This window comes from Pan troglodytes, chromosome 13 (assembly GCF_028858775.2).
Source record: "Pan troglodytes isolate AG18354 chromosome 13, NHGRI_mPanTro3-v2.0_pri, whole genome shotgun sequence".
In the NCBI taxonomy this organism is placed as follows: domain Eukaryota; kingdom Metazoa; phylum Chordata; class Mammalia; order Primates; family Hominidae; genus Pan; species Pan troglodytes.
The window spans coordinates 72,144,503-73,297,935 of NC_072411.2; the positions used below are offsets into that span (position 1 = coordinate 72,144,503).

The window sequence follows — 1,153,433 nt, forward strand, 5'->3', positions numbered from 1 at the left end:
TAATATATATAATATATATATAATATATATATATAATATATATATAATATATATATATAATATATATATAATATATATATATAATATATATTATATATATAATATATATATAATATATATATATAATATATATATAATATATATATATAATATATATATAATATATATATAATATATATATAATATATATATAATATATATATAATATATATATAATATATATATAATATATATATAATATATATATATATAATATATATATATATAATATATATATATATATAATATATATATATATATATTATATATATATAGACATCAAGGTTAAGCCAGGGCAAGAGCAGGGTGGGGAGATTCACTCTGTTATCCGGTCTTTTCAATAGCAGTGAAGATAATGTGCAAGCCAGGTGTGATGGCACATGCCTGTAGTCCCAGCTACTTGGGTGGTGGTGTGAGACTGTAGTCCCCGCTACTTGGGAAACTGAAGCGGAAGGCTTGCTTGAGCCCAGGAGTTCAAGTCCAGCGTGGGCAACATAGTAAGACCCTAACTCTTAAGAAAAGAAAAAGTTGAAAAACTACCTATCAGGCTGGGCATAGTGGCACGCGTCTGTAGTCCCAACTACTCGGGAGGCTGAGGTCGGAGGATCACTTCAGCCCAGGAGTTTGAGGCTGCAGTGACCCATGATCATGCCACCGCACCACTCCAGCCTAGGCAACAGTAAGACCCTGTCTAAAACAAAACAAAACAAAACAACAACAACAAAAAACTACCTATCAGGTACTATAATATGTTCACTACTTGGGTGAGGGGATTATTAGAAGCCTACCTCAGCATCATGCAATATACTCGCGTAACAAACCTGCACATCTACCCCTGAATCTAAAAAAAAAAAAAAATTTGAAGAAGATAATATGCAGTTTGTGCAAGGGTAGATAAGCAGACCAAAGGAAAAGAGTCAAGAGCCCAGAAAGAGAGCTGTGCATATATGAACACTGATTTATAACAAGGGAAGTACTGCACAGCAGTGGAAAGAGGATGAGCTTTTCAATACATGATACAATCTATACTGGATCTCATCACACCATACAAAAATCTGTTCCAGTTAGATGGTAGCCGTAAGTACAAAAAGCAAAACAATAAAGATACTGGAGGATGTCATGGTCATTAATGTTGCCCACCAAATATTTCTAGTTCCTTTTCGGGTCCATGTTAGGATTATAATTCCCTACCCCTTGAAATTGTGTATAGCCACATAACTTGCTTTGGCTAATGTCATGTGACTGGAAGTGATAATGTGCTACCTGCGGAATTTTTCAAAGCCAGTGACTGATCATTCTGTTCTTTTTCCCACTGTAATGACAATTTGCGATGTTCCAGTTGTCAGCCTAGGTCTCAGTTTGAGAACAAGCCAATCTGGCAGGATGAGCAAAATAAACATGAGCAAAAGTAAACCCAGTGTTTTAACGTGATGAGATTCTTGGAGTTGTTGAAACGTAACTTGGATTATGCATATTGATAGAAATTGCTAGGAGGAACAGGATGCTTTTGTAGCAAAAAGTTATTAATATATGTATTAATGATTTAAAAGTTGATGATAGGTGATAATGAAGGATGAAAGGGAGATCCATGTTATCCAGGAGCAAAGTATTTGTTGAGCTGTTGTGTGCAGTAAATTATAAGATAATAACACACCAAATGAATTTGTGACTATAAGGGAAAGAACTGGAAAACAGAATGTGTTGCCTGGCAGTGTTTGCATTACACAGGGTATTACGTGGAAGAGATAAACTCATATATATGTAAATGGCCATTTTGTAGCAGAAATAAAAAATAATATAGTCTAGAAATTTGGGGGATTTAAGAGTTGGAAAACACAACTGCTCTTAACCATAACCACTAACAGATAAACCTGAGAGAGCTTTGAGCAACAAAGATTAAACTCAGCCTTGTGGCAAAGATTAAATGAGATTATGGTCTTGACGCCATGGTTAAAACCTCTGAAAAGCTTCTGTGAAAGTGTTTGTCTCAGAATCAAGGTCCAACTAAGGGTGTGTAGCAGTACATCCTTTCAATTAGACAAAATGGTTTAAGGAAAAGAGACTAAAAGTGTGACTGTCTCACTGAAGTCCTGATAAATTCAATTTATCCGAAAATAAGTTGAAAGAGAGTCATGGAAACTAGAAAGCAATGAATAGAGCAAATCTAAGAAGAACGTCTAGAAAGGAGCTGTTGATGTAGCTTTTGAAACGTGGAACTGATTGGACTCCAATATATAAAAAGTGTATGTTTTTAGGAGGTTTGTGTTGTTAAACCATAAATCTAGATATTAAAAGTCTGTGACTCTTTAGGACTTGAAATGACTTTGTACTACCAGCCATATATGGGAAAGAAGCTGAGAGAACTGCACAACTCTCAAGGAGGCATATTCTCAAATGCCCACTCCAGATGCGGACCAAGAGTATAATGGGAAGGGAATATATTCCCAGAGCCTGGAGCCACAAGCTACTAAGAACAATGGACAAAGGAGCTCTTCCCAAGGAGCAGAATCTGGACCTAATCGAGAAATATTACATACCCACCTCTAGAGGGACTTCAGAGTATCTTCCCAGCCACATTTCAAAATTGCTATGAATCAGTGACTGCTGTGTTTAATTTTCTTTCTTTCTTTCTTTCTTTTTTTTTTTTTTTTTTGAGACAGTCTTGCTCCTGCTCTGTTACATAGGCTGGAGTGCAGTGGCACAATCTCAGCTCACTGCAACATCCACCTCCCAGGTTCAAGTGATTCTCCTGCCTCAGCCTCCCGAGTAGCTGGGATTACACGTGCATACCATCACACCCAGCCAATTTTTGTATTTTTAGTAGAGATGGGATTTCACCAAGTTGGCCAGGCTGGTCTCAAACTCCTGGCCTCAAGTGATCAGCCCACCTTGGCCTCCCAAAGTGCTGGGATTACAGGTGTAAGCTACCACACCCAGACTAATTTTCTAATTTTCTAATTGGAAGTGTTTATTGTTATTATCTAATCCCTTTTCCCTTATTATATATTCGCATTTTGTTTTCTATGTAATTAAACTTTTTTACTAAAATAAATGTTTTTCTCTGCAACAAATTTTTAATAAATATGATTTTTAAAATGTATAATAAATCACTTTGTATTTCTTCTCTTAAAGTGTTCTAAGGAAAACTAATCATTAAAATAAAAACTCCAGGGATTACAGGCTTTAGTTAGATATAAAGAAGCAAAGGTCAAAGTTAAGTAAAATATTTTGTCTCAAAGGAATATAACAATTGTAAGTAAAATATATATAAGCAAGTACCAAAGGTTAATAAGAAAATTTAGATGAAATAAAATGAAAGGTTTTTGGCCTAAAATATTTGAGAATTCCTGTCTGAGGTCAAATATTTTCTTTTGATTTTATTTCATTGTTAATATTGGCCCATATACTCTAGCTAGTTTCCTTTAAAAAATAGATTATAGTTCTTTTGCCAGCCATTTGCCGTTAAATTTTCTAAGTTATCCAAACTAGTTATATTATATGGATACTTTAAGAGAATCATAATTATGTAAATTTACCTCTAGGCTTCTCTTTTCTTATATGACATTTGGGTTTTTTAAGTTTATGAGTCTTTCAGTGACCTTTACAATACTTCAGATCAGTGCCCCTCCCTTTAGTTTTTCCAAAGGAGAGATCTACGGTGGATGACTATGTAGAGATGATCCCATCATCTTGGAGACCCAGATCTACACAGATTGGTTGCTTGCCTGGAATGGGTGTTATAGTCAAGCAATTTCTCCTTAATGTTCTTAGTTATTTAAAGGAACCGTTGCTTCAAAGACATTACTTTCTCTGTAATTTTCTATGATAACATATAATATATAATTGTATGTATTATATATAATAATATATAATTACAATATATAACAGTGAGAGATCCCCGAAGTTCCTGACACACTGGAGAGTCTGGTTTAGAGACAGTTCAGGAACAACCTTCCTCCACTGACTTTCCCCACACCCACTACTCTCTGTATGTGCTCCTAGACTGGGCTTTGAACTTGCCCTCTGCTTACTGTTATCCTCCTTAAAAGCAAACTCTGTACCATAAATGGTAGCAAGAGGGAGATCTTTGTGGTGACTGAAAGAATCTTGTTTGACTGCAGTAATGAATGGTTACACAGAACCCCATGTGATAAAATGACATAGAACTGTTCACACTACCCATGTCAGTTTCCTAGTGTTTATATTTTACTATGATTATGTATGATGTAAACATTGGGTGAAGGATATTGAGACCTCTCTGTACTGTCTTTGTTTGCAAACTTCTGCAAATCTATAATTATTTCAAAATAAAAAGCTAAAAAAGAAAAAAAAAAAAAGACAGGTAGTTCTGTCCATTCCATCTCTGTTTTTGACCTGCTCGTTGACAGCATATTTGAGGCCTTTCTCAATATCCTCTAATTGTGTTTAACCATCAGCCTTGAAGGTTTATTTTTCTTGGTTTCAGTTCTGCTTGTTTCTAGATTTCACTGGCTTACTTCCAATTCTAATACTACTCTGGCCCCCACCGCTATACTTATGTCATCATTTGGAAAGAAAGATAGATATACAGTAGGAAAAAAATGTACCTACATATGGCCACACATAAAGATTTATAGGTCAGAGATTCATCATTAGTCAGGGGACTGAACAATGACCAGATGGGCTTGGCGAGGTGGCTCACACCTGTAATCCCAGAACTTTGGGAGTCCCAGGCAGTTGGATCACCTGAGGTTGGGAGTTCGAGACCAGCCTGACCAACATGGAGAAACCCCATCTCTACTAAAAATACAATATTAGCCGGGCGTGATGGTGCATGTCTGTAATGGGAGGCTGAGGCAGGAGAATCACTTGAACCCGGGAGGTGGAGGTTGCAGTTAGCAGAGATCGTGCCACTGCACCCCAGCCTGGGCAACAAGAGTGAAACTCCATCTCAAAAAAAAAAAAAAAAAAGAAAACCAGGTGAACTTTTATTTTTATTTACTCGCCCATAGACTGTATTTACTTAAGTTCTATGTTCTTATGTTATTCTGTCCAAAAAACCCCCAAGGCATACAATCTTCTACATTTCACCAATAAGAAAACTACAACAGTAACAGAAATAACTGCCTCAGATGATTCAATCAGTGAATGGTCTGACCCAACATGGCGCTATTTCTTTCAGATCTTTCAGCTGTAACTGTTTAAATTAGCCACGAATACGACAAAGATCAAATGCAAACAGGCAGTGTACCTAAAAGAACTATCAGGCATTTCTGTTTTCTGTGGAAATTGATGGCAGGAAGTGGGATAGAGGGATATAGAAGTGTTTTATGTATTTATTTGTTTTAAAGCAACGTGTATTTATTGAGGGCCTCATGTTTAAGGCCCTATGTCGGTTGTTTCCAGCAATACAAAGAAGTCAAAAGTCCGGGTACTCAATGAGGTGATATTATAGTTGGTGAAACATTAATTTACCTGTAAAATAAAAAACTAAGTAATGATACAATTACAGTATGAACCACAGATGGCTAGCAGAGTAAAAACTATAAATGTCCCAGCATTAGAGACATTGATATTATTGAGAAATACAGACTTTGATGAAGGGGAAAGGAAACAAAAGATACAATAGAAGGTGGGAAGTGGAGGATGGATGTTCTCAATCTGCTAGAAGGAAATGGAAGCAATTGTGATGAGCATAGACTTTTTTTTAATCATACAACTTTATTCTCATTTAAGAAAATTTTTGTGGGTACATAGTAGGTGTATATGGGCATAGACTTCTAGATCAGATACATCTGCGAGTAAATCTGTTGTCCATCTTCAAAGTAGGTCTTTGATCTTAGGTAAGTGATTTAGCCTCTCTGGTCTCAGTTTTCTTGTCTAGAAAATGAGGATTATAATGGCACTGATTTCTGGGGTCACTGGGAAGATTAAATAAGGTAGAACAGGACCTCCTCCCCGACTTGATGTTGGTTACTGCAAATATCTTCCTCACTGGGTTATCTGTTTTATTTGAATTTTGCCTATAGTGTTGTTCCTGGGGGAGAAATGTTTAGTTTTGGTATCAAATTTATCAATTGTTTATTAGTTTGTCCTTTTGGGGTGACTTGTTTAAATTAGTTAAAAGTACCTGGAAACCTGGTAGCAAAATGAGAAAATAATATAAATAAGTAATTCACATAACCAGAAATCTGTATTATTATTAAGTGGATGAAAGAAATGCTCATCCTCACTAACAGGGAAATACAGGCTAAAAGCATAATGAGATACTATTCCAGAAAGCATTAGGATTTCCTTGCTGGCAGTACTTGGCAAAGATAAATATGAATACTTTATGACCCAGCTATCCCAATCCTAGATATATATTCCAGAGATACTTTTTTTTACACAGGAGATGGGTGAGAGAATATTCTCCGCAGTGTTTTTTGTTATTCAGCACAAAAGGAAAAGACGTATTTTTTTTTGAGTAGTAGATACATGCTGAGGAAACTCTGCGGCTGTCAGATGTGCACATGGTAACAGAGATAATTGTTCAAGAACATGACGCTGGGTGAAAAAAGAAAAAGGAATAAGATCTATAGCCCAAGCCATTTACGTATACATTAAAATACATTTACATTAAAAAACTCTATATAAGTTTAAAGAATACAATCGACATCCAAGGATAGTTTCAGGAACATTCTCTAGGAACCTATGTTTGGGGGCAAGAGGAGGACAGGAAGAGAAGAATTGGGGACACTGGAAGAAAAAAACAAAACCAAACCACAGACAGACCTTGTGCAAATAGGGGATGATTATCCTAGCTCTCTGACCCTAAGACCAGCACTCCCTAAATAAAAGTATACTCCATGTTTTTAAGGACCACTAGTGTAGTCATAGTGTCAATAGTTACTGTCAGTGATAGGTAACAGTGGTGAGTAAAATATGGGTGAAGCTGATGCAAATTTTATAAAACAAGAAGATTTATAGAGATCTAAAGATATTTGTAAATGACTGTTAGATACAGTTAAATCAACACATTTTTCAGGTCATTCTGCTAGTGTTCAACTGGTTAATGCCAAATGCAAACTGCAATTTCAAAATGCAGTTTATAAATGTTTCAAGACATAATAGCACTCTATTTTCTTTTTATGTTTATTATTATTAAATTTTTTGGTGTGGAACAAATTTTCAGAAAAGTACATAATTCATAATTGTTTACTTTAGTGAGTTATCACAAAGTAAACATATCATCACCAAGTCAAAAATAGAACACAGCAGAGATGCCAGAGGCCCTCCATGACCTCACCCAGATGCTACACCCTTTTTCCTTTCCAGGTGCAATTACTGTCTTCCAACACCATGGCTTAGTTTTGTCTGTTTTTGAACTTTTGTTTAGAATTTTTAAATGCCTTAGTACTATAGAAATTTTAAAAAATCTAAAGTTGAATATTAGACCTATATTTGAGATTTCATTTTATAAATAGTGTTTTCTTAAAAAAATCTTCGTTTCCAACGGTTTATTGCTAGTATTTAAAAATCAAGTGATTTTTGTGTGTTGGCCTGATATGTTGCGACCTTATCAAACTCACTTATCAGTTCTAGGAGATGTTTTTTCTTTTTTTTTTTGTGGTAGCTTTTTTAGGATCTTCCATGTGGATAATTATGTCATCTGTGAATAGAAACAGTTTTTTTTCCTTTCTAATTTGTATGACTTTTATTACTTTTTCTTGCCTTATTGCACTGATTAGGATATGCAGTCAGGGATAAGAGAGATAACAGCAGATCCTTCCCTTGGTCCTAATCTTCAGAAAAAATTACCCAGTCTTTAACCACTAAGTATAATGTTAGCCGTATTTTTTTTTTAGTTGTCCTTTCACAGGTTAAGGAAGTTTACTTCTATTTTTTAGTTTGCTGCTAGTTTCAGTTATGAAGAGATGTTGAATTTGTCAAATTCTTTTTTTGTGACAATTGGTACAATCTTTACACCATGTATAGGGTAGATTACATTTATTGACTTCTCCCCCTCCCCATGGAAGTTATAAAAGGATTGCTTGTTTGTTGTTTTACATTTTAAGTTCCAGGATACACACGCAGTACGTGCAGGCTTGTTACATAGGTAAACGTTTGCCATCGTTGTTTGCTGCACCTATCAACCCATCACCTAGGTATTAAGCCTCACGTGCATTAGCTATTTATCCTGATGCTCTCCCTCCCCCCAGCCCCTGACAGGCCACAGTGTGTGTTGTTCCCCTCCCTGTGTCCATGTGTTCTCATTGTTCAGCTCCCACTTATAACTGAGAACATGTGGTGTTTGGTTTTCTGTTCCTGAGGATAATGGCTTCTGGCTCCATCTATGTCCCTACAAAGAACATGATCTCATTCCTTTTTATGGCTGCATAGTATTTCATGGTGTATATGTACCACATTTTCTTTATCCAGTCTATCATTGATGGGCATTTGGGTTGATTCCATGTCTTTGCTATTGTGAATTGTGCATTTATTATTGAAACCAGTCTTATATTCCTAGGATAAATCCTAGTTGATGTTAGTGTACTATTATTATTTATTTATAATGCATTCAATTAACTAAGATTTCATCGAGGAATTTTGCGTCTATGTTGATGAAGGATATTGGTCTATAGTTTCCTTGTATTGTCTTTGTCAAGTTTTAGTATCAGGGTAGTGCTGGCCTCATAAAATGAGATGTTTTCTGAAAGACATTGTATAGAATTAGTATTATTTCTTCTTTAAAGGTTAGGTGGAATTTGCCAGTGGAGTAATTTGGGCCTCTTAATTTCTTGTTCAGAAGATTTTGAACCACAGATTTAATTTATTTACAATTTTAGGACTATGTAGGTTGTTTGTTTCATTTACAGTGAGTTTTAGTAGTTTGAGGTTTTTGAGGAGTTGGTCCAGTTTATCTAATTTTTTAGTCTATAAGCATTAAATTGTTCATAGTATTCACCTTATCCTATTATCCTATTAATGCATGTGAAATCTCTAATAATATTCTTTTTCATTCCTGATAGAATTTATGTCTTTCTTCTATTTTCTTTTCAGTCTTCCAAGATATTTGTCAATTTTATTATTTTCACATAACTAGCTTTTGATTTCATTTATTTTCCCTATTGCTTTTCTGCTTTCAATTTCATTGATTTCTGCTTTTATTATTTCCCTCCTTCTTCCTCTGAGTTTGTCTTACTATTCTTTTTCTACTTTCTTTAGGAAGAAGCTTAGATTATTGGTTTGAATTTTTTTTTTTCTTCTGAAATTAGTATTTAGTGTTTGGATATCTTTCTGTTCTCTTTCAGTTGATGATTTCTGATTTAATTCCATTATGGTCAGAGAACATATATTGTATAATTCCAATTCTTTCAAATTTGTTAAAGTTTATTTTATGACATGGAATATGGTCCATCTTGGTAAATGTTCTATGTGTACTTGAAAAGAATTCTGCCATTGTTGGGTGGAATATTCCAAAATTTTCAGTTAGATACAGTTGGCTGATGGTGTTCAGTTCTCACAATCTTGCAGATTTTCTATGTACTAGTTCTATTCATTACTGAGCAAGGAGTATGAAATCTCGAACTCTAACTGTAATTTATGTGTTTCTCCTTTCAGTTCTATTAGCTTTTCTTCATGTTCGAAGCTCTGTTGTTAGGCACACACACATTTAAGATTGTTCTGTCTTCTTGGTGAAATGATCATTGTATCATTATAGAATGCCCTTCTTTATACCTGGTAATTTTCTTTGCTCTGAAGTCTACTTTGTTATTAATATAGCCACTCAGCTTAAAAAAAGTGTGTTCCTGGTATATATTTCTCCATCCTTTACTTTAAACTTACCTATATCATCATATTTAAAATACGTTTTTTGAAGATATTATAGTTGGAACTTTAAAAAAATCATTCTGATAATCTCTATCTTTTAACATGTATTTAGACCATGTACATTCATGTAATTATTAATATATTTAGATTTAGGTCTATATTTTTAGTATTTGTTTTCTGTTAACGAGTATTTGTTTCTGTTTTCAGACTTGTGAGATCCTAAACAAAGAACCTACTAAGTTCTGCCCAGATTTCTCACTTACAGAACAGTAAGATAACAGACTTGTATGGTTTTCAGCTGCTAACTTTGTGGTAATTTGTTATGCAGCAGTCGAAAATTAATACGGGTGCCTTTCCACATTAAATCAGTGCTGGCCTATGTGATCAGTACATTATGGAGGAAGCAACAATGTGTGACTTTGTTTCTGTGTGTGTGTGTGTGTGTGTGTGTGTGCGCACGCGTGTATATTTGTAGAGATGGGGTCTCCCTTTGTTGCCCAGGCTGGTCTTGAACTCCTGGCCTCAAGCAATCCTCCCAACTCTGTGACTTTGACGACTACATCACACAAGCGTCATGGCAGCCTTGTGAAGAGGCTGACTTGGAAAAAAAAAAAAGAAATGCTTCTGCCAACGTCCAACAACATCTTCCAGCCATATGAATGAGCCACCTTGGAAGGGGATCCTCCAGCTCCAAATAAGTCTTCAGATGTGTGTAACCCCAGCCAATATCCAACTGAAACTTCATGAGAGACCTTTGGCCAGAACTACCTAGCCAAGCAACTCCTGAAATCCTGATCACAGAAACAGTAAGAGATAATAAATGACTAGTGTTTAAGCACTACATTTTGGGGTACTTTTTAATGCAGCCTTAGATAACTAATACATGGCCCTATTACATGCCTACATACTAGAAATATAGCAATGAGTAAAGCCAAGTGCCTGTGTCATGCAGTTTTTATTCTACTTTAAGAGAAGGTATATAAACTATACAAATAGTTAAAAATACACTTTGCCAGGTAGAAATAAGTGTTGAGAGAAAAATAAATCAGTATAAGAAGTTGAAAAGTAATAGTGGGGCTTCTATAAGATGGCCAAGGAACACATCTTTAATAAGTAAAAATATGAGTACTGACCCGAAGTGAGGGATCAAGCCATGCAGGTATTTTGGGGAAGAACATTCTAGCAGAGGGAACTTCAAGTATAAAGACCATGAGGTGGGAGTACCCTTAGTGAGTATGAAGAATTGCCAAAGATGTGAAGAGTTCTGTGTTGTGTTTTAATTGAAAAACTTCAAGAATGTTTGGAATGAGGATTGCCAGATTAAATATAGACCCCCTGTTAAATTTGAATTTCAGATAAATAACTTTTTTTTAGTAAAAGTATGTTTCAAATATTGCAAAAATTATTAGTTCTTTATCTGAAATTCAAATTTAAGTATCTTGTAATTTCATTTGATAAAGTAAAATGATTGCAGGAATGGAAAGCACATCCCTTTGGAGGAATGGTGAAGGAGTGCACATGAATATTCCAGAACAGAGAAGGGAGGATGCACCCATTTCCACCCCCAAATTAAAGCCACATCGAATTTTTAAATTCTATGGACAGTACCGGAGGAAGATCAGCTTAGCTAACTGTGTCTCAGACGCTTCCCTCAGATGTTTTGCAGGCACTGGAAACTAAAACCCACTGAATTCATGCATATCTTTGGGCAAGCATCCATGTAGGTAGAATATGGGAGTAGTGCCAGATAACATCTGCAGTTTCGTTTGGCTTTTACACTCTGCGATTCAATGAAGGGTTAGAAATTACACACTAACTTCTTGTTTTTCAATATCCACAGAGAATAGAGCAAGAGTTGATGAGTCTTGCAATGAGAGAATTGATGAAATACTTAAGGAAGAACTTCTTAACGGAAGGGCAATTAAACACAAATGGCTTTGCATGGGAGGATATGGAAATCTTGCTCCTTTGTGATCTTTGAAAAGAGGCAGCAGCTGTTGTGAGCAACTTAAGACTCACAGAGTGCTATCCTGGAGGAGGAGGAGGATGAACCACATCCTGGGAATAACTCTCTATACACTTTAACATATTTTCCTGGTGGTCCTTATGCACACTACAGTTTGAGAATCACGGTTATTGAGAAATAAAAGGTTTTCTTTCTCTGCCTAGGCTTAGGCCTTTAATGACCTATTTAGTCTTACATGTGGTGATGGAGACCTCTGCCTAAGCTTATTTTCTACAGGGATGGTACACATGCTAAAAATGAAATGGGAGATGGAGATGCTAAAGGATTTAAAAAGAGGTTTTAGATCAAGGTGTTCTAGGCCAGGTACAGGAGAGGTTTATGGGCTCCTACTTTTGCCAAAAGCTCCCCTTACAACTTTATTATCTGTATGTCCTAAAACCATCTCTGTCTCTTATCTTCCTAAAGTTTTCTACCAAATCTTTTCTTTAATTGAATGATATCTTTATTAAGTGAAAATGAAGGATTCTTTCCATTCCACCATCAGTTCAGACTGGGGACCCAGAATATCCCAAACCTTTATGGGGCAGACAACCATCCCTTCTCAAAGTTTCAGGACGAACTAGTGGAGCTGGTGAAAATAAAATAGGGGAAGAGCTTAGGGTCAGCTAGGAAGCAACTTAATGTCATTCAATATTACAAAAGGAATCTAAAGGCACCTAGCATCTCCAAGTTCCATTTTGACCCCATAACTCAAGAGTTGTGGTTGTGAAAGACCTTGTTAAGAAGGAAATTTGAAGGAAAGACTATTAAGTAGAACATTTCAGACATCCCCTTTACAGCCACTGGAGATTCTACCGGAGCAGCTCCCTCCAGCTGACCTGATGGGTTACAGCTCAGCTCTGGGTTGTTTTTGGATTCCTCCAGATTTCTGCCAAGCCCTGGGTTGCCCATTCCTCTCCTCCTATCAGCATTCCCATGTGTATCAGTCTGTTTCAAGCTCTCTTTGAATGGCCTCCTGCTGGTGGATGACCCTGTCATTATTAGGATGTCCCATGCCTCAAACTCCTTTTACCCTCCACAGACTTTTATCCTTATTTCAAGTTGATGCAGGGCAGATAATGGTTTTCCTGACCTTTTGTCTCCTCTGCCTTAGATACAGAAAGAACCCTGATCCTGTGTCTATGGGTGGCAGTCAACTTGGGGTCAGGAAAATTGCCAGCTTCTTATAAACAGAGCTCTGAAACATGCCAGAATTTATTGTTCAAGCACCTGAACAAGCCAATTCAGCCCAAACAGGGTAAACCCGCACTCTAAGCCCAGGCCCACTTGGTGTGAACAGCTCACCCACCTCCCCAAACCCTGCAAGTTCCATGAATCTTGCCCCATAGCAGGCTACAGCCAGTCTTTGCTTATGTTAACTCCAAACTGGTTCTAAAAGTTTCTTCCAGGAGATTCACACAAAATACTTTTCTCCTAGCAGAGCAGCTTGGTTTGATTTGGGCTATTTGACTACAAAAGCCCAGAGGCCATGCATTTATTTCAAAATATTAGGAATCAGCAGCACAAATGAGATTGCATTTTTGTGAAAAGTTAAAGATTTCTCATTTAGGGAGAGAGTTCACAAAGGACCCCATTAGCGAAGCCTCACCAGTAATTAGTCTGATTTCTCAGGCAAAAGGCAGGCTAACTGTCTGCCATCCATTCCAAAAGACAGAGATACTTTAAAACCTACCACCCATTGAAAAATATCTCTGGAGAATTTTCTGCTATATCTGAAGTATTTTCCATTAATGAAATGTTCAAACTAAAATTAATATATGAAGTTATGAACAAAGTGGCTGACTATAAATATGTCTTTTCAAATGTCAAAACATGGGCCTATTACTTATGACACTGAACTATAGAGAAATGGAAAGGGGCTGATATTTATAAAGCAATACTGTGAAATATACATTATTATTTAATAGATGGGGCAACTGAAGCTCAAAGAAGGTAAACAACTTTCCCAAAGTCACACAACGAGTTAGTGGCAGAGCTGGGATTCAATGGGTTAAAGCGAATATCATTTCCACCACCCAATGTGGAGCTTAGGAAGAAAGCAACATCGAGTTAGGGGTGTTTGAGGCTGGGTATCAAGAGATCTGCAGGATGGTCTAGTTTAACTGTGATCTCTCAAGGGACAGAATCCATTAGCCAAGTGCATATGATGAGAACAAAGTTGAAACCAGTGTAGCAGAGCCGGTTTTTGAGCCTAACCTGTGCTCACCTGAGAGCTGGACTTGTCTCACTAGGTTTGATAGACCAGTGGCCCATCTAGGATATATGCACATAGCATGTTGGCCCATGACAGTTTCCTGGAGAACACGGCTATAGTCAAACTCATGCACATGAAGCCTGCAGCAGCAATGGTGCTGTATGCTTCAGAAACATTTCTCTCCATGCAGACAACTTGAGACACCGGCAGCTTTGGTGTGAATAGCTCACCCACCTCCCCAACCCCTGCAAGTTCCATGAATGCATCAAGAGGTCCCTGGAAGCAGCAAAGCCATGCTAGATCAGAAACACTGACCTCTTGGCTACTTCCTCTCTGCTCCTCTCTAATGCCAGAGTGTGGCTCTATTCACTCCAGCTTGTCCACATAATGTCCTCTGCTCCTGCTCCTCCATTCCAGTAGGCAATGACTGCTGCCACTGTTCCCATGCTGCACCCCAAGGTCTCCCAGCAGTCACAATGCTGGGGTGGGGTGAAGTCCCTTCGTCCTGAGTTCCCAAAGCCACAGCCCTTCTGTTTCTTCAAGAGTTTTCATGGGTTCTGCCCCATTATTGATGCCTCCTTCAGTCCTATGGGCCCCTAGGAGCCACATAGAAATAGACCCCCAATGAGCCTGTGCTACTGCACAAAAATGTACAGATGTGACTAAAGGCACAGATGTGGCTAAAGCTTCAGTGGGGTGTAGGACAGATCTGTGAGTACTAAACTTGGGAGTATTTTAGACACCATTGTTAAAATGCAGATTTCAAGGTCTTACACCCAGAGATTCTGATTTGGTAGTTCTGGTGTTTGGGGCCTGGATGCTGCGTTTTAAATTAGTTTCTCAGTTACTGTGGCACAGGAGGTGGGCTGGGAAGCACCGGTGTAGGCCTGTAAGCTGCGACTCTACCTGCCTCTCCTGTCTTTGTTCATGTGTCTCGCTGGATGCTGAGCTCCTGCTGGGGAGGGACGATGGCTCATCCCTCCCCACATTTTAGTGTCTAGACCAGTATCTGGCACACAAATGGGCATCAGTAAATGTCTGTGTCGTGAATGAGTGGAGGCACTGTGTGAGGAGACTTCTCTTTAACAAATTAAAGAACTGGATGAAGAACCACCCTTGGTGCACTGTATTGACAGTGGCCACCCTGATTCAGATGCTGCGAGTAGGTAGAGGGCGATGGGAAAACAAAGAATATTAGGAACACAGAGAACCTAATAAGCAAATGATGTGCAGGCAATAAGCATTTAGGGCCCACCCCAGAATCCTCATGTGGCTCGGGTTAAGTGTCTTTGGAAGTAGAGAGGTCACCAGGCAATTCCAAAAAGGTGAGTGATTGAGCCAGGCAGGTGATGGTCATGCTGCAAAAAGACAGGCGCTGCTCTCCAGGGAGACTCTGGTTTCTTCCTACTTTCCAGATTTCTTAGAGGAGAGTTAATTACTTAAAGGAATTTTTTACTTTTTTTTTTTTTTTTTCTGAGACAGAGTCTTGCTCTGTCGCCCAGGCTGGAGTGCAGTGGCGCGATCTCGGCTCACTGCAAGCTCTGCCTCCCGGGTTCACGCCATTCTCCTGCCTCAGTCTCCCGAGTACCTGGGACTACAGGCGCCCGCCACCACACCCAGCTAATTTTTTGTATTTTTAGTAGAGATGGGTTTCACTGTGTTAGCCAGGATGGTCTCTATCCTGACCTCGTGATTCGCCCGCCTTGGCCTCCCAAAGTGCTTGGAATACAAGTGTGAGCCACCGTACCTGGCCCATTTTTTACTTTTTAAAGTATTTGTTGGGGGCTGGACAAGTTTGACTTAAGAGAAAGAATTGGTAAATTCTTACAGCAGAGATTTGGCTTTCATGGTAAATTGCCCAATATACCCAGCTTTTTATCAAATAAAGCCTGTGCGCATATGTGTTGTGTCTTATTAAATGGTGGACAAAGGCCCGAGCAGATTGTGGCTGTCGTCTGGAGAAGCTCCCCAGAGCAAACACTGTCTGGTCTAAGTGGCTCTCTTGTTAGGCCTTCTCCCGCTGAAGAACCCTCTTTGCCTTCAGAAGTCCTGCTTCCAGGACCACACCCCCCTGACAGCCCTGCGCTTGGACTCAGGAGTCTTTATAACTGCATCTGTCTGCATCCACAGAGTCAGGGACAGGAGACACCATCTTTATAGTAACAGCTACCAATGGCTGAACGCTTACCGTGCCTGAATCTCATACACTCTAAGCACTTCATATACACTGCTTCCCTCAACCTTCATCATAATCTTTGGAAATTATCTCTCCACAGAGGAGGAAACTGAGGCTCAGGAGACAAAGTAACTTGTCCCAGGTGCCACAGCTGGTAGAGGCAGGGTCAGAATTTAGACCCACATCCACAGGTCTCCCAAGCCACATTCAATCTCTATGCTATATGGCATCTCTGATTTTTGCTCAAAAAAATAGAGTTTGAAGTCGATTTGAGTTTTTGTTGCTCTGTCAGTCCCAACAGCTGGGCACTGTTTATTTTCTGAATTGGACTTGGGAGGCGGTCATGGCTGGGGTTTGCTCTCTCTAAAGCCCTTGCACTAAGCCTGGCATTGGGCAAAATGGAGCCATGGGTTAGACTTGCCTAGCTTCATGCCCCACTCTGCCTTCAGCCCTCCTTAGCCCATTCATGTCTTCCTCCAGTGGAAGCCCAGGGCCCACAGAGTGGCCGCTGTCATGGAGCATTTGCTCCAGAATTACGGGTAAGTTCAAAATGCATACCCTCTCATGACACTTTGCAAACGTGAGGGGTTTCACCGAGATATGGCCTCATATCATCTTTGCCCTGGTTCAGAAGGTTCAGACTCTAAGAATATGTAAGGATCAGAATAAGTGCAGTTATATTTTTGAAATTTGTATTTGAAAATAATTTCAAAAAAACAAAGTTGCAAAAACAAAAATAGTACAAAGAGCATCTATTTCGTCATGTTTGTACTCCACTTGCTTTATTATTTGCATGTTTCTCCCCTGCTTGACATACATATATATAATTTTCTGAGTCACTTGAAGGTAAGTTACATATCTCATGGCCCTTTACCCCTAAATATTCCAGTGTGTATTTCCTAAGAACAGGGATGTTCTAATACATAACCATAATACTTGGCTGTAGGAGATCAGAGTGGTGGGAAAAATTGTAGAAAGATGCAAACCTTTTTGGAAGGCCGGGAGGTTTTACAAAAGCTTTGGGAAAGGATTTGGCTGAAGGCAGCCAGATTCTCTTATCCGGTGCCTGAAAGCTTAGGTTAGATAACAAGGGGCTGTAAAGAAACTGAGCTAGATAAGTTAGTTTACTTAGGCCTTGGAACCTGGCCTTTAATCATCCGTGCACAGGACTGCTCTCTCTGGGGTGGGGGTGACCCACAAGTGTGTTGACTCAGGCCTTTGTCATTGAATCTGTACTGAATAAATGCCTGCAGTGCCAGTGGGTCAGGGCCGCTGCTGCTGACTCTTTACAGCATCCTCCTTGGGGTCTGTAAATGGCCCGGTCCCCTAGCCCACTCTTTCACTGGATACCTGTGTCTGAGTGCATTCTTTCATCCATCACTTGGCCAGGGTCTGTGGGTTGGACCCGGCAGGTGGTGCCCTGTGTGAGGAACACCACAACAGATCACGACGGAACCCTTGAAAACGAAGGTGAAGAGACTGTGCAGTCAGTAAGTCATTGGTGCCTGCTTGGGATTTCCAAGTTCAAGGAAATTGTCCAGGCTAGAGTTTCATCACGGGACAACAGTTATCGGCTCAACAGCAACAGTATATAAAAGTATTGAAACAGCTGCTTAAAGCTAGTGGAGCCTCGGTTTTGCAGGCTCAATTAAGGGACCTAATGCAAACTGTTGTTTCCCATAACCCATGGTTCCTAGAAGAAGGTATTCTAGACATAGTGCTCTGGGAACAAGTGGGGAGAAATCTTAAACAACATCATGTGCAAGGGCAACGGGTCCCAGTAACATCTCTAATGTTATAGGCTTTAATTAGGGTGGCTCTGGTTCCGCTTTACACAGAAGAGCCTAAAAAGGGAAGGGAGGAGGAACAGTCACCTACTTTACTGCCTCCTTATCCCTCAGCCCTGCTACCACCGGGCCAAAATAACAAAGAGGAAACGGAGGTTTTGCCTAAGCCCCGTCCTCCAATAAATTGGAAAAAAGACAAGGGATATGCTACAGCTATGGGACCCTGCGTTAGGCAAGCGGCATTAGAAGGGAAGCTCTTAGCCTGCCCAGTAATGCAAGATCGACAAGGCAATCAGGTACATGAACCCATTTCTTTTAACGCTTACAAAGAGCTATGAAAAAGCATTAAATAAAATGGAGCTGCTAGCCCATTTATGAAAGGAATGATTGAAGCCATGGCAGACAACTTCTGTATGACCCCATGGACTGGTCAGTGCTAGCTAAAACGACTTTGGAGCCCAGCCAATACATCCTCTGGAGAGCAGAATATGATGAGTTGTGTCAACAGTAAGCCAACCAGAACCAGGTTGCCGGGCAAGACATAACAGCTGCTATGCTCCAGGGGTGGGGCCCCCATGCCAATGTACAACAACAACTAACTTTTGATCCCCAGGTCTATGCACAAGTGTTTTTGTGCACTCTCAGGGCTTGGGACTGAATTCCCAAAAGCGGAGTTCAACAGGGATCTTTTATAAATGTTTGACAAGGGCCTCTGGAGCCATTTGTTGAGTTTATCAATTGGTTAACCCAGACAATTAAGAGACAAATTAGTCATGCCCAGGCTGCTGATATCTTATTGTTGCAATTGGCTTACAAAAATGCTAATGTGGATTGCCTGCAAGAAATGCAGGCACTCAGAGGAGAGGCAGCCACAGTTGGAGAATTTATATGAGCATGTCAACTGGTGGGGACTGAAACACACAAAGCCAAAATATTGGCTACGGTATTAAGGCCTCCTAAAGTGAAAAGGGAGAGAAACCCAAATTGTTTTCTATGTGGAGAGCCAGGTCATATGAAGAGAGAATGCTTCAATAATAGAGACCAAGCTAACTCAGGAAAAGAACCCCCTTCTATATTTCCCCGATGTAAAAAGGGGAAACAATGGGCACATCAATGCAGGTCCAAATTTGATAAAAACGGCAACCCTATAAGTAACCAGGTGGGAAACTTCATGAGGGGGCTGGCCCCAGGCCCCACTTCACACTGGGGCAATGCCAGTGGCTTTCCTCGGTCAGATGGAAAGCCCACAGTCCTCTCTCTCAGAGCAGCCACCGCTGGAAGTGCAGGACTGGGCTTACTCTGCCCCAACGAATTAGTGCTAAAAGAAGGAGAAGACCCTAAAAGGGTTGCAACTGGGATCTGGGGCCCACTGCCTCTGGGAACAGTGGGATTAGTCCCAGAGCGATTGCGCCTATCCAATAGAGGAATTAATGTGCTCAATGGGGTAATTGATAGTAATTATCAAGGTCAGATATTACTTACGATGGAATGTAAAGGTCTGCATATTCTTCCCCCAGATCAAAGATAGAACAGTTACTGCTTTCACCATACTGGGTTCCCAACGCCCACAGAAAGGAAAGGGGAAAGGGAAGTTATGGAAGTACAGGAGCCATAGGAGAATATTGGAATCAATTAATCACTGATCAGAGACCCATGATTAGCTTAAAATTGGAAATAAAAATTTTACTGGCTTATTGGACACAGGGGTGGACATTTCAATCATTAGTGATGAAAACTGGCCAGAAACTTGGCCTTGGGTCACTCAAAAAATTGGGTCACAAACAAAAAATTGTCGGCATCAGGGAAGCATACACAGCTAAGCAGAGCATGTGCCCCCTAACCTGTTGCGATTCAGAGGGAAGAAAGGCAGTTATACAACCTCTAATTATGCCCATCCCTGTTAATCTTTGAGGATGAGATCTATTAGCCCAATGCGGGGGGTCACTCTGCAGTCCCTTTTCTAATAATGGCCACTGTTATTATCCCTCCAGTACCCCTGACATGGCTCTCTCAAGATCCAATTTGGGTACAACAGTGGCCTTTAAAGGGACAGAAATTACAAAGAGCCTATGAATTAGTTGAGGAGCAATTAAAAAACCGGCCATATAGAACCATCAAACAGCCCTTGGAATTCGCCCATTTTTGTTATTCCCAAAAAGTCTGGTAAATGGAGACTTTTGCATGACTTACATGCCATCAATGCTCATTTGCAACCCATGGGGCACCTTCAGCAGGGGCTCCCCTCCCCTGTGGAGATTCCTCGAGATTGGCCTATAATCATTATTGACTTAAAAGACTGCTTTTATACTATTCCCCTTGCAAAGCAGGACAGAAAATTTGTGTTTACAATACCAGCTATCAATAATGAAAGGCCAACTTGCTGATTTCATTGGAAAGTGCTTCCTCAAAGGATGCTAAACAGTCCTACTAAGTGTCAGTATCATGTAAATCAGGCTTTGCTCCCCAGTAGAAAAAAATTTCCTAATTGCAAGGTTATTCATTTTATGGATGATATTTTACTAGTAGCCCCAACAGAGCCAGTACTTGTAAATTTACATGCCTCTGTCATAAAGAATACACAGTTAAGAGGTTTAATCATAGCACATGAAAAAGTATAGATGTCTTCTCCTTGGAAATATCTTGGATACATACTAACTTCTTGGTCAGTAAGACCTCAAAAAGCAACTTATACACCTTAAATAATTATCAGAAATTACTAGGTGATATTAACTGCTTTCACCCCACCTTAGGCATAACTACTGATAAGTTACAGAACCTGTTTTCTATCTTAAAATGCAATGCTGCCCTAGACTCTCCTACGTATTTAACTCCTGCGGCACAAAGGGAAATTGAAGAGATAGAGCAAGCTATTTCTCAGAGGCAACTAGATCGCATAGATCCATGGTACTCAGTTCAATTGTTTGTTTCCACTAAACACTCCTCTACAGGGTTAATAGGACAGATGACCCCAGGGCTGTGCTTCCTAGAAAGGGTTTTTTGCTCGTATACTGGGACTAAAACACTCTTTCCCTATATCCAGTTCATCAGTAAAGTCATCTATTCAGGCTTCAGATGATGCAATCAGTTGCTAGGTTATGACCCTGATATCATCAGGATTCCTTTAAGTAAAAAGCAATTCAAAGCAGTATTGCCTTTATCTATGGACGTGCAAATAGCACTCTCTGATTACACAGGCCAAATAGAGCATGCCCTACCTGCTGACAAACTCCTTCAATTCTTATCTCACACTTCTGTGGTTTTGCCTACTAAAATAGTTCAATCCCCCATATCTAACACTTTAACACTGTTTACTGATGGCTCTGGTAAACATGGAAAAGCAGCTGTTTGGTGGATTCTGCATAATTCCCTCACTTGGTCTGGATTTACTAGCACTCAGAGAGCTGAGGTTGGAACTTTAATACTGGCCTTGGAAACTTTTTCCGCTCAGCCCGTCAATATTGTTAGTGAGTCTGTTTACTCTGTTTGTTTATTGCAGAATCTTGAGACAGCCCTCATTAAGTCCACATTGGAGCCCATCCTGTGTGCACTCTTTCTCCAACTTCAGCATTTGCTAGAACAACATACACATCCTATTTTTAATCACACATATTCAAGCCTACAGCTCACTGCCTGGTCCATTGGCATATGGCAATGATCAAGCAGACCTATCAGTTATGACATCACTGCTTGACCAAGCCACCCAATTGCATCAATTTTTCCACCAAAACTGGAGAAACTTATCTAAACAATTTCAACTTACCCAGAGACTAAATAAATTATCCTGCAATGCCCAGATTGCCAGCTCAGTCACATCCCCTCCTTCCACAGGTGTTAACCCTACAGGACTAGAACCTTATCAGTTACGGCAAACAGACGTTACACACATCCGTGAATCTGGAAAACTTAGATATGTACATGTATCCGTTGATACCAATCCTCACTTAATTAGCACTTATGCCTTTCCTGGAGAGTCCACCCATTATGTCATTAAACATCTTCTTTTAACTTTTGCATTTACGGGGCAGCCCACAAAAATTAAAACTGATAATGGTCCGGCTTATGCCAGCTCACAATTTCAACAATTTTGTCACACGCAGAACATCCAACATTCCAAAGGCATCCCGTATAACCCTAAATACAGGCCATAGAACGTACCCACTCCACCCTTAAAAATATGCTCAGAAAACAAAATAGGAGGAATATGAGTAAGGGCCCTGCAATACTATTGGCACAAGCCTTATTTACCCTTAATTTTTAAAATTTAAATGATAAATTTCAATCAGCTGTAGAAAAGCACTTTGCTAAAACCTCTCAAGACATAAAACCTGCTGTTTTATGGAAAGATGTAAACAGTAATGTACGGTGTGGTCCAAGTGAATTGTTAATGTAGGGAAGAGGATATGCTTGTGTTCACACCCCCTCAGGTCCTCTTTGGATTCCAGCACAATGCATCAAACCATACCATGGCATGGCTAGGACCCAGCCCGGTACCAGAAATGAAGAAAATGACCCTACAGGACCCACAGCCCCAGATGATGTGGCTTCCTTGGATAACTAAAGCCTCAGACATTACCTGGGGGATGCTGAAGAAGACAACTTAGGAGGCTGAATGAATCCTGCTCCGGACACAGACACCATTCACTCCAGATAATGTGTTCCTTGCTATGCTCTCTGTTGTACACTGCAACTCATGTAGGATATTGATCCTTTTTATGCTCTTGCTTTGTCTGCAACCTGTACCTGCTATACTCTGTTGGACTCATATCTTAGATCTGCCTTTCTTCGCCCTGTCACCTGGGCAGACACCCCCTTTCCACCCTCTAAAACCATAACTGCTTGGCTGGGAGGGACAGATTTACCCCCAGTGGGGTCCCTCATTAATAGCACACATTGGACTAAGGTGCCTGGTAACACTACATATCACTCCACTATCCTGCCACTGTGTGTAGTTACAAAAGTTCTAACCCTTACCCTTACTGTGTACCTGCCCCAAATACAATTATGGCTACATCATGGCAAAGGAAATGCCTTAACATTCTTAGCTGCAGGTAGCCTTAAACCGGGCAATGCAATCAATGCTACTTTCCCAAACATTCCTCCCAGTGCTAAAGAACAAAGCCTGGAAAGTAATGGATTCCACTTTAGCTGGGAGGTCTGTCATGGGGGACAAGCCCATAGCTTCTAGTTAGGCAATTATAACATCTTAGACTGGAGCCGCCACAGCCATTTGCAGGGCAATCATACTGATGTCCGCGTCTATCATGGCATCAATGACAGTTTCGAAGCCACTTCCCGTTCCCCTATAATTTGGGCTGATAGGAAGATGTGACATCCCAGACCTCAAGTAGAGTCCATACCACCTCAAGACACTTTATGGTGCCTGGGACATCTTAGCACCCCCCTTAACACCTGGCATGGGACATATCATAATTCCAGTCACAATTATACTATGATGTTTTTTCATAATCACACTGATCAGTGCTTGACTTGCACTACCCATGCATATGTTTTCCCTTATGGGAACCAATATTTCTATTACACTCCAAAACTCCACATTTGTGACCCGAGTGCAGGGACAGGCTTGGTTTGCCTCCATATCTCTAATTATAATATATCTAATTTAAATATTACCAGCATCATGGTATTGAGGAGATAATCTGAGGCTTTTCTACCAGTCAATTTAATATATGATTGGCAAAGTTCCTCTACCCTTGCCAACTTAGAACGTGCCCTGTCCCAGTTCAGACACAAAAGATTCATAGTTACACGTATAGCCTTTATAGTCTCAGCCATAGTCATCCTAGCAACGCTAGCGTGGCTGTAGCATCTATTACTGAATCAATACAAACAGCTACTTTTATAGATAATTTGGCAGAAATGTGTCTAATGAACTTCTCTTACAGCAGGGTATAGATCAAAAGATTCTTGCATGTCTGCAAGCCCTCGAGGCTGCCTTGGAAGATGTGGGGGAGTGACAAGATGCACTGGTATTCTGACAGCAATTAAACTGTGACTGGGAGCATAAGGATATCTGTGTCACTTCTCTACCTTGGAATCAATCAATACATAGTTGGGATGAGGTGAAACCACCTCTGGAGAACCTTTCATGACAATTTAACAGCAGACATAAAGCAACTTAAAACTAAAATTCTAGAATCCCTAAATGCCATAGATCTACATGCCCAACAAACAGCCATATGGAAGGGTGTGCGAGATCATCTCTCCTGGATAGACCCCCGTTCCTGGGGGCCACTCCTTCATTGGAAAAGAACGTTGCTAATTATACTCATGTTTGCTTATGTTATTTACTAATTCTAGGATGCAAAGCCAGAATATGAGCAATGACCACCACGCCTGACAAACCTGTTTCTGCACAAATCTGTACTCTTCAATCAACAAAACCTGATGCAAAAAACAGAAAAAGGGGGAGATGTAGGAGATCGGTCAGGGTGGTGGGAAAAATTGTAGAAAGATGCAAACCTTCTTGAAAGGCTGGGAGGTTTTACAAAAGCTTTGGGAAAGGATTTGGCTGAAGGCAGCCAGATTCTCTAATCCGGTGCCTGAAAGCTTAGGTTAGATAACAAGGGGATGTAAAGAAACTGCTCTAGATAAGTTAGTTTACTTAGGCCTCGGAACCTGGCCTTTAATCATCTGCACACAGGACTGCTCTCTCTGAGTTGGGGGTTGGGGGGTGGGGGGATGACCCACAAGTGTGTTGACTCAGGCCTTTGTCATTGAATCTGTACTGAATAAATGCCTGCAGCACCAGTGGGTCAGGGCCACGGCTGCTGACTCTTTACAGCACCCTCCTCAGGGTCTGTAAACGGCCAGGTCTCCTAGCCCGCTCTTTCACTGGATACTTGTGTCTGAGTGTATTCTTTCATCCATCGTTCAGCCAGGGTCTGCAGGTCGGACCTGGCACTTGGCAAAGTACTTTATCTAGTGTGTCACCATATGTCACTTTTATTAATTAACTTATCAATGTCCTTTATGGCATTTCCCCATCTCCAGTACAGGTTTCAGTCTAGGGTCAGGTATGGCATTTTGTTGTCATTTCTCTTTAGCCTCCTTTAATCTGGCTTTCACAATGTTGATTCCCCCATCTGACCCCACTCCACCATTACCCACCACCAATACCCTTTTTTGTTCCTCACAAATTTGTGTCATCTTCGTGCAGGGCAATGCTAATCTTCTCTATGTCATTTCAATTTTCACATATCTGCTGCCAAAGCAAGCACCACGCACCATTTTTGTTTGAATTGCATGTTCCTCATTGTGTGTTTGTCTCATGTTTCCTTATGGTCAGATTACATAATTTCAACCTGAATACTGTCCTATCCAGGGTGTCACATCAAGAGCCACACAATGTCATCTGTACTGCAGAAATGAGGTTAATTTTGATCACCTGGTCAAAAAGCGTTACACGGTTTCTACTTGGTCTCATTACCATTTTGGTTTTTTTCTCCCTCACAACTAATAAGAAACTAATAATATGTGGGGATCACTTTAAGATTATGCGGATACCCTAACCATGACGATTGTGAGCGTACCTTTCCCATGCCAAGCACTGTGCATTCCAGATGTGGTCTCTTCCCATCCTAGGAGGGCTCCTTCATTTCTCACGACCACAAACCCATCTTCTCTTGGCTTGAAGCACTCTCTTGGACGCACTGTATCAGGAGGAGGATCAGATCTGAGGTTGCTAATGCTGTGATTAGGAAGCTGCAGATGGAACTGGAGCAGAGAAAAAGAGAAAAAGAAGACATGTTAATGAGGGGGTCCCATCAAGAGGAGGAAACTGTCTTCAGAATCCTGGCTCAGCTCCAGGAAAGGGAGAAACAGACTCGAAGGGCTGGGAGGTCAGGGACTTAGAGTCACTGAGTCATACTAGTGAGACTTGGCCTTGTTCTGTGAAACTGAGCCCCTGGCTTCCCACACTGTGGGGCCAGCAGCCTGGGCACTTTTCTCTGCAGGGTTGTCAGTGGGCAGTGGTAACCCAGAACATCCGAGGAACAATACCCTTTAGAGCAAAGCCAGTGGCTGCCAAGGCTTTTAAAAAGACCAAAAAATCCAACACCCTCATGACAAAGAAAAACAGGCCCCGACTTTAATTGCTTCAGAGCCCCAGAAGGGCCATTTGAACTGCTGTCCAGACCCCAAACTGTGCACAGCCATTCCAGAACAAAGCAGATGCCAAGGGGCCTGACAGAATTGAGCTGTGCTGGAAGCACACAACCATGCAACCATTCACTGAGAAATTCTACCCAGGACCCAGGCAGCCAGGTTTTCATCCAGCTCTTCTGCAAAGGATAGCAAAGAATCAAATAAAGGAGTCTTCATTATTAAATTCTATTGTATGAACCCCAAATAGGCTTAAAATATGTCTCTTTGATAGGCAGGTCCCTGAGGAAGAGCTACCACGGAGCATGATGAGGGGTTTCTGCCAAGTTGGGAAGGTGTCCTAGAAGGCAACAATTCTGTCCATCTGTCCATCCATCCATCCATCCACCCATCCACCTATCCGTCTGTCCATCCATCCATCCACCCGCCCACCCATCCATCTGTCCATCCGTCCGTCCATCCATCCATCCATTCGTTCTTTCATTCATTCAACCAATGAATATTTCTTTAGTAGCTACTATGTGCCTAGAGACCCAGGACACTGAGCTGGAGATGAAGTGGGAAGACAATGCCCTAATAATAAAAGAGAAAACTTCTGTCCTCATAGGGTGAATAGGGAAAATCTTTACTTTTCCTGACATTGAGGAAATATATAGCCCTTAAGATCTTTGTAAATATAGACTCTAGACTCTTCTGAAAGAAAAAAACCTTTCTTTCCTTTCACTCTAGGAAAAGAAAAATAAAGAAACATGAGCTGACATTCATTAGAATCCACTAAAAGGTGGAATTTCACTTTGACATTGAGCTTTAGAACCAGCACACCACAGACCCCAGAGTGATTCAACACTTTTCTATGCCCTCTGTCTTGAGCTTGTAAAAATAGGTCAGGCAAGTGTGAAATGCCCAGAGGCTGTAAAAGGCTGGAAAGAAGCTCACAGGCCAGCCTACCTGGGGACAGAGGATTAGGATGTGAGTGTGTGTTCCAGGACAAGAGCACCTGTCTCCCCAGAGGGCCCCTCACAGCCTGAGGAGGGCCATTTGCCTGAGCAATGTCCCAGTGCAAGGAATGGTTGGGTGCCTCTGCAGTCTTACGCCAGGAGACTTTGGGGGAACAGAAGCAGCAGGGCTCTTCCTGAGCCAGTGTGCAGGCTTCTGGGGACAGTTGAGATTTCTGCTGTATAAGGAATTAAATGGTTGGCACCTCACTCACCCATTGAAAATGTGCCCCAGGATGATACTGAAATGTTGGGCTGGGGGTTTCTCCTGGTACAGAAAAATCCAGTGACTGGATGGTGCGCTGCAGGGAGAGGCAGCAGAGGAAGAAGCCCTGTCTGGAAGCCATTTCTGCAGGATGGAAGTGTGGTGTCTAGTAGCCCGAGGTCTCCTGGAGGGCAGGGACCCCACTCACAGCCAAACTTATGGAGCAGAGTTCCCTCAGGGATGGGGAAGACCTCATTCTTTTAGTAATTCTCTATAAGGAGTAAGGAAATTGTGAGGGTGCCTTCTTCTGCCCCTCCCTCCCCCTCCTCCCCTGGCTCTTCTGCCTCCTGCCACAGTCATTGGCAAGTCTTTCCCTGAGGTATTTCAAGAATTGCTAGTCCAAGTGACTGGTTCCATTTCCAACCCAGCTGATACCCATGACGTTTTGGAGCGAGTGAAGCACACCTGAAGCCTAGTCCCCTTGTGAGATTCCTACTGCCCACCAGTGTAGGACATGGCCAGGAATGACAAAACAAGCCAGCAAATCACCAAAGAGGCCAAAATCGATGTCACAAAATGTTTCACTTGTTTTATTTATTTATACCCAACCTATTTTCAGAAAAAGCCTCAGAGTAATTTTAATTTATTCACATGTAAAATCTCCATTTGGAACCCATTTACACTAACTTTACACATAATTCTAATAAGTTTTCTAAGCTCTTAAATATAAAAAGCAGCAAATAATTAAACGTGGGAGAAGCTACTACAGACAGATAAACTGATAACAGCAGGAAATGACAAGTGCCAACAAGAGGGGAGACAGAAAAACTGAAATAGTCCCCAGAACTCAAAACCAACAGCCTGGGCCCATTTAGTGTGGGGTTAAATAACCCTTAGACTCTTACACCTAATCTAGACTGGGCCACTTATTGATATTTTCATTGATGACCCCAAGTCTCTAAGAGGAGGTAAAATTATGTTCACTTTAAGGAAGTTGAAATGTATTTGTTTAGAAAGATTTTTGTCTTAAATCACTAAAATTTTTAAGTTTTGTGTATACATGATTGAATTTTCAAGTACTTGGAGACTTAGTCATCTAGAATGACTCACAGCATGAAGTTCAAACAAGCCTGGGTAGCAGGTTTTCAGTGTGAACACAGGTGTGTTTGGGGTTTTAATCAGTTGACTCTTGGTACAAATTATACTTCCCATCTTGAAAGGGGTAATTTGGGGCTCAACATAGACCTTCCTTGCTATTAATGCAAATAGCATTAATATGATTCACAAAGCAGTGAATCAGAACCACAGGGACCAAATGTTTCACCTGGAATCTATACGGGCTTATAAACAAGTGACCAAATGGATTTGGTGCCTCCCCAAATTAAAAAGAGAATTTGGAAATATAACTCAAGGTGTTTTGTCTAAATTCCAAGGCTGTCAAAATTTTTATTTTTGATTTGGTTACATCCTAAACCCCTGGAACTGGGTGGCTGTAGGGTACAGCAGCCACTAGTCTTTGGCTGCTAAGAATCTCCCTTGTTACTTGGAAGAAATCCTGGTGGAAAGATGGGCTGTACTTCTCCCTACAGAAGCCAGAGGGGCCCAAGTATCTCTCCTAGCACGGAAAGAATGCGGCCATGTGACCCAGGATTGGCCTTGGCCTTTGAATCCACAGGAAGTAGTAGTTGTTCATGACATCTATACTATTTTAATAAGATAGACTGGGAGTGTCAGAGTAGGGGGAAATGACTGCCCTTGGGAAAAAAAAGGATCCTGCAGGACAGACTTTGATGTGTGTGTGTCGCATGTGTGTAGTATGCGGTGTGTGTGTATGTGTGCATGCATGAACGTGCTTGTGTTTGCTTGACAGAAGGATTTCTAGTGACATACTTTGGGGTATGGGTGGTGAGACAAAGCAAATAGAGACAGTGGGACCAGAAGAGACTCTGTATCTGCCCTAATATTGATATACTATGGTAAGACAAGGGCTGGGCCCAGTGACACAAAAGGCAAACATATATAACAATAACAATTAAGATATCTTATATTTTTAACACTTTGTATGTCCCAAGTCCTGTGCTAAGAAATTAGCATGAATTATCTCAATTAATACTCATTAACATATGTGATGTAGCCTGTTTATACCCCCATTTCACAGCATCAGTCATGACTGTTTTATTGCCTAATTCAGGGGTCATTTTTAAGTCCTCATTCTGATGTTTAACCTCTCCTTTGGATGTTTGCCTACTTTGTTTTCCAGGACACCATATTATTCTTGTTCCTGCTTTCTGGTCATTGCTCTATTTTCTTTGTGGTCTACACTCTGCTCTCATCATGTATGTGGGGTTCCATCCTAAGCCTTCACACTCTCTGTAAATGATCCCATAATTTATAGTACCACCTATACATTAATGACGCTCAAGAATAGTAAATGTCAGTTACTATTCTTGAATGGTTTCTATGTTCCAGGTTTTTTTCTAAGTAGTTTAGATGTAATAGTTCACTTGACGTTCAACACCATGAGGTAATTCCTATTATCATTCTGATTTTATAGATGAAGAAACTGAGGTACTGAGGCTCCTCATGGTCACAAGCTACCAAGTGGTGGAGACAGAATTCTAACCAGGTGGTTCATCTCAAGAGCTTGAGTAAAGGACCCAAGGTTGAGGGCCCTCTTCAAGAAAAAGAACACAAAATTACAAATGAAAATTAAGTAGAAAAGTGAATATTAAGAATGGGAATAGAAATCATAACACATTATAAATTTGAAATTGCTAATAGAGGTTTCCACTTTTGGTTAAGATGGAATAACAGACCACGTTTACATCTTACCTGAAACAGCCAAAAACAACATCCAAAAAAGTGAAAAGAATATATAATCCAGTGATTTTTCAAGACAGTGGTTATCAAGTTACAAAGGACAGTGATCACAAAGAAATAAGAAACAAATAAATATTATAATTACTCTTACTTTATTGAGCATTTCCAGGCTGTAGAGCAAAGAAGAAAATTCCAAATGGAACCTGGTGTACTCCTTGAATTGAACAGGCTGAACTGAGAGTCTGTGAAGTCCAAAGCAGCTAGAGTTCATAGATGGACTGCTGGGGAGGAAAGAGCTCCACAGAGAAGGAATTCCAGAGATCTGCAGAGGGCTGCCCTTGTGTATTGGCAGAGTACTAATCAGTGCATGTGTATGAGAAAACTACACAGGGCCAAAGGAAGAATCACCCAAAAGGATATCTAGTGTTTGTACAGGGCCAAGAATAGTATTTCTTTCTACCAGCCATATTGGAAACCATCAGAATTCTCAAAGCATTAGGTAGAATACTCAGAAATGTATAGTCTCTGTGGTGGGAAGTAGTTAGCTCTAGAAAAAACCATGGTCTTCCCTCACGTTAAAAAAAAATCTTGGAAGATGGCTGAGTAGGAATAGCTCTGGTCTGCAGCTCCCAGTGAGACTGACGCAGAAGGCGAGTGATTTCTGCATTTCCAATTGAGGTACCTGATTCATCTCATTGGGACTGGTTGGACAGTGAGTGCAGCCCATGGAGGGCGAGCCGAAGCAGGGTGGGGCATCGCCTTACCCAGGAAATGCAAAGGGTCAGGGAATTCTCTCTCCAACCCAAAGGAAGCTGTGAGACTGTGCATGAGGAATGGTGCACTCTGGCCCAGATACTGCACTTTTCCCAGTCTTCACAACCCGCAGACTAGGAGATTCCCTCTGGTGCCTATGCCACCAGGGCCCTGGGTTTCAAGCACAAAACTGGGTGGCTGTTTGGGCAGACACCAAGCTAGCTGCAGGAGATTTTTTTTGTTTTCCCATACCCAGTGGTGCCTGGAATGCCAGCGAAACAGAACCATTCACTCCCCTGGAAAGGGGGCTGAAGCCAGGGAGCCAAGTGGTCTGGCTCGGCGAGTCCCACCCTCACGGAGCCCAGCAAGCTAAGATCCACCAGCTTGAAATTCTCGCTGCCAGCAAAGCAGTCTGAGGTTGACCTGGGATGCTTGAGCTTGGTGGGGAGAGGGGCATCTGCCAATGCTGAGGCCCGAGTACGCAGTTTTACCCTCATAGTGTAAACAAAGCCACCAGGAAGTTTGAACTGGGCGGAGCCCACCACAGCTCAGCAAGGCTGCTGTGGCCAGACTGCCTCTCTAGATTCCTCCTCTCTGGGCAGGCTATCTCTGAAAAAAAGGCAGCAGCACCAGTCAGGGACTTAGAGATATAACCCCCATCTCCCTGAGACAGAGCACCTGGGGAAAGGGGAGGCTGTGGGTGCAGCTTCAACAGACTTAAATGTTCCTACCTGATGGCCCTGAAGAGATCAGTGGATCTCCCAGCACAGTGTTCAAGCTCTAATAAGGGTCAGACTGTCTCCTCAAGTGGGTCCCTGACCCCCGTGTATCCTGACGGGGAGACACCTCCCAGTAGGGGCTGACAAACACCTCCTACAGGAGAGCTCTGGCTGGCATCTGGCGGCTGCCCCTCTGGGACAAAGCTTCCAGAGGAAGGAATAGGCAGCAATCTTTGCTGTTCTTCAGCCTATGCTGGTGATACCCAGGCATATAGGGTCTGGAGTGGACCTCCAACAAACTCCAGCAGACCTGCAGCAGAGGGACCTAACTGTTAGAAGGAAAACTAAAAGAGAAAGGACTAGCATCAACGTCAACAAAAAGGACATCCACTCAGAGACCCCATCCGAAGGTCACCAACATCAAAGACCAAAGGTAGGTAAATCCACGAAGATGGGGAGAAACCAGCAGAAAAAGGCTGAAAATTCCAAAAACCAGAATGCCTCTTCTCCTCCAAAGGATCACAACTCCTCGCCAGCAAGGAAACAAAACTGGATGGAGAATGAGTTTGATGAATTGACAGAAGTAGGCTTCAGAAGGTGGGTAATAACAAACTCCTCCGAGCTAAAGGAGCACCTTCTAACCCAATTCAAGGAAGGTAAGAGCCTTCGAAAAAGGTTAGATGAATTGCTAACTAGAATAACCAGTTTAGAGAAGAACATAAATGACCTGATGAAGCTTGAAAAACACAGCACAAGAACTTTGTGAAGGATATACAAGTATCAATAGCTGAATCGGTCAAGCAGAAGGAAGGATATCAGAGATTAAAGATCAACTTAACAAAATAAAGTGAGAAGACAAGATTAGAGAAAAAAGAATGAAAAGGAACAAACAAAACCTCCAAAAAATATGAGACTCTGTGAAAAGACCAAATCTACGTTCAATTGGTGTACCTGAAAGTGACGGGGAGAATGGAACCAAGTTGGAAAACACTCTGCAGGATATTATCCAGGAGAACTTCCCCAACCTAGCAAGACAGGCCAACATTCAAATTCAGGAAATACAGAGACCACCACAAAGATACTCCTTGAGAAGAGCAACCCCAAGACACATAATCATCAGATTCACCAAGGTTGAAATGAAGGAGAAAATGTTAAGGACAGCCAGAGAGAAAGGTTGGGTTACCCACAAAGGCAAGCCCATCAGACTAACAGCAGATGTCTCTGCAGAAACCCTACAAGCCAGAAGAGAGTGGGGGTCAGTATTCAACCTTCTTAAAGAAAAGAATTTTCAACCCAGAATTTCATATCCAGCCAAACTAAGCTTCATAAGTGAAGGAGAAATAGAATCCTTTACAGACAAGCAAATGCTGAGAGATTTTGTCACCACCAGGCCTGCCTTACAAAAGCTCCTGAAGGAAGCACTAAACATGGAAAGGAACAACTGGTACCAACCACTGCAAAAACATGCCAAATTGTAAAGACCATCAACACTGTGAAGAAACTGCATCAACTAATGGGCAAAATAACCAGCTAGCATCATAATGACAGGATCAACTTCACACATAACAATATTAACCTTAAATGTAAATGGGCTAAATGCCCCAATAAAACGACAAAGACTGGCAAATCAGATAAAGAGTGAAGACCCATTGGTGTGCTGTATTCAGGAGACCCGTCTCACGTGCAAAGACACACATAGGCTCAAAATAAAGGGATGGAGGAAAATTTACCAAGCACAAGGAAAGCCAAAAAAAAAAAAAAAAAAAAAAAAGCAGGGGTTGCAATCCTGGTTTCTGATAAAACAGACTTTAAACCAACAAAGATCAAAAGAGACAAAGAAGGCCATTACACAATGGTAAAGGGATCAATTCAACAAGAAGAGCTAACTATCAAATATATATGCACCCAATACAGGAGAACCCAGATTCATAAAGCAAGTTCTTAGAGACCTACAAAGAGACTTAGACTCCCACAAAATAATAATGGGAGACTTTAACACCCCACTGTCAATATTAGACAGATCAACAAGACAGAAAATTAACAAGAATATTCAGGACTTGAACTCAGCTCTGGACCAAGTGGACCTAATAGATATCTACAGAACTCTCCACCCCAAATCAACAGAATATACATTCTTCCCAGCACCTCATCACACTTATTCTAAAATTGACCACATGATTGGAAGCAAACCACTCCTCAGCAAATGCAAAAAATGGAAATCATAACGAACAGTCTCTCAGACCACAGTGCAATCAAACTAGAACTCAGGATTAAGAAACTCACTCAAAACCACACAACTACATGGAAACTGAAAAAACCTGCTCCTGAATAACTACTGGGTAAATAACGAAATGAAGGCAGAAATGAAGATGTTCTTTGAAGCCAATGAGAACAAAGACACAATGTACCAGAATCTCTGGGACACATTTAAAGCAGTGGTTAGAGGGAAATTTATAGCACTAAATGCCCACAAGAGAAAGCAGGAAAGATCTAAAATTGACACCCTAACATCAAAATTAAGAGAACTAGAGAAGCAAGAGCAAACAAATTCAAAAGCTAGCAGAGGACAAGAAATAACTAAGATCAGAGCAGAACTAAAGGAGATAGTGACACGAAAAACCTTCAAAAAAAAAAAAAAAAATCAATGAATCCAGGAGCTGGTTTTTTGAAAAGATCAACAAAATAGATAGACCACTAGCCAGACTAAGAAAGAAGAAAAGAGAGAACACTCAGATAGACATGATAAAAAATGATAAAGGGGATATCACCACTGATCCCACAGAAAAACAAACTACCATCAGAGAATACTATAAATACCTCTATGCAAATAAACTAGAAAATCTAGAAGAAATGGATAAATTCCTGGACACATACACCCACCCAAGTCTAAACCAGGAAGAAGTCAAATCCCTGAATAGATCAATAACAAGTTCTGAAATTGAGGCAGTAATTAATAGCCTACCAACCAAAAAAAAGTCCAGGACCAGACAGATTCACAGCTGAATTCTACCAGAGGTACAAAGAGGAAATGGTACCATTCCTTCTGAAACTATTCCAAACAATAGAAAAAGAGGGAATCCTCCCTACATCATTTTATGAACCCAGCATCATCCTGATACCAAAACCTGGCAAAGACACAAGAAAAAAAGAAACTTTCAGGCCAATATTCCTGAGGAACACTGATGCAAAAATCCTCAATAAAATACTGGCAAATCAAATCCAGCAGCACATCAAAAAGCTTATCTGCCACAATCAAGTCAGCTTCATCTCTGGGATGCAAGGCTGGTTCAACATTTGCAAATCAAGAAACATAATCCATCACATAAACAGAACCAATGATAAAAACCACATGATTATCTCAATAGATGCAGAAAAGGCCTTTGCAAAATTCAACAGCCCTTCATGCTAAAAACTCTCAATAAACTAGGTATTGATGGAACATATCTCAAAATAATAAGAACTATTTATGACAAACCCACAGCCAATATCATACTGAATGGGCAAAAACTGGAAGCATTCCCTTTGAAAACTGGTACAAGACAAGGATGCCCTCTCTCACCACTTCTATTCAACATAGTATTGGAAATTCTGGCTAGGGCAATCAGGCAAGAGAAAGAAATAAAGGGTACTCAATTAGGAAAGGAGGAAGTCAAATTGTCTCTGCAGATGACATGATTGTATATTTAGAAAACCCCACTGTCTCAGCCCAAATTCTCCTTAAGCTGATAAGCAACTTCAGTAAAGTCTCAGGATACAAAATCAATGTGCAAAAATCACAGGCATTCCTATACACCAATAACAGACAGAGAGCCAAATCATGAGTGAACTCCCACTCACAATTGCTACAAAGAGAATAAAATACATAGGAATACAATTTACATGGGATGTGAAGGACCTTTTCAAGGAGAACTACAAACCACTGCTCAATGAAATAAGAGAGGACACAAATAAATGGAAGAACATTCCATGCTCATGGATAGGAAGAATATCGTGAAAATGGCCATACTGCCCAAAGTAATTTATAGTTTCGATGGTATCTCCATCAAGCTACTATTGACTTTCTTCACAGAATGGAAAAAAACTACTTTAAACTTCATGTGGAACCAAAGAAAGGGCCTGTATAGCTAAGACAATCCTAAGCAAAAAGAACAAAGCTGGAGGCATCACGCTACCTGACTTCAAACTATACTACAAGGCTACAGTAACCAAAACAGCATGGTACTAGTACCAAAACAGATATATAGACCAATGGAACAGAACAGAGGCCTCAGAAATAACACCACACATCTACAATCACCTGATCTTTGACAAATCTGACAAAAACAAGAAATGGGGAAAGGATTCCCTATTTAATAAATGGTGCTGGGAAAACTGGCTAGCCATATGCAGAAAACTGAAACTGGACCCCTTCCTTACACCTTATACAAAAATTAACTCAAGATGGATTAAAGACTTAAACATAAGACCTAAAACCATAAAAATCCTAGAAGAAATCCTAGGCAATTCCATTCAGGACATAGGCATGGGCAAAGACTTCATGTCTAAAACTCCAGAAGCAATGACAACAAAAGCCAAAATTGACAAAAGGGATCTAATTAAACTAGAGCTTCTGCACAGCAAAAGAAACTATCATCAGAGTGAATAGGCAACCTACAGAATGGGAGAAAATTTTTGCAATCTATGCATCTGACAAAGGGCTAATATCCAGAATCTACAAAGAATTAAACAAATTTACAAGAAAAAAACAAATGACCCCATTAAAAAGTGGGCAAAGGATATGAACAGACACTTCTCAAAAGAAGACATTTATGCAGCCAAAAAGCACATGAAAAAAAGCTCATCATCACTCATCATTAGAGAAATGCAAATTAAACCACAATGAGATACCATCTCACACCAGTTAGAATGGCAATCACTAAAAAGTCAGGAAACAATAGATGCTGGAGAGGATGTGGAGAAATAGAAACACTTTTACACTGTTGGTGGGAGTGTAAATTAGTTCAACCATTGTGGAAGACAGTATGATGATTCCTCAAGGATCTAGACTAGAAATACGATTTGACCCAGCAATCCCATTACTGGGTATATACCCAAAGGATTATAAATCATTCCACCATAAAGACACATGCACACATATGTTTATTGCAGCACTATTCACAATAGCAAAGAGTTGGAACCAACCCAAATGTCCATCAATGATAAACTGGATAAAGAAAATGTGGCACATATACACCATGGAATACTATGCAGCCATAAAAAAGGATGAATTCATGTCCTTTACAGGGACGTGGATGAAGCTGGAAACCATCATTCTCAGTAAACTAACACAAGAACAGAAAACCAAACACTGCATATTCTCACTCATAAGTGGGAGCTGAACAATGAGAACACATGGACACAGGGAGGGGAACATCACACACTGGGGCCTGTAAGGGGGGTGTAGGGGGACAGGGGAGGGATAACATTAAGAGAAATACCTAATGTAGGTGATGGGTTGATGGGTGCAGCAAACCACCATGGCACATGTATACCTACATAACAAAACTGCATGTTCTGCACATGTACCCCAGAACTTAAAGTATAATTAAAAAAAAACACACACAACACACAAATCCAAAGGAGAAAAAAAATCTTAAGAACTCAAAATGACTGGCATCTAATAAATTACCAGGTATATAAAGCAGAGGGAAAATATGACTTATAATAATGAGAAAACCAATCGAAATTGACCCAGAACTCATATAGATGTTAGAATTGATAGGTAAAGACATAAAAACAGTTTTTTTAATGACTGCATTACATATGTTTATAATAGTAAATAGAGACATGAAAGATATTTTAAAAAATCAAATTGAATCTCTAGAGATGAAAACTCTCATTTCTTTTCTATAAAAGTCCGTTAGAAGGAATTAATGGTAAATTAGACACTGCAGAAGACAAGCCGCATGGAGACTATACTACTGCACTTACCTAGAAACAGAGTCTCCACACCCTTCCTAACCAACCCACTAAGATTCAACTGTAGGTGAAAGTCTTTCTCTATGAAAGCCACTCTAGATAGATTGGAAGAGGCAATTCCACCAGATGCACAGACTTCAATGCAGAGACATAAGAAACATGAAAAAACAAAGAATTATGACACTACAAAGGAACATAATAAATCTTTAGTAACAGACCCCAATAAAAAAAAATTGACAAATTGCTGGAAACGATTTTCAAAATGATGATCTTAAGGAAACTCAAATGGGATACAAGAAAATACAGATAGACAATTGGAAAGACAATGAAATCATGAAAACAATTTATGTTATGAACAAGAAATTCAACAAAGAAATAGATAACATACAAAAGCCAAAACAGAAATTTTATAGCTGAAAAATTCAATAAATAAAATAAAAAATACAATCAAGAGGTTCTGCAGCAGACTTGATCAAGCAGAAGAAAGTGTCCCTGAACTTGAAGATAGATTGTTTGGAATTGCCCAGCTAGAGAAAAAAACAAAAAAAAACAAAAAATGAAATAAGAATAAAAATAGAGAACAAAGCCTATAAGACTTATGGGACAGCAAATTTAAAAGAATTTAAATTATATCCAGTATATTTTCTGACCACAATGGAATAAAATTAGAAATCAATAACAAGAGGAACTTTTGAAACTGTATAAATACATGGAAATTAACATGTTTCTGAATGACCAAGGGGTAAATGAAGAAATTAAGAAGGAAATTTAAAAATTTCTTAAATGAAAATAGAAATACAACATAACCACCTATGGGATACAGCAAAAGCAGTATGAAGAGGGAAGTTTATAGTAATAAATGCCTACATCAAAAAAGTAGAATAATTTCAAATAAGCAACTTCATGATGCATCTCAAGGAACTAGAAAAGCAAGAACAAACCAAACCCCAAATAAGTAGAAGGAAAGAAAGAATAAAGATCAGAGTATAAATTTTTAAAAATTGAAATGCTTTTACACTGTTGGTGGGAGGTAAATTAGTTCAACCATTGTGGAAGACAGTGTGGCGATTCCTCAAGGATCTAGAACTAGAAATACCATTTGACCCAGCAATCCCATTACTGGGTATATACACAAAGGATTATAAATCATTCTACTATAAAGACACATGCACATGTATGTTTATTATGCCACTATTCACAATAGCAAAGACTTGGAACCAACCCAAATGTCCACCAATGATAGACTGGATTAAGAAGATGTGGTACATATACACCATGGAATAGTATGCAGCCATAAGAAAGGATGAGTTCATGTCCTTTGTAGGGACGTGGATGAAGCTGGAAACTACCATTCTCAGAAAACTATCACCAGGACAGTAAACCAAACCCCACGTGTTCTCACTTATAGGTGAGAATTCAACAATGAGAACACCTGGACACAGGGCGGGGGAAACATCACACACTGGGGCCTGTGGGGGGTGGTGGGGGGAGCAGGAGGAGGGATAGTATTAGAAGAAATACCTAATGTAAATGACGAGTTGATGGATGCAGCAAACCACCATGGCACGTGTATACCTATGTAACAAACCTGCACATTGTGCACATGTACCTTAGAACTTAAAGTATAATTTTAAAAAATTGAGACAAAAATACAAAATATTAATAAAATGAAAAGTTGCTTTTTAAAAACATAGAAATAAATCATTAGCTAGACTAACCAAGAAAAAAGAGAAAAGATTCAAATAAATAAAAACAGAAACATATTTACAACTGATACCACAGAAATACAAAGGATCATTAGAAACTATTACAAACAACTATATGCCAGAAAATTGGAAAACCTAATAGAAATAGATGAATTCCAGGAAACATACAACCTACTAAGATTGAACCAAGATGAAATAGAAGGCCTAAACAGACCAATTACAAGAAACAAGGTTGAATTAGTAATAAAAGGTCTCCAATCAAAGAAAAGCCCAGGACCTCATGGTTTCATTGATGAATTCTATCAAACTTTTAAAGCAGAAGTAATACCAATTCTTCTCAAACTCTTCCAGAAAATTGAAGAGGAGGAAATTCTTTCAAACTCATTCTATGAGGCTAACACTACACTGATACAAAAACAGACAAGTACACAACAAAAAAAGAGAAAATCATAGGCCAATATCCCTAATGAACATAGATGCAAAATACTCAACAAAACACTAGCAAACTGAATCCAGCAGTACATTAACATGGTCGTTCATCATGACCAAGTGGGATTTATCCCAGGGAGGTGAGGATGGTTCAACATTTGTGAATCAATAAACATGATACATCACATCAACAGAATGAAGGACAAAGCCATATGATAATTTCAATAGATGCAGAAAATGCATTAAGTAACATTCAAGATCTTTTGATAATAAAAATTCCCAATAAACAGGTATAGAAGGAGTGTATCTCAACACAATGAAGGCCATATATGACAAACCCACAGGTAACATTATAGTGAAAAGCTTTTAGCTTTTTCTCTAAGAACCGAAACAAGACAAAAATGCCCACTCTCGCCACTCTTATTCAACGTAGAATTGGAAGTCCTAGCCAGAGCAATTAGGCAAGGAAAAGAAATAATGGGCATCTAAATAAAAAAGGAGAGAGTAAAAATATCCCTATTTGCAGATGACATTATTTTATATCTAGAAAACCCTAAAAGCTTCACAAAATACTCTTAGAACTGATAAACAAATTTGGTAAAGTTTCAGGATAAAAAAAATCAATGTACAAAAATCAGCAGCATTTCTATATACCAACAATGAACCTGAGGAAAAATAAATCCAGAAAGTAATCTCATTTACAATATCTACAAAAAAATACCTAGGAATAAATTCAACCAGGGAGGTAAAATCTCACTACAAAGAAAACTATCAAACACTTATGAAAGAATTGAAGAGGTAACAAAAAAATAGAAAAGCATCCCACGTTCATGGATTGGAAAAACTAAAATTGTGAAAAATTATTATACTACCAAAAGCAATGTACACATTCAATGCAATCCCTATCAAAATACCAATGACATTCTTCACATAAATAGAAAAACAATCTTAAAATTCATATGGAATTACAAAAGATCTCAAATAGCCAAAGCAATCCTAGCAAAATGAACAAGGCTGAAGGAGTCACACTTCCTGATATCAAAATGTACTACAAAGTTATAGTAATCCAAAGAACATGGCACTGGCATAAAAATAGGCACATAGACCAATTGAACAGATTAGAGAACCCAGAAATAAATCCACATATTTACAGCCAACTGATTTTTGACAAAGGTGCCAAGAACATTTAGTAGGGAAATGAAAACCTCTTCAATAAATGGCGCTGGGAAAATTGAGTATCTATATGCTGAAAAATGAAAGTAGACTCTTATCTCTCACTATATACAAAAATCAAATGAAGGTGGATTAAATACTTAAATGTAAGACCTTAAATATGAAAATACTAGAAGAAAACACTGGGGAAATGATCTAGGACATTGATCTGGGCAAACATTTTTTGGGTAAGACCTCAAAAGTATAGGCAACAAAGGCCAAAGACAAATGGTATTATGTCAAGCTAAATACCATCCATGCAGCAAAGCGAATAATCTACAGAGTGAAGAGACAACCTGTAGAATGGGAGAAAATATTTGCAAACTATCCATCCAACAAGGGGTTAGTAACTACAAAATATAAGGGACTCAACCCAATATCAGAAAAACAATTCAATTTCAAAATGGACAAATGATCTGAATATACGTTTCTCAAAAGAAGACATATCGATGGCCAACAGGCATATGAAAAAACGCTCAACATCAATCATCAGGGAAATGAAAATAAAAACCACAATGAGATATCATCTCACTCCAGTTAAAATAGCTATTATCAAAAAGACAAAAAATAATAGACACCGGTGAGGATGTTGTGAAAGAGAAATGCTAGTATCCTGCTGGTGGGAATGTAAATTAGTACTGCCACTTGGAAAACAATATTCAAGTTCCTCAAAAAACGGAAAATACATCTACCACATCATCCAACAATCCCACTGCTGGCTAGATAGAAAGCAATCTCACAACTGGGTTAAAAAAAGAAAATCAGTACATTGAAGAGATATCTGCATGTCCATGTTTATTGTAGCAGTATTCACAATAGCCAAGATATGGAATCAACCTACGTATGAATGAAGAAAGTGTAGTATAATATATACAATGGAATATTATTCAGCTATAAAAAAGAATGAAATATTGTCATTTGCAGCAACATGGATAGAACTTGAGGTCATTATGTTAAGTGAAATAAGCCAGGCACAGAAAGACAAATATTACATGTTCTCACCCATATATGGGAGCTAAAAAAGTTGATCTCATGGAGCAAGAATGGTGGTTACCAGAGGCTGCGAAGGGGGAGGGGAATGAAGACAGGTTGGCTAATGGATACAAAAATACAGGTAAATAGAAGGAGTAAGTTCCAGTGTTTGATAGCATGGTAGGATGACTATAGTTAACAATAATTTATTGTATATTTTGAAATAACTACAAGAGATTTTAAATATCCCCAACACAAAGGAATAATAAATGTTTAAGGTGATGTACATCTTAATTACCTTATTTGATCATTACACATTGTGTACATGTATCAAAATATATATACCCCATAAATATGTACAATTATTATGTACCGACAAAAAAGTCATTTCTTAAAGATGAAGCCAGTGAGTTCTTTGAGAGAACATAAAAATCCTAAATGTTTATGCACTAAATAACAATGCTTTAAAAGATGCAAAGTGAAAACCAATATAACTGCAAGGAGAAATAGACAAACTCCAATTATAGCCAGAGATTTCAAAATCCCTAACTTAATAGGATAAGTAGAAAAAATAGGAAAATAAAAATACAGAAGACTTGATCAATAGTATCAACTAACTTGATCTAACTGACATTAAGAGACCACTCCACCTAATAACAGCAGAATACATATTCTCTTCACAGTCCATTTACCAAGATAAATCATATTCTGCAGCATAAAACAGTTCTCAGTAAATTTTAAAAGATTCAAGTCACATAATGAATGTACTCTGACTATAATGGATTTAAATAAGAAAACAACAAAAGAAAGACTTCTGGAAAACCTCTAAATTTTTGGAAACTAAAGAACATATCTCTACATGGGTCAAAGAAGAAATCAAAAGGAAAATTAGAAAGTATTTTAAACTAAATGAAAATAAAGCCACAGCCTATCAAGAAGCAGGTGGGGAAGGGTTACAATAGGTTATAAAGGGTCCCACAGAAAGTTTTGAGAGTGATGGCTATATTCACTATCTTGATAATGATGTATGAGTGTGAGAATTTCATGGGTTTATAGAAATGTCAAAACATCAAATTGTGCCCTCCAAATGCATGCAGTTTGTTCTATGTCAGTTATACCTCAACAAAGTAGTTAATGAAAAGTCATAAAAACCTGACAGGGGGCAGGGCACGGTAGCTCACGCCTGTAATCCCAGCTCTTTGGGAGGCTGAGGTGGGCAGATCTCCTGATCTCAGGAGTTCGAGACCAGCCTGGGCAACATGGTGAAACCCCCATCTCTACTAAAATACAAAAAACTAGCCGGGCCTGGCAGCCTGTGCCTGTAGTCCCAGCTACTTGGGAGGCTGAGGCAGGAGAATTGCTTGAACCCAGGAGGCAGAGGTTGCAGAGAGCTGAGATCCTGCTACTGCACTCCAGCCTGGGTGACAGAGTGAGACTGTTTCAAAAAAAAAAAAGGCTGACAGATGCTGCAAAAGTAAAACTATCCAGAAAAATAACATATCTTATTAGCCTTCTGATACATCTTTAAAGTACTTCTTCCCTAAAATCTTTACTGAATACTCTTTCTTTTCTTTATAAAAGTTTTGTAACATTATTTTCAACCAAGAGAATAGAAATAATTCAGCTTTTCTTTTATCACTGTTGATCAAAGTTGGGTTTTATTTATATCTGAGGAAAATTTTAAACTAACTCCATTGGTGGCAATCATGCATTCTACTTTGGTATCATCAGATGTCATCAGGATAAGGTGAGTCAAATACACTAAATTAGGATTTGCTGTGATGTAAAAGCATATGTTTTCATCTACAGCAGCACTTGCTGTTTTTAATGCTGCTGTAGTATTGTGCCTTACCAACACAGGAATGCTAGTATATTCTACTTTGTGTGATTCCAATTGTATATGCTGCATTTTAAAGTACAATTTTTGAGGGCCTATAGGTGCCAGGTACTATTCTAAGTGCTTCAGGTATAGCAGTGAATGAGACTGGCAAAAAATCCTTGTCCTTATTGAGCATAGATTTTACTGACAGGAGAAAGAAAATTAATAAAAATCATGTATAGTATGTTATATTGTTGAATGCTATGGTGAGAAAAAAAGTAGGAAATGAGGATGGAAGTTGTATACAACGTGGTCTGGGGCAGCCTCACTGAGTGGATAACTTTTGAGAAAAGATCTGAAGAACCCAAGGCAGTGGGCCACGGGAGTAACTAGTGGGACAGTGTTTCAGGTAGAGAGACAGTGTGTGCAAAGGCCGAGGCTGGCCTGTGTGTGGAGTGTTGAGGACCAGAGTAGTTTCAGGGGTGTGAGAAACATGAGAGCAGAAGGAGGGGAAATCAGAAAGGGGAAGTGACAGATTCGGGAGCAGTGTAGTTTGGACTCAGGATGAGCTGGGACTCTTTGGAAGATTTTGAGCAGAGGGGTGATGTGATGTGATTTGTGTTTTAACAGCATCACTGCAGGGGGTTGAAGACCAAGCCCTAAAAGATATGTCCAAATCTAGGTATGTCCATGTCTAAGACTAGATATATCCTAGTACCTGTGAATGTGACCTTATTTGGAAATACGGTCTTTGCAGATGTAATTAAGTTAGGGATCTCAAGATGAGATCATACTAGATTCAGGGTAAGCCCTAAACCCAGTGACTGCTGGGAGATAAGGAGTGAACACAGCTGCAGAGAAGAAGGTAATGGGAAAACACAGGCTGGCGCCTGAGCGATGCGTCTAAGAACCAAAGACTCCAAGGCTTGCCAGCACCCACCAGCAGCTAGAAGAGAGGTGTGGAACATCTAGACCTTCCCCCTACAGCCTCTAGAGGAAACCAACCCTACCAAAACCTTAATCACAGACTTCCGGCCTCCAGAACTGTAAAAGAATACATTTCCGTTGTTTTAATCCCTCAAGTTTGTGGTAATTTGTTCCAGCAGTCCTCATTAATGAACGCAATCTTGTTGGCTTCTGGATGGAGAACTGACTCTCAGGGAAGCCAAGGACACCCCTGAGGAGGCCACTGCAGTGATCCAAGTGAGGCCTGCTGTTTAGATCACAGTGGTGGCAGCAGAGTGGGGAGAATAAGTAGAATCCTGAAAATATGTTACAGATAGAACTCAGAGGATTTGTTGGCAGGTTGGAGGTGGGGCATGAGAGAAAAAGTTTTTAGAAAGGTGTGTGGAGCCTCAGTAGCCAAAGACGTGGGCAGTGCTGGTTCTTAAGTTTATGCTTCTCACCCAGTGTTTCTGCAAACCAGTCTTCATTTTTCCCAGCCCCAGCTCCATGTTCAGCAGAGCTAGAGGGAGATACAAGGCTGGGGAGAGAGAAGAGACGTGTTCCGCTGTGTTGACTTCCTGTCCCTGTCAGCAACACTACCACAGGAGCTAGTTCCAAATTCTAGCTTTTCCTCACACTCCCGGAGCGGCCTCACTGGGCCCCTCTGAGGTACCAGCACCCACTGGCCCTCGTGCCCTCCTCAGTGGTCTAACTCTGTGCGTCCCTCCTCGAGACTGCAGGCTTTTGATGAGCCCAGCTCTTCTGTTCCCCCAGCCCGCCAGGCGGAGGCTGCTTCCTACAGTTACAACCTCTGTGCTGCCTCGGGGCCCCCTTTTGCCTTTCAGACCTCTAATACCTGGTTAACAATTATTTATATTAAACTCTGTGAGAATAATGGTGTGATTTCTAGTTCTCAAACAGACTCTGACTAATGCAGAAAGCATCAATGATCCCAAGAAAATCCTGAGCCACAGGAAACACAGAGTTGCCACAGACAAGGCTGTGAACGGCAGGTTTGGGGCCTGGTTTTGGACCCGTTACATTTAGATGCCTGCTGGACATCATGAGGTGTCTGAGGGAGATCATGAGTGGGCTGTCGGGTATGTGAGTTTTGACTCCACGGGAGAGGCCTGGGTTGGAGATGGCCATGCGGAGGCCACAAACATGGGCATTCAGCACCACAGGCCTCCAAGGCAGCCTGGAGACATTCTGGGTCTCACATTTCTTCTCAGTTCTAGTATCTTAGCACAGATGGTATAGAGAGAGGCTTCGCAAATATTTGTGGAGAAAAGGATACATGGATAAGAGTCAGTGAATGGTATTAGTTGAGTTATCGTGCTTACAACAGTAAACGATTTCGAAAAGAAGAAGAGTTTCCTAGGAATAGAACCCAGAGGAAAGGGAAGAACACGGACACCTCAGAATCGACTTGCATGCATGGCAAGCCGGGTGCACGCACCAGGGTGGCTAGTCTCCAAAGCGGGCATTTTCCCCAACAGCAAGTGTCCCCTTGGGATTTTTTGGAACCCACGGCCCGGTTTTTCTCAGTCCAAAACTAACATTTGGAAAGAGAGACTCAATTCCCAGCACATGAACGTGAACCTCCCCTTTCTGAGCTTCCTTAGGGGTAAAATGTGGCCTTTCCTGTTGAGTGTTTCTTTTATTCACCCCAGGCCTCACACTTACCTTCCGTTCCGCTTCAAGTTCTGGGGCATTATTAATTATTCATCTCTCCCAGTCCTTTTTCTTGGGAGCAGGATTTCCCCTGGTTTAGTCTCATCTTCGGTCAGGTGGAACAATGGCAGGTAAGGCCCTTCCTCCTCTGCCAGGAGCACAGGGAGTGAAAAATAATGCCTGGACCCTGGTACCTCAGGCGGCCCCAGCAGGCTGGCGGCAGGGCCTCGGGTGTCAGGTGGCTGTTATGATTCTGTTTTTTTGCTTGTCGTTGCAGCAGCATTGGATGTGAGCAGCGAAGGTGCCGAAGAGGACAAAACAAGGTAAGAGGAAGAATTTCCAAAGCCACTCATTCCCCCTTGGAGAACTAGACCTGGCTGTTCTTTCTGTCCTGCATTAATTGGTATCATCCTGAAGAAGCAGCTTCCTTTTTAAGAACGTTACAGCTGCGAATCATGTGATCATGATTATGTCAGCTGCGGCATCAGAAGAGTTCAAATTAGTAAGGTTTCAGTAAATTTGACTTAAACTATGATTGAAAACTGCTGCGTACCCCTCCGCCTGCACGTTCGGGTAAACTGCCTGCTGTGCTCCCGTGATGGGCCTCACCTGCTTTCCCCGTGGGGAGTCATGCAGCTCAAGGAGTGGGGCTGGTTCCCTTCCCCTTAGCTGTGTGACACCTTCCTCTCCCAGAGTAGCCCAGACCATGAGGGAGCCGTAATGCAGATGGAGCCCCGGACAGATCGTTGCTGAGCGGGTCACTTTGGAAGCAGGTGGGCTGCAGAGTTGCTCAGACCCAGATCCCTAAGGGCTCTTGCTCAGGGCTTCGGTGAACTTACCTACCTGGTTTTTCCCCCTGTAGTCCAAAACTTTTACCAGTCCTGTGACATTTTTGGAGGGAAAGCTTCAGAGTTCCAAGCACTAGGTAGGTAGGTGGGTGGTCTGATTCCCATTTCTGCCCACCACAGGCTGGGCAGGCCTCCCTCCTTCCCGGTCTCCAAGGCCGCCCCTCTGCGGGGCAGAGGGAAGCTGTTGGAAGGCCATGCCAGTGTTATCAGATGATAAGATGACAAGGTTTAGGATAGTGGAGAGAGGACAGATGCATGTAGCTTTCCTTACCCTCATTGTAACCACTGCTCTAAAACTGATTTATGCCGTTCTGCCGGCCCTGAAGCTGGCCAGGGAGTGCCTTTGCTGGCAGTCTGTCTTCAGATGGCAGGAGATAAGGGAGATCCGGAGAATGGGTCATCAGGAAGCATTTAGAGAAAATTGCTTGCCCTCCCAGTGCCTTACACAGTCCACTGACAGACACTGACTGTGTCTGTGGCTGAGAGTTATTTCATGATTTTTAAACAACTACAGAATGTAGTGTGTTCCCAGACGCAATCACGAGCTCATTGTGTTCATCCTTGCTAATGCCTAGCAGAAAGGCTAGCTGTTGGAAGACTCTCACAAGGAGGCAAAAATGAGGTTGAGATGAGCACATTTTCTTCGGTGGCAATGGGCTTTGTGAGAGGTGGGAGTAGTGCTGGCTCCCATTGCTGCTGGGCATCCCCTGGAGTGGTCACTGCTGTTTGCCAGGCGTGGCTGTTCCCAAGCAGGAGACAATGAACCTAATGCTTTTGCTGTCCTCTTCCCCACTTCCCCAGATGATCTCCAGACAGATCTCTTGAGGGTTTCACTGGCTGCTTTGGGAGTAAATACTTGGTGTGGTCAAGTCCTCGGATGGAAACATGAAGAATGCTTTCCGGGTGGTTATCAGCGCAGGCAGGGGACTCCTTGATAAGGATTGCCTAAGACTTTGCTCTCTTATTCTAACCAGAATGAGAACATAGCTATTGTCTACTTAACATCAAAACCCCCACATATGAAGTCCAAAACAAATTCACTTACAGTTTTGCCTGGACAAGGCCATGCATTTAGGTATCTTGGCTCTGACACATGGCTTGGTTGTATTTTTTAATCAAAAATACACTTGGGCTAGTAGATTTGAATATTCTCAATCTGCTTCTCTATGGTGGTGACCTTGGGCTCAGCCAGAATCTTTTGCCAGGTTGTGAACAGGCTTTTTTTTTTTTTTTTTTTTTTTGCCAAAACAGAAGATGACTTGACAAGGTAATCAGATATTGAGGTATAAGCATAAAGTAACGCTAAATAAATAATTATTTAAAAATTTGAAAAAGAATGTTTTTAAACCACTAGTCAGGAAACAGCAGTGCATTTTTTATGAATTGGTCTCCTGTAATTTTCAGTGGCCTTGGGCTTGTGGGCAGGAGGTAACTGCAGGGTTGGATTAGCTTATTGACGCAGTGTGCTTGGAAAGGACAGTAGGATAAAAGGTTTTTTAATTGGCGGGCCCGTGACCCTGCGACTGGCTGATCATCCTGGCGAGGAAGGAGGCCTAAATTGATTTAAGGACCCTGCCAGCTTGCCATTGCCCTTCCTCCTTGTCTCTCTCCCCGCTCTGCCTCTGTCTCTTTGCTTTAGTCACTCCTCTTTTTCTGTTTCTCTCCCTCTCTTTGTTCTCTCTTACACTTGTCTCCACCTATAAACTTTACAAAATAGTAGATATAATTGGGTATATACATACCTTTAAAACATTCTGGAAAGAGTCTCCCCCACAACCCACCAACATTTTAACAAATATCTCTGAATGACAGGATTACACATGACTTTACTCATTTCCTTCATATATGTCAATACTTTTTAATTTTTTCAGTGACTATATCTTTCATACTCAGACATTTTTAATAAAAATGAGAAGTAGGATGCTGAGTTATCTACATAGGATGAAGGTAGTAGTCAAATGTGAAAACAGTTTGTGCAAGAGTCTCCTCCCTTGACTAACATCAGCTGGGGACAGTGTGGGGACAGTGTCTTCTTCAGTGATGTCCTCAGGCCTGGGAGAACCACTTCACAGAGTGGACTTTGATATGTGTTTGTGGCATTAATAATTAGGGAAGGATATATGATGAAAAGAAAAAAGCAATTTTGGAGGAGGCAGCTGTTTGGTTTTCAAATGATTGCTATTGAAGATTCGCTCTACTTGAATAAAGTGAAAAGGATAGTGGTGTAGAACTAAAAGGCTTGACTGGACACAGGCAGGATTTAATAAAACTCTCATTTTTAACCCCAGTAATCTTTTACCAGAAAGAATATTACAGGGGTTGGGAAGTGGCTGTCTCCATGAAAAACAAATCTGGCAGATGTTTTTTAACCAAGAAAGTCAGTCCTCTGTGGGAATCCTAAATACTGGTCTTCGGTCACTTGCTAAAAATATACATAAAAGCAAGTGTGGGATGTGGGGGCAGCTCCATTTTCTCTGCATTTAACAAGCCTGTTTCTTTCAAGGAGAAATATTAATGGATTTCTCTGGTGCCCAAACCTACTTGTGGAAGGAGGAGCCTGACCTTACTGTCTCCCCATTCTACATAATCTGGGTGTTCAGCCAACTGGCACAGATGAGCCAGACGCCAGGCTCAGCAACGTGCCCTGTACGCAGCTTTCTACCTCCCTGAAAGCAATCACCTATAAATGTCTGGTGTGAAGACTACAAAAGTTGAACTAGTTAGTAAAATGCTAAGCTGCTTCCAACAGGACATTCATCTCAGCTATTGCTTTGATGGGTGAATTTGAAACTCTGCTAAAGGAATCTTTCCAGGAATCCCATCTCTAAAGCAGCACACTCCGGGACCTTAGTGGTGGAGAATCCACACCCATATTTTTCCCCCAAAAATCACTTGTCTAGTTGCCATGTCTCCTCAGGACTATATTGTATCACTCTGATGTTTCTAGAATATTTTGTGCTGAGTGACTTGCTTAGAAAAAAAAAAAAGCAAAGCAATGGTAATAGCTAACAGAATTTGGATTGGTGATGACTAAGGACTCAAGGTGCAATTTCTGGTTGAGTAGTCACTTTATTTACTTGGCAGGATGACAGCAGTATTTTGAGAGAGTAATTTTTATTAATTTTGGTCCTAAAAAAAAAGCCCTGAATTTTTTTTAGAGAGAGGCCCCCAAAGTATATTTTTTAATGTCAAAATAATATGAAAAAAAGGCTGAAATTTCAATAAGGGAATTCCTCAAGTACATTTTACATTCAGTGCCAACTGAATTGTGTTTTCTCTTCTATGTGGGCAATCCATGGACTGTTGTAAGTCTATAAGCTGTCGTGTCTATATCTCATTAGCATTAGTGGAAGTATCATTGTGAATGGCCTTTCTCCTAAAGATAGATACCTTCCTGGTATGGATGGGTGACCCTGCATGTCCCTGCTACCATCCCTCTGTGCTTACTGTCTCCTTCGCTTCAGCCTCTTGAGTTCATTTGAAAAACTAGAGCCCCAGAATAGCGACAGATGACTCCAGGAATGCCCTGACTTTTGAAAACGTTTGTGGACACTCTGAGCCAGCCGTGAGCTGTGAAAAGACATCTACTCATCTTCCCTGCCTCCTGCACGCTCTCTGGCTTTCCTCATTCAAATATAAATTTGCTTAAATGATTAAAGAGAAGTTAACTAAGTAAAAACAGTACTGCTTCCTGTGCAGAAATTACATGCTTGTTTTGATGAGGGCCATTTATTTATTAGATGGTTTGCTACATGTTATATTGTCTTTGCAGTCTGCTGAGCTACCTTGATTGGATGCCAGGAGGAAATTATTTCTTAATGTAATTTTATGCTTAATTTATAGATGTAATGCCTATGTTTTTTTATCATTTCTGCTAGCTTTTAAAGCTCTGTTAATACTTTAATTATGAGTTTTCTTTGTTTTCATAGCCTAAGGCTATTTGATGGGCAGGCAGATTTTTATAAATTAAATAAGTAGATATGGTTCACTTAAAGAGGAAGCAAAATAATCAGAGAAAGTAAACTATTTGGAGGAATGACTATAATCAGTTTCCTAATTTAAATAAAGATCTGCCCACAGTGCAGAGCCTTGGCGATTTGACTAGACCATCACTTTCTGAAATAATGGAGCCTCCACTGCCACCTGCTATTGCTCTTACCTCAGACACAGAAAAACTTTCAACCATTATGTGAAAAAGGAATAAGATTGAATTATATTATATTGTAAGAAGAAAAACAAAAGAAAAAGGAAAAAGTACAGAAACTCTAAGGCCTGGGAATGCTAGCCTTGACTCTTATTAATTGGCTATGTGAACTTGGGCAAGTTACTTACTTTCTATGAGCCTCAGTTTCCACATCTCTAAAAGTTTTAATAATAACCTCTATTTTTTCTGTCTTTGTAGGGCTTTTTTTTTTTTTGTCCAGAGGCAGGGCCTCACTATATTGCCCAGGCTAGTCTCAAACTCCTAGGCTCTAGTGATCCTCATGCCTCAGCCTCCCAAGTAGCTGGGACTGCAGGTGCACACACCTGTGCCTAGCTTTGACAGGGCTTTTATAAGGGAGAAAGGACATAATAGATGTAAAACTGCTTGTCAAACTGTAAAGTGTTGTGCAAATATAAGGCAGAGGCCACATGCTGGCAGTCGTGGGCCAAATATTGCACATGTATTTCACTTGGTTTGCACTGTATTTTTAAAAACAGAGCTAACATTTAAAAATAGAACAATTTACATAAATTCTGGATTTCTTACTTCTCTTGAAAAACCAAGCAATGTGGCAACCTGGGCCCCGTCTCTGTGTGGCAGCAGTTGGCCCGAGTTGAATTGTGGCAGCCCCTCAAGAAGGGGCACGCCTTTCCAGTTCTGGTGATCTGTACCCTTCCCTGACAGCTCTCTGACAATGACAGTGGTCTCTTTCACAGTTGATACAACTTGCCTGGCTCATGTGTGCATTTAAATGTGTGATACTTGAGTAGCATATTAGATAGACTGCTTTAATTCTGTGGCAAAACCCTTTGGATTTGTGAAGACAAAGCTAAAGCCCCAGCTTGGACATTTTTCAGCTGGGGCAACTTGGTCAAGTCACTTCACCTTTTTGAACCTTTTTCTTTCTATGTACAATGGAAATATGATAACTACCTCATAAGATTTTGGAAAGGTTTTATATAAGATAAGCACCTCAGCTTATAAATAAGAATGAGTAACACATATCTATTATGTGTTAGTAGATATACGGTTATTTATTACCACAATGATGCTTCGTGTAACAACCATAAAATCTCAGTGGCCTATAGCAATAAGCACTTATTTTTCCCTATGAATTTATAGGTTGAATGGATGGCTCTGCTGATCTGGGTTGGGCTCTCTCACATGTCTGGGGGCGGTGGCTGGGCATTCTGTTCCATGTGTCTCATCCTCCAGCAGGTTGGCCTGGGCTCGTTCTCATGGCAATGTCAGAGGAACAAGAGGGAAAAAGCAAGAGTGTGCAAGTGCTTTTTCAAGTCATCGCTTATGTTATATTTGCTATTATTCCAGTGATCACAGTAAATCACATGGCAAAACCTAAAGTCGAGAGTTGGGACAGAAAGGCCCTTCTGCAATGGGAAGGCACTGCAAAGTTACATAGGAAAAAGACCCAAGGAGGGGTGAGGATTTGAGGCCATGCCTGCCATCAATCAGCCACAGTAGGGCAGGCTAACCTGCTGAAATAAATTCCAAAGTAGTTAATAATTGAAATACTCTAGAAGTTAATTTCTTGTTCATTTTAACAGTACAGGTCCTGGTTACTGGGTGGCTCCTTTCATTTCTTAGCTCCATCATCACCTAGATCCCACCACTGCCTATATCAGGGGTTGACAAACTTCTTAAAGGGCTAGGTAGTAAATATTTTAAGCTTTGAGGGCCATGTGGTTTCTCTTGCAACTACTCAATGCTTCTCTTGTACATAAGCAGCCATAGACAATGTGTGAATGAATGGGCATGGCTGTGTTCCAGTAAAACTTTATTTACAAAAACAGACAACAAGCTAAACTGGCCATGAGTCATAGTTTGCTGACTCCTGCCCCAAGAGCTACAGGCCTGGTAGATATTAAGTTAATATGCAAGTTAACAGAGAGGACAATTTTACCAAATATTTTGCCCATGGAATAAGAGGAATCTCCAGCTTCCCATCCTGCCCTATCTGAGTCTTTGCTTTCTCTGGTGCCAAAACATTAAGCCAATTCTCATATATGCACATTTTCCAAACAGTTGTTTTCTACTTCAAGATAATAATTTTTTAATTAAAGAGTTAGAATAGGCCAGGTGGGGTGGCTCATGCCTGTAATCCCAGGACTTTGGGAGGCCGAGGCAGGTGGATTGCCTGAGCTCAGGAGTTCAAGACCAGCCTGGGCAACACAGTGAAACCCCATCTCTACTAAAATACTAACAATTAGCTGGGCGTGGCAGTGCTAGTCCCAGCTACTCGGGAGGCTGAGGCAGGAGAATTGCTTGAACCCAGGAAGTGGAGGTTGCATTGAGCCGAGATCGCACCACTGCATTCCAGCCTGGGTGACACAGCAAGACTTTGTCTCCAAAAAAAAAAAAAAAAAAAAAGAAGAGTTAGAATAGCTTAACTGCTTTTTCTTTTCTTTCTAAAAAGTCTTCAAGATGTGTAATGGCTCTAACATAATAGAAATGTATGTGTATAATAGTTAAGGCAGGTGTTCCTGATCAGTGACTGGCTTTTTTCCACAAAGACATTCAGGGACCTACTTCCTTGCCCTCTTGGGGCTTCGCCATCCCCTCATAGCTACTTCTTGAAAGCTTTGGCATAAATGGCACACATTACTTCTCACTTTCCATGGAGGAGAATGTTGACATATAGCCACATGGAACTGCAACAGAGGCTGAGAAATCAGTCTAACCACATATGCTACAAGCATGTTCCTATGCAAAGAAAGAACAGCTTCAGATGGATAATTAGTGTTGTCTAATGCTTACAGAGTCACAAATATCCCAGTACCTAACATAGTGCCAGGTATGGAGTGAATTGTTAAGTATTTATGGAGGAAGGAAGGGAGAGAGGGAGGCACACCAGTCCAGGTGTATGGCCTAACCATTGACAGGCAGATGGGACTGTCTGTGAAGGATCATGCAACCCCATCTTGCCATCTGAGGTTTAATCTTTGCAGTACTAAGTAATTGTTTGTGTCCCTTGGATTCTGTAAATGTTGTACTACAACTGTACACATGTCCTCTTTGACTTTTATAGGCCTGGGGGAAGAAAATTAAACATTCTTCATTTTACTTAGGTAATTAATTCATTCCTTTTGTCACTTATATGTAAGTCAATGGGAAGGAGGAAACAATATAAGAGTAACTGGAACACAACCTTCCTAAGCATATAGGCTCAGAGTTGTCAGAATCATCTCACAGAACAGTGAGAGAACATGCTCATGTTTCTCTGCGCTCTCTTCTGCCTTTAAGGTGTATCTTAAATAGACTTTATAAAGGTCATCTTCATTACAGGACTTTGAAGCAATTCCAAATGGCACTCTCTAGGTGCTTCCTGTGTCTGGCTGAGGAGGAAGACTGTGCAGTTACCTCCCTGGCTGCACATATGGCGCCTCTCTGTTCAGTCACCTCTCACCACCCTCTGCTGTTTTGGTGACCGTGTGGGGAAATTCCATGTTGGAATCTGAAGAAATCCACTTTACCACTGAGGACAGTGCTAAGGGCCCAGTGGCTGAGGGGGAAATCCTTGGGACAATGTTGAACACAGTTAATGCAGGGAGGGAAGAGAAGCCTGGCACTCATGGCTACCACCCCGCCTTACTCAGAAGGTGAAGAAGAGAGGATGAGTAGAGAGGTCTACTGGTGGAACAGAAATGATGGGGAATGGACTGGTATCTGCTTTAGGGCCCTGTGGAGCTGCAAGGCTGGTTCACGCTTGCCCCAATGTACCTACCAGACTGAGGGTCTGAACTGCCATCTTAACCTGACTCTTTCTCTTGGAGGGACTTCCAGTGGTGGGTGTGTACAGTCTGCTAGACACAGTGCCTAACCAACCATGAAAGATGGCTTGGCTGGGATTCCCAGCAGTGGACTGGGGTGACTTCCTAAAACAGAACACAGGCTCCACCTCTAAGCAGGGTGTGGGAGTCTGGACAGGAAGGGAAAATAAAAATTAAAAAAAAAAGATTTCTCAATTATATCAAATCTGGCCCAAATGACATAAAACCAGTCTAATTACTTGAGATACATGGTCTAGGAAAGAATTTAATATTTATCAGTCTAGTACTACAAGAGAAAATTTATTTTTGAGCATTTGATACTTTGACATTTCTGGATTGAGTCGAAACAATAGGCCACAGGCTCCTTTTTCTTCCATTCCATGTCATTCCATTTCATTCCACTATATCTTTTTTCATTTCATAATATTAGCACATACTTAATGTTTCATAGTGTGCTTGTGTTTTTCTGCTTCAAGTGGAATATTGCTTAAGTTGTAATCACTACAGCAAGCACTGAAAAAAAACTATACAGAGATATAGTAAGAAAACAAATACATTAAATAGAATAATAAAAAATGCTTAATTAACCCAAAAGAAGGCAGGGAAAAGGAAACTAATTCCAGTTAATACTAATTAAAAGCAGAGATGGTCAAATAGATTTTTAAAAAGGATCCAACTTAGAAACAAACAAAACAAATAAGATGGTAGAACTAAATCCAAACTGATCAATAATTATATTAAATGTAAATGGTCTAAACACACCAACTCTATGCTGTCTACAAGAAATTCACTTCAATCATAGTTATACAGGTAGAGGACAGGAAAAGATTGTACTGTGTCAATTTTTTTTTTTTTTATGCTTTGTAACCGATTACTACAAGTAGTGGTTTAAATGCTATATAACAGGTTACTACAGGTAGTGGCTTAAATGCTGTGTAACAGATTACTACAAGTAGTGGCTTAAAACAACACATATTTATTATCTCAGGGGTCAGAAGCCTGGGTATGGCTTAGTTGGTTACTTTACTTCAGGGCCTCACCAAGTTATAACCCTCAGGGTCTTGGATGAAGCTGTGGCCTCATCAGAAGCTTGGGGGTGGATGATGGTGGGGGGAAGTGCAGAATCTGATTCCAAACTTCCTCAGGTTGTTGGCAGAATTTATTTCCTTGTGGCTGCAGGACTGAAGCATAAGTTTCTTATTCACACACATTTGTCAATGTAGATGAAACAGACTAGGTCCTCAGAAAACCAGAAGTTACCAAAACTAACCCAAGACAAAATAGATAATCTGAATAATCTTATAATTATCAAAAGTAATTGAATCCATAATAAAAAATCTTTAAAAACTAGAGTTTCAGTAAGTCTATCAAATATTTAAAAAAGAAATCAATCCTCAACAATTTCTTTCAGGAAATAGAAGAGAAAGAAATACTTCCCAACTCATTTTATGAGGCTAGCATTACACTGAAAGCAAAACTAGACGAAGGCAGTAACAAGACAAGGAAACTGCAGGTCAATATCCTCATGACCATAGACACAAAACCCCCCAACAAATTATTAGCACAACAATCCAGCAATATAAAAAAAGAATACTATGCCGCAACCAAGTGGAGTTTATCCTGAGAATGCAAAAATAGTTCAGTCTGTGAAAATCAATCAATGCAATTCACCCTATTAATAGTCAAAAGAAAAAGCACATGATTATATCAATTGATGCAGAGAAAGCATTTAAAAAATTCAACATTCACTCATGAAAAAAAAAACTCACAGCAAACTAGGGATAGAAGGGAAATTATTATTATTTAATTATTTTTGAGACAGGGTCTTACTCTGTTGCCCAGGCTAGAGTGCAGTGGCATAAACATGGCTCACTGCAGTCTTGACCTCCTGGGCTCAACCAATCCTTTCACCTCCACCTCCCAAGTAGCTGGAACCATAGGTGTATGCCACCATGCCCAGCAACTAATTTTTTAAAAAATTTTTTATAGAGATGAGGCCTTGCCATGTTGACCAGGGAGGTCTTGCACTCCTGGGCTCAAGCAAGTTTCCTGCCTCAGCCTCCCAAAGTGCTGGGATTACAGGCATGAGCCATTGTGCCTAGCTGTGGCTCATGCCTGTAATCTGTAATTCTTAAACCTGATAAAGGATACCTACAAAAAGCCTTGAATGTGGCAAAAACAACAAAGAGTTCTCAAATGCTGGGCAACACTGCACAGTACAATTGCTTTCCTTGTCCTAGTGTAGTGCAGCAATAAAATCCCAAGGCATCACCCTTTCCAAAATTGTGCTTATTGTTCCTGATAGTCTAGTGACCAGCAGTTGGCGAGAACATGAGTGCAACAAAAGTGAGCTCTGGATCTTTATTGTGTAGCACTGGGTTCGGGACTGCACACTCTGTGTCTTACTGTGACTACATCGTGCAGAAATGGGGTGGTGAAAAGAACATTAAGTTGGTGGAGAAGCACTTTGCTGAACAAGGATGTAGGCGCTGATAACAAGGCTGTGCGTCAGGAAGCTGGCAGTTAATCCGATCTTGGGCGCCTCCTGGGAACCAGAGCCAGCAATCAGCATCACGCAGAAAAACAGCAGGGATCTGGAAATGAGATTTCTGAAAGTCAGGAAGTTGGCAGTTGAGTCAGAGCTGCAGAACCAGCTGGAATAAGAACCTTTAGCTATCAGTACCAAGTAACAAAGCAGCAAGGAAGAGCTCACTAAAGGGACCATGGAGAGTTTTTTTCATTGTTTTTTTTTTTTAAATGAAGGGACTCAGAAATAAAAAACTTTGCTTAATTATTGTTACAGCCAGCCAGAGATTCGAAACAGCACAGTCATAAAGAGAAATGTCTCATGAAGGTTATTCTCTCATGCAGACGAGTGCACTTGAATTTGTAGTCAGGCACTTCTGCTTTTGAGCTTGTTTCTGTCAACCAGACTTTCCACACTTTCTTCTTAATGACTGGAACTTCTGACTTTCCCAAGCTTTTCCATGAGAAGTTGGGTCTCTCAGTCAGTTCAAGCAGAAAAAAAAAAAGAAAAGTTTAACAATGAGGCAAAGTTGGAAGTATAATTTCAGGCGTTCTAATCTTCAGCACACACTTAAATATGAGTATGTATCTTTTTCTTTCCTGTCCTCCTCTGGAATTGCTAACAGAATGCATCAGTTTAATTGCTCAAAGAATGTGTCAGTTAAAGCTTAGCTTAACTATAGTTCTGAAGTTGAGCTGCTCTGGTTCTCAAGATGCCCTAAGCAAAGAAAAGTACAGAATTTTGCAGAGGCAAAGAAGTGGTACGGAAAAGTCTCAGAAACAAGCCAGCTCTTCCTGGAAAGAAAAATCACTGGGTCTCTCAGTGGCCAACAGAAGAACTCCAGCTTTTTATTTGAGACTCACAGCCTTCAAAGCAGCACGTGTGATAGAGAGCACCCAGTATGGACATCCGACGACCTGGGTTCAGACCCACATTTGCCCCTCTGAGATAGTGGTGATGGTGGACTCTTGATTCAGGCAGTCTAGATTCAAGGGGCAAGTCTGATATTTTCTTATTGTTGACCATGAGCAACTTAGTTCACCTCTTTGTGCATCAGTTTCCTTATCTATAAAAAGATGATAAGCATATCTACATTGTAGAGTTGTTGTGAAGATTAAATGAATTCCTACTGCATGTGTAAAACGTCTGGAACCATACCTAGCTCATTGTAAGTGCTATATAAATGTTTGCTGTTATTATATACTAACTAGGTACTAGGATAATTTACCTGTCTGGTTTCAGCTTCCTTAGCTGTAAAGCTAGAGTGCTGGTTCTCAAAATGTGGTCTGGAGACCTCTAGCATCAAAATAACCTAGAGTATCAGTTTAAATAAAATCTCTTAGAGCATGGCCTGGAAAGGAGCTTATAAAAATGCTTTCAAAGTCATTCTTATGCATGTTTATCTAATCATAGGAGAACCCACATAATTAAATGAGCGTTGAGTTCATTCTAACTGTTGGCATTGAGTTGCTTTGGGAAGAAGAGAGAAATTATGCCCTGAGAGGCACAAGCACTGACCCTCTGACAAGAGAATGGAAAGCCGAGCCTGAGCTGTAGACAGGCAGTGCCCACCTCAGCAGTGAGTGGGAATCATGGCCTGGAGATGGGTGAGTCGCCTTTTTCATAAATGTCCATGGACTGCTCATGGAATGACCTGATAAAATTCTCCTTCCCAGTTGTATGGACTGAGAGTGAGCCCTTGAATCTTTGTGGCAATAAACAAAAAAAGTAACTTGTTGGAAGTCGGAACTAACTTCTCTGTCTTCTGTGCTCCCATTCACATTATTTCTATCCTATTATAATTTACATCCTACTGTATCACAGTGAAGTACTATGTGTATCTCCTCCTGAAACTATGAGCTTCTTAAATATAGAGTGAATACCTTATTCATCATTGGATTCCTCTCTTCCTCCTCCTTTGCCCTAACATTTAGCACAGTGATTTGCATGTGGTTGTTCTTTAGTAAGTGTTTGTTGAATGAATCAGCAGAAGACCCTGTTTGAACTGAGTCACTGGGATGGTGTTTACAAGTCTGTGATCCCAGGCAATGTACATTGTAATCGATGAGACCCACAGAAACAAAGGCAGTGGAAAAATCCTGCCTCCATCACAAAGGCCTTTGCAGTATTAATACAGTGGAAGATATAAATCTTAATTAGTAGCAGGAAAAAGTGATGATGTATCAAGGTTCTCAAAATGTCAGCTGGTGGCTGCACAATCCATTCATGTATAGCTGCTAACCATAGCACTGTGATACTGAAACCAATACTGCTAATTAAAGGTGTAATGACAATCAGCCAGCTCACTGTTAATTGATTCTTAATACTTCAATTACTTGTTTTTATGCCAGTTGAATTTAATCAAAGGAGGTCAGAGAGTCATACAAGGCTTATAATTTTTAAATGATTTGCATACATTAACTTTTATGGGCATCATTTTCAAAAGCCAAGTGAAAAGATACCTATATTCATATATACTTTACTTGCTCATTAAAACTTTTGGAAAATAAAGTTAATCCATGATGACAAATAGATATAAATATTTCAACAACAAGGGGGAAATTTTGTTACACCTTAGACTTTGGTTCTATATTCTATTTCTTTATCCTCTGCTGGAAAATAACCCCTGGATTTTTAATAACTTAAGGAAAACTTTCACTTGGGGCCCATTCTCCATCATCTTATTTTTTGCTTCTTGTTGTTGACAAGTTTTGAGGGGAAAGTGGTTTACAGATCCTCTGTAACCCTTACAATGTGGCTTCTGCCTCCTTTGCATATTTGAAAGCCACCATTAGCCTTTACCAGCTTAACTCAAATGGCCTTTTCACGGTCCTCGGTTGTCTTGCAGACTTTAATACTATCGACCACTCTTTCTTTGAAACTCTGCCTTCCTTGGCTAGGATCTCCACTAACCACTCCATCAGAAATATTTTCCAGAAGGAATTAAAATAGCCTGCAAGATAGGCAGGGAATATAAGCATGGAGGCTTACTGGGCTGCAGGAGGCAAGGAAACCCTGGGGCAAGAAGTGGTGGCTCCTCAGGAAAAGCTCAATGACCAGCAGGTCAGAACACCCAGACCAAGAGGGATTGGAAAATTCTACTCCAATTCTAGGCCTGTGTTCGTATTGAAGGGGGCAGGCTGGGAGCACATCTCTGGGAGGGTGGGATGCAGATTTTAGGTGCAGAACAATGCTGTGTTGAGTCAAGTCCTTTAAAGAGAGGACCACCAGGGATACAGTCCACCCTTGGAAATAGGATTGGCAGGAGAGAGAGAAAGCAGACCCCAGGTGGCTGTCTGGGGCACAGGTCTGGGCTTTTCCTGGGTGGTGGAGGTGAGACAGCTCCTCATCTGGAGATGACTGGAGATTCCCCATGTGGTGTAGGTGGTATGCACAAAGCCACTTTGCCAAACTCCTCTTTTGACATTTGGGTGTTTTTAAAAAAAAAAACCACTGTTTGCCAGCTTATACCCACAGTTTGCAGACGGTATCCATGACTACGAGAAGCTGGGGAGGGAAAGACACTCCCATAATCCCTCTCGGTCTCTTTTCCCATTCAGTCTCCATCCGTCTTCCCCAACCCTGATAGTCTCTGGCGATCTCTTGGTGATCTCACCTCTCATAACACCAGCTGGGGAGGCAATGAGCTGTGAGAATTGAGGCCTTCAGAGTTAGGCAGACCCAGGCTGGAAAAGCTGCCTCTTACTCATCCTTCCTAAGCCAGTTTTCTCATCTTTAAATGGCCTTGTTGGGTTGTTGTGATAATTATATAAAATAAAGCATGCGAAGAGCCCAGCACAGTGGCAGTCACATTGCTGTTTTCTTGATTATTTCAAGCTCTGCCTTCTCTCCATCCCCAAATCCAAATTGTCTAGCCATGAACTCATGTCCAAGCTCTGGGTTCCACACCTCCAGTGGCTTCAAGACATTGAATGGAAGGCTTTCTCCTGTCAGACACTGTGCCAGACTCTTGATTTACATCACCTCAGCTATTGGAATTGTTCCCATTAGAGATGGAGAAGAGGCACAGAGAGATTGTGAAACTTTCCCAAAGCCACACAGCCAGATTCAAACTGAGATTTGTCTGACTTCAAGGAGCTCATACTTTTTGGGTCAAAATTTGGACTCATTATCCCTGAGTAGACCTGCTCCTCACCAGGGGAAGCATAAAAATTAAAAATTCCAAGTCCCTTTGAATTTTCCTTTCTTATCACCCCTAGCCCCACTCCCTATCCCCTCTCCCTTGCTGTCCTCCCCCACTCATATCTAACCAGTCATTATATTATGTATTCCTATTCCTTATTCCTCCAGTGTCCTTCTCCCCTCCTTCCACCATCACCCTGACTCAGTTCTCAAGCCCTGGGTGGGGACTCCTGACCTGCTTCCAGGAGGCACATTCTGCCCTGGTCTTCTTTGTAGGGTATAACATGGTGCTGAGCAGGACAGACCTGGGAGCCTGACTGCTGGCTGCAAATACTGGTTCCATCCCTTATTAATGGTGTGGCCATAGGCAAGTTACTGTAACCACTCTGTGCATTAGCTTCCTAATACCTACCTCAAAGGGGTGTCATGAGGATGAATTGAGTTAATCTTTAAAAAGCACTTGGAACTGCATCTGGAACACAGTAAGCAGTATATACAAATAAACCAATTGCAACCAGACCGCTGGTCCCAAAATGACAATTTTATTTGAGATTCTCTTAAGAAACTTCTAAACCCCAAAGAACTGAAGTCCAGGGTTGTGCCAAAACATCCACCCAGGCTGATCCCACTGCCTCCTGGAGAGCCCCTATGCTGGTTCTCTTGTTTGCTTTCTAGATTCTCGATTTGAGCCTCACATTCCTGCTTCTCAGCTGCGCAGCCCTCTCCTGTGACTCTCAGTCAGCTTGCAGGACCCCTTCAGGACTTCCTCCTCCAGGCAGTCTCCCCAGCCCACAGTGATAACCCCTGCTTGAGACTGGGAGTTTCTTGCACTTATTTTGTACTTAATTGCAACCTGCCACATGATATTTGTTATATCGCTTTTTTTTTTTTTTTTTTTTGACATGGAGTTTTGCTCTTGTTGCCCAGGCTGAAGTGCAATGATGTGATCTTGGTTCACTGCAACCTCCGCCTCCTGGGTTCAAGCGATTCTCCTGCCTCAGCCTCCCAAGTAGCTGGGACTACAGGCATGCGTCAGCCTGCTCAGCTAATTTTGTATTTTTAGTAGAGATGGGGTTTCACCATGTTGGTCAGGCTGGTCTCCAACTCCTGACCTCAGGTGATCCACCCAGCTCGGCCTCCCAAAGTGCTGGGATTACAGGTGTAAGCCACAGTGCCTGGCCCATAATGTATTCTTATACATTTTTATTTAACTTGTAACAATACTTATGCTTTGTCTACACAACTTAATTATAAGCTTCATGCCAGTAGAGACTTTTCCTTTTGCCTCTTTGTTTTCTCCACCGTGTCTAGGATAATATTTTGCACATGATATATGTTCCCTAAACATTTGCCAATTGAATCATAAACCACTTTAAAACAAAAATAGCTGACATGAGGCTAAATACAACAAAATTAAGTGTTACTTGGTTTCTTAGTTTCATTTTGCAAATTTTTATTTCATTTTGAAAGTTTGGAAGTCTTTAATTAGAAATGCATTTATCCTATATGGTACTTTGAAGCCAAAGATGTTAGAGTGACACCACTTTATTGTTTTCTTGAAGTGTTAAGTGATGTGTAAATAGAATATTGTTTGACTAATTTTTTTTTACATTTGTATATTTTAAGGTATGGGGAGGGTGGTTTTTGAAATACGGCTAAAAGTCAAGTGAGAAGAATATACATTATCACCTAATTTAATTTTAAGATTAGACTGAAGCACAAGAAACCTCAGCATCATTTAGTTCTCCTTCACGTTGTATGGAACCAGTAATCTAATACCTATCCTGAGAATCTGTCGGCTTCTCTCTTTCTTTTCTCGCCCTACTCTAGTAATTATTTTAACTTTCAATATCCCTTCACGAGTAGGTTTTTGTCATTTTGAGATACCCCCACATCTTTTCAATCAAAAGGCAGAGTGGGAGGAGAGGAGGAAAAAGAGGAGGAAAGAAGTGCAGCTATTCTTTATGTCTAGCACAACTCTCTAATATTGCAGATACGAACCAAGTACCTTACTGGTGCATGTCATTTATTCAGTCTTCTTTATCTTTTCTTTGTAGTGAAAAATCCTAGATTCTTGAGCTTTTCTCAGAACGTATTTATGACTTTAATCATCCGGGTTGCTCTCTTTGGAACCTTTTCCAGTTTCACAATAAAAACAATTTAACAGAGTTTCCGAGCCCTAGTGTTTTTTCTTTAGAAGAAGGGCACTTGCTTCACTGGAATTTATCCTCCTTCCCTTTCTTCCCCACTTCTTCACTTTCTTTTTAGTGTAAAGCTGAATTATACAAGAATTAAAGAAGTCATTTGCTTCTGTTCATTCTTGATCTCTGTGTGTGTGTGTGTGTGTGTGTGCGTGTGCGTGTGTACAGTCTTAGCTCAAAAGAACAAACTTTAGCCAATAAGTTAAGCCAATAGTGAGAAATATCTCAACTCCCCTCCTGGACTGGGGCTTGAGGCTCTTGGAGCCTTGCCTGATGGAGAAATTTGAATGAGCTTCTGGTGAAAACATGGCTTACAGTATGTGGATCCTAAAGCCCTTTCACCCCATCTTCTGTAGTGGACCAATGTTGTTTTTGCCCACTCAACATCCTTTCTCCTTTCCTCTGGGAGAGGAAGGCGCAGGAGTCCCATTTCCCATGGGGAGTCCTTGTGGCTTGACTGGGGCAGACACTGCTCACATCTCACAGGAGTAGGCAGTGACCCCGGCCTGGCCAATCAGAGAGCTCCATTTCCCAATTCGCAGTGATTGGTTCAGGGCTAGACACATGACCAAAGCCAGATCAGTTGGAGTTTTCCTTGGGACACTTCTTTTTGTGCAGTTCTTCCAGTGGAGGGGACTAACTTTATGGATTAGCAACCTTGGGTTGCTGTGGCCACCTTGTTTCTCAGGTGGAGAGAGCCTGTTAGAAAGATGGAGAGAGTGAGAGAGAGAGAGAGCTCTGATGAAATCCTGTGAGTGATGCCTGAAGTCAGTATAGCCCTGGACATGTCTGAAATATGAGTCAAGAAACCACTTTTGGGAAAAAAAAAAAAAGTTGGTTTGAGACATGTTTTTGTCACTTATACACAGTTTCTGACTAATACACTTGTCATTTTATAATGAGGACATTGAGCCACAGAGTGGTGAAGCGTCTGCCATAGCCTCCTAATTAGAATTTTTGCTGCCATGTTGGCATTATCCCATTTCCTTCACTTTCAGCCCACCACTCCCCTTTTCCCTGTGATGCCAGAATGGTCTTTCTAAACCTCGTATGTGGTTGTCTGATTGAGCTCTTTTTTTTTTTTTTTTCTTTTGAGGCAAATTCGCTCAGTCACCCAGGCTAGAGTGCAATGACATGATCTCGGCTCACTGCAACTTCCGCCTCCCAGGTTCAAGTGATTCTCGTGCCTCGGCCTCCCAAGTAGCTGGGATTACAGGTGCCTACCACCACACCTGGGTAATTTTTATATTTTTAGTAGAGGTGGCGTTTCACCATGTTGGCCAGTCTGATCTCGAAGTCCTGACCTCGAGTGATCCGTCCACCTCAGCCTCCCAAAGTGCTGGGATTACAGGCATGAGCCACCATGCCTGGCCTGATTGAGCTCTTTATGATGAAACTCTTTGATGACTCTCCAGTTGCCTATGCTGAATACAGCTGAAGCTTCCCAGCATGGCACACGTGATCTCACAGTCAGGTCTCTGTCCCACATGACTGCCTCTGCTTCTCCTTGGTATTTATGCTCCAGCTATTCTAAAATACTTAAGGTTCCCCAAGCATGCCATGCCATTTTAAACTGCTTTCTTTTGCCACCTAGAATTCCCTCTGTCTGGAATGCTCTTCATGTTCTATGCTAATTTTGAGCTTTTTATTTGTCCTTCAAAATTAATCCAGTTAAAACAAAAGTCAACCCAGTCATCATCCCTCTCCCTGAAGGAGCTTAGAAACTAACAGTAATTCAAGTGACTTCCTTGAGATGACTTGGCTGGTAGTCAGAACTGGAACCCAAGTCTCCTGACTTCCAGCCCATTGCTCTCCTACTGCCCTATGATAGATTTAACCTGGAAAAGGTCCAGTGGACGCTTAATTCTCCTCTGTTTATGAAAGTACATCAGTTGCACTGGATCACCCTTATTCCTCACCCTGGCGTCTCGATGACAGCAGCAGACTTCATTGTACAGAATTTTTAACGTGCCACCAATTATGTGCTGTCTTTCAGGTTGTGCTAATAGCATAAAATGTACGATGCTGAATGTGTTTCTCTAATCTATTCATGTACAGTGGTAGCTCCCGGCTGTAAGCATCTGGCCTGCTAACTGCATAGTAAATAATAGTAAACATGCTGCAAGTCTTAATGAACTACTTGTCTAAAATTATTTCTGTAAAATCAGAATACTATTGTTGCTATCAATAAAAACAGCCATTGTGGACGGGTGCCTGGGCCCCGCTCTGGCCCAATTAAATAAGAATTGCTGAGGGTGAAGCCAGGCCTTGTGATTGTGAAAGCTTCTGTGGTGATTCCAATGTACAGTCAGGGTTGAGAATCACTGGGCTCATCAGTTCCTCCTTGAGGGGAGGCCTAAGCAGGATTGACAAAAGTTTTAAGCTATGGAACAAAAATAAGGTCATAAGGGGAAGATGTGACATTTTAAAAGAGTTATAAAATATATTTACTTTTTGGCTGATTTGGGGCACACTGCCTAGGAGTTAGGCCTCCTCTGGAAAGATATTTTTTAGAAAAGAAAAAATAATTATATATGTATATATGTATATATATATGTGTGTATATATATGTATATATGTGTATATATATGTATATATGTGTGTGTGTATATATATGTACTTTTTAATTGCTAAAGCTAGATGTTGTCTGTATACTAAACATCATTTTCTTTGTTTCTGTATTTTTTCCTCATTAAAATATCATTATAAAGTGCTGCCTTATTGCCAGGAAAACAGAGAGGAGTTCACCTAGTTAGCTTAACCTTTCCTGGAGACTTTGTTCTACTTGATCACACTTTGTGTTCCTAACTCTCCTCATTCCTGCAGTGGTGAGAATACAAAAAAATTCTACAAAATGCTCTGTTGGCTTCTTTCCCCTCTTCCCTCTGCCTCTCCAGGGTAGCACTGGTCTGTACATTGTATCTAAATGCACTAACTGAACCCGTTTTGTTTTTACATTTAACTCCTCGTAAGTGATAGATATCTTCTCTAGTTAAAGCAATCTGTACAATATTTAAAAGGTTACAGTTTTAACAAAATCATCCTTGCTTAGTTTTGCTTTGTGCCTGGTATACACAACATCAGGCTCAGGATATTCAGAGTTCATATATGCCTTGGCAAGTGGCAGCAGGGCTTTCCTGGCTTTGGGGATCAGGTATGGAAATCCAAACTCCTCAAAATGTGTTCTGTGCTTCTGAATGCTGTTTTATTGTTTTACTCTCTCTGCAAACATCCTACGAGTCTTTTACTTTTTTTTTTTTTTTTGAGACAGAGTCTTGCTCTGTTGCCCAGGCTGGAGTGCGGTGGTGCAATCTTTGGCTTACTGCAACCTCTGCCTCCTGGGCTCAAGCGATCCTCCTGCCTCAGGCCCCCAAGTAGCTGGGATTACAGGTGCATGCCACCACACCTGGCTAACTTTTTGTATTTTTAGTAGAGATGGGGTTTCACCATGTTGGCCAGGCTGGTCTCGAACTCCTGACCTCAAGTGATCCACCTGCCTTGGCCTCCCAAAGTGCTGGGATGACAGGTGTGAGCCACCGTACCTGGTCATGATACAAGTCTTAATGAACTACTTGTATAAAATCATCTCCTTTCCTTTTGACTAGGAGTAGAAGTCCTATTTTATATGAGGAGCCCATTCCATATGGCTTGAGCAGGGCAGCCCCTGCCCTTATCTCATAGGAGGAGGATTTGACTTAGACCTGGACAATCAGAGAGCTCCATTTCTCCATTCATAATGATCTTTGTGATTCATAAGGAACTCTGGTCATAGTGATTCATAGTGAACTCTGGTTCAGAGTTTCCTGTGTCCACCTCTTCACTTTTCTCTTACGGTGGAGAAATTGATTCCTGCACTTCCCACCCATGGAACTCAGTGCCCAAGCCATGGCAATATGTCAAACGAGAAACACATCCATGAATCCCTCCACAATGAGTTATGAATGAAATAAAACAGACATAGCCCATGTTCTAGTGTCTGTAGAGAATGAAACAGAAGTTCATTTTAAAGTGCTACTAAATTCACAGTAGCTTGTGCTATATGTTTTTCAATAGTGAAAGTAAGCCTCTGTTATGGTAAGAGGTGGGGTAAAAAAAAAAAAAAAAGCATACATTTTTTGGCTTTGAAAAATGAGTCTTTCTCTGGAAATGGTGGGAACCATTGTTGTGCATAAAGACACTGGTGCAGTGGTGTTCCTTATACTCTCCCTTTACAGGCCACACAATGATGAGTTTAGAGCAGGGCTTCTGAATTTGAGGGACACAACATACTCCCCTCAAACACAAGGGCTCATTGCCGCAGTGATCCTCAACTAGTGCTCTGCATGCTCCTAAGGAGAATAATTGGAATCTAAGGGTGGCCTGGGACATCATGGTAGGCATAGATGACTGGAAAAGAGTCACCATGGTGATGTTTATATCTCTATCCCTGTTCAGAATGTCGGAGAATGTGATTTGAGATCTGAACCGTAATTGCTACTTAATGGCAAAACCAAGAGAGTAAAACAGCTCAGGTACTGTTTAGTTCCTGCTCCTTGTTTTGCCTAACCCACTGTTCCTTCCTTCATTTGTTCATCAAAATTTTGCTGAGTGCCTCTTATGTGCCAGATACTGTACTACTAGGCAATGGGGTTATAAAGGGAGCAAGACAGACAAGGTTAATATCAAAAAGAGATCTTGTATAATGGAGACGTTACTGCGAATGAAGAAGCCTGAGAAAGCGCTTTTGAACAGGAGAGTTCGTTAGCTGCTGGATATGGTAGTCAGGTGAACAATGTGTTTTCCAGGAACCACTACGACTTTCTCCAAATGGCTTTGTTTTACAGATTTTTCTCCCAACTCTGCCACCTATTTTTATCCTTGAAAAGGGAATTTTACTTGCAATGTAAAAGAAAAAAATGGTCTTGGGGCTATTTCCATCTCAAATAGAATTTGCTTTCACAATACAAAATAGTTTTTAAAAATAACTTAAACATTCTGAAATTACGTTAAATTATAAAATTTCAAACTTATGGAAAAGAGCATAAAGTTTAAATTTAAAATGAAAGGAGATCTTATGACCCATCAATTCTATTCCTAGGTATTACATCAATTCTATTCCTAGGTATTATATGCAAGAGAAAGAAAACATTTGCCCACACACACACAAAAATACTTTGTGCAAGACTGTTCATAATAGCTCCGTTCATAATAGACCCGAAGTGGAAACAACTCAGATGTCCATGACCAGGAGAATAGATAAGCTGTGACAGATCCATAAAAGGAATACTACTTAGCAAAACAAACAACAACCACAAAATAACTACTCTAAATATAACAACATGGATCCATATCAAAATATGCTGAATGAAGTTCAGGCTTCAGTGAGCCGTGATTGCGCCACTGTACTCCAGCCTGGGCGACACAGATGAGACCTTGTCTCAATTAAAACAAAAACAAAAAACCCCTGCATGCCACATAATTCCACTTATGGAATTTTGAAACTGGTAAAATTAACCTGTGGTGATAGAACTCTGATCAGTGGTTTCTTCTGAGGGAAGTGGGAATTGCCTGGGAATGGGAACAGGGGACTTTTCTGGAGTGGTGAAAATATTTTGCCTCTTCATATGCATTCGGCAAAATTAAATTGAATGGTATATGTAAGATCTGAACATTTCACTCTCAGTAGAGTATGCTTTAACTGAAAAATAACACAGAGATATTTTATAAATACAGTATGTTTCTGTCCCTTTCCCTATTAGCTTGAGAGTTCCTTGAGGCTAAGAAACATTGTCTTATTTGTTCTTTATTCTCTTTTAATTTCAACATCTACCACAGAGTAAAGATAAAATACATGTTTGTTGAATGAGGAAGAAATAATATTATCGTATACTGATGTAGTGCTTTCACATTTATAATCTTATTTAATCCCTGTAGTAACTCTGTAAGTTTACAGCTGAAGCCCAGAAAGGTGACCACCTGGGGTCACACAGCAGGGACTGGTATGGGTCTCCTGCTATCATAATCGTCTAACTCCAAATCTCATGCTATTTCCATGACATCCCAATTGATGACATTTGAATAATTATCTGTATTTTTTTCTTCAATTTTGTCAACATATATTACATATCTATAACTTCAAATTTTTAAAGAATTTAACAGTTATTTGGAGTTAGAAACTTGGCATTGTCCTTTAGTATGCATTCCACCATAACGTGTCATTTTCTTTAGACTTCAGACATGATTTGGCAGCTCCTGGCTATAAGTATCTCACCTGAGAGGTAACTGAGAATCAGAGATAAAGAGAAATCCTTTCTGTTGTCTTGAATCAGGTTGCCGTTTAAGCTACTGAAGCAACCCTGCTAATGTTCAATGGTGTTGGCTGACAAAGAAAGGCCACCAGTCTACTGTCTGTCTTGAACATTCTGGGTCAGAGAAATTCTCTTTTCACTGAATTCAATAGTGTTTAACCTCATGTCAATATTGTGAAAATCAGTATGTAGTTGGCATTAATGCTACAGTACCCATTTAATGGGCAAGTGAAGGAAACTGACTCACATTTATTCCACACCTACTGTGGATTTATGTTTGTTCTCCCCTTTAACCCTTACAACAACAAAATGAAGTAGGCATTCTGGCCCCGCTTTAGAGGTGACAAAACTGAGGCTCAGGGGGTTTGAGTCTATTGGCTAAGGTCACATAGCTAGAAAGTGGCCAAAGCCAGGATTCAAACACTGTCTCCCTCACTCCCCAAATGTGTTCCATCCACCCCTCATATGCTACCTCTTCAGGATACTACACGATGCTAAACACCAGTTTCAGAAGGTTGGTTGGGAGAATAACGGCCTTGAAAGATGTCTATGTCCTAATCCCTGGAATCTGTGTTACCTTATGTGGCAAAAAAGACTTTATAGATGTGATTAAATTAAGGATCTTGAGTTGGGGAAGTTACTCTGGATTATCTGGGTAGGCTCTAGGTAATCACAAGGGGCCTTATAAGTGAAAGAGGGAAGCAGGAGGGTCAGGGGTCAAGGTCAGGGAGAAGTTTGAAGATGCTATACTGCTGGCTTTGAAGGTGGAGAAGGGGCAGCCTCTACAAAGTGGAAAAGTCAAAGAAACAGGTTCTCCACTAAATCCTCCAGAAGGAATGCAGCCCTGCTGACACCTTGAATTTAGTACAGTAAGACCTGTTTCAGATGTCCAATTCAGAACTGTAAGGTAATAAATTTGTGTTGTTTTAAGCTATGAAATTTGTGTTAACTTACAGCAGCAATAGGAAACAAGTACAGAGGAATAGCAGTTAACTAATACAGAAAGCATATTCTTTTGGAATTTCAAAGAAGCAAATTTAATTCTCTCTTTTCATAGCTTGTGTCTTGATTAGGAATCCTTATGGTCAATACCAAATTAAAATGTGCTTGTATTATGAGTCTTAGTACTGTAAGAGAAATCCAACATTGTCAAGGCTTTTGTAGAGAAATGGTAATAATTAAACATAACAATAACAATGCATTAAAATTCATAGAGACCCAAATAATGAGGAAATTTGCTACTTTCTCCACTATTGTGGACATTATCTGACATGCCATCTTAATTTATAATATTTATTACATTTATTCATTCATTTAATAATAATCAGGTATAATTATGCAGCAATAAGGTAAATGTGTAGGGGTATACATTAGTATATAGGTAAATAGACATATCATAAATTCTACAGGGCCTTACATTCTGACAGACAGATTTTCCCTTTTCAGTATTAGTTCACTTGCCATCTTTGAATTAGGTGAATACATAAATGTTTAAAAGTTTACCAGGTATCTGATTACAAGAGATTATAAATAATTCAATACAGAAAATTACCCCTTTAGAGTTGATAGAAGTGGCAAGTAATATAAATTTTATAATATAAATGATAAATTTTAATCTTATACTATAAGTTGCTTTGATGATTAATCTTTTTTTCAAAAAAGGAATTAGAACTCCTACCAGAGAAAAACACTGACAGCTATTAGATCTTACAAAAGGTTGATTTATTTCTTTTTTATCAGTTTAATTTTGAAACTTGGGAAAAAAATCTTGATGCTAAAAGATATGGAAAATCATTCCATGCAGTATAACACGACCCAGTCAGAATTCAGTCTCAATCAAATTGCAAAGCTGCTCATTTATCATTAGAATTGCTTAGCCAGGGACCTAAAAGTAGGTCCTGCAGGGTGTGTGAGGGGCAGTTTAGGGCCTAGATTAAATGCAAAATTAAATTTATATCTGATTTGGCCTAAGAGTGCTATTTTAAGAGTCTGGTAATCTAGATGAGCTCTTTGAGCCTCTTTTTCTTAAGGACATGTTCTCTGAATTCTCTTCCATTGCTAAAATGTTATCTGTTCCCAAATCATCCTGGGACTTTTCCCCCTCATAGTAGTCTTAATATAATTATCAACTAACAATGTACTCAATCTATTTAATGTTTGCTGATGGAGCGTATTGGCATATTTTAAAACTTTGCTACCTTTGGTTGAGGAATATGAGTAAACAAAATACAGAGGACTTGTCTAAGTGCCATTGCGTGAATTGCAAAAAGCTGTACAACTTGGTGAGCAAATATGCCTTTGTGATCATTAGAAAAAATTGCCCTTTTCTCTGGGCGGATGAAGCCCCACACTAGAGCACATGTGTTGGTGAACAGAGCGTGGGCTAGATTACAGCTTCTGCATCTGTCCTTGGCTAGGTAAATTTGGGCAGGCATAACCTCTCTGACTGTACTCAGCAACTCAGTCACCACTTTGTCATCTACTTGTGGAAATAGCACATCTACTCTACATTCAGTTCTTAAAATTGCTTCTAATGGTGCATTGTTGATTCCTCTAATGAAATCAGAGGAACTAGGATATTTTCATTCTTAACAACCGTTGTGAGGAAATCACCATATGGCTGTTTGCAAACTGTTTTGTTTTGTCAAGTTTGTTTTTAAATATCCAAAGTGCTTATGAATTTCACAAGTCTTGCATATAAAAGGGAGGTTGCTAAATCTTATCTATTCATCTAGCAAACATGTTTTGAAAACTATTGTCAAGAACTAGGAGATCAGCAGTGGATGGTAAATAGACAGCCACCATCCCTACCTGCATGGAGAAATAGTCCAGGGTCGGGGGGGATTAGTAAAACAGGGATCCTGATAAAGAAGTCTTATTCCTGCTAATATCAGGGCTTACTGAGCAGGAGCTGTTGGGGCAGTGGTGCAGATGGTTGCCAAGGAAACCTTTCCCAGTTGAAAAGTAACAGGTGTGGGCCTGGGTGTGCAGACGTGCATATCGTCATGTTTAGCCTTTCTATCCTGTCTCAGAAAGAAAAGGAAGCTGGAGGCTTCCCCTTGAAGGGACTGGATAGGCAGTTAGAGAGTGCCAGAGGTACTTAGGAAAATTAAGAAGGCTAATTAATTGGTTTCCTGAGCCGGCATAGCATAGCGTCTCTGAAGCTGCAATGCAGATTGATGGGAGAGTTTCCTTGGGGACCGCATGTGCCTGGAACCTGGATGTTTGACATCTAAGTAAGAAAGAGAAAGGTCATGGTTGTCTTTTACCTAGGAGAATCAGTGATTGAAAACCGTTCGTTCATTATAAGAAATATTCTTAATATAGTCAATAGTTTTTATATATTTTGATCATTCTCTAGTCTGTTACATCTTTCCCCGAAAGTTATTCATAAGCCTTAAAAATATTTAAATCCTTTTGTCTAGCAAGTCTATACCCAGGACTTTAACTTAAAACCATTACGTATGTATATATGAATGCTAAGATGTTGATTGCAGTAGCTCATAAATAAGGAAAAATTGGAAACAACAAAATGCTTATGGGACATCAGTTAACCAATTTGGCGTGTCCGTGTAAGGGAAAGAGGAATGGTCAGTAATACCTCTTGCAGACTAGCAGTTCTCATATGTCTGTACAAGCCCTAGCCCACCAAGAAATCTTAATGTGAGGGTGGGTGGAGGAGGATTGTAGCTTTGGAAGGAAGGTATAATTTTTAAAATGCCTCCTTGGTGATTCTGATATCCTGAGAGTGGAGATATCCCCTTTTAAGAATCACAATTATAGTTAAATGATGTTAAAACCTACTAAAAAATGATGTAATATTTTTAAAAATGCCAAATATCAAATGATAGGTAGTCAACACTGGTTAAAAAAAAATGCACACCCACCCATAGACACTCTTGCACCTACCCACATGCATTTTTTTTTTTTAAGTCTGAAGGAAAGACAACAAAATGTTGAAAGTGATTAGTTTTTGGGTAGGATTAGGGGTGATTTTATTTGATTTGTATCCTGTATTTTCTAACATCTCACCTACAAACATGTACTACTTTATAATCACAGAAAAAGACACAACACATTCTTGAATTTAAAAAGAAGGTAAAAATTAAAATAGTAGCCAATATTTTCTGAAGAGTGTTAATTTTGACAGAAAAAAAATTCCTGAATTGTTTATTATACTTGTATGGTCTCTAAGTTATCCATAGTTTGCCTAGCCTGTTGGCTTACGGTAGAACCAAACCCAGACATTACTTCCCCCTCACGGCAGCTACCCAAATTTCAGGACTAGTGTCTAAGAATGTGAAAACAAACACCTGAGTTCTCTTCCAAATCAACTTTACACTGACTGAATTTTTTTTTTTTTTTCTTGAGACAGGGTCTCCCTGTCATCCAGGCTGGAGTGCAGTGGTGAGATCATAGCCCACTACAGCCTTCTGGGTTCAAGGGATTCTCCCGCTTTAGCCTCCTGAGTATCTCGGACTACAAGCATATGCCACCACAATAGCTAATTTTTAAATTTGTAGAGATTGGCAGGGTAGTTCTCCCTGTGTTGCTAAGGCTGGTCTTGAACTCCTGACATTAAGCAATCCTCCTCTCTTGGCCTCCCAAGGTATTGGGATTACAGGCATGAGCCACCATGCCTGGCTTTTGGATTGAATTTCTGGAGAGTCAAATAGTTGTCTAAACATAGCCAGGGCCTTCTGGAACAGTCTCTGGTGACACATGCGTAAATGCTATGGGCAGGTGTGTATGTTACCACCTATGTGGAGAGCTGGTTTCTCCTGTATTTTTCTCAGCACTTGGACAAGAATTTTCTAGAGGACTGGACTTTTCCATTTGTGGGTAGAAGTAAACGCTGGAGGGTAATGAGCTACAGTAGAAGATGACCAGACCAGAAGGCTGATAATGGGGTTCTAGACCTGGCAAAATGAAGGCAGGAGCACCAGACCTTCTTGCATTCCAGGATTTCTTTAAGAATTGGATGAGATAACACTTGCAAAAGTGTCATGAAAGCTATAAAATGTTAACCCTGCAAAGAGTGTTATTACTTTTTAATAATAAGCCAGCCTGGATTTTTCATAATCTGAGAGTTAAGAACCCTACTGATTGGACAATACTGCTGTGGCCAATTCTTGTGAAGAGGAGCAGCCTCTTTTGCTTCGTGGAGTCATTTTTTTCTCAGTCAGAATCACAGATGGCAGGACCAGGATTTGTGTCCACCTATCACTGGCCTTACCCTGCATGACCCTCCTTGCTCCCTAACCTCTGGCCATGCCTCAGATCTTTTGGTTCCAGGAATATTTGCTTGCCGCGGTGCTATCTCCACTTTGGGCCTTCACACAGTGCTTCCCTCTGCCGAAAACATTCCCCCGTCCGCTGTCCCTTCAGCTCACTTCCTCAGCTGGCTTTCTGGAGCAGTGTTTCTCAAAGGGTGGTCCAGCATCACCTGGGAACTTGTTAGAGATGCATATTCTGTGGCTCTTCTCCACCACCAGGGTCAGAAATTCTGGATGTGGAGTCCAGCAGTCTGTTTTACCAAGCCCTCCAGAAGATTCTGATGAATACAAAAGTTCGAGAACCACCCCCCTAGAGCAATGATTCACAAACTTTTTTGCTTCTTTGGGAAGCTTAAAAACTGCTGGTGCTCAGAGCCATACTCCAGAATTTCCAGGGAGAGGTGGGACCAGGAATCCATATTTGTAAATCTCTTCAGGTGATTCCAATGTGCAACCAAGTTGGAGAATCACCTCAGAGGCCTGATTTCCTTTGTCATGGGCTCCTATAGCACCTTGCACTTCCCTTCTGTAACACTCATGCTCTGAGCCCCATAGGGATAAGGAGGCTACTTTATGTCACCAGGACCTGCCACACCATAGGCACCATGGAATGTTTTTGTTTGTTTTTTGTAGAAACAGTATCTCACTCTGTTGTCCAGGCTGGAGTGCAGTGGCAAGATCATAGCTCACTGCATGCTCAAACTCCTGGACTCAAGCCATCCTTCCACTTCAGCCTCCCAAGTCGCTGGGACTACAGTTGCACACCATCATGCCTGGATAATTTTTTTAATCTTTTACTTTTGTAGAGATGGGGTCTCACTATATTGCCCAGGCTGGTCTTGAACTCCTGGGCTCAAGCAATCCTCCCACCTTGGCCTCCCAAAGCCACTGGATGTTGACAGAATGAATCACACTGTGCTTTGATTACAGGGTATGTTGGAAGGATTGATTTGAAAATACTAATACCAAAAAGATTTCCATATGACATTTTCCAAAATATGATTAGGGAAGTATTATGGGAGATCATAGTAGTTTCACCGTATTCGGGATGAAGGAAGATTGAGCTTTATGGAGAGAGAAGTATGGAAGTGCAGGAACAATCCCCAGGGATCTGTGTGTGTACCGTGTGTGTGTGTGTGTGTGTGTGTGTGTGTGAGATAAAGCAGATCACACACAGGTGATCTCTGTATGTGCCCAGTGTGTGTGTGTGATAAAGCAGGTGAACTCCAGATCCACAAATTTTTAAAATCTGAAACTGGACACATTGTTTGCCCTGTTTTTCAGGGCAGACTTAATACCCAGAGATTCTCCTTTTACCATTAGGATTTATTTATTTTTTTAAGTATTAGCTGATGACTTTGGTTAAGTTCTTATTTGACTTAGAATGTCATTTGGAATTGAGGGATAAAACCCATGAAATGAAAATGTGGATATTAAAATGGAGCAGAAAATGGATTATTTGGTTCTGCCAAAAATTCATCTGTTTAGAGTAAAACTTTTTTTTTTTTTTTTTTTTTTTGAGACGGAGTCCTGCTCTGTCACCCAGGTTGGAGTGCAGTGGCACCATCTTAGCTCACTGCAACCTCCACCTTCTGGGTTCAAGTGATTCTCCTGCCTCTGCCTCCTGAGTAGCTGGGCTTACAGGCACCCGCCACCACGCCCAGCTAATTTTTGTATTTTTAGTAGAGATGGGGTTTCACCATGTTGGTCAGGCTGGTCTCCAACTCCTGACCTTAGGTGATTCACTCACCTGGGCCTCCCAAAGTGCTGGGATTACAGGCATGAGCCATTGTGTCTGGCCTGTTTAGAGTATAACTTAGTAGGATGTTCTTTGGAAAAATTATCCAGAAGACACTCAAAAGTTAGATATTTTCTTTTTTTCCTTCTTTGCAATTTGTCAGCCATCAAGTGTAGTGTCTGGCACTCCATAAATGGATGAAGAAAACTAAGAGGTTTACTTGTGGTAATTCATTTTACAGTGTTATTAAATGCTTTGCTAGTTTGAAATGTTTCTGCTATAATAAATAATTTAAGACTTAAAGTCCTTTCTTTTCAATGTACTTCCTTCTTAAGGTGTTTTTACTTGAAGGGTGTGCGTGTTTGCCCGTGCACACATGTGGGCACGTATGCTTATGAATGAACATGATCATGAAATTATTACTCTTTTAGTTCTTTGGAAAAATAAATCTTATGCATATATTTCTTAGGTATTTTAATTGCCTTTGTTATGTAAAGAAATCCCATTCATTCATCCATCCAGTAGGTCATTTCTTTCAACATTATATAGCCACATGCCAGGCCCTATGTTAGGCATGGGAGATATAATGGTGGACCTGATAGGCATGGTTCCTGTCCTCCTGTTGCTGTGTAGTGGTTTTAGCACTTGCGAAAGTCATCTATGAGATTCTTTTGCTTCCGGGTTCTTAAATTTTTATTTTTGAGGTGGGGTCTCACTTTGTCCCCCAGGCGAGAGTGCAGTTGTGTGATCATAGCTCACTGCAGACTTGAACTCCAGGGCCCAAATGATCCTCCCACCTCAGCCTCCCAAGTAGCTGGGACTACAGGCATGTGCCAACATGCCCTGCTAATTTATTTATTTTTTGTAGAGACAGAGTTTTGCTATGGTGCCCAGGCTGGTCACTTCTGCGTTCTTGAGTCATTCCTGACTTGATGTGTGTGCGTATATTTTATTCTTGACATTAATTAGCATTTTTCTGCTACTCTTGGATGAACTTTCTAGACACGCTACCTTCCAACCTTATCAGTACATTCAAACCAAGTGGACATCCCAGAATAAGATGGTGATTCTATAGTAACACAAATTAAATGTCCATTCCCCAAAATGTCTCGTTGGAGAGAACAAATAATATACCACATAATTAATAGATTAAAAATCTTCATGGTACTTTAGCTTCATTAAAGATAGCAGCTCAAGCAAATTTAAAATTAATAGATTCTATCTAGTTTGCCTATTGTTATTTTTGAAGTCTGTTACAGAAGAGAAATTATGCAAATGGCTGTCAGGCTATTGCTGCTGCACTCACACTAGGAATGCATTATAATTTCTTTCTTAGAGGAAACACTTATCTGGAGCAGACCAGGCCCTCGGTTCGTTCGCAAGAGGTTGTCCCTTCCTTCAGATGGTCCATTTTGAGCTAATAAGTACTGTCAGGGTTGAGGTGGAGAGGCGGGGCTGTGGGGAAGGAAATTAGGATAAATTACTGGGGCCCAGTGGCTGAAAGGGCCTGGGGCAAATCCCTGGTAAAGACAGTCTAGCCAGTCCTCCTCTGCTGGGGCATCTGGTATTTTTTTTCCCTTGGGCCTGGGCAGGCTGTCAGTCGCCTTCCAGACTGTATAGCCTTTAACTCCTTGTTGCAATGGAATCCTGCTGGCCTTCTGATTTGCCTTTTCCTGCAAAAATCTGCCAAGACACTCTTTCTCAAAGAAAATTTCCTATGTTACTCTACTGTTTAAAAGCCTGGTGTGGCACCCTGTCACCTTTGAGGAAAAATTCCAGCCCCCAGGCTGCCTGAAAGCTCTGCCTTCAACTGACTCTTGTATACAAATTCAACTTCATCTCTTGATTATTTTTATAATTCTTCTACTGGAACCAGGCCGATCTTTTTAACAACCTGTTAATTTTAATAACCTGTTCATTTATTTATTAATTTATTTATTCTGCAAGCAGATGGGATGATAAGTTCAGTCCAACTGTAGGAATCCATGATTCTACTAGCTATAATATGAGCAATTATTATGTGCAAATACTGTAGGAAATATAGGAAGATAGAACACATTATCCCCATTCTTAAGATTCTTATGACAGTAAATGGAAACACAAAGGCCATTATTGACTAGTGGGAGTAAGATCGCTGTCCTTTAAATCACCTTCTTCATATTTGCATTCTCTGTGTGCTGTTTCTTGGCTCTGGGTTTCTCTCCTGCCTCATCTACACTAATCCTTTTCACTTCTTCATTCAAAACTGTACCTAGATTTATCTGCTTCAGGAAGCATTCCCACTCAAGTCTTGGTCCTGGGTTGAACTGACTTCTCCTCAGAATTGATGGATATAGCTTATCCAGTGTTATTGCACAGTCTTCAACTATTTCACATGGGCCTATGTGTCATGTTAGCTGGCCAGAAAAGAAGCTTTCTGGGGACCCTACCCTCCTGTTTCTCACTTCCCCTCTCTCCTCTTTTTTTTTTTTTTTGAGATGGAGTCTTACTTTGTTGCCCAGCCTGGAGTGCAGTGGCAGAATCTCTACTCACTGCAACCTCCGTTTCCCAGGTTCAAACAATTCTCGTGCCTCAGCATCCCCGGTAGCTGGGATTACAGGCGCACACCACCATACCCTGCTAATTTTTGTATTTTTAGTAGAGATGGGGTTTCCCCATGTTGGCCAGGCTGGTCTCGAACTCCTGACCTCAGGTGATCCACGAGCCTTGGCCTCCCAAAGTACTGGGATTACAGGCGTGATCCACCATGCCCATCACCACCCCCCCACACCCTGCCTCCTCTTAACCTACTGTTCTGTATATAGCCCAGGGCATGCTACTGAATGAATAGTCACTGTTGAATAGTCACTGTTTCATTTCTTGGTAATTCAGATCAGAAACTCATGGTGTTTCCCCTGGGTTTATCTGCAGTTCAGAAAAGTGACCCTGACTACATGCTTTGACTATGCCCTTTGCTCACAAAAAGATGATTAGTTTTGATTGTGCAGCATTTGGAATGAAGGAATTTTAAAAGGTTGGGGGAATATCACATTGGAACTGTTAAATGACATGCAAACGGGATCTGTGAGAATGGTTTTGATTCTGCTCTGTGTCCTGGTAGGAGACACTAAATAGATCAGGCTCACTACCAATTAGCATCATCTTAATCTTGCCTAATAGTGAAGCAAAGTCACCAAGGATTTGGTGGATTTATCAGCTCCTCCCACAATAGTCATCTGAGGCTAACACCTCTTGGAACCTAGATCGAAAGAAAGTCCTTTGGTAATGATGTGTCATACATTCTAGTCAACAAAGACACCATTTTCTGGGCCTGAAGTGTTCTGCTGGTTTTTGGAGGAATGAGAATCCAATCTCTCATAAGCCGGACTCAGAAAATAGGTCATCGATGTGAGTTGCAGTTATTTTCCTTCCAGCTTTCTTCTGTGCTTGCTTTAGATTGCTTTTCTGCAAAGGGCAGATGCAGCTGCCCTGGCTGGTGGGCAGTGGAGGGGGATGACAGCCACTCTGGCTTTGGGCCTCTGTCTGACATCACCCAGATTCCTGGGTCCTCTCAGTTAGCATCTGCCTTTTGTCTGGGTGGTTAAATTTCTCTTGAAGGAGTAGGATAAACAGCCTCTTGAGTATTGCTTTTTACACAGACACACACCACACACACACGGCATAGTTCATAGTCACTTGATTTGCCACCTGCAGTTTATAATAGAATGGACCTGTGGGATTATAAACCACTTTATTTCTGCACAGAATTTCTCAGCTTGAGGCCAAATTGAAGGGCATTAGTCATCAGTAATTTGCAGATGTTTTTAATGTTTTTCACTCAAGAGAGGTTTCAGGCAGCTAAAGCTAAGATAAATTTCCTCATGCTTTGGTGGGGAAATGAAAAATCTGATCATTTAGTTAATCATTTGTAAGAACTGTGGGTATGTATTGTTCCTTAGTGACTGCAATATCATGACAGATTTGTTAATTTGGTAACATGACAATGTAAACAATAGTAGATAAATTCCATTATGCCATGATTCTTTTCTTCCTCTCAATAATTTTGTATATTCAAGGTTTAAAATCCATAGAACATTAGAGAAGGAACTTAGAGATCAACCTAGAGATCATTGGATTCCTCTACCAAGCTCTGTCAAATGCCAGTCCTGAATCTCTCCCCTGGAGCATCAGGATAAATGGCTAATGCATGGGGGGCTTAATAGGTGCAGCCAACCCACCATAGCACATGTTTATCTGTGTAACAAACCTGCACGTCCTGCACATGTAACCTGGAACTTAAAATAAAATAAAATTTAAAGAAAGGAAAAGAGTACATAATCAGTGGAACCATAAAGGTCAGTTCTAGTGGGAAAATTAGGAAAGGCCTCCTAGAAGAGAAGACATTTGAGCTATACTTGAACAGGCCCTATCTAGCAGTATCCAGATAGGTGGTTTGTGAAGAAGCCAGTTCCTACTCTTACGTCTTTACCATGGTTATGGTTTGAATGTCCCCTCCAAAGATCATGTTGAAATTTAATTGCCATTGTGAGAAGAAATGGGACCTTTAAGAGGTGACTAGGTCATGAGGGCTCTGCCCTTATGAATGGATTAATGCTGTTATTGTGGGAGACGGCTCCTAGTAAAAGGATAGGTTCAGTCTCCTTTTCTCTCTCTTGAGCTCTCACTCTCTTGCCCTGTCTCACTATGTGAGACCTTCCACCATGTTATGATGCAGCAAGAAGGCCCTCACCAGATGTGGCCCCTTGATCTTGGACTTCCCAGCCTCCAGAACCATGAGCCAAATAAACTTCTATTGTTTATAAATGATGCAGTCTGTGGTATTCTGTTATAGCAGCAGAAAATGGACTAACACAACTACTATGCACTTGCTTATGTATTGGTTTGGAATTATTCTCTAATTTGCTCACGCTTGTGTGGTATGTGTTTCCTTATTCTGTGTATCTCTGGGTGTTATATTTAATATTTGTACAGATTTCCTCTGACATTTCACAGTTCAGGTTTCCGATTTCTTCTTTCTAAAATCTATTCTCTAGATTTGAAAGCATTCTATGATTTGTGATTCATGTATACCATACTATAACATCTAGAAAAAATATTCTGAATAGCATACTGAGCAATGGAAATCTTCATCATGAATTTTCTAATGAGTATAAAATGTTGCTGGGCAAGTTTCTATTTAAATCATGCTCGCTAGGCTTGACTAACTGCAGACATTCACAGGGTGCATGCTGCAGAGTGCTTTACTTTCAACAAGGTAAGGCTGTACCTCCGTTAGGGACTAATTCAGGGTATTCAACAAGGGATCAGACTAGACCAATTTGGGGTTGTTAAGGAACAAAAACTAGCTCACGAGAAACTCAAATCAGCTCATGAAAAGAGGGGCTGCTTGGAAGAATGCAGTAGGAAATTTCGTGGGTTACAAGGACAGACAGCAAAACTTAGCAGGCCTCAGAGGGCCAAGATGTAGAATTCACAGTGAACCCACTCACTAATCCTCTTTGTCTAACTCTCTCAAGCATGGTCCTTTCAGTTTCTTATTTCTCTGTTTTCTTTTTCTTCTCAGGATGAGCCTCCGTTTCATATGGTTTCTGCTCTCCTCTGACTTCAGCACACATTTGGGTCATAATAGTCTCCTCTGTAGAGATCTCTTATATTTTTTTTAAAAAATATTTATTTTAAAAAGTAGAATAACATAGGCACTAGCAAAAAACATGACTAAAAATGTGTAATAATTTTAAAAAGCATATAAATTTCTCTTTTCCAAACTCTCTGATTTTTACTACCTCTCCCTAAAGTTTAAGAGTTTCCTGTGTAGCCTTCTGGAAAAATGTATATAAGGATATACACATACATAGATACATACACACAAATATACACATAAAATGACTAGAAATGCAAATATTCTTTGTATTTACACAAAAATTGTCCTCTCTATACACTATTCAACACTTTTAAAACAAATCTTAATTGTATATTTGGCACTTTCCATATTAATTGGCACAAAATTTACCTTTTTTCTTTTTGGTGGTTACCTGTGGCTACATTGTATTTAATTTTATGTAACTATTATGATTTATTAGATAATCTCTCCATGATGATGGGCCTCTAGGTTGTATCTGGTTTTCTACTGAAAATAATACTATAGTGAACAATCTTGTATGTCTATCTACTTCAAGTTTAATAGAGTTTTAGCTCTTACATCTGTTTAATGATTAAAGTTAATTTTTATATGTGGTGTAAGGATAAAGATTCTTTTTTTCTTTTTGCATATTGCTCTACAATTGTTTTAGCACTGTTGAAAAGTTTTCCTTTCCAGTATGTAGAAATATAATTGAATTTAAAATATTGACCTTGTTTGTATCCTGTAATTCTGATAAACTCACTAATTAGTTCTAGTAATGTTTTTATAAATTCCATCAGTTTTTTAAATAGATAATCATGTAATCTTCAAATTAAGCCCATTTTACTTCTTCCTCTCTAATCTGGATTTTTAAATTTTCTTTTTCTTGACTTATTATTCTGGCTTCACCACAGTATTCAATATAAATGATGAGAGCAGACATCCTTGGCTTCTGATCGTAAGGTGAAAGCATTCGGTTTTTCACCATTAAGTGTGGTGTTAACTTCAGGTTTTTCCTAGATTCCTGTATCAGATGAAGAAGTTCCTTTCACTTTCTAGTCTGTTGAGAGATTTTTGTTGTTGTTTTTAAATTTTGAATAAATGTTGAATTTTTTGCGAATGCTTTTTCTGCATCGATCGAGATGATGGTTTTTCTTTTATGTTCTGTTAATATAAATCTAAGTGTGCTTTTTTTGATTATATATGTAAAGTAAATGCCTACCAGTAGAATTACAGAGACAAAGGGTATGGGCATTTGGTAGATTTTGACTAATAATTCCTCACAAAGATTGTTTACGCTTTCGCTCATGTTGTCTCAGAGTGCTTATTTCTCTTAACACTATTATCAAACTTCTAAAAATCTTGACAGTGTGATAGGAGACAAATGGTATCTCATTATTTTGATTTGCCGTTTAAAATTTACTAGTGAGATTTAGCATCTTTTATACATTTGAATTTTTTGAGTCTTTTTCTTTTTTATTGTATATACTCTTGATAGAAAATTAGCTCCTGATGCAAACCTTCTTTTCTATTTATTTTTTGGAAAAAAGTACTTACAACAATTCTTTTGGTTGTAGAGACTTTTTTACTTGTATGCAATTATGTTTATCAATTTTTTTCTTAGGGCTTGTGAGTTTTCTATTCTACTTGAAAATATTTCTTGCCTACACCAAGACTATAATGTATTTAGCTATATTTTTTTAAAAAATTTTGAGCCACCATACTCTATTTTGGAGAAAGGAATGAGGTAGCAATCTGGCTTAACTTTTTTTCTGAACAGCCAGCAAGTTAAGCCAGCATAATTTATTGAACAGTATTATTTAGTCCATCTTTTGCCTATTGATTTGAAATGTGATTTTTATCATAAACCCTATTTCTTTGTGTATTTGAGTCTACTTTTGGTTTCTAGTCTAATGATCTGACTACTTATTTCTACCCCTGTGGCATAATGTTTTAATTACTCTAGCAGTATAACATGTTTTAGTGTCTGGTCAAATTATGTTCACTAATTATTCTTTTTAAAAATTTTCATGTTATGTGTTTTTCTTTTTCTGTTTCTTTCTTTTTTTTTTTTTTGAGACTGAGTTTCACTCCATTGCCCAAGGTGGAGTGCAGTGGCGTGATCTCAGCTGTCTGCAACCTACGCCTCCCAGGTTTAAGTTATTCTCCTGCCTCAGCCTCCTGAGTAGCTGGGATTACAGGCACCTGCACCACGCCCGGCTAAGTTTTCTGTTTTTAGTAGAGACGAGGTTTCACCATGTTGGCCTGGCTGGTCAAACTCCTGACCTCAAGTGATCTGTCTGCTTTGGCCTCCCAAAGTGCTGGGATTACAGGTGTGAGCCACTGTGACCAGCCCTCATGTGTTTAATTTTCTAATGAAGTTTAATATCATTTTGTCAAATTCTTAAAAAAAAACAAAGCGGCTGGGCGCTATGGCTCATGCCTGTAATCTAGGACTTTGGGAGGCCAAGGCGGGTGGATTGCCTGAGCTCAGGAGTTCAAGACCAGCCTGGGCAACACGGTGCAACCCCGTCTCTACTAAAATACAAAAAAATTAGCTGGGCGTGGTGGCATGCACCTGTAATCCCAGTTACTTGGGAGGCTCAGGCAAGAAAATTGCTTGAACCTGGGAGGCAGAGGTTGCAGTGAGCTGAGATCACGCCATTGCACTCCAGCCTGGGCCACAGAGTGGGACTCTGTCTCAAAAAAAAAAAAAAAAAAAAAATTATTTACTTTCAGACTAAATTTAGGAAGAATTGACATCTTCACAGTAAGGTTTTCTATCCAAGCATAAGGTATATGGTTTTGCATTTTTTTGGTCTCTTTTCATTTAATCCATTGATTTTAAGATTTTACTTTTATACATTCTGCTCTGTTCTCATTAGGTTTAGCTTTGGGCATTTTACTCTCTTTAATTCCTACTAAAATGCTATTTTCTTTCTGGCTGATTACTTTTAACATATAGAAAAATATATTTTGAAATTGCTTGATTTCTATATACTAATTTTATACTCAGCTCCTCAATGAATCAACTTAATTTTTTTCATTGTTAAACTTTGATTTTCCAGGAATAAATCATTCCACTATTTATTTTATATTCACCATCTTCCTAGGGTTTATTTCTATTTTTTTTTGTCTAATCGCAGTGGCTAATACTTCAAAAACAATGCAAAATTATATAGTGTTTGTGAGAGATACTTGTCTTTTTTCTTGATTTTTATTAGCAATGGTTATAGAAATCCATTATTAACTAAGATGTTGACTTTTGGTTTGAGAGATATGTTTCTGTGCTGTTTAAATGCTAGAAAGGAATTAACCCATTTGAATTTTTCTAATGTTCTAAAAATTAAAACAGATATTAAAACTTACCAGATTCATTTTGGATTTCCATTTTTAATGGTGTTTTATACTTTGATATATTAATGGGAAAATCATAGTAACATATTCCCTAATGTTGCATTATCTTTGCTAAATTCTAATAGCTGATTTTTTTTTCTGTGGTTTTATGTTTGTTTATTTTTAATTTTTAGTTTTTGTGGGTACATAATAGATGTATATATTTCTGGGGTACATGAGATTTTGATACAGGCATATAATGCATAATAATCACATCAGGGTAAATGGGGTATCCATCACCTCAAGTATTTATCATTTCTTTGTATTACAAACAATCTAATTATACTTTTAGTTATTTTTAAATGTACAATAAATTAGTGTTGATTGTAGTCATCCCTTTGTGCTATCAAATACTAGATCATATTCATTCTATTTTTTTGTACCCATTAACCATCCCTACTCCCCACCACCACTACCCTTCCCAGCCTCTGGTAACTATCCTTCTGCTCTGTCTCCATGAGTTCAATTGTTTTAATATTTAGCTTTCACAAGTAAGTGAGAACATGCAAAGTTTGTCTTTTTGTGCCTGGCTTATTTCACCTAACATAATTACCTCCAGTTCCATCCATGTTGTTGCAAATGACAGGATCTCATTCTTTTTATGGCTGAATAATATTCCATTGTATACATAAACCTGATTTTATTTTTCCATTTATCTGTTGATGAACACTTAGGTTGCTTGCAAATCTTGGCTATTGTGAATAGTGCCACAATAAACATGGGAGTGCAGATAGTTCTTCAATATACTGATAACCTTTCCTTTGGGGTGTACCTAGCAGTGGGATTGCTGAATCATATGGTATTTTTATTTTTAGTTTTTTGAAGAACCTCCATACTGTTCTCCATAGTGATTGTGTTAATTTATATTCCCACCAACAGTGTACAAGAGTCTACTTTTCTCCACATTCTCACCAGTCATTTGTTATTGCTTAGTTTTTTTGGTTAAAAGCCATTTTAACTGGGGTGAGGTGATATCTGATTGTAATTTTGATTTACATTTCTCTGATTATTGATTTTGAGCACCTTTTCATAAACCTATTTGCCATTTTTGAGAAATATCTATTTAGATCATTTGTTCATTTTAAAATCAGATTATTAGATTTTTCTTATAGAGTTGTTTGATCTCCTTATATATTCTCATTATTAATAACTTGTCAGATGGATAGTTTGCAAATATTTTCTCTCATTCTGTGGGTTGTCTCCTCACTTTGTTTATTGTTTCCTTTGCTGTTCAGAAGCTTTTAAACTTGATGTAATCCCATTTGTCCATGTTTGCTGTGGCTGCCTGTGCCTGTAGGGTATCACTCAAGAAATCATTGCCCAGACCAACGTCCTGGAGAGTTTCTCCATTGTTTTCTTTGAGTAGTTTCATAGTTTGAGGTCTTAGACTTAAGTCTTTAATCCATTTAGATTTTATTTCATTCATTTGCATATGGATAACCAATTTTCCCAGCACCATTTATTGAGGAGCCTGTCCTTTCCTCAATGTATGTTTGTGGCAGCTTTGTCAAATAAGAGTTCACTGTGAATGCATTGATTTGTTTCTGTGTTCTCTATTCTGTCCTGTTGGTCTATATATCTGTTTTTATGCCAGTGCCATGCTGTTTTGGTTACTATAGCTCTGTAGTATAATTTGAAGTTAGGTAAAGTGATTCTTCTAGTTTTGTTTGTTTTGCTCAGGATAGCTTTGGCTATTCTGGGTCTTCTGTGGCTCCATATACATTTTATGATGTTTTTTCTATTTATGTGAAGAATGACATTGGTATTTTGATAGGGAATGCATTGAATCTGTAGATTGCTTTGGGTAGTATGGACATTTTAACAATATTGATTCTTTCAAACTATGAACATAGAATATCTTTCCCTTTTCATGTGTGTCCCATTCAATTTCTTTCATCAGTGTTTTATAGTTTTTGTTGTAGAGATCTTTCATCTTTTTGGGTTAATTCCTAGGTATTTTATTTGCAGCTATTGCAAATGGGATTACTTTCTTGATTTCTTTTTCCAGTTGTTTGCTATTGGAATATAGAAATGCTACCAATTTTTGTATGTTGATTTTGTATCCTGAAACTTTACTGAATTTATCAGTTCTAGTAGTTTTTTAATAGTGTTTTGGTTTTTCCAAATATAAGATCATACCATCTACAAACAAGGCTAATTTGACTTCTTCCTTTCCAATTTGGATGCCTTTTATTTCTCTCTCTTGTCTGATTGCTTTAGCAAGGACTTCCAGGACTATGTTGAGTAACAGTGGTGAAAGTGGGCATCCTTGTCATATTCCAGATATTAGTGGAAAGGCTTTCAATGTTTCCCCATTCAGTATGTGGGTCTGTCATATGCAACTTTTATTGTATTGAGGTATGTTCCTTCTATACCCAGTTTTTTTTAGGGTTTTTATCATGAAGCGATGTTGAGTTTTATCAAATGCTTTTTCAGCATGAACTGAAATGATCATATGATTTTTGTCCTTCATTCTGTTGATATGATGTATCACATTGATTGATTTGCATATGTTGAACCATCCTTGCATTCCTGGGATAAATCCCACTCGGTCAGGATGAATAATCTTTTTAATGTATTGTTGAACTTGGTTTGCTAGTATTTTGTTGAAGACTTTTACTTCTATGTTCATCAGGAATATTAGCCTGTAGTTTCCTTTTTTTGATGTGCCTTTGTCAGGTTTTGGTATCAGGCTAATACCAGCCTCATAAAATGAGTTTGAAAGTATTCCCTCCTCCTCTATTTTTCAGAATAGATTGAGTAGGATTGGCATTAGTTCTTCTTTAAATGTTTAGTAAAATTCAGCAGTGAAGCCATCAGGTTCCAGGATTTTCTTTGTTGGGAGACATTTTTATGGCTTTGATCTCATTACTTGTTACTGGTCTAGTTAGGTTTTGGATTTCTTCATGGTTCAATCTTGGTAGGTTGTATATGTCTAGGAACTTACCCATTTATTCTAGATTTTTCCAATTTATTGATATATAGTTACTCATGGTAGCCACTAATGATCATTTGGATTTCTGTGGTATCAGTTGTAATGTCTCCTTTTCATCTCTGATTATATTTATTTGAGTTGTCTTTTTTTTTTTTTAAGTCTGGCTAAAGGTTTGTCAATTTTATTTATCTTTTCAAAAAACAAACTCTTTGTTTCCTTGACTTTGGTGTTGTTTTCTTCATTTCAATTTTATTTCTTTCTGCTCTGATCTTTATTATTTCTTTTCTTCTAGTAATTTTGGTTTTGGTTTGCTCTTGCTTTTCTAGTTCTTTTTTTTGTTTTGTTTTTTTCAGATGGAGTCTTGCTCTGTTTCCCAGCCTGTAGTGCAGTGACACAGTCTTGACTCACTGTAACCTCTGCCTCCTGGGTTCAAGCGATTCTCCTGCCTCAGCCTCCTGAGTAGCTGGGATTACAGGTGTGTGCCAGCATACCTGGCTAATTTCTGTATTCTCGTAGAGACGAGGTTTCACCATGTTGGCCAGGCTGGTCTCAAACTCTTGACCTCAAGTGACCTGCCTGCTTCATCCCAAAGTGCTGGGATTACAGGTGTGAGCCACTGTGCCCAGCCACTTTTCTAGTTCTTTAACATGCATCATTAAGTTGTTTATTTGAAGTTTTTCTACTTTTTTGGATGTAGGCACTTATAGCTATAACCATTCCTCTTAGCACTGCTTTCACTGTATCGCGTAGGTTTTGGTATGTAGTGTTTCTATTATCATTTGATACAATACACTTTTAAGTTTCCTTCTTAATTTCTTCATTGACCCACTGGTCATTCAGGAACATACTGTTTAATTTCCATGTGTTTGTACAGTTTCCAAAATTCCTATTGTTACTGATTTCTAGTTTTAATCCATCATGGTTGGAGAAGATACTTGATATAATTTCAATTCTTCTGAATTTTTTAAGACTAATTTGGTGGCATAACATATGATCTATCCTTGGGAGTGATATATGTGCTGGTGAAAATGTGTATTCTGCAGCCATTGTATGAAATGTTCTGTAACTATCTAATAGGTCCATTTGGTCTGTAATGCAGATAAAGTCCAATGTTTCTTTGTTGATTTTCTGTCTGGATGATCTGTTCGATGCTTAAAGTGAGGTGTTGAAGTCTCTAGCTATTAATTTATTGGAGCCTCTCTTTAGCTCTAAAATTTACATATCAGAGTGCTTCAGTGTTAGGTGCATATATTTGCATTTGTTATATTGTCTTCCTGAATTAACCCCTTTGTCATTATATAATGACCTTCTTTGTCTCTTTGTATAGTTTTTATCTTGAAATCTATTTTGTCTAATGTAAGTATAGCTACCTCTGCTCTTTTTTGGCTTCCATTTGCATAGAATTTTTTTTTCCATCCAAATAGAAGCCCAAAGTAGTTTATATTCAGTCCGTGTGTGCCTTGATAAGTGAAGTAGGTTTCTTGTAGGCAGCAGATCATTAGGTCATTAAAAAAATCTATTTAGCCATTCTGTCTTTTGATTGGAGAGTTTAGTTCATTTATATTCAATATTATTGATAAGGACTTAATTCTGCCATTTTGTCATTTGTTATATTTTCTGATTGTGTTTGTGGTTATCTCTTCTTTCTTTCCTTTGTTTCTTTTTAGTGAAGGTGATTTTCTCTAGGTATGTTTTGATTACTTGCTTTTTATTTGTTGTGTATCTGTTATGTTTTTTGATTTGCAGTTACCATGAGGCTTGCAAATAATAGCTTATAATCCATTATTTTATTAATAAACTAATGATAACAGTGATTTCATAAGCAAACAAGCAAAGAGAAATTAATGAGAACTCTACACTTTAACTTCATCTCCCTGCTTTTTTGGCTGTTCATATCTTATTGTACTGTCTATGTCTTGAAAAGTTGCTGTAGTTATTACTTTTGATCAGTTCATCTTTTAGTCTTTCTAGATATGTATAGTTTACACACCACAATTAGTGTTATAATATTCTGTGTTTTTCTGTGTGCTTACTATTGCCAGTGAGTTTTGTACCTTCAAATAATTTATTCTTGCTTTTTGACATCCTTTTTTTCAGATTGAAGAACTCCCTTTAGCATTTATTGGAGGTCAGGTCTGGTGCTGATCAAATCCCTCAGCTTTTGTTTGTCTGGGAAAGTCTTTATTTTTCCCTCCTGTTTGAAGGATATTTTGGATGGATATACTACTCTAGGATAAAAGTTTTTTTCCTTCAGCAATTTAAATATGCCATGTCACTGAGGAGTCTGCTGCCAGATGACTGGAGCTCTTTGTATGTAATTTGTTTCATTTCTCCTGCTGCTTGTAGGATCTTTTCTTTATTTTTCACCTTTTGCAGTTTGATTACTAAATGTCTTAAGGTGGTTTTCTTTGGGTTAAATCAGCTTGGTGTTCTATAATCTTCTTGTACTTGAATATTGATATCTTTCTCTAGGTTTAGGAGGTTCTCTGTTATCATCCCTTTGAATAAACATTCTACCCCTTTCTCTCTTTCTACCTTCTCTTTAAGGCCATTAACTCTTAGATTTGCCCTTTTGAGGCTACTTTCTAGATCTTATAAGTGTGAGTTCTTTTTTTTATTTTTCATTTTTCTTTTGTCTACTCTGACTTTATATTTTCAAATAGCCTGTCTTCAAGCTCACTAATTCTTTCTTCTGCTTGATCAATTCTGCTGTTGAGACTCTGATGCATTCTTTAGCATGTCAGTTGAATTTTTCCATGCCAGAATGTCTGCTTGATTGTTTTAAATTATTTCAATCTCTATTAAATTTATCTGATAGGATTCTGAATTCCTTCTCTGTGTTATCTTCAATTTTGTTGAGTTTCCTCAAAGCAGCTATTTTGAATTCTCTGCCTGAAAGGTCAGATATTTCTGTCTCCCCAGGATTGGTCCCTGGTACCTTATTTAGTTTGTTTGGTTAGGTCATGTTTTCCTGGATGGTCTTGACATTTGTGGATGTTTCTTTGTGGCTAGGCATTAAAGAGTTAGGTATTTATTGTGTTCTTCACAGTCTGGGCTTGTTTGTACTTGTCTTTTTAGGAAGGCTTTCCAGGTATTCAAAGGGACATGAGTGTTGTGATCTAAATTTTTGGTCACAGCAGCAATATCTGCATCAGGGGACACCCCAAGCCCAGTAACACTGTGGTTCTTGCAGACTCATATAGGTACCACCATGGTGGTCTTAGATAAGATCTGGAGGAATTCTCTGGATTGCCAGGTAGAGATTCCTGTTCTCTTTCCTTACTTTCTCCCAAACAAACAGAGTCTCTCTCTCTCTCTTTCCTGAGCTGCCTAGAACTGGGAGAGGGGTGACAGAAGTACCCCTATGGCCACCACCATTGGGACTATGTGGAGTCAGACCTGAAGCCAGCACAGTACTGGCTCTTGTCCAAGGCCTGCAGTAACCACTGCCTGGCTACTGCCTACATTTACTCAAGGCCCTAGGGCTCTGCAGTCAGCAGGTGATGAAGCCAGCTAGGCTTGTGTCCCTCCCCTGTAGGGCAGCAAGATCCCCCTGGTCCTACATGGGCTCAGTGATGATGTCTGGAAGCCAGGGCCTGAGTCAGAAAACTTAGGGATGTACCTGGTGCTCTATTATACTGAGGCTGAGCTGGCACCCAAGCCACAAGACAAAGTCCTTCCCACTCTTCCCTCCCCTTTGCATAGCAGAGGAGTCTCCCTGTGGCCACCACCCAGGCCGTAGCAAGAACTGCCTGACTACAGCCAATGTTCATTCAAGGCCCAAATGCTCTTCAGTCCGCTTATGATGAATGCTGCCAGGCCTGGGACTCTCCCTTCAGGGTAGTAGGCTTCCCCAACCCCTGGCCCAGGACAGGTCCAGAAATGCCATCCAAGAGCCAAGGCCTAGAACTGAGGACCCTAAGAGCCCACTTGGAGCTCTACCCTACTGTGGCTGAGCTGCTGCCTAAGCTGCAAGACAAAGTGTCCTTTACTCTTTTCTCTCCTTTTCTCAAGCAGGAGTCCCTCCCCATTGCTACCACAGTTAGGTAGGTCACACCTGAGGCCAGCATGTCTTTGAATCTTACCCAAGGCCCGCTGCAAATACTGCCTGGGTACCACCGCTGAATATTCAGGGCCCAAGTGCTCTTATTAGCAAGTGATGAATCCTGTCAGGACTGGGTCCTTCCCTTTAAGGCAGCAGGTTTCCTTCTGGCCCAGGGTGTGTCTAGAAATGTCATAGAGGAGATAGGGCCTCAGGACTCTTCCTGGTACCCTGTCCTACCGTGGCTGAGCTGGTATCCAAGCTGCAAGACAAAGTCCTCTTTACTCTTCCCTCTCCTCTCCTCAAGCAGAAGGAAAGAGTCTCTTTCAACCCCAGGCGCTGCACTGCCTGGGGTTGGAAGAGGGGTGGCACAAATACTCCCTTGGCTCTGGCTGATGTGTTACTAGGTTGCATACCCATCAAGTCCACTGGCTTTGAGCCCAGCACAGCGTCAGGACTTGCCCAGGAATTGCAGTCTTTGTGGCCTAGACTACCTTTCAGATTTCTTTAGAACCCCAGAGCAATTTAGTTCACAGTGGTGAGGCTTGCCAGAACTCAAGTTCCTATCACTAGGAGGTGCAATTTCCCCCCGGCTAGGTTGTTCTAAATGCTTCCTCCATGGGTGCTGGCTGAGTTCTGCCTGGTGTTACTTTCCACTGTGACAGGGCAGTACTGAGTTCCAATGCAAAGTTCCCCAGTCACTGTGCTCTCCCTCCCGCAAGTGCACAGATTATCTCTGTGCCACATGGCTGTGGCTGGGAGATTGGGGGAAGGGTGGCATCAGCAATTCAAGATTGTCTGTCCTACCCTCTTCAGTGTCTCTTTCAGTAATATGAAGTTAAAACCAGATATTGTGATCACTCATCTGATTTTAGGTTCTTATGAAGGTGCTTTTTTGTGTGGATAGTTTTTCAGTTTGGTGTTCCTATAGGGAGGACTATCAGTGGAAGCTTCTGTTTGGTCATATTGCTCTGCCTCTAACTCGAGATTCTCCTATTGGCTGATTTTTAATTTAGTATTTTTATACAGGTATTCTGAAGTGAGGTTGATTGCAGTTTTATTTTTCTGTGCTACTTTTATCATGTTTTTGTAGGAATATTTTGTAATTTTACTCTAAGTGATTTGAAGTTTTTTCTTCATGACCTGGAAAACATAAATAGCATTGGAATTATCTTTTTCTTTCTTCATGACCTGGAAAACATAAATAGCATTGGAATTATCTGTTCTTTGAAGGTCTGGAAGAATTTATTGTTAAAACCATCTGAGCCTGTGGCTTTTTGAGGGCTAGCTCTTTTTTTTTATTATTCTGAATTTCTTCCATTATATGTCTACTTAAGTTTTCTATTTCTTTTGGGTTCAATTTTTGTTATTTGTATTTATCTAAGAAAGCATTCATTTTATAATTATTTATAATTACAAAAAATATTTACTTATTTAGCGATTTTCAAAGTAGTCATATAATTTTTGAATTTTTTATGCATCTTTTTCTTTTCTATTTTTATTTGTGTTTTCCTCTTTTTCTTGATTAATCTATTTTATCTATTTTATTGTTTTGTCCCCAGAGAACAACATCTTTAATTTAATTATATATTCTACTGTTTTTCTGTTTTCTAACTCATCAATTTCTGCTTTTATTTTTTCTTCTACTTTCCTTATGCTTATTTTATTTATCTATTTCTACCTTTTTGAATAGAATATTTAAAAAATTTCTTTTTAATTATAATTTGCTTGGTAAAATGTTTAATTCTATAACATTTTGTTTTTCAGCCCAGCTTCTTAAGTTTTTTGCTTGATAGTATCTTCAACATTTTTATTTTTATATACTCTGTAATTTCATTTTTAACTTTTTGTTTTATATCAAGACCCAAAAGAGTTTTAATATTCTCAGGTGGCTAGGTTTCTTCTTTCTATTATTAATATTTAGTTTTATTGTAGTGTGGTCAGGGAAGATTTTTCAAATTTCATTTTCTTGGAATGTATTGAGGCTTTACTTTGTGGCTTAATGTATTCCTTATTTTTAAAATTAAAATATCCCATTAGTGCTTGAAAATAAGTTTTATGTTAAATATGCACTTACTGATGTGCATCTAATAGGTTAATCTTTTTATTGTATCATATATTTCTTATTGTCACCTTGTTCTGTCATAGCTGACAATGTCTTTTACTATTATTGTGTTTTGTTTATTTCTTCTATAAGTTTATGCTTTTATGAATTTTGACACATTGTTTTTGATACTGAAGGATTTATGACTTTTATAAGCTTATTATTGATTTAAAGTCTGCCCATTCTAACAGTATACAGAATAGTATCTGGTGCCTAGTAATTGCTCAATTACTATTGTTGAATGTAAAATAACCCTTTATGTTCTTTGATAGTTTTTAACTTTACTCTTTTCTGATATTAATATTATGATTCTTTTTGGTTTTGTTATCATTTACCTGGTTTATCTTTGACTTCTTTTTTTTACTTTTAAAGTTTCTGAGTTATAGACTCTTGAACAGTTTGTTTTAGATGTGGATATCTATAGATCTGTTTTTTCTATGTTTTGACCTTATTAAAGAATCTTAATTGATACAACAGATATTTACCTCTGTTTTTAATGTGCCCCTCACCACCACCTCCACTCGTCCTCTCTTACTCCACAGATTGTCTTTTTGTTGTTTGATGTTTGTATGTGTGTTCATATGAGTAAGTGTGCTTTTTTTGTTGTTATGTCAAAGACGTATAGTCTATTTTTAGGTCTTTTAGAGATTTGATAACTTTATAGTGGTTTTAGCATCCATTTAGCAATTTATCAGTTATCTATTGCCTACTTACTGAAATTAGTGAGAAAATTAACATACATATTTTCTCCTTATTAATATTGTCTTTTTGCTTGGTTACCTTAATTTTAAAGAGGATATTTAAATCTCAGTTTCTTAATTTAGCATCTAAAAAATAAAGAAAAATGAGGAAATTTCACCCTTATTTTTCTCTCTGTTTAATTTGATTATTTACTTTTATTTTTGAAATGTATAACATTTCCCTTTTGTAAACATACTTCACACTGTTGATTAGCTTTATTTCTAAGTATAAATGGGTTCAGTTCTTCTTATCAGACTTTTTACTAGGGCTTCACATTTATCTCTTGGTTAGCTGGATTTTGGAATCATGTGACTTTTTCAGGAAGGACTCAAGCTGTTGCATGTCTGAAAGTGTCTGTTGTTGTCTTTATACTTCAACAACAGTTTGGTTAAATATAAAAATATTTGCTCATACTTTTTTTCCCTTCGAAACTTTGTACATTCTGGACGTGGTGGCTCATGCCTGTCATCGCATCACTTTGAGAGGCCAGGGTGGGAGGATCACTTGAGCCCAGGAGTTCAAGACCAGCCTGGGCTGTTAGGAAGATCCTGTCTTTACAAAAAATAAAAATATTTAGCCAGGTGTGGTAGTGTGCACCTGTGGTCCCATCTACTCCAGAGGCTGAGGTGGGATGATTGCTTGAGCCTGGGAGGTTGAGGCTGCAGTGAGCCATGATTGTGTCACTGCACTCCAGCCTAGACAACAGAGGAAGACCCTGTCTCAAGAAAAAAAAAAAAGAGCTTTGTTCATATACATGGTTTACATATTTTTCTGGTTTTGAATGTTAACTGGAGAGAAACCTGAGCTTTTGTTTTATTTGCTTTTATTTGGTTTTGGTTTTGTGTGTGTGTGTGCATCCTATTGTATTAGTCAGGGTTCTCTAGAGGGACAGAACTAATAGGATATACGTATATATGAAAGGGAGCTTATTAAGGAGAATTGACTCACATGATGACAAGGTAAAGCCATCTGCAAGTTGAGGAGCAAGGAAGTCAGTGGTCGATCAGTCCAAGTCCCAAAACCTCAAAAGTAGGGAAGCTGACAGTGCAGCCTTCTGTCTGTGGCCAAAGGCCTGAGAGTCCCTGGCAAACTACTGGTCTAAGTCCAAGAGTCCAAAAGCTGAAGAACTTGGAGTCTGATGTTTGAGGGCAGGAAGCATCCAGCACAACAGAAAGATGAAGTCCAGAAGACTCAGCAAGTCTAGCCCTTCCGCGTTCTTCTGCTTGCTTTATCCTAGCCGCTCTGGCAACTGATTAGATGGTCCCACCTAGATTGAGTGTGGGTCTGCCTCTCCCAGTCCACTAACTCAAATGTTAATCTCCTTTTGCAACACCCTCACAGACACCTCCAGTGATATGGGCAGGAGACAGGGAAACACTAGGTAGAAGAGGGCAGTCACCTGGCAAAGACCCCACCCACAGGCATGGAAACCCATGGCCCCAGTGGGAAGAGGCATTCTGTTTTCATGCCCAAAAGTTGGCTTTTGGCATGCCACACCGTCCTGTCCTGTACCCATGTAAACCTCAAACCCCAGGCTCCACAGAAGATGAGAAGAACAGAAGAACGGCAGAACGGCACAGCAGAGAGAAGAGAAGGAGCATCTGAATGCCAAGAGGAATTCAGCTTGGGGTGGTTGGAGAAGAGATCTGCCACTGGACAGCCAAGCTTCAGGGGAAGATCATCTTCCCACCCCATCCCCATCCATCCCACTGAGAGCCACCTCCACCACTCAGTAAAATCCCCGCATTCACCATCCTTAAGTCTGTGTGACCTGATTCTTCCTGGACACTGGACAAGGACCTGGGTACCGAGGGCACTGAGCTTGTTAACACTTAAGCCGTCTGTGGACAGCAAATCTAAAAGAATGCACTGTAACACATGCCCACTTGGGCTTTGGGAGTTTTAGGTACCCACCTCTAGATGCTAGCACGAGTCTGGAGCCCCCAAGGCGCTCACCCCAGATCCTGCACCTGCCTATGTGCTCCCCCTCCCATAAGGAGTTTGAGCAGACACACAGCCGAACAGTCAAGCCACACCCCTGCAGCATGTCCTATGAGAGGGGTCAGGGAACTCTGCCATTTCACCAGGAACAATAATTTGGATCTTTTAATCCAAGCAAGTTGACACTCAATATTAACCATCACACATATACCTAAAAATTTGTTTCTCTACCTTGATGTTCAGTAATTTTAACAGAAATATTTGTTTTTCTGAGAGTTGTTCATTTTTCCCTCAGATTTGTGGGTTTCTGAGTGTTAGGGGCAGCCACAATTGATGGATATGAGCTTTACTCTTCTTTCTGAAATGTCATTTAATGTGCATATTAGGGTCATTCCACCTGATAGGAGGCAACTCCTACAGCATAGCTTTGGAAATGTTCCTCATTTTAGAATAGAGCCTGATTATTTCTCCTACTTCCTTTTAAGAGCCTAGTATTGGCCAGGTGTGGTGGCTCATGTCTGTAATCCCAGCACTTTGGGAAGCTGAGTCAGGAGGATCACTTTAGCCCAGGAGTTTGAGACTAGCGTGGGCAACACGGCAAGACCCTGTCTTTACTCTCCACCCCACCAAAAAAATTAGCTGGGTGTGGTAGCACATGCTTGTGGTCCCATCTATTAATACTTGGGAGGCTGAGATATGATTGCTTGAGCCCAGGAGGTTGAGGCTACAGTGGGTGGTGATCACACCACTGCACTACAGCCTGGGTGACAGAGTGAGAGCCTGTCTCAAAAAAGCCTAGTGTTGAGTAATACATGTAAAAAGTTCTTAATAAATTCTTACTGAATGTATAAGTGAATGAACCTAGACTCATTTTCTGCTGCTGTCTTTCCTTCTCTGTCCATTTTTCTCTAAATAAAGATGAAACTGCCTTTGCAAAAATTATATCAGTGAGAAAATTATGGCAGTGGGGAAGATTTGATCTAGCTAACCCCTCTAGTGCTGTTAGCCTTCAAGCTGCCTTCAGTTATTCCTGGGTTAACTTTAGGAGACATTTAGTTTATAGTTTAAATGATAATAGCCCTTCCCCAAAACTCAGCTGCCTTTGCAAAGCTAATGAGAGAGCACCAGGCTAGGAGAAGGAGAGGAGCCTGAATTCTGCTAAGGTGTAGACATACCTGATTGGTAGCCATTGTTTTGGAGGTCACAAGATATGCAACTTCCCCAATTACTCCTGCAGATAACATCACTATTTTTGAACCTAGGATTGGTCTTTTGAGATATCTTTTCAGGTTTTTTTTTTTTTTTTTAAACATGTCTGACACCTGGCTCCACCTGGATTGCCAACTCCTCCTGTGGCCCCACCCAGCAGCAACTCAGAGCAAGAGGACAGCTTCAACTCCCTGTGATTTTATTTCTGACCCAACCAATCAGCAGCAAGTGCCCAGTGCCTCGCCACTCCCACCCGTTCCTTCAAACTGCCTTTGAAAAACCCCTAACCTTCAAGCTTTCAAGGAGATTGATTTGAGTAATAACTCCATCTCCCACATGGTGTGGCCAGCCTCATTTCAAACTTTCTTTACTGCAATGCCATGAATTGATTTTGTTTGTGCAGTAGGCAGGAAGAACCCATCAGGCAGTTACAGGGAGTGTTGCTGAGATTTTTCAATATTTTGTTCCTTCACCATTTGGCAAATCCCATCACACTCTGGGAGAAGAGAGTGAACTGCTTGAGCAGTGATTCTTGGGATCTTCTCTCATTTTCACTGAATGCTACTCTACAAAAATTATGGTGTGAAGTTATATCCCTTCTTTTGTTTGATTATTGCTAGTATATTTTGATTTGTTTGCTGGATTTCAAGTTTCCATTTTAGTGTTGTTCATTCATTCAGTTTTAGGGAAAGGAGATACTTGACTTCACTTTGCCATCTCACCCCAGAAGTCATAAAAATTTTTGAAACAAATTCAGAACCTCCAGAGCAGAGCTCAGTTTCTTCTTCCTCCTCATATTTCTTGTAGAATCTAGTATAGCTTGAATGGGATTGGAATTTATTAACTATTTACTGAATGCATAAATAACATTTTATGGTAATTTTGGCTAATTTATGACCTGTTATTGAAAGAAGGGTAGATGGTGTACAATCACCTTGAAAAAAGTATCATTTCTGATTAATCTTAAGAGGTGATGGGCAACGCAGCAAGGAATGTGCAGTAAGACATGGGCGAATCAGCCACACGTCAGACTGAGCATGCTTAGTGCTCACTGCAACCCTGAAGAATTGAGCCTATCTATTGCTTTTGACCTAATGTGGGAAATAAGCTCCTAGGGCCTCTGAAAAGATATGGGTGAATGATCAGAAATTTATCAGGAGCACCTTTCTCCTTTGGGTTTTTTTTTTTTCCCCCTTCTTCACTAAACACATCAGTTTTAAGGGCACCATGTGAAATTTCATTTTTGATTCCTTTCATTGCTAACGTCAAGGCCCACTTTACACTATTCTTCATTTTCCCTCCAGGCCTTTCACTGGCTGCTTAAGGGCAGTCCGCCCAGCTAGTTAATGTGTATTTCTCTCTTCTTTTATGTGACTCTGTTTACACTTGGGCAGACATAGCTTCATGCCAATGGGCAGTTTCTTTTCAGGGACAAGATGAGAAAGATCACAGAGCTTTGTAGTGATGAGTGGTTTTGTTCATCTCAGTTTCTGCATGTTGATATTCTTTCTGTTTTCCTCCTTCAGGAGGAAGGAACAAGAGTTGGACTAGAAGAAGAAAGTCATTTGTATTCTTCTGACTATTGATTTTCCTTCTACCATTCAGCAGTTCAGTAGTTTTGCGTAACTACAGCTGTTTGGGCTGGGACATCAGCCATATTGTGGGACTGACTATATTTCAGTAAGCAAGAAGTAGATTGGGAAGGTGAATTTCTGACAATATGAGTGTGGGTGCTTTAAATTTACTTCTTTTCACTCAAGTTATCTAACATAGAGTGAGGATAAAAAAGAAGAAATATGAGTCAAATGCCTGGTTGTACACTGATGTTGGGGATTAGCTCCCAGTGTCTATCAGGGAGCCCTCATGAAGGTTACCATAACCTAGGGACAAAGGTGTTAGACTTACAGTTTTCAGCCACTTTCCCTGGCAGCAGCCACCATTCAGCAGCCTATCAAGACAACTGTCCAATCATGACCAGAACATCCTCTTTGGCTGTTTTACTCTCTCCTGTGGTGTGTACATAATTTCCATTTTTAGAATCATGTTTTTAGGATGTTTCAGAGCCATGTTACTCCTCCACTCTATCTTTTATTACCATTTCTTAAGGAGGGTTCAAGTTCTTTTTCAAAAAATTTATTTATAATAGAGGAAGAAAATAAAAAGTAACATGAGGTTGCTGGTTAAGAAATAAAAATCTTTTTGTTTCAAAAGTCCACTGCCCCCAGTTCTGTGATCTGTTGCACATAACAAATTTTTCCCCCAACCAGGAAACATCTGTATGGATTATTTCACTATAATCCTATGATGCTTGGACTTGAATCGCTTCCAGATCCCACAGACACCTGGGAAATTATAGAGACCATTGGTAAAGGCACCTATGGCAAAGTCTACAAGGTAACTAACAAGAGAGATGGGAGCCTGGCTGCAGTGAAAATTCTGGATCCAGTCAGTGTAAGTAACAGTTGTAAATTATAACCAGAATTTGGTGTTTTATGCACACTGAGTTTTCAACTTCTTTTCTTGATTTTAGGTTTAATTTTCATGAAACCTGGTATGAAATCTCAAAATGGGTCATGATTTGTCAGCTTCTCTGAATGAAGGGACTCCACTTGGAGTTAAAGCTTCCCTTGACTTTTGTTTCTTGTCCATTTTACTGTTGTGTTGGTTTGGGACCACTGGGATCCTCAAAAGTTATTCTCTTGGAAAGAGTAATATATTTTACTACCTGGTCTTTCTGTAAGTTACAAAGTGACCCAGACTTGTGATATTCAATCATCATCTTACGCTGACATCTTATTTTAGAGCACCGGGGTTATAATGCTGTATGCTGTTTTGCACAGTGAGGTTTTACATGTCCTATCCTGTGATAGGTCCCTTCAAGCAAGTTCTCCATAACTGCTTTGAAAATTCAGACACTTTTCTATAAAAAAGATATTTGTGATAGTATTATTAAAGAAAAAAGAATATCATAAACATTATTGATATAATTATGTAATAATAGAAGGTGTAGGTTGTAATAAATAGAATGTAATAATGTAATACTAGAAGGTGTAGATTGATATCTGAATGTCCATTGTTAGATATTTTGAAGATATGGTAATGAGATTGAAAATACATAGTACATATGTTTTACTAAGTACTTGAGCATGATGTCATATCTGTACCCTTCCTTACACATTAGATTTAATCCAGCTTGCATTTTTCTACCCTGTTTAGGATATGGATGAAGAAATTGAGGCAGAATACAACATTCTGCAGTTCCTTCCTAATCATCCCAATGTTGTAAAGTTTTATGGGATGTTTTACAAAGCGGATCACTGTGTAGGGGGACAGCTGTGGCTGGTCCTGGAGGTAAGAGGCTCCCATTGGGTAACCAGTGATTTGAACAGAGTGCCAGAGGCCAACAGATGCTTTATTACCTAGAGGGTGTTTTAAGGTACACATTTGAGGAGTAGGTCCCTCCTGCATGTCACAGGTACCTCACCAGATGTGACATTCTCCTCCACAGTTCTTACAGGTAGGCCTTATGCTAAAAATATTTTTGTTTCTCTGCTTCAGAGGTTTAATAATCTTTTATTCTAGTACAGGGTGAATATAGGAATATAATTGAAAACATTAATTTTCTTCCCTAACATTTAATTGTAAACATGTTTGAATTGATTGCAACTCATTTTCAAAAATTGTTAACCCAAGGTTTACTTGGCTTGCCAAGTTTGGATTTGCCCACTCATGTTCATTAGTCCTCATTTTAGATTAGGTTTCCTGAAAACTGACTCTGAAAATTGTGTATGGAAAGTTTGTTGGAGAGTTCTTAGCAGAGATAGACCTAGAAAAAAGTGAGGAAGGCAGGATCAGGCAAGGGAGACACTGAACAGCAATATGGTCATAACAGAGACCTAAGCTGGTCCTCTGGGAAATGGAGAGCTGGAAAGTTTTTGGAATGTTGTCCTGAATTGTATCTCCACATCAGCCAATCATTGCCTGCATGCCATCCCTGCGAAGGAGCGTGACTTTGGGGGAGTCAGTTCTCTGAAGTGGATGCCAACTTGGGTGAGGGGTGCAGCTGAGGGCTGGGAGCTGTTCCTGTTTCTAGCAGCATCCACTGTGAAGAGGGAATCTGAAGGGAACAACACTGTATCCACTATAGTCCTGCATTTTTTTCTCCAACAAACCTTCCATACACAATTCTCAGAGTCAGTTTTCAGTTATTAATGGGAATGAATGTGTGCATCTGGGTGCAAAAGAGTCAATTCCGAACAAATACGATTCCCTATGAGGCTAAAATGACAAGGAAAATAATGACAGTATATGAATTAATATATTAGGACAGGTCTATCGCCACATTCTCACTAGGCCTACACTGTTTTATTCTGGGCTCTGACCCTCTGAACCAGCTTATGTCTCCATGTCTGAGGTCACGTAGGTGACCCAGCACAGTGTGGACACAAGTGGAAGCCTTAAGAGAGAAGCACCAGGGGAGAAACCAGCCCTCACTTCACTGTCTGGTACCTCTTGTCCACATGTTTCTGGCTCTGGGAGGGCCTGAGCCTGGGACAATACGTACTGGCTGCCATGGCAACCGTGTTTGGGGAATTCATTTGTTATATTCAAATGGGATAATCTGCAGGGAAACTGGTTTGAATTTATTTCTGTCACATCAGTTGCCTTCCTCAGAATATAAAGATGTAAGGGATTTTGGTTTTCTAATTATCTTTGTTCCTTTAGTTGACTGGTTAAGTCATATAACACACTTCTTTGGGGTTTTATTAACTCCCCCACCCCCACCCCAAGAATATTAGGATTTTATCTTGCCAATGAAGCTGTTTAACAATGCTATTTGGAAATGATAAAGTACTGTTCCTGGGGTCTCTGATTATATTTGTCTTCAGCTCTGTAAGATCTCTGTGTTTTAAACCTCGTTGTAACTTAGTAATGGAAGTACAGTGACCAAGGAACCTCAGTTTCTGCTCATTTTTAACTCCTAAAAAAGGCTCATATCAGACATAGAGAACTGAAACTTTCAGGAATTTTTGAGGGCCTAAAAAGGAGCCTTCCCTCCATGCAACCAGGCAGGCAGGTGGGCTGCTCATACCTGAGGCCACCTGGTGAATGAACATCCTTCCTGATGAGGAGTGACCCTCAGACATGGCAACTCAGGTATGGCCAAAGCAGCCAGGAAGTAGCACATGGCCTTGAAAGATGAGAAAGAGCCCAGAACTATGAGCTGAGCCTTGCGCAGGTGCTCCCTTGCCACCTGTTTCTAGCTTTTTCAGGGTGACCACAATAATGAAGCCACCCTGAGACACTGAATTATTCATACCTCTGCAATACAATATGCTGTCATTTATGACTTTTGCTGGTTGCTTTGGTCCATGCCAAAGTGGGTGATATGAGATGCTGGATGTCCTCAGTCTTTTCTGTCCCAGGATGGGCAGTCTAAACCAGGCTGCTAGATGGTCATGTGCATTCAGTGCCTCCAATAGTCTTAGGGAAACACAGGAATTCCTAGACTCCTAATACTGGCAGAAGCCTCTCTATTCAGTCCCCTAGCCTTCAGATGAGGGACAGAGGCCCACAGAGGTGAGTAACATGCCTATGGTCACATAATTGGTTGCATGGCAGAACTGGAAGGAAAAGCACATTTCAGCACATTTTCTTTCACCATGTGCAGCTGCTCCTCTGATGTTATCCATTGGGTCATGGAAACACAGATGTGAAGTCTCTCACTGGGATCGTAGCACTTCCTGACCACACACACAGAGCTGGATGACAACGACGGTCCACATAGTACCCTATTTTGTTCTCTCTGCAGCTTTTTAAGGCATGCTTTAGGGGACTCACACAAAAAAACTATGATCTGTTTAATACTGTTCTCCTCATCTTGTATATTAAGAGTAAATTTATGTTGCCTTTGCTCTTTATTTGCCTGACTTGATGAAAGGACGAGTGAGAAGCTGTTCCACAGAGCAATTCTAGAGAATAGAAAAATGTTATTAATAATCCCCTTAAATCATGACAACTTTGAAAACAAAAGCAAATAAAAATGTCATTTTCTGAAATTCATTACTAATTGTTAGTAGAAAGCAAACAAAAGCTCTCTTTCATGATAGACACCTACTATATTAGAAAGATATGGAGAGAAATACACATACATAATAGTGTTTTGAAAAATCTGTGAATGCATTTTAAGTGAATATTAAATTTTTAAAAATCTATAAGTCCGTCTTTCACCTAAATGATATACATATTAATAAATTAGACCTTTAAGAAAAACATGATACTCAGAAAAAATACCTAACATGTGGTAGCTAAGGCATGAACTATATTTTCTTTTTCCTTTTAGTGTAAAATCTTTGGCAGGTAAAAACTTAATTTCTGCATGAATCAAGTGTTCTACTTAAAAGAAATGGTTTGGAGTACGGTAAATGAGGCTGGAAAGTAAAACAAACAACTTTGTCCTTTAAACCATGTATGAGAATTAGTTTTACATGTTTTTTTTCCCTTCAGAGATCTCGGTATAAGTTCAGTATCTAATATGTAGAACCAAAGCAAAAGGGGGCGGCGGGGGAGGGAGGGAGGGAGAAAGAGAGACAGCAGACAGAGAGACAGACCGATGGACCTTTGTCCAGGTTTTGCTTTTATCCAAGGCCCTAGAAAGTATAATCTAGACCTGAATATCACTGGAAGTGTTATACATCAAACCATTTTGTTGATACTGTGGCATGAATTAAGTTTATCAGGTTAACAAATCAGGGTCTTAGTCATACTCTGATGGACTCAAATGTGGGACTGGTGGATTTTGATTGACCAGAAGTGGTTAGAAAGTACTGCAGCATTGAACACTGACTCAGTGGGTTCTAGAGTGAGAGATATTGGAATGCTGGGAGCCAGGATGAAGGCACAGAAAACTGAGACTGGAGAAGGGAAGGACTTTGAAATGGAACAGCATTACATCCCACAAACATATACTATATGTGTTCAACAAAAGAGAGAGAGTTAAGAGGCTGAGGCCTGGGAATGATTCTGCCCACTCTTGGCTCTATTCAATAAGGATGTGCCCCAGGAAGAGAATGAGATGGGAGGTCACTCTCAGGGCCCACTTCCCTCTCATTGTATGAGCATCTCTCCAGTCTGATAGAAACTCTAGGGTTTCAAGTGACATAGTTTTCACTGGTCTTGTGGCAAGCCAGTGACTTTAGCTGGCTTTCATTAAAATAAACATGATTCGTCCAACACCAGAGGAAAAAATGTGCTGTTCTGGAATTACTGAGAGGTGGACAGTGTCCAACATGATACTTCCTAAGGGATTTTCTGAAGTAATTTTGACTATCTTTGACTTTTCCTTTATGTTATCTGTAGAACCCAACACCCTTAAAAGACAAAGTCTACTGAACAAAGGGGCACCAAAAAGAAATTCCTCTTAATTCTGCAAACTGACTATGTCAAAGCAGCAAGCTAGTATAGAATCTACTTGAATGTTGGAGCCTAGGTCTGGTGATTGTGTTGCATGGGCCATTCTTTAATAATGTGGAAGAAAGTTGATGGCTTATTGAGCAAGGAACATTTTATTGCTTGAAATGATGGCTGTCTTAGCAAATGCACATATTGTGATTGAATCAATATTCAATGACGTTTTGGAAAATAGATGTGGAATGTAAATGATTTTTCTATTTTTCTTGGTTTGGAGCAAAATGCTCATTAAATTCTAGATGCATTCAGCTACCACATTTCCTGAATGCTGAAGGCGTAGGGAGGAACTGCAGGAATGAAAACACACTTCTGTATTTGAATCTGGTGGCTGGCAGAGTGGGCGGGAATAAAGGGCTGATGTGTCAACCCTCAGGGCTGGGGTGGGAGGCTTGGTTGCCTTCTTACAATTCTAAAGGGATTATTTTACTTGGTGCATTTAAATATAATTCTTTGTTATGCTTTTAAAATGTTCAACCCATTTCACTGAACATTTATTCTGATTAGACAATTGTCAGTGTACACCTGATTTCTTTTTTTATATCCAAGTGCCCAGTCTTTTTTCTATAACCCATAGGCTGCCCTTGAAAACCTTGCTGGTGGGCTTATCAACTTCATAGGACAGCTTCCTTTAAAAGTGTCCTGAGCAGTTTAATTATATGTTTCTGTGAGTTCTGGGAAGTCAGACAGCTCTTATACTCTGACATTTAGTGAACAAAAAGCACTGGCTGGGTAAGATTCCTTTGTTGTTTTTAAATCCATAGCTGAGTTTTGATCCTGCTGACAAATAGCTACTCTTAATCCCTTCATAAGTTCTAGAGTTACAAATAAAGTTTATAAGTTGGCTACCTATATAAAATATTGCTGAAGAGGCCTTTGTTGCAAAAATGGCCACACTTAAAGTAGGGCAGGGAGCGAGACCAAAATGAGGTGTCAGGGGAAAATTCCAGGGTTGCATTTTCTGGGATCATCACCCAGCATTTAATTTAAAATTTCTCTCAGTAGAATTTTAATAGCATGCTTGCAATGCAAGAAAGCCTGTGCCTCCCTGAGATGTGAGCCAGGGTGGGGAGTGGTCCTGATGAAGGTTCTGTCGTGCTTTGCATCCCTATTACTGCCTTTCCTTTAGAGGAGCAAAGACTATTGATATTTTCCTAATTCTCACAGTTTCCCTAGACTCTGTCTCTTCTTCGCCTTTCACATGTGGCTGGTCAGAAATTCCTGTCATTTCTATCTCAAAAAAAGTCTCCCAAATCTCTCCCTCCCTTTTATCCTCATGACTTTTTGACCCTGCCTCTCTTGTTTACCTCAATATCTTCCAATGGATACTCCAGCTCCTAGTGTTGTCTTCTGTCCATCCTCCATCTGCTGACCAAGTCATTTTTCTAGAATGCCAATCTGAACATTGAGACCTCCTGCCTAAAATCTGTTAATAGTTTCCCTTTTTTATCTAGTGATATATCATGGTATTATAATATACATAGAATATTATATGCGTAGTATACAGGTATATATTATATGGGTAGTATATGGGTATATATTATATGGGTAGTATACATAGTATATTATAATAAAGCCCATACTCCTTAGCAGGGCATACCTGTCATTCCCTGTCATTGGCCTTCCTCCTCCATCTCCCTGCCCCAGGATTCTGGCACCCTTTGTCCCAACAGTAGTAGAGTATTTAGAACTCATCACACACATGTACACTCACATGCACATTCCCCCTCATTCTTTCATGCCCCCTACCTTTGCACAAGATGTCCCCATGTTCCTTTTCACAGAATCTTCTTTCCCTTCATGTCCACCTGCCCAAAACCCATTTGTCCTTCAAACTCATTGTAAATGTTACATCCTCTGGGAAGTTTTCCTAGACTGTCCCCTCTTTGCCCTCCCTCGGCAGAGTTCACCCTTCCTTCTTTGGTGCCACCACACTTCCTTAGGCACAGCTCTGCTTCCACATTCCACACTATAATTACTCGTATGTCCATTACTGGGCAGTGACCTCTTTGAGGCTAGAGATTGTGTCATATTCATGATTGAGTAATAGGTAATAAACCAGACAATCATAAACTATTGATAACAAAGAGGTGCCTTTCTTCTCAATAACTGAACTAAACTGGGTTCTTGAGCCCCCAGCCTGACTAAAGGGGGCAACTGATTCTAACCCATTTTGTTAAACTTAAGTCCAGTTGAGTAACTTTGTGGAGTGGCATATTCCAGTATTTATATCCAATTTTCACTGTCCAGTTCAAGGCTTAGTCATTTGGGTAAGTACTCAATTTTTTAGGGACTCTTCTCTCCGTCTTCCCTCTCCCTTTTCCCTGGGTGGCATCTGGATCTGGGTACAAGTAGATGCTTCCATAATGCCATGGTAGTGAGGGCAGAGGCTTCTGAACTGTATTGTAACCACAAAGTCCTTGTGATAATAAAACTGTATTTTCTCCCTTTGGTATCTTTGATGTTCCTGGTCTCTGACACTCCCTCCTATCATGAGGTCCTCATGTCCTTTGTCCTTATTTAAACTCTAACCTTATCCCTGTCCCCAAATAGAGCATGAAGTTCTGAGTGTCTTACAAGTTGTGAGCAGATTGTAGAAAACTGTTATTGTAATCTCAAGTGTGGTCTACCTCACCATGCCATACTTTCATTTCACTTGACACAGACACCCCTGGTTATCAAGAGGTCTCCTCTTAGATTTCCAAATGGGAAGAGGATCATAAGAAACTGAAATTTCTATTATCATTACCCGCTTACACAGACAGCCCCCTCCCAGAGGGAGCATCTTCATTCTAATCTTGTCCTCTTAAGCTCCCCTAACTCCAGTTAGGGGAAAACAGTCAGATCTCCCTCAGAGGCCTATCTAAGGGTTGCTGGCCAAAGGGGCCATCATCTGAGGCTCCAGTTGCATGACCATTTGGAGTTTGATGTCATGAAGGTGAGAAAGAGACAAACTGGGTTATTAGAAAACATGTATTAAAACAAAATGGGGGCAGGGGGTAAGGATAGCTCAAAAGTCTTGAGGCCTTTTATGTTTGCACAGGAAGAGGGAGGCCAAAAGCCCAACTGGTAAAAAACTTTTACCTTTCTGCCATCGTGTCAGGCTTTTGGGTTCCCTTCCCCTGAGCGCAATCGTAAGGCAACCAGTCTAAGGTTTGGGAAATTAACTCTTCCTAGTTTGGAGGATGCATCTGAGGGGAGTGTCCCATAGTACAGAGAGACAATTACCTATCAGTGAAGAGAGGAAGAGAAAGAAAAAAAAAAAAAGGCTTTTTTTTTTTCTCTCAAAGGATTAGTCTAAAGTGCATCCCAGGGGTTCAGGATGCACTCAAAAGGGGTACAGACTGAAGATGAATGGCTACTCATCTAGAAAGACGAGAGCAAGGCATCCCTGGTTCCCTTCTCTTCCTAGCAAATACCTGGGGTACGTGAGGGAGAGAAAGTGAGCCATTCCTCTTTCTTTTCCTCCATCCTTGTATCCCCAAGTTCCAGTGACTGCGACAGGGTACTGCCCATGGAGTCAAAGTGGCTTTCACCCTTGTTAAAAGGGAATCTGGGGGTGGGAGTATCCACTCTTACCCACGTATGCCCTATCTCCTCTGCTGTCAGTAGCCTTTGAATTCCCTAGACCTCATTTATGCCATGGGTAGTATCATGACCTTTATCCATGAAATGGCAAGCTTGGCTTAATTGGCAGGAAACCAGTCGTGCTCACCTGTGCTATGCCTTTTAACTTCCATTATCATCTACCTCTGGATCCCTCAAATCCAGTTTTCTTTCCTAGGGCTTTGACCTGAAGCTTGGAATTGAGTTTGGGACAAAAATGTGCCTCGGAGAAGGGGTGCTGCATGGACTCCTTATCATAAGCCAAATGCTAAGGTGAAGCTGTGGAATTGAGTCCTCCTCCAACAAGGGAGAGAAAAGGATGTCTTGTGACATGCCCAGATAACTGGTGGCTATAGTTATGCTTGCTAAGATGTAGGTGCATGGGGCTTGGCTTTGGTTAGCTCCCTTGGTCTTACTTTCCCAAGAAGAAAACTCTGGGTGATGGGCACCCTATTTATATCCTATTTATTCCCATCACCTGGCAGGATTTGCAGGATAATTGCTCAGAACTAGAATTTTGATCCAGGTTTTTACATCACCTATCCCTTTTATTCTTTCTAAGCTGCAGCTGGAGATTCCTGGTTGGTTCACAAGAACAAGCAGGGTTAGTCTAAAGTGTAGGCAAAAACTTAAAAACAACTAATGAGTCTAGAATTTAATGACAAATGTATGGTAAGTTTTGAAACATAATTTCTCTATCTCCAGTCCTCATTTTTTTGTTAAAAAAAAATCAGGACTGAGTTGCTGGCAAAATAGACTTTAGTCTTACACTTGACCTGATTATTTGCATAAAGTGCAGCAAGAATAATTGTTTCTACATAGGCCTTTTAGATTGGCTTTGATGGAACTCTGTTCCTCAAGGAACTTCGGATAAGACCTTTTAAAGCTGAGCACAGCCATGGGTTTGTATCCTCAAATACCTGTGAGTTGGGTGATCCTCTCCTTTTAAGGTCCCAAGATAAACTTAGAGCTCCTGGTCCTGTCATAAAGTAACATTTTTTACTTACCACTGGTCAGGAACCCTATACAGGTACTGCATAGATAAGGGTATGAGGCCAGTTTTCCCAAGGTGCTTTTATCAGCTCTGCAAGTCAAGCTTGACTCCTTAAAGGGAAGCATACCCTTCCAGTCAAAGCCTTGGTAAAACAGTTTCTCCAATTGCATCATACTGCAAAAGAAAATGGATTCTTATGGCACTGATGCAAACAACTACATTGCTGTAAGTTAAGAATACTCACAACTAGTTTCCAAATTCTGGGGAAGCCAGGCAGAGAGGGACATATATGCTCCAAATTTTGTTCACAGGAGTATACCTTAATCATTAAAGGCCATAAATAGTTCAAAATAAGTTTCCTTGACTCTGAAAAACAAGGATCAGCAATATTCCAAGCAAAAGTCAACAAGCTAGCTTCAGTTTTCTATGAGTTCAGTCCATTTAGTTAACTCTTGTTTGATATTCATGAACATTTCAGCTCTTTATGAGTCCTGTACATTTTTCCTTTTTTCCAATGTCACAATCTCCAAAGTTATCAGAAACCTGTATTTGAGAGCACCTGTCAAGAGTCCTGTGGCACCTGTCAGAGTCTGGTTTATTATAAACTATCTTTTGAAAAGGACCAAAACAAGACAACAATTGTTGGGAATAAAAAAATTGCCCAGGGTATTTACAGTTAGAAACACAATTGACAAAGAAGTTTGGTTATCTCTCTTCTTCTCAAAGAAGTTTGGTTTACAATAACATAACAACCTTAATTATGATGATAGCATATACATTAGACATTAGAATTTTAAAAATCCCATACAATTTTGGAACATATATTAATATTATTCATCAAAATATAACCTAAATAATATTGAACACCATTTTGGCAATTCCATGTAACTAAACATGTCAAATGATCCCTTTTACCTCTCTTTTGGATACTCCAGGGCCCTCTGTAGCATCCAAAAGCTAGGTGTCAGGAAAGGCAATTTTGAAACTGAAGTTTGATTTTGGGAAGCCTATTAAATATGTTAGTGGTTTAAAACACTGAAATAGAATTCCAGATTACCATAAGTTATTTATTTTGCCAAACGATGACTCAGAAATTTAAAAAAGCAAAAACCTTTTATAACCCTTTACAAATTTTGCTAAAGAGAAGATTAGTGCCTTAAGAGTACCTTGTTGTGCTTTTATTTCAATGCTCAATTTACAAAAAAAACTATATAATACCCTCTTGAATTTAGTCAATCTGTTCACACACTGAATTTTTGCAATATTAATTTTTACAGTCCTTCCATCATTTGTTTAAACTGTCAGCTTTATTTTATCTAATTCAAAACAGTCCTTTAAACCTAGGCAAGAATTTACATTTCCATGCCTTCTTGTAATCTTTTACTAAAAACACATCTTACTGTTCCTACATACCTTGCGTGTAAATCTATTTCCAGTAGTTTCAATTACATGTTATAATGGTAACCCCTAGCAATTTTAAGTTTAATGTAAAACCTGGTAAGTTGTTTTAATTATGTGCTAGGTTCAGGCAAGGTTTGACTCCTTCCAACATAATTAAGGGTGTGGTTAATTCTATATGTCCCCAGGCCTTACTAACTGTCAAGCTGGCAAGTTGAAAAGTTCTTAAAAACCAAAAAGGCAGTTTATAACCTTAAAACATTTAGCAAACCTAGTATCTGACCTGCATAATTTAGTTCACCTGTGTATATTTGACAACATCTGCATTTTACCAATAATCTTTAAGGCTGTTTTTATTTCTCAAAGATTAAAGTCACATGAACTAAAACGTACCACAGCTTTAATCTTCCCTTTAAAAAAAATTTGATCCAAGCACTTGTCTTCCATTAGACCAATTAATTAGAGCTTTTTTATAGACATCACACACACAACACATATGTAACTACACAGACAGGCAGAAGAAAACCAGCAGCCAGAAGATTTTCATTTGCCCATCTCCTATTTGGATTATTGGCCTCTGGGTGGAGCCCTTTAAGAGACAGGGCTAGGAAAACATGCAGCTTTTAAGGCCTAATAAACAGGCATGACTGGGAGGCAAAATCAGAGTTTGAGAGGGATCTATCCACTTTTAATTCCTGGGGTTCCATGAGAAAAACAGGTTTCTTCCCAAAACGGAGTGGTGCCTTGTCTGTTTTTCCCAAGGAGTCCCATGGCCCCAGGAGTTATCTTAGGGCCTGCCATGCATGCACTGAGAGTGGCAAGCCAAATGGAGAAAAATAATTTAGTCAACTGAGGAAAAGCCTTTTTCCAGCGAAGCAAGATACCCAAAGAGGAAAAAGCATAAAGGCCTTTTAAATAAACCATAACTTGGACATCCACTTTTGATTAAACTGAGCACTCTCTAAGAAAATCCTTTTAACTCCCTTATTACCCGATTTTAGCCATGCCAAGCAGCTAGTATTTCTGGCTTTCAAACTTTACTAAAGTTAACCTCGCAGGTGAAACCAACAAGCCTCACTTAAGGTTATGATTTCACTGTGAGCGTATGCGGTATTTTCGAAGGGGATAAGGGTAAGCAATTCTTACAAAATTTAGAACCTTTAAAGGTAACCCAGAGAAAGGAAGATGTAAGAAAAAGGCTAAACGTTGTTCATGGTGGGGAAGAGAATCAGCAAATGGCAGAAGTCACACAGATATTAACTGGAAAGTACTCATTTCCTAAGCCAGGATTGAACCTAGGCATCATTGTGAAATGAAAAAAAAAAAGCATTGCCACATGGTTACAGGTCACAATCCCAAGCACATAAAACAAGATGGAGGCCTGCAGCAAAGTTTGCTGTTGGCCATACAGGAAGTCATGCAAAGCACACCAGATTGGCTACAGCTTAAGACCAACCTCACAAATCCTTTTTCATAATTAAAACTTTACAGAAAATATAAACCCTGATAGTTGGGGTCCTGGCCTGGTAAAATGTTTTCTTAAAAAAAAAAAAAAAAGCCAGCTGGGTTCTGTGGCTCAGGCCTGTAATCCCAGCACCTTGGGAGGCCGAGGCGGGCAGATCACCTGAGGTCGGGAGTTCAAGACCAGCCTGACCAACATGGAGAAACCCTGTCTCTACTAAAAATACAAAATTAGCTGGGTGTGGTGGCGCATACCTGTAATCCCAGCTACTCGGGAGGCTGAGGCAGGAGAATCGCTTGGACCCGGGGGGCGGAGTTTGTGGTGAGCCGAGATGGCGCCACTGCACTCCAGCCTGGGCAAAAAGAGTGAAACTCCCTCTCAAAAAAAAAAAAAAAAAAAGTCTGGGTGAAGAATCTCTTATTTTTATGCCAGTGAGTTTCTCCAACAGGGAGAGAAACTTGGGAGCTGGGGAGCCACCAGTTTGCCCGTCCAGCCGACATTCCTGACCCCCCAGGAATGACATTTTAATGTGGGGGGGCATAATTTCTCTACCCTCAGAAGAAGTCCGAGGACAAAAAGGCTTAGAAGCCAAAGGAAAAACACTTTTTGGTTTGCATGTCACTCACCTTTCCTTAAGCCCTACGTCTGGATGCCAAAAATGTTGCAGAACTTTCTCCTTAGTTCCACCAAAACGGGGTTTTTGTCACTTGACCAGGAAAGATTAGATTGGTAGACACATAAAAGGGTGAGGAGCGGAATTCATTGGGAGAAAAGGAAAAAAAGAAAGAACTCAGCAAAGTGAGATGGAGTCCTGCTAACAGGCCCTCTACCTCACCGATTGATTCCCAGGTCACCACACGAGCTAAAGAGAGCAGGCTACTTCCCTGCATAAGGCGTGAATTCCCCGTGGCTCCACCCATTTCCCCCCAGTGCTCGTGTCTGGCTCCAGTCTGCTGTGGGGATGCCCATACAAGCCTAGGGCACAATTGTTGCCTAATATGCACAAAGCATCTGATGTAAACACTTGTGGGGCAGGTCAGAGATTCTTTGGGGACCCCTTTTTATCTGCCTAGGCGTTTGGCTATCTCAGTAGCTTTTAGAATCTGGTGAAAGCTCTGCATTTTCTCCCCAGTAAACTGCAAGATGCATATACAGCATGCTGCCTACAATTTCAGGGTATTTCCGTGCTCTGCTCAAAACAGTTAAGAACCCTTGATTTAGGATGGCTTGTAGCAAACCCAAACCTGCACATTGACTTCTGCAATTAGTAAGAGTCATCTTTGGAAATCCTTAAGTTGATGAAAAAGTATTGTAGCAGGACAAGCCGCAGACAAAACTCCTCAGACACCGAGTTAAAGAAGGAAGTGGTTTATTCCGCCGGGAGCATCGGGCAAGACTCCTGTCTCAAGAGCCGAGCTCTCTGAGTGAGCAATTCCTGTCCCTTTTAAGGGCTCACAACTCTAAGGGGGTCCGCGTGAGAGAGTCGTGATCGATTGACCAAGCAGGGGGTACGTGACAGGGGCTGCATGCACCGGTGGTCAGAGTGAAACAGAACAGACCGGGAAGTTTCACAGTATCTTTTCTATACAATATCTGGAATCTATAGATAACATATCCGGTTAGGTCAGGGGTCAATCTTTAACTACCAGGCTTAGGTCAGGCAGGCCCAGGCCTGGTTTCGGGTCTGGTTCCTAGGCACCAGGCTACCTGCCTTTTGTTTTGCTTTTCTTTTCTGAGTATAAAACAATATAAAACAATATGAGAGGGTCTGTCTCTCTTCTCTCAGTATAACTGCTTTATGTACTCAAACTTCAGTAAGATACAATATATGACAAAGAACAAATATGCAAAATAAGTGTTTTTAATTACAGACAAAAAAGAGAGAAGAGCATAAAGTTGCTGAGAGCCTAAAATTGAACATTAAAAAGTTAATAAATGCACTTATGATGCAACTTCACTCCATAAACTTTATCTGCAATGGCAGTTCTAGGAAGAACTGCTGGTTGGGCTTCTGATACGTACTAGCACTGGAGAAATCACTGAAATTTATTCTCTCTCAGGTATCAAGGGCATCCATCTTGCCTCTCCCGGTTTTTCCTTATCCTCAAAATGCACATTTAAAACATAGACAATATTCATATAAAGTGAAAAATATCCAGTAAGTTGCCATTATTATTTATATGCTTTTTCTTTCCAAAAATTTTCTTTGTAAAAAATTTCTAATTGTGCTTTATATTTTATTTTTATTTTATATTTGGCAATTAAAAAGTTAGCATTTTGAACATGCACTTTCACTCATAAATCATCACCTCGAATAAAAAATACATACGCAAAGAATTAGATTAGACTGGGTAATGGAAATGTGAAGTCTGAGTATTCCAAGCTGGGGTTTTGTAATCTGCAAATTTACTACATTGAATCAGTATCAGTCGGCTTTTCTTAATTTCTTTTTCTTTTCTTTTTTACATGTGGTCTCCTGCTCTCCCTGTGTCTGGCACCTCTTCTTGCAGCTGTGTAATGGGGGCTCAGTCACTGAGCTTGTCAAAGGTCTACTCAGATGTGGCCAGCGGTTGGATGAAGCAATGATCTCATACATCTTGTACGGGGCCCTCTTGGTAAGAACATCTATCAAATGGGGTATGACAGCAAATGGGATGGTTTGTTCATTGCTTGGGTCCTTATTGCATATTAACAATGGGGAAACTGCCCTATGATATGCAAGGATTGTTAACAGCAGGAAGGTGTAGCCAAATGTAGACTTTCATGAGACTTTTCAATAGTAGGGTAATTGCTTTAAAATAAGCATGTAAATTTCCCCTTTCTCTTTCCTGTTGTTTGGTGGTGGTGGGATGCCATGCAGGGCCTTCAGCATTTGCACAACAACCGAATCATCCACCGTGATGTGAAGGGGAATAACATTCTTCTGACAACAGAAGGAGGAGTTAAGCTCGTTGACTTTGGTAATGACTGCTTGTCGTTTGTTTTCTTGATGTGTGCAGTTTAGCCAAAGGGGACAATTTATTGCAATCTCAGAAGACTGGGGCTTCTCTGCTACACCATAGGCTGAGGGACTTTTCCAGTCAAACACAAGCGGGAGGGGGTGGGGGCTCCAGATGGATCACCCTAGGAGATGCTGTTTGCTAATCTAGTTTCAGCTTTAGAAGCAATTTTATAAAGATTGAAAATAAAAGTGTTTCAAAAGAAGAACTTGATGGAAAAACTTTTTGGTTTTCTGCTAAGAATTTCACATCTCAGGGCAATTGTCTATAATTTACATTTTGTCATTTCTTCTTTTGCATATGAAAAGAGAAAGCAGTTTGGTCTTTCAAATGACTTTCACTAGCCTTAGGCATACTTATTCCCAGTGAGCAGAAGGTAAAATAGTCCTCTGGTCCTGGGAGCTAACATCCTTTTAAATTGTGTTTATTGCTGCTACATGTGAGGCTGGTTGAACTGGAAACATTAACGGGAAATGGAAGTGTGAGAGGAAATGCAGGGCAATATCACCTAAGGCCAGAGAACTATTAAATATCTCCTTGTAATATCATATGTTGATATTAACAAAACAACAAACCATTTGGTTTTTTTTTAAGTTTATTGAAGGTTTAGTCTTCTAAACGAGTTCAACAATAGTACTTCAGAGTCATTGTTACAAATAATGAGAAAACATTTAGCGGAATACTTTAAACGTGTTGTCAATGTCATTATAATAAACAAGATTGATGATTTTTAAAAGAATATTTATTGTCTTATTGCTAAGAAAGAGTTCAGTGTAAACATGTATCAGTTTATCACTTGCTCAGAAGAAATTACTTAAAAATAAATGAGGTTGCTTTAGACGTACTAGTCTATTTTTACTGAAACACAAGCAAAGAAAAATAGCAGAGGGAGCATTTTGTTTAAGTCTTATGCTCCTCTTTATAAGGAATGATATAACTCCAATAATATGCTGTGTGTATGACATTTGAATTGCTTTTGCACGTGATTCTGGGGACTTTAAATATGTTGTGAGGGGAAACAGACTGAAAGGATGAGGATGGGGTGGGAATTGATACTGATGTATTCACTCAGCAGCTTTGCGATTTGACATAGAGTAAATGTTCCTAATCTTTCCATTAGAAGGTTCCTGAACTTTCAGTGGCTGCAAAAGAAATGTCTAGAAATTAAAACCAGAAAGGTATAGTTGTTTTTACCAAAATTGAGGTGGAGGACTTGGTAAAATGGGAAATTATCTAGGTCAAATAGACTTTAAAGAGCTTCTTGGCTCTCTAATAAAGAGAATGTCCGCAGTGAACACAACAGTCATCCCCCAATAAACCCACAGATCCTTGGCAAATCTATGCTCATGTTTCAAAGGTGTGTCCTTTGCTAAGAACACATAGTGTTCAGTTTCTAAGTTTTTGTCATCAATGACATTAGTGGCAACCCTTGTCATTCTCTTAAGGGCTACGTGAGACTTCTGTGTGGTATAAAAGAATACCTTACGTGTGTAAAATGCTTTGCAATTTATAAAGCATTTTCACATTTGTTCTCCTATTTGGTCTTAAGAAGAACCCTCCATGTTAGGTGTGACTGTTGTGATTATCCCTAGTTTAAAGATGAAAAAACTGAGGCTCAAAAGTGAAGCAATCACATAATTAGTAAAAAGCATAATTGGGATGGAAAACATTGATTTTTAATCCTGTGGACCTTTACGCTCTCGTGATACGAAGAAGACAGCTGGTTAAAGGACATTGGAGTTACATTAGAATTCAGGTCCTCAACATTGAGCCCCAGATAATGTTATTAGTCATTTTCTTTTTCCATTTGACAAACACAGCTTTCTTGCCAGGTTTCCAGGCTTCTAGGCAAGATAAGGCACTGAAATCTTTTTATGTCTACACTGATGCTCTGTTACAGATAGTGCAGCTGATCTTCTTTCTCCATAAAATGAAGCCCCTTATTAAGAAAGAAGTCATGTGAAATAATTTGGAAATATAATAGGATGATATTTTGGATTGATCCTAGTTGTTGATATTTTTCTTTTGATTTTTGCAGTGATATAGACAGGGATGTCCATTAGGGAAAAAAAAAAAATCCTAATGATTTAAATAGAGTGATAAATGCTCCAGAGTTGTAGTTTGGCAACTACAGCTAGTGGGCCAAATATGACCTACCTCCTATTTTCATATGGCCTATGAGCTAGGAATGGTTTTTACATTTTTAAATGATTGGGAAAAAAAAACCCAAAATATTTTGTGATGTGAAAATTACATGAAATTCAAATTTCAGCATCTATAAATAAAGTTTTATTGGAATGCAGCCACATTCATTCATTTATGAATGTTTACTATGGCTGCTTTTGTACTATTGCAGCAGAGCTGAGTAGTTGTGACAAAGACCATAGGCCCACAAAGCCTTAAGTACTTATTTGGCCTTTGTGGAAAAAGTCTGCCGATCGCTGGTCTAGCATCATACTTTGCTCACTTTTGAATTCTGATACTCTTTCCTTATAGGTGTTTCAGCTCAACTCACCAGTACACGTCTGCGGAGAAACACATCTGTTGGTACCCCATTCTGGATGGCCCCTGAGGTAAGCTGGAAATACCTAGTTCTTTCTTTGCACTTGTTGAATGTCTTGGTACTATGCCTTTTTATGGGTAAGTCATATGCTTTCCAGAATTTTTAGGGAGAAGAAAGTCCATTATCCTCATTGAACTTTAAGAGTACTAGTTTGGTCAGCAATGCTGGTGAGATGTAACCTCAGAAAAGCAAGATTAAGTTATAGCTATCCCATAGGGCACCTTCATGCAATTAGAAGAAAGTGTCCCTCCAGAAAATGCAGCCCCCTCCAAGGGCCATGGCTTGGCAAATTCATCAGCCCTTGTATAAATTAGAAAAAGTCAACTTCCCTGGATAGATGCAGCCCCAGAGGTATATGGCTTTGTGAAGAGCCAGATTTCAGCACCAACTGGCCTACAGAACTATATGCGGTGGCCCTGGTTGTTTTTTTGTTACCAGATACATAGCAACTTATCTTGTGTACTTTGTCGGCTCTCTGTAGTGAAACATGGGATTTATTCCTAATTTAGGTTTGGCATCAACACAGAACTCTCCGGAAAATGACGCATGTAGAAGTTTGGGGAACCTTCCAGCTAGATGAGGCATGCTCTGAAACACCAGTGCAGTTTAGTTTTTCAGGTCGTTTAATTCCACAGTATGCTGACCTTTGCCTGAGAGCAGCTTTCTGGATTAAACAAATGGGTTCTTTTAATAAAAGGACTCAGATGGTCACCTCCTTAGATGTCTTTCCATCTCTGCATGATGGTATTTCCTCTGTGTGACTGCCAAAGTGGTCTCCTAACAAAGTAAGTGGTTCACACTAATCTCTGCTTAAGTTTCTTCAGTGACCCCCCTCCCCCGCCACCTCCCATCATCTATGGCTCTTTCTTTCATACTGGGTAATGGATAGGCCCATTTTAAAGAAAAAGAAAAATGCTGCAATTTCCAGTGTTTACCTAAATCTTAAATATTTCTTAAATAGGTTTTACAAAACATAAAACTAGATATAAACTCTTTGTCGTTTTTATTTGCAGAAGTATAAAACCAAAAGAAAAAAATGTATTATGAAAAAAGCTATTATACAATGCTAGTAACATTCAAGTAAGCAGCTTTACTTTTATGAGACAAATGATACTGTTTTGTGACTCTCCATTGTCCTTTGCAGTGTGCTTATGTTTCAGGACACAATAGTATGGGTTATTTTCAGTCTGGCACACCTACAACCATGTACCATGTGGCTACTCAGTTCTCCTACTACTTTATTCCATTTCAGCTAGCATAATCTGTTTGTTCAAACAGCACCTCTTTTGATCTCCAACTGTTACATCTGTGTTGGCTTGGTGCCAACTTAATAGTAAACATAATATGAACACTGTGTGACAAATGGTCATCCAGATGATCTAGACTATGTTTTTACTCCTCCTTCTCCCATTATTATTATTATTAATACAATTATCACTGAAACAAAACCAAAAACATAAAAAGTTATCTAGCGACTTTGTGAATCCCACTTTGAGAAGCACTGCAGGATAAAGTCAAAACTTCTTTGAATTTTGAATAAAGCTCTTAATATTCCAGCCCCTATCTATCCAGCCTTGTTTCAGATTACTTCCCCCAATTTACTTGTTCTTAATGCCCCAACAGTAGTGAACAACAGGTGACTCTCCAAATCCCTACTGATGTGTCTTTCCTTTAAACCCTTGGTGTACTATTATATCATCTGGAATGGCCCCCAGGCCTCTGGAAAATTCCTCCTTAATTGACAAGTCTCAAATGCTAGCTCTGCTGGGAAACATTCCCTAATCCCTTGCCCACATTGAGGCTCCTTTCCCTAAGTTTCCACCATGTCCTTACACCCTCCCTTAATACAGTATCACCACTGCATTGTAGTTGTTGGCAGGCAGGTCTCCCAGCTGGACTCAGGTCTGGCAGGGACTTGGGATGCCTAAGCTCTTAATATAGTGCTTGATACAGAGTACATGCTCAAAAAAAATATCTGTTGGGTCAGGAGCCGTGGCTCATGCCTGTAATCCCAGCACTTTGGGAGGCCGACGCAGGCAGATCATTTGAGATCAGGAGTTTGAGACCAGCCTGTCCAACATGGCAAAACCCCGTCTCTACTAAAAATACAAAAATTAGCTGTGTGTGGTGGTACACACCTGTAATTCCAGCTACTCTGGAGGCTGAGGCAGGAGAATTGTTTGAACCCGGGAGGCAGAGGTTGCAGTGAGCAGAGATGCCACCACTGCACTTCAGCCTGGGTGACAGAGTTAGACTCTGTCTCTCAAAAAAAAAAAAAAAAAAAAAAAAAAAAAAAAATCTGTTGAATGAATGAATGCATCTGTAAGAAAGCCAAAGGGATAAGATGCACTTGGAGGACAGTTTGAGGACAGCTTCACAACTATTGATATTAGCAAATTTGTCTGTAGATTTAGATCTGTTCTGAAAGGAAAGCATAACTAAGGTCACTCAACTAATATTTGGGGTGGCATAACACAGAAGATGGTATTCCTGTTCTAATCTAGAGCAAATTGGTATTTTCAAAATCACAAAATATAATTAAGAGAAGCATTTTCTTGGCTTTGTACATTTATGTATAAATGGCTTTGTACATTTATTAAGAGGTGTTTGTGTCCGGGTGTGGTGGCTCACACCTGTAATCCCAGCACTTTGGGAGGCCAAGGTGGGCAGATCACGAGGTCAGGAGATCGAGACCATCCTGGCTAACACAGTGAAACCCCGTCTCTACTAAAAATACAAAAAATTAGCTGGGCATGGTGGCGGGTGCCTGTAGTCCCAGCTACTCAGGAGGCTGAGCAAGAAGAATGGCGTGAACCCGGAAGGCGGAGCTTGCAGTGAGCCGAGATTGTGCCACTGCACTCCAGCCTGGGTGACAGAGTGAGACTCCGTCTCAAAAACAAAACAAAACAATAAAAAAAGAGGTGTTTCTGACTTTCCAACTTTAACTGGGTTGAATAAAATATGTGGAGTGTTGACCGGGAGCGGTGGCTCACGCCTGTAATCCCAGCACTTTGGAAGGCGGAGGCAGGCGAATCACAAGGTCAGGAGATCGAGACCATCCTGGCTAACACGGTGATGAAACCCCATCTCTACTAAAAATACAAAAATTAGCCTGGCAGGATGGCAGGGGCCTGTAGTCCCAGCTACTCGGGAGGCTGAGGCAGGAGAGTGGCGTGAACCTGGGAGGCAGAGCTTGCAGTGAGCCAAGATTGCAACACTGCACTCCAGCCTGGGCGACAGAGCCAGATTCCGTCTCAAAAAATAAAAAAAATAAAAAAAAATGGAGTGTTTCTGTAGGGGACAGTTTATGGTGAGCTTTTTGCTCAGATTCCCTGGAAGTGGTTCCCCTGTTAGCTGGGAAAAGCCAGCACTGCATCCTGCCTGTTGCAGTGGATCAATTGAAAAGTAAGCAGTTTAAGGTATGGACACCTTGACAGCACGTTGCAGGAGTGAATGTCTGACTGTTTTAAGTGCAGGATTCTCTCAGGATGTGTGATTGTGTCCAGTATGCTCTGGGACCCAGGCTGTAGCTCTTGGGAATCAGGCCTGCACTATTCTCACATTTTTATTTTCTAAATGGAGAAGCATTTTTTCCAACAAAGTCTTTTTGCGCCATAATCCTCCATAGGAATGTCCACAAGAACAACCTTCCATTTTTCAATTCAATTCAACAAGCATTTATATTGTCCATCTGAGCAATGCTTTGGGTCAAGAACAGTCCTTGAAAGTATAATCAGTAATGGTTCAAATTAACACTGTCTTCATATGATGGCCTGTGTGGTATATTGATCCTGATATGCTTTCACTTCTGCTTGTATGAATAAGTGGTCTTTAGATTAAATACAACAATGCATGCAATACCAATGCCAGTGGAATAAGAGCATTGCAGATGACTTGTGCTTTATTTTTAAAATGCAGCTGAGAGATCCTTGATCCTATTTTATTTTTGAGGAATTGAACCAAATTGTTTTTTCCCTTTTTTATTTCCATTTTTATTCCACAAGCTTGAGTAAGTGTAATATTGAATTCAGGTAGCTATTCTACAAACCAGGTAGCTAATGGAATGTGACCACAGTACAATCAAATGTTGATGAGCAGTCAAGACACACAGTTCACTGGGGCACCTCAAAGCTGCAGCATGAAATGACTATCATATTGTCAACACTCTCTACTCATTTTCTCTTACTACCTCATTTGGACACTACTAAAGTTGAAAGATACTGGCAGAGTAGTATCAACTCAGCAGTGTAGGAGAAGAGTTCTGTGGGATGCCCTTAGTGTATTAGAACTTTGAAACAATACTACTGGGGAAATAAATTGCTTGGCATAATAAAAGGGTTAATCTAAAAGTCAAGATCAGTAGAATTTTTTTTAAAAGATGGGGTCTTACCATGTTGCCCAGGCTGGTCTCCAACTCCTAAGCTCAAGCATTCCTTCTGCTTCAGCTTCCCGAGTAGCTGGGACTACAGGCATGACCCAACATGCCTGGCTTAAGATCAGAACAATTTTTTATAAACTAAACACACTGTATGTGACTACAGGAAAGATTATCTTAAGAGAGAGAGAAAAATTTCACATGGAGACTATTTAGGAGATTATCATGAGCAAAATAACTTGAACAATAGATAATTAAGTTTCTCGTGTAATAAGATCAGAGGTAGCTTGTTCCGGAGTTTGTTGATTTAGCAGCTCATAATAATAGAGTCATGAAAACTTCCGATTTTTAAATCTCCCTGGCTATGACTGCTGCAAGCTGCATGGCTTCATTGTTCTGGGACTGACTTTAGGGCAGTTATGACAACAGTGCCTGTGAATATCTGAGGGGCAGTAGTGGCTCCAACATGCCAATAGCCACAGGTGAAGGCACTCATGGTGCAACCAAACAGCCAGAAGTTAAAGTGGGTTTTCCTCCTGTCTTGGGGTTGAAGACTTGTCCACCCTATATTTATTTCCTCGGTCTGCTGTAATCAAGTAGTACAAACTGGGTAGCTATAAACAACAGAAATATATTATCTCACACTTCTGGAGGCTAGAAATCTGAAACCAAGACGCCAGCAGGCTTCCTCTGAAGCCTCTAGGGGAGGGATCTTGCTTTGTCTCTTCCCAGCTACTGGAGGTTTGCTGGTGATCTTTGGTGTTCCCTGGCTTGCAGCTGCGTAACTCCAGTCTCTGCCTTTGTAGTGCCGTGGTATTTTCTCTGTGTGTCTCCACATGTCCATGTCTTCTTATAAGAACACCAGTCCTGTCGGATTAGAGGCCCACCCTACTCCGGTATGACCTCATCTGAGTTCAACTAATTGTGTATACAGTGACCCTATTTCCAAATAAGTTCACGTTCTGAGATTCTGGGGGCTAGGACTTAAATGTATCTTTTTTTTGGAGGACACAGTTCAACCAACAACAAGCTCCCAAATTCTAATATTTAGCACCCTTCCTTTGTATTAAATCATTCAAGTTTCCAAGGTAATTAGTCAACTATTTAGAACCTGCAGGGCTGCAGGTTATAGATGCTAGCAGAGTGAGAAGGCTCAGCTTTGCCTGTTTACACACACATACACAACCACCTCCCCTACTCCACACACACCACACACATAGACTGTCTGCACTCTCTCAGCCTTTGGTGTTTGAGGCAAACGTGGTTCTTTCTGAATGTACAAAGCATACCAAATTGCCTTCCTGTGTGGGCGCCCAACACCCCCAGACTTTTGTTCTCTCCTACCTACTCTCAGGCAAAGCATTTTTAAAATTATTATTATCTCCCGAGATGTTTGGCCAGCTCATAGTCACTTCCTTGAACCTTCTCTTTACCTGATTAAGCCTCTCTGGTCTCCTGACCTATAACTTTAGCCTGCATTTTATGCACTTAAAAAAACTCACAAAAACAACACAGTCTTCCTATTAGCCATGTTTATTATCTCTTTTCTCCTCCACTGTCTCCTGACAGCCAATTTCTTATAGTAAGTAATATGAATAATAGTATCCCACATTTGCATAGAATTTTTACAAATAGTATTTTAAAAACACTGTCATCTACCTGTGAGAGTGCAACTCGGGCATGATTACATTGATGTTGTAGATAAAGAATCTAAGGCTCTGTCAGGCCAAATGTCCATAGACACAGAGTGGGTAGGTGGGTAATGGTGACTGGAATCCATATTTTGTGACTCATTCAACTAAGGGATTTCCAATATAACCCGTGTCCGCTGTTAATATTGCTCAACCAATTTTTATATCAAACACATGCCAGGTAATATCCTGGCCTATAGCAAAAGGGATACAAGCCTAGTTTATGTTGATTAATGGTAATGGCAGGGGGTTAGGGGTAGTTGATACCTAAAAAACTTTTTCTACCATCACATATAGCAAAGAATTAAACTCAGTGTTGGTAAGTGACTGAAACCCAAGAGAAAGAACCAATGTTGTCATTATCGTTTTTATTGAGGACACCAGTAGACTTTGAAAATAATGGCTTATATTTAGCTGATGTACACTGTGTGGCCAGGCTGGTTGTTAAGATATTAAACTGTATTCATTCTGGATGGTAAATGGCCGCCATCCAGAGCCCCTTGAGTGCTCCTCAGCCACCAGAGGTGCCCTGTCTTTTACCCTGGGACATTTCTGACCTGATGATCCAGTAACTATGGGGGGAAAGGTCTGTTTGACAAGCAGGGATGGCCAGTGCCACATGCCACCTGATTGTCAGATATTTTGAACATTGCACTTGCTAAGCAGAGGCATAGTGGGAAGGAAACTTTCACTTACTGAGGACGGACTCTATACCAGGGACTATGATAGGGGCTTTTAAAATATTTTATTTCATTTTCACAACAGCTCTCAATAGTGGATGTTATTTTCTCCATTTGATCACTGAGGAAAGTGAGGCTTAAAGAGCTATAGGAGGAATCGAGCCCAAATTCACATACTTAGTAAATATTGAAGCTGTTTGGCTTTTCAGAGAGCATGGGAATGCAAGTCCCATTTTGCAGATGAAGAAACCAAGGCAGGGAAAGGATACTTGTACTCTCACTTTACAGTGTGTTCATATGGGATATTCTTGTGGAAAATGTGTACCAGCTAACTGAGACAACAGCTCATATAACAAAGACACGCAGAGATATAGTGGAAGTATACTCTGAAATTGGAGTGTGAGACATCATTTTGAAAGATGCACATGAAGGACCTATCACCTATAATTTATAGGTTGACTACACTTTGCAATTCCGCCATGCATTAAGGATCTAGTATATGCAGCATCTTCCTAAAACAGCTAACGGTCTGTTTCTGTACTGGAAAACAGACTTGTGGATAAAATAAACATTTGCTTCTTTTTAGAAAATTTCCCCCCTCTTTACTTCCATCTGCTCATTGTTGCAAACAAGAGCTAATCAGCTGAGCAGAGAAACAGATGTGCTGTGACGGCTCCAAAAATGGGTCTCTCTCTGCCTGGCAAAGGGTCGTTGACAAGGGACGGTTGCCATAACAACTAGCTTACACTAATGCGGAAATATCGCAAGCTTTTTGCAGCCACTCTTGCCTTTGTTAATTATGCCATTCCTAGTAAATGATACGATAATGCTATTTCCTTTGGCATTGCCAGGGCTAGAGATGACAAATGAGATATTTTGTGTCAAAGGGCTGAGAAAGACATACAACACTATAGAGTTGAATTATTATTATTGTTATTATTACCATTTTGTTCCCTAAGCTCTAGCTAATGTGTTTGGTTCCCAAATAAGAGCTAGCGTTTAGCGAGTGCTTACTATGTGTTAGGTGCTAAGTGAGTTGTGTGTATTAACTCATTTATAAATCTTACAACACTACCAAAAAGGGGGTGCTATTGCTAGTCCAATGTTTTAGATGAAGTAGATGAGTCACAGAAAGTAACTATTCTTGTCCTTGGACAAGTTATTAGGTGATGCCACCAGAATTTGAACCCAGATATTTGTCTCCAAAGTCCTTACTTTTAACCACTATACCACAGCAAATTATTTAATTGTGACAACCAGTGTACCAGATAAGTCATGAATTGTTTTTTCCCCCAATTCTCAACTTAGATGAGAATTATCCTTCCTAATATATGAAGGAAAATGTAATATTTCAATCTGATGCTAAAAGCCAGTGTAATTAATGCCCAAGAGAAGGATATGGAAAAAATTAAGTTCTTTAGAATTGAATTTAGGAGATTTACATTTTACTCTTGGCTCTGCCACTCATTTTCTAAAAAATGATTGTGGTTCAGTTATTTTAATATGGCTTCAGTTTGAGTAAAAAAGCACAAATTTTAGAGTCAGATAGATTTGGGAGCAAATCATAGATACCTGCTACCCATATAACCAGTAACCTCAGGCAAGTTACTTAATATTTCTGACTAGTAAAATGGGGAGAAGTTAAAAGAGGTAAAATGGGGAGAAAAAAACCTGCCTCAAAAGATAAAATAAGATAATGTACTGCAACTGTTCAGGGCAGTGCCAGACACAATAGGGGCTTCTAACAGTGGTGGCATATGTTGCCCCTATGCCTACCTCTGCTTAGCCTGTTCTCATCTGTAAAAAAGAAGAAATTGGCTTAGGTAGTCTTTGCCTTTTAAGGTCCTGTCTATTTTACAGGGAACATTTACTGTTTTTAGAGGGAAGACCCGCTTTCAGTTCTCATATTCCATGGCTCTGATGTTCCACAAGCAATGAGGGTGGGATCTCACCAAGTTCCCAGTAAGAGTGAACTAATGATGATGCCATGGCTGCTAGGTTCCATTTTACCTGGCTCTGTTAAAAGACTGGAGATTCATGGGGCCCTGTCTGCCGGTCATATCACTGTGAGGAATGCAGGCTTTGGGAGCTCAGGAGAGTTAAATGAGAGGTTTAGAACTTCAGATCATTGGCTGAAAGACCTGCCTACCTTCTCCAGAAACATTCATCTCTGAGATTCCGTAACGTTTTGCTGTTGCCTGGTTCACCCCAGGCATTGTGTGTCAGGCTCAAAGAAACAGATTCCTTCTCTGGTTCTGAGGCTGGCCCTGGCCTGCCTACATTTGCAGAGTGGTTCTGTCTTCTAAGGCCCTGAGGCACAACCCAGACGCTCAGTGTTCCAGCAGGCAAACGGCCCAAGGTGCAAGGGGTGGAAATGACTGGATGCAGCCCCAGGTTTTCACCTCAGCTCCAGCGATAGTTCCCTCTCAGCTGGAGCTCTGTGGGGAGGTTGAGTCATATGTCATATGTCAGTGTGGAGGCGGGGGGCTGATTCTGGAGGAGGTGGTGATATGTTATTACCCTCTTCCTGGTGGGTCTAAATATAAGACCCTATCTGAGGGCTTTAGATCCTAGATGTGCAGAAGCATGTGAGGCCCAGAGCAGAGGCCTCACATCCGCTCCGAGTGCTGAGTGAGAAGTGCTAAGCCAGAAATGTCAAAGGAACAACTACCAGGAGCATTTGGAATTTTTAAGGCTGTCCTCACTCCTCTCCGGGGAGGTGAGAAGGGTCAAAGCATCTGCTGTTGCCCCTTCTCTTCATCCACCAAAGAGGAAAAGAGGAAAAACTGATTCTGTTACTGCAGGAACAGAAGTGTTTGCTGAAGGAATGTCCCAGTTGGCCTCAGCTCTTCCTGAGCTCTGGGTCCCAAATTACCCATGACTGACCTCCAGTCAGTGCCTCCACTGCCCTGTTCTGGGTACAGTCTCAGCCCATGAAAGAGAATTCCCACCCAAGCCAAACTCTACATTTGCTTCCTTACCTGATGGCCACTGAGCCACCATGAGAGCAAATGGAGGAGAGCAGTCAGCATGAGGGATGGGACCTCAGAGGAGCCTTGAGTAGGATGAAATAGGAACAAGTAGAGGCAGATGGACTAGTGTTTCTTGTGCTCTATTATGTCCCGGGTATTTCTCATACTTTTTTGTGAGGGGAAGTGGGGGGGTACAGGGTCTTGCTCTGTCATCCAGGCTGGAGTGTGGTGGTGTGATTTTGGCTCACTGCGACCTCCACCTCCAGGTCTCAAGCGATTCTTGTGCCTTAGCCTCTCTAGTAGCTGGGATTATAGGCATGTGCCACCACGCCCAGCTAATTTTTGTATTTTTAGTAGAGACAGGGTTCATCATGTTGCCCAGGCTGGTCTTGAACTCCTGGGCTCAAGTGATCCACCTGTTTTGGCCTCTCAAAGTGCTGAGATGACAGGCATGAGCCACAGTGCCCGGCCTCCTGTACCTTTTTTAATTTTAGAGAGCTAAACAGAATCACTCTCTAACAGGAACATATGACATTCTCAAGGACATCCTTATTTGCATGGTGCTGTCAGCCTGGGTGAGGACAGAAACCACAGATACTTGCCGATGAAGGGGTATGTCCAAGTGGGAACTTTCAGATACTCTGATTGATTTGCTTCCCTTCCTGTTTTTCAGATGTGTCATGAAGGAGAAAAACATTTTTTTCCTCAATAGTTTCTGATTGGGTGCTCATCCTTCAGTTCTATCCCCTACTAGCTGTGGCCTTGAGCGCATATATCTCTTAACTTTCTGAATCTGTTTCCTGACTTGGTGTAATAATACGTGACCTGACAAGCTGTAAAATGGACTGAATTGTAGAGGTTCTCCTTGTCCTTAACATACTATGATGGAAATGGAGCACTAACTGGCAAAAGAAAGGGGCAGCAAGGGAGAGTGAAGGGACAGGGAAGTGAGAGGCAGCAGGAAATCCATCTGCTTAATGCTTGCATGCTGTGCCTATGGGTTCATAGCGTAGACGTTACTGTGACTGCGGCTCTCTGAATATGGACTCTATTTGGAAGTGGCTCAGCATTCTCCATAATTATAAGGATTCCCAAGAGATGCCTCACTCAGGAAGGTGGTAGGTAACCATGGAGTTTGCTCCTGCTTTGGTCATGAACCAACTGTGTGATTTCAGACAAATCAACTGACTCTCCCCTCAGGCCCTCAGTTTTCTCTTCTGTAAAAGAAGGGGGTTGAATGAGTGAATCTTAAAGGTCCTTTCATTGTCCATCTCTGTATGAGGAAGCTCTGGAACAGGCAAGGACAGTGGGATTGCACTGGGTCTCCAAGCAAATGTGCTCCTTCACTTTTTGAGTACCAAGGACACATACGAAATTTGGACATGCTAGGAGTTCTGTAGATATTGGTCCTGAGTCTGAGAACGGGACTTAACACACAAGTAAGAATAAATGATCTGTTCCCAGGGCTTCAGGGAATTTAGGTGCAAAAATCAGTGTGTGGGCTGACCTCAAACCCAGAGTGAGTTCCCCTTCTACCCTCCACTAGCTATGGTGGGAAGCTGGTGTAGTGTAAGCGTGCTTTGAGTGTTTTTAATTTGAACCTGGCTTTATTTCTCTGTAGACTTAAGCTGAAACTTATAATCCTGGGAAAAAAGAGACCCATAGAACATCGCATTATAATTAGAGACCTTCCTGAAGTTCATAAGAACAGTCTAATTTAAATTATTTCTGACAATTTCATAGTGTACAAAACATGGATTCAATCTTAGCCCTAGTTTTAGTTTTATGAAAGACCATCCCCCTGCCAAATACTTCAATTTCAGTTCATCTAGTCCATATTCCCTTTACAAAAAAAAAAAAAAAAAATGAACGAATCTCAAATGTATCCTCTCTTGAAATTATGTATCATCTTAGGTAAGAAACTTCATTTGTTTATTCAGTATCTCAGCTTATAACACTTTAAGATGTTCATTTGTAAAAGTGATAAAAATATTTGCCACTGGAATATTTATACTGTAACCACAATTTCTGATTCCAGAGAAGTTCTGACTTAGAAATCTTTATGATCAATAACATTTATCAATTATGCTGCATGAATTGGGTAAGCAAAATTAAGAATCCTATTTGCCTTCCTACCTCTCAGCCCATCTTATTTGCCAGTCTATTGCCTGCATTTTTGGGCTCAAGGTCAGCCAAGGATTAATAGCTTTAGGTCTGTTTGCCTTGCCTCTTATTTAGCTGAATTTAGCTCTTGAGATAACAGCATTTTGCCTGTGTACTTGAGTGAAATTTTAATCCTGACCTTTGGTTATAATTTTGGATTGCATGAATGATTCTAGTAAGGTGAGTAATCAGAACATAGAAGGCAAACCTAATTACATTTTTAATGACATTTAAAAATATTAGTGGAAAAATTAAGTAGTCTGAATAATACCTGTTGTTTAAGTTTGATAAATTATTTCTTATGACAGCAAAAATACTATAATACTATTTGCTTGAAAACATTGCTTAAAATTACATTACTGGAAGAAATTTCAGCCCAGCAGCTCTCTGACATAAAATTTGATAAATGGTTTAACTATCTTGTTAGAGAAACTAGGTTTTCTGAATCTAGAAGCTCATATATTGACTGTTTTTATCCCTTTCACATATAGTATAATACAGATGATCTTTCTGGATAATGAAGATCTTGAGATGAGAAGCTGTAAGCTCAGGTTCTTATACACCAAGTCTTTGTGCGAGAGAGGGTGGAACTCACTCCTATCTTGGTAACTTTATCAATAAGTCCTAGTCATGGATCATGATGGCCCGAGAAAGTGAAAGTACTCTACTCATGCCCTGTGCTTACGGTAGAAAGGGATATAGTTGGGAAGGGAATTTCATTTGTAAAACTGATTTAAAAAAATCTGCCACTGGAATAGTTATACTGTAACTACAACTTCTGATTCCAGAGACGTTCTATTTTAGAAAGCCTTATGTTCAATAACATTTATCGATTATACTACATGAATAATTATGCTTCATTCTTCTGGTATTAATCTCATGGGGACCTAGTTTTTTTTTTTTTGTTTTTTTTTTTCGAGACAGAGTCTTGCTCTGTTACCCAGGCTGGAGTGCAGTGGAGTGATCTTGGCTCACTGCCACCTCCACCTCCCAGGTTCAAGCAATTCTCTTGCCTCAGCCTCCAGAGTAGCGGGGATCACAGGCATGTGCCACCACGCCTGGCTAATTTTTTTTTTTTTTTTTTTTTTAGTAGAGACGGGGTTTCACCATGTTGGTCAGGCTGGTCTCTAACTCCTGACCTCGTGATCTGCCTACCTTGGCCTCCCAAAGTGCTGGGATTACAGGTGTGAGCCACCACATCCAGCCAGGGACCTAGTTATATAATCAAGACACAACCTTTAACCTGCCAACTTCTTGATAAAGAATCCCAGCAGTCAACAAATACTCCAGAAGAAAGAAACATGCCCTTGAAAATTAAGGCAAACTTTTCAATATTTATTTATACTTTCAAGACAAAAAAACATAAAATTTGCTTCTTTTTAATATAGAAATAATCCATGCTCTCTATAGACATTTTAGAAAACACAAAAGATCTTAAAGAAGTAAGTAGATAAAATAATTATTACCCATATGTCAGTGATCCGGTGATATCTACTATTAACATTTTAGTGCCATAGTAAAAGCTGAATAACCAGCATTTTCATAAGCAGTGCTTCGGATGAGGCCCATGAAAAATGGATTGCTTGGTTTGCTTGCAAAGAAGAGGTACAGGGAGATAAAATATTTTGTCAAAGTCACCCAGTGAGAGGGTGGCAAAACCAAAACAAAAATGCCAGGCTCTGGGATTTTCTAGCGTTAGTCAGAGGTGAAAGTCTCTTCGTGACCCAAGAGCTGCTGACAGTTGTTTTTCTCTGCCATTTTCTGGCTGGTGGCTAAGGAAAGGAACAGCCATCTTCAACAGAACACAGCTGACCCTGCTCAAGGACAGACAAGGGGATGATATGTGCCAAGCAGTTGTGGATGTGGTTTCATCCCATAGATTCCCGCAGGAGAGGGGAGGTGTTCCCTCTGTGGGGTAGGAGGGAGTGACTGGGGGTAGATTTAAGGAGTCTGGATCTGTGAACTCCTTAGCCTGAAGAAGGCTAAAGAGAATTGCCTCAACAATTGAAGACAGATAATGACTAGCCTTTGCTCCAAAGACCTGTCAAGCTAAGCCATTAGTGAAAACTTGTTTCTTGTTCTCAATCTTCTCCAGAAAGAAAAGTTTTTGGCAGCTAAGGTGGTAATGACCAACATTTGGGAGTCTCAAGCCCACTGCTAGGTAAAATAGCTATTGGCCTTGGGCACTAAAGCTGCCAGTGCATAGATATTGCTAGTAATCCAGCATTAGTGTTTTTCTTCTTCCTAAAATAAGCAGCAGTGTAGTCTAACTGTACCAGAAGAGCCGTAAGTTTGCATTTCAAGGTAGGAACCTGGACATGCTCCATTAACCAGCTTCCAAACAATTGCTCTGTCGCTGAAGCTCATCTTCCTTAACAGAGGCATTATTACAGCAACCAGCATATTTTCATAGACCTTAAGACCTTCTACAAAACATTGGCAACAAAATCCCCTCAAAGTTCCAGCCATCCTGTTCACACCTCAGAATAATGTACTGTTCACTCTAGCTAATTTGTATGGCAGTGTTAGCCTCTCAGTTTGAGATACTACCCAAAGATCACTTACTTGGAAGTCGCAAAGTCGTAGAATATTAGAGCTAGAAGGGATGGTATAGGTTATTTATTTCCACCTTACCACTTTATAGATAGAGAGAGGTCCTGAGAATATAAGTGATTTGTTTTCAGATGTGAAAGGGTGTGCATTTGGGATCCTGGACCTTTGTCAACACCGTCTCATTTCTCTCCACTCCTTTAATGTGACTTACAGAACCTGGAAAACCTGGTCCCAAAGATGTGCACTTACTTGCCATCGTCACTCTCCTTTCTTAATGGAGCATCCTAACAACTGATTCAGAGAGTTCTTTTTGAGGTCACCTTCTCCTGGGGACAAGGGAAGAAAGACCATTCGACTATCCAAGCATCCTTAACTCAGCTCTATTTAACCTAGAGACAAGGAGAATGTTGAGCTAAAGAGAATGATAGTAGTGTTTTCTCTTAAAGAAATAGCTTCAGACTTTGGTATTGGATTGATAGGGAATCCCATTCCAGGATGTTGACCTTCAGTTGCCCTGCATCCTCTTAAGAGTGCTTCTTTAACTCTCATCGTATGTGTCACCTGCAGAAAGGGCTGTTTCCTCCTGGTAAGGAGCAATCCTGAATGAGAGACCCCCGAAGAAGGTGGAGTTGAAATGACAAAACCTCAGAACACCTGAGTGTAGTCAAAATATGAGTGCAGAAGCTGATAATTTTAACAATTTTAACCAACTGTAACTTTTATTATAGGTAGCACTTATATGGCAATGATTCATTTAGTTATCCTTCTCCCTGCCTGGGTTCAAATTCTGGCCCTGACAATTACTAGCTATGTGATGCCAGGTAAGCTGTTTAACCATGCTATCCTCAGTTTCCACACCTGCATAAGTGATAATAGCACCTACTTTGCCAAATTATTATGAAGATTAAGTTCAGTGTGTATTTGACTTTCTCTTCCCAGGGCCTACTATCATGCCAGACTAATGAGTACTCAATAATTATTTGTGAATTATTTTATTAGCATAATTTTCAATAAACTTCCTTGGAAGGCTGAACTTAAATAATTTCTTTGTTACGTGATGCACTGAAGAGAAGAATTAGGCCAAGATATGATTTTCTATTAATCAGAATGAGCCGAAGATAATGTTTATCTGTAAAGAGAAGTTGAAACAAGATACAAGTTTTGAATATTTTAGGACAACACTTGAGAAATGTTAGAATATCTCCATTTTCACATTTAGATATATTCTTAGAATTGCCTTTTGTGTCCCATCCAAGTTGGCTAGAAGCTGATTTGAATTTCTCCGCAAAAGTTGTAGACTATGGGTACTAGATACTTTTTATTGTCTTGCTTAGCCAGCAGTGGTCTCCTTCTAAAATCTTAAGCATTTAGAGCCCATATCCTTTATTGGACGTGTTAGTACACATTGTCTTAGGGCATTTATAGTTGTCATGGTTTGTCATTTAATTATGATAGGTTCACCTTATATTTTGATTGGCCATAGCTCCTATTGGGGAAGGACAGAGTCTTATTTCTCTCTCCCTCACAGGCCCTATCACAGTGTCATGAATAACAGTGAACTATTTGTTGATTGATAGGTCTAAAATTATGTTTGTCTTACACTTTCGAAAGTGTCATTTCTGAAAGGAAAGGTGTTGAATAGCCTTCTCTAGGGATCTTTAAAAATAATGTAGGTTCTCACCTGATTGGGGTGAGGAAAGGGAGGTCTTTGGGGGCAATGAAATGGCCTTTGGTTCTGAAATTGGAATTGTTTGAACTTCAGTTTGAATGTACATTTGAAAATAATGTGTTAAAAGTATGACAGGATATTCTATTCAGAAGATGGGGCTGGGGCCAGGCCAAGGATGTGGATATATAGAAAATGTTCTCCAGCTCAGAAGAGAAGAGTACAGGGCAATTATGAGAACAAGAACACAGAGTTTAGAGCACATTTTGCACAGTTGGCACATTTTGCCAGGTCTTACAAGTCCAATGCACTGTGTCTGGAAGAGAGCAGGAATACTAGTTTTCTATGACTGCCATAACAATACCACAAACTTAGTGGCTTAAAACACCTGTTTCTTAGTCTTAATCTGTTTCATGCTGCTATAACAGATTATCTGAGACTGGGTAATTTAAAAAGAACAGAAATTTATTTTCTCACAGTTCTAGAGGCTGGGAAGCCTAAGGTCAAAGTGCTGGCATCTGGTGTGGGCCTTCATACTGCGTCCTCACATGGCAGAAGGCAGAAGGGAGCAAACCCAGTCCTGCAAGCCCTTTTCATGGTAGCATTAATCCATTCACAAGGGCAGAATTCTCATGACCTAACCACCTCCCAAAAGGATCCACCTTCCATTGGTTGCATTGGGGATTAAATTTCTAACACATGAATTTTGGGAGACATGTTCAGACCATAGCAGTTATCTTACGATTCTCTAGATCAGAAGTCCAGTATGAGTCTCACCAGGCTAAAATACTCTTCTCCATTTAGAAGTGTCCCAGGCATCTGAGGCTTAATATATCCTAAATGGACCTCCACTCTTCACCCCAAACCTGCCCCTCCTACTGTCTTCCTCATCTTAGTAAATACCAATTCTATTCTGGTGGTTGCTCATGTCAAAAACTTTGGAGTGTTCCTTAGCTCTCCTTTCTTCTAAGCCCTGTTCAACAAATCCAGTTGGCTGTACATTCAAAATTATACCTAGAATCTGATTATTTCTCGCCATCTCACAATCTCTCATCTGGATCCCTGCAGTAACATATTTAACTGGTTTTGTTTCTTCTCCTCATAATCTATCCTCTGCACAGTAGCCAGAGTGATCTTGCTAAAACATAAGCTAGATCTGTCACTCCTCTGCTCACCGCAGTCAGTAGTCTCATTTCATTTGGAATGAAAAAAACTAAAGACATTATAATGGCCTAAGAGGGTGTCTCTATTACTCTGGTCTTCCTGTGCTCACCATTATAGGTGTTGCCCCCTCCCTGATGTTTTGGATCATCAGACATTGAAGTCTCCCACCTGGCCATGGCCATGGGTCACCCTGGTGGCAGATTTTAGGTCAAATAGGAGTTCCTGGTCCTCCACATCCTCTGGCTCACTCCTGACTTCTCCTATCGCCATTGTGATAGTCATCAGAGTCTGAGTGTAGGAGATGTTCTTGCCTGACCCAAAAAGTTGATAAAAACATTCCTCCACAGGGTTACAGACTCCTCAACCCAATGACAAGCCCAGGGTCATTTTCTAGTTCTGCTGCTCTTGTACCTAGTCGGGCCAAGTAACTGGAATGGCAGTTGTTTCTGTGATGCACACCATTGTTGGAGTTTGAGGAGGGGAAAGATGCTCTTAGAAAAAGGGAAGGGTGGAGTGGGGTCATTTCTACTTTATGTTAACCATGTGAGTCTTCCAACATCTCTCTGCTTAGTTGGTTATACTCTCGGGGATTTCATGCATCTCAAAGTACACAAGCATCTTTGAGAACAATTGTTGCTTGTTATTGAATTCAGTAGCCGGTAATGAGGTGAAGGATGTAGACAAAGCCTTTCCTTAAAGAATAGCAGGGTTGGGATGGTGTGGTATACATCCGCTTCCTCCCCTTGCACTGTTCTTGTTACTTAGACGGTTCAATGCATGCTTTTTAAAAACAAAACTGACACATTTTTAAAAGCTAATGAACGTATAAGATAATAAATTGGTTACACACAAATAAGGCCTAGAATACACACATCTTATTACTGGAATTCAATATCATCGTGGCCAAGAAAACTGAGAAGGGGGCTAAGATCAGCCCAGGGCCTTTTTAGGACATCTGATGTGGCAGTAGGGTTGATGTGTCATGTCCTGCTTTTGTCTAATAGGTCATTGCCTGTGAGCAGCAGTATGACTCTTCCTATGACGCTCGCTGTGACGTCTGGTCCTTGGGGATCACAGCTATTGAACTGGGGGATGGAGACCCTCCCCTCTTTGACATGCATCCTGTGAAAACACTCTTTAAGATTCCAAGGTAAGACACAAGATGGCGCTCTTGACTCATTAGTTCTTTGTGAAAGCGTCTAGTTAGAGGGATAATAAATAGTTTGCAAGCAATTTCTCTCCAAACCTGCCACAGCCTGATTGTGAAATATATTTTCTTTGAAAAAGCAAGGGGGGTTGGGGGGGGGGGGATAGAGAAGAGGATGTTCCTGAAAGATAACATACCCCAAGGAATAATAAGACCATGTTGGAACAATTGCATATTTTTAGCACTCAGCTTTTTCTGAGACACTCATTTCTTGTACTTTGCACGATAAGACTACGAATGGAATTGTGGATTAAGTAATCTGTCTAAATGCTAGTGTTTTCTTTTTAATTACATACTTTCTCTAGTATTCAGTGAAAACATATGTATATCATATTGCTGTATTCACTCAGACTAGCATTGAAATGTATCAGAAAATGTTACATCAGCGCTATATCTTACTCTCCATCCCTTAATTTCTGTCTCAGTGGAAAATTGTGCGGAAAGAGGTCTGTTTGGAGAGCATTTAAATGCAAGTATACTTTCTATTCTGTGTATTCATTAGTGGTTTGTACAAGAGGTTGGGTTGCCTTTCATTGGAATCGGGCTGATGTATGGCCAGCTCACGGCTCTAGTTATGGAATATGAAGCTATCCAGGGACTCCTTCCCAACCAGGGTGCAGATTGAGAGATAATTTGTACCTTCCATATGTCTCTTTCAAAGGAAGGCTCTGGGCAGGCTGGGAGCCATTTAACTGCCTTAACAATACAAGTGTTGACCTTTCCTTATCTGCACAATCACACAGCTATCAGAGCCTTTAAAAATTTCTCCTGATTGCAATTTGCATTTCTGATTAGGTCTATTTATATGCAGATGAGGCTCTCTGGTGTTCATCATCATAATGTTATCATTTTATACCTAATCCAGATGTGAACAACCACCAACCACTATTCCAAAAATGATTCCCACCCAAGCCAGAGTTAGTCTTTTTGCCTTTTTCGAATCACAAAAACAGGTCACAGCGATTAGAGGAGCAGACGAAGCACCTGGCTTTTTAAATTAATAGTCTGGTGAACATTCAAAAGGATATAAGAATGCAGGAGCTAAAAGCTGCATTGTGTATAGTAATAAGTCAGAAAATGGGAAATGGTGTCTGGAATGATTTGTGTGTGTGCTTTGATTTTTTTTACAAATGGTTTACCCCTCACCATTTATTTAATGTGGCAACATAATTTCCTGAATATCAGGATTAAGGTGTAGCTTCTCTTTAGCAAAATAATATGTACTTTTGATAAGAGATCATCTATATTTTTTTCCTTTCTTGTTATGTATTTGTATATAGACCAGGTGTTCAAAAATTTCTTAAGGTGATAAATGTGAGGCAGCAAAGAGTGTGTGTTTTTGGCGGGGGGGGGGGAGGGGGGTATGTGTTTAAATAGACCCTTCCACTCTATTGACTCCACTTATCTTGCTTCTGTGCCCAGCCAAGCTTCTTCTAATAATCTCATATTCTCTCACCACTCATCTCTTCCATCTTGGGAGAAGCCTCCAGATCTCCAGATGTGGAATACGAGTAACTAAGTCTCTACTGCCTGCCTCGGGACAGAGTGGATCCCAAGAATTGGGCAATTGTTAGAAAAGGATCCTTATCCCAACTTAGTTTAAGGCTTTGTTTCTCTCCCCCTAGTGTAACCTCCTGCCCTTTTAATGTCTCTTGGTTCCTGTGCAAATGATGAATCAGATTGAACTAGGCAATGTCAGCAATAATCAGTCAGCAGATTCTCAGTGTGATTATGTGTGCTCATGTGTGTTCAACACTTGCCATTGTCACAACCTTAATGGCTGACGTGACATTCTTGGACAAGAATGACAAGAGGTTTTATTTTATTTTATTTTAAATCTTAGCATATTTACATACATTGTACAGCTTTTTTCTTCCCCAAACCAGGAAAAATATGTTGGGTTTATATTCACCAAGTTATTTACTTTAAAATTGCTCTGTCAATTAGAATTGCACAGTTCTCTTTGAAGGGTTATGGATTCACCAAATGTGTGCATCCCGTGTGAGTACTACTTAATTTCTAGTGCTAAAAATGTATCCTTTCCCCAGAAAAGCTCTTTGATGAAAAGTACAGAAATTAAGCATTTATGTATTTTAAAAAGGCATTCAAATTATTTACCTGTGTGTTTCATTGGAATCGATCTCAGTTCAGTGCCTGTCTGTCTGTCTGTCTCTCTTTCTCTCTCTCTCTCTCTCCGCCCCCTCAGTGGAGAAAAGCAAATGAAAAATAATGACAAAAATCCTTTGAATCCATTTGGCTTCAGAATTAATTTTTTTTCTATTTGAATGTGACTATTTTCAGTGTTTTGGAATTCTTGTCAGTGAAACAATGAAATCCTTTTCAGGGTATGCTGGGATCCAGAATACTGCGTATGGCTTCTTCCTCTGGCTTTCCTCACTGACCTTTTCCCGGCAACCCTTTCTTTACTGGAAATAAATTGAGTAAATTACCCAGTAATGGAAGAAAATAAAACCTTGACGGAGTCAGGGAAGAAGTGACTTTCACAAGTTAAAAAAAAGATTTATGAGTTAATGAAGTACTGGTTACCTGTGAGCTTCAGATGTCAATAAAACAGGTAATTAGGAAGGTTCCCTGGGTATTGTCAGGAAATAGGAAGCAACTTGCCTTGATGTGGTTGATTGGCCTGTACAGGGGTCTCCTTGCTTTTCCCTTTTCTTCCTTTATCCACCTTCTCCTTTCTCTTGACCTTCACATTGGAAGATCACACACAGGGTCATCGTGACCTGCTTTGAAATACTGCGTGACTCACAATCTTTCCCACTTTGCAAACACACAGAAATTACCTGCTGATTGGCAGAGCATCCACTATTCGCTGAACTTGTCAGCATGTGTCATCTCGTCTAACGACTTTGCTCCAAAAAAGTCACCCCTCTCTGACTGTCACTGCTCTGTCTGCTGCTATTTTTCCCCAGGAGTTATAAGGGAGCAAATGAGTGAAAATCATTTCTCTCAACATCAGTGGATTCAACTGTCTCTTGTGACTCTTTACTGAGGACTTCTTTAAAATTCCAAAGGCTTAAAAGGATCTTGAAGATGACCTGGATATATTTTTCCCTTAAAAAGAGATCCGTTTCATAGATATAATTGCAAGAATCAATAAAGTTAGTGGAAATATACAATTATGTTGGTCTCTTGACAAGCAGGTATCTTTCCTTAGCTTTGAGTCTTTGGCTAATGACCCCCTTGACTTCCATAGAGGGGAGTGAGGAAGGCTGTGGGCATCCGTGTGGGTGTGTTCACTGGTCAGTCACTGACAGCTGCATCATCTGCCCATTTATTTGGGGCCAGGTAGGAGCTGACTGTGTCCATTGTCTCATCACACATTGAATAGTTCCAGTTTATTCCTTGTGGAAAAATGCAGAATGTTTTCAGGATTCTCAGCAGAAATGTCTTTGGCTGGAAGTGGACAGCACAGGCTGGCCTGAACATTCCAGTCCCTGAAGCTGGTAATTATCCCTTCCTAAAGAGAATTTCCCTGCAGTACACAATTCAAAAAAAGGACAGCTCATGATCATCACCAATTTGCATTTCGGCTTGTTTCCCTCACTAAATCTAGGTTGTTCCAAAGTCACCTGGACCCAGCTGTATTTGTTTCTTAGGGCTGCTACAGCAAATGACCACAAACTTGGTGGATTAAAGCAACAGACATTTATTCTCTCACAGTTCTGGAGGTCAGAAGCCCCACATCAGTGGGTCAGCAGGGCCACACTCCATTTGAAGACTCTAGGGAAGAATCTGTCTTTGCCTCTGCCAGCTTCTGGTGGCTCCAGCTTTTCCTTGGCTTGTGGCAGTATGATTCCAATCTCTGGCTTCGTTTTCACTTGGCCGCCTTTCCCATGTCTTTGGGTCTTCTTTTCTGGTCTCATATAAGGACATAGACTTAGTGCTTATCCTAATTCAGGATAATTTCATCTGGGGATCCTTGCCTTAATTACATCTGCAGAAATTCTTATTCCAAATGAGGTCACATTCTCAGGTTCTGAGTAGACATATCTTTTGGGGTTCACAATTTAACCCTTTATACCAACCAACTTTTATGTTTACCACATTCCCTGAGAAACTAATTTGGGGGCAAGATACAAGACAATTAGCTCAATGATCATGGAGAAATAATAGCTGCTAAGATCTGTCAAGTGCTAACTATGGGGCAGGTGCAGTGTTCTGTGTTTTAGAAACAGAAATGCATTTAATCCCCACAGCAACTCTGTGAAGTAAGTTACTGTTACCACTATTTTTTCCAGATGAGAAAACTCAAGGATGTTAGGCAGGCTTGCTTCCCTCCTTTTCAGGGAGGAAAAATGATTTGAATCTGAGAAGTTTGACTCTAAAGCCCACATGTTTTGCTACTACATTGAAAAGTTAAAGCCCTTCCTTAAATTATATTATGTGTTGATGAATTATATATGTTGAGCACTGAGGGGACTGGGGTATATGGAAATGAATAGAAAGTGGTCCTGCCCTTTAAGAAGCTTACAGTCCAATATCTTTCCTCCTACCAATTTTAAGCTGACATTATCAACCTGAAAGTTAGAATATTATTAGCATCATGACTGAATCAGCCAAGAAATGAAGAACAGAAATCAAGAGTGTTGTCTTAGGTGAACATAGGCTGTCTCTGGCTCATTGATTTATGACCCGCAAACCAGAAATCTCTCCCTTCTCCAAACTCCCCTTAAAGCAACTGCTTTTTAGTTCCTAATTTAGAACACTTAAGGCAAGTTTTTAAACTAAAGAATTGTGGAATACATGTTATATAAAAGTAGAAAAATACTTCAGGATATCTTATTCTCACCCAGAAGTTTCTGTCTTATCTCACCTTCCTTGCAAAGCTGTATCTCCCGTGTCAGGGCTATTTCTAGTATAGCCAACACCTTCTCTCCCTTTGCCTTTCTCTTATTTTTTCTCTTCCCTTTTATTTATTTGTTTTTTTTTTTTAGTAGGAAAAGCACATTCTTGGTCTTGAGGAAAATGGAAATCTGTTTCTGGCATGCTAAGTTGGAACACATTTTCTCATGAAAGCAGTATTTTCAATGGTTATTTAGGAGGAAGCAATCGAATAGCTGAAGTTCTCTACTTTGGATGCATTATTAGATTTTTGTGGCTAAATAGAGCTGTGTGACCTAGTCTAAGGACTTAGGCTTCCTCTAGAGCTTTATACTTATGGAAAAAGAAAATGCTTTCCAAGTTCGAAACTACCAGTTTACAAAAGAGCTTTGGAGCACAATCCACTGGGAACTTGGGAATGCCCTTGTCCTCTACCCTAGGACACCTTAAACTTTGTTCGTCCAGACTCAGGCTTGGGTTGGGTGCTTGAGTTGCAGAGATGACAGAGTTTTTGCTGTCAAGGAGCACATCAGTTTACTGCCTCCTCCTCATTTATCGGTAAAGGTGAAACGGAGAGAGTTTGGATAACAAAAAGGAGAAATCAGATTTTCGGGAACCCAGGGTCTGGATCCTTGTGGACTGCCTGGATGCTGTGGGTAGTGGGGCTCAGATGGGCAAGTCACTGCTTGAAATATTTGTGTGTCTATTTGAAGAGCTTCCTCAGGGACTCAGTGCCTACAATCGACTCTCATCCTGAAATAGGATCCTTGGGCTAAATTTTTATCTTACATAGGCATTTTTTTTTTTTAAGATTCCTTTTGATCCTGACTTTCCTAATTCACAAACCAAATTGTTCCTATATGGGAAGCAGTAGTCCCTGCCTGCTCCTCCGCTGTGAGATGCAGAGGCAGCAGGGAGCCCTGAGTCACCAGTAATTGTCTCACTATTACAGAATTGTCACAGGACATTTTCCTTTAGGGCTGTGAAATATAAAGGAAAGAAATTAAAACTAAACTATTGTTGAAGTGTAATGAGTGAGGGGTGGTGAGTGTTTAATGGCACAGTGAGGCTGGATTTGCCCTGGGGAGTGTTGGTTTCTCTTCACCAACCCAGGTCACTTAGCTATTGGCCTTTTGAGCAATGAATCCTCACAATCCAAGCTTCACTCATAAAGCAAGAAGTGCTAGAAGAATTAGCATCATTTAGCATTTATTGAGTGCCTAATAGCAAAAAAAAAAAGTTTTAAAATATTCCAATAGAAAAACAGTTATGTTTTATGTATCTTTTTCTTTCTTTGAGAGATTTCTAATCCCATTTTTAATGGATTGCCTTCAGTATGTACCCTGTTCCAGATCCCCAGAATATCTTCTGGGCCCAGGACTTGACACTCCCTTTCCGTGGGAACCCAGTAGCTGGAGGCATCTGGCAGAAATGCCCCAGAAGGCTTTCACTCTGTGGAACACATTTCCAAATTATTTTTAAATTCGAGTTGAGCAGCTGGGGCCATTCAGTCCTATGTAGGTACTGCTTACTGCCCCCTGCCTGAGTCCTGGCAGGCAGGGAGAATTTAGCTTTGCAAGGTTTCATTTGGGGATCAGGTGACAAAGCAGGAGCATGCCTTCAGGGACTTTGGGTCCCCACCACTACTGAGTAAGAAGCTCACCCTGAGAGACAGGCCAAAGGTGCGAGGGGTTGATTCCCAGCGCTATCTGTGCCTTCTTCTCATTACCCTGGTTTATTATTTTGGCACAACTGACTGTGGCTAATTCCAACCCAGCTCCTAAATGATGGAGAGATGGGCAAAGAAGTAGGCAAGGAAACAGAGCTCAAAATTGTGCTAGAGTTGAGGCACCCTGGTTTCCTCTCTACTCCAGAAAAAACTAAGGAATAAAGGTGAGGAATAATTATAACTGCCTTTATGGGTTGGCGTAATGGTAGGGGCAGGGGTAAGACAGGGATGAAGAGCAATGAGGTGATAGTCTAAAGGAAGGTTCTTCACAGCTGGAGCTGTCCATTCCTGGAGGATCCTAGAGTCAAGTGAAGCCAGTATCATTAGAAGGAAAATATAGTATAGTGGTCCAGCATGGTTGTTTGTATCAGTTAACTACTAGTATGTAACAAACCATCCCCAAACTTAGTTGCTTAAACAACAAACATTTATGATTTTTCATGAGTCTATGGGTTCTCTGGGTGGTTCTGCAGATCTTGGCTGGGCTTGCTCATGCATCCGTGATCAGCTGAGAATGTGGCTGTGTTGGTTGGTCTAGGATAGCCTTGGCTAGGATGACTTGGCTCCGGTCCATGTTGTTTCTTACCTTCCAGCAGGCTAGCCTGAGATACTTCTCATATTGGTGACAGGGTTCTAAGCACAGATAGAGGAAGGAATAGAAAATTGGACCAGTTTTGCTCTCAAGTTATTACAGTGTTCTACAGTCAATCTACATGGGTTCAACTAGCAGCTCCATCACCTTCAAGTTCACCAGTGTGAACTTGACCAAGTTACTTCATGTCTGTGTGTGTCAGTGTCCTCCCTTATAAAATGAGGATATGAATAATGTCGACCTCATAGAGCTATTGTGGGAGTTAAAGAATGTAAAGTGGTCAGAATATTTCATAGTAAGCATTCAATTCATGCTGGATGCTACCAAGGAAAATATCTCAAGGGCATATTTATACTGTAAGGAATTTTCTTTCCCTTGTAGCTGAAGAATTGAAAGCTTCTATTCAAAAAGAGCCACCCATGAGATCAGTCATTTGAAAGTTCAGCTAATTGATTGATTGATGATTGTATGAGGAATTAAGAAAGAATGAAGGCTGATTTCTCAAGTCCCTACTACTTACATTGCATCTATGTGAAGGACTCTGCCATTAGTATCCATTGTCACAACTCCTTTGTAAATAGACACACTCTTAAGAGATATGGTCACATACACCTCACCCTCACACACATACATGAATGCTGTGACAGGAACTGCACATGAGGAAGCAGGGCTGGCCTTAGTCTCCACTGCCATGATATCTACAATGAGTGGTGATGCTGTCATCCTCTGAAGAAAACTAGGGCCATGGTACTTTTCCTTTGCTATCAGTTCTATCAGTTTTTGTGGTGGTTTTGTGCTCGGTTGATGAGTTGTATGACTGGTCTTGGCTGCCTCCTTCTATAGGGTCCTTTTAGCCCCCTTAGTAGGTTCAATCTTCTCCAGGGTTCTAGAAATTTTTTTGTCTGCAGATAAAGGGACAATAGCAAGAGTTCTAAACTTAGGGTCATTGATTCAAAATTGAGTCCCATTTTGCTATTTCCTCTACCACAGATAATATTTTTTTTTCCAGCCCAACCTGGAAAGGCTCAAAACATTGGCAAAAGGAGACAGAAAACTGAAGCCAGGTCAGGGGATTGTAAGGAGAGCACCTGGTTGTTGCAGATAAGTTCAGGTTTCTTTGGGGAGGAGTGATATTCCAGGTGCTGAGGGAATATACTAGTGAGACTGCTGCCCCACTATCAGTGCTCTTAGAATTCTGGAGAACAGAAACAGTATTAGAGGAGTGGAAAAGGGAGAATGTGCTTCAATTCTTCAAATAAGGGAAGAGGGCAGAGCCTGCAGACTACTATCTGGTGAGCTTGACTTTCGCCTTGGGATAATTACTAAAATTTTTTTCATTTTCTCCTTGAATAGTGTGTGAATTCTTAGAAAGCTGTGATCACTAGGAATTAGCATGGGTTCATTGTAAACAAGCCATGTCAGACAATTTCCTTATTTGGTGTTATTGTGAGACTGGTATGAATGGGGACTATTTTAGACATAATATATTTGTATCTTTGGCCTTAAGTAAAATCTGTTGTGATATCTTAGTGGCTAAGATGGAAAAACATAGACTGGAGAATGGTGGTAGCGATGGAATCACAACCCGGGAAAGATTGTGTTGAGGGACACTGGATAATTGTGTCAATATGAACACACTGGCTGGGGTAAAATTGTGTCAGTATGAATACACTGGCTGGGGGATAATCGTGTTGGTATGAACACACTGACTGCGAGAAGTTCTGGGGGCCTGAGGCAGGACTCTGCTGACCGTCCTGCCAACTGAACATTTAAAAATATTTAATGAATTGGAGGACATTGGCAGCCTTTCTGTCACATTCAAGGAAGGGGTGGTTGGTGTGCTGGATGACAGGCTTGGAATCCCACAATGTCTTAGTCGTTAAAGGCAATGGGGGTCTCTAACTAGCAAATAGAACCCTTGGAAACCCTGGTGAACTGTATAGGCTGAAAGAGCCGTGACTTTAATAGCCCACGGTGAAAAATGAATTATTTGTAGCTGTAAGCCCAATGGGGGGATCAAACAGTAAGACCATCTTGCATGAAACATGAGGTTTGATAGAGCACCCACTACCAGCATCCCCCACGGTGGCTCTGTCCTAGCCAGATGGAATGATGTCTTCCTTCTGAGTACCAGACCAAAACTGCCATAAGGGAGTCTTACCCTGGCAGAACTCTAAACCTGAAGCTGACATTTCAAACCGGGATTCAGATGCCTGGGTTCCGGTTCTGCTCCTGCTCTGTTACTATTCCATCATTTCACCTTTCAGAGGGGAATAAATGGCTACCATTCTTGAGCAACAATGTTCTGCACTCAGATAACAGGGCTTATGTAAAGTTTTCTTAAGTATCCTGTCTATATTCTGTGGCTTCTCAATAGACAGGAATGAGAATAGCTACTAACTGCAGGGCTGGGGCCACTCACTGCAGCAGCAAGTCTCACCCAGGACAGGGTCCTCAGTCCTTGCTATAGATAAGAATATCCTGGGAGCTTTAAAAAGATACCGGTGCCTCATGTATAGGTATGTAACAAACCTAACAAACCTGCACGTTGTGCACATGTACCCTAGAACTTAAAATATAATAAAATAAATAAATAAATAAATAAATAAATAAATAATAAAAAGATACCAGTGCCTGGGTACCATTCCCCAGGAATTTCAATTTAATTGGTTTGGGTCAAGTTCAGCATTTATATACAAATACAATTAATTTTACAAATATAATTTTGGGATAACATGCATATTATTTTATATTTACAAGTTCCCTAGATGATTCTGAAGGGGTTGAGTAAAACCCTTCCCTGAAACAACTATCAGACCCTTGTTTGTTTTTTTTGTTGATATTTTAAAACTACAGAGTCTCCCTCTGGAAATTCTTGCTCCTACCTTCCCAATTCCCACCCCATGGTTGATAATTGAGAAATGAGAGATGATATCAATGGAAGTGTGTTGCACATTATGAAGAATGTAAAAGTAGAAAAAAGGATTCTAGCAGAATAGCCAGTGGTGATGTTATGGGTTGAACTGTGGTGTGCCCCCTACAAACAGATATGTTGAAGTTTTAACCTCCAGTACTTTATTTGCAAATAGCGTCATGTGGACATAATTAGCTCACTTAAGATGAGGTTATACTGGAGCAGAGTTGATCCTTAACCCAATGTGACTGGTATCCTTATAAGAAGAGGAAAATTTGGACATGGACCCACACACATACACACACACACACACACACACACGAACATCATATAAAGACAGACACACAGGAAGAAGGCCACACTAGAAGAGGCAAGGAAGGATCCTCCCCCAGAGGCTTCAGAGGGAGCATGGCCCTACCAACACCTTGATTTTGGATTTCTAGCTTCCAGAACTGTGAAAGCATAAATTTCTATTGTTTAAAGCCACCTGGTTTGTGGTGCTTTCTTATGGCAGCCCTAGGAAACTAGTACAGTGACTATCTAGTTTGGAGTCCATTGCTCCTAGTAACATCCTGGAGGTCTGCCTAGGGCATGGTTAGGGATGGGACAATGCGGGGAGGGAGGGAGGTATTCTTCCTAGGAGAGTCCTAGGGGTGGGTATAGGAGTTAGATTGGCCAGCCTTCCATTCTTCAACCCCTAAGTGGCATTTCTGTAGAAGTCAAGACAATCTTACATAACATGCTTGGCAGGTCTCAGTCTGCTTCTAGATAGGAAGTGGGTACATGAGAGATTCTTCCTCTCCCTTGCTCCAGAGAGCTGAGCCAAGAACTTCCTTTTCTATCCAGACTCTTCTGCAGTGCTCAGGGTGGAGAAGGGAGCTCTACGTTTCTTCTCTGAGTTCTTTCCAGACTCAGTACTTCCAGAATGAAGTACAGAATAAAGACATGCCTTTTAACGGTCAATCTTTCCATCTCAGAACACAGTAGTACTTGGGGACATTGAGAGGTAGCTGTTGTGGCCTATCTGGCACAGGTCCTCTGAAGTTAGGATTTCCAAGAAGATTCAGGTGTCCATCTGGGCAAGGGTCAAGCACCTGTGGAATATGATCCAAAGAGCAGCACCATCTGCTTCTTATGTCTCAAAGGGGCTTAAAACCTGCACAGAGGGCAGGCAGCATCCTGACATCATGCTTCATCCTGGTCATGGGGAATGGGCATTGACTTCTACCAGGCCTCATCAAGGTTTCGTTCTTTATCTCCATGCCAAGCAACTGGCCTATTTAGGGTGTCTTAGTTCATTCAAGCTGCTATAACAAAATAGCTGACTTAGACTGGGTAGCTTACAGACAATAGAAACTTGTTTCTCACAGTCCTGGAAGCTGGGAAGTCCAAGATCAAGATGTCATCAGATTTGGTGTCTGATGAGGGCTCACTTTCTGGTTCATAGATGGTAGCTTCTTGCTGTGTCTTCACATGGGGGAAAGCATGAGGAGGTCTCTCTTAGGCCTCTTTTATGAAGGTATTAATCCCATTCATGAGAAGTCCGTCCTCGTGACCCAATTTCCTCCAGAGACCCCATTTCCTACAACAATCACACTGGTGATTAGATTTCAACCTGTGAATTTTGAGGGGACATAAACATTCAGACCATAGCACAAAGAATGGTGAGGAGCACTGTGTGGGGAGTCCCCTCCTGAACCCTCCTTTCTTCTTGCTTCCTCTACGTCTGAACCTTCAGCTTTTGCTTCCTTTGGCCTCACATTCTTGGTGGCAAATTTGGCTTGCTCTCTGGATTCATGGTTCCCAGCTCCCCCTCTTTCTGTGCCACCTGTTGTTTGGACTGGAAGCTCTTGTGTTCATGCTGCATTACTCATCAGTCTTGATTGGCAAGACCCCTCCTGGCTGCCCTTACTCCTACAGTCCACACTTATCTCTGATGAAAATATCTCTTTCTTTCCTCCTTCCTTCCGGAAGAGTGAAGGGATAGGAAGTCTCCCACTTGAAGGGCTGAGGAGGGGTTTAAAATTAGTCAAACCTAGGCCTCCAAGTCACAGGGATCCTATCTGCCTGATAATACTGCTTTATATTTATGTGGTTCTGATGTCTTCAGGCTCAGTCCCATACTAGCAAGATCTGAGCTGCATACCTCTTGTGTTAGTTTTAAGAAACTGCAGTAAAAAATCACCATACATTTAGTAGTATAAAACAGCACAGATTTATTATCCTTTAGTTCTGAAAGTCAGAAGTCTGAAATGGGTCTCCCTGGGCCAAAATCAAGGTGTCACAGGGCTGTGTCCCTTTCTGGAGGCTCTAGGGGAGAATCTGTTTTCTTGCCTTTTCCAGCTTCTAGAAGTTGCCTGGATTTCTTGACTTGTGGCTCCCTTCTATCTTAAAAGCCACCAATGGCTGCTTTAGTCTTTCTCACATTGCACCACTCTGACACTGTATCTTCTACCTCCCTCTCCCCCAATTTAAAGACCCTTTTGATTATACTGGACCCACCAAGGTAATCCAGGATAATCTTTCTATTTTGTCAGCTGATTGGTAACCATACCTGCATATAAACTTAATCCTCCCTTGCCATATAACCTAACATATTCACAGGTTCTGGGTATTAGGACATGGACATCTTTATTCTGCTTACAATGCCTCCCAAAGTATTGCCCAAGAATTTTTAGAAACCTTCAAGAGCGTGCTCCTTATGTACTCATAGCCATTTTGAGCTATCATTATTGTGTGGCCTCTGCCTTGTTATTTCTCTTCCATCTAGTTCTTCTTTGGCCACGTTTACTGCCTGCTTATCTACCATCAGAACATCCAGGCCTTTGCAGGCTACTCATTCTGGTAACTCCCAAAGCCTCCAGTCCTGGGTGCCAAAGCACTGGTTTCCACTCAGAGGAAGGGAAGTAGCCCCTATCCTGAGCTCTGAGCCATTCTCTGCCACTTAGGTCCCTGAGCAACTCTGCTTGTGGCCAGAGCCTCACCATTTTGGCTCTCCTCTCTCAACAGAGTAACATCAACTCCCTCTATATAAACGGGCCTTTCTATTTTTATCCTTATTCTTTTAATTAGTCCAAGGAGCTAGAGAGAAAACAAACCCACACCACCCTGCCCACCTTCCTCCACATTTCCTCTGCCCCAAACCTAACCCTTTTGGCCTCAGCAGTTTAGTAACAGATGTTCTTATTCATATCAACATTTGCTTGAGGGAGAAGAGAAATAAGGGAGAGTTACTGACTATTCCTGTGGTCTCCAATGCAGGAGCATCTGAACCAATCCCTTGGAGTGCAGACAGAAAATATTAGAACTTCTGTTCCTAAGTATTTCAAATCAAAAAACAAGAAAAACAAGAAACAAATTATGCTTTCCTATTACTAAGTATAAAGATGATCACTGCTGCCTTTGTTCAGTCCAAATGTTGGACAGTCCTGTCTGATTGGGTTTACAGATGAATCATGAGGCAGCTCCACAGCAAAAAGGCTGAGGCAGCTCCACAGCAAAAAGGCTGAGGAAGCTCCACTTGTGGGTTCAGTTCTAGAATTCTGGAAAGCATTTTCATTTAAAGGTGCCTCATTAGTGGTTATATGGCAAACGTCCTTGAGTTTCAACTAAAGAGACCTTCACCAAATGGACAAGTGGCTTTAAAAGATTTCTGTAAAGAAACCTCAGACTGAATCTAATTCTACTAATACAAGCAAAAGTGAGCAACAGAAAAAAATGGCTGAAATGCTGGCAATTCTCCTCCTATGACAAGCTCTTCATCAGCCACTTGAGGTTTAGAACAATGACAGGCTAATCAGATCTGCCAAGAAATCATTAAAAAATTCAAAATTACCATGAAGACTATTGGAAGTATGGATTTATATCCACTATTACTGACGATGAGCCCTCTTCATAAGTGTGTTTTATGCATGAAGTTATTAGCATGACACCATCAAGATTATTCAGCATTTAGATCAGAAAGATAAACCACTACAATTCAACTACAAAATATTTTGGGGGTACTGTTAAAACATGTTATTTATTTCATCTTATTCATTTTAAAATTTAGTAGCACTTGTACACAATTGATAGGAAAGGAAATAGTTACTGGACCATAGGCTCAACATTTGTTACTGATGAAGTGTGCAGTCAAAAAAGTTTGGAGGCCACTGTCTTAAACCAGTAGCTTTGGGCCCCAGTTCAGCCACTGTGAAATGGGAGCATTCCCTGACCCCCATCGCAGGATGTGACAGGGGTGTGGCTTTTCTGTCCGGTTGCTGCTGCTACTCAAACCCATTACAGGAAGGGGGGCATGCAGATGGACAGGTGCTGGAGCCCAAGTGGGCATGTGTTACAGTGCGTTCCTTTAGGTTTGCCATCCATGGATGGCTTAAGTGTTAACCAGCTCAGTAGATCCTCTGCCTTTTTGCAAGGGTAGAGGGCCAGTGTGACAGCCTTCTGTATCCAGAGTTCTTGTCCAGTGTCCCGGAAGAACTGGGTCACACACAGACTTGAAAAATGTTGAATGCGGGGTTTTATTGGGTGGTGGAGGTGGCTCTCAGCAGGATGGATGAGGAGCTGGACAGGGGATGGAGTGGGAAGATGATATTCCCCTGGAGTTTGGCTGTCTAGCGGCCGACTCTCCCACTGTCCCGAGCCAAATTTCTGATGTTCAGACTCTCCTTATCTTCTCATGCCGTTCTGCCATTCGTCTGCTTGTCTGTGCTTCTTCTTCTGGAGCCTGGGGTTTGAGGTTTATATGGGTACAGTTGAGGGGGTGTGGTGGGCCAAAAAGCAACTTTTTCGGGTACAAAAACAGGAATGCCTGTTTTCACTTAGGGCCACGGGTATTCGGGCTTGAGGGTGGGGCCTTTGCCAGGGAACCGCCCTCTTCTACCCAGTATTTCCCTGCCTCCTGTCCGTGTCAACTGTACATAGCTTTTTTACAATTGTTTGTCCCTTCACGATTTACATTTACTGTCTTATACAGTTTCTTTGATTCTTTACTGTAACTCTGATAGGTAGGGTTGTTTTTTTTCTTTATGTTAGAGTTCAGAGGATTCAGGACTCAGTGTTGTGATTGGCTCAAGGACACACAGTTAATAAAAACAAATAAGTGGCAGAGGACAAGCTTGAAGGGATCTGCATTCAATCAAGATTGATTGCAAAATGCACCATTTTTAGGAAAATGGTTTTTATAGGTTGAATCGTGTTTCTCAGAAAAGATACATTGAAGTCCTAATCCCCAGTGTCTCAGAATTTGACCTTATTTGGAAATAGGGTCTTTACAGAAGTAATCAAGCTGAATGAAGTCATCAGGGTGGACCCTAATTCAATATGACTGGTGTCTTTATGGAAAGGAGTTAATTTAGACACAGAGACAGACACATAGAGGTCCAGGAACGCCTGGGCTACCAGAAGCTGAAAGAGGCAAGGAAGGATCCTTCCCTTATAGGTTTTAGAAGGTGAGTGGTCTTGCTGAAGCCTTGACTTTGGACTGCTAGTTTCTGGAATTGTAAGACAATAAATTTCTGTTTTTCTAAGCCAGCTGGTTTGTGGTACTTTGTTACAGCAGTTCTAGGAAACTATGGTCCATTGCTCTGGAAAGGGTCTAGGATCCAAAAGCAGCTAAAACCAATGATATAATCCAGTACAACCATAAGCAGAGGAGAAAGCCCAGAGACTGGGAGTGAGTTTTCCTAGGTGATATGGCTAGTTAGAGAGATGGTTAGTTAGATCCATGGCTGGATCTCATACATTCTTACTCCTAAGTTCAACTTTGAGGCCAGGAGAAGTAAATATGGGGAAGTTGGCTTACCTCTCTCATCATTAGGCTTGGTGATCTGCCTTGATCTGGCATAGTTCACCGTTCTTCCAATGACTTCAAAGGAACAAATGGAAAATATGTTGCATCTTTGCCTTGATGATAATGCACTTACCTGAAGATCACAGTCCTCCTGCTGGCTCCAGCCTTCACTCCCTTCCTTTCCACAGTTCACATGTTATCACTTCAGTGTCTATTGAAAAGGAAAAACCCAACTGTTACTAAATATGTATATCTACAAGGAAATAGTTCATTGGATTGGTAATAATATGCTCTCCAACTGGAAAGGGATTTTAAAAAGTCAATGCACCTGGCACAAAATTGTAAGTAAGGAAAGAATGACCTTAGGGGAAAAATGTTTGCCAAATGAGTTTGGCAAAATACAAGACATTTAATTAAAATTATTTTAATTCTCTAAGAGCATGTGTATGAGTAGTGGCCTACTTACACATGGACTATAAGTTGATGCTTGGAACTAGTTTATTCAATCATTTATTAAATATGTTTTGAGTATTTACTATGGTAAGGAACTGTATCAGGCATGGCAATAAACAAAACAGTCCCTGTCCTCATGGAGCTTACATTCTAGAGGGGGAAAGAAATAATAAACAAGTAAAAATAAATAATATGCTAGGTGACAATATGTGCCTGTATGAAGAAAAATAAAGTGAGATAAAGAGAATACAGAGTGACAGTTGTGGTGGGGTTTGTTATATAATGTGCTGAGAGAAGGCTTCTCTGATAAGATGAAGAAAAATGTCTCAAAGGAATAAGGGAGCAAGCCACATTTAGAGGAAACATAAGTGCAAAGGTCCTGAGGTGGGAATGAGGTGGGAACGTGGTGGGGACATTTTAGGAATAGCAAGGAGACCAAGGCAGCTGGAGCACATGAGAACAGTGGAGAGTGGTAGATGATGATGCCCTGGGACAGATCGTGTAGTGCCTTATGAGTTATTGTAGTGATTTTGAATATTTCTGTGAATGAGATAGGAAGCCATTAGGGTTTGGAGTGGAAAAGTAACATGAATTAGCTTCTGTTTTAAAGGGATCTTCTGCATACTATGTGGAAAATGGAATATTAGGGAAGGAGGTGGTAAGAGTAGAAGCAGAGACTCAAGGTAAGAGGCTCTTGTCATAATTTAAGTAAGGGAGAATGGCAGCTTGGACCAAGGTGGAGGTAGTGAGACATAGTTGGATTATGGATATAATTTGGAGGTGGTGCTGACAGGATTGCTTATGGATTTGATGTAGGGTATGAGAGGGAGAGAGAACTTAGTGAAAATCTCAAGATTTTTGACTCGAGCAACTGCAAAACAGGAGTTTCCATTTTCCAAGTTGGAGACGGTTGTGCAAGGAGCTAACTTGGTGGGAGTATGCAGCCGGATCAAGAGTTCCTTTTCAGACACTAAGTTTGAGATGCAAATTTATCATCTGAGTGGTGACATTGAGTATGCAGTTGATACAAGTCTGGAGTTCAGTGGAGACACCTAGACTGGAGAAGTAAATGCAGGAGTCATCAGAGTCTAGAAATTTAATGTCATGGGATGAGTAGAATTTACCTGGGCAGTGGGTGTATGTAAAGAAGACAAGAGCTCCTGAGGGCTACTCCCACATTTATAGATAAGAAAGATGAAGAAAAACCAGGAAAGGAGTTTGAGAAGGAGTAGCCATTGAGATAAGAGAAGAATAAGAGGGTAGTATTCCAGAAGCCAAGGAAGAAAGAGCTAAGAGAGTAAATGATCAACTGTATCAAATGCTCCTGAGTCTTCACAAGCAAGGTGAAGATTGAGATTTCACCATTGGATATGACAACTCGGAGAAAACTGGTGATGCTGTGAAGAGCTGTTCTGGGGAGAGGGGGGCGGGCAGTGATAAGACGGCTGATTAGGTGTAGCCAGGAAGTGCCTCTCCCACTGAGAGAAAACAAAATATGCAGTAAATCATCACACTTTGAACAGATCTTTTGAGAAAAAACACTGAAAGTTGATAAGAGAGGTGATGCAGACACCAAGATTGAAGAGGGAGGAAGCTGGGAAGCCCACATGGAGTCACTGAGCACCAGGACCAGCTCCTGGTACTGAAAAGGTTCTCAGGAAGGGGTGAATGAAGGAACTCTGTGGCACTACACTCCTGCCACAAACCTCTGGGATCCTAGCTAGAAAAGATCCCATGATCCCTATAGACATTTAGATGGGCAGGAGGAGCTGCCTGTAGAGTAGGCAGAGGTAGAGCTAGAACCTGCGTGGCGCCCAGAAGGTTACATTCATGGGGCAGCTGCAGCAAAACACCATAGACGCCCGCCCGCAAAGGCTCTCCATCTTACTCTGAATGACCACAGCCCTCACTGACTGCCAACCTGAGAGAGAGCAGAGCTGCCTTTCCTGCGGGACTGGGGCGCATCTGATCTGCATGCTCCCAGTGTCTGCTGGCCCCTCCCAAGGCCTCCTGCCTGGCTGCTCCCACAAGAGGGTGCGCAAAACAGAGCCACCACTGTCCTACCTGCATGTTTTGCTAGTGGACTGGGAGCAGTTCAGCACCACCCCCAGCACAGCTGGTGCTTGACCCACAGGGGTCAGAGGACAAAGCCACAGGCCTTTTCCCAACTTCCCAGGGTGTAAGAACACCACCCAGGGATATTGAGCTGAGATCTGTGGCCAGAGCTTGAGTGAGAGAGGAGGCCTCACTCTCAGAACACAGAGAGGAGTGAGGCACAGGTTCATGTGCCAGCATGGGAACTGGGTATCCCACCCTGTGCAAGACCAGTCTGGGAAGGGTGTAGCCTGTTGGCTAGCCACAGCTTCTACCTGAGGGAGCCCCATATCCCTGAACACCTGGAATCATGCAGCAATCTGGGTGCAGAAGGTTTAGGACAAAACTAGTTGAGTGGGCCTGCTCCTGGGGCAGACACTGGAGGGAGATCTGGTTTGGGAAGAGAGAGCTGGGCAGACGCCATAGTCCTCTGCTGGGATAAAAGCCCCAGGCCACAGGTGCCACACCAGCTGCACACCCATGGCACTACTGCTCTGCCTGGGGATCCTACGCCCTTGACTCACTGCATCACCAGAACGCCTGCACACATACTCCATCACCTGCTCTGACTCTGTCAACCTCAGAGAATGAGTGGGTCTCCTTGTGACCTAACCTTTGGCTTGAGCCGCTGCTAAGACAGGTGGGAGTAGAGCCCGCCAGGGTCCCCACTGGGGTGAGGAAACACAGGTGCAATGTCAGTCATTGTAGGAGGCTCCCTCAAAACCCAGGAGTGGACTTAGTAAGGGAGTCATCTCTTGTGCTCCTCCCCCCTTCCCTCACCATCCCTCCCTGCCCAGAGCACTGCTGTGCACACACTGAAGTACAAAAAAGGTACATAACTAAGAGCCTATCTACTGGCCCTTACTCTTAAACACTGTCTACTGGATTGCAGCCTGAATTATACAAAAATAAGTTCCTTCAGCACCCAACACCTGTGAAACTCAATACAGGAAATTAGCTACAACCAAGAAACCCATACAGAGCACTGGCCCTCTGAAAGCACCAGAAACTAAGCCAATTGACTGTATACAGCATACACCACAGTCAAACCCTGAAGGGAAAAAAAACCCAGAACCCCATTCAAGCAACAGCAAAGTCAAAAAGAAAAACACCAGGCCCCTGAGATGAGAAGCAATCAGCCAAAGAGCTCCGGCAATTCAAGAAATCAGAGTGTTTCCTTACCTATAAAGTATTGTACTAGCTCCGCAGCAATAGATCCTCACCAAATTGAAATGTCTGAAATGACAGATGTAGAATTAGGAATCTGGATGGCAAGGAGGCTCAAGATTCGAGAGAAAGTTGAAATTCAATCCAAGAAAGCCAGTTGTTGATACAAGAGTTGGAAGATGACATAGCCAGTTTAAGAAATAATCAAACTGAACTTCTGGAATTGAAAAATTCACTACAGGAATTTCAAAATACAGTGGAAGCCTGAACAACAGATTAGACCAAGCTGAGAATTTCAGAGCTTGAAGACTAGCCGTTTGAATCAACCCAGTTAGACAAAAATAAAGAAAAATGACTTAAAAAAATGAACAAAGCCTTTGAGAAATAGATTCTCTAAAGAGACCAAACCTATGACTCATTGGCATTCCTGTGAGAGAAGGAGAGAGAGTTAGCAATTTGGCTAACATATTTGAGGATATAGTCCACAAAAATTTCCCCAATTTCACAAGAAAGGTTAATATGCAAATTCAAAAAATTCAGAGAACCCCTGTGAGGTACTATATAAGATAGCTATCCCTAAGATGCATAGTAATCAGACTTTTCAAGGTCAGTGTGAAAGAAAAATCTTAAAGGCAGCTTAAGAAAAGAATCAGATCACTTACAAAGGGAACCCCATTATGCTAACAGTGGACTTCTCAACAGATATCTTACAAGCCAGAAGAGAATGGGGGCATATTTTCACCATTTTTCAAAGAAAAGAAATTCTAACCAAGAATTTCATATCCCACCAAATCAAGATTCATAAGCAAAGGAGAAATAAATTTTTTTCCAGGTAGGTAATCATGAAGGAAATTGATTTCCACTAGCCTGCTACCACAAAAATACCGTTAAGGACATAGCCCACAGACTCTATAAAGCAACTACACAATTGAGACTACAAAGCAACCATATTGGCTGGTTGTTATTAGCAACCAGCTAATAACATCATGACAGGATGAAAACCTCACATAACAATATTAACCTTGAATGTTAATGGTCTAAATGCCCCACTTAAAAGGCACAGAGTGGCAAGTTGAATAATAAAACAAGACCCAACTGTCTGCTGACTTCAAGAGACCTATCTCCCCTGTAATGGCACCCATAGACCCAAAGTAAAGAAATGAAGAGCTATCATGCAAATGAAAAATAAAAAAGAACAGGGGTCATCGTTCTTATATTAGATAAAACAGACTTTAAACCAAGAATAGTAAAAAAGGACAAAGAAGGACATTACATAATGATAAAAGATTCAATTCCTCAGAAATAATTAACTATCCTAAATATATATGCACTCAATGTTGGAGCACCCAGATTTATAAAACAAGTACTTCTAAATGTATGAAAAGACTTAGACACAATAATAGCGGGGGACTTCAACACCCCACTGACAGTGTTAGATCATCAAGGCAAAAAACTAAGAAATTCTGGACTTAAATTTGACACTTGACCAATTGGACCTAATAGATGTCTACAGAATATTCCACCCCACAATCACAGAATATACATTCTTCTCATCTCCATACAGAACATACTCTGATCAACTGCATTCTCAGCTGTAAGACAAGTCTCAATAAATTCAAAAAAATTGAAATAATACCAACCATACTCTTGGACCACAGTGGAATAAAAATTGAAATCAATACCAAGAAGATCTCTCAAAACCACACAATTGCATGGAAACTAAACAACTTGCTCCTGAATGACTTTTCGGTAAATAACAAAATTAAGGCAGAAATCAAAAAATTATTTAAAATGAATGGTAACAGAGATGCAACATACCAAAATTTCTGGGATGCAGCAAAACCAGCATTAAGAGGGAAGTTTATAGTGCTAAACACCTATGTCAAGAAGTTAGAAAGATCTCGAATTAACAATCTAACATCACACCTAGAGGAACTAGAAAAACAAGAACGAACCCCAGAGCTAGCAGAAGATAAGAAATAACTAAGAGCAGAACAGAACAAAATAGAGGCTCCAAAATACAAAGGATCAATGAAACCAAATGTTGGTTATTTGAAAAGATAAACAAGATCAATAGACCACTGACTAAGTTAAAGAAAAGAGAGAAGACCCAAATAAACACAATCAGAAGTGACAGAGGTAACATTACAACCAATCCCACAGAAATACCAAAGGTCTTCAGAAACTTATGAACACCTTCATGCACACAAACTAGAAAATCTAGAGGAAATGGATAAATTCCTGGAAATGTACAACCTCCCAAAATTGAATCAGAAATTAATTGAAACCCTAAACAGATCAATAACAAGTTCTGAAATTGAATCAGTAATTAAAAATTTTAAAAACCTGGCAACCTAAAAAGCCATGGACTAGATGGATTCCCAGCTGAATTCTACCAGATAGACAAAGAGCTGGTACCAATCCTACTGAAATTATCCACAAAAGTCAAGGAGGACAGACTCCTCCCTAACTTATTCTGTGAAGCCAGCATCATTCTGATACCAAAATCTGGCAATGACACAGTGAAAAAAGAAAACATCAGGCCAGTATCCCTGATGAATATAGATACAAAAATCCTCAACAAAATACTGGCAAACTGAATCTGGCAGAACATCAGAAAGTTAATTCATTACAATCAGGTAGGCTTTCTTCCTGAGATGCAAGGTGGGTTCAACATATGCAAATCAATAAATGTGATTCACCACATAAACAGAATTAAAAGAAAAAATCATATGATCATCTCAATAGATATAGAAAAAGCTTCTGATAAAATCCGATATTCAGTTAAGACAAAAATCCTCAAAAAACTAGGCATCAAAGGAACATCCTGAAAATAATGAGTCATCTATGACAAACCCACAGCCAACATGATACTGAATGGGAAAAAGCTGGAAGCATTTCCCTCAAGAACTGGAACAAGACAATGATGCCCACGTTCACTACTCCTATATGTCATAGTATTGGAAGTTCTAGCCAGAGCAGTCAGAGGAGAAAACGAAATAAAAGGCATCCATATAGGAAAAGCAAAAGACAAATTATCTCTCTTCACTGATGATATGATTTGATACCTAGAAAACCTTAAACCTTAAAGACTCCACCTAAAAGGCTCCTAGAACTGATAAATGACTTCAGTAAAGCTTCAGGATACAAAATTATTGTACAAAAATCAGTAGTATTTCTATACACCAGTCTTGTTCAAACTGAGAGCCAAATCAAGAACACTGTCCAATTTACAATACACACACACAACCTAGGAATTCATCTAACCAAGGAGGTGAAAGATCTCTACGAGGATAACTAAAAATGAAACACTGCTGAAAGAAATCATAGATGACACAAACAAATGGAAAAACATTCCATGCTCATGGACTGGAAAAATCAATATTGTTAAAAAGGCCATTCTGTCCCTCAGCAATCTATAGATTCAACACTATTCCTATGAAACTACCGATGTCATTTTTCATAGAATTATAAAAAACTATTCTAACATTTATATGGAACAAAAAAAGAGCCCAAATAGCTGAAGCAATCCTAAGCAAAAAGAACACAGCCAGAGGCATCACGTCACTCAACTTCAAACTATACTGCAAGGTTACAGTAGCCAAAAAGCATGGTACTGGTATAAAAACAGTCACATACACCAATGGAACAGAATAGATTACCCAGAAATAAAGCCACTATAACCATCTAATCTTCAACAAAGTCAACACAAATAAGCAATGGGGAAAGGACTCCCTTTTCAATAAATCGTGCTTGGATAACTGGCTATCCTTTTGCAGAAGAATGAAGCTAGACTCCTAACTATTACCATATACAAAAATTAACTCAGGTTGGATTAAAAACTTAGGACCTAAAACTATAAAAATCCAACTGGAAGCCTAGGAAATGCTATTATGGACATTGGCCTTGGCAAAGAATTTATGACAAAGTCTCAAAAGTAGTTGCAATGAAAACACAAATTGACAAGTGGGACATAAACACAAATTGATAAGTGGGACACATTAAGCTTTTGCATAGCAAAATAAAATATCAATAAATGGATAACTTACAGAATGGGAGAATATATTCACCAACTATGCATCCACAAAGGTCAAATATCCAGAATGTGTAAGGAACTTAAATAATCTAACAAGCAAAAAACATATAATCTCATTAAAAAGTGGGCAAAGGACATGAAGAGATAGATACATCTCAGAAGAAGACACACAAGCAGCCAACAAACATGAAAAAAAAAAAAAAGCTCAACACCACTAATCATCAGGCAAATGCAAATCAAAACAACAATGAAATATCTCACATTAGTCAGAATGGCTATTATTAAAAAGTCAAAAAATAACATGTTGGTGAGGCTGCAGAGAAAAGGGAATGCTCATACACTATTGATGGGAATGTAAATTAGTTAAGCAGTGGAAAGCAGTTTTGAGATTTCTCAAAGAACTAAAAGAAGAACGACCATTCAACCCGCAATCCCATTACTGGGCATATGCCCAAAGGAAAAGAAATCATTCTACCAAAAAGACACAGGTGCATGTATGTTAATTGCAGCACCATTCACAATAGCAAAGACATAGGTGCCCATCAGTGGTGGATTGGATAAAGAAAATGTGGTACATATAGATCATGGAATACTATGCAGCCATAAAAAGGGATAAAATCATGTTCTTTGAAGCAGCATGGATGCAGCTGGATGCTATTATCCTAAGTGAATTAGTGCAGAAACAGAAAACTAAATGCCATATGTTCTCACTTAAAAGTGGCAGCTAAACATTGGGTACACACAGACATAAAGATTGGAACAGTAGACACTGGGGACTACTGGAGTTGGGAGAGGAGAAGAAGGGTTGAAAAACCACCTATTGGGTACTGTGCTCACTACTTGGGTGGTGGGACCAATTGTATCCCAAACTGAAGCATCACACACTATACTTATGTAACAAACCTGCACATTCACTCTGTCAATCTAACATGAAAGTTGACATTTTCTAAAAAAGAATTCAGTTGAGAAAAAGAGCTGTTTTGATGGAGCTATGGGGATAAAAACCAAATTGGAATGGGACCTGGGGTGCTGGCAATAGCCTATTTCTTGACTCTAGTGGGTAATTATACTAGTGTTGGGTTATGTGTGATATATTTCATAGTAAGAAGAGAGGGGAAACAAAAACAGTCATTTGAGATAGTGAGCATAGACACTCTTATGAGAAGTATGCTTTAAAGTGACGCAGAAAAATGGGATGGTACCTGGAGAGGAAAATAAAGGATACATTTTTTCTTTTCTTTCGTTTTTTTTTGTTTTTGTTTTTGTTTTGAGATGGAGTTTCACCCTTGTTGCCCAGGCTGGAGTGCAATGACACGATCTTGGCTCACCGCAAACTCCGCCTTCCGGGTTCAAGCAATTCTCCTGCCTCAGCCTCCCAAGTAGCTGGGAATACAGGCATGCACCACCACGCCCAGCTAATTTTGTATTTTTTAGTAGAGACGGGGTTTCTCCATGTTGTTCAGGCTGGTCTCAAACTCCTGGCCTCAAGTGATCCCACCCGCCTCAGCCTCCCAAAGTGCTGGGATTACAGATGTGAGCTACCACGCCCAGCCAAGAATACATTTTTTCAAGACTAGCCTAGGCAACATAGCTAGACCCTGTCTCTACCAAAAACAAAACAAAACAAAACAAAATCTGGACATGGTGGCGAGCACCTGTTGTCTTAGCTACTTGGGAGGTTGAGGAGGGAGAATTGATCCCGTCACCAGATTGAGGCTGCAGTGAGCTATGATTTTGCCACCGCATTCTAGCCTGGGCAACAGAGTGAGTTTCAATGGTCATCAGTACATGTGTGTTTTAAGTAGGGAGACTGCCAGTACACATGCATAATCCCATGATATGTGTGCTAAATGGCCACATATAATGTGATCTTTCATCATGAAGTGTACACAGTATGAAAAGTTTTAGGGGAAAATGCCTGGTTGTGGCATGATGCTATGTTTAGCATTGTTTCATGCTATATAGGATGATTTGATCCTGTCAGCATTTAATCTGCATCTTTTTGGCTGATGGTACAAATGTCTAAGAATGACATAGATTAGGCAGGCTTAATCAAAGTTCAAATATATAAATGTTTAGGAAGATTGGAAAAAGAATATAGGATAGCATCAATAGAAGATATATATGTGTGTGTGTATATGTGTGTGTGTGTGTGTATATATATGCATTTACAATGTATGAAGGACTACTCAAAGCTGGGGAGATGTAGTGATCAGTCAGGCAGAGCTTCTGCCCTTGAGAGTTCGCAGTCTGTTTGAAACTCCATATTGTGACTAAGTGTACACATCAGACAGAATGGAATGAAGGTATAAAGAAAGGGCTTTGGAAACGTAAAGGGGAAAATGATTAATTTTGACCAAGGAGATCCAGGGAGGCCTTGTATCTCATTTAAGCTGAACCTACAAGGGGCAGAATTTTCTTTTTTTTTTTTTTTTTTTTTTGAGACGGAGTCTGGCTCTGTCGCCCAAGCTGGAGTGCAATGGCGCGATCTCGGCTCACTGCAAGCTCCGCCTCCTGGGTTGACGCCATTCTCCCGCCTCAGCCTCCGGAGTAGCTGGGACTACAGGAGCCCGCCACCACGCCCGGCTAATTTTTTAATGTTTTTAGTAGAGATGGGGTTTCACCGTGTTAGCCAGGATGGTCTCGATCTCCTGACCTGGTGATCCACTCACCTCGGCCTCCCAAAGTGCCGGGATTACAGGCGTGAGCCACCGCGCCTGGCCAAGGGGCAGAATTTTCAAAAGGATGGGGAATGGGGCCAAAGTGATCCTTCAGGACGTTAGTGAGAGCATTAGCAAAGGAATAGCTGTGCAAAAGTGGGCCCAGGTCTGGAGTTGCTGGGGTGAGAGACGGGGCTAGATGGTTACCTTGAGAACAGAATGCTGAGCATCTTGGTAGCCAGGCAGAGCCATTGAGTGGGACTCTGGGGAACTGGAAGCCATCAGCTGCTTTGAGAACAGTGACAAGAAATTTACTTGTGTTTTAGAAAGATCCTTCTAGAGACAGTAAGGATGAGTTGGGGAAAATAGGAGGGAGGAGGCAAGGTGAAATGTGAGGAGGCTGTAACAAGCTTGTAACAAGCAAATCAGCACAGGCAGAGGATGGGACAATGAAGTAAGAGCTGGCCATGTGGAGTTGGTGACTGGTTGTGTGACAGGTTCTGAGGGCCAGGAAGAAATCAAAGCTGATCCTTGTCCACATTTGGGTAGATGTGCATCCATGGACAATGTGTGGAAGCCACCCTCTAAATCTGGGGGTCCCAGTCAGAACCCTGGGCCTGTGCTCTTCCCTGTTCAGGTTGCTACTCTAGCATCATCTTTGCTCACTCCTTTGTGTGTATTTAGGGCCATTTGTGTATTTGGTTATCTCTCTCCCAGGATGTAAGAGCCTTTGAGGTCTAGGACTATAAATTTCTGAATTTTTGTATCTGTTGTAGCACCTAGCACCACATTTAATGCATACTTAATCTACTCAAAATGCTTTTAAATTTAAAATTAAAACATGATTTTGATGTTACCAATGATCATTTGATCATTGCATCATTAAATGACTTGAAGAATAAATTGGTTTGGTAGAAATTAGGAGATGGTAAAAAATTGGAGGGGCTAAGCAGCAGGAGATCTTAGAACCAGACTTTGGTTATTTATTGCTGTGTAACAAACAACCCTAACACCTAGCAGCTTAAATAACAATTTGTGGTTTATCATGAGTTGGTAGGTTAGAAATGCAGGCAGGGCTTGGCTAGATGGTTTTTCTGCTCCACATAGTGAGTGTCAGTTGGAGTCATCAACTTGGCTGCTACATTCAGCAGGCAATTGGGCTGGGTTGGAAGGTCCTAGAAGTCTTCATTTGAAGGGGTGGTCTGCCCCTCCACACCTGTGGGTGTTTCTCATCAGGTGGGACTAGAGACTGAAAAAAGAAAGAGATACAGAGGCAAAGTATAGAGAAAGAAAAGTGGGCCCAGGGGACCAGCACTCAGCATACGGAGGACCCGCACCAGCACCAGTCTCTGAGTTCCCTCAGTATTTATTGATCATTATCTCTACCATCTCGGAGAGGGGGATGTGGCAGGACAATAGGGTAATAGTGGGGAGAGGGTCAGCAGGAAAACATGTGAACAAATGTCTCTGTGTCATAAACAAGGTTAAGAAAAGGTGCTGTGCTTTGATGTGCACATACATAAACATCTCAGTGCATTAAAGAGCAGTATTGCTGCCAGCATGTCTCACCTCCAGCCTTAAGGTGATTTTCTCCTATCTCAGTAAATAGAACATACAATCGGGTTTTACACCGAGACATTACATTGCTCAGGGACGAGTAGGAGACAGATGCCTTCCTCTTATCTCAACTGCAAAGAGGCCTTCCTCTTACCTCAACTGCAAAGAGGCCTTCCTCTTACCTCAACTGCAAAGAGGCCTTCCTCTTACCTCAACTGCAAAGAGGCCTTCCTCTTTTACTAATCCTCCTCAGCACAGACCCTTTACCGGTGTCGGGCTAGGGGACGGTCAGGTCTTTCCCTTCCCACGAGGCCATATCTCAGGCTATCACATGTGGGGGAAACCTTGGACAATACCTGGCTTTCCTAGGCAGAGATCCCTGTGGCCTTCCTATTGTGTCCCTGGGTACTTGAGATTAGAGAGTGGTGATGACTTTTAACAAGCATACTGCCTTCAAGCACTTGTTTAACAAAGCACATCCTGCATAGCCCTAAATCCATTAAACCTTGAGTCAACACAGCACATGTCTCTGCGAGCACAGGGCTGGGGCTAGGGTTAGAGAATTTTTCTTAGTACAGAACAAAATGGAGTCTCTTATGTCTACTTCTTTCTACATAGACACAGTAACAGTCTGATCTCTCTTTCTTTTCCCCACATTCATTTAAATGCCCCAGTGCTCTGTTACATGGCCTCCTTTCTTTACCTGGCTTTTTCACAGTATGGTGGTCTCAGGGTAGTTGGATTTCCTACGTGGCAGTCATCATCCAAGAGGGTCCTCTCCCAGTACAGGAAAGCAGAGCTGCAGATCTTGTAAGGCTCAGTCTTGGAAGTTACACCCATCACTTTTGCCACATTCTGCTGGTCAGGACAAATCACAGGGCCAGCCCAGTTTTAAGGAGAGGACTACACTTCTTCAAAGGAGGAGGGACAAAGAATTTACCGTCATCCTTAATCCACCATGCAGACATTCAATCTGCCACGTGCTGGTTGTGTGATTTCGGATGAGTTATGTGAACTCTTCTAGCTGACATAATATCAGTGTTATTGGGTGCTATGAGGGAAAGAGATGGTATGGCAAAATACCCTGATATACAGTAGTTGCTCAATAAATAATAGCTACTATTATTACTACTGTCTTATGCTCTTAAAGGATAAATACAATGAAAATTGGAAAGAGGATATTTGTTGGATTTGACATTTGAGAGACTTTGGGTGATGGCTTAGTTTTGGAGGATGGCAGTAGCAAAGTAAGGAGCAAAAGCTAGTGGCAAAAGTTAAGTTGTAGGTGGATTTGAGGGTAGTGAGTGCAGCTTGTCAGTGAAAAGGGAAATCCTGCTGTCATGTGGGAAAATCAGGTTAAGCCAAAGGGGCAAGTGGAGAGGTAGAAAATGAAGATATGTGAGAGGAGATAATTGTTGAGGGCAGAGTTTTAAAAAGCCTTTTAAAGATTTTACAGAATTCATATTTAGAATGCTGTGATTATAAGCCAGAAAGCTGTTGGGGCTGGCTTTCATAATGGCACCCCATCTCTTTACTGAAACTGTTCTTACCTCCTGACAGAGGGCTGTCTTGCCCTCACCTCCCAAAGTCTTCCTCTAGTTGGAGACAGACTTTTAAAGAATATGTAGCTCCTCTAGATTTTTAAGTCTTGGCCTTAATTTCAGAGCACCATGAATTCTTAGCTTATAAATTACATAGCTGGAGGTTCCAAACTCTGAAAAGGTTTATGCATTTCAGAAAGGTTCTAAAAGAAAGCACTCTTTTATATAACTTGGAAAGTAATTGTGATAAAAACCTACATTATATGTGAATTTGAGAGTAATTATAGCATGGCTGGGGCCAGAATCAACTAATCAGAGTTATTAGGAACACTGCCAGGTACCCAATTCCCATGCCAAGATTTGAGTGATACAGAGACAGGGCACAGGCAAGGTCAGGCTAGGTCAGGGCATGTGGCAGGCATGGGCCAAGACACAAAATTGTTGTCAGGTCAGAGGGATATCAAAACCAGGAGCATCAAGATAGGCAGAGATAATGGAAGTAAAGGAATGTTAGTCCCTGGTTGCATTACAGTCCAGGTAATACCAGATTTTATTGCTTGAAGAAAATTTGTGGTCCTACTGAGAGTCTCCTTTTACCTTCCAGTCCTGTACTTTTGATTTTTCTCCTTTTCTCTAGTTATGTGTACATCCCTCTATTACTTGGCTCATTCTAAAAAGTATTTAAAACCATTTACAAAAGCACAGAGTATGCAACAAGATGAAAACACATGACAGAGGAATTTTGTATGAATACAACATAAAATAAAATAGAAAAAAATAGGAAAAAGAAGATTAAGCCAAGGGAAGGCTGGTAAACAAAATGCATACCATACTTTTCTGTTCACTTGTGGATGGCACACTTACTTCTGAGCTCCCTAGCTGTCAAGGCAAAAAGGAAAATATAGTCAGTTACACTATTTACAGTATTCAGAGAATTAAACACAAGCAGAATACTTCGGATGGGTAATCATAATTATGATTTTTATGGTAAATCCAATACTAATTTTTCAGTGTAGATTGACATAATGATTATAAAGAAAAATTCAGTCAAAATTAATAAAACAATGCAGCCTCATGTATATAGCTCCCTGGTGGCTTGGCCTAATACAAGATTAATTTTTGGATTTTTTAGAGTAATGGATTGAGTGCCTACCTTGGCCATAAAACTAAACAGTTCTAAACTCAACAAAACATTAATTTTTAAACTAGCTGTATGTCATTTCTTGGTATGCTAAGTTAAACAAATGCATTTCTAGGTAACTGATCAAGGTAGTTTGTTGCTGGTTATGGGCTAATTACATTTTTGTAGGATATCTACTAGAAATTATAACTGGTTTTAGAATATTCTTAAGGTCATTCTTTCAATGGCTGATCTATTTCTTAACAGTTTGTGTCAAAGAGTCCTGTGCTCTGCATATAGAAATGTGCTTATTATGCTTTTTTCTGTCAAGCAGAGAAGTACAAGGACTCTGACACAAATGAGAGAAGGAAGTTCCAGGTTCTTATGTAAGTGTCACAATACCTAGGGGTCTATAGTGAGTTCATACCTCTTAGTTCATGACAGATTCTCATCTGTGGGGTCAAAAGTTTATTGAAAGTCAATAAAAGCTGTAAACAGCCCCATGTCATTTCTAATAGGTTTCTTCTGATGGCAATAGAGTGAAACAGTGGATAATGGAGGAATGACAACACTTGGCATCCTCTGCCCCTCTTAGGGAATATCAGCTGAAAATGACCAAACTTGCAGTTTTCCAGAAGGGAAACTGGTATATAGATTTTATTGTTTTGAAAACCTTAAAAAAGTTTACAGGTAATTAGAATACATAAATAAGCCAAATGAAGGAAACACACCCCACTATCTGATTAACATCTTGATACACATTTTCTCAGACATTTTTCTAGGGATATATTTCTGTATTAGAGCCAGGAAAGCTAGCTAGACATCTTCCTGTTCTCAGTGGCTCAACAGATGAAAGTTTATTTTTTGTTCACAGAAAACTCAAACAGCAGCTGGGGGTAGGGTGGGAATTGGGTTCTGCCCCTCACAGTCTTTGGGGAACCCAGCCTGACAGAGGCTTTGCCATATTTAGCAAGCAGACCCGTCATCTTGTAGGGCCCCTTAGTCCTCTGCTGGATGCTCAGCATTGGGTTGGCAGACACAGGTGGAAAGAATATGGAGGACTGCACAAGAGTGGCTTCCATTCCTTATGCCCACATTCCATTGGCCAATACTTAGTCACATGGTCATACCTAATTATAAGGCTGGGAATATAATCTAGTTTTGTGTGCAGAAGGAAAGAGAATTGGTTTGGCAGACTAGTTGGTTTCTGCTACTCACACATAACGTATTATTCTTCCATAAAAATAGAATTATGCTGTATATACAGTTTTGTATCTGTTTTTACCATAGAGACAAGATAAATATCATTATTCACCCAAGATGTGGGGGTAAGTTCCCTTAGCTGGTCTTGAGCTCTGTAGGGTTATTCATTCCAAAGGCTCATGTCAACTGGTCAAGACAATTTCCACTTTTCCTGTCATGAACAGTTAGTTTATCTTGTAGAAACTTTCTTCCTCTTGATATCTGATAGGAACAAAATTGCGAATATAGTAATCTGTGGTAATATTTATTTTCGAGGACATAGATGATGGAATTTGAAGAATTGGCCTGGAGACCCAGAGTAAGATATTAGTGTTCAGAAAATCTGGCATTTGGGCACATAGTTGTGAAAGAGCTTAGGGTTGGACAGAATCCATGTTGGAGGGAAAAAATGGATAAAGAAACTATAGAAAGTCCAGGTGTGGTGGCTCATGCCTGTAATCCCAGCACTTTGGGAGGCCAAGGCGGGTGGATTACCTGAGGTCAGGAGTTTGAGACCAGCCTGGCGAACATGGTGAAACCCCATCTCTACTAAAAATACAAAAAAATTAGCTGAGTGTGGTGGCAGGCACCTGTAATCCCAGCTACTTGGGAGGCTGAGGCAGGAGAATCACTTGAACCTGGGAGGCAGAGTTTGCAGTAAAAGAAAGAAACTAAAGGAATGGAGGTGGCCTTTATGCATCACACCTGGATGACAAAGGATATATAAAAGAGAATTTGGAAGTGATTTCTGGAGAAAAGGGCAAACTCCACTAAAGTAGGATCCTGTTGACTATGATGAAAACAAGCCATAATGGGTGAGAAAATGGCAGAATGATTAGACCTAGCAAAGGGGCCAAGGTAGTGTGGGCAGATTAAAAGATGAACTAAAAAGAAGGAATGGTTTGACCTGGAGAATCCAATTGTAAAATCTATAGGCCAGAGTGATTTAAAGAAAGAATACTAGTGAAAACTGGTCAAAATATTAAATATTGAATAATATAGCTTTATGTGCATAAGATTATGTGCTTTTCTAGATAGTCATTTATTCACTTCATTGAACATTTTTGCCTACATATACCTTTACTACAAACTTGGGGGCTAGAAGGGATGAGGAAATAAACTTTAAAATGCAAGTCATATTTACTGCCCTTTAGTCCTATAGTTATCTAGTTGGAAAAACACATAAAACTGATAAATAATGTGATAAATAAAGGGGTACCAAACTAGCAACACACAGATGGAAAGAAAATATTTACAACACATATAACAGATAAAAATTAATATACATAATATGTAAATAACTTCTTCAAATAAGAAAAAGATCGGCCACACGAAAAGAAGACAAAGGATAGAAATTAGCATTCCACAGAAGAAAAATACAAATGGCCATTCAAAACATGAAAAAGAACTTAACCTGGTCAAACCACTATACATATAAATCAAGAAAATGTGAGATAAAACAATGGGACATTGCATGATTCAGGTAACGGAAGTGCGTGATAGGTGCACTTCTGTTTCCTGAATCCAGCTCATTGTAGGGATTGAGGTGGGGCAGTTCTGCCCGAGTGAAGGTAAGATGCCAGCTGTGAATCTGCCTTCGCTCAGGTGGTTGTACACCTTACAGGCTGCCTCTTAATCTAAGGGGTTCCTGCCATACAGAGTGTGAGCCCGGCATTTAAAGATATGTACTTTTCATATGACAATGCCCCCAAACATTTTAAACATTTTTTCCTAGGCTCCAGAGGTAGCCTAGGAAAACAATCTGACTGGGTTCTCCATATTCGGAGTGAGTGTATTGGTCACCAAAGTGGCATATTTCTAAAAGATCTTCAAAGGAAATTTTGACTATACAATATGTGGTTCTCACCTTACCACTTCAGAACCTAAATCCCTCCTTTCCCAATGGCATGTGATTTTATGCTTCCATTTTTTTCCCCACCTATCAGAGTAGCAAAACTGGGAAAGACTGACAAGTGTTGGTAAGAGTGTGGGGAAACAAGCACTAGCACTTTCAATGGAAGTATTGATAGAGGCTTTTAGAGGACAATTTGGCACTATCAAAATTTGAATAAAAATACACTTGGCACACTTGGCTTTTAAGAATCCATCTATAGGCATGCCACATAAGTTCATTGAGGTAATATACCAGAATGTTCATTGCAGCATTTTCTCTTAATATTAGGAAAAACTAACCAAAAGTAGGGAAATGGCCAATTAGTACATATATAAATTCTATGGAATAAAATGCATCTGTTAAAAAGAATGTGGTAGAGCTGTATGTCCTGACATGCAAAGATTTCAAAACCAGAGGTCCTCAAACTTTAGTGTGCATCAGAGTCATCTGCAAGCCTTATTAAAACACAGATTGCTGGGCTTCCCAGAGTTTCTGATTCAGTAGGTTCGGTGAGGAGCAGGGCAGGAATAATTTGTATTTCTAAACAAGTATTAGGAGATAATGATGCTGCTGGTCTGGGGTCCACATGTTGAGAACAACTGTTCCAAAACAGTGTTAAAGGAAAAATATCAAGTTGCAGATTATTATGCACAATATAGTCCTAGTTATAATAAATCTTTGCATATTTGAATGGTCATAAACTCATGGAAGAAGGCTCCAAGGATATACATCAAATGGTTAACAGTGCTTTCCTCTGAGAAGGGGAGTTATTTTACTTTTTCTATGCTACTGTATTATTTAAATATTTTACACTGAGGATATATTTATATATTACTTGTGTTAAAAAGGGAAATTACAAAAACTAACAGGAAGAGTGCAAACCCATTCTGCTCCACCCTCAGAACTAGTAAGTGTGCTCAGTAGTTGTAAGAAAAATAGTACTAGAGTTTGGATGAGAAAGACTGATCGTGATAGGATGAATCCTGAATCAAGAACCAGAGATTTTAAAAAATGATAGGGTTTAGAACAATAGAATTCAAAGCTTTACTTTGAATTTGCTCATCTCTCAGACTCTGGACGCAGCTGGCTTAGATCTGATGTATTTGTTTACTTTTCTCTGAGCCTGTTCTGTCAGATTTTGGATTAGATTTTTCTAGTCCTTGGCTTTAACTTCATGTTGTTTAAAACAGTAGTATCCACCAACATGCAGTTTAGTCTCCTGTCCTTGCTGCCCTGCCCTGTGTAGAAGCCCTCCATTGCCTGATAGTCACTGCTAGAGCCATTTTCTATGTTTCCTCCAACTGTGGCAAGGCTGTTGGAATGGTAGTTTAGGAGAGGACGTAGCAGGGTTTGAGAGGGTTAGGGTGTGACCCCAGGGAAGAAGAGTACTCAACAAGGGAGCTACAACCGATGGCTAGCCATTGCATGAACTTAAACATTTGGCCCTTTTCACTGTGTGTTTCATAAGCCTTTTGTAGTTGAATTTGGATGGTGAATATGAGATAAAGGAAGAAAAGCATTTTATTCCAACAACCACTACAGCCAGTTCCACAACCGTGGAGTTGGGTAACACTTCACCATTTATAAGCATATCCACATTTATTATCTAAGTTAATTCTCAGACCTTGAAAGGCAGTTATATTTATTTGCCAGATATAGAAATTGGAGCCGGTAAAGATTGCTACTAAGTAGCAACTTTGGAAGTCGCATGCAGGTTTTGTAACCTGGTTTCCAGGAGTTCAGAAATGAGAAAGACTTCTTCCTTTTCCCTTCAGGTATTATTTTAGTATTTGTTAATGGAGTGAAGAAATGGGTGGGGCACAGGGAATGTTAAAAGTGGTGAACATTTAGCCTTTAACTGGAAAGCAGCATAATCTTAAAATAAATGTTATTTTGTTTTTAAATAATACACACATTTCCTTCAACAAAATGGAATCTTATAGGTAGCTCATACATCTCTTGAATAGGGGCCTCTGGTGCCTACAGATATAAATAAATCACACTGAGAGAATGGTGAACCATGAAATGACTCTGTTAACATGTCATCTGTCTAGAATATATTTTCAACTCTCCAACAGAAGTGTCTCAATTATGAAGGGAGGTGGCCTACCAAAGTTGATACTTTGATATTTGATGCTTTTAACCTCCTCCATCAGCTGCCTTTGCCTAAGTGTGGAATCTGGCCCAGTGCATAGAGTACAACGTGGCCTAATGGCTGAGAGTCATTGTAACTGGTGATTTTAACATGCAATGAACTCTGAAGCTCCTCAAACTGTGCTATCTTGTGAAGTCATATATCAGTGCTACTTGTCTGGTCTTATTAAGGAATTCTGAAAATTGCTAATTGTTATAATAAGAATTTTAACCACAAACAAGCCAAATTTACTGAATTCTTCCTTTATGCCTAGCACTGACTGATACTATAGTGGGCTTCAGAAATGTTCCCAAAATGACTTTTGTTTTTAAGTTACTCTGAATGTAGTCTCAGAATTTGAGGTGGGGACTAGTAGGTTTTAGTGGCCTATTTGTATTCAGGTTTCAGTATATAATAACGTGAAAATAGCTCTTTGTATCTAGTAAACTTGCAGATGCCAGCTGACTGGTGAGGGACTGTTATATTTCTACATTTCATCTTACTGCTTCTAACCCAGTGATGTCCCTCTTTCTAAATAGTGACAGAAGGGAAACTTTTTTTTTTTTTTTTAACTTGGCCCATGGAAATGGGCTATTCCAATGATTCTCAAAGCTTGGTCTCTGAACCAATAGCATCAGCATCACTTGGGAACATGTTAGAAATGCAAATTCACAGGCCCTAGCCTAGACTGACTGAATCAGAAACTCGGAGTGGGGACCAGTGATCTGTGTTTTAACAAGCCCTGTGGGTGCTTCTGAGGCTCACTCAAACTTGAGAATCCTGGGATGGCTCCTTTCCAACCCTTCTGTTACTGCCTTGGTGTAACCTTCATCAGTTTGGACCATTGGAGCAGTCCCCAGCTGGTCTCCCTACTTCCAGAGTTAACCTGTCCAATCCATTCTCCACATCAGTTGGCCTTTGATTTTTGTCTCATCACCAGTGGAATACTCAACACTCTAAAGGGAGCCCAAGTTTTCCTCCTTCAGTTTAGTCACCCACAAGGAGTAGACCAAGGCAATGAATGCAGTAGACCACAGTAGTGACAGGGCAGGTAGAGGTGGGAGTGGTAACTACTATGGTTTGAGAGTGTCTCCCAAAAACCATGTGTTGAGAACTTAATCCCCCGTGTCAACAGTGTTGGGAGGTGGGGCATAATGAGAGGTGATTGGACCATGAGGGTGGAGTGACTGTATTAATGCTATTACTGTAAGAGTGAGTTCTTCATAAAAGGACAAGTTTGGCCCTCTTCTGTTTTTCTTTTGCCCTTTCTTTGCCCCTTTGCCATGGGATGATGTAGCAAGATCCTTAAGCCTTCAGTTTTGTACATCTCAATCTTGTACATCTCATAATACTATTCTGGTATAATGAACAGAAAATGTATTAGCTTGTGGATACCGATGTCTGGATTCTGTTACAGCAGCACAAAACAGACTAAGACAGTAACCATTATGGGAAGGAGTATTGGGTCAATTGCTCTTTCTCCTTTTCTTTTAGATGGGTTGGGGTGGGGTAGTGTATATGTGTTTCCCTTAGGATCAACTGTATTTGCCATTTGAGACTTAAGATCAAGAGGGCCAAGATTCAAAAGTGGATCTCCAGGAAGAATCCAAAGAGACTACTCAGCCCGGAGCCAAGGCCAAAAGGATGCTCTGAGCAATCTATAGTCTGGCCCATCTCACCCAGTGACCATGTGGGGGTTTGAGGTCCAAGCCTCAACTGATAATTAAAAGTGATTTAGCCTGGAGCAACCCACCTGCATTTGTGTCTTGGGAACTGGAGGCGAAACTAGGGATCTCAGAATGCTGAGACCCTGGGTCCTTGCTGTATATTATCCCAATAAGTCTAGAATCCTCCTCTTGCCTCACACCCCTGGATGGCCCACAGCTGCCCAAAGGATGAAGTTTAAATCTCTTGTTACAGCCTAGAAGGTCTTTCAAACTCTAGTTCCTGCTTATTTTCTCTTGACTCTGCCTAAAGAATCCTGCTCTCCAGCCGTATCAAATTAAGTCTCTGAAGAAGACATAGTCTTTCATTGTTCTTTATGTTTAACACATACTGTATCATCTGCCTGGGATGCTCATTTCTTCCTTCCTCTCACGTACTTCATCTTCCATATTCCCCTTGGACCTGCCACTATCTACATGGTGACCATCCTTCAAAACTCAGCTCATATGTCACTTCCTCGGTGAAACCTTCCTCAAACCCGTCAAGCAGGATTGGACTCATGTGTAATTATCACATAAAGTTGGTCTAATACATATTTTTTTGTGACAATTGCTTTATTCCTGGAATAAGACATTTTCAGGCTCAAAAGGACCGCAATTCCCTAGCCCCTGGCTATTAATGAGAGGCCTGGAGACCCCACTTTAAATGGCGGTAGAGGGGGGGCACCTGGGGAAGCCATAGATGTGGAGCTGGGCCAATCAGATTTCCTTTCTTGGAAATTTTAACTGAGACATAGAGAGTCATTTAATCGGTGATGTGTGTATGAGCTGAAAAGTTGGAAAGAGTTTGGGCTGGTCTGGCCATATTAGACATACATCAGATGCATAGGCAAAGCAAACTACGAGAGAGAGAGAGAGAGAGAGATCAAGACTGAGAGAAAGACCAAGATGGCTTTAGACAGAGGGAGGGAGAGAGAATGAGAGAGAGAGAGACACTGAGAGAGAGAAAGACAGAGACCAAGCTGACGTTAGACGTAGGTGAGACAATAATATCCAGGGATTAATCCAAATTTCCAGCCTTTTTTCTTCTCTGTTCCTAGCTTTTTTACTTGAGGCCTGTCTGAATGTAATTTTGGGTTCTCAGATTCATTGGAATGCTTTATCCCTTTGCATCCTTAAATAAAACTCCTTTAACTCAAGCTTTTTGAAGCAGGTTTCTTTTCAGTGCAACCGGGAAAGCTTTGATTAGCACAAGGATTCTACTCACTGTGTTCTCAGTTCCACATAGCAAAGTGGCTACTTTTAGTAGGCTCGGTAAATATTGGATGAGTGAACTAACAGTAGGCACTAAAGATGCTGCAGGGCACCCAGAAAATTATTCTGTAGAGTCAAAACCTGAAAGGCATAGGGTTGTGTGAGGAAGAGAGGGAACTGACTACAGAGGCATGAAGCTACTATTTGGAGTGATGGAAATGTTCTTTATCTTGATTCTAGTGATAATTACATGACTCTATATGCTTATCAAAATGCACAGAACTCTACATCGAAAAAGGTGACTTTTACTGTATGTAAATTTTAACTTAATAAACGTAACCTAAAAAAGAATCAATAAAAAAGAAAAAAACGCAAAGTAAAATAATATTTTCTCTACAACACATTAATTTCCTAATTAAAAATCTTTAATTTTTTTTGCATCATTTTACCCAATTCTTTTTCTTTTTTCCTGTGACCATAGGATCCAGATAATAGAAATGTTGATTATGGAACATGATATTGCTTTTTGACTTGCTTGACATTATTCAAAATGTTGCCAAAATAGAAAGTACTATTTCTCTACTTTCCAGTTCTGAGTACTGATAAAAGCAAAATATTATGTTCAGAAAGAAATAAGCCCATATTTCTGAGCTCCAGCTTCTGCTAGGCCCCCATTTAATGTTGTTGCCTAACTACTAACTATTTGATTTGAAAGCTTTAAACAATATTGATTATACTCTCCTGAGCAGGCATCTCTCAGACTTAAACATTGCTTCATAGGATATTTAAACACGCCAATTGAAAACAATAATAACAATGACAATTTATGAAGGTTGCATTCCCAAATGTATTTGAGAAATTCTAGTTTAAGAAAAGTGAACATGTTTCTTTATTTCAAGACTTCCCGATGTCTTAGAATAGTCAGACATCAAATTTCATCCACAGTTTCCAGAGTTGCTATTTCTTTCCCATACCTTTGCTTTGGAACTTGATCTAATGGAATTGTTACTGTTACTATGACATTTTTCATGTGTACTATGTCCTAAAAACACTGTGGTTGCATTCATTTTATTTTATTTTTGAGAGATGAATCTAGGGCCTCTTGAACTTTTTATTCATAGTTATGCTGAGTACTAGCTTACTTTAAAAATAAGTCTCCAGTACTTGTGAGGAAGACTCATTGTCAGAGCATGAAAGATTTTTCTGCCTTTTGTTTTGACTTCTAAGATACGTTTCTTTATTAAGGAATAGTTTTATGCTTTGCAGAAGATGCATTGTACCATAAAAACCAGTAAAATCTGTGCATTAAAAAAAATACCTGGATTTAAACCAGTTACTTGGCATTCTGTGAAGGTAAAGGAATACATTTTTACCTTAAACGATAGTGTTTATATTTTGTTCACACAGAAAAAAAACAAAATAAAAACAAGCAACTCTTAGTGATTCTGCATATAGTTATAGTGGTTGTGGACCTTTAAATATTCTCCATCAGTTTTGTTTTTTAAAAGCAGAATTTTGTAAACTTTACTAAATTCAAGCTGCTCTCCTGTCTGCGATGGCTGAGGACATTGGAAGAATACTTCTGTACTTTTCCATGACAGCTAGTGTCACCTCCTGGAAGCAATCATTCGTAGATTACTTATAAATTTTACTCCTAGAATAGCAATGGTCACTTTAGACAAATGAAATCATGCAAAGAGCTCGTATCAGTTTCCCACCTATACCCACTTTCACCCAAGTCAGGAGGGGGCAATGTGGAACCTGGTGTGGGTCCAAGTCCTAAGTGAATTATTCCTAGTATAGCCCGTTGAAATGGCAAATAAATGGCCGCTTAGAGAATGTTTGAGTGAAACAAATTGGTCGTCTGTTATTTTTAGGCTACTTATTCATAAAATCCAAGCTATATTATCTCTGGCCTCATGATGCACTAAATAATTTTCTGTTGTAGAACCCATATGCTTATGGTTATCCAAGAGCTTCTAAAATCTACTTTGGTAAGATGAGGAAATATTTTATATAGCATACAAACCCTGTATTTTATATAGTATACAAACCCTGTAGCCTAACCGTCCTGCCATCTTAATTGTACAGTTTGCTGCTATAATTATTAATAGATTGTAAATTAGGAACATCTGGCCAATTATTAGAAACACAGAAATAAATCATGAAATTGATATGAGAGCCTAAAGTGATGACCATCAAAAAGGCAGGCAGGAATATTTTGTATTTGGTCCTTCACAGGTAAATAATTTAATGCCTGCCTAATATAATCAGTTACCTTTCTTGTAAATTTAATTCTTTGATCTCCATTTCCTTTTGTAGCAGCAATTTCCAACATAAATTTCAGCAGCAGAAAAAGAATCAGGACCCTATAATATAAAGCAACTGTTTTTTTGCTTTATAATGTATTTATGTGGATCATCATTCTCATTTCTGGTTTCTATATAGTCTAAAAGGCAAGGATTGTTCCCCTCCCCAAGATATGGGCCATTTTATGGATTATATAATAAATGGGCTCTAAAGGTAAATTGTTATTATTCAAAACCAGCTGGTCAGGCAGGCAAGGCAGCTTAGATACAGTGAATTCTGTTTTGCTCTAGTGGAAAATGTCATGCTGACAAGGTCAGTGCTGGGAACTGGTGTCATCCAGAAGCAGGCATGCAGCACCTGGGGAAGGCTGAGAAGGAGGCCCCTGCTCTGTTTGCTGTTGGTCAAATGAGTGCCAGAAATGCAGGGCTTCAGCAGCACCTAGAAGTCCAGGTTTAGCAGTAGGTTTGGGGGCTCACATAATCTGTACTAGTGATTGTTATTGTTAATCACATAATTGCTAGTGTGTTCTTAGAGCATATTGTGCTTTAAATAGGATTTCCCAAGGAACTAAAACGTCATGGTGTTTTTCACTGACCACAGCTGTCTTGTGGCAATCTCTTGAGCAGTCAACATCTATGGCTGGCACAATAAGTCATTAAATCAAAATACATCTATTACTGGTTTTCAAAGAGAGTCTTGATTTCTGCATAATGTGACTTATATAAGGGTAACTGTATTGTTGCTGAGTGTGATTGCACAAAGAACTCACTGGGCACTGCTTTAACAAATGAAAGCAGGTCAGAGGGAAATGCATCCTTTATAAATGGCTTCATCTATTCATTCAATTTAGGAAACCATTTCTTTTAGTCTGGTAATTTAAGGATAGCACTGCTGAGGACTAGGAATTTGTTTTTACCTGTACTATTTCATCTGATTATAAAAGTAATATATGCCGACCAAAAAAAAAAAAATTACACAAATAAATGTCTTACAGAGAATGAAATCTGCTGAAATCCTACCCCTCAGTACCACTGTCACCAGTTTGCTGCACATCTTTCAGATATTTTCCATGTAAAATACATACATATGCATTTCTGCAATTCGCTTTTCCCCTGTAGCATTTAAGGGGATATGTATTTTAGAAGGACATTTTCTGATATATCTGAATATTTCTGATAGAAATTAACTTTTCTATATATCAGCTTTTAAAAATTATGTGTGTGCCTGGAATAGGTTAAGATAGAGACATTTTCAATGCCTGTTTATTGCTGTAATATTCAAAATCCCTGAGAGACTGTGGATAGTTTATTAGACAGAATTAGAAAGAATAACTGCAGTACTAAGCTTTTTGCTACAGAGTGGGCTTCCAGTGCACAAAGCATTATGATTATTTGGAGACAATCTGTAGCCTTGGAAACAATATGGCAATAGTGACATCAGTAGCAATTATGTGTAATTTTTATCCCCAGTTTATCACCAAGGTAACCAGAGCAGGTCTCCCTGCTTGAAATTTTAAGAATGTCGTAGTCTTATATACAGCAAGGATGTAGGAAAGGATTATATTCAGAATTCTTTCTACAGTTCATTCTATTTCCCTTATAAAAGAGCTCTTTAGAATTCTAATAGCACACATCTATTTTTGGCAACAGCTGCAAGTTTTTGAAGCTATTAAATATAATTCCAAATATTGTAGATACTAAAAAGAGTTCATTCTAGTGCATAAATTTTTTCTTTTTACTGATACAGAATATTTGTGCATATATTGATGTTCATGTGATGTTTTATGCATAGAATGTCTAGTGATCAAGTCAAGGTATTTAGGATATCTGTCCTCATGTGCCTTATAATTTTATGTTTTGAGAACATTCGAGTCCTCATTTCTAGCTATTTTGAAATGTACAATAAATTGTCACTAAATTTAGTAACCCTACTCCACTACCAAACATCAGAACTTATCCCTTTTACCTAACTGTATGTTTCTACCCATTAACCAACCTCTCTTCCTTATCCCCCTAACCCCCGCCACATATACCCACATTGTTCCCAGCCTCTGATAACTATTCTTCTACTCTCTACCTTCATGAATTCAATTTTTTTAGTTCCCACATTGGAATGAGTACATGCGATATTTGTCTTTCAGTTTCTAGGTTATTTTACTTAATGTAATGACCTTCAGTTACATCCTTGCTACTGCAAGTGACAGGATTTTATTCTTTTTTTAAGGCAGAATAATATTCCATTGTGTAATTCCATTGGGTAAATATATCACATATTCTTTATTCATTCATCTGTTGACAGACATTTAGGTTGATTTTTTATCTTTGCTATTGTGAATAGAAACATGGGGGTGCATGTATCCCTTTTATATATTGATTCCCTTTCCTTTGGGTAAATACTCAGCAGTGGGATTGCTGGATTGTACAGTAGTTCTATTTTTAGGTTTTCTGAGAAATCTCTTTACTATTTTCCCTAATGGCTGTTCTAATTTACATTCCCATCAATAGTGTATGAAAGTTCCCTTTTATCTGCGTCCTTGCCAGCACATTTGTTATTTTTTGTCTTTTTGATAATAGCTATTCTAATTGGGGTAAGAAGCGATCTCATTGTGGTTTTGATTTGCATTTCCCTGATAATTAGTGATGTTGAGCATTTTTTCATATTACCTCTTGGTATGTCTTTTTTTGAGAAATGTCTGTCTTTATCCTTTGTCCACTTAAAAAAAAAACTTTTAGGTTCAGGGGTACATGTGAAGGTTTGTTACATAGGTAAACTTGTGTCATGGGGGTTTGTTGTACAGATTTATCTCATCACCCAGGTATTAAGCCCAGTACCCAATAGTTATCTTTTCTGCTTCTCTCCCTCCTCCCACCCTCCACCCTCAAGTAGGCCTCAGTGTCTGTTGTTTTATTCTTTGTGTTCATAAGTTCTTATCATTTAGTTCCCACTTTATAAGCGAGAACATGCAGTATTTGGTTTCCTGTTCCTGTGTTAGTTTGCTAGAATAATGGCCTCCAGCTCCATCCATGTTCCTGCAAAAGACATGATCTCATTACTTTTTATGGCTGCATAGTATTCTGTGGTGTATATATACCATGTTTTCTTTATCCAGTCTACCACTGATGGACAGTTAGGTTGATTCCATGTCTTTGCTATTGTGAATAGAGCTGCAGTAAACATTTGTGTGCATATGTCTTTATGGTAGAATGATTTATATTTCTTTGGGTATATATCCAGTAATGGATTGTTGGGTTGAATGGTAGTTCTGCTTTTAGCTATTTAAGGAATAACCATACTGCTTTCCACAATCATTGAAATAATTTACACTCCCACCAACAGTGTATAAGTGTTTTGTTTTCTCCACAACCTTGCCAGCATCTGTTATTTGACTTTTTAATAATAGACATTCTGACTGGTGAGAGATGGTATCACATTGTGGTTTTGATTTGCATTTCTTTAATGATCAGTGATGTTGAGCTTTTTTTCATATGATTATTGGCTGCACATATGTCTTATTTTGAAAAGTGTCTGTTTATGTCCTTTGTCCACTTTTTAGTGGGGTTGTTTTTCTCTTATAAATTTGTTTAAATTTCTTATAGATGCTACATATTGACCTTGGTTAAATGTGTAGTTTGCAAATTTTTCTCCCATTCTCTAGGTTGTATGCTTACTCTGCTGATAGTTTCTTTTGCCACGTGGAAGCTCTTAAGTTTAATTAGATCCCACTTGTCAATTTTTGCTTTTGTGGCAATTTTGCCATGAAATTTTGTCATGAAATTTTTGCTTGTTTCTGTGTCCAGGATGGTATTGCCTAGGTTGTCTTCTGGGGTTTTTATAGTTGGGTTTTACATTTAAGTCTGTAATCTATCTTGAATTGAATTTTGTATATGGTGTAAGGAAGGGGTCCAGCTTCAGTCTTCTGCATTTGGCTAATCAGTTATCCCAGCACCATTTATTGGATAGGGAATCTTTTCCCCATTGCTTGGTTTTGTCGGCTTTGTCAAAGATCAGATGGTCATAGGTGTGCGGCCTTATTTCTGGGCTCTCCATTCTGTTCCATTGGTCTGTGTACCTGTTTTTGTATCAGTACTATGCTGTTTTGGTTACTGTAGCCCTGTAGTATAGTTTAAAGTTTAGTAATATGATGCCTCCAGTTTTGTTCTTTTTGCTTAGGAGTGCCTTGATTATTTGGGCTCTTTTTTAGTACCATATGAATTTTTAAATACTTTTTCCTAGTTCCGTGAAGAATGTCATTTGTAATTTGATAGGAATAGCATTGATTATATAAATTGCTTTGAGCAGTATGGCCATTTTAATCATATTGATTCTTTCTATCCATGAGCATGGGATGTTTTTCCATTTATTTGTGTCTTCTCTGATTTCTTTGAGCAGTGTTTTGTAATTCTCACTGTAGAGATCTTTTACTTCCCTGGTTAACTGTATTCCCAGGTATTTTATTCTTTTTGTGGCAATTGTGAATGGGATTGTTTTTCTCATTTGGCTCTCAGGTTGGCTGTTGTCAGAATTCTCCTCCCAAAAACAACAATGTATATTCTTCTCATTGTCTAATGGCATGTACTCTAATATTGACCACATAATTGGACATAAAACAATCCTCAGCAAATGCAAAAGAACCAAAATCACACCAAACACACTCTTGGGCCACAATGCAATAAAAATAGGATTCAAGACTAAGCAAATTGCTCAAAATCATGTTTATATTCCTGAATGACTTTTGGGTAAATAATGAAATTAAGGGAGAAATCAAGTTTTTTGAAACTACCGAGAACAAAGATGCAACATACCAGAGTCTCTGGGACACAGCTAAGGCCGTTAAGGGAGAAATTAATAGCACTAAATGCCCACGTCAAAAAGTTAAAAAGACCTCATATTAACAACCTAATGTCACAACTGAAATAATTAGAGAAGCAAGAACAAGTCAACCCCAAAGCTAGCAGAAGCTGAACTGAAGGAAATTGAGACACACAAAAAAGCATTCAAAAGATCAATGAATCCAGGAGTTGGTTTTTTAAAAAAATTAATAAGATAGGCCACTAGCTAGACTAATAAGAAAAGAGAGAAGATCCAAATAAACACAATTAGAAATGATGACGGGAATGTTACCACTGACCCCACAGAAATAAAAATAACCATCAGAAACTACTACAAATACCTCTATGCCCACTTTTTAATGGAATTTTTTGTTGTTGTTTGAGTTCCTTGTGTATTCTGGATATTAGCCCCTTGTCAGATGAATATTTTGCAAATATTTTCTCCCATTCAACATGTTGTATCTTCACTGTGCTGATTATTTCCTTTGCCATGCAGCTTTTTAGTTAATATCTTCCCATTTGTCTACTTTTGTTGTCAATTTTGCCTGTGCTTTGAGGGTTTTAGCCATAAAATCTTTGCCTAGACCAGTGTCCTGGAGTGTTTCACCTATGTTTTCTTCTAGTAGTTTTATAGTTTGGGGTCTTAAATTTAAGTCTTTAATCCATTTTGATTTGATTTTTGTGTATGTTGAGAGATAGGGTTCTAGTTTCGTTCTTCTGCATATAGATATCCAATTTTCCCAGCACTACTTATTGAAAAAGGTGACCTTTCTCACTGAATGTTCTTAGCACCTTTGTCAAACATCAGTTGGCTGTAAATATGTGGGTTTACTTTGGGTTTATCTTTATTCTGTTCCATTGATCTACATGTTTGTTTTTATACCAATACCATGCTCTCATTGTTGCTATAGCCTTGTAGTATATTTTAAAGTCAGGCAGTGTGAAGCCCCTAGCTTTGTTCATTTTCCCTAGGATTTCTTTGGCTTTTCAGCCTCTTTTTTGGTTTCACATAAATTCTAGGGTTTTTTTTTTTTCTAATTCTGTGAAAAATGTCATCATATTTTAATAGGGATGCATTGACTCTGTAGATTACTTTGATTAGCATGATCATTTAAACAATATTAATGCTTCCAATCCCCAGGCCTTGGGTAGTGTGCTAGAGTGGGTGCAGTAGCAGTGCAGTGGATGGGAAAAGCCTATTCTTAAAGTGCATGCAAACACAGAGCTGTTGAGGGGTCAGGGTTGCTATCGGTGATAGCCACCTCAGGCAGGCAGGTTTGAGGCTCTGAGGAGTACATACTTTGGCTCCCCTTTCCCCAGCATGCAGATCACTGTGTGGGCTAGAGTTCTGGGGACTCTGTTTTTCCAGTGAATCCAAGTAGCATTTCACCATTGCAGTCCTCTGGGTGGACTCGGGGGATGCCAGTGGTGTGCTCCCAAGAGGCAGAGATGCAGAGGCTGTTGTGCCCTGGGCTAGGATGCAGTTTGGTGGGGCTGGGCTCTCAAAATCGTGCTGTGCTGCCACTGCCTGGAACTTTAGGAATCTGTGGGACCCAGTGTGAGCTCCTTCTCTAGGGCAATGATATTGTATAGACTCTGGGAGCTCTCTACTTCAGTCTCAAGGAGAGTCAAGGGACTCTCCTGTGGCTAGGGTTACAGGAGCCTGAGGTGAGAATGTGGACTGCTGGAGATCCCTCTTATCCATTTCCCACACTGGGGAACCTATCAAGGCTCTCAGTGGATCCCAGCTGGGCTGTCACTTGCCTGCTTCTCCTTCATTGCCTCAGGTGTTTCCTGTCACTTCTTTACTTATATGTCCTATTTAAAGTGTGACTATCTACTTGCTATTTTTGTTCTTTTTGCAGAAGTTTGTGTCCTGTGCCTCTGGTCAGCCATCTTGAACCTCTCCCCTATAGTGTTTAAATTTTATGATGCTCTTTCCTGTTAGAATATCTCCTTTTGCTCTTAACTGTGGTTATGGGACATACCTTTTTGGTCTTTTGGTCCTTTGTAAACCCCATACAGACTGGCTAATTCCTGAAACCAGCTGCGTAAAGCTACAAGCCACTAATAACAATCATAATCGTCTCTTCCTAGATTGGAAGATTCTGGTCAGTTAATTGTGTGGGTTAAATATCAGAAGGCTAGAGGTGAGCGGTAGTACCTCTGGTTGAAATTGGCAGTTTATATTGGCACTTTCTGGTTGAAAGTAGCACATTATATTTGGATTCCTGGGTTATTCTTGATACATTTGGATAAGTTGCATACTGATTCTGAATGAGTGAATAGGTGGATGAGTGAATGCAAAGATGCATACATGTACATCACTGTGCATTATTGTAACAATACATTGGCTTCTCAGTTTTCCAAGAATCCCTTGGTCCCATAGCTGAGCAGCTCTTATGAATTCTTCACGCATATATGCTACTTCTAGTCCTTTCCATAAGTAGAACTCCATGGAACAAATACCAAAACAATGACTACTCTACAGTTCCTTTCTGATCTAGGCTGGAAAACGTTTGTGTCAGATGTCTATCCTTTTAAAGCTGGGGGGAAGAAACTGAAAGACAGGTGCAGAGGAAATGCCTCTCATTATGGGACCAATTTAATTTAAATGTCCAAATGAGCACCCTATATGCACCAATCCTTGGATAGGGCAGTGAATCAAACATGGACTTTCAAGGGTTCCAGAGTCTGATAGCAAAGACAGATATGTAAATATCATTATCAGTTAAACTGTATGACATTCCCTATATTCAAATGTTTTGACCTACCAAAAGCAGCAATCTCTCATGGTTCAGCTCAATACATGTCAGTATGATAGCTAAGATAATAGAGGCGTGTGTACATCCAGCAGGGGTGCAGAGAGGGGAGAGGCAGGCAGAGTGAGGACTCTGGAAATTTTTTCAGGAGTTAAGGCCTACAAAGCATTTTGGTGAATGATGGGGAAAATAGGGAGAAAAGGAAAGGGAGCGAATGAAAAATTTGGAAAATATAAAAGAATGTATTTCCTGAGGAGAGTGGCCTACATTGTTAAATTTGATTTTGTTTTTATGTTTAAATATTTAAAACATACCAAAAAGCTTAAAAAATAATATGACCTCCCACATATTCAAAATAATGTTTTGAGAAAAAGGAATTTGCACATTTGCTTAAATTCCTTTTTCTTCATAAATCAAATGTAATAAGGGTAACACCACTATCTATCCTACTTGTCTCTCTCCTTTCCTATTGTGACACATCACAATAAAATTGGTGTGTATTTTTCTTATGCATTTTAAAAAACTTTCATTGCATATGCATATATTTATAATATAGAGTATAGTTTGTTTTAAAATGTTATATAAACTGTCTCATACTGTACATATCCAATTGCATCTTGCTTTTGAGTTGCTAAACATCATGTTTTGAAAACTTATCCATGTTGATGCATGCAGATCTAGTTTATTCAGTTTACCTGCTACATAGCATTCTGTTATTGGACTATATCATACTTTATCTATTAATAGCTATGTTCTTACTGATGGGTGGGCATCTACATTGTTATTACAATACAAATAATACTCTACTTGTCTTCTTGTGGACAAGGGTGAAGATTTCTCTGGAGGACATTTCTAGAAGTAGAATTTTGATGTCAGCTTAATCAGATATTAACAACTCGCATTCCAAAGGGTTTTTTTGTCTTTATTAATTTATAGGTACATCTTATATATTCAGGATACTAACATTTTATATTTTATGTGTTGCAAATATCTTCTGTCATTCTGTGACCTTTTTTTTTTTTGGGAGACAGAGTCTTGCTCTGTTGCCCAGGCTGGAGTGCAGTGGCACAATCTCGGCACCTCCGCCTCCCAGGTTCAAGTGATTCTCCTGCCTCAGCTTCCCAAGTAGCTGGGACTACAGGCGTGTGCCACTATGCCCAGCTAATTTTTGTATTTTTTTAGTAGAGATGGTGTTTCACCATATGTTGGCCAGGCTGGTCTCAAACTCCTGACCTTAGGTAATCCGCCTCCCTTGTCCTCTCAAAGTGCTGGGATTATAGGCGTGAGCCACCGTGCTCAGCTGTGACCTATCTTTTGACTTTATGGTATTTATTATTGTGCAAAAACTTTTAAGTTTAAGTCAAATTTCTCGATCTTTTTATTTTTGGGTATGCTTTTCATGTTATAGAAATCATTATTTATGTGAAAGTCATAATGTTGTATTTTTTTTTTTTACAAGTTTTAAAGGTTTGCTTTTCTCACTTAAGGTCTTTAATTATCTGGAATTTTAGGTTTTTATACATAATATGAGGGAGAAACCTAAGTCTTTCTTACATGAAAAGCCAATTGTTCCAATATCATTTACTGATTAGTGTTTTACCAACTGATTTATCATGTCATGTCTACCATATATCTAGATCCCACCTATGTGTGGATCTATTTCTGGTCTCTTTGTTTTGTTCCATTGATCTGTTTGACAATCCTTGTGTGAATACCACACAATTTGAATTATTGTGCTTTGATAATAATTTTTGATATTATAAAGCAGACCCCTTTTAATAAGCCGCATCATGAAGTGTGGTCCAGGTTTGAGGATGGGTAAGCAGAACTTCCAAGCAGCCAAAGCAGTGTAAAGGAAATGGATAGGTTTCTCTGTTGCTCTGTTTTATCTCATTGAACTATATCTGATGTTCATAGTTCTTGGTAGTCCTAACAGAGTAAGATGCCTTCTACATCTGATTAACCTAAAGCTGGGGGCATGAATATATGTCAGTAATTCTACACTGATCTTGGGGTCTTGCTTGCTGGGAGTACTGGGGCAGTTGGTTTCCATCTGTACCTGTACCACATGATGTAGGAAGTTTCCCATTTATATCTATTTAGAGGCTTTCCTGGATTATATCTAGTCATGGTTGCTATATTCTTTCTCCTTTTCCCCTTCCTTCTCAAAAATTATTATGACTAATTTTGGCTTTTAATTTTTTTATATAAAATTTAGGAACAGTATGTCAAGTTCCGTCTTACTGGGAGTTATCTGGAATTGCATAAAGAGTAATTCAGGAAGAATCAACTTTTTTGAGGTATTAGTCTTCCCATGTGTCAAAATGGCATAGACCTTCTTTAACTTAGGTCTTCTTTTCTGTCCTCCAGTTAAGTTGTTTTTGTTTGTATTTTTTCATTTTATTTTTTTATTGGGTAAAAAATAAACATAAAATGTATCATCTTTACCATTTTTAAGTATAGAGTTCAGTGGTAATAACTACATTTATATTTCTTTTTTCCTCTTCATCCCTCCCTCCCTGCTACCCTTCCTGGCCTCTGGTAACCATTAATTTACTCTCTGTCTTTATGAGATCCACTTTTTTGAGCTCCCACATATGAATGAAAACACGAGGTATTTGTCTTTCTGTGCATGGCTTTTTTCATTTAACACAATGGCCTCCAGTTCTATCCATGTTGCTGCCAGTGACAGGATTTCATTCTGTTTATGGCTGAATAATATTCCATTGTGTATGTCTACCACATTTTCTTTACCAATTCATCCATTGATGAGCACTTAGCTTGATTCCATAGTTTGGCTATTGTGAATAGTGATGCAATAAAGATGGGGGTGCATGTATCTCTTTTATATACTGATTTCCTTTCCTTTGGATATATACCCAGTAGTGGAATAGCTGGATCATATGGTAGTTCTACTTTTAGTTTTATGAGGAACCTCCATACTGGTCTCCATAGTGGCTGTACTAATTTGCATTCCCACCAACAGGGTATCAGGGTTCTCTTTTCTTCACATCCTCACCTACATCTGTTATTGCCTTTTTTTTTTTTTCATGTAAGCTATTTTAACTGAGATGAGGTGATATATCATTGTGGTTTTGATTTGCATTTCCCTGTTGATTACTGATGTTGAGCATGTTTTCATATGCTTGTTGGCCGTTTGTATGTCTTATTTTGAGAAGTGTCTCTTCATATGTTTTCTCCATTTTTAAATTGTAGTATTTGGTTTTTTGCTATTGATTTGTTTGAGCTCCTTATATATTCTGGTTATTAATTCTTTTTCAGATGAATAGTTTACAAATATTTTCTCCTATTATGTGGGTTGTTTCTTCAATTTCCTTTGATTTGCGGAAGATTTTTAGCTTGATATAATCCCATTTGTTTATTTTTGCTTTGGTTGCCTGTGCTTATGATGTCTTACATAAAAAAAACTTTGCCCAGATTAATGTCCTAGAGCAATTTTCCCAATGTTTTCTTCTAGTAGTTTCATTGTTTCAAGTCTCAGATTTAATTATTTAATCCATTTTGATTTGACTTTTGTGTATGGAGAGAGACTGGGGTCTAGTTTCATTCTTCTACATATAGTTATCCTGTTTTCCCTGCACCATTTGAAAAGACCGTCCTTTCCCCATTGTATGTTCTTGGTACCTTTGTCAAAGATGAGCTGATTGTAAATACATTGATTTATATTTGGGTTCTCTATTCTGTTCCATTTGTCTATGTGTCCATTTTTATGCCAGTACCATACTGTTTTGGTTGCTATAGATTTGTAGTAAATTTTGAAGTCAGAGAGTGTGGTGCCTCCAGCTTCGCTCTTTTTGCTCAGGACTGATTTGTCTTTTTGGGGTCTTTTGTGGTTTCACATAAATTTTAGGGTTTTTTTTCTATTTCTGTGAAGAATGTCATTGGTATTCTAATAGGGACTTCATTGAATCTGTAAATTGCTTTGAGTAGTGTTGTCATTTTGACAATATTAATTATTCCAATCCATGAGCAGGGAGTATCTTTCCATTTTTTTGGTATCCTCTTCGATTTCTTTCATCCAAGTTTTATAGTTTTCATTGTATAGATCTTTCACTTCTTTAGTTAGATTGATTCCTAGGTATTTCATATTTTTTGTAGCTATTATAAATGGGATTGCTTTCTTGATTTTTTTGTTTGCTCTTGGCATATATAAATGCTGCTGATTTTTGTATGTTGATTTTGTATCCTGCAACTTTACTGAATTTGTTTATTAGATATAACAGTTTTTTTGGTGGAATCTTTAGGTTTTTCTAGATATGAAATCATGTGGTCTACAAACAAAGCTAATTTGACTTCTTCCTTTCTGCTTTAGATGCCCTTTTTTTCATTCTTTCCTAATTGCTCTGGCAGGGACTTCCAGTGTTGTATTGAATAAGAGAAGTGAAAGTGGGCATCCTTGTCTTGTTCCATTCCTTAGAGGAAAAGCTGAAAGCTTTTTAGTACAATGTTAATTGTGGGTTTGTCATACATAGCCTTTATCATGTTGAGGTATGTTCCTTCCATACTCATTTTGATGAGGGTTTTTATATAAAGCAATGTTGAATTTTATCAAATGTTTTTCAGCATCTATTGAAACAATCAGTTGGTTTTTGTTCTCAATTCTGTTCGTGTGTTGTATTACATTTATTAATTTGACTATGTTGAACCATCTTTGCATTTCTGGGGTGAATCCCACTTGATCATAGTGAGTGACCTTTTTAATGTGTTGTTGAATTTGGTTTGCTAGTATTCTGTTGAGCATTTTTGTACATATGTTCATCAGTGATATCAGCCTGTCATTTTTGTTGTTTGTTGTGTCCTTGTCTGTTTTTGGTATCAAGGTGATGCTGTCCTTGTAGAATAGTTGGGAAGTACTCCCTTGTCTTCAATTTTTTTGAAGACAAAGAATTTGAGTAAGATTTTTACTGGTTATTCTTTAAATGTTTGGTAGAATTTATCAGTGAAACCATCAGGTGCTGGACTTTTCTTTGATGGGAATCTTTATTACAGCCTTCTTCTCATTAACAATTATTGGTTTTGTGAGGTTTTCTATTTCTTCATGGTTCAATTTTGATAGGTTCTATGATTCCGGGAGTTTATCCATTCTTCCAGGTTTTCCAATTCGTTGGCATGTAGTTGTTCATAACCATCTCTGATGACTCTGTATTTGTGAGGTCTCAGTTTTAATGTCTTTTTTTCATTTCTGACTTTATTTATTTGGGTATTCTCTCTTTTTTCTTAGTCTAGCTAAAGGTTTGTCAATTTTTTTATCTTTTCAAAAACAAACTTTTCATTTCCTTGATGTTTTGTGGTTTTTTAGTCTCAATTTCATTTATTTTTGCTCTGATCTTTATTATTTCTTTCCTTTTACTAATTTGGGGTTTGGTTCATTCTTTCTAGTTCCTTGAGGGGTGTCATTAGGTTGTTTATTTGAAGTCTTTCTACTCCTTTCGATTATAGGCATTTACTGCTATACATTTCCCTCTTAGTGTTGCTGTTACCATATCCCATAGATTTGGGTATGATGTATTTCCATTTTTGTGTGTTTCAAGAAATTTTAAAATTTCCTTCTTAATTTCATTGACCCATTGGTCATTCAGGAACACATTGTTTAATTTGTATGTGTTTGTGTGTTTTCCAAAGTTCCTCCTGTTACTGATTTCTAGTTGTATTCCATTGTGATCCATTGTGATCAGAAAATATACCTGATGTAATTTATATTTTTTGAATTTGTTCAGAGTTGTTTTGTGGCCTAAACTGTGATTCATTCTGGAAAATGTCCTGTGTGCTGATAAAAAGAATATGTATTTTGCAGCAGTTGGGCCTATTAGATTTAGTGTGGAGTTTAACTCTACTTTTTCTTTGTTGATTTTCTCTCTGGATGATCTTTACATTACTGAGAATGGGGTGCTAAAGTTCCCTACCATTATTGTACTGCAATCTGTCTCTCCCTTTAGATCTGTTAATTTTTCCTTTATATACTTGAGAGCTCCATTGTTGGGTGCATATATACTTACAATTGTTATATTCTCTTGCTGAATTGACCCTTTTATCATTATGTAGTTACCTTCTTTGTTTCTTTTTACAATCTTAGATTTGTAGTCTATTTTATCTGAAATAAGTATAGCTATTTCTGCTTTCTTTTTAGCTTCCAGCTGCATGGGATACATTTTTCTACCCCTTCATTTTCAGTCTATGTGTATCTTTATATGTGAAGTAGGTTTCTTCAAGGCAGCATATAATTGGATCTTGTTTCTGTCCCTTCAGCCATTCTCTAACTTTTAGTTGGAAAATTCAGACTTTTTACATTCAGTGTTATTATTGATAAGTAAAGACTTATTATTGCCATTTTGTTGCCTGTTTTATGGTTGTTTTGAGACTCCTCTCTTCCTTTCTTCCTGTCTTCCTTTGTGGTTATTTTCACTGATAGTATGTTTTACTCTTTTGCTTTTTATTCTTAGTGAATCTATTATAGGCGTTCATGCTGTGGTCACCATGAGGCTTACAAAAAAAAAAAAAGAACTTGTAGATATAACAGGTTACTTTAAGGAGAAGAAAAGTTATTTTGGATCACAAATAAAATAATAGAAACAAACAAAGGTGGCCAGGTATGGTGGCTCATGCCTGTAATCCCAGCACTTTGGGAGGCTGAGGCGGGTGGATCACCTGAGTCAGGAGTTCGAGACCAGCCTGGCCAACATGGTGAAACCCCGTCTCTACTAAAAATACAAAAATTAGCCAGGCATGGTGATGGGCACCTGTAATCTCAGCTACTCGGGAGGCTGAGGCAGGAGAATTGCTGGAACCTGGGAGGCAGAAGCTGCAGTGAGCCGAGATCACACCATTGCACTCCAGCCTGGGCCAACAACAGTGAGACTCCATTTGAAAAAAAGAAAGAAACAAACAAAAAACCAAAGTTAAAGGACCACAAGACAATCTACGCTTTAACTGCATCCCCCCAAATTTTGACTTTTAGTTGTCTCAATTTACATAGTTTTATATTACTTGTCTCTCAACAGGTTGCTGTAACTATTATTGTTTTTGATAGATTTGTCTTTTTGGCTTCATACTAGAGTTATGAGTGGATTGCACACCAAAATTTACGGTAATAGAATATTCTGGGTTTGTCCATGCAATTACTTTTACCAGTGGTTTTTATACCCTGAAGATTTTTCTTTTTGCATGGTAGTGTTTTTCTTCTTTTAGATAGAATAACTCCCTTTATAATTTCTTGTAAAATATGTGTGGTGGTGAATTCTCTCAGCTTTTATTTGCCTGGGAAAGATTTTATCTCTATTTCATATTCAAAGGATAATTTTGCTGGGCATAGTAATCTTGGATGACAGGTTTTTTTTTTTTTTATTTTCTTAAAGCACTTTGAAAATGCCATTTTATCCCTTCCTGGCCTGTATTGTTTCCGTTGAAAAGCCTGTTGCCAGACAAATTGGAGATCCTTTATATCTTATTTCCTTCTTATCTCTTGCTGCATTTAGGATCTTCACTTTGTCCTTGACCTTTAAGATTTTGATTATTATATGCTTTGGATTAGTCTTTTTTGGGTTGAATCTGTTTGGTGTTCTTTGACCTTCCTGTACCTGGATATTTGTACCTTTCTCTCATTTTGGAAAATTTTCTGTTACTTCTTTGAATAAGCTTTCTACCCCTTGCTCCTACTCAGTTCCCTCTTGTACATCAATAATTCTTAGATTTGGTCTTTTGAGATAATTTTCTGCATCTTGTAGTTGGTTTTCTTTCCTTTTCACTCTTCTTTTTTCTCTGACTGTGTATTTTCAAATAATCTTCAAGCTCACTGATTTTTTTTCTCTGCTTGGTCCATTCTGCTATTGAGAGTCTCTAATGAGTTCATTTCAGCAAATGTATTTCTCATTTCCAAGGTTTCTATTTGATTTCTAAAATTATTTTAATATCTTTGTTAAATTTCTCTGATAAATTTCTGAATTACTTTTCTGTGTTACCTTGGAGATCACTGCATTTCCTTAAAACTGCAATTTTGAATTCCTGGTCAGAGAGCTTACAAATGGCTGTCTCATTAGGTCAGTCACTGGATTTTTGCTTTGTCTTTTTGGGGAGGTAATGGGTCTGTTTGCTGTTGTTTCTTATGGGTAAATGTCTATGTCTTTGAAGGACTAGCTATTTATTCCAGTTTTCTCTGTCCAGCTTGTTTTGGTTTTTATTAGATATATTTGCTTAGTATATCTTTATCACAAGGTTGCGGTTTCCTTTTTGCCTCTAGGTGGTACCTTAAGCCCAGGTCCGAGTCAGCTCTAGTAAATGATCTGAGCCCTGCCTGTTTCAAATGTGGAGATACCAAAGGGATTATCCAACCAGTGTGGGAAGGCTGGGTAGGGGTTCATGTTCAAAAGACCTCTGAATTGTACCTTCTACAATGTGATGCTGCTGAACAGCCACTCTGATTTGGCATCTTCTTTAGCCAAGTTACAGTACAGTTTCTAGGAATAAGTATGGTAGTCCTGCCTCCCACCTTTGTCTTTGCAGGCAGTATGATGCTTCCAGTGGGTAGAGGCAAGTACAGAACTCCTGCCAGGGAATCCAAGCTGGTGGGAAAGCTGATTTACCACCTCAATCTCACATTTTTCCAGTGTAGAAATTGTGAGTTGGGGAAAGATTTTCCACACACTCGTTGCAGGGCACCATGAGGGGGAGAGGCCTCAAGGATTTGGAAGTCCAATTCTTTCACTGTTGACTTGGAGTTTTTTCACCTCTCTGTGGCCCCAGGATGCATCTCATCCTCATATTTGACTTCTGGGTTGTTGCTGGTGAAAATCTTGGCACTGTATATTTGGTTTTGGTTTTCTATGGGGGGAAATGAAGCTAGATTGTTTCTGCACTGCCGTTTGAAAACTGGAACTCTTCCAGTTAAGTTTTATACTTTTTCCATAAAAGTTTGGCACATTAGAAAAGATTTATTTTTTGGATACTTATTTTTTGTTACTATATAAGTGATATTTTTGCTTGTTCTAATGTTTATTCTTATTAGTTCTACTGCTTATTTCTTATATTATGTCGAATAAAGTGGTGACAATGGGCATCTGTCTCACTTCCCACTTTAAGAGAATGCTTCCAATGTTTTCACAGATTTTTTTGGTGGTAATACTCTGTCAGATTATAAATTTTTATGGAATTGCTTTCTCAACCTCTTCTCTGTCTGCAATCTCCGTGGTACTGTCTGGCTTCCTGCAATTCCCCTTTTCAGTCTTCCAGCCAAAAATCTAAGATTTATTTGGTCTGCTTTGCTACACACTTTTTATGACTGCAATTGTGTCTGAGACCAAGTGGCTGGAGGATAGAGAAAGAGAAGCAGTAGGGATTCACCTCACCTTTTGAGACCACGGCTCCCCTGATTGAAGGGAAATTTCCCTTTCTTTAGAGTTTTAGCTGACAGTTGCTACTGTACCAAAGAAGCCTTTTTTTTTTATACTTCTAGAGCCCAAACTAGAGGTATTCTGCATGAGCTTTTCTCTGCCCATGTCAATATCCACTTCTTGGTTTCAGGATGCCTTGAGACCAGGCTAAGGGATATGGAGGGAAAAAAATGATAAATTCACCACTGGTTGGGTGATTCTTAGAATTTCATTCTTTTTTTTCCCTGTTCACCTGCTCCTATTTACTTCTCAGAATCCTCAAATAACTGCTCCATGCATTCTGTTCAAATTTTGTAGCTTCATTCAATAGGAGAGACAAGGCACAGTTTATCTGTTTCGTCTTACCTAGAACAGAACCTACTGATCTTTTTAAACAAACAGTTTTTGGCTCAATCAACTTTATTCTTTCTTTGTTTCTATTCTATTTAATTTCTGTTCTTAAAAACAAAATTCTCCATATACTGTTTTCTTTGGGCTTATCTTGCTGTTTCTCTACCACCAATCTTGAGTTGCAGACAGCCCAATTTTTGGTTTTTCCCCTCATAATATATAGATAAAATAATATATTATAAAATTTATTCTAAAAACTAATTTGGATATGTTTATTTTCATTTTAAGTTAGTTCTAATTAGTTCCTAGTTTCTATTTTTGTAGTTTTCTTTGACTCAAAAATATAAGTTTCAAACAAATAGCTTGCTATATTTTTTGAAGATTGATTTCTAATTTTATTTTACTGTGGTTATATACTGTGATTTGTGTGAATTCAATTTTATATTATTTATTAAAAATTTGTGATCCAGTTCATGTTCAATTTTTGAATTAATGTATGCTTGGAAGGAATGTGTACCCTTTAATTGTGAGTGGCAAGGTTCAACATATCACCATCAAATTAAACTTATTAAAAATTCTCATACTCAGTGAAACTACCCTGTATGATACTATAGTGGTAAATATATGTCATTATAAATTTGTCTAAACCCATAGAATGTACAACACCAAGATTGAACTTTAAGATAAACTATGGACTTTGAGTGATAGTGATGTGTCAATGTAGGTTCAGTTGTACCACTCTGGTGGAAGATATTGAGAATGGGGGAAGGCTATGCACATATAAGGTAGGGGATATATGAGAAATTGCTGTACCTTCTGCTCAATTTTTCTGAAAAACTAAAATTACTCTAAAAAATAAAGTGTATTAAACATAATTCTCACCATGCTGATTGTTAATTAATTCATTTCTCCTTGTAATTCTTTCAAATTTTAAAAGTACAGAACTATTATTACTGATGAATGGTTACCTTTGTCATTATACAGTCTTATTTTAGTTTTACTATAACTAAATTTTTGTTAGTATTTGTCTTATATCTTATTAAATCTCCCTCCTTTCAAAGTTGATGAGCCATTATGCTTCAAGTGTATCTTGTAAATGACATATATTTGGATTTTAAAAAAAATTATCCTGAGACTTTCTAATGGGCTAGTTTATTCTGTTTATACTCATTATTTCTGATATTTTTGGATTCATTTATACCATTTAATTTTATTTTCTATTTATGATCCTTTTCTTTTTGTGTATATTCTATTGTATTGATTTTCTTTATTGTTTCTCTTTTTCCCCCATCTATCATTTTGAAACTATATATTTGATTTATATTATTTTAGTAGATTCCCTTAAATTTTTAATATACTATATTGATTTAACAAGGTAAAAAGAATCTCTATCTTTACCTATTTGCTAAAGAATATATGGGACTTAAAAAGCTTTAACTCTAGAAATCTCTCAATTCATCCATGTATTCTATTTATATCTTATTTTTAACATCCCCTGCTCCCAAATTAGTCATTACTATTATCATTTAAAATAGATGTATCCATGTTGAGCCAACTGTCTTTGTTCCATATCGTTTTTTGTATAATATTGTTTCATTTAGGATCAAAGTACAACCTTACATAGTTCTTTCAGAGTCTTTGAGTAATCAACTCTCTAAGTCTTTGCCTTTGTAAAAATATCTTTATTTCTTCTTTATTATAAGACATATTTACTGTTGGAAAATAACTTAGCTGGGTATAGAATTCCATGTTGAGAATTATTTTCTCTTGGTATGTTGAATATGTTATTCCATAAAGTGCTGGCTATCTTCTCCAAGTCTTCTCTACCTGAAGCCCACTCTGGACCTGCTAAGCCAGTAGAGTGCACCTTTTTCAGGGGTCCTAAACTTGTAGCAGCCTACTGAAAATCATATAACTTTCTCCCTAGAAAAATGGATAAAATATTGCCTACTAATTTGAGAGTTACAGATGCTCTTACGCTCATCTTAGCCTTCAGTTTAAGAACACTTGTAATAGGGCTTTCAAAGGTGGAAGATCTTTCCCAGTGAGAGACAGGCCCTACATCTTTCCATGTACAACTTTGGCCCTAAAGTTCCCACCCTGATGAGCAGAGTGATGGATCATGGGCTGAGAGAGCTGCTTTTGTCTTTCCAACCTAAGGCTTAGCTGAAAGAGACAGTAATGGAGACAAGAAGCTTATCCAATGTGAAATAAATTGTGAAACAGCTATCTGTGTAGAAGCTGGAGGTGAAATACAAGTTGCTATTCTGTCTGTATAACCATTGGTGGTTAGTGGTACAGCTACACTCACATGGTACACCACAAGAGGGGTATTCAAACAGACTTATCAACAGGAATTATTTAGACGTCTCCATGTCAATTCAGTCAATAGAAGGTTCTTGTTAACCAGGCATTGGAGACTACAAAATAACATTGTGTGAGATTAGGAAGAGGCTACAGAACTGAGCAGAATCTTGCAATGGGAGGTATGGGGGTCTTTCTGGGTCATAAGCCCACTCTTTATTGCCCAAAGGAGAGCAAAACCTTTTTACCAGCTGACCTCTGTATTAGTCTGTTCTCACATTGCTATAAAAAAATACCTGAAACTAGGCAATTTATAAAGAAGAGAGGTTTAATTAGCTTGCAGTTCCACAGGCTGTAAAGGAAGCATAGCAGCTTCTGCTTCTGAGGAGGCTTCAAAAAACTTACAATCATGGTGGAAGGTGAACAGAAAGGAGACATGTCTTATATAGCCAGAGTGGGGACAAAAGAGAGAGTGGGGAGGTCTACACACTTTTAAACAACCACATGTCATGAGAACTTACTCTTGCAATGACAGCATCAAAGGAGGTTGGTGTTAAGCCATGACAAACCACACCCATGATCCAATCGCCTCCCATCAGGCCCCACCTCCAACATTGGGGATTACATTTCAGCATGAGATTTGGGTGGGTACACAGATCCGAACCATATCAATCTCCTTCACATATTGAATAAGGTTATGAATAGGTAAGAACCATGTGAGAAATTCACAAGAAGATGTACAATTTTTTGATCTTCAATAAACTTTTATTTAACATCTGTTGTGACTGAGGTATGCCACTAGGTGCTGGGATGTAAGATCTCACCTTAGAAAAAGATTTTTTCCCCCAATTCCCCTTCCATATTTTACAGGCCTGAAAAACAAAACATACCCGCTCCCAATGACCACCCCCTCCCCCAATGACATGCACCCACAGACAGTTAAGGATGTGTGGGTATTTGTATACCTTGTAAAAAGAGTTGAGCTAAATTATAGCTCCCCATTTAAAAAACAGTGGTAGTCTAAAGCTGCAGAGTGCAAAATTCAGAGATTGCCATAGTAACTCTGCTTTTCCCAGGAAGTAATTGAAAAAAGGCACATTTTATAAAAATAGAATATTGATGTTCATATCTATAAAGGAATTAATTTACTGACTGATAGAGGGGAAAGAAGAAAGATGAGCCATTGAGCTGCATTTTAATGTGATTGCGATTATCCCCAGGGTGGCAAGCAGCTTAAACTGGTTCTTTTATTTTTGCAGCAAAGAGCACTTTTCTTTTCAGCTTGGTTTGTGTATAGAAATAGTTTCCAGAAATATATAGAGTAATAAGGAATTAGAGAGCACATTTAGTAAAACACTGAAAGGCTCCAATTTGTTTCTTGCCATTATCAGTCTGATGAATGTTAAAATTGCTTGGAGTATATTTAATCGCTGTTCATGATTAGTACAGCAGCGATACTATAGGAATAGCTGCAAATGTACCATTAGCAATTAGGGAATTCTGGTCTATCACAGGTGCCATCATGAGACCAAAGACAAATACATGAATGAAAAATGATTAGGCTAGGAAATAATAATGATGATAATCATATTCTGGAAATACTATTTAGAGGGTTGACAGGATTTTAATGAAGACTTATATATGTGTATATTTTTATATATGTGGTATAAATATATGACATAAATATTCCAGGGCCTGTTCTCTGGAAATTTTCTTCTAGAGAATTAGAATTATTCTCAAGGTAATTTTTAAAAATTTCCCAATCAGATCCCAGCTGGCTAAAAAATGATCCAGTTGAAAGCATCTCAGATGGTGAACTCAGGCCTTATGGCAGGAATGGGGAGGAGAGTTTGAGGAGAGAGCCCTCCCTAGAGACCAGTGAGATCACACCCCCGGTAGGATTGGTTCTAGCTGGCAGGAAGTGAGAATAATGTGGTTTTTCTCTCAGAACAATTCTTAAACTAAAGGACTAGAACTTTAAAAGTTGAATTTCAGGCTGGGTGCAGTGGCTCATGCCTGTAATCTCAACACTTTGGGAGGCCGAGGTGGGTGGATCATGAGGTCAGGAGTCCACAACCAGCCTGGCCAAGATGGTGAAACCTTGTCTCTACTAAAAATACAAAAATTAGCCTGGTGTGCTGGCGGGCACCTGTAATCCCAGCTACTCAGGAGGCTGAGGCAGAGAATTGCTTGAACCTGGGAGGCAGAGGTTGCAGTGAGCCAAGATCACGCCACTGCTCTGCACTCCAGCCTCGGTGACAGAGCAAGACTCTGTCTCAGAAAAAAAAAAAAAAAAAGAGTTTCAAGCATAGATACCCTGGCATGGGAGTTTTGGATGGATGGAGTTTTGGAGAGGCTGCACTGGGCTCTATTTAGGATTTATATCTATAATCATACACCATATAATGATGTTTTGGTTAATGATAGACCACATATATGACAGTGGTCCCTTAAGCTTATAATACCATATTTCTACTGTACCTTTTCTATGTTTAGATACATAAATACTATTGTGTTAAAATTGCCTATAATATTCAGTAGAGTAACATGCTTTACAGGGCCATAGGCTAGGAGGAATAGGCTATATGATATAGCCTAGGTGTGTGGTAGGCTAGGTTTGTGTAAGTATATTCTATGATGTTCACACAAGGACAGAATTGCCTAATGATGCATTTCTCAGAATGTATGCCTATCTTTAAGTGGTGCATGACTGTATTATGATATTTCTTATGCTTTGGAACAACACTACTATTTTTCATTTATCTATTGCTTCCCCTACTAGGATATGAGCTCACAGAAGGAGGGAAGGATAGTGTCTTAATAATCTCTGCGGTCATAGGCCTGGCACAGTTCCTGAAATAGAGAGACAGAGTGGTAAATAAATGCCTGATTGATTGATTAAATGAATGAATCCAGTGAGGCAGACTTACATCCTCTTTTTTAGGGCCATCCTTGCTCCCTGGACATTGCCACTGGCTTGTCTGATATCATAGTCACCTTCACTGCTGTCATGATCCTTGACAGAATTTTACAATAAATTTCTTTTCTAAAAATGAAATTTCTTTTTTTTTTTAGAAGAAATGAAAAGAGCCAATATTTATTGAATACTTGCTATAAGCCAGGCACTGGCCTGAGTACTTCCTATGTCACTATGTACCTTTAATCTTTTCCAAAACCCTGGTAGAGTATTATTAGTATCCCCACTTTTCAGAAAGGGAATCTGAGGTCCAGAAAGAATAAGTAACTTGGCTGAGATTTTGTAACTGGCAAATGGCAGGGCCAGAATTAGAAATCGAGCAGTCTAGCTTTCATTATTTTCCCCTTTGTTCTCAGGACACTGAGTATAAATGGAAATAAACCCAATTCTTAGATGTCAGAAATTAGGGTAAAGATATTTTCATTGTGGGCAAGGGCAGTAAGAAAAAAAGATGCATTGCTATATCACAGGAATAATTATGTGGGGTCTTTGATAAAATCTGAAAACCTAGAAAGCATTTTCCAAGTATTAGAAAGCATTCAGTTTACATTGTTGGAATGAGATTGTAGCATCGCAGTGTAAGAAAGGCCTTGGATAATTCTCGATAACACAAGTTCATATGCTTGTGTGTTTAGAGGACTGATATGGAGGAGGGCCTATATGCAAATTATGACTCCATTATTTTAATATCAATACCTCTTATATTTCTGATTTTTTAAATCCTTATTATAGTGCATATATTATCTGAATCTCTGACCCCAAACACGTGTCCCTCTGGGGAGTAATGTGGATAGCACTGGTCTCCCTAGGAGGCTGGTAATGAGGCACGAGGGCATTTGGTGCCTGGATAAAGGTGGCAGAATAAGGAGCTTAGTATTATAGATACAAGAATACCTATTTCTCCTTTTCTCTTCATTTTTGGGCTTTGAAAAGTAGACGATCAAGCATTATAGGAAACAACAACAGTATCCAACTCAGAATTCCTGCTGGCTATTTTCACCTTGGCACATCCAGTCTGCAACCAGCTTCAAGTGCTCACGAAACAGACATCAGAGTATTTTTCTACTTTTTGAAACCTACCACATTACATCTTAAGTGACTTACTTGATAAGACTTATATTTAGGGTTTTTTTGTCTGTTTGTTTTTATTTTCCCCCATCTCAAAATTAGCTAAGCATGAAGATGAAACAGATTTCTGTATGAAGACTAAAATCTCAGGAAGAGGTGCTGAATTACAAAGGGAGTTTAGTTAGTTAGTTGATGAACCATGGTGGGTGCCAGCATGTAGGCATATCAGATTTTACAGGCTACATCTTTGTGTCTTGCCTGTTGAGAAGGCATCCCAGCCCAGGATATATCCTCCAAAAGGAAAGGGAATTGGACTCTAACTGGGCAGCAATGAGAATAATTTCTTTGAATGTTACACCATTTACTTGTCAGTGTGCGGTGAGCACTCAGCTTGACTGTAATGACCACAGGATCCTGAGTTATCTGCACCAGCTGCTCAACCATGTTTTATTTTGGTGATTGAAATCCTAGTTAAAAGTATCCTAGTTGACTAATGAAGGTATTCTAAACTTACATAAGTAACTGAGTCCTAACAATATATTCAAATGTCAAATTTAGGGACGTTGACATTTTAGATTACTTTATATATCAAATGATTTATCTGAAATCAGGAAACAACCACTTATAATACCTCAGATTGTATCGATAATAGTTTTAGATCACTCTATTTTTATACATTTCTGGGCACAAAACATGATCAAAATAATGTGGGATGTAACTAAAACATTTCTCTCCATTCACACTCTTCTACTACATTAAATTTACGTTTAAAATGGCTGGAAGGTGAAAGAGGCAGAATCCTTTAAGGAGAATGCCCTTAGCCAGAATCCCAGCTTCCATCAAGCAAAACAAAACAATGGCTGGGAGTAGATGGGTGTTTAATGACTAAAATCTTCAATAATATATGGGCAATAACAAATAATAGTGATCATGAGAAATTGTTTCCTGATTGTGTGATACACAGTCATGTGCAGGGTGGCAGTGAGGACACGTGGTCCAGTATTTCATGGCCTTTTTGTGTGTAAGAGTATGTGCAAGGTGAGAAAGCCTACAGGAAACGAGCGACAGAGCAGCCACATAGGCAAAGTGGAGGCTTTTTTTTTTTTTTTTTTTTTTTTTTAGGAGGCTGGATTTTCCCTCTCAGGCACTGGCTTGATAATTAGAGCCAGCAGCAGGAGGCAAATTAAAGCCTTATTGGAAAATTCTAAATAGATAGGTGTTTGTGGGGTTTGGATATTTCTCCAAAGCCCTGAAGCAAGACTGAAATGTGGGAGCAGGCATAAGCAAGTCTTCCCACCAAGCCAGATACATCCTTTAGCAGCTCTCAAAGTTCTTAAAAACCATGATGCTGCCATAGAGAATGAGGTCTGCATGACTTCTGATTTTAAAAAAGAGCAGACATAATGAGTAATAACAATTGAAGTCGAAATTCTGTGACTAAGGTTCTTGTATGTGGTCTTGTATTTCTTTAACTCTTACTCCACAAGGCATTTTCTTTTAGAATTAAAACATAAATGTACACAATTAATATCTACTTAATGTGATTATTAAGAGTTTCTAAATAGAAAAAACCCCAGCAATATTGCATGGAAGTACTTGCCTTAAATGGATGAGTTCTCTGTTTTCTGTAATTGAAATGACCAGCTGGGGCTGGGACTGTAAAATCTAAACAAGCATTACTGTCCACCTAGTGACAATGGCCCCAATCTCAGCATGAGATTTTGAAGGAACTTACTTGCTAACTTTAGAGCAGTGGTTCCCAAACTTCTTCCTGACTCCAAACTCTTAAAGCTGTAACATCTGTTAGGAGGGACTTTCTATATTCATTAAAGTTTATTCCAGTTCGTTCCAGTAAAATCTTGCTATACCATGGCAGGGGTGGGGGAAAAGATATCCAGAGGGGATGAGGAAAGTGTGGTTTAAAATATTTCTTCTTCTTGCATTGAGATCACTGGTTTAAAGAATGAGTCCTGCAAAAAACAATTTTATATGTGTTAATTCCTCAGGTGTTAAGCATATATTAGGAGAAAGAGCTAAAACATAGAGGTATTGCCTATGAGGCAAGGATGCAGGCAGTTTTGGTGATATGATGCAGCTACAAAGAGAAGATGGTGCTTGATCTATTATTATCCTTTTTATGTCACTGATTTTTGTTTTTGTTTTCTACTTGAACATTTATTGAGCAGTTATCTTTTCATTCTTGAGTCTACTGAAACAAACATGCCATATTTTGTTTTACATAAAAGGCACATACCATATATAATGTTTAGGATTTTTTTTCTAGTCACTTAACAATATATCTTAGAGCTACAACAAAACTACTTCATTCTTCCTTTATGGCTTTATAGTTTACTACTGTAGTAAATGTTCCAACTATGTTGTCTATGAATGGAAAACTGTTTTTTTAAGTTTTCTCCTACTAAAAAAAGTATTATAATAAATGTCTATGTATGTACATCTTTGCTGTCCAAAGAGATGGGCATTTAGAAGTTTGGCAGATTTTACCCAATTCTTGCTCAAAGAAGTTTTACTAAATTGTGTTCACACCCACAGTGTATGAAAGTGAATCTCTGCCCCCTTGGCTATGGTATATTGTCATTAAAAAAATCTCCATCCATCTTATGGGTGGAAAAAATGGTATTTCACGTTCTCATTTACGTTTTTAAAATTATGCATGAGGCTGATTATATTTATAATTTTTCTTAACTTTTGTTTGAAGTTCAGGGGTACATGTGCAGGTTTGTTATGTAGGTAAATGTGTGTCATGAGGATTTACTGTACAGATGATTTCATCACTTAGGTATTAAGCCTAGTACTCATTAGTTATGTCACTTTATTCTTTGATTGCTTTCCTATTATTAAAATAAAACTGATAGATCTTTGTTATAAAAAGGTTGTTCAATATAAAATACTGTGAATCTCTCCATTAGATGGAGCTACTGATTACAATTCGTTTTATATTTGCCCAGACATCTCTTTTCTGGAATATGTATCTATTTGTGTGATTATGCATACATGTTTTTCTTACACATGTACTAATATATATTAATATGCAATTACTCATTTGTAACTTTGATTTTTTTACCAAAATATGATCATACATTTGTGTTTTGCTTTTAGTCACTTAGCAATTTTATTAAAGATGTCTTTCCTTATTAGTACTTACATAGACCCACCTTATTCTTTTAAAATGGCTGTGTTGTTTTCAATAATATAGAAGTTTCATAATATATTTAACTATGCCCTTATAGATGTGCATTTTGGTTCTTTCCCTTTTTTGTTGCTGTTATAAACAAAGATTTGGTGAATATCATTCTGTGTATATTTGTATATCTATGTATTTGGTATGAGAAATTCTGTAGGATAGTAAAAAACAGAACCTATGATTCAAAAGAGTACTTATTTTTAATATTGACACATATTGCCAAGTTATTCTAAAAAAATGGCCATAGTGATTTATATTTTCCTTCAACAGTGTATGAAAACACCATTTTCTTACATTTTTATCAACACTTGGTATTACTAATCTTCAAAAATTTTTCCAATATGATGGATAAAATTATATCTTGTTTTCTTTATTTTGATTATTGGTGGAGTTGAATATAATTCTATATATTTCAGGCCATGTACACTTCATCTAAGTGAATTGTTGCTCATTTTTTCACTTTATTTTTTTTTCTTTTTTCTTTTTTTTTTTTTTTTTGAGACAGAGTCTCGCTCTGTTACCCAGGCTGGAGTGCAGTGGCATGACCTCAGCTCACTGCAACCTTCATCTCCCAGGTTCAAGTGATTCTCCTGCCTCAGCCTCCCGAGTAGCTGGGATTATATAGGCATACACCACCACACCCAGCTAACTTTTGTATTTTTAGTAGAGATGGGGTTTCACCATGTTGGCCAGACTGGTCTCAAACTCCTGACCTCAAGTGATTCACCCGCCTCAGCCACCCAAAGTACTGGGATTACGGACATGAGCCATCGCATCCGGCCCTTTTCATCCATTTTTCTACTGGGGCTTTTATATTTTCTTAGTCATGTATTATGGCTCTTAACCCTTTGACTGTTATGTCACAGGTATTTTTTCCTCCAGTTTTCTTTTGGCCTTCTAATTTTGTTTAAGGTTTTTTTTTTTTTTTCTGTAAGAATCTGACATTTTAATACATTTAAATCTGTCAATTTTTCCCTTTATGGCTTTTGAATTCTATTTCATGCTTATGAATCTCTTTTCTGTCTCAAGATTTTAAAAATGTGCCTTATTTTATCACTGAAGTTTTAGATTTAGATAATAGAAATATTTTGATTTTTAGAAATCTAGATTTCTAGTTACGCTGGAACTTTTTCTCATTGATTCAAGTAGGAATGTAATTAGACTTCTTAAATATGAATAACCTGTTGTTTCAATACCAGGGGACACATCCTCTATTCTCTGTCACGGTGTAGGATAGTTCATCCTTTCCTAGTGATTTGGAGTATCTATCCTACACTAAAACGTTACATACATATAGATATGCTTCTCTACTTTTTATTCTGTTCTGTGATTAAAATAGTACTATACTGTTTTAGTTATTTTAAGGTATATTTTCTTAACTGAGAGGGTAAGTCCTCATTTTCCCCCCAAAATGTTTCTGCCTATTTTTCCACACTTATTCCTCCAGAGGCTTTTCATTTTAAAATATGGTAGTGATAATCTCAGAGGCAGTTTTCTTGGTCCAACCCTTGTAGTTCTAGTTTTCTAGCCTTTCTTTCAAGCATTATCATGTCTTGAATAATAATGGGGAGAAAGAGATACAGCCTTCCTTCTGTCTGCTAATTAATGCCTTCCCAGGACACTTTTCCCTGTGCGCATCATTCAAGTAGTCTTAGCCCTGAGATCCTGTAAATTTTTGTCCCAAGTACTTATTGCTGCATGATAGACTTCCCCAAACCTTTTTGTTAGTGGGCCAATTGGGACCATTAACAAATAAATAATAAATAAATTTTTATTTATTACTTTTCGAAACAGGGTCTTACTGTATTACCCAGGGTGATCTCAAACTCCTGGGCTCAAGTGACTTCCTCCCTCAGCCTCCTGTGTAGCTGGGATTACAGGTATGCATGACCACTCTTGGCTCTATCCCAAACCTTAGTGGGTTAAAGCGATAAACATTTATCGCTTTATAACTCTGGGGTCAGGAATCAGGGCAGAGCTTAGCTGGGTAATTCTTTTATTTTACATGATATGAACTGGGGTCAGCCAATGCTAATCTGCTGGTAACCAGTCCAGTCTACTGGGTCCATGGTGGTTTCACTCATATGCCTGGGTGCCTTTGGTGGGAATGGCTCGTAGCCTGGGTTAAGCTGGATCCCGCTTCCTATGCTTGTGGTCTCTTCAGCGGGATAGTTGGACTCACATATCTGTTCAAGGCTCCAAGAGTAGGCATTCAAAGACATAGGAAGTGGAGGCTGCCATTCTTTGAAGATCTAAATTCCCCAACTGGCACCACATATCTGCAAGATACTGTTAGTCACAGCAGTTACAGAGCCTGCCCAGATTCAAGGAGTGAGGGCATAGACCCCCACCTCTTAATGGGAAAAGTGTCAAAGAATTTGCATGTGGCAGTTTCTAATGATTACTTTGTGCATGCTTCCATAGCATTTAGAACCTAAAGTCAGACCATGCGATGACTTTATTGTTTTATGAACTCCAGAAATGTACATATACAATTTATATGAGTGTGTGTGGGTGATGATATGGGGAAATTAGAATTCAAACAACCTGATCCTTGAAAACAATTGGTTATCACACAGTGACTGTTGACTGACCGTTAGTCTGACTTGTGGTTTTCAAAATGTCCTTGTCAAGTAGAGTTCAGCTGTCTGGAGCACTGAGCCTGTGAGCCCAAAGCCAGCGTGTCCATCCCCATGTCAGACTAGAAAACTTCTGTCGTTCTGGCCCTGAGTTTACCTATCTGCCATTGCATGTGTGGGTGTGAAGCGGCAACATGACAGATGATTATTGTAGGGAAAAACAAGCCCAAGTTCTTCTGCACTTGGGTCTGAGATGTCATCTTAGTGCATAAAAATCATAGGTTCACATTGCATGTATTTTGCATATTTGGAGACTCTAGTAGAAAACTACGTTTTAATTAATTTCTTTTTACAAGTAGCTTTGTATGTTCTCAGGCATATGGAAGTGGAGAAAACATTTTTTTAACACTTTTTATTCTCATTCACCCGAAAGTGATATAATTTTCCTTTTATTTCAAAATCTCTGTGTTTTCCAGCCTGGGCAACATAGCAAAACCTTGTCTCTACAGAGGTAAAAAATGAAAAAATTAGCTGAGTGTCATCGTGCACACCAGCAGTCCTAACTACTTTGTAGGCTAAGGCAGGAAGGTCACTTGAGCCCAGGAGTTTGAGGTTACAGTAAACTATGATCATGTCACTGTAATCCAGCCTAGGTGACAGAGTGAGGCCTTATCTCAAAAAAAAAAAAAAAAAAAGTCTGTGATTCATCATTTACTTTAGGTTGCTCATAATATTATTTGCTTTTCTCTTGACTATTGGCTTAAAAAATCATATGTACTTTCACCAAAGAACAGGTTCTCAAACAGATAATGAACTGTGTCTTTAACCTGAGAAAATTAAAATGCTCTGTTCAGTGAGTCAAAAGTTTTATTCTCAATGCTACCTTTCTTGCTGTTATCAATATAATAGAGAATGTATTGCATATCAGTGGTACATGTGATCCTCTTAAACTGTGAAATTCTATTTCAGTGTAGATTCCCTATCCTTCCATATGGCCTTGAAGTGTTGCAGGACAGGGGGGGCCCCAAAATTGAGGCTCTGCCCAGGAAGTTTCTTTATTTTGCCCAGGCAGAAATTCAAAGGCAAGCTGGTGGTGAAAGAAAACAGCTTTATTGAGGCAGCAGTATTACAGCTTCATGATTGCTCTTGCAGAGCAGGGCCACCCCATAGGTAGTGCAGCAAGAATAGCAGCTCAAGGGCAGTCAGGCAGTCACATTTATATCTGCTTTTAATTACATGCAAATTCAGAGGCAAGTTATTCAGAAATTTCTAGAAAAGGGTGGTAGCTTCTGGGTTGTTGTCAGGGAATGGGTGAACTGTCATGGCTTTGGTGGGCATGTCAGCCAGTCTTCAGTCTGGTCCAGAGTCGATCCCTGCTTCCTACTTCAGAAATAGGAAGGCAAGACCCTTTGTGCAACAGATGTAAAGAATGATTTATCTCAACTGAGAATGGGAAGTCCCATTCTTGTGTCCCCACATCTAGCCTGCTCTGGCTCATAGTAAATACTCAATAAATATTTATTGAGTCAATGGCCAGGGCAATGATTTGAATGTACTGATCTATTTCCAGCCTTTTGTTTGCCCTATTGAACCCCATTGTCTCAGAACATGCTGTGATAATAGACTACTCTCAGGTTCTGAGAAAAACGTGAATGTTCTGTTCTAGCAACATTGCAAAAGGATGTTGTAATTGCTGTAGGCAGTGCCCTTTGGAGGCCTCTCTGGCATGCAGAAGCCCGAAAGCAAAAATCAAAGAAATGATTGCTTCCTGTAATTATTTTTGTAGCCATGTTGCTGAGTGCGACACATGCATCTCTCTCTTTCTCTATAGAAAGGCACCTCCCTGGGCCTGGTGGGTATTGATCACAATATCCCTGCCCAGGATTTATGTCAATGGATGTGTGAAAATCACTGATCCCATAACAATTTTGACATTTACATAGGGATAATTGCTGCCTCCTTTTTGATCTTAGATAGTCTTTACTATCTGAGGCATACTCTGGGTGCATCCAGGTCTCTGTGCCTTTAAGTCCAATGGGGCTGGCTTCATATACTCATGTTGATTTAATTTCTCATCTTTCTCCCCAGGATCCTTTTCTTTCTTGATATATTGGAAATACCACTTTTATTCTGTATTATAGTTACTCATTCCTTCTCACATTCCTACACACCTTTCCCTGTTGGACTCTCATGCCCCTTTCCTCCCCAGCCTTCAAGAAAGACAACATCAAAGCCAGTCACTCATGGAAAAATGCCTGTTCCTTTAGAAGGGGGGACACAAAGTCAAATGTAGTCAGAGCCCAAGCAGAAAATGAAAATGAGGGAAACATGTATGTGTAAAATTAAACAATAGGAAGTAGAGGGGCCTGGGGTTAGACTGAAGAGGTTATGCCCTCTGTAAAGGCATTCAGAATCTTATTTTTAAGGCCGGGGGGCCAATCAAAATATGTCTTTTGGGGGAATCTGGCCAGCTCTCCCTGTTGAATCTATAGAGCACTGGATGATCTCAAGGGGATCCTCTTGAGACCTTTAAATAACATATGTCACTATGGCATATAATTTCCCCCATAAAATGCCATAAAGTATGTGAAAATTTTAAGTAGACCCTTCAGTACTAACGAAAATATGATAGAACAACTAAGTTGGTTAGGGCCACTCAGCCTCACAATTTGAATTGGTATCTCTACCAAATCGTAAATTACTGTGGGTAATAAACCAGTGGGTTGCTTGCAAATAGTCAAAACTATTACTGATAAATCATTCAAATGCCAAGGAGGTACTAGCTTCCTTTTTATCCTGCCACTAGATCTTTATACATGTTGTTTCCCTTGAAGGAATGTTCTCCCCACCGCTACCCTGAACCTTCCCTAACCTCTTATTAACTCTAACTTATCTTTTCTACCTTAGCTCATATTTTTTGCATCTTCAGGGAGATCTTCCCTGATTCTCTCAGCCTAGAACCTTCTCACTTTGATTTGTGGTATTTACACTTCATGAGGGTGATTATTTGATGAAGTCTGTCTTGGCTGCTAGACTGGCATGCGTGTGCTCACTATTTTATCCCCAGTCCAGTGCCTGCTCCATAGTGCTAGTTCTGCACTGAACCTTTCCCTATTGTTGAATAAATGAATAAATGAATTTTCTGTAGACATCTTTTTTTTTTAATTTGAAGTTTTTGGATTTTATTTTTTGAGGTGAAATTGACATAGTATAAAATTAACCATTTTAAAGTAAAGAATTTAGTGACGTTTAGTACATTTACAATGTTGTGCAACCAACACCTCTGTTTAGTTCCAAAACATTTTCATCACCCCAAAAGGAAACAGTGTACTCAGTAAGCAGTTGCTCCCCATTCCCTATTTCTCCCAGACCCTGGTAACTATCAATCTGCATTCTGTCTCTATGCCTCTACCTATTCTGGATATCTTATATAAGCGGAATTATACAATGTATGGCCGTTTGTATTTGGATTTTTTCACTTAGCATAATGTTTTCAAGGCTTATGCACATTGTAGCATGCATCAGTACTTATATCCTGACTGAGCTATGACTGAATAATATTCCATTGATTTATAAACACAATTTGTGTATCCATTCATCCATTGATGAACATTTGAGCTCTCGACGAAAAGAGTCAAACTCTGTAAAATATTTGAAGAGATTTATTCTGAGCCAAACATGAGTGATGATTGCCCGTGACAGTGCCCTCAGGAGGTCCTGAGAATCTGTGCCCAAGGTGACTGGGGTGCAGCTTAGTTTTATACATTTTAGGGAGGCATAAGACATCAATCAAATACATTTAAGAAATACACTGGGCTGTGCGCAGTGGCTCATGCCTGTGATCCCAGCACTTTGCGAGACTGAGGCGGGCGGATCACCCGAGGTCAGGAGTTTGAGACCAGCCTGGCCATCATGGCAAAACCTCATCTCTACTAAAAATACAAAAAATTAGCTGGGCATGTTGGTGGGCACCTGTAATCCCAGCTACTTGGGAGGCTGAGGCAGGAGAATCTCGCTTGAACCTGGAGATGGAGGTTGGAGTGAGCCAAGATTGTGCTACTGCACTCCAGCCTGGGCGACAAGAGCAAGACTCCATCTCAAAAAAAAAAAAAAAAAAAAGAAATACATTAGTTTGGTCCAGAAAGGCAGTACAACTTGAAGGTGGGGGATGGTTCCAGGCTATAGGTAAATTTAAACATTTTCTGGTTGAATCTGTCTAAAGACCTGGGATTAACAGAAAGGAATGTCTGGGTTAAGATAAAGGATTGTGGAGACCCAAGTTCTTATTTATCAGAATTAAAGTCGTGTTAATGTTAACGCCAGAGATGTATAATGATGCATGTTAGACCCCCCACTTCCCATCATGGCCTGAAACAGTCTCTCAGGTTAAATTTTAAAAGAGCCCTGACTGAGGAGGAAGTCCATTCAGATGGTTGCGGGGCCTTAGAATTTTATTTTTGGTTTACAGGGCTGTTTCCACCTTTTGTCTGTTGTGAATAGTGTTACTGTGAACATGCATGTGTGTATACTTGTTTGAATACCTGTTTTCAGTTCTTTTCACTATATATCTGGGAGTGGAAATGCTGGGCGATTCTGTGTTTTAGCCTTTTGAAGAACCACCACCAAACCATTTTCTACAGTAACTGCACCATTTTACATCCCTACCAGCAATGTATGGGAGTTCAAATTTCTCCACATTTGCTCCAACCCTTTTTGTTTTCCATTTTATAGCCATCCTAGTGGGTGTAAAGTGATACTTCTGGTGGTTTTGATTTGCATTTCTCTGATGACTAATGGTGTTTTAACATGTTTTCATGTGCTTCTTGGCTATTTGTATACCTACTTTGAAGAATGTCTATTCATGTTTTTTGACCACTTAAAAATTTAACTGTTTGTGTTGCTGAGTTTTAAGATTTTTTCTAATATATTCTGGATACTAGGTCCTTATCAGATATATGATTTACAAATATTTTTTCCTGTTTTGTGGGTTGTCTTTTTACTTTCTTGGTGATGTCCTTTGAAACATAAAAGCTTTAAATTGTGATGACATCCAATTTTTTTTTCTTTTGTTGCTTGTGCTTTTGGTGTGTCATACCTAAGAATCCATTGCCAAGTCCAAGGTCATGAAGATTTACCTCTATGCGTTCTTCTGAGAGTTTTATGGTTTTATTTCTTATATTTAGGTTGTTGATCCATTTTGAGTTAATTTTGCATTTGTTGTAATGTGTGGGTCCAACTTCGTCTTTTGTGTCTGTATATGCAGTTTTCCCAGCACTGTTTGTTAAAGAGACTATTCTTTCTCCATTGAATGGTCTTGGCAACATTGTTGAAAATCAATCAAATATATGGGTTTATTTCTGGACCCTCCATTCTATCCCATTGATCTGTACGTCGCTTCTTATGCCGGTAATCACACTACTTTGATTGCTGTTGCTTTGTAGTAAGTGTTGAAATAAGAAAGTGTGAGTACTCTTTTCTTATTTTTCAATATTGCTTTTTGCATGGGGTAACTTTTTATTTGCTCCTGACTATGTCTTATTTCTTTGCACACCCTCTTCTACCACTCACAGAACCAAGTGTCCTGAGATGCACATTTCTTCAAGGTTTCATCTTTTCTCACAGTCACAAATGTGTCTAGACTACAGTTCAGGTTTGTTGTGATTTCATGATATGACTACTTTAAGACTGGTCTGGGACAGGGTGACATGAGCATCCTTCTCTGACTCATCCAGACAGCGTTTACTTAATGGTCCTTTTACTTATCTATGAGCACTGAGTGTGAGAATGGCTCCCCTAATATTTAGTGCAGCTCCTGGCTTTTAGTAGGGGATTACTGTGCCTATTTAGTGTATTGCTGAACAAAGAAATCCCTGACTAAATGTGAGTAGATATCATGTCATTGCCTAGGCAAGGGTTCTGACCCCATTGACAAAGGACTTGCTGGTGGTGTTAATAAACCAGTTCTTAAACTGTGATCTAAGTTTGATCTGAACCAAGAGGCAAATGCCATCAAAGTGAATCCTGCATGGAAGGCTGGTGGGAAGGAATAGAAATGCTTATTTTGCAATTAGCTAAGGATAAGGGAGACTTTTCTGATTATTTTGCTTGGTAGCTCTGCAGACCACTGTTCTAACCACATTCACTGAGGGTTAGAGGCCAGTTGAAATCACTTCCGTTTGGTATCCAGGGAAATCACACCTACGTACAATTTTGGAGGCGTGTTTCCCTACAATTATTGTTTGAATTCTGGTTACACTTAAAGCTGATGAGTTTCTTGGTGCCTTCTATGGAGTGCTGATTTTCACCTACATACCTGCAAATGTTTCTAAGTTACACATAGAGGAACTATTTATATTTCATTTGTGATATAATCATGGTGTTTTATTTTCTTAACCATTATGGAATTGAAGGACCTAGACAACTGGGTATCTGTTTTAGACAAATGTAATAAATACATTAGATTGCCCCTTCTTCTACTCCCAGTAATTGGCATTCCTGCTTTCTAAATTTGTGATTTTTTTGACTGTAATAAGAAATAAAATATTGCACTGATTGGCACTTTGAAGTTGGCCTGCCTGGGTTGTTCACCTTAATACTTAACATCCTTGAGATAGTTATTTCACCTCTCTCAACTTCGTTTTCCCCCTCTGTAAAATAAGGGTTATGACCTTTCCCTTGAAGGGGAGTAATATGGATTATGTGAGGCATGTAGATAACATGTATGGCCAAGTGCCAAACATAGTGCTCAGTGAGTACATGAAATCTCCCCATATACATACTAAAAAAAATAAATAAATAAAGGTTAGGGGTTGGGGTTAACCTTAGAAAAATGATTCCAGATGAAGAGAGGGAAAAACCTACAGCTGAGCCCATCTTCAGGGCCAGCCTTGGTCTATGTCTAATCTTGCTGCTCTCTGATCCAGTGATAGCATCTCTGCACTTGAACCCTCAAAATGTTCCTGAAAGGGACCTACATTATTCAGATATGCAGCCAGCCACCTGGACCCTAGAATCAGTTTTAATGTCAGCAAGCATGATCTCTTCAAAATGCTCCTTTGAGAATATCCTGAATTCATTTAGTATTGTTTCCCCCTCTTCTGACAGGGCCTCTCTTCCTCTTTCCACGCCCACCTCTTGGCCACCCTCTCATCCCAGCAGCTGCAGGCAAGATTTCTCTCCAGCTGTCCATCAAGTCTTCAAAAGCCAGCCGGAATGTAATTGTAATCTATTTTCCACCCCTCAATAGTAGCGGGTGAAACACACACACAGACACACACACACAGCTCAAAATTGCAAGGAGAAGGGAGCCAGAGCTACCTCATGACTCACACACAGCCCTGCATGGATAATTACTGCCATTCATTACTGGCCCAGGAAAGAAAACAAGGGTCCAATTGGGTTTTCGTGAACCACAAGGCTGACAAGTAAGAGGGGGAAAGAAGGGGACTGTGCTCCCTCCCTACAGCCCCCCTGCCAATGCCATTTTCAGAAAAGTAACATCCTGCTGGCCTTCTATTCCTGGCGCACATCTTTTATTATGTTTATTTAGTGTGCAGTTTAGAATTGATACTGTGGCCAAATTCTGCCAAGCACCTCTCCCCAGAAGGCCTCAATCACCTTGAGCCAGGTCCTTCTTTGCCTATTTTCCTGTATGAGGGCAAAATAGGCTCTGTTTCATTAATTCATGTATATGTTCAACCAACAGTTTGCATGAATTCACAGAAAAGAGCTAGATTCTGTAGGAAATGTCCAAGCTGCATTCATCTCGATGAAGTGTGTGTGATTTGCTACCCACTGTAACCCCTGCCTAGTAACATCTCTTGCAGCCATACTAGGGTGCCATGTGCTGGCTCATCCCACTGAAAGCATTCTGTCCCTCCTCTGAATTCCCTTGGTTGTGCTCTCATCTTATCACCTTTCATTAGATCTTTAACTTGTTGTGGACAGAAAACATCACTAAGAAAGGGGTAGTATATACAAAAATACATCTAATCAGCTTTCAGCAGTTTTTTATATTATTGGTGGGAAATTCAATTAAACTGTATTGAATGAATGAATGATCAAATAAAGAACTATGTATTTTAAACTAAATGTTTTGTGATGGCTATGGGGAGAGGCAAGTCCTAATGAAACAATAAGATTTGGGTTAGTTGGCAGAGATGGAAAGTCATTCTAGAATGGGAAGTGTTGGAAGAAAAGCATCTTGTGCTGGTGCTGGGAGTGAATCTCTAGAATTAGAATACATAGAAGACTACGCTACGGCTGTATTACTCAACGTTGTATTTCTTACTCAGCATTACTCAGTTTTGTGCCCACTATGCTACTCAAGACTGGTCCATCAGTATCCATGTATTTCATTTGGCAACAGTCATTCTTGGCAGGAGCTCATTAAGTATATGGACTTAGTACTGGGTGATTACGGACCCAATTGACATTTTTAGGACTATCAAGTTTTGCTTCAAATTACAGGCATCCTGTTGTTCTTAATGTTTTATTCTGTTGGTTTATGATTCTCACAAATCAGCACACAATTCCCTATTTCTTTCGCTTCTGAAAAGACTGAAGCTTTAGGAATTAGAAGCAGCATTTAACTTATGATTCCTGAGAGTCTGCATTATTTTGCAGACTGATTGACTGATTTCTCAGAAATGTGTCATACCATGTCAGAGATAATCTGGAGAATTAGTGACAGTGAAGAGACATACAATTTACTTATAATTCTTTTTTTTTTTTTTGAGGCAGTCTCGCTCTGTCGCCCAGGATGGAGTGCAGTGGCACAATCTTACTTGAACCTCCGCCTCCAGGTTCAAGTGATTCTCCTGCCTCAGCCTCCTGAGTAGCTGGGATCACAGGCCTGCACCACCACACCTAGCTAATTTTTGTGTTTTTAGTAGAGGTGGGTTTTCACCAAGTTGGCCAGGCTGGTCTTGAACTTCTGACCTCAGGTGACCCGCCTGTCTCAGCCTCCCAAAGTGCTGGGATTACAGGTGTGAGCCATCGTGCCCGGCCTTATAATTCTTAATAATAGGGGTAATTTTAACTATTGCCTATTGAATGTTTACTTCATGTTTGACAGTGTTAAATGTTTTACATGAATCATTTTATTTAACACTCATTTGATTTCTGTAATATATGTACCATTGCTATCGCATTTTACATATGATACAACTGAGGCTTAGAGGAGTTAGGAAATTGCCCAGGCTGATGAAGATAGTAAGCACTAGAACTGGAATATGAACCCAGGCAATCTGACTTCAGAGCCCACACTCTGCAGGCTCTCCTAGCCTTAGCTTATCTCTGTGACTGGAACCCTGATCCTGACAGATATCTGGAAAAAATCACATTCTTTGTCTCCTAGGATCTAGGCAGATCAATGCAAATGTGATCTCAAAATGACACATGTCTGGGCTATTTCAGAGATGATTCCAAAGCTGATTTAGTGGATTATTTTTTACTGGCATGATTACTATTGATTGTTATTGTGTTCTTAGATGAAATAATTGGCCTAGTATTCCATATTCCCATATCTCACAGTGTTATGATCTTCAAAACTTCAGCCATACATGCATATGCATATAGACACATATATATGTGTGTGTATTAATGAAGTATATGTACATATGTGTGTGTATTAATGAAGTATCTGACTTTAAAAGCTAATTAATTATTTTAGATATAACAATTTACTGAATTATTTCCAAATTACTCTGAAACCAAGGTATTTCTAGGAAAATCAGCTGAAGTTCTTAAAATGGTCTTTAAATGAATCATTTCCTCTTCCAAAGAATTTGTTTTTGTTCCTAAGAGCAATTTTCCCTCACTGCATCTTCTGAATACTCATAAAATCTTCATTCTAAAATCTGAAAAGGTCATCTTATCTACCCACTTATGCCTGGGCAGGAAATCTTAGAAGATCATATTACTGTTTTTAATGACCTATGGAGGATGCCATGCCACCTATTTTGGCAGTTTATTGCCTTTCCTAATAATCTAGCTAGTCAGCAGGTACTTCCTGATGTGTGAACAAAATGTCTTCTGCTGCCTTGGCTTATTCCATTTGATGGTCATGAGACTAATGTTATCTTATTCATGGTCCTTTTCCTAAGGCCAGAAAATCACAGTATCTATAACTCAGTCGATAGTTATGGTCACATTCTAATTCCTTAAGTGCCTCCATCTTGAACAGTCCTCTGAGTCCCAATTGTTGTAATGTGGCTGAGGTGCTGTGAGCATGCCATCTGTTTGCGAGAATGGTGCCACTGATGGCTACACATTTGACACTGAAGATGGCACTGCTCATCGAAATCAAAATTTGGAACCTATAGAAGCTGGCTGCAGACACCTGTGTTGACTCTCACTTTGTAAAGAGATGTGGCCATTGGATGGAAACATGAGCCTGGAGTGTCATTTGTATTGCATTTTTGTTTATTGAGGATAACTGCTATACTCATCTTTGTATAAAGCATGGAAGTAATAGGATCAAATTAAGAAAAACTACTTAGATGGAATAGCAGGGAAGTTTCCCTAATGAAAAGATCTGATAGACCATGGAATAGCCTTCCCCAGGAAGGCTGGTCTCATTGAGATGTGGTTATTACCGAGAAACCAAATAGTCCCCCACTGGATGCATCTTGGGCGATTTGCATTTTGGTTTGTGACTTTGATTTAATTGGAAAAGTATCTCACATCTGTTGTTGACTACATAAGACTCTGTTTCCCAAATTCTAGTTATGTCACAGTTGCCTAGCGAACTTGTTAAAATGCAGATTCCTGGGCCCTGTTCCCAGAGGTTCTGTTTCTTTAGGTCTGTGATAGTCTGGGACTCTTTGTGTTCACCAAATTTCCTGGATGATTCTATGTAAAGGGCTGTAAACTCTGTTTTGAAAAACATGGAGTTAGGGCCATTTTGGGAAGATTTCAGATCTGATAGTAAGTGTATCTGTGTATTTTGATTTGTCCCTTATCCTCATCCTAATACTCTAGTTTGCCCCATCACCAGAGTCCTCTTCTATTTGCAGATAGGAGGAAATGTCTGGTGAAAGGCTGGAGGTTGCTAAGAGGAGAGTATTTCTCCAAGGAGCCCTAACCTTACTCAAGCTGGCATTCCCTGTGCTTCCCATGAGGCAGCTTAGTATAGGGTAGTGTTTTTCAAAATTCTGTGGGAATTTATTCTTAAAAAGGAGGTTCCATGATCAGAGAAGTGTGAGAAACATTGTGGAAAACGAAGGTAACCAGATGCTTTACTGCAGGATTTCCTAGAGTTTTTATCGTGATAAAATCTTCACCATTTTCTAAATTTTTGGTCACAGGATTTCTCATGGGACTACTGATTCATGGGACGCATTGAAAAACTCAGTGAGTTGGAAGCAAGAAAAATTAGTTTATAACTGCTACTTTTCACCCAAAGAATAGAGTGACCTTGGATATGTCCTTTATTTTCCTCAAGTTTGTTTTCTCGTCTGTGAAATAAGAGTAATCATGCCACCTTACCTAGGTCATAGGGTCATTTTGAGGATTGAATGAAATACATTTGTGACAGTGCTTTGTAAAATATAAAGCATCATTAGTTGTCATTGGGAAACTAACTAGTTGCATACAAGTTTGGAGAGTAGAGAGAGAGCACTGGACAGTTTGTATTCATCTTTGCTTAGACTTTCCTTAGACTGACCAAATGGGACTGAAAAATCTGGTCTGTTTACTTCACCAGGGTTTGTCTTAATACCATGTTAATGGTTAACTAGAGATTCTTTTTTACTACTTTCTAAATTATTCCACTGACACACTGATTTAACTAAATATTATAGTCCTTAATACCTTGTAGTCAATGCAGATCCAGGACTAGGAATTGGTGGCACATGGTGAAGGAGATGTTCAGGGCTATGAGCCAATAGGATGGGGAGGGCTAGGACTGGGAAGAACTGGAAGCTGGGATGCTGATGTGGTTATTGGGCTGTACCCCATGATATGAGTGGTCTCAAGCGAAATTTCCTTGTCTTGAAGATTTTGGCCAAACTTGGGGTCAAATAAGTAAGAGTCATATATAAGAGATCCAGTATAGTGGGTGGCAAGAGCAGAGCAGGAGGTACCTCTATGCAGAGAAGACGTATATAAATTCAGTAGCTGTGGTGCTGTAATTCTGAGTTGTTAGTGTGGGTTGGAGCTTGATGACAACTAACACCCAAAGGTATGAGAATCAAGGTCCAGACCTTCTGGAGATGAGGCCAAAAAAATCTGTGTCATGTGTCGAAATCTCACCAAGTGAGCTTAGTATTAGCCCTAGTGGTGTGACCATAGTGTAATTTAGCGAAACAATAGGGAAACCCAAATATACCTATGGAACAAGCATAGTGGAACTTGAGAAGAAAGAATAGGAAAGGCTGAAGAGGTCACATATGTGGGGCTAATCTTTCTTACCCCAGATCTCAGGTTTAGGGTACAAAACTAATTTCAGATCATGTCTGCTAGGATGACCAAACTCCTACATCAGCAGTAATAATAGCAAAAGGTTATTGGGATGCTTATTTTATGACAGGCTTTACTCTAAACACTTTATGTAGTAGCTCAATTCTCAAACTGCACTATGAGTTAGGCACTTGTAGTATTTGCATTTTCTAGGTTATAAATTTGATGTAGAGAGAAGCCAAGTAAATTGTTTTAGTTCACACAGCTAATAAATGGTGGTGTGCAGACTTGAATTCATAAAGCTTGGCTCCAGAGCTATGTTCTTTTTCACCATTTTAGGCTGCCTCCATCCCACCCCAATGATGGTGAAAAGTATAATTGTTGAAATGAAAAAAATTAATTATGGATCTCATCAGATTTGAGATGGTAAAAGAAAGAATTAGTGAATCTGAAGAGAGATCTATAGAAATTAACCAACCTGAAGAACACAGAGGGAAAAAAGACATTGAAGAAAAATTAACAGAGCTACAAAGACCCATGAGACACCATAATGCATTACAACATACATGTAAAGGAACTTCCAGAAGGAGGTGAGATAAATGTTCAAAATTTTTTTTAAAAAAATAAGAGGTCCAAACATTCCAAATTTGATGAAAACATTAGTCTACACAACTGAAAATCTCAACAAACCCAAAGTAGGATAAATACAAAGAGATTGAGACCTGTACACATCCTAGTTAAACTGGTGAAAGATGAAGAGAAAATCTTGAAATCAGCAAGGGAAAAATCAATTGATCATGTGCAAGGGAAGGTCAGTATGATTAATGGCTAACTTTTCATCTGAAAAATAGAAGTCAGAAGGCAGTGGGATGACATATTCAAAGTGCTGAAAAAGTTGTCAACCAGGAATTTTTTATGTAGCAAAATTATCCTTCAAAAAAAATGAAGTTAAAATAAAGGAAACCCCAGATAAACAGAGGTTGAGAGAACTTGTTGCTAGCCAACCCGCCTTACAAGAAATACTAAAGGTTGTCCTTCAGGTTGAATAGAAATGGTAACTGAAGTCCACAGTAAGAAATAAAGAGCACAGGAAATGGCATAGATGTGGGTTAATATGAAAGATTCTTTAAATATATTTTTCTCATTTTCTCAGCCCTCCCCTGCCCCAAGTAGCTGGGACTACAAGCATGCGCCACAATGCCCGGATAATTTATTTTTAGTTTATTTTTTGTGGAGACAAGGTCTCACTGTGTTGCCCAAGCTGATCTTGAACTCTTGGGCTCAAGTGATCTTCCCACCCCAGTTCTTCCAAAATGTTGGGATTACAGGTATGAAACACTGTGTCTGGCCAGATGCTATTTTATAATGAAAATATAAGAAGTATATTTATTTATGGCATCACGTTCATAAAGCAGAAGCTATGAAAAATACAAGGAGATGCACATTGGTTGCAAAAGTTATTTAATGAACCTATCTCATTTTATGAGAAATAGATTTAAAAATTAAGATAGATATAAAAATAAGCAACAGTATATGTTTTTGTGAATGTTTCATGGGCACTTGAAAAGAGATGCATCCTCTAATTTCAAGGACAGGGTTTGAGATATCGATCTGTATACACTTAGTTTTAAATATAATTATATATTTATGATATATGTTATGTATGTCGTATGTAAATATTATTTTTATATATATATATGTGCTTATACCTGCTATGAAGTCTACAGAGACATTCTCAAATTTCAAAAATGTAAGTAGTACAGACAACATTCTCTGACCACAATGCATTACAACTAGAAATAAACAAACAAACATAGAAAACAAAAAGTCCTTACCACCTAGGTATGAAAAAACAAAACCATCTTTAACAGGTCAGGTGAAAAAAATCAAAATGGAAATTGAAGAATACATAGAAAATAATAATTTTCAAAGTACTGTATAACCAAGCTGGGTGCAGTGTCATGCACCTGTAGTCCCAACTACTTGGGATGCTGAGGCAGTAAGATCACTTGGGTCCAGCATTTCAAGGCTGTAGTGCCCTATGATCATGCCTTTGAATAGCCACTGTAGTCCAGCCCAGGCAACATAATGATACCCCATCTGCTAAAAAAATCGAGAAACAAACAAGAAAACTCCATGTCAGAATTAATGGAAAATAGTTAAAGCAGGGATTAGAGGCAAATTCATAGCCCTGAATACCTATATTAATGATCCAGAAAGAATGAAAGCAAATGAATTAAGCTTTCCACCCAAGAAATTACAATTTTTAAAAATCTAAATAAAACATAAGAAAGGATTTAATAAAATAGAAGTAGAAATTACTGAAGCAGAATGTAGAAACATAGTAGAACCAATATATAAATCATGAGCTCTTTCAGGACAAAAATAATAAAATAGATCATTTATTAACTAACCTAATCAAGAAAAAAGAGAGAAAGTTTAAATATACAAAAAATAAAAAGAGGGAAGTAACTACAGATACAGAGGAAGTTAAAAGAACTACTTATCTTAGTTCCTTGTGAATGAACTTGAACACCTTAATGAAAGGGTCCTTTTTCTAGGAAAATATAATTTAGTGAAAAGAAGGAGACCAGACAGACAAGAATGCAGCATTATTCACTAGTCATTCACAACTAGGGTGAAGTGAGAGAGATCAGTTTCTTCTCAGGTATGTCTGGGACATGCCTGAATACTCAATGTGTTTCTGATGACTTAATGTTGATGTATTTATTTTTCATCTTAATTAAGATGCAGTATCAGTGATATACTTCCCCAGTTTCTGAAAATTCTTGTGTAAATACACTTGCTGGCACTGTGTGTTCCTGCTAGAAGAGTAGGCCGGGTGCAGTGGCTCATACCTGTAATCCCAGCACTCTGGGAGGCCGAGGCGGGTGGATTTTGAGGTCAGGAGATTGAGACCATCCTGGCCAACACGGTGAAACCCCGTATCTACTAAAAATACCAAAATTAGCTGGGCGTGGTGGCACGTGCCTGTAATCCCAGGTACTCAGGAGGCTGAGGCAGGAGAATTGCTTGAACCCGGGAGGTGGAGGTTGCAGTGAGCCAAGATCACGCCACTGTGCTCCAGCCTGGTGAAAGAGCGAGACTCCGTCTCAAAAAAAAAAAAAAAAAAAAAAAGAGTAGCAGCACTATAATATAGCACAGCTCCTCCACCTTCACCCCACTCCCACCCCAGGAAGTGACAACAGATTGATTTTTGAAAAAGAAATCTACGAAATAAACATTTATCTATTAGTCTCGAGTATCCTCCTTCCTATTTCTGTCCCCTCAAAAGGTTGCTAGGCAACCAGGTAGGAAAAAATGTCCAAAGCCCTTTTAAAGAGAAGACATGCTTACAATGTCAGAAAAATAAATGTGTGCTTGCTCAGTTAGGCCCCCTTACAAACTGCCAGGACCCGCAGCATAATCCATTCAGTAGCAATTATTGCAATTGATCTTGAGGTTGGTGAAAACAATTGGCCATATTCTGGCTCAGTGGAGACATGACCCAAGCCATCCAGGTGTGAGAGGGGGTGCTGCTGTGGTGTCTTTTGCCCTTGAAAGAGGACGAATGTTCGGTAGTTACTGCTGGGGCCTCTCTGCCCATGTGTGTGATTCTATTCTTGCAGTTAGTACGATCTCTATAAAGCCTTTGTAGCGCTCACTGTTGTTGATAACCAGTCTTCCTCAGGAACTGCTACTACATCTCCTCTGGCATTTCATATATCCACCTGACTTTAAATGGAGCCTGTCAGCCTATGCTTCTGTGGGCACTGGCATGCACACGGTCTCTGGTGACCCAGGCTCAGATTGCTCTAAGGAACTGTACAGCCTTCCTACCTGGTGTGTGTGCCAGGGTCTGCTCATGGTGACAGGTGTTGATGTTCAGCTGCTAATTTCCCCCATTAGAGACAATGTGGTAGGATCTGATGGTACAATCTGTTCATCTGAGGTCTGCCCTGATTTTTTCTGTCTAGAATATAATGCTAACTTTATGGAAACAATAAAAGAAGAAATAGATGCACAATCTGCCCTTTAAGTGGTTTTGCTTTGTTGAGGAAAAAAAAATCCATAGTAGTCAATTTCTTTTTGTCTATTACAAATTTATTAACAGTGTGTCGTAATTAGGTGCATGGCTTTGCCTTAGAGGACAAATGGTGCTTGTTGAACTGTGACGTTGGTCTTATTGTGGTAAAATGACCCATTTGGTTTTACCAGCTGTGACTTTGGAGGGAGCTAAATGACAGAAAACACGTAAAACTCAACAGATGAAAACATTCTCAGCTCATACTCTATTGCTGATCATTCAGCATCTCAAACAAAATGTTCTTTGGATTTGCTTGCTAGTGTCTTATAATCTGAAGAATGCTAATGCTTAAGTTGATAGGATGAACTGAAGAATAATATGCTTGAGTTGATGCTTCAGTTGATAGGATGTCAGAAGGGCAACTGGCTTATCGTATCAGGCCTGGATTCCCCATTAATATGATATAAAATGCTCTAGCAGAATCTAAAGAAGTGGTGTCTCATTAATCAAGAATAAATCCCAAATGCAGAAGCAAGATGGTTGTAATTGTGGACTTTGGAATTGGGCTGCCTGCATTTGAAGCTCGGCCGCACCATTACCAGCTTCTGAACTTCTCTAAGCCTCTGTTTTCTTATCTCTAAAACAGACTTGTTTATCTTCCTCATAGGGTTTATGTGAGGATTAAATCAGCACATTATTAGCACAGTGCTTTCACATAGTAAGTACTCAAGAAGTGAGTTATTATTATCTAATAACTTATTATTGTTAGCTGTTGTTATTATTATCATGAATGACTCAGGCTTCAGAAATATTAGACTGCAGAAAAATGGTCCAGCTTATAGGAAAGTCTTGGGTTCCTGACTGGACCTAAAAGAGCCAGGGGGAGACCCATGAATCAGCTGCCTTCGGCTGACTCCCTATCTTTGACTTAGCACTCATGACTGAGTTGGTGAGAAATTGGGGCCCAGAAGAAAAAGGAGTTCCCCTTTTATGGCCATGATCCTGGCAAAAGAGCTTCGAATCACATGGACTTTCACTGGTTCCTTTACCTTTCTATGTTGGGCAAAATCCTAGAGGCAGAGCGACAGGAAAGAGTCGGAAAGGTGCCATGCCACCTGACTCTTCACTTTTTCAGCTCATACAACATTGGAATCATAGGAACGGAAACCCATAAAGAGATTAAATCTGTATTTGTGGTCCTTTCCCCTCACTGGCCCCTTTGCTGGATCCCTTTTTCTACATTTTTATTCTTGACTGTCATTTATCCCAAGGAAGTTTTGGTCAATAAAGGTTTACAAAAGGATGCCTCACAGAACATTCCCATTTCAAATAAGGAACTTATGGATTGAAAAACTATGAGTCTTAATGAGGAAATTTCATGCCCATCACAAGACATGTCTTTTTAAGTAGGGGAAGAGGGTTTCTATAATCTCTTCATTATCTCTCAAATATATGCAAGTGCTCCTAATGTCGGAGGAGACTGGACTCAGTCAGTTGACGATAGCTTGAAGTTGCCTATTGCAAGCCCCAAATTGAAATTCCTTAGAAGCTGGTTTTTTGTCTCTTTTTAAAGAGCGTTGTAACATTCCTGGCCTCTCTCTGTTTTCTAATTCACTTCGTTCCTGCACTTTTCAGCGCTGAATCTACCCTTTGCTCTGCTTTGTGATGCTGGAGTGGACTTGGTGAACATTTCTTCTTTGCCATGTGGCAGATATTAAGCTTTGTCAGCAGAGGGCACTAGAAGGCCACTGCAGGAGGAAAGAACGCTCTTGCAGGTTTCCGTGTGCTTTTTCCTAATTGCTTCTGTGGCCTTTGGCTCTCAGTGGCATTTGGGACACCCTGTGGTGCTCACCCTCCAGCGAATTCTTCTGGCACCTAATCTGGTGGCTTCTCAATGAATTTCAATTTTGGTCTTATGCTTGCCAGCCCTGGCTTGTCTCACCTCAGAGAACTTCACCACGGAGGCCCATAGTGATAGCCTTTCCACTGAGGCCTGAATCTCAGGCTTGGGTTTGGGGGCAGGGGCTCTTCCAAATTTGTTTCTTCTTGGGTACTCCATCTCAGTAGAGGTAGCAGCTGCTTCCAATACCTGCTATATCTGTATTCTTTAGAATTCTCTTTACTCCTTAGTATCTAATCCGCTGTTACAAGTTAAACATTCTTTTTTGTTTTGTTTTGTTTGGTTTTTTTTTTGAGATGGAGTCTTGCTTTGTTGCCCAGGCTGGAGTGCACTGGTACAATCTTGGCTTACTGCAACCTCCGCCTCCCAGGTTCAAGCAATTCTCCTGCTTCAGCCTCCCAAGTAGCTGGGATTACAGGCACCCACCACCATGTCCGGCTAATTTTTGTATTTTTAGTAGAGACGGGGTTTCACCATGTTGACCAGGCTGGTCTTGAACTCCTGACCTCAGGTGATCCACCCGCCTCAGCCTCCCAAAGTGCTGGGATTACAGGCGTGAGCCACTACGCCTGGCCTAAGTTAAACATTCTTTATATTAAATTTTCTTTGTTCAAATTTCTGGTGTGGTTTCTGTCTTTTGATTGGACCCAAACTGATAGATGCTAGAGGATGAGAAGTGTTGTATGCAGATGGTGAGTATGGGGAGGAACTGGTCGTGCATGGTCCTGCTCTTTCCCTTCTGCTTTCTTCTGGAAGTTAGCCTGCCTGCTTGATTGCTCTCAGCATAGTTAAGCTCAGGGGCAAAGGCTGTGTTCCTGAGTGAGGTACCTGTGGTGGTCCAGCCCAGTCCCAAGACTGGCCAGATAAGTCTATCTCTACCTCTGCCTTTCAGTTTGAGAAAGTCCACTCCCTGCAGATGAAAGCTACATTCTCCAAGATCAGTTCTATCTATAATAAAGGTATTATTTTGGACCTTATCTGCTGACTGTGTTCATCGTGTTCAGAATCCAGGTAGGGAGAAGTCCTGTTTTTATTGCCACTCCCCTTTCCCCAACAATTTTCATATAAAACAACTCTTTTAAAATAACTTGCCACCAGAAAAAGTGATTGATAAGCACGGCATGTTTAACCTTTGGCTTTAACTATACCCCGGCCCTCCCCCATACCACTGTGGTTTTTATCCCACCACACATATAAAGCTTTTTTTTTTTCTTAAAATACTAATCTAACTGAGGAGTGATTCTACATCTCTCATTAGACACACTGTAATGATCACCTTCAAAGAGCACACTTCCAAAGAACCCATGTAAACAGTCCAGAATTTGATGATGGAAAAGCATTTAGAGAACAACATGATCTATTTGAAACACATCTCTTTAAAATCATAATTTTTTAAAAAAAATTATGCGTTTACAAATGTGTGTGAAAAAGAACAGGGTTGTGGTTTCCACTCTATATGTGAAGGACCACCTAGGGAAAGGGTCATTAGCCAGCCCTGGGGCAAGGTCTACTTCCCTGACACACTGGACATTAACAGTTGGAATTGATGATATTGCCGAGTTCTTATTGAAGGAGGAAATTAAAGAATGGATGTCAGTAAATGACCACATTGGCTCAGACAATGAGCCACACACCCACTTGTCCCCTCCATCATCTCTATTGACATGGCACCTTCTATTGTCCTTGACTTTCTCCTGCACTCTTCATGCATGGCTGAATTGCTTATGCGTCCTGTGTTTGTGTAAGGAGAGTACAGTAGAGGGAAAGGTACCCCAATGTGCTTTAGAGATAATGAGAAAATGTGATTCATGCCTTTTGTGAACACTTACATTTTGAGGTAGTGGTCAAGGATTAATAGAGCTTGGTGACACCCCCAAACCTCTGCAAGTCATTCCCACAGGCCTGGGGTAATAATACCTGATATGGGAAACATGTAATCTTCATATTCTGGGATGACCTTTGAAGCAGATTGGTGCTGGGCTGGAAAGCCAGAGGATGTGAACACCTGTCACTTACTGACTATAGTGGTTAGGAATGGTTTATTATGAACTGTGTGATTCAATGTAGTAACTTTACATTTTAGTGATTATAGCCTAACATTGCAAATGGCATTATTTAAGGTATAGGACCAAACAGGTCATTAAGAATCAGAATCAAAAGAATCAACAAGGCTGGGTGTGGTGGCTCACGCCTGTAATCCTAGCACTTTGGGAGGCCAAGGCGGGCAGATCACAAGGTCAGGAGATCGAGACCATCCTGGCCCACATGGTAAAACCCTGTCTCTACTAAAAATACAAAAATTAGCTGGGTGTGATGGCACATGCCTGTATTCCCAACTACTTGGGAGGCTGAGGCAGGAGAATCGCTTGAACCCAGGAGATGGAGATTGAAGTGAGCTGAGATCACGCCACTGCACTCCAGCCTGGGTGACAGAGCAAGACTCCTCAACAACAACAAAGAAGAATCAACAAGCTTGAAATTTTACTACAAGCTTTTGCTTTTCTCCTTAATACCTTTGGTAATTCCTTCAGTTACTGTAAAGTATCATAGTTATTAATCATTGAAGCTTCCCTTTCTTAGACAGTGGTAATCTAAGGCTGAGATGTGATCTAGGAGCATTTTGTCTTTGCTTTCTTCCAGACATTTCCCCATCTAATGTTCTCCTTACACATCTCTTCTTCTCTTCCTTTTCCCTACTTTAAGGGATTGACCCTGATTGGGAGGTGCCTTTGTGGTGGATTTAGCACTTAGCATGGATATCTTTTCTAACCTGGATGAATCTTTCACATTTAATGATGGTATAGTATGTAGCATTGTGATACTGATTTCTGTTTCATTTTCATATCATCTATTTTCTAATTATAAATGCCTCCAACTATTTCTGTAATTTTTTCAAATGTTTTCTCTAGTGGAATTATTAGCATATATATATACTATATATAGTATATATATAATGTATAAATATATATATTTGAAAGACAGTCTCACTTTGTCACCCAGGCTGGAGTACAGTGGCTCCATCTCGGCTCACTGCAGCCCCGACCTCCCAGGTTCAGACGATCCTCCTGCCTCAGCCTCCCAAGTAGGTGATACTACAGGCACCTGCCATCATGCCTGGCTAAGTGTTGTATTTTTAGTAGAGACAGGGTTTTGTTGTGTTGCCCAGGCTGATCTTGAACTCTTGAGCTGAAGTGATCTGGCCGCCTCAGCCTCTCAAAGTGCTAGGATTACAGGCATGAACCACCACACTGGCCACATATACATATTTTGAATACATCTTTGTCTGTGTCACGTATGCTGAGGTTATTACGCAGGGATACCCACCACTGGAACGAGGTAGCAGATTCTTGCAAGTGGAACCCAGCAATAAGGTTCAGTGTTTGTAGCTGCTGGAATCGAACCACTCAAGGTCACTATTTACAGTGTGTTCTGTGGAGTTTTGGCCCACAGAGCACTATTCCTAATCCTGTGGGACCATTTGCTGATTGCTTCCTCCTTGGCTGTAGCTCTGTTGCCCCCACTGCTCTGAAATTGCTCACTGAGCCACCCCCAAAAGATGCAGCAGTATATTCTCTCTTTACATTCATGTTTCTTGGAAGGATACTAAGTGTTCATTTGTCAGTGCTTTTGCCACCTGAGAAATATTTTAAAAGTTTGAAATCCCATATGACATGTGGCATATGTAAGCCATTTCAGCCTTCTTTCTAATAGTAACAAAAACAGAAACAACCTAAATGTTCACCAATACATGAATGGCTAAATAAACTATAGTTACCCACTTTGTGGAATGCCATTTAGGTATGAAAGTGATATGGATGAACTTTAAGCTGTATTACTGAATGGAAAAAATAAGTACCAGGACATTTTTGTGGTGTATAATCCCATTTCTATTGGGATTATACACTCAACTATATTATAAAAATTATAAAAATTAAGGCCGGGTGCGGTGGCTCATGCCTGTAATCCCAGCACTTTGGGAGGCCAAGGCAGATCACCTGAGGTTAGGATTTCAAGACCAGCCTGGCCCACATGGTGAAACACTGTCTCTACAAAATTTAGCCGGGCATGATGGCTGGTGTCTGTAATCCCAGCTACTTGGGAAGCTGAGACAGGAGAATCACTTGAACCTGAGAGGCAGAGGTTGCAGTGAGCCAAGATCGCTCCATTGCACTCCAGCCTGGGCGACTGAGCGAGACTCTGTCTCAAAAAAAAAAAAAAAAAAAATTAATATATTGTCCAATTTATATTGTGACGTTTACTTACAACACAGAAAAACAGTGTGTGTGTGTATATATATATATATAAAATATTTATAGCAGATACTACAAATTCATGTAATAAAAGGTCTAAAAGAATACAACTCATACTGATAATGGGGAGGAGACTGTATAATGAGGAGGAATTTTGCTTTTTATTCTCTACATTCCACTATTGGGGATTTTTTTTTTCTCTGTCGCCAGGCTGGAGTGGAGTGGTGCCATCTTGGCTCACTGCAACCTCCACCTCACAGGTTCCAGCGGTTCTTCTGCCTCAGCTTCCCGAGTAGCTGGGATTACAGGTGCAGGCCACCACACCTGGCTAATTTTTGTTTTTTTTTTTTTTTTTTTTTTAGTATGGATGGGGTTTCACCATGTTGGCCAGGCTGGTCTCGAACTCCTGACCTCAAGTGATCTGCCTGCCTTGGCCTCCCAAAGTGCTGGGATTACAGGGGTGAGCCACCATGCCCAGCCAGGGAATGTTTCTTACCCTGAGATGAATCATGTATTACAATTAAATGTAAACTTTTAAAAATAATTAATTTTGAACAGGTAAGATGTGACTTAGGGAGAAAAGCAAATTTAGGAACAGCTGGGGCAAGACAGAGAGACACAGACACAGACACACGACTAACTATTCAACTTTATTAATGGGATCTACCAGTTGTAATCAGAATGGCAGCTCTGTTGTTGTAGTTAATACTATCAGAACAGTTAATTACACTCAAATGTCTTGCTTTCTTGCTTTTATGAGTAAGTAAATAGATTGTTTTTTTAACACATTCCTAAGTGTTTAACTGGATGTTAACAATTGTTTCTTAGTTATTATACTTCATTCTTTCCATCTTCCTCTGTTATTCCCCTTCACCCCTAACACCCTCCTCCCCTAGTTAGCTGATTTATGTCCCCTCTGTGAACAGAGGTCCTGCTTTAAAATTCACAACTTTCAGGAAGCCCTTCTTAATTAACTGTGCCTCACTGAGAAATTTTTTACTCAGCATCTCCTTGGTGAGTGTGCTTTAATGTTTGAGGGCTTCATTTTGCACCTTCTTGAGGCATTGCTTGCTAATTGGTTTTGTGTCATTTTTTTTTGCATATATGTTCTCTTAATTCATCTTCCAAAGTAATGGACTCTTCACGAGATAAAATACAGAAGAGTGAGGTATATGGGCATTGGAGACAGAAATACCTGAATTTAAAACCTGGTTCTTCCAATTTTTGCTGAATGTTTTTTTGAAAATTTCTTCTTTTAAGTTGCATTTTCTTCACTTGTGAAACTGGAATAATTCCTATTTAGTAGGATTATTGCAATGTTTAGTTGACCTACATGTGAAGCACTTGGCATGAAGCTTTGTGGTAGTAAGCACTCAACATATGATGGTTATTGGTATTCATCTCCTTCTGTCTCTGACCCACCATGTATGTGTGTATAATGGTTGTGACATCAGCTAATGTCTACAATGAGGTTTAAATCATGATTTATTTGCTCATTTTGGTTATATATATTCAGGGACCTGGCGACATTTGGGCTTCAAAAGTAGAGGAATGAGGCTTATATTTTCAAATCCAAATCAAGTCAGTACTCCTTTATTCTTCAAACCTGCTTGCTGTGAATAATTTAGTTGGAATTTGCTGATTTCCAAAAGAGCTGTTCCATATTTGTCTAATTTTATGCTACTTTGAAGACCAAGTCATATTTTGTCATATCACCATTTCTTGGCCTACCTGCAACATGTATATGTTTGTGTGCATTCATTCAAAAAATTTACCAAGTATTTCTGTGCTGGGCACTATAGATACACATGAAACATGAGTAGGAGCCTGCCAGGTGGACAAATTAGGGAGAGTATTCTAAACTGGAGGTACATCATGTGCAAAGGCCCTGAGGCATGAAAGAATAGGACCTGTTTTGGAGCTACAAGTACTGTGCAGCACAGTGCTACAGCATCTGGTGAGCAAGTGATTTAAGATGAAATCAAGTAGACAGGTAGGTGGCAGGCAAGACCATTTGTATATATCATGCAAAGGAGTTAACATTTTATCATTCTGGCAGTGTGCATCTGCTGAAGAATTTTGAAGAAGGAAACAACGAGGTCATATTTGTATGTTATAAAGAAATTCCAGCTACCAAGTACAACAGGGATTAGAGGGGTATGAGGTAGAGGGAAGGAGAAAAACAAGGAGGACATTGGAGTAGTATGGGTATGAGATGATGAGTAACTGGACTAGGATGTGAAAGAGGGGACAGGTTATGAGTAAGGGATTTAGGAAGTAGAACTGAGAAGACTTGATATTTGATTGGTATATTAGTTTTCTATTACTGTCATAACAAATCACCACAAACTTAGAGGCTGAAAACAACACAAATTTATTATCTTATGGTTCTTTAAGTTAGAAGTCTGCCACGGGTCTCAGTGGGCTAAAATCAAGGTGTCAGTAGGGCTGTACTCCTTTCTTAAGGCTGAGGGGAAATTTATTTTCTGGGTCATTCAGGTTATTAGCAGAATTCATTTCCTTGCATCTGTAGAATTGAGGATCTCATTTCTTTGCTAAATATCAGCTGAGGCCCATTTCCATCTTCCAGATGCTGCCTGCATTCCTTGGCTCATGGCCACTTCCTCCATTTTCAAAGGCAGCAATGACGGGTTAAGTCCCTTTCATATGTTGAATCTCTCCTGCCTCTTCTTTTTTCTTTCTGCCTCCCTCTTCCGCTTTAAAAGACTCATGTGATTAAGTTGGGCCCATCCAGGTAATCCAAGACAACCTCCCCGTCTCTAGGACCTTTACCTTAATTACATAAATAAAGTCCCTTTGCCATATGAAGTAGCATATTAATAGGTTCTGAGGATTAGAATGTAGACATCTTTGAGGGAGCCATTATTCTGCCTGCTTTAATTGGATATGGGGTTAAGGGAGAATGTAGAATCCAGGTTTCTGACTTCAACAACCTGGTGGGATGCAGCCTTAAGAAAGGAAGATGTTTGGTTTTGAACATGTTGACCTTAAGATGTCTCTGGGAAATCAAAATGCAACCATCTAGTAAGTAGTCAGATGCACCAACTAAAAGGCAGACAAGAAATCAAGGCATGTTAGGAAGCTGTCAACATACAGTAAGCCCTCAGTGAATGCATGGAATGGGAAGAGAATAGGGAGAAAAACAGGATTCTGGGATCAATAATGTTTTAGCTGCAACAGAGAGAGGAGCACTCACAAATGAAACAAAAGAATAACCTACATGGTTTCCCTTCACTGGTCTTCTTTCTGGGTTGTGAGAGAATTAGAATTTATATTGCCAGTCCAAACAAAGTATTGCAAAGTCTTCAAATTCATTTGGTTTTCATTATATCAGATAATAATCTTTCACAAGATCTTGCTTTACTGAACCAAAGTAGGATGAACTCCAGGAAAGGCAGGACATTTACAGGATCAAATGAGGTTCTCTTAACCAACTTGCTATGATGCTGGGCTTCAAAGAAGATGTTTCCTTGTGTGGTGTTTTTGTGAAGCCATAGAGGGTTGGTGGTGACCTGGGTGAGTGGTGGTTTGCTGCCACTCTCCTCAGGCCAACAACAAAACAATACCCCTTGTGCATATTTCCTGCTGAGAAAGAGACTGAAAACAGGAGGGTACATTGTTCTCTATACTAAAGTGGATATTCACCATCCATTTCTTATTGGACCCTTGCCAGGTCACTCTCTACTTATAGAAGACAGATGCCCCTTCCCTGCTGGGCTGGCCAGTGTTGAGCCTGCTAGTGTCATTTCAGTCAAGTCTACTCAGTCTCTCTACAAATGACTTAGTCATGGTGAACTGCTTTGGGGGTGAATTAAGTCTATTAGACAGTAGATTGCTTAAGCAGCTCTTCTCTGTGGGACTGACCTTAGAACAGAATGATCAGGAAACCTGAGAAGATCAAGGAAAGTGCAAATCCTGGATACGGCTGTAGAGATGATCTAGGATAACGGACTCACTGAAAGATATAGCACCAAAGCTGCCCACAGAGGTGAGCTGGCAGGGCATGTAAAACCTCAGATAGCCACAGGCAGTAAGAACTGCTCAGTCAAACTAGGACTGAAGCTGAAGTTATGTGATGGTGGTACTAGGGAAAGATGAAGGCATATGTTGTTGAATGGAGTGAATGAGATAAAGAGGCAGCCTCCTCATTTGTCTCTGATCCAGCAGAAGGGGGGAAAAATTTAACTGCTATTCTTTCTGGGTAATACACAGATAATTTATAGGTTTTTGAATTATAAGATATGAAGGGTAACTAAATTCATATGCAGAACAGATAAATCATCTCCTTCCTCTAATCATTCTTCCTTCTCATCTTATCCTTCCCCCCTGCTCTCTCTTCAGATCCAAAAGATCATATATAGTCTAGCCTCAACAAATTAGGTTTTTTGGACTGACTATGCTTTTTTACATCCTTGTGTCTTGGTACATATTGTTTTCTGAGCCTAAAATGGCTTCACTCTCCTTCTCTATCTTGAAAAATCCAATCTAATTTTCAGGAGCCAGCTCAAGTTTATCTTCTTTATAAAGTCTTTTGAGACTCCCTAGATTGAGTAAGCAGCATCTTAATTATTCTACCCACATATGGTGCTTGTGCTTCTAGTATATCACTTATCATATTATGTTCTAATCATATGGTAGGAAAATACTCGGAAGGGTTATCTGACTGAGGATTAGACTCAGCTGCATGTACCAGTGGCTTGAAGAAGATGGAAGTTTATTTCTCTCTCTTAGTAAGGAAGATTAGGGGGAAGCAGACTAGAGCTGGTCTGGCAGCTTTGCAATGTCATAATGAATCCAGTTTTCTATCTGTTTGCTTTGTCGTATTCAGCTCATAGTTTTCACTTTCAAGTTCATCTGATGTCCACAATGGCTGCTCAAGCTCTAGCCATCATACCCATGCTCTAAAAAGAAAGAAGGGGGAAGGAGAAGAATGGCATGTCTCCCCTCTTTTAAGGAGACTTTCTGGAAATACCATATAATACTTCTATTTATATATCATTGACTAGAACTTGGTCACAGAACCACATCTAGCCGTAAGGAACTCAAGAAATTGTAATCTTTATTACGGCAGCAGTATGCTGAAATAAAAATTGTACTATAAGAAATGAGAAGATAATGGATATCGAGGGGCAAATTGCGATCACATTATCTGATGTATATTTATTTCTGGTAATTCTTGCTGCTTCCCATTCCTCTGCCTATTGAATCTGAGCAATCCATGGCTTTAGGAAGCAGTTAGAATCAAGGTAAAATCAAGGATCACATATGATGGCTTTAAAATTTACAGCCATAATTCATGTGTGCAGAACTGTCACTTTCTTCATTTTCTGAACTTGAGTTGCCGACAAGCCCTTATTTCCATGTATTGCTAGAAAAAAGTCTCATCATAAAGGTAATATAGTCACTTCTGTTTTGAAATCAGATCTCTTTGTGGTATTCAATCAAATCAGGGCTGTTACCCCATCCCCACCCCTCTTTTTTTTTGCCCTCTCACCAGGAGGTGGTCTGCTTACCTAAAGTTCTTTCTGCCATTCTCTCATTCTCTCGGACATCCAATTATTAGGTATGGTATATGTCTGTCTCCTTCTCTACCCAGGAACTTCACGGAGTCTGGGACATTGTTTTGACTGTCTGACTTTCTCCAGTGCTTATTGCAGAAGTTGATACATAGGAGATAGTTAAAAATGTGACTATGAATTTATGAGTACACTTTAAATGCATCACATATTTAATTCAAATGGTACCATAATGATCTGAAAATCCTGTACAATTAAAAGTCTCTTTCACTAAAGCCCCTAGCACTATGTTTAGAGCGTTCTTATAGCACTAATAATCCTCAGCTCTGTTATAGTAGTTTGTGTGCTTGCCTCACCCCTCATTAGGGTGTCTGCTTCTTGAAGAATGTTCCTGATCTTTGTAACTTTCACAGGTCCTGAGAAGGCCAGGGACATAGTAGGTCTTCAGTCAATGAAAATGAATGACTACAGGAATAAGGGTTGGCACTTTATAATCTATCACTAAAAAATGACTCTCATATGAGAACAAACAGATTTTATTAGAGCCATTTAGAATGATATCAATAAAAACAAGTTGATATTTTGCCTTTAATGAAACTCTTCTTTTTTAAGAAAAAATTGCTGTTATTTTTTCAGAAATCCTCCACCTACTTTACTTCATCCAGAAAATTGGTGTGAAGAATTCAACCACTTTATTTCACAGTGAGTATTTCTTCCACTAAAAATTGCCCATCTAGCAAGGCCTTGAGCAGTGATTGGAGAAATCCAGGCTGTGGAATTTACTTGACACTAGAGGTTGTTATGCCTGTTAGCACGTTATGACTCAGGGTTTGTTCTAGTAAATGATAGAAGATGCCTTTGCAAGATGTGAAAAGTAAGGCGTTCCATTTGACTCTCAGTTATAATAAGTCCTTCTTATCATATGGGTCACATTTATCTGAGAACCTACTTTGTCTTAGGGCAAATATTGACAACTTGTCATGTTTAATGGGGAGAGATGAAACATCTAAAAATCTGATGCCCACATTAGGACCAAAGAGAAGACAGAAGGTAGCAGCCTCCAACAGAGTTTTTGCAGTGTGAAAGTTGGGCTTGCTCTAGGATCTGTGGCATGGGAACAAGGGTCCAGTTTCCAAGATGATTGAGGGACAAAGTAGAATCTCAGGCTTGGGGTACCAAGGTAAGGTATCCCAGCCAAGGCTCAAGGTATGAGGAACAAAATGAAGGCCAAGATGATGGTGTGACATACCTGGTAGGAGCTATGTCACTAGGCAAGTATTGCTGGGACTCAGACAGGAGCAGAATCAACAGTGAAACCAATAGTGGCTCAGTGCTGGGGTCATGGGCTTTTGGACCACACTGGTCCTAAGTCTGAGAAAGATACTCAGACTACTGGAGGAGGTTACAGGGCCCCAAGCTAGGGGCCTGGTGAATTGAGGGGACAGGAATCTAGACCAGGCATTACCAACCATACCAAGGCAGAGGAGCTTGGAAGAAGTACTGTGGGATCTAGTATATGAAACAAGGTGTTCAGAGGTCGTGGGAGGAGAAAAGAAGTGACCAAAATAGCTGACAAATAAGAAGTGGGGAAGGGTCAACACAAATTTTTCTAATTTATGCCTCTGTGCAAACTTAGCTTTCCCAAAGAAGCCAGGCAATAAAGCAAAGTGGGTCTTTTGATCATCTTCCTTAATAAATCACAATACAGATCAACAATCTCTTATCCGTATTTCCAAAATCCAAAGAGCTCCGAAAGATAAAAGTTCTTTTGTATTTGAGTCATTTAGCAGCAAAACCTAACCTTATGTGAACTGATTTGATGGTAACATATGACCTTAACTGTGAGGCTATTTATAGTTGTTATTCATCTTACTTGATGTGAATATTCATGTGTTTGGCAGCAGATATATTTGTTTGATTATAGTGTGCTGCCCCAGATCCTGCTGGGGCTGTTACATAATATACAGTAAATGTACCAGTTTACCTTTGTAAAATTTGATAAAATTCTGAATTCCAAAATACATTTGGCTCCAGGGGGTTTGTGTAAACAGCTATGAACCTATATTTCAGTTTCATTTTCATTTCAAATGTAGTATAGTTCAGGGTCCCTGAATTTGTTTGCTTGTCCTATCCCTCCTGGACTTTTGCCATGTTCCTCAGGAAAGGGGAGTGGAAAAGAACTCAAAGACCCCTACTAAGAAAGACTGTGTTGGAACATGACCATGAAGTTGAAGGTCAGGGGTGGAGGGTATCTCGTTGCCCCTTTAGCCCCACGTTGACATTTTTGTCCTGGCTGCAGAATGCACTAGGAGCAGCCACCAGTCAAAGGTGATGGTGTCAGGCCATGTTGAGAGGAAAAACAGATACTTGTAGGAGGGATGATGCTCACATAAGAGCAGTGGAAGAGCCACTTCCAGAGGTTTGGGACCCAAAAGAGTAGGTGGAGGGAACTAAAGGGCTGAAGGCATGCTGGTAGCTTGGGACCACATTTCAGACCACCCCCAAGGAAACAAATCTGGGAACTAAGGTTCCAGTGATTTTGCTGGTAAAGGCCGGATCCAAAGATTTTTCCTTTTCATTTCATTGCCGCACACAGATACCCTTGATTGACCTTGTCTAAGCTGTTGTCCTAGAAAAATCCATTACATATTCACTAATATGCCTTCCCATACCAAATTCTCCTGATGCCTCTAAAAATGTGACTTGACTCACAAAACTTTGGCTTCTGTATACTTTTTCAAGAGTATGTTCGTAATCATAAACTAAGCACAGTATTCCTTGGATGGATTTGAGAATAGAGGTACATAATTGATGACAGAGATTGGACTGTACACAATGCAGTTGACTCTTAAACAATGCAGAGGTTGGGGTGCTGACTACCCCCCACCTTGTGAAGTCAAAAATTGCCTATAACTTTTGACTCTCCAAAACCTTAACTACTGATAGCTTACTGTTGACTGGAAGCCTTGCTGATAACATAAACGGTTGATTAATACATATTTTATGTGTTATATGTATTATATACTGTATTCTTACAATAAAGTAAGCTAGAGAAAAGAAAATGTTATTAGGAAAGTCATAAGGAAGAGAAACGTGCTTACTGTTCATTACTTGGAAGTGGATCATAATAAAGGTCTTCATCCTCATCTTTTTCACGTTGAATAGGCTGAGGGGGAGGAAGAAGAGGAGGGGTTGGTTCCGCTGTCTCAGGGTTAGCAGAGGTGGAAGAAAAGCCACGTATAAGTGCATCCGTGCAGTTAAAATCCATGTTGTTCAAGGGTCAACTATGCAGAAATTCCTCCCTAACACTGATAGTTCCTTATGGCAAATCCTATTATATGCCAATTCAAATCTGCTATGTTTTTCCCAATTCTGAGAATTTCAGATGCACTCATTCTGAGTTGCAAAAGGTCTTGAATACTAGAATGGAGGGCTAAACACAGAAAACAATGCCTTTGAGTATGCATACTGTCAGGAGCAAAGCAAAAAGCATCCTGTTGAAATTGCAAGGGAGGGAGAGTCTGGAAAGTTTATAATGAATCAGGAAGGCAGTTAGAAATTAAGTGATTATGTGGTTTATTACTAGTTTAAGATGGAAATATGTCATCAGTCTTCTTTTTGTTTAATGAGTTGTCTTTACAGTTTTTTATTAGTGAAAAATTTTATATAATAGGTGTTTATAGATTCCTTCTTGACCTCAGCCCTCCAATCCTGTTTTCCCATAACATCTTAGGTTCTTCAACCATAAATTCTTCTGCAATATTTTTGGGAATATTTCTCAAAATTGGGAACGGATTATTATATTATATATCTTTAAATAGAAGCCTGCCCACCATTCCCAAATAATATACTTTCTTTTTTTTGTTTGTTTGTTTTGAGACAGAGTCTCACTGTGTTGCCCAGGCTGGAGTACAGTGGCATGATCTTGGCTCACTGCAACCTTGGCCTCCCGGGATCAAATGATTCTTGTGCCTCAGCCTCCCAAGTAGCTGGAATTACAGGTGTGTGCCACCAGGACCAGCTAGTTTTTATATTTTTAGCAGAGATGGGGTTTCGCCATGTTGGCCGGGTTGGTCTCGAACTCCTGACCTCAAGTGATCTGCCCACCTCATCCTCCCAAAGTGCTGGGATTACAGGTGTGAGCCACTGAGCCCAGCCCCAACTAATATCCTTTCATTCTGTAGAGGAGACTGCTGACACTAGGCTGCCATTACTCAGCCTATCAAATGCAGTTTGACCAAATGCTGTGCATTATATTTATTCAAATCTCTAATTCAGTATAAACAATGATATTCACTGGGTTTGAAATGTCTATTTAAAAAGAGAGCCTTAGTTTGTTTTTATACTTTTCTTGCTCATATTAGGAGTCAAGGGAAAGAAAGATGGAGGATTAAGACCTTCAGATTATAAGCTTTTCATTATTGGAGGGACTGGGCTGGAGAAGATGATTATCTGGTAATTTTAGGAAAAGTTTCTTTTAACCTGAATTATACAGATAATTGCTTCAGTTCCCTTTGTAGACCAAGACATAGTAAATCTAACTGTTTCTCTTTAAAGAATAAATAGGACTAAAAGTTCCTTAACGGCTTTAAGACCTTTAATACTTTGTCCTCATGTGACTACTGAGCCGTAACAGAGTCGATTCAATACTCTAGGTCTTTTTTAGTCCATGCTGGTCACTACCCACCAAAAGATTTCGTATCGACTGCTGCAGGGATCTGAACAAGCTGGTCTGGCTGCAGCCTAGTGATTATAGCTATGTAGACAGGGCACAGGGGTGTGTGTGTGTGCACGTGCATACACGTGTAGGAGGGCCAGGAAGGCAGGAAAGCAGGAGCACTGGGGATGTGGCTTAGTGTGTTTCAGATTTATTTCCAGCCTCCTTAATTTGGAGATAGTAAGAGAGATTTTTTAAAACATCTAAAAGTCTAAAATACTATTAGTAAACCTGTTTGGGGGTTTTAAAAGAAGCATCAGCCTGTTTGGTTCTGAAGCTTTGGTTGTTAGTGATAATCGATTCATTTATATTCATTAGTTATGCGTTTGTCAAAGCATGATTCCTGACAGCTTAGTTATGATAAATTAAATGCAATGCTCACATAAATTCTGCACTGCTTTTTATCCATATGCTAGGACCCTGCTTGATGTGTTTTGTCACCTCTGTAATGTGTGGTTGGCTTTGTAGAGATTTCATTATCAGCCCTTTCCCCTATGACTAAAGCTATTTGCATAACAAGTTTATCTGGTTAAAGTACCAGCCAGACTTCTGCTTTGTCAGGAGGCTCCGTTCAGAAGTAGCCTTTTGATAAGATAAAAATAATTTTCATTTTGTCAACTTCACCTTGGTCCTAATGGATGTCACTTTTCTTTTTAAGTTCAAGCTAATTTCAGGTCTTTGGAATCAACTACAAAAATACTTACCAAGTCATTGGTCACAAGGCATTTGTGAGCTATGCTTTCTCATTTTGCCTCTAAAACTTTAGGGGTTTTATTAGGAATTAAATTTAGGACCTCATCATCAATGGCCCTTGAGCCGATTATTGAGACAATCAAGATGGATTTCTCTTGGTCAAGGGCAATTCCACCAATAGCATCATGGCTGCTCAGCTTTGGATTTAATGATGACTTGAACTACATGGTCACCTGCACATGAACTGTTCTTTCTTGAGGTGGCTGGCTTGGGTAGTATAGGGGAGAAAAAGTAATATCTTTTCATCACCTACTGTGAGGTTAATGGCTGACATTCCTATAACAAAAGACAGATTAACAAGAGAAAAGTGGAACAAATTTATTTAATGTAAGTTTTATGTGACACAGGAGCCTTCACTCAAAAGCCGAGTGAAAACTACTTTTGTGGTTAGGTTTAATGAATGATGGACAGTTGTATAGAAGTATGATTGAACAAAAAAGGCATATGATCTAATGGTAATAAACTGGGGAAAACTTAGCAAGTCCTCAGATTCTTCTCAGCCTCTCTGTGTAACATTTCTTCCTTCTGATTATACGGCAGGTCACCTGTCACATGAGGATCTTCAAGAGAGAGAGGGTTGGAGAAGGTCAGAGGGACCTTTCTGTTTTCGTGGTTTTCTTAATTGTCTTCTGCTTAAAATACTCAGTATGCTGAGGGGCCATATTTTGGGGTAGTATTTCCTGAACTGCATCAGCATCTAGCATACTGGTGTGTCTATTTCTCATTTCTCAGAGTGAGCATTGTGGCTGAGCCCTGCCATTTAGTCATCAAATGTTGAAGCAGCCTTTCCTAGCCCTCTAAATGACATTCAAATGGGTATAAGCAGTTGCCCTGAATGTTAACAAGATAAGATCATTCTGAGCCCTAAAACTACTGAGACTAATGGTCATTTGCATATGTTTATTCTTTAAAAATTGAAACTCAGATCTGGAACATTTGCTTTCACTGTAGGCCTGAATGCTGATAAAGCTAACCATTTTGGGGTGGTTGTTTGCTTGACATTGATTGTATTTTCCTGAAGGCAACAATTCTCAGCTCTCAGCCTTTCTCCATTTTGTGTTTCAAGGCTGCTTAATTCCACATGGCTTTATAGTGTCAATGAACAACACACTTGCAGTGATAAATACTGTAACTCAGTGATTAAGTTCCACAGATATTCTTGGCTATTTACGTCTTGTCGGATTCTCAGGAGGCCATGCAAAGGGTTAATACTTCCTAGAGTAGAAGGATACAATAACCTTTATTTACATTACTTCACAAATTCATAATTTTAATTAAAATGAGCAGTGGTATCTCTAGTGACAGACTCTCTCCATTTTAGATTTATTTAGCCAATGATTAGCTATTATGATTTCTTGAATTAATTAGCATCTCTTGAGCTACAGGGAGTTAGTGAATTAATAAAAACTCATGGAGAAGCTCAAAATTAACACAAAAAATAAGTTAACCCCCCCTAAATTATCCACTCCTCACTTAACATATATTGATCAATATACTTATAAATGCAACTCAAATCCTTTCTTATTTTGAAATATTGGGATTTTGTTTTTCATGAGAAGAACAAATAAAGCTATGTGTGAATTTCAAGGTTATATCTCCCTGAAGAGCGTCTAATTTAGACTACCTAATAGATCTTCTAAACACACCAAGGGCCTGATTTGATCTCACTTATACCCTACTTATAAAGTCACCTGATAAAATCTGATTTTCTCATAGTGTAAACCAGGAAGCAGCTGAGTGTGACTTGAAGTTTAAAACATGGTACCCACATATACCTGGAATATACTAGGAATATATCCTGTCTTCTCAGGAACCATGGTAATGTGAGAGAAATGAAGGTTTAGCCTCATACGAAATAAGAAAAAGGCATAGTAACGTGGGTAATCTAGACTGTTGTCAGCACATCCTGTTTATTTCCTGACAGATGCTGGGTTTAGATCTTGTGAGAAACCAGATCTGTGGCATATGTCATAGATTTTATGTTAGTGCTTGTGGCGCATTATATTAGCTGACTTTTGTAGCTGCTGTGGATTCATTAAGTTATATCTGTACCATTTTCTCCATACTGGCTTTTCTTTCTTCTTTTAAAAAAATTACACTTGATTTTCATACTGTGAATCAAAAAGACTCAGTAATTGAAAAAATAGAAAGTGAGGGTGAGTGCTGCATTGTCTGTGTGTGCTTGTGCCTGGAGGTGGTGGCTCACACATTCGCCTCTCCCCGGAGTGCCGCCTGGATCATCACCAGGAAGAGGCAGCTGTGGAAGAGCTGTGCTATAGTGTGCGTATCCAGCTGTGTCACTTACTGGCTGTGTAATCTTGGAAAAGATATTTAACCTGTCTGACTGCCAGTCCTCAGTTGTCAAATTGGGGCTAGAGTAGTATTGCTGTGAGGATTAAATTACATAATGTATATGTAGCACTTGACAAATAATAATAATAATTAACATATATAACTCTTATGCTAGGCACTGTTCTCTACATGTTGTATAATTTACTTAATCCTCATAATTCCATGAAGTAGTTCTAATATTATTTTATAGAAATTGAGGTAAAAAGAGGCCAAGAGTCCCAAGACCACAGCTAGTAAGTGGTGGAGCTGGGATTTGAACCCCAGAAAACTTGTTCCAGAGTTCACGCTCAACCAGCAGTAGAGGTTATTTTTATTACCCTTTGCATTTGGTCTGTGCTGCTATTCTGAAACTGTGTTTTGAAAGTGGCAATGACTTTCTCTTCTTTGACACCAATGTGCTCTTTCAATCTGTTGTCCACTGTCTCTTTATTTAGACTTCAGCTCACTGACTTCCACAGTTCGGGCCTCTAACACACACACACACACACACGCGCACACACACACACACACACTCCTCTCCACCCCTTCTCAATGGCAACAGCTCCCTCCACCTGAAAGAATTGGCTGCAACAGGAGTCAAGACAGAGTCAAGCCAGATGTGGTAGGCTTACGACTGTAATCCTAGCACTTTGAGGGGCTGAGGTGGGAGGATCACTTGAGACCGGGAGTTTGAGCCTGGGCAACAAAGTGAGCCTGTCTCTACAAAAAATTTAAAAATTAGCCAGGCATGGTGGTGTGTGCCTATATAGTCCCAGCTACCAAGGAGGCTGAAGCAGGAGGATCCCCTGAGCGCAGGAGTTTGAGGTTGTAGTGAGCTAATTGTGCCATTGCCCTCTAGCCTGAATGATGAAGAGAGACCTTGTTAAAAAAAAAAAAATCGACTCAGGCTCACCTTCACTTCTTTGCTCTGCAAACAAACCTTCCCCACCTGGCCCAGGTAACACCTTCTCCAAGTTGAGCATCTCTCTCTGCTGTCAGCCAGCCACAGGCTTCTCCATGGGGAAGGAACAGTGGGAAGGAAAATGGGTGTCTGGACACTGAGGGGCAGAATCCACAGTGCTTGGCACCTAACTATGGGAGGAGACAGGTACTACAGAGAGAGAAGAGTTAAACATGACTCCAGTGTTTTCAGCATGGAAACAGGGCTTTTTTGAAAATATATATTGGAGAGATTAAGAGCGTAGGATCTAAAGTCAAATTGTATTCTAGCACTGCTAATTAGATTTTTGGCCTTGAACAAGTCACTTAACTTTTCTGAGCCTCAATTTCCTCATCTGCAAAATGAGAATAATAATGCTTCTATAATAATAACTAGTTGGGATTAAGATCAAGTCTGTATGTAATAGAAAACCCCCAAAACAGTGGGTTTTTCTAACCTTAAAGAGTTAGGCTTTTATTTTTCTCTCACGTGAAATCAGCTGGGAGTTAGGCCACATATGTACTGCTGGTGTGGCAGGGCCACATGGCAGCCACCTGGGCTCCTGCCCTCAGGCTGCCCCACTAAATACGATTTCCATTCCGTGGAACCTCATGGGCCAAGATGACTGCTGGAGTTCTGACATTCACATGCTTATTTTAGTTAGAGAGAAAGAGAAAAAAATGCAAGTCTCCTTACTTTAAGACTCTCTGGGCCGGGCACGGTGGCTCATGCCTGTAATCCTAGCACTTTTGGAGGCTGAGGAGGGTGGATCACAAGGTCCAGGGTTCAAGACCAGCCTGGCCAACATGGTGAAACCCCGTCTCTACTAAGAATACAAAAATTAGCCTGGTGTGGTGGTGGGTACCTGTAATCCCAGCTACTTGGGAGGGTGAGGCAGGAAAATTGCTTGAATCCAGGAAGCAGGGGTTGCAGTGAGCCGAGATCACATCACTGCACTCCAGCCTGGGTGGCAGAGAAAGACTCCGTCTCGGTTGGGGGGCGGGGGGGCGGGGCGGGGCGGGAAGGCTCTCTGGCAGTTTCACACAACGTATCATTAGCTACAACTTTATCACATGGCCACACCTAGCTGCAAAGGAAGCTAAGAAATACAGTCCTCTGACTGGGCAGCAGTGGACTACTGGGGCTCTATCCCTAAGTAAAGGGGAGGGTGTATGGACAGGAAGCAGTCTGCATCATGCTACTTTATAGGGTGACTGAGAGAATTAAGTGAGATACAGAATGAAAGCTCAGCAAATACTAGTGATAAGAATAGTATTATCAAATAAGTAGTATCAAATGACAGTGATGAATACTATAACTCACAATAATGATGCCATCCAAAGAAATGTAAGAGTCAGGAAGGAGAAACTGTAGGGCCCGGGGGGGATGAATCACAACAGAGAGGATCTTGAGGAGTAGCCGTCAGGATCCCTCTGAACCCCAGGGCTGATCTGTGGCCTGTGGGGTGAGATGAGGAAAGTAAGGACAAGGTGGGAGCAGTAGTGTGGCCATGTTGACACCTTTCCGGGTCTTTGCCTAAGAGCTGTGGTGTCTTCCTGGTTCAGTGCAAAGCTCCCAGCTTCTTGCCTGCTCTTCCAGTCTCTGCTGCTTCCACTGTGGCGCTTCCACAGGCTCTGGTGCAGAAGGAAATCTGGCTCTGGGTCAGTTAGAATTTTAATTAAAAATGGAAATGCAGTCTCATGTCACCAGTACTACATTCTTTCAGCCCAGTGATGATTTCTGGCAGGGATAAAAATAACAGACATAGCCCTTTGGCACTAATGAAGAAAGGGGTATATGTGTGGGTGTGTTTTAATGAATTAAAAATTTAAAACAGAAAATTTAGATATAATAAGTCATCATAGATTCTGTTGGTCTTATGTGCTTTTGGGCATATGTGTGGCTTCCACTGCCTTCTTAGTATTTTAATTCAGAACTTTCTAGGGTCATCAAATGCATAATATTTAGCTGTCATACCAGGTTAGTGAATGGAGGGGGAAATCTCCTAATTTATTTTTAGTATGAAGGGTATGAAGGGCTATTTAATGATTTTTTGGAATAATAGTTTTATTTAAAAGCCCACATTTTAGTGAATAATGAGAATTTTTGCCGTTAAAAGAGGCCCAAAGCTTGAACCTTCAGGCTCAAGCAGTGCTTCACGCACACATACAGAAACCCTGGCTTCAATCCCCCATGTCATGGGTCGAATTGTGTCCCCTCAAAATTCATATGTTGATGTTCTCATCCTCAATATCTCAAATGGGGCCATTACAGATGTAATTAGTTAAGATGAGGCCATACTGGAGTAGGATGGGCCCCAATCTAGTATGACTGGTGTATTTTAAAATGGGGCAATGTGTACACAGACAAACAGATAAGATCATGTGAAGACTGGAGTTATGCTGTCTTAGGCCAAGAACTACCAGCAGCTAGGAGAGAGACCTGGAACAGATCCTTCCCTAGTACTTCCAGAGGGAGAATAGCCCTGCCGACATCTTGATCTTGGAAGTCTGTCCCTCAGACTGGAGACAACAAATGTCTGTTGTTTAAGCCACTTGGTCTGTGATACTTTATTACAGCAGCCCTAGGAAATTAATACACTCCATGACTGGGTAGTTACAGGACCTTAAGGCATTTGATCTTCCAAGACTTTGTTTCCTAAGCTGTGGGATAGTAATATTCACCCATCTACCAGTGAGGATCAAGTGTACCTTTGAATATTGTAGAGCAAGCTTGTCCAATCCTCAGCCCATGGTTCTCATGCCACCCAGGACAGCTTTGAATGTGGTCCAACACAAATTTGTAAACTTTCTTAAAACACTATGAGATTTTGTTTTGTGATTTTTTTTTAAAGCTCATCAGCTATTGTTAGTGTTAGTGTATTTTATGTGTGGTCGAAGACAATTCTTCCAGTTGGTCCAGGGAAGGCAAAAGATTGGACACCCCTATTGTAGAGCATCACTACAATGTCAAGTATTAATATGACACCATAAAACAATCACTACAATGTCAAGTATTAATATGAAACCATAAAACCATACTGTATTTTCTTCCCTCCCTACCTTCCTTTTTCTCTCTTTCATTTTATTTTTTGTTTAAATATGTATCATACGGGTTTATGTTAAATTCCTCCTCCTGAACCAACTGCACAGTAGTAAAAGTGGGGAATTTCTGTAATCATCAATGATTTGCTGGCCTTTATAGAGGACTTCAGGAACTAAATATATACTGTACATTAAGATTTCTTGGTAACAAGTATCTCTCCATGAGGAACAAATTATAGAATGAGATGGCCAATTAGTGTCATCTTGCATCCCAGCACTGATCAACTGATCAGCTCCCTGCAATGCTGTGTTAAGGAGGATTCTGACACTGCATCTAGGATAGAGCATCATGATCGCCTAGTGACATTTACTATGGGTCTGAACTGGAGTAATTGTAGCTCATACTTTTGTGGACCTGCAGTTTACATTTCTTTTTAATTATGACCAAGTTCTTTGTTATGTGAAAATCTTTATTCATGGCAAAATTCATTTAGCCAAAGAAAGCAAATTGGCATATGTTCAACTAAATCAGCTGTAGCCTAAAAATACCTGAGAGCTAAAATAAAAGTAGTTGAATAAATTTGGAGTTGTCTGTATGAGGAGTACAGATAATAATATTAACAGTAAGATTTATTTAAAGCTTACTGTCAGATGCTGTGCATCTGACATGGTGAAGTGTACTTTACTTGCATGATTTCAATGAATCCTCACTGCTGCCATATGAAGTAGGTCACTACTCAGATGGGAAGCTGAGTTTCTTATAAATCAAGTGATGGGGGGGGGGGCCAGGTGTGGTGGCTCACACCTGTAATCCCAGCACTTTGGGAGGCTGAGGCAGACAGATCAGTTGAGGTCAGGAGTTCAAGACCAGCCTGGCCAACACAGTGAAACCCCATCTCTACTGAAAATACAAAAGTTAGCCAGGTGTGGTGGCATGTGCCTGCAATTCTAGCTACTTGGGAGGCTGAGGCATGAGAATCGCTTGAACCCGGGAGGTTGAGGTTCCAGTGAGCCAAGATCCACCACTGCATTCCTGCCTGGGTGATGGAGTGAGACTGTCTCGAAAAAAAATAAAAAGAAAATAAATCAAGTGATGGACTTTAGGCCTCACAGCTGGCAGAGCTATCATTTAACACCAGGTCTGTGACATATTTCAATGTCTGCTCTGACGCTCATGATGCTAGAGTGTGCATGCGTGAATATGTGTGTTTGAGGTAAAATTCACATAAAATATTAACCATCTTAAAGTGAACAATTCAGTGGTATTTAGTACATTCAGTGTGTGCAACCACCACTTTGATCTACTTCCAGAATGTTTTCATCACGCCACAAACAAACCACACATCCATTAAACAGCTACTCCTCATTTCCTTCTCCCCTCCAGCCCCTGACAAACAGCAATCTGCTAGATTTACCTATTTTGGATATTTCATATAAATGGAATCATACAATAGGTGACTCCTTTTTCTTAGTAAAATATTTTTGGCCAGGTGCAGTGGTTCACACGTAGCACTTTGGGAGGCCAAGATGGGTGGATCATTTGAGCCCCAGAGTTTGAGACCAGCCTGGGCAACATAGCAAGACATTATTTCTGTGAAAAAATTAAAGCAAAATATAATGTTTTTAAAGTTCATCCATGTATCAGTACCATGTATCAGTATTTCATTCCTCTTTATGGCTACATAATATTGTGTTGTTGTTGTTGTTGTTGTCGTTGTTGTTTTGAGATGGAGTCTCACTCTGCCACCCAGGCTGGAGTACAGTGGCACAATCTCGGCTCACTGCAACCTCTGCCTCGCGGGTTCAAGCAATTCTCCTGCCTCAGCCTCTGGAGTAGCTGGGATTACAGGTGCCTGCTACTACGCCTGGCTATTTTTTGTATTTTTAGTAGAGATGAAATTTCATCATGTTGGCCAGGCTGGTCTCGAACTGCTGACCTCAGGTGATCCTCCTACCTCGGCCTCCCAAAGCGCTGGGATTACAGGTGAGAGCCACCATGCCCAGCCCATATTGTGTATATTTTGAGGCAGAATATCAATATCCTATGTACCTCTTTCACCTGGAAATATGAAGAAAACCCAAGTCTGGCTACTCAGACACCTCCTCCATTTCCCCATGTCATTCTCCACATGGTGACATGGATGACCACACTGCTAAAATATCAGGTGCTCTCCCTCTCCCTGGATATGGAGTGTTTGGACATGGTCTTCTGCCCTCCTGATGCATGAGGCCAAAGCGCCCACAGGCTCTAGATGTAGGAGAGCTGGCTATAGCTTAGTATATGTGCTTTCCCTAATCCACTTCTAATTTGGGGTAGTAGTTTTGTTATCTGGCTTTTTCTGGCTACCCAGAACATTCCATCTTATAGGGGCCAAGTGTTTCTGGGTGATGATTCAGACCTCTGCTCCAACTAGAGCAGCAGCTTTCATAATACTCTCCCTGGATCTCATCACAAATTATCCTGCACAAAACAGTCAGTGTGATCTTTCTGAATCCCTAAACTGATCAAGTCATGCCCTACTCATAATTATTCTGTGTCTTCCCAGTGCTTACAGGGTGCACTAAAACTCTGTAACACACAAGGTCATGAAGGATCTGCCCCTTTCTATGTAATACCATTCTCTCCTCCAAACTCCTTGCACATTCTAGAAAAATTGAACAAGTGATGCTTCCCCTGACTTCCCCAGGAGGACTCAGAGGCCCCTTCCTTCATGCTTTTATGTCAGCGTTGTGCCTTTTACAGAACTTTATAATAATGAAGAGAGAGGGAGCATGTCAAGCCATCCTGGAATTATTTGTTTCTACGTCTGTCTCCCCACTCAAACTGTAAATTCCTTGAGAGCAGAGAATGTATCTTTACTGCTTCATATCCCCAATACCTAGCACAGTTCCTAGAACATGGCAGGAACTCAGTAAATATCCATTCCTTTTGAAGAACCACGAATTCTTTAGAGGAAGTGATACTCTTAAAATTATGCACCTCATGGCCGGGCGCGGTGGCTCACGCCTGTAATCTCAGCACTTTGGGAGGCCGAGGTGGGTGGATCACTTGAGGTCAGGAGTTTGAGACCAGCCTGGCCAACATGGTGAAACCCTGTCTTTACTAAAAATACAAAAATTAGCCGGGCATGGTAGTGGGCACCTGTAATCCCAGCTACTTGGGAGGCTGAGGCAGGAGATCACTGGAATCTGGGAGGTGGATATTGCAGTGAGCTGAGATTGCACCACTGCACTCCAGCCTGAGCGATGGAATGAGACCCTGTCTCAAAAAAAAAAAAAAAAAGAAAAAAAGAAAGAAAAAAATTATGTACCTCATATGATGGACCTAGTTAGAAGTTGGATGTTAGAACTCATGATCTTTGGACAATCTCTCCAAACGACAAACATAATGCTAAGGAAGAGAATAAGGGGTGGCAAAAGTGGTCAGATACACCTTCCTCTCCCAATATACACACAGTATCCCAGAACACAACTGAACATTTTTTTTTTCCTTTGAGATAGTGTCTTGCTCTGTTGTCCAGGCTGGAGTGCAGTGGCGCGATCTCGGCTCCTTGCAATCTCAACCTCCCAGGGTGAAGCAATCCTCTTCCCTCAGCCACCCAAGTAGCTGGGATTACAGGCAAGTGCACACCCAGCTAATTTTCTGTATTTTTAGTAGAGACTGGGTTTTGCCATGTTGCCCAGGCTGGTCTCCAACTTGTGGGCTCAAGTGATCCGCCCGTCTCGACCTCCCAAAAACCGAAATTTTAACTGTAAGAAGAAACATGATAGGATTGTTAAATTGATAGCTACGTGGTTAGCTGTGGATTCTTTTTTGATTGCATTAAATACATGAAAAGAATGTCAGAATGAATCTTTCATGGCAATCTCAGTGGTTATTCCTCTCCAAAAGCTTCTGCCCATTCCTTTTCATCTCTGCCTTCCCTTATTTCTCACCACCAGCTCCTTTATCACATGGTTTAGAATTCCACAGAAAGATTGAAGAGAAGCCACTTCTGAACTCTGGATTACAAGAAACATCACCATTTGAAGGCTGCCTTAGGGAACTATTCAGAGATGATGGGTAAAAATCGAGATGTGGAAAAGTTCAAGGCCTGTGAATGCAACTTTACCTCCTCACTGTAAAATAAAATTAGGTTAAAATCAAGGTGTTGGCAGGGGGAAAAAAGATTAGGGGCACGTCTCACAGATGTTAATTTTGGCCACGTACCTTAATATCTGAATACAATTAATATGATACATTAATAGCTTAATAGCTTCCCACTAATAGATCTTACTAAAGAAAAATGATTTAGGATGGTAGTAAGCAGAAGAAATGATTGGATAAATTTGAATTTGAAGGATTTTTGCCTTTAGATGTTTCCGTGGAAGATATTTTCTGTAAAGGTGATGCCTTAGGTTTATACTTTTCCAAACACAGGATATTGCTAGGCCACATATATAAAGAAAAGGCCAAAAACATATTAAGAAGGAAGGAAGGGAGAAAAGAAAAAAGGGAGGAAGGAAGAAGGAAGGCAGGAAGGAAGGGAAGGCAGGGAGGGAGGGAGGGAGGAAGGAAGGAAGGAAGGAAGGAAGGAAGGAAGGAAGGAAGGAAGTTAGTTAGTTATATTCCGAATGTTCATTGTGATGGATGAGAATGAAATGCTCATGAAGTGCTCAGCTGGGCTGAAGTCACAGGTCTGCAGGTATCAAGAGCAGTGGTGACTCCTGTGAGTAAAAAGACTAACAGGGCTCCAAACAAGATAGGATTCAGAGTTGAGACTCCTACTTGAAGCCAGTAAATGAGGTGGTTCATTTAGGCTGATAAAAAGCGTCTGGGAAAAAGAATGGGGTAGGGGAGAGGTTATGTGATCCTGCGCTCTAACTGTAGCAATTTCTTCCACATATTCTCCCTCATCTGGGGTGATGCTGACCATCACCCAGGACTGTGACTTTTAGCCACCTTCTGGCTGAGGATGGTAGAAGGATATATAAGCAGCCAGGCCTGTGGCTGCCACAGTCATAGGCTCTTCCATATGCCCAATAAGACCATGGGACAGCAGCACAAAATGCCATTCTAAAACCTGGCTCTGGGCTAGAGACCCAGAAAGCCAAGCAGACATAACCATAACATTACTAGAATAGGAGGGTGGGCACAGGGGAAGTGAGAGGGACAGAGAAAACAAAATTCTCTTCCTCCTCACCCTTTCAGTGAGCCTGCCAACTGAAATTTCAAAACACCTGAATAAACCTAAAGCTGAGGAAGACAACCCACCAAAACAACGAATGAAGCATAAATTCGTTTGAAATGAAACTAAATTCATGGAATAGTCTGAAGGATTAATGTAGATAACTACTAACTGTAAGAAGGAAAACAATTTGGGATAAAATACGTAAAAACTAACTCTAATCATACAGTTGGGGCAGGGACAGCATCCAGTGTGTGATTTAGGCATGCATAAGTTGTTTTTCTTTGTTTGGTTTTTTGTTGTTGTTTTTGAGATGGAGTCTCGCTCCGTCACCCAGGCTAGAGTGCGGTGGCATGATCTTGGCTCACTGCAACCTCCGCCTCCCAGGTTCAAGCGATCCTCTTGCCTCAGCCTCCTGAGTAGCCGGGGTTGCAGGTGTGTGCCACAACACCTGGCTGATTTTTGTATTTTTAGTAGAGACGGGGTTTCACCATGTTGGCCAGACTGGTCTCGAACTCCTGACCTCAGATGACCCGCCCTCCTTGGTCTCCCAAAATGCTGAGATTACAGGTGTGAGCCACTGTGCCCGGCCTAGGCACGCATAGGTTTTTGTGCTCAGAAAGGGGATAGAACTACAGGAAAATTTACAGTTAAGCAAACATGTTAAACTAATTTGTAGTTAAGCAAATATGTTAAAACTATAGAAAAACAATGTCTAGTTTCTAAACCAAAAGACGAAAGGGTCTACAGAAAATTTAATCAATATAACAGAAGACAGGAAATGAGGAAAAAAAGCATTGGAGGAAAAGGTTGGTAAAAAGAGATTTCTATCTATATGACCATGCTTTTGAATTATCAGGCAGTCAGTTTTTCCCAAGATTTCCAGTACATAAGCAGTGGCGTGCTGGTAAATGTTTAAACTGGCTGGTTGCGGATAGGGGTGGGAGTGGGGCTGATTTTCAGTGTTTACTCATTTTCGTGGTGTAAATATTCCCACCATAGTCAATTTCAAGCTATCAATCTGATATCAACCAGCTCACAGAATTCCTGAAAATGTAACAGTAATGTCTAGTAAGCTTATGCATGCTGGTTCTAGGATACTATTGTTTACTCGTTTGGGATAGACAGGATTTCCTCATAGTCTTCATACTGCATATAACTTTTGACAATAAAATAAAAAGATTCAACAATGAGATACCACTACATACCTATTGGAATGACCAAAATCTGGAACACTGACAATACCAAATGCTGCCAAGGATGTGGAGCAAAAGGAACTCTCCTTCATTTTTGGTGGGAATGCAAATGGTATAGCCACTTTGGAAGACAGTTTGCTAATTTCTTACAAAAGTAAACATATGCTTACCGTAGGGTCTAGCAATCACCCTTTTTAATATTTACCTAAAGGAACTGAAAACTTATATACACATAAAAATCTGCACATGAATGTTTATAACAGTTTTATTTACAAGTGCCACAACTTGGAAATCACCAAGATGTCCTTCAGTAGGTGAACGGATGAGTAAACTGTGGTATATCCAGACAATGGAACATTATTCACTGCTAAAAAGAAATCAGCTATCAAGCCGTGAAAAGACATGGAGGAATCTTAAATTCATGTTACCATGTGAAAGAAACCAATCTGAAGAGTCTATATACTGTAGGATTCCAATTACGTGACATTCTGGAAAAGGCAAAACCATGGAGACAGTATGGAGATCAGTAGTTGTCAGGAGTTGTGGGCAGGGAGGGAGGAGAAGGATAGGTGGAACCCACAGGATTTTTCGGGCAGTGAAAATACTCTGTATAATACTCTAAGAATGGATTACATGTCATTATAAATTTGCCCAAACCCATAGAATGTACAACACTGAGAGTGAACTTTAATGTAAACCATGGACTCTGGGTAATTACGATGTGTCAGTATGAGTTCCTCAATTGTAACAAATGTACAGGTGGGGGATGTTGACAGTGGGGAGGCTGTGCGTGTAGGGGGGCCAGGGTATATGGGAAATCTCTGTACCTTTCTCTCAATTTTGCTGTGAACCTAAAACTGTTGTAAAAATAAAGTCTTTAATAAAATAAAACAAATTCTCTGCATGCTACTTTTCTAACTGAAATCATAAGGGAATTTATTATGAAAACAGGACTTGGTGGCATTCTGTTATTAGAGTATTCATCATATGGTTATGGAAGGCTAGTAATTTATGATCCTTGCTAGCAAAGCCAGATCAATAAAGAGATAAATGTCCTCAGCACAATAGAATTTATATCATCCACATGATAATTGACCACTGTGTCACACATTCAATCATTCATCGCATTATCTGATATAACTAGCAGGAAGGGTAATATGTCTATGATTTATTATTAATGCATACTAGTATGAAATTCATGATCCATCTAACCTGTTACCTGTCCTTGGCAACATAGTATGTACAGTTGTCTACTTCCAGTAATAGGATCCCACAGAAAGAATCAGACAACCCTGTTTAATGCTAGGCATTGCCTGTTGAATTAGAAGAGATCCAAGAAGTGCCTGAGCTAGTGTTACTCCCTCTCTTCTTTTCTCTTCTCTTCTCTTCTCTTTCTCCTTGTCATCAGTTCTGGTTCCTTTTTTTTGTTCTGGCTTGTTTTTCTTTCCCCAGAGCACAGTGGCCTGTCTAGAGCAGAGATGGGTGGGTAAGTGGTCCTAAAAGAGCCTTTGATGTCACTGATTTGCTGCTATGAGTATATTTTGTGACAGTCATTCTGTATCACCTATCTATGCATGTCAGTGAATTAACAGTGGCTTCAAGCTCAGGACACACCATAATACCAGGGCGGGGAAACAGCAGGTCCCCTGGGGAGACAGAATGGAGAAAATTAGAAAGGAAAACAGAAAGATAACCATTCAGAAACCCATGCGTAGAGTTAGTTCCCTAACAATAGGAGTCAAAACTATTTCAAACTGTCTCCCCCTCCCCCTTCTTTCCCAACCTCTTGGGAACATGTGTTGGTTGCCTGCAACGTCTGTGCTTTACTTTGCAAGGGTTAATTAGATGGCCTATTATTCAGCAAATTAAAGGCTTGGTTGCCTGAGTTCCTTTCAGAAAGGATTAGGGTCTCTGATGAGGCTTTGATGTAATAGATGGAGCTGTTCTGCTCCATCTTGTTAATGGAGGAGTTTTAAGGACTCCCCAGACTCTATTTGGCAGTCAGTGTCTTTATTCATTCCCTTTCCTAAAGAAGAAAAATATTTTATCTTGCAAAAATTTAGTGCTTGAACAAGGCACTGGATTGACATCCTGGGGGTGGGGTGGGGGGTGGAGGGTGAAGTGTTCATTTCTTGTCTAAAATCACACAGAAGCAGCACTTCCTGGCTTCCTTGGGTGGCCACTTCCTCTGCAAAAACCATCTCTCCAAAAAAGCAGCAGGAGCAGTAATTCGGGCCTTGTGGTTCATTGTCCTTTGAAGCTTTTTTGCTAAGAAATTGGGCAGGAGAGATGGCAGGTGACAGGCATGGTAGTGGTTTGTGTCCTCAGGAACATGAACCAAGACAGCCAATAACTGCAAAATCCTACCTTGCATAAAATGTGTGCACCTACATATTATCTGACAAGATTTTTTTCCAGACTTTTTAGTGTGGTTAAGTTGTTACGAAAATCTGGCTTAGTTCATTTTCTCCAATTTGATGTTCACATAATTGGCAGTCAGCCAGAGAAGTGTTTAGTCAATTTTAGTCTTTACCAAAAGAACACACATTAAGGGAAGGGTACAAAATGTGGGTAGACACAATGCCAGTACGACTATTGCAGCTCTAGGTCATTATCCTGCCTCTTTATCTAATCTCCTAGCCCCACTGTGTATTATGGCCTGACATTTTAGCTGGAGTAATTATTGTCATCATTTAGGGAGCAAGTCAGCTGTCCTTTTGTTGCCAACTCCCACTTGTGTGATGCTCCAGTCTTATTCCTGCCCTTCCCCAACTCGCATTGTTGGGATTGAATCGCTCCCTCCTTTGAGTTACTTTTGATTCATGGGCTCAACATTTTCAGCAATCTTCTTTTCATTCTTTGCAATGAATAGCACATGGTAGCTTGGCATCCACCTTTTCTTTCCTTAATCAATGCCAGCATCCAGACATTCAACGTGTCAGGAATCAAGGGGCCTGACCCTATAAAAATTCACCAAGTTGCTGATAGATTTAGCAATGGATTAAGACAGATGGCTCTTGTCTCTTTGTGTTGGCCACCCAGGGAGAATTTTTTTTACTAGATGATGTAAGGCATCAGTTTATTTATTTATTTATTATTTACTTATTTTTATTTTATTTTATTTTTTGAGATGGAGTCTCGCTGTGTCGCCCAGGTGGAGTGCAGTGGCGTGATCTCGGCTCACTGCAAGCTCTGCCTCCTGGGTTCACGCCATTCTCCTGCCTCAGCCTCCCAAGTAGCTGGGACTACAGGTGCCCGCCACCACGCCCGGCTGACTTTTTTGTATTTTTACTGGAGACGGGGTTTCACCGTGTTGGCCAGGATGGTCTCAATCTCCTGACCTCATGATCTGCCCACCTCGGCCTCCCAAAGTGCTGGGATTACAGGCATGAGCCACCGCGCCTGGCCAACAGGCTTCATTGAAGAGTGTCATAAGAAACAGCCCTATTAAACCCATAGCTGCATTTACTAGAGAGTGATAATATTCATTACATAGCATGGAGCCATTTCTTTTCTTTTTGAGATAGATTTTCCCTCTTTTTGCCCAGCCTGGAGTACAATGGCATGATCTCGGCTCCCTGTAACCTCTGCCTCCTGGGTTCAAGCGATTCTCCTGCCTCAGCCTCCTGAGTAGCTGGGATTACAGGCATCCATCACCACAACTGGCTAATTTTGTATTTTTAGTAGAGATGGGGTTTCACCATGTTGGCCAGGCTGGTCTCGAACTCCTGACCTCAGGTGATCCACCCACCTCAGCCTCCCAAAGTGCTGGGATTACAAGTGTGAGCCACCGCACCTGGCTGCATGGAGCCATTTCTATGAAAACCCTGGAAAGCTATATCTTTAGTCTTGTTACCTGTCATTACATCACAGTTCTCCAAATTGCTGGTCTGTTTTATTTATTTATTTTTATTTTTATTTTTTAAAAAATGTTTTAAGACAAGGTCTCACCCTGTGGCCCAGGCTGGAGTGCAGGGGTACAATCATGGCTCACTGCAGCGGTACAATCATGGCTCACTGCAGCCTCAACCTCCTGGGCTCAAGCAGTCCTCCCACCTCAGCCTCCCACGTGGCTGGGACCATAGGTATACACCACCACGCCCCCTTGATTTAAAAACAATATTTTTGGTAGAGACAGGGTCTCCCTGTGTTGTTCAGGCTTGTCTCTAACTCCTGGGCTCAAGCAATATTCCTGGCTCAGCCTCCCAAAGTGCTGGGATCACAGACAGGTGTGAGACACTGTGCCTGGCCTAGTCTGTTTTTATATCATGGATTTTAAGAAATATAGAACAGAATTCCTGTCTCTACTAAAAGTACAAAAATTAGCTAGGCATTGTGGTGGGCACCTGTAATCCCAGCTACTCAGGAAGCTGAGGCAGGAGAATCCCTTGAACCTGGGAGGCAGAGGTTGCAGTGAGCCAAGATCGCGCCTTGCACTCCAGCCTGGGCAACAGAGAGAGACTCCGTTTCAAATAAATAAATAAATAAATAAATAAATAATATATATTATACATACATTTTATACATTATATATTTATATGTGTATTACATATTATATATATTATATTATATATATATATGTATTTAACTGACTACATTTTATCTTTCACATTGTCTGACAGAAAGCCCAGAGCCCCATTTGTGGACACCTCTAACAAAGTCTTTTATTTGGTATTCTAATTCCTATTAGATTCCAGGGTATCTTTTTTCCCTAATTTCCCCTTGGCTTCATTTTTCTGTTTGGTTTATAATTGTTTTTTGTCTTTCCTTATCACATATACCTTTATTTATTTAAGCACCCATTGTTTTAAGATGTCTTAAGTTATTTCTGGAACAAGATGGAATATTTTAAAATTTGCATACGTTGGTAGGAATATAAAATGATGCTATGATTTTGGAAAACAGTCTGGTAGTTCCTCAAGAAGACAAACATAAAGTTACCATAACCAGCAATCCAGGGGAAATGAAAACATGTGTCCACATAAAAGCTTGTACAGAAATGTTCGTAGTAGCAATAATTCATAATAGCTTAAAAGTAGAAACAACTGGCTGGGCACAGTGGCTCACGCCTGTAATCCCAGCACTTTGGGAGGCCAAGGTGGGTGGATCACCTGAGGTCGGGAGTTCGAGACCAGCCTGACCAACATGGAGAAACTCCATCTCTACTAAAAATACAAAAGTAGCCGGGTGTGGTGGGGAGCGCCTGTAATCCCAGCTACTCCAGAGGCTGAGGCAGGAGAATCACTTGAACCTGGGAGGCAGAGGTTGCAGTGAGCTGAGATCGCACCATTGCACTCCAGCCTGGGCAACGAGAGTGAAACTCCTTCTCAAAAAAAAAAAAAAAAAAAAAAAAAAAGGTAGAAACAACCTAAGTGTCTATCAACTGATAGATGGATCAACAAAATGTGGTATGTCCATATAATGAAACATTATTTAACAATAAAAATGAATGAAATATTAATATATGCTGTGATATGAATGAACCTTGAAAACATGCAAAATGAAAGAAGCTAGTCACAAAAGACCATACATATTATATGAAATGTCCAGATTAGACAAATCTACAGAGACAGAAAGTAGATTAGTGGTTGCCTGGGACTGAGGAGGTTGAGGGAGTATAGGGTGTGAATGCTAATGGATACAGGGTTTCTTTTTGGGGTGATGAAAATGTTCTGAAATTGATTGTGGTAATGGTTGCACAACTGTGTGAATATATTAAAAATCATTGAATTGTACATTTTTAATGGATGAACTGTATAGTATGTGAACTATATCATTAAAACTATTATAAGAATTATTAGCAATAATCAGTTGTAAATTTTATTGAGTAGTTTTTGCTGATTTTCTTACATTTAAAATTTTTACTTAATGCCAGCTATGCACATTATAGTTGCACCCACTCATTTTGAGCAGAATCTACAGACTTGTTTGGGATTGTGGGTCTCCAAGAATAGGGACGGCCTTCTCTGTAGTATGCAAATTCCCTCTATATTACTTAATTTATAAATTTGAGCTACTAGGCAAAGGCAGTAGTTGTTCAGGAGCAAGTTCTAAGCCTGTGCACATAAAAGCTATCAGTTCTATTTTCACTTCTCCTTGTCTTTGCATACCCTATCTCCTCTGCCCTTGTCATCTTATTCCACCTGGTAATGAAAATAAATGAGCGAGAGTAGTCAGAAAAGTAAAAGAATAACTAAGAGATGTAGCATCACTACAGGCAACGAAACAGAATGTTTCAAGAAACCAGGGTAATAGTGGTCATTAGTGACCTCTTGAACAGAGAGGTTGAATACAATGAGAACTAAAAAGGGAACACAGAATCGGCAACTTAAAGGCCTTTAGGGTCCTTTGAGAGAGATTTTAGTTGGGTAGTGAAGATAAAAGATTTTTATGTTCACAAACATTTAGCTACAGGCCCATCTATTAAATTTAAGTTTGCCTAAGATTCCACTGGTGACCTCTTCTCTTTTCTTTCAACACTCTTGACTTGTCTTCAAGTTCCAGGGCTACAATCATCATCTTTCCCTTTCTATTTCATTAATTCAGACTGTATTCTTCCTAAATGAATTCACTCCTTCCCTCTAATCTACTCTCTAATGTGGTGCCACTTTATTTTCTAAAGCAAATATCTAATTGTGTTATATCCTTGTTCATGAACCTCAGTTTAATGTGGCTAAGAAAGCCCAAACTTACCAGCAAGACCTTCTGGGTTCTGAAAAGATGTTCCCGCCAGACTCTCACCCCATCTCTATTATAACTGCATTGTTCTGTTCTACTCATATCCCTAGATGAGCCTTGCATTTTATGCCAATGAACTTCCTCAAAAGGCTACTGTACCCTCCGCTTGGAATGCCTCTTGCCTGCATTTTCTGTCAATACCCCTTTTGTTCTTTAAGACCCAAGGATCATCTCTCATGTGAAACTCTTGCTCCTAGTTAGAATTATTTACTTCGTCTGCGCTATTCTAGTGCTTATACTTTTCAGCCTTAAATTATTATTATTTATGTCCATGTCTATTCTACTACTTCTTTCTAAATCCCATGAAAGCAAATGTCTCATTCCAGGCATTGTTTTCCCTAGGCATTTGCTGTAGCACCATTCACAGTAAATACCTAGTAAGTTTTTGAATGAATCAGTGAAATCAATCTCATCTGATTCTCTAAATCTTTCATATGTGTAAGTTTGGTATTACCCCAGAAGCTGATAAGTTTCTTGTGGATGAATATAATGTCTTTTGTTTGATTTGCACTCTCTTAGCCCCAACCCCAGTTCTGGTATAGTCCTGAGCATGTAATGATCATGCACTGTGGAACAGATTGTTCATTTCTGTTAGAGGATGGCTGGGTACTATCTATTCCTTCTCCTTGTAGGGAGAAGAATGCATACAAATGAGAATTGTGGATTTAATTCAGGGAAGGATGGCAAGTAGGATCACAGGAAGAAATACAATTCATGTGTCCCTGGGCATTTAAGCCTGGACTAAGAAGCAGACCATGACTGTTTGTCAAAATGGAAATTGATTTTCGAGTCACAGAAATGAGCCAGACATTAAAAAAATTACCCAAAGGCATGAACTTGAAAATGCCAAAGTTCTTTGCTTTTGCTGAATTGCCAGACCCCAGAAATTCCCTTCCCCTCAGAACTTTGAAAGTTCTCATCAGGGCATCTACTATCAAACAGAAATTTGTCCTCAGTGGTAGGAATGACACTGAGAGAAAGTAGCTAACTAATGAGCCCAGTATTATTAAAATCTAACTCAAGGAGCCCTTGCACGTTAACATTTCCTTGTTGCTGTGGTTTGAATGTGTCTCCTCCAAAATTCAGGTGCTGGCTTTGTGATAGTATTAAGAGGTGGGTTCTTTAAGAGGTCATTAGGTCATGAGAGCCTCTCCGTGGTGAATGGGATTAAGGATTAAGTACTGGATAAACAGGCTTGAAGGGGAGGCAGTTAGTCTCTTCTTGCCTTTTGGCCTTCCACTGTGTGAAGACACAGCATTCCTCTCCTCTGAAGGAGCCATCTTGGAAGTAGAGAGCAGCCCTCACCAGACAACTGAACCTGCTGGAGGCTTGATCTTGGAATTCTCAGCCGTCAGAACTGTGAGAAAGTACATTTCTGTTCTTTATAAATTACCCAGTCTTAGGTCATCTGATAGAGCAGTGCAAAATGGAGTAAGACACTTATGTAGCACTCATACTGCTAATTATCAATAGGTGTACCACAGCTATCTTTCTCCAATGGACTGACTGACTGTATACCCAGCAACTAGTACAGTGTCTGGCCCAGGGAGCTGGCATTTATCAAGTGTTCGCTATATACCAAATACTAGACATGAATTAACTCATTTATTCCCCACAATGACTTTTCTAACCATTTTAGGTGTGATCTCCCAGGGACCACACCTTCTCCAGCCCTTTGAACTAAAGGGTGGCATTTGAACATAGACTAACAATCTGATAAGCTAGTTGCTGGGGCTGTGTTTATCTGTGCCCTGACTGTGTCACATGGGTGGAGTTGCCTGGAGAAATATCTGGTTAATTGCAAGGTGCTTTTTATAAAAACTCAACCAAAGAAAAAAGAAAGCCAGGAGGAGGGAGAAGGTGATGACTTGGGGCCACCAGTTAACAATCCTTAAGACTGCCTTAATTCTCGGACACCAAAATTGACATCTTCTTGGCTGCCACTGTGTCCAGCAGAGGGCAACCTTATCCCCATTCTTTGTCAAACGCCGTAGGACAGTTTGAAAGCATAGTTTAAACATAAGAAGGAGGTGCCAAGAACAAGAATAAAACAGCCAACTCGGTCAGTATGCCTTCAGTGACTTTTTCTTGGAGATACCTCTCTTTACCTTGAATCTGTGCCCCATCTTGACCGGCTACTTGGCTCTGGCCTGGTTCACTTGGCCCTTCTAACTTCATCTCATTTGTTTAGCACTTTTACATCTCTCTCTTTTTCCTCCTGCCAGACTGATTCTGCCTTTTGTCTATAGTATAGTCTCCTTTCCTCTGTTCCTCCTCACTGTGGCTCTCCACTTGTCCCCAGACAAGCAGGGCTTGAGGATCTAGAATTTTTGTTACCACATCTCCTTCCCTAAGAACATAGTCAGTTAGTCTGGGCTTTTCAAACTATTTCATATTGACCAAGGGATTAGAGATAGAGGGTAAAGAGGTTCCTGGTTGACAGGTTTCACTGAGGCTGCAACCCTGAGGCATTACAGGGTTACATATTGCAGCTCTCTGCCTTATTGGGGGTCTCTGATCCTGGGCCTTGTTTTTGCATAGGGACTTTCTCCAGCCACACTGGTGCACACGTCTTAACTCTAGAGGTAGATTCTGTCCCATTTGCTCAAAGATGTGATATTTTGGCTTCAAACCACCACCCTATATGTTTTCTTTCATCACCTTCTTTACTTTCTTTGAGTCTTCTCTGGGTGAGAAAAGTAGATGTTCTTTATCCCCAAGTTTCCTGCCCAGTGTCAGGCTTCAGGAAATGCAATGTTCTTCCCTTTCCATTTCCGTCCTACATTCACTTGAGCTCACTGTGGACCTTTGGTGCTGACAGCTTTGTCTAAAGATCAGGCTCACTTGCTTATCTTTCAAACCTTGCCCCAGGATCTCTGGCAAGATGGCAGCTGCCCTGTCGTCCAGTAGCCGTGTGGTCTCTTGCTTTTTACACAGACTCTATTCCCGTTACTCATTTCAAAGGGAGACTCAGCTTCCTGTTCAAAAGCTCTCCATCCTACCTTCTTGGGGATTTTTGTCTTTTAGCAAATACTGACTATTCTCCTCTGATTGATAACCATAGACCTGCCTAACTGAGTAATGCACTCCCAGTTCTCATTTACCTGTTTCAGGGGAGGACCCCACTTCCCTACCCCAAATGTGAAGTTAGCATGCAATTTCAGTTCTCACCAGTGAGACTTTACAACAGCATCAAATGTGATATTCAGACTTCAGGAAAACTGAAACGCAGTTAAATATTCCACCAAACAGGGGGGTGATGTTTCACAGAAATACCATACACAACATCAAGTTTCTCATTCTGCCTTCTTTTGAGGCATTAGTCATTTTGAGAAAATGCCTGTTTGTCATAGTCTTGTCTTGCAGAATGGAAATTTTCTTCCAAGGCAGAATACTGTGTGCTCTGATATTTAACCTATAATTAGTGTATCCTCTGGAGGATTTTCTCCCCTTGATTTAGAGGCCTCTTTGTCAGTCAGCCTTCTGTTTGACGATGATAGCAACCACAGGGCAGCACAGTGAATCACACGGCAGGGAAATGCTTGCTCAGATCCAAAATGTTTAGATCTTCTGTAGCAATGGGAACACATAACAATTCAAGTAGCAGGCCTGCAAGAAAATAGCAGGAAGTATAAAAGACAGAATATTTATAAAGAAATGAGAAGAGTCATAAATCCTGAGTTTTGATCTAGTTTTGCCCCAATGTATGGAATACATTGCTCACCCTCATGCTTTTCTTACCCAGTTTACTAGTATTTTTAGTTTTTGCCTTTTCAGCTGCTCTATATCAAGTGTTTTATTCATTGGTAAACAACAGTCAGAGGCTCTTGAAAAATAGCTCCCCCTTGCAGGCATCCGGTTTTTTGGTTATGAAATGGCAGTTTACAGGCACAGAGTAGCTGTGTCACGACAGCATTATTGGAGCAGAGAGTGCACAGACATCACCAGCTTGAGAGCCCGACCTTGCTTCTTGCTAAGAAATGTCTCCTTTTTGCCTGTTTTTGGCAGAAGCCAGACTGGGAGATTGCTGCAAATGGCTGCAACAACCTGTGTTTAATGTGGTGACACTAATAGATTCTGAGAATTAATCTTCAGCCAAGAAAGCATGATGGAAGGTACTAGAATTTCAAATTAGATAGTGGATTGATTTCCTTCAAGGCTGAAATTTGCTTCCTTTATCTTCTGGTGGACTTTTCTATCATATTCAAAACCACCCATCATGGCCTTATTTCCAGAGTCTCTTGCATATATCTCATGGTATAAATAAATTGTTATTCTGTTGTTTTGTCTGTTAGCACAGAGAAAGCATATCTAAATCCTAATTTTTAAAAAAAGATTTAAAAATCCAGGAATGAATGAAAGAAAGAATTACTTATGATTTGGGGAAAAGTAGTTTATCTAAATCTAGTCCTTGCTACGTGTTTTCTAGAATAAAGGACTCTGGAAAGAACTGAGCCCAGGAAAATATCTCCCCAGGTTGAAACACTGTCTTTTGCAGAAACAATAGCCCTCCAGAGTGTCTGAGATGTGGCAATTATTAAGAGTTCTTACAGTGGCCCCTCAGTCCACTGAGTTGAGGACTCTGGTGTCCATTCTAAAATCATGCGACTAATTGCTTACAACAGAACTTCCAAGGATATCATTTGTGGGGCCCAAACAAACAAACAAAAAGGTCTCTGTGGCTAAGTAAGTTTGGAAACGTGGACTCAAATAGAATTAAACTTTTTTTTACCCTAGCTCTTGTAAGAACCTTTAATAGGCTTGTGTGCATTACAAAACTCCAAACTTACTTGGTTTAGAGAATCACCAATGTTTTCCAAACTCTTTTGACTAGGAAACTAGCTTCTTTTTTTGATGGAATGCTTTATGTGTCTAGTGCTTCCCCTAATTCACCTCATGTTGGCTGGCCCCCAATCCCATACAGAGTTTAACATTTTATGCATCCTTTTGTAAAAACTGCTCAGTCCCTGGCTGGGGGAAGATAGTCTTCATTTGGAATTTGCAATTCCTGGTTTAATAAGCAATACCTGAAATGAATAAGTTTATTAGAACTCCTTTAGTTCTACTTGTTTGTTCTCCAAATCAGGTTAAAGGATTCTATCTTGCTTTATAAAAGGACATGGAGGCTATCAGGAGTTTCAGGAATCCCAGCTGTCAGTTTCGTCTTCATCCACTAAATCTCTGCTGACCAGGGATAGAAATGACAAGCCGACACACTTAAACAGTATGTAGCTACAAAGTCTTAAGCAACAACAATTATACCTTAGTTAAAGTTGGTAAAGGGACTAAAGGCAATAACTGTTGTTAGGCATTCAAAAGAAGCAGGTTAGGAGGTGAAGGTCAGTGTTCTGGTGGCCTCCTGACTTACTGGCTTTGCAGCTTGTCTAGTCTGCTTCTTGCATGGCCGGTCTGGCTCCCCAGTATGACTTCTGCCTTTACTCCCCCAGTTTAGTTCAATTTAGTTCCAAAACTTCCCCGAAGACTTACCTAGCTCAATTCTTACCAGCTCCAGGAAGTCTTCCCTGACTGCAGTTCTTCCCCCTGGCCCCGAAGTATTGTTTCTTACGTTGTACCTTTGCCATTTTTAACAACACGGAACAAAGCAGGAAGGGTCCTCCTGTGGGAGTTGAGGAATTGACCTCATCATTGCCAGGACTTGATCCCATTTCCTCACCTCTTAAAAGAGGGGCTAGAATCGAAAATCTCAGTCCCTGTGGCTCTGAAACCCTATGCTTTTGTGCTATTATTTCTTATCCTAAAGATAGAAGCAAACATATGGCTTTTGCTGTTTCTTGTGCTTCTCTTGTCCTTCTGTCTTTCCAATTAGATTGTAGATCCTTGAGGAAAAGGGTCATAGTTTTTAATTAATTTATATATTGTGGCTAGTTCTAGTGCTGTGTAATAAATGTTTGCTGAGTAAACGATATGATGCTATGCCCTCATATCTAGTAACGCAGGACTTTCTATCTGCTCTTAAGGCATAACTTTCCTCTATTTATCTGTAAAATAATAGTTCCATTTCAGACTGGCTCTTTGCTCCTCATGAGGAAAAAATATATAGAGGAGTATTTTAGAATAAAGCTATACCTTCAAGTTCTTCATGCCCTTTCCCTAAAAATCCTCCAATGCAGTTGGAGAGTCACAACTCTGCTTAGCCTTCTTCCTCTTTACCCTCAGGTTCAGTTGTGCTGATCCTGTGGTATGATGGTATATGGTAGACACACCCGACAGCAATAATTTAACTTGAGCATACCCTGAGGATGACCCTGTATGGCAGTTGCACCTGAATATGTGTTTGGAGTTCAGAGCATGCCCAACCCAGAGATAAATTCCTTGTCTGTGAGGAACATCTGAGCTCTGGGCCCTTCCTGTGGAACATCAGCATACAGGGGAGTGAGGCTCTTTGTTTTGGGTTAAATGAAGGTTGCCAGGTGAAGGTTGTTAGGAGGAGGGAGTGAAGTGAAAATGCTATATAAACTGCATGCTTTTTGCATGCAGTGGTGGTTCTTCTGTCCAGCACATGGCTACTGCATCATCCCTGTATGTAAGTTTCTCCTAATAAAACCCTGTATCTCTGTTGGCTCTGGGTCTCTCCTTCAGGCTCTTGAACTTGGTGCCATCCCTACTGAAGTTAATAGGGGTTTATCACGCAGACATTCAACCCACTTCAGTCTTTCTTTCTTACTTGGAGAACTAACAAAGCACTTTTTTTTGTTTGTTTTTTGTTTTTGTTTTTTTGAGACAGGGTCTCACTCTGTTGCCAGACTGGAGTGTAGTGGTGAGATCATAGCTCACTGCAATCTCAAACTCCTGGGCTCAAGTGATCCTCTTGCCTCAGCCTCCCGAGTAGCTGGGACTACAGGTGTGCTCCGCTAATTTTTAAATTATTTTTAGTAGAGATGAGGTCTCACTATGTTGCTCAGGCTTATCTTGAACTCCTGGGCTCAAGCAATCCTCCTATCTGGGCTCCCAAAGTCTTGGGATTATGGGCATGAGCCACCACGCCTGGCCAACAGATCCTCTTGATCATTGCTTCCAGAAAGTAGAATGCCTACTATCTTCATTTTTTGGATCTTCAAGAAATAACAGATTTACTCGTTAGTTTCTTCTTTGTCTAATTCTCTGACTTCATTATTCATTCATTTCTTTTATTCCTCCATAATCTAGAGAGGGACCCTCTCTAACATATCAAATGATCTTGCGACCTTGTTGGAAGCCTTGCTTCTCCAGTGGATGCTAACATTGTGAAACAAGCTATACCACCTTTAATTGCGGTCCCTAGACTCCAGTGGAGGCATCTTTTCATAAGGCTGGATGGAGTATGGGTTTCCTAGTCTTTCTCAATCCCTGTTCAAGGAGCTTTACTTACTGAAGTACCCAAAGGACCTTGTTTTCAGGCCTCACCTGGAACACTGCCCTGAGGTACGTATCTTAAGGAGGAAGGTAGAGGCAGCTCCAGCTCACTTTCCCCTTCACATGCTATGAATTTTTTGTGAATTGCCTCCTTCCACCTTCAGTCTCTGCCCCTGTGTTTACCAATTTGAAGTGTTGCCACTAGTCAACAGGCTATTGAGGGACCCCTGGTCCTTTTGTTCATTCTTTCTTTTCAATGAGCATTTCCTGGTAGTCAGATGACGCTTCAACAATTAACACAGGAAGAAAGCCAAAACAAAAATGTGGGGAGGGTGACGGATGGGTGGGATGAATATTATGTGAGGAAACAAGAAATTTCTCTCCCCATGTTTGGGAAATACTTCAATACTGATATGCCTATTTGGTGATGAGAAACAGACATAATGTGACTTATTAAAAAATCAGTAAGCAGGCTTAGCTTCAGATCCAGCAGTTCCTGGACTCCCATCCTACCCGTTCCCTCTGAGGTTCCTGGGGGTGTGCAAAACTACCGGGTGCGTCTTCAGTAGGAACTCTCAGAGGACATAGGGGCTATGTTTATCTTAGGAGTTTTTATACACTATTCCTAATGCTAGGAGGACTGGGCCATACACCTATGTTACTGACAGTATAACTACCTCTTGGGTTCCCTCTTTTTTCAGGAAACATGGTTATTAGCATTTTTGCATAATATCTAAGCATATTAACTTTGATAGTTACATATAGAGATGAATATACAAGGAATCAAGGGAAGATTGCTGATGTAAAGACATCAACACAGTCTTCTTAAAGCATATGCACTGATTTTTTATTTTTCACAGAAAAATAATAGATTATACAAAAAGCCCTGAACCTATAAAAGTCAAATGATGTATTTCTTCCCATGGCAAGGCAGAGGTGGTATTTATAGTCCTGCAAGCAGCTGAATGGAGATAATTTAGGTTCTGTTGGCTTTTCTGGCTGAAAGCTCCAGTTCCAATAGATAGGGAATCCCCTGAATCAATTATAAAATGGACTAACTGGGAAATTTACCGAATATCTTTTCAGGACTAGAAGGTAAGGGATATGAAAGTGTTTTGAACTGAAAACTGCAGAAACTAAAGCTTTTTTGTAAATTTAACTTTTGAGGATTGTTTCAAGAGCTCTGCTTAAATGTTTTGAAAAGGTGTTCAAGGTGAGGCTGAAGTTTTTTACCATTTGTCAGTGAATTTCATTAAAAATATGTTGTATGTTAGATGTTGCTGGCATTCCACTGTTGAGAAAACTAAAGACGTTTATTTCATGGATTGGGCAGAATGGCATCCATTTATCCTAAGCCTCCAATGTGGGCTAAAGACAAATGGCTTAAAAGGGTAGATGTTAAAATTTCTTCCTCTCGCCAAGGGCAGGTACGCAGAATAGAAATGTGATGGCAGTTGGAGGGATATTCGTCAGATTCAATTTCACTAGAAATTTCCCTGTATCAAAATCATCTTGAATAACACAGAAGGTGCAGCAAAATGTACTAAATCATTGCTTTGAAAAGGATTTTGAATCTAAAACAGAAAGTAGTTATGCCGGTATGATTTTAACCAATTAACCACAGAAGAGTTTAAATGCAACCCAATTTTTACCATTTCGAATGGACTTTTTGTTCCCTGTTTGTATAATTCTATTCCAATTCATCTGAATTATATTGTAGTCACTTCCTGTTCTGTGGTTTTTCTGGTTCTTCAGAAGACATTAGAAATCAAGCGCCAGCGTTTCTGTGAAGGTTTCTTTATGATTAGTTTTTTTCCTTTTAACACCTAGATGCCTTTTCCCTACCGGTAAACAAGGGGCATTTCATATATTAGGATTTAATTGAGGTGATAGTATTTAATTCTACATATTTCTAAAAGAAAGTATATATACAAATCAACTTGACTCCACTGAAAATATTTTTCTCTAATGAAAATGCGGATAGAAAATTGAGCAGTCTATATTTTTAGTGTTTTGAGTACTTCAAGTTGATGGTACAAATTGTGTTTTCAACTTTGCTTAAAACAAACGAAGACAGATTTCTGATGTTTTAATTAATTCAACTAATAGAGAATTACTATTTTTCTATTTTCTGGTACATATTAATAAAGAGAGAGCTGTGTATCATGAACCAATGATCAGGTTTTATAAATGAGCTTTTACCTTCTCTCCCTCTCCCATATTCATAGGGGAACAGGGTGTCTAAGATTGTACTTTGGATTGTTTGTTGGTTTTTGCAAACAGGTGTCTTATTAAGGATTTTGAAAGGCGACCTTCCGTCACACATCTCCTTGACCACCCATTTATTAAAGGAGTACATGGAAAAGTTCTGTTTCTGCAAAAACAGCTGGCCAAGGTTCTCCAAGACCAGAAGCATCAAAATCCTGTTGCTAAAACCAGGTACTGTACTCTCTTTCTTCTTTCTCCCTGTGGTTGTTTATAAAAATGTCATGTCATGTGTTTTGATTTGCCCAGCGTTATTACTGGTAGTTATTACATTCCTGCATTTTTAAGAGTTTTATTTACATGACATTAAGTACTCCATGCCCAGTGGATGAGAGCAGGAGAACTTCAGAAACAAACTGCCCATTTGTGCTCTTACAGCCAATTTCTCTCAAGTGGCTGAAATCTTACTCTGCCCTGGTGTTCAGTTAGCTTTAGTTAAAAAATCAACAAATATATATATTTACATTTAACAGAAATTTGGATTTTTTTTTTTTTTTTTTTTTTTTACCAATAAAGGTAACCGTATGAAAGCAACCATGGCTGACATTGTGTGAAACACCTTTACTTGGCCATTGTAGACTGAAGAGCAGTAATGCAGGCTGTAAAGTGATTTTGGAAAGATTATGAGCTAAACACTGAAGGCTGTTTCTCTAATGTGCTCTGAGACCATTTTCTCTTTAGTTTCAAACTATTTAGAGTGGATTTAGTATTTTTAAGTAACATTTTTCAGGTATTGCTTATGCTATCTAAAGCAACTGTGATTCCTACCCTACCTCATCCTTTTTTTTTAGAAGGTAGATTTTTATACAAATGTTTATTTTCAGGGGCAAGTGCTTTAAACAGTATTCCCTGGTAAATCTCTAAGAAATAGATCTTCGATTTCTGTCCAGAGGGTGGCAGAATTTCTCTTTAAAAAAAATTAAATGCAAATAAACCTGCTTCCTATGCTCAGCAGTTATTTGGTTTTATGAAACCATCCAGGACGTAGATAAGCTCCAGTCCATTATTATTAAAAGAACATTGGAAGTACTGGAGGTGAAGAAAATAAAATATCATAAGTTACAAGTTCTGGAAATTTTCATGTATTCTGCAGAAAACTGTTTACTAATCAAAAAGCCAAACATTGGCATCAAAACTCTTGGAGCTGGAGGCGTAGTATCAAGGTGACTATATTTTGCTGATTTTTCTCCACCAGGTTCCCTTTTGGATAGCTCAGAGTGGATTTTTTTTCCTACTTGTTTCCTTTTTCCACTGCCTTTTCTGTTTCTATGGCCTCCCTACAGAGTAGAGAAATGCAGAGAAATTCTTGTGACTTGGGGTCTTTTTGAAGCAGTAGGAACTTGTGTTTAAGCCCCAGGAAGCTGAAATCTCTTTTCTTCCTTGTTTTGGTTCCTATACACCAGCCACCACCCCTACCACCCACCTACACACACATACACACACACACACACACACACACAGCACCACCACCACCAAAAATGAAGACGAAGTAAAAGAAAATACAAACCAAGCAAAAAACAAACCCAACGTTTAAAGGGTATGAGTCAAATCCAGCATCTCCTCCTTGTCTCCCTGTTCTAGGATTTGCCATGGAATGATTTCTAAGACTTCATTTGCCAAGCTATCTGGATTTTCATATTTGCCTGACTTTGCCTGTCCAGATCTATGCTCTCTCTCTCTCTCTCTTTTTTTCTTTTTTTTTCGAAAAGAAAAAGAACAGGCCAGGTGCAGTGGCTCACGCCTGTAATCCCAGCACTTTGGGAGGCCGAGGTGGACGAATCACAAGGTCAGGAGTTTGAGAACAGCCTGGCCAACATGGTGACACCCTGTCTCTACTAAAAATACAGAAAATTAGCTGGGCGTAGTGGCAGGCACCTGTAATCCCAGCTGCTCGGGAGGCTGAGGCAGGAGAATTGCTTAAACCTGGGAGGCGGAGGTTGCAGTGAGCTGAGATCGTGCCACTGCACTCCAGCCTGGGCGACAGAGCAAGACACTGTCTAAAAAAAAAAAAAAAAAAAAAACCCAAAACCTTTCTTCTTTTACCATAGAAAATTGTAACACCAGCCTCTCTCATCCCCTTTCTCTAATTTCTCTTTATCTTTGTTAACTCCTTTGATGTCAGAAGCCTCATGTGGTGGCAAAGGCTTCTCACAGGGTCTTTGTAATCTTGAGTTTCACTCAGTGGTTTGTGTTTCTTTGAATTATCATTAAAAAAAAAATACAACCTCACAAATAGGTATCAACACTTTAAACAGACACTTCCTTAGGATGTGGGAAAATTAATTCCAAAGGAAACACAGTGCACGTAATTGACACTTAACCTGCCACCTCTCTTGTACTATTACTTCCTCTTAGCAACTGGCAAGGAGCTGGCTACATAGATGTTTTTCAGCCCACCAGGAAAAACTCTCAAATATCATTCCAGGCTGATAAATCAATATATTTAAAGCTGTGGTTTTTCAAGTTAAAGCAGAAAAAAAAAAAAAACCAGAAAAATTGAGGCGAGTATATAGATGATTGAGGCCTAATTACCCACTCATCATTTTTCTGCACAGTTATGGCCACCCGGCAGGCAGTGCAATGTGGTGGTTAAAACCACTGGCTTGGCAGGGTGTGGTGGCTCACACGTGTAATCCCAGCACGTTGGGAGGCTGAGATAGGAGGATCACTTGAGCCCAGGAGTTTGAGACCAGGCTGGTCACTATAGCAAGACCTCATCTCTACTAAAAAAATTAAATAAATAATAAAAAATAAAAGAAAAATTAGCCGTGCATGGTGGCACATGCCTGTAGTCCCCGGAGCCTGACATGGCAGGATCACTTGAGCCCAGGAGTTTGAGGCTGCAGCAAACTGTGATTGCACCACTGCACTCCAGCCTGGGCAACAGAGTGAGACCCTGTCTCAAAAAAAAAAAACAAAAAACAAAAAACAACAAAGAAAAAAATCTATTGCTCTGCCAGGTTTGGATCTCAGGCCAGCCACTAACTGGATAAGTTTTTAATCTTTCTCTTCCAAAGTTTCTTCTATAAAATGGGGGTTATTTTGAGGGTTAAGTGAGTCAATACATGTAAAATGCTTAGAATAATGCAACCTCCATAAATGTTAGTAGTAGAAGTAGTGTACAAGGTCTATTTAATTCTGAGTCTTTCATTTCTTTTTAACACTAACTACCTCTTGCCCATAATCTGTGCAAATTCATCTTTTTACTTACTGTACAAGATCATGAAAATAAACACTACTGAGGTACTGAATGTTTACAATATCCCATTTTATCTCTTATTCAATATCTAATTTATTCATTCAAGAGGCATTTATACATGTGTATGTGTCAGGCCCTATGCTGAACAGAGGGACTACAAAGGCAAATCAGATGCAGTTCCTGATAAAGAGCTAATAGTCTGGTGTGTGATAGAGACAAGAATCAGGTGAGAACAGTTCAAAATGAAAAGTACCTAGATAAAGGAATGCCTGGGATACCTCCCAGAGCACCTGGTAAAGACACCTAAGTCAGTCTGGGGTTGGGATGGTAGGGGAAGATGCCCTGGAGCTACTGGGTAGATGATCCTTGAACTGCCCTGAAGAACAAATCAAAGATAGTCAAGGAAAGGGGGTTATTCGGGGTAGAGGGGAAAGAAAGAGCAATGAGCAAAGGGCAAGGCACAAGGGCTAGAGAGAGCTTGGGGAATCTGGTGAACAATTAGTTGACATGGCTGGAGCTTGGCATGGGGTAGGTGGGAGGGAGAGACAAGGTAGACAGGAGCCACGTCATTATGGGCCTAAGGAGCTTGAATTTGTTTCTTAGGTGCTAGGGAGCCATTGAAGAGTTCCAGAAAGTTGTTCTGATTGCAGTATGGAGAATGAAGCAGGGCAAGGCTGCAGCCAGGGAACTAGTGAGCAGATCATAGTAATTACAGATGGCAGAAGATATTAAAATAATGATATTGTCAGGACTTAGTGATGGATTGATTGAGGGAGATTAGGGAAACAGAGAAGTGTGTTGGAGCCTACCCAAACTGGGCTGCCTCCCTGGCCTGGTTCACAATGCAATCATGTAGAAATTGCAAGACACGTCTTCATAGTCTATCAAATGCAATGCCAAGTACTTCCAGATATTACACAAAGCTTCCAGCTTTCTGCCCAAAAGAGAGTTCTTCAATGGTCTAGGCAGTCCTGGGCCCTCCAGCTGTAGCAACTCTTTTTGGATTTGAGAGCTGATACAGAGTAATGAAACCTATAATCTACAGGGAAAACTTTCTTACCATTCCTGCAAAGGTAAGGAATGTTCAGTCCACTTTAGTACTTTTCCCAGGGGAGAGAGAAGTTGGTAGTTTGAGCAGGATGCAGGGAAGAATGCAAGTTCTTAAAGGATGGGGGAACACTTGGACAGGTAAAGGGGAAGGATATATATAAAGAGGGAGACAACGAAGACAGAAGAGAGAGGAAGGAATGGAGGAAGCAAGAGGGAGTGAGTCAGGGGCCTAAAAGGAAGGTTGACTTTAGAAAGACAGAAACTCTAAGTTGGGAAAGACACAGAAAGGTTAGATAAAAGTACTCAGAAAACTTAGGAGAGGAGGCATTGTGAGGAAATTCATGTTGAATGGCCTTTAAAGAAAAAAAAACAACTTAGCAAGGTTTCAGAGTTGGGAGTGGATTGTGGACTCCAGGGAAGCGTTAAATCTTTGAGATATTCACTATGAGGAATATGATAAAGGGTCAATTAAAGATCGACATCATGATTGCTTAATAGCATAGAAAACCCAGGTAGAATGCAACTGAATAGCATCCTATTGTAGTGAAGTTAATCAGTGTCTAAGAATGCATGTAGAGCATTCAGGACAACACTTGGCACTAGAAACTCTCAGAAAATGCACCATCACCACTGCCGCCTTTCTCATCTGTCATCTCAATTAACTCTTAGCAGCAAGGAGTTAGGAGTAGAGAAGCAGACATTATGGTCTTCTTCAGGCTAGAGACTGACTTCAGTGGACATGATGAGTGGGCAAGGAAGCAAGGGAATCGAGGTTAGTAGAAGAGTGGCCTTGGGATCTTTATGGGTAGGGAAGAAAGTGACACCAGACTGGCTTATTGACTTTGAGGCTGATCTAGTCCTGGGACTGGCTATTACAACAAAGATGAAGAGCAGATTCAGTGAGGGGATGATGAGAAAAGGGATTGTAGAACTGAGATCCTAGGAACTTTTGATAGATAATTAGGAACTAAGGATAGCTGAGCTTGTGGGCAACTTCAGTGGAATAGAAAGAAATGTTTTTTAAGTGTTGACAGGTTGAGGAACTCTTAGATCAGATCCATCTCAGTTATGGCACATATTCAAGAGTATTCAAAAACAAGGCTAAGAATCATGGAGGGCTTGTTCACATAGAGCAGAAGCTGTACTGTGCATGGAGGGCTTGAGTTTGTTAGTCCCTTGTCTCACCTCTCCTGGGTCTAACCATTCAGGCTTTTCTGAGTGCTTTTTGGAAAGCCAGGATGTGATTCATCCCTATTTCACTATATATATATATATATATATATATATGCATACATACACACACACATATACACACACACACTACAGATATAGATACAGGACAGCAGAGGCACCTGTGGAGAAGTGATATTGTACTATTTGAGATTTGATAGATACCATTACCTGATGCTGATTATAGTGTATGCATGACACCATTGGAATTTAAGTTTTTCCAGTAAATTATAATTGTGCCAGTGCATGTATTTGATTCAGGTACAATAGAGCAGTTATTAATCCAAGTCTTACTCTTTTAAAAGAGTGAGCCCTAAAGGGCTAAAGAAGCCCTAAAACTATGTGAACAATGGGCTGAAGGTACATTGTTACTTCATCTGTTGGAGGTGTTTTTAAACTATTTGGTCATTTCCTTTATATCAGCACCTATTTCCTTGATCTGCAAAAAGACGACTTCTTCCCCAAACCAGTTTTGCAAATCCCTGAATTCATTAGTATCATCTGGTATGTCATCTCACTGTTAAAGTTCAGAGAAGTAGATTGAAAACATGCTTTGTATCATTTTACAAGGGTTATTGGGAGAAGAGTGAAACCACTCTCTGGAATGTGAGTGGAGGCAGGGAAAGGACTCGATTGTCTCTGCCACCACCATGAACTCAACCGTGAACCTCAGTAAAATTACAAGATCCAGCATGCCCTGCCCCTGCAGGTGGCTTGGTACTAGCTGGAACCACAGATGTTAAACCCTAAATGCCAAGGGTCTGTTCTAAGTATTACTTGGTAGAAGAATTAAGTTGCTGGGTTTTTTTTTTCTGCTCTGTTGAATGGGTTGTAATGTTGCCCTTGCAATTTGCCTGAGGCTGATTAAAACAATGACTTCAGCTTTTGATTTCTTTTCAACCTGCAGCAATGACCTTTAAAAACAGATTTCTCACTATTTAACTGCTAGTTTTCCCCAGTAATCCTTGCTCACTCTCTCCCTCTTCTACCTTCAAATATGTGCACGCATGCACACACACACACACACACACAGAGCACCCCATATTATATACACTAATGGGTTATTGGGTTCTTATGTAAATGAGTAACTCCAGAAAGATTACTTCATAAAGTGCTGAAGAAGCTTAACACACAGGAGGTTAAATATCCTTTTATCTTCCTAACAGAAGAAATAAATCTACACCTTGCTATAATTAGTATCTGCTATCTATCTATACCTATATCTGTCTATCTACAAATGAGTACGTTAGTTAATATTAATTTTATGCTGGTGTTACTGATTTTTGCCGCTTAGAGAAGTCGGGTATATCAAATACTGTTTAATATGATTAATGATAAGATGCTGATTTATTGGGATTCTGGCCAAAACTGTGCTTAGATGAAAAATGGGCAGATACTATAATAATTTCCACCCAAACAATTCTCCTATTTTAAAATTTATGCATTGTATTGTTTGAAAGACATAGCCTTAAGTTCAGGGTCAAGATACAGCTCATGTAGTTAAAGGTATCCAGCTGCTATCTCTGTCCATATTTGACTCTCAGTAGAATAATGTCATTCCTCAATGGTCTGCTATTGTTTTTCTCGTTTGAGGTCCATTATTATATAGTTACAGTAAAATAAAAGTCCCTCTTTCATTGGCTCTGTTATCAAAGGGTATATTGAATGGAAATAAACATTTAGAAGAAATATTCAACATCACTGACCTTGGTGTAGTAACAGTACTCTATTCTCAGTTTTGAGTAATGTTTTCTTTCTTATATGGAATCCATTGAATGTAGTGATAAGGGAGTGATCCCTGAGTTCTCTCTATGGCCATGGAGGCTTTTGTCCTAGATTCTTGAGGACTGACATCTTTGAGCCTGCACCTTTTTCCTTATTCCCTCTCTCTCTTTTTTTTTTTTTTTTTTTTGCCTCTATCCGCAACAAATTTTACTTCCTTTTCCATCTGGAATCTGGTAACAGTGATAGTCATTCTCCACTTTTTGCAGTTCCACTCTTGGACGGAGGAGAGGGTTCTTATCCTGGGTGTGGAGGAGCAGAGGCAGAGGTGACCTTCACAATGGTACTGACACAGAGTGACTCTCTAAGAAGCCAGCAGGCATTTCTCAGTGCAGAGATTAACTTCTTAGGAGTATATTGCTTGTTGTTATTATTATTAGGCTGAATTGATAAGTTAGAAGAATTTGTTTCCTTCTCATGTTTGAGTTATGATTTAGAGCACCTTTTTCTATTACTTGTTCTTCATCATAGTTGGGGAGTGAAGGGAAGAGCGTATCCTGTCTCACCTACGTGAAGTTCTTGCAGCTCTGTTTGTACCTACCTACATGGAAGCCTCCACTTCCATAGGCATAACTGGCAGACAGAAAGAGGCTAATTGATTAATGAGTCACTTTTGGGCAAAATATGTTTGTCAATATAGTTCATAGGACTAGCAGCTCAAACAAAGAAGCTAGCAGGCCCAGTGATGAGATATTAGAGAACAATGACACAGAAATGGTTTTAACCATAATGCAGATATAGAGATTAAACTAGAGTGAAAGCTGCAACACTTTAGGAGTTTATTTCATGGGAATAATTCTTCTAGTGTTTGAACCAGTTTGGTGCCCTCTAAAGCTCCTTTCCCACTCACTGGCTGGGCCAGAGATTTTAACAAAGACCCCCATCCTCTACCTCATCTATGCCCACTGTTGTCTTAGGGGAACTCCCAGCCTCTACCTCTGGCTCTGTCTTTCCCGTTCTTCAGATTCTATTCTTACGCTGCACCCATTTCCTTGGACTTGATGGTACAGACTTGCCCTCATTCCCACCCTACTTGATCCATGGATTCAGGCACCAGTTTCCCCTTTACCTGATCCCTGAAACCTAAGGCCCGTCCTGCTCTCCACACTCTCCCGCTCCACTGCCACACCAAAAGCAAACTCCAGGAACCAGTCCAAGCCAAGACTTTCCCTCTAAGCTCCAACTCGCAAACTCTGTTTGTCTGAGAAGCCAGCCTTGGCAGCCAACATACTTACAAACTCATAAAAACAAGTAGGAAATCTAAGAAAAGCAATATAAACTTTACTGGAATTTGAAAACGTCTTCTGAGCCATTAAAACTACGGTGCCTTACCACATACCTTTTGATTTAGTAGAATGTTTTTTGCTGTTTATCCATTCATTTATCTATGTCTCCATTCCTCTGAGCTTTGGAATACTCAATCCAAGTAGCTTTTAGTTGGAGATCTGTAATTTTCACATTAAATGAGGAATTCTTCAGCAAAAATTGATAGTAGGTCCTATTCTCAAGTAGGGCACTAGATGGAGCATGTGAATTTAAAGGAAATTAAGATCTATAGTTACTAATGACACAAATCACTTAACTCAATAAAATTGAAAAAAATTAAACCAAGTTTATTTTTATTAATTTCAACTAAAAATAGAGAAATATAAAACAACGTAACACTTTTTATAAGCTTATGCAAAGTCTAGGATAATATTTTTAAAGGAGATAAAAATTGAAATAAATAATGCTTTTTCTCTACGATAGACCCTCCAAACCCCACAGCCAGAGGAGGAAAGTTAAGCGGGCAGCAGTTTCCAAAGAACACTAGTTGTGGAAGGCAGAAATAGTGCTACACATATATATTTTTTTTCTGGTTGAGAAAACGAAGTGGTCTTTATCAGAGTAGAGAAGTCTTGCATCTACATCCACTTCTAGATTGCCTACTTCACTTTTAGGAGCAAATATTTCTAAAGAATTTGATCACCTGTAAGCATGGAAAGAGGCCACACATTGCTACTAATAGCAGTTAAAATTTTTAAAAAGTTATTTTTTGTTAATACAATATTATTGGGGAAGATTTTTTACAAGAATCAAGCTCAGATTTGCAGACAACATCTGCATGATTCTTGGAAGTTATATCTGTGAGACAGATTGGCATAGCATACAATCTGCTTCAGGCTCAGAAGATACCAATGTTGATCCTAGTGATATTGCATTGTGTATATTCACACTGAAAATTAAAACTTTCTACTAGACTGCATCTATTTGTGAGATTGCAAGTAAGGTTTGGTCCGTGCTTCCATTTTTAGTTGGCTATAAAAATGTCATCCAATGTGAAGCTTGGCATTTCTGTATGCAGCTCAGGCTGCCATTAAATCCAGGTCAGGAGTTACTGAAGGAAAAAAAGCCTGGAAAACTCACCATTGGTTCAGTGGTATTTTGAGTTCTGACTTCCTTCCCCAGTCTGCCTGTTACAATTTACTTCTCAGAGTCTTAAGATAGCTGCTCCATGCATTCTGACAAGGGTATTTAGTTGTCTTCAGTGAGGAGTGGAGAGGGCTTACTCCATCTTGACCAGAACCAGATCTGAGGTAATTTTTTAATTATTGATTTTCTTTGTCAAATGATGTGCAGAATATGCAATTATAAGATATAAATGTAGGAAGGATACAAACTAGCTGAATTTAATATGGTAATTTAATTATTTCATGAAAATGTGGTACAATTTTTTTTTTTTTTTTGAGACGGAATCTTGCTCTGTTGCCAGGTTGGCATGCAGTGGCTTGATCCCGGCTCACTGCAACCTCCGCCTCCCGGGTTCAAGCAATTCTCCTGCCTCAGCCTCCTGAGTAGCTGGGGCTACAGGCGTGCACCACCACGCCTAGCTAATTTTTGTATTTTTGGTAGAGACGGGGTTTCACCATGTTGGCCAGGATGGTCTTAATCTCTTGACCTTGTGATCCACCCGCCTTGGCCTCCCAAAGTGCTGGGATTACAGACGTGAACCACTGCACCCAGCCAGTATTTTGTTTTTTGATTAACTTCAAGCAAAATTATTCTTAGGTTTTATGTGAAGGGGATTTTGATCGGAAATATGTATCCTCCTGCTGTTTTATTTAACAAAATGGCTAGCTAGAGGCAGGCAGCAGCTCTGAGTTTTAGTAAAAATCTGTATTACAAACCAATTTGATTTTTCTTTGCCATCACCAATATGTAAAGTCACAGATAAATAATTCTGTTTAATAATTTTGAACTGCTTAGGTTATAAATTTGATTTGATTAAATAAAAATTAAGCTTCATTCTACTTTGGACCTTTATATGAATTAGCAGCAAAACTGGTTCTAGGACTGGAGATGACTAGTAGCATGCTTCAAATATCTGTTTTCAAATTTATCAGTGATGGAGATTGAAAGGTAAGATTTAACTTAATAGGCTAGAAAGAGAGAAATCCGTTTTATTTGGCCATTAATATTGCATTATAAACTCAAGACTCAATATGCAGAGCTGATAAGTTTGCTTCTTCCTTTTTACCTACTTTTGTGAAATGCATACCAAAGGGTGGGGTGTACATCAAGATTCCATGACTTCTAGCTGGTACTTACCATAAAACTTTCAGTCAACACCAGCTTCTAGCATCTAGCTAGATAGAATTGTATTGGTGGGTGATATCCTCATAAGCTGTGATGTTGATGGGCATAAAAGCGACAGAGAAGAATCAAGAAGTTATGCTTCTGGGCTAGTGAATTTACAGTATGTAGGACAGTTTATGTATGATTTTGTTTAGTCAATGATATTCAGAGTAATGTGTGTAGTTATGCAAATTGTTGATTCCAAATGTTAACAAGGATGTAAGAATAATAATTAGTACATGTTTTCAACTTTATTGCATTTTTATATCCATGACTATATGTGCTTTCACAGCTACCTGGGAGATAGACAGATCAGTTATGAGTAATTCTATTTATAGATGAAGAAAACTGATATACTGGCTGTTAAGGGATTTGCTGAGTGTCTCATACCACATTGCTCGCAACTCTGAAACTAGGGTCCAGAGCTCTTCTAGCCAATGCTTTCCTCCTAAACCGCATTGAGGAGTGATGAGTTTATGAAAGGAATTACGGGAAGGCCTACTTTGACCTTGAATTAATTTTAAACCTTAAAGAGCTATATTTTAGTATACCAGAGGGGATTATTACTGATTATCAAACAAGATTTTTAAATCCCTAGTGAACAGTGCCCTCCAGGAGAAAAACTCACATATATACACAAAAAGATGTGTATAAAGCTTTAAGTGTTGCATTATTACTAGTAGCAAAAAAATTGGAATCAGCCTAAATGTTGATCAACATAGGACTGAGTAGGCCGGGTGCAGTGGCATATGCCTGTAATCCCAGCACTTTGAGAGGCCAAGGTGGCAGGATCACTTGAAGCCAGAAGTTCGAGATTAGCCTGGACAACAAAGCAAAACTCCATCTCTACAATAAATAATTTTAAAAAATTAGCCAGGCACAATAGTGCATACTTCTAGTACCAGCTAGTTGAGAGGCTGAGTGGGGAGGGTTGCTTGAGCCCAGGAGTTTGAGGCTGCAGTGAGCTATGACTATGCCACTGCATTTCAGCCTGGTGACAGAGCAAGACCCCATCTCTAAAAATTACTAAATAAATAAATAAAATTTTAAAAACAACCCCCCCCATCGGACTGAGTAAATAAATAGGTACATATTCATAAAGTATAATACTACCCAGTGATTAAAGTGACTGAACTAGGTAGGTAGGTAAGTGGGTAAGGTAGATAGGTAGATAGATAGATAAATAGAGTTTAAAAATCATAATGTTTAATGAAAAAAGTAAGCTTACAGTATAAAACCTAAGTATGATATCATTTTTATAACTAAACATACAGAACCTGTATATTGCTCATGGGTATCTATATGCATATGACCAATATTTAAAAATAGACTGGAAGGAAACCCATCAAATAGTGGTCACCTCAGGAGAGAGGAGTGGGATGGGACAAGGGTCACAAAGGGATTTCACATAAATAGAAAAAACATAAACAGTGATCAATTATTTGGTATTTACTATATTAATCTCTGAAAGTGTTACGTAGGTTAAAAACTATCACAAAAGTTGGGGGTGGTGCTGGTAGATAGAGCAAGGGGACCTCAAGGGAAGTAAGGCACTTATGGCTATACCCCAGTGAGAACTATGTGTCTGACACTGAGCAGAAGTCAGAGGTGTTTATTCTGGAAGTGCTGTCTTTGGCGTTTAAGAAAAGCAAGTATGTGTATTAGGTGGGCCCATTTGGTAACACTCCTCACTCTGGCAGGAAGTAGACTTGAACTATGGAGATCACTTTATCCCAATAGTTCTACAGTGGCAGGAAAAGCTTGGGGACCTGGACTGGACTTCCTGTCCCTGTCTCTGAAGTCTCTGAACATATCATGTGATAAGATTGTGAATGAGCCATGCTTGCTGCCCACTTTCTGCTACATTATTTGCTGTCTTAATGCTTAAACTCTCTTGATAAATTTCTAGGCATGAGAGGATGCATACCAGAAGAACTTATCATGTGGAAGATGCTGAAAAATACTGCCTTGAGGATGATTTGGTCAACCTAGAGGTTCTGGATGAGGTACTAAATATTTAGTAGACAATTCTCATTGAAGACATTTGTTTCATGTGAATGGTCTGAACTTTCTGTTGTAGACCATGTCCTCCTAAGGTCATCTGAAAATTTTATTGTTTGTGTAGCTATGGGATGAAGTTCAGGGAGCATTCAGTTGCTGTGACTATGATCCTGTGCTGTGTTTATTTAGATAGCCCCTAGAATGATGAAGAGAAAAGGATTTGGATTTTTGCAATAAAGCTCTTTATATTGTAGCCTTAATGATGGATTATATCAGCTGAAAATATTTTGTTTGATAAAATTTGATAAAATATTTCAATTAACCCTTAAGAAGTTGTTTGTTCTTCATAAGAAAGAGCTTCATTTAGGGAAATAGTGAAGTTAATATAGCTTGAATTCTAAATTTGAAGTCTGTGATAATCCCCATTTAAAATATGCATGTTTAATAGAGCTGTTAATTGCACTGGACCTGTTTATGCTGAGTCTAACTCTGGGGATTGTTACTTTCAATGTCTAAATCACTAAAGTGTAATAAAAAGTGGTTAATTCTGTATTTATGCCACCTAGGTTTTAAGTGCAGTGCTTTGAGAAATTAACTTACCATTCTGTCGGTGCTCTATCAGTAGGAACAGCCTATTAAATAAAATTTTAAATACAACATTTTGACTGGTTGAGATGAGTTTTTTTCACAATAACAAGTAAAATCTTTGTTGGATATCTCAGTGTCTTTTAGCAAGTCCTAAGTGGGCCTCATTCTTTCAGTGTATTCCTATTTTTTCTTTCAAGGCAAATATTGGCATTGTTTTAATGAATTGGGATCATTAGGGTCATTGTATGATTTAAATGGACTACTTTCATCGCTTAGAGAAAGATGTTCTTGGAAGAATAAATTTGTTGTCATTTTTAGAATCTATCCCTTGACTGGAAATAATATTTACTCTCAATACCATTTATCCTCTTCTTAGGATACAATTATCCATCAGTTGCAGAAACGTTATGCAGACTTGCTAATTTACACATATGTTGGAGACATCTTAATTGCCTTAAACCCCTTCCAGAATCTAAGCATATACTCTCCACAGGTAAGGGATGTTTTAAGAGCATACTGCTCCTTAATAGGAAATTAAAACTCACAAGGGCAAATGAAGAGAAAGAAAAAGTAAGAATAAAATTATGCTACCCTAGATGTATGTACTCCAAACTGCAGATAGTAATGTAATACAAATGGAATTTTTACATCTTGAGGATACCTTTTTAAAGCAAACTATAGCAATAATAGTTAACATTTATTGCGTGCTTACTGCATGTTAGACACTGGGTTATCTCACTTTTTCACACCCTGTGGGACAGGTACTGTTGTTAAACCTAGTTGGCAGACAGGGAGACTTAGCATAGAGTGAACTCCCTCTTACTAGCTCATGAAGCCAGTAAGTACAGAAGTGAAATTTGAACTCAGTCCTGCAGGCTCCAGAACCTGTACCCTACAGTCTTCCTAATGCAACAAGTACCCTAATAAGTGACAGATTCTTGGTTTCATGGGCAATAGGTAGTGGAGTATTAGATGGTCCAGGGGAGAGTTTCCTTTAATTATTTTTCCTTCAGTTTTCCAGACTTTATCATGGGGTGAAACGCGCCTCCAATCCCCCCCACATATTTGCATCAGCAGATGCTGCTTACCAGTGCATGGTTACTCTCAGCAAAGACCAGGTAAGAACTCACCTTCCTTTCCTACGGAGTCACCCAGTTAAGACATGTTCTGTCTTCCTCATCAACTCCTAAGTCTTCCTGAAACCTTTCCATTCTGGTTGCTGGTGCTGACCCAAAGAGACAGGAGATGAAGTGGCAGCTCTGTGGAACTTGAGCATAGGTAAAGCCATAGCATCGGGAGAATGTGAAAATGCTTTTCAAGAAACATAAAACATTCACATGAGGAGCACTCATTTTCTCTGATAAGATATAATAAAAATGTCTCTAATATGACTATGATGAGAACAGTGCAAACGCAACCTGATTACATGGCAGTGATTGTAATAAAAATAGCATATAGAATGGCATAAGTGAAATTCTTTCCTATTAAGGTCTTAGAATATTCATGATTCAGTCTTTTTTGTATGAAATATTGCACAGAGGTTGACAGTGACCATGCACCACACCATTTAGCTGCTGAAAAATTGTGATAGATTGGGTAGAGAATGAACAAACCTTAAACTCAATACTAAACACAGGCTCATCCATTTTACCTTTCTAGCCTTCTAATTCACATTGCTCATATATCTAATCTTTCATCCCTCCTTTACTTTCAATAGGTATATTTTTCTTTGTTTCTTTATTCTGTTTGAAATAGGAGTAGTCTAATTTGGCAAGCAAATTTTCTGAGGGTATCACTGTGTGGATTTCCTAAGATCTGGGAAGGTCCCAGCTTTGGGGTTTGTTGAGTAATAGATGACATTATAACAACGTAGATTATAAAATGGAATACATGGATTCACTGTAGCTTAGAAACTTAGCTCTTCCAAATTCTTACCTTTCCCAGATACTTGTAAAATGTCCATAGATTTCATAGGGAGGAAGTAAATGGAGAGAAATATATATTGTTTTTAAGTCAAGAAGTTGCCTCACTGTGTTGTCTTTTTTGACACCACTTCTGACACCAAATGTTGTATTTTTTCCAGCACGAACCAATTCTCCAACACCAACTGGGTGCCCAACAATTCAGTTCAATTCTGACACTACCTGGAGTTAGCACAGACTCCACAGATTAAGCGATTAGTGCCACAAGACTGTTCCCACTTTAGATGCCAGCTGCAAATGGAGTACCTAGGCTTCTCACACATCTGCCCAGCCGAATACCAGTCCAGGGGTTCTTGTGACTCTCTTTAGGTTTGATAATTCGCTAGGAATGACTCAAGGAACTGAGAAAGACACTTTACTTACATTTACCAGTTTATTATGAAGGGTATAACTCAGAAACAGCCAAATAGAAGAGACACATGGGGCAGGGTGTATGGGGGGAGGAAGGGGGCATGGCACACAGAGCTTCCATGCCTTTTCTGGACATATCCCCCTCCCAGCACCTCAATGTGTTCACCAACTCAGAAGCTCTCTGAATCTCATTGTTCAAGAATGTGTATAACTTAATCTTTAAATCCCCTCTTCTTTCTAGAAGTTGGGAGGTAGGGCTGAAAGTTCCCACACTCTAATCACATGTTTGGTCTTTCTAATGACCAGTCTGAAGCTGTCTAGGGGGCTCACCTTGAACCACCTTCTTAGGAATAAACTGAGGTATGGTTGAAAGGGGCTCCTTGTGAATAACAAAAGATACTCCTACCACTCTTGGAAATTCCAAAGGTTTTAGGAGCTCAGTGCCAGGAACCAGGGACAAAGATCCAATATATAATTTTTATTATACCACATCCACTAATTTCCTTTATACATAAAGAGCTCCTAGAAATGAATGATAAAAATATCAACAATACAATAAAAAATGGGCAAACAATATGGACAGGTCACATAAAAGAAAAGCCTCTTAAGCATATGGAAGGAGGCCTCATTCATAATTTTTAAAATGCAGAATAAGGCTGCACTGAGATACCATTTTTTTAACCTATTAGATTGTCAACAATCTAACATTCTGTTGTTGAGGCTACAGGAGAGCAGGCACTTTCATATATTGGTATAGTCCCTAGGAAAGCAATTTGGTAATGTGTGTCAAATTTACAAATGTATTTACCTTTTGATCCAACATCCCCATTTCTAGGAATTTCTCCTGCAGATGAACCTGCATAAAAATATAATGACTTAAGTATAAGGTTATTCATCGCAATGTTGTTTATAATTACAAGGAAAAAACTCAAATATCCCAATATTGGACTGATTAAACAGATTATGGTACATCTGTACAATGGAACAACAAGTAGCTATACAAAAGGTTGAAGAAGGTCTCTATGTACTGAGATAGGAAGATGCCTAAGATTTATTTCTCAGTGAAAAATTAAGATGTACAGTAGTGGATGTTATATGAAGCATGCAAGTTGCTTCTGTGCTATAAATTCTTCACCTGACGCTCCATTTTCTGTGCCAGTGCATTGTCATCAGCGGAGAGAGTGGCTCTGGGAAGACAGAAAGCGCCCACCTGATTGTTCAGCATTTGACTTTCTTGGGAAAGGTATTGACTAATCTGCTTTACGTATTGTGGTGAGAAGTTCCTACAGAGTAACTGCATATTTGATAAATGATGGAAGTGCTGGGTTTTTTTTATTAGGGCTTACATAAAGACATTCCATCTTTGCTACATTTGCCTCCTGATAGCGAGGCCTCTTAAGATGTCAGCATGCTATCCTTCTTTCACGTAGGGAGGAGAATAATTCCAGCACAAATTTACTAGATTATCGGCAATTAATTTTCATGTTTTCAATGTAATAGAAACATTCAGCCATTAAGTAGTAAAAATGGTTAAGCACTAGGAACAGGATCAGGGAAAGCCACTATAGTGATTAAAAGGATGTAAAATAGAAGCCTTTGAGCAAAAGTTGAGGGAAATGAAAATTTTCAGCTTGGTGAAATCAATATTGAAAGAATGAATTCAAAAATAGTCTAGTAGTTACTTACACTCTGAATTAGTGTACTAGGTGACTAAGAAAGAATGTATGGAATTTTTATAGATAAGGTTTATAGACTATTATGATAAATGCCAGAAAAGTTACAGGATCTATTTAAAAATCTTTCTAAACTGGTTAGGTGTTTTATCTGTCAAGGATTTTAAATGAAATATGGCTGGATTTTTAAAACTGCCGTCCTAATCTAGCCAAATCCGATTCATATGCAGATCTGGGGAGTTGCTCATATGAGAAAATGATGCTGGTGGTTGATGCTAACGTCCCCCAAATGGGGCTCTTTGTAAAAAGACAATGTGGATTTTGGTGGGCAAGGGATGGGTGCCTGGCAACTTTGCTGGTGTAATGTTTCTAGCGTCTCTTCTTGACCGTTCTCTGTTTGACACAGGCCAATAATCAGACCTTGAGAGAGAAAATTCTACAAGTCAACTCCCTGGTGGAAGCCTTTGGGAACTCATGCACTGCCATCAATGACAACTCGAGCCGTTTTGGGAAATATCTGGAAATGATGTTTACACCAACTGGAGTTGTGATGGGGGCAAGAATCTCTGAATATCTCCTTGAAAAATCCAGAGTTATAAAACAGGCAGCGTAGGTGCACTACTTTATCACTGTGTTTTTGCCCTGCCGTAAAAACTGGGAGACTTTGGAAATTTTAATGGTTCAGTTTTCATTCTTGTTCTTAACATTCCCCTCCCCTCCCCTAGGGCAAAGAGTTATTTAAGCAAAGGATCAGTGGTAGTTTTTGACCTAAAAGAAATTAATGGAAAGAGTACAAAGGGCTGGGGTGGGTGTGCTTTAGGGATGGGTATGCTTGTTTCTCCTGAGTTGGTTGTGTCAGGTAGAATTTAGCAGCATTGCAGACATTTCTTAAAACCCTGAGGCCCCTTAAAATTGAACTTGTTTGTTAAAAAAGAAAAAGACACCAAGAATATTTCACATGTTAATTTTTTCCTTAGATTGAGACAGATAGAGAAAACAATTATTCTGTTTTTAGGGAAAGCATTTGGTAATAGAAATCAATAGCACAGACTTTGATCTGGGTTCAAATGCAGGTTCTGATACTCACTGTGTGACATTGGGCATTTCACTAACCTTCTCTGTGCCTCATCTGTGGAATGGAAATGCTACTAGTGCTGACCTCATGGGTTTGTTGTGAGGATTAACATGTTCATTTATATAAAATTACTTAAAAGAATGCCTAGTGTGGTACACCCTATCAGTGTTAGCTACTCTTCCTATGATAATAATATAACCACTAGTGTGGTACATACTATCAGAGTGTTAGCTACTCTTCCTATTATAATAATAACTCTTCATATAATAATAATAGCTATTATTATAATTATTAATAATTGTAGCTATTATTATTATTGTAGGACACCAGAGTTTCTCAGGAGCATGGCTCCGCACTTCCATATTAATGCATTATTGAATCCCTGCTGTTTGCCAGTGCTGTGCTTTGTGTTGGCTTGTAACAGTAAACTAAATAAAAAAGATTCTTGTATTCACGGGGCTTAGAGTATGCGGTATATGAGGAAGCAGTAGGGGAGGATCACAGGCATTAAACAAGTAAACTTAAATGTAGAACAATTGTAATAAGCACCAGAAAGCAAAGTAGGTGCTATTAAAGTGAAACGAGAGAAGGGAACGACACATAACCTAGTCTAGGGAGAAAGAGGGGCTCCCTGTATATGAGATCACAGGATCACCAGGAGTTAGGCAACGAGGTGGGGACCAGAGTAAGGAGGAAAAGTGGCAAAGATAAGACTGAGACCAAATCATGTAGGGCTTTGGAACCAGGATAAGGATCTCAGACTTTTTTCTAAGGGCAATAGGAAGCCACTGAACGTTTTCAAGCAGGGCAGTCACCATACCCAACTTGCATTTTGAGATGATCACGCTAGCTTCAATGGGGAATGGATTGGGGGAGAGGCAAGGATTGCGTTGACATGATTAGGAGGCTGTTGCCAAATTCATGTGAGAGAGAACGCTGGCCTAGACTAAGGCAGTGGCAGTGGAGATGGAGAGATGAGGAGTCTGAGAGATACTGTGCAAGTAGAATTTACAGGAATTGTTCTGGGTTGAAAACCCAAGCATCTTCCTCTATCATGTACTTGCAGTTTCCTCACGCAGTAGGGACTGGCATGAACATTAAACAAATGAAAGACAGAGTCAGAGTCATTTACGCTTCCCTGTGGCTTTTTGATTAATTTTTGTGAGGTCTCCTGCTTCTGTCTCCCCAGCTTAGGGTGGTTTTAAAATTTAGGGAGCTACCTCTGACAGAATGGAAAGCATAGTGTTCTGTGTTCAAATGTAAAGTGGTCTTTTACAAAGATAATGTGAGGAGAGTTCTAGGTCACTTAATGTGATATGTTGCTTATTAACGTAAATATTCATATACCTTACTTTCCTCATATGCAACATGGGCATAATAATGTCAACCTCACAAGGCTGTTATGAGAATTAAATGAGATGAAGAGAAGATGGGGCCTGTCCCAGTCCTGTTGATCTAACTGTTGGGGTTCACCCCCTTCTGGGCACACTGTAGGGTTCCTGTGTGGCTGGGTGTGGTCATATAACTGGTTCTGGCAAGTGGTCATGTAATGGCAACCCTCCAGAGTCTGGCACAGTGTAAGATGGGGGCTGCTCTGCCAGCCACAGCCCATCAGTGACTGCAGTGAGCACAGCCCCACCGCTGACCTGCCATGGACATGTACTCTGAGCAAGAACTAAACCTTTATTGAGTTAAGCTACTAAGATCTGGGGGTGTTTATTATCATAACAAAGCCTAGCCAATCTTGACAGATAAAGGGATGAAAATGAAACTGAAGTGATGCTAGGGATGGATATCGGCAGGAAAAGCTTGGAAGAATTGAGAACTAGATGGATCTGTAGAAAAACTAAAGGAATGTAAGACTAAGATGGGCCAGCCAAAGCCTGCACATGTAACAGAGGTTAAAGAACAAGTGACATTCATCTCAGGCCTTTCAGTTCCTGTCTCAGTGAAGGGTGCCACCATCACTAGATGCTCAAGCTAGAAATCTAGGAGGCAGACTCTAGGTTTCTTTCCGTCACCATCCTCATTCAGTCTATTAGGATGTTCTTTTGGTTGTTTCTCCAGAATATATATAATATTTAAGCTTACTGTTATTCTCCATCACCACTACCATTACCCTATCCAAGCTATTATGCTTTCTCACCTGGACCCCCTCACTGGTTTCCCTGTAGCCATCTTGGCTTCTTATAATGACACTCAGAGAACATGAATCCCTTTAGTCCTGTATCCCTGGCACCTGGTATAGTGCCTACCATGACTGGCAATTAATATGTTTATTCATTGAATAGTCACATTTTTCTATTTATATATATCCTATAACATGTTGTATATCTTAAATATACACAATAAAATTTATTTTTAAAAAATAAAAATAAGGGCTGGGCACAGTGGCTCACGCCTGTAATCCCAGCACTTTGGGAGGCCAAGGCAGGAAGATAGCTTGTTTGAGACCAGCCTGTGCAACATAGTGAGACTCTGTCTCTACAAACACAAAAACCTTAGTGGGGGATGGTGATGTGTGCCTATAGTCATGGCTACTTTGGAGGCTGAGGTGCAAGAATTGCTTGAACCCAGAAATTTGAGGCTGCAGTGAGCTATGACCTCACCACTGCACTCCAGCCTGGACAACAGAGTGAGACCCTGTCTCTTAACTTGTTCACTTAAGTGAACAAGTGAGTGGGAAATGGCAAGTAGAGGCATCTAGAATACAGGGCAGGGATAAAGAATGTCACAGAAGGGCTTTGACAGGATAAACAACCAAAGGAAGATGAGGAGGCCCAGGAGAGGCTGAACAGAATGGGGGCCATGCCACAAAGGCGGATAAGGGGAGAAGAAAGACATGATTTCTTTCCATGGAGCTAGGTTGACCAAAGAAAAGATTTGCCAAAATCCAAGGGTATCTACAGAAGAGACTGTCCTCCTCCAGAGGAAAGAAGGGGATGTGGAGCAGTGCTTTTCAAACTCTGTGCTAAAGGACCACTTTTTAAAAAAAATCTCCAACCCATTTTGAACTAATACCTTTGTAAAATGCAATGAAAATTAATTATCAGAAAAATTATCATGCTCTTGGATGTCATGGCAATGTCACTTGCTATAAAATGTCTAGGCATGTACTTACCAGTTCCTTCTCTTGTTATAAACTGACAGCAGTCCACAGGCTATGCTCAGAGTAGCACCTATCTGAAAGGACCCTGGCCAGGGTAGCCTAAAAGAGGTGGATGGCAGGAGACCAGACTAATGAATGACATTTTGAGTAGTACTTTTAAGAATACCAGCTTGGGAGAGTGAAAACCTCAGTTCTGGACCAATTCTGCTCCCTAACCTGCTGTGAGACTTGCAGGCCACTTCCTGTCTAGGGCTCCAGTAAAGTAGAGGATTTGGCTGATGTCTCTAAGCTGGACCTCACTGTCTCTGAAGCAACATGTGGTACAAGCAGAAGGCAGTAGGCATTTGGGCTGCAATAGAAAGAGCTCAACATATGTAACTCGAGCTGTTTCCTGTAAATGTCCCATTCTCTGAAACCTTCTGCTTGTAGTAAAGTGTGTTTAATAATGCAACATTATGACAATTACTATACTAATCCTATCACTATTCGGTAAGTGGGATTTATAATATTTAATTGCCTGAAAATACAAATTTGCCATGGAATCATCTTTTGTACAGAAAGGAAATGGTGTAAAATACTTGGGATGGGGAAGCCAGAATATATTATTACTAAAGTCTCTTTTTTTTTTAGGGGAGAGAAAAATTTTCACATATTTTACTATATTTATGCTGGTCTTCATCACCAAAAGAAGCTTTCTGACTTCAGACTTCCTGAGGAAAAACCTCCTAGGTAAGTGTCAGGGGGGTTGGTTGTTAATTTTTGATGAATGTACAATTAGCAGTTGACAAACTTGGAAGTAAATGGAGCTGTTTTCCTAACTGGAAACTCACAGTCTATTTAACTAAAGTGCCCAGGATGAGGTGGCAGGAAGTATCCACCACTTTCATTGTCTAGAAAGTTCAAAAACTCAACTGCACATGGTTTATTTTTTTTCAGCCATTTGCATCATTATTCTACCACAGTATTAGACTATAAAGGAAATGGGCTGGGTGTGGCGGCCCATGCCTGTAATCCCAGTGCTTTGGCAAGCTGAAGTGGGAGGATTACTTGAAGCCTGGAGTTTGAGACCAGCCAGGGCAGCATAGTGAGTCTCTGTCTCTACAATTTTTTTTTTTAATTAGCTACTCGGGAGGCTGAGGTGGGAGGACTGCTTGAGCCTGGGAGGTCGAGGCTGCAGTGAGCCAAGTTCATGCCACTGCGCTCCAGCCTGGGTGACAGAGCAAGACCCTGTCTCAAAAAAAATAAATAAATAAAAATTAGCTGGGTGTGATGGCATACATCTGTAGTCCAAGCTACTCAGGAGGCTGAGGCAGGAGGATCACTAGAGCCCAGGAGTTCAAGGCTGCAGTGAGCTATGATCACACCACTGCACTTCAGGCTGGGCAACAGAGTGAGGTCCCATCTTTAAACAAACAACAAACAAAAAATGGAAATGCCTGTACCACTTTCCAAGTCAGTGCTCATTCTGTTTGATCATGCTCCACTTCATTTAGGTACATAGCTGATGAAGCTGGAAGGGTGATGCACGACATAACTTCCAAGGAGTCTTACAGAAGACAATTCGAAGCAATTCAGCATTGCTTCAGGATTATAGGGTTCACGGACAAAGTAAGTGATGATCAAAAGAGAAACTCAAGTGACAATATTCTTATATGAATGTGAGTAAAGATGTGGTATTTCTCACTTGGGATAAGATACTTGCTTTCAAATGCCATGTTGGTCATGTTATAAGGCCTTGCTACTCAAAGTGTGGTCCCAGGACTAGAAACATTGTTATCACCTGAGAACTTATTAGAAATGCAGGCCCTGAGGTTTATCCAAGAATGACTGCATCAGAATATAATCATTTTAACAAGAAGTCCAGATGAACATCAAACTAGGGGAGCACTGTTTTAAGGACCATGTGCTGATAAATTGTTATCATTGTCATCAATTCATTACACGTGTAATAACAAATACCAAAACAATACTGTGGGTTTTTTTTTTTTTTTTTTTCTGATTGAGGGTTCTTCCAACCATTAAAGTGAACGGGGGGTAGGAGTACAGGAATAGGTAGATGACACCCAAGTCACAGAAATATATTTATGCAAGTAGCTCCTTAGGTAACAAGACAAATTAATTAAAACACTTTCAACTTTCTTGCAGTTATTTCCTTCTCCAGGGTACACAGTTGCACATTATTAACTATAGCTCTAAGTACTGTACTACTTTTTTTTTTTTTTTTTTTTTGAGACAGAATCTTACTCTGTCACCCAGGCTGGAGTGCAGTGGCAGGATCTCAGCTCACTGCAACCTCTGTCTCCTGGCTTCAAGTGATTCTCCTGCTTCAGCCTCCCGAGTAGCTGGGATTACAGGTGTGTGCCACCACACCTGACTAATTTTTGTATTTTTAGTAGAGACAGGGTTTCACCATGTTGGCCAAGCTGGTCTTGAACTCCTGACCTCAAGTGATCCACCTGCCTCAGCCTCCCAAAGTGCTGGGATTACAGGCATAAGCCACCATGCCTGGCCAATACTGTACTACCCTTATCATCCTAGATACAGGCTGTCTGTATTAAATATATGCTAGGGGTGACAGACAATATTTATAACCCTAGACTCAAATATTACTCTGTGATACATTATGTCATAGTTTCTGGGCTTCATGCCATCAATTTTGCAAAATATATAGATTATTTTGCTTTTCCAACAAAGGGGGTGAATTATTAGGAGGTAGGTGAGAGTGTTAAATCTTAAGGGATTAGATTACAAGACACTCCAGTTACCCTGGGATGGCCACTCCAGATAAAGGATTACTTCTGTGTAATGCAGTATGATTGGCTAGACCTTCCCTCCCCTGCATGGTTGATTTTAATCATAATAGTACCTTTCTTTTTTTTCTGTCTAGCCAGCTGTTAATTTTCTCTGTCAGCCTCCCGCAGACTTTAAACTGACAGACAATGGAAAATCCCAAAGGTCAGATAAAAATATAAATATATTTTCCTTGGCTTCTTAGAGGGGGGCAATTAAACAGGTTCTAGCATTGTTAAAGGACCTTTGTGGTTATTAACTTATAGAACAGGTTTTTTAAATCAAAGATGCATCCCCAGAAGAGTTAAAGCATGGTAGGAATGGCAGTGGAGCAATTTAAAGTCACTTGTGTCATGCCAAAGTACGCAGGGGCACATGTCCTTAAAAGGGTACAGGAACCATAGAGAAGTCAAGGTTAATAATCATTAATAGAGTTAATATTTTGTTTTCTTTGAGTACAAATATAGTTATAGAATACTGTGAAGAGACTGATCCTAGCTGAACCCATTTATGCCTAGTGTTCCATTATTGGAATGCTAAACACGTGGGAGTTATTTATACCCTACTGCTCAAGGTCATCACCAAGGTCTGATTGCAAAAATTCAAAAAATTGCAACCTCAGGCTTAGGTGGGTTAAAAGAAAGTATATAATGGTGCCATTCTAATAATAGCATTGTACTGCTAATAATAATGAAACAGATGCTATCTGTTTCAGGATAAACAACATTGAAAACTGTTAAAATCTGTTTTAGTACAACAACACTAAAGCATTAAAAACAGAAGAATTAAGTATGTTAAGTATATGTCCTTGAAGTAAGCCATCCCTAGCCCCTCTGGGAAAAAAGGTACAATAGAAATAAATGAATGACTGTATGAATAAACATGAAAAGAAAAAAATGTAAAAGACGGTGAACATTTTTAATTTGTGCCTGGTCTGTACTGTTAAATGAATAACCAGAATGTAATGGTGTTATGTGTGTATATTTTCACCATGTCCCACATTAATTCGTACAGGAAATAAACCAATTTATATAAGCTGCAACCTTAGAAATGAAAGGAAGAAGCAGGATCTTATCTCTCCAACTCTGAATTCTGTGGTTTGATCTCTGCAGACAACCTGTTTTGCTGAGTTAATTCGGTTCACTTTATGTTTATAAACTCAAAAAGTAGTGTGACTAAATTCAGAAAGATCCAGTTGAAGGTAGTCAGGAAAAAGATGCCAAATGCTGATGTAACAGAACTTTCTCTTAAGTTTTTCTGGCAGACATTTCTAGATAAAGCTTAAATGAACTGGTCAAGTCAATCAAAATTATGGTTCTTCTCCTTTTTTATAATGTCACTAGTTCCCTGCAGGAATCCCTTTAGTTTTTCTCAAACCCTTACAGCAAAATTATGAGTAGCAAACTTTAGTGTGGAGTCAGGAGCATGAATTTTAATTCTGGGACAACAGCCAAAGTATCTGAAAGAACACTTGACCCTGAGTTTATTGTAAAGAAATTTCCCTGGTGGAGGAGTCTTCCACTAATAATGATGATGACTCTTTGTGGAGGGCTGGGGGATTATACCTAAGACCTTATTGTGAAGATTGTGCTTTTCAACTCTTATTTCTGGAGCCAAACCATAATATTTTTGTTTAAAATTATATTTGTCTTCCTGGTAGGAATTAACATATTACATAAATTGGGTTTTAGATATGTTTCTATTTAATGCTACATGAAAACTTTTTGGGCAGATGATCTATGTGATGGTCAAGATTGGACGTACACTATAGATCCCTGTTGGAGAGGTTAGGGAGAAGCCTTTGAGATCGGCGCAAAATTTCTTCCCTTTCTTCAAAATAGATTATGAATTGAGAGAGTACTGCTCTGAAGAGAGATTGAAGGATTATATGTGAAAATATGACTTGGGAGTCTTGAGGATTTCTAATGTCTTGATGACAGACAATAGGATACCATTGACTTTTAAGATGACAAAAGTTGTGAGCCTCTGCAAAGGAGACCGAGAAGTGCTGGAATAGAGACTGTAGGGAGGTCCTTCAGCTGGTCCTAATGCAGTGCTTAGGGAAGAACTGATGAAAAACTGAAGAGATTTACAAAAAAGAAAGAAAGGAAAGAGAGACTGGGAACGGAAGTAAATTCCTAGGGATATACCAGAGAAACGACTACTGGAGATGCCTGTGAGCCAGGCCAAGGGGGATTTTCTTAGAGTAGCACCAGGCTAACAGAGAAAACTAAGTTTTCTCTCAACTTTTCAATTAGCCTCAACTCTATCAAGAGAATACTACATCAAAAGAAGTGTCTTATGAGAAAAGAGAAGAAAATATCAGACATCCTGCAGTGGGGCTTTGATGGAGAAATGCTCTTTCTTTCCCACTGTTGCTGATTGGTAGTGAAACAGTTTATACTCATCAACAATAAATTGAGAAACCCAGTTGGAGGACTTGGTCTTCTTGAGTAAAGCTATTCCACTTTATAATATAGAAAGTTGAAAACTGGTAGAAATAAAAAGAGATAGCAGCATAGCAAGATTCTGCAGAAAAGGCAGAGATGCCAGGAAAGGCTCTGTAGCTGGAGATGAAGCAAGAGAAAATGGACAAGGTAAAGAAGGTGAAAAAACCTTCCCTGGCTGTCTGTGGGGAGACAATAAGAAAAATTTGATTGAAAAGTTTTAAGGCAGGAAGAGTAATCCCTCAGGTGGACATATAACTAATTGAATTTTGCCATGAGTGTAACTGATGTTTTGACCTGAAAGCAGAGGCTCCTAGATCAGAAAGGGAGAACTAATTAACCCAAGGTTAGGACTGATGGAGTCAAGTGGATGGAATAGCCCAGAAATATAAACTCCTTAATAAGGTGAGCATTGGTTACCCCGCTGTTAGTTCTCACTAAATCAAGGAAGGAGACCCAATCGGTCATTAATTTCAGTGATTCACACAGTGTTTGAACCTAAAAGTTTTTCTCAGGGTCATAGATAGTTTTTCACTTTAAATGGTTGTCTAGGCACTATGCTGAAGAGGGTAGTGCCAGAGAAGCAACAGGGCAAGATGCTGGTTTCAAGGGTATAGTTTTTGACAGTCATTTTCTATGGTGATTATCCCAGTGGTGAAATGCTGGAAGCCTTATTTTGGGAGGTTTCAGAGCTTGTACTGTAATACATGAAGAAAGAGAGAGAGAGAGAGTCTTTGTGTGATGTGTGTTTTAATTACAGGAAATACATTTATTTTTTCTAAGAGTACTGAGAGTTTCAGATAACCTCTTGAGATAACTGGATATAGAAGCAGCTGATGTAGAACTCACTGCAAGAGTCTCTGTTTTACCCCCTGGGATCTGCCTCTGTGGGAGTTGCTCAGTGTAGTGAGCAAGCCTCACACTGTATTGATCAAAGTAACGAGGTGCTGTCATGTTAAATCCGAGCAAGTCCCAGAAAACCTACTTAGTAGGTGTTCTCCTTAGCCACTCTTAAGTTGGGTGGTTAAACAATGATTCTTAAGTAAAAAAAACATGACATATTGCCTTTGATTTAGAAGTTGGAAGAATAACATTTATCCATTGTAGAAGCCTGGTTTAAAATCTTCATTTGTCTTTGTAGCATTATCAGGTATCCAGCAGATGTCACTATTATAGTCTGTGTTCCTTTTTTTGGCTTTACTGAGTAATGTTTATAGGAAGTTGTAATCTGTGAGGCAATGCTTTATCAATGGTCCGGTGACCGTTCCTATTCCTTTGTTGCTGTGTAGAGTACCAAATCAAGTTACCTGCCTGAGTATTTTTGTGAAAGTACTTTTCTCTGTCTATAAGCATAAAATGCAAAATTTTCCTGGCTATATATTTCGTTGTTTCACATATAGAAAATGTAAGTTTTTAAATAAGTAAATACACCTTAATTTCTTTTTACCATTAATGATACATATGTATTCAACTTTCAATATAAAAATAGAGCTTAGATAATCGGAACCGTTTTTACTCACATTTCTGACAACAAATATGTGGGTTTTTCTCCCCCATACCTGCAAATTATCTGGCACCAGCTGGTTGTCCTACAATTCACTCAATTCTGACACTCTCCACCTGGAGTTAGCATCAGATCCCACAAGCTAAGGGCTCAGTCCCACAAGACTACCCTGACTCCAGATACCTATACTTCTGTCTCCTATACTTCTGACTGACTGGCTATAAATTGAGAGTCCCCACAACTCCCTCCTCAGGTTGGATAATTTGCTAGAATAGTTTCTAGAACTCAGGAAAACACTTTACTTACCATTACTGTTTTATTATATAGGATACAACTCTGCCGGGCGTGGTGGCTCATGGCTGGAATCCCAGCACTTTGGGAGTCTGAGGCGGGTGGATCACCTGAGGTCAGGAGTTCAAGACCAGCCTGACCAACATGGTGAAATGCCATCTCTACTAAAAATACAAAAATTTAGCTGGGCATGGTGGCAGGCGCCTGTAATCCTAGCTACTCAGGAGGCTGAGGCAGGAGAATCACTTGAACCTGGGTGGCGGAGGTTTTAGTAAGCCATGATCACGCCATTGCACTCCAGCCTGGGCAACAAGAGCAAAACTCTGTCTCAAAAGAAAAAAAAAAAAAAAAAAAAAGGATACAACTCAAGAATAGTCAAATGGAAAAAATGCATATGGCAAAGTATGTGGGAAGTAACACAGAGCTTCCATTCCCTCTGAGCACACCACTCTCCCAGCACCCATGTGTTCACCAACCTGAAAGCTCTCCGAATCTCATCATTTAGGGGTTTTTACGGAGGTTCCATTATATTCACATGATTGGTTAATCATTGGCCATTGGTGATTAACTCAATGTCTAATACCTCTCTGCTCCCCAGAGATTGGGTTGAGGAGGACCCAAAAGTTTGAACTCTCTAATCACATGATTGGTTCCTCTGGCAACCAGCTCTCCATCCTAAAGCTATCTAGAGGTCCACCAAGAGTCACTTGCTTAGTATAAACTCAGGTATGGTTGAAAGGGGCTTGTTGTAAATAACGAAAGACTCCTAGCATTCCTATCACTCACTTTCAAGGGTTTTAGATGCTTTTGTGCCAGGAACTGGGAGCAAAGAACAAATACAATAGTCCCTCCGTATATGTGAGGGATTAGTTCCGGGAACCCCCAATTCATATGCCAAAATCCAAGCATACTCGAGTCCTGCAGTCAGGACATGAAAAGTCAGCCCTCTGTATATGTGGGTTTCACATCTTGTGAATACTGTATTTTTGATCCGTGTTTGGTTGAAAAATATCCATGTATAGGAGGACATGTGAAGTTCCAACCTGTGTTGTTTAAAAGTTAATTGTTGGTCAGGAGTGGTGGCTCACGCCTGGAATCCCAGCACTTTGGGAGGCTGAGGCGGGCAGATCACCTGAGGTCAGGAGTTCGAGACCAGCCTCAACATGGAGAAACCCCATCTCTACTAAAAATACAAAATTGGCCAGGCATGGTAGTGCATGTCTGTAATCTCAGCTAATCGGGAGGCTGAGGCAGGAGAATTGCTTAGACCCGGGAGGCGGAGGTTGCGGTGAGCCGAGATCGCGCCATTGCACTCCAGCCTGGGCAACAAGAGCGAAACTCCGTCTCAAAAAAAAAAAAAAAAAAAAAAAGAGACCAGTCTGGCCAACAGGGCAAAACTCCATCTCTACTAAAAAATACCAAAAAGAGCTGGGTGTGGTGGTGCATGTCTGTAATCCCAGCTACTTGGAAGGCTGAGGCAGGAGAATTGCTTGAACCCGGGAGGCAGAGGTTGCAGTGAGCCAAGATTGTGCCACTGTACTCCAGCCAGGGTGACAGAGCAAGACTCTATCTCAAAAAAAAAAAAAGGTTAATTATATATATTTCTTGTTATATAAAAGTATAATTTAATAAACAATTATCACAGATAATTTCTAGTGAGTCTTTCAAAATATTTCCTGACTTCATAACTATATATTCCATCATTTAACTTTAAAATGTTCTAGGAGCCATGAATGAATGTCTTCCCAACTACTTCATAAAAGCGATATTCAAAAGAGGTTAAGGAAACAGCTCCTCTCTTGCTTTGAACAAAAGATCATACCTGAATTTGGGAGCTGGTATTAGTTAGGGTAAAAGGCTGAAAGTGGCTTAAAGAACAAAGAAGATTAGTTATCTCTTAATAACCATTTCCAGATAAGAGGTTCAGGTTGCAGAGCAACTCCGTTTATGCAATTGTTGGTCTAAGGCATCCTCATCAGTGGCATGGTAAGGCTGCGCTGGGAGTTCCAGCCGGCAATAATGAGAAGGAAAGCATGGAGGAGGCATGCTCATGCCGGTAAGGCCTGGGCCCAGAAGTGACCCACGTCATTCTGCTCGCTTCATTGTTAAAATGTAGTTATATGACGACCTCTAACTGCAAAGAAGTTTGGGAAATTTTGCTGTGTCCAGGAAAAGAGGGAGAATGGACTTTGGTAGACAACTAGTAGTTTCCACTACAGGTCTAATGGTTCATTAGTTTGACCGGCAACGACCTTCATATATGGTTCTTGATGTCCTTTTCAGGAGGTGCACTCAGTGTACAGAATTTTGGCTGGGATTTTGAATATTGGGAACATTGAGTTTGCAGCTATTTCCTCTCAACATCAGACTGATAAAAGTGAGGTGCCCAATGCTGAAGCTTTGCAAAATGGTAATTATTTGATATTTGTGGGCTCTGTTGTTGCCAAAGCACATGCTTCTTTAGGCTCTGTAAAATATAATGCAGCATTTACTGGTCCTTTTTTTTTTTTTTTTTTTTTATGGAGATGGAGTCTCGCTCTGTCATCCAGGCTGGAGTCCAGTGGTGCGATCTCCGCTCACTGCAACCTCTGCCTCCCAGGTTCAAGCAGTTCTTTGCCTCAGCCTCCAGAGTAGCTTGGATTACAGGTGCCTGCCACCACGCCTGGCTAATTTTTGTATTTTTAGTAGAGACTGGGTTTCACCATCTTGGCCAGGCTGGTCTTGAACTCCTGACCTCATGATCCACCCCCCTCGGCCTCCCAAAGTGTTGGGATTCGCCCAGCCTGCTGGTCTTTCTAATGGCTCTGGATGTTTTCAGGAACTAGTATTTCCCCAAGGATGTCCTGTGGAACACCAGTGTTCCTTCCATAAGCTGCAAGTATTCTGCAGAAAAGAATTCTATGGCAGGTAATTTTGAGCAGTGGTTTTTTTTTTTTTTTTTTTTTCGAGGCGGAGTCTCGCTCTGTCTCCCAGGCTGGAGTGCAATGGCGCTATCTCGGCTCACTGCGGGCAGTGGTTTTTAACCTTGGCTGTTTTTAAAAAAGCATCTACAAACTGAAAAAAATACAGGAGGTTGGGCCCATTCTGAATCCACTAAATCAGCATATACAGGAGAGAAAGCAGGCACCTATTTATTTTTAAAGTTCCACGGGTAATTATGGTGGCACAAAGAGTGAGAATCCTCAATTATGAACAACAAAGAAACAAATTGATTTAAATGAAGTAAAAACCTTTTTGTGTTAAAACTGTAGGACATTTTAGGGCCTTTAATATATGAATGTATTTTGTGACTGAGGGTAGAATACAGTCTGCAGCTATTTCCCCAATTTATTTGGCAAAAGACCACCTCCTCTTCCTTTTTTTTCATCAAGCATCTATGAAGTAAGAGCTTTCAGAACAGTTTGGGAGATACTGTGTCAGTCTGGAAGCTTCTTGGGGTTAGAGATCTAGCCTGTTTATCTTTGAGTCAAAAGTACCCAAATGGAGTCTGGCACATAGTAGGTGTTGAATAAATGCTGACAGACTGACTGAATGAAGGTCTGGCTACATTCCGTGTTATCCTTTCTCTTTGTTTCAGCTGCCTCTGTTCTGTGCATTAGCCCTGAAGAGCTCCAGGAGGCCCTCACCTCCCACTGTGTGGTCACCCGGGGCGAGACCATCATCCGTGCCAACACTGTAGACAGGGCTGCGGACGTTCGAGACGCCATGTCCAAAGCCCTGTATGGGAGGCTCTTCAGCTGGATTGTGAATCGCATTAATACACTCCTGCAGCCAGACAAAAACATATGGCAAGTTCCTTGGAGAGCAGAGGGTCTCAGGAGAGCTGTCATTGACCCTGCCGTCTCTTAGAGTTTGCAAAAGGAAGCATTTGGTCCTCTCTGGGATTTTCTTTCTTTTTTTTTTTTTTTTTTTTTTTTTTTTTTTTGTGGAGTCAGAGTCTCACGCTGTTGCCCAGGCCAGAGTGCAGTGGCACGATCTCCGCTCACTGCAACCTCCACCTCCAGGGTTCAAGTGATTCAACTGCCTCCGCCTCTTGAGTAGCTGGGATTACAGGTGCGTGCCACCACGCCCGGCTAATTTAGGCATTCTCTTTTAGAAGACACAGTGAGATCCAGGACAGCTGAAGCATTTGTACCCGAGAGGCGAATGACTGAAGGAGCCACTAAGTGTAGTATTTGAGAGAATAGTCTTGGCTGGGAGCTGGACAAACTGGGTTCGCACCCAAACTCTACAGCTTAACCCATTTATGCCTGAGGTTGCAATTTTTTGAATTTTTTCAATCAGACCTTGGCGATGACCTTGAGCAGTAGGATGTGAATAACTAACTCCCATATGCTTTGTGTTCCAATAATGGAACACCAGGCATAAATGGGTTTTAATCAGCTGCATGTTCTAAGTCAGTTTTCTCACCTGTAAAATGAGGATAATAATATCCTCTTCATAGTTTTGTTTTTAGAATCAAAGAGACATTTTTTGAAAAAATTTAAAGCACACTATCTTACATTACTATTCCTACTTCTTCGACTACTTTTCCTTGCTCTTTCCTAGGCGTAGTGGTTTCCTATATTGTGGAGGAATTCACCACATCAAATTCTGAAGAGTACTCTTCCAGTTATCCTTGTGGGTAGATAGGTGGGAGAATAAATAAGCAACAGCTGCAACCCCTTCAAACAAAAGGACTTTTAAAATTTTATTTTATACATGGAGTTTCTGAGTAAGATTTTAAAGGATTCTACTGCTTGAAAAAAAAAAAAAAAAGAAGTTGAAAATACTATTGAAAGGCCAAAAGAACAAATAGTTTGAGACATAAACTGCTTCTTTTCTTAGGGGTGGCAGGATGCTGCTTTCCATGAGTGGGTGAATTGGGTACTTGAGTTGATAAGCACTTGGGCACATATATTCTCATCCTCTTGAGGTGGGTGTTTCCTCCCCTAAAGAGTTTTATTCTTCTCTCTCATGCAGTAGTGCAGGAGGTGGAATGAATGTGGGGATCTTGGATATCTTTGGATTCGAGAATTTTCAGAGAAATTCATTTGAGCAGCTCTGCATAAACATCGCCAATGAGCAAATCCAGTACTATTTCAATCAGCATGTTTTTGCTCTTGAGCAGGTAATAGTGAACTCTGAGGTAACTAAACTTGATGGGGGAAAAGGTGTCTCCAAGCTGCCCACAATTTGTAGCAGAAACCCTGTAGACTAACAACTAAAAGACCCTAGAGAGAAAATAGGGTAAGGCAGTCCTGGCTAAATAGTCTAAATTTGTCTGGAAAAGGTCTTGATTTCTGTGGAAAGGTACATTTCCTCTCTTGAGTGGAGCTGGTGACAAGTCACTCATTTAAATTTTGTGTCAAAACTCTTTCGTGCATATTGCTCAAAATGCTGTATCTCTTCTACTTTATTTAACTAAAAATATTTATGATTGCATTCAAAATGACACAGATGACCTTGAATTCGGGACATAGGTTCTTAACTGCTACACTAGCCCTCCCTATCCCCTATCTGCTATATACCAGATCCCACAGTCACTGGAGAGGTATCTCCAGGGAAGAGTAAGATGTGTTCTTGGTTTTCTAGAAATGGAAATCATCCCTCTATGAGTTTAATAATAAATAAGACAGAGTAAGAAACTAGTGGACCCAAGGGATGGGGCTCTTTTCCTGTGGCAGCAGCCTATATAGCAGTCTGATCAACCCCAACCTTTACTTAAACCTTAAGACTCTCTTCTGTATGAAGTAGTTGCAATAATGAAACATTCTGGCTAAGCCTCTTCGATGCAGGGATAATTGTTTTAATGCAGGCATGAGGACGCACAAACTCAACTTCGATTAGATAGACACAAAGACATTTAGTGAAAATACCAGCATTGCTTTTATCTCTGGAGCTGGATAAATCTGTATAGCACTCCTCTCCCATCCACTCTTGTTTCAGTCCAGGTTCCTTCCATTTATTTCCCGGTAATCTGGAGTTTTTCTAGTTTTCCAACCCTAGATGATTCCTTTGTCGAACTCCTTGCAGAAGAGAAGTCTGTTTTCTTGGTTTAAACAATATTTCTCACCAAAATAAATTTTTTTTCCAGCTTCACTTCCTTGTACATTAGTTTCTAAATGATAAGTTACCAAGTCCACGTTTGAGAGAGAGCTTTTACTGGTTTAGCTGCTGCCATAGGCCACTTGTAAGTCAGATTGAAATGCACAGCTTTGATGGTGTTATATGCAGAAGATTCCTTTATTATACACATAAAACATATCCTGCTTTCCACATGCATTCAATGTTGCTAGACCCAGAAAGTCCATGTCAAAGTATCCTGGTGGTCCCAAGGCTAGTTTTGGGCTGGAGAGAATCACAATCCATTTCCCTCCAGATGGAATATCAGAATGAAGGCATTGATGCTATACCCGTGGAATATGAGGACAACCGCCCGCTCTTGGACATGTTCCTCCAGAAACCCCTGGGACTGCTTGCACTTCTGGATGAGGAAAGTCGGTTTCCCCAAGCAACTGACCAGACCCTGGTTGGTAGGTAACTTCTGAGAAACAGGCATACACATTTAGAACAAAACTTGGCTCGTGTCATCAATTGAGCGTACTTTAATGAATTTACCTTACATATTTTGTTTATATGGTGGGTTGTAAGAATATAGGCCTTCTTTTTCATTGAATTGAAGTGTTGTGGTAGAATTTGAATGTTAAAGCAAACCCATCACTATTCCTAACCCCTTCCCACTTTCCTATTCTTGCCAACATGATTAGCATTACCCCCATGTTGATTTCATTTTTACACCTTCCTCTCTCTTCTTTCCTATAGGCAATGTTTGCTTCTCCTCCTTTGTGTGCCCCCATCTCATGTCTTCCCCTGTACCCCCATCCACCTCTAATCTGATTTCATGCAGAAGCCCTTTCCAGTCTCCTGACTTCCAGGCTCCTACCTGCCCCATCTACCCGGGATATCCCAGCTAGTTTAGTCTTTCTAAAGTCACCTTCTCATTAGGTTACTATTATCTACAGGATGAATATAGGGCACCTCGTCCTGACATCAAAGGCCCTCTATTCTGTACCCTATTCTTGAATCTTCAGTGTTTTTCACAACCTTTGTTCCTCACTTAGATTGCGAGGTGCTTGGGGCAATGAAGCCTCAGTCTTTATGTGCCTTTAGTGCTTAGCAGTTTCTCATACTTAGTAAGCTTTCAACCACAATAGCAAAGATCGTGTGTTAAAGGAGGAACAAAAAGTTTCAAGCCTTTTCCCCAGCTGGAAAATTGATTTGTGGCAGAGATTCACTTTTATGAGTTGAAATTATAACCCTCAGTGGTTTTCTTTTATATATAACATTGTCACAAGTTGTCTAGATGAGTTTAAACCAGGTTCTAAAACTAACTGGCAGGGCCTCTGGTGTCATCAGTGTCCATGCTAGGAGTTCTTAGAAACAGCAGGAGAATGTACGATCTTAGAGCACAGCCTGACATTAAGACAATGCTACACAACTAAGCAAGGATATAATGATAAATGCCCATCATATCGGTGATCTTTCTCCACCCTTGTTAATATCAAGGCCTTATTCTGAAAGCCCTTATTCTGAGTCATTCATGGCTTGAGGAACAAGTTTTTGTTTGAAAGAGGAAATAATTCACATTGTAACTCTCCAACATAAAAATCCACACAGATAAATTTGAAGATAATCTACGATGCAAATACTTCTGGAGGCCCAAAGGAGTGGAACTGTGCTTTGGCATTCAGCATTATGCTGGAAAGGTGAGGCCAGTGTGACAGTTATTAGACCTGAATTTGACAAAGGGTAAGTGTCTGTATTACCCTGTCGGTGCTGCTCACGAAATTGCTTACAGATTTCTTTCCCATTTTAATTCTTCCTGAATACCTAATCATAATTCTTAAAGTTTCTCAGTGGTGCCACTCACAGAAAGTTGCCCCTGGCATAGAAGCAATTTCTCACTGGGGTGGCCCACAGTGTTGCCATCTGCTTCTCACCTGAGGTTTGGCCTAGAACTGACAGCTCTCCAGAGAGAAAACATATTACAGCTTTTTGCGGTGTTTAGCAGTAAATGTTCACATTCTAAAGTCATTTGGAGACATGTAGGTAATGCAGGAAGGTTAATATCACAGTGGGACTCAATTTTTAGTACTTTAATCATATGTCTAAGGGCCCCAAAATGTCCAGATGAAAAGAAAAAAAAATTCACATTATTATCCAGATGTTAAGCTTTTACAACTTAACTGAAATGTCCACTTTTCATACATTATGCCTCAGTCTCAATTTCAAGTTCCTGAAGCAGATTAGTGACTGATTCAGGAAATTCCCTATCCCATAACCACAAGTTCCTTGCTTATGTTACTCCCAAAGGAGCCATTTGAATTATGGCTAATTGGTTCCTCTGGGCTCTGCTGAGGCTGTAGGTCCAGAAAATTGGTAGGAGTTCAATAAAAGGCATTTTTGATTATTTTATTGATTTAAGATGTATTGAAATTGTCATTCATATTCACATCATGGCATTGGAACTGATTTTCCTAACTGGATGTTGGGAAATTCTAGTACAAGGGAAGGGGATTATTTTTCTCTCCGCATAGTACTTTATGGTATCTATTTTGGATCTTTGTTAGACATTGCAATTCAGTTTTTGCCCTTAAATATTTTATTTACCTTAGCATATTAAGGTCCTCCTCAGAGTCTGAAATACCAGCATCTACCCTGATTCCCCTCCCCATTCCTCTTTTCTGCCTCCCATTCCTGTCCTCCTCTTCTCACCTCTCTGTCCTTTTATAACTAGGTCCTACCCACCCGTCTTCTTGACTCTTTCTTACTATTTTCCTTTCTTGATTTTAGGGGAAAAACTTCTTTTATTTTTATTTTTTCTGGGCTCTGTGTCCTTTGCTGCATCCATTTGCCATTCAAAGCTTATTTGTAGAGAAGGAATTCTCTGAGGGTGTTCCTTAAAATTTATCTGAACTGGATCCCTTCTGTTCTGAGAACCAAGAACTACTCAGCATCCTTGAGTGATCACTCAGATCTCATGAGGACCTAGGGAGGCAGTGAGAGTACTTAAAGTAGTTGTGAGCATAGAGTCAAACTGCCTGAGTTTTGATACCTACCTACCACTTGTGAAATGTGTGACCGTGGGCACATTACTCAGCCTCTTCCTAAGTCTCTGCCTGCCTACCAGTAAAATGGAGATAATAATAGTGTTTACCTCATAGGATGGATGCTTTGCACGTGGTATCTAATATATTTTAATAATTATTCTGATGTGATTTATCTTTGATAGTAGTCTTCAAAAAGCAACTAGACAGGCCAGGTGCGGTGGCTAACACCTGTAATCCCAGCACTTTGGGAGGCCGAGGCAGGTGGATCAAGAGGTCAGGAGATCAAGACCATCCTGGCTAACACAGTGAAACCCCATCTCTGCTAAAAATACAAAAAATTATCTGGGCATGGTGACATGTACCTGTGGTCCCAGCTACTCGGGAGGCTGAGGCAGGAGAATCACTTGAACCCGGGAGGCGGAGGTTGCAGTGAGCCAAGATCATGCCACTGCACTCCGGCCTGGGTGACAGAGTAAGACTCCATCTCAAGAAAGAAAAAAACAAAACAACAACCAAAAAAACCCTTAAAAAACAAAAACTAAAGCAACTAGACAATAAGTTAAGATAAACTGGTCTGTCAAAATCATAATTATTCCCTTTATCTGGTGCTCTGGATATGAAAGCATGGCTATGTAAAGATGAGTTCTATATAGAGGTTGATTAACAACTGGTTAGGCAAGTTGCCAGTGTCACCAATGATGGACAGTTGACTTGGCTAATTTGCCGTTTGCTATTCATGTTACAGGTATTATATGATGCTTCTGGGGTTCTTGAGAAAAATAGAGACACTCTCCCTGCCGATGTGGTTGTGGTCCTGAGAACGTCAGAAAACAAGCTTCTTCAGCAGCTCTTCTCAATCCCTCTGACCAAAACAGGTACTTGGGAACCCTCTGATAGCCCTGCTCTTAAAGCTTTTGCAAGACCAGGTGAAATTTTCCAGTTAGTGTCTGAATATTGCCAGGGCTGCACCACTAACATTGAACTTCTTTAAGCAGGAGTAAGGGTCTAAATTCAAGAAAAGGAAAATGTTTGTTTCTTTTGTAATTTAATTGTGCAGCATCAGTGTGTACACAGACACGTGTACCTGCACACATAAACATACATACACTATCCATAACATCAACTCTTAGACTTTCTTGTCCTTCTTTTCATTCTTCCCTTTATAAAGCCATACGATATCATTAATTCATGCTAAGCACTCTAGGATAGTCTCAGTTTACCAAAACTTATCAGGAAGATTATTTCTATTTGTGTGTCATTCCAAGTTAAAGGAGTGTGTTGAATCAGAGTTCAGGGGATCCTCAAAGATCACCTTGGTCCAATTTCTACCCAGTTATGACCCCACCCCACCTCTCTCCTAACCAATTTGGAACAGGTCCATCACCTATGTATGTGGCCTTTGCCTACTTACCTTCTGTTTAATTGCTGTCAGTCCTCATGCCAAAAAAGCAGAAAACTAGGGCCAAAGAACAGAACTTCCAGGTCTTAACTGTTTTTCCAAATGGATTCTAATTGAGTCAACCTTTTAGAATGTACCTGGGATTCTGCTGCTTTTAGCTGGGCGGCCAACTCAGCCTTCTCACAGCTCTACTCTCAAGGGCTTTGTGTTTTTTAGGCTAGGTCTGGAAATAGCAGTGGGCATGCTTTTAAGAAAAAAAGGAAGAGAAACCTCTTTATCACTGTTCATTGTTCACTATTTCCTCTTCTTTTCTTCCCACATCCCTCTTAACTGGCTGCCAGGTCTGATTTTTAGCAGCTTGCAGAGGAATGAAAAGCCTGGCTAAGAAAAAAAAAAAAAAAAAGCCGCAGTCTACAGCCTTTGCTTCATCTTAACTTGGAAGGAAAGTTGAAATCCGGCTCTTTTTTTCAGACATGCTCCTGTAAACAGAACTAGTAGCAGTGCCCATCAGAAGGCTGCCCTCCAGCTTCCATTCCAGACCTTCCTTGGAGCAGCCGGGATTTAATTCAATGTGGAATCCCGGGAGCTCGGGGCAGGTGTGGAAAGGGCTATCTGGTGTTTCCTTACCAGAGACCCAGGGATGTAGACTCCTCATCAGGCGACTTCAGCACAGAGGTGAAGAGACAGCCATTATTGATAGTGGACATGCTCTCTGGGGAAAAAAATCTATCCAAATAACTCTTCAGCTGGCATTTACATCCTCCCACAAATATTAATAACGACTTGTCAAATCTGTTCACAACTTCGGAATTTCCGATTTTTCAACCTTTGGCAAAATAAAAACCATTTAACAGCCTGGACCACTAGGTGGCGCTATGCAGAAAGTAAGGCCCCGCAGCCAGTCTCTGTTCTCCCTTGATTCACCCAACTGCGGGAGGAACAGGAACAAAGAGATAACCTCCGCCGCTGCGTCTTTTTTTACCCCCTCCCAAAGAGCTTTCCTCTTGTTTCTGAATCTTGTTTTGAAACTACACTCCACACCACTTGATAGAAACAAAAGTGAAAAATAAGACTAGACACAAACGTGATGTACCAATAGGCTTCCCAGTATTCCTGAGCTATATATTACGCATAGTAATTTCCTGTGAGATCCTAAGCTTGAGTATAGCTTAGGATTCTCCACATTTTGAGTATAGTTAAGAAGCCACAAACATCAAAACTTATAAGCATGATTGTGTTTTCTTTTTCTGGAATTATTTATGTAGGAATGAATTCAATCAACAAACATTTAAAGAACAGCTTCTAGTAATAAGGTACTTTTTAGGCAACGAGGGAAATATAGGAGTAAAGGTAATACGGCTTTGCCGTACACCAACTGGAACTTTCTTTTAACTTTATTTTCTGTATAGAATTTTCTATACAGAATTGGGCACTAATTTATCTCCTTATGACAATAGTTGCCCTCAAACCTCAATTCTAACATGATTGTGCATCCTGTGTTGAATGTCAGAATATTACTTTTCTAAATTTTAAAACGTTCATAGTCTATATTTTTGGGGGTTATTATGTTACCCTTTGAAGATGGGAAACCTCACTGGACAGAAATAAGTTATGCTGTTCATTGCCAATGCTTGTTTCAGGCATGTCCCTCTCATGAAGGGGAAGGTGCCTATGCATCTTGACATTCCCACTGGAAGCAAGATCCCACACTATCCTGGCACTTTGGAAAAGAATATGCTAATATTTTCAATGCATAAGAAACCATTTTCTTGTCACTTTTATTTTTCCTTGCTTTAATTGTTTTATCGAAATTAAATGGAGCACTAGTTCAGTAAGCATATATATTATGATCAATTACTTTACAAACCTCTTTTGAGGAATGAACTACAGAGAGGAAGGAAAAAGATCAAAGTTGAGGCCAGGCGTGGTGGCTCACGCCTGTAATCCCAGCACTTTGGGAGGCCGAGGCAGGCGGATCACAAGGTGGGTGGATCACGAGGTCAGGCGTTCGAGACCAGCCTGGCCAACATAGTGAAACCCCGTCTCTACTAAAAATACAAAAAATTAGCCGGGTGTGGTGGTGGGCACCTGTAATCCCAGCTACTAGGGAGGCTGGAGCAGGAGAATTGCTTGAACCCAGGAGGTGGAGGTTGTGGTGAGCCAAGACCATGCCATTGCACTCCAGCCTGGGAACAGTGCAAGACTCCGTCTCAACAACAACAAAAAAACAAACAAAAAAAAACTTGGGAAACCTTAGAGGCAATTAGCTCAAAGCATAAAAGGAGGTCCGGTGCTGGACTCCTCAATTTTGAAAGAGGAGAAGACGTTTGTTAGGAAGACCCCTAAGAGATATTGGCAGTGGTCTGGCTCCTGATCTTGGTGGTGGTTACATGTATGCTTGCATTATATTTATTATGCTATACATTTATGTTTTGCATACTTTTTTGTGTGTGCATTCTGTGTCATAGTAATGTTGGGTTTTTTTCTCCAAAAGATAGAGAAGACCCCTTAAAATACAAAGAGAAAAAAAAAGCTTGATATGGTAGCGCATGGCTAGAGTCCCAGCTACTCAGGAGGCTGAGGCAGGAGAATCACTTGAGCCCAGGAGTTCAAGGCCGGTCTGGGCAACACAGTGACACCCCCATCTCTGAAAACAAATTAGAATTAAAATTGTTTAAATGCAAAGAAAAACTTTAATTTCTTTATCGAAGGATTCCTGACAGTTAACTTGAGGTTTTCTGGTAGCTAGATTGCCACTGTCCTTTGCTTTCAAAACAGCCCCAGGATCACTTTCCTGTTCTTTCAAGTTACCTCCTCTCTGGGTTGCTGGGCAGGTAACATTCCCTTCATTAGTATATATCAAAAAAAGTATAGTCATGCATAGCTTAATGATGGGGATGCATTCTGAGAAATGCATCGTTAGTTGATTTCATCGTTGTACAAACATCATAGAGTTCTTACACAAACCTAAATGATATAATCTACTATACATCTAGGCTATATGTTGTAGTCTACTGTTCTTGGGCTGTAAACCTGTACAGTATGTTACTATACTGAATGTTGTAGTTAATTGTAAGACAATGCCAAGTATTTGTGTATCTAAACATATCTAAACATAGAAAAGGTACAGTACAACTATGGTATGATAATGTTACGGGACCACCAGTTTATACGCAGTCCATTGTTGACCAAAATGTACATGGCACATGACACTACTGGGGCTTGATTTAATTTCTTATCAAGGTTGAGAGGATCAACCTCGGTGTGTATATGTGCAATCATAATATAAAATCATAGAGAGTAATCCAGTTGGCATTTTCTTGTTTCCAGCTCCCACTTTCCAGACTATTGAAGAGATTAAAAAGCATGAGGAGTAGAATAAGGAGGCCCAAGGTCACCAGGAGACAGGGCTCCTCCCAGGTTTCTGCAGCCCCCTTCTGCTTACACCTGGCTGCATCTGGCTGTGGAGCTGCCTGTGCCTGAGAGGCACACTCTCACTGCAAGGTTCTCAGTGACCTTGTGGTAAAAGGAGGCAGCCACAGTCAATATGAATTCTCTCTGTTCTCTTCTCATGCTTATGCAGCCAGCCTTTTGCCTGCAGATGGGCCACTTCAGACATGATGAAATGTTCTTTGTAATACTTCCTATTGATAGGAAATCCTCTGAAGATTTTAGGTGTGAAAATTTGAAGTAGCAGCAACACTGCTTTCTAACCCTTCGGCTGAGACTTTTCAAACTGAATGATCTAGATAGAAAAACATTAAAAGGAAGGATGTTATAACATGGTTTCAAGGCATATTTTCCTGTTTGGGTAACGTTCCACTTGCAACTAGTAAACTGAGAGAAAAGCTTAAAAGGCTCAGGGGAAGAAAGAAACAGAGTTTCAAAAAGAACTTGAAAATTCATTTTTGTCTTTGAATCATGAATTCTGACTTCCAAATAGTAGTTTGGGGTGTTAAAGAAGTTATGAACTTGGGAGAAACTAGGAAAAATAAGAATAGCACCAGAGGGAACATTCTCTGAACCTCAAAGTTTGATTTTTGCTTCAGAACCTAGAACTGAGTTTTACCCTCATTGCCTTCTTCTGTCTGAAGACTCAGGTCTCTTCCATGGGATTTGATTTGCAGTGAAAATCAACAATAAAGTATCTGTTTATTGACTTCCATTTGCTCCTCTTTTTTTGGATGGGGGAGACAAGATGAGCCCCTACATTGTCATATCTGTAAAGCACTATAACACCTTCACTGCTGAAATCCTTGCAGTCAATTTTCTGAGTCCTGATTCTGTAATGCCCAAAATGAATTAAGCTCTTAAGAGAGCGCCTTTTGGTATCCATCTCTCAGTTTCCATTTTCCACTTATGGCTGTTGGTCTATCCTGATAGTTTAGCAAAAGGGTCTAGCAGATGAGCTGAATCTAATTGACAAAATTTCAGGGCCACAGACATGGATAGTGCTGGCTCTTCTTGAAATGGAGGCTCTGATGAGCCAGCCCCATCAGGGAGGCCTGGGGAGTGAGTTCCTCCTTACAAAGAGACCCACTTCTTTCTATTTAATTTGGGAAGTGTATCTCAGTCAATAGATAATTATGTATTGAGAATCTGTCTAGATATGGTGCTATGTATAAGTTATTTCTAGAAGTAACACAACAAAGTCCCAGCTAGAATGGCCAGAGATCAATAGTGCCAAATCCCAAAATGTATAAAAGATGAACAAAAAATCTACATTCTGAACAGGCATGCAAATCCATAAGTGAAGCAATATAACAACTATATCCATACAAATAAAAATAGAAGGAAAAGTCAGGGAAATGTCATGGGTAAACATGAGGAAAGACTTCTTTTAACTAAGAAAGGCTTATTGGAGTGGTGTTTGTTTGTTTGTTTTTAATAGAGACTAGAGAAAATTGGACAGTCTGGGAGTAATGAGGCATTCTAAGCCAGGGCCTACAGCACTGGAAAGGAGAAGGGAGTGGAAGTTAGATGATTAAATGAATAGGACAAGGAGGAAAGACGTCTTTGGGCAGAGGGAGGTTGTGAGGAGGAAGAAATGATGGCAGGCTGCTGAGCAGAGGATGGCTCATGATGCTGATCTGAACTGCCGTGAGTGGTGGGGCTGTGCTCTTGAAGAGCACAGCTTTAGGGTGAGAAAGGAAAACTTGAACAAGGGTGTTAAAGACTGACTAGTGAGAGCCAGGGTGCACCCACGGTGTTGTGTGTATATCTGTGTATGAATAGGTGCTCAGTTAATACTTTCACATTCTAGATTTAGATTTAGGATCCAGTTTGAGTAAATTTTTGTATAAAATGTAAGGTTAAGATGTTTTGGTTTTTTTCTTCATAACTATGCCTAGTTGTTCCAAAACCATTTGTTGAAATAATTATCCTTAGGCCGGGCGCGGTGGCTCATGCCTGTAATCCCAGCACTTTGGGAGGCCGAGGCGGGTGGATCACGAGGTCAGGAGATCAAGACCATCCTAGCTAACATAGTGAAACCCTGACTCTACTAAAAATACAAAAAATTTAGCCAGGTGTGGTGGTGGGCGCCTGTAGTCCCAGCTACTTGGGAGGCTGAGGCAGGAGAATCGCATGAACCTGGGAGGTGGAGGTTGCAGTGAGCCGAGATCACACCACTACACTCGAGCCTGGGTGACAGAGCGAGACTCCATCTCAAAAAAATAAATAAATAAAATAACTATCCTTTCTCCATTGAATTGCTTTTGCACCATTGTCAAAAATCAATTGGTTATTATTTATGTGGTCTGTTTCATTGATCAAACTATCTCCCTGTTCACCAATATCACACTATTGCAGATTCATAGTAAGTCTTTTTTTTTTTTTTTTTTTGAGATGGAGTTTCACTCTTGTCACCCAGGCTGGAGTGCAATGGCGCGATCTCAGCTCACTGAAACATCCATCTCCCAGGTTCAAGCAATTCTCCTGCCTCAGCCTCTTGAGTAGCTGGAATTACAGGCCCCCACTACCACGCCTGGCTAATTTTTTGCATTTTTAGTAGAGATGTGATTTCACTGTGTTGGCCAGGCTGGTCTCGAACTCCTGACCTCGTGATCCACCCACCTTGGCCTCCCAAAGTGTGGGGATTATAGGCATGAGCCACAACGCCCGGCTATAGTAAATCTTAAAATCAGGTAGTATGATTCCTTCAACTTTATTCTTCTTTTTCAAAATGGTTTTGGCTGTTCTAGCTCCTTTGTCTTTCCATATAAATTTTAAATGCAGCTTGTCTCTATCTATAAAAAGTCCTGCTGGGATTTTGACTAGAATTGCATTAAATCTACAGATGAATTTAGGAAGAATTAGCAACCTTGCTATGTTGAATATTCCATTCCATGAACATGATATGTCTATTTATTTGGATCTTCTTTGATTTATTTAATCAATATTTTGTTGTTTTCAGCATGCAGATCCTATACATGTTTTATTAGATGCATAATGAAGTATTTCAGTTTATAGAACTAGTATAAATGGGTTTTTTATTTTGATTTTAGTTATTCATTGCTAATATGTAGAAATACAGATGACTTTTGTGTACTGACTTTGTCACTCACAACCTTGCTAAACTTATTAGTCCTAGAAATCTTCTTGTTTTTGTTTTTGTAGATTCCTTGGGATTTTCTGTATAGATAATCATGTTGTCTGTGAATGAGAACTCTTTTGTTTCTTTCTTTCCAATCTTAATGCTTTTTATTTCTTTTTCTTGCCTTATTATACTGGCTAGGACTTCCAGTATGATATTGGATAAAAGTGGTGAGAGGAGACATATTGCTTTGTTCTCGATCCTGAGGTGAAAACCTTCTGTCTTTAAACATTAAGTATGATGTTAGCTGTGGGTTTTATGTAGGTGCCTTTGCACTTACTGTTCCCTATATCTGGAACTTTTTTTTCTTTCCTAAGACATACCCATGGCTAACTTCTCTTCATTCAGTTCTTTTCTCTAAACCTACCTTTTCTGGCTATCCTATCTAAAATTTCAACCTATTCAACATTTTATATCCACATCCCTATTTTATTTTTCTTCTTAGCACTTACTATTACCTTACATACTACATACATTTTACTTATGTATCATGTTTATTGTCTGTCTTTCTTCACTATAATGTAAGCTCCAAGAAGGTAGGGAATTTTTATCTCATTTGTCCGTTACTGTGTCCTCAAAGCCTTAAAATATATCTGGCATATAGTAGGCATTCAATATATTGTTGCTCAATAAATGAATAGATAGATGAGCCAAATCGACGCATCCACCCGCATTGTTCCTGTTTGCTCTATCTTCCTTCTATATATTTTTTCCACAAAGATACCACATGACCAATGTATCTGTCTTCCTTCTGGTCTAAGGGCTTCTGAACCATCCCTGCTCTTCTTACAGGTAAGATGCTCTCTACTTGTACGCAGCATCCCTTCCTCTCTTACCTCCACAAAGATTTTGATCCTGTAGGTATTTCTCATGTCTTCTGCATATCTGTTTATTCCTCTTGATGTGGTTGTTCTTATCAACATAGTCTCTTTCATCTTTTCAATTATTTCTTATGGGTTGAATTGTGTTCCCTCCAAAAAAAGATACATTGAAATCCTAAGCCCCAGTACCTCAGAATGTGACCTTATTTGGAATTAGGGTATTTGCAGAGATAGTCCACTTAAAATCATGTCCTTAGGGTGAGCCCCTAATCCAATATAAATGATGTTCTTATAAAAAGGGGAAATCTGAACACAGAGACACGCGCCAGGAGAACACCCTGTGAAGATGAAAGCAGAGTTCATGGTGATGCATCTGCAGCATCGCTCACCTGAACCTGCTAACTCAACTCTGCTTCTCCACCTGCCTCGTACAGTCCAACAGCCATCTTAAAAGATACAAACTAGGCCGGATGCAGTGGCTTACACCTGTAATCCCAGCACTTTGGGAGGCCGAGGCAGGTGGATCACTTGAGGTCAGGAGTTCAAGACCAGCCTGGCCAACATGGTGAAACCCCGTCTCTACTAAAAATACAAAAAATTAGCCAGGCGTGGTGGTGCACGCCTGCAATCCCAGCTACTTGGGAGGCTGAGGTAGGAGAATCACTTGAACCTCGGAGGTGGAGGTTGCAGTGAGCTAAGATTATGCCGTTGCACTCCAGCCTGGGCAACAGAGCGAGACTCCGTCTCAAAAAAAAAAAAAAAAAAAAAAAAGATACCAACTAGATCATGTCATTCCTCTGTTTAAAGTTTCCACTGGATCCTCATCACACCTAGAATAAAATCCAAACTCCTTTTTTTTTTTTTTTCTTTTTTGTACGCACAAAATCCTATGTGATCTGTCCCTGCCTGTATCTCTGTCCTCACTTCCTTGAAGTCTTTCATTTACTCTGTTTTCGTTTTGTTCCTTAGGTATTCCAAGCCTTTTCCTGACTCTGCTCCAGCTGCTCACTCTGCCTGGAACATTCTTTCCCCAGATCTTTTTTTCTGGTTTTTTTTTTTTTTTGAGACGGAGTCTCGCTCTGTTGCCCGGGCTGGAGAGTGCAGTGCCGCGATCTCGGCTCACTGCAACCTCTGCCTCCCGGGTTCAAGCAATTCTCCTGCCTCAGCCTCCCGAGTAGCTGGGTCTGCAGACATGTGCCACCACACCCGGCTAATTTTTTTTGTATTTTTAGTAGAGACGGGGTTTCACCGCGTTAGCCAGGATCTCAATCTCCTGACCTCGTGATCTGCCTGCCTCGGCCTCCCAAAGTGTTGGGATTATAGGCTTTTCCAGATCTTTATGGGTCCATCTCTTTCTTCTGACCCAGAATTTAGGCTCAAATGTCACCTCCAAAGAGAGGTCTTCTCCGTCTACCCAATGGAAAGTAGCCCCTCTCTTCCCCACTCATTCTATCACATCATCTGTTTAACTGTCTCCTTCAAGAGCCAACATACGTCTATCTCTATCCCTGCCCCCACTCCATGCTAGCCTGTAAACAACTTGAAGATAGAGCCCTTATTGGTCCTGTTTGCTACTGTATATCCTTGACCCAGAGCAGTGCCCAGTGCATAGAAAGTATTCAATAAATATTTGTTAAATAACTCAGTTAACTACTGCAAGATAGAAACTAAAGTTGAAGTCCAAGTCTGGACTCCCAGTCTAAGGCTCTGTATTAGTATAATAGGGCTACCATGTCAGAACACCACAAACAACAGAAATGTATTGTCCTTGTTCTGGAGGCTACAAGTTCAAGATTCAGGTGAAGTCAGGGTTGGTTCCTTCTGGAGGCTCTGAGAGAGCGTTTGTTCCAGGCCTCTCTCCTGGCTCCCAGTGGTTTTCTGGCAATCGTTGGTGTTCCTTGTTTCTGCACCAACCCTCTGTCTGCCTTCACCTTCACAAGGTGTTCTCCCTCCACGTCTGTGTTTAAGTTTCCCCTTTTTATAAGGACATCATCAAAATGGATTAAGGATCCACCCTACTCCAGTATGACTTCATCTAAACTTATTCAATCTACGAAGGCCCTATATCCAAATAAGGTCACATTCTGAGGTACTTAAGGGCTAGGACTCCAACATATGAATTTTTTAGGGACACAATTCAATGTATAATAGGCTCTTTCTGAGTGGGAGGGAATGGGGGATTGGGAGAGCTTAAGGTACTGAGGCATCACCAAGGAGGAGGGAGTGGGGCTGCCAAGCCCTAGGCCTGGGTGAGGATGGGACCAGATTCCTGAGTTTAAATCACCCAGTCCAGTGGGTGTGCAGGAGGCTTCAGTGAGGTCAGGTCCTAGTTTGACCTTCATGTCATTGCCAGCATATTGTCCCTAGTGAGTTGAGATTGCTCTCATTTGGGCCAAAAGAGCTAGGGAGCCCTGGTTTCCATGGCTGAGGGGCCTGTGTGTCTGGCTTGCAGGGCAGAGGAGGGCCCATGCTCTCCATACTCCCCTTGCCCTCCTGTGTTATTTCTGAGTCTGACAATAAAGCATTGGTGGTTTGTCTTTTACATAACTAAGCTGAGTTAAAATGCATCTTTTTATTAGCAGAGGCATTATTGTATTAATATCATCACTACTAAATTTTCTCTTTGCAAAACTAGAATTTTAAGCTGGAGTCTGGAGAAGTGTGATTTCCCTGGAAAAGAGTTTGTAGACCTCTTTGTTTGTGAAAAGTGCATCCCTAGGTCTTCATAAAAGCTCTAGCACCTAACTGAAAAATACAGGAGCTCTTAATAACAGCCAATGTTTACAACAGGGTGGAGTGTGGTGCTCGGTCCAGACCTGTTTTCCTGGAAATAAGGCCCATGATGAGAACAGAAGTCCCTGCACCTCACATTCTAAGTTCAGGAAAGGTCTAAGAGTTGTTACCTCCATCTCCTGGCCCTGGGCCACCTGGGGGCAAAGGTAGAGTATGCTTTTCCTCCCCCAAACTGGGGGAAGGAGGCAGTTCTCAAAAGAATCACTCATGAAATTTGGAGGCAATTACTTTAAAAAAAAAAAAAAGATGCTTACAATCTCATCCCCTAATTGGATACTTGCTTAGCTAGCAAAATATATAACCTTTCCCTTTGTAGGGGAAAAGGTAACTAGAGAGCAAGAGATGTCATAGTGGGGAACTGTCCCATTTTGAGTTTTCAGTTCTTCACAAAAATGGAGGGATCCTTTGTGAGCCTACAGCCCCACCATTGTCTGAGGACATAGAAGAAATCAAGTGCTACTGTCTCATTGGGAATCAGCACAAGGCAAAAAGATGCACACATTAGATGAATGTACTGTGAGAGTTGAGCTCAAGGTCAGTTAAAAGATGTAGCCAGTCTGGCAAGGGATCATATATTAGTTTGATATGGTGCTGGAGCAAATCCCCAGCTAGTGCTAGAACCTGTCAGCCTCCGAGGATCAGGACGTACTTTTCACAAATAAAGAGGTCTAGGAAACTCTTTATTTTATCTAGGGCTGCCAGAACAAATTAACACAGACTGAGCAGTTTAAACAATAGGCATTTGCTTCTCACAGTTCTGGAGGATAGAAGTTGGAGATCAAGTTGTCAGCAGGTTTGGTTTCTTGTGAGGCCTCTCTCCATGGCTTACTAATAAGGACACCAGTCATAATGGATTAGGACCCACTCTTACAGCCACATCTTAATTTACTGTCACCTCTTTAAAAACCCTATTCTCAAATACAGTCACATTCTGAAGTAGTGGGGGTTATTAGGGCTCCAACATGGGAATTATGGAGAAGAAACAACTCAGCTGGTAACAGATCACTAAGAGCTTGGGTAGCTGTTAAGTGTGAGCTCCTTAATTGTGGGGCATGTGGGGACTACCACCTTTCCTTATAAAGCCCAAGGACTACTGTGGCCACCTAGAGCGGCTCTGCAGCATCCCCAGTCAGAGAAGGAGAGCTGTGCCCCTCTCATCCCCACTCCCTCCGCCACACCTAGGGAGCTAGCCTAGAGAAGGTGAGCGGAGAGAAGAACCCTCCAAGCCCGTGAAAGCCATACATCCAGCCTGGGGGCAGAAGGAAAGTCGGGGAAAAGCTGCGAATTGATGTAACATTAAAGGTTAAAAACAAACAAGAATGAGGCCGGGTGTGGTGGCTCACGCCTGTCATCCCAGCACTTTGGGAGGCCAAGACAGGTGGATCACGAGGTCAGGAGTTCAAGACCATCCTGGCCAACATGGTGAAACCCCGTCTCTACTAAAAATACAAAAATTAACTGGGCGTGGTGATGCATGCCTGTAGTCCCAGCTACTCGCGAGGCTGAGGTAGGAGAATTGCTTGAACTGGACCCGGGATGCGGAGGTGGCAGTGAGCCAAGATCGCACCACTGCATTCCAGCCTGGGCTACAAGAGGGAGACTGTCTCAAAAAAAAAAAAAAAGCAGAAACAAACAAACAAAACAAGAATGAATTATCAAAACCATAATAATATTTAATAACTGAAAAATCTATGAAATGGGACTATGCTACAGTTAAGGAGCTGCCATCTTCATGGAAAGCTGAGTCCACATGGGTGAGGGAAGTTAGAGGGAAAAGTGAAATTGTTTCTGGATTACCCACAGAGAACTGAGATGTCTCAGTATGCTGATTTCATGCCTAAGGCACAAGCAGAGAACCACAGAGCTTTTGCAGACCTGATCCTGGTAGGCTGGCAGGTTCTGTCACTAGCTGGGGATTTCTTCCAGCACCAGCCTGGAGTGGGTGACAGATTCTTGTCTCAGGGAAAGGGCAATGATACAGAGAGTCCCTTATGAATAATGGAACTAGCAAATGTTAATTACATGGGCTCCTCATCTTCATCAGTCTGCAGCTGGAGCTGTGCAATTCAGCACATTGGTCTAGCCAGCTGCACAGTCCTGTCTCATGTGACCATCTTGTCTGACTGACAAGATCATAAGTGCCATGAGACCAGAAACTGGGTCTCCTGTTTCATTTATATACGAAACGTGTAGTCAGTACTGGTCACATTACTTCACAGCCCCATGCTAATTCTGCTTTTTAGAATTACTTCTGCTCCCCACCGACACCCCTCATCACCACACCTCCCAACCCTGCCCTTCCTCTGCCTCCCCAACATTTTTGTGTTCAAAACTCAGTCCTAGCATCACCTCTTCCAGGGAATTTCTAGTCTGGGTTGGGTAAGATTCCTGGTACCACTAGAATGTAAATTCCATTAGGACAGGGATTTTTGTCCATTTGGTTGGCACCTCTTTCCGTCGTCTAGAGAGGAGTATGACAGGAGGTGCTCAGAGAGTCTTTCTGTCCAGATAGAGAGTGTGATTTGTGGACGGTTTCCTGGTAGTGCTGGGAACACTTTGAAAGCACGTCATAAATGTGGGTCATCCTGTGATTTATGGTGCTGGCAGGAAGCCCACCAGAATCAGATCTATTTTAACAAGTTGTGAAATTCAGAAGGCGCTCCATTCAGAACTTCATATTCTGAATGTAGAGAGATGAGTATGAAGCCCTTATTAGGAATCTTGCACCAGAGGAGTGCAGATGTAATTGCAGTTACTTCTGGCATCTGAAATCAATTGCTGGCCCCCTTCTTGGATTGGGCGGAGTGGGGCTTTCCCAGAAGCAAACAGTACACTTGTGGCTAAAGTACAGATCTTTAAGCACGAGAACCACGTACTCCCTTCACATTACAACTTCCCTCTTGGAACGTGGCTGCCCCGGGGTTCCATCCAGCCCTCTCCAGCCACCCTGACTGGACGGCATGTGAGGGTGAGTCCCACCTTACTGCCACAGCCTGCTGGGAGGACCAGAAGCTTTATCTGTGAGATGTTGTGAGGGCTGTGCCCTCTTCTGCCCTTGTCCTGGCCTCATCTGGACAGCCCCAGGAGGAACTTCACACTTTCCTGGCTCTTCCCCTGTTAATGGTTTTCAGCCCTTGTTTAGAAGAATCTGATTTTCTTTGTAAAGCTTATTGAGGGTAAATATGTGTATGATGTGGCTGTGGGGTGAAAAGAGCATCCCTTGAAACTCTTGTTGCCTTTTTCCCCCATCCCTGAATGTTTTTAGGTTTTAATTTGTACTCTGCAAGTGCTGTTTTGTTTTTTGTTTAAGTATAGGTGGCTTAAGTGTTTCTTTCATTTTTAAAATTCTCCATGCAGTTTCTCCTACCCTCTCAGCTATGGTGGAATGAAGAACTCTGAACTGTAAGTCAGGAGATAAGCTAAGAGCTACCTGAACTGGTACTTTGCATCTGGCAGATTTGATTTAAAATTCTGAGCAGCTTCCACATCTGCAAAGTGAGGGGTGTGCATTAAGAAGAGCCTCCAGATTAGATGGGACCTTAAAATTAAACAGACCAACCCCTAATATCTCTAGACCAGATGTTCAGTCTTGAGTTGCTTTGTTGTTGTTGTTGTTGTTGTTGTTGTTGTTGTTGTTTAAGGAAATGGGGTCTCACTCTGTTGCCAAGGCTGGGGTACAGTGGTATCATCATAGCTCACTGCAGCCTGGAACTCCTGGGCTCAAGCAATCCCCCTGCCTCAGCCCCCCAAGTAGTTAAGATCACAGGCATGAGCCACTGCACCTGCCTGATTTACTCTGGTTTGGAAGTGTTTACTTGGCTCTCTTTAGAAAACCTTATGGGACAATGCTCTACAATGAAATGTAAAATGTTCTATTAGCCACTTTTTTTTTTTTTTGAGATGGAGTCTCTCTCTGTTGCCCAGGCTGGAGTGCAGTGGCTCGATCTCGGCTCACTGCAGCCTCTGCCTCACAGGTTCAAGCGATTCTCCTGCCTCAGCCTCCCAAGTGGCCAGGATTACAGGCGTGCACCACCATGCCCGGCTGATTTTTGTATTATTAGTAGAGGTGGGGTTTCACCATGTTGGCCAGGCTGGTCTCAAACTGACCTCAGGTGATCCACCCGCCTTGGCCTCCCAAAGTGCTGGGATTACAGGTATGAGCCACCACACCCAGCAGCCACATTTTTTTAATTAGCCACATTTTAAAAGTAATAAATAACAAGTCACTGAAATTAATTTCAATAATAGATCTTCATATATCAAAAGTATTATTCAACATGTAACCAATATAAAAGTTATTGAAATAGTTTACATTTTTTGTACTAAGTCTTCAAAATCTGATGTGCGTTTTATATCTATGGCACATTTCTATTTAAACCAACCATATTTCTTTCTTGCTTTCTTTTTTTTTTTTTTTTTTTTTGAGACAGAGTTTCACTCCTGTTGCCAAGGCTGGAGTGCAATGGCATGATCTCAGCTCACTGCAACCTCCGCTCCCCAGGTTCAAGTGATTCTCGTGCCTCAGCCTCCCAAGTAGCTGAGATTACAGGTGCCCACCACCACACCCAGCTAATTTTTTGTATTTTTAGTAGAGATGGGGTTTCACCATGTTGGCCAGTCTGGTCTTGAACTCCAGACCTCAGGTGATCCACCCACCTTGGCCTCCCAAAGTGCTGGGATTACAGGTGTGAGCCACCACGCCCAGCCTAATCCAGCCACATTTCCTATGTGCAGTAGCCACCATATCGAGTAGCATGACTGCAGAGAATCGCTGCATCGGCCACAGAAGTGCCTCATTCCTGCTCTCAAAGAGAAATGCAGAAATGCCAAGGAGCCCTTCTTGTTGATCCTCCCAAAGAAAACAAAGTGAGGTGGGGTAGCACAGAATAATTCTGCAGATTGGCTTCTTCATAAAATATTTATTTTCTTGTGTACACACTTGACTTCAGATTATCTCCCAGTGTGTAAGAGACATTATTGTTCCCGGATTTGCAGAGTTTCAGCAAAAGCTTTTTTTTTTTTTTTGAGACAGAATTCACTCTGTCACCAGGCCAGAGTGCAGTGGTGCGATCTCAGCTCACTGCAACCTCCGCCTCCTGGGTTCAAGTGATTCTCCTGCCTCAGCCTTCTGAGTAGCTGGGACTACAGGCGTGCACCACCACACCCAGCTAATTTTTGTGTTTTTAGTAAAGACGGGGTTTCACCATGTTGGCGAGGATGGTCTTGGTCTCTTTACTTCGTGATCCGCCTGCCTCGGCCTCCCAAAGTACTGGGATCATAGGCATGAGCCACCGTGCCCAGCCCATAGCAAAAGCTTTTTAGCAGTTTCCTTTGTTCTTTTTGGAGAGATAGAAGTGTTCCATATTATCAGTACTGAGCAATGTTTTCCAAAGTGTTTTTCTTGAAACACCAAATTTGTGTGGTGTTAAGAGGTGTGAGCTGAATAAGATTTCCATGACCAAAAAGCATGGGGAAGGAACATTGTTTATGAATATCCCATAGGTATCTTTACTGCAGAAATACCAAGAGATGGCTCCCGTGTACCAGACATCCAAAATCAGTGAGATCCTTTTTGTGAGAAGCACCTTGAGGGTCAAGAATCATGTGGGACCTGCTAAGGCAATGCTGATCAGATGATCTTCCTGAGTTTCTTTTCCAGGACATCCTTCCAGTGTGGATCTTAAATCCATTTCCAAAAGTTCCTCTTGCCTTCCTGGCTCTAAGGCCGTGTTGCTACTGTGTCTTTGAAAAAGAAAAACTAGGCCAGGCACGGTGGCTCACGCCTATAATCCCAGCACTTTGGGAGGCCGAGGTGCGTGGATCACAAGGTCAAGAGTTCGAGACCAGCCTGGCCAACATGGTGAAACCCTGTCTCTACCAAGAATATAAAAATTAGCTGGGCATGTTGGTGCGTGCCTGTGGTCCCGGCCACTCGGGAGGCTGAGGCAGGAGAATCGCTTGAACCCGGGAGGTGGAGGTTGCAGTGAACCAAGATTGCACTCCAGCCTGGGCAAAAGAGGAAGACTCCATCTCAAAAAAAAAAAAAGAAAAAGAAAAACTAAAACAAACTTTAATAATGAGTTATGATAATGACTCTAACCTTGGGAAAATTAGTGTCTATTGTGAATCAGATTCACCATCTTCCCCTAACACATTTCAATAGTTCTCTTATAGGTCCTGAATAAGACAGTGAATGTATATTTTAAGTGGAAGTTCAATTTAGAGCCATTTTGTTTTATTTCTTTAATGATCCTGCTAAGTATAGAAAACATAGCAGCTTTGATTTTTCAAATGGTCAGAATACAAGAAAAAGAAATTCTGCTTCTCTCTGCCAGCATCCTTCTCATTCATAGAAAAGAAAAATGTTCCCATTTGAGATGAAAGATTCTTTACTTTTTCCATATTTATTTCATATTTCAATAGCTCATATTGGAGAAAAGGTCTCAAAGCCATTTATACTTTATTAAGTCATCCCACTCTAAAATCTTTTTATAATGAGGCTTTCAGGTCATTTCCCTCCCTTAGTAACAGATACCTCCTGGCACTTTAAATCAAATAAATTAGAAACAAAGCCATTCTAATTATCATCTCTCTACTTAAAGATGGAATAAAACTTAACATTTTTCCCCAGGAATTTAGGTCATGTTAATAGAAACTGTATTTTTCTTTTTAGAACACAAGACTGCCTTCTAACAGTCTGGTCCATATGTTAGAAGCATATAAAGTTAATCATTTTGCTTTGGTGCCAACGTGTTGTGTGCAAAGAGAAGCTGTAAACCACAGCTGTGTGGAGTAACAATTGTGAACTTTACTGGCTTGCACATGTGAGTCATCAGTAAACTAAATTAAATGTTGCTTAACTGAACTTGAGAGCTGGAGGTTGTAAGGGAAGACTGCTAAGATTTTATTAAAGTTTGAATTTAGTAGAGTGGTTCCATCTTTGCATTTCACAAGGGACTTCAAGTTATACAAAAATCAAATCAACTGTTGTCCAGATGATTAGGTTTTTTGGCTTCTCCATAACAATAGTGATTGCCAGGTAATCAATGGGAATCACTGTTCAGTTGACCTAGTTTGGTGTGTAAACAGCCAAAAAAAATCCAGACATCCTCTAAAATCAATTGGGCCCAATTAGTTTGGCCAGGCAGCAATCCCATCAGCTACTCAGTAGTCTTCCTTGCATAAGATCAAAATCCCTGAAATGATTACAGTGTAATTGGAGCATCTTCATAGGTTCTCTGAGCATTACTACTTAGTGCTGTGACCTTGAGCAAGAGACTTGAATACTCGGCCTCAGTTTTATTTCTTTGTGGACTGGTGACATGGCTCACAGGGTTGTTGTATTAAGTAATTCATTTTAAAACATTTAGCATGGTATGTACGACATTGTAAACCCTCAAAAAATGTTAGTATTTAAGTATTGTTAAATATTTTTTGATCTGGATCAGAGTGATAAATATGAGACAAAAGTAAGTAGATTTCCACATTTATTTTCTTAATCTCTGATTTTTTTTTTTTTTACAATAAAGCAGTAGATAACATTTGTTTATTCTCTTTTTCCTTTTTCTCTGTCTTTTGTTGAGAGTTTGAGATTTCTGTGTTTACCTTAAGAAGATAAACAGGGGGTGCTGGGGCTCATGCCTGTAATCACAGCTACTCAGGAGGCTGAGGCGAGAGGATTGCTTGAGCCCAGGAGTTCGAGACTGCAGTGAGCCATGATTGTGCCACTGCACTCGAGCCTGGGTGACAGAGCAAGACCTCATCGCTTTTTTTTTTTTTTTTTTTTTTGAGATGGAGTCTCGCTCTGTCACCCAGGCTCGAGTGCAGTGGCGCGATCTCAGCTCACTGCAAGCTCTGCCTCCTGGGTTCACGCCATTCTACTGCCTCAGCCTCCTGAGTAGCTGGGATTACAGGTGTGCGCCACCATGCTCAGCTAATTTTTGTATTTTTAGTAGGGACAGGGTTTCACCATGTTGGCCAGGCTGGTCTCAAAATCCTAACCTTGTGATCCACCCACCTCGGCCTCCCAAAGTTCTGGCATTACAGGCATGAGCCATCGTGCCCGGCCGACACAGGCATTCTTAACCACTGACCGCACCTCTGCAATCCAGGCATCAAATAGCTTGAGCAAAGATTCTGAAATACGAAAGGATCTTGGCATGGCCAGAGACCAGCAAAGAGTTCATGGTATGTGGAGGGAAGTGGGGTAAGTTGGTGTCTGTTTTTAGAGGGCTTTGGATGTTATGTTAAATTTAAAAATTTAAGAAAATATTCAGTGCCACACAATTCATTCATCCGCTCATTCATTCGCAAATAATTATTGAATGCCTACTATACGCTAGCTATATTGTACTAAGCACTAAGTGTGAGGTGCTAAGTAGAATAGACTTAGTATTTGCCCTCATGCAGCTTAGAATGGGGAATCACAGATAATGTTAGATTCATGGATAGCTTTCAGTGTTGCAACATTAATTAACATCTTTGCCTTTGATGAGACATTCTCTAGAAATATTTAAACCATAAATCTATTTCATTAAGGTGTTTTTGTTTTTTTTTGGGATGGAGTTTCACTCTTGTTGCCCAGGCTGGAGTGCAATGGTGTGATCTCGGCTCACTGCAACCTCTGCCTCCCAGGTTCAAGCGATTCTCCTACCTCAGCCTCCCAAGTAGCTGGGATTACAGGCATGTGCCACCACACCCGGCTAATTTTTTTATATTTTTAGTAGAGATGGGGTTTCTCCATGTTGGTCAGGCTGGTCTCAAACTCCTGACCTCAGGTGATCAGCCTGCCTTGGCTTCCCAAAGTGCTGGGATTACAGGCATGAGCCACTGCACCCGGCCTTCATTCAGTTTTATCATTCATCCATGGTGATACACTAGCCCTGCAAAATGGTTCACAGTCAATTGCTTACCTCCTCAGGATAATGAGCCCTAAGTGTTCTTGGATGATTGAAAGAAGAACCTGCGATGCTGATGTTTGCCAAGAGATAGTAAATATAATCTGTCTCTAGGCGGCAAGGGTAGAAACATTCTAAAATGTTCTTCTAGTTCATTGTAACTTTTTCTTTTCTTTATTGTCTATGTGAAGGATAAGCAAAGGGCACTTGGCAAGTCTTACAGCAGTAGCTGAAGAAATGTTTTTTGAATTAATGAATGGGAGTAGAAATAGATACTTAGGGCCAGGCGTGGCAGCTCACACCTGTAATCCCAGCACTTTGGGAAGCCAAGGCAGGCGGATCATGAGGTCAGGAGTTCGAGACCAGCCTGGCCAACATAGTGAAACCCCGTCTCTACTACAAACACAAAAAATTAGCCAGGCGTGGTGGCATGCGCCTGTAATCCCAGCTACTTGGGAGACTGAAGCAGGAGAATTGCTTGAACCGGGAGGCGGAGGATGCAGTCAGCTGAGATTGCGCCATTGCACTCTAGCCCGGGTGATAGTGCAAGACTCAGTCTCAAAAAAAAAAAAAAAGAAAAGAAATAGATACTTAGTACCTGGCTTCAAAGAGGTTGTAACATCTATAAGGAGCCAAATCATTTCTAAAGATTAATACTAATATAAGATAGCATATTTGCATTGAGTTTAAAGGACTCAGACACAATTGTACTGACTACCTGCAACCTCTAGAATTAGTGTAGAGTTGTGATGCTTGTAGAGTTCCTTCATCAGATAAATAATCTTTGTTGGCCTTTATTCTCCATAGGTTTCACTCTTTCAAAAAAAAAAAATCAGTAATTGCATCGCAAGTCTGTCAGATGATACTTTAATTTAGAAAGTCTTTTTGAAATCAGTTAGTTTGGATAATACAGCATTACAGTTCCATAAAGCCAAGGTCTCCAAAAATCAATGCCTGTGCTTAAGAATGTAAGTTACATTAACTTCATTCTTCAACACCATGAAACATATAAATTTCAATGGAAGAAGTGTTTCTGGGCACTGGCGTTTTATGAACGGGTTATACGTATATCTATAAGAAATGTGTGTGCATGGGTGTTCAGAAACATTATAACAATGTAGTTTAGATATGAGTAATGCTGGCCAATTGGGCACATGCAAGTTTGGTTTCCTGTGGAATACTACCTATTTCAGTATGCCTCTCCTTATTTTCTGGATTCTCAAGTTGCTATAGTTTTTCCCAAGGATATATACATATACATGGATGTTAATACTAGGTCCTTTTATAAAAGAGCTAGTGACATGGAATAGTCATTCTTTAAAATATAACAAAAATAACTGGTAAATGTGAAAATTAGACTTGGATACCTATATATCAAAAGCTACCCTTGAGTACTTTCAGAGACCCAATAGGAAAAAAAAGCTCATATAAGTGATTATTGCCTTCACATTAGCACCCAGTTTTTCAAAATGGCTGGTATTTGCCAATATGCAAACAGAAGCATAATGTTTTACTAGGAGAATAGATGTTATAAAGATGTTGAAAAATGAACACCTTGAATTCATTAATCTTAAAAACATTGCAGAAAGGGAGCAAAAAACTATACCTCTGTCTCCTCTCACGTGCTAAGAAACAAGAATGATATTAAAAAATTAGAGAACTGAATAAGCTCGCCTTAGCCACAATAGCAAAGTAAAGAAGGAGGAATAACTGAAGAGATCATAGCAACAGAGCCATTGCTGGTTGCCTGTGTTAGCTGTGAAGAGAACATTGGCAAATTAAATATCCAGGCCTCTGTAAAACCACTATCTAAGCTTCCTCCATTTATCTAAGCGAGGCTATCATCACCACCCACTTCTTCTGTTGCCTACTGAACTGCTAAGAAATAATACATTTTGCAGATTTTAGTTTTATTGTCTTTATTGTGTTCTTTCTTATTTCCCCCACTTCAGGGGGTCTTTTAGGAGATATTTCACAACTATAGATACAATTTCAGAGCTGGATGGAAGCCTAACACTACTTAACTTTTTTTACTCCAACTTGCATCTAGTTATTGCACTTACGTGTTTCCTTGTTGTTCAGCGTGTTGTTGATTTTTGAACAACACTGTTTACTTCCTTGATTAGCTCTCTGATTTATAGTTTAGGTAAAGCTCACCCATGTCCTGGCCACAGATATCACACTATATTTTATTTTGGCACCAGGTTGACATTACACACTGTTCGTTTTAGTTGCCTTTCAGAGAACAGTCCACCCCCATCTACACCACATGCCTGGCATTGATCTAGGTGAAGCTACGTAGCCACAAAGGGTGTTCATTATGGACACCATGACGGAATGCCATGACACGCAAGTGCAGAACCACTGATCTTCTCAAACTCCTCATTTGACATATAATACAAATGAGTCATAAAGAGTAGACATGATCTCCTTAAGTCAGTGGCAAGTGTGGGATAGGAATCCAAGTTTCTCACTTTCCAGTGTCCTTTTCATTGCTTCCATGCTAAAGAGGGAAACTCAAAAAAGCAGTTATAGTTCCAAGCACTGAATCATAATCCTGCACAATGGGAAGCTAACAGCGTCTTGTTTGCTGAAGCCCTGTGTAACTTTCTCAGGCTTAAAAACACAAGGAAGCATAGGTGTTGCGGGAAATTATATGACTGACCTACCACCAATAGATAAGGTATGTTATGCAAATCTTCTAGGGAGGGATTTTTTAATTTGCAGTGATCAGTTGATTTGCTCCTGCCTGAGCATTTTATTTAGGATTCTATTCTTAGACTGTGGAATGTAACTTCTCTGTATGAAACTACCTGACCCATATGAGATTTTACTTAAGACTTTGGCCATATCAGCACTATTTTAACTGGAATGAGTCCCCTAGTAGCTCGTATCCAAACCATCCACCTTTGGCCACACAGATGAATGGGCATTCTACCTGAAGGCCACCTGAAGAGCAGAACAAGCTTTTGTTCCCAGTCCCAGCAGTGACTTATGATACCTTAGCAAAGCCTTCTTCCCCGTATTTTCTTCCCCCTAAAACTGTCCCCATAGGTAGTATTTTCATTGGAAGGGAGTGGTGAGTAACTTGTTTTTATGTTTGCAAGGGTAAAATAATAAATGTTTTAATGCTATTATTAAATGTCTAATTTTAAAATAAGAAGCCTCCTAGAAATTTGCCTTACAAGCTCTCCGGAACTCTCTGGAACCCTCAGGTTTACATTCTGTATCTGTCTTGCACATGTCTTTCAGATAGAATACCTTCCATTTCCTGTCAAACTCATGTTAAGCTTTCACAATCTAGCTCATTCATTGACTACTCTTCAGTTTTTGTTTTCCTCATTCTCTCATGAAAACTTAGTAGTCTGTCCCCTTGTGTCACTTTATTCCGAGATTTATTCTAACACTCACCAGTTTCAATCGCAATGAATTGTTTATATGTCAGGCTTTCCCCTTCCCCCCAAGAGCTTCTCTGGGCTGTCTTCTCCTTAAAACAAAGAACTCTATAGTTGGCTCTTGAACAGTGTTGGTTTGAACTGTGCAGTTCCACTTATACACAGGTTTTTTTTTTTTTCAAACGCAGATAAAAAATACAATATTGGTTGGATGCAAAACTGCATATATGGAGGGCCAACTTTTCATATATGTGGGTTCTTCAGGGCTGAGTGCGTAGGTTTTGGTATACTAGGGGGTACTAGAATGAATCCCTCATATATACTAATTGCATTCTATTCATCTTTATAAGACCCATAGAAGGCCTTTACTGTATTATTTCAAAGTATGAATAACATGAGCATCATTAAACAAAAGGTCCCCTGTTGCAAAACTGTCCCCCTTACCTGGACACTAGATCATCTACAGGTTTTCAACATTCCCATCAATAGAATCATTCCATAAACATGTTTTTTTTCTGGGTAGCTTTTTTTTTTTTTTTTTTTGAGACGGAGTCTAGTTCTGTCACCCAGGCTGGAGTGCAGTGGCATGATCTCGGCTTACTGCAATCTCCGCCTCTTGGGTTCAAGGGATTCTCCTACCTCAGCCTCCTGAGTGACTGGTATTACAGGCGCGTGCCACCATGCCCAGCTTATTTTTGTATTTTTAGTACAGATGGGGTTTTACTGTGTTATCCAGGCTGGTCTTGAACTCTTAACCTCATGATCTGCCTGCCTCGGCCTCCCAAAGTGCTGGGATTACAAGCATGAGCCACCGCGCCTGGCCTAGATAGCTTCTTATACCATATAAACATCTCACCTGAGTGAATTAATAAATTTCTTTGTCCATTAACAAATTACACCTGGATTAAGTATCAGAAGAATAGTAACCTGAAGGTTTGGAACAAAAACAAAAGGAGATTTGATGAGAATATGGAGGAGGTGTGTACTGCATGGAAAAGTTCAAGGGTGGGACAATGAAGTAGGGGGAATTGGATATTGGGATAGGGAGGAGACAGCATTAAAGCCATGTTGCACCTTCAGAAGTGGAAATAGAGAGGTGAAAAGGGATGTGGGGAATTTGAATACATCCTTTGCCTAAATTATGATTTTGCCCAGGACTATCCCTGATTGCTCTGAGATTGGAATAAGCCATTCTCACACCTCATGACATGGGTGCTGACAGACATGTGTATGTGGCTTTTATTTTATTGTATTTTTAAATGGGTCAGGTCTTCTTGGGTAGATATTGGGTAGATGTCAGTAGTATAGGCCTTGTACTTTTGTGAACACACATCAGGCCATGTGACAGCCATGTTATTTTCAAGCAAACTCCACCAAGAAAATAATGGGAAGAGCTTTCTTCATCTGGCTCTAAAAGGAAATTCTCCTCGTTAAAAGAGACTGACCTTCTGCCAACGTGGCAATAAAATGCAGAAAACAGAGCAACTGCACTATTGACTGTGTCAGGAAAGAGAAGCCTTGTTAGCTCCTTGAAACAGTCTGGGATTCAGTATATTTGTTTGCTGGACTGACATCCTGTTTATGAGTTTTAAAGCTTAAGGAGAGAGGAATGAGTTATTGTTTTTTCCCTAGCTCTACAATTTGAGATCTCTGGGTCACAAATCTTTAAAGCTGTAGTTTACATTCTAAAGAAAAAAGTCAGTGAAAACATTGGTTTGGCTTTCTTTAAGCAAATAGTGCAAAGGTGTTAATTATGCAGAAATTCCTTAAAATGCCAGACAATTACCAATTAAAAGTCAATACAGTAATAGGGAAGGGATTCCTTTGGGGCTTTGAATTTGCCACATGCAAGATAAAGTTGTAGATTCAGAAAAGAGAGTGAATATGTTATCTGTGCATACCTTTCTTCAATAAAACTGATGGGAGGATAGTCTGGTCTCTTACTTACTCTTGATTCCTTCCCTCCACAAAACTACAATCCCTTCTATTATACAGTTATGCATCACATAATGACATTTCAGTCAATGACAGACCACATATACAACTGTGGTCGCATAAGATTACAATGGAGCTGAAAAATTCCTATTGCCTAGTGATGTCCTAGCCTTTGCAATGCATTACTCAGGTGTTTGTGGTGATGCTGATATAACAAGCCTACTGCTTTGCCTGTTGTATAAAATATAACAGATACAGTTATGTGCAGTACATAGCACTGAATAATGATAATAAACAACTATATTACTGGTTTACGTATATGCTATAGTAGGCTTTTAAGTTATTATTTTAGCATGTACTCCTACTTATTTTTTTTAAGTTAACTATAAAACTGCCTCAGGCAGGTTCTTTAGGAGGTATTCTAGAAGAAACCATTGTGATTATAGGAGATGGCAACTCCCTGTGTGTTATTGCCCCATAGACCTTACAGTGGGATAAGATGCGTGGAGGTAGAAGACAGTGATATTGATTATCCTGAAACTGTGTAGGCTTCAGCTAGTATGGGTGTTAGTGTCTTTGTTTTTAATTAAAAAATTAAAAAGTGAACAAAAAAAATCTTAAAAATTTAAAAAGGCTTATAGAATTAAGATATAAAGAAAATATTTTTGTATACTTTACAATGTGTGTTTTAAGCTAAGAGTTATTTCAAGAGTCAAAAAATTTTAATATTTTTAAAGCTTGTGAGGTAAAAAAGTTATGGGAAGTGGTTAATTTATTATTAAAAAAAAAGAAATTTTTTTTTTTTTTGAGACGGAGTCTTGCTCTGTTGCCCAGGCTGGAGTGCAGTGGCGTGATCTCGGCTCACTGCAAGCTCTGCCTCCCGGGTTCACACCATTCTCCTGCGTCAGCCTCCCAAGTAGCTGGGACTACAGGCGCCCGCCACCATGCCCGGCTAATTTTTGTATTTTTAGTAGAGACGGGGTTTCACCGTGTTAGCCAGGATGGTCTCGATCTCCTGACCTTGTGATCCACCTGCCTCGGCCTCCTAAAGTGCTGGGATTACAGGCGTGAGCCACCGTGCCCGGCCAAAAAAGAAATCTTTTGTATAAATTTAGTGTAGCCTAAGTGTGCAGTATTTATAAAGTCTACATTAGTGTACAGTAATGTACACTAATGTACTAATGTACAGTGAATGTAATGTCCTAGGCCTTCACATTCACACATCACTCACTCACTCACTGACTCACCCAGAGCAACTTCTAGTCCCTGCAAGTCTCATTCATGTTATGTGCCCTATATAGATGTACTGTTTTTTTACATTTTATACCATATTTTTACTGTACCTTTTCTATGTTTAGATACACAAATACTTTCCATTGTGTTATAATTGCCTATAGTATTCCATACAGCAACATGCTATACGGGTTTTTAGCCTAGAAGAAATAGGCTATACCATAGCCCAGGTGTGTCAACCAAAACAAAACAAAAAAAAGAGAAAATTATCCATACATATGCTGGGTTTACTTAGGAATAAAAATAAGGATTATAATCTGGAATGGTATAAAATGGCAAGCCACCAGTGCATTCAGTGAGGGAAGGGTAAGGGGAGGTTTTATTAGCAAAAAGAGATTTATATAAGCTGCTTAGAAATAGAGTTCATTGGTTCCAGAAGTTCAAAGCCAGAGTTGTCAGTTCACTGGTGGAGATACTGTTACTGGGCAAGTGTTCTTCTGAGAATATCTTAACTGAATTACTTCAGTCCTATAGAATGCCTAGTAATAAACCTTATCAAAGTGGGAGATGCATGAAGGATGCAAAAGGGTTTTTTGTGGGGTTTTTAGAAAGTCCTTGGAAACAGTTCTTGTCTCAGACATGTAAGCATGAGCCTCCTCTTTTTTGGGCCTTACCAGCTCTATCTTGTCTGGGTCTGACAAAAGTGATTTCATCCTTTTGTGTTTTCACAGTGTGCAGAGGCTATACCATCTAGGTTTTTGTAAGTACGCTCTATGCTGTTCACATAATGACAAAATTCCTTATGACTCTTTTCTTACAATATATCCCTGTCGTTAAGCAGCACAGCACGTGACTGTATATAAATTATCCATGTTCTTTTCATAAGACATTAGGTCATGTCCAAGTGGGCTGGGAACTCTTCCATCCTGCTCTGCCCATTTATTGATATTAACGTGAAAGCTGTAGATAAATGCTAAGGGAGAAAGTAAAAACTGCAGAACAAAATTTAACATCACACATGATCTCCTTTTCTTGGCTTCCTACAGCTGTGTCATATTTTGTGGCTATCTTAAGTTACTTCAATTTATCAAATCTAAAATAAATCCTTCTTATAAATTTAGGAGAGATGGTTATGTGAAGATGAACTAAGTTTTTTTAGTATACAAAATACTATAGGTTTGTGTTTTTTTGAGAATGGGTCTTGCTCTGTTGCCCAGGCTAGAGTACAGTGGTGTGATCATGGCTCACTGCAGCCTCAACCTCCCGGGCTCAACTTGTTATATATAAAGTTTTGGTGCTGCAAAAGGAATAGCACTCGAATATAAAATTTTCTTTTTGATTCTCAGCAAGGCAAGGTACTTCTGTATAGAAGGGTTCACCCTTACAGACGGAACAATGGTGAGCGCACACTTGGACAAGGGAGGGGAAGGGGTTCTTATTCCTGACGCACGTGGCCCCTGCTGCTGTGTCATTCCCCTATTGGCTAGGGTTAGACCACACAGGCTAAACTAATTCCGATTGGCTAATGTAAAGAGAATGACGGGTGAGTGCTTTAGTGGGAGTCAGGGCAGAGAAGGTAGCAGGTAATTGGAATGAGTTAGGGTGGAGCAGGTGATCAGAATGAGTCAGGGTGGAGTAGGTAATCGAAAAAGGTTGCTTTACGAGGAAGTTAAGTTTAGAAGGCAAAGAATTGAACATACTGAAATATTCTTTGAAAAGAAATTTAGAACTCATATCTAACAAACTGATCCTACCACTTCAGCCTCCTGAGTAGCTGGGACCACAGGCGTGGCACCACGCCCAGTTAATTTTTAAAACTTTTTGTAGAAATGGGGTCTCACTTTGTTGCCCAAGCTGGTCTCAAATTCCTGGGCTTAGGTGATCCTTCCACTTGGACTCCCCAGATTCTGGGATTACAGGTGAGAGCCACTGTACTTAGCTACTATAGTATTTTTTATAGTATGTTTGTATACAACTATGTACTGAATTTAACTCCTTGCATTTTTGTTAGCTACAGTGTTATAAACTGAAATTAGAACATGTTAATTACTGCAAGTATTGCATTAGCGTAGGTCTGTCTCAAGCTTGCTCCCAAACATTACCAGCACAACTCACTGATAAGATAAAGTGGAGGTTATTGCTTCCCACCACCTCTCAAAGCTTTGGCAATGTCTTGGAGAAGGGAAGTCAAGGTCAGAGCTTGTTGAGAAATCGTTTATTTTTAGGAGGGTCTTTCAAAGTGAGGGCCTTTGATTAGGATTGGGTAAGGATCACAGTGCAGCAGTCCAGGGCTGGTGGAAACAGCAAGGGGAGGACTTTGAAAGGAGAGATGATAGGAATCATAGGGAATGAACTGTCAGGTTGATCCTTTCCATGGAAGAGCTGATGAGTCTTTCAGGAAGTTTCTGTAATGAGCAATCTAACCATTTGCCTGGGCTTGGAGACTCCTGAAAAAAGAAAGTCCTACTAATGGAGACAGGAATTACACAAAGTCATCGTATTGTAGACAGTAGGATGTGGTTTCCGTTCTCAGTGTCTAAGCTGAATGTGGACTACGTGGTTTCAGTTCTCAGGTCTACTGCGATATAACTTAATCTTGTAACAGATGAACTGAAGCATCTGATTTTTATCTACTGCTCCTTATCTTTGTAGCTATTTGACACAAACAGCTTTTTACATTTCAGCATTGCTTTGCAATCATTTCTTAGTTTATTAGCCTATTTCTTGTGTTTGGAGAGAAAATTAAAATTGGAAAATTTCTCAAACAAATGCCCACCAACAATCACCACTGGAACCCAGCTATAAGTCCTATAAACCCAGAGGGTGCAGCAGAGGGAGACTGAATTCTATGTTTGATTATTTAATACAACAACCTGTCCTTTGGGGCAGTTAGTAAAAGATGACTACAGGTGACACCCTGGGTTCTGGGTACTTTCCAAGCAAGGAAAATCCTCTGAAGCAGGCGGAAAATTGCCGTCTTTTAAAAGTTCCAGCTCTGTCTTCAGACCACTTGTGTCTTTTCTTTTAAGTTGGAAGCAGGGAAATTGTGTGAGATCTTTGTAATCTCCAATTCAGATTCTCTCTTAACACAGTTCCCACATAGGCTATAAATTCCATTAGATGCCTCTGACTTCCGTTTTCTCCTTCCAACACAGGACACATGTTGGTAGTTGCAGTTTTGAGAAGCACAGAAGGGTGTTCTGGGGCAATGAGCGGTGCTTAGCTGGGAAGAGGCTGTCTAGGGGGTGAAGCACTGAGGATGCTTAACATTTGAAAGAAGTGTGAACACTATTTACATTTAAATTAAAATGGAAACTTTGTATAGTTATGTTTCTGAAAGGTGTGTGTGCGCATCTGCTGAGGTCTATTGTTTATTCATGCTGTAAATCCTTTGAAATGTGTTAAAATGCTTCCCACTCATTATAAAGCTCCTGCCACCCCTGGATTACGACTTTGATGTCACCAATCCTGCTTCAAAGGGTTCTTTCTGGGCTATTAATCACAGTTTAGCCTCTGAAGATATCGCCAGAGAAAACATTTGGACATCTTTGTGCTAGACTTGCTGAAACTTTGAAATCTTGAGCATCTTGCATATGCACAAATTGCGGCACTTCCTTTCATTAACAACTTTTTATTTTGCTACAGAATCAAATGACACTGTAGGTAAAAATGCAAACAAATCTCTTCACACACTTGGTTTGGGGGAAGAACAATCAGAGAAGTGGTGAAGGGTGTGTGGGGTAGTGAGCAGGCCATTCAGACTCTTCAAAGGTAAAAAGTGGGAGGAATCTGAGTAGCCAAGAGTTGCCCTATCATTTTTTCTCACCTTTCATAGTTTTTTTGACTAGCCAGTGATCACACAGAGATTTGGTGCGATTTCCTGGTCTTTTCTTGCTCTCTCCTTTGAGACCTTTGTGAACAGTTCACAGCAAATAATAATAAAATACTACCTAATGTGAAATGAATAGTTGCCCTGCTCTAGTCCTGTGTTGACAGTGCTTTTTGTAAGTTGTCTTGTTGAATCCCCATAATAACTCTTATGGGAGGAAAACAGGTGGTACTGTTTTCTTATTATGGACTAGGAAACTGAGGCTTTGAGAAGTCAACTTGTTCAAAGTCACACTCCTGACAAATGCAAAGCTCTGCAAAACTTCACTGGCCCCCAGGACTCAGAAGCTGCTGTCTCCCACTCCCTACCCCACTGATTCACTGGGGGTGGCCAGGTTTCTCCTTATGTGCAGAGAGATTGATGGGGTTTAGGGCTCACTGTCCCAAAATATGGCCCCTTGACCTATTGAATATTTTAAGCTGAAGGAATTTGAGAAAATGTCAGACGCGGGAATGTCACTCTTAGCCCCCACCCCCTTCTCCCTTGAAGCAGGTCATAAAATCTAGGAAGGTTTTTTCTGACCTTCTCCTAAAGCAGGCTGTAAGACTCTCATGTAGGAGCTGCTCTTCCTATACCCACAGAAAAGAAGTGTCTTTATCTCTGCGGACACAAGGACACAGAGAAGAATCTGAACAAATAGGCCTTGCTAAGTTTCATCAGTTTCTTACCATTAGATGATACTTTTTCCTATCATATTTCTTTACTACTCTCCTTTTTGTTTCCTTATAAAGGCTCTAGTGTCAACTAAAACTTACATTAAGTAAATTTTTATGCTTTTCACTTAGTAATCTGTCCTTTGTTGTAAGTGCCTCAACCATGAACCTAGGATGGGTAGAGAAAAAGATATTTTTCCTCCCCTGAAGGATCCTTACTGCCCAGTCTACTAATCAGTGTCGTGTCCTCAACCCTCACAATGGCGTGCTCTATCGTCTAACTTCTTTCTCGGGAAAACTTCCTTCAGCACCTTTTTTCTTCCATATTCATCTTTTTCAATGATTAGCAGTGTTCCAGTTGGAGACTTTTTCTTGTTGTTGCAGTAAAAAATATAAATAACATGAAATCTCTCTTTTTAAGTATACAATACAGTATCAAATATGCGCACAGTTTTGCACAGCAGATCTCTAGAATTTTTTCATATTATGTGACTAAAACTCAATACCCACTGAATAGCCACTCCCACTTCCTCGTGCCCCTAGCCACTGACAGCTGCCATTCTACTCTCTGCTTTTGTGAGTTTGACTACTTTTGATATCTCATGTAAGTGGAATTGTGCAGTGCTGTGTTGCCGTGACTGGCTTATTTCACTTAGCCTAACGTCCTCCAGGTTCATCCATGTTGTAGTGTATGGCAGGATTTCCTTGTTTTTTTTTAAGGCTGGGTATTCAATTGTATGTATATATCAAATGTTCTTTGTCCATTTACCTGTTGATAGTCATTTAGTTTGTTTACACTTCTTGGCCCTTGTGAATAATGGTGCAATGAACACAGGAGTGCAAATATCTCTTGGAGAACTTGTTTTCAATTCTTTTAGGTAAATACTCAGAAGAGGGATTGCTGTATCATATGGTAGATCTATTTTTAATTTTTTGAGGAAACTTTATGCTACATTTTCCATAGCAGTTGCACCATTTTATATTCCCCCCAATAGCGCAGAGAGTTCTAATTTCTCTACATCCTCTTTAGCACTTGCTTCTGTTTCTTTAATGATGACCATCTTAATTGGGATGAGGTAATATTTCTTTTTTTTTTTTTTTTTTTGAGACGGAGTCTTGCTCTGTAGCCCAAGCTGGAGTGCAGTGGCACGATTTCGGCTCACTGCAGCCTCCCCCTCCCAAGTTCAAGTGCTTCTTCTGCCTCAGCCTCCTGAGTAGCTGGGACCACAGGCGCCCGCCACCATGTCTGGCTAACTTTTGTATTTTTAGTAGAGACAGGGTTTCACCATATTGGCCAGGCTGGTCTCAAACTCCTGATTTGTGATCCACCAGCTTCGGCCTCCCAAAGTGCTGGGATTACAGGTGTGAGCCACCGCGCCCGGCCAAGGATGAGGTAATATTTCATCTCATTATAGTTTTGATTTTCATTTCCCTAATGTTTAGTGATACTGAGTATCTCTTCATATACCGGTTAGCCATTTGTATGCCTTCTTTGGCGATATGTGTAGTCAAGTCCATATTTAAATTGTTTTTTTTTTTTGGGGCCAGGCATGATGGCTCACACCTGTAATCCCAGCACTTTGGGAGGCTGAGGCAGGCGGATCATGAGGTCAGGAGATTGAGTCCAGCCTGGCTAACACGGTGAAACCCCGTCTCTACTAAAAATACAAAAAATTAGACGGGCATGCTGGTGGGCGCCTGTAGTCCCAGCTACTCAAGAGGCTGAGGCAGGAGAATGGCGTGAACCCAGGAAGTAGAGCTTGCAGTGAGCCAAGATTGTGCCACTGCACTCCAGCCTGGGTGACAAAGAGAGACTCCGTCTCAAAAATAATAATAATAATAATAATAATATTTTTTTTTTGTTATTTGGCTTTTTTACTATTGAGTTGTAGGAGTTCCTTATATATTTTGCACGTTAATCCTTTATTAGCTATATAGTTTGAAAATAGTTTCTCCTATTCCATAGCTTATCTCTACAATTCGTTGATTGTTTCCTTGGTTGAGTAGAAGTTCTAGTTTTATGTAGTCCCATTGTCTATATTTGCTTTTATAGCCCATGTTTTGGTTTCATATCCAAAAAAATTGTTGCCAAGACTAATGTTATGAAGCTTTTCTCCTATGTTTTCTTCTAGCAGTTTTATAGTTTCAGTTCTTTTTTTGAGACAGAGTCTCGCTCTGTCGTCCAGGCTGGAATGCAGTGGTGCTATCCCTGTTCACTGCAAGCTCCACCTCCCAGATTCACACCATTCTCCTGCCTCAGCCTCCCGAGTAGCTGAGACCACAGGTGCCCACCACCACGCCCGGCTAATTTTTTGTGTTTTTAGTAGAGATGGGGTTTCACCATGTTAGCCAGGATGGTCTCGATCTCCTGACCTTGTGATCCGCCTGCCTCAGCTTCCCAAAGTGCTGGGATTACAGGCGTGAGCCACCATGCCTGGCTATAGTTTCAGTTCTTGCATTTTAATCTTCAAGCCATTTTGATATGATTTTTGTGTATGGTATAAGGTAACAGTTAAATTTTATTCTTTTGTATGTGGATATTCACTTTTCCTAACACTGTTTGTTGAAGAGATTATTTTACCCCATTGTATACTCTTGGTGATTTTATCAAAGATCATTTGATCATGCATCTGTTGTGTGTTTATTTCTGGGCACTCTGTTTTGAATTCAGGAAATGTGAGTCCTCCAGCTTTATTCTTTTTCTCACTGTTGTTTTGGCTATTCTGGGTCCTTTGTGGTTCTATATGAATTTTAGGATATTTTTTCTATCTGCAAAAGATGCCATTGGGACTTAATTAATAGGGATTACACTGAATCTGTAGAATGCTTGGGATAGTATGAACATTTTAACAATGTTCAGTCTTCCAACCCATGAACAGTGATGTCCATCAGTTTATTTGTGTCTTCTTTAATTTCTCCCAGTAATGTTTTGTAGTTTTTGGTGTAAAAGTCTTTTGCCTCCTTGATTAAATTTATTCCTATTGTATTTTGATGCTATTTTAAATGGAATTATTTCCTTAATTTCTTTTTTGAATAGTTCATTTTTAGTGTATAAAAATGCAACTGAATTAGCTGGGATTGGTGGCGCGTGCCTCTAATCCCAGCTGCTCAGGAGGCTGAGGCATGAGAATCACTTGAATCTGGGAGGTGGGAGGTGGAAGTTGCAGTGAGCTGAGATCACACCACTGCACTTCAGCCAGGGCAACAGAGTGAGACTCTGTCTGAAAAAACAACAGCAACAACAACAACAAACTGATTTTTGGGTGTTGGTTTTTTTTTTTTTTTTTTTTTTTGAGACGGAGTCTCGCTCTGTCCCAGGCTGGAGTGCAGTGGCATGATCTCGGTTCACTGCAACCTCCGCCTCCTGGGTTCAAGTGATTCTCCTGCCTCAGCCTCCAGAGTAGCTGGGATTACAGGCGTGTGCCACCACGCCCGGCTAATTTTTGTATTTTTAGTAGAGATGGGGTTTCACCATATTGGCCTGGCTGGTCTCCAACTCCTGACCTCGTGATCTACCCGCCTCGGCCTCCCAAAGTGCTGGGATTACAGACGTGAGCCACCTCGTCCAGCCTGGGTGTTGGTTTTGTATCAGCAATTTTGCTAAAGTTAGTTCTAACATTTACTAGGTCTAACACTTCTTTTAATGTGGAATCTTTAAGGTTTTCTACATATAAAATTGTGAACGGAGATTAATTTTGCTTCTTCCTTTCTGATGTGGATGCCTTTCATTTCTTTTTCTTATCTAATTGCCCCAGCTAAGACTTCCAGTACTATAATATTTTGAATGGAAGTGGTGAGTGTGTGAATCCTTGTCTTGTTTTTGATCGTGTGGAAAAAGCTTTCAAATTTTCACTATTTGGTATGATGTTAGTGTTACTGGAAAGGGATCCCAATCCAGATCCCAAGAGAGGGTTCCTGGATCTTGCACAAGAAATAATTTGGGATGAGTTCATAGAGTAAAGTGAAAGCAAGTTCATTAGGAAAGTAAAGGAATAAAAGAATGGCTGCTCCATAGGCAGAGCAGCCCCGAGGGCTGCTGGTTGCCCATTTTTATGGTTATTTCTTGATTATATGCTTAATAAGGGGTAGATTTGTCATGAGTTTTCTGGGAAAAGGGTGGTCAATTCCCGGAACTGAGGGGTCCTCCCCCTTTTAGACCATATAGGGTAACTTCCTGATGTTGCCATGCATTTGTTGTCATGGAGATGGTGGGAGTGTCTTTTAGCATGCTAATGCATTATAATTAGCATATAATGAACAATGAGGATGACCAGAGGTCACTTTCATTGCCATCTTGGTTTTGGTGAGATTTGACCAGGCTTTCCTTTTTTAAACTGCAACCTGTTTTATCAGCAAGGTGTTTATGATCTGTATTTTGTGCCAACCTCTTATCTCATCCTGTGACTAAGAATGCCTAACCTCCTGGGAATGCAGCCTTATTTTTACCCAGCCCCTATTCAAGATGAAGTTGCTGTAGTTCAAATGCCTCTGACATTTCACTGTGGGATTTTCATAAATGGCCATTAATATATTGTGGTAATTTCCTTTCATTTCTTTTTTTTGTGGACATATATTTTTATTTCTCTTTGGTAAATATCTGGAAGTGTTATTGCTGAGCTATATGAATTTATGCTTACTTTATAATAAATTTTCCACCTGATTTCAACAGTAGCTCTAATATTTTGTATTCCTATCAGCAATGAAGGTTCTAGTTGTTCCTAATACTTGCGAACATGTGTTATTGTCTGCCTTTTTTATTTTAGCCATAATAGCAGGTATGTAGAGCTGTATCATTATGGTTTTTATTTCTACTTCCCTAATGACTAATTAAGTTAAAGTTATATCATGTGCTTATTGGCCCTTTGAGTATCTTCTTCAGTGAAGTTTCTGTTCAAATATATTGCCCATTTATTAATTGATTGTCCCTCTTCTTGTTATTTAGTAGGAGGTGTTCTTTTTTTTTTTTTTTAATTATACTTGAAGTTCTAGGATACATGTGCACAATGTGCAGGTTTGTTACATAGTATACATGTGCTATGTTGGTGTGCTGCACCCATTAACTCATCATTTACATTAGGTATATCTCCTAATGCTATCCCTCCCCACTCCCCTGACTCCCCGACAGGCCCTGGTGTGTGAAGTTCCCCACCCTGCGTCCAAGTGTTCTCATTGTTGAATTCCCACCTATGAGTGAGAACATGCGGTATTTGGTTTTCTGTCCTTGCGATAGTTTGCTCAGAATGATGGTTTCCAGCTTCATCCATGTCACTACAAAGGACATGAACTCATCATTTTTTATGGCTGCATAGTATTCCATGGTGTATATGTGCCACATTTTCTTAATCCAGTCTTTCATTGATGAGTGTTTGGGTTGGTTCCAAGTCTTTGCTATTGTGAATAGTGCCGCAATAAACATACGTGTGCATGTGTCTTTATAGCAGCATGATTTATAATCCTTTGGGTATATGCCCAGTAATGGGATAGCTGGGTCAAATGGTATTTCTAGTTCTAGATCCCTGAGGAATCGCCACACTGTCTTCCACAATGGTTGAACTAGTTTACAGTCCCACCAATAGTGTAAAAGTGTTCCTATTTCTCCACATCCTCTCCAGCACCTGTTGTTTCCTGACTTTTTAATGATCGCCATTCTAACTGGCGTGAGATGGTATCTCATTGTGGTTTTGATTTGCATTTCTCTGATGGCCAGTGATGGATGAGCATTTTTTCATGTGTCTGTTGGCTGCATAAATGTCTTCTTTTGAGAAGTGCCTGTTCATATCCTTTGCCCACTTTTTGATGGGGTTGTTTGATTTTTTCTTATAAATTTCAGTTCTTTATAGATTCTGGATATTAGCCGTTTGTTAGATGGGTAGATTGTAAAAATTTCCTCCCATTCTGTAGGTTGCCTGTTCACTCTGATGGTAGTTTCTTTTGCTGTGCAGAAGCTCTTTAGTTTAATTAGATCCCATTTGTCAATTTTGGCTTTTGTTGCCATTGCTTTTGGTGTTTTAGTCATGAAGTCCTTGCCCATGCCTATGGCCTGAATGGTATTGTTTAGGTTTTCTTCTAGGGTTTTTATGGTTATAGGTCTAACATTTAAATCTTTAATCCATCTTGAATTAATTTTTGTATAAGGTGAATTTCCTTTTATTTCTAATTTGTTCAGTGAATTTAATAATTTTATGTTCTTTCTTTTTGCTTATAAAATGAATATAAATTCAGTTTATAAGTTACTTACAAATTATTTTAAACTTATAAATAATTATTATAATTTATATCATCAAAGTGTCAAAATTTTCCAAATTTTAAAAATTCAGAGCAGATTATTTTGAAAATTCAGAAAAATACAAGGACCCAAAGGGAAAAATTACTCATGATCCTATTCCTTAACTTTTCCTTTAATTTATGTTCTTTGTGGTCTCTCTCTCAGGTAATTTGGCCCAGACAAGAGCTAGGATAACAGTGGCCTCAAGATCTTTGCCTCCACATTTCAGTGCTGGGAAAGCCAAGGTGAGTAACAAATTTGCACCAAATATGGTATGGACTGGCAGGTACTCTTGACCCAGGGATAATCTTAGAGTGGGCAGCATTAGTTCCCTTCAAGCAGCCCTCTGCCTGGGCAGTCTAGTAGAGAGATTAAAGGCATTTAGGAAATCAGGGGTTAGGAAATTGGAAATATCATGGAATCCTTACAATCCTGATTCTCAGAAAGAGCACTTAAGAACAATGCTACCTGAAAAAATAAAGTCTAAGAAAAGATAAAACATTTCTCTGACAGTACAAGCAAGCTAGTGGACCGAATGGAATCAGGGAGGAAAGAAACTACAGTGTTTCCTATTGCTCTCCTTTGCCCTCTGAAAAATGAGTTGTACACTCATCTGTGCAAAGGAGTTATTAGAAGGGTTAAAAAATATCCAGCTGTAAAATATGTCTTTAACTGTTCTATCCTTCCAGCTAAAGTTTGACAAGAGTCTTAAGGACTGCTTGGTTAATATTCATTGTAAGTGCTAACAGAGAAACACAGTTATCTTGAAGGTGTCGGAGTAAAGGCTGGTCACGTTTCTGAATTTTCTTATCTTTTGGTTTACACTGAAAATTTATTTAATAAAGAATAAACAATTTGGCCACATGTTAATACTGTTGAATAGTATTCCAAAATTGATACAGATATACATATTTATATTTACTTTGCTAGAGAATAAAAGACTTATTTGCAGAGTAGGAACTCAAATCATTTTTTGTTAAAAATAATTTTTATACCAATATTGCTATTATAATTCATTGTAATACCCTACATTTCAACCTTGCTACTTCACGGCAAAACATTAGTACTATCTGGGCTTCTAGAAGAGATTTACACAGGAGTTTCAGTGGTTCTGATGGTCTCTTGATAGCGCATGTAAAATTTTATCTGTATTTAATACAGTTGGTTCTCATTATTTGTAAAAGTTGTGCTCTCTAAAGTTGCTGCAAACTCTGAATCAGCAAATACTGAACCATTGCTTCCAGGAGGAAATACGAGGTCAATACTTAGGCCACAATATTTTTGTGAAGTGATCAATGCATAACCTCCTTTTACACGTTTCTGTTAAAAGACACTCTATTTAATATATGTTTATTCTAAATAATTATAGTCAGTATTTTAAAATATAAAACAGTATGTCAATTGCAGCATTTGTGTCATTGAACTCACAATCAATAGCACTGTAACACATGCCTGAACAATAAGTATTTTCTCCATGAGGCATATCACAACCTTCTTGTGCTTAGAAACACTAGACAGCACCACACTTGCGGGGATACAATTTTTAAAAATATTTTTGAGACAGAGTTTCACTCTTGTTGCCCAGGCTGGAGTGCAATGGCGTGATCTTGGCTCACCACAACCTCTGCCTCCTGCATTCAAACGATTCTCCTGCCTCAGCCTCCTGAGTAGCTGGGATTACAGGCATGCACCACCTCGCGCAGCTAATTTTGTATTTTTAGTAGAGACGGGGTTTCTCCATGTTGGTCAGGCTGGTCTCCAACTCCCGACCTCAGGTGATCCGCCCACCTGGGCCTCCCCAAGTGCTGGATTACAGGCGCTCGCCACCACACCTGGCCCATTTTTTTTTTTAGACAAGTTCTCACTCTTATGGTCCAGGCTGGAGTGTAGTGGCATGATCATATCTCACTGTAACCTTGAATTTCTGGCTTCAAGGATCCTTCCACCTCAGCCTCCAGAATAGCTAGGACTATAGGTGGGCACCACCATACCTGGCTAACTAAAAAAAAAAATTTTTTTGTAGAGATGAGGTCTTGCTATGTTGTTCATGCTGGTCTCGAACTCCTGGCCTAAAGTGATCCTTCTGCCTTGGCCTCCCAAAGTGCTGGGTTTGCAGGTGTGAGCCACCACATCCACCCTGGGTTGGGCAGGGGTCGGGGGCAGCATTTTAAACAGCAAAATTACCAATGGAAAATCACAAAAATGCAAAAAAAAAAAAATGTGGTACTTAAACAGACCTCAAAAAGGACACTTGTTTATGAGAGCTGAAATAAGAAGGCAGAGCATCATCTTCTTTGACATCAGCTGGAAATGTGTGCGTCAGGGGACTGAGCATTTCTGTGAATGACCATGAAAGCATTGCAGATATTGACTTTGGGTTACAAATAAATTTTAGCAAGTAGACAAATCCTCAGATAATGAAGATGGATTGTCTATGTGGTTTTTTGGAGTCACTGGCTTCCACCAGTTCTAAAAGGGATTATGACACAGAAACATTAAAGAACCCCATGTCATATTTCCTGTCAACCCACATTCCTCTCCTTTCCTCTGTTTGATTTTTGACTACTGGCCTAAGGCATATCCCCTGCCTTCCACACCCATAGTACCAGCAAAGTGTTGCCTCCCTCCCTGTACTATCTACCATGGCTCAGACCCTGCCCACATGAAAAGTGTGCCTTCTAGTGTGTGGCATATATTTACATTATTAATAATAATGTGTATGGGTCTGATGAAAATGACTAAAGATTTGTTTTCACTTAGAAAATGAGTTGAAAATCCTAATAATTAAGGCATCAAAAATATGAAGTGCAGTAATAGCAATAAAAAATGAAAGAAAACCAACTCCAGTTACTATCTGACTTATCCAAGGTAAAATTACAGAAGTGGCCCTGGATAAAGCTGGGCTCTATAAGTGTGGGGGAAAAGTAATATTGTTTCCTCACCCATCAAAAGGTTTATGGCTGAGACCTCTATAACAAAAAACAGATTAACAAGAGAAAAGCCTACAAATTTATTTAATATAAGTTTTAGATGACATGACAGCCATCAGATATGAAGACCCAAAGAAACAGGGAAATCTGTGTATTTTTGTGGTCAGATGTACAGAATTATGACTGAAAAACAAAAGGGTATGATTTAGTGGTATTAAACTGGGGCTTACTTAGCAAGGACTGTTTGCTCAGATTCTTCTTGGTGTCCCTATATGACATTCCTTACCTCTGGGTATTCCTTACCTCAGGTCAGGACATCTGTCACATGAGGGTCTTCAGGGGAGAAGGGAGGGAGAATGGCAGAGAGTGACCTTCCTAGGTATTCTGGCCTGCTTCAGAGAAGAGCTGTGGGAAGGTGAGAGTGGCCTTCCTGCTTCTGCTGTTTAAATGCCTAAGTCCCATGTTTGGGGATAGCATGTCCTTTACTCTGTCAGCTCCAACACATGGAGCAGCACTGCACAGTCAGTTTTCAATGTGTCTTGCTTTCTATTCAGTACTCTAACGATGTTTGAGACCAGTGGTGCTGTAGGGTTTTTTTCCTTCTTCTTAAGGGATAGATGTATCACTTGATAGCAATAAAAATTCTTCTAAAGAGGCTTTGTCAAGAAGATAATAAATATGAACACTTCTGAGGCTTCAGGATGCAAATAGTGAGCGCTAACTAAGAACAGGAGGAAATTCTTCAGTTTTCATTTATTGCCAAAATCTAGATGGTTTATGGGATTCTTTGGAGTCTATATCTTGTCAACTAAGTTGACAAATGAGGCAAATCTTTTTACTGATACCGTGCTTTCAGACTTTTATTTTATAAGTTATATAAACCACATCGGGTGGTGTAACCACCCAGTGGGTTCATCTTGGCCACTGCCTAGACAGAGCCAATTGATCAAGATGGGAATTGCAATACAGAAAGAGTAATTCACACAATGCTGGCTGCGCAGGAGACCAGAGTTTTATTATTACTCAAATCAGTCTCCTCGAGTAGTCAAGGATTGGAGTTTTGAAGGATACTTTGGTAGGTAGGGGGCAAGTCAATCAGGAGTTCTGATTGGTGAGGCCAGAGATGAAATAATAGGGAGTTGAAGCTGTCCTCTGGGGCTGAGTCAGTTTCTGGGTTGGGGCTATAAGACCAGATGAGTCAGTTTATTGATCTGAGTGGTGCCAGCTGATCCATCGAGTCCAGGGTCTGTAAAATATCTCAAGCATTGATCTTAGGTCTTACAATACTGATGTTATCCCCAGGAGCAATTTGGGGAGGTTTCGAGTCTTGCAGCCTCCAGCTGCTTGACTCCTATACCATAATTTCTAATCTTGTGGCTAATTTGTTAGTCTTGCAAAGGCAGTCTAGTCCCCAGGCAGGAAGGGGATTTGTTTTGGGAAAGGGCTGTTATTGTCTTTGTTTCAAAGCTAAGCTATAAACTAAGTTCCTCCTGAAGTTAGTTTGGCCTACACCCAGGAATGAACAAGGACAGCTTGGAGTTTAGAAGGAAAATGGAGTCAGTTATGTTAGATCTCTTTTCACTGTAATAATTGTCTCAGTTACAATTTTTGCAAAGGTAGTTTCAGTCCCTTTCTTTGGGTTTTGTAACACCTTATTCTTCAGATGTGGGCTGTGAAGGTGGAAAAAGGATGAAGACCACTCTAACATCTTCCTGCTGAACAGGGGGCATAGTGGGGTTAGGTATTGACCCCTAGGTAAGAGGAGTAGAACTGCTTTGCAGCTGTCTGCATGTACTCATAGGTGCCTGGTTGGGGTTTCAAGGCTTACATGACAAGGGTGTTAGTATTCTCATCTATAGTTTTAATGCATTTATAGAACAACATACTATATGGTAAATAATGCGTTCTGGGATAAGCAGTGCAATTCCAAGTTTTAAAAGTAAAGATTTGAAAGCATTAGTTTGGGGACTTGTAGCTCACAGACAATTTAGAATTTAATCCAAATTGCAGAAAATAATAAAAACTCAAGAACAACTAACAACAGGTGTGTGATAGTTTTTTTTTTTTTTTTTGAAGTATAATTTTTCTCCCACGAGTCCCCAGTTTTACTAAAGATAAATCATAGTAGGTCAAATTTACTTGTAAAATAAATTTTAGCCCTATTATGCTTGGCTTGATTATTTGCATAAAGTCCAGTAGGAATAATTATTTGCCATATAGGATCTTTTAAAATTGGCTTTGCTGAAACTTTGTTCTACAAGGAATCTCAGACTGTACTTTTAAAGCCTTGAAGCCCAGTCACAGATTTATGTATGCCTGCAAACACCTTTTTGAGTTGAGTGAATTTTCCTCCTCTGAAGGTCCTAAGGTAACTTGGTGCTCCTGGGCCTGTCAGAAAGTGACATTCTTTATTTACTACAGATCAGGAACCCAGTACACGGACTGTGTAGACAAGGTATGAGGCCAGCTTTCCTTTTATTAGCTCTATAAGTCAACTTTGATTATTTAAAGAAAGCATGCCATTCCAGTCAAAGCCTTGGTAAAATAACCAGCTTCTCCAGTTGTGTCCTGTTACAAAAGAAATGAGATTTTTATTGCAGTTATGCAAAAAACTAGACTGCCATAAGTTGAGAATACTCACAAATAGTTTCTAAATTCTGGAGGAATCAGGTAGAGAGAAAGCAATATGCTCCAAATTTCATTCATGGGAGTATACTTTACTCAATTGCTAAATGTTCTAAATAACTCAAAAAAAAAGTTTTCTTGGCTGAACACAGTGGCTCATGCCTGTAATCCCAGCACGTTGGGAGGCTGAGGTGGGCGGATCACCTGAGGTCAGGAGCTTGAGACCAGCCTGACCAACATGAAGAAACCCCATCTCTACTAAAAATACAAAATTAGCTGGGCGTGGTGGTACATGCCTGTAATCCTAGCTACTCAGGAGGCTGAGGCAGGAGAATTGCTTGAACCCGGGAGGCAGAGGCTGCAGTGAGCTGAGATCGTGCCGTTGCACTCCAGCCTGGGTGACAAGAGCAGAACTCTGTCTCAAAAAAAAAAAAAAAAAAGAAAAGAAAAAGAAGAAGTTTTCTTGACTCTGAAAAACAAAAGGATTAGCAATGTTTATCACATCAGCTCTCCATGAGTCCTAGAAGTTTGTTTTGTTTCCTCTATTCCAATAACACAATTTCTACATTATCAGAGACCTGCATTCAAGAGAACCCATCAGAGCCCTATATCTGATTATAAACTGCCTTCTGAAAAGGATCAAAACAAGACAACTGTCTGTGGATGACAAAAGTCTTAGGACAGCCACTATTAAAGCTACAATTGACTAGGAATTTTGGTTACTTCTGTGGCATACAACAATTTTACATAATAATTAAAAGGCTTAATATACATTAAATTATATCAGAATTATAGAAGCTTCCTATAATTTTGGAACACATACAAATAACATATTTATAAAAATACAGTCCAAAGAAAGCCAAACATCATTTCATATTTGACAATGTTTCCTGTGTGATTTTTATATAAAATAAGCAAATACATCATTTTTGTACTTTAGGGGACTTAATATCTAAAAGATTAATTAGGTCAGAAAAAGACATACTTTATAATTAAATTTTGGAAACTTTGTCACATATCAAAGGTTTACAACACTGGATATCACTAAATAGAATCCCAGGTCACCGTAAGTCATTCATTTAGCCAAAATGATAACCCGGAAATTTTAAAAAGGAAAAGACCTGTACTCTGATAGAGAGGAGACTCAGCTTTCTAGACAACAAGATCCTATGAAGACAGCATGAGGCCAGCTGAATCTGTCCCTTCTCTCTCCCCTCCCTTTTTTTTTTTTTTGTAGTTTACTCAAAAGGCAAACAAGATTTGTTTTAATTGTCTCTTAATATTACATAAAAATCTTTTTCAAAAGAGAAAACTAAGCTTCATGTTTGCTTTAGGGCATCTTTAATGCTAAAGCTAGTTTTTAATAAAATTTTATAAATTTATGCAGTTTTAATTAGTTTGACCATAAGGTAAGATTTTCATAAACTTCTTATAACTCTTTACAATTTTCTGTTAAACAGATCAATTTTTTTAAAAGAAAACCCTGTTATTCAGACACATGGGCCCAGATTCTGGCTCCACATCAGTGTGTTTTTATTTTAATGTTTGAGCTATAGAAAAATACTAAACAATTCCCTTCAACTCTTAGCCAACTTGCTGCTTCTCACAGAACTTCCTTTATCAGATCAACCCTTCACAAACCTTTCCAACTTGCTTAAACCTTCAGTTTTGTCCTTTTACTCTTTTAGTTTAAGACATTCTTTAAAACCCTCTGAACTAGACAAAATTACATTCCCTTTAACAAAAACCATATTCCCATGCCTTCTTATAATTTCCCACCAAAACCACATTCTACTTTCCTTCTATACCTTGCAACCTTGCATGTAAAACTCTTTTTCCAGTGGACTCAAGTACATGTTACACTATTAACTTTTTGCATCTTTCATTTTTGGTGAAAAGCCCGATAAGTAAATGATTTTAATATATACTAGCTGTGGAGCCTAGGACACCAGACAGAAGTACAAATAAGGTTTGATTCTTCCTAGTACAGGTAGGCGGCATGGCTTACGCCACATGTCCCCAGGCCTTATCTAGAACCTAATGGCTCCAAAGTAGGTAAGTCAAACAGTTTTCAAAAGTCAAAGAAGCAGTTTATTACCTTAAAGCATTTAACAAACCTAATATCTGACCTAATTTAGACTAATGTTTTGACCAAATGTCTAAATTTTGAAGACATTTTTATTTTACCAGTAATCTTTAAAATTGTCTTTATTTCCGAAAGATTACTAAAGTCACATGAACAAAAACTTAAAGTTTCTATTTTTCTGAGAAAATATTTGATTTAAGCCCTTATTTTTACCCCCAATTGTTCAGAGCACTTTCATATATAAACATCACACAAACAGACATAAATATACACAGAAAAGAAGATCCAGTAGTTGTCAAGATTTTCATTTGTCAATAATTGGATTACTGGCTTCAGGGTGGAGCCCTTGGAGGAATAGGGTGAGGAAAGCTTGCAGTTTTCAGGGCCTAATAAGCAGGCACAGCTGGAAGGCAAAAACAGATCCCCAAAATTAAGGATCCCATTTTTATATCACATCCTGGATCCCCAAAAAGAGGAAAACACTGTGGAAGAAGACAGTGCAATGCTTTTACTGTGCATTTTATTGCAAGGCAACCCAAAGCCAATTGGCCCATTTTGTAATCAGCCCATCTACATGGGAGTCTCATCTCTCAGTGGAAGGTGGGGATGTTTGCACACCTTCCAGATGGCCAAGCATGCTTCTCTAATCCAAGCATGCAAAGAGCCAAGTATCCCTCCATAACAGCCAATATCCCTTAAAGTTGCTATACACCAAGGCTAAAGGCTTTCCTATAATGCAAAGTAATTTCTGATACCCCCAAAAGTAAAAAAAAAAAAAAGGTTCAGGTAACATAACGTAAAACCAAACAAAGCCTTAGATTTTGAGAGAGATTTATCCACTTTCAATTCCTGGGGTTCCATGAGGAAAACAGGTTTTTTCCAGAATGGGGTCTGTGGTGCCACCTCTGTTTTTCCCCAGGAGTCCAGGCTTTTGAAATACTTAGGTTCTCTCATGTGGGCATCAAGAGCAGCAAAAAGACAAAATGGAGAAAAATAATTCCGTCAACTGAGAAGAAAAGCCTTTTTCAGAAACATATGATTCAAGAAGAGGAAAAAGATAAAGGCCTTTTAAGTATGTATAGCTTGGATATCCATTTTAATTAAGCTGATTTTAACAGTAGAGCTCTTTTGTTTTTTTAAAAAACTTTTAAAATCTCTTATTCCAGACTCCAGCCAGGAAAGCCAATATTTTTGGCTTTTGAATTCTACCACAGGTAACCTCCCAGTGAAATTAATAAGTTTTAACTAAGGTTATAACTTAACCATGGATGCCTAAAGTGTCTCAAAGAGACAGTAAACAGTTTCTTTATTTACAAGATTTAGAATCTACCCAAAGATAATTGAGAGAAATAAAAAATTAAGACAGGAAATCAGAAGCCGTCCATAGGGGAAAATAATCAATAAATGGCAAAAAGTTACACAAATAACAAACCAGAAAGGACTGATTTCCTAAGCGAAGAATTGAACCTAGGCTGCCATTGTCAAAAAAACAAAGCCTTAGCTATGGAACTACAACATTAAGCATTTCCTATTGTTCTTCCCAAAAGAGGCCTAGAGTACCCAATTTTGAGCTTGCAAAGGCTTTAAAGTGCTTAAGATAATTTTTAGGACTAGCTATGACATGAACCACAAAATCCTTGTCCTCTGGATGGCAGAGACTAAAATAAAGTATCCCCACATGGTCACATGGTTAAGATTTTAAGGACATAAAACAACATGAGAAACTTCATCCGGTATTGGTTTCAGGGGCCTGCAGCAAAGTTTGTAACTGACAAGCCTGCCAGGCTGGCTTGAAAAGTAGGGGTTTAGGGGTCCACAGCCCACGTTCTATCCTGTGGCACTGCCTCTCCATTACAGAAAGACAAATTCTTTGCACAAAGTACACCAGATTTGCTGCAGCCTAATAAGACGAGTTTCACAAATCCTTTTTTTCTATTAATCATACCTTTGCAGAAGAGACTAACAGTGATGTTTACCATTTACACACACACACACACACACACACACACACACGAGAGAGAGAGAAAGAGAGAGCGACCAACTGACCAGAAACCTGGCTGGTAAGAAATTCTTACCCTTTTTGCCAGCATACCAGGTACCAGGTTTCTGGGCTCCCTTTCTCTGCAACTTTCAGAAGAACAGAGCAGCTTTTGATGACCCTGCTCACCACACCATAGCTGGGGGGCCAAGCCCCATTACAAAAGAAAATGATCACTTTCTGTTTTATGGAACCATAGGCAAAAGCTTTCTAGTTTTGCAAGATGCCGCCCGATAGTCTGCATGAGGAACCGAATTAACATTTTCCATCCCAGTCTAAGCAAAATACGCATAACAAAACAGACACTAGTCACCTCATTCCACACCCAATATTGATCTAACAAGGCTCAAACTTTCTCCCATTGGTCTCTGTCATCTTTGATCCACTTAAGGTGAGGAGGGATGACCTCCAACCAGGAATTCAATGAGTGGTCTCTGGGCAAGACGAAGAGTGGAGAATCACAGAGTCAGGCCTGTTGAGCTTTCATCAGGGCTAACCGAATGCGATTACACTTACAGAGGGTTCTTCAAGTTAGGCCTGCTGGACTTTGGTTAGCAGTTTCTTCAGAGATCCATTCCACGCATACAAACACACACACAACAAAGACAAGATGGACAGAAGGCCTTCCAAACCAAGATCCCTTGCCAAGAATTCCAAGAGTATTCCTTCCAAACTAACCTCCTATTCTCCATCTGAGAAATCTCCCCAAAATCTTCCTGATTGAGGAGAAATCTCCGGAACCAAGACTCTTCTTACTCATTAGGGAGGGCCAGCTGAGACCTTGAAGGAGCCAAACCTATCAGGAGAAGGGAGGAGGTGTTGGCAGCTCCTAGAATACTCACCAAATCAGATATCGATAATGGGGCTACAGCTACAGACACTCCAAGATTGGGCTACAGACAGAGACACACCCTGTGATACGGCTCCAGTTACAGACACCCTGTGGGGGAGCTACAGACAGACATCCTACCATGGGGCTACAGTTATGAAATGTCTCCGCAGGACTATTTCTTTATTGCAATTAAATTCATGCACATTGGGCTGGCAGTGACCTGCCAGTAGAGACAGTGCCCGAGTCAGCCCCTAATCCAAGAGAACTAGGTGGCTGCTTGGGCTGGCCTCTGGATCCATCAAAGGAGAGGGGCTACCGAACCACGGGCAGGTAGCCACAAAGGCAATCCCAGACCAGCCCCCAAATTTGTAACCACCTAACGGGCTCACCTTGCCCACTGCCTAGACAGAGCCAATTGATCAAGATAGGGGAATTGCACTAGAGAAAGAGTAATTCACATAGAGCCAGCTGTGTGGGAGACCAGAGTTTTTTTTATTACTAAAATCAGAGAATTTGGGGATCTGAATTTTTAAGCATAATTCTGTGGGTAGGGGGTACAGTGCATTAGGAGTTCTGATTGGTCAGGTCAGAGATGAAATCATAGGGAGTTGAAACTGTCCTCTTGCACTGAGTCAATTCCTGGGTTGAGGCCACAAGACCAGATGAGCCACTTTATTGAGCTGGGTGGTGCTAGCTGATCCATCGAGTGCAGGGTCTGTAAAATACCTCAAGCATTGATCTTAGGTCTTACAATACTGATGTTATCCCCAGGAGCAATTTGGAAAAATTTAGAATCTTGCAGTCTCCAGCTGCATGACTCCTAAACCTTGATTTCTAATCTTGTGGCTAATTTGTTAGTCCTGCAAAGGCAGTCTAGTCCCCAGGAAGGAAGGGGGTTTGTTTTGGGAAAGGGCTGTTATTGTCTTTGTTTCAAAGCAAAACTATAAATTCCTCCTAAAGTTAGTTCGGCCTACACCCAGGAATGAAAAAGGACAGGCTGGAGGTTAGAAGCAAGATGGAGTCATCAGATCTCTTTTCACTGTAATAATTGTCTCAGTTATAATTTTTGCAAAGGTGGTTTCAGTGGCAGTATATAATGTTTAAGAAATATGGTTTAGGAATCAAAGTGGGTTCAGATATAGGCATGGCCGTCTACTGGCTGTAGGACTCTGGGAATTCTACCTAAAATATGTTAGTCTTAACTTCCTCATATGTGGAATGGGAAGAATAATATTATTTACCTCATAGGTTATTTTGAGAATTTAGTGACATAACATAGGAAGTGTTTAGTACAGTGATTTCAGATAGGAAACACTCAATAGATACTGTATTACTCAAGTTTTGATAACTATTTAAAATTCCATGTGTGGAGCCCATATGTATATAGAAGCTTGCTCAACTGCTGTGGTGTAGGGACTGTAACACAATTTCTAAAACTTACTCATGACTACTCTGAAGGCTAATCATTCACAAGGAACCAAACAGGATGTTTATCATGTGGGCAGAAAGCACGCTTGCTCAGCTCCAACTGACTTACATTGTTTTGTAAGTCCGTGTTGTAGGAGGAAAGTATACTGGGTTAGACAGACAATGGTTTTGTCCAGAATATGGCTTCTATTGATCATTTTGATATTGGTCTTATAGGGGCCAAGGGAAGACTTCCTCACTCTCTGAAAGTTTGCTGAAAATAAACTGACAAGAGGCAGATTAATATGAGAAAATGCATACAGATGTATTAACGGGAATAGGGGAGAATCACAGAGTGATTACCCACCAGACAAATGGTACACAGATGGTTATATACCCTTCTTAAGGGAGAGGAAGATGGAGAAGTGTGGATATTTTGGTGGGGGGTGGGGCGGTAAATGATTTTAGGGGAATTTAATGGCCTTGAAGAACATACAATGGCCTGGGACAAAGTCTGTTAGGTCTGCAAAACAAACAATGGTTTGGGACAATTCTGTCCAGTTGTGTTGACAGACTGCAGCCCTTCTTCCTGTGATAGGAGTTTAGTTAATGAAAAGCTCAGGGAAGGGATCACAGGTAATTGTTTTCTTTGGTGGGTCTAGGCTTTAGGCAGATAAATGAATTTCAGAGAACAGCTTCATCCTGGGCTATGGGAGAGACAGAGGATTAAGAGATGGGGGTTGGGGGTATCAGAGAGACCTTGATTCTTCTTCAGTTCAACATGTCAACATGGGGTATATGAACCCAGTTCAACATGGGGTATATGTTTCTGTACCCCAACAGTTTCATTAGAACTATTTTTCTTACCAATAAATATAAAGATCTCCTTGCTGAATTGCATGGTAGCAGAACTCTCCTTCTGCCACTGAACACACTTTGCATCCTTGATATTTAAAACTACGCTAAAACTAAATCAATCACAGTAATGATGGAAGGAGAACTAATGTTATTTGTTATATGTGCGCAAGGCAGCAGTTTTGACTAACCAATTTTATTAATGAGGAAAACAGAGGCTTTTAAAAGTTAAATACAGTCATCAGTCACTTAATAAAGTGATATATTCTGAGGACTCCGTCATTGGGTGATTTTTGTCATCGTTCATTCATAGAGTGTGCTTACACAAACCTAGATGGTATAGCTTACTATACACCTAGGCTATAAGCTATCGCCTTTCGCTGTGAGACTACAAACCTGTATAGCATGTTACTGTACTGAATACTGTAGGCAGTGTAACACAGTGGTATTTTTGTATCTAAACATAGAAAAGATACAGTAAAAATGTGGTACAAAAGATTAAAAATGGCACACCTGCATAGTGCACTTACCATGAATGGAGCTTACAGGACTGGAAGTCACTCTGGGTGAGTCAGTGAGTGTGTGGCGAGTGAATATGAAGGCCTGAGACATTAGTGTACACTCCTGTAGACTTTATAAATAATGTACACTTAGGCTATACTGAATTTATTTTAAAATGCATTTTATTCAGTAATAAATTAACCTTAGTTTACTTTAACTTTTTTTTATGAACTTAAAAAGGCCTGTAAAACAAAGAATGGTTTGGGACAAGTCTGTCTAAAAGACTTTTTCACTTTTTTTTTTGTAATAACACTTAGCTTAAAACACAAACACATTGTACAACTGTACAAAAATCTTCCTTCTTTATATCTTTATTCTATAAACTTCTATTTAAAAATTTTTTACTTTTACTTTTAAAATTTTTTGTGAAAAACAAAGACACCAACACATACATTAGCCTAGGCCTACACAGGCTCAGGATCATCAATATCACTGTCTTCTACTAATGCCATATCTTGTCCAACTAGAAGGTCTAACACGCATAGTGTCATCATCTCCTATGATAACAATGCCTTCTTTTGGAATACCTCCTAAAGGACCTGCCTGAGGCTGTTCCGCGGTTAATGTTTTTTGTTTTGTTTTTAATGTAAGCAGAAGGAGTACACCCTAAAATAATTATTTTTTTGTTTCTTTGAGACAGAGTTTCGCTGTGTTGTCCAGGCTGGAGTGCAGTGCCATGATCGTGGCTCACTACAACCTCTGCCTCCCGGGTTCAAGCAATTATCCTCCCTCAGCCTCCTGAGCAGTTGGGACTACAGGTGCCCACCACTACACCTGGCTAAGTTTTATATTTAAGTAGAGACAGGGTTTCACTTCGTTGGCCAGGCTGGTCTCGAACTCCTGACCTCAAGTGGTCCACGCACCTTGGCCTCCCAAAGTGCTGGGATTACAGGCATGAGCTATCGCACCTGGCTAAAATAATGATTACAAGTATTGTAAATACGTAAACCAGTAACATAGTTATTTACTATCATTATCCAGTATTATATACTGTACATTATTGTACATGCTCTGCTTCGATATAATTGGCAGCGCAGGTTTGTTTACACCAAATCACCACAAACACATGAGTAATGAAGTGCACTATGACATTATGTCTACAACATTACTAGGCAATGGGATTTTTTCAGCTCCATTATAATCTATGGGACTACTGTAGTATATACAGTTTACCATTGACTGAAATGTCCTACTTCTATGGCACATGAGTGTAACAGGTGCATGGCCACACAGCTAGCAAGAATTTCAACCAGGTTTGTCAATAGCAATCACTCAGCCTAGGAAAGCTTTTCTGGTCTGTTTTTTTATCCTAAGGTAAAGAACATATACTTTGGAGAGGATTTTCTCTTTGTCAAATCCCCACTTTTGGGAAGAATTATTTGCTAGATGATGCCCTAATAGAACCCACTTTCCAGGTTGTTTCTAAAAGCATTTTTGGTTAAAAAATTAAATGATGCTACTACTATTATATTAATGAAATTAGCTCAGGAAGACAAACTCTTAGGCTACACAACAGCCTTCTCAGCCCTTTTGGTTTGGAGTTTTGGGGCTGGCTTTGGAGCTCCGTGGAAGGCCTGATACAGAGAGAGGTCTAGTTTAAAAGGCTGAGAGAAGCAACTTCTGGTTTGTTCCTTGTCGGAAATTCTTTTAGATCCATTCCAAGTTCAGGAGAACCTTATGAATATGCAAATATACAAGAGATCCCTCGCCAACCGAAGACCTTTTTAAATTCTTAAATTAGAAAATACTCCAATAACATATTGTGAATTGGTGGGTTATTGGTCTTGCTGACTTCAAGAATGAAGCCACGGACCCTCGTGGTGAGTGTTACAGTTCTTAAAGATGGTGTGTCCAGAGTTTGTTTGTTCCTCCCGTCCGGAGTTGTTCGTCCCTCCCGGTGGGTTTGTGGTCTTGCTGGCTTCAGGAGTGAAGCTGCAGACCTTTGCAGTGAGTGTTACAGCTCATAAAGGCAGCGTGGACCCAAAGAGTGAGCAGCAGCAAGATTTATTGCGAAGAGTGAAAGGACAAAGCTTCCACAGCGTGGAAAGGGACCCCAGCGGGTTGCCACTGCTGGCTCTGGCAGCCTGCTTTTATTTCCTAATCTGACCCTACCCACATCCTGCGGATTGGTCCATTTTACAGAGAGCTGATTGACCCATTTTACAGAGAGCTGATTGGTCTGTTTTGACAGGGTGCTGATTGGTGGGTTTACAAACCTTGAGCTAGACACAGAGTGCTGATTGGTGCACTTACAATCCTTTAGCCAAACACAAAAGTTCTCCAAGTCCCCACTAGATTAGCTAGACACAGAGCACTGATAGGTGCATTTACAAACCTTTAGCTAGACACAAGGTGCTGATTGGTGCATTTACAAACCTTTAACTAGACATAAAAGTTCTCCAAGTCCCCACCCCCACCCAGGAACCCAGCTGGCTTCGCCTACTGGATCCTGCTGCAGGTGGAGCTGCCTGCCAGTCCCGGCGCCACACTCCTGCACTCCTCAGCCCTTGGGCAGTCATGGGACCGGGCGCCATGGAGCAGGGGGTGGTGCCCGTCGAGGAGGCTCAAGGCTCGGGCCGCATGGGAACCCACTGGGGGTGGGGGGGCTCGGGCATGGCGGGCTGCGGGTCCTGAGCCCTGCCCCACGGGGAAGTGGCTGAGGCCTGGCGAGAATTTGAGCGTGGTGTGGGCAGGTGGGGGACCTGGCGCACCTTCCGCAGCTGCTGGCCCAGATACTAAGCCCCTCACTGCCCGTGGCCAGCGGCACTGGCCAGCCGCTTCCAGTGCAGGGCCCACTGAGCCTGCACCCACCCAGAACTCATGCTGGCTCTCAAGGGACGCGCAGCCCTGGTTCCCGGCCCGTACCTCTCCCTCTTTACCTCCCCGCAAGCAGAAGGAGCCAGCTCTGGCCTCGGCCAGCCCAGAGAGGGGCTCCCACAGTGCAGCGGCGGGCTGAAGGGCTCCTCAAGCGTGGCCAGAGTGGATGCTGAGACAGAGGAGTCGCCGAGAGTAAGCGAGGGCTGCTAGCACGGGCTGCTAGCATGTTGTCACCTCTCAATATCACCTATTCTAGGCCGGGCGTGGTGGCTCACGCCTGTAAACCCAGCACTTTGGGAGGCCGAGGCGGGCGGATCTCAAGGCCAGGGGTTCAAGACCAGCCTGACCAACATGGTGAAACCCTGTCTCTACTAAAAATACCAAAATTAGCTAGGCGTGGTGGTGTGCACCTGTAATCCCAGCTACTCAGGAGGCTGAGGCAGGAGAATCGCTTGAACCCAGGAGGCAGAGGTTGCAGTGAACTGAGATTGCGCCATTGCACTCCAGCCTAGGTGACAGGGTGAGACTCCGTCTCAAAAAAAAAAAAAAAAAAAAAAAAAAGACATATGACCTATTCTGTCAAACACAGTACTAAGTATGTAGGTGGTGAATTACAGATAAGCATTAGCATTTCCAGGTTGTATATGTCAAAGGATAGGTTTTTACTTTATTTCCAAACATCACTCTGTATGTGATTGCAAGGACAGAATTTAAAGTCCTGTTGAAACACAGATGCTGTGCAGTTAGACAGGGCCCGTCACTAGCTGGGAGCTACCTCCTGACCACATAGCCTTATAACTTTTAGAGTGCAAATTGGTGCTTAACTCTGCATTTTTCCAATTTGCTGTAGGGAACTGGTGCTGATCTTGAAAACAATACAGATTATTCCTTTTATTTATTTATATTTTATTTGTGCAGATTTATGGGGTACATGTGAAATTTTCTTATAAGAGTATTCCTTTTAAATTGTGTTTCAGCTGAATTAATACACATCAAGGATTTTTTGGTCACTAAACTTAAATTCTCAAATGCTAAGTGTCTGTTATAAGTTCTGAGGGAGGGTAATAGGTCAATTCATAAACATCTACCAATAGAAAATTATAAATGAGCTTTTCAGCTGCCTGGGGGGCTGGTACTCACTAGTTAATTTGAATAAAAAGGGAGGGAAATGAAGGAGGAAAAGCCAGGTTCAAAGCAAGAGGTGCTTCTTCAGGGAGGATCTCTTAACAAAAACAAGTGCTGAGGCCGGGCGAGGTGACTCACTCCTGTAATCCCAGCACTTTGGGAGGCCGAGGCGGGTGGATCATCTGAGGTCAGGAGTTTGAGACCAGCCTGACCAACATGGAGAAGCCCTGTCTCTACTAAAAACACAAAATTAGCTGGGCGTGGTGGCGGGCACCTGTAATCCCAGCTACTCAGGAGGCTGAGGCAGGAAAACACTTCAACCCCGGAGGTGGAGGTTGCAGTGAGCCGAGATCGCACCATTGCACTCCAGCCTGGGAGCAAAACTCAGTCTCAAAAAAAAAAAAAAAAAAAGGCTGGGCCGAGCACGGTGGCTCAAGTCTGTAATCCTAGCACTTTGGGAGGCCGAGGCAGGCAGATCACTTGAGGTCAGGAATTCGAGACCAGCCTGGCCAACATGGTAAAACCTCGTCTCTACCAAAAATACAAAAATTAGCTGGGTGTGGTGGCAGGCGCCTGTAATCCCAGCTACTCAGGAGGCTGAGGCAGGAGAATTGCTTGAATCCGGCAGGTGGTGGTTGTAGTGAGCTGAGATCGTGCCATTGCACTCCAGCCTGGGCAACAAGAGTGAAACTCCGTTTAAAAAAAAAAAAAAAAAAGAAGTGGTGGAGAAATTCCCAAAGTTGTGTGTATGTATATGTATGGAGGTCGGGGGGGCCAGGGTAGAAGAAGAAAATAAGGAGAAAAAAGTTGAAGAAAATCCAGAATTTACAATTTAGCCAAAGGCTGGCCCTAGCCAAGACCTTTTCTTCAGACCTGATTAATTTGCCCCAAACCTCACCAGCTCTGAGTTCTGTACTCAAATGGGGGCGAGAAAGGGAAAGAAACCTCCAGAGTGGACCCATCTGGTGACAGCGGAGAGAGTATAACACGCTCTGCAGGTGGTGCTGGTGTGTTGTGTTTTCTCTTTATTCCCTCTTCTTTCTAAACCCAGGATCTTTCCTTTCCTCCTTTCCCATTAGAAAAAATTAAAATGTCAAACCTACAGGCAGTTATATCATTGTTTCAGCTGCATGTGAATGGACTGATGGCATCTGCCGTGCAGCTCATTAAAATAAAGCTGCACTGTCTCTGATGTCTTCACTCGGGTCATAGAGCTGCTCACTGATAGGTTGTTTTTCTAGGTTTTGAAAACTTAGCTCCATGTTTTCTCCCCTTCTTAAATAAACCTGTTTTCTTTACCCATCCCAATTGAAGCATTTCCTTCCATTTTGCACACAGTCTCCCACATACTCCTTTAGGCAAGCCTCTTTATTCACCCCTCCTAACTCCCACCCCTTTTAGCACCAGTTTTTCACTTTCATTGAACAAGGCTGCAGACATCCTCACCCCATGGGAAGGTGGCTGCCTGGACGGCAGTCCACCCAGCCTAACCCACATGCTGACAGCAGTGTCTTCCATTTCAAACATTTCTGCTTTATACCCTTGCCACCTGTTCAGAGCAGATGGGAAGCTGCCACGGCAAGGCCAGTGCTAAATGCCACTCATGCAGTCTGCAAACCAAAGCAGGGTTTTTGTTGTTGCATTATAATAATGGAACACAGGCTGCTTGCAGTCAGCCCCTACAATTGTTTTCATCAATAAATTCCTTTCAGTCAGCCCAGGTAGTTGGGATAGATATTGAGAACAGGTGCATTCCATTGGGTTTCCGAGTGATTTGGTGCCTGAGCTCCTATCTGCAATGAGCACATGGGAACTGTGGGTGGTAGGAGGAGTGTTGCAGCATCAGAGTCTGAAGACATGGAAGGCAACTGGTGCTGGCCTAATTCCCTGTGGTACAACCTGGGCTTTGGGGCCATCACGTCTTTATAATCATTTCGCCTCATGGCCCTTTGCCAAGTTTCCTTTTAAGCAATAGTTTGGTCTCATATGACCTTACTAGAGAATTTAACAGGGGTTCATTAGAAGATGTAGAAGTATAGAAATAAGAGGGGTTTACACTGAAACCATATGGTATTTTATAGAGTGAGGTATTGTCAAATGAGTAGAACAATGCATATTCTTTCGTTTCTATGTTTTGAAAAATTCTCCCCACAGTATACACTATTGTGTCCTAAATACCATGGCCCCTCAGATATTTGGCCAAACAGGCTTTCGGATTTTGGAAGACATGGAGCATGAGGTAAGTGCCTAGATCCTCAAACCACTTGCCTCCACCTATTCTTCCAGGTGGACACTCTGAAGGTGATACGGCATCCGGAAGAAACCACCAACATGAAGAGGCAAACTGTGGCTTCTTACTTCCGGGTATGGAGTCTTCTTGATCTCTATTCTGCCTGCTTCCAAAAAGGACTGTCTAAGCCTTCTTATGAGATGCCCAGATGGAGTCAGTGAAACAAGGGCAAAGCACAGAGTCAAGAAAGATTGGGTTGGGGAAGTGGTGGAAGCAAGGAAGGAAGAGAACACTGGGCACAAAACCCTGCCCATTAAGTGACTGATTCTGTTAGCATATGAGCTGCTTCTTGGTCTTAAAGCTACTAGAGGCAGCCACTTTTCTAGCATACTGAATAGTAAAGTAGTTAATAAAGTTCCAGAAGGTGGCTTATAAGTTCAGATACTGAGAGAATCTGTCTTAGCATTGACTTTATTTTCCTAGATTGAATTGACCCCTTGTAAAACCCACTTGTCTGAGCCCTATTATTTCCCATTTCTGCCATCCCTATTTCTGATACTTCATCTAGTTAAATGCCTCCTTTGGGTAAAAACATGGTCTCTAGAAGGGCTCTGTTAAATGCACATTATATAGCAAAGATAAGACATATACACTCTTGCACAGATTTGTTTGTCTTCAAATTATAAAGCGTTAGAGTTGGAAGGCCCTTAGAGACTGGGAGCTAAGGTCCAGATAGTTTCACAATAGAAATACTGTTAGGCCGAGCACATTGGCTCACACCTATAGTCCCAGCATTTTGGGAGGCTGAGGCAGGCGCATCACCTGAGGTCAAGAGTTAAGAGACCAGCCTGGCCAACATGGTGAAACCCCTTCTCTAGTAAAAATGCAAAAATTAGGTGTGGTGGCAGGTGCCTGTAATCCCAGCTACTTGGGAGGCTGAGGCAGGAGAATCACCTGAACCTGGGAGGTGGAGGTTGCAGTGAGCTGAGATTGCGCCATTGCAGGCCTGGGTGACAAAGTGAGACTCCCTCTCAAAAAAAAAAAAAAAAAATGCTGTTAGATCAAATTTAGAACTGATCTCAGGGATAGCAGAATGAAGTAGTAAGATAGGGTTGGCACAAGAAAGGGCTTGGCAGGGATGAGAGGTCAGGTGGGTGGGAAGGTGGAAGAGCCAGGAAGGCTGAAGGGCAGGACTTGGGAGCCAGCACTCTGGATAGAAGGCTCCATGGAAAGCTAGCAGGTGCAGGGATCTAAAACGTGGAAGTCCAGCCTAGCCAATTGTGCTTCAGAGGCAGGCTAGAATTGGGCTCGGTATGAATTGCAGGGGCCCCAGACCTTGGAATCCAGTATTCCATCCATGCATTGAGTCGTGCTATAGCATCTGTGGAAGGTGGGCCCCTGCCTCATCATTCTGATGTTTGGTTATTTATAATTGCTACTTATTTCTTATATGGAGACACACCTGGTCCTATCCCCTTCAGTGGCTCTATCCTCATCTGTTAGTCTGTTAGTCCGTTTTATGTTGCTATGAAGGAATACTTGAGACTGGATAATTTTTTTTTTTTCTTTTAAGACAGAGTCTGGCTCTGTCACCCAGGCTGGAGTTCAGTGGTACCATCTAGGTTCACTGCAACCTCCGCCTCCTGGGTTCAAGCGATTCTCCTGCGTCAGCCTCCCGCGTAGCTGGGACTACAGGTACGTGCCACCATGCCTGGCAATTTTTTTTTTTGTATTTTCACTAGAGATGAGGCTTCACCATGTTGGCCAGTCCGGTCTCGAACTCCTGACCTTAGGTAATCCACCCACCTCGGCTTCCCAAAGTGCTAGGGTTACAGGCATGAGCCACTGTGCCCAGCCAAGACTGGATAATTTATAAAGAAAAGAGGTTTATTGGCTCACGGTTCTGCAGGCTCTACAAGCCTGGCACCAGCATCTACTTGGCTTCTGGTGAGGCCTCGGGGAGCTTTTACTCATAGAGCAGACATGTTACATGGCAAGGGAGGGAGGAATGGAGAGAGAACAAGACAGAGGGGAGATCCCAGACTCTTTTAAACAACCCGATTTTGCATGAACTAATAGAGTAAGAACTCACTCATTGCCGTGAGGACAGCACCAAGCCATTCATGGGGAATCTGCCCCATGACCCAAACACCTCCCACTGGGCCCATTTCCAACATTAGAGGTCACATTTCAACATGAGATTTGGAGGAAACACATATCCAAACCAAATCATCCTCCTGGTAACCCTTGGTGTCTGTATGTGTTTTCCCACTGGATTTAGTAGCTCTATTTACTCCGTGAAGTGATCCTCAAGATCTTAGGGCCCCCCTATCAGCAGAAAAGCCTCTGGCTTACGGTTTTTCAGAAATATACCCATAACAACCAGTTGGTGTTCTCAAAATACCCGTTCACGAATGCTAAACCTGAAAAATAAGTTACCTTGGAAACTAGGTAACACCAATTTTGATCTGTAGGAGCAGTGACTATGAAATAATGGAACTGAGTTCCTTTGGCTTATAATAGCTCCTGAAGGTGAGCCCAGAAGAGCTCCAGCAGTGGATGCCCCTGAGGAACAACTGAGGCCCTCCTTCACAAGCACCCCCCTGGTTTTCCGTGTCCTTGCTCCCCTCTTGCTGTGAGAGCCCAGTACCAGCTGCTTGGTGTATGTTAGTTGATAGTCACCACAGTCTTCTTTTTGCGTACCTCTCTCATTTTCTTTGCCTTGTTTTTGTATTTTTCTTTTCTGTCCCACTACCTTATTACCAATCGTATCTGTAGGATTTGCTTAGACTATCTGGTGGTTCTTAGGCTGAAGAAGCAATTATCCCCTTCCTCAAAAGCTGGACATTTTAAATTACAGATACAGATTGTGGAACATCACCTTGGAATACCAGCGACAAGCATTCTAGTTCTGGCAGTGGAGTTACAGGATAACCTAGAGCATGTTCTTAGCTAAGTTTCTGCCATATGGGATATTGCTTGGCACTAGGTGATGTTTAAAGAATGTTTGTAAACCTGCAGATGGCTATAAGTGCAACTTACATTATTATCTCCTATTGCTGATTTCATGTTCTTCCTCAAGAAGGTCTGTGAGCCTCGAACTGCTCCAGAGGCTTCTGCAGGCCTGTGTTGTAATTATCCATTGTGTTGGTGGTAACCTTGTTCCTTGTGCATTTTTCTCCCTGGTAGTATTCTCTGATGGACCTGCTCTCCAAAATGGTGGTTGGACAGCCCCACTTTGTGCGCTGCATTAAACCCAATGATGACCGAGAGGCCCTGCAGTTCTCTCGAGAGAGGGTGCTGGCCCAGCTCCGCTCCACAGGGATTCTGGAGACAGTCAGCATCCGCCGCCAGGGCTATTCCCACCGCATCCTTTTTGAAGAATTTGTGAAAAGGTCAGACCGTCATCTACGGGAATGCATTCTTATAAATGTAGCTCTACTCTGGCCATCCCTGTGTCCTAAGATTGTTCCTCCTGCGTGCTCTCCTCCAAACATGTAATTGGCTAGTTGCCAGCTACCATTTACTTGCTTGAATGTTGCATTTTTATTGTGCTTCAACTAAACTGCAGTGATCCAGCAGCCAGGTTAAGCTTCCTTCTGATCACATTATTTTAAATGTCCATATATGTTTATATGTTATAAATCCTTAGGTCTCAAGTTCTCCAGGTATTTTGTTGTTATGATGAAAGTATCCCTCCGTAAGTGGGCCGGATTTGAATGCACCCAAGCACCAGTTCTTCCAGGTTCTGGCATGATATAATACGATAATTAACACTTACATAACACCTGAAGTATCCTAAGAGTACAGGACATTTTAGGGCACTATTCTAAAATGTATTATCTCTTTTGATCCATAGAACAACCCTATAAGCTAGACTCTATTATCATCCCCATTTTACAAAACGTAAAGGTGAGAAAACTTGGGTATGAAAAGAAAGTAAGTGATTTTCCCATGGTCTCATGCTGGTCAATGTAGAACCAGGATTTGAACCCAGGCAGTCTGGTTTCAGCATGCATGCTTTTAATCTCTTCAGTTCAGTGCATTCAATCAATATTTATTGAAATAAATTGCATGGCACTTTCTTAACCCAGAAAGTGCCTTTGCCTAAGAATGAAATGCCGCTCTTTTCTGAACAACTGCCATAGAGATTATGTATGAATGTGATTACAAGTAGAATTTTCTGTGAAGAAATAAGGAAAACAATAACAAAAAAAACACCTCTGAGAAGCACTGCTGTCTGAGGATGCCTGGAGAGGAATATTGAAATCCATTGTATGCCTGACAAAAACAAGGCAATCAAGAAAAAAAAATACATTGTAGAATCTGCCTCACTCCTTAAGCCATCGTTAGTGTCTTTTTACTTCCACTCTGAAACATGTGCCCAAAGTCATTTTTTCCAAAATTTTCTCGGGAGAGGATGGGTCATAAATATGGTAGCTTGCTTTATCAAGTCTCCCAAACTCTGCTAAATTCCATGGAAAAGATAAGGCAAAAAAAAAAAAAAAAAAAAAAAAAAAAAAAATTCCTAGCAATGAGAGCTTTTAAATTAAAAATAGGGGTGAAATGGCTTTTTTTTAAGTGTCTTTGAGCTTCTTTTTTCCTCTTAAATTTGTAAGTGGAAGAAGAAAAAAAATTTAGCACATGAATTTGACTAGTCAAGTATTTTTTGTAACAATGTTTGAATACATAAAAATATTTAAGAAAACAGGTCAAATGCTGAACAGATTGGCACTTCTTTGTTTGTAATCAGAAAGCCATTAGGCAAGTATGAACAGGAGTTTCAAAATGCCAGTAAATCTGAGGATATCAAAGATTTCTGAGCCAGCAAGTTAATTGGTATTTTGATCCTTTTGAACCACTTAACAAAATGGATGAGTTAGCAGTTTTCTCCCTTGATGTTATTCAACAAATAGGTACACTTCTTATCTTCCTGTTCAAGAATGCTGTTTTGTAAACTCTTAGCAGGAAATAGCAGACAGGACAATCAAAGACAGGAAACAGAGCCATTCAAGGTTTATTAAATGGAGGTAAATAAAAGATAAAAACTCATTTAATGTTACTCTACATTTTTGTATTTTCTGGCATTCAGGACTGAAACCCTGAGTATACACCTGGTGGTGTTCTTGGGATCATGTTGTTGGGTTCCAGAAAGGGGAAAGACTTCCCCAGTTCCCAAATTACCCAAGTCTGCAGGCTTGGCCAAACCTAAAATACTTTCTTGCCCCTATTATCTTTGAGCTTTCTGGCAAAATGACTTGGAAGTGCCCTTCCTTATCCTCTACTCATGGAGCCTTTGAGGAAGAGGGTGTCCCCAACATCCCCTCATCAATAGGGCCAGGTGAATTGGAAGTCTTTATGTTCTCGACTAGGCATGAAAGTGGCCACCTGGAAATGCTGGAGCCACACTGTTGAGAGACGTCATAGAAAAGCAATCTAAGCATTTATTGTTTTTATGGTCAATGGATTCTGATGCATAGTCTCTCAGAATGTCTACAGAGGGCAAACACATAACTGCATCTATTGGGATGTGTTCTGGCAAATGTCTAAAAAATAGGGCTGAGTCAGGCTGGGCGTGATGGCTCACACCTGTAATCCTAGCACTTTGGGAGGCAGGCAGATCACCTGAGGTTAGGAGTTCGAGACCAGCCTAGCCAACATGGTGAAATCCTGTCTTTACTAAAAATACAAAAATTAGCTGGGTGTGGTGGCTACTTGGGAGGCTGAGACAGGAGAATCGCTTGAACCCAGGAGGCGGAGGTTGCAGTGAGCCAAGATCGTGCCACTGCGCTCCAGCCAGGGCGACGGAGTGAGACTTCCTCTCAAAAAAATAAAGAATAGGGCTGAGTCTAATTGTTTGTTTATGAAGCTATTGTAGTAAATAATGCAGTTTAGTAAGGAGACCTGAATTCTAGTCTCCTTCGGTATATAACATCTGGAAAGTAACCCAATATTCTGTAAAAGATGTTTCCTCACCTGCATGACAAGAAGGCAGGAATATACAAAGCCCACATTCTAAAGATTTTCAAGGATTACTTGCAGATGCCTGGGGCTTACTTAGTTTCTAAGTCTTCTAGGGATTTTTGCCTTCCCAGTCGAGCTCGCTGGATGAGAGACCTGCATCTACCAGGCTGTGATGCATAACAGTTGTTAACCATTGAACAAAATGAAACTCTTCCCTCTTCTCTTTCATTGGCATCTTCCATTTCTTCTCATGATGGCGTGGAGAACCATGGTGTCTTGGTATCTCTTTCATCTCATTCTCCTTTCTGTTCCTTCACTGTCTCTCTTCCAGAAACTAGGAGTCACCTTTGACTTCTCCTCACTTCCTTTAAATAATCGATCACCAGGTCCAGCTCACTACCTGCTAAAGTTTCTAAAAAATGTTCCCTTGGGAATCTCTCATCCCTTCTCCCATAGCTTTAGTCCAGGCCTTTTGTTATTATTAACAGCTCAATTTAGATATAATTCACGTATGATAAAAGTCATCTTTTGAAAGTATACTATTCAGCCGGGCACAGTGGCTCACACCTGTAATCCCAGCACTTTGGGAGGCTGAGGAGGGTGGATCACCTGAGGTCGGGAGTTCGAGACCAGCCTGACCAACATGGAGAAAACTCGTCTCTACTAAAAATACAAAATTAGCTGAGTGTGTTGGTGCATGCCTGTAATCCCAGCTACTGAGCAGGCTGAGGCAGGAGAATCACTTGAACCTGGGAGGTGAAGGTTGTGGTGAGCCGAGATCGTGCCATTGCCCTCCAGCCTGGGCAACAAGAGCGAAACTCCGTCTCAAAAAAAAAAAAAAAAAAAAAAGAAGGAATACAATTCAAAGGTTTTTAATTAGTCACAGAGTTGTATAAACATCACTACCATCTAATCATAGAACATTTCATTACCTAAAAAGAAACTCCAAACTCATTAGCCATTCTCCCCTTTCTCCTCAATCCCACCAAACTTAGGCAACCAATAATCTAACTTCCATCTGTATGGATTTGCCTATTTTTGACATTTCGTGTAAATGGAATCATACAACATGGCCTTTTGTGTCTGGCTTCTTTTACTTAGCATGTTTTCAGTGTTGGATGAAATGAATACTGGTACTATGTACCAGTATTTTATTTTTTTGTAGATGAATAATATCCCATTGCATGAATATATCATGTTTTGCTTGCTCATTTATCAGGGGATGAACTTTTGCATTGTTTCCACTTTTTGGCTGTTATGAATAATGCTGCTATGAATATTCATGTACAACTTTTAATGTGGACATATGTTTTCACTTCTTTTGGGTATATACCTATGAGTAGAATTTCTTGGTCATATGGTAACCATTTGTTCCAAGTGGCTGAACAATTTAAATTACCATCACCAGTGTTATGAGAGTCCCAATTTTTCCACATCGTCTCCAACATTTATTATTGTTTGTCTTTTTTATTTTAGTCATTCTAGTTGATGTGAAATGGCATCTCATTGTAGTTTTGATTTGCGTTTCTCTAATGACTAATGATGTTGAGCAGCTTTTCTGTGTTTCTTGGTTATGTGTATACCTTCTTTGGAGAAATGTTTATTCAAATCCTTTGCCCACTTTATATTGTTGATGTTTATGTATTCCAAATATTAGTCTCTTATCAGATAGATAATTTGCAAATATTTTCTCTCTCTCTCTTTTTTTTAATGAGCTACTGGTCACTTTGATATTTTCTCACTCTATGGGTTGTTTTCTCTTTTTTTTTTTTTTTCTTCGAGATGGAGTCTCATTCTGTCACCCAGGCTGGAGTGCCCTGGCACAGTCTTGGCTCACCGCAACCTCCGCCTCCCAGCTTCAAGCAATCTCATGCCTCAGCCTCCGGAGTAGCTGGGATTACAGGCATCTGCCACCATGCCCTGCTAATTTTTGTATTTTTAATAGAGATGGGGTTTCACCATGTTGGTCAGGGTGGTCTCGAACTCCTGACCTCATGTCATCCGCCCACCTCAGCCTCCCAAAGTGCTAGGATTACAGGAGTGACCCACTGTGCCTGGCTTGGGTTGTCTTCTTGATGGTGTCCTTTGAAGCACAAAATTTTTTAATTTTGATGAAGTTCAATTTATATATGTTTTCTTTTGTTATTTTTGGTATTCTACCTAAGAAGCTATCATTTAATCCAATGTGACAAAGATTTACTCCTATCATTATTCTGGGAGTTTTGTAGTTTTAGCTCTTATATTTTAGATCTATGGTCCATTTGGATTTAATTTTTTGTATGGTGTGAGGTAGAAGTCTAACTTCATTCTTTTGTATGTGTATATCCAGCAGTTTCAACACCATTTTGTTGAAAATGCTGTTATTTCCTCCCACTGAATTGTCCTTGGATTCTTGTTGAAAATCACTTGACCAGGCCGGGGCGCAGTGGCTCACACCTGTAATCCCAGCACTTTGGGAAGCCAAGGCGGGTGGGTCACCTGAGGTTAGGAGTTCGAGACCAGCCTGATTAACGTGGAGAAACCCCGTCTCTACTAAAAATACAAAATTAGCTGGGCATGGTGGCACATGCCTGTAATCCCAACTACTTGGGAGGCAGAGGCAGAAGAATTGCTTGAACCCGGAAGGCAGAGGTTGTGGTGAGCCGAGATCGTGCCATTGCACTCCAGCCTGGGCAACAAGAGTGAAACTCTGTCTCAAAAAAAAAAAAAAAAAAAAAAAACTCACTTGACCAACTTGACCATAAATTTAAGGGTTTATTTCTGGACTCTCTATTCTATTCTTTTCTCTATATCTTTTCTGGGCCTTTTAAAACTTTTTTTGCTCACCCTCTTGCCAGTTTTCTAAGTGGACTTCCTGCCTATTTCATTCTCCAAAGAGACAGCAGAATAGAATTTGTTAAAATTCCTATCTGAGCATATTGTTTCCTTGATTAAAATGACCATCCAGGCCCCCATGGGGTGAGCTGCAGTGCTCTGGCCTGGTGTAAGGGAGTCCACCTGATTTGGCCCCTGCTTACTTTCCTAGTCTCTTCTCTCATTTTCCACATCTCAGATCACACTCCAGCCAAAATTGAATTACTTGGTGTTCCCTAACCATCCCAGGCTGTTCTAGTCTTTTGTGCTTTGCTCAGGCTATGTCGACTAAATCTGCCTTCTCCAAGCCCTCAGTCTGCTGTCTTAGCCAAGCTAAATCCTGCTCATTCCTTAGGTCTTTGACCAGGCATTAACTTTTCTGTGATACCCTCCTTGACTTCCCCAGGCTGAGTTAGGATCTCTTTTGATGAGCTTCTTTGGTAGCACTTACTACATTGTAGAGCAATTATCTACCTCTCATCTGAACCTTAACTGCCTGGGAGGCAGGGATATTTTTCAGCTCACTTTTTATTTATTTATTTATTTATTTATTTATTTTGAGACAGGGTCTCACTCTGTCACCCAGGCTGGAATGCAGTGGCACAATGTTGGCTCACTGCAACCTCTACCCCCTGGGTTCAAGTGATCCTCCCACCTTAGCCTCTCAAGTAGCTGGGCCACAGGCGTGCACCACCATGCCTGGCTTATTTTTGTATTTTTAGTAGCAATGAGGTCTCACCATGTTGCCCAGGCTGGTTTTGAACTCCTGAGCTCAAGCAATCTGTCTGCCTCGGCCTCGCAAACTGCTGGGATTATAGGTGTGAGCCACCATGCCTGAACTTTAGCTCACTTTATGTCTGTATTGTCCAATGCAGTGCCTGGCACAAATTCAGTGTTTAATAAATATTTGTTGAGTTGAATCAAACTCTTACCTCTTCTTTTTCATCACTATTTTCTTTTTCTTTTTTTCTTTTTTTTTTTTTTTTGAGATGGAGTCTCAGTCTGTCACCTAGGCTGGAGCGTAGTGGGGGTGATCTCAGCTTACTGCAAGCTTCGCCTCCTGGATTCAAGCCAGTCTCCTGCCTCAGCCTCCCGAGTAGCTGGGACTACAGGCACCTGCCACCATGCCCAGCTAATTTTTTTGTATTTTTTTTTAGTAGAGACGGGGTTTCACCATGTTAGCCAGGATGGTCTCGATCTCCTGACCTCGTGATCTGCCTGCCTTGGCCTCCCAAAGTACTGGGATGACAGGCGTGAGCCACTGCGCCCAGCCGTTTTATCACTATTTTCTTTTACCATCCCTTGACTCACACTTTCATCCTTGCTCTTTGAAATATATGACAGATATCTAGAACTGGCTTTGTTGAGGTTAAGTTTTCCTTGTTCTGTAGTGTACAACCTAGATTGATAGAATGTAAGATTTCAGGTAAGTCATAGTAGCTCTTTATCAATAAAAGATAAGAAACCTAAATAAGTTGATTTAAAATAAGGCTCTAACCCAGTTTGACAATGCTATTATTAGAAGTTAATACATTGAAAGGCTAACTTTAAACAAATTTGCCTCCCTTCTCTCTATAACAAAAATGATTTTTTTTCGAAATCCAAAGAGATAAGCTTAATAGGACAAGGAAGTCTCTCTCGTTTTCCAGCTTCTTCTCTCTCATCTCCCCATCTCTCAGCTCATACTCCAGAAAAAAAGAAACCACTTGGAGCTTCCTAACACAGCCTACGTACATTTTATGAAAGCACCATTCTGTGAAAGCAGGCTGCTTACTTGGTATGTTAGTTAGGAACCTCTCAATAACAAGTAACTGAAACTCAAACTAGTTGAAGCAACAATTAAAAGGGGATGACGTATTGGCTTAGGAAATTAGGAAATCCAAAGACATGTCTGGATCCAGGCAATCAAACAGTTTTACCAAGCCAGTGTCTTTTTCCTTGTAGCAGGTTTCTTTTTCCCTTTTTTGAGTTTCTGATAAGGAGCCAGGTTAGCTCTCCTTACATGTTGGCAAAGATGGTCCCTGGATGCTCCTATAGAAAGCATTCTATAGGCTTAGCAACATTAGCAGCAAGACAGTTTCTGAGAGTTCTTATGCAAGGAACTCTCTGACTGTCTGAGCCTGGATCACATGCCCACCCTTGAGCCAATTACTGTGCCCAGGGGTATGATTGGCAGGGTCTTGGGTCAACTGCCAGGGATGGAGTCAACCCCACTTGAACCATGGCCTAATGGACTCTTTAAAGGAAGGATAGGGCTGGATAGGCTAAAACGATAGGCATCCATGGCTGGACATGGTGGCTGACGCCTGTAATCCCAGCACTTTGGGAGGCCAAGGTGGGTGGATCACCTGAGGTCGGGAGTTGAAGACCAGCCTGACCAACATGGAGAAACCCTGTCTCTACTTAAAAAAAAATAATAATAATAAGCCAGGCGTGGTGGCGCATGCCTGTAATCCCAGCTACTTGGGAGGTTGAGGCAGGAGAATCACTTGAACCTGGGAGGTGGAGATTGCGGTGAGCCGAGATCACCCCATTGCACTCCAGCCTGGGTGACAAGAGCGAAACTCCGTCTCAAAAAAAAAAAAAAAAAAAAAAAAAAAAGATAGGCATCCATTACCCTTAGTTTTGACTATTCTGTGTCCTAGAATAAATGACAACAGTTCAGAAAGGTTCACCTTAGCCCAGATATCTACCTATAGGAGCCCTTTAATTTAGAATTTCGTAGGAACAAAAATTTTGTTGACAATAACTGAATGTTAACTTTGGAATAAGAACTAAATATATATAGTTACTATCGTTTTCACTTAAGAATGGTCATCTTGTTTTGTTTAAACACGACTTCACGTAGCATAGAGTGGGTTATTGAAAATAGTTTCCAGCTCCACTTCACTAAGGGATTAGAGAAAACTCAGTCTATTCTGGCCCAGTTTGAATTTATCTTCTTGCATTTGACACAGTTCTCTGACTCTCTCACCCATGATGTTCTTGTCCCACCTAGGACCCAGCATAGAAGTGCTGCATGTCACTATGTCACTTCCCTTTCGCAGGGTCTCTTCTCTTAGCCTCTATTTGTGTTTTGTTTGTTGAGATAGGGCCCTGCTCCGCTGCCTAGGCTGGAGTGCAGTGGCATGATCATGGTTCACTGCAGCTTTGAACGCCTGAGCTCAAGCAATTCTCCTGCCTCAGCCTACAAGCAACCGAAGACTACATGTGCGAACCACCATGCCTGGCTAATTTTTTAATTTTTTGTAGAGACAAGATCTCATTATGTTGCCTAAGCTGGTCTCAGACTCCTGGGCTCAAGCTATCTATCCTCCCACCTTGGCCTCCCAAAGTGCTGGGATTACAGGTGTGAGCCACCATGTCCAGCTTATTCTCTCCTTTTAAGTATTTCCTGCCATACTTTCAGAATACTAATCAATCTTTCAGCTGAATTTTTGCTTACACTTTGTGCCTTGCTAACTCTAGTCTCTGTTTACCTTACATGATCCTTTATACTGCCACCAGAGTTACGTTTATAAAAATATCAAGATGATCATGTCACTCTCAGAAATAAACTTCTGTGCCTCTTCTTCGTTGTCTATAGGACGAGGTCTAAAGCCTTTAGCTCAGCAAAGTGAGGAGGCCAAAGCAATTCCATCTTGGACATTAACTTGCCATGTTAACTTCTGCTTAACCCCAGTTCCAGCAATTCCTCTAAGATTTTTATTTTATTTACTGTTTCTTCTGCAAGAGCATCTACTTACCATAAATCCTGCCCTTAGGTAAGAACAACCTTGACCATAAATCCTGCCCTTAGGCAGATTTACACAGCATTCTTGCTTTTCCCTGGGAGGTTGACTTTGATTATCCTACACATTCCTTTCCTTTTGAAATGGGAGTGTTCCCTGTCCCCCCTCACAGGACATGCGACAAGGGTGTGGCTCATCTGTTTGGTCACCACCACTGCTGAAACCACCTGCGGGAAGGGGAGCACGTGGATGGACACGTGCAGGAGCTGGGACAAGCGCTGTGGATTCTAGCCCCACTCTCCAAGTAGTGTCTAGGAGTGGGGTGTCTGCAACTCCCAAAGCCCAAGTGGGCATGTTACAGTGCACTCTTTCAGCTTTGCTGTCCGCAGATGGCTTAAGTGTTAACCAGCTCAGTGGACCCTCTGCCTTTTCCCAAGGGTAGTGGGCCAGTGTGATAGCTTTCTGTATCCCAAGCTCTTGTCTTGCGCCCCAGAAGAATCAGGTCATACATGGGCTTGAAGGATGAATGCAGGGGTTTTATTGAGTGGTGGAAGTGGCTCTCAGTGGGATGGATGGAGAGCTGGAATGGGGATGGAATGGGAAGATGATCTTCCTCTGGAGTTTAGCTGTCCAGTAGCCAGACTCCTCTCCAACTGCCCCTAGCAGAACTCCTCTCAGCCTTCAGATACTCCTTCTATTCTCTCTTTCTCTGCCATGCTGTTGTGCCATGCTCTGCTTGTCTCCTCATCTACTCTGGAGCCTGGGGTTCGTGGTTTGTGTGGGTGCAAAATAGGGGATATGGTGGGCCCAAAGCAATTTTTTGGGTGCAAAAGCAGGAATACCTGTCCTTATTTAGGGCCATGGATATTCAGACTTGAGGGTGGGACCATTGCCGGGGAACCATCCTCTTCTACCGAGTATTTCCCTGTCTCCTGTTCATATCACTTTCCTATGGTATATAAGCACTGGGTTAGGGGGTTAATGGCCCAGGGATCCTCCATCTTGTCCCACTGCCATCCTAGACACAGACATGGCTTTTGTTCATAAATCTCTATTAAATGTTTCTTTCCTTCTAAGGAACTGGATATGTCAGCCTCTTTCTTTGGCCTCTCAGCTTCCTTAGACTTTTGGGGGTAGGTTTGCCTAGGCCTGCCTACTGCAGAACACAAAGCTTTCCATAACTGGTCTCAACTGACCATTCTCATTTTTCCCCACCATTCTCCCTCACATAGCCTGGACTGCTGTCAGCCAGACCTTGGGCCCTCCAGCCCCATGTGTGATGGTCAGCCTTTGTGCATTCTCTTCACTGATGGAAAGCCTCTTCATCTGGTAGTTTTCTCTTCATCTTTCAATCCCCAGTCCAGGCACCTTCTCTATGAAGCCTGCCTGGACTCTGCCAAACTAGTTGTTGCTCCATCCTCTGTGCTCCCACAACTGGATGTTGATATCTCTGTATTAGAACCTATAGTCTTATTTTTATCCTAACATGTCTGTCTGCCCAACAAGACTGTGAACTTTTACAGGGATGGAGTGGACCTTATTCATTTTTTTATCCCTAGCACTTCACATGTTATGGTATCTGGCTCATGGTGTGTGTCCAGTGTTTCCTGAATGGAGGACTCTATTAATCAGGAATACATTTGACTGTGAATAGCAAATAAACATTCTTAGTGGCTTAAGCCAGAGTTTCTCAACCTCTGTGTTGTTGACATTTTGGACCAGATAATTCTTTGTTGCGAGCTGTCCTGTGCCTTATAAGATGTTTAGTAGCTTCTTTCTAGATTCTACATACTAGATTCCAACACCTCCACCCTCAGCAGTTGTGACAGTCAAAAGTATCTCTAGATGTTGTCAATCAAATGTCTCCTGAGGGGGAGGGGGGGAATTACCCAAGATGAGAACCACTGGTGAATAGGTTTGTTTATTTCTTCTCACATAAAAAAGAAGTTGAGAGGTAAGCTGTTTCTAGCATTAGTTCAGCTGTTCAGCAATGTCATCAGAGACCTGGACACCTTCTGACCTTCTTTCATCCCTTTTGGCCATCTTTAGTGTGTGGGTTGGCTTATAGTGTCACAGTCACAAGAAGGCTACTGCCCCTTCAACTATCATGTCTGCATTTAAGGCAGGAAAAAAGGAGCAGGATGAATGGCTAAGGCAGCCCCGTCTCTACCATTTTTTATCAGGAAAGAAAAAATTTTTTAAGAAGCCATTTTACATATACCTCATTGACCTGACCTGGGTCCCATGACCATTCCTAGCTTCAGGGAGAGGCTTAGAAAGTGGAGAACAGGACTGGGGCACATTGTCACCCAGTAAAAAACTGGTGTTCATTTAGCCAGGGAGAAGTGAGTGTGGAAATGGGGGAGGCGGTTAGTCATGTTTCTCTCAGAGAAGAAATCTAATATTTATTAATTGAATGAGGGAGTGATTTAAAGAATCGGGATGAATGAATATTAAATAAATATTTCGAGTTCCTTACAATCCATTCATTTCTTACTCCTTGCTACCTCATTTAAGAGTCAGAAAGTGCAGACGTGCCTGACTAGAAGCAGGTGAGATCCTGGGAATTTTCTAATTCCATGGCCATGGAGAAGGTGTGTGGGGTGTAATTGTACACACACACACACACACACACAGGTTTTTTTGTTTTTTTGTTTTGAGATGGAGTCTCACTCTGTCACCCAGGCTGGAGTACAGTAATGCGATCTCAGCTCACTACAACCTCCGCCTCCCAGGTTCAAGTGATTCTCCTGCCTCAGCCCCCGTAAGTAGCTGGGACTACAGCCAAGCGCCACTACACCCAGCTAATTTTTTGTATTTTTAGTAGAGACGGGGTTTCACCATGTTGGCCAGGCTGATCTCGAACTCCTGACCTCAGGTGATCTCGGAGGTCTTGGCCTCCCAAAATGTTGAGATTACAGATGTGAGCCACCATGCCCGGCCCATATATAGGTTTTACATATATATATATATATACACACACACACACACACATTAAACCTATATATATATAAAATAGGTGTTATTATATATGTATATATATTTTAAAAACCTATATACAAATATATATTATGGCTGAGCATGGTGGCTCATTCCTGTAATCCCAACACTTTGGGAGGCCGAGGCGGGTGGATCACCTGAGGTCAGGAGTTCAAGACTAGCCTGGCCAACATGGTAAAACCCTGTCTCTACTAAAACTACGAAAATTAGCTGGGCATGGTGGCACATGCCTGTAATCTCAGCTACTCGGGAGGCTGAGGCAGGAGAATTGCTTGAACCCGGGAGGCGGAGGTTGCAGTGAGCCAAGATCATGCCATTGCACTCCAGCCTGGGCAACAGAGTGACACTGTCTCAAAAAAATAAAAAATAAATAAAAAATTAAAATATAAATATTATATGTATGTGTGTATGTATATAAAACCTATATATTTATATATAAAAATAATATATAGAATATAATTATATATCTATTATATAGATGTGTGTATATGTATTTAAAATATATAAAATATAGATTTTATATATATACACACACATATATTTTAAAAACCTATATATAAATATATGTTTTATATATATACATCTATATAATAGAGGTGTATTTTATATATATTTTATATAAATGTATGTTTTATATATACATACATCTATATAATAGAGGTGTATTTTATATCTATTATATATAAATATATAGGTTTTATATATACATATATATAACAGATGTTACATATACACTACATATATAAACATATAGGTATTATATATACACATATATAACACCTATTATATATAGGTTTAATATATATACCCACATATGTGTATATGTATATTAATATATATACACACATACATGTAACTGAATGTTAACTTTGTAATAAGAACTAAATATATTAGTATACATATACACATATATAGGTTTAATATATACGTATATACGCATATATAGGTGTATGTGTGTGTATATATATGCACACATATTTATAGGTTTAACATATTTTATAGGTTTAATATGTGTGTATATATATTAAACCTATAAAACCATATATGTATATATATGTATATGTGTATATATGTGTGTATGTATATATATTAAACCTATATATATGTGTGCATATATATATATATAAAAAATAACACCACACACATATATTTGTTTATTTATAGACAGACAGGTTTTCAGCATGGTTCCTGGCTCATAACTCCCATAACCCTTATTACAGTCTTTTGTTTATAATGTTTGGTGTGTCAGGCCTTAGGAAACAGAATCCTTCTGCCCTCCTTTCACGGGCCCCAAGGCAAGACTTTAATCTTCCCCTTTCTGATTGTGGGTCATAAGACCCTCCCCAGAGAGGGTCCCATCATATATCATAGGGGGAGGAATGCTGAAGTCATGAAGCTTCAGTGATAACCCAAGAGGTTTGGATTCTGGATAGTTGAACACATGGAGGTTCCTGGAGGGTGGCACACCCAAGCAAGGCATGGAAGCTCTGCACCCTTTCCCCCGTAACTTGCCCTACTCATCTCTTCATCTGTATCTTTTGCAATATCCTTTATAATAAACTGGTAAAAGTAAGTGTTTCCCTAAGTTCTAAGAGCTGCTCCAGCAAATTAATTGAACTCAAAGAGGGTGTCATGGGAACCCCAACTTGAAGCTGGTCAGTGAGAAGTTTCAAAGGCCCAGACTTGTGACTGGCATTGCGGGGTGGGGAGTGGTTAGTCTTGGGGACTGAGCCCTCAACCAGTGGGATCTGACACTATCTCCAGGTGGACAATGTCCAAATTGATTTGAAGGATGCCCAGTTGGTATCTGCTGCAGAATTAACTGCTTGTTTGTGGTGGGGAAAAACTCACACACATTTGGTCATAGAAGTCTTAGTGTTGATGATTGTTGTAGTGGTGTGAGAGCAGAGGAAAAACATCATTTGAGAGTTTTTCCCACAACAGTGGGTTTGCAGTTTTAAGCCTTTAACACATCCTTTAACTCTCGCAAAGTGAACTGAATATCATCAGTTAACGTTGTGAAAAGTTCACCTATGAGGACATGGTCCACCATATTCCCTTATTAAGCCCTAAGCTTAGTGCCTACTCACAGGATAGCGTTTAGAGAAATCAGCAGCACAGAAGAACCCAGACATCTCGAGAAAGGCTGAATGTCAAACTTCAATTTTCAGTGAGTAAAAGCTTCTGCTTTTTTCTCTGGGTAGACAACAGTGAATAAGGAATAAGAAAACACAAATCCTCCAGGACATCATTAGACTTCTTTTCTTTTCACCTGTAACTACATAGATGAGAGTCTGATATAAACAGATCTTAATGTGTCATCCAGGTAAGCTAGTACATCTGCAGCAAAGTGAACAGCATCCTCAATACCCTGGAAATTGCTGGGTGCAGTGGCTCGTGCCTGTAACCCCAGGAGGCCAAGGTGAGTGGATCACTTGAGCCCAGTAGTTCGAGACCTGCCTTGGCAACTTGGCAAAACCCTAAAATACAAAAATGAGCAGAGTGTGGTCTGGCACATGCCTGTGGTCCTAGCTACTTGGTGGCTGAGGTGAGAGGATCGCTTGAGCCTCAGAGGTCAAGGCTGCAGTGAGCTGTGATTGTGCCACTGCACTCCAGCCTGGGTGACAGAGTGAGATGTTTCAAAAAAAAATTTAAAATTTTTTAAAAAGTAAAGAAGAATATTCCATGAAAATTAACTTACATGGTGTAAGGAACCTGTTAAGACATAATTAGGGAGGATGACAGCTTCAACATTGTGAGTAAAATATATTTCATGCTTGTATGAAGTCTCCACATCTACCTTCTAGGGGCAGGAGTGGCATGGTGGCTTCTCTGGGAGGATCTTTAACATTGCTCTCCTTGCATACTATCGTTTCCATCAGCTTTTCTTTGTTTAGTTGAGAGGGTGAGTTGCTACCTGCTTCCCAACTGTGTGTGTTGGTGCCTTTTAGGTAGTTTATGTATTAGAGTATTAGGGAGGTGAAACCTTGAATGACTTCTTTTCTCTCTTAATCCTTACATTACGAATGTTATAACCTTGGTGATATGGTTTGGCTGTGTCCTCACCCAAGTCTCATCTTGAATTCCCATGTGTTGTGGGAGGAATGCAGTGGGAGGTAATTGAATCATGGGGGCACATCTTTCCCTTGTTGTTGTCATGATAGTGAATAAGTCTCAGGAGATCCGATGGTTTTAAAAAGGGGAGTTTTCCTGCACAAGTTCTCTCTCTTTTTTTTTTTTTTTTTTTTTTTGATACAGGGTCTCACTCTGACACCCAGCCTGGAGTGCAGTGGAGCAATCTCTGCTCACTGCAACCTCTCCCTCCAGATTCAAGTGATTCTCCTGCCTCAGCCTCTCGAGTAGCTGGGATTACAGGTGTGCACCACCATGCCCAACTAATTTTTGTGTTTTTAGTAGAGACGGGGTTTCACCATGTTGGCCAGGCTGGTCTTGAACTCCTGACTTCAGGTGATCTGCCTGCCTTGGCCTCCCAGAGTGCTGGGATTACAGGCATGAGCCACAGTGCCCGGCCCAAGCTCTCTCTTTGCCTGCCGCCATCCACGTAAAATGTGACTTGCTCCTCCTTGCCTTCTGCCATGATTGTGAGGCCTCCCCAGCCATGTGGAACTGTAAGTTCAATTAAACCTCTTTCTTTCGTAAATTGCCCAGTCTCAGGTATGTCTTTATCAGCAATGTGAAAACAAACTAATACACTTGGTTAGTGCAGTAAACAAAAAACTTTCTTAAAATGCCTTTTACAATATCACTGAAAGACTCTAAGAGATGGCTTGATCCAACTTTCTCATTTACAGATCTGTATTTACAGATCTTATTTACAGAGTCTGAGGCAATAGAGGTAAAATCACTTCCCCAAGGTATCTCTAGGAATAGGCAATATCAATCTTTCCAGAATATTATAGGCTAAAGAGAACTTCTGTGACCACCTCTACTTATTCTTATGGGGCAGGATGGGTTCAAATTGGCATTGTGGGCTGAGGACCCTTTCTTAGTTGCCTAAGGCAATTGGGACAAAATCCCAAAACTAATTATTTTAAGCCCTGCCTTTTTCGTGGAGCCCATGCTGCTGGCAGCAGCTTTTCACATAGTCAATTAGAAAAATCATTTCTGTAGTTGATAGCTCTGTAGATTTAGCCAGGAATTTGTAGTGGTGGTTTGAAAAAGTGGATGCAAGAATTAATATTCATTTCACTGTTCTCCAAAACACTGAATGGTGGCAGAATAATAAGCCCAGGCTATCTTTTCTGATTTTCCAAATGTTCTGTGTTATAAGCAACCTCATGAATTAGTTCAGCTGTAGGAAAGAAGAAATAATAAAGGAAAACAAGAGAAAAGACATTATGAAGGCATTAAATAATATCTGGACATTTGGATTTGCTTGCCCAGCTTACTCTGGAAATCAGTGGCTGAATTAAAACTCCTTGCTTGGGGATTCTTTAAAACAAATATCAGTGGGGCTAACTTATGTTAGATAATAACAATGAAGCAGCAAAAAGAAAAAGCAATGAAGAAAATAACAAAATGGAGAAAAAGAGGAAAGAGAATGTGAGGAAACCTCCTGGCATGGGGATGGCAAATACATGGGTATGAGCACAGCTTCACTCTTCAACCCTAGCTGCAGACCCGGCTCTTCAGTCAAGGCATGTTTTCTTCACAGCCTCGATGTGGCCTTGGAATCCCTCCCAACATGGTGCTCCAGGAGAACACTACCCAGTCCCTCAGCTGAGCAGTTGTCCTCTTAGCCGTTACTGGTACAGCATGCTCTAGTTGCTTGCAGTAAATATCTGCCTACCCCTGAGCACGATGGTTTAGGGATGACTTACAGAAAAGATTGCTAACTATGTTTCTTCACATGTTTGGGTAGGAGAAGAGAAAAATAGATTTTTCTTAAAGGGAAGAAGAGAGAGATGGACATTTATTGAGAACCTACTGATGGTGGGCTTCATGCTAGGATTTTACATATATCATCTCACTTAACACTGGTAGTAGTCCCCCAGATAGATGGTATTTATTCTGGTTTTACAAATGAGGAAACTAGCTCAAAGTTACACAGAGAGTATGTGGATGATGGAGTCAGGATGTGAAATGCCCATCCTCAAAATAAATAAATTGAGGTGGTTGAACACATCTGAATATTCATTGTGAAATCAATCTGTAGAGTTCAATCAGAAAAAAATGCATTAATAAATTTTCTAATTGTAAATAATCAGTTTAAACTTAAGCTTTCATTACAAATTAATTTGAGTAAATCCAGCCTCAATTTCCAATTCCCAGTGTCATTGTGATTTTTCCTCTTTAGGGGCCTCTCATTTAAAGTTTATGAGGAGGCAGCAGCAGCAGTATCAGAAACATTTATTAAGCACCTGTTGTATGCCCAGTGCTATCTATAGTGAGTAATACTGCATTAGAAGGAATCTATAATTTCAGGACTTTTTCTTTCTAATAGCACAGATTAGTGCAATTTCTTAACCCAAGGCCCAAATTTAGGAGTCTAAGGATATAATGAATATATGGCTTTTTTTTAGGCAGCAGATGGTGGCCAGCTGTTCTCTCTCTTTACTCAAGGCCAAACATGAAGGGAAAAAATTAAAGTAACAGGGATTATGGTAAATATAAGATAGAACTTAATCTAAGTCTGAATTTTTATACACACAAAGGGAAATGGGCAATTGGGGGTAATTATCAGATTATCCAAGCCAAAATAGTTCTGCTACCTCCATTATCTACATAAGAGAAAATTATTTATATGGATTGAATTGTTCAGATAATTGTCTAGTATTTTGGGTTTCTGAGTAGACAGTCTGGGTTGTCATTGATATACATTGAGGGTCCTTCAAGGAATATTTTAAAATGGGAAAAGCGTTTATTTCTTTGCCATATGACTGGGGGCGTTTCTACTTAGATGCAAGTAATATTGATCAAATTTGTATAGTCATGATTCTTTGATCAGGATTTGGGCCCATTACAATAAAACCATAACAATTTTTACCCAATGTTTGAAGTCAATTTTTAATTGTAAAAATAATGTATGAGCACCCTTTCCTCTAAAATTTTTAAGTATCACATATAAAGCTAAAATTTCTTTTCCATATCCCTAATTCCATTTCCCAGCATCTGCCCAATGATGCCCCCTCTCTAAAGTAGCTTTAGTAGTTTTATCCTTTCAGAACACACACACACACACACACACACACACACACTGAGAGAGAGAGAGAGAGAGAGAGCGAGTGAGTTAGAGGAAGAGGAATTTGGACTTTAGCTTGTGAACCACACTTTTTATACCATTTGCCAACTGCTTTTCTACTTAATATATGTTAGAGATAAAACCATGTTGTTCCATAGCTCTAACAAAATTCCTTTCAACCCCCTCATTGACATTCATGATATTTATTTAGCCATTCCTCTACTGGTGGATACTAAGATTGTTTCCAGTTGTTTGCTAGCAGTGCTCAATAAACAATCCTAAATATTAAACATGTGTGAGGATTTCTTTAGGGGAGATTCTGAGCAGTTGACCTTTTCCAAGAGAAAATGATGTGCTCCAGAGACTCCGTAAGTCATTTGGGCCTAACAAAGAGAAAAGATGATGGAGAGACTTGGGAGCCAGTTTCTTTGCTTATATAAACTCTGTCACTGGAAACAAGTCACTTAATTTCCCTGGGATTCTATTTCTGTAAGTCACTGATTCTCCAACCCTCTCACACAACAGAAACTCCTGGAAGGCTAGCTAAAATGCAGATTTGTGGGCCTCACCCCCAGAGTTTCTGATTCAGTGAGAAAGAAAGAGGGAGAGAGAGAGAGAGAAGAGAGAATTTGCATTTCTAATAAGTTTCCAGGTCATGCTGCAGCTGCTGATGAGGACACTACACTGACAGCCACTGTTCTAGGTGTATGTTGGGGAGACTATCCTGTGGAAGAGATCATAGTTGAGGTTTTAAAGCCCCTAATAGATTATCTAGGGATATTTTAGGAGGCTTCCAACTTATTATCCAAACATAAGACAATAACTCAAGATTTATCACAGTAACAGTATCAGATCAATGATAAACATCTATTTTAAAAATCACAGAATCCATTCTTTTTTTTTTTTTTTTTTTTTTTTTGAGATGTAGTTTCGCTCTTGTTGCCCAGGCTGGAGTGCAATGGCGCGATCTTGGCTCACCACAACCTCCACCTCCCAGGTTCAAGCAATTCTCTTGCCTCAGCCTCCCAAGTAGCTGGGATTACAGGCATACACCACCACGCCTGGCTAATTTTGTATTTTTAGTAGAGACGGGGTTTTTCCATGTTGAGGCTGGTCTCGAACTCCTGACCTCAGGTGATCCGCCCGCCTCGGCCTCCCAGAGTGCTGGGATTACAGGCGTGAGCCACCGCGCCTGGCTTAGAATCCATTCTTTTTAACCAAGAGAGAAGTCAACCTAGAATCTTTGTTAGAAGGAATCTTGAAGGGTCGTCCAGTCCAACTACCTGGCTAGGCTTTCATCAGTAGCATTCTTGACCTCATCAACTAGCGTCCCATTGAATAGATTCAGTGTTTATGAATTCACTCCCCAGCTCCTGAAGTAGCCCATTCTCTGTGTCGAGATGTCTGATCACCATCATGTCCTTCATAACCCTGACCATAGGAAACCATCCTTCAGAAGCTTCTAAGCATCTACCCCAGTTCTACCCTCAAGGCTTTACTGAACAAATCATCTCCCTTCTCCACTTGATGGCAGTCAATTATCATGTTCCCCTAAGTCAGTGGTTCTCAAACTTTAGTACTCAATATCACTGTAGGAGTTTATTAAAATATAGACTCCCAAGGTCCAGCCCCAGAGATTCTGATTCTATGTCTGGAGTGTGGCCCAGGAATCCACATCTTTCGTTGTATCTCCAGGTGATTCTGATGCAGGTGGTCTGCACATGACTGTTTCAGAGACCCTGCTAAGTCTTTTTGTTTTTAAGCTCCACGTTCCCAGCCTCTTCATCAGTTTCTCATATGACATGGCTTGAGTTTCATCACTATCTTGGTTGCTTAAGGCTGCCTGCCAAAATATACCCCTAAAGTATACTCATTGACCTTCCCACACTGATTTTTTATTCTTATCCTTATCCAAAATGATGTCCTTCATATTTCTGTTTATGTTTGTCTTCCCTACTAGAATATAAAGCTTCATGAGGGCAGGGAAATTGTGTGCTTTGCTTACTCGTGTCATTCAGCACTTCTGCCCATGCCTGATACATCAGTAGATCCTACGTCAAGTTTTATTTAATGGAGATGAAAAACCAATTTGATTTACAAAGTGGTGAATGGTGACAACATGGTTATACCAAAGCCCTAAAACTCTACAGAGTGAATGATCCATTCTAAAAGAAGGAATTGTTTAAAGTCTTTATAAATAAAAAAATGTTTCAGTCTGTGTAATTAGCCTTGAGATAAATTTTCACATTGACTTAGGGCTGTGCAAATCTCCAAGCCGGGTGCAGATGTTTTATATGCCTTGGAGTGCAAAACTCAATTGGAGGGATGAATCAAAGCAGAGCTCATTCATTCTAGGTTAGGATTTCAAAGCCATCTTTAAAACATACAAATCCTTCCCCAGTGTAAAAATGCAGGAGCAGAATGACCAAAATGAGAGGTGCAAATAAAAAACGTAAGCCATCTCCCACGCTAGTACAATTTTTATCTAAAATGGTGATTCTTCTTTCTCCTCTCCCTTCCAGGAGTAAGAGTAACCAAGGGGAAAAAAATAGAGAAATAAAATTCATTGTTCATTGTGAGAGAACATCATTGAAAACAAAAGGAAAAGTCCAGCCTCTTTAATCAAGGAAATACAAATTAAAACCACAATTCAACACCATGTTATACCTATTTTGGCAGTAACCAATAAGTCTGTTAATTCCATAGAGTGTCATAGTTAGAGAGCAATGGGACTCTCATATTCTAGTGGTAAGGATGTAAATTGGTGTAATCTCTTTGGGAAATAGTTTGACTTTCTTGATAAAGTCCAACATAAACATATTCCACAAATATTTTCCACTTCAGAGATTATAAGTAGAAAAGTAGCAGTGGTTTATTTATTTATTTATTTATTTATTTATTTTATTCATTTATTTTTTTTAGCCTACTAGGTAGGCCTTTTAGGATTGCTTGGTAGCATTGGGTCTACCCAGGTATGAAGACTACCTACCTCAAAAGTTGCCCATTTGTGTGTGTGCCTTTGTATCAAACCTGGATCTATAGCATAGATTTTTGTACTTCTTTCTTTCCCTTGTTAAAAAAAAAATGTTCAGAAGAAGATAAAATCATGACTGGCATACAGAAATAAAGATGAATGTGTTAAAAAGAATTTATTTTATTCATATGTTATGAGGGAACTAGGCAGATGTTATAATCAGTTCAAAGGAAGAGTCAAAGTAGCATAGCTTATATGAAATAAAAGAATGTTGGGATGAATTGCAAATGGAAATAAAACTGGTTTTCTGCAGTGGGGAGGAAGTCAATTAGAATCATTATCAGGCTGGACAGAATTTACATATCTATTTATCAGTTGGAATTTAGAAAGAGTTGCAAAATGGCTCAAAGGGGATAACAGGACTCTAATAATCTGATAACCCAGAAAGGTATTTTAAAGACAATGTATATAGCTTTCTACTGAAACAGAGGCACCTTCCTGATACACTAATCCAAATAGAATATTCTTTGGATCCCTCACACATATGTCAAGGAGAGCCAGACTGCTGGTACTCAGATAGAAGAAATCAACACTTTAAGTCAAAAGCCTGATATTCCAGATACCTGTAAACACTCATGAGTTCCAATGAGGTGAAAGGTGCTGGAGCATCAGAAGTGCCTGCCAGAGTGTCAAAGATACCAGGTGCACACAGGAAGAGCTAGGAAGGTTTGATAAGTGTAAAGAAGCCTGAATTAGAAGACCTGGTAAGCCTCAGATCTTCTACTTACTAAATTTCTCACCTTGGGCCAGTTGCCTTCTCTCTGGCTTTCTCCTCTGTACAAAGAAAGAGTTTTTTATCAATGATTTTAAGTTCCCCCTCAGAATCTAATGTTTACTAAAGGAGCCAGCCAGTCCCTTGCAGAGACAGCCCTGTAGGAATGCCCAGGCATAGAGTTTTGACGCAGGGCAGGGAAGATCTGTTTGTGAATGTGAGGAGGAACAATGGGATTGGGGTATCCTAGATCCTCAGTGTGTGGTGCAGAAGCCCCCAAATCTGTGGGGAACTTGGGTAGTCAGTGAACAAAGAGAAGAGAAATGATAGGGAAGGAAGTCACTAAAAACAACCTTCTACCATTTATGGTTTTGCACAGAACTTATCTCTACCTTTAGCAATATTGTAAGTTTATCACCAAGGTTGGCTCTGTCTCCACAGTTTACCTACGTGAGAGCAATCAGGGTTCTCCAGAGAAACAAAACCAGTAGGGGTGTGTGTGTGTGTGTGTGTGTGTGTGTGTCTGGGTAAGTGTGGGTAAGTGTGTGTGGTGTGTAGACTCAGTACAGTCTAGAGACAGAATCACTTTCTTCCTCGTCACGGGACTTCAATCTTTTAAGGCCTTCAACTAATTTTATGAGGTCCACCCACATTATAGAGGGTAATCTGCTTTACTTAAATAATAACAATATTATTTCTTCTGACCTATAAACATGATATCTCTCTCCATTTATTTAGGTCTTCTTTAACTTTTTTTAGCCAATGTTTTGTAGTTTTCAATGTACAGGTTTTATACATTGTCAGATTTATCCCTATTTATTTTACATTAAAATGCTATTACATATTATATTTTTTCATTTTTAGTTTCTTTTCTTTTTTTTTTTTTTTTGAGACGTAGTCTTGCACTGTTGCCCAGGCTGGAGTGCAGTGGCGTGATCTCGGCTCACTGCAAGCTCCGCCTCCCGGGTTCACGCCATTCTCCTGCCTCAGCCTCCCGAGTAGCTGGGACTACAAGCATCTGCTACCACGCCCGGCTAATTTTTTGTACTTTTAGTAGAGATGGGGTTTCACCATGTTAGCCAGGATGGTCTCGATTTCCTGACCTCGTGATCCGCCCTCCTCGGCCTCCCAAAGTGCTGGGATTACAGGCGTGAGCCACCGCACCCGGCCTCATTTTCAGTTTCTAATTGTTTGTTGCTAATATATAGAAGTACAGTGATTTTTGTATATTGATCTTTATCCTAAAGCCTTGCTAAATTCACTTACTAGTTATGGTAGCTTTTTCGTAGATTACATTGGATTTTCTATTCAAATAATTGTGTCATCTTCAAATTAAGACAATTCTACTTATGCCCTTCAAACATTTTTTTTTTTTTTTTGTCTTATTGTGCTGGATAGGACGTCTGGTACAATGTTGAATAGGAGTGATGAGAGTGGACATCTTGATTTGTTCCTAATCTTAGGAGGATAGCATTCAGCTTTTCACCATTAAATATGGTGTTAGCTTTAAGTTTTTCATAGATATTTTTTAAAAGTCAAGATTCAGAAAGTTGTCTCCTAGTTTGAGGTTGTTGAATTAATTTTTTTAATTTTTAATAAGAATTAGATGTTGGATTTTGTCAAATGCTTTTTTTTCATTTATTAGGATCATATGCTTTTCTCTTTAGCTTATTGGTATGGCATAAAGTCATTCACAATATTTCCCTGATTATTCTTTAAATATTTGTAGAAACTATAGGATATCACCAATCTCATACCTGATATTGGTAATTTGTTTCTTCTTTTCCTTTCTTTTTTTCTGATCTGTATGGATAGAGGCTTACCAATTTTATTAACTTTCTCAGAAAACCAGCTTTTGGTTTCATCAGTTGCTTTCCTATTTTCTATTTCATTGACTTCTACTTTGATCTTTATTATTTCCTTTATTCTGCTTACTCTGGGTTTAATTTGCTCTTCTTTTTCTATTTCTTATGGTGGAGGTGAGGTCATGTATTTGAGACCATTCTTTCCTGATAAGTTTTTAACACTACATTTCTAAATACTGCTTTAGCAATCAAATCTTGATACATTGTATTTTCATTTTTATTTAATTTAAAGTACTTTCCAATTTTCTTTTTGATTTTTTCTCTGGCCTCTGGTAAATTTAGAAGTCTCTTCATAAATATTTGGAAAATTTCCAGATATCTTTCTGTTGATGATTTCTAATTTAATTCCACTGTGGCCAGAGAACATACTTGTGTGACTTGAGTATTTTTTAATTAATTAATTAATTTTTTTTTTATTTTAAGACGGAGTCTCACTCTGTCGACAGGCTGGAGTGCAGTGGCGCGATCTCTGCTCACTGCAAGCTCCGCCTCCCAGGTTCACGCCATTCTCCTGCCTCAGCCTCCCGAGTAGCTGGGACTATAGGTGCCCGCCACCATGCCCGGCTAATTTTTTGTATTTTTAGTAGAGACGGGGTTTCACCCCATTACCAGGACGGTCTCAATCTCCTGACCTCGTGATCTGCCCGCCTTGGCCTCCCAAAGTGCTGGGATTACAGGCATGAGCCACTGTGCCTGGCCATGTATTTTTTATGAAGTCATGTTTTGTGAAACAGAGTATGGTATATCATGGTAAATGTGTCATGTACACATGTCAGCACTTTGGAAGGCTGGGGTGGCAGATCACTTGAAGTCAGGAGTTTAAGACCAGCCTGGTCAACGTGGCAAAACCCTGTCTCTACTAAAAATACAAAAATTAACCAGGTGTGGTGGCGCATGCCTGCAATCCCAGCTACTCAGGAAGCTGAGGCAGGAGAATCACTTGAACCTGGGAGGCAGAGGCTGCAGTGAGCTGGATCTCACCATTGTACTTCAGCCTGGGTGACAGAGATGAGACTCCGTCTCCAAAAAAAAAAAAAAAAAAAGATTTGCGATTTGTTAGGTAGAACCAGAGCTGTGTTAATGACTAATATTTCCTCACTATGAAGTGAGATCCTTCTGGGTACTCTATTGTCCTGTGAATTATGAGGTCAACTGGTCGGGCTGGCATAAGCAGCTGGTATTGCCAGCCCTTTGTAAGCACTGGGCACTGTTCCCTCTAATCCTCTCAGATGGTTCTTTCCAGCCTTGGATAGTTTCCTCGTATGAATATGCCAGTTAGTACTCTGCTGAATGCTTGAGGATATCCTCCACAGATCTCCAGGGTTCTCTTTATCTTTAGCGCTCTTCTAGTTTTCTGTCCTATAAATTCTAGCTGCCTAGGTGGTAGCTCTCGACATGTGGTAGTAGAGTCTGAAGCCTGATCAGTTCAGTTCAGTTCAGTTTTGCCCATGTTGTGTTGAAAGAGGTCAGATACTAGTTCTTTACATGAATGAAAGTAACCTAAGAAATAATCTGACAGCTGATCAGGAACACACAAAGATTCCAAAATTTCTAAACACTTCTTTTCCTCCATAATTAAGTTGTCTTTCAGAAATACAGAGCTCATGTTGAGTAAAGTCCAGGGCCACATTCCCTCTTTACTCCTTCTCCATGGTGCCCTCAGTCTCTCCTACCTGTCTTCTCTTTAAGGTCCTGCTTCCTCTGGGGGAAAGCCTGGAAGTTCTTGGAGACCTGATAGACTTCGTTTCTGGCTGTATCCTGGAAAAGCAATGTTTGGTCGTTACAGTTTCTCAGACTTATGTCCTTCACAGTCTTCTGAGTGGAGCCAGAGCGAAGACCACAAACCTTGTTTTTGCTGACATGGGCCAGGCCTCATAGGACAACTGTGGTGCTTTAACAAAGTCTCTATTTCTCTACTCTGTCTTACCAAAGATTTTTCTTCATTTGCACTAAAGAACATAAGAAAGGACAATGAAGGGAAGTGAAAGCTCCCTTCTGCCCTCAAAGGTAATACTCCTCAAGTTAAATCAGTTAAATCGGCCAAGAAATTAACCACCGTTGATTTGATGAGGGATGTGCCTACATTCCAAACAATAGCATTTTGTTGGGACCTCTCTATAAAGAGCATAATAAAGTGTAACATGGAAAACCTATTATATCTAAACAAACAAAAGCTAAAGAACGAAAAGAGATCAATTCTTCCCAAATCTCCAATTTTTTTTCAGGTAGGGAAATTTTATTTTTGTGTAGGCAAGTTTATCAGTCTTTTCCTTTCTGGCAAGAAGTAGCATTTAACTTTACTCTTTCTTGTTTTTTTTTTCCGCTTGCATCAAAAATTAAACTTCATTAGCTGGAGTCTTGTCAGTTGTTTAAAAATATTAATGACCTGGACATCGGTGACCTTGGATAATAATTTTAGCCTCTGTCATTTAATCTGTCATCTTGGATAAGTCATCTTTTATCATTAAGAGTGGTTTTTGTTATCATTACTAGATAGAAGACTTGATGAGCTTGAGAGATCTTTTGTGGTGGCTTTAACATACGTCTACAAATTATTTGATATTCCTCCCTTCATTCCTCTCCCATTGAATGTGATCTGGACTTAGTGACTCACTTCTAAGGAATCGAAGAATATAGAAGAAATGAGCGTATGTCACTTCTAAGCCTAGGTCATAAAACACATTGCAAATTCTTCTCTTTCTCTCCCTCTCTGCCCCCAACCCCAACCCCAACCCCAAGACGCTTTGTTCTGAGGGAAGCCATCTTCTATATAATGAAGGGACTCAGGCAGTCCCCTGGACAGGCCCATGTGGCAAGGAGCTGAGGCCTCCTGCCAACAGCCAGTGAGGAACGGAATCTTGCCACCAACAGCCATGTGAGTGAGTCATCTTGGAAATGGATCCTCCAGTGCCAGTCAGGCTTTAAGATGCCTGCAGCCATGGCTGACATCTTGACTGTAATCTCATGAGAGACCCTGGGCCAGAAATAAGCTGCTCCTGAATTCCTGACCCTCAGAAACTGTGTGATGATAAATATCTGTTTTTAAGGCATTAAATTTTGAAGTAATTTGTTATACAGCAATATAAAACAAACATATCCTGGAATCTTACAGATCCTTCCAGTTTATGATTCCATAATTTAAATGCAGGAGGATGTATCTCTAGTTGCCTGTTGCTTTTGCTAACAAACTGCTTTGCCTGTTACATTTAAAAACTCTTCCTTGAACAGCCTGCATTCCATGCAACAAAACATTTTAGACAGAAAATGAAATGACATTTTTTGAATAGAGATATTTTTCAACTGGATATATACTATTGTGATAGCTTATATGTTTTAATAAAATGAAGCCTTGGGAAATTTATGTCTTCATAAAGTTCTGCAGCAGGAAGTGTTCTTTGGTCCTTGAGGGCCATCAGAAGTTATGTGGAGCCAGATGCGTTGGCTCATGCCTGTAATCTCAGCACTTTGGGAGGCTGAGGCGGGCAGATCACTTGAGGTCAGGAATTCAAGATCTGCCTGGCCAATATGGTGAAACCCCGTCTCCACTAAAAATACAAAGGTTAGCCAGGTGTGGTGGTACATGCCTGTAATCCCAGCTACTCAGGAGGCTGAGGCACGAGAATTACTTGAACCTGGGAGCAGAGGTTGCAGAGACCCCAGATCACACCGCTGTACTCCAGCCTGGGCAACAGAGTTAAACTGTGTCTCAAAAAAAAAAAAAAAAAAAGAAGAAGAAGAAGAAAAAGAAAAAAGAAAAAGAAGTTACGTGGATTTCTTGACATTGTATGCAATGTGTTGTGTTAAGAGCATTTTCCAAGATAGAATTTGTATAGCTTTTACCAGACTTTCACAGAGCCTTGAGCCCCATGTCCTTCTCCCTACCCAAGATAATAGTTAAGAACCACTTATCTGGTTCCTATTCCCACCTGTGGAAAGTTAGGTACAGAGAGGTGAGTGACTCACCCACAGTTAGAGACAGAGATCTTCTGACTCTGAACTCAGTGCTCAGACTCCAATATATAAAATCAATTCTACTTAGGCAGCTCACAGAAGTCTGGTTTTTGCAATGCCCTAAAGTGTGCAGATTCTCAAGACAGACTTTTACATTTATTATTTTGCTGTTGCATATCTTTTGCTTAACTCATCATGCTGCTTCAGGAAAGGGGTAAAATGGATCTTTCCAGAAAACTCTCCCTTCCTGATGGACCTCTTGGCTTGGTTCCTTTCAGCTTAGCCTTTACATTGAAGTATACACAGGAGCTCAAAGTGATTTATCACCATGGTGCCTGCTAGAATCCAAAATTATTCCGTGAAGGAAACATATTATGCTTTTCTTACTTGATTACTGTAGATATGTCACTTACATGTTTCTTCACTATATTTTGAAAACTACCTGTTTACATATAGTACTGTTACTCATGTCTTTCTGAACTAAGCTAGATATGAATATTATTATCATAATGAATTAAGATGTTTTGGTTGATGGACTGAAAATCAAAGTTAAGTTCTAAAATTAATGTTCAGAATACATTCTGCCTATTTAGAAACTAACAGTTGCTAAAAAAAACACCCACAGATGTCCGAAAAATAAGTATAAATCTTTGATTGGTGAACTGGAACATATCTTACACTCCTCTTATATCTTTCAAGTTGCTGGTCATTCATCAGATTCTTTAAATACTTCATCACCAGTAACACTGAGCATTCACCATAAGCAAGCCTGGACTACTTAAAGCCAATGGAACCCATGTTGTAAATGGCTGGTCCTAAAAGTATAGGAAATCCTGATTTTACCATTGACTTTTCTCACAGCAATAGATTTGCCAGCCATTCCCACCATCCCTATGTGCTCCATGACACAATCTTTTTGCTGTGGCCAAAGCCAAGTCAGAGAAATCATAACCAAAACTACAGTCCTGGAGAACCTGGGGCTGAAGAATCTGTGCTGATGCCATGAACTGTCCAGAGAAAGGTCTAAGCTTGACTCCTGGCTTTCCCTCCTCCCACTTAGCTCCGGAAGATATCTGCTATGAGCAGGTTCCTGGGTTCTGCCAAATGATCTAGCATCATCTGGTCTTGGCTACTGTTCAGGTTCAGAGAGCACTGCCCCTCCTCCCCAAAGGTGGAAACAGAGATTCAGAGCCTTGGAAACAGCCCCAGGGTTTCTGAATGCAAATGTTTCCAGCAAATTCAGCATTATATCCTAACTTGCAAAATAATTCTGTAGCAGGAAGATAAAGTTGAATGAGTCAAGTACTAATTAGGTACACTTATTCTTCCATAAACAGGAAGATATGGATATATTTGGCAGGGGGGAGGGATATCTTTCACATTTTAAAAAGTAAAAACAGCTCTATATTTAAAAGTAATTTCAAAATATCAGATTAGTCTCGTTTGAGGAATGGCAGGAAAATCCTTTGACAAAGAAATTACATTTATTTCAAAGTTTTCAAGGGGTTGAACTTAATTATAGATGGCAGCAAAGAGCAGAGAAAAAAATGCCTTGCAAGTTTTCTAAAGAAAAACTAAGGTGAGATTTTCTATAAGGATAATATATTCAAAAAGTTATATATAATATATATGTATAATATAATATATAATACATATTTTTATATATATGTATATTTTTTAATTTTGAGACAAGATCTCCTTGTGTCACCCAGGCTAGAGTGCAGTGGTGTGATCATGGCTCACTGAAGCCCCAAACTCTGGGCTCGAGCCTCCCAAGTAGCTGGGACTACAGGCACATGTCACCATGCCTGGCTAATTTTTTAAATTTTTTGCAGAGACGGGATTTGGCCATGTTGCCCAGGCTGGTCTCGAACTCCTGGGCTTAAGTGATCCTCCCACTTTGGCCTCTCAAAGTACTGGGATTATAGGAATGAGCCACTATGCCTGGTGCCTCAACAAGTTATATTTTTTAAAAACAGGGAGAATAAAGGAGAAGAAAGGAAAGGGGAGGAAAAAACCCTTTTGGTAACGATGGAGTTCAGGACACACTACCCCAAAATATGGCACTGTAGCATTTGAGAAAATAGCAGAGGTAGGAAGGTCACTCTCACCTTCTCCTGCCCTTCTGCCCTGAAGCAGGTCATAAGACCCACACGTGAAAGGTACTCTTCCTATACCCAGAGAAAAGGAACATTTGTATCTCTGAAGACACAGGGACACAGAGAAGAATCTGAACAAACAGGTCTTGCTAAATTTCCTCAGTTAATTACCATTAGGGTAATAAACTCTTTTTTCGATTCTGTTTCTCCACAATTATCCACTTCATCAAAGTTGGCATAGAAATACACAAGTCTAGGCCAGGGGCGGTGGCTCACGCCTATAATCCCAGCACTTTGGGAGGTCAAGGCGGGTGGATCACGAGGTCAGGAGATCGAGACCATCCTGGCTGACATGGTGAAATCCTGTCTGTACTAAAAATACAAAAAATTAGCTGGGCACAGTGGCGGGCGCCTGTAGTCCCAGCTACTCGGGATGCTGAGAGGCAGGAGAATGGTGCAAACCCGGTAGGCAGAGCTTGCAGTGAGCTGAGATCGCGCCACTGCACTCCAGCCTGGGCAACAGAGCGAGACTCCGTCTCAAAAAAAAAAAGAAATACACAAGTCTAATTGTTTCTTCAGGTTTTCATTTCCTCATGAAGGCTCCTGTGTCACTTAAAACTTACGTTAAATGAATTGGTACGCATTTCTCTTGTTTATCTGTCTCTTGTTCTAGGGGCCTCAGCTGTGAACTTGGATGGGTGAGGAAAAGATATTTTTCCTGGCTGGGCAAGGTGGCTCACGCCTGTAATCCCAGCTACTCGGGAGGCTGAGGCAGGAGAATCACTTGAACCCAGGAGGCAGAGGTTGCAGTGAGCTGAGATGGCGCCACTGGACTCTAGCCTGGGCAACAAGAGTGAAATTCTGCCTCAGAAAAAAAAAAAAAAAAAAGATGCTTTTCCTTCACTACAATGTTCTTCTTTGAAGCTCTTTAATCTGAAAGTTTAGAAGTTCACTAAAATGAAGTAATTTCAGAAAACAAATGTGGTTTTCGTGATTATATCAAGAAAATACACCTCCTCCATACGCTGAGTAAGATGAATAGCTCAGCAGAATCAGTAGTGTTAGGCTGTGATCACTTCTGCTATCTACAAATTGCTTTAGACGGGACTTTGCAAAGCAGAGTCAAAATATATACAATGGAATTTATTTTTTATAATAGTAATACTAATATTTAGGAGTATTACTTTCACTAGGAGAGTTGTCTAAATTTCAGCTTTCTAAAAAGATTATTTTGATTTTGAATGCACTAGACACCAAGTATGCACTGAATATGAATTACAAAGCAACATTAAAAGGGAAGTAAATACACATTGCAGAACATATGAAAGTAGGGAAGAGCCAAGTTCATAAGTATAAATTTTGTATCTTTTACTACCTACTATGCTATTATTGGTGCTCGACAAATATTTACTATTAAAAAACAAGGTGTGTCAATGGTCCTGAGTAATTCTACTATGCTGAGTCAAATCGTGACTGAAAATGCTTCACTTAACTCTTTTATTTTGCAGGTATTATTACTTGGCATTCACAGCACATCAAACACCTCTTGCTAGCAAAGAGAGCTGTGTGGCTATCTTGGAAAAGTCCAGATTAGATCACTGGGTGCTGGGAAAAACAAAGGTAGTTCGTTCTTTATTGTTCAAATTGTCCCATATGATTTCTTTGTCTCTTGTCAGTGATGTCACTGGCATGAATGGCTCTATAAGTTGTGTAGCTTAGCAAACAAGACTCTAACCTAACAATGGTCTTTGCTGGTCTTAAGTCAAGAGGTTGGGGATGTTAGGGAGTAGAGGAGGAGGGTTTGCCTCCTGTTCTGTATGTAATTTGAGAGCCATTTAGCATTTTTAGAATGAGATCTTTGAGCTCATTTAAAAATGTTTCTTTTCTCAATGCTGCTTATTCCAGTGCCACATGTAAATACGCAAATCATATTAATGGCAGTGATGAGTTTCTAGTAGAGTTTTGTCCATTTTTTCACTGGACTCCTGTTATTTGCTGCATAGCCTGATTATTAGTCTCAGCATCTGTAGCTTTTCATTTGGGAGAACGTCACGTCCCCATAGGATCCCAGGTTTTTATGGTCCATCCTGATTGCCTTATAAAACCAGCCTCTGCCTGAGTGTCGATGGCAACACTGCTCCTCCTCAGCAGAAATTAGATCACTGTGGATCATCTAGGTACCTCGCCCTCTGAACTTCCACTGTTGGCTGGGTCAGTCCTCTTGGTTAGCACCTTTATCAGAGGCTATGGGGAAAGAGAGTAGATAGAGCTCAAACTGAGAAAATGAACTCCTGACTGACATGAGACAGGCCTGGAGAGCATTTGGAATCGCTCAAACCCTGTTGACCTCATCATCTATTTACATCAATTATCGAGGATTGGCTCAATCTTAGAAGGAGAATTGTATTTACCTCTATGAAGTCAGTAATGTGAGCATAAGTCACATCGCTATAAACTTTATTTATATCATTGTTTTAATATTTTCATTTAGAATATGCTGTAGTAGAGTGAATTTCTGTTGAGGAACCCATATGTAATGCTAAAACTACTGTCTCGTTTCAGGTTTTTCTCAAATATTACCATGTTGAGCAATTAAATTTGCTGCTTCGAGAAGTCATAGGCAGAGTGGTTGTGCTGCAGGCATATACCAAGGGGTGGCTTGGAGCCAGGAGATACAAAAGGGTCAGAGAGAAGAGAGAGAAGGGAGCCATTGCCATCCAGTCAGGTAAATGGTCCTGTTCTCATAAATACTGCCCTGGGTATTGGCATGTCATTAAGTACTGGGGAATACTCAACTGTTTCTCTTCTAAGTGGTTTCCCTCCCTCCCTTCCTTCCTCCCTCCCTCCCTCCCTCCCTTCCTTCCTTCCTCCCTCCCTCCCTCCCTCCCTTCCTTCCTCCCTCCCTCCCTTCCTTCCTTCTTTCCTTCCTTCCTTCCTTCTTTCCTTCCTTGCTTTAGCAAATGTGGATCAAATGTGTATCAAGTGCCTACTACACAGGTTCTGTGCCAGGTGCTGAAATCACAGCCATGAGCAAGACTGTGTAGGGGTGAAAGAAACTTTCTCTCCGTGTCCTGAAGATTTGATAATTTGAGTCTATAAAACAAACTGAGAAAGACAGATTAACAGGAGAAAAGACATACAAATTTATTAACATGCAAGTCATAAAAAGTGTGAAACTCAAAGGCCAGATGGTTGAAGCTTAAATACCCTCTTCACAGGGGAGAGGGAAGTGGAGGATGTAGATAGTTTTAAGGGAAGATTCAAAGGTTTACGAGGGAAATGAATGGGCCTGAAGAACAGGCAATAGCCTGGGACAAAGTTCATCTGACCTCTGGGTGATATTTACTCCAGTCTTCCTTCCTGGGGTATGCATCAGTTTCTCCTGGTTGAGGAGATATCTGGGGAAGGGATTCACACAGTTGAATGTCTTCTGGAGGAGTTTGCCTTTAATAGATAGGGAGAGTTCAGAGAAAGCCCTTCCCTGCATTTGCTGCTACCCAGGTGCTCTAAGTTTGAAGTCAAAGCAGCATATTTTGGAGAATTATTATCTGAGCCCCAACAACTGCCATGGTCCCTGACTTGCAGGTAAGCAAACAAGTCTTTACAACATGAGTGACAGGATAGATAGTGGCGGTATAAATGGACCAGTGATGTAAAGCCCCAGTCACACAGATATGTGCCGCATCTCCCAAATGACTGAGATAATATACACTTCAGGTCTGTGGTCAGGTGTTCAGTACCAGAGTTACTAACGCCATTTCCAGAAGGCTTTTCTAGTCCAGATGGAACTTATAAACCAAGGGAAGAGGTTGCTAATCTCTTTCATGTGCCCTGCCTAGTCAGTGCCTCTTTGTTTACGTATATGTGTTATTAGTGTTACACACAACATTTAAGTTCCTGTGCAATAGACAAATGATTATGAAAGCACCAGATCTTGAACAAAGTGGATGATTTCCCTTATGCTCTCATAACCCAGAATCCTCATGTGGCTCAGTCTATTTTGGACTTCATGAGCTCACCCAGCAACTTCAAGAGTTGTGATGCTGAGACGGGAGGAACAAAGAGAGACATTATGCTCCTCCTGGGTGGCTTAATGCCCCAGTTTTGTGTCTAAAGGGCTTACCACCTTTGCCCCGGAGAGTCCCTTCCTCTTTTCTCTCTTTTTCTTCACCTTTCTTCCCTGCCTTTTCCCTTGCCACTGCACATCTTTCCTCTCCCTCAGCATACCTCTCGGCACAGAATTCACTCACAGCAAATGACAGTGTTGTGCTACTTATTATTTCCCTTAACTCCGCTCTTTCTCTTCTTCAACTTTCCTGTTTATATTTTTCTCCCAAATAACAGATTTTGAAAGGGTCAGGCTATTCCAGTTCCTTTCTACCGTCCCTGCCAAACCCTTCCACCTGTATCATATCCCCGAGTCTTGAAGACAGGGCTTTCTCCAGGGATTAGAATGACAGGAAACCATCTCACCTGGAGTAGGGGTCCCACGTGATTCATCAGTGGAACCCAGAGTGTTCTGGAAATCACTGCCTGAACAAAAGCAACCCCTCAGAAGCATCTTCAAAGCCAAGCTGTGAGAACAGAGAGGCCTCTCTTCTCGCCATAGATCACGTACCTCTGCTTATTTTGTTCAGTGAGAAAGCAGGAGGGAGGATGAGACGGGCAATAGACTGGAGGGGAAAACAGCTTATATCAATTCTCTGGCACGTTCTTAAATTAATGTCATTCCTAGCACATGGTTTTATATTTTTAGCCTGGAGAGGATATGATGCTCGGAGGAAATTTAAGAAAATAAGCAACAGAAGGAATGAGTCTGCTGCTCATAATCAAGCAGGTAATTAAAACATCATTTTCACAGTGTCCACTTGAAAATATTCTGTGACTAACTTCCTGTGAATGTAGAAAAGGTGAAAGGTTAATAATTCAGGAGCACTGGAATGAGTCAAGAGTTCTGGGAGACAGGAGTCCTAGTGTTCCGACCCTCCTTGTGTGATAACTATGATGCTAACGGTGAGCATGAGCATTTGCTTTTGCCACACTTGGCTAAGGATGCTCTGACTGGGTTCTCTTGTATACCTGATATTATAGAGGAGGAAACTGAGGCACTGAGAAGTGAAGGGACTTGTCCACCATCACACAGTTCATCAGTTGCAGAGCCAGCATTTGAACACAGGCCGTTTGGATAGAGTCAGCATCGCATACTGCCACCTGAACAAAACCCTTTCCCTCTCGGAGTCACATGTCCCTCATCTGTTAAATGAGAGCGCTGGTTAAAAAGGTCCAGAAGGTGCCTTCCCATTTTGGAATTCTCTAATTATATGCAAGACCTGTTTCTTAGCATCACAGAGGAGGAATCACTCAGGGAGTTTCCCAGCAAACTGTTTCCCAAATCGAGGCTTATATGTGGCTATCATGGTCCTCTGGGCCCCATGGCATGAGCACATGGTGGCTTTTATGGCTCGGCTTGCTATTGGCAGCCTGAGAGGTGTAAGCTCTGGTTTCTGACTCATCCGTCCCCTCTCTGGCTCCTCAGTCACTCTGCTCTTCTGCAAATGGCAGTGTCCACTGTGGGTGCCAGGCTGGGCTCCTTCCCTCATTTGAAACTGCATATTCCTACTCGAGGCTCTGGAAGAAACAGGCCCCTGAGCTCCAGGAGCCACAAGAAATTAGAGACAGAATGAGAGAAATAGCCAGGCTGGTAGACTCAGCAGCAGAGAGAGAGATAGGATTTCACATACAGCTGAGCTTGAAGTAAACTCTTAAATAAAACAGCTGCAACCTCTTCAAAGAAGTCCCTCCTCAGAACCTGGCTCCAAATAAACTTCTCAGAACTCTTAGACCACTGTAGAAGCCTGATGTCTTCATTCAGAACTAAAATAGTTGGGAGGAAAGGGTGCTATTAAAATGCAAATGTTAACTTTTAACACCATCCCCTAGGAATTCTAAGCTCTACAACTTCAAAGCCCCAGGAAGAGGGATGCAATTCTTGTTACAGCTTAAGAGAGAACTCAAAGTGCATCATTTGTTCCCTACTTGCCTGCCTCCCAACACACACACACACACACACACACACACAATCTCTCATTAAAAGAGGGTACCAAACTGATTTCTGATCTTGCAGTTTGGTACAAAGCCCAACATGTGTTTTAAAATTTAAACTTGCTTGAGCTTATTTATTGTTGATCCACTGAGTTCAGTATACAGGAATCATAAATCCAATTTGCCCTAAGTGAAAGTCATCTTTTGAGTGCTCCCTGTTTTGCACTCTGTTAATGCCAAGTGAATACTGCTGTAAAACAGAAATGGGTCTGCTTCATCATCATGCTATCAGGATAGTAATTATTGTATCTTTTCAATGGAGCACCTATGGGGTAGCTACCATGGAAGGATAATGTTGCTCAGCGAAACTTTAAAAAGCATGTTTCTTTAAGGGTGTCTCCCTTTTTTTTTTTTTTTTTTTTTTTTTTTTTAGCCTTGCAAGCACCCAGCAGGACTTTAGAAAACACATTAAGGTGCCTTCCTTTTTTTTAGCCTTGCAAGCACCCAGCAGGACTTTAGAAAACACATTTCTTTAAGGGTGCCTTCCTTTTTTTTAGCCTTGCAAGCACCTCCCCTTTCTTAGCCTTGCAGCCAGTGTTCTTGCCTATCAAGTGATGTTGGGAACTTCCGTTAACTGAGTCTGCAGGGGCTTAGATGGGCATGAAGGTGGCACCAACACCACCTCTGCCCTCTTAGAAGTAGTGTGGCAGCCAGAGCAAAGGCAGACAGCATCTGCCCTTTAGCCAACACCGTGGACCCGAATTGGTGCGCTGGTTTTGTGTTGGTGGTAAAGATGCGTGAATAGGGTAGCAATCTTTGCAATTTTATGGGCAGTTTACTTTTACTTGGGAATATTTTCCTTATCTTTAGATTTGAAGGCATAATTGCATTTATCTAAGAAGCAAAGCAACTCATTCCGATGTTTCTGTTTGGGGCTGTGATCTTCCCCAAACATAATCTCATTACAAGCCTCTCTTCGTCCCACTAGGACATTTCCGAGTAGAACCAGACCCAGATACAGCAGCTCCCTGCTTTAGGAGCCTGCAGGAAGTGGCTTAGGGATGTTGTCACAGCACAACCATTTCCGGTTGTTTTCTAAGGTTATTCTCTAATTTATTATTTTTTCAACAAATCATTTCATTTGAAATTTAGATTCTGTGGAATGCATTTGTATTTCTAGTTCTGGCCCATAGTATTTTCTTAAGTGGTGTTGCTAAGATATGTTATATATTTTTAAAAGAGCGGCCCTTGAAATTTAGGAAGCATTTGGCCTACATGTTGCTACAGAGCAGCGCATATTGAAATTTGCTTTCCTTTCATCTCCTTCCCAATAAAAGCAGCCGTGCGGCTTATCCCTTTAGCTTCCTCAGAACTTCCTTTCAGAATTCCCGATCTATTACGGCACATTCACATACCAGAAACAAGATGCCTTTTCATGCCGTCAACCTTTTTCATCTGAAATGTAAATTAATTCTTGCTGGTATGCCTTGACAGAGATCAAAGTCAGGGTATTAACCTTCCCAGGCTTTCTCCTCATAAGGACTGGGCGGCCACCATTAGGAACTCTGTGTCCTTGTTATCGGGCCCTCCTCCAGGCAGCCCTCGGTCTAGGAGCCACCATTTCAAAGGCTCAGAGTCCTTGGTAAATGTCCTCATCATTACTTTCAACTGGGTGAGAAATAATCTGCCTGGCTAATTATTGCTCGTTTTTAATTGTGGGCCCTTCATTCAGATTCCAGGAGCAGGTTTCAGTGGTTCTGACAGCCAGTGGTCTTGGTGTGATCGAGGGAGGGACAGGGCTCCAGATTGGAAACCTCTCCCCCAACTCAGTGGGTCATTTCTTGCCTGTCAGTCTTTGAGGTAGGCCACATTTGCATTTTCAAAATAAACAGATGCCTTTCAAATACATGAGCTGGTGGTCTAGAGATCTCTGCGGGCCCAAACAGTTCACCAGCCAGTAATCAAATGCTGGAAGAGAAAACAAACGGAAAAAAAATACCCTGGGTACACAAGGATACATTTCCTATGTGTATAACACTGCACAGTCAATAAAGGGCCTTTATGAGATGTAGGGGGCAGAGGGGAGAGGGGAGAGGGGAGAGGAAGAGAAAGTAAAGGAGCCTGAGCAAAGGTATTGTCCATCAGTTTCTTTTCTGGGGGGCTGAGGGAGGTGGGAAGCAACTCTGCATATCACCTTGGCAAGAAGTGGCATGTTTCGTTGTTTTTTGTATTGGTTAATTCTGACAATGGGTTCTTGCCACAGGAAAACACATTCCTTTAAATGCCAAATAATTAAAATACATACTTTGTTAAAATCCGAAAAAAATTGTACATATTAGTGTTCAAATAGATGGTGTATTCTGAGTAAAAACTAACAGTGACCTTGATTCCATTACTAATCTGTTATATTTTTAAATTACCTTATGTTTCAGAAATTGGACCTAACTACATTTATTCAACCAAAAAAAGCTTACATTCCTCAGTGAAAATTATCAAAACAAACTAACTGCAGGGAACTTTATTAAAGACCTACATGTAATATCTCATTCATTAATTTTTCTAAAGCACTGGCTTTAAAACTGCCCCTCTAATTCAGGATATGTGTTTTAGATGAGAGCAAAGTTGTGGGCCTCCCTCTCTCAAAGGAGAAATGCCCTTTGAATAGGTGACAGTGGAGCCCTAGGGGCTGGAACTTTCTCCCAGGAGGAGTGGTCTTCCAGCACCTCACTGCTTCTCCCCCCGCCCCCCACACACAGGAGTCGGAAGAGACGCTAGTTTACAGGACATTTTCATCTAATTGCTTCAGTGCTGTGGAAATTGTTATTTTCTCTTTCTCTCTGTTGTTGGATCAGCTTCCTACATACTCCCCTCCTTGGCCCTGCCAAAAACACAGATGTTATCAGAAGATAACAATAGCTCTAACAGTGACGGCCATTTCTCCTCTGATGCTCTTTGGGGAGAGTGCTTTTCCCAGCATCAGCAGGGACTCTGACGAGGCTGGCAGGGTGCCTTCCTTGAGCCTGTGAACAGGCATTTTAAGCCACTGCAGCTGGGAACCACTGGGCACATCATGTGATGCGTGCAGAGCAGAGTTGCTTTAAATGCTGCTACCAGAAGAGAAAGCAAACATCGTATTCAGACAGCCTGACCCTGCTTTGTAACAGAACCAAGTTTTTGGTGTATAAAACTGCCTGAACTTTTAAACTCTTTCAGTGCAAGTTTTTCTCCTAGTCTTTTCAAAAGGCTGTTTAAAAGGCTGTTTCCTTTAGCATCGTCAGTGGGTTGGCAATGATTAGGTGGTTGTAATTTCCTAGAACTAAATTTCCCGCTATTTGCCTACGTGTGCAGGACAACTATATTTAAACTGGGATATTTCTTTCATTCACTTACTTAACTACTATTTGTTAAGCACCTACATTATGCTGGGGCTCCCACGGTAAACAATGAGATTTAATTTGGGGCTTCAAATTCTCCAACTCCAATAGAGAGCACTCTAAAATATGCTTTCCCTCAAAGGGATGCTGTTTGAATAAATCAAGTACTCTGTATTTTGCCAACGCTCTTTGGAAAGGAGCTCTGTAAAATCTAAAACAATACAAAGAGTACAAATTATTATAAAACACAGCCAAGTGTATGCATTGAAATGACCCATGCTTCTTGAAGGTAAAAATGACTGTAGTAGATATTTTTCATCCTGCTAAAGCTGTACATAAGTAGATTGTTGATCCCAAGCCAAACAAGAGGGGGACTGTAAGTAAATGCACCATTGAGAGAAAAGGTCCATTTTGAACAAACAGAAGGAAAACAAGCATGCCCTCTGTCACTCTTTTCTGTGTCTCTATTTGTAGTTCTACCTCTATTTCACTTTTTCTTCACTCATTTCATTTCTATTTCTTAGATCCCTGGTCATTTCACACAAAAGCTAAATTCTTCAAACTCACTGTCTTTATCAGAGGAAGCACAGGTGTGAGAGAAGACAGGATCCAAACTCTTCTTGGCCATAGGGCAGGAGGCAGCTGCTTCTCTTTTCCTGGTGTTTTCCGTATCCACATATCCACAGAATAGCAATGAAACATCTGGGGGAAATAATTTACCTGGTGCACCTGAGCTTGAGATGCACTGTGAACTGCAAACTAGCCCTCCCCATCCGCCTACCCCCCCATCTTCTAAACCTTTGTTTAACACAAGACAGGATGCCCTTCAGTCCTAGGCGAGGGGTCCTGCTCACTTCACTCTCATGCTATCTTGGTTTCCCTAGCTCTCCCATACTTGAGAAAGTGGGGCTTGCTTTCTTTTTCTTTTTCTTTTTTTTTGAGATGGAGTCTCACTCTGTCACCCAGGCTGGGGTGCAATGGCACGTTCTTGGCTCACTGCAATCTCCCCTTCCTGAGTTCAAGGGATTCTCCTGCCTCAGCCTCCCGAGTAGCTAGGATTACAGACATGCACCACCACACCCAGCTCTTTTATTAGTAGAGATGGGGTTTCACCACATTGGTCAGGCTGGTCTCAAACTCCTGACCTCAAGTGATCCGCACGCCTCAGCCTCCCAAAGTGCTGGGATTACAGGCGTGAGCTACTGTGCCTGGCCTGGGGCTGATTTCTGACAGCTGCAGGCTTAACATATCTTGTAGGGGGAAATGTCTAGGGGGAAAGCATTGTGGTTTACTTGAGGAAAACATACCTTGTCTGTGACAAGGCTTAGAGCAGGTGGTGTAGTACAGAGACAGGATGGCCTGTGGTTTCGAGGTTTCTGACAAGAAATGAGCTCTGCCAAATCTCTCTTTGGCACAAACGATAGAATTTTTGTCATGGCATAGCTTGGAATGCACAGGAATCTCCTTTGCTATGGAATAAAATTATTGCCCACGCTAGGATTAAATAAGCCAGAGGGCAGAATACTGTTTACCTAATGCACAGAGAGGAAGCTGCAAAGTCATTGCGGGCTGGAAGTCCACTTGTGCCCAATATCATACCGGCATGGCACAAGTATGCTTAAGATGAAACTTTTGTGCAACAGTAGGTACCCCTAGGACTCGATATTATAACTTCAGAGGACGCCAGTGGTTAGAGCCTACAATCTGGAATCAGTTTTCTCCATTATGAACCTCGTTTAGCGTTCCAGAGTCTAGCTGCAAAGAAGTGGTGCCTGAAAAGGTATCTTTGCCACCTCAACACAGAATGAAACAACATTATTATGATCGATTACACACTTGAGTTGCCTTTACTCTATGTCTTTAAAACAATTTCATGTAGAATCATAAAATATGTTATCACATTTTATAACTTTTATTAGTTGTTTAGACTGTAACTACACAATAGTAAAGAAACGTTTAGGGGAAAGCTAACTGGGCTGTGGCAAGAATGATCATGCTATTTTTCTTCAAAAGACTCTTGGAAATAGAAAGGCAGGCTTTGTTTTACCTCTTAACAGAGGAACCAGGAGCACAGAGAGTTAAATAAGTTGTGTCTCCCTTATGTGTTCTGCAAGTTTAAACACTGGTTTCAGAGCCCTCTTCAGAGCCTTCACTCAGTGCTCTTTTCAGTAGACCATGCCCTGCCATTGGTTTCCATCTTGAATATGACACATTGGAAATAAGGTACCAGTCAAAGCTTTGGAAAGAGTTGAAATACTGTCCTAGGCATGTGGAGTTTAGAGTCAAACAATGAATGTTAAATGAGGGCTATGCTGCCATTTGCCATGTAGTTTGGGGAAAATTACTTAACTTCTGAGCCTTAGTTTCCTCAGCTGTGAAATGGGACTCATTAAGGCCTAATCCTCAGGACTGCTATGAAAATGATAGCAGGTAATATATGCAAAGCATCCTGCACAGTACCTGGCTCATGGTACGTATTCACTAAATGAAATGTTACTTCCCTCTCTGTACTCCCTTCCTAAATGTGAACTTCACTGGAGGGGACAAAAAGTCTGTGAAATACTCTTCTATGGAGGACATAATAATGCTGTAACTTCAGGCCGGGCACAGTGGCTCAAGCATATAATCCCAGCACTTTGGGAGGCTGAGGCAGGTGGATCACTTGAGGTCAGGAGTTTGAGACCAGCCTGGCCAACATGGCAAAATCCTGTCTCTACTAAAAACACAAAAATTAGCTGGACATGGTGGCGCATGCCTGTAATCCCAGGTACTTGGGAGGCTGAGCAGGGAGGATTGCATGAACCCAGGAGGCAGAGGTTGCAGTGAGCCAAGATCGCACCACTGCACTCCAATCTGGGTGACACGGTGAGACCCTGTCTCAAAAAAACAAAAACAAAATGCTGTAACTTCAAAAAGATGAAACAATTTCTTTCATTTCTGGAGAAAAATAGTACCTGTCAAATCTCAAATTCAATTACAGTAAAATCTTCGTAAAAAGAATTTTCCAAGTCTTAACTTACGTCTTGTTTATTTGACAGGGAAAAAACAATACAACAATAACATGTAAGAGATTTCAAGTGGTTTTGTTTTTGTTTTTTGTGAAGAGCTGTGCTCCATTCATGCTGAAACCTTGATTCATTTGTGTATATAAAATTTTCAGGAACCTCAAAATTGTTAAAACTTAGGTGTGCTCCTGACATCATTTGGCCCCCTCACTAGTTTGAGGCCCTTTTGCAACTTGTTCTGAAAGATAGCAAGTTCCATTGTCACCCTGCTTCTGTAAAGCCAGAAATTCTAAAATCTAGGAGCTAAATATCACCCAGATTTGTTGCCTTCTGGTGTGGAAAGCAAGTTGCCTTTCAGATGTCTGAAGAGTTGGAAGATCTTGGTGTACCTATCATGTTTAACCCACAGTGACGGGTGATGGGCAGCCTAACAGCTGAACAACAGCCGTTTGGCCAGGAGTTCAAACCTCAACACGATGAGCCATAGCAGGATCACGGTTTGATTTGCTGTGGCCATGAAGTCTGAATCACCAAATACAGAAGCAGAGGCAAGGGTGACAGCTGGTAGCCATTCTCGTCAATAAAGTTGTGACGGTTCAGATGTACAAGTAACTAGAGCCTGCTAATTTCATAGACTTTGAGCCAAGTGCTTAGTGTCAAAACCAGCTATGGTCAGTGATGCAAATGGTTGTGAAAAGTCCCTCATCAGCAGCAAGACTCTCCCCATCAGACTCTTTCCTCTGATGGATTAGAAGCAAATTGGATCCTGCTTTCTAGGAATAGATCCAGTTTGAAGAAAAGGAGGCCTTATTTTTTAAAATTCTAGTAAATTCTTAAAAGTCTATTAAGTATAATTTACATACAGTAAAATTCAGTTTGAGAACACTAGATTCCCTCCATAATCAAGAAAAAGAACAAGGAGACACAGGTCCTTCCTCCAAGGAGCTTGCATTCTAATACAGAAAGTAAGAATAAAAAGAGATTAAAGATATGAAAGCACCTGAAACTTTTAAGGGGGTGTGTCAGTTTGACTAGTGATATCCCAAAATTCATGTCCATTCAGAACCTCAGAATGTGACTTTAGTTGGAAACAGGATTTTTGCAGATGTAGTTAATTAAAAATGAGGTCATACTGGATGAAGGTGGGTCCTGAAGCCAATGACTGGTGTCCTCATAAACATGCCATGTGAAGGCACCAAGAAGAACTCCAAAAAGTTCCCTTATGCCCTTCTTGACATCCACCCCCCCTCACCCTCAGCCCCTGATAACCACTAATGGGTTTTCTGTCCTATAGTCTTACCTCTTCCAGCGTCTTGTCCTTATAGTCTTGACACTGTAAATGGAGTCATACAGTGTGAAACTTTTGAGTCTGGCTTTTTTCACTTAGCATAATGCTTCTGAGATTCATCTGCGTGTTGCGTTTTTTAGTAGTTCATTTATTTTCATTGCTGAGCAGAATTTCAGTGTATAGATGTACCACAATTTTATTCATTTACCAGCTGAAGGACAATTGGATTGTTTCCAGTTCTTGGTGATTATGAATAAAGCTGCTATAAACATTTAGAGCATTTTCCTTTTTTTTTTTTTTTTTTGGAGACAGGGTCTCACTCTGTCGCCTAGGCTGGAGTGCAGTGGTGCGATCTCAGCTCACTGCAAACTCCGCCTCCCAGGTTCATGCCATTCTCCTGCCTCAGACTCCCAAGTAGCTGGGACTACAGGCGCCCGCCACCACGCCCAGCTAATTTTTTTTTTTGTATTTTTAGTAGAGACGGGGTTTCACCGTGTTAGCTAGGATGGTCTCGATCTCCTGACCTCGTGATCCGCCTGCCTCGGCCTCCCAAAGTGCTAGGATTACAGGCGTGAGCCACCGCGCCCAGCCTTAGAGCATTTTCCTTTTGAGTAAAATGTATAGTAAAGTAAATAACTTTGCTTCACAGGAAACCAGAACTGTAGGAGCAGGAATGATCATAGAGGTGGAAGTTGTTTTCTTTTTGATTAGCTGACAGGTATAGTTATTTTATACTTTTGCATAGCAATTTATAGTCTATTCAAAGCACTTTCACACACCTTACTTCCCGTAATTATCATTATAGTAACCCTGAGAAGTAGGCTAGGAATCTTGCTTCATTTCACAGATAGAAGCTAGGAAATCTCCTATAATCCAGACTTCCTAATCCTTATTTGCTGTCGTTCCTTCTAAACATTTTCTCAACATCCTGTCTGTGCAGAACAGTCTGCTAGATTCTTTTGGGGTACCCACAAAATATTTTTTCCCATCAAGACGGAGCAGTCCTACATGGAATCAAACTGACCACTCTGGCCCAGGCTTGAAAGGAATACAAAACTGGGCCACTTAACACAGCCACAAGAAGCAGTCTATGAAGCTACCGGAAGCAGGCAGGACATAAATTTTAAGAAAGAAATCCTGAAGCTGGTGGGAGTCAGAAAATAATGGATTGACGGTCCCTAGATGATCAGAAGGAAGGGGAATTCCCCAGACAATGCTGTTTCAGGACAAGCAAGAAACTGATTTCTAGGATAATGGAAAACTTCCCTCCTTGGCTTCCAGGTTGGGGAAAACACTTACCAGGGAAGATTTTCTTTGAACTCGATCAAAGTTTAACTGGGATAATGACTGGAATTAAGTACTGGATAATCAAAGTGGAAAATGCTTTCAGAGGCCTGAGATTACTAGACTTGTTTTGTGTGGTAGAGATGGAGGCCAGGATTTCTTATAGGGCTGTAGAAAAAAAAAAAAATATGTCAATGAGATTCTATTCTTTAAGAATCCAACTTTCTTGGTGCGGCTTTTGGTGGCATTTGCCTGTCAGACCTCCCACAAGTTGGCCTCTTTATCCTTTATATTCTGATAAGATGGCTGATGACCAGCTGTCAGTCCAAGCCAGAAACCACACTGGCTCCTTGTAAAATCTGCCAGCAGCAGTTAGGAGGGGAAGCCTGGGCTTTTGTGCCTCATCCGTATGCGCCTTCTCTGCCAGATACAGTGGGTGCCCTTTGCCAGGCCCATTATGAGGGCAGGAACGTTTACCCAGCCTAGATCACCAACCAGGAAACCTACCAGGACAGTGTCTCTGCTGAAACAATGCCTGATCTGTCCTTTGGGTGGGTCACTAAATGCCAGGCCAGGCCAGAGCCTCTTTCTGCAGCAGCTAGTCTATGGGACCATTAGAGGCCCAAGCACATGAAAGAATGTAACAAAGGTCTGATTTTTTTACTTTCATTTATAAAGGGGAAAAAAAAGGAGAATAGGGATTATTATTTTTAAATGTTTAAATAAATGACCTGCATCATGTAATATTTAGGAGTTCAGACTTTAGGAAAAAATTTTGTGCTTGGGTTCAAATCCTGGCTCTGCCAGTCTACAGCTGTGTGACTTTGGGCAAGTCGTTTAACCTCCCCTTGTCTCAATTTCCTCAGCTGTAAAATGGGAATAAAGTAGTCGCTCTCTTTTAGGGTTACTATGAACATTAAATGAGTTAATGTTTGCAAAGGGCTGAGAACAATGCATGGAACGTAATAATCCATATGTATGATAATGTTTGTTAAATAAAAATAATGGAGCTTTTCTTCCCACCCAATTTTTCCCCGCACCCCCCAGCCAAATCAAGCTGAAAGTACCTACCGTTCAGCTTGATCTTTTCCTTGTCTTTCTTCTAATTTCAATACTTAACATCTGTCATGCCACTCCCCAACCCCAAAATTAGATTCCTAGGGCTGCCATAACAAATTACCACAAACTGTGTAGCTGAAAACAACAGAAACTTATTCTGTCACAGTTCTAGAGGCTAGAAGTCCATCAAGGTGTCAGCAACATTGGTTTCTACTGGAGGTTCTGAGGGAGAGTCTGTTCCAAGTCTCTCTCCAGTCTCCTGTTGGTTCCTGGCAATCCTTGGCCTTCCTTGGTTTGTAGGCCCATCACTCCACTCTCAGTTTCCATTGCCATATGCATTCTCACTGAGTCTCTCTGTGTCTTCACATGGCCTGTTTATGAGGACACCAGTCATTGGCTTTAGGACCCACCTTCATCCAGTATGACCTCATTTTTAACTAACTACATCTGCAAAAACCCTGTTTCCAACTAAAGTCACATTCTGAGGTTCTGAATGGACATGAATTTTGGGACATCACTAGTCAGACTGACACACCCCCTTAAAAGTTTCAGGTGCTTTCATATCTTTAATCTCTTTTTATTCTTACTTTCTGTATTCGAATGTGAGCTCCTTGGAGGAAGGGCCTGTGTCTCTTTAATTTACTTTGAGGCAGCTAGAAATGTTTATTTGGCCACTTGAAAGGATTGGAGAGACAAGGGTGACACCAAGTTGGGTGTGGAAAGGTGATGCCTGAGATGGAGGAGTCAACCAGAAGGAGGGAGAAAGACAGGATTTTAAAAAATCACATCTGAACAAATAATAAAGGAGAAAGGTCAGGGATACCAAATATTCTAATGTGGTATATTTGGAAGCACTGCTGCCAGAAATAGAAATAGCCAAAGCCAGAAGGAAGGTGCAGGAAGTGAGAACAAGGTCTAGGTAAGAGGCCAGGAAAAAAGGAGATGGGGACAGGGTTATTGCCTCGGGGCAGGACCAGAAAAAATCTCCTCCATGAGGAGGGGCAGTCCTGCTGCCAGTGTAGTTTCTGTCTAAAGTAAGGAGATCCAATGGAAAGAACCTGCCTTCTCCAGATATCTGAGGCAAAAGATGTTGGAACATCTTCAGCCGCTCGTGACCTTGAGGTCATGGAGAATGGAAGAAGAGATGTGACAGCTGGGAAAATCCCTGGTAGAGCCATTATGTTGTGGAATCCAAAAGGAAGTAAGCTGACTGGACAATGAGAAGCTGCAATGTGATATTCCTCAAGTGAATATAGTATGTAGTCCATCTTCTCCCTGACAGCATAATAAAAACCTATGATCAGGGCTGCGAGATCACAGGAAGGGAGGGGCACTTCCAAGAGGCAGAGATGTGGAGGAGAAAAAGGAGCAGCTTCCTGGGAGAGAGCTCACCCTTCTGTTTACTTCCCTGGTAGTGGCAACTGAAAGACAGCAGGAAAGCTATCCAGTGACCAAACCAAGAATCCTAGCCTGGTGCACTCATGACCTGTGTTTGTCACTGAGTTTCCCTACTTGACTAATGTGATCAGTGACACAGTTTCCCCTAATTACCCAATGTCATCCAGCTAGTAGAGAATCCGGCCAGAACAATTATTAATTCTGCTGTTTCCTACTATTGTGCCCTTTCTCAACTACACTGTATTAAATCTTAAAAATAAGCACCAAGTCCATAAGTGAGATTAGTCACCTTGGTGCCTTGAACCGTAAGAAAAGTGTGGATTTTCCTGGCCAACTTGTATCACCCAGTTTGGTAATTCATCTAGGTGTGGGAGCATAACCTTGAGAAAGTCTTTTTGTTTCATTCCACAGGGGACACTTCAAACCAAAGCGGTGGGCCACATTCCCCCGTCGCAGCAGGTACGAGGGGAAGTGCCGAGGTTCAAGACTGCAGCGAGCCTGGTGACCATAAAGGTAGAGTCTTTCGAGGTTTAGAATGAGTGTTCTAAATTCAGGGGCATTCCAGAGAAGGTTCCAAAGCTGGAACTGATCACCTCTTATATAAGAACCTTCTGTCCACCACTCCTTCTTTTTTCTATAGGTGACAGCCAATTAAATTTAAGGCCAACCTTGCAGAGGACTCTGAAAGGTGATTTCATAGAAGGGAATAGAATAGACAGGGATAAGCTCCGTTCCTCACAGCTGCCTCTCCACCTCCTTCCATGTTCCCTGGAACACTGGTCTAGTTGCAGCTCTCCTTACCAATGGCTTCGCCTTAACCTGTCCTCTTGAGGCAGACTCTGACATGTTTGTATCAGATTTACCTTAAGACTGAGGAAAGTTTAGTGTCTTGGGAAGATCTTTCTATGATCCAGAACCTGGTATATAGATCTCAGACTGATTGAGAACATTCATGGAAGGAAGGGGTACTGTGGACAAGAAGTGGAAACGTGGGTTTCTGGTTCTCAGTCCTCCACCAGTTAATATCCCTAAGCTCCAGTCATGGTAACATGAGACAATTGGACTAAATCATGGTTTTCAAACATTTTTAAAATATTGCAGTCTCACCCTTTTGAATTTTGAAGGTCCCTGGACTTCTGCTTGACAGGCTATGATTTTTGAAGTATGGTCTTTAATGCCAGCACCTGCATTTGATGGCAGGTGAAGATTTTGTGGTAGAATTTACAGTTACAGTTTATCTGCCAGCCCCAGCGCCACTGCCCAGTGTGTAGGCAGAGAGGCTCTGGGTACCTCAGACTCCTTTAGTATCTCTCACTCAGTCTGTTTCAAGGAAATACTGAACTGGAACTTTACCTTGGGGCAAGGAGGTTAGGAAGCAGGAGAAAAAGAGAAGTAGCAGGATCCAGGAGAACATCAGTGTTTCTTGAACTTGAGGAGACTTGGGAGTGGAGACAATGAGAAAGTTTTCATTTTCAAAAGAAGGGTGTCTAGCTATTACTGACTGAGGGTGCAGATCACTGTTTCCCCCTAGAAGTCACAAATAAATAGGAGATCCTCCAAAGATGTGTTATGCTTGGCTACACACAGTGCCCTTTTAAAAACTTTGAACCTGAATGTCTTTAAGTGGGGTGTGAATTCTCTGGTTCGTCACAAATCCCACGATTCCCCATCCTCTTTGCCTGATACTTCACACATTTATATTTCTTCCTACGTGGCCCCAAAGGCATTTGCAACACCTCCTAATGGTGTTCTTGGTGTTTTTTGTTGTTGTTGTTTTTTCTGACAGGCAGATGCTTTTCCATCTTACTTCAAAATAGTCTGATAGAGATGGGCGCGGTGGCTCACGCCTGTAATCCCAACACTTTGGGAGGCTGAGGTGGGTGGATCACCTGAGGCGAGGAGTTCGAGACCAGCCTGACCAACATGGAGAAACCCCGTCTCTACTAAAAATAGAAAAAATTAGCTGGGCATGGTGATGCATGCCTGTAATCCCAGCTACTTGGGAGGCGGAGGCAGGAGAATTGCTTGAACCTGGGAGGCGGAGGTTGCAGTGAGCCGAGATCGCGCCATTGCACTCCAGTCTGGGCGACAAGAGCGAAACTCCATCTCAAAAAAAAAAAAAAAAAGTCTGATAAAGACTTGACTAGTTTTTCTCCTTGAAAAATATGAATGGCTCAGCGGGGTGTGGTGCCTCAAGCCTGTAATCCCAGCACTTTGGGAGACCGAGATGGGCAGATCACGAGGTCAGGAGATACAGACCATCCTGGCTAACACACAATGAAACCCCATCTCTACTAAAAATATAAAAAATTAGCCGGGCGTGGCGGCAGGCACCTGTAGTCCCAGCTGCTTGGGAGGCTGAGGCAGGAGAATGGTGTGAACCTGTGAGGCGGAGCTTGCAGTGAGCCGAGATCGCGCCACTGAACTACAGCCTGGGCAACAGAGCGAGACTCCGTCTCAAAAAAAAAAAAAATGTGAATGGCTTATAGAGCTCAACCAGATTTTGGAAGGATTTAGTTCCTCTAGAACTCCACTCCAAGTATTGCTTTACTTCATTAAACCAGAAACACATAGGAACCCTCCCTGATGAAAGGTGACCCATCTCTAGCGAAGCTTCTATTGTCACACCTGTACATTCCCCAAGTTCGGCATTTTATGAGTATTTCTACTATTTAAGTTCATAATTTTATTTTTCAGCCATGTCACTGGTCTAATTTTTTTTTAACTCAACCTATTCATACACTTAAAATGAGTCACCTTCTGTCTCTTTTCTTTCCTTCATATCTCCATTTCTCCAATGTCCTTGTTCAGCAATTCATTTGCCAGAGAGAAGCCAGGTGATTCCAACTGTCACCAGCTCATACTGAAAACTGTTTGACAATTTCGGATGCTGCCTTGAATTCAATGGTTTGATAATCTTATTTATCTCTTTAGTTTGACCCAAATCCTTCTCCCTGTTCTTCAGCAAAGCTGGGGGATGGAGGAGCAGATTCCTTCTAAGCTTTATTCAGAATATTCTGTAAGTTTCTGGTTTTATACTTCAAATAACTCTTAAAAATCAATATTTTGATGACTGAAGTGTAAATTAATAAGAAACGTGGAATAAGTTTTCCCTTCAATTATATGAACAGAAATTCTATGGAAACCCCAGCAAAGTAGCTGGGGGCATTTGCTGAACCAGGTAAAGATATTGCTTCCTCTCGTTCTGGTCTTGGACATGGCACCTTCATAAGGAGAGTCCCAAACCAAAAGAGATTTTACAGTTTCTTTTTCTAGATCTCTTTGTGCTATTTTCTTCTTTGGATGGCTATTGCTCCTTATTATTATTAGTTTTTTAACTGAGGATCTCAAAATAGGTACAGACAAAAGCTTGCAATCTTAGCTTTCCACAAGGGCAATATCATTTGGCCTTTGATCAGTGGTAGCTCTTAGTGCTGCTGATTTGGGCCAGAGAACAAGATTAAAAATTATTTGTGGTGATTTTTCCTTCTTAACAGGGAAACAGAAAGATACTTGTATCCCTGAAGTGGGTTCCCTTTTTTTGCTTTTATGTCAGTTCTTGCTTTTATGTTGCTTATCACAGCATTGCAAGTGAGTGTGGGCCAAACAGTGGTTTAGAATCTCCAAGAGGGGGAAAACCTGCCTGGTGCTCTAACTAGAGGATTTTATCAACGGAGAAAAGGCAATGGGGGAAGGGAAGGGAATTAGTTAATGAAATTCTAACAGGTGGTGGCTATTTTTCTTTATTTCTATTTTTTCCTTCTTTCAATATTGTTGTTTCACTGTTTGGCCATAATGGGGTGTGTGTGTGTGTGTGTGTGTGTGTGTGTGTGTGTGTGTAATAATAAAAATGTATTAATGTCTCACTTAAATTTTTCTCCTTTGGTGTTTGTAGCAATAATAATAACAACAACAACAAATCTTTCTATCCATTACCTTAGCTCAAATAATTGCATTTATTCCACACAAGAAGTATTTATGCTAAGGAACCAAACTAACAATTTAAAATCAGCACATGTTCTTTCCAGAACAGACAACACAAAAAAACTGATTTCTATACTTTTTATTTATTTTTCTACACTCCATTTCTATCATGTATTCTGTAATCATAATGTCAACCATTTATGCATCTTCCACAGTAAGTCACAATTCCCAAATTTATAGATTATCTTTGTTGGTTACTTTTCAGTTTGGATGGTTCTAGGTTATCTAAAATAAGGATGGCAAATAGGTGTGCAGTCTCCTTCCAACCCTAACTGATGGGTAGTGACTACTTGGAACGGTGGTTCTCAGCCCTGGCCACATATTAAAATTGTCTAGGGAGCTTTTAATAATTGATGGAAGTTCCCATCCCAGATCAATGTCAGAATGTCTAGGGGCTGGTCCTAGACATGTTTAAAATCTTCCTAGGTGTTTCTAATGTACAGCCAGGTGTAAGACTCACTGATCTGGAAGCAGTGTCTCTCAAAATTTAACATGGATCAAGGTCACCTGGAGAGCTTGATAAAAACAGATTGCCAGACCCTACCTGTAGAGTCTCTGATTCACTAAGTCTGAAGTTGGGCCCAAGAATGTTCATTTCTAATAAGTTTCCAGGTGATGTTGATGCTACTTGTTGGGCCACACTTTGACAACCACTGATGTGAAGTGTTAAGAAGGAACTTGAGGTTGAATTAAAGTTCAGTGGAAAAGAAGGCCGTGATTGATTAGCCATGGTCACTGGAAGAAAGAATTGTATTTGTTACCCTCATTCTTGAGAAACTCATCAATAAACTGTCCTCAATCAAAATGTGGAAATAGGTTACTCCTGGGATTATTCCCTGTTTACAGTTAATCCTAGCCACATCATCACATTTTGCTCCTTGCCCTATCCACATCAGCAAGCAGCCTAGCCAGAACTAGAAGCTGATCTGCTGTCTCTGTCTAGCACAGTGTTGTTCCAGCTGTTGTATACTGCTTCTACCAGGACCCAAATCACTTGGGGCCTCTAATCTGTGTACTCTTTATATCTATTGCCAGAGAGAGGTAGCTTGTTTTCCTATAAGCATGAAAACAGTTTGCTGACTGAGACCAAGCATGGAACAAGACCTGGAATCGAGAACAGCTCAATTTTAATGACATATCCTAGAAAAAAAACCTATAGAAAGTCACGGAGTGGTATGAGGGCAGGGAGAGAAGGGCTGCAGAGAGTGTAGATGGGCACCAAAAGCTAACCCTACCTACTTCTGAACATATGCTTAGCCCTCCTTTCTTTTCTCTCAGTTCTCAGGGGCTCTGTACATCGTAGAAGCCATTCACAAGCAGAATCCAACAATGGCCATACACAGAGTTCAAGCAACTCTCCTGCTGTCACAGAGAAAAATGGGTGAGCATTATCTGTAAGAGTTCCCTGTTGTAAACTCAGGTGCTCCATTCTAATGGATAATGAAACGGTAATGGATAATGCAACAAGTATTTCTACCACTATGGTATTTTGGTGAACTGGAGAGAGTGGAACCAAAAAGCGTTTCCAGGGCTGGGTGTGGTGGCTCATGCCTGTAATCCCAGCACTTTGTGGGGGCTGAGGTGGGTGGATCACCTGAGGTCAGGAGTTTGAGACTAGCCTGGCCCACATGGCAAAACCCCGCCTCTACTAAAAATACAAAAATGAGCCAGCCATGGTGGCATGTGCCTGTAATCCCAGCTACTCAGGAGGCTGAGGCAGGAGAATCACTTGAACCATGGAGGCGGAGGTTGCAGTGAGCCAAGATTGTGCCACTGCACTTCGGCCTGGGCAACACAGCAAGACTCTGTCTCAAAAAAAAAAAAAAAAAGTGTTTCCATCAGATTCTCCCAAAAGTCTTTATTCTACAGAGCAATGTGAACACAACCCTATTTTTTGGGTTCTCTTCATGGTTAAATCTATACTTAGCCTCATCAGGTTAAACAACCTCCCCCTGGATATTTAGCAATGTCTGGAGACATTTTTGGTTGTCCCAACTTTGGAGGGAAGAGTTGTGCAGTTGGCATCTAATGGGCAGAAGCCTGTGACGCTGCTAAACCTCCTGCAATGTACGACAAAGCCTCCCCGCAGCAAAGAATTGTCCAGCCTCAGATGTCAGTAGTCCCACAGTTGAGAAACCTACAGCCAGGCATGGTGGTGTGTGCCTGGAGACCCAGGTAATTGGGAGGCTGAGGTGGGAGTATCACTTCAGCCCAGGAATTTGAGTCCAGCCTAGGAAATATAGTTAGACCCTGTCTCTATATGAAAAAAAAAAATATATATATATACACACACATATATATATACACACACACATATATATACACATATATATATACACACATATATATATACACGCATATATATATACACACATATATATATAATCTCATTTGGGGGAGATATATATATTATCTCATTTGAGTAGAAAAATGATGAGCTTCTAGGAAAACCCTAGATTTAAGCTAAAGCAAAAAGGGAGTATCATTTCCTGTTTAGCCACAGGTTTGAGTTAAATATAATTCAAAAGGAGTATAGCAGAGCTTGCCTTTCAGTGACCTCTGAGCTGCTCAAGCTGCAGGGCCCGATACCCTGGCTAAATGTAGGCTCAAGACACTTTAAGTCCAGCCAGGCCAGGCATGACACCAAGAGCTAAAGACACAAACAACTCCTAGGCCTGTTCTTCACGGAAGCCTTTATAATGTGCCTTCTCTCAGATAAGGTTTCCAGAACCCATCACGTATGTCACCAGGAGGAGGACACAGCTACAGGAAGGAGTGGACCATGGCAAAGGGAAGGCCTAATAGAATGAAACTCACCTTTCTTATTTTCTTCCACATTGATTATGGGGAACTTCCTTAAAAGTTTTAGTCAAAGATTTCAAGAAAGAAGCAGGTCATTAGAGAGTTCTTTGCATCTTTTCACCTGGAAAAGAGAAAGTCTTAATTTACAATTTTAAACAATAATTTTAATTATTTTTTATTATTTTATTTTGTGAGATCTCTTAAGATTTTTGAGACTTGATAAATTAAAGTCTCAATACTCCCCCAGTGGTCTCAAATTGTCATTGGGCTGCTTTTAGAGTAAAGTACTTTAGACTACTTGCCTAAAAAGTCAGAATAGCTCATTTAAGGGCACTTTAGGAAAATACCTAATATCTCATATTAGAATAACAAAGTTTACAATTTCTAATGTGGTAGAAAGATCACTGAGCTTGGTTGGAAGACTTGGTTTCTGATCCCAGCTAACATTTTCCAACTGTTTGACCTTGGGCAAGTCAGTGAACCAGTTTGGAAAACAACTTCAGCCCCAGTCTGACTTCCTCAACCTCAACTGAGGTCTGACTTTGCTGAGAACATCAGGACAGTGCTCTGAGCTCTTCCACTGCCCTTCTCTTCACCTTAGAATCTCTCCTTATCTTCGGCTGTCCTTCCTTCCTTTGCTCCCATCTCACAGACCCCAGATCCTCTGCCTTGTGCAGTGTTCCTGCCATCCAGGCCCTACCACTATCAGGTAGCACCTCCCCTGCTTTCCCATCTTTTACACTCTGCTATCACTTTCCATTTTGCTTATACCTCCCCCCATACTAAAAAAAAGCCTGCCCTTGGCCTGTCCTTCCTTCTTTTTACTTTTACCACCAGGCTTCCTCCAACTGCTGTCCAGGTCCACTGCCTCATTTCCTCACTAAACCAACCCCTTTCTCCCTAATCCTGAAATCTGATTTGTGTCCCTACAATGTCCCTAAAACTATTCTTGGGAAGCACAGCTCCCAGTTGCTAGAGCTTTATGTTCATCAGACTCTGCAGCATTTAGTTCCATGGGCCATGCGTGCTTTCCGTGAAGAGCCCTCTTCCAAGGGTATCTGTAGTATTGCCTTCTTCAGGTGCTTGCTCAGAGGTATTCTCAGTCTTTGTTTTCTCTGGTTCCATTCTTCTTCTCTTCCGCTTACCATTAAAATAAAGGCAATTCTCCAAGTCTTAGATTCTCTCCTTTCTCTCCTTCTCACCCTGGATGATACCATCTCTCACCAGTGTGTTCTGGTATCAAGTCTCTGCTGGGTGAGCATGAGTCGCAAGTCTCTGTTCTGAGCTCCACACTCCTACACCCAACTCACAGTGGACATATATTCCTGATTCACACACCAAGACTTCAACAGAAAAGCCCCTCCTAAAGCACCTCCTCCACTCACCCTTCCCACTTCTATGATTGACATAAACACTGTCTCGTGACCTGGCCTTCAAACCTGGCACAGTCACTCTTGACCCCTACCTCTCACTTAATCTCACTTCCAATCATTTTCCAAGTACTCTTTCCTGGTCCAGGACTGCCATTATCTCTTTTTCTTTCTCCTTCTGTCTTTACAGACCAGCTTTCATTTCTCACACCTGATCAATTGTCTTACAACATATTCTGACTTGTTCAAAGAACTTTAATGGCTTCCTATTTTAGACCAAAAAAGGTTCCGACTTCTCAGGCTGCTGTTCCACGCCTCTCTCTAGCTCACTTCAGTTTGTCCTCCAGGCTCACCTCCACCTTGTCCCTAATACACCTTATGGCTAACCAGAATCAGACTTCTTATTGTTCTACCGGTGCACCTTCCTCTCTTCTCTCTGCCCATTCCTTTCTGTTCAGCTCTTACCTTTTGGTCAAGACACATTGTCATATCCCTTTCCTCCATGAAGACCTAATTCTTTTTAATACTCCTTGAGCTGTAGCCCTTTTGTAACAGTACTACTCAAAGTGCTTTTTCACAACAGGATAATGAATTTGTGCCCAAATGTAAATCAACTCACTGCTTTCTTCATTAAGAAACTCTTGTTACTAAAAAAAAATTCAGCTGAACTATACAATGTACTTGGTGATGAATTGATTTACATTCTGGCACTAGCCCCTTATGTCATTGTGAGTAGTAACAGTTCACAGACTGGGTCCTCACACCACACTTTGGTGTTTCAATCTCTCTGGTGCTCTTCATATTTTGCCTGGTGTTATGGTTGACCTTGTGCTAGCAAGTTAGCTTCTCAACAGTGAGGACTGAGTCTTACTCTTTCTTGTATCCGATATACACAATAGCTACTCAATAAGTTTATTGAGCTAACTTTCAAAGCCACTTCTCAGCACTCAGATTTTTATGAGGGAAGTGTTTTTCTTGTCAGTCTTTGGGTAGTGGCAACAATAAGAGGATCCCGAATAACTTACCAAACAGTGGGTCAGGGTATCCCTGATCTAGGGACTGGGATTCTGTTGTCCCCCTTATGTTTGTCAGCTCAGTGTTCTGTGAATCAACAAGGGCTGATAGGAAGGAGTTTTTGGGCAGAGGGTGGGGTGGGAGTAGGGAGGGGTTTGGGGTGGGCAGAGTAGGAAGAGAGCTGGATTGTGTCACTGGTGATGTTCTCATTGGAAGTAACAAACATTCAACCCATAGATTCAAGGATCCCTCGAGACAAAAGGTCCAAAGACAGAAGTTCCAGGGCTGGGTCAGCCATTCAGGAATGTCAGCAAAGACACAGGCCCCTTGCATCTCTTTGCTTTGCTGTTCTCAGCATGTCAGTCATGCCCCCACTTATGGCCACGAGGTGGCCAAAGCAACACTAAACATCACTTCTTTACGTGCCAATGTCTGGAGCAGGAAGACAGAAGCGGATGGAAAGGGGCTTCTTCTCAGGAGTCTCTCTCCATTTGCTAGGAGGGAAGTCTTTCCCAGAAGTCACCCAGGAGACTTTTCTTGCATATAATTGGCCAGAATTTGCAGTGGTGGTTCTGCAGGAGAGCTGCAAAGGAGGTTGAGAGATTAGGCAAAGAAGAAAGGAAGAGGGAAGCAACCAACAAGGTCTGCCTCAAGAGTCCTGGAGAGACAGTGATGGGAGCAGATAGGTACCAGGAAAAGATGAAGGGAAGGCAAAATCAGAGGGAAGAGTTCATAAGGACGATCCATATATGTCAAGAAATATTGCTGCAAATAAGAACTGAAGGGAAGTGTTGAGATCATTCAGATTGATTGTTAGCATTTATTGTTATGCCAGTTTTTTTTTTCCCCCACATTTTATCTCATGTAATTCTCACACCAGCCTTCTGGGTTGGTGTTACTCACTCTATGTTACAGATAAACTGAACCTGGGGAAAGCTAAGGCAAATAGCTCATAAACATTATCTCAGAGACCAGTGCTGGATTGGTTTCAGATCTACCTACACCTACCCCCCATCAGCTAGTCGAGGAATCACTGGGTTATGCAGGGCCACACAGAATAAATGGTGGGTCTGGGCTTTGAATTCAGATCTTCTGTCTCCTACAATAATAACAACTGCTAGCATTTGGTTCATTAGCAACTTCCTGGGCACTGTGCTAGGTGGTTTTGTTTTTGTTTTTTGAGATGGAGTTTCACTCTGTTGCCCAGGCTGGAGTGCAATAGCATGATCTCAGCTCACTGCAACCTCCACCCTCTGGGTTCAAGTGATTCTCCTGCCTCAGCCTCCCAAGTAGCTGGGATTACAGGTGCGTGCCACAACACCTGGCTAATTTTTGTGTTTTTAGTGGAGATGGGGTTTTACCATGTTGGTCAGGCTGATCTCGAACTCCTGACGTTCTAGCGATTTGTCCCCCTCAGCCTCCCAAAGTGCTGAGATTATAGGCATGAGCCACCATGCCTGGCCTGTGCTGAGGGTTTTACACGCATTATCCTGTTCAACCTTATGGGAAAGGTACAGATTTTACAATCTCTGACATTGAGAGATTACAAGTAACTTGCCAATGTTACTTAATCAGTAAAGTGACACAATCAGGATTTGAACATGGGCCTTCTGACCACAGCACTCATTTTTTAACTGGTACATTCTACTGCCTCTCAAGGCTCCAGGCTCCAGATAATTAGTCCAAGGCTTTTTCTCTCTACCCATGTTGTCTCTATACCTGTCATTGTTTAAATCTTAAATCACCACCCACTGAGAAATACACCCTAATTGTTATAACTGTCACCCTGTGATTGATGAAGAAAATTCCAGCACCCAGTTCTTGGGAGAAAGCCTAAAGCCTCATGGGAAAGGTGCTCCCATCTGTGCATGATGGGACAGAGTTAACTTGGCTGGAGAGAAGGAAACCTCAAGTTGAAAGTAAAAGTGAGTGGTTGGGGTGATGCTTCTCTGCTTCACTTCCTATGTGAGCCTGTAACTGTGTACAGTGAATGCCAAAATGGAAATGGTCTTTTATGTTGTGGGGCTTTGTTCCCATGATGGTAATCCCCCATTTTAATGCTGATAAATACAATGGTGAGGATTATGCCCCTTAATTTAATTTGGCCTGCATATGGCAAAGCTCTCACAAGGCTTTTATGTGACATTCTTTAGCACAGCTAGCCTGTTGTGTAAAAGGAACTCATATGAAGAGGCAGGAGATTGATAATGCTGGTGCAGATGTTTTCACAAGACGGCTTGTAACACACCCCCAGTGAAGCTGCTTCGTTATGGGCCCTTCAATGAGGATTCAGATTCAGAGTGATGGGAACCTCCGTGACTCAGGCAGCTCAAGGAGAACTGGCACCTCACAAGGGGAAAACGAGTGCATATTTCTCCTGTGTGTCATCCTTGCAGCTCTGGGGCTTGGAGCCAATTGGGCTGACCTCAGAATTGATGAGCCAGAGAAACAGCCTCCCAGTCAGCAGGGCCGACTGTGGGCCAGATTTTCATGTGGGCTGTGAAGTACAGATTGTCACATATCTTGACGAACATTGTGTGTGAGGGTTCACGGCAGAAATACATGGCAGTTCTAAGACTGTTGAACAGAACAAATCCTCCAGCAAATTTCCTACCAGTGTGGTCAAGTTAGTGCACTAACACGTTAGAGGACCCCATATGAAACCAGATGGAAAATGGCAGCATGATGTGGGAGTGGTGGTAGGACTAGTAGCCTTCTCTGATCAAGTGCTTAAGATGTGGTAAACACTGTATGTATTGTCTCATTTGGGTAGAAAAATGATAAGCTTTGGTGACAGACCTGGGTTTGAATCCTAGTTCAATTACTTACGAGCTATGAGACATTGGACAAGTTCCTTCCTCTCTCTGAACCTTAGTATCCTAGACTGCAAAAAGGGAATAATTGGGAGGACTGGAGATAATCAAAGCAAAGGAACTAGCACAGTTCTAGACATGTAATGAATACTCAATAAGGGATTATGGCAAGCTGTTGTGGGTCATGGTGATAGAAGTAGTAGCAATAATAGTAGTAATATTAGTATGGAAAACTTTTCTGTAAAGTTAAACTCATATGAAGGATCAAGACTTTGACTTAGCTCTAGAATTGTAGACTACAATAAGCATTGAGGTTTCCATCACCTTAGAAACTTTGAACAATGCTCACTCTCTGCTTTAACTTTAGAGACAAATTTTATTTTCTTGTATTCCTGGCTCCTATCTCAGGAATGAATCTGAGATTGACTTTGGGTTCAGGAGTCAGCCTTACCAACATTGCCAGCATGACATTATGATACCCTCAAATAATAACATTCGGAGCTTAGTTGATTGCTAGAGCTCTCTTAGACTTTCTAGATTTTTAAAATATTAATTGGTCACATGTATTTTCAAAACCTTTTTGAAGGCAGAAACCTTATCACCAGCTGAAAGAAGCTTCAAGGAAAAATCTGTTTTGAGTTATATTTTTCCTTGGGGACTTGCTTATGGCCGTACATAAATATTTATCTGAACTATTTCAACAAACCCTAAATCATCAGTGATCCTTATGCAAAGAGTCCTTTTAGAAGATTTCTGTATGTCAAGAATGCCAGCAGTCTCTTTCTAAGAACAGATTCCAAGGACCAGAGGCCTCTTTTAAAATAGTTGGAACTCTTTGGTGGTTTTCAACATGTCTTTTGTTTTCATATTCTGTATATCTGTTCACGCTATTCCATCTGAATAGAATTCCCTTGCCAGTCCTGTCTTTACCTGCTGATGTTTTACTCATCCTTCAAGGTCTCATTCGTGTGACATACAGACAAGGGCAAGAGAAGAGCATCCCAGGCAGGAGAAACAAGAGTGGGCCATAGCCAGAGGCAGGATATGCAGAGCCATTCTTGGAAGGTGAGAGGTCCAGTGAGAAGAAGGCAGAGGGTAGGATGGGGGTGGTATGAGGCAGGAAGAACTATTACAGGGAATAAGGCACCAAGATATGGGAGGTCTTCAGAAGTACACAAAATGTTTTGTTGTTCTATAGGTCAAAAGATGGAAACCCATAGTGTTTGGGTAGAATATAGTCTACAGACATGTTTTGTTTGGCCTGAATGTTTTTAAATTTTTAAAATTAGAGTCTGACACATAAAAATAGATTTCATGTCATTCGGACTTCTGATAGCTCTTAAAAAACCTGAGTATGTGGCAGCAAACTGCTGGAAGTGAGCAGGAGCTATCTTTCACAGATCCCTACTTAACCGCCTGCCTAATTCATGGCTTGGCCTGCCAGCATCTGAGTTTGATTCTCGCCCGCTGTGTGCAGAGCACCATCTAGGTAGAGGAAACGATTCAGCTACAGACCCTGGAGCCAAACTGCCTCTGTTCTGGCCCAGGTTTGTGTCCAACTACCTCAATGACCTTGGGCAAGTGTGTTTCTAATAATGGTACTTACCTCATGTGGCCATTGTGAGAATAAACCATAGGAAACGTTTAGATGACTACCTAGTATGTAGTTAAGTGGACAAAAATGTTAGCTCTTATTACTGTATCCCACATGAGATAATAAACTTTAGGGCTGAAACTGTCACTCATTTCTGTAGCACTCACAGAATCCAGAATTTAGAATCTTTGGCCATAACTGGCATAAAATGAAATAATTGATGAATGGACAAATGAATATGTGCTCCTTGAGTTTTTATTTCTGTGAGGTCCAAAGCTAGATTTAATTACTTTGTTCTCTAGAACTGCTTCCTATTTACCTTGAGTTTGATTTGAGCATCCTAGTTAGTTGATAAAGGAGCTAGCTTTATCAAAAAGTCAAAAATCCTAATTAAACAAGTGAAGGGAGATTCTATTAACACCGTGTCATTTTTCTATGATGCATCTACCTTCCTAACTCAAAAATAAGCTCTAAGTTTGGGGAGATGTTTCTGTGTTTTCTTTAGGAAGCTCACTTATTGGCTGGTAGCTGTCTATGGTTAATACCTCAAATTGAGGGTCAGTTGCTAGGAACTAGGATGTGGTGGACTTCAGCAGATATGATGTTAGAATGCATGTTTGACTTGGGTTTTCTTATATCCCATGCCTGCCATGTGATCCACACTTCAAGGCAAAATTTTATTTTTTTTTTTTTGAAATGGAGTTTCGCTCTATCACCAGACCGGAGTGCAGTGGCGCAATCTCAGCTCACTGCAACCTCTGCCTCCCGGGTTTAACCGATTCTCCTGCCTCAGACTCCTGACTAGCTGGGACTATAGCTGTGCACCACCATGACCAGCTAATTTTTGTATTTTTAGTAGAGACGGAGTTTCACCATGTTGGCCAGGATGGTCTCAATCTCTTGACCTCAAGTGATCCACCTGCCTCAGCTTCCCAAAGTGCTGGGATTGTGTGCATGAGCCACTGTGCCCAGCCTCAAGGCAAATATTTCTGTGCCCGATGCATCAGACGACGATGGATGGTTTGGCATGGGAACCAATTTTCAGTTTTTTAACATTTCTTCTATATAGCTGAAGTCACATCATCATCCCCATCAAGGCCTTCAATGTGATCACCTGTGGACATGAACTTTTATGTTTACATTAATCTATCCCTAAACATACTTGCTGTCAACAATGTTGCTCTACAAAGTTGACTAGCAAGGTTAGGCTCACGTGCTCTCTGGAAAACTTGAACATTTTCAAACCCATTTTAATTTCATTTGAATAAACTTCATCTAAAACTGAATCATGTACTCAAGATTCCAAAAAATTGCTGTTTAATTTCGCCTGAGAGCTCTCTTCTTTCTTATAAAAAGTCAATTTTTTAGTATGATATTTTTAGCATGATAATGCCTCTACTTTTTCTAAAGAACTCTCAGTCTCTCACACATGGACACAAAGAGGGGAACAACAGACACTGGAACCTACTTGAGGGTAGAGGTCGGGAGGAGGGGGAGGAGCAGAGAAGATGATTATTGGGTATTAAGCTTAGTACCTGGGTGATGGAATCATCTGTACAACAAACCCCCATGACACAAGTTTACCTATATAACAAACCGGAGCATGTACTCCTGGACCTAAAATAAAAGTTAAAAAAAAAAAAATTTCAATCTCCCTTAGACCTCTCCTTTCCTTCCTTCCCTTCTGTCCTCCTCCTCTCCCTCCCTCCCTTCCTTCTTCCTTTTTTTTCTTTCTTCTTTGTCTCTCTCCTTATACTATTTATATCTACATCTCTAAAGTTCTGGTTTCTGATCCAAAAGACAATTTCAAATAATAAGAAAATCTGATCTCTAACCATTTCTCCGTCCCTCGTCCCCTTCCTGCATTACCCATAGAAATTCAGCACATTGCTGGTACCTACATTGTATCCTCATCAAGCTCTTTATTATATTCCAGCTCAGAATGAGTTTCTGCCCAAAAGACCTTTACATATTGAGCCTATTTTGAAAAGTTTGAGAAAGGAAAATGGACTCAAGTGGAAAATATTACAGGAAACAAAATTTTGTAAAAATGAACTTTATATAAGAGTGCTTCATTATCAACACATAATGAAACCTAGATTATAATCCTACATGTTGAAAGAAGATTAACTTTGTACATTTTCACAATTTTATTAACTTCACTTTCTTCACTGGGTTATAAGGAAAACATAATGGTGTTTCAGTTCCAAGTATATTTTGTGAATTAAATAGCAGCTTGTTCCTCACTATAAAAAACAAATATGCCAATATATTTTCCACTAGCATCGCCCTGGTCACCTTAAATTAAGAAGAAACTGGAGTATTTGCCATTAAAAGCTGTTAACAGTAGTAATGCCACAACATCTCCGTGTGCATCTTAGTAACTTCTCAGACTTGTCTCCTTGATGAATAGACAAAACAGGAGGAGGGGTGAATTTGTTCTTTTTATCTGAATGGTGTAGGTGGGGAAGACAGAGAGCAATAGAGAGCTCTCGTGAAACAGAGCTCTAGCGACTGCTGTGCTTGGGAAATTAGATAATAAACAGTCCCTGATACCAAAATTCTAATGGCCTAAGATCAACACAGTCTGGAGACGCAGGTGGGAGTGACCTTCCTCGCTCTGATCCAGACCCTCCCGGGAGAGCTCTTTGTGTCAACAAGAACAGCCAGTGCTCCTGGCCAGCTCCCAGGACTCAGAGTGGGGCTATCATTTTTGTTTGCTTTGCAAATATCTTAATGGGAAGTGGTTCAACACCACCTATGGGTTAATCTGAGGGGTTCTGCTTGGCAGCTGTTAGCTCTGGGAACCACATGGCCGCTCTCGGGTGCAGGGAGTCAGGCTAGCTGTTAACTACCCAGCGCCAGGTTGAGGCATCGTCTTTGCTTATTGGATTTACTGACTGGCAGGAAGCACCTTGTTGACTTTTATTTTTAGTTTGTTCCTCCTGGGAGAGCAAGGATGTTATTCTCAGATCCAACTGTGCTTTTTTCTCCAAGGGAGGGCAGTTGTTTAAATTATTTTTACTAGCATGAAGCATCCTTTCACCTAAGCTCATTCTCAGAATATGAAACTTCATATTAAAAGTGGTGGTGTGGTGAAGGTGGAAGGGGCATTGTTGCCAGAAGAAAGATTTAGTATATTAGCCTTCAGGGAGGGCAAACAGTGGAAGCCACAGCCTTGTCTTCACCTGGGATCTAAAGAATTGGATAGATAGTGAATTTCTCTGCTCTACTGTTCCCTTAGTCCTCTCCCCCTCCCTCTCCTCCACCCCAACATGGCTTTCACTTGTCTTATCTTGACCCATAGGAATGTTTCCCTGGGTGACACAACCAAGTCATGCCTTTCTGGATCTGTGTCTGCTGACATTGACACAGATGATCTCTTTCTCTTTCTTTATGCTTTCCTTACAGGATTTCAGGCAGGTAGGATGGTTTCCACAAAGCAGGTTAGGGAAGTACCTGGAGTGATGACGGACATGTAGACAGTTTCCAAATGCCCCATTTGTAAAAATGCAAAAAGTTCAGATTTCTCTGTAGGTCCTGGAAAAAGTGTCTAGCTACCCTCAGGAATAGTGTAACCCAGCTTTTAAAGCCTTATTCTTTCCTGGGGGTTTTCTACACCTACTTGTGGGATTGTCTTGTGGTTGACAAGGGCCCTAGAGTCCACTAGACCTGCTACTACAGGGTAAGAACTTCATAAATGCACTTATTTTCTCAAGGCTTCAGTTACCTCATCTTTAAGTGGAAGATCAAATAGCACAATATCTACCTCACCGAGACATGAAAGTTAAATGAGGTAACATATACAAAGTATGTAGCATCTCATTTGATGCATAAAAAGCACTCACAAATCGTAGTGATTAGAGGAGTTGTTGTTAGCTCTGAGGCATCCACTTTAAGTCATCCTTAGTATTATGCATTTTGTACTCATTTTGAAGTCTGTTACTCCCAACCCTTTAAAATCATCCAGTGCCAAACTATGAGTGTCAAAGTAAATGATGACAAAAGAGTATAATCCATTGAATAAAATAAGATATCATGAGTCCATGTGGATGGATGGAAGGAAGGAAGGAAGGAAGAGAAGAGGCTGAGCTCTTACTTAAAATATGAAATAATAAAGGTAGATGAAATTAAAAAAACAGAAAATCATCATTTGGCAACTGCAAAAATAATTGTTTCAGGCAATAATTATGAATGGATGCTAACACTACTATGTGAAAGTTTGAGGAGTAATAAACTATTTGCATAGTCTCAGAGTAAGTCCCCATAAGAAACTTATTAATTACAAAAGGACAGTGAAGAAACCTGGCAGAAACCACCTTAACCCAAGTGATGAAAGTTAGCATCACCAGTAATTGAATAAACTGACAGCATGTGCCTCCTGTTATGATGCATTGAGAAGACAGCATCACTTTTGTGGATTTCTTGCCAAATACGCATAACCTGAATTTAATCATGAGGAAACAGCAGACAAGTCCAAATAGAGGGAGCCTTTACAAAATGACCGGCCTGTAGGCTCCAAAATGAAACATGACAGAAGACTGAGAAACTATTCCAGATGAAAGGGAACTAAAAGAACGTTACCTCTGAATGCAATAAATGATCTAGGAATTTATTTTGCTATAGAAGACACCATTGAGACATTTGGAAAAATCTGAATACAATCTGTAGATTGGAAAATAGTGTCATATTAAATTCTGATTTTGATCATTGTATTCTGGTCATATAAGAAAATGCCCTCCCTTTTTGAAAATACACACACTGAAGTATTTAGGGATAAAAGAGTATCAGGTAGGCTGGGCGCAGTGGCCCATGCCTGTAATCCTAGCACTTTGGGAGGCCAAGGCGGGCGGATCACCTGGGGTCAGGAGTTCGAGACCAGCCTGACCAACATGGTGAAACCCCATCTCTACTAAAACTACAAAAAAAATTAGTCGGGCATGGTGGCAGATGCCTGTAATCCCAGCTACTCGGGAGGCTGAGGCAGGAGAATCACTTGAACCTGGGAGGTGGAGGTTGCGGCGAGCCAAGATTGAGCCATTGCACTCCAGTCTGGGCAACAAGAGTGAAACTCTGTCTCAAAAAAAAAAAAAGAGTATCAGGTTTGTAACTGACTCTCAAGTGGTTCAGAAAAAAATTATGCATGTTTGTGTGTGTATATATCAATACAGAGAGAGAGAGAGGACAAAGCAAATATGTAAGTCTGCTGAGGAATATATAGGATTCCTTATACTACTCTTGCATCTTTTCTATTAATATGATTAAATCAGAATAAAAAGTTGCAGTAAACAAGTCAGTGCCACTTCTTGCCCTTTAGACAGGGCAGTTCATCAACCACTTTCTCTTTAGACTCCTGATCCTTCTCCATTCACACCTAAAAGTCTATTCCACGTCATCATTGCCGTGCTCAGTGATGGTCCTCAAGCTTCTCGGCTGTGACATTGCTGACTAGTCACCACCCACTGCACACAATCTTGTTTAGGCTTTTTGTTTGTAAAAGTTCCTGAAAATGTTCTCTCCTCTCACGCCCCCTCTCTCACCTGTCCTTGGGCCCCATCATTCAGTGCCATGTGTGTCATGCACTTCATTTCAGCACTTCTTACTTCTCCTTCCCTGGACTAAGTACTACTTTCAGAATTAAAAGAGGAAAACTGGGTTAAATGTTATCTTTTGTGGGGGTGGGGGGGTGTGCAGTGGTGAAAAGAACATCCTCCAGTTACAGCATGAAAAGGGTGTAATAAATGGTCTCTGAAGTTTCCTTTATCTCCACAAGTCTATGCCTGGGCCTAATTCAGTCTTAAAGTGCTAGAACTGTAACTCAAAAGTAGCTCAACCCACAAGTTACCTTAAGACTCCACCCGAAGGAAAAGCACAGATTCTAGAAAGGCAGCCACACAGATACCTCATCATCATTATTCTCCCTTGAAGTTTCTATGTTTACGGATTTGTCTTTCAGATGTGCAAAGTCATAAACAATAAGTAACCACATTGTTAAGTATGTGTTTTATTTCTAACTTCTGACTATATATGCATCTTTAATTTAATTATTTTAAAATCTTGTCTTGTGTGTTTATTTTGTTCTGCCCAGGAGAACAAATGTAATCATTTTTTCCTCAGCTCAGGCAAGAGTTTATATTTTGCTGATGAAGAAGGGGAGAGGTGATTTACCCAAGTTAGAGTTGCCATATTTGGCAAATAAAAATGCAAGATACCCACTTAGATTTGAATTTTCTATAAACAACAAATAATCTTTTTTGCTTAAGTATGTCCCGTTAAGTATTTGAAAATACTTATACTAAATAATTACAAACATACCTTGTTTGATTCCCTTTTGCTTCATTACACTTCACAGATATTGTGTTTTTTACAAACTGAAGGTTTGTGCCACCCTGTGTTGAGCAAGTCTATTTTTGCCATTTCTCTAACAGCATGTGCTTACTTCATGTCTCTATGTCAGAATTTTTTAGCCATATTTTGAAATTAAGGTATGTGCATTTTTTAGACATAAGGCTATTGCACACTCAATAGATAATAGTGTAAAAATTATATGCACTGGGAAGCCAAAAAATGTGTGTGACTCACTTTATTGCGATATTTGCTTTATTGAGGAAGTCTAGAACAAAACCCACAGTATCTCTGAGATATGTTTGTTGTTAGTCTGGAGTTCAAATTCAACTGGGTGTCCTGTTTTTTTGTTTGTTTGTTTGTTGAGACAGGGCCTCACTCTGTCACCCAGGCTGGAGTGCAGTGGAATGATCTTGGCTTACTGTAACCTCAGCCTTCTGGGCTTAAGTGATCCTCCCATTTTAGCCACCTAAGTAGCTGGGACTACAGATGTGCGCCACCATGCCTGACTAAATTTTTTTGTAGAAACAAGGTCTCACTGTGTTGCCCAGGCTGGTCTTGAACTTTTGAGCTTAAGCAGTCTTCTCATCTTGGCCTCCCAAAGTGCTAGGAGTACAGGCATGAGCCACCACACCCAGCCTCAGTGTCCTGTATTTTATCTAACAACTCTAGTTCAAGTGTTTTAGAACTAATATATCATAAATATGTACGCATATAGCCTGACTGTATTTCATGAAATATATTGCTAAATCTACCAAGTGTTTATAGCATTCCTCTAACCTCTACGTGCCATAATACACAGTGTTTTTTGCCCTTTAAGGACTTTTGAAACCATATTCAGGGATATCAATTCCTACTTATTTATTAAGGTCTTTATTCAAATGTCACTTTCTGTAGCCACTCAATCTAAAATTGCAGACCCTGCCTCCAATACTTTCTATCCCCCTTCCCTGCTTTAACTTTCCTCTTTGGCACTTACTTGTATTTAATATGCTACATAGTTACTTTTCTGTTTCAATTTGTGTCTGCCACTTGAATGTAAGTTCATGGGCAGAGGACTATTGGATCTCCTCTGCTGTATCCCCAGTACTTACAATAGTAGGAGACAAATTTAAAGGTGCTCGGTAAAGACTTGGGAGCCGAATGACTGATGTCTGGGAGCCTGTAGAAGACCTTATATTGCACGTGTCATACACATTGTTCTTATACAGAATCTCAAGGAGACTTGCACCAGATTAGAGCCTTCAGTGTGGTACGAGTGTGTATAATCTTAGTTAGTAATAGTCCATAGACACAAGATAAATAGAAGGTCAGGCCAGGGGTTATACCTCCAGATATCATTGGGCTTCATTTAATCTGCCTCCTAGCACATTTTCTAGAACTGAATGTTAGTAGCCCCAGGTATCATTCATTAAGATCCTTAATAGAATTGTGTGATTATCTGGAAGAGTCCAGGAACAAAATTACGCTGAGGCTCAGAGCATGGGCTCTGGGTCAACCAGATCAGGATTTGTATCTGGTTATGACCTATGTTACTCAAATAGCCCAAGCTTGGGTTTCCTGGTCTGTGAATTGGGAACACTGGGGGACCTCTGCTGCTAGCACTGGCATGGGATGAAATGGATAGTCTAGCCAAGTCCTCAGCACAGTGCCTGATGGAAAGGAAGCTGCTTCCATCACCATCACCCAGGCCACACCACAAATTCCACCTGAGCTCGCATAAAGCTCAGCTGTTCTAGCCATGCTGTGGCCCTCAGCCCACGGCTCTGTATCCCTTCAGATCACAGTACCCTTCTCCACTACTGCGTCTTTTGTTTTATCCCTGAACTTTCTCTCAGCTCCCTTGGTTGCTGACAAATAACTGAAATAAGCTTTATGGGCAGCTGTCAGTTGAGTGTCCTTTTTTCCAATAAAGCAAGCATTCTCAGCAGAATGAAGAAAAGCCTTCTGCTCCTACCTTAGACTTTTACGCAGTGACAGCTGCCTGCAGTAAAGTAGTGAAGGAGGGAAAAGAAAATAAATGAGAATGCAAGGACTGGCAAATTAAGACTCTATGGGCTCACGGTTGGGGAAAAGCAATGAGGCAAACAAATATGATCACATTTAAAGGGCTCAGTGGGATTTGAGAAATTAGCATAAGTGCATAAATCTAACTACTGCTAACTTAGGGCAATGGCATTATGAGACAGTCATCAGCCTTTTTGAGCCCTTCTGATGAATTTATCCTTGAGCCATGTTCTAAAACTTAAAATAATTGTGTGCTTTAGAGCAAACAAATATCCATATATTTAGATGTAACTTGCATATTCAACTCATTCAGTAATGATTAGGGTGGGATGCAGTGCATGCATTCAGAATTGTTCCAAAAGTTACTGGGTATCCAAACCTGATGAGAAAAAGTAATACAAAAGGTGTGAAGTTTATTCCTTCTTGTTTCCCTTATTTTCCTGCAATAATGGTGATCTTATTGTGTGCTGTTATTGTTTCTCCTTTCCTATGCTCTTTGTATTTCCTTCATATCACACATTAAAGCCCAGGAATAATGTTTTTCCTCTTTAGAAATCAAGAAGTACAAATTAAAATAATAGTGAGGCATACTTTGCAAAGAGATAAGCAAAGTATCTCTTCTCTGATGTCATTCCTTAAATGTCTTAATTTACCTTTGTAATTTGAATTTACTGAAACCGTTTCTGAAGATGTGTATGTTTTCTATAATCTCTTATGGTAATAACTTCCATAATGAAAGTTATATGACTTGTTTCTCTGAAACTTGCCTCCCTCAAGATTCTTGGGGCCCCCACTATTTAAAAGTATGCTGGTCTCGGCTGGGCGTGGTGGCTCACGCCTGTAATCCCAGCACTTTGGGAGTCTGAGGCGGGTGAATCACGAGGTCAGGCATTCAAGACCAGCCTGGCCAACATAGTGAAACCCCATCTCTACTAAAAGTACAAAAAATTAGCCGGGTGTGGTGGTGGGTGCTTGTAATCCCAGTTACTTGGGAGGCTGAGGCAGGAGAATTGCTTGAACCTGGAGGGTGGATGTTGCAGTGAGCCGAGATCGTGCCACTGCGCTCCAGCCCGGGTGACAGTGCGAGACTCCGTCTCAAAAAAAAACAAAAAAAACCCAAAAAGTATCCTGGTCTCAGGAGGCTGAGATAAGAGGATCACCTGAGCCTGAGAGGTTGAGGCTGCAGTGAGCCATGATCTCACCACTGTACTCCATCCTGGGTGACAGAGTTAGACCCTGTCTCAAAAATAATAATTCTGGTCTGATCATATTGTCTGCAGAGTGGTTTTACTGCTGCTTCTTGGGAACAAGAAATTGACCTTCTCTTATTAAGAGCTCTTTGATTTTTTTTTCTTTTTTTTTGGTGGGGAAGCTGGAGTGCAGTGGCACAATCATAGCTCACTGCAGCCTCGACCTCCCTGGGCCCAGATGATCCTCCCACCCCAGCTTCCTGAGTAGCTGGGACTACAAGGGCATGCCACCCTGTCTGGCTAGTTTTTGTATTTTTTGTAGAGACAGGGTTTCCCCATGTTCCCCAGGCTAATCTCTAACTCCTAGATTCAAGGAATCTTCCCACCTCAACCTCCCAAAGTGTTGGGATTACAGGCTTGAGCCACCACGCCCAGCCAAGAGCTCTTTGGTTTTTGTTCAAAGTTATCAAAGAAGTGGAAACAAATTACTTGGCTATGCTGATTGCCTTTCTTTTGGGGCTACCAAATGAGACACAAATTTACTAGGAGAAATACTCCCAAATTTAGAGACAATGGAAAGCTAACAAAAATCAACCAACATTGAATTAGCTATTTTGAAATTAGAGTATGCTTTCAAGCGTGAACGAATAAATGGATATCTCAGTTTGTCTCCAAGCCATTCTAACTTATAATTGATAAAAGATAATCTTGAAAACTTTATCAAAATTAATAAAAAGTACACAAAGAAACAAGTAAAGTTTAGAAAATGGAGAATCTGAGGGGAGCCAGTGTGTCTCAACGCCTATCCAAGCAAAAAGGTACTGATTCTAACCCTAAAATAGAAAAAGCCAGTTACTAGACAAGCTTGACTGATCAGATACATCCTCAAAGAGCACCCTGCTTCTTTTGCTTTAATTCTAATGTGTAATTTAGTCTCCAGAGTGTATCAACCAACTAGAGAGGGGAAAAGTATAGTCCAGATCATACCATTCATTGTAAAATCACACTCGCATTGTACATTTCAAATATGACTCTTTTGAGGTTGGTTATTGCAACTCAGCTCTCCCCAAAATCATCATCCCTCAATGAACTGACAAATTGAATTTTGGAGCCTGTGAAGCTGAGGCCCAGTCCCTGGACCATGGTGACTTCACCTAGTGCCACCGGCGCAGCGTGACAGAGCCAGCTGGCCTCATGGATCTCTGCTGCAGAAGAAGGGAGATGCTGGGTATTCTCAGCAGCCAGCTACTCAGGAGCCAGCCTTCACCTTGCCCCTCATCCACTCACACTGGGATCCGGGTTTAAGAAGAAGGAATTAGATGTGAGTTTTGTCTGGGGGCTTTTTCAGGACAGATGCCCAGCAGAAGGGTTCTCAACGGTGACTGAGAGTTTCCGTCTCCCCTAGAACCCACAGTTCAATGAACTGACTTCAGCGAAGCGGTCGAGCCCTGGAGGCAATCTGTTTGAGACTTTAGTTATGCTTCCAAGACGCCAATGGAGCCCTAGAAATATGTGATGAATTATACAAAGAGGGACAACTACTTTCTATTCACCTTATTTTGATAGCCATATACACTGCTTCTGCCCATTTAGCTTATGATTTCCAGCAGAGGCCGAGGACAGTGTTATTTGTTAAAAAAAATTTCCTGTGGATTCAGAAAACAATATCACACTTCATAAATGAATTAATTCCTTAATATCGTCCCATACCAATTCATAGTCAAAATTTCCCAATTGTTCTAAGAATGTCCTTTGCACGTGTTTATCCAGACCAGGATCCGATCTAGAATGTTACAGTGCATCAAGTTGTTATTTCATCTACATCTCTTTTGATACAGAATAGTCACTTTTTTCAGAATACTGACTTTTTCAGAGGATCGAGCCATAAAATAGGATTATCTCATAAAATAGCTCACCTTCTGTATTTAGCTGCTTGCTTCCTGTGGTCTTATCCAGCTTGTCCGTCTATGCCCTATGCTTTGCGTAGACTGTAAGTTAGATCTAAAGACTTAATCCGATTTAAGTTAAATGTTTTTGACCAAAAGGAAAAAATACATCCTGAGTGATATTACATACTTCATGTTGCCTCACATTACAAGACAATGTTGTCGTGGTGTTAGTGGTGTTAAAATTGAGCACTGGATTAAAATACTGACCTTCTGATTTCTCCAGTGTACATTGCCTCTCTTGTGAAATGAAAGAAGGAGGTTAGCCACCTGTATGGTAGTACTTTGGCTCCATATGAATGTCCTGTTCCCTATTAACAGTTTGTCTATGATTTTATCAGCAATTAATAATTCTTTTTATTTATTTATTTTTTTTGAGATAGGGTCCCACTCCGGCTGTCCAGGCTGGAGTGCAGTGGTGCGATCTTGGCTCAGTGTAGCCTCGACCTCCAGGGCTCAGGTAATGCTCCCACCTCAGCCTCCTGAGTAGCTGGGACTACGGGTGCACATCACTATGGCCCGGCTAGTTTTTTGTATTTTTAATAGAGACAGGGTTTCACCATGTTGCCCAGGCTAGTCTCCAACTCCTGAACTCAAACATTCCACCTGCCTCAACCTCCCGAAGTGCTAGGATACCAGGTGTGAGCCATCACACCCAGCAACAATTGATAATTTTGGCCTGATAATTTCCCTCTGGCATCACCTTTTCCATAGTCAATATACCATAGTCTTATGGTATACTGCTTACCAGCTGTGGTTTGAAGCAAATCACTGGCTTCTTGATGCTTAATTCCTTTATCTGTAAAAATAGGTTATTTTAGGAAGCAGAGGCAGGAGGATCGCTTGAGGCCAGGAGTTCGAGACCAGCCTGTGCAATATAGTGAGACTTCATCTCTCCAAATAATAAAAAATTAGCCAGGTGTGGTGGTAGCACATGCCTGTAGTCCCACCTACTTCGGAGTCTGCAGCGGGAGGATCACTTGAGCCCAGGAGTTCGAGGCTGCAGTGAGCCATGATCACGTCACTGCACTCTAGCCTGGGCAACAGAGTGCGATTCTATCTCAAAAAAAAAAGAACCAATCCACATGGCTGTCAGCAGTATGTAACATGCTTTGCCTGGTGCCTGGTGGTATGTATCCATGCAATAAGCATTGGCTTTTTTCTCTTTCTTTTTAAAAAATATTTTAAAAATTCAATTAAATAGAGACAGGGTCTTGCTATATTGCCCAAGCTAATCTTGAACTCCTGGGCTCAAGCAGTTCTCCCACCTCCACCTCCCCAGTAGCTGGGATTGTAAGCTTGAGCCATGGCTTTTTGTTATTATTGTGCTTTTCCTTATTTTGGTAGTGACGGATTGCAGAGCATTATCCAGTCTCATGTCCCTAAGGAAAAAAAAAAAAACCAAAAAAACAGCAACAACAACAACAACAACAACTCTATAAAGGAGTTGAGGAAGTTAGATTTTTTAAGAAAACTGACTTGTACCATCTTCTTAAAAGCAAGGTGTGTTCTAAGAATCAGTAGTGCCTCAACATGCTACAGAGGAGAAGGGTCCGTTGTTAAAATAATGTCTAGAAAATGTTTCCAATTCTTTTCCTTTCTTGGAGTCTCATTGAACATATTATTAAATTAAAGTTGCCGGAAAGCCTCTCAGGAAAGAAACCTGGCTTGTAGGCTAATCTAGTATTTTCTAATTTATTTGCCTGTAGACACTACTCCCTGACCTCTGCCGCTGACTTTTCTTAAACACACACAAACATTACATTGAGCTGCCTTCGATTCTTCCAAAGGCTTGAATGAAGAGGGAATCAAACAGATAAGCTGACTCCCTGTGGAGAGTTGGGAGGTGTCTGCCATTGGCTTTGGATTCTGAAAAGCCACACAAGCTAGAGGAGTTGTCAAGAGGTTCATTTTTTGAGGGGTCAGGAAAGGCATAAATTGGGGGTCTGGCAGTAATTCAACAGCTAAACTCTCTTTCTTAGACTTTCTCCTAGAGGATCTTAGAATCCACCCATCCTATAGGTGTGTCACAGCTACTGGGACTTGCCTAGGCCAGACAGGAGTGAGTCCTTTGGGCCAATGCTTAGATACTGAAGGGTATAGAATATATTATGGTTCAGAGGAAGAGCAGAGGATTTGGAGTCAGACAAACATGGGTGAATGCCTTAGCTCTACCAGGTATTTACCATGATACCTGGGAAAATCTCTTAACCTCTCTGAACCTCTTTGTTCATCTATATAATAGATACAATTAAAGTACTTAGACCAAATGGTTGTGAAGCTTTCTTAAATATTTAAAAGCATTTTTTTAAATGAAGTAGTATATAAATGATAGTTAATTTAATTTTAATAGTAAGAGTATTCTTACTGATCTACATGGCCCCACCCCACATTTTGTGGATTGACTAATCATTGTTTTATTTATTCAAATGGTCAATATTTATTGAGCATTTTCTATGTACCAGGCACTGGGTAGGTGCTTACACAGAGCGTGAAATAGAGCAGATCCAGTCCCTGACTTAATGTAGCTTACATTCCATTGTGGGAGACATATGATAAGCAAATATACACACAAATAAATATAGAATTATAGTCCCCTCCTTCCAGGTACTGATGTGGTAATTTTTAAATGGGCATATTGCTTATAATATATATTTTGAAGGTAATATCCACAAATAAATATATGGAAATGAATTTGTCAGCTTAAGTAAAGAATACGATTATTAATATAGAACTGGAAGAGACCTTAGGAATAATTTATCTCAATCTCCTCATTTTATAGATGAGGAAAACTAGGACCCCGAATACTATAGAAACTTACCCAAAGTCACATGTTTGTTGTGTCATGTGTGTCACATGTGTGCGTGTGTGTGAGGCAGGGGTCAGAACACAGATTTCCCTTCTTTATTCAGTGCTTTCCACTCTGCTGGTTCCATCTGAAAGGCATTATGAGTGGTTCCTATTTTATCTGTGTGTTATAAGCACACTCTTATACAATGTGTTCTGATTATCAAAAATTGGGGACCCAGACCAATTGATTTTTCCAAACTTTGTTCCATGAAGCATTAGGATTTTATTAGATGTTAATAGGTTATCACTTTAAGCTTCTTGGTCAAATTACTGTTGGACCTGGATCTTTACTATAGAGATCCATACATGTATATTGTAATTTTAAAAGATTATTCCTGCAGTAAGGAAACCTTTCAAACTACGCCCAACCTAACATTCCCCAAACTTACTTGATTACGGAATCCATTTTAAATTCCGTAACTGTGAATGTGATTCATGTGCCGTGCAGGAAGTGTAGCCTTAGCATCCGTTTAGTTGGCTTCTTGGTAAAGGTTGTGGAAGCCCAATAGAGCTCACTAAACCAAAGCCAATCACACAACTTTAAAAGGAGCAGTTTCTTGGGTCTTAGGAATTCAGGCAGACTGTGGTTGTGCTGTAACATGTAGGAGCAACACCTAGTAGGACTCATTTTCTTAAGGTGACCATGTCCTTTTAACCAAGGACTGAAATGGGAAACCATGGAAGCATAAAAAGTATGTTTTGATATATCTTTGAAGAAAAACAGTCCTAAGTTTTTCTATTATTATTTTCAAGTCTTTTAAAATTATTATTATTGTTATCTTTTCAGGCATTCACAAGCCCAGAGTTCTCCAAAAGGGTGCGATATCTCCGCAGGACATGCAAACAAGGTAGCTGGATATCTTGATTCCAAAGTAAATGTGTATCACTCCTTCAGACTCATCCAAGTTCATAGGCATGAAGCTTGTCTGCGGCTGCATGGTTGGACCATCCAAACTTGAAACTGTTAGTGATATTTTGAAGTCTTTGAGACAAAAGCCCAGCTTGCTGAAGAACTTTGGTTCAGTAGAGAGACAGGGAGGTACAGTGGAGAGAGAATCAAAAGCCTGGAAATTTGCTGCTGAGAATAAATGTTAGCTGCTCCCTGAGGTGATTTGTCTGTGCACTCCACTCTCTACAGATGTTAGAGCCTCTTTTTGAGTAAGGACCCGAGGTTCTTTGGTAGCACTTTGATATCCTGCTCGAATTCAATATGTGAAATGGAGGCGTCTCTCTGTGACTTGGAGCCCACAGCAGGCTTTGAAGTCTGATCCAATTTTTGCTGCCTACTATTTGATGTTGAAAGGATGAAATGAAGAAAATGTACAGTTTTTGCCAGTAACTCTGCTGAGCATATGTAAGATTAAAAAAACAAAATCCTTTGGATGATGTACTTAGAAATGTTAAGCAGATTAATACCTTCCTATAGGTTTTCTTTTTTCTTTCTTAGAGATAAAAAATAAGTATAGGTGAAAATCAGCACATAGCTGTTTTATATTCTGGACTATAATTAATTTAACAGGTAGCTAGGTTGACTCGTTCTGAGGAAGAAATGAATAAAGCAAAAGATGTTAAGACTTGGCTTCTAATTGCCCCAAGGAGAGGACCTCCATTCAATTCTATGTAAGATGGGAGCAACTTACAAATGACTCCAGTATGCTTAGCCTCTTGCTTTTAGTCAGGGTTAAGTGCCCCTTCATTAAATAGAAGCCATGTCCTTAAGGCTGTTTCATCAGAGGATAAGAATAATATTTCTCTTACTGGGTTTTTCTGAAGCACTCGGTTTCTGGGACTGATTTGCTGTCTTCTCGGATATGCCATCCTGCTCCAGATCAGCAAGGATTGAGTCTCTGGGGAGCCCCTCAAAAGCCTGGTAAGAAGAACGTTTTGAATTGCATGCGGCTTCTACCATTTGCGTGTTTGTGTACTTTTTAGTGTGTTGTTTGGGCAGGACTCAATTAGATAGTAATATGACCAAATGTTGGCAAAAAGTTTTGGGAAGCCATACATGCTGGATGTAAAACTTGTATTAAAGGTAGCAGTTTACCATGTACCCATGTCATTTAAGACAATGAATATCAAAGTCCATGCTTTTCCATTTACTTAACCTTAAACTAGGAAACTGTTCTAAAATTTCATTTTATTAAAGGGAAGATAAACAGCTGACCGGCTTTTAGTGGAGCGGATCACGCAGGGTCGAAATCTAGGAGTTGATAAAGAATATGGATTTAGAAAGTAGTTCTGCCCTTTGGGCAACATGGCCATTCTTTGAGCAAGTAGACAGAAATGCCTTTGGGACACAACTCTTTCTGGCTCGTTTTCTAAATGTCTTGCTACAGAATATAGTAAAAGTCAGTTTCAGGTTTGCATGCAGCTAAAACCAGTGCTTCTGGAAAATAAAATAGAAACATAATTGTAAGAAATATTTACAAGCTAGAAGATACTAAGGACTACGTGAACCATTCCAAGAAAAGAAATGCTCCTGATGTTACACTTAATGTCAACCTCATCTATTTTTCTGAAATATAAAGTAATTTCTCAGATCTCTTCAATTTTCTTCTTAGCCTGTTTTTCGGTGACAAAGTAGCACAGTATGAAGTGGGAAATGCATAATAAATGTGTCATGACTTCAGTCTATATGGATCTTAAACTCTTGGAGAGAGACAAGAGGATGGGTCCATTATAGCAGAACCTTTTAAATGGACATGTAGTAAATGATAAACCCGACAAAGGAAATATTTTCCTCATAGGCAGACAGTATTCAGGAATAAGGCCACAATGAAGTGGGGGTAAAAGTAGTACAAAAAAAGAGGAGAGAATTTAGGGGAAAAACAGTATAATGGAGCAAAATTCATTATGCGAGAGTTTGGTTGGTACTTTTCTCTATCCAAACAGACAGTCTCTGTATTTCAATTGGAGTGTTTAGATCATTTATATTTAATGTGATTATTGATATGTTTTGGTTTAAATCTGTCGTCTTGCTCTTTATTTTCTATTTGTCCTATCTAGTTTTTGTTCTCTCTTGGTATTCTATTTTTAAATAGATGTAATTCCTAAAAACAAAACTTTGAAGTACGGTTGAATAGCTAAGCCATACTGACAGGTTCTGGCATCAGACCTGCCTGGATTCAAATCTCTGCTCTCCTGTGTTAATCAAGTTACATAGCAACTCCTTACCTTAGTACCTACACATGTAAAGTGAGGGAAATAGTAATGCATATGAGTGGTTTTACTTAGGATTAAATGAGCTAGTGTAAGTAAAAGGCATAGCATAGTGTCTGGCTCATAGTAAGTGTTTAGTAAATGTCAATTGCTGTTATGGTAATTATTGTTATTGACATTATATAAATGCAAAGGTAATCTATGAACATGAATACTAGGTAGAGAAATAAAGTTCTTTTTGTAAGGCATTAAGTTTTTGGTGTGATAGTTCAGGGGAAGTAAAAATACATTGCATTTTGAATTAATATTTATTAAAAAGAAAAGAGACTTGTTGGATTACAATAATCTTTCCCATTCTTTAGGAAAGTATCTTAAAAAGTCAAATTTATTAATAAGTTACACATCTGATTTGCTATAAATGGCTCATATGCACTTTCTTTCTAGAGTTGTCTCTTCCTTCCAGTCTAAATGATTTTCTATTGGGTCTGCCACCATCACCATTACTTCCCCTTACACTCTTATAAACAGCATCCTAAGTATTTTTCCTGCCTCCATTCTTCTGCTTTAGCTTCTCTTATGCCAACAGAAACCTAAGATTTCTAAAGCAAAATCCTAATCATGACCTTCTCTCCCTCCATACTCTTCAGTGTCTCCCTAGTATCCCAGCATGACCTTCAAGGCTTTCTCTGTTCTGGTCCTAATCTTCTTTTCTAGCTCTAACTTCCACTGCTCTCTCTTTTTCATTCTGTGCTTCAGAATCTCCAAACTATTCTCTATTCTCCGAACATGCCTGGTGTGTTCTTTCCCTCCTCTGTGACTGTTCATGCTGCCTCTTCTGCTCCACATGTCCTTCTTCCTCGTTTACTTTTCAAAATCCTCTCCATTCTTCAAGGTCCACAATGGCTCCCTACTCTTTTACTCTTTCTTATAATACTTATCACATCCTGCTTTGTGTTATAGTTACTTTAATGCATCTACTAGATTTAAAACTCTCTAGAATCATGTCTTCCCATTTATGAGTTCTCTCCTCACAACCTAGCCTAGGTCTCGAATTGAATTCTTGAACATCCAAAGTGGTGATGAAATATAATGGAAGCAAGAATGAAATGAAACTCTACCTAAGTAAGCAATCAGAGAAAAGTTTTAAAATGTATTTCTAACAATCCTAGAACAAAGTAAATGTTTCTGAGGCAAGCTCCAAATAGATATAGTGTACTAGTGGAAGAAATTAAAATAATCCAAGCTATTTCATTTTGTTGCTATTGCTGTTTTGGGCCGGAGAAGCAAAGGAAGTTTAGACATGAAGACGTGAGAAGACATTATAGGTAAATCGAATTCCCCTTGATCTTAGAAAACGACAAAGATGAAGAACAAATTAGTTTTTCCATTTCGCTTATATTATCAGTTGTAGAAACAAGAATATATTATTTAAGCAACATTTTTAGCAAATTATACCTTTGTGTTTCATTCTGTGCTTTAAATGACCCATTATTTTAACCCATGTTTTTGTGGAAGGCTGAATGAGAACATTGTGACCTTTTCAGTTTAAAAAAACACTAACATCCAGAAGGTTTGCCTTCTAACTTGCAGTGAGGCCTAACTTCGTTATTCTATGAAGGGGTCTGGTGAGGTGAGAGTGAGAGGCAGGGAATAAATCTAAAGTTACTCCATCTCAAGCTCAGCTTAGAGCAGCCACTCAAATAAGTCTCTAAATATGGGCCTTCAACAAGGCTGTCTTCAGAGTATAAGAAGTGTCCCTGGCCCGGCGTGGTGGCTTACACCTGTAATCCCAGCACTTTGGGAGGCCGAGGCGGGCAGATCACGAGGTCAGGAGATGGAGACCATCCTGGCTAACACAGTGAAACCCCGTCCCTACTAAAAATACAAAAAAAAAAAAAAAAAAAAAAAAATAGCCGGGCATGGTGGCAGGCACCTGTAATCCCAGCTACTGGGGAGGCTGAGGCGGGAGAATGGCGTGAACCTGGGAGGCGGAGCTTGCAGTGAGCCGAGATCGCGCCACTGCACTCCAGCCTGGGCGACAGAGCAAGACTCTGTCTCAAAAAAAAAAAAAAGAAGTGTCCCTAACTGGCCCATGTGGGCCGGCTTATTGCTCACATTAAGAGAAAAGCACAATATACCCGGGAAGTGCATAATTCTAGTCACTTGGTCACTAATCCAAGCAGTGAAATTATTTAATAGGACTGACAGCAATGTATACAGACCTCATCTGGTTTTACTAATGTAAATGGTTATACTTTAGGCATTTGTTCTTCTATTTATATTTATTTATTCAAAAAATAATTATTAACGCTATGTGCCAGGAACTGAGCAGTATTTCTCAAAACTTTTATAAAAGGCCAGTTTTTGGTTGGTTGTTTTCCATTTCACCACAGTCTGATACTTTTGTGGAATACAATAAAAATGAATTACTAACAAAATAATCATGCACTTGGATGTTGTGTCAATATCAAAACCCTGTCCACATGATGCTACACTCTAGCAGAGGGAGATAGACAATAAACAATAAGCAGACAAGTAAGTCAATTATGTGGGATGTTAGAAGGGTGAAGAGTTACGGGGAGAAAATACAGCAGCAAGGGTAATAAGGGGTGGCCCAGGCGTAGAGGGTGAGTTTGGGTGGTTGTATTTTTAAACAGGGTGGCTTCATTAAGAATGTGAGGTTTGTAGCCGGGCGTGGTGGCAGGCGCCTGTAGTCCCAGCTACTCGGAAGACTGAGGCAGGAGAATGGTGTGAACCCGGGAGGCTGTGCTTGCAGTGAGCCAAGATCGCGCCACTGCACTCCAGCCTGGGAAACAGAGCAAGACTCCGTCTCAAAAAAAAAAAAAAAAAAAGAAAAAAGAAAAAAAAAAAAAGAATGTGAGGTTTGAGTAAAGGCTTGAGGGTGGTGAGCCAGTTCACCATGTAAATATCTAAGAGAAGAGCATTCCTGGCAGAAGACCATGATAAAGGCCTGGAGGAGAGAATGTGAATGGACTATATGAAGAGTAGAAGTCCCTGTATTGGAGCTAAGAGAGCAAAAAGTAGAGTCATAGGAAATGAGGAGCCAGATAGTGCAGGTTCTTACTGCTTAATGTCCTAACAAACATCCTAGGAATCTACATACAATGAAGATTCTCATTCAGCAGGTCTGACTGGCTCTGAGATTCTGCAGCACTAATGAGCTTGCAGGTGGCTCTGATATTGTCGGTCTGAGGTTCACTTTATGAGTAGTGAGGGTTTAGTCTCAGTGAAATGGGAAGCCAGTGAGTGGGAGAGTGGCATGATCTGGGTTATGATTTTAACAATAACTCCAGTTTTGGAGTTGAGAACCAACTAGACATCATCAAGAAATGAGATAGTCTGTGTAAGTACATTTTCTCTACAGCTGAAACTCTCTCAAACCTAAAATTACCTTTCATATTGAGTGCACAAACACAATTCTCCTTATTCTTTGTATCTAGGGGCATGATTATTAACAGCAGTTATCACATTGGGCTGTAACGCAGAGCAATCCTCAGAGACCAATATGAAATGGGGCCACCTACCCTTGCAGTAAATGACCCTTGACCATTATGATTTTTAGTTAATGTGCCAGATTCTCTGTTTAATTTTTCCTCTCTCAACACAAAGCTGATGTTTCTTGCTGTTGTTAATGAGCTGACTTTTCGTGACATGCTTTTCTTCTCCTTCTTCCTTTTTCATCTTTGCTATGGTCTAAAAAACAGGTTTTAAGCATTTTTTTAGGCAGTAAAAGAAGTGGGTTTGAGAGGGAGATCTGAGAAAATCCCCTATGAATAAAAGAACAGGAACTCTCATGTATGTAGTACCTATATTAGGTACCATGCCAGGCCCTTTACTTACATTTTCTTAATGTAAAGTACACAAGCTTTAGTTTAACCTTGTGACCTGTGCCTGTTAAAGAACCCTCACTACCTGCCCTTGGGTTTTCTTTTATACCTCACCTAAGAGGTACCTCTGTTCTGGGTTTTCTTCCTGTCTACAGGGTGTATACCTTAATCACGTTTCTTTTTGAAGGTCAAAAGTAGCAAGCAGTATTCTACTGGCCTCCTGAGGGGGTCACAGTTGGCAAAGCACACTGTTGGGATGTGGTAGAGCCACCAGAGAGCATGTGGAACCTGGCATCGGGCATTAGTGATTGATTTCGGGTCTTTCATGGCCTGTCTAGCCACAGCTCCTGAGCAAATCACACCACTTTCTTTCACTTAGCAGCTTCTTTAATGCCATCTACTTCATTATTTTCCTTTACCTTTCCAGTTGCTCTCATTACTAAATTTTATAAATTTTATAGTTTTTGGCAGCAATTCAGCTATCAGAAAGCAAACTCAGGCTGTATTTTATTCTTGGAAACTTTGATCCTTAAGGTGACCAAATATCTCAACTTTCCTGTGACAGAAATGTTTTCCAAAATGTGGGATTTTCAGTGCTTACACCAGGACAGTCCCAGGCAAGCAGATGAGTCGGTCACCCCGTAATAATACAGGAAATTGAGTTTGATTTAGGCAAGATCACTATATCGGGCAAGACTATGCCTCAGATCCATGCAACAGAATCACTTCACACTGGCCGCCTGTGTTTGGAAGGGAGTGCAAGCAGCTTGCCAGACAGCAATGCTGTGATCATAAAGGGCTAAGATGTCTCCCATTTGATAGGGAAAGCATGTTCCTACAACAGAGTCTCAAAGGCCGCATAATCTCCCTCAGGAAGGCACATGGAAATCAGACGCTAAACAAAGGCAAGGCTACTGGGCCTCTCTGTCCCATACCCAAATTCATGACTGAATGTCACACACAAGACTGTATTCATTTATGGGTAGTCTCTGAGGTTCTGAATCTCCCTGCTCTTTTTGGCTCCCTCAGGCTGAAAACATCTTTTCTTCTTGTCTGGATGCCATTGAATTCACCTTAAACCCTCACCAGTAAAACTTGGTAAAGTCTTATGTGAGGACTTTTCTCAGTAAAATGACAAAGGAATTACAGGTATAGAATTGTTATCGCTAGCATGTGAGGTTAGAAAAACACCTCATATGAAGGGATCTTTTTAGACAAATGGCTCTCAAACTTCACTGTGCTCTCCAGAATCACCTAGAATGCTAGTTAAGACAGACTGCTGAACCCACTGCATAGTTTTCAATTCTGTATGGGATGGAGGTGGGGATTCGTACTGTTATCAAGTTTCCAGAGGATAAGATGCTGCTGGTCTGGGGACTTCCCTTTGAAAATCACTGCTCTGGACATTCCCTATCTCTGTGACACAACATTGAATCAGAGAAAGTGGGCTTTATATATGTGGCTTTCTCCTCATTCATTCAACAAACATTTATTGAGCACCTACTATATGTCAACCACAGGGCCAGGAAATGAAATAAGACACTTAAGAGACTAATACAATTATAATATCTGGGTCTTTGCAGCTGTTGTTTTCCAAAGCTAGTCTGGTGACATGTTGAGTGTCCTCCTGTATCTCAAGTGATCTCATTAAATTCTCGGGAAGTTGTCAAGAACAAAGTTACATTTACTTTTAGCTTTGCTGTGCAGGAAGAGGGTGGGAGTGTTCCAGACTTCTAAATAGTCTATAAAGTATATCATTTTCTAAAATTATTAGGAATGACTGCCTTTATTGTTTGTTTGTTTTTGTGAGACAGAGTCTTGCTCTGTCACCCAGGCTGCAGTGCGGTGGCATGATCTCACCTCACTGCAACCTCTGCCTCCTGGATGCAAGCTTTTCTCATGCCTCAGCCTCCTAAGTAACTGGGATTACAGGCCTGAGCCACCACACCTGGCTTTTTTTTGTATTTTTTTTGTAGAGACAGGATTTCACTATGCTGCCCAGCCTGGTCTTGAATTCCTGGACTCAAGTCATCCACCTGCCTCAGCCTCCCAGAATGCTGGGATTACAGGCATGAGCCACCACCCCCAGCCAGAGATTATTGCTTTTAAAGGTTATTTCCAGATTATAAATTATGCTACTTCTGCTAACCTGGCTGTAGTATATTCTCCCACATGGCAAAATTACTCTAAGCCCCACCAGATCTGAATGTTTTCATATATATTTAATTTTATTTTATTTATTTATTTATTTATTTATTTTTAGATGGAGTCTTACTCTGCCACACAGGCTGGAGTGCAGTGGTGTGGTCTCAGCTCACTGCAGCCTCCACCTCCTGGGTTCATGTGATTCATTCTTACATATTTCTAATACATATGTCATTGTCACAATGTTTGTTCCCTGACTTTTTGCAAAAAAAAAAAAAAAAAAAAAAAAAAATCTAGGCAAGGCCAACATAAGGAAGTGTACAGTTTGAGGCTTGTGGGCATGAGGACAAAGGGATGGAAGAAGAAACAAGACAGATTATAGTTGTCTTAATCCCCAATCCAATTTCTAATTTAGCTTAATTTATATTAATCATACACTTTTTCTATTTTGCTTAAGAGACTGATATGGTTTAGCTCTGTGTCCCCACCCAAATCTAATGTTGAATTGTAATCCTCAGTGTTGGGGGAGGGACCTGGTGGGAGGTGATTGGATCATTGAGGTGGGGATTTCCCCCTTGCTGTTCTCATGATTGTGAATGAGTTCTTGTGAGATCTGGTTGTTTAAAAGTGTGTAGCACTTCCCCCTTCTCTCTCTCCTGCTGCCATGTGAAGATGTGCTTTCTTCCCCTTCCCCCTTCTGCCATGATTTTAAAGCTTCCTGAAGCCTCTCCAGTCATGCCTCCTGTACACCCTGTGGAACTGTGAGCCAATTAAACCTCTTTTCTTTATAAGTTACCCAGTCTTACAGTCTCAGGTAGTTTTTTATAGCAGCATGAGAATGGACTAATACAGAAAATTGGTACCAGGAGTGGGGTATTGCTTTAAAGGTATTACCATAAAGATAACTGAAAATGTAGAAGGAACTTTGGAACTGGGTAATGGGCAGAGGTAGGAACAGTTTGGAGGGATCAGAAGACAGGAAGGTGAGGGAAAGTTTGGAACTTCCTAGAGACTTGTTGAAGGGTTGTGACCAAAATGCTGATAGTGATATGGACAGTGAAGTCCAGGCTGAGGTGGCTTCATATGGAGATAAGAAACTTATTGGGAGCTGCAGTAAAGGTCACTCTTGCTATGCTTATCAAAGAGACTGGTGGCATTGTGTCTCTAGAGATCTGTGGAACTTTGAACTTGAGAGAGATGATTTATGATATCTGGTAGAAGAAATTTCTAAGCAGCAAAGCATTCAAGAGGGGTCCTGGCTGCTTCCAAAAGTCTACACTCATTTACATAAACAAAGAAATGACCTGAAACTAGAACGTTTATTTAAAAGGGAAGCAGAGCGTAAAAGTTTGGAAAATGTGCAGCCCAATCATGTGGTTGTAAAGAAAAACACATTTTCTGTGGAAGAATTCAAGGCTGCAGAAATTTGTATGAGTAAAGAGGACCTGAATGTTAATAGCCAAAACAATGGAAAAAAACGCCTCCAGGGCATTTCAGAGACCTTCCTGGCAGCCCCTCCCACCAAAGGCCTGCGGGCTTAGGAGGGAAAAATGGTTTCCTGGGCTGGGCCCAGGGTCCCACTGCTCTGTGCAGCCTCAGGACATGGTGTCCTGCATCCCAGCCGATCTAGCTTCAGCTGTGGCTAAAAGGGGCCAAGGTACTGCTCAAGCCATTGCTTCAAGCCCCAAGCCTTGGTGGCTTCCATGTGGTGTTGGGCCTGTGGGTGCACAAAAACAAGAGTTGAGACTTAGAAGCCTCTGCCTAGATTTCAGAGGATGTATGGAAACACCTGGATGTCCAAGCAGAAGTCTGCTGCAATTGCAGAGCCTCATGGAGAACCTCTAATAGGGCAGTGCAGAGGAGAAATGTGGGGTTGGAGCTCCCACACAGAGTCCCCACTGGAGTACTGCCTAGTGGAGCTTTGAGAAGACGGTTACTGTCCTCCAGACCCCAAATGGTAGATCTACCAATACCTTACACTATGTGCCTAGAAAAGCTGCAGGCACTCAATGCCAGCCTGTGAAAGCAGCCAAACTTGCAGAACCAAAATGCTGAGCTGCCCAAAGCCTTGGGAGCCCACCTCTTGCATCAGTGTGGCCTGGATATGAGACATGGAGTCAAAGGATATTATTTTGAACCTTTAAGATTTAATGACTACCCCGCTGGGTTTCAGATTTGCATGGGGCCTATAGCCACTTTCTTTTGTCCAATTTCTACCTTTTGGAATGGGAGCATTTACCCAATGCCTGTACCCCCATTGTATCTTAGAAGTAACTAACCCGTTTTTGGTTTTACAGGCTTATAGGTGGAAGGGACTTGCCTTGCCTCAGATAAGACTTTGGACTTGGACTTTAGGGTTAATGCTGGAATGAGTTAAGACTTTGGGGGACTCTTGGGAAGGCATGATTGGTTTTGAAATGTGAGAAGGACATGAGATTTGGGAGAGGTTGGGGTGGAATAACATAGTTTAGCTCTGCATCACCACCCAAATCTCATGTTGAATTGTAATCCCCAGTGTTGGGAGAGAGACCTGGTGGGAGGTGATTGGATCATGGGGGCGTATTTCCCCCTTGCTGTTCTCATGATAGTGAGTGAGTTCTCACAAGATCTGATTGTTTAAAAGTAAGCAGCACTTCCCCCTTCCCTCTGTCCTGCTGACGTGTGAAAACGTGCTTGCTTTCCCTTTCCCTTCTGCCAGAACTGTAAGTTTTCTGAGGCCTCCCCAATCATGCCTCCTGTACAAATTATGGAACTGTGAGTCAATTTCACCTCTTTTCTTTATAAACTACCGAGTCTTGGGTGGTTCTTTATAGCAATGTGAGAATGGACAGATACAGAGACTTTTCTCATTTTTACTAGATCTGGGTTTTTGGTTTCTTTGTTTTTGTTTTGCTTTGTTTTGTAATTTTGAAGAATAGGAACAGGGTGCTTTGGACATCAGTTATAGTCCTAGTAGTTTACCTCAGCTGAGGGCTCTGTTCAAAACTGGTGCTCTCTGAAGGAACTCTGTGGATACCTACCAAGATTGATCATAGTGCCCCATTTCCCTTGAAAGAATCAGGATGAAAAGGAAGAACAAGGGATGTACTCCACAAAGGTCAGGGCTTTTCTCCACCCTCAGCCAGCTGAATCAATAGCAAGATTCTGACTCTATTGGAGGAGCTGAGGCTAGAGGAGTCTAGAGGAGGCTGGAGGGGAAAGTGGCCACAGATGTGAGAGTGGCAGATACAAGCCACAGAGGTCACATGCCAGGCCACCATTCCTGAGGCCACATACCTCAGGAAAAACCTTTCACAGCCTGTTCTCATTCCTGCGACTCATTAAAGCACATTACAGAATTGAACAGTTTTTGACATCATTTCTTCTTAGATCATTGCTGCAAACATAGCTGTGAAAAGTTCTTGCTAAACTTTTCCGGTGCTTTCCTGAGTTCGTTAGGTCATGATGCACTTTTTGCCAATGCCAAGTTAGGTTTTGGCGTTGGCCCAGGACATCAGGAGTGCAGATGCCAAACAACACAAGGCGGGTGGTGTGTGAGTCAAGTTAGGGTATTTGGCTTCCAAGATTGGATGTTGATGGCATGGCTGTAAAATGTGCCTAGAGAAAATTTATTTTTAAATTCTTTTCTTATTTGATATAATTGAAACAACACATACTCTCAAGACTGCCCTGTTAACCACAGCTGCCTAGTTTATTTCATTTTAAAGGATTCTTTCAACTTTAAAATCAAACATACAATTGTTTAATGGTAGGGGTGTAGTGATTTTTCTTCTTTTTATGTTTGTTTGTTTTCTAAGATTGAGAATAATAAATTTTTTTGAGTTTTAAAAAATTAATAGAGTTTACTTATTTGAGTAATTTTTGGCTTACAGAAATATTGAGCTTAAAGTACAAAATTCTTACATACCCTTTCTCCTCTCCTTTTCTCCCTGTTTCCTCTATAATTAACATCTTGTATTAGCATGGTTCATTTATTACAATTGATGAGCCCATATTGATACACTATTATTATTATTACATTAGAGTTCACTCTTTGTGCTGTACATTCTGTGAGCTTTGACAAATGCATAATGACCTGTATTCATCATGACAGTGTCATACAGAATAATTTCACTGACCTAAAAATCCCATCTCTACCTCCTTATTCCTCCCTCCCCACAAGCCCCTGGCAACCACTATTTGTTTTTTTATTTATTTACTTATTTATTTTAGTGCCTCCGTAGCTTTGCCTTTTTCAGAATTTCATATAGTTGGAATCATACAGTATATAGCCATTTCTGATTGACTTCTTTCACTTTAGCAATACATACTTAAGAGGCCAGGTGTGGTGGTTTACACCTGTAATCCCAGCACTTTGGGAGGCTGAGGTGAGAGGATTGCCTGAGGCCAAGAGTTTAAGACCAGCCTGGACAACACAGCAACACCCTGTCTCTACAAAAAATTTAAATATTAGCCAAGTGTTTTGGTGCATGTCTATATTCCTAGCTACATGGAAGGCTGAGGTAGAAAGATCACTTGAGCCCAGGAGGTCGAGGGTGCAGTGAGCTGTGATGGTACCACTGCACTCCAGCCTAGGCAGTAGAGCTAGATCCTATCTCTGAAATAATAATAATAATATGCATTTAAGATTCCTCCATGTCGACTGGGTGTGGTGGCTCACGCTTGTAATCCCAGCACTTTGGGAGGCCAAGACAGGTGGATCACTTGAGGTCAGGAGTTCTAGACCAGCCTGACAAACATGACGAAACACTGTCTCTACTAAAAGTACAAAAATTAGCTGGGCGTGGTAGCACACGCCTGTAATCCCAGCTACTCAGGAGGCTGAGGCAGGAGAATCACTTGAACCTGGAAGGCAGAGGTTGCAGTGAGCCGAGATCACGCCATTGCACTCCAGCCTGGGTGACAGACCGAGACTCTGTCTAGAAAAAAAAAAAAAAAAAGATTCCTTCATGTCTTGTCATGGCTTGATAGCTTAATGTCTTGGTTGCTTCCAAGTTTGGACAATTATGACTGAACCTACCATAAACATTTGTGTTCAGGTTTTGGTGTGGATGTAACTTTTTAATTCATTTGAGTTAATACCTAGGAGCATGATTACTGGATTGTGTGGTAAGAGTATGTTTAGCTTTGCAAGAAACTGCCAAACTGTCTTCCAAACTGGCTGTACCATTTTGCATTTCCTTCAGCAATGAGTGAGAGTTCCTGTTGCTCTGCATCCTTGTCAGCCTTTGGGGTCGTCAGTATCTTGGATTTTTACTTTTTTTTTTTTTTTTTGAGACAGTTTAGCTCTTGTTGCCCAAGCTGGAGTGCAATGGCACGATCTTGGCTCACTGCAACCTCCGCCGCCCGGACTCAAGTGATTCTCCTGCCTCAGCTTCCCAAGTAGCTGGGATTACAGGCATGTGCTACCACATCTGGCTAATTTTTTGTATTTCAGTAGAAACGGGGTTTCACCATGTTAGCCAGGCTGGTCTCGAACTCCTGACCTCAGGTGCTCCACCTGCCTTGGCCTCCCAAAGTGCTGGGATTACAGGCGTGAGCCACCGCACCTGGCCAGATTTTGACATTTTAATAGTTGTGTAGTCACATCTCATTATTTTAATTTGCAATTCACTGATAACATGATATTAAGCATCTTTTCACAGCTTATTTCTTTCACATGCTTATTTGACATCTGTGTATCTTAGTTGGTGAGGTATCTATTCAGATTTTTTGACCATTTTAAAATTGCATTGTTTGTTTTCCTATTCTTGAGTTTTAAGAGTTCTTTGTATATTTTGGATACAGTCCTATGTTAGATATGTGTTTTTTTTGTTTTTCTTTCCAACTTTTATTTTAGGTTCAAAGGGTATGTCTGCAGGGTTTTTTATTTTATTTATTTATTTATTTTTATTTTTTTTTTGAGACGGAGTCTTGCTCTGTCGCCCAGGCTGGAGTGCAGTGGCACGATCTCGGCTCACTGCAAGCTCCGCCTCCCGGGTTCACGCCATTCTCCTGCCTCAGCTTCCGGAGTTGCTGGGACTACAGGCGCCCGCCACCATGCCCAGCTAATTTTTTGTATTTTTAGTAGAGATGGGGTTTCACTGTGTTACCCAGGATGGTCTCGATCTCCTGACCTTGTGATCCGCCTGCCTCTGCCTCCCAAAGTGCTATTTATGTTTGCTAAGTTAATAAAACTCCTGGAAAAACTAGAAAAACTCAGGTTGTCTGCTAAAACAGTATTTAGCAAGAGATCAGTTTGTTGGTTTAAATTCCAGAGAGGACTGGGAGATAATAAAATATACCTTTATTCCTCATTCATTAGGATATTTGTCCAGCAGATGTTACTTGAGCACCCACTAAATGGCAGACACTATGTTTGATATAATACAGGGAGCAAGAGCCAGGCTTGCTCTTTTGAAATTTATATTCTGAGAGAGATGGACAAATAAATTTGAAAACAAGTCTCCTTTGACTAGGGTGTTGATAGGGGTGAGCACAGGAGCTGTGGGAGCTACAACGGTGATATGTGGTCTCCAGGAAAGGTTCAGATAAGCTTACTCCAAAACTCAGACCTGCAGCGAAGAGTCAGAAAAGATGTTTCCAGCCGTCTGCCCATTCTTTTTCCACACTGGGAGAAGCTCACATGTGAGAGATACAAGATCAAGGTGGTTGTTTATTTTTGTTTTGCACCCCCAGCCCGCATCCTTGGTTATTTTTGGTTTTGCCTTTTTAAAAATTCTGAAATGTAACATGTTTACAGAAAAAAAAAATTCTTAAAACAGAGGCCAGGCGCCGTGGCTCATGCCTGTAATCCCAGCACTTTGGGAGACCAAGGCGGGCGGATCACAAGGTCAGGAGATCAAGACCATCCTGGCTAACACGGTGAAATCCCATCTCTACTACAAATACAAAAAATTAGCCGGGCATGGTGGCGGGCGCCTGTAGTCCCAGCTACTCAGGAGGCTGAGGCAGGAGAATGGTGTGAACCCGGGAGGCGGAGCTTGCGGTGAGCTGAGATCGTACCACTGTACTCCAGCCTGGGTGACAGAGTGAGACTCTGTCTCAAAAAAAAGAAAAATGCTTAAAACGAAAATGGACAGTATAATAAATTATTATAATGCAAGCACCATGTGAGCACAACCGAGATCACAAAACAGTCCTTGCCAGTGCCACAGAAGCCATCAGCATGCCCTTTCAGGATTATGACTCTCTTCCTGCATCCTACAGGTAACCACCTAAATATGCATCTCTAAATATTATAGCTTAATTTTGCCTGTTTTTAAACTTTGCACAGCTGGAACCACATAGCATATATTCTTTGACTTCTAGCTTTTTCTCTTTTTTCCCTTAACATTATATTTTAAAGATTCACTTGTATATTTTCGTTACTGTATAGTATCCCATTTTAGGATGAGAGCACACTTTATGAATTCATGTTTCTGTTGATGGGCATCTGTGTTGTTTCTAGTTTGGAACCCTTACAAAGAAGAGATGTTCATGGATGATGGTCCCATACCCTTGGCAGGGTGGCAAAGCTGGCTTTGGAGTCAGTCAAACTTAAATTTACATCCCAGCTATGCCACTCTAATAGCTTTGTGACTTTGGTCAAGTTAACTTAATCTCCCTATATCCCTCTTTCCTCATCTCCAAAATAGGAATAGTAACAGTACCTATGTCATAGAGTATAGATGTAAAGTGCTTAACACACTACTTCACATGTAGTAAGCACTCAACAAAAATTTGGTGCTGCATGGAGTTATTCTTGTTACTCATAGGAATATTTCATTTTTATTTGAGGAAGTTTTCTACAGAGTTAATATAGCCTAACCTATCCAGATTTAAGATTGTAGAAGCTTTCAAGGTCTTTTGTTCAACTCTCATTTTATAGATGAAAAGACTGCATATTAGTTGGCCAACCCAGAGCTAGAACCCAACCCAGAGCTGGGCTTTAGGGAGACATAGAGTCAGTAGTACCTCTGGATCAGCATTCTGGCACAGGCTATTCTTAAGGGCTCATTGGATGGCCATTTTAGCTTCTTAAATGTATTCTCCTCTTTGTTCTTTAAATAAATGGGAAAATAGAAGCCTTAAGGGGTTGACCAGTTAGCTCTATATTTGGCTGTAGACTGTAAAGTCTATTACATTATATCCAAGTTGTTTGATTATTTATTCATTGGTCAGAATTTAGGGTTTCAAGGGCTCTATCCTAATTAGGCCCAAAGATCAGAGAGCAAAATAAGGCACATAAAGCCATGCCTGGGGGATTATTGGCATTAGGTAGAGGTGTTTTGTTTAGTTTGGACTGCAGTTGAATTTGGATTAAAAATACTTGCAATTTTTTAAAAAGAACAGATATATCTCTTATTAAACAAACTATAAATATAGTTTGGATAATGACGGGAGGGAGAAATTCAACATAAACTGGATGTTAAATGAGTCTGTAATTTTTCTCCCTACCAAGAACAATTCACAATGACTTCCTGACCTCCCACTTTCAAATCATGCACTCTATCCTAGACTAGAGCTTTGCCTGAGCACTGCCCACCACCATCACCCCCACACTCACTCCTCCGGTCCCACATTGTCCCCTCTTTCCAGTGTTTTGCTGATATTTAAGGTTTTTATTATACTAAAATTCCCTGTTCTGTGATCTGTGTTCCTGGGTTCCTAAGAATGTGTGTGTGTTTATCTGTGTGTGTGTGATGCTCTGGAAGCTTTGAGGGGATTCTGGGTCAGGACTTATCCAAAAATAAGACTCCAGATTATTAGCTTACTACATGTAGAATAATGCCTGGTACATAGTAAGCATCTAATAAAGTTTAGCTGCTGCTACTGCTATTTCTTACTCTTCCAATGCAAATCACTTTTGAAAGTACCTAATTTCCAAGTTTAGCAACTCCTTTCTTCTTTCCATTCAAATTATCAAGTCTTCTGGAGTGTGCTACAATTTCTAAAAAACTACACTTGTTTTCCCTCGATACTACCACAAGTCTCAAGAGTATATCACCTTGAATCTTTACTGCATTTGAGTGGGACCAATTTGTTGGTATTTTCTGTGTCTGGCAGTTTGTGTAATGGGAGGGAGTTGTTTCATTAATCCACCTAAATGGTTTCAGGAATATTTATAGCTCCCACAGACTCAGATCCCCAAGTCACCATCCAGAAAGGTCTGTTTGGCTGCTTAGCAGTGAGCAATTAGAACAGCCAGTCTACCCAGACACCAGGCTGGTTTGTCTGACCTAATATACGTGAAGACTCAGTGTTCCCAAAGGGATTCTTCCTTTTTAGAGGAAGAAATTAATGATATCCCTTTTTGTTAAATTGGTGCCAGTATTTTCCCTAAGCAGCCCATTTAAAAGAGCAAATTCAAACAGGGTCCAAGAAACAATTGCAAGAGATCTACAAAGCTCTTAGGGGATGAGTTTACACACTATCCTAATTTCAAAGGAGCCGTTTTTATGCCAGGACACAATGGCTGGGTTCTCCCAATGGATACACACCCACTTTAAATGGCAAACTCTGCATTTGTGCAGAAATCAGATAAATGGAAAGAGCTCTAGATTTGTTTCTGCTCTTAACTGATTTGTCCTCCAAAGCACAGTTTCCATGCTAACTCATTAGCCTGGGTGAATGCTGGGGGTACCGACGGGGGACAGAACATACAAGGATCCATTCTAAATCTCCGAGGGTCAGATTACAAAGTGTTCATTCCTTTTTTGTCCTTCACTGCTGTATTTACCCATGTCCAGAGCAGTCAGCTCACAACACACTTGTACTCTGCCTTCTGATTTTCAACTTGGGTTGCCATTAAGAAAGCAAGGTACCTCCCTTCTCTTGTGTGCTGCTTATTCTTTGCCCTAGACCCACATTCTCATATTCAGTCCATTAATGGAACCCCCATTCGTGTCATGTAGCAGTTTCTATTTAACACTGGGAGGGCACTGGGAAACAGTCCATTATGTTGTCTCTCCCCTTAAAAGAAGAGTTAGAATGGATGCCTCCCTCTCATCTACCACCCTGAGCAAATTAACCCATATGACCAGAAAGGACAACCTGTGAATAACCACTGAATGATTAGAGGATTGAACATATACTGCATAAAGGTTTTACTTACTAGTTATCTGTACCCAGAGGTTTCTAAACATTGCCCTTAGAGTGACGATCTTTTCTTCAGCAGTCTGACAAATGGTCATCCATGCTAATTTCCCACATTCTTTTGCAGATCTTCTTACCTCACAAGCCCCTGTGGGAGGCTAATGGAATCCATGCACCCTAACTCTAGAAAAATGCACAAAGGTACACCTGCAACATTTTGCACATAAAATCCTTAATACCTTCATGTTCCCATCAGGATCTGTATCCCAGGTTAAGAATTCTTGTACTAATGAGAGGAATTGACTAATTGTAAAGACTATCAATTTTGTGTTTGGGAAGCTTGATCGAAGGATTTTTCTTCCCATGTGGTAGTTCTTCAAGTATTTGTAGATTGCTCTTTTTTGGTTAGATGTCTCTTTGGGGGATATGTCTCTATAAATCATCAGATGACCCTCAAAAGTTATTTAAGAAAATTTTGTGCTATGATTAAAGTCTTTGGGCTAGAAGATGTACATGCAATACATAAAAAGAATAGACCTGTGGTTTCTCAAAAATGCCAAGGCAGGTTGCTATAGTCTTTTTCTTCTTCATTAAACGACAACAACAAAAAAGTTGATTCCTTAAAAAAAAACCCTCAGAGTTCTTGAAAAAAATAAAAACATTGAATCCTGTGTTTATTGCTCCATCATCTTAATTTGTTTTTGATTTAAAAAATTACTTGGCCATTGCTCAATTTTTCATATTTAATAGAAACAGAAGGAGAATTATTAGTGGAATTCTAGACTAAAGTTAGAACATAAAGATTGGGATAATATTTCACATTTTACTTTTAGCTCTCTGCAAAGTGGTGGTAATGTTTTCTGAGCCACTGTTACATGCTCAGATAATTTATGCACACCATAAATTAGTGTTATTGCTCTCCTTGAAAGCAGTTTTTTCCTGGTTCTCATTCATATCAGTATAAACTTAGATGTTAACCCTATTTTGACGTTTTAGACCACTGATTTTAAAAGAGTAATGATAGTTCCAGAGATCTCAGATATTTTGTTTTGGAGTTTTTACATTGTCTTTAGTTTTTCTTTCATCAAAGGCTGAAATTTGGTAGAATTTAGAGAAGAATTATGATATAGAAAAATAACCCCAAAAGCCGACAAAACCCAAAAATAACAATAACAGCCAAAGCTTAACTGAAAATCTAGAGATAATGTATTTATACTTGGTTCCAGGCAGTCAATTAGCCCTCACTAAAGATGAGTAAGTTGAGTCAAGTCATGCATGAATTTCCTAAAGTCACATGATTCTGTAATGTGAAGATATTAAAGATCAGTAATGAGGCTCTGTGCATTGACAGATATTTGAGTCATCCTTTCTGCCTCCTGTAAAATGATTGCAGTTTCTCCATTTAAGAAAGTATTTTTCAAACATTGATTGTGATGCCTGTTTTAACAATTTACATCCTTCCTTTATATAGTTACTTCAGCAATTTCTATAGCCATGAAGTGGTGCTTTGAGTCTACCCGCTAAAAGTGTTTTCCTGTCTGTCATGTCACAGTTAACTCTTCACTTTTAAAGGGAAACTATGTGAGATGCTTGCTGGTGTGGGCCTATGGCCTTTCCTCAAATCCTTCTAATAATTTTAGCTTCCCTACTGTCCCATGCAGATAAACAGAAATTGACTGAACACTACAAAGTTGTAAAACATGCACACACACACACACACACACACATACTCTAGACACACACACTACACACACATACACTCTTTCTCTCTCTCACACACACATACACACACACACACACACACACACATATACACACACACACCCCAAGAATCAAACAGAATCTCAGCAGGAAACAGATTGCACACTCAAATTAGGATAATTGGAGTATTGTTTAATAAAGGGATTATTTTTGAAGGTTGGGGCAAGATATAGGGAAACCATAAAGGATAGTGTAGTTCTCCAAGGACCAATGAGAGTAAAGCCATTACCACATACACGTAAAGGAGCAAGAAGAGAGCATGGCATCTGGAATGCAAAAGGAGAGAGTCATATGGATATAGGAGTCATGAGAAGAGAGATGACCTTCAGTTAAGGACACAGTCAACACAAGACAACCCCATAGGAAGGGAGCTGGGGAATAAAAGAGAATCTTCTTTGTCCCTTTCTTCCATCTGATTTCCTGATAGGGATCTCTATTGGCCAAACCACTGAGAAGCCAGACTAGTCTATACAGGTCAGTAAAATTGTGCTTCAGTTAGGAATTAGTCTGTGCTTTCAGAAACACATACTGAAATAGGGTGACTTCAACAGACAACTATTTTCCTCATATCACCAGAAGTCCAGGGGTAGGCAATTTCTGGTGTTGGTTCAGAAGATCAAGAATGACAAACCAGGCCAAGTCTCTGCAATTCTCTTCACTTTTTCTTCATAGTCCCAAGAACATGAAAGATGGCTACTGCTGGAGCTCCAGCCATCATGGCTATAAAAAGGATTTTCCTAGAAGTTCTATACAATGATCTATTTATATCTAATGGACCTCCTTTATCTACAGAAGAAGCTGGGAAGCATAGTTCAGTTGATTACATTGCTGTGGCATATGATTTAAGGGTTCTGTTATGAAGGAAGCAGTGAAGAATGGATGTTGAGTAGACAAGGAGTAGCATCTACCCAAGGTAGAATTTAATCATCTGAGGCACATGTGCCCAGGGCATTGTTTCATGCTCATTTCTGAACTTGAGAATTTTCAAATCATGTGAATGATCAGATTTCACCTTGGGTCCTTCTTCATGAGATATCAAGACCTGCAGGCAAAAGAAGGACCACTTAGATGAAATGGCTATAAAATTCTAAGACAGCCAGGTGTGGTGGCTCACGTCTGTAATCCCAGCACTTTGGGAGGCCAAGGTTGGTGGATCACTTAAGGTCTGGAGTTCAAGACCAGCCTGGCCAACATGGTGAAACCCCATCTCTACTAAAAATACAAAAATTAGCCAGGTGTGATGGTGCATGCCTGTAATCCCAGCTACTTAAGAGGCTGAGGCAGGAGAAGCACTTGAACCCAGGAGATGGAGGTGGCAGTGGGCTGAGATCGCACCACTGCACTCCAGCCTGGGCAATGGAACGAGCCTCCATCTCAAAAAATAAATAAATAAATTCATTCTAAGGCAAATATTTAAGTGTGTCTTGTGGAAACAGTTTGTGCAAATAAAATGAAGTTATTTCTGGTATTCCAGAAATAAGAGAAATGGAAAAGACACACTTTGTTAGCATGCTGATAGAAGTATAAAGGATACAATTTTTATACAAAAATATTTGCCATATGTATTGAGAGCATTGAAAAAATGTTTGGACGCTTTATTCCAACAATTCGCTCAGAATCTTTTTTTTTTAAGTTCAGAAAAAGTTAAGAAAACAAGTAAATAAATTCTACAGCCACACTGTAGAATAATATGTAACTGTTAAAAATTACATTTACAAAGTATTTAATGTGTGGAAGACTTTTTTATTATCATAATAACCTAAGGTTCTGCTGCAGTTTTGCCTGGAGTATTCTCTAATTCTGTAAGGTCTCTCTTTTAATATCCAATTAAAATTGCTTGATTTTCCATCCCACTAAATAGTAAAATTTATATTCTCTATTCATTTGCTGCCTGTCACAACTCAAACTGCAGGGGGAAAAACTCCTTTAGAAAGAAATTGACAAAGAATTTTAAAGGGCAGTTCATAAAAGGAGAAAGTGCAAGTGACCCATGACTCCATGCAAAAATGTTGAACCTCGAAATTTAATGAGAAATAAAATTTTTTTGCATATCAAACAGGCTAGGATTGAACAAAAAAGATAGTACATGGGCTGTCAAGAATACAAGGAAACGAGCATTCGTAGTATTGTTTGTGGCAGGAAACAGCCTTTTTGTAGAGCAATCTGCCAATATATTATATGACCCAACAATACCTGTTTTATAAACTTATCCTTTGTACGTAATTGGATTAAGCTATGCATAATATTTTTGTGAAGTTTGTACTGAAACAAAAACTGAATGATGTTCATTTTGGGTCATCCTGAGAATGGTGGTAGATGAACAGAGGAACAGGAAACTGCTCAACGTGGTACCTAGCACACAGTAAGTGCCTAATAAGTGTTTGCCGAATGATGAATTCATTCAGATGGGTAGTCTCTAAGGGAGAAATTGGTTTTGTTTCAAATGGCATCTTGCATCTTGCATTTTAGTCACACTTTGTAGATATTTCTTGTCAACAGTTGTAGCCATAGGACTGGAGCTCAGGAGATGGGCACAGCTGTCTGTCTAGAACAGTGGGGGACTATAAGGAATGACATTTCTGTTTGTCTTTTTTTATATAGTCAAATTCATTGTGAAAATGAAGTCTCCAAGTAAGAGTAGAGAAAGAGATTAGTAGTGGGCCTTAAAAAGTCTGCAGGGGGCAAGGTAGACCAAGTGAGGTTACTCTTGTGATTTATGTAACTGTATACAATACTTTCGATGAGAGAAAAATTAACTGGGTTATCTGATTGATAAGCATAATCATTTTAGATAAATTTGCATAGTCTATGGAGATGGTCTCAGGCCCTACTGAGAGAGGAGGGTGTAGCTTGCTTTAAAGTCTTTTCTCCTCCTATGCTCAAATGCTTTTCCCATAACACACCTCAAAAATCCCCAAACCTTTGTTGCAAGAGTCTGAATATAATAATCAGTGAAGGCAACTTGAAATATTAGTCTTCATATCAGTAGGTTATAGTACATTAAAATATACTTGGATTTTAAAGATGAAAACATGCTGAATTAGAAACTTCTGCAAGTTTCATTATTTTCTCAGTAATTCCCAACAGATTGTACTCAAATCATTTAATGTAAGAAAGCATCTAAAATAGGAGATTAAGGAATTTATTCTTAACTGGTTATGTTACAAAAGGATGAAGTAATGCTGCTAGTTAGAATGATTATTTCGGGTTGAAAGTGCAGTGTAAGTACATGGTGACAAATAAAAATTATGAGTTCTAAAATATGGCATTGCATAATCATTTTGTTGATTGTAATGCTTGAGTGTTTTTACCATGTGAACCATGTAGGCAATAATGTTAAAATAGTTTAAAGTTTAGTCTCTTTTTGAATATGCATTACAGCTAGAATTCTGTCACCTGGATTTTTCTGGGTTCTGCTTACCCAGGTAACTAAATATTACTGATCTTATAGAGGGAGTTATGAGTAGCCAGTGAGAAAATTCTAATTTCTTCAATAACATTTTTCACTGATCAGTTTATTACTGATATCCCCACTAAGTTTATTAAAATATTGAAATCTCTGGAGTTACTAGATCACGCAGGTAGAAGAAAGCTCAAATTTTAAAAAGTTGTGTACCAAGTGTGAATGGATTTAGGATTTTGAAGAGGGTCTCATTCTCAGTAAATAAATCTTCTCTGTATAAATCTGGAGTTCAAATGGTTCTGATTAGAGCCCTGCTGTCTTACTGGTACCTCCTGGAAAGCAATTAGATTAGTAGAGTGCATGAATCCTTTATATCTTGTCATGATTGAGTCCAGGTTTGAAAGCAGGGCAGTAACCCTGATGAAGAACCACATCATTCTATGCCTGAGTCACAGACTCAGACTTTAACATGGCTGTTTTTCAACCATCCAATCTTTAATATTGTCGTATTTTAAAATGAGACACTTAGCCAAGTGGCATATGAAAAAGAGGTGGTAGAATCTTTGCAGGCAACCTTCTGTGGAAACAACAATTTGAGCTGTATTTATTGCATACATTGTTATGAAGAGGATGTCTTCCTGTCTTTCCAGAGCCTATTTCCTAAGAGCAAAAATTAAATAAGGCAGTAGAGGAAGAAGAGGAGCTGATTTAGTTCTAAACTTAAAATACCAATTTTAATAACGTATTCTACTGAAATTGCCATTCTGATACCAAAATCACGGCTAGATGAGTATTAATGAAATGAATAAGGATTTCAATAAGATTTTTGTGAATTTCTTTAAGATTCTCAGCGAACCATGTAAATTTTTTCCCGTAACCACTGATTTTAGTTGATGCTAGTGAAGGGTAGGGGACATCCAAAGCAAAGGACTAATAGAAATGTTTGAAGCCCTCTTTGGACCTGAAAGTATGACATTCCTTTGTTTTTATTGTTTTTAATCACATAATGAAATGTTTATGAAAGTTAACAGGACGCAAAACTCCAATCAGAGCAGCAAAGAACAAATCATTGCGCTTTGCTTCTGTCAGCAGAAAATGCTTTGTTTCAGTCTTTGGCTGAAGTTGGAAGGGGAATGACCTTCTGAACAGCTCTTATGGTAATGCTGAGAGGCCTCCAGACAGAAAGTCCAGTGCAAAAAGTACAACACAGCAAGAGTGACAAACTGAGTATCACTGTGAGAAAAGCCGACATGACTCCAGGTGTTTGGAGAGTAGCATCTTAAGTAGTCTTGACACAGACCCAAATTCTGAAAAGTTTGATGAAATTTAGACATGGGATGGTGAAAAGCCATGAACATTTTTATATGCTTTTAAGTAAACCTTTATATTCCATCTAACAACTTTTTAAAGAAGTAGTAGTATAACATCACATAGAAAATGAATACATTTTATAATGGAACTTCAAGCAAGGTGCCAAGGTGCATTGATGGGTCATGGATGTGTTATGGTTGTGCCAAGATGTTGATACCCTCAGCTTTCAAAGCAGCCAGGCCGTACTGGGCAACTGGAGGCACCTCTGTCTACTTGATCTCTGTTTACCAGACCAGACCATACAAATATTATCATTTTCTATGTGTGCCATGACATGGCAAAGCCTGAAAAACTCTGCTTTGCAGACATACTTCGCAAAACCCCTGAATTCCAATAAGAAGGGGTATGTAAAGTTATCTTATATCTAAATAAACAGAGGCAGAAAGAGTATAGTATATATCCCCAGATACTATGCACAATGCATTTGGTAATAACAGGGGCAGAGCGTGGAAGAAGGCCAGTGAAGGAAGGCCAGGGACTTCCCGTCTGGGCTTTTCTGCTTCTTCTGCCTGACTGCACTGACTCTCTAACAATAAATATTCAGAAATTTTCTAGCAAATGTTCAGGAGTGAGGGCATATGGAGCGTTTGATTTTGTTTGTGTTTAAAATATTGTTTCCACACAGATGGCATTGGTTTAGCTATTGTGTGACTTTGTTTGGATCTTCTTTTGCCCAAATAAGAGATGAGAACCATAGCTCTTTGAAACTCAAGCTACCAGGTTTGTATTCTGCAGTTTACCCCACCACATTCTGCAGAGGCTCTTGTCCCATTTTGTCCACAAAGATACCTTTGCATATCAATGAGAATACAGTGACTTTCAGCAATGATTTCAATTGGCTCTTGAAATATAAGGATTAAGACATAAAAGGAGACCATGAAAATTGCATGAACCATGGGTTTAGATGTTTAGATATTTAGATTCCAGAGTGCAGTGACTGTAGCAGCAATCTGGCCATGATACTAGGGCTGACAAAGTCAACTCACTGTTTCTTTAAAAAGTAAAGAAGACTGTTGGACAGTCTTCTTAAAAGATGTTTAGGGAAAAGGTCTACAAAAAATGAACTTGGTGACATGTGTGTCCTATTAGATAAGTTTCTGTTTTGTATCTAAAGATATTTTTAGACATCCAGTCTGCCATGTTTTTGCTTCTAACCTTGTTAGTGCCGGTGGGTAGGAGGAGAGAAAAACAAGCAAACACATAGAAATAATACCTCAAAATACAAGAAATTTATAAAATTGTGAACGTTTTTCTTTTGTTTATTAACCTTCATGACTACGCTTTCCTATTACCAAGGACCTCAGTACTACTCCAGGGAACAAGAGAGTGCCTACTTTGTTTCCTCCCCTCTGTATTTAGCTTTCTTTCACCCATTCTTCCAAAAGTTGGCTAAAGTCAGGGTCTCACTTTTGCATCTCCCCAGAGCTAGGCAAAAAAAAGTCTACTTCCAGCAATACTCAAATATATGTTCTTTCCTTCACAATAATGACTGTATAATAAGATACCCACTTAGTCAGTAACAGCCTCTAAAAGCTGTTCTTCTGGAATCTGTGGACCTGAACTTGAACTGTATGCTAATTCATAAGCAGAAGAGCCATTTCCTTCCTGGAATCTTGTGAGAGGGAGAGACAGAATCTATAAAACTGGGCTGAGTTTTTTTTTTTTTTTAAGCTTTACTTTTTGAATTGTGATCCATAGGAAACCGAGAGTTGGCTGGGTGAGGTGGCTCACACCTGTAATCCCAACACTCTGGGTGGCCGAGATGGGCAGATCACTTGAGGTCAGAAGTTTAAGACCAGCCTGGCCAACATGGTGAAACCCCATTTCTACTAAAAATAAAAAAATTAGCCAGCCATGGTGGCACGTGCCTGTAATCCCAGCTGCTCAGGAGGCTGAGGCAGGAGAATCACTTGAACCCTGGGGCGGAGGTTTCAGTGAGCTGAGATTGCACCACAGCACTCCAGCCTGGGTGACAGAGCAAGGCTCTATCTCGGAAAAAAAAAAAAAAAAAAGTAAGAAAACTGAGAGTCATGGAAGCGTTTTGCTCTTCTATTCCCTAAATCCTAGAATTCAGACTGTTTTGCCAGGTCTTTCTGAAGGACCTGGCTCTTTTAAAAAGCTCCTCAAGATAAGACAACATGGATTATTTGAACATGAGCATATTTCACCTACCTAAACCCAATTTAACTAGAAGAGGGTTAAGGAGACTCGGACACTGGTGTGATTCTGGAGGAAGATCCAAGATTAATATACTGAGATGCCAGAACTATTGTTTCAAATGTTGCAAAATCAGATTTAGATCTTGTATGAAAGTTCTTGGCTGAAGAAAAAGAGTTTTCCAACTTAGAGAGAAAACCAACTTTGCCCAGCTGCTGTAACAAGATTAAGTAAGGAAATGATGTTTAGAGGGAAAGGAGACTTGAATGGAAAACATTAGTTTGAAGATTGGAGTTGAGTTGGTTTGTCTATCTTCCTTTTTATTTAGCTTCTTCTTTTATGCTAGGAAACCTTATATTATGAGATACATAATTAATCTTTTTTATATTAGATCTCTGTGAACCAAATAAAAGAATATTTCCATCTCACCGGTGAGGAAACTGCTGCTTATAAAGGTTGGGTGCATTGGCCACATTCATTGAGCCAGAAAGTTTGGAGCCAAGATGCAACCCAGGCTCTTTTCACTCCAGTGCCTGGGCTCTAGCAGACCTTGCTATGTCTTCCACAGCAAATTACTCTACTCAGTGTTGTAAGACACGTAACTGTGCTTTTTGGCGGTTTTCCTTGATCATTATTGTAAGGCCAGCAGGGCTGATTTTATTTAGCAAATGACCATTTTGATTATTTGTCCTTGAAGAAACAGTCATTTGCACATTATTCTGGCCTTGTTTTTGGATTCCTTATTTGATTTTTTTTTTAGTGGTTTTTCAAATTTCCAGGCAGTTCTCAATTGTTGCACAAATATCAAAATGCTCTACAAACTAGCATTATCCCAGCAACCCTCTTTGAGCCTCTTGCTCTCATTGCTCTCTGTGTGGTGCTAGGAATGTAGATGGGACTCAATCTCTGTGAAATGAATGAGGCTATCCCATCATCCTAAAAGGATCACCAATAACATCTCTTTTGCTGAAGTAGGATTACCTCCAAAAAACATATTTTTAATATAACCTTATGTTTCTTAAGACAGGTAACATGTATATAGATTTAATTTGTCAGACTAGCTGGCTTTCACCAAGGAATGAGTAATTTCCAAAGGAATAGGAGATGTTAGTGGAGGTTTTTGAGCAAGAGCAACTAAAGGATTTATTCATTCCTGAATATACATTCCTTTGTTATTTGGTATGATCCATGCCACAGAAATAGAAATATGAATGATTCTGTACCTGCCCTCAGGTGGGTAATATTATTATGTTGTTATGTACACGATGAAATGGGAGCCCTGTGGAAGCGCATTTAACATGGACCTAGAAGTCAGGGAAGGCTTCCAGGAGAAGATGAGACTGAGGTGTTTCTTATGGGGCTAGCAAAGCTAGTAGTTTGTTTTGTTAGAGTGTAGGCTGAGTTCTGAGGAATGGCAGGAGATGAGCTGGAGAGAGGTAAGTAGGTGTCAGATTAGGAAGGGCTTTGTGTGCTGAAGAGTGCCATTTTTGTTCTGAATGTTGTGGAGAACCACTAAAGATAGTAAGCAGAGGCATGACATGTTCATTTAGAAGATTATACTGTCTACCATGTGGAGAATAGATAGGATAGTACAAAACTAGAGATGAGATTAGCAGAGAGGCTGTCACTGTGGTCCAAGCAAGAACTGATGAGAGCCCGAGTCAAAGCAGTGAGATAGATGGGATGATTCATGTAGGGAGGATAAAAGTGGAGTATATAGGGCTTGATGACTGATATATGGTGGGTAGGGTAAAAGTGGAGTATATAGGGCTTGATGACTGATATATGGTGGGGAGTAATAGAGGGAGGAATCTGGAATGATGAGGAATCTGGAATGTTTCTGACTTGTGTTCTCTCTGAACACATTGCAGAAAAGTGATGCCTTTTCAACAACTTTTTAAGGCAGTACATCTCAATGACAGCTGCTAACATGATGATGAAATGATGTTAGAGAAATAAGCCTGTAAACAAGGGTCAGTCTTTCAGTATACCATTGAAACATCAGTGGTCAGATAATAGAGAGGTGGAGGAAGCATTCAAAGGTTAACACCTCAACCAGGAGCAGTGGCTCACCTCCTGTAATCCCAGCACTTTGGGAGGCTGAGGCAGGTAGATTGCTTGAGCTCAGGAGTTCAAGACCAGCTTGGGCAACATGACAAAACCCTTTCTCTGGCCGGGCATGGTGGCTCACGCCTGTAATCCCAGCACTTTAGGAGGCCGAGGCAGGTGGATCACGAGGTCAGGGGTTCGAGACCAGCCTGACCAACATGGTGAAACCCCGTCTCTACTAAAAATACAAAAATTAGCTGGGTGTGGTGGCGGGTGCCTATAATCCCAGCTACTCAGGAGGCTGAGGCAGGAGAATTGCTTGAACCTGGGAGGCGGAGGTTGCAGTGAGCTGAGATTGCGCCACTGCATGCCAGCCTGGATGACAGAGCAAGACTCCGTCTCAAAAAAAAAAAAAAAAAGCCCATCTCTACAAAAAATACAAAAATTAGCTGAGTGTGGTGGTGTGCTCCTGAAGTCCCAGCTACTTGTGGAACTGAGATGGGAGGATTACTTGAGAACAGGAGCTTGAGGCTGCAGTGAGCCATGATTGCACCACTGCACTCCAGCCTGGGCAATGACCCTATATCAAAAAAAAAAAAAAAAAAAAAGGTAAGGACCTCCTCCTCCTCCCACCAACAGCATATGCCCTATGCTCAAGGCCAAAGTTAGCACCTTTTGATGTGATGCACCCCTTGTACAACATGGCAGATATTCCACTGGATAATCCTCTTTTTGAAATAATTTTAACAAACATAAATATCTACAAATATGTTTGGCTTAGTTTGAGAATCAAATGCACAATGTAATATTATGTCGTGAATCTCTACCAGGTTTCTCACTTGTTCCAGACCAAAATATTATGAGAAATAATTAATGACTGTTTTTTTCCCTAGTTATTCCTTAGTCTCTTATCCCTTCAGTAATTCATTGTATAAACTCTAATCTCCCATGCTTAGTATTTTGGCTTTGCCTTTTAGTTGGTCTTTGTGTTTTACTGATCAGAGCTAGGACTCTGATAAAAGGTATATATTCTTTAGAGGTACAGTATAAATCTCTAAGGCAGAACCACTCTCTCTTCTAGAGAGAGTCTCTAGAAGAATTCTGTTATTCTAGAAATTGGACTGCTTCTAGGGGATACTATATATATATATATATACACCTAGTATACATATATATATGTAGTAAACATATGTAATAAACATATATGTATACTGTGTGTATATATATATATGTATGCTATGTTCTACTAGCAAAGTTTAACTGAATTTAGCATCAAACTGAATTATCTAATAACTAGTAGGATGTAGCATGCTTGTGAATCAAAGTACAAGAAGACTATAGAGTGGATACCTGTGTGATTAATTAAAAATTAATTCTTCCAAAAACAGCTGCATATAGGCCTAAGAACATAACTCTCCTATGGTTCAAAGGGGCGGTCAATTCCATTATAAGTCTAGGTTACTGTTTATTTTCCAAAGTAAAATGAACAGCTGGTAAAAGGCAATTAACCTTATAAATAATCAGGAATAATTTGTGCTATTTAGTGGCATACAAATGCCACTTTAGTTGGCCTTTCATTGATATAAAATTCTCCTAAAAATATTTTGTACCATTATTAAATAAGCTCTAAGGGGAGGGAATGACTTTCCCAGCACAAACTGGAAGAATATTTCAAGGTAAGAAGTGAAAAGATAATGCTAATATATATTTTATTTTTTTAAGAAAAAAGAGACTTGTTAAAAGACTAGATGTGATCATAAATAGGACATATAAGTGATCCTGCTTAAGACGAATTTCTATCAATCAACCATAGTTGCCCTTTTCCCTCCCTAGTCATTCTCAAGTTAATTATTAACTAGAAGCTCAGTTAAGTTTGAAGTTCCTTTAAATTGTGTTCAGTGACTGCCTTGTTATTATTTCTTACTAGTGCTTAGAGTTGGAATATGCCTTAGAATTCACCATTAGAAAACACCCTCTTTTATAATACAGGAAACTGAGGGCCAAGAAAGCAAAATGACTTGCAGCAGCTCAAAGGAAACAAAGAAGGCTCCCACCCCACACTGCTTCAGAACCCTGAAGCACTTAATAGAATGTGCATATATTCATTAATCAGAAACACTTTATTGTGTTCTATTTACTAAAGATAAGTAAATCACAAAGCCTTTACTAGTTTAGCCCTGAAATGTGACCATCTTGATGATATGCATGCACGGTAGGTTCTCATTAACCTTTGTCAGATTTAAGTATACTTAATTCTAATTGGCTTTATTTTCAGTTGGCCGTTATTTGATTTATTGAGATCGACTAATGTAATATATGGTTTTTAGGATTTCAACACAATTTGGGGATTTTTTTGCAATGCAGATATTTTCCTTTTGCCCAAGGTAATAATAGACAGGGATGAAAACACTACTTTAAAGAGGGTGTCTGCTGATTTACATATTTTAAAAGTATTAAGATCAAAGGTAATGAGAATTTAATCCATATGGCATGCAGAAGATAAATAAGAATATTAATACTGTATCAAATACTAATTAAAAGAAACACATGGATCTAATTTTAAGAATGTAACGCAAGGATGAAATACTCTTTGTAAAGTTAAAACACGATTCTCTTGTAAAAAGGACAGTTATGGTGAGTTGTTTTTCCCCCCTCAGGGTGAAAACTGGCTGGTTCATATATACAGCTTTCTTAGAATCAGGGTAATAATTATGAGCACAGTGATTGTGCCTTAACAGTTAACAAAGTGCTTTCACATCTTTTTTGATCCTCAAAGAAAATCTTTTAGTTCCTAGAACTCTTACCCCTGTTTCACTGAAGAGGAAAGATGCTCATAGAGGCAAATGAACTTGGACCTAATAAATCAGTCTCAGTCTTGATCTCCTTCTCCCTCTCCCTCTTCTCTTTCCCCTTTCACTTACCCTCCCCACTCCCTTTAATAATAATTAGAAGAGTGCAGGGAGATGAGCACTCTCATTCACTGGGAATAAGGGTGTGTAAACTGGTTTTGAGAGTACCTATAACTTATAATCAGAGATGTAATGAAATATTTATGCCTAGGGATGTTTGTGGCACTTCTAAGTGAAAAATTTTAATAAACCAAGTGTCCAACAAAAGAATATTTGGGTTATATTGTATCTTAAATGATATAATCTTAGGGCACTATTAAAATCATGTTTACAAAGAATCCTTACAGTTTACCAGCAAGTGTTTGTATTTAAATGTTAGGAAAGAAGTCGAAAATAAAGTATATAATATAAATTTCATATATGTATTTATATATTCCCATATGTTTATATTTTTTTTCTCTCTATCAGGGGTCAGCAAATATTTCATGAAAGAAACCAGAGAGTCAATAGTTCAGGCTTTTTGGGTCTTAAGGTCTCTGTTGCAGTTATTCAGCTCTGCCATTGTAGGGTAAAAAAAAGCATAGACAGTACATAAATAAACATGAATGTGGTTCCAGTAAAACTTTATTTCTGTGCACTGAAATTTGAACTTCATATAATTTCTATGTCCCACAAAATATTATTAGTGTTTTGGGCTTTCTTTCTAACCATTTAAAAATGTACAAACCATCCTTAGCTCATGGGCTATCCCCAAACAGATAAGGGCCGATGGTCATATCAACCCAATTGATATTATGGACAAACATACCCTAAAATAGTCAGTTACCTCTGGGTAACAAGATTATAGGCAGTCCTTACTTTCTTCCTTAATACTTACCTATACTTCTAATATTTCCTCTAATACATATTCTATACTTAAAAAATACAAGGAAAAAGCATTTTTTAAAAGAAAAAGTGTGTCCAAGCTTAACAAATCGTAACTGGCAGGGACAGGTTTTGAATAGAAAACCCCTTTCTCCCATTCGTATTGCCTCCTAGACTCTCATAGCTGAAAGGATTCTTTAGAGATTTATGAACAGTCTATTCCCTTATTTTACAAAAGAAATAAAGACTCCAAAAACTTAAACAGCTTACCCAAGATCATGAGGCAATTAGTGGCAGAGTCCCAGCTAGCCAAAGTCCCCAGACTCCCTATGCAGTGCTCTTTCTTTAAAGAATTTAACAATTCAACATTTTTTCTAGTTGTTAACCTATATTAGAGAACTGAAAAAGACAGAAAGGGGATGCAGCAGTATCCCAGAGATAATAATTTTAGGAAGCAGCTACCACTCCTAAAGCCTGAGGAACAGAGAGAAGATGTGATTGTTGGAACTTAGACTTGGATGAGGGGCCTCATATAGTTGAAACTCAGACCTCTGTGTAGGGTTACTGTCCGGCTGATGCTGGTCTCTGAAGGGATTGCTGAGGCTAGTTCTGGGAGTATGGGGACCCTGCAAACTGGAACTACTGCTACAGCTGAAATCAAGCATTGCTGCCAGAGTGAAGATCTGTTGCTGTGGTGACCGTGGTAGGAACAAGAAGCAAACTGGAAGAAGCAAGTCCCTCTTCTCCCTCGTGCCTTGTAGTTTTCCTCTAGCATCCCCTGTTGGGAGTCTAATGGAGAGTCATATGGCAAAGAAGTATGATTTGTGGAGTGCCATTCCACCGTCACACAGGGCATGAGGCTATGAGTGATATTATTAGGACGAGAAAGAAAGAGAAAAGAAATTAATGTTCTTGTGTGTACATACTTGTGCATTAAAACAAGCAAGAAGAAAATGTATATAACTGCTATAGTCCTTGTTACTATAAGTGAAATGGTCACAAAGCAATAGTTGATGCTTATAATTTCCTTATTCCTTACTCTATGATCTCTTAGCAGGGACCTCAGCTTGTTGAGATTCTTTGCCTGGCAAGGTGAGCCTAGCCTCATTTCTGAAGGGTCTGAATCACCAGCGGTTCTGCAGATTTCTGCTTGCTGTAGTTTTCTGTAAACCTTTACTATTAGACATGCAAGTACTAAGAAGTACTCAGAGAATATCCTGGGCTCCAGACATAGTCCTCTTTGCCCCCATTGTATAGCCCCAATCCTAGCTAATCAGGATCAATACATCCAACAGAGTAATTTCTTTGCCTATTGGTTCAGTTGCATAAGGAAGCCAAATGCCAAGTGGCAGTGTCAGCTTCTAATTCAGTGGAACCATTGTTGCATCCCTTGGAAGAAGCATTCCCTTCTTAAGTACCAAGATCTTTGAACCAGTAGAACTCAAGTTGTGAGGAGAAAGAGCAAAAAATTCTATGTAAAACTATTTTAATTATCTTAAAAGTAATTTTAAAAATCCAGAATGGACCGATTAGCTCTGATTTATCATTTCCCTGAAAATACATTTTTACCTTTGACATTAATCTCCTTGAGGACAAAATCTGTAGCTGGTTCGTGTTCACATATCCAGTGGGCCTTATTATACATCTGTTACCTGGCAGGCACTCAATAAACCCTGGTTGAATGTGTAGGTTGATAGGTAGCTATAAACCAGCTTATATTGACTAATTGGTTAAAATTAGAAGACTAACAATTTTAAATTTTCCTTTGCTAGCTTGCACATGAAAGCTGTTTCTTCCATCTCTGGCCTTACGAATAAACTCTAGTAATTTGTGACTCAGCAATTCCGTTGATCAGTATTAGGTTGTTGATTACAAGAATATGAATTCCTCAGGGGAGACAGTGGGTCTCCACTCCCCATCAGAGAATCGTAGCTTTGGGTAGTGTTAATATTACTGGGCACTTTAAAATGAAATATCTTAACTTTTAGAAGATTCATTTTCCTGTGAGTGACTTGAAGCAGAGAAGCATTTCATTACTCCTCTTCCCAAGTCCTGAGGAACTTCTGAAATGTGAACCAAAGCAGTCTTCCACTGCCCGGAGCTCCTTCACAACATCAAACACTTAATAAAAATGTTTTCCTTAAACCTCAAGCATTTCCAAATATTAAATGTGAAGAGGAAAGATTTTGCTCAAACTGCAAAGTGTTCTAGAACTGGAGGGTATGTGAGAATATGTGTGTACTGTATGTGTGTGTGCACGTTTACATGCACACACGGGTATGTTTTTCCTGTTTAATATTTTGGAAATGGATTTAATATTAGGCCCAAACCCTCTCTAAACAAGGTTGCATAAACAAACATACCTGCTTATGTTTGGCTGGTCCCCAATGTTAACGTCAAGGGTTCATTAGGAAGAGGTAGAAGGGGCGTATGCTCTCCCCACAACCCAGACAAGCTGTTAGCCTGAGAACAAGTGGGTTCTCACAGACAAGGTCGCAGCCTGCGGCTCTTGGGGTCGTGATGTCTGGAGACCTGAGGGACATTGTTTGTGGGGAGGAGGAAGGCGGGGCCAAAAGGGTGACCACTCAGATTAATTTGGATTGTATCTATCTTACTGAAGCACAATTTAAGGGATGGCCTGGACTTTCAAAACAGGACAGCTGTTTTGCATTTGAAGTTTCACTCTCTACTGAGTTTCTATGGAGTACTTTGTTTTAAACAAACCATATCAAAAGTAGTTCCCAGTGAGTGGGTGTTGGAAACTTAGTGTACATTTTCTGTTGAAGTATTTCGAAAGCATCGAAGGTAAACAGGTGAAGGCTGTTAATTACTACTAATTTTAATTACTACTAAAATTTACATTTTACATAATCTGTGTGTTGTTAAAAATTTATTCAACATCCTAGTGTGTTCATGTATTCACTGCATTATCCACAGTTTGTACTCATTTCTCTAAACTAACTGCTAAAAAAATATTTCCGATGTTCACTGTGAAACCTGCTTTAACAGGTAGATATTGTGGTCTAAGTGAACGGACCTCCGCTGCCCCGCGACGAGGAATTGTGCTGTCCTCAGCCTGTTGTGGCATTACGCAGAGGGCCTTGAAACCTACCCAAGGCTTGGCTCTTTAGCAGTAGCTCCAAAGCGCTTAGCATTTTCTTAGAAGAATGACTTGGTACTGAAATTTTGTATAGTCTGGGGAGCAGCAAGTTATTGTACTCAGGAAGTCCACATTCTAATTAGTCTGTAAATCCTGGGCAAACTCAAAGTGATGGATTGAATATAATTACTCAGTATGTTTGCAGTGCACATCGCCATAGAAACAACTATTCATATAAAGCAATAGAAGTATAATTCTTGGTTGTGTAACTAGTTATGTGGAAAAACTATGACTAGCGAAGAACTGCAGAATCAGGATCATCAAATGTAAAGATTTGCATTCTGTAAACAATATGCTTTGTTTCCATGAGACCATTTCAAGCAATTTGAGCACAGTGGGGCACTACTAGTTACAACCCAATACTCAGTCCTTTGATTTTTAAAAATATAATTATGAAGTATATTATAAACGAAATATAACTAGTATATTATAAATAAAATATAATTATATTTCAAACACCCAGAAGAGAGGGAAAATACCAAAAACCACCCACATAATAGGTTTTAACATTTTACTGTATTTGCCTCAAGTCTTGTTAAATTGAAATTCTGTTGCAACCCCCACCATTCCTCTGTCCCAGTTCTATCCTTCTTCTCTTATCTCCATAGTAATCGCTATCCTGAATTTTCATTTTATTCCCTACCATATTTTTATATTTTTACTAAATGTGTAGGCAGAAGCCAATTTATCCTGAAGCAAAGGAATACTGGGCCTCTGGGCCAGTCACTCCTACCACTTCCTCCAAGGCCCAGAAGTTGTCAGGGCCATCGTCAGGGAAGCAGCCACGGCCGCAGGCTAGAAACCTGGAGCACCACCACAGCCTGGGAGGCAGTGCCAGGTCTTCAGTGGGTGGTCTTGGAGCCATTGGCACTACCTCCAGAGCCTCCCAGCTCCCAAGGAAAACCTGCTCTTGATGGATCCCCCAGTGCCTCTGATGACCATACATTACCCTGTGTGAACTGATGACCGTACATTATCCTGTGTGAAGCTTCTGCTCCTTGTTCAGGGGCCATAGCCCAGGCTGCTCTGGGAACCCTGCCCAGAGAGGTCAAACAGCTACTCTGCTATCTAAGAACAGAAGTTACAGAGTTGTGATGCTTAAAGACTCTTTTCTAAAGTGCTATTTTTCTTCCTTAAATTTGTTGATCAACCGTGCTAGAGAAAAAAATGGCATTATCTTTTCACTCTTTACAGAAAAATTTATTACCATATTAGAGTTAAAAAGAATGCAGCTAATAAATATAAGAAAAACAATATTATCAAGGTATGTCTAATAGCAATCATAAAGGCATGTCTAATAGTTAATAATATCACATTGTTTTTCTGGACTTTATTATTTAGGGTATTTGCCAGCTTTTGCAAATTTATAACAGTATGATTTTTTCTTATTCAAACTTGATATTCAATTTTGTACCTAATTTTATATTTATAATTTTATATTCCTTTTCTTAAAAGCAAGTGCTCAGGCCAGGTACAGTGGCTCACGCCTGTAATCCCAACGCTTTAGGAGGCCGAAGTGGGCAGATTGCCCAAGGTCAGGAGTTCAAGACCAGCCTGGCCAACATGGCAAAACCCCGTCTCTACTAAAAATACAAAAATCAGCTGGGTGTGGTGGCACATGCCTGTAATCCTAGCTACTCGGGAGGCTGAGGCAGGAGAATTGCTTGAACCTGGGAGGCGGAGGTTGCAGTGAGCTGAGATCGCACCACTGCACTCCAGCCAGGGTGACAGAGCGAGATCCGTCTCAAAAACAAAAACAAAAGAAAACAAAATATAAAAAACCACTCCTCAAATTGTATAAGCTTCAGGTCCCACAAAACCTTATATATATATGTGTGCGTGTGTGTGTGTGTGTGTATGAAAGCATAAATAGTATATGTTTTTAATCTTTTATAAATGCAGAATATATTTATCACTCTGCAGGGTTTTATTTTTCCTTGAAATGTTTCCAATATTTATCACGTTGATACATATAGAACTCTCATTAATTTCATGACTACAACACAATATTCTCTTTTTTATTGTCATTTTGGTTGTTCATGATTTCTCGCTATTATAAATGACGCTGTGATGGATGTTCTTGTATATATCTCTTCATGTAGAAGCACAAGAAAACTTCTGGGGTATATATCTCCCTAGGAAGGAATTGCTAAGCCACACAGGATGCACATCTACCATTCAGAATATTGCCAACTTGCTCTCCAAACATGTAGTACAAATTTGCACTCATACCAGCAGACTGATGAACCTTCCTTTTCTCCATATTCTCACCAACTCTTTGAATTTCCAGATTAAAAAAATAAATTTCGGAGTCAGAAACACAAATGACATATCGCTTTCTTTGCTTGTCTCTGATTAATAACAAAGATAGTCACTTTCTCATGTGTCACTTTTTGGTGAACTACGTATTCATGTCCTTTGTCCATTTTTCATTTTTTTGTAAGAATTATTTCTATATTGTGGCTATTAATTATTTGCAGATTATATGCATTGCGAATATATTCTCCTAGCCTGTGCCTTGCCTTCTGTATGTATATGTAGCATTCTTTATTGAACAGATGATTTTAATTTTAACAGTTTTATTAGTTTCTTTTTTTAATGGCTTATGTGCCTTAAGAAGTCTTTCCTCCACAAACTTATAAAGATATTAAGCCTTATATCTTTTTAAAGTTTTAATCTTTTTTTTTCACACATAGGTAATCACTCCACCTCAAATTTATTTTTCTATATGATATATGGGATGAACTTAATTTTCTTTTTTTCTATATGGATAACTAATAGGTCCAGCTCCATTTATTGAATAGTGCATCCTTTCCCTATTAGATCTTGCTCAACCCTCACAATTTTAGCTAAACAACCTAACCTCTGATTTATTATAAAAGCTAATATTTACTGTATATACAATAATAACATCACGCTTTTGATGATGATGGCATATGTTAATAAGCTATCTTCTCAGGCAAGATTTTTTTATGGCAAGTTTACCAAAGCTGTAAAAAATGTGCAATGGAAAGGAGACAAAAGATGTGTGTCATTATTAACAGGTAAAAACACCCCCAAAAGTTGAGGATCACCTTAATGTAATGTGGGATATACACCAAGATTGGACAGGCCAACAGTTGTAAGGCAGTTGTAAGGCAGCCTATTGATTTATAAATTACCTTCTATCCACTTTTGGGGAAGAAAAAAATAAATATCTGCAAGGGCAAAGATTCTTTCATGCAACATAACTTCGTGAAGAAGTAGTTTTAGGACCGTAATCAGATTAAAGTTCATGATGGCTACAGACTCACTACCAGTAGGTCTGTAGAATTCCCAGGAAGCAAAGGGATAGGAGCTTCTGGGGTTTGATGTCATTCAGAGAAGCAAATGAAGTTAGTGTAACAAGTGTTGCTTCCCTACTTCTAATCTGGAAAGAAAACAGGACAATAAAGGCTTCGTGGCAAATGTGCGTGGGGTGGAGTCAAGCTTTAGGGGAGCAGCACTGTTTGCAGGGAAGATGACCTCACTGTCCTCCTCTTCAGTTCTGGTATCATTTTTGGGTGAGCTGAATCCAACCATACATCCCTGGTGAGGGGTGCTCTAAATGGCTGCCAAGATGGCCCCTCCAATGGGCAGCACTGATTTACAGGTGCTCAGCAAGGCCTTGTTCTCCAAAGCAGGAAGAAATCCCGTTTCCTTCAGTGGCTTGCTTTTTCTTCCACCTTCCTTTCTCCCACTTTGCCACCCTAGCCTTCCTCTACTTCTTTCTTCCTCTCTCAACTTTGTATTAAAAAAAGAAAGAAAAATCCCAGCAGGAGTTGTTGCTCCTAGTTCCCCTGGAAAAGCGAAATAAGTACTCAGCAACAGGCATTAAATATTCAGGCCTTTTGTTAAGAAAAAAATTGTCATTGTGGTTTTTCTTTCTTGAGGCCCAGGGGAGAGAAACAATGGGATTTTCTCTTTCCCTCTTCCACAGAATTCCCTCCTGAGCTTATTCTCTGGAGGTCAACAGATCCTTTTCAGCCACAGCTCACTTCAAAGGATATAAAAGCAGTAGCTTGGCTAGGAGACACAACCCCTTTGCCGCAAAAACTAGCCTTGGACTCTCTGGCTGCTCCTGACAGCTCCCCCTGCCCTGGAGTGCTGCCACACTGCAGAGTCTACCCGCCACACCGCCTGACACCCCGCACACCCCCCACTGCATCCCCTCCACCCCCTCCCCCTTAACTGAGCTCTGATGATTATTTGAGTGTATTTATGTGTGTAACTACCCCTTGTCTCCCTTACCAGACTGATAGATTTTTTAGAGCAGGGATAAAGTCTAGCTCAATATAATCCACATCTGATCCCTACCTAGGGTTGATCACAGAGAAAGTGCTCAGGGAGAGATCTCAGCCTGCCTCACCTGCTGACATGAGGCAGAGGCTCTCAGTGGTTCAGTCCTTTCTCGCTGAGCCTTGCCTGCAGGCCTCGAAGAACATGGCATCATTTCTCAATTTGCCTCCACCATTCCCTTGGCCACATCAAAATCTCTAGAAGAAATGGGAATGACAGGTCAAGGCTAGGAGCTTGGTTTTTTTTGAATTTTTATTTTACTTAGGGCCACTGGTCTGTATTCATATATAAACCCAAGTCTTTGCTCTTAGGGCTCCACTTCTATAATAATTGCATTTCTCTGTGGAAAAATTAAGATGGATACTAGGATTGTCTATGCATAGTAAATAACAACAGCAAATATTTCTTGAGCACTTTATTCTGTGCATGGAACTGGGTTAAGTGTTTTTCACACAATATTGTATTTAATCCTGACAATATCTTTTTAAGTAGGCTAGTATCTAAAATATCTAGTATCTAAAAGGTACTCTTCCTTGATGAGCAAACAGTTTGAGAGAAGTTTAGCTCCTTGCCCAAGGTCACACAGCTGGCAAATAGTACATTGTGACTTCAGACTCAGTCTCACGGTAAGGAAAAAATCTTTTCCATCTTGAAGATGTGATTTTCCATATGTAACAGTAAACTTAAAAAAAATTAAACCTCAGAAAGCAAGCTAACTTACAAAAGACCTTTTTTGTTTTCAAGATAACCTGGCAAAGAGCTGTATATTTCTCCTCTCCTGTCCCTGTCTTGTTTTCTTTCCTTCTGTCTATAGTTACATTTACACAATGCCAAACTAGTGGATCAAAACAAAAATATAGTGACACCCAGATGTAGAGAATGTCTTATGTGCATGCCACCAGGCTTTTGGCCAATTAAATGAATCTGAATTTTTTATTTGATTTTAAACTTTTCATCCAGGATTGTGGTCCCCCTATGGGGCTCTAATTCTGTGGTGTATCTCCCTCCAACAAACTTGGAAAAAGTTATGAAATTGAAGAGGGTTAGGTGTGGGTATTTATATCAAAGCTATGGATAAAGTTTTTTAATTTTTTTTCTTTTTAAGAGTAAAACAGGGTCTGTACACCCATCACCATTTTTATAAAGTATTTATTTACCAATTAGTCCACACTATCAACTGGTTGATTTAATGATCTCTCACATGAGTTATGCATAACTTTTATTAATTGAGCCTGTGGAGATGAAGGGCAGATATAAATTAATGTGGAAAATGTATTGCTTGTCATTCCTTTAAGAAAATACAGTTCTCTTCAACTATCTTTGCTGTTCATGTTTTTTCCCCCATTAAGTGTTTCTTGGATTTTAGGTAAAGAATTGCATAAGTGCCAGAGAATACTCATAGGGATTAGGTGTTGGATTGGACCTTTCGCACTTGTTAATATGATTAATAAGACCTTTTATTGATCTGTAACTTGATTCTTAATAGTTACATTATTTCAAAGGGAGAAGGCAATAAGCTTAAGTTAAAAGACAACTTAGAATTTCCAACATTGCCATCAGCCACACAAGCTGCTAATGAGTTATTTTTAGGCTGTCTGCCTTTGATTCTAACCCATAGGAGAAAAATTGAAATAAGTTTTCAGTAGACAGTAGGTAGTTACTCTAGAAATCTGGGATGCTTCTAAGAGGTCAGCTGAACTGAGAACCTTTCCACCTTTGTGTTATCAGCTCGTGAAATGCAGGTTCATGCTACTGACTGTTACTCCTCTCATGCAGCAGTTCTCAACCTTGGCTACACATTGAAATCATCAGAGGAGCTTTAAAGAATATTGATCTGCTGGAGTCCCACCTCCAGAGATTCTGATGTAATTGTTCTGGGGTGTGGCCTGGCCATTGGGATTATTTTAAAGTTCCCCAGATGACTCTAATGTGCAGCCAAGGTTGAAAATTACTGCTCTAGGGGCATGCACAAAAAGGAAACCTGATAAATAAGTCTTACACATAAATTCCAGCATGTCCTCAGGTTTCTACTAGCCTAAATAATGCATCCCAGGTGAGTAATGTAGTACTCATAGTAATTCTTTGTGTCCTGAGCCAAGAAGAGTTTCAGGAGTCACTTGAGCATGTCTTCATTTTATGCAGTTGGGGAGGACCCAAAAAAGTATCGGTTCTTATACCCAACTCCCCTCTGAAAGCTTCAGACAGAAAAAAAAAGCAACATGGATGTGCTACCTGCTCACCTCCACCTCCTGCCTGCATTGTAGAGCCTTGAGCTCTTGCAGAACCATCCTCAATTTTTCACACCTTTTTGTGGTTTTTTAGGAGTGGACACACTAGGCACAGGTACTCTCTTGGCCTGGCCCCCTTGTGAGATTTGTGAGATGATCAACTAGCATTAGGGGTACCGTTTGTGGGCAGTACAACAGTCCAAGTGATCAGGACACCTATAGCTCTGGCCTTACCAGCAACAGGCTCTGAACAAGCAATAAGTAAGGAAATCGAGTCACAGTTCTTGGAGTTGGAAACCACTTCAAGAAATCACACAGTGGCCAGGCGTGGTGGCTCACGCCTGTAATCCCAGCACTTTAGGAGGCTGAGGCAGGTGGATCACTTGAGGCCAGGAGTTCGAGACTGACCTGGCTAACATGGCAAAACCCTGTCTCTACTAAAAATATTAAGATAAAAGTTTGCCGGGCATGGTGGCGCGTGCCTGTAGTCCCAGCTACTTGGGAGGCTGAGGCAGGAGAGGGGGAGGTTGCAAACAAAACAAAAAACAAACAAACAAACAAAAATCACACAAGTGTTTGTTCAGGGAAAGAAGGTTTTATTGTCCTCAGTTAGGAAGCAGCACCTTTGGCGGAGTGAATTTACTAAGCAGTGGAGTGAAAACTGGAAACTAGAATGCAGATCTTTTTCTAGTAAACACTATATTATAATCCAAAAGTATATCTCTAGATTGCTTTGTGTTTGGTCTTTGACTTTGTGGGATGTAGCCATTTGTTTTGGTTGCCTTAACCCTGTGACCTAAAGTTCACAGGTCCAATCATTTTGCAGTTCCTCTGCACTAGACTTAACAGAAACATAAGGCTGAGAGCAGTAATTTTCACAGCAGCCTGGACCTCACCAACATGATTTATGTGTTTTTACTTGGAGAATATACTTTAATGCTGAGATTTTTCTGATTATCTTTTTGTGTGCACCCGCTCACCACATGGGCTCTTAATTTAGAAAATATTTAGCAATTACATGTGGAGTTGATACTTTACATAAAAGCAAAAATGGTGCCTGTTATGTATGTTACTAAAAATTTTGATGTCTTTTATTTTTCTGGCAACAGAGATACATGACCCAAAGAAATGGCTCATTATTTTTCATTTTCTGTGAGATGAAAAGTTCTTAATTTAAAAGTGGGTCTGCCCCTGGAATAAAGGTCACATGGTAGAAGTTTTCGTTTTAGTGGTCCTGAAGCCTTTGCCAGGCACCAGAGATACTGCTGTGTACTCATAAATTTTAATTACTGATGGCTGGGAGCCAAATCTAAGTTTGATTTGGACTAAGTCTAAAATTTTGTGAAATTAATTTTGATGTCAAAATCAGATATCTTGGCAGCCTTTTAGAACATAATTCTTCCAGAACTTCTACTCTGACAATTGATTATCCAAATATTTAAGAGTTTGTATAAACAACACTCAACTAAAAGCTTTGGAACTCAATTCGTATGGATTTTCTCCTTTTAATGAATGAATATGTTGGTTTTCTCTCTTGCCAAGTCTACCCAATGCCAACAAAGCAAGAATTTCAGCATTTTTGCTGAAGGGTCACTTTGTGATAAGAGAAAAATTACATAAACATCTGTGCTACCAGTTGTGTAAAAGTGTAGCACATACACATGTATATTACATAATTTTAGATAATGATAATACTGACTTATGTATTTGCTATACAGTACTTTTTATTATTATGCCTTCTACTTATAAAACAATGTGTGCTGTAAGACAGTATGCCATGTTATGCCAGCAGCAGCCTCATACATCTTGTGTTTACCGCATCTCTTGATTGCATCATTTTCTCTTGTGCTTGATTTAATCTCATGTTGTTTTGTTCATTATGGCCCCTAAGTGTACAAAACTTATGGCTAATGTTGCCAGTAAGAGGCCACATTGAGTGACTGACCTCGAAATAAAAGTGATTAAGAACCACTTAATTACAAAGGTAGAAAGTCAGTGATGGTTATTGCTCACCAGTCAGGTACGTCGTATTCCACCATAGCTATGAACTTGAAGAACAAGAGCAAAGTGATGGAAGTTGTTAAGGGATCGGCTTTATTGAAAATAATGAGACTCACAAAAATGCAAGAAGGGTCTGTATCACATATAGAGAAACTTTTAATGACCTGGACTGATGGCCAATCACAGAAGCACATTCTTCTCAGTACCATAATGATCACAGCCCAGGCAGAAGGTTTGTTTGCAGTGTAAAAGAAAGGCCAGACCTGACTACAGTGTTGAATTTACTGTTAGCTCTGGATGATTTAAACAATTCAAGACTTGTTATTCACTACATAATGCAAAAGTGAGCACTGAATCTGTGAGTGCTGATATGAAAGCAGCTGAAGAATTTTTGGAAACTCTAGATAAGCTGATTATGGAGGAAAATTACTTGTCAGAGCAAATTTTCAGTATGGATGAAACCTCCCTATTCTAGAAATAGATCTCTACATGGACTTATACATATGGAGGCCAAGTCAATGTCAGGTTTCAAGGCTTTTAAGAATAGGATAACAGTCTTGGTTGGGGGGAGTGTTGAAGGCTACAAATTAAAACCCTTTGTGATCTGGCACTATGAGAACCCCAGGGCCTTCAAGTATATCAATAAACACACACAAGACAGGCTTGGTGACTCACTTCTGTAATTCTAGCCCTTTGGGAGGCTGAGGAGGGTGGATCCCTTCAGGCTAAGAACTTCAAGACAGCCTGGGCAACATAGTGAGACTTCATCTCTATACAAAAAAAAGAAAAAAAAATTAGCCGGGTGTAGTGGCACATACCTGTAGTCCTAGCTACTCAGGAGGCTGAGGCAGGAGGATTTCTTAAGCCCAGGATTTTGAGGTTGTAGTAAGCAATGATCTTGCCATTGCACTCCAGCCTGGGTGATAGAGCAAGACCCTGGCTCAAAAAAAGGGAGAGGGCACACAGTGCCAGTGTACTACAGGAGCAATAAGAAGTCAGGGTTGACTCAACTCCTCTTCCAGGATGCCCTCCTGAATTGCTATGCCAGTGAAATGAAGTACCGTTTGGAGAATACCTTCCAAGATTTTGCATATTGTTGATGATGCTCCCACACAGTCTTCTTTTATTGACGATCTTTATCCCAACATCAAAGTGGCATTTCTCCTTCCAAATATCACCCCTGACCCAACCAATGGATCAAGGAGTTATAGCAGCTTTTAAGGTCTACTGCCTGAAGAGGACCTTTGTTCAAGCTATTGCTGCAGCTGAGGAAGACACTGAGAAAACACTGATGCAATTCTGGAAGGATTATAACATCTATGACTGCATCAGGAACCTTGCTTGGGCATGGGGTAATGTCATCAAAGAATCTATGAATGTCATCTGGAAGATGACACTCAAGAGATTCATCCATGATTTTAAAGAATTTGCCAACGTTGCAAAAATCAACAAGGCTGTGGTTGAGACGGCCAACAACTTTAACCTGGGTGTGAATAAGAATGAGATTGGGAGCTTCCAGGAGTGATTCCTGAGGAATTAACTAATAATTAGTTACTGGAACTGGAACAAGAACATGTAGCTGAAGAAGAGGCAAGAGAAAAGGAAACTACAGGAGAAGATGAAAAAAAGAAGAATCCCCAAGAAAATTCAGGGTTTAGCAGAAGTTTTGCAGACCTCAAGAAGCTCCTTAAAAAGTTTGATATCATGGACCCCAACACTGAAAGGTTTTCGATAATACAGAGGATGTTTGTGGTGTATTATCTGCTTACAAGAAAACCTATAATGAAAAAAAGAAACGAACCAAGTAAACTACTATGGACATTATTTCTGAAAAGAGTGACACCACCTCCTCAAGAAGAGCCTCAGGCAGGTCCTTTAGGAGGTGTTTCAGAAGGCATTGTTGTCATAGGAGATGACAGATCCGTGCATATTCTTGCCTCTGAAGACCTTCCAGTGGGACAAGATATGGAGGTAGAAGACAGTGATATTGATGATCCTGATCTTGTATAGGCCTAGGTTAATGTATATGTTTTTGTCTTAGTTTTTAACAAAAAAAAGTTTTAAAAGTAAAAAAAAGTTTAAATAGAAAAAAGCTTATAGAATAAAGATATAAAGAAAATGTTTTTGTACAGCTGCACAAAGTGTTTATGTTTTGAGCTAAGTGTTATTATGAGTCAAAACATTTAGAAAATTTAAGTTTATAAGGTTAAAAAGTTACAGTAAGCTAAGGTTAATTTATTATTGAAGAAAGAAAAATTTTTAAATAAATTTAGTGTAGTCTAAGTGTACAGTGTTTATAAACTCTGGCAGTGTACAGTAATGTCCTTCGCATTCACTCACCACTCACTCACTGACTCACCCAGTGCAACTTCCAATCCTGTAAGCATAATTTATGTCAAGTGCCCTATACAGAGGTACCATTTTTTATCTTTCATATCTATTTTTACTGCACCTTTTCTATGTTTAGATACACAAATACCATCGTATTGTAATTGCCTATTGTAATATGATGTACAGGTTTGTAGCCTAGGAGCAAAGGCTGTACTGTATTAACCTAGGTATGTAGTAGGCTGTACTGTCTAGGTTTGTGTAAGTACTCTATGAAGTTTACACAATAACAAAATCACCTAACAACACATTTCTCAGAACATTATCCCCATCACGAAGTGATATATGCCTGTATATACGTGATATGGGAAGTTACTTTCCAGGACAAAATTCTTGTTACAGTTACTTTCTCTAAACAGAACCAAAAGGGATAGGAGAGTAAATGTTTTCTATGGGTAAAAGGACAAAGATTTTTTTAAATGAGGGGTTTCTTTCTCAAAAGTTCTATCTTAACTTTTCTCCTTATAGTACAAGAGTAGACACCTAAGGTGGTTGGAAGAAATGGAAATACTCCTTCATATTTTGGTTTTACATCCAGCAAAATTTCTTATTATATCCCCACCCCACCCTCACACCCCTACATTAACATATTTTTTTAAGTTACCTGTAATGAGGGAGCCAGAACCCACCAAATGTACCTCTTCTCACACCAGCTGAGGCTACTTTCTTCAAACATTTCCTTGCCCATTACCAGAAGTAGTATACTATATATGATTGATTGATTTTTTTTTTTTTTTTTTTTTTGCCTCAAAACTCTCTGAATCTACAAAATTCAGTTACCTGAAAGATCTTCCTTTTTGTATTTTCCTGCATGGAACTGAGCTAAGAAAAATATGGCTGAATTTGGAGAAGAAAAAGTGGTCTGCTGCAGAGAAACCCAAAAGGGGAGAGTCGGTGGTGGGGTGCTACACTTGGACACCAGATTTAGAATTGCCTGGACCGTGGGTTGTAGTATTCACAGTGGCTTCTCTCCCTCAGGCCCTCTAGGGTGCTGCAGGGAGAAACGTTTGGCCGCAATACTCTACACTCACAGTCTCTCAGATTTTGGCTTTGCAGTGGGATCTTAGAGTCAATTACCTTGAGAGACTATGTCTCAATATTCAGAGGCCACAGACTTCTGCTAAAATGGGCTGGAGAAGAAAAAGGACATAATAACAGATTTGCTCTCAACGTTTAAAAGTGAACATTATCAAAGTGGGCCTTTGGATGCTTGGTTACTTCTCTCTCCCAACTTGGAGCTTTATTTTTCCCAATTGCCTCAGGTGTAGGTAATTTTTTCTTTAGGAAAATCTATTGACATAATTATTAATTTAGGTTTTTGATTGCTCTCCTTTGAGCATCAGCGGATTCCTGTGGACTTAAGAGATTGTACAGTATCAATATGTGTCTGCAACTTCAGACCTTCACAAAGGCTCATCTCATTTCCAGGAGGCCTAAAACTCTTGGGTGTCTGTATTAAAGGTTCATAGACCCTCTAGTATTTCTCATGATCATGCTAAATGAGTTCAAACTACTTTCTCTGAGATCAAAAATTAAAAATCAAAGAGATGTCAGGGTTGTAAACCACACCTTTTCACATTCAATGGACAAAAGAGATTTTCTGTGAAAATGTGAGGTTAATGACAAAGAGGTTAGTGACAGCAAAGGGTGGCTAACACAGTCATCAGTTGGCAGGTCTAGTGTGGAAAGGGAGGGTGCAGCAGAGCAGGACAGAGACTTTTTTTTTTTCTTTTGTGGAAAATTCTCCCACAGATTTTCAGCCCTGCAATCATAGAACTTTAGAATTAAAAAGGATTTTAGTGATTATCTATTCCAACCCTCTTGTTTCAGGGGTTAGGAACTAAAGCCCAGAGCATGTGATTGGCCCAAGGCCACAACATTTCCTGGTTAACTTTCTTAATGTCTCTTCCCCCATACTTCTGCCAAAAGAATAATGTATATACAGAATGCACCAGTATTACGTATTGAACTTAAAAACACATTAAGCCTGGTCGTAGAAATCTAGAACCAGCTGCAAATGTTTACTTCCAGAAGTTCAACCATTTTGCAATAAACATGCAGTTGCTTCTCAACTCAAGGCAGTATATTCCATTATTAAACACATACTCCATACCAAGCATTATCTTATACACATTATCTTATTCAATTCCCACAATAATTCTGTTGAAGTTGATTTTTTAATTCCCACCTACAATGTGGAAAGTGAGGTATGAAGAGGTTAAATCATTTGCCCGAAATCCCATACCCAGTGCTGGGATTCCAACCAGATCTACCTGAGCCAAAGCCCTCACCATAACCATATCACTAAAATTGTTCTCGTATGTGCCATTCTGTTGATAGAGGTGCTTTTTGAGGATGTTTCAGGCGTGGCAGGGTAGAAATATCCCTAAAAAGCTTTATATTATTGTGAAGTTGGTGGTAAAGGGCCAACCTGGCAATACTAATGAGGCTGTTCTTCAAAGACATAGGATTCAAGTGAAAGTTTCTCTTTAATAAGACCATTCCCTACACCCTGGGTGAAGAGGAAAGAGAACCACAGATTTGCAGAATTTTGGGGCAAGAGGAAAGATTAGAAAGCCTCCCCAAACACCTCAATAAACCCATGAGAAAACCACAGCTTAGAGAAGTTAAGAGCCTTGCCACCATTTCTAGGTTAAAACAAAATGAGTGAATGAATTGGCCGGCAAAGAGAAGATAAGGCAATTCACATTTATTGAACACTTACTGTGTACCAGGCCCTGTCCCCGGGTGCTGTTTGAATTTCCTTTCCTTTCATCTGTCTCCTTCACTGACCATAAGGTTCATGAGGGCAGGGCAGGGATCATGTACATTCTCTTTAGTGAAGTATCCTTGGTGCCCATCACATGGCCATGGAAGATGCTCAATAAATATTTCTGACTGTTGGAATACATTAATGAATGAATCACTCACCAACTCTAGGGGGTCTTACCATCTCTTACATCTCTTTCTCTCTGTCTATCCATATAGATAGATATAGATACATATAGATATATAGACAGATATATCTATATCTGTTTTATGAGATAGATATATATAGATATCTAGATATCTAGATCTATATATAGATATATATCTATAGAGATTATATACCTAAATAGGTAGATAGATAGATGGATACAAAGATACATAGATCTCTAGATAAATCTATTTACATCTCTTTCTATACATAGATCTGTCTGTCTATAGCGAGAGGAGGAGATAGATTTCTAGAAAGAGAGAGAGAGAGAGTGAGCCAGCCTTGCTCTGTTGCCCAGGGTGGAGTGTAGTGGCACGATCGTAGATCACTGCAACCTCAAATTCCTGAACTCAAGTGATCCCCCCACCTCAGCATCCCAAGTGACTGGGACTACCTGAGCTTGCCACCACACTTGGCTAATTTTTTTAAATTATTTTTTGTAGGGACAAGGTCTCGCTATGTTGCCCAGGCTGGTCTTGAACTCCTGGGCTCACGCGATCCTCCCACCTTGGCTTTCCAAAGTGCTGGGGTTGCAGGCATGAGCCACCATGCCTGGCCCCATCTCCATTTTATAAATAGGAAAACCAAGGTGCAGTGACCCAAAACAACTTACCCAGGTTCATAGAGTTTACCTAAGTCAGTTGATTGCAAGGTGCATAGCCCCTTGTATACATCAGCACAGAAAAGCTACATCACCAAGCTGATAAACAAATCTGAATATCAGCTAACACTGGCTCTCTCCTGCCTCTCAGCAAGAGCTGGAGAACAAAGACCCAAGTGAGGTCTGTTAGTCCTAAGATGTTGTTATTATCACAATACATACTGGGATCTACTTATAGTATGCTGTGAGACATCATAAGTAATTAAAAGAGAACTGCACATCTTAAATGAGCTCTATACACTTGAACATGAATGCAGCCTTGGCCTTCCACTGTTTTGTTTCCAGCTCTCTCTGATGTGCACCTTAGTAGTCATTAGTCAGGAGCAACTGCAAGATTTTTCTATATCATGAAACATCCAAACATTTTTCCTAGAGAATCTATGTTATTTCTTGGGGCTCGCTGATATTGTACATTCTGATATTCATAAAGACACTGTCACCAACTGTTAGTGATGTCAGCCCAGCATTCCTTTTCATCCACTTTGATCATGTTACCTTCCTTCCTTTGGAAAATTATACCCTAACATACACACTGTTTATGGTTCTGATGGGGCCGTCAGGCATATTACACTAAACCCTGGCCAGAACTTCGGGTATGTGACCCAAGCTCATCTATCCGAATCAGCTATCTCCCTGATCACTGTAATTGGTCCAGAGTAGGACAAATGCCTCAAGTTAGGCCTCTCTGAGACTTTATATATGGCTACCTATTGACCTCCAAATCCCATCCTCCTGCCCTGTCATTTCTACCACCACCGCCATGGCCAAGTAGAGGAAGGCTGTATGAAGTTAAAAAAAAGTATCGTCAGTGCATGGCGAAGCTAGGGAGAAGAGAGCGGAGATGAGAGATGAGGAGAGGAGAGACTCTAGACTTGCAGGGGACAGCAGGAGACAGAAGATACAGGTTACATGATTTTAGTCCCTGGAATACCTGAAGCCAGCTCTTCTAGTAAGCCAGTGTTTCCTATGTTGGGTAAACACATTTGCAGTGGTTTCTGTCATTTGCAACTAACAGACATCTAACAAATTTTCTAATAGCAAATAGGAATTTTACCACAGGTTTCAAGGGAGAGAGGAACATGATGGCTAACTTTGTACTGTGAATTCATTGCCTGAGGCTGGCAGGGCCTGAACATCCCACCCAGTAGCAGCTGTGTTGAGGTAAACTGTGCTTCAAGCTAAGACTTACCCTTTGTGTGCAAATCCCAATCCTATCTGTATTCCAGTCGCCACCTCCTCCTTGCAGCCTTTCCTACCTTGCTTTTCTCTGGTTGTTCCAATCTGCCCAATGAGTATGCACTCTTTCCCAGCACACACACACACACCCTTGTTGCTATCACTTTCCTCTCTACTTTCCTGAAGGCGGCAAGTACCAGGTACAGAAGGTAATCATTAAATCCTCATTGACTGCTCTTGACCCAGCTGAATTTGTGATGTGAAGAGGATCTAAGGACAGTGTGGTGCCCCAGGCTTCTGAGAAAGAACCTGTGCAAGAGAGGGACATAGACATGGGCTCTGGAGCCCAATGATCACATCTGGCTCTGACATTGAGCCATGGGATCTCAGACAAGTAAGTTACTTACCCCCCCCAAACCTAAGTTTTGATTTCTGTAAAATAGGGACGGTAACCATCATTTTGCAGGGTTGTGGTGAGGAGTAAAGGTAGTACATGCCAATCACACCAGGTAGGGGGTGTTCCAAAAATGATAGTTCTTGCACTACTGCCTTAACTAAAGACGGCCCGATGATTGATGGGAATCTTGTGGGCACTGGAGACATGAGTTGTCTGGTGCAGCCTTAGATGAGGAAGACTGAATTACGAGGTAGAAGCCATTATTAGCCTTATGTCTCTGCTGCATCTTCATTTTGCCCCTCTTCTCCTTGTTTACTGTTATTCTCTAAGTGCTTGTTTTTGTTTTTGTTTTTGTTTTATGAGACAGAGTCTCACTCTGTTACTCAGGCTGGAGTGCAGCAGCATGAACATGGCTCACTGCAGCCTTGAACCCCCAGATTCAAGCAATCCTCCCACTTCAGCCTCCTGAGTAGCTGGGACCAGGCACACACACCACCACGACTGGCTAATTTTTGTATTTTTTTGTAGAGATGGGGTCTTGTCATGTTGCCCAGGCTAGTCTTGAACTCCTGGGCTCAAGCAGTCCTCCTGCCTTGGCCTCCCAAGGTGCTGGGATTATAGGTGTGAGCCACCAAGCCTGGCTTCTGAGTGCTTTAATGGTATTCCCAGCTATCCAAGGTCCTCCAGCTCCAAAGAGCATGCCATCTGTGCCTTCGTAGGCTTCCCTTCTCACTGTTATTCCAACCAACCTTTCTCCTTGCTCAGCCAGCCTAATTAATGAATGAGGCTTCTGTGATTGTGGTTGCTAAGGAATCCACCCTCCCAAATGTAGTTGCATCTTAGTGAGGACCTTTTACAGTCAAAATACCTGAATCCAGGTGTTTCCAACATTTTCACCATCTATTACACCTTTTATTATTCTCTCTCGTTGATGCTATATTTTGAAATGGATGTCTTCTCCCAAGGGTAGGATTTGTTTAATAAAATTAACTTTCCCACTTCATTAATTATAGGAATGGTTGCCATTAGGGCTTAACCCAAGAGCATGATACAGTCAATGTTACCACACAGAGTAAGTTAATTTCTGGCCAAAAGGAAAAAAAATTTGAAGTACTAATTAGCCTGTTTGTGATTCTGGCTGGGTTTGTTGTAATACTGCAAATAATTCAAGTCCCATCACAACCTTTCTGAGGGGCACCCCTACCTGAACTCCCCCAAAAGCTGTCGCTTCAGGTAGAGGCCCTGGAGAGGACTGGTCCGTGAGTCCCTTACCTGGTAGGTGGTCCCTGTTTGACTGTTACCATTTCCAGCCCCTCTGCTTTCTCCTCACCAGAGCTGGCTTTTACCTGAGTTTATCTGGGCCTCAGAGTACAACGTAAACCGTGCAGAACGATGTTTCTAACTGTTCCACATACCTACACATTACCACACATTCATAATTGGACTTGATTTGGCCATGAAATTCCTTAATTCTGACTACATGTTTTCTCCCACCCATAAGGTTTATAGGGGAAGAACAACTCATTTAAATAGGCATCTCTTCCTCTGTTCTTTTTCCACCCTCTGCCCCCAAACCACCACTACCCTAGAAACCTCCCGCTGCCCCCCCAGGGCCTAGAGAAGGCCCTTTAAGGGGATAAGAAATGGTGCATTTTGTAGAAAGCAACCTCCAAGCTGAATTAGGTGAAAGAAGCCATTGTTCTTAACACACATGGTCACCAGCCACAGGCCTGTAAAATAGGCTTAGATTCCTTCAGAAAAGGAGTCTCTTTGAGCAGCCTAGCCCCTTCTAACTAGGTGTACTATCTTCACCTCTTCTTGACCCTCATGAAGTTGGTTTTCTGTCTACACATTTTTCTGCTTAGGCAGGAAAATATGGCTGGGGTGGGGAATCTCCGTTTCAGGGATGTAGTGCCAGAATTCTGAGCTGTCCAACATTTACCTTGCCCTACTCTCAGCATCCCTGTCTTCTTTGGGAAATCTCACTGTCTAGGTGGGAAGTAGGCTCCATGTTGTCTCTCTCCCACTACAGAGCCACCATGGAACAAACCCTTGAAAGAGGCCCTGCCTCGAGAGCAGCCTGGCCAACATGGTGAAACCTCGGCTCTACTAAAATACAAACAAAATTAGCCGGGCATGGTGGCACACCTGTAATCCCAGCTACTCAGGAGGCTGAAGCAGGAGAATCGCTTGAGCCCAGGAGGCAGTTGCAGTGAGCCGAGATTGCGCCACTGCACTCCAGCTTGGGCAACAAAGGGAGACTCCATCTCAAAAGAAAAAAAAAAAAAAAAAAAGAAGCCCTGCCGAGCTGGTGCTCCTCCCAGACTCTTCAGCCAACCAAGCAAGGAGCTGTGGAGGTTGGAGAACAACAGCAGCAAGGCCTGTTTGTATTGCCTGGCCCTCCAGAGTACCCCTGGATCCTGCCTGTTGTCCATGCTGGGTTCTCAACCCTCCCATCAATTCTATGAGTCCCTGACTTCCTTCCAGTGAATTTCCTTTTTGCATAAGATGGTCTCAATTTTTCCCACCCTGTCTAGTGGTTAGGGGAAAAAAAAGAAAAGATGGTCTCAGTTTCTGATGACTACAGTCATGAACCCTAAATGATTGTGGTATTATCTTCAAGGTGAATGAATCTTCTGGACAAGTAGATATAATAATATCTATTATTAGTGCCTCTGTTGCCAACATTTCTGGCTCTGTATTCTGCTGTTTATTGCTCACTTAACTAAAAAGCTTCACATTCTAATACAATGAATTAGAATAAGATGGCTAGAGAAAGATCAGGACAATATCAGAGTAGGGAACAAACAATTCTAAAAGGGTCAAAGGGTCTAGTTGTGCAACCTATTTCTCAACATAGCACCTAAACATCATAATTATAGCATTTGGGGACAGCTAAAATGATTGATTTTCCAGAAAATATCTGTTGTTTAATTACAGGATCATATGGGTCTTTTGGCAACGAACAGATCCCAAAACAGACTTTAAGCACCATCTTGAGAAACTTGTGATTTGCTTAGTGTGCTTTTAATTTAAAGCATATGGTTTCACATTCAACTGCAGTGTCCAAAATGAAGACATTGGCAATGAATCACTCTATTGGAGAAAACGCAGTGCTCCTGGACCAGGTCTTTTGGTCTGTGTATTCAAATGGTTCTGTTTAGAGGCGTAAACACAAAGCAGCTCTGCCTGCTTCAGCCGGCTGTTCCTGGGATTCATGAGACATCAAAGGGCCTCACAAACGAATTCCCCTGCAATGCACAGTGCTTGGCACCATGGCCTGCCTCCATCTGAATAAACAGAGTGCAGTGTGGTCACTGGAAACTACGATTAGAATGATTAGAAGGCCGAAAAGATCATTTATTTTGTGTGCAACTTTTCCTTTTTGAATCTCTCAGCCTTCCAGCTTAGTCTGACACTTCATGGCCCTTGGGGAATCCAGCTATCCTGTGTGGAAATTCAGAACTGCAGCCTTTATACTAAGAACCACGCTATGGCTACAGGCCACAGACCCGAGTCCATTGAGACCACATGTGGTCTACCTGCTGGTGAGGGATGGCAGTAAGGACACAGAGTGTAGTTGTAAGGATGTGGGCTCTGGACTTACATGGCCCAAATTTGTATGAACAAGCCATTTCCTAGTTATGTGAACTTGGGTTAAGGGGTCCTGGGCTTCAGTTTCAGAATCTATAAAACGGTAATAACAGTACAAATCTTTCAGAGTTGTTAGGGGAATTAAATGAAATTACCCATGTCCAGAGCTAAGCTAAGAATCTAGTACCTCGTAAGCTATAAAACTATAGTTAACCATTATTGTAATTATAATTACAATTATTATTAGAAATAGGTCCTGCCTCTTTGCCTCAAGTCCTTTCATGCCTCTGTTTAAATTCAATGCACATTTAATGAAGTGCCTACTGCAGGTCAGGCCCAGTGTGTTAGATACATACTTCTCAGAGTGCTGTATGGCTTGAAAAATAGCTTTTGTGTTTCTCTGTTCATTTTCTTCAGTGTTTCCACCCATCCTGTCTTCATTTCACCCTGCAAGACATTCTCCCTCACTCCTCATTGTGTTCCTAGTCATTCTCTATCTCTGTACCACCCAGTAGTAAGGACTACATCAAGCTAAAGCATAGAATACTGTTCGTACTGGTAGCACCCATTTGACAATACTCCAGGCAGTTACATCAAAGGAGAGGCATTTCAGAAGGTGTATACAATCTGTTTTATTTTCCAAAGAGAGCTCTGGGTAGAAAATCTATTACTCCCCAAGATTTGTAGTAGCTCTTTATGTATTAGGCACAGTAATCTGTTGTCAAATATAGCTGTTACAAGTATTTTCTTTCTATTTATCATCTGTTTGTTTTTACCGTTAAAAGGGTTTTTTTGCCATAATCCCAGCAATTTGGGAGGCCAAGGCAGGCGGATCATTTGAGGTCAGGAGTTAGTGACTAGCCTGGCCAACATGGTGAAACCCCATCTCTACTAAAAATACAAAAACTTAGCCAGGCATGGTGGCGGGCGCCTGTAATCCCAGCTACTTGGGAGGCTGAGGCAGGAGAATTGCTTGAACCTGGGAGGTGGAGGTTGTAGCGAGCCGAGATTGTGCCACTGCCCTCTAGCCTGGGTGACAGAGTGAAACTCCGTCTCAGAAAAACAACAAAAAAAGTTATTTTTGATGTGTTCAGCTCAATATTTTAGAGTGCTTGCCCTTAGTCTCAGGCTTAGAAAAATCTTTCCCACCTTGTGATTAAATATTCACCCATATTTGCTTTTATCATTTTTTAAATTTTTTAATATTTAGATTTAATACAAATATCCTTAAAATGTTTATCTTTATCTAGGATTTATCTAGCAAAAATTATTAAATTCATAAGTCAGCCATAATTGTTGATTATTTTCCCTTCCTGGAGATCTTGCCTTGCTTCTTATGGCAGTGATGGCTCTGGGAAGGCACTAATGAAGGAATGCCAAAATGGTCCACTGGATGTAAACAATAGAGAACTCTGAAGATAAGCCCTTCCTTGTTGTTGTTGTTTTTTAACTCTGCAATTATTAGTTTATTAGTATCTTCTAGGACTCAGATGTTCAGTATTCCTCCTGAAATTACATAAACAAATCCAAATGGAAATAATCCAAGTCAAAATTATATAACAAAACAACACTCCATCGCAAAAGCACGTAAAATTATAAGAACGCTATTTTAGAATACTGGCACTTCAAGAAAACGATAATCTCGAAAACCACAAAATTGCCAAATTGTTCCCTAAACTGCTAAGCAGATAAACATGACTAATGAATGAGTTTGGGTTTTGTAAAGAAAAATCATTCAAATAAATTGAATAATTCATACTGAAATGCAAAGTTTAAGTGTCTTCCTTCCTCTGATCTACTTGGATTTATAAGGGGGCAAACCATAATATGGGAAAATATACCCTATTTTAAAAGCTGGCCCAATTAATTAAAAATACTTTTCATGGAAAGTCTCATTTCCTGAGCAGTCCATATTTAGATAAATGGGAAAAGACATCTATAGCCAGCATTTTCATAGTCTTCACTGAGACTAATGTCAACCAAAAATTTAATTTGGCAGTCTTATATTCTAAGCTCATGCTTTTGGGGATACATTCTCAGGTCTTCTTTAATGTGGGAACTGCAAAATATCACTGCCATTACATGGTAATGGGAGTTAAAGAATAGAGTCCTCATGTAAAGGATAAAGCATACTTTTCTATTAGTCCTTTAAGGACAGACTTTCAAAATGTTTGCTTCTAATAATCCCATGCTGTGAGTAGATTGATTACTCATCAGTTTGTAAATATAAGTGGGCTATGTGAAATTTCTTAACTGATCAAGATTTTGGATTTTCAGTTACAGATGAAAACTGTCTCAACTTAACTTTACCCCCATTATGATATGCAGGGTGCATAGACAAAAGCTTTTTATTAGCTAACTATATGAAAGGATAAACACTGTAATAATTCATGTGATTCAAAATGGGCAAAAGCTTCCCCTCAAGAAGAAAAATTTCAGACCTATGAAAACGACAACAATACTAATAAAAAAAATTTGTATTTACTTAGAAGCATTCAGAATGTCAACAAAGCAGCTGCCACTTTTTATTTTGTAATTACAGAGTGGTATTCAGTTAACAGAACAACAATTATTTCATATAAGCTGCATCAGAGACAACTAAAGATGAAAAACTACCATCCCCATATATAACTAATTTGTGCTGTGCACCAACAAGAACCTGCTTTAAATTTCCACGCCAGTTTACAACCCCCATACTGTACCAGGCAAGGTTAGTGGCTATTGAAAATACCACCAGGACAGGGCTATCTAAAGACACATTTGGTAGTGTGTTAACTGTACAAAAAAAGACACTGTACAGTGTAAAAACAAATCTCACACAGCCTTATATTTTAATTTTTTTATTTAAAAGGAGTGAGTTGTGTACAGGGGGGTTAAATGCTTTATAGACAAGGAAAAAAACTAGGCTAGAACCAACTTATTCATCATCATCTTCTTCATCTTTCTCCTCATCATCCTCTTCATCTTCCTTATCTTCCTCCTCTTCCTTCTTTTTCTTGCTTTTTTCAGCCTTGACAACTCCCTTTTTTGCTGCATCAGGCTTTCCTTTAGCTCGATATGTAGCTGTATCCTTTTTGTATTTTTCCTTCAGCTTTGCAGCCTTCTTTTCACAAAGCTGCTTGTCATCTGCAAAAGTGTTATTCCACATCTCTACCAGTTTCTTTGCAACATCACTAATAGGCAGGCCAGGATGCTCTCCTTTGATTTTTGGGCAATACTCAGAGCAGAACAGCAAAAAGGCCGAAGGAGGCCTCTTGGGTGCATTGGAATCCTCGAACTTCTTTTTTGTCTCCCCTTTAGGAGGGATATAGGTTTTCATTTCTCTTTCATAACGGGCCTTGTCCACCTTTGCCATATCTTCAAATTTTCCTTTATCTTTAGCAGACATGGCCTTCCACCTCTCTGAGCACTTCTTAGAAAACTCTGAGAAGCTGACTGAGGCATCTGGGTGCTTCTTCTTACACTCCTCCCGACAAGTTTGCACAAAAAATGCATATGATGACATTTTGCCTCTCGGCTTCTTAGGGTCTCCTTTGCCCATGTTGAGTTATTTTTCCTCAGCGAGGCACAGAGTCACCCAGTGCCCGTCCGGCTCTCACTTGCCCCGGCACTGTCTCTGTGGAGCTCAATGTACTGCAGTGGCTGTGAGAATGGGAGCCAGGCACAGCCTCCTCACCCTCTCCACTCTGTAACATTAACCTTCCTTGTTTTTATATAGTTTAATGATTTGTAGCAATGTACTGTAATAGCTTAGCCTTTTAATTTGGGTTTTCTGCTGCACTTATAACAAAGTTTTGAATACCGAGTGAATCACTTAATAGGATTTGTCTTCTCAAGTGTGCTAGGGCAGCAAAAAAAGTTAAATTCACTCTTAGGTCCTTTTTACTTTTTGCTTCTGCTGTTCCCATTCCAGCCAAGGCTTTCCTCACCTCAGTTGGACTATTATAATGTCCTTTTTGATTCTCTTCTTTCCCTCTCTCCTCTAAATTATTCTGCATGCCACTGCCAACTACTATATGTCATCCTCCTGATCAGAAGCTCCAGCGTCTCCCCAGAGCCCATGGGATAAAAGACAAAATCTTTAAGAATGACTTCTGCCAGGCGCAGTGACTCACACCTGTAGTCCCAGCACTTTGGGAGGCCAAGGCAGGTAGATCACCTGAGGTCGGGAGTTTGAGACCGGCCTGATCAACATGGAGAAACCCTGTCTCTACTAAAAATATAAGATTAGCCAGGCATGGTGGTGCATGTGCGTGTAGTCCCAGCTACTCAGGAGGCTGAGGCAGGAGAATCACTTGAACCTGGGAGGCAGAGGTTGCAGTAAGCCAAGATCACACCATTGCACTCCAGCCTGGGCAACAAGAGCGAAACTGTCTCACAAAAAAGAAAAACAAAAAACAAAAAAAAAACTTCCAAACCTTCATAAACTTTATTTTCCTAAAATCTCCACTTCCCTGCTCCTGAAATCAGTGGTGATACTAGGGGAAGGCCTGTGGGCACTTTAAGCACCCTCAGAATACATTACTTAGGCCCATGAAATCCACGCCCCCCCCCCCATAGAAGTCTTAGTATTGTTTGAAATGGAAAATATTAATTGTCCATATAAGTGTGAAAGAAAGCATCTTTAGGAAACATTGCTATTTTGAAAAAAATCTAGTGGCATATTATCTAAGAAAATACAAAATACTATGCATTTGCTATATAAGTCATTTGATAGCCCATAAAATATTTATTTTATTCTAAAAGATTGTTTTTCTAAACGTCTTAAAACTTTCATATTTTTTTCTCTTCTCATTATTCCTATGGCATAGATTAGTGTCATTGATATCCCCAGATTTCATAGATGAAAGAGTCACACAAACATCAGCCACCTTTTTTTTACTACAAAACAGGAAAACAGTAGTTATTCCCAATCCAACAGTCTTTGGGATTTAGGATGACAGTTGTCTGCTTCATATTGGGTAAAGGTTTTGTGTGTTTTTAGGCAAAGGTTTTGTGTAATCATTCAAGAAAATTTTTGGTTTGGTTTTAAAATGCTTAGAAAAACATAAATATTCATCAGTAGAAACTTGTTAACATAATGGCACATCCATAAAATGGAATACTATGGAACCATGAATAAGAATGACATAGCTATATCATCATGGACCACATAACAATGTTGTGATCAACAATGAACCACATATAGGATGGTGGTCCCGTAAGATTATAATACCATATTTTTGCTGTACCTTTTCTAAGTTTACATATGTTTAGATACACAATTTTTTACCACTGTGTTATAATTGCCTACAGTATTTTGTACAGGAACATGCTATACAGGTTTGTAGCCTAAAAACAACAGATTATACCATATAGCTTAGGTGTCTGATAGACTATACCATCTATGTTTGTGTAAGTACACTATAGGTTATTCCAATGAAGACAAAATTGTCCAATGGCACATTTCTCAGAACATATCCTCGTTGTTAAGCGATGCTTGACTTTATGCAAAAGCCTCCATGTTATATTGAAATATTAAAAAAGCAAAGCACAGAGTGTGTAAATATGCTCACATTTGAGGGTTTTGTTTTTATTTTTATTTTTGTTTTACAGGCAGGAGATGTAGCCTTAGAATTGTATGTATATAGAATAGTTCACACAAGGTAGTAAGGGCAACAGTTTCCTCTGGAGCAAGGGCTGGGGTTCTGGGGAGGACTTATTTATTCTATAATCTTTTGTGCTATTTAACTTTTTTTCTTTACCTAAAGTGTGTGAATTTTTTCAATTAAAACTGTTAATTAAACATTTTAAAAATAAAATTTATGATGAAATTTTACCCTCATTCAATGACCCTTAAGCTAAGAGGGAAGTGAACTGTATCAACAGATACAGAAGCCAAATAGGTCAGCACTTTTGAGTTAGAGAGGAACAATAATTCTTTCTGAAACAAAAGAACATTCTTCAGTGACTGCATATCATTCAGAACTTAAGCAACAAAAAAAGACAAAGTAGGGATAGAAAAGCTATAATAATTAAAGCAACCCAAACAATTTCCTTCCAGAAATGTGGGAAAAGAAAGAAGAGAAGGTGACCCTTAAGGAACATGGTATTTCAGAAAGAGGCCACACAAATGCAGTTGTGCACATGTATAGCGAGTTAGCTAGTTCTCAAGTCTCCATTTTTGCTGATGGTAGAAAACAATCTGGTAGCTTCCAGGTAAACTCAGTCACTTCCAGGATTTTTCACAGTCTCTCTTTAACATAAACACTCAGTTAATTTAGGCTTCTCCTCCCTCACCCTTCTTCTCTTATCCCCTTCTTAGCCAAATTTTAAAACATTTTTTACTGTACCTGTTATCTGTATTTCCCGCTGGAGAACCCCTTTGGGTCCTACCGCTCTCCTGAAACACATTATCAGGGTTGCCAAAGACCTCCAGGTTGCCAGATCCAGGGTGTCTTCTCTGTCCTTTTCTCATTCCGCCTCTCAGCAGCATTTGACAAGGCTGACCCATGGTTTTCTTAAACCACTCTCTTCTCAGCTTCTGTGAAGACTCACCCTTCTGGCTTTCCCCCAGCCTCATGGCTGCTCTTTGTTTCCTCCCAAACCTCTAAATGCCAGGGGTTCCTCAGGCATCAGAGAACCTTTTTTCTTCTCCCTTTACATTTATTCTCCAAGCCTGAAATTCCACTGATGTGTTGATGATGCCCCAGTTCATATGTCCAGCCCAGATTGTTTCTCTGGATTTCAGACACACACAGAGCTTCCTACTTGATATCTCCACTCAGATGTTTCCAGGGTATCCTATGCTTAGCATGTCCAGAACTGAACTCTTGATCCCCTCATGTCTTGAAAACCTTAGTCCTCCCTTGGTATTTCCTGTTTTAATAAGTGGCATCATGTCTGGCCGGGCACGGTGGCTCACGCCTGCAATCCCAGCACTTTGGGAGGCGACGGGGGTGGATCACCTGAGGTCAGGAGTTCAAAACCAGCCTGGACAACATGGTAAAACCCTATCTACTAAAAATACAAAAAAAATTAGCCAGGCTTGGTGGCGGGTGCCTGTAATCCCAGCTACTCGGGCGGTTGAGGCAGGAGAATTGCTTGAACCCAGGAGGCAGAGGTTGTAGTGAGCTGAGATCATGCTACTGCACTCTAGCCTGGGGGAGAGAGTGAGACTCCATCTAAAAAAAAAGAAGTGGCACCAACGTCCACCCAAGGATCCAAGCCAGAAGTCTGGAAGCCATTCTTGCTGGTCTCCTTTCCCTCATTTTCCACATCCAGAGCATCAACAAGTTCTGTTTTGACCTTCTGAATACATCTTGATTTTGTCCATTTCTCTTCCTCTTCACTGCCACAACCCTGGTCCAGATAACCATCGCCTCTGACCTGTAGTAGCCTCCTCACTGGTCCCCTCACTTCCCCTTAGTGTCAGTACGTATATGGGACTCCCAGCAGAGACAGTGATCAGCGTTGAAGAAATAAACTGCTTCGTGTCTTTTTCTTCACATTTTCCTTCCATAGCTTCCCATTGACTTAAAAAAAAAATTCAAACTGCCTCCCTGGCCATCAAAGCTCTGTATGACGTGTCCATACTCCATTTCTTCAGCTTTACCTCACATCATGATCCCCTTCCTCACTACATTCTAGCTACACTGGGCAGATCTGATCTGCCTCCGGGACATGGAGATGGCATTTGCATTACGCTGTCCCGTCAGCCTAGAACACTTTTCTCATTCTTCAGGCCTCAACCATCAACTCTTCAGAGAGGCCATCATCCACCACCATATCCATGAGTTCCTTTTCCTCTGTAATTTTGACTTAAAACAATCTATTCATTTCCTAGCCTGCAATTATTGTTTATAGTTGAACTCCATCACTAGAATGAATGAAATCTCCATGAAGGTATGAGTCATGTCTGTCTTGCCCACCTAATACATTCCTAGAAAGTGACACATGGAGGACATTCGATCAATGATGAGCATTGCTGTGGATTTAGGAATGCGTAAATATTTGCAACATTTTCTCTAACTCTGCTATGATGTTCCTTATAAAAATAAAATACAGGCCGGGCGCGGTGGCTCACACCTGTAATCCCAGCACTTTAGGAGGCCGAGGAGGGCAGATCACCTGAGGTTGGGAGTTCAAGACTAGCCTGATCAACATGGAGAAACTGTGTCTCGACAGAAAATACAAAATTAGCCAGGCGTGGTGGCACATGCCTGTAATCCCAGCTACTGGGGAGGCTGAGGGAGGAGAATCGCTTGAACCCAGGAGGCGGAGGTTGCTGTGAGCCCAGATAGCGCCATTGCACTCCAGCCTGGGCAAAAAAAGCGAAACTCCATCTCAAAAAATAAAATAAAAATAAAATAAAATACAAGTAATAAATATACTCTTCTCTTAATAAGTAATTATCATCTGGGAGGAAAAGCATTCATGAGTAGAAATTTATATTCCTATTTTCTCAGTTATAATAAGTCAAATTGTATGAGATTGTTGCTATTAGATAGTTTGTTACTACCAAACAACAATTTCAAAAGGTACAAACTAATAAAGTGTACATATATAGTTTAAGCTGTAGTATCAGTTGGGATAGATTAGATTATGATGCAGAAATAAACAATCCCCACAACTTCGTGGCTTACAGCCACAAAGGTTTCTTTCGCATTTGTGCTATACTGCATGGGTCAGCTGCGGCTCTGCTCTGTGTCCTCTTCACTCCAGACCCCAGGCTGATATAGCAGTTTTCATCTAGATCATCCTGGGCATTATGGCAGAGACTTGGCAAACCACACTTTAGTTTCTATCTACAAAGACACATACCCTTTTGGCCCACATTTCACTGGCCAAAGGAAGTTTCATGACCATTCCTGAATTCAGCAGGGTAGAGAAGTGAATCTTTCTGCTGGGAGAGGCACTTCAGGGATAGGAACACAAATATTTAGTGTAAAAGTAATACAGTCTATCACAGTTAGCCTGAGCAGCTACTGTTTTCACCTGGTAATAGCTAGCTACATTTTAGTTATTAATATATATCCTAGCAGTAAATAGGACTAGGCTTATGCCATTTAGCCTATTCATAAATGCGATATTATGTGGTAAAAATACCTACATTAGCGTTCTGACCTGTATTTAGCATTTTATAATAATGTAGGTTTCTTTTATTTAGTAGACGCTCTAGGTAAAGGAACAAAGCTTGTAGAAATCAGGAATTCTAAAGTATAATAGAAATCCCTCTGCTTTGCTTGTTGATTTGAAAGATATGTTTTGTGAAGGAGAAGTAATATAATTAGGGGTCACTGACTTTCGATGTTCTGTTTTAAGTTTGTACACTTTTAAGGATACCTATAGACAAAATCCAGAAATGCTTATGAAGTTGCCTGAAATTTGGGGACAGGTACACTTCTGGAGGTTTCCTATACTAAGTTAATCCCGTGATGTAAAGAATAGTTACAGGCGAGGCGGAGGCTGCAGTGAGCCGAGATTGGGCCACTGCACTACAGCCTAGGTGACAGCGTGAGACTCTGTCTCAAAAAAAAAAAAAAAAAAAAAAAAAAGAATAGTTACAGACATCAGAATGGTTTGGGAGCATATGGGTTCTGGGGTAATTTTATTACTTACTTGCTATGTACCTTCTCTTTCTACAAGATACAGATATTTATATGTAAGTGCCACAGACTTCTGAGTACAGTTCATGGGCAACAAAAGAACTGATAATCAATTAATAGACATTAAAAGGATGGTACTTTGTAAGCATTACTTTGACTTCCCAGTGGGATTATACAAGATTGAAGGATCCAAAAGGCAACCAAGAGAAGTTCCCATTAATGATAAACAGCATTTCTCTTATCCCCTCCTTTGCTTCTCCAGAGGTGGCACTTCAGATTCTTGTTACCGTTTACATGTCCTTTGCATAGATGTGCTCAGAACGACATCACCCAATAGGAAAAAAAAAACATATAACTTTGCTCATGGTCCCAGTATGCTTCAGCTGGCTTATTCAAGCCCAAAGAGAGAGAGACAGACAGACAGACAGACACAGAGAGAGTATGTGTGTGTGTGTTTCAGCACTTGCAGCCTCTCATGAAATTAACCATTGATCTAAAACTGAGAGATGCAAATCCAGAGAAAACTGGAAGCAGTCCAGGGCCCACAATATAAAGTTAATTACCTAAGGAAAACTACAAGAAAGACTTTTGTTTTCCATCAAAATCTCCTCCCCAGGCTGTTAGCTATGTCGTACATAGGCCCAATCGATATATTAGCGCTTGAGAACCAAAGTCCCTTGGAATAAATTAATCTGTCAGGGAAAGAAATAAACAAAGAACAAATTAACATGTCTTAAGACATTGCTTAAATTTTCATAAATACAGACCTTGAGATGGGATGATGAGTTCCCACGAGCCTAAGCTAATATTTGGTTGTAATTAAGAGTTGCTCTTTCATGTTTCTTCTGATGTAGGTGGGAAATCACCCACGTGCTTGCTGAGTTCCTTGCCCATGTTCCTTCACAAATGCCACTGTTTACTTCATTAATGAGAAATAGATGCCTCACACATTATACTGGCATACTTAGCTTGTTTCACCTCTAGCTAACATTAACATAATGGAAAACTATACACAAATATACACACTCACACATATACATACCACACACACACACACATGTCATACAAGCAGGTATTCCTTCAGGAATCTCCATACATTTTTAGTGGCTCAAAAGGACCTAATGGCCTAATACATGATGTGCTAGACCCATCCAAGATGTTCATACCTCAGACCTCTGGTGCTAACAATCCCTATGTGCCCTTCACTGTGTGCAGGTGTGGAGTGAAATTGCTGATGATTAGCAGGAAGAGAGACAACTATGTAAGTTACTTATTTGTAAGGACTCATTTAAATACAAGAACCAGAAAAAAATCTATCTCAAACTAGCGTAGACCAAAAGACAATTTATTGGGGTCCAATGATGTCATTAGGCTGCTGTTTCTTTCTCCCTGTGGTTCAATGCTGCTTATTCTCAGCAGGTGACATTATCAGTGCTGGTAAGGTGTCCACTGCCAGCCCTGAGCCTATATCCATGAAGTAGAACTCAAGATCCCGAAAGACAAAGGGCTGTTCCTCTTCCAGTGTCCATATCTCAGATCTCCTAGAGGAACTTCAGCCCTGCCTGAGTCCTGTGCCCGCTCTTGAACTAATATTAATCACTCTGGGTGGGGAAAGGGGGGCCAGGCCCTGGCCATGTGTTCAAATTGATTTGGAAAGAGGCAGACTGGGGAGATCAGCCACATCCAAATGCCTGCAAAGGAAAGAGGAGACTCTCACCACAGCAGAGGGGTAGAGACGTTAGACAGGTCAAACAACCAATGCCCACCTCAAGAATTTTATTTCCAAGGCCAGGCACAGTGGCTCACGCCTGTAATCCCAGCACTTTAGGAGGCCAAGGCGGGTGGTTCACGAGGTCAGGAGATCAAGACCATCCTGGCTAACACAGTGAAACCCCATCTCTACTAAAAATACAAAAACAAAATTAGACGGGCATGGTGGTGGGCACCTGTTGTCCCAGCTACTTGGGAGGCTGAGGCAGGAGAATGGCATGAACCCGGGAGGTGGAGCTTGCAGAGAGCCGAGATCATGCCGCTGTACTCCAGCCTGGGTGACAGAGCAAGACTTTGTCTCAAAAAAAAAAAAATTTATTTCTAGTGTATTCATCATGTTCAATTGCTGAATGAGCTGATTTACAGAAGAGGCCAAGATAGAGATCCTTATGTTTACATAGCAAGTCCAAGCTCTGTTAACAAAATTGATTACCCTCTATCAGGCAGTCAAGTAATTTTCTATCAAGTTCTAAACAAAAACTCACTATAGGCCTTTAAAAGCTGACATGAGATACCTACATATGTTTCTTTTCCCAGTTACGGTAGCTTTCTCAAATGAATTTAAATAACTTCCTACTTCAAACTACATCCTGCTTGATGGAATGTATCTGTGCTAATTATCTTATTACTTACTATTACTAAAGCATACCCAGGAAAAACCAACAGAGTACAGTACTTTTTATCAGTTGAGAACTTTTAAAATGCTAATTTCTGTGATTGCATAATTTCATAACTCAGCACTCTTGAGGATTTCGCATTTGGGTAGTAGATGAAATTTGAATTGTTTATTTTGATGTGAGATGCTTGTTCTAATTATTGAGCAATTTATATATTGTGAAGCTAGTTTATATAATTCTCAATACATGGACACAGAGCTGGAAATATATTAATATTCTCCAAAGCTATACTGTCATGGAAAAGAGAATAGTCTCTGAACCAAGTAGTTGCAGATCCATGAGACCAGAGGAGCCGTTGAGTCTGTTCTTTTCGGGAAGCCAGATAAGCATGGCTGGTGCTTTATTAACCTCCACGTAGGATTCAGATTTACCCCAGTGAAAGGCATGGCAAATTCATCAGGACTACAAACAAACCATGTTCTGAGATGGATGGGATTAGCAGGTCAGCCCCCTCGGCAACTGGAGGGGCACCACCTAGATCCTTATGAAGCGGAGATTTGGCAGATTAAAAACACTGCCTCAAAATTACTTACATAACATCCATCATGTAGAAGCAGTGTGTTTAACCCATGATTGGGGTAATGTTTTTAAGTAAATATTCTATCAACAATGATTGGGCTTTTTTGTTTGTTTGTTTTTTTAAAGGGCAAGGGCCAGAGTCATTTTGGCAAAATAGAATCCCCAAAGACCAGCCCCTGGAATAACACTTATTGCAGCAAAGCTTCACGTAAAATTTGTAAAATGGGTGTGAAAAAAAATTTGCACAAAATGCGGGTGTTGAGGACAGTGGGGACAGTGGGAATTCTACAGATTGGAAATGAAATCAGGAGTAGTTCAGTGTTTTCTCCTTGAAAGTTATATTCCTGGGGATGGGAGAGGACCAGGCAGGAGAATTCAAAAGCCTCCTACTACTGCATTCAATAAAATAAAAAGAAGACAGCATGTTAAAGAGACTAGCAATAACATTTCATAAATCTTTGAAAATAGCAACCATGGGTATAGCACAATTAATTTCTATACACCATCTCTTTTTCATAGGGAACTTGTCAGTTTCTCCCTCCCTAGAGCTTCAGTGAGGAGTTTATGGCTTTATTTTGCTTTGTTACAAGTGAGTAGACTGAAGCAGGGTTTTTCCTCCTGTGTGGACCTACATCCAAATGTAGGAACTTCATAGATCAATTTTTGAATCCCATTTCCTCCTTGGCCCAAAAATGCTTCTCAAAAAATAGAAAAATTATGTTGTCTGTAGCATCCTAATGGATCTCCAGGCCAGTTCTCAGGGACACTGAGTCCTATTCATAGAACAACAGTGGACTGCCTGGCCACACCTTCCCTTGATACCTGGGCATGATAGGAGAGCCTGGACTCAGCCACCCCCTCCCTAAAAATCTGCACTCCCACCAGTTAGCATAAACTAATGCATTGTCTTGTCTGTCCCCTGTTCCACTCTTTGGTCCAGCTCCCATGAACCCAAACATTTTACAGGAAAGAGCATGACAGGGCAGGCCAACCCTGGTGGTGCAAGGGCCATTCCTAGTGTGTGTCTGCATTAAGGGGTTTATGTGAGGTGTCATCAGATCTTGGGAAAGGAAGCTTGGCAGCGCCAGTGCTCAGGGCCTTATGGACAGCAGGGCTAGTCATTGTGCCCTGACCTACGATTCCTTTTTTTGTGTAAATAACCTCTATCACTTTCTAACATTCTATATGCCACACTTATTTATTACCCCTATTGTTTATTGTGTCTGCCCCTCATTAACTGCTAAACTCCATAAGGGCAGAGATCTTTGTTCACTACCACATCCCCAGTGTGTAGAACAAAGCCAGGCACAGAATAAGCACTGAATAAAATCAAATGAGCAACAAGGAACAGATTTCACCATCAGGGAGAAAAGGAGTCTGACACGCTGACCCACACATAACAGTGGAGGCAGGAGTTAGAGGGAGTAAGGATTCTGGGTGCAACATGGCAATTGATATTTGCGCTCATTTTACCTCACCTAGCCTAGTGCAGGTATTGCATGGAGGAAGAGACCATGCTTGTGAACTAGAGAGAGGCTTTGTTAAATTCCCTAATACTTCAGGACAAGCAACCTTACTGTGCAGCTTTCTTAGCAGAGCATGACCCACGGAAGATGTCTCGTTTTTCACTTTAGAAAGACTCAAGCACTGTCTTTTTGAGGACTATAAGCTCTCACAGGTTGGGTGCATCAGAAGCGATCTGTCCCTGGTAAGTGGGGAGGCCCATGCAGAGCACTGGGACCAGGGGCAACACTCAGCTTAGGGTGTGGACTGGCCATCCTGAGCAGGCTACTCTGGTAATGCGGGAAGCAGGGCCATACTCCAGTCTCTCTCACCACCCACCTGGAGCTCTGCAGGAACTTCCCAGCTACCCTCCAGCTTTCACAAACTATTCTGTGTACCAACACTAGATCATCTCTATTAATCTCACTCACTCTCAGCAATGACTTTTCAGAAGCATGAAAACAACCTCCCATCAACTTCTGGTTTGGAGTGCTGAACACAATTCAGCCTGCCAGCTCTTAGTTCCCACCCCTACCTGCAATCCAAGTTCACACTGGCACTGATGGGACTTCACAGAAGAGGTTGTTCCATTTGCTATCTTAAGTCTATGTTGAACTCTGACGCACACCTCAGTCCTTCCATCCTCTACCCAGAGCATCCAAGCTCCACATTAATCCTTCCTTCTCTACTACCACACCTGAGATTCTAAGCACTACTGCTAAAAAGCATATTAATGCAGATTGATGCCACTCACAAAATCATCATCTCTAGTCCTAGCTGGGCCTATAACACTCTCCCAAGTCCGAGTCCTGTGATGGTTAATACTGAGTGTCAACTTGACTGGATTGAAGGATACAAAGTATTGATCCTGGGTATGTCTGTGAGGGTGTTGCCAAAGGAGATTAACATTTGAGTCAGTGGGCTGGGAAAGGCAGACCCACCCTTAATGTGGATGGGCACCATCTAATCAGCTGCCAGTGTGGCTAGAATATAAAGCAGGCAGAAAAATGTGAAAGGAAGAGACGAGACAAGACGAGCCTCCCAGCCCACATCTTTCACCCATGCTGGATGCTTCCTGTCCTCGAACATGGGACTCCAGGTTCCTCAGTGTTGGGACTCAACTGACTCTCCTTGCTCCTCAGCCTGTAGATGGCCTATTGTGGGACCTTGTGATCATGTAAGTTAATACTTAATAAACTCCTCTTAATATGTATATCCTATTAGTTCTGTCCCTCTAGAGAACCCTGATTAATACAAGTCCCGAACAAGCTCCCACTCCCATCCCCTTCTGCATTCTATTTCAAGATTTCATCCCTCTCTTCAATCCTCGTGCTCTCTCTCCCACCTCCCCTACCACTAGGGTGTAGTAGAAGCAATGGGGCATAACAAAGGGGGCATGGACTTTGGTGCCAAATGAATCCTGGCTCAACTCTCTGCTGCTTAGTTGGATAAACCTAAGTGATTTATTTTTTTCTGCAAAATGAGGATAATAATTCTCACCTTGTAAGGTTGCTAGAGTATTAAGTGAGATAATTTATGTAAGGCATCCAGAATGCCACCTGACACAAAGCACACTACTCAACACATAGTAGCTGTTATGGGGATCATCATTGTCAGCAGACTATCTGGATTCCTGGGCTCTCTTTGGAGTAGAGAGAGGCTGCAAGGTAGGAACTCCCTTTACTTCTTACTGGGATTTCCAAATGTTAAATCCAGCTGCACCTATCATGAGCTGACCCTGCCATTTCCACAAATAAGTTGCTCTTCCTTCTCTCACCAGCACTTACTCCTCTTTGCTGTGCTCTTAACCAGAGTTTCTCAAACTTAATGCACTCACAGATCATCTGGAACCTTAATATCAGATTCTGATTCAGTAGGTCTGGAACATACTGAGATCCCATATTTCTGACAATCTCCCAGGTGATGTTGATGCTGCTGGTCCAAAGCCCAGCATCTATAGCATAAGGCTTTCTATCACATTCTGTCCTGCTGCACCAAGGCCACAACTCCCCTCAGTCCTGACTCTCAGAGAATTCACAGGCCCTATCTCTTCTGTCTTTAGAAAGTTCCCTCCCAGCATGAGCCCTCCACCCGTTGCTCTCTTCTCCACTCTTCACAGCCTCATTCCTTGGAAGGTAACTCTTACTACTGGCCCTTCTTCACCTCCCCCTCCCTCCCTTGCTCACTAATCTAGCTTTTGCCTCCAACACAGTCTTGAAACTGATGTTATTTAATGTCACAGTTACTTTCTGTTTCTTACATTAAATGACCTCCCTGCCTCTCTGTAGCATTCACTACTGTGGAGTCCCTCCCCTTGTGTTTCGGTGTCATACTTTCCTCTGTTTTGCCCCCTGCTCTCTGATCCTGCCTTCACATGTGACTACACTTGAAAATCCCACAGGTACCTAAAACCCAACATATCTAGCTCTAGACGTATCTTCCTCCCTCACTTCACCACACATGTTTACTCAGTACCTACCGTGTACCAAACCCACTTCTAGGCACTGAAGGAAAAGCTGTAAACAAAACAGGCAAAAATCCCTGGCCTCATGGAGCTGACAATAGGAAAGTCAGACAAGAAAGAAAATCACTTGTATAGAAGGTGGCACCTACAAGTCAGGACGGAGGGATAGGGTGTGCTAGAGGCACAAAGCTGTCTGAGAAAAGAGCTTTCTAAAGAGGGAATGGCCAGTGCCAAGGTCCTGAAGTGGGAGCAAAGCTGGTATGTTCCAGAAACAGCAAGGAAGTCAGTGTAGACAGAGGGAAGTGAGTGAGGGGAGGAGGAGGAATGTATTCATTATCTATTGCTTCTTACAAATTACACCAAAACTTAGTGGCTTAAAACGGCAAACATTTGTTATATCACAGTTTCTGTGGGTCAGGAATCTGGACACAGATTAGTATTGCAGGATCTGGCCAGCAGCCCACAATGCAATGGGGCTCTTTGTTCCCAGGCGGATTGGCAGGTTGAGAAATAATAGACACACACAAGATAGTGAAAGCTGGGTCCAGGGGGGTCACCGCCTTCCGGTCCCATGGTGCCAACAATGCACTGGATATACCAGCGTTTATTATTAAGTTTAGTGAGGGTGGGGGTAGGTTAGTGAGGGATTTAGGGTCATTTGATTATGAGGTGAGATGGTCACATGGGGATGAAGTAATTCTTTCACATAACATTTGTATGTAGAAGTACAGTATAGAGAGATAAGAATTTACAATATAGTGTGTGTGTCAGTAATTTCTAACAGAGCCTTAAAACAGAAACACAATCTTTCCATAACCTATGATTAGCAAGATATTAATCAGCAGTAACAATTGCAACAAAAGCTGGTTACAAACAATCCATGGAAACAGGACGTGAAGCTAGACAACCGGTTAGACCAGAAATTCTCAGAAGGGAGTATGCCATAACCCTAAAGGGGCCTAGAAGAGCCGTGGCAAGATGAGGGCACTTATAGCCCTATCTTATCCATACAGACAGGCGCCACCCCCCCCCCCACCCATGCATCCGTTTATAGGCTCTCCACAAGGGTCGCATTCCACTCCTAGAGCTATGAACATCTGCTTTTCTGGGATAGGAATCTTGGTGATGTGAAACCTCCCTGACTACACGTCCATTCATAGGCTCTCTGCAGGGGGAAGCACATCACGCACTGTTGGCTCATTCTGGCAGTCCAACCTGGCATTGTCTTTACACAATCCTGCATGCAACTTTGTATTTACAATAATCAGGAGCATTTCATCTTTTATTCCATAGCAACAGTTTCAGGGGGTCTCCTTACATCTCCCCCTTCTCTCTGATTTAAATGAACCATAGCAATCATAGCTTGGCACTGATCACAATTGGACTGAAGAATATTTTTTCCAATTTTACACATGAACAATAAACCAATAGTACAAATTATACACAGAACAAAATTAACAATAGTGGATCCTCCCAAAGATTTTACCTATTGAATGGGGTTGAGATTAGATAATCCCTCAGAGATACCGTCTAAAACTTCAGCACCAGGTAAAGCAGTTAAGTGTGCTTGAGAGGCCTCAAAAATCTGTTCTTTTAGTTTGCTTATGTCTAAAGCTTTAAATTATCTTCACTTCCTTGTAAATGGCATTTTACTGATTCCCAATTGTGAACAGACTCATTATATTGAAATGGAGTTATACAAAAATCAGAAGTATTCCAATCACATTGCATTTGTAATCTATGTTCTAAACTCATAATTCTATCTCCCATCCATATAACAGTTTGTCTTAGATCATTAATTTGATTAGCCAGTTTTTGATCAATACCTGAGAATTCCACATCCGAGTAGAATTTTTTTGCCATTTATCCACAAAATGAACAGTTTGAATAGATTGACGTAATGCAACTCCAGCAGTAGCAGCAATCACAGTAACAGCAATCAAGCCCATTATTATTGCAGTTAATGTAAAAATAAATTGTTTACTCCTTTTAAGAATTTTCTATAGAATATTGTTAATAACATGGATAAAGGGGGAAGAGTCCCAAGGCCTATGTAAGGCTACGGGGAGCCAAATACCTTCTCTGGCTCTGACTATTAAAATACTATGATATTGATTAAAGGATGAGTCAATACAAGTATACAAGTAACAATTAACACAGGTAATTATGTTGGTTTTTGAACTAATATGCAACTTTCCTACTAATAACATATATGGTGGTTTAACACAACTTTTAAGTGGTATAGTTTTGTTGGACTCCATATAGATAGTATATATATTTTGAGGTGACAAGGTGGATTTACTTATAACACTTTCTCCAGCCCAAACTCTCATACCAGTCATAGCTATTGTTAATCTGCATAATTCAGAATGTTCAGGTCCTAAGTGGGGAACAATGAGCCTTGGCTTTGGAGGCGCAACCCCTGCCCCTTTCCACTTAAGAGGAAAAAAGGAGTTAAATCTACGATATAATAGGGGAGGGTTGTCACTACCTTTTTGGTAAGTAATATTATAGAGAAAATGTTGACAATCTCTGTGACCTTGAGAGCAATCATTAGTAATATGACCTTTAGGAGCCCAATCAACAATGGTGTAGTGAGAAGAATTAAATAACATGGTTCCTTCTGAGCTAACACAGTCTTTCCATATTAATTTTGTCAGCATTTGAAGACAAGTTGAGAGGACACGCAGGTCTAAAGGCTTATATTGGGATGTGTGAATATAATCAGTGATTACTGTTTTGATCTGCCCTAGAGGTTTTAATGAGAGCCCTGATACCAAGTGTCCTAAAGGAGGGACAGAGTGACCAGATGGTAGTGTGACAGCCCAAGTTTGAATATCTAATGAGAGACATACATTAGTGGGTCCCAGGCAGAAAGGTGGATACCTAAAACCTAAAGTGATGTTGAAAAGCGTTCCTTCTTCTGAAGGTTGTGCAGGACAACGATCATCTACAGAACCAGGCATCCAAATACTATCATTAACATAGACCTCGATAGGAGCATCCATCCATGTCACGGCTCAAATAAGAGGAGGAAAAGGAATATAGGCCCAATATGTATAGTTTTTAACAGTCTGTGGGGTGACAGAGGGTAGAAGGATCAGTGTCATCAGGAGGAGGCAGAGGTTGAGCCAGACCTGGATCGCTGGAGACAAGTTGTTCAGGATGGCTATCTGGATTGTCTGTTGTAAAGGAGTTAGCGTGGTCTTTTCTTCTTTTTGATGATTGGATGTGTTAGTTGTTTCCTGCTGTGGTGCTTTTTCAGCAAATTTCTCTGTCTCATTGTTGCTTGCATCTTCAGGATCTGGCCAGCAGCCCACAATGCAATGGGGCTCTCTCTTTGTTCCCAGGCGGATCGGCAGGTTGAGAAATAATAGACACACACAAGATAGTGAAAGCTGGGTCCAGGGGGGTCACTGCCTTCCGGTCCCATGGTGCCAACAATGCACTGGATATACCAGCGTTTATTATTAAGTTTAGTGAGGGTGGGGGTAGGTTAGTGAGGGATTTAGGGTCATTTGATTATGAGGTGAGATGGTCACATGGGGATGAAGTAATTAACATAATATTTGTATGTAGAAGTACAGTACATTTGTATGTAGAAGTACAGTATAGAGAGATAAGAATTTACAATATAGTGTGTGCGTCAGTAATTTCTAACCGAGCCTTAAAACAGAAGCACAATCTTTCCATAACCTATGATTAGCAAGATATTAATCAGCAGTAACAACTGCAACAAAAGCTGGTTACAAACAATCCATGGAAACAGGATGTGAAGCTAGACAACCAGTTAGACCAGAAATTCTCAGAAGGGAGTATGCCTTAACCCTAAAGAGGCCTAGAAGAGCCGTGGCAAGATGAGGGCATTTATAGCCCTATCTTATCCATACGGACAGGCGCCCCCGCCCCATGCATCCGTTTATAGGCTCTCCACAAGGGTCGCATTCCATTCCCAAAGCTATGAACATCTGCCTTTCTAGGATAGGAATCTTGGTGATGTGAAACCTCCCTGACTGCACGTCCATTCATAGGCTCTCTGCAGGGGGAAGCACATCACGTGCAGTTGGCTCATTCTGGCAGTCCAACCTGGCATTGTCTTTACACAATCCTGCATGCAACTTTGTATTTACAATAATCAGGAGCATTTCATCTTTTATTCTGTAGCAATAGTTTCAGGGGGTCTCCCTGCAGCTTAGCTGGGTGCTTGTGGCTCAAGGTCTGTTGTGAGGTTACAGTGAAGCTGTTGGCCAGAGCTGCAGTCTCATGTGAAGTCTCAGTTTGGGGACAAGCGTTGGGGATCCACTTGCAAGCTCACTCCCAACCACGTCTCTCACCACATGGGACTCTTCACAGGACTGCGTTACCACGTGGCAGCTGTCTTCCCCTGGAGAGAGTGAGAGAAAGCACACAAGATAGAAACCACAGTCTTTTTCAAACCTCATCTCTAAAGTGATGGCCCATCACTGCTGCCATATTCTTTTTTTTTTTTTTTTTTTTTGAGACAGAGTCTCGTTCTGTTGCCCAAGCAAGAGTGCAGTGGGGTGATCTCAGCTCACTGCAACCTCTGCCTCCCAGGTTCAAGCAATTCTCCTGCCTCAGCCTCCTGAGTAGCTGGGATTACAGGCATGCACCACCATGCCTGGCTAATTTTTGTATTTTTAATAGAGATGGGGTTTCACCATGTTGGCCAGGCTGGCTTGCTGCCATATTCTGTTTATTAGAAGCAAGACACTAAGCCCAAAGAGAGGGAATTAAACAGAATGTGAATACCAAGAAGTGAGGATCATTAAAGGACCACCTTAGAGGCTGTCCACCATAATATGAGGTAAGGCTTATAAGGACTTTGGCTTTTACTCCAAGTGAGATGATAAATCTTTGGAGGGTTTCAAACAAAGAAACAACATGATTTCTTCGCTTTTTCCAAACCAAAAAAAACACTTCTTCCTTAAGAGTTTCATACAAATACCTCAGTCTAACATTCAAGGCAAAACTCCACTTTGTTTTTACAGACTGTACTTCCATGACACATAACAGGCTGAGGCCAATTAATAAGAGTTTACTGTACTGGTTAAGAGTTCAATTCTAGAGACAGAGTGCCTGAGCTGGAATGTCAGCTCCTCTTCCATTTATTAACTATATTAGGCAAGTCATCAAATCTGTCTGCCTCTTTCTCTATAGATAGTGACAATAATTGTACTTTTGTCAAGAACTGTAAAGGGTCTGAGATTTTACCCTGCTTGTAGGCTAACAAGTTAGCCTGCCCCATCTTCACAGAAACTAGCAGAAGTCATGAGATTCCCATGTCAGAGACAAAAGACTTTATTATTCACAAGACAGTAGGCAGCATGAGCTTCATGTTCCCATTGGTTACCCTTGTCCCCAAATCCCATGGGGTAGATGGAAAATGGCCCGGGTAGATCTGTGCACACAGTGGATTTGTGTCACTGTTGAAGAACCCTGAGCTTAGGAACCTTTCAGTCTCATAACAGGCTGCGGCAAGCCTGCCCACCCTTTAGCCTAGAGGGAGACATTTTCTTTATTATCCTAGTCAGGAAGCGACTCTGTCCTCTGCACTGCAGAAAGACATGATCTCTAGCCTCTCAGGGTGTTTGCCATACAAATTTTTTTTTTTTTTTTTTAGATGGAGTCTTGCTCTGTCACCCAGGTTAGAGTGCAGTGGTGGGATCTCGGCTCACTGCAGTCTCCGCCTCCCGGGTTCAAGCAATCCTCCTGCCTCAGCCTCCCGAGTAGCTGGGATTACAGGCACCTGCCACCGTGCCTGGCTAATTTTTGTATTTTTAGCAGAGACAGGGTTTCACCATCTCGGCCAGGCTGGTCTCGAACTCCTGACCTCAAGCAATCCACCCACCTCAGCCTCCCAAAGTGCTGGGATTACAGGCATGAGCCACCGCACCTGGCCAACCATAGAAATATTTTTGAAAAGAAAGTCTAGGACAACAGTTGTCACATATGTATAGAAACACTTGGAGAACTGCTCCCCAGGAGGTTACTTCATAGGTTTATTTTATGTTTTATTCAATGAGTTAGTTCATATGGAGTATCTGGTACATAGTAAGGGCTCAATAAATTATTATGACACCCCTTCTAATATAACACCTTTCTTCAGGCAACTTACAAGATGCTCTTCCTTCCCACCTTTCACACATATTTTAAGCTCCATATTAAATACTACAACTTATATGAAGCCTTTTCTTACTACCAACTGGAAATGTTTTTTTGTTTTTTTTTGAGACAGAGTCTCACTCTGTGCCCAGGCTGGAGTGCAGTGGCGTGATCTTGGCTCAGTGCAACCTCCACCTCCCAGGTTCGAGTGATTCTTCTGCCTCAGCCTCCCGGGTAGTTGGGACTACAGATGTGCACCACCAGGCCCAGCTAATTTTTTTGTATTTTTAGTAGAGATGTTATTTCGTCATGTTGGTCAGGCCGGTCTCAAACTCCTGACCTCAAATGATCCACCCGCCTCGGCCTCCCAAAGTACTGGGGCCACCATGAGCCACCAGGCATTAGCCACCATGCCCGGCTAGAAATGACCTTTACAATCTGAATTGTGTACCTGTTTTGGAGCACATGTCACATTCTGCCATGTATTACAATTTGCCTATTTTTCCCACCTGTCCTAGATTTTAAACCCTTTGAATGTAGGAGCTGATCTTACCCTTGTATTTGCTTTGCATACAACTGACCCTCAGGAAGTAATCTTGCAATTTGGCGGTTGTTCTCAACCTTCATTTCAAAAGCCAAAAGCCAACTATTTCTACCTTTAAACTGGCTCCACCCTTCTAAATACTGAGAATCTAAATCTTACATCCTTTACTCATATAGTTCTAAAAAGAAAAATGCTCAAGTTTCAACTTTCATGTAAGAAAGCCTGAACTACTTAATGTTCAGAAAATCAGTAATTTCCAATGTTGCAGTGTGGCTAATTGTTAAGGTCCCTAACCCTAGCCTACTGTACAGTTCTGAAGCTAGAAATTGTGCCTTAATCCTTTCACAATGTGAGGATATTTTAAAATATCCTCAATTAATGCTTATTTGAATTAGAAACGAATCAAAATGATTTTCTGTCCTGAGAAGAGCAACTTTTAAATATCATATAAAGTGATACATGCTTGCTTAAAAAGCAAGTAAAAACTTAAAACAATACAAAAGGAATACAGTGAAAACTACCTTCCTCCCACAAGCCTTACCCCAACTCCCTGTTAACAGTTTCTTATGCCATTAATATGCAAGGAAATAAATATGCACATTCTTACATTCTTTTATATATACATATATATTTTTTTCATTATTATACTTTAAGTTCTAGGGTACATGTGCACAACGTGCAGGTTTGTTACATATGTATACATGTGCCATGTTGGTATGCTGCACCCATTAACTCATCATTTACATTAGGTATATCTCCTAATGCTATCCCTCCCCCCTCCCCCCACCCCACAACAGGCCCCGGTGTGTGATGTTCCCCTTTCTGTGTCCTGGTGTTCTCATTGTTCAATTCCCAACTATGAGTGAGAACATGCGGTGTTTGGTTTTTTGTCCTTGTGATAGTTTGCTCAGAATGATGGTTTCCAGCTTCATCCATGTCCCTACAAAGGACATGAACTCATCATTTTTTTATGGCTGCATAGTATTCCATGGTGTATATGTGCCACATTTTCTTAATCCAGTCTATCATTGTTGGACATTTGGGTTGGTCCCAAGTCTTTGCTATTGTGAGTAGTGCCGCAGTAAACATACGTGTGCATGTGTCTTTATAGCAGTATGATTTATATCTTTGGGTATATAGCCAGTAATGGGATCCCTGGGTCAAATGGTATTTCTAGTTCTAGATCCCTGAGGAATTGCCACACTATCTTCCACAATGATTGAACTAGTGTACAGTCCCACCAACAGTGTAAAACTGTTCCTATTTCTCCACATCCTCTCCAGCACCTGTTGTTTCTTGACTTTTTAATGATTGCCATTCTAACTGGTGTGAGATGGTATCTCACTGTGGTTTTGATTTGCATTTCTCTGATGGCCAGTGATGATGAGCATTTTTTCATATGTTTGTTGGCTGCATAAATGTCTTCTTTTGAAAAGTGTCTGTTCATATCCTTTGCCCACTTTTTGATGGGGTTGTTTGATTTTTTCTTGTAAATTTGAGTTATTTGTAGATTCTGGATTTTAGCCCTTTGTCAGATGGGTAGACTTCAAAAATTTTCTCCTATTCTGTAGGTTTCCTGTTCACTCTGATGGTAGTTTCTTTTGATGTGCAGAAGCTCTTTAGTTTAGTTTAATTAGATCCCATTTGTCAATTTTGGCTTTTGTTGCCATTGCTTTTGGTGTTTTAGACATGAAGTCTTCGCCCATGCCTCTGTCCTGAATGGTATTGCCTAGGTTTTCTTCTAGAGTTTTTATGGTTTTAGGTCTAACATTTAAGTTTTTAATCCATCTTGAATTAATTTTTGTATAATGTGTAATGAAGGGATCCAGTTTCATCTTTCTACATATGGCTAGCCAGTTTTCCCAGCACCATATGTTAAATAGGGAATCCTTTTCCCATTTCTTGTTTTTGTCAGGTTTGTCAAAGATCAGGTAGTGTAGATGTGTGGTATTATTTCTGAAGGCTCTGTTCTGTTCCATTGATCTATATCTCTGTTTTGGTACCAGTACCATGCTGTTTTGGTTACTGTAGCCTCGTAGTATAGTTTGAAGTCAGGTAGTGTGATGCCTCCAGCTTTGTTCTTTTGGCTTAGGATTGACTTGGCAATGCGGGCTCTTTTTTGGTTCCATATGAACTTTAAAGTAGTTTTTTCCAATTCTGTGAAGAAAGTCATTGGTAGCTTGATGGGGATGGCATTGAATCTATAAATTACCTAGGGCAGTATGGTCATTTTCACAATATTGATTCTTCCTATCCATGAGCATGGAATGTTCTTGCATTTGTTTGTGTCCTCTTTTATTTCATAGAGCAGTGGTTTGTAGTTCTCCTTGAAGAGATCCTTCACATCCCTTGTAAGTTGTATTCCTAGGTATTTTATTCTCTTTGAAGCAATTGTGAATGGGAGTTCACTCATGATTTGGCTCTCTGTTTGTCTGTTATTGGTGTATAAGAATGCTTGTGATTTTTGCACATTGATTTTGTATCCTGAGACTTTGCTGAGGTTGCTTATCAGCTTAAGGAGATTTTGGGCTGAGACGATGGGGCTTTCTAGATATACAATCATGTCATCTGCAAACAGGGACGATTTGACTTCCTCTTTTCCTAATTGAGTACCCTTTATTTCTTTCTTCTGCCTGATTGCCCTGGCCAGAACTTCCAACACTATGTTGGATAGGAGTGGTGAGAGAGGGCATCCCTGTCTTGTGCCAGTTTTCAAAGGGAATGCTTCCAGTTTTTGCCCATTCAATATGATATTGGCTGTGGGTTTGTCATAAATAGCTCTTATTATTTTGAGATACATCTCATCAATACCTAATTTATTGAGAGTTTTTAGCATAAAAGGCTGTTGAATTTTGTCAAAGGCCTTTTCTGCATCTATTGAGATAATGATGTGGTTTTTGTCTTTGGTTCTGTTTATATGATGGATTAAGTTTATTGATTTTCATATGTTGAACCAGCCTTGCATCCCAGGAATGAAGCCCACTTGATCATGGTGGATGAGCGTTTTGATGTGCTGCTGGATTCGGTTTGCCAGTATTTTATTGAGGATTTTTGCATTGATGTTCATCAGGGATATTGGTCTAAAATTCTCTTTTTTTGTTGTGTCTCTGCTAGGCTTTGGTATCAGGATGATGCTGGCCTCATAAAATGAGTTAGGGAGGATTTCCTCTTTTTCCATTGATTGGAATAGTTTCAGAAGGAATGGTACCAGCTCCTCCTTGTACCTCTGGTAGAATTTGGCTGTGAATCCGTCTGGTCCTGGACTTTTTTTCATTGGTAAGCATTTAATTATTGCCTCAATTTCAGAGCCTGTTATTGGTCTATTCAGAGATTCAGCTTCTTCCTGGTTTAGTCTTGGGAGGGTATATGTGTCGAGGAATTTATCCATTTCTTCTGGATTTTCTAGTTTATTTGCATAGAGGTGTTTATAGTATTCTCTGATGGTAGTTTGTATTTCTGTGGGATCGGTGGTGATATGCCCTTTTTTGCATCTATTTGATTCTTCTCTCTTTTCTTCACTAGTCTTGCTAGCAGTCTATCAATCAATTTTGTTGATCTTTTCAAAAAACCAGCTCCTGGATTCATTGATTTTTCGAAGGGTTTTTTGTGTCTCTGTCTCCCTCATTTCTGCTCTGATCTTAGTTATTTCTTGCCTTCTGCTAGCTTTTGAATGTGTTTGCTCTTGCCTCTCTAGTTCTTTTAATTGTGATGTTAGGGTGTCAATTTTAGATCTTTCCTGCTTTCTCTTGTGGGCATTTAGTGCTATAAGTTTCCCTCTACACACTGCTTTAAATGTGTCCCAGAGATTCTGGTATGTTGTGTCTTTGTTCTCATTGGTTTCAAAGAACATCTTTATTTCTGCCTTCATTTCGTTATGTACCCAGTAGTCATTCAGGAGCAGGTTGTTCAGTTCCCATGTAGTTGAGCAGTTTTGAGTGAGTTTCTTAATCCTGAGTTCTAGTTTGATTGCACTGTGGTCTGAGAGACAGTTTGTTATAATTTCTGTTCTTTTACCTCTGCTGAGGAGTGCTTTACTTCCAACTATGTGGTCAATTTTGGAATAGGTGTGGTGTGGTGCTGAAAAGAATGTATATTCTGTTGATTTGGGGTGGAGAGTTCTGTAGATGTCTATTAGGTCTGCTTGGTGCAGAGCTGAGTTCAATTCCTGGGTATCCTTGTTAAATTTCTGTCTCATTGATCTGTCTAATGTTGACAGTGGGGTGTTGAAGTCTCCCATTATTATTGTGTGGGAGTCTAAGTAAGTCTCTTTGTAGGTCTCTAAGGACTTATGAATCTGGGTGCTCCTGTACTGGGTGCATATATATTTAGGATAGTTAGCTCTTCTTGTTGAATTGATCCCTTTACCATTATGTAATGGCCTTCTTTATCTCTTTTGATCTTTGTTGGTTTAAAGTCTGTTTTATCAGAGACTAGGATGGCAACCCCTGTCTTTTGTTTTCCATTTGCTTGGTAGATCTGTCTCCATCCCTTTATTTTGAGCCTATGTGTGTCTCTGCATGTGAGATGGGTTTCCTGAATACAGCACACTGATGGGTCTTGAGTTTACATCCAATTTGCCAGTCTGTGTCAATTGCAGCATTTAGCCCATTTACATTTAAGGTTAATATTGTTATGTGTGAATTTGATCCTGTCATTATGATGTTAGCTGGCTATTTTGCTCATTAGTTGATGCAGTTTCTTCCTAGGATTGATGGTCTTTACAATTTGGCAAGTTTTTGCAGTGGCTGGTACCAGTTGTTCCTTTCCATGTTTAGTGCTTCCTTCAGGAGCTCTAGTAGGGCAGGCCTGGTAGTGACAGAATCTCTCAGCATTTGCTTGTCTGTAAGGGATTTTATTTCTCCTTCACTTATGAAGCTTAGTTTGGCTGGATATGAAATTCTGGGTTGAAAATTCATTTCTTTAGGAATGTTGAATATGGGCCCCCACTCTCTTCTGGCTTGTAGAGTTTCTGCTGAGAGATCCGCTGTTAGTCTGATGGGCTTCCCTTTGTGGGTAACCTGACCTTTCTCTCTGGCTGCCCTTAACATTTTTTCCTTCATTTCAACTTTGGTGAATCTGACAATTATGTGTCTTGGAGTTGCTCTTCTCCAGGAGTATCTTTGTGGTGGTCTCTGTATTTCCTGAATTTGAACGTTGGCCTGCCTTGCTAGGTTGGGGAAGTTCTCCTGGATAATATCCTGCAGAGTGTTTTCCAACTTTGTTCCATTCTCCCCGTCACTTTCAGGTACATCAATCAGACGTAGATTTGGTCTTTTCACATAGTGCCCTATTTCTTGGAGGCTTTGTTCGTTTCTTTTTATTCTTTTTTCTCTAAACTTCTCTTCTCACTTCATTTCATTTATTTGATCTTCCATCACTGATACCCTTTCTTCCAGTTGATAGAATCGGCTACTGAAGCTTGTGCATTCATCACGTAGTTCTCTTGCCATGGTTTTCAGCTCCATCAGGTCCTTTAAGGACTTCTCTGCATTGGTTATTCTAGTTAGCCATTCATCTAATCTGTTCAAGGTTTTTAACTTCTTTGCCATGAGTTCAAACTTCCTCCTTTAGCTCGGAGAAGTTTGGTCGTCTGAAGCCTTCTTCTCTCAACTCGTCAAAGTCATTCTCCATCCAGCTTTGTTCCATTGCTGGTGAGGAGCTGCGTTCCTTTGGAAGAGGAAAGGTGCTCTGATTTTTAGAATTTTCTGTTTTTCTGTTCTGTTTTTTCCCCATCTTTGTGGTTTATCTACCTTTGGTCTTTGATGATGGTGATGTACAGATGGGGTTTTGGTGTGGATGTCCTTTCTGTTTGTTAGTTTTCCTTCTAACAGTCAGGACCTTCAGCTGCAGGTCTGTTGGAGTTTGTTGGAGGTCCACTCCAGACCCTGTTTGCCTAGGTATTACCAGCGGAGAGTGTAGAACAGCGAATATTGCTGAACAGCGAATATTGCTGAACAGCAAATATTGCTGTCTGATCGTTTTTCTGGAGGTTTCATCTCAGAGGGGTACTTCGCCATGTGACATGTCAGTCTGCCCCTACTTGGGGGGTGCCTCCCAGTTAGGCTACTCGGGGGTCAGGGACCCACTTGAGGCAGTCTGTCTGTTCTCAGATCTCAAACTCTGTGCTGGGAGAACCACTACTCTCTTCAAAGCTGTCAGGTGGGGACATTTAAGTCTTCAGAGGTTTCTGCTGCCTTTTGTTCGGCTATGACCTGCCCCCAGAGATGGAGTCTACAGGGGCAGGCAGGCCTCCTTGAGCTGCATTGGGCTCCACCCAGTTCGAGCTTCCTGGCTGCTTTGTTTACCTACTCAAGCCTCAGCAATGGCAGGCGCCCCACCCCCAGCCTCACTGCTGCCTTGCAGTTTGATCTCAGACTGCTGTGCTAGCAATGAGCAAGGCTCCGTGGGCATGGGACCCTCCAAGCCAGGCGCAGGATATAATCTCCTGGTGTGCTGTTTGCTAAGACCGTTGGAAAAGCACAGTATTAGGGTGGGAGTGACCCGATTTTCCAGGTGCCATCTGTCACAGCTTTGCTTGGCTGTGAAAGGGAATTCCCTGACCCCTTGTGCTTCCTGGATGAGGCAATGCCTTGCCCTGCTTCAGCTCATGCTCAGTGCGCTGCACCCACTGTCCGACAAGCCCCTGTGAGATGAACCCGGTACCTCAGTTGGAAATGCAGAAATCACCCGTCTTCTGCATCGTTCACGCTGGGAGCTGTAGACTGGAGCTGTTCCTATTCGGCCATCTTGGAACTGTCCTCTTATATTCTTATAAATCAAACTCTGATATTACAAAACCTACAGCCACTGAAGGCATCAAAGCCCCCCTAGAAGTAAGTTCACTTTACCAACAATGGTCCATACAGCATCTTTTGTGAAGCTTTAGTATAGGATTGGACAGTAGGCTTCGAGTTTGGATATTTTTACCAAACAATTTTTCTTAAAAGAATCTTCCCATAGTCTTTCCCAGGAACCCTATAACTCTGATCAGGTCTGGGTTTTCATGACTCAAGTGTCATGTTTATGTAGGCACACTTACATCCTACGAAAACCAAAAGTCTCCATGAGAACAGTGAGAAAAGTCAAAATCAGAGTGAGCCCAACCGAAGAACGTTAAGGACAGGATTCTTCCATACCCACAGTGTTCTGTCTCTGGGACTTGCTTGTCTGTTTTTAAACAAACTCTGTTCTGTGTAATTGGACCTCCGATTAATACACTGTCTCAGACAGGCTGGCCAGTATGGGCATAAACTGTCAAAAGTTTAGGATTGGATGATTTAAAATGATCCAGATTCAATCCCCAGAATCTTGCATTTCTGCTGGACTTCTGCTGGACTGCCAGCCACCTTGATTACCCCTCCAAATGATGCCCACTTCCTGGATTAGCAGCCAGTATCGCCTGACTCACCCTCTGGTGAGGCTGTATCTGAGGCTACAGAGTCTTAGATCTTCCCTGTTATTTTTCGCCCATCCCAGGCATCTATAAACTGGCCAAAAGCTTCATGAGGGTAATTTTAGCAGAGGGTAAAATTATCATAAAAGTACCATCACCATCTAAAAACAAATATACCCTGAATCCTTTTTCTTGTACTACCTTTTTTATATCAGAACTAAGGGTATACTGAAGACTAATGTTAAAAGCCACACAACGGGCTGGGTGCGGTGGCTCACACCTGTAATCCTAACACTTTGGGAGGCCAAGGCAGGTGGATTGCCTGAGCTTAGGAGTTCAAGACCAGCCTGGGCAACATGGTGAAACTCCATCTCTACTAAAATACAAAAAATTAGCTGGGCATGGTGGCACACGCCTACAATCCCAGCTACTCAGGAGGCTGAGACAGGAGAATCACTTGAACCTGGGAGGCAGAGATTGCGGTTAGCCAAGATTGTGCCACTGCACTCCAGCCTGCACAACAGAGCGAGACTCTATCTAAAAACAAACAAAACCCACACAATAATGAACTAGAATGTAATTCCTCTAATGAACTCAGCTATAATATTAATGATCTGATTTCCATTCCAAGACAGCCTAATAGGAACAGCTCCATTCTACACCTCCCAGCATGATCAACACAGAAGATGGGTGATTTCTGCATTTCCAACTGAGGTACCTGGTTCACCTCATTGAGACTGGTCAGAAAGTGGGTGCAGCCCATGGAGGGCAAGCTGAAGCAGGGCGGGGCATTGCCTCACCTGAGAAGCACAAGGGATCGGGGGATTTCCCCTTCCTAGCCAAGGGAAGCCGTGACAGACTGTACCAGGAAAATCGGGACACTGCCACCTAAACATGGCACTTTTCCAAAGGTCTTAGCATGCAGCACACCAGGAGATTATATCCTGCACTTGGCTCAGTGGGTCCCACCCCCATGGAGCCTTGCTCATTGCTAGTCCGAGATCAAACTGCAAGGCGGCAAGCCTGGCTGGGGGAGGGGTGTCCACCCCCATGGAGCCTTGCTCATTGCTAGTCTGAGATCAAATTGCAAGGCGGCAAGCCTGGCTGGGGGAGGGGTGTCCACCATTGCTGAGGCTTGAGTAGGTAAACAAAGCTGCCAGGAAGCTCGAACTGAGTGGAGCCCACTGCAGCTCAACGAGGCCTGCCTGCCTCTGTAGACTCCACCTCTGGAGGCAGGGCATAGCTGAACAAAAGGCACAGAAATTTCTGCAGATTTAAACGTCCCTGTGTGACAGCTCTGAAGAGAGCAGTGGTTCTCCCAGCACAGTGTTTGAGCTGTGAGAACAGACAGCCTGCCTCCTCAAGTGGGTCCCTGACCCCCGTGTAGCCTAACTGGGAGACACCTCCCAGTAGAGGCCGACTGACACCTCATACAGCTGGGTGCCCCTCTGAGACAAAGCTCCAGAGGAAGGATCAGGCAGCAATATTTGCTGTTCTGCAGCCTCCACTGCTTATACCCAGGCAAACAGGGTCTGGAGTGGACCTCCAACAAACTCCAACAGACCTGCAACTGAGGGACCTGACTGTTAGAAGGAAAACTAACAAACACAAAGGAATAGCATCAACATCAACAAAAAGGACATCCACACCAAAACCCCATCTGTAGGTCACCATCATCAAAGACCAAAGGTAGATAAAACCACAGAGATGGGAAGATACCAGAGTAGAAAAGCTGAAAATTCTAAAAACCAGAGTGCCCCTTCTCCTCCAAAGGAACGCAGCTCCTCGCCAGCAACAGAACAAAGCTGGACGGAGAATGATTTTGACAAGTTGAGAGAAGAAGTCTTCAGACGACCAAACTTCTCCGAGCTAAAGGAGGAAGTTTGAACCCATCGCAAAGAAGTTAAAAACCTTAAAAACAGATTAGATGAATGGCTAACTAGAATAACCAATGCAGAGAAGTCCTTAAAGGACCTGATGGAGCTGAAAACTATGGCAAGAGAACTACGTGATGAATGCACAAGCTTCAGTAGCCGATTCTATCAACTGGAAGAAAGGGTAGCAGTGATGGAAGATCAAATAAATGAAATGAAGTGAGAAGAGAAGTTTAGAGAAAAAAGAATAAAAAGAAACGAGCAAAGCCTCCAAGAAATAGGGGACTATGTGAAAAGACCAAATCTACATCTGATTGGTGTACCTGAAAGTGATGGGGAGAATGGAACCAAGCTGAAAAACCCTCTTCAGGATATTACCCAGGAGAACTTCCCCAACCTAGCAAGGCAGGCCAACAATCAAATTCAGGAAATACAGAGAACACCACAAAGATAGATACTCCTGGAGAAGAGCAACTCCAAGACACATAATTGTCAGATACACCAAAGTTGAAATGAAGGAAAAAATGTTAAGGGCAGCCAGAGAGAAAGGTCGGGTTACCCATAAAGGGAAGCCCATCAGACTAACAGCGGATCTCTCAGCAGAAACTCTACAAGCCAGAAGAGAGTGGGGGCCAATATTCAACATTCAACGTGCAGAGACACACATAGGCTCAAAATAAAGGGATGGAGGAAGATCTACCAAGCAAACGGAAAACAAAAAAAGGCAGGGGTTGCAATGCTACTCTCTGACAAAACAGAGTTTAAACCAACAAAGATCAGAAGAGACAAGGAAGACCATTACATAATGGTAAAGCGATGATTCCAACAAGAAGAGCTAACTATCCTAAATATATACAGGAGCACCCAGATTCATAAAGCAAGTCTGAGAGACCCACAAGGAGACTTAGACTGCCACACAATAATAGTGGGAGACTTTAACACCCCACTGTCAATATTAGACAGATCAATGAGACAGAAGATTAACACGGATATCCAGGAGTTGAACTCAGCTCTGCACCAAGCAGACCTAATAGACATCTACAGAACTCTCCACCCCAAATCAACAGAATATACATTCTTTTCAGCACCACATCGCACTTGTTCCAAAATTGACCACATAGTTGGAAGTAAAGCACTCCTCAGCAAATGTAAAAGAACAGAAATCATAACAAACTGTCTCTCAGACCACAGTCAAATTAGAACTCAGGATTAAGAAACTCACTCAAAACTGCTCAACTACATGGAAACTGAACAACCTGCTCCTGAATGACTACTGGGTAAATAACAAAATGAAGGGAGAAATAAAGATGTTCTTTGAAACCAATGAGAACGAAGACACAACATACCAGAATCTCTGGGACACATTTAAAGCAGTGTGTAGAGGGAAACTTATAGCACTAAATGCCCACAAGAGAAAGCAGGAAAGATCTAAAATTGACACCCTAACATCACAATTAAAAGAACTAGAGAGGCAAGAGCAAACACATTCAAAAGCTAGCAGAAGCCAAGAAATAACTAAGATCAGAGGAGAACTGAAGGAGATAGAGACACAAAAAACCCTTCAAAAAAACCAACGAATCCAGGAGCTGGTTTTTTGAAAAGATCAACAAGATTGATAGACTGCTAGCAAGACTAATAAAGAAGAAAAGAGAGAAGAATCAAATAGACATAATAAAAAATGATAAAGGGCATATCACCACTGATCCCACAGAAATACAAACTACCATCAGAGAATACTATAAACACCTCTACGCAAATAAACTAGAAAATCTAGAAGAAATGGATAAATTCCTCGACACATATACCCTCCAAAGACTAATCCAGGAAAAAGTTGAATTGCTGAATAGACCAATAACAGGCTCTGAAATTGTGGCAATAACTAATAGCCTACCAACCAAAAAAAGTCCAGGGTCAGACAGATTCAGAGCCGAATTCTACCAGAGGTATAAAGAGGAGCTGGTACCATTCCTTTTGAAACTATTGCAATCAATAGAAAAAGAGGGAATCCTCCCTAACTCATTTTATGAGGCCAGCATCATCCTGATACCAAAGCCTGGCAGAGACACAACAAAAAAAAGAGAATTTTAGACCAATATCCCTGATGAACATTGATGCAGAAATCCTCACTAAAATACTGGCAAACCAAATCCAGCAGCATATCAAAAAGCTTATCCACCAAAATCAATTTGGATTCATCCCTGGATGCAAGGCTGGTTCAACATACGCAAATCAATAAACTTAATCCATCATATAAACAGAACCAAAGAAAAAAACCACATGATTATCTCAACAGATGCAGAAAAGGCCTTGGATGTAATTCAACAGCACTTCATGCTAAAAACTCTCAATAAACTAGGTATTCAAGGAACATATCTCAAAATAATAAGAGCTATTTATGATAAACCCACAGCCAGTATCATACTGAATGAGCAAAAACTGGAATCATTCCCTTTGAAAACTGGCACAAGACAGGGATGCCCTCTCTCACCACTCCTATCCAACATAGTGTTGGAAGTTCTGGCCGGGGCAATCAGGGAAGAGAAAGAAAGAAACGGTATTCAATTAGGAAAAAAGGAAGTCAAATTGTCCCTGTTTGCAGATGATTGTATATTTAGAAAACCCCATCGTCTCAGCCCAAAATCTCCTTAAGCTAATAAGCAACTTCAGCAAAGTCTCAGGATACAAAATCAATGTGCAAAAATCACAAGCAGTCTTATACACCAATAACAGACAAACAGAGAGCCAAATCATGAGTGAACTCCCATTCACAATTCCTACAAAGAGAACAAAATACCTAGGAATGCAACTTACAAGGGATATGAAGGACCTCTTCAAGGAGAACTACAAACCACTGATCAACGAAATAAAAGAGGACACAAACTAATGGAAGAACATTCCATGCTCATGGGTAGGAAGAATCAATATTGTGAAAATGGCCATACTGCCCAAGGTAATTTATAGATTCAATGTCATCCCCATCAAGCTACCAATGACTTTCTTCACAGAATTGGAAAAAAACTACTTTAAAGTTCATATGGAAACAAAAAAGAGCCCACATTGCCAAGACAATCCTAAGCCAAAAGAACAAAGCTGGAAGAATCACGCTACCTGACTTCAAACAATACTACAAGGCTACAGTAACCAAAACAGCATGGTACTGGTACCAAAACAGAGATATAGATCAATGGAACAGAACAGAGGCCTCAGAAATAACACCACACATCTACAACCATCTGATCTTTGACAAACCTAACAAAACACAAGCAATGGGGAAAGGATTCCCTATTTAATAAATGGTGCTGGGAAAACTGGCTAGCCATATATAGAAAGCTGAAATTGGATCCCTTCCTTACACCTTATACAAAAATTAATTCAAGATGGATTAAAGACTTACATGTTAGACCTAAAACCATAAAAACTCTAGAAGAAAACCTAGGCAATGCCATTCAGGACATAGGCATGGGCAAGGACTTCATGACTAAAACACCAAAACCAATGGCAATAAAAGCCAAAATAGAAAATGGGATCTAATTAAACTAAAGAGCTTCTGCACATCAAAAGAAACTACCATCAGAGTGAACAGGCAACCTACAGAATGGGAGGAAATTTTTGCAATCTACCCATCTGACAAAGGGCTGAAATCCAGAATCTACAAAGAACTCAAACAAATTTACAAGAAAAAATCAAACAACCCCATCAAAAAGTGGGCAAAGGATATGAACAGACACTTCTCAAAAGAAGACATTTATGCAGCCAACAGACACATGAAAAAATGCTCATCATCACTGGTCATCAGAGAAATGCAAATCAAAACCACAATGAGATACCATCTCACACCAGTTAGAATGGCAATCATTAAAAAGTCAGGAAACAACAGGTGCTGGAGAGGATGTGGAGAAATAGGAACACTTTTACACTGTTGGTGGGAGTGCAAACTAGTTCAACCATTGTGGAAGACAGTGTGGCAATTCCTCAGGGATCTAGAACTAGAAATACCATTTGACCCAGGGATCCCATTACTGGGTATATACCAAAAGGATTATAAATCATGCTACTATAAAGACACATGCACATGTATGTTTATTGTGGCATTATTCACAATATCAAAGACTTGCAACCAACCCAAATGTCCAACAATGATAGACTGGATTAAGAAAATGTGGCACATATACACCATGGAATACTATGCAGCCATAAAAAATGATGGGTTCATGTCATTTGTAGTGACATGGATGAAGCTGGAAACCATCATTCTGAGCAAACTATCTCAAGGACAGAAAACCAAACACCGCGTGTTCTCACTCATAGGTGGGAATTGAACAATGAGTACACTCGGACACAGTAAGAGGAACATCACACACCAGGGCCTGTTGTGGGGTGGGGGGAGGGGGGGAGGGATAGCATTAGGAGATATACTTAATGTAAATGACAAGTTAATGGGTGCAGCAAACCAACACAACACATGTATACATATGTAACAAACCTGCACATTGTATACATGTACCCTAGAACTTAAAGTATAATAAAATATATGTATATATTAACAATCCTCACAGTGAGATTGGAAGCTTTGTAATATCTCTCAAAGATCACATTATAGGGCATCTCTGTTCTCTAAGTCTAATCTGTGATCAAAAGAAATAAAATACTGTATTTTAAACATGTTTTCTTTCTTACATATTTATAGATAAGGGGAAGGAGGAGGAGATATCCAAAGGTCTAAAAAAGAGAAAGAGAAAATGAATTTAATCAATAATGTAAACCAAGTTGGTAACCACATGTATGTAATATGCAACACCCCTGACTGCCATTTCCTTGTACAAATTACCTTAGAAAGTGAACCCAGGCTTGTTTTAGAATTCTTTAAGTTGTGTCAAAAATCACAACTTAGATGATCAGCTTGAACACAGGTTAAGCAAAGCTGTCTGGTTTTTTCTTTTTAGTCACAGATCGTATTGTAGTGTGTGGAATACGATTAATGCATTATTGGATATGAGCTGTGCCCCATACTTTAGATCTGACATATTCCAGTCACCTTATTATGAAGCATGTGTGTTACAATCTCTCGCCACTATCAAAGTTTAAGAGTTTGTTAGCCATACACTTGGTCTTGGGCTGGTCCCAACCCAGGTGCCAATAACTGGTTCATCATGGCCACAAACAGGCCTAGAAATGTGATTGCCTGGCCCTACTCTCAAAAACAGAGCACTTTGAAAATAACCTAACTTCCAAGGAAGGAACCACGCTGGAAATAACATAACTGTGTTATGTTATTGAAAAGAAAAGATCTCCATGAATTTCTTTCTTTTTTTTTTTAAGCCAACTTTGACAGCCTCTTTCCTTCCAGATGGTGCCTGGAGCCAAGCCTGTCAGAGACCCTTAGTCTCCTGCTGCCTTTTAATGCTGGTCCTTGATTGCTAATGACCCCTGGCTGGACTGGCTTCTCAACCCATTTAACCCCTCTCTGCTGGGTCCCCATCTCATGCAGGATGAGCGGCCACGAGAGCTGAAAGTGGGAAGGTGCCAAGTCAGCCAGAGCCTCCCACCCTTCCAGAGCTGGTGGCGCGTTTCCCGGTGCCATCATGGATGTCCAAGATCATTCCGGTGAAGAGCTCATGTTAATATGATTTTCTCTATATTGTCAGATAAATGCTGCCAGGTTCCTGATTGTTAATATTTTATTTGACTAAACCAAGACAACCAAGTCCCTGAAAGAATGTTTCCTTCAGGAGTCAAGAGCTGAGGACCACTGATATGAGCCTCCTGGAATATGTTCATTTGGAAACTTAAAATTACATTGCACTGGAACTATCTTTTAGTTTGGTCGAACTTCATGGCCAAAGCATTTGCTTTTGTGCGTGCGTGTGTGTGTGTGTGTGTGTGTTTGTTTGTGTGTGTGTGTAGGCAATAATTTCCTTGTCAAGGCTGAAATATCACTTGTATAACACAGGAGATACCCATTTCTCAGCTTTGTTGGCAACAACTGTAACCATTTACTTTGGTTAAGCTTGGTTTGTTTTTTATGACATATAGGAAGGTGCTTATAGCTATACTGATCAGGTAGGTCACTCAGAGTGTAGGGTTTTTTTTTTTTTTTTAGATGGAGTACCACTCTGCCGTCCAGGCTGGAGTGCAGTGGCCTGATCTTGGCTCACTGCAACCTCTGCCTCCCGGGTTCAAGCGATTCTCCTGCCTCACCCTCCCGAGTAGCTGGGATTACAGGCATACGCCACCAGGCCTGGCTAATTTTTTGTATTTTTAGTAGAGACAGGGTTTTGCTATGTTGGACAGGCTGGTCTTAAACTCCTGGCCTCAAGTGATCCACCCCCCTCAGCCTCCCAAAGTGCTGGGATTACAGGTGTGAGCCACCACACCCCGCCTGAGTATAGGGATATTTAAAAGGGGTGGGGGCAGGAAGCTGCTGATGCTGATTTGTTGAGAAATCTTGAGTCCAGTGGAGAAATTCAGATCTCTTGCAACCTCCTCAGGTCAGGGAGGGCATGAGAAGTCATCATTTTATGCATTATTTCGGTAACGGATTTTTACTAATCTCATATTGGATTGTAAAACAAGGCAAAGAAATTTGGTAGTTCTCTGTGACCCTGAAGAACTGAAATTTAAATTCTTGATTAGAGCAGAGAACTGAAAGCTTTGTGCTGCCCTACTTGTACAAATGTCTTAATGTTTACTGGATAGTTGGACCAAATTGATTTTATAATGTACTTAAGAAATTTGTTCCAAAATTCGGCACAGATTAGGAAAATAACCAAACCATATCTTTCTATTTAATCTTTGCTTCTCTCAGACACTTACTATTTTCTTGGCTTTTTTGAAGATTAAGACTGAAAGATCACAACTGCATTTCTCACCACTAACACTTCATTGATTTCATTTTTACATCTTATTAATTAAATGCAAGATAAAAATTATATTTGTGATTTTATTTTGGTCTACTACTGACATTCTTTTCTATTTCCACTCAATCTCTCTCTCTCCCTCTCTCTCTCTCTCTCTCTCACACACACACACACCTGCCAGACATTTGTAGATATAACCTCCCCCAAATCATGTCATTCATACTAATGACTGCCCTCTCTATGTGTAAAAATATTTTATAATTTATGGACCTGGGTGGGTATTTGTACAGCTGTGCAATATTAATCTAATCTATACACTGCAGGTTTTGCTAACAGCTGGGCAAAGGCTGAGGTGAGGTTTTAATGATGTCCTTTAGCCCATCAGTAACCAAATGACCCAGAAAGTGGTTCAGGGGAACCTACCTTGTGCAGCTGTGCTCTTTGAATGAATGAATCATGTTAGAATGAAATTCTGGTGTATTTATGGAGAACTTTTTCCTTTGAAGCCTAAACGCATTTTGATTGGTCGTATTTAAATTCCAACAAGCTGAAAAGCAAAAGCATTTATGTCAGTTTCACAGATGAGGCTCCAAGAGGTTAACTGGCGATTACTCTGGAGTTATAGCATCTTAAAGTTGGAAGGGACTTTAAAGGGCCTCTGGGCTAATGGTTCTTACCCTTTTCCTGCCTTCACACTGGCTTCAGGCAACAGATCCCCATCAGGCATGTCTCTCACTGCACACAGATGTTCACACACTGGGAAAGAATGTGACTCCAAGGAGAGCAGCTCAGAATCTTCAGGCCAGAACGTGTAATTTGCCACACCAATGTCCTCCATTAAAAATTACTACCTCAGTCCACCCATCTCTTTATCATTTTACACATAAAACATGGCAGCAGAGGGGTAAGGGATTCACTTAAGGTCACATACCAATATGTGTCAGAACTTGAACTATGTGTGCCTGGGTCTTCTGATCCCCCATGTCCAGTGCTGGTTTTGCTACAGCTGACCAGCCCCTTGCACACTCACAGTAGAACTGGAACTAGCTCCTCGAAGAGTGAGGCAGAGCTGGAGACGAGTGCCCCAGGGTCCCCTGCTGCAGGGAATCAAAGACCCCGTCACAATTAGCTTAGTAAAACCAACACTATCTGGTGTCCCATATCCGCAAGCACTTAAAATGTCGTTCCAATCTTCAAAGAAATTCTTTCATTCCATTTTTATCTGCTTTTACCCAGGACATTGTTTCCCAGCTCCCCAGTAGTTCACTAGGTGATTTGCATCTCATTAGAAGCTCCAGAAGTGACATCTCCCAGACTGCTGCCTGGCATTGTGGGTCCACTAAGCATCAGATCTAGGTCTTGGATTTTCCAAGTTGACACTTTTTTAAAAGCTGAGTTAATGCTGTTTTCCCACTGGGTGCAGTTTGGGTGGCCATTTTCGCCTTAATTCCTGCTCCCGTGCTCGATCAAGTTTAGGGAACTGCCATTGTCAAAGATGAAGTCAGTCATCTCCACGTGAAAGTACGTGGTGGATGAGAATATTCTGGGGCTTCAGAATAAAGGAGTTTAAAGACTCCTAAAAATAGAAAGATGCTACATGATGCAGATATTCTGAGCACTACACAAAGCAAAACAAAAAGACAGCAAGACAATAGCAAACCATTGCTGAAGCTGTATAACTGATTCTAAACGTTTGCCTTTTAAACATTTTCCCCTGGATCCAATCCTCCTGAGACCGCAGAGTTTTTGCCCTACATTTATATTTTGCTTTAAAGAGCGTCTCCCTAGGTCAGAATGCCTTTTTGGCTTTGTCATTTCTTCATACTACAACCTCCAGAAGAGCACTGAACAGCACTGTACCTCTGGAAACCAGAGATAGTATTTCCATGGTCAGCAAAATTGTTCTCTTGGAATAAGAGAAATGATTTTCCCAGTGTCCAGGGAAATAAGGAGCCCTTATGTCTACTTTGGGCTCAAGCCATTTGATGCAGCTTCCAGCACAAAGCAAATGCCTGATGGTGCCTAGAGCTTCCCCCATCCAGAATTCCTTTTGTCCAGTGAATACTTCCCTGAGCCTATGCCACCTTTTCAAAATGGCAGATAGCTAATCTGCAGAATTGATCTAAGCTCTTAGGAAAGGGTTAAGTCCATGGTTTTTCCAACACTGGCTACAAATTAAAATCACTGGGAAGGAGGAGGAACTTTGTTTTAAACAAGTAACAATGCCAGAACCCTACCCCTGACCAATTAAATTAGGATCTCCAGGGGTGAGGTCATGATATCTGTATTTTTAAAAAGCCCTTCAGATGATTCTATATGCATCCAGGGTGGAGAACCACTCCAGTATAACAAGAAATACAACAGCCCCTTCGCAGCACCTGCTAATGCCTCTGGCACCATGTTTTATCTTTTCATATATTATCTGTCATTCTCACTACAACCCTACAAGGAAGGGTCATCATTCCCAAGTGAAGGCCTCTAATAAGTGCTGAGGTGGTTATCATACTCCAGTTTTTCTGACTTCAGATTCCCACCCCAACACACGTTTCTCAAAGTGTGGGACATGGGCCACTAGTGGTCACCAAGTTGACTTTTGATGACGTATGGATGTGGCATTAAATAACATAATTCTTTTACATAATTTCTTATGTAAAATAAAGTTACTTTTTTCAATTCTCAATTTAAATCCTCCAGATTACTTTAAGGAGAAAGTCTTAATGGTGCTAGTATGTCTTAAATTCCTCTCACATTTACTCATCTCTCTTTTTAACAAGCCTTTTAAGAAACTCAGAACCTTCTATAGGAAATGGAATCTAGCACAAGTGTGATGATACCATTTCACTTTCACTGTATTTACTATATAGTTCACTTCTATATATGGCTAATGACACTGGTTTTCCATTTACAGTGGCGAATAAAGTTCCAGTTTTAAAGACATGTATTTAAGCAAAAAAAAAAAAAAAAAATCAGTTGAATTTTAAAAATATTAAATAGTAGTACAGGTGAATAAAGTAAAAAATGCCTAAGAGGTAGATACGTGACAAAAGTTTGAGAAATATTCCCCTACAACATGCTAATTTTTAAAATAGGCATACCCACACCTGTTAGCCAAGGGGACTGCTCATCTACCATCCTACTCCAATAGACTGGCAACAACCTGTTCCATCCGCTTCACATCCACCCACGACCTGTGAACTTTGCTGCTGTTTCCAACTGAAGAGGAATCCTGAAACACAAATGGTTAATAAACTGGGAGGGTAGGGAACATTCAGCCTTTTCAAATAATCAATGACATGCAAATAGAAACACAAACGAGGTGTTATTTTTGCACCTATTAAATTGTCAGACTTTTTCTTAAGAACCATCTCATGCTGGTGAGGGCCTGCTTAAATGAGTAATATAGGTATAGGTGGCAGAAGTGTATTTTGCTGCACAATTTCTGGATGGCGATTGAAAAAAACAAATCATAAGTTTTTAAAATATGCATACCTTTGGCCAGTAATTCTTCTTTTAGAAATTTATCCTAAGGAATAAGGAACATTTGTCAAACACCAAACTATGAGTATGTTCCTCAAAGCACTGTTATTATAGAAAAACATTGGAAACAACTTCTATGCCCAAAATAGGAAATTATATAAATTAATCATGATTCATTCATAAAATGAAATACCATGCAAGCATTAGAAGTGATACCATTTAAGCTATCTCTGGAAGACAGATATCTCTGGAAACTTGTCTCAGCAGTTACTACTATTGTGGGAATGAGATTGGGTGTGGAAAAAAGACAAACTTTTCACTGCTTAACTTATTTGAACATTAGGTTCATTTATTACCTTTTCAAAAAGTAACTCTAAAAGAAACATACTATTTTAAAAGTTGCCTAATAGAATGGAAATATTTATGACTTTATTGTTAAGTGGGGGGGGGGGGGGGCGGGGCGGGGAGCCATAACCCAAATTAAATGAATGAATGAATTTTTTAGTTAAAAAAAAAGAATACATATTCCTATAAAGATATTGAAAGGACAGTAATAAAAAATACTAAGGAACTTTGTTTTTAGAGACTGATTTCATCTACCTCTTTGAAACACCTCTGGACAGTTTCCCCAAAGGTATCCCAGGATAGGAAAGACCCTCTTCCTATTGGAAGCCTGGACAAAAACATCCCAATTAACAGTCTGAGAACAAAAGAATAGGTCACATAGATGGAAGAGATCTTAATGAGAATGGTGAATAGTCAGTATTCACTCATTCACTCATTCATTCATTCATTCATTCTTCATTCATTCGTCATTTGTTGAGAGTGTGCCAGGCTCTGAGCTATTGGTTTCAGGGGAAGTTACTGCCACCTCCTTAACTAATAAGTAGAAAATTCCACATAGACAATTTATAACTCCAGCATCTTCCACAGGCACTAATTTAACTCAGGGATGTTTTCTTTGTAGCAGTTTTGCAATTTTGAAGAAGATTGTTCATGACATAACATGGCAAGTGGGAAAATTTGTAGCTTTCCTTTCATCTTAAAAAGCAGGATCTGAATTACATGCACCCCAGGAGAAAATCTCTCTTTCTGGTTGTGTGTGTATGTGTTTTACAAAAGCCCACTGAATTCCTTAGTTCCTCCTGAAGTTAGACTTGGTGAAGTGAAAACTTATGAAAATGTCTCAGCAAAAGTACAAGCATCATAATAGAGGCCATGACCTAGGCCCTGGGATTTTGAATCAAGAATCTTGAGTTATAACTTAGGGACCTAAGCTCCTTGAGCCTCAGACCTCTCAGATATAAAAGCAAGGAGCCAGACCACAGAGAATTTTCCTCCATGACATGACTTAAATTTGGAAATCTGAGCTACCAGGGCATACTTCCCTGTCTCCAATAACCTGAGGATCTGTTAGGCTCTGAGCATTCCTGAAATAGTCCATGCCTCAAGGCATATTAGGGACAAGGGGATTACAATACATTTCTTCATTTTTAAGGTGATGTAGATTATTGGTAGACTTTCTGCTGATATGGTTCTTATTGGGAAGGAAAGATTTAATATGGTCAAGCACAATGGTTCTTAACCTTGACTACACAGTAGAACCACCTAAAGAGATTTGAAAAAAAAAAAAATCCATGTCCAGGCTTTGACCCGGGCATTAGTATTTTAAAAGTTGAACAACTGGTATGCTAAAAAATACTCTCAGTTGGACTTCAAAAACCTGAATTCTCATTTGGGCTTTGCCTCTAACTGTATAATCTCTTAGTCTCACTATGCCTCTGTTATCTCTTTAGGGTTATTTGGCCTTGCTAAAATGAGATGAAGTAAACAAAAAGTACTTTGCAAAACAAGAGTTGCTATATAAAAATGAAATGGTTAGGGGAAGAGACAGAGAGCCAGAAAAGACAGGTCATGTCTTCAGAAGCTATTTCATGGGAGTATCCACTGGAGTACTATGCGCATGGTCAACCCTCATTGAGAAGAAAGATTGTCTAGCTGACAGCTGGGTTACTGTCACCTGCAAATGCCCTGAGAACCTTGGTCAGAGGAGTGACGCACCTTTCTTTATGCACAGAGTTGGCAGAGCTCTGTAAATTAATTGCACAACTCTAATCCTATTTAAATGCCCCAGGGGTATAGCTTATAACCTCATATAGGATTTGCCATCTGTAAATCTAGAACACTGAACACTCTGTTTGCTTAAAGGGGATGTTTCATTTGGCAAATGAACCTGAGAACGCCTCATCCACAAAATGGCAATCAGATCAGCAATCACACAGCTCAGAAAGTATCCATACCTGATGAAGGACCACAGGAGGGTGCCAGGGACTATGGCTCTCCCAGGATATTCTCTCCCTTTCTTCCCAGGACCCCTGTGCGTTGCCTGCCCATTCCTCAGGAGCCAAGAACACATTCTGCCCCACCAAGCTGGGGACTACGTGGGCTGCATGCTCCATCCTGCCCTTCCTTGCAGTTGTCCTTCACTTCCTTCAAGCTTGCTAGGAAATTTACCAGAACTGGCACATCTGTAGCAGGTGATGAAAATGGAAACATTAAGTTTTAGAGGACAGTGTAGGAGGGGGCATGTGTAGCCAAAATAGCTGCAACTCAGCAAGTCAAATGGAGTAGAAGACATTTTCTTCTTCATCTCTGAAACCTTGGAAGACGACAAAAGCCTCATTTGTGACTTACAACTGTGCATGAATTAGGGTTGCCAGATTTAACAAATAGAAATGCAGTACACTCAGCTAGATTTGAATCTCAAATAACCAATCATTTTTTAATATGTCTTAAATATTTCATGGATGTAATAAAGAATTATTGGTTGTTTATCTGAAATTCAAATCTATCTAACTGTGTGTCTTTTTTTTTTTTTCTTTTTTGAGATGAAGTCTCACTCTTGTCACCCAGGCTGGAGTGCAATGATGCGATCTCAGCTCACTGCAACCTTCACCTCCCAGGTTCAAGTGATTCTCCTGCTTCAGCCTCCCCAGTAGCTGGAATTACAGGTGCACACCACCACACACAGCTAATTTTTGTATTTTAAGTAAAGACAGGGTTTCACCTTGTTGGCCAGGCTGGTTTCGAACTCCTGACCTCAGGCCATCAGCCCACTTCGGCCTCCCAAAGTGCTGGGATTACAGGCGTGAGCCACTGCTCCCAGCTGAGCCACCGCACCCAGCCATGTCCTCCATTTCATCTGGCAACTCTAGCTTGAGTATACCGGCATGTTCAATAAAGAGAAAAGAAAAATTAAATTTACAAACCAGTTGTTTGAATTTATGTGACAGATTGACTGAATTCAGCTATTTGTCTCTCACCAAGGGCTTGGGCACACGTGCAGCCACAGTGTGACAGTTTGGGATTAGGAAGTAAGGAGTATGCATTTGCCAGTGCTCCTGAAATGCTATCCAGATTTCTTCCATTTTCTGACAGATTTAGCTCCAGTTTATTATAAAGTTCTATAACAATTCGGAAGAGAAAGATGTGTTAAAGTTCTCAAATATGAAATCAGAAGGTGCAGGGCAGGGGGTTGGGGGGAGGTGCAAAGATTCTTGAAAAGGAAAGAGACCTACGTTAAATGCAAACTGGTATTCATAACATAATATACCTTTAAAAGCCCAGTAAGGAGGTAGTTGCCAATGTACGACAAAGTGGGGAGTTTGGTTTGTCTCATGGGCATCTATGCGAGGTAGAAATAAGCCACTTTGAGAATATGAGCATTATGGTCCTCAAAGTAAAAACTCACATTCTAATGTGAATATTGAGGCCGGGGTCAGTGGCTCACGCCTGTAATCCCAACACTTTAGGAAGCCAAGGCAGGTGGATTGCTTGAGGTCAGGAGTTCGAGACCAGCCTGGCCAACATGGTGAAACCCCATCTCTACTAAAAATACAAAAAATTAGCCAGGCACAGTGGTGGGTGCCTGTAATCCTAGCTACTCAAGAGACTGAGGGAGGAGAATCGCTTGAACCCCGGTGGAGGTTGCAGTGAACTGAGATCGTGCCACTGTACTCCAGCCTGGGTGACAGAGCAAGGTTCTGTCTCAAAAAAAAAAAAAAAAAAAAAAAGTGAATGTTCAAACTTGAGTTGCCCAGTTTCTCTACATAAACTAATCAAACGAACTAGGTAACTATCTGATAACCATACTGTTTTATATCTTAATGCAAACTGACTGGCCCAAAATCCAAAAGACAGGGTTTAAGTTTTCACTCTGCCGCTTACAAATTTAGCCTTTTCTGGTTATACTTTCTTCATATATGCAAAGAACTAACAATCTTGGTACTATGTGCCTTATTGATTTTTTAGTATTTAAATTTTCAAGGGAAAAATCATGATAAACTTCTTAATGCATGTACATGCATAGATTTAGTCAATGTGCTATATGTTATTTTGTATTTTACTTCTTTTTCCAAGTTTTGAATTTTCTTCTGTCAACATCATACACATTTATCACCGCTTTGTCAGTGACTCAAGATATGAAACAATTTTTATATCTGAGTTAATTTCTTCTCGATTATTAAATATGTATCATGTTTCTAGCTTTTTTACTGCTATAAAAGTGTTATGGCTGGGCACGGTGGCTCATGCCTGTAATCCCAGCACTTAGGGAGGCTGAGACAGGTGGATCACCTGAGGTCGGGAGTTCGAGACCAGCCTGACCAACATGGAGAAACCCCATCTCTACTAAAAATACAAAATTAGCCGGGCGTGGCGGCACATGCCTGTAATCCCAGCTACTAGGGAGGCTGAGGAAGGAGAATCGCTTGAACCTGGGAGGCGGAGGTTGCGGTGAGCCGAGATCACGCCATTGCACTCCAGCCTGGGCAAGAAGAGCGAAACTCTGTCTCAAAAAAAAAAAAAAGTGTTATGTCTGTCTGTCTTCATACAAATTGGGTTTTTTTTCTTTTGGTTTACTTCATTGCAACGTATTCCTTGGAACAAGTTGCTTAGTTCTGGGGGTTTTTTCTGGGTTTTTTTCTTTTTTTGGAGACCAAGTGTCACTCTATTACCCAGGCTGGAGTACAGAGGCGCGATCTCGGCTCACTGCAACCCCTGCCTCCTGAACTCAAGGGATCCTCCTTTCTCAGCCTCCGGAGTAGTTGGGACCATAGGTGCACGCCAACATGCCTGGCTAATTTTTTGTATTTTTTGTAGAGATGGCGCTTCACCATGTTGCCTGGGCTGCTCTCGAACTCCTGAGCTCAAGCAATCTGCCTACCTAGGCCTCCCAAAGTGTTGGGATTACAGGCGTGAGCCACCGTGCCCGGCCAGCTCTGTTTATTGCCAAGTTGCACTTCAGGAGGCAGGGAACCTGTGGATTGTCCTGTTTCTCTGGGGCCCCTCCCACATTGTCTTTTAACCTTATGGTGTATGAATTAATAGAGAAGCAGTAATAACTGTTAAATTGAAGCTGTTCGTCAGGATAGTTCAACATTTTTCAGTATCTTGTTTTCTAACTATATTTCTCTGTCTCTCGCCTCAGCCTTTCCACATTACGGATGTAACTTTTATGGGTATATATCTTTTAATTGTTCTTATCTTTCTGTTGTACTTCCTTTCATCTTAGTTTTGTTACTGTCCATCATATGGAACGTTTTACTTTAATATAATTAAACGCATGCATGTCACTAACGTCTTCTTATACAGCTGAGATACTCCATTTCTTTCTAAAGTTTTTTGGAGAATGTTTAAAATTCTCAACTATATAACTCATCTCGAATTTATTGTGGCCTGTGAGAATCAAGAAATGTATTGAGAAGAGTAAAGGATTTAGAATTTTAAAAACTAAACAATTTGAGTCCAACAGCACTAGCTTAAACGGCTTTAAAGAAGTCACTTAACATCTTAAGACAGTGTCCTCTACTAGATTGAAAACAGGGACTTTGTCTTATTTCTCTTCGTATTTTCCACAAAATCCAGCAAAGTACACTGTATATAGGATAAATGTTAATATGTCTGTATTTAAGTTATATTTTTGCATATTGCCATTAAATTGTTCCAATAGCATTTATTAAATAATGGTCTACTTCCCAATTATTTATTCAGTTGCTTACAATGGATCATTGTATCAGTGACACTCAGATTTCTTCCAATGGCAAAGCACCTGGAAGTTACAGCATTCTTTGCAGAACATTGCGAAATATGGAAAAATTAAACTTAAAATAATGAAAATTAAAATTTGATGCTAAATCAGATAACTAGCTTATACCAGATTCTAGTATAGTGTAGAAACCATAAGATTAGACACCAACAGTTGTTTTTAAGTAATGGGAGAAATATTAAAATTAAGAACAGTCTATCCAATAACTTAATTCCTTATAAGAATCAGGAAAAAAATAAAAGCCAATGAAACAGCAAGTTCGTCAAGAACAAAAGTTGAAAATCATATCGTATATAAAGCATTACCAGTTGAGACAATATAAATAAAAACCTCTGATAAAATGTAAACACTATATAAATATGAAGTCCAGCTGAACTAGGCTGAACTCTAGTTGAACCCAAAAACTTCTTAAGATCAGTCTTTTGAGTTACCATGGACGGAATTCCTGCCGTATTAGAAAGTCTAAGGGAGAGTGGATGTCAGACCTCCAGAGCATACTTCACACCAGCAGCCTGACCTAAGGACACTTCTCTTCATTGATCTATAAATCAGAAAGGAGATGACACAAAAGGGACTCACAGCTTCACATTCTACCATATTGCAGAGTATGGACTTCACAAAGCAAACGAGGAGGAGGTATGTTGGAACCATCAGAAAGAACCGCTGTGTTTTTTGTGTTCTGAGGACTTTGCCAGCACAACAGGCTAGATTCCTGTGATCTGCACAGTGATCATGAAGAGGTGGATGAGAATGTCTGTTAAGGCTGTTGGACCTTCTGCAAGCAACATTGTTTTGCTATGCTAATTAACATGTTTTCATTGAGGCCAGACATGGTGGCTCATGCCTGTAATCTCAGCACTTTGGGAGGCTGAGCTGGGCAGATGACTTGAGGTCAGGAGTTCGAGACCAGGCTGGGCAACATGACGAAACCCCATCTCTATTAAAAATACAAAAAATTAGCTGGGTGTAGTGGTATCTGCCTGTAATCTTAGCTACCTGGGAGGCTAAGGCAGGAGCATCGCTTGAGGCGGAGGCTACAGTGAGCTGAGATCGTGCCACTGCACTCTAGCCTGGGTGACAGAATGAGACTCTGTCTCAAAAAATATGTATATATATTATATTCTATATAATATATTAAATATATATTATATTCTATATAATATATTATATAGAATATAATATATTCTATGTATTCTATAATATTCTATATTCTATATTATATATTATATAGAATATTATAAATAATATATTCTATATTATATATAGAATATATTCTATGTTTATATTCTATATATTATATATGAAATAGTATATAAAATAATATATAATATATAAAATATTATATATTATATAAAATAATATATAATATATAATATATATTATATATAAAATAATATATAATATATAATATATATTATATATAAAATAATATATAATATATAATATATATTATATAAAATAATATATAATATATATTATATATAAAATAATATATAATATATATTATATATAAAATAATATATAATATATATTATATATAAAATAATATATAATATATATTATATATAAAATAATATATAATATATATTATATATAAAATAATATATAATATATATTATATATAAAATAATATATAATATATATTATATATAAAATAATATATAATATATATTATATATAAAATATAATATATATTATATAAAATATAAATATATATTATATATAAAATATAAAATATAATATATATTATATATAATATAAATATATATTATATAAAAATATAAAATATATACTATATAAAAATATATAAAATATAAAATATATATTACATATAAAATATATATAATATATTACATATAAAATATATAATATATATATTTTTTCATCGAACTTACTTTTACTTAAACCTTTGACTTTAAAAAACGTTTCTTCTTAAGAAAGGCAATATCTTATAAGCTGGGCACGGTGGCTCATGCCTGTAATCCCAGCACTTTAGGAGGCCGAGGAGGGCAGATCACTTGAGGCTAGGAGTTCGAGACCAGCCTGGCCAACATGATGAAACCCCATCTCTACAAAAAATACAAAAATTTGCTGGGTGTGGTGGTGCACACCTGTAATCCCAGCTACTTGGGAGGCTGAGGCAGGAGAATAGCTTGAACCTGGGAGGTAGAAATTGCAGTGAGCCAAGATCACACCACAGCACTCCAGCCTGGGCAACAGTGAGACTATCTCAAAAAAAAAAAAAAAAGGACCATATGCTATAGTGTAAAAAAAAAAAAAAAAAACACCTATTGGAACAAGAAGTAAGAAATCTAGGGTTGGGTACCCACCTGGCCACTTGATCTGAGATGAGCCATTCAATTTTATGGGCCTCAGTTTCTCTTCTGAAAAAAAAAAAAATGGGTATTTAGAATGGATGGATGTGATAGTGTTTTTTGTTTGTTTGTTTGTTTGAGACAGAGTCTCACTCTGTCACCCAGGCTGGAGTGCAGTGGCGCAATCTCGGCTTACTGCAACCTCTGCCTCCCGGGTTCAAGTGATTCTCCTGCCTCAGCCTCTCAAGCAGCTGGGACTACAGGCACCCACCACCACGCCCAGCTAATTTTTGTATTTTTAGTAGAGATGGGGTTTCACCATGTTGGCCAGGCTGGGTTCTGATAGTCTTGTCCAAATATAGATTTGTCCCAATTCAAGAAAAATCAAGATACAAAACTTTATACTTAGGGAACAAATATTTTGCTATTAATAATGGACCTTGCTAAGTCACTCTCTACTTTAAAAATTCCCCCAGAATTTTTTTAAATCGTGGAAATCTCTGGTGAAGTTAAAATATGATACCAAGTAAAATCTCCAACTCTTTTTAATGAATAGTTTATAATAAACACTCTGTCCTCCAGGATAGTGATAGCTTTTCTCTAAACAACAACATTCATGGACAATATTCTATGACAGAGGTGTGTGTGTCTATGTGTGTGTTGCCAAGAAATTAGAACTGCTGAATCCTGATTCAGATACAGAGCCAAAAGGACAGTAGATCCAAAAAATCATTTGCTTGGAAGGGAAATGAATTATGACTTTTTTTTTTTTTTTTGAGATGGAGTCTTGCCCTGTTGCCCAGGCTGGAGTGCAGTGGCACGATCTTGGCTCACTGCAACTTCCACCTCCCGGGTTCAAGCTATTCTCCTGTCTCAGCCTCCCGAGTAGCTGGGATCACAGGTGTGCACCTCCACACCCAGCTAATTTTTGTGTTTTTAGTAGAGACGGGGGTCTCACCATGTTGGCTAGGCTGGTCTCGAACTCCTGACCTCATGATCCACCCGCCTCAGCCTCCCAAAGTGCTGGGATTACAGATGTGAGCCACTGCGCCCAGCCATGAATTATGACTTCTTCTGACTCGTGGTTTCTTAATCTCCAGGGCACTCTTGGTCCAGGGTTCTGAAATCAGGACAAACAGGGAGAGACTGCTTCATGTAATCGTGCAATCATCCTTTCTCCTTCTCTTTTACACTACCTCCAAAGACTGCATGCATCCGTGGTATTGTTCAAAGCATTTCAGTAAATTTTAGCTCAAGCCATTTCCCCCCCGACAAAATGTATCCCACCAAAAGGTTTGCTTCTCATCTCCCCAGGAGTATGTGTGCTCCAGATGTTTTTGAACTCTCACTGCAGGATGTGGTGCAAACAATCCCAGATTACTTTGGTTGTCCTAACATAGTCATCCCACTAAGGGCACCCTACTCTATAAATGCTGACCACCAACTTATACTTCACCAATGTGGAAACAACAACTTGCTTTCTGTCACCCTGGACTGCTGATTCAGATCAGAAAGCTGAATGCAAAGTTACAGACAGTGGCCCTTGTTTACACTTAGCAATCTGTGTGTATTTTTTAGGATGGCATTTCTCCTAATATTAGTAAAGCTTTTAATATGCCCATTAAAATAGGACACAGTTTCTACTAAGTGCATTTATGTGAAGAGCCATTTTTCACTTAATTTTCCCAACACCTCGGACAGTTTACAGCAAAGTGTTGCTCTTTTTTCAGGTTCAGAAAATGGTCTTGCACAGAAGCATCGAACACCTCGCCGACGATGTCAGCAGCCCAAAATGCTGAGTAGCCCTGAGGACACCATGTACTATAACCAGTTAAATGTGAGTTCAAAGTGGCCATAAAGCTGTTTCACTGGCTTTGTTTCCAGTTAATAATTCTGTTATTACTACCTGTTCCAGCCCCTGCAGCCCCACCCCCACCCTCATGCTCTCGTCTTGAACATGTGCTTAGGCTCTTTATCTGTTGCTTTCATGTCAGGATGTCTGCCTTCACGGTGAATAATTGATGTGGTTTATCAAAGACGAGCAAGATGCATGCTTCATCAGGCTCACTTGAGCCCTTTGATCAAAAAAATTATGCTGTGACTTCTGATATTATCAGCATCTGCTTGCATTCAACACAAAATCACTTTGAATTAAAAATTAACGACTTGCTGCTTTGCTTTGACTGTGTGTTCTTGGCCCTCTCCACAGGGAACTCTAGAATATCAAGGGAGCAAGAGGAAGCCAAGAAAACTTGGGTAAATATCTGTCTTCTTAGTTCTAAGCAACTGTAAACAGAAGGGGTCCTTTGTGATATTACAGAAAATGCAAAACTTTCCAGAGAGGCTTCTAAAAATATGCAATCCAGATATTGCCACTCTTATTGACATTGGAAATTACTTTTCACAGTAGCAAGTACACAAAACTTGAATCTATTCTGTCCAAAAAGGTTGAAATTGTCACCTAAGGGCAAATGTTATTTCTCATAATTATTCCAGGGAATTGTACTTTCTTCATAATTAGAGACATGTAGTGGGTTATATAAAACTCTCCTTCCACAAATAAGAGCACTCTACGAAGTACAAATAGGCCACTTCCTCCACATTATCCTACCCCTGGGCCTTAAAAACATGGACAAGGAGAAACATGCCCAACTGGTTAGATAGAGGATAGTAAGGAATTTGTCGTTCATTTGATAGTTAGCATCTCAATTGAGAATAGCAATGAAGTACATAATGGTAATAATTAGAGAATTGGGGGAGGTCAGGAGGAAAACTTTCTCATCTAGAGGGAACCAGATGGAGACAGAGAGTTCAATCCCATGAAGCAAGTTGCGATATGACCACAACTTCCAGACACCACAAAACTGGACCCACTATCAGTGCATGACCCAAAGGTGAAGGGCTTTGTAGATCAGACCCTGGTACCTCTGTACTGGGAGACCCTGAACTACCTAGGAGCTCTCCTTCCCCTCCAGTGTTGGACCCCAACCCTGTTCCAGCTACTCACATGACTTTAGCTGCCCCAGTGATGATTGTAACATTTGTTTTCTTTTTTGTTGAAAATCCTGTTGTTTTCTTTGTTGCAGCCAAATCAAAGTACTTGATGGGGAAGATGAATATTACAAATCTCTGTCACCAGTGGACTGTATCCCTGAGGAGAACAACTCAGCCCACCCTTCCTTTTTTTCTTCATCCTCAAAAGGAGACTCTTTTGCTCCACATTAAATTGTGCTTCCTAACCCTAAATCTGTCCAGAGTAGGAACATTCATGGTAATCGACTGTCTGTCATTGCATAAGAAAGCACTGATATGGGGTCAGCTTCTTTGGACATATGGTCCATGCCTGAACCTTACTGAACCACTTGCAGATTCCAAAACATCTTATCCTATCTCTACCACTCTCCCACATGTGTTGTGCAGCCTGAGCTGGGCGCTCCCTTCCTTTCTCATCCCATGGGGCCCTGTGGGACACTGAGAACACCTTTACAATAGTTTAAACAGTCATTCATGCCCCCAGTGTCTAGGAAGATAACAAACAGTCTCACCCCAGTCTAATCATGGACACTGATAATATTGCTTGATTTTTCCTATCAAGTTACTTTTCAATCCATTCAGAATCTGCCCCAGTGGAGACCTAGGAGTTCCTTTCCTGCACTCTTCTCCACCCTCCCACCTTTGCTGGGCTTTTCTATCACTCCCACCTCCCCCAGAGTCAGGGCTCCATTGCTGAGTGCCCCATCCTGGAGGATTGGCCCCAAGATCTCCTAGAACAGGATAATTGCCTGTGTTTAGGCAGATAGGCCTAAATCTTTCAGATTCTTTCTACAAGGCAAATAACCCCTCTCTTGTTGATTATGATGCTGAGAAAGCCTCTGTCTCTTTATTTCACCTTGCCAAGACACCCACACTACTTTAGTGATGAAAAGAAAGGAATGAGAGGGAAAGTTTGGACCTGTCACTTCGGTGACAGGGAAAGTCCAGGTCACTTTATTCTGTAACTCTCCATTCACTGGTCAAATAACTCCATGAGGCTATCAGTGGCTACAGTGGAAGGACCTGATCTTGTCCATCTTTGTGTGCACAGAGCCTAGCACAGGGCTTGGTAGAGGGGATATCTAGTGAATGGAGAATACATGGAGAAACTTAACTAAGTTACACAAGCATATCTGACAGGAATGTTACTTTCAATTGTATGTTACATATGATTAGTCACTTTTCATACACTATAACCTCTGATTTTTCACTCAAGTTTGGGCTAATTATATAGTAATGATGTTAGATAATACTCAACATGATTCAGTATGACAAACTTTTTTGAGCACCTACTTTATATAAAACATGACAAATTGCTGTGTGATGTAATCAAAAACAAAGAAGCCCTATAAGACCATTTCTCTAGAACAGATGTTCTTAATATTTTTCTTACTCTAAAATGTGTGGTAGATAGTATGCAAGAAAAGCCGGGTGCGGTGGCTCAGGCCTGTAATCCCAGCGCTTTGGGAGGCCAAGATGGGCGGATCATGAGGTCAGGAGTTCGAGACCAGCCTGACCAACATGGTGAAACCCCGTCTCTACTAAAAAAAAAAAAAAAATACTAAAATTAGCCCAGCATGGTGGTGCATACCTGTAATCCCAGTTACTCAGGAGGCTGACGCAGGAGAATCACTTGAACCCGGGAAGCAAAGGTTGCAGTTAGCTGAGAGCACACCACTGCACTCCAGCCTGGGCGACAGGGCAAGACTCTGTCTCAAAAAAAAAAAAAAAAAAAAAGATAGTATGCAAGAAGATACCTAAATTTTGAGAGAAATAACCTTGAAGAAAATCTTGTTATCAGAGTTTTGAAAGGGAGCACATTAATAGGCCTTTTATGAAGATAATGAAATGAGGTATTTAAAGATCTCAGAAATTGTAATTTTACAAGTAAAATAAATATAGCCAATGTTTCAATAGCCGAACTTCACCCAAAAGGTAATGTTTATAAGTAGAGCAGAAAAAATGCAGATAAATTTTATTTTATTGTTTAAAAAATAATGTGTAGAATATATAAATTTTTCATGTTACTATTAATATATGAGTGCTTTTGGAAGTTTCACTTTTGTCATTGATTGTCTACTTTTGGTTTGATAATATTAGCTGCTTTTCAAATTGTTGAATGGAAATGTTCATAACTCCCTGCTTGTCCGTGCACAATGTAATTCTAAACCTGGCTTGTTTCTCATTTAAATATATCTATAAATAAACTTAGAAAGAAAACAGAAGTAATTGTGGAATCATAATCCAGAAGCTCTGCATAGTTAAGTCATTAATACAGCTGTACTCCTAAGAGTACTTTAGAAATGATGTTCACTTTCAGTCACAGTATAGAGAAGACAGACTGTAGACATTATTCTTGGGCTAGTCACAGTACCAAAACTCAAAAAGCAATTCTTTTTTTTTTTTTTTTTGAGACGGAGTTTCACTCTTGTTTCCCAGGCTGGAGTGCAATGGTGTGATCTCGGCTCACTGCAACCTCCACCTCCCAGGTTCAAGAGATTCTCCTGCCTCAGCCTCCCTAATAGCTTGGACTACAGGCATGTGCCACCATGCCCAGCTAATTTTGCATTTTTAGTAGAGACGGGGTTTTTCCATGTTGGTCAGGCTGGTCTCGAACTCCCGACCTCAGGTAATCCGCCCGACTTGGCCTCCCAAAGTGCTGAGATCACAGGCGTGAGCCACTGTGCCCGGCCTCAAAAAGCAATTCTTAAACCAAGCAGATGAGAATGATGCAACCTGGAATCTTGTAACTTTTATTAGATTTATCAAAGTAATATGCACGTGACAAAAATCAAATAGTCCAGAGGGTTTATAGTGGAGAGCAGTCTTCTTCTCCATGTGCCTCTCTCCAGGAAGCAATCATTGTTTAAAATTATTTCTAATTCTTCTAATGGTTGCTAGCATGCCTCTGAATAATTTGCTTCTATCTTCTTGATTTGTCATTTTAGACAATATTTAATCTCCCCCTTATGAAAAATGTAGATTTGGCCTGGCACAGTGGCTCATGCCTGTAATCCCAGCACTTTGGGAGGCCGAGGCAGGTGGATTCCCCGAGGTCGGGAGTTCAAGACCAGCCTGGCCAACATGGAGAAACCCCGTCTCTACTAAAAATACAAAATTAGCCAGGCATGGTGGCACATGCCTGTAATCCCAGCTACTAGGGAGGCTGAGGCAGGAGAATCGCTTGAACCTGGGAGGTGGAGGTTGCAGCGAGCCAAGATCGCGCCACTGTACTCCAGCCTGGGCAACAGAGCGAGACTCTATCTCAAAAAAAAATAAAAATAAGTAAAATAAGAAAACCAGCAGACTGAACAATGTCAAGTCAAACAGAAATGATTCTGGGAGTAGAACATTTTTTAAAAGTTCCACTGCAGATATTTAGTGTTCACATTTTGAGCTGCTGCTTCTTCCATTTTGGTCATTTGCAGATATGCCTTCATCTACTTTTTTAAAACTTTTTCTTTTTTTCTTTTTTTTTTTTTTTGAGACAGAGAGTCTTGCTCTGTCACTCCAGCTGCAGTGCAGTGGCGCAATCACAGCTCACTGCAACCTCTGCCTCCCGGGTTCAAGCAATTCTTGTGCCTCAGCCTCCTGAGTAGCTGGGATTACAGCCATATACCACCACACCCAGCTAATTTTTCTATTTTTAGTAGAGATGGGTTTTTGCCATGTTGCCCAGGCTGGTCTCAAACTCCTGGCCTCAAGCAGTCCACCTGCCTTAGCTTCCCAAAGTGTTGGGATTACAGGTGTGAGCCACTGCACCCGGCCCAAACTTTCTTTTCAAATATAATACATATCCAGAAAAGGGCACAAATCAGAAGACTGAGCTCAATAAATTATCAGAAAATCAACGCCCATGTAACCATCTTCCCGTCTAGAACAGAGCATTGTTAGTACCTAGAAGCCTCTCTCCAGGCTCTTGCCAATTACCACTCCTGTCTGTGCCTCCCCAAAGATAAACATTCTCATGACTTTATTGGTAAACACTTCCTTGATTGTCTTTATAGTTTTATACTTACATGCATTCCTAAACACTATAGTTAGGTTTTGCCTCATAATTAGGTTTGGAGAACTTAATATAAATGGAATCCTACAGTAAATAATTTTTTAGCTCTTGTTTCATTCAATGTTGCATTTGCAAGGTTCATCTATGTCATGGAATGTAAATGTAGTTTGCTCATTTTCATGTCTGTGTAGTATTCTAGTAGAAGAATATGACATAATTGATGTAGTCATTCTACTTTTTTTTTTTTTTTTTTTTTTTTTGAGACTGAGTCTCACTCTGTCACCCTGGCTAGAGCGCAGTGGTGTGATCTTGGCTGACTGCAACCTCCGCCTCCCAGATTCAAGAGATTCTCCTGCCTCCTCAGCCTCCCAAGTAACTGGGATTACAGTCACCTGCCACCATGCCCAGCTAAGTTTTGTATTTTTAGTAGAGACGGGGTTTCACCATGTTGGCCAGGCTGGTCTCGAACTCCTGACCTCAGGTGATCCGCCAGCCTCAGCCTCCCAAAGTGCTGGAATTACAGGCATGAGCCACCGCACCCGGCCAGTCATTCTACATTTAATGGATGAATATGAATTTTTTCCAATTTGGGGCTATTTTAGAACTTGCTGCTATGAACATTATTGTATCTATCTCTTGGTGTCTATTTTTGCATGGTTTTCTGTTGGCTATATACCTAAGATGAGAGTTGCAGAGTCATAAGGTATACATATCTTTACTTCAGTACAGAATGCCAAACTGTTTTGCAAAGTAGTCATACCAATTTACAATCCTGTTAGTGGTATAAAAGAGCTCCCATTCTGCATTCTCACCAACTCTTGCCAACTCTTCACCTGTCATCTGGGGACTCTGATGGGGTGCTGAATCCCAGAATCTCACTGTGATTATAGCTTATATATCCCTCATTAATAATGATACTGGGCACATTGTATGTATTTTGTGCCCAACTTAGATAACTTTTATAACATGACCATTTTGAATTAGTTTAACTATTTTTTTCTTTTAATGTGAAGAAACACATTATATGTCAGTTATATGTGTTGCAAATATTTTCTCCACTAGGCAGCTTACGCTTTCATTCTTTTAAAGTGCCTTTGATGAGAAAAAAGTATGTAGTTTTAATGTGGTATAATTTATCAATCTTTTCCTTTTTTTAACTTGTATTTTACGTTCTGGGATACACGAGCAGGTTTGTAACATAGGTAAACTCATGTCATGGGGGCTTGTTGTACAGATTATTTTGTCACCCAGCTTTTCCTTTTTGATTAGTATGTTTTTATGGTCTGTTAAGAAATCTGGTGGCTCACACCTATAATCCCAGCACTTCAAGAGGCCAAGGTGGGCAGATTGCTTGAGCCCTGGAGTTCGAGACCAGACTGAGCAAAACCCAGTCTCCACCAAAACTACAAAAATTAGCTGGGTGTGGTGGCATGCACCTGTAGTCCCAGCTACTCGGGAGGCTGAGGTGGGAGGATTGCTTGAGCCCCAGGAGGTCAAGGCTGCAGTGAACTGTGATTGCACCACTGCACTCCAGCCTGGGTGACAGAGTAAGACCCTGTCTCAAAACAAACAAACAAACAACAACAAAAAACTTTTCCTACCCCAGGGCCACAGAAATACTTGCTTTTAGAATCTCCTGGGAGCATTATTGTTTTGCCTTTCACATTTAGCTCCTCAACTCCCCAAAATTGATTTTGTGAATGGTGTGCAGTGAGGGTCAATTTTCATGTTTTCTATAGGGTTATTCAATTGTCTCAGCCCCATTTAATAAAAAGGCCATTATTTTCTTACTGCTGTAAAATACTACCATTTATGTAAGTCAAGTGTTCATGGGTCTGTTTCCAGATTCTCTATTCTGTTCATTGATTTATTTGTTTTTCCTTGTCTTAAATACTATACCTTTATAATAGGCTTCAGTATATGGCAACAAAAGGCCTCCAACATTGTTTTTCTTCTCCAAGAGAAACTTCCCATTAGTCTGGGCCCTATGTATATTATGGAATCAGTTAACATCTGAAAAACAAAAGCTGTTGGAGGGCCAGGCATGGTGGCTCATGCCTGTAATCTCAGCACTTTGGGAGGCCAAGGCAGGAGGATCTCTTCAGGCCAGGAGTTGGAGACTATCCTGGGCAACATAGTGAGACCCCATCTCTACAAAAATAATTTTTTTTAATTAGCCAGGCATACTAGTATGGATCCTTTCAGGCCAGGAGTTGGAGACCACCATGGGCAACATAGTGAGACCCCATCTCTACAATAAAAAGTTTTTTGTTTGTTTTTGAGAGAGTCTCGCTCTGTCACCCAGGCTGGAGTACAGTGGCACAATCTCGGCTTACTGCAACCTCCACCTCCCAGGTTCAAGCAATTCTCCTGCTTTAGCCTCCTGAGTAGCTGGGATTACAGGTGCCCGCCACCACACCCAGCTAATTTTTGTATTTTTAGTAGAGATGGGGTTTCACCATGTTGGCCAGGCTGGTCTTGAACTCCTGACCTTGTGATCCTCCCACCTCGGCCTCCCAAAGTGCTGGGATCACAGGTGTGAGCCACCATGCCCAGCCAAAAAAAAGTTTTTAATTAACCAGGCATGGTAGTGTGCACTTGTAGTCCCAGCTACTTGGGAGGCTGAGGTGGGGGGATCATTTGAACCCAGGAAGTCTGCAGTGAGCTCTGGACTGTACACTGCACTCCAGCCTGAGTGACAGAATGAGACTGTGTCTCTAAATAATACTAATAATGTTAAAACTATTGGGATTTCTTTGGAATTATCTTGAATTTATAAGTGAATTTGAAAGGAATCGTCATGTTTACAATATTGACTTTTTCGATCCATAAATATGGCATATCCTTCCATTTATTTAGTTATTTATTCCTTTTTGTCTCTAAATAATGATGTATACTTTTTTTTTTTTTGAGACAGAGTCTCGCTCTGTCACCTAGGCTGGAGTGCAGTGGCGTGATCTCAGCTCACTGCAACCTCTCCCTCCTGGGTTCAAGTTGTTCTCCTGCCTCAGCCTCCTGAGTAACTGGGATTACAAGCACATGCCACCAGGCCCGGCTAATTTTTTGTGTTTTTAGTAGAGACAGGGTTTTGCCATATTGCCCAGGCTGGTCTCAAACTGCTGAACTCAAGCAATTCACCCGCCTCGGCCTCCCAAAGTGCTGGGATTACAGACATGAGCCACCACATCCGGCCAATGATTTATAATTCTACATGAGAATTTTGGCACAGATTTTGTTAGTTTTATTTCTATGTGCCACATATTATTTGATGTTATTTGAAAGGTTTTTTTAGTTATTTTCTATTTGTTTCTGTTATATGGAAATGCGGTTGATTTTTAGCATTTGAGTTCCACAACTTTGCTAAATTTACTCATTAATTCCAATAGTCTATCTATGGATACCTTTGGATTTTCTGTATACATAATTTTACCTTCTGCAAATAACTACAGATTTTTTTTTCTTTTCAATCTTTATACCTTGTTTTTTCTTGACTTACTGCCTGTATCATTTAGCTATTACTACATTACCCAAAACAACTACATATTTCTCACAAGTCTAGGGGTTGGCTGAGTATTTCTACTGATTTGAGCTAGTCTTGCCAGGGTTCACTCGTGCATCTGCAATTAGCTACAAGTCAGCTAAGCAGCTTTGTTGATTTTGGCTGGGTTTCTCACATACTTGGGGCCACAGCAGAGACAGCTGGGCTAACTTAGTTCTGTTCTACATGGTCTCAAGCTCCAAGTTACTATTATTCCCAGTGGCAGTGGCAGAGTCTCCAAGAAGGGAGGGGAGAGAAAGAGGTCTCTTTATTCTCAGAAGTGCTACATTGACGATTCCACCACATTCTTTTAATCAAACCAAATCACAGGGCTAGATATTTTTAATATTGTACAACCTACTGTAAGATCCTCTTTATCATCTGTAATCCTGATTGTCACTTAGTTTTTGTTATTAAGTTCTAGCTTACTCGTATTACGAACAGAGAACAATTCAGTAATGATTTCAAGTCTGAAATTTGTTGAGACTTTATAGCTGGAGTGCAGTGGTGCAATCATACCTCACTGCAGCCTCAAACTCTTGGGCTCAGAGATCCTCCTGCCTCAGCCTTCTAAGTAGGTGGGACTATAGGCACACGCCACTGCACCCAGCTAACTGTGTGTGTGTGTGTGTGTGTGTGTGTGTGTAGAGACGGGACTCTCACTTTGTTGCCCAGGCTGGTCTTGAACTCCTGGGCTCAAATAATCCTGCTCCTCTCATTCTCTCAAAGTGCTGGGATTACATGGGTTTACAGGGATAAGCCACAGTGCCCAGCCAATTTTTGTAAAATTTTAGTACATTTTAAAACTATAATACATTATTAGGTGCATACAAACACTTTTATCATTCTCTTGTGGCTACCCAAGAAATTACAGTATATGCATCCTTAACTTATCCAATAATAGTAATCCAATAATAGTCATCTAATATTATTTGTATTTTTACTCTCTACCTAGACAATTCCAGAATTGAAGGACCTCAATACACTACCTATATTTCTATGTGTGTGTTCATATACATATGTGTGTTCATATATATATACACACACACATATATATATATTCCTTCTTATTTTGCCACTGTTGTGGTATATTTAATTTTGTAGCTATTGCAAGTCACATAAGACATCATTATTATTGTTTACATTACTCTTCATTTCTTCTCACATCTCTGACCTACTATTCTGGGATAGATTTTCTTCTACCTACAGAACATTCTTTAGTGTTTCCTTTAGTGTGACTCTGCTGCTGTTAAGTTTTTGTTTAACAGAAAATGTCTTTATTTCACTGTCATTCTTGAAAGATGTGTTTGATGGGTACAGAATTCTATATTGGTGGTTATTTTCTGTTATCACCTTAAAGATCGTACTTCATTATCTTCTAGTTCTCATTGTTTCTGCTGAAAGGTCAGCTGTGAGTCAAGTTGTTGTTCCTTTGAAGATAATCAGTCTTTTTCCCTGACTGCTTTTAAGGTTTTCTCTTCCTTTGGTTTTTAGCATTTTTACTATAATGTGGTTCTTATTCATGTTTTCTTACTTTCTTGGTTATTTGTTTATTGCATGCTGGAAACTGCATTTGCAAAATTATTTGTAAAGATAATTGGAGGCCCAGGATAATATTCCATTCCTCCATAAAATAGTAATATAGTTATATTTGCTGGGGGCATGAGTAAGTCAGGATCACTTTAATCCAACTTCAGATATGTAATGATTTGAAACTGGCCTGCAGTTCCTCTAAGAGCAGTTCACTCTCTGGTTCACTATCTCCTACAGTGCAGCTCTTTGTGATCCTAAGTCAAAGTGCAAGTGTGTGGAGGGGTAGATATTTAAGACTTCAACTTTTGTCCTGTTGGCCCCACACTGCTCAGCCTCACAGCTTCTTAGTTACCTCTTCTGGAACGGGCAAATGCCTCCCAGAAATCTCCTCTTAGAATTTGTCTTCTGGCCAGGTGCGGTGGCTCTCGCATGTAATCCCAGCACTTTGAGAGGCAGAGGCGGGCAGATCACGAGGTCAGGAGTTGGAGACCAGCCTGGCAAACATGGTGAAACCCCATCTCTACTAAAAATACAAAAATTAGCCGGGCATGGTGGCGTGCGCCTGTAATTCCAGCTACTTGAGAGGCTGAGGCAGGAGAATTGCTTGAACCCAGGAGGTGGAAGTTGCAGTGAGCCGAGATCGTACCACTGCACTCCAGCCTGGGCAACAGAGCAAGACTCCATCTCAGAAAAAAGAAAAAAAGAATTTTGTCTTCTACCAGACCTTGGGGTTCAATATTTCCCTACTCTCTTGCTACCTCTCCAGTGCCTACAATAAGGTATATTTTTAATTTTGTCCTAATTTTCAAGAGGAGGCCAATTTGAATCACCTATTTCTTTATTACTAAAAGCAAGTATCTTCTTCTATCCATTTGCCATCTTCCAGAAATACGTTGAAATCTGCCTTCTCTTGATCAGTTCCTCTTCCAGTCTTATCACTATTTTGAGCTTATTCTCTTTAGTTCTTATTTATTATTATTAAAATCACAGGCATGTACCACCACAGCAGCCAATTTTTAAATTTTGGTAGAGACAGAATCCCACTATGTTGCCCAAGCTGGTCTCAAACCTCTGGGCTCAAGCGATTCTCCTGCCTCAGCCTCCCAAAGTATTGGGATTAAAGATGAAACTGAGGAGAAAATTCCGGAGAAATTGAGGAGATAAACGCGTGCACGCTATATCTGCCATGTTGTACCAGGTCCTGCTTAAAGTTATTATTATTATTATTATTATTAAGACGGAGTCTCACTCTACCGCCCAGGCTGGAGTGCCCTGGCGAGATCTCGGCTCACTGCAAGCTCCGCCTCCCGGGTTCACGCCATTCTCCTGTCTCAGCCTCCCGAGTAGCTGGGACTACAGGCACCCGCCACCGCGCCCGCCTAATTTTTTGTATTTTTGGTAGAGACGGGATTTCACCGTGTTAGCCAGGATGGTTTCAATCTCCTGACCTCGTGATCCACCCGCCTCGGCCTCCCGAAGTGCTGGGATTACAGGCATGAGCCACCGCGCCCAGCCTAAAATTATTTTTAAGTAACTTAAAATCATTTGTTAATATTAGGATTCAGTCTGGGTATGGTGGCTTATGCCTGTAATCCCAGCACTTTGGGAGGCTGAGGCAAAAGGATCTCTTGAGCCCAGGGGTTCAAGACCATCCTAGGCAACATAGTGGGATTGTCTTTACAAAAATTTAAAAATTATCCGTTATGGTGGCACGTGCCTGTAATCCCAGCTACTCAGGAGACTGAGGTGGAAGGAATGCTTGAGCCCAGGCGGCCAAGGCAGCAGTGAGCCATGAATACACCACTGCACTTCAGCCTGGGAGACAGAATGAGACCCTGTCTCCAAAAAATAGATAAATAACTAAATATTAGGATTTGAACTATTATTTTTATAACAACTGTTTTGAAATATTATTCACATACCATGTAATTCCCCCTCTTACAGTAAAGCCATTGTACTTGGAACTGTTATTAAGAATAAATTATTTGTGCCATGCCTCATGACAATTCTTCAGATTCTACTGTGGGTTTCTGTTTGTGTTTGTTTGTTTTTGAGACAGGGTCTCACTCTGTCACCCAGGCTGGAGTGCAGTGGTGCAATCTCGGCTCACTGCAACCTCCACCTCCTGGGCCCAAATGATCCTCCACCTCAGCCTCCCTAGTAGCTGGGACTACAGGCGCCCACCACCATGCCCAGACAATTTTTTAATTTTTTTGTAGAGATGGGGTTTCACCATGTTGCCCAGGCTGGTCTTGAACTCCTGAGCTCAAATGATCCGCCCGCCTTGGCCTCCCAAAGTACTGGGATTATAGGCATGAGCCACTGTGCCCAACCAGATACTATTGTTTTAAGACACTGTTGTGGAGCTGCTCCAGGAGCTTACAGCATAGAAGGGGAGATGTGACACATGCACAGACATTTACAATAAGAAATGGCAAAGCAAGTAAGATGAGAGGAGGCTGCATAAAGGAATGTTTCATGAAGGAATTAGTATTTAAGTTGAATCTTGAATGGTCAGCACAGCAGAAATGGCCAGAAGTAGGACAAACTGGCACTCCATCAAGTAGGTCACCAAGACTGCTGGGCTAGCCCTTGGTGAGGTTTAGAGAAAGCCTTCCTGCTCCCACATTCTAAGCAGCCTGTGTAACCGGAACAACTAAGTGCCCTGGAAAAGCCCAATTAGACTGAGGAAATAGGAAACTTCAGGCCCTATTGTCGTTTGGTGTTTTTTGTTGTTGTTGTTTTTTGTTTGTTTTTGAGACGGAGTCTCACTCTGTCAACCAGGCTGGAGTGTAGTGGCGCAATATCGGCTCACTGCAAACTCCTCCTCCCGGGTTCAAGAGAGTCTCCTGCCTCAGCCTCCTGAGTAGCTGGGATTACAGGCATCTGCCACCACGCCCAGCTAATTTTTTATTTTTATTAGACACGGCATTTCACCATGTTGGCCAGGCTGGTCTCGAACTCTTGACCTCAGGTGATCCACCTGCCTTGGCCTCCCAAAGTGGTAGGATTACAGGCGTGAGCCACCACGCCCACTCCCTGTTGTTGTTTTGAATAGAGCATAGTCAAACTAAAAATAAAAGGTAAAACTGAAGAAGTAGACTGTGGGGGACTTTGAATGCTACAGTAAGTAGTTTGGACTCTATTTAGTAAACAATAAGAAGCCACGGGGGATTTTGTTCAGAGGAATGCCATAAACAGAGCTGAAATTTGAAGAGGGCTTGTTGGCAGTTGTGTAAAGGGGAGAAGCAAGAGACAAGGAGATCAATTAGAAGATCAATTACAGATCAATTAGTAAGCTAGAGTAATGATAGGAGAATAGAGAGGGACTTGAGACCAACACATCGTGCAAAGACATCACTTTACATACCGGAGGGCACGGGCTACAGAAGGAAGGGGTGGAGGAAGGACACATTAAAGATGATGTCATGCAGAAGAAATGGGTTGAGATGTGGCTCCACAGTTTTTTAACTGCGTGACTAGGACAGTCACTTTAGTTTCCTGTGGCCTCAGACAACTCCAGAAACTTGGTGGCAGAAGGAAGGAAAGAAATGGAAAGGTAATTAAAGGGGGTTGTGGGATTGGCCAGATTTTTAGGATGGAAATGATCAGAGACTGAAGAGAAGGATTAGGATTAAGATTTAGATTGAAGATGGGAGGGATTAAATATTTTCTATGTTAATGAACTAGATGAAGTTCAAGAGTGAAAAATCAGTATATTAATTGGACTTCACATTCTTATTAATCATTATAGTAGTCATTGAAAGATAGTTTGCTGAGGGCTGTGTTTGCTAATGTTGATTTATGGGATTTCATAATGTATTTATTACCAGTTCCTTGGTGACAGTTAACGTCACCTCCAACAGAAAGAGCCAGTTATATCACATACACCATTTTATAGATATTTCAAAGTTCAGAGACTATCCCTAAAGTAAATGTTTGGGTATTGCTTTTTTTTAATTGCATACGGTGCCACTTTTCTATGTAGCTTTGACAGAATTACATTAATTTTCATCCTAAATCAAATTTGTGTGAAATGGACATTTTAAAGAGATACTGAGATATTTTCACTTAAATTTTTTTTGTTTGTATCCATAACTAACTCATAATCTCGTATTTAATTATATGTGGTGCTTTGAATTATTTGATCCATGGAGGACCTCTAATAAAGTCACTATCTGGTTATTGATCAAGTTAATTGGTTAAATGACTGAACGGGTCATCAATTCAGATTGTGTCTATGTGTAAAAAGCAGTCTGACTGCTTTTACTGAAGTGTCCAGCCAAATCAGATTTTCATTATATTCCTGTTAAAAGTAGAGAAGGATTTTGTGCATTTAAACATGACACACACGAACCATCGACAACCTGTGAATATAGCGGGCGGTTGGGGTGGACACTATACTTATTTAATTGGGTAGTGCTTCCCACTTCCGTGAACCTCTGGTATTTACTGTTCTCCAAACCAGCTCCTTGGTTGATGACAGCAAAAAATGCTAGCTTTTGAGTCACGCAGAATGTTTTCTTCATTTCTATACTGTTAATATATTACTGGGCCACATATCATTCAAAACAAAGGAGGGGAACAAAAATAAAACCACAAAGACAAAACCCTTATTGCTACTCACCCTGCAATGTTAAAAGCAAAGAAACTATTCTGACCAACTAACATTTCCATGACAACACTAGACGGTTGGATGCCTCTTGCCAGATCAGTGGAGAGACATAAGTAATGCCATATCACTGCCCTATACACACAAAGGCTATGTTTTAGAACAATAACAATCCTTAGAAAATACATAGGCCAATCCACTCCTTTCAGGAAAAGACAGAGATCCAGTGAGTCACTAACAGAGTCAAGAAGCTAGGTTGATTTTTTCTGCATTCTGAGCTCGTTGGACCAAACTGCCAATGATATACTATCCAAGACCAGCCTTGTCTGCACACACAACAGACAGCTTGCTTAGAAAGAAGATGTTCTGTTGGGCACGGTGGCTCACGCCTGTAATCCCAGCACTTTGGGAGGCCGAGGTGGGTGGATCCCCTGAGGTCAGGAGTTCAAGACCAGCCTGGCCAACATGGTGAAACCCCGTCTCTACTAAAAATACAAAAATTAGCTGGGCGTGGTGGCAGGCGCCTGTAATCCCAGCTACTCGGGAGGCTGAGGCAGAAGAATCTCTTGAACCTGGGCGGCAGAGGTTGCAGTGAGCTGAGATCGCGCCTTTGCACTCCAGCCTGGGGAACAAGAGCGAGACTTCATTAAAAAAAAAAAAAAAAAGAAAGAAAGAAAGAAAGAGAAAGAAGGAAGGAAGGAAGGAAGGAAGGGAAGGAAGGGAAGGGAAGGGAAGGGAAGGGAAGGGAAGGAAGGAAGGAAGGAAGGAAGGAAGGAAGGAAGGAAGGAAGGAAGGAAGGAAAGAAAGAAAGATGTTCTTCTCTCCAAAAATATTTCCCTAACTAATTCTCCCAATTTGTAAGATATTGATACCTGCCCTAATGCCTTGCAAGAACTCCACAGATATTTAGATATAAACTGAGGACATCTAAGACCATTATTAAAATAAAAATATTTAACAAGAACTGGCCATTTCACTGGCATTCTCCCATGATGTACTGTCCATACAGCTGTACATAGGTAAAAATTATAAATGGTAAACTCAGTAAAGCAATGTTACCTGACCATGGTCAGAGAGCTAGTAGGGAGGAGCAATGTGCAAATCCGAGTGGGTCAGATTCCTAAACCATGCTCCTTTCAGGAGCCAGGGAGCCTGTATTTCAGTGTCTTTAAGGAATGCTAATGGTTAAATGGCAATCTGCCCGTAGCCAGAGCAACCAAAATATAGCTCAATATAAATTATGCTGATACTGAGCCAGGCATGGTGGCTTACGCCTGTAATCCCAGCACTTTGGGAGACTGAGGTGGGTGGATCACCTAAGGTCAGGAGTTCAAGACCAGCCTGACCAACATGGTGAAACCCTGTCTCTACTAAAAATACAAAATTAGCCAGGCATGCTGGTGCGTGCCTGTAATCCCAGCTACTTGGGAGGCTGAGGCAGGAGAATCGCTTGAACCCAGGAGGCAGAAGTTACAGTGAGCCAAGATTGCACCATTGCATTCCACCCTATGTGACAAAGTGAGACTCCATCTCAAAAAAAAAAAAAATGCTGATGCTTTTATCTCACTTATATCTGAGAATAACAACAACTGACATGTATTGAGTACTTGTGTACCAAGCCCTGGCTTTACCCTATTGCTTCATTTAATCTTCACAAGTAACCTATTAGACAAATGTTTTCATCATTGTTAGTAACATTTTTACAAGAAACTGAGGTGTAGAGCAATTTAGTGACTCACCAAAGACCTCGCAATTTGCAGCAGGGATTTGAGCCTGGGCAGTGACTCCAGAGTCCTTAATTACTACTTTATGCTGCCATGTAGACACTTTCAGCCTCCATAAGAAGCCTACAGAAGGGGCCTGGTGGTGGTTCCATGAAGAAAGTTGTGGAGACTCCAGATTGCTAAAGGTGCAATGGAGGCAGAGGTAGAAAGAAGTCTGAATCTTTTAGACAACTATTATTAATAGTTTACACAATTATCAAAGGTCTTGAGGCAGCATGGACTAGCCTTTACAGAGCCTTGCGGAGAAATTCCTGATCTCTTGGTGACAATTAACAAGGCAATGGGGGAAATGATGTGAGTCTTCTCTTTGGAGACCACTCACAGCCATCTTTTTTCCCAAAGAAGAATGCCTAAAATTATTCTTACAATCTATGCTTCAGTTGTAATTAGTTCCTCGGATGAGTTATCTTTTGAGAGCTGGTCCTGAGACAATGAACCAATGAACCAGGATAAGCAAGTTTGTTGGGGATCTGTGGGCAATAAGAAGTCTGGGGCATGTACTGCAAAGGCAGATGGGGACACAAAGCAGGAAGAACGCTAAGAAGCAAAGAAAACCTGCAGGGATAAAGGAAAGCAGGAAAAACGGAAGACAATTTCTCTGTTAGTTCTGGCTGTAGTTCTGACATTCAGAAACTAAACTGAAAAACTCAGCCAGTTACCCAACTATTGTGCAGTATAACTAAATTAACAGTGTCTTTATTTTTGGTTAGCGATCATTTCTGCTTTCATTCAAAGAACATTCAGACCAAAAATTCAAGCATATAACTCATTGGGCTTCTCCCCAGCAACCCAATAGTAAATCTATCCAAGGAATAAAATAAATATTATCAACTTTCTTTCTTTTTTTTTTTTTGAAACGGAGTTTCGCTCTTGTTGCCCAGGCTGGAGCGCAATGGTGCGATCTCGGCTCACCGCAACCTCTGCCTCCCAGGTTCAAGCGATTCTCCTGCCTCAGCCTCCCGAATAGCTGGGATTACAGGCATGTGCCACCACACCTGGCTAATTTTGTATTTTTAGTAGAGACAGGGTTTCTCTATGTTGGTCAGGCTGGTGTTGAACTCCTGACCTCAGGTGATACGCCTGCCTCAGCCTCCCAAAGTGCTGGAATTATAGGCATGAGCCACCACGCCCGGCCCCTCAACTTTCTTAATTACTTACATGCAAAACTTGTTCTTCATCTTGGCCATGCAGGGAAGTGGCATCTCTCAATGTTATGTGTTGACAAACTACCACCTGTGTGGGCCAAAGCTCCGGACCCACAGTGTTTTTGGTTTTGTATTGTTTTGTTTTGTTTTGTTTTTGGTGACGGAGTTTCACTCTTGTTGCCCAGGCAGGAGTGCAATGGCGTGATCCGGGCTTACCGCAACCTCCACCTCCTGGGTTCAAGCCATTCTCCTGCCTCAGCCTCCCAAGTAGCTTGGATTACAGGCATGCACCACCATGCCCAGCTAATTTTGTATTTTTAGTAGAGACGGGGTTTCTCCACGTTGGTCAGGCTGGTCTCAAACTCCTGACCTCAGGTGGTCCGCCCACCTCAGCCTCCCAAAGTACTGAGATTACAGGCGTGAGCCATCACTCCCGGCATGGTTTTTTTTTTGTTTGTTTGTTTGTTTGTTTTTTTAACTAGAGATGAGGGTCTCACTATGTTGCCCAGGCTGGCCTCAAACTCCTAGGTTCAAGCTATCCTCCTGCCTCTGCCCCCCCAGGTAGCTGGGACCATATTGATTGCCTCTGTACCCCAACTCCAAAGTGTCTTTTTATAGATAAAGTTTTATTGGCACACAGTCACACCCATTCATTTACATATTGTCCACAGCTGCTTTCACACTACAACAGTAGCGTTGAGTAGTTATGACAAAAACCTTATGGCCTACAAAGCCTAAAATATTTACTATTGGCCCTTTACAGAAAAAGTTTGCCAACCCCTAGTCTAGACTACTAATGAGAGAAATGGAGGAAAAACTTTTTTCTAACAACTTTCTAACAATTTTGGGGGGAACGCCATATAAATTCGGCTTAGTAAAAAAAGACTCTTGGACTGCCCCCCAGAAAATTGTGCCAAAGAGTTTAGAAAAATAAATATACAATAAAAGTAAACACACACACACAAAACAGCAAACTTGAGGTAACTATTTTGGATTGCAAACAGGATAAATTAAATGTTCAAACAATCTGATAAAATAACCATTTGGAAACCAAAAAAAAAAAAAAAAGACTCTTAGACTAGAAGCCTGATAATATGATTCTGTTGCCTTTTTTTTAAGTTACAGGATTAATATTATATAAATGGGCCTATAGAATATGAGCCAGTGAGGTTATCCTAACTACTGACCCCTGTATCAAGCAATAACTGTGGGAAGAGGGAAGACAGTGTGGAACGCTTCACAGCTCACCATGCAAGAGGAGAAAAAATGAGTGAAGGAGCCCAGAGGGAAAGCATGTTTTCAAAGCTGTGGTTTCCTCATCTACTGAAGAAGGGCACTGGGCTTCTCCCTGCGGCCTAGGATTAACTTCACTGGCTTTTTGTGAATCACCACAAAAATCCCAAGATTTTATGTCCTGAAATCCAGCATCCTACATTCACTCCTGGATGTGGATGTCTTCTTGAATTATACCATCAGTAATCATCAAACCACTGAAGCATCTATTCAGTACACTGGGATTCTCTGGTTACCTATTACTATTCCAACATCTTTAGTTTCCATATGTATAATATGTCTGAATGACTTAACAACTTCTAATTATTAGCAAATTCACATCTTTTCCCCAATATTAATACATGCAAGCCAGCTATCACAAGACACCATTCTCAGCCGAACACTACAGGATTCAAAACTTCTCTGAGCCCTCAGCATTATCTTATTCATGACTAACTGCCAACTAACCTACACATTTTGAGTCAGGCTAGGAGTGACTGATAACTGTCCGTGTGACTGGGTAGCTGTAGGTTCCTGACAATCATGGTAGGTAATCTTGTGACCAAAGAGCAGCTTAATTGAGAGTTTTAAAACTGTCACAGCTCTCTGAAGAGGTGTAAATAGAAATTATCTGTGCGTCTCATATGTCTATATTATACAGCTAGGAATAGGCCTTGGGCCTATTAAAAATATATTCAGGCCAGGAGCGGCGGCTCACGCCTGTAATCCCAGCACTTTGGGAGGCCAAGGCGGGCGGATCACAAGGTCAAGAGATCAAGACCATCCTGGCTAACACGGTGAAACCCTGTCTGTACCAAAAATACCAAAAAAAAAAAAAATTAGCCAGGCGTGGTGGCGGGCACCTATAGTCCCAGCTACTCAGGAGGCTGAGGCAGGAGAATGGTATGAACCCGGGAGGCAGAGCTTGCAGCGAGCCGAGATCGCACCACTGTACTCCAGCCTGGGCAACAGAGCAAGACTCCGTCTCAATAAATAAATAAATATATATATATTCATTTATTCCACAAATATATGCTGAATACCTACTTTATGCCAGGAATTGGGTTAAACTTATTATGTCTGCAACTATAATCCTTACATGATTTTGTGTTTCATTTTATCCCACATTCTTGCTAAAATAAGCCACACTACACAAGTTTTCCCTGATTTTTCTGATAAATATTGAGCTGTCCACTTGATGATATTTTCACACAAAAATCACAGGGAAGAAGCACTTCCTGCAAGGACATCAGAGGCAATACCCACTTTTTCTTGATGGCTTTGGCTCCAGGGGGTCAAAATGTCCCATCATATTTAACCAATACGGTTCCCTCAGTGATAGTGTCCACTTTTTCCATCCCATTTATAGCTAAAAAGTAGCCTGCCACTTTTAGCTCCAGGATATGTATGAGAAAGCCACAAGAATTCAAGAAAGGGATGGGGGAGATGGGGCGGGGGGCTGGTCACAGAAACCTGATCGTCCCTCTCAGCTTTGGAGGGCAGAGAGAAGTATTGGGGGCAGAAGCCACCTTTTCTTCTTCAGAAATAGGAGAGATGAGAGGAGGTTCTTGGGACCTGATCCAGGGCAGAAGGGGTAAAAATAGTGACTGCTAAGCCGATGATTTTCCAAGAGCCTCCCAGCTCAGTATATCAGAGCTGCCTGCAGTGCTCGGTACAGTACACCTTTCCCTGGGCCCACCCAGACCTGGAGAATCAGGGCCTCTGGAGTCGGGTGAGGGAAAGTCTATACGCCAAAGTGATTTCCATGCACAAAAAAGTATGAGAACCCCTGTTGAAATATTTATGAATTAATGTACAGGCCTTTAACTTTAAATTAACTAAAACATTGATTTAAACAAGTGTGGCTAATATTATAATGGAGTTTATTAAAACTCAAGCCCTTAAAGCACCATGATGAGTGACAGAAAATTACCTTGGAGTGGGTCTTTCTTCCCACCCTCTTCTCTCTAGCTTCCCTGTCTTTTCCCACCCCTCTCTCCCTTTCATCATATGGGAAGGGCTGTAGGACTAAAAACCAAGCAATAAAAGCAGCAGCAGCAGCAGCAGCAGCAACAACAAAGACTAAAGGCCAGATGCAGGGCAGGACTAGGCATTAGCTCATGGCTAAGAAAGGTCGCTGAAAAAAGCAGAGAAGGCAAAACGTTTACATTTCTGTTGTAGACATTTCCATATATATATATATGTATATATATATATATCTCACATGTGATATATGTATATATCACATTCGATCTGTAAAGATTAACAAGACTGGTGAATTTATCCCTGAAATAGGAATCGCCTTCCAAATTATCCCTGAAGCTAAACTTCTTAATAATGATTACAGATGATATATGCGATTATCCCTATTGCAAGAAGTAGTTTTCCTCAATCTCTCTATCCTGTTCTTGTGTTGCCTAAACAGACTGACACCCAGGGGTCCCTTTCTTCCTCATCCTGCTGCTCTCAGAAGCCTTTTGCTCCACTGACCACTCTTCTAACCTTGGGCAGGTTCTCTCTCCGTCTTCTTAACTGAACTTTGTCCCCACACTCCTACGTATTCTGTGATGTTTTAGACAGAAAGATGAAATAAATATCCTTGCCCTCCAGTCTCATGCCATCTACATGAGACAGTGATCAACTAAACCCAAATCAGATGTTCAATTCAACACAGCTCTTCCTGGCCACTCCTCAGCTTCTTCTCTTGCTCCTCTTTCTGCTCACCCTTTTAAGTTTGCAACTTTTCTCCTATGCCCTTTGATTTTCTCTAAACACTATCTTTCCCACACATCACTGAAAACATTTTGCTAATGAGAAATACTTCCTTTGCTGTGTTAAACAAAAGGCATTTGATGATGAAGTCATTTTAAAATCTTAAATCATTTTTTAAGGTAAGTACAAGTACCACCTGGGCTTTCAAGAAAGAAAATAGTTGACTTCAATAGTTGTTTTATTTTATGGGATAACCAAAACAGCTTTTAAATTGCACCAAAATAATGGGGAGCGATGAATGAAAGAGCAGTATAAAAATACATGTTTAAGCCGGGTGTGGTTGTGCATGTCCACAGTCCTAGCTACTCACGAGGTGGAGGTAGGAGCTCCAGGAGCTCAAGACTGCAGTGAGCCATGATCCTAACACTGCACTCTAGCCTGGGTGACAGAGCAAGACCCTGTCTAAACAAACAAACAAACAAACAAAAAACAACAGCTGAAGCACAGTCTTTCCTATTTCCCTCCTGATTATACTGAAAAATACATATTGGTGTCAAGACAGATACATACAGATAGATAGATAGATAGATAGATAGATAGATAGATAGATGGATGGCAAAGTGAGAAAACTAAGTGAAGACTATGCAGGAAGTAATTCATCAAGAGTTGTTGGTTAATACCTAATGGGGAAAAAACACTAGGAAGAATATGAAATCACACCATGTGGGAAGGCTGTCTGTGCATTAATATTTTAATTCATGCCAAAAATAAAACTATATGAGAAAATGTTAAAATGCAGATAATTTCTCCTTAAAAGTGAAAATAGGGCGAGGTATGGTGGCTCACACCTGTAATCCCAACACTTTGGGAGACCAAGGTAGAGGGATTGCCTGTGGCCAGGAGTTGGAGACCAGCCTGGGCAACATAGTGAGACCCCCATCTCTACAAAAAATTTAAAAATAAGCTGGGCGTGTTGGTACATGCCTGCAGTTCCAGCTACTAAAGGAGGCTGAGGCAGAAGGATCCTTTGAGCCCAGGAGTTCAAGGCTGCAGTAAGTTATGATTGCACCACTGCACTCTAGCCTGGGCAACAGAACAAGACTCTGTCTCTTAAAAAAATAAAAATAAAAAAAATAAAAATAAAAAAAGAAGGTGAAAATAGCTCTCCAAGTGGGCAGAAAGGGGATAGAGAACACTTAAACATGTTATGTTACTATACAATAAATCAATCCTAACTTACCCATCCTAATGAAGGAAAATAGCAGCACATCAGTCCAGGGTGGCCAACCAAAAATAGCATTACTATTAGACTTTTAATATATTTGAGTTACTCGTTTTAACAGGGATGGGGTTCTGTTCTGAGAATTCATCAGATCTCAAACCAATTAACAAGGAAATATTTAGCGTGCTCTTTTTATGTGCAGAACACTCAACACAATGTCTGGAGTGTGGCAAAGACTTGGCACCATATGGGATAGTTTAGAACATCCCTTCACATTTACATAACATCTTTTCCAAAATGAATTTTTTTATCATTCATTCATTCATATACTCATTCATTCAATGAATCTCTGACCTATTATGTTCCAAGCACTGCTCTGGCCCTTGGAATACATCAGTAAACTAACAGATAAAAAGCTCTGCCTTCTCACTCCTGTGGAGCTTCAATTTAGGTTGGGGGGATGACTGGTAAGCATAATGAAAAAATCAACTACATGGTGTGTCTAAAGTTGCCAGACATCCTAGTTTGCTTCAGATAGCCTCAGACTGTAGACATTGCCCTGGCTCCTCTCATCCCAGGTTGATGACCCCTTTCACTCTCAGAAGGTCATATTTGATTAATAAATTGTATAGTCACTCTAAGTATGTTTGAAGTTAATAAGGATCGTGGGAAGAAGGGAGAACAGAGGGTGGATTGCAATTTTAACAGGGTGGTCCAGGTGGGTCTGATCAGAGCAAGAGACATTTGAGCTAAGATTTGAAGGAGATGAGAGAATTGGCCAGAAGAATATGACTTTAAAAGTCTACATCCTTATTATAAAACATTGAAATAATACCAAAGTGTAAAAAGTTACCTCTCTTTCTTCTCTACTTAATTCTACTGTTAAACAGTTTCTTTTGCACTTTGGGAGGCCGAGGCAGGCGGATCACAAGGTCAGGAGATGGAGACCATCCTGGCTAAAATGGTGAAACCCCGTCTCTGCTAAAAATACAAAAAAAATTAGCTGGGCGTGGTGGCATGCACCTGCAGTCCCAGCTATTTGGGGGGCTGAAACAGGAGAATCGCTTGAACCTGCGGGGTGGAGGTTGCACTGAGCCGAGATTGCACCACTGCATTCCAGCCTGGGCAAAACAGCGAGACTCCATCTCAAAAAAAAAAAAAAAACAGTTTCTTTTTCAGGCATATACAAGACTTTAAAACATAAGTTGTATCATATTGCATACCATATGGCAGTTTTAAAAGCAACAACTTGTTATGAAAACATCACATTCTACATCTTAAATATATACAATTTTATTTTAAAATAAAATAAAATGATTTAAAAAAATTTATTACCTCTCTATCTAAATCAAATATGCTCTAATAAAAGAAGGGAGTGGGGCATTCGGGGGGAAAGGATGGGGAGGAGGGAGAGAAGGCTTAAACTTTTCTTGGTAATGGAGTTTATGCTAAGACTCAATGCATCTTGCAGGCTACAGCAAGTTTCTGTAAAACATACAGAGATAGGCCAGGCGCAGTGGCTCACGCCTGTAATGCCAGCACTTTGGGAGGCTGAGGTGGGTGGATCACAAGGTCAGGAGTTTGAGACCAGCCTGGCAACATGGTGAAACCCCATCTCTACTAAAAATACAAAAATTAGCTGGGTGTGGTGGTGGGCACCTGTAGTTCCAGCTACTCGGGAGGCTGAGGCAGGAGAATCCCTTGAACCTGGGAGACGGAGGTTGCAGGGAGCCAAAATTGTGCCACTGCACTCCAGCCTGGGCGACAGAGCGAGACTCCATCTCAAAAACAAAAACAAAAAACATGCAGAGATAGGCCAGGCGCGATGGCTCACACCTATAATCCCAACACTTTAGGAGGCCAAGGCGGGCAGATCACGAGGTCAGGAGTTCAAGAACAGCCTGACCAACATGGTGAAACCCCGTCTCTACTAAAAATACAAAAAAATTAGCCGGTAGTGGTGGCACACACTGTAATCTCAGCTATTCAGGAGGCTGAGGCAGGAGAATCACTTGAACCCGGGAGGCGGAGGTTGCAGTGAGCCAAGATCGCACCACTGCACTCCAGCCTGGGCAACAGAGCAAGACTCCATCTCAAAACAAAAAACAAAAAAAACTAAACAGGCCGGGTGCAGGGGCTCATGCCTGTAATCCCAGCACTTTGGGAGGCTGAGGTGGGTGGATAACCAGGTCAGGAGATCGAGATCATCCTGGCTAACATGGTGAAACCCTGTCTCTACTAAAAATACAAAAAAGTAGCCAGGCGTGGTGGTGGGTGCCTGTAGTCCCAGCTACATGGGAGACTGAGGCAGGAGAATGGCGTGAACCTGGGAAGCGGAGCTTGCAGTGAGCGGGGATCGTGCCACTGCACTCTAGCCTGGGCGACAGAGCGAGATTCTGTCTCCAAAAAAAAATACAGAGATATTGAGGATGACCACAAAGAATGCTTTAAGAATAACAGTATCTCTCCATGCAGAAGTTGAAGAATTTGATCATCTCACTAGCAGTGAAATCAGCAAAGAAATATTTGAGAGATTTCACTAACACCATGAATGCATTGGATTCATTTCTTTTCTTCACTGGGGTTCCCTTCTTTCTTTCCCCTGCAAACAGGGAGACGGTGGGTGTCATTGACATTATGTATGACTTTTTATTTTGTTTCTCCTCCTTCCTGACCCCTCCCCCACCCCATCTGAAGAGTGGGGCCATCATGATGTCACATTAAGCTAAGGGTATCCGTAAGGATAAAAGGCTGGGTGGGTACAAGGTCATGATTTATAATAGAAACACTTCTCCATGACCAGCATATTGTAAGCTCCACTTGATCAAGTTAATGTCGTGGCAAGTTAAGTGTGTAATTTATTTCTTTGGGCGAAACTAGTCCTATAATAACGGTACACTTTATGTAAAATCTGTCAGCAGGCACTGACTTAATAAAAAGACCATATCACCAAGACATTTATAGAACCAGATTCAGTACATCTTAGTAATTGATTCTTCCTTTGGTGATTTATTATTATTGTGAAGGCATATGGACTGATACTGGGTGTTCAGGACTTCAAAAATATCAGAATGAAAAGTAAAAAGATTCAATCTAGAATCTGGACCTTATGGCCTACCGTGCAGCAAGCATTATCTGGCCTTTTCTAAATAGTATCAGCATGTTCCCAAGTCTCTGGAGGATGAAACACCCAGGCTGAAACCATCACTTGTCAGTCCTGAGTTTAGGGTATGTAGACATAGCTTAATACCATAACTCAGAAAGAAGAGGGGAAAGCCTTTAGCAAATAGGATAAATCCTTGTTAAGTTAGAGCTAATTACACAGCGTATATAAGACTTTCAGTGGTTTAAATTGAATTCCCTCTGAATTGTGAGGATCTTATTCATGAATAAGAGTCTGATTAGCTTTAGTAGCTTTTCCAAAGTATGTGTTCAGGAAAATAAGACCTGCCCTCAGAGGCTGAGTCTAGCAACTCAGTCTCATAAACAGATGTGTTTATTAGTTTGTAATGTAAGTCTATAAACTATAGTGTTTTTTGTTTTTGTTTTTGAGATAGGGTCTCACTCTGTTGTCCAGGTTGGAGTGTAGTGGTGCCATCACAGCTCACTGCAGCCTCGACCTCCTGGGCTCAGGTGATCCTCCTACCCAGCCTCCCGAGTAGTTGGGATTACGGGCACATGCCACCACGCCCAGCTAATTTTTTTATTTTTAGTACAGATGGGGTTTCGCCATGTTGCCCAGGCTGGTCTCAAACTCCTGGGCTCAAGTGATCTGCTTTGCCTAGGCCTCGCAAAGTGCTGGCATTTCAGGTGTGAGCCACCACTCCTAAACTACAACGTTTTTATTAGTGAATTAATTTTTCTTACAATAGTCCATTTTATATCAGATGATAATATTTTATATTGAATAAAATATCCTTTTCTTTTTTAAAAATGGTATCATTTAGGCCTTCCACAAAGTCAGACTACCCATCCACAGCACACACACTCATTCTCAAGTAATGAAATTGAACTGCACTATTATCATTATGCAAAGCTATGTAAAATAACACAAGTGCGTTAGGATGTATTTCACCCAGCTTTTGTCTATAGGAAAACCTGAGAAAAAAATGAAATGGGTGTCTATCCCTAATTCCTAACAGTAAATGTCCTTGCCTTTGGACCTTTCTGTGTTCTTGGACAGAGAGATCAAGGTGAAAAATATCAAGGAGTAAGAACAGACAAGGCTAAGATGAAAGAAGTTTGCCAACCACCTGCCAGATGGGAAAATCCTTACAGTTCATGAGCATCTGAATTGCCCAAGATTTTTTAGAGAGAGACATAAGTTATACATAGAAGATGAATTGCCTGAGCCTCTGATTCACAAACTCTCTAAGACCGCCTAATGTTATTTTTAAAAATGTATGAATACATACATCTTCATTTTTACTTTATAATCTGAGCTACAGAAAATTTACTACAGCATTATCATCCAGGCCTCATTACCTCTTGGTTAATTAGCTAACATTTGTAAAGTGCTTTGAAGATGAAAAGCATCATATAAATACTAAGAATTATTAAATAATATGAGGGGGAAATCATAAAATAGCTACATTGTTAACATTAATTTGTATTTTATCTGATTATCTTCTCCCTAGCATTTGACATTTAGGGCTGGACTATATATAAAGGCTGAGGAAGTTACAATGTCTATTACAGCTGCACTCAGGATTTCAACTAGCTCCAAATTAATACTTGCCAAAAAACAAGTTTCAAGCAGACACAAATCAACTGTCCAGAGATCGCCACTTATACTGGTTAAAGTGTTAACTAGTTAAGCAAACAATTTGCCCCCCCGCCCCACCCACAGTTAAAGGGAAAGGTCTGTTAATCCAGAGGCTATTAATAAACATTTCTACGTCAAGAAAACACAAAATATGCTCATGAATAGTGAGCTCAGCCAGACCATTTTGGTGTGAAACATGTGATTCCACTTTGCACCCACGGTACAGTTGCAGATCCTGCTGCTGAGTAGCTCAGGGCGGTATATTATGCAGTGTTGACTGTTCCGGACATTTTGCTGTCATCAAAGTGAGTTAAACAAACTTTCCTGAAGCTGCAGTTCCACTCCCTGTCATCTCACCTCTCCCTTCCCCCAATCCCAAACGGACAGGACAGGCAAACCTGCCTTAGAAAGTCTTTGGCAGCCTGCCAGGGACTGATACAAGGAGGGAAAAAAGCTATAGTAAAATATTATTTAAATATATGTATCATGAAAGCTTTCAATAAAACAGGAAGTAATAGATCAAGTACATTCAAAGTATTTGCAAACTGCTTAATTGGGTAAGGGCAAGTCAAACTCTTCTGATCACAGCAACTTCCTTATTGTAAAGCCCACTTCAGTGATACTGAAGTTAATCCCAAGTCCTGTTACAGGAAACGCATCCTTATTAAAGTAACATTAAGTGCTCCTTTTTTATTGATCTTTCCCTTCAGCTTAATGATAGAAACTTACTGATGTTTTAATAATAACCTCACAAGCTTTATCTCATTTTACTTTGCCTTGCTACTAAAAGATGCAGTGGAAACTAACTTAGCATAAACATTTTGCAGATGTCTTTAAAGGCCAGAGGGAGGTGAAAAAAAAAAAGATTCAATTGAGCTGCATGTTAACAAAGATGGCTGAAAAACTAAAAGATAAAAGGGAGGCTCCAGTGTGAACATCAAAGAATTGTTAATGACAAGAAATACCATTAGGGTTAGCATCTCTTTTGTTTCAACCCTTTCACACCTGCAGTGTGTCGTGAGCTAAGCCTTTGTTCCAAAATCTGAATTACCTCCATTAGCATTTACAGAAAAATGGTTGCAAAACAACAGAAATGTACTTTTGATTCTCCCCCTTTGCTTGAAAAGTCAGAAATTAGCTAGGTATCTGTGGGTTTCCTTCTAGTTACTGGGTGTAACTATAGAGACTATAGAGGTGGAAGGTAATAGGTTGCAAATGAGTTTGGTTGAAATGTGAGAATAGCTTTGTAACTGAAAAACAGAAGTAATACCAGCAATGTGGAGAAGCTCACATAAGAAGCTCAGACATTAGCAATAGCAAAATCAGAGCGTGAAATTCAGATTAGCCCTCCCCAGGCTGTGAGAGGAAGGGGGTATTGCAAGACTTGGCATGGCTAAAGGTGTAACCTGTTTTATTTGGCCCCTGAAAAATTTTAACAGATGGTGGGACCAGCTGTCTTTTTCAGCCATTTAATAAACTCTTCGGTGGTAACAGTTTGGAAAGTGGGGGTTTTTCGTTTTAGGCCAGAGGAGAAAATAAAGAAATCTGTCCTAAATTGTCTTTGCCAAGTAGTAAAGCCTGCAAACATTTTGAAAAGTTAAAGGCAAAAAAAAAAAAAAAAAAAATCTAACAGACTATACAGTTGTCATTATATTTTTTAAGAGAGCAGCAATAAAAACAAATCTGCCAAATAAGATGACTAAATACCGGCCAAATGCATTTTGTATCAGTCTTCTAATCTGGGTTTTAAATTTTGGTCTTTTAAAAAGAGATGCCTGGTTATCCTGTTTAAAGCTTATTGGCAGATTAACAGCACTTTAAGGCAACTATCCACAGCAGCACAAAAAGAAGCAAACTAAACATTTATTACAAGTTAGTACTCATAAGATAAATACTTATTCATAAAGAAGGGGTGAATTCCCTCCAATTTACATAATTAGTCTAAAATGGCATAGAACCCTCCTAATCATGTCATGTAAATTACAGAATCCAGGCCAGACCTCAGGGAATGTGGAAAATGCTCATGTCAACTTATTTTCAGAACAGGATCTAAGAGATTTTGCAATTTTGGAAAATTGGGCATTTTTTTTCCCACCAATAAAATGGCAACTCTCAATTATGAGAGAAACAGTTTACTTACAAAGATTCTCTCCAATGGCTACAAACACAACTCCTCTTTTTGCAAATGTTCATGATTCCTGGCTGAGCAACAGCTACTTCCATGTGACAAAGCTTTGTTTGGCCCACAGGCCTATTATGGATACCAGATCTATATTGTCCCAAGTAAATTGCAACAGTAAAATGCAAACTCTTTTTAGGAGAGATTCAGACACCTTTTCAGACACCTCAGCCATTTGCAGCTTTCATTATGTGTAGTAAATCTCTTTTACTTAGATTCCAGCTTGCTTGCTTTCTGGACTGCTAGTGATGTTTGCTTCTAAAACAATTAGTAAAGTGTAGCTGGTTGAAGAAAGCATAATGAATAATCCTACCTGGAATAAGTTATACAGTCATCAAGCTAGTTACCAGAATTCACAGAATGCCATTTCTAATTCCCTGATTGCCATGACAAATTGCAGTTCTTCTTTTAGGAACACTTTTTCTTTTTTTTTTTTTTTGAGACGGAGTTTCACTCTTGTTGCCCAGGCTGGAGTGCAATGGCGTGATCTTGGCTCACCGCAACCTCCGTCTCCCGGGTTCAAGCAATTCTCCTGCCTCAGCCTCCTGAGTAGCTGGGATTACAGGCATGCGCCACCACCCCGGCTAATTTTTTGCATTTTTAGTAAAGACGGGGTTTCTCCATGTTGGTCAGGTTGGTCTTGAACTCCCGACCTCAGGTGATCCACCTGCCTCGGCCTCCCAAAGTGCTGGGATTACAGGCATGAGCCACCAGGCCCAGCCAGGAACACTTTCTCTAGTCTGTAACACCAGCTACCATTCATGCAACACATTCTTACTGAGCACTTACTATGCTTCAAGCACTGGGTCAGCAGCTGAAATATCACGGTGACCAAGACAAACAAGATCCCTGCTCTCTTGGAGCTTACACGGCCTCACGTCTTCACTGGATAAGGAATGAGAGAAAAGAGAAAGGCCATAAACATAAAGCCCTTCACAGCAGAATGTTTAGGATCGATCTATGCAACTTCAAAACTATCTAAATGACACAGATGAGTTTGACAACTAAATGTGGGGGAAGGGGACTTGCCCTCACTTCAGGAGGAGCAATGGAAGAGATTGCAAGTTCATCTTAGCAACGCTTAGCAAAGCACCTGGCTTTTTTATTGTAACATTTTTGTTTTCCAGTCACTGGTTTCAAACAGACGTCACAAGCCTCTCACTAGAAAGTATGATCATCTAGAAATTATATAAATCTAGAAATTGTATGCATTTCCTTACATATTACAAAGTGCTTTACTAAATTTTGGGAATAGTTTCAAGGGGGAAAAATAAAGAAATGGAGCCTTACTTTACAGAAATAGAAGCATTAGCCAGGCATGGTGGTGTGTTCCTGTAATACCAGCCACTGGGGAGGCTGAAACAAGGATCGCTTGAACCTGGGAGGTGGAGGTTGCAGTGAGCCGAGATCGTGCCACTGCACTCCAGCCTGGGCAACAGAGTGAGACTTCACCTAAAAAAAAAAGAAAGAAAGAAAGAAAGAAATAGAAGCATTAACACTGAGTAAAAGCCAGATTGATCTTGTGGCTAGAAGGCAGATACCTGCAACTATTTCTAGTCCCTACCTCCAAAACTTCAACACCTTTATGTCTATATGAACCACTGCGGGTACCAAAGTCATTTAAAGACTGACAGCATAGTGGCCGGGCGCGGTGGCTCACACCTGTAATCCCGGCACTTTGGGAGGCCAAGGCAGGCAGATCACGAGGTCAGGAGATCAAGACCATCCTGGCTAACACGGTGAAACTCTGTCTCTACTAAAAATACAAAAAATTAGCCAGGCGTGGTGGCGGGCACCTGTAGTCCCAGCTACTCGGGAGGCTGAAGCAGGAGAGTGGTGTGAACCTGGGAAGCGGAGCTTGCAGTGAGCCGAGATCGTGCCACTACACTCCAGCCTGGGCAACAGAGCAAGACTCTGTCTCAGAAAAAAAAAAAAAAAAAAAAGACTGACAGCACGGCCAGGTGTGGTGGCTTATGTCTATAATCCCAACACTTTGGGAGGTCAAGGTGGGCAGATCACTTGAGGTCAGGAGTTCAAGACCAGCCTGGGCAAAATGGTAAAACCCCATCTCTACTAAAAATACAAAAATTAGCCAGGCATAATGGTGCACACCTGTAATCCCAGCTACTTGGGAGGCTGAGGCAGGAGAATCGCTTGAACCTGGCAGGTGGAGGTTGCAGTGAGCTGAGATCCCGCCACTGCACTCCAGCCTGGGCGACAGAGTGAAACTCCATCTAAAAAATATATATATAAAAAATAAATTAAATAAATAAATACTGACAGCAATTCTACCAGATTTTCCAGAATGTGGAAATGGAGTTTGCCCTGAACACAAGAGAAAAATGAGGAAATTCATGTGAACTCAACTAAACCTGTGCTGGAAAATTTATCTGTTTCCCTGTAGGGTATTAACCTTTTATTTTTCTTTCAATATCATCAATCAACAGGTCATCTGGGCTTAGTGAACATGGGATTCAGGACTAGTTGCCAGCTTTAATGTTTTCAGGTCAACAAAGTTAGGATCCCTGTCTGTCTGCAAGGCAAGTACTCTAGAAGTTGCTGCCTTGGCCAAGGTCTTAGATACCTATGTATAGGACACTGTCTGCTGTGGCTGGCCATGTCACCTTCACAGTGCCAAGCAGGTCACCAGCAGTGGTCACGGCCCAAGCAGCAACTAGTAGAGTAGCCCACAGAAAGGCAGCAACCCCTGGCCGGGCACCGTGGCTCACGTCTGTAATCCCAGCACTTTGGGAGGCAGAGGCAGGCGGATCACCTGAGGTCAGGAGTTCAAGACCAGCCTGGCCAACATGGAGAAACCCCGTCTCTACTAAAAATACAAAATTAGCTGGGTGTGGTGGCAAATGCCTGTAATCCCAACTATTCGGGAGGCTGAGGCAGGAGAATAGCTTGAACCCTGGAGGAGAAGGCGAAGGTTGCGGTGAGTCGAGACCGCACCATTGCACTCCAGGCTGGGCAACAAGATCAAAACTCTGTCTCAAAAAAATAAAAATAAGAAAAAAAAGAGAAAAAGAAAAGAAAAGCAGCAATCCCTAAGAATAATCTCAGTGACACCTAAGTAGCAATCTGATAACAGACTAAGTTCACATATTTACCCTGTCCCTAATGTCTCGCATAAATAAATGCTATATTTGACATCAATTTTTTTTTTTTTTTTTTTTTACTAAAAAGTCTCTTCTGAGATGGTAAACTGTAATGTTCCTAGCAAAGACAAAAGCAATATTTTACTCTAATGGAAAGCAGGAATGACGAAATAATAAAGCCCATTAAAAGATGGTAAATAAATATTGGCCTATAAATTTCCTTAGGATTGCTGAAAAATATCATTAATTTCAGAACTCTCTAAATATCCAGGAAACTGCAATTTAGAAAACAGTGCAAGAACCCTTTATATTTATATTAGGCATTTTGTAATAGGTTAAATTCTTTGCTTAAATTATATAATCAGTAACAGTTGAATTCTTAACATTTAAAGGAACGGTTTAATAAATTAGTAGTACATGTGAAAATTAAATTGTTTCCAGTTTCGTTGCTATAATTATAAAAATTCAAAAGGGATTGAGTACTTGACAAAATAACTCTTAATTTTACTAACATTGTTCAAAACACATTTATTGAATATTTGCTATGTGCCAGGTACCATTTATCTGGTACAAAGAGCCCCAGAAAAACACTAAAAGTGACAGGGAAGGAAAAAAAGAAAAAAGGAGGGGGGAAAATCAAGAAAGAAAGAGGATATTTACTGCTCAATGTTAAAACACACTATAAAATTACAAAAATAAGAGCATTTTGCTGGCACCAGAATAGACAGAGAAATAGAACAGCAAAGATATGAAATAAACACAAGTATATCTTCATATTTCTTATGATAAAAGTGAAATTTCAAATCAGTCCAGAATAATTCAATACATGGCATTGAAAAAAATTAAACTTTCAAAAAAAATACAGTTCAGTCCTTGTCAAAAACCGTGAGGGCCTCGGGCTTTTTACCTACTTGCAAACTACCAAGTTAGCCTGCTGTAGTTTCACGGATATTGGCAGAAGGTACAAGACTTTTGGGTCAGAGACAAAATGGCAGTAGCAGCAGCCTGGAGGTCAACGTTTACACCGGCTCCCTGAGCCCCAATTTCTCACAGGGTGATGTGAAGAGGGCCAGATGCTGCCTGCAGGCAGTGGGGTGGATTACAGGAGAGGAATCCCAAGCTGAAGGAGCTATGCTCTTTTGTAATGGGCAGTATGCCTGCTTGATCTTTGCCACTGATCTTTATTACATGCATAAGCCACCAACCTGCTCTCTGCTCCTAAGAGGAAACCATCTCTATTTTCCAAGGCTGTTCACTATACACACTCTGAAAAGATAGTTGAGGTCGAAGCAGTGCCTTTGCTCAGAAAACATGCAGCAACACCAGAGACATGGAGAATTGTCCCCCGCAATGGCCATTAACTAGTGCTTTATTTTAAAAGAATTCTAGAGAGATTAAAGAAAGAGTTGAATATAAGAAGAACAGGGTGCATGGGCCTGTAATCCCAGCTATTTAGGAGGCTGAGACAGGAGGATTGCTAGAGTCCAGGAATTCAAGACTAGCCTGGGCAACATAGTGAAACCCTGAGAAAGAAAAGAAAAAGAAAGAAAAGAGAGAGGAGAGGAGAGGAGAGGAGAGGGGAGGGGAGGGGAGGGGAGGAAAGAGGGAGGGGAGGAAAGAAGGAGGGGAAGAAAGAAGGAGGGGAGGGGAGGGAAGGAGAGAGGAGGGAAGGCAAGGTGAGGCAAGGCGGGGCGGGGCAGGGCAGGGCGAGGCAATAGAAAAACTAGGAGAAAATATATATGAACATATCTATGCTTCTCAGGCAGGGAGACCTTTCTAAGCATAACATCAAAGACAACTTAAAGGAAAAAATCATAATGTATTTTACTACATAAAAATTTAAAACCTGCTCATGTCAAAGACACCATAAAATAAATTGCACTGAGGGAATGGAGTTATTGTTTAATGTGTACTGAGTTTCAGTTTGGAAAGATGAAAAAGTTTTGGAAATGGGTATCAGTGATGATTTCCCAACAATGTTAATATATTTAATGTCACTGAATTGTACACTTAAAAATGTTTAAAATGATAAATGCTATATATATTTTACAATAAAAATGCTGTAAAATATTAAATTGCACCAATAAGCTGGAAAGAAAATTTGTTCATAGGATAAAGACTAATAGCCCTACTATTTTTTTATTCAACGAATATGTATTGACTGCTATGATGCATTAGGAACATGACAGAAATCAAGACATCATGGTCTTGCCTTCAAGGACAATAATGAGCTTCTACAAGCTATTAAGAACAAGAAAAACATCCCAATAAAAAAATAAAGAAGAGCGGCATACACAGGTAGTTCACAAAATAATACAAATGGATACATACGAAAAAGTGTTCAGGCCAGGCACGGTGGCTCACACCTGTAATCCCAGCTGAGTGAGGGGGGCTGAGTGAGGCAGGAGAATCGCTCCAGCCCGGGAGATGGTGGTTGCAGTGAGCCGAGATGGCACCACTGCACTCCCGCCTGGGCAACAGGAGTAAAACCCTGTCTCAAAAAAAAAAGAAGAGCCAGGCACGGTGGCTCACGCCTGTAATCCCAGCACTTCGGGAGGCCGAGGCGAGTGAATCACGAGGTCAGGAGTTTGAGACCAGCCTGGCCAATATGGTGAAACCCTGTCTCCACTAAAAATACAAAAATTAGCCAGGTGTGGTGGCGGGCGCCTGTAGTCCCAGCTCCTTGGGAGGCTGAGGCAGAAGAATCGCTTGAACCTGGGAGGCAGAGGTTGCAGTGAGCCGAGATTGCACCACTACCTCCAGCCTGGGCAACAGAGCAGGCTCCATCTCAAAAAAAAAAAAAAAAAAGAAAAAGTGTTCAACCTCACTAGTAGTAAAATAGAAATTACAAACAAAATACCATTTTACTTTCAGAATAGCAGTTTTTTCCTTAAAGTGCTCAGTGTTGGTGAGGATACCGGGAAATGGGTACTACCCAAGTCAGCTGAAGTTCATGAATCGGCATGAAGTTCCTGGCCTGCACCCAGAGTGAATGCATCAGAAACCTGAAAACCATGCTTACTTCTTGCCCAGCTATTCCCTAATAGGAAGGCATCCTAGGAGAATGGTCTGAGATACATATAAAATGTTCTTTGCAGCACTGTATATAATACCAAAAAAAAAACAAACAAACAAACAAACACTGGAAACAATTTAAATATTCAAAGTAGGGCATTAATTAGGTAATTATGTTGCCACCATTCAATGGTATAATAGTCTTTTTCTTTTTTCTTTTTCTTTTTTTTTTTTTTGAGCTGGAGTCTCGCTCTGTCACCCAGGCTGGAGTGCCCTGGCTCGATCTCGGCTCACTGCAAGCTCTGCCTCCCGGGTTCACGCCATTCTCCTGCCTCAGCCTCCCGAGAAGCTGGGACTACAGGTGCCTGCCATCATGCCCGGCTAATTTTTTTTTTTTTTTTTTTGTATTTTTAGTACAGACGGGGTTTCATTGTGTTAGCCAGGATGGTCTCGATTTCCTGACCTCGTGATCCACCCGCCTCGGCCTCCCAAAGTGCTGGGATTACAGGCGTGAGCCACCGCGCCCAGCCGGAATAATGTCCTTAAAATGGCTCAAAAAGGTAGAAAAAGAAGCCTGGCTATTTAAAAAAAATACAAAACGACACTATTTTTATTTTTCAATTAAGCCTAAGTAGCCATGAAAATATTAGAGAGTTATACTAGAAAGTTGGCAATGTTTGTCTTTGTGCATTGACCCTTTAATAGTTGTTGTGGCCGGGTACAGTGGCTGATGCCTGTAATCCCAGCTCTTTGGGAGGCCAAGGCAGGCGGATCACAAGGTCGAGAGATCGACGAGACCATCCTGGCCAACATGGTAAAACCCCGTCTCTACCAAAAATAGAAAAATTAGCTGGGCATGGTGGCACACACCAGCAGTCGCAGCTACTCAGGAGGCTGAGGCAGGAGAATCGCTTGAACCCGGGAGGCAGAAGTTGCAGTGAGCCGAGATCATGCGACTGCACTCCAGCCTGGGTGACAGAGTGAGACTCTGTCTTTAAAAAAAAAAAAAGCACAGAACAAGCGGTTCTAGTTTCAGAGAAGGCAGGGCCGGCCCAAGCTCCTCTCCTTCAGGCTCCCTCACCCCCAATACCCCGAGGCACCTCTGCTGAACCCTAAGCCTTTAAGCAAGTTAAAACCTCCACATAATCTTCCAGAAGACAGATTTATAAAACAGAATAGCAGTTTATTGTCAGTAGGAAAATCTAAGCAAACTCTGAGAAGATCAAGCTAAGATGACTGGGGAGGTCGCCGGGCGTGGTGGCTCACGCCTGTAATCCCAGGACTTTGGGAGGCTGAGGCAGGTGGATCACCTGAGGTCGGGAGTTCGAGACCAGCCTGACCAACATGGAGAAACCCGGTCGCTACTAAAAATACAAAATTAGCCGGGCATGGTGACGCATGTCTGTAATCCCAGCTACTTGGGAGGGTGAGGCAGGAGAATCGCTTGAACCCAGGAGGCGGAAGTTGCGGTGAGCAGAGATCGCATTATTGTACTTCAGCCTGGACAACAAGAGCGAAACTCCAACTCAAAAAAAAAAAAAAAAAAAAAAAAAAAAGATGACTGGGGAGGATGAGGTCAATAGAGGAGCTGTAGGCACATTTCTCAAAGTGCTGGGTGAGAACCCCTGCGTGACAACCACACAAGCCAAGTCAAGTGCCTTGTGGCTACATGAAAGGAAGTTGGGGGTATGAGTCTCCAAGGTAGGGCCTGGGAGTCTGCATGGAGACACACTCTCCAAGGAGGGGGCTGTTGCAAGGGAGAGGGTGTGGAGTGACAAAGTCCTCATGTATCAGCTCCATCACCTAGTCTCCTACAAGGCAGGACAGGTTGTCTCAGGCCAGCTGAACACCATTTTCTCATGACTGACAAATGCTTCTTCATTCAAGATTGTTTCCAATATTTTACCTTCAGCACCATGATCATCTGACCTTACAACATTGTTTCAGAGCACAGGAAACACCAATAATTAAAATACTGCTAATCCCGAATGAGTCACCTGTTTAGCTGAGAGTTGGGAGAAACATCAGTCCCGTCAGTCACATTTGCCAATCATTTATGAGAATAGTTGGAGAGATTTCCGAAGATGCAACATTCATACATGCAAAACTTCATCCATACTTATGTTATTTCCAATTCAGAGAGACATATTTCCTTCTTATGCTCCTAATTTTGGAGATACACTCTACTTAGGGTCTGAAAATCTCTATGTATTAATAAAAATCAACACTTTAAATCTGAACTCCTCATAGAAAACAAGAAGAAGATAATTTAAAAATCCTTTCTTGGCTGGGCGTGGTGTCTCACGCCTGTACTCCTAGCACTTTGGGAGGCCAAGGCAGGCAGGTCACCTGAGGTCAGGAGTTTGAGACCAGCCTGGCCAACATGGCAAAACCTCATCTCTACTAAAAATACAAAAATTAGCCGGGCATGGTGGCGGGCACCTGTAATCCCAGCTATTTGGAAAGCTGAGGCTGGAGAATCATTTAAACCCAGGAGGCAGAGGTTGCAGTAAGCCAAGATCACGCCACTGCACTCCAACCTGAGCAAAAGGAGCAAAACTGCATCTCAAAAAAAAAAAAAAAAAAAAAAAAAAAAGATAAAAATAAATCCTTTCTTTACCAGCACTCTTTGATTAAAATAAAAACTTCTAAAGAAAAGGTAATGTCCATGGCACTGATTTATTTCATTTCTGACAGCAGAATTCAGGGCCTAAAACTTTGCATTAATTACATTATTCTTTTGATAATACAAGCGATGCATCTGATTCTTTGAAACAGTTGTGGCCAGATGGAAGTATTGTGTGAATATGACAGCAGCTATGCAAGTTGTTGGATTGACTGCTCTGGGGACCAGAACTTGAGATTTCTCTGCAAAACAGAGCATAAGCAAAAGTGAAGGTTTTAACTCTAGGCGCCCACTCTCTGTCACTGAGCCTCAGCCCTGTCCTGCTGAGGCCACCAGCTCCAGGTGGAAGAGCAATTTGGTCTCCTCTCGACTTAATCCTCTCCTGTCTGTGGAGGCCTCACCAAGGGTGCCAATTCTAAAGATGGCACTGAGTTTCAAACACCTGTCCACTAGGAACTGGACTCATACCCCCAACTTCCTTTCATGTAGCCACAAGAGAGACATCAGATGGTGACGACTTCTGGTCCCGCCTGAGCAGATCAGTTACACGGTGTCCAACAGCTCCCTGCTACAGCGTCACTATTTTCTGGATATTTATCTGGCTGTGGAATTTTAAATCTAGACTAAAATAGCAAGCAAAATCTTCAGCGAGCCTTGCCAGAATCATAGGCAACATGACTCCGCTTTCCTTCTATTTGATTCCCACAGCATTCCTTTATGCTCATTGTATTTTTTGTGCATTTTAAAAATGTAATTGACATTAATTTTGTGCATTGTTCTAAGTCCTTTACATTTAGGAACTGTTTTAATCCTCATAACCCTATAGGGTAGATATTGTGATTATGCCTATTTTGTAGATGAGAAAATAAGGCACAGAGAGAGAGGTTAAGTGTCCAAAGTCACAAAGTAGGAAGTGCAGGGGCTGGGATTCACCCCCAGGGAGTCTGCCTCCAGAACCTGTGCCTAAGGTATAACACCAACTGTCCACATTTTGCATATCGCTAAAGCTAGGTGCAGAGAGGTTATGGCACTCACACCGCGTGACCTTGCCTCTGCCAACTGAAGCCCAGACTTGCTCGGCTCCTACCACCTTAGTGAGGCCTGTGGTGGTAACCTTGTACACGTCCTCCCAGGCTGTATAGTGTTTCCCTCCGAGTGCTCACTGTCAACCTGACAGCTGGAAGCCCCTAGCAGGGAGAAGTCAGTGACCACTCAAGGCTCTGCCTTCTGCTCAGGCTTCCTTAGCCTCCACTGCCCTGAGTAAGGAGCAAACCAGGACTTTCTCAGGGAACTCACTGGGAGTGAAATCCTCTCCTGCCACACACACTAACGGGACCCTGGGGTCATTCATTTGTTCATCCATTCATCACCTGTTTAATGAGGACCTACTATCAAGCACTATGCTAAGCACCAGATAAAATGTGGGCAAGACACACATCCCTGCCCCCAAGGAGCCCACAGTGCACATATAGATGGAGACAGACACAAAAAGAGGCAACTTCAATATCCAGGAGGAAGTGTCATAAAAGGAACAGCCACACTAGGGTGTTGTGGAGCACAGCAAAGGGGCTAAAACCAACAGAAGTTTCTCAGGAGGAAGTGGCGCCCACCCTCAGACTTCAGCCCCCTCAAAGTTTCATGATATACGAGTTAATGAAAGCTTGCACGTAGAACCCCAGGTGATTATTGCAATAGCCACTGAGGAGTTTTAGGCCAGGAATCAACAAGACATAAGTTCAGTTTCCAACACAATAATAATAAGCACTAGCACTTACTGAGCTGTGTTCTAAGTATCTATGTGCGTTATATTCACTGCATGCTCACAACAATACAATGAGCTGCCAGGCGCGGTGGCTCACGCCTGTAATCCCAGCACTTTGGGAGGACGAGGTGGGCAGATCACCTGAGATCAGGAGTTCAAGAGCAGCCTGGCCAACATGGTGAAACCCCATCTCTACAAAAATACAAAAAAAAATTAGCCAGGCATGATGGTGGGTGCCTGTAATCCCAGCTACTTGGGAGGCTGAGGCAGGAGAAGTGCTTGAACCCAAGAGGTGGAGGTTGCAGTGTGCCGAGATCACACCATTGCACTCCAGCCTGGGGGACAGAGCGAGACTCCATCTCAAAAAAAAAAAAAAACCAATACAATGAGGTTGGTGTTGCTGCCCACTTTATAGATGAGTGGCAGCACGCAGGCTCTTATTTACTCTGATACATTCCCTGCCACACAGCACAAGCTCACACAAGGGATTTAAAAAATGTTTGGGACATTTGGTATTCAAATATCTACGTTTTCACTTCCCCACCTAGTCCAAGGGTTCTTAGCCCTGCTTCTCATTGGAATCACCGGAGAAGCTTTCAAAAAAATGAAACAGGTGTGGTGGCTCACACCTGTAATCCCAGCACTTTGGGAGGCCAAGGCAGGCGGATCACGAGGTCAGGAGATCGAGACCATCCTGGCTAACATGGTGAAACTCCGTCTCTACTAAAAATACAAAAAATTAGCCGGGCATGGTGGCGGGTGCCTGTAGTCCCAGCTAGTCAGGAGGCTGAAGGGGGAGAATCGCTTGAACCCGGGAGGCGGAGGTTGCAGTGAGCCAAGATGGAGCCACTGCACTCCAGCCTGGGCAACAGAGCAAGACTCTATCAAAAAAAAAAAAAGAAAGAGAGAGAGAGAAGGAAAGAAAGAGAGAGAGAGAGAGAGAAAGATAGGAGAGAGAGAGAGAAAGAAAGAGAGAGAGAGAAAGAGAAAGAAAGAAAGAAAGAAAATGTGCATGAATGTTTATAGCAGCTTTATTTGTAATAGCCCCAAGCTGGAAACATGGGGAAATTTGGTATTCGAATATCTACGTTTTCACTTCTCCACCTAGACCAAGTTGTCCCAATATGCCCATCAGTAGGTGAATGGGTAAACTGTAGCAGCTCTGCACAATGGAACACTGTGCAGCAATAACAAGGCCCAAAGGACAGATGCACACAACTTTGAACAGCTTGCAGGGAATTATATTCAGTGAAAAGAGCCTGTCTCAGAAGGTCACATGCTGGAAAATCCGTTTGTATGACATCCTCAAAATGATAAAATTAGAGAGATGAAGAACAGATTAGCATTGCCAGGGGTTAGGGATGGTGGAACATGGAGAGTGGGTATGACTATAGAGGGTAAAGGGGCAGAAGGAAGGAGTCTTGCAAGGATGGAATAGTCTGGGTCCTGACCACCGTGGTGGTTACACAACACAACAAAACAACAAAATTGCATGTGTCATAAAATGGCAGGAACTATATACAGTGCACCAACACCGATGTTGTATTTTTTGGTTTTTTTTTTTTTTTTTTTTTTTAGACAGAGTCTTGCTCTGTCTCCCAGGCTAGAGTGCTGTGGTGCGATCTTGGCTCACCACAACCTCTGCCTCCCAGGTTCAAGCGATTGTCCTGCCTCAGCCTCCTGAGTAGCTGGGATTACAGGCACCTGCCACCACACCTGGCTAATTTTTGTATTTTTAATAGAGACAGGGTTTTGCAGTGTTGGCCAAGCTGGTCTCGAACTCCTGACCTCAAGCGATCTGTCCACCTCAGCCTCCCAAAGTGCTGGGATTATAGGCATGAGCCACTGCACCCAGCGACTTCCTGGTTTTAATATCGTACTATAGATACGTCAGATGTAATCACTGGGGGAGCCTGAATGAAGGATACATGAGACATCTCTATTTTTGCAACTTCCTACAAATCTGTAATTATTTCAAAATAAAAGTATATTTTAAAAAGCCCATGCCTGAGCCTCACAGATTCTGATTTAATTAGTGTGGGTGGGGCCTGGGTGGCATTAGGTTTGAAAAGCTCCCCAAATAATTCTCACCTACAGCCAAAGTTAAGCACCCCTGTGGGAATCCCTAAAGATGGAGACACTCTTTTGAGTTGAGATGTTGTCTTCAAAAGCCTCTGATAGAATGCACGAGGCCGTTTATGAGGTTCCTAGCTGTCACCTGGCAGAGGACAGACCACTGAGAGGCCAGGACCCCAGACATATCCACATTACTTACGGGGGTTGGGGACCATGGGGGGTGTCCTACAGCAGGAGGTGTGATCAGCAATCAGCAGCGTCAATCCCCAATGTGCTGGTTTGGTCGTGCTCCTTGCTGGTGTTGCCTGCGGAAGTCAGAGCCCAGATGCCCACAGAGGGATCCCAGCTCCTGCATTAAGACCTTTTTCCCGCTGGATGTGATGGTTCATGCCTGTAATCCCAACACTTTGGGAGACCAAGGCAGGCTGATCACTTGAGATTGGGAGTTGGAGACCAGCCTGACCAACATGGAAAAACCCCGTCTCTACTAAAAATACAAAATTAGCTGGGCGTGGTGGCGCATGCCTATAATCCCAGCTACTCAGGAGGCTGAGGCAGGAGAGTCGCTTGAACCCCATGAGGTAGAGGTTGCGGTGAGCTGAGATGGCACCATTGCACTCCAGCCTGGGCAACAAGAGCAAAACTCCGTCTCAAAAAAAAAAAAAAAAAAAAAAAAAAGACCTTTCTCCCCCTCCTGGAAGCCCTAGTCACCAGGTCCAGTTTCAGGGCCTTTTCTATTTACTCTCTTACCATAGCCTCGTAGAAAGGGTCGCTGAGTCCCAGATGGCCAACACTGATTTGCTGGGTGATAAGCCGTCTCCAGAACAGTCTCATGCACAAAGGTACCACCTTGTACCCCATGTATGTGAACGTTTTCAAAGGGGTTATTCAATTGGTATTAAGAGCAGGTCAAGAAATCCACCGCTGATTCTTGGCAGCCGGCAGCTCAGGTTTCTGCTGGAAGTCTCCAAGAGCTCCAAAAGAGTCTCAAATCAAGGAGGGAAATTGACATTGGGTGTCTGAAGCCCCCAGCTTCCCTGAGACTGCTCATCAGATGGAAGCCACGTGTGCTCCCACGTTAGCAGAGTGGCCACCCACAGAGCTGCCTGGGCAGCTGCAGAGCAGCCCTGGAATGAATGTTCTGGTCGCTGCATCTGGGTGAGTGGCAGACTTCCTGGCCGCCTCTTTTTCTTTTTTTATAGCCTCTTGGCTGCCAGTGTGTAGAGATGTTCTGGCAGCTGGGGACCTGCCTTGGGGCAGGCTTGGGGTCAGGGTCCTGATGAGTGGCTTTGTTCTCTTAAACACTATTGTCATCTGACTCACCTATTACTGTGAATAACTTGCTAATTTTGGCCAAAAAAAAAAAAACAAGTTCTTAGACAATCTGCAGTAATGTGGCTTTTTATGTCGGTCAGGGGAGTATTTTCCTGCCTCCTCTTTGATATGGAAATGAGCCTGATAAGTTCATAGGCAGCCAGGAGCTGAACAGAGAGAAAGAAAATTGTGTCCATCATAAAGGTGGCTTCTGCTCTCTTCTGCAAGTCTCTGAAGAATTAGTTCTCAGAAAACGAAGTCTCTCAAAATAAATGAACATCCAATTAAGGTTTCCATGGGTGTGTGTGAGTACATTCTGGGTGTCTATAAAACATACATATTATGTGTTGCCTGATACTGCTATTCATGAATCATCTGAGACAAAGCTTCCTTGTTAAAGAAACTAACTGGGTTAAGAAAAAAAATCATCATAAATCATGCAAATCTAATCTATGGATTCACATTCATATTGTCTGGCCACAACAGGTCTGCCACCCAGGCCTACCACCACTGCAGACAAATGAGGCTGAGATCAAGCCACAGTGCAGGTGTCTTTGATTTGGCTTCCCCCGTGGTTCCCTCCTGCATGAATACAGTAGCTCCCTTTTTAGCAATCCAGCAACCCACCTGTTCCACTCACTCTCCTTCCCAGAAGTTTCTGATAAAATCACTTACACTTGTTGAAGGTTGGTTGATTATACTCTGAAGGGCCAGAGTGCCAATCAATCTGTTACCTCAGCAAGGCATGTGTAATTTAAGACTTCGCTCCACTGCCTGAAAGCCACTGTCCTACTTTCAGGTATTTCAAGCATCAGTGGACAGGTAGGAGTAGGGGACACTAGAGAATTCCATGCTTTTTCACTAAACTTAGCTTATTGAAGGAGGTGGGCCTGAAGTAAATAGGATTTAGCTGCTATAGGGCAAGAGTAATTTTTATTCACTAGCACTTAAAAAGATTTTTTTTAGTTTTTGGAGATAAGGTTGCTCTGTCCCCTAGGCTGAAATGCAGGGAGCATGATTATAGCTCACTGTGCTCTCCAACTCCTGGGCTCAAGGGATCCTCCCATGTCAGCCTCCGTAGTAGCTGGGACTACAGGCATGTGCCACCACACCCAGCTAACTTTTTAAATTTTTGTTGAGACAGAGTCTTATTATATTGCCCAAGCTGTTCTCAAGCTCCTGATTTCAAGTGATCCCCCTGCCTGGGCCTCCCAAAGTGCTAGGATTATAGGCGTGAGCCACAGCCAGGTCACTAGCACCTTTATAAAGCCTGGGTCTTCCACCGTCGCTAAGTTCCCATCCTTCCCTCCTCTCCTGATTTTCTCTCCCTTTAACTTCTCCCTTCCCCATATCAGTCTTTCCTCTACCCCCATCCCCTCCTTATATTCTAACCCCTCCCCTGGCTCGCTGCCCCACATCCCCAGGTGCACATTGTGTTGTCCTGCACAACCAAGGCTATTTTCCCTTCTCTCTAATGCTATTTTAAACCCTGTAATCTTTCTTTTTGGGTTACCTATAGTGCAGCCCCTCATCTCCTGGTGTGGCAGAAAAAGTACTTGCTCTGAATGTCCTCAGACCCTGGCTTCTGATCGAGGCATCTACACTAACCTGCGGGGTGGCTTTCTATGAGTAACTTCTCTGGCCCTCAAATTGCATTTCCATGTCTATCTCTAGCCTAAAATATTATAATCTTATCTACCTTCCAGGCCTATCTCTAACCTAAAATGTTATAATCTTATCTACCTCCAGGAGCAAGGTTTCTTTAAAAACAAAAAACAAAAAAACAAAAAAAACCACTGTCTTGATTTCAGCCTTAAAAAGGAAGGAAACCCTGGCTGGGTGCGGTGGCTCATGCCTGTAATCTTTGGGATTACTTTGGGAGGCCAAGGTGGGCAGATCACCTGAGGTCAGGAGTTTGAGACCAGCCTGGCCAACATGGTGAAACCCCGTTTCTACTAAAAATACAAAAATTAGCCAGCCATGGTGGCAGTCGTCTGTAATTCCAGCTACTCGGGAGGCTGAGGCCGGAGAATCGCTTGAACCTGGGAGGCGGAGTTTGCAGTGAGCTGAGATCGCTCCAGCCTGGGGGACAAGAGTAAGACTTCAACTCAAAAAAAAAAAACAGAAGGAAATCCTGATGCGCAATACAACCTAGAGGAACCCTGAGGACATGATGCTAAGTGAAATCAGCCAGACGCAAAGGGACGAATACCGTATGATTCCCCTTATATGAGGTGTCTGGAGTGTCAAATTCATAGGAACAAGAAGTAGAATGGTGGTTGCCAAGGGCTGGGGGTAGGAGGAGAAAGAGGGAGTTATTGTTTAACGAGTACAGAGTTCTAATTTTGCCAGATGAAAAAGTTCTAGAGATTAGTTACACAACAATGTGAATATACTTAACACTACTGAAATGGTTATGAAATGGTTAAGATGGTCAATTTTTTGTGGGTTTTTTTTTTACAACCACAATTAACAACATTTTTTAAAGGGGAAAAAAACTGGCCGGTGGCTCACGCCTATAATCACAGCACTTTGGGAGGCCGAGGTAGGTGGATCATGAGGTCAAGAGATCCAGACCATCCTGGCCAACATGGTGAAACCCCATCTCTACTAAAAATACAAAAATTAGCTGGGCGTGGTGGCACACGCCTATAGTCCCAGTTACTCCGGAGTCTGAGGCAGGAGAATCACTTGAACCAGGGAGGCAGAGGTTGTAGTGAGCTGAGATGGCGCCATCGCACTCAAGCCTGGCAACAGAGCAAGACTCCATCTCAAAAAAAAAAAGGGGGGGGGGGGGAAGCCTTCTCAAACTTCACATATAAGGAAAAATAATGTTATTACTGTATTGTTGGAATCCAGAAAGAAAAGCAGGCAGGAAGAAAATTTGTCCCTTATTTCACAGGTGACGAAAATGCATTGTCAGGAGCCTTGTTAGGGTCACACATCTCTGCCTGTAGGCTCACACAGAGCGCTGAACTTCTGACTAGTTTGTCATCAAAAACAGGAAAGTTAAAGCCTCTATGGTTTCTTGTACAGCTTTTAGAAGAAAACAATGTTAACTCTTCATGCTATGCCAAGAGAGCACAGCAACATACATGTTTGTCAACTATTAATTAGTTAGTAGAAAATAAAATACACAGGTGTTTTATATGGTTCTCCCTTTTAGATATAAATGTAAGCCATCATATTCTTAAGCTGTTGAGGTCTGAAGAGTGATATTGCTCTTGTGGCTAATTATGTGGAAAGTTATTAACACCCCCTCCTGGTCCTGGGGTGTGCGTCCAGGGCACCACTCACTTGGCAGAGACTCCCTGGTAAAGAAAGAGACGGTGGCCTCACCCTCAGCAAGCACTGGGGATGGGAGGAGGGTGGCTGACCTGCTGTGGGCCACATTGAGATGCCCCTGCTGGAGTTCTGCTTTGCCTCAGCCCCAAAGGCACTTATTTATTTATTTATGTTTATTTATTTAAGATGGAGTTTCGCTCTTGTTGCCCAGGCTGGAGTGCAGTGGTGCGATCTCGGCTCACTGCAACCTCTGCCTCCCGGATTCAAGCGATTCTCCTGCCTCAGCCTCCCAAGTAGCTGGGATTATAGGCACTTGCCACCACGCTCGGTTAATTTTTGTATTTTTCGTAGAGACGGGGTTTCACCATGTTTGCCAGGCTGGTCTCAAACTCCTGACCTCAGGTGATCCACCCGCCTCAGCCTCCCAAAGTACCAGGATTACAGGCGTGAGCCACTGTGCCTGGCTTGCTTTCTGCATCTTAAAAACACATCCTAACAAAATAAGCACAAAATATTGTCATTGTGGTGGAAATAATAATCATTCTCGGCCAGGTGGAGTGGCTCACGCCTGTAATCCCAGCACTTTGGGAGGCCGAGGAGAGTGGACTGGAGGCAGAGGTTGCAGTGAGCCGAGATCGCGCCATTGCACTCCAGCCTGGGTGAGAGAGGGAGACTCCATCTCAAAAAAGAAATTATTCTAAAGTGACAGGTAAGTTAGGAGAGAGGCCCAAAGGTATCCAAAAGTCATGAAATCCAAAACCAAAGAGCAGTGCCCTGATTTTCGGCATATATTCCAGATAAATTCCCATTTATTACTGTTAGATAAAAGTAAGGTTACTGAGTAACTGAAAAGGGGCTTCTGTTACAGAGGCCAGGTTTTTATATTTAAAACAGAACGTTTAAGCCAGGTGCAGTAGCTCACGCCTGTAATCCCAGCACTTTGGGAGAAGTCCGAGGCAGGTGGATCACTTGAGGCCAGGAGTTTGAGACCAGCCTGGCCAACATGGTGAAACCCTGTCTCTACTAAAAATACAAAATTAGCCAGGCATGGTGGCGGGCATCTGTACTCCCAGCTACTCAGGAGGCTGAGGCACGAGAATTGCTTGAGCCCAGGACGTGGAGGTTGCAGTGAGCCAAGATTGCACCACTGTACTCCAGCCTGGGTGACAGAGCAAGACTCTGTCTCAAAAACTAATGATAAAATAATAAAATAGAATGTTTAGATTAAATAAATATTAACCTCAATCTCAAAAATGTCTCAGGTTTTAAGAGGAGCTCACTCTCGGGCTGTGAGTGAAGGGAAATGAAAACAGTCAACACTGTTAACATGAAGACATCATGTGATATATGAACACCATCATGGGCTATCTCTACAGGGCTTGTGAAAGGCCATGTTAATTAACACAGTGCATCTGTCACATGCCTAATAACTGCTTTCTTGTACAGGTAAAATTTAGATGGTTAACTTGAAAATAATTACACATACACACATACAATTAAGTAGTCTTGTCACATAGCATATAATGTTAGAATTCAATTTTTGTGCTTTATTAGTATGAATTTTATAATGTAGGGATTGGTGATAATCTTTTCTGAAACTGGAAGGAATTTCATCAGTCTGGTGATTGGTTGTGCTTATGTCTTCCTTGGTCAGAGAAGCAACAGTGAGAAGGAAATTCTTCCTTGGCTTGATGGCATGTAGCATTGGCAGATAGATTAAGATGTCAGGAGGACTAGGCAAAAAATTGGCATACATTGAGACAAAACACATGCAAGCACACACTCTAAAATAATTAAATACCTAAAATAGCTGCTGGAGAGAACAGAAACAGCTACACCAGAATGGCAGAATGCTCCTCTCAAGAGACCTTCCTCCCAAATCATCTGTGATTTAAAAAATAGCTATCCTGATAGATTATATATTGTTGAAGATAACAGACTTACGTTGCTTGTTGAATATTTTACTGGAAAAGAGCATAAGAAGTCATTTCACCCACACCCATTAGTATAGTATAGAGATTAACCACTGCTTCCTCCCAACTCAATTAATATTTGAGCCACCTCCCATTTACAGAGCAGTGCACTAGAATGGTAGAAAGCCAAGGTGTATCTGTAATTTTATGGATTTGGATTACACAACCCTCAAAAATATTCAGGTCAAAATTGCTAAAAATGCAGTTTTAAGGTTATATGGGAGAAGGAGAGATTAGTTGAGAAAGGAAAAGCTAAAAAGACAGTGCTGTTCACTGGGATGTGGCTCCTGAGCACTGAAAGTGGCCAGTGAGACTGAGGAACTAAACTTTAGATTTTAATCAGTGCTATTTTAAATGTAAATAGCCACATGTGGCTACTGGCCACCATATTGGGCAACAAAGTCTTACAGGATGTGAGATTTGCACTGAGCTTGAAGGAATGATAGCTAGGAATTTGGTAAATATAGAAAACGACAATTCCAAGCAAAAGGCCAGTGCTGGTGAAAGGGCACAGGGATAGGAAAGCATCAGTCGTGGCCCAGTGAAGATCTGATATATGGTACAAGTGGATTGAAAGTGAGTAGCGGGTTAAAGTGAAAGATAAGGTAGTAAGATTGAAAACTGAGCAGGATCTTGAATGCAAGCCTAAAAAACATATAATTAATTCCATATTCAATGGGGGAACCATTTAAGGTTTTCTGAGCAAGATAAAAATATGAGCTGCTTGGTATCAGTGAAAGATAACCATCAGATAATAAGCAACATGAATGTGAGGGGTGTTTTGATTCCTTATTGCTATATAGCAAACCACCCTATACTTAGTGGAGTAAAACAACAGCCATTTCATTGTGCTCATAGATTTTCTGGGTCAAGAATTTGGACTGTGCACAGAGAGGATGGCTGATCTCTGCTCCATGATATCTGGCGTCTCAGCTATGGTGGCTCCAACAGCTGGAGGCTGGATCACCTGAAGTCTTCTTCCCTCACATGTTGGCTCCTGGGCTATACATTGGTTTGACCTAAAAAGGTGGGACATCTCAAAGGGGGCCCACAGGTCATAGGTAAATTCAAAGATTTTCTGATTTGCAATTGGTTAAGGAGGCGAAGCTTCATCTAAAAATTTGGAATCAGTAGTAAGAATGTTAGCTCTGGCTTGTGGGTGTGACCTCCTCGAGGCCCCTTAGAAAGAAATCTGAAAAAAGGAACAGTGGTCAGAGTTCAGTCCTCAGTTCCCCCTTATCTGACTGAGGTCTGCATGCCAGGGGATCCATTTTGTGGGGTTCCAGGTTTCTAAAAAACAACTCAAGGACATATATTAAGAGGTGATTTTTGCCAGGTGCGGTGGCTCATGCCTGTAATCCCAACACTTTGGGAGGCTGAGGCAGAACGATCACGAGGTCAGGAGTTCAAGACCAACCTGGCCAACATGGTGAAACCCTGTCTCTACTAAAAATGCAAAAATTGGCCGGGCATGTTGACAGGTGCCTGTTAATCCCAGCTACTCAGGAGGCTGAGGCAGGAGAATTGCTTGAACCCAAGAGGCGGAAATTGCAGTGAACCAAGATAGCACCATTGCACTTCAGCCTGTGGGACAGAGCAAGACTCCATCTAAAAAAAAAAAAAAAAGGTTATTTTTGGTTTCTACAGGGAACCAAACATTCTTATGACTCTAACTTCCTTGGCTGTTATTTTAAGCGACAATTACATTCTCCCTTATCCAATTGCTCATTTACTTCTGAGCTCTAGCCAGGTGCCTGGAATTACCCTTAAAGGAACTCAAGGTTTTCCTTTATTTCCATGCTGGGGGGGTCCCTACTCCATCTCAATACCATGATATGTGTCTTATCTCTTGACAACTATGAATATAGGGCTGGGACTTAGGACCTGTTACATCTGTCATAGAAAAACCAAAGGTACCACCACTGTGCTTACTAGTAGGAACAGCCAAAGCACAGTTCTTGCCTTACAACTGTTTACTTCTGCTTTCCAAATTTGGTACGCTGCATCTGATGGGTATGATCTAAATATTATATATGGAATCCTAGCTGCAAGGGAATCTGGAAAATATAGTTTTTTTGTTTTGTATCTTAGAAAGAGATTGGAATACCTGAAATGAACCAATCCAAATATCTGCTACATTTGCTAATTATGCAGTTGCTTCATGTTAATTCCTAGTCTCCATGCCTAGACCCTCACTTCTCCTTTATGGCCAAAAACCAATGTGCTCTTTCTGCTCACTACAAACACTAATTATGGTTTAGTCAGTCTGGTCCCAGCTGTGATGGGGTTATGTCATTCAACCAACATTTATTGAGTTCCTACAATGTGCACTCCCTTGACTACCTCTCTCTCACATGACTCCCAAATCTGTCTCCAGCTTCACTTTTCTCTAGAGTTCCAGCTCTGAATTACTAACTACCTCCCTGATATCTCCTCAGGAACGTCCCACTAGAGCTTCAAAATAAATACATGCCCAGGAAACACCTCCCCTCTTCCCACTTTCCAAACCAATTTGTCTTCCCAAGATTTCTGATTGGTGTTTTTAAATTGGTTCAAGTTCAAACTCAGTTCTTGGCAGAACTGTGAATCAATTAAACCTCTTTTCTTCATAAATTACTGTCTCAGGTAGTTCTTTATAGCAGTGTGAGAATTGATTTATAACTTTGCCTGTGCGTCAGTCTATTCTCACACTGCTATAAAGAAGTACCTGAAGGGGCTGGGCATGGTGGCTCACGCCTGTAATCCCAGCACTTTTGGAGGCCGAGGCAGATGGATCACGCAGTCAGGAGTTCGAGACCAGCCTGACCAACATGGTGAAAACTGGTCTGTACTAAAAATACAAAAATTAGCCAGGCATGGTGGCACATGCATGTAATCTCAGCTACTCAGGAGGCTGAGACAGTTAAATCGCTTGAACCAGGGAGGTGGATGTTGCAGTGAGCCAAGATTGCACCATTGCACTCCAGCCTGGGCGACAGAGCAAGACATCTGAGACTAGGTAATTTATGAAGAAAAGAAGTTTAATTGATTCACAGTTCTGTGGGCTAGACAGGAAGTATGGCTGGAAGGTCTCAAGAAACTTACAATCATGGCAGAAGGCAAAGGGGAAGCAAGCATGCCTTACCATGGTAGAGCAGGCGAGAGAAAGCAAAGTGGGAAGTGCTACACATATTTAAACAACCAGATCTTGTGAGAACTCATTACCATGAGAATAGCAAGGGGGAAGTCCACCCCCATGATCCAATCACCTCCCACCAAGTCCCTCCCCCAACAATGGGAATTACAGTTCGACATGAGATTTGGGTGGGGACACAAAGCCAAACCATAGCAGCCTATAACATCTTCCTCCTTGCCTTTAAAAACCCTTAACTGCAAACCATCTGGGAGTTCAGGTCATAAGCTTTAGCTGCCCAGTCCTTTTTGCTTGGCATCCTGTAATAAATGCCTCACTTCTCTTGCTGCAATCCCAGTGTCAATGTTTGGCTTTGCTGCGCTAGGTGGGCAGACCCAAGTTCAGTTTGATAACAGTAGAGGTGGCATGAGTCTGAAGCTGGGCAGCTGTCACTATGGCTTCCCAGGAGGCAGGCAGCTTTCTGATTCCACAATCTCCTGATCCTGGTGGGAACAGCAGCTCCCTTGTCAACCTAAGTCTGTGATGTGGCACTGGGAGTCATGCCTGAAAGCTCAGTAGCAATTCTGTTTCTTCTGCCCTCCAGTCATTCTGTAAGACATTAATTTTTTTTTTTTTTTTTTTTGAGACAGAGTCTCACTGTCACCCAGGCTGGAGTGCAGTGGCGCAATCTTGGCTCACTGCAACCTCTGCCTCCCGGGTTCAAGTGATTCTCCTGCTTCAGCTTCCCAAATAGCTGGGACTATAGGTGTGCACCACCATGCTCAGTTAATTTTTGTATTTTTAGTAGAGACGGGGTTTCACTATGTTGGCCAGGCTGGTCTCAAACTCCTGACCTCAGGTGATCCACTTACCTTGGCCTCCCAAAGTGCTGGGATTACAGGCATGAGCCACTGCGCCTGGCCTAGACATTAAATATCTTATAAGTCCCTTTCTGCTTAAACCAGGTAGAATGGGTTCTGTTCACTGTGAATGAGCCCTAATGACATAGTAAACAAGAGACAAGCAGAGATTCTGGTGCAGGTTTAGAGCCTCTTGTAGCAGTTACCTAAGAGAACCTTTAAAAAATAACAAATGAGAAGGGCATCAGGGAGCAGCCATGAATACAACCTAGAGAAGGAGAAGAGAACAAAGGCAAAGGGGGATTGGTGCTGGTGCCCTGGAAGGGAGGATCTATATCTCTGTGATTCTGCAGGGAAAGGTGCAGAGGAAAGAGGACAGATCCAACTTGAAACTACACCATGACACTGAACACAAATAAAAAGGGCATTGCCTCCTGAAGACCAAAAGGCCCATGGGTGAGACACTTGTCAGTCCTAAAGGATTTTAAAGAGATGATCTTTTAAATGGAAATGGGGACAGACACCTGATATTAGTGTTAGTCTATTCCCAGCTATACCTCTAAAGATACTGGACTGATATTTATCTATATCCTTAAAACTGGTGCCTTAAATTTTCCAAGGTAAATGGCCAATTCTGTGTGCCCCCTGGTGGCTTGGGGCAAGGGGTGGGGGGAAGAAAAGAGTACTCTAGAAGTGAAAGAAAAAGTCATCATGGATCTGAACTATAATCCTTGAGGTCAAGACCCATGTTTCTCTTGGGTAAAACCAGATAACAAACATCTCATGTGGGACCGACATTTTCACCATGAGGCAAATAATAAACAACCTGTAATGTGACCAGTAAATATCCCAGACTTCGTATTTAATAATTCCACCACAGACCGACATATGTGTTTAATTGTTTTTCCAATAATAGAAAGAGATTTGCACTCACCCAAGGAGGCACTCTAATCTGACGGTTAAAAGGTTGCCCTCTGGAGTAACATTACCTGCACTCAATTCCAAGAACAAGATGTGGGATCTTGGGCAAATTACCCATCTATAAAATAGAGTCATTGAGAGGATTCCGTGAGACTCCTTGTTGTGATTGGTAGAAGCAGCATGGTCGTCCAGCCACATGGTCAAACAAGCACACTGGGTAGGAGACAGCATGCAGGCTATGGCCCCCAAAATACCACTACCAACAAACCAGAGCAAACCCATGACCTCACCAGCATGCGTCTCTCCGGCCTAAGTTAGCCAAACCCCGCCTCCATCTAGGGGTGTTAGACTTAGAGGGGTGGAAATGGGGGGGTTCAGACTTTATTTGCATTTCTTGATATATGACAATGTTTTTCATTAAATCTTTGTTGGGTTTGTATCCAAAGTAATTCTCCTATATATTAATGCATGTTTTATTTTATTGCTATAATCCAGATCGAATTTCAAGATTTTATATATGTGAAACATTATTGCTCAGCCTAAAAGAAAGATTTATCACATTCATTTCTTTTTAGGAAATAAATGCCACCACAGATGGGTAACAGTACATGGAGAATCTTTTCTTTCAATACTCATGTTCCCTAGAAAAATGTTCACTGGAAAAATGATGAAGCTGGGTGTGGTGGCTCACATCCATAATCCCAACATTTTGGGAGGCCAAGGCGGGAGAATCACTTGAGCCCAGGAGGTTGAGACCAGCTTGAGCAACACAGGGAGACCCTGTCTCCACAAGAAAATAAAAAACAAGTTAGCCAGATATGCTGGCACATGCCTGTGGTCCTAGCTACTAGGGAGGCTGAGGTGGGAGGATTGCTTGAGCCCAAAAGGTAGAGGTTGCAGTGAGCCAAGATTGTACCACTGCACCCCAACCTGGGTGACAGAGAGAGAACCTGTCTCAAATAATGTATGTGAGACTCAGTTCTTTCACTCTGTGATCTCAAGGAGCCACGTTACTTCACTGGGCCTGTTTCTTCATGAGTCATAGATAGTTGCCAGGCCCTTGCAGCCAACAGTATTCTTCCCATGATTGTGGGACCCACCTGTGCTCCCCATGACTTCTCTTCTCCTCAGTGCTGGATTCTAAACTCTCTCAGGGCGCAGTGACTGTTTGTCTCAGGTCCTCTGCAGCACCTGGCACTGTGCCTGTGCTCACCTGGGCATTCTTCCACCACACTCAGTAAAGATTTGGTTTCTTGTGCCTAGAAAGAAAGATAGATGACAGAGCCACGGAGTACAAAGCCACAGTACTGTGAGCTTCTGCAGGCACCTGCCATGACCTTGAGTTCATGCCTTATCCATGAACCTGCCTTGATTCCTTCTTACATCAGGTGGTACTTGCTACAGGGTCATTTTGAAACATGAATATTAATGACTAAATAGGAAAATATATACTTAATAAAGGAATTTTGGCACTACCTTTTCCTAACATGTCTCTCGTAAGGAGGCCTTGTCTGTACCTAAAGATCATTCGTGTCCATGGCAGTACTGTTGAAAGCAACTGTGCGTGTCTAAGCAGGTTTACCGGAGGACCTCCCTGCCATGGGAGGCAGATGTCACCCAGGACTCCTCCCTTTGCTCCAGGTCACGGCACCCGCTCTCCTTACCATTTTTTTTCTTTTTTTGAGATGGAGTCTCGTTCTGTTGCCCAGGCTGGAGTGCAGTGGCATGATCTCGGCTCACTGCAACCACCGCCTCCTGGATTCAAACGATTCTCCTGCCTGAGCCTCCCAAGTAGCTGGGATTATAGGCACCCGCCACCACATCTGGCTAATTTTTTTGTATTTTTGGTAGAGATGGGATTTCACCATGTTGGCCAGGCTAGTCTCGAACTCCTGACCTCAAGTGATCCGTCCACCTCCACCTCCCAAAGTGCTGGGATTACAAGCATGAGCCACTGCACCCAGCCCTTTCTCCTTACCTTCTTATCTGGGGGAATACAAATGGCAGCAGAGTGGAAGAGAAGGTGGGATTTAAACGTGTAAGGCTTGAATGTGATCAAGTAAAACACAGGACAAGACTCAGCACAAGCAAGTGTATGCGGCTGAACTGCCACAGTTTCCTACTGCCTTTTGAATGTGCGACCACCCCTTTCACTCCCAGCAACACTGTGCCCTTGTCCTTTCAAATCAATAAAGAAGCAGCTTCTCCTTGAGTTTGTTTCACTCCCCCCAGGTCAGAAGTTATGTCCTGGGGCTATACTTGCTTCACCCCAGGCTGGGAAAAAGAAGTTCCTCTCCTCATTAATGGAAACACCCACACTCCACTGCAAACGGCCAGTTTCTAGGCTCCCTACCTACCACTTCCCCCTTTTTACCAGGTCCTAAAACACAAACACAACTTTTTTCTTGCCCTGCTATCTGTTCTCACTGCTTCTTAAACTCGAATCTTCTGCCTTCTTCCCCACCTCGGCTCTGCAAATGGACCCTCAAGGCTTCCTCTCCAGCAAACAGACTCTTCCTGTTGCTCACCACGCAGCCCTCTCCACCGCCTTCCCCAGCCTGGGCAAGCACATTGGTCTTGCTCATCCTCCCACCCCTACTCTCTGTGTTTTCTCCTGCCTCTCTCACCCTTTTTTTCTTGGGCTGCTTTGATGGCTTCTCTTCCTCTGTTCATCTTATATTTGTGCATTCTCTCCAAATCCTGTTGTAGCTTTTCTCTACCTGTTTGAGCTCCACTCACTCTCATGAGCTCACTTTTTCAGCCCTCCCTACTTACCAAAAGTTCATGAGTCTTCTCTTTAGCCTTGTCCATCACACTCACTGCCACTGCCGGCATTTACAGCTTTCTGCAGGCATTTCTTCACAAGCAGCCAGCCAAAATCTTAGATTCAACAGCCCACCCTGAATTCAGTCCTTCTGCTTAACTCCCAACTGTCTCTTTTCCTTGTTCTCCTGCTTTTGTCAGCAACTGAGCTATTCCTCCTGCCGCACAGGCTAAAACCTTGGGGTCCTTTTGATGTTATTTTTAAACAGCTTTATTGAGATAGAATCACATACCATATTGTATCATATAATTCATCCATTTAAACTGTACAATTTTTTAAGTATATTCACAGTTGTATAACCATCACCACAATCGATTTGAAGATATTTTTACCCCCACCAAAAAGCCTTACCCATTGGCAGTCATTCCCTCTTCCCCCACCCCCAAGTCCCTGGCAGCCACTAATGTGCTTTCCATCTCTGGATTTTTCTATTCTAGACATTTCATATACATGGAAACATACAACAGGTGACTTTTGTGACTGGCTTCCTTTAGCATGTTTTCAAGGTTCATCCATATTGTAACATGTATCGGTACTTCATCCCTTTTTATAGCGGAATAATATTCCTTTACATAGATTATCACATATGATCCATTTATCGGGAGATGGACATCTAGGTTTCCAACTTTTGGCTATTATGAATAATGCTGCTATGAACATTCATGTACAAGTCTTTATGTGGATGTGTATTTTCCATTCTCTTTGTATCTACCTAGCAGTAGAATTATAATTCCATGTTCAACATTTTGAGGAATTGCCACATTGTTTTTCAATTGTTTTCTGTACCATTTTACATTCCTATTAGCAATGTATAAGGGTTCCAGTTCTCCACATCCTTACCAACACTTACTATCTTTTCTATAATCTAGTCATCCTAGTAGGTGTGAAGGGGTTCCTCTCATTGTGGTTTTAATTTGCTTTTCAGTGATGGCTATAATGATGTTGGGTTTCTTTTCATGTGTTTATTGGCCATTTGTATATCTTCCTTGGGAAAATGTTTATCCAAATCCTTTATCCGGTTTTAAATTGGGTTGTCTTTTTACTGTTGAGTTGCAAGGGCTCCTTTATTAGATATATAATTTGCTAATGATTTCTCCAATTCTGTGAGTTGTCTTCACTTTCTTGACAGTGTTCATTAAAGCACAAAAGTTTTAAATGTGGTGAAGTTCAATTTAACATTTTTTCTTTTGTCATTTGTGCTTTTGGTGTCACATCTAAGAAGGTTTTGCCTAACTAAGGTCATGAGGATTTACTCCTTTTTTTTTTTTTTTTTTTTTTTTTGAGATGGAGTCTCACTCTGTCACCCGGACTGTAGTGCAGTGGCATGATCTTGGCTTATAGCAACCTCCGCCTCCCAGGTTCAAGCGATTCTCCTGCCTCAGCCTCCTGAGTAGCTGGGATTACAGGCATCTGCCACTATGCCCAGCTAATTTTTTGTATTTTTAGTACAGACAGAGTTTCACCATGTTGGCCAGGCTGGTCTCGAACTCCTGACCTTGTGATTCGGCCTCCCAAAGTGCTGGGATTACAGGTGTGAGCCACCACACCCAGCCTCCTTTGTTTTCTTCTAAGAGCGTTAGAGTTTAACTCTTACATTTAAATCTATGATTAGAGTTAATTTGTGTGTGTGTGTTGTAAGGAAAGGGTCCAATTTCATTGTTTTACATGTAGATATGCAGTTGTCCCAGCACCATTTGCTCAAAAGAGAAGTCCTTTTGAGTGTCCCCTTTATTTAATGTCTTATTCCAACCTGTCACCAAATTTTGCTCTTTTTCCCCTTTAAAATGCTGAGTCATCCTTTCACTACTACCACCAGTTCCCAATCAAAACTTTCACCATCCCACACCTAGGTAACTGCATTTGCATCTATCCTTCCAGACTCTGCAAGCCAATCCTTCTAGGGAAGAAGCTTTCAGAAATGGAATTGAACTCACATTATTTACCTGCTCAGGAGGAGTTCCTACTATAATGTATACAGCATGGGGGCAAACTCCGTGTTCTGACTTCTCTAATCTGGCCCCACCATGTCCACACCAACAGATCAAAGACCCCAAACTTCATCGTTGTTCAACTTTTCACTGAAGTGGAATTCTCTTTCTTCTGCTGTCCCTTTCCCCTTCACCTTCTTCCTTTCTTTGCACTAAAATTAACTAAAGTTAAAATTCTGTAGGTCCTTAAAGTCTCCTCCAAACCCCAGCTCCTTGATAAAGCCTCCCTTGACCACCCCAGTCCTCACCAATCCTCTCTGACTTCCTACTACATTTGTGTGCTCTGTGGCACCAGTCATTACGCAGATGACATTGGTACACACAATTCCACTCTACCACTCAACATCAATGAGCATTTATTGAGCATCTACTGAAGCTCACAGCATTGTGCAGGCAGGATACATATCATACAAATGCTGTTTCCTCCTCCCACCAAATGAGGGAGAATTAGATGAGATTTTTAAAAATTCCTCCTAGTTCTACAACCAGTATTGTATACTGATCCAATTGGGAAGTTTAAGTTTAAAATTAATTCAAGGATTCCAGTTGAGGAAATGGTCCCACTTCCTTGGAAAGTAAACTAGCTCGGTCACCAGGCTAGGTTACCCACGTTGTAATTGCTTGTGACTGACTACTCCACCGTATTAATGATGAAGTGCCCCCGACTTGAGATGCAGGCGTTAGGGCATCTGTGATTTGATCTGCAGCTTAAACTGGGAGACCACTCCAAATCCTCAAAGTTAACTTTGAGTATCAGATTGCAATCCCTCCCTCCACCACCAAAAAAAAAAAATCTTTCAAATTGAAGAGGCAAAGTTTGATCCTTTCCTTGTTGAGAGATGAGAACAATAGCAGCTTTCTGCTCTAGCACAGCTTCAAAAGGCTGCCGAGGGACTGCTCTGAGAATTCTTGGTTGTAGATGACTGAAGAAATGCATGGGCAGCCTCCTGCGATTCAGTGCCGCATTAGCACCGGGTAAATTCTGTCCTCACCCTCCCAGAACCTTTAGTATAGCAACGATTTAACTAGGCAGATATGGGCAATTGCAAAGTTGAGTCTCCTTGGCAAGGAGGGGGGAGATCCAGCCGATTAAGCAACATCTTACTGTGAAAGGCCAAAGCATTAATAATTTGCTGAAATGATCTAAATAATATCTAGATTTTTAAAAAATCAGCTTGAGAGGGGTGACTCTCTGGTTGGATTTATGCCAGAGGCATGCGTCCCTTCTTGCTGCAAGAAAATGCCCGAGGCGAGGTACCAAGCTTGGGCTGGAAGTAGCAACCCCTGACTTAATCCCAGAGCGCGCAGAGCTGGTCCGTCCCCTGCGCAAGTGTCACTGCGGGTTCACCTACCGGCCTCTTCCTCTCGCAGGTGGCATGCAGTCGGCGCTCGCCGCCCGCCCGCAAAGAAACGGCAATGCAAACTTCCCAGCCTGGGAACCCCGCTGCTTGGAGAGCAGCTCCGCTGTGCCAGCCGCCGCCAGGAGACTGGTATTCAACCTCCCCGCCCCCCGCCACGGTTAAAGTTTGCTCCACATTCGCAGCTCCCATCCCACCCCCATCTCCGCCCCGAGGCAGGAGGACCACATAGGAGTTCCTGGGTCCACCGTGCGGAAACACACCCACCAACAAAAGAAAGCCCATTAAATCTTCCCTCCTGTGAACTCGCGCCCCAACGGATACCTCTTTGAACTGACCCCCGCCCCCGCAGCCCCCGCGCTGTCTGGGGCGCGCCTGGCCCTCCCGGGCTTACTCTCTCCCCCACAGCTGCGCACTTTTGCAGCGCGCTCGGTCTTTGATGTCTCTTTACATTATGGCAGAGCAGCCACACGCTCTTCCCGGGCGCGGGGCTTTGTGTAATGGAACTGACATTTGGCCTTGATACCTGTATCTCTTGGTGATTACAACAAATTTCTAAAATAAATATTGTACTTTGATCTCCCAGCATTGCATTTTTAATGGACGCTCTCAACATTACTTCATTAAGAACTTTTTCCAGGAGCTCCGAGGGCCAAGGGGGTTGGGGGAGACTAAACAGCTATTCAGCAAAGCCTCTCTCCAAACTTCCGCTGGGGCCTGGGAGGACCGGAATCTGGGCGGGTTTTCACAAACGGAGATGAGGCCGAGAGCAGCCAACTGCGACCACTCAAGAGAGGGCCTTCTGTACGCTCAGCACAGTCCTAAAGACCTTGCGTATATTAACTCTTAAACCTATAGCCACTCTACAAGGGGTGCACTATTGTAACTCCCATTTTACAAACCGCAAAACTGAGGTACACAGCGGCTGAGTATCTTGCTTGCCAAGGTCACCAACTAGAAAGTGGCAAGGCGGGGAAAATGTCTTCAGAGAGTTCGGACTCCGAGCTTTCAACCACCAAGCCACTAACTTTGACCCTGTTGGCCCACTGATGGTTTAACTGGCTAATCGGGGCATCTTGGAGAAAAAGCTAATTCCCATAACTATGGAGATGTGAAATGGCTTTTCTGGCCTTTTTGGGAAAGTAGCTATCAGATTCAATAAAAAGGGCTGCCTTCCATCCTGCTTAGCCCGGTCCTGCCCGCCTCCCTGGGAAAGGGGACTTCGAAGATCTCAAAGAAGCTGGAAAGGAAACCAGCGCTAAGGAACCAGATCGCTTCGAGGGTGCGAGCATGTGCAGGCGCGAGTGTGTGCCAAGGGGCTCCCTGGCCTCCGACTTGCACCCAGGAAAGAGCTCCCTCGAGTCTCACGCTTCTCCAAGACTCAAATCCTGGACGGGAGCGTGGGAAGGAGCAGGTTGGCCAGGCCTCGGATGAAACCACTAAGCTCTCTCCCCTTCTCCGCTCCCGGAGCAGCCGACCTCATCTTCAGAAGCCAGATCGGGTCGGCCAAGTTGTGTGGTCGCCGCTCGCGTTTTACAGGGGACAACTCGTTGGGGGAGAAGGGGGCGTGCGAGTGCAGGATGTGCGAGGGACCCACTGTATTTGGGTCGCAAGCAGCCCACCCGTCTTGAGTACGATATTCTCATTCCGCAGGCGCGCCCTGGGCGTGGGAGAAGGTGGGCCCGGAGGCATCGCATCCCCGACCCCTGATGGAAGTGCGGAGAGCATCCTTATACAGTCCAGATTCCGAGTCCGTTGTAGTTAGGCTAACCTCTGACGCTGCATCGGGAGATAGGTCACCCCGTCCGTCCCGGTCGCAGTGCGGTTCCCGTGAGGAAGACGGGCAGAGAGGCCGGGCGCGAACTGATTAGGGGCTCCCCCACGGCCGGCGGCCTGGAGAATGGAGACTGTGTCCCACGGGAGGTGGGTGGGGGAGAGGAGTAGGCCGAGCTCCGGCGGCCACTCCGCAGTGCGCTCTCGCGAGCCGGGGCCGCGAGGCCTCCAACGCGGTTCCGCGCCCCTAATGCCCCAGGGCGGTGAGCACCCCGCGGTTCCCCGCCCGCCTCTTCCTCCTTCCCCGCCCGCGCGCCTGGGAGAGGCGATCCCGGGGTCCGCAGTGCCGGGGCAGGACGCGCCCTGCGCCCTGGGCCAGGAGGAGGCAGGTGGCCCTCCTCGGCAGGAGGTGAGCCGCCAGGGAGGGATGGGGGTCACCCAAGCCCCTGCAAGCGCGACCCTGCCCAGAGCAAAGCACGCCCCGCGCCTGGTGAGGAACTTTTTCTTTCCAAAGGTGGCAGGAACAAGTCTGTACTGACTTTTCTCCCGCCTTCGGGATCCTCTCTCGTATGATTTGTGGTTTGTGGGACCACAACAACCAGGCTTCCTCGACCGCGCCTTTTTTCCAGTAGTTCCTGGTCTGCCAGGCTTGCGAGAGGGCGCGCTGGCTTGGCGGGGCTCCGGGCGAGAAATCACCAGCAGCGCTGGGGCTTTCGGCCCCCCACAGCCCAGCCCGGGCCTCCTGGGCGTCCAGGGTGGCCTGGGGAGAAGGGGGCGGGACAGCACAGCTTCTTCCCCTCGGATGGGCATGACGGGTCGCCTTGGGTGTCCTGCCAAGCTCAGCTTTGAGGGTGTGCGCGGCGCGGGTGTTTTTCCCAGGTCCACTCTGCAAAAGTTGTGGCCTGAGGAAAACTTCCAGGCCGCCAGCAGGAACGTCACAGGAGAGCCCCGGTCGCTCGTCAGGCGGGCGGCCCTGGAGCGTGCGCGCCACCCAACGCCGCGCTGGGCGGCGGCCCGGCCCCGCCCCAGGTCACAGCCCTGCCCTCGGCCCCACCGCGGCGGGCGGGAGACACGCGGCCGGCCGGGCGCTGTGGGTTCCACGCCCCACCGGGGATCTCGCTTGGGTCCGCTGTGTGCGCGGGCGGGTGCGTGTGCGGCGAGGGTGCAGGGTGTGCAAATAAATACAGGAGAGAGTTACACTCTTTGCCGTCTCAAAGTCCGGCGCCTGGAAGCCGAAGGCAGATTTTTCCAGAGATAACAAAGACACTTTGTCACTTTGGGCGCTGCGTCGGTGCAAATCTTTAATTGCAAGTGTGTGTGTGTGTGTGTGTGTGTGTGTGTGTTGGGGGGGGCGGGAAGAGTGTCTCGAGCAACCCAAGCCCGGGTCTCCAGGCGGCAAGGCCCCCTTTGATCAGGAAAATCCAATTATTTGTGTATATACATTTCCCACATAGTGATTACTTCATTAATTGTCCCGCCTTTATCTCCTCCCTTCCCATCCCCCCTAATAATCAGTTCTTTTATCCAGACCAACAAACACACCATAGGAGCTTTGTGGATTCAAAGGATTTGCTTTCGCTTCTGAAAGAGCCGCTATTCTTTGATGATTGGGTAGCGGCAAACTTCAAAGCCATAAATCTTCCCTCTGACTGGCTGGCGGCCCAGCAAAGTCCTTATCAAATTCTTGGAGGTGATCCTGAAGCGCTCAGACCGCGCGCGGGGCGAGCGAGCGGGGCGCGGCGAGGGGCGAGGGCGGGGAGGGCCCCGGCGCTCAGAGCAGGCGCCAGGGAGGCAGGCTAGGCGGCCCTTCGTCCTCGCCTTCGGGTGTCCATGCCTCGGCGGCGGCGTCCCTCTCCGCAGCCAGGGGCCTGCAAGCCGTAGCCATGGCCGCGGTGGCCGTCCTCCGGAACGACTCGCTGCAGGCCTTTCTCCAGGTCAGGGCCGAGCCTGGAGGGGGCGGGAGAAAGGTGGAAAGGGCCGTGTCCGGATCTCTCCTGGTACTCCGTGCACCTTGAACCTCAAAGGGAACCCCGCCGATGGGTGCAGCTGGAGCCAGGCCTAGGGGTGCCCACGCCAACTTCACACCTAATCCGGTGTGGCCTTTGCTGGAGGGACGCGTGGATCCGGGATTGTTCGGAGGTGCCCGGCTGGCCGAGAACAGGACCGGAGCTCACCCTGCTGGGCCCTCCTGCTGATTTCAGCCTGGGGCGGGCCAGGGAGGAGCGCGAAGGCAGTGAGGACAAGAGAGCTTAAAAGATGGGAGGGAGAGCAGCTGGGCGGCGGGGTTGTGGGTGTTTCCCGACTCTTACTGACCACGGAGCCGGGAGCGGCCCGTCGGATGCCTCCCCCTCCCACTTCGCGCCTGCTTCCTCTAAGGCTGGATGGCGTCTCAGTGCACCAAGTAGTTTAGCAAGAAGCGCTCGCGGGCCCCACGTTCAGGTAGCGCAGGCACCAAAAGTTTCCCTCGGCCGGTGGGTGCGTGCGTGGGGTGCGGTGGCGGGGGAGGGACGGCCGGGACGGAGGAGGGGCGGCGGTATAATAGCGGGCGTGGGGGCGGCGGGCTGGCCCGGAGTCCGCGCTTGGAGCTAACCTTTTGTCTCTTCTCCGCCCTCCCTCGCCGCCTATGCAGGACCGCACCCCCAGCGCCTCCCCGGACCTGAGCAAGCACTCGCCCCTGGCATTGCTGGCCGCCACCTGTAGCCGCATCGGCCAGCCGGGCGCGGCGGCGCCCCCGGACTTCCTGCAGGTGCCCTACGACCCCGCGCTGGGCTCACCCTCCAGGCTCTTCCACCCGTGGACCGCCGACATGCCGGCGCACTCGCCAGGCGCACTGCCGCCCCCGCATCCCAGCTTGGGGCTGACGCCGCAGAAGACGCACCTGCAGCCGTCCTTCGGGGCTGCGCACGAGCTTCCCCTCACACCCCCCGCCGACCCCTCGTACCCCTACGAGTTCTCGCCGGTCAAGATGCTGCCCTCGAGCATGGCGGCTCTGCCCGCCAGCTGCGCGCCCGCCTACGTGCCCTACGCGGCGCAGGCCGCGCTCCCGCCCAGCTACTCCAACCTGCTGCCTCCGCCGCCGCCACCGCCCCCGCCGCCCACCTGCCGCCAGTTGTCACCCAACCCGGCCCCCGACGACCTCCCGTGGTGGAGCATCCCGCAGGCGGGCGCCGGGCCGGGGGCCTCCGGGGTTCCGGGAAGCGGCCTCTCCGGCGCCTGTGCCGGGGCCCCCCACGCGCCCCGCTTCCCCGCCTCTGCGGCCGCTGCTGCTGCGGCCGCCGCCGCCCTACAAAGAGGCCTGGTGTTGGGCCCGTCGGACTTTGCGCAGTACCAGAGCCAGATCGCCGCGCTGCTGCAGACCAAGGCCCCCCTGGCGGCCACGGCCAGGAGGTGCCGCCGCTGCCGCTGTCCCAACTGCCAGGCGGCGGGCGGCGCCCCCGAGGCGGAGCCGGGGAAGAAGAAGCAGCACGTGTGCCACGTGCCGGGCTGCGGCAAGGTGTACGGGAAGACGTCGCACCTGAAGGCGCACCTGCGCTGGCACACGGGCGAGCGACCCTTCGTGTGCAACTGGCTCTTCTGCGGGAAGAGCTTCACGCGCTCGGACGAGCTGCAGCGGCACCTGCGGACTCACACGGGCGAGAAGCGCTTCGCCTGTCCCGAGTGCGGCAAGCGCTTCATGCGCAGCGACCACCTCGCGAAGCACGTCAAGACTCACCAGAATAAGAAGCTCAAAGTCGCTGAGGCCGGGGTTAAGCGGGAGGACGCGCGGGACCTGTGAGCCCTCCCGGAGGTGGACCCCCTTCCCAGCACCTCTGCGGGAGATCCGGGGACCTGTGGGCAGCTGGCGGAGGGGAGACTCAGCAGACGGACCCTCTCCGTTGCCTGCCTCCCAAAATGGAGCCAGGCTTCCAACTTCCGCTGCCTTCGGACATAGGGACCCAGTTCCCAGGAGCGGGGAGGTAGGGTTGGGGCTGGGGCATTTGGATTATAATTGGGAGCTCTGCCTTACGCCAGGGCGGTTCCAAACTCTAAACCGTTCCCACCGTCAGGGAGACCTACAGTTTTGGGGGACCACCCTGGGCTGGCCTTGTATATAGGAAATGCTGCTGAACTGAAGCGAAAGGAACTTGGGAGATTTGAAACAGTGCTCGGGTTTTCGCTAGGACCGGTTTGGGCGTTGTACAGGTTATTTAATAGCTTTGTTAAAGATAATTATAATAATTATAACATTAATAAAAATGTTGCTTTTGTCTTCAGCTCCATGCAGAGCTACAGCATGATATGTCTCTGTAAAGTGATCAGCAGTTGCAGCGTGAAAATAAATACTTTAACTCAGGGGTCACTACAGGAAGACCCCGCTGAGCCGGTCTCATTTGATCTTTTCTTCTTCTGGGTGGCTGTACTAAGCGGTCGGGTTTCCCCGGGAATTTGATGGTTCCTATAGTCTGCCTGTGTCAAGAGGCTTCTTTGGTTTGGAAGGATCTGGGCAAATGTGTTGGGTTCAGGAATGCACAAAGGCAGGCAATTCCGTTTTGTGGTAAAGAGGTAGGGCAAGATTTTCCAATCACAATTTGAATTTCTCATGCGGCCTTAGGATTCACCCGAGACTGTTTCTCTTCCAAGTTTGTTTTTACCTGACGAATTCCCTGTGGCTTTCTGTTTGTTGGTACTCTCGGGACAGGTCACAACTATGCTGGTGTTAAGAGAGGTATTAGAGGCGCCAGGATCTGTTCACAGGTGAGACTTTGTGGAGAGGTACAGAGAAACGGGACCCTTGTTCAGGTTGGTCTTTGCCTGGGAAAGAACCAAGAAGATAGTTTCCCAGACGCCACTCCTGTATTTCAGTCCCGTCACGATACCCAGCGTTGTCTTGCTTGTTTTCTTTTTAATCTTGCGATGGAAATCTTAACAAGTCTTATTTCACAGTAACTACCCAGGAATTTCTGGCTAGGCCAGGACGTTTAGTTCCATTTTGTATCTGAATTTTATTATGTTTTTAATCATTGAAGTAGTCTAAGATTTTCTCAGGGAAGAGCCAGGAATACTCATGGTTTGGAAATGTGGAAACAGGGTATTTGTTGTCTAGGTGCCTCGCCTTTCTCTAAAAGTTGAAGTTTTGAAGTTTACAAATGTTTTATCAAGTGTCTAACTCCTTGATATTTTCTAATATTTGAGTTTTTAAACCTGTAACTGAAACTTTTATCAGCAGTTAAATCTTGATTTAAGATTAGCAAAGAACAGAAAATGTTCTAAATTTTATTAACATGTTAAGCTAGCATCATTAATGCCAAATTTTAATAGAGCCGAATAATCTTTTCATGATAGTTGAAGTGTGTACAAATTGATAGGATTTCACAGTTTACAAACTGCTTTTACCTTGCCTTTTGTTTGAAGTCAAACTGAAGGATCAGTTCTTAAAAGCTTTGAGGGTTGTTCTTGAATTCTTATACGAAGTAAAACACAAATATCAACATAATTCAGATGAAAATTACTTTTATACTCCTAAGAAATGGCATTTTTATTCTGTAACTTGGGACAAGGTAGTAAATGAATATTAGATTCATAGTGGCAATATACCTTAGAATAAGAGATATTGGAACTATTTAATGACTAATTAGAATGTGAGTCTTCATGGTTCTTCACCTGGGAAGAGGAGTTTGGGTTACATTTTCAAGGGTGTGGCAGTTTTGCAAGCAATAGTGATAAAGTTGCTAGGCAGTAATATTAATATACACTTAAATATGTAATCTTAATCAAAATCATTAGATCTAAGTCATTAGATCAAGACTACACATTTTGATGTCTAAAGCAATGTGAAAAGTTATAGAAACTCTCACCTTTCTCTAAAAAGTTACAGAAACTCCCATCTGAACCATGCCCTGGGATCAACTATAGATTCAGAAAAGGATTTTTGGAAAGTGGTGAGAAAGAGGAATCCTTGTTAGAGAGTGAAAAGACCAAGGGCTTTGGACTCAAAATTTGAAATGATTCTTTCATCTGAAAGAATGACCTTGGTAGAGAAAGAAAAATGGCAATTTAAAAATGAGTCTACTAGCTATTATTGACAGAGCCAATCATTTATTTAGTATCCAAACAGAAGAGGCGTTGAAGATAAAGTTTTCTTATAATTTTTTGGTTGTTAAATATATGGAATTTAATATCTAAAGAAATGAGATATTGGAGATAGATAACTTTGTGGTTATTAGAGAAAAACAAAATAAATGTATATAATTTTTTAAAGTAGAACAAAGTCTTATGACAAAATAACTTTCTTATGGTTTTACTTAATTGCACCTGCAAATTGAAAAAGTATGGTCTTTAACGTGGTACAGCTGAAAGGCTTGCTCATTGTACCACTGCAAATCTGATAGGATTGTACCACTGCAAATCTGACAACATTAAAGAAGTAGGCAGCATTAAAAAAGTAAGTTTAATCCACCAACTTTATTCAAGGTTTCACTTAAAGATCCCAGCAAACAATTCAATTAAGTTTAAAAAACTTATTGAAGAAAATATGTTAATGATTGCCTCAAATGTCAGTAGGCATTGTAGATTTTAAAGCAACTGTTTTATTAGCATGCAAATGTAATGTACAGTATTCTTTTAAAATACTAAAATTCGTGATATTATTTTAATTTTAACAGTTTTTGAACCATTTTGAGCAAGAACTTGGAAACATGGAGAAATTGAAATATCAGTAAATTAGTTAATTTAGAAGCATGTGTTTCTGAATTTATTAACACTGTAGTTATCTGCTTTTCTCAAGAAAAAAATGTGCAAATATACTCTTAACTGATCACTAGTTTTAAATAGTTCTGGTAATGAATGAAAGTAAATTACGTTAAAGAAAATACAACTGTAATCTCCATGTTATTTTCTAGTTTCAACTAGTGTTTAAATCTTATGACTATATTTTTGGGTTTTTTTTTTTTTTTTTTTTTTTTTGAGACGGAATCTCACTCTGTCGCCAGGCTGCAGTGCAGTGGCACCATCTCGGCTCACTGCAACCTCTGCCTCCCGGGTTCAAGCAGTTTTCCTGCCTCAGCCTCCTGAGTAGCTGGGACTACAGGTGCGTGCCACCATGCCTGGCTAATTTTTGTATTTTTATAGAGACAGAGTTTTACCATGTTGGCCAGGATGGTCTCAATCTCTTGACCTCATGATCCGCCCACCTTGGCCTCCCAAAGTGCTGGGATTACAGGTGTGAGCCACCGCGCCCGGCCGTATATTGTATATTCTTTTAAATTATTTTACTTTAATCAAACAAGACATGCCAATTAAAAAATTAATCTTGCCAAGCATGCCTCTTGCAGAAACCTATTTGAAACAATGACATTTGTAGAAAAGTCAGTTTTTTTACCCCAAGCTGTACTATTTTTTCTTCTAATATTGTGGGGTTTTAAGTATTAGTTGAAAGCAACATCTTCAGTGTTTTCTATTTATTTCATTTCTGCTATGACTGTTTCACAGAATGTTATAGCTGTAGCTATGACTTCAAATTCATGTAAACATCTAGTAAGTTGTTTAGGGCTCTAAAATTGCAAGCCACTTTTACTTGGATTAGCTCATCACATTAAACAATGACTAGTCAAGGTAAATTGACCATTCTCACTGGGAAATAGTCTGTGTTATAGAATCAGATTCAAACTTTAAGCTTTGTGTTATAGTAAGTGTAATTATAGTTTGCTAATGTCCCAAATTGAGGGCCACTCAAAACAAGCGATATTAATTTTCTATTAAATATCATGACCTTCTGGTTTGCATGATAGAGAGAACTTTAAAGGAGTATGAGACCCAGGGCAGTTTTGAAATGTCATGCACCAACATAGTTCAATAGAGTAGGAAAAAATAAGGAAAATATCTAGATAGATGTATGTTAATAATGAGATATATGTTTAGATTAATACAACAAAAGAACATGTTTCATTATTGGGCCACTATAATGGTAACCTGATTAGTGTGGCATGTGATTTATTTAATATAGACAGTAAATTTTTCTCTAATGTTCAGACTCAACACGTTTTTGTATAAAGATCTTGATGTCAGTTGCTCCTTCCTTGATTATTTTTAAAGAATCTACTATGTTGCCAGAGACAGCAATGTTTCAGATTAATTTATGGACATTATAGAATAACTTAATGTTCCTGACTATAATTAACAAGTGATATTTGTTCAACAAAGATGTAATCAAACAGCTACGGATTGATAGTTTCACAATTGTTTTACTATTACAGCTTATTACCAATTGAAGATTTGTACATGATGATTGATATAGTTTCATGCTGACATTTTGATGACTTCCCTTTCTAGACTTTATGCACTTTTCTTTCCGTGTCTTTAGCAATTATCTAAAGTATAATCCTCTATTGGATATTTGAGACTTAATTCATAAATCGGCCTATGCATATGAACTATAGTAGTATCTGCACAACACATAATAAACCACATTAACTAATACATTTTGATTGTCTACCTCATACCAAAATGTAATTCAGGGTAAATAAACCCAGCTCTTAGTTTGATACCACTTGGAAAATCTGCAGCTTTCACTTTTCAAAAAGTTGTTTCAGCATTATGAAGATTCATTATGCCTATTATGAAATGGAAGTTTGTTTTACAGTAAAACTATTCATCTAATATTTTCATTACTTGTCAAAATTCTGACATCAAAATACACTAAAATTTTCTAAAGTCTAAGGCAGTGTCTAAATGTCATCTGATTTTTTCATGTATAGTTAAACCAGTCATATATGGGTGCTTTCTAATCATTTTATGTTTAGCATAATCTAAAACACAGATGGAAAACATCTGGCCCTCAGCTTAATTTTACCCAATTCATGAAGCAAATATCAAGGCTAACTCATTTATGCTTATGGTTGGGAAAATGTGTCCTAATTTTAAAAATATTTGGTGGCAATTTCCCAAAAGCCTACATCAGATACCATGAAAGCTCATTTCTCTTATCTCTATGTGAGTTTTATTCTTATAAATTCTATGTCTTGCTTTCTTTTCCATTCTGACTTGTGGATGTCACACATCTTCTATATATCCATGTCCATTTCTAGCATGGAAACTTTCATTTTGTGTCATGTGTCTCTCTTGCTTTTCTCAACATATTTATGTCCATGATTTGATTTTGCTCCCAATAATGCGGAACTCAACAGGATTCTAAACTGTAGTATTTTAAATCGATTGTTTTTTGTTTTGTTTTGTTTTGTTTTGAAACAGAGTCTCTCTGTCGCCCAGGCTAGAGTGCAGTGACAGGATCTCGGCTCACTGCAACCTCCGCCTCCTGGGTTCAAGCGATTCTCCTGCTTCAGCCTCCCAAGTAGTGGGATTACAGGTGCCCACCATCACACCCAGCTAATTTTTGTATTTTAGTAGAGATGGGGTTTCACCACAATGGCCAGGCTGGTCTCAAACTCCTGACCTCAGATGATTCACCCACCTCGGCCTCCCAAAGTGCTGGGATTACAGGTGTGAGCCACCATGCTTGGCTGTATTTTTAATAGACATTTTTATTCTTTGGTCTAAATTTTACATGTGCATGAATTAAATTTATGGTTCTATTTGTCGATTCAATTCATATTTTATTTAGTACATGGCTGATGTTTCCTGTGAATTTGTGAACATCAGTGGGAAAAATACATGGCAATTGAAAGTAAAATTATAAAATACAGTAGAAGATTATGGTTTGAGGTAATACCAATTTGGATAGATTTTAGCAAGTAAAAAATATACAAATGAAGTATATTTATATACCCAAGTCATTAAACAGCCCTTTATTTCTTGAGCTATAATTTTAATGAGGGGAATGTGAACTAAGACCTATAAGCACATAGCTATGTACAGTTCTCATTGTGGTTATTACCTTTGATGGAGACTTGTTTTTCTTTTAAGCCTTTTTCTCCCCTGTTTGATCCTTGAAGTCCATGTCATCTCTTGATAGTACTGCAGACAACTGCCAAGAAAGTCATTGTGGTAAGAAATTCTGTAGTGAGCCTGGGTTTGAAGTAGAAAGTTGCCAAGTTGTTTTCTAGGGAGAGAGCACTCCGTTCATCAGTCATGATTCAGACTTGTCAATAGCAATCCTGCGTGCCCTGAGCAGCCAGCAGCTAGAGGCTGTGGGGCTGTGGGGCTGTGGCTGCCCCCTTGCTTCTGGAGCAGGGAGATCTAGGAGTAAGGAAGGGGGAAACAAATGGGGAATAACAGACATGGGGAATATCCTATCTAAACAGGATATCAAAAGGGGTTGAAATAGGGTCATTAGGTAGAAGTAGAAAGGCAAGGTTTGAGCACCTTCTCAAATTTGGAATGGACCCCAGGAAGGAAGGTGCCTCCCTCACCCCAGGTTTTTGGAATTTTGTGTTTTGTGTTTTGTGTTTTTTTTAACTAAAGGTGAGTATGAGTAGGCTGTAGAGGAGATGTGGTGGACTTTAAGGACCTTTGGACTTGAATTATCCTTATGGTCTCTTCCAAAGCTGAAATGCCTCAAATCTAACATCTGTAAGCCAAAAAGTCTGAATAAATCTTATTATAGCTGGGCACAGTGGTGCATGCCATGCCTATAATCCCAGCTACTTGGGAGGCTGAGGCAGGAGAATTGCTTGAACCCAGGAGGCAGAGGTTGCAGTGAGCGGAGACCACGCCACTGCACTCCAGCCTGGGTGGCAGAGTGAGATTCTGTCTCAAAAAAAAAAAAAAAAAAAAAAAAAGAATATGTGAGCTGCATACTTAACTTGATATTTGTTGTTTATAATTATTACATGTAGGAAAGCAGGCACAAAACATGTATACATCACTAAATTCAATTTACCAAACAATGATTTGAAGTCTACAAGATGTAAGGTACAATGAGGATTTAAAGATGAACACAGTCCTTCAAAGAGCTCACAGTCACAAAGGAGATAAAGCATAGGCACAAATGAATGTAATACAAGGCCTAATGCCTGATAAAAGCGACCAACAAAACTCCTCTAAAAACACAAAGGAAAGAGAAATTACTTCAGGTAATAACAATGATAAACCTTTTTATTCCACAAATGGATATTCTGCTTTGAAAAACAATCTCCAAACTGCATCTGTGGCATTCAGAATCCAATTAGATTTTTATTCAGAGCTGTTAGTTCAAGACATTGGTCCCCAGACCTGCAGCATCAGCATCACTTGGGATCACTGGTTAGAAATGCAGATTCTCGGGTCCAACCGCCAGACTTACTAAATCAGAAACCCTGAGAACGGCCTGGCAATCTGTGTTTTAACCAGCCCTCCAGGTGATTCTAATGCACACTGATGTTCGAGAACCACTGGTTTAGGAAACTGCATGTTTTAACCATGTGCAAGATGGAAAATATATAAGCAAATTCTAGCCTAAGACATTCCTCACAAGTTACTTTGGGGAAATAGAAAATGGATAGACTGGCCAGGCACAGTGGCTCACGCCTGTAATCCCACCACTTTGGGAGGCCGAGGCAGGCAGATCACCTGAGGTCAGGAGTTTGACACCAGCCTGACCAACATGGTGAAACCCCACCTCTACTAAAAATACAAAAATTAGCCAGGCATGGTGGTGCGCACCTGTAATCCCAGCTATTCGGGAGTCTGAGACAGGAGAATCGCTTGAACCCAGGAGGCAGAGGTTGCAGTGAGCCAAAATCACACCATTGCACTCCAGCCTGGGCAACAAAGCAAGATCTGTCTCAAAAAAAAAAAAAAGGAAAGAAAGAAAGAAAGAAAAGAAAAGAAAATGGATAGACCATTTGGCTGAAATTCTCACCCAATTGAGAATATTGGGCTCTAACTCCCAATGAGAATACAGCAATAGTCTTAATTAAATATTGATCCTTACATGCATGTTATGTAATTAGGTAGACAATTGTCCTTTTATAGTATGTAATACCAATACAGGATTTACATTTTTGAATTATAAATCACATATTTTAGATGTTAGTGGAATTTTCCCCATTAAGTCGAACAGTGACTTTAGCAATATCTGGTTTCCTAAAGGGAATACTGAGCTAACTAAGCAGTATTTAGTGTCATTGGCTGATTAACAACTAAACATCATGAGTCACATATAAACTCCACCACTAAGAGTAAAAAACACATATATATTCTGTGCTGCAGAAATGCAATGATGGCTCTTCTAAAAGATAAGCGTAGTCACCACCAGCCTCTGTTTTGCTACAGTAGCTTTTTAAAACCACCCACAGGGAAATGTAGGAGCCTGGAGCTTCTCTGTAGTACACATGAAAACCTTAGAAGGTTGTGGATATTTATCTAAACCAAGAATGTTCACTTTCCTCTGGTTCTAGCCCAATCCTCATTGGTCCACCTTTTTTCTCCTCTACAAAGTCTTTCTTGCTCAAAGTGCATTTCAGGGCTGTATCCCAGACCAGAACATGATTTAGTAAAATTTTTTTGGCAGTTTATTTCTGACCTTTGGAATTGTAGAAAGCTGCTGGGAATTACCAGTACCAGGGAAACCTGTAACATAAATGAAAATACCTCTATGATTCTATGATTTTTTTTTTTTCAGAGAATGGGCCCCTCACTCTGCCCCCAAGTCTAAACTATCTAATCATCATTGTTTGGGGTCCTTTAGGAGGCCTCCCTAGTGAACAATAACAAGAAGCTAGGATGATGCTGACTGTAGCATATTCCCAAGGAGGCCCCAATCCCTGAGAGATCAAGGGAGCTCTCTAAGACAAGATAAATCTTCCCAGCCACAACTTACAGAATTTAGCATGTTGGGGTTGGAGACTTAAAAATCACTGACTCTGAGGCTGGGCACGGTGGCTCAAGCCTGTAATCCTAGCACTTTGGAAGGCTGAGGCGGGTGGATCACCTGAGGTCAGGAGTTCAAGACCAGCCTGGCCAACCATGGCCAAAATGGTGAAACCCCATCTCTACTAAAAATACAAAAATTAGCTGGGCGTGGTTGCAGGCGCCTATAATCCCAGCTACTCAGGAGGCAGGAGAATCACTTGAACTGGGGAGGCGGAGGTTGCAGTGAGCCGAGATCGCGCCACTGCACTCCAGACTGGGTGACAGAGGGAGATTCTGTCTTTAAAAAAAAAAAAAAAAAAAAAAAATCAGCAACTCTGATTCTCTCATTTAACAGAGGAGAAAACAGCATGCCAGATCCAATGAAAACATCATTATCCATGTGCATTACACAAGTAAGCACATTCAATAGGAATCCAGCAGCCTAGCAAAGGGAGAGATGGTTGAGGAGCATAGAGACTGAGAGAAGACTCGGAAGAAGTATGGAGAGAAGCTTTGGTCTGAAGTTGCCAAAGTACTAAGAATGGTGGCTCTCAGCTTTTTACATGCATGAAAATTACCTGGGATGCTTATTTAAATGGAGGATCCTGAGCTACATCCCTAGAACTGCTAATTCGTTTGGTCTAGTGGTGAGGAAGCTAGTTTCATTATAAACATCACCCCAGTGACTCTAAGACAGGTGGTTGGAAGATCACCATTAGAGAAATGCTTCCTTACAAGAGAAAACCTAGTGAATGGGGTAACATCTACACATTTTGACAATGGCAAATGCTCAGGTAATAAATCCATATCTGATTTTCCTTTTTAAAAAGTCCACAGCTGATTGCTGAGGTCTGACACAATATATTCCATGATCTCGAAGAGGAGAAGTGACTTAGAAGTTTTATCTTATTTACCTGGGTCTGTGCCAAATGCTGTAGTAGATGTCATGATCCTTTCCCTGTCCAAATATAAGAATAAAGACACTAAATGATCACTTGGGTTTGCTAAATTCCCAACTAAAATTAATTAAATTCTGAACTGAAGTCACAAAAATTGAGTTAAATATATATGTTCTAGATATTTTATTCTGGGCTCATATCTTTCTGTGACAGTTCAGAATCAGAGTCATTGAGGTTTATAACCAAAATGATTTCAGAGTTCACCAAATCAAGGCTCTTTATTGTACAGATGAAGCAACCAATACTCATCAAGGTCCAGCCCTCGTAGAGTTTGCATTCTAGTAAAGTCACCGTACTGTAAAATCTTACTCCCTCACCTGATATCTTACCTCTTTATCATTCCATTCACTTTTGGATTCATGTATTCCACAAATATTTATTAAATATTTACAGATGGCACAGATGAACATCCATCATGAAAAAGTCATACAAGGTTCTTGCTGTCATGGAGCTGGCAGTCTAGTAAGAAATACAGAACGTTGACAGGAAATATTTAGGGACATCAGGAGAGCAGAGGCTATTCACTACCACATACTGGAGCCTAATATAATGCCTGGCACATACTATATACTCAATAAGTATTTTGTTGTGAATATAAGGTACTACAAGTATGGTCAGTATAGTAAATATGCCATAGTTTTAACTGGTAGTGTCTCTTCCCATTGGCATCTATAAGAGGTGGGTTCAGATTAAAGACCAGAATCCCTTTCTTCCTTGAGCTGTTTGAGTGGGGATATGGTGGTGGTTCTAGGAAGATGCTAACTGTCTCTGTCTATCTCTTCCAGAATCCTAGGTCTGATGGCTTCTCTGAGGCAATCTCAACTTCCCAATGTCTAACAGTCATTCCTTTGCATTCCCCAAGTCTCATTTCTCCAGCTTTTAAAGACATTCCTGTACCACTACCTTCCTGGCTATTATCATAATCTAAACTAACTTAGAAGAGTATGTTGAGTGACCATTCAAAGGGAAAAAAAAAAAAGCAAAAACCACAAGGCAGGAGGTGGAAGAAGCCACAGCTGAAGAGAGAAGGAGAGTGTCTCAGATGGAGAAGAGGTGGTAGTGGTGTGGGTGTGTGTTGTGTGGAGGACTGATGGATCTGGAGGTATGGAAGGGCCATGCCTCAGAAGGAACAGGTATGGTGCTCCTAAAACAGTTAGACCCAGAGCAGCAGTCTTAAAAACAGTTAGACCCAGAGCAGCAGTCTTAACAAAGACCCCTATGTATTAGTTTTTTTTTGTTGCAACAAATTACCACCAACTTAGAGGCTTCAAACAACATATATTTATTATCTCATGGGTTCTGTGCATCAGAAGTCCAGGCACAGTTTAGTTGCATCATCTGCTTCAGGATCTTACATAAAAGGCTACAGTGAAGGTGTCAACCAAGGCTGGGGTCTAATCTGAAGGCTCGATTGGTAAGGGATCCATTTCCAAACTCAAGTGGTTATTGGTAGGATTCAGTTCTTTGTGGGCTATTGGACTGAGGACCTCAGTTCTTTGTTGGCTATTGCCTGGAGACTGACTTTGGTTTCTTGCCATATGGGCCTCCCCAACATGGCTGCTTCATCAAAGCTTGCAAGCTGCAAAGGCAATAAAGTCTGCCAGGAAAATGGAGGTACATCTTTAATAATCTAATCATAGAAGTGGCAGCCTATCAACAGTCTATTAACTTGAAGGAAGTCATTCAAGAAAAAGGGATCACACAAGGGCATGAGTACCAGGAGACAGGAATCATTTGAGGCCATTTTAGAAGCCACCTACCACACCCTGTGATGCACACTGTCAGTAATATGGAGTTACATATATAGGCCATAAAGACTTGGGCAAAGAGTATTCTCAGCATCAGTCATGATGCTTTCCTACTGATGAGAGACTGCCAATCCCACCCATTCATATTTTCTTTCTTCCTTTTGGTAATAGTAATCCCCAAGTTTTTGGGAGGTACATGATTGTCCATCTAGAAATGACATATCCCAGCCTCACTTGCAACTAGGTGTGGCCATATGACTAAGTTCCCACCAATGGCATGTGAGCCTAAGTGATGTATGTCACTTCTAGGTCACATCCTTAAAAGAAAGTTGCATGCTCTCCCTTTCTTCTTTCCTCTTTCTTGAGGCTGGAATGCGGACATAATGGTGGGCATTTAACTCAATCATGTGGATAGGACAACACCCGAGAGGATGGCAAAGCAACAAAACAGAAGGCATAAGGGTCCTCAGACCATCACATGAAGCAGAGCAGCCCACCTTTCCTGGGCTGCCTACCAGCTGGACTTTTATCTGAAAGACAGACCATCTTGTTTAAGCCATTGTTACTTGGTACCTGTTACAGCAACTAAACAAATATCCTAAATGATAGATCACAAAATGCTTCTAAGGCAGTTATTAACGGTGTTCCTGGTGAGTCTTCTTGGGACAGCTGTGAATTACATCCTTTTAAAAGAGTACCTGAGAAAGCAAGCCCAGGTGATATCACCATTTAAGCCCCTCTTAGGCTGTGTTTGCTGATGTCCTCAAAATGCGTTCTCAACCGCTCAAGGGTGTCTTCTTAGGATGCTGCTATGGAAAACTCCATCACTGTTTTCCAGCTTTGTCCATACTCAGGTACCAAGAGGATTTCACTTATGTGATTCTTCATTTATTTCACTATTTTAGGGGCTCTTCTTATGTGGCAGTCACTGTGTCAGGCACTAGGGAAACAGCAGACAGCAGAACAGACATGAGCTTTACACTCTCAGGAAGCTGATATTCTAGTAAGGCAGGAAAGACCCAATAAACAAGATAATTTCAGGGAATTATACAACAAAACAGCAACCTGAAATTTGTCTTCATGTCCTCTATAAATTACACAGGCAAACTGAGTCTATCACGTTGCTGAATATCTTATGGTCTCTGTGATAGCCAGCCTCAGAGATGGCCCCCAATAGTCCTTGTCTCTTAACTGCCTCAGCCTGAAGGAGACGCATTATTTCCACACACATTCCATTGGTGAGAATTAGTCCCACGAACACACCTAGAAGCACAGAGAATGGGAAACATAGAGAAGCACATGGATATTTGTTGAACACTAACCGTGATCTGCCAACATGCTCATCATAAAAATTCAAGCAGGTCCGGGCACAGTGGGTCATGCCTGTAATCCCAGCACTTTGGGAGGCCGAGGCAGTCCGATCACCTGAGGTCTGGAGTTCAAGACCAGCCTGGCAAACATGATGAAACCCCATCTCTACTAAAAATACAATCAGCCAGGCACGGTGGTGGGCACCTGTAATCCCAGCTACTTGGGAGGCTGAGGCAGGAGAATCACTTGAACCCAGCAGGCAGAGGTTGCAGTGAGTTGAGATCACGCCGTTGCACTCCAGCCTGGGCAACAGGAGCAAAACTCTGTCTCAAAAAAAAAAAAAAAGAAAGAAAAAAAAATTCAAGTAGGCTGGGCGCAGTGGCTCACGCCTGTAATCCCAGCACTTTGGGAGGCTGAGGAGGGTGGATCACTTGAGGTTAGGAGTTTGAGACCAAACCTGGCCATCATGGCAAAACCCCGTCTCTACCAAAAATACAAAAATTAGCCGGGCATGGTGGTGTGCACCTGTAGTCCCAGCTACTCGGGAGGCTGATGCAGGACAATCACTTGAACCCAGGAGGTGGAGGTCACAGTCAGCTGAGATGGTGCCACTGCACTCCAGCCTGGGCGACAGAGCTCAACTCCATCTAAAAAAGAAAAAAAATTAAGTACAAAACACAAGTAGACAATAAAAGGGTTGCCTTATCCTCTACCTCTGTTGAAAAAAAAAAAACTGTTAACATTTGGCTCATTCATTAAATCAACATCACCTTCAGTGTGCCTTGCCGTGTCCCAGATGCTGGATATGATTCCTAACCTCATGTGGCTTCCAGTTTGAGTGTGTATGTGTGTGTGTGTGTGTGTGATTTCCTCATTTGCAAAATGGTTATAACAATAGTGTCTAACTTACAGGGTTGCTGTGGGGATTAAGTTGTATAGGTTAACATGGAATACAAGGGAATGAAATAATGGTGTTTGCAGCAACCTGGATAGAGTTGGAGACTATTATTCTAAGTGAATAGATAACTAAGTGAATTAAATAACTCAAGAATGAAAAACCAAACATTGTGTGTTCTCTCTTATAACTGGGAGCTAAGCTATGGGGATGCAAAGACATAAGAATGATATAATGGACTTTAGGGATTCAAAGGGAAGGGTAGGAGTGGAGTGAGTGATAAAAGACTACACATTGGGTACAGTGTACACTGCTTGGGAGATGGGTGCACCAAAATCTCAGAAATCACCACTAAAGAACATTTCCATGCAACCGAACACCACCTGTTTCCCCCAAATTATTGAAATTTAAAAAAGAAAAAAATTCATTCGTTAAAAAATAAAATATATAGATTAAATAACTTAGAAAAATGGTACATAACAAGTACTCAATAAAATTGTTTTGCTGTATATGCACAATATAAATATTTAATAAAAACAGTATTATACTACTTATATGGTCCTATTCTATGGTCTACTCCTTAAACCCTTTCAGTAATAGGGCTCAATTTCTACTTCAAAACATAGAAGATGGAGTTCATCATTTTAACCACTTTATCCATTGTCTGGATTTATCCTATATTTAGCCCAGAGATTCACAGATGTGGAATTCATGAATGGGCATTGTATGCTGTTATAGATGGAATGTTTCTGTCTCCTCAAAATTCATATGTTGAAATCCTAACCCACCATGTGATGGTATTAGGAGGTGGAGCTTTTGGAAGGTCATTAGGTCATGAGGGTGGAGCCCTCATAAATGGGATTACTGCCCTTATAAAAGAGACCCCAAGGAGCTCCCTAGTCCTGTTTCTGCCCTGTAAGGATGCAATGAGAAGTTGGCTGTCTGAAACCTGAAGAGGGCCCTCACCAGAACCCAACCATGTTGTTACTCTTATCTTGGGCTCCCAGCCTCCAGAACTATGAAAAATAAATTTCTGTTGTTTATAGGCTACCAGGTTTATGGAACTCTGTTATAGTAGCCAGAACTGACTAAGACATATGCAAATTTTTTAATGTCCAAATTTTTCTGGAGAGTGGATCCAAACTTTAGTTGAATCCTGAAAGAATTCATAATCCAAAAGCAGTAAAGAACTGTGATTTAAATAGACCAATCCTTGACCTTGATCAACTATGTTTACTTTTTTGTGCACCAGTCTCTCCATCTGTGTGTTTAGTTAAATCATTCATCTTTCTGGACTGGGCATGGTGGTTCACGCCTGTAATCCCAGCACTTTGGGAGGCCAAGGTGGAAAGATCGCTCGAGCTCAGGAGTTCGAGATCAGCCTGGGAAACATGGCAAAACCTGTCTCTACTATAAATACAAACAAACAAACAAGTTTAGCAGGGGATGGTGGCACATGCCTGTAGTCCCAGCTACTCGGGAGGCTGAGGTGGGAGGATTGCTTGAATCCACAGGCAGAGGTTGCAGTAAGCAGAGACGGCGCCACTGCCCTCCAGCCTCGGTGACAGAGCAAGACCTTGTGTTAAAACTAAATGTATAAAAATCATTTCTCTTTCTTCTCTGGAAATGTGAAAGCTTTCTAGAAAATAGATAAAAACAGGAACATAGAACCCAAACCAACAATTTTACTAGGTTTAAACTTAATGATTCCTTTATATTTCCAGCTCTTCAGTGGGACAGAATGAATTGTCAACCTCTTAGATATACTTGAGTTTAGTTAAACAACCCCTAAATATCTTCCCAGACCAGCCTTTAAAAATCTGATTTTCTGTTTTCTTTCTTCATAAGGCTTACTTTTTTCCTCTGAAGAATATGGCCTTGTTTTAGAATTTCCCCTCTTTATAGTCATGCTAAAGCACCACTCTTGAGAAGATACATATGTTCCATTAAACACTTGAAAAGCATCCTTTTAATGTGTTCCCAATGCTAGAACTTAATGCTGCTATCTATAAAGTCTAAATTTTTGATGTTGAAAATGTACCTTTGAATATCAGTGATTTAAATATTAAAAGGCCACAAATAAAATCTTTAAAGGAGAAAAATGCAACTACCCATTTTGATGCTTTGGGATTTCCAAAGAGGCACAAAGACTATGTATGATCTAGGAAAATCATTTCACTTCTCTGAGATCATATAAATGGAAGAGAGATTAAAGAATTTCCAAATGTAATTCCTTAGGACCCTGGTGACTGATGAGATGTGTCAGGAGTCTCCTTGTAGATGGGGTGTTCTACTTCTGTCTCTTTCAAATCTTGAGCTCCTCTGATAACTACCAACAGCTGGATGATCCCTTTCACTTCTGTTATGAGTCTTACCCCATAATTTCAAGCATACTCTGTGCCCCTCAAGGCCATTGATTGATACACAGTATTTCAATACCCAGTGTTGAAAAAGGGAAAGAGAAGAAAATAGTGGAGTGGCAGAAGCCACAAGGAAGAGAGGGAGAAAGACCAAGGAAGATTGAGAAAAGGAAGAACCAAGTTGGCCAGCCTAGTAAAGTGAGGGATGACTCTTTAGATAGACCCCACAGGGAGCTTCAGTTTAAAGGCTTACCCAAAGTCAGGGCTTTCTCCCTCCAGAGAGCTGGAACTTTAGAGAAAAACCTGTCCCTGGCAGAACAGCTGCTGTAGTTCCAGTTCATAGGAGTTTGCAGGGCATGATGAGCATGTCTGTATTGTAATGGGAAAGGACTTCAGACTCTTGGTCTGCCAGCTAATTGCATGACTTCAGACAAGTCATGTAACTCTGATTCCTTATCTGAAAACTGAGGGAGGAGGACTGGATGATCTCTTGAGGTCTTTTCCTGCTTGAAAATGACATGATTCTTATGAATGCTTGTGTATCTAACCAGGTGTTCTGGCTTACCTATTGCTAAGTAGGACCACCCCAATACTTAATGGCATAAAATAGTAACCATTGTACTACGCTCATGTACTCTGCAGGACAGGAATTCACAAAGGGCACAGTGAGAGTGGGCTGTGTCCTACAGTGTCTGGAGCCTCCTTTAGGAATGACTCCATTGGGGGTGACTTGAATGCCTGGGAGCTAGAATCATCTGGAGACTGCTTTGCTGACATGCCTGGTACCTGAGCTAGCATGAATTGAAGTCTGAGCTCAGTTGAGTTTGTCAACCAGAGCACCTATTGTGGTCTCCACACATGGCTTGTGTTTCACACAACATGGCAGCTGGGTTCCAAGAGGGAATGTCTTTTTAATGATAATTCTGTCACAATTTATTGGTTATAAGCAAATCACTAAGACTAGCCTAGATTCAAGGGAATCTAGTTCTGGAGTAGACTCCAGAACTTGAAGGGGGAGTGGCCAATTCACATTGCAAAGGATCCATCTTCCATTGTAAACCAAAAATAAAATTCTAAGCCCCCCAGCCAACTGAATGGACTCCTCCTCTTGGCCAAGGGCATTCCAAAGTAAACCTGAAAAACTAGTTCAAGCCATGACGGAAAAGGAGGGTTAGACATGCCTCACTGTGCCCTCCTCCCTTGAAATTCAGGCACAACTGACCAGCGTTAGTATTGAAACAGAGATCTGAAGACTGACAAAAGAGCTGGCGTGGTGGCTCACACTTGTAATCCCAGCACTTTGGGAGGCCAAGGCGGGTGGATCACCCGAGGTCAGGAGTTCAAGACCAGCCTGGCCAACATAGTAAAACCCTCTCTTTACTAAAAATACAAAAATTAGCCAGGTGTGGTGGTGCACACTTGTAATCCCAGCTACTAGGGAGGCTGAGGCAGGAGAATCACTTCAACTTGGGTGGCGGAGGTTGCAGTGAGCTGAGATTGCGCCACTGCACTCCAGCCTGGGTGACAGAGAGAGACCCTGTCTTAAAAAAAAAGTATATATATATATATATATATATATATGGACAAAAGAGACTGTTTGTAATAATAAGATACCAAATTCCAGGCTGACTGTAGTATAGCATCACATGACAAATAGCAGGCCCTGAAAGTAATCAAAGTATTTTACCCCTAAATATGTTTCTTTGATGTATTTTGCAATGACCCTGAAAAACTATCTCTGTTGGAGAAAAAGCTCCATTCTGTAGAAAATCCCCTTCTCTTTACAGGTCTTTTCCTGATCCAGGAGAGATTAAACTGAGTCCGGTATCCTTTAGGGTCTGATAAGAGACATTTACCATCTATTCTCTCTGAATCCTGCTTCATCTACATAATAAAAACTTTGGTGTCCACAACCCCTTATCTTAACCCAGTCATTCCTTTCTATTGATTCCAAGTCTTCTTTTTTTTTTTTTTTTTTTTTTTTTTTGAGACAGAGTCTCGCTGTGTCGCCCAGGCTGGAGTGCAACGGCATGATCTCAGCTCACTGCAACCTCTGCCTCCCGGGTTCAACTAATTCTCCTGCCTCAGTCTCCTGAGTAGCTGGGATTACAGGCATGTGCCACCATGCCCAGCTAATTTTTGTATTTTTAGTAGAGACAGGGTTTTACCATGTTTGCCATGCTAATCTCAAACTCCTGACCTCAAGTAATCTGCCCTCCTCAGCCTCCCAAAGTGCTGGGATTACAGGCGTGAGCCACTGCGCCCAGCCAACTCCAAGTCTTTAGATAATAACTTAGCTCTCTCTAGCAATTGCCAGTCAGAAAGTTGTTGAATCCATCTGTGACCTGGAAGCCCCTGCTTTGAGTTGTCTCACCTTTCTGGATCAAACCAATGTACACCTCACATGTATTGATTGGTGTCTGCCTGTAACTTCTGTCCCCCTAAAATATATAAAATCAAGCTGTAACCCAGCCACATTGGGCACATGTTCTCTGGACCTCTTGAGACAGCGTCTCGGGCCTTGGTCACTCATATTTGGCTCAGAATAAACCTCTTTTACTATTTTACAGAGTTTGACTCTTTTCATCAACACCATCATCTTTGGAAAAGCGCAATCTGTCACAGTCCACACGCCGGCAATAGCAGCTCACATCCCTCCCACGTAGAAAACATGCAGCCACCGATGTGACTCTAAATACTGTTATAAGACCTCAGAAAGATTTCAGATGGTACCTCATGACACTTTCAGACAGAAGTAGGCCTTTCAAGGATCTTAAAACACCACTTGTGTCTTTGGCCCACAGGTCTTCCAGATTTTGAGAAACCATACTAAAGGGGCTGTACCTGAGAAACCTCATCAGCGCTGGCACCTGATTTGATGGCAAAATCTTGGACTTTGAACTGATGCAGTAATAGGATAAGACTCTGTAGACCTTCAGGAAAGGGAGAGTACATTTTCTATGTGGGAGGGATGTGAGCTGCTATTGAGACTGAATTTAGTCTCAGAATGTGCCCCCAATTCAGCCATTGCACTGAGGACCTTCAGAATGCTTTGCTAACTAGAAAGACTGATTTGAGCCCTCCATACTTCCTCTAAAGTGTGCTGAAAAACTGACAGTTCCTCTTTCTCCAGCCATATTTCATCATAAGTAGAAACAAATTGACACTTTAAATTGTCTGCCAGGAAATATCCTTGGCCAAACCCACTGGTTCATTAGGTATATTTTCTATTTTCAGTGTTACTGTAGGTGACAATGTTGCTAAACCTTTTCCTACATTTAACAAGGTCACTTTTCTTCCACCCTCCAGTCATAACTTCCTCCCCATCTTTCCAGCCTTCACTGATAGTCTTCTCAAGGTCAGTCCAGCTTTCACCAACAAACTTCTCAAGGCCATTTAAGCCTGAAAGACTGAATATACATACAGACAATGGCCAAAAAATATGTAAAAATAGAACTCTGACCCACAATCTGCAGCAACCAACCTAGAAAACCAGCCCATGATTTAAAGAAACCAGCCGAAGAAGCAAGCCTACTAGAAATCAGACTGCTATCTCTAGCAACAATCCAGGAAACCAAACAATAGCCTCTGTAACAACTGGCCCCAAATGACCAAGACTTGATTAATAACTGACAGCTTCCCTAATTTTTTTTATTTTTGTCCCCACTTCCAACTTACGGCCAACCAGGGAAAGCCAAATGTGCAGTCTAACCAGTCAAAGAGGATGCCCCACTTCTAGTTAGCCTAACTAAAGCTTCCCAATGCCAGCAGCCTCCGATAGGGCATACCCAAAGCCTTCCCTTTTTTCCACTAAAAGCTTTCCCACTCCCACCTGCCTTTGAGTGTCTTCCCAAATGCAAGTAATGGCAGCTGGCTCCCTTGCTACAGCAAGCTCTAAATAAATAGCCTTTGGTTATTCTCATTTGGTTGATCTTCCTTTATTTCCACAAGCTTCTTTCTGCTGACTAGTCAAAAGCTGATCGCTTTCGCTTATGTTTTGGGTTTTTGTTATGGGAGAATCCCACTTCCAGGTACCAAATTCTGTTCTGGTTATCTATTACTCCACAACAAACCACCCCCAAAACTTAGTGGTGTAGACAATAGTTATCTTACTGTGCTCACAGATTCTGTGGGTCAGGAATTCAGATACAGTACAACAAGGATGGTCTATTTTTGCCCCACAATATCTAGGGTGTCAGTTGGGAAAACTGGAATGACTAGGGGCAGGAATCACCTGGCGGCTGCCCCACTCACATGTCTGTTGCCTGGGCTAGGGTAGCTTGAAGACTGGGCTCAGCTGGAACTGGCAACCAGAAAACCTGCCACATGGCTTTCCCATGTGGCTTGGCTCTTCACAGCATGGTGGCTGGGCCCTGTGAGGGAGTGTCCTGAGAGGCACAGCCAGGCCGTGAATGTTCTAAGAGAAAGGTGGAAGCTGACTGACCTTTCTGATTAGCTTTGGAAGTCACATTTGTTGGTTCAAGTGAGTCACTTAGACTAATATATATTCAAAAGGAGGGAATTAGATTCTGTGTCTTTTTTTCTTTTTTAATTTATTTAGTTTTGAGACAGAGTCGCACTCCATCACCCAGGCTGGAGTGCAGTGGCACAATCTCAGCTCACTGCAACCTCCGCTTCCCAGGTTCAAGCGATTCTTGTGCCTCAGCCTCTTGAGTAGCTGGGCTTACAGGTATATGCCACCATGCCCAGCTAATTTTTGTATTTTTGGTAGAGATGGGGTTTCACCATGTTGGCCAGGCTGGTCCCGAACTCCTGACCTCAAGTGATCTGCCTGCTTCAGCCTCCCAAAGTGCTGGAATTACAGGCATGAGCCACCGTGCCCGGCCAGATTCTGTCTCTTGATGTGGGAGTGACAAAGTTCCTCTGCAGAACACATGGAATGGGAGAGACTGTTGCAGTCATTTTGGTAACTATGATTTGCCACTCCAGGCCACCCTCTTCCTGAAATCCATCTATTCATTTATTCATACATTACTTATATTTACCCTGCTTTCTTTCAAAAATAATTTCAGAGCTGAGTACAGTGATGCAAATGTGTAGTCCCAGCCAGCTATGCAGGAGGCTAAGGCAGGAGGATTGCTTGAGCCCAGGAGTTTGAGACCAGCCTGGGCAATATAGTATAGAGATGGGATCTTGCCATGTTGACCAGGCTGGTCTGGAACTCCTGGGCTACAAAAATTTTTCAAGAAATTAGTGGTGCATGGTGATATGTGCCTGTAGTTCTAGCTACTTAGGAGGCTGAGGCAGAAGGATCACTGGAACCCAGGAATTGGAGATTACGGTGAGCTATGATTGAGCCACTGCACTCCAGCCTGGGTTACAGACTGAAAGACCCTGTCTCTAAAAAAAAGAAGAAGAATTTGAGGAAACTTCATTGTAGTTAGAAGATGGATTCGTGGGCATGGAAGCAAAACAAAGGAAGTTGGTTGCTCTCAGGAGATAATTTCATACAGGTATTCATTTATTCATTCCACAGGTATTTTTTAAGCATTAACAATAGGCTCACGCTGTGGTCAGCACAGATGTGAGGGAGCAAAATTAATACAAATCCTGTTCTCATGAAGCTTAAGTCCAGTTGGCAAGGCAAACACTGTAAAATAATCACACAAATATGTAACTATGAGTGCTGCGTAGCTCACAAATGTTATGCAGTCATGGTCCAGGAATGTGCTGCATAGGAGCTTGGTCTAGTCCAAGCAGTTAGAGAAGACTTCCCTAAAACAAAGCAATATTTAAGCTAATAAATAACTCAACAATGAGTAAAAAGTAATTAAACTAGGGTGTTGCAAAATATGTTACAGAAACTACTAGCGGTACACAGATATATTATTGTCATTATTCTGTATTTTACAGTTTTGCATTATTTGTGGCCAGTGAAATTGGCTTTCCATTTATGTTGGCATATAACATTCCTTGCAAAATAAATGTATTTAAGTTTTAAAAGCTGTCAACGTAAAGAAAGATCGTAAGAAAAATAATAGAGTACGCATTACACAGAAAGGGCAAACATGAAGGTGTTAGGTGTAAACCTGAAGCTTGGTAAATACTGGACTAGGCGTGTTGGAGGATGGGTTGAGGAGAGGAGTCATGGGCATAAAGGGAGCTCCTGGTGCAAAAGCCTGAAGTGGAAGAAAGACTCAGGGGTCCAACAAGCAGAAAAGGAGCCAATATGGTTTGAGCAGAAAGAAAGAGGAAGTCACTCACTGTGAGCCAGGAGAGGCCAGCAGGACCTTGATATTCAGGGACTTTAGTTCAGAACTGAAACCCCCTAAAATCAAAATGAGCAGCTGCACTTTTTTTCCCTTAAATATTGTACTTGTGGAAGCTTACTACAAAATCACTGATACTTCACTGAGTATTTCAATAGTGATTTTTTTTTTTTTTGAGACACAGTCCTGCTCTGTTGCCCAGGTTGGAATGCAATAGTGCAATCACAGCTCATTGCAATCCCGACCTCCTAAGCGCAAACAATCCTCCCACCTCAGCCTCCCAAGTAGCAAGGACTGCAGGCACTTGCCACAATGCCCAGCTAATTAAAAAAAAATTTTTGTAGAGATGGGATCTTGCCATGTTGACCAGGCCCATTCTGGAACTCCTGGGCTCAAGTGATCCATGCACCCTGGCCTCCCAAAGTGCTAGGATTACAGGCAAGAGCCACTGCACCCAGCCTGAATAGTAAATTTTTAATAGAACAAACTTAGGCTATATAAATAACAACAATATTAACTTGCAGTGTCTAAGAGCTAATATTCCCACAGAAAAATAGTGTTGTTCAATCTGTTTTAATTATCCTAAAAGCAATGGGACACCATTGAAGAATTTGGGAAAGGGGAGTGATAAAACCTAGTTTTTGAGTTTTTAAAAAGTAATTTCTATCAATGTATCCATGCATTTAAAAAATTGTGCAGGAATGCTAATAATAATAAGATGCAATATTCTGCTCTCCAACCTCTTTCCCACCTCCAGAGACAACCAACTTACCTTTTTTCTGTTTGTATTCTCCTGGTGGTTTCCTCCTTCTCTCCAGAAAAAAATATGCTTCTATCTCCCTTCCTTGCTTTTTCACATTTGGACACTGCAGTGCATACATCACAGGTGCTTGCTTAGATATCTTAGGCTCAGCTATCTCCCAGCCACTCAGCCTGCCCTGCCCAGGCCATCCCAGTGGTGACTGACTGAGTGTGAGCATGTGGTTCCACCGCAGGAGCCATCAGGCCACATGCCTAGATCTGGCTTCCCCAGTGGCTACCAAAGGGGCCAGGTGACACAACTCGGATGTGTGAGGGCGTTAACTGCCCCAGCTAGCAAATTTTGACCAGCAGAAGAAAGAAGACAAAGTGAGCTTGCAGATGCATTTTCTCTCCCTCCCGCCTTTGAGCGACTGTCCTAGGCACAGTATTTCCATAAAGCCTGTCCAAAGAAGTCCTTTGTGACTGAGCAGCCAGCCACCTGCTGAGAAACCAGCTCTGTTTTTTCGTGGCTCTTCATGAAGCAATGGCCAGTGCAGTCATTCATCACCTTGTACTTGCTGCCATTCCTTCCCTGCCTCTCTTCCTTTTCCCCTGGCTCTCGCAGAGCTGGGTCTGTACCTCCGGAAAAAAGCGTAAGCACTTAAGCTTTGCCTCGGGCTCTGTGTTCTAGGGAAATCAGACAAAAGCAGACATTGCCAATATTATTGATGAACTCAAAGTTATGATTTATATCATCACTTCCATCTCTCTCCCATGTTAACTCATTGTTTCTAGTTCTATCAGTTATGCTTACAACCAAAAGTTACAACTTTCAATTTTGTGCTTATAAGTTTGCTTCATTTTCCAACCATCAGAGCCAGTCTCTTGTTTCTGATACTTTGCAAGATGAAGACATTGGTGTCCTTTCCCTTCTTTTCACCTCTCCTTCCCTGATCACCTCCAAACCTCTGTCATCATACTGTCCCATCCTTAAGGTTGAAAGCATTTACATACTGTTCTGTAATCATAATTATCTTCTGTTATTTTCCTAAGTGCTGATTCTAAATTTGAAAATCAATATGCAGTGTCAATTACTATGATGACTATCCATTGAACAGTGAATGTTTATTAAGAGTTTGCTATGTTTTGGGCACAGTTCTCTAGGCTCTAGGGATAGAACAGGGAACAACAAAATGGACAGAAATCCTTGCCTTCACAGAGCTTTCATTTCAGTGGGGAGACAAACAAAAAACAGATATGTAAACTATAGAGCATGCTGGGTAATGGAAAGTACTAAGAGGAGAATAAGGCAAGGAAGAAGAATAAGAGTAGATCAAAGGAGCTGAAATTTTAGGTAGGCTGGGCAGGGAAGTCTGCTCTGAGAAGGTAACTTAAGGAAGTGAGAGATCAAGACAAGCAGCCATCTGCTGGAACAGCATTCCAGGCAAAGGCAACAGCAAGTACAATGGCCCTAAGACAGGAGTGTGCTTACTGTATTCAAGCAACAGCAAGGAAGCTCATGTGGCTAGAGAAGATTGACCAAGGGGGATAGTAGAGGGGAATAAAGACAGAGAAGTCATGGGGAGCAGATCATGGAGGGCCTTAGAAGTCAAAGCAAGGACTTTGGCTTTTACTATAGCAGAGACAGATAACCTTGAGAGGGTTTGAGCAGTGGATGGACAGGATCCAATGTACACGTGAACATGTCCCACTCTGGATACTGTGATAAGAAGAGACTGAAGGGGGTGGGGAGGAAGCAGGAAAAGTAGTTGGGAGACTCGAAACAATCTAAGCAAAGGATGATGGTGGCCTGAAGTAGGGTGACGGCAGTGAAGGAGATGAGAAGAGGTCAGAATCTTGGTCTATTCTGAAGGTAGAGCCAATATGATTGGTGAATGATTGGATGTGGGAGAAAATGCAGTCAAGATGACTCCAGGGTTTTTACCTGAGCACCTGGAAGAGCAGAGTTGTCACATAAGGAGACGGAGAAGACTGTAGGGAGACTAGAGTTTAAAAGAAAAGATACAGGCTCTGCCGTAGCCAGTTTGAGTTGCTGTTTTATGTTTTGTTTTGTTTTGTTTGAGACAGAGTCTCGCTCTGTTGCCCAGGCTGGAGGGCAATGGCGCGATCTCAGCTCACTGCAACCTCCGCCTCCTGGGTTCAAGCAATTCTCCTGTCTCAGCCTCCTGAGTAGCTCGGATTACAGGGACTCGCCACTGCGCCAGGCTAATTTTTGTATTTTTAGTAGAGACGGGGTTTCACCATGTTGGCCAGGCTGGTCTTGAACTCCTGACCTCATGATCCACCCACCTCGTCCTCCCAAAGTGCTGGGATTACAGGTAAGAGCCACTGCGCCTGGCCTTGTTGCTGTTTTAATTGTCTGTACTGCATAACCAATCACCCCAAAAACTTAGTTGCTCAAAACAGCAATTTACTGTCATCACTCATGGTTTCTGTAGGTCAGGAATTTGGATAGGATTCAGCTGAGCAGTTCTTGCTCGAGGTCTCTCACTGAAACTGCCCCAGTTTTAGCTCTGAAAGCCCCGTGTCCTGGCAAATCCCTCCCAAGGATATGAAACGTTCTGGTTGTCAGTAACGGGGGCAGAAGTTGGAGAGAAAATACAAAATCTACACAGTGGCCCTGAAAACTAGAGACTGAAAGCCATGCTATTTATAGTGTTAAATGGATACAGCATAGACTCTCTGCCTTTGGGAGTCACTATCACTGATTTTTCCTGACCACTGAGGTTGGCAACAGTGGTTTGTGGTTAACATAATGGATCACTCATTGTGGCATCACTTCAAGTAACAGGAATTAAGTATACAACTTCAGTTGCAATTGTGGGTATTAATAGTCTGTTTGACCTCACCTATAGATTAACCGTTGTGCTTTTTTTTTTTTTGGAGACAGGATATTGCTCTGTCACTCAGATTGGAGGGCATTGCCACAATCATGGCTCACTGCAGCCTTAATTTCCCAGGCTCAAGCGATCCTCCCACCTTAGCCTCCTGAGTAGCTGGGACCACAGGCACGTGCCACCACACCCAGCTAATTTTTTATTTTTTGCAGAGACAGGGTCTCCCTGTGTTGCCTAGGCTGATCTCAAACTCCTGGGCTCCAGTGATCCTCCTACCTGGGATTACAGGCATGAGCCATTGCGCCCCACCCAATGTCTGAAGATTACTGTGACCACTCTGGAGAACTAGGATAAGCCCCACCCGAAGTTCAGTTCAGATGTTAAGACTCATAATGCCAAGTACACCTCAAGAGATAATGGAAAGGTTGATTACTTACATACTTGAGGTCTCTGGGGAAAGCAGAGCAGGCCTCTCTGTAAATCCAGTATGGCTTGAGAGAGCAGGGAACAGAGACTGGCTCTGAGTTTTATTGCAGTTAGGGGGTGGGGGGCGGGGTGAGGGCTCCCCCCTGTTGGGAGGAGCTTATGTAGTTTGAGTCTCTCCACAGCACAGAGAGAACACCCAGCCTTTCTTATCAGCTTGCCCAGGTGTGGGGCAGACGGGAGACAGAGAGGTGGGGCTCAATGCTGTTGCTAGTCAAACACCAAAGAGTGGAACCAGACTCCTTATTCCAGAGAGAGTGCTAGTTTAATTTTTAACATTGTGAATATTGTGGCAATATTTTCTAAAAGTTCAGATCGTGAAAAATAGAACAACTGCAATATCACCAGCATGACCCAGATCTCACTGAAAAGGAATGCTAAATGACTGTGTTCTTTTAAGGACAGAAGGAAGGACACATACGACTGGATTAGGGAGGTAAGTCGCCAAAATGGCGCACATTGCACAATATGCAGAAAACAGCTTTGGCCTGGGCGTTGCAGAAAAGGTGATTGCGAAAACACATGTGGACACTGGATCTCACAATTCTGGGATTAGACAAGGAAGAATTTCTAAACCAGAAGAGGTTTTTTTTTTGGTCTCTCAAAGGCACCTAAGTTCAGTTAAGAACAGTGACCACTGAATTGGTATGGGCATACCACATGAACACACAGTATTTTATCATTCTGTTGATGGCACTATGGAAGTGAGTGAAGTTACATTTCCTGATTTGCAAGCTGAAGCTATAATGTCCTGTGGGCAAACAAAAGGGGGAAATTTGAGAACTGACATGTTGGCCCCTGTAATAGGTTGCTAGGGCTGCCATAACCAAGTACCACAAAACAGGTGGCTTGACACAACAAATTTATCCTCTCATAGTTCTGGAGGCAGAAACTCTGCAATCAAGGCGTCAGCAGGACTGTGCTCCCTCCGAGGTTCTAGGGAGGAACCTGTTGCATGCCTCCATCCTAGCTTCAGGTAATCCTGGCAGTCCTTGGCATGCCTTCACCTGAAGCTACAGTATTCCAATTTCTCCTTCCAGCCTCACCTGGAATCACACGTCTTCCGTGTGTGTGTCTATCTGTCTGTCTGTCTGTCTGTCTGAATTTCCCTCTTAAGGACAGCAGTTATATTGGATTTATGGCCCACCCTAATCCAGTATGACTTCATCTTAACTTGATTACATCTACAAAGACCCTTATTTCCAAATAAGGTCACATTCACAGGTTGCAGGTGGACATGAATTTTAATGTTGGGGGTGACACTGTTCAACACAGTACAGCCCTTTGGAACTCATCTCATCAGGCTGTACCTATGATCATGCCTCCTATAACATATTAAGAAATGAGTCGAATTATAGCAACAACAAAATGTTCTCCTGCTCTTAGTTACTTTAATTTGAAAAATGGAGTTTCAAACAATTGCCTTATTTCTATGAAGATTTTAGTGAAACTACAGAAAGCAGAAAACAAAAAATTGTTGATATTTTGTTCAAAAAAAACACTAGACTTTCCTCATCTATCTGCATATTCAGCAGAAAGTGCTGCTGGGAAAATCCTGGGAAATTCCATTCTGTTTATAAACTTCTATAATACGGACTTGATAATAGCAGAGCTGCAAGTCAAAATGAATTTACATTTGACTGTATTCAGTTTTACCACTGCATAAAAGGAAGGAAGGATGTCGTAAAAGCTGCAGGCAGTTCAGAGAAATATTATTGAAAAAGGCGGCCGGGCGCAGTGGCTCACGCCTGTAATCCCAGCACTTTGGGAGGCCAAGGCGGGCAGATCACCTGAGGTCAGGAGTCCAAGACCAGCCTGACTAACATGGTGAAATCCCGTCTCTACTAAAAATACAAAATTAGCCAGGCATGGTGGTGCACACCTGTAATCCCAGCTACTCAGGAGGCTGAAGCAGGAGAATTGCTTGAATGATCATGCCATTGCACTCCAGCCTGGGCAACAAGAGAGAAACTCCATCTCAAAAAATAAAAAATTAATAAAATAAGCAAGAAAAAGGCAACAGAAGATTAAAAAAAAAACCTACCATATCACAGGACAGAAGGAAACATGTCATTGCAATTTTTTATTAAATATAGGTAATATCTGGTTAATAAGACTATTTATGTTCTTTTAAAATATGTATTTTTCTTAAGAATATATAATAATAGAAACTGCGAAATTTAAATACCTAATATAGAGTTAAAAAAAGATAAAACAAATTGCTGTATCAAAGGACAAGAAGAAAGTTACTAAAATATTGTCATATTTTGCTCACACATGTTTAGTTAGTCCTATTGTTAATTACTTCTAATTGCATTATTTATTAGTCCCATTGTTTATTTACAAATTTTAAGTAATTTAAATAGTTAATTTAAATTTATGTTTGTGTGCATATAAGATCTCTGATAGTCTACTTTTGAGAATAATTTAGTAAAGCTTTTAAATAAAAATCAGAAGTAACTCCATTAATTGCATTATATATCATAATTACATTTTTCTGTTTATTTAATGAAATAAAACTTTATAGCTGACTAAAAAAAAATTCTTTTTTTTGAGACAGGGTCTCGCTCTGTAACCCAAGCTGGAGTTCAGTGGCATGATCTCATCTCACTGCAACCTCTGCCTCCCAGGTTCAAGCAACTCTCATGCCTCAGCCTCCTGAGTATCTGGGACTGCAGGCATGGGCCACCACACCCAGCTAATTTTTTGTATGTTTAGTAGAGATGGGGTTTCACCATGTTGGCCAGGCTGGTCTTGAACTCCTGAGTGCAAGTGATCCACCCACCTCAGCCTCCCAAAGTGCTGGGATTACAGGCGTGAGCCACTGCACCCGGCCACTAGCAACCATTTTTTAATAGGAGGTAGATAATATTTAATACTTTATGAGAGTTGACTGTAAGTGAAATATTTCATGATATAATTTTATAAAATAGGTACTAACTATATTATTTAATACAGTACACCCAATCTGAAAGAAATCACATAAAAGTTTTATCTATAGCTTTTATTTAATATATCTTTTTAAAACTGGTAGTCTCAGAAATCATTCCAGTTACAGTGGAAGAATTGTTATTAACTTACACTGATTTGCTATTCAAAAAGGTTTTTTCTTCCTAGCTAATAACATAGCCCTAAGGATGAGAATAGAGAAAAAGTTTCTCTAATGTTTAAATACATTTAAAAAGTCATTTTTTTTTTTTTTTGGCCAGGCGTAGTGGCTCATGCCTGTAATCCTAGCACTTTGGGAGACCAACGAGGGAGGATCTCTTGAGCCTAAGAGTTTGAGACCAGCCTGGGCAAAGTAGTGAGACCCGGTCTCAATTTTTTTTTAATTAACTCTAAAAAAATAATTTTTTTCTCATTAATAGTCAATAATTTACCAATCAATATCCTCACCAATATTTCTCACTAATCGTCTCTTTGTTCTCCTGGACTCTCCCCCAAGAGTGATGCATTCTTGACAAAAAAAAGTCTGGGTCTTTCGACGAAAATTGTCAGTGATCTACCACCCTACTCTACAATGTATAGGAACCGAAAACACTTCAATGTGGGTCAAATGCTGATTTCCCTTGAATGGAAATATACTCAGAACAGAGAAATGTTAAATGTTTCTGTGTCTTGATCAGAGGTGACAGGGAACTGCCCTGTGGCTTAGCCCAGGAGGTATTGAGATCCTCAGGGCCACCCTGAGATTGGAGGGAGTGAGAGATTGCCTTTGTTTTGCACAGTGAGAGAAGAAACTTTGTGATGTGAATTTTAGGAAACACCATGTAGATGTTGAGGATCTGGTAGCTAATTCCCTTCAACTCTTTTCTCCTTGGAAAGCCATCGCAGTTTGAAAACCACTGGTACAGGAGAGAAGGAGAGCAGACAGACTGAGCACATGCGGTATGAGGGAGGGCTGCACTGAGGGTCTCCTGAGATTAACCAGGAAGAATCTGAAGTGAAACTGGTCGTATGTTTCCATCAGCTGCAGTCTGCTGTGCTGATACAGGCATGAAGGAGTCAGAGATCTGGATTTAACCAGGGTTGTAGATTTAACCAAGCAAGCAGTTTTGAGAATTTAAAGATGTGATACAGGCCAACAATGAACAATAGGGAAGAAAAAAAAAAAGACCATACAAGAAAAGAAACGTAATCACAGTACACCACTAGATAGTGCAGCAACACGTTTGTATAAACTTTAGCTCCTGACTCATCATGCTCTCTAAGATCAGCCAGTCATGTTCCTGATAAGTCCATTACCCATGCAGAAGCATAAGGGATTTAAAGGTATATGCCAGGGAGTGATTAAAATGATTGTGGCCAGACGTGGTGGCTCACACCTATAATCCCAGTACTTTGGGAGGCCAAAGCGGGCAGACTGCTTGAGCCCAAGAGTTTGAGACCAGCCAGGGCAACATAATGAGACCCCATCTCAAAAAAAAAAAAAAAAGATAAAAAGAAAAAAAAGCCGGATGTGGTGGCATGCACCTGTAGTCCCCACTACTTAGGTGGCTGAGGTGGGAAGATCACCTGAGCCCTGGAGTTTGAGGCTGTATGAGCTGTGATGGCGCCACCGCACTTGAGCCTGGGTGACAGAGTGAGACCTTGTCTCAAAAAAAATGTTTTTTTAATGATTGAACATGGCATTTTAGCTAGGTAAGAAAGGCTGTGAGGACCCTAGGGGAGGGGAGAAGGTTCAGTGAAAAGGTAATAGCATCAGTGAATTAAAAGTTTGGTGGGAAGGAAAAGTTATTAGAGGTGGAGTCCCATAGGAAGTGAGCTGAGAAAATAATGTTCACCGAACAGGGTGATTAAAATGGAAATTAAGGAGGATTTTCTGTGATTGATAATAAAATCTAGGGACTGCTAATAGAAATATAAAGTGAGTAACATATGTAACTTAAAATATTCTACCAGCCACATTTAAAAAAGTAAAATGAAACAGGTGAAATTTCTTTTGATAACATTTTACTTAACAAATATATGCAAAGTACTATCATTATAATATGCAATCAATATAAAAAATTCATTAGATATTTCATATTCTTTACTTTTTGAAACCACATCTTCAAAATTCAATGTATATTTTACACTTGGGTACATCTCATTTTGACCTAGCCACATTCAAGGCTGCAGTGAGCTATGATCACATTGCTGCACTGAAGTGTGGGCAACAGAGCAAGACCCTGTCTCTTATAAAAGAAACAAAAAAACAGGGGGAGGGGTGTTTGTAAGATTAGTAATTCGAAACTAACCTAGATTTGATACAAATGATAGAATTCGTGGACAAGGGTATTAATGCAGCCATTATTATAATTATCATCAAGAAGCTAGAGAAAAGGTTGAGCATGTAATTGAAGACATGGAAGTTATAAAAAAGATCCATATCAAACTTTTAGAGATGAAAACTAAAATGTCTAACATGAAAAACACACAGAATGGGATTAATGTCAGATTGCACATTGCAGAAGAAATGATTAGTGAATTTGAAGACATTTTCATAGAAACTATCCAAAATGAAACACACAGAGAAAAAAATATTAAAAAAAGAAATGAACAGAATATCAGCAAGCTGTGGGACAAGGGGCCTAATACATGTGTAACTAAAGTTCCCACAGAAGAAAAATGAGGGAAGAGATAATTGTATGTCAAGTAATAATGGATGAAATTTTCCAAATTTGATAAAATGATAAACCAACAAATTCACAATGCTCACTGTATTAGTCCATTCTCAAGCTGCTATAAACTGCCCCAGACTGGGTAATTTAGAAGTAAAGAGGTTTAATTGACTCACAGTTTCACACTGCTGAGGAGGCCTCAGGAAACTTATGATCATGGTGGAAGGCAAAGGAGAAGCAGGCACTTTCTTCACAGGGCAGCAGGACGGAGGGAGTACAAGCAGGGGAAATGCCAGATACTTATAAAACCATCAGATCTCATGAGACTCATTCCCTATCAGGAGAACAGGATGGGGGAAACCACCCCATGATCCGATTATTCCACCTGGTCCCACCCTTGACACGTGAGGATTATGGGGATTACAATTCAAGATGAAATTTTGGGTGGGGACACAGAACCAAACCATATCACTCACCAAACCTCAAGCATAAGAAACTTGGAAGAAACTACATCAAGGCTCAGAGTAATAAAATTGCTTAAAAATAGTAATAAAGAGAGAATCATAAAAGCAGATAGAGGCAAAACAACATCACATGCAGAAAAACAAAGAACAGTATGACAGATTTCGTTTTAGAAACAATGCAAGTGTAGCATGGCAAATGAAGGTGCAAGACAATGGAGCAACATTTTTTAATGTCCTGAAGGGAGGGAAGGAGAGGGAATCACTGGCAACACAAAATCCTTTACCCAGCCAAAATCTCTGTGAAAAAATGGAAGGCAAAACAATGACCCTTTTTAGACATACAAAAGCCAAAAGAATTTATCATCACCAGACCAGCACTACAAGAAATGCTAACAGTAATCCTTCAAGCAGAAGGAAAATGGTACCAGATATAAATCTGCAACTACATAAAGGAATGAAGTATAGTGGAGATGGTAACTATGTGGGTAAATATAAAGTTTTTTCTTATTATTTAAATCTCTTTAAAAGATAACCAACTCTTTAAAGCAAAAAATAAGACAATGTATTATCTATTTGGAAACTAAATGTAAATATAACACATATATATAACACATAGAAATATAGGACAACAAAAGCACAAAGGACAAGAGGGGAGAAAAGGAAGCATGTTTTACATTTCTTATATTCTACGTGTAGTGGTATATTACTCAAAGATAGATTGTGATAAGTTAAAGATGTCTACTCTATGCCTTAGCAATCACTGAAATAATACAGCAAAGAGTTATACTAATAAACCAACAAAGGAGATACAATTTAATCATAAAAATAATTTAATCCAAGACAATGAAGAAAAATAGGAAAAAGGGAATAAAGAACAGGTAGGATGAATAGAAAACAAATAATATATAATTCCAACCATATCAACATAATATTAAATTAAAATGGTCTAAATACTTCAATTAAAAGGCGAAGATATGAGACTGGTTAAAAAGGCAAGATGCAAATCTATTCTAACTACTAGGGACCAGCTTTATATATAAGGACACAAATAGGTAAAAAGTAATAGGATAAAAGATAGATCTATCATGGTAACACAAATCAAAAAAAGTCTGGGGGCTATATTAGTATCAGACAAAGTAGATTACAGAGCAAAGAATATTACCAGGGATAAAAAGGGTCATTTAATTTTGATAAAATGATCAGTTTATGAAGAGGCTATAACAATCCTAAATGTTTATATCCCTACTAACAGAACTTGCAAACACATGTAGAGAAGCTGATAAAATTGCAAAGAGAAATAAACAAGTATACAATTATAGTTGGAGATTTTGACACCCTTCTCTCAATAATTGGTAGGATAAGTGGACCTAAAATCAGTAAGATATAGAAGATTTGAACAAAACTATCAACCAAGTTGACCTAATTGACATTTATAGAACTCCCCATGTAACAACAACTGAATACATATTATTTACATGTGCATATAAAACATTTACCAGGATAGACCATAGTCTGGGCACTAAAAAGTACAAATATGTTTAATAGAATTCAAGTCATACAAAGTATATTCTCTGATCACAATGGAATTGAATTAGAAAGCAACAACAGAAAGATCTCTGCAAAATCCCCAATTATTTGAAAACTAAGCCATACACTTCTAAATACCTCATGTGTCAAAGAATAAATGAAAAAGGAACTTAGGAAGTATTTAGAACTAAATGAACACGAAAGACACAATATTCAAAATTTGCGGAATGCAACTAAAGTTGAACTTAGGAAGAAATTCATAGCGCTGAACATTCATATTTGAAAAAAAAAAAGCCTTCAATCATTGACATGAGAGCTCTCATCTTAAGAAGAAACTTGAAAAGGAAGGCCAAATGAAACCTAAAGTAAGTAAAAGAAAGGAAATATCAAAAATCAAAGTAAGCCAGACATGGTGGTGCATGCCCATCATCCTAGCTATTCAGGAGGCTGAGACAGGAAGAGCACTTGCGCCCAGGAGCTCAAAGTTGCAATGAGCTATGATTGTGCCACTGCACTCCAGCCTGGGTGACACAGTGAGACCCTGTCTCAAAATAATAATAATAATAATAAAGTCAGAGTAGATATCAGTGACAGAAAACAGAAAACAATACAGCAGATCGATGAAACCAAAAGTTGGTTTGAGAAAACAAATACAATTATGAAACCTCTAATTATACTGATAAGGAAAAAAGAGAGAAGACCCAAATTATCAGTATCAGGAATGAGAAGAGTGGCATCAATACATATTTTATAGGTAACAAAAGGACAATAAGGACTACTATGAACATCTTTATGCCAATAATTCAACTTATACAAAATGGACAAATTCCTTGGAAGACATAAACTGCCAAAGCTCACTTAAGAAAAAATAGGTAACCAGAATAGCTATTTACCAGAAAGAAAGTTTTAAAAACTTTCCAACAAAGAAACTCCATGTCTAGGTGGCTTCACTTGGGAATTCTACCAACATTGAAGAGAGAAACTCTATACAAATTCTCCCAGAAAATTGAAGAGAAAGAATACTTTCCAACTCATTCTAGAAGGTCAGTATTACTCTGATACCAAAACTAGACAAAGACTTTACAAAGAAAGAAAAGCAATGACTAATGTTATTATGAATGTACATGTAAAAATTCTTAATAAAATTTTAGCAGATTGAATCTGGCAATATTTTTAAAAGATAATATATCATGGCTAAGTTAGTTTATCCCAAGAATTTGTTCGGTTTACTAGTAGAAAAATCAATGCAATTCAACATAATAGTAAACTTAAAAAGAAAAACCATATGATCATCTCAGTAGGTACAGAAAAAGCATTTGGCAAAATTGAATGTTTATTCCTGACAAAAATTCTCAGGAATAGAAGGAAACTTAAAATCTTATAAAGGGCATTCGTTAAAAAAAACTACCAAAAGCATTATACTTAATGTTGAAAGACTGACTGCTTTCCCCATCTCTGATAAAAAATAAAGCAAAGATGTCTACTCTCACCACTTCTATACAGCATTATGCTGGAGGCTCTAACCAGTGCAATAAGACAAAAAAAAAAAAAGAAAGAAATAATAGGCTCCTAGAATGAAAGAAAATGATAAACTGTCTTTATTCACAGATGACATGCTCTTCTATGTATAAAATACAGTGGAATTCACAGAACAGCTACCGGAAATAAGCAAATTTAGCAAAGTTTCAGGATACCAAATCAAAATATGAAAATTACTTGTATTTGGCTGGGCTCAGTGTCTCACACCTGTAATCTCAGTACTTTAGGGGGCCAAGGCAGGTAGATTGCTTGAGCCCATGAGTTCAAGACCAGCCTGGGCAACATGGTGAAATCCCGTCCAATCTGGGTGAAAGAGGGAGACCCCAATTGGCCAGGCACAGTGGCTCATGCCTGTAATCCCAACACTTTGGGAGGCCAAGGCAGGTGGATCACGAGGTCAGGAGTTCAAGACCAGCCTGGCCAAGATGGTGAAACCCTGTCTCTACTAAAAATAAAAAAGTTAGCCGGGTGTGATGGTGGGCGCCTGTAATCCCAGCTACTCAGGAGGCTGAGGCAGAGAATTGCTTGAACCCAGGAGGCGGAGGTTGCAGTGAACCGAGATCAGGCCACTGCACTCCAGCCTGGGTGACAGAGCAAGACTCCATCTCAAAAAAAAAAAAAAAAAAAATTAATTGTACTTCTGTATACTAATGGCAAATAATCAGAAATTGAAATTTAAACACTCTTTACAGTAGCATCAAAAAATATGAAATACTTTAGGAATAAGTCTGACAAAAGATGTTCAAGACCTGTACACTAGAAACTGCAAAACATGGCTGGGCGCCGTGGCTCAAGCCTGTAATCGCAGCACTTTGAGAGGCCGAGGTGGGCAGATTGCTTGAGCCCAGTTTGAGACCAGCCTGGGCAAAATGGCAAAACCATATCTCTACAAAAAAATACAAAAAATGGCCGGGCGCAGTAGCTCACGTCTGTAATCCCAGCACTTTGGGAGGCCGAGGTGGGTGGATCACCTGAGGTCAGGAGTTCAAGACCAGCCTGACTAACATGGAGAAACCCCGTCTCTACTAAAAAAAAAATACAACTTTAGCCAGGCATGGTGGCACATGCCTGTAATCCCAGCTACTCGGGAGGCTGAGGCAGGAGAATCACTTGAACCCGGGAGGCAGAGGTTGCGGTGAGCCAAGACCACATCATTGCACTCCAGCCTGGGCAACAAAAGCAAAACTCCGTCTCAAAAAAAAAAAAAAAAAAAAAAAAAATTAAAAGTTAGCCACACATGTTCACAGGCCCCTGTAGTCTCAGCTACTTGGGAGGCTGAGGCAGGGGGATCACTTGAGCCCAGGAGGTCAAGTCTGCAGTGGGCCATGCGCTCCAGCCTGGGTGGCAGAGCAAGACCCTGTCTCAAAAAAGAAGAAAAAAAGCCCGGACGTGGTGGCTCACGCCTGTAATCCCAGCACTTTGGGAGGCTGAGGGGGGCGGATCACAAGGTCAGGAGTTCAAGACCAGCCTGATCAACATGGTGAAACCCCGTCTCTACTAAAAAAATACAAAATGAGCCAGGCATGGTGGCGCGTGCCTGTAATCCCAGCTACTCGGGCGGCTGAGGCAGGAGAATCGCTTGAACCCAGGAGGCGGAGGTTGCAGTGAGCCAAGATCATGCCATTGCACTCCAGCATGGGCGACAGAGGGAGACTCCATCTCAAAAAAAAAAAAAAGAGGAAAAAAGAAAAAGAAAAGAAACTACAAAACACTGCAAGATAAATTATTAAAGGAGATCTAAATAAATGAAGAGATATATAATCTTCATGGGTGAGAAAGCTCAATATTGACAAAATGTCAAATCTCTCCCAAATTCAATGTAATTGCAATCAAAAGTTCAGCAGCCTTTTCTGTAGAATTTCACAAGCTGATTTTAACATTTATATGGACACCCCAAAACCTAGACTAGCCCAAACAACTCTTTTTTTGACACAGAGTCTCATTCTGTCACCCAGGCTCGAGCATAGTGGCACAATCATACCTCATTGCAGCTTCAAATTCCTGGACTCAAGGGATTTTCCTGCCTCAGACTCCTGAGTAGCTGGGACTACAGGTGCATGCCACCACAGCAGGCTAATTTTTTTCATTTTTTGCAGAGGTGGGGTCTCTTTGTGTTGCCAAGGGTGGTCTCAAACTCCTGGGTTCAAGAAATCCTGGCACCTTGGCCTCCCAAAGCACTGAAATTACAAGCCTGAGCCACCATGCCCAACCAACAACTGACAGAGAAGAACCAAGTTAGAAGACATACATTACTTGAATTCAAGAGTTATTATAAATCTACAATAATCAAGATATTTTGAAATTGACACTGATTGATGAATAAAATAGATTAATGTAACATGATAGAGCCCAGAAATATACTGATTTATTTGGTCAGTTGACTTTTGGCAAAGGTACAAAGGCAATTCAGAGTAGAAAAAACATTTTTTAACAAACAGTGCTGGCTGGGCACAGTGGCTCATGCCTGTAATCCCAACACTTTGTGGGGCCAAGGCAGGCAGATCATCTGAGGTCAGGATTCTTTCTTTTTTTTTGAGACAGAGTCTCGCTCTGTCGCCCAGGCTGGAGTGCACAATCTCAGCTCACTGCAAGCTCCGCCTCCCGGGTTCACGCCATTCTCCTGCCTCAGCCTCCAGAGTAGCTGGGACTATAGGCGCCCGCCACCACACCCAGCTAATTTTTTGTACTTTTAGTAGAGACGGGGTTTCACCGTGTTAGGCAGGATGGTCTCGATCTCCTGACCTCATGATCTGCCCGCCTCGGCCTCCCAAAGTGCTGGGATTTTACAGGCATGAGCCACCACACCCAGCAAGGTCAGGATTTCAAGACCAGCCTGGCCAACATGGTGAAACCCTGTCTCTACTAAAAATACAAAAAAATTAGCTGGGTGTGGTAGCGGGCACCTATAATCAATCCCAGCTACTTGGGAGGCTGAGGCAAGAGAATCACTTGAACCCAGGAGGCAGAGGTTGCAGTGAGCTGAGATCACACCATTGCACTCCAGCCTGGGCAACAAGAGGGAAATTCCATCTCAAAAAAAAAAAAAAAAAATAGTGCTGGAGTAATTGGAAAACCATACGTTTTAAAAAATAGACTTCAGGCCGGGCAAGGTGGCTCATGACTATAATCCCAGCACTTTGGGAGGCCAAGGCAGGTGGATCACAAGGTCAAGAGTTCAAGACCAGCCTGGCCAAGATGGTGAAATCCCATCTCTACTAAAAATACAAAAAATTAGCTAGGCATGGTGGTGGGTGCCTGTAATCCCAGCTACTCGGGAGGCTGAGGCAGGGGAATTGCTTAAACCCGGGAGGTGGAGGTTGCAGTGAACCGTGATCACACAACTGCAGTCCAAGCCTGGGTGACAGAGCGAGACTCCGTCTCAAATAAATAAATAAATAAACAAACAAACTAAAAATAGACTTCAATTCATACCTTGTACCATATAGAAAAATTAAGGAAGATGGATAGCAGACAAAAATGTAAAACCTAAACATATGAAACTTCTGGAAGAAAATAAAAGAGAAAATCTTTTTCGTCTAGGATTGGGCAAAAATTTCTTACATATAAAACACACAGGTCAGGTGTGGTAGCTCACACCTGTAATCCCAGCACTTTGGGAGGCTGAGGTGGGTGGATCCCTGAGGTCAGGAGTTTGAGACCAGCCTGGCCAACATGGAGAAACCCCATCTCTACTAAAAATACAAAAAAAATTAGCCAGGCATGGTGGCGGGCACCTGTAATCCCAACTATTTGGGAGGCTGAGGCAGGAGAATCACTTGAACCTGGGAGGTGGAGGTTGCAGTGAGCCGAGATCACGCCGTTGCACTCCAGCCTGAGTGACAAGAGCAAAACTCTGTCTCAAAAAAAAAAAAAAAAAAGATATAAAACACACAATAGTGATTTATAAAAGCAAAAATTTGATCTAGACTTCATCAAAATTAAAAGCTTCTGCTTTTGAAAGACACTTTAAGAGAACGAAAAGACAATATATATGGATTTATTAGTATATACATATTTATACTATATATGTGTGTGTGTATATATATATTTTATATATAGTCCTATGCTACATAACATTTAAGTCAAGGACAGATTGTAGACAGTCAGTGGTCTCATAAGATTATATCATATTTTTACTGTACCTTTTCTATGTTTAGATATGTTTATTTATTTTTGAGACAGAGTCTCGCTATGTCACCCAGGCTGGAGTGCAGTGGCATGATCTTGGTTCACTGCAACCTCTGCCTCCCAGGTTCAAGCGATTCTCATGCCACAGCCTCTCGAGTAGCTGGGATTACAGGCATGCACCACCACGCCCAGCTAGAGACAGGGTTTCATCATGTTGGCAAGGCTTGTCTTGAACTCCTGGCCTCAAGTGATTTATCTGCCTTAGCCTCCCAAAGTGCTGGGATTGCAGATCTGAGCCACCAAGCCTGGCCTAGATATGTTTAGATACACAAATACTTATAATTGTGTTATAATTGCCTGTGGTATTCAGTACAGTAACATGCTATTGAGGTTAGTAGCCTAGGAGCAACAGGCCATACCATGCAGCCTAGGTGTATAGTAGGCTATACCATCTAGGTTCGTGTAAGTTCACTCTAGGATGTTCCCACAAGGATGAAATCACATAATGACACATTTCTCAGAAAGTATCCCCACCATTAAGCAGTGTAAGACTGTATATAAACCCTCCCATCTAAATAATTAGAAAGGAAATTTTTAAACAGTCCCAATATTTGAACAAAGACTTCACCAAGAAAATATATGGACAGCAAATGAAAAAAGCACTCAAAATCATTAATCATTGGGGAAATTAACATTAAAACTACAATGAGATAATGCAATAGACCTAATAGAATGGCTAAAATTTAAAAGATTGCCTATGGAGAATCGCTTGAACCTGGGAGGCGGAGATTGCGGTGAGCCGAGATCCCGCCATTGCATTCCAGCCTGGGCAACAAGAGCGAAACTCCATCTCAAAACAAAACAAAACAAAACAAAAGACTGCCTATACCTGGACTAAGTGAGGAAGTAGACGAACTGGAATTTTCATATGCTGCTGGTAAGAACATAAAACATACAATCACATTGCCAGTGTCTTAAAAAGTGAAACATACATATACCAAATGACTCCTATGTGTTTACCCTATGTGTTACTCCTGTGTTTACCCTATGTGTACCCTAAGTGAAACATACATATACCAAAACACTCCTGTGTGTTTACCCAAGAAAACAAAAGTATATGTCCATAGAACGTCTTTTTGTTTTTTTAATTTATTTTTATTTTATTTTATTTTAATTTATTTTATTAGAGACAGGGTCTCACTCTGTTGCCCAGGCTGGTCTCAAACTTCTGGGCTCAAGTGATCCTCCCACCTCAGCCTCTTGAGTAGTTAGGACTACAGGCACATGCCACCACACCCAGTTAATTTTTTTTATTTTTATGTTTTTTGTAGAGACAGAGTCTCACTATGTTACCCAGGCTGATCTCAAACACCTGACCTCAAGTGATCCTCCTGCCTTAGCCTCCCGAAGCATTAAAATTACAGGCATAAGTCACTGCACCCAGCCTAAAGTCGTACATGTGAATGTTAATAACAGCTCCATTTGTAACAGCCAGAAACTGAAGACAACCCAAATGTCCATCAACAAGTGAACAGATAAATTGTGGTATATCCATGCAATGGACTACTGCCTGGCAATAAAAAGGAATGAACTGTTGATTTTGCAACATGATTAAATCTGAAATTATGATGCTGAGTTAAAGAAGCTAGACAAGGCCGGGCTCGGTGGCTCATGCCTGTAATCCCAGCACTTTGGGAGGCCGAGGCGGGCAGATCATGAGGTCCGGAGATCGAGACCATCCTGGCTAACACAGTGAAACCCCGTCTCTACTAAAAATATAAAAAGTTAGTCGGGCATGGTTGTGGGCACCTGTAGTCCCAGCTACTCGGGAGGCTGAGGCAGGAGAATGGGGTGAACCCAGGAGGCAGAGGTTGCAGTGAGCGGAGATCGCACCACTGCACTCCAGCCTGGGCGACAGAGCGAGACTCCATCTCAAAAAAAAAAAAAAAGAGGCTAGATAAAAAAGTATATACTGTATAATTCCATTGATATAAAATTGTAGAAAATACAAAGATCTATGGTGGTAAAAGGCAGATCAGTAATGGCTTAGGAATGAGAGGAAGGACAGAAGATCTTTTTTAAAAAAAAAGAGAGTTCATTTAATATTTTTGGAGGTACACCTTCACCTCCTCCTCCTTCTTTGGCCTAAGGTAAGGTAGGGAATACTTGGCTACTAACTGTTCTGTCCTAGAAGGAATGAGGAGGATGGTGTTCATTGCGGGCCATCACTTAACCTCTCTTTTTTCTGTTCCAAGTCACATGTCCATCTTTCATATCTGCAGCCATCTAGTCCAAAATATCTAGACTTTTCCAGAAGAATCTCTTTTTGGATCTATTTTCCATGCAACATAGAGGCTTAGACTGCCTCCATCTTGATTCATCAGTCACTATTTCTCCATTGCTTTCTTCCCTCTAAAAATGTTGAACTTAATGATGGTCAGCCCTGCCTCAATTCTCTTTGTTATGGATGTAGGCTTTTCAAAATTTTATATTATTTTAATAAAGGTGTTGGGAGGAAGAGATGACAAGCATAGCTGCTTAGTTTGTAACCTTGAACAAAAAGTTATCAAATTGCATTTTAAACGACTACTCTGGCTCTTGAATGGAGAATGGATTTGATAGAGGGGACAAGAGTGAATGAAGTGACATTAGGAGACAGTTGCAGTAATCCAAGTAAAGGGTGCTGGTAGCTTGGCCTAAAGTGGTAGAAGTGGAAACAGAGAAAAGTGCATGGTGTGGAGATTTATTCAGAATATAAAATTGACATGACTGGGTTATGAATTGGATATGGTGAAAGAAAAAAAAAAAAAGAGGTTTGCCCAGGCTTCTTACTTGCCAGTGGTTATAGTCACTAAGATAGGGACTGAAAGAGGACGAGATTTCTGGTAGAAAATTATTAATATAGTTTTAGAGCTATCGAGCTTGTATCATTGACACATCCAAAAGAAGAAGTCAAGGAGGCTCATGCTATGTGAATTCAGAGGTGAGGTCTGAGAAGACATGTATTAGGGAGTTATTGATGGACAATGAGCCAAGCTGAATGGATGAAATCTCTTAGAAAATGATTATGAATAAGAAGAGGAAAGGGTTGTAGTATACTGAAAAAAAATAGCCACATATGCCTCTTGCCAAATTTGCATGACTCTGCAATGTGATTTTTGTCTCCCACTAAAAGGTGGAGTTTATTTCTCCACCCCTGGAGTCTGAACTGGCCTTGTGTCTTGTTCTGACCAATAGAATATGGTGAAAGTGATGAGGGGGAATCTGAGACTAGAAGTCAAGAGGACTGGCAGCTTCTGCTCTTGCCCTTGAGACCACCATGTTAAGAAGCCTAGATTAACCCTTTGAGAAGGTAAACGACAATGAGACAAAGGCTCAGCCAACAGCCACCACCAACACCCATACATGAGAATAAAGTCATAGATTACAGGGGCCCCAGTCAGCCACGAGACAAGTACATGAGTGACCACACATAGGAGCAGCAGAAACCCTCAGCCAAGCCAACCTCAACTTGCTACCCCACAGAATCATGATCAAATAAAATATTTGCCATTTTTTTAGCCTCTAAGTTTCTTTTTTTTTCTCTTTTGTTTTTAGACAGAGTCTCGCTCTGTCACCCAGGCTGGAGTGCAGCGGCACGATCTTGGCTCACTGCAACTTCCACCTCCAGGGTTCAAGCAATTCTCCTGTTTCAGCCTCCCAAGTAGCTGGGACTACAGGTGCACACCACCATACCTGGCTAATTTTTGTATTTTTTAGTAGAGACAGCTTTTCACCATGTTGGCCAGGCTGGTCTCGAACTCCTGACCTCAGGTGATTCACCCGCCTTGGCCTCCCAAAGTGCTGGGATTACATTTAGCCACTAAGTTTCAAGATTGGTTGTTATGCAGTGATAGACCACTGATGCAGTAGCCGAGGAGACTTGAGAAACTCCAATATTTAAATATTTACTAGAGAAATGTAAATTGGCAAAAAAAAAAAAAAAAAAAAAAAGAGGTAGTCAGAAACAGTAAGAAAATCAGAAAGGTACAATGTCACAGATACAAGATATAGACCCACAGAAACAAAGCAAAATGTTTTCAGAATAAAGGAATACAATGTGTCAAATATAGCTGAAAGGTCAAATAAGATGAGATGAAAAGTTACTTTTGAATTTAATGACATGAAGGTTGTGGTAACACAGTGACAACAGGGGCAGAGGGAAAACTTATAAGCTCAGCTTTGGACAAATAGAGTTTGAGATGTCTATGGGATATTTAAGTATATTTGTCCAGCATGTAGTTAGATAATATGTGACCTGAAGCTCAGTTTAGGGCCAGTCAGCATAAAGGTGGTCGATAAAACCGTCAGTGTAAATGAGATCACCAGGGAGACCATGTCGACGGGTGGGAGGGGATCTTAGTGCACAGCAAGGTTTTATAGCGTGAGCACAGGTAGAAAACACACAAAGAAGCTCATGAAGAGGAGAACTGGGAGAATGAGGTTCATGAAAGACAAGAGAAAAGTGTTTCAGAAAGAAACGAGAAAGACCAGGTATCGTGGCTCATGCCTGTAATCCCAACACTTTGGGAGGCCAAGGTAGGAGGATCATTTGAGCCCAGGAGTTCAAGACCAGCCAGGGCAACACAGGAAGGCCTCATCTCTACAAAAATATAAATAAAAAAATTACCCAGGCATGGTGGCACACACTATAGTCCCAGCTATTCCAGTGGCTGAGGAGGGAGGATAGCTTAAGACTGGGAGGTGGAAACTGCAGTGAGTTGTGACGGCGCCACTGCACTCCAGCCTGGGCCACAGAGCAAGACCCTGTTGATGCAGGGTAAGTGAGTGCCAAAGTGGACCTTAGCTCACTGAGTTCTTGGTTTTGCCTAGGAAAGAATTTAAGGGCAAGCCAAGGGTGGAAGAAAACAGCTTTATTGAAGAGGCAGTGTTACAGCTCTGTGACTGCTCCTGCAAAGCAGGAGCATTAGGCAGAGAGTAGCAGCTCAGGGCATTTTGCAGTCATAGTTACACTCATTTTTACTTGCATGCAGATTAAGGGATGGTTTATGCAGAAATTTCTAGGGAAGGGGTACTAACCATTGGGCCATTTCCACGGAAAGGGGTGGTAACTACCAAGTGTTGCTATGGCAATAGTAAATTGACATGGCACACAGTGGGTATATCTGATTGAAAGCTGATTTTGTCCTGGCCCTGTTTTAGCTAGTTCTCAATCTGGTCCAGTGTCCAAGCCCTGCCTCTCGAGTCGAGTCCTGCTTCCTACCTCACCATCTAAAAAAAAAAAAAAAAAAAAAAGAGGCCGGACGCGGTGGCTTACGCCTGTAATCCCAGCACTTTGGGAGGCCGAGGCAGGCGAATCACAAGGTCAGGAGATCGAGACCATCCTGCCTAACACGGTGAAACCCCGTCTCTACTAAAAATACAAAAAATTAGCCGGGCATGGTGGCGTGCGCCTGTAGTCCCAGCTACTCGGGAGGCTGAGGCAGGAGAATGGCGTGAACCCAGGAGGCGGAGCTTGCAGTGAGCCAAGATCGAGCCACTGCACTGCAGCCTGGGCGACAGAGCGAGACTCCGTCTCAAAAAAAAAAAAAAAAAAGGAATGAGAAGTAATTATGTCAAATGCAGTAGAAAAATCTCCTAAGGCAAGAAGCAGAAGATCCGCTCTCACATACCGCTCTGAATCTGACACTATTTGCCAGAGCAGTTTCAGCAGTGCGGTGCAAAGCCAGCAAGGGCAAGCTGAGCCATGATGAAAATTAGAATATGGATGCCCACATGTAGAGACTCTTGGTGCTCAGGACAGGGGAAAAAAGGGCACTTTTGAAGGCCATGTGCTTTGTTTTCTGTTTCATTTTGTTTTGAGACTGACTTAAATTTGTTTATTAATTGAGGGGAAACACCCCAGGGGAATGTTTTTCCAACATTTGCTTTCCCCAGCTTTTATGAAAAGCCCTTCAACTTGTGTTTAGTTTTAACAACATCACCTTTCATGTCAATATATAATTGGGTACAATTCCCAGGTTTATTTGCTTTTAGATTAGTTGATTCTCAATTGAGTGGGGGTGGGGCGGGGCCTTTTTCTCACAGGTATCTTCAAGTCACAGTCAGAGGAAGTATCTTGTACTTCAAGAGTTCCTAAACAGCACTAAGAAAAAAAGCAAAATTCCCTGGTCAAGTAAATTTGAGAAAGCCTACACATTAAAAAAAACTCCCTCTGAGAAACTGACAAAGTATATTAGCATACTAAAGCCTCTGAGACATTCTACATTAAACAAAAAACTTTGTTTAACAGTTTAACAAACAAACTAATTTCCTCCAGGGGGAATGCTTTTTTCTCTGCATGTTAATAACATACCAGAAGAATTTTCCCTTATCACCAGTTTAGGAAACCCTGCTGTAGCCGATTGATTCTACCTACGGATTCCTTTTGGGTTTTACAATAGAGAGATTCTTCTCCATTTTATCTCTAGATTTAGGGATTGCTGTTACCTCAGGGACTTGGAGCCCTCCCTAGACTATTTACAGTAAAGAATGGTGATAATACCACCAGTTATTACCTTAGGAACCCCTTTGTAACACCAGGGTCAGTGGGTACTTAACAAAATATTGGGCTAAGGGCAAAGATGATTGAGGAGAGCTCAGCAAGAGACATCTTTAACTAAGGGTAACAAAATTCCCAGTCTGTGAAAGGATTGTTAAGTTATTAAACACTTTCCTAGGATGTGAGTTGGTGACAGGATCCAAGTGCCTCCTTATATGTCTGGAGGAAGCCATCAACTAAACTACAATGACTGTAAGATACAAAATTGGGAATGGTAACATATTTTGAAGTTCTGTTGAAATAAAGAATCATGATATTAATGCCCATGGAAATAAATGGGCGATCAACACTATGGTTTGAAAAGGGGGAAATTGTACAGCACAGATGTGTTCGTGTGGCAGTGTGCTGTCTCTAGCAGTACTCAGAGAAGAGAGAGAACAATGAAATTCTGATTGGCCCCAGTGTGAGCCCAGATGAGGTTCAGCTGCCAACTTTCTCTTTCACATCTTATGAAAGTCATTTAAGCACAACTAACTTTTTATTTTTTTTTTGAGACAGAGTCTTGCTCTGTTGCCCAGGACAGAGTGCAGTAGTGACTCAATCTCGGCTCACTGCAGCCTCCACCTCCCAGGCTCAAACGGTCCTCCTGCATCAGCCTCCCAAGTAGCTGGAATTACAGGAGTGGCCCACCATGCCCAGCTAATTTTTGTATTTTTAATAGATATGGGGGTTTCACCATATCACCCAGGCTGGTCTCGAACTCCTGGCCTCAAGTGATCCACCTGCCTCGGCCTCCCAAAGTGCTGGGATTATAGGCGTCAGCCACTATGCCCAACCCGACCAACCTTTTTTAAAATAAATATTTAAAAAATTGCTATTTCACATATATACTAGTATTTACATTTATCCACACATCAAGAATTGGAGGATAATAATCATTTCCATGAAGCCTACAATAACAATGTTTTGGCTCCAGGCTCCCTCTACTGTCTTTGAAATAATAAACAAACATTTTATGGCACCCTCCTGACTAGATTCTAATACTTATGAAAGTCAAAACAAACACAATCTCATGCAATAATAAAGGATATCCTTAGTATGATAATCAGGAAGTTCAGTATTTGAAGAAAGTTGAAAAAATATAAACTACTTAATAAAATATTAATATAAATAAAGCCATATGAAGTTGCCATTATTTGACCATTTTTTATCCACGAATGGTAATTTCATATGGTTTGACCTAATATATGAATGTTTAATTGTCAAAGAATAGTAGGGTATGTGTGTGTGTGTGTGTGTGTGTGTGTGTGTGTGTGTGTGTATGTGGTGTGTTGCAGGAAAGATTGTTGCTTTTAATAAATAATATCTATTATTAAATTCCCTAAATGCATTGGTTAATTTATATGATGTTTCTTGACAAATATTAACTACAGGATATGTAAAGTCCATGTCTTATAGGAATATATGTATTATAATTTGGGTTTAGAAGAAAAAAAATCGGCCTTCAGATTAATAAATGTGAAAATACAAAATGTTTCACATGAAAAGGTAAATGAAAGAAATGCAGCAAAGCCACATGCTTACAAGAGGAAAGCTGGAAATAAAATAGTTAACATTTTAACTGACAGAAGGAAGTAGGGCAATTTGCATAGACTTCAAACAATCTCACACTGTTGAGAAAACCAGCAAATCCTGGAAAGAATTAGAGGTAAAAGCCAAAGTCAATACACTTCAAATACCCTGGGTACTTCACAGTAACTAACAAGAAAGCATCTTCTGGGTAAGTTCACACTTCGCACGAAATAAATATTAATTCCGTTGTTGGTAGTTTTCCAAAAAGTTAATATTTTACAGTTCAGAAATTTGGTTTCTTAAATTTGCCTTTGAAGCTCGAAGAATGCCTTTTGAAGTTGTTTTCATAGTCCTAGGAATTGAGTCTAAAAATGAAAGATGCCACCAAAGATTTGTTTACAAAGATGTTCATCAAAGCCTTATTTTTATAGTTTACTGTTCACCAATTAAATCTTATGTCTGGCATAATGCCTGGTATATACTAAGTACTCAACAAATTTTTTTTTTTTTTTTTTTTAAGACGTAGTCTCCCTCTATCGCCTGGACTGGAGTGCAGTGGCGCGATCTCGGCTCACTGCAAGCTCCGCCTCCCGGATTCACGCCATTCTCCTACCTCAGCCTCCAGAGTAGCTGGGACTACAGGCGCCTGCCACCACGCTTGGCTAATTTTTTGTATTTTTAGTAGAGACGAGGTTTCACCGTGTTAGCCGGGATGGTCTCGATCTCCTGACCTCGTGATCCGTCCGCCTCGGCCTCCAAAAGTGCTGGGATTACAGGCGTGAGCCACTGCGTCCGGCCCTCAACAAATATTTTTGAAACAATGAATTACATAAGAAAAGTTGAAAAATTTCAAATTGGGGACTGTTTGAATAAATTATGGATAAATATTATACAGCCATTAAAAATGTTTTGAGACTTAAATACATTTGGGAAATGTTTAAGAGGGAAAGTTAAGCAAAAAGGATGCTAGCACCGTGTACACATCTAATGCAAATGTTGTAAAGTATATATATACATATGTGAGCACAAAGAGGATAGAAGAAAAAATAGAATTATTGACTGAGGTTATTACTGAGTGGTAGAATTCTGGATGGTTTTAATTTCTTCTTTTGTGTTTCTCTGCATTTCTTTTATAATTAGAAAAACACTAAAAGTGATTTAAACATTTTTAACATAAGGCACTGCTAACATTCAGATCTGTAATAAAAATGAGTCCATTAAAAATCAGGGAGTTAGCCAGGCATGGTAGCTCACGCCATGTAATCTCAGCACCTTGGAAGGCCAAAGTGGGTGAATTGCTTGCGCCCAGGAGTTTGAGACCAGCCTACGCAACATAGTGAGACCTTGTCTCTATAAAAAAAGAAAAAAAAAATTAGCGGGGGGCAGTGGCCTGTGCCTGTAGTCCTAGCTACTCAGGAGGCTGAGGGGATACAGAGGTTGCAGTGAGCTGAGAGGTCAGGCCACTGCACTCCAGCTTTGCAGCCTGGGCTACAGAGCAAGAGTCTCTTTTAAAAAAAAATCAGGGAGTTTAATGAAATGTAGTTGTGGGATGATTCAATATTTGTATAAGACTGGCTCTTCCTCTCCACTTTGTTAGAACGAACTCTTGCTAGACAGACACTTTTGGTAATTTATTCAGTGGTGTAAATGCACAGGCCAGGGCTAAACTGTGCTTTATTTTTGAGTATAACACCAATAATAACTTCTGCAGAAAAGTTAGGTGACTTATTTCTCAAGTTATACAAATAAAGATGAAATGTAGGGCTTTTTCATCAGAGAGAAGCAAAATAATCATCAGGGGTTCAAATAGGCACTGGACCAGGCACTTTACCTAATGATCTTTAATTCTTACGGCTATCCTGAAAGTACTTTTATTTATATACAGAATATTATGGTAGAAGTAATAATATCTCAGTTGTTGACGAATTGTCATGTGCGAGGCTCTGTGTCAGGGGCTTTATTTTCTCTCATTCCATGTTCTGAGCTACAGGGGCAGGTAGTGCATGTATTTCCACTTGGCACTTGAAGACCTTGAGGCCCAAGGTGGAAGCCAGATCACTCTAACCACTCCTCGATGTGGAGAAAATACTTTTATTCTCCAAGGTCATGAATCTTCTTTTTTTTTTAATACAGGGTCTCACTTTGTCGCCCAGGCTAGAATGCAGTGGCACAATCAAGGCTCACTACAGCTTCGACCCCCCCTTACCCCACCCCACCCGTGCCACTATGCCCAGTTAATTTTTTATATTTTTTGTGGAGACGGCGTTTCGCCAAGTTGCCCAAGCTGGTCTGAAACACCTGAGCTCAAGCGATCCGCACACCTCGGCCTCCCAAAGTGCTGGGATTGCCAGGTGCGGTGGCTCACGCCCGTAATCCCAGCACTTTGGGAGTCCGAGGCGGGCGGATCACGAGGTCAGGAGATCGAAACCATCCTGGCTAACACGGTGAAACCTCATCTCTACTAAAAATACAAAAAAAAATTAGCCAGGCATGGTGGCGGGCGCCTGTAGTTCCAGCTACTCGGGAGGCTGAGGCAGGACAATGGCGTGAACACGGGAGGCGGAACTTGCAGTGAGCCGTGATCGCGCCACTGCACTCCAGCCTGGGCGACAGAGGGAGACTCCGTCTCAAAAAAAAAAGTGCTGGGATTACAAATGTGAGCCACCGTGCCCAGCCCATTAATCCATTTTTGCTCCCTTCAGGAGCAGTAAGTAAACTAAACACTGCATTCTACAAATGAACTTGAGCTTTTCTGTCAGGGGGAAGAATAGGTAGAGAAAGAAAGTTTAATCAAATTTGAGGTTTTCTTACACTTCCTTGTAGTGGATCAATGGGAATAACCAGTCAGCCATTATCCATTCATCAGTACTAAGCAAATTCAACAAAACTAATGTTTTCAAATGTGTTGATCAAGACATACCCTTGGCCTTGTTTAAATGAAAAGTCCTCAATCAAACAAGACATTTTCTATGTAAGGGTGTTCCTGTAATAGAGGAGGCAGTGGCCTGCTATGTCCTTATCAAACTAGGGATGTATTTGTCAATGACTCCATTGAGTTCTTTTCAAAAACTTCCATTCTGGCATTTTTCCTTTGCCTCCTACCTATCATCAAGGGCTCACAGAAGATTTAAAGAATGAATGTGAACAGATGACTAAGAGAATTAAAAAATGGCCACGTCTCTGTATTCTCTTGGTTCCGGAAATGGTCCAGCTGGTTCTATTTTTATTATAATAATAAAATTTGCTATTTATTAAGCATCTTCTACATGTCAGAGCTTTATACATTTTTATGTCATTTTAGCTTCACAACCATCTACCAAGGTACATATCCCCAGCGGGTACCAACTCCAGAGATTAAATAGGGAGTACACCTGATATTATGTGTCTACCATGTGAAAGTCGAATCCAGATTTGAGTCCAACAAACACGCGTCCTTCAAAACACGTTGCCTAGCAACAAATTGATTCTAGTTACTTCCGGCATCCCAAGTGGAGAAAAATAACCAATTCCTTCCTAGAAGCCAAGCTTGAGGGACCTTTAGAATTCTGTAACAGAAAAGCTCCCCACCCGCTACTGTGACCCAAGCAGTTACTTAAACACTAATACCTCCCATTGGCCGGCGTGGCAGAGCAGCAGCTCTGGCGCTAGAGGGAACCTGGGCTGCTCTAGCTGGGGGAGAGCCGGGTCTCTGGTTCTAATCACTTGAATCTGACTTCTGGGAAAACTGGCGTCCAGGGACTCCCCCCGGAGACCCATAATCTTCCTGGGGCGACCTCAGGTTGGGGGACTAAGTCCTGCAGGGGACACTTGTTCATCCACTACCAGGGACACCCATCTCTCCCAACTCAAGACTTCTTTTTACTCCCCAAGTTTAAAACTCTGAGGCCACCCCGCCCCCTTCCCTCTCCCTCGTTTAGAATCAGGTATGGACACCGACATTCCAACCTTCTTTCTTTCTTCGGCGCTCCTGAAGGTAACCGGTGCGCGTGTGCACGTCAATCCGAGGGTGTGTGCGCCCAGTTTCCGGCGCCGCGGGACACCCACAACCGCGGGGCTGTCCCTCAGCTCGGCCGCCCGCCCCGCCCCGCCCCCCTGGACCCGCCTCCCAGGCCCGCCCCGGGCCGTCCTCGCCGCGCCCGCTCCGTCCCGCGCCCTCCACCGCCCTACGGCCTGGGCCCGCCTCCACCCTGCCTCTCCGTGGCTCCCCGGGCTGCCCCCGCCCCCGCCTCCGCCCCCGCCACCTCCCCCGCCGTCGCCCAATTCCCCCAGCCCCCACCCTCGGCTGCTGCCCGAGCTTCCTCCACGCGCCGTGCAGTCTCCACGGCGACGCTGCGTTCCCGACTCGGAGCCCCCAGCTCCGCGCGAGCAGCTAGCCGGGCTGGTTCTCGGTGTGTGCCCTTCGGATGGTCGGCTGAAGAGGGCCGCCAGCTGGTAAGACACTCCGAGGCAACGACCGGTCTCCCTCTCCCTAGCCCGGTGTGCAGTCTGACCCAGCCCCCACAGCAGACCACCCCCAGACCGGGCGCCCGAGCCTGCGGCCCGCTGTACCGCACCTGGTTCCGGCTCTGGGCCCCGGGCCCCGTGGCTGCCAGGGGCCGCCGGGAAGGGAGGATGCGCGCCACTGGGGTGCGCCTGGCTCGCGGCACCCTCCTCCCGCCGTGGTCGGAAGAGGTGAGGAAGCGCCGTTCGTGTCTAAACGGGTGTGGAGATAACTGGGCGATTCTGACAGGCTTGTCTACACTACCATTCTTTGACTTGCCGGTGCACACGCACCAACTCCTTCCCCGCAAATAACGAACATGGCCCGGCCCATCCCAGGGCTTCCCGACCCCCTTCCCTCAGTCCTTGCCCTTGCCCGGAATTCTTTTACTTATTTTTGGAAAATTAGTTAAGACATCACTACTAGCTAGATATAACTTGCTAGCCATACAAATTTCGATGGAATTTGGACAAATCATTTATATTCCCGGGCCTTATTCTCATCTTATGAGATGATGAAATTGACTTGAAACTTCCAAAATGTTGATATTGGTCTTTTGACTACTCAAACTACTCTACACTGAGCCCCTGTGGCATTTAAAGTAACACATGGTATAATGATCAATTTATTGTTTGGCATAGGTGTCTTGGCTGAATCTTATTTTTACCCTAGGAGAAACCCTGGAAGTCGCTTTTTAAAAATCTGAAAAGGACACTGGAAATGTCTTTTAATATGTTTCATTTTTCTAAAAACCAAATACAATGATCCCCAAATCCAACTTATTTTTTAATTTTTATTTTGTTTTTTGTGAATTGAAATAGTTTTGGTTTTTGTAATCTCTGGAGAACAATAATAACAATAGCATTTCTCTTTAAGTGTTAAAGAGTTTTCCAGAGCTGAAATTCCAGCATCTCTAGGTATTTCACTGCACCCACTCCAGAATTCCAGAGCTTTCTACCTACGCTCACCGGTGGAGCCACATCCTCAGTGTTTTCTCCCTTCTTTGCCCCATCCAGTTTCGGCGTTTAGAACTGGCTTCATTTGTGACAGTTCACCTTCAGGACTGGCCTCCCTGAGCTGTAAATATTAACAATAGTATAGGAGGAGGAGTTATAGTAATTGCAGTTCTGGCAGGAGATGAGTGCTACTATTATTATTTATTGGTAGCTAATTATTTTAACCTTTGCAATTTAACTCTATAAGGTAGGTGGTGTTTTTATCCACACTTTACAGTTGAGGAACTGAATCACAGAGAGGTTAAGGAATTTGCTCAAGGTCACACAATTTACTGGGATTTAAACATAGACAACCTGACTCCAGAGTCTGGAATCCTAGCACTATATTACACTGTAAAGAAAATATATAAAATTTATATTTAGTCAGTTTAAAAAATGAATGTAAGTGATGGATGATCCTTGACACCATTTGTATACACATTTGAAGCTATGCCATGAAATATTGTTCCTGCATCATGTAATGTTTCCCCCACCAAGCTCCCTGAGGATAGAGGATAGTGCTTAATCAGCTCTGTCTCTCCTTCTCACCAGAGTTGCAGGGCCAGAGTGTGTAGCTAGCTAGCTATTTATTCATTCTGTCTTTGCCTATTAGACTACAAGGTAGCTTATAAAAACCAGTAGCACAAAACAGTAAAATAATTGCATAAGTGGGATGAAGAAAAACATGTAATGTCTTCCAATATTACAAGAGAAATCTAAAATAAAAATTTTTCGAAATCTGAATTTTAAATGTTGGTAATTCATTTTATAAAAGGTGTTTTTGTTTTTTTGTTTTGTTTTGTTTTTCCTGAAGTCTGTGGAGTGTGGAGTCCAAATAATACCAATTGGGGAGGTTCAGAATCTTGTGGCCTCTGGTTGCATGACTCCTAAACTACAATTTCTGAATCTCGTGGCTAATTTGTTAATCCTGCAAAGGCAGTCTGGTCCCCAGGCAAGAAGAGGGTTTGCTTTGGGAAAGGGTGGTTATCATCTTTGTTTCAGTGTTAACTGTAAAGTGATTTCTTCCCAAAGTTAGTTTAGCCTATACCTAGGAAAGAACAAGGGCAGCTAGGAGGTTAGAAGCAAGATGGCATCAGTTAAGTCAGATCTGTGTCACTCATAATTTTCTCACTGTTATAATCTTTGCAAAGGCAATTTCACCTCTGTCCTTCCAGTTCTGCCTCCACTGCCTGCTGACTTCCTTAGGTATCTCCAGTCCTTGAGCCCAAAAGAAAGAATTTGATTGGTCCTGGTAATCACTATTACTCAGTTTGGGCAGTATGGGAAATTACATTGTAGCCCCTTAAAGGGAAACATTTGTTATAGTATTTTGAAGCTTGCTCTGTGACATACATATAAGAAGTTAGTACCCGTTTCACCTATAAGATTCTGAACTTCTCAAAGTAGAGTATCTTCATCTTTGTGTCCCCAGAGTTTAGCATAGTTATATGTGACATGTAGTAGGTGCTCATCAAATGTCTGGTATTGTATTACTATTGTCTCTTTTTTTAGAGACAGGCTGGAGTACAGTGGCACAATCATAGCTCATTGTAACCTCAAGCTCCTGGGCTCAAGCCATCCTCCTACCTCAGCCTCTTGAGTAGCTGAGACTACAGGCATACACCACCATGCCTGGCTAATTAATTTTTTATAGAGGCAGAGTTTTGCTGTGTTCCCCAGGCTGGTGTCGACCTCCCATCCTCAAGCTATCCTCTGGCCTCGACCTCCCAAAGTGTTGGGGTTACAGGTGTGAGCCACAACACCTGACCCAAATACCTGTTTTAAATAGACATTGAATAGTGCATGAAAATTTGGAACTATCATAAACTGTGCTGTTCCCATTGCCACAAGGACTGTTAAAAGATAACAACTTTATCTGTGTTCTAAATTAGTCTGCTTTTTCCCTGGAGTCAGTGATCTTTCTAAACAAGTATCAGTACTTTAGGTAGTTTTTAAAATTAATTAAAAGCCCTCAGAGATAATCTGCTTGTCTCAATCACAGTAAAGGCCCATTTTTGCTTCCCTAAGCAATTTTAATCATCCCCATAGGACATCTTTCCAAACTTTTCTTTTAGATAAAACATTGAATTGTTTCAACAGTGTCCTTCCTATATGCCAAGCTCTGCTGAACACTTTACCCAGATTATCCCATTTAATCCTTATAATAATCCACCAAAGGTGGCACCATGGTGATCCCCATTTTTCAGATGGAAGAATGGAATCTTAAAGAAGTTAAGTGACTTCTCCAGGCTCACCTGGGAAGTGACAGGAACTGGGATGTAAATCTAGTCTCTTTCACTCAAGAGCCCCATCTTCTTTTTTTTTTTTTTTTTTTTTGAGATGAAGTCTCACTCTGTCACCCAGGCTGGAATGTAGTGGCACGATCTCGGCTCACTGCAACCTTCACCTTCACCTCCCGGGTTCAAGCAATTCTCCTGCCTCAGCCTCCCGAGTAGCTGGGACTACAGGCTCACACCACCACGCCCGGCTAAATTTTTTTTGATATTTTTAGTAGAGACGGGGTTTCATCATGTTAGCCAGGATGGTCTCGATCTCCTGACCTCCGGATCCACCTGCCTCAGCCTCCCAAAGTGCTGGGATTACAGGCATGAGCCACCACGCCCAGCCCAACAGCCCCATCTTTTGAGTATTCTTTACTGCCTCCCAAGGAATTCAATGTAATGAAAGGAGACGAAATGGACATTTCCTAGCTAATGATAAAGCCAGACCTAGCAGAGCGTGGGTCTTCATCAAGGGCTGGGATCTGTGCATCCTACGTTTTCACCAGGTGAAAATGGGAGGAGAATTATGTGCACGAATGTTTCATCTAGGTGAAGGGTTGAATGTTGCAATCCCTGAAGATCCTAGAGCTAGAAAGGAGAGGACTGCTCTAAATATAAAGGTGGGCCAGCAAGGTGGCTCACGCCTGCAATCCCAGCACTTTGGGAGGCCCAGGCAGGAGGATCGCTTAAGAGCCAGGAGTTCAAGACCAGCTTGGGCAACAAAGTGAGACCCTGTCTCTTCAAAAATAAAAAAAAAATAGCCGGATGTGGTGGTGCACACCTGTGGTCTCAGATACTCAGGAGGCTGAGGTGGGAGGATTGCTTGAGCCCAGGTGATCGAGGCTGCAGTGAGTCATGATCATACCATCACACTCCAGCCTGGGTGACAGAGCGAGACTCTGTCTCAAAATAATAATAATATTATTAATAAATATAAATGTGATGCTGTACATCACATTTATATACAGGTACTCAGGGGATTGTGGAACTCTGTGAAGTGAAAGTGTCTCTCAGGGGAGATGATGTTAGATTTCTTTTGTTAAGGCCTTATTTAGTTCATTATTGCTTTGTTTCCCCTTTGGAGCTTTGCTGCCCTAGATAAGCAGAGGAAAATCTTTCATTTATCCTAGAGTTTGGTCTTCCACAACTGTGTTTCCCCAAAAGATGCCGTGCTGTTCTGATAGACTTTAGTTCTCTGTGAGCCTCTTGGAGAGCTAATCGAATTAACATATGTAATGTTGGCTTGGTCAGGGTTCCCCAGAAAGCAAAGCCTGAGGCAGAAGTTTATATACAGCTGCTTTATTCAGGAGCATAAGTCAATATAAAGGAGTTGGATTTAAAAAAAAATAATAAATTAATACGAAATAATGACGCTTTGCTTTTAATGTCCACAGTCTTGGCCCTGAATTTTATATTCCAGAAATCCCTCAGTACGTAATAATTATGATAATTTTTAAAGTCTGGTTTGGGTGTGGGAACAAGTGTTAGAGGGGTGAGGAAGTGGATTGTTACTTAGGAAAATTTTAAGTGTGGCCGCTCCCATACTTGAAAAAAAAGTAAGAGTTTATTTTTCTCTTAACTATGAGAATGAAATTTATCCAGATATATAAAAGGCTACATTATACGAAAATCAGTCCTATGATCAGGTAACTTAGGTAAAAATTCATAGAGAAAACATTGTACCTTTATATTAATAAACACATGAGAACTTATGAGGTAAGAATTATATTTTAGAATCAAAAGTAATTTCTATATGTATTTGTTTAAATAATACTTTATTAAAAATACCATAGCTTGAGATACTGTGGAAGAATTTCTTCTTGTTCTGGTCACATGTACTCTAAAAGGTGTTTTGTTGTTGTAGTTGTTGTTTTTTGAGACAGAGTCTCGCTCTGTTGCCCAGGCTGGAGTGCAGTGGCACGATCTCGGCTCACTGCAACTTCGCCTCCCGGTTTCGAGCTATTCTCATATCTCAGCCTCCCGAGTAGCTGGGATCACAGGCACCTGCCACCATGCCCGGCTAATTTTTGTATTTTTAGTAGAGACGGGGTTTCGCCATGTTGGTCAGGTTGGTCTCGAACTCCTGACCTCAGGTGATCCACCTGCCTTGGCTTCCCAAAGTGCTGAGATTACAGGCTTGAGCCACTGCGCCCGGCCTTAAAAGCTGTTTTTTATTTTTGTGACACCAATAAACTGGAATGTGGCAGATAATTTATGTAAAACCAAAAAGATAACAGAGAATTTCTTTTTTTTTTTAACTTTCATTTTAGGTTTGGGGGTATGTGTGAAGGTTGGTTACATAGGTAAACGTGTCATGAGGGTTTGTTTTACATATTATTTCATCACCCAGGGATTAAGCTCAGTACCCCTTAGTTATCGTTTGTGCTTCTCTCCCTCCCCACCCCCTCCCCCAGAAGGCTTAATTTCTCTAGATTTTTTTTAAACTAAATTTCATAATCCAGAAGAATGAGGTTTTACAGTTAGAATGGAAATAATGCTACTAAATACAAAAACAAAATACATACTTAATACCCAACTGACAGACTGTGTTCTGTGTTCTATTTGTATTTTAAATCTATATAAGTGTTTAGAGACTTATGAAGTAAATATTTTGGTTTTTGCAGGACTTCTGTAGACAAGACAGATACTGTAAAGGTGAGAGTATATAATTTTTTTAGGATGTTTTGAGTCTATTTTAGCATCAATTTATACAGTTTTTAAATAACCAGCTTTAGTATAAAATTGTATCTTATTCTAGCTAGTAGAAATGTTTACATAAAGGCTATTAGTAAATTATTTCAAATATCTCAAACTAAAATAATAATGCTAGTTTTTATTTCTGCTTCCATTTTAGACAGCAAAGAACAAACAGAATGGCAGATTGCTAATGTTTGATCCAAACGGTAAATGATTTATTACTTTGAAAGAATATGTTTAGCCACTATTTTATCCTAAATAGTAAGAAGACTATTGGAATCTTGAGTGTCATTGAATGACTTAGTAATTAAATCCTTTATTATGTTGCCTATCCTTTTAAAAATCCTAAATATTTGCCATTTAGAAATGTATGTTAGGGACATCAGTGTTAATAAAATACTGAGGGTATTTTTTTCTCTTTCAGAAAAAGCGATGATTGAATCAAACGAAGCAATGTCAGAGTAAGAAGATGTCTTTGATTGTGCAGCTGATCTCTCCCATGCCTTTTAAGCAATTAGAACTAGATAATGCAGCCATTTGTCACCCAATTAAATTTGAAAGGCCAGAAATGCATGGATTAGCACTTCAGCTTTTGCTGCAGTCAAAGCAATTGTTACTTAGATAGAAGGACAGTTAAAATGAAAAATGAATTTTGATAAAAATGTAGAAGTATAGATAATATTCACTTCTACTTTTTAATGCTTAAACACCCTGTATTCCGTATTTTATTTGTATCATAATTTTCATTGCTCATTCCTATTTCCCTTTGATACTTATTTCTTTCACAATATTTCTTCAAGTGAATATGTACTTTAAAATTAAACAAATTATTTACTATAACATGAATTGTTACTACTCAATAAAGAAAATAATCACCTCAACTAGTTGAAGAAACTGGTGTTAAAAAAATTGTATTCTTTCCAGCCTTTTGGCTAAGATCAAGTGTAAAAAAATCACAGTACAATATCAATATAGTAGCTAAATTTTAAATATCTGCTCTGTTCAAGGCTCTGATTCTGATAATCTATTAAAGCCCTTCCTGTAGTCATCTCCTACTTTCTGAAAAAAAAAATCTCTATTTATTCTATGAAAAATTACAGCTTGAAAGTTGATCATAAACACATTTGTGGGGATTACTGACAAATTAGTAGGTACTGTTCTGGTGGGATTCTTCTATTCAAATTCATATTGTTTTTGTTTATTCTAAATATTGACTGGGAAAAATTCTACCCTAGGCAACATATATTTAAATTTTCATATTGTCAAAACGAAAAATGTCCACCTTGGCTTTTGTTGTAAATTATATGTATATTACATATTATATAATACATGTTTTTATATTAAAGAGAAAGTAATGTATAGCAAATCAGTGACAGAGGACCTTATTTATTTTCATTTAAAGTTACAATCAACCAGAAAAAGAGTCTTGTTACATATAGTAATCTACATGTAATTTTATATGTATCCTATTACATGGTTGAAAACATTTAATAAAATATAAAAAATGTTTAGTTGTCTTTGAGGGATATTTGAAATATAACTTTCAATAATAGTAATAGAAGTTACTAGATCATAGATGAAAAGAAATTACTGTTGTATCAATGAGCCCCAATGTTCTTTGAGTGATAAGCAGTGTTGGAACTGGAGCAAGGGGTGTTCCACCTCCTGAGGTAGATAAACCCCGGGGATAAATCAGATGCAGTCTAGGCCAAAATAGAAAAGCAGAGTGGCTACTTGTTCTCTTGATCTCAGTCATAATTGCATCTGCCTCTCAAACTGCTTCTTGCAAGGTCAAAATGATCATTTCCCTTTAATTTGCTTTCAGAGAAGGACAAGGGTGGTTAGTGTAGCCAGTAAGCTTCACAGGTGTGTAGTTTTGTCACCTCAGGTACTTCACCTGAGGTGAAGGTAAAAAGAGTTTAAGGTAAACAGGGCTAGTCCTAGAGAAAAATGATCAAGTAGGAAAAAACATTGGAGTGGGGAGATCTTTGCATGGGAAGAGTGTGACTGACCTGCAAAGCTGATGAATTTTTTCAGCATAGCTTCCATTCCACTCTCCACCCTGCTGCTGGCTTCATAGTTGGACTGGCAAGTGAGATTTGCCAAAAGAGTTCATTTAGGTTGGGTTAGGGAAAACTAAAAGTTTTTTCTTTGCTTTAGTTTTTGTATTTTTCACTCCAGTCCCAGCCACAAGAAGTATGTGGACTCTATAAACCACAAGTTTCAAACTTCTGGGCACACAAATGCCACATTTAACATTTTCTTTTTCCTTAGAAATCCTATGTGGGGAAGATTTTGTCTACCCAGCAAATTGCTTTTAGTTAACAAACTATTTTCAGCAGCAGAAATAAAATATGTATTTAATGCTGGATAAAGTTTTCTAGATTTTGGACCTTACTGGATTTTTTGGTCAAGCTTTCAAGCATAAAGATTGAGGGGAAAATGGCTGAAGCAAATCCACAGCACTCAGCGCTGACTGAGCTTGAAAAAAAATTGTATCTCTAGGACTTTTCTTACATAATCACATGCTTTATCACCTTTTCTAAAATGAATAATGAGCTATTTTTTATTCCCATTTTTATACCTCAAGTAAATGCCTCTTTGGACGCAGACCAAGATTGACAAGCAAACTTAATACCTCACCAACACAGGTCTCTGTAAATGCAGCTAAAACATTCTCAGAAAAGTAAGTTTTAATTAATTTTGTTTTTAGGCCCATGTTTGACAAGTATAAATCATTTTATGACAAAGTTTAAAATAGAAATCTCCTGAAAAAATTATTTCAATAGAAGTTTTGGGACACTAAATATACCCAACACGCTGAGGAAAAAATTCTGAAACTTAGGTTATCTGCCCTCTAGCATAAATATGTTCCAATGGAATGTCTAACCTGATTAACTCTAATTTTATTAAGTACTAAATTAAAGACTTTTGCATTTCCAAAGAATATTATTGCATAAAGTAAAATTTTAAATCTTTCCTCAATTGTAATTGTAGTTAACAAAAACAGATCTGTTAGAGTATACTGGTTACCTGTTTTTCTTAGTTAGGGGCTTTATTACCATAAATAACATCACTTTCTCAAATAGAAGTCAATAGATTTTAGGTGAAGAGGAAATTGACCTTTGGGCCTCCGATTCTTTGAAACTGTGCAAGAAAGACCATAGAAAGTGAACAGAAAAGTCATTTATGTCTTACTGTTAAAATCAGGATTTGATCAGCTCTCATATAGGTATTTTTCTGGCATGTTCACTGCTTCCAAATAGTAATGTTCCATTTACTTCAGGTCATTGAGTATGTTGGCTGCCTCCATGTGTGTTTCATTAAAATTATTATAGGCATTTCCAGTTATTCAAATACCCAGAACTATACTAGCTAAATTCCTGTTTTAAGGGATGTAACTCAGTGAATATGTAAGTGCCATATTTTATTCTAAAGCACACATTTTTTTCATATTTTAACACCTTTTACAATCAATGTCATCTTACACTTATATTTGGCAATATATTTTTCTTTTTTCGTGTACATAAAACAATGGTATGTCTTATAATAAACAGATTGTATCTTAGATTCAATGAAATACTTTAATTCAGGGAAGAAAAAAGACATCAAAGCCCTTTTATGTAGATCAGCTATGAGAGCATATAAATTTTAGTAATCACTAGTGTGGTGACCTTTTACATAACAGGAGTCTCACAATCCTGGAAACTGAATATTTCAGTGATTCTACAACTTTTCATATGTAGTAGAGTTTCTTCTTGGATGCTTTCTGTCACAATTAGAAGATCAAACAGGGCAGAGGCAGAACAAATGTAAATCATCTTTGCTGTGCATTTTTCATTTCCAGAGAAGGGTTTTGCTTTAGCCATATATACTGGGGGAGTAAAGATTCCATTCCCTCCCATAGTATTAAGGATGTAACAACCTGGTCAACCTATTTGCTAAATTAGTGCATAGGACCACTCACTTAACTACTAATGTTCTGGATTCACATTTCCACGAGGGAAAAAAACAGAGCCATTGTAACTTTGGGGAACAAATAATACTTTACATCTTTTTATATATTTCCATGCAAACTAGAAGGTGAATTTTTAGAACTTAATGAAGGAGACAAATTGAAAGATTCTCAAGACCTCAAAAAAAGAGAGCTGGGGGGCTGGGCACAGTGGCTCATGCCTGTAATCCCAGCACTTTGGAAGGCCGAGGTGGGTGGATCACAAGATCAGGAGTTCAAGACCAACCTGGCCAAGATGGTGAAACCCCGTTTCTACTAAAAATACAAAAATTAGCCGGGCATGGTGGCAGGTGCCTGTAATCCCAGCTACTAGAGAGGCTGAGGCAGAGAATTGCTTGAACCTGGGAGGCAGAGGTTGCAGTGAGCCGAGATCGCGTCACAGCACTCCAGCCTGGGTGATAGAGCGAGACTTGGTCTAAAAAAAAAAAAAAGACCTGGGTTTTTTTTCCCACAAGCATAGGGTGCTGTCTTTGTGAACAGAGGGCACCTCATTAAGAATTCCTTGTTTCAATGTGTTATTTACTAACATGAAGCTTCAAGTTTAAAGATTAAAAGGGAGAGTTAACCCATTTTTAATTAAGCTACTTAATGAAAAAGGCTATTTTATATTATGACCAAGGGCTAATATTAGTGTTGGACTCTGCATAAGCATAGCATTTAGCAATGGCAAAAATCGATTTATAAACTTAAAAACTCGAGGCTAATTTTCTTAGTTTTATTCCATCATATCACTATGATGTACCAAAGACATTTGTATAAGTGATTACTTAAATGCTCTGTGTTAAAGAACTCTGAAAAGAGTCTAAGAATTGTTATATGATAACAAATGCCAGTCAGCAATAGAATTTTAATCATTGTAAAATAATTTGTAATGCTTTTCCACAAAGAAGATACTACATTTTAGCTATTTAGTTTATTGTTGACATATTATATTGTATGTTTATATTAAATGTAGTGTCTGTGTTTAAAGCATTAAACAGAATTATGACCTAAGAAAATATTTTTTCACTGTCTAACATATAGGAAGGAAGTCCCTTCTAAGAATATTGAAAATAAAGTCTCTTTAAAGACTACTGAAAATAGAGTATCTTCAAGGAGTATCAAAAGTAAAGATATCTTAACAAATCTACAGTCTGACCTATTGTCATCTTCCTGCTTAAAAGAAAGCACAGGTAATAACATTTGTTTCATTGAATTAACTAACTATGGCTTCTAATTGAACCCTCCTTTTCTGCGACCTCTGGGAACTGACAACTCTGTAGATCTGGGGCGGGTCATGAGAATCAGTAGTTCTTCAAAGTCATGTTCTAGGTGATTCTTACATTCAGCCAGGTATGAGATCCATGGATATGCATTACATAAGATGGTAATTACAGAGTCTTAAGTCCTGGAACGAATTAAAATACCTATGAAAGCATTAACACGTTCCATTCATTTAATAACCAGAGTGAAAGCCAGAGTGCCAGGCACTGGTTTAGAGGCTATGGATACAAAAGTTGGCAAAATAGGGAAAACCTTTGTCCTTATAAAGTTTACATTCTAGTAGAAGACAGACAGCTGACTATTAAAAATAAAAAACAGGCCAGGTATAGTGGCTCATGCCTGTAACTCTCAGCACTTTGGGAGACCAAGGCAAGAGGATCAGCCCAGGTCGAGCCCTAGAGTTTGAGACCAGACTGGGCAATATAGCAAGACCCCATCTTTGAAAAAAATTAAAATTAAAAAAGAAAAATTGGCAAGCACGCTAGTATATACTTGTAGTCCTAGCTACTAGGAAGGCTGAAGCAGGAGGATTGCTTGAACCCAGGAGTTAAAGGCTACAGTGAACTATGATCATGTCCCTGCACTGGGTGGGTGACAGAGCAAGACCCTGTCTCAAAAAGAAGTTTAAAAATTTTTGAAAATTAAAAATAAAAATAAATAAAAATAAAATAAAAATAAAAAAATAGGCTGATGCAAAGATAGTTATCCAAGTTGATTGTTCATAGCTACAGAATTAACTCCTTGTTTTACTCTTTCTACCCTTCTCACTACTGCACTTGACTAGTCTAAAAGAAAAAACAATTAAAAACACGAACACTGTAAACTTAGCACTTTTAGGTGGGTGGATCACTTGAGGCCAGGAGTTGAAGACCAGCCTAACCAACATGGCGAAACCCCATCTCTACTAAAAATACAAAAATTAGCTGGGTGTGGTGGCATGCGCCTGTAGTCCAGCTACTCAGGAGGCTAAGGCACAAGACTCGCTTGAACCTGGGAAGCAGAGAATGCAGTGAGCCGAGATCACATCACTGAACTCCAGCCTGGGCGACAGAGTGAGACCCTGTCTCCAAAAAAATAAATAAATAAAAATAAAAACACAAACACATAAGGTAATTGCAGGTTGTGGTAGGTGCTATAATGTAAATAAACAGCTCCTGGAGAGAGGACTGCTTTAGATCTAGGGATCAGGAAACTTCTCTCATGCTGCTAACTGTTTGTGAAGTGAATGAGACAGTTCCTGTGACATCACAAAATGTCCCTAATTCCTCATTATGACCTCCCTTGGTGACATCAGTGCATTGAGTCAGTCTACAGGCTAGGTGCACACTGGACGATCAGGGTGGTTGTGAGCTGATGGAGACTGTAAATGAACCAGAAACAGGTAGACAGATGGCCTGAATAACACAACCGTCATACTCTTGGAAGAACTTGATATTCCTTTTCAGGGTAGCATTTTGGGTTTAGAGTCAGGAGTTTGTTTTAGAGTCATTAGTTTTACCCTTTTTTTTTTTTTTTTTTGTTCTGTGTTTTCTTAACATTGTCTTCTATGAAGCTCTCCTAGATTTCCTCATTTTCTTCTTTCTAACACAATGTATATACACTATTTAGAGTAGCTCATGGCTACCTTCCCATCAAAGAAGGCATCTCAGAGACTTCCCAGGCACTCAAAATCATACAAGGTGGGGTGGATGTAACACAAGTTCAATTTCAAACTGTGAAAGACTTCCACAAAGCTGAAGGAGCCAGCAGGCTCACTCAGTAGTATTTCCCCAGGAGATGATTTAAACTTACTTTAATAGAAGTATATTTATTTTATTGTGTATTAGTAAAAATAGTACAAGATATAGTTAAGAATATGGACTCTAGGGCCAGACCGACTCACAGATCTACCACTTAATTAGCTGTGTGAAGTTGGCCAGTATATTTAACCTCTGTGTCCCTCAGTTTCCTCACCTATAAATGGGAATAAAAATAGTACATACCGCCTTGATGTTGAGAGATTTAAATGAGTTAAAATATGTAGTGTTTTGAATATAAGTTTGTTATGATAATTATGTTACTTTTATTAATATATCAGTTTAATGAATAGTAATAGGATCTGGCAAAATTTAATTTGCGAACTTTTCTATCTCTTTTGATTAAATTAGGTATATTCTCTTTTAGGTGAAGTGAGCAAAGATGCAGTCATTGTAAAGCAGGAGAAAAATAATGAATATTGCCTTCAGGATATTGATGATAAATTGTCAGAATCAGCAGAGGATGATGGTGAAGATGATACCAATGATGAAGATGATGATGAAGATAGTAACCCTAAAAAGAATACTCAGGCCCCACTAGAGTTAATGGCAGAAGTAAGTTTTACTTGTGCATATAATTGAAGAAACTTTAAAATATTGAAATAACTAAAGATTGAAGATTTAAAATCACTACTGTGAGAACTAAAAAAGTAGATCTCATGGAGGCAGAACATAGAATGGTGGTTACCAGAAGCTGGACGGGAAGAAGGGAGATAAAGAGAAGTCCATTAAGGGGCACAAAAATACAGTTAGATGGAAGGAATAAATTCTAGTATTCAGTAGTACAGTAGGGAAATTATAGTTAACAGTAGTTTATTGTATACTTTAACCAGAAGAGAAAAATTGTAATATTCCCAGCACAAAGAAAAGATAAGTGTTTAAGATGATGGATAATCCAATTGCCTTGATTTGATCATTACACATTGTATACAAGTATCAAACATGTACCCCCAAAATGTATACAATATTATATATCAATTAAAAATAAACATTTTTAAAAATTAATAAAAAGATCCTTGTCCACACACAGATGCTTACCTGGCTACTTATCTCTCTTACTACTTTCACCAGGTTAGAGGTGAAAGAAGATTCTGGAAGGGACATGCAGTATTTTGGTAAAGCTGAGGCAGGAGTAAGAGAAGTTTTGGTATAAAACTCTTCAAGGACTGCTTTAAGGAAAGCTTTCTATACACTGGGCACCATGCTAGTTGCTGGGGATATAGAAATAAATAAGAGAGACATGTCTTTGCCCTTGATAACATGCATATATATAAATAATTACAATAAGATGAAATGTATGCTAGTAACAAAAGTTATTTATTAAGTTTTCTGGGAACAGGGAGGATTAAGGGACTAACTGAAAAAAGAAGCAGGAGGATCAAAGAATAAGAGGAGGATTTTTAGAGGAAGAGACACAAATAGAATCTTGGAAACCTGAAGGAAGAGGCAAGTATAGAATTCATCTGTTAAAACAAGAGAAGGCATTACTGGCATCAGAAAAGGCATATGTGAAGGCATTGAAGCCTGAAACAACACACTCAAAAATTATACATAAGCATTTACTGATAATTCTATGGAGAACAAAACAATTTTATCTCGCTTGTTGTGATATCACAGTCTGCCTTTAATTATTATTATACAACCTCATGTATGTTGTATAATAGGACACTCATTTCCCTTTCCCATCCTTTGTATTATTTCCCATACATTTTACTTCTATCCATGCATATGTTGTAAGCCCTTCAATACATTATTTTTTTTAATGGTTAATTCTCTTTTCAAGAGATTTTAAAATCTCTTTTCAAATGTCCTTTATATTTACCCACATATGTGCAGTTTCTGGATCATAGCTTTCTGTAGATCCCAATTTCTACCTGATATCACTTTTCCTTTACCCAAAAAACTTCCTTTAGTATTTCTTATAATGCAGTTCTACTGGCAATAAATTCTCTCAGCCTTGTTTTGTCTTAAAAGGTCTTAATTTCATTTTCATTTAAAACAAATTTTTAGCTACAGAATTCTAGATTGCCAAGATTTTTTTTTTAGGGCTTTGAATGGTTGCTTCATTGTTTCATAGCTTGCATAGTTTCAGAAGAGATATCTGCTGTTCTTATCTTTATTCATCTGTATATAATATGTCTTATAAAAATTTTTTCTTCCATATTATTTTATTTCACAATTTAATTATGATGTGCCTAGGTGTGGTTTTCCTCATATTTCTTCTGCTCCTTAAGATTCTTGGATCTGTGAGTTTATAGTCTTCATCAAGTTTGGGAAATGTTCAGTTATTCTTCAAATATTTTTTCTGACCTCTGCTCTTCCTCTTTTCATCTAAGGTGCAATTGCTAAAACGCTGAACCACTCACTATTGTCCCAGAGGTCACTGATATACCACTTAAATTTTTTTCAGTTTTTTTCATATTTTTTTAGATAATATCTATTGCTATCTCTTCAGGTTTATAATCTTTTCTTTGCAGTTATAATCTGCTGTTAATCCCATCCTGCATTATATTTTTTTGCATTTCAGATACTATAGTTATCATCTCTAGAAGTTCTATTAAGATTTTTTATACCTATTATTTCTGTCATCATCATGTTCATATTTACCTCTGTTTTTGAGCATATGGCATATAATAGCTGTTTTAACATGCCTGCCTGCTATTTTATCATCTTTGTTAATTCTAGGTCAGTTTCTACTGCTTGTTTTCTCCTGCTTATGGGTCTTATTTTCCTCCTCCTTTGCATGCCTGTATTTTTTTGTTTGTTTGTTTGTTTGTTTGTTTGTTTGTTTTAACAGATGGGGTCTTGCTTTGCCAGGCTGGAGTGCAGTGACTACTCACAGGCATGATCATGTTACACGACACCCTTAAACTCCTGGGCTCAAGCAATCCTGCCTCAGCCTCCTGAATAGCTGGGGACTACAGGTGCACACCACCACACCTGGTACCTGGCAATTATTTACTGAATCCCAAACATTGTAAATCTTATGTTTTGGGGTACAAACTTTTTTTGTTTTTCTGTAAATATTGTTGGACTTCGGTAAATATTTGTTCTGGTGCACAGCTAAGGTGCTTGGAAGCAGGTATCTCTTTGACCCTTGCTTTTAAGCTTTGTTAGGGAGCATCCGGGGCAGCCTTTATGTAGCATAAGGACAGTACTAAGGCAGTGCCCTTATGGGGATTCTCCCCAGTGTGCTGCGTGTTAGGAGGACCTTCCACTCTGGCTGGTAAGAACATGAGCTGTTCTCAACCCTGTCTGATAGCCAGTGATTATTCCACCTGCTCATTCTAGTGATTCTTTCTCCAGATTCAGATAGTTTCTTCACACTCACATGCAGATCATTACCAGCCAAAGACTCAAAGAAACACCTCTGCAGATTGCTGGAGCCCTCTGTCTTTGTGAAACTCCCTCCTCTTTTGAAAATTATAGCCACCTTGGCTATAATCTCTGCAGTCCAAACTATGTTATTTCAACCCAGAGAAATCACTGGTTTCTGTTTAGATTTTTCTTCCTCATGCTGGCCCCTGGAAACAGCCTACAAGTGGTAAGCTGAGGCAATCATAGGACCCACTTTGTTTCCCTACTCTAAGAAATATCACTGTCCTGTGGTATCTGTTGTCCAGTGTCTGAAAACTGTTGTTTCATATATTTATGTCTAATTTTATGGTTGTTTAAGGAAGGACAGTAAGTCTGCTCTCTATTACTCCATCAGGGCCGAAAGCCTCAATTAGATTTTTAGCACAAAATAAAAAATGCTTATGTACTTCTCTTCTTAGATAATTTAATTGCTAGCCATGGAATCATATAAAGAAATCAGTCATATTATATTTACTATATTTCCTTCCTAGAATAAAGCATATATAGGAAATTTTGAAACCTCCTTAATATTATAAGGTGCTTTTAAGAAAGAAGAAGAAAAATTGATGCCAAATATTAGAAAGACTTCACTTAGTCTTCTTTTGACTGGACACCTAAATCATGCATGAATTGTAGAGCATTCAATGACCCTATCTACCATAACTAGACTCTCTGGAGTTGTTTTGTTTTTTTCTTTTTCAACATTTAATTATAAAAGTTATCCATTAATTCATTTTCATGTAAAAATTCAGATAATATGAGATTGCTTACTTTCATATCTTGTTTTGTACTGTGCATAAGATTTTTTGTTTTCACAATGTGTCCCTTTTTAGTTGTCCCAATTTTTAATTTTTATTTTATTTTATTTTCGAGACGGAGTCTTGCTGTGTCGCCCAGGCTGAGTTCAGTGGCGTGATCTCGGCTCACTGCAGCCTCTGCCTCTCGGGTTCAAGCGATTCTCCTGCCTCAGTCTCCCGAGTATCTGGGACTACAGGTGCATGCCACCACGCCCGGCTAATTTTGTGTGTGTGTGTTTTTAGTAGAGACGGGGTTTCACCATGTTGGCCAGGATGGTCTCAATCTCCTGACCTCGTGATTCACCTCCCTTGGCCTCCCAAAGTGCTGGGATTACAGGTGTGAGCAACCGCATCTGGCCAATTTTGTAAATTTTAAAACCTATAGAAAAATGGAAAGAGTAGAACAATGAACACCTGAATACTCTTTACCTAGATTCACTACTCATTAACATTGTGCCTCATTTGCTTTATCTTTCTTTTTTGATAGGAGAGGCATAGATATAGCCTAGCCATATACTTCTTCTTCTTTCTTTCTTTTTTTAAATTTTTTGAGACAGAGTCTTGCTCTGTCGCCCAGGCTGGAGTGCAGTGGCACAATCTCACCTCACTGCAGCCTCTGCCTCTGAGTTGAAGTGATTCTCGTGCCTCAGCCTCCTGAGTAGCTGAGATTACAGGTATGCACCACCATGCCTGGCTAATTTTTTTTTTTTTTTAAGTAGAGAGCGGGTTTCACCATGTTGGCCAGGCTGGTCTCGAACTCCTGGCCTCAGGTGATCCGCCCACCTCGGCCTCCCAAAGTGTTGGGATTACAGGCATGAGCCACTGTGCCCATCCTAGATATATACTTCTGACTGAAATACTTGAAATTAGTTGTAGACATCATGAAACTTCACCCGTAAATACTCAAGCATGGGTCTCCAAAGTTCATTCTTCAGTGTAACACTATATCCTTATCACAACTAAGAAAATTAGTAATAATTCTGTAATACATAATATTCCACCAAATTTAGATTTCTGAATTTATCTTTAAAATGGCTTTTGTAGCTTCTAGCTGGATTTTTTTCCAGTCAGATTTCATCAGTGTTTATGCTTTTTGTTTAGTTGTTAAGCATCTCTTTATTTCGAATATCACAAATAGTTTTTTAAACCTGTCTTCAGCTTAATTTTGGAGTGTTAGATAATTCTCATCAAGGGCTTCTGCAAAACATCCATTGCAAGAATTTCTTAATTTTACTGCCTTTTGAACTATTAAAGGAAATATATTTTATGCTAACAAAAACAACAAATAGGTCAATACAAGGGAGTCTGAAATTGATTCCATACTTCTTTTCTTTTTCTGAGGCTAGTATTAATATAATGCTTCATTAAATAGACTACATATTAGATAATATTAAGAAATTCCTAAATGTTTAGGTATGATAGTAATATTTTGATTGGGTTTTATAGTAATGTAAAATGAGATGATATCTGTAAAGTGCTTTAAAATAATCCAGACAGAGGTGGGGAAAGAGTGTGTGGTGATATTGGTGGAACCCAAATTTTGAAGCTGAGAATTGGGAAATTGGATTTCTTTTACTATTCTCTCTACTTTTGTGTATATTTAAATTTTTCACAATAGATTTTAAAAATATAAAAATAGCTGCATATTTTACTGATCACATTCCCTGTCCATGCTCAATTAAACTAGGCATTAACAACAAAAATAACAATAACAAATTAAAACCACTTAAAACTAAAAAATATTTTTCTAAATGGCATGCATGTAAAAGAAAAATAAAAAATAAACTTCAGCTGGGCGCGGTGGCTCATGCCTGTAATCCCAGCACTTTGGGAGGCTAGGCAGGAGAATCACTTGACATCAGGAGTTCAAGACCGGCCTGGCCAACATGATGAAATCTCATCTCTACTAAAAATACAAACAGCCAGGCGCGGTGCCTCACGCCTGTAATCCCAGCACTTTGGGAGGCCAAGGCAGGCGGATCACCTGAGGTCAGGAGTTCAAGACCAGCCTGAACAACATGGTGAAACCCTGTCTCTACTAAAACTACAAAAATTAGCCAGGCATGGTGGCAGGCGCCTATAATCCCAGCTACTCAGGAGGTTGAGGCAGGAGAATCTCTTGAACCTGGGAGGCGGAGATTGCAGTGAGCCGAGATGGCGCCACTGCACTCCAGCCTGGGGGATAGAGCAAGACTCTGCCTCCAAAAAATAAAAATAAAAATACAAACAATTAGCCAGGTGTGGTGGTGCATGCCTGTAATCCCAGCTTCTCAGGAGGCTGGGGCAGGAGAATCACTTGAACCCAGGAGGCAGAGGTTGCAGTGAGCCGATATTGCACCACTGCATTCCAGCCTGGGCAACAGACCAAGACTCCATCTCAAAAAAAAAAAAAAAACTTAAAAACTATTTGGAAAATAGTAATCACCACAACACTAATTATTAAAATTTTGAAATAAGCTTAAATTTCAAAGCTTTGATGATAATGATGATGATTCAAGGAAGAATGACAATAAATGAACTAAATATTAATGCCAGAAACTAGAAAAATAAAATAAACATAAAACAAGAAAAATAATTAAACTTTAATTCAAACTAAAAACCAAATTAATGTATCAAGAGTTGGATATTTGAAAAAAGGATGACATAGATATAAACCACTAAATATCATAATTAAAATGGAAGAAAACCACAAATAGGAAAGAAAATGAAAATGTCTTAACCTAGACAAGAATAGATTTTGAAAATATAAGAATTCTATTGCATGAGTTGAACATACCATGTTTAAGACCATACCATGTTTAACCTAGACAAGAATAGATTTTGAAAATATAAGAATTCTATTGCATGAGTTGAACCTACCATGTTTAGGTTTAACATACCATGGGCAGGGGGTTAAGATAATGTCAAAATTTTACCCTCATGATGATGGGTTAGTAACTTTATACCTTTAATTTCAGAGAAGTGTCAGATGGTACAGCAGTCAAACCTTAACTGAGCATGCATTTATCCATATTAATTAGTATGTGAGGCCGAGGCGGGCGGATCACGAGGTCAGGAGATTGGGACCATCCTGGCTAACATGGTGAAACTCCGTCTCTACTAAAAAAAAAAAAAAAAAAAAAAAATTAGCTGGGCATGGTGGCAGGCGCCTGTAGTCCCAGCTACTCCAGAGGCTGAGGCAGGAGAATGGCGTGAACCCGGGAGGCAGAGCTTGCAGTGAGCTGAGATGGCGCCACTGCTCCCCAGCCTGGGCGACAGAGCGAGACTCCGTCTCAAAAATAAATAAATAAATAAAATAAAATAAAAATAAAATAAAATAAATAATTAGTATGTGAATGAGAATTTTGATGAAATTAATGACTTATAGAAAAATCTCTGGAAGAGTTATATTTACATTAGAAATAAAATTTTTTTTAACCCATGGGAGAAATTGAGACAACTGGTAGAGAACTACTTCTGAAAACAGTGTCTGGGTATTTATCAAATATCTGGAAGTATATGAGAAAGGTCTCTTTTATATTACTATATGCCTCTGTCTCTTACAGAATAAAACTCATATACCTGCATGTGGTTCAGAATGTGTCACACACAAGCAAGAACAATCATCAAAGTATAGGGGATTTTTTTGTGCATATTTTTAATGGAAGCAGTCTAAATAGCTATAATAGAAGATTAGTTTAGTAAATTGTAGCCTAAGTAAGTAAAAAATACGTAAGAATATTTCATGCCATGAGGAGAAAATGATCACAATCCATGGTTTATTTTTTTTAAGTTACTAAATAATCTTAAATGTTGTAAATGCATGTGTTAATTTATGGAAAATAATACTTGAAAGAATATACATGAAGATGTTAAAAATAAATGTGTTTATTTTTCATAGATGGTAGAAATTAAGTGCTTCTTAATTGGGGACAGAAAGTGTGTATTTAGCTTTTAAATTTCCTACATAAAAAAAGATGTATTATTTTGTAACAAGAAAAGTATAACAAAAATAATAAAAACAAAACTGGATGATATAAGAGCAATGCTGGAAAATATCAAATGTACATTTTGTAAGTCTGCATTTTTTTCAACTGTCGTATAATTATGGACTAAGTTACAAATGAAACCTGTATCTGAACCAAAGGAATATTAAAATAAAGTGATTAATGTCTTCACTATCTGTGCCAGTTGAATCAACCTACATATTCTCAAATTGTTCAGTAGTACATACACAGTATGGCTGCAGGAAAGCAGAGGTATCATCCTTACCCCATGTGGCTTTGCCATCAGAGGTACTTCAATTTCCTTGATTAATTGATTCACTATTCATTATAGACTGACTCCTGGAAAAACATGTGGAAGTGTTAAAAGCAAAATAACTAATGATTAATGGAAGATTTTCTAGGGAGTTTAGAGTTGACAACATTTAAATTCACTTATCTGAAGAATTTAATGTTTTCCAGTTCCTGAGAGCAGAAATGGCCCAAGAGTACCAGCTGGCAAAAAAATTATGTCAGATGAGTAAGTACAAAATACTTTCATATTTTCTAATCTTCTCTTTGTTTTCAAAAATGAATTCCATAATATATAAAATGGCTTGATTATCATAGGTCTAGTGAATTCCCTGATAGTGTCTCAGTGATTCCTTGATAATAAATTAGGTTGATTGGTATAAGGACTAATTTAGATCTCTAGAGTACATTTTAGTGGAATAAATTAATGTAAACTAGCATCGGCTAATTACCATCACTGGAAAATAAGTCAAAAATTTTACCCTCATTATGATGGGTTAGTAACTTTATACCTTTAGTTTCAAAGAAGTGTCAGGTGACACAGCAGTCAAACCTTAACTGAGCATGCATTTATCCCACAAACATTGAGTGCCTACACATGCCAGCCACTGTTCCAGGCACTGGAAATACAATAGTCAGTCAGACATATGACAATCCCACATTTGTGTCTAGTGTTAGAAAGACAATAAACAGATAGTGTGTCATGAATGATAGGTGCCATGGTGAGAAATAAAGTAGGGAAGAAGGAATAGAAGGTACTGGAGGAAGGCAAAGCAGTTTTAAATAGGATGGCCCAGGAAGGCCTCACTGAAAGACTGGAGGAATAGCCACATGAATATCTGGAGGCAGAGTGTGCCAGGGAGGATGAATGGCAAATGTGCTATGACAGGAGTGTGCCTGAAAGGAATAGTGAGGAGGACAGTGTAACTGGAGCAGAATGAGCATGGAGAAGTGTGATAGGAAATGAAGTCAGAGGCGTCATAGGCAAGGGGTTGTCAGATTGCATAGGCTCTGTTCTTTCCCTGAGGTGGGAAAACCACTGGAGGCTTTTGAGTAGAGCAATGATATGATCTACCTTATTTTTCTTTTTATCTTTGGTTTTTAATGGTTTGACTTGATGTTCAAAATAGTTGTGGGTTTTTTGTTGCAGTTGTACTGTTCAGGGCATTTGCTGAGTTTCTTAACTCTGTGGGTTGATGTTTCTATCAGCTTTGAAAATTTCTTGGCCATTACCTTTTCAAATACCACTTCTAGTCTATTCTCTCTCTTCTCTTCCTGGGTCTCCAATTACACATAAATTAGACTTTTTTTTCATGATGTCCCATGTGTATCTTATACTCAGCTCTAGTGTGTTTTGTTTTCCTTCCTTTCTTTCTTTCTTTCCTTCCTTCCTTCCTTCTCCTTCCTTCCTTTCTTTTTTTTTTTTTTTTTTTTTTTGACAGGTTCTCGCTCTGTCACCGAGGCTAGAGTACAGTGGTGCAATCTCCACTCACTGCAACCTCTGCCTCCTGAGTTCAAGCGATTCTTATGCTTCAGCCTCATAAGCAGCTGGGATTACAGGCTTGTGCCACCATGCCTGGCTAATTTTTGTATTTTTAGTAGAGATGGGGGTTTTACCATGTTGGCCAGGCTGGTCTCGAACTCTTGGCCTCAAATGATTCTCCTGCCTCAGCCTCCCAAAATGCTGGGATTACAGGGTGAGCCACGGCACCTGGCTCTCTTTCTTTTATTTCTATGTGTCAGTTTTAATATTTTCTATCTACCTGTTTTTGGTTTCTTTATTCTATCTTCTGCTGTATCCAATATGCTGTTAAAACTATTTAGTGAGTCCAAGGTTGTCTTTTCCAATTTTAGAATTTCCATTTAATGATCTGGAAAGATTCTGGTTCTTTGTTGAACTCTATCATCTTTTCAACTATTTTATGCATCTTTTTCTTCTAACATATTAGTGATAATACGTTAAAAAAGAGAAAATAGCAACTCTACAATTAAACTTGTTGACAGCAAGACTCAAAATATTAAGCAGTGTTAAACTTAAATTCATTCTTACAGTAAAGTCCTTAAGTGAAAATGTAGCACAAGGATTGAGTGACGGTCTGCCCTGGCTTGCCTCACAAGAGTCCCAACTGTGGATAGAGTACTTCTAGATCATTGGCTCATTTTACAAATTGGTTTCTTGAATACTTCAACACTTCCTATCTTGTATCTGAGGTAAATAATCCTTTCAAGCACTTTTGACCTTTAGAGCCATTGAATAAAATATTTTAGTCAAAATTATTTTTGGTGACCCACAAATATAGAATTTTTTTTGAGACAGGGTCTTGCTTTGTCACCCAGGCTGGAGTGCAGTGGCACAATGTCAGCCACTGCAGTCTCAATCTCCCAGCTCAGGCAATCCTCCCACCTCAGCCTCCCTAGTAGCTGGGACTACAGGTGTGTACCACCACACCCACTAATTTTTGTATTTTTTGTAGAGACGGGTTTTGCCATATTCTCCAGGCTGGTCTCGAACTGCTAGGCTCAAGTGATCTGTCTGCCATGGCCTCCCAAAGCAATGGGATTACAGATGAGAGTCACTGCATCCAGCCAGAATTTCAAATTAGAAGGAATCCTGATAGAATCATGTTCAATTCTCTATTTTTATAAAAACACTGAAGTATTATTATTACTATTTTTGAGGCACGGTCTCACTCTGTCATCCAGGCTGGAGTGCAGTGGTGTGATCACAGCTCACTTCAGCCTTGAACTCCCATGCTCAAGGGATCCTACCACCTCGGCCTCTCAAGTAGCTGGGACTGTGGACACGTAACACCATGCCCAGGTAATTTTTGTATTTTTTGTAGAGGTGGGGTTTCACCACATTGCCCAGGTTGGTCTCAAACTCCTGGGCTCAAGCGATCCTTCCACCTCAGCCTCCCGAAGTGTTGGGATTACAGGCATCAGCCACTGCACCTGTCCAAAAGTGGTTTTTAAATGGAACTGAAAGTCAAGAGTCCAAAGTACTTTACGTTTCTCCATTCATCTCATGAGTGACTATGAGATTTGGTGCCAATCAATCTTCCTATTTTTTGGTCACTTCACCTGTAAGTCAAAAGCCTGCAGCTCAGTCTCTTTAGGGTACCACACTTCTGCTCCCAGACAGCCTGAGATTCTCTACATAATACATGGAGGTCCTGGAAGATTTATTTAATAAATCATCAGTTGTAAATGTTAAAGAATAATGGCTCAAAAACCAAAATACTTCATGCCATTATATGTCTAATGCAAATACAGATATACTGTATCTTCCAAAAATATAGTTCCTACAAAACCTTCTATTTATTTTTGAATAAAATAACTCATTCTTTCCTATTAGCCTACAGTATACTTTTAAAGAAACTAGTATCTAAAGAAGCAAGCTGCAGAAACCCTCTTCTGGAAAGAAGCTTAGCCTCAGAGATTTAGACTATTAATGATAAGCATATTTTAGTCCAAGGTAAAATGTGCAAAAAATTACTTTGCTCAGAAACCTTATGGGTATGTATAATGATACATCAAATACTTACAGGATCCTTAAAAGCAGCTTCTAAGCAGGCACGCAGTCATGCTAACCCAGATTGATGACAAATTGTTAGTTATGTTAGTAGATTAGGAAATAAAGTCCCTTTTTTGTGTATCAAGATGAAAGCCATGGGTGGGATCCTATGAGCCAATGGGGTCTAATTGAACAATCCACAATGGTTATCTCTCTCTCTGTTTTTTTTTTTTTTTTTTTTTTTTTTTGAGACAGCGTCTCCCTCAGTCACTTAGGCTGGGATGCAGTGGCACGATCTCAACCCACTGCAACCTCCATCTCCTGGGTTCATGTCATCCTCCTGCCTCCGCCTCCGAAGGAGCTGGGACTACAAGCACGTGTTACCACGCCCAGCTAATTTTTGTATTTTTTTGTAGAGACAGGGTTTCACCAGGTTGCGAAGGCTGGTCTTGAACTCCTGAGCTCAAATGATCCACCTGCCTCAGCCTCCCAAAGTGCTGGGATTACAAGTGTGAGCCACCATGCCCAGCCTCACAATTATGTCTTACTTTTAGCCAGATGAAGAGCACACTTGATGTTTCAGTGCCCCCCTTGGAGGCCACCAAGATATTGAGCAGGAGTCACAATACTAAACGGATGATGCAAAATTATGAATACTCCTCAAGGCTGGTAGGAAGAAGTAGAGAGAGGTCTGTGGAGCGAGATCTAAAAAAGTGAATAAAATAGTCTAGACAACTCTGAAACTAAGGGGATAAATCTTTCTGGCCTCTAGGATTTCGGTAACATACTAACAAGCCTAAAAAAGTCTATTGTTGTGGTCCAAAAGAAAGGTGACACAGTGACATAAAGGATCAGCGGAAAGGAATAAACAGTACTGAAAACAATGGGTCCAATGAAGGTGGAGAATGTCGTTAAGCAGGCAATGACCAACGTGTAGACTACAGTAAAAGTTGTCAAGATGAAAAGAAAGAAGTAACATCAGTTTCCCCTATTGGAAAGATGTAACAAAATGGCATCTCTAGCATGGAAGAGGTTGCATTAAAAACAAACAAACAAAAACTTCCTCTGTGTTCCGATGAGACCTTTAGTAAAGGATGCCATGTAGATGGGTGGATGACATGAGATGAAGGATTAACAGACCTCTAGGCACACAGTCTTCTCATTAGCAAAGTCTCCATATTTTGCAGAATTTGTACCTTCTTTGGGAAATGATTATGTTCATGAAACACTCTGGCTACTGGCCTATGAGGGAAGCTATATTGAGGTGATAGAGATTGCTTTCTATGGATAGGAGGTAGAAAATATAATGAGGGCTGGGTGCAGTGGCTCATGCCTGTAATCCCAGCACTTTGGGAGGCCAAGGTGGGTGGATCACCTGAGGTCAGGAGTTTGAGACCAGCCTGGGCAACGTGGTGAAACCCTGTCTCTACCAAAAATACAAAACTTAGCCAGGCGTGGTGGCACACACCTGTAGCTACTCAGGAAACTGAGGCACGAGAATCACTTGAACCTGGGAGGCAGAGGCTGCAGTGAGCCAAGATCATGCCACTGCACTCCAGTCTGGGTAACAGAGCGACACCCTGTCTCAGGGAAAAAAAAAAAAAAAAGAAAGAAAGAAAGAAAATATAGTGAGGATCATTTATCTTCCAAAGCACAAAATATAAGTGCAGAATTTTCTCTATTTGTACTCAGATATACCTGTGGTATAATTGTTAGTATTTATTGCATTGTGCCTTTCACCTGCTCTGACTGACAGTTCAATTTCATTCTAAGGAGCCTGTTTGCTGAAACACTGAACGTTAATAACACACATTCTGTTGTCCATTTTCATTTTCAGTCCTAATCTATGAACCAGAAAATCCTGAGGCCAAGGAGTTTTTCACACTTATTGAAGAAATGTTGCTGATGGGTAATTTTAAAAATTGAAATTCCTTGTTTCTCATAGAACTATAAGCAGTCACTTTAAAAACCCATTATCCCGGGAGATTGTCGATACATCTTTAGGAAGTGGTTAAGAAAAGGCTAAATGGCTGTCTTAAATGGTTTAGTGAAACAGCTTGTCCTCTGTGGATGGTCACAATGACCCCCTTCTCTCTGTGGGATAGAACTGCCTGAGCAGAGCAGGCTCCCTGGGCACCAGGCATCAGGTATTGACAAGCAGAACATGCTAACACGGCTGCGTGTTAAAGGAATTACCCACAATTCCAAGGGAAGCCAAACCCTCTCAATTACCCTGTCTCACTTCCTTTCAATGGACAATTTTACTATTGTCAATAAAATTCTATGATAGAAAGAATTCTATGAAATTGTTAAATAGAATTTCATTGACAATAGTAAAATTATTTTTATAGACTTATGTTTTAAATTATCAAAAACACCTGTATGCCGGTAAAAATACGTTTCTTCTTTGTACTACCGTTTGATCATAGTGCAGTTAGCCGAGTCCAACTCAGTTCTTATGTTACAAATATATGTATTTCTTGGTAGAGGGAGGGGCAAGGAGAATTATTTTTCAGAGTGAAATATTAAGAAACACCTTAAGCAATCCTGTTCCTTTCTGTGGCAGAGAAAACTCAGAATCATGAGCAAGACGGTGAAGACAGTGATGAAGACAGCAGTGGTGAGAGTAAAGGAGAAAGCGATGAGGAGCTGAGTGACGAGAGCTCTGACGAAGGTGAAGATGGATCATGAGTGTTGCTGCAATACTTAAAGCTTCATGTATTTTCATTAATATATACTATGCAAATATAAAGACGAGAGTGACATTTTAGTCTAATTCTTCCTTATTTGGTACAGTTTCTTTTAAGTTATCTATATTCTTAGCTTAAGACTCTTCCTAATATTTAGGCCTTAGCTCAATATATGAGTTACTCAGAGAGGAAAATAGTTGAAAACACTTACATAGCACTGTGTGCCAGGTACTGTTCAAACTGCTCTACACACATTGTATAATTCAACAACCCCATTAAGTACTATTATTATGCCATTCTACAGATGAGAAAACTGAGGCACAGACAGGGTGAATAATTTGTCCAGTATCATACACCTATTTGTTTGTAGAGCCTGGATTTGTGCATGGACATTATTGCCCCAGAATTCATATGTTTAGTTCCCTATAAATTACCACCATTTCAGGCACTTTTATATCATTCATCATTTGTTTGTTTGTCTAGATAATGGGATCTTGCCACATCAACCAGGCTGGTCTCAAACTCCTGGCCTCAAGTGATCCCCCCATCTTGGCCTCCCAAAGTTCTGGGATTACAGGCGTGAGCCACTGTGCCCAGCCCATTCATTGTATGTTCTTTACAGCATGTATCAGTGTCTGAAATGCTTGTTTAATTGTTCATTTCATCTTCTCCCTACCTGCCAGAGAATGTAACACCCATGAAGCAGAACTTTATCATTTTCCTCATAATATCCCAGCAACTGGACAAGTACCTGGCAAATAATAGAACACATATACCAAATTAATGAACAAATGAAGTGAAAGTTAGTGGAAATATTTATATTATTTCATAAAACATTTACAAGACTTATACTTCTTACATACCAATCTATTTTATTGTGCTGATTCTGTAGTTCTTGCTGGATTTCTGCCACTTTCAAATTAGGTTGTAAGGTAACTGTCTTAGTCTGTTTTTTGTTACTATAAGAAAATACCTGAGGCTCGGTAATTTATAAAGAAAAGAGGTTTATTTAGCTTACGGTTCTGCAGGCTGGGAAGTTGAAGATTGGGCAGTTGAATCTGGTGAGGGACTCATGCTGTTTCCACTCATGGCAGAAAGTAGAAGGGGAACAGGCATGTGCAAAGAGATCACACAGCAAGAGAGGAAGCAAGAGAAACCAAGGAAGCCAGACTCTTTTAACAACCCACTCTCATGGGAACAAATCCATTCCTATGAGAGCAAGACCTCACTCACCCCCGGCCCCCAAATTAATCTACTCATGAGGGATTCAACTCACCCGCCTGACCCAAACACCTCCCACCTCCCAACTCCACGACATACTGGGGATCAAATTTCAGCATGAATTTTGTTTTGTTTTGTTTTTATGTTGTTGTTAAGACAGGGTCTTGCTCCATCACCCAGGCTGGAGTGTAGTGGTGTGATCATGGCTCACTGCAACTTTGAACTCCTGGGCTCAAGTGATCCTTCTGCCTCAGACTCCTGAGTAGCTAGGAATACAGTCACATGCCACCACATCTAGCTAATATTTTTTAAAACAATTTTTGTAGAGACAGGATCTTGCTATGTTGCCCACAGTGGTCTCAAATTTCTGGCCCCAAGTGATTCTTCCACCTCAGCTTCCCCAAATCCTGAGATTATAGGTGTGAGCCACTGCACCCAGCCCAACATGAGTTTTAAAGGGGGCAAACCACATATAGACCAAAGCAGTAACTGAGGTAAAAGAAAAATATTCCTAAGTAATTTGTTTACAAATGTGCCAATCCGATTTGAGGGGAAGCATTTTGAATTTTTATCTTATGTCAGTACAGTGTCACAACATATCCAAAATGTTTGCGGCATTGCTTATTCTTTAGGCATTGTGGCCTGTTAACATTCAGAGGAAGAAAATCTGCAGCACCAATTCATAGGGATGACCAAAAGAAATGAAGATGGATATGTGTAATCCTCTAGTTACCCTTTCTAAATCTGCAGTAAACTCTCAGGGCTTCATGCATAAATAACCAAATAGCATGAGAGGTTTGGCTGACAGATCTCAGGAATTACCTGTTCTTTTCATTTTCTTTTGGGTTTAATATTCATTCCACCATGGGAAAACCACCATATCTCAATCTGATGATGCTTACCTGATTAAGGAGAACCCTCCATAAGAAGTTCATAGTATACCCTAAAGCTGACATTGAAGACTAAATAAGTTACAATGAGATTTTAGTTGTCTTTTAAAGGAACAGGGAAGCTTTGAGGAAGAAACTGTCCGAATAAAAAGCCATGATATCACAGGCTATGTTATAGCTAAATCTAAGAATTTATGAGGCTTGTTCATTCAGGATCATCAATACCCCCTGTCCATACTCTTCATCCTACTAGCCCTCACTAATGAATGAAATGGTAAGGTGTTGGCATGACCTGACAATAGGCACGTGTGTATAATAGGTATGTAGTAATAATAGCTTTAAAAATCTGCAAATTATTGTTTACATTATTTAACCTACTTGCTTCTCACAGTCATCTGAAGAGCATGCTATTATCCCCATCAATTACACAAACTGAATTTGACATAATTGAGGAATCTAAGGTTAAATATTGGCTGGGATGTTGGAATTCAGATGAGGAAACTGAAACTTAGAGATGCTTGGTTATGTCCCAGTATGAGAGATTTTGTGAACCTTAAACCCAATGTTCTTTGTTACCTCACACAGAGCTAGCATCTAGGAACTATTTAATAAGTCTGCCAATGAGTTATATCTGTGTAGACAGTTCAGTTCCAGACCTGTGCCTTCTTCAATAACTTTACAACACATTGTAATGATGTTAATGAACCCAAATATCCAACAATATGAGAATATATAAGAATGCCTACTCAATAGACTTCAGAGGGGAACCCACTGAAAAAGTTTCATGTATTCAATAAGGTTTGTTTGTTTGTTTTTGTTTGTTTGTTTTGAGACGGAGTTTCACTCTTGTTGCCCAGGCTGGAGTGCAATGGCGCGATCTTGGCTCACTGCAACCTCCACCTCCCGAGTTCAAACGATTCTCCTGTCTCAGCCTCCCGAGTAACTGGGACTACAGGTGCCCGCCACCACACCCGGCTAATTTTTGTATTTTTAGTAGAGACGGGGGTTTCGCCATGTTGACCAGGCTGGTCTCGAACTCCTGACTTCAGGTGATTTGCTCGTCTTGGCCTCCCAAAGTGCTGGGATTATAGGCATGAGCCACCACACCCGGCCTCAATAAGTATTTACTGAAGGCCTTCTAGGTATTCTGGAGGGAACAAAACCCAGTCTCTGCTCTTCAACAGCATTGTTGTTAAATACAGGGAGATAAACACTGCCATTGTGTGGGTCCTGGGCACTAAGGGAGAATGTGGGAGGGCAGGAGAGACAGTCTAGGCATCCAGGAAAAGCATTTAGAGAGAAGTGAAGTCTAAGCTAAGAAGGTAGAGGAGGTGGGAATTAGCTGTAAGAAAAGGGTGTCTAGAAGACAGTCTGAGCAGAGTAACACAACTTGCAAAGGCGCAGAGACACAATCTGATTTCAGAAAGTTAAGCAGGTAAGGTTGGATTATAAAATGAACCAGTCAGAGTGGAGAAAGACGAAGCTACAGTGATGAAAGAACTGGGTGATGGGGGGTCTTAGAAGCCATGTTAGAGTTTGAACTTTATCCTTAGAGTAATGGAGGCATTGAATGCTTTTAAGGAAAATAATTGTATTTTAGAAAGAGCATTCTGGTAGGTAAAAAAGATGTCTTCTTAAACTACACATTACGATCCATTGGTCAGTTATGAAATCATTGCAGTAAATCACAAATACCTGGGGTTTTACAAAGTTAAATACATAGAATAGAAAATATCAGCATATACTGCAAAAGAGTATGGCAAGCATTGTTTTATGAAACTTTTGTTTCAGGAGTGTGTATTCCCTAGACCTTGAAGTGAAATGTATTTCTTCCTGTGGATCTCAATGAAAAATAAAATTTGAAAGCTTAGAGAACAGACTAGAGTTGAATACAGACTCTAGCAGTTCAAAATTGTAACCTGAAAAGAGACAGTAGCAGGGAGATGTAATGGAATGGAGGGGTTACTCTAGAGGTAGAGAGAATTGGCAGGAATTGGGGATAAAGTAAATGTGGTAAAGAGGTAGATAGAGGTCAAGAATGACTCTTAGTGAGAGGACGAGGTATATGGTGATGCCAGCCCCTAAAGACAGGAACACAGGAAAGCAGCTTTGTTGAAGAAGATGGAGGTTCACTTGCACAAGTTGACTATGGGAAATGTATTAGTTTCCTATTGCTGCTATAAAAAGTTACCACAAATTTTGTGGCTTAAAACAACACAACTTTATGATCTTATAGTTCTGGAGGTTCTAAGTCCAAAATGGGTCTCACTGGGCCAAAAGCAAGGTGTCGGCAAGGCTGCATTCCTTCTGGAGGCTCTAGGAGATAATCCATCTCCTTGCTTTTTCCAGCTTCCAGACCCCACGCATATTCCTTGGCCCCATCTTTCCACCTTCAAAGCCAGGAATGTCTGGCCAAGCCCTTGTCATGCTGCCATCTCTCTATTCTCTCTCCTGACTTTTTCTTCTGCTTTTAAAGATGCTTGTGATTACCTTGGGTCCATCTGGATAATCCAAGATAGTCTCCCTATCTTAAAGTCAGCTAATCAGCAAGGTTAACTCCGTCAGCAATCTCAATGCCCCATTGCTATGTAATCTAACATATTTGCAGTTTCTGGGTATTAAGATGTAGACATCTTGGGAGAAGAGGGGTGCATTATTCTGCCTAACTCAGGAAGTATTGGGTAAGTGTTAACTAGTTTTCATGGTATGAAGCTTAAAAAAGACACTTGGGCGGGAAATATACCCTTATTAGTAGTCATCAATTAGAAATAGTAGTCAAATAAACAGAATGAAGGACCCATGGAGAGAGTGTAGTCCAAATAGGAGAGGACCAGGGATAGAATTATAATGATCACCAACATTTAAGTGGTAGTCCATGAAAGAGAAGTGCACATAATAGACTGAGAAGGAACAACCAAGAGGAAAATTGGGAAAGCAAATATAGTGGGCACTGTTGGTTTCCTACTCAGCAACTATCCTTTTCCCTTTCTTTGCAAAGAGCAAAGACAGTCCCGATTCTGTTCAGATATTCGCTCCCCACATACATAGCCACGAGACTCAGCCAACCAGTCCCTGGCATTTCTCTGGTGACTGTTATTGTTCCAGAGATGGACATGTGACCTACTTCTTCTAAAAAGATCGAGGACTTTATTTCATGATTGGGAGGAGATGTTCCTCCATTCTTCTGGTTAAGAACCAGGAAGCATGCTGCCCTAGTTTCTGCTGGCAGTCATCTCATGATCACGAGAGAAGCTAATCTTAGGAAGAAGCTGATGGCTGTGGATGGAAGAACAAAAAGAACCTAGGTCCCTGCTAATGCTCAGCCGCTGAGTCGACGGGCCTGGGAGCCACCACTCTGAGTTTATGTTATGAGATAAACTTTCTTATTGTTCAAGCCAGTTGGATCAAGGTTTCTTTTACCTGCTGCCAAAAGCCTCCTAACTGATATTGAGCAGCACCACAGAAACCCAGAAAAAGAGTTTCAAGGAGCCTGCAAAAACCTGCTTTGCCAAAAGTTGCAGAGAAGACAAGTAAGATAAGAAGTAAAAGGGTAATTGGATAGCAACAAAGAGGTGGTTGGTGATATTAGGAAAAGCTGTGTCAGTTGAGTGTGAATTGGGGGTGCCGTATTTCAGTGAATTTGAGTGCATTGGAGGTGAGGAAAAGGAAAACAAGGAAAGAAAAAAGATGAAGTATCACTGGAAGACATAAGGTAAGTGGAGTATTATTTGTAAAACATTTAAGATGAGCATGTTTACCGGCCTGGCCAACATGGCAAAAAACATTTCTATAAAACATATAAAAATTAGCTGAGAGTGGTGACACACGCCTGTAGTCTCAGCTACCTGGGAAGCTGAGGCAGGAGGACTGCATGAGCCTGGGAGTTTGAGGCTACAGTGAGCCATGATCTGATTGCGCCACTGCACTCCAGCCTGGGAGACTGTCTCAAAAAAAAAGAATAGATGAGCCTGAGCCTGTTTAATAGGATGGATGATAATAAAAGCTACTGATAGCCAGTTATGTGTTAGGCACTATACTAAGCATTCATATGTTAATGTTTTTAATCCTCATAACACCTGTATGGGATAGACATTATTATTCCCAATTTACATACGAAGAAAGCGAGGTGTAGAGAGGTTGAAAGTAACTTTCTAAAGATCACATACTTGGGAACAGGCAGATTCAAGTCCAGGTCATTTTATTCTAATACCCTGCCCTTCACGCTGTGGCTTCCTCCCTAAGAGGCCAGTAGAGAGGAACAGATTGGAAAAAGGGATAACTTACAAGGCATTTATCTAATATTTTAGAAGATCCATGTAAGAGAACCTTAATACATGGCAGTGTTTAGTTGAACCACTGCCCCGGCAGTCCAAGTGTGGAATCAGAGCTGTCTCCTCTTCTCCAGTATTGGTCCTTTCATAGCCTTCAATTAACCTATATTATATACTAAAAAAGGTGATAACCTGCCTTTATTTATTTATTGAGACAGGGTCTCACTCTGTTGCCTAGGCTGGTGTGCAGTGGCATAAACATGGCTCACTGCAGCCTCAAACTCCTGGGCTCAAGTGATCTTCCCACCTCAGCCTCCCAAGTAGCTGGGACTACAGGCACACACCACCACCCCTGGCTAATTTTTTAATATTTTGTAGAGACTGGGTCTTGCTATGGTCCCAGGCTGGTCTTTAATTCCTGGCCTCGAGGGAGTCCTCCCACCTCAGCCTCCAAAAGTGTTAGGATTTTAGGTGTGAGTCACCATGCCCAGCCTGCATTTACTTTAATTACAATGTTTATTTCCCTTTAGTTTGATCCTGGTGGACATGTAAGATAGATGTAATTTTGGTATTTGCCTGAAATATTGATGTTGGTCAAGGGGAAGCACGTGAACAGAGCTCATGGTACCAGATGTGAAGTCAAGCCTGGGGCCATTGGAAACGCTGTGGGGTTTGGGGCAAAAGTCCTATGCCATGAGGTCTTGAGAGTTCACAAGAGGCAGGTAAGATAAGGCCTCCAAGGCCAGACTAAGGAGTACAACGGTCTTTCTGACTGTCTCTCCTAATAAGCCCCCCAGTCCTTATAAGATATGAGTTATAATGGAGCAGGGGGAGCATACAGAGCTTGGAGGAGCCTGGGAAGTAAAGCACTGGGAGAAGAGATTGGCTTGCATAGCCTGTTCAAAATGTACCCTTCTGAACAAAGAGACAACTTATGACACATATCATGGTTGGTTCCCCCTATGTCCATTCCACCCCAGATGATAAATCTAATCATGGTAATCCTATCCCCTTTGCTACTAGTTATTGCTAGGCATGGGCAGAACTACACCAATTTCAGCTGATAAAACATCAGCAGGAGTTGGATATTAACAAGAAGGAATGGAGCCGTCATGGCTGCTGGCAGCCATCTTAGAACCAGGAGTAGGCCTTATGCTGAAGCCAAGGCTAAGGACAGCAGAGCAGAGCGAAAAAGGAACCCGGTCCTCGAAGACATTTTCTTACTATGTAAGACAGTACATTTTCTTGCTATTTAAGCCATTTTGCTTCAGATTTTCTATCACTGGTAGCTGAGAGTATATCCAATGTATCTGCCACAGCGCAATAAGCATGATAATGCCAATAACATCTCCGAAGAGTGTGTAAGTCAAACTGGATGCTTAGGTTACCCTCAGTTCCCCAGGGGTTCATGGCCACTCAAAGCCAAGGAAGAGGAATTGGTGGGTCCTTCTGTCAGTCAGGAAAAGCAGAAACATGAAACTTGTTACAATGGATATCTCTGGGTTGTGCAATTGAGGAGAGGTAAGTAAGAAGAGTTGTACTTTTCATTTTACACCTTTTATTTATTCCCTTAAAATTTTTAAATCATGGGTATGTATCACTTTTATAACTAAAAGCTTTTTTATTGTAAACCATACACAGCATGCAATTTATCATTTTAAGCATTTTCAAGTGTATATACTTCAGTGGTATTACGCACATTTACATTGCTGTGTAACCATCACCAGCACCCATCTCAGAAACTGCTTCATCTTCCCAGCTGAAACTCTGTCCTCATTAAACAATAACTCCTCATTTCCCACTCCCACTAGCCACCATTCTACTTTTTGCTTCGAAGAATTTGACTACTCTAGGTACTGCGTATAAAAGGAATCATATATGTCATTTTGTGACTGGCTTATTTCACTTAGCATAATGTCTTCAAGGTTCATGCATGTCATAGCATATGTCAATACTTTATTCCTTTTACTGCTAAATAATATTCCACTGTATGCATATGCCACATTTTGTTCATCTATTCATCCACTGATGGACATTTGGGTGGCTTTCACCTTTTGGTTATGGTGAATAATGCTGCTATGAACACAGGTGTACAAATATCTGTTGGAGGCTAAAACCTTTTAAATTAAGCCTGTACATGGGGTAGGGGAAAATATGGGATTGGGGAGGTTACTGAAAATGCTAACCATGGTTGTGTTTGTGTGATGAGGTTGTTTCCTTTTTCATCATTCTAAAGTCATAAGCTTTCTTTAGCAATCATATATAACGTTAAAAGAAAAAAGATGTACATTTTTTCAAAAGAAAAAACTTCAAAAGAGAATTAAGGTAAAATTGACCTAAGAATCAGAAAAGTTAACATAAGGAAGGAAATCAACATTCATGGAGTGCCAATTATGTGAAGTGTTTTAGCAGGCCTTAGTATTCTTTCTGGTGTGATGGAAGCTTTTAATGAGGATAAATACTAATAAATAAGCCAATAAATAGTTCATTAAGTACAGGGAAAAAAAGTCACCTGAGATAGAAATTTGCTGATTTTCATAAAATATTAACCAGTTAGCACATTTACAAATTGCTTACCCTGATGCCTAATTGGATATTTAAGCAGGGTTAATTGCAATCCATCACAAATAGCCCCCAAAGTCCCTGTTTTCTTAGGATTTATTATGTAGTTCCTGTTGCTGCACAACAACATATATTTTAATACTGAATTTTCATAAACTCCTCTCCCCGCTTTTTAATACTTCAGCTATTTTGTAACAAGCTTTTGGTGTCCCATGCTCTCAGGTCCCTAATGTATCATCATCTCTAATAAAATTCTAAATGTTTTTCTGTAAAAAGACTTGCTTGAAAGTGACTATTCTTTAAGATGATAGATTTCACAGTTCCATGCCTACCACTGGATAATATGTTAAGAGGAAAATCTCTTTCCCATCAAAATGTGCATCAAATTCAGTTTCTTCCAATTGGCATCAGAAGAACCCAAATAAAGTTGGGAGCAGAGTGTTTTGTTTTTTTTTTTGAGATGGAGTCTTGCTGTGTTGCCCAGGGTGAAGTGCAATGGAGTCATCTCAGCTCACTGCAACCTCCGCCTCCCAGGTTCAAGCGAGTCTCCTGCCTCAGCCTCCCAAGTAGCTGGGATTACAAGTGCGTGCCACCATACCTGGCTAATTTTTGTATTTTTAGTAGAGGTGGGGTTTCACCATTCGGTCAGACTGGTCTCAAACACCTGACCTCAGATGATCCGCTCATCTCGTCCTCCCAAAGTGCTGGGATTACAGGTGTGAGCCACGGCACCCAGTGGGGGGACAGAGTATTTAAATCAGCAGACAACATCCTCATCGAAAGCCACCTTCTCTTAGCTCACAACTGCCAATGAAAGAAAATAAGAGAAAAAATATTAAAAATCATATGTCACTAAACAAAATTAAGGGAATACTTCAAGAAACTTATCTCAAATGAAAACTTGCTAAATTGAGCTTTTTTGGAAAACCTGTTAAAGCAGACTGGGCACAGTAGCTCACACCTGTAATCCCAGCACCTTGGGAAGCCAAGGTGGGAGGATCACTTGAGCCCAGGAGTTGAAGACCCGCCTGGGCAACATAATGAGACCCTGTCTCCATAAAATATAAAAAAACAAAACCAAAAAATTAGCCAGGTGTAACGATGGGAGACTATAGTCCCAGCTACTCAGGGGTGGGGCTGAGGTGGGAGGATCATGTGAGCCGGGAATGTCGAGGCTGCAGTAAGGCCTGATTGCCTCACTGCACTCTAGCCTGAGTGACAGAGTGAGACCCTTGGCCTCCCAAAGTGCTGGGATTCTAGGCATGAGCCACAGTGCCCAGCCTGCAATTTTAAATATAACGATAAAAGAAAACCTCACTGGGAAAAGAACACTTGAACATTTGAGTAAAGACAGAATGAGAAGGAACAAACCCTACAAATGCCTGGAGGAAGAGATTTCCAAGCACAGGGTTAGTAATTACAAAGTCCCTGGCCCGTTCTACTTCATGTTTATGAAACAGCGAGGAGGCCATTGTCCCTAGGGTGGAGTGAGGATGGGGCAGAGCAGTATAAGAAGAACTCAAACAGGTAACAAGGTCAGACCGTGTAGGGCTTTGTCAGTATTATAAAGACTTTGTCTTTTCCTCTGAGATGCGGAATCATTAGAGAGTTTTGAGTAGAGGAAAGCCATGATATGAGTATGACCTAGTATTTTACATTGTGTGTGTTAGGGAAAGAAACGAGGGATAGTAAGAGCAGAAATAGAGAGTGAAGTTGTTAAAGTTTGAAAGTAGCTACACCAGAATTTACTGACAGATTGTAAGGAAGAAGTCAGTGATAACTCCAAGGTTTTGGACCAGACCAACTGGAAGGTGGAGTTGCCTCTAGTTATTTACAGAGATGGAGAAAACTGTAATAGGAGCAGGTTTGGAAAAAAGTATCAGGAGTTCAATTTGGGACACCTTAAGTTTCAGATGCCTATTAGAAATCCAAGTGGATGGCCAGGTGTGGTGGCTCATGCTTGTAATCCCAGCACTTTGGGCAGCCAAGGCAGGTGGATCACCTGAGGTCAGGGGTTCGAGACCAGCCTGGCCAACATAGCAAAACCCTGTCTCTACTAAAAATACAAAAATTAGCCGGGCGTGGTAGCACATGCCTGTAATCCCAGCTACGAGAGAGGCTGAGGAAGGAGAATTGCTTGAACCCAGGGGGCAGAGGTTGCAGTGAGCCGAGATCACCCCACTGCACTCCAACCTGGGCGACAGAGCGAGACTCCACCTCAAAAGAAAAAAAAGAAAAAAAAAAAAAATCCAAGTGGAAAATTCAACTGGACATATCAACCTGGAATGCTGGACAGAGGTTCAGGGTAAAGATATAAATTTGGGAGTCAATAACATCTAAATTTTTTTATTTTAATTGAAATAAAAATTAAGATATTTAAAACTGCCAGATTGGATGAGATTACAGAGGGAGAGAATGAAGGTAGGAAAATTGAAACGATCAAAAGATTGAATCCCAGCAGAAATCCATAATTATGTGTAAATGTCACCTCATCACAAAACTGGCTCCCTCTCTCCCTTTCCTAAGAGAGTCTGAATACTCCATTAGAAAACTTTCTCTACAAATCAAACTATCTTTGTGGACTAATTAAAACCTCTAAGGCACTAAAGAGGAGGGCTTTGAGTCCTATGTCCGGGAATGATCAGTAGCTCTACTAAAAGAAATTGGCAAAATAATACAAATATTATGCTTAGCTTATACATCCAAGGAGAACAAATTTAAACTGTTCAAAATCACTGTTGAACTAAGGGGAAGGAGCAGAAGCAGCTATTAAACATGTATTGAACACCATTAACTAGGCACACTTGAGCTTGCTAAAATGGGTTCTCTTTTTTTTGAGACTGAGTCTTGCTCTGTTGCCCAGGCTGGAGTGCAGTGGGCAATCTCAGCTCACTGCAACCTCTGCCTCACAGGTTCAAGCAATTCTGCCTCAGCCTCCTGAGTAGCTGGGATCACAGGCGTGCGCAACCATGCCTGGCTAATTTTTTTATTTTTAGTAGAGACGGGGGTTTCACCACGTTGGCCAGGCTGATCTCGAACTCCTGAACTCAGGTGATTTGCCTGCCTCAGCCTCCCAAAGTGCTGGGAATTACAGGCGTGAGCCACCACGCCCGGCCTAAAATGGGTTCTATGAGCATCAAATAAGATAGCCCACAAGGCTGATATTAACCCCCATTTTACTTAGAAGTAAACTTGGAGCAGTCAAACAATAGCCGATAAGTAGAATCTAGATGTAAACTCAAGTCAGACTGACTTCAACGTTTTTGCTTTTCTCCCAGTAAAAGCTGCCTTGAGGGCCTCAAGAGGTTCTTGAGTCCACGGTATTTACAACATGAGAAGAGTTGCCAGTGAGAAGAATCACAAAATACCTGTAATAATAAATTGTTTCAGATGAATGAAACCTCATCTGGTCTTATCTTGTACCCTAACCCTCCCATTGTGGGGGTCTGGAGAGATTCTGTGATTTTTCCAAGGTCAAATGATTATTATGTGACAGAGCCAGAAGGCTTCACTGAACAAGCATAAGGCGCTGGGACTGAGAAAAGAAGAAAGCATTTTCAGCCCCCTGAGCACTAAGCATGTGGTCTGGGAAGTCCTGTAGCCTCTCTGGACTTAAGTTTCCTCATCAAGAAAACAGAAGACCTCAGGTGATAATTAACTGAGAATTCATACAATAAACACACCACACAATTTCCCTGGACTTATTTCCTTCCTCTATGAGGATAATTATTAGTCGTGTTGCTAAAGAGAGAGAAACTGCAAGACAGACCGAGATATATAGAGAGAGTTCTCTAATGTCCGCCACAGACCCCAGCACCACCACTGTTGGCCAGACTGGGCCCACAGTAAGCAATTCTGGGCAGCCTATGTCAGACTTTACCCTGAGTTCCACCTTGCGCCTGCCTTGGCTTTTTTTTTCTTTTTTTTTTTTTTGAGACAAGAGTCTCACTCTGTTGCTCAGGCTGGAGTGCAGTGGCACGATCTTGGCTCCCTGCAACCTCTGCCTCCCGACTTCACACGATTCTCATGCCTCAGCCTCCCAAGTAGCTGGGATTCCAGGTCGTGCAGCACCATAACTGGCTAATTATTGTATGTTTAATAGAGATTGGGTTTCTCCATGTTGCCCAGGCTAGTCTCGAACTCCTGGCCTCAAGAGATCTGCCTACCTCGGCCTCCTAAAGTGCAGGGATTACAGGCGTGAACCACCGCACACAGTCCCCCCTTGCCCTTCTTGGTATAGGAGAGTGTATTCGTCAGCTATTGTCACAATCTTTGATATAGTTTGGATGTTTGTCCTCTCTAAATCTCGTGCTGAAATGTGACCCCCAGTGTTGAAGGTGGGGCCTAATGGGAATGGCAATCAATCATGCACCCCTTCTGTTAAAGTTCCAGTTTCCTCCCCTGAGTAACTGGCCAGGATTAGGGGAAGAAACCTGGCCTGGAATAGAAGTTTAAGTTATTAGATTCTCCACAACTAAGTCAGAACTTCCCAGAACCTTTTCACAAACAACAGTCCCAGATACCTATGTTTGAAAATGGGGACTAAATATCTGTTATTTTAAGTAGTCCAAGAGCTTTTACACTAAAAGAAATGAGTAAAATATTACTCTCCTCAGTCTCCCATGAATTCTGTATTTCACTAAAGCATCTCAGGTGGGAAATCCTCCTTTTTGCATCCCACCCTTTTGGGGAAGGACTGATTTTGCCTTGGTTTTTGTTGAGATCAGAAGACACAGATATACCTTTAAAGCTCCCCATCAGAATTACAATCCAGAACTGTATTTCCTTAGTTTCCAGTTTTGCAGTGAATCAGTTTCTTGCCTAATATTCACAGGTTCACTACATTTGAGACACAGCTAGGTGGGAAAAAAACAGATGCCATGCACCCCCTATTCTTTCACCAAAGAGACGCACTACCGTAGGTGTTTCAGGTCACTTCCGGAGCACTTCTGACCATTTGAAAAGGCCCTGCTTTGTGAAATATGGCAGGGATGAGTACGAGCCTGCATTCTTCCTTGAAGAACTGCTCCCTTGGGAGGCCTGTTGTTTCTTCTCAGAAATTGTAATCTATTGCCACCTGGTGGTCATTCTGTGTTCGTGTTAGAATAGCAAGAATTGGACGTTTCAAGATTTGCACAAGATTTGCCCAAACACAAATCACCCTGTCCTCCTCGATTCATTTATTTGTATTAGAATATTTTCATCTTCTGACTCTCAAGGGGGAAGGACCATTTGCCAGTTTTCCGAAGAATCCAGCTCTCTTCTTTAGAAAAAGTGGCTGTAATTCCTAGAGTCCTCTCCAGCCTTCCAGCATTCTGCTGTCACCCCTCCCACCCCCTCTCACCCTTTTAACATTTTCCTGCCTCCCAGCTGTGAGTGTTGTGTGGTCTGTTGGGATGGGGGTGTGGATTTAGCTATGATCCTTCAAAAAAGTCCAGAATAATTCAGGGAACTATCTTCAAAGTACAAAAACAGCAAATGGACCTTAGCTCCGACTTAAGCAGAATGAAAGGTTAAGTAACGCTTCCCCCAGTTCTCGTCTCGGGAGACAGACGTTTAACCGGTGAGCACTGCCATTTTTTTTTTTTCCTTTTTGGTCATAAATTAGACACTTAAAATAGATTTTAAGGAGCCAGCTGAAACGAACCAATACCATGGCTCTAAATTACGTTTCCTGGAGGCTAAAAATTCTAATTGCGTCAAAAAAAATTGACGTGTCCTGTCTACTCACCTTGACTGACCACGTTTTAGGCATGAAGATCTCCCCGCAGCCCGTTTGGGAGCTCCTTCAACGCCTCACGCTCCTCCTACTCACCCGTTTTTCCCTTTGCAGAAAAGGCTTGGCCCCAAATCCGGTTGGAATATCTTTAAACAATCCCCCATCCACCCACGACGGGGAAAGGAATAAAGGGCATTGTGGGCGGAGGGTCGTGTTCCCAAGTCCCAGCGCTGGTTGACCTAAGGAAACGTTATCCTCGGCAGACAGGGTGGAGTAGCCGGGGCTGCAAGCTCGCAAATCCCTAATGCCCGAGAGAGACTGGAGGGGTCGCACATCGCCCCCTCCTTCTTCTGCCTTTGAGCGCCGCGTTTCCATTTCTTCAAAGCGCTTCAAATGCAATCGAAACAGCTGGGCGGACACCACTCCCTTCCGGGCCACCCCTCATCACCGGTTCGAGTCCCCGGAGAGGATATCTTTTTTCCACCCCCATTATCCCGAGAATCCTCCCCCAGGAATGATAAAAGATTAAAGGAAGAGTGAAAGACATAAACAAAAATATAGGTTTCAAATGTTGTTTAGAGCCGAATGACAACCAAGGCCACTCTTAGTTCAAATTCCTACCGGAGAGAAGAGCAGTGGGCGAAATACCTCACCCCCCAACTAGGCAAAACAAACAGCAGTTACTGCCAGGAGGGAGGAGGGCTGGGGTGAGCCTGGTGGGTTGGCCCATAGCTATTGGCGGAAGCAAACGAAACAGAGGCGTGGGGACCAAAAGGGCGGGCGCTGTCCTTCGTGCTGAAAGATCTATGCCCTACCTCAAAACTCAGTAATCTGGATGGGGTGGAATTCCAGGCCTTCAATTCCTTACCATTCCTGCTGCGCCCAAGAGTCCGAGTTGGAGGAGGAGATCATTGAAAATTAAATCAAATTTATGAAGTTTCTAAGTGCGCTCCTCTCCCTGCCTCACTGGAATGTCCACTCCCGGCGTGCAGGATAATATAAACCGCAGGGACAATGCAGGCTCCAAAAAATAAGTGCTTGGCACATAGTAGGGGATTAATAAATATTCGTTTCAATTATTGCTAATATTCAATTAAACATTCTAAACAAGGACGGACAAGAGGCTTCATTCCTCCCCTACTCACCATAAAGGAGAAAGAGAGGGGTGTCCTCGAAGCTGGACGGACTCAGCTTCAGCTTGCGTTACCTAGCCTTGCAGGAGATTCCTTCTCCAAAGAGATTATTTCATTGGCTAAAACGTTAGGGGTGTTCTGAACTCTGGGGTCAAAGGAGGAAGTGGTTGGAAATGTCTCAATCTCGTGCCACAGGTGAAGTAAACGGATCTTCCTTTCCAGGGAATCACGGGTTTTGGGAAAAGGTTGAGGCGAGCGGGCGTCTATGCTGGACAATGAAGAACGAGGGGCACCGGGAGATGTGTTGCCTCCTCCTTCCTGTCTCCTGCCCCGTGCGTCTTGAATGATTTAGCACTGGCAGCTGGCTCCCTGATTGGTGCGACCGTCTCGTTTAGGAAAGGCTCTAGGAGGGCCGGTGGATAGAATTCCGAGCTTCACCTGGTTATATGCCGCCCACTTCAAGCGGCGCAGAGCAGCTGCCGGTTGAGTGGTTTGGGGGGACGTTTCCTACGTGGAGCAGGCACCCCCAGCCTGTCCATCCCCAAGCCTCAGTGCCCGGGGCTGCAGTCACCGCGCGCCCCGCCGTTTAGGATGTTTTTTGTGTCCTTAAAAAGTGCCCGGGATTTTATCGTCAGGTGGAGACAAGACGACAAAACAGTAGTTTCTTTAGTACCAAAGGCAACGCGATTATTTCAAACCCCACAGCGAGATCCCTCTTGCTGATCAGGCCATGTCTGCCCAGGGCGGACCCTTCGATCTCCCTTATGGAACTCTCGGTAATTTATAATATTTTTGTGTGTGTTTCCATTGTGTTGTGGTGAAAGGCGATAAGGCATTCAAAGAAAACGGACGGGCCTCGGCTGAACCAGTGAGGCCCCAGACGTGCGCATAAATAACCCCTGCGTGCTGCACCACCTGGGGAGAGGGGGAGGACCACGGTAAATACCAGTAAAGGAATCACTGCCTACACGGTGTCACCCAGACACGCACAGACATCAACATTTTTGCCCTAAAGAAAAAAACTGGGGGAGAAGAAAGGGGAGAACTTAAACTAGTGACAGGGCGGTGAGGGAAGGCATGAAGAGGCAAGCCGGCGCGTAACCGTCTGGCCAGCAGCTCCAGGTGTGGGCTCCGCTCGGGCGCTGGAGGAGAGACCCGGGAGCGCAGGGCCTCTCGGTCTCTGGGCTCTTGGCGCCCTCTGGTGGGAATTTCTCTTTCAACGCATTTTTACGGCGAGGGGCTTTTCCCAACGCAGCGGTTCTTTTAACTACGCCTAAATATTGCAAAGGGAGAATCCTTAAAGCGCGTGAAATCGAAGGGGGAGCGGGCCAGGGCAAGGGGGGCTGGTCCGCCCCTCCCGGGGCACCTCTGTGCTCGGGTTCCCCATGCGCGTGCAGCGGCGCTCGTGCGTGTCATCAATCTTCAGACGTGATTAATCAGGAGGCCTTCTTTTCCCATCACCAAGGGGGCCAAAGCGAGGAGCGAGCGCATAGCAAAAGGGACGCGGGGTCCTTTTCTCTGCCGGTGGCACTGGGTAGCTGTGGCCAGGTGTGGTACTTTGATGGGGCCCAGGGCTGGATGAGGAAACTGTAATTCCTCCATGGTCTAAGAGGTCTCCCCTCATTTCTGCCTCCTTTGCGGTTACAACAATCCCAGCTCCGTAGAGAGCCAACGAGGACACGACCCAAAGCGCGCTTTCGCTCAAGGAAGCGTCGCAGGGTCACAGATCTGGGGGAACCCCGGGGAAAAGGACTGAGGCAAAGCCGCCGCTCGTCTCCTACAATATATGGGAGGGGGAGGGGAAATGGGAGAGGGGAAAGGAGGGGAGGGAAGAAGAAACGCTCAGAAAGGCAGAATTCTTCGTAGGAATTATCTTTTCCCTCCTCTCACCCGACAGCCTGCCTATTTCCAAAGGGGGAGAAAAAAAGCGTGTTGAGTACGTTCTGGATTACTCATAAGACCTTTTTTTTTCCTTCCGGGCGCAAAACCGTGAGCTGGATTTATAATCGCCCTATAAAGCTCCAGAGGCGGTCAGGCACCTGCAGAGGAGCCCCGCCGCTCCGCCGACTAGCTGCCCCCGCGAGCAACGGCCTCGTGATTTCCCCGCCGATCCGGTCCCCGCCTCCCCACTCTGCCCCCGCCTACCCCGAAGCCGTGCAGCCGCCTCTCCGAATCTCTCTCTTCTCCTGGCGCTCGCGTGCGAGAGGGAACTAGCGAGAACGAGGAAGCAGCTGGAGGTGACGCCGGGCAGATTACGCCTGTCAGGGCCGAGTCGAGCGGATCGCTGGGCGCTGTGCAGAGGAAAGGCGGGAGTGCCCGGCTCGCTGTCGCCGAGCCGAGGTGGGTAAGCTAGCGACCACCTGGACTTCCCAGCGCCCAACCGTGGCTTTTCAGCCAGGTCCTCTCCTCCCGCGGCTTCTCAACCAACCCCATCCTAGCGCCGGCCACCCAACCTCCCGAAATGAGTGCTTCCTGCCCGCCCTAGTCCCTGCTCTCCACGGGTGCGCTGCGCAGGGACCCCCCCGCCCTCGTCACTCTTCTTATCCCTGCCCTCCGGATTCACGCCCCGGGGAAGCACGGAGGCTGAGGCTCTAGTTGAAGTGGGGCAAGAGCGATTTTCCCTTGAGCTTCCATGCTGCGAGCGCCTGTCCCTCCAAAGGGCGCCTGGGCAGCAGCCGCCGAAGGCGCTACTAGGAACGGTAACCTGTTACTTTCCCAGCGGCCGTAGTCGACCCGCTGCCCGAGTTGCTGTGCGAGTGCGCGCGCGGGGCTAGGAGTGAGGTCGGAGGGAGGGTGTGGAGGCGATGGCCGGTGGGCCCTTCTCTGTGGGGTCCTCGATCTACCCGGATTAGCCCGCAATCTCTCTGTCCCGGGGCCTTCGGGCGCCATCGCGCCAGCGCCGAGAGTCGAGCAGGGGCGCCGCGCAAGATCTTTGTCCGCCGCCTCCTGCGCGCTGCGCGCAAGTTCGTTTCCCCGGTGACGTTCCCCATGCTTACTTACCCCACCCTCTCTGGATCTGTACCGCGAGAAATCTGGGGTCCTCAGGGGGCTAGGTAGAGGAGAAACGCTGAAACCGGACCGAAACCTCGCCCTAGGTTTAGCGATGGCTAAAAACCGGCTGGGATAAGAGGGAGGCAAGCAAGGTTCCGACTCGCTGCTTTCTGGCTGTCTGGAGTGCAAGGTGACTGTGGTTCTTCTCTGGCCAAGTCCGAGGGAGAACGTAAACATATGGGCCTTTTTCCCCCTCTCACCTTGTCTCACCAAAGTCCCTAGTCCCCGGAGCAGTTAGCCTCTTTCTTTCCAGGGAATTAGCCAGACACAACAACGGGAACCAGACACCGAACCAGACATGCCCGCCCCGTGCGCCCTCCCCCGCTGGCCCACACGCCGGCTGCTGAGTGCCCAATGGGGCTTGTAGCGGCTCGGCTGGAAAATCGCTCACTGAGCGCTCCCCTGTGCTCCTAGCCCAGTCCCCCACACCCTTGCGTCTTGTACTGGCCTTGGACCCCCCACCCCGACCCCGACCCCGCCTCGTCTCGGCGCTTCACTCCAGGTCGCGCCGATGCACCGCCAGACTCGAGAGCGGCCCAGGGCTACGCTCCCTGCGCCCCAGTACCGGAGCTAGCGCGCACGTCTCCTCCGCTGCCCCCACCCCTGCGCACCCCTACCAGGCAGGCTCGCTGCCTTTCCTCCCTCTTGTCTCTCCAGAGCCGGATCTTCAAGGGGAGCCTCCGTGCCCCCGGCTGCTCAGTCCCTCCGGTGTGCAGGACCCCGGAAGTCCTCCCCGCACAGCTCTCGCTTCTCTTTGCAGCCTGTTTCTGCGCCGGACCAGTCGAGGACTCCGGACAGTAGAGGCCCCGGGACGACCGAGCTGATGGCGTCTTCGACCCCATCTTCGTCCGCAACCTCCTCGAACGCGGGAGCGGACCCCAATACCACTAACCTGCGCCCCACAAGTAGGTCCCGCCCCAATTTTCTATCAAATGAACTGCAGGGAAGATGGGGGCGCTGGGACGTCGGGAGGCTGAGCTGGCGGAAAGGGAAGGGGGAGCGCGGAGATAATGGAGGCTGGGAAATAAATGGGGCTCTGACCCCGTCCCTGCCAGAGGTCATTCGGCTGTCAGGAACGCTAGGTGACTCCCAGGGCACCGGAGAGCGAGGACCACGCAAGGTCCGAGCAGCGGCGATCGTTGAGGGCTTCGCGGCGGAGGAGGGGCGCGCAGCCAGGGTGTTGTTTTTATTCTGTTGTGTGTGGTTTCTTTGCTCCGTGGGACGATAGGGGTCAGCGCAGGGGGCGGAATGAAGAGCTAGGAGCCCCAGCAGGAATAAGACTTTTCAGTCCCCGGCTTTCGTTGAGCCAAGATCTGACCTCCTCCTTTCCCCCTGCGCTGTGTTCAAAGTCTATAATCAGCGGAAATTTCGACATTAATTGCAGCTTTTAGAAAACTCAAGGTCCCTAATTGCTCCAAATTTGCATCAAGCTATTGACGAGTTAGGGAGAAGTCAGGGGCGGGAAAGGTGCATAAAACTGAGACTGAGCCTTGACATTTCATACAATTAATTACATCTCAGAGACATAAATAAATAAATAAATAGGGGAGCGGGCGGCATCCTGAGCGGCAAGAGATGGGGAACTGGGAGGGGGCAAGAAGATTTATCATAGAGAGGAGAGAGCACCTCTCTCCTTATCCCAGGCAAGAGATCTGTCAGGAGGTGACATGTCCCGGAAAGAGAGAAGGAAAAGAGACACCAGATAAAAGAGGGGGGAGGATTTATGCTTCCCTGTCTTAAGTGCGACAGGCTCCTAAACCCATTTCCAGAATCTACCTTTAATTTTATTTCCTACCTCTGTAAAGGCTTGAGATGAGAAAATTGTTTTTCTTTTTCCTTGTTGGAGTGAAGAAGTGTCTCCTGACCCCACCCCCCTAAAAAAAACTTATCAGCTTCAGACTGTAAGGGTTCCCGCTCTCCCATTTATTTATTTTGTTTCTGAGATGTAATTAATTGTATGAATTTCCAGAATTTGTATACAGAAAGGGCTTAAGAAGGATAGTGTGGTTACAGGGAGTGCTTATTGATGCGCTTTTATGGCACTTTATATTTGAGAAAATAAGTATCCTCATCAATGAAGTGGGGATTATTACCGGAAAGCCCCTTTAGACGCTGGCATTGGCTCCCGGGCAGGAGGTCTCGTGTTAAGTCCTCAGGTCTCATTCCAATTTCCTTTGCAGCTCCCTCTTCCCGCCACCCAGGAGGGATACAATTACCCACACAACAAAGAGGGCCTCGGGAGAGTCGCCAGCCCTGGTAGCATATGAACCGGGCACCGGCGTTGGAGCTGGCCAGGGCAGGGCGGGAGGAACGCGAGGCCTGCGCGCCTTTGTGTGGTGCTTTCGCCTTGATGGATTTCTTTTCTGACACTTTCCACATTTCCCGCCCCCTTTTGCCGCCTGGGGGTGGGGGTGGGGGGTTAGCAGGCAGTTGTGTTAATTTACCCTCCACTCCCGGCGCCCTTACTTCCCGGTGGCCGCCAGTCGCCGGCGCAAATGCCAAGTCACCGGTAGGAGACCCAACAGAGGCGATGACCTGAATCCGCACGTGGCCTGGTTCGCCTGGAAGCTACCAAAGCGAAGGCAAGAGAGCCCGGGACCCTGCTGTAAAACAGCAAGCAGCACGTGTCCCAGGCACACTGTTGCGGGCCCTTAGCCTAGCTACGGCATCCGCACCCCCGGCTTCAAAGGCGCGCTGGGCGCTCTATCCACTCTCACCCTCCCTTGCAGACAATACCTTTGCCCGCCCAGCTAGCTCCACTTCTTTGCCCCCTTAGAGTCTCCTGGGAGGTGGCGTTAGTGCAGGCAACCTAAGGCACTCTCTTGTTCCAGAAACCCTTGGGTGGGGCTTGGAGCCCTCCTTGTCCCCAACCACTAGGTCTTCCCGACCCTTGCTACATCAAAGGGGCTCTCTCGCTTGCTCTCCCCATCTCCATTTCCCTTTCTTTCATTGCAACCCCCAATTTTGAAAGGCAGTGCAATGTGTCTGAACTCCAACTTCCCTGCTGATTGACCTTGGAAAACTCATGTAACCTCTCTGAGCCTCGATGTTATTTCTTTGTCAAATGACTCTTAGATCAACACTCCTGCCAGTTTCATAGGACTGTTACGAGAATTAGATGAGATGATGTTGAAAGTGAAAGCACTTTATCAGGTCCAAATAGCTCTTTATCCGCCAGGTATTATTAGGGTTTCGCTTTTGCACTGATTTCCTGTCTGTCACTGGAACTCCATCTGTGACATGTCTTACCGACGTCAGGCTGTTTCTTCTCCCCGCTGGGGCTCTGTTGTGCCTCAGGTTTAATGGATGTCACTCTCCTTATCGCCTCCAACACTTGTGCGAAGCTGGAGGCACCAGTCAGGGTAGGGTAAGCGAGTGCTTGGAGAGGTTTGCTTTGAGAGATTGGAAGGGGATTTCGTGCTGGGCTCACCACACCACTCCGCTTGGGGGCTTAGTGGGGATGGGGCTGCTTTCCACGCTTCTTGCTGGAAGTTGAACCCCAAAGGCAGCAGGTAGACCTTGAGGGGTTTGAGAACAGCCTGGAAAAGAAGGAAAATCCAGCAGCACCTCCACCCTCAGTTGTGACTCAGAGGAAAGGTGCTTGATTCCATTTACCTTTGCCTGCTCCAGACCCAAGATGTCAGAGGGAAGGGTTAATGAGGAGCAGGTTGGGAAGAGGGGCCAGGGATGAGGACCTGAGGCACACTATTGTCTTTCCCACTCCCCGGTCTGACTGAAGAGCAGTCATGCGAGCCCGATCATCTAGTCAAATACTATTTTTCACCCAATTAATTCTTGAACTCTTCCACGACCCCATTTCATGCCAGTTTATTTTAAGCTGCCACTAGGCTGGAGACCCGCCAAGAAATTATGAGACGTTTCGGTCCCAGATGCCTGTGTTCCCTTTCTGGGCTGCTGTGGTCGCCCTTTGAGTCTGCGGGGCCCGGCCAGTGGGTGTTGGGCAGCTCGATCGGAGCCTGGCCCTTTGCGTGTGGGTCAGCCTTCACCCAACTCCGACCCCACCTCCGGAGCTGCCGGGCGGGGGTCGCTTACGGGCCCGGAGGGGCGCCGGGTGCCCCGCCTCTCAGAGACACCGTTCTATATTTGAAGCCAGGAGCAGGAAGGGAGTATGATGGGGGCTTAGAGTATATGCCTGTCGGCTCACAGATTTGGCTCCTAGCTCCTTTCAGGAAGTAGCTTTTAATGAAGAGCTCTGGCAAAGTCCTCATCCTCCCCCAAGAAAACCATTGTCCTCCACCCATTTCCCCGCGGTCGGAACCTCCCTAACCGAACCTCTCTCCCTCTCTCTCGTCCTAGCGTACGATACCTGGTGCGGCGTGGCCCATGGATGTACCAGAAAACTGGGGCTCAAGATCTGCGGTAAGTGACAGGACCCACTGGGGCCCGGCTGGGTGGCGCGGCGGGCGGACCTTTGGGGCTTGGGAGACTGGGACGCAAACGGAGGGGTATCCGGGCTCATGGGTCTGATTTTCTAATGTAATTACAGCCAGGACAGCCAGCGACCACGCTCCCCTACAGGCCCTGACCCTCCTCTGCCCGCCCCAGACCTGGTCCCCAGGGGTCTTTTCCTCTGGAGTCCCCAATCCCCAACACCCCGTGGAGCGAACGCCGGGTGCCCTGCCTGGGCGCAGAAGCGGGAGGAAAGCGCCCCCGCGCGGCAACCCCGCTTTCCTAGCCCCGCGCTCAAGCAGCTCCCACCCGGTGCCGTGCACTCGGCCTGCGCGTCCCAAAGGTCGCGTAGAAAAGGTGAACTGATCTGGCTTGCTGGAGAGCAGACCAAAGGCGGTGTATCTGCCTAAAGCTGTAGCTGACACGTCTCCCCCATCCCCTACATCATCGCCTACCCCTCACTCGCACCTCCACCCGCGCAGTCGGGTCGCATTGAAAGTGGTCTCTCCACCTTGAGGGGTTTTGCCCTGAGATGTCATAACGGATTCAAGTTTCTTTCTTTGGGGCCTCGGAGGCTAAAGAAAAGGATTGCCTGGAGCCCTCCATGGCCTGCCTGAGGGAGGCACGAGGGTTTGCCTGGCGCATCCTTGAAGGCGAGGAGGGAAGGGAAAGGGGACGAGCAGGGACGAGGAGCCGCAGGCGGCGAAAGAACCGGGAAGGAAGAAAATAGATCAGGGAGCTGGAGAGGAGAAAGAACTGCTCTCTGGAGACAGGAGGGTCTGAAATGAAAACACCCAAAGGATGTAATTTTTTTAAAGGAAAAAGGGAGATTTGTTCGAAGGGACACAGCTGAGTGACTCTGGCTGAACAATGAGGACTCGCTTTCCTGGCTACATTTCACCGACTAAAATTCTCTAGCCTTATCGGGCCAGAAAATACGGATGTCCCCGGGCAGAGGTTGGAGAGGCGGGGGAAGATTAACGAGCGGCTTATTAAAGAGCCATCCGTCAGCTGCTGCGCGCGGGAGATAGCGGCAGAGCAGGCACGGGACACGCCCGCCCGCCCTAGCCCCGGAGCGCCGAGAGCCGCCCGCCGCCTGGGTGCTCTCTGCACCTGATCTTCCCAGCCTCCCTGGGTCCCGGGGCGAGGGCGGTGGCAGTTTGCAGTCAGAGCAGAGTGGCCGCTTTGGGGAACTACTCCCTTCCCTGCTTGGCCGCGCCGCACCCTCCCTGCATTTCTGGGGCTCTGTCCTCTAGACCCTGGGACTCGGCGTTTAGGGAGGAACAGGCGCTCCATTCCTAGACCCAGCCATTTTCCACCGAAAGCCCAGCCCTGCCGCCGGGCGGCCTGGGGGTTTGGCCTTCTCCCCAGCGCAGGACGCCCGTGGGGCGAGGCCAGGGCTGCATCCCTGTGCTGGGGCAGCCGGCGGCCGCGGATCTTTGTTCTATAAATAGCCCCGTCCCACTCCCACCCCCACCTCCACCCCCACCCTGCCGCCATTCTGGGCTTAATGGCCCGTTTCGCGCCAGGTCCCTTCGGCGGCCGCAGCGCTCGGCTTCTGCAGCCGTCATTGTCATGCAGCCAGCCGGGCAGGCAGAACTGAGCGAGCCCTGGGCAGCCGAGGACAGGGTAGGGGCAGGCTCTGGGTGACGGCTCCTTACCCGCGGCGCCTGGCCTGCTGAGGGTGGGGGGCAGCCCTCATTCACCCCCATCCTGCCCCCTGCTGTCCCCTGCTCCTCTAGCTGCAGGCGCTCCACTTCCGCGGGAATAAAAGGTCTAAGTGCTTCTTATGGGGACATACCCGACGAGTTCAGAAAGGGTAAAGAGGCGGGAAAGAGTGGGGCTTCGCTGGTCCGGAAATAGGGAACCCGGAGTTGGCCTCAACTCCCCCTCCCCCACTGTCAGCCGAAGCTAGGAGGGAGAGCTCCTGGGGGCTACAGTCCTCAGAGAGTTTCCTCCCTGTGTCTGCTCCCCACAACCCATGGTAGTCTGTTGAGGAGAAATTGCCTTGGGCTAAAATGCCCCGCTTTTGGGGCCACAGGTTAGGAGGCTTCCCATTAGGTTTGATTGTGAAAGAAAACAAAACACCAAGATTTATTTTCCACACCTTGAGACAACTTTGGCTTTCCATTTTAATCTAGTGGAGGCAAAGTGCAGTCTTTTGTGTTGGCCCTGGGTCCACAGCTCCCTGCCTGCCTACACACACACACACACACACACACACACACACACACACACACACACCCCTCCCTTCATCCCTGGAGGGATGGACCTGGAGGGTCCCTTCTTGACTTGACACCATCCAGGTTGGTTTACCCTTTCACATTAAGAGAGCAGAGGAACTCATGGTCCTCTTCCCACTTCCAAACCCACTGCCCTGGATGACTCTCAGAAGCACCCTCAGTGCCTTGCCAAAATTCAACCCCCACCTCTCCCCCTGCCCTTCCCCAAAATCCACAGAATGAAGCTGCAAGGAAGGCCCTGGGCCCCACTAGTGGTAGCCCTGAAGGCAGGATTAGCTCTGGAGGCAGAATCCCCCAAGGAGAGTAATCAGCTAGAAGAAACCCATGGTCTTGCCAAGAGCTGGAGAGTGCTGCAGGCATGGTGGCATGACCTAAATACGATGAGTTGCAGGGATCCCTAAGTTCTGGCTCCAGGCTCTGCTAACTTCCCAGGGTGTCCTTGGGCTTCCATTACTTATCTCTTGCTGCCAACTACAGCCCCTGAGCTGTTTTATTTAGCCTACACTCATGTGTGTGTGTGTGTGTGTGTGTGTGTATGTATATGTATGTGTGTGTAATTTTGTATCAAGTGCCAAACCTTAAAAATAGAGAGATTTCAAGTGCTCTCTTTTTCTGGTTTCTCTTGAAAAAACTTGGGGGTGGGCAATGGGGAGGGAAACATGGCAGGTGCTGTTAGCCCAAGAAAATCAGAAAAAGAAGTCATGGTGGCTCACATCTGTAATCCCAACACTTTGGGAGGCCAAGGTGGTAGGATCATTTGAGGCCAGGAGTTTGAGACTAGCCTGAGCAGCATAGGGAGACCCCATCTCTACAAAAACTTTCAAAAAATTAGCCAGGTGTGGTGGCCACATAGCTGCAGTCCTAGCTACTCAGGAGGATGAGGCAGGAGGATCGCTTGAGCCCAGGAGTTTGAAATTACAATGAGCTATGATGGCGCCACTACACTCCAGTCTGGACAACAGCAATACAGTATGACCCTGTCTCAAAAACAAACAAACAAATGAAAAAGAGCCCCTCCGTCTATGCATACGCAATTCCATGCCATAGCTTGGTGAACAGAGAATGTGCTGGGCTTCAGCTCCCACGTGCCCTGTTGGCCATAGGTGTTTATGCCATACACAGCTCAAAGCCCCACTTGGCAACAACTGGCTGGAGCCAGGTGCTTTCTAGCTACACATACCTGTGCGCACATGCACGCACACATACACATACACACTCTCTCACTGGGCCCCATAAGCCTTTGAGTTTGGCAGCAGGGGTGAGGAACCTGCAGCAGGAGCTCCCCTCAGCTCAGAGGTGGAGTCATGATTTTTCTCCCCTTGCGGCTGGCCAGTGTGCTAGCACCCAACCAAACACAACTGCAGCTTTGCCTCTCCTCTGCTTTCCTCTTTGCCTCTAAGAATGTAGAGCTCTGTGACCAGTTACCCACAGGCTTAAACTAGGTCCTCGAAGCTGGGGTGTAGAGCAAGAGGGAGTACACTCGGCTTCATTCTCTGGGACCCCTTCTTACAGGACCCCTTGCTAGCCAGGGAAATTGTCAAGGCACTGACCTCCATGTCACCCACCACCTCTTCATCCTTGGAGAAGCAGTTCCTTCCAGGGCCTCTCAGAGCCAAGGGAGGCCTGGATCACCTACCTTTCTGAGGATCCCAGTATTTTAGAGAACAAACACCTTCCTAAACAAAGTGAAAGACATGACAATATATATGTTTATATTAGCAAATTAATTGTTTTAACATAAATTATAATGCAGTGTAAGTGTGCTATTCATAAAATAATTACAGGATTTAGAGAGGATTCTGATTCCTAGTACATTACTGGAAGTGCAGCCCAAGGAATGGGATGCAGGTTTAAAGCCGTGTCGTAGGGCCGGGCGCAGTGGCTCGCACCTGTAATCCCAGCACTTTGGGAGGCCGAGACAGGTGGATCACCTGAGGTCAGGAGTTTGAGACCAGCCTGACCAACATGGCGAAACCCCCGTCTCTACTAAAAATACAAAAATTAGCTGGACGTGGTGGTAGGCACCTGTAATCCCAACTACTTGGGAGGCTGAGGCAGGAGAATCACTTGAACTTGGGAGCTGGAGGTTGTGGTGAGCCAAAATCATGCCACTGCACTCCAGCCTGGGTGACAGAGCAAGACTCCGTCTCAAAAAAAAAAAAAAAAGCTGTGGCATAATGATCGTTTCTCAGCCTCATGAGCGCATCTCTGGGAGAGCCTGTGTCAAAACCTCAAGCCGAGTTTCTGCTTCCTGCAGCTGCCCAGAGGGAAGGGGCTTCAAGGTGGGGAGACTCAGGAAGTGAGTCAGAAGCCTAACCAGACGTCGGGGACAACAGAGTGGAGGTTCAGCTGGGCAGGACCTCACTACATGAGGCCACATGGGTTTGGTCTTTCAAGTCTGGCAAATTCCACAGCTCAATGTTCTGGGATGAGAGGAGCAGTCTCAGAGTTCAGGTGCCATCTGATCCTGCATCCCTCTGGCAAATGAGTGCTGGCTCCTGGTTCTGGACTTTGAGGATTTGGAGGAGGAATTCAGGAAGTAGGCAAAGAGATATGGAAAAGGATACAATCCCATCTTTATACCCAAGTGTGGAGCTCTATTATAGTGTATTTCCCCCCTTCTCATGTCCTTTGGGCTTTAGTGATAAATGTAAAAGGTGCTGGGAGCAACAAAAAGCTTGGTGGCTCTGCTTTCCCCTTCTTCCCTCCAGAAATAGCCCCTGGCTCCCTTGTGTGGGAGGATTCTAATCACCGCAGCCTTCCCATGCATCCCTCCTTCTCCCACCCATCACAGTTGAATTGTAGTCCTGGGAAGCAAAGCTGAATTCTCCAGATTAACTTGCCTTTTTGCACCTCTTGGGACTTTCTTCCAAGTCTGCCTTGTGACACGTGTGACTCCGCAAGTTTCTTGGTATTTACAGAAACAGCTTTGGGGTCACCGAGAAGCTTAGAACCTTTTTCCTCTTTTCAGTGTGCTGCATTTTGGGCTAAGACTGAGGCTGAATTGAAGGAGGAGAAGCCAAAGGAAAGAGCAGACGTGCGGGCCAGGAGCCCCACAGGGGATGGTGGAGATGTGGAGGGAGTGTGCTCCACGCTGGCAGGTTCTCCTGCCCTTTTGGCTCAACCCTCTTTCCCTGTTTGCTGCCGGAGTTTGTCCTGCTCACCTTGGGCAGGAGAACTTTCCACTCACTCTGAGGGGCAGAGGTGAGGCACTGAGAATCCCGCCCTGGGCTCAGATCCCTCCTGTCATCTCTGTGGAGTTCTTGGATGACTAGTTTTATTCCAGGATTTGTCACCATCTGCCAGGCTTGTAGGCTCCTGGAGGGCAGGGGATCTGTCCCACTAGCTTTATCAGTCCCCAATCCTGGATGCTTAGCAAAGTGTTTTTGTACAACAGGTGCTCAATAAGTACTTATAGAATTAAATGGCAACACAGAAGATTGAAGCTTTTTTTTGTCTCGCAGTACCTTCATTCAAGGAGAGGGGGTGGTGCAAGAAAAGCTGCATTCAGGTTTGCATTCAGAAAAATACCACTTATGTTCAACCCTGTGAGCATTACCTGGTGCTGGAGGAAAGTGTCTGCCCGAATCCTCTGTGTTGGACCTCACTCCTTCTCCTTCTGCCATCCTCACCCCTCCTCCTTCTGCTGTCCTCCCTCTGCTGTCCTCACCCTCCTCCCTCTGCTGTCCTCACCCTCCTCTCTCTGCTGTCCTCACCGCTCCTCTCTCTGCTATCCTCACCCCTCCTCTTTCTGCTGTCCTCACCCCTCCCCTTCCCTCTGCCGTCCTCACCTCTCCTCCCTCTGCTGTCCTCACCCTCCTCTCTCTGCTGTCCTCACCCTCCTCCCTCTGCTGTCCTCACCCCTCCTCTTCCCTCCGCGGTCCTCGCTGTCCTCCCTCTGCTGTCCTTGCTCTCCTCCCTCTGCTGTCCTCACCCTCCTACCTCTGCTGTCCTCACCGTCCTCCTCTGCTGTCCTCACCCCTCCTCTTTCCTCTGTTGTCCTTGCCCTCCTCCCTCTGCTGTCCTCACCCTCCTCCTCTGTTGTCCTCACCCTCCTCCTCTGTTGTCCACACCCTCCTCCCTCTGCTGTCCTCACCCTCCTACCTCTGCTGTCCTCACCCTCCTCCCTCTGCTGTCCTCACCCCTCCCCTTCCCTCTGCCGTCCTCACCTCTCCTCCCTCTGCTGTCCTCACCCTCCTCTCTCTGCTGTCCTCACCCTCCTCCCTCTGCTGTCCTCACCCCTCCTCTTCCCTCCACGGTCCTCGCTGTCCTCCCTCTGCTGTCCTTGCTCTCCTCCCTCTGTTGTCCTCACCCTCCTCCCTCTGCTGTCCTCACCCTCCTACCTCTGCTGTCCTCACCCTCCTCCCTCTGCTGTCCTCACCCCTCCTCTTCCCTCTGCCGTCCTCACCTCTCCTCCCTCTGCTGTCCTCGCCTTCCTCCCTCTGCGGTCCTTGCTCTCCTCCCTCTGTGGTCCTCACTCTCCTTCCTCTGCTGTCCTCACCCCTCCTCATCTCTCTGCTGTCCTCACCTCTCCTCCCTCTGCTATCCTCATCCTCCTCCCTCAGCTGTCCTCACCTCTCCTCCTCCCTCTGCTGTCCTCACCCTCCTCCCTCAGCTGTCCTCACCTCTCCTCCTCCCTCTGCTGTTCTCTCCCCTCCTCCTTCTGCTTATACAGCCCATAAACAGTGCTGGCAGCATCTTCTCTGATTGTGTCTCCTCCTTTAAAGCCCTATCCTGGGGCTGGTCACTGGAGTGGAAGCTGTCCAACTTACTTAATTGTGAGTTCACTGTCACATTCAGAGAGGAGAACGGGCTTCACTTACTGTTTTTCTCTCTTGCATGACTGGGCCTCTGCCACTGATGACATTTGGCACTGCCCCCCTCCCTGCCTGAAGGCTAGCAGTGCCAGAGCCACTGTATTTAAAACACAGACACTCACTTCTTTTCTCAGGAGAAACAAGAGCCCTGCTTGGAGAGTTGATTCGCTCTGCAGCTGACCCTCAGGGGCTGGGCAGTTTGCAGCACTCTCTCTGACCAGCTTCTTGTGCCATAGGCTTCTTGCAAAGGACCAACAGCCTGGAAGAGAAGAGTCGCCTTGTGAGTGCCTTCAAGGAGAGGCAATCCTCCAAGAACCTGCTTTCCTGTGAAAACAGCGACCGGGATGCCCGCTTCCGGCGCACAGAGACTGACTTCTCCAATCTGTTTGCTAGAGGTAGCCCCTGCCCCACTCCCGCCCCATGCTAGCCAGTAGATTTCTTATTTGAGTTTCTTGACTTTTTCCTGCAATTTTAATTCTTTTATCAAGAAATGTCATTATTCTCTCTGAACCCACATGAAACTGCTTTTGTGACTTTGGGGGAATATAATTGACTCCCTCCCTCCCTGCTGGCCAGGTCTCCATCATTTTGGAAACTGGATGAAGGCAGTCAATAAAAGTCAACTCTAAAGACACTCGAGGGAACAAATATGGATTCATAGACTCTCAGAGTCAAAGGAACCTTGCATATAAGGAAATCTAATGATTTCCTTAATAACGTTTATCCTGGAAGATTGGCCACACACATACACACAAAATCACACTATGGGAAGTTGCATGCTCAGCCTCATAACCAACGAGTGTCCTGGAACTTGTTTTCCTTTCAGAGATGTTTTACTAACCCCTGCTGCCCCACAACTCTCGTCTCAGGAGGTGCTTTACCAGTCTCTCCCAAACAGCTCACAGGTAGATCCACTGCCATCCCCTTCCGTGAACTTCCCACAGGGCCACAGAAGGCAGACCACAGTATTAAACAATATGTCACTAAAACCCTGGAGCTAACCCAGGGAGTCACAGAGAGTATCGTGCACAACTGCACAGCCTGCCTGTGAGCTACAGAATTGGGCCCCTACAGCTTTTTTCCCTGCCTAACCTCTAGCCTGACTACTGCAGAGCCTGTCACCCAAAGTCACCTCTGGATATCTCAAAGTCCAGGCCCAAAAGGGTGGGGTCAAGAAAGAGGCAGGGGTTCCCTGTCCCACCTTCTTGAGCCCCATCTTCCAGCTCCAGTTTCCTGTCAAAGGACACTGCCAAGGACCACCCTCTTCAGGGGGGACCCCAGCCTCTACCCACAGAGGCCTTACCCTCTGATGCCAACAGACCAAGCACATCACAACACCAAACCAGATGGACAGGGACACACCTGGTCCCAGAGGAGCATGACAGATGCCCCCTCCATCACACTCCTCACAGGTGCCCATTCAACCTGCAGATGACAACCGCAGTCGCAGGTTGTTCACGGCATCTCAGAGCACTTCATTCCATGTCTGAGCAGCCTGTCAGAAAGGCTGTGAACCCCCAGGAAGCATGTGCAAAACTTCTGTGTATGTGCATTTTTCTGGGGATGTGGTATATCAGATTCTCAGTGCACATACATATCCCAGAATGAAATCAGGCCTATTCAGATAGCATGGTTAATATTAGGGGTCTCTGGGCTGAAGAAATCTAGATATGAGTCAGGTGATAACCATTCATTGCTCTCCTCAATTCAGATCTGCTTCCGGCTAAGAACGGGGAGGAGCAAACCGTGCAATTCCTCCTGGAAGTGGTGGACATACTCCTCAACTATGTCCGCAAGACATTTGATCGCTCCACCAAGGTGCTGGACTTCCATCACCCACACCAGTTGCTGGAAGGCATGGAGGGCTTCAACTTGGAGCTCTCTGACCACCCCGAGTCCCTGGAGCAGATCCTGGTTGACTGCAGAGACACCTTGAAGTATGGGGTTCGCACAGGTAAGGAGGAGAGTTGGGTAGACAGGTAGTGGCAACTTTGCCCTCCATCTCACCCTTGCCAGTTGTGAGGATATCAAACTTGTGTTGGAAGAAAAACACAGCCCTGGTGAGAGAAGGCGGCAAAGTACCCAGTGACCACAAGAACAAGCTTGGGCAGTAACAGTTGGTGGAGGGACCCGACCCAGGCAAAAGTTCATCAGCATATATCATGGTAAAAGTAAAAGTAGATAAAAAAGATACAAATGCTTGGTGCTAGGTCAAGTTCTGTATAAAGTTTTCATTCTGGCCAAGCACAGTGGCTCATGCCTGTAATCCCAGCATTTTGGGAGGCCAAGGTGGGCAGAACACTTGAGCTCGGGAGTTCGAGACCAGCCTGGGCAACATGGTGAAACCTTGTCTCTCTCTCTCTCTCTATATATATATATATATACCTATTTTTATATATAAATATATAAATATTTAATATAATAAATAATTATAAATAATAAAATTTAAAAATAAAAATTATAAATAATAAATATATAAATAATATATATAAATATATAATATATAATATATATAAATATATATAATATATTTATATATAATATATACTATATATAAATATATATAATATATTTATATATATTATATATTTTATATATTTATATATAATATATAAATATATAAAATATAATATACACTATATTTATATTATATATTATATTTATATATATTTATATAAATATATAAATATAAATTATATAATATTTATATATATATGAAAATGAGCTGGGCATGGTGGCGTGCACCTGTAGTCCCAGCTACTCAGGAGGCTGAGGCCAAGAGGTAGAGGCTGCAGTGAGCCAAGATCATGCCACTGCACTCCAGCCTGGGCAACAGATCGGGACCCTATCTCAAAAAAAAGAATTTTCATTCTTGGATTTAGGCTATTCACAACCTAAAGAGAGCAGAATGACCCATCCTCTGCTTCTTTTCTTGCCTCCATTTTCAGGTCTGTTTCATTCTGATAAATCCTGCCCTTGCCTGTCCCTGACACTGGGGAGAATTGGGCTATTTCCTCTCCCTTTCTGTATTAGTTTCCTAGGAATGCCATTATAAATGACCACAAATTGGATGGCTCAAAACAATAGAAATTTGTTCTCTCACAATTCTGGAGGCTAGCAGTTTAAAATCAAGGTGCTGGCTATGCTGTCTCTGATGGCTCTTGGAAAGGATCCACCCTTGTCTTTACCAGCTTCCAGGTGTTGTGGATATTCCTTGGCATTTGTTGGCTTGTAGATACATCGCTCCAACCTCTGCCTTCACTTCACATGGCCTTCATCCTGTGTGTGTGTCCAAATTTCTCTCTCCTCATAAGAATGCCAGTCGTTGGATTAAGGCCCACCCCAATCCAGCATGACCTCATCTTAACATGATTACATCCGCAAAGACCCGATTTCCAAATAAGGTCACATTCACAGGAACCAGGGATTAGGACTTGAACACATCTTTTTGAGGAACACAATTCAACCCATGACACCTTTTACCGGCTAGGCCAAAAAGACACATGCACACACAGGCCAAAAAGACACAGGCACACACGCGCGCGCGCGCGCACACACACACACACACACACATGCCTTCTCATTCTACTGCAACTTCTGACTTAGGACACTCTGAGTCACCAAATTCTATTTCCAATGGGAGTCCTTGAGGATGTCCTCTTGCCTCCTTTTCATGTTCCAGGAGCTCTCTCTAATCAGCAATCTTCATCAAAGCAGTTGCTTTCCAATTGCCTCAAGTTCAAGGACTTTGGGGCCTCTGTCTGAGATGCTTAGAAACAGCTCAGACTGTGGACTAAGCCCAGGAGTGACGCAGTGGTTTCTTCTCCCTATAACTCTCTCCACACTACAGTCTGGCTTTCCTGAGCTCTCAGGCAGACAGATCTAGAATAATTGACAGTCCCTAGCTTAGTTGCCACCACAGGGGAAGCCCCAAGGCCACAACTGGCAATCCTGTGTTCTTTCTTCTTCTTTGTCTCTCCTTCTTTATTTTCCCTCTCATTCTTCCTCATCATTTGAAGATAGATTTAAGACTGAGACTAGGAGGCTGGTGGTGATAGAGCTGAGTAAGACTATTGGATGTCAAAAACAAAGTGTTATAATGAAATAATGATGCTGGCCAAAGACGCTTTTTAAAATGAGGAATCCCAGAGAGCTGCTGAGGTCTGCCAACACCACTGGAATAAGTGCAGCTTCATTAAATGACTGCTGGATACACAAGACTCAGTTATATGTACAAAATTTATGTTGTTTGATTTTTAAAGAAAAGCACTCTATCAATTTACATTTAGTTACTTCTCATCTTGGTCAGATGGCTAATATATTCCTGATGGAAAACAAATAGTGTTATTTGGCTGCATTTTAAAAAGAGTCAGAATTCCCCATGTATGTTTAGCTTGACTTGCTTTGATGTGATATTTTGAACTTTGCCAGTTTGCTCTACATGCGCTTTCTCAGAGAGATGAGAACTACATCATTTTATTATGAAAGCCCAGAATGGCATTGTCCCTCTAATAAAAATACATGATTTTGTCATAATATCATCTAATATTATCTACAAAACCAAAGCATCTTGTGGTCAGAGAAAGCACTGACGGGCCTGGCCTGGTGGCTCACACTTGTGATCCCATCACATTGGCAGGCTGGCAGGTGGATCACGCGAGCTCAGGAGTTCAAGACTAACCTGGGCAAAACCCCATCTCTACCAAAAATACAAAAATTAGCTGAGCGTGGTAGTGTGCACCTGTGATCCCAGCTACTCTGGAGGCTGCAGTGGGATGATCACTTGAGCCCGGGAGGCGGAGGTTGCAGTGAGCTGAGATCGTGCCACTGCACCACTCCAGCCTGGGTGACAGAAAGACCCTGTTTCAAAAAAAAAAAAAAAAAAGAGAAAGCATTGACTTTCATTAGTCCAGTGTATGAACCCACTTAGGTACTTAGCCTGCAAACATTCATTTTTGTTCCTCAGAGTTGCTTCTTGGGGCAGATATTTGTCTTTACAGAGTTCACAGTCTTCCAAGCAATGTGAAACCTCCTGCTATATCTCAGGATTTTGGCCCTGATAAAAGCATGCTGTTGCTGCCATGTCAAAACAGCTCCTGGTTGCTGATGTGGAATTTAAGCATAGATAAGGAGCAATAGGGTAAACCCCACAGGTAGCTACACACAGTAGAAAGTATTTTTTCAAGGATATTAATGCATTAATAGGCTCAGCCAAAATAATGAATTGGGTTTTAATAGTGAAAACATACTGATCCGGGGATAGTCTGTGAAGAGATGATGATGGCATTTAGAAATTTCTCTATAAATTAATAAAAGACTTCTTTTAAAAAATGAACCAGCCTATAGAGATTTCCCATGAACTAACAGGCACCAGTCAGCCTTCAGCCACAGCAGCTACTTAAGTGATTTGTAGATATGCTGGACTCCCTTCGTTGTTCTTTTTAAAACTTTTTCTTATGGAAAATTTTAAACTTACACAAAAGTAGAATCCTATAATGAACCCTATATACCTAATGCCCTGCTTTATTATCAGCTTTTACCTGTACCGCCATCCATTCCCCATCACCTACATTACATGAAAGCAAATACCCAACATAATATTATTGTATCCATAAATATTCATTCTTTTTTTTTTTTTTTTTTTTTTGAGATGGAGTTTCAATCTTGTTGCCCAAGCTGGAGTGGAGTGCAGTGGCATGATCTCGGCTCACTGCAACCTCCCCTCTTGGGTTCAAGCTATTCCCCTGCCTCAGCCTCCAGAGAAGCTGGGATTATAGGTGCACACCACCATGCCTGGCTAATTTTTGTATTTTTTTAGTAGAGATGGGGTTTCACCATGTTGGCCAGGCTGGTCTCGAACTCCTGACTTCAGATGACCCACCCACCTTGGCCTCCCAAAGTGCTGGGATTGCAGGCATGAGCCACCGTGCCTGGCCCAATATTCATTCTTAAGAACTTTTTTTAAAAAAATCCACAATGTCATTGTCATACCTGAAAAGAAAAATTTATAGCTCCTTAATGAAATATTTAGTCAGTTTTCAAATTTCCAATTGTATCATGAACGTCATAAATGCTTTAATTTAGTTAAACTCATTTGAATCAGGATCCAAATAAGTTTCTTACATGCAGTTGTTTGCCTTGTCTCCTAATCAAGAGATCTCCCCCTCCAACTCTTCTTTTTTTTCTTGTAGTTTATTTGTAGGAAAACTTTACTTTAAAAAATAATTCTTTCCTTCTCCCCCTACCTGAATTTAGGCCATGAGCGGCCCAGCACCATATCTATCATCTGCTACTTTCATCCAATATAGAGAATTGAAATTCAAATTGAAACTATTTTGTTACTTAATAGAAATTCTGGTAGATATAAGATTTGGGGGCACAAGGTTGTAACCATAAGCTAAAAATAAGATTTTGAAGGACTTTGTGTCCTTTATATTTTAATGGACAAAGAGATACTATTTCACTTTGTGTTAATCTCTCTGTCTTTGTCCATCTTTTGTTTCTGCCAAGCTGTATGGTTTTGATACATTATCAAATAGTGTGATTGCATTTATTTACCATTCAGTCTTGTCTTAAAATGAAGTGTTATTGTTAAAAGTTTTTAAATGGATATTGCATATATATTTTAATGGCTTTCAATACAATGTGTTGTTTCAAAAGACCTCAGATTCTGTTGGCAATGAGCAAAGTAGAGTAACATGGAATCATTTAACTATCTAGGATAGTCCACATGAATATCTAGAATATGGCCCCATACTTAAACTAAGTTTACTAGTTATGCTTCTTTTAGTTTTTTCTAAAAACCAGTATTATTTTGTGAGGGCTCTTAAGATGCAGAGATTGGTATCTTCTGATATAAGAAGGCATAGTCCAGATGTTCTGAATCACATCTAGGGAAGAATAGAGATTCTCAGAGAGGACAGTTAGACCAGGAACATTCTAACACTAGCTCTCTGACCGTTTTTGGTTGTTTTTTTTTTTTTTTTTTTTTTTTTTTTTTTTTTCCAGAAGCAAAGGCAATTTCCACTGGAAACACAGCAGTCAGCATATCTTTCTAACACCAGTTCCCAGCCACACGTCCCTAGATAATCTATTGCGTTGACTCCTTCCTGACATCTGAGCCAAGCCTGCTGATGTGGAGTTGAGTTTTCCGTTGAATGCTAAGTTGGCAAAAACTTGGCAACAATCCTGAATTTGCTGAGAGCAAAGCCTGTTAAAGCATACTGTGGGTTGCACAGGGATTTAGAGTTACGTAGCAAAAGCAATTATTTCACCAACAACTGAATGAGTGAAATAGGCTGCCTATTTCACAGAGGAGAGCTAAGTTATCTCAGCCATAAATTTAATTTGAAGGTCATTTTACTATACATATATTGGCAAAACACATCAAAACACAAAACACTGGAAAGCATGATTTGTTTCATGATACTGGATATTATTCTTTAAAAGCACGATGCTTTAGAAACATAGAAGTTTGAGGGACATTATGAATGTTAATGGTTGGTATAGGGTGGGTCAACCTGCCCTTCCTTTTTCAATATCCTTGAGCAGCCTTATTCGACATATCACTGGGATGGAAGCCCCATCAGTGTGACCCAGTGGGGCAGGCCGTTTGCCTTCAAGATAGGTTGAGAAATCTGCATTTGCCTTGATGCTTTTCTGTTTTCTATCTAGGTCATCCTCGATTTTTCAACCAGCTCTCCACTGGATTGGATATTATTGGCCTAGCTGGAGAATGGCTGACATCAACGGCCAATACCAACATGTAAGTCTCATATGTTTTCATATAAGCAACCCTGATGTATGACTATGGCTTGTTGCTTTAGAAGTTCAATCCCAGTGGTTCTATTTTATTAAAGTTTCCCTGGTCATTTTTTCTCTTAAAATCTTTAGGTTTATCACAGTTCTGATTTAATGGTAAATACTTGATAAACTATTGTTGAATTTAATAATGGAATTTAAGGAAAGCATGGTCATGAGAAATAATAACTGTAACTTCCAAAATGTAGTGTTGAAATTTCATGTTAAAAGACCCATTTCTCTTAATGGTGTATCTAAAGAGGTTATGTTTTGAGGTATGATCTTGGTTTCACCTTTTTCCACCCAAGCACATTGGTCCTTATCATTTAGGTCATATTTCTTCCATAATTAAAGCAGCCATAAACCCACAAACCAATTTGATCAACCTATTGCTTAACTAAAAATTCTAAAAATTCAGCCAATACTGATACAGTATATATTCTTTTCAAAATAAGTGATTGTTTTTCTAAATGTGACATTTTTTCATACTTGTTTGTGTAGGCAAAGCCTTTCTTTGTTTCTAAGTTCTTGAAAATTTACACAAAACTGACTCTGAGGTCCTGTAGGGTATGGGGTACAAGTACTACCTGGGTAGTCTTATAGCAATCATCCCAGATTTTCCTCTACATGCATGTGCCCTCTTTTAAGAAAATGTGAGATTACTAATCGATGGAGGGCCATCAGAGTACTGCCTTTGCTCTCAACACTAATGACAATGTTTTACCAGTATCTGTACATCCAGACAATGGCACTACATCCTATTAAAGTATCCAAAGGAAAATAACAAAACAAATATCTTATAATAATTTAAAAACAACTATATAAGAATTACATGGGTGTCCATCACTGTGGAAATATTCAGAAAATAGCCACTCACTTTTTAAGTTCATAGAAAAGTAGATTCCAAAAAATGAATTTAGGTAAAAGGGTAGTATTGCTTAAAATGAGAAAATCCACTTGATATCAAGATAGAATGTAAATTATTGACGTTTAAGGTAGTCTGTTTTTCTTAAACTGCTCTCAGCCAGAAAACCTGAAGGGCATTTAAAATTATATAGTGACCCATATGTATTCTAAAGCTGTTTAATGCTGTGACTCAGAATACTTAACTATATTCAGAAAAGTTTCTATTAATTAAGGATTCCTGTTCTCTTGGCTAATTTAAAACAACAGTGACAAATTTTAAAGAGCAAATGTGACAAGTGAAGCCTCTGGTGGTAAAAAAGCATAAAAGATTAAACTGATTGAAAAACTAAAATGATTTTCATGCTCCCTGCTTGCAAGTCATGGTTAGCTTCACAGACTGTCCATGTTGGGTCACTGAGATTTGGAAGGGCCAAGAGGAATACAGGTCAAAGATACAGTTGCTTGGAATTTGAACAAAAAGCTCCATTTAGCAATCTTTACTGTACTGTGATTTTTGAGATGAAAATATACCAGCCAGCACAGACATCATAGTAGAGTTAATTATAACTTGAGAAAAGACACTAATGTTTAATTGTAGTATCTAGCACTAAGGAACAATGTAAATTAGGAAATATAGTTGTTGTTTTTAACTCAACCATTTGGAAAATAAGTGAGGAAAACAGAGTAAAAGATACATATCTATTAAAGTCCAAGTACCCATATTAATACAGGCACTGAATTTACTCAGCACCTTTAAGTGTGTGTTCTGCAGGGCACTCAGCTGCTTTTTCCATGTATATATATGTCTCCAATCTCAAGGTAAATAAGGGACCTCCCCCCTTTCAACCACTTATGACCAGATATTCCTAAACCAGAAAAATCCCACAAATTCTCCTTTTTTGGCATGTGTTCATAAAACCAAAGTCCCTTACTCTTCTCTTAGCTCAGCTGCAAAACACTAAAATGTGTCCCAGCCATCTGAGGTCAAGGCCAATCCAACTAAATGACATGTAGTAATTGTAGCTGTACTTGAATGGGAGATATTTATAAAATATGACTGATTCCAACAGATCGATAGAGAAGGTTATTTAAAATAGCAAAATAGTTTCTGTCAGTTCTAGAGACAAGGCATTGTCTGAAGAAGCAATAACTATTATCTAGAAATTGTTCTAAGCCAGTTCCCCTGGAAGATCATGAAATGTGGCAGCACTGTCTGGAGCTGAGGCAAAATTTGCTCCCTTGTGACAATTCCTTCTCCAATTGGGAACAGTGTTCAAAATAAGTCTGGGAAAGAATGGCAAAAGGATCTTTCTATGGCAGTGCAGGATTTATTTAGTGATAATGCCTGGTTTTTGGACCTGTACTCTCATTGAGTTTAGGTGGCACCTGACATAGAAAATAAGAACTATATTCCTCAGTCATAGCCTCTTTGAAAGAACGATCCAATAACCTGACACAGGTACAAAGTGCAAGGTGTCTGACTATTAGAATAGAAAGATGGTAGGTTGGGCGTGGTGGCTCACACCTGTAATCCCAGCACTTTGGGAGGCCAAGGTGGATGGGTCACCTAAAATGGGAGTTCAAGGCCAGCCTGGCCAACATGGTGAAACTCCATGTCTACTAAAAACACAAAAATGAGCCGGGTGTGGTGGCGGGTGCCTGTAATCCCAGCTACTCAGGAGGCTGAGGCAGGAGAATCACTTGAGCCTGGGAGGTAGAGGTTACAGTGAGCTGAGACTATGCCACTGCACTCCAGCCCAGGCGACAGAACGAGACTCCATCTCAAAAAAAAAAAAAAAAAAAAAATCTATGTCCATGCCTTTACACCTGCTTTTGCACATTGCTGTGCAGTATATTCTTCTTCTAAGCAACGACCCAGTGAAGATCCAAACAAAAGTTCACAAATATCCAAGGCACATACAGCTCTTTTCTTCCAGAACAGGGCCACCAAGCACAATTGCGCAGGTTGAGTAGGGCCCGAGTATAAAAAACAGCCTGCCCTCAAACATCTAATGGCAATACATAATCTTAATGGCAAGATCTATCATAACCCTTTGCTATGAGGTTATGATTTCAAGCATCTAGCACTTTATTTTCATAGAAAATATCCAGGAGAAATTCTCTATGGGACTTATTCATCATTTTACACCACCGGGCAGGTCATTAGATAGGAGCCTGCAGTAAGCAATTCTCGTTTGTCATGGAAAAGCAGCTGTGACATAGGCTTGGAATTCTGGTTAAACACACTAACTCGGAGATCTTAAAACAAATCACTGAATTTCTCTGAACCTCAGTTTTCTCATCAGGAAAATGGAGGATAATAGTATCCATCCTACAGAGTGGTTCTGAAGACTAAAAATGGCTCCAGTCCTAAGTGCCTAGCGTATACAAGGTACAGTGTGTGCACCTAGGAAAGGCAACCACCGCACAGTCACTGTTGCTATTCGAGACCTTCCTGACTCTTTTATTTCTGTCTCTCATCATCTGGACAGTAGAGTGTTTCCCTAAGCTCCCCTCAGCTATGTTACCTTTTAAGGTGAAGATGTACTACCTGCCACATCTGTAAGGAGAAGTCAAGAGGAGTATCAGGATAGAGTCAGCATGGAAGATTATTTCTCTCATTAAAGAAGTTCCCAGTATGACAGTCACCAGGGATCCAGATTTTGTGTGCCTTTCTAATCCCTATTGTAGCACATGGCTCCCATCCTCAAAGTTGCATTATGGTGCCGCCTGGCTGTTGGAGCTCCAGCCATCACTCCGGTGTTCCAGAACTCAGAAAGGAAGGGAGGGAGGGAGGAAGGGAGGGAGGTAGGGAAGGGAGGGAGGGAGGGAGGGAAGGGCAAAAGAGACATACTCCTCTTTGATTAAAAAAAAATTAAAAAAAAAAAACCTTCTCAGAAGTCTCACACATTTCCATAAAGCCTCTTTAGCCAGCACTTAGTCCAAGACCACACCAAAAAAAGGGTAGAAAATATAGTCTTCAATCAGAGTGAACAGCAACGCTAAATAAAATTTAACAAAGCAAGGGAAAATTGATATGGGTAGCAACAAGCAGACTCTGCCACACAAGAACTACAGCTTGTTGACAGTCAATTTGCCTTCGCTCTGAGTGAACCCCTCTGGGAAGGTGAGTTGAACCACTGCAGAAGGGCTGACTCACTTCCCTACTCGGAATATAGACATGCTCAGAATGCTCCTCTAGTGTCACTCCATGAATGCCACCATCCTACTGTTTTAAATCTTTACTTCCAATCCCATGTTCTTATGCTTCAACCCAGAGCTTCTGGCAGGTTTAGTTTCTGGTTCTGACTCTGAAATGTAATCTTGTACTTTGACTTTAGCATCTAACCAGCTTCTTCTGAATTCATATTTGACCTTTGATCTCTTGACTTCATTTGCTTTCCTCAGTCATTTAGGAAAAGGGTACCCAACCTGGAATCCAGGTTGCAAGAGAAGAATCTCCTATAGTTCTATACAAAATGATGTGCCTATCTTCATTTTTTACTTGGAGAGAAGGACTACAGATTTCCTAGGATTCCCAAAGGGATCTGTAATCCCAATTAGGTGAAGAACCACTGGGCATGGTGGCTCACAACTGTAATCTCAGAACTTTGGGAGGCAAAGGCGGGAGGATCGCTTGAGGCCAAGAATTGAAGACCAGCCTGGGCAGTATAGTGAGAACTCCATCTCTACACAAAATAAAATAAAATAAAATTGAAAATAAAAAATTTTTAAAAACTGTTTTGGTGAACTACAAGGCCTTCTTTAAGGGTGCAGCTGCACAGATTGTAAACATGGCCCAGGATGGGGCAGCAGGGTCAGAAGAAGTGTCAGGAATGAAGAACACCATGTCAGCCCATTTGTCAGGCCTGGCTGTGGATCAGCAGCCATGGACTGATATACTAGCTTTCAGGAGAGAGTGTCAGGCCTAAGCTAATAAGTCAGGAAAAGAGTGGAAAATTGGTCCTTTAGACTCAGGCAGGGACTATCAAACAGGATACAGCTAAGGCCAAGAACCAGATGCTAGAATCATCCTAGTAGGTTTCCTCCTCAAGGTTGAGAATGGTGTCTTCTAATATCTTAGTTTCCTTAGTACATAGGATGTCACCTGGCAGAGAATAGCCACTCAGTAAGTATTTGTTGAATAGAACTGAAAGAAAGTTTAGGAATCAGGTACCTGGCATAGATAAGGAACCTGAAATAGATTAGATCAGTTAATCTCATGATAAACTCTCTAGACTCTTCCTCCTAATCCTGAGAGTAATGGCCATGTTCCTGGTCCTTGGGGAGGCTAATTCATGCAAACCTTGGGCCTAATTGGTTTTAAATCTGAAGCATGGAGTGGGACCTATGCCTGATATTCAGTCCCATTCCCTCTCCCTTGTCCATGTGGTTCCTGCCTGGCCAACACTGACTTGATCCTAAGCCAACTTTCATCCAGTCTTTGATATGGTTCTGATATTATGGTATGTGATTTCATTTGTTCCTTGCCTTACCCCAGAGAGCTTTCTTATATAGTACTGGGAGATTCTAGCACAGACACTGCCACCAGTATCTCCTCGCCATGCAAACATTTTTGTCATGTCAACATTTCCAAAAACCAGTGGAACCATTAATAACACATTTGTTCAAGAATGGTTAAAAGCCCATCATGAGTTTGCCTCTTGGTACACTTGGCAGCACAGGCTAAACCAGGAATCCTTCTCTTCTTCTTCCTTTATCAGGCCATCAGACATGAGGGAGTGTTGGTTGCTACGGTGATGGGGCTCAGAGCAGAACCAAAGCATGATTGTGACCTCCAGAGGTGATGGTAACTGCACACATGGTTTCCAAGGGTCTTCCTCCTAAATTTCCAGGGGCCTCCCAAGGAAAATGGACATATTCTTTTTGGAAATAAAATACTTCTACCAACATATCTGAGGATCCTTCAGGATCTTTTTGTCTTCTTTTACCTCCATGTGATTAATTTGACTGCTTTTTTCATCCACAATTAAAACTTAGTAACTTCACCTGTGTCTTATGTAAAACAATAGTTATCTCATCCTTACAAATAGCTTTGCCTTACATTAAGCAAGCAAGAATTCCCATTAGTCTTCAACATTAGCACTTGGCTCAAACACCCTAACCAGTGATAAAGCTTCCCCATGTCACTTAGCTGAGTCAGTCTAGGCATCTCTTTTCGGTGAAGATTATCTGAGCCCAGCCTACAGACTCTAATGCTAAAGAATGCCAAGCAAAAACAAGAAAGACAAAAAGCCTCAGAGCTTAGTAAATATCTTTTTGTTTTCTGGCTTAATTTTCTGTGGACAGACCTTCCTTGATTTTTCTTAGGCCCCACGTTTGGTCTCACGATCTTGTTTCAATGACTAGTCTACCAGACTATGCCTCTGTGTTGAATTGCTTTGAAAAGAGCATGGCTTGCTACTTTTAAATCAGTTTCTTAGAAGATAAATGTAACCTTCCAAGATATCTGATGCCCACAGCTAGTTGTTTATGCCAGTTGACCGTCTTCTTGTTATTTATAATTTGTAATTAGAAAATCATCACTTAGAATTATTCTTGACAGATATTGACTTCAGAGAATTATAGAAACATAGCTGTCCTTGAGGATTATTACAGAAAAACCATGTAGATAATTATATTGAGATCTTTGAAACCTGGGTCAATATTTCCAATTGTCTTCACAGTTAGCCTTCAGATGTTTACATTATTTTTAAAAGATAGACTTTGGCTCTGGCTTTTATATATTCTACAAGTGTGAAACTGGCAGTCAGCTTTTTTTTTTTTTTAAAACAAATTGTAAACCAATTTTACATAGAACTTGGAATGCTTTTTTCAATTAACATTTGCATTGTCCTATAATCTTAGAGGTAAAAGGGACTCAGAAAAGTCATTTTCTTTCCTTCTATTCCTCTGGGTAGACCATGCCTAAGACATTCCATTCAGATAAGAATCTATTTTGTTGGTGAAGTATCACAGGGCTGGCACTTCCACCACCTCTCTCAGTAACCCAGGCTGGTTTCTGACATTTTATGATCGGCGACTTAATGCATTTCCAGGAAATGAATCATGTTAGTGGTTTGGAACAGCTTTTTTTTAGAACCCAACTACAAATACTAAACCAATCCTCTGTGTTCCTAAAATAAGTGGTTTGACTTCTTTATTTTCTTTCATCCTTCTTCTTACCACCTTTCCAGGTTTACATATGAAATTGCACCAGTGTTTGTCCTCATGGAACAAATAACACTTAAGAAGATGAGAGAGATAATTGGATGGTCAAGTAAAGATGGTGATGGGATATTTTCTCCTGGTAGGTTTCTCTTCTCTTCCTCTTCTCAAGGTTTGGGATTCTTAAGAATACAAAATATGAAGTAGGTTTATGGAAGAATAATGCCTTAAAATTTTTTTTGGATACTCTGACTTCCTATTTTTTCAAGATGAAGGCTAACAAAAATGCTACATTCTATATGAATTAACTAAAAAAGGCTATGCCTAAATCTGTAAAAACTGACAAAGGCTGTGTCTAGATAATGCTAAATAACCCCATTTTTTCTTTTTCTTTTTTTTTTTTTTTTTGAGACAGGGTCTCACTCTGTCATCCAGGCTAGAGTGCAGTGGTGTGATCCTAGCTCACTGCAGCCTCGAACTCCTGGGCTCAAGCAATCCTCCTGCTTCAGCTTCTCAAGTAGCTGGGACTATAGGCATGTGCCACCATGCCCAGCCGTTTTAAAATTTCTTTTGTAGAAACAAGGTCTCACTATTAAACAACTCCATTCTGTCAACAGCAGTTTGATTATGCTGGGGATCAGTGAATCAAGATTATTAATTAATTGATTGATTTCAGCCAAAATAGTATATCTACTTTGAATCTCTAGTTTGAAGTAGATAAAATAAGAATTTTTAAAACAAGAATAGGTATTCTGATGGTGTCAGAGACAGTGTGATTGTGTACAAGGGGAAAAGAAGAAATAAGAATTGCAGTTATCTAGGTAATTCAAGCAGACCACAAATTTGCCTAAGTTTAATTGTCAGATAATTAATGTAAAATTAACTAGTTTGTGTTGGCCAAACATACATAGTTATGTCAGTTCTCCTTGTGTCTTTATTTAGGTAAACATGAGTTTGTCCTTATTTTAATAAACTTAGAGTTCTCCTAAATGACTCAGTAACTCAGTTGGGCTGAAGAGAGCACCTAGGCAGGTAACCAAGAAATGTCACTGTTTCTTTCTGTAGGCTCCATTATTCTTTCTTTCTCTGTCTTTCTGAACTCAGGGAACAGATTCATCTTTGTTCAGTAAATAGATTGAGCAGAAAGTAAAGCAGGAAGGATATAACTCACCTACCCCTTTGCAGCCACTGATGCAGCTACCTCTTATATTTCTGTCTAGACTTCAGGTGGAAAGGGCACTGAAGTACACGAATCACCTCCAGCCAAATTGCCTAGATAGCTTTGGTAATAAGTGTGACTACTTGTATTCCCAGGGTAAAGGGTCCAGTGGGAAGCCCCAGCAATAGGGAAGCCAGCAAAACCTATCAGGATATTATCCTTTCGCTTCCTGACCTCCCTTGTCTCTTGAGACACCAGCTCAGCGTTCGTTTTTAGAAACAATAATCAAAGAGCCCCAACACCTCCCAATATGTCCGCTTGCTGACAGGGGGCGCCATATCCAACATGTACAGCATCATGGCTGCTCGCTACAAGTACTTCCCGGAAGTTAAGACAAAGGGCATGGCGGCTGTGCCCAAACTGGTCCTCTTCACCTCAGAACAGGTGAGTCGGGGATGCTTTCTCATGGATAGTGGTGTTTTTTAGGGGACTTTCCAACTTCTAACCTCGAGCCTCTGTTTGTTGCAGAGTCACTATTCCATAAAGAAAGCTGGGGCTGCACTTGGCTTTGGAACTGACAATGTGATTTTGATAAAGTGCAATGAAAGGTAGGCAGGGGAGGGTGAATATTAGGTTCTTGATGTATTAAATGTGTTCATCTGTTAAATTTGTTTTATTGTGCTTAAGGACTGGCTCAGTACATTGTGCCAAGCTGTTAATGGTCTGTTGAAAATATCCGATTAAATTGCTTTAGCTGCTGCTAAAGTTTTTTTCATGTGCAATCTCATTGATTCTTCATTTTAATTTCCCTCCTTTTCCAATAATTATAGGGGGAAAATAATTCCAGCTGATTTTGAGGCAAAAATTCTTGAAGCCAAACAGAAGGTATGTACTCCGTGGTGCATCTAAACTCCAGTTTTAAAATACCTTCTTTCTGTCCTAGACAAAAACAGTCCTTGATAATATGAGACAATTTTCTTGTGCTTCTAAAATTCTATTCTTCAAATTTGCTTATTTCCAACTAGTAAAATAATTTGGTTTTAAAGCTGTGTCTACACAATATCAGGGTTTTTTTAAAAAATGAAAAATTTGGTCATTAAACTATTTGTCCTATCTTCATTGTGCCAAGTGATTGGTTTGATGTTCTTCAAATAAATCAAATCCCTGAGCATCATGAAGATATAGCCTAATTGAACTTTTTACTTACTACTTGTTGGGTATTATCTCATTTTAACAGATGCCATTTTAGCTTAGGATTCTGTTTAGCAAAGTGCTTCCATGCCCTGGCAGATGGCCCATGGTACTTGGCACATCCAGCCTCAACAAACTCTATTAAACAAAAAAACTCACAGAACAGATGTATCCACAAGTCAGTGCCAGGTAGCTGTCAGGCCACTTACCAACACATGGTTGTTTCAGTTACATTCTTATACCTCCTTCTCTAATTGTAGTTATTTGCTGGGGTCTTGGCAGAGGAAGTGGATCTAAGTGTTGTAAAGACTGAGCAAGGAGCAGAGGTGGAGTTGAGCTTCACAAAAGCCTAAGAGGCAGGGCATAGGGGCTCGCACCTGTAATCCCAGGACTTTGGGACGCTGAGGCAGGAGGATCCCTTGAGCCCAGGAATTCAAGACCAGCCTGGGCAACATAGGGTAACCCACATCTCTGTAAAAAATTTTAAAACATAGCCAGGTGTGGTGGTGCACACCTATAGTCCCAGCCACTCAGAAAGGTGAGGTGGGAGGATTGCTTGAGTTGGAGAGGTAGAGGCTGAAGTGAGCCATGATCGTGCCAATGCACTCCAGCCTAGGTGACAGAGCAAGAACCTGTGTCAGAAAAAAAGAAAAGCTTAAGATTCATAGATTTCCCCAAACTTGTCTTAGATCTATTACTCTACTCCTTCATTTATTTTTTGTTTATGTCAACATTTCACCACGTCTACTGTTAGTGAGTGTATCAGCTTTCACAGTGTATAGACCTTTTTTAAATAATTGAACCCCACAATGTTTCAGTATAATTATTATATCAATACACTTAAAACAACACAGCCTCTTAAAAGAATGATGCACAGGTGATATTCAGAACTATCTGGCCATCATTCCAAACACTTATTATTACTCTTTCCTGCTTTATCTTTTGCCATAGAAATTATTGCTATTAAACATACTGTATATTTTGCTTATTTAATTTAGCTTATTATCTGTCACCTGCCACTAAAATGTAAACTCCGCAATGACAGAATTCTTTATCTGTTGTGCTCACTGCTGAGTCCCTAGCATCTATGGCAGGGCCTGGCACACAAAAGGCAATCAAAAAATATTTGTTGAATAAATGAATGAATGAGTGAATGAGCCAACAAAACACTACTAGATGTAGTATCTGGTAACACATAAGTTTTGCCATTTACTGTTAGAAATAAATGTTACACAATTCTTCTTCCTGTGAAAATCAGCAAATGAGAAAGGTTAAAAATACTCATCAGCCTATATCTGTCTTACCTTGTAGGGATATGTTCCCTTTTATGTCAATGCAACTGCTGGCACGACTGTTTATGGAGCTTTTGATCCGATACAAGAGATTGCAGATATATGTGAGAAATATAACCTTTGGCTGCATGTCGATGTAAGTGCTATATAACTCAGTCCAGCCCATGTGGGGGGTGGAGGCACCTCTTTTTTATGACTTGCCTCAAGCTTCTCCCCACGCCCCAGCCAGCCCTCTCTCCACACCACATTAGTTCCAGTTCTTGTCTGGACCCTAGCCAGCCATTCACAACTGGTACACACCACAGACCTGGAACATCCTCTGGGACTCATCCAGTTCCTTACTAGTCGATTGCTGTCTTCTGTGGTTCATCCTAGAATATGGTCTCATAGCCTTCCCAGGTAGCTTTGTTGGGACAAATGGCTACAGAATAAAATATAACTGATTCCAGAGGGAGAAAATAGAAGACACAACATACAGAAAGTGGCCATGAATGTGAACCCTCAGCTACCTGCCTTCAGTCCAGCCATCTATGACACGTCTCTTAAAAAGGATATATCTGGCTGGGTGCGGTGACTCACGCTTGTAATGCCAGCACTTTGGGAGGCAGAGGCAGGTGGATCACCTGAGGTCAGGAGTTTGAGACCAGCCTGGCCAACATGGTGAAACCCCATCTCTACTAAAAATACAAAAATTAGCCGGGTGTGGTGGCATGTGCCTATAATCCCAGCTACTCTGGAGGCTGAGACAGGAGAATCACTTGAACCTGGGGACGGAGGTTGCAGTGAGCCGGGATCATGCCACATCACTCCAGCCTGGGCAAAAGAGCAAAACTCTGTCTCAAAAAAAGAAAAAAGAAAAAGAATATCTGCTACATTTAGGAAAAATAAGGCAGTATACGGAAGGCATTATCAACTAAGAGACTTAATCCCAAATTTTCCCAGGAACACAAAAGATGCATTTTCACATGTGTGACTGGGTGTATTTTTTTTTTTTCTTTCTCTCTGCCCATTTTCTTAGGGATTTAACTTCTCACAATTGGCCAATAGGATAATCTGCCTTGCTACTGAACTAGTGACTAGCAAAGGCTGTGTCACGTGGCATCCCAACTATTCAGTAAACATGCATCATGGTACCCACAAAAATGTCTTGTTGTTATATAAGTTGTTGTGAGACCTCCAAACCCAGCAGGAACTGCTGCTTTTTGAGTTTTTCAGGAGCTGTTAGAATTCTACTCTGGGAAGAACCAGACAGCAGGCCTCAGTTTTTTGGGCAGCTTCCAGAGACACCCGGAGGGGGACTCACTGTGTTGGCTTTCCACAACACATTGGGCTAATGGGCCATTGGACCTTTGGGTCTTGGCAGAACAGGCACCTCAGGCTCAGACCTGGCCTAGCTGTATCACTTGTGCAGCTAAAGTCCAGAGGAACTTTGAAAAAGAAATGACAAGCAATGAAGAATCACAACTGATTGAACAATCAGTGTGGGCTGAACTTTTCTGAGAAACTTATGTTTTTCACCTTGTACTTTCTTGCTCATGTTTTAGTAGAAGTGAGGAGTGACTAGTTTTAGATTCTTAAATGTCACTGCTCCCCTCTTCCTCTCCTTTCTCTGTCCCCACAGGCTGCCTGGGGAGGTGGGCTGCTCATGTCCAGGAAGCACCGCCATAAACTCAATGGCATAGAAAGGTAACGGCCAGAACTCGCCAGGCCTCCTTCCACCCAGCACATCAAACAGACCATGCTCTGGTGTCAGCCTGCACCACCCTGCCCTGATCCCCAGCATCATATTTCGGTCTAAGTTTGCTTCAGTTCAGCAGGCATTTGTTGAGCATTTATTGGATGACTGATTTCCCAGTCAAATGAGTCCTGAAGGAGTTCACAATTTAGAAAGAAAGAAAGACAGGCCAAGTGTGGTGGCTCACGCCTGTAATCCCAACAATTTAGGAGGCCGAGGTGAGAGGATCGTTTGAGCCCAAGAGTTCGAGACCAGCCTGGGCAACACAGTGAGACCCTGTCTCTAATAACTATCAATCAATCAATCAATCAATGAGAAAGACAATAAACAAGTAGTTAGAACACAATGTGATAAGTGTAACAGGAGACAATTGCAGGTACCCAGGTAGGAGATAAGAGAGACTAACCAGTGAGGGGAATTGGAGGCCATCAGAGTTTGCCAAGGGCACAGGAAGGGCCACTGGTTCACTTTCCTCTTCTTCCTCATTAAGCTTACTTCCAGAAAGGGCAGGACACTCAGCTCCTAACTTATTTTCTTTTTCACTGTTCAAATTCAGTGGATGTTCTAGGCCAAATATGATTTTGACCTGACTCCTAAGTGTTGATCCATAACAAAGTCACAATGATTCATTGATTCATTCAGCATGTATTTACTGAGCACCTATCATGAACCAGGTAGGAGTGGATGTGAATATCCAGTTACGTGTCTTCCATCCAGCCACCTATGGTGCTTTTCTAATAAAAGTGCATATCTGATAAATGCAGAAAAAATAAGGCAGTATATGAAAGGTGTTATCAACTAAGAGATTTGTCCTCCTGAAGTTTACATTCCAGTGGGCTAGATGTTCATAACAAATATTTAATCTGTCTCATAGTAAAGAAAAATAAAACAGGGTTAGGTAGCAGTGAATGACAAGGCATGCTGTTTCAGACAGGGTAGTCAGAGGCCTTCCTGAGGAGGTAACATATCAGCAGATACTGCGATAAAGGGAGACAGGAAGCAAGGATATGAGGAACAGTATTCTAGGCAGTGCCAGTGGCAAGTGCAAAGGCCCTGAGGCAGGACTGTTCTTGGCAAGTGGGAGGAGGATCAAAGAGGCCATTGGGGCTGGAGCAAGGTGAGAGAGGTAGAAGCAGACTAAGGAGGGAGAGGCAAACATGGAGCAGGCAGGGAGAGCCCGCCCAGGGCTTCTCCCCCAGCCAGGACTCTGGCTTTTATTACCTCTACTGTGCCTCCCCAAACTTTTGTCTCAGTTTTGAAAGACCAGTGTCAACGTGGGTGAGACTGGCTCTGTGAAGTGGACAACCCCGTAACTCGGAGGATAATGTAAAAAATCTGGGCAGGGTGTAGTGGTCTGTAATCCCAGCACTCTAGTAGGCCAAGGAGAGCAGATCACTTGAGCTCAGGAGTTCGGGACCAGCCCGGCCAACATGGTGAAACCCCATCTCTACTAAAAATACAAAAATTAGCTGGCATGGTGGTGCACACCTGTAATTCTAGCTACGCAGGAGGCTGAGGCTGGAGAATCATTAGAACCTGGGAGGCAGAGGTTTCAGTGAACCGAGATCACGCCGCTGCACTCCCGCCTGAGAGACAGAGCGAGACTCTGTCTTAAAAAAAAAGAAAAAAAAAGAACTCTGGATGAGCCAGCCCAATTTAACTTTAGATTTCTCAGACAATTTTAATTTTCTGTCTTTGAGTCTAGGAAAACTTAAAACATTTCACACTAGACTTTTTCTTTTCTAACATTTTAAATCACATAAGTCTTCTAAAGGAAATTGAATTCATATTATGTCTTATTACTTTCCTTTTGTAGCAGCAAAGAATCATTTACTTCAGACCTTTAGGATATGCAGAAAACCATTTAAGACATTTTATGAGACCTAAATATAATTTTTTAATGACTTGGTAAATGATAGCAATGAGAAATTTGATTAAATTCACTACCATTTAAATATGACCTGACACTGATGCTTTTTAGTGAGCTAAGCACTTAGTTAACTTTCCTTGGAATTTTTCACAGGTCTCTTTCACAAAGGTTTTATTATACACTGAAGGGAAAAGTTCTTCAGACCTTCCTCTCTTCTCCTTGAAACACAGTGCACTAAATTATTTTGTTAGGTCCTTTAACTAAAGGACCTAAGCACGATGAAGAGGTTGAAAGTTCACAACAAGGGTTTAGCTCTAGGGAGAGCAGAGGCAGGATGATTCTGAGCCAATTGCTCTATCTAGGGGAAAAGATCCTTCACAGGTATTAAAATGCAGCACCTAGCTATGGGCCAGGCCTTTGGGAAGGAGTCTGCAAACCAATGAAGCAAGTTACCCATGTTTTAATCATCATACATTAGACTTAGTTGTTTCTGTAATGCCCTAGCTAGTGTGCTCCTTAACCATCTAATTGTGTCTGACAGAATGATGCAGTTGCTAGGAGACCATGCTTGTTAAGCTATCATTGCAGCCCAAACTGGCAAAATCACTCTAATTTGGCATTTAAATAATGCTGCTAGGTAGTCAGAGTCTAGAGTAGTCCAGTCGAGCCTTGCTTTTAGGTGCCACTCTTGATACTGCCCCATAAGTGGGTAGGTCAGCATCACCAGCCTATAAATGAGAAGAGAAAGGCAGAAAGAAGCCACTGTGTCTCCTAGAGAGAAGCAGTCTAGTGGAGTGGTTATGAACAAGGGCTATGCACTTAGAGGCCTTGGACTTGAATCCAGGCTCCAACACTTCCCAACTCTGTGACTTTGGGTAATATATTTAACCTTTTGGCATGTTAGTTTCCCCATCTAAAATAGAGGTAATAATAGTACCTACCTTATAGGGTTGTGGTGAGAATTATGTGTGCCAGGCACTCTTATAAGCATTTTATATTAAGTTATTTTGTCCTTTATTCAATTCTGTGAGGCACACACTCCCCATTTAAAAGAAATTGAGGCACATAAGAGTTATATAATGTGCCCAAGCTAACAAATGTCAGAGCTAGGACTCAGACTTAGACAGTTTGGCTCCAAAGCCTGAATTCTTAACCATACCATATTGATATAATACCTGAAAGCTCTCAAAACAAAAAGACATATAATAAGTTATTCATAAATGTTAGCTATTGTTAATAGCAGTTACTTCTAAGATATAGTCCGTAATGTAATACTCCGAGACTGCCTACAAAACATTTGTTTGCTACTTGATTAGTCAATTCAGGAGAATAGGCATGGATAATATTTACGGACTTGAGTTGGAATGGGTGGTGTTTTCCTCAAGAGAACAGTTGCCTCTTTCCAACTCCCGCATCTTCTCGAAGTCTCATGTGCTTCTTTCAGGGCCAACTCAGTCACCTGGAACCCTCACAAGATGATGGGCGTGCTGTTGCAGTGCTCTGCCATTCTCATCAAGGAAAAGGTCTGTACTCCCTCCAAAGCTACACTGGGGCCCGTACATTCTTTAGAAAGCACAAAAAGACACACGTGGGGTCTCTTTGCAGTACTTGTTGGCTGACTCACGAGATTGGCAGCCCCACTGAGAGACTGCTGCTGCTGTCCTTTCCTGCCCTTGCAGCTAACCTGGTTTCTTCTCTTGGCTCTTGCTGGCTACTGTGCTTCTTCTTTGATCAGTACTCAGGGTCTGTCAGCAACTGAACCTTTAAGGAAATTATTTAATTGAGTATTCCTTCATGTTTGCGCAAAAAAAGTGAGAGCAAGTAGGTGAGGCATCCAATCAGTTTTGTCCTCAGTGAGGACAAAAAGCACTCACTGGAGCATACTCGGAGTTCTTAGTATAAACGTGTGGTCCCAAGAACTGAAATAAATGAGACAGAACAACAACTACAAATATCAACTTAGGGCCACAAGGAATATTGCCCCAAAAGCTGCTGTAAATGGTTGAGCCTCATATTCCCTTCTTCACATGCCTAATGTTAGGACCCTGCCCTCCAAGGCTTTGTTGCTCCAGTAAAACTTCTGCACACAGAAGCATTCCAAAAAGTCTGTCTCCAGCCTGTGGGAGCCAGAATCTGCACAGCGTCTTTAGTCCACTCATATGTGGAATCCATGTTAATGTCATAGGAGGTCCTGAAAAGGTTGGAAGACTTTTGCCAGAGTGCTTTTGGAGAGAAAAATTCTTCACAGCATGAAACTATCCCACCCACTGAGGAATTTTCTATCTCTAACCCTGGCCCACTGAATGCCGTAGCACTTCCCAATCTTGAAACAATCCCAGACACCCATACACATTTCCCCTTAGAGGGATGGCATCTGAGACGGAAAGATCATTTTCTAATCAGAGAGTCAGAGACAAAGGGATGGCAGTTTTTCCAAGAGTGATTTTAGAAAAGGGCATCAGAACAAGTGTAAGGCCTCATAAAGACATCAGAAGAAAGATTGCATATGACCCCAAGCCCCTCCTTCCAAGCAGCCCAGTTTTAAAGCCACCCACATCTCTGATGTGTAAATGCAGATGCACCCATCTTAATTTCCATGATAGGGTATACTCCAAGGATGCAACCAGATGTGTGCAGGATACCTCTTCCAGCCAGACAAGCAGTATGATGTCTCCTACGACACCGGGGACAAGGCAATTCAGTGTGGCCGCCACGTGGATATCTTCAAGTTCTGGCTGATGTGGAAAGCAAAGGTATGAAGGGAATAATTCAGGAAATAGAGCAGAAACGTAATTTGCACAGACTGGCTGGCAAAAGAGGGGCAAAGATATATCACAGATAATTCACTATATGTGGAATCAATATCTAGATAATTGAATTAACTGTGTTTTCTTTGTGAATGAAATTACTTTATTCCTTATGTCAAATTCTCTCTCCTTTTGTTCAGTCTCCTCAATTTGAACTATTATGAAGTCTTCTTATAACGTTCTCTTATAACAACTAAAAATTATGCCAAGATAAGGATTTCTACAGCAATCCTTGGGGATGCTAGAATTATTTAGTGCTGGCATAGAGAAAGATAAAAAAGTAAAATTACTGCATTATTCTGAGTAGAACCTTGAATTCTTTTTTTTTTTTTCTTTTTTTTTTTTTTTTTGAGATGGAGTCTTGTTCTGTAGCCCAGGCTGGAGTGCAGTGGCGCGATCTCGGCTCACTGCAAGCTCCGCCTCCCAGGTTCACGCCATTCTCCTGCCTCAGCCTCCAGAGTAGCTGGGACTACAGGGGCCCGCCACTACGCCCGGCTAATTTTTTAAAAAATATTTTTGGTAGAGATGGGGTTTCACCGCGTTAGCCAGGATGGTCTCAGTCTCCTGACCTCATGATCCGCCCACCTCGGCCTCCCAAAGTGTTGGGATTACAGGCGTGAGCCACCGCGCCCGGCCCCTTGAATTCTTTTATGAGGCTTCTCAACATGGGCTATGTATGACAGTTTTAACTTCAACTTCAATAATGCCTTTCCCATTGTTTGTAGTTAATACACCATTCTGGAAAATGTATACTTTATTGTGAAAAATCCTACTTTTAGATGGTAGCATGCTGTGTCTGCATTCATCAACCTTTTGGGTTTCATTTCTGTACCTAAGGAAAAAAGCTAACTATTGGAATTTCCCCCAAAATATGAGTGAGGGAGAGGATTACCATTTGACTATTTGTTTCAAAAATATTTGTATGCAATCAAGGAAAAGAAATTTTCATTTCATAGTTTTATATTACATACCTTGTTTTTGTTATAAATTAATTTTAATAATTTCTATGTTTAAGATTGAGTCTAACTGTCTAACTAACACTCAAACAACAAGATTTTCCGGCAAAATTTCTAGTCAAATATTTCTTCTGTAGGAAAAATTTGGTAGATTATTAGTTTTTTCCTCAGTAAGTCATTTTGTCTTTTTTTTTTTTTTTTTTTTTTTGAGACAGAGTTTCATTCTTGTTGCCCAGGCTGGAGTTCAGAGGCGCGATCTCTGCTCCCTGCAACCTCCGTCTCCCAGATTCAAGCAATTCTCCTGCCTCAGCCTTCCAAGTAGCTGAGATTACAGGCATGCGCCACCATGCCCATCTAATTTTATATTTTTACTAGAGGCAGGGCTTCACCATGTTGGCCAGGCTAGACTTGAACTCCTGACCCCAAGTGATCCACCCGCCTTGGCCTCCCAAAGTGCTGGGATTACAGGCGTGAGCCACCGCACCCAGCTCTATTTTGACTTAATATAGAAATAGTCTGAATTTGATTTCTATTACAAAGTAATCATAGGAATTTTAAATATATAAATAGCCATAGGCTGGGCACGGTGGCTCACGCATGTAATCCCAGCACTTTAGGAGGCCAAGGCAGGCGGATCATTTGAGCTCAGGAGTTCAAGACCCATCTGGGCAACAAAGTGAGACCTCATCTCTACAAAAAATACAAGTTAGTCAGGTGTGATGGCGCATGCCTGTGGTCCCAGCTACTTAGGAGGCTGAGGTGGGAGGATCACTTGAGCCCAGGAGGGGGAGGTTGCAGTAAGCCGAGATCATGCCACTGCACTCCAGCCTGGGCAACAGAGTGAGACTCCATCTCAAAAAAAAAAAAAAAAAAAAAAGCCATAAACGGCAACAACAAAAAAGGAGTCGTGTCATTTTGAAATATAATGACCACACAACCTGTTTCAGTAATTTGTGTCTTCTTTTTCGTTTCTAACAATAACCTCTTGAACCATCTGCTGCAGGTTTTGACCATAGTGATTGGTTGCTGAAATGGGACCCTGGTACAGGCTTCATTCCTAAGTGGACTGACTAGGGTATACAGTCAGCAGTGACACTACCTGGGGAGGCTGATGCTTTCTCAGTGCTGGACTTTGCTCAGGCCCATTAGCAATCCACAGCCAGCCTTGTGCATCTGCTCTCCTTGTTAACACCAACCCACTCAACAACCCTCATACTGCTGTTATTAATCAGCCATGCTGGCTTTTGAAACTCATGCTCAACCAGTTTGTCAATAGTTGGAACTATTGCAATATCAGGGCATATACTGAGACCAATGGCTTCCCCATCTACCTGCCTGCCTGTCACCTAAAAGGCATAACACTGTTATGTGGAAGGTTGCCTGCCTGAGAGGGCATGGGACATGTTTCATAAGGACTTACTGCTGGGAAAGATGAGTTCTACAGCAGTATCTTTCGAAGTTTTTCTGATGAAGAACCAGTTATTTGTTGTTGTTGTTGTTTTTCACCTATCATGGACCAATACCCTAAAGATTAATTGTTAGAAAAATGAAATTTAAAAACATACAAAGAACAAGCCACTGTTTTTTATTAGAGTCAACAGACAAAATCCCTTTGTCCAATTGCCATTAAAGTTTCCTATGCTTAATCTCAATTTCTACACTCATTTGATTGTAGACCAGTTACAGTTGTGGAGTGGCCTCGGTTCATAGATGACACTTTGAGTAGCACCATCCTAAAGCAAACCAGAATCAGGCATAGGTCCAGTTGAGAATAACTACCCAGAGACTGGAGTGCCTTTGAAAGAGGAAGCAGGCACACATCATTTATTGCATGCACATCTGTGAAAAAGCTGACATATTTGATTAGATTGTTCTTCCTAACCATCTCCAAAAATACTTTTTTTGTTTATTTCCCATAGACAGGGACAGCATAGCCTTCCCAAATGCTCATCACAGGGAAATGCAACCACAAACATGACTTTTCTCTTTAAAACAGGGCACAGTGGGATTTGAAAGCCAGATCAACAAATGCCTGGAACTGGCTGAATACCTCTATGCCAAGATTAAAAACAGAGAAGAATTTGAGATGGTTTTCAATGGCGAGGTAGGTAATCATCATGGACCAGGTACACAGTATTTCCAGAAAAACTGCTGAGGGAAGCTCCTGAAGCTTCTGGCAACATGGGAAAATCAATCCCATGTTGCCAGAAACTGCTTCAAAATTTTTATTCTTATACACTCTTAATTCCTCTCTTTAATTCCTTCCATGTCTGTGAACTTTTCTTCTGGTAGCACCGGGATGACTTTTTCCTTTACATCTTTTTAAACTGTGTTGCTCTTGGCCAGCTTTTGGCAGACAAGAGGTCTTTCCTTGACAGGTCTGAATCCTTCATCATTCTTGGGTTTGTTTTGTGTTGAACCTTTATGATAAAGTGTTTTTCAGGCTGGGCATGGTGGCTCACACCTGTAATCCCAGCATTTCGGGAGGCCAAGGCAGGAAGATTGCTTGAGTCCAGGAGCTCAAGACCAGCCTGGGCAACATAGCAAGACCCTGTCTCTATAAGAAAAAATATATATAATTTATGAAAAGAAATTTTACAAAACGATAAAGTGGTTTTCATTTCCAGGAAGCTTATAGGATGGGTATATTCTTACCTCCCAAGACTTGTTCTAAAATAAGGTTCTACTTAACATAGACTCATAAGGAAGAGAGCAAGATAAAATTGTCTCTGCCCTCAGTTCATGTGCATACTGCACACAGCAAAGTATTTGTCAGTGTTTACTGAGTACCCACTGTGTGCCAGGCCTCCTGCTAGGACCTAGATTCTAGAGTATTGAACAAAACAGATACATTCTCTGACCCAATGGAGCTTACACTTGAATAAAGAAAGATAGAATAGGAGCCAGTGTTGAATAAAAGAAAGTCCACTTATAAGCCAGTATAATATAACACTGCTTACAGTCAACATTATATATATTCTATTTATCCGGCAACCTAAACTACTAGGAACACATGTGAATCACCAAATGAACAAAAAAGAGCCCTGGGCAGTTTAAAATCAATGACACTGCTCTGATCATTTACACACTACTTTAAACACTCTTAATAGCCGATTAAAAACAACAAATGTGATATCTCAAACCAATTAGAGGCAGGCACAGTAATGGCAAACAGCAACCAGCGAGAAAACTTTATAGCAAGAATAGGGAAGAACTCAAAAAGCACAGGAATCTTTAGAGGAGGGACACTAAACAGTTTGAGGCATCTCAACAGGCCTTGCCTTATGCTGTAGAAAGAGTCTTCTGGTTTTTTTTAGAAGCAACCCTATTAATTGATATATCCAGTCTTAATGTTTATTATGATAGTCCTGAGTCATCAAGAAAAGATTCAATATCAATATAATAAACTCAATAAAATATTCATCAGCATCCACAAACTATGTTTCAATCATCTTCTATATATGAGGCACTACAAAATGACAACATGGACAGACGGATACCTTTTTTAAAAAATTGCCCAAATGTAATTATTTGTAACATTTCAATGTTTAAAGTCGGTAACTTTAGTTACCTAGAAAATTGGTTGTAGGGAACAGCTCTCTTGCCAGATATGACTGGATAAATGAGGCATTGTTCTCCCTGGTGTGGAAGTAACATTGCCTTTGAGATGAACATTCAACCTCTTTCTTTGGTCTAAGAGACTTCCACCAAGGATGCATATTGGTTTGGGAACAGCTTTCTCTCAAGTTATCCTAATTTTCTTTGTTTGTCTTTTAAAATCTCTGCAGCCTGAGCACACAAACGTCTGTTTTTGGTATATTCCACAAAGCCTCAGGGGTGTGCCAGACAGCCCTCAACGACGGGAAAAGCTACACAAGGTATGGACTCGCTTTTTGTCTCATCTAATCCTCTGCAATTTCTCTGGCTGGTCAGGACATCCTCATTCCAATGTGCCTTTCTAGTGGGGGAAATATAAAAAATAAAGCCTTGGGATGGGTTTCTAGTAATGGGGTGGTGGGGAGCCATCTTGTTATATTCCTCTTGAGCCTGCATCGCCCCCTTACTGTGGTTACCACGGGAACTTCTAAAGGATGCACCTTGTCTCCCTGTCCTTGGTTGATGTTCTTCATTAAAGGAGCCCTATGCAGGGTAAGGGAATAATGTGCATATTCCTAGGGACATTCTAGATTAAACTGTGTCTGTTACAATAACATTTTAAGTTCAGGCCCACTGTAGTGCTGATTCATTCTAGCTGTTTTCTATATCCAGTTTATATCTTATCCAGGGTTCTTAAGATTATATTTAATTTATATAACATTTCATTCATCCAACCATTCAACAAATATTTGTTAAACACAGTCTGTGTGCCAGGCAGTATCCTGGGCTCTGGGTTATGCAAAACCCTGAATTTGTGGTGTTGTCTATAAGAGTTTTTTGGTTTTGTCTTCATTTTTTATTTTACTATCATTGTTCTATGACTAACTTTCAAAATTCAGTTGCACAGTACTTTCTGAGGGAACTTGTGACCAGGTAGTCATTTGATATTAGCCCCCGAAGATTCCTGGATATGAACTATTTCTTTGCTTTTATATCAATGTAAACACAAACAGTAAAATGCAAGTTGGGTTGAATTGTTAAAAAGAGAGGGTGTTCATATCAATCTTGAGTTTTGTTTTGTGTTTTCCATCACAAGGTGGCTCCAAAAATCAAAGCCCTGATGATGGAGTCAGGTACGACCATGGTTGGCTACCAGCCCCAAGGGGACAAGGCCAACTTCTTCCGGATGGTCATCTCCAACCCAGCCGCTACCCAGTCTGACATTGACTTCCTCATTGAGGAGATAGAAAGACTGGGCCAGGATCTGTAATCATCCTTCGCAGAACATGAGTTTATGGGAATGCCTTTTCCCTCTGGCACTCCAGAACAAACCTCTATATGTTGCTGAAACACATAGGCCATTTCATTGAGGGAAAACATAATATCTTGAAGAATATTGTTAAAACCTTACTTAAAGCTTGTTTGTTCTAGTTAGCAGGAAATTGTGTTCTTTTTAAAAAGTTGCACATTAGGAACAGAGTATATATGTACAGTTATACATACCTCTCTCTATATATACATGTATAGTGAGTGTGGCTTAGTAATAGATCACAGCATGTTTCCCGCTCCAAGAGAATTCACTTTACCTTCAGCAGTTACTGAGGAGCTAAACATGCTGCCAACCAGCTTGTCCAACAACTCCAGGAAAACTGTTTTTCAAAACGCCATGTCCTAGGGGCCAAGGGAAATGCTGTTGGTGAGAATCGACCTCACTGTCAGCGTTTCTCCACCTGAAGTGATGATGGATGAGAAAAAACACCACCAAATGACAAGTCACACCCTCCCCATTAGTATCCTGTTAGGGGAAAATAGTAGCAGAGTCATTGTTACAGGTGTACTATGGCTGTATTTTTAGAGATTAATTTGTGTAGATTGTGTAAATTCCTGTTGTCTGACCTTGGTGGTGGGAGGGGGAGACTATGTGTCATGATTTCAATGATTGTTTAATTGTAGGTCAATGAAATATTTGCTTATTTATATTCAGAGATGTACCATGTTAAAGAGGCGTCTTGTATTTTCTTCCCATTTGTAATGTATCTTATTTATATATGAAGTAAGTTCTGAAAACTGTTTATGGTATTTTCGTGCATTTGTGAGCCAAAGAGAAAAGATTAAAATTAGTGAGATTTGTATTTATATTAGAGTGCCCTTAAAATAATGATTTAAGCATTTTACTGTCTGTAAGAGAATTCTAAGATTGTACATAAAGTCAAATATATGGAAATCCTGTTACTTAAATAGCATCTGCTCTTCTCTTACCCTCTCTGTCTGGCTGTACGTCTGGTGTTCTCAATGCTTTTCTAGCAACTGTTGGATAATAACTAGATCTCCTGTAATTTTGTAGTAGTTGATGACCAATCTCTGTGACTCGCTTAGCTGAAACCTAAGGCAACATTTCCGAAGACCTTCTGAAGATCTCAGATAAAGTGACCAGGCTCACAACTGTTTTTGAAGAAGGGAAATTCACACTGTGCGTTTTAGAGTATGCAAGAAGAATATAAATAAATAAAAATATTCTCCATGGAGAATTTGAACAAAATTTTCTTCTAGTTTGTGTTTCATACAGAGATGTTTCTAATTAGAGTTCCTTGGGTTGCCCATAGCCCATTTGCTTTCTATTGGCTGACTTTAGGTGATGCTCAGTACCCTGATTAAGCTGAAGGAGACTCGATCCACTGTCACAGGCTCTGAAGCTCCTCATCTATAAAATCATTATGGGCTGGGCATGGCGGTGCATGCCTGTAATCCTAGCACTTTGGGAGGCTGAGGCAGGCAGATCACTTGAGCTCAGGAGTTCGAGACCCGTCTGCGCAACAGGGCAAAACCCTGTCTCTGCAAGAAATATAAAAATAAGCCAGCTGTGGTGATGTGCACCTGTGGTCCCAACTATTTGGGAACCTGAGGTGCAAGGATCACCTGAGCCCAGGAGATCGAGGCTGCAGTGAGCTGAAATCGTGCCACTGCACTCCAGCCTGGGTGACAGAGTGAGACCCTGTCTCAATCAATCAATAAAATCATTATGATTATAATTAATTAAATGTGCAGTTCAAGCCTTGAGAAAGAAAAGCCATCCCTGTTTCTCCTTTTCCTACTTGCATCTTGGAGTTACATTCATTCAGTCATTCAACAAAAGATAAGTATTCCTTCTAGTGGGCATCTTACATCACTTGTTGTCTCTGCTAACTGAGTGCCTCTATGATCACAGAAGCATAACTTCCTGCTGCTTTATGCTTGTAGAGTGGTCCCCATTCACTTCCTAGGGAAATGTATGTTGGTGCTGGATCATTAGGATATGGGACTCATTTTCTACAATATTCTTTGTGTGTGTGTGTGTGTGAGAGAGAGAGAGAGAGAGAGAAAGAGAGTCTCACTCTGTCACCAGGCTGGAGTGCAGTGGCGCCATCTCAGCTCACTGCAACCTCTGTCTCCCCGGTTCAAGCGATTCTCCTGCCTCAGTCTCCTGAGTAGCTGGGATTACAGGCGTGCACCACCACACCCAGCTAGTTTTTGTATTTTAGTAGAGCCAGGGTTTCCCCATGTTGGCCAGGATGGTGTCAATCTCTTGACCTCGTGATCTGTCCACCTCGGCCTCCCAAAGTGCTGGGATTACAGGCGTGAGCCACTGCGCCCAGCCCATTGTCTACAATATTTTATTCAGCTATATTAATACAATCTCACTCATTTGGAATACAAGAAGCTCCCTATTTAGCACAGGTAGGGAATACAGAAGAGTCCTTTGTAATTAGCACACTGATTGCATGTAACCATTGTATTAAACGACTCTATAGGGAGTGATCATAAAGCCACTTATTCTTTCTCTCACTGTTTCTTTAAAACCCCTCTGGGGGCTGATTTTTTCCATGCCCCCATTTGAATTTAGGCCAATCCCATAGCTTTTCTGTCCTCTCAGGTGCATGAACAGTCTCATTTTTGCAACTGAGGGTCCAGGTTGATGTAATAAGCAAAGTTTCAATTTTTATACGATATAGAGTTTCTCCCCCCTCCCCCTGATCTGGCACTGCTTCAGCTGCAAGCCTACAGTGGCAGGGAGAGCAAGGCTGATGGTGGGTGAGGTCACCTTTTTTCTTCATCTTTCAGCTTATCTCCCTAGCTCCTGTGCTTCCTCATTCAGGGTCAGGCCTAGCGGGAGAAAGGGATAAAGTGACAAAGGTAAAATTTTACATGGCTATTAAATTGTCATTGGGCATCAAGTTCCCTGGAACATGAGTTTTTGTTTTTTGGGTGTTTTTTTTTTTTTTTTTGAGAAATTTTCTGGAGTGAATGAGGATTTTTTGAATTAAGGTAAAATTTAGATACAATAAAACTTTTTGTAGTGTACTGTGTATAGTTTTCTGTGGATTTTGACAAACCCATTCAGTCATGTATTAATAACTATCATCATGATCAAGGTCTACAACAGGTCTATCACCCCAATGAATTTCCCATCCCCCTTTGTACTGAACACCTCTCCTACTCAGCCCTTGGCAACCTCTGCTTTGTTTTCTGTCCCCAGACTTTTGCCTTTCCCACCATGTAAATGGAATCATATAATATTTAGTCTTTTTTTAGTCTGGTTTCTTTTGCTTAACGTAGTGCACTTGAAATCCATCCATGTTATCTCTATATCAGTGTTCATTCCTTTTCACTACCGCATAGTATTCCATTTGCATAAATGTACCATACTCTGTTTATCCATCCCTTAGTAGAGGGAAATTTCTGTTGCTTCCAGTTTTTTTGGCGATTAGAATAAAGCTACTGGAAACATTAGTGTGCAGATTTTTCTGTGAACATAGATTTCATTTAACTTGGGTAAATATGTGTAGGATTGCAAGATAACATTAATAATATGTTTAATTTTATTAGAAACTGCTAAACTATTTTCCAAAGTGGCTGTACCATTTTGCATTCTCACCAGCAATGCACAAATATTCCAGTTGCTCCATATTCTTGCTGACACTTGGTACTGTCATTTTCCCCCCATGCTGGCCATTCTAAAAGTGTTATCTTGTGGTTCTAATTTGCTTTTTCATGAAGCACTTTTGAAGGATCCCTCTGGGGTCCTCCCAGCTCATTGCACAGGAGGCAGTAAAGGTTTATCCTCCTGCAACCACTTAGGACTCAGACCCTCAGGCCTGGGCCCCTGGCAGTCTACACTGTCCAGACCTTGTAGTTGGGATCCTTTCTTCTCCAAGTAGTACATTTGGCCGGGATGCCTTTTATTTAACATCAGTTACTGGCCAGGTGCAGTGGCTCATGTCTGTGATCCCAGCACTTTGGAAGGCCAAACTGGAAGGACTGCTTGAGCCCAGGAGTTCAAGGCCAGCCTGGGCAACATTGGGAGATCCCATCTCTACAAAAAATAAAAAAATAGCTGGGAGTGTGGTGGTGAGCCCCTGTGGTGCCAGCTACTCAGAAGGCTGAGGTGGGAAGATCACTGGAGCCCAAGAGGTCAAGGCTGCAGTGAGCCATGATCATGCCACTGCATTCCAGCCTGAGCAACAGAGTGAGACACCATCTCAAAAAAAAAAAAAAAAAAAAACAGAAACAAAAACAAAACCCTCCTTAGATAATCTACAATAACTGATTTTTTTTTTTTTTGAGACAGGATCCCGCTTTGTCACCCAGGCTAGAGTATTGTGGCATGATCACAGCTCACTGCAACCTCGAACTCCTGGGCTTAAGCAATCTTCCCACCTCAGCCTCCCAAGTAACTGGGACTGAAGGTGCATGCCACCATGCCCAGCTAATTTTTAATTTTTTTGTAGTGATGGAGTCTCATTCTGTTGCCCAGACTAGTCTCAAACTCCTGAACTCAACTGATCCTTTCACCTCGGCCTCCCAAACTGCTAGAATTACAGGCATAAGCCACTGTGCCTGACCAAGAAGGGCTTTATTAGACATACATGTATAGGACAAGGGGTGATGACATTATACTTGAGTACCCATTACTTAGCCTAAGATATAGAACATTATTATTATCATGACCTTAGCACTCTCCAACCCCGTCATGAACCTTCCCTGATTGGATGCTCCCCACTCTCTAAGAAGTGATCACTATTCTGAATTTTGTGTTACTCACTCTCTTATTTTTCTATATAGTTTTACCACATACTCATGCATCCTTATTGTTTAGTCTTACCTGATTTTGTACTTTATGTAAAAGAATAATACAGAATTTTTATACTTCCATGACTTTTCTAGTCAACATTATGATTTTGTTTGTCCAGAGCTAACCTCTAGGGAGACTTCGTGCAGTTTAAAATAAAAAAGGTACCCCTGTCTTGATAGCTAAGCATCCCTGTGCCAGTGGAGCTGGAATAGACTTCAGCGCCTACTCAACCTATTGGCACACCCTGCAAACACGGTCTCATGTAGAAGCCTCATGGTTTTGAGAGTCACCTTTGACAATGGCTGCAGCTGTAATTCATTCATTTTTATGGCTGCAATGCTATTACAGTGTATGAATATACTTCAGAAGGTTTATCCATTCTATCGGGGGTGAATATATGAGTTTTTCCAGTTTTGCCTTTAGAGATAACATTGCTATGAGCATTCTAGTACTTGTTTTCTGGGATACATGTACAAAAGTTTTTCTAAGGTTTATACCTAGAAGTGAAATTGCTGGGTCACAATGTATTTATGGAACTTTACTGAGTAGAGCGGTCATACCAAGTTGCACTTCAAGCAGCCGTGCACATTGTTCTATAACTTCACCATCAGTTGGCCTAAGATTTTTGCCAGTCTGGCAAGTATGAAATAGTATCTAATTGTAAATTTAATTTGTCTCTCCCTGATTACAAATGAGGTTGAGCGTCTTTTCACATTATTATGAACCGTTTATGTTCTGTATTCTATGAAATGCCTAAATCATGCCTTTTGTCAAATTTTCAATTGTTTGTCTTTTTCTTTTGATTCTTCAGGTATTCTTTATATATTCCAAATCCTAATTCTTTTAAATTATGTTTGGCAAATGTCTTCTTCTAATTCAGGGCCACCCTTTTTACTCAGTTAATGGTCTTTTCTGAAAACATAAGTTCTTAAATTTAATGTAAATTTATCAATTATTTTCATTGTTTCTGCTTTTCTTGTATGTCTTCTTTAAGAAATTCTTCCCTATCCCAAAGTCATAAAGACATTCCCATATATTGGCTTTTAAGTTTTAAGGTTTTATGCCTTTCACATTTAAGCCTTCAATACATCTTGAATTGATTTTTGTGTTTGGTTCTTTTTTGAGACTGAAAGGGCTATTAATAGCCCCTCAATCTTCCATATAAATTTAGAACCAATTCATCAAGTTTCTAAAAAATTCCTATTGGCATTTTTATTGAAATTTCATTGAATCAGTGGATCAACTGAAGAACACTAACATCTTTTTAATATTGAATATAGTAGCCATAAGTATAGTATGTATTTCCACTTAACTAGGTCATCTTTAATGTATTTCAGTAGTTCCACAACAGTCACAGAAAACTTTTTTTTTTTCTCTTTGAGATGGGGTCTCACTCTGTCACCCAGGCTGGAGTACAGTGGCATGATCTCGGCTCAATGCAGCCTCGACCTCCTGGGCTCAAGTGATCATCCCACCACAGCCTCCCAAGTATCTGGGACCACAGGCACACACCACCATGCCCAGCTAATTTTTTGTATTTTGGTGGAGATGGTGTTTCGCTATGTCACCCAGGCTAGTCTCAAACTCCTGAGCTCAAGAAATCTGCCTGCCTCAGCCTCCCAAAGTGCTGAGATTACAGGCATGTGCCACCGCACCCCATCCACGCAAAACTTTTGATAGATTTATTCCTAGGTGCTTTATATTGTTGTTATTTTTAATGGCATCTCTTAAAAATTACATTTTCTAACTGTTGCTGATGTATAGAAATATAATTGCCTTCTAATGAAGGATTTTTTAAAAAAAAGAAGGAAAGCAATTAAAAAGAACAACAAAAAAGAAATGTAATTGCCTTTCGGTTGATGATTTTATATCCAGAAAGCTTGCTAAAACGCAAATAATTTGTTTCTTTAATGCTTTCTAAACAGACAAGTATACCATCTATGAATAATGGCAACTTTGCTTATTCATTTCTGATTCTTATGTCTTTTATTTTGCTTTTCCTTGATATACTAAACAGTCCAGGATATCCAGTACAGCATGCAAAAGAAGTGTTAGTAGCAAGCACCCTTACCTGATTCCTGATATTAGAGGGAATGCTTTCACCAGTCACCATTTGGTTTCACATTTCCTTTAGTTTTTTTGTAGATCCCCTTTAATGGGTTAATAACATTTCTTTTAATTTTTAGTTTCTATAGTAAATAAAAGTTTAATTTCATCAACTTTTTCTGCATTTGTTGAGATGATCATCTTTCTTCTTCATGTGTTAATGTGGCATTATTCATAAACTAAATTTTCCATGTCTTGAGTCAGTTTTTGCAAGTTGTATTTTTCCAGGAATTTACACATACTTTAAGTTTTCAGATTTATTGGCATAAAGTTGTCTATAATATTCTCTTATTTTTAAAATTTGTTTCTATCTGTAGTTACATTCCCCATTTTTTCTTAATAGTGTTAATTTGTGTCTTCTTTCATTATTGCTTTATCTTAGCAGATGTTTGTCAGTTTCATTAAACTTTTCAGAAAATGTTTGTCAATATTCTCAGTTATATGGTTGTTTTTTACTTCATTAATTTTTCTTTCTATATGTATTATTTCCTTCCCTCTACTTAAATTTTTTTTTTTTTTAGTTTCGTCTGCTGTTCCTATTTCTTTCTTTTCTTTTGTTTTTTTCTGAGACGAAGTCTTGCTCTGTCTCCCAGGCTGGAGTGCAGTGGCGCGATCTCGGCTCACTGCAACCTCCGCCTCCTGGGTTCACGCCATTCTCCCGCTTCAGCCTCCCGAGTAGCTGGGACTACAGGCGCCTGCCACCAGGCCCGGCTAATTTTTTTTTTTTTTTTTTTTTCATTTTTAGTAGAGATGCGGTTTCACCGTGTTAGCCAGGATGGTCTCAATCTCCTGACCCTGTGATCCGCTCGCCTCAGCCTCCCAAAGTGCTGGGATTACAGGCGTGAGCCCCCACGCCAGGCCTGCTGTTCCTATTTCTAACTTCTCAGGTTGTATACATGGATCATTAATTTTGAGCTTTTCTTCTTTTCTAATGATAGCATTAAGAATAAATATTTCCCTACAAGCATCCCTTTAACCATATACTACAAGGTTTCCACATATTATTTTGTTATCATTTGATTCTAAATACAGTGAATTTATCAATTTTCTCTTGTAGTTGGATAATTTTTGCTCTATTATTAGGTATAAACAAGTTTATCATTTTCATATTTTTCTGGTGATTTAAGCTTTTATCACTGTGTAGTGACCAGTGTTGGATGTGGGGTTTTTTTTTGCCTTTTTGTCTAATAGTCTATTTTGTCTTATATTAATATAGCTATACCACATTTCTTTAGATTAGTCTCTGCTTGATATACATTTCCTTCTTTTAAGGATATTTCTGTATCCTTATGATTTAGGTTTGTGTTGTATAAATGGCCTAGAGCTAGATTTTATCATTTTCTTTTTTCTTTTTTTTTTTTTTTTTTGTTTCTTTTGAGACAGGGTCTCACTCTGTCACGTGCTGGAGTGCAATGCCATTCTCATGGCTCACTGCAGCCTCCAGATCCTGGGCTCAAGTGATCCTCCTGCCTCAGCCTCCCGAGTAATTGGGACCACAAGCATGCACCACCACACCCAGCTAATTTTTGTATTTTTTGTAGAGACGGGGTTCCAAACTCCTGAACTCAAGCAATCCACCCACCTCAGCCTCCCAAAGTGCTGGGATTACAGATGTGAGCCACCATGCCTGGGCCTTTTTCTGACCCTCTTTGTCTTTTAACTGAAGGAAGTCATTCACTTCATTTATTGTGATTACTGATATATTTTGATTTAATTCTATCATCTCATTTTGTGCTGTTTGTTCCACTTTTTCTGTTCTTCTTTTTTCTCTGCTTGTCAAAAAATTTGGATTCATTGAGGTTTGCTTTTTGTTTCTTTTGTTTTTCTGATTTTCCCCCTCTGCTTATAAGTTATACTCTCTATGTCTGTTTTTCTTTGGCTACCCTAGATACAACAGCATAAATATTTTACCATTTCAAAAGTTAATAATTTTATTCTCCTCATGAGTCATTTAAGAATCCGAGAATAATTTTACTCTGATCCTCTTCCCAATATGCATGCCAATGCTATCCAGTATTTTAAGTCTCTCTTCTTTTAACCCCACAATTTGTACATTAGTAATAATTTTGTTTGGTTGATTTTTGCTTGATGTGCCCACATATTTACCACTGCGTTTGTGCATGATTCCCTCTTACATCTCAGACCTTTCATTTGGGTCATTTTCTTTTTTCCTGATCTGCATGTGTTTGAACTTTTCCTTTTTGAAGCCTGTTAATAGCCCTTCTCTAGAAGGAGCTCTCTAACTTTGTCTGCTTCGTGGGCATCATTTCTGAGGCTGGTTTGAAAGCACAATGATCCAGGTGATTTGCTGCTTTGAGGATGGCAACAGTAACTCTTAGATAAAACAGACTTTGTTAAACAGGAAATGTTCCAGTCACACCCCAGGGCTCTGCCTCTAGGCATTATGAGGCCTCTGTTATCTCTTACACATAAAGGATACCAGATACATGCATCAAAATGTACCTGCCAGAATCTTAAATCCTTTAATCTGAGCAAATGATATAAAGCAAATTTATAAAGAAAATCTCACTATATTTTGGGCTGAAAAGTGGAATTCTTTAAAATAAATGTGGTATGCAAGGTTGCTTTAATATTCCAATAAAACCACTTCAAAATTCCTATTCCCGGTTCCCTCGTTCTCCATAATGGACATTTGTGTTTTATGCCTGCCAGGCATCTATTGTTTCTTCTTCTGGTCATATCGCCTTCATTTTTCTTTGAGAAAATATTCTTTCTTCATTCTTTCCCAATGAAAGTAAAGGGATGAGCTCACCTTCTGATTCCAGAGGTAGTCACCCAACTCAAGTGTGGTCAATCAAGGCATTCTAATCCTCTGGGCAAAACGGATGGACACCTGACCCTAGACAGGCTGATGAGATTCCTGAGGTGAGATCATGAAGCCCCCCAGACCAGTACTGCAGGCTGTACAAGCTTCCTGAGGCCTCACCAGAAGCAGAGCAGATACTGGCACCATGCTTGTATAGCCTGCAGAACTGTGAGCCAGTTAAACCTCTTTTCTTTATAAATTATGCAGTCTCAGGTATTCCTCTGGGGAGCCCTCAAAGAAACTGTGTGTGGGTGATATGGTTTGGATGTTTGTTCCCTGCAAATCTCACGTTGAAATGTAATCCCCAGTGATGGAGGTGGGGTCTGGTGGCCTAACACAGTGGGGGGAAAGAAGAGGGCATGAGGAATGGCATTCTACTTTGTAGCAGGTTAATGAGTGGGATTTTCTGTTTGCCCCAAAATTGGTGCTTAGGATCCAATGCTGGAGACAAAAAGGCAGTAAGTACCCCACATTCTAAAGAAAGCGGCTGACCATTGGGATGCTCACCACGCTCACAGCTTACTGGGTGGGGTGGGGTGGGCGTTGAGCTGGCCCTTCTTTTTGTTTTTTGAGATGGAGTCTCACTCTGTTGCCCAGGCTGGAGTACAGTGGTGCGATCTCAGCTCACTGCAATCTCTGCCTCCGGGGTTCAAGCGATTCTCCTGCCTCAGCCTCCTGAGTAGCTGGGACTGCAGGCGCATGCCACCACGCCCGGCTGATTTTTGTATTTTTAGTAGAGACGGGATTTCACCATGTTGGTCAGGCTGGTCTCGAACTCCTGACCTCAGGTGATCCGCCTGCCTCAGTCTCCCAAAGTGTTGGGATTGCAGGTGTGAGCCACCATGTCTGGCCCTTCTAACACCAGCCATAGCCTCGAACCAGCCCCACAACCCCACCACCTTCTCAGAGAGGAGAGAAGAGATTTGCTAGGGTTGTGAGTTGGGGCCCAACACCCCATTGCAGCTAGAGCCTGGAGGATGAAGAGGAGGCAGCATCCCAGAGGTGATATAGCCCTTCCACTCTGAGGGAAGGTGGAGAGGGTGGGAGAGGACCAGAGCAGTTCACGGCCCTGTCCTGACCACTGCAGTTCCTTTGAGCCATAAGCCTGACAAGATGGGAAAATAGACAGCTTTGAGAAGCTGGAACATCTTTAATAATCAAGGGTGTTCATGAAGTTACGGAATCTAAGCTGGTGGTGGTGCTAAGGGGTCCACTACCTAATGAGAAAGAGATAATAATTTGGAAAGGAGACAAAGACAAATAACACCAGTTCATGTTTTACCCCACCCAGTTAGGATTGTACAAAAATGTTTACAACTAATTTACAATAATGGCAGAATAAGCACCAGGGATCTTCTTTTTTGGGGGTGGAGGGGCACGGAGTCTTGCTCTGTTGCCCAGGCTGGAGTGCAGTGGCTCAATCTCGGCTCACTGCAACTTCCACCTCCCAGGTTCAAGCAATTCTCCTGCCTCAGCCTCCAGAGTAGCAGGGATTACAGGCACATGCCACCACGCTAATTTTTGACTAATTTTTGTATTTTTAGTGGAGACTAATTTTTGTATTTTTAGTAGAGACAGGGTTTCACTATGTTGGCCAGGCTGCTTGAACTCCTGACCTCAGGTGATCCACCTGCCTTGGCCTCCCAAACTGCTGGGATTACAGACATGAGCCACCACACCTGGCCGTATTTTTTTTTTTTTTTTTTTTTTTTAGGCAGGGCCTCACTCTGTTGCACAGGCCGGAGTACAGTGGTGCAATTATGGTTCATTGCAGCCTTGACCTCCTGGGCTCAAGTGATCCTCTCTGCTCAGCCTCCCGAGTAGCTGAGACTACAGGCACACACCACCACACCTGGCTAATTTTTTGTATTGTTTGTAGAGACAGGGTTTTGCTGTGTTGCCCTGGCTGATTCCAAACCCCTGAGCTCAAGCGATCCTCTCACCTTGGCCTCCCAAAGTGCAGGAATTATAGGCATGGGCTGCCGTGCTGGGCCAGTACCAAGGATCTTATTTTCTCCTGATAGTAATCAAGCTGCCTTACTCTTTCCTATTAGGGAAAAACAAGCTTGATTGTGAATATTTTCCCCCAGATAACTTCAGAGAACAAAAACAAAGAAAAGGGCCCAAAGTAGACTCAACCATTTTATGAGCAGAGAAGGACAAAGAACTTTGACTAGATTTCTATGTTCTTACACACTGAAAGGAAGGAGTGAAAGGACAGGCCGTGGGGTCCAATCAAGGCAATGGCTCCATGATGCCAGGGCATGGTGTTAGTGAAGTGAACAATGGAGCATGGCCTGCAGACCTAGAAGAGCATCTCCCATGTTGGGCCACTGTGCAGCCCGGGGGACCTTTGGCACATCACAGCAAGAGCTGGAGAATGCCTCCCGGCAGGGCTGGAAGAAATGGTGAATTTCTCGTGGTGCCTGAGGGCACGGCACCCCCACCTGGGCCTTTGGTTTTTTTAAGTTTTATTTTCTTCTTAATTGACAAATAATAATTATATATATTTATGGGGTATAATGTGATGTTTTGATACATGTGTACATTGTGGAATGATCAAATCAGGCTGATTAACTTATCCATCACTTCAAATACTTTTTGTTTCTTTGTGGTAAAACATTTAAAATTCATTCTTTTAGCTATTTAGAAATATGCGATACATTATTATTAACTATAGTCAGTCACCATGCCATGTAATAGATCACCAGAAAAGCAGACCTGGAGTTTCCTCAGATAATGCATACGGGGTAGCCTGAATAAATAGGTTTTTACTACTAATGTTGTAACCCTATTTTTCCTTCCATGCGGATGTGGCCTGGGGAAAGATGGGAAAAAGGAGACCGGAGGCAAAACTCCAATCTCTCCTCCCTTCAAGCTGATCTAAAAACTCACTTTTTTCTGTGTGTTGTGGCTCACACCTGTAGTCTCAGCACTTTGGGAAACTGGGGCAGGAGGATCACTTGAAGCCAAGAGTTCGAGACCAGCCTGGGCAATATAGCAAGACCCTGTCTCTACAAATAAATAAAATAAAACTCACTTTTAAAGTACAAACTGCTTTGCATTCCCTGGAAATGGCAATGTATTTGATAGGCATTAGCTTTAGTTTTTATTTCATGGAGCAAATCCTTGTAACCTCTCACTTTTTAGGCCACACCATGCCCTCCGCCTGCGTAGACACTCGTGCACTGCATAGGCCCTGTGTTAAATCCCGCTTAATTGATAGTAGAGATTTTCTTCTCCTACTGCTCCTCCTTCCAAAGTAAATTTAAAATGGAGCAAACTTGAAAGAAAAAAAGAGGGAGAGAGAGACAAAGGGAGAAAGAAGAAGGAAAGAAAAGAAAAGGAAATCTATGGCTTAACTTCTTACTTGTGGGCCTTGGAGAAAATCAGCTGAAAGAAAGGGGTGGGAGGAGGTGAGAGTTAACTGGTGCTCAGTGGACTCCAATTACAACCTAATGGCAAATTGGGGAAAGCACAGACTTCTTGTCTTACTCTAGTCAGGGGGGTCTGAAAGAAGCTGCAATCCCCTTGGGAGGGAGACTTAGAAAGGCGCCTTGTTTTAGTGTTACTTTTAGAGTAGTGGGGGCCGTGATGCTGGTGAGCGGAATAAACAGGAAAAAGAAAAGCAAAAGAACGCTTCCTTTGTGCGTTTTTAACAGGAAAGCCCTCATTGTCTCCTCAGGCTCCACAGACGCCACCTAGTGGGCAAACAACCAGCTGACACTCAGCCGGCAGCTGGGGTCAGCCAGAGTTGACATTTCACGTCGCCCTTACTTCACCTGCCCAGTGCAGGAGTGTAGACAGCGCTTTAGCTCCTCGAAGGTTGCCCATCACTTTTGGGGTAGAAGCAGCAGCTGATCAGGACTGACGGAAGGTGGCTCGGGAGAACCAGGGAGCCCCAAGAGGTGGGACAGAGCAAAGGCGAGTCCTGGCTGCCGCATGCCAGCCAGGAGTCAGGAACTAGAGAGGCCAAGGACTGGCCAGGGTTCCAGCAACACCAAGGATCTGGAATCTAGGGTATCTGATGAGGCGAGCTGGAACTCAGTGGTCCTCAAAACAGAGGTCTAATGCTTAGAAGGTCATCACTATTCAAGACAGTAGCACCAGCCTGCAGACATGCAGTGGTGAGGTTCATTCTAGGCAGGAAATAGCTCTCCTCTGATCCATGCTATATTTTATACTACTGTGTGTGCCTTTGTGGGCCTGGAGAAGACTTCTGGGGCCCGAGAAAGTCTGGATATAAGGAATATTGAACATAAGTTTACCAATCAGTTGACCTTCAGATAGGGAGGTTAGCCTGGATCATGCAGGCAGGCCCAGGGTCATCACTTGAGTCCTTAAAGGCAGAAGGACTCAGGCATGGCAGAATGAGAAGTCAGTGCACGGCTGCTGTTTTGCAGATGAAGGTGACCACGTAAAAAGGAATATTGGTGGCCGGGCGTGGTGGCTCACGCCTGTAATCCCAGCACTTTGGGAGGCCGAGGCGGGTGGATCACGAGGTCAGGAGATTTTGACCATTCTGGCTAACACATGAAACCCCGTCTCTACTGAAAATACAAAAAATTAGCCGGGTGTGGTGGCAGGCGCCTGTAGTCCCAGCTGCTCGGGAGGCGGAGGCAGAAGAATGGTGTGAACCCGGGAGGCGGAGCTTGCAGTGAGCCCAGATCGCGCCACTGCACTCCAGCCTGGGCGACAGAGCGAGACTCTGTCTCAAAAAAAAAAAAAAAAAAAAGGAATACTAGTGGCCTCAAGGAGCTGGGACAATGCCAGACCGAAAGTCAGCAAGGCAGCAAGGACTTCAGACCTACAGCTGCGAGGAACTGGATTCGGCCAGCAACCTGAATGAGCTTGGAGTCACGTTTCCCATGGAAGCCTGGCAATGGGAGCCCGGCCCAGCTGACCTCGGGAGCATGCGCATCTAGGCAGTGAGTCCAGCCAAGCCAGCCCAGATTTCTGACCCACTGAACTGTAAGAGAATAAATGGATGTGCTGTAAATTTCCCAATTTATGATAGTCTGTCAAACAGCAATGGAAAACTAAGACCAACCCTAACTGAGTTAGCTGGAATGGAGGGTGACTCAAAAGTTACATGGCATAGCCACTTGGGCAAACACTCTCCACAGCAGTTGGGAGGCTGAGGTGGGAGGTTCACTTGAGCCCGTGATTTCAAGACCAGCCTGGGCAACATAGTGATAATCTATCGCTACAAAACTTTTTAAAAAAAATTAGCTGGGCCTGGTAGCATGTGCCTGTAATGCCAGCTACTTAAGAGGCTGAGGTGGTAGGATCACTTGAGTCTGGGAGGTGAAGGCTGCAGTGAGCTATTGCACCACTGCAATCCAGCCTGGGTGACAGAGCAAGACCGTCTCTTGGGAAAATTATATTTATTTATTTGTTTATTTAAACACTCTCAACTCAAACAAATTTGAAATGGTTCTATTTTTCTCTAACCACTGCCTTCAACTATATGAAGATACATCTTACTGCCTACTGGATAACAGGTACTCTAATAATATCTTGGGTGTTTCTTCAACTTCCTGGTCACTCTTAGTTATGAAAAGTCTATTTAATTTAAGGTTCCAACATCATATCTGATTGAAAGCATTCCCTCCCCTCATCACCTGAGAGCTTGTAACTACAGGGAACTGAGTGGAGGGTGTGACATGAATGACTTTTTTACCCTTCTTCCCCCATCTCTTCTGGATGGGGTGGCTGCGGCACAGTCTGCCCTTGAGATACCGTCTCCACAGGACACAGGCTCCTGTGGGCTCTAGCTCCTCTGGGAGGTTGAGTCGGGGGAGGAAGAATAGAGAAAGGGACAGGTGTCTCCTACTTCACTGGGCGGTGTTGTGGCCTTGTCCCGTGGCTGTCCTGCATCTCTGGCTCTCTTGGGTGCATGAGGTCTTCAGAGGGCTCTTAGCAGGGAGTCTCCCTACTGCACTATTGCCCATGTAAGAGTTCCAGCTCTGGCCCAGCCTCTCTCAATCCCCCTTGGCTCCTGCCAGCCTTCTTGGCCCAACCTCCTTTACCCTCCTCAGGGTCCGTTTGACCAACGCGAATATCATACATCCTTGCCACACCAGCCAGTGGGATTGAATCCTGCTCCACGTTCATCCTACTCGTTTGACCCTGCCATTGTTCTTTCATTTTCATTTCCCCTGCTTAGAAAGGCACAGAACAAATTCACATGTCTACTCCCTAAGCAGAAAGACAACAAGAGAATAAAATATCTAAATCCCCCCTTTTCAAGCTTCCCCACTATCTATGAGTAAATTGCTTAGAAGTCGTCTCCCATTATTTAGCTTGGAGGGGGACGGGCATTCCCTCCCCTTCACTAAAGCAATGTTCCTTGCAAAAATCATTGCACGGCTCACAGGGATGAGGGCTTGAATGATGGATGCAAGTAGGAAAGCCAGTTAAGGCACAGCTTAATACTCCCAAGGGAGGTGCCTAACCCAACGGTTGCTGGCTCTCTTTAGAACATGAGGTACGTAAACCTTTGTCCTCATCTTTGAGCCCCAGTCAGCAATTCCTGGGCTCCAGAAACAGTTCTCACTCAACATCCTGTTTCAAAAGTAAGAAATGGTTGGGCTCATGACTGTAATTCCAGCATTTGGGAGGCTGAGGCGGAGGATCCCTTGAGCCTAGGAGTTCAAGATTTCAGTGAGCTATGATTATGCCACTGCACTCCAGCATAGGCAACACAGTGAGACCCTGTCTCAAAAAAAAAAAAAAAAAGTAAAAGAAATGAAAACTGTCTCAACACAAATGCAAAAGATTTCTTCTTTTTTTGCCTAATGACATATAATGTTAATAGATTCACAAGACAGGTATGTAGATGTGTACAAACATTGAAATACATCAACTATACAACACAGGATGAGCATGATAAGGCTTAAAGTTCAGGTAAAAAGAAAAATAAAAGGAAAGGCTAGGAGATTTTAGTGGATGAGCTCGCAATGTGACTTGGCCGCCAAAGCACTTAATGAAATCTGTGACCAGACACCTCAGAGTATATAGTCCAGCACAGAATGATAATAGCCTCATTGCTCTCACTCTGCTTGGGCCATATCTGGAGGACAATGTGCAATTCTGGGAACCACCTGGGAAAGAGCAGGTGGTCAAACAATATTGACAGAGCTCAACAAAAAGCAACTGGATGAGAAGGTGCTTATAAGATGCCCCATGGGAATATTTGAACACACTGGGGATTTTTCATTTGGATATGACTTGAGGACAGGGAGAGGAAACGATTGCTCTTTGAAGGGTGTTAGTAGTTCCAGAGAGTAAAGCTAAAGCAAATGAACATATAAGTTACAGAGAGGAAGACTGCAACTCAATACAAGAAGAAACATCAAACTTTTCTAATGATACTAATAGTTATCACTGAGTGCTCACTGTGAGTCTAGCACTCGACTTGTATGAACTCAAGAAATCTTCACAGCAACCTATAAGGCGGGTACTATTGTCCTCATTTTATGGATGAGGAGACTGAGTGGCATCAAGATAAGTAACTTGTCCAAGGTTACAAGTTCTTGAGTGTCAGGGTTGATGCAAACCCAGGCAGTCCAGCTCCAGAACCCACAGTTCACCTGCCGCCCTACACTACCATTCTATGGAGTGGGATGCTCTCCTTCACCCCAAGCATGCAAGGATTACAGGATTTTCTGCACTGGGTTGGAGGTTTGACTAAGAGTTCTCTGAAGTCTTTCCAAATGCTATAGGAAACTAAATGTGATTGTTTTCCATGAAAATAATTTTTCATTTAAAAGTATTCCTTCTTTCATTTGGCAAATATATGTTTACTTAGTATGGGCCAGGCCCCTGTGAATAATAGTATTCATAGATAAAATCCTTCAAAAACCAGCTTCTCTTGTGTATTGAAAACATGACTGATAACTCTTTTATTTATCCCAAACTTTCAGAATCCGTGAAGGAAATAAAGTACATGCATGCCTTTCACCTTTGCAGTGCTGACTGAGTTTGTTGTAAGTACCAGCTAAACATTTCATAACAGTAGCACTCCAGAGTCTTTTCGGAAACCAAGTCTATGATGACCTATATCTGTACCAAACATTAGTTCCTGGATTTTTTTTCCTCTGTCACCCAGGCTGTAGTGCAGTGGTGATCTCAGCTCACTGCAACCTCCAGGGTTCAAGCAATCCTTCTTCCTCAGCCTCCTGAGTAGCTGGGACTACAGGCATGCACCACCATACCCAGGTAATTTTGGTATTTTTTGTAGAGACAGGGTTGCGCTACATTACCCAGGCTGGTCTCCAACTCCTGAGCTCAAGCGATCCACCTGCCTCGGCCTCCCAAAGTGCTGGGGTTATGTGTGTGAGCCACCATGCCCAGCTGGACTTTCTTAAACAGCAGCTTATCAATCAATGCCCAGGGAAAACTTGCCCCATCTCTTTACAAACCCCATAGTAGCCAAGTTTCCTAAGCATCCCAGGAATAGAGCTGTTGTTTCTCCCAAGAGAGCTAACATGTTTCTATTACCTCTTCAAGATGTGGAATCCAGATAGTGTTCTGTTCTGAAGAGTCAGAGAAGTTCTGAGTCACCTGGAGATCATTCCAGGAGGAATAAAAGACTTCTACATGTAACCAGCTTACATCATATCCAAAATAAACACAAGGAATATTTAAGCATGACCAAAATGCTGTAATTATTTAATGACAAAACCACATATAACAGGAGGTGGGGACAGTTATTATAAGAACTGGCTGAAGTTTAAGGAAGTTCACTAGTAGAGGGAAACCTGCTCTTTTGTTTTAGAAAAACAGTCTAGTGGATGGATTGGTTATGAACAACTAGGCTCCTTAGGAATTAACCTAGATGGGAAAGAGTTAATTAATAAGAGTTCCATTGCTTTTCACAACAAAATCACAGAAAATTTGAATCTTTCTCTACTGTGCAGGAGACCAAGGTTGTGGAAGTATAGGAGAGAAAGTGAAAGAGAAAGCTCTTGGTGGAGGGGCATCTGGGTACAATGGTGTGTATTCGTTTGCTAGGGCTATGTAACAAAGTATCACAAAGTGGCTTAAATAACAGAAAGGTATTGTCTCACATTTCTAGAGGCTAGAAGTCCAAGATCAAGGTGTTGGCAGAGTTGGTTCCCACTGAGGGAATAATCTGTTCCAGGACTATAGACTTACGGATGGCTATCTTGCCCCTCTGTCGCTTCTTATTATAATCCCTCTATTCGTGTCTGTCTCTGTGTCCAAATGCCCCCTTCTTTTTTTTTAATTTTGAGATGGAGTTTTGCTCTTTTTGCCCAGGCTGGAGTGCAGTGGCACAATCTCAGCTCATTGCAACCTCCGCCTCCCGGGTTCAAGTGATTTTCCTGCCTCAGCCTCCTGAGTAGCTGGAATTACAGGCACCCGCCACCATGCCCAGTTAATTTTTTGTATTTTTAGTAGAGACAGGGTTTCATCATGTTGGCCAGGCTGGTCTTGAACTCCTGACCTCAGGTGATCCACCCGCCTCGGCCTCCCAAAGTGCAGAAATTATAGGCATGAGCCACCACACCTGGCCAAAATGTCCCCTTCTTGTAAGAATACCAGTCATATTGGATTAGGACCCACCCTAACGACTTCATTTTAACTTGGCTGTCTCTAAAAACACTTTATCTCCAAATAAGTTCCCATTCTGAGGTACCTGGAGTTAGGACTCCAACATGTCTTTTTCGGGGGAGACTCAACCCCATAACAAATGAGGAGAAGGATGGCTGGGATAAATCCCCCAGGGAAGGATGGCAAGGACCTTTAAGAAAAGCAATGTTTAATAGTCAATTTAAATGTTCTCTTACACCTGTAATCCCAGCACCTTGGGAGGATGAGGTGGGAAGATTGCTTGAGCCCAGGGGTTTGAGACCAGCCTAGGCAACATAATAAGACCCCCGTCTCTACAAAATTTTTTTTTTAAAGTTTAACTGGGCATGATAGTGTGCACCTGTACTCCAGCTACTCAGGAGGCTGAGGCAGGAGAATCGCTTGATCCTGGGAGGCGGAGGTTGCAGTGAGCCGCAATCGCGCCACTGAACTCCAGGCTGGACAATGGAGCGAGACTGTCTCAAAAAAAAGAAAAAGAGGCTGGTCGTGGCAACTCACGCCTGTAATCCCAGCACTTTGGGAGGCTGAGGTGGGTGGATCACCTGAGGTCAGGAGTCCGAGACCAGCCTGGCAAACATGGCAAAACCCCGTCTTTACTAAAAATACAAAAATTAGCAGGGCATGGTGGCGGGCACCTGTCCCAGCTACTGGAGAGGCTGAGGTAGGAGAATCACTTGAACCCAGGAAGTGGAGGTTCCAGTGAGCCGAGATTGCACCACTGCACTCCAGCTTGGGTAACAGAGCGAGACCCTGTCTCAAAAAAAAAAAAAAAAAAAAAGAAAGAAAGAAAGAAAAAGAAAAGAAAAAGAAAGTTAGAGCCCCAAAACATCCCAGCCATGGGTGGATGAGGTGAAGATTACTCTGAGGTGTTTCTCATGGTCTCCAGCTTCCCCAGCGGCATCAAGCTTCTGTTGCCCATGGTGGAAATACACACTTCATTCACTTCCTTCCCCTCCTGGTCTCACTTTCCCTCTGCCCCATTAGTGCTTCCTGGGCTCAGCTCCTACATGAACTACTTTTGATCAAACTGTAGTCTGTGGGTTTGATACTGGATGATCCTAAAGTTGGACAATAACAAAAAATCTGCAAACTAAAACTGGGATCCGAGAGTTTTCTTAGCTCAGCATGGAAAAAAATCCTAATATTCTTAATTAACGTTTGTTAATGTCTTTGATAACCCCTTGCCCTGGAAAACAATACTATATCAAAGTCTCTTGTTTCTTTCATGGCTTTCAGCATTAAATTGGAAAAGCTGGAAAACAAAAACTGTTTGTATTTTTGGAGTTCAATTTTACTTTGCTCCCTGCTAGCACCTTAAAACAGATGGTATCCATTCAGATGGAAATGAGGTATAAAAGTGATTTTTATTAAAATTAACATTCAATTTAGATTTTGCTTTAGTATGCATACCACAAATAACTGTGTGAGTTCCCTGTAAAGAGGTTGTATATATGACATAATTTATAGTTATTCATGCTCTATCAATTACATTGAAATGATGACTGGAGTTACCACAGTACCTCAATAATCATTACTATGTAATTTGCAGTTTTCTGGATTAGGGAACTCTTTAGAAGCTGCACGTAACTAGCCAATTGTTTTTAGAGAGTACAGTAATGACTGTTATTACTGAGGAGTTGAATGAAGCTCCTTTTTATGCCCTGAAGATTACTTGATGATATCATTTTTAAAAAAAAAAAGTAACCAACAGATAAACAGACAGCAAACCAAGTATATAACGGTCCAATAATGTGGGCCAACACTGTTGGCTGTGAAAATTACCACAATCTTCCATTGATTTTTATTTCTCTAGTGGGAACACCTGCCTATGCAAGCATACTTAATTAGATGGATTGCCTTGGCCCGTGAATGGTATTAGAACAGGTGAAAATAAAGGGAAGATTTCGGAGATTTTGTTTAGTATATAAAAGTGCAGTAGGCTGCAAACACGACTCAAACTAAGTCAGGCTCACCTTATTCAAAACAAATCTAACTCTATCCTCCCTTCCAGACTTCTTGAATATAGTGCCCAAACCCACTTCCACTTCCCTTCAGTAACCTGACCCTGAACTAGAATTTATTACTACAGCTCGCTTCTCAGAAAATCTTTATTTTCTATAGATAGAGCCCATTAAAATCTTTCTTACATTTAAGTACTTGAAAGCAATATTTCCCCTCTTTATTTTTCCCTTTTAAGCTAAGCCATAGTAAACTGTCTTCAGACATTTTTTGGTGCACAAAAATATTTTTTTCCTCCAGAACAGACCCCAAGCTGAAGTGTTAGGCATTTGCCATTTGCTTTCCATCCCAGTAACCTCCTTTCTTTTTCCCCACGTCCCTCTTCCTACAGTCACCTTTAGATGTGCAGTCCATGTCTGAGCAAAGCCTGCTTTTATGACAGTGCCTCATGCCCGCCCATGTGTTACCTTTCCCAGTGATCCCTGCTCTGTAAAATTACCACTAGGCAGTGAATAAGATTTTCATCCCATCTTAAAGTACCTCAGCCAGTGGGTGGGGGAAGGCATCTGGGGAGGGCCAAGTAGCTTCTGAAATCTGTGTCCCAGGCTGTACCTTGTCAAGTTATCTTCCTTAACTATGGGTATGGCTGGTGAAACTGCCCATCATCTAGATTTCCCTGCTAGAAAAACGGACGTCCCTGTCTGAAAACAACCACAATGACAGCAATGGGACTTAGTCTTTGATGCCCTCATTTTCTGCAGCAGTGACTACAAAATAAAAGCTCCTGCCTTTCACTGGTAAGTTCCCCTAGAAACCACTGTAATATGTTTATTAAGATATTTGTGTAAGCTCTGTCTCACTACTAGTATTGGGCTCCAGTTTCTAATTTTAGTAAGATTTACACTAGCCAGCTCAGCGAAATAGCCCTCTTATATTTTTGTTCAATGGATCAACTCCAGCTGTTTTATAACTAAACCATTTTATTTAGTAGTCTCCAAAAGCACCCCATAAAATGCTTCATGAGTGCTTTCTTGGGCCCATTTTAATGAGCAAGACCTACTACATTTTGGAAATTCCCATACTCAGAATCTCTTTCACTTCTAGAAAACTCCAACTGATGGCAATACAACCTACAGAAAATCTATCACCAGCTGGGTATGGTGGCTCGCACCTGTAATCTCAGCACTTTGGGGGCTCAAAGTGGGAGGACTGCTTGAAGCCAAGAGTTCAAGATCAGCCTGGGCAACACAGTGAGACCCCATTTCTACAAAAAAGAAATTAGCTGGGTGTGGTGGTATGCGCCGAGTAGCTGAGTCCCAGCTACTTGGGAAGCTGAGGCAGGAAGATTGCTTGAGCCCAGGAGGTTGAGGCTACAGTGAACCATGATTGTTCCACTGCACTCCGGATGACAGAGCAAGACCCTGTCAAAGAAAGGAAGAAAGAAAAGAAAAGAAAGAGAAGAAAGGAAAGAAAGAAGGAACGGAGGAAGGAAGGAAAGAAGGAAGGAAGGAAAGGGAAGGGAAGGGGAAGGAAAGGGAAGGGAAGGGGAAGGGGAAGGAAAGGGAAGGTAAGGGGAAGGGAAGGGGAAGGGAGGGAAAGGGAGGGGAGGGGAAGGAGGAAGGGAGAAAGGGAGCAAGGAAGAAGAGAAAGAGAAAAGGAAAGAAAGAAAATCTGTTGCCTATGTGGGATGAAATGACAAAGTGACAAGACTGACAGAAAGGCTGAAGTAGACACATTTGGGTGCTGCTCAGTTCTCCCTCCTCAGGAAACTTCCCTCCTTACCCAGTTCCACAGAGGAGGGCCATCGGCAGCTATGTTTACACTACACATCTCCACTGCCCTGGCCACAGCCAACTGGACCTGAGGGGACCATCTAATCAAAGTTGGGCCAATCCAATTCTTTGTCCCAGGAATTTGGAATTGGGACTGAGAACTCAGTTGGCCTGTATATGTTTTGCAGGCTTAGGAGCAAGGGATGGGGGTGAGGGCTGGATGTCACATGCTGCCAGGTGGGCAGGAGAAGCAAGAAAGCCAATCTGAAGAGAAAGGAGAATGAAGGCAGCAGGTAGAGAGCACAAGAGATCAACAGTGCAGCATTGGTTTTTTGGGGGGGTTTTTTTTGGCCTTTATTTATTTATTTATTTCCATAGGTTTTGGGGGAACAGGGGTGTTTGGTTACATGAGTGACTTCTTTAGTGGTGATTTGTGAGATTTTGGTGCACCCATCACCTGAGCAGTGTACACTGAGCCAAATTTGTAGCCTTTTATCCCTCTACCCCTTCTGATTCTTCCCCCCACCGAGGCCCCACAGTCCATTGTATCACTCTTATGTCTTTAAGGTGCAGTGTTCTGACCATATCCCAGTCCCTGGGTCCAGCCCTTGCTGAAGCTCAGCTTCACTTTGCACTGCCATCAGATTCCATGAGCACCCCCTGTAGCCTTATGACAAAGCCCTCAGTTCTGCTAAAACTGGCCTCTTCTCATGGCCCACGTGATGTCTTTAAAATGTATCCACACATTCTTCGACACTCCTCCCTTACAATGATGAAGGCGAATTTCTCTCCCTTTGAATGTGGGCTAGACTTAGTGACTCACTTCTAAGAACTACTCTGGGGTGGAACTGACCATGTGTGACTTCCAAGGTCAAATCATAAAAGGCACTGCCACTCCACCTTGTTCCATTGCACATCACTTACTCTGGGGCAGTCCAGCAGCCATGTCTTGAGGACAGTCAAGCAGCCTGTGGAGAGGCCCAAGTCGAGAGGCAAGGAGACCCTGCACATCTACCAGCTGTTCTTCCCAGCCATGGTATGAGCTGGGAAGTGGGTCCTCCAGCCCCATCATACCTCTCAATGACTGCAGCCATGGTCAACATTGAGACTAAACCCTCAAGAGATTCCAAGCAGCACCATCCAGCTAAGCTCCCCCAGATTCCTGGCCCATAGAAACTGCAAGGATAATAATTGTTTATTGGGTTTGTTTTGTTTTGTTGTTGTTGTTGTTTGAGACAGAGTCTCGCTCTGTCGCCCAGGCTGGAGTGCAATGGCTCGATCTCAGCTCACTGCAACCGCCACCTCCAGGGCTCAAGCAATTCTCCTGCTTCAGCCTCCAAAGTAGCTGGGATTACAGGCACCCACCACCACACTCAGCTAATTTTTGTATTTTTAGCAGAGATGGGATTTTGCCATGTTGGCCAGGCTGATCTCAAACTCCCAACCTCAGGTGATCCACCCGCCTCAGCCTCCCAAAGTACTGGGATTACAGGCATGAGCCACCACACCCAGCCTGTTTATTGTTTTAAGCCACTAAGTTTTGGGACAATTTGTTATGCAGCAGCCTTCAAGACCCCACATGGTCCTTGGGCACCCTTTCAGTCATCATTTCTGATCCCCCACACTCTCTGCTCACTATGTTCTGACCATGTGCCTTCCCCCTTACAGCCTCACACAGGCATCCCTATGACTGGAAATCCTCTTCCCCCAAACAGCACTTTCTCATCTTTTAGCTCTCAGCTTAAATGCCAATGCTTCAGAGATGTCTTACCTCTAAAGCCCACTCTAAAGCCTGTCCTTCCACCACAACCCCTGTATTCCCTCACAGCATCTTGTTCTTATTCTTCATAGATTTTACTATAACTTATAATTACACATTTCTTTGGTTAGCGGTTTTCTTGTTTATATCTGTCTTTCCATTCTAAGTTCAGGGCCAGGTACATAGAAGACTCTCAATACATATTGTACATAAAGTAATTTCCATTAGTTACAACCAGACTCCTAAATAATGGCCCAACACATAAACACTGGGCCAGGAAACCTAGATTCTATTTTCTCACTTACAGTAAGCTGAATGCTCTTTTGGGGTATTATCAGCTCTTCAAGGAAATCTGTAGGACAGGTAGATGCTCAACTAATGAAGAAGCCACCTGAGCCCAGGTGGTGAGGCTGTCAGAGGCCAAACAGTGAAAGGACTGTGGATGAGCTGTCCCCACAGTGGCCAAGAATCACAAGCACCAGCTCTCCCAGGCCATTCCACCACTCTCTGTCCACCCACAGATTCCACATAACGTGTTTTTCAGCCCGTTTTAGAATGGCAGCATTTACCTTAATCCCAGAACATTAGGAAGATCTCATTATCACTGCATCAGGTGTAGAGGTCCCAATTTACTTTCTGCCAGTGCTAGAAGCTCTTCACTCTCCTACTCTCCTCTTCTATGACTCAGAAGAGCTCTTCCCCTTCCCTCTCATCCTGACTCCACCCTGCCCAGCTTCCACAGCTCCCTCATTCCTGAAGTCCCCAAGCTCTACTGCATTCTCAGGCTGCCTGGCACCAACAGTGCTACCCCCACCCGGCTCCTACCTCGAGTCTGTTATGTACCTCTTAGGAGAGCTTCAGCCTTGGGGACCCCCATCCCTCAGGTCACCCACAGGGAAGGTGACATTTCCTCCCAGCTAGCAGGGCCCAAGCCTGCAAATGACACAGATAAGCTCCAGGAGTAGCCGGTTCATAGGCACAGCCCTTGGCTTATGTGGCTGAGGTACATACGGTAGCCACAGCTGTCTCTCTTTCTCTCTCCTTCCTAACTCCACTGGTCTCATTCTGTGTCTGTTTCTCTCCGTGCACCCACCACATTCTTTTTTCACTCTCAGCAGCTTCCTTTTTTACTTAAACAAAGCCCACCCTATGCTCCATTTCTGCAGGCCCATACATCACAGTACCCACAGATCACTGGAGTTTCTCTGTGTCTTTTATTTCTAATTCTCAAAACAGCTTCTGAGAAGTTCGGGTCATCTTTTTAGGCCAACCAATGCCAATCAGAGGCACTGGCTCACCTCTGCATGGAGGCCCCTGGCCAGTGGCCTAGGGATTTAGGGGCTGGGAATGGGGTCCTCAGCAGAATAGGCAGGAACTCTTCCAGAAGGGTGCAAGATGGGAAGTCCTCCTGATGAAATGCCACTCCTCTACAAAGACCTGCCTCTCTCCTAGGAGGTTAGGTGTGATCTGAGGGTAACCCAACCACCTAAATATCTACTCTATCGAATCTCAAAGTTCAAGAAATTGTCTCCGGAAAAGTCTTGCTACTGGATGATATGTTACACACAAGCACAGCTTGGGAGTCTTACAAAACAGTACATTAGAGACCATCTAGTCCAGGAAGAGCAAACCTGACTCATCTCATGCCAACTCTGACTGCCTGCAGCATTGCATTGTAAAGAATGTGCCCTATTCTCAAAAGAAGACAGACAACTGGCCAAGTAATGTGAAAAAATGCTCAGCATCACTAATCATCAGAGAAATGCAAATCAAAACCACAATGAGATACCATCTCACACCAGTCAGGATGGCTATTATTTAAAAGTCAAAAAATAACAGATGTTGCCAAGTTTCAGAGAAAAGGGAACACTTATATGCTGTTAGTGGAATTGTAAATTAGTTCAGCCCCTGTGGAAAGCAGTTTGGAGATTTCTCAAAGAACTTAGAGTAGAATTACCATTCAACCCAGCAACCTCATTACTGGGTATGTACCCAAAGGAAAATAAATCATTCTACCAAAAAGACACCAGCACTCGCATGTTCATTGCAGAATTGTTCACAATTGCAAAGACATGGAATCAACCCAGGTGCCCATCAACAGTGGATTGGATTTAAAAAAAAAAGTACATATACACCATGAAATGCTACGCAGCCACAAAAAAGAACAAAATCATGCTCTTTGCAGCAACGTGGATGTAGCTGGAAGCCATTATCCTAAGTGAATTAACATAGAAACAGAAAACCAAATACTGCATATTCTCATTTATAAGTGAGAGCTAGACACTGCATACACATGGACATTAGAATGCCAACAATAGACACTGGGGACTCCAAAAGTGAGGAGGGAGGACGGGGGAGGAGAATGGGTTAAAAAGCTACCCATTGGGTTGGGTACTATGGTCACTATTTGGGTGATATTCATTCAAAGCCCAGACCCCAACATCATGCAACATATCCATGCAACAAATCTACACATGTACCTTCTGAGTCTAAAATTGAAAAAGAAGAAGAAGAAGAAGAAGAAGAAGAAGAAGAAGAAGAAGAAGAAGAAGAAGAAGAAGAAGAAGAAGAAGAAGAAGAAGCCCTAATCATTTTGTGATGTTTGGGTGTGAGTTATTTGCTGGATATTTGCTTGACACATTGAGTCGTTCACCACTGTTTTCTCAGGGGAACTATCTTTTCCCTACTCAATGTGGTGGAGTGGAGTGTCTGTGATGGTGTTCTGTCCCTTCCATCCTCAGTGGTTGGCAAATGATCCAGGCTGAACCAATTACAGTACACTATCCCTCTGGCCTCAGTGATGGTGCAGAGAGGATATGTGATCTCTGCAAGACTTGAGTGTTTTCTATGATAGATATGCCTTGTTAAGCTAGCAAGCTGAGGTTGCCAAATGCCCTCTTCCTCATGACATGAGAAAGCCTGAGGCAGCCTGAAGACAAGGGAAGTCCTGCAGAACAGAGAGTTGGAAAAAGAAAGTGAAAGAGAAAGCTAAATCATTTTATAACATAACTTTTATAATAAGTTTTCTCTACTGGATCCAACTATGCCCAAAGGAGCCAATAAATTCCTTTTTTTCCCTTAAACTATTCAAGTGTTCTGTTACATGCAACTAACAGAATTCTAACTAATAATCCCATTCATTGTAAAGATGAGGGGACTGGGAGTCCAAAAGGTTAACTGATTTGCCTATGACCAACCACTCAGCTATTAAGTTATATGGCCAGTTAGAAAGGAGATTCTAAAAGAATGTGACATGGATCATTTATTCCTGCTGGCTCACAGAAAAAAGGTATTTGGATGCTGATTCTGTCATTAATTCTCTTCCAGTTCTATGTCATCTGAAAATTGATAAGGATACCGTGAATGTCAAAGCTACTACTAATATTCTTAGACAAAACAAAACTAAATCCCAAGCATCGAAATCTTTCCCCCAGGGCTGGGAGTGGTGGCTCACACTATAAACACTTTGAAAGGCTGAGGCGGGAGGATGGCTTGAAGCCAAGAGTTCAAGACCAGCCTGGGTAGCATAGTGAGACCCACATCTCTTAAAAAAAATTAGCCAGGCACAGTGGTGCTCACTTGCAGTCCTAGCTACTTGGGAGGTTGAGATGAGAGGATCACGTGAGCCCAGGAGTTGGAGGCTGCATTGAGCTATGACCACACCACTGCACTCCAGCTTGGATGACAGAGCAAGACCCCAACTCCAAAGAAAAAGAAAAAGAAAAGGAAATCTTCTTCCAGAATAACACTGACCCATTAACCAGTATTCATTTGCTATCACTGTTCAGTTGCTTACTAACCCCCCTCACTGTACTACTGTGCAGTCTACACCCTTGCCACTCAAAGTGTGGCCTGTGAACCAGCATAATTGGCAGCACCTGGCAGTTTGTTAAAATACACTCACAGGCCCCATCCCAAACCTACAGAATAAGAATCTGTATTTTAACAAGATGCCCAGGGGATTCACTGCACAGTAAAATTCAGATGCACTGGTTTTCTTGGTTTTCATTCCTCTCTGTCTGTCTCTATGCCTTCTAAAATGTAATGAACTTACACACACATGCCTCTTATCTAAATGTCAGGCAACCCTGTTGAAATAGCCAATGTAGTCAGTTTGATGTGTCTTTTCGTGCTGAACCTGTGCAAGTTCATATTGATCACTACTGATAAACCATAATTTTAATAAAAGGAAATATTGGCTGGGCTTACTGCCAGAAGTACAGATTAGAGGATCTTCTTCTTTTGACTTTTTGAAAATTGAGATTTTTTTTGGAGATTTGCCCATCTCAACTTTTTCTAAAATCACCCCTTATACTCCTCCAACACATTCCTCACAATTCCTTAAAGACAATCAAAGGAGTTCAGTAATTTCATTTGTATGTGTTTTCAATACTCTGGAATTCACCCAGGTCAGATCACTCAAGCTGATTTAGAGCACGTAGGTCAGTGGACTGCAACCCCGGCCACACATTAGAATCACCTGAGACAAATTTAAAACCACCAGGGCCTGGACCTGTCAACAGGACAATTAAATCAACTTCTCTGGGGTGAAGCCCCAGCAGCATATTCACGTTTTAAGCACCCCCAGATAATTCTAATGTCCACCAAGGTGAGAAGCCATTCACAGAGGGTTTGTGTATATGGTTTTAAAAAATCTAATATCCAGAGCCCACAGACTTAGAATCTCTGTGGCTGAGGCTGAAGCCTTGATAGTTCTAAGCTCCCAGATGATACTCAGGTGCAGCAGGATGAAGAACCACTATTCCAGGTGTGCTCAATACACCTTTCTCTCCTATTTGAGCTCCAATTCTCTCCTGCTTCATCTTTTCTTTCCTGTCTAAAGGGATTTCTCCTTGACAAAGAAGTTCAAAATGAGGGAAAAAAAGTTAAAAATTTAAAAAAATTTGAAAAAGAAAGTAAATTGGGAGGCCAAAGCAGGTGGATCGCTTGAGGTCAGGAGTTTGAGACTAGCCTGGGCAACATGGTGAAACCCCGTCTCTGATAAAAATACAAAAATTAGCTGGGCATGGTGGCATGCACTTGTAATCCCAACTACTCGGGAGGCTGAGGCAGGAGAATCACTTGAACGTAGGAGGCAGAGGTTGCAGTGAGCCAAGATTGTGCCACCGCACTCCAACCTGGACAACAGAGCGAGACTCTGTCCCGCATTCCCCCAAAAAAGTAAAAACAAAACAAGTTCCTGATGCTTTTCAGAGAAACTAGTTTTATAGTTTTATTTCGGCATTTTTCTCTTTCCCCCTCAGGATACTTTGACGTCTTCTAGATTTGACCAGCTTGTCCCTTGAAACACAGTTTACATTCCTCATGCAACCTACCCTGTCCCCAGTTTTAGAGTCCAAAACCCAAACACCATTCTCAGATATTTATAGTAACTGGAGTCAGCAGTTTATATCACCCACCATTTTAATGCAATATTCCTCCCAGATTATTTTCAAAAGGGGAGGTATGACTGACACCATTTTGCAGATGGAGAAACTGAAACTCAGGAAAATTAAGTGACTTACTTAAATCCATACAGCCAGGAAGTGACAGAACTAGGATTTGAATCCAGGTCTCTTTGCTCTAAAGATCATACCGTTTTTTTTTTTTTTTTTTTTTTTTTTGCTTCTGGTATCCTGAAAAGAAAAAAAAAAATAAGATCATATCCTTTCACTGCAGCATGGTGCATCCTGTGTTGTTTTTTAAAATTTGTTCCTAAGGATTTTTTAAAAAATCAAAATCTTAGGTGTACAAAGCGTTGCTGCAGATATAGGGGAATTTGAATTCTCATCACAGACAAGATTGGTCATAGAACATCTGTCTCAGATTCCCAGATAAGCTGTATTGGACATAACCTTGAAGCAGGCAATCTATCCCTGTCTAAATGTCACAACTATAAGATCAGACCCTGACTTTCACAAATGGTTGCAAGAGCTTTTGAGCTATGGGAATACAATGCTTACAGACCACTGTATCTTCAACATGTTCTCTTGCTTGTTAAGCAATATTTTAAAACACTGAAATTCCTTGCAACTCTCTCCTTAAAAGGAAAAATCTAAATATATCCAACCTACCTACCTGTTAACCAAAGTACTATCTTTTCTTCTGAGAAATAAGTATAAGATGGCTAATTGGTCTCAATTTCCAATGATGATAAAGCATAAAATGGATTTGAGTTATATCTCAGAAATTTAGATTACATAGAGGGAAGTTCTTTATAATGTTAAGTATGGGGACAGGGAAAGTTGCCTCTCCATCTGTAAGAGTCTCTATCAGTAGTCAGGGCTTTAAGAAGAGAGAGAAAGAATAACATTCTACTTCTTCAGGAATTTTTTGTTTTGCACTGGCAGTTCTGAGCTGTTTGAGATGCTTTAAGATGAGTTGCAGGAATTCTGGCCTGATACCCAGAGAAAGGCAGGTGGGATTCTGAGACAGACCCGATTACAATTACTTAGGGGCCACACAATAAGATGCTCTACCAAGAATGGGAAGTGAAGGAAATGTCGACTTTTCACAGGTTAAAATGCAAGAGAAATACATTCTGGATTAGAGTAGGTAGGGTCAAAGTCACTTGAAGAAGACAGGATGCCTCCTAGGCTAGAAACTCTCCATTACAATCTGTTTTAATGTAATTTCTGCTCTTCCTCCTTCCTGCTGCCAGGAATGTGTTGAGATGGCTGGAGCTCTCCCAGCTATCTTGGATCATGAGATGACCTTGAGAAGAGAAGCCACTTTGCTGAAGATAGCAGATTAAAAGTATAGCAGGCTAAGATTTTGTTGACACAGAAAAACTGCTCTAACACCACACCTAGAAGGTCTACTTCCAGATGAGAAATTGTTCTCAATTTAAGACAGATATTATGCATTCTTCTGTTACATGTGGCCTACCCTAATCCAAATGAATGCAACTAGAATTCACCATTTGGGTAAATTCCCCAAACGTATAATCACCTGGGCACTCCTAGCCCAGGGCCCCATTGAAAGCAAGGAGAAGAGATCAATTGAAGGAAAAGTAAAAAAATAAAATTAAATTTAAAACAGTTTAGGAAAATACTACAGCTATCAGATTAGCTCAATAACTGAGGGTATATTGTTAAGGAACTGAAAATATTCCTCTAACCAGCCCAAAGATGGTAAGATGGCCTTCTGTCAGACCAGAAAAAAAATAATTTTACTTTTAATTGGGTTTTGGTCCAAGTCACTGGAGGAAGCATAAGGGCAGCTAGGAGTAATAATAAAGGTGGAAGCTGGGTGGAGGGAAGGAGGAGGGGCAGCCTGAGGGCTTCACCTGCACTCGGGCTAACAGTCTCCTATGCAGGTGTAAAGATACAGGAATCCATGCAGCATGTCACCCAGACCCCAAAGCTGAACTAGTGAGGCCGCTCCGATGTCACCCCGAACTAACCTCATGGCAAGGGCAGCACATATGAGGAAGAATCTCTAGTTACTTTGCCCTTTTATTCATTTCAGCTGATCTATTAATTTAATCCAACCTGCTCTGAATGGAGGCTGGTCCAATTTGTCTCCTCCTGGCTGTGGGGCCTGCTTAATTAAACTTGGTATCTAGTTTATTGCCTTAGAGTCTTCCTCATGAAAGATGTCATTGACCCCCTGGAAAAGGAAGTTCTTTATAACATACCATTTTCTGGAGAGGACTTCACTTGCCAAATGGGAAAATACAGCTTGTCAGGCAGCTGGGCAAGGCATTCTTCATGCTCTGAGTGTTTTCTTTCAGCTGTTCAGTGGGCTATGGCCTGGGCTATTTTCAAGATCTACTGAGAGCCAGTGAATGGCTGTGCCCACACACCAGGCTGCATAAGCCACACAGAACTGCTGGCAACACTTCCGTGGTTAGGCCCCTTTTAGTTCTTCAGAGGTGCCACGTTGCTTTAGAACAAGCAATGAACTGCTGATCTGGGTTCAAATGCTGACTCGTCCAATTAAGACACGGCCTGGGGTGACACCTCCAGGCATGTCAGCTAACCTCCCCGGGCTTCAGTACATTTATTTGTAAAATAATGAGTTTAAATGTCCTTTTTAAATGCTTTCAGCTTTAAAATACTAGAATTTTGTGAGTTCTCTTATTTGGAAAAGAAAAATGAAAACTTATCTATATTTTCGTTGCATGTGACCAATTATTTTTTCTAGCTTTATTGAGGCATAATTGACTAATAAAACTGTATATATTTAAAGTACACCACATGATGATTTGCTTTACATATATACTGAAACGATTACCACAATCAAGTTAGTTAACGCATCCGTCACCTCACATAGTCAACTTTGTGTGTGTGTATGTGGTGAGAACAGTTAGAACCTACTCTCAGCAAATTTCAAGTATACAATATTATTGACTATAGCAAATTTGTATTACTCAAATAGCCCACATTATTTGCCAAAAGTACAAATACATATTCACAGAAAGATGAAAATGTAAACATTCCATAATCTCACCACTGTTAATGTTTTGTGTATATCCTTCCAGACTTTTATCCAATCATAAACATGCTAAAAATCTTTTTACAAAAAAATCACATCCTATAAACTGTTCTGTCATTTTTCACTGAACACAATATTCAAAACATTTTTCTGGCCAGGTGTGGTGGTTCACAACTGTAATCCTAGCACTTTGGGAGGCTGAGGTGGGAGGATCACTTGAACTCAGGAATTCAAGACCACCCGGGCAACATAGTCAGATCTTGTCTCTATAAAAAATAATAATAATAAATAAAAAAGAAAAAAATTTTCTATGTCATATGTGACATATATATATACATGTTTGATGATCATAGTATTTTATTGTAAAAATATACCAAAATTTAACAAAACTTCTAGGCTTTTTGCTATTATTCTGTCATATATATTATTTTGCTATTTTTTATGTCATATATACATATACACACACACGTTTAATGATCATAGTATTCTATTGTGAAAATATACCAAAATTTTACAAAACTTCTAGGCGTTTTGCTATTATAAATACTGCTGTATTAAACATTCAGGTATATATACCTTGTCTAATTTCTTTGTTTCCTTATGAAAAATTCCTAGAAGCAAAATCCCTGGATTTAATAATATCCTCCTTTTTTTTTTTTTTTTTTTTTTTAAGACAGAGTCTCTCTTTTGTTGCCCGGACTAGCGTGCAGTGGTGTGATCTTGGCTCACTGCAGCCTCGACCTCCTGGGCTCAAGTGATCCTCTCACCTCAGCCTCCAGAGTAGCTGGGACTACAGGCACGCACCACCATGCCTGGCTACTTTTTTGTATTTTTAGTAGAGATGGGGTTTGCCATGTTTCCCAGGCTGGTCTTGAACTCCTGGGCTCAAGCGATCCATCTGCCTCGGGTTCCCAAAGTGCTGGGATTAGGGGCATGAGCCACTGCGCCCAGCCAACAGGATCTTCTTTTTAAAGACTTTATAAATATTCCAAATTGTCCTCCAGTGAGGTGCATGAATTTACATTCCCCCAGCAATGCGTAAAAATGCATTTCCCCATCCTGTCTCTCGTTCCTTTTACTTTTTATCTTTCTGATAGATACAGTCTGTTACTTTTAATGTTGCATTCTTTCATAACCAGCAACCCACTCCAGAGAACAGAGGAAAGAGACACAGAACTTGCACCCCTAAAGATGTGGGGAAAGCTAACACAGCCCTCCAGGTGACTACCTGAACCTTGGCTGCAGTAGCAAGCCAGGGCACTGGGAGAGCCAGAGCAGCTCACCAGCTGTCATTTAGAAAAAGTGACTAGTAGAGGGCAATATCCAGCTGCACTACTAGCACCCACTACATATTTATGTTTTTGGTTATTTGATAAATATTTATTATTTACTATGAGCCAGGAACTGGGATCTCCAAAATAAATAATATGGTAAATTGTTACTTTATACCTATTTGCATTTTGTTTCTGCAAAAGGATTCTATTTTCGGTGTTCAACATTCAGAAGACTATTTCATTTGAAATATTTAAGAGGTATAGGATCCTCAGATCCTCAATGGAATAGGATCTGAGTAGATGAAATGGAATACTTCTCCAAACGATATGTTGTTTCCATTGAACCGTGAGATTAGACAGGACCTGGAGATGACATGTAGAATTGCAGAAATGCTCTAAATTGTTTCTTTGGGACCTGGGGAATTGATACAACCCAGTCCCAGCCAACTCACCACGTGGGATATGTTTTCACAAAAGGCAAAGCTATCAAGAGTTTGTATTCAGTAGTGATGTTGGTAGCACTATTAGCAGTGGTAGTAGAACATCTAACAGTTTTTACAGTGATGTAAGTTAAAATATTTTAGTGCAAAAATCTTCAGACTATTGACATAAAAAATGGAAACTTCTGAATATGACGCTGTGGCAGCTGTTCAGTAATTCACTACAGCTGACTCAGAGAGGATTTCAATCAGTAGAGTTCAGCTCCTCTTCCTTACCTGCTCCCAAATAGCACTGTCTGGTGCAATAAAAAATCAATAGTTCAGTCATGTGCATTATCTCAAAGGTATAAGGCAATACAATAAATAAGACCATCCTTTATTGCCTGCTCAGATTTGTGGGGCAGTTTTCACATTTCGCCCTGGGCATACTACTTGCCCAGCCAGTTTTCCTTTCTGTGAGCTTTGTTCCAGTGGACCAGAGGCTAAATGCCACAGCTTGCAGCTTCCAGCACAGGGTGGGGGGTGTCTATAGCAATCTTCCAAATAAATAATAGCCATTCAGGAACACAGACCTTTGTTTCAGCAGCTCAGGAGAATTCATTCTCCGTAGAGAAAACTCATTTGCTCATGGCAGTGATTCAAGCCACCAACTTCACAGAGAATATTGCTGGAGCCAAATTCTTTCTCAGTTATGGAGGTCACAGGTGAGGCAACTGTGCTTACAGGGCAAAGCTCTTTTTTGGATTCCCTTGGCTTTCTGCTTTCTTCTTTACAGCTGATTAACACCCAATGGCCATTTCTTTAAAAAAGAAAAATTCAATTTCTTGATTTAATTAACTTCCTTAACACAGTATTTACCACAGCCTGCCAGAATTCAGACAGTGATTTGAGACTTCCTAATACTTGATTTCAGTTTGAGGTAATTCATTGCTTGCAGCTCACTAAATTCCAAGTATCATCTCAGGGCTGTATGGTCAAAATCAGGTGTGGACTTAACCCTTAGCTTGCACACAAGAGGACGCCTGAGTTCTGAGTCCATCAAAAGTGATTTTGGACAGCCTGAAACTTCTTGCCCTTAGTTTGACATTTTGCCCCCACTTCATGGTCAAAGCCCTAAAATCAGTCTCCCATCCGTCTCCCAATCCCAGACTGGCTGACAGCATGGGTTTTGTTATTGTTCATTTTAACAAACTGTGGGGTACTTCCCTCTGCCTCATTTTTTGAACAATCAATAAACAAGTTTTTATTGAAAATCCAGAGAGCATGGTTTACTTTCTACATTTACTTAGTAGCTGTGGATTTAGACAATCGTATGCATTTTTATTATTTGATTACAGCTCTTCAGTACTATATGGTGGAGGCAATACAGTATAAAGGTTAAGAGGGCGACTGTTAAGTCAGTTGCCTGTCTTCAAATCTAGGACTGACATTTAGCAGCTATGTGATCTTGGGGAAATTAATTAATAGCTCTGTGCCTCAGATCCTTCATATGTAAAATGAGGATAATAATAGTGTCTACCTTGGTGTTAAGTAGTAAATAAGTTAACAAATGGAAAGCAGTTAGAATGGGGCCTGGGCCCATAGTAAGCCCTCATCATGAGCATTTATTAGAGGATGTCACTACTGAAAGATCATTATTTCATCAAGGGGTGAAACTGTAAATTATCTACAACTAATTGTCATGTCAACTACCATTCATCTATTACCCGGTTCATGGGTAATGGTGGGTGATGGAGCCACAAGGGTGACTCCTACATAAGCTCTACTTTCTGGTTGCTTGGGGATTTTGCACATACATCAAAATCATCTGATGAGTTGCTGCATGCAGAAGTCACCCCATTGTAGCAGCCTGGCTGTGACTGAGCAGGGCCTCATGTATCACCAGATAATATGAAGCGTCACAGTGCTCTGATATCCAACTCATTATTTCCTTTAAACCTTTCTAAATTACCTCACCATTGTCTGTAGTCTGTGCTTCTGGAAAAAGCTCAGGACACAAGAAAGAAAACAATTCAGTCTCCTTCTAAAGAGAACCCTGAGGAAGGTGTTACTGTATACCAGTGATTGTAAGGTGCATATTTTTTTCACTTTTTTCCTCCTCTGAAATTGGATGCAGCAAGAAAACATTGCCATTGCCTACGTGTGCACAAACATGCTTATAGCTGCTCATCTGTCCCCGCAGTTGAGTGATGTGCATTGTTCGTAGCACAGGATTTGAGATTTATCGATGTTAAAATGTCTTTCAGATTGAGATTGAAACGAAAAGTTATCACACATACAGAAAAGCACAGAAACAGAGCAGTGCAATATATGATTTAAGAAATAATGCCCAGTCAGCCTAAAAGAGTGCTTTCATTAAACATAAAACAAAATTCTAAGTGCTAAGAAAGCACTGCATCATAGTTTAGTTGGCAGCATTTTCTTGTTTCTTCATGGTATGTAAAATAACGATTCATTTTACAATTAAAAGCTTTTTAGATTTGATGAAATATGATACATTTTAGAGTGCTAGCAACAATCTGGAGAGCCTAAAATAGATACCTTGAAATTTTCCCCAACATTCCAAATTTTCAACTTGTGGCAGAGCTAAGTTCCACCAGCACTAATAATATTTAATTAATTTTTTTTTTGAGACGGAGTTTCACTCTTGTCACCCAGGCTGTCGTGCAATGGGGCGATCTTGGCTCACCACAACCTCTGCCTCCCAGGTTCAAGCGATTCTTCTGCCTCAGTCTCCCGAGTAGCTGGGATTACAGGCATGTGCCACCATGCCCGGCTACATTTTTTTGTGTGTGTTTTTAGTAGAGATGGGGTTTCTCCATGTTGGTCAGGCTGGTCTCGAACTCCTGACCACAGGTGATCTGTCCGCCTCAGCGTCCTAAAGTGTTGGGATTACAGGCGTGAGCCACCGCGCCCGGCCATATTTAATTAATTTTAAAACTTGGCTGGGTGCAGTGGCTCACATCTGTAATCCCAGCACTTTGGGAGGCCAGGGTGGGTGGATCATCTGAGGTCAGGAGTTCGAGACCAGCCTGGCCAAATTGGTGAAACCCTGTCTCTACTAAAAATACAAAAATTACCCGGGCGTGATGGTGTGTGCCCGTAATCCCAGCTACTCGGGAGGCTGAGACAGGAGAATCGCTTGAACTCAGAAGGCAGAGGTTGCAGTGAGCCAAGATCGGGCCATTGCACTCTAACCTAGGTGACAAGAGCGAAACTCTGTCTCAAAAAAAATGTTTTTTTTTAATAAAATAAAACTTATCTCATTGTTCAAACCTAAGCACATTTCTTTTGGCAAAAAAAGTATATTATTCTTGTAAATGTAAAATTAAGGTTTTGATGAGCTAGTTGAATTATTTAAATATGAATTAAAGCTGGGCATGGTAGCTCATGCCTGTAATCCCAGCACTTTGGGAGGCAGAGGCGGGCAGATCACTTGAGATCAGGAGTTCAACACCAGCCTAGCTAACACGGTGAAACCCCGTTTCTACTAAAAATACAAAAAATTAGCCAGGCATGGTGGCGTGCACCTGTAATCCCAGCTACTCGGGAGGCTGAGGCAGGAGAATTGCTTGAATCCCGGAGGCAGGAGAATTGCTTGAATCCGGGAGGCGGAGGTTACAGTGAGCTGAGATTACGCCATTGCACTCCACCTTGGCCAACAAGAGTGAAACTCTGTCTCAAAAAAAAAAAATGAATTAAAATAAATCTATTCCCATTAAGATGAACAAAAAAGTTTGACCATTTACCACATAAAATTGTCTTACAGTAGAATACAGACATGCACAGGATCCCTTCAGGAAATACATTTTGATGATGTTCTACCTCCTCAGATTTATCTTTTCCTCCCAGCCACCGAGGCAGCTCCCAACCTGACATTTCCAGACTCGATTTGCATTTGCTTCAAGAAATTCCCACTGAAAAACCCTCCACAAACTGAATTCACAGACACCTCCTGCCAACTTAGTGTTCTAGTCCTCCATACCCATAATTCCCAACTCTGATTTTTGTTACTAAAGGATAGAAAGTTTGGTGTCCTACTTAGGCTGTGATGACTGACTCTCTTGGGTTCCCAGACTTCATGGAAGACTTTGCCATGAATTCTTACCAACATTTTGACACAATAATTTTAGAACTTTGGAAGAAGGTCTGATTTTAGCCTAGAGAAATCATTTTTAAGGTTGGTACTTGTCCTTCAATTAAATTTGTAAACCCAATCCTATGTCTTCTTTGACTCAATAGTGCATCACTTTCACCTATGGGCTGGTTTCTTGTATCTTAAAGATGAGGATATCCTGTTCATCAGCAAGTGACACTTTCCCCACTTTGCACTTCCCACTCATCAAATGGCTGTTAAGTTGTCAGGGTCCTATCACAAAGAGCAGCTCATTAACTTTAATTATTTTTGAAATTCATTGGTTCAAAATGAAGCTAGTAGGTGCCAGAGGTTCATAGCTACAGATATTAATTAACAAATAAGTGGAAGCTCTTATTAGCTGACACTTTTTTTTTTTTTTTTTTGAGACACGGTCTCACTCTGTCACCTAGGCTGGAGTGAAGTGGTGTAATCTCAGCTCACTGCAGCCTTGACCTCCCAGCCTCAAGCAATCCACCTCAGTCTCTCTAGTAGTTGGAACTACAGCTGTGGGCCACCACACTCAGGTAATGTTTTTTTAGAGACGAAGTCTCACTGTTGCCCAGGCTGGTCTTGAACTCCCAAAGTGCTAGGATTACAGGTGTGAGCCACTTCGCCTGGCTGAGCTGATACTTTTTGCCATCTTTTTTTTCCTGCCATTTAATCAGTTCAGAGTGGGTCTAAGACTCCTCAAACTGGAAGCAGAGGAAAGGTAAGAGCTAAGTGTCCAAGACACAAAAAATCCAAGTGTCAGGCCCCAGACAAGAGCAGAGAATTTCCCTGGCTCCTGTTCCATCATTTTCCCAACTAAATCACTATTGCGTCTGGATTTAGAAAACCCACAGATCAGTTGGTTTCCAGATCACCTCCAGCTGATGTTTATGTTTAGTTAATTCCAGATAGAAGGTGACACTTGTAAGCTTTGCTAGAATCCCTCTGCATGGCAACCTGTTAAAATTATATTTAATGGCTCATGGCAGTCCTCGCTCTGTGAAGATGTGGCATTTTGCTGGTATTCTTTAAACATCAAACCAGTTATAATCTGTTGTAGATTTCATTACTAAGTCCATGCTTGTTCCAATTTATCTTTTTGAAAGTAACTTCCTGCTATGGAAAAGTAGTATCCTCCAACACTGCTAGAGGCAGTATTAATTAGTATAATCTTTCTTTGTAAATTTCTCCTTCTGCTTTTTTTTGGTACAATCTTTCTTGAAAGCAAGATAGCTGTAAGTTTCAGATGCCATAAAATATACATATCATTTGATCAAAATTTCCACAAGTATTTTGTCCAAGGAAATTATAAGAAATGCAGACAAACACTTATCAACAAAGATATTCATTACAACATTAATTACAGTACTGAAACATTAGTAAAACCTAAACATCCCGAATAGGCCAATTTGTTAAATAAATTCAAGTACATCCATCGGAATATAATATAACCAGTGGAAGTGATATCATATAATATTTGACACAGGAACACATATACTCTATAAAATGAAATCAAAGAACCATATTGCAAAACTATATATAATATTATTCTAATTTTATGTCTTTTTTTAAAATTATTTTAGAGACAGGGGTCTTGCTATATTGCCCAGGCTGGCTTCAAAGTCATGGGCTCACGTAATCCTCCTGCCTCAGCCATCTTAATAGGCAAGACTATAGGCACACCACACTGTGCTCAGCCTAATTTTCAATATTTCTATATGTTTATAACAGTTATGAGTGGTAGAGTTACAGTAAATTTTATTTTCATTTATTTTTCTGTGTTTTTCCAATTTTCTGCATTGAACAACTACCCTTCTTTTAACTACCCCTTTTTAATCTTTTAAAGGAACATTACTTTTTTTTTTTTTTTGAGTCGGAGTCTTGCTCTGTCACCCAGCCTGGAGTGCAGTGGCGCGATCTCGGCTCACTGCAAGCTCCGCCTCCCGGGTTCACGCCATTCTCCTGCCTCAGCCTCCCGAGTAGCTGGGACTACAGGCGCCCGCCACCATGCCCGGCTAATTTTTTCTATTTTTAGTAGAGACGGGGTTTCATTCTGTTAGCCAAGATGGTCTCGATCTCCTGACCTCGTGCTCCACCCGCCTTGGCCTCCCAAAGTGCTGGGATTACAGGCGTGAGCCCCCGCGCCCTGCCCATTACATGATTTTTAAAAGAAAAGAAAGTGGGCTGGGCACAGTGACTCACGCCTGTAATCCCAGCAATTTGGGAGGCTGAGGAGGGCAGATCGCTTGGGCCGAGAAGTTCGAGACCACCTGGACAACATGGTGAAGAGACGGGGGTCTCTACAAAAACTACAAAAATTAGCTGGTAGCGCGCACCTGTAGTCCCAGCTACTCAGGAGGCTGAGGTGGGAGGATCACCTGAGCCTGGGGAGGTCAAGGCTGCAGTGAGCCATGATTGTGTCACTGCACTCCAGCCTGAGTGACAGAATGAGACCTTGTCCCAAAACAATAACAAAAAAAACAAGCAAGCAACCTTCTTGATGCATAGCACAATGGTATGCCTTAAGTCATACAGAGTATATAAAAATCCAGTCTCTAAATTCAAAGCTTACAAAAATTAAACGTTTATAAAAATCAAGCTCTTATTCTTTCTAAAAGTTCAGGAAGGAAGGAGACTGATTTGTTGAGGGCTAGAACCTTTTGTATATATCATGCCACTTATCATCACAATAGTGCTGTAAGGTGGCTACTATTAACCTTATCCTGTGGATGAAGACACAAAATAAGAGAACTTTAAGTAGTTTAACTCATCTCAGTTCAAACAACAATTAAATGAGAGGGTCAGAATTCAGAGTCAAGTTTCATTCATTTGTTCATTCATTAATTTATGCACACTGAGTTTTGAGAATAAATAAATGCTTCTGGCAACTGAAAACAGAGTCTAATATAACGAACATAGACAATAATATGGAAAATATCCATAAATTCACCTTCCAGCTTAAGAAATAAATATTTCAGATACAGAAGATGCCCCTGTGTACTTATTCCCAATTTCATTCTCTCTCTTCCAACCAGCAGTTACCAGTATCTTGAACATGGGGTTTATTATTCCCGTGGAAGTTTTTATTCCTTTGCTACATGTTTGTATCCATAAACTATATTCAATCAACCACTGTCCAATCAGGAAAATGGAAACCACTCTATGCATTTCACAGAAAGGAGATGTAATACTGATAATTGGTTATAAAGGTATAGAAAGGAAGGGCTGAATATGCAAATGGAATAAGGGGTTATGTTCAATTTCACCCATTTATCCGCCAGATCAATTCTCTACCTTTTTTGTGCTCAGAAAAGTGGGTGGTGCAGACTGCCTCACTGGACTCCCTTTATCTCTGGCTTCTGGTTGGCTTTGGCCAATGGGAAGCACTGGTAAAAGGTGAAGAGGAAGAGAAGGAGATCAGAGTACCTGTTCACTTGGCTTCTTCCCTGTTGGGTTGCTACAGGTTGGCACTGCCACTGCCAAAATAGCCACTGATACTACTGAAATGCTCCTCTTCAGTCACCTACTATTGCTGCTGCTGCCATTGCTAGGAGCACTGCCAGGAACAGAAAGAAAAATGGCATCACCCTTTCTTCTGTTTTCTAATCTCCTGCTACTGCCTTGCATTGGCAAAACCTAATCAGAATCCAACTAGCAAGGAAGCCTGCAACAGGTATGTAGCTCACAGGTTTTTAGCCTCTTGCAATACAGGAGTGGAAGCACATAACCAGTACAAGTGCCTAGTACTGTTTGCATTTTTTTTTTTTTTTTGAGACAGGGACTCATTCTGCTGTCCAGGCTGGAGTGCAGTGGTGCAATCATGGCTCAGTGCAGCCTAAACCTCCTGGACTCAAGCAATCCTCCCACTTCAGTCTTGTGAGAAGCTGGGACTACAGGCATATGTTACAATGCCTGGCTAATTTTTTTAAAATTGTTTTTTGTAGAGATGGGGTCTCACAATGTTGCCCAGGCTGGTCTCAAGATCCTGGCCTCAAGCAATCCTCCTGCCTCGGCCTCTCAAAGTGCTGGGATTACAGGTGTGAGCTCACTTGGCCTTGTTTGCTTTTTTTTTTTTTTTTTTTTTTTTTTGAGATGGAATCTTGGTTTGTTACCCAGGCTGGAGTGCAGTGGCACGATCTCGGCTCACTGCAACCTCTGCCTCCCAGGTTCAAGCGATTCTCCTGCCTCAGCCTCCCGAGTAGCTGGGATTACAGGCACAGCCACCACGTCCAGCTAATTTTTGTATTTCTGGCAGAGATGGGGTTTCACCATGTTGCCCAAGCTGGTCTGGAACTCCTGACCTCAAGTGATCCATCCACCTTGGCCTCCCAAAGTGCTGAGATTACAGGCATGAGCCAACTCACCCAGCCTTATTTGCATTTTTAAAACTTTACATAGATTGTATGCTGTACATATCCTTGCTTTTTAAACTTTATACCTTTGAGATCTATTCATGTTGATACATGTGGCTCTAGTTTTTCCATTTTAACTGCAATATTGTATTCAATAATGATATTTCTTCAAGGGAACTAGTGAAGAGAGAAACACTGAAGCACTGGCATTGGAACAAAAGAGGTATTAAAGTTACTAGATGGCAAACCACAAAAAGTAGGTAAAACTGGATTAAAGGAAAATGTTCCTAAAAGCTGTTCCTTTTTTACCTTAGGCATGTTGAGTAAAAATAAATAAATAGAGAAATAAATAAATAAGCCGTCTCTTCTTTCATTCAACATATAATAGATTCATTGAGCTTCTACCATGTCCTAAGCATTGTGCTTGACACAAAGGACAGAATATAGAATACAATCTGGTCCCTGCTCTCCAGTTTCGTCAAGGTCACAAGTACTATGATAGAAGCATGACTAGGATACTATGAAGGCACAGAACTTGATAGAAAAAAAGAGGCTACAGAGTCTCTTTAAACTTAAAATTTTCTAAATACATAAAATGTTTTACAAATGGAATCCAGCAGTATAGTGAAAAATAATATGACCAAAAAAGGCTTATTTCAAGAATGCAAATGGTTCAATATTTTTTAAAACTTATAAATACCACAGGTTAAATGGGAAAAGTCACGAATTAAGGGGGAATATGTCAAAAAGTCACTTGAAAAATTTCAGCAGCTTTTCCTAATAAAAACTTGAAGTAAAACAGGGTTAGCAGGAAACCATCTTAACATGAAAAAGACTAGTTAGCAAAAAACAAACAAACAAAACACAAAACCAAGAGCAAACATCATATTAAATAATGAATTAATGGCCAGGAGTAGTGGCTCATGCCTGTAATCCCAACACTTTGGAAGGCTAAGGTGGGAGGATTGCTTGAGCCCAGGAGTTTGAGACCAGCCTGGGCAACATTATGAGACCCTGTCTCTCAACATTATGAGACCCTGTCTCTACTGAAAAAAAAAAAAAAAAATTAGGTGGGTGTGGTGGCGCATGCCTGTAGTCCCAACTACGTGAGAGGCTGAGATGAGAGGATCGCGTCAACTTGGGAGGTTGAGACTGCAGTGAACTGTAATTGAGCTGCTGCTGCACTCCAGCCTGAGGAACAGAACAAGACCCTGTCAAAAAAAAAAAAAAAAGAATTATTAAATATATTTCCATTAAGTTAAGAGTAAGATAATACTTGTAATTGTCTTGGTTTGGAAGTCAGATAATACAGCAAAATTTTTTAAAGGAAATAAAAATTAGGCATTTTAACAAGTATCAAATTATGTACTATAATATTGCTATCAAAATAGAAGAATGTTCATGATATATTATTAAATGAAAGGCAGGGAAGCACATCACAGAGTCCTGTATATAATATGACCCTGTTTTTGTGTGGGGGGTGGGGGCTTGGGCAAAAAGAAAACCGGTGTGTGCATAGGTGTGTATCCATTTATATTTAGCCAAAGAAGTGAAACTATATACACCACACTCTTAATATTGGTTATTTCTGAAGAGTAGAATTTGAGTATGGGAATCGTGAATTTTTTATCATTTTAATTATACATTATAATAATCATTTGTATTATTTGCCTTTCTATTATTTAAAAATGGTCTGTATCCTTTTATAATCTAAAAATCTAATAGACCGGATGCAGTAGCTCATGCCTGTAATCTCAGCACTTTGGGAGGCCAAGGCAACCAGATCACTTGAGGTCAGGAGTTCGAGAACAGCCTGACCAACATGGCAAAACGCTGTCTGTACTGAAAATAACAAAAATTAGCTGGGCATGGTGGTGCACGCCTGTAGCCCTAGCTACTTGGGAGACTGAGGCACGAGGATTGCTTGAGCCTTAGAGGTGGAGATTGTAGTGAGCTGAGATCGCACCACTGCACTCCAGCCTGGGTGATAGAGTGAGAGCTTGTCTCAAATAAATAAATAAATAAATAAATCAAATAAAGTAAAAAGAATTTTTAATCAGGTGGGAGGTAGTCAAAGACGGCTTCCTGGAGTTCACTGAATAAAGAACCAGTAAGAAGGGTGTTCTCTGCAGAAAACAGTAAGAGCAAAGGCATGAGACTAGATAAAGTTTTCAGGAAATCACAAAAACCTGAGGACAACTCAAGCAAATATGGTATATGTGTCCCTCATTACTAAATTCTGGTATCTCTGGGTTTATAAGGTGGTTCTAACCAAAGAGTAGCTAACAAATTCGGCACCCTGTTGGGACTTTAGAGTCTGTAGACACACCCCTTTCATCCTCATAGAGTTCAGAACCAACTCTGTCCTTTGAAGGATAAGACATAGGGTTTAGGCAGATGGTGACTTTTGTCATGCCATTATGATGGAGAAAGCAATTGAAGTATATGGTTTAAATGTGCAGCCACAGTGTGCTTCCTAATCCTTCTTCATCCCAGCATTTACTTTTCCACTCAGTCATAGAAGGAGAGCTGGACACTGCAGAGCCAGCACGGGATGTTTACCACAGAGTGAACAACAAACCTGAAAGCCTGATCTCTGCTGGTCTCACCTAGCAGGCAGAGAGCCAAGAGGACTGGAACCGAGCATGCTCCGTTCCTTCCCCAGAGACTTCAGTGAGATCCGCCACTCCTCTCCCTAGACAGAGAAGCTGAAGGGATACTCCCTAACTTATTTTTTGTGGCAAGCGTGTGGAAATCACCTCCCTGTAGAAGCTTGAGGAGGACAAATAAGTGTTTGTCCTAATACTCTCCAGCTTTACGTTCTCACTTGACCAATTGGGCGTAACATTTAAGTCCATAGTCAAACAACACACTTTTCACTTTTTTTATAACGTCCTTTGATGTGCAAAACTTTTTCATTTTGACAAAGTGCAATTTATCTATTTTTTTTGTTGTTGCCTGTGCTTTTGGTGTCATATCTAAGAATCTATTTCCAAATCCAAAGTCATGAAGTTTTCCCCATATGTTTTTTTCTAAGAGCTTTATGGTTTTAACTCTTATACTTAGGTTATTAATCTATTTTGAGTTGTCCCAGTGGGGCAAGACTCCTTGCAGTGTTTTTAGATTTTAATTCATTTCCTCTGCTGACTTGAGAAGCATGAACCAATGAATGCCAGGCCCATACCACCTATCAAGCATCATGAATGAGGGCTAGGGAGAGATGACAGGAGAACTCCTTCAATTTGAGACCCTTGTGAACAGATGAGGCCAGGGGGAAATAGAGGCTGTCCTCAAAAGCAATGTGGTAATGCAAAGACCCTGACACACGGAATCAAATGCTATGGATGGAAAATTTAGAACAAATTAGTACCATGACAAGAGCTTCCTTCAATCTCTTGTAAATCATTTCCCCCAAAGAAATGAAACGTGGTTACTAGCTTCAAGGAGGACCCTTTGAGATTGGTATTGTTTGAAACAAAAATATCTCATTTATCCATTACTAATGTTTTTTCTTTTCAATTCAGTCTATTACTCTTAACAATATACCTTAGGTAATTTATCTCTAGAATTCACTTATTATTTCCTGCCCCATACCTAGCCTTGACCATGAAAAGGATTTTTTTTCTGAGTAACAAAATAATTTCAGATTTCAAATAAGGTAATGATAATCTTATGGAAGGTCTGAGCTCAACTATTTGCCAGAAATCTTTTCTTGGAATGAAATACTACTGTCACCTGACCAGAAGTTTTGTTAAAATATTACTTGAGAATTGTTAGTGTACAGAGAAACCTTTAGGTTGAAAAAAAAAAAAAAAAAGAATTGTTAGGGCATTGCCTCCATAAATATTTGGCCTAAAATTTGGATAACTTGTTATTAAATTATTGGCTCTTTGTTAAACAGCTATACCATCACTAGGTGTCATTGTCTAAGAAAAATAGATCAGCATTCATTACCATTCAATTATCTTTGTCTTTAAAAACAAAACACTGGAGCTGGTTGTTCAATTTCCATGTAGTTGTGTGGTTTTGAGTGAGTTTCTTAATCTTGAGTTCCAATTTAATTGCGCTGTGGTCTGAGAGACTGTTATGATTTCAGTTCGTTTGCATTCGCTGAGAAGTGTTTTACTTTCAATTATGTGATCAATTTTAAAGTAAGTGCCATGTGGTGCCAAAATGGGCAAAGGACATGAACAGACGCTTCTCAAAATAAGACATTTATGCAGCCAACAAACATATGAAAAAAAGTTCAACATCACTGATCATTAGAGAAATGCAAATCAAAACCACAATGAGATACCACATCACACCAGTCAGAATGGCGATTATTAAAAAGTCAAGAAACAACTGATGCTGGCGAGGCTGTGGAGACATAGGAACGCTTTTACACTGTGGGTGGGAATGTAAATGAGTTCAACCATTGTGGAAGTCAGTGTGGTAATTTCTCAAAGACCTAGAACCAGAAATACCATTTGACCCAGCAATCCCATTACTGGGTATATATCCAAAGGAATATAAATCATTCTGTTATAAAGATATGTGCACGTGTATGTTCACTGAAGCACTATTCACAATAGTAAAGAAACGGAATCAACCCAGATGCCCATCAATGATAGACTGGATAAAGAAAATGTGGTAAATATATACCATGGAAATACTATGCAGTCATAAAGAGGAACAAGATCATGTCCTTTGCAGGGACATGGATGGAGCTGGAAGCCATTATCCTCAGCAAATTAACGCAGGAACAGAAAACCAAACACTGCATGTTCTCACTCATAAGCGGGAGCTAAACAATGAGAACACATGGACACAGGGAGGGGAACAACACACACTGGGGCCTGTCTGGAGTGGGGGAAGAGCGGGGAGGGAGAGCATCAGGAAAGATAGCTAAATCATGCAAGGCTTAATACCTAGGTGATGGGTTGATAGGTACAGCCAACCACCATGGCATATGTTTACCTATGTAACAAACCTGCACATCCTGCACATGTACCCTGGAACTTATACTTTTTAAAAAGTAAAAAAAAAAAAACTCTGTAAAGAAAATGGTAATATAAACAGTAAAGAAGCTGTGTTTATATTTACTATCATATTTTTCAATAGAACAAGATTTTTGAAGCCAGGCACGGTGGCTGACACCTGTAATCCCAGCACTTTGGGAGGCTGAGGCAGGTGGATCACTTGAGGCCAGGAGTTCGAGACCAGCCTGGCCAACATGGCGAAACCCCATCTCTACAAAAAATACAAATATTGGCGGGGAATGGTAGTGGGTGGCTGTAGTCCCAGCTAATTGGAAGGCTGAGGAAGAAGGATCACCTGAGCCTGGGGTCCAGGCTACAGTGAGCTGTGATCTCACCACTGCACTCCAGCCTGGGTGACATAGTGGGACCCTGTCTCAAAAAAAAAAAAAAATTTTTTTTTGGAAATATGACCCATGAATGACAACTGCATCCCTCACTGATCCCTATTGTTACCACTGTGTATCTAGTTTATTGTTCTGCAAATTGGGGTAGACCTAACTCTAGAAATTTTGCAACAGTTTAAACTCTCTCCATCAGTAGTGCACATAATTTTGCTAACGCTGAGTTTATCACTAAAATGGTAAGCCAAAGCCGGGCACGGTGGCTCATGCCTGTAATCCCAGCACTTTGGGGGGCCGAGGCGGGTGGATCCTGAGGTCAGGAGTTCAAGACTAGCCTGGCCAAGTTGGTGAAACCCCGTCTCTACTAAAAATATTTTAACAAAATTAGCCGGGAGTGATGGCAAGCGCCTGTAATCCCAGCTACTCAGGAGGCTGAGGCAGAGAATTGCTTGAACCCAGGAGGCAGAGGTCGCAGTGAGCCAAAATCGTGCCACTGCACTCCAGCCTGGGCGACACAGTGAGATTCCATCAAAAAAAAAAGGTAAGCCAAAAAAAGGTAGTATCTATTTTTAAAAATTTATTGTGATATATATCTATGAAATAAATGTATATTTTTCTATTTTATATATATGTAAATTTACCACTTAAATAGTTTTAAGCATACAATTTTGTGGGATTAATTACATTCACAATGTTGTGCAACCCTATCACTATTTCCAAAGCTTTTATCTCATTAAGCAATAACTCTCCATTCTCCCCTCTCCCAAACCTCTCATTTACTTTGTCTCTATAAATTTGTCTATTCTAGATTGTTGATATGAGTGAAATCACCCAATATTTTTTTTGCATGTCTGGTTTATTTCACTTAGCATAATGTTTTCAAGGCTCATCCATATGTATCCATTCATCTGTTATGATCAATTGGGTTGTTTCCACCTTTTGGCTATTGTGAATAATGCTGCTATGAACATTCATGTACAAGCATCTGTTTGAGTCCCTGTTTTCAAATCCCTTGGATGTATACTCAGGAGTAAAGGTGCTAGGTTATATGGTAATTCTTTTTTTTGAGACAGAGTCTCACTCTGCTGCCCAGGCTGGAGTGCAGTGGTACTATCTCGGCTCACTGAAACCTCTGCCTCCCAGGTTCAAGCAATTCTCTTGCCTCAGCCTTTTGAGTAGCTGGGGAGTTGCCTTTGCTGAGGAGTGTGTGTGCACCACCATGCCTAGCTGATTTTTGTATTTTTAGTAGAGATGGGGTTTCGCCATGTTGGCCAGGCTGGTCTTGAACTCCTGACCTCAGGTGATACACCCACTTTGGCCTCCCAAAGTGTTGGGATTATAGGCATGAGCCACTGCGCCCAGCCGCAGGGTTATATGGTAATTCTATGCTTAACTTTTTGAGGAACCACTACACTGTGTTCCACAGTGGCTACACCATTCTACATTCCCAACAGCAACTCATGAGAGTTCTAGTTTCTCCATATCTTCAAGAATATTTGCTATTTATCTTTCTTTCTTTTCTTTTTGGCTTTTGGTTTTGGGGTATTTTAAATAATACCCACCCTAACTGGGTGTGAAGTGGTATCTTACTGGGGTTTGATTAGCATTTCCCTAATGACTAATGATGCGGAATACCTTTTCACATGCATTTTGGCCATTTGTTTACCTTCTTTAGAGAACTGTCCGTTTAAATTCTTCGTCTATTTTTTATTGGGTTGTTTGTCTTTTTGTGATTGAGTTGCAGGAGTTCTCTATATATTCTGGATGTTAAACTTTTATCAGATATATTATTTTGTTTTCTCTTACTCTTTTTCTTTTCTTTAAAGACAGAGTCTTGCTCTGTCACCCAGCCTGGAGGGCAGTGGTACAATCATAGCTCATGATAACCTTGGGCTCACTGTAACTCTTGGGCTCAAGGGATCTTTCTGCCTCAGCCTCCTAAGTAGCTAGGACTACAGGTGCACACAACCATGATCGGCTAATTTTTAAATCTTTTGTAGGGGTCTTGCTATGTTGCCCAGACTGGTCTTGAACTCCTGGCCTCAAGTGATCCTCCCATCTCAGCCACCCAAGGTGTTGGGATTACAGACATAAGCCACTGAGCACAGCCCATTTTCTCCTATTGTATAGGTTTTTTCACTTTTTTTTATAACATCCTTTGAGGTGCAAACGTTTTTCATTTTGACAAAGTGCAATTTATTTTTTTTTTGTTGCCTGTGCTTTTGGTGTCATATCTAAGAATCTATTTCCAAATCCAAAGTCATGAAGGTTTCCCCATATGTTTTTTTCTAAGAGCTTTATGGTTTTAACTCTTATACTTAGGTTATTAATCTATTTTGAGTTAATTTTCATATATAGAGTGTGGTAAGAATCCAACTTCGTTCTTTTGCATTTGGTTATCCAGTTGTCCCAGCACAATTTGTTGAAGACTATTCCTTTGCCATTGAATGAACTTGGCATCCTTATCAAAAATCAACTGGCTATAGATGTATGGGTTTTTTTAGGGAGTCTCAATTATATTCCATTGGTTTATATGTCTATCCTTATGTTAGTATCACATTGTTTGATTAATGTATTTTTGTAGTAAGTTTTGAAATCAAGAAGTATGAGTCCTCTGATTTTGTTCTCTCTCCGTCTCTGTTTTTGAGACAAGGTCTCACTCTGTCACCTAGGCTGGAGTGCAATGATGCAATCATGGCTCACTGAAGCTTTGACCCTCTTGAATAGCTGAGACTATAGGCATGTGCCACCATGCCTGGCTAATTTTTAAATTTTTTTTGTAGAGATGAGGTCTCATTATGTTGCCCAGGCTGGTCTTGAACTCCCAGGTTTACACAATCGTCTACCTCAGCCTCCCAAAGTACTGGGATTATAGGCATAAACCACTGCTCCCAGCATTTTTTCTCAAGAGTTATTTGGCTATTGTGGGAGGTGGGATACGCAATGCATATGAATTGAATATCAGCTTTTCCATTTCTGCAATAAAAGGTTGTTGGAATTTTGATAGGTATTGCAGTGAATCTTTAGATTGCTTTCAGTAGTGTCGCTATCTTAACAATATTGTCTTCCAAGCTATGAACATGGTATTTTTTTCATTTAATTAGGTCTCCTTTAATTTCCTTCAGCAATATTTTATAGTTTTCACTATAGGTAGAACCTATTTTAATTGACTTTAAAAAATTTTTTCTGGAGATACTTGGGTTTTTTCATATTTCTATTGGGTATCTGATTTCATCTTCTATAATTACTTGTTTGAATTATTTGCCCTACTGCCTCTTGAGATGGCATCTTTTCCTTATTAATTTGCCTTCCCAGTCTTTCTCCTTCAAGTCATTTATTGTTTTGTCATCTGTGGGTTTCATATATGTATTGAGAATATTTCCTCCCATTCTGTGACTTTCCATTTTTAACAATTGTCTTTTGAAGAGCAAAAGCATTAAATTTTGGTAAGTCCAATTTACTGTGTTTTTGAAATCTATTTATAATTCTGTGCCAAATCCAAATTGCTAAGATTTCTTCTATTTTTTTTCTTGCAGTTTTATAACGTTTGTTTTTACACTTGGGTAAGAAAATGGTCTAGGACCCATTTCAAGTTAATTTTTATATGGTGTGGGAAGAGTTGAGGTTTATATTTTGCATTTGCCTATCCAATTGTTCCAGCATGATTTCTAGGGAAAAAAAATATTTCTTTTTTTTTTTTTAGATGGATTATCTCTGTCTCCCAGGCTAAAGTGCAATGGTGCAATCTCGGCTCACTGCAACCTCTGCCTCCTGGGTTCAAGCAATTCTCCTGCCTCAGCCTCCTAAAAAGCTGGGACTACAGGCACCCGCCACCATGCCCGGCTAATTTTTGTATTTTTAGTAGAGACGGGGTTTCACCATATTGGCCAGGCTGGTCTCGAACTCCTGACCTTGTGATCCGCCCACCTCGGCCTCCCAAAGTGCTGGGATTACAGGTGTGAGCCACCGCACCCAGCCTGGAAAAAACATTTCTTTCCATCTAATCGCTTTGGTAACTTCATGCCATAGCTGAAAGAAAGGCACTAAGGTCACCCTTCCCCAAACAGGTTGATGTCCAGCCTGACAACATCTCTGTAGACATTATCTTAAATGCTCAAAGAGAAGTCCTAGGCACAGTTCCACTGACATGGTACCAGTGTGCCCTACTGTGTCCTAATCAGCCTCAAGGAGGTAGGGCCTGAGATGATCAGGTCAATTCCATTCTTTACCACCAGCTAAATAATTTTCCCTTCCTTAGTTCATTCTTTTTCTCCCTTTCTCATTCATTCTATCCCCAACATTGCCCTCATTTTCCCCTAGGTGCTATGTGGCTGCACTGTGAACATTTGTACCATGGATGGTCAAGCGATCCCTTGCATGCAATGATGGCATGAAAAGACTCCATAGGGAAGAGCTTCTTTTCCCCAGGATACCCACCCAATGGGAAAACCTCACTGTGGAGTTTAGTTTACTTCCAGACAGATTAACACTAAATAGACAACAAAGCTGCTATAAACAGTCATATATAGGTTTTTGTATGAACATTTTGGATGGACATTTATTTTCTGTAAATATCTAGGAGTGAGATCACTGGATCATATGTTAAGTGCTTGTTTAACTTCAAAAGAAACTGCCAAACTGTCCTCCAATGTGGCTGTACCATTTTGCATTTCCACCAGCAATGTTTGCGCATTCTAGGTGCTCTGCATCCTTGCTAGTGCTTAGTATTGTCAGCTTTTTAATTTAATTTTATTTTTTGAGACATGGTTTCCTGTCACCCAAGCTGGAGTGCAGTGGCACCACCATACCCAGCTAATTTTTTTTTTTTTCGTATTTTTAGTACAGATGGAGCTTCACCATGTTGGCCAGGCTGGTCTCGAACTCCTGGCCTATACAGTGATCTGCTTGCCTCTGCCTCCCAAAGTGCTGGGATTACAGGCAGGAGCCACCACACCTGGCCATGATTACTGATATTTTTTAAATTGGTTGATTTCATAAGAGTACCGTAAGTTTCTAGATCTCTTGAAAAACAAAATTTGACAACACTAGACTCCAATTCCTTAACGTCCTCAATCAGGTGGAGATTAGCAGTAGCTAGCCCTTTTACGAGGGGCTTGAGATTTCCTATTTCCCACGGCCCCCACCACTCCCACATACTCAGCCCAACTTATTTCCCTCCGTGGACATATGAGTTTGTGACTCCTGGTTATGAAGCCATTCTCACAAGGTTAGCAAGAATCCTGAACAGAAATGTACTTTTAATTGTTAATCAGAGACTGCACTTTGACCCACTTTTTAAAAACCTAAATAACACTAGATACTGATCATTTGCATCCCCATTGGTCCTAGAGACAGGATTCCTGATGTTAGAATCATGAGGCTTTTGTTTAAGAATTACTTAAGATGTACTTCAGGATTCTGAATTCTAGTGACCAGCTGACACCAAGTTTAAAGATCCCCACAGAGGAACCAAATCAGGATGAGAATACAGGTTCTTCATCTCCCTGTCCCATGACTTCACCCTGCACTTTTTGATCAATCAATGATCTCCACACTCCAGCCCACTCCAAAATCCTAGCCCCAAAATTCCTTGAGGAGATGAATTCGAGGTTTCCTCCAGTCTCCTTATTTGGCAGTCCTACCGCGTCCGCAATTGGTGGGTTCTTGGTCTCGCTGACTTCAAGAATAAAGCCACAGACCCACGTGGTGAGTGTTACAGTTTTTAAACATGGTGTGTCGGGAGTTTGTTCCTTCAGATGTTCAGATAGGTCCGGAGTTTATTCCTTCTGGTGGGTGCGCAGTCTCGCTGACTTCAAGAGTGAAGCTGCAGACCTTCGCGGTGAGTGTTAGAGCTCTTAAAGGCAGCGCATCTGGAGTTATTCATTTCTCCCAGTGGGTTGGTGGGTTGGTGGTCTCACCGGCTTCAGGAGCGAGGCTGCAAACCTTCACAGTGAGTGTTACAGCTCATAAAGGCAGCACGGACCCAAAGAGTGAGCAACAGCAAGATTTATTGCAAAGAGCCAAAAAAAAAAAAACCAACCCTCTACAGCCTTCAATGGGAGGCTAGCCGGTTGCCCAGCCGGCCTGGGCAGCCTGCTTTTATTCCCTTATCTGACCCCACCCACATCCTGCTGATTGGTCCATTTTACAGAGAGCTGATTGACCCATTTTACAGACAGCTGATTGGTCCGTTTTGCCAGGGTGATGATTGGTGCGTTTACAAACCTTGAGCTAGACACAGAGTGCTGATTGGTGCCTTTACAATCCTTTAGCTAGACACAAAAGTTCTCCAAGTCCCCACTAGATTAGCTAGACACAGAGCACTGATTGGTGTGTTTACAAACCTTGAGCTAGACACAGGATGCTGATTGGTGCATTTACAAACCTTGAGCTAGACACAAAGTGCTGATTGGTGCATTTACAAACCCTTAGCTAGACATAAAAGTTCTCTGGAGTCCCCACCCAACTCAGGAGCCCTGCTGGCTTCACCTAGTGGGTCCCGCGCCAAGCCAGCACCATGGGCGGTGCTGCCTGCCAGTCCTGCACTGGGAGCCGCACTCCTCAGCCCAAGCACACTCCTCAGCCCTTGAGTGGTCGATGGGACTGGGCGCTGCAGAGCAGGGGGCGGTGCCCATCGGGGAGGCTCAGGCGGTGCCAGAGGCCACCATGGGCAGTGGGGGATGGGTAATTGGGCATGGTGGGCTGCAGGTCATGAGCCCTGCCCCGCGGGGAGGCAGCTAAGGCTCAGCAAGAATTCAAGCGGGGCGGGCAAGCCGGTAATGCGGGGGCGGGGGGGACCCGGCACACTCTCCACAGCTGCTGGCCCGGGTGCTAAGCCCCTCACTGCCCGGGGTTGGGTCGCTCCGAGTGTGGGGCCTGCCGAGCCTGTGCCCATCTGGAACTGCGTGCAGCCCCATTCCTGCCCACGCCTCTCCCTCCACACCTCCCCGCAAGCAGAGGGAGCTGACTTCAGCCTTGACCAGCCCAGAGAGGGTCTCCCACAGTGCAGCGGTGGGCTGAAGGGGTTCTCAAGCGTGGCCAGAGTGGACGCCAAGGCTGAGGAAGCGCCCAAAGCGAGCAAGGGCTGTTAGCCCGTTGTCACTTCTCACTATGATTAAACCTCTTTCTCTGTTGCAACCCATATCTCAGCTTACAGATTTGCAATGTGTGGGCAGCAAGCCACCCAGATGCCGAGGCAAGAGACCAAGGGCATGAGCTGTTCCAGTATAATAAAATATAAAATAAGGATAGTTATACTAGATCTAGATCATAGACATGATTATATATGAATATCATTAATCATTAGTTTGTAGCAATTACTCTTTATTCCAATACTATAATAATCCTCGCTCTATAATCATAACCTAGGAAAAACCAGGCCATACAGAGATAGGAGCTGAGGGGACATAGTGAGGAGTGACCAGAAGACAAGAGTGTGAGCCTTCTGTTATGCCCAGACAGGGCCACCAGAGGACTCCTTGGTCTAGCGGTAATGCCAGCATCTGGGAAGACGCCCGTTGCCAAGCGGACTGTGGTCTAGCGGTAGTGTGTCTAGGAAAAACACCCACTACTTAGCAGACCGGGAAAGGGAGTCTCCCTTTCCCTGGGGGAGTTTGGAGAAGACTCTGCTCCTCCACCTCTTGTGGAGGGCCTGACATTAGTCAGGCTCACCCACAGTTATCTGGAGGCCTAACCATCTCCCTGTGATGCTGTGCTTCAGTGGTCATGCTCCTAGTCCGCCTTCATGTTCCATCCTGTACACCTGGCTCTGCCTTTTAGATAGCAGTAGCAAAATTAGTGAAAGTACTAAAAGTCTCTAATAAGCAGAAATAATGGCGTAAGCTGTCTCTCTCTCTGTCTCCTCTCTCTGTCTGCCTTGGCTGCCAGGCAGGGAAGGGCCCCCTGTCCAGTGGACACATGACCCACGTGGCCTTACCTATCATTGGACATGGCTCACTCTCCTTATCCTGCCCCTTTGTCTTGTATCCAATAAATATCAGTGCAGTCTGGCATTTGGGGCCACTACCAGTCTCCGCATCTTGGTGGTAGTGGTCCCCTGGGCCCAGCTGCCTTTTCTTTTATCTCTTTGTCTTGTATCTTCTACACTCTTTCGTCTCCGCACATGGGGAGAAACCCACTGACCCTGTGGGGCTGGTCCCTACAGCAATGCACATAAGGCAATGGATCTATTACAGTTACAGTGACATCAGTAATATATTACTACTTAATAATGCATCATTTGCAAATGACATTTTCTCCACACTAAAGCAGGTTCAAAGTTTTCCTGTAATAATAGTATTATCATCCAGTTACATTACAATACATTTTTGATGCAGGATTTTTCTCAGTCGCTTTGCTAGCCAGAGACCACCAGCCAGTGACACCCCTGCCCAGGCCTTGCTTGGGCCTTGGTCTGCCACAGGAGATGCTCCATTTACTCAGCCACCTGGGCCACACCTGGCTTGCATTCCAGCGCAAATTCCATGGCTGCCACAACTGCGGGCTCAGCCCCTGGTGGGAGAGGGTGTGTGAGCAAGCAAGTACAGGATCCAGCCAGCCATTCCAAGTGCCAGCACAGGAGCGGGCTCCGTGCAGGGCTTGAGGCTGGACCAGGCATGTTGCAAGCCACCTCCACGGTGGACTCCAGTATCCAGATGAAAGGAAGTCGGTGACACCCAGGGAGGGATGCCTGCAACCCCAAAGCCCTAGAGGGGGTGTTACAGCATGCTAATAGCCCTTTCAGTCTCACCATCCACAGCCCAACAGATGGCGGCATGTTAACAGCTCTGTCAGTTCTGTTGCCCTGCTCCGGCCCATGGCTCTGGGGCTGGCTCCGCCCTACCGCTGCTTCCTATCACGTGGGGCAGCTGCCTTCTGCTGGCAGAGGGCAGAGGGTCACAGTGTTACAGGCTTCTTTGTACCTATGTTCTGCGGGTCCTGAGCTCTTGTCCCATGTCAAAGAAGAATGAGGATAGGCTGACAATCGAAGGGTGAGGAGGGCAGAGAAAAAGTTTATTGAGTGACAAAACAACTCTCAGCAGAGAGCAGATGTGAGGGTGGCCCCTTACCCAAAGTCAGATGGTTTCTCCCTCAGTGTGGCTAGGTCCAGGGCTTTTACAAGCTCAGAATGGGGAGTGTGTGCTGATTGGTTTGTGAGTTTCAAAAAAGGCTAAAACAAAGGCACCACTCAAAGATGGGCATGACAGTGTAAAAAAACAATTAGAGAAGGTTAGGTATATGTAAAATAGGTAAAGCAGGGGGATCAATCAGAGGAAAGCATGCCAGGCGGGAAGAGGCATTCTCACCAGTCCGTGGATTTATCCAAGACTTGTAGCTTGGCTTTCAGGCTTTAAACTGTCTTTGGTCTCACTGGGGGCCCCCCCATCTGCCTAGGATTTGTCTGCCTCCTGCTGCTATCACTTTCTTAAGAAAGGACTTGAATCACAGCTATCAAACTGAGAGTTTTGCATAATCCTAGATATGCCCCAGATGTGTGTGTCTTCCAAGTGAAAACCATCTGTTAACAGTGTCATGGAAGGGGAAAGAATTTATCTTAACATGAAACAGAGCTCTCCCCTTGGGGCAATTTCCAGGAGAAGTAAGGAATAATGTGTTACCAAGCCTTTTGTAGGCCTGGAAAGCCTCTTGAAATATGTGACCTTTAGACAAGAGACCTTTAGCAATCACCTCTTAACATCACATCACTGTATGTATCATGCTTTAACATGATTGACACTGTCCCATGATACAGCAGAGGGGGCAAGGAGAAATAAATTGCCTGAAATGGCAAGATAGGCTCCTCTCTATTGCCCAGAACCATATGGAACTACGCCAACTTCTTCCATATTCTGAGGAAGTAATTTGGTGCAGCTCATGGGTTTTGTAAACCAAAAAGTATCGGAGACAAGTCTCAATCAATTTATAAAGTGGATTTTGCCAAGGTTAAGGATATGACCATGACACAGCCTCAAGAGGTCCTGAGGACATGTGCTCATGGTTGTTGGGTTACAGCTTGCTTTTATACATTTTAAAGAGACATAACACATCAATCAATATATGGAAGATTTACATTGGTTTGATGTGGAAGAACAGGACAACTCCAAGGGTGGGGCTTCTAGGTCACAGGTAAATTTAAACATATTCTGATTGGCAATTGCTTGAAATAGTTATTTTCAACAGGAAGGAAATATCTGGATTAGGAAGATGTTGTAGAGACCTAGGTTTTATCAAGCAGATGAAGTCTCCAAGTAGCAGGCTTTAGAGAGAAGACTAAATGTTTCTTATCAGACTGAAGGTCTGTGTTGATGTTAATGCTGGAGGGGAATAATGAGGCATGTCCAACCCCCACTTCCAGTCGTGGCCTGAACCAGTCTTTCAGGTGAAATTTTGGAGTCCCCTGGCTGAGGAGGAAGTCCATTCAGATGGTTGCAGGGGTTCAAATTTTATTTTTCGTTTACATTCTCTATCTCTTCATAATATCAAGGGGAATTAAAGAAGTATCAAACAAGTCAGGCAGGCATCAAAAGGTGAATAGTGTTCTTAACTGCAGTAATTACTGACCCTACCAATATCTTTCATCTTCACAGGACCCACAGGTAACAATTAACCCAAGCAATTATTCCCTAAAATTAGGCACCTGCAAAGTTGCTAGAAGGACTCAACTGCAAGGAGACAGTTTGAGGCAGGTCCAGGAAGGCTGTGTTAAGAAGATTATTTTATCTGAAAAAAAAAAACAAAAAACAAAACAAAAAAACCCAAAAAACAGATGGGCAGCCTACCTTGAGTAATAGAGGTTTTAGTTAAATATATATATGTGTGGCCAGGCACAGTGGCTCACATCTGTAATCTCAGCACTTTGGAAGGCCAAGGCGGGCGGATCACAAGGTCAGGAGATCAAGACCATCCTGGCTAACATGGTGAAACCCCATCTCTACTAAAAACACAAAAAATTAGCCAGGCATGGTGGCGCACGCCTGCAGTCCCAGCTACTTGGGAGGCTGAGGCAGGAGAATCGCTTGAACCCGGGAGGCCGAGGTTGCAGTGAGCCAAGATTGTGCAACTGCACTCCAGCCTGGGCAACGGAGGGAGACTCTGTCTCAAAATAATAATAATAATTATATATATGTTAATGAAGATGATGGAAATGTCAAAGAAATACAAGAATATCAGTAAAATTTGGGCCTTTTATTGAGTCTGCTTGCTGGGAAGATTGTATCCAGCTCCAGAGATTCTCTTTGACAGGAGGACAAAGACAATTCAATGGAGGAAGGATTGTCTTTTCAGCACATGGTGCTGGGAAAACTGGATATCCATCTGTGAAAGTAATCCACCTAAACACATATCTCACACCTATACAAAAATTAAGTCAACATGGATCATAGGCCTATAAATAAAATGTAAAACTGTAAAACTTCTAGAAGAAAACTTAGAAGAAAATCTGCATGGCCTTTGGTTTGGTGATAAGTTTTCAGATATAAAACCAAAAGCACATTCCATGGAAAATATTGATAAGTTGGACTTCATCAAAATTTAAAGCTTTTGCCCTGTGATTTACACTAAGAGAATGAAAAAATAAGCCAAATCTTGGTTTCTAAATACCATTCTCCATTCTAAGGAATTCAGGGTGCCTTAAAGAAATGGCTAACTCTAGGGCTAGAGCAAGAAAAAATACAAGATGAACCCGAGCATCCTATAGTGCCAGAAAGTACAGGCGTGCTCAAAATACAAAAGGATAATTGCACAACAATGTGAATGTATTTAATACCGCTTAACTGTACATGTAGAAATGATTAAGCTATTAAATATTATGTATGTATATTTTACCACAATTTTTTTTTTTTAAAAAAAGAATGGTGGTCTGTCAAAGGGACACAAAAGCCAACCTGAAAAGTGCTTCCCAGGTCAAAGCCAGTACCATTTAGCTACAAAATATTGCATTACCACCAGCAATGAGAGAATCTGTCTCAAACAACAACAACAAAAAACCAACAAAGGACAAAATACATATACATGAACCCGTATTGATATACAAATAAGTGATTTAATTAATTAATAAATGGGAGAGACGAGGCAAAAATCTTTACAGAATTCCAAATTATTTTTGTCATTGTTGTGTTTTTGTTTGTTTTGTTGTTGTTGTTGTTGTTTTGAGACAGAGTCTCGCTGTGCTGCCCAGGCTGGGGTGCAGTGGCGCGATCTCAGCTCACTGCAACCTCCAACTCCCAGGTTCAAGTGATTCTTCTGCCTCAGCCTCCCAAGTAGCTGGGACTACAGGTGTGTGCCACCATGCCCAGCTAAATTTTTTTTGTATTTTTTAGTAGAGATGGGGTTTCACTATGTTGGCCAGGCTGGATTTGAACTCCAGACCTTGTGATCCGCCTGCCTCAGCCTCCCAAAGTTGGGTTTTTTTTTTTTGGAGATTGGGTCTTACTCTGTTGCAGTTTGGAATGCAATGGCACTGGTCACGGCTCACTGCAGCCTCAGTCTTCCAGGCTCAAGTGATCCTCCCACCTCAGCCTCCTGAGTAGCTGGGACTACAGGTGTGCGCCACCATGCCGGGCTAATTTTTAAATTTTTTATAGAGACAGGGTCTTCCTATGTTGCCCAGGCTGGTTTCAAACTCCTGGCCTCAAGTGATCCTCTCTCCTCAGTCTCCCAAAGTGCTGGGATTACGGGTGTGAGTCACCACACCCCACCCCAAATTATTTGCATAGATAACCCCCTTCAGGAGGTGCAGCTTAATTCCCCTCCCCCAACACACACACACACCCTCTAGGATGCCTAGACACGGTGACTTGCTTCCATAGGAAAAAGGGGAACATAGTAACTTTACTATTAAAATGGACAGCATCTTAATGATCAAGGTTAAAATCACCATTAATAAGTCATGTTAATAGCACATACTCCTGATATGACCTGATAAGCATGGGCATTTCACCTCTGTGGTATTCCTCCCCAAAATCCATAACCTCAGTCTAATCATGACAACAGGCATACCCAACAGGAGGTATATTCTTTAAAATACCTGAGCAGGGCCAGGCGCGATGGCTCACGTTTGTAGTCTCCGTACTTTGGGAGGCCAAGGCAGGTGGATCACTTGAGGTCAGGAGTTTGAGCACAGCCTGACCAACATGGTGAAACCCTGTCTCTACTAAAAATAAAAAAATTAGCTGGGCATGGTGGCGCATGCCTGTAGTCCCACCTACTCAGAGGCTGAGGAAGGAGAATCACTTGAACTCGGGAGGTGGAGGTTGCAGTGAGCTGAGAGATTGAGCCACTGCACTCCAGCCTGGGTGACAGAGAGACACTCCCTCTCAAAAATAAACAAACAAAGAAACAAAACCTGAACAGTGCTCTTTGAAACTCTCAAGGCCATGAAAAACAGGAAAGATTGAGAAACAGTCCCAAACCAGAGAAGACAAAGGAGACATGACAACTAATTGTGATGTAGGCCTGGACTGAATCCTGCAACAGAAAAAGAACATTAGTAGAAACACTTGTGAAATTTGAATAAAGTTTAGAGTTTAACTAATAATGTACAAATGTTGGTTTCTTGGTTTTAACAAATATACTGTGGTTGATGTAAGATGTTAACAATAGGAGAAACTGGGTAAAGGGGACCTATGGGAACTCTCTGTACTGGCTGCAACTTTTCCTTAAATCTAAAATTATTCCATGCTGGGGGTGGTGGCTCATGCCTGTAATCCCAGCACTTAGGGAGGCCAAAGCAGGAGGATCACTTGAGGCCAGGAGTTCGAGACCAGCCTGGGCAAACTAGCAAGATCCCTGTCTCTACCCAAATTTTTATTTAATTGAAAATTATTCCAAAATCAAAATTTTGTCTAGAAAATAGATAAAGACAAAGAAAAATTTGACAATAAAGGTGATGGAAACAACAAAGATATGTAAGAAACTGAGCACAATTTGGGTCTTTGTGGTCAAGTCTGATTGCTAAGAGGATTCCTCCCAGCTCTAGAGATTCTTATTCATTATCTGATTACCCACAAAAAAGCAGAAGTTTATTAAACATTGCTCTAATGGGGAAGTTCTCAAACGTGTGTATCAGAATCACCTGGAAACTAATGACAAATACTGGGACCAGGGTCATCAAAGTAGACTAGCACTGGGACTTCTGTATTTTTACCAGGTTCCCTGGTGAACCTGATACATACCCCAGCTTAAGAACCACTGTTCTAGTGCTTTTCTGTTGACATTGTCACAGGATCCTTAGGGTGTTGCTTTGCCAGCTGGAAACCTCTGTGATCAGCAGCACCTCTGCTTGAGTTTTGCTTGCGCCTGCTGGGCTTGTCCTTCCCACTTGGCCTGGCAGGCTACACTTGCTTTGCTGCCGGCCTGGATCCCACACTTGACAAGGTTGAGGCAGGTGTGGAGCAGTGAGGGGTATGTGAGCGAGTGAGCACAGGTTCTTGCCTCTTTGCACAGCCAGGCACACTGGCTGCTGTGGCAGGGTGGGCAGCTCCAGGCACTGGCACAGGCGCTGGCTCCATGTGACACTGCAGCTGGACCCGATATACCACAAGCGGCTTCCACTGTGGGCACCAGCATCTAGACAAGGGGAGTCCAGTGGCACCTAAAAGCTCAGAGATGCCAGGAACTACAGAGTGCCAAAGAAGGTGTTACAGTGTGTCACAGCCCTTGCTCAGGGAGCCCCAAGGTCTGGGCATCCAGAAGGGCCACAGCTCTTCTCTCCTTCTCATTGCCCGCAGCATGGTGAGTGGGGGGGTGTGTTTTGGGGGGCATGTTTCAGCCCATTTGTGTTACAGCTCTTTCAGTCCTGCTGCCACACTCTGGGCCACAGCTCCTGGGCTAGCCCAGCCCCGCTGCTGCTTCCCATCGCATGGGGCAGCTGTCTGGTGCCAGCAGAGGGTGGGAGAGCTATAGTGTTGCAGCCCTTTAGCTCCCACCATAGCTCAGGGAACCAGCCAGGGAAGTGTTACAGCTCCTTTTGCTCCTGCCATTTGGTGGGTCCCAAGTTCTTGTCCCATATCCAGGAAGAATGAGGTTGCATGGGCAACTGGAGGGTGATCAAGGCAAAGAAGAGCTTTATTGGGCAACCAAACAGCTCTCAGCAGACAGGATACCCAAACTGGGTAGCTCCTATTCATAGGCAGGTATTCCCAATGAGTATAGAGGAGACCCAAAGTGGGTAGCTCCTATTCATAGGCAGGTATTCCCAACGAGTAAAGAGGAGACCCAAAGTGGGTAGCTCCTATCCACAAGCAGGTAATCCTGATGAGTCTCTGAGTCTGGCTGAGTCTGGGGTTTTTATGAGCTCGGAAGGGAGGAAGTACATGCTGATTGGTTCATGGAAAAGGCACCATCCAACTGGCCAAAAGGCATCAAGGAAGTTCTCACTCTGGGTCATGAACTCCACCTGGAACTGGGAGCCAGGCCCCTAGGTTTTAGGCCTGGCCTGAAGATGGGGTTTCACCAGGGACCTGCTTCTTCCCATCTAGGAACCTGTCTGCCTCCTGCCACCATCAACAGGCCATTTGCAGTGCCCAGGCTGTCTGCAGGCCCACGTCAAGCTGCCCTCAGCACCCCAGCCTTCCTCCCATGCTCATTAGTGCCCAAAGTCTGAAGGGGCCGAGGTAGCAGAGGGCTGGTGCCTCAGTACTGCCCCAAGCATACACACACCTGGCTGGGTTGCACCAGTACCTGGGCTCGGCCACAACTGTGTTCCACACCAGAGTGGGTGCTAGGGATAGGGAGAGGCCAGGGAGTGGGAGCAGGCATTTCTGAGCTTGTGGGGGAAGGAGGCTTCCTGAGCCCCTGAGAGCATAGGGATGCCTGGGTCTGGAGCCATAGCTGGGCAGCTGCAGCTGCACCCAGGAGTTGGTGGGCTCCCACCCCACCAACTCGGTAGGGCATGGGGGCTCTCACTGGGATTCAACTGTTCCTGGCCCCCACGGGCCAACGAGTGCACAGCCCTGGCCACACCTCCCCCGCTACAGCTGGTGTCCTTGCAATGGCCACTCCATACGGATCGCCACTGCCATCAACATGACTACAAACACGACCATTCATACGTTCAACAGCCATTTATTATTATGTGCCAATTCTTTGTCAGTACTAAGAGCACAGTAGTAAACACTCAGGCAAAGTCCATGCCCTAATGGAGCTTACATTCTAATATGCAAATAAATATACACTGATGGAGTCTCTCCTTGTATTTCCCAGTTCCAAGTCCCCAGAGAGAAAACCTGATTGGTGTAGCTGGTCACTACCATCCACTTGTGGGGGGAGAACCTTTTCTAAAGGCCACCTCATTCAGTGTGGGTATTGGCTGCCTGTATATCAGGGTTCCCCTCTAGTCCAGTCAGCTGTGACTGAGAGTGCATGACACATAACATGGTCTCTCATGTGGTCTCATGTGGTTAGCTCCCTCAGCAAAACAGGCTAGGTTAGGAGATCCTCATCTGCCCTATCCAATGTGGTTCTTATTCAAATATGGTAGGAACCAAACTTTCTCAGGGTAGTCTGAAGGCAAAAAGATAAGGCTGTACTAACCAATACCAAGCTGAGTATTACTAATCTAAAAATCCAAAATGCTCCAATTGGAAACTTTTTGAGTACTGATATAACACTCAAAGGAAATGCTCATTGGAGCACTTTGGATTTTGGATTTTTGGATTAGAGATTCTCAACCAGTAATGTTCCAAAATCCAAAATCCAAAACACTTCTGGTCTCAAGCATTTCAGATAAGGGATATTCAATGTGTATGATAAAAATGATCCCTCCATCATGAACAACTTATTTACAAGAACTCAGAATTGGCCAGGTGTGGTGGCTCACACTTTGGGAAGCTGAGGTGGGCAGATTGCTTGAGGCCAGGAGTTTGAGACCAGCCTGGCCAACACCGCAAAACCCTATCTCTACTAAATATATGAAAATTATCTGGGCATGGTGGCGCATGCCTGTAATCCCAGCTTCTTGGGAGGCTGAGACACAAGAATTGCTTGAACCTGGGAGGTGGAGGTTGCAGCAAGTTGAAATTATACCACTGCACTCCAGCCTGGGCAACAGAGAGAGACTCTATTAGAAGGAAAGACGGGAGGAGAGGGGAGGGGAGGGGAAGGGAAGGGAGGGGAAGGAAGAACTCAGAATTAATGTTAATGGAACTCAGAACACACACAAAATTGAGTACCAGATACTTCTTCCAGAAGAATAGATTACTTCCGGTTTTTTAGCCTGTAGACATTTGCTTCTGTTGGACTTCACTTTTCTGCTGCCTCTGATGTTTCAAAATACCAACCTGCCTGCAGCAGATTCTTACTCCAATTGAAGCTGACTTGACAATAATCTACCACGTGTTCCCTCCATCATGTTGTATTATTTATATTAGCTTTGGCAATATCCTTGAGATTTTATTCTTTGCCTTCTGTTGGAGCGTATTCTCCAACTAAAAGAGGAAACAACTGGCACCAGGAAAAATGGGGCAATCATTCTCACATTTTTTCAGTCCCAAACCAGGTGGGCCCTGTACCTCACCCTCACACCCCCCACCAACTGCTGCTAAAGAAATAACATGGGTTTTTACCATCACCCTGGGAATTAGGAAAAAAAAGAAAAAAAACCCACAGATTTTGATGAGACACAAATAGTAGCCACAGAGGTCACTTATTAACTGATTCTGAAAAAAAGGCTTTGAAGCTATTCATTACACACATTCAATTCAAATCAATAAACACTACTACCATGTTCCCAATACTCAACCACGAACTGGGGATCTCAAGATGAAAACACATGATTGGCTGGGTGTGGTGGCTCACACCTATAATCCCAGCACTTTGGGAGACTGAGGTGGGAGAATCATGTGAGCCCAGGAGTTCGAAACAAGCCTGGCAGCATAATGAGACGTCGTCTCTGCAAAAAATCAAAAAAATTAGCTGGGTGTGGTAGTGCGTGCCTGTAGTCTTAGCTACTCGGGAGGCTGAGGTAGGGATGATTTTGAGCCCAGGAGGTGGAGGCTGCAGTGAGCTGTGATCACACCCCTGCACTGCAGCCTGGGAGACAGAGTGAGACCCATTTCACAAGAAAGAAAGGAAAAAAAAGAAGGAAGGAAGGGAGGGAGCGAGGGAATGAGGGAAAGAGAAAGAGAGAAAGAAAAGAAAGAAAGAGAGAGAGAGAAAGAAAGAAAGAGAGAAAGAAAGAAAGAAAGAAGAAAAGAAAGAGAGAGAAAGGAAGGAAGGAAAAAAAAAATATGATCCTTGCTCTGAATGAATGGACCACGAATGGTGGAAGACAGGCCTGTGATGATGACGATGATGTCATAGAAATGAAGGAACTGTTTCATGGCAAGGAGAGAGTCACACTGACCTTAAGGATAAATAAGTAACATTTGAGATGGGACTTAAAGGATTAGGATTTTTTCAAAGTTAGGATTTTTTAAGTGAAAATGTAAGGAAGGGCATTCCAGAAGTAGAGAATAGCATGAATAAAATCAAGAAGATAAGAAAGTAAATGGCTTGTGTGGAGAATAACAAGCAGCCACTCATGAGGCTGAAACATACACTACAGCTCTAAGGAAGGGCTGGACTTGCCCATGGACCACCAACGATCCATAGCCTGGGTTCTACAGGCCGCGGCTGCCATCAGACATATGGGAGACAACTGGTCCAAAAATTTTGACCACTGAACATGGCAGCAGCTTCCATCATAAAGAGGGTTATAATTGCCAAGCAGAATGAGAACATTATAATTAGATCTAGTTCTTCCATTTATTCTCTTGCATTAAATGTATTAATTTGTTGAATTAGCTGCTAGGCATTCTGGTAAATATCAAGAACATAGAGCCAACTCCACTGCAGACCCTGTCCTTGAGGAGCCTAATAACTGGAGATTTCATTTATGGATTTATGGATTCATTAGGCCTCCTAAAAATCTGCTATTCACTTACCGATAGCAAAGAAAATTATTTTTAAATTTTAAATAATATTTTCTTATTACAAAAGCACTTCATGAGCATCATAGAATATGGAACCAGCCAAAACAAAAAATAAAATATCTCTGTCACCACCCAGAGATCACCACTGTAACCCTTGGTTCATATTCTCCTCCCACATCTTCATATGCATACATACATATTAATCTGTATTTTGAGGACATGTTTTTCATTTTGTCTACAGACACATCCCGTCTTGTAACCAGCTTTTTAAAAAGACAATAATTTCCACGTTTCCATGTGAATAACTACTCTTCTAATACTCAGTACATATTCAAATTTCTCCAAATGAACCAAAAATGTCCTTTACGCTTATTTCTCCAAGTTGGCCCCCAACTCAAGCCCTTGCAATGTGTCTCTTGGTTATATTCTTCGGGTTCCTTTTAATCTGGCATAGGCCCTTTCATAGGACTCTGACTCGACAAAGAGAACTGGCCAGCTGTCCTGAAGGAAGGCCCACTTCCTGTATTTGCCTGGTTCCCTGTGGTGTCATTTTACTTGCTCCTCAATTCCCCTTACTTCCTGTAAACATCAAACTCAAGATGCCATAGAGGCAAGTTAACCACCTTGGGCTAGAATACTTCATGGGCGATAGCACGTACTTTACATTGCATCACATAGGAATCCACATAATACCTGGTTGACGCAACATCAGTCCAACTGACCACAAAGCAGCTAGGGGTTTCAGAGGGAGTACACGTAAGGGGCAAAAGCAGCAACGGAATACGACAACGGAATAAGCATGAATACGACCTGGCTACCTGAAGGAGGTAGGACGGGGAACCGAGCAGCAGCAGGTGGTGGAATGCCAGGGAAATCCAACCGTGCTTCCCACGCTGGCATCGCTCTGATTATGACCAATCCTCTAATCTTATTCTCACAATTAGGGAGGAAGAAAAAAAAAAACAAACCCAAACCAAAAAAGAAGTTGGTAGGTGACTCTGTGAGACTACTGTTTTATAAAGGGAGCGTTTCCTTTTATAAAATTTAGCTGAGCAGATGCTAGGCAGCCCACAGGAGGCCACTATTCCCCTCAGCTGTACAGTTTGGGAAAATACCTACACACCCGGAGAACAGAGAGCTTGGTGTGTGTTGAGTTCGCTCCTGTTCATCAGCAGCCCTTTCCCCGCCTCTGGCCACCAGGGGGACCTGCAACCAAGTATGTGTTCTTTCAGGCGAGCGGGAACGCGTCTGCATAAATCTAGTCCAATCCAGGGCCCCGTAGCAAGGCGCCAAAGCTGGGGGAAGCGCATTTCTGTTCTCTCGCGAGCACGACGCGGTGCCTCCCAGTCCTCCTCCGGCCCTCCCTCTCCGCCCTCCCGGCCCGCGCGCGCTCGGGCCCCTTCCAGTGGCTCGCGGCAGGTGGCGCTGTCTGCGGCGTCGCAGCGGCCCGGGCTGCAGTAGAGACGATCTCCCGGCGGGCTGTGCGGCCCGGCTCTCCGGCGGCAGCGAGTGCCACGTCCCAAGTGCTACGCGGAGGATTAGGGCAGGCGGTGCGCTGGGGGCGGGAGCAGCGCGGAGCCCGGCTCGGCCACACCGATCGCCCGCCGCCATGGGCTCCTCGCAAAGCGTCGAGATCCCGGGCGGGGGCACCGAGGGCTACCACGTTCTGCGGGTAAGGGCTCCGACGGCGGCCGGGGAGCTGCGGGCTGGAGGCGGGGCCGGCCGCGGGGAGGCGGAGGCCCCCATGGGCTCCTTCACGGGGCAGCCAGGCCCGATCCCGCGAAGGAGCGGCGGTCGCGGGTGCTGCCTTGGTCGAGGCTGGTTCCGGAGGCCGCTCGCATCCCACCTCCGCGGAGCGCCCTGGGCACGGGGTCCGCGGCTGTAGGAGGACGGGCTGGAGCTGGAGGCGGCTGCCGGCGACTCGGCCGGGGGGCGGCCCTGGGAAGAGGGGACAACCTTGCTCTTTTTCCGCACGGCCTTCTCTCTCCTCCACCCCCCCTCATTTTTAGCTTCCAAAGTTAGGAAGGGCGCGGAGGCAGCGTCTCCAAAGTGGTGACTGTGAAGGCAGCCTTTGCGCTTTCCTAGGAGAGGGATCCCGACCCGCAGTCCGGAGGCGGGGCCTGCGGCGGCAGGTGTTAAATCACCTCGGCGCCGGCCGAGTGGCCTGAAAGACCAGCAGGGCAGGAGACGGAAAACGAAATGGCCTGGAAGTAGGTTCGACGGACTTAAACAGACTTCATTTTGACCAGACTTTTCCTTTCCCGTGCCACTCCTGACCCTCCCAAACCTTCTCAAGATTTCCTGGAGTGGGAACTTCCGTTCTGTTCCGATTGCTGAGGGTGTGGTTTAGATTAAGGTTTAGATCCACAGTGGTAAAGAGGTAGTGCAGAGAAATTTTTTTTTAAAAATCGGAGTATATAAAGGAAAACAACCCTAGCTTAACTTCCAGGACGCAGAGAAACATAGTATCTCAAAAGGCTTCAGCTAAGCCCCTACCTATGAACGGCCTGGGCCTGGGTGGTACAAAGCATGTGGTCTTTTCCTCGTGGAACCGGGCGACTTTAGAAGTAGCATTGATGGTTGTTTGCTGTGACACCTGTGTGAGTGTTAACATGAACTGTCAACAGAGTGGCCGCAGCGTGTAGCGCCATTTAGGGGTGTAATAGAGTGTCACTCAATATTAGCTCCTCACAGGCAAGAACGTTTTCACTGAAAGTAAGAGAGTGCACTTCCTGGTGCTACCTTCATTTCCTGCCCTGGGTCCCATGTTTTAGGTGAGACACATTCTTAAATTGCCCAGCTGTCTAGGTGATAGGGCTGAGACAGATCATCTTTCTGATCTTCCGGATTATTGTGTCTATTGCCTTTCCATTACAGTAAAAATCCCTCCTCTGCCATACTCTTAGTAGGAAAGGGTGATTTTTTTTCCCCGAAAGGAAAAGGGAGCCTATAAATAAACCGTATTATCTTCCTATCCCCTTCTGCTAACCAAACACCCAAGAGCCGCACTGAGAGAGGAAATGGAAGGAGAATTGTCAGTTCCCAAATGTGAGGTGAAAGCTGTGCTTTTCTTTCTATTATCTGGTCTGATTTTGAGTTCTCTACCCTGGGATGTTACCCAGTATTACCAGCTGTTTCTCACAGTGACCGATTGTGGTCATGAATCCTTGGGGATTCGTGATATTTTTATAATACATGCACTCAGGGAAACTCAGTAAAACACATTAGTGTTAATAAGCAAAAAAAAAAAAAAAAAAAGTCGCGTGTTTGAAAGAAAGCCATACACATCAAAAGGATTCCAACTTAGTGACTGCATTCCGACATAAAATGAGTTTGTATTTTCTTTATGTAAGTGCAGTCAAGTGAAACAGCATTCATACATATTCAGTAGTGCAGATGTGTTATTAATCTATAAATCTGATTTTTAGAAAAACGAGGGACAACCTTAGTTACCAGTCTGCATCTGGAGCATTAATGTTGCACATGATGAAATAATTCTTATTTAGTTAGACTTTTACTAAAGAGAGCTTTAAAATAGTAATGATCTAGTTTAGGAGAATTTTGTGTCTGCCTTCCTAAGACCCTCTGCCCCTGATTCTGTAATTGGTTTTCTTATCTTTGTTTTTAGAGGGAAAAGTGCTGTGTTAAATCTTAACATGTAAAAATGCCTTCCTTTCATTTGTTATTGCCTAAATGGACAGCGATATATTTCATTGTTAGATTACCAAGCTTGTAAACTGGAGTAACTGTGGCAGGAAATTTTTGAATAAAATCACCCATATTCAACAAGTTCTAGAACGATTTAATTAGAAGTTAGTTTTCTTGAATAACCAATTCCCTGGCCAATCTTGTTGTAGTAAAAGCTTAATATGATTGACTGGGTTTTGAAATACCAATTATAATAACGTTTATATCCTCTGCTGTCTTTTGATTTCATGAGTCCCTATAATTCAGATAGATTGAACTTTCCATTTTTTTCATTATTTTTCAATATCCATCTAAAAATATTTAGGGGACAGCCTTTAAATGGATTCAGAAGTTCTGCTATGAGCAGTGTAGTTCCTTTTTATGTATTCTGTATGTATGAGTGCATATTTTCAGATTGTGATCATATTGTGTACCCAACTTCTTATCCCCACTCCAGAGTAACCACTGTGGACAGTTTTTTACATAGCCTTTCAGATATATTTTATGCTTATAAAAAAGTCTCTTTGGCCGCGCACAGTGGCTCACACCTGTAATCCCCACTTTGGGAGGCCGAGGTGGGCGGATCATCTGAGGTCAGGAGTTCGAGACCAGCCTGACCAACATGGTGAAACCCCATCTCTATTAAAAATATAAAAAATTAGCCGAGCATGGTAGTGCACACCTGTAATCCCAGCTACTTGGGAGGCTGAGGCAGGAGAATCACTTGAACCTGGGAGGCGGAGGTTGCAGTGAGCTGAGATTGTGCCATTGCACTCTAGCCTAGGCAAAAAGCGTGAGACTTCGTTTAAAAAAAAAAAAAAAAAGAGTCTCTTCTTCTTCCACCCTTCTCTCTTTCTTTTTGTTACCTTGTAATCATGATCCATGCTGTTGCACACCTCAGTCTTCTCAGTTGTTGACCTATCTTGGCAGTCTTTCTGTAGTAGCAAGTGGCCATCTGCTTCATGCTTTCAGTTAGCTCACGGTAGTCTGTTGTACCATAGATTGGTTAAGGAGTACCTCCTGGTGTTGAACATTTGGTTATTTAGTCTTCTGTTATTATAAGTACATATTTACAACCTTAAATCCTACTTTTTGTTTTCCCATAACATACATCCTTTTCCCAGATTACTGTATTGAATTTTAATGGTAGCTGTCTGTATAAATGTTGATCTTTATTTTAGTAAATAACTACATTGTTTTCTGATCATCAACATGTGTCCATTAGAGAACATTTGGATGTGGTAAAAAAGTACAGCAAAGAACCTGAATTACCTGTAATCCCACCATCTAAAGGCAAATACTGTTGAAGTATTTCTCTTAGTCTCCTTTTTTTCCTGGGCCTAACATTGCCCCTTAGCCATGTTTCACAAAGATTTTGAATAATATGACGTATTCAAGGACTATATGGCCAAAAGTTATCTTAAGAGGTTAACATTACAACCAAAATAGCCAACAGCTGAGAAATTGTTAAACAAATCAGGGCCTAACCACAGATAGAATGCTATACATTCACTCAAAATTGTGTTTCAGACACCCTGTGTGTGTGCAGGTACATTTGAGTGCTTAGGAAAATAAAGCTGAAAGGTAATAAACAAAGTTGTCTAAAAAATTATTAGTGGATGGTGACTTTTTTTTTTAAACTTTAATATATTTTCTAGGATTTCTGAAGTGATCATTAAATACTTGTATAGTCACCCAAAGTGTAGATATGCAAAATTACTTTTAAAAAAGAAGTGGACTCCTAGTGGAGGATTTAAAAATTTGTGTAGAAGTCTTTTTTTAAAAAATAGCATTTCAGATTTCCTTATATAGTGGGTCAGATTTGTGCTCACTATGAATGGCACTTTTATTTTGGTCCTCCAATCCTAATGTAAGGCAGGAAAAATGTTAGGGCTTCTCAGTTTTTGAAGTTATTGTAAGTTACCCCCTACATGTGAACTATGTTTAATATCAAATTTTTGCCTATATTTTCCATTAATTATCCAGTGAACCCAACAAGACCATTTTCAAAATTAAATTAAACCAAAATATCCAACAGGTGAGAAATTGTTAAACAAATCAGGGCCTAACCACAGATAGAATGCTATACATTCGCTCAAAATTGTGTTTCAAACACCCTGTGTATGTGCAGGTACATTTGAGTGCTCAGGAAAATAAAGCTGAAAGGTAATAAACAAGGTTGTCTAAAAAATTATTAGTGACATAGTTCACAAAATTAAATTTTTGGAGTGACCTCAAGATGCCTATTATAGGATCTGCTTTTAAATTAAAATATTCATATTCTGTTCCACACTTAAAAGAGATGGGGAATAGCTGAGGGCATACTTTCTGGAGCAAGTATTCAGTGTGGAGACTGTGTGGAGTGTGGAGACATGGAAAATCGCATTTTCATTCTTTCTCATGCTTTCTTCTGGGAGAGATTTTGAGGTGATGGATATTTTGAAGGAAGGGTCATTGACATGAAGTGTGTCACGAGTGTAATAACAGGTTTTTATCTTCTGAGCTATTTGCTGCAGACTGGGTAGCATTTAGGTGTTCTCAGAGAAGCAAGTGACTGCAAGTGGAATTACTTCTATAGAAAATGCAATGCCTACACCATATCTTCTATCATATGGAACTGCTCTTTTTATATATTTTTTTCTATTTTGTCAGAGATGAGGTCTCCCAAAGGTACTGCTCTTTTTAAATGGTGCCTAACTAACCTACCTGCAATCCTGTTGTGATGGGATTTCAATTTAGTACTTATTTTGAAAAAATTAATTTCTGATATTCAATAGTCATTGTTTTCTTTATTCTTCTAACACTGTCTTTCTCAAACTTTTGAAACTCATACCCTGTTTTTGTTGTTGTTGTTGTTGTTGTTGTTTTGAGATGGAGTTTCGCTTTTGTTGCCCAGGCTGGAGTACAATGGCGCGTCTCGGCTCACTGCAACCTCCCGGGTTCTCCTGCCTCAGCCTCCCAAGTAGCTGGGATTACAGGCACCTGTCATCACGCCCAGCTAATTTTTGTATTTTTAGTAGAGATGGGGTTTCACCATGTTGGCCAGGCTGTTCTCGAACTCCTGACCTCAAGTGATCCACCCGCCTCCACCTCCGACAAGTGCTTGGATTACAGGTGTTAGCCACCACGCCCTACCTCATCCCCTAACACAGAAATCTCACTCTGGCTCCCTTCTCACTCATTCTGGAAACAATGCGTAAAAAGAAAACAGTAGGGTTATTTGGTATTGTTTTCTATATATAAAGTTATAATTGTGAAACCTGAAGAGTCTGACCCTGCCCCCAGAATTGATCTCTCCTTTTCTTTCTTTTTTGTTTGTTTGTTTGTTTGTGAGATGGAGTCTCGCTCTGTTGCCATGGCTGGAGTGCAGTTGTGCAATCTCAGCTCACTGCAGCCTCCGCCTCCGAAGTCCAAGCAATTCTCCTGCCTCGGCCTCCAGAGTGGCTGGGATTACAGGTGCCTGCCACCGTGCCCGGCTAATTTTTGTATTTTTAGTAGAGATGGGCTTTCACCCTATTGGTCAAGCTGGTCTCGAACTGCTGACCTCAGCTGATCCACAGGCCTCGGCCTCCCAAAGTGCTGGTATTACAGGCATGAGCCACTGTGCCAGGCCCAAAATTGATCTTTTCTAATAAAAGGCCCAGAAGTTGTTTAATAAACATTCTTTTAAATTGCTTTCAAATGTAGGAATCAGGATGTCTCAGTTTATTAAAGCCATGGAATACAAGTATATAAATCTTGGGATACTTTTAGGAATTATATCATTGAACATAAACTTTTTCTAATATTAATAGGCCTTGAACCAATTAGTAGTTTCATGTTGATTATATACACTTTTTTTTTCCTTTGAGATGGAGTCTTGCTCTATCACCCAGGCTGGAGTGCAGTGGCGTGATCTCAGCTCACTGCAACTTCCGCCACTCCAGTTCAAGTGATTCTCCTGCCTCAGCCTCCCAAGTGGCTGGGATTATAGGCACCCACCACCACACCCAACTAATTTTTGTATTTTTAGTAGAGACGGGGTTTCACCCTATTGGCCAGGTTGGTCTAGAACTTCAGACCTCAAGTCATCTGCCCACCTCAGCCTCCCAAAGTGTAGGGATTTCAGGTGGGAGCCACTGCACCCAGCACCCCCAACCCCCCACCTCTTTTTTTTTTTTTTTTTTTCTTTTTTTGACACAGGGTCTCACTCTAGGCTGGAATGCAGTAGCACAGTCTCCACTCACTGCAGCCTCCAACTCCCAGGCTCAAGTGATCCTCCCCCCTCTCAGCCTCCCCAGTAGCTGGGACTACAGGCACACACCACCATGCCCAGCTAATTTTTTGTATTTTCGGTAGAGATGGGGTTTTGCCATGTTGCCCAGGCTGCCCTTGAACTCCTGAGTTCAAGCAATCCACCCACCTCAGCCTCACAAAGTGCTGGGGTTACAGGCATGAGCCACTGCGCCCGGCCTGTATATGCTTTCGTACCTATGTGATGAGGTGTGTTTTAATGCCTGCGCTATCATCCTCAGGATTCTCACTGGGGGAGATCTGCTGTTAGTGGTTAATTATGGTTTCAGTAAGTAGTAGAGTGTACAACACTGATTCTTCTGCCTTCTGGGTCAGATACTAACAGGGCTTTTTAATAATTCCTCTGCAAATTTTATAAAAGTTGAGCTTAGAATAACCGTTAACATCAGTGTGTTCATTTTGCTTACTTTAATATTCTATTGAAAGGATTATATATATTGATTGATTCACTATAAAATACTAATGTAAACTAGGAAATATAAAGTTTGATATGTGCTTTTGAAACTGACTCTTTTTTTTTTTTTTTGAAGCAGGGTCTCACTCTGTCACTATGGCTGGAGTGTTGTGGTGTGGTCATGGCCCACTGCAGCCTTGAACTCCTGGGCTCAATTAATCCTTTCATCTCAGCCTCCTGAGTAGCTTACAGGCATATGCTGCCACGTCTAGCCAATTTTAAAATTTTTTTGTAGAGAGATCTTTCTATGTTGCCCAGGCTGGTCTTGAACTCCTGGGCTCAAGCGATCCTCTCGTCTTGGCTTCCCAAAGTGTTGGGATTACACTTATGAGCCACCACACCTAGTCCTAAGTAGTTACTTTGAGAAACTGTACATTTCCCTGTTGGCATTGCAAATAAATTTACTGTAGCATGAAGATAATTATTCTGGGGTTTTGTTCTCTCTTTTAAGCATCAATGAGAGAAGGCTCAAGCACATTGTCAGAAATAAGGAAGCTTAAGCCGGGCATAATGGTGTGCACCTGTAATCCCAGCTACTCCAATCAGGAGACTGAGGTGAGGTGGGGGCCCAAGAGTTTAAGACCACGCTGGGCAACATAATGAGATCCGGTCTCAATAAAAGCAAAATTGTCACTTGACCAAGGACTTTGAGGCTGCAGCGAGCTGTCCTCACACCACTGCACTCCAGCCTGGGTAACAGCAGCATCTCTAAAATTAGTTAATTAATTCGTTAATTTTTTTAAAAAAATTTTAAGGCTAGGTGCGGTGGCTCACGCCTGTAATCCCAGCACTTTGGGAGGCTGAGGCGGGTGGACCACCGAGGTCAGGAGTTCAAGACCAGTCTGGCCAACATGGTGAAACCCCCTCTCTACAAAAAATACAAAAATTAGACCGGCGTGATGGCGCATGCCTGTAATCCCAGCTACTCAGGAGGCTGAGGCAGGAGAATCGCTTGAACCCTGGAGGTGGAGGTTGCAGTGAGCTGAGATGGTGCCACTGTGTACTCCAGCCTGGGCGACAGAGTGAGACTCCATCACACACAAAAAAAATTTTTTTAGAGACCCGGTTTTGCTCTGTTGCCCAGGCTGGAGTGCAGTGTCACAGTCCCAGCTCACCACAGCCTCGACTTCATGGGCTCCAGCAGTTCTCCCTCCCTAGCCTTCCAAGTAGTTGGGACTACAGGTGCGTACCACCACAGCTGGCTGATTTTTTGAAGGGACAAGGTCTCGCCACATTGCCCAGGCTGGTCTCAAACTCCCGGGCTCAAGTGATCCTCCTGCTTTAGCCTCCCAACGTGCTGGGACTATAGCTGTGAGCCACATCCCAGCCCTAATTAATTAAATAAAAGTAAAATCCAGGCTTTGTGGCATGTGCCTGTAGTCCCAGGTACTCAGGAGGCTGAGGTGGAAGGACCGCTTGAGCCCAGGAGTTCAAGAGTAGCCGTGGCAAAATATTGAGAGCTTGAGAAAGAAAAAGAAAGAGAGAGGGAAGGAGGGAGGGAAGGGAAAGAGGGAAACAAAGGAGGAAGCATCTGGTACAGTGACTGTCACCTGTAATCCTAACACTTTGGGAGGCCGAGGCAGAGTATTACTTGAAGCCAGGAGTTTGAGACCAGCCTAGACAGTAAAGTGAGATCCTGTCTCTAAAAAAAATAAAGACAGAAGGAAAGAATCTTGTTATCTTTGTGGACATGAGTACATTGAGAAACTATCGTAGTCAACCACCAGAGACCACCTTTGGGAACTGGATTCTAGTGCCAGCTCTATCACTTCATTCTGTTTCCTTGAGCAACCCTTTGAACTGCTTTGAAAAGCTTCAGTCTTTGTATCTGAAAAGTGCAGATAATAGCAGAGCCACTTCTACCTTTTCCACTAAAAAACACTTTAGATACTGTGTATGAAAATAATGAAAACAATTGAGCATTATTAAATCTCTTTCTTAAAACAACACTATCTACCTCCTTGATTATCCTGTGGGTTAAATGTGATATTCCATGTAAAGCACTTAACTTAGAATGTGGAATATAATAAGGATTCAAATGTTAGCTGATGCCTTTATTACTAGCATTTGCATTATTGTGTAGAACCAGTATCGTGGCAATACTAGCTAAAATATACTACTGTAGTTGTAAACATTTTTAGTATTTTTATTTGATTAAGCAACAGTTACTTTTTGTCTGTGTACCTAACCTGTACTTTACTGCTGTTTAAAACGTAAGTTTGAGGTCAGATCTGACCCATTAATTTTAGTCATATAGGCACACACATAAATGGTGCCTGTTAATTTCCTCCGATCCTCATTTTTAAGGAAATTGTTTTTTAATTTTAAATGGGGAGTGCCAGTATCCTTTTCATTGCATTGCTACAGTGTTACTACACACGTTAATTAAAATGGCTGAAAGAGTCTATGCAATTAAAATGATCTTGCTGTATTTGATTTTCTTCATTGTAGAATCTATAGATAGCTTAGCAACAGTTAGACTTACTTCATGGTGGGTCATTCAGGCTTACAGATTACATAGTTAGCCTCCTCATTTTTGCAGCTAAAGAAAAGAAGCACAGGCCTGTAATCCCAGCACTTTGGGAGGCCGAGGCGGTGATCACCTGAGGTCAGGAGTTTGCGACTAGCCTGGCCAACATGGTGAAACCTTGTCTCTGCTAAAATGTACAGAAACTTAGCCAGGCATGGCGATGGGCGCCTGTAATCCCAGCTACTTGGGAGGCTGAAGCAGGAGAATTACTTAAACCCAGGAGGCGGAGGTTGCTGTGAGCTGAGATTGCATCACTGTACTCCAACCTGGGAACAAGAGGGAAACTCCATCTCAAAAAAAAGAAAAAAAGCACAGAGAAGTCAATCTGATTTGCCCAAGGTCACAGAGCAAGTTTTCTTTCCCTAAGAAACAAATCCCTAAGTTATTTGAAGAATATAAAATGTGTTCAGAAGTTGTCAGAGTTTTTGCTTCTTTTAGAGCAAACTTCAATTTCTTTCGATGTTGTTTTTCTAATGTACAGATCTTTTCTGGAAAACTATTATGCAATAATGGGTTTTTATTTCCTTTTAGTTGCCATTACAATTTTATTTTAAATTGCTTGAATGTTAAAAATTATGTCAGGGTTAGTGTCAGGAGAACATGTACTTTGCTTTGTTTTGGAAGAACATGTGAAGACAATGTTTTAGCAGGTGAGGCTTGAACTCTTCTAGTCTACTGCAAAATTATTTACCACACATTTGTGTCAAGACCCAAATAAGGAAACTTACCCATTTGCAGACATAGAATATAGTAGTCTCTCCTTATCCACAGTTTGACTTTCTGTGGCTTCAGTTACCTTTGGTCAACTGAGGTCCAAAAATATCAGATGGAAAATTCCAGAAATAAACAGTTCATAAGTGGTAGATTGTTCTGTTTTATATTATTAGTTATTGTTGTTAATCTCTTACTATGCCTAGCATATAAATTAAGCTTTATGATAAGTGTTTGCATATGGGAAAAAATATAGTACAGTATATGTAGGGTTTGGTACTCTGCAATTTCAAGCATCCATGGGAGGTCTTGGAACATATCCCCTGCAGATAACGGGGACTACTATAGCTCCCTCACCCTCCTCACTAAAAAAATGCTTATTATAACCACGGAGGATTTAGGATTTCTTTTTATTATATCACATTCCCAGATCTTTTCCCATCATTTTGATCACCTACGCACACATATAGTGCATGAGGATTTATGTTTATAGTTGAGGTGGGTCATCATTTAGGTATTGCTTGGATTGAATTTATTTTCTAGTCTTGTTTAACATCTCCACTGTTTTTAAAAGCAGTACAAGAGGGAGAGTGTTAGAAGAGATGATAGTGTAGATAGTCATTCAATGGGGCTTTTCTGCATTTTATGTGTGGAAAAGGAATATATGGTGTAGTAATAAAAAGGAGACAGTTATACATTCTAGTAAGCCAATTTTATGGTAAAATTTTCATTGTTAGAAAACTTAAGGAAGATAATTTACATATCAGCCAGAAACATGGATAAGTGTGTCTTTGTGTATCACCTAGTGCAGCATGTAGTCTGGTGATATCCTGTGTGCTGCAAGTTGCCTTGTGGTTTACTTTCTTTGTTACTTTAAGGTAGAAGGTCTGTATACCTCAACTGAAGGTATGTAAGTCAGTAGACCAGTGCAGTTGGGAGAATGCCCCCTGACACCCAGCTCCACCCAAACACTTCTTCCCTCTTACTCTGCCATTCCTCCCTCCCCCAAGTGAAGAATTAAAGAGAGAAAGAGATAATGTGAAATGACCCAAACCTAGCATAAGTAGTAGTAGTTGAACATTCTTAATCCTGGAAGAAGAGATGAATGCTTCACTGGAAAGCAATAGTTAGGTCTGTGTGTTAAAAGAAAAGAAAAGTTTAGGCTAAATCTGGTAAAACTTTTAATGATACGGGATCAGAAGTGGAGGGAAAAGTCAAGAAGTGAATTGCTTTTTTTTTTTTTTTACCAGGAACTTGATGGAGCAAAAGTATTAACGGTATCTTGTAGGACAGCTTTTCCTAACTTTATTTTTATTGTAGCTCAAACCAAAAAATGTATTTTCCATTGCAACCAGTACATACTACATTTCATGAAGAATACAGGCCTTTATTATATCATGCATTTTTGACAGATTTTCTATTGTGATATTGTGTTTTGATACTTGTCTTTTGTGACACACTAAATTGATTTCAGAACCTACTGAAATCATCCACTGTAGTTGAATGACACCACTTTAGGGATTATTTCTATAAAGTTGGTGATTAAAAAATCCAGCTTCTAATCATTGATGCAAATTTTTTTATGTAATAGAGATGCCCCTTTACTGTGCAGTTTCATCATAAGCTTCTCATTTTTGCTTGTTGTCTAGCAAATATCATCTTGTTTATTGCAGCCTTTTTTTCTAGAATGTTAGGAGAGAAGCATTTCTTTCACGCTGCTGTAGTTTTTATTTTGTAAGCTAACCTCAGATGTATAGTTTGAACCTTACAACTGCCAGTTAGTGTGTTCATAATTTCTTCTACCTGTCCATGTTTTGGTAATATATCTTTTTATAATTATTATTTTGTAAGCATAATTGCTCTTTAGTATTTTCAGCTGCTTTATTATGTTTCTTAATTGTCAAAGTAAATCGTGTGGCCCTAAGAAGAATTGGAAAAAAAGGCATTGGAAAAAGTGTAACCTCAGTATACTTGTTTTGATACAGGGAGCATCTTTTAAGGCTTTATATTAAAAGAGTGCACACAAGTGTATAGCTTGGTGAATTTTCACAAGCAACACACTTAATGTAACCAGCCTCTTATCCCTTTCCAGTGACATCCTGCACAACTCCCACCTCCGCAGGATGAATATCCTGATTTCTAACAGCATAGATTAGTTTGGCCTGTTCTTGTACTTTGTATAAGGGGAACCATGTGCTAGGTACTCATTTGTATCTGGCTTCTTTTGCTCAGATATTGCTTGTGAGATTGATTCATGTATATTATTGTAGACCTTTCATGTCATTAATGTATTTGGTGCCATTGAGAGAATATGCCAATATTTATTAACCTGTTGATGGGGATTTTTGTAGTTTTCAGTTTGGGGCTTTTATAAATAGTGCTACTATGAACATTATAGTGTATTGCTTTTAGAGAACATGTGTATACCCATTTCTGTTGGGTATATACCCAAGGTTGGAATATACGATCAAAAGGTGTGCATATTTTCAATATTAATAGATATCGCCAAGTCATTTACTAGTTTGCATTCTAACCAGCAGTAATTGAGGTTTCTAAATGTCCTACATCCTCACTAACACTTAATATTTTTCATCTTTTTAATTTCATTCATTCTGATAGATGTGTAGTAGTGTTGCATTGTGGTTTTAATTTGCATTTCCTTGATGACCATTGAAGTTGAGCACATTTTCATATTTATAGATCACTTCAGTATCCTGTTTTGTTTAGTGTCTGCTAAAATCTTTTCTCCATTTCTCTATTGGGTTGTCTTTTTTTCTGTTTTAAGCAACTTTATTGTGATAAAAGTTACATACCAGAAAGTTCAGACTTCTAAAGTATACAGTTTGGTGGGTTTTTAGTATATTCATAGAGTTCTGCAACCATCACCACTGCCTAATTCCAGAATCTGTGTATTACTCCAGAAAGAAACCCGTATGTATTAGTAGCCATTCCCCCATTCTTCCACCCACAACCCCTCATAACAACTAATCTGCTTTCTGTCTCTATGGATTTGTCTATTGCGGACATTTCATATTAATTGAATCAAACAATATGTGGTCTTCTGTGCCTAGCTTCTTTCACTTAGCATAATGTTTTCAAGATTTATCCATGTCATAGCGTGCATTGGTACTTCATCCTTTCTTATGGGTATACCACATTTTCTTTATCCATTTATCAGTTGGGGGACATTTGGGCTGTTTCTACGTTAGGGATATTATGAATAATGCTGCTATGAAATTTGTGTACAGGTTTTTGCATGGAGATATATTTTCATTTTCCTTGGTTATTTGTATACCTGGAGTGGAATTGCTGGATCATGTGATAACTTTGTGTGTAACATTTTGAGGATCTGCCAAACTGTTTTCCACAGCGGCTACACCATTTTACATTCCCACCAGCAAATGTATGAGTGTTCCATTTTCTCCACATCCTTGCCAATGCTTGTTACTCTCTTTTTAATTATGGTCATTCCAGTGGACAAGAAATAGTATCTTGCAGTTTTATTGTCTGTCTTTCTGAACGCTTTACAGTAGTTCGAGATTTCTTCTGGATACAGATCCTTTGTTGGATATGTATTATATCTTTTTACTTTCTTAATTATACCTTTTGATGAGCAGAAGTTCTTAGTGTAGTTCACTTTATCAATTTATTTTAGTTTATGGTTAGTGCATTTTGTGTCCAGTTTATTAGGAAGCCTTCGCAAACTTGAAGGTCTCAAAGATATTCTCTTATGTTTTTCTCTACAGCGTTTATTGTTTTACCCTTGACCTTTTAGAGCTACCATCCATCTGGAATTGATTTGTGGGAGGCAACATTTGAAAAAATGGTTTGTCTCTCTTTCCTGCTAACACTTTACAAGTTTTATTTTTTCTTTTTAAGAGTAAAAGGTATTTAATATGGTTGTAAAAATAATGTTGTGTCCAGGAATTGGTTAGCTATAAAGATTTACCCTCAGATGGTGATTGCAGAGTTAGGAGGATGAGCTTAAGATTTCTTGGCCTTCTATCATAGGCTTGAGACTTAGCTAGGCATTTCATAAACTTAACTCATTGAATCTTTACAACATTCTTGTGAAGAAGATGGCGTTATCCCTTACTTGCAAATGAGAAAATTGAGGCCCAGCGTGGTAAATAAACTTTACCAAGCTCACACAGCTAATAACTGGACAAAATCATGGCTTAAAACCAACTCAGTCTGGCTCTAAAAGTCTATTATTTTTTCACTGTATATAATCTTTTAAAATCTTATTTATTTATTTATTTATTTGTGAGATGGAGCCTTGCTCTGTCGCCCAGGCTGAAGTGCAGTGGCGTGATCCTGACTCACTGTAGTCTCGACCTCCTGGGCTCGAGCAATCCTCCCGCCTTAGCTTCCTGAGTTGCTGGGACTACAGGCACTTGCCACTATGCCTGGCTAATTTTTTAAAAAATTTTTGTAGAGATGGAGTCTCACTTTGTTGCCCAAGCTGGTCTTGAACTCCTAGCCTCAGGAGATCCTCTCACCTCTGCCTCCCAAAGTGCTGGGATAACAAGTGTGAGCCACCGTGCCTGGCCTTAATTATTAAATTTACAAATTTAACCTGTTCATTGTAAATTGCTTTGATATTTGGCCCAGTAATAAATGTTAAATGGTCTGTGGAGCCAAGTATATATAGACTTTTAGTTAAGATGACTTGAAGAAAGCGAAGATAAATTAATAATCAGGAGATCTCATAGGGGATAGAAAGTATTGAAGTGGTAATCTGATGCTTGAGAGATTACGTGCCAGGAGATTCTTGTCAGTGGATAACATTGCAAGAGAAACTTACCTGTGTCAGTGTTTGGTTTGCTATGTTGTAGATCATATTTTCCATGCTACAAAATATAGGAAATTTCCTTTAGGTATATGAGGGTCAAAGAGAGGATTTTTCTAGGGCACTCTCTGCTGACTTCCTAGCAGTAATTAAGATACCTACCTATGTAATTGTGCAGATACTAATGATGTAAATAAATTTAGGAAAGAAGTTAATTTCAAGGGCCATTAGAAACAGAGAGGAAATCGATGTTAGTAACAAATGAAATAGAAAAATAGAGCTAGGGAAAGGATCAAGTTTATTTTAGAATTCAAATTTAGCTATTGAATCATTTTTGAATTATAGGAAAAATACTTCTGATATTGGAAAATTTCCATTTCAGACAAATAGTTTAAACTTTATACTCTGAAGTTTATACTTTAAACTTTATAAGGGTGGCCTAGTAAGAATCAGTATGCAGGGTCAGCTTTCTACATGAGTGATTACCTTATAAAAGTGCTGTCTTTAGCCCTTTTTAACTAAAAGGTAAACTTCTGGCAGTCTCAGTGGCAAAGTCTGAAATTGATCAGTGACCTAGTTGAGTTCTAGATAAAATGCTATTAATAGTTTTTTAGAAACATTCAGATTCGAGAATTAGATGATTAGATGTGGGCTTTATTAGATGAGAAACTCCACTCTGAGGAGGCGCCTAAGGATCTGTGCTGTTCATTCCCTTTCACACCTGAGGCCTTTCACATCTAATTGATAACCACCTAATAGGCATTTCACATCTAGTTGATCTGACTTTGTCCCCAGTAGCTGTGACTTGACCTCACTTTTCTTGTGACTCCAGGCAGCCACTACTTTACCTTTCAGAGTTGCCATTTGAGAAGAAATATGCTATTTTGAGCCCTAGACATTTTATTTGATAACATACAGAATATGAAATAACCCCCATAGAAAACTGAGTATACAGAAACTAAAAGCTGGGTATGGTGACGTGCCCCTGTAATCCTAGTGCTTTGGGAGGCTGAGATGGGAGGATCACTTGAGACTAGGAGTTCGAGACCTGCATTGGCAACATAGCAAGACCCCCATCTCTATAAAAAATTAAAAAATTAGCTGAGCATGGTGGTGCACTAGAAAAAATTTAAAAATTAGCTGCGCGTGGTGGTGCGCTAGAAAAAATTTAAAAATTAGCTGGGCATGGTGGTGCACACATGTAGTCCCAGCTGCTTGGGAGGCCAGGAGTAAGCTATGGATGCACCCCACTCCACTACAGCCTGAGTGACAGAGCGGGACCTTGTCTCCAAAAAAAAAAAAAAAAGAAGAAGAAGAAGAAACTGAACACCTTTAATAGATCCCTTTGATATTTAACTTATTTAATTTACAAAATGATTTGGTCCCAAATTTGCAGGGAAACATAAAAAACATGATCAAACAGTTTTAGGGAGTTAGACATTGAACCGTCTATATAGGGCAACTATTCTTTACTGTTATCAAAAGAAGAATATCAAGTTTTACTTCTTCTGAGACAATACTATAATTTGGCTTAAATAAAAGGTAACATTAAGAGGTAATGAACAATTCTGATTGACACTGGTATTAGAAGGATGTATTTTAGGAACAATCTGGGTTCCATTTTGAAAGTATTAAAATGACTTGTTACTGTATAAATAGCTGTAGCTTTGTGTATGGTTGAAAGTGTATCTGTCATTTGCTGCTGTTATTTGCAAAACTGACTATAGAACTATTTGGACTATTACAGAAAGTCAACCTATAAATATCAATGCAAACTTTTGTTCTTGTGGAATAGATTTTTTTTGTTTTGTTTTATTTTGAGACAGGGTCTCGCCCTGTCGCCTATGCCGGAGTGCAGTGGTGCGACCTGGACTCATTGCAGCCTCAATCTCCTGGGTGCGAGTGATCCTCCCAGCTCAGCCTTCCAAGTAGCTGGGACTACAGAAGCATACCCCCATACCTGGCTAATTTTTTTGTAGAAACAGGGGTCTCCCTATATTGCCCAGGCTAGTCTCAAACTCCTGGACTCCAATCCTCCTGCCTTGTCCTCCTAAAGTTCTGGGATTACAGGCATGAGCCACTGCACCTGGCCATGGAATAGTTTTGACAGCACTTAATAATATCAAGCAGAATAAAAATTCCTTAGGAAAATATTTTGGAAAAAAAATGTGGAGTGGATTATATTTTTTACTTTTTTGTCATATTTCTGTTACTAGCTACTAACATTTTACTACTGTAAATTTTGAAAATTTGACAGTCCATTATCAAATATGGGATGATAAACATTTGAGTTGTTGAGAAGCTAAGTAATCTTTTTTATTCTATGAACCTATGAATTATATTAAAAGTAATCTCACTCTTTCATTTAAAGGCCAGTAAATGTAGCTCTACCCCTTCTTTCCAGCCTTTTGTTAGACTAATAGTTTCAAGATGGACTTTTGGCCGGATGCAGTGGCTCACACCTGTAATCCCAACACATTGGGAGGCCGAGGCGGGCAGATCACTTGAGGCCAGGAGTTTGAGACCAGCCTGGCCAACATGGTGAAACCATGCCTCTACAAAAAAAAAAAAAAAAAAAATTAGGCGGTGTGATGGTGGTGCACACCTGTAATCCCAGCTACTTGGGAGGCTGAGGCACAAGAATTGCTTGAACCCGGGAGGTGGAGGTTGCAGTAAGCCGAGATTGTGTCACTGCACTCCAGCCTAGGCAACAGAGCAAGACTCTTGTCTCAAAAAATAAAAATAAAAAAGATGAATTTTTGAGTTTAACTTCCACCATTAGGCAGCTATGGAATCATAAGCAAGACATGATAATTTTTTTTAACCTATCAAATGAAAGAATTGCACAAAATCCCTGGTTTTTAAACCTTCTTGGAGTTATGGAGAAACCCTTTGAGAATCTGATGAAAGCCACCAATATTTACACCCTGAAAACTGCTTATTCATATAAAAGATAGTGTGTAATTTCAGGAGCTGTAGTATTCTCTGAAGCCATCCACAGACCTCAATTTAAGATCCCTGGATTAGAGGATTTCTGGGTTAATCCTAGTTTTCAAAGTCTATAATTCTCTATTTCTGTCCACACTACTCTGTTGTCTAGCTACACATGCTGTGATCCTCATTCTTCAGACTCCTGCTTCGGGTGTTTACTCATACTGTTTTGTCCATTTTCAGATGTCCTTCCTACCCCCTTGACCATCTTTACCTTTGAATGTTCTACCCTCTTTTTAAACCACAATTCCTTATCACTTTTTATGTCTGAAGCTTCTTCAGTCAGAATTAATCTTTCCCTTAGAACCTTATACCAAATAGCCTTTAGCCTGTTTGGTTTTACATTATAGTGATTAGAGGGCTGTGTATCCATTGCCCCTTCCTCTTCTCACCTATTCCTCAACAGATTATAAATGTCTTGACATAGGTGACTATGTGCCTGTATTTGCTTTGTAACTGAGTGGTGCCTTGCTAGTAGTAGTCAAGGAATAATTGCTTGAATTTGTCACTTAATTGTAGTGACTAACTGTCTGCTGTGTCCCCTGCCAATTGCTGAGAGGATTAGCCCCTTTCTCCCAAAAAAGGAGAAAGTGGTGCAGAAATAGAACCACAGAGGGAAAACCTCATGTAGAAGATGAACTAGGCCCGGTGCAGTGGCTCACACCTGTAATCCCAGCACTTTGGGAGGTTGAGGCGGGTGGATCCCTTGAGCCCAGGAGTTCAGGACCAGCCTGGGCAACAAGGCGAAACCCTGTCTCTACAAAAAATACAAAAATTAGTTGGACATGGTGGTACGCACCTATAGTCCTCCCAGGTACTCGGCAGGCTGAGGCACAAGAATCGCTTGAATCAGGGAGGCAGAGGTTGCAGTGAACCGAGATTGTGCCACTGCATTCCAGCCTGGGCAACAGAGGTGGAGTCTGTCTCAAAGAAATAAAATAAAAATATAAATAGAAGATTAACTTAAAGAATGGGTAGAGTTTAGGGAGCTGGACGGGCATTATCTGGGAGAGATGAAGAGAAATGAGAGAACTAGCGTGTACTGTATTTCATTATGAGTGAAATTGGTCTATTTTTACTGAAAAGAGAGATTCGGCTTACAATTTTCACCTAAGCTTTACATTTTTTATTTTTGTCGTTTTTGTTTCCGCAGGTACAAGAAAATTCCCCAGGACACAGAGCTGGTTTGGAGCCTTTCTTTGATTTTATTGTTTCTATTAATGGTTCAAGATTAGTAAGTTCAACTTTTTGTAGTTTTGTCTATAGTATTTGTAATCTCTCAAAAATGGAATTTCTCAGATGACCTGAGATGGGTATTTATTAGTTACAATCATTATGTGTAGTATGCCAATTTATAGAAATAATCATGTATTAATAAACATTGAAATATCTAGAATATTATACCTTATGCTCCACTGATTATCTTAGGGAAGTCTCTAGAATCAGTGGAGTCTTTTATATGTTAAATATTTAATTTTTATAAGCAGAAAGAAATAATTAAGATGTAAAAGATTGCTTTTTAAAGATGTCAGACTTCTGTTGGTTGTTGACAAATGGATTACTAGAAAGATTCATTCTCTCATCTCATTCTCTCAAACTTGTCAGTTTTCTTGGTGCTAAGTTTCACAATATATGAATAATGTTATTAGAACCAGACAGAGAGATGTGCTCCAAAGTACCAAATTAAAACCACTTTTTATACCTTGTTTAGAGTTTACCTATAATAAAGTTCTAAGATAAAGAAATTATATAATCTCAGCAAATTCTTAGGACAGTAGCCACTTGGTTGGTTTAATTTTTCATAACAGTCTTAAGTTTTCGTTCATTACTTACAACATCTCTGACATATAAATAAAGGCCAACATCTGGCCTTTATTTATGAAATGAAATATTTAATATGCTGTTTCTACTTTCTTTTCTATCCAGCTCTTAATAAAGCATGTATTTAGAAATAGAGTCCAAAATTAAACGTTAACCCCAGTAAATGTTTTAGATTTTTATAATCAAAGTCATCACAACTTCGTTAGTAATGTGACTTCTTATGGCATATTTTGTTTTTACACATTGAAGCCCTAGATCATTCTAAATAATGTTGGGTTGTAAATTCCATAATCCATAATGAGCTATTAGAAAAAAGTCAGTTTCAAGTTGTTGCTAACATAAGAGTTCTTAATTTCTTGACATTCTTTTACATAGAAGAAAATTTAAATGTTGGTGAAACCTTTGTTGAATGTTTTATTTATGTTGATTATTAATATTACTCTTATAGGGCCATAGGATGCTTAAGCTAACATTAAATTTTTATTTACTAAGGAATGTGATTTCTATGTGTTCACAGAATAAAGACAATGACACTCTTAAGGATCTGCTGAAAGCAAACGTTGAAAAGCCTGTAAAGATGCTTATCTATAGCAGCAAAACATTGGAACTGCGAGAGACCTCAGTCACACCAAGTAACCTGTGGGGCGGCCAGGGCTTATTGGGAGTGAGCATTCGTTTCTGCAGCTTTGATGGGGCAAATGAAAATGTTTGGCATGTGCTGGTACGTATCAACTGTGAACTGTTACTGGAGGTTCATGAAGCAGTGTGGAAAGATGTTTTAACAATGGTTGTTTCTGGCTTAATAAGATTGTAAGGATATTATTAATAGGCAATTTTTGCCAAAAATCAGCGTTCATTGCTTTTTAAGTATGGATCAATTTTTTTTTAAGTTGAGAAAGAGAAGCAAATGTACAAGTTTAAGAACTTTTTCTAATGATTTATTCATTATAAGATATGTTAGAGTAGATAGCTACAAAAATATTTTAAATATTTGTTAAATATGTAATTTTTATGCTCAGAAGTTTAAAATATATTCTGTAGTTTCTGACATCTGACACATCTCTAGCAAGACAGAAGTATACAGATTTAAAAAATCAACATAATTAAAAATTGGACTATAAACCTTGGAAGATTATTTTATATACATTAATTTGAGGGTGTGTTTATGTCATTCTAGGAGGTGGAATCAAATTCTCCTGCAGCACTGGCAGGTCTTAGACCACACAGTGATTATATAATTGGAGCAGATACAGTCATGAATGAGGTAATTCGTGTGTTTATTCATAGTGAGAACTATATAAAATTTTCTCATTGAGGTTTGAGTTGAGAAAGATATTTGCATGCTTTGCATTTAGAGTTAAAATTTCAGTCTTTGCTGATCAAGAATAACTTAAGCCTCAGGGTGTTAAATGGAACATCTGGTAGGTGTCTTATTAGGTATAGCTGTGAGGAAAAACACATACTGTGCGGCAATTGCACAGATTTTATGTGTAATATACAGAAATCTTTGCATACCTCAAGTATAAATCAAATTCTCATTTTCAATTGTTCATTGATTTCATTTTCTCTTCCCCTTTTTGTTCAGTGACAGCATTAGCTCAGCTATATTACATCCTTTTCCTTGTCTCTTAGCTAGCGGAAGTATACATTGCTAAATCAAAAATGAGAGAAAAGGCTGGGCACAGTGGCTCATGCCCATAATCTCAGCACTTTGGGAGGCCGAGATGGGAGAATTACTTGAGCTCAGGAGTTCGAGACCAGTCTGGGCAGCATAGTGAGACCTTGTCTCTACAACAAATACAAAAATTAGCCAGGCATGGTGGTGCATGCCTATAGTCCCAGCTACCTGGGAGGCTGAGGTGGAAGGATCACTTGAGCCTGAGAGGTTGAGGCTGCAGTGAGGCAAAATCATGCCACTGCACTCTAGCCCAGGCAACAGTTAGAGAGACCCTGTCTCAAAAAAAGAAGAAAAAAAAAAAGAGTGAGAAATGAGGTGCCCAGACAACCAGGTCTTAATAATGGGAAGTAAAAGCAGAATATGTAGAACTCGGGTGTAAAAGAATTGTACTAAGAGTGCCAACTAGATCTTAAGGAACTGGCCATAAAGCCTTGTATGTAGTAAGTAGGCTTTGCTTGAATTAATATATTGAATTAAACCTGCTTGTGATTTTTATGTCTGGGGCAGGGCCCAGAATCTGTATTTTTTTCTTAGATTTCTCAGGTGATTCTGATAGCCAGGTTTGAGACACACTGTTCCAAAGTATGGTAACGTGAAACATTTTCTCCTGTGACACTTTTGCAGTCTGAAGATCTATTCAGCCTTATCGAAACACATGAAGCAAAACCATTGAAACTGTATGTGTACAACACAGACACTGATAACTGTCGAGAAGTGATTATTACACCAAATTCTGCATGGGGTGGAGAAGGCAGGTAAGGTCATTTTTTAGACTAAGTTATGACTGCTTAAACATACCAGTCAGATATGTTGCAGACATTGATTGTTTTTATTTTGAAAGAAGTTACTGGTTTATTTTAAGACTCCTCTTAAAAAAAAAGGGAAGAGCTAGTCTAGAATATTGAAACCAATTTTTTTGAAGTACATATCTAGGGAACATAGTATATATACTATAGTCCTTTTCTTTACTAACCTAAGAGCTAACAGCATTTCTTTTTAATTGAGAAATTATTGCACATAAGCCATAATTATAGAAAAGCCTAGAATTTGGAAACTTTCCACATGTTTTCAAAAGTTCTAATCCCATGCTGGGAAAAGGATAACTTAGTTGCTGCAGGCAGGAAAAGCCTCCGTTTGCTCACAGTATCTTTACCCACACTACCTGAGATTCTCCAGCTGAATGTTTCGCCACAAGTATTCTAACTTGTTGCAGTTTGAGAAAAGTAAGATAGATGTGTCATCCAAGAGTCTGGCCTATATGGGGCAATACTTGATCAAATTATCATTGTCCATTGCCCAGGTTTGTAAATGCCCAGAAATAGGATCTATTCGAGGCATTCAAAATTTATTCATTACAAGAGGCACTTCCTCATATAAACTACATTTGCAGAGAAGCTGCTGTATTTGAATGACAAATTTTCAGTTTGCAATAGAAAAATACCCCCTCTCTAGTTAGAAGAATACTCAGGTCAGATTAGTACCACAAGAGTGCCTGCTGAGCATGGAATCAAACTGGAGGAAGAGATTCTGTGGACAGTGAAGACCAACAGCAAAGAACATCACATATTCTTTCATTTTTAATTATGTTAACTAAATTTGGCTACATTCTTTGGAAGACATTTTTTCTTTTGATGTGTTTAATACTGTCAGTTGGCCATTGCATTAGCTAGGCCCATACAGAACATTTTCGTCAGTCTGCCTCTGACCATGCATTTGGTCTTTTTGTGCTTCTGTTTTTATTCCTTCCTCAGAGGCTGACCACATTTCATTTATTAAATCTTATTTCTCTTAATTTCATTCTTAGGCTGTCTTTAAGTTTGCCCAGGGTCTTGCTGTTGCCTCAAATGCATTGTCTATTACCACTTAATTACTTTGACCAATAAGCACCTTGTTTTCAAATGTAGCTACCTCTGAAAGGCCATAATTGATCAATATAAATTATTTAATCTTTATTTCTCTAAATCCCAGTCCAGTGAGAATTGCAGGGTTTTGTTTGTTTGTTTGGAGACAGCGTCTTGCTCTCTGGGCTGGAGCACAATCATAGTTCACTGCAGCCTTTAACTCCTGGGCTCAAGCTGTCCTCCCGCCTCAGCTTCCTGAGTACCTGGGACTACAGGTGTACACACTGTACTCGGCTAATTTAGAAACTCTTTTTTAGAGATGGGGCCTTGCTTTGTTTCCCAGGCTGGTCTTGAACTCTTCGCTTCAAGCAATCTTCCCACCTTGGCCTCCCAAAGTCCTGAGATTATAGGTGTGATCTTCCATGCCTGGCTGAATTGCAGTTTTGATTGTGAGGGAAGAAGGGAAGAAGGAACAAATAATTGTGAGATGAAGCATCATTGTGCATATCAGACTGGTAAAGGAGGAGCTAGGCCTGGCATGGTGGCTCACGCCTGTAGTACTACCGCTTTGGGAGGCTGAGGCGGGTGGATCACTTGAATTCAGGAGTTCAGTACCAGCCTGGGCAACCTGAAGAACCGTTTTCTCTACAAAAAATACAAAAATTAGCCAGATGTGGTGGCATGCACCTATAGTCCTAGCTACTCAGGAGGCTCAGGCGGGAGGATTGCTTGAGCCCAGGAGGCAGAGGTCGCAGTGAGCCAAGATCATGCCACTGCGCTACAGCCTGGGCAACAGAATAATAAATTGTCTTAATAAATAAATAAATAAATAAAATTAAAAAGGCTGAAGTTGGCCACTGCCTGCTCACCCAGCTTTTGGTGGCAGTGGAGATAATAGATGATGTGGCAGGAGAAAGGCACAGAGGTATTCATGCATGGCCTACTCTGAAATTGTCAAGTTGTTTGGGAAATAAAAGACATCATGATGGAAACATAAGTTGGAACCTCATTATGGAGAGCCTTAAATACCACGGTCAGGACTTCTGATATATTTTGAGCAGTTGAGGCTGTGATAATTGTATCAGTAAGGGGTTTTGGGTTCAAATGGTAAAAACTAGCTGTCACCATCATAAGCAGATAACATACTTAATGATATGGATTAGCTCATATAATCAAGGAAACAGCTGAAGAACCAGATGTAGAAAGGACAGGACTCAGAAAACCTCTAGGGATTTAGATAGGAAGAAGTATTTGGCAATGTCATCAGCATTCATTCTACTAAACCCATTTTTGTTTTTTCTCTGACTCCCAAGGTTTGCAGCCATGGGCAAGAGAAATTGGCCTGGCTTTGACCATGAGCCATTCCCTTGGTTTGGGCAGGGCAGACACTCTGATTGACAATCCTACCAGCACTGCACACAACAGCAGAGAAGTAATTCCCCAAAGGGAGGAAAGAGAAAGGAATGTTGAGAAGACATCAGACTAGAAAGAAGCAATGTGATCACATCTTACTAGAAAAATGCCTCTGGTGGCAGTGGGAGGATGAAATAGAAGAGATCTGGGTTGAACATACATGACTGATTTGTGTCAGGTTCTGAAAGAGAACTATGGAATGTGTAAATGATGTCATCATACAGACGAGCTTAGAGCTCTTCAGTGGAAAGGCTGTATCGATGTCATTTGTTTAGCAAGTAATCATCAAATGTCTGCCATGTGCCGGCAGCTATGAAGGCAGTAAACAGTCAAGGTCTCTGCCCTTCAGGACCTTAACATTTTGTTGGGGGAGAGAGATAGTAAATAAATATGTAGTGTGTTGGATGGTGATGAATTCTTGAAAAATAAAGGAGTAAGGGTGATATCCACAGTGGAGGGCAGGGTGTTGTTTTCTGTGGGGTGGTCTGGGAGACCTCTGCTTAGATGACATTATCTAAAAGAATAGAAATTTGTTTGTTTTTATCTTTTAAAATCTCAAAGAAGGGAGTGCATGTTCAGGGCAACTTGAATCTATGCTCTTGGGTTACCCCCTCCCCCAAAAAAAAACACCTCAAAGAAATACAAGCTGTGATAGATAACAATGTTAAGAAAAAAATGTTTTTATAGCCTAGGATGTGGCATTGGATATGGTTATTTGCATCGAATACCTACACGCCCATTTGAGGAAGGAAAGAAAATTTCTCTTCCAGGACAAATGGCTGGTACACCTATTACACCTCTTAAAGATGGGTTTACAGAGGTAAGATCACGTTCCTACCTGAGTATATCATAAAGTTTTTACCAAAACGAGTCACGTGTTTCAGTGCTACTATATGGCAGTAGCACTATGAAAATAGGGTAGACGATGAGTTAAGTATTGATTGTGTTACATTTGAGGTTCCTGTAAAATACCTAGATAGAGGTTAGATATGTGAGTCTGGATTTTAGGAAAAAGGACAGGGCTAGAGATGCAGATTTGGGAATCATCAGCAAAGAGAGGGTAATGTAACCCAATGGCTGTTAGGAAACCTGTACTGCTAGGGATTGGGTCTGGGTGGGTCGCCATCTTGAAAATCTGGATGGGCAGAGATCTAGCAAAGGAAGCTCAGCAGGAGGCCAGAGGGAAAACCAAGCTTCAAGAAATCGAACACAGTCAGCCATGTCAGGTAGTGCAGAGAAGTCAGGTGAAAGGAGTGAAAAAAACCATGTCCTGGGCGAGAGCAATTTCAGAGACTTGCCAGGGGACAAACACAAACTGCAGGTCAGCAGAGTGAATAGGTGAAAAGGTGCTGCTAGCTGTTGCTTATTGTTTCAAGAAACGATTGAGAAAACAAGGAGAGCTATGTGTGTGGGGGTCATGAGGGGAGTGAAGGGGCTATTACAGAATCAAAGTAAGACTTTTTAAGGAATAAGAGATATTTGAGCAGGCTTACAGGGCTTTTGAATGTTTCTTAAGGAGGTATCTCAGGGCAGTTAACTCTTGTCTGCACAACTAAATAAAAACCAAATACCCAAAAAGAAAATGCTGCTGTTGTAAAGACAAGGCTGCTGCCACTGTGGTTTTGTCTACACAGTTTGGCCATCTTCAGTTCTAGAGGAAGGAAAGAAGAGCTGCTGGGAAGTTTCACCTCCAACATTGGCTCATGGCCAGAGCCAATATAGTTACATGTTCAGACCCCAACCACCATATCCACTGGCCCTAATCAGGGCTTTCCCAGTTGAACCTCTTTGGGTAGTCTGAGAAGATGACAGTGACTAGCAGCTAGGCAAAGGGCCAAAATACAGGTTGTCTCGGAATGTACTGAAGGGCACTGGAGCTGCAGAAGGTGGGTTATTCAGAAATGAAACCACCCATCTGTAGAGTCCATATAGACTCCTTTTTTTCTTCTCTTGAAAAGTGGAGATCTGGCTGCCACATTTATTCACTGATGAGAAAATATTAAATGCACTCATGAGGTTGGAAATCTTGAGAAGTCTATCATGTATTAAGACTTCCAGCTGATTTCTTTCCTGAGCAATGAAAGTTAAAACAAATAAACCAGCTGGGAATTCAGGAAAGCAGTGGTGGTTTAAAGGTTGAATAAAATGATTTCCAGGTGGTGAGGAAAGAGGAGAGAGTAGAATCTCTTCTAGTGTGGAAGTATGAAGAACAGCATGTGCAACTTGGGGTAGAAGCCATGTGTCTCAAGACTAGAAGTGACAGGACAGAGGGATGCTTACAGTGCATGGTCCGTGACATGTACCAAAATTAGGAGGGAGTGTCTGGAGGCAGACATGCCAGATGAAGCTTGTGACAGCTCATGTGTGAACAAAATATGTATCTGCAGGGCAAGTAAGAGCCAATATTTATATTTTCTTTTAAATAAACTTAAGTAATCTCTGTGTTTTTTTTTCTTTTTTTGGAAGGTCCAGCTGTCCTCAGTTAATCCCCCGTCTTTGTCACCACCAGGAACTACAGGAATTGAACAGAGTCTGGCTGGACTTTCTATTAGCTCAACTCCACCAGCTGTCAGTAGTGTTCTCAGTACAGGTGTGCAGAAAAATATATTCTGTTTTCAGTCTATTTTATGTAATATTATTGCATAGAATTTTAAAAATTGACCAGACACAGTGGCTCACACCTATAATCCCAGCACTTTGGGAGGCCAAGGCAGGATTGCTTGAGCTCAGGAGTTCTAAACCAGCATGGGCAATATAGTGGAACCACGTCTCTAAAAAAAAAAAAAAATTTTTTTAATTAGCCAGGTGTGGTGGTGTGCACCTGTAGTCCCAGCTCCTCGAGAACCTGAGATGGGAGGATTGCTTGAGCCTTGGAGGTTGTGGCAACAGTGAGCCGTGATTGTGCCACTGCATTCCAGCCTGGTCGACAGAGTGAAAAATTTAAAGAATTTAAAAAAATTATTTAAAAAAAATTTTTTTAAAAGAATTTAAAAAATTAATGCCAGTGTACCTTGAAAACTGCATATGTACTCTGTGTTGACAGGTCCTGGCTGTGAAAGCTTGTTCTAAATCACCATGTGGATACACACGGGGTTTAAACTTCTTCCCTGCATATTTTAGACCCTGAGCTTTCCTTAGATTCTACAACTTGTAAAGCCAGGACTCTGAGTTGAAATTCTGTTTAACTGCTCTGGTTACTCAACACGTTTGCGTGTTTCTGAAGTAGTAGGCACTGAGGATGCAAAAGTGAGTAGGAACTCCTTTCTGAGGAGCTCAGTCTTGCTTAGGGGACATGTGCCTGTCTCCTTCCTTTTCTTTTTTTTTTTTTTGAAACAGAGTTTCACTCTTTTTGCCGAGGCCGGAGTACAATGGCATGGTCTTGGCTCACTGCAACCTCTGCCTCCCGGGTTCAAGTGATTCTCATGCCTCAGCCTCCCAAGTGGCAGGGATTACAGGCACGTGCCACCATACGGCAGCCAATTTTTGTATTTTTAGTAGAGACGGTTTCGCCATGTTGGCCAGGCTGGTCTTGAACTCCTGACCTCAGGTGATCTGCCCTCCTTGGCCTTCCATAGTGCTGGGATTATAGGCGTGAGCCACTGCACCCAGCCTCCTTCCTTTTCTTCATCCCTTGTTCTACCTGATATAGTCCTTTTTGTTTGTTTTGGGTTTTATTTATTTATTTATTTTAAAGCTTTCTCAAGATAAAATGCATATTACCATACAATTCACCTGCTTAAAGTATACAATCCAGTGTTTTTTTAGTGTATTTGTAGAGTTGTACAACCAATAACCTCAACCAATTTCAGAATATTTTATCACACCAAAAGAAACCCTGTACGCATTATCAGTTTTTCTGAAGTTTTAGTTTTTATGTTTTTGTAGGGCTGGGGTCTCTCTGTTGCCCAGGCTGGTCCCTAACTCCTGGCCTCAAGTGATCATCGTGCCTTGGCCTCCCAAATTGTTGGGATTACAGGTGCGAGTCATGGCTCCTAGCCTCATTAATACCTTTTATTTCTGGGCTGTCTTAAATACTCACAATTTGTTTATATCCCACTTTGTTCTGTAATGGACTTAAAACAGCCTACCAAGATGCAGTAGTAAGGTTGACAGTTTGGTGTCTAGAATTGGTCTCCTAGGTTCTCATCCCAGCTCTTTAGTCCTGGTTTTATTTCTCTAGATGAAATTTAAAATTTCAAACATACACAAAAGAGCTGGAATTGTATAATGAACCCCATCACCCAACTTTATCAATTATCAATATTGGGATATACTTCCCTTTGCCTTCTTTGCTGGTTTTCTTTTTTTCCAGCTTTATCGATAAATAATTTGCCTACCATAAATTAACTCACAATAAGTAAACAACTAAATGATTTTTAGTAAATTCATAGAATTGTGCAGTCATCACCACAATCCAGTTTTAGAATGCTTCCTAGATGAAATTAAGTGTTAATGTCATCAGTCTCTAATCATAGAGTTGGAAGGGAACTTAAAGTTTATTTCATTCAAGCAGTATGAGTCCTTTTTATGATATTATGATTTTTTGCCTACATCTCATCACATAATTCTCTAGTTTATTCCTGAATAGACTTAGTAAGGGTAGGGTAGTGTACTTCCCAAGGCAGCACCCATTTGAGTCTGAATTGTTCATATTTGTTTTAGAGTAAGCGTGTTTCCAGATGCTCTTTTTTTTTTTTTTTTTTTAAAAAAAACAGACTCTGTTGCCCAGGAAGGCTAGAGTACAGTGGCACTATCTCTGCCCACTGCAACCTCTGGCTCCCAGGTTCAAGCAGTTCTCCTGCCTCAGCCTAACCAAGTAGCTGTGATTGATTACAGGCACGTGCCACCACACCCAGCTAATTTTTGTATTTTTAGCAGAGATGGGGTTTTGCCATGTTGGCCAGGCTGGTCTCAAACTCCTGACCTCAAGCGACCCGCCCGCCTCTGCTGCCCCAAGTGCTGGGATTACAGGTGTGAGCCACTGTGCCCGGCCCTTTTTTTGAGGCAGAGTTTCACTCTTGTTGCCCAGGCTGGAGTGCAATGGCGCTATCTCAGCTCACTGCAACCTCCGCCTCCTGGGTTCAAGCGATTTTCCTGCCCCAGCCTCCCGAGCAGCTGGGACTACAGGCGCACGCCACCATGCCCGGCTGATTGTTTGTATTTTTAGTAGAGACAGGGTTTCACCATGTTGGCCAGGCTGGTCTCAAACTCCTGACCTCAGGTGATTCACCCGCCTCAGCCTCCCAAAGTGCTGGGATTACAGGCATGAGCCATCGTGCCCGGCCCCAGATGCACTTCTGATTTTAGGCGATAGTTGACATGTCTCTTCAAGCCCCAGTTTCTCTTCGACATTTTAAATCTTTCCTCATTACGTTGTAGTTATACTTGTATTGTCTGATAAACACATGCACGGAGCTCCCTGGCTTATGGCACTGCAGAGAAATGGCTTCTTGACTGTTAAAGACAAATGTAAATAAAGCACTAATTGCTCAAAAGAGACTGAAAGAAATTGACATCATCACTTTTGAGTAAATAAATTTAAAAAGACTAAAATGTTCTAGCATCACAACACGTGAGAAACAACTTTTTGATGGGCATTTTTCAGTTTTCACTTTTCATTATATTGCTTGCAAAGTAGCCTATACATTGTAACAGTGTAATATAGTAGCCTATATAATGTAACTGTAGAGACATAAAAGTAACTATAGAGAAATAAAAGTATATGTATTTTTAAACTTTTTTGTGGATTTGAAGATTTTTGGATTATAAAATTTTTAGAAAAGATTTTGAAGTGGCATCGATCATTGTGACCTGCTTGATTTTTGTGCAGTGTATCACCTTTTTCTTTTTCTTTTTTTTTTTTTTTTTGAGATGGAGTCTTGCTCTGTCGCTCAGGCTGGAGTGCAGTGGTGTGATCTTGGCTCACTGTAACCTCCACCTCCTGGGTTCAAGTGATTCTCCTGCCTCAGCCTCCTAAGTAGCTGGGATTATAAGTGCTCACCACCATGCCCAGTTAATTTTGTATTTTTAGTAGAGACAGGGTTTCACCATGTTTTCCAAGCTGGTCTTGAACCCCTGACCTCAGGTGATCCACCTGCCTCAGCTTCCCAAAGTGCTGGGATTACAGGCATGAGCCGCCGTGCCTGGCCCAAGTGTATCACCATTTTACATGCTATGTATTTTACTTATTTGATCTTTCTCCTTTTTCCTGCCCCTCATTAGAACGTAAATTTCCTAAAGGTTCTGATTTCTTCATGTTGTAAAGTGCCTCAGTGCCTAGAACAATGTGTAACATACAGTAGGTGCCCCCCAAAAAACTTGAATGAATGACCACACTCAACTATCCATTCAACTCCACTGAGAATCTGATGAAAGCAAAGAACCTGCCTTCCAAAAATTGTTGTATACAATTTTAGGAGCTTCACAGACCCCCTGAAGCCCACTTGTGGGCCCTAGATTTAGAATTCCTGTCTTAGATTGAGTCTTCCTGGCTTAGATTTAGTCAGTTATTTTTGAAACTTGTGAATGTATCTCTCCTTTAAGAATGAAAAGAAACTTATGTGAAAGACTTTATTGGGAAAGAGAAGAAATTGGCTTAACCAATCCAAGCTGCTTTTGTTTTCTTAAAACCGAGATTTCAAAACAAATGTAAAAAAATTATAGCATTGCTATTGTGTGTGACCATTAACAAAGCACACACTCACTAACATTTTGGTACAGAGTAGAGAACAGCTTCTTTTATTTCAGTGAAATTATGCAGTCTGGGATCCAGTAGAGCATTTGCCAGTGCTTCAGTTAGACTTTTCTTATTTTTGCTTGCCTCTGAATTCCGCAGAAAAGTAGATAAATGAATAAATAATAGACTGCCTGCATGGTTGGTTCATACTTTTAGGCATAATTTATTCCCGCTACCATATGTAAGCAGATCTGTAAGACAAAATCTGGAATCTGTATGCTAGATAAATGAAAATGAGTGCTAAATAAGTGAAAGGTGTGCTTTCATTTATTGTTTCGACGTCAGCAAAACGTCCCACTGGGGTAGGTGGTAAACGTGATTAGGTGGTATCCTGAGGCTTACTTGTACATGAGGAACGTAACCTCCTCAAGCTAATGTTAGTACACGTTTGTGTTAGACTTCAAAGGACTGTCACAGAACCTAAGGTCAAAAGGAAATGGACATTCAGGAAGCCAAGTCATTCTCTCCATCCTAGAGGTTCATCTGCTCTTTTGTCTCTTTCAGGCCATCTATGTCATTCTTTTCTTTCACAGACTAGCATTCACTGTTTCACAGGGCACATGGTCCCCCTGCAACCCCTGGCTTACGTGGCATCTTAGTTTAGGAGCCCAGTTGAGATTGACTAGAATCCTTGTGTCCCATATACAAATTTCTAAGACAGTTTTCTAATCTAGCCCTGCTTGGGTCAGGTGTAAACCTCTTGTCCAGTGAGCTGGGCTGGGGTGGGACTGCACGGCCTCCTGCCCTCTTGTCACAGGCTCTGGTAACAGCCTTTGTTGAGAGCTGTGGGCAGAGTTAGTGAATCTGCCGTAAAGGGTGATGGACAGTCAGTTGCAGCTGGAAATCGGGACCAAATGAAGACCTGACCACGGGGCAAGGAGGGACTGCAGATTGTCCTAATGTGTTCTGTTCATTTCTTGTCGAGTAAATTTGTTAGAAATGAAAAGATTGTGCTTTCTTTTTAGGTGTACCAACAGTACCGTTATTGCCACCACAAGTAAACCAGTCCCTCACTTCTGTGCCACCAATGAATCCAGCTACTACATTACCAGGTAACCACCAGGGGACTAGAGATGTGGCTAATAATAACAGTATTACTGATATTTGCATCTTAAAAACAATGAAAAATATTATACCTATGTGGTAACTTTTTATGTCTTTTAATCTCAGTTTATCTCTGCAATAAGTTTGTGATAAATGAGAGCTAGGGCAACTCTCCTTAGTAAACAAGGAACCAGAGATGTCATTTACCATCTAGTTAGCTGCCGAGCCTAGTGCTCCTTACCCCCAGCCAGCGGCCACCTACTGCCCCTGCAGCTCTACAGTGCAGCATCGGCCAGGAATAAGGAATCTGCAGAAGTCCATTCTCCACTGTCTCCTTAGTGAGGACTTCCTGGCAGTCATTCGTGTGAGCCTGAAGAGAAGGCTTCTTATTTGGTCTTCAGTAGCTCTAACATTAAATTAAATTTTTGTGTTTTTCTCTTCATATTCCCAGTGAAGACCAAGTCCCTTTATCCAGCCAATAATAATCAAATACTATTTTAGTGATCAAATATACTTTCATTGTGAGGGCTTTTAATGTATGGCTAAAAATGTCATTATCCAAGCATATTAAGCCATGAACCAAATGTGTGCACACACAGAATGATGAAGCAAGTGTGCTGATATGTGGACATGTGGGAATTTGGGTGAAAGGTGGATTCTTTTTACTACTTTTGCAACTGTAAGTCTGCAATTATTTTTCAGAATAAGAAATTTTAAAAGTCATAGAGACTGTAAACCTCAACCATCAAAGAAAAATTCAGTTTCATTATCTGCCATATCTACTGAAACAAATCAGCCTTTTCTCCAAGGCACTCGGGCCATCATCGTTCTTACTCCAGAGTGTTAAGAGTATTAGTTATTTATTTTCATCTTCACCCAGTTAGCCACTTAATCTATCTAATCACTTAGGTAGATAAATATATTTCAATTAAGTGAAATTTTGTTATTTATATTGTTATGATACACAACTGCCACACATTAGGTGGACTTCTGGTACTGTCACTTAGAAGTGGCTGGGATTGTTTTTAATACACAAGGATTTATTTCTTCCCCAGGTCAAGTGATTTCTCTTTTTTTCTTTTCTGCCTTCTCTTCAGGTCTGATGCCTTTACCAGCGGGACTGCCCAACCTCCCCAACCTCAACCTCAACCTCCCAGCACCACACATCATGCCAGGGGTTGGCTTACCAGAACTTGTAAACCCAGGTATGTTGCAGATCTCACCCTCCTAGGACTCTAATAAAAGTTTTATTCAGGAATGCCCATCCTCTTCAGTTTTTTCTGGAGAGAGCAAATCAGTTTAACAGATTTCAGCTACTTCAAATAAATATTCATCTTTTTTGTTTAAAAAGCTTAAGAGGATCACGCCTGTAATCCCAGCACTTTGGGAGGCCAAAGTGGGTGGATCACCTGAGGTTAGGAGTTCAAGACCAGCCTGGCCAACATGGCAAAACCCCATCTCTACTGAAAAAATATAAACATTAGCCAGGCATGGTGGCAGGTGCCTGTAGTCCCAGCTACGCAGGAGGCTGAGACAGAAGAATCGCTTGAACCCAGGAGGTGGAGGTTGCAATGAGCTGAGATCACACTACTGCACTCCAGCCTGGGCAACAGAGCAAGACTTCATCTCAAAAAAAAAAAAAAAAAAAAAGCTTAAGAGGAAAGAAGAATGTCTCAGTCCCCGCTGCTGCTGCTGCTGCTGCTCCTGCTGCTGCTCCTCCTCCTCCCCCTCCCCCTCCCCCTCCCCCTCCCCCTCTCCCCCTCCCCCTGTCCCCCTCCCCCTCCTCCTCCTCCTCCCGCCCCAGAGTAGCAGTAAAGCACAGTGGAGTGGCCCTGCTGCACTGACTTTAATGAAAGTGTACAGGCTGCCTAGTGGAGGCGAATGAATTCCCCACCATTCTCATCACCCCTGCTCAGCTGGCTGGGCTTGTATTTTTTGTTTTGTTTAGTTTTTTTGAGACAGAGTCTTGCTTTATCACCCAGGCTGGAGTGCAGTGGCACCGATCTTGGCTCACTGCAATCTCTACCTCCCAGGATCAAGCCATCCTCTCACCTCATCCTCCCAAGTAGCTGGGACTACATGCACATACCACCACACCTGGCTAATTTTTTTGTATTTTTTGTAGAGAAGGGGTTTCACCATGTTGCCCAGGCTGGTCTTGAACTCCTGGGCTCAAGCAATCTTCCTGCTTTGGCCTCCCAGTGTGCCGGGATTACAGGCACGAGCCATCTCACCCAGCCAGTATTCTTCTTTTGTAAAAAAAAAATATATAAAAAAAAACGTGAATATTCTCCATTATTTACAAATGCTTTTATACTCAAAACTATGGGAAATTTTAGCTGGAGATGTCTACGGTAGCAGATATTCCAAGTGTCTGCACTCAGATTTTCTGTCTGAAAATGAAGCAGCAGCGTCCTACAAGTCCATACAGTTAATGATCAGCATACCTTAACTTTTGGGAGGGCTGACTTTTAATAGGTCATCTCAGTAGTTTAATAGGCCCGTCAGTGATGTCAGTGAATGATCTTACAGCACCATGGTGTGCATCGTCACCATCTTGTTTCTGTCTAGATGATAATTGTCCCTCTTGTAACACTCACCATCTGTGTATATTCCTTAACCTACTTAGTTTTCAGGCCAAAGGTTTAAAAATGAAGTACTAGGCCAGGCACAGTGGCTCACGCCTATAATGCCAGCACTTTGGGAAGCCAAGGTGGGTGGATCACCTGAGGTCAGAAGTTCGAGACCAGCCTGACCAACATGGTGAAACCCTGTCTCTGTTAAAAAGAGAAAAAGTAGCTGGGCATGGTGGCAGGTGCCTGTAATCCCAGCTACTCGGGAAGGTGAGGCAGGAGAATCACTTGAACCCGGGAGGCGGAGGTTGTAGTGAGCTGAGGTCGCACCACTGCACTCCAGCCTGGGTGACAGAATGAGACTCCGTCTCAAAAAAAAATAAAAATAAAAATGAAGTACTAGTAGTAGTCAAACTACCATTTACTGTCGCAGCGCTCACCCCACCTTTTGTGCCCTGTATTCTTGGCTCCTCCTCTGCCCTTTCCCTAAATTTGACAGGCTCTAAGTAGTGAGGATTTCACCAGCTGGTGGTTGCCCTGAACCTGTGCTTTACACCCTGCCTTTCCTTTGTTTCTTGAAATAATTCTCCTTTCCTTCATATGCATTTTAATTTTTTTTTTTTTTTTTTTTTTTTTTTTTGAGACAGAGTCTCACTTTGTCATTCAGGCTGGAGTGCAGTGGTGTAATCTCATCTCACTGCAACCTCTGCGTCCTGGGTTCAAGCAGTCCTCCCACCTCAGTGGCCTTGTAGTCTCTAGTAGCTGGGACCACAGGTGTGTGCCACCACGCCCGGCTAATTTTTGTAATTTTTTTTAGTAGAGACGAGGTTTTGCCATGTTGCCCAGGCTGGTCTCCAACTCCTGGGTTCAAGCGATCCTCCCACCTTGGCCTCCCAAAGTGCTGGGGTTACAGGCGTGAGCCACCACGCCTGGCCTTGCATTTTAAAATCATCATCATGAGCCCACTGAGTGTAATATAAATAGTTATCAATCACAGGTTTTAAGCAAATGCTGAGTACTCCTGGTGAGGACAGTGGAAAGGGCGAGAATCCAGGCCCCTCCCTTCTGCTGCCTTCGCAGGAGGGTTGCGGCCTACTTCTCCCTGTTGTCTGTCAAGAATGCAGCTGTAACTCAGCTTGCAGCTGGCATGGGTGAGCATGAGTCCCCCTGTCTGACATCCAGTGTAGCTGTGTCACCTGCTGGGTGGGCTGCTATCTCTTCTGACTGGAAGGATCCTATCTTTCTTCCCTGAGCCAGTTTCCCCCAGTGCTGGGCCAGGTTACATGGAGCCTAGAAGTTGAGAACCTATTCCTTCAGGCAGCTGCGATTGTAGGGAATAGTTAACCCTGCCAGGGCCTCTATCTGGAAATCAGCCAAGGTTGTGATTTGTGTTACCTCCTCAACTTCAGTTTCCTTAATGAAATGTAAATAAAAATAGCCCTTTGACAATGCCTGCTGTCCTTTCAGTGCTGGGAGGATGTATGATCTATGCCGTTTTTGTCCTAGGTCTGCCACCTCTTCCTTCCATGCCTCCCCGAAACTTACCTGGCATTGCACCTCTCCCCCTGCCATCCGAGTTCCTCCCGTCATTCCCGTTGGTTCCAGAGAGCTCTTCTGCAGCAAGCTCAGGAGAGCTGCTATCTTCCCTCCCGCCCACCAGCAACGCACCCTCCGACCCTGCCACAACTACTGCAAAGGCAGACGCTGCCTCCTCACTCACTGTGGATGTGACGCCCCCCACTGCCAAGGCCCCCACCACCGTTGAGGACAGAGTTGCCGACTCCACTCCAGTCAGCGAGAAGCCTGTTTCTGCGGCTGTGGATGCCAATGCTTCTGAGTCACCTTAACTTTGAACCATTCTTTGGAATTGGCGTGGTATATTTAACCACGGGAGCGTGTCTGGAAACGCAAACTATCATTAATTTCATACTAGTTTGTACCGTATCTGTAGGCATCCTGTAAATAATTCCAAGGGGAAAACTAAACGAGGACGTGGGTTGTATCCTGCCAGGTTGAGTGGGGCTCACACGCTAGGGTGAGATGTCAGAAAGCGCTTGTATTTTAAACAACCAAAAAGAATTGTAAGGGTGGCTTGCTGCCAGGCTTGCACTGCCGTTCCTGGGGGTGTGCATCTTCGGGAAAGGTGGTGGCGGGGCGTCCACTAGGTTTCCTGTCCCCTGCTGCTCCTTCCGTAAGAAAATGAAATATTCTATGCCTAATACTCACACGCAACATTTCTTGTACTTTGTAAGTCGTTTGCGAGAATGCAGACCACCTCACTAAACTGTAAACGGTAAAGAGATTTTTACTTTTGGTCTCCGTGAGTCGCATCTCTACTAAGGTTTACACAGGAATTCCACCTGAAGACTTGTGTTAAAGTTCTACAGCGCGCACTGTTAACTGAACGTCTTTTTCTTCAGCCTATACACAGATCCTTGTTTTGAGCTCTCAGAATCACTCAGACAACATTTTGTAACTGCTGCTGTTGCTTTCTACATACACCTTATAAAGTGACATTTCAAAAGAAATAAGGTGCCACAGTTTTAAACCAGAAGGTGGCACTCTGTGGCTCCTTGTAGTATTATAGCTATACTGGGAAAGCATAGATACAGCAATAAAGTACAGTAATTTTACTTTTTTTCTTGTGTTACATCTAAATTACAACCCTTAATTGCCACGTGTGCACTTACTACTCTCCAGTATGTCTTATTACTCTCCAGTATGTCACGCATCTTTAACTTTTCACGTCCTATGTTTGCTTTCTCCTGTTTTTAAGAGATGGTAAGTTAACTGGAATTGATTTACTGAATGAAATTAAATGCAGATATCCCTGTTTTTGAAATAAGACAAAAGTGCTTCCTCAGTTATTGCCCTGGTATGAGTCTGAAGATGCTCATCCCCTGCAGGGAGGATGTGGCTGAGGTGGCAGCACCCTCACATCACCCTCATGTCACTCACCCCTGGCCGCCCTGCTGGACACTCGAGGTCAACGCCAGCCCAGCACTCTCCCAGGAGGCCCAGTACCAGCCAGTTTTGGGAGTAGATCCGTTTCTGGGGCCAGGTTTGTACTTAAAACTGAATGATGAAAGAAGGCCCCAGCCCTAATCATAGCTGCTTCTGTTTACACTGTGTAAATGTTTCTAGAATATTTCAGTTAATCCCATTTTTTGAAAAGAAGCTTATAACAGGTGAGGAAAGTATTCACAAGCACATTTAAATGTTATGATTTTTGACTTTCCAGGATAGGAAAAGTTGAGAAAGTTACTACTTTCTAAAAGATTTCTTAAATATTAAGATCTCCTTAATATTTGTTGTTTTTACGTTAAAAAACAAATATTAAGGAGATCCCTTAGTGGAAAGCAAGTAAGTAATTTTTAAGTTTTACAAAATGATTTTTTTTTAAAACAGTTCTTCCAAGGCAATGCTTGTGAACTCTGGTGCAGTCACAGCTCTCATTTGGCAACGACGGCAGGCTGGGCTCTCTTCCTGGGCAGATATCTGTAGCATAAATGAAACACTAATCTCTAGGGAGATTGAGGGACCTTTTTTTTTTTTTTTTTTTTTTTTTGGAAACAGGGTCTCGTTCTGTCACACTGGCTGGAGTGCAGTGGCCTGATCTTGGCTCACTGCAGCCTTGGCCTCCTGGGCTCAAGCGATACCCCCACCTCAGCATTCCACGTAGCTAGGACCACAGGTGTGTGCCACCATGACAGTGAGGGACTCGACACTCGACGAATGGACACAGACTCAGGCTAGATTGGCTCGTTGGATCTTCCCTGAGGTGGAAAATACTTCATTATTTTCTGCTGTCTTCAGAAAAGCGAGTTAAAGTCTTTAACAGTGGTAGATTTGGTACCAGGTTCCAGAAACACGATGTAAGAGAGAGTTTCCCTGACAGTGGGCCACTCTCCGTGGCCTTGTAGGGAGACAGACCAGGGAGTCAGTCCTTAGGGCCAAGGCAGAAGGATTGCTTGAGCCCAGGAGTTCAAGACCAGCCTGGGCAACATAGACCCTGTCTCTACAGAAAATTTAAAAATTAGCTGGGCGTGGTGGCACGTGCCTGGAGTCCCAGCTACTCAGGAGGCTGAGGTGGGAGGATCCCTTGAGTGCAGGAAGTCAAGGCTGCAGTGAACTGTGAGGAAACCATGCAAGATTAGGAAAAGTCTTGAGTGTTTGTGTGCATGGGGCTGGGGCCTGTGTGCTGGACTAGGGAGTTTGAGCTTTGGCTTAAATACGGCAGTCATGAAGGCTGGAGGGGCAGCACAGTAGGGGACCAGCTTCAGGAGGGACGCTCACCTGAACCCCCTTTGCTAAGACTCTGAGTCTAGGATGACGACTGTGTTACTCTGTTCTGACACTGCTATAAAGAAATACCCAAGACTGGATAATTTTATAAAGGAAAGAGGTTTAATTGACAGTTTCATGTGGCTGGGCAGGCCTCAGGAAACTTACAATCATGGCAGCAGAAGAGAAGCGCAAGCAGGGGAAATGCCAGAGGCTTAGGAAACCATCAGATCCCGTGAGAACTCACTCTCACGAGAACAGCAGTGGGGAAACCACCTCCATACTCCAATCACTTCCCACCGGATCCCTTCCTCCACACGTGGGGATTATGGGAACTACAAGAAGAGATTTGGGTGGGACACAGCCAAACCATATCAGTGACTTTACCTTTTCCCCTCTGATTTTTGTCCCTGTTTTTAGTCCATTACTAATTGTGCTTACCTGGGAGCAGCTTAACTTAGCTCATTTTCTGAAAATTCTGGAGACCTAGAAATGGCCTTGTGGCCTCTTCCTCACCTGAAAGGCACCTACTAAAGCTCAAAGATGGCTCTGCCTTGGATGTCCAAAATTTCTGCTTTTGACTATAGTGAAGATGAGACCGGTGAGCTGCTGGAGCTACGGTAGTGACATGGAAGCCCTGATCCCACCCTTAAGGAACCTGTGGTTTAGGCGGGAACATGAGGCAACTTCATGCAAACTGCAGCAAGTGAAGAGTCTCAGCTGAGCAGAGACCTGGAGAGTCTGGGTGAAGGGAACATTCTCTGGCACCTGAAGAGGGCTTAGCCAGACCTACATTTTAGCAGGTGGAGAAGGAGTTAAAAAATCCAAGCAGGAGCCCTAAGGGAGCTCACAGTAGGAAAGCCATGGGTGTTAAAGCCTCCAGCCGCAGTTGGCTACAGGTGCATTTTATTAGAAAATTTAATACATCTTATTTAAAGGATTTATTTGTGAAAAGTTTTTTCTTCCAGAGAGTGGCCCGATTTTATCAGTAACTTGTGAAGGAAGGTTGGGTCTTCTCCCTGTGACCCTGAAGATGAAGGTCTTCTTTAATTATCTGACTACCCAGCAAGGTTTCAACCCTGTCTTCAGATTAGAATCGCCTCAATTAGAATATTAATTCCTGGGCTCTTGGAGTTTTTAAAAACTTCCCCAGGGAGGGTGGACCTGTAACTGCGGGAGATAACAGGGGCATAGGAAGGTCATCGTTCTTGCTAGGTGTTTACTTTTACCACTAAGCAAAGTGCACAGGTTAGAGGAGGGATCCTTTTGTCATTTATATATATATATATATATATATATTTTGCATTAGATCTAGGAAGAACAATTTCCGACTTGGCTAACCAAAGTGTTCCTTTATAGGCCTTTTGCATATCGAGCCAATTGATAAAATGGGGAATTAATGCCACAGCCAGTTATTCAAGCACTAGAACAAGAAGACATGGAAGGGCAAGTGGGCCCCACTCCCAGCTGGGGGCTGCAGGTGAGGGGGATGGGGAGGGGTGAGGAGAGTGAGAATGTGCAGCAAAAGAGCAGAGGAGTAAGGAGTGCAGACAGGTGCAGATGCCGCCCCACTGCCTCTCCAGGGAGTTACACAAACGTGGGTACTCTGGTCACTGACAGTTTAGAGAAAACGCCACACTGCAGCCATTGATGGAGGTGGGCCTCGGACTTTCAGTGTTACCAGAGTTGAGGTTACACTGTATTTCCTGGCAAGAAATAGATACAAGCCCATGCTCCATGAAGGCCGCTGGGGTTTGGGATAATAACAGTAGCCAGCATGTATTAAGTGTTTCCTGTACATGGGGTGAATAATGAGATAAGACAGTGCTCTGCCCAGCAGACAAGAGGAAGCAAACAGGTTCCCCCTAGGCATGTTTCCTTTGAACTCCCCTGTATATATTAAAATGTGAATTAATTGCCAACATTTAAAAATCAGAAGGTTTCACATAAATCCAGATTTCTGGTTTCTCAAAGTCACAAGATCTGGCAACAGATCAGTCCTACAGGGAAATGAATGCCCCTTGGAGTCTCTGTCCTCCAGTCTCCAATTCCCACAGCCCCACCTGCGTGCGCCAGCCCCCCTCCCACCACCCGCAGGTGTCTGAGTTTGCAGAGCCCTGTGTTATCCTGGTAGTAACACAGCTGAGTCTGGGGAGAGGGGAGGGATAGCTGGGAAACCAAGGTTTCCTTACAGTCAGCGGGGCCAGAACCCGTGGGGACCCAGGATTAGGAAACAAGGTCCTTCACGGATTTCATTATTTAGGATCCAGTGAATCATGTGGAATGGGCACTAAGGTTAGCAAAATTTGAAGTAGTTGCTTAGACTGTAAACCTGATGGAGAAAATGTCCCTGGATAATGACTGGGACAGTAACAGCAATTTGAGTTTCACTAGTCTCTTTTCCTAAAGCCATATTCTGGGTCCCCAACCCATTGATCATTTACCTTAACAACCAACTCTATTGGAATTGATCATCAATTCTCTTTTCCAGAGACCAAGGGTTGTGAATAAGAGTTAATGAATCCCTGACTGGCTTTCTTGCCGTCCACTCTCCATGGCCTTGCTTCCTGGGGAGGGGCCTGTTTGCCCAGCTCTGCCCAGGCTGGCCTGATTTGAGACCCATACTAAGAAGTCTGCCTGAGGTTCAGGGCAAGCCTCTTCCAGAAGCACTTGAATTATGGTGGCTGGGGGTGGGGTTACAGGAACTTCTCATTTCTTCTCATAAACTTGCATATTGCCAGAATTTTTAAAACCACAATTACTTTTTATTATTTTATTTTACTTTTTTTTTTTTGAGATGGAGTCTTGCTCTGTCACCCAGGCTGGAGTGGAGTGGCGCAATCTCGGCTCACTGCAACCTCCCAGGTTCAAGCAATTCTCCTGTCTCAGCCTCCTGAGTAGCTGGGCTTACAGGCATGTGCCACCACGCCCGGCTCATTTTTGTATTTTTAGTAGAGATGGGGTTTCACCATGCTGGTCAAGCTGGTCTTGAACCTCTGACCTCAGGTGATTCACCTGCCTCGGCCTCCCAAAGTGCTAGCATTACAGGCGTGAGCCACCGTGCCAGGCTTCGAATTGCTTTTTGTTTTTTTGTTTGTTTGTTTGTTTTGAGACGGAGTCTCGCTCTGTCGCCCAGGCTGGAGTACAGTGGCACTATCTCTGCTCACTGCAAGCGCTGCCTGCTGGGTTGACGCCATTCTCCTGCCTCAGCCTCCCAAGTAGCTGGGACTACAGGCGCCCGCCACCACGCCCATCTAATTTTTTGTATTTTTAGTAGAGACGGGGGTTTCATCGTGTTAGCCAGGATGGTCCCGATCTCCTGACCTCGTGATCCATCCGCTTTGGCCTCCCAAAGTGCTGGGGTTACAGGCGTGAGCCACCGCACCCGGCCTGAATTACTTTTTAATCACTAAAAACAATAGGGTTATTTTGATCTAGGGGGTGTGGATGAATGGGAGACTTACAGAGCCAGAAAAAGCCCTGTTCCGGGCCAGGCGCGGTGGCTCACGCCTGTAGTCCCAGCACTTTGGGAGGCCGAGGCAGGCAGATCACGAGGTCGGGAGATCGAGACCATCCTGGTCAACATGGTGAAACCCCGTCTACTAAAAATACAAAAATTGGGCGCGGTGGCAGGTGCCTGTAGTCCCAGCTACTTGGGAGGCTGAGGCAGGAGAATGGCTTGAACCTGGGAGGCGGAGGTTGCAGTGAGCCGACATCATGCCACCGTACTCCAGACTGGCGACAGAGCGAGTCTCTGTCTCAAAAAAAAAAAAAAAAAAAGCCTTGTTCCATCTCTTCTGAAGCCTTTCATTTCAGTCTGTCCAGGACGGCCGCTGCTGCAGGGCCGGGGAAGCGTTTTCCCCAAGCAGCGTCATGACTGGTCAGACTAAGGGAGCTCTCTGCTAACAACCCCCAACACTGTCCCTAGATTAGAATTATCCATGAAATTTCCCTGAATAGACTTGCACTATGACTGATTTGCAATGCTGTGTTGTGTTTGTAAATCAGTTTGGCCAGAACCGTGTAGCTCAGACAGCTATGCTGAAAGAGCCCAGAAACACAATGGCAAGAATCCATGTTGTACCCAGGCGCTGTTTTGGCTTCTAGAGCTCTGGAAACAGTGTTAGCGTCAGGTAGTGAAGTATGCATGGTTCCAACACGTTCACTCGAGATCAGTGGCCAAACAACCTGTGTGCTTCTCGGTGGTGAGGAACAGAACTGCTAGAGGAGCCTCATAAAATCCAGAAGAAACAGATGCCTGTTGTATGAGTCCAGGAGCTCAAAGCTCATTCCGATTTCAATAAACAGTTACTTGCCTTGGTCTCTGTCAAGGTTTTGTTTTTAAAGGGCATGAAACTTTAGAGACTAATTCATTTTCCCAAATTCAGATCTCTCTTAGGTAAGCAGTACAACCTGAGAAAAGAGGACAACCCTCTGGGATCTTTGGCACCGTGACGCTGCCATATTCCAGCAGGGGACAGGTGAGGGTTCACTGTGGCTGAATCGGAAGGAGACAGAAGAAGCAGGGACGAGCCACCGGGCAGGCCTCAGGCCAGGCTCAGGTTCTGAACTTGATCCCGTGGACTGGTGTTACCCGGAGTGAAGAAAACTGTCTTTCCTCCTTTAATACCTATATATTTTATTTTAGCACGTATTGGGGAAAAAATAATAGTTGCATTTGATATGACTAATTTTACGAATTAATTTCAGTGAAAAAAGGGAATGGTTTTAAAGAGAAGTGATGAGTGAGTTCTTAATTCCCTCAGGGGAAGCAGGTGCGCCTGGAGAGCTCAAACCGAAGCCCCTGCTTCACAGGCGGGCGGGCTTTGGGGTAGGAGCTGAATCCACGTAGGTCTGCCTGGTCCCACGCCTCAGTTCTGTCCCCACGCGGCAGGTTCCTGGAACGACATTCACCTTTGTTCAGGAACTCCGGTCTTACCGCCGCCCACGTGGAGTGGGATCAAGCCAAGGGGGCCTCCCGAGCGGAGACCGCAGTGAGCGCCACGGGCCACCAGGTGGCGCCGGGAGCCTGGGGAAGCCGCACCCCGCCAGCGGCCGCGGGGTCTCCGGGCCGCCCTCGCAGGGCCCCTGGGCGGGGCCGGGGCGTCGCGGTGGGGCGCTTTCCGTTCTTTGGAAGAAGGGCTCTGGTCCCCCGCTTTCTTTCCATCTCAGACCCAGTGCGGAAGCGTGGGGGATGAGCCTGGGCGCCTTCACCAAACGGAACCCCCTTTAATCTGATGTGAAGGCAAATCTCTCCACCGGGGGACCCGTTGGGTGCGGCGGAGACACCCTTCGGTGGCTGAGAAACCCTCAGACGCCGTGGAAGCACCAGGGGTCTGAGCGCCCAGTGCGGGAGGTGCGGGGCCGGCTTCCCTCCCCGGGGCTGGAGCCTTCAGGAGCGCCGCCCCCACCCGGCTTCCTCCGAGGGCAGTTCTGGACTCTGGCCTGGCCCCTGGCCGGCCGCTGCCCTTGGCCTCGTCCAATCCACACCCGCGGGGCGGAGGCTCCTGCTGTGCACAAGCCCGGGGCGCCCGGGGTGGGGCGGCTGGGTCTGGGCCCAGGTGTCCCGAATCCAAAAGCATCCCACTGCACTGCCTGTAAATTAGCGATTTCGGATCTAGTGATGAGCAGAGGGGACAGAATAGCCCAGAGGCCGGGTAACTAACATGTGCGGGATCAAGGAAGGCGTTCGTGGGCAGCTACTATTAGGGCTTTGAAGAATGCATAGAGGTTCTCTTAGGTGGTCAAAGTGGAAGGAAGAGGTTCTCTTAGGCAGAGGGAACAGCGTCTGCAAGGACACACAGGAATGTGGCACGTGGTGTGTCCCGGAACTACAAACAGCTCTGGTTGCTGGAATGTGAAAAGTCAAGTATGGAGTGGTAGCAGTTGCCACAGAAGGGGGAGCGGGGCCAGATCGCCAAAGGCCTTGAATGCCATGCTCAGGGGCTTAGACTGCACTGCCCTGGGGAGTTTATAAGGGGGATGTTTTTTGTTCTTGGCAGTGAAGTACCCAGGGAGCTTGCCCCTTACATAGGTCAGTGGTCTGAAAAACCTCCTTTTTGGCAAGCAGGGGCCTTTCGTGAAAGAAAAAAAAAATCATGTGGAACATAGATTCAAAAGCCAGGCCAGTGTGGAGCTGCCGGCAGTTTCCCTGTGAGCAGGAGGGAAAGGCGGGGCATCCCTGAGAAAGGAGCCATAGTCATCCCAGCCGGATGGCGTGGGAGAAATCTCAGGAGTCCATTATCCCCAAAAACTAAAGTCCAGCAAAGTGCTGTGCCACACCTCATCCCCCACCCTCCACCTGCCTGCTGTAGTTGTGGCTGGAGGAGTAACTCACATTTTCCCTGGTCTTGTAGCAGACTGGGAAGAACCAAAAGCTGAATAGGGTGAGAGCATCCTCTTTCTTCTTCAGCTCTTTAGCCAAAGGACTCTTTCAATCCTGAGCTCGGAAAAGCAACCATGGACCAGCACTTCTCAACCCTGGTGGCTTTGAAAAACACTGTTGCCTCCGGATCAGGGACAGCGTTGTGGAGATCCTCCCTCTCAATTCCTTCATTTTATAGATGAAAACAGTGAAATCCAGAAAGGTTAAATGTCTCTCCAACAAGCATACGGCTAGGGGGTGGTAGAGCTGGGTCTATACCTAGTACCCAGGTGGAAATCGGATCCAGGGATTCTTTCAGCAAGCCTGAGACCCGGGCAGGTGTGGGGCGGGGCCGGTGGAGCAGAAACAGACCAGGCTGCAACTGCAGGGCTGCATGGAGGACCTGGGTGCAAGGTCCTCGGGGGACTCGTGGGGGATTCTCAGAACCCAGCCCCCAGGGCTTTTAGTATCTTCATTTTGATCACAATTTAAAATAGCAGTGGTTTGTGGGGTTTTTTGTTTGTTTGTTTTTCCCAACAAGGAGATGGTGTAGTCAGTGATCAGACCTCGGTTGTGAAGTCAACTCGATTCAGCCTAGTCAAATGGCCGCTCGCTACTGGGGGAGCTTCCACCACTGCAGGGGCCACGCACCTGGCTTCAGCATTCTTCCTGGGCACGGGCATCCTTCTGCCCCTGCAGACTGGCAGAGCAGCAGAGGCAAAGTGGACAACTAGGGTGAGAAAGTGCTACAATGCGACCTGTGAGGAGGGGAGGTGGCCTCAGGGGTTATACCTGTCTTCAAGCCTTGGTGTCGGGGACAAAGTCTGACTTAAAGTTCTCTCCAGCACCTAGCTCCCAGCAGGCACTCACCATATGCCGCACGAAGGCACAGGCGATGAGTGTAGCTCCATGTGCTGGGTGCTAGGTTAGAGTCGAAGGGGTGGCAGTCAGTGCCTGGCATGTGGTGGGCACTCACTGGGGTTCTCTGCCTGGGCCACTCCCTTCTCTGGACCCTGGACCCTGGACAGGGATTTGAGTGGGGAGGGGCCTGCCTTCCTGGGAGGAAGTTACAGAATGGAGCAGGGTGGGGAGGGGAAGAGGTTTCAAACCATTTCCCACCGCCCCCTGGGGGGCATGGGCTATCTCTGGAGGTATGCTGTGCATGGGTCAGTGTGACCGAAAGGCAAGGGCTACTCTGCCTCTAACACCCAGGTCCGAGGCTTTGTATTCTTGAATTTGCCATCCAAAACCACAAAGTTGTTTTAAAAAACCCACGAAGTTGTTTAAAAGATACAAATTTAGGCTGGGTGTGGTGGCTTATGCCTGTAATCACAGCATTTTGAGAGGATCACTTGAGCCCAGGGGTTGGAGACCAGCCTGAGCAACATAGTGAGATCTCCGTCTCTACAAAAAATGAACAAAATCAGCTGGATGTGGCGGTTTGAGCCTGTAGTACTTAGAAGGCTGAGCTGGGAGGATTGCTTGAGCCCAGGAAGTTGAGGCTGCAGTGAGCTGTGCTTGCACCACTGAACTCCAGCCTGGGTGACAGAGTGAGACCCTGTCTCAAAAAAAAAAAGAAAAAATATATATACATACATATATACACACACATATATCATTTGATCCTTAAAGAACAGAGCTGTCGGCCGGACGCGGTGGCTCACGCCTGTAATCCCAGCACTTTGGGAGGCCGAGGTGGGCGGATCACCTGAGGTCAGGAGTTCAAGACGAGCCTGACCAATATGATGAAACCCCGTCTCTACTAAAAATACAAAAATTAGCCGGGCGTGGTGGCATGTGCCTGTAATCCCAGCAACTCGGGAGGCTGAGACAGGAGAATCTCTTGAACCCGGGAGGCAGACGTTGCAGTGAGCCGAGATCACGCCACTGCACTCCAATCTGGGCAACAAGAGTGAAACTCCATCTCCAGAAAAAAAAAAAGGCGGGTGTGGGGAAGAACAGAGCTGTCTTGCACCCTGACTACATTTACAGACTTCACTCAGAACCAGAGAACACTATTTATATTTTTCCCCAGGTGGGTCTTGGATCCAGTGTTTAAGCAAAAAACTTTTCAAAATTCCCCAATACAATTTTTTTCTGTTAAGAAAATTAAATAGCTCATTAAATAACTTTAAAATCTCAAAAAGCTGTATCAGACATGATCCATGGAAGTTAAATGTAATTTATTAGATATTGCACCATGGGCCGGGCCAACCAATTGGCGAAACCTCATCTCTACTAAAAATACAAAAAAATTGGCCAGGCGTGGTGGTGCCGACCTGTAATCCCAGCTACTTGGGAAGCTGAGGCAGGAGGATCACTTGAATCTGGGAGGTGGAGGTTGCAGTGAGCTGAGATGGTGTCACTGCACTCCAGCCTGGGAGACACAGAGTGAGACTCCGTCTCAAAAAAAAAAAAAAAGATAAGATACTGCATCATGAATTGACCGAATACTCTCCCCTGCCATTACTTTGGTCACTTCAAAGGTTTCTTTTATGCGCGTCCGTGTGAAGAGACCACCAAACAGGCTTTGTGTGAGCAATAAAGCGTTTAATCACCTGGGTGCAGGTGGGCTGAGTCCGAAAAGAGAGTCCGTGAAGGGAGATAGGGGTGGGGCCGTTTTATAGGATTTGGGTAGGTAAAGGGAAAAAGGGGGTTGTTCTCTGGCGGGCAGGAGTGGGGGTCACAAGGTACTCAGTGGGGGAGCTTTTGAGCCAGGATGAGCCAGGAGAAGGAATTTCACAAGACAATGTCATCAGTGAAGGCAGGAACAGGCCATTTTCACTTCTTTTGTGGTGGAATGTCATCAGTTAAGGCAGGAACCGGCCATCTGGATGTGTGCGTGCAGGTCACAGGGGATATGATGGCTTAGCTTGGGCTCAGAGGCCTGACATTCCTGTCTTCTTATATTAATGAGAAAAATGAAACGAAATAGTGGTAAAGTGTTGGGACGGTGACAATTTTTGGGGGGTGGCATGGAGAGATAATGGGCAATGTATCTCAGGGCTGCTTCGAGCGGGATTAGGGGCGGCATGGGAATCTAGAGTGGGAGAGCTTAAGCTGAAGGAAGATTTTGTGGTAAGGGGTGATATTGTGGGGCTGTTAGAAGAAACATTTGTCGTGTAGAATTATTGGTGATGGCCTGGATACGGTTTTGTATGAATTGAAAAACTAAACGGAATAAGAGAAGGAGAAAAACAGATATTAAAGGTCTAAGAATTGGGAGGACCCAGGACATCTAATTAGAGAGTGCCCAAGGAGGTTCAGCATAGCCCTGCCAGCAAAGATTATTTATTTACTTTAAGAGTTAAGAGTGGCGGTTTGGGGATAGCACCAGGAGATATCAGCTATGATGGCTTGGAGAAACAGTGTAAACTGGCAGTGTAAACAAGAGCAGGGCAGGTATGAGTAGTTGAGAATGGTGAATAGGAGTATGACTAGACAGAGGACAGTAGGGATGACAAGTTTTTTGGGGCACAGTCCAAGTGGGTCTGGTGTCTGGAATGAGACTGGGGCCTAATAAAAAGGAGCATCTATACGGGAGCTTAAATGGGCTGTACTTTGTAGCATTCTGAGGACAGGCCTGAATTCTGAGAAGGGAAAGTGGTAAAAGTATTGTCTATTCCTTTTTAAGTTGGTGGCTGAGCTTGGTGAGGTGTGTTTTTAAAAGACCTTTAGTCTGTTCTACTTTTCCTGAAGACTGAGGACTGTAAGGGATATAAAGGTTTCACTGAATACTAAGAGCTTGAAAAACTGCTTGGCTGATTTGACTAATAAAGGCTGGTCTGTTATCAGGCTGTATAGAGGTGGGAAGGCTAAACTGAGGAATTATGTCTGACAGAAGGGAAGAAATGACTGCGGTGGCCTTCTCAGACCCTGTAGGAAAGGCCTCTACCTATCTAGTGAAAGCGTCTACTTCGACTAAGAGGTATTTTAGTTTTTGTGACTCGGGGCATGTTGAGTAAAGCTAATTTGCCAGTCCTGGGCGGGGGGCAAATCCTTGAGCTTGATGTGTAGGGAAGGGAGGGGGCCTGAATAATCCTTGAGGAGTAGTAGAATAGCAGATGGAACACTGAGAAGTTATTTCCTTGAGGATAGATTTCTATGATGGAAAGGAAATGAGAGGTTCTAAGAGGCGGGCTAGTGGCTTGTACTATAGCATATCCTGCCTTTGCTGGTGTGTGGTTATTAGGCCTGGTGGAACTGCCATGAATAAACTAAGTGTGATCAGGGTGAGAAACAGGGAAGAAGGAAATGTGGGGAAATGGGGTGAACATCAGGTGGATCAGAGAGATGCAGTCATGAGGGTCAGGTGTGGTATCAGCAGGAATAATGTGGGAGGCCGGATTGAAGTCCCGGCCAGGAACAATGGTAATTGTGGGAGACTCAACAAAGAGTGAGTACAGCTGAAGGAGCCGGGGAGCAGAAAGTATATGTGTCAGGTGTGAGGAAGAAAATAGATTTTGGAAATTATGAGAGCTGTAGAGAGTGAGTTGAGCATAGTTGTGATTTTTAAGGGCCTCTAAAAGTATTAGGGTGGCAGCAGCCACTGCACGGAAACATAATGGCCAGCCTAAAACAGTAAGGTCAAGTTGTTTGGACAAAAAGGCTACAGGACGTGATCCCGGTCCTTGTGTAAGAATTCTGACTACACAACCCTGCACTTCAGCTGTGTGTAATGAAAAGGATTGGGATGAGTCAGGGAGAGCTAGAGTGGGGGCAGTGTCTAAAGCTGTCTTCAAGGAATGAAAAGAGGAGTGGGGAAAGGATTTAGGATCTATGGGGTCAGCTAGGTTTCCTTTTGTGAGTTTATATAATGGTTTTGTTAGGATGGCAAAACCAGGTATCTAAAGGTGAAAGTAACCATGCCTAGGAAGGAAAGGAGTTGTAGTTTTGTAGAAGGGGTTGGGGTGTGAGAGATTAGTTGGACACGATCGGCAGGGAGAGCATGTGTGTTTTTATGAGAATTATGCTGAGATAGGTAACAGATGAGGAAGAAATTTGGGCTTGTCTGAAGTAATGGGGGCTGTCTGTGAAGCTTTGCGGCAGTACAGCCCAGGTAATTTACTGAGCCTGATGGGTGTCAGGGTCAGGCCAAGTGAAAGCGAAGAGAGGCTGGGATGACGGGTGCAAAGGAATAGTAAAGAAAGCATGTTTGAGATCCAGAACAGAATAATGGATTGTGGAGGGAGGTATTGAGGATAGGAGAGTATATGTGTTTGGCACCATGGGGTGGATAGGCAAAACAATTTGGTTGATAAGGCATAGATCCTGAACTAACTTGTAAGGCTTGTCTGGTTTTAGGACAGGTAAAATGGGGGAGTTGTAAGGAGAGTTTATAGGCTTTAAAAGGCCATGCTGTAGCAGGCGAGTGATAACAGGCTTTAATCCTTTCAAAGCATGCTGTGGGATGGGATATTGGCATTGAGTAGGGTAAGGGTGATTAGGTTTTAATGAGATGGTAAGGGGTGCATGATCAGTCGCCAAGGAGGGAGTAGAGATCTTATACTTGTGGGTTAAGGTGGGGGAATACAAGAGGAGGACACAAAGGAGGCTTTGGATTGGGAAGAAGGGCGGCAATGAGATGTAGCTGTAATCCAGGAATAGTCAGGGAAGCAGATAATTTAGTTAAAGTGTCTCGGCCTAATAAGGGAACTGGGCAGGTGGGGATAACTAAAAGGAGTGCTTAAAAGAGTATTGTCTAAGTTGGTATCAGAGTTGGGGAGTTTTAAGAGGTTTAGAAGCCTGGCTGTCAATACCTCCAACAGTTATGGAGGCAAGGGAAACAGGCCCTTGAAAAGAAGGTAATGTGGAGTGGGTAGCCTCCGTATTAAGAAGGGGACAGACTTAGCCTCCACTGTGAAAGTTACTTAAAGTTCGGCGTCCGTGATGGTCTACGGGGCTTCCGAGGCGATTGGGCAGCGTCAGTCTTCAGCCGCTAAGCCAAGAAGATCTGGGAAGGAGTCAGAGAGCCTTCGGCCAGAGTTCCAGGGGCTCTGAGAGTGGCTGCCAGGTGAGTTGAACAGTCTGATTTCCAGTGGGGTCCTGCACAGATGGGACACGGCTTAGGAGGAATTCTGGGCTGCGGGCATTCCTCGGCCTGGTGGCCAGATTTCTGGCACTTGTAGCAAGCTTTTGGGGGAGGCGGGCCTGGAGGAATGCCTGGCCACTGCGGTTTAGGCGTTGGGAAGTTCTTGTGTGCTGGAGATGTGGCTGGGGTTTGTCTCACAGTGGAGGCAAGGAATTGCAACTCAGAAATATGTTGCTATTTGGCTGCCTCTATTATTGTACACCTTGAAGGCGAGGTTAATTAAGTCCTATTGTGGAGTTTGAGGGCCGGAATTTAATTTTTGGATTTTTATTTAATGTCAGGAGCAGATTGGGTAATAAAATGCATATTGAGAATAAGACGGCCTTTTGCCTTTTTAGGGTCTAGGGCTGTAAAGTGTCTCAGGGTTGCTGCCAAACGAGCCATGAACTGGGCTGGATTTTTATATTTGATGAAAAAGAGCCTAAATGCTATCTGATTTGGGATAAAGAAAAAGGAGCATTAACCTTGATTGTGCCTTTAGCTCCAGCCACCTTTTTAAGAGTAAATTGCTGGGCAGGTGGGGGAGGGCTAGTCATGGAACGAAACTGTAAGTCGGACCGGGTGTGAGGAGGGGAGGTGATAAAAGGATTATAGGGTGGAGGAGCGGAGGCTGAGGAAGAATTGGGACCTAGCTTGGCCTGGTGAGGAGCAGCCTGGGGAGGAGGGGAGAGGTCAGATGGGTCTGTAGAAAAGGAAGATTAGAAAGACTCAGCGACACTTGGGGTTGGGACTGAGGGGACAGGCGGGAGGGAAAGAAGGAAGATTTGGGACGAGTTGCACTGGGCACAGAGACTAGGAAGGGACTGATGTGTAAAAGAATGCCTGGATATCAGGCACCTCAGACCGTTTGCCTATTTTACGACAAGAATTATTTAGATCTTGCAGGATGGAAAAATTGAAAGTGCCGTTTTCTGGCTATTTGGAACTACTGTCAAGTTTGTATTGCGGTCAAGCAGCATTGCAGAAGAAAATAAGACATTTAGGTTTTAGGTCCAGCGTGAGTTGAAGAGGTTTTAAGTTCTTGAGAGCACAGGCGAATGGAGACAGAGGAATGGAGGGTGGAATGTTGCCCGTAGTGAAGGAGGCAAGCCTAGAGAAAAGAGAGAGTAGAGACACGGAGGAAAGGGGTTCGGGGGTTCTTACCTTCCAGAAAAGCGTGAAAGGGGTCGGGGCGTGGAAATAAGGGGTTGGGGCGCAGAGATAAGAGGTCGGGGTGTGGAAATAAGGGATGGGGCACAGAAATAAGAGGTCAGGGTGCAGAAATAAGGGATTGGGGCACAGAGATAAGAGGTCGGGGCATGGAAATAAGGGATTGGGGGTTCTTGCCCCTTAGAAAAGTGGGACTTGTCGCTAAGGGTGAGGGAGAAGGGGTTGAGGGGTTCTTGCCTCTCCCCCAGAAAAGCAGAGAAGGGGTAGAGACACGGAGAGAAGGGGTTGGGGTACTTCCTCCTCCCCCAGAAAAGCGGGACTTGCCGCTAAGGGTGAAGGACCAAGGCAGGCATCCTTGCATGGTCTGACACCTCTGAAACATGGGTGAATAATCAGACAGGTGTCCCTGCAATGATTAAACACCAAGGAAAGCCTGCCTTCCCAGTCCGTGACCGACGCTGGAGTTTGTGTTCATGGATAAAACGTGTCTCCTTTGTCTCTACCAGAAAATGAAAGGAATTGAAATTAAGAGAAGGGAGAGATTGAAGTGTGGTGCCAAGATTGAAAGGAGAAAGAGGTTGAGGGATAGTAAGAGAGGTTGGAGAAGACAGTAAAGAGACTGCTTACCAGATTTGAAATTGGTGAGGTGTTTCTTGGGCTGGTCGGTCTGAGGAACTGAGGTCGTAGGTGGATCTTTCTCACAGAGCAAAGAGCAGGAGGATGGGGGATTGATCTCCCAAGGGAGGTCCCCTGATCCGAGTCATGGCACCAAATTTCATTCGCGTCCGTGTGAAGAGACCACCAAACAGGCTTTGTGTGAGCAATAAAGCATTTAATCACCTGGGTGCAGGTGGGCTGAGTCCGAAAAGAGAGTCAGCGAAGGGAGATAGGGGTGGGGCCGTTTTATAGGATTTGGGTAGGTAAAGGAAAAAGGGGGGTTGTTCTCTGGCGGGCAGGAGTCGGGGTCACAAGGTACTCAGTGGGGGAGCTTTTGAGCCAGGATGAGCCAGGAGAAGGAATTTCACAAGACAATGTCATCAGTGAAGGCAGGAACAGGCCATTTTCACTTCTTTTGTGGTGGAATGTCATCAGTTAAGGCTGGAACCAGCCATCTGGATGTGTACGTGCAGGTCACAGGGGATATGATGGCATAGCTTGGGCTCAGAGGCCTGACAGTTTCTGAATAGTGGGTTGGGGATTTCAGACTCTCAAAACACAAGAACATTGTAAGAAAATTTGACATTTAAAACTCATTAAGCCTCACTTTGTTACTTTTATTTTTTAAAAGATGTTGATGGATTGTAGAATTAGTGATGTCTAATCCAGTTGAGTTTTGGAGTCAGCCAGTCTCGAGTTAAATCCCATCCCTGCTACTTCACTATTTGAGCAAACAACTTAATCTGTCTCCAGTACACCCCTCCCCTCTTCCACCTACAAAATGGCATAATCATAGGGCTGTTTTTGGGGATTCTAGGAAATGTAGGTTACAGTGACTGGTATACCATAAGTGCTCAACAAATTGTCCTTGTTACTCTTTCCTTAAACACAAACCCCTGCTCAAGTGAAATGTTTATTTTCTCCATCTTTGTAATTCCAAGTCAAAGTCTATGGTAGAGTTGTTGGAAGAGAATCTCAAATAATTAACTGGGTCTAAAATAATCCTGGCTTTTTTCTAGAATCTTTTTTTTTTTTTTTTTTTGGCTAAAAATGTCAACCTAAAATATTCTCTTTTTCTTCAATATCTACACAATAAACCAATCACAATGAACCACCAGGCAGAGGGCATGGCGTTGAGCTGGTTTGCTCCTATTCTTGGGTATGGTCCTCCAGGGCTTCCCAACTGAGCCTCAGGCATCTGTAACTACCTCAGTGGATTCCTACTGATGAGAGGTTTTCAGCTAAGCTCTTCAGGTTCCTGCTCCACACAGCTCCCAAAATCTGGCAAAAGTCATGAATCACAGACTAGATATGTATGTATTTGAAGTGGAGATTCCCTTTAAAAGGTACAAGCAGGTTACATGTAAACCTGGATTGTCATGCAAATTCTTGATGGTGACAGAGATATAGTACCTCCTGTGCAGCTGATTTGAGGCCAGACTCAATTCTAGCATGGAAAGACAATACTTCTGGTCCAAGGCATTTAAGAACTAGGATGTCCCCTCCTTTCCTGCCTTCCTCTCCTGTAACTACAGATTGATGTGAATAGAACCATAAGATGCAAGCAGCCTGGATGCCCCAGCCACCACCTGGAGAAGAGCTGTCTTGTAAAGTTGCCTAGGAGTTACCAAGCTCAGTGTGGATTTTGCATAATTGAGAAACCTTTGGGGGGGTTAATTTGTTACTATAGCTTATCCTGTTTTCATTTCACACTAAGATGTGGGGTGCGGGGGGGCAGGGACCATGAAGATTTCATAGTTTTGGAAAAAACAATGAAACAAGAACACCTAACAACACGTTCATGATGCAGTCTAGGGAAGTAGCTGAGAAAGGTACATGGAGAGAAAGTTCCCATGTTTGGCTTTTTGTCAATTAAACAGTATTTACTAAAATTTATTAAATAACTTGTATATGGTACAATATTAGTCTATCAGAAAAGGGTAAACGGACACAGAATAGTCATTTTTTGTAGAGACACAGTCTCCCTATATTGCCCAGGCTGGTGTTAAACTCCTGGGCTCAAGCGATCCTCCCACCAGCCTTCCAAAGTGCTGGGATTGCAGGCACGTGAGCCACCTCACCCAGGCTGGAAGAGTAATTGTAACCTACGTATATTTCTTGTAGAGACCAGGATCAGGCTTTTATTTTAAATTGTGTGGTAATGGCAAACTACTACAGCTGTCAATGTTTCCAACATGATCTTATTCAACTCAGTGACCCAATGAAGGAAACAGTTCTAGTGCCAAGATGGGGTTGATTTGTGAGAGGAGCTTTTTGAAGTGTTTATATTACAAGTTCAAAACAAGTCACTTTGCCACTTTTATTTTGCAGTGCCAGGCCAATAAATGGGGGAATGTTGTTCTTCTAACTAACGTGGCAGTAAGAACTCTGCTTTTCCAAATTTTATCTCTGAATATAGTTTTTTACAGAGATGTGGGGAGGAGTAAACTTTATACAATGAATTTCCGTGGTGGAACAGCAGTCCCCAACCTTTGTGGTGCCAGGGACTGGTTTCATGGAAGACAATTTGTGGAAGACAATTTTTCCTCGGATGGGAGTTGAGGGCATGGTTTCAGGATGAAACTGTTCCACCTCAGATCATCAGGCATTAGATTCTTATAAGGAGCGCCCAGCCTTCGATCCCTTGAATGAGCAGTTCACAGTAGGGTTTGTGCTCCTGAGACCCTAATGCTGCCTCTGATCTGACAGGCGATGAAGCTCAGGCAGTAATGCTTACTCAACAGCCCATCACCTCTTGCTGTGCAGCCAGTTTGCTAACAAGCCACAGACCAGTACCAGTCTGTGGCTTGGGGTTTGGGGACCCTTGCTGCAGAACATGAAACTTGGCTTAAGCAATTTCCATGGTCATTAGTGGAATGAATATCTTCCATATCTGCCACTGGAAAGTCTATCACTTTTTCTAAGTCTTGGTCACAAATATGCCAATTTACAATTAAGGGTTACTACTTTCCTTATTGTGTAATTTTTTAAAAATCAGCAAAGAAACATCTTAAACTGCACTTTAGCATAGCTTCAGTCCCCTAAAGGTTATTTCGTTCCCCCAAACTACAAAGCACATATTCTTTTAGTCAAATGTAAGGGTATGTTTGAATACTAAAATGCTATCGACATACGACAAATAACCCTACTCATGTTGCTTAAGTGTACTTAAAGTTTCTCATCTTACACAAACTTTGTTGGTATATGGCTAATTCTGCATCTAGAATAATGCATGATCTCATTCTTTCAAGCTGAATTTCTTTTAAAGCGTTTTCACTAAAAGCTATATACACACATAGTCTTTACTTCTGGGAAGGAAGCTCACAGAAATTAAACTTTAAAAATATTTCTACTATGGCCGGATGCAGTGGCTCACACCTGTAATCCCAGCACTTTGGGAGGCCGAAGTGGGTGGATCACGAGGTCAGAAGTTCAAGACCAGCCTGGCCAAGATGGTGAAACCCCAATCTCTACTAAAAATACAAAAATTAGCTGGGCGTGGTGGCGCATATCTGTAATCCCAGCTACTTGGGAGGCTGAGGCAGGAGAATCACTTGAACCCAGGGGGCGGAGGTTGCAGTGAACTGAGATCATGCCATTGCACTCCAGCGAAACTCCATCTTAAAAAAAAAAAAAAAATATATATATATATATATATATATATATATTCATTCATTCCTACTAATGAAGTTAAAATTCATTGTCAAAGTGAAATATCAATAAATTTTGTTACATTAGTTCAGAAACCACAATAGTGTTAATTTTCATAGTGGTTTCAACATAAACACTCTTGAGATCTAAACAGCATCCCAAAAGTGATGAAAACACAGACCAGTCGGGACTCCAACCTGCAGCGGTCCTGTTCCCCCTCGGTGGACGCACACACTTCCACAATAGCTGTGTGTACTGGAGTGGGAAAAGAAGGCAACAAAGAGCGTGCCACCGTCAAGGCGGCATGCAGGGCTCAGACTAAGCAGTTATGCACAGATATGGGTTAAATACAGAAAACTTGCAAGCCAGTAGGTAGGAGACTGCTGCCAGGTCTCCTGAGCAACTCCTCCTCACATCTCCCAACCATTCTCAGGCCCACCCCCCAAAAAAATACAAAACACATAATGACCCTGATAGGGGCCTCTTGAATCTGTCTTCTGCATTTGTGGCATTTGTTCCATTTTGTCGCAGCCCATGCCATTATCAGTTGGGAAAACTTCTGAACCCCACTCTTGATGCTAGGTTCCCATGAGGCAGGTGCTATTAGAAATAGTTTACAGACAAGGAAAATAAGACCCCAGAAAGGTTAGTGATTTCTGTAAGGTCATATGCTATTAAGTAACAAAGCTGGGAGGCAAAGCCAGGTCAGACTTCCAAACCCATGCTTTCTTCCACTTTCATCCTTCTAAATATCTCCTTAAAAGGAAGCTATGAATTTGGCAAGTAGTGGACATAAAGAGATGCTCTTAGGATGCAATATGACGTAAGATCATTTGAAACACCAAAAACATGGCTAATATTAGTAACAAATCAGCCATGCTCATTCTTTGGATCAGGTAATTTTAGTATCTGAGTTTGATGTCTGTCATATAATGGAAATAAGACCTTAGTACCCCTGTGACATACCACACACCCAATCAAGAACAGGTGGGATGCTGGTCATGCACATATACTGTTTGGCCCAAGGCATATAGTTTTGGGAACAATCTAAGGTCCTTCAGGTGAAAATGGATCACACAGAGAATCTTAAACATAATTACATACAGCAATTTTAAACCCCAGTAGAGTCACTTGATGCAATCAGAAGTACCCATTTGTGATCTTGGTGGTAGAACACCACACATAGGTAATTTATCAGATTTAGAAGACTTCGAGATACAATGTTCAGGGGCTATATATTGGTGAATTGGTAATTAGTGAAATCTCTCCAAAGTTCCAGGGCTTCCTTTAGAGGAGTTACTGACTTACTAGAGTCAGTTTTAAACTTTTTTTTGGCGGGGGGGATGGAGTTTTGCTCTTGTTGCCCAGGCTGGAGTGCAATGGCACAATCTCGGCTCACCGTAACCTCTGCCTCCTGGGTTCAAGCGTTTCTCCTGCCTCAGCCTCCTGAGTAGCTGGGACTACAGGCATGTGCCACCACACCTGGCTAATTTTGTATTTTTAGTAGAGACAGGGTTTCTGCATGCTGGTCAGGCTGGTCTGAAACTCCTGACCTCTGGTGATCCACCCGCCTCAGCCTCCCAAAGTGCTGGGATTACAGGCATGAGCCACTGCACCCAGCATTTAAAAAAAAAAAAAAAAAAAAAAAAAAAAGACCAACTGGTACCACTGCAGGGAGAGGAACCAGGAGTACTTTCTGTGCCTGTGACAGTGGGCAGAGGAAGACCTCTATGAGGTGCTTTCTGTAAGACAGGTAGAATGGGGTAGCTCATCGATGGACCTGATCTTTGACTTAAAAAGGCAAGGGAAAAAGATGTAAGAACAGAAAAAGGCGCAGCCCACTCTCCATCTTACCTAGAATGGGTCTGTGGCAGGGCTCTGCTCTCTAGTGACTCACAGCCAACAAGACTCAGCTCAGATGGCATTCTTCATCTAACACTTGAAAAATTCTTAGGTCAGGCGTGATGTGGGTCACATCTGTAATTCTAGCACTTTGGGAGACTGAAGTGGGTGGATCACTTGGCCCAGGAGTTCGAGACCAGCCTGGACAACATGGTGAGCCCCTGCAAAAAATACAAAAAAAGTAGCCGGGTATGGTGGCATGCACCTGTAGCCCCAGCTACTTGAGCGGCTGAGGTGGGAGGATTGCTTGAGCCCGGGAGGTCAAGGCTGCAGTGAGCTGAGGCTGCACCACTGCACTCCAGCCTGAGTGACCCTGTTTCAGAGAGGGGTCTGTTTCAAAAAAACAGGGTTTCAGAGAGACCCTGTTTCAAAAAAAAAAAAAAAAAAAAAAAATCTTTAGATTTGCTTTTAAAAAGATGACAATAATGTTTGTAGCTATTTGGCTGTCACCTTTGAAGAGTCATGATGAGATTTAACTCACTAAGCCATGTTTACTATATACCAAGATGTTAACATAGTTAAAAACCTTGCTCCACGACTCCAAAAGCTGTGCTTACCAGTTATGTGGCTTTACCAAGTTATTCCCCCCCTCCAAATCTGTTTCCTCCTTTGTAGAACACGGATACTGTCATCTGTCCTACCTCAATCAGTTGTTACTAGCAAGGAAACTTTGGAAAATATGACAGATATCTGTGATGAAACAGCATCAATAAATAGGGCATGATCCTTTTGGCAATTAGTTCACACACACAGCTACTACTTTCTGTTTCAAATTGCTACATTTCCTCACCTTCCATTTCCAGACAATCTAATCATCACTTGTTTGAAACCTAAGTCAAGCACTGTGAAAGTGTTTCTTAAAATAATTAAAATTGCCACAGGAAGCAAAGCAGACTGAATTTTATAAATAGGGCTAATAGAATAATCTTTTGAGTTTTAAAAAGGGATGATGACAATAGCAGCTTATTATATACAGTACCTACTTATGAGCTGGGCATATAAGTAAAGGTTGAGTGCGTTACATATGTGAATTCACTTATTCATTCCTTGCAGCCACTCTGCATGATGGGTAGTTGTTACCCTAATTTTCAGATGAGGAACCAGAAACACAGGTAGTAAATGTTAGTCAACATTTTAATCCAAAAACTCTGGTTCAAAAAAATTGATATCTTAACCTATTTTATTGCCCTTCTTAAAAGAGTCAAATGGGCCAGGCACTGTGGCTCACACCTGTAATCCCAGCACTTTACGAGGCCCAGGCAGGTAGATCGCCTGAGCCCAGGAGTTCGAGATCAGCCTGTGCAACATGGTGAAACCCCGTCTCTACAAAAAGTACAAAAGTAGCTGGGCGTGGTGGCACAGGCCTGTAGTCCCAGCTTGAGCCCGGGAGGCAGAGGTTGCAGTGAGCTGAGATCACACCACTGCACTCCAGCCTGGGTGACAGAGTGAAACCCCGTCTCAAACAAAAACAAAACCAGTCCTATGTGTGTAGATAATCCACATCTCTATTACTTTAGACAAATGAAGATTTCCAGGTGAAAGCCATGCATTTTTGTCCTAACTATAAATAACTCTTCTACCCCATTCTCTGGCTCTCTGCAAATAACTTTAAAAGTTGATTTAAACACATTTACTCAAATCTTTCCTTTTTAAAAATTATAGAATTCCCAGGGGGGGCGGGGTGGGGGAGGAATCCTCAAAAAAGAGAAATGAAGGGAAAGTAGGGGAAGGTAAATGGAGATGTTTATGTTGTAGGAAATACATCTAATTTAAATTGAAAAACAAGTTATATAAATTCTAAAACTGCCGAAGAATGAACTGAAACACAGGAACTAGAATTCCAATTTAACTCTAAAACTAGCTGCTAAAAGCACTTATTTATTTATTTATTTTTGAGATGGAGTCTCACCCAGTCGCCCAGGCTGGAGTGCAGAGGTATGATCTCAGCTCACTGCAACCTGCGCCTCTGGGGTTCAAGTGACTATCCTGCCTCAGCCTCCTGAGTAGCTGAGATTACAGGTATGCACCACCATGCCCAGCTAATTTTTTTGTACTTTTAGTAGAGATGGGGTTTCACCATGTTGGTCAGGCTGGTGGTCTCCAACTCCTGACCTCAAATGATTTACCTGCCTTGGCCTCCCAAAGAGCTGGGATTACAGGTATGAGCCATCACTACCAGCCTAAAAGCACTTTTTGAATTAGATTAAATCTTCAGAACATTGAAATTTAGTATATGTAGATGAAAAATCATCAGTTAACAGGTCAAAACTTAAGGCAGAATTAAAGAAAGACCTGTCAATGGGCTTTTAAATGTGTAAGTAAGGTTATAACATTCACACAAAAATCAAACAGCAATGTAATTAAATTTTAAGAGTAAATTAATCTAGGTGAACTGTACTATACAACTAAAACACAGCTAATAGCATGAGGACAATCAACATTACTGCATTTAATAAGTAATGATGAACAGCAAAACAACACACAATATACTCTTTAAATGTTTCACTGAAGCTCTTCACCATTTTGACTTCATGTAATGAGGTGTTTGTTCACATTTTATATGCCATTTAAACTGACAGAGTTGTTTTAGAAGGAGATGGTAGTGAGTGTTTAAAAAAAAAAAAAAGATTGAGTCTTTATTTTTGAAAAACCACCAAGTACCTCCAACTCCCAACTTACAAATTAGGGTGGTTTCTACACTTACTTCCTCTCAACATGCACACACTAAAGCAAATTCAAATCAAAGAAAGATTTTAAAATAATATGCAAAAACTGTTGATTTTACCCTACATCAGTGCTGACTCTTAATAAAAGAGAGGCCTTGGCTATCATCTTAGGGATGCAGGACATGCTTTAATTCTGAGGACAGACACCAGGAGACCAGAAAACAATAAAACCCTAAAAAAAACAGTGTCAAAGACTGTCAGAGTGACCTTTAGCAATAGATACCAACTTTCCATGTGAGGGTAAAAGTAAGTTATTCAATGTGGCTAAATTAGCCATCTTGGTTAGCCATCTTGGACCTGCTGGGTCACTGGCATGTTATTCAAAATCTATAACATTTCTTTGGGAAACTTTTAGAAGGAAAATATGGGTCTATAAGTTGATTCATCTCCTACACATCTTTGATTTTAAAATGATGACCTAAACCCAGGTCAAGAAAGCAACTTCATTTCATGGCTTGTTTTTCCCCTTTTCTGCGTTCTGCCACTAGCAGTCGCTCTCATTCATTTGAAAGTAAAATGGTAAAGCAGTGATCTCTAGGTCTATACTACTTAACTTACTGAACCTCAAAGTTAGATTTACACATTCACTTGGTATCTCCCCAAAATTTTAAGCACAACAGGCATTTCCTTTTAGTTCAGGAATTTAAATGTTACTTTATGAACATAGTACTTTATCATTCATAAAGACGAAAACTCTAACAACAAAACTGAAAACTTGCAGGCAGCACGTAAAGCACTCAATCAATGCTAAGATTTCATTACCATGTAGTATTTTTTTTTAATAGGATTTCTCTCTGCTCTACAGAGGAATGGGTATAGCCAGCCCCTTAAACCACTCTTGATGGTTCTAAGTGTTACTTACCCAGGAGTTGCCTTGATAATGGTTATTAGGTTTAACTTTAACAGCTTGAAACAATTTACACTTGTCTTGAAGTATACTTAAGGAATTTATTCAGCTGATTTTTAAGTGAAGGAGCTCAGTTAGTCAATATCCTACCATCTTGAAAGCTCCCTTCCAATGTAATTTTCATAGTCTTTACATTTTAACTGTCATTGTTTATTACTGTTTTGGCTATACTCTCTACAATTTCAGCAGCATTTTAAAGAGACAATGTGTCTATGTACAATGAAAAAACAAAATGGCTTGCAACATCAGAAATACAGTTTAACTGTACAATATTAAAGAGAATCCGTGGTACGTATAACCTTTTTCTGCAACATGAACAACTTACATGTAAGTAAGTATCAGCATTATGAATGTGACAATAAAGAAAAAGTCCTTACAGGAGTGAAATACAGCATCCTGAAAAATATTGGTTTCTACCCTGCGAGGCAGTTAGAAAACGTTCACATTTTAACAAATCTGTACAAACCACAAGAAATTTGCTTATGGGACCATCTTGCTGATAAGAACTTTCTAGAAATGTAGAATAACCATGAACAAATTAAAAATCTAGTATCTATGTGTTCTACAGCCCTAGAACCCAATAAACTGATTTAAAAAACTCAATTATGTCCAACATGGATCACTTTTACATCTTGATTGTTAATGACTGTCTGCTTTTTAATATCTATGATGTACAGTCAACTTGCACCTTCTAGGTCATTTAATTTTTTAGCAAAGAAGCAACATCATTTAGCAGCAATTAGAGTGCCTTCAAGAAGACTTAAAAAAAATACAATATCCAATTAGAAAAGCCATATTTTAAACATTTGTACAAGAATAAGCTGCTGAAACTTAGTAATTGAAATATGACATCTGTACAACAATTTACAATAGAGCTAGAAGGGAATTTATCATTATCCTGCATAGAACTGGTCTGCATTTGGTTACTCACTGTCACCTGTTTTGATGAACAAGGCCTGGTAACAAAAGAAAAATACCTGTTATCAATTCTAACGTGTTGAAAACACTGGCAATATTATAATTTAGTGAATTCAACTGATTTCAAAACAAGCAGCTCATTTTGTCAAAGGTGTAAAGTAAAGTATTTAGAAATAATAGCTCTCCCTTTAATATAACCAGTGAAAGAAAACGGACATGTGATCTCGAGGTACAACTTGGTAAAAGTCTGAATAGGCAAATGACAAAGCCTAACTTTGTCCAAAGATTCTAACTCTCACATTCTATTACTATAAAACACAACTGTCACTGTCATTCAGTTCTTACTTTGGTTTCAGCAGATTAACTGCCAAATGCTGAAGAATGTATCCAGGCACTATAGTTCGTATGTTAGAAATATGTCTCATATTTTTCCATGTGTTTTTAAATAATGAAAAACTACCCTTCATATTAGAACTCTCTAGTAACAACCAAATGTATTTAAGTATTATAAACGTTATTTACAGTGTTCCCCCAAACAAAATTTTTTTCCTTTATCTTAACATGGTATTCCTGTTTCTGTGTAACAGGCAGTCATCCTTCACTGCTCAAAATTATAGTCAGAAGTGTGCATTTATTCATTGTCCATGATCCACTCTCATACAAATGACACTATGAGGAACTTCAGTTCACAAACAGTTCTTAACCACATCTTGTGTAAAAAAAAAAAAAAGAAAACAAAGAAACACTCAAATGCTCTCAAACTTAAGTGTGCATCTGGAAGCAATTCAAAGATATCATGCCAATCTTGGAGGAAAGTCAGTAAGTAATTATGCTTGAAGAAGGGGGTGTAGGGGATGCTGTCAGCCCAGCCATGTGTAGGTTTCCTGAAGAATTTGATCTTCTCATGTGTGGGAGAAGGTATGGGTCATTTGCCAGCTGGTGCACATCAAATCGATCTTCTTTTCGATATGCCAAACAGCGTCTTATAAATGCCTCAAAAAGAGAAAGGAAATGTTAGCAATTAATGATCTTTTTCCCTTCTAAATATCAATCAACTGAATCAGCAGAAGGATGGACACATTTAAGACATAAGTAGATCTCATTTTATTGGAAGTTCAAACCTTAAAAAAAAAATTCTGTAGCTAGAAAATTCTCACTCCAAATGCGACTCACTGCTTGAAGCCCCTGCAGTGGTTCACTTTACAGTCTAAATTACTACTGCAACCATTTGAACTTATACTGGAAAGTTGTTTCTGCTTACGAAATTCTGAAGACTTTTTTCTAGCATTTTTCTTCTGCTAAACAGTCCTCCCACCCTCATCCCATTTTGTTATCACTTCAGTTTAGCAAAGGGTAAGATGCCATTTTCAACCATTATTTTTTTTTCCTACTGACATAAAGACTTTGACATAAAGACTTTCTTTAGATGAAGAGATCACTGAAGGGACACTTTCATTAGGGACATTGTTTCCCAGGTTAACCCTATGCATCATTACACTCCTGGAAAAGCTAAATAAACAGAATATAATCACTATTTTTCTTTTCTCAAACCAATTTTACTCAGTTTTTCTTTGAGAATAGCCTCTTACAAAAAAAAAAAAAAAACCTTTCCTGAAGTGTAACACATTTTTAGAAATGCACACAAATCGTTAAGTGCATAGCACAAAGTAACTACATCTATGTAACTGGCAACCAGATCAAGAAAAAGAACCTCTGAATCCCCCTCATGCCCAGTTCCAGGCACTGGCTCTGTCCCCAGTCGAACCTGGGTAACCTTTATCTTGACTTCTAAAACCATAGTTGAGTTTTGATTGTTTGAATTTTATATAAATAGAATTATAAATTATGTTCTCCTTTGCCAGGCCTCTTTCACCCAATATTAAATTTTGAGGTTCATCCTTTTTTTGGGGGGAGGGAACAGATAAAATATTCTCAGGAGGTAACTGGTAATTGTTTCCCTTTCTTATTGGTGACACTAGAAATTAATACATACCATTAAACAGAAGTATAATCACATTAAAAGGTAACTATTTTGCACTTTCTTTGCTTTGAAATTCATTAGAAGTATATTTTTCTCTAAAAATATACCTAGCTATTCTCATTTTACCATAGCTTACTGTTTATTGGAAGTCGATCTGATCCCTTAGAGGACTTATCTTTTTTATCTTTAACAAAGTTTCAGAGATCACTTTGAAAAATGATTAAGAGGGAAAAAAACATCAAGACTGATATGTTAGAGTTTGAGGAGTGGAAAGGCTATCAATAGCAAGGTTAAGGTTAAGTCTGCAACAAATAATGTACTTAAAGATGCCCACACCAAGTCAGGGAAAGTACTTGGCAAAGGTATCTTCTGTAGGGATACAGAATATAGAGATATTATATATTACATTAAAATATTAAAATTATATCATATAATTGTATCATATTAATATTATATCCCCCCAACAACCCCTTAACCCTTCCTGGATTCCAGATCTCAAAAAGGTGACTGTGGCGCCTATTAAGAGCCTAAGGAGAGAACCAGGAATGGCTAAATGAGACTTTGCCTTTGGCAACTCCACTCCTCCTGGTCTTTTCAGTCAGTATTAAAAAAACAGATCATGAGTCAACTAAATTCATTTAATTTCTGTTCTCAATGAGGCTACAGACAGAAAATAAGACAAGATTTAGATGTTAGCACAGTTAAAATATTTTTAAAGGAGTCATATTTATCTTACAAAAATAATTCATTTTGCTTTCAAATAAGAATATTTATCTCTTTTGTTTTTTTGAGAATGGGTCTTGCTATGTCGCCCATGCAGGAGTGCAGTGGTGCGATCTCACCTCACTGCAACCTCTACCTCTTGGTCTCAAGCGATCCTCCCAGCTCAGCATTCTGAGAAGCTGAAACTAAAGGCATGGGCCCCTACACCGGGCTAATTTTTGTATTTTTAGTAGAGATGGGGTTTCACCATGTTGCCCAGGCTGGTCTCGAACTCCTGGGCTCAGGCAATCTGCCTGCCTGGGCCTCCCAAATTGCTGGATTACAGGTGTGAGCCACCGCGCATGGCCTATTTGGTTTTTTTGAGACAGGGTCTCACTCTGTCCCCCAGGTTTGAGTGCAGGGGTATCGTCATGGCTCACTGCAGCCTTGACCTCCCTGAGCTCAGGTGATCCTCCCACCTCAGACTCCCGAGCAACTGAGACTCTAGATGTGTGCCACAATGCCTGGCTAATTTTTGTATTTTTGGTAGAGACCAGGTTTTGCCATATTGGTCAGGCTGGTCTTGAACCCCAAGGCTCAAGCAACCACCTATGCCCCCCAAAGTGTTGAGATTATATGCATAAGCTATTAAGCCTAGCCTCTTTTTTTTTTTTTTTTTAAGAGATGGGGTCTCATTATGTTACAGCCCAGGCTGTTCCTGAACTCTTGGCCTCAAGTGATCATCTTGCCTTGGCCTCCCAAAGTGCTGGGATTACAAATGTAAGCCACCATGCCTGGCCTATATTTATCTTTTTAATTGTCAAAATGTTTTAACCACCATTCATATAATTTACAAAAAACCAATAAAGATATAAGAGACAAAATGGAATGCTGGACAGTTCTAATAAACACAGTGAGATTACACAAAACCCAGCATATTTTCAATTAGGTAGGTTACTATGACCCCAAACATCTCGCAGTATTTATCTGCACTAAGAATAACAGAATATAGAAACTATATAGTGTCTGTTTATGAATTATTCTTATGGCCTGAACTAGTCACACCAGAAAAAAATAGGAGCTTCATGTGTCTTATGAATCTGACCAGGTTTGAAAAAGAGAAGACTACAACAGCAAGCCACAGAGAAAAGAGCCTTGTGATAAGTGCGACAGAGGAGTAATACAAACACAAACGGCCGATAGAATGAAGGCAGGAAGATATTGAACACCAAAAAAGTTTTGCTATTAATTAGAAACAGCTATTTCCTGTAATTTTATTATACAGACATATGGATTATACTGGATTAGCTCTCAAGAGCTAATACAGAGCAGCACAGAGGTCAAGGCTATGGACTTTGGAGCCTGGAGGAGTAGATATTTGTGAGCCGCAGCTCTGCTGCCTACTAGCTGGTATGATCCTGAACAAGGTCCTTTTGCCATGGCATGGCTGTTCTCTTTTATAAAATGGGAATAACAAAAGTACCTATACCTCATAAGGCTGTTACAAGATAATGTATATAAAAGCACTAAATACATGGTATTTATTTATTTATTTATTTATTTTTATATATATATTTTTGAGACGGAGTCTTGCTCTGTCACCCAGGCTGGAGTGCAATGGCGTGATCTCGGCTCACTGCAACCTTCACCTCCCAGGTTCAAGTGATCCTCCTGCCTCAGCCTCCCAAGTAGCTGGGATTACAGGCCTGTGCCACCACGCCTGGCTAATTTTTGTATTTTTAGTAGAGACGGGGTTTCACCATGTTGGTCAGGCTGGTCTCAAACTCCTGACCTCAGATGATCTGTCCGCCTTGGCCTCCCAAAGTGCTGGGATTACAGGTGTGAGCCACCACGCCCAGCCTTATTATTACTTTTAATATTTCTTATATACTTATATATCTCAGTATTAACATAAGCAGATAAAATAATACACAAAAGGTAATGAGCCCAGATCTTGTGATTTTTCCCTAATTTTCAAAGTAGCAGCTGATGAACATAAACAATCAGAGACCATAGCTTAAAAGATAAAAACTATAGCAACCAGAGGCTGATGCAACTCCTTCTCTGAAAGTAAATCACCAGCCCCTGCTGGACAGATCCCCTGCAGCAGCGAGTCTTGTGACTTTACTTACTGGAAAGTACTTACCTTGTTGTCAGCACAACTGATGAAAGAAAAGTTACTTCACAAAACTCATTTACAAAAATTTAATACCTTGGCTTCACTGCTTACAACCGGTTTTACAGGGAACTGGACTTCTGTGGCTTTTAATATTGTATTTTCTTGAAGAATGTCTTGTTGAGATTGATTGTGACCAAATGGCTTAAAAAAAAAAATTAAATGTTGAGATACTTTTCTCACAAAATATTTAAACACAGATATCATTTCTGTTTAAGCGAATTCCCAAAACCCAAAATCCAAATATCTTGTGTTCTAAAATCTTCCTCAGTTATTTGAAACCTGAGATGAATTCTCATACAAACAAGCTATAATTGATAGCAGGCCAAGAAAGCCTACCTAACAGATCTTCAACATAGATTAAACACTGTAAGAAGAAGAAAATAATGCTGTTGCAATATAAGATAAAAACATAAAAATAAATTTAAAACTTTATTCTGAATAAACAATGAAGTTCAGTTAGAGAAGAGATGAAGTAGTAATGAAAATGTCTATGACAATTTCCAAAGAATAAAATACTGTGTGCATCACAGGCGAATTTAAATGAAGGAGCTCTGGATTTGGAGTGAGGAGATCCCACACAAATCCCTTAACCTCTCTTCCCCTATTGATGAAGGGATGGGGTGGGATGTGGGCTAGATAATATCTATGGTAACCTGCACTTCCAACTTCAATATAAAAAGAAGTTGGGAAATAAGACTAAGTTTGATGGTATTTCCCTGATGAGCAACGGGGAAACTGCCCACCCAGGCCAAACTGTGTGTGTGGGTGGGGTGGGGGGTGTAAGAGGAGGTCAAGTGAATGGTGGATAATGAAAAGTATTGACTCCAGTATTCCCAATAGTAGACAAATATTAGCATGTTAACAGATAGTTACTTCTTTTCTTAAAAAAAGGAAAGAAAGCAAAAAGTAGGTCAAGTAAACTGGTGTGACATTAAAATAATTCTGATCCATGGAAATTTTAGGAAGAAATAGAGGAGAAGCCTGGCTTTCTTTAGAAGGATCTAAATTGACTTTAAGTTAGTGAAATTTTGCTTTTAAGAAGGAAAAATTCAACTTAATTTATCTCTGTATAGCTGAAGGCTGGTAGAATTCAATTTACCTTTCTACCATAAAGACACTGAAAGAAGATGACTCCAACCGACCATACATCAACCTTGTTGGAAATCTTTGGTGGCTCTTTTCCAACTACAAAACACTCAGGAGGTAAATACCTGTAAGTTTTGTGGGAGAGAAAAAAGGTTACTACTGACAATCTGTAACTTAAAATCTTCTAAGTGTAAAATCTTAGAACACGAATTTTATTCATATATAAACTCTAGGACTCCCATCAGTGAAAATCATCAACTGAACTTCTGGAGCATTTACATTCTTTTATCATTTAACTCTAGAGCCAACACATACAACATTGTGATAAAGTTCATCTCTATCTATCTTATCTATCTATCTATCTACCTACCTACCTACCACCTACCTACCTACCGAAACAAAAACTTAAAGAGATTACAATGGTCTTATTTGGAGTATCTAATAATAGTAGAAGAAACCCTCTCCCATCCTCTTTAACCACTGTTCAAACTGTAGGCACTTCTCTCCCTAAAATATACACCTGATCACATGGTTCTTTTGTTCAAACAACTTCAACAGCACTTACTGCCAACAAGACCTTGTATCTCTTGTTTGTAACACAAGACTCATGCTAATCTGGCAACAACATACATTTTCAAAATCTGCACACACTATTTTCCCCCACCCTAACCCGCCAAATTGGCTAGTCAAAACCAATTCACTTGCATCTCCACTCGGCTCTCCTTTATCCTCTGAGCTCTTGAATATGACAATCACTACTGCCTTCCCTAATCACTCCAATTACTTAGCATCTTTTCTTCTTCAAGACCCACCCAACCCCCATAAGCCATCTTTTGCTTCTCCCCAGGTGGCTCTGCTTTTCTCTGTGTTACTGCAGAATGGTGCAATGCCTCTATTATGGCATTAAACTACAATCACACCAGACCGTGAGCAGCTCAAGGAACTCTTATTCACTGTGCAGTTTCAAGCATTAGCAGTGTCTGAAACACAATGGGTATTCAAAATTACTATTTTAAAAATATGTAAGTCCTATTTATAAGTCCATAATTTTTTTTGATACAGGGTCCAACTCTGTCACCCAGGCTGGAGTACAGTGGTACGATCATAGCTCACTGCAGCCTCACACTCCTGGGCTCATGTGACCCTCGCACCTTAGCCTCCCAAACAGATGGGACTACAGACGTGCACCAGCACACCCAGCTAATACTTTCTTCTTTGTAGTGATAGTCTTGTGCTGTTGACCAAGCTGGTCTCGAACTACTGGCCTTACGTGATCCTCCCACCTTGGCCTCGCAAAGTGCTAGGATTACAGGCATGAGCCACCACACTAAGCCAGTTCATAATTTTTAATAGATGAAGGGTAAAAATCAATTTGTCATCTCCAGTTATAAGTAAAAGATCCATCACAAGGATGCAAGCATCTCACACCTCAAAAATTTAGATAAAATTATCAAAACGAATAATGCTGCTAAATGGGAATTTACTCTTTTTTTAAAAAAATGCAGTTTTGTATTCACTATGCTAAAATCATTAAGATTTCAGCAAGATGTTGACAGATCTCTTAAAATACACATGAAACTTCCGTGAAGTAAAACCACCAAAGATAACCAATAACTCATTTGTAATGCAGTAAAAAGCTGGATTTATTTTATCAATAAAAGTGTGTATTTTACGCAGGTGTCTATGTGTGTAACTGAAACAGGAATGGCTTGTAAAGATTAAGCTATACCCTTTCCAGGCACAAGGTGTATGTATGCAAGGAAAGCAACCACAGAAATTGACGTCAAAGTAACTTGGGAAAAGATGTCCACCAGGATTTAGTGAATTTGAGACCAGAGAGACAAAACTAAATATTTTAAGTTTCTGATGAAAGGTAATTTATAAGAGCAATATTATATGTGTATTCTAAAATATATGAGTATTTATAGTGCTATCCAAATATATCAAATACAGTTGACCCTTGAACAATATAGGGGTTGGAGGCACTGACCCATGCAGTTGAGAATCCATGTATGATTTTTATTTTTATTTTTTTTTGAGACCGGGTCTCACTGTGTTGCCCAGGCTGAGTGCAGTGGTGCGATCACGGCTCACTGCAGCCTCGATCTCCAAGCCTCAAGCAATTCTCCCACTTTAGCCTCCCAATTAGCTGGGGCCACAGGCACACACCACCATGCCTGGCTAATTTTTTTAAAAAAATTTATACAGACAGGGTCTTGCTATGTTGCCCAGGTTGGTCTTCAATTCCTGGGCTCAAGTGGTCTTCCTGCTGGGATCAGAGGCATGAGTGAGCCCCCATACCTGGCCACATGTCTAACTTTTGACTCTCCCTAAAAAGTTAAAAAGTTAATTACTAGGCTGAGCGTGGTGGCTCATGCCTGTAATCCCAGCACTTTGGGAGGCCGAGACGGGTAGAACACGAGGTCGGCAGTTCGAGACCAGCCTGGCCAACATGGTGAAACCCTGTCTCTACTAAAAATACAAAAAAATTAGCCAGGCATGGTGGCGGGCACCTGTAATCCCAACTACTTGGGAGGCTGAGGCAGGAGAAATCGCTTGAACCTGGGAGGCAGAGGTTGCAGTGAACCAAGACCGTGCCATTGCACTGCAGCCTGGGTGACAGAGCGAAACTCTGTCAAAAAAAAAAAAAAAAAAAAAAGTTAACTGCTAATAGCCCACTGTTGACTGCAAGTTGACTTACTGATAACATGAACAGTTAATTAATACATATTTTATATGCTGTATTATATACTAAATTCTTATAGTAAGCTAGAAGAAAAAAATTGCTATTAAGAAAAATCGTAAGAGAAAATCACTATTCATTAAGTGAAAGTGGATTATAACAAAAGTTTTCATCCTTGTTATCTTTAGGTTGAGTAGACTGAGGAGGGGGGTTAGTTTTGCTGTCTCAGGGGTGACGGGGGAAGAGATGAAAGGGGAGGCAGACACACTCAGGGCAACTTTACAGACATAATTTGTTTTGCTTTTTCATATAGTATCAATCCTTCTTCCACCACTTGCTTTAGTTTCAGTGCCTGTATTATAGAAGGGCCCATGTCATAAAAGTCAAAAGCAATGTCTTGACTAATAGAAACCCTTCTGCCAGGCTGTCTAATGTCAACCTGTTTTCTGGCAGTGCCTCCTCTACTACTACTTTCTCATCTGGCACCAGTTTGGAAGCACTCATCTCCATCAAGTCACCTTAATTCCTCTGGAGGGGTGTCTTTTAGCTCTTGAATTTCTCCAAGATCCATATCTTGAAACCCTTCACCCCACCTTCTTTGCCATATCCACAGTCTCTTTCATGATTTCCTTGACTGCCTCTGTCATAAATCCTGCAAAGTCATATGCAACATCTGGACACGGTTTTCTCTTGCAGGAATGTACTCTTTCAGGCTTGATGGCTTTCATGGCTTTTTCTAAAACAATGATGACATCTTCAGTGGTGTAATCCTTCCAGACTTTCATGATGTTCTGTCTACTGGTGTCCTCTTTAACAGCACTGACAATCCTTTCCATAGAGTATCATGTGTAATGAGCCTTAAAGTTCCTTAAGACCTCTTGATCTAGAGGCTGAATTACAGATATTGTTGTGTTTGGGGACTCATGGGCTCCTAGGTGGCCAGGGGCATTGTCCAGTATCAAAAGAACCTTAAAAGGTGATCCCTTATTGGCAAGGTACTTCCTGACTTCAGGGATAAAGCACTGATGGAACCAATCCAAAAAAAGGGTTCCAATTGTCCAGGCCTCCTTGTTGTATAGGCAAAAGACTGGCAGCTGGTATTTATCTTCTCTGTTTGAGGCTCCAGAGTTAGCAGCTTTATAGCTAAGGGCAGTCCTGATCATAAACCCAATTGCATTTGCATAAAACAGTAGAGTTACCCTGTCCCTTCCTACATCAAATCCTGGTGCTCGCTTCTCTTCCTTACAAATAAATGTCCTCCGTGGCATTTTTATTTTCCAGAATAGGGCACTTCTGTCTGCATTAAATTATCTGTTCAGGCAGCTATCCTTTCTCCTCAATTATTTTTTCTTTTTCATTCATTCATTCATTCATTCATGAATGAGACCAAATCTTGCTGTTGCCCAGGCTGGAGTGCAGTGGTGTGATATCGCTCACTGCAACCTCTGCCTACTGGGTTCAAGCAATTCTCCTGCCTCAGCCTCCATAGTAGCTGAGAATACAGGCATGCACCACCACACCCAGCTAATTTTTGTATTTTTGATAGAGATGGGGTTTCACCGATGGTCTCGATCTCTTGACCTCATGATCCGCCTGCCTCGGCCTCACAAAGTGCTGAGATTACAGGCATGAGCCACCGCGCCTGGCCTCAATTATTTTCTTAATAGCATCTGGGAACTCTTGGTTGGCGGGAGCCGCTTCTCCTGTTATCTTGACATTTTAAAAGCCAACCCTTTTTCTAAAATTATTAAACCATCCTTTACTGGCATGAAATTCTCCAGCTTTAGATCCTTCACCTTCCTTTTGCTTTAAAATGGTCATATCATCTTTTTCTTTTTTTTTTACTTTTGAGACAGAGTCTGGCTCTGTCACCCAGGCTGGAGTGCAGTGGCACAATCTCGGCTCACTGCAAGCTCCGCCTCCTGGGTTCATGCCATTCTCCTGCCTCAGCCTCCCGAGTAGCTGGGACTACAGGCGCCTGCCACCATGCCCGGCTAATTTTTTGTATTTTTAGTAGAGACGGGGTTTCACCGTGTTAGCCAGGATGGTCTCAATCTCCTGACCTCGTGATCCACCTGCCTCGGCCTCCCAAAGTGCTGGGATTATAGGTGTGAGCCACCGCGCCCGGCCTGCTTTTTCTAAAATCACATTACAGTCTGTGGGTATCATGCACCCAGAAAGCTGCATTTTCTTTGTCCTTTTCTTTTGAGACATGATCTCACTCTGTTACCCAGGCTGAAGTGCTGTGGTGCAATCTGGGCTTACTGCAATCTCCACATCCCAGGCTCAAGCGATGATCCTCTTGTCTCAGCCTCCTGTGTAGCTGGGATTACACAGGTGTGTGCCACCACATTTGGCTAATTTTTGTATTTTTATGCAGAGATGGGGTTTTGCCATGTTGCTCAGGCTGATCTTCATCTCTCAGGCTCAAGTGATCTGATCTGCCTGCCTCAGCCTCCCAAAAGTGCTGGGATTACAGGCATGAGCCACCGTGCACGGCTTCCATTTTCAATTAGAGATAAAAGGGTATTTTGCAAAAAGTACAAGGTTCCGCCTGGCGCGGTGGCTCACGCCTGTAATCCCAGCACTTTGGGAGGCCGAGGCGGGTGGATCATGAGGTCAGGAGATCGAGACCATCCTGACTAACACGGTGAAACCCCGTCTCTACTAAAAATACAAAAAATTGGCCAGGTGTGGTGGCGGGTACCTGTGGTCCCGGCTGCTCAGGAGGCTGAGGCAGGAAAAGGGTGTGGACCCGGGAGGCGGAGCTTGCAGTGAGCCGAGATCGCACCACTGCACTCCAGCCTGGGCGACAGAGCAAGACTCCATCTCAAAAAAAAAAAAAAAAAAGTACAAGGTTTCTGTGCCTGCTGACATAGCTGCAGTGACAGCTTTACAAATTTCTTTTTTTTTAGCAATGATCTTTTTGTTGAATTCATTTATCTTGGAATGGTGGGCAACTGCAGCTGCAGACCTCAATCTATGGTACATATCAAGCAATTCAACTTTTTCTTGTAATGTCATGATTTTTCTCTGCTCCTTGAGAGCACTTCCATCATTACTGGTGTTATTCAAGGTTGACAATATTGCACTAAACATGATGAAAAATATTTGAGAATCACGAGAGATTACTTTTTACTGCGATAGGCCTTTTACTGGAGAGATTAATTGCTCGGAGATTAGCATCACAGTGTTTTAAACAGATACTCAAAACAGTTGAGCTCCTTACAATAGCAACAAGATGTAGCTACAAAATTATTACAGTACACAGTATGTGGTACAGTTAATTTTATGAAGTTATTATTTAATTCGGCATCTTTACATTTGTTTACATTTCTCTCAACTGCAAATAGCACCAGGTACAGTCTGTGTTTGTATACATGTTTTGATAAATTTTAACTTCTTGTAATAGATTTGTGTACATTTTATGGCAGTAAATGGTAAAACAGACGAGTATCTACATATATTTCATGCCTTCGTGACATACCTTTTTCTTAATTTTTTCAGTATTTTTTTTTTCGAGACGGAGTCTTGCTCTGTCGCCCAGGCAGGAGTGCAGTGGTGTGATCTCAGCTCACTGCAACCTCTGCCTCCTGGATTCAAACAATTCTCCTGCCTCAGCCTCCCAAGTAGCTGGGATTCCAGGCATGGCCACCATGCCCAGCTAACTTTTGTACTTTTAGTATTTTTAGTAGAGACGAGGTTTCACCATGTTGACCAGGCTGGTCTCGAACTCCTGACCTCAAGTGATCCGCCGGCCTCAGCCTCCCAGAATGCTTGGATTACAGGCGTGAGCCACCGCGTCCAGCCAATTTTTTTCAATATTTCTAGGCTACATGGTTCGTCAGTGAGATTTTTCAAATTGTTGCAAATCTCCAAAAAATTTTCCAATGTATTTATCGGAAAAAAAAAAAAGCCACATAAAAGTGGACCCATGCATTTCAAACCCATATTATTCAAGGTCAGCTGTACATAGCTAAACAACTAATATGACTGTAGACATAAACCAATTTTTGGACCACAGATTTCCATGAGAAATACATTCCATGTTCCTATAGAACAATGCCATTATTGTATCTCCTTCCAGTACAGTCCCTGAAACATAAGCTCTTTGTCCCTCGAACATCTGTAAAAGGGAAATTTCCTTGTCCTTCCCTATACTAGCGAAGCCAGAGTGAGAGAGAAACAAATAATGAGAATGTCCTGCAGAGGAAGAATAATTTATTGTTTAGAACATGGTTTTCAAGCTATCTTCCATGGAATCTAAGATTCTACCAAGATGCTTTGTTTTTGTTGGTTTTATTAGAATAAGATTTTGTTGTTAAAAAAAAAATGAGCCTTGTTGCTAAAAGAAAAAAGTCCAAATACTTTGAGAATATTGACTTTCAGGGGGTTACCAGTTTGAATAGTTTTCTTAAAATATGAAGAAAAAATTCATGACATTATTATCTTATCCATGTTCCTAGGAAATGCCACAAGCCAAATTTAAAATTTGAAAGTGGCTTTAAAAGAATACACGAATATGACTAATCCCTGTTCATTAAAAGTGAAATCTATACAGACAGTGGCATCGTGTGTAAGTGGTTATGATGTGCTCAGTTTGTGTGAATACTGTTCTGGAAAACCTGAAGTCACATTTATGTTTGTAGTCACAATCCTGTTTCAATGAAGTTGAACGCAGTTATCTTTCTTCCATTAAAATGTCACTCTTTACGCTAAACTAATTTTCTCTGAGAACTAAGTTTGTTTTGAAATTTTATAGTTTATGTTCTCCACTTTGGTGAATTTAACAAGTTTGAAAATTCACACTGAAGTAGTTTTTGTGAACACGTAGGTATACTGAGGGGATGACAGTCATTTAGATTTATATCTATGAATCTGTGATTATATCTAAATTTAAATCTAGACATATCAAGTCTTTAAAAGGGATTTCTGAAAGTCAAGTCCAAAGAATATGCCAAATTTATCTCCCATTCACAGCCAACAAAACATCCATCTTCCACAAAAACCACCAGCCAGGTGCAGTGGCTCATGCCTGTAATCCAAGCACTTTGGGAGAAGCAGATCACTTGATACCAGGAGTTCAAGACCAGCCTGGGCAACAAATTAAGACCTGGTCTCTACAAAAAATTTAGATTAGCTGGGCATAGTGGTGCGTACCTGTGGTCTCAGTTACTCAAGAGTAAGTGGGCAGATCGCTTGAGCCTAGGAGTTTGAGGCTGCAATGAACTAAGATTACACCACTGCACAGGGCAAGACCCTGTCTCAAAATAAAACGAAAATTCCTGCAACCATATAACCTCCACAGAGAGGGCTTGATGCTTGCAGTTTTTGCTTGCAATAGTTAAAATATTATATTAACGTAAGTATTTATATTTATGATAAACATCACCCTAACATTGTAGAAGAAAACCCATGAATGAATTCTTCCTGTTAGGAGTTTCTGACTGGCAGGTACTGAAGTCACTTGTTAATGCCAGGTCATTCTCTCTCCAGTATGCTGTTACTTGCAGTTAAGAACAGATGAGAAAAGAGGAATGACCACAGAAGTCTCCCTGTCAACTGAGAGCTTAATATCAGTACCTTTACCACAGTAATCTTAATGGCTACATGGAAATAAAAAAACACTAAATTATTATAAAAGCACTGGGCACTAATCTAGACATTCTGATGTTTTTAGTAATACACTTACCAGTAAGTGCCTGCCCCCTGGGAAGTTAGATCCATTCCATCTACACCATAGCTATCATCATCCATAATCTTGGACAGACCAAAATCAGTGATTTTGATTTCACCACATGCTGTTCCATCTACCAGTAGGATGTTTCCTAAGAATAAAATATAAGATTCTTTTAATGATACATACATGAAAAACATAACTTTAATAACTTTTAATTTTACTAGTATTTTACTGATGTCTTACAAGCGAAACCAAAAAACATGTTTTCAGATAACTTAATGAATGACTTTTAAAAACTATACTCAAGTTTAAAAAAAATTAGACAAATTTCATAATTACCTGGCTTAAGATCATAATGTATAATAGGGGGTTTGATCTCATTGAGATATCTTAGTGCATTTACAATCTGCATTACAATAGACCGAGCTTCTTTCTCTGACATTAACTTGTGTTGCTTCAGATAGAAATCCAAGTCATTGCCTTCACAGTATTCTAACACTGTACAAAACCTACAACAGAGAAGAGAAAAAAATTAGACATAAGTAATATCCAAGAATTCAGAATCACAATGGGGAAATGGAGAGTATTTGTATCATCAACACAGGATGGGGAAAGAGAAAGCAAGCATATCTTTCCTTAAAAATTGAACCTTAATATTCACTTACGTATCTGTATCCAAGGAGAAATAATCATAGAGTTTAACTATTCTGGGGTGATCCAGTTCTTTGTGTATTCTATACTCTCTGCAGGCATGTCTATGAGAAGACAGTGTATTAATTCTCCATGATCATTCAAAAAATATTCAATTTTAAAAAACCATAAAGTATTAGTATTTACTTGTGGTAGTTTTCTTTCTTCTCATCTCTCCAGCTTTTATTAAGCTGATGTATCTTCACAGCAGCATATCTTTGTTCATAAAGGTCAAAAGCCTAGGATTTCAAGTCAAAAACAATTAAGATGAAAGACCAATTGAATAGCTGAAGAGATGTTTTTTATTTTGGTGATAATTTTTGCAATAATATGGAATTAGGACAAACCCTACAATTATTAATGATCTTCTCTGCTAAGACTATATATAGTTCAATGACACTTTTATTATCAGAAGACAGAAATTCCATGGTAATAAATCAGAGACAACCTTAATGTGAATTTTCACATTAAATTTTATAAATGCCAATATACTGAATAAAAATAAAACAATAAAGCTATTATTTGTTTTTAATATGGACTTATTCCTCTATACTAGTAGTAAGCAGCCAGGAAAACAGATGACTGTACCACTTTTTTTGTAGGTTGGATAAAACCTTTTAAATCTATCTTTTCCTAGCAACCCCCTATTTCTTTCTCACTTTTTAGAAAAATTAAAAAGTTCCTAACAGTTATTTTTCCAACTGTTGAAAAAAATTCGTTATTATAAAACTGTTCAAACATATACACAAGTAGACTACTATAATGTGCCCTTATGCCCCTACCATCCAGTTTCAAAAATTACCAATATGTTGCCATTCTTGTTTCATCTATTCCCTAGTACCCTTGCATCCCACCCTTCCCAACCAGAGTATTATTAAAACAAATACATTATTTCTCCCAGTAAACACATCAGTATTTAAATAAAAATAACCACATACCATTATCACACCTAACTACATCAGTAATAATTCCTTCATCTCATCTAATACCTAACCTGTCTTCAATTTTCCCTGGTTGTCTCAAAAAGAATTTATACTTGATTTGTTCAAATCACCAGCCTATTTCTTAAATTAAAAACACAGAATGATCAGTATTTTAACAGCTTTACATGACTTATGTTTTTTTAAAAAGCAATGAATACCATTAAAGAGACATTTAATAATTTTGGTTCCATTGTGATTTACACACAAAGGTGCCCCTTTCACTTAAAAGCTTACGTATTTATTAGAAGGTCCCCATTTCCTCCCATCAATTTAACCTAAAAATAAGCAGGAAGGGATAAGCAGTAAAGTGACTACTTTGGTACAAAACTATAAAAGTATGAGATCAGATATAATATAGCACACAGTTGTTAAGAATATTCTGTTTGCAATCAGATTAGCTTATTAGCTGAGTGACTCTGTGCTAATACCCTCTCTGAGCCCCAAAAGTTAGGGTTATTGAGAGGATTAAATGGGGGTAAAACATATGAGGTGTTTAGAATAATACATGGTACAGCCAAGAAACATTAGCTAATTACATATTATTATTAAGGGTTAAGTGTAAAGAAACTGAGAAGAATAAAAATAAAGTAAGTTTATATTAGGGACAAGGCGGAACAAACCTATAAAGAATTCAAGGCAATCATAGTAAAGGATAATTGAAGAAAAAACTAAGCAAGCAATAAAAAGTTATTATCAGAGTATACTGATTATAATAAATTATATATAACACATCTTCCTCCCAAAATTTCAGGTGAGTAGAAGTATACCTTTCCATAAAGTTAATATGGCAATCACTCAGCAACTGACTCAACATCTCCCATCCTGGTATAAAATACAACTCTTTACTTCTTGACTTACAATCTGCTTTTTGTCTAGTTGTTTCCCAACAGCACTGGCAATCATGAAAGGGCTTTAAAGGGCTTAGAGAATGATGTCACTAGTATTTAGGTCAGTATAGAAAGTTCAAGTCACTGGGCCCCAATCTGCACTTTCTAATCTCTATGTAAGCCTCTTCTACAAAAGTCCTACCTATGAGGCTAAAATAGTTATTTAAAATACAACCAGGCAGTAGCAGAGGGTTGTTATGAAGGCTCATGGTAAGTTCATAAGCTCAACAACTTTTAGGCCACGCTAATGCTAACTGCACTTTTAGTGACTTTTAGATCCCAGCTAAACTATCATGATAATCTTTTCTACCTTATGGTAAGCCTACTTCACCCATTAAGTGCTTAAGGATAAACTATTATTAGAATCAGAGAAACAGGAATTGCAAGAGAGCCCAAAGATTACTTTTGATGAATGAGGAAGGTGAGGACCCTGACGTGTAATGCTTATCTAAGTTAACAAAAAATAGTGCATGGTTGAACTGATACCAGAACTGAAGTTCTCTTAACTCAAATCCCATAATTTTTCCAAGTCAGAAGCAGAAACGAGAAGGGTGTAGTCTTTGTCCCATGCAACAGTCAGGATTTCTTTTCCTCTTTTTTTTTTTTTTTTTTTTTTTTTTGAGAGAAAGTGTCTCCCTCTGTCCCCCAGGGTGGAGTGCAGTAGCACAATCTTGGCTCACTGCAACCTCCCACCTCCAAGGTTCAAGCGATTATCATGCCTCAGCCTCCGAGTAGCTGGAACTACAGGCATGTGCCATCATGCCTAGCTAATTTTTTTTTTGTACTTTTAGTAGAAACGGGTTCGCCATGTGGCCCAGACTGGTCTTGAACTCCTGAGTTCAGGCAATCTGCCTGCCTTGGCCCCACCAAGTGCTAGGATTACAGGTGTGAGCCATGGCCAACAAGCAGGATTTCTAATAATCTTATCAGCTTATCTCAGCACCTATGTTCTATATGATTTACATGTGATAACTCAGTTAATCACTGCAACAACCCTATAATGTAGGTATTGTTATTATTCTCAGAAGGAGCCAATGAGTCAGACAGAGATTTAAATAAGAAGCCCAAATTAATAAAATTAGTAAATAGCAGTCAGGATTTAAACCTAGCTGTCTGGCTTCAGAACCAAAGCTTTTAACCAACTATGCCAGTACGTAATGAAGCACAAAGGAGCTTATAAAAAGGCACACCAAATCTATCAGAGAAGATGCAGAGGGTCAGGGAAGCTGTTTAGAGGAACTAAAGATGAGCATATAACCCTTCACTAGGACTTCATCCCAAGAGCAAATGGGAAGCTACTGGGGCTTTCAAGTAGGACAGATGATCAGGTTGCCTTTTATAAAAAGTTCACTCTAGTTGCAGTGTACAAAATGACTTGAGAAAAGCAATGCCCAAAAGAAGACTATCAGCTATGAGGTTCCGGAAGAAGCCTTGAGCTAAGAGACAGAAGGGAAGGGTCATGGCTGAATTTAGGAGAACTTAATGACATTAATAATAGCAGGAACTAGGGGCTTATAATATGTGAGGGGAGGGGAACAAAGGGAAAGGAAGAACATACGATGGTTTTTGTGTTTTTTCACTTGAGGGACCAGGCAGATGAATGGCAATGTTATATACTGAGGTCAGGGAAGTCAGAAGCAGTGTTAAAAGACATTTTAGAGGAGAGGAAGATAACTTCTATTTCAAATGTGAGTTTCCAGTACCTATGAAGCACCCACATGAGGTAAGTCATGTATACAAACATACTTTGAGGTACTGAACTCAGAAAGAAAGTGTGAGCTAGATATTACCTGGGGGTGACACCAAATAGATAACCCAGTGAATGAGAGAGGAAAAAAACCTTCTTAAGGGAGAATACAGAATGATAAAAGAGACCTTAGGAATCCAATATTTAAAGGTTAGGCTAAAAGATACAACATAAAGTACAAAAAAAAAAAAAAGAAAGGCATAAAATAGTGAACATGGGGAGTAAAAATGCTACATTTACACATATGCATTTGAGAAACGGACTTGACATAGGTAGAAATTTGGATAAATTCAGGACATGTTAATACTTCAGACATTTTTAAATTAAGGGGTACAATCTTTCTATAAGTGTACTGTATTAAATGGCTACCTGCCTATCTTGATTTAAATAGCTGTTACTCTTTGTATTGGACTGGTTAATGGTGACTAGGTATCAAATATCACAGGGACTGTGCAGGTGGCAAGGACAGTCTTTGGATTCTGGAAATAAGACAACAGAAGCCACAACAAACCCTTTTTTATAATGAGGACATATAATCAATAAACAAAAGACAAGTACTTCTTTTTTTTGTTTTTGAGACAGGGTCTTGCTCTGTCACCCAGACTAGAGTGCAGTGGTGCAATCATAGCTTATTGCAACCATGAATTCCTGGACTCTGCAATAATCCCACCTCAGCCTCCTGAGTAGCTGGGGCTACATGTGTGCGCCACCACACCTGGCTGACTTTTTTTTAAGTAGAGACAAGGTCTCACTATGTTGCCCAGGTTGGTCTCAAACTCCTGGCCTCAGGCACCCTCCCATCTCCCAAAGCCCTGGGGTTACATGTGTGAGCCACCATGCCCAGACAACGTAAGTACTTCTTAACCACATACTCCTATATCCTTGCTACATTAGTGTAAAAAAACAGAATAAAACATACATTACCTTATATACTTCACTAAAGCCACCTCTACCAAGCAGATGAAGTAATAAATATCTTTCATTTAATGTTGGGTGATCTTTGAACCTTAGAGGTGGGGGCAAAAAACAGACATATTAAAACACACACACAAAAATTCCTTCTACACTGAAGTTCTACTCTCTTATTCTATTCCTAGCTATTTATTTCTCAGTTACTCCACTGCTAATTTCAAATTTCATTCAATATTTCTTTTCATTCTCTACCAGTCTATCTGCATGACTACCACCCATCTTAAGGCTTTGGCGCTCACAAAACTTTTATAGCTCAATATTCAGGAGCAATGACCAATTATAGCACTCTCACAAAGACCTAATAATTACTGCATTGCCAAGAGCTTCATAAAATCCTTTATGTACTCAGCAAGAATCACTTCTCTGGAAAAAACAGACTTTTATATTGGGAGTTATAATCAAGCTTTTACAGTATTGACATATGATTAAACATAATTATAAACTGGCCTTCATCATTAAATTTTACTGTCTTCGGACTTTTGTAAAATAAATTAACCACCAATTTTAAAAATATTTTTTAAAATTAAAAAAAAATCACTCATAGGTAATACTACTACTAGTACTACTTAAAATTTACCGTACTTGCCATATATAGGCTGAGTATCCCTTATTGAAATACCTGGAACCAGAAGTGTTTCCGATTTGGGAGTTTTTTTTTTTTTTTTTTTTTTTTTAGAATATTGCCGACTGAGCATCCCTAATCTGAAAATCCAAAATCTGAAATGCTCCAATGAGCATTTCCTTTGTGCAAGACCTTTGAATGTCATGTCAGTGCTCAAAAATTTTCAGATTTTAGAGCAGTTTACATTTCAGATTTCCAACATTAGGATGTTCAACTTGTGCGTTTTATGCTCTTACCTGTATTAACTCATTTAGTTTTCAACCCACCCTATCAGGTAGGTCCTATAACTATGTCTGTTTTATAAATGAAGGTACTGATGCACAGAAAAGTTAAGTAACTTGCTTAACAGCTAATAAAAGGCAGGACTTAGCAGAAAAATGTGGTTCCAAAATGTACACTTTCAAAAAAAAAGTCAGCTTTGCAATGCTAATACACTGTATTTTTATTTTTTTATTTTTTTTTATTTTTTGGAGACAGAGTCTCGCTCTGGCTGGAGTGCAGTGGCACGATCTTGGCTCACTGCAGCCTCTGCCTACCAGGTTAAAGCAATTCTTCTGCCTCAGTCTCCCGATTAGCTAAGACTACAGGCACGTGCCACCACGCCCAGCTAATTTTTGTATTTTTAATAAAGACGGGGTTTCACCATATTGGCCAGGCTGGTTTCACCATATTGGCCAGGCTGGTCTCAAACTCCTGGCCTTGTGATCCGCCTGCCTCGGCCTCCCAAAGTACTGCGATTTCAGGTGTGAGCCACAACGCCTGGCCAAAATACATTGTATTTTATTATTTTTTTCAAGATCAATTGACTCTAGATTTAGTAATTTAAGCTTTTTCTTGAGAAACTTGTAGATATAAGAAATTTCTGCTTAGTTTCAAGCCACACTGTAAAGCTGTAACAGTTGATTTTATTTTCATCAATGTAAGTCAGATCCACAAAATCTGAAACGTAATTTTCGGAACAGTTAGTCTTAAATTAGTTTTGTACCATATGCTCTATTAGATTTTTTTTTTGGAGACAGAGTCTCACTTTTTTTTAAGACAGTCTTGCTCTGTTGCCCAGGCTGGAGTGCAGTGGCGCAACCTCCGCCTCCCGGGTTCAAGTGATTCTCCTGCCTCAGCCTCCCAAGTAGCTGGGATTACAGGCGCCCACCACAATGCTGGGCTAGTGTTTTTATTTTTAGTAGAGATGGGGTTTCACCATGTTGGCCAGGTTGGTCTCGAACTCCTAACCTCAAGTGATCCGCCCACCTCAGCCTCCCAAAGTGCTGGGATTACAGGCATGAGCCACCACACCTGGCCCCTCACTTTTTTTTTTGGAGACAAAGTCTCACTTTGTCAATCAGGCTGGACTGCGATCTAGGCTCACTGCAGGCTCAGGCGATCCTCCCTCCTCAGTTCCCCAAGTAGCTGCGACTACAGGTGCATGCCACCATTCCCTGCTAAGTTTTGTATTTTTTGTAGAGACAGGGTTTTTCCACCTTGCTGAGGCTCGTTTTTGACTCCTGGGCTCAATCAATTCCCTTGCACTGGCCTCCCAAAGTGCAAGGATTACAGGCATAAGCCAGCACACCTGGCTTTCATTAGAATTTTAATCTGACATAATTTAGGTTATTCCATAACTATTTCTTTCTCTTCACACAATGGAATGATCTGTGTATTTATGAATTATACATACATAGACATCACAAGAAGGCCTTTCTAAGCAAGATTTTCATATTTCACACAGAAATTGGCCACTTCCTATTCTGATACTTATATTAACTCATGAAGCTTTAAACTACATGACCAGTCAAAGATGAAGTGTAAACAGAAACCTTTCCTCTCTTGTACATCAACTAAATCCAAGTAGTACCTTGCTTAATTTCTACTTCTATGTCTTGCTCAATTTCTATCTTTTTCATGAAGCTCCCACAAGCCCACAGATATTTTTTCTTTCAATTGCTTCAACATATACTATCTATGGCACTCATTCTGACAACTGATTAAGAACACAGACTGTAAGCTGTACTTTTCCATTTCTCTCCCAATTCTTGCATAATGTGGGATACATGGCTTACTGAAATACTTTTGGTTGAAATAATTTCTCCTTCACTACTATAACATTAACTTTGGTATTCAAATATTTATTAAGTGCCTGCCATATGTCAGGCACTGGTCTAGGCTTTACGGATACAGAAAGAACAAAACCAAGTCCTTGCACTCATGAAGCTTACCTTCTAGAGGGAGGAGACAAATAATAACTAAAAAATAAATTTATAATTCCAGATAGTGATCAACATCCAGAAAATATAAAGCAAGGTAACGATATTAAAAGAGGAAATGAAGAAGCAGAGACTTTTTTTTTTTTTTTTAAAGAAATGGGGGTCTCACTATGTTGACAAGGCTGGTTTTGAACTCCTGGCCAAAGCAATCCTCCTACCTGAGCCTCTTGAGTAGCTGGAACTATAGGTGAGCACCACTGGGCCTGGCTAGGGACTACTATTTTAAATAGGATGATCTAAGAATGGCCTTTCTAAAGAACATTTGGAGTGAGATAAGTAATTAAGCCAATTAGGTGTTTAGAGGAGGAACATCCAGGCAGAGGAAATGGTAAGCACAAAAGCCCACTGAGAAGGGAATGCTCTTGACATGTTTAAGAGAAGTGAGGACAGTGAGGTGGCCAGGGACCAGATCATAAAAGGCCTTCCAAGCCATGGGAAGGACTTTGGATCTTTTCTAAGTACGATGAGACAACCCAAGAAGGAAATATTGTGTTTATGCTCTATGGGGGGTGGGGGTAATTTTAATAATATGAAACTGTGAAATGCAAATAATGACTTACTGTGAATTATCTTCATTGTTTATTCTTTTCAGCTCACGTATGTGAAGATTTCTGACTCTTTCCAAACGTTCAAGTTCTGCCTGGATTTCTGCCTCTTCCTGAAAATGAAGAGAGGGGACTATAACAAGCTCAATTTATTTGCGATATAAAAAAGATATTTTTACCCATGCATCAATGTTTTACAGTGATGGGAAGAATAGTATATTATAAAGTACCACTGAGTTAAAAGACCAAAGTGCTCTTTTCAATGCCCAAAAGATGGAAAGAGATAAGGCAAAAACCTATTTCAAGAAACCATCCTCCACGTGAAAATCTATACCTAATGAGATGCTGGGTTTTATTCTGTACTACAAGAAATCTATTTTTATAATGTATATACTGAAAGGTAGTTGAAAACTGACATAACATAAAATGAGCTATTTCTAGTCCATGCAAATTTTAATTTAAGAAGGAATAATTTACTAGTAGAAAACAAATAAAATGAAAATATTTTATAATAGTTAAAAGAGGAAGAAAGAAAAAAGCAGAATGATTCTTCCTACGCCTTACAGCATTTGGAGTACAAACACACACACACACACACACACACACACACACACACACACACACACACACACACACAAACTGACCACTCACTTGCAATCCTAAAGATACATTACAACAAAAAATTTATAGATTGCTGTAGTAGACTCTAAGGTATCAGACCAGATGTAAATAAATCTTAAAGAAATGTAATAATCAATATAAATATTTTGATAAATACATTTTTGTCTTAAAATATACAACTTTTAGACTAGCCACCAAAACAAGTACACATATCACTCATGTCATTCATGTCATTCATTCATACACACACACACATACACACACACACATACACACACACACCCACACCCACACCCCTTTTTTGTCAATACAAATTTGAATACTACTTAAAAAATGGATAAGACTAGGGCTGGGTGCAGTGGCTCACACCTGTAATCCCAGCACTTTGGACTTTGGGAGGCTGTGGCGGGCGGATCACCTGAGGTCGGGAGTTCGAGACCAGCCTGACCAACATGGAGAAACCCCGTCTCTACTAAAAATACAAAATTAGCCAGGCATGGTGGCGCATGCCTGTAATCCCAGCTACTTGGGAGGCTGAGGCAGGAGAATTACCTGAACCTGGGAAGTGGAAGTTGCAGCGAGCTGAGATCGTGCCACTGCACTTCAGCCTGGGCAACAAGAGGGAAACTCCATCCCCACTCTCCAGCCCACCGCCACCCGCCGTCAATAAAAAAAAGGGATAAGCCTGTGCCAGGTTTCAGTGAAAGTTTCTAGCCCAATTTCTTTTTTCACTCTGTCACTCAGGCTGGAGCGCAGTGGCATGATCACAGTTCACTGCAGCCTCGACCCCGCAAGCTCAAGCAATCCTCCTGCCTCAGCCTTCCCAGTAACTAGGACTACAGGCATGCGCCACCACACCTGGCTATTTTTTTGTAGAGATGGGGTCTCACTGTGTTGCCCAGGTTAGTCCTGAACTCCCGAGCTCAACGGATCCTCCTGCTTCAGCCTCTCAAAGTGTTGGGATTATAGGTGTGAGCCACCATGCCTGGCTTAGAATATTTTTAGTACGTAATTTTGAAGTAAAGAAATACAGATCACCTTGGCCTAATGTGTACCCACTAGAATTATAAATCTAGACCACGTGGAACAGAAGTTTTTTCTGAATAATGCATTTAAATATTTCATCAGCTCCTTTGCTTCTTTTTAGTAATTTATCTTTTGATATAAAAATTATTTACCTCAAAATATAACTCTGAAATTTACTTTGAAAATATAAATATTATCATTTCATTCAAAGACAGAAAACAGAGGCATAAAGCTTATCACACCAGTACCTAAGACAGAAATTCAGAGGAATATTTTAAGCATTATGAGAAAAAACAAATTATATCTCTAAAGATTATGTTGTTTGTACTTCACATTACTCCTAAGGTTATTATTTTAAAATGAAATTCAACCACGACTTGTTGCAGAGATATTTAATGCAGATTTGATATTACATGGCAAATAGAAAATTTCAAAATAAATTCAAATGAAGATAAATCTTTCTACAAGTATTGGGAGATTTTCTACAATAGGTATACTACATAGATTCTCTTAATTTAACTGAAATTTCCTCATTAACAGCTTTGGTCACATATATTTTTAATTTTAATTTTAAAAAGTAAAGTGATATCCTAGGAGACTGAATAATCAAAGTTTCATAAAAACAGGAAGTAAATTTTAAAGCTTTGAGACAAAAAACTCAAAACATAGCTTAGTTATCATAGTTAGCCATGTAAAACAGATAAGAAACTTGCCATACAGGTTTACCCAGGAGTATGAAAGAATTTAAATTAATTTACACTAGAAATGTAGAATCTAGATTCAATTCTAATCTAGACTAGAATCTAGAAAGCAATGACTCTTTCCCTTCGTGTTACTAATGTTTGCTGCTTAAAAACTTAATTTGACTGTCACATGTGTAGGAAGCTACTCAACATTTGGTAGGCTGGTGCAAGTTTAAATAATCTGATAAAATTGTGAAAAGCCTATTAGAATAAATACTTGTTTTAACTTTTATTTGAAATTGTGGCATGGGGAGACTATTTCAATAGTGAATTTATAAAAGCTAATTTTTACTGAGTCATAAATATATAAGATTCAAATAGGTTGTTGATGAACATAATTACATTTGTTTTATAATCTTCAGATGTCTATACAATGGTAGTAATCAATATTACAAAATAAATACTTGTTAAAGAAAGTAAAATATGTATCAGCAAATTAAAGCAAGCTTTTTTTATTTTGCCTCTAAAAACATGACAAATATGTCCCATAAAAATCTTACAAAATAAAAGCACAAGCAAGTTTCATTCCATTTGGATTGTTAAGTTTACTGGAAGAAAAACAAAATGTCAGTAGCACTAGAGAAAAAAAGATGGATTCTGGGTATTTAGAAGGAAATGTCAAGGGAAGAAACTATGTCTTAAATAGATAGATATAAACCCACCATACTCAGTGAAATATATTTGTCTTTCATCTTGTAAGTTAGTATTTCACAGTATCTTGGACTTCAAGCAAACTGACACACTTCTGGGGGAAAGGTAACTCTGCTACGCTAAAAATTCCACTAAGAAAAAGTACATATATTGTGATGGGCTGAATGTCTGTGTTCCCTCAAAATTCATATATTGAAGCCCTTATTCCCTAATATGGCTGCATTTGAAGATGAGGCCTTTGGGAGGTACTTAGGGTTGGATTAGGTTATGGAGCCTTCATGATGGGATTAGTGGCCTTATGAGAAGAAAGGTTCCCCCACCCCTCCCTCCAAGGAGCACAGAGAAAAGGCCATGTTAGGATAAAGTGAGAGGGTGGCTATCTGCAAGCCAGCAAGAGAGCCCTTACCCAAAACTAAACTCTGCCTGATCTTGTCATGGACTTCTAGAATAAATTTCTGTTGTTTAGGTGCCCAGTCTGATATTTTGTTATGGCCAACACACATACTTGTAGATAAATGCTAGGGCAATACTGTCTACCACCTTGTCCTCAGAGAATGGGGCAAGGCCCAGTTTTGGTTTGGCCCAGGGTACAATAGTTTGAACAACTTATCTTTGCTACAGATCATTTCCAAAGATCTACCCAGTAGGCTACATTCTCCTTGCCTGAGACTGACATTAACCTGTGGGCCATCCTCAGAAATAATCTTTTTCCAAGGGTTCAGGAGAAGACAGGATTAACTAGGCTCACAATTGATCTGAATTCATCACAGAATAGAATCCTCAAACTCATAGCAAAACTAGGCCAGACGAGTAGACTGAAAGGAGACAATCCAATCAGCTAAGTTGTGCTTAGTAAGAACACCAAGTTTCAGTCCTGAATTCATACACTAGCTGAGCAGTTAATGAAAGCAGAGAAAATCTAGAAGAAACAAAGAGACAAATAGCATCTCCAGAAATGAACTGGTCTCTGTAGGCTATTACAATGAAGAAGAGACATAAGTAAGAACAGACTGTATTAAAGAGAGAGGTAAGTTTGGCAATTAAATACACAATAAAAGGACATGGCTCTTTTCTGTTCAAACAAAAACTACAATGGAAAATTTAACAATACACACTATAGCTATTTTAACAGTATTTTAAAATAAAATCTAATACTCACATAAAAAGCCAAGTCAGACAGGTATACAACAGATCTCAACACTGTCTCATTGTTTAAGTAACTTGCAAAAAACACTACCTTCTAACAGTTAAAATTAAAAAAAAAAATGTGTATGGATAACTCCCACAGCAACTTCACTAAGAGACTTTGTCCCTCACCAGATCTTCAGCATAGAAATGCTTTCTATTTGTAATCAAAGTCTCTTATGGTAACATAATATTCCTTTGGCTCAAGTCTATAAGCCAAATGTAGGCTGTAGCAATGTAGAATTTCTGTAAAATTCCAGCTTAAAAATGATAGGTGGTTCCCATGTGAAGGAGATGTTTTTTAAAAAGAAAAGAAAATGGTAGGTGAATCTGGAGTATTTTGGAGCATTTCTCATAATGGCATTTTTTTCAAAAGGCAATTATTAAAAGGTGAAATATGGTAGGCATTAAAACTATAAGGCTTAAAAAGTCATAAAATACATTTTTATATGTAAAACCAATACATTTCCTGAAAAAATTAAACTTGCTAGTTTAAAGTTATTTAGCAAATCCTGAATATATGTTACATATTCTCTCTATCAAAAAACTCAATTTCTAAGAACTGCCTCGCATAAAGCCAAGATAAAACAGGAAGTATTTTGATGTATTATTCTCAGCGTGCCTATAACCTATGGGAGTTGGTAGAAGAATATAGCTTGGAACAGTCTATTCACCATAACAACACTACTTGATTAAGAAAACCGGTTCAGAATGAGGTTTTAACACCAGCCAGGTGAGGTGGCTCACACTTATAATCCCAGCACTTTGGGAAGCCAAGGCCGGTGGATCACCTGAGGTCAGGAGTTCGAGACCAGCCTGGCCAACATGGCAAAATCCTTTATCTACTAAAAATACAAAGATAAGCCAGACGTGGTGGTGCTCGCCTATAACCCCAGCTACTCGGGAGGATGAGGCACGAGAATCACTTGAACCCAGGAAACTGAGGTTGCAGCGAGCCAAGATCACACTACTGCACTCTAGCCAGCCTGGGTGACAGAGTAAGACTCCGTCTCAGAAAAAAAAAAAAAAAAATTAACACCAAATTCACTTTAGTAATGTGAATAATATCAATCCCTTAAAAGTTAACATCTCTAAGTCCTAAAAAAATTAAATTTTAATTTCACAAACGATTTATAATGCCATTCTGAAAGTTTACCATCAAGAAAGGGAAAGGTGAAATCAACAAAAGGCACTATTAAAATCTAATTAAGGGCCAGGTGCGGTGGCTCATGCCTATAAACCCAGCACTTCAGGAGGCTGAGGTGGGCGGATCATGAGGTCAGGAGTTTGAGACCAGCCTGGCCAACATAATGAAACCCCGTCTCTACTAAAAATATATAAATTAGCCGGGCATGGTGGCAGGAGCCTGTAGTCCCAGCTACTTGAGAGGCTGAGGCAGGTGAATCGCTTGAACCCAGGAGTCGGAGGTTGCAGTGGGCCCAGATTGCGCCACTGCACTCCAGCCTTGGTGACACAGCGAGACTGTCTAAAAAAAAAAAGAAAAAAAGAAAAAAAAAGCTAATTAAAAGGAATGGCAGTGCAAAAAAACAATTAAGGAGAAAATTACTAATTTATTTCGAATTTATCCTTATTATGTCACCATATTATATGCTTTCCCATATCCTAAATATGAATGTGTGAGATATGAACCAACCAAAATAAAAGCCAGCCAACCAACCAACCAACCAACCAAAATAACCACCTAGACAAAGCAGGTCTGACTTTTGAAACTATTGCACCATAATCATATTTTTGCTTGAGAATAATTGTGTAGATTGGGGAGAAGGGTAGGAGAAGGAGAAAAGATAAAAATCATTAAATATTGGGGGCTTTCTTTCCTAATTATATAAATGTTCCCTCCACCCCTATCCCCAATTACTAAAGTGGCTTATTACTGATGAGAGCATACTGTATCACCTCAGGTGTGTTCAACTAGCTTAGATAATTAACTTAGTACCTTTACTCAATGTTTTGCTCTCTACACACTTCATTTCCTGTTTTTCTGGGGGTGTGTGGAGGGGTAATGGTTTACTCTCCCTTCAAATGCATAAATACATGCATTAATACCCGTAACTTGGAATGACTGTTAAAACAGGCAGGTTTTAATTCTGTCAGTTCCTCTACTTTATTATAACAAAACAAAACAAAAACTACCTCCCCAGCATCAAATAAATGTTTAAGAATTCAACTGATTGGCAAAATTTAAATATCTGGCACACTTGTCTTAAAAATATTTACAGCTGCTGTATTATAGGAGTGAAATTAACATTCAACACTAACCAAGGGGCTGACACCAAGCCTGATCACACACAGGTGCAATGCCTTCGTGTAGTGTACTGCAGTCCTTCTCCCAGTTTTCTTTCCTGCTTTCCCCCCCGACTTTTTTTTTTTTTTTGGTAGAGACAAGATTTCCAACTCCTGGGCTGAAGCAATCCTCTGGCCTCTGCCTCCCAAAGTGCTGGGATTACAGGCATGAGTCACCATGCCTGGCCTCTGCTTCCTTTTAAACCTAGTCTTCTACATGCTCATTATGCATATGGCATGGATTTACAGTTATGATTGGGAAGGGCTGGTAGCCAAGCAACTGTTTTCTCTTTTTTGTGAAAGTTATCTCTGAACTGAATTTACAAATCTGAATTAGTTACAAACCCTGCTGATGGCTAACATGACTTCTAAGATTCTTCCCAAAATGTTTTAAATTCCATTGCCTGTATAACAACAGGATTAATATTAAACACTGTGGATCAGGCACGGTGGCTCACGCCTGTAATCCCAGCACTTTGGGAGGCTGAGGTGGGTGGATCACAAGGTCAGGAGTTCGACACCAGCCTGACCAACATGGTGAAACCCCGTTTCTACTAAAAAATATATATATAAATTAGCCAGGCATGGTGGCACATGCCTGTAATCCCAGCTACTCAGGAGGCTGAGGCAGGAGAATCGATTGAACCTGGGAAGCGGAGGCTGCAGTGAGCCGGGATCATGCCACCACACTCCAGCCTGGGCGAAAACACACACACACACACACACACACACACACACACACACACACACACTGGGGAAGTAAAACACCTTTTACCTCTACATTTTCATTTTGGTAGCTGAACATTATCTACTACCAAATTAAGGTTGTGTGATTATAAATATGGAAAAATAGAGCGAGGATAGTTTGCAGGTCCATACGTGAGTAAGAGATAAGAACGTAAACACTGAGTTTTCCCATCTACAGCTAGTTCCATGTTCTCTCACCACAGTCATCTTTTTGGGACAACTACTCATTTTTAAATGGAAAATAGTAGTAAGCACAAATTGTAAAGTTAGAATTCCAGCACTCTCCTTGGCACCTTTCTTGCACATACACACACACACACCCCCCTCCAAGAAATCAGGAATCTTTTAACATTCTTCATGGGCTTAATCACGACTTTTTCCAGTATAGTGTACTTTTCCCAGAATTCCACTGAAAACTACTGCCTACACAAGCAGCATCTTGTGTCAGGTTCTACAGAAACATCATGTACAATGTAGTTGGCTTTAACTGAGAGAATTCCTAGAAGATTTCTTCCAGTCATGGCTATAAATATAAAGATGAACAACAGGTTTAAAGATTAAGCCCTCTAGCATTATAATGCTCATTATTTTCATATTTTCATTCAAACCTAAAGTGACAAAAAATGTCACATATGCAAACTTATTCTTTGTGGTCATACTAAGGGTTTGATAAGTCAGATGACAATGGTGTTCTAGAAAAAAAGACCAAAGGGGACATCAAACTTCAAGAATATTTGGGGGTCAATTCACCTAAAGCCAACGCCCTGCATTCTCCACTGTTCAAAAGGCTTGTAGACAATCCATTGTCTTCCATTTCAACTAGTTGCATGGTCCACTGTGAAGGAGTGAGAAAAGAGCTGTGTACTTGTTCTTGACCTGTAAAGATTTCATCATGGAAGATTAATACTGATGCTGCTGCTGCCTGTTACTGGTTGTTTCTCTTTGCAGGTGCCAATATCGGTCAGAGAACAGGATTTCAGTGGCAGAGTTGTTGCTATACTGTTATCTCTTCAGAACGGAGGCACAAGGAGAGATGAATGCCACATCGCAAGGAGCAAAGGAGAGAGAGAGAAAGAAATGGTGTCAGGTGGCATGTTGGATGTGATTTTTGTTTTAGTAGAGATTGAGATGACTGTAAATTGTTTAGCTGTTCCTTCGGTCTGCAAAGATACATTTGTGTTGGTGCTGATGATTCTTGACTAATCCTGTTTCAATTACAAATTGGTTATGTTTTTCAAATAAAACTTCTGGCACTTATATTCAGGGCTCATAAGTCAAATGCACTCACACATACACACACACACACACACACCAAAACACACACATTAAAGCCAATCCCTACTACACTATTTAATATTCCATACTGAGATGTCACACTTTCTAAACACATTCTCTCCAACTAATCAAATATTTAAAATCAAGAAGACAAAAAAATCTGAAGACAAGAAAATAAAGAGTAACATACCCACATGCTGTTCATATCACAAATTTGAGTAACAGCAGTCTCAAGACATAGTTACTGGACCTAATAACTTTCAAAATTCTCATTTACTCATCAGTTTGGGGTATTATGACTAATAACTTGTATCTTTTTAAAAATATAGACATTTCAAGGAAGTTGATTTTGCAGGGATTGTATTTTTAGTTTTATGTGTTAATTTAGTGACAATCCTTGAAAGCAAATCCACACCATCTTCTTCAACTCCAGAATAAAGATCTGACTATATAATCAACCTAGCAGAGCTTCTGAATCACAAAGATAAACTGTTTTCCCATAATTAGAACTTATCAGAGACAGGTATCAAAACCATATCAACTATAAGAGCAAACTGGTTTTTGGTTGGTTTCCTTGAACCCACGATTCCACATGGGCACAGGTAGATAAAATAGGATCATTTAGAAGCTTTGCCTCAAATTAACAACTTTTTAAAGATAGGAAATTAATCTCTTTGCAACTACAAGCTTTTATTAAGTAATAACTGGAGAAGTTTGTATATAATTAATGATAACCAAAAAAGTTACTTGTTCCTTTTGAAATAGTTTCAGGAATAATTTGTATAGTCTCCACACATTTTACTATATAGTTCTATTCTAAGAATTCCTTAAGATATATTTTTAAATTATTTGAGTTTTTATTTAAAAATGTGCTTTTTAAAAAGGTCTTTGTTGACCTTTAAAAATAAATCGAGTGAAAATCAATATATTAGTTAATAATACAGAAATATTGTAGTTGATTCAACAGTCACTAACATAATGCCCAAGCAAGAAAGTATGTGAAAGAGAATGAAAAAGAATGTGTATGAAAAATAATTAACTGAAAACTGTTCTCCTTTATCTGTAATGAAAATGAAATAGCACGTTCATCCCACCACACACCAAAAGAAAACTTCAGGAAAAGCAAACAGTCCAGTACTTAATAGAGATGCAAGGAAAGCCACAAATGAATTAATTTTTCTGAATACAAAGAATCAACTTACTATTAATCTACAACAAAATAATTCTAGGAATTAACTACATGGGTACAGTCATTGAAATAGGAGTGGGAATGGTTCAAGTTTTGGCTTTGTCACTTACTGGTGGTATTACTCCAGAGGAAGTATATATAGATCTGGGCTTTCAAAAAGGTGTAATTAATGTTCACTCAAAAATGGTGAAAGCTTCAAAGTCTATAAAAAGTAATATTATGTAATTCTGTTAAAATGGGAATTTGAATTATGCCTGTGTCAGGCAGAGTATGGCAATAAGTCACTTAATAAATGGGTGAGCAACGACTGCTTAAACTTGGGAACAACTATAACAATAAATATTAGATAAAAGAATTCTTGATACAGTTGAGAGGAAAAAAAGTGACGCTCTGCTGTGATTTTCCTAATCTCAGAAGAGAAAACTAATAAGTCCATAAGTAAGTTTACATTTACTTTTTGGTAGTAACTAGAAACACCTATTTATTTTAGCCATGTATTTACTTTTGGAGGTTTCTGCCTGACTCTCATTCCTTACTCTATCACACATTGGATAATAGAGTAAGGCTATCTTTGGATTTATTATTTTTCTAACCCTGAAGAACAGCATAAAATATGAACTAAACTTCATGATTTATTCAAAGGTAAATATACTTTTTCATATTTTAGTTTAGCTTTTCAATTATAGTGATTATCATTATGAAACACAAAGCATGTCATAAATTATCCACTTCAAGAAAAAGTAAACAGGTCTTTCTATTCTCCTATGTCCATATGCCATGGGCTTCCTCAATGAACTTTGGTCCTTCAGTGCTAAGAAAGTTAGTCTAATAATTAGTTCTGCTTAATGTTAAGAATTTATTGAAGGGAGAAAGGGCAAGAGAGTCACCCATGCTAATGCAAGAGTATGCCAGGCTCCAAATCTAAACTGTAAACTGACTGGTTATATTTCCTGTGCAGGATACAAGGGGCGTCAAATATTCAGATCCAGCCTATGGTAGAAGCTGTATATTTACAAGTTGGGGTTCATGTCTGCTTAATAAACCCAGGAGCATAGGGAGCTGATAAGACAGAAGTGATAACATCTTTTCTTTTGACTCAAGCCTGTCCTGTGTTTTAAAAGTCTGTTTAATCTTTTTTAGAAAACAGAATGACCTATTTTCCAACTGTGCTTCAGAATGCCAAATAACTTGTTTTTATACATGTAACTTATTGCTTATTATTTTTTAACTGTATAACTCAAAAATTAATACTCGGTTCTAAGCAGGCAACTGCTATTTATGCTCTAAGGTGACATTACTTGCTTAATTTTGTTCCCTGTATGTACTACTGGCCACTTTCTTTATAATACACTCATTCTTCTCACCCAAAATAGTCTCTCAGAAGAAAACATGGGTATTCATGACATGAGAGTATGTTTCAGCATTATTGTTAATCCATTTCCCCAAAATATTCCATGATGAAGGTCAAAGAAAAGAAAAGTTATGTTGTAAATTAGTTAAAAAGAAGATAAAGTTAGAAATCTAAGACTGCTCAGTAAATTTCATAAAAGCTAGGAAAAAAAGCAGGAAAAAGATTATGGAAGGGATAATTATTGGAAAGAGTAAGTAAATACGAAAAATATAGAAGTCAAACACTGGGAAAGAGGAAAATACGAAGGTTAGAAAGGTTTAGTGTTCTACAACATTTTACAAATGTCTATATAATATTTGGACACTAAGTATACCTTACTTTATAAAAGTGTTTTTCACAGAAACCAGTATTTTCAAAGTACCAGGAAAGCTTTAAAACCAACCAACCAAAGACAAAAACAAACCCTCCTTTGAAGCCTTTTCAAAGTGTACTTTTTGTAATACAAATAGCCCATTCCTAATTTAACTGCTCTACAATTTCGGATTTTATAACAGATTTTCATAAAATAAGGTGCATATGTAAAATGTCATCATTTAGAAAGAGTAATCTGAAATTTGGTATTACACGTGAAGATAATAACCCTTCAGTAAAACTCTCAAGTACACCTTGGAATCACTATAACTAAGTAAATAGGTATTCCTTTATCACCACAGGCTGGTTAGAAAATAACTGGTAAATCTTTATATGAGACATAAAGCATAGGCCCTTACGAACTCATTATCAAAACAGTTTAAGTGGGCACACAGATACTTATGACTCATCCTGTACTAAAAATTCCCTTTTCGCTTCCATAGTTCCTTTATATGGTTCTATCACTATTATAGAACTATTATGATAGTTATATAGCTCCATCTATTATAGAGAATAGACTGAAGTTGTCAACTAAGTCTCAAAGCGCAGGAAAAGTAGTCAATAATTACAATAGAACAGAATAGAACTACTTAAATAACAAAACCAAAATAAATCATTTTTTAATTCACTGTTCAAGTAGTTTAGGTTGAAGCTTTCTGGGCAGTTGGCATAGACAGATATAGCATATTAAAGGATACTAATGCAAATTATATATAATAATTTTCTATTCCCTATAAATGGTAGGAATCCCCAGCATATTAATAACATTTCCAAAACAAATTAGTATGCAGTGTAATAGTAGCTGCTACCAGAATGGGTTTCTCCATCCTACCTCACCCTATCCCATGGAGACAACTTCACAGATACTATCTCCAATTAGTTCACTCCTTCAATTTTACCTATAATTCAGCCTATTTAAAAAATTTAAAGAACCTGACAAGCAGAAAGCACAAAAAATTGGGTCAAAGAAAAAGAATTTTATGTCTGTCAGTAACTTAATTTTGAGGGAAAAAAACCTACTCTATTATTACTACTTCTCTGAAATCATTTGAACTAAAATTAAGACCTGTAAAAACAATAAACTGATTACAATTTCAGAGTTTACGAACAAGTAGAAAGATACACATTATTTAAAAGTTTACGACAACACATAGCAACATTTTTTCTCAGTTTTATCCCTTTATACTATCACTAAGTGCTTTTTCCTATGTACATCTTCTAATCGAAACATCACACATGCAACAAACTAAAAGATAAGCCAAAGAAATAAGTTTGCTATTTAGTTACAATTGCTATTATGAAATGAACATAAACAATATGGAATTTTAGATTTCATCTTTAAAATGAAGTATTTTTTACCAAAAGGTAGTACTTAAATAGAATAATCTAAAGACCTTGAAAGTCTGTCCAAGAATCATTCCTCCACTATAGGGACATGGTGTATCACCATCTCAAGATTTTTAAGTTGACACAAGATAAAGGAATGTTATTTTAATATACTCAACATAAAAACGTAATTTTGGCCGGGCGCGACAGCTCATGCCTGTAATCCCAGCACCTTGGGAGGCCAAGGCGGGTGGATCACACGAAGCCAGGAGTTTGAGACCAGCCTGGTGAACATGGCGAAACCCTCACTCTACTAAAAATACAAAAATTAGCCAGGTGTGGTGGCGCATGCCTGTAATCCCAGATACTCAGGAGGCTGAAGCACGAAAATTGCTTGACCAGGGAGGTGGAGGTTGCACTGAGCTTAGATTGTGCCGCTGCACTCCAGCCTGAGTGATGAGGCTGTTTCAAAAAATAAAAATACTAATAAATAAAATAAAGTAACTTTAATGCATCTCTTTTTAATCTGAAATTTTTAATTTGAAATCTTACTCTCTTAAATTTTGGCTTTTAAAATAAGTGACTTATAACACAACTTCCCACAAATTCTGGTAGCAAATTGAACTAAAAATGCAGCATATGTTTCACATACCTTTTTGAGATGTCCTAGTCTAAGTTTGAAAATTTCTTCCTGTTCATGATATTCTGCCAAAGTCAACCTGTCAAAAATGAAATTTTAATTCTACATATTGAGATTAATACTTAGTTTATTAACAACTAGCAAAATATAAAAATCAAGTGGAAATACTAAAATGTGGACAACTTTAAGCCCAAAATGTATGAGCCAAAAATCCTTTGAGATATTCTTCAGAATATATTTAATACTTTTAGATGAAACAGTTAACTAATTCTACAATGCTTTAATGAAAATGTATGAGCCAAAAATCCTTTGAGATATTCTTCAGAATATATTTAATACTTTTAGATGAAACAGTTAACTAATTCTACAATGTTTTAATGAGTACCATTTATCAAGTGATGTTCTAGAATTTATATTCTAAGGATACAGTGAAAAACAAAACAATTTCTCCTTACATATTAGTTTGAGCATACACTCTATAGTGGAAGTAAGCAAGCATAAAAAAAACCACGTGATGAAATAAATAAGTTTAAGTAACAGTGTCATGAAGAAGGCAAAAAAGGATGGTATGGTAATGACTAATTGCATTATGTTAATTTGGACTGGGTGTTAGAGAGGTGACCTTCATCTAAATAACAAAAAGACAACCATGAGAGGACTCTGGGGAGTATATTCTAGACGTGAGTTATAGAAAGTTCAAAACTCTAAGATGAAAATAGTCTTGGCATATAAATAGAAGAGAAAAAAATGGGAGTAAATCAGATGTAGTCAAAAGGGTTGTGAGTAGTAGGAGAAGCAAGCTGGGGAGACATACTATGTATAGATTTGCAGGCAAAGTAAAGAATTTCAGTTTTACTCTAAGAGTAATGGGAAATCACTGCAAAGGGAGTCAGTCCAGTTTGGGCAGTTTTTAAAAAGAGGAAAAAAACAAAGACATTTTTCCTTTCCCTGCTTCAGTGTGTTGGGAGTAAATAAGCAAGATAAAAAAATGCTAAAACTTTAGTCAAAGTACTAAATTCTGGCCAGGTACAGTGGCTCACGCCTGTAATCCCAGCACTCTGGGAGGCTGAGGCAGGTGGATCACTGGAGCCCAGGAATTCCAGACCAGCCTGGGCAACATAGCAAAACCCTGTCTCAATCTCCCTCACCCCCAAAAAAGCACTAAATTCTTATACTCCAAATATAGACATAGGGTCTTGCTTTAGTGTCCAGGTTGAATTTGAACTCCTGGGCTCAGGTGACTCTCCTGCCTCAGGGTTCCAAGTAGCTGGGAGTACAGGTGTACGCCACCATGCCTAGCTACTTCAAAATCTTAATAAAAATAGATACAGGACTTTAAGTCTTGAAAGTGCTTCATGGTTATCTTATTATTTCAAATATTATTACCTGACTTTGAAAAATAATCAGTTTAATATATGCAGAACTACAACAAGGCTTATTAGGGTCTCGCTCTGTTGCCCAGGCTGGAGTGCAGTGGCCACGATCTCAGCTCACTGCACCTCCACCTCCCAAATTCAAGTGATTCTCCTACCTCAGCCTCCAGAGTAGCTGCGACTACAGGCACACGCCACCATGCCTAGCTAAGTTTTGCATTTTTAGTAGAGACGGAGTTTTGCCATGTTGGCCAGGCTGGTCTTGAATGCCTGGCTTCAAGCGATCCACCAACCTCAGCCTCCCAAAGTGCTGGGATTACAAGTGTGAGCCACCACAACCGGCCCATACCCCAACTTTAAAAGAATAGCTCTTATCTATCATATTCAAGCCCTTGTTTGTTAATTTACTTATGTGTTCTGAGGTTATTTCATTAAGCTCCTAACTCAGGTGTGATCTGTTTGGTTTCAGTCCCTCAGCAACATTTAGTATAAATGCCATTTCCCTTTAGCTAGATGCTAATTAAATTAACTAATTCTAAAAAAGGAGTATTCAAAGGAAATAAACAAAAACAAGAAATTCAGTTAGTATTCCACCCGCAACATCTTAAGAGCCAAAAAAATTAACATTTTAAATTAAACCTCTCTACCCAGTCTTAGGGTGACACAACTACTGGATTTTATTACACTGAATATAGCAATAGTTGATAGCTGTAGCAGTTACTTATAGTAAATTTAGAGAATTAAATGCTGGAGTGTGAATGTAGATGAAGTGAGAGAGGGAGGAGGAGGAATGTGATACTAAAGAAAATGAGGTTTGAAAACTAAAATGTATAATATCTCAACTAATCTAGAAAAGAAAAGATGTAGGAATGTTAGCAAAAAGCTTCTGGATATGGCTACAGGTTTATGCCACTGGTGGAAGTTTGCCTATGATACTGCTATTATGTAACAGTATCATAAATTCATATTCTTAAAGTATGGTTTAAGGTCCACTAGTAGGCCATAGGATGGGCTCATAACTAATTTTTAAAAGATATTTAAATTTGTTTTCTTTCTATATAGAAATTCTGTACTTTGATTTTTACTGAATTACAAAACAGCTAAAATTTGGCATATCTTAAACCAAAGTTAGTACATGACTTGAGTTACTTGAAATTTTTGTCCTACCAAGAGGTTTGGCTATCATGTATAACTGCAAAGCTCCTACACATGCACATGGCTAGACTCTGTGCAATTTAGGAGAAAGGCTATTTTGTTGTTGTGTGTTGTTAGGCTACTCACTTTTCAGGGCAGTGATTCTTACCATTTTACAATCATAAAAAAAAAAAAATCTGAAGGAAGTTATAAATACTCTCCCCAGAAAATTTTACATATATATAATTTTGGGATTCACAAATCTCAGTAAGAGTTCCTCTGCCTGGGTCTTGTCTTGTCAATTAGAATGCAAACCCCCAAATGACAAAAGAGCCATTTCTTACATTTTCTCTCCCTCTTCCTACTAGGAAGTATTAGGGATTATTAATACCTGACACATTGTAGCTTCTTCGATAACCTCTGTTGTCCATTTGTATTAATCAAAAACGTTTTTAAAGAAATCTATGTATTTAGATAAAAGAAACTGGGAACAATCTTCTTTAAAGAAACAGGATTTTAGACATAGAATGAAAAGAGCTAAGCTAGGATAATGTTCACATCAGTGGCTTTTAATTATCAATACTTTTATGTGTGTAAGATGCTTTTAAAAGAACCTGCCCTCTCAAACAATTCAGTCAGTTAAATTACTTAGCAAATCTTTTATTCATAGATAAGGCAAAGATATAATCCATCTCTTCCCATAGACTCATATCTGATGATAGCTAAATTATTAATATTTTTATTACACAAACATAAAAATATTTTATTATGCACACATAACAATGTATTATTTTTATTATGCACACATAATATTTTAAAAGTTAACAAATTTAAACCCCAAACATAAGACTTGACTCCTGATAATCTTCCACACTAAGTCTGAGTAAATGAAAATTTTAATTTTAAAAGTGTTCTAAAATATTTTAACAGAAATATGGGGTGACAGTATTTTAAAAAGTTAGTAGAAATAACAAAAACAGGGAATATTCATTTCAAACAAATTTGGTATTCAATGTCTTAAAGACATTCTGTTTAAGCAGAGAATTAACATGAAGCCTCAAAGAACACAAACTATGGTAAATAGACTGTTAGAGGCACTTAAACAAAAATTAGCCAGATGTGGTGGTGCACGCCTGTAGTCCCAGCTACTCAGGAGGCCGAGGCATGAGAATCACTTCAACCTGGGAGGCAGAGGTTGCAGTGAGCTGAGACTGTGCCACTGTACTCCAGCCTGGGCAACAGAGCAAGAAAAGAAAAGAACAACAACAACAACAACAAAAGGCAACAACAACCCAGGCAAACTAACATCATAGTTAATGGTGAAAATGGAAAGATTTTCTCCTAATATCAGGAAAAAGACAAGGACGTCTATGACTGCTAATCAGTATTGCACTGGAAGTCCTACCAGAGCAGTCAGGTAAGGAAAAGAAATAAAATGCATCTAAATTGTAAGCTAAGAAATAAAACTATCTATATTTGCAGATGACATGCCTCTATATTTAGAAAATCCCCAAAAAATGCACAAGAAAAAAAATCACTAGAACAATAAATAAATTTGGCAAAGCTGCAGGGTATGAGAGCAATGCACAAAAATCAGTTACTTCTATACACCAGCAATGAACAACCTGAAAAGGATATTAAGGAAGCTATTACATTTACAATAGCATCCAAAAGAATACAATACCTAGGAATAAATTTAACCCAGGAGGTGAAAGACTTGCCTACTAAAAACTACAAAATATTGCTAAGGAGTTCAAAAAGAGTTAATTAAATGAAAAGATATCCTACGTCCACAGATTGGAGACTTTCAAAACGTATGGTATTGCCATAAGAATACACATATATACCTATGAAATAGATCTGAATTCAGAAATAAACCCAAAAATCTATGGCCAGTTGATTTTTGACAAGAGTACCAAGACCACTCAATGAGGAAAGAATAATCTCTTCAACAAATGATGCTGGGACAACTAGGGAACCACATGCAAAATAATGAAGTAGGACCCCTACCTCACTCTATGTACAAAAATTAACTAAAAATGAATGAATGACCTAAATATAGGAACTAAAACTATTAGAAGACAATACAGGAGGCTGGGTATGGTGGCTCATGCCTGTAATGCCAGCACTTTCGGAAGCTGAGGCAGGTGGATCACTTGAGGCCAGGAGTTCAAAACCAGCCTGGGCAACATGGTGAAACTCTGTCTACTAAAAATACAAAAATTAGCCAGGCGTGGTGATGGGCACCTGCAATCCCAGATACTTGGGAGGTTGAGAAAGGAGAATCGCTTAAACCTGGGAGGCAGAGGTTGCAGTGAGCTGAGATCGCACCACTGCACTTCAGCCTGGGTGACAGAGCAAGACCCTGTCTCAAAACAAAACAAAACAAAGGGAAGATAACACAGGGGTAAATCTTCATGACTATAAATTTGGCAATAAATTCTTAGATTTGTCACCAAAAGCATAAACAACAACAGTAACAAAAATCAACAAAATACATTACATAAAAATTAAAAACATTAAAAATTAAAACAACTGAATTCATGGAGATAGAGAGTAGGATGATGGTTACTAGAGGCTGGGAAGGACAGTGGGGAAGGGGGCAAAAGGTGGGGTTGGTTAATGGGTGCAAAAACATAGAATGAATAAGATCTAGTATGTGGTAACACAAGAGGATGACAACAGTCAACAAAAATATATTGTACATTGAAAATAACCAAGAGTATAATTGGAATGTTTATAACAAAGAAATGATAAATGCTTGAGGTCATGGATACCCCATTTACCCTGATGTGATTATTACACATTGTATGCCTGTATCATAATATATCATGTACCCCGTACATTGGTTGGTGCAAAAGTAATTGCGGTTTTTGTCATTGAAAGTAGGCAAACACCACAATTACTTTTGCACCAACCTAATACTATGTACCCATAAAAATAAAAAACTTCTGTACATCAAAGGATATTATCAAAAAAGTAAAAGACAACTTACAGAATAGCAGAAAATATCTGCAAATCATATATGTTAAGGCTTTAGTATCCACATTAAAAAAAAAAAAAAAAAAAACCTCCCACAACAACAAAACAACAAACAGTCTGGTGAAAAAATGAGCAAAAGACTTGAATAGACATTTCTCCAAACAAGATATATAAAGACCAGCAAACACATTAAAAGATGTTCAACAACATTAAGTCATTAGGGAAATGCAAATCAAAATTACCGTGAGATATCACTTTACACCCACTAGGATGGTTATGATTTTTAAAATGGGAAAGTAAAAAGTATTGTCAAGGATGTAGAAAAATAGGGATAACTGTCATGCTGGTGGGAATGTAAAACGGTGCAGACTGGAAAATAAGCAGTTCTTGAACAAGTTAAGATACAGAATTACCATAATACTCAGTACTAGACAGATAAAGAAAACAAAACAAGCCCACACAGAAACTTGTAGACAGGTGTTTATAGCAGAACTATTTATAATAACCAAAGGGTGGAAACAACCTAAATGTCCATCAATGAATGAATGGATAAACAAATTGTGCATAATCACACAATGAAATATTGTTCAGCCATAAAAAGAATGAAGTACTGATACATGCTACAACATGAATATATCCTGAAAACTTATACTAAGTAAAACCAGACACAAAAGGTCATATAAGGTGTGAGTCATTTTATATACAACATTCAGAAGAAGCAAATACACAGAGAAAGAAAACCGATTATTTGCTACTGGAGGTGAGAAGAGAAAGGGATAGGGAGTGATTACTTAATGTGCACAGTGTTCCTCTGGGTTAAGGAAACAGTTTTGAAACCAGAGAGAAGTGATGGTACATAACACTGTGAATGGACTAAAAGCCACTGAACTGTACATCTTTAAATGGTTATTCGTATGTTACATAAATTTAACCTCAATTAAAAAATGTTATCACTAGGGAAAAAAAATAGGTGATTGTGGGAGGGATGAAACTAGTCTTCCTTTGAAGAGTCCAAATGTTCACAATGTAATAGAAATTGAAGTGCAATTACTTATACTTAGTATAAGTATAATGGCTGATATGGTTTGGCTGTGTCCCCACCCAAATCTCATCTTGAATTCCCACGTGTTGTGGGAGGGACCTGGTGGGAGGTAACTGAATCATGGGGGCAGGTCTTTCCCATGCTGTTCTCATGATAGTGAGTAAGTCTCACAAGATCTGATGGCTTTAAAAAGGGGAGGTTCCAGCTGGGCTTGGTGGCTCATGCCCGTAATCCCAGCACTTTGGGAAGCCGAGGAGGGTGGATCACCTGAGGTCAGGAGATCCAGACCAACCTGCCCAACATGGTGAAACCTCGTCTCTACTAAAAATACAAAAAATTAGCCAGGCGTGGTGGCAGGCACCTGTAATCCCAGCTACTCAGGAGGCTGAGGAAGGAGAATTGCTTGAACCCAGGAGGCGGATGTTGCGGTGAGCCGAGATCTTGACACTGTACTCCAGCCTGGGCACAAGAGCAAAACTCCGTCTCAAAAAAAAAAGGGGGTTGGGGGAGTTCCCCTACACAAGCACTCTTCTCTTGTCTGCCACCATGTGAGATGTGCCTTTCACCTTCTGCAATGATTGTGAGGCCTCCCCAACCACGCGGAACTGTTAAGTCCATTAAACCTCTTTCTTTTGTAACTTGCCCAGTCTCGGGTATGTCTTTATCAGCAGCGTGAAAGCAAACTAATACAAGTACTACTGTGATATGCAAAATAATGGCCAAAGACTTCCATATCCTAATCCTTGAGACATGTCAATATGTTAGGTTATAAAGAAAAGGAAAATTAAGGGTAGCAGGTGAAATTAAGGTTGCTTATCAGCTGATAGTAAAACAGGGAGTTATTCTGCATTACCCATGTGTGCCCAGAGGGAAGGGGAGGCAGTGTCAGAATCAGAGTAATGTGACAGGTGAGACACTTGACTGGCCGCTGCTGGCTATAAAGACGGAAGGGGATCATAAACCAAAAAATGTGGGCAGCTTCTAGAAGCTGGAAAAGGCAAGGAAATGGATTCTCTTCTAGAGTCTCTAGAAGTAACATAGCCCTGTTAACAATTTGATTTTAGCCCAAATGAAACCCATTTCAGGTCCGTGATCGCTAAAACGGTAAGGTAATATTTGTGTTGGTTAAAGCTAGGTTTGTGTGATTTGTTACAGCAGCCATAAGAAATTACTGCAGATCTTCTAACCTGGAAGTAGAATGCGCCTTTAATAAATACCTAAAAACATGGAAGTGGCTTTGGAACTGGGCAGGGGACAGAGGCTAGAATTTTAAGAAGCATAATTTCTAAAGGCTGGACGCAGTGGCTCACGCCTGTAATCCCAGCACTTTGGGAGGCCAAGGCGGGTGAACTGCTTGAGGTCAGGAGTTCGAGACCAGCCTGACCAGCATGGTGTAACCCTGTTTCTATTAAAAATACAAAAATTAGCCTGGCATGGTGGTGGGCACCTGTAAACCCCAGCTATTTGGGAGGCTGAGGCAGGAGAATCACTTGAACCCAGAGTGAGACTCTGTCTCCCCCCCAAAAAAAGCATAATTTCTAAAAAGTTTAAACAGATTGTTAGCAGGCTAAACTTCATCAAAAAGAAAGGATAACCTAGAGGACAGAACCCTGTGCCCAAAAGGCAGAAGCACAGAAGATCATCATAAAATATTATTCCCAGACCTTGAATCCAAATGGAGTTTGAATGGATTTTGAAATTCTGCAGGAATTTCCTTCCACTGCTTTTTGTTTTGAACAGAAATGTCTCTAAACTGTCATCAGATACCTGGTTCCTCCATCGTACTGTGGGAGGAGGTAACTTGCTTCTCGAGTTTCAGTTTCACAGATGAAGAAAAACTGTGTCTCAGGGTGGATTATACCCCAAGTCTCACTCATATCTCATTTATTTGATGAGAATTGGAACTCTGAGCTTATGGGATTTAGATGTGATGTCAGACTTTGTGCTGACACTGTAATGGGGATGTTGAGATAGGGTGAATGTACTCTGCATGTGGAAAGGATGTGAATCTTTGGGGGTCAGTAAACAGAATAATGGTTTTCCCAAAATGCCATATCCTAGTCTTTAAAAAAGGCTAGATTTAAATGGGATCAAGGTTGCTCATCAGCTGATTTTAAGATAATTACTTTTTATAATACAGCTATGAATACACAGAGCAAAGAAAAAAAATACATTCTATCTGCAGGAAACTAGTAAAAGTCACGGAAAAGGTAATATCTGAACTAAATTAAAAAGAAGCAACAGCAGGAGGCCAGGAAGAAGAAATTGGGTATTAAGAAGCATGATGGGCCTGGCACGTTGGCTCACGCTTGTAATCCAAGCACTTTGGGAGGCTGAGGTGGGCAGATCACCTGAGGTCGGGAGTTCAAGACCAGCCTGACCAACATGGAGAAACCCCATCTCTACTAAAAATACAAAATTAGCCAGGCATAGTGGCGCATGGCTGTAGTCCCAGCTACTCGGGAGGCTGAGGCAGGAGAATCACTTGAACCCAGGAGGCGGAGGTTACAGTAAGCCAAGGTCGTGCCATTGTACTCCAGCCTGGGCAACAAGAGTGAAACTCCGTCTCAAAAAAAAAAAAAAAAAAAACAGAGGCATGATGACCCAAGAGTACAGCATGGAGATACTCAAGCAAAAGTAAAAAGGAATGCAAACTGCAGATTAAGGAAGTATCTTCTGCTTGTTTGCTAAGAGTTTTAGTCACAGATTAATGTTGAATTTTATCTAATTTTTTAAAATTTTTCATATCTATTAAGATAGTCATATGATTTTTCTATTTATGTGAAAAGTTATATATATTTTTCTGATCTATAACCAACCTTGCACATCCAACATAAACCCAACTTGGTCTTCATAAATTAGCATTTTTATATATTATATGTTGTGTTTGTGTTACTATTTTAAGATTTGTGGATTTATTTTCACAAGTGAGATTTGCCTGTAACTGTCATTCTTGTACAATCTTTGTTGAGTTTTGACATCAAGATTATGTTGGCCTCAGAAAATAAGTGGGAAGCATATCTACCTTTTCTGTTCTTCAAAAAAGTTTGTAAAAGACTGGCACTATTTCATCCTTAAATGGCTGATAGAATTCTTAGATGCGGTTATTTGGACCTGCAGTTTTTCTCTGAATAAATGTTTAAATTACAGATTCACTTTATTTAATACTTACAGAACTACGTGGATTTTGTTTCTTCTACTGTCAGTTTTGGTTCCACTGTATTTTTCTTTAAATTTGTCAATTTCACAAAGATTTCAAATTTAAGCAATTTATAATGTGTTGTTTCCTTTAAATATCTAGACACAGTAGTAATATTCCTTTTTTCATTCCTGGGGATAGCTGTGGTTTTTAAAAATCAATCATATCAATTGTATCAGGTTTTCTCCCCTACAAAAATTTTAACGCTATTTTTAAAAAACTAGTTTATTCTCTGTATTGTATGTGTGTTTCCTATATTAATTTCTGCTATCTTTTCCCTCTTCCTTCTTTGGTTAATTCTCTTGCTCATTTTCTTTCTAACTTATTGAAATAGATGATTAGTTTCTAAAGTTTTAGTTTTTCTTCTTTTCTTACATACATAACTAAAGCTATAATTTTCTCTCTAGATACTCTTTCAGATACATTTTACCAATTTTGTTATGTAGCACTTTCACTAACATTCATTTCAAAATATTTTGAAATCTTTCATTTCAGAATTTTCTCTCATTTCCATTGGCACTTTTCCACTACCTTTTAGTTATAGATTTCTAGCTAATTGCATTGTGGTCAGGGAACATATATAATGGTTTCAATCATTTTCATCCTGGAGTTCTACCAATGACTAAGGGAGAAAGAATACCACTCTTATATAAACTTTCAATCCTGTGAAATTTGCCGAGGCTTGCTTTATAACCAACTTTTTATAGTCAATATTTTTAAAAGAACAGGTATTCTGCAGATGTTGGGAGGTATTCTATATATGTCCATTGGTTCAAGTTTGCCAATCCCATTAATTTTGCATGCACTGTGTGTTTTGTTTTGTAATGCTTTATTTTTATCTACATGTTCTATTTCTAAGAAATGTGTTTAAATCTCCCACTATGATTTGTGGATCTGCCTATTATTATTAGTTTTTTATTTATCTTGAGGCCATGTTATCATATTTATATAAATTTAGAATTATTATAGCTTCCTAGTGATTTCAACCTTTTATAACAACCACTTCATTTCTAATAATTTTTTCTGTCTTAAATTTTACTATGTCTGATTTAATATAGCTTTCTTTTGGGTGGTGTTTGCCTGTCTTTTCTAAACTGTTATTTCAATATGTCTTTTTTCCCTCTGGCTGCTTAAGAATTTTTTTCTCTTTGCCTTAATTTTCTGAAATTTCACTATGATGTGTACAGATGAGCTTTGTTTTGTTTTGTTGTTTTGTTTTTTGAGACAGAGATCTCGCTCTGTCACCCAGGCTGGAGTGCAATGGCACGCACATGGCTCACTGCAGCCTTGGCCTCCCAGGCTCAAGCGATCCTCCCACCTCAGCCCCTCAAGTAGCTGGGAGTACAGGCCCATGCCTGGCTAATTTTTGCATTTTTAGTAGAGATGGGTTTTTGCCATGTTGTCAAGGCTGGTCTTCAACTGAGCTCAAGCGATCCACCCATCTCGGCCTCCTAAAGTGGCAGGATTACAGGTGTGAGCCACCACACCCAACCTCAATGAGTGTTTCTTTTTATTCATATCCCCTGGAATTTGCTGGCCTTCATGAACCTGTAGACTGATCTTGTTCATCTGTTTTTGAAACACTCTTAGTTATCTCATCTCCAAATACTGCTTATGCTGCATTCAGGATTGTTTCTCTAAAGGCTATCAGCTACCTTGTCAATAGTAATAATGTAAATCAGAAGACAATAAAAATCATCTCTTCAAGTAACTACCAACCCAAAATTCTAAAACCAGTAAAGATATCCAAAGAATGAAGGCAAAATAATTTTCAGACAAACAAAAACTGGTCACTACCAACAGACCCCTTTGTAATTTTCCTTTACAAAGGAAAATTTGTAAAGGGTATTCTTGGCAGAAAAATCTTGTGAGAGGTGTAGAAATAGGTAAAGAGCAAAAAATAAATAAATATGTGGATAAAGTCCATATGAACACTCACTATGCAAGACAATAATGATGTCCTATAGGTAGACGTGTGTATATATGTGTGTCTGTGTATAGAAGCATGCTCATACTGTAACAGAGAAAAAGAATAAAATAAACAAAAACTGGTCAATGTAATAAAAGGTGAGAAAAAAAGAAAAAGGGGGAGACTAAGTAGGATAAACAGAAGCATAAAGAAAGACCAAATTTAAGCCTCAATAAGTAATTGCATGAATTGAAAAATAGATTAAATTCTCCAATGAAAGGAAGATTTTTCAGACAGGATTTTAGAAAAATCAGTTATACATTTGTCAAAACCCATAGAATGTACAACATCAACAGTGAACTCTAATGTAACTTTGGATGATAACGATGTGTCTATGCAGGTAACATATGTGCCACTGTGGTGTGGGATGTTGACAGTAGAAGAGAATGTATCCGTGTGGGGACAGGGGTTAGGTATATAGGAACTCTGTACTTTCTGCTCAATTCTGCTGTACTACTGCCCTCCTCCTCCTCTAAAAAATAAGTTCATTAATTTTAAAAAGAGATAAGTAGTCTACTAATAATGTTATACAAAATATATTCCTTTTTTTTTTTTTTTTTTTTTTTTTTGAGACAGGGTCTTCCTCTGTTGCTGAGGCTGGAGTGGAGTGCAGCAATGCAATCACAGCTCACTGCAGCCTTGACCTCCCCAGCTCAAGCAATTCTCCCACCTCAGCCTCCTGAGAAGCTGGGACTATAGGTACATACCACCATGTCTGGCTAATTTTTTATTTTTTGGTAAACATGGGGTCCTGCTATGTTGCCCAGGCTGGTCTCAAACTCCTAGGCTCAAGTGATCCTCCCGTCTCAGCCTCCCAAAGTGCTGAGATTACAGGCCTGAGCCACCACGCCCAGCCTAAAATATATTCTTAATTTAAAATTAAAGCTATAATGGAAAAGCAATGACCTGTCAAACTTCAATAATATATGAGGTAAAATATTACTTACTCTTAACTTTGCAGTCACCCTCTGTGAAACATGCAACATGTAAGTCTAACAGATACAACCAAAGCTTAATTTGAAATATATTTTAAGTAAAAATCTTGGTTAAAATGTATTAGTAAAGGAAAATCAATGTAAGTGTCATCAGACTTTATCTAGAGATAGTATTAACTACCCAAACTATTTACTCTGAATAAAAAGTCTTTGTAACTAAAATTACAAGTTATTACCTAAAAAACTGACTCTTGCTAATAGTTAAAAATAAATTATGAACTAAAAACCATGCCAAGTACATGCATTACCTCCTACCATCTTTTCAACAGTATAATGTAGATACTTTCACAAGAAAATGGAGATTCAAAGAAGTAAAATAACTTACTAAAAATAATCTGGGAGAGTTAAGTTTGGAATCCACATCTGTCTGACTACAGAACCTAAAGTCCTACCCACCACATCTGGATTCCCCACCCCTGGGCCACAGACCTGTACCGTCCATGGCCTGTTAGGCTGCACAACAGGTGGTGAGCAGCGGGCCAGCAGGCATTACCACCTGAACTCCATCCACCTCCTGTCAGACCAGCAGTGGCATTAGATTCTCATAGAGCACAAACCCTATTGTGAACTGCGCATGCAAGGGATCTAGGTTGTGTGCTCCTTATGAAAATACAATGCCTGATTATCTGAGGTGGAACAGTTTCATCCCAAAGCCATCCCCCAGCCCCCACCCCAGTCCATGAAAACACTGTCTTCCACAAAGCTGGTCCCTGGTGCCAAAAGGTTGGGGACTACTGTACTACATAATAGTAACTTCATTTTCTATGTTAATTTCTTGATAGACAATTGATAACTAGATTCATAACTTGTCCCCTAATTATACTAGATATTCTGCACACAAGCCAAAGCCATTTTCATTAAACAATGATTCAAAAGAAGTTTTAAAAGATAGTTTGCCAAGTAGAGATGTGACATTTTGTGTTAAAAAAGCATTATTCAAACTGCAGTATATATGAATCAAAGTGCTTCTGTGGCCTTTTGCCCTATTTAAACCTATAATTTGTTTAAGAATGCAATCAAATTGCCATGTAGTACCCATCACTTCATTTGCCACAGAGTTAGTTTTAGGTCAACATATGGAATAAAATGGGATAGAAACGAAAGAAGACTATGACTATTAGACTATAATTAAAGCTGTTAGCATCTTGGAAGACAACTAGTAAACAAAATACCTGTGACAAACCAGAAAGATGATCTATCAAAAAGAAAATGAAATTCGATCAAATGTGTTTTTTTTATTTTTTTCCCTTTGAGGCCGGGTCTCACTGTCACCCAGGCTGGAGTGCAGTAGAGTGATCATAGCTCACTGTAATCAAACTCCTGGGCTCAAGAGATCTTCCTGCCTCAGCCTCCTGAGTAGGTGGGACTACAGGGACATGCCACCACACTTGGCTAATTTTTTTTTTTTTATTTTTGTAAGGATAGGGTCTTGCTCTGTTGCCCAGGCTAGTTTCAAATTCCTGACCTCAGTGATCTTTCCACCTTGGCCTTCCAAAACAGTGGATTACAGGCATGAGTCACTGCACCCAGCCTAAATGCTTGTGTATTGTAATTTAGTACTGACCACTTTCCATACACCAAACACTGTGCTAGGCATTGGGACTACAGAGATAAAACAGTGAAATAAATGCTACAATACATACAAGTATGCACAAAATATCATGGCACCTAGTGTGAGAGGCAATAGGAGAAACTGGTTAAAAAAAAAAAAAAGGTTAGAGAGAACTTCCTTTTGAAGACAGCATTTAAGCCAAGTCTTAAAGGATAAACAGGAAATGAGACAAATGAAGAAAGGTAAGGAACAAGATAAAGTCACAGAAGCAAGAAAGCACAATCCATTTAGAGAATTGAAAAAGTTTAACTTAAGATATACGTAGGGCAAATGCTGGAGAATGAGGATAAAGTGAGAAATAAGGTTTACATAAAGGGTCTTCATGTGGGTGAATTTTATCTAGAAAGCCACTGACAGAGGTTAAACATGGTGAGACATGAAAAATAGTAATCTAGGTTAAAAAAAAACCAAGGTCCTACACTAAGACAGTGACCGTGAAAATGAAGAATGCAGCAAACATGAAAATGTTATGGAAACAGACACAGAGAATGAGGGAAAGAGAAACATTAAGATGACAGGCAGATTCCTAGTGTCATCACCTGAGTGGACATTGATGCTGTGACTGAAGAGATAGAGGGTACTTACTATGGTGATACCTCAAAGTAATAAATAACTCCCATCTTTCATATATTAAAGAAAAGCTTCCAGGAGGAAGCGATAACTACCGTGGGACTTAAAAGATTAACAGAAATTAAGACAATGGGTGAGAGTCTGAATGTTGGCAGCGAAGTAGAAGTACTGAGTGATGGCAACGATGAGGCTAGATAACGAAGAAGGAGCCAGATCAAAAGTGCTTTATAAGCCATATTAGGACTTTTGGTTTAGATCATTCAAGTACTGGAGAGCTTTGTTAGGGTTATAGGGAAGAGAATGAAAGGATCACATTTTTATTTCAGAAAAATGACTCTACGACATGAAAATAGACTGCAGGAAGAGACCAAAATTGAAGCGGGAAGAGGGAGAGATTATAAACATCACCCAAGTAAAAGACAGCATTAACTTGAGTTAGAATGAATGGTGTTAGTGGGAACTTGCATAAAGGATGAGTGGACATATCTGGTATCTAGCAGGACTGGGTATCTACAGGGTAGAGTTAAAGCTAACACATACTTTGCTTTTTTTTTCTTTTAAAGAAATAGAGACAAGGTCTCACTATGTTGGCCAGGCTGGTCTCAAACTCCTGGACTCGAGTGATCCTCCCACCGCAGCCTTCCAAAGCACTGGGATTATAGTGTGAGACATCCCACCCAGCCCACACTTTCTTTTAATACAATCACCCACCAAGCCAGTCATTCACCTGGGTTTTGGTTTTTTCTTAAACAAATTTACTAACTTACAAAAAGTACAGTTCTTTTAAAAAATTAATATAGTCAAAATGTTTTAATTGTAACTTACAACAGCTCAAGAAAATTAAGAAAGGCTTTAAGAAGAAAGTACATTTTGAGATGGACTTTGAAAGATTAATACTATCACCATCTAATCACTAATGGATTAAGAAAAAATCAACAAAATCTGGCCAGGTGCAGTGGCTCATGCCTGTGATCCCAGCACTTTGGGAAACCAAGGCAAAGAGTACAGCTTGAGCCCAGGAGTTCAAGACAAGCCTGGACAACATGGGGAGACTCCATCTCTTCAAAACAATAAAAAATAAAAATAAATAAAATCTGTACTTAAAATGTTAAAGGTGACAACTAGAATTCTTACATGTGAGAGGATGGTAGTGCCACTCACTAAGAGAACACAGAAAAGGGGCAAAGTATGTGTGTGTAAAGACAGACTGAATGGGAAAGATAACAGTAAATACAAGGTTTTGTTTGTTTTTAGTAAATATAGTTTTGAACAGGCTGCATTAGAAGTTCCTGTGAGACATTTAAGTACTGATAGCAACTAAGCAGGATGTGATATTCAAGATTGAGACAGAAGTATCCGATACTCAAGAGAAAAGTGGGCTGGAGATGGTAATTTTGATGTCAGCAGGATGTATATGGTAACCGAAACCCTAAGAGTAGATACTACTCAAGGAGAATATGCAGAGTGAGAAATGTGATGGCCTAGGACATATCCCTAAAAGTCATCTACATTTTACAGATTGGTAAGTAAATGATGCCCATAGAAAGAGACTGAGAAGATGCAGCCGGATGAGTTAAAATGGAAACTTCAGTATCTTCAAAACTAAAAGAGTCTTTTTGGAAAAAAATAAGTCAACAATATTCAGTGCTGCCACGTAAGTTAAAGACCCAAATGTTACAGCATTTAGCATCAGGAAGATAATCTTAAGAAAAATTTCAGTTAAGAAAGGGCGACTGGAAGACAAGGCAGAAGAGACTACGAGGACAGGCAACTCTTTGAAGAAGCCTAGTTATGAAGAGAACATACAGAATATAGAGACTAAAGGGATTTGTAATTGAGGGAGAGTTTTTTAATGGTTTTGCTTACATGTTTTTGGAAGGGAAGTAACAAGCAGAGCACAAAGGAGGTATCAACAGAAGAGGTTCCTGATACAGTTGTGGATGGGATTCAAAGCATGGATGACAGACACTCTTTCAATAGAGGAGAAAAGAATACATGACATACAAGACATTAGAGGGTACATGTATTTTCTCTTTTTTTTTTTTTTTGAGACAGTCTTACTCTTGTCCCCCAGGCTAAAGTGCAATGGCACGATCTTGGCTCCCTGCAACCTCCGCCTCTCAAGTTCAAGCAATTCTCCTGCCTCAGCCTCCTGCGTAGCCGGAATTACAAGTGCCTGACACAATGCCCAGCTAATTTTTGTATTTTCAGTAGAGACAGGGTTTCACCATGTTGGCCAGGCTGGTCTCAAATTCCTGACCTCACGTGATCCACCCACTTTGGCCTCCCAAAGTGCTGGGATTACAGGCATGAGCCACTGTGCCCGGTCTATGTATTTTCTACTCACGTGAGTTTATGTAAGTTCTTCTAGAACAGAAAATTTATATAAGTTTGGATACATCTGTATATTGAAATTTTAACAATGGTGTTCTCTGTGAAATGGGATCATGGTCTATATTATTATTCTTGTCCTATTTTCCAAATTTTCTTTTAAAAAACGTCTTTGTCCTTTAAATTATAAAGAATAATTCATTAACAAAGAAAATCCAGAAAACAAAGAAAAGCAGAAAGGGAAAAACAATACCTATAACCCACTAATGAACTGCTTTCACAGGTTGAGAAAACATATAAATGGTAGTTACATTACTTCATTCTCTCAGACAAAGGAATGTGAATGGAAACGTTGAATTAGAATAATCCAAAACTTTTAATTGATTCCTAACTGATTCAGACACAGAAGGGTGAATTCTGGTAACCTCTTAGCTACCTAGGTCTCTGTTTTAAAAGAGAATTGTTAAATCTCTGCTTAAAACGGTAGAATTCAGATATTTGGGGCTATTAATTTAGAGCTAATTTTCAATACTGCCTTCCTTCCTGGTCTTAATCATTTTTGCTATCTAAGTATTAATTATAAATAACATCCATTAGTAACATTCACGCTCACTGGCAACAATTTTAAAAAAGAAAAATTTTAAATGGAGGCTTACAGTTGTGGTAAATTTGGTCTAACAAAGGGATCATTCTCTGCTCCATTGACTGCTTTGTTTTTCCTTTGTTTTGGTTCAGAATTGGTAGAGGGTGCCTGAGAATTATTAGCTGTGGGAGGTTTGCGTTTGGCTAGAAGTTTCCTTTGCCTTTCAATATCTTCCCTTTGCTGATTCACCCATTCTTGTTGCCTGTGTAAAAATAAACAAATAAAACCATATTAACCTTCCATTACTTTTCAACGCTAAACTTGGAAAAAATGCATAAAAAACATGAAAAACCATATAATATACATTCATAACCTTTTGGTTCCACTCTTGTGAACCAATTTGTACTTATCCTTCAGGTCTCATTTGAAAGAATTTTTTTAAGTGAGGTGTTCTCTAAACCCCTAGATTAGGGAAAGATGTGTTGCCATATATAATTTCATGGGATCTTCTATCTCCCCACCTCACTCTTTCTAATAAATATTATTCCTATAGATACTTTATCAGAAAGTGTCCGGTTAGATGACATCACTCCCTAAGAACACAGATGGTGTCTACTTATACAGTATTTATACTGTTGTATCCCTAGTACCTAGTGTAGTGATCATCACTTACCTTTGCTCAGTAAATGTTTCTTGAATGAAATGAGATAAAACAATACCCCAAACTATTAAAGTATGGGGTATATATTACACATGCATCTCACCACAGTATTTGCAAACAAATTTACAAAAGGCAAATATGAATTTAATATGAAGAGAGTTATTTTCTAAATCTACTTTTGTTAAAAAAAATTGGTAATGGGAAGTTGGTGTTTTGAAATGAGACAAATTAACCTTAATATAAGAAATTTATGAGAAAAATTTTTTTTGATAATTTAAGGGGAAAAAGACAAGAAAATAGCAAGAAAAATTAGCATGGCTCTGAAAAATGGGAACGTAACAAAAATAAAATCAATGCTTCCCATTCAAGAAACTGAAACAATTTTGCAAATAGCTCCCTAATTCTAAAAACGAATAGATACCATGTCTATTATTAAAATGTAGATTAGATATTTTAGCAGTTTGAGCAGAGCATAAAGTAGTTAACAGTGAAGCTTTTTAAAACCAACTTATCATACAACACCTTAAGCTTATTCTAACAGTAACCATGTTCTCTTTCAGGTCACCTCACTATGCCAATAAAAAATTTTCAAATCCTACATGGTTACAATACTTAGAGCAAGTCAAATATTTCATGCCCTCCTCTCCCCAACCACTGACATCAACTAAAGGGCTCCTACTTTGCTAATGCAGAATTGACCTTACACACATCCCCTTCCCTATGGTTTTAGTGATAAAGTAGCAGAATATGATAGGAGTGAAAAAAATCAAGAAGAATCTAGGTAGAAGACTGAAAGGGTAGAGAAAAATCTCAAGAATAGCAAAGTGAGAACAAGACTTTAATCCGGTTTTCATTTAGAAGCAGGAATTTCAATTTTTAATAAGTAAATCTTAAGGCTATTTTAGGGCACAATCAAGATGGTATAAATGCAAACAAGCAATAATAATCCTAATGATTAAAATATTAATGGAAAGTAAAGAATTACTGGAATAGATATTAATAGCTGATTACTCAGGGATGACTATACAGTTTAGAGATTAATATTATTACTTTTATTTATTTCTCTTCTCATCTTCTAACCACTCTGGATTATATCACCAATTATAAACGGCTTGATATACACACAGTAGGTCCTCAGTAAATGCTTATTAGTGAAAGTCAGGACATACAAGTAATTATTTTCTTTCTTTTTTTTTTTTTTTTTGAGACGGAGTCTCGCTCTGTCGCCCAGGCTGGAGTGCAGTGGCATGATCTCGGCTCACTGCAGCCTCCACCTCCCAGGTTCAAGCAATTCTCATGCCTCAGCCTCCCGAGTAGCTGGGATTACAGGTGCCCACCACCATGCCTGGCTAATTTTTGTATTTTCAGTAGAGACAGGGTTTCACCCTGCTGGCCAGGCTGGTATCAAACTCTCAACCTCAGGTGATCCTCCCAACTCGGCCTCCCAAAGTGCTGGGATTACAGGCGTGAGCCACTGCACCTGTGGCCTCTTTTTTGACAGTTAAGAGGAGAAATTGGAACTACTAGTAGAATTTATATTTCAGAAAATTCATATTAATTATATAACTGTCTCTTTTATTCATTGCAGGACAATTGCCGGTCTGGGTTTAGTAGCAGAGCCTCTTGCTCATAAACACTAAAAAATTATCTTCTCCTGCTTTCCACTTTACTGTTGATATGTTAGTTCATGCTTTAATCACCTTTCATCTGGATACCCCTCCATCTTAACTACTAATAACATTCATCCTCTTTCTAATAATATTTTCACATTACCATCAGTTATTATTCTACAACTATCACTGTAGATATCATTCCGATCACGTACACTATATGTAAACCTTTAACAAGTCCCATTATCTGCAGAATTGAAACCCAAACTCTCTAATATCACAAGGACATTATCCTTTGTTTCACTGTGGTATAACTAGCACAGATATGTTGAAGAAAAGTTGAATAAATCTGCTGAGAGAGAAGGTCATTCTGTGGCAAGTCCTAGGAGGCAGTGTTTGAACAGCAATGTTGGTGTGATACCATGTGAAAGAAAGTTCTGCCTCTATTTCAAATAACTGGATACTCTGGAAAAGCTGATGTTCATGCTGGCATTACTCCCCATTTTCAGGTTTAAAAACATTTTCCACCAAAAACGGAGTAGCATATTTAGCACTCCTTAACACATAAACAGCCAATAAATCCTTTTCTACCACCATCTGAACTCAAGAAAATATGGTAACTATAATTCCTCTGTTTAAAAGTTTGATCTGAAAAGTAACAGAAAACCAAACACCGCATGTTCTCATGTATAAGTGGGAGCTAAACATTGGAGACACATGGACATAAAGATGAGAATGACAGAAACTGGGGGCTACAAAGATGAAGGAGGCAGAGACAGGGGCAAGGACTGAAAAACTACTGGGTACTATGCTCACTACCTGAGTGGTGGGTTCAATTGTACCCCGAACCTCAGTATCATGCAATATACCCCTGTAACAACCTGCATATATATTCCCTGAAACTAAAATAAAAGTTGAAATTAAAATAAATAAATAATAAATAGAGTTTACCTCAGAAACGCTAAAGCCACATGTTCAGTTTAACTGATAAATCAGTTATTATATCTGAGGCAAAAGAGAAGTTTTTTTCCTTAGGAATAGAGAGCAGGCAAGTGCTGAACATTAACACGTAAGGATTGGGGAATGGGAAAAAACTAAGTAGGAAAATCCTAGGAAATAAACACACACACAAATCTTCCAGTGAAAATTAAATTTTCAACAATTTCCCTCTCAAAACATCATCTGTAAAGCTAAAGGTTCAATTAATATTTCCGAAAGCCAGAATTAGAATAATATATTACATTCTATAGATGACTGCTAATTAATCAAGAAATTACTAAGCTAAAACTGTAATACTCTTGGTTTCATATCCCTTTCAAATGTACTAAATTCTATGATTTCAGAGTAGGGAGGAACTGGAGAGCATAATTACAAATCTATAATCTTTTAAAGTAATGAAAACCCAAACGAATACTAAAAACTTTTAAATGTTAAGAATGACTAACTTCACAAGATTCTGAAATGCAAAACCATCTGTCCATTGTTCAGTAAATGAAGCGCCATGTCTAACTGTTGTAAAGTGCCCGAGGCGTAATCGATCTTGCATACTCTTCTCTCTGCTTGACAGTTTTTCTTGTGTACTCTGAAAAGGAGAAAAAAAAATCATCACTCAATTGTATTCATTAATTTATAAAAGCATACAAAGCAAAAGGGGCTAACGAAGGGAAAGTGAAAATTTACTCAACTTTTAGCCTACCTTTTCAATAAGAAGTTTCTTGCTCATTGATATGCACTTATTTAATCGTTCTTTGTATTTTTCAAGTAATTTTTGTTGTTCATCTATTTGCCGTCTGAGATCACAGTTAGCCTATGACATAAGTAGAAAATGCAAGAGGTCTAGACTGGGGAATATGAAAAGCTTAGAAATAGTTTTAATGTTCTAAATAAATTATATACAGATAGGACTAATAATATTAAATATCTGAGTATGATATGAGAAAAAAAAAAAGCCTACTTAACCATGAGATAATACTGTTAAATGTTACTTAAGTGTGTAGTGGAAAGTACATACAGGGAAATTTGTATCCATATCCATACATTCAAATCCATACTCTAAGGTTAACTTCGGCTAAGTTATAAGAACTTTAGTTCAGCTCTCTTATTTCTAAATAGAAGCAACACAATCTACCTCACTTTGTTAAAAATAACTAAAATATGGTATATAAAGTGTCTATCACTTAAAAATAAATGTGAGTTTTCCTCTATCTCTTATAATTAACAAATTAAATGTGGGTTTTCCTCTATCTCTTATAACTAACAAAATATTTTCTCCACTGAACTTATAAATGACATACACAAGTTGCCTACCCAACAACTGTCCTCACCATTCTTCCTTAGCAATAGGATACTAATTCTGTTCACTTTGTAGGTGGCCATATGCTCAGAGAAGAGGCTTCCTTCTAACATCAAAAGATGAGTCTGATTAGTACAGTGGCAAGAGAATAACCTATAGGGCTTGTTACAACAGATTACTGGGAACCATTCCCAGAGCTTCTGAATCAGGTCTCAGGAAGGACCTGAAAATTTCCGTTTCTAATAAGTTCTCCAGTAATACTGATGCTCCTGGTCTGAAGATCACACTTTGAGAATCAAAAGTCTAGGCCAACCATGGTGGAATCCACAAGACAAGGGCACAAAATCTTAAAAGTGCTGAGAGAAAAGAATTGCCAACCTAAAATTAGATACCCAACACAATTGTTTTTCAAGGAAGAGGAAACAGAATTTAGCACCAATAGACCCTCAGCAATTCAAACAAAATCTCAACACTGTGTGTGTATGATGCATATGCAACTTGAAACCTGATTCTAAAATTTCTCTAAGACTGTGAAGGGCCAAAAATAGCCAAAATGAAGAAGAGGATATCTGTTTAACCATGTATCATGACTTAACATAAAGCTACGTAACTATGATCACCCAAGCCTCCTCCTTCCTTAATAATGGAAATTCAATGTTTTATCCTGGATTGCTATCTGCCTAGCCAAATGACTACAGTTCCCAGCTTCCCTTGCAGCGAAGGATGGTTAATGAGATGCAAGCAGAAGTTGTTCAATGAGATATCCAAGAAGGCTGCACACAGAATTGTGCTTTGTGTTCTCTGCTCCCATCCTCCCTCCTGTTATCTGCTTAGAACGCAGATATAATTGTGACCCTAATAGATATATTGAACCTTGATGTGACCTTTGAGATATAAGCCATGAACTAACAATGACAAGGTCCCTTATGATACTGAGGAGTAATAATATCTGAGCTGCCCACTTCTGTTCTTCTCTTGAAAAATAAACTTCTATCTCATCTGAAGTACTGTTATTTATGTTCACTGTTACTAACAGCCAAAAACAACTGATAAAAATTGTTTTATCAACAATGATAAAAAGATGCTGCAGTACTTGTGTAGAGACACAAACAGAACAAGGAAACATGATACAGAACACAGAAACAGATCCACTTGTATACTGGAAACAAGATTTTATGATGATAGAGCTGGCAGTATAAGAATGAGCTTTTAATTAAATGGGGATGAACAACTGGTTATCCATATAGAAAGAAAGTGAAATGAAACCCTACATCATGCCATACCCAAAACCAATTTCAGTAAGACTAATAATTTATATTGAAAGATCAGCTGGGCATGGTGGCTCATGCCTATAGCCCCAGCACTTTGGGAGACCAAGGTGGGAGGATCACTTGAGGCCAGGAGTTCAATACCAGCCTGTGGACTCCCAGCTCTACAAAAAATAAAAAAAAATCAGCCCGGAGTGATGGCATGAGCCTGTAGTCCTAGCTACTTGGGAGCCTGAGGTAGAAATATTGCTTAAACCCGGGAGTTTGAGGCTACAGTGAGCTATGATCCCCCACTGTGCTCTAGCCTGGGCGACAGAGTGAGATCCTGTCACTTAGGGGGGGAAAAAAAAGACCAGACCAAAAAACCTTGAGAAATAACTGGTATTACACAGTAAAATGGAAAATGTGTATGCCCTGTACTCTGGCTATGTCTTTCCTAAACATATACCACAGAAAAATTCTTTCATATGTGCCCTGAAGACATGTACAGAGAATGTTCTTAGAACTGTTTATACTAGAAAAAGTAGAAATAAAATGTCAACTAAAAGCAGAAAAGATACAGAAATTATGGTATACTTGTAACACCTTACAATATTGCAATGAAATGAACAAACTACAGTTATACTCATCAAAGTGGATGACTCTCTGATATATAACATTCATTGAAAACAAGCTGGGCAAAAGGGTCCATACTGGAAAATTTCACTTAACGTTCAAAAACCAACTGAAATAATATGTTGTGAAGAATGTAAGCACATATTTAATACAACCATAAAGAAACACCAAGGCATCACAAATACAAAATTTAAAATAGTGGTTAAATGGTAAATGGGTGTGAGAAAGTAAATATGACAGGATCAGGAAAAAGACACACTGGATGTTTTAAAGACACTGTCAAATACAGTAGGATCACAGGTGTTGGTTTTATCGAGTTTCTATACCAGTAGTTCTCAATGCTGTCTTAAATTAAAATTATCTGGGAGAGCCTTTAAAACTACCAATGTCCAAGACCTACATCGTCATCAACTTGATCAGAACACCTCAGGGTAGAGTTCAGGCATTAGTACTTTCGCCCTTCCCAACTGGTGAGTCTAAGGAGCATCAAGGGGTAAGAACTGCTGCTTTAAACCCTTACATTCTTAAGTATACTTCTAGATGTATTTTTAAATAAAGCTTCCATTAAAAATCCTACAGAACTGCAGCAGTTACTTCATCGTATAGGTATCAGATGTCAGGCATATAATAAAATCAATAAACTTTAACATGAAATGGCTATTTGTGTTATGGTAGTTGGTCATATAAATGTTATTAACTTCCAGTTCTCCAACAGTTTCTCAATTCCATTTATTGAAGATCTAATAAAATATTTCACTTTAAAATTGGTATTTTCAATCATGTACTTAAACTAACAGAAAAAGCTTATTGAGTTCTAGCTACAGAATTTTTTTTTTTTCTGAGACAGAGTCTCACTCTGTCGCCAGGCTGGAGTACAGTGGCGCGATCTCAGCTCACTGCAATCTCCGCCTCCCGGGTTCAAGCATTTCTGCTGCCTCAGCCTCCCAAGTAGCTGGGACTACAGGCACGCACCACCATGCCCAGCCAATTTTTGTATTTTTAGTAGAAACTGGGCTTCACCATGTTGGCCAGGATGCTCTTGATCTCTCGACCTTGTGATCCGCCCGCCTCGACCTCCCAAAGTGCTGGGATTACAGGCATGAGCCACTGCGCCTGGCCTAGCTACAGATTTTTTTACAATGCTAAGTATTTTCTGAACAGTTTGACTGTTGCCAAATAATTTATTCAATTTTTTTCCCCTCTATGACTCATTACTTACCCTGAGCAAATCATCTATACGTCCCTCCTTCTTTTCCAGGTCCTGGATTTTATTACTTTCTAATGCTGCTAATTTCAGCATTGTGAGATCAGTCTAAATGAAAAAAAGTTATTTTATTATCTCCATTATATATGTCGTTTCAAGTAAACATAAAACTAGATTTTACTCCAAATTCAAAATGTAAAGAAAAATATATTTGTGTGTATATGTAAAGTGAATCTCAAAAAGTTTTAGTGCAGTTTTAATAACTTCAAGTGTATCAATGCTACAGACTACCAAGAAACATCTAGAAAGGCCAATTACTTAGAATACTGATGTTCCTCATTATAATTCAATATATCCGCTGCTTTGTGCTATACATTCCTCTAGTTGATTTTTTTGAATTTTGCAAGACCTTTTTTAAATTGATAAGTAAAAACCTATCTATTTATGGTACACAACACGATGTTTTGATATATGTATATACAATGTGGAATGGCTAAATCAAGTTCTTTAACACATATCATTTTTTTTTGTGGTGTGAATAAAATCTACTCTCTTAGCAATTTTCATATACACAAAATATTGTTTTTAACTGTAGCCCCTATGATGTATAATAGTTCCCTTGAACTTACTTTCCAACTAAAATTTTATGTCCTTTGACCAACATCTCATGCAGCAAAACCTTTCATGATCTACTCAGTGGCTGAAAGGAATGTACTTGTAATCCTAGCCTCAGGATCATCCAAAGAAAGAGGTTTTGATACATGCACAACAGTTTGGATATGACCTCACAAATAAAGTCTAATAGAAATAAACTGTCAAGCTGAGCTTGAAGAGTAAGATCTACTCTCCCAAACCCCAGTCTGAGAAAGTGCCACTCAGAAACTGTCACATGTAAAAAATTAAAATGAAAAACTTAGTGCTCAAAATTCATGAAACTAAATAAGTATAGAAAATATACAAATAATTCAAATAGTTTATAATTTGTCACATATACGTATTTAATAAATACAGTCAAATGAGAGGCTTTAATGTCCACTTATAAAAAATACAGCAGTTTCACAAAATATCAATTACATATACTTGGAAATTAAGTTCAGAAAGAATCAGTAAACAGAACTGACATGTTAACGGTTGTTTAAATAGCTGACAGTAAATTGTGTGTTTCAGTTTCTCACCCCGTCCTACAAATTCTGTTGTTTTTGTTTAGTAAGTTATCTTTCTTGATGTGTAATTCTGCTTTATGACTACATATAAAACAAACAGACATCTTAGTTGTTAGTAAGTTAGTCAATGGTTTCTTAGAAGCCATAGAAAAAAACATTTTAATTATCATTTACCTGAATAATTTTAAAGGATAATTGCTTTGGTTGTACAATAGGGTGGTCCCCAAATGCTAACGCAGTAGGAGAAGGGCTATTCGGTCGAACCTAAAGAAATTATTAAAATTTTTATATTAGCAAAAAAAAAAAAAAAACACAAAACAAAACAGATTTCTAATTAGCAACAATTACTTAACATTTCTGAAGAAGTTTCTATCAGAATAATACCTAAATTGAGACATAATTGACTTTTAAAACCTTTAATCACCATTTATTCAACATGCGTTCATTAAATACCTCCTACATAAGACCCAGTGAGAAATACAACAATATATTCCCTGCCCTCATAGAGCTTACATTCTAGTGCCATAAAAGAAATCTTAATGCTTTCATACAGTTAAAAAAAAAATAAGGCCAAATAAATTATTCTGAAAAATATTAAACAATGATTATGATAGTTGAAAAAACAAACTTACTAGGGACAATAATACATGCCCATATGTAGTTTAATATCAATTTATCAATGAATTTCATAGTTTATCTGGTCACTAGTTCAAAAAGACACTCACTGAAAGCAGATTATAACATTGTATCAACGCTATCACTACAACTCTTAGTTACTGTTGAATCTTATGCCTTACTTTTATACACGGCAATGTGATATCCTGAAAGGTACAAAATGAGTAAAACAAAACCAAGTATGTCTAAAGACAAAGGACAAGAAGGGGACACAAGAAATAAAAACAAGGTGTTTGAATAAATAAGTGAAACTCTGATTTTTAAAAATCTTTAATTCCTCTTTAAATTACTGAAAACCAATATTGTTTTTCTAGTTAGATATTGAACTTTCACACAATGAAAGTAAATTTAAAAATGAAATCCAATATGCAAAACAATGCATATAAAAGAACTATATCTAAAATGTTATGAAAAAACCAAAAAGTTTAAGATCATTTTAAGTCCATGATTCTTTTCCTATACTGAACTACATACCCTGCCTTTTTCTTAAGGATTCCCAGAAAGGAATTATGCTATCATTTTAGTGGTTAAGAAATTCAATTGTTAAGAAAGTTATAAATTAGGAATCAACAACTGAATACAGACTGATACAAGAGTACTCATGTTAGTCCCACAGACTCAACAGGCATTCTTTTAACATAAACAATGCTTCTTGGATATAATTAATTCAGAAAATCTTTAAGAGGCTCACTTCCAGAAATAAAATTCCAATAGCACCAGATAATTTAAAAGGATTTAATTCATGTCACAGAAATAATGTATTAAAAGATAAATGCTAACTTATTTATATAGAAGTTCTCAATAAAAAACAACAAATTATAAAACTTATTCAGTGTACATAACCCTCCCAAAGACTACGCATGAAAAACTTGAAAGATGACTTACAGATGAGGAAGGAGTGGAATGTGAATGTGAATTTTGAGGAGAACGGATTGCAGGAGGTATGCCTCTTACTGGACTTGAGCCATTTCCACCCTGGTACTGAGTAAAAGAAAAAGGAAGCATTATTATTTACTAAAGCAGGCTCAGACAGTTATTTCAGATATGACATTAACAATTAATCTAAATATACCTAATTTTAAAATAAGTAGTCATTTAAATGGGTCCAGAACAAAAAAAACACAAGGTCAGCCAAGTCCTAAAAGACTGAGAGACTACTGATCACAAGAACATGAAGAGACTGTTTTATAAAGATCCTTATTACTCTATATTCTGACTATAATCTGTTATTTTGGTCAACTCAAAGACAAATAAATTCCTCCAAAGCAATAAACATATTTTGTTTTCCCCCCAAATCTTAGCACAGGTCCCCTACAAATGTTTATTGAGCCATATAGTCCCTAATCCCAAGAAATTTCAAAATGTTTACCCATAGACCTTAGTGAACATAATCAACTATTTTAAACAGAATATCATTCTCAAGATACCCAAGTGTTCATGGCACTATATAAAAAGAATTATAATAGGTCCCTTCCCTCTAACAGCACAAAATCTTTAAAAAATCAATTCTTCTGTACAAAGTGCATGACTTAGCTGCATATGAAGACAAGCCAACTGATCTATTCCATAGCTATCTTTTCTCCTATTTCAAGTTTACATACGAAGGATGGGAAAAGAAAATAACTTGCTGCAGCAAAGTTCCTCTGGGGGTGTAGATTATTGTCCATTTCATCATTTCTTGTTTAATTACTTTACTTACATGAACAGCACAGATAAGAACTTCCTAGCATGTTCATTAAACAACTTCCTGCAACCTAGGGATTTTCCCTTATTTATTTTATCAATAGAGCCTAGCATAAAATTTAGCACATAGTAGGCATTCAAGAGACATTTGTTGATTTGAATTCATCGTACCTTTGGCAAAGGTTCTTAATGAATGATATCAGTAAGTGACTGACCTCAACCAAAGAGCATCAGGTATCTCATGGTCAGCAACTGCTTTACTTTAGATTTTCCGAACCCAAGAAAGCAAGCAGTGGTGGAAAAAAAAATCAGCCCTTCCGTTAATCAGCCAATTCTGCTCTCTCAAGTAAACATAAATATTTTTCAATTGAGTAGACCATGTTTGTTGTTTTAATAATTACACTTGATAGCAGAAAGAATTCTGAACTAGAGAGCCAGTGAACTTTAACTTCTATTCTTTACTCTTCAATTCAGACTTTGCCTTAAATGGGTTAACCCATTTATGCCTAGTGTTCTATTATTGCTCAAGGTCACTGCTGCCACGGTCTGACTGCAAAAATTCAAAAAATTACGGTGTAGGCTACTTTACATTTCTGGTCTTCAGTTTCATCATCTGTAAAATGAAACACTAATATGTATTTTGCCTATCTTACAGGTAATTATAAACGACTATGTGAGAAAGTATTTAGAAAAAAATGATATGGCATCCCAATGTAAATGTAAATCTAATTTTCCTAGAAAGATATCACATAGTAATAAAGCTCTGCTCTAATCAAGTAAGTAATCAAAAGCTGACCTTGTGCTTCTAAGAAATTATTTCTAGCTCACAGCAGAATAGTACTGAATTAGGAACTGGAGACAATCCTCAATGAACTTACTTCAAAATAGTCGCTAATTTTGTGGCCACGTCCCCCAATACTTTTTCCTAAAATATAAGAAGCGCATGATGTTAGTAGGGTAGTGATGGGCATCAAAAAAATATTAAGAGTCTGCAGGACATCAGCTATCAATTTCACAAATATGAAAATCAAATGACATTTCAATAGAGACATGCCAATTTTTAAAAGTTCCAGTTATTGGAGAATCATACAAATAAATGATGTAAGTGATGTCCTGTTTTAAAACTACATTATTAATACTGCTTAATAACTACTAATTTCAGAAAAGCAAATCAGTAAATAAAAAAGTAGCGACTGCATCACTGACAAACTAACCTTTACTTGTAAATAATAATAAAACAGCTTTAGTTATACAAACCATAACATGATTCCTGTCAAACTGACAGTAACACACTTCAATAGGAATGTTATTTTGTAAAATGTATTTTGATTTTCTAAAAAGCATTCCCAAATTAAATACAATGTTTTTTAAAAACTAGATTGTAAATATTGCTCATATATGACCACACTGACAAAGTGAACCAGCTCATTAGAGATCACGCTATTTTTTAAATATTTTGCTCTAAAATGGATTCTTCATCAGTCCTATAAGTTTTAAATTAAGAACTTGCTAAGAAATACAATGTTTAGAGATGCTTTCTTGGGGGAGAAGTAACCATCCTTGACTGGAACTATACAGAATACACGATTTCTTCAAGTTACAACTAGTGATATCACAAAGTCAAAAGCTTTGCTTAATATAAACATACATATATTTGTTAATTCAATGCTGACTTATTTCATGATTCATTTATTTTATTTAACAAATATTTCTTAAGTGGTTACTATGTGCCAGGCATTACTAAGATGAAAAACAGTATTCTTAAAAGTTTAACAACTTTAAATTCCTTCTTGGAACAAGGTGGGGGGAATTTTTAAAAACTAAACAAGTATTCAGGACTACCAATGCTACCTAGAAATTTTGAACATTAGTTCTGCACGGATTTATTTAGAGGTCAGAGATGACTGTAAAGGTCTTATACTAAAGGGACTTCCCTTCTGTCCATAATAATTTCTCTGTAGATTCTAAAGAGGTACTATATTTTAATGAAGACAGATGGTTTTGGTTGCCTACTCCAGAAGCTATTTCCCCAATTCTCTTTCCTTAACTGAATGGAAATTTTGTTCTGTTAACACCCTTCACCCTACATGGCACATGTAACTTCAGAGGAAGCTGACTCCTATACAACTTCCACTTCCAGGTCCCCTTCTCACCTTCTTATTAGAAATCCAATTTTGTTCAAGTATCATCCCTTCTCCATACAGGCTGTATGTTTAAGAACTTAATTCCATTTCCAGGTTCAAAGATGGCCCTGATTTTCTTCTTTTTTTAAATTTCTGACACTATCCACCTACAGATGGCCTGATTTTTTTTAAGGCAATAGTACCTCTGTTGGTCGTAACTAGTTTTGGAATGGACATATGACCAATCTAGTCCATAAGATCAGTAGTTCCCCACCTTTTTGGCACCAGGGACCAGTTTTGTGGAAGACAATTTATCCACAGACTGCAGGGAGTAGGGGAGATGGTTTTGGGATGAAACGGTTCCACCTCAGATCATCAGGCATTAGATTCTCATAAGGGAGTGCATAACCTGGATCCCTTGCATGTGCAGTTCACAATAGGGTTCACACTCCTATGAGAATCTAACGCTGCCGCTGATCTGACAGGAGGCAGAGCTCAGGCGGTAATGCTCACTGGCCCGCTGCTCACCTCCTGCTGTACGACCCATTTCCCAATAGGCCAAGGACTGGAAGACCGGGAGGTTGGGGAACCCTGCAGAAGATGAGAGGAGAGGTCTGCTTTGGACTTGAAGTCAAGTTTACTCCAAAGGAAGGGGGGAAAAAACACTGAAAGCCAGACTAAAGCAAATATAAGTGAGGAAGGTGAAACAAGAAAAAACAATTTAGGCAACCATCCTAAAAACAAAGATAATCAGACAATTCTGTAGATGGCAGACCACAAAGGAAAAAAACATGGTTCAACCAATCCAGAAGCCTCATCTTATTCGGGGGCTTGTTTTTGAGTTTATATCTTTACAATAAATAAAGCTCCAAGTCCACTAACTACAACTTGGGGGAGGCTACACTAAGACCAAAAAGGAGCTCAGTGTAAACTGAGATACAAAATAAAATACACCTCAGAAAAGGCACTAAAATGACTTACCCTTCCTTCCATAAAGACAGTTGCTGCAAATATATTCCTTGCTTCCAGTGCCCTATATACACCAGTAAGTCATGGGTTCACAGCCATAGATCTTATGGCTAAAGATTGGCTCCAACACATGTAACATTATGTATAAAGTCATCATTATACACGATTTAAGAGCCCAATTTATTATATTTAATTTTGAGTGCTCAAATTAAATGACAACACTATTTTTCTATTCATTATAAGATATTTAGTTAAATGAGAATAATTTTCTTAGTTCATATCACAAAAAGTAGGTATGCAAGAAAGGATGGAAAGAAAAACAGATAATACTTTAACTAGAGTCTCTCATAATTATTTTGATAGCCTTTTTTTTTAAATAAATGGGAAAAGTTTGAGTAGTTCTGTTAAAGTGAGATTGAAGTTTTTAATTCAAAAACAAGCCATTTCAATACAATACATATAAAGAATGAAAAATGAAAAGTCGTAAGTTAATGCTTGCCAGATTTGGACATGATACTTGTCTTTCTAGGACCCAAATGAAAACAATAAGGGCAACATTGAAAAGCCTAAAAGCAATCATTATACACTAACTACCTGTGCACACACCAAAATTTACAACTTCATATTATTTTACAATTAGAATATTAATTGGTTAAAAATTAAAACAATTAATTTTAAGTGTCCACGAGGCTCTGAAGGAAGATGTTATGTGCTTACCCTGACTACTTTCATTCTGGTTTTCTGCTTTTCTCTTTCTTCCCCTGGATGATTCCGATTGTTTCTTCTCCGGTGTCTACAGAAAACAAGATAACAGATTTTTAAATGACAGTTTTAATATACAAAATTATCACAGTCAACATAAAACCATGTTTCGAGACCAAAAAAATAGCATTCAGTAGTGCTCAAGAGATGTTAATATACTGTTATTTACACACAATTTATTTAAAAGATAAAATTTCCTATTGTATACATTTTAAAATTCCAAGTAGAGAAGACCTTGTACATATTATCTGATATTCAGTTACAGAATTTGACATGAAGTGGATGAAAAATCCTAGAATAATTAGCCTTTAAAAGATGACCTTCAAATGCTTAACTGGATGAGGGGGAAAAAATCACCTTAGTGTTTCCTATGAGTTTTTTCCTATTAAGTTTTTCCTTAGTTTCCTACTACTCAAACATACTTAGTGTATAAAAGTAAACTTGGATGAGAAAAAAGGGGCAGAACACAGACCCTGATATACACAATCCCTACTAAAAAGGACCATCCACGTAAATGCCTGGCAATTATTATCCAACAGTTATAGCCAATTCACAGATTATGCCCCAGATAACGGATCAGTAAACTATGGCCTATGGGCCTAATCAGTTTGGTCACCTGTTCTGTATGATCGAACCATAGCTTTCACACTTTTAAATGTTTGAAATTTTAAAAATTCAAAACAAAAAGAATATTTTGTGGTGTGAGAATTACAAGAAATTCAAGTTTCAGTATTCCTAATAAAATTTTATTGGAACACAGCCACACTCATTTAGGTATTGTCTATAGCAGCTTTTACATTACAACGGCAGAGCTGAGTAGCTGCAACAGAGTTGGAATGGCCCATAAAGTCGCAAACATCTGGCCTTTTACAAAAAAAGTTAACAGATCCCTGCTCTAGATGGTGGCTCTGGTTCCAAATGACATGTGTGTTCCTATAACAGATAGAAAGTATCTTCATTAGACTAATACAAGTAATTTTTCTGGAGTTTGACAAACTTTCCTGCTTAGTCAAAAATTAAAACCAAGAGCAAAAGCACAGGCAATGGCACCAGGCCCTCAAATTCTAGAAACGTGGTAAGCACCTCTGGTGCCAGAAAAATTCCTGAACTTCACAAGAGCTCCACTAATATTTGACTGAATGAATGAATGAATCTTACTAAACAACTTAAAATAAATCTCTTAAAAGCATCATGGTCCCCCAGCAAGGAAGGGATTTAATCCGTATTTTCATGTCTCTGAGTGGGCCTACAATTAAATATATGAATAACAATACATAGCCTAATTCTTATTGAACACATATTGTTCCTCTAAGTACCATCTTGAGTATTTAAAGTTCTCCCACCTCCATTTTGCCAACAAGATAACAGATTCAGAGAAATTGGACCAAATGTTCATAGCATCTGAATTCTTTAAAAACAGATGTTACATCTTCTCCCTATCTCACCCTCTTACCCCACACCCCACCCCTAGCATACAGTTATTACTTGATAAATACATGAATGAATATTAAGTAACCTACTCAAGGTAACACTACCAGTGTGGCAGAGCCAGGATTCAAATTAAATTCAGTTCTGTATGATTCTAAGACCTAAATGCTCTTTATTTTTTCTATGATATCCTACATCAAGAACTAACTAAATGAATCTACTATACAAAAATATTTCGGAATTTTAGTGTTTATGAATAAAACTCAATATGTCCAATGAAATGCCAGTATGTTTTCATTTCACAAACCAGAAGTCTTAAAGAAATCCACCCTAACTGGCCATCTACTCAGGAGGTAGACTGATGTACCAGCAATTTTGGGTAGGTAGTTTACTACTTTTGTTTCATTGTCAAAATTACCAAACTCAAACAATAATCAATCTTCTGTTTTCCTAGAAATAAAAATATCACTACATTAAAAATTCTTTTAACATTTATTAAAGAACCCTAAATCGGCCGGGTGCAGTGACTCATGCCTGCAATCTCAGCACTTTGGGAGGCTGAGGCAGGCAGATCATATGAGGTCAGGAGTTCTAGACCAGCCTGGCCAACATGGTGAAACCCTGACTCTACTAAAAATATAAAAATTAGCCGGGCATGGTGGTGCGTGCCTGTAGTGCCAGTTACTCGGGAGGCTGAAGCACAAGAATCGCTTGAACACAGGAGGTAGGGGTTGCAGTGAGCCAAGATCACACCACTGCACTCCAGTTTGGGTGACACAGCGAGACTCCATCTCAAAAACAAAAGAACCCCAAGTCTACGTTAAAATAAAAGATCCCCAAATAATAATTTATTCATATCCTTCCTAACTTAATTTATATATAAAAAAGTGAAGAAAACATAATTTTTCAGAATCCTTTAATGTTATACTAATTTTTTAAGCATGGCAGGATCCTATTCGAATTCCATCTTAAATCTTGACTAGGTACTCTTGAACAGGCAAAAATAGGGGGGAAAAACCCATACAAAATGTTATAATTCTGAAACAGCTGTATTGGAAACAGCATTTTCTAGCTAGAAAACAAAATAAAATGTAAAGTTCAAAATGGTTCTGTACCATTTTCTAAAGTATATCCTAAGGAACTAGTGTTCAATGGTAGGTTGAGAAGACTATGTTCTAAATGAGGGTGAAAAGGGGTGAGTTCAAACGGGGTAAACAAAATTAGATTTCTTTACTGCAAGGCTTCTCAGAACCATCAAAATGCTAACATGCACTGGCTATCTCCAAAAGAGGGATGAGGTGGGAAGATACAATAAATTTTCAAAACTTATTTGAGACAACATTCGTTAAATACTTCACTGGATATGCACTTCAGGATATTTAAGGTTGTTTTGTTGTTTAACATACAGATTACTTAGTTTTGTTGTTTAACATATAGATTACTTCGTGAAGCCTTTTTCCTCTGAGGCAGAATTTCCCAGTGTGGAGGTATGGGACAGTCCATTGGCAAAAATGTCTTTTCATTAAACCAACCAAAAAGCAAACGAATGCATTATAATTATAGTAAAGAAGGCAACAAGTTTACCTCCTTTAAACCAGAGAAGAATTTACAGATGGAGAAGAAAAAGGGTAACAGGACTAAAATTAATTTTAAGACTGTTGTGCCCCAGAAGTTATTAAAGGGCAAGGAGAAGGGAAGGAAGTGTGTGGCTGAGTTAAGGCTCTAGCCTACCAGAGACATATCCTATGTTACCTCTACCCTGAATCTGCAAACACAGCATCTCCTATTTTAATATTGAGATTCCAGATGAGATTTCCTTTGAAAAAATAGTTCGGCAGCTTTTTAAAAAAAACTACTGATCATGACCAATGATTTCCTTGAGGAAATCCAAAGGACATCAACCAGGCCACCTATGTATTTGCTAAGGTATACAATGTGCACATATTAAACATTTTATATAGAACATTTTCAAGACTGCTCTTGCTAATAATGCTGTCATTTCTTTCTTTTATTTTCTATTTTTTCTTAACTATCCTACTATAAATAGACCACTAAAGAAAAGATTAATACAGAAGGCAAAACAATAGGATTTGGCTTTGAAGTAAAGATGAAAAGTATTCAGTAATTATAAAAGGCCAAAGAGCTCCAATATACAGTGAAACAGTCATTAGGAGAAAATGAAGAAAAGAGAGACTAGTACACTTTAAACCAAGTTAGCTGTGTAAATGTTAGATTTGTAATCATACCAAAACCTGAATGACTACTCTGGCATTTAGAGATTCCAAGATATTAGTGTGAATTTACACAGTATTTTCTACCAGTTGAAAGTTTGTTGAAAAAACACAAAGACAAATTTAAAGGACTCAAGAAGTGTAGTGATATAATTTAACTAATCCTCCAATTTTACTTGGAACTTAGGTCAGTGATTATTAATCAAGGTTTTTATATCTAATCATGTAGCCTGCTGGTTTTATCTTATAATAAAATATAAAGAAGTCTTTCTTCAATGTAAATAAGACCAAACATAAGAACACATGAATCTCAATGCTGTTACAGTATGAGGGACAGAAATCAATATGAATTATTCCATGAAAACAGATAACCACCTGTATAAGCCTCAAACTAGAGAGAGATTTAAAATTATGGAAATAAATGCATTACAGAAAATTTTACAGTATACAAAAAATATTTTAATAGCAACAAAAAAAGAGGGAATGGATATTAAAGTTTGTTCTTCATTGGGCCTCACTGAATAGACAACAAAAATCAGGTATCATCATCTCTAATAAAATCACTATAGTTAATAGACACAGAATATTTCTTTTTGTTAAACAAGAAAATACTTTAAAACAGAAACAAAAGTTACTCTAATATTAAATAGTATCCTTACAAAATATTCAATCTTCAAACCTGACAGAATGAATTTTTTTCTGACAGATCCATTCAGCCAAAGACTGGTTTCAAAACTGCAACTCACTGGCTATTCTTTCTTTCTTTTTTTTTTTTTTTGAGACGGAGTCTCGCTCTGTCACCCAGGCTGGAGTGCAGCGGCGCAATCTCAGCTCACTGCAAGCTCTGCCTCCTGGGTTCACACCATTCTCCTGCCTCAGCCTCCCAAGTAGCTGGGACTACAGGCGCCCGCCACTATGCCCGGCTAACTTTTTTGTATTTTTAGTAGAGGGGGGTTTCACCGTGTTAGCCAGGATGGTCTCAATCTCCTGACCTAGTGATCCGCCCATCTTGGCCTCCCAGAGTGCTGAGATTACAGGCGTGAGCCACCGCGCCCAGCCCTCACTGGCTATTCTAATGATTCATACTTGGGTACCAAATTCAAGGGTACTATAATTTGAACAAATGGCATGACAAACCTTTTTGATGGCAGCTGGTAAAACAATGTTCAATTTTTATCCACATTTCTAGGCAAAACTTGTTGAACTAGATGTGAGACAGGAAAATGTTTGCTGCTTTGTATCCTATTTACATTTAAACGTTACCATGAAATATGCACATCCGAATTCAAGGATGATTTTGAGCTGGTATGACCTGAAATTCACATAGTCTGTCTCTGCCCAAGAGTTAAAACTTTAATATTGATAACTATTATCTGTAAATATTTACTTGAACCTTTGACCTCTAAAAGAAGATCTCTACTATAATGCTGATTTTAATATTTAATATAAAAAATTTATGTATGTAAAATTTTGGAATCCTATCATCAAATAAAAGCATTTCCCTGCAGTTCTAAGTAAATCAAAATCATCATATCAGCAATTTGGAGTGTAGTATATTTTCTGCTGTACTGCCTTTATTGTTTAATAACGTGTAATATAAAAGATGGTAGAACACCAGTAAGAAGAAATTGGGTAACCACCCAACTAAAATATGTGCTGTCTTACAGGTATACTTAAAGTATGCCACCTCATACATTTTTGTAAAGGCTGAAGGACTCTATTTACACATGCACAGCATTCACAACCGTATCAGTACTCCAAAGAAATGTAATATTAAAACAATTATTTTATGCTCAATTTTTAACAACTACCTAACTTGACATCCTCACATTGTGACTTCTTAAACTCCTATCACTTGGACCCACTGCATTCACACATGTTTAAAGGAGTATACTAAGTTTTTAATATTGATGAAAATGATTTTGTCTGTTATTTTCTTATCACTTACGTAGTCTATTTCCTGGCATTTTCCCTTCTCTGGCTATCCCTTCAAGGCTTTATTTGTTAAACAGTATATACTATAAAATTAGAATAAAGTTGAACTTTCTCCCCTACTCAAATTACCTTGCCAGTAGTTTTCAAATCATACAAGAATAAAACATCCACTTAGAACAACTGCTGAAGGGTAGGGGTTGGGAAGTAACATTTTCAGATAATTTATTCTGGAAATGTTGGCATTTTGAAAGTGCTTGTAATAGTCAAATTCAGAGCTGTGGTCTCACAACTTTTGACACTCACAATGGAGTAACATACTCCTGTATCATACCCCTACAAACATTCCTTTGAACATGAATCCCTAGGTCTGTACAATTATTTCTCTGGTATACATACTTTTAAATGTAAATGCTGTATCACAGAATATGTGCACTTAGTTGTTTTTTTTTTTTTTTTTTTGAGACAGAGTCTCACACTGTCACCCAGGCTGGAGTGCAGTGACACGATCTCGGCTCACTGCAAGCTCTGTCTCCTGGGTTCATGCTATTCTCCTGCCTCAGCCTCCCGAGTAGCTGGGACTACAGGCACCCGCCACCACACCCAGCTTGGTTTTTTTGTATTTTTAGTAGAGATGGGGTTTCTCCATGTTGGCCAGGATGGTCTCAATCTCTTGACCTTGTGATCCACCCGCCTCGGCCTCCCAAAGTGCTGGGATTACAGGCATGAGCCACCACGCCCGGCCACACACTTAGATTTTTAAAGATAATGCCAAATTGCACATTCAAAGCCAGTATCAATTGACATGTTTACATTAACACTGTATAAGACTACTCACCAATCCTTTGAGATGTGATGGGTAAAAAAGTGTTACTATTTTTCTCTATACCAATACAACTTTTTTTTAATTATTATACTTTAAGTTCTGAGGTACATGTGCAGAACGTACAGGTTTGTTACATAGGTATACACGTGCCAAGGTGGTTTGCTATAACCATCAACCTGTCATCTACATCAGGTATTTCTCCTAATGCTATCCCTCCCTCAGCCCCCACCTCAAAACAGGCCCTGTTATGTGAAGTCCCCCCAACTGCCCTGCCCCGTGTCCACGTGTTCTCACTGTTCAACTCCCACTTAAGAGTAAGAACATATGGTGTTTGGTTTTCTGTTCTTGTGTTAGTTTGCTGAGAATGATGGTTTCCAGCTTCATCCATGTCCCTGCAAAGGACATGAACTCATCCTTTTTTATGGCTGCATAGTATTCCATGGTGCCAATACAACACTTTTAATCAGAAAAAAAGTGATCTTTTTTTTCCGAGACATGGGATCAGCCGGGCATGGTGGCTCAAGCCCGTAATTCCAGCACTTTGGGAGGCCAAGGTGGGTGGATCACCTGAGGTCAGGAGTTCGAGACCAGCCTGGCCAACATGGCGAAACCCCACCTCTACTAAAAATACAAAAAAATTAGCCGGATCTGGTGGTGAGCACCTGTAGTCCCAACTACTCGGGAGGTTGAGGTGGGAAAATCGCTTGTATCTGGGAGGCAGAGGTTGCAGTGAGCCAAGATCGCGCCACTGCACTCCAGCCTGGGCAACAAGAGCAAAACTCCGCCTCAAAAACCAAAACAAACAAACAAAAAGAACGATGGGGTCTCACTTCATTGTCCAGGCTGGACTGTAACTCCTAGGTTCAAGTGATCCTCCTGCCTCAGGCTCCCAAGTACCTGGGACTACAGACATGTGACCATACCCAGCTTCTTTGTTCTTTTTTTAAATTGCTCTATCATATCTTTATTAGCATTGATTCTCAATGCTGACTATATATACATCAATCATTTATAAAGCTTTTATTTAAAGCTTATGCTGGAATCTCCAGTCCAAATTTAACCATCTCTGGAAAAAGACCAAAGGAATCATTAATTTTAAAAAGGTCCAGAAGTGATGTTATGTATCATCAGGATTAGGAACAGTCTGTCTGTCTATCTAGGTTTATATATAAAATAGTAAGTTGTATAGTTCCCACATACTCCACTTTACAGTATCTCTAAAATTAAGAATGTTATTCCTTAAAGTCTTCCCATATTAAAGACCAAAATTATTACATATAGCAGAAAACTAATTAGGTTATAAAAAGTCAAATGGGTTGTCATGGTTACTCAGTTATTTTAGAAAAATGAGAATCTTAAAGAAAATTCACTGTGTTCTACTGACATAAAAATACATCTTTCTAATATTTTTTAAACTAAAGAATAAAATTCTGAAACAAAATTTGTCAGTAATGTCAACTTGTGCTCAATGCTTTAAAAATCCAGTCTAAAAGCAACATTTATCAGATTAAACATTTGTGAAGTGCTGTTAGCTCAGGTATATCTTAGATTGGCAAATTTGATAATTACTGTAAGTTATCTGAAATCTAAATATTTCCAAAGAGTACCATTTTTGTCCAAGACTTACCAGGGTAATTTATATAACAAGTTATATACTATCTTAGTTATATGGAAAGATTATAATAGCACAGTAGTTGAGAGCATCACTTTGAAATAAGGCATACTTTGGGATTCAAATTCTGACTCTGTTAACTTGTATCTGTGTGACTATGGACAAATTATTTACTCTGAGCACCGGTTTCTAAATTTAGACATGTAAAACTTAAGAAGTCGCAATCTAGCTCCATTGGTAACATGCTAAAAACTTTCTTTTTTCTCCTTCCAGTAATGAGTTGGTTCTCAACCAGGAGAGATGGTATTTGGCAATACCTAGAGGCATTTTTGGTTGACGCACTGAGGATGGCGGTAACAAGGCTGTAGATATCTAATGTACAGAGGCAGAGATGCTGCTAAACATCCTACATTGCATAGGACAGGAACCCCACCCCTCAAAATTTATCCAGTGCAAAACGTCAATAATGTTAAGGGTGAGAAACCTTGCTTTGATGAATACATTAAGAATCATTTGTAGTTGGTACATAAAACTAACTGTACGGTGTGCTTTTTTACTTTCATTCTGAGTTTACAGTGAAAATTACCGGAGGTTATATGACATGTGATGACATCTCACTGGATGATTTATGGATTATGTATTCGTGAATTCTAGGGTTACAACATTTTGTTTGAAATCCTAAAATGGTAAATACCAAATAGTTGTAACCAACATAAACAAAAGCTCTTTAGGGTCCTTCAATTTTTAAAGTTAAAGAGCAGTCCCTGAGACCCAAAATTTGAAAACTGCTTTTGTAGATACACTCATCCTGATTGTATACTAGGCAATGCTAGCAAGTGAGATGAGTATGCTAGAGAATAAGTAGTAGCCTATTAACGAGGTGGGTAGACAACAGCTATTTACTGAGCACCTATTATGGTAAAGAACTATACTGGGTTCCACTTTAAAAAAATGTCTTCACTCTCTTACAGTAATAGGCCATTTTTCTCTTCCAATCTTGTTTCCACCAATCAGCTTAGAAGGTTCCTTTTTAATTTTTTTTTTTAATCATTGTGGGTACACAGTAGGTGTATATATTTATGGGGTACATATTTTGATACAGTTGTTACAAACAACTGTAACACAAAGGTGTTACAAACAATCCACTTATAGTTTTTTTTTAAATATACAATTAAATTATTTTTGACTATACACACTCTGTTGTGCTAGCAAATACTAGGTCTTACTAAATCTTTCTATTTTTGTACCCATTAACCATTTCCCCTCCCCACCACCACCACTCTTCCCAGACTCTAGTAACCATCTTTCTACCCTCTTTCCCCATAAGTTGCATTGTCTTAATTTTTAGCTCCCACAAATAAGTGAGAACATGTGAAGTTTGTCTTTCTGTGCCTGGCTTATTTCACTTAACAATATCACCTCCAGTTCCATCCATGTTGTTGCAAATGACAGATCGCATTCTTTCTTATGGCTGAATAGTACTCCACTGTGTGTATGTACCACATTTTCTTTATCCATTCATCTGTTGATGGATGCTTGGGTTGCTTACAAATCTTGGCTATTGTGAATAGTGCTGCAAAATGGGAGTGCAGGTATCTCTTTGATATATCAATTTCTTTTATTTTGGGTATATATCTAGCAGTGGAATTGCTGGATCGCACGGTAGCTCTATTTTCAGCCTTTTGAGGAACCTCCGAACTGTTCTCCATAGTGGTTGTACTAATCTTCACTTCTACCAACAGTGTATGAGGTTTCCCTTTTCTCCACATCCTTGCCAGCATTTGCCATTGCCTGCCTTCTGGATAAAAGCCATTTTAACTGGGGTGAGATGATATCTCATTGTAATTTTGATTTGCATGTCTCTGATAAACAATGATATTGGGCACCTTTTCATCAAGTTGTTTGCCACTTGTATGTCTTCTTTTGAGAAATGTCTCTTCAAATCTTTTGCCCATTTTTAGATTGGATTATCATACGTTTTCCTACAGAGTTGTTTGAGCTCCTCATATATTCTAGTTATTTATTCCTTGTCAGATGGATAGTTTGCAAATATTTTCTCCTACTCTGTGGGTTATCTCCTCGCTTTGTTGTTTTCTTTGCTGTGCAGAAGCTTTTTAATTTGATGTGATCCCATTTGTCCTTTTTTTTTTTTTGACATGGAGTCTCGCTCTGTCGCCCAGGCTGGAGTGCAGTGGCATGATCTCAGCTCACTGCAAGCTCTGCCTCCCGGGTTCACGCCATTCTCCCGCCTCAGCCTCCCGAGTAGCTGGGACTACAGGCACCTGCCACCATGTCCAGCTAATTTTTTGTATTTTTAGTAGAGACGGGGTTTCACTGTGTTAGCCAGGATGGTCTCGATCTCCTGACATAGTGATCTGCCTGCCTCTGCCTCCCACAGTGCTGGGATTACAGGTGTGAGCCACCACGCCTGACCCCATTTGTCCATTTTTAGCTTTGGTTGCCTGTGCTTGTCGGGTATTACTTAAGAAATCTTTGCCCAGACCAATGTTCTGGAGAGTTTCCCCAGTGTTTTCTTATAGTAGTTTCACAGTTTGAGGTCTTTTTAGATTTCAGTCTTTAACCCATTTTGATTTGATTTTTGTATATGGTGAGAGATAGGGGATCTAGTTTCATTCTTCTGCATATGAATATCCAGTTTTCCCTGCACCATTTATTGAACAGACTGTCCTTTCCCCAATGTTTGTTCTTGGCACCTTTGTCAAAAACAACTTCACTGTAGATATATGGATTTCTATCTGGATTCTCTGTTCTGTTCCACTGGTCTATGTGTTTCACTGATCTATGTGTCTGTTTTTATGCCAGTACAATGCTGTTTTGATTACTATAGCTTTGTAGTATAATTTGAAGTCAGGTAATGTGATTCATCTGGTTTTGTTCTTTGCTCAGGATAGCTCTGGTTATTCTGGGTCTTTTGTGGTTCTATACAAATTTTAGAATTATTTTTTCTATTTCTGTGAAGAATGCCATTGGTATTTTGACAGGGATTACATTAAACCTATAGATTGCTCTGGGTACAATGGACATTTTAACAGTATTGATGCTTCCATTCCATGACCATGGAATATCCTTCCATTTTTTTGCATACTCTTCAATTTCTTGCATCAATGTTTTATAGTTTTTATTGTAGAGATATTTTACTACTTTGAGTAATGTCTAAAAGCCGGGTGCGGTGGCTCACGCCCATAATCTCAGCATTTTGAGAGGCCAAGGGGGGCGGATCACTTGAGGTCAGAAGTTCGACCAGCCTGGCCAACATGGTGAAACCCCATCTCTACTAAAAGTACAAAAAAATTAGCTGGGTAGGCCGGGTGCAGTGGCTCACACCTGTAATTCTAGCACTTTGGGAGGCCAAGGTTGGTGGATCACCTGAGGTCAAGAGTTTGAGGCCAGCCTGGCCAACATGGTGAAAGCCCATTTCTACTAAAAATACATTTAAAAAAAAATATTAGCCAAGTGTGGTGGTGGGCGCCTGTAATCCCAGCTACTGGGAAGGCTGAGGCAGGAGAATCACTTGAGCTCAGGAGGCGGAGGGTGCAGTGAGCTGAGATGACATCATTACACTCCAGCCTGGGCAACAGAACAAAAACTCCATCTCAAAGAAAAAAAAATGTTGGGTGCAGTGGTTCGCTCCTGTAATCCCAGCTACTCAGAAGGCTGAGGCAGGAGAATTGCTTGAACCAGGGAGGTGGTGGTTGCAGTGAGCTGAGATTGTGCCACTGCACTCCAGCCTGGGCAACAGAGCAAGACTCTGTCTCGAAAAAAAAAAAAAAAGATTAATGTCTACATATTTCATAGTATTTATAGCTATTGTAAATGGGATTACTTTCTTGGTTTCTTTTTCAGATTGTTCACTGTTAGCATATAGAAATGCTACTTTTTAAATATTGATTTTGTATCCTGCAACTTTACCGAATTTATCAGTTCTAATAATTTTTTGGTACAGTCTTTAGGTTTTTCCAAATATAAGATTATATCATCTGCAAACAAGGATAATTTAACTTCTTCCTTTCCAATTTGGATGCCCTTTACTTCTTTCCCTTGTCTGACTGCTCTAGCGAGGACTTCCCATTCTATACTGAATAAGTGGTGAAGGTGGGCACTCTTGTTGTGTTCCCTTAGAAATTTCTTGCTGTAACAAACAACCACTGAACCACATCGAATATACTTTTTTAAAGGGTAACATTTAACAGCTGTTTGTTTGCTTGCTAAATAGCTTACAGATCCATTTCATGATTTCATGACCTACAAGAACTCAACTAGACAGAATATATCAGAATTTCCAAGCAGGGAGCCTGGCTACTCAAACATTAAAAAAAGCTTCCTGAAGAATTCTGATATACATATTCTTCTACCTTTATGGAAACAGATGTATACAGCCAGGATGAGACTCACATTTGGTTTCCAGTTCACTTTTCCTTCCAAGAGACTAATAAGCATGAACATATTCAAGCAGGACTCACTTCCTTTCCTATGAACCCGGTTAATACAATATATTTTAGTGTCAGATACTCTAATTTCTGCCTGAATATAGGTCTCTAAAAGACTGCATCCTTCAATATATAGTGGTGAATTAAATACTGTTTTCTCTTTAAAAAAAAAAAAAGTTACAAAGTAATTTCAGGTGTTTCATAGGAACTTTTAAGTCTAATAATTCATGATTATTTGTCTTAATAACAGAGAAGAGAATAAACTTAACATTCCCCCCGCCCCTCCTTTTTTTTTCTTTCTTTTTTTTTGAGATGGAGTCTTGCTGTGTCACCCAGGCTGGAGTGCAGTGGTGCAATCTCGGCTCACTGCAACCTTGGCCTCCTAGGTTCAAGCGATTCTCCTGTCTCAGCCTCCTGAGTAGCTGGTATTAACGGCATGTGCCACCACGACCAGCTAATTTTTGTATTTTTAGTAGAGATGGGGTTCCACCCTGTTGGCCAGGCTGGTCTCGAACTCCTGACCTCAAGTGATCTGCTTGCCTCAGTCTTCCAAACTGCTGGGATTACAGGCATAAGCCGCCCCTCCCGGCCACATTCCCCATTTTTTATGTTACAAAATAATACTATTTTCCATGCGTACAAAGAGTACTTGCTTTCAAGACATCATTACTGTACATATTGTTCATTGTATATAGCAACATTGTTGCATATCATGCCTCAGTAAAAACAATGACATAGGCCAGAGGTGGAGGTGTAGTGGCTCATGCCTGTAATCCCAGCACTTTGGGAGGCCGATGCAGGCAGATCATTTGAGGTCAGGAGTTTGAAATCAGCCTGGCCAACGTGGTGAAACCTTGTCTCTATTGAAAATACAAAAACTAACCAGGCAAGCTGGTGGGTGCCTACAATCCCAGCTACTTGGGAGGCTGAGGCCAGAGAATTGCTGAGCCCAGAAGGCAGTGGTTGCAGGGAGCAGAGATCGTGCCATTGCACTCCAACCTGCGTGACAGGGCGAGACTCTGCCTCAAAAAAAAAAAAAAAGAAGGAAGGAAAGAAGAAAAAACCAATGACATAAAAATAGTAAGATTTCTGGTAAGAACAAAGTGAGAACATACTAGCAGGAAGATAAATAAAAGACAGAGGAGGTCAACAAGTAGAACACCACAAACATCATTTATCACACTAACATATTTTAGAAAATAATTTAGGCAGCAAGATAGAATATGTCTTAAAATTGATGATAGGTGTCTAACATCTTAAGGAGGAGAACAGATTTAAAGAGAGTTAGTCAAAAGCAAGGTAATTTATTCAGGAGTAAAAGGCCTAAAAATGTAACTTTCAGTGATACTTATCCCATCCAACAGTAAATCGATTTTTAAAGTCTCTCTTCTTTCTTACTAGGTACTCAGAGTAAGGCATTAAAAAAAAAAAAAGATTTCTCCAGGTCACAGCAAATAAATATAGATAAATTAAAATTTAATGAAAATGTTAACAAAACTTAAGGCCAGTATTACCTCTGTTTTCAAATAGAATCATAGCTAAGCACTAGTGCTTAGAATACACTAAGCACTAGCTAAGCACTAAGCATTATTAAGAGGGCAAAAAAGAAGGTATGAGAAAGTAGAGGTGGGTATGTATATAAAACAAGGTTAAATCAGGAAATGCTCTAGATGCAACAACTGTCCCAGCTTCCACATATCCATATAATTTAAAATTAATAACTCGAAAATCCCAAAATATACTTTGATGAAAAATACACAGTAATTTAAGGTCAGTGGATAAAGGCTTAAGACTTGGTAGTTACCCACGAAAAACGGTGGAAAACTACTTTGGTTATAGAGATAGTATATATTTTAACTTGTTCAAATTTGATCGAGATTATACAAAAGTATTCTGAAAGATGAATATTAAGGATTAAATTGAGAAAAACAGAATAATTTGATATATGTCTGCTTTATAAACATGAATATTATGGAGTATATTGTATATAAGCACACGTATAAACAGACATAACTGTGCTTCTCCAACATTAATTATTAAAAATGATGTAATTAAATGATATGTTCAGTCACAAATATCCCAACTTCAGTAAGAAATAAATAAAGCAGATAAATGTATCCTAGGGCATCCAAAACGAGAAGAGGAAAAATGGTTATGCTTTTAATAATCATTAAGAATTCCAAATGAGCTAGAAAATACATAATCTAACTTAGCATCTTGGGCTTAGGTATAGACAGCAACTGTACAGAATCTGAAGGTGCTATGGTTTGACTATGTGCCCTGAAGTTCACGTAGAAACTTACTCCCCGTAGTAAGAATATTAAGAGGTGGGAGGGAGGCAGGTGCGGTGGCTCTTGCCTGTAATCCCAGCACTTTGGGAGGATGAAGTGGGCGGGCCACTTGAGGTCAGGAGTTCAAGACCAGCCTGGCTAACATGGTGAAACCCTGTCTCCACTAAAAATATAAAACTTAGCCAGCCATGGTGGCGGGTGCCTGTAATCCCAGCTACTCAGGGGGCTGAAGGAGGAGACTCGCTTGAACCCAGGAGGGGGAAGTTGCAGTGAGCCAAGATCATGCCACTGCACTCCAGCCTGAGCAACAGAGCAAAACTCCATCTCGGGGGGCGGGGGGAGAAAAAGAGGTAGGGGCCTCATGAATGGATTAATGCCATTATTGTGGGGATGGGTTCGTTACTGACAGAGTGGGTTCCTGATTAAAAGGATGAGTTGAGTCCAATTCTCCCTCTGTGTCTCACATGCTCACTTCTGCCTTCCATCTTCTACCATGGGGTGATGATCCTCACCTGATGCTTGACACCATGCTCTTGGACTTCCTAGCCTCTGGACCCAAGAGCCAAATAAACTTCTGTTCATTATAAATTGCCCAGTCTGTGATATTCTGTTAGAGCAGCAGAAAATGAACTGAGACACAAGATCATTGTGTTTAGATAGTGAAAGTGCTACAAGAAGAACTGCAAATGGGTGGATCAAGGCAGGTTTTAAAACTTAGAAAACACTGAGCAGGACGTGGTGGCTCACACCTGTAACCTCAGCACTTTGGGAGGCCGAGGCGGGCGGATCACAAGGTCAGGAGATCAAGAGCATCCTGACTAACACGGTGAAACTCCATCTCTACTAAAAAAAAAAAAAAATACAAAAAAATCAGCCAGGCGTGGTGGTGGGCACTTGTAGTCCCAGCTACTCAGGAGGCTGAGGCAGGAGAATGGCGTGAACCCGGGAGGCAGAGCTTGCAGTGAGCCGAGATGGCGCCACTGCACTCCAGCCTGGGCAACGAGTGAGACTCTGTCTCAAAAAAAAAAAAAAGAAAGAAAGAAAGAAAGAAAAAAGAAACACTGGTACTCAAGAAACACGGGCTCTTATCTTCATAAAATAATGTGGGCTGTTAGCCAGCATGTCAGGTACATGACCATATTTCTAACTCCTTCAGGTATTCTAAAAAATTTAAATAAAGGATGAGTGGCCCTGGTAAACTCTCTTCTCTGGTCCTCCGATAAAATTTTTATCAGTCCTCAAATCCACAACCCACTCACGCTTCTTTCCTTTCAGCTGATAACCTATTTTCACTGTGAAGTAAGAGAAAAGGTTATCAGATACGCAAGTTCATCTACCCCAATTCAGGGGAAAGATGTTCCCAGTCCTGTCTATGAATAACCCTGCCCAACCAGGGTCTGGATTTCACCCATTCATTCCTCCTCCAGGAAAAGATGTGTGGTTTTATTTCTCTTTTCCCTCTCTCTTCAGCACTTTGTCTCCATCACAACTCTGCTATGACTCTTTCCTTAGCACATGATATGTCAAGCCTGTCTGACTCTAGATACTGTCTCCTTTCCTTCATAGTCAAGGTTCTGCCAAAAGCAGGCAATATTTGCTGTCGCTATTTCCTCACTTTCTAATTTCTCCTCAATTAACTACAATCTGGCATTTTGTTCCCATTAATCTACTAAAATTAAGTCTAAGTGTCAAATTCTTAGTCACTTTTTACAGTCCCTATCTTAAATGACTTCTATGACATTTAATTCCACTTACTATCACTTTTGGGTCTCAGGATCCCTCTGTAACTTTTAAAAAATTGTTAAGGACCCCAAAGAGCTTTTATTTACATGTGTATAACTATCGATATTTACTATTTTAGGATTTTAAACAAAAACATTATAACAATAGAATATACAAATGTAAAAGAATAAAAATGAATAAATCAGAGTGATGATATCACATGTTATACAGCTTCTGGAAATTTTCATTGTGAATTCATGAGCTAATGAAAGTTAAAAAGTCAAATAATGTGTTGGCGCTTTTATAAAAAACACTTGACTTTGTGGACTCCTTGGAAGAATCGCAGGGGACCCCTAGGAATCCTCAAACCATACTCTGAGATCTGCTTATCTACAACCAAGCCTTTTTAATTAACACCTATGCCAAAGACCCCTAGGTCTTCTTATCTAGCCTGACCTCTTTCCTGAATTCCAGATATCTTCTACTGTGCCATCTACACTTGTTATCTTCCTTCTGTGATGCCCATCTCAATCAAAGGCACTCTAGCTAGATCCCTTTGAAACATCTTAGGCTCCTCCCTTTCCTTCTTTATGCTAATTCCAAGTCATCAAACCCTACTGATTCTACTTTTTAAAAATCTAATGAAATCTGCTGGGCTTGGTGGCTCACACCTGTAATCCCAGCACTTTGGAAGGCCAAGGCAGGCAGATCATGAGGTCAGGAGTTTGAGACCATCCTGGCCAACATAGTGAAACCCCGTCTCTACTAAAAATACAAAAATTAGCTGGGCATGGTGGTGCACACCTGTAGTCTCAGCTACTTGGGAGGCTGAGGCAGGAGAATCGCTTGAACCTGGGAGGCAGAGGTTGTGGTGAGCTGAGATCACGCCACTGCACTCCGGCCTGGGCAACAGGCGAGACTCCGTCTCAAAAAGAAAAAAAAAAATCTAATGAAATCTAGAAGCTTGTTGGAAATGCAAAATTCTACCCCAGACCTACCGTCATAAACATTAAGTGATTCATTCGCACAGAACAGTTTGAGAACCACAGCCTTGGGTAGTCTCAGTAACCAAAGTTAGAGAATCCGAAGAAGGCAGAGCCCAAACAGCAACTTGAAAATACTAGTTAGAAGTCCTATCTCAAGTTTTTCCTCCTAATATTAAACCTTGAAGGTTATAGAGTTTTATAAAGAAGGCTGTATTCCTTAATTAAGTGATCTTCCTAACTTGGGTTTCATGTCCCTCCAATGCAATCCTCTACATTCCATCTGTGGGAGCCTTTCACCTCTACTTTGTCTTTTGTTTCCCCTGTTTCAATGGCTCTCTACCTGAAGTTCAAATTCTTTACTATGAAATACAAGGGTCTTCAAAACCTGACCCCTGCCTACCTTTCACCATTCCTGCATATAGTCCCTCTACCAGAAGTTTGAAAACCAGTGGAATCACTGAAGCAGCTGGGTATTTTTTAAAGCTTTTCCAGAGATCTAAAGAGCAGTAGTGGCTGAGAATCACTGTCCTCTCTTAAACCAAACTACTTGTCATACTCCCACATAAAAGCAAACACATATCCTAGTCCCTCTGTATACCTTCTTTTCATACTTCGCTCTGTCTTATGGGATGAATTCACAGCCTCTCTTAAAAACTCGACTATCATCTCTTCTTTGAAGGAAGACCTCTTTGCTTCCTTTCCCCTACAGGCAAATGGAATTGGTGGTTTCTTGCACTTTGCTTCCATAGTATCTTGTGCTTCTATCTGTTACAGCACAGCCTACACTGTCATGAGGCAGACTGTCTAAATGTTTGTTCTACTAAACACTGATTTCATTTGAAGGCAGGGATTGTATCCTATTCATCTTTATATTCTCTGTGATTGGGCAGAGACTAAAAGTTAATAGATATGCAATAAATGTTTACTGAAAATATCCTGAAATTTTTGGAGCCTGCTGAATGGACCAGGAGTGATGTAAAATAAAACAAAATCAAAACAATACCTTCTTACCTACCATCTTCTTTTATTTACGAGAGGAAAAACTTTTTCATTCTATTTAATTCCACATTTAGAAAAAAAGATTCATATATAAAATAAACCGCACACAAACTGAAATAAAAATTTCACTTGAAGTAGATTAATCAACTTAACAATGACAATTGGATGCTTTCCAGTTTTAACAGTAAGGGTAGAAGAAAACAAGAGGATTCTGGATGTCTGAAAAAGAGTACTGGGTAGGAGAAAACGAAGTACAGAAAAGGGATTGTGGTGAGTTAAAACCATCACAAATCCTAAGAGGGATTCAACAGAAAATGTCCAACTGGTGAACTACAATAGGGTATGCATATTAATTATATTAAAATATGGATATAAATTTCAGGAATCCAGGGTGGGGTAAGGGTGGTAGGAGAAAGCAATTTTTAAAAAAAAAAAAGTAATAAACTGTCTGGGCACGGTGGCTTACGCCTATAATCCCAGCTACTCAGGAGGTTGAGGCAGGAAAATTGCTTGAACCTGGGAGGCGGAGTTTGCAGTGAGACGAGATCGCACCACTACACTCCAGCCCGGGCAAAAGAGTGAGACTCCATCTCAAAAAAAAAAAAAAAAAAGTAATAAACCTTCCAGTACTATTTGCTCCCAAAACCAAAAACTACTATTTTAACAACTGTAGTAAATCGGAGAATGGATTACCAAAAGAATAGTGACAACAGAAGACAATGAAATACTTCATAAACTTTACTACTAGGAGTACTAGGAAAAACAAAAGTACTTCTATCCTGCAACTGTTTCTTCTCATGTTTACTTAATGATCTATAAATATCTGTATTTTGATATATATAAAATTTCACCCCAAAGGAATTCATTAACTAAGGTATCAACTATACAGATAAAACCTGGGAATCGTTTTCCAGATAAGCAACTCCTTAAATGGAAAGATACACTAAAATAATAATAATAATAATAATGGTAATAGTAATTATTTCTTTGAATCTTAAGGACAATGTATAATCTGTAGTCATTTCTGTGCCACTAGACTTAACCATTAATTTGTAAAACTCCAAGACAGAGAATGCAGAACGGCAAAAGTCAAAAGATTTTTTTTTTTTTTTTCTTAAGACAGGGTCTCACTCTGTTGCCCAGGCTGGAGTGCAGTGGCACAATCATGGCTCATTGCAGCTTCGACTTCCTTGGCTCAAGTTATTGTCCCACCTCAGCCTCTCGAGTAGATGGGACTACAGCCACGTGGCACCATACCCAGCTAATTTTTTGTGTTTCTTGTAGAAATGGGGCTTTGCCATGTTGCCCAGGCTGGTCTCAAACTCCTGGTCTCAAGCAATCCTGCCTAGGCCTCCCAACATGCTGGGATTACAAGCGTGAGCCCCCGTACATGGCCCAAAAGATTTTTCAAGATTTTCTACTGCTGCCCCAAATGTCAAAACTTCAATACAGATAAAGCTAAGTATATCCAATGATTAACCAAATTGTGTTTCATTTCAAATGCCAGTATGGTCTTTTAAGAAACAAAAACATGTTTTAACTAAAAATATAGCCAAAAGTGATCCTTGGGATCTTTAAAGGGAAGCTGAATTCTCTTATAGACTAATTCCTCTGAAAAAATCCAAATACTAAATCTATAACTTATATTTGGAATATGGGTACCTATAAAGAACGTATAACTGTGATAAGTGATCTAACTTTCACCATGTTTTGCTTTTTAAAAAAATCTATCAAAAATATCATATTTAGTGAACAGAAAAGAGAAATATCTAAAATTATTTTATTGCTCTTCATAACACAAATGTCTATGAAACAGGAGGCAGGTGAAATTACTAAATATTCCCAATTCTGGGAAAATATCAAGAAATGTTCCAAAGTCCAGGAAATATAAAGTGAGAACATTCTTGATACACTTTTTTAAAAACTTTGACTAGAGCTAAACCTACAATTTTCAAAGGCTTAGTATAAGTATGTTAATTTTTTAAAAACTAAACTGATAATCTGATGCTACAGGGGCTACTAACGCTTACCTCAAGGGAACCTACTGCAGATAAAGTCCCGTCACTTGCACAGTCCTTTCAGCTGCCTGCCAGTTGTTTCTGTGGAAGGGAAAGCCTGATGAGTGAGAGCCCTATGCCATACTCCTTTGCAGTGTCAGGGTGCCTGCACAGAACTGCACGAAACTGTCTACCTAGAGATTTCTAGATGCTTTCAATAACACAGAGCTAAAAAGATGCCACCTTTGAAGTTCCCTTTCCTCTGAACAGTGAAACAAAATGCCTAAGAGTTTCTGAGTGCTAATGAACTACTGGTATTATCAAGTTGATAGGTCTATACTAACCAAGTAGAAAAAAGTCTATACTAATCAAGTAGAAAAAAAGACAAAAATGGATCAAGTAGAAATAAGATTGACGGGAAAAATACACACACACACACACACACACACACACACACGTGACAGACCTGTATCATCCAAGGAGAGAAAAGGCTATACCCACAAGAGTCAAGCTGTAACATCAACAAATGAATGCTAAAACTCACGGAACTTCCTGTCTACCCATTTTTAAAAGATGTCATCAAGTATATCATGCTCAGAGTAAATTATACCATGGATCCAAATGCCTGCTTGTAAAATCCCAGATATTTTCTTGGTGGGATCAGTAAGTGGGTAAAAGGGGGAGGGATTAAGAGGGGAGGGAATTCTTCAGATTTTTTAAAATACGAAAAATGAAAACCAGCAGCATGATTCCATAAGAAATTCTAAAAAGAGGGAAAAAATGTGTATCTGTATCTCAGAAAGTACACAAACTCTTACTAAGGATCAAACTAAAAGGAAAGAATAAAGAGAAATAATAGAAAACTGGGAAACCCAACATACTTAAGAACCTCCTTCCTCTCACAGAACTATGAATGGCTAATAACTGTCTCCAGTAAGAATATATACATATCATTCATTTACAAGTTCAGCTACATAACCAAAGAAATTATATTTTCTTTCTAATGCCAAATGCAGTCTTCAATCTGAATGTTGTGCTTCATAAGGCAGAACAAAACATTCCTATAAGAAACTTTAAAAGCATTAACCTTTAGCAAAAGAACTGATGAAGAAACAAAATACTAATTAAAACGGTGATTCCAGCTTTTACTTTAATAGCACCATATTTAAAATGAAATTACTTACCTCTGATTCTTTGTCACTTAAAGATCCCAAGCTTCCAAAACTGTGATTAGAGCTTTCGTTATTTGTTGAGGCCTGTTAAAGATTTTTTAAAAGGTAAAAATTAGGAGTAATTTTTTTAAAGCAGCGGGAATAATTTTAAACAAACATATTACAAAGTAGATAATCTATCTTCATAAATAAATAAAGTATAATTCCTTAAAACAAGGAAGCCAAATGAGGTAAAAATAAGAAATACTAAATTCTTAACACTATATACTTTGAAAAGTTTTATCAAGTCAATAAAGTTCTGCTGTGTTTTAGGAACTGACTTCTATTAGCTGGTTTTTTAAATCCCAGTTCAAAAGCAAAGGAACTGGGCCATTGTTAGGATGACAAGATCCCTAAAATTATTACTCAATGTATTAAAAACTAATGCTACCTTTGGCTGAAAGTATTATTTGGGCTCCTCAGGTCCCTTCACAATTATCAAATTCCATCATGTCTGAAACACACCTCTTTGCCTTTCTCTGTATTAACAAACTGTCCTGTTTTTTTTTTTTAATTTGTTTTAACTCTATCTCTTCAAAAACATCTTTGACCATCTTGACCATTTTAATTAATTGCTTTGCTCAAGAATTTCTCCATTTCCTTGACAATATTTTTGAACTGTAACAAAGAAAAAAGAGCTAACATTCTGTAGGATGATGTCTGCTTTGTTTCCAATACGCTTCTATGATACTTATTATCTTGTGCACTTTTTTGTACCATCAGTACATCAGATCATAGTCTTCCAGAAATGCTTAGACCAGGTGGCTGACAGATTATGGCATATATGTCAAAGATGATGCAAGAATTAACATTACATACAGGCAAGCCAATTGATATCCTCATGTTTCACCTCACTTGTAACAGGAGTGGCTGCTAATCCTACTATTAACAGGTTGCAAGTTAGACTATAATTATATAATTGAAATTAGATTAATTTCCAAAGTGACAACTCTGAGCCATTGCATGCATGCCCAGTACTATGCTGGATACTGTAAAAGCTGCTGTCAACAAAGGATAGCACTTGAACTAATTACAATTCAAGTAGTACTTGGAATAAGTTAAAATCTAATTATGGCAAGATTATCAAATTTGAAACGGCAGCAATTAAGAAGTAATACATTAGAAAGATTCTGGGACAATAAGGGCAGTGGCAAAGTGTTTGAGCATCTGTAAATACCCACCAAAAAAATGTATAAAACTAAATAGTAAACCAAAAACCCACAGACAATATTTACAACAAAACTAGGTGACAAGAATCTCCATGAATCCCCCTCAAAACATCAGATGGAAACAAGTCAACAACAACCATAGATAATGTATGGTATCATTATCAATATGGGAGGAAACAGAAAGAAACAGATGTCTGATAACCGAGAACAAAAGACACCTAAAACAGCCAACAAGTTAGGTACAGAAGCTAGGTTAACTTAAGTACAGAAGGGTTTTGCACCTTCAATTAGTGACTAAGTGGGAGGAGTCCACGGTTACATCTAAAAAGTGAGAGCAGTCTAGCCTCTACGAATCCTTGAAACGGATCTTTACATAACAGGGTGGTACAATGAGTACAAATTACTGGGTGTGGAATGAAAATTGAGTACTATATAGGTACAATTACAATAATGGAAAGAGAATATTCAGATAAAGAAGGGAGGGAACGCAGCCTAGCAATCTCAGAAAGCAAATGCCACAGTTTTGAAGCATGCCTAAAAACAGCAGTAGGGAAAGCCCTGTAAGAAAAGCCATCCTGAACCACACCAACCATTTAAGTGTTCAGGAAATCCAATTTCACATGAAAGTAGGCAAAAGAAAATTATGCAGGTCATAAAGGTATAAGAAAAAATAAAGTAAGATACAGAATAACATCCAGATAATAAAAGCATACCAGGAACACACATCCACAAAATAGGTAAAAATTGTAACCTACTATTTTAAAATGAACTAAGAGATATTACAAAAAGGACTCAAGACATGAAACAACTATATAAATCAGATTTCAAAAAACTCGGAAATAAGGTAACAGAACTCAAGAAAGCATTAAAAATAAAAGTTTCAGAAATAAAAAGTATATCTGAATGAACCCAAGAGCAAATATATACAGTAGATAATGCTTTAAGATAACCAGAAGGCAAAAAACAGGGACATTTTTGAAATCAAAAGAAATGAAGAGATGAAAAGTATTTGAGAGTAAGCTACAGCTGATGAAGCAACAAAGATCAATATACAGATAACAGAAGACCCTAAAAACTACTAAAGCCAGAAAATAGTAAAAACTGTAATTCAAGAAAATGTCTCTGACGGCTGGGCACAGTGGCTCATGCCTGTAATCCCAGCACTTTGGGAGGCGGAGGCGGGCAGATCACCTGAGGTCAGGAGTTCGAGACCAGCCTGACCAACATGGTGAAACCCTGTCTCTACTAAAAATACAAAATTAGCCAGGCGTGATGGTGCACACCTGTAATTCCCAGCTACTTGGGAGGCTGAGGCAGGAGAATCACTTGAATCTGGGAGGCAGAGGTTGCAGCGAGCCAAGATCACACCATTGCACTCCAGCCTGGGCAACAAGAACAAAACTCCATCTCAAAAAAAAAAAGAAAAAAAAAGTCTCTGACATTTTCAGTTGTCAGTCTCTTGTTGTCAGTTGTTGTTTTTTAAATGTTCAATTAAAAAAATTGAAATTACTGACAGAGCACCATGCACACCTAAGAATAACAACCCAGAAAGCGAACATCAAAGGCAAACACTTTATGCCAGACAAAAATGGAGTGACATAAGCTATTCAAGGAAAGAAAATAAAAGCAAAGTGTTTTACATTCAGTAAAATCCATTTTAAACACATGGAAAGCATAGATAAACAGTTACCAAAAATGCAAGCAAATAGGGAACCCTGCTCCCATGAGCCCTTCCTAAAGAATCTACTACAGAACAAGCTTAAGACAACCAAAATGAATAGTTTACCAGTCTAAGAACTGAAGGCAAGCAATAATATGACTTATTGATCAAGATTAAATGATAATGACAAGGGAGAGGATATAATATTTAATGACTAAATGCATGCAAAGTTAATAGTACAGTATTTTTAAAACTAGGGGATGGAAAGCATACACAAAATTATTGTTTTCAGTACCCACTTTGTTCACTGTGCTAATGTTATTTTGAGACAGCTATGTGTGTGAAATACAGAATAAAGTAAAATAATTAAGGGATATCCAATTCTATCCTCTGCTTCATATCTTCGAATTTCATAATTCACAGTATAAAGATGCATATGAAAAAAAACCTTATAATCCTGAGTTTGAATAGGAAATATCAATAAAAATTCATGAAACATTTTTATCTTTTAAAACAAACAATAAAAATATAAGTTGGTAGGTAGATGAATAAGATTCCACCACCAGTAAAAACAGAATACCTTATTTTCTACAGATAACTATATATAAATTCTGGAAAAAAAGGATTTTAAAAAGCCACTACCTGAACCAAAAGTAGGCAGAATCTAAGTACAAGACAACACTTAGAAGAAGGGAACAGAGGCTGGGTGCAGTGGCTCGTGCCTGTAATCCCAGCACTTTGGGAGGCCTAGACAGGCAGACTTCTTGAGGTCACAAGTTCAAAACCAGCCTGGCCAACATAGTGAAACCCCGTCTCTACTAAAAATACAAAAAACAGCCAGGCGTCATGGCGCATGCCTGTAATCCCAGCTACTAGAGAGTCTGAGGCAGCAGAATTGCTTGAATCTGGGAGACAGAGGTTGCAGTGAGCAGAGATCGCACCACTATATGCCAGCCTGGGCAACAGGGCAAGACTCCGTCTCAAAAAAAACAAAAAAAAAAAAAAACAAAAAAAAACAAAAAAAAAGAACAGGAAGAGGAGAAGAAGGGAATAGATCTGGGTAGGTTTCCTGTTTTTACAGCTTTTGCTGAGGGGAAGGTCCCGGACATCAGAGCTGCACAAACAGCAGTTGAAACCCAGATCAAAATCTTTAGTCTTACTGGCTTGAAAAACAAGAGTTTCAAGCTTCCGAAGAGGCTGCAAAGTAAGGAGGGATATGCTGGAAAATAAAGATCCACAAAGGGAGAGTCCCAAATTCTGCATATTAACTCTGCCTACTTCTTTGGCTGGTCAGTGATCTATGCAAAAACGGAGCAGACGATAAGCAGCCTAGATAAGACTAAAACAACTAGCAGGGATGTCAGTGCTGCCCTCTGCAGGGAGACATAGTTTAAATTTCAGTCTAGCCAAGTTAACTGCCTCCTAAAACAAAGAAAAACAAACAAAAAACAGTCTCCAAAGTCACTGTAATGTGTCATTCACAGCGTGCAGGATACAATAAAAATTTGTAATCATATGAAGAAACAAGAAAAAGTGACCCATACTCAAGAGGAAAGACAATCAATAGATACTAATCATGAAGTAACACAGATTTGGAATCAGCAAATAAATAACATAAAGCAGCTAATATAAGTAGCTCAAACGACAAGATTGGAAATTTCAGCAGACAAATAAAAACCGTAAAAAGAGTTGAACGTAAATTCTACAACTGAAAATTTCACTCTCTAAAATAGAAAACTTACTGAATGGGCTTAACAGAAGAATGGAAAAAGACAGTACTGAAGATAGGTCAAGAGAAATTACTCAAACTAAAGAACAGAGAAAAAAATATTGAAAAATAGTGTCTGTTGGACACCATGAAGCAGTCTAAGATACATGTAACTGGGGTCATAAAATGAGAAAAATATGCAGAAAAAAATATTTGAAAAAATGACAGCTAGAAAAATCCCAAAATTTGGCAAAGACATTAATTTACAGATTGAAGCTCACTCAATCTCCCAAGCAGGATAACTACAAAGAAAACCACACCTACGCACATCATAGTCAAACTGCTGAAAAACCAAAGATAAAGAAAACAATCTTGAAAGCAGCTGGAGAAAGTACACATGAGAACAAAAAAGGATAAAAGTAACAGCTGACTTGTCATCATAAATGCTGGAGGCCAACTTCACTCTCTGGAAATAGTGAGCTAGGAGAACTCTGTACTAAGATGCATAAGGCACAGCTGAGAAAACAGAGAAGGTTAAGTAGAAAGTCTACACTAAAGAGCCCCTTAGGCCCTTTCTTGTTCTCAATTCTAAAAAGTTAGCAGCCAAGCTTTTACTCCACAGGTATGAGATGATAAAAATCTCTCTCTGGGAGATTCTGTAAGTCCCTCAGAGAAATGACTTAACTAGATCATCCTACTGCAAAACCCATCTATGGCTGGGTATGGTGGCTCACACCTATAATCCCAGCACTTTGGGGGGCTGAAGTAGACGGATGGCTTGAGCCCAGGAGTTTGAGACCAGCCTGGGCAACATGGTGAAACCCTGTCCCTACAGAGGAAAAAAAAAATTAGCCAGATGTGGTAGCATGTACCAGCAGTCCCAGCTACTCAGGAGGCTAAGGTAGGAGGATCACTTGAGCCCAGGAGATAGAGGCTGCAGTGAGCTGTGACAGTGCCACTGCGCTCCACCCTGGGCGACTGAGACCCTGTATCAAAAACACCCCAAAAAACAAAACCCATCCATCAGTCAGTAAACCCTGCCCAGTTACACAGTTTCCAGTAAGTGTTTAAGTGCCTAATGCATAGATATGAACAAAGTCCAATATCACTCAAAAAATTCTTCCAGAACTGGAAAGCATGTTTCTGGATTGGAAAGACACATTTTTAAAAAATCAAGCACAATGGCTTAAAGAAAACCAAACCAAGATACATCAGAATAAATAATTTCAAATTCTAGAGACAAACACAAGCTCCTAAATAAAAGCTTCGAGGGAAGAACAAATAGAGTATTTACAAAGAATCAGGAATCAGAATGGCATTGGAGCGTGCAACAGTAACACTGGAAGCTAGAAGACAATGGAACAATGCCTTCAAAATTCTGAGAAAATGATTTCCAACCTAGAATTCTACCCGTCAGATACACTAAAAACAAAGTGGGAGGAGGAAAATATGCAAGGTCTCAAAAATTTCACTACCCATATATCTTTCCTCAAGAAGCAACCAGAGAATCTGCTCCACCAAAAACAAAGAAATAAAGCAAGAAAGAGAAGATATGGGATACATGAAATAGCTCAAACACAGGACAGACACAAAAGTCTCCCTGATCCTATGATGATCTTGGCTCACTGCAAACTCCACTTTCCGGGCTCAAGTGATTCTGCCTCAGCCTTCTGAGTAGCTGGGATTACAGACATGTGCCACCATGCCCGGCTACTTTTTGTATTTTTGGTAGAGACAAGGTTTCGCCATGTTGGCCAGGCTGATCTCGAACTCCTGGCCTCCCAAAGTGCTGGGATTACAGGAGTGAGACACCACATTTGGCCTGGCTTTGAAATTATGAACATGAATTGTGTGTCTTTTCCTTCTTGATTTGTAGGAATTCTTTCCATATTCAGGACATGAATCTATGGTTTGCCTTTTCACACCTTACTGTGTCATTTCAACGTAGTTACATTTATCAAATGTTTTTCTTCTTGGCTACTGCCTTTTGGAACCTATTTATGAAATCTCTGCCAATCTAAAGTAATGAAGATAGTCTATTCATTTTATTAAAGTTTTATTGCTTTACCTTTCCCATTTAAATCTACAATTTACTTGAAATTGATTTTTCTATCATGATAAGAGTTCAAAGTGAAGAGTTATTTATTTTCCCTTATAGATATCCAATTGATACAGCACATCTATTTTAACGATCAACTCTTTCCCACTGCACTGCAATATCACCTTTGTCATAGATCAAGTTACTATTTACAGATGGGTCTACTGCTGGACTTTATTCTCTTTCATTGGTCTATTTTTCTATCCATGTCAATATCAGACTGACTTAATAACTAACTTTCTCTTTATTTTTTAAGAGACCAGGTCTTGCTCTGTCACTCAGGCTGGAGTGCAGTGCAGTGGCATGATCAAAGCTCACTGCACCCTCGAACTCCTGGGCTCACATGATCCTCCCGTTCAACCTCTTACGTAGCTGGGATTACAGGCACGAGCCACCGTGCCTGGTTTAATTTTATCAATAATACCAAAAAATATTCTTGATATCTAGTAGTATAATTCTCCCTGCTCTGTTATTGTCCTTTAAGGCTGCCTGGACCATTCTTGGTCTTTACATTTTTATATAATTTTGGAATCAGCTTGTTACTTTCCACCCTCCCCAAAATCCTGCTGGGATTTTAATTGGTATTGCACTGAAGCTACAAATCGATTTAGTAAGAACTGATAGCTTTATAACATTGAGTCTTCCAATATTTGAATATTGCATCTCATTTATTAAGGCCTTTTCTGATTTCACTGTTTTACAGTTTTCAGTGAAGATGTCTTGAGTATCTTTTGTAAGATTTATTTCAACTTATATTTTTATTATAAAGATTTAATAACATATTTATATTAACAATTTTTAATACTGTATATGGTACCTTTCTAAAACTTCATTTTCTACTTTCTACTTATTTGTTGTTGATATGCAGAAAATATAACTGGTTTTAATATATGATTTATAATCAATGACCTTAACTAATTTACTTATTAGTTTTAATTATTTTTAGATTCCTTTTGATTTTTCTCTAGGTCATAATCATGTTATGGGGATAATCTTTATTTCTTGATATGAGTGCTGCTTACATCACTGTGTTCAGTTTGTGAACATTCATTGAGTGTACTTATGATTTGTGCATTATTCTAAATGTAGTGAGGAAGAGAACTACTTATCGCCTATGCTATTTATTTGAACTGTTTTTTGCTACAAAGTCAACAAATCCTTGAGATTTTCCTAGGTATTCACTTTCTAAAATCATGTATTTAAAAAGGTTAAATTTCAGTATTAATTCTTTGGAGACTAAAGCTGGTAATATTTCCCCATAGATAAGCACTCATTTATTCTCAATGCTTTTTATACCAGAATTCATTCTCTATCAATAAAAATATCTTTCCTAGCTCCACTATAACTCCACTTTATAAGGCTTTTTATTGGTAATGTTGCCAAAAGTTTAGTAAAAAGAACAATATTTAAACTAGCAGACACAATAGTTTTTTACTAAGAAACTATTAAAATTAAATTGAAAATTAATTTCCTCAGTCGCACTAGCCATATTTTAAATCCTCAGTAGCCACATGTGGCCAGTGGCTACTATTAGGCCATACAGATACAAAAGATGGCCATCATATCAGCAACTTCTACTGGACAGAGTTGCTATAAGATAGGGGGGATCAGCAAACTATGGCCCTCTGCCTGGTTTTTATATAAAGTTTTACTGGAACAAAGCCATACTCATTTGATTACATATGGTATATGTCTGCTTTAGTACTAAAATGGCACAGTTGAGTAGTTTTGATAGAGACCACATGACCTACAGATATTTAGTTACCTGGCACTTTACAGAAAAAGTCTGCTGACCTCTGCTACAGACATACGAAAATCACAAAAATCAGTGCTTGAGTTCAATGCTTGAGAGGAGCTAAATGGGTTAAGAGGGAATATTATATTTCAACAATAGATGCCCCCATCTAACCAGACATAATCTAGTATAAACATTCCTTGCATCCCTAAAAAGCATTAACTGTCTTAAATTTGGGGTTTGAAAGTCAAGTCTTATGATTCAGAACACAGTAAACATTTCCCATTTTAGGTATTCAACCTCCATTCCAATTTCATGACAGCAACATAGTTTCTTTTTAGAAAACCATCCTGTCCTTGTATTTTTGGTAGGACTGGAAATCAACCTGCCCAGCAACTACAGAAATTCTAAGGAGGGTCCTTCTCCCATACATAATCTTTACCCATACCTATAATCGAGAAACAAAGGGGAAAATTAATCAACTCTCTTCCCCAGAAGTTTGAATCTCAAAGGAATGACATAATAAGCATGGGATGGCAGGGGGGTGTCTTTTTGTTGTTGTTGTTGTTGTTTTAGACGGAGTCTCACTCTGTCTCCCAGGCTGGAGTGCAGTGGCATGATCTCGGCTAACTGCAAGCTCCGCCTCCTGGGTTCATGCCATTCTCCTATCTCAGCCTCCCGAGTAGCTGGGACTACAGGCGCCTGCCACCGCGCCCGGCTAATTTTTGTATTTTTAGTAGAGACAGGGTTTCACCGTGGTCTCAATCTCCTGACCTCGTGATCCGCCAGCCTCAGCCTCCCAAAGTGCTGGGATTACAGGCGTGAGCCACTGCGCCCGGCCGTCTTTTTTTTTTTAATCCACTGGAGATCCCACAATCAAAAGGATGAGCAGTTTCTGTTGCTTCATCACCCAAGGTTGCCCTGATTCCTGTGCAACTGGTCTTCCAGGCTTCCAAATCATTCTGTGAATTGACTGATATTCGATCAATAACTTCCCTTCTTTGCTCAAGGTAGCTAGAGAGCTGGGGTTTATTTCTGCCAAAGAAAAAAAATCCATATTGTTTTGGCAAAAAATCTGGAGTGGACAAAAGTAGAAAACGAAGTCAAATGTCTTAAAGAAGACTTGTCCATCAATGACATTCACTTTCACACTACATATTTTCACCATGACCAGCTGTAGGCAGAACTGTAAAACAGACTAAGTTTTGGTTACCATCCACATTCTTATCAGCACCACCACTACTGGCTCTCTGTAGTTGTCAATTAATTCTAAATATTAATCAAAGTGTTTAGATTTTAGCTTGTAGCTGCCATCTCCCCAAATATCTCTTTAGTTCACTAATATCCCAAAATATCTATTTACTGTGCCAATAGATTTAATTAGAACGCTTCATATTTTAACATGTTTTTTGAAATGTGGGTTCAACCTGCAAACTGTTAAGACCACCCTCCTACCCCCATGGACAAAATGATGAATATGTCCACCTGGAAGTTACCAAACTATGCTTGCTCTGCTGTGGTTACTACTAGAACAGACTAAAAGCATCTGAGGGCAAGGATTTTGTCCTCTGTCTACAAACCAAGGACACTAAATGGAACCTTACACATGAGTACTTTAAAGTACATGCTAAGGAAATGAAGCAACTAGATGGGTACATTTTTTTTTACGTGATGTTAACAGGTTAGAAGTTAGGAAAATTAGTAAAATAAACAGACACTGGCCTTATTTTCAGTTCCAAAGAGCTTGCTGATACTGGGCAGTGCTAAGAACATAATATTAAAGCAAGTCCAGAAGGACCACATGACTCCATGTAAACTCTAAATGCAATTCAAAATTTTCCCCTAGTACTCTTAAAAATATATGCCAGTCTCAAAATTAGCCTCCTACTGCCTAAGTCTCCAAAGTTTCTGAATCAGGATACACTGTTTTGATTTCTTATAATAAAAGGATTTCATTCCCCCAAAATTGAGGACATAACTAAAGAGTAGACACAGAGCTAAGGGCTGAGACCATTAAAATATGCCACACAGTCCTTCGTCCTCAAGAGCTTAGTAGGCTAGTAAGAAACAAATAATTAAAATGTGATGGGAAAAATTTTGTCTAGGTACACACAGGTGTTGAAGAGGGACACAGGAGGTCCACCAGATTTGGATTTGGGCAATTAGATGGAATGAGGTAATCAGAGAAACATCCTTAAAGTGATACCTGATCTGACCTTGACATTCAAAGAGTGATGCATCTGATGAAAAGAAAGGGCATATGGGCATCTGAAACAAAGTGAACTGTATGTTCAAAGGAAAGATGTGAAAAACCATATCCATTTAGGGAACCACAAATAGGCTGTTATGAGCAAAGTACAATGTGAAGAAAAGATGGAAAGTGGGGCATGAAACTGGGCTACAGTGGTAAGGTAGGAATCCGAAAAATGTCAGGTAATTTGAACTTCAACTTAAAAACTATGTGAAACCATTAAAAAAAAAAAATTCCAAGCAACACCTTCTTAATGCCACTGTTAAGAAAGAAGGCTAGGAGAATCAATAATTTAGAATAGGTAAGTAAGATCAGGCCTGCTTTTCTGGTCAAATCTATGGGGAAGAATGTCCGTAGGGCTACATAAAGGTAGATCTGACAGAGACTTAAGTTGATCACTTCTGCATAATGAGAAGACTCCCCTTACCCACCTGTCCCATGCTGCTCTAGACGCCACCTGATTGTAGCCAACACCAGGAGTAAGAGAAGGGAACACCTGTAAACCTCACCACCAACCAATCTATCACTACTCAGAAGATCACCAGCCTAACCAGAATGGATGCTGTGGCAAGAAAATCTTACAGGTAATTTAAGGAGCCTAATTAGCTTGCAAGGGAGAGCCCTAGTCAAACACAGAATAGGTGGCTCAACTGGAGGAGAAATTAAGGTCAGAGCAGGAATAGGTCTTTTATAAGTATATTATTTGAATTTTAAAGTAAATATAATTAGAAATAAAAGAGTTGACAGTGAAACGCAATTGCAAAAATCTAAATTCAGTAAAGAGTAGGGGCAGAAGCACTGCTAGAAATGAAATTAGTAGTCTAGAAAATGAAGTAGAATCATCCCGTTAACATCAAAATATGAAGAAATTAAAATCATGAGTTAAAACAACAGATACAAAGGACATATCTAGGGGACCTACTATGAAAATAACTGGTTTTCAGAAGGGAGGAAACAAATTAAGAAAAAAAATCAAATATTAAAAAGAAAACTTCCCTGAGCTGAAGAAAAATTAAAAACTAGAAGACATCAAAAATAGTATCTATAAACTACTGAGATACTACGAGAAAGCAAAAGAAAGACATTTTCAGACACGCAAACTCAAAACATGGCAGCATGTATTCAAGAATGCTTAAAAGATCGACACTGTAAGGGCAAGCAATACCCTCAAACTAAATTTTCTTTTTTTCCGAGACAGAGTTTTGCTCTTGTTGCCCAGGCTGGAGTGCAATGGCGCGATCTCGGCTCACTGCAACCTCCACCTCCCGGGTTCAAGCGATTCTCCTGCCTCAGCCTCCCGAGTAGCTGCGATTACAGGCATGCGCCACCATGCCTGGCTAATTTTGTATTTTTAGTAGAGACAGGGTTTCACCATGTTGGTCAGGCTGGTCTCGAACTCCTGACCTCAGGTGATCTGCCCACCTCAGCCTCCCAAAATACTGGGATTACAGGTGTGAGCCACTGCGCCTGGCCTCAAACTAAATTTTCTAAAGGGGGAGAAGAGGGTAGCAGATACAGGTTTATGTATGACTGCCATAAAGATTTGTTATAAATCACAAACATGTAGAAATTAAACAACACACTCCTAAATAACCAATAGGTCAAAGGATAAATCTCAAAGGAAATTAGAAAAAAACTTTGAGATGAATGAAAACAAAAACACTGCATATCAAAACATATGAGATAAAGTTAAAGCAGTGCTTACAGGGAAAACTGTAACTGTAAATGTTTACATTTAAAAAGAGATCTTGAATCATAACCCAACCGTCCACCCAAAAAACACTAGAAAAAAGAAAAGCAAACTAAAACCAAAGCAAGCAGGGGGGAAAATATATATCACAGCAGAAACAAATGAAATAGAGAATAGAAAAACAATAGAAAAAAAAAAAATCAATGAAACCAAAAGTTGGATCCTTGAAAACAAAATTGACAAATCTTTAGCAAGTCCTACCAAGACCAAAAGAAGGAAGACTCAAATTACTACAATCAGAAATGAAAGAGCTCGTTATTACTGACTTACAGAACTAAGAATTACAAGAAAATATAACGAAAAGTTTTATGCCAACAAATCAGATAACCAAGATGATATGGACAAATTCCTAGAAAGACACAAGCTACCAAAAATGATTCTAGAAGACATAAATATCCTCAACAAAACAGTAGCAAACCAAATTCAACACCACATTAACAGGATCATCATACACCAAGATCAACTGAAACTTATTCCTGAAATGCAAGGGTGGTTCAACATACATAGTCAATAAATATGATATACCACATTAACAGAATGAAGAATAAAAATCTTATGATCATCTCAATAGATACAGAAAATGCATCTGACAAAATTCAACATCCTTTCATGATTAAAAAAAAAACTTTCAACATCCTTTTGTGATTAAACTCTCAATAAACTAGGTATACAAGAAATGTACCCAACATAATAAAGGCAATAAATGATAAGCCCACAGCTAATTTCATACTCTAGGATGAAAAGCTGGCAGCTTTTCCTCTAAGATCAGGAACAAGACAAGTAAGCCCATTCTCACCACTGCTATTCAATATAGTACCGGAAATCCTACCCAGAGCAATCAGGCTAAAGGAAAGAAAAAAAAGAATACAAGCCATCCATGTCAGAAAAGAATAAATAAAATTATCTCTATTTGCAGATGACATAATTGTATATATGGATAACCCTGAAGATTCCACCAAGAAACTATTAGAGTCAGTTAAACTAATTCAGTAAAGTTGCAAGATAACAAAATCAACATACAAAAATCAGTTGTGGAAGGGCATGGTGGCTCATGCCTGTAATTCCAGCATTTTGGGAGGCCAAGATGGGAGGAATGCTTCAGGCCAGGAGTTCAAGACCAGCCTGATCAACATAGCGAGACGCCATCTCTATAAAAAATAAAATAAACTTTTTTAAAAATCCCACACAAAAAATCAGTTGCATTTCTATATACTAATGATCTGAAAAAGAAATTAATAAAACACTTCCATTTACAATACCATAAAAAAAATTTAAGAATAAATTTAATCAGCCCAGGCACGGTAGCTCATGCCTGTAATCCCAGCACATTGGGAGGCCAAGGCAGGTGGATCATTTGAGGCCAGGAGTTCGAGACCAGCCTGGCCAACACAGTGAAACTCCATCTCTACCAAAAAATACAAAAATTAGCCAGGCATGGTGGCAGGCGCCTATAGTCCCAGCTACTCAGGAGACTGAAGCAGGAGAATCACTTGAACTCAGGAGGCAGAGGATGCAGTGAACCAAGATGGCACCACTGCACTCCAGCCTGGGTGACAGAGCAAGACTCTATCTCAAAAAAAAAAATTAACCAAGGAGGTGAAAGATCTATAAAATAAAAACTATAAAACTGTCGAAAGAAATTGAAGACAATACAAATGGAAAGATATCCTGTTTTCATGAATTGAAAGAATTAATATTGTTTAACTGTCCATGCCACCCAAAGTGATCTACAGATTCAGTGTAATCCTTCAATGGCATTTTTCACAGCAATAGAAAAAACAACCCTAAATTTACGTGTAACCTCAAAAGAACCCAAAGAGCCAAAGCAAAACTGAGTAAGCACAAAGCTGGAGGCATCATAGTACCTGATTTCAAAATATACTACAAAGTAATAATAATCAAAACAGTACAGTACTGGCATAAAAATAGACATATAAACCAATGGAACACAACAGAGAGCCCAGAAACGAATCCACACATGTAGGGTGAATTGATCTTTGGCAAAAGTGCCGAGAACATACAATGGGGAAAGGATAGTTTCTTCAATAAATGGCCTTGGGAAAACTGGTAATCCACATCCAGAAGTTGGAAACTGGACCCTTATCTCATACCATATATAAAAATCAACTCAAAATGAATTAAAGACATAAGATATGAAATTTTTAAAATATTAGAAGAAAACACAGGGAAAAAAGCTTGTTGACATTGGTCTGGGCAATGATTTTTGAAAATGATCCCAAAAATATAGGCAACAAAAGCAAAAATAAACAAATGATATTACATCAAACTAAAAAGCTTATGCACAGAAGAAGAACCAATCAACACAGTAAAGAGACAATCTACATAATGGGACAAAATATTTGCAAACCATGTATCTGATAAGAGCTTAATATCCAAAATATTGTAACTCAAGAGCAAGACAACAACCTAATTTAAGAATAGGCGGCCGGGTGTGGTGGCTCACATCTGTAATCCCAGTACTTTGGGAGGCTGAGGCAGGCGGATCATATGAGGTCAGGAATTGAGACCAGCCTGGCCAACATGGTGAAATGACATCTCTACTAAAAATAACAAAATTAGCTGGGTGTTGACGGCGGGTGCCCGTAATCCCTGCTACTCGGGAGGCTCAGGCAGGAGAATCGCTTAAACCTGGGAGGCGGAGGCTGCAGTGAGCCAAGATCGCATTACTGCATTTCAGCTTGAGTGACAGAGCAAGACTCCACTAGGAAAGGAAAGGAAGGGAAAGGGGAAAGGGGTGGGGCAGGGAGAGAGAGGGAGAGAGAAAGAGAGAGAAAGAAAGAGAAAGAAAAATAAAAGAAGCCAGTTAAATACTGCATGATCTCACATGTGAAATCTCATGAAGCAATGAAGCAGAGAGCACAACGATGGTTGCCAGGAACTAGGGGGTAGGAGAAATGGGGAGATTTTGGTAAAAGGGTACAAAGGTTCAGCTACACTGAATAAGTTCTGAAGCTCTAATGTACAGTATGGTGATTACAGTTAATAATATAGTACCGTACACTTGAAATTTGCTAAGAGAATAGATCTTAAATGTTTTCTGCACAAAAAAAACTACATGAGGTGATGAACATGTTAATTATCTTAATAGTGTTAATCATGTCACAATATATATGTATATCAAAACATCACATATACACCTCACATATATATAATTTCTATTTGTCAATCATACCTCAATAAAGCTGGGGTAGAAAGGTAGAAATAAATAATCTGAATAGTCCTTACAAGTAAAGAAATAGTAGCAGTATAATTAAAACAAGAAAACGAATAAATATCTACCCTCGAAGAAAAGCCCAGGCCTAGATGGTTTCACTGGTAAATTCCACCAAATATGTAAAGCAGAACTAATACTAATTCTTCATAAACTCTTCCAAAGAACAGAAGGAACACTTACCAACTCATTCTGGAAAAACAATATTACCTGATAGTGAAACCAGATAAAAACATCACAAGAAAATTACAGATCAATATCCCTTACAAATATGGATGCAAAAATCCTCAACAAAATACTAGCAAACCAAATCCAGCAACATATAAAAAGGATTATACACTTTGAGCAAACAGTATTCATTCCAGGAATGCAAGGTTAGTTCAACATACACCAGCTATATTAACAGAACAAAAAATAACCACTGATCATCAACAGACATAGAAAAAATATCTGCCAAAACCCAACGCCCTGTTTCTGATTTAAAAGGAACAAAAAAGAGCCACTCAGCAATCTAGAAATAAAAGGAAACTTCCTCAACCTGAGAAAGGACATTTATGAAGCACTCACAGCTTTCCTCTCTAAGATGACAATATATGTGCTCTCACCACTTCAGTTCAACATTGTATTGGATGTTCTAGTCAATGAAAATTAGGCAAGAAAAAAATAAAAGGTAAATACTAAAGGTAAATACAGTAATAACAGCAAAACTATTAAAGCTAGTAAGTTCAGAAAGGTTGCAAGACACAAGACTAACACACAAAAACCAAATGTATATCTATAAAACAGCAAAGAGCAATGTGAAAAACAAATTAAGAAAACTTCATTTACAATACTATCAAAAAAATAAAATACTTAGGAATAAATTTAACAAAACAAATGCAAGACTTACACAGTATAAACTAAAAAACATCATTGAAAGAAAATAAAGAAGATCTAAATGAATGTACCAACAGTTGTGTTCATGTGCTAGAAGACTTAATGTTATTAGGATGGCAATACTTCCCAAATCAACCTAGACATTCACCAAAATTCCTAACAAAAGCCCAGTTGGCCTTTTGTTGAAATTGACAAATTGATCATAAAAGTCATATTGAAATGCAAGGGACCCAGAATAGCCAAAATAATCTTGAAAAAAGAACAGAGTTGGAGGATACACACTGCCAGTTTCAAAACCTACTACAAAGCTATATTAACCAACACAGTGTGGTATGGCGAAAAGATAGACATACAGATCAGCAGAACAGAATTAAGAGTTCAGAAATAAACCCATATATTTACAATCAATTAACTTTTGACAAAGGTTCCAGGACAATTCAAAGGGAGAAAGAATAGTCTTTTCAACAAATGTTGCTGAGACAACTGAATAGTCCAACGCAAAAAAATTATTTTGGATTCCCTACCTCATACCATATATGCAAATTAACTCAAAATGGATCAAAGACCTAAATGTAAGAATTATTTATAATTATAAACTCCCTAGAAGAAAGCATAGGTATATAAATATGTGATTCTGGATTAAGCAATGATTTCTTAGATATGACACCTACAGAATGAGACAAAAATCTGTAAATCATGTATCTGATAAGAGTCTAGTACCCAGTAAGTATAAAGAATTCTTATAACTCAAGATTTAAGAAATAACCCAATTTTAAAATGGGAAAAGGATTTTAACAAACACTTCACCAGAGAAGATATATGAATGGAAAATAAGCACATGAAAAGATGCTCATCAGTCATTAGGGAAATACATACCAAAAACACAGTGAGATCCCACTTCACACATCACCCAGAATGGTTATGCTATGGATTGAATATGGTCTGTTCATCTCCACCAAAACTCATTTTGAAATTTGGTCCAAAGTGTGGCGGTGTGGGAAGTAAGGTCTAGTGAAAGGTGCTTGTGTTATATCTCCCTCATGAATGGCCTGGTGCGACTCTTGCAGTAATGAGTGAGTTCTTACTCTGGCAAGACTGGATTTAGTTCCAGCAAGAGCACGTTGTTACAAAGCAAGGTTCCCCCTCCCCAGTCCCTCCTCACACATATCCACTTCCCCTTTGACCTTCTGTAACATGAGGAAGTGTAAAACTCCTCGCCAGAAGCCAAGGCCATGTCCTTGAACCTCGCAGCCTGCAGAGCCAAGAGCTAAATAAACCTCTTTCTTTATAAACTGCCCAGTCTCTGGCATTCTGTTATGGCAACACAAGCAGATGAATACAGGCTATAATTTAAAAAGACAATAATAAGTGTTGACAGGGATGTGGAGAAAGTGGAACTCTCATGCATTGCTGGTAGGAATATAAAATGGTGTGGCTATTTTGAAAAGGAGTTTGGCAGTTCCTCAAAACATTAAACACAGAGTTAACATAGAATCAGCAATTTCACTCCTATCTATATACCTAAAAGAACTAAAACATATGTCTACAAAAAATTTCTAAGAGTGTTCCTAACAGTTCATAACATTTGCATCAAAAAACGGAAACAACCACCCAATGTCCAACAACTCACAAAAGAACAAACAAAATGTGGCACATCCATATAATGGAACAGTCTGTCATATAATGGAATGAGTACAATACATACTATAACATATGTGAACATGAAAACATTATGCTAGGTTTTAAAAGCCAGGCACAGGCCAGGCGCAGTGGCTCACACCTGTAATCCCAGCACTTTGGGAGGCCAAGGAGGGTGGATCATGAGGTCAGGAGTTTGAGACCAGCCTGACCAACATGGTGAGACCTCATCTCTATTAAAAATACAAAAATTAGCCACAAGTGGTGGTACGTGCCTGTAATCCCAGCTACTGAGGAGGCTGAGGCAGGAGAATCACTTGAACCCAGAAGGTGGAGGTTGCAGTGAGCCAAGATAGCGCCACTGCACTCCAGCCTGGACAACAAGAGTGAAACTCCGTCTCAAAAAAAAAAAAAAAAAAAAAAAAAAGCCAGGCACAAAATAACTCATATTGTATCACTCCATTGATATAAAATGTCCAGAACAAGCAAATCCAGAGATAAAGAAAGTAGACTGGTGGTTGCCAGGCAATGCAGTGTAGGCTAGGGAAGAAGGAAAGTTGTTGCTAATGTTTGTGTGTTTCAGTTTTGGGGTAATAAAAATGTTTTAGAGTTCGACAGTGGTAATGGTTGCATAAAAAAGTGAATACATTAAATATGTTAAATGAGTCATTTTGATGGTATGTTAATTATATCTCAATAAAAGTGGTTCTAAAAGTTCACATTAGTGGAGGGAAATCAGAAGGAAAAAAGCTCAACAAAGTACAGTATATAATCATTCATGCAGACACTGATATAGCATGTTCCACTGCAAGCAGACATACGCAGACTTGAAGCCTTCAAAAGAATAGGTTTTTTAAAAAAACACCCATGAGACATTGTTTTAAAAAATATAAAAGCAACACAGGCACATAAGAGGAATTTCAATCATTACAGAAAGATAATTTCTCCTTCCCACATCAGTCCCACTATTGAGAGGCAATGACTTATTTAAAAAATGTTTTTAATTAACTTTTGAATAGGCAATATAAACAGGCTACTTTGGTTTCTTTCTTACTGTCTTCCTAGAGTCTCTATTTCTATACAAGCAAATTAAATATATATTCTTTGGTTCCTCCCTTCTCACTCAAAGATAACATTATACAGACTGCATTGCATATTTTTCTCTTAATATATCTTGGAGACATTTCCAAATCAAAACACAGATAGCTTCTTCATTCCTTTTTTTCTTTACTTCCTTTCTTTCAAACAGGTGAGTACGTACCAGATTCTAGTAAATCCTCAATTGACCCTGCCATGGAAGATGAAGAATTTATCTAGCATCACAGTTTCTCCTTCTTTCTGACACATTTAGTTATATTTTTATTTTTAATTCTTCAAATGGTTGCCTTACCTTAAATATAATATTTTCTTTAAGTTCAAACTGTGTGTAATGACTCCTCATTATGTAAAATAAGAAAATATATCCTTAACTTCTCCCAACATGACAACTACACAATAAGTTTACATAATTACAGTTTATAACATTTACCCTTCTTTCTATCTGAGAGTCACAAATTCATATGCTATCAGGGTCTGGTAAGTAAATAAACAGGCGAAACAGGCTTAGGGTAAAACAATAGTCAAAATCTAAAAGAATTATTTAAAATCCCTCATTCTAACTGTGTTTTAATAAATTCACTACGTTATTTCTAAAACGGTTTGATATATAAAAATTTTAACTGCCTTATCTTCTTTGTGGAGACTTAGTCCTTAAAAAACGTCTATCATTATACCATTCAAGGTTTTTGCCTTTGAAGAATGCTTTATTTGCTATTCATTCATGCATTCAAAAGTATTCATTGAGGGCCTTGGTTCTGTTGTAGATGCTAGGGATACAGCAGTGAAAAAAACAGACTGAAGTCCAGTGCTCATGGAGTTTCCATTACGAGAAGGGAAAGAGAATATAAACAAACACATAAATTTTAGTATTACCTACGGAATCAATAAGTTGTAGTATTAAAAAAAAGAAGTGGAGAAACTAAGGGGCAGTGACAAAGGTATTACCTTACATACAGCGGTGAGATAAGGCCTCTCTGAAGAGCGGAAATTTGAATGAAGTCAGCATGAAGTGTGTTTGAGGCAAGTGGCAAATAAGACAGCAAATAATAACTGCCGTGGTGGGGCAGTTGTTAGCCTAACACTAGATCAAAAGGCCTCCTGATTTAGAGGAAGGCCTTCTGATCTGTGTGGGGCACAGTGAAGACACTGAATTTTATTTGAAATGCAATGGGAAGTTTGGGGAAGGTTCTGAGTTAAGAAAAAAATTGATCTCAAATTTATATATATATATATATATATAATTTTTTTTGAGACATAAGTCACACTCTGTCACTGAGGCTGGAGTGCAGTGGTGCAATCCTGGCTCACTGCAATCTCCGCCGCCTCCTGGGTTCAAGCAATTCTCCTGCCTCGGATTCCTGAGTAGATGGGATTACAGGCACATCCCACCATGTCCGGCTAATTTTTTGAGATGGGGTTGAACTCCTGGCCTCAAGTGATCCACCTGCCTCAGCCTCCCAAAGTGGTGGGATTACAGGCATGAGCCACCACTCTTGACCTCAAATTTATATTTAATTGCACTTCATTTTTCTTCGTGATTATCTGAGATACTTTCTTTCCAGATATTTCCAATGTTCATCATTTTTTAAGGGATGTTTCTTGTTAACAGCCTGTAGATGGAGTCTCATTTACTGTGTTAATACATGCCTGGCTTTATTGCTTCCATCTTATATAATAGCAGATAAAAATGAAATATTTTCTTTTTTTCTTTTTCTCCTTCTCTTTTGTTGAATTACATTTCTTTATATTCCTCCTTCTACATTCTATTCCAGTAATTTAAAAGTTCTATGTATAGCAGATGACACAAATTCATATATAGAAAACCCTAAAAGCTTCACCAAAAAGCTGTCAGAACTGATAAATTCAGTAAAGGTGCAGAATACAAAATCAACACACAAAAATTAGTAGCATTTCTATACACCAACAATGAACTAGCAGAAAAAGAAATCAAGAAAGCAATCTCTGGCTGGGAGCAGTGGCTCACGCCTGTAATCCCAGCACTTTGGGAGGATCACTTGAGGCCAGGAGTTTGAGACCAGCCTGGCCAACATGGTGAAATGCCGTCTCTACTAAAAATACAAAAATTAGTTGGGCATGGTGGTGGGCGCCTGTAATCCCAGCTATTTGGGAGGCTGAGGCATGAGAATTGCTTGAACCTGGGAGGCAGAGGTTGCAGTGAGCCGAGATTGCACCACTGCACTCCAGCCTGGGCAACAGAGTTGAGATTCTGTCTCAAAAAAAAAAAAAAAATTCCATTTACAAGAACTAAGAACAAACAAACAAAAGTAGAAATAAACGTAACCAATGAGGTGAAGGATTTCTACAAGGAAAATTATAAAGCACTGAAGAAAAAAATTAAAGAGGACATAAAAAAATAGAAAGACACCCCACATTCATGAATTGGAAGAATACTGTGAAAATGACATACTACCAAAAGTGATCTACAGATTCAATGCAATTCCTATCAAAATACCAATGACATTCCTCACAGAAAGAGAAAAAACGTCCTAAAATTCATATGAAACCACAGAAGACTCTGAATAGCCAAAGCAATACAGAGCTAAAAGAATAAAACTGGAGGCATCACACTACTGGACTTCAAAATATACTACAATGTTCACCATGTTGGCCAGGCTGGTCTCAAACTCCTGGCCTCAAGTGATCCTCCCAAAGTGCTGGGATTACAGGCATAAGCCACTGCTCCCAGCCAGGGATTGCTTTCTTGATTTCTTTTTCTGCTAGTTCATTGTTGGTGTATAGAAATGCTACTACTTTTTGTATGTTGATTTTGTGTAACAGACACAGATCAATGGAACAGAATAGAACCCAGAAATAAATCTATGCATTTATGGCCAACTAATCTTCGACAAAGGCACTGGGAACATTAAAAACTGGATATCCATATGCAGAAAAATGAAACTAGCCCCTATCTCTCACTGTATACAAAAATCAACTCAAAATGGGTTAAAGATTTAAATGTAAGATCCCAAACTATGAAACTACTAGAAGAAACCTTAGAGGAAACACTTCAGGGCATTGGTCTAGGTTAAGATTTTATGAAGAAGATCTCAAAAGCACAGGCAACAAAAGCAAAAATAGACAAACTATTATCTCAAACTAAAAAGCTTCTTCACAGCAAAGGAAACAATCATAGAGTGAAGATACAACCTGCAGAATGCAAGAAAGTGATTTGTAAACTATTCATCTGAGAAGGGATTAACATCCAGAATTTACAAGGAACTCAAACAACTCAACAGCAAAACAATAAATAATCCAATCTAAAAATGGGCAAAGACATCTCTTGAAAGAAGTAACCATACAAAAACCATACAAATTTTAACAGGTATATTTAAAAAATGCTTGGCTGGGCGCAGTGGCTCACGCCTGTAATCCCAGCACTTTGGGAGGCTGAGGCGGGCGGATCACTTGAGGTCAGGAGTTTGAGACCAGCCTGGCCAACATGGTGAAACGCCATCTCTACTAAAAATACAAAAATTAGATGAGTGTGGTGGCGTGCGCCTGTAGTCCCAGCTACTCAGGAGGCTGAGGCAGGAGAATCGCTTGAAACCAGGAGGCGGAGGTTGCAGTGAGCCCCGAGACTGCGCCACTGCACTCCAGCCTGGCGACAGAGCGAGACTCCGTCTCGAAAAAAAAAAAAAAAAAAAAAAAGACAAAAAATAACAAATACTAGCAAGGATGCAGAGAAAGGGAAACCCTCCTACACTGTTGGTGGAAGTGCGAATTAGTATAGCCATTATGGAAAAAAATATGGAGGCTCCTTAAAAAAAAAAGATACAACTACCATATGATCCAGCAATCCTACTACTGGGTATACACAAAGGAAAGGAAATCAGTATGCTGAAGAGATATCCGCATTCCCATGTTTACTGTAACATGATTCATAATAGCTGAAGTATGGAATCAATGTAAGTGTCCATCAACAGACAAATGGATAAAGAAAATGTGGTATACATACACAATGGAATACTATTTCACCATTAAAAAATTTTCTCTCATTCACAGCAACACTGATGAGCTTGGAGGACATTGTTAAGTGAAATTAGCCAGGCACAGAAAGATAAATACTGCATGTTCTCACTCATATGCAGAAACCAAAAAGGCTGATCTTGTAAGTAGAGAGCAGAATAGAGGCAGGGAAGAGTAGGCGGGAGGGGACAGCCAACAGTTGATTAATGAATATAGAAGTACAGCTGCATAGGAAGAGTAAGTCCTAGTGTTCTATAGCACTATAGGAAGACTATAATTAACAACAATTTACTGTATATCTTCAAATAGCTGGAAGAGCAGATTTCGAATGTTCCTATCACAAAGAAATGATAAATGTTTGAGGTGACAAATATGCTAGTTACCCTGATCTGATCATTATGCATTGTCTCTACATGTAATATCACACTGTACTCCATAAATATGTACAATTACTCTATCAATTAAAAACAATAAAAGCAGAAAAACAAAAAATGAAGGTTGTATGTACAGTATCTGTTGCTTGTGCTTACTTCCTTGCTGCTGGCAAATATACTGCTCTATTTTTCTCTAGAAATAAATCAATACTCCTAGATAATGTATTTACCTTTCTACCCGACCCTCTCTGCTAGAGCACCGTTGCTACCAGCAATTTGATCCTTAGAATGTTTTTACTTCCAAATTACAAACTCTTGATGCTACTATCATTAAAATTTGCCTACCTATTAATACTGCATCTCACAAGCACATTATCATCATCACTCTAAACATTACAGGAGTCATTGGTCACAACTGTCATACACTCTGTAGCTTCACCTATATTTTAAAATTACAACTTAAAAGACAAAAGAGTAAAACCAACATTAATTCAGTATCTTCATCCAACATATACCTGTACTTGAATTTTCCCTATTGTCACAAAAATGTCCTTTATAACTGTTTTCCTCCAGTCCAGGTGCAAATCAGGATTCAGATTCACACACTACATCTGATTGCTATGTCTTGTCTCTTTAGCCTCATCCAATCTACAACAATTCCATTTACCTCTCTTTGTTCTTCAAGACACTGAATACTTTGATGAGTCCAGGCCAGTTGTCTAGCAGTGTCCCAGGAGTATTGTCTCATGACTAAATTCAAATCAAATATTTCCAGCATTAAAAACAGAGGTGATTTGTGTAACTCCTACTGCACCACCTTAGGAGGCACATACAATGTCAGATTCTCTGAGATAATATGCCAATGAAAAGTCTGATCTTGCTTATTATGGTGGTGAGAAATGGTGTCCATTTTAGACACATTTCTCTTTTGTAATAACTAATCTATGGGGTAAAACATTAGGACTCTGTAAGTATACTGCTCTTGAAAACATTTTACTAAATGTAAATGTCCAATGGAAAACATATGATCCTTGCCTTAATCAATAATTATATTGGGGATGTCAAATGGTGAGTGTTCTGATTCTACATTAGCTGGCATTCTTCTAAGAGACTATTATGTATTATAACAACAAGCATAACTAGCACCTAGATGTTGGTTCCTAAGCACCATTCTTCATTAAAATGAACCAGGAATCCTTGGAGAATGTCTGTTCATATTCAATGCAGAAAAGGACGAGGTAAGCCAGAAATGTCTTGTGTCTGAAAACCAAAGACTGATAAAAGATCTCTAAAGTGACCATGCGAAGGAGTTTCCACTGGCCAAATGTGGGACAATTTGAATTTCAAAGACAATAATGAATTATAACAACGGAATAAAAAAAGGAGCTGGCCAGGCGCAGTGGCTCAGGCCTGTAATTCCACCATTCTGGGAGGCCGACGTGGGCGAACTGCTTGAGCCCAGGAGTTAAATGCCAGCCTGGGCAACATGGTGAGACTCATCTCTAAAAAAAATACAAAAAACTTAGCCAGGCATGGTGGCACTTGCCTATCCAAGCTACTCAGGAGGCTTACACATGAGGATCACTTGAGCCTAGGAGGCAGAGGCTGCAGTGAGCCGAGATTGCGTCACCGCACTCCAGCCTGGGTGACAGAGTGAGACCTCTCTCTCAAAAAACAACAACAACAACAACAAAAAAAACAGGAGCCAGGAGACCACAGCAATACCAGAGAGACACGGTAAAGATGTACATGAACACAAATTAAGCAAAACTGTTTACACCTTTTAAATCTAGATGAAGAATATGATGGCATTCTTTATACTACATTTTCAACTTATCTATATGTATATATTATTTTCAAAGTAAAAAGTAATAAAAATTTTAAGGGGAACAAACCCACAGGAATGCAGTTTGAGAGAGCATTTTTAGTGTTATAATGACACTCTATACTCATATACTATACACTACACTGAGTATACTGTCATTATAACACTACAATAGAATATGTAACTTTAAAACATCAGGAAAAAAATTCATTTGTCCAATGGAAAACACGTAAAGTACAAGAAGACATTAAGCAATAGATGGCAGAACCGAGTCAGAAAATAACAATAATTACAAAAAATGTAATAAACAAAACTCACCATTTAAGAGAGTCGAATGCTCCTATTGTATCAAAAAACATATGCTGTCTACAAGAAATGCATTTAATTTTTTTTTTTTTTAAATGAGACAGGGTCTCACTCTGTCGTCCAGGCTGGAGTGAAGTAGCATGATCTCAGCTCACTGCAGCCTCAACCTCCTGAGCTCAAGTAATCCTCCCAACTCAGCCTCCCAAGAAGCTCCCTGGGACCACAGGTGGGTACCACCACGCCCGGCTAATGTTTTGTAGAGATAGGGTTTCATCATGTTGCCCAGGCTGGTCTCGAACTCCTGGGCTCAAGTGATCCACCTGCCCCGGCCTCCCAAAGTGCTGGGATTACAGGCATGAGCCACTACTCCCAGCCCCAAGAAACACATTTAAAAAGAGCAAAAATAAAATAGAAAACCATACACCTAAAACAAACATAAACCAAAAGAAAGCTAAAATTAACAGTAAGTAGTATACAGTCACAAAAAGAACAGAACAAGAGATACACATGTAAAAATACTGCCTCAAAATATATCAAGCAAAAACAAATGAACAGCAAGTAGAAATACATAAATCATCAGTTAAATATTTTAATACATCTCTCTCAGAAAAAGATACGCCAAGTTGACAATGCAAGGAGATATCTAAGATCTGAACAAATACAATTAACAGCTATTAGATATGAAATGTTTCTAAAATAAGGCACATTCAGGGACTGATGTCAGGGACTGATGTCATACAAACTACTTTCCAACTGTAATGCAACAGATTGAAAATCCACAACAAAAAGATAGCTCAAAATATCCTATATTAATAACCCTTGTGTTAAAAAGGAAACAAAGGTAATTATGAAATATACAGATCTGAACATTAATTAAAACAGCACCCATCAAAACTTATGGAACAGTTACAGCAGTTCTTGGAGGGACAGCATTAATCAAGAAACAAGAAAAGTTAAAATAAACGAGCTGATATTACTTCACACCCACTACACTAAAATGAAAAAGAATCACAACAAAATGTCAGGGAGGATGCAGAACAATCAAAGTTCTTATACAGGTACAAACACTGGAAATCTGGCAGTTTTTTATCAAGTAAAATATACATCTATCCAGCTAAGTATCTTCCCAAGAGAAATTAAAACATGTTACCAAAACATTTGTACCAAAATGTTTATTGTAACCTTACTCCTAACAGGCAAAATGAAAACATCCAAATACCACTCTACTAAATGCATAACTGTGGTATATCCATACAGTGGAATTCTATTCAGCAACAAAAAGAATTAACTACTAAAACAGCAACAACCTGGATAAATCTCAAAAACACTACGTTAAATAAAGGATGCCAGATACAAAAGAATATACTGCATACTTTCATTTACTGTATATGGAATCCAAGTACAGGCAGAACTAATCTGTAGTGACAGAAATTAGATAAGGGTTGGGGGAAAGGGTTTGACAAGAGGGAACTGACTGGAAAGGGGCAGAAGAAAACTCTCTGGAGGGATGGAAGTGTTCTATATTTTGTTTTGTGTGGTATTTACACTGAACAATTTCCAAATCTAAGAGGGGGGAATACGTGAATGGTTATAATACCTTTATTCCTAATTATCAAAACACTGGAAACAACACAAATGTTCCTCATCTAGAAAATGGACTAAAAAGGCCAGGCGTGGTGGCTCATGCCTGTAATGCCAGCACTTTGGGAAGCCAAGGCAGGTGGATTACTTGAAGTCAGGAGTTCAGACCAGCCTGACCAACAGGGTGAAACCCCTTCACTACTAAAAATACAAAAATTAGCTGGGCATGGTGGCACATGCCTGTAATCCCAGCTACTCGGGAGGCTGAGGCAGAAGAATCGCTTGAACCTGGGAAGTGGAGGTTGCAGTGAGCCAAGGTTGTGCCACTGCACTCCAGTTGGGCGACAGAGCAAGACTGTCTCAAAAAAATAAATAAACAGAAAATGGACTAAAAAGAAGTGGTTATCTTCATAGAGCAGAATACTATTTAGCATTCAAAAGGGTCAAATATCCAACAACATGGATCAATCTCAAATGAATGCATTATGATAAGTTAAAAGAAGCCAGACTCAAAAAGGTACATATTGCAATATGTATCCATTTATACAGCATTTCTTAAAAACCTAAACTAAAAGAACAGAAAACAGATCAGTGGTTGTCAGAGGCAACCTAGAAGAGTTGACTACAAAGGGGTATGGGAAAATATTTCGGCAAAATAAACTATTTAATACCTTAATTGTGATGGTGGTTACACAATTATATACATCTGTCAAATCTTACAACAGAACTATATAGTAAAAAAGGGTAATTTTACTAACTGATAATTATACCTTAATAAAAACCATGGGGAGAAAGTCCCATAACCGAACACATAAGAGCTACACATTTTACTGTACATTAATTATTTCTATATACAAGTAAATAAACTAAACATTCAACTCAATAGCTGGAAGAAGAGCCAGAGAAGCAAATCCAAAATAACAAGTAAATTATGAAGGCAGAAATCACTGCGGAAAAGGGAGAAGAAAAAAGCAGTGAAAAAAATTAAAACAAAAATTTGTTTATTTGAAATAGTCATTAAACAAAGCTCTGGCAAGAATGAACAGAAAAGGAGAATATGAAGAAAGAAAATAACAAAGGAGGTTTTTAAAGTATTATAACTATATACTAATAAGTTTAAAAGCTTACATGAAATGAACTGATGAACTAAATATTAAAGAAATTAAAATCACAGTAAAAGATCTCCCCGGCTGAGCACAGTGGCTCACACCTGTAATTCCAGCACTTTGGGAGGCCAAGACAGGTGGATCACTTGAGTCAAGAGTTTGAGACCAGTCTGGGTACATGGTAAAACCTGGTCTCCACAAAAAAAGTCCAGCAACAACAAAAAACTAGCCGAATGTCATGGTGCAAGCACCTATAGTCCCAGCTACTTGGGAGGCTGAGATAGAGGGACTGCTTGAGCCTGGGAGGCATAGGTTGCAGTGAGCCGAGATCACACCCCTGCACTCCAGCCTGGGCGACAAAGTGAGACCCTGTATTCAAAAAAAAAAAAAAAAAGCCACCATTCTAAATAAGCTCCAGGCCAGGCCAAGACAGTTTTACGTGTCTACTCATATTCTCATGAACATTTCCTATCATATACAGGATGCTGAAAAAACTAAAAATAGTGAAAGGGGCCCAGTTCATTTTGTGAGGCTAATGTGATAGTGAATTATAAAACAGATATGGTAGGGTAATGAAAATGTTCTGTATCTTAAGAGGAATGTAGATTACATGAGTGTATATACATTTGTCAAAACTCACTGAACTACATTCTTCCAGTCGGCACATTCATTTCTCTTAAAGCATATATGTAAAAATTCTAAATAATTAATCATGTATTAAATCCAATAAATGGTAGGGATTTTGTTTGTTTGTTTTTGTTTTTTTTGAGAGAGTCTTGCTCTGTGGCCCAGGCTGCAGTGCAGTGGCATGACCTTGGCGCACTGCAACCTCCGCCTGCCGAGTTCAAGCAATTCTCCTGCCTCAGCCTCCCAAGTAGCTGGGACTACAGGCAAACGCCACCATGCCCAGCTAATTTTTGTATTTTTACTAGAGACAGGGTTTCACCATATTGGCCAGGCTGTTCTTAAACTCCTTACCTCGTGATCCGCCCACTTTGGCCTCCCAAAGTGCTGGGATTACAGGTGTGAGCCACCACGCCTGGCCTGATAAATGTTTTTTAAATAGTATATCATATCAAGTATGGTTTATCCCAGAAATACAAACAAGGTTCAACATTTTAAGAATCTATTAAATTATTGTATTAATAATCCAAAGGAGAAAAATCTGAGTCTTTTAATCAACACTGAAAAAAGACTTTCATAAGTTCAAAACTATTTATAATTTTTAAAACAAACAAAATCTCCTTAACTAACCAGGAATAGAAAGGCTCTTCTTTAATTTGGGCAGTTATATACTCCAAACCTAGAGCAAACATTACACTTAATGAAGAAACTTTAGACAATTCCTCTTTTAGAGCAAGAACAAGACACAGCATTCAAGGTCATGACCATGACCAAGATAAGGAAAAAATATGTATTTAAGGTATAAGAGATTAAACTATCATTTTTGGAAGATAATTATTTCCCTTAAATAAATCTACAGAACCAACAAACCATTACAACCAATAAAAGAGAACAGCAAGACTGCCAGATACAAGACCAAACTATAAAAATTAAAAGCATCCTAAGCCAGCAAAAATCAACTAGAAAATATAATTTAAAAAAGATTAACAACAAACTTTAAAGGATCTAACAGCCGAAAATTCCTAAGAAGTCCATGGGGAGAACTGAATAAACAGGGAGACATTTCATGTACTTAAATAGGATAACCTAATCTTACAAAGATGTTAGTAGTCCCTAATCTACAAATTGAATGCATTCAAAATTAAAATTACATTTGAATATTTTAAGGAAAAAGACACAAAAAAAGCTATAATAGAAGAATTCCCAAATGCTATCAAGAATATAGAGATGCTTAAATTTTTATGAAGGACTAAAGATCCATAAAGAACAAAGTCAACCCTAGAAAAAGAGTAAACGAGAGATTTTACTCTACCATATAAAAAAGACATACCAAAATATGATAGTATTTTTAATGTGATACTGGAGCACAAGAACACAGATCACTGAAACATCTGAAACATCAGAGACATTTCAGAGACAAACCTACATACTATATATACATGGCAACCACATACATATCCTTTTTTTTTTTTTTTTTTGAGACAGTGTCTCACTCTTGTCACCCAGGCTGGAGTGCAATGGCACAATCTCGGCTCACTGCAACCTCCATCTCCTGGGTTCAAGCAATTCTCCTGTCTCAGCCTCCCGAGTAGCTGGGATTACAGGCACCCGCCACCATGCCCAGCTAATTTTTTGTATTTTTTAGTAGAGATGGGGTTCCACCATGTTCACCAGGCTAGTCTTGAACTCCTGATCTCAAGTGATCCACCAGCCTCGGCCTCCCAAAGTGCTGGGATTACAAGCGTGAGCCACCACACACGGCCCACATATACTTATCATATATATGTAAATCATATATGTGTTAATTATGTAAGTCATATGTATGATAAAGATGGCATCACAAATCAATTTTTAAAAAGATGATTTAAGAAGCACTGTGGAGAAAACTTGTTCACTAGATGGAGAAAAATAAAACTGGATCACTACCAATATTATATAAAAGATGGACCCTAGATGGATTAAAGAGCAAGTATGATAGTAAACCTATAAAATTAATAACAGAAACTGTAGAATATCTTTATGGTCCAGGGATGCAGAAGCAGTATCTAATTAGAATACCATCAAGGTCTATGAGATCAAATTCTAGTTTTTGAATTTCTTGTTTGAGCCATTCTAACTATTTGTAAAGACTGATATTTGAGGACTTTTATTCTTTCTTAGGGATCATCCAAAAAACAAAAATTATATTTATTGTTAATAGAATAAAACTCATTCCATCTTGCAATTACCAGATGTCAAATGGACCCTTTCATAAATCTAAAATATATTATGGAATCTTACATATCTTATTTTTCCTATATTTTGAATTTATCACGTACTAGCAATTACTTCATCATCACTTATTATTTTCATCAATTATTCCCAACTATACTAAAAAACAAAATAAAAAATCAAAGAAAAAAATGAAGAATGATGGTGTATGGTAGGCAGAATAATTTCCCCAATGATACACACGCCCTAAACTCCAGAGCCTGTGACTATGTTACCTTACATGGCCAAAAAAAGGACTTTGCAGAAGTGATTAAGGGTAAGGCTTTTGAACTGGGGAGATTATCCCAGATTATTTGGGTTGGTCTAATCTAATCACATGAGTACATAAAAGTAGAGGCCCAACCTTTCCAGACTGTTGTCAGAGGGAGACGTGACTTTGGAAGAATGGTCAAGGAGATGGGCTGTTGCTGGCTTTGAAACTGGAGGAACAGCCAAGCCAAAGAACACAGCAGCCTCTAGAAACTAAAAAAGGTGGCCTGGTGCAGTGGCTCACACCTGTATTCCAACACTTTGGGAGGCCGAGGTGGGCAAATCACCTGAGCCCAGGTGTTCAAGACCAGCCTGGGCAACAAGGTGAAACCTCTTCACTACTAAAAATACAAAAATTAGCCGGGCACGGTGGCACGCACCTGTACTGCCAGCTACTGGGGAGGCCAAGGTGGGAGCATCACCTGACCCCAGGAGGCAGAAGGTGCAGTGAACCAAGATCATGCCACTGCACTCCAGCCTGAGTGACAGAGTGAGATCCTGTCTCAGAGGGAAAAAAAAAGAAGAAGAAACTAAAAAAGGCAAGGAAACTGATCCTCCCCTTGAGCCTCCAAAAAGGATTACAGTCCTATAAACACCTTGATTTTAGCCCATAAAACTAGTAACAGACTTCTAACCTACAAAACTATAATAAATTTGTGTTGTCTTAAACTCCTAAGTTTACTTAGTTTGTTATGGAAACAATAGAAAAATACAGATTTAATAACCTAAAAGGATGGTGCAATAGTAAAATAAATCATCTTTCAGTTTTCTTCTTGCCTTCCATTATCTTTCAAGTACTGCATCATCTTTCATCTTGCTTCATCTTTTAAGAATTTCTTTTTTTTTTTTTGAGACTGAGTTTCGCTCTTGTTGCCCAGGCTGGAGTGCAATGGCGCGATCTCGGCTCACCGCAACCTCCGTCTCCCAGGTTCAAGCAATTCTCCTGCCTCAGCCTCCCGAGTAGCTAGGATTACAGGCATGCACCACCATGCCTGGCTAATTTTTTTTTGTATTTTTAGTAGAGACGGGGTTTCTCCATGTTGAGGCTGGTCTTGAACTCCTGACCTCAGGTGACCCGCCCACCTCGGCCTCCCAAAGTGCTGGGATTACAGGCGTGAGCAACCGCGCCCGGCCTTTTAAGAATATTTTTGAAAGACTAGAATACCATCTTTGTAGTCTAATGTTAGCTTTCACTGACTCCACCTAAGAATTCAAAAATTTTCATTTTCCACCCACGATGGCCAAGAGAAGAAAATGACAGAGGAATACATCTTACAATTATTAGATGAATCAGAAAATATAAACACCAACAGTAGCATGTCTAGACTCTGAAGCTGATGGTGGTGATATTGACTATTCGTAAAATCTCACATAATCAGGTAACATAATGCTAGACGAATTTTCTCAAATTCAAGAATCAACGAATTGAACAATATATTTCTAAGGAAAAAAAGAAAACACAGTAAGGACTGCATCATATAATATTCTGCAACCATATTCTGGACCACCTCATTATGCTCAAAGGACACATCACAGTACTCTTTCATCTTTTATGTCTGTGAGCCAAAATTTACCTGATACAAAGAGATGTACAAGGTAATTCTTATTAAAATATCTAATAAAGTTGTTTTTCATAATACTTTTATTCCTGTGTCTATAAATTAGTAGTAAAATAACTTATAAATATAAAAATACAAAAAGGTCTATTTGACCCAAATGGTTAATGGTGATGCTTATTTCTGTTAAATACCAAGAGTTAGTCAAAACTTTGGAGATACAAACCGTAAGGCAAAAAATTGGTGAGACTGACTACAACAAATTTAGAGAGTTCAATGTGCTATGAATTCACACAACTCCAGTTCAACAGAGACCGTGAACAAAGTAAGAGACATATGACAAAGTGGGAGAAGTTACTTACGATGTATGAAGTCAACAAGAAATCAACATGTAGAATATACATGGAACATGAGAAAATCAGTTCAAAAAAGAAAGTAATACTAATATAAAAACAGACAAAGAATTAAAATAATGTCTAAGACTCCCAACAACCTAACAAGCATACAAAGAAATGCTCAAAATAGGCCGAGCGCGGTGGCTCACGCCTGTAATCCCAGCACTTTGGGAGGCCGAGGTGGGTGGATCACCTGAGGTCAGGAGTTCGAGACCAGCTGGCCAGCATGGTAAAACCCCGTCTCTACTAAAAATACAAAAATTAGCCAGGCGTGGTGGTGAGCACCTGTAATCCCAGCTACTTGGGAGGCTGAGGCAGGAGAATCGCTTGAACCTGGGAGGCGGAGGTTGCAGTGAGCCAAGATCATGCCACTGCACTCCAGCCTGGGAGACAAAGTGAGACTCCCTCAAAAAAAAAAAAAAAAAAAGAAGAAATGCTCAAAATAATTGATGGTACAAGTAAAACAAGAAGATATTTTATACTTAAATGAGGAATGTGGATGGTGTCAAGTGTTTCTGCGATATGGAAATACAGAAATACTCATGCACTCCGCTGAAAATGCAGATTAGTACAACTGTTCTGAATAGCAACCTTGTATTTATACAATTTCAGTCTATACATACCCTATGATCTAGCAATTGTACTCTTAGGAAAACATCCTAAATAAATGGTCACAAAGGTCCATAAGAGCCCAAGTACATGAAAACTCATCACAGTTTAAGGTAGACAATCTGGGTCTATCACTGAAAGGCTGAACACAGCAATACCTAACCTTTTTGGCACCCAGGATCAGTTTCATGGAAGACAATTTTTCCATGAAAAAAGAGGGAAGGTGGAGGTTGGGTGGGGAATAGTTTAGAGATGAAACTGTTCTACCTCATATCAGGCATTAGATTCTCATAAGGAGTGCACAACCTGGATCCCTCGCATGTGCACAGTTCACAATAGAGTTCATGCTCCTATGAGAATCTAACGCTGCCGAATCTAACAGGTGGAGCTCAGGCAGTAATGCTCACTCTCCTGCCGCTCACCTCCTGCTGTGTGGCCGGTTACTAACAGGACTGGTACTGGTCCTTGGCCCAGGGGTTGAGGACTCCTGGCCTAAAAGATATACACTATTAAAGTTTTATGCAGCAGTTAGAAACCGTGGATTAGATGTACAGATAGGACCATGGATAATAAGGGCAGGAAGGATAAGAAAGTACATAGTGGGAGACAGGCAGTACAATCTACCAAACTCCTTTTTATCCCTGAAACATATTATGCTGTATTATAATGCCCCTGAAATATGGTATACTACATTAAAAACGCATTTATGAACACTGATCTTATTCTACACATTATAAAAGCTACATTTGCTGTTAAGCACGTTATGTAGGAATCCTTTACATACTATTTTAGATCATTTAATAGAAAGAAAGACTGTCAAATAAAGATGAGAATTTTGCTCACTTTAGCTCCAACACTGCAACTGCCCGTACTTCCAGTGCTCCCACTTGCAACTCCAGTAAATCTAGCTTCCAATAACTCTTGCCTTCTTGGATCCAGACTATGAAGCTCATCCATTGCACCTATTAAGAAAAAATATATATATATGTACACATATATATGTGTGTATACTTTATACTTACACACACAAATATATACATGTGATTAGTTAAGATGTTAAAAATTTAGGAATGAATGCTACAAGCAGATGAAATTGAGAGACTTTATTTTTAAATGTACACATCAACTTATCAAAACATCTTACAATGGATTTCCAACACTTTTGGCTGCAACTCACAGAAGAAATATATTTTCCATCTAATTTAGTACACAGTTACGAACATTCATATATTTAAAAGTTTCACAGAATACCAAATCTTACTGCAATGCAGTAGTAAGAGTCCTGTACAACATCTATTTTCTAGCCTATCCTAGTCCACTTAAAAAAGAGTGACGTGACACTAGTAAATAGCAATTAAATTGATTTCATAAACCAACAATGGACCATGGGTCCATAGTTTAAAAAATACTACTCTCCTAATGTAATCTCCCTATTCTGAGCATACCCAGAATTGTAACTATGCGACATTACCACTTAATTATTTTATGTATATCTTATATAATTAACTACATTTTAAACGATAAAGAACTGTTTTATTATTGTCACAATCCTTAAGATTTTTTGTACAGTTGATAGTTTTAAGTTTCCATCAGGTAAATGAAACACAAACACATTTACCACACACACAGATGACTGAAGTAACACTTACTATTATTAAACCACCTTGAAAATTAAGGGGAAAAATTTAACACCCTGATGTTATTGTTATTATGCAGACTAAAGCACTCCAAATTCTAGATGAAGTTCAAACAAAAATTACTTTATCTATGTCTGCTAATTCTCTTCTAACAAAAACCCCAGAAGTGACATAAATGAATGGCTCTCAAAGGGAGCAGGTAAGGATATTACCAGAATCCAGAATGACTTGGGGAACATTTTCGAACTATACTAGCCCCTTCCACACATCCTGACATTCCTCTCCTAAAGGTTAACAACTACTCCTATAGATCTTATCTTTTGAAATTCCCTTTCTTACTTTTTATCCTCACCTGGACAGAGGACTAGATGGATGGTGGCCACTCTTTCACGCTTATTTGGATCCCTGTACCTGAAAATACAGCTTCCTCTGTCTACTTCTTCTAGCTCAAAAAAAGAGGTAAATCCCTCTAAAAAGCTAAAGCCTTTAACACTTGCTTTTGACCTCACTCCTTCTTGACATCCAAGAAATCTTGTATTCACAAGTACCCTACCTCTCTGGCATCTACTCACTCCTTGTCTCCTTCTGCCCTCACTTATGTCTTTTTAGAAGTCTACCTTAGCCTCAATTTTACTGTACTACCATTTAATTCTTCCCTTAAACTGGTTTATAACCATATCATCCTTAGTATCATCAATGCTTCCATTTTTTCTCTTCCTATTACATCAGAAACTGTATATTATTCCTTTATTGAGAGGAAAAACCAAAGCAAAAACATAAACAGTTCTAGTTTTCATAATTCAGCCACACCTGTTCCCCCCACTACCTTCTTGTTCTCTCTTAACTGCAAATATTCCCCATGGCCTTCTGTTTTCTTTTCAGATCTCCTTTGGCTTCAAACATGATTCTCAAATCACACACCTATTATATGCCAGGTCTGCCAAGTCTTAAGCCTGGCACTGAAACTTACAATCTACTGAAGTTTTGCTTTATAAAAAACTATCAATCCTTCCCTGGCACAGGACTATTTTGAAAACATTAAATCACATTTTTAAAATAAGAATATGGTACTGGCATAAAGACAGACATATATATAGAGCAATGGGATAAAACAGGGAGACCAGAAAATAAACCCTCACGTGAAATGATTTTCAGTAAGAACACCAACACCATTCAGTGGAGAAAGATCAGTCTTTTCAACAAATGGTGCAGGGAAAACTGGATATCCACATGCAAATAAATTGAGTTGGATCCTTACTTTAACCATATAAAAAAAATTAACTCAAAATGGATCAAATGCCTGAATATAAGACCTAAAACTTTCTAACTCTTAGAAGAAAACATATGGATAAAGCTTCATGGCACTGAATTTAGCAATGGTTTCTTTGATCTAACACCAAAAGCACAGGCAACTAAAGAAAAAATAGGGCCAGGTGCAGTGGCTCATGCCTGAAATCCCAGCACTTTGGGAGGCCAAGGCCAGCAGATCACTTGAGGTCAGCAGTTCGAGACTAGCCTGGCCAACATCTCTACTAAACGTCTCTACTAAAAATACAAAAAAATTAGCCGAGCGTGGTGGTGTGTGCCTGTAATCTCAGCTACTCAGGAGGCTGAGGCAAGAGAATCACCTGAACCCAGGAGGCAAAGGCTGCAGTGAATCGAGGTCGTACCACTGCACTCCAGCCTGGGCGACAGAGTGGGACTCCGTCAGAAAAAAAAAAAAAAAAAAAAAAAGGAAGGAAGGAAAATAGGTAAGTTAGACTTCATCAAAATTAAAAACTTTTGTGCCTAAAAGGACACAATCAACAGAGTGAGACGGCAACCCACAGAATGGAAAAAATATCTGAAAAGTATATATCTGATAAAGGATTGATATCCAGAATATATAAAGAACTTCTACAACTCAATAACAAAAAAACCCAATTAAAAAATGGGCAAAAGACTGGAATACAAATTTTTCCAAAGAAGATATGCAAATGACCAATAAGCACATGAAAAGATGCTCAACATTAATCATGAGGGAAATGCAAATCAAAATCACGGTGAGATACCACTTCATACCCATTAGGATGGCTGTTATCAAAAACTAAAACCCCAAATATACAAGTGCTAGTGAGGATGTGGAGAAATTGGAATCCTTGTGCATCGCTGGTGGGAACATAAAATGGTGCGGCCACTGTGCAAAACAGTATAGCGGTTCCTCAAAAAATGAAACACTGAATTACCATATGATCCAGCAATTTCACTTCTGAGTATATAACCAATACAAGCGAAAGCAATGGCTCAAACAGGTATTTGTACAAACACATTTACAGCTGCATTATTCACATTAGCCTAAAGGTAGAAGCAATCCAAGTGGCCATCAACAGATGAATGGATAAACAAAATGTGGTATCTACATACAATGGAATATTATTCAGCCTGAAAAATGAAGAAAATATGGGTGCATGCTACAACACGGAGATCTCTGAAGATATGCTAAGTAAAATAAGCCAGTCACAAAAGGTGGTTGCCAGGGGCTGGGGGTGTGGTGGAATGGGAAGTTAGTATTTAATGGGTACAGAGTTTCAGCTGAGAAAGACAGAAGATTTCTACAGATGAATAGTGGTGATGGTAGCACAGTATGAATGTACTTAATACCACTCAACTTTACATTTAAAAATAGTTAACATGGTAAATTTTATATTTTGCCACAATTTTAAAAAAAATAATTAGGTGTCGTGGCGCCTGCCTATAATCCCAGCACTTTGGGAGCCCAAGGCAAAGAGAATCACTTGAGTCCAGGAGTTCAAGATCAGCCTGAGCAACGTGGCAAAACCCTGTCTCTACAAAAAATACAAAAATTAGCTGGGTGTGGCAGTGAGCATCTGTAGTTCCAGCTACTAAGGAGCTGAGGTGGGAGGACTGCTTGAGCCCAGGAGGTCGAGGCTGCAGTGAGCCAAGATTGCACCACTGCACTCCACGCTGGGTGACACAGCGAGAACCTGTCTCAAATAATACTTACAAGTTCTCAATTCAATAAATTGGACTTCATCAAAAATTTAAAATGGTGCTAGTTCAAAAGAACATGGTTACAAAATGAAAAGGTAAACAACAGATTGGAAGAAAATATTTATAAAGCATATATGTGCTATATACTATGCCTACTCTTTGACTTGATAACTGGTTGATGGCACACTGAAATTTACCATGGAAGATGAGGGCATGGGGCCCTGCTTTGACCTAGATCAGTAAATAATAATATATTTTGTTTCCTATTGTTTTTCCCAGATATATAGCTTCCTCTAGGACCTCAACCCTCTTCATGAGGTCTTACAGGAAATTAGGCACCCAAGAACAAATGGGTTTCTAACCAAAAACTCTTAAAAGCACAATCTCTCCTTAATTCTTAACACCTTCTAATTACTTTTTGTTTTGTTTGTTTGTTTTTTGAGACGGAGTCTCACTTTGTCACCAGGCTGGAGTGTAGTGGTGCAATCTTGGCTCACTGCAACCTCCACCTCCTGGGTTCAAGCGATTCTCCTGCCTCAGACTCCTGAGTGGCTGGGACTACAGGTGCTCACCACCACGCCCAGCTAATTTTTGTATTTTTAGTGAAGACGGGGTTTCACCATGTTGGCCAGGATGCACCATGTTGGCCAGGATGGTCTCGATCTCTTGACCTCGTGAATTACACACCTCAGCCTCCCAAAGTGCTGGGATTACAGGCGTGAGCCACCGCACCCGGCCCTAATAAGATATTTTAAAGAGGCAATATACTCAAGAGCCCCTGGTGTAATTCCTGGCACATAATAGGTGCTTAGCAAATGTTAATCCTAAACAGTAGAGCCTTGCTACTTAAACTACAGTGCATGAGCCCAGCAGCAACTGTATCACCAAGATGCTTATAAGAAATGCAAAATCATGGGTTCCTCCACAAACCGACCACACCAGAATCTGCATCTTAACAAGATCCCCAGTAATTACTATATACATTCATGTTTCAGAAGTACTTCTGTAGAACACAGATCTGTAACTTTTTCTGTAAAGGGCCCAGTCACAAATATTTTAGTCTTTGCTGGCCAACAGGCAAAATCATATAGATACTTACATAACAAGACAGAAACAATTTTTTTTTTTTTTGGAGACACTCTGTCGCCCAGGCTGGATACAGAAACAATTTCCAAAAACTTTTTATTGACAAAATCCAAGATACAATAATGAGTATAATATTTTATAATAGGCCAGGTGCAGTGGCTCACGTCTATAATCCCAGCACGTTGGGAGACTGAGGAGGGCGGATCACTTAAGGTCAGGAGTTCAAGACCAGCCTGGCCAACGTGGTGAAACCCCATCTCTACTAAAAATACAAAAATCAGCCAGGTGTGGTGGCGGATGCCTGTAATCCCAGCTACTTAGGAGGCTGAGGCACAAGAATCACTTGAACCCAGGAGGTAGAGGTTGCAGTGAGCCGAGATCACACCACTTCACTCCAGCCTGGGTGACATGAGAAGACCCTATATGAAAAAATAAATAAATAAATAAACACACACACACACACACACACACACACACACACACTTCTTTTTTTAATAAAAGTTTGCTAATGAAAAGAATGAAATTCTTTTTGAGAAGATAGCACCTCACTTAATTGGGGTTTCCTATCATCAAAATCTATTACAAATACTCATCTGTTAAATTTTGTTTTGAGACGGAGTCTTGCTCTGTTGCCCAGCCTGGAGTGCAGTGGCACAATCTCGGCTCACTACAACCTCCACCGCCCAGGTTCAAGAGATTCTCCCACCTCAGCCTCCCAAGTAGCCGGGATTACAGGCACATGCCACCATGCCTGGCTAATTTTTGTAATTTTTTTTTTTAGTAGAAACAGGGTTTCACCATGTTGGCCCAGCTGTTTTTGAACTCCTAATCTCAAGTGATCAGCCCACCTGTGCCTCCTAAAGTGCTGGGATTACAGGCATGAGCCACCACGCCTGGCCTCATCTGTTAATATTGATCTGCAGGCTAAACGCAGTGGCTCACGTCTGTAATCACAACACTTTGGGAGGCCAAGACAGGTGGATTGTTTGAGCCCAAGAGTCCGAGACCAGCCTGGGCAACATAGGGAGAACCTGTCTCTACAAAAATTAAAAAAATAAAACCTAAGGTGTGGTGGTATGCACCTATGGTCGCAGCTACTCAGGAGGCTGAGGTAGGAGAAGCGCTTGGGGCCAGGAGATACAGGCTTGCAGTGAGTCATGATTGTGCCACTGTACTCCAGCCTGGGTGCAGAATGAGAGCACTTTTGCTTAAAAACAAACAAACAAAAAAACATTGATCTGTAATGAGACTGCATGTATTTGTCTTTGAAAATGTCTTTTAACAGAAACAGATATTGCCAAATATTGATATTAACCCACAAGCATGATTTTAATTGAGCATATTCATTACTGGGAAGGCAGTTATCCATTGGTTCTTCATTTGATATTTGCCTTTCAGTATGTCATCACAGTGCAGATTAATTACTTCCAATTCAAGGTTAGGTAGAAAGTTTCTCCACTACAAAATTAAACAAATTTTTGAAATATGGAACTTTCTGTGCATTTGTGTCAACTTCTGAAAAATGCTGTGGGAACTATAGTTTGAGACTAGAAAATACGTCCACTCATATTTATGTGGGAATGACAATCTAACTTCTTTGACAGCTTGAGAAATATATAAAGCAGCCTGAAATTATTTGGGATTTGAATATCAGTTGCCACTGAAATGACTTTACCACATTCTTTCAAATACAGGCACTATTTTGCCTTGAAATCTTAGGTTAAATTCATTTTAAAAACATTACTCAATCTTCACAAAAAGCTAATTTCCAAAGCTAATTAGTATTTAATAGCAGTTGAGGGCAGTTCTCTTTATTAAAAAAATTTCAATCTCAGCCTTTAGCTCAAACAATTGTGAAAATATACTTTACCACTTCTAAGCCAGTCAGGATATTTGTCCTGTTTCTAACAAAAATTAATGCAGCTGATGCTAGTTAAGTCCAAAAGAGCAAACTGACTTCACAGTTGACAGTACTGATTCAGTAACACACATGGATAGATGGAAATATTTTCTGCAAAGTATCTGCCAATGAATAACCATAAACTATGAACTCCTCAGTTTTACAAGCTTTGTAAATTAGTCCAACTAAGCCTTTTGCTGCTCCGTATGTATTCTATCACCACCGCTTGCAGCACATCCTAGCAGATTCCACTTCAGATTGTACTTAGTGTTTTCTCAGCTTTGAAAATATTCTTGCCTGTAGTTGTTCTGCACAGACTATTCAGAGGCCAACTTTTCTGCCACTTCAAACTCGGAATTGACTCCTTGAATAAAGAACAACTGAATTGTATCAATAACATCTGCCGGCTCATCAAGAGCCGAGAAAAACCACTCCAAATCATTTGCCTTGTTTTTTAATTGACTAGTGATGTTGCTTCAAATGTCCTCAACTCTTAAATCAACTGTGCTTGCCAAAAAGCTAATAGCCTAAAACAAGTTTATTTTCTCTGGACATAATTTTTTTGACTGCTTCAATAAAATACAATTTAATTAACTCAACATCAGTAAATGGCTTTCCTTGCTTGGCAAACAAATAAGCCACTTGGAAACTTATTTTGGTGGCAGCCTCATTTTCATTTTTATGAAGAAATTATGCTGTGATGAGATATTCCATTTTTAAGTTTTGTAATTTTTCTATTGCTTTGCTGAGAGTTGGACATAGTGTAGTATATGATTAGTCTAGTTACTTTCATGTATACTGTATTCCTCTATTGCAGCTCTAGTGTCACTTCATAATAAGAGCAATGTTTTGCTATTAAATTCAATAACAAAATAACCCACACTCCAATGTGCCTTAAAAGCACGTCTATATTTTTCTCTTCTTTCCTTTTTTTGACATGATGGATACACAGTGGTAATAAATAAACAAATAAAATAAAAAATTGCAATCTGGTCACAGATGTGGCACTCAAAACACTGTCAAGCAATAATGGCAGCACTGAAATTTGTGGTACACCAAACAGTAGCTTGAAGTAATGAGAATGCCATATACAGTTTCTGTCAAAACTCCTCAGCTCTGCCATTATAAAGCAAAAGCAGCTGTGTTCCAATAAGACTTTATTTATAAATAGAAAATGAAATTCAAATTTCACATGTCACAAAGAATTATTTATTTTTTATTTCAACAGGTTTTGGGGGAACAGGTAGTGATTGGTTACATGAATAAGTTCTTTAGCGGTGATTTCTGAGATTTTGGTGCACCCATCACCTGAAAGAATTATTCTTTTTTGATGTTTTTAGCCATGTAAAAATAGGTAAGTTTGCTTACTCCTGTTCTAGAAAACACACTTCAAAGATTTCAATCTTTTATGGACTCAAACTGTCATTTTTGACCCTTAACAAAAAATTCTGTCCTCAAGAGGGAAATTTTCTGGAAAAAAAGTAAATTCACTATAATCCATCAAATTCTTTATTACAATAAATGTTTATAATTTTGAAAAGGAAGAAATTACAAAAGCCACTATAAAGATCATACCATTCTTAAAGAATAGCCCATTTCAAAGCACAACCACCTGTCTTTTAATTATGCTACTCTTCTTACTATCCTGTTTCCCAAAATTTACAAATGTAAATCCAAAACATCACATAAAACATATAACAAGGAATGTCACTACCCAAATTAGAGATCAATCACATTCAATATGATGAAGAAAAATTTTAGGGAACATAAAGAACACAATCTGACCCATTAATTTGTCATGTTTCATTTTAATAAACATGTTTTCTCTCTCTCCCTGTGTCTTTAAACACACACACTCATAAACTCAATAAATGTTGATTACTGTAGAAGTATGGGCTCCCAAGGATCCAAAGATGATATATTAGAACATATTACTAGTTCTGGTTAGTCAACATCACTTTATATGATAGTTATATCACCTGTATTTATGACAAGGAATCATTTTTTCATTATATAATTTTTTAGTTGCCTTAAGTCTTAATCTTCCTTGACGACAGTCATAATAAAATCAAATGCCTAGAATGCAGGTTTTTAAAAGGTTAATACCAGTTACCAAAAAGGTGAAAAAGAGTTTTTTCACTAAGAGCTTTCTAATAGTAGATTCAATTGCTGCTGAGCCATGACCTTAGTTTTAAATTTAAAACTTCCTGAAGTCTAAAAATATTTTAATTCACTCGAGATTTTAACTGCTACTTTTCATATTACACTTGATAAGCCGATTTATACAGAACAGTTAAAGCTTTTCTTCTATTAATACTTTCCATATTATGCTAGATAAGGCAGAGGTTCCTTTTATTAAAAATAAACACTATGACAATGAAATTATTTCTCCAAGATAAAATATTCCACTTAAATAATTCCTTTTCATTAGTTTTTTTAATGCACTCGAAAGTATCGAAAGCAAAAGAATTCAAAAGTCTGGGCTGGGCACGGTGGCTCACGCCTGTAATCCCAGCACTTTGGGAGGCTGAGGTGAGTGGATCACCTGAGGTCAGGAGATCAAGACCAGCCTGGTAAACATGGTGAAACCCCAATTCTACTAAAAAATACAAAAATTAGCCAGGCGTGGTGGTGCACACCTGTGATCCCAGCGACTCAGGAGGCTGAGGCACGAGAATCACTTGAACCCGGGAGGCGGAGGTTGCAGTGAGCTGAGATCATGTCACTGCACTCCAGCCTGGCCAACAGAGTGAGACTCCCGTCTCAAAAAAAAGAAAAAGAAAAAAAAAATTCAAGAAGTCTATATTGTATAACACTGGAATTACTTCTGAATCTTGTCTTGAAACATCCATTTTAACATGGTTAATAAACAGAACACACCTATTTTCATTGACAATATTTTGTATCATATTTAGTTATAACTTTTGTTGGCTATACTATGTTGCATTATTTATTCCACAGTTTGATTCCCTACTTTAAAACCAAATATTCTAATTTTTTGGCAGTTAAATGAACATGTTAGTTAAATGAGCTATCACAAAACCAGCCCAATTTCTTTTTCTAACCCTTCCCTCACATGAATTCAATAAACCCATTTCCTACATTTTTTTCTAATGATTTCAAATATTAACATTTAGAACATTAATCCATTTAGAATTATATATAGATATATATATAATTTTTTTCCAAAGGAAAATGTCCCAATTTCTCACTAATTCAAACTTTTCCCACTAATTTAAAACACCTCTCTGGTTATCACATTCCATAAACATTGGTCTGTTTTGTACTTTATTCACTAAATAGTTTCACTAAACTATTTATCTGTTTCTGAGTCATATTATCTATCCATCTATCTACATATATAGATATATATGTACTGCACATACACACATAAACACAGACACACACTTCCCGAAGATTTCACCCAAATGTCTGACAACAGTAAGTATAGAAAGTCAGGTCCCTGAATCTAGGTATACATGTTCAATTATATAAGCCTGTGGTAGAGAAGACAGGTCTAATCTAGAATCATTCCAAGTCAGAGTAATGCTTCACCTAATCTTTTTAATATAATTGGTCTTTTTAAACACTTTTGTTGCAACCCTTACAGCAAAGAATTCAAATACTCTGAGACCAAATAATTCATATAAGGAGATATGGCTTGCATCAGAGTTACTAAAGCATAGGGTTTCTGCTTCTCTCTACTGCCATGACCTTAAAAAATGAAAATAATTTAAATTTCAATTTTATTCTTACTAATAAAAAAATCTGACAACTAATTTTTCTTTCATCAAAAACATATGTAGGTCGATAAGTTGTGTAAAGTTTGGTCAAGTTCTTTAATCTCTATTTTAGCTTCCTTATATAGAAAATGGATAATAAAAGTACATACCTTATAGAGTTGTTAAAGTAAAATAAGTTTATACGAAGTTTTGAACTAAATCTGTCACTTAGAAAGCATTCAATAAATGTGAACATATATGTATGCTAAAATATAAGTGCTCAATAAATATTAGCATATATAATGTAATAAGCCCCCTTCTAGCTTTCTTCCTGGGGTTAGAAGTTCCTGCTAAGTATAATAGGATTACATATACTTCCGTGCCTAATTTCTTTATGCTAATATAGTAGTAACACAACTAACCAAGTTCCTCTTCCTCTAGCCTCAAACTTGTGACAATCTGCTATTTTTAAAATCAATCTCTCACATTGTGTATATACATGTACATGTATATATATATACACATACATACAAATGTATATACACATACTCACATATAGATGTATTTTATACTAGACTGCATTTCTGTATTAACATATAGTCCTGATTTTAAAAATAGAGAAATTGAGACACTGAAAGGTTAAGTTATACTGCCTTTTGTTATAGTTTATATCCACTCAACTAAGCATCTCTGTCCCAAAAGAAGGGTCCAGAGGAAGAGTATGTGTGTGTGTGTGTATGTGTGTGTGCACGTGTCCATGTCAGAGACAGACAAAGACACAGAGAAAAACAGAGCATGTACTTGATCCTGCAGTAAGAAGGAATGTTCTCTAAGAAAACTCCAAAACAGGAATCTGGTAAAACTTGAGCTGGTAATTACCCTCTCCTCACTACCAGAAAGTAGACTGGTATCTTGTCTCTAACCTAAGTACTCAAGACTCTTTCTTGGTTTCATCCCTTTCCCTCATTACTAAGTAATAGGTGCTTCTTGAAATAAATACAAAAATATAAAAGTAAAAAGTCCCAATACTTCCTTGCCTCCTAAAATCCCACTCCTGAGAGGTAACCAATTGTTATGAACCTTAAAAAGGACAGTGATGATTTACTGCTCCACAGTACTCCTTGGCCTATTCTTCTATCCCAATAATACAGGGTGAAAGAAGGGCCACAGAACAGTTTTTCTTTCTTAAAGTCCCTTTACAGCAGGTAAGTAAATCCCTGACCAAAAAGGAGGCTGCAAGTACTTTTTGTAAGAAGTCCAAGTTGAATACGATCTACATATTAAAGCACAACTGAAAACAATGAATGAAAATCAACAAGGGGCCAGGAGTGGTATCTCACATCTGTAATCCCAGCACTTTGAAGGCCAAGGCAGGCAGGTCCTTTGTGCCCAGGAGTTCGAGACCAGCCTGGGCAACCTGAAGAGACCCCATCTCTACAAAAAAATTTAAAAAATTATCCAGGCATGGTAGTCCGCACCTATAGTCCCAGGCTGAGGTGGGAAGATCACTTGAGCCCAGGACGAAGAGGCTGTGGTAAGCTGTGAAATGCTGCCACCGCACTCCAGCCTGGGCTATAGATAGGTTACCAAATAACATAACATAACATAACATAACATAACATAACATAACATGGGTAAAATTCTAAATATTCTAAATATTCATACAGTGATTTCAACCTATTATTTCATCAACATCATCTTTACCATATCCTCGTAAGATTCCTAAAATGGATTTCTGTGGACATTTAACAATACAGCCAGCTGTAAGGTTAAGAACATGGGCTCTGTGGCCAGACTGCCTGAGTTCAAATCCCAGCTTTGCCACGTAGTGACCCGATTATTATAAAATCTTGGTAATAACGGCTGGGTACAGTGGATCATGCCTGTAATCCCAGCACTCTGGGAGGCTGAGGCGGGCAGATCACAAGGTCAGGGGTTCAAGACCAGCCTGGCCAACATGGTGAAACCCCCTCTCTACTAGAAATACAAAAATTAGCTGGGCGTGGTGGCACGTGCCTGTAGTCTCAGCTACTCAGGAGGCTGAGGCAGGAGAATTGCTTGAACCCAGGAGGCGGAGGCTGCAGTGAGCCAAGATCGCACCACTGCACTCTAGCCTGGGCAACAGAGCAACTCTAATTCGGGGAAAAAAAAAATCTTGGTAATGACTATGTCCATCACAGGGTTGTTCACAGGCAGGACACAGCGTTAATTCATAAGGTGAGTTAAATGAGATAATACATGTTAAGGTTTTGGCAGGTTCCTGGACCATATAGCCTAAATGATGTTTACTTACTAAGTCCCAGAAAAATAAGCAACTTGCCCAAAAATACATGCAAAGTAAATCACGTGAGAAGAGAAAGCAACAGAAGGAACATATTAGCATTCCAATCTACTCACTTTCTACTCACCTAGCCTAAACCTTCAAATAAGGAACAAAAATAAATAAATTTTATCCACCAGATTTCCAATAAAACAGGCTAGCCTACGTAGGATAGGGCTCCTACCTGCTCTACATGTCCACGTAGACATGTTGAGTTATCCTGCTTGATGAAAACTAAAACAATCTTTAACCATCACTTCCAACTCTAACGTGCTATCAAGACTCCAGGGAATGCCAACTTTGGGATCCAGATATATAAATTAGCACATAATCCACATTAAGGTCATAATGGTCCTCTAGAAAGACATATTTCCAATGACCAAATCACCCCAAAATCAAAATTTTAAGATTCTAATAATAATTTCTTTTATCTGCAACCTTAACGGACACACCAACCTGTAAACTTAGATAGATACCTATATATCTTTGTATCTATATATATAGATAGATGCAGAGATCTATATATCTATAGAGAGAGAGAGATAGAGATATATAGATAGATACAGAAATATGTATATAACACAAGCTATGTAAATCAAATTTGAATGAAGGATGAAAAAGTACTATTTTTAACAGGTTAAATCACAGGAAGTTACAGACACTCAACCATTTTTAATCTATAAAATAGGTTCATATGGTTCAACCTAATACTCAATGACCAAAATGGCCTATGATATAATCAGATCCCCTAGTGTCCTCACAAATTACTGTAACTGCCATTTTTGGACAGTATTTAGTGATTCAAATAAATTGTGGGTCACATCATTCTCGTACCTTTTTTGTATTACTCTAAAAGCTGCCAAAACAGAGTGGCAGATGCAAAGTTCTATAGTCATATGCCTGGTTGGCCTCAGATTAACACCACAGTTTTCCAGCAAACAGTCACTTAAAAATACTGACTTATACCAAGACTTCTTTCAATTATTATATTTCTGACTTCATATTTCTTCATATTTCTTCCCCAAGACAATTTATTTGCCTTATGAACAAAAGGATATTTTCCTAAAAAACTGTCAGGAAAGAAGCAATTTCACTTCTTTCCCTTTTTACCTGTAATCATGAACGCATGGTAAAGAAAAATGGAAAAATGCAAAAAATTAGAGCCAAAAAAATCCCACTCATAGGCCTACCACCCAAAGATAACCAATGTCAACAATGGCTTATTTTCTTCCAGTCTTTTTTTCCACATACTTTTTTTTTTTCCAACAATTGAGATTACATTTTATACAGTGGTAGCCCCTGGCATTCAAAGACGCTTTTACATTTACAATTATGAAAATGTGTACAAAATCCTGAAAGTTCATCACATGATATATTTATCACTAGCTGACGTACTGCTAAATGAAAGATCTTACATAAAATCTCCATCCATCCAATTCTCAGTTTGGGTTTGTTTTTCTTTACCATTGTATTAGTCCGTTCTCACACTGCTATGAAGAAATACCTGAGACTGGGTAATTATAAAGAAAAGAGGTTTAATTGACTCACAGTTCTTCATGGCTGAGGAAGCCTCAGGAAGCTTACAATCATGGCCAAAGGCACCTCTTCACAGAGCAGCAGAAGAATGAGTGCAAGCAGGAGAAATGCCAAACACTTACAAAACCATTACATCTTGTGAGAACTCACTATCGGGAGGAGACCCAGCATGTGGGAAAGTGCCCCCATGATCCAGTCACTTCCCACCGAGTCCCTACCAGGACACATGGAGATTATGGGAACTACAATTCAAGATGAGATTTGGATGGCGACACAGCTAAACCATATCAACAGTAGTCATATATCCAGAAACTCATAAAGTTACACTTACCCCCCCAACACCAGTTTCAGATAAATTATAAACTTATGTATTTGTATAAGTTCACTGCATATTAATGTTAGTACTCTAATAATACAGCGTAGTGGTATTTTAGTAAAAGTTTTTTAAGTTTCTTTACAAATAGCTGTTTTCTAAGATAATTAAAAGCCTAAAAGGGACACTTAAACTTTTGTGTTTAATACTGATGGCTGTTAGCCAGGTGCTATGGCTTCCGAGTTCAAGATCAGCTTGGGCCACATAGTAAGACCTCATCTCAACAAAACATCAAAAAATTAGCTGGGTGTGGTGATCCCAACTACTCAAGAGATTGAGGTGGGAGAATCCCTTGACCCCAGAGATCAAGGCTGCAGTGAGCTATGAACACGCCACTGCATTCCAGCCTAGGGAACAAAGTGAGACACTGTCTCAAAAAACATAACAAAACACTAAATCTAAATCTCAACTCCACCACACAGTTAACTCTCAGCAACGATTTCTTTATTTGTAAAATGAGAATAAATGTCTAACTTACTGGCTTGAAGATTAACACAACACTAAATATGGATTAAACTCCTCTTACAGATCTTATTTAAAAACCAAGGAACCATAACTTCTTGGAGCTCAATATGTAAAACTATATAATAATAAAAATAAAAGGGACACAAGCTGAGCTACTTTAGTCAAGTTGAAAATTAAACATTGTTACCTGTCAAGTACTATAGCTTCTGCCTTTTTGCCTAACAGTAGATTCCAGAGGGGAAACATGGAGACATGTTAGGCAGCCATCCAGGTTAAGAGAAAATAGGAGCCTAACTAGAACAGTGACAGATAAGAAAAGTATCTAGACAAAAAACAACAAGATTTGGTGACAGACTGAATTCAGGCGCAGGCTCATGTCTGTAATCCCAGCACTTTGGAAGGCTGAGGAGGGTGGATCACTTGAGGTCAGGAGTTCCAGACCAGCCTGGCCAACATGGGGAAACCCTGTCTCTACTAAAAATACAAAAATATTAGCCGGGCTTGGTGGCAGGTGCCTGTAATCCCAGCTATTCGGAAGGCTGAGGCACGAGAACCACCTGAATCCAGGAGGCAGAGGTTGCAGTGAGCTGAAACTCTACCAAGGCACTTCAGCCTGGGAGACAGAGTGAGACCCTGTCTAAAATAATATAAAATAAACTTTTTTAAAAAAAGAAAAGGGAATGGTTTCTTTCTGGCTTTAGACACTGATAGTTCATAGTGTCTAACTATGAACAATGATGAATACAGGTTGAGTATCCCTTATCCAAAATGCCCAGGAGCAACATGTTTCAGACTTCTGATTTTTTTTTTTTTTAATATTTGAGTGTACATAATGAGGTATCTGGGGGATGGGACCCAAGTCTAAACATAACATTTATTTATGTTTCATATACATTGTGATGGTGTCAGGGTGTTGCCCAGGCTGGAGTGCAGTGGCATGATCGCAGCTAACTGCAGCCTCACCCTCCGGCTCAAGCAATCCTCCCACCTTCTCCCAAGTAGCTGAGGACTACAGAGATGTGCCCCCATACCTGGCTGATTTTTTTTAATCCATAAAATTCATTGTTATGTGCCCAGCCACAATCATTTCAAGTTTTTTTCTTCCTCAGCATGTAAACCTAAATGCCATGCAGCATAACAGTTCTCTAAATTTACCTGCTTAACAGACAATTTGATTATAATATATAGGCAAGGTATGATTAATTCTATATGACACATAAAAATCAATCCCATATCTTTTTTAGTCACATTATATATATATTTCATCCTCTCAGATTGCTGTTCATGTACTTTAAAAACAATTATGGAATGGTCAGCTTCTCCTTTAGACTGGCATTTAGCAAATCAGAAATTCCCCTTACTGTTCCCCTCATTCTTGCAACATATTACCTTTGTAAGTAAGGATTAAATTATGTTAATTTCTTATTTAATTGTACTTGTGACACACTGCAAGAGAGAAAAGAAAGTATTATTAAAATATAGTTGGCTAACAACTTGACTAACGATTGGGCAAAGAATCTGAACAGACATTTCTCCAGAGATGATATATAAATGGCCAACAAATGAAAAGATGCTCACATCCAGCAATCCCATTTCTATATATCCAAAGAAACTGAAATCATTATGTTAAGGAGATATCTGCACTCCCATGTTCACTGCAGCACTATTCACAATAGCCAAGATACAGAATCAACCTAAATGTCCATCAACAGATGAATAGGAAAAAAAAAATGTGGTATATATACAATGTAATACTATTTGGCCTTTTTTTTTTTTTTTTTTTTGAGACAGGGTCTTGCTCTGTCGCCCAAGCTGGCGAGCAGTAGTGCCATCACAGCTCACACCTCAAGGGGTGCTTGAGGTGGAGCTCAAGCAATCCTTCCACCTAAGCCTCCCAAAGTGCTAGGATTACAGGCATGTGCCACTGAGCCGGACCTATTCAGCCTTAAAAAAGAAGGAAATCCTGTCATTTGAAACAACATGGATGAACTTAGAGGACAAAGTAAAATAAGCCAGGCACAGAAAGACAAATACCACATAATCTCACTTACATGTGGAATCTAAAAAATTTGAACTCACAAAAGCAGAAAGAATAGTGGTTACCAGGGGCTGGGAGAAATGAGGAAATGTTGGTCAAAGGACACAAAGTTTGAGTTAGACAGAAAAAATAAGTTTTTGAGATCCATCGCACAGCAGGGTGACTATAGTTAATAATGATATATGACATGTATTTCAAAATAGCTAAAAGAATAAATTTCAAATGTCTTGCTGGAAAAATTAAAGGAGGTGACCGATATGTTAATTAGCTTTGTTTAATCATTCCACATTATGTGTGTGTGTGTGTATATATATATATATCAAAACATGACACTGTACCCCATAAATGTATACAATTATGATTTGCCAATTAAAAATATTAATTGAGCTAGGCATAGTGTCTGGAGGCTGAGGTGGGAGGATCATTTGAGCTCAGGAGTTTGGGGCCAGCCTGGGCAATGTAACAAGATCCTATCTCTTTTTTTTTTTTTTTTTTTTTTTTTGAGACGGAGTCTCGCTCTGTCGCCCAGGCTGGAGTGCAGTGGCGCGATCTCGGCTCACTGCAAGCTCCGCCTCCCGGGTTCACGCCATTCTCCTGCCTCAGCCTCCCGAGTAGCTGGGACTACAGGCGCCCGCTACCACGCCCGGCTAATTTTTTGTATTTTTAGTAGAGACGGGGTTTCACCGTGTTAGCCAGGATGGTCTCGATCTCCTGACCTCGTGATCCGCCCGCCTCGGCCTCCCAAAGTGCTGGGATTACAGGCGTGAGCCACCGCGCCCGGCCGATCCTATCTCTTAAAAAAGAAAAAGATGGCCAGGCACGGTGGTTCATGCCTATAATCCCAGCACTTTGGGAGGCCGAGGAGGGTGGATCACCTGAGGTCAGGAGTTCGAGACCATCCTGGCCAACATGGTAAAACCCCATCTCTACTAAAAATGTAAAAAATTAGCCGGGAGTGGTGGTGGGCACCTGTAATCCCAGCTACTCCAGAGGTTGAGGCAGGAGAATCGCTTGAACCCGGGAGGCAGAGGCTGCAGTGAGCTGAGGTCGCGCCACTGCACTCCAACGTGGGCGACAAGAAAAAAAGAAAAAGATGCTCAACACCACTAATTATTAGCAAAATGTAAATAAAAAATACAATAAGATATCACCTCACACCTATTAGAATGGCTACCATCAAAAACACTGAAAAAAAGTGTTGTCAAGGATTGTGGAAAAATGGGAACCCTTGTGTACTGTCAGTAGGAATGTAAAATGGTACAGCTAGATAGAAAATAGAAAGCAGGATCTCAAAGACATTGCTGCACACCCACGTTCATAGCAGCACTACTCACGATACCCAAGAAGTGGAAGCAACCCATGTCCAATCAAAAGATGAATGGATAAACAAAATGTGGTACACACGTACTATGGAATATTATTCAGCCTTAAAAAGGAAGGAAACACTGAAACATGACACAATATGGATGAACCTTGAAGACAATATGTTGAGGGAAATAAGTCAGACACAAAATGACAAATACTATATGATTCCAGTTCTGTGAGGTATCTAGAGTAGTGAAACTTACAGAGATAGAAAGTAGAATAGTGGTTGCTGGGGCCTAGGGGCAGAGGGGAATTAGAAAGTTGTTTAATGGGTGTAAAGTTACAGTTTGACAAAATGAAAACATTCTGGAGATTAGCTGCACAACAACAGGAATACACTTAACACTACCGACTTAGAAATGGCTAAGAGGTAGCCAGGCAGGGTGGCAGCCTCCAGAGGCTGAGGCAAGTGAACCTGGGAGGCGGAGGTTGCACCACTGCACTCCAGCCTGGGTGACAGAGTGAGACGCTGTCTCAAAAAAGGACAGGACAAGACAGGACAGGAAAGGAAAAGAAAAGGCTAAGATGGTACATTTTATGTCGTGTGTTTTTTAACCACAATTACAATTTTGAAAAAAATGGCTAAAATGTTTGCATATGTACAGAGCTAACAATTTTGGTCCCTGACTTTTCTTGATCTATGAAAAGTCAGAGAAACATCTGCTCTTTAACTTAAAACTTTCAACTACCTGGATAGCTGGGTAACTAGAAGGGTTGAACTTCCTCAAGGAAAGTTACTCTATACAAGGACGGGCAGCAGTGACTACCCTGTTAAATACTATAAGGTAAAAAAATCAAGACTACTTTGTGATTAGTAAAATCAATATGAAATTCAAATATCAGTGTCCATAGTAAGGTTTTAAAGAACACAGTCATCCCACTTGTTAGCATATTGTCTATGGCTGCACTTTACCACACAAACTTGTACAAGCACCTGTCGTAGTTGTGACAACTCTTTTAAAACAGTTTAGGCCAGGTGTGGTGGCTCACACTTGTAATCCCAGCACTTTGGGAAGCCAAGACTGGTGGATTGCTTGAGCTCAGGAATTCAAAAACAGTCTGAGTAACATGGTGAAACCCATCTCTACAAAAAATATAAAAATTAGCCAGGCAAGGTGAGAGGATTGCTTGAGGCTTGGAGGTCAAGGCTGCAATGAGCTGAGATCATGCCACTGTACTCCAGGCTGGGTGACAGAGTGAGACCCTGTCTCAAAAAAAAAAAAATTTGCTGACTCATGCTCTATATCTTATCCCAAAATAAGGAATTAGATGCAGAGCAGAAATAAAATGAAGTAAATTCAAAAAAGATTATCAACAAATTAAAATGTTGATTCAATGAAGTGATTTTTTAAAAAATAAAAAGCCATAGCCTTTTCTGTGGCTTTTTATTTTATTTCTACCCCCAAGCCATCTACATATACACCCAGGCACATGCACATATGCCTTGTTTAATATCTTTAGTATCCGGAATAAGCCTCAGTTTTAAGATAAACTTTCAGCCAGGCGCAGCGGCTCACGTCTGTAATCCTAACACTTTGGGAGGCTAACGTGGGCGGATTGCCTGAGCTCAGGAGTTCGCGACCAACCTGGGCAACATGGTGAAACCCCGTCTCTACTAAAATACAAAAAATTAGCCGGGTGTGGCAGCGTGTGCCTGTAGTCCCAGCTACTCGGGAGGCTGAGGCAGGAGAAATGCTTGAACCCAGGAGGTGAAGGTTGCAGTGAGCTGAGATCGCGCCACTGCACTACAGCCTGGGTGACAGAGTGAGACTCTGTCTCAAAAAAAAATAAAATAAAATAAAAAAATAAAAAATAAAACTTTCATTAGTTATTAAGCTCTTTGAGCACTCTTAATAAACAGGATTTATACAACTATTCAGTTATACAGCTTTGTCTTCTCAAATAACTGGACTGAAAGTTATTTTTACTTCATACAAATTTAGAAAAGGCATCCTATAAAAGTTAAATTATACAATAAAATTATTGAGAACTAATGATAAAAAGTTTGCATCACTTTTATCACTTTCTTAAAAGCAAGCTCAAGGGGGTAGAGATAGGGGTTGTAATTTATCGTGTGAGCTTTCAAAGATAACTAAAATGTTTGCTTATATCAAGAAGTTTTAGACAGTGTTCTAACTGGCCATGTACACATTTGTTTTAGCCAGTTAACTTATTAACATAAAATTTAAGGAAGAATAGAATTTGCTAAATACTAATATACTTAAAACGACATATTTAATATATTTATTTTGGCTTTATAATAGCAAATAGAGAGTAGAGAACTACTATAAATTGGTCCTAGCAAAGAGGCTCCCATACCAAGGTATACTTATCTAAAAAATACTGCAAACCTTCAAATTTCAGATGGCAGCATTTGGAGGACAGTATGAAATAACGTAATCCCTCTTAAAAATCCCAATCATTTTTTTCTCAAGCTAGAGAAGAAAATTAGTCCAAAGAAATTTAAGTAATCTTAACATAAAAACTATCACACTCCTTGTAGTTTGTAAATACTATAGTAAGCCTTGGCAGTAATGAGCAGGAGTAACAAGCCCAAGATGAGATTTAAGACTGTTTTAATTTTTAAAACAAGTCACAAATAGCAACAGTAATAAACACGTGGAAAACTGCTTAATCTCTTGGTAATCAAATAGATGTAGTAAGTAAAATAACATGTAATACCACCCCTACTTAACAAGCCAAACACTTCCTAAAAATACTATGAGAGCAGTAATGTTTCCATTAAACTGGTTCGTATGTATGTTGCTAGTGGCACTCTAAAGTTACAACTCGTACAATACAGTAACATCCACAAAGACATTCATATTTTTTGACTAAATAATCAATAAATTGAAACTAACTACAATACATAAGATGAAATTTTCCAAAGGCATAAAGGGTGTTATACTGTATGAGCAACTCTAAAAGTCTGTTTCGAAAGCTAAAACATTTTTTATATTAAACTACTGCTCAAAGGGTTATAATTTAAAAGAAGCAAAGTGACTAAGACGTGTATCACATTTTTACTTACAGGACAAAGAATTGAGTACAGAGCTGAGAAAATACCCAGCATTAAAGGAATAAAATATATATATATACACACACACATATTATATATAATGTTATTTCACGAAGAGCTGTCTTTTAAAAATATATTGTAATGCTCTGACGATTTTATTTGAATCCAAACTTAACTTACATTGGTACTAGCCAGTTGCCAAAAAAACTTTTAAAATAACAGTAATCTGGCTGGGCATGGTGGCTCACGCCTGTAATCCCAGCACTTTGGGAGGCAGGGGCGGGCAGATCTCCAGAGGTCAGGGGTTTGAGACCAGCCTGGACGACAAGGCGAAACCCTGTCTTTACTAAAGATTCAAAAATTAGCTGCGCATGGTGGCACACGAGTCCCAGCTAACTCGGGAGGCTGAGGCAGGAGAATCGCTTGAATCTGGGAGGCAGAGGTTGCAGTGAACCGAGATCCCACCACTGCACTCCAGCCTGGGCAACAGAGTGAGACTCTGTCTCAAAAACAAACAAACAAACAACAACAACAACAACAACAAAACCGGTTATCTTCAAGGCATCAAAGGCAAAAATAGTTCTGCTTCCAATTAAACCTACAATTCCAGATGGCTAACTGCTCCACAAGTTGGTCCTATTCAAACCCTGTATATAACCCAGTGGTCCCCAACCTTTTTGGCACCAGTGGCCAGTTTCATGGAAGACAATTTTTCCATGGACCAGGGGTGGGGTGGGGTGGGGTGGGGTGGGGTGGGGTGGGGTGGAGATGGTTTCAGATGAAACTGTTACACCTCAAATCATCAGGCATTAGTTAGATTCTCCTAATGAGCAAGCGACCTAGATCCCTCGCATGTGCAGTTCACAACAGGGTCCACGCTCCTCTGAGAATCTAATGCCACGGATGATCTCACAGGAGGTGGAGCTCAGGCGGGAATGCTCACTGGCCTGCTGCTCACCTCCCGCTGTGTGGCTCATTCCTCACAGGATAGCGACCAGTACAGGTATGCAGCCCTGGTGTTGTGGACCCGATATAACCAATTGATAATTTAAACAAAAGGAAGATAAAGAGAGTGAGAGAAGAAGAGCGTGGTTAAGAGGAGAAAAAGATTCAGATTCACCCAAAATTTCAAAGCCAATTAAAGAATTAAAAATAAAAGCAAACAAGGACTTTCTCCTTCCAGTAATGGTGATCAGGTCATCAAACCAATCTTCTGGCTGAAGAAACTTGAAAAGTTGAACTAAGTTTAAAAAAAGAAAACTCTACTTCTAGAGATCAGGCAGTAAAGAAATGGGGCCAGAATTCACTAAGTTCCCAGAAGTGAGTCTGGTATACCAGGTTTCTTCTCCCCTACAGGCATCTGCTGATTTAAGTAGTGACTGTGAGGCTGGAAAGCTAAGCAAACCATCTGAAAGCCTCACTGGGTTAGCCAGACAAAAATGAGACCCTGAGCCTCCCCCAAACTCTGGGTTGGGATCTCAACCTCAGAGCAAAAGAATTACAATTAAAGCCCAGATTCAAATAATCTCAATCCTTAAAAGTGAATTAAGAAAAGCAGATTTATAGGGCCCCTATGTTTCTGTCAAAATTAAATGTAAATTTTATGTCATGGAAGACTACCATTATTCTAGGCCTCAAATTATTTCTACAGTTTTTCACATCAAATGTCTCATACATAATAAAAATTAACCAGAAATCCAAGAAAATAACGCAAATAAAATGCAAATGAAACATGGAACAAGACCCAAAGGGATCTAGATAATTAAGTTATCAGACACAGACTCTCGAATAAGTATGCTGAGTAGTTAACACTGAGAACTTCAGCAGAAAACCTGAAACTAAAGAGAATAAAATTGAAATTCTAGAACCAAAAAGTAAAATAAACTAAATTAAAGAACTCAGTGTATGAGTCTGATGGCATATTAGACACAGCCTAAGAGAATTAATGAAATGGAAGATTGGTCAGAAAAATATATCTTTAAAAATGCACACAGGAATAAAAAGATAAAACATACAAAAAAGGATGTAAGAAACATAGGGCAAATTTAAGAATGTTTAATACATGTATAACTGGAGTACCAGGAGGAAAGAAGATGACAAGACAGAAGCACTATCTGAAGTGATATAGTCTGAGAATTTTCCAAAACTGACGAACGAGCTCATCAGTCCTGTGCAACAGAACTTTCTATTCTATTGATAGAATGATGGAAATGTTCTCCATCTGCCAATACAGTAACTAATAGAAACATTTGGCTACTGAGAACTTAAAATGTGAGGAATTGAATTTTTAACTTTTTAAATGTTAATTGGTATCAACAGTTACATGCAGCTAGTGGCTGGCACTGGGCAGTGCAGTCCTACGTCACAGATATAAGAAGTCCTATAAACACCAAGCTGAACAAATAAAAGATCACACCTAGACATATCACAGTAAAACTGCTGAAAACCAAATATAAACACCCCCACTCCAACAAAAACAAAAAGTGACCAGAGATCTACAAGCTAGATTACAGTCAAAGGAGCAACAGTAAGACTGATAGTTGACTTCTCAACAGAAACTCTGGAAACCAGGTCTCAAGGGCACTGTGCATAGCTGCAACATGACAAATGAAAAAAACTGCCAACCAAGATTTCTGTATCCAGCTCTCTCCCCACAAAAAAATCCCTTGAAGAATAAAAATGAAAAAAAGGCATTATCAGATAAGCAAAAAAGAATTCCTCAACAGATAGGCCCAAATAGAGAAAAAAAAGAGTATTTTCAGAGAGAAAATCAACCCAGCTAGAAGCCTGGAAATGCACTAAAGATTGAAGAAAAAAACTGAGTATATAAACAAATTTAAATGTATAATTACTGAATAAAACACTAATGGTAATATCTTGTGGGGAGTTAAAATATCAGAGAACTAAACTATCTGGCAATAGTATGTAATTCTGGAGAGGGAAATGTACAATTAATGTTTTCCAACGTTGCTGCACTGACCAGAAAGAGAAAAAAGTGCCAACTTATATCACACTTTAACACAGAAAGGAGGCATATTGTAATCTCTAGGATAAATATTAAAAACAAATTTAAAAAAAGATGGTCTAACTATTAAGCCAAGTTGGGGGGTGGGGGGTATTTGGAACAAAAAATAATAATAATCCCAAAAGCAGCAGAAAAGGAGAATAAGAGAAAGTTCAAACAGGATAAACAGAAATCATTTATTAGGAATATCAATTTAAACATATCAGCAAGTATATTAAATGTAAATGTGCTACATGTTCCAATTAAAGAACAAACATAGTCAAACTGGTTTTTTTAAACTAATATATGCATTAAAAGATATGGCTAAAACGCGAAAGCTGAAAGAATGGAAAAAGCTGTAGCATGCAAACACCAAATGAAAGTTAGTGTATCTGCCTTAACACTAGATTAAAAACACTACAAGGTAAAATGCAATACTGAGATAAAGAGGGACACGTCACAATAATAAAAAGTTTGATTCACCAGGTAGATTTAAAAAAACCTTGACTTGTCAGCACTTTAACATAATCAAAATATATAAAACAAAAACTGACAAACAGAGAGACAAATGTTATAATCATTTGGGGATATTTTAACAAACCTTTGTCTGAATAGGAGCAAACAAATGCAAAAGCAGTAAAAATCTGAAACAGAAACAAACTTGATAGAACATATTACACCACATCTAACAACTGTAGTCTATAAATATTTTGTTGTTGTACACAAGGAATGTTTACCCAAAAAGACCATATGTTGAACCATAAAGCAAGTCTCAAATTTCCAAGAACTTAAGTCTTAGGGATTTAAATCTTACTAGAATGGAGTCAAATCAGAAATCAGGGCTGAGCATGGTGGCTCACACCTGTAATCCCAGCTACTCCGGAGGGATTCGCTTGAACCCAGAATCACTTGAACTCAGAGACAGAAGTTGCATTGAGCCAAGATCATGCCACTACTCTAGCCTGCGCGACAAATCGAGACTCCGTCTCTAAATAAATGAATGACTGAATGAAGGAATGAATGAATGAATGCACGAATGGACAAAGGGGTCAGTAGTGACAAACTTTACTGAAAGTAAGGAAATGATATCAAATGGTAAATGAATAGACAAGTAAGGTTAGTACAAAAACTATAAAATGTATTTTCCTTATCTCAGTTTCATCAAAAGATACATTTGGGAGGCCAAGGTGGGAGGATCACTTGAGGTCAGGAATTCAAGACCAGCCCAGTCAACACAGTGAAACCCCATCTCTACTAAAATACAAAAAGTTAGCTGGGTGTGGTGGCACATGCCTGTAATCCCACCTACTCGGGAGGCTGAGGCATGAGAATTGTTTGAACCCAGGAGGCAGAGGTTGCAGTGAGCCAAGATCACACCACTGCACTCCAGACTGGGCAGAAGAGTGGGACTCTATCTCCCAAAAAAAAAAGGTGGGGGAGGTGGAATAGTAGAGCTATACAGGACTAAAGTTTCTATATATTGCAAGAATTAATGTAGCTATGAAGTAGACTCTGATAAGCTAAGATATATAAATGTAAACCCTACAGTAATCACTAGTAATTCAAATATAGTTTTAAAATGATTAAAGAAATTAAAATGTTACACTGGGAAATACTCATGTAATGCAAAAGACAGCAGTAGAGGAGGGAAAGAGGACAAAAGAGAAATGAGACCTATAGAAAAGAAAACAAAGTGGCAGACAAATTTAACCCTATCAGTAACACTAAATGTGAATGGATTAAATAATACACTGAAGAGGCAGAGATTACCAGATTGGGTTTTAAAAGAATAAGATCCAATTAAACGCTGTCTACTTAAGACATATTTTAGATTCAAAAATACAAACGGGACAGGATAAGAGTAAATGGATGGGAAAAAACATACCATGCAAAAGAGCTGGCATGAATATACTAGTATCAGACAAACTTTCAAAAACTGGTGTTTTGAGAGGTCAAGAGAAACATTTTAAAACAATTAAGGGTCAATTTATTAGGAAGATATAAGAATTCTAATCACTTGCACTTTATGACAGAGCCCCAAATTACATGAAGCAAAACTGACAGAATTAAAGGGAGAAATAGACAAGCCAAGAACAATAGTTGGAAGAATTAAATGGCCCACTTTCAATAATGAATAGAACTAGGCAGAAGATCAATAAGGAAACAGAAAACAAACACTATAATCAACTGGATGGAAAAGACAGCTAGAGAACGTTCTGCCCAACAACACAATACACATTTTTCTAAAAAAGCACACATGGAACATTCTCCAGGATAGATGATCTATGCTAGACCATAAAACCAGCATCAACAAACTGAAAAGGATAAAAAGGATACAAAGTACATTCTTTGATCACAATAGAATTAAATAAGAACTCAGTAACAGAAAAAAAATCGAGAAATTCACAAATATGCAGAAATTAACATATTCCTAAATAAATAATGGGTCAAATGAAATAAAAAGAAAAATTAGAAAATACTTGAGATGAATAAAAACAAAAAGGCAACATATCAAAACTTATGGAATGAACTAAATCAGTGCTTAGAGGGAAACTGACAGCTATAATGCCTATATTAAAAACAGAAAATATGGGAAAACATTTTTATGAACTTGAGATAAGAAAAGGCTTCTTAAATACCATAAAGAGAAGACAAAAGCAGGCCACAGAATAGGGGTGAAAAGTTTTAATAAAAAATAAGACTTCTCATCCAAAATACAAAAAGAATGCCTTCAAGTATGGTTTTTAAAAGACAAACACAACAGACAAATGAACAAAAGATTTGAACAAGCACTTCACAAAGGATAACGAAAAGGCCAATAAACTTTATGAAAAAGTGGTAAACATCCTTAGTCATCAGGGAAATGAAAAATTAAAACCACACAGATACCATCTTACAGCCAGGCACGGTGGCTCACACCTATAATCCCAGCACTTTAGGAAGCCAAGATGGGCAGATCACTTGAGGCCAGGAGTTCGAGACCAGCCTGGCCAACATGGTGAAACCCGTCTCTAACAAAAACACAAAAATTAGCCAGGCGTGGAGATGCACGCATGTAGTCCTAGCTACTGGAAAGGCTGAGGCAGGAGAATCGTTTGAATCCAAGAGGCAGAGGTTGCAGTGAGCCGAGATCGCACCACTGCGACAGAGCAAGACACAGACTACAAACAAACAAACAAAAAAAGGCCGGGCACAGTGGTTCACACCTGTAATCCCAGCACTTTGGGAGGCCAAGGCGGGTGGATCACGAGGTCAGGAGTTCGAGGCCAGCCTGGTCAACATGGTGAAACCCTGTCTCTACTAAAAATACAAAAATTAGCTGGGCATGGTGGCAGGCACCTGTAATCCCGGCTACTCGGGAGGCTGAGGCAGAAGAATCATTTGAACCCGGGAAGCGGAGGCTGCAGTGAGCCGAGATTGTGCCATAGCACTCCAGACTGGGCAACAGGGTGAGACTCTGTCTCAAAAAAAAAACAAAAAACAAATATAATGTATGAAGAGACAGGTATAAACATGTTCATAATACCATTATTAATATTTTGTCAAGTGGAAACAATCCAAATGTCAATCAACAAAGTATAAAATGTAGTACATTCACACAAAGTAATATTATAGTGCAATTAAAATTACAGTTTCAGAAAATAATGTGGATGAATCTTACAAATAATATGTGGGGCAAAAATATCTAGATACAAAATATATACTGCATGGATCCATTTATATCAAACTCAAAAACAGGCATAACTAAATCAGAATAATGGTTACTTTGGGGAGCATGGAGAAGGTAGTGACTGATGGGGAAGGAAAGTGTTTGAAGTGCTGGCAATATTCTATTTCTTGTCTCAGTGGTCGTTACACAGGTCAGAGTTTATAATAACTTACTGAGCACTACTTTGTGTGCCTTTCTGTATGTGTTATGCTTCAATATGAAAGATAAAATATCATATAAAATTTAGAAATAAAATCAGTTGAATCACACTAAAATTAGAGTACTTGAACTTCAGAAAGCAGTAACTTTTAAAGACTTATACTCATTAAAGTATCATAAAGAGCCAGTCATACTGAAGTGTGCCTGAAGTCCTAGCTATTTAGGAGGCAGAGGTGGGAAGATCACTTGAGCCCAGGAGTTCCAGGCTGCAGTGAGCTATGATTGCGCCACTATACTCCAGCCGGGACAACAGAGTGAGACTCTGTAAGAATGTGATTCTTTTGTAGTTCTTAAGTGTGATGACTGGGTGCTCACACACAAGAGGTGCCTCTCTCAAACCTTGTTATGACATCGGCATATGACCCATCTGACAAGAAAATAAATATAAAGAACAACTGGTATTGAATTCAATAAAAGCATAAAATTTTATACAATGGAAAATATTCAAATATATAAAAGAAAAAATATGACGGTGGAAATAGTTTCATCAAATGTAACAAGAATTAACATCACTACCATATATTCTCATGTCTAAGATACAGACATCAAGAAAAATTGGCTTTGGGCTCTTGATAAAAATATTAAGTTCAATCTCACTACCAATCAAGACATACCAACTGAAACAAGATACCATTTTAACAGCAGTTAAACTGGAGGAAAACTGTGTAACTCCCTTCTGTAGGGAGTACTTTGTTCACAACCTCTGTGGCAGAAATACAATTTCCTTCCTTCCCACTTCTCCTTTTTAGAAAACTTTATTTCACAGCACTGGAAACAGTTGCTCAATGATCCACAAGAGAACAATGCTACTGTGATTCCTGAGTTTCCAGTTTCTACTTCAGTAGGCCTCCTTAAGGCCTAACTGGGGTCTAAGGGATACCCAGCTCTATAACCTTCTACTACTAATAAATCTGTTTTGCTTAAGTTAATTTCTAGCAACCAAATGGCCAATGAATACAACACCTTCATATAGCTTATCTCAGAAGCTGAAAACTGGCAATTCGGGTTGTTTTATCTAACCCACAAGGTGTTCTCCAAAAGTATAAATTAAATGTTAGAAATTATCCTTCCTCACTAGACTGTGACCAAGCTCCTAGAAAGCAAGGACTAACTTCATCGTATTTATCTTTGTTTCCTCATTACTAGGCTTCAGGTCCAAAAATACTTGCTGAATGAACAAACTATGCCAGTAAGTTTTCTATAAAACTCTATAGCTCTGACAACTGATTCATCTCAGAGAACAATAGACTAAAATCCCAGTTATCCCACTAAGAAAACAACAGTGACAATAGAGATTAAACGACATAAAAATACTCGCCCCCTTTGCCCAGTAAGCCAAATCTTTGAAATGTAAAAAACAAAAAGTAATTCACAGTTGTGATCATAGCACAGTACAGCCTTTCAACTTCTGGGCTCAAATGATCCTCCTGCCTCAGCCTCCCAAGTAGCTGGGACTACAGGCATGCTCCACTGCACCTGGCTTATGTTTTAAGTATCACTATTATGTGTGGATATAATGATACTTTAGAATTTAAATGTTTTCCTCTCTGTTTATGTGGCAAAGAATAGGGACCAAATACTATCTGAATAAATGTTCCTTATAGCCACAGCATGCTTGACTTAGATGGTCTGTTTCTCCAGCCTGTTGAAGAACTGTAGCTCACAGATGTAGATTTCAAATGATATCCTAAATTGCTGCTTTCATCATCTTAGTAGCTGTAATTTTCTGTGGCTTTAGAATTGATCACATGTATGAGACACGGTTATACCATTTAAGCATCAAGCACTAGATTTGGATTAGCAGTGTTTATACTTTGTATTGGTATGCAGTCATTCCTTTTTTTTTGAGACAGAGTCTCACTCTGTCTCCCAGGCTGGAGTGCAATGGTGCAATCTCGGCTCACTGCAACACCCACCTCCTAGGTTCAAGCGATTCTCCTGCCTCAGCCTCCCGAGTAGCTGGGATTTCAGGCGTGTGCCACCACGCCCGGCTAATTTTTTGTATTTTTACTTGAGATGGGGTTTCACCGTGTTAGCCTGGATGGTCTTGATCTCCTGACCTCATGATCCGCCCACCTCGGCCTCCCCAAGTGCTGCTATTACAGGCATGAGCCACCACACCCAGCAGCAGCTGCATACTTTAAAGCACTATATTGCAAATTTTGAAAGGGGCCTATATTGTGTTTTTTTTGTGTGTTCTTATTAGTACCAAGGAGAAAGAGTGCTTTATGTGCACTAGGTGCCTAATAATGTGTGTATTACTATTAGTGGGAACATAGGCAGTGTGGTATAGGGATTAGAAGTGTGGACTTGGGTTGGCATCCTTTTTTCAATCACTTCTCAAATCTGCGTGACTTTGGGCATGTTGTTTGTCATTGTTGCTCTTGGTGGTGTATTTTTTCTTTTGAGAGAAAGGCGAGACAAAAAACAAGCTAATATTATGGAGTCATTGCAAAGTAACTTTTAGGCAATGTTCCGTCATTTGTACATGTTTCCATATTGCACAGTTTTCCTAATTATTTTTTAAGTGAATGTATACAAGGCTGGGCGCAGTGGCTCACACCTGGAATCCCAGCACTTTAGGAGGCCCAGAAGGGCAGATCACCTGAGGTCAGGCGTTCAAGACCAGCCTGGCCAACATGGTGACACCCCCTCTCTACCAAAAATACAAAAATTAGCTGGGCGTGGTGATGCATAGTAGTCCCAGCTACTCAGGAGGCTGAGATGTGAGAATTATTTGAACCCTGGAGGCAGAGGATGCAGTGAGCCGAGATCGTGCCACTACACTCCAGCCTGGGTAACAGGGTGAGACTCTGTCTTTAAAATATATATATATATATATATGTGTGTGTGTGTGTGTGCGCGCGCGTGTGTGTGTATGTGCGATATATATATATCATGATACATATATCACGTTGATTTAGTTGATTTCGTTGATATGTATACCAAAACTTAATCTAGTTGTTGGTCTCATTTCTTGTCACTATATAATACTGTGGTAAATATTATGCAAATAGTCATTTTTCATCCTTTGAATTACTTTTCTTTTCTTTTTTTTTTTTTTTTTTTTACATTTCTAAGATTTTACTTACTGGGAGTAAATAAATTATATTTCTCTCTAGCCTGGACAACAGAGCAAGACCCTGTCTCTAAAAAAAAAAGGGTAGGGGCGGGCAGGGAGAAGCAGCAGCAGGGGAAGAAGAAAAAAAATGAAATAATCCATAGTGACTTGTTAAAGTGCCATGTATTTCTCATTCAATTTCACAACCTTGTGAAACCTTGTAGTTACTATTACTATCCCACCCTATCAAAAACAAAATCTACAGATAAGGCATTGAGAGGTTAAGTAACTTAGTATAATTAAGTGGCAAAACCCTTGAAACTATTATGTTATATTAACTTGTTATGTAATAATGTACTTTATACATGCTACCAACATCCAAAAGTATAATGCTGTCAACTAGGTCAGAGAAGTAGGAGACACTGGGAGGAAAAAGAAAGGAGGGGGAAGAGCTTGCAAAGGGGTGCCATTTATTAGCCTTTTGGTTTTGTTGTTTAAAACTATACAATAGACTGGGCACAATGGCTCAACCCTGTAATCCCAACACTTTGGGAGGCAGAGGCAGCAGGACTGGTTGAGCCCAGGGGTTCAAGACCAGCCTGGGCAACATAGGGAGACCATGTCTCCACAAAAAGTTAAAAAATCAGCAGGATATGGTGGCGTGCACCTGTAGTCCCAGCTACTTGGGAGGCTGAGATGAAGAAGTATGCTTGAGCCCAGGAGTTGGAGGCTGCAGTGAGCCGTGATCATGTCACTGTGCTCCAGCCTGGGTGACAAAGTGAGACCCTGTCTCAAGAAAAAGGAAAAAGAAAAAGAAAGAAAGAAAGAACGAACGAACGAATGAAAGACTGTATAATAAAAATTTTTAAATGAAAATTAAAAATAGCCAGATAAAATATAATGAAACATTTGATAAACTGCATTAGATATTTGCTCAGTGTCAAGTCTGCAACCCTGTGATTAAGTGCAAGGCATGTGTTAATATTTAAGCCCAGTACAGTATTTCTAAGATGAGTTGAACCCTACCTGGTTCAAAAGTACATGCTCACCTCATGCATGCTGTTGGTATATGAGCTAAGTACACGTATCCTTCAAAAAAAAAAATCTGGCAACATTTATCGAAAGCCCTAAAATTGTTTTATACTCTGCTCTGGTAATTCCATGACTGAAAATCTAGTATTTAAAAAAAAAAGAGGCTTTTACTCAGTTACTGTATCATTATCTATGACAGTTATAAAGTTAAAATTAAAAAGACATAACCTAAATGATTCGCTATAGTTGTTTTTTGCTCATCATCATCCCTTCCTCAGGAAAACTACACCTCATCCAATTCATGTCATCTCAAGGGGACTGTCAATCCTGGCTTTCTGTGGGTTCCCCAACTCACCCTAACCACAGCCACCACAGTGGCTACCCTTGCTGTAGCTCATCTCCCAGGTTCCAATGATTGGTTAAGGAACTGACAATCAGAATTGATTACCAACAACAGAACTGACATGTGGACATCAGGAAAGAGAAGCTGTCTTTCAAGTGTGGTTGCTAAGCTAAAGGTATATGTCTGGGGCTCCAGAAGCAAGAGGCTAGAAAAACCCAGAAAGGAGACAAAGAAACCCAATGACATTACTTGCAACCTTGGATCTAGCTGTTTCCAAAGCCATTCCATCACCCTCCACATACAATACCCAGTATGTGAACCAATACACTCATTTTTTAACTTAACAAAGTCATGTTGTTATTACGTGTAACCAAAGGATTCATGACTAACATCCTACCTAAAGAAGAGTAGTTAACCAATTATAGTGCATCCATTCAAGGAAATAACATTGACAGAATAGTGTAACTGTTAAGAGCACGTACTCAGCCCAGTCTGAATCCTGGCTCTGCTAAATATTCTCTATGTGTGCCTGGGTACATTCCTTTTTTTTTTTTTTTTTAGACAAGGCCTCGCTCTGTTGCCCTGACTGGAGTGTAGTGGCGTAATCACGGCTCACTGCAGCCTCAACCTCCTGGGCTCAGGCGATCCACCTCAGCCTCCCAACTAGCTGCAACTACAGGCGTGCACCACAATGCCCGGCTAATTTTTGTATATTTTTGTAGAGACAGGGTTTCACCATGTTGTCCAGGCTGGTCTCGAACTCCTGCGCTCAAGCCATCTGCCCACCTCAGCCTCCCTAAATGCCGGGATTACAGGCATGAGCCACTGTGCCTGGCCCTTGGATACATTACTTAACTTCTCTATGCCTCGATTTCCTCATCTATAAAGTCGGGATAATAACAGGACTTCATGTGATTGTTAGGAGAAGCAAATGAATTACTATTTACAAATGCTGGGAATAGTGTCCAGCATTAATAAATATGTGTATCTTTTTTTTTTTTTTTTTTTTTGAGACGGAGTCTTGCTCTGTCGCCCAGGCTGGAGTGCAGTGGTGCCATCTCAGCTCACTGCAAGCTCTGCCTCCCAGGTTCACGCCATTCTCCCGCCTCAGCCTCCCGAGTAGCTGGGACTACAGGCGCCCACCACCACGCCCAGCTAATTTTTTTGTATTTTTAGTAGAGATGGGGTTTCACCGTGTTAGCCAGGATGGTCTCGATCTCCTGACTTCGTGATCCGCCCGCCTCGGCCTCCAAAAGTGCTGGGATTACAGGCGTGAGCCACCGCGCCCAGCCATGTGTATCTTTAAGTAAATGAAATAAGTATCTTTAAGTAAATGAAATAAGTAACAGAGTAGTATACAAAGTTGAACGAAACTATATATTTACACAGATGTTTAAAAGAAATCGGCAAGGAAAAGGGAAATTTTATATTTTTTATGAGGCAAATATACAGTATCAAAAAAGGAAAAAACTAAAACATGTCTCTGGTCTTAGGAGACAGGATGAGTATGATTAGCCTCACACAAACCCCTCTGACCTTCCCCAGAGGAGCTACATTCATCCTCAGATAGGAAGCACTTACCTAAGTGTCCAGTGGGGAATCATGAAGTCACACAACGTATCATATTAACAGCAAGAATTTAAACCTAGTAGTTTATTTCCTCCAGCTAATTAGTTTTCAAGGAAAAGCACAAATTTATGAGTATAACCAATTCTTAACAATCCACATAGATGAAGAGGAAAAAATATTTTAAGTCATCCCCCCAAAATACTTATATTTGGCTAATGAATCTATGTAGAATATAATCACTTTTATTTAAATACAGGTTAAATTGCCTTCTTGAAATTCATTAAATTTCAGACCTAATGATGAAGCCACATTGGAAAAATTTAATTCAAGTTTGACAACCTACCACCTGGATCTGCTCTGCTCTGCATATCTTTCCACTCCATGACTGATAAATTCCTATCAACCCATTCAAATCCTGCCTCTCAATTAGGTTTGCTATATAATACATGCTACCAAAGGTTTTGTTATTGTTGTTGTTGTTGTTAGCAATAAAAGAATTAAAACTAAGTATTTTTTTAAAATACTTTTTTACAGATTAGCTAGACTGCACATCCTCTTCCCCTTGCCCATACTGAATACTATTAACAGAGTCAAAGATCTGCCACTAAAGCATTATAATTTAGTTTAAAGCCTTGTCCATCAGGTTATAAAGCCTCCACAATAAATAGACTGCTCCGATACTGACAGTGGGAAGTTTTTTGTTCAAATTCTAGTATTTACTTGTTATGGCTCCAGTGGGTTTATGAGGCCAAAATATCAAGATAAATGGAATTACAAATTAGATTATCTAACATGGAAATAAAATTTTTCATTGATGTATCTCTAACATTTTCCATGAATGGACAAAACTTATCTTTAAAAAATGAAGTGTAGGATTTGCACAGCTGGTACAGCTTTCTAAATTGGGTTGTTTGGTTGGGGTTTTTGTATTTTTTTAAATCTTATCTTCAAACGTGTATAAAAACTCATGCAAAAAAAGTTAACAAAAGTTTAGAAGTAAACTGAATAAGCCTGGAAGTCTGATTAGCAAGTTAAAATTTGCTTAGGAAAAACTACTAAAATACTAAAAACCAAATTTTCATATTTTAGGCAATATATCCTAGTGATTAAAATACACCAACTTGGTTCAAATCCCCATCATGTACTACTCTAGGTCACACTGGTAAGTCACTTTACTTCTCTGTGCTTCAGTTTTCTCATCTGAAGATGGGAATAACAACTGTATGTAACTCAGAGTTATGAGATACAAGAATTAACATGTGCGAACACAATAAACTTTAGCTATTACTGTTACTGTTATCCATATCACCCTCTAAAATATAGTTCACTTAAGAATTACTAAAATAAGCATCTTCCTGGGTCTGAAATATGTGCATACCATGATATATAGAGAGATGATGTATGTGAAACAGTCCTTTGACAAAACTTTTAGTTGAGTGCCAACTCTGTAGAGGATGTCCTCCCGTGCACTGAAAATACGAAAATAAACAAAATATAGTCTCTGAATTCAAGACCTTTCTGTCTAGTAGACAATATAAATAAAACTATAATAAAAGTAGCATGATGCAGATGCTATGGAAACAGACAATCCTGTGAGACACTAAACAACACAGGCACTTAACTAGGGGCAAACACAGGGGTCCCAGATAAAATAAACTCCAGCAATATTTTCTGAGGAACAATCACCTACTTACTTCACTTCCGGGTATCACACTGTTATTTACGCAATTTATATTAATATATTAATAAGTGTTTTACAAAAAACAAGACTACCTATTACACTACTTACCATGCTCATAAACTTAAATACCCTTTGGTATTAATGAAGATATTTTCTTTTTTCTTTTTTGAGACAGGGTGTCATTGTGTTGCCCAGGCTGGAGTGCAGTGGCATGATCATAGCTCACTGCATCAACTGCAGTCTTGAACTGCTGGGATCAAGGTGGGATCCTCCCACCTCAGCCTCCCCAGTAGCTAGGACTACCGACATATGCCACCATACCCAGCTAACTTTTTTTTTTTTTTTGAGACAGGATCAGGCTAGTCTCAAACTCCTGGACTCAAGCAATCCTCTCGCCTTGGTCTCCCAAAGCTGGGATTACAGGCCTGAGACACAGCACCTCGCCTGATGATATTCTCTTAAAAAAACAAAATATAACCTTGCAAAGGTTATACTGCCTCTTCAAGAAACATTTCTTTCACCAATAAATAAAAGCTACAAACTTTCCCCTAATAAATTATATTACGACTAATGTCACAGGAATGACAATATTTTTGAGCTGGAAGAGACCTTTGAGAGCCTCTAATCCAATGCTCTCATTTTACAGATGAAAAGAGGCTGTAAAGTATAATGGAAAAAAAAAACCAACCTGAGAGTCAGAAAACTGAATTTTGGGCCCAACTGTCTTACAGTGAAAGCCTGTGCAAATTATCTGCTGCCTCATCTGTAAAATGAGAGGTTTGTACTAGATTGCTTCCAAGATCCGGTTCAGCTCTGTAATTCTTAGTTTATGGAACTGAAGCAGAGATAAGCAACTTGCCCAAGGTCACACAGCTAGTTAATAGCAAAGTAAAGACTATCCTCAGATCCCAACTACAATCACTTTCTCCCCTATACCATACTGCTTCTACTACTTCATACAATATTCCTGTAATTTATTTTAAGATTCTTGAAAATTATTAACAAGCATGAAGGAGTTTATGAAACTAAATGACTGATTTCTACAGCTCTTCTATAGGAAATGAGCTTTAAATCCAAATGCAACAAGTACATGAGGTCTCAAGCTGGGTATTATTACTTACTACACTTATTAATATTAAATTGACCCCAAGAAAGTTATGAGAATTTATGCTTAAATTCCCACCACCTAAAAATCCAACTCACAGAAGAGATTATGTGCCATGCAAAATTAAAATATGAATTGTTGTAAGTAATGATACATATTATAGGTATAATTCTAGGAATAAGATGAGAATTTAAATTCTTCATTTTATGTTCTAGTTACATTTAATATGCATTTTAAATTCAAAAGAGATCAATTTAAACACTTTTCTTTCTTCTTCCCTCTTTTCAGACTCTCTAGCTTTAAAAACATTAGAATAACAAGCATATTACTTCTGAAATCATGTAAACAATTACAAAGAAAAGACTATATAAACTATGCTCATAATTTCTCTTACAAAATTGAAAATCAGCCCCCATAGTATTCTAAAATTCTGTGCTGAAATATATTACAACTCTACTAAACTGTATCATAAACAGCATTTGGTTCTCTAAAATGTCTTAAGCTTATTATATTTCACAAGGAATTTAGCAAGATTTCATGAAGACTGATCTTGCTGACACAAGAAAAGACAGAAAAATCCTCAGAGGAAAAGCACAATAAAAATGCAAAATAGTAATAAAGTCAACAACAACAGTAGTTTCATACTACTGACTTGCAAGAACATTCAAAAAGTTAATGAATATATATAAGTATAGTTTAACTATATTTAGGGATTTTTTAAAAATCACAGAATGTTTACATTTTTAAATTGGATGAAGCCTTAAGTCACTAATCCAATAGCACTCATCGTAAGAATCTACAGAATTTATCTCCACCTCCCCAAAACATATGGCCCTGTAGTCCACTTTAAATTCTCAAAACTAACTACTTCTTTCCATTGTTGTTAGTTGTTGCGAGTTCCATTGTTGCTCCACTGTTCCACTGTTCCAAGTCTAGTTGTAATACAGTTCTTACATTCTGGTAAAAAATTAGACTGACCTCAATGTCTTCCTAATTTTCACCTGTTGGTCTGCCTTCTAAAGCAGGAGAATGGATCTATTCTCCCTCCTATTTATTAAAATTAACAGGTTTTAAAATCCTATTTACTGAAATCCAAGTTTCTTAAATACCTGGAGACAGCTATCATGTCTCCCACCCGTTAGTCTCTTCTTTAAATGTATCTTCCATAGACTTCCTGTAGGTCCTAGAGACATTTTTGGAATACAGTATGCTTTCACATTGTCAATAACTTAAAAAACAAAAAACAAAAAACTGCCACTTGTTGAATTTTGATGTAATACCAAAGAAGAATACTCACTCTTTCCTTTTCCAACCATATATCTACATGAAGCTGGATTCTCTTCACATATCTCAACCAAAACATCACAACAGACTGAAGGCAGACAAAAAATCCAGCTGTCTTCTCCAAGTAAGCCAGAAATCAAGGTGATTTGCAAAAATATAAAACAATGCCACTGGTCTAGTTTCTTTGGTTTTAGGACATATTTATTCTTCATAAAAAATTCTATTTACAACACAGTTTAAATTAATAAATATATTTGAAATTGTCATTTAATTTCTAAAAGAGCAAATATTAGTAGATATAATCTACATAAACCTAAATCTCTTGGGGTCCTCAATAATTGTTAAGAGAGTAAAGAGGCCCTGAGGCCAAAAGGCTAAAGCATAGTCTATTTCTCATAAGATTTTCAAACCTCCGTTCTGGTTTCTCTCTTTTCTCTCTCTCCTCTAATATGTAAATGTGCCATTGTAAAGGAGACATCTGTCACATATCTATTCATGAGCTAGAATCCTTAAACACATAACCCTGTCCTCCTCCAGCTAGTGATTTCAAAAAATTAAAGGCCTACAGGGCCATCTGGTACACCTTCGTTTTTAACATCTCATTACTAAATCATCTGAAGTCAATTACTTTAATTCTTCTAAGGAATGCAGTCTTTAAATATGGAAACAGAAGAAGTTTACAGTTTAATCGAACTATCATGCCATCTTTTTTTTGAGAAAGTATCTCACTCTGTCACCCAGGCTGGAATGCAATGACGCTATCTAGGCTTACCGCAGCCTCCACCTCCCAGGCTCAAGCAATCCTCCCAACTCAGCCTCTTGAACCATGCCCAGCTAATTTTTCTATTTTTTGTAGAGACAGGGTTTCACCATGTTGTCCAGGCTGGTCTTGAACTCCTGAGCTCAAGCAATCCACCTGCCTAGGCCTCCCAAAGTGCTGGGATTACAGGCTTGAGCCACCACTCCTGGCCCATACAATCTTTTTGACCAAGCTTTCACTATTTACAGAAAAGTAAAGCAAATTATTTATAACTGGCAGGTTGGAGCAGGAAAGAAAATGCAAGTGTTCTATATAATCAATCATTTGATTCTCAGCAATAACCCATTCAAAAGTACCCATGTACTGATATGCAAAAAAAACCCAACTACTTATCTAGCCAATATTGACACTAGGTTCCTAGACTTCAACAAAGCAAAACTGGCCTTTACTTGAAAACCTTTTTAACTCGTCACTCCCTTAATCACAGGATTATAGAAGACAAAATGGGATGGAGATTATAGGTTTAAAAGATTCAACAGAAAATCTAGAGCTACATCGCTGAACTCCTCTAACAGAACCACAAGACTGACAAGCGAAAAGCTTTGGGACCCAAGGGAAAGAAATCTATACTATATTTATCACATAATTTCCTAAATTCTAATAGATTCCCAAATCTTATAGAGCTGTATTTTATTTGTGATAAAACTATGTGAATATGATAATGGTAATAAGGTAAAAAGAAACAAAACTACAATATACAGCATCAAAAATAATCAGATCATAATCTTAGGTTTGTGGTTTCAAATGTCAAAACTTCAAAATAAGTAACTTTTACAGATGCTTATGGCATATCTTTAAAAATAACCCATTTTCAAAGTTAAGTCTGCCTAAAAGGAGTTCATCACATAGAATATTTATGTAAGTTCACATACATGTGTATCTCTTTTAAGTTTCAATTATTCTATTACTATATGTTAAACTGACTCAATTTTTCAAGAAACAAAGTTAGTTTTCACCGTGATACATACAATACATTCAAGTTCCATTAATATTAACGGTTCTTACTAGCAGTAACTAGCAGTTAAAAAGCTTTCTAAAACTTCATCAATTTACATAATGTACTAACATGTATACCTGGAAAAGGTGCTAAACACTTAAAATAAAAACTGAGATTTCGCTCAATAGAAATCATCTCCATTTTGACACTCAGGGCTTCATATTCCTGTTAGCGTTAGTGAAATCTGAGAACACATCGCCAAGCTTCAAAATGAATATAACCCTAGAGAGGATTAATAGTTTTAACTTGCATGCTGGTTGGTCAAAAAGAAATATCCCCCTGTAGCTATACAGGTACTCGGTGTGAAGTGTAACTTTCACAAAAGCCTGTCCTATGATTTCATGAATTAACAGAAACTCACTACTTTAGGTTACATAAAAACCCACTGTAATCTAAACTGCCGGAAAAAATTATGGTTATTTGGAAGTTCAAGCTAAATGATTCCAACCCCTCCAAATTTTCAAACATCAGGAAAAGTGCAGAATGTTTTTAAGTTGAAGTAACCTCAGAAACTCACAATCTAGATGTTTTGTCTCCCAAATTCCCAATACTGATAATAGATGTCAAGAGATAATTCAACACTATGTCCTCAGTATCCAGTTCACGGCCTGGCTCACAGTAATGGCTCAATAAATATTCGAGAAACGAATGAATGAATGAATGAATGAATGATGATATAGCCTTAAACAAGAAACAATAAAATGGTCTTTTTAAACTCATAACACTAACATTAAACATCTTAATGAAACTACAAACAAAAGTAAAAGCATGCTAAAAGCAAGCATCAACTTCTCTATTTATGAAATACATTTTAAACCGTTCATTTAAAAATTTTCAAGTGCAAAAGAATCACCAGATATACTAAATTTCTAGTCATTTAATAAATAAACTTCTATATTCTAACAATGAAAGCTCAGCGTTGGGATAAGATGAAAGGGGGAAACGTCTGTCAATGTATTCCGCATGTTTAATGGATCCCATAAATCAAAGCTTTCCGTGAATTTTCTAGAGCATATTCATGCCAATCTTTAAGCCTATTGTCACTTTCACACATGCTCACAGGAACAAAATGACAAAGAATGCTATGCCTGAACCACTGGATTCAGGGCACAAAACACTTGATTAACAATTGTCAAGGCTCTGACTAGCAAATATCGACAGATATTTTCAAAATAAAGTACTCGCACCGATTCCTACATAAATCGAAGCTCTTGATTTCTTTAAAACATTCACTAGACTGTTGAACTTCCAGACATTTGAAAATGTGCCTACTATCTCCTCGTGTGCGACAACTAGGAGTGAACAGCCCGTCTACCAACTGCGGATTAATACCGCTAAGCTTTTTCCAGACTAAAGAGCGTTAAAAGACATTCCATGCACATTTATTCATTCCCCATAAATGTGTTTTCTCCCAAATTTCATTTTATGTTGTATACTTAGATACAGCAAGTTGAAATTTTAGTCAAAAGCACGCCGGTGCCTTACAAGCTGTGTAACTGCTACATCTGGTGGCAGCCCACTTGCTTGCAAGAAGCCAGAAAACTTAGAAAACAATTGTAACCGATTTGGTGCGTGTTTGCAATAACCTTTACGCAGATATTTCCCACAAAACCCACGACCCTGTCACAGAAGAACAGTAGCCTACTTGCAGCAGAGAATATAACGCACAAACACGCAGGAAGCAACGGCGAAGGAGAGAAAGTTGCAACCATCTGGAGGGGCGGTTTTAAAAGCCTGCCCACGAGTCAGTCTGTCGTTTAAATTGCTCTAGGGGGCCACACAGGGGATCAAAGTCTGCCCAGATAATTTCAGCGTCTCTCCCCAAAGGAGAAACCCAGCAAGCGAGGGGCATCCTCCAGGTCCCGGGCAGCAAAGCTCGCAAAGTGGGGACCGCCTCTATGGGAGGAGTGCGCGGGAGAAGGGGAGGGGGCTCGAGGACGAAGGCTCCAGCGGGAGGGAAAACCCACCAGAGACCGGAGGCCAGGAGGTTAAGAGTACTGAGTGTACTGGCAAATGGAGCAGAAAAGGGCTCGCGTCTGGGGGGAGGCTTCCCACCCTCGCAGGACTGGCTCCCAGGAACCCCAGGCGAGTCTGTGCGCCTCGCCCCGTCCCCACCAGCGCGCACCCCCTCGTCCGTCTCCTCCGCCACCCGCGAACCACCATCCACAGCCAGGGCACTACCTCCCCAGAGCCGGGGAGCCGGGCGGCCTCGCGTCCACCTCGCCACCATCCCCCACCCCAGGGTCTGGCGGAGAAGCCCCGGGGCGGGGGGGGCGCGGGGGTCCGCGGCGCGGGAGAGGAGGCCCGCGAGCGGGCGCGGGCGCGGCGGTGCTTACCTTCCCTGGGCCTCCCGGATGGCGGCGTGTGATTCAGCAGGGACCTGGCCGCCGCCGCCGAGCCCGGGGTTGGAGACGTGGAGAGCTGGGACCAAGATGGCGGCCCCTCCAAACTTCCACTGCTACTTTGGACACTCATCAAGCTACTTTCTGGGAACCCGACTCCCCCCCTGCGACGGCAGCGGCGGCAACGGCACCGGCACCCGCCTCCGTCATGGCGGGGGCCGCGCTGAGGGCGAGCGAGAGAGCGAGGGCTGGGAGGGGAGAGTCAAGGGGATGGGGGAGGAAACCGAGAAGAGGGGAGGTGGGGAGGAAAGAGGTGAGGGAAGGAGAGGGGACAGGGAGGAGGGAAAGGGGGAGAAGCGAGGGAGCGAGCGGGCGCGCCAGAGGAGAGGAGGAGGAAAGGAGCGCGGCGGCGGAGGCGTCGAGGGGGTGCCCACCCGACAGGGGTCGGAGCGCGGGCGGAGCGCGGGCTGCGCCGGCCGAGGACACTTCCGCGGGCGGAACCTGCCGGCACCTCTGCAGTGCGTCGGCCCCCGGCGTCGCCCGGGAGGCGGCGGCGGCGGGCTGTGGGTGGCGGCTGAGGCGGTGGGGTAACCTCTGCATCAGTTACAGGCGGCGGCGGCGTCACGCGCCGCCTGTGCAAACACTATCGCGAGGCTCCTGCGCCTCCGGTAGCGGCGGCGGCGGCGGCAGCGGCGGCCGCGGGAGCAGGCTTGGGGGAGGGACCTGCCAGGGGCTGGGGGGTGGGGGCATGGGGAAGGAGCGAGCGCGCGAGGGAAGAGACTAGAGCGCCGGGGCGCCCCTGCCGCACCCGCGGATCGCCGCGCGGCGCGGGAGCCCGGGGTTGCCGGACTCGCGTGCGCGGGGGCAGCGTCCCCGCGCCGGCCGGAGGGAGGCGCGCCCCCGCCGCGCCGCTCGGGCTCCAGCGCCGCTGCCACCTGACTCCCCCTGTCTCCCGCGGAAGCGCGCCTCTCTCCTGACCCACACCCAACCCGGGGAGAAATGCTGCTGCTGTCGCTCAGCTGCCGCTTCTCGGGAGTTCAATGTGATCGTTTCTCAAAATGGAACTGAAAAGTTGAGAGTTCCTTCTTTCTTGCTCCTCTGTACTGTGCAGAAAAACGTATGTGCGCCTCCCCGTCTGCAGAATGGGAATAATGACCGAATAAAAGAGCTAGGAAAATAAACATGGGTAGTGGGAGAGTTGGGAAATAAAACTTTCTCGTGTTTTCTAAAAAAGAGTGAAGAATCTTTAATGAGGAAATTGAAAATTACCAGTTTTGTAGACTGTATGGTATAGCAATTCTTTGTTTTAAAACAGTAAGTGGAAAATCTAAATGAAAAATGTGATTACTGAATCACATATTTAGGAAAACTATACAGCGTTCATCTTGCAGGAGGTATGGTTTCTAGAAACTTCTAATTTGTTTCTAGTGTCTCCGCTGAGTCCCGACTACAAAAATCCCAAAATAAATAACAGCATTTGCTAAAATTTATAGATAGAGTGTAGCTTTCTACAGACCCACACAAGTATACTCACACCAGGGATTGGGCTTCTTGTACATAAAAGAGCACTCTAGTTCAGGAAAAGTACAACAAGGTTATTTCTCTCTTTAGAAAACCAAATTGAATAGAGCACTAAAAAGATTATGATATAGCGCTACTGCACAGACAAGAGGAAATGGCATGATTACCAGGGGGACAAAAATGTCGTTTCTATTTTTTATTTTTATGACTTCGCATTTCTCATAGTAATGTTTTGTTCAGATAAACTATCATACTAGAAAAGAACCTTGATTGTCAGTTATCTCCAGAAGTAATTGTAATTGCCTTGTGCTTTAGATACTTCAGTGAGTTTTTAGTCTTGTCTGCTTTTCAAACTTAAGAGGGACATCTCACAACTTTATTGAGGTATAATTGACAAAATAAACTGCACATATTTAAAGTGTACAATTATTGGCCAGGTGCGGGGGCTCACGCCTGTAACCCCAGCACTTTGGGAGGCCGAGGTGGGCGGATCACGAGGTCAGGAGTTTGAGACCAGCCTGGCCAACATGGTGAAACCCCATCTCTACTTAAAATACAAAAATTAGCTGGGTGTAGCAGCACGCACCTGAAGTCCCAGCTACTCGGGAGGCTGAGGCAGGAGAATCGCTTGAACCCGGGAGGCAGAAGTTGCGGTAAGCCTAGATCGCAACATTGCACTCCAGCCTGGGCGACAGAGCGAGACTCCTAGACTCTGTCTCAAAAAAATAAAAATAAAGTGTACAATTTGATAAGTTTTGATGTGTATACATCCCTGAAACCACTTCTACAAGGAAGATGGTGAATGTATCTATCACCCTCCAAAGTTTCCTCTTTGTGGTTCCTCCTCCACTCTACTTCCATTCTCTCCAACCACAGATCTTTCTGTCATATGGGTAGCTTGCCATTTCATAGAATTTTAGATAAATGCAGGCCATAAAGTCAATTTGTACTCTTGTCTGGCTTTGGTTTTGTTTTTTTTGTTTGTTTGTTTTTTGTTTTTTTGAGACAGAGTCTTACTCTGTTTTGCCCAGGCTGGAGTGCCATCTCGGCTCACTGCAGCCTCCGCCTCCCAGGTTCAAATGATTCTCCTGCCTCAACCTCCTGAGTAGCTGGAATTACAGGCACGTGCCACTACATCCAGCTAACTTTGTATTTTTAATAGAGATGGGGTATCACCATGTTGGCCAGGCTGGTCTCGATCTCCTGACCTCAGGTGATCCGCCCACCTTGGCCTCCCAAAGTGCTGGGATTACAGGCCTGAGCCACCGTGCCAGGCCTTGTCTGGCTTCTTTCACTCAACATTATTATTTTGAGAGATTCGTCCACATTGTTGCATTATCAATAGTTTGTTTTTATTTTTAAGTAGCATTACACTGAATGAGTGTACCACACTTGTTTATCCATTAAACTATTGATGGACATTTGCATTGTTTTCACTTTTTGGCTGTTACGAATAATGCTGCTAAGAACATTCATGTACAAGTCTTTCTGTGGACATAGGCTTTCCTTTCCCTTGGATACATACCCAGGATCTTGCCATTCGATTTTTATACCTAAATACATGCACTATAAGAGGAACAGAGTTTCTGTAACGACATGTTGATAAATGTATGCTCTTTCTGTATTTTTAAGAGTAAGCTTAGTCAGCAGATTGCGGTGAAAAGAACATGGGACAGGAAGGAAGTTAAGAGACCTGAGTATTAGTCTCAGCAGGTAACTTGATTCAATTTCCTCATCTACGAGAAAGAGGTTAGAGTCACTGAGTGATTTTTAAAGCTCCTACCAATTCTGAGACTGTACAGAGCTCAGTTCCTCTCAAAAATGGTAAACAAAGCCCAACAAAAAAGGTTTGATGATGGTAGGTTATCTTTCTCCCAACCTTCTCCAGAGCTTCAAGTTTTTAAGTTACCCTTATGCCAATTCATAGTACTTTTTTTTTTTTTTTAATTGTCACCCAGGCTGGAGTGCAGTGGTGCAATCTTGGCTCACTGCAACCTCTGCTTCCCAGATTCAAGGAAGTCTCATGCCTCAGCCTCCTGAGTAGCTGGGACTGCAGATGCCTATCACAATGCCCGGCTAATTTTTTGTATTTTAGTAGAGATGGGGTTTCACCATGTTGCCCAGGGTGGTCTCAAACTCCTGAGCTCAGGCAGTACACCTGCCTTGGCCTCTTAAAGTGCTAGGGTTACAGGCATGAGCCACCACGTCCGGCCTAACTCATGTTATATTTAATGCAGATTGGCTATGTTTATTTTTAATGATAACTAGAGGATTACAGCATATACATGATCAAGTTACTTTAGTTATATTTTCATTGTGGATACTTCCTTAGAAGGACAATTAAATGTTTGATTCCTGTCTTCATGTGGTTTTTGATAAGACAGCACTCACCAACCTTTAAAAAAAAGGCTTTTACTGGCAATGGGGAGTTATTTAAACAAACTGCAGCTTAGCCTGAAAATGGAATGTCATGCCATTATTTAAAATCATGTCTTCAAAGAATACCAAAGAAGATAACATTTTCACACTATAGTAAGTGAAAAAATGGATATGATCTGGATTTATTCCTAAGTATGCATCAAAAACACTGGAAGTACTCAGGAGGCCAAGGTGGGAGGATCACTTGAACACAAGAGTTCAAGACTAGCCTGGGCGACATGATGAGACCCCATCTCTTAAAAAAAAAAAACTGGAAGGATGTGCCCCAAAAAGTTAATAATAACTAGCCTTGGGCTGTGAGATTACATAGTTATTATTTCTTTATGTATGCTTTTCCAAATTTTGTAAAACAAATCATGTATTTCTTTTTATATTCAGAAAAAGTTCAATAAATATGTTTTAAGTAATTGAAGTAATTGAAGCATAAAGAAGGCCTCTGGACATAAGTTGTACAAATACATAATTTTATAAAATGATTATGTCAAATAAATGAAAACTTTTAAATGGCAAGGAGAAGCTCCTCCACGCCTTGAAATTTGCTAGTATATGGGCATTCAAAAAATGTCCGATAAAAAAATAGATCAAGACTGGGCACGGTGCCTCACGCCTGTAATCCCAGCACTTTGGGAGTTTAAGGCAGGAGGATCACTTGAGCCTAGGAGTTCTAGACTAGCCTGGGCAACAGAGTGAGACCCCACCTCTATTTAAAAAAAAGAAAAAGATTAGATGGCTAGAGTGATAGATTACACAATACGAAAAAATATAGAAAAGTCAGAAGAGTTCAGATTCAGACAGAAAGAGACACGTGCCACTCTGTAGGGAAGAAGAAATCTCAAGAGCAAGAAGAGATCATTGGAAGCTTTCTGGCAATCTTCCATGGAGGAATATTCCCAGAGGGAAAGCCAGCTTGAGAACACAGAAATGAACTGAGCAAGTAAAAGGTAGTAAACCTGCCTAGAAAGAATCAGGAAGAGACTAGAGAGAACGTTCTGAGTGCTCCATGAGGACAGGGCCTTAAGCCTCTAGTACAGACCAAGGGCTCTGTCAGTGTTGTGGAATTAATGAATGATGACGATCAATGAGCTGGGTTTCAGGTGATAGGGCAATGCGGGAGAAGTCTTCAAGGGTCTCCTGATGGAAGGTCAGATGCAAAAGGTGAAGGTCTGAGCCCCGATCTATAGGATGATCATAATTTATAACTATGTTTAATAGACTCTTTTCTATTTCTATACCATAGTAAAAATATTTACAAAGCATCCAATATTATAGACATACTAAAATGCATTTTATACTCTTAACATTTGATTACTTCTAAATTCAAGGGAAAAAATTAATGTCTGAGCCACCTAAGCCCCTTTCCCCCAAACCAACAAGAAATTAGCCCAGAGGCTGGGCGCTGTGGCTCACGCCTGTAATCCCAGCATTTTGGAAGGCCAAGGCGGGTGGATCACAAGGTCAGGAGTTCGAGACCAGCCTGACCAACATGGTGAAGCCCCATCTCTACTAAAAATACAAAAATTAGCCAGGCATGGTGGCGCACGCCTGTAATCCCAGCTACTCAGGAGGCTGAGGCAGGAGAATTGCTTGAACCCAGGAGGCAGAGGTTGCAGTGAGCTGAGATTGCACCACTGCACTCCAGCCTGGGCAACAGAGGGAGACCCCATCTCAAAAAAAAGAAATGAGTCCGGAGACTGGATGAGGTATACTTTCTGAGTACTCCCATACAGTGGGATACTGGAGCCTGTTCATAATGTCCTGGGAGAAGATTATGTACATGGCTTCCCAACTCCACATTCAGTAATGTTACATGTTACAATTGTAGCTTGAAGTCAGCCATGGTGAGAGTAGTTATAACTCCTAGGTCAGCAAAAGCTACAAGTTAGAGCTGCTTCTCCCCGTCAGAGCCAGTTATTAAGCATTCACCGGCACACCACTGCTCCCATCGTACATTTGTCATTGCTGTACTGTTCTCTGTTCTCTATTTCCCCCTCTTGGCTGAAAGCCTAGGGAGAGCAAGGACCCTTCTCTGTAATGGTTACAGTTGTGTTAATACCCAACATCTAGCACCTGCCTGGCATACAGTTGTGGAGCCAACCAGCTACCTACACAGCTGGTTAATAAGCACTGGAGTCCCCTGAGCTAACCTGCTCAGAAACATCTGGGCTGGCCATCTAGCAGGGGAAGAATAGGCCAAATGCCCCACCACCCCTTCACACTCATCCTTCATTGCCCAATGTTTGTGGTTTGATAAAGTTCACTGACCTTGTTAGGGTTTTCAGATTAAACTATGAATATTGTGTAGTCCATATTTATCCTAAAATGTTTTTTATTGATTTGAAATTCAAATTATCTGAGCATCCTGCATTTTAATTTGCTAAATCTGGCAACCCAAGCCCTTTTGAAGTAAGCAAAAAGATATTTCGTAAGGTAGTATCTGTGAAAGACGAAGATTCTGTGACCTGGCAGTTCCGTTCCAAAGAATGTATCCTAGAGGAATTCTTGCTGCTATGCACCAGGAGATAAGAACAAGAATGTCCGCGGCACTACTGTTTGTAGTAGTCAAAACCTGGAAATTACCCAAATGTCCGTCAACAAGAGAATGGATAAATTAGAGATATGTATATTTGTACAGTGGGATACTACACAACAATTAAAATGCTCATAAATATAATGCTCATTAAAAAGAGCAAGTTACAGAAGAACAAAGTCAGTTTGATTCCTTCTCAAATATTCAAAATCATTCAAAACTAAATCATATATTGTTCAGGAGTACATTAAACTACAAGGAAAAAAATGGAAATGAGAAGCCAAGATCAGAGTGGTTACCTCCTTCAAGGAAAAGGGCACATGTGATCATGGGAACTCAGAGGGACTTCAAAAACACTGCTAAAAGCACCACTTGTTAAGCTGGGTGGGAGTACGGAGGTATGTTTGTCTTATTCTTTCTCTTTAAACTACATGTATATATTAGATCTACTCTTACATGTATGAATTATTACATTACAAATGTTGAAATGAGGAGTATTGGGCCTTCTTCCTTCTTATCAGAGTGAATTGAAGTGTCAACAAGGCCTCCTCTGCCTGGACTCACCTCCAAATTTTTGTTTCCTTCTTTGTCCAAAGGTATGAATATAGATCAGAGCTCTTAAGATGCCTACCCTGCAATCTCAACATGCCCCCTCAATAGTTTTTTTGATTAGTTGCTTAGACAAATGGCTCCATTACATTAGATTATGAAGAATTCTCATTTCATTAAGTTGGTTCTATCTTCATTGCAAAATTCACAAAACCACTGCTTGAAAGTTTTGGTTTCCAAATCCTGAAGAGATAGTTCCAAGCTTTTGTATATAATAGGCTAGATTACACTTCCTCTGCTCCCTCCAGTGATGGAAATGTTTTCTCTCAGATTTGTCAATCCATTTGAAAAGAAGAAAACCCTTGGTCCATACACAACAAAAACTGGAATTACTAGATTCTCAAACAAAAACTGGAATTACTAGATTTATTTCACCTGAGGTTAAATAATTGTAACCAACTTCAGAACAATAATATCCCCTCCCCCAAAGTGCACTAGAAGCTATCCTCCAAGGACATGGTATTATGAAATGTTTACAAAAACAAAGTACAACAAGCAAACAGTGCTCATATTACAAATTTTGAATCAATAGTGTACCTCTTAACAAAGCAGGCAACTCTGAAAAGTAATTTAAAAATATATAAATTATAATTTATAATTATAATCTAGTGTTACACTTTACTCATCCTAAATTTTACTGATTAAACCAAAATATAAATTTATCACATTAGAGGGAAAAACAAAAATGCCCAAAATCTTACCCTGGACATTGTTTCTGCAGCATAAATTTTTTTGTAGGCAAAAGAAATGGAAGTTTCTTTTCCTAAAAAATATCAAATATCTTTGATCTTCGACAATATCTTTCCCACTCCATAGTTTAAAGATTTTCAGAATTACTTAATGCATTCCCAGAAAATAAAAACTAAATGCCAAATCTTTCTTAATTCGATACATGGCAAAGGAGACATATATAACCTCATATGAATTTAGAAACTTTGAAACAATATGGGAATGTAAAATATTGATGAGAATTTCTTCCTCCTCTTCCAAAAAAATAAAAATATTAAAAAATAAACAGTCAAAATGCCACCATGAAGTAAGAGCGGGGATTCTGAGCTGCAAGTGATTTTTTTGTTCCATGATCCAGGTGCTGATTAGAAGTGTGTATTCAGGGCGCTGTGGCTCATGCCTGTAATCCCAGGACTTTGGGGGCAAATTAGGAACATTCTCCCATGGATTTGTCATAATTCAATGAACCATGAATCACTGAATCATAAAAAGAATTCATAGTTTGGAAGATAGGGGTTGGAAAGAACTGGTGTCTAAAACAGACTTTAGCTATAGATACAAGATAATATAAACACCAATAATGGGAGATAAGATGATGCTAAGTCTAAAATGTTAATAGAACTATCACAACAATATAGTTACATTGAGATTTTATTTATAATGATGAGAGTTATTCTGGAAGTGTGTGCTCAGGGTGCAGTGGCTCATGCCTGTAATCCTAGCACTTTGGGAAGCAGAGGCGGGTGGATCACTTGAGGTAAGGAGTTTGAGACCAGCCTGGCCAACATGGTGAAACCTCGTCTCTGCAACAAATACAAAAAGCCGGGTGTGGTGGAGCATGCCTGTAATCCCAGCTACTTGGGAGGCTGAGGCAGGAGAATCGCTTGAACCTGGGAGGCAGAGGTTGCAGTGAGCCGAGATCTCGCCACTGCACTCCAGCCTGGGCAACAGAGTGAGACCCTTTCTCAAAAAAAAAAAAAAAAATTTGTTTTTTGATCCACTAATTTCATTCTGGGAATCTATCTGGAAGAAACAATCTTAAATTAGAAAAAATGTGTCTGTGCTTTTTCTCTTTGTACACAAAGATAATTCTATTCAACATTATTTATAGTAACAATAAAATTGAAAATAACGTAAATGTACAATATTAAGCATATGGTAATAAATTATGGCTCATCTATCTTATAAAATATAAGGCCATTAAAATGTTTGTGAAGATTTTATAATAACCAAAAGCAATAGTTTGCTTATAAGAGCATCTCAGTGAATAAAGCAGCATAAAATATATATATACAATATAGTCTCAATCATATAAAATGTGTATAACAAAAGGAATGAAAGGAAATATATCAAAATATTTTTATTACCGGTTCTCACTATCTTTCCCAGGCTGGCCTTGAACTCCTGGGTCAAGGATTCTTCCACATAATTGGAATTACAGGCATGCACCACCAGGCCCAGTTGAAAATATACCAAAGTATTAAGAGTGGTTGTCTTTCTGTGGTAAAATAATGGCAGATTTTTGTTGTTAGCCTTTGTACTTTTCAATATTTTCCAAACGTTTTATAGGAATAGCAAGTACTTTATGGGGGAAAAAAACGCTGTATTTTTTCAAATGACTGAGTTTATTACCCCAGATTAAATTAATGAAGACCAAGAAAAAGAAGGATTAACAGGGGCTAGAAGAAAAACAAAACGTTTGGTGCCTTCTTTTCCACAGATAGTTAAAAGCTATTGTTTGGCTTTTTATTGATTCAATTAAGCAAAGGTAGATTTTAAAAGTATTTGTGGAAAGCTTTTAGGAGCCCACTAGCAGAATCAGAGGAATGGCCATCTTTGAAAATCACAGTAGAAAATAAGAGCAAACAAAACTAAGTCTGCAGAGCAAATGACAAAACTGAAAAGAAACAGCATGCACACATGAAAAGAAAGGCATAAAAACATGGCAGCAGTGAGACTAACCATGATAAGTTTAGTTATTAAATGTAGATTCCCTATTGATAGAAAAAGCCTCCCAGATTGTGTTAAAAATTAAAATCCAATACTTTACTGCTTATAAAAAAATACTTCTAAATAAAATAAGACAAAAAGACTACAAAGAAAAGGATAGGTAAATATGTAGTAAGCAAGCTTGTAATAAATTAGAAAAAGCATTATTACATTAAAATAGAATTCAAAGCTTAAAGGTTATTTTGATTTAATATAAACATGAGATACACAAAAAGATAAATGTCAATAGATACAACAATTCACAAAATTGAAAATAAATTAGCTAACTATGGGAGTGTTGCAGAACCACTACCTCACTGTATCAGTTTTCCTCTTCTTCCTGGGCACATGGGTAAAGTATACCTTCAAGTCTCCTTTCAGTGAGATGGGGCCACGTTATTGGGTATAGACAGTGGAATGTAAGCAGACATCTGGTGTGTCTCTTCCAGACAAAAGACTTAAGAGTCATTGCGCCACCATCACACTCTGTCTTCTCCTCTGGTAGGTACTATAGAGACCAGATAATGATGTGAAGTCACAAGGTGAAAGTGCCCTGGATCTTCCAATCATTGCAGGGAGCATAGCTGCCCCATAAGTTGGCACCAGACTTTGCATGTAGAGAAATAAACCTACGTTGTTTGGTGCTTTATTTGCTATTACAGCATAGCCTATCCTGTCTTGATTAACACAATGGACAAATGTCAAACCACCCAAATAGTCAAGAAATTTAAATTAAACAATGAAGTACTACTTTTCATCAATTAAACTAAAAAGAAAAACTTAGAATATTAACACTCAGTGAAGTGGGGTAAAGAATAATCTTTTCAATAAATGAGGCTGGGTCAAATGGATATCCAGAGGGGAAAATACGTACTTTGACCCTTACCTCACACCAAACACAAAAATATATTCCAAATGAATTGTAGCTGTAAATATGAAAATTAAAACAAATAAAGCTCTTAAAAAATATAAAAATATTTTTATGATCTTAAGTTAGGCAAAGGTTTCTTATACAGGACATGAAATGTGCTAACCATATGGGATATTTTTGATAGGTTAAACAATATTAAGATAAAGAACTTCTGATCATCAAAAAACTTGCTTTAAGACAGTAAAGAGACCGGGTGCAGTGGCTCATGCCTGTAATCCCAGCACTTTGGGAGGCCAAGGCAGGTGGAGGGAGGTCAAAGCTACAGTGAACTGAGATCACGCCACTGCACTTCAGCCTGGATGACACAGTGAGACCCTGTCTGGATAAAAAAAAGAAAAGACAGTGAAAGGATGCTGGGTGCAGTGGTATGCACCTGTAGGTAGTCCTAGCTACTGAGGAGGCAGAGGCAGGAAGATTGAAAGTTCAAGATCAGTCTGGGCAAAATAGGAGACTCTTACACTGCCCTCATCTCCAAAAAAAAAAAAAAAAAGACAGTGAAGGCAAACACAGAGTGGAAAAAGATAGTTGCAATACATATATTTGACAAAGGACTTGTATTCAGAATATGTAAAAAGCAAAATAAAACCTTTAAGGAAAAGTAGATAATATAGTAGAAACAAACAAAAACTTGAACAGTTGCTTCACAAAAGAGAATAACCAAATGCAAAAAAAAATGCTAAATATCTTAAGTCAACAACAGCAAAACAATTAAGGCAAATGAGATACCACTCAACAGACAGGCTAAAATGAAAAATATGAAATGTCAGTAAATATGTGCAACACTGGGAACTCCCACACACTGGTGGAAGTGGATATTGGTACCTGGTAGCAGTAACCACTAAAGCTGAAATGTCCATATCTGTGATCCATCAATTTCATTCCTAGGTATATACCCAACAAAAATGCGTTACATATATTCATCAAAAGCACATGTACAAGAATGTTCATAAAGCAGCACTGTTTGTAATAGCCCCAAACTAGAAACTATCTAAGTACTCATTAGAATAAATAAATTGTAGAATATTCACATAATATAATACTATGCAGAAATGAGAATTAACAAATCACAACTAAACACAATGATGTAGATGAACTGTACAAAAATAATGTTGGGCAAAGGAAGATAGACATGAAAGATTACATACTATGTGATTCCATTTATATAAAGTTTAAAAACAGGCAAATCATTCTATAGGTTAAAAATCAGGACAGTGGTTACCCTTGAGAGGATAGGAGGGAGGCTTCTGAGTGACTGGTAATGTTCTGTTTCTTAGTTTAGGTTCAGGTTACAAAGTACGTTTACTTTGTGGAAATTCATCAAGCTATATACATTTAGATTTGTACACTTTGGTACATGTAGTTATACTTCAATAAAATGTTTAACATATACAATAAAAATATAGACACACCACACACACAATACAAAATTATGGGAAGTATCTACTTAAACTAGTTGATATGGTTTGAATCTGTGTCCCCACCCAAATCTCATGTAGGATTGTAATCCTCAGTATTGGAGGTGGGGCCTGGTGGGAGGTGATTGGATCATGGGGGTGAATTTTCTCCTCCGTGCTGTTCTTGTGATAGTGAGTGGGTTCTCATGAGACCTGGTTGTTTAAAAGTGCCACCTTCCCCCATTTCTCTCTCTTGCTCTTATTCTGGCCATGTAAGATGTGCCTACTTCCCCTTCGCCTTCCACCATAACTAAAAGTTACCTGAGGCCTCCCCAGAAGCCACGCAGATGTCAGCATCATGCTTCCTGTACAGCCTGCAGAACTGTGGGCCAATTAAACCTCTTTTCTGTATAAATTACCCAGTCTCAGCTATTTCTTTATAGCAGTGAGAAAACAGACTAATACTCTAGTATTCTCATACCTTGTTGATAAACTGGTACAAACATTTTGGAAAGTGATTTGGATATATGTATAGTCCACTTTAACTGTATAACATACATATATTCCTATTTCGGAGAATCTTTCCTAAGAAAAAAATCCAAAATATGGGGAAATACTATGAATAAAAATGTTTATCACAGAGTCAAAGTCAATTATAACTATAGCATATCCTGTTAGTATAGTTTTATTCAGCCAGTTGTGACTACTTTGAAAACTCTGGTGCAACATGACAAAAGCTTTTGGTATGATGTAGGGTGAAAAAGGAAACAGAAACTTGTATGCTCACTATTATTATAACTAAGGAAATATACCAGTTAGAATAACACAACTAAAAAGGAAAACACACAAATGATATATATGCAACTTTCTTGCCCAATCTCATCTACTCTTGTGACTCATACGGATCACATATGTACAGAGCTAGACAGGATCTCACTCTGTTGCCCAGGCTGTAGTGCAGTGGTGTCATCACATCTCAGTGCAGCCCCAAACTCCTGTTGCCCAGGCTGTAGTGCACTGGTTTCATCACATCTGACTGCAGCCTCAAACTCCTGGGCTCCAGGGATCCTCCCACCTCAGCTTCCAGAGTAGCTAGGACTACAGGTGTGCACCAGCATGCCCAGCTAATTTTTTTTTCTTTTTTTGGCAGAGGCAGGGTCTCACTATGTTGCCCAGGCTGTTCTCAAACTCCTGGGCTCAAGGCATCCTCCCCGCTCGGCTTCCCAAAGCCTGGTATTATAGGTGTGAGCCATCACATCTGGCCCAATGATGACTCTTTAATTTGTTTCTTCAGCCCACATCTTTCTCCTGAGCTCCAGGAGGTTCAGAATTGACCCTATGCATCTCCCCTTGGATGTTCCACAGTTTTCTCAAATGTCTTCATCCTATATTCACTATCTTGGGTAGAAATGACCAGGAATAAGAACCAAGACAAGAACCCAGTTAGTTATCCAAACAAGAGAACTGAGAGTCATTCTTGTCACCCCCAGCTCCCCATTTCCCATACCTCCATCCCTTGCCACTCCCTAAGACTACGGTGTCTCTTAAACAGCCTGTTGAATCCATCTCCTCCCATTCATTCATCTGTCCATCCATCCGTCCTTCTTCCATTGCCTTAGTTCAAACTTTTATTATTTTTCCCCCTGGATTATTCCAAAAGCTTTCCAACTAGTCTTTCTAGCACTATGTGATTCTTTTTCATCTTTTTAATCTTGCTGTCACCTGCCTGTTTTCCCAGTTTTATATCTGGTTACTCTCTCATGGGAATCCCACACTGCAGCCACACCAAAGTTATTACAGTGACCAAACAGGTTATACACTCTGTTTCACTTCCTTTGCCGTCCTCCAGCTTGGAATTTCCTTCTCCTACCTATTCTTTCCCCCACCCTTTTCCTAATCTTATTTGCTTGACTCACCATTCAAGATGCAGCTCAAGCCTCTCCTTGGCTAGAGAACCTTTGCGGAATCACATTGTTATATGATTGTAATCATGGGGTACACTAATTCTCCTTCTTGTTTTTATCACTAACATTAAAACGGAGCAATTTTTTAATTTGCCAGGGTACTCTTCATAATTATTATTTAACATGCAATATTAAGCTCTCTATCTCCTTGCTCCCATGGCATACTAGTATAATCTTTATTATATCACTTATCACTTTGTTTTATAATTATTTTTTGCATGTCCTCCTCCTCCACTAAGCCCTGAGTTCCTTGAGGGCAAATACTTTTGTCATATTCATTTCTATATCCTTAGCACAGAGCCTGCTGCAAAGTAGGAATTCACTAAATGAAAGCTAGTCAATGACTAAGTAATGGTGATTGTGTTCACACAATAGTCTTTTGGGTAACATTTTTTTTCCTTTTCTCAATTCCCCAAATTTTCTGTAGCTACTTATTATTTAGATTCACCATCTTTTTTTTTAAAGGAGATTTAGAATATAACTTTTAGTAATATTACCCTTAACATTTTAAATGATTTTTATTTATAAAATGCCTTATGACTCCCAACTTCACTCAGTAAGTACAATCAAGGCTGGGTGAAGTAGCTCATGCCTATAATCCCAACATGTTGGGAGGATTGCTTGAGGCTAGGAGTTTGAGACCAGCCTGGGCAACACGGCAAGGCCCCGTCTCTATACAAAATGGATCAAATCAGCCCCAGGTGCGGTGGTGCAAGCCTGTAGTCCCATCTACTTGGGAGGCTGATGTGAGAGGATTGCTTGAGCCCAGGAGGTCAAGGCTGCAGTGAGCTATGATTGTGCCACTGCACTCCAGCCTGAACTACAGAGTGAGATTGTTTCAAAAAAAGTACACTCAGCCCTCCGTATTCATGGTATCTATATCCATGGATTTAATCAACTAAAGATTAAAAACATTTGAAAAAAAAAGAAATAGTAGTGGTTGCATTCTATACTGAACATGTACAGACTTTTCTTTTTTGTCATTATTCCCTAAACAATACTGTATAGCAACTATTTACAGAGCATTTACATTGTACTAGGTATCATAAGTAATCTAGAGATGATTTAAAGTTTTTAAGTATGTAAATATGACACCATTTTATATAAGGGACTTGAGTATCCATGAATTTTGGTATGGGAAGGTGGTCCTTAAACCAATCCCCTATGGATACCAAGGGACAACTGTACATACACAATGAAGACAAACTGGAGCACCATTTGTTATCTCCCATTCTATCTGTAACACACTTCATCATTCCTAATTAACAGTTACCTCTCAGTCTTTATCTAACTAGCCCTCCTAGCAGTATTTGATTCAGCTGATTGCTCCCTTCTTCTTAAACCTCTGTCTTTATTTGACCTCTGGGACACTATCCTCCCACCTTGATGGCCACAACTACCTCCCATGGACCCTGGTTCTCAACCTTGACTGCACATTAGAATCACCTGAGAAACTTTTTAAACAGAAATACCAAATCCAGGCCCCTTTTGTATCAGAATCTTTGGGGCTGGAGTCAGGATATCAGGGGTTTTTTTTGTTTTTGTTTTTGTTTTTGAGACGGAGTTTCACTCTTGTTGCCCAGGCTAGAGTGCAATGGCGTGACCTCTGCTCACTGCAACCTCCACCTCCTGGGTTCAAGCGATTCTCCTGCCTCAGCCTCCTGAGTAGCTGGGATTACAAGCATGGGTCACCATGCCCTGCTAATTTTTTTGTATTTTTAGTAGACACAGGCTTTCTCCATGTTGGTCAGGCTGGTCTTGAACTCCCAACCTCAGGTGATCCGGCCGCCTCAGCCTCCCGAAGTGTTGGGATCACAGGTGTGAGCCACTGTGCCCGGCCGGGATATCAAGGGTTTTAAAGCAGTCCAGGTGATTCTAATTGGGACCAGTGTTGAGCAGCACACTGTGTGGGTTTAAAAACCATCTCTATGCAGATTAGTTCAGAATACATGTCTCCAGCCCTGACCACTCTCTGAGCTCCAACCTCGGCTAGCATGGCTTCTCTTGGGCTGTCTAATAACTCACATATCCAAAACGGAACTCTTGATTTTTGCCCCCAAACCTGTTCTTTCCCCAGTTTTCCCATCTCTGTAAATGGCCCCATTAGTTAGTAGTTGCTGAGGCTGAAATCCTAGGAATTGTCTGATTCCACACTTCCCACATCCACATAATTAAGTTCTGATCTGCTACGCATTAAAAGCATATTCTAATATTACCATTTCTCCTTTTCTTCATGGCTACCACTCTAGGCTACCATCATCTCTTACTGAGCTAAAACAATAACTTCATAGTCTCCCTGCTTCCACTCCTGCATTCCTGCCCTACATTGCCCTCAGCGTCCACAATGACTTGGCCTCTGTTCTAGATCTTCAGCCTCCTCTCTGAGCATTCTCTGCCTTGCTCACTCTCTGCTTCACCTCATTGGCCTATTTTTTTTTTAATTTTTTTTTTTTAAAACAGTCTCCCTCTGTCACCTAGGCTGGAGTGCAGTGGCACAATCTCGGCTCACTGCAACCTCCACCTCCCGGGTTCAAGCAATTTTCCTGCCTCACCCTCCTGAGTGGCTGGGATTACAAGTGCCTGCCACCATGCCCAGTTAATTTTTGTATTTTTGGTAGAGATGGGGTTTTGCCATGTTGGCCAGGCTGGTCTTGAACTCCTGACCTCAAGTGATGTGTCTGCCTCTGCCTCCCAAAGTGCTGGGATTACAGGCATGAGCCAGTATGCCTGACTCCTCTTTTCTTTTTTCTTTTCTTTTTTGAGACAGGGTCTCACTCTGTCACCCAGGCTGGAGTGCCGTGGCCCGATCACAGCTCGCTGCAGCCTTGACCTCCTAGGTTCAAAGGATCCTCCCATATCAGTCTCCAGAGTAGCTGGTACTACAGGCACACACCACCATGCCTGGCTAATTTTTAAATTTTTTGTAGAGATGGTTTTTTTGCCACATTGGCCAGGCTGGTCTCGAACTCCTAGGCTCAAGGGATCCACCTGCTTCAGCCTCCCAAAGTGCTGGGATTACAGGCATTAGCCACCTCATTGGGCTTCTTAAAGCTGTTCCTCAAACAGAACAAGTACTGCTACCTCAAGACAGAAAGCCCTTGTGAGAGACCTCGGCATACAGAATCCTAAGTGTCTTGAGAGGAGGGAAGGGCATGGTTATTGGAAAGAGAAACCAAATTAGGAACAGAACTGGTCATCAAAGATATACTTTACCATTTTGTTTAGAACCTGTCTCTTTTCAACTAACAAAGTGATAGAAGTACAGCAATGTTTAGACTCAAGGTCCTTACTGAATAAGGCCCCCAAAAGGATATGGGAGCATGTCCTACCAAGACTATAGTGCATTTTTGAACAAAAAGCTTTTATATTAATAGCATCCATATTTTACTAACTAGCATTTTTTTTTCTTTTGAGATGGAGTTTCGCTCTTGTTGCCCAGGCTGGAGTGAAATGGCGTGATCTTGGCTCACCGCAACCTCTGCCTCCCGGGTTTAAGCGATTCTCCTACCTCAGCCTCCCAAGTAGCTGGGATTACAGGCATGCACCACCACACCTGGCTAATTTTGTATTTTTTAGTAGAGACGGGGTTTCTCCATGTTGGCCAGGCTGGTCCCCTGAGATCTCCCGACCTCAGGTGATCCACCCGCCTTGGCCTCCCAAAGTGCTGGGATTACAGGCATGAGCCACTGCACCCGGCCTTGCATTTTTGAATGCTTACTATATGCTAGGTTCTATACAGAGTGTTTAAATGCATTATCTAATATGCTCCTGTCAATAAACTCTATAAGATAGATAATATTGTTCTTCTCATTTTTTTAAGCAGTAAAACTCAGGTTTAGAGGGATTAGGGAGCTTGCCCAAGGTCACGCAGATATTAAGGGAAGAAACCAGGATTGGAACCCAGGTCTGCTTGAGGCCAAGTCTGTGCTCTCAACTGTTCTTATTCCTTTCAGTTTCCACAGATATGCTTCTTGATTTCTGGATGGAATGTCATGGAACTTTCAGTTACAGACAGGAGCTTAAGGGAAGCTCTTTGGCTTCTCACCCTTTCTTCTCCTCCATCTTCTCTCTTCATTGACTCAGTATAAGACAGATAGGCTGGGGTGAAGACACCTTATAACGACAATGGTAACCTCAGCTAGAGAGCAGGCAAAAACAGCAGTGGAAAAGTAACTCCAAGCCTGACAACCAAAGCAACGAAGACATATCAAGCAAAACATTAGCTGAAATGAACTGAGAATCAGTCAGCTTTATAAGGAAAACTACAGGGAAGCTTAAGATTTTACTTGTCTAAATAGAGTCAAACAAAGCTGCTGTAATATATATTGCTCTTATTCTTTTTGTTAAGCAGTTATAGACTTATTAAACAGAAGAAATTTAAATGTTAGTTTAGGCATTCTACCATTTTCCTGGTTTGGGATATCAATTTAACTTAACATTATCAAAACAGTCTTAATTTTCAAGTATATGGCCTCTTACACAGATGACTATTAAATTTTATATATACTTTTTATTACATTGGATAATTCAGTGCATTTTTGGTGCTATAATTTTGAATGACTCTTTCCAGGGTTCTGAGGTAGCTTGCACCTGCTCTAGTTAGTGCTTTTGATAGCCTCATCTAATGATGGGTTTGAAGACTATTCTAATATTTCTTGTTACACCAGAATGGACCTTATATTCCATGTAAGAAGACATGGAATAACAATTACCAACTGTATAGGGAAATTGGCAATGCTACTGTGATGACAAGTACAGTTGGAGTGGTGTGATTGATTTATTCATTTCCTTAATAATCCTCATAGTTGTAATGAGTCATCTCTGTCTCTTATTCTAAATTACAAGGCACCCTTTTATTCCCAAATGAAATAAATATACATGATGACATTTTTTTCTTTCTCATTCTCATTTCAAAGACCTAATTTTTCATAATCTAGCAGTTAAGAGAATCAGACAGACATGAATTGGAATCTTGGCTAAGAGAAGAAAAAAGTTAGAGAAGGTGTGGATTCCCCAATGCCCCCTATTTGTCCTCTAGAGAGCTTTCAGAGGTTTTGAAACATGATAGGCTCTTTATTGCTATGAGTCTGACATTTAAGCAGTTAGCTCCTTCTATTCCTTTTATGAGAAGAGAAGGAGTAAGCGAAGAAGAGAAAAAGGAAGTAGTTTTTGGTCTGACAATCAAGCAGACAGTATTTGTTCTATTTATCAATTTCATTATTCACAAATAAGGAGTAAGTAAAGGAGACATTAAGGAGCAGGAGCAGCCAGGTGCAGTGGCTCATACCTGTAATCCCAGCACTTTGGGAGGCCAAGGCCGGGTGATCACTTGAGGTCAGGGGTTCAAGACCAGCCTGGCCAACATGATAAAACCCCGTCTCTACTAAAAACACAAAAATTAGGCCGGGCATGGTGGCTCACACCTGCAATCCCAACACTTTGAGAGGCCGAGGCTGGTGGATCACCTGAGGTCAGGAGTTCAAGACAAGCCTGGCCAATATGGTGAAACCCCATTTCTACTAAAAATAAAAAAAACTAGCTGGGTGTGGTGGCGTGTGGCTGTAATGCCAGCTACTCTGGAGGCTGAAGCACGAGAATCACTGGAACCTGGGAGCCAGAGGTTGCAGTGAGCTGAGATCTCACGACTGCACTCCAGCCTGGGTGATAGAGTGAGACTCTGTCTCAAAAAAAAAAAAAAAAAAAAAATTAGCCAGGCATGGGGGTGGACGTCTATAATCCCAGCTACTCGGGGCCACTGCACTCTGGCTCTGGCCTGGATGACAGAGCGAGAGCGAGAGCGAGACTTTGTCTAAAAAAAAAAAAATTGCCCCCCGGTTCCTTGTGTCTCAATAGGCAGTATTTGTCATCAAAATTCAGGTCCTAAGCTGATAGGAAGGGAAGACTTAGCATATTATCAGTTGTTTTACCCATATTGATATCTCTCTTCTTGAATATGGATAATTGAAATCACAGATTAGCAACATGGGAGTGCTACAAAGTAAGGAGACCAATTGTTTTCTCCTTATGATTCCTGGAAACAAAAGAGGAACTGTCAGAACCGAGAAGACTACATGTTTTAACTACTTCAAGTATTATGGCCTTTTACACTGATGACTATTAAATTTTATATATACTTTTTATTGCATTGGATAATTCAGTGCATCTTCAGTGCCATAGGTTAGAATGACTCTTTCCAGAGTTCTGAAGTAGTTTGTATTTGCTCTGTGTGAAGCTTTGTGCTGATGTTACAAGGTTTCAGTAGTCCAGGAGGTTTTTCTGCATTGGCTTTAAAATGAGTGACTGTTACTGAGACACTGATTTGAGACTACATTTTCAGTCATGTAAATTCTGCAAATGAGTCACTTGACATGTTAGGACTATATGGGCATACAAATAATGTTAAGAGGATGCTTTTTTTTTTTTTTTTTTTTTTTTACTTTAGCATAATGTTCAAAGCTGGAGAAGATGACTCTTCATGAGAAGTAAAACTATAGGTCTAATGCAAATGTTAAAAAGTTCAGAGACTTGGGGCTTTAAAATATGATTAACTCTGATAATAATGGTTGAGGAGTTAAAGTTAGAACAGATTCATTCTGTAAAAAGCTTTGAGCACAAGAAAGTTTCTGTTTGTATAATGAACAAAAACAATAAAGGTTTGCCATTTGTTCTGATCTTTCAACAGAAGCTGGAAGAATTAATGTCTCATTGAGAGAAACAGTAGCTGAAACAAAATTCAATGTTTCTTTAATGATCTTGAAACAAAACTTCAAAGTTGGTAGTTGTAAAACACCATCACCAAGACCCCAAAATTGTCACACTCACAAGTGAAACAGTGAAACTTGTTTCTTAACTTCGATTGGTATGAATCATTCCATGTGCTTCATCAATGAGGTGTCCATATAAAGACTCTGAAGCATCTGAGAAATCCAAAGTAAAAAACCAAGCCAGGACCTAAGTGATCTAATTTTTTTGTACATCCTAAAGCTTCCCTTCTAACATATTAGCATCAAAGAGTTTCTACGTCCTCATCTCAGTCCATTTTGTGTTGCTCTAAAGGAATGCCTGAGGGTGGGTAATTTATAAACAAAAGGTTTATTTGGCTCCTGGTTCTGCAGTCCATACAAGAAGCATGGTGTCAGCATCCGCTTCTGGTAAGAGCCTCAGGCTGCTTCCACTCATGGTGGAAAGTGAAGGGGAACTGTTGTGTGCAGAGATCACGTGGCAAGAAAGGAAGCAAGGAGAGGGAGAGGCACCTGGTTCTTTTTCATAGCCAGCTCTTAAGGGACCTAATAGAGCAAGAAACTATTCCTCTCTAAACTTTAATCTCTTCATGAAGGATCCACTCTCATGACCCAAACACCTCCCATTAGGTCCCACCTCCAACATTAGGGATCAAATTTCAATGTGAGATTCGAAGGGGTAGAGCATTCAAACTATGGCAGTCCTTCTCTCTCTCCATCTCCTCTTAATCTGTCAGCTGCCTCTGGCTTTACTTCCTTCCTTATCCAGCTACGCCCCACAATCCATCTCTTCGATCCTACTCTTGCCAAGACAATTAACTTGTTTACTCCTTTGAAAGATCACTTACTGAACCTACTCTGGGTCGATCCAACCACTGGCTTTTCACTCCTATACCTGAGCATGTAGAGAAAAATCCCCATCAGACTATCAAAAAGGAATGCTAGTGATGACTATCTCTGGGAATAGGGCCATATGGAAATCACACTGTCTGTGCTAACAAATGTAGATGGAATTAGAAAATCACTTTTTGGCAATCAGCATAATAAAAATTCAGAAAAAGCCTCAATGGATGCTAATTTAGTGGGTGAAAGTAGAATGAGGAAAAGAATTTTACACGGTCTCAAAGTACTTTCCCCCAAATTCTTATTAATTACAAAGGAATAGAAGAATAATTTCTCAGAAACCTGGCATATACCATCTTAATCAACTGATCAAATTAATACCACCAGAAATGGGACATACTGACATTGTGGGCTACTTATTAGAATGCAGTAAGAAATTAGCTTCACTTCTATGATGTTCCAGCAGGATCTAAGTCAATTCAAAAGGACACTTCAGGTAAGTCTAAACTGAGAGACATTCTACAAGGCCATGGAAAACAAGGAAATACTGAAGAACTATTTCAGGGTGGGAGACTAGAGAGACATGATAACTGGGTACAAAACATGGAATGTATCCTTTTGCTTTACAGCAAAAAGAATATACTGAGGCCAGGCACAGTAGCTCACACCAGTAATCCCAACACTTTGAGGGGCTGAGGCGGGAAGATTGCTTGAGCCCAGGAGTATGAGACCAGCCTGGACAACATAGTGAGACCCTATCACAACAAAAAATTAAAAAATTAGCCAGGTATGGTGGGGACATCCCTGTAGTCCCAGCTCATCCAGAGGTTGAGGCAGGAAGGTTTGCTCGAGCCCAGGAGGTCAAGGATGCAGAGAGCTATGATTATGCCACTGTACTCCAGCCTGGGTGACAGGTCAAAACCCTGACTCAAAAAAAAAAAAAAAAAAAGAAAGAAAGAAAGAAAGAACATTATTGTGACACTGGACAAACTTGAATAGGGTCTTAGGACAAACAGTTTATGGGGGTTATTTGTACAATTCTTGCAATTTTTCTGTAAGTTTGAAGTTGTTTCAAATAAGTTGTCTGAAAATGAAGTTCAAAAACCTGTTTTTCCATATTAAAAATCATGATACATTACATATACAAAAAAGAATAAGTGTAATATATGTACATTAATGACATTTAAAAATAAAAATGAACATCTATGAATTTACTACTAAGTTTGAGAAACAGAAAATTTGTCAATAATGTTAAAGCTCCCAATAATGTTAAAGCTGTGGGTGTTCCTCTCCATCCACAGATAACTCTAAACTGGATAAGATATATCCTGAATATATCTTACCATTCATTTCCTTGCTTTTCTTTAAAGATTTACCACATATGTAGAAATTCCTAATACTCCCTGATAGTGAAAGAGGTTTAGCTTTCTTACTCTCTGTTTATTAGTTACTTTTATTTTTTCTTTTCTAAATCATCTGTTGTATGCTTTGTCTACTTTCCTATCTGGTTGGTTTTATTCTTCATTGATTTTTTGATACTCTTTATATACTATGGATATTATCTTTGTCTATTATATATATATATATATATATATGTTGCAAATATTGTCTTCGAGTCTGGTGCTTGCCTGTTAACTTTGTAACTTTTTGCTTGTCTTTCATTGTATGGATGCTTTAAATAATTTAAATATTGGGCCAAGTCTGTCAATAGTTTAATTGATGACCATTGGGTTTCTTATCCTATCCAGGAAAGTTTTCCTTATTTAAAGATATCCTACTACATTTTTTCATACTTTGTTAGTTTTGATGTTTAGATCTTTAATCCATCAGTAATTTATTCTTCATTTATGTCATGAAGTAGGACTCTAAATTAACATTTTTTTCACCTGTAGTAGGCAGAATAATGGCTCCACAGAGTTGTCCACGCCATAAACCAAAGACCTGTGGATATGTTACCTTACATAGCATAAGAGATTTTCCAGATATGGTTAGGATTGTGGAGATGAGAAGATTATCCCAGATTGTCTGGGTGGGTCCAATCTAATCACACGGGTCCTTCAAAGTGGAGAAACTTTCCTAGCTGTGGTCAGAGGGCGATGTGACTACAGAAGAATGGTCAGAGACGTGCTATGTTACAGGCTTTGGAGACTGAAGAAAGGGCCAAAAGCCAAGGAACGAGGGTGGCTTCTAGAAGCTAGAAAAGGCAGGGAACTAGGTTCTCACCTAGAGAATCCAAAAAGCAGAAAGCCCTGCTGACACCTTGATTTTAGCCCAGTAAGATCTATGTCAGGTTTTTGACCTACTGAACAATAAGAAAACAAATTTATATTGTTTAAGCCATCAAGTTTTTGATAATTTGATAATTAGAAAACTAGTGCCAGGCGTGGTGGCTCACGCCTGTGATCCCAGCATTTTGGGAGGCCAAGGCAGGCAGATCACCTGAAGTCGGGAGTTCGAGACCAGCCTGACCAACATGGAGAAACCCCGTCTCCACTAAAAATACAAAATTAGCTGGGTATGGTGGCTCATGCCTGTAGTCCCAGATACTAGGGAGGCTGAGGCAGGAGAATCACTTGAGCCTGGGAGGTGGAGGTTGCGGTGAGCAGAGATCACGCCGTTGCACTCCAGCCTGGGCAACAAGAGCAAAACTCCGTCTCAAAAAAAAAAAAAAAAAAGAAAAGAAAACTAGTATATCTTTCTAACCAACATCTCTAAAAAAAATTCCATTCATTTCCTACTAAATTAAAATGTCATCCTTACTGTATGTATAATTCCTATTCAATGTTGGTTTCTGAACTCTATCCTGATCCATTTATCAGAAAGGATCTCTTTTCACCATTTATAATTATGGTTTTTTGTTTGTTTGTTTGTTTTTTTGAGATGGAGTCTTGCTCTGTCACCCAGGCTGGAGTGCAGTGGCACGATCTCGGCTCACTGCAAGCTCTGCCTCCCAGAATCAGGCCATTCTCCTGCCTCAGACTCCCAAGAAGCTGGGACTACAGGTGCCCGCCACCATGCCCAGCTAATTTTTTGCATTTTTTAGTAGAGACGGGATTTCACCATGTTAGCCAGGATGGTCTCGATCTCCTGACCTCATGATCTGCCCGCCTCGGCCTCCCAAAGTGCTGGGATTACAGGCGTGAGCCACTGCGCCCGGCCTATATGTTTTAATCACTGTTACTTTATGTTTTTAAATGTCTTGAATCATCCCTCTCCATTTAATCCCCATCCTTACCTCTTTATTTGGGACCTCATCATTTCTCCCATGTTTCCTAGCATCTTAACCGCTGTCTCTGGTTTTATCCTCCTCCAGTTCATTTTCCACTCTGTTCCTAGGATGATGTAAAAATGCAAGTATCATCAGATTTCTACCCTTTGAGTCCTTCATGGCTACCCTTCATCTTCAATACAGAGTCCAAATTCCTTGGTATGGCAAATAAAAAGGGTATTGACATATGACACTGCCTATCTCACCAGTGTCATCTCCTACTAGATACCATCTGCTCCAGACAAAAAAGAACTTGAAGCTTGCAGAGTGCACCACACTTTCAATCCTTTGTATCTTTGGATATGCTGCTGCTTCTGCCTAGAATATCTTCCATTCCTCCTTCAAGCCAATTAGCACTGTACATTCAAAACTCAGATAAAGCACCAACTTCCTGCGGCAAACTGTCCATATTCTTTGCTGTTAGATTGGGCTAGTGTCCTTCCTTTGTACTCCCATAGCAGCACAAATATACCCCTTCTAGCATATGCTTTTACATTTTTATTGCACTTATTGGTTTACTTATCTTTCTGTCTTGCTCTCTCCCTAGATAGTGAATTCCTTAATGGCAGAAATTGTTTTTCATTTCTACATCTGCAGTACCTAACAGAGTGCTAACAATCTCGTGATAATAAGAGTTTGAAAAATAATGAACGAAGTGGTATATCTTATTAAAACCTGAACTAAGTGCTTTTCATAATTCACTAACTACTAAGTGCTGGCTCATAATTTTATGTTCTGTGAAACTGTTTTTAACTAAAAATAATATTGTCCAGCTTGTTCACTCATCTTACTCACAAGGCTTGGCTACAAGTGACTTTGGGATGCTTCCAAAGGAAGAAACTTTCCTCCGTTGAACAAATTCAAAAGAATATGACTCAGGCTCTAAAAGTAAACCCAGAGGGGAGGCTTTAAAATATTTTGAGTAGGAATGGCATTGTTGGATTATTTTGATAGGAATAATCCTCATCGAAATGCCTATAGGAAACACCAGATTCAGTGAGATACCTCTCCCTCTGTGCTCCTATAGCAATGAACACAAACATCTAGCCTCACACACACCATGCCACATGGAAGCGACACATTTAAGAATCTCTTCCTGATTACCAGTGATTCTCAGTCAGGGAGATGAGACAGTCCCCTCCCTTGGAGGGATGTTTGGGGAAATTTTCGTCACAATGATGGGAGTAAATCCCCTTGTCATTTAGTGTCTAGGAGCCAGAGATGCTAAATATCCTACAATGTGTGGGACAGTCCTATCTGACCAAGAATTATCCTGCCCATAATGCCCACAGTGACTCAATTAAGAAGCGGACTTTATTTCTCATCCATTTCCCATTGGCTAGAAGAAGCCCAGCACTAAAAGTCACTCTGAACTGAAACTGCAAAGGAATGTGGGCAGAACACCTCATCATACTTTGTAAGTTGTGTGGGCTTAAATAATCACTTTGTAATCACTTTTCATAGTAACTTCCATATTAGTTTCTTATATAATTGATGAAAGATGAATGATAAAAGAATACTCTTTAGGCTGGGCACGGTGGCTCATCCTTGTAATCTCAGTACTTTGGGAGGCCAAGACGGGTGGATCACGAGGTCAGGAGTTTGAGGCCAGCCTGGCCAACATGGTGAAACCCCGTCTCTACTAAAAATACAAAAATTGGCTGGGCGTGGTGGCGGTTGCCTGTAATCCCAGCTACTCGGGAGGCTGAGGCAGAAGAATCGTTTGAACCTGGGAGGCAGAGGCTGCAGTGAGCCGAGATCATGCCATTGCACTCCAGCCTGGGTGACAGGGTGAGACTCTGTCTCAAAAAAAAAAAAGAAAAGAAAAGAAAAAGAAAAAGAAAAGAATAAAGTCTTTAAATCCAGGCACTTCTTTTTATTTTTTTTGGTTGGTCCAGGTAAGAGTAATTCTAATAGAAACAGCAAAGTTCATCTTCATTACTTTCTTCCATCAATCCACCCATCTCTAGGAGTCTCCCTTGCATTTTGGCATCCACTCCTAGGAGCTTCCTCAATTTAGCATTATCCTAGGAAATAGACATCCTTGCTGGAATACATACACCTGATGCTTCACTCCTTCAGGGTCCAAGGTCTTAACTGTTTGGCCTGATAACTCAGGTGACTCCCAAAGAATATTTCTAAACTATCTGCCTTCCAGTTTTAACATTCTATGACTCAATACCATTAAAAGTCTATGACAGTTTCACAAATCCTTCCTAAACTTACTTCTAACTCTAGCTATTAATGAGCACTTACAGTCTTTAAGGGAAGAATGTCAGATGCCATGAGCTGAAGTGTTAGACAGAATTTTAAGAAGGGGGCACAAAATCACTTCAGTCAAGTGTGAGATAGTTTTTGAGCTACTGGCTTTTGAGTTCCTCCAAACATGATTTTTTAGGAAGCCAGCTCTCCACCATTCCCTAGATCCATTACTAGTTTTAAAATATTGTTTATTGTCTGCCTGCGTCTTCTAGAATGTCAGCTTCATGAGAACAAGAACCTTGTTACCCTTATTTATACTACATCTCCACTGCCTAGAACTCTATTTGTTATATAGAGGCATTCATTAAATATTTATTGAATGAATGAATGGATGAATAAGAAACTTACTATAAGTAGAGATTTAATTATATACCAATAAAAGAACAGAGTGGTATACTCTACAATAAAAAGAAACTTCATGTTGAGGGAAGGGAGATTGTATGACAGATTATGAACTCTGGACTGAATTACAAAGTCATGGGAGGGGCAAGGAGCAGGAATCCACATGCATAACATGAAATATAAAAATAGATATAACTAAATTGTAAGGAACACATGAGCATGGTTCAAGGGTCAAGTGAAATTCACTCATCCCTTATGTCAGATCTAGGTGAAGAATACCTGGCAAGCTTTTAGCAAAAATATGATCAATTCTAAAGTAGCACCCTGAAAACAATCCAAAGTCTCTTAGCTTAAGCAATAATCCTGTACACACTTAAAATCTTATTTTACAGGATCCTAATATGGGCATTGAGACCTAAGCAGGCTGGGCACAGTGGCTCATGTCTGTAATCCCAGCACTTTGGGAGGCCAAGGCGGGTGGATGACCTAAGGTCAGGAGTTCAAGACCAGCCTGGCCAACATGGTGAAACCCCATCTCTACTAAAATCACAAAAATTAGGCCAAGCACGGTGGTTCACGCCTGTAATCCCAGCACTTTGGGAGGCCAAGGCAGGTGGATCACAAGGTCAGGAGTTCGAGACAAGTCTGGCCAACATAGTGAAACCCTGTCTCTACTAAAAATACAAAAAAATTAGCCGGGTGTGGTGGTGTGCACCTGTATTCCCAGCTACTTGGGAGGCTGAGGCAGGAGAATCACGTGAACCTGGGGAGGCAGAGGTTGCAGTGAGCCAAGATTGTGCCATTGCACTCCAGCCCAGCAACAGTGCAAGACTCTGTCTCAAAAAAAAAAAAAAAATTAGTAGGACGTGGTGGCACGTGGTCCCAACTACTTGGGAGGCTGAGGCAGGAGAATCACTTGAACCCAGGGAGGTGGAGGTTGCAGTGAGCCGAGATCAGGCCACTGCACTCCAGCCTAGGTGACAAAGCAAGATTCTGTCTCAAAAAAAAAAAAGATTCAAGCAAAATACCTCATAGGAGAATCGTTTGATACATTATCCATGGCATACAAAGACATTACAACAGACTCATTTACATCCTTTGTGCTTAATAAGAACCAATAATTATTTTCATTTTACAAAAGGACAAAGTAAACATACAAGAATTATAAGTCAACCATGAAAATCATCTTAAATCAATATCACATCTGAAGTGAAATATCCATGTAACCAGAATATAGAGAGGGAATTTAAATAACATTGAAAGATCAACTCAAATATTGATAGTACAATTTTTTTTTTTTTTGAGATGGAGTCTTGCTCTGTCGCCCAGACTAGAGTGCAATGGCACAATCTCGGCTCACTGCAGGCTCCACCTCCTGGATTCAAGTGATTCTCCTGCCTCAGCCTCCTGAATAGCTGGGATTACAGGCGCCCACCACCATGCCCTGTTAAGTTTTTACACTTTTAGTAGAGACGGGTTTCACTGTGTTGGCCAGGCTGGTCTCGAACTCCTGACCTCGTGATCTGCCCTCCTTGGCCTGCCAAAGTGCTGGGATTATGATGGTACAATTTTAATATTTCAAATATTTCCTGATTTTAAAATGTTCATAAGAAGTATGGGAAAGACTTGAGAAAACAACATGCATTTTTTATTGCATAGGCCAACCAATTTTTAAAATGTTCAAAGTCCCACAGGGTGGCAAAAGAAATTCTGTTACCTATATCATTAATTCAAAATCACTATCATGGGAAGCATTTCAATTTGTGATTGCATTCATTAGCAAATAACAGGAAATATGACAGATGTTTTTCATGTACCAAGAAGTCTGAAGATAGGCCATGACATCAGCTGGGAGCCTTCCATCTTTCTGTGCCTTTCCCTTTGTATATGGTTTTTGCCCTCATGTTGTCATTTTGTGGTCACAAGATGGCTGCTCCACCTCCAGCATTGTATTTGAATTCCAAGCAAGAAGAAAATCAAAAGGTCAGAAAGCAGTGAGCCAAGATCATGCCACTGCACTCCAGCCTGGGCGACAGAGCGAGACCCTGTCTCAAAAGAAAGGAAAAAAGAAAAAGGGCAGAAGGCATGTGCCAGCTAAAACATGGAAAGAGATCTATCAGACATCTCCATTCAGTGAGGAAGAGACCCTGGCAATATGTTCACAAGGTCATATATTTTTGTCAAATTTGCACAATTAAGATCTTTTAGCTGCAATAATTAATATGACTTTTCTTTTCCATTCGAACTTCTCCACCCTCACAACATAAAGTGAGTGTTGCTGGAGTGGCAAGGGTTTTTGGGAGATGAAGCTAAGGGGAAATTCAGTGGGATCTGTCTAGGAGGTACACAGTCACTTTTGTTTATAGTTGAGTTAGTGCCAACCATGGAGGTATAGGAATCATTTTCAGGAAAACTCCTGCTGCCCATGGTGCTAACTCACCTGGCACCATGATGTGAGGGTACAGGCCTCAACATAAAGCTTACTGTCAAGCCACTACACTAGGACATTGATGACAAACTGTTAAATGAGTGTCTTCAATTCAAGGAGGAGTTGCATTAGTCACTCACAAGAAAATCTGAAATGCTCTCAAATCAGATACATGAGAGAATCTAGGTAAAAGTCTTCCAAAGTTTGACAATAATCCTAAAATTTTACATGACATTTCCAACTTATGATGCTGAAAGAAACTTTTCCAGATTACCAATTTAAAAAAAAAAAAAAACAAATTTCAAACAAACTTGCTAGAGGAAAGCCTGGATTATCTTTCTATTCTATGTAAAATGTTCTTTCAAAATGTGAAATCTTTATAAAGAGGCAAACAAAAAGCATGCAGCAAAAAATAGTTTTAAAAACTTAGGAACATGTCAGGCAGTTTATAAAATTTATACTGTTTTTCTTTGTGATTTTTAATGGTATTTATCAGTTTTTAAAATCTAATTTATTGTGATTTCTTTCCTTATTTTAAATAGTCACTTTTGCCCTTAATTTTGTGTTCTTCTGGCTGGGCGTGGTGGCTCACACCTGTAATCTCAGTACTTTGTGGGGTAGAGGCAGGTGGATCACTTGAGGTCAGGAGTTCAAGACTAGCCTGGCCAATATAGTGAAACCCCGTCTCTACTAAAATACAAAAATTAGCTGGGCGTGGTGGTGCGGGCCTATAATTCCAGCACTAGGGAGGCTGAGGCAGGAGAATCGCTTGAACCCAGGAGGTAGAGGTTGCAATGAGTCGAGATCACGCCACTGCACTCTAGCCTGGGTGACACACTGAGACTCCATCTTAAAAAAAAAAAATTTATGTTCTTCTTTTCAACAAGTTCCCCCTAACTCCAAATTGGGTAACTTTCAAGTCCCATAAAATCAGGATCTGCCCTTATGGCTCAAGAACCCTACTAAGAAGCAATCTTAGCCAGGAGTGGTGGCTCATGCCTTTAATCCCAACACTTTGAGAGGCCAAGGTGGAAGTTTCACTTGAGGCCAAGAGTTCAAGACCAACCTGGGCAACATGGTGAGACCCGCCCCCCCCCACCCCCCGCCCCCCGCCCCACATCTCTAAAAAAATGAAAATAAAGTTAGCCGGGCATGGTAGTGTGTGCCTACAGTCCCAGCTACTACACGGACTGGGGCAGTAGGATTGGTTGCGCCCAGGAGACTCTCTCAAGTCAGAATCAGAACTGGCCAGAGATACCCACCCCTTTCTCCTGAGCCACAACCTGAATTCATTTTCTTCCTCAATGAAGGCCATTTTCAGGCATCTCACATCAGCCAGGAGAGGGCCTTGGGAGGAAGCAAAGGGAAATTGAGTTTTAAATCATCTTACTTCTGCCACTGAAAACTAAAATCCCTGGTCCCACTGTCTTCCTAAGAACTCCTCTTTTTGTCATTGACCTATATTAGCAGTCTTTCTACCGAGGCATAAGAAAGGGTTTACCCAGCAAGGCCAATATACTTTCCTAAATGTGTCCTGTAAACTGTGATGAGCTTAAAAACTCTGATTCTCTGATGTAATAAATTGAGGAGATGCTACTATGCATCTCCTGGAAGATGCACAGTAGCATCTTCAAGGCTTTGAGAGGTCCAGATTTAATTCAGCATTTCCCAATCTAATTTGACCACAGAATCCTTTTTACCTCAGAATACATTTTGAAAATTTTTGCCCTAAATAGATGAACACACATTTATTATTTTAGAGAAAGAGTCTCACTCTGTTGCCTAGGCTAGAGTACAGTAGTGCAATCTTGGCTCACTGCAGCTTTGACCTCCTGGGCCCAGGTGATCCTCCTACCTCAGCCACTGGGGTAACTGAGACTACAGGGGCACACCACCATGTTGGCTAATTTTTTTGTACTTTTTGTCAGACGGGGTTTTGCCATGTTGCCCAAGCTGGTCTTGAACTCCTGGGCTCAAGTGATCCACAGGCCTTGGCCTCCTAAAGAGCTGGAATTACTGGTGTGAGTCACCGGGACTGACGATTATTATTTTCATAATACAAGTGGCAACCCTCCAAAGGGCATTTGGATTTAGAAGTTATTGGTAACAGAGCCAGGCGCGGTGGCTCACGCCTATAATCCCAGCACTTTGGGAGGCCGAGGCGGGCGGATCACGAGGTCAGGAGATCAAGACCATCCTGGCTAACACAGTGAAACCCCATCTCTACTAAAAATAAAAAAAAAATTAGCCAGGTATGGTTGCACGTGCCTGTAGTCCCAGCTACTTGGGAGGCTGAGACAGGAGAATGGCTTGAACCTGGAAGGCGGAGGTTGCAGTGAGCTGAGATCGTGCCACTGCACTCCAGCCTGGGTGACAGAGCGAGACTCCATCCAAAAAAATAAAAAATAAAAAAAATAAAGAAGAAGTATTGGTAACAAAAGAAATCAGTCTGAACCACTGGACTTTAAGGTGTCATGGCCAAAAGGTTAGAGATAGTTTAAGAGTTGTGGCCATCTGTACATGCTTCAAATTCCAACATCTTGATGACTGTTCTAGTCATTCATAAGAAGGGTCTTGAACCTGTTCACAAGAGAGGATTATTCTGGAAAATGTTGTTACTTGATCATGTTTCCATGCTATTATTCTCAGATTTGGAATTAGCTGCCTAATAGATCAATATACTTTAACATATGTACATTTTAGTTTTTAGTTACAGAATCTATTAAATGATTATGGTGTAAAACCTGCTAATTTTCCTTGGTTAACAATAAAGCTGGTGTAAATCACTGCAAGAAATTTTGTTGAAATTAGCTCTTTAAAACCTTCTGCTCAGGTACAGACTTATACAGTATTGGTAACCACACATTTGGTAAAAGAAAGCAATCTGTGAGCTCAACCATATGCTGACATAAATCAAATACATGAGGCCAACAGCCACACTTAGAAATATCAATACTGGGAGAGAATGAAAGTCTACTTTAGGAGGAGTGAAAATCACTCCTCCTAGGACTTCATAAACCTCACCAAAGCCGTTGTTTCTTAGATGACATAAATATGTCTCCATAGTGACTGTTAATTTTTTTTGTTTGTTTTCTGTTATCACTTAGTTTTTCGTTTTTTTTTTTTTTTTTGAGATGGAGTCCCGTTCTGTAGCCCAGGCTGGAGTGCAGTGGCGCGATCTCGGCTCACTGCAAGCTCCGCCTCCCAGGTTCACACCATTCTCCTGCCTCAGCCTCCCGAGTAGCTGGGACTACAGGCGCCCGCCACCACGCCCTGCTAATTTTTTATATTTTTTCTTTAGTAGAGACGGGGTTTCACCGTGTTAGCCAGGATGGCCTCGATCTCCTGACCTCATGATCCGCCCGCCTCAGCCTCCCAAAGTGCTGGGATTATAGGCGTGAGCCACAGCGCCTGGCATTTTTTTTTTTTTTTTTTGAGACAGGGTTTCGCTCTTGTAGCCCAGGCTGGAATGCAGTGGCACAATCACGGCTCATTGCCAACCTCTGCCTCCTGAGTTCAAGCGATTCTCATGCCTCAGCCTCCCAAGTAGCTTGGGATTACAGGCACCCGCCACCTCATGCCCAGCTAATTTTTGTATTTATGGTAAAGACAGGGTTTCACCACGTTGGCCAGGCTGATCTCAAACTCCTGACCTCAGGTGATCACCTGCCTTGGCCTCCCAAAGTGCTGGGATTACAGGTGTGAGCCACTGCACCCGGTCATTTTTGTTTTAATAATGGGATTGCCCTTGTCTTAGCATGCCTAGTTCAAAAAATTTTTCCCTTTTAGGCTAAAAGCAAATGGCTTACACACCAGTACATGAAGGGCATAGCTGGGGCTCGCCATTGAAGAAATATATTTCTTTAATCCTTATTCACATTAATCTGTGAACACAACACTTAGGAAGTGTAGAAAAATGAGCCTCAGCAATCAGGGTTTCTACATATAATTGTGCAATTTGTGGACTGTACAATCCAAATAACTATAAACAGTCTTCAATGGGGCCTGTAATTCCATCTTCCACACCTTCAGAAATAAATTGACTGAAGAAGAGAGGAATGTAAAGAAATCTTATGAAATCCTGTGATGTTTTTTCCCATACATGAGCAAGGTTGATCATTTATTATGTATCTTTAACTTCCCCACCATTTATTATGAAACAAAGTAAAGTTTTGGGGGTTGAGAAAAAGTTCAGTGAAATAAAATTTGAATAAAAATTAAAAGTAAAAGCCACTGTGGGCTGGGCGCGGTGGCTCACGCCTGTAATCCCAGCACTTTGGGAGGCCGAGGCGGGCGGATCACGAGGTCAGGACATCGAGACCATCCTGGCTAACATGGTGAAACCCCATCTCTACTAAAAATGCAAAAAATTAGCCGGGCATGGTGGTGGGCGCCTGTAGTCCCAGCTACTCGGGAAGCTGAGGCAGGAGAATGGCGTGAACCCGGGACGCAGAGCTTGCAGTGAGCCCAGATCGCGCCACTGCACTCCAGCCTGGGCGACAGAGCGAGACTCCGTCTCAGAAAAAAAAAAAAAAAAAGTAAAAGCCATTGTAATTATTTTTCATTAAGAGAAAAATTCATTTGGTTATATTAGAAAAAAGAGGGAGGATTGAAACACAAGGTTCTTGGCAATCACTACACGAATCACTGCTCTGCTCATTCACTGCTCCTTTTCTAACACAGCCCTTTCCTCAATCAGTTCAAAATGCAGAATGTCTGTGGCTGGCAAATTGAAGTCAGCAGCAAAATTTCTCTGATATGCATTTTCGTATACTTGCTGTCAGTAAAGATTCAACTAGTGAAATCCTTCAAGCCCTCAACCTTAAAGATGTGAAACACTCTTCACAACTGAAAACACCCTTTTCCTGACAAGATGTCAGACACTAAGAAGAATACAGTACTTGTATAAAACATAATCCGGCCGGGCGCGGTGGCTCACGCCTGTAATCCTAGCACTTTGGAAGGCGGAGGCGGGCGGATCACGAGGTCAGGAGATTGAGACCATCCTGGCTAACACGGTGAAACCCCGTCTCTACTAAAACTACAAAAAATTAGCCGGGCATGGTGGAGGGCGCCTGTAGTCCCAGCTACTCCGGAGGCTGAGGCAGGAGAATGGCGTGAACCCGGGAGGCGGAGCTTGCAGTGAGCCCAGATCGCGCCACTGCACTCCAGCTAGGTGACAGAGCAAGACTCTGTCTCAAAAAAAAAAAAAAAACAAAAAAAAACAAAAACATAATCCACCATGGATAAGCTCTATATTTGAATATATATTATTTTCTACTGGGAAATAATGAAGTATGTCCTTGTCTTTTGTTCCTGAAATTAAGTATATTGTTACTAAATCATCAACACTGTTCATTTTGTAAAATATTGTCTTCTTACATCTCATTTTGGTGGAGCATGTGGATAAACACCTAAAATGATTACATTTATAAGATTTTCTGTTGAGATCCCAATGAGCTAAAAGGCATTGTAGGCCAGAAGCAGTGGCTCACGCCTGTAATCCCAACACTTTGGGAGGTCGAGGCTGGCAGATCACCTGAGGTCAGGAGTTCGAGGCCAGCCTGGCCAACATGGCAAAACCCCGTCTTGCCATGTTCGTGTGTGCCTGTAGTCCCAGCTACTTGGGAGGCTGGGACTCACTTGGGAGGTGGGAGACTCACTTGAACCTGGAAGGTGGAGGCTGCAGTGGGCTGAGATTGCACCAGTGCACTCCAGCCTGAGTAACAGAGTGAGACTCTGTATCAAAAAAAAAAAAAAAAAAAAAAAAAAAAAAGAAAGAAAAAGGAAGGAAGGAAGAAAGGAAGGAAGGAAGGGAGGGACATTGTAGCTGGTTTTTTTTTTTGAGATGGAGTCTCACTCTGCCTACCAGGCTGGAGTGCAGTGGTATGATCTTGGCTCACTGCAACCTCTACCTCCCGGGTTCAAGTGATTCTCCTGCCTCAGCCTCCTGAGTAGCTTAGACTATAGGTGCCCACCACCATGCCCAGCACAGTTTTGTATTTTTAATAGAGATGGAGTTTCACCATGTTGGCCAGGCTGGTCTCAAACTCCTGACCTCAGGTGATCTGTCCGCCTCAGCCTCCCAAAGTGTTGGGATTACAGGCGTGAGCCACCACACCAGGACTTGTAGCCAGAAATGGTGAGACCTTTTCATTTTATTTAAGTGTAATGTGGATAATTGTCTCCTGGTAATTAGAAAACATCAAACTCATGGGGATTTTTAAAAAATGTTCTCAAAAAATTGACATGGTTACTTGGTTTGCCATATATCTATATGTTTTTTCTATGTCCGCTCTCGCAACCCCTTCCCAGCTACATGGACAGAGGTTACAGAGAAGTCAGTGCAGAAGAATGGTGAGCTTGGGCATCCCTTCAATGGGCTCTAAAAACTAAGCAGTTTGCAAGGGAAATACAAAAAAATGGTATGGTATCTGAAGGCAGCAGTCTGGAGGCCATTGTCAGCCTGGTTCTATGAGAGACTTCACAGTGAGTTTGCAAAGAAAGTTGAAGACAGATTGGGAGGACTATTCCATCAAACTTAAGCATTAGTTAGAAAAGTAACTATGCCTATATGAATATAGCTCTAAAAACTTAGTAAGGTTATTTTATGTTTTGCTTTGCTTAAACTTACTTTCATAGTCTTTTTCAAAGTAATGAGCATATAGCTAGAAGCTACATTTCACGTAAGTCATAATTTGGGCCTTTAGTTGGACTAGAAAAACGAAATGTTTCTTTCCTCCTGGAAGCAGGAGAACCCTAAGTGTGGGGAAAGTACAAAGAAAAAAAATACTCAGTAGCAAACTTTGAAATCTAAACTTTTGTAAAGTAATAATATTATTGCAACAGTATTACGTTTTGTGTTATGGTCTAATGGTGGTGAAAAAAATAAGGAAAATATATGATAAACTTCTAGGTTTTTAGAAAAGTGCTCATACATTAAATTTTCTTATACTTGACAGATAATCTCTGAATATGAAAAGATTTCTTATTTAAAAATGAAAGAGAAAAAAGCATTTGAGGAAAAGGAAACTGGTTAAATAATATTTTCTTTTATATAGCTTTTTACAAAAAAACCCGAAAATACCCCCCAAAAGATAACAGTACAGAACTATAGGCACAAATATAAAACATTCAATAGTATTCAATGTGATGTTTCCAAAGTGTTATCAAGGGACTACCTGCATCAGAATCACTTGGAGCATCAGGTCAGGCACAGTGGCTCACGCCTGCAATCCCAGCACTATGAGAGGCGGAGGTGGGCAGATCACTTGAGGTCAGGAGCTCGAGACCAGCCTGGCCAACATGGTGAAACCCTGTATCTACTAAAAGTACAAAAATTAGCTGGGCGTGGTGGTGCACGTTTGTAATCCCAGCTACTCAGGAGGCCGAGGCAAGAGAATGGCTTGAACCCGGGAGGCAGAAGTTGTAGGGAGCCAAGATCATACCACTGCACTCCAGCTGGGGTGACAGAGTGAGACTCTGTCTCAAAAACAAAACCAAACAAACAAAAAACAATAAAGAATCACTTGGAAGACTTGCTAAAATGCAGATGTTTGGGCTCTACTCCAAACTTCTAAAATTAAAATGTGGGGTAACTAGGGGTTCCAGAATCTGCATTTTTGGCTAGTACCCTTATATGATTCTTATAAGAACACTAAATTATGAAACAACTGCACCAGACAAAGTTTCTTGTGGATAGACATGATGTGTCCATTTTTGTATCCTCAGTACCTACCCTGGTTTCTGGCCTAGAGTAGATGGTCAATAAATGTTTACATGAACAACTTGCATAGGGGAGATGGTCTTTCTCCTCTTAATCATAGTTTAAATCCAAGCATTTACTAAGGAAAGTATTCATCTACGTTCTATAGTTACCAGAGGTAAGCAAGAACAGAGAAAAAAAATGATAAAGGTAAAGAAACATGGGCTGGCCAGCTGGAAATACATTATAAATGTATTTGACATGCATATTTAATGTGTGATATAAATGTGTAAGCGCATTTAATATTCTATAAATGTGTCAGCGCAATTAATCATAGCATGAAGCTTTTCTGCTCAGAGGCATCATTTAAGAAACAGCAGTGGTTCAACATGGCCACTATATCTCAATTGGAAAAATAATGTAAAATATTTGCGTCTTACGGATGAGTAGAATAATTTTCAATAGAAATATTAGCCCATTCAAAACTGCAAGGAAAAAAATCCAGGAATGAATGTGACAAAGTAGAGGATTGGAGTGGATTTGGATAGATGTATAAAAGAGCCATTAAAACTATTCAATTAGCAGGTTGTAAGAGCAGCTGGGACTAGATAGAGTTGGTGGTTGGGTTGGCAGTGATGAGAGTGGGAAGTTAGACAAGCATCCAAAGATGTGTTAGAAAAGAGGCCTGACTGACTAAAGGATGGAGATGAGGAATAATTATAAACGGCCTTTAAACTCTGCATGGTGAGGAAATTCTGACTCTGATAAATTTATCCTCCAATCTAGAAAAGCAAATGTTTGCTTGTTTTAGTTCTTTACTGATGATTATTTAAGACCTTTCCTATCTATTTACCTGTTGATCAATTTTAAAGTAAGTTTTATTTCCCATATAAGTACTTTATTTAATAGATTCAAATGAACAAAGCATGACTTTGACATCACCAGAATCACATTTTTGGTAATATATAACATGAATTATTAAAAGTAAAACTCAAGTCCTGTCCATCCAATAAGTTTCTAATGAAAGAACCATGTACCCAAAATTTGTTTTTCAAAAAAGGGAAAGGATTGTTTTCCAAAGAGCCATCTGTAACTAAGTTGTTTGCAGCTTGGAAGTAATTTATTTTAAAAGTAGTGTTATATTAGGAATCTGCATGTGTATCTGCCAGATCAGTTTTCTAGGCTAGCCCATAAAATCATGCCAAGGTCATTCTGAACTCAAAACTCCCCAAAAGCATCAGGTGCAGTGGCTCATGCCTATAATCCCAGCACTTTGCAAGGCCAAGGTGAAAGGATTACTTGAGCCCAGGAATTACAGACCAGTCTGGGAAACATATGGAGACCCTATCTCTACAAATAATTTAAAAATTAGCTGGGTATGGTGGCATGCACCTGTAATCCCAGCACTTTTGGGGAAGCTGAGGCAAGAGGATCACCTAAGCCTGGGAGACGGAGGCTGCAGTGAGCCGTGATCACATCACCGCACTCTGTCCTGGGTGACAGAGTGAGACCTGGTTAAAAAAAAAAAAAAAATCAGAAACAAACCACAAAGTGCAGAGTCTGTCTGAGCCTCTGAGCCTTGAGTCCTAAAGCCCAGAATCAGTCTGAAGTTCAAGGGCTCCCTCAGCCAGTGGATCTTCCTATAAGTGTGTGTTTGGGATAGGGCACAGTCAAAGTAGTAAATCCAGTGGTCCCTTTTGCTGGGGAAAAACTTTTCAGTTATGGAGGAGGGTCATATTACAAATTCAAAATAGAATCTGAAAATTTCAGAGCCTAATTTACTGAAAAGTTTCTGCAAGGTAGAAATCAAGGAATATAATGTTTGATGTTTTCATGTCTTTGTCATACGGAATACTGGTGAGCAAATAAACTCAGATTTTGTTGATATTTTCAACAGAGCAAGTGTAAGGTAAAAAAAGAAGCTTTCCCACAATAGATCATTAGTAACTGCTGAGCAGAGGGCACACCTTTGACATGGCTTACAATAATGGCCAATGACTCAAGAATTCCCTTTTCTGGAAAACAGGGAACCTCTAGCATAAATGTGAGAGACTGGACGGTGAGGCCAAGCAAGAGTTTTTTCCCCTGATTAAATCATAACCAATACTATTAGAAAATAAAGCCCTGTTTACACATAAACATAAGCAAATTGTGTCTTTGGAAAACACGGTAGAAATAGAAATTGTGGCGTTTCCACTTTCCCCTCCCATCAAGATACTATTTGTCAGCATTCCACAGTTATATTACATTATTTAAAGTATGCTTTGCTTCATCCTTCAAGTGCTTGTTTTTTCTACCCCCCCATCCTGTGTTGTTAAATTTCAGTTGCGTGATATCATTACTTAAAGGAGTTTAAAATTTTGGTCTGTGCAACAACAATGGTTTGGAATTATCTTTATCATATGACTATCTGGAAGCCATGGTTCCTTTCTTTGAACTGTTAGAATGACTTGCGCAGCCCACATTTTACAGTCTTGCCGCAATGTATTGGGATCCATTAAGGTAGGCCTAAGCTTAGGAATTTAAAATTCAGGCAAGCTAAATAAAATTGGATCAAAGTCAAAATTATTTGGAATCTGGGGATGGTGGTGCATGCCTGTAATCCCATTTGCTCATGAGAAGGATGTGGGAGGATCAAGCCCAGGAGTTCAAGGCTATAGTGTGCCATGATAGTACTTGTGAATAGCACTACACTGGGCAATATAGTGAGACCCCATCTGTATTTTTACAAATTATTTGGGAGATTCATATCAGGTCCTTTTAAGTCTTAATTAGCATCAGAAATATATTAGAATCAATCAGATTTTAGTTTGTATTATTTTTATTAATCTAAATCATTTAAAAATTGCTCCTGACAAGTCAAATTAGGCACTTGGCTCAGATCCCTTCTTTTTTTTTTTTTTTTGAGACAGAGTCTCTCTCTGTAGCCCAGGCTGGAGTGCAGTGGCGCAATCTCAGCTCACTGCAACCTCCACCTCCCGGGTTCAAACCATTCTCCTGCCTCAGCCTCCTGAGTAGCTGGGACTTCAGGTGCATGCCAACATGCCCAGCTAAGTTTTTTGTATTTTTAGTAGAGAGGGGGTTTTACCATGTTAGCCAGGATGGTCTCGATCTCCTGACCTCATGATCCACCCACCTCAGCCTCCCAAAGTGCTGGGATTACAGACGTGAGCCACCGCACCCGGCCTCAAATCCCATTTTTATATTATCTGTCTTCCTTACCCTAAGTTCATCACAAAAGTTTTTACATTCATAGAGTATGTTTGAGATTAATTTTAAATTCATTTTATCAATGCTTGTTAATTAATTACTATTGAAATGCCATCTCATTATTTACAGATTTACACTTAATATTTTGTCATCAATCGTTATGAAGCATCTTTGAAATTACTAGAGAGCTGCCATTTATTAAGAGCCATACTATCAACATGAACCCTGCCTGACCTCACTTCAGAGCATTTTTGAGGACAGCTGGGTCATGTATCCAGCCACTCAACTAGGAAATCCCATTCATGACACATTTGATAGGTGATCATCCAGCCTCAATTGGCAAGAAGCTCACTACTATTTAGGTTTTCATTTACTGGCTCTATAGACTGCTCTAACCATTCTCTAACAATATGAGAATTTTCCTCATATTGTGCTGAAAGCTGCTTCTAAGGAACTGTTCCACCTGGTTCCCAGCTAATGCTCTGGTACAACTCTGAAGAAATCTCAGGGATTCTTTCACTTAAAGTTTTCTGTTCTTTAAAGGGAGCTGTTCCATCACCCTGAAGTCATATCTCTTCACACACTGTCTCTGCAGGTCTCTACTACAGCTCGATGTGACCAACTGGAGAGGGCAGTGAGAACCTCAGCTCTGTGGGTCTAGACACCACTATGACTATGAACTTAGCCTAAGACCATTTATCAGCTATCATCTATCTATCTATCTATCTATCATCAATCATATCTATTATCTATCTATCTATCTAGGCAATTTGCCTTGCACAGGGAAGAGGGGCTCATGTAGAAACTGGAGTTGGGGACTGTTACTGGATTTTGTTAATGTTTATTGAGTTCTTACTATGCCTAAAACACACAGCTGACAGATGAAATACAGGATGCCAAGTTAAATTTGAATTTCAGACAAACAACAAATAATTTTTGGGTATAAGAATTTCCCGGCTCAGGCCGGGCGCGGTGGCTCACGCCTGTAATCCCAGCACTTTGGGAGGCCGAGGAGGGCGGATCACCTGAGGTCAGGAGTTCGAGATCAGCCTCAACATGGAGAAACCCCATCTCTATTAAAAATACAAAATTAGCCAGGCGTGGTGGTGCATGCCTGTAATCCCAGCTACTCGGGAGGCTGAGGCAGGAGAATTGCTTGAACCTGGGAGGCGGAGGTTGCGGTGAGCCGAGATCGCGCCATTGCACTCCAGCGTGGGCAACAAGAGTGAAATTCCAACTCAAAAAAAAAAAAAAAAAAAAGAATTTCCCTGCCAGGCGCAGCAGTGGCTTATGCCTGTAATCCCAGCACTTTGGGAGGCTGAGGCGGGCAGATCACGAGGTCAGGAGTTCAAGACCAGCCTGGCCAATACAGCGAAACCCTGTGTCTACTAAAAATACAAAAATTAGCTGGGCATGGTGGTGTGCGCCGGTAGTCCCAGCTACTTGGGAGGCTGAGGCAGGATAATGGCTTGAATCGGGGAGGCAGAAGTTGCAGTGAGCCGAGATTGCACCACTGCACTCCAGCCTGAGTGACAGAGGAAGACTCCATCTCAAACAAAACAAAACAAAACAAAAAAAAGAACTTTATATTTATCTACTTAACAATATTTTAAGTTATTTCAAATCTTAATTCTGGCACATATAAATATCATTCTCATAGTTTTATTGGACAAAATATTGATCTAATTTCCAAAGTCCTTTTTGAAAATTTCCATTTCTGTAGAAGAATGGTTTTTAGCATCTTTTAGGGTCCATATGTTTTTGGAAATTTGATGTAAACAATGGATTCTCTCTCAGTGGTGGGGGAACATACACTATATTAATATATTGTTAAGTATTGTTAATTCTTCCAATTAATTTCTTTAAAATTAAAAAAATAAAGCTAGTTGTTTTTTCTACTGCAAATGTAATTTTAGGAGAAATAAGGATCCCCATGCCCTCTTGGTGAGAGCATAATTTTTAAAAAATGTTTAATTGTAGTTTAAAAAATACCCCACAATATAAAATTTACCATCTTAGCCATTTTTATGGTATACGAAATGTATAGTTCAGTAGTGTTAAGTATATTCATATTTTGTGTAAATAGTCTTCAGAATTCATCTCATAAAACTAAAACTCTATACTCATTAAACAACAGCTCTCCATACCCTTTATCCCCAGCCCCTAGCAACCACCATCTACTTTTTGTCTGTATGAATTTGACTACTCTAGGCACTCTATGTAAGTGGAATAGCATTGTATTTGTCTTTTTGTGACTGGCTTATGTAATGTATCATGTCCTTCAGATTCATCTGCATTGTAGAATATGTCAAAATTTCCTTCCTTTTTAAGGCTGGATAATATTCCATTACATGTATAAACCACATTTTGTTTATCCGTTCATTCATTGATGGGCGCTTGGGTGGCTAACACATTTTGGCTACTGTAAATAATGCTGCTAGGAGCATGAGCATTGAGAATGTTAATTTATACAAAATATATCGGAGGAAATTTGACAGTGTTATTAAAGTTACTACAGGTTGGTAATCAATGAGACATATAAGAATTATAAAAGAAAAGATGGGCCGTGTGCAGTGGCTCATGACTGTAATCTCAGCACTTTGGGAGGCTGTAGCTGGTGGATCACCTGAGGTCAGGATTTCAACACCAGCCTGGCCAACATAGCGAAACCCTGTCTCTACTAAAAAAATACAAAAATTTGCCGGGCATGGTGGCGCACACCTGTAGTCCCAACTACTTGGGAGGCTGAGGCAGGAGAATCGCTTGAACCGGGGGGGCAGAGGTTGCAGTGAGCTGAGATCATGCCACTGTACTCCAGCCTGGGTAACAGAGCGAGACTCTGTCTCAGAAAAAAAAAGAAAAGATGATAAAATTATGGATAAGTGAAATGTTAAACATTTAAGTAAGCATTTTGTATAGAAAACAAATTTAAAACTTGTGATTAGATCAGAATTTAAAGGGATTTAGAGATCGATTAGAATATTTCTCCATTACACATGCAGAAATTGACATGAACTCAAGATTTTCAAGAGAAATGCCTTTTCCAGCTCTGCCATTAAATTGGCACCTAGCAGTGCTATCGTCCTGGCTACACTGATACTAAAATGGAACGATCTAAGTTGGAACCCCAGTGTGTGCCCAGATTTGGTCTTAAATTCTAGTAACCGCTAAAAGTAGCTAATGCCATGTCCTATGATAGGGAGAAAAATAAAGATAGACTTAGAATATCTTAATGTTTTCAGGAAGCAAAGATGTTTTTAAAATGTCAGAGTAATGTTGAAAGGACAAAAGAGCCAGTTTAAAGGCAGGCCTGGTCAACTTGTGTCATTTTGTGTCATTTGAGCATCCAAAAAAAAAAAAAAAAAAGGGTAGTTATGGCTAACTGAAATGATATACATATCTGAAAATCTGTGAGTCTGTAAGCCACTCCAAAAAGGAAAAATCTACGTATTTTATATAAAAAGGAAATTATGGGCTGGGCATGGTGGTTCACGCCTGTAATCCCAACACTTTGGGAGGCTGAAGTGGGTAGATCAGTTGAGGTCAGGAGTTTGAGACCAGCCTGGCCAACAGGGTGAAACCCCATTTCTACTAAAATACAAAAATTAGCTGGGCGTGGTGGCCAGTGCCTGTAATCCCAGCTACTCGGGAGGCTGAGGCAGGAGAATCACTTGAACCCAGGATTCGGAGGTTGCGGTCAGAGCGTGCCACTGCACCCCAGCCTGGGTGTTAGAGTGAGACTCCGTCTCAAAAAAAAAAGAAAAAAAAAGATTTTAAGTAAATAAAAAGCAAAAGGAAATTATGATGTTAAATAAGGGTGAGTGCAATGGAATATGCTATATTCTTTAAATGTATTTTTAATAGGCAGGTGTGGTGGCTCATGCCTGTAATACCAGCACTTTGGGAGGCTGAGGTGAGAGGATTGCTTGAGCCCGGGAGTTAGAGGTCACAGTGGGCCATGATCATATGACTGCACACCAGCCTGGGAGACAGAGTAAGACCCTGTCTCTAAAAATAGGAGAATGTTGACATTCATAGGTGTTCCATCTATCGTCTATTAAATATATGACAGTTAAATTATAGAAATGATAAGGTACACACTTATTGATTCTAAGACAGCTTTTTTTTTTCCCCCCCAACAGGGTCTTGCTCTGTTACCAGGGCTGGAGTGCAGTGGCACAATCTGAGCTTACTGCAGCCTTGACTACCCAGGCTCAAGCGATCCTCTCACTTCAACCTTCTGAATAGCTGGGACTACAGGTGCGTGCCACTACACCCATCTAATTTTTGTATTTTTTTGTACAAATGAGGTTTTGCCATGTTGCCCAGGCTGTTCTCCAACTCCTGGGCTCAAGCGATCCTCCCACCTTGGCCTCCCAAAGTGTTGGGATTACAGGTGTGAGCCACGGCACCAGGCCAAGACAGCTGCTTTTCATATTTTAACACCTCTGAAATTCAGGTGGTTCTACAGTAGATGGCCTTTTTATTGCTGTTGGGTGGAGAGCGGCATGTTCACACTTGGTAACAGCTGTCCATTCTCTTCACTTAAGCTGAGTAATCTGCTTTGTTGTTTGTTATTTTACAGATTGAGTTAAACCACTATTTGAAATGTCTAAAAATAAAGGTTTCCTCTGTAACTTTGGGATTGAAATGAAATATTATATACACAGAAAGGCAATAAAACAGAGCAGTGGAATGTACCTTTGCTATTAGTGAAGCAAATCTTCATCTTTAGAGGAATGTCAACATATCTCCCATATTTTTTTCCAATGCAACAACTAAGTGCTTTATGGGACCTGAGAAAGAAAGCTACTGCAGTAAATGAAACTATGTTATATTTTGTTACTGAGATACATGCAAAAAGATTCTTATTACATGTCAAGAAATACAACTGAAGATGGGAAAAATGGCCAAATCCCTCATAGAAAGAAATTTCAGAGCAATGAGAGGCTATTTTAACTGATTCCTCAACTATGTAAGATTATCAGTAAGACATTGTGTCATAGTTTAATTAGTTTTTGTTCTTTCCTAGAGGCACATAAAATAATGAAGCAGCTGACAATCAATAGCATCTTACATTTAATAAAATATGGCATGCGTTTGTCTCTATTTGATTAAGAAAGAAAAGAGAAAGTTGTGAAATGGTGAGATAGCCAAATTATAATGAAAAACAGTAAGAACCCTACCAACTTTAGGATGGATGAGAGAGGAGAGGTAGAAAGGTGATGGATTAGCCAAATGTTCTAAAGAGGGAGGCTGGGCAATACAATCTCTACCCCTTGTCTGCATGGAGATGAAACCTTTAAGGGGCCTATCACTTCTAGGGCCTAGTAAGGCATATATGGGTTCCAACAGTGCTAGAAGACCAGGTCAATATTTAATGGGGACATGATACTGGTTTATGTAATGCTGACCAAGCAAATAAAAAGAATGCATTATTTTAGGAAAAGAGACCAGCTTGCTAGAAACTAAAATCTATGTAAAAGTGTGGACCGGACATGAAAAGTCCCCTTGATGTGAGGAAAACCTAACTATAAAAAGGGACCTATCTCACCAAAGAAGATCTACAGATGGCAAATAAGCATATGAAAAGATGTTCAACATCATATGTCATTAGGGAATTGCAAACTGAAACAACAATGAGATACCACTACACACCTATGAGAATGGGCAAAATTCAAAACACTGACAACACCAAGTGCTGGCAAGGATGTGGAGCAACAGGAATGTTCATTCATTGCTGGTGAGAAGGCAAAATGGTACAACTACTTTGAAACAGTTTGGCAGTTTCTTATAAAATTAAACATACTCTTACCATACAGTCTAGCAATCATGCTCCTTGGTATTTACCCACATGAATTGAAATCTATGTCTACAAAAAACCTGCACATGGATGTTTATAGAAACTTTATTCATAATTGCCCAAATTTGGAAGCAACCAAGATGTCCTTCAGTAGATGAATGGATAAATAGTGGGACATCCTACAAGGGAATATTCTTCAAAACTAAAAATAAATGAGTTATCAAGCCATGAAAAGACATGGATGAAACTAAAATACATATTACTAAGCGAAAGAAGGCAAATTGAAAAGGCTACACACTGTATGATTCCAACTACATGACATTCTGGAAAAGCCAAAACGAGGGAGACATTTAAAAGATCAGTAAGTGCATTAGCGGGAAGGAGGGATGATTAAGCAGATCACAGAGAATTTTTAGGGCAGTATAACAGTGGATATATGTCACCATAAATTTGTTCAAACCCATAGAATGTACAACACCAAGAGGGAACCCTAATACAAACAATGGACTTTGGGTGATCATGATACATCAATGTTGGCTCATCTGTTGTAACAGACGTACCACTGTGGTGTGGGATGTTGACAGTAGGGGAGGTTGGGCATGTTTGGAGATGGGGGGATATAGGAACTCTTTGTACTTTCTGTTTGATTTTGCTGTGATCCTAAAAGGGCTCTAAAAATAAAATCTATTTTTAAAAGGGAGGGGGGTCTAGACTAGTCAATGATACAGGATTGAATCACTTTCTTTTTGTCACCCAGGCTGGAGTACAGTGGCATGATCTCGGCTCACTGCAACCTCCACCTCCCACGTCCAAGTGATTCTCTTCTCGGACCTCAGCCTCCCAAGTAGCTGGGATTACAGGTGTCTGCCACCACGGCCAACTAATTTTTTGTATTTTTAGTAGAGATGGAGTTTCGCCATGTTGGTCAGGCTGGTCTCGAACTCCTGACCTCAAGTGATCTGCCTGCCTCAGCCTCCCAAAGTGCTGGGATTACAGGTGTGAGGCACTGCGCCCAGCCAGGTTTGAATCACTTTCAAAGATACAAGCCTATTTCAACTAAATTAACAACCCAGGCTCTCTAACCTAAATTAGTCTGATTTAGTCTTCTTTTTTCTTTTTCTTTTTTTACTTTTGGCTTTAGTAAAATTAATGTAATCCTGGGAAAGTATAGAAATTAGTATTATTGCAACCTTAGGAAGGTATAAGAATAGACTTTTTATAAAATAAATTGAATTCATGGTGTTGCTATTTTTAAATTGTAAGTATACGTTTTATTCTCACTGTTGTTTAAGGCATTTGAAGAATTCTAAATAATCCTTCAAATTAAATTTGTAATTAAATTTTAAATCATTGAAGGGATTTTAATTAATTATGTTTAGAAACAATGTTTAAATGCTCAAGGAAACTGATTTTCTGAGTTTTGTTTATTAGCTATATAAACTTAGAGCATTAATTACATTATAAGAGTGGAGAGTTCTCCTCTCCGTGCTTAAAAACCCCTGAGACTTCAAGAATCCTCAAAATAGTACAGATCAAAAGCCCTAAAAATGCATGTACTCCCAGAACAACATAATCAACTTTAAGAAATTTATTTTAAGGCTATAATTAAAATGAGCAAAGGTGTAGCTCTAAGGATATTAATCCTAGTGCTGCTAAATGTAACAAAAGTAGAAGCGACTTAAACATTCAAAAATGAGGCATTTGATATTGACAACTATCCCAAAGTTTACAACTCATTCTCTTGGGGAAGCTGTGAAAAATTAGTTACTGTTCCCTGCAGGTGGGACTGCAAAATGATGCAAGCCCAGTGCAGAGCATTTTAGCAGTGTCTATCAAAATAATAAATGCACTTTGACTCAACAATTCCACTTCTAGGAATTTATCTTAGCAATACATCTGTACTTGTAGGAAATGACATGTATGAGTTTATTCTTTGCCCCTCTGTTTGTAACAGAAGAAAAATTAGAGACAACCTTGTATAGAAGACACCGGTTAAGTAAACCATGGTTCAGCTACACAATTGGCTATAGGAGAGAATGGGGAAGCTCTTTATGTACTGATAATGGAGAAGCTTCAGAAATATGTTGCCTTTTAGAAAAAGTAAGGTGCAGCACAGTGTAAATAGTGTGTTCCCTTTGTGTAAGAAAGTAGGGGAAATAAGAGCATGTATTTGCATTTGCTTTTATTTGCATAAGGAAACATTGGAGGAATACACAAGAAACTAATAAAAGGGGTTACTTATATGGAACAGGGGTGGGATGGAAGTATTTATCTTTTTATATTGTTTTGATTTTGAACCATATGAATGTTTTTCTTATTCAAAAAATTAAGTTTAAGTTAGGACTGCTAAATAAATTATTAGGTATCTATGTGATAGAATGCTAGATAGCGATGAAAATTTATATTGTAAGTGTTTAAATATACACAGAAATGTTCAAATATATATTGGGTAAGAAAAGCAGGTTATAAGAAAGTAATATATACTCCTATAACCTAAGAAATTATATTTATTTCTTTAGTATAGTTTACAAAATCTGACTCAGTAATGTGTCCTTTTGTAAGTCTATTTGTTGAAGTCCTAATTCCCATATCTCATAATGTGACTGTATTTGAACATATGATCTTTAAGGATGTAATTATAATGAGTTACAGTGAGGTCATTAGGTGAGCCCTAATCCAATATGCCTGGAGTCCTTATAAGAAGAGGAAATTTGGACACAGATATGTACGAAGTGAAGACCATATGAAGACAGAGAGAAAACGGTCATCTACAAGCCAAGAAGAGAGATCTTGAAAGAAACTAACCTTGCCTACACCTTGGTCTTGGACTTCTAGCCTCCAGAATTGAAAGAAAATAAATTTTTGTCATTTCAGCTACCCAATCCATGAAACTTTGTTACCGCAGCCCTAGCGAACTAATGACAATACTGATACACATTCTCAAAATTTCCAGGAGCTTGTAGGCACAGGCAGTGTATGGGAATGCCTGTTTTGTACCTCCTATTAGCTAATTAGGTAAATCAAAATACAGTGTCATGTCTTCATTTATGTTTATTTACATTTTCCTTATGTTAAAAAGTTGTATTACTGTTCTGAATTTGAATGTCATTATAGTACCATGATCAGCGAAGCAACTGATTATTTTTAGATGAATAGAGCTGAACTGGAATGTGGCAACCAAGGTGTGTATTATAGCGGCCCCTCTGAAAGAGAAATAAGGTTATAATGCCACTCACACCTTCACGGTCTTTTTTTATTATTATTATTTTTTATAGGAGACAAGGGTTTTACTATGTTGCCTAGGCTAGAATGCGGCTATAGGAGAGAATGAACTCCTGGGCTCAAGCAATCCTCCTGAGTAGCTGGGACTACAGGCACATACCACCACACCCAGCCATGGTCAGTATCTTCCCTTTAAGTGTAATAGCCCTGGCTGGGGCTGCTCCCCACCAAGACCACATCTAGGCAAGTATTTGCGAAAGAAAAGAATTTCGATTTCAGACATAATCAGAAAAATCTCTGACTAGTATATCCAATTAATACAGCCAATGGGCTAAGCACCACAGTAAACAAAAACAATGCCCTGTGCAAAAACAAAGTCAAACAAAACAAACACACAAACAAACACCCAGTCTTAATGTTCATGGACACTTCGGACTCTGACTTTTTTGCATTGTATTGCAACATCCTTATATCTGAACCACCTAGAGACTAAACTAAACTAGGACAATTTACAAGGGAGAATTTGCCGGCTAATTAAATTAGGGCAAGGTTAATTCATTGAGAGAATGCCGTGAAATGTTGAGAAGAAATCTAGGAACTGATAACAGGATCTAGGCTTCTCTGACTGTTACCAGGAGGGAGAAGGGAAGCTGCATTTGAAGCTGAATATATCCAGGAGGCTGAGAGAGTAACTTCAGCCAGCAGGTATATACAGCCGGATGTGCCAGGGACAGCAGTCATAAGCAGCCAGCCCAGAAGGCACTTCTTCAGATATGTCCACGTTATCTCCTATGATCTTTGCGGTGACATCCTTTGGGCACATGAAAACCTTACTTTTGGTTGATTTCTCTGCTTCCTGCCCCATGTTACATTCTTAGATACTAAAAAGCACTCTGAAGACAGATGTGCAACAATTCAGAGACCTCGAATCCTACAAGATTGTTAGTGCCTGTAACACAGTTTACATTGCTGTAGAGCCTTTCATGCGACAAAAATTTAAACAAGCATTGTTTTATTACTTACTTTTACTGGCTCCCTTTCTATAACCGGTTTGGGTTGTAGGAAGCCTTTTGGTTTTCACCACGAATTATATCAAACAGTTTGTCACGGTAAGTTCACTTCCTCTTTCTTTTCTTATGTAGTTGAACTCACCTAAGATGCCTGGCTTACCCTATACTTATTTAATACACCAGAAATATAATATACAAAGATACTTCATTGAGGTGCACACAAAAGTTTAATTGTTCAATGCTATTTTGCACAGACTACATTCAGTCATAAATGTATCCAGTGATATCTGAGTTAAATGGATGCTTTTTTTTTTTTTTTTTTTTGAGATAGAGTCTTGCGCTGTCGCCCAGGCTGGAGTGCAATGGCGCGATGTTGGTTCACTGCAACATCCGCCTCCCAGGTTCAAGTGGTCCTCCTGCCTCAGCCCCCTGAATAGCTGGGATTACAGGCGCACCCCACCACGCCAGGCTAATTTTTGTATTTTTAGTAGAGATGGAGTTTCACCATGTTGGTCAGACTGGTCTTGAACTCCTGACCTCGTGATCCACCCGCCTCGGCCTCCCAAAGTGCTGGGATTACAGGCGTGAGCCACTGCGCCCGGCCTCTTTTTTTTTTTCAAGACAGAGTCTCACTCTGTCACCCAGGCTGGAGTGCAGTGGCGCAATCTCGGCTCACTGCAACCGCTGCCTCCTGGGTTCAAGCGATTCTCCTGCCTCAGCCACCCGAGTAGCTGGAATTACAGGCATGCACCACTACGCCCAGCTAATTTTTTGTATTTTGGTAGAGACAGGGTTTCACCATTTTGGCCAGGCTGGTCTCGAACTCCTGACCTCAGGTGATCCACCTACCTCCCAAAGTGCTGGGATTACAGGCGTGAGCCACCATGCCTGGCCTCCTCTCATTTTAAAGCTTGTCTAACAAGCCTTTCTGGACCTCCAGAAATCAATTAACATCTGCATAAGCTCAGCCTGGCCACTCCAGCAATTGTTTTATCATAGAGAAACATTCCTGGCTCCCCTGCCCCCACCCTCACCCCTTGCCGCCCCCTCCTTCACCTCCCCCACCGCCCCCAAGCTTCACTCCCTGTTATGCTGCCTTTTTGCAACTTTAACCTGACACCCCCAATTTTCCCAACATCTCTTCAGTTGATGTTATCTTTATATCTGGTAATAGGTCCTTGATGTTTGATTTCATTATACCTTTGCCTGGGTAAATAAACATGTTCCCCCTAAGGAAATAAGAGACATCATTTTAGACGTCCTTTATCAATGTCAGTGGAGTCTAAGGGAAAAGGATTTGGAACCAGGAGATAGAAGACTTCAGTTCCAGCACCGGCTCCTTTTAAAACTGGTTGTGTGACTTCGGAAAAGAAATTTAAGTCCTCTCTACCTCTAGCATGTAATTTCTTAACTGTAAAAAAAATTATAAACCCACTCTGTCCTCATAATTTTTATCATCAAAGGACATTTATTAAATGCCTACTTAGTGATGAGAGCTTGCATTTGGGGTAAGGCAGGCAGTCAGAGCCCCTGTTAATCAGGGGTCTTTAGCAAGACATTTGAGCTTCCTATGATTGTACCCAGCATTTTAGTTTTAGTGCTCTGTGCACATGAAGAAATAAGAGGAAAACAGCAAAAAGCATTTTGTTTTTTTTTTTAAAGAAAAACAAGCAAAATGTATTTCACATAAAAAAACTTGTGTTTTATCGTAATTTCATATCTGATCTACATCTTTGCTATTAAAAAAGTCATCTCCTTTATGAAATTATGGCCAGAGTAGACATTACTTTGTAAAATTGTCCTTCTTACCAAAGTGAAAAGTTATAAAGCCTTTTCTAAAAAAATTTTTTTTTAGAAAAAATATTTTTATCTCCAAAAGGTTTTGCTAATGGGTGAATTCCAAGTCTGGCTCCGCTAGACTACCGGGCTCTATATCAGGCCATATCTTTCTTTTTCTTTTCTTTTCTTTTTTTTTTTTGAGACAGGGTCTTTTGCCCAGGCTGGAGTACAGTGGCATGACAATCATGGCTCACTGCAGCCTCGACCTCCTGGGCTCGGGTGATCCTCCCAACCTCAGCCTGCCAGGTAGCTGGGACTACAGGCATGCACCACCGTGCCCAGCTAATTTATGTATTTTTTGTCGAGACAGTGTTTCACAGTATTGCCCAGGTGGATCTTGAATTCCTGGGCTCAAGCAGTCCTCTCACCTCGACCTCCCAAAGTGCCAGGATTACAGCTATAAGCCACCATGCCAGGCCTATACCTTTTTTTTAAAAAAAAAATTTATTTTAGGTTGGGCCCAGCGGCTCATTCCTATAATCCCAACACTTTGGGAGGTTGAGGCGGGAGGGCAACATAGTAAGAATTACTTTCTACAAAAACATGTAAAAAAACATTAGCTGGGCATGATGGCACGCACCTGAAGTCCCAGTTAGTTGGGAGGCTGAGGTGGGAGGATCACTTGACCCCTGGAGTTTGAGGCTTATATTTTTTTAGAGACAAGGTCTAGTTCTGTCACCCATGCTAGAATGCTATGGCATGATCATGGCTCACGTAGCCTCAAACTCCTGGGCTCAAATGATCCTCCCACCTCAGCCTCCCAAGTAGCTGGGACTACAGGCACATGCCACCATGCCCAGCAATTAAAAAAAAATTTTTTTTTTAGAGAAGGGGTCTTGTTATGTTGACCAGGCTGGTCTCAAACTCCAGCCATATCTTTCTTGAGGAGTTTGGAGCTCACCTCTAGCAGCCATCATCTTCTTTCAGACTCTGGTGAATAGTTTTAGAAAATTTTTAATGAAAAAAAAAATTAGCCTGGCATGGTGGCACATGCCTGTAGTTTCAGCTACTCGGGAGGCTGAGGAAGGAAGATTGCTTGAGCCCAGGAGCTCAAGGCTGCAGTGAGCTTTATCAAGCCACTGCACTCCAGCCTGGGCAACAGAGTGAGATCCTGTCTCAAGAAAAAAGACAAAAGAAAATTCTGAGCTGGGCAAGGTGGGACCTAGTGTCTTCTCTGCCTCTTAGTATCCATGCGGCTTGGGTGAGTCACATAACCCTTCTGCACCTCAGCTTCTTAATCTCTACAATGGGGTCTAGATAAGGTCACTAACTGTCTGTCTTTATCCTAATGGGACATCTGAGAATGACATGTGCGCATGCATGGCTCTCTGTGCCCCAGTCCCCAGGCACTAGTTGTATACAACTTCACCCATTCATACTCCCTTGATAAAGCACACCTGAATGCCAGGTGTGTTAAATTGATACAATTTTAACAGTGGTTCTCAAACTGGAGTGGGCATCAGAGTCGCCTTGAGGGCTTGTTAATCATTGGTTGCCAGGCCCCATCCTACAATTTCTGATTCAGTTAAGTCTGCAGTGAGGCTGAAAAATTTGCATTTCTATTAAGTTCCCAGGTGATGCGAAGTTGCTGGTCTTGGAAGAACCATACTTTGAGGACCAATGTATGATAAGAACTTAGAATCCCCTGGAATTTAGTAATTAATCAATCAGTCATAAGCTGCACTTTTATTATTTCTAACAAATTACTTTCTATACTTTGGTTCAACTCCTGAATTAGTAACCCCTCAAGGTCTTCCAGCTAAAGAATTCTGTGATGTTTAAGTGAGTCAAGACAATGGGCCTTGATTCAGCAACTGAAGCCTGACTCCGCCTGCAATCATGTTCTCTTTCAACTCTTTTCTTTTTTTTTTGAGACGGGGCCTTGCTCTGTCTCCCAGGCTGGTGTATAGTCATATGATCATGGCCCATTGTAACCTCTAACTCCTGGGTTCAAGCAATCCTCCCACCTTAGTCTCCCGAGTAGCTGGGACTACAGGTTGGCAACACCACACCTGGCTAATTTTTGTAGTTTTTGTAGAGGCGGGCACTTGCTATGTTGCCCAGGCTAGTCTCAAATGCCTGGGCTCAAGTGATCTGCCCACCTCAGCCTCCCAAAATGCTGGGATTACAGGCGTGAGCCGCCGTGCCCACTCTCTCTCTCAACTCTTTCAGTATCCTCTCCACCTCACCTTCCACTCCACCTACATAAAGACACTAACATTCAGTTTCATAGGAAACGAGGATGGCTTATTGTGTTTAGTTTCCAACACAAATACAGAACAGAGTGCTCTTCTCCAAGTCTTGTCAGTTGTGATGCTCTTTTTCCTCAGCGATCGGAGGGAATCAAGTCTGCATTCAGGCTCTGCTGTGGCTGGAGTTAGGTCACACTAGGCAGAGCAAATCTGCTTTAAGAATGTCCAAGACAGGCACGGTGATGTATCGCTCTTACTCTGATAGAGCCTACAGGTCATTTTAAGTTGAAATCCAAAAGGAACCAAAGGAAATTTAAATTATATATATAGGCTTCCCTAATAGTGATATATTTTCCGTGAAAACATTTCAATCAATTGTTTTTCAGAGGTTGGTTGTCCAAAAGAAGAAATATTTCTCTGGGGGTTTTGGAAGTCTCTTGACTTTATAGTCTGTCAGAGGCCAAGAAAGGCAATTTAGTAGCATAGGCAGTGAGCAGCTGCCCACTCCTTGGAAGTTTGGTTCCTCTTAGAAGGAGGCCCCAGCGGGTACATGCACGCGGTGGAACGCTTTATTCCCTTTAACAATATGCACACCACCACCCCTTTCTAGTGGGAATTGATTACAAGAATAATCAACTCATGGTTCCTCATTTTTCATAAAATTAGCTAACACATATCAAGATTCTCTTTGTGCCAGGCGTTGTTCTAAGGACTTTCCTGGCATTAATTCACTTAGTCCTTATAACAATTCCGTAAATTCTGTTATTATCTCCATTTTACAGACAGCAAACTGAGGCACTAGGAATTAGTAAACTTGCCCAAGGTCATACCAGTTAATAAGAGGTAAAGATAGTATTCAAACTAATTCTGGCTCCAGAGTTGCACATTAACCACTATGCTGCCTTAAAAAAACAAGGGCCAGGTGCAGTGGCTCATGCCTGTAATCCCAGCACTTTGGGAGGCCGAGGCGGGCAGATCACGAGATCAGGAGATTGAGACCATCCTGGCTAATACGGTGAAACCCTGTCTCTACTAAAAATACAAAAAATTAGCCGGGTGTGGTGGTGGGCGCCTGTAGTCCCAGCTACTCGGGAGGCTGAGGCAGGAGAATGGCATGAACCCGGGAGGTGGAGCTTGCAGTGAGCCGAGATCATGCCACTGCACTCCAGCCTGGGCGACAGAGCAAGACTCCGTCTCAAAAACAAAACAAAACAAAAAAACAGAGAATAACAACTTACTAGATTAATGAAATCCAGAATTCCAAGGTCTTATTTGACTTGTCTATTTGACAAGTAGAAACTATTATGGGTTGAATTGTGTCCCTCCTCACCCCCTAAAACATATGTTGGAGTCCTAACCCCTAGTACCTTAGAATATGACCTTATTTAGAAGTAGGGTCATTACCGTTGTAATTAGTTAAGATGAGCTCATACTGGAGTACTGTGGGCCCCCAATCCAATATAACTGATGTTCTTAAAAGACAGCCATGTAAAGACAAAGATACACAGGGAAAATGTCATGTAACAACAAAGGCAGAGATTGGAGTTATGCAGTTGCAAGACAAGGCATGCCAAAGACAGCCAGCGAACCATCAGAAGCTGGAAGAGCCAAGGAAGAATTTTCCTATAAGATTCAGAGGGAATGCAGCCCTGCCTTGATTTCAGACTTCTAACCCACAGAAGTATAAGGCGACACATTTCTGTTATTTTAAGCCACTCAGTGTGTAGCACTTTTTTACGGCAGCCCTAGGAAACTGATACCAAACTGATGCATTTATCCTCCCTACTTTTTCACTGTTACCTCCTACCTTCCAACAGCAGTGCCACAGAACAGGAGTCCCACTTGTTAGGGAAAGAAACAAACACCTGAGTTGTTCATTCATTCAGAGCCTGGCATGATTGCTGCCACATTATAGATGCTTAATAAGTGTTTGTTGATTGAATGAATTCTTCCAACATTTATGAAGGGATTGCTTTTTGCAATGATTATATAAAAATGGGACAAACAAACTTACAAATCAAGAGTAGATAGTAGATACCATTCTCCCTCTCAAATCCACAGATAACTTGGTAGGTATTATTACCGAAGTTTCTTCCAGCATCCCTAACATAAGGAAAAATGACCATTTTAAGAACTGGTTTCTGGACCCTCCTGTTCCATTGATCTCTTTGTCAGTTTTGGAGTCGTATTTCACCTCTTTTCCATTTCCTTGCCCCACTCTGGTGGAGGCGCTAATGAATGGAGAAGGGTATGAAAAGCAGACAGCAGGAGGGAGGAACACAACTCCCAAAGCTGATCGTGAGGGCTTGGATAATTGAGAGGACACCACTGTCAGATGGCAGAGAAAGCACTCTGAACATGCTTCAGACATTAACATCTAATGAAAGCTTATAAAGGTACTTTGAAACAGGTTTGCCCAAAGTCAAAGAGTGAAATGATTATTCTGAACAAAATTCAATAAACATGTTGAGTGAAAAGAGAGAACAAAGAAGAGTACATGTAATATGGTCTTATTTTTATAAAGCAATAACAAAAATTTCTGCATATATATGTGTGACTAAAATTGTTTGTGTACATTTATGAATATTTAAAGTTGTATGAACATGGACAAAGATGGGGAAGAATACCATATTAGTTTCCTATGGCTGCTATAACAAATTGCTACAAACTTGGTGTATTAAAACAACAGAGTAAGGCCGGGCATGGTGGTTCATGCCTGTAATCCCAGCACTTTGGGAGGCGGAGGCGGGCAGATCACAAGGTCAGGAGATCAAGACCATCCTGGCTAACATGGTGAAACCCTGTCTATACTAAAAATACAAAAAAATTAGCCAGGTGTGGTGGCACACACCTGTAGTTCCAGCTACTCGGGAGGTTGAGGCAGGAGAATTGCTTAAACCCAGAGGCAGAGGTTGCAGTGAGCTGAGATTGCGTCACTGCACTCCAGCCTGGTGACAGAGGGAGACTCCATCGCATAACAAACAAACAAACAAACAAACAACAACAACAACAACAAATAACAACAACAAAAAATAAACAGAGTAGTCAAATTCATAGAGACGGAAAGTAGAATGGTGGTTGCCCATGGGCTAGAGATGGAGGGGAAGAGAATGTCGTTTAATGGGTATAAAGTTTCAGTTTTGCCAGATGAAAAGAGTTCTGGAAGAGACTGGTTGTACAACAATGAAAATGTACTTAACACTACTGTACTATACACTTAAAAAGGTGGTGTCTTAGTTCATTTATGCTGCTATAACACAATACCTGAGACTGGGTAATTTATAAACAATGGAAATTTATTTCTCGCAGTTTTGGGGGCTGGGAAGTCCAAGATCAAGGTGCCAGCAGGTTTGATGTCTGGCAAGGGCTGCTCTCTGCTTCCAAGATGGCACCTTGTTGCTGCATCCTCTGGGGGGGACTAACCCTCATGTTAGTGTCCTCATGTGGAGAGGCAAAAGTGCAAAAAGGGGGCAAATACTGTGTGAAGTTCTTTTGTAGGAGCCTTAATCCCATTCATGACAGAGGAGTCCTCATTAACTAATCACCTCCTAAAGGCCCTACCTCTTAATGCCCTTGCATTAGACATTAAGTTTCAACCTAAATTTTGGAGGGAACACAAACATTCAAACCATAGCACATAGTAAATTTTATATTTTGTGTATTTTGCCAAAAAACCCACAATTTTTTAAAGCTTTACCTTTGAGGTAGGTATTGTTTTCTAGCCCCATTTTGGAGAAAAATAAGGTGCAAGAATATGCCCAAGATCACAATGATAGATTCAAATCCAGGACGATTTGACTCTAAAGGCCTTGCTCCTAACCATATCAAAAGTAAAATAAACAGTCTCCAATTATTAAAACAAAACAAAACCCCATAAAATTGTTTTCTTTCAGTTCTGGAGACCAGAAGTTTGAAATCAGCTTCACTAGGCCAAAAGCAAGGTGTTGGCAGGGCTGCACTCCCTCTGTAGTCTCCAGGAGAGTTCATTCCTTGCCTCTTTCAAATTATGGAGGCTGCTGGCATTCCTTGGCTTGTGGCTGCATCACTCTAATCTCTGCCTCTGTGGTCACATTGCCTTCTCTTCTGTGTGAATCGAGTCTCCCTCTGTCTCTCTCTGTCTTAGTTCAGGCTGCTATAACAAAATACCATAGGCTGGGTGGCTTATAAGCAACAAAAATGTATTTCTCATAGTTCTGGAGGCTGGGAGTCCAGCATTAGGGTGACAGCATGGTCACATTCTGGTGAGGGCCCTCTTTTGGGTTGCAGACTGCCAATGTCTTGTATTTTCACATGGCAGAAAGAGTCAAGAGAGCTTTCTGGGGTCCCTCCCCCGACCTTTTTTTTTTTTTTTTTTTTGAGACAGGGTCTTGCTTTATCACCCAGGCTGGAGTGCAGTGGTGCCATCTTGGCTTCCTGCAACCTCCATCTCCTGGGTTCAAGAAATTCTCATGCCTCAGCCTCCTGAGTAGCTGGAATTAAAGGCATGTGCCACCACATCTGGCTAATTTTTGTATTTTTAGTAGAAATAGGGTTTTGCCATGTTGGCCAGGCTAGTCTCAAACTCCTGACCTCAAGTGATCTGCCCACCTCGGCTTCCCAAAGTGCTGGGATTACAGGTGTGAGCCACCACTCCTGGCCTCTGGGGTCCTTTTTTAAGGGCACTAATTTAATTCATGAGTGCTCTAACCTCATGACCTAATTACTTCCCAAAGTCTCTAGCTCCCAACATTATCACTTTGGGGGTTAGGGATTCAACATAGGAATTTTGGGAGGACACAAACATTCTGTCCATTGTACTCTTTTTGAAAGACTCTGATTGCATTTAGGGCATACCTGGACAACTCAGAATAATATTTCCATTTCAGTATCCTTAATTTAGTTAAATCTGCAAAGACCCTTTTTCCATATAAGATAACATTTCCATGTAAGATAACATTTACAGGTTCTGGGAATTAGGCCCTGCTATCTTTTAGGGACCATTCTTCACCCTCCCAAAGATGTGTACTACATCATCAATATGAAGAGAGCAGCATGGCAGCCAGCCTTCAAGATGAGCCCTGGTGATTTGCCTCTTGATATTCACGCCTTTTCGAAGTCAGCTCCCACAATGAATGAGAGCTGTCTGTGTGACAAACATAATATGGCAGAAGTGACAGTGTATGATTTCCAGACAAAGTCATAAAGGATGTTATGGTTTCTGCCTTGCTGCCTTTGGTAGCTTGCTCTGAGAGTAAGCCATCATGTGGGGACACTCAAGCAGCCTCATAGAGAGACCCACATGGGGAGGACTATCGCCTCCCACCAACAACCAGCACCAACTTGCCAATTATGTGAGTGTGACACCTTGGAAGTAGATCCTTGATCGTCAAGCAAGCCTTTAGAGGACTGCAGACTTAGAACTGCTCAATTAGCCAGCCAAGTTTCCCCTCACCCATACAACTATGAAGATAGTGTTTGTTTTTTTTTTGAGTCATTAAGTTGGGAAGGTGATTTGTAATACAGGTAGTGATGTGGGAGAAGGAGAAACCAAGCCTCCTTCATTGCCCCTCTCACCCCCTAAAAACCCTATCCTAAACAAATAAGCAAAACCTCCTCATCCTACCCACATATTTAAATAAAATTATATATTTTTAAAATTTCCACAGAGAGGCCAGGCTCACGTCTGTAATCCCAGCACTTTGGGAAGCCAAGGTGGGAGGATCGCTTGAGCCCAGGAGTTTGAGACCAGGTTGGGCAAGATGGTGAGTCCCTGTCTCTACAAAAAAATTTAAGAAACAAATTTCCACAGAGAAAAATTGGGGCTTATATGTTAATAATCTCTAGGAATAAGTAACGGACTTGAGTGGCACACAGCATTCCACGTTTCTGGGAGCAGAGAGCACATTTCTGGTTTTGTCATAGTTATCCTTTATTTTCTTTTACCAGGAAGTGTAATGAATATCTGTTATCATTACTTAGACACTGTCCATTTGCTTTTCTTCTGGTAACGGTGGCCCACTTTTCATCTGGGGAACTACCCTGAAAGGACAGCGTAAGGAACAAAAAAATGAAAAAGAACTAGATTTGGGGTCAGAGCTGGATGCTCGGCGTATGACTTCAATAATCCTTATGAATCAAACATTTAAAGGAGTGCCTATTGTGGTACCGCCCTGCACCTCACCGAAACTTCATGAACACCTTGGAGGAAAGAAGATGATGCATTGCTTTATAAGCTATTTTTTAAAAATCCAAAGCTTTCCATTGCCTAAAAATTAAACATGGATTAATTTAAAGCATTCTACAATATGGTCCGATCTATTTTTCTAGTCTTCCCTTCCTCTTCGTGGCTGATGCATATTTCTCAGCTCGGGCTGCCTTAACGAGTGACTTAAACAACACACATTTATTTTCTCACAGTTCTAGGGGCTGGAAACCAAGATCAAAGTGCCAGTAGGGTTGGTTTTTGTTAGGACCTTTCCTCCTGATTTGCAGACAGCCACCTTCTCACTGGGTCCTCACATGACCTTTCCTCTGTACACATGGAAAAAAACATTTCTGGGGTCTCTGTCTCTTTTTATAAGAGCACTAGTCCTGTCCGGTTAGGGCCCCACCCTTATTGGGCCTTATTTAACCATTATTACCTCCTTAAAGTCAGCATATCCAAATACACTCACATGGGGGGTTAGGGTGTCAGCATATGAATTTTTTGGAGGACACATTTACTGCTCACCAAATACCCATGCATTCCTCAACATTTCCCAGGCCTCTTATAGTCAAGTCAGGATTATGTGACTGGTTCTGGCCAATTAGCTGTTGACAAAAAATACATATGTCCCTTTTGAGTGAAGCTTTCAAATGCTGATGCATGATCCTTCAATTCTCCCTTCTTTTCTCATGGCAACCTACAAGCCAGCTATAAAATGCTGTAGACTCCCTTATCCTGGGTCTGTGAATGGCTATGTGGGAACACAACCCCAGTCCCACTAGACATGCATCACAAATTAGAAAGAAACCTTTGTGGTGTTAAGTCTTTGGGATTTCAGGGTAAATTTGTAATTAAGCAAAACCTACTATTTCCTAATTCTTTTTTATTTATTTATTTATTTATTTTTGAGACAGGGTCTTGCTCTGCTGCCTAGGCTGGAGTGGGACGATCACAGCTCCCTGCAGCATTGACATCCCCAGGCTCAAGCCATCCTCCCATCTCAGCCTGCCCAGTAGCTGGAACCAAAGGCGCACATCACCATGCCTGCCTAATTTTTTTTGTATTTTGTAGAGACAGGGTTTTGCCATGTTGCTCAGGCTAGTCTTGAATGCCTGGGCTCAAGTGATCCACCCCCCTCTGCCTCCCAAAGTGGTCTTTTTAAATTTTTATGGCTACATAATAGTTTACATATTTATGGGGGACATGTGAAATTTTGATACAACCATATAATGTGTAATGATCAAATGAAGATAATTTGATATCCATCACCTCAAGCATTTATCATTTCTTTGTGTTAGAAACATTCCAATTCTACTCTTCTAGTCATTTTGAGATATACAATATAAATTATTAACTATAGTCTATTTATTTATTTATTTATTTGAGACGGAGTCTCGCTCTGTCGCCCAGGCTGGAGTACGGTGGTGCAATCTCGGCTCACTGCAACCTCCGCTTCCCAGGTTCAAGTGATTCTCTTGCCTCAGCCTCCTGAGTAACTGGGATTACAGGCATGCACCACCACACCCAACTAATTTTTGTATTTTTAGTAGAGACGGAGTTTCACCATATTAGCCAGGCTCATTTCGAACTCCTGACCTCAAATGATCTGCACGCCTCTGCCTCCCAAAGTGCTGAAATTACAGGCATGAGCCACTGTGCCCAGCCTAAGATATGTCTTTGATATTCTGATTTACTTTCTTTTGGCTATATACCCAGAAGTGGGATTGCTGGATCATATGGTAGTTCTATTTTTAGTTTTTAGAGGAACCTCCATACTGTTTGCCATAGTGATTGTACTAATTTACATTCCCACCAACAGTGTACAAGGATTCCTCTTTCTCTTAATCCTCACCAGCATCCACTATTTTTTGTCTTTTTGCTAAAAGCCATTTTAACTGGGGTGAGATGATATCTCATTGTAGTTTTGATTTGCATTTATCTGATGATTAATGAGGTTGAGCATTTTTCTTTCACATACCTGTTGGCCATTTTATGTCTTCTTTTAATAAATGTCTATTCGGATATTTTGCACTTTTTTTTTTTTTTTGGAAGGACTCTTACTCTGTTGCCCAGGCTGGAGTGCAGTGGCAAGATCTCAGCTAGCTGCAACCTCCACTTCCTGAGTTCAAGCGATTCTCCTGCCTCAGCCTCCTGAGTAGCTGGGATTATAGGTGCTCACCACCATACCCAGCTAATTTTTGTATTTTTAGTAGAGACGGGGTTTTGCCATGTTGGCCAGGGTGGTCTTGAACTTCTGACCTCAGGTGATCCACTTGCCTTAGCCTCCCAAAGTGCTGGGATTACAGGCATGAGCCACCACTCCCAGCAGTGCACATTTTAAAATCAATTTTTTTTTTTTTCTTTTTTGCTATTGAGTTGTTTGAGCTCCTTGTATATTCTGGTTATTCATCGCTTGTTAGATGGGTAGTTATATGTTTTCCCATTCTGTGTTGTCTCTTCACTTTGTTGATTTTTTTCTTTGCTGTCCAAAAGCTTTTTAGTTTGATGTGATCTTATCTGTCTATTTTTGCTTTTGTTGCCTGTGCTTTTGAGGTCTTACTCAAGAAGTCTTTGCCCCGACCAATGCTATGGAGCATTTCCCCATTTTTTTCTAGTAGTTTTATACTTTGAGGTCTTAGATTTAAGTCTTTACTCCATTTTGATTTGATTTTTGTATATATGAGAGATAGGGACTTGGTTTCATTCTTCCACATATGGCTATCCAGTTTTTCTAGCACCATTTTTTGAACAGACTATCTTTTCCTGAATATATGATCTTGGCACTGTTGTAAAAAATCAGTTGGCTATACATGTGTAGACTTATTTCTGGGTTATCTATTCTGTTCCATTGGTTGATGTTTTTATGTCAGCCCTGTGCTGTTTGTGTTACTATAGCTTTGTAGTATAATTTAAGTCAGGTAATGTGATGCTAAAGTTTTGTTCTTTTTGCTCAGGGTTGCTTTGATTATTCTGGGTCTTTAAATTTCATAATTTTTTTTTTCTCCAAGAAAAATGCCACTGGTATTTTGATAGGGATTGCATTGAAACTTTAGACTGCTTTGTATAGTCCTAATTCTTAAACCTTATCCTTCTATTATAGTAAACTACTAAATAAATGGACAGATATTCCATGTTCATGGATCTGAAGTCTTAATATCATTAAGGTGGCAATATTCCCCAAGTTGATCTACAGATTCAACAAAATCCCTATAAAAATCCCAGCTACTTTTTTAATTTTTGCAAAATTTGACAAACTCATCCTAAAATTTATATGGAAATGCAAGAGACCCAGAAGAGCCAAAACAATCTTAAAGAACAAAACTGTGGAAGAGTCACATTTCTCAATTTCAAAACTCACTATAAAGCTATAGCAATCAAGACAGTGATACTGGCTTAGTGATAGACATATGTGTATATCAATGAAATATAATTGATAATTCAGAAATAAATCCTCACATTTACAGTTAATTGATTTTTTCAACAAGGGTTTCATGACAATTCAATGAGGAAAGAATAGTCTTTAAAAAATGTTTCTGGAACAACTGGATATTCATATACAAAGGAATGAATTTATTATAGACCCCTACCTCACATCATATATAAAAATTAACTCAAAATGAATCAAATATCTCAAGGCAGGCACTAAATATGACCCTAAAAGCACAGGTAATGAGAAAAAAATACACTGGATATGATCACAATTAAAAACTTTTCTGCTTCAAAGGACATCAGTGAGAAAGTGAGAAGCAACCCACAAATTGGGAGAAAATACTTGCAAATCATATGTATAATAAGGGTCTTGTATGCAGAATATATAATAACTCTTACAATTCAACAATGTAAAGAAAACCCAATTTAAAAACAGGCGAAGGATCTGCACAAACATTTCCCCAAAGAAGACACACAAATGGCCAATAAGCATACTAAAGATGCCTAACATCATTAGTCATCAGGGACTCAAAACCACAATGAGATAGCCACCCACCAGGATGACTATAAGGGGAAAAAAAAAGGAAAAAGGCAAGTGTCAGCAAGGATGTGGAGAAGTTGGAACCTTTGTACACTGCTGGTAGGAAGGTGCAATGGCATGACTGCTTTGGAAAACAGTCTTGTAGTTCTTTAAAAACTTAAACACAGAGTTACTGCGACCCAGATTTTCCACTCTATACATACAAGAGAACTGAAAATGTATGTCCACAAAAAAAAACCCTAATGTTTATACATTATTTATGAATGGATGTTCATACATTATTACTTATAATAGCAAAAAAAGTGAAAACAATCCAAATGTCCATCAATCGTTGAGTGCATACACACATCATTTTCAGTTCCTTAATGTGTCTTTATTTTCTGAAACAATCTTTCCCTGACCTAAACTGAGAATCAGCCATTTTTCCAAGGAGCCCTGATTTCTTTCATCATTGCTGAATGGAATTTAGAAACCAACATCTAGGTGTGCTTATTGTCATGGGCTGTAGTTGCTTCTAGGAACTATCAGTAGACAGAGCTAGATTTTCTGGTATTAGGTTTGTTTTTTTTTAAGCATCCTAAATTATAAATCGATATAATACTCTCTCACCACCCCCTAATATTCTCCTGTGAGTATTAATGGATTTCCCTTGGTGGAGTCCCATGAACTAGAGCCCCAAGGAAACAAATTGCATGTTAATCTATGGAAAATGGTGAAACATGTAGTGAGAATGAGAAATAAGGCTTTATTGTAAACCACTGATATTCAGGGGCCTTTGTTACAACCACATAATCTAACCTATTCTGACTGTTATAGCATAAAGCACTGGTGTAGGTACAAATAGACATTTTAATATAAATAGCAAGTAGTATTAGGAAATTAAAATCTTGTTTGCCTTCACATAAATCAGTAAAGCATCAAAAGAGCAGAAGACCTATTAGAAATTTCAAACTGGCCAAATTTCCTAAAAGGCATCTGGTACTCAATCCTGACATAATAAGGGCCAGTCTCCACAAAACAGAGGCTGAAAACCCCATAAGAAACAGGGTAATGAGGGCCATGTTTTCCATATAAAACTCACTTCATGAGAATATGAGGACTCCATGTCACTGTACAGATTTATGAAGAAAACAGAATTCTTAATAGAGGCTTGGGCATCTGCTCCTATCATGGAGGGAAAGCACTTCCAGAAGCAAGTAGACAACATTTGCCTAGAACCTGCTATTATTACACTCTGTGCATATGGTAGCTAAAAACTCATTAGTTTTATAATTCTGGCTGAAGTTGGCAAGCCACCTCCAGAAATATTTCATACAAGCAAAGTGGCAGATGGCAATTTCCTTTGTTATAATAGGATGGTTAGGGTAGTGGTCATGCATACAAAAATCATCCAGCTAGAATGAAACTACACTTATGTAAAATAATCAATTTATTTGCAGCTTCTGATAAGTTAATCTTCATGTAGTTGGCCTCATTTTTGTCATCCTAGAATACATTCTCAAACAGATTTACATAATTTTTTTAAACGGAATTAGAAAATAAATTTCAGTGGCTACCATGAGGTAGATACAAAATCATTTTGTAGCAGCAAAACAATCAGAGAATAGTCATTTTGTTTTAACTTTTCTCCTACAGCTGCAGTTCCTTCTGCAGGGACTGTTTGTTTGTTTAATGCCTCTCTGGCATACCATCCCCACCCTCTTTCTATTGGTAAAAGTGTCCCAATCAAGCTTTGAGACTCCCTACTACCCCTCCATGTAGTTGAGGTGGAGCTGACCCTTACCCCAGCCCCAAGCTCTAATGATAAATACATGACCCAGCCCTGGCTAATTTATCTCCTGACCTCATGATTGGTTCAGAGATGGGCATGTGACTCAACTTGGGCCAATGAGAAACTTCCTCCAGTTTTTTGCTGAAACTATTAAGAAAGAGATGATCTCTTTTCAGTGAATAGAATGAGAGCCTGGAGTTCCTTCTGGAATATTTGCTACAACTGCAGGAGAGCTTGTCTAACAATGCATCCATGCAGGAGAAAGCATGACCAAAAGCTTTCTGGTTTTGACTTATGTGTACCTGAGTCCAAATAATCTGGGAGTCACGATACCCCTGGGCTTTTTCATTTACATGAGTTAGTCATGAGTTAGTAAATCTCCTTTTTTTTTTTTTTTTTTTGTTTAAGCCAGTTGGATTTCTTTCACTTGCAACTGTAAAAGTTCTGACTAATTCACTCCCCATTTTAGAACAGTCGAACAGCCAGAAAAATATTACAGCCCTCCCTTGTCTTACCTCTACAACTTAGTCAGTAAACCAGAAACACAACACAAATAAAATTTCTTTCCAGTATAGTACATTTTCCCAAAGAATCTGAAAGCGCTTACAAATTTCAGAGAACAATACCCTGGAGTATATTAGACACCTTGGAAGAACACTGCTAACTCTTGTTAGTATAGTTAAAAATAGCACTGAAGTCCAGACGCAGTGGCTCACACCTGTAATCCCAGCACTTTGGAAAGCTGAGGCAGGTGGATCACTTGAGGTCAGGAGTTCAAGACCAACCTGGCCAACATGGAGAAACTCCATCTCTACTAAAAATACAAAAATTAGCCAGGTGTGGTGGCACACACCTGTTATCCCAGCTACTTGGGAGGCTGAGACAGGAGAATCACTTGAACCCAGGAGGCAGAGGTTGCAGTGAGCTGAGATTGTGCCACTGCACTCTAGCCTGGGTGACAGAGCAAGACTCCATCTCAAAAAATAAACAAATAAATAAAAGAACATTGACCTTTTCCTGAGAATAGGCTGTAGGCCAGGGACAAGGCATTTTGTAGATGTTACTGTATTTAATATTCACAACCTGTTAGGCATGCCTGTAATCCCAGCTACTCTGGAGTCTGAGGCGGGAGGATCACCTAAGGCTAGGAATTAGAGACCAGCCTGAGCAACACTGAAAGACCTCATCTCTGAAATAATTTTTTAAATCAGCTAAGCATGGTGCACACCTATAGCCCCAGTTACTTGGGAGGCTGAGGTGGGAGGACTGCTTGAGCCCAGGAGTTCGAGGCTGCAGTGAGCTATGGTTGTGCTACCGCACTCCAGCTTGGACGACAGAGTAAGACCTTGTCTCTAAAAAAACCCAAAGATAAATAATATTTAGAACTCTTTTATTAAGTAGGTATTATTGTGGTCACTTTACAGATGGGAGAGTTGAGGTTCAGATTGATTAATTTTTCCCAAGTGATTCAGTTCAGTTGACAGCGTTTAAACTCATGTCTTTCTGGAGTTGTCTGTGTTGTTCTGAGCAACACTGACTGTCTCTTTTTTAGCCTGTGTTATTAGATAATGGTTGTTTGAATCTGTGAAGGTAGCATTTTGTACTCTGGAGATATATTTTGCTAAGCTAGTGGTTGAACTGTAATTAAAAAAAAAATTCTGTGTTGCATGTAGGATAACCTTTTTGTCAATGCCTGCCTACTCAACTCTGCCAATTGGCCTCCCTGCTTAGGAGGTCCCAGCTGCATGGAACAGAATTGGGCATCTGACCTGGTCAAGCTAATTAGATTCATGCACTTGGGAATTTCCACTCAGTGGTAGATTCTTGAACTGAAAGGGCATATGCGTGTCCTATAAGACACACCTCTCCACCTCAGGGAACAATATGGTCTTACATCTTTTGTTTTCCAATATTTTACTCAAGTCGTCACATGTTCTTTTCCAGGACCTGCCCAGTGAGGCCTTCCCACTTAATTGTCCAAAACTCTCAGGGGCTTTCTTGGTGCAGAAGAATTGACCCTATCAAACCTCAAAAAGGAAGGAACTGGAAATCTCATGAGCTCACAGCAGTATGAGTCTGATCCCTGCCACACAGCCTCAACATTCAGTGCCAGTCTTGTGCAGGCTAATGGATATTTGCCTGTCTTCCTCAGCCCAGAGTCTAATGCTTGGCCTCCAAGATCAGAACTTTTTTGACTTGCATTCACATATTCAACTCAATGCCAGGAGAGCTGGGCCTCAGAGAATCCAACTGTTGCCATTTTGTGTTTAGTTCTAGCTGCCAGCTTAAACTCACTCTTCCCTCTGGGTGCCATCCCTTTTGGAAGCTGTGGTATCCTGTTCTGCCAGAGGACAGAACCACTTTGGTTGACCCTGATGAGCTACTGGACTTCAATTCTAAGGAAAAATGGACAGAATCTCTGTTCTTCAGTCCTAGGAAGTCCTTTCCTCAAGAGAAAGGGTGCAAACTTTGCATTTGCACAACTAAGTAGGAGCATTCAAGAGAGCCCTCTCATAAAAACAAATCCTTCCTCCTGGCTTAGGTATTGTCTCCGCCTAAGAACACAGACACCTCTCAATCAATTTTTAAAAATCGTACCTCACTAGGCATGCTGTGCCATCTTGGGTCATTGGCATGGCGAGTTAGCAGAGGAAGCTGATTGAAAGAAAGACTTTCTGATTTTGCACAAAGCTCCAGGTTCTACCATGCACAAGGCCTTGCTGTTCTTGCCCTTCCTTAGGTTCCACCCATGTTTGTAAGGTACTACCTCTGTTTAGTAGGAGTTCCCATTGCAAGTCAAATTTATATTCCAGAAAAATGCAAATTACAGTAAAAAAAAGACTAATAAAAAGTGATTACTTCCATAATTATTCATTTGAAAAGCTAATACTTATTTCCAGAAGCCCACCATCTAACTCTTTTTATCCATTAACTGCTACAAAATACATTAAATGACACTTCATTGCTTTGCACAAATAACAAAGAAATAATAAAAGACTTTGCAATTGAAGCCATCCTCACAGAGTTAACAAGAATCCTGGGCAGAAATATAGTTATAATTAAGCATTAGTCAGACTATACTTTGACCCACTTCCTTGCAACCAAAAGCTATGTAGCTCCAGATACTGCCCATTTGCATCCCTGCTGTCCCCAAAGATAAGATCTGTGACATTAGAGTCATAAGACTTTTAAGACTTGCTTAAGATGTTTTCCAAATTCCGAATTCCAGTGAAATAGCTGACACCACCCAGTTTGAAGGCCCCTATAGAGGAATGGAATCCGCAAGAGAATACAGTTTCTTCATCCCCCTGTCCCGACACCACCCTGCACTCTTCCACCAATCAACAATCTCCACACTTTGGACCACTCTAAAACCCTTAAACGCCCTAGCCCCAGACTCCTCAGGGAGATAGATTTGAGATTTCCTCCCGTCTCCTTGTTCAGCAGCTGTACAATTAAACTGCTTTCTTTTCTGCAACCTGGTGTCTTGGCGTATTGACCTGCCCCATTCATCAGGCAACAGACCTACTACAGTTACATAATCATTCTGGAAAATGTTGATTCTGGGCTTGATGTCAGAACTTTTGAACATGCTGTAGAGAACATCAAAAGCCAAGACGCTAGCAACTCTTTGGTAAATGGCCAGAGTTAGGCAAAGGAGAAAATGGAACAGAGAACTGACTTCAGTTTCCACTATCAAGTGTACCCGTATACCTGGAGCCAAAAGCAGCTGAGAGACATTAAAGGGCATTTTACTGAAGGTTTACACCTGCAAACCTCCTCCTCGGGTATTTAAAATATGGAGAGAAATACAGAAAATACACATAAACCTCCCAGGTTTGATATATATTAACTTTTGTTACAGCAGCTCTAGGAAAGAAATACAATATTGCAAATTACGCCAAATTTGATGGCTTAAAAATAACGGAAATTTATTCTCTCACAGTTCTGATGCCAGAAGTCCAAAATCAAGATGTCACCGGGATTGGTTCTTCCTGGAGGCTCAGAGGGAGAGTCTGTTCTGTGCCTCTCTCCTAGCTTCTGGTGCTGCTGGCAGTCCTTGGCATTCCTCAGTGTGCCTTCTCCCTCTCTTCTCTTCTAGGACACTGATCATTGCATTGAGAGCCCGCCCTAACCCAGTATGATCTCATCTCAAAACCCTTAACTTGATTATATCTGCAAAGACCCTTTTTCCAAATAGGGTCATATTCGCAGGCTTTTGGTGGACATAGCTTTTTGGAGGACCACCATTCCACCCACTACAAGTATTTACTTTAACCCTCACAAATAAACAGTGACAGATATTGAAATTCCCTCCTTAAGCCCCTCCCATCTACTTCCCTTCATCCCCAGATATAGTAACTATCCTCAGTGTCACTGTCATGTATGTTTCATACTTTTACTACCTCTATATCCACAAGGAACTTGTAGTTATTTTTATACAAATACCACCTTTATAAGATGAAAATACTTTTATAAATGATATCACCTTGTACATTTTCTTTTGCAACTTGTTTTTTAACTGATCTTTAATAGTTAAAGATTTTTCAGGCTGGGTGTGGTGGCTCACACCTGTAATCCCAGCACTTTAGGAGGCCAAGGCGGGCGGATCACCTGAGGTCAGGAGTTTGAGACCAGCCTGACAACAGGGAGAAACCCTGTCTCTAGTGAAAATACAAAATTAGCTGGGCATGGTGGTACATACCTGTAATCCCAGCTACTTGGGAGGCTGAGGCAGGAGAATCACTTGAACCCGGGAGGTGGAGGTTGCGGTGAGCCGAGATGGTGCCATTGCCCTCCAGCCTGGGCAACAAGAGCAAGACTCCAAAAAAAAAGAAAAAGAAAAAAGATTTTTCTGTGCTGGTACATATACCTCTGATTTATTTATTTTGACTATGGTATGAATATCCCATAATTTACTTATATGTTTCTTTATTGAAAGACATTTAGTGATTTATGATTTTGGATATTATAAACTTTCTGATTATGAACATCCTTGGATGTTATCTTCCTATCATTATATACATGTGTGAGAATTTCTCTAAGATTGATACTTTGAAATGAACCAATAATTTCTTTTCTCTATCTTTCTATTCTTTGGAAGACAATAAGGTAGGTATAAACTGTTATTTCTTGAAGGTTTGCTAACACTGGGTTGTAAATTGAGTGATGCTGTTTGGGGAAACTTTTTTTTAGTATAATTCAATTTCTTTAATGATTATAAGTATATTAAAGTTTTAAAATTTCCTCTTTAGTAAATTTTTGTCATTTATCTGAAAAATTATTCACTTTATATTTTCAAATGTTAGGACTATGATTGTTCATATTAACATCAAATTGCAGTTTTGCAAAGTCAAAAGGTTGAATATCAGCAATTTAATGTTACTCAACATAATAATTTCTGTGGTTTAAATTTCCCTTCATCTGTAATTATGAGCTTCTTTCATTCCTAATATGATTAATTGTGCCTCCTGTATATTTTGGTTTGTCACCAGACACTTCTCTATTTTATTAGTCTTTCAAAACATAAGATTTATCTTTATTGTTTATTTTTTATTTTATTAATTTCTACTTTTGTTTTTCTTTCTTCTTCCTGCTACCATTTTTGAATGCACTCTGTTGCTCCTTTTCTAACTTCCTTAGATGAATATTGATCTTATAGATTTTTAATACTTTTAAATGCTGATGTACCTACATTTAAGGCTTTAACTCTCCTAGCTGTATCCAAATTTTAATAAGTAGTCATTTTACTGTCATTTAGTTCAATATGTTTTTATTTCTAACTTATTTTATTTGAAAAGTAAATTATTTAAAAGTGTACTTTTTAGTTTTTATAAACATTAAGGTTTTATTTAGCATCTTTTTAATAATTCATTTTCAATTATATTACATTTTTTTCAGAGATAATATACCAATTTTTGGTATTTCTCTTCTTTTATGGCCCAGTATGTAATTCATTTTTTAAAAAATTCATGCATGCTTAAAAAGTGAACATAATATTGCATATTATATTATTGGTGGTAGGGTACTATTTATATATGAAATTGATAATTGTGTGGTTCGAATTCTCTAGAAGTTTACTGATTTTTTGACCCTTTAATCTATCAGTTTTGGATAGAGGCACTAAAATCTTCTACTATGACTCTGGATTTCTAAAATTTTCTCGTGTTCCCATTTGCTTTTGCTTTCTATATTTTAATGTTTGCTTATTAGGCATATAGAAGGATGACAGTGATTTTTTCCTAGTACTTTTAAGATGTTTATTGCTTTTGTGCCTCACCTCTATTTTGTTGCCTGTTGATCCAGTGTAGACAATCTGCCTTTCCCTTGTTTGTTTTAAGATTTTTTTCCCCTTATCTTTAATGTTATGTTATTCATTATGATGTTCTAGGTAGATCTGTATTTATTGACCCTGGACTTGAGATTCTTGCAGAGTCCCAGGGCTGTGTGGAGGCTGCCACTCAGCACCCATCTCATAGGGCCGACATCCTGCTTTGGTCTTCCCCTGAGCTGTTGGTAACTCCTGAATCTTGCTACTTTGGCTGTGAGTTTTTGCTTCATTGCTAGAATGGATTGCTTTATTTCTCTTACCTTTTTCTTTCTTCATTTCTTCCACTTAAAAAATGATGTAGTAATATTTTATCTAGCGTTTGTATGTGTTTATATTGGGAAGAGGTTCTTTGTCAGCTCTGTCCTCCATAGTGATGAATCAGAAGGTCCTGAATCCTCTTTACTCTTCTGTGAGATCATGAAGAAGAAATGAAGAGCCAACTGCTTTCCACCGAGAACCCTAGCACTAAGAATCAAGGAATAACATTCTCTTCCAGCCAAAATCCCTGTGTGACTTAAGATCAGTGTGATTTTAAAATGTGACAACTTATAGATTAAAATGTTATATAAAAGTGAGTGATGGCAGTGTGAGAAGACACGTTAGCATTCACATTTTATAGATGAGAAACTAAGGCTCAGAAGCAAAGGAACTTGCCCAAAGTTGCAAAGCATTAAGTGGCAGAACCAAGATTTTAGGCTGATTCTGAGGTCTCAAAGCACATATTTTCTCTACCATGTGACCTTGTTGGAAATTGTAACGAGAAGAGACATTTTAAAAAGGTAAAATGAAAGAATCAGAGTATATTTAAGGACCAAAATGAAAAAACTATAAAAGGAAGCTATCAATGTGGAGAGAGAGAGAGAGAGAGAGAGTGTGTGTGTGTGTGTGTGTGTATCTTCATTCCTGTAGAGGGAAACCAAATAGCTGCTTGTCAGTTGAATGTGTTCCTCACAGATAGAATTACCTGTCGAGCACAGTTTTGGAAGAGCTCAGCAGATGGCATTCCAAATGAGAGATGCCCACATGGACTATGAAGGCTATAATGCATTTCAAATGTCTATGTCTGTCTCTGGCAAGTGACATTGCTTTGAAAAGGTAGAAATATATTTTCAAGGCTATATCCATGTATAAAGAGATGCACATCTGCCTTGTCTGTATTTGATCTAAATCTATGTTGATATCAGATTATGGGTGGCAGCTGACCTAACAATATTGGGTGATTCTGAGGTTAGAGGTGCTCTAGCTAATTTTAGAATTGCTAATATTCCCATTCTTCATTTATTCCTCAGATAAAGAAATCTGATTTTCCAAATAAATATGCTATTTCCTGATGTAAATCTGATGATAAATGAGGTCCCAGATTTCAATTCTAACTCTTTTCATTGTTTATAACAGAAAACCCAGCTAAAAATGGGTTAAAGGAATTTATTTTTCCACTCAGGAATTCTGGAGACAGAGTGATTTCCAGGTCAGTTAATTTAAGAAATTGTAGGGGCAGGAAGGTGAGCTATTTTTCCTCACCCACCGTGAGGGTCACAGCTGACACTCTGATAGCAAAAGACTGGTTAACAAAAAAGCATAGCCAATTTATTTAACCGAAGATTTATGTGGCATAGGAACCTTCAGAAATGAAGACCCAAAGACTCGGAGGAAACTGTCTGTTTTTACACTTAGGTTCCATGAAGAATAGACACATGTAGAAATGTGGCTGGACAATCTAATGGTAACAGACTGATAGGGGAAGCCCAGCAAAGCCTGTCTGTTCAGATTCTTCTCGGCCTGTCTGTGTAGTATTCTTTCCTCCCGGGCATGGGGCAGAACCCTCTGGAATGAGGGTTTCAAGGGAAAATGGAGAGAGTGACCTTTCTAGGCTTCATAGCTTGCTTTGAGGCAGAAGGGTTCTAGTTTCTATGACTCACCTTAGGAAAGAGGAATTTGGCTTCTGTGCAGGAGATAGGAGGACAGGAGACAGTCAGGGACACCTTGCTTCTGGGGCCTTTACAATGTCCCTCAGTTGAAAGTACTCAGCACGCCAAGGTGCCATACTTTGGGCTATCGTGCTCTGAGCCCCAGCAAGCTCGACAGCGCCATCAGGGATTCTGTCTCCCGCCATGTTTTCTTGCTCCTATCCGCGGTGTGCTGGGTTTTGTCCCCAGGTTATCTCATGATGGTTGCAGGCTGGCTGCCCCATCTCCAGGCATCTTCTTCTCATACAGCAATGTTGAAACATCCCAACAGGGCAGTTTGCCCTCCCAATTGGAGGAAAACTTTTTCCAGAAGCTACTACTTATCCCAGAAAAATTTCTTTCAAGTCTCATTCTCTAGAATTAATTCACATGCTCATTCTAAAGAATCAATGGCAGCTGGGCGCGGTGGCTCACGCCTGTAATCCCAGCACTTTGAGAGGCTGAGGCGAGTGGATCACTTCAGGTCAGGAGTTCGAGACCAGCCTGGCCAACATGGTGAAACCCCATCTCTACTGAAAATACAAAAATTAGCCAGGTGTGGTGTTGAGCACCTGTAGTCCCAGCTACTTGAGAGGCTGAGGTGGGAGGGTGGCTTGAGCTTAGGAGGCGGAGGTTGCAGTGAGCTGAGATCATGCCACCGTACTCCAGCCTGGGTGACAGAGCAAGACCCTATCTCAAAAAAAAAAAAAAGAAAAAAAAAAGAAAAGAATCAATGGCAATAAAAATGGAATTGCCACTATAGGCTTTGCTAACAGAGACTCACCCTTTGATGCTGAGGAGGGGCTCCTTCACTGAGCACGTGGCCATGGCGAGGGCACACCAAATCGGGATTCTGTTGATAAGCAACATGGGAAGAACTGGCTGCTGACAGGCTGTCAACAATATCTGCCACACTTAAGTCCTGTTGGACTGAGGAAATATGCTAAAAATTATTACCTTGATCAATTGGTTAAAGAAGGGGGACCTACTATCATTATTTAACCATCAAACTGCTATGAATGACCATTGTCTTTACCAGAAAAACTTAATTTTTTCAGTATGTGAAGCTTGAGCCTACATCTTTAAAGACTATAGTTTGTTTGCCTAGAACAGCATCCCTCACGTTTTTGGAAAATCAGAAGTTTCACCATTCTACACAAGTGAATCTTTTGGGCACTGCTAATTACTATACCCACTCCTCTGGCAATAAAGGTGAGCATGTAGCCCAGGATGGGCCAATTTTTCCTACCTCTTTGGCCACGCTGATTATTCTATAGATAAGCACACGACTCAAGTCAAGTCTTTCTGAAGACTTTTCTAACTGGAGATGAAAGGAAATGATACTTTTTTTTTTTTTTTTTTTTTTTTTGGAGAAATGGGATGAGGTTTTCCTCCCAAGCATAGAATTATAAAGCCTGGACACAAATGTGGCCACAATTCTAGCTGCACAGTTATAGAAGACCTGAGACAATGAAGCCACACACAGAAAAAAAAAACAAAAAACAAACAAACAAAAAAACCAGATGTGAAACACAGAGGCAATAACAGAGGAAGCAGAGAGAAAAGAAAGGCAGAGACATAGATATGATAGTGTTTGATTCTCTGAACCCACCATTCCTGTCCTTTTGTGCTTTTAACCAATAAAGTACTTTTTGTTTAAGCTAATATGTATTGGATTACTCTTAATTGCAGCAAGAAGAGTCCTCACTAAACAGAGTATTTCAATAATTTAAACTACATAGTTGAGGAGGGCCAACATTTAAATTGTACAATACAGGTACTATTTAAGTCAAGGTCAGTCTTGAGGCAGAAACCACACAGTAATGCAAACAGGTGAAATTTATTTATTTATTTATTTATTTATTTTTTGAGACAGAATCTCACTCTGTCACCCAGGCTAGAGTGCAGTGGTATGATCTCGGCTCACTGCAACCTCTGCCTCCCGGGTTCAGAGGCGGTTCTCCTGCCTCAGCCTCCCAAGTAGCTGGGATTACAGGTGCCTGGCACCACGCCCAGCTAATTTTTATGTTTTTAGTAGAAGCAGGGTTTCACTATGTTGGCCATGGTTGGCCAGGCTGGTCTCGAACTCCTGACCTCAGGTGATCCGAGTGCCTTGGCCTCCTAAAGTGCTGGGATTACAGGTGTGAGCCATTGCACCTGGCCTCAAACAGGTGAAGTTTAATATAAAGAATTAGTAACCATAACAGAAGACTGGAGTAATTAGAGAAGTCTAGAAAGAAGTAAAAAAAAGTTCTAAATAATATAGGAATATTAGATAGAAGTAGCAGCCATTACCTCTAGGGCTGAGATAAAGTCACTGAGGAAGAGTCCCCCTGCCCTTCTAGTCTGAGAGTCAGACCTTGTTAGGGAGGGCATGGGCACGTGACTCCCTGAATGGAGAAGTCAGTGTGGTGCCAGGTTAGTGTAACTTGCTGGAAATTCACCCTGCCAAGGAAAGCTGTTAAGGAGGAGGTGTCTTGATGGACATGTACTACTACAAAACCATACAAGAGGGGTACCAGGGGAAGTGGCTGGCTTCTGGTACTGCTGACCACCCCTGTGCACAGCAGGAGCCCAGTGATGGAGAAACCACATGCATTACCAGTTGTCAGAGAAGCCACTTACGCTGCAGGAGACGGCTACAAGACACGGACACACAGGAACCAGGAAGGAAACCCCGTTCATCTTGCAATATCTAACCAAAGACTCAGTGACAAAACTTAACATTTACCAGTTGGAAAAGGAAAAATATTTAAAGGGCCCAGTTCCGTTTTTGCAGAGCAGGCAATGAAGAGTGAATTTGGAGCTATGAGGCAATAAATGGAGAACTTGCAAAAGCACGTTATTGGAGTGTCTTGAGAACCTCATAATGTGTTAAGTCTGGGGTAAAATAAAATCTGCTTTACTTGACCTCAAAGAAACATACAACTTTAGAAATGTTATTTCAGGATAACTATTCCTCAAGCAATTTCTTTCAGCAAACAAAAATACTCGACCAGGGTCATGGTTGTTTCATAAACAAACTGAACTCCAGTAGAAGATTCTGTCATAGCAAAGCTCAAGTTGGATATCCTACATATCTTATCCCTTGCCATGAAATGTTGTAAAATTTGTCATAATCATTTGGTAACTTTGTAAGGCTAGGGCTTAGAAAACAATTCTCCTTTACAGCAGGGTTGCCCAACCTGCAGGCCACAGACTGGTACCAGTTAGGAACTGTGCCACATGGCAGGAGGTGAGCTGCCGGTGAGTGAGCATTACCACCTGAGCACTGCCTCCTCTCAGATCAATGGTGGCATTTGATTTCGCACTGGAGCACAAACCCTATTGTGAACTACACGTGTGAGGGTTGCACACTCCTTATGAGAATCTAATGTCTGATGATCTGAGGTGGAAGAATTTCATCCTGAAACCATCGCCCCCACTGTCCATGGAAAAATTGTCTTTCATGAAACCGGTCCCCGGGGTCAAAATGTTGGGGACGACTGCTTTACAGGGAAGAGAATATTGATGGGCAATGTGCAGCTACTGGAGTTGTATAATCTGAGTCTGAGGTTTCATTTGGCCACTTACCATCTACCATTTCCTTCCCTATTTTTTTCATTTTTGAACAGAATAATAATAGCCTGTTCCCCAATGATAGCTCTTTCTCTCTCTTTTTCTCTCTCTGCCTGCCCACTTGCCTTCCTTCCTTCCTTTGCTTTCAACATGTTTTCACTCTTGTCACACAGGCTGGAGTGCAGTGGGACAATCAGGGCTCACTGCAGCCTCGACCTCCTGGGCTCAAGCGATCCTTCCACCTTAGCTTCCTGAATAGCTGGGACTAAAGGAGCATGCCACCATACCCAGTTAATTTTTTTTAATTTTATTTTTTGTACAGACAAGATCTCTCTATCTTGCCCAGGGTGGTCTTGAACTCCTTGGCTCCAGGATCTTCCTGCCTCAGCCTCCCAAAGTGCTGGGATTACAGGTGTGAGCCACCGGGCCCAGCCATTCATGTGCTCTAATTCTCGATACTTTTCTCTACCAGAAGATCTCTTCTGAGTAAAATGAAGAGAGAGAGAGAGAAAGGAAGAGAAGAAAAGAGAAGAGAGGAGGCCAGGCGCAGTGGCTCACACCCATAATCCCAGCACTTTGGGAGGCTGAGGTGGGCGGATCACAAGGTCAGGAGTTCGAGACCAGCCTGGCCTACATGGTGAAACCCCATCTCTACTAAAAATACAAAAATTAGCCAGGCATGGTGGCATGTGCCTGTAGTCCCAGCTACTCGGGAGGCTGAGGCAGGAGAATTGCTTGAACCCGGGAGGTGGAGGTTGCAGTGAGCCAAGATTGCATCACTGCCCTCCAACCTGGGTGACAGAGCAAGACTCCATTTCAAAAAAAAAAAAAGAGAGGTGAGAGAAAGAAGAGAGATTGACTATGAGCCCCATTCAAGTGTTTTCTCAGTCCCTCAGTGAACAAGTAGCCCATTTCTGCTCTATTTTCCCATGCTCCGGATTAGGCTCTACTTGACTAAAGAATCTAACATTATTTGATTTCCATAGTGAAAGGCTAGGTCAATGGCAAGAGGAGTCTGTATCCTCTTCAGCTGGCACTTTCTCGGAGGAGAGAGCAGCTCTGTTTTGATTGTCTTATGTAACAGATGATTGATAAAGTGAACAGTCATTGTGCCAGTTTAAATTATGCCCTCTGTCCTGACCCAGGACAAAAATTTGCAAAAGGTCCTCTGTTCAAATCACTATGCTCAGAGGAGAGGTAGCCTCCCCAGGAGGCTTTTCCTCATGTTGCATTTTGGACAAAACGCAACAGTGGGACTGGAGAGAAAAGAGCCTGGGTAAAGAAAGGCCCATGGCAGTGCAGATGGAGCCCATTTGCTGATTGAAATAAGGAAGTGGGTTGGGAGCAGTGGCTCACACCTGTAATCCCAGCACTTTGGGAGGCTGAGGTGGGTGGATCGCCTGAGGTCAGGAGTTCAAAACCAGATTGGCCAACATGGTGAAAACCCATCTCTACTAAAAATACAAAAAAAGAAAAAAAAAAGAAAAAAAATTAGCTGGGCATGGTGGCATGAACCTATAATCCCCGCTACTCGGGAGGCTGAGGCAGGAGAATCACTTGAATCCAGGAGGTGGAGGTTGCAGTGAGCCGAGATCTCGCCACTGCACCCAAGCCTGGGCAACAAGAGCAAAACTCCGTCCCCCGCCTCCCACAAAAAAAAAAAAAAAAGAAAAAAGAAAAAGAAATAAGGACGCAACTGACTGTGTGAACTCCAGGTAGCGGAACAAAGACCCAGGAGTAGAAGTGAGAGGCAGATTTGTGTATGTTGGTTCAATATAAAGTAAAGTTTCCTAATAGAGTTATTCTAAAACAAGATAGGCTGCCATACTAAGAAGTAATTTCTCCAAAGTAGACATGTTCAGGCACAAGTAACAATATTGTAGAGTGAATTCCTGCCTCGGTGGGGAGAAAGGACTAGGTGACCTCTAGACTTTCCACAATCCCATGGCATTCGATGGGACTAAAGGAGAGCTGTGCTCTGACAATCAGTGCTCTAGAGAGCTACTTGATTCTGACTGCTTGTCCAAAGACTCAGGAGGAAATCAGTTCTTCCTGGGGTATCCGGACCCACCAGACATTGTCAAGGCTTTCTTTCCATTATTGAATCCTCTCCGCAGGCTAGTATCAATTATTACTCTGCCTTTACAAATGAAGAACTGAGGCTCAGAGAATTTGTGTTACCAGTTTTAATTATAATAGAATCCAGTCTTGTCTGTCTTGAAGACTGTGTTCTTAATCGTTTTATTACACTGAAACACTGATTACAAATGTATCAACATATTTAGGCACTATATAAAATCAAACAAACTTTTAAAATAGTCAAACAGGTCTTGATACACATTTTTGTTACTATGTCATTTAGTTGCCACTTCATAACAAAATCTTGATTTTTCTCTTCTAGTTTTCAAAAAAACTCTTCTTTTCCCCTCAGTTTTAAAGCTTCCAGGCCTATGACATGCTAGGAAGAAATCACTCTTTAAAAGTCCTAATAGACATTACAGGGTTTCTCCCATTGTGTACATTAATTCAGAATCTTGTGGAGTATGACTTCCATGTCCTTAAAGGCAAAGTCTTTCTCCAGTATCTCTTTTCCTTGCTCTTTCTTCTTTCTGTTCGGGAAAAATTATTCTCCCCTCACCCTCCTTTTTTCTCTTCTACTACTATCTGAAGTCTCTGTCTAACCACTTTGTTTCTTTTCTTTTTTATTTATTTTAATATATTTTTTTAAAAACTTGTTTTCTTCTTTTCCTTTTATTTGGAGACAGTGTCTTGCTCTGTCAACCAGGTTGGAGTGCAGTGGTATGATCATAGCTCACTGCAGCCCCATGCTCCTGGGCTTAAGTGATTCTCCCACCTCAGCCTGCTGAGTAGCTAGGACTACAGGCATGCCCCACCATGCCCAACTAATGTTTTAAGTTGTTTTTGCAGAGACAGGGATCTCACTATGTTGCTAGGCTGGTCTGGAACTCTTGGCCTCAAGCAATCCTCCTACCTCAGCCTCCCAAAATGCTGGGATTACAGGCATGGGCCACTGTGTCTGGCACTGTTTCCTTTCAATGAGAAAAAATTTACTCTAGTAACTAAGTTACTAATTCATTCAATTAACCTTCTCCTTAATCACTTCTCAATTGGCTTAAGTGATTTCTTTGCTAAACCCTGCAGTTTTACAATCTGCTCTGGCCAACCTGCATCTTCAGAGAAACTTACAAAAAATCAGGGGGGTCTCTCTGGATCTATTCTGGTTCTGGGGCTGCCCAATTAAAAAAACAAAAAGAAAATAATCAAAACACTTTAAATACTTAAATACTTTTTTTTTTTTTTTTGGAGACGGAGTCTCACTCTGTTGCCCAAGCTAGAGTGCAGTGGTGCAATCTCAGCTCACTGCAACCTCTGCCTCCTGGGTTCAAGCAATTCTAGTGGGTCAGCCTCCTGAGTAGCTGGGACTACAGGCACCTGCCACCATGCCCAGCTAATTTTTTTTATTTTTAGTAGAGACAGGGTTTTACCATGTTGGCCAGCCTGGTCTTAAACTCCTGACCTCTGGTGATCTGCCTGCCTCGGCCTCCCAAAGTGCTGGGATTACAGGTGTGAGCCACCGTGCCTGGCCAAGGATTTTTAAAGGAAAAGAAGAGACACTTCCTGAGTTGGTTACCAAGAATTTCCATCCTTTTTGTTGTCGTTGTTTTTAATCTACTCATCAAAAAGGAAAATAATTTCTATTCAAATAACATAAGTAGGTTGGGCATGGTGGTTTATGCCTGTAATCCCACACTTTGAGAGGCCAAGGTGGGAAGATTGCTTTAGCTCAGGAGTTCAAGACCAGCCTGGGCAACATAGTGAGACCCTGTCTCTTAAAAAAAAAGAAAAAAAGATAAATAAAATAAGCTATTGATTGGCTATATACTGTCCTTGGTATCATGAATTCCAGGAACATGAAGACAGTAGGAGAGGCAGCTAGTTAGGAACAAAATGACTTTAAACAATACCCCCAGGCATGAGTAGGGGATGACTGCAAGCCCTGCACTGTGTCTCTCTGGGCCTGCAAACCTCACAGAGCTGAGAGCTCTTTGAGCTGTTTTTCTTTTCTCAGAACCATTTAAACATAAGTTATACCATGATAAAGACATAGCCATAGGAAGTCCATACAACTAAATTGATTTATATTCTCAAAAATGGTGTCATCAATTAAAATGATGTAGATGGAATCTGATTTTCCCTTTTGAACCTGTAAGAAGGAGATGAAGTGTCTAAGGCCCTGAAGCCCATGATTTAATGAATGCTGGGTATTTATTAAAATGAAAGAAGCAAAAAACTGGAAGGAACTTTAAAATCATCCAGAGACTCCAATTCTTCTATTTTATAAATATGGAATAGCAACCTCATACTCCATAGTCAATAAATTATATATCTAATGCTGAATAGTGTAATCTAAATAGTAATTAATCACACACAACTTCAAATTTCATGATAACAACTTATGCACACACTACAGGAAAGTCTCTTTTAATATCCTTCATAATTTTTTCCTTGTTTTGATTGTAGCAAAGCAAAAATGGAAGGATTGCTGCAAGGAATCTTGGGCCAAGGAACTGAAAATAACTTTTTTTTTCTTTGAGATGGAGTCTCGCTCTGTTGCCCAGGCTGGAGTGTGATGGCACAGTCTCGGCTCACTGCAACCTCTGTCTCCCAGGTTCAAGCGATTCTCCTGCCTCAGCCTCCCGAGTAGCTGGGATTACAGGCGTGTGCCACCATGCCCAGCTAATTTTTGTATTTTTAGTAGAGACAGGGTTTCACCATGTTGGTCACGCTGGTCTTGAAGTCCTGACCTCATGATCTGCCTGCCTCGGCCTCCCAAAGTGCTGGGATTACAGGCATGAGCCACTGCACCTGGCCGAAAATAACTTCTAATGGAAATTTTGACAAAGCTTCTTGGGGAAGTAACTTTGGGGGAAATTTTGGGGGTGGTCTTTGGGTACATGGTTCAGGAAAGTTTGCCTCACTGTCTAACTTCATAGCTTTATAAATCAAATTAATGGTGTTGAGTTGTGGTATAATATAGTTGGTCTTTATTTGCCTCCAGTTCCTGGCACAGAGCTCCTAAATTATTAGAATTTCTTGAGTGATAGGTGTATCTTTTGTTATTCATAATGAGCCCCTTTTGACCATACTAGAGTTTATGTTAATGAGGTGACTCAGGGTGGCCTTAGATAGATTCAGGTTGGGGACTGGTCCCCAGAAAGACCAAACATGGGATCAGAGGGTTGAACATTTAACCCCACCCTCCAACCTCCCGGGAGGGGAGAAAGGCTGGAGATTGAGCTCAATCACCAATGGCCAATGATTTGATCAATCACACCTACAAAACAAAGCTTTGATAAAAACTCTTGAACAGTGAAATTTAGAGAGCTTCTGAGTTGGTAACATTGATGTGGTGGGAGAGTGGCACCGTGGAAGAGGACATGGAAGTGTGACTGTAACAGGTTCCTTACCTAAAGCATGGCAAGTGGACACACTGACCTCAAGGATTGCAGCAGAGAAAGGGTTTAATAATCACAGGGCATCTGAACAAGGAGATGGAAGGAAACCTCAAATTTGCCTCCCTGAGGAGTTTGTAAGGGGTTTGGAGTGGGCTGAGGTGTGGGGATTGCAGGGTGAAGTCATGGACTGCAGAGATGAAGAAACTGCATTTTCATGTTGATTCAGCTCTTCTGTGGGGATCCTCAAACTGGTTGTGGATGTCAGCTGTTCTGTTGGAATTCAGGATCTGAAGAACATCTTAAGCAACTCTTAAACAAAAGCCTCATGATTCCAACATCCGAAATCCCATCTATAGAAACAATGTGGATGCAAATGGTCAGTATCCAGTGCTATGTGACTTTCAGTTACAAGTAAGTAGGCCAAAATGCAGCCTATAATTAAGCCTCATGCTTAATTATAACTATATTTCTGTCCAGAACCTGGCATGAAATTCTTGTCAACTCTGTGATTGAAACCTCCTTTGCAAAGATTATGACAGTGAGAGAAATCTAACATGGCTGACTCCATCTTGCTTCTAGTCTCACAGGCTGGCTGTCTTTGCTCATTCCTGGGGATAGGCCAAGGTAACTGTGGGAGGAATATAGTTCATAGTTTAAAGCAAGAATGAGAAGAGTCCCTCCCTGAAACTGATCCCTTGTTTGTTCAGGGACTGAAACTGCCTTTGTAATGGGAGGGGCCTGACTTCTGCTAAAATGTAGGCATAATTTTTCTTATCTCTTACTGCTCAGGAGTCATGTGGCCAGAGGTCACAAATCTTGTGACTTCCCCAATTGCTCCTGTAGGAAACATCCCTGTTGTGGAACCTAAGATTGGTCTTTTGAGATGTTTTTCAGACTTTTGCATTCAGGCAACTGATTAATTCCAACTGGACTGGTGACTTATGACTCAACCAATCCTGTAGCCCCACCCAGAGGCAGACTCAGCACATAGGGACTGTTTTCCACACTCTTATGCTTTTATTCCCCAACCAATCAGCAGCACCCATTCCTTAGCCCCTGCCTGCCAAACTATCCATAAAAACCCTAGCCCCTGAGTTCTTGGAGAGATTGATTTGAGTGATAACATCAGTCCTTCTGCTTGGCTGTCTTGGGTTAATTAAGCTCTTTCTTTACTGCAATACCATGGTCTCAGTGAATTATTTTGTCTGTGCGGCAAGCTGGAAGCACCCGTTGGGTGATTGTACAAGGACAGTTTCAGAAGCTCTCCACTTCCTTTCTCCCGCAGCCTTGCCCTATGCATCTCTTACATGTGGCTGTTCCTGAGTTGCATCCTTTATAATAAACCAGTAATCACAAGCAAGGTGCTTCCCTCAGTTCTGCAATTTGTTCTAACAAATTATCAAACATGAGGGAGGGTGATGCGAACCCCCAAATTTGCAGCCAAATAGGATAGAAGTGTGAGTAGCCTAGAAACCCAGGAATTCTACCTGGCATCTGAAGTGGGGGCAGTCTTGTGGGACCATGACTTTAACCTGTGAGGTTTGCACTAACTCTGGGTAGTTAGCATCAGAGTTGAATGGAATTGAAGAACACTCAGTTGGTGGGAGATAATTGGTGAATGGATGTTGGAACAATGTGTTGGAAAAGACACTGTAACCATCTAATGGTTTCACTTTGCCCACTGCCTAGACAGAGCTGATTTCTAAAGACAGGGGCATTGTAACAGAGAAAGTGTAATTCACACAGAGCCAGCTGTGTGGGAGACCAGAGTTTTATTATTACTCAAATCAGTCTTCCTGAGCATTTGGGTATTCGGGGATCAGAGTTTTTAAGGACAACTTAGTGGACGGGGGGAAGCCAGTGAGCTGGGAGTGCTGATTGGTGAAGTCAGAGATGAAATCTTAGGGAGTTGAAGCTGTCTTCTTGTGCTGAGTCAGTTCCTGGTGAGGAGGGGGCACAAGATCAAATGAGCCAGTTTATCGAACTGGGTGGTGCCAGCTGATCCATCAAGTGCAGGGTCTGCAAAATATCTCAGGCACTGATCTTAGGAGCAGTTTAGGGAAAGTCAGAATCTTGTACCCTCCAGATGCATGACTCCTAAATCATAATTTCTAATCTTGTGACTAATTTCTTAGTCCTACAAAGGCGGTCTAGTCCCCAGGCAAGAAGGAGGTTTGTTTTGGGAAAGGGCTGTTATCATCTTTGTTTTAAACTATAAATTAAGTTCCTCCCAAAGTTAGTTCAGCCCATGTCCAGGAATGGACAAGGACAGCTTGGAGGTTAGAAGGAAGATGGAGTCAATTAGGTTAGATCTCTTTTGCTATCTCTGTCATAATTTTGCAAAGGCGGTTTCAACACCACATATTTGGTGTCAGAAAAAACCCACACATGGATATATGCAAGGTTAGGATCAATTTTTCCCCAGTTGGTTAGATGATGCCACATTGTAGCACTTGTCACACTATGTTGAACTGCTTGTTTCCTTGTCTGTCTGTTCTATTAGACTGTGAGCACGTGGAAGACTAACATGGGCCTTAATGCAACTTCACTCACATACCAGGGGGAAATCCAGGTTCTGCAGGCCTGAAGCTTACATAGTTTGGGGAAGGAAGGATTTTTCAAAAGAATACAAAATTAGGTATGAAGAAATCACAACAAATTACAAGTATAAAAAGCTAATAAACACCACAACATCTATGAAAATGAAATGTTTTTCTTTATTAACTGCCTGACACATCTCTATATTTTTCCTACTTTTTTGGCTTGTCTTCTTCGATTACCTCTTTCTTTTTCTTTTCTTCCTTTTTTTTTTTTTTTTTTTTTTTTTTTTGAGACAGAGTTTCACTCTTATTGCCCAGGCTGGAGTGCAATGGCTTGGTCTCAGCTCACTGCAACCTCTGCTTTCTGAGTTCAAGTGATTCTCCTGCCTCAGCCTCCCAAGTAGCTGGGATTACAGGTGTGCACCACCACACCCAGATAATTTTGCATTTTAAATACAGATGGGGTTTCACCATGTTGGTCATGCTGGTCTCGAACTCTTGACCTCAGGTGATCCACCTGCCTCATCCTCCCAAAGTCTTGGGATTACAGGCATGAGCCACTGGGCCCAGCCTTCGATTACCTCTTTCATATGACAATAATTTATAAGATCATTTCCTATATTGAATAGAAAGGTCGTTCCTGCTTTTCTCTAGCATGGTTGATCAACATGTTTTCTAATATTTCCTAGAAAAGCTTATTTCAGTTCCCCAATTCATTATTGCTAAGTCATGTAAATTTTTACAAATGCTATCAAATTTTGGAAACCTCTACCAAGTGTCTTACATAGATGGGTTATAACATTTCAGGGCATTTCAAATTATGACACAGTGACTAAACTTAACTGTTCTTTGTATTGACCATACTCCTATTAACCAGTGTATCATCAATGCCCTGCACCATCAGGTCACAACATCAGATGACTTGTCATGTTGAAGAGTACAAGTATTCCTACCAGCCATTCCTAAGCTGGGATGGCCAGCATAGCTTAACTATTTACAGAAATGGCTGCCAAACACATAAACGTATCTCACTAAAGCCCAAATAAATGTATTCCTAGCCCAAATTACCTTAGAGGAATCTCAAAATGACTGTGAATCTCCAATGCCACTAGACACAAGGGAGAACTGTAGTAAAGAGGAAGTCAAAGTGGAAAGAGATAGTAATCTTAATCAATTGTGGTTAGAGTATCTTACCTCTGCAAATTTTGCAAAAACATATGACCACATAAATATATTGCTAGGTGCCTTCTTGGAAGAGGCGCATGACACTGAGGGTCTTTGAAGCTGAAGCTTTACTGGCTTCATGTCAGATTCCTGCCTGCCTCACACAGTACTGGTCACAAAACAGGTACTTTACAAGTATTTGCAGAGTACACGAATGAGAGTTCATCTGTGTGCAGTCTGTCGAACGGCAGTAATGATAGCATGGGCAGGGAAGGAGTGAGTAAGTGCTTTGAGTCCATTACTCTAAGTCAGGGACTGCCTGTGTGCTTTCCTTTTAAAATTTGTTCCAATGTAGTAGAAGAAATAAAAGGTTCCTCTGGTTAAAAACAGTGAAATGATTAAATCTTTACAGCTCTGAAAATAACTTTTGCAGCACATACCTCATAGTCTGTCCTTGCTGCCTAAAAGCAAAGAGAGGGCTGGCGAATCCACTGGGTAATAAGGAGGCCTCCAACCTCCCTGCCGCCTTCATTTTGAATATCCACCCCCCAACTCCGCCACCCCGCAAGTCACTTTGCCTCAATACCCTGACAAGCATCTTGATCATTTGGGGGCATTCTTTAGAAACTTTGATATGAAAAGGCCTTTCTCATCTTCAGATCAGTGCTTAAGTTCTACATTCATCAAATACAAAAGTGAAAAGAAGCTTTTAAAAATGTCATTGGCACTCACAGGCACCATCAGGAGAATGCTTGCACAAACTGTTTAGGGAATATTTCTGATAATAAGAAGCAACATTTCCAAAATTTGAAAGAATAACTTTAAGAGTACATATAAAAACACATTCCATTCTAATAATTTGGGCTACCGATATCCTACCTAAAAAACAAGCTATTTGCTAATTTCACAGAGTATGGTAGGGGTCAACATTGCTGTGTGTCTTATTTTTCTCTTATAGTTTCAGTTCTGAGTTGTGCCCCAAGTTGGGAATTATGGGAAAAGTGTTGTGACTTAGCTGGGAGTCAGAAGTGAGCCTCAGAGTTGGCTAGCAGAAGCAAATTTCGCAAAGTTTGAGAAAACTAAGTTCATAGAAATAGGTTATAGAATGGATAAGGGGTCACAGATAGGAGTGCCAGAAACACACCCAGGGTAGACGCCAATTGTGCTGGATTTATATTTGCAGTTTCTCCAATATTAGGTAGTCCCCCACCCAACTAAAAATTCCACATAAGAGATATTTATTATTCTTGGGGTACTACTCAGCATCTGAAACTTCTTCCTATGTTTGGGGAATCCTACTTTATGAGTCTTACTGGGAAAAAGTGCCTACTTCCCACTTCAGAAGCAGAAAATGCCAGATCTTCATTTCCCAGCTCCCTTACTGGAAGGTGGTGGTATACAATGTGGGCAAAGTCAATTAGAAATATCTGCCTTCGACTTTGAATCAGTGACACAGGACATAGATACTGCAGAGAATCCTGGTTTTTTTTTTTTTTCTTCTTAAATCAGCCAGAATTAGTTTCTGTCATGTGTAACTTGTGACCAAATTATAGCTTCTGACACCTTGGTCACAAGTAAAATGCTATTTTAGGGGGCCTGAAGGGCACTTTGAAATCCTGAGTAGTTCCCTTTAAGTATTCAAATATGACTTTGGGCTGCATTTTAAATTTTAGGCTGGGTGCAGTACCTCATGCCTATAATTCTAGCACTTTGGGAATGAGGTGGGAGGATGGCTTGAGCCCAGAAGTTCAAGACCAGCCTGGGCATCAAAACAAACTCAGTCTCAACTTAAAAACAAAAAAAAAGCCATGTGTGTTGGTGTGGGCCTGTGGTCCCAGCTACTCAGGAGGCTGAAGCAGGAGGATAGATTGAGCCCAGGAGTTGGAGACTTCAGTGAGCTATGATTGCACCACCACACTCCAGTCTGAGTGACAGAGCAAGATCTCGTCGACATCTGTTGGGATCATTGATCTTCTTAGTAACAGT

General features: G+C 40.6%; 9 protein-coding genes, 5 long non-coding RNA genes, 1 other non-coding gene and 1 pseudogene across 37 annotated transcripts; 7 read left to right on the plus strand and 9 right to left on the minus strand.

Moving 5' to 3' along the window:
- Positions 1-9,345: 9,345 nt before the first annotated feature.
- Positions 9,346-12,231, plus strand: LOC107973713 (uncharacterized). Its single transcript, XR_001716107.3, has 3 exons — positions 9,346-9,741; positions 10,039-10,637; positions 11,672-12,231. It is a non-coding gene; the product is annotated as an uncharacterized LOC107973713 (long non-coding RNA).
- Positions 12,232-25,146: 12,915 nt separating this feature from the next.
- Positions 25,147-25,248, minus strand: LOC112208440 (U6 spliceosomal RNA). The gene has a single exon (XR_002942925.1). It is a non-coding gene; the product is annotated as a U6 spliceosomal RNA (small nuclear RNA).
- Positions 25,249-80,594: 55,346 nt separating this feature from the next.
- On the plus strand, positions 80,595-557,874 carry MYO3B (myosin IIIB). Its single transcript, XM_525960.6, has 35 exons — positions 80,595-80,741; positions 101,610-101,793; positions 102,559-102,693; positions 116,780-116,884; positions 117,130-117,229; positions 119,765-119,841; positions 138,100-138,245; positions 237,507-237,572; positions 271,394-271,549; positions 284,161-284,257; positions 285,217-285,333; positions 285,854-285,958; positions 288,333-288,416; positions 289,253-289,455; positions 293,661-293,759; positions 294,524-294,638; positions 302,346-302,472; positions 303,640-303,850; positions 305,025-305,172; positions 306,424-306,577; positions 307,722-307,810; positions 309,900-310,029; positions 347,195-347,274; positions 366,592-366,669; positions 369,725-369,930; positions 401,455-401,566; positions 402,509-402,671; positions 404,703-404,783; positions 417,808-417,909; positions 422,659-422,761; positions 446,099-446,159; positions 447,085-447,181; positions 554,833-554,939; positions 555,312-555,358; positions 556,189-557,874. Coding segments are annotated over exons 1-35 (4,026 nt in total). The 5' UTR covers positions 80,595-80,739; the 3' UTR covers positions 556,328-557,874.
- LOC134808087 (uncharacterized) lies at positions 242,643-253,070 on the minus strand. The gene is made up of 4 exons (XR_010150285.1): positions 253,006-253,070; positions 246,935-247,069; positions 245,585-245,782; positions 242,643-243,555 (listed from the first exon to the last, which is right to left on the minus strand). It is a non-coding gene; the product is annotated as an uncharacterized LOC134808087 (long non-coding RNA).
- Positions 504,811-505,537, minus strand: LOC129143312 (high mobility group protein B1-like). The gene has a single exon (XM_054679103.1). It carries the CDS (start codon positions 505,432-505,434, stop codon positions 504,811-504,813), a length of 624 nt encoding a protein of 207 aa, XP_054535078.1. The 5' UTR covers positions 505,435-505,537.
- LOC134807988 (uncharacterized) lies at positions 538,985-615,256 on the minus strand. Its single transcript, XR_010149781.1, has 10 exons — positions 615,113-615,256; positions 586,194-586,355; positions 585,693-585,788; positions 553,118-553,171; positions 551,219-551,328; positions 546,982-547,209; positions 544,694-544,727; positions 541,882-544,430; positions 541,628-541,751; positions 538,985-539,066 (listed from the first exon to the last, which is right to left on the minus strand). It is a non-coding gene; the product is annotated as an uncharacterized LOC134807988 (long non-coding RNA).
- Positions 615,257-615,687: 431 nt separating this feature from the next.
- On the minus strand, positions 615,688-617,825 carry LOC736129 (collagen alpha-1(I) chain-like). Its single transcript, XM_001138428.4, has one exon. It carries the CDS (start codon positions 617,699-617,701, stop codon positions 616,880-616,882), a length of 822 nt encoding a protein of 273 aa, XP_001138428.1. The 5' UTR covers positions 617,702-617,825; the 3' UTR covers positions 615,688-616,879.
- A 349-nt stretch (positions 617,826-618,174) lies between these two features.
- LOC134807989 (uncharacterized) lies at positions 618,175-619,954 on the minus strand. Its single transcript, XR_010149783.1, has 2 exons — positions 619,833-619,954; positions 618,175-618,838 (listed from the first exon to the last, which is right to left on the minus strand). It is a non-coding gene; the product is annotated as an uncharacterized LOC134807989 (long non-coding RNA).
- On the plus strand, positions 618,742-621,144 carry SP5 (Sp5 transcription factor). 2 transcript variants are annotated; one of them, XM_016950014.3, is made up of 2 exons: positions 618,742-618,825; positions 619,521-621,144. In XM_016950014.3, the coding sequence occupies exons 1-2, from the start codon at positions 618,775-618,777 to the stop codon at positions 620,664-620,666; spliced, it is 1,197 nt and encodes a 398-aa protein (XP_016805503.1). In that variant the 5' UTR covers positions 618,742-618,774; the 3' UTR covers positions 620,667-621,144. The 2 variants fall into 2 exon arrangements, with proteins under 2 accessions (XP_016805503.1, XP_016805502.1); XM_016950013.3 differs by lacking the exon at positions 618,742-618,825 and adding an exon at positions 618,833-619,330.
- Positions 621,145-623,081: 1,937 nt separating this feature from the next.
- Positions 623,082-672,685, minus strand: LOC107973823 (uncharacterized). The gene is made up of 8 exons (XR_010149782.1): positions 672,561-672,685; positions 643,932-644,587; positions 633,686-634,321; positions 633,062-633,363; positions 630,945-631,074; positions 630,571-630,614; positions 629,328-629,374; positions 623,082-626,849 (listed from the first exon to the last, which is right to left on the minus strand). It is a non-coding gene; the product is annotated as an uncharacterized LOC107973823 (long non-coding RNA).
- Positions 672,232-700,850, plus strand: ERICH2 (glutamate rich 2). Of its 10 annotated transcripts, XR_010149780.1 has the most exons (11): positions 672,541-673,046; positions 678,997-679,027; positions 679,227-679,275; positions 679,494-679,530; positions 681,660-681,755; positions 684,108-684,256; positions 686,511-686,698; positions 687,483-687,589; positions 694,743-694,800; positions 699,923-699,994; positions 700,652-700,850. XR_010149780.1 is itself a non-coding variant. In XM_063790553.1 (10 exons), the coding sequence occupies exons 3-10, from the start codon at positions 679,260-679,262 to the stop codon at positions 700,774-700,776; spliced, it is 741 nt and encodes a 246-aa protein (XP_063646623.1). In that variant the 5' UTR covers positions 672,232-672,588; positions 678,997-679,027; positions 679,227-679,259; the 3' UTR covers positions 700,777-700,850. The 10 variants fall into 10 exon arrangements, 9 of the variants coding, with proteins under 9 accessions (XP_063646623.1, XP_054535083.1, XP_063646624.1 ...); XM_063790553.1 differs by lacking the exon at positions 687,483-687,589 and having other exon boundaries at positions 672,232-672,588; XM_054679108.1 differs by lacking the exons at positions 672,541-673,046; positions 687,483-687,589 and adding an exon at positions 672,232-672,538.
- A 17,750-nt stretch (positions 700,851-718,600) lies between these two features.
- On the plus strand, positions 718,601-763,112 carry GAD1 (glutamate decarboxylase 1). Of its 3 annotated transcripts, XM_009443704.3 has the most exons (17): positions 718,734-718,911; positions 720,383-720,527; positions 723,940-724,002; positions 731,329-731,487; positions 732,804-733,046; positions 738,767-738,857; positions 745,996-746,108; positions 747,454-747,569; positions 747,654-747,733; positions 747,956-748,010; positions 749,628-749,744; positions 751,230-751,294; positions 754,658-754,736; positions 755,817-755,966; positions 758,973-759,080; positions 760,765-760,854; positions 761,670-763,112. In XM_009443704.3, exons 2-17 carry the CDS (start codon positions 720,446-720,448, stop codon positions 761,841-761,843), a joined length of 1,785 nt encoding a protein of 594 aa, XP_009441979.1. In that variant the 5' UTR covers positions 718,734-718,911; positions 720,383-720,445; the 3' UTR covers positions 761,844-763,112. The 3 variants fall into 3 exon arrangements, with proteins under 3 accessions (XP_063646331.1, XP_009441979.1, NP_001029285.1); NM_001034113.1 differs by lacking the exon at positions 718,734-718,911 and having other exon boundaries at positions 720,446-720,527; positions 761,670-761,843; XM_063790261.1 differs by lacking the exons at positions 745,996-746,108; positions 747,454-747,569; positions 747,654-747,733; ... (6 more) ...; positions 760,765-760,854; positions 761,670-763,112 and adding an exon at positions 744,523-744,711 and having other exon boundaries at positions 718,601-718,911.
- Positions 763,113-830,291: 67,179 nt separating this feature from the next.
- GORASP2 (golgi reassembly stacking protein 2) lies at positions 830,292-869,040 on the plus strand. 3 transcript variants are annotated; one of them, XM_063790557.1, is made up of 10 exons: positions 830,292-830,451; positions 850,236-850,316; positions 851,421-851,624; positions 852,081-852,167; positions 853,206-853,336; positions 856,523-856,655; positions 858,302-858,425; positions 863,537-863,623; positions 864,713-864,820; positions 867,695-869,040. In XM_063790557.1, exons 3-10 carry the CDS (start codon positions 851,481-851,483, stop codon positions 868,033-868,035), a joined length of 1,155 nt encoding a protein of 384 aa, XP_063646627.1. In that variant the 5' UTR covers positions 830,292-830,451; positions 850,236-850,316; positions 851,421-851,480; the 3' UTR covers positions 868,036-869,040. The 3 variants fall into 3 exon arrangements, with proteins under 3 accessions (XP_063646627.1, XP_001140680.1, XP_063646628.1); XM_001140680.6 differs by lacking the exon at positions 830,292-830,451 and adding an exon at positions 830,851-831,296; XM_063790558.1 differs by lacking the exon at positions 830,292-830,451 and adding an exon at positions 831,351-831,834.
- A 24,900-nt stretch (positions 869,041-893,940) lies between these two features.
- Positions 893,941-1,064,453, minus strand: TLK1 (tousled like kinase 1). 9 transcript variants are annotated; one of them, XM_001141231.8, is made up of 21 exons: positions 1,063,534-1,064,453; positions 1,020,765-1,020,883; positions 985,797-985,868; positions 964,096-964,171; positions 961,165-961,211; positions 959,489-959,584; positions 958,103-958,192; positions 956,781-956,873; positions 953,082-953,192; positions 952,831-952,967; positions 949,188-949,376; positions 931,337-931,403; positions 917,871-917,968; positions 914,380-914,461; positions 909,986-910,077; positions 909,814-909,903; positions 909,488-909,657; positions 909,161-909,296; positions 900,799-900,910; positions 899,733-899,840; positions 893,941-895,830 (listed from the first exon to the last, which is right to left on the minus strand). In XM_001141231.8, the coding sequence occupies exons 1-21, from the start codon at positions 1,063,670-1,063,672 to the stop codon at positions 895,654-895,656; spliced, it is 2,301 nt and encodes a 766-aa protein (XP_001141231.2). In that variant the 5' UTR covers positions 1,063,673-1,064,453; the 3' UTR covers positions 893,941-895,653. The 9 variants fall into 9 exon arrangements, with proteins under 9 accessions (XP_001141231.2, XP_063646631.1, XP_016805504.1 ...); XM_063790561.1 differs by lacking the exon at positions 961,165-961,211 and adding an exon at positions 984,646-984,714 and having other exon boundaries at positions 1,063,534-1,064,144; XM_016950015.4 differs by lacking the exon at positions 1,063,534-1,064,453 and adding an exon at positions 1,062,843-1,063,082.
- Positions 1,026,426-1,027,105, minus strand: LOC129143313 (uncharacterized). Its single transcript, XM_063790563.1, has one exon. The coding sequence runs from the start codon at positions 1,027,002-1,027,004 to the stop codon at positions 1,026,507-1,026,509; it is 498 nt and encodes a 165-aa protein (XP_063646633.1). The 5' UTR covers positions 1,027,005-1,027,105; the 3' UTR covers positions 1,026,426-1,026,506.
- Positions 1,049,581-1,049,678, plus strand: LOC112208522 (small nucleolar RNA U13; annotated as a pseudogene).
- Positions 1,064,454-1,153,433: the final 88,980 nt, after the last annotated feature.

Excerpts from the sequence above, each read along its gene's own strand:
- ERICH2 (XM_009443732.2), top strand. The coding sequence starts at position 672,541 with ATGGACACCGACATTCCAACCTTCTTTCTTTCTTCGGCGCTCCTGAAG. Across the intron at positions 679,276-679,493 it reads GCTAATGTTTGATCCAAACG|AAAAAGCGATGATTGAATCA; the intron begins GTAAATGATTTA and ends TTTCTCTTTCAG. Across the intron at positions 681,756-684,107 it reads GCTAAAACATTCTCAGAAAA|GAAGGAAGTCCCTTCTAAGA; the intron begins GTAAGTTTTAAT and ends TCTAACATATAG.
- TLK1 (XM_001141231.8), bottom strand. The coding sequence starts at position 1,063,672 with ATGAGTGTCCAAAGTAGCAGTGGAAGTTTGGAGGGGCCGCCATCTTGG. Across the intron at positions 931,404-949,187 it reads AGACCAAATTTACCACAACT|GTTGACTTTGGCAGAATATC; the intron begins GTAAGCCTCCAT and ends CATTTTTGACAG. Across the intron at positions 909,904-909,985 it reads AAGAAAGAAAACTACCACAA|ACATGCCTGCAGAGAGTATA; the intron begins GTAAATACTAAT and ends GTCTTCTCATAG.
- LOC736129 (XM_001138428.4), bottom strand. The coding sequence starts at position 617,701 with ATGCCCATCCGAGGGGAAGAAGCTGTGCTGTCCCGCCCCCTTCTCCCC.
- GAD1 (XM_009443704.3), top strand. The coding sequence starts at position 720,446 with ATGGCGTCTTCGACCCCATCTTCGTCCGCAACCTCCTCGAACGCGGGA. Across the intron at positions 733,047-738,766 it reads GAAGTATGGGGTTCGCACAG|GTCATCCTCGATTTTTCAAC; the intron begins GTAAGGAGGAGA and ends TTTTCTATCTAG. Across the intron at positions 755,967-758,972 it reads GGCTGATGTGGAAAGCAAAG|GGCACAGTGGGATTTGAAAG; the intron begins GTATGAAGGGAA and ends TCTTTAAAACAG.
- GORASP2 (XM_001140680.6), top strand. The coding sequence starts at position 831,234 with ATGGGCTCCTCGCAAAGCGTCGAGATCCCGGGCGGGGGCACCGAGGGC. Across the intron at positions 851,625-852,080 it reads AAAATGTTTGGCATGTGCTG|GAGGTGGAATCAAATTCTCC; the intron begins GTACGTATCAAC and ends ATGTCATTCTAG. Across the intron at positions 863,624-864,712 it reads TCCAGCTACTACATTACCAG|GTCTGATGCCTTTACCAGCG; the intron begins GTAACCACCAGG and ends CCTTCTCTTCAG.
- MYO3B (XM_525960.6), top strand. Across the intron at positions 285,959-288,332 it reads TTACTCTCAGCAAAGACCAG|TGCATTGTCATCAGCGGAGA; the intron begins GTAAGAACTCAC and ends TTTCTGTGCCAG. Across the intron at positions 293,760-294,523 it reads CCTGAGGAAAAACCTCCTAG|GTACATAGCTGATGAAGCTG; the intron begins GTAAGTGTCAGG and ends CACTTCATTTAG.
- SP5 (XM_016950013.3), top strand. The coding sequence starts at position 619,148 with ATGGGAGGGAGAGCAGCTGGGCGGCGGGGTTGTGGGTGTTTCCCGACT. Across the intron at positions 619,331-619,520 it reads CTCGCGGGCCCCACGTTCAG|GACCGCACCCCCAGCGCCTC; the intron begins GTAGCGCAGGCA and ends CCGCCTATGCAG.
- LOC129143312 (XM_054679103.1), bottom strand. The coding sequence starts at position 505,434 with ATGGGCAAAGGAGACCCTAAGAAGCCGAGAGGCAAAATGTCATCATAT.
- LOC129143313 (XM_063790563.1), bottom strand. The coding sequence starts at position 1,027,004 with ATGGATAACTGCCTTCCCAGTAATGAATATGCTCAATTAAAATCATGC.